Consider the following 1,153,433-nt stretch of genomic DNA (forward strand, 5'->3'; position numbering starts at 1 on the left):
AGCCTGATGTGGGACTTGATCTGGATCTGGGATCACTCCCTGAGCCGAAGGCAGATGCTCAACCACTGAGCCACCCAGGCATCCCTATTCTCAGACTTTACTACATCACTAAATGTTAGAGGACAAAGGAACAAGTCTTAAAGATTTTGGAGAAAATATATGGTTTCCAAAGAATGTTGTATTAGCCAACCTGTCATTTATATTGGAAAACAATAGAAACATTTTCAAATTAACTTGAAAATATTATTGTGCAAAGACTCAGAAATACATAGTAAAAATGACTTTAAGAGTCACTTAATGATTCAGCCATCTGAAAAGATGAATACCTGCCATTTACATCAATAAGGATGGAACTGGAGGGTATTATGCTGAGTGAAATAAGTCAATTGGAGAAAGACAATTATCATATTTCACTCACATGCAGAATATAAGAAACAGAGCAAGGTACCATAAGGGAAGGAGGGGAAACTGAGTGGGGAAAAATCAGAGAGGAAGACAAACCATGAGAAACTCTTAACTCTGGGAAACAAACGAGAGTCACTGAAGGGTCAGTGGGGCCTTGCGGTAACCGGGTGACAGGCATTAAGGCAGGTGCATGATGTGATGAGCACTGGGCATTATACACAATCATTGAACACTACATCTGAAACTGATGATGTACTATATGTTGGCAAATAGAATTTAAATTTTAAAAAATCGGATCCCTGGGTGGCGCAGCGGTTTGGCACCTGCCTTTGGCCCAGGGCGCGATCCTGGAGACCCGGGATCGAATCCCACGTCGGGCTCCCGGTGCATGGAGCCTGCTTCTCCCTCTGCCTATGTCTCTGCCTCTCTCTCTCTCTCTGTGACTATCATAAATAAATAAAAAATTAAAAAAAATAAAAAATAAAAATAAATAAATTTTAAAAAATCACTTATAATGATTTGCCTGAATTAGTAGACAAATCAAAATTAGAAATAGCATAATGGCATAGAAACAACCTAAGTGTCCATTGGTGGATGGATTTATATAGAAATATGTATATTGAGAAATATATTTGTATGTTTATATATATTTATAATATATATTTCTATATAAACCCAAATCTTCATATATATATATATAATATATATATATATATACACACACAATGGAATATTATGGAATATTATTTAGCCTTAAAAGGAAGAAAATTCTGTCATTTGTGATAACACGGATAATCCTGAAAGATATCATGCTAAGTGAAATAAGCCAGGCAGAAAAAGACAAATACTGCATGGTATCACTTATATGTAGAATACAAAAAAATAAAAATGAAAAGTTAAACTCATAGAAATAGAGAGTAGAAGGTGGTTGCCAGAATCTGAAGGGTTACAGAGATGGGGAGATGTTGGTAAAAGGATACAAACATTCAGTTACAAGATGAATAGGTTCTGGGGTGCCTGGGTGGCTCAGTCCATTAAGCATCTAACTCTTGATTACAGCTCAGGTCATGATCTCACAGTCATGGGATTGAGCACCATCATTGGTTCCACACTCAGTGTGGAGTCTGCTTCCCCCTCTACCTCTGCTCCATTCCCATGCTTTCTCTCTTTCTCTCAAATAAATCAATAAAAACTTTTTTTAAAAAGATGTATATGTTCTGAGGATCCAATGCAGAACATGGAGACTATAGTCAATAACTATTATACAATTGGAATTTTCTAAAAGACTATAACTTAAATGTTCTCACCACAAAAAAAAAAGGAGGTAAATATGTCAGGTGATGGATGTGTTAATATAGTTTATGTAGGGGGAAATTCTTTCAAAATGTATACATAAATCATCATATTGTACACTTTAAATATTTTATAATTTGTGAATTATACCTCAATACAGCTGGAAACAAAAAATAAAACACTATAATGGAAAACTTGTGGTTTTAAAAACTTTGTGGACCAGGGTGCCTGGGTGGCTCAGTGGTTGAGCATCTGTCTTTGGCTCAGATCATGATCCTGAGGTCCTGGAATCAAGTCCTACATCAGGATCCACTCAGGGAATATGCTTCTCCTTCCGCCTTTGTCTCTGCCTCTCTCTCTGTGTCTCTCATGAACAAATAAATAAAATCTAAAAAAACACTCAAACTTGTGGACCTTCCCTTGCTTCATATATACCCCGAATTCTATAATAATCAAGGTCATGTTTTTTAGAGTGCTCCTCTCTTGAGGAAAAACTTGGTCCTTTTTTGCTTTTGTCTTTCAATGATGTGAGTGACTGTGTTCCTTTTTTTTTTTTAAGATTTTATTTATTTATTCATGAGAGACACAGAGAGAGAGAGACAAAGAGAGAGACAGAGAGAGAGAGAGAGGCAGAGACACGCAGAGGGCAAAGCAGGTTCCATGCAGGGAGCCCAACGTGGGACTCCATCCTGCATCTCCAGGATCACGTCTCCAGGATCCAACTGGGCTGAAGGCGGTGCTAAACCTCTGAGCCACCAGGGCTGCCCGACTGTGTTCCTTAATAAGCAAACTTTACTTTTAATGTCCTTCATATCATTTAAAAAATTATATGAACACTGGATGTTATATGCAATTGATGAATTATTGAAAACTACATCTGAAACTAATGATGTGCTATATATTGGCTAATTGAATTAAAATTATTATTATTTTTTAAGATTTTATTTATTTATTCATGAAAGATACAGAGAGAGAGAGAGAGGCAGAGACATAGGCAGAGGGAGAAGCAGGCTCCATGCAGGAGCCTGATGTGGGATTCAATTCCGGGAATCTAGGATCATGCCCTGAGCCAAAGGCAGATGCTTTACCACTGAGCCACCCAGGTATCCCAGATTCAAATTTAAAAAAGACAAAAATTTAAAAAACTAAAATAGAAAATGTAAAAGAATCTAAAAAATTATTAATATTGTCTTTTCCATCATTTAACTGTGGCCAAAAGTTTGAGACACAGTGCCAGAAAAATTGTCAAATAAACCATATTTAATTTTGCTTTTCTCTCTCACTAAAGAAGGTAGCATTGAGCTACATATGGCCATTTTCATTATCTGTGACTGGAATATATTTGAATTAACTGAGTCATTAAAAAAATCTGAATATAAATAAACCATGCAGGGACAAATTCTCCTATGCCATTTACTATATGTTTTGATTGCCTACTAAATGCCAGGTATTATTCTAGAGTTTATGTCTACACCTGTAAGCAAAATATGTATAATATTTATATAAGGGACTTTATAATCCAGTGCATGAGATAGATGATAATGTTGGCAATGTAATAAGAGTACAAGTTAGGGGTAAGCACAAACATCTTCTGAGCACCAATCTTTTATTGCTAATCCTGTGTTGATTCAGTTTTTTTGTTCTTTTGCTAAACTATCAGCATAGCGAGCCACATTTCTGCGATGGAAAACGATGCAATGAACAGTTATTTGGACCATTATGAAAGGTTAATGGTGGTCATCTCTATGCACTAAAATTGTTAAATTTTTCTCTCCTCTTCCTTTGAATCCATTTCCCAAAATATCCAACCTGAGAATCATAAATCAGAAAGTGATACATGTAGACATTTGTCTATCTCATGTTATGAAGATTAAAGAAAACTAAATAAGGCATGGTTAGAGCTTTCATTTCCATCCACCCTTTTCACTTTGATGTCTTTTTCAAGTTTCTGGAATAAAAGTAAGTATTATTTAAAATGAAGTAAACTATTTTATTTATTATAAACCTAAGGAAGGAAATTTGAGATGAAAAATATTAAATTTTTATTTGCAATTTTTAATTTTTTTCAATTGCAAATACATATGCATGTCTAATTTTTATACTTCCAAATCTTTTACATAAGAATTTTCCAATTTTTAAGGGTTTTTAAAATTTATTAATGAGAGACACAGAGAGAACAGAAACACAAGGCAGAGGAAGAAGTAGGCTACTTGTGGGAAGCCTGATGTAGGACTCAATCCTGGGACCCCAGATCAGGACCTGAGCCAAAGGCAGACACTCAGCCACTGAGCCATTCAGGCTTCCCGGGATTTTTCAGTTTTTCATACCAGCATTGAAATGTCATTTGAAGTGTCTTCATAAGATTTCTCTGTTTGGCTATGCCATTATTTACTTTACCGTTGCTGCAGACATATAGCTGTGATAGCATTCTCCCTCTTACAAATGCAGTCCCATGAGCAGTCTATACCTAAATATTTGCCTGGATCTTAAAATATTTCTTTATGATGGACTCCAAGACCTAAAAATATGGGATTAACCGATGTAAGCTTTTAACCCTTTTGACATATAGCCAAATAGCTGTACATGAATGTTTTACATCTTTACAATCTTTAAGCTTGTGTGCAGGCTCTGCTCCAGACGGGTAATAACTCAACCTCTTCCCTTCTCACTTTCTACCCTACAAGGTCTGTCTAATACCACCACAAAATCTTGGGTGAAGAATAAATGAGACGATGCATTCATGGGATTTCACACGGCACTCAGCACTGAGTGGATGATCGACAATTATTATTTTGTCTCCCCCTCTTTGGGAAGATAGCTATATCAGCCACAGTCTGCTTCTCTACCCCAAATCCTCTCTAGGATCCACTTTTCATGTGGCAATCAGAAGCCCCTTGAGCTCTGTGTTTTGTAACTCCAACTTCCCTTTTACATTTCTTATTCCCAGCTACATTGCTTGTGTCCCATCTATATTAGAAGGAGCTTATCTTATTTCTCCACTCTGTAAATAACAGACTGCTGATAAGAATAATAATGAAAAGTCAGATTGCAGCAGAGCAGAATCGGGGAAATAAAGGTAACATTGAGTGAACTTCAACAGGGAAGAAAGGATGCGTAGTGGATAAATGATTCTGTACCCAGAGATAATGAATTCCAGCAAGCAATAACTACACAAGAAAAAAAGAAGAGAAAAAAAAGTGTGAATACAGAGAACTGAAAAGAAATCCTGGAGTAGCAAGAGAGCCAAATAGGGTTCAAAAAGACAGGTCTTGAGCTAAGAGAGTTAAAAAAAAAAAAAAAAAAACGAATCAAGGCATGCATGCACTGGGGTATCAAAGGTAGAGAGAGCAGGGGTGAAGTAGATGGAGTCCCTCATGAATGCCTTTCTGGCACAAAAGAAAGACCAAGTCTGTGAAAGAGCCAGTGATGCCAGCAGAGAGCTATGTTGATAAGGTATTGATGTCTGAGTCCCAGAGAAACCAGATAGGATTTTAATCACCTTCAGATGGATACAAAGAACAAGAGCAGGTATTAAAAATCAATATTTATAAACTACCACAAACTGGTGTGGAACTGGTGACTTTGTATAGCACCTGGTCAGAAGGGCTGAACTATAATCAAACAAATGCTTAAAAAAATAAAATTCTAATAGTGAGCCCAGCTTTGAGTTGTGTCCAAGCCTAAGTGGCCCACGGTGACTAGCTGCCTCTCTGAGTGGTAAATCTAGGGCTATATGGCTGACTTCTCTCCCTTAGAGTTTGTTAATGAAAAAAAACAACAACAAACTAAATTTGAATATCTAATTGACTTTTAACCAGGCAGCATCTCATCCAACAAATAGAGAGATGCTCTGAGGCTTATTTGGAATGAAAAAAAAAAAAAATTATAGGCAGGAGGGTTGGGCAAGGACATTATTAGCAAAAGAAAAGAAAGAATTGTTTGAGGCCATCCTTTTGGGGGGAAGTCAAGGGGAGAGTTTATGACACACAGATGGCCTCACAAGTGCTGATCAAGAAATTTCAGATTGACTTTTAAAAGGTCACATTCTTGGGATAGGTTAAAACTGTAAATTAAGTCTTGGTTTGATGTTGTGAAGTGTAGGGGAAAAATTACTCCATTGGGGCTTGTAGTTTCTTTTTTTAAAGGGGTGGAGTCCTTCAATTAATTTTCAATGGGTTCCTCTCCCTTTTAAGGTGCCTGCCTAATGGATCTTGAAACATAGGTTGGAGAACGTCATCCCCTCATTCTAAAACCTTCAGTGGCTTGCAGAGTGGAGCCCAATTCCCAGTCTGGCACCAAGATCTCTACCACATAGCACTAACTTACCTCTCTATAGGAACTGCCTATATTCCTAATAAGGTGTCTTAGACTCTGGAGACTACAGACTTTTCAGTTGCATGTAGGTAGATGCCAATGCTCTCTGTCACTTGAGTACATTGAGACACAGCATCCAAGGGCCAAGCTGAGGGCTTCACAGTCTTCCATTGTAGGGAAAAGATGAGTCATCAGGCTTACTTCATGTGAATGATCCTTTAAGAGACACAGCAATTATCCATATTGTAAGTGTGCACAAATTAACTCCTATGATCCAGCAACTAACTCCATGAGATAGGAATTATTTTCCTCATTTTACAGATGAGGTAGAAATCAGTATTTTCATTTTACTACAGAAGACTTAAGTAAAGTGTTAAAAGTATATCCAGCAAATTCTGAGTCATTCATCTTGCAAAGCCTATGCTGTAATGACTATGTGTTACTTTGGTCCCCGTTTTGTTCTTGAAATGTTCTTGAACCAAAGTGTTAGTTCTTCCCTAATATTTTAAACTAGTATTTTGACCATTTGGGTGTGGCTTCATTCATGTTGAGTCCTTAAGATTGATATTATCATATTCAGTTTTGGAATACTGAATTCTGTTTTGAAATATCCCAGGCAGTTCATCTCATGCCAGGAGGTCCTCTGCATGTTTTCTTTGCAAAATGGAAGAACTTGGTCATAGTTGTCTCCTTGAACTTTGGAGTCAGACAGAGCCTAATTTTAATCTTTTTTTTCCCTAATTTTAATCTTAACTGTGTCACTTTCTAGACTGTATATACTTGAGCAAGTCATGAAACTTTATCTGTGCCTTGGTTTCCTTATCTGTAAAAAGAGAATGGCAATATTTCCCCTGCAACCCCCTAGGGTTATTGGAAGGATCAAATTAGATGATAAATGCGAGTGTGACTCATAAGATATAAAGTGCTACACGAATATTCAGAATGATTATGACATCATCTTGCCATTGTCATTTTTATACTTCATAATCCAGGCACATATGATAGCTATCCATAATCCTTGATTGGCCCTTTGAGACACTTAGCTATTACCTAAATATCGTCAGGTCTTATAATAATTTTTTTTAAAATATTGAAAATCATTTCTGAAATGTTTCAGTCTTAGGTTGAATTAAAGCTCAGGGATTTTCTTATCTGATCCAAAGGCAAATCATTATTCCAGGACTCACATATGACTTGATATTTTTCTTCACCCTTGTGTTTCTATCTTTATAAATTTGTGAAAAGGAAGAAGGTCAATAAGAAAAGACAAACCAATGCACCACAAAATGATTCATTTCCATATACAATAGAGCCATCCAGTAATACAGAAAGAATACATTTTCACTAATTTATTGCTTTGTCAATTAAAAAGTAATTTGGTCAGATTTCATTATAGTCTTTCCACTGTGAAGAAGGCACAGAAAAACTTTTAATGTTTTAAAGGCTGACCTTGCTGTATTTCATCTAAGAAAATTAGAAAGCACCAGACTTTTAAAAGTTTTATGAAAGAGTCTCCAGGCCAGTTTCAATCTCTCTCTTTTTTTCCGTGAAAACTCAAGGTGGGCAAGGGGGGCAGAAGGGGCAACTTACTTTTTCTTGACTGATTTGTATGGGTCAAGAAGGTGACTAGGTTCTCAGGGAGGGATGTTAAGAATAAATCTATAATCCAATGCTGATAGCAATGGTGTTCATTTGTCAGTCCTTTATAGTTTCTATGGCATGATTTGAATTTATGTTCACATCCACCACTGTGAGGTAGATGATATTAATCCCATTTATTCAGATGAATAAACTGAGGGTCAGAGAGGTAGAATGGTATGATGAAGGATCCTGGATTAAAAATCTAAAACCTGAGCCAATACTATAAATATCAGAGTAAAGTTGTATAATGAGATCCTTTTAGATACAGTATCTTATATCCTTGACAATAGTTTGAGATAAAACCCACGCTTTCCTTTTGAAAATTGAAGACATTGAGGCTGTAAGAATTAGGCAGCTTCCCTTTGTCATATAGCCATTGAGGAGCAAAGCCAGGGGGTAAATTCAGGGCTTTCTGCCTCCAGAGCCTTACATGATTCATAGAGCCCATGTATTTCCTTTATGAAAATTAGGATAAAATTCAAATTGTTCATGACTAGAATTCTTGATAAGAGCATGTCAGTGTGGCCAGAGGAGAATATTGTAGCCAGTTTCTTAGAACCCAGGGCTTTAATAAGGGCCCCCAGTGAGGGAGACTCATAGTGACAGCTGGACTCCCCAGAATGCCTGTTCTGAACACCTTTGACTGAAATGTTCTTGAACACAGAAGGGTTGTGTGGCAACCGTACAAACCTCAAAAGAGCTCATGAACTTCAACCCTGGGGGGTCCTGTGTGCAGGTTCTCTCTAAAAATGGAAAAGCTTTTCCATTAGGAGCAAGATAGGAGTGTAGTCTCAGGGGAGCAGAGCTAGAAGAGCCATTCACAGAATCCTCACAGTACAGAGAACAATCTTGTTTGTTGCTGAGGAGAGACTGATCACAGGACCCCACCCCACAGATACTCTCCCCATAGCCTCACCTTACTTCCTGTCATGGTCTCCATGGTGCATTCAAGAAATTAACTCACTTCTCCAGGAAAAATAACTGCTTTGATGGGGAAAGTAACTTCCCCAGGAAAGTAACTGCTTTGATGGTGGGGTGTGGCTGGAGGTCAGAAGCCTTCTCTTTGACACCTGGTCTGGGGAACTCTGGGGACCTAAGTCTGCCCCATGGGCCAATTAAGTGGCAAGAGCCCTGGCTATGGGGGAATCATGGTGCACTGCTCTGTCCTGGTACAAATCTAGCAAGCCTCAATTTTATGCACCACTTACTTGATTTCTACTTGCCCCTTGGGTTCTGAAGAGGACTTTTTTCATCTAAGTAGCCCCAACTACACACATTGCATACATGTGTCCTGAACCCCATCCTCACTCCTCTTCCAGCCAAAGAGCAGAAAGGCTGAACCTTGCAATAACTGACCTGATTATCAATGTTGTGCAATCACACAGGGACCAAATTTCTGCTTTCCTCTCAGCCTCTGCTTTTATCCCTTCTGTCTCTGTTTCTGTCTCCCGCTTTCTCTCATAAACTCCCATGTGTAATGAAACATAATTGGTATTGGGTTTAGATTGTTCAAGAACAAACTAATTTTCAAAATTTATATCAGGGCTCCTGGATGGCTCAGGCGGTTAAGCATCTGCCTTTAGCTCATGTCCTGATCTCAGGGGGCCTGGGATAGAGTCCCACATTGGGCTCCTTGCTCAGCTGGGAGTCTGCTTCTCCCTCTGCCTCTGCCCCTCCCCTTGCTCTTGCTCTCTCTCTCTCTCTCTCTAATAAATAAAATCTTTAAAAATGATAAAATTTATATCAATAATATTTTCACACTTTTTAAATAAAATTTGCACATTTTATGTTAGCTTAATTTCTAGACACTCTATAATTTGTGTTGCTATTGAAAATGCTACTGCTTTCCTAATTGGTTAATTTGGCCCGTAGGGGCATTGTTTCCAGCAATGTTGTTAAATTCTTCAGTTGTGTTTAGTAGGTGGTCCATAAATTCTTTTGATTTTCTACATAGATAACCTATTAATCTGTTAATATTGAGATCAGTTCCTTGCTTCTGTATGTGCTGATTTTGGATCTTTGTAAATTACTTAATTTGGGGTAGACTTAGATTCCTCATTTTTATAATGCAGTTGCCATGAATCTCATAGGTATACTGTGAGGATTACTGAGGATGATGTACCCCAGGTGTTTGGCTCCTGGCCTGGCTGGAGTTCAGCCTTGGGGCCACAGTAGGCTCTAGGGAAGGCCAGGGAGTGTAGCTCAGTCTTTGCCATAGTGTTTCTGTTCCTGTCATCTAATTTTTAGAGATTCTTCTCTTACTTTCTCTAAGATTTAATTTGAATCTAATGACTCCATATTCTCTGTTGTAGTTTCTGTCTTTCAATGAGTGACATCTCTGCTGAAGAAGGGTGGGTAAAGAAGAGAGGAAATAAAATTTAATAAAGACTCTGGAAAAGGGATCTTTTAACACTTTAATCTCTACGTTTCTGGAAAAAAACTTATACATATATATGCACACATTTATATGTATGGTGTTCAGACAATTAAAAAGGATTAATAAAATAATCTTTGACCGTTTTTCTGCTCAGGTACAAACTTAAATATTATGGCTTTAGCCTTAGGCTGAAAAAGAAACCAAGTGAGTTTAAAAGACAAACCAGGAACCAATGGACATTAAAGATGGAGTTATAATTAGAGTGACAGTAAGTCTCAATCCACCAGGTGGGTTCAAAATGGACAAGCCAAGTGCATGGCTGCCTAGCAAATGCATTGATGTCTATGTAATTCATTGATGATGGATCTCTTTGGCTTCAACTGACCCTTATGTAAGATGGAGGTGTACATAAACCATACCATGTCTGCTGCATAGGCTGGTCAGGATCAGATAAAATTACAAGGAACCAAAAGTACTTTCTAAGGTAGAAATTTTCACCTTATGGCATTAATCTTCACATAATGAGTTACCTGGAATTCTTCCTACGATGCCAACCTTCCTCATTTTCCTGAAACTGAGTAGTTTTCCTAGACCTGGACTTTTATTAATATAACTCTTGGACAGTCCTAAGCAAACTGGGACAGTTGGTAACCTTATCCTTCTCCAAGGACCAGAGGGACTAAAGGGCTACTGAAGAAGGAGCTGCTATGGACTGAACCATGGGAGGAGTGTCAGTAGAACCTGGTGGAGAAATTGGTTTTACCAAAGCACATATTCATAACTGTGACCTGTTAAATCCTGCCCATGGTGTTGCTTAGTTACAGAACCTAGCCAATGTATGTCTGCACTGTCAGCAGATTCTGGGTCCCTGAAATCATCGGTAACTCCTAGGTTTATATAGAGTATTGACAAATCTCACTCCAATCAGTGAGTTCCTTGAGGTCTTCTCTTTTTAGAGATCCCTTGATGATACTAAAATTTCTCTTTCTGTGGCTTATAAACAGGTCTGTGGAGGTGTTTTCAAAAAAGAGTGCCCCAAAACTAACAACAACCTCAAACCTTATATGTTTGATTCAAGACACAAATCTCTCATTTCCTGTGCTCTATGTCTCATTTTTGCTTCTTTCTGTATTCTTCATAAAAGTTGATGGTGTTCTCATTTCTATACTCTCTCTTCCCTGATCTTCAGCCAGAAGCTGTGGACAACCATTTAGATCCTCCTACCTTGAATCCTACTCCAGAACTATCCTCTCAACATGAAGCCTGAATGAGCTCAACCTGTTGAATTTCATTTAAAAAAGGTTTCCCTTGGGGATCCCTGGGTGGCTCAGCAGTTTAGCACCTGCCTTCAGCCCAGAGCGTGATCCTGGAATCCGGCATCGAGCTCCCTTCATGGAGCCTGCTTCTCCCTCTGCCTGTGTCTCTGCCTCTCTCTCTCTCTCTCTCTCTAATGAATAAATAAATAAAATCTTAAAAAAAAAGATTTCCCGTGGTAATATATATACATGGCTTAAAAATGAAGACCAAAAATACAAAATAGAGCTTATGATGGAAGGCAACGATTCCTACCTTACCCATCCTTACTTCTAGGCCCACTCTGCAGACAGGCAAAGCCAGTTACTGTTTTTATATTGCTCTCTCCTGGTTTATCTGCTGTGGTTGTTATATAGATCTAGCTCCTTTGACTCCATCCACTTCTCTCACCCCTTTCTCCCAGTTTTCATTTCATCTATGGCTTTCTTCCTCAATTTATGAATGTACTTGAGACTTTGCTTCTTATTCATCAAATATAAATGTACCTCTGGGCTCCTCATGTGCCTAAGAATACTGACACCCCTACCCTCTCCAGTCTCTTCTGTTTCCACCATCCAGCTTCCATGATCTGTATTTTTTTCTATGTCAAAATTGCTATCACTACATCCTTTTTTAAAAAAAAAAAAGACTTTATTTATTTATTCATAGAGATGCAGAGACACAGGCAGAGGGAGAAGAAGGCTCCATGCAGGAAGCCCAATGTGGGACTCGATCCAGGGTCTCCAGGATCACGCCCTGGGCTGTAGGCGGCACTAAACCACTGGGCCACCAGGGCTGCCCTATCACTACATCCTAATCTGCAGCCACCTCTCTTGCTTTGTCTATACTTTGATTCTAAATGTTAACAATAGGTCATTTCCATAATTATTACTGTGTAAATATCACAGAGTCAATAAACTATGGCTTATTTCCTTTCTTGTTCAGTGTTTATTTTATTCCACATTGTGGTTTGCTTTGGTCTATTTATTTTTCTTTCTTAAACTATTGGTTTTAAACACAGCCTTTTGTTTTATTGGTTGATTAAATCATTGTATCATCTGTTCTCTCAAGACCTCTTTTTTTCTTTGGGGCCTCTGACCCCAAACCCCCCCCCTCATTTTATTTAACACACACCAAATACCTTCAAGTCCTGTTCCATAGCTCTATTTTTAGGATTTTCTTCACTAGCTCTCCCAATTTGGTTGCACTCTCCTGGATTCCACTTTCTTCTTGGTTTTGCTGGAATGTTATTTTCAGGTATCTTAGCAAAAATGACTTTAAGGAGGTCAACTTTTAGAGTCTTTTTGTGTCTGAAAAAATGTCTCACTCATTGCTACCTGCAAAGTAAATTTTAGTTTGGTTGCATAATGAGCTTCTATATCAAATCCACATTTCATGTGTGCATTCACTTCAGAATCCTGTCCTTCCAGGATTCAACTCCTTAGCTCTCTCAACAACAAACATATTTATACAAGTAAGGCTATATACACATAATATGAAAAGCAGAATGGGATATACCCTGCAGGAAAGAAGAATTTTAGAATTCCTTATCCATTCTCCATAATTATATCAAAGGATAAATCATTCTAAAGCCCAGAGGGACACCTGGGTGGCTCATCAGTTAAGCATCTGCCTTTGGCTCAGGGCATGATCCTGGAGTCCTGGGATTGAGTCCCACATCGGGATCCCTGCATGGAGCCTGCTTCTCCTTCTGCCTGTGTCTCTGCCTCTCTCTGTTTCTCATGAATAAATAAATAAAATCTTAAAAAAAAAAACAAAAAAAGCCCAGACAACAAGGCACCTGGTTGGCTCCGTTGGTTATGCCTTCTGCTCAGGTCAAGGTCCTGATCCTGGGATGAAACCCTGCCTTGGGCTCCCTGCTCAGTGGGGAATCTGCTTCTCCCTCTCCCTCTGCCATCCCCTGCCCCGACTTGTGCTCACTTGTGTGCTCTATCTCCCAAATACATACATAAAATCTTTTTAAAAAAATTACTAGAGCCCAGACATCTGCTTATAAACTTTTGTTTTTATTGCTTCTATGTATTCTAGCTCTGTGGTTCTCAAAGTTTAAAGTGCATAAAGAGAACATAAGAACTACCCTGCATGATAAATATACAAAACTATGTACTGAGCTTTAGAAGGGCAATTTAAGGGGTTTTCAGAGATAACTCTTAACTATCGAATTGTACTGATTCTAAGTTGCATCTCTCCATATTTTAATATCAAAAATCAAGATGCATCTTATAAAACAATGGCATTTTACAATTTTACCAGTGTTTTTATTTTGCACTTTTTATAGGTATAGAAGATAACATAGCTTCCTGAAGTTAATGATGTATTATTAGATGCATTGAAATATCATAGACTTCACAAGAGAACTCCAGAGTTTTTTGGAGGCATTGCTTTTTTTGTGATATTTAATCATTCACTGTTGCTTAACAAACCTGATGTCACTCATATTTCTTTTTAGGTAACTTTCAGCACCTTTTTATCTTTATGTTTGTACATTTCATAGTGCTGCTCCAAATGAGGGTTATAACTTTTCCTTCATTACACTTGGTGATTAGTGCCCTCTTTTAACGTAAAACACCATGTCATTCAGCTCTTGTAAATTATCTTCTGTTATTCCTTGAATAATTTTCATCCTCTGTTTTCAGTGATTTCTCATTCTAGAAGTCCTTTATTCCTCTATTAATTAAAAGAGTAGTTTGAACACCCAAAGAAAAAGGTATTGAGAGAACCCAATTCCAGTTCTCTGGGGTATAGATCTGGAAATGGGACTGCTAGTTTATATGGTAGTTCTGTTTTTTTGTTTTGTTTTGTTTTGTTTTGTTTTGTTTTTGAGGAAGCTTCCTACTGTTTTCTATAATGGCTGCAGCATTTTGCATTTCCCTTTTTTTTCATTATTTTTTTAATTTAAATTCAATTAGCCAACATGGATTACATCATTAGTTTCATTTTTTTTATTGGGGTTCAATTTGCCAACATATAGCATAACACCCAGTGCTCATCCCATCAAGTACCCCCCACAGTGCCCGTCACCCAGTCACCCCCACCCCCCACCCACCTCCCTTTCCACCACCCCTTGTTCGTTTCCCACAGTTAGGAGTCTCTCATGTTTCTTCAGAGAGTTGGAACAAATTATCTTAAGATTTGTGTGGAATCAGAAAAGACCCTGAATAGCCAGGGGAATATTAAAAAAGAAAACCATAGCTGGAGGCATCACAATACCAGATTTCAACTTGTATGTAGCTATGGTCATTAAGACAGTGTGGTACTGGCACGAAAACAGACACATAGATCAATGGAACACAATAGAGAATCCAGAAGTGGACCCTCAACTTATGGTCAACTAATATTTGACAAAGGAGGAAAGATGATCCACTGGAAAAAGGACAGTCTCTTCAATAAATGGTGCTGGGAAAATTGGACAGCCACATGCAGAAGAATGAAACTAGACCACTCTCTTACACCATACACAAAGATAAACTCAAAATGGATGAAAGATCTAAATGTGAGACAAGATTCCATCAAAATCCTAGAGGAGAACACAGGCAACACCCTTTTTGTACTTGGCCACGGCAGCTTCTTGCAAGATACATCCATGAAGGCAAGGGAAACAAAAGCAAAAATGAACTATTGGGACTTCAACAAGATAAAAAGCTTTTGCACAGCAAAAGAAAGAGTCAACAAAAACTCAAAGACAACCTACAGAATGGGAGAAGATATTTGCAAATGACGTATCAGATAAAGGACTAGTATCCAAGATCTATAAAGAACTTATTAAACTCAACACCAAAGAAACAAACAATCCAATCATGAAATGGGCAAAAGACATGAAGAGAAATCTCACAGAGGAAGACACAGACATGGCCAACAAGCACATGAGAAAATGCTCTGCATCACTTGCCATCAGGGAAATACAAATCAAAACCACGATGAGATACCACCTCACACCAGTATGGATAGGGAAAATTAACAAGGCAGGAAACCAGAAATGTTGGCGAGGATGTGGAGAAAAGGGAACCCTCCTGCACTGTTGGTGGGAATGTGAACTGGTGCAGCCACTCTGGAAAACTGTGTGGAGGTTCCTCAAAGAGTTAAAAATAGACCTGCCCTATGACCCAGCAAGTGCACTGCTGGGGATTTACCCCAAAGATACAGATGCAATGAAACGCCGGGACACCTGCACCCCAATGTTTATAGCAGCAATGGCCATGATAGCCAAACTGTGGAAGGAGCCTCAGTGTCCATAGAAAGATGAATGGATAAAGAAGATGTGGTTTATGTATACAATGGAATATTACTCAGCCATTAGAGGTGACAAATACCCACCATTTGCTTTGACATGGATAGGACTGGAGGGTATTATGCTGAGTGAAGTAAGTCAATCGGAGAAGGACAAACATTATATGGTCTCATTCATTTGGGGAATATAAAAAATAGTGGAAGGGAATAAAGGGGAAAGGAGAAAAAATGAATGGGAAATAACAGAAAAGGAGACAGAATGTGAGCATTTTGCATTTCCATCAACAGCATGCAGTGCTGCAACTAGAACTCTTTCTTACCTTCTATTTTCCATCTACCCTGGTCTTGCTCTGTTTCTTAACTGCATCACAGATATACATGTGTCTATCTTCTCTGCTTTTCCTTGTTTTTATAGTTGAAATCACACTGTTTATATATGTTTAGGTCCTGTGTATTCATATTTTCTTGACATATCATCATACCTATTTTCCCATGTCATTAGAATCTTTCAAAACATGATATTTCATAACTGTTCAATTCTACTCATGAGCTTTCCTAATATGATAGATTCTTTCCATTTTCATCCTATTATAAAAGCATCATTTTGTGTAGAGAATACATATGCAAATATCTGATTTTCAACTAAGTTTTAAAATAAAAAAGTGAATATCAATCATTTTATACAACAACGGTCGGTAATTCTGTTTCCTGTACTTGTTGTTAGAGTACTACTTAAATGATTTTTTTTTTTCAAGAATGGGTTGGAAAGTCATCTTCTTATAGGAGATTGATTTTCTGTGCTTCCTTCATAAAAGACTACTTGTTAAGATGAAGAATTCTTGGGTCATGGTCATTTTCCCTAAAAATTCACCAGCTGTGCTCTGTTGTTTTCTCTTCTCTAAAGTTGAGATGATAAGTCTGAGACATCGATTTAATTTCTCTAGAAGTAACCTGCATTTATCTGCCTCGGAGGGTTATGGAATTTTTCTTGATTTTTTAAATTATTTTTTAATCTGATCAGAAAGTGGTCTATTCGTTGTGCCTCCTTAGAATGTAATGAGTTCTTAGCTTTCTATTCTCAGGTATTATTTCTCCTAGGGAACTTTAATTTTTTGCTGGTCTTAAGACAGCTTCTAGTGTTCTACTAATATTCTCTTTTTGGTCAGGTTTCTATTCTCTCTTCTCTAAACTTCTAATTTTCTTTGCCATAATTTTCATCCTTTTGTTCTTTTGTTTTATTCTGGGAGATCATTTTCAGTTTTTACTGCTCAACAATAATTTAAAATTAATTCAATGCCAGTTCTGTTAATTATTATGTCCAAGGTAGGATTTAATTTTGCACTGGGTTTTGCCATCACCTTTTATCTCACACAGATCTGTTTCCACTGTGCTTTATTATTTCTTCCTCTTACTGTTTTCTTTCAGGGTCCAGCTTTCTCTGATACTCAAAACAGAGAAAGTACCCAAAAAATCACCAAGGCTCCCCTCCTTCACTTCTTTCAACCACAGTTTCTGAGGATGTTTGCACGGTAATAACCCTGTGAGCCTGAAAGTCAGAGGAGTACAGACTTTAATTATGTGAAAATTTCATGTGGAGCCATCCTGGGGACTAGATTTCCATTATAATTAGTGATATTTGGGAGATATGAATTCAGATTCAGATCAGCTGCTTAGTCCAGGAGGACTGGTGTAAGGAGGTTTTGCTAATGATAATGCCTCATATGCGGGTCAAATGAGTTTCATAAATTGAGCCAAAGAAATGAGAGATTATTAGTAAGCATTAGGGAAAAAAATAAATAGGATTTAAGAGTTGAGAAGAGAAAAGGCAGGTAAAACATATAGAAGAAAAGGAATAGTTTACCAGGCAACTTTGGTGGAGAAAAAAATGAATAAAAATGGCTCCGTGCTATTCTGTCTCCTGCAAGGTAAGAGCTGAATTTGGCTGGTGACTGAGGAGACAGTTGGTGGTCAGCAAGTTGGTGGTCTTCTCTGGCATGGAATTAGCATGTCAATACTGACCATGGGCACTAATCTACATATGCCCCCCATCTTTTCCTTCAGTTCAACACTTTTTTTTGGCCCAATGATTATTTTATTATGAAAGAAATATAGTACAAATTCTCCTCTGTCTGAAAACAGAGCATTCATGTGAAATGGCATCAAGGAAAGACTTAATCACTATTAATTTATTTGAAAACATTTTTTGAGTGTTCCTAGACCCTCCTAAAATCACCTCTTGTAGGCTGTTCTGATACCTTAGGACACATCTTGCTGATGGAAGCACACAACAAATGGAGATAATGCTCAAATGCTTACAGACATAGCCTCAGAGCTCTAGTGGTTTAATGCTGAGAAGCAGAGTGTGTTCCAGGGGAAGGCGCTGGGGGAGCAAGGCAGGCGGAGGAATGCCATTCCCTCTGTCCTGCAGGAGTGCATACTGCCTCTTTTCACTCTAAAGCAAACACAACACTATTTTTGCTTTTTGCCTTTTATTTTTTTTTATCAAAGAGAAAGCCCTGTTTGAATTTCTTTTGGTTAGCAAAAAACAAGTACTAATGTAAGTCTTTTGTAAAAATGAAGTGGCATAATAGTGACTTTCTGAAAGTGGAATATACCTGTATTGTTCCAGGGAAAATTGTGATCGATCTTTATCTGCAATACGGATTTTCGGACCCTATTGCCAGAGACTGTCCGCATGATTTGATGAATGGATGGTCATTTCGTGTGTGTATGTGATGGAAGTGAAGTTTAATATAGAAGGTGATCTAATAAAATCTCTACTGGTTTCAGTCCTTGTCTCTCCAAATATAGTCTATTATTAGTTGCTTTCAAGACATAAAATGGTGCTACTTTAGAGTCTTCTTCTCACCTACCCTCTCAGCATCATTTGACCTTGTAGACTGTGCCTTTTATATAAAATCTGAGCTGTTAGCTCCTGTGGTGTTCGTAGGGATCACATACAGCTATTTTCTATTTCTTCTCTGCCTTCTTGCTTTGTTCCCCTTCCTCTATTTCACCAATTGTTTCTCAATATTCAGTTTCAGGCACACTATTTTATTCACTGCCTCTTAGCAGATTTAGATCCTGCCCTTCCCCTCGGCTGTAGCTATACTCAGGAAATTCACTAATGTGTATTTAAAAGAGCATAACCCCCTTCTCAGATCATAACCTGCACGTCTACATGTTTACTTGACATTTCTTTTTATATTTGTTAAATGAGCCTCAATCCTATGGTACAAAATGAACTATTTTATTATTCCGTAGCAAATGTGGACCTCTTTTACTGTTTTTTTTTTTTAATCTTATTGTAAAACTAAACCATCTATTGAATTTTAAAAGTCAGAAATCTAGGAGTCCTCCTGACATCACCTTTATCTCTAAGTCTCATAGATAATTCATTACCAAATATTGTCAAATTTTCCTCCTCAGTACTGCACAAATCAGCCCACTGGCCCAAGTTAGCTATGTTTCATTACCAACAGCCTCCTGACTTGCTTACCACCATCCATCCATTCCTAGAAATCCAGCTGCAAGTGCATTACCTTTAAAAAACTTAAATCTACTCACACTCTCTGGCTACCCAAATAGACATTTTCAGACATCTCATTACTCAGAAGATAAAGGCAGCACTCCTTATGACTTCTAAGGCCACATCTACCTCCTCAAGCTCATCTTCTGCTATCTTCTTAATCTGTAAGCAAGAACACTGACATTCTTTCTGTTTCTGCTTCCTGCCTTGCAGCCCCCTGACATAGAACATTTGTGTTCGTTATTCTCTCTCTTTTTTCCCCATGATATAAGTCAAATTCTCCTTTAGATTTCAGCTCAGATAACACTCTCCTAGAAGCCTTTCCTGGGCCTCTGATGAGGCCAACCTCTCCACATCCATAGCGTACCACTCTTCCCTTATATAGCACTTTGCCCAGGTGAAATTTTATGCTTGTTTGTGAAAATATTTCAGGTTCTACATCCTGATTCCATGGGTGCAAGAACCATTTTGTTCACCCAACGTCTATCCTGGCACCTGGCTCATAGCAGGATCTCAAAAATGTTTATTGGAAGAATAATGAATGAATAATAATATGAGTGAATTACATTTAGCACATATTGCCTCAAATCTTCAATGCACATTCACATCTAATATTGATTTCCACATATTAATTCTAAGAGTATCTCAGAGCAAAGGTAATTACTCTCACTTTTTTTTGGCTGACAAAGCTTAGTAGTATATTGCATTGTCATGGAGACTGTTAAAACGATGCTTGGTTCTTCCAAGCCCCAAATCTCTCTGTGTGAAAGCAGGAAGCCTGTTGGATGTGTTTCTCTGCACCTCTTGCTAAGGAACTCACATTTTTAAAAATGCCTATCATTTCAGGCGTGTTGCATAGACACTTTTACATAGGTTCTACTTTAATGGCTTTGTGATCTTTCCAAGTACATATTTTAAGTCCCATTTTATAGATACAATGATTAAGAGTCAGAAACTTTAAGAGACTGACCAAGTCACATGGCTTTCTTGAGGAGATGTGAAATTATTCTCCATTAACTGGAGCTTTTGATGTTAAGCTACTAGGAACTCAGGCTACAACAGACTCATGTTTATTCTGGGAAATCCTCTTTGTCAACTTAGAATCTATTTTACCTCCATGAGAATCAACCCTCACAGCCAAGTAATAATGCCTTTTCCCAAAATCAAAGTGACAGCCTTATTTGAGATAGGTTGACAGATTTTTAATTCTGAAAAAGGGTCCCTCCTCTTTCCCTCTGCTTTGTCCTCATTTCTTTCAGTATAAAATGGAAGAAAAATAAATAAATCCCTAGACATTGATCATACTGTGATCTGATGTATTTCTGATGCTATTTAGTTTATAAATATAGACGGAAAGCTCAATTGATATCATCTATTAAACTACTTCTTAAAAATTGTGACATCTACCCTAAAAAGAATAGCAGAGAAAACAGAACAATTGCTTTGACAAGGAACAAGAACGTGATGGAGTCTTACTATAATAATTATGTATATACCGAGATGTTAATAGAACCCCGTGCATCCAAGTCTGGCTGGTGGTTACGTGGCTAGTCCATCACCCCACGATTTCAAAGCAGGTCTCCTCAAATGAGGCACCAAATATTTAAATGACTGGTCCCTTAAACACAGATCTAGGAAGATGAAACTCTATTGCATATGCCTGCTGGTCATATAGAATCAGAAATGTAGAGCATATTAAATTTTTTTAGCAAGTGATTTGGCGAGGGGCAGGGATCAATTATGTCACAGAATGAATTTCATTTTTGAGATTAAATTGAGCTTGTTTTGCCTCCATTGTTCAGTTATTGGAAATCAAGGGATATATTCCCCAATTTCTCAGGGATTGGAGGGGTGGCCATCCTAATGTAAAGCATCTAGCTCTCATCCCTTTCCTTGATGTGCAATTAGCTGTCTGTAGAGTCTTAGATAATAATAATATCAATGGCATACTGATATTAATGCATCACTGATAGCAGTTGCCCTACCTATGTTGTGAGCTTGTTTAATCTTCAATACAGCTATGAGCCTAATAGCAATATTTTCAGTTTTCAGAAGAGGAAACTCATGTTAGGAAAAGAGTGACATGACCATGGCCTTGTAGACACTGAATGTTAGAGCTGAGACTAATACCCTATCTGATAGCAAAGCTTGTGGTCTCAATTTCCTCATCTTCAAAATGAAGATAGGCTAGGTAATTTATGCTTGGGCATTTAAAGATACTTCCAACATAGGATGAAACGGACTATGGTTCTGCCTCAGACTGATGCAAAGCACTCTGTGGGATGTTCATTTGTCCTGGACAGGGACACTGCTCCCCCAAATCCCCACTACACACTTCTCTCTGAGACCTTCTGTCAGGGGCAGTAGGTTAATAATCCTCCTAGATCATGGGCAGCCGGGAGCTGAGAGAGCCAGAGAAGAACTTCCTGAAGTGCTTATCCAGCTATGAGTAAGCTTTTCCTGAAGTATGTGTCCTGTTGGTTATCCTGAGGTTTGTTTATACACATCTGGACTCACAGCTTTCCCTCTCCCCCCTCAGCATTTATCAGATACCTAGTTCATTAAGCTCCATTGCTACTGAGAGTCTGGGAAGAGAAAAAAGTTCCCTGAAGCCATTTAGATGCATTTATAGAAAAATGTTTTGCCTGCCCCATGCTACTAGATTGTATCACCTTGCAGTCCAAGAGCTGAGAGCTCAGTCAGTATTATAGGAATGTCATATACTAAGTGCCTTTCCTTTTCCTTATTCACTTATCAGTCTATTAGATTTTCTTCCAAACACTCTAGAATCTGAGTTTCTTGACCTTCTCAACAAAAGTGAACTTTAGGTCCACCTTTCTTTCAAAGAGCCACTCCTATGACTATACCTCAAACTGTATCAAGACCCAGAACTGCTCCATTTCTGAAATCTTAAAAACTGAAGCTTAAAAACTTCATTCAGCCTCCATGCCTAAAAACTTCCTCACTTTCTTATACTCACCACTTTTGTTCTGTGACTCAAACAGTCTTTTAGCCTTTCTATCCCTCTACTTTGTTCATTCTGTAAGGTTCTTCTAAGCTTAGAGTTTCCCAACCAAGTTGGACCTTATCTAGGGATAGGTTTCACTTTTTGATGGGAGCTTCTAAGTCACTTTTAAAGGGTGCAACAGAGATACATGGGGTCATTTGCAATAACTCACGCACATTTCCCAATTTCCACCAGTGGTTTCTTTGAACAATCCTTTTCTTAGTTTTTATTGGGTAAACACAATAAAGAAAGAGGAAGGAAAATACCACATTGGTGGTATGACATTGTCCTCAAAGGAAAACTCATGGGTCTAATGCAATCTCCTTGCATTCTTACTATTCCTTCCAGACAAGCTGAGGGGGAGATGAGGTGATCTTAGCTAGGTGATTCTACACCTTTCTAAAACTTCTCCAGCTTTAGGTTTTTCTTCAGATTTTTATTCCACAAATGTGTACTGAGCATCTATTATGTGCCAGATGACCTTCTAGGTACTTGGATTGAGTGAATGAATAAAACATATCAATCCATTGCCCATATGGAGATTCCCCCATTCCAGTGTTGGGGAGGGAGATAAAGAGTGAAAAATATATATGATAAATAAGCAAATTATAGTTTGTTTAAAAGTGATAAATATTATGGAGAAAAAGAAAACTAGAGTAAGTAAGGGGCACGGTAATGGGACAGAAGATGGCTAGATTAGGCTCACTGAGATAGTAAGAGTTGTTCCAAACTGGAGGAAATGAGAGAGTTAGTCATGGAGATACTTGGATATCTGGAGTGTTCTATGAAGACAGAAATCTGGGGGTAGGAGGAACAAGAAATTGCATGGTGTGTTTGAGGGACAACAAAATGGCTTGTGTGGTTGGAGTGCAGTAAGCAACAGAGTCATAAGAAATGAGATCAGAAACAGGAATGGGGAAGCAGGGTCTGCATTTTACAGGGTAGAGATTAGCAAACTATGATCCATGGTCCAAATCAGGCCCACTTCCTGCTTTTGTAAGTAAAATTATTTAGAACACAGCCACATCTGTTTGTTTACATATTGCCTATGGTGCTTTCATACTACAATGGGAGAGTTGCGTTTATGGGATAGAGACCACATGGCCCACAAGGTCTAAGTTTTATTTTGATAAAATGAAGAGCCAATGCAAAGGAATTATATGATCTGAATTGGATTTTTCTAAAGATCATCCTAGCTTCTAGTCAGAATGGACTCTGGGCAAGTAAGGACAAATGGAGAGATGCCAGTGAGGAGTATTATTACAATCCAGGTAAATTATGGTGATTTGGATCAGAGTAGAATCAATGATAAAGTGAAAAGAAGTCCGAATCTGCATATATTTGGCATGTACAGCTGCATACAGGTTTTCTAGATAGGAAGAGCTAAAATTTTGCAAAAGCAAGAGTAGTTATAGGAGCACATCTGTAAGGTTTGTGCTGGACACTGGGACCCAGGAAAAGGGACTCACTCAAGCTCAAGTGGATGCTTTGGAACAAACGAGGAGCAGTCTTGTGATATGTAGCTCAGTGGTCCACTTGCCTACTAGCCCCAGCATACTTTCCTGGCCTTTTCTCTTTTCCCACATCTCTTGGTATCTAGACCAAGGCACCATTGGCTATTCTTCCTCTAAAGCCTTTGGTTTCTTTTCATCAAGTTCAACTCTGTGTTCCATTAACTCAGGGCTTTACTTTCTGCCTATAGAAATTTACTATCTGGAACAAAACATGCATTTGCATTCAGGAGACCTGGCTGTAATTCCCGGTTCTATGACTTTGGCAAAGCTATTTAAACTCTTTGCACCTCAATTTTCTAACCAATAAAGCAGGGGCCTAATTGTATCTATTCCACTGTCTTGTTGTGATAATTAGCTATGATCCTTTCTATTTAGTGATGTCATAGCAATTAGTATCTGGCACATGGTAGAATCACTATGAATCCATAGATGGTTTTCCCCATCCTCATTTTTCTTTTCCGGGGGATGTATTCTCTGATCTGTAAGGGGGAGGGTGTTTTTCTGTTCTCTAAAGCCATCCTGGTGTCAGGAATGTCCTCAGTTCACCCTGGCTGGCAGATTATTGCTTGCAAATTCCAAACTTTTGCAGACGTGCTGTGAGGAAGGATCAAGTAATATCACAGGCCTGGCTGGGAGACTGCAGGGAGGACATCCTGACTGGGGTTATTCATGAGATGCTGCATAATCAGGGTCTGCAGACAGAGATACCAAGCACCGGGAGCTGGTTCAATTAAAGAGCCATGCAGTGAGACAGGCCTGCTAGGGAGGGCTGGAGAAGATGGGCAGTTTCTGGAAGTAGGAAGTTCTTGGGTGGCTGGAGTCACTACTGACGGATTGGATTGGAGATTGTATGGGATTCGAGAGGCACTGGGAAGTGGTAGCAGGAGCGGAAAGTTTTTAATGGGAGGGAAAATGACTTGCTGAGTTCTCTCCAATTGAAAATGAAATCTTTTCCAAGCTTTCTAATGGCACAGCCTAGACAGTAAAAACGAACCATGGTGTGAGCCTAATTGCATGGCCCTGCTTCTCCCTTGTCTCCTTCAAGAAGCTCTGGAGGTGTGAACGGGTCAGTAGAGTGTGACTTTAATTTTTATGACCTTACCACTATATGCTTTTCCTATTTTCAAGGCAGTTCATGCTCAAAGAAAATTCAGAATCAGGGAAGTAAAGAGATTCTCTTTCTATCTCCCAAACCATATATCACCATTGTTAGCATTTTGGTTCTATTACTCCAGTTTATTTCAGATACATAATCAGCAGACACCAAATCTGTAATTAAAGTTCTTGAGGTTTTCCACAATCACATCTCTGCTAAAAGTTACATATTTCACATAATTTTTCCTCTAAGAAATTTAGCCACCTGTTAAGTTTTATTGTTTTTTTTTGTACCTCACTGTATGATGTCTTTCTTTTTATTTTTTGAAGAAATAAACTCATTACTTTTCAAAAGTTGCTGTCTTGCACAATGAGTTAACAAAAGCAAAACTCTGTGATCAGGAATGTTAGCTAGGTTTAATAAACTCTTCAAAACAGATGATTCTAAGTCATTCTTGAGCAGCATTACATATTAATATGGATGTGATCTTGGGGTACACATATCCATGAATATCTACCATCATATATACACATTTTTAAACACACATACATAGGTATGCGTAAATAAAATTGGTAATAGATATGTATTTTTATATCTTTTTTTTCCCCTTTGTCACCACAGCAGAACAATTTTCTTGGTAAAATTCATTAAACACTAAGGTTTTAAAAACTGCATAACGGTTATCATGTCATTAGGCCATCACTCATTTATACAACATTGTGTTGCTATATATTTTGAACACTTCAGATTTCTGTCACTGTAAATAGTGTTGGAATGTACATGGTTGTAAATAAATATTCATTGCATCTTTTGTGTTTCCTTAGGATTTATTCCTAGCAATGAGATTAATGGCTCAAAAGGTATAAATATTTTAAATATTTTAAAACCTTTTCTCTCTCTCCATATATGTGTATGCATATACAAATATGCACATACTGTCATCTCTATATGAATATTCATAAATATATAAAATATATATTTATCTATATTATCCATCTAAGAGTTAAATTACTTACCAGAAATATTGTACAAATATCTCCCTTCTATCCTTGAGTGCACTGTGAACATGTTCTTGGTCCCGTTCTCCATCAACATTAGTAGAGGACAACAAGCTTTTTGGACAGCTACAAAAACAAACAAACAAATAAAAAAACAGCTATGACAGTTTGACATAGAAACCTCCTTTTCATGTTTCTTCAGTTTTCACTTGTGTTACACTGGTAAAGTTTAATATGATCCTTCTATTTATTAGCTATTTTTTCTTCTGTAGTGTTCTGCTCAAGCTCTTTGGACATTGATTTTCTTGAGGTTAAGTGCTTTTCTAATTGATTTTTATGAGCTGTTTGGACACTAATGATATTTTCTTTTTGCACTTTTATGGCAAATATTTTATGAGGTTGTTTCATTTTAATTTTGCACACAGCATCTTTGACATTTAAAATATGCATTTATTCAAATCCTTTATGTCTCCTTAGTGATTTTCCCTAGGGTTCTGAAGACTCTCATTTCCCTAGGGTTCTGAAGACTCTCATCACTTAAATTCTTACCTGTATGTAAAAATACTTTCCTGCTACATTTGGCCATATGGTGATGAGTTGAGGGGCTAAGGTGTGGGAGGCTAGAATGGTAGATAGGAGCCTATGCAGAGAAGATATTGAACAAATATTAAAGAAGTACAAATGACATTTATACATTTCACTTCTTTGAGTCACTAGGAATAGATTTTGCATTTTGTTTTAAGTAACTATCATTGCTTTAAATTAGTTCTTTATCATCTCACTCCAGAATTTTTGCAATTGCTCCCCAGTTTTGCCTCCCTACTTCCAGCCTTTTCTAACACCAATACCTTCTGCACATTAAAGCCAAGGTAATTCTTTTAAAATATAAATCTGATGTTTTCACTTTCTAATTGAACTCCCTGCCATCAGCATTCATGGGCAGTGTCATGGCAGGTCATTCTGCACCCAGGCCTGGCCTCTCACATCCACTCCAGCCATCTCTCCACCTCTCTTCCCTTTATATTTGGCACTGTGCTATCATTGGGATGCATTACACTTGCTGTCCCTGCTCATGGTGTTAACTCTACTTGAGATCTTTTTCTTTATTCTCTTACACTAGAGCCAGGCAGTATCTCCCCCAGAAAGCAGCTTCTTGAATCTACATTCTGCTGTATATTCCTCTTCTTTCTGTTTGTGGCATGCTATGCTGAATGGTATCTTAAATGTAAACACAAACAATTCAGGGCAAAACATTCAATTAAGAAGGAAGGTACAGGGGCATCTGGGTGGTTCAGTGGTTGAGCATCTGCCTTGAGCTCAGGTCATGATCCTAGGGTCTTGGAATTAAGTCCCACATTTCCCTCCTCTCCACAAGGAACCTGTTTCTCCCTCTGCCTATGTCTCTGCCTCTCTCTCTGTGTCTCTCATGAATAAATAAATAAAATCTTTAAAAAAACAAAAGATGAAAGAAGGTACAAAGTGGCAGCCCGAGTCATTCTCTCTTGGGTACTGTCAAAAAGAGAAAACAAAACAAAACAAAAAAATAAAAAAGAAAGAAACTTGGCAAAGAAGATGAAGGTTAAGCAGATTTGTAAACATTAACATTTATTTTAGGGGACACAGGGTAGAAAGGCTTTTACATAAGTGTCTTGCACCTATCAGCATGTGAGTTCCTAGTAGGTAGTGACAGTATCAAATACCCTTTGTGGTCCTGACACCTCCGTGAGGCTTGGCACATCAGAGTCTTCAATCAGTATTTTGATTCATTGCTCTGATTTCTGAATGGTGGCAGGTTTCCCATTTATCCAGCAAAACAGTTTGCAGCAATTTCAGGGCACTATAAAGGGTAATGTGATCATCTCTGATCATCTTTTACACTCAAGTTATTATTGGGCAATTCATGAAAATGTGCTGATTAACAAGCCACCAAACTGAAAGAGATTGCTCTTGGTAAAACTCTTTCTAAAGAGCGAGTTTTACAGCCTGGTAGCCTAGAAGACATGTGCCTGGAATCTCTGAGAGAGATAGTCTTTGAAAGTGTGGATGATGGAACAACAAGCACTAGGAGTGTGCTTGGAGGGGAGAAAAGTGATTCAAGTTTTTTGTTGTTATTGTTTCATGGCAATTGAAGCAGCTACAGATGTGGATAGTGACCAGAGGATGGAGGAAGTCTTGTATCTCACAATGAGGAGAGTGAACTCCATCCTGATGATGAGAGGGACCTGCTTGTTGAAAGTTTCTGAGTTAAGGAATAATACATCTTTTCCTTATAAAGAAACGACTCTGGAATAGCATAGGCAGTAGACCAAGGCCTCTGAAATCCAGAGGTAAGAAGAGTCATGGAAGGCTATGATGTCAGGGAGGCTGATCTGCAGGTGAAGATTCTTGAAGGATGTGCAGAACACCAGATGCGGGAGACAATGCGTGTGTAGATTGAACACACAAATTGTGTTTTTGAGTCAGGTAGTCATTAAGCTAAGCAATCGACAATGGGATTTTGGGTCAATCACATGTTCACTCAACAACTAGTTGAATGTGGATTATATACAAGGCACTCTTCTGGCCTGCAAAAGGTAATGAACTAAGATGCTGTCTTTATTCTGGTGGAGATTTTGGTTAGCTATGAAGGCAAACAAGAGCTCAGCTAAAAATGACCATTTAGCCAGTGGGTGCTATGTGTTATGCTATGAATTTTCATTAGTTCTCACAACATCCCCACAAAGCTGGTGATGTTTTACTCTCTGGCTTTCATGCCTCAACACTAGTAAAGGAGAGGGGTAATAATAGCACAACTTCATAGGGATGATGTCATACTCAGGAAGTAAGATTGAGTCTGCTTGATACCATATTCCTAACTTTACTCATTTCCCAAAACTGCCTCCCAGGCAATTGTGGCACCAAGTGATAGAAGCGTTAAAGAGCTACATAAATCAAGTACATTGGGAACATAAAGAGGAAAAAAGACAAAAAATTGGCCAGGACCTTAGAGGTTGGGCTTTAGAGGGACTCTTATGCCTAAAAGAAGGTTAGAGTGCTTTCTGAGCCTGAAGAAAATGAGCTGGCACAAAATATCAATCCAAAGTAAGTAACACTTCCTCAAACCAGAGTATTTGCCTTCTCCAAATCTTCAAAGGCCAGGATGAAAGAAAGTAGTTAGGAATTTTCAAGGCAATTGCATTGGACAATGAGAAGGCAGTCACATTTTGACCTTCGACTGTGAGATAAGACAGAAAGCAGTCTTTGATTTAAAATATTGAGGAAAACTCAAAATCAACACAACCACTAAAACAAAAACAAAAACAATTTAAAACAAAACCAAAAACACCCAGGCACTTAAAGTCACCGGGAATCAAATCACAAGTCTATAAACTTCACACAGTGGAATTTTCCAGTAATGAATTCCATAAACTCTTAACTTGGTGGGACTTCTCCCTCTTCTTCTCCTCCTGCCTTATTAAACACAAGGTTGGAGTTTTACAGACTTTGCAGTAAATGTGAGTCCTCACGGCACTCATGGTATTGGCAAAAAAGTTTCAGTTGTCATTATTTCACAGTTAATAGATAAAAGTGAGCAGGAGAGGGGAAGCGAGGGAAGGATTTGATTTACGGTTGTCCTTGTTCCAAAGTGTCCTTGACAATCAGTTTTAGGATGCTCCTCAAATCGCCACAGAAACATCTGCCAAATGCTCTACTGCAGGGCAAAAACTCAGTGGGTTTTATGTGCTGCAGGATCAATGGCCTATTTCTTCAGACTCTAACGTAGGTTCAGAGTTTTCTAGAAATTTAAGAAAGAAAAAATAAGAAGCTCATTTGATGGCTGGTTGCATAAAAGTCAACACCTGCTACTTGGATTTTTTTTTTTAATGCCTGGTTAAGGGAAAATGTCAAGGGCTTTCCAAATTTGCATCAATTTGAATAAAACCATTGTTATACAGCTTGCAAAAAGTCAAAACACTTTGGGAGAAGTTAGAACAGATTTTTTTTTTTTTTCCTTGCAGAGATTGGCATAAAAGTAAAACTTCAGAGATCTTAATCTGAAGTAATCTTGCGAGAATTGCTCAGGCCCATATTTGCCAATTAAACTTATGTTCCAGAAGATAAAGCATTTGCTGAATTAGAGTATATAATTTGGTAGATAAGGGAATCTCTTCCCTTCATAAATACTTTATCAGGAAGTGAAAATATACAAGTCGATACTCCCAATAAGGCCATGAATATCAAGGAAAATTGATCTTCTAACTTGTGTTTCAAGGGAAATAATTTTGATTGAAAAATCTAAGTTCCATGATATGTTTTTGCAGTGTAGAGAATGCTATATATATACAAAAATTTTTCTTTTTGTATTAACAAAATCATTCCAGATAGATTTTGTGTGCAAAGTCAGATGAAAAAATAAAATGTGACATGCATTTTTCTTTTAAAAGATAAAAACTGAACCTGAAAAAAAAATCTCAAGTATTTCTAATTGTCATTAGCTTGATAATTAGGACTCAAGCACATTTATGTGGTCTTAGGTTCTCAGAGACAAGCATCTTGGTGTGTGGGAAAGAGTTCCATAAGTAGACTTTGCATTCTTGTTTTTTATGAAGTGTTGGATAATGTAGACAGCATTAAAATGAGTACTTATATTGATAAGGGTGATTAGTAAGGAGTAATGAGATTTTTTCCAAGATGTACACGAGTCATTTAGGCAAGATCTAGCTGAAAAAACTGAATTTCAACTTTTTCATCTTGGGTCATTAAATTTGCCTACAAATCAGTCCTACTCATTAATATATGAGAGCTATTAATATGAATGAGTTGACTCTTAAATTAAGCTTCTTATCAAAATGAGTAAGAGATCAAGGTTTCCAAACTTTTTGGTGGACTACTTGGTTATCCATACTTAAAGAGATAAGAATTTGATAAAATCTTGTAAACCTGTGTTGGAGCCACAATGCTAGGCTGTGGAGCTCCTACCTGTAAGACTACAGAAGCCAAATGCTTAGTCTTGATGCCCCAAAAACCTTCTTTGGAAAGAAGATGATAGAAAAGGAAAAAAATTACTTCATCCTTCTTGTCTTGATTTTTTTCTTCTTTATTGCCCATCCCTTAATTTAGGCCTGAGAGTCTTCCTCACCCTTGGAATAGCAGAACTAAGTAAAATTCTAAGGAAGCATGATCAGCAGCCTAGGACCATTGTTCTAGGCCCTGTGGAGAGAACTTTTCCATCCTAAACTGCTCTATCTTCTAATAGTAAAACATTATTGAGTTCTTGAAATATGCCAGGCACTCCACTAAAGGTTATGGCTTCTTCCTGCTGATAAGAACCCTATGAAGTAGGCATCATCACTATCTCCATTAAAAATATGAAAACTGAGGCACAGAGTATTTAAGAATTTTTTCTTGGTTTGTGAGAGAGCTAGGATATTAACACAGGCAGCATGAACTTCATGGCTTTTACTTTTAATAACCATACTTTATTGACTTTCATATTTATATTATGATGTTAACTGATGTCTGGAACAGTAACCCTAAAGGACAGAACCAAGAGTGCTATATTACATTTGTCCCTAGTTTTGTGTTTTTGAAAACTTTAATCTATTGTCATTATTGACAGCATTCACAAATATGTGAAATATTAGATTAACCAGAACACACAGTATCTAATCTGTCTTCCACAACATAACAATTATTGAATATCAGAAAGAGCCATCACTTTGCATCTTTAGCTTTAGTTCTGGTCCTGAAGCAAAGGCACCTCTTTCACACCTGATTTCTCTGCTCATCTGCAGGATGAAGCTTGAGAGTGCCCTTGCCTTCTCATCCACCCTTTGTTACACTTCCCATTAGCTTGTCTATCGTCCACCCTGACTTTAAAAGGTTAAGACCACATCTTATTATTCTCTTTATCTACCTCCAGATGCCAATAAAATATCTGTCCCGGTGAATATTTACTGAATTAAAGGATGGAAGCCTCAGTTTTGACTTCTGTTTATGGGATGATAATGTTTGCATAAACTTGGGAAAGATGATGAATAGGAAACTGTGTAGAATGAAAACATGGTACAAAACAAAAGATTCTTTCTTTCAGGATTTATTTGTAACCATTCTTATCTGTAGATGAATTTGACTTGTCTAAGGGAGTCACATCCAAGGGAAATGATTATTGCAAAATTTTCCAAAGTTATTTCAAAAACTAAATCATTTCATTTTTCATTCCAGTAAATCTTATCCTTGTTATGAAAGGAGAAATAAGAGACTGTTGGCTGTAGAGGTTCTGGACAAGGCAGAGTTTATAGAACCAGGAGAAATAAAGCCCCAAAGCTGTCATTTTCAAGGAAGATAATCCAACTACAACCCAGAATGTGGAATATCGGGCACCTATATGCAGAAGGCTCCATTTTAGGCACTTTTATGTAAAATTTCATCAAACCCCATAATTTTTATGTGAAGAAAAACAGCCCAATTTTATAAGTAGAGGAAATAGTGGCTAAGAGAGGTTTACAACTCACCCTAGATTATATATCTAAGAGGTAGGAGCATTAGGATTGAATCCATAACTGTATGACTCAAAAAGCTTAGCACATACCTAAAAGCAAGGGGAATGAAAGCAAAAATAAACAAGAAGGACAACAGCAAACTAAAGAGTTCTGTACAGCAAAGGAAACCATTAGAAAAATGAAAAGGCAACCTACAGGATGGGGAAAATATTTGCAAATCATGTATCTGATAGGGGATTAATATCCAAAATATATAAAGAACCTATACTACTCAATAGTAAAAAAAAAAAAAAAAAATCCAATTCAAATGGCCATAAGAACTGGATGGTCATTTTTCCCTTAAAAAAGATACACAAATGACAACAGATGCATGAAAAGGTGCTCAATAGGCTAATCATCAGGGAAAAGCAATTCAAAACCACAAATGAGATATCACCTCATACCTGTTAAAATGGCTATCATCAGAAAGATGATAGAGAACAGATGTTGGTGAGGAGGTGGAGAAAAGGAGCCATTTTGCACTGTTGATGGGAATGTAAACTGTATAGCCACTCTGGAAAACAACATGAAGATCCCTCAAAAAGTCAAAAATAGAAATGCTGCATAATCCAGCAATCCCACCCCTGGGCATATATCCAAAGGAAACGATATCACGGTTTTGAAGAAATATCTGCACTCTTCCTTATGTTCATTAAAACATTATTTACAACAAGTAAGATATGGAAATCACCTAAGTGTCCATCAATGGATAAATAAATAAAATACTTGAATATTACTCAGCCATAGGAAAGAAGGAATTACTACAATTTGCTTAATATGGATGGACCTTAAGGGCATTATGCTAACTATGTAAAATAAGTCATACAGAGAAAGATAAACATTGTATGATCTCAATTATATATGGAATGTAAGAAAAATAAACAGAAGGAGCAAGATGCCGGAAGAGTAGGGTCCCCAAATCACCTGTCTCCACCAAATTACCTAGAAAACCTTCCAATCATCCTGAAAATCTATGAATTCGGCCTGAGAATTAAAGAGAGACCAGCTGGAATGCTACAGTGAGAAGAGTTCGCGCTTCTATCAAGGTAGGAAGACGGGGAAAAAGAAATAAAGGAACAAAGGCCTCTAAGGGGGAGGGGCCCGCGAGGAGCCGGGCTGAGGCCGGGGCGAGTGTCCCCAGGACAGGAGAGCCCCGTCCCGGAGGAGCAGGAGCTGCACCGACCTTCCCGGGGGAAAGGGGCTCGCGGGGAGGTGGAGCAGGACCCAGGAGGGAGCAGATGCCCTCGGGTTTCCCGGGACAGTAACAGCAACTGCGCGCCCAGGAGAGTGCGCCGAGCTCCCTAAGGGCTGCAGCGCGCACGGCGGGACCCAGCGGGACCCGGAGCAGCTCGGGGGGCTCGGGCGGCGGCTCCGCAGAGGGGTCTGCGCCGCCCCGGGAGCAGCTCGGAGGGGCTCGGGCAGAGGAAGAGGCTCCGTGCGGAGGGGGCTGCGCGGTTCCAGGAGCAGCTCGGAGGGGCTCGGGCGGCGGCTCCGCGGAGGGGGCTGCGCGGCCCGGGAGCGCGAATCCACCAGCGCAGGCTCCGGAGCACTGGGCGCCGGGACACAGCCCAGGATCCCGCCTCCCCCGGGACAGGCAGAGGCCGGGAGGGCCCAGGACAGCGAGGACGCTCCTGCCCCAGCTGAGCAGATCAGCGGCCCCGCCCCGGAGCCTCCAGGCCCTGCAGACGGAGTTCCTGCCGGAGCTGAATCCAGGTTTCCAGAGCTGCCCCGCCACTGGGGCTGTTCCTCCTGCGGCCTCACGGGGTAAACAACCCCCACCGAGCCCTGCACCAGGCAGGGGCACAGCAGCTCCCCCAACTGCTAACACCTGAAAATCAGCACAGCAGGCCCCTCCCCCAGAACACCAGCTAGACCGACAACTTCCAGGAGAAGCCAAGGGACTTAAAGTACACAGAATCAGAAGATACTGCCCCGTGGTTCTTTTTTTTTTTTTTTTTTTTTTTTTTGTTTTCTTTTGTTTTGCTTTTTGATTTGTTTCCTTCCCCCACCCCCTTTTTTTTCTCCTTTCTTTTTCTTCTTTTTTTTTTTTTCGTTTTTTTTCTTCCCTTTTTTTTCTCTTTCTCTTTTCTTTCCTTCTTTCTCTCCTCTCTTTTTCTCTTTTTCCCAATACAACTTGCTTTTGGCCACTCTGCACTGAGCAAAATGACTAGAAGGAAAACCTCACCTCAAAAGAAAGAATCAGAAACAGTCCTCTCTCCCACAGAGTTACAAAATCTGGATTACAATTCAATGTCAGAAAGCCAATTCAGAAGCACTATTATACAGCTACTGGTGGCTCTAGAAAAAAGTATAAAGGACTCAAGAGACTTCATGACTGCAGAATTTAGAGCTAATCAGGCAGAAATTAAAAATCAATTGAATGAGATGCAATCCAAACTAGAAGTCCTAACGACGAGGGTTAACGAGGTGGAAGAACGAGTGAGTGACATAGAAGACAAGTTGATTGCAAAGAGGGAAACTGAGGAAAAAAGAGACAAACAATTAAAAGACCATGAGGATAGATTAAGGGAAATAAACGACAGCCTGAGAAAGAAAAACCTACGTTTAATTGGGGTTCCCGAGGGCGCCGAAAGGGCCAGAGGGCCAGAATATGTATTTGAACAAATTCTAGCTGAAAACTTTCCTAATCTGGGAAGGGAAACAGGCATTCAGATCCAGGAAATAGAGAGATCCCCCCCTAAAATCAATAAAAACCGTTCAACACCTCGACACTTAATAGTGAAGCTTGCAAATTCCAAAGATAAAGAGAAGATCCTTAAAGCAGCAAGAGACAAGAAATCCCTGACTTTTATGGGGAGGAGTATTAGGGTAACAGCAGACCTCTCCACAGAGACCTGGCAGGCCAGAAAGGGCTGGCAGGATATATTCAGGGTCCTAAATGAAAAGAACATGCAACCAAGAATACTTTATCCAGCAAGGCTCTCATTCAAAATGGAAGGAGAGATAAAGAGCTTCCAAGACAGGCAGCAACTAAAAGAATATGTGACCTCCAAACCAGCTCTGCAAGAAATTTTAAGGGGGACTCTTAAAATTCCCCTTTAAGAAGAAGTTCAGTGGAACAGTCCACAAAAACAAGGACTGAATAGATAACATGGTGACACTAAACTCATATCTCTCAATAGTAACTCTGAATGTGAACGGGCTTAATGACCCCATCAAAAGGCGCAGGGTTTCAGACTGGATAAAAAAGCAGGACCCATCTATTTGCTGTCTACAAGAGACTCATTTTAGACAGAAGGACACCTACAGCCTGAAAATAAAAGGTTGGAGAACCATTTACCATTCGAATGGTCCTCAAAAGAAAGCAGGGGGAGCCATCCTTATATCAGATAAACTAAAATTTACCCCGAAGACTGTAGTGAGAGATGAAGAGGGACACTATCTCATACTTAAAGGATCTATTCAACAAGAGGACTTAACAATCCTCAATATATATGCCCCGAATGTGGGAGCTGCCAAATATATCAATCAATTATTAACCAAAGTGAAGAAATACTTAGATAATAATACACTTATACTTGGTGACTTCAATGTAGCTCTTTCTATACTCGATAGGTCTTCTAAGCACAAGATATCCAAAGAAACGAGAGCTTTAAATGATACACTGGACCAGATGGATTTCACAGATATCTACAGAACTTTACATCCAAACTCAACTGAATACACATTCTTCTCAAGCGCACATGGAACTTTCTCCAGAATAGACCACATATTGGGTCACAAATCGGGTCTGAACCGATACCAAAAGATTGGGATTGTCCCCTGCATATTCTCAGACCATAATGCCTTGAAATTAGAACTAAATCACAACAAGAAGTTTGGAAGGACCTCAAACACATGGAGGTTAAGGACCATCCTGCTAAAAGATAAAAGGGTCAACCAGGAAATTAAGGAAGAATTAAAAAGATTCATGGAAACTAATGAGAATGAAGATACAACCATTCAAAATCTTTGGGATGCAGCAAAAGCAGTCCTAAGGGGGAAATACATCGCAATTCAAGCATCCATTCAAAAACTGGAAAGAACTCAAATACAAAAGCTAACCTTACACATAAAGGAGCTAGAGAAAAAACAGCAAATAGATCCTACACCCAAGAGAAGAAGGGAGTTAATAAAGATTTGAGCAGAACTCAACGAAATCGAGACCAGAAGAACTGTGGCACAGATCAACAGAACCAGGAGTTGGTTCTTTGAAAGAATTAATAAGATAGATAAACCATTAGCCAGCCTTATTAAAAAGAAGAGAGAGAAGACTCAAATTAATAAAATCATGAATGAGAAAGGAGAGATCACTACCAACACCAAGGAAATACAAACGATTTTAAAAACATATTATGAACAGCTATACGCCAATAAATTAGGCAATCTAGAAGAAATGGACGCATTCCTGGAAAGCCACAAACTACCAAAACTGGAACAGGAAGAAATAGAAAACCTGAACAGGCCAATAACCAGGGAGGAAATTGAAGCAGTCATCAAAAACCTCCCAAGACACAAGAGTCCAGGGCCAGATGGCTTCCCAGGGGAATTTTATCAAACGTTTAAAGAAGAAATCATACCTATTCTCCTAAAGCTGTTTGGAAAGATAGAAAGAGATGGAGTACTTCCAAATTCGTTCTATGAGGCCAGCATCACCTTAATTCCAAAACCAGAGAAAGACCCCACCAAAAAGGAGAATTACAGACCAATATCCCTGATGAACATGGATGCAAAAATTCTCAACAAGATACTGGCCAATAGGATCCAACAGTACATTAAAAAAATTATTCACCATGACCAAGTAGGATTTATCCCTGGGACACAAGGCTGGTTCAACACCCGTAAAACAATCAATGTGATTCATCATATCAGCAAGAGAAAAACCAAGAACCATATGATCCTCTCATTGGATGCAGAGAAAGCATTTGACAAAATACAGCATCCATTCCTGATCAAAACTCTTCAGAGTGTAGGGATAGAGGGAACATTCCTCGACATCTTAAAAGCCATCTATGAAAAGCCCACAGCAAATATCATTCTCAATGGGGAAGCACTGGGAGCCTTTCCCCTAAGATCAGGAACAAGACAGGGATGTCCACTCTCACCACTGCTATTCAACATAGTACTGGAAGTCCTAGCCTCCGCAATCAGACAACAAAAAGACATTAAAGGCATTCAAATTGGCAAAGAAGAAGTCAAACTCTCCCTCTTCGCCGATGACATGATACTCTACATAGAAAACCCAAAAGTCTCCACCCCAAGATTGCTAGAACTCATACAGCAATTCGGTAGCGTGGCAGGATACAAAATCAATGCCCAGAAGTCAGTGGCATTTCTATACACTAACAATGAGACTGAAGAAAGAGAAATTAAGGAGTCAATCCCATTTACAATTGCACCCAAAAGCATAAGATACCTAGGAATAAACCTAACCAAAGATGTAAAGGATCTATACCCTCAAAACTATAGAACACTTCTGAAAGAAATTGAGGAAGACACAAAGAGATGGAAAAATATTCCATGCTCATGGATTGGCAGAATTAATATTGTGAAAATGTCAATGTTACCCAGGGCAATATACACGTTTAATGCAATCCCTATCAAAATACCATGGACTTTCTTCAGAGAGTTAGAACAAATTATTTTAAGATTTGTGTGGAATCAGAAAAGACCCCGAATAGCCAGGGGAATTTTAGAAAAGAAAACCATATCTGGGGGCATCACAATGCCAGATTTCAGGTTGTACTACAAAGCTGTGGTCATCAAGACAGTGTGGTACTGGCACAAAAACAGACACATAGATCAATGGAACAGAATAGAGAATCCAGAAGTGGACCCTGAACTTTATGGGCAACTAATATTCGATAAAGGAGGAAAGACTATCCATTGGAAGAAAGACAGTCTCTTCAATAAATGGTGCTGGGAAAATTGGACATCCACATGCAGAAGAATGAAACTAGACCACTCTCTTTCACCATACACAAAGATAAACTCAAAATGGATGAAAGATCTAAATGTGAGACAAGATTCCATCAAAATCCTAGAGAAGAACACAGGCAACACCCTTTTTGAACTCGGCCATAGTAACTTCTTACAAGATACATCCACGAAGGCAAAAGAAACAAAAGCAAAAATGAACTATTGGGACTTCATCAAGATAAGAAGCTTTTGCACAGCAAAGGATACAGTCAACAAAACTCAAAGACAACCTACAGAATGGGAGAAGATATTTGCAAATGACATATCAGATAAAGGGCTAGTTTCCAAGATCTATAAAGAACTTCTTAAACTCAACACCAAAGAAACAAACAATCCAATCATGAAATGGGCAAAAGACATGAACAGAAATCTCACAGAGGAAGACATAGACATGGCCAACATGCACATGAGAAAATGCTCTGCATCACTTGCCATCAGGGAAATACAAATCAAAACCACAATGAGATACCACCTCACACCAGTGAGAATGGGGAAAATTAACAAGGCAGGAAACAACAAATGTTGGAGAGGATGTGGAGAAAAGGGAACCCTCATACACTGTTGGTGGGAATGTAAACTGGTGCAGCCACTCTGGAAAACTGTGTGGAGGTTCCTCAAACAGTTAAAAATAGACCTGCCCTAGGACCCAGCAATTGCACTGCTGGGGATTTACCCCAAAGATACAGATGCAGTGAAACGCCAGGACACCTGCACCCCGATGTTTATAGCAGCAATGGCCACGATAGCCAAACTGTGGAAGGAGCCTCGGTGTCCATAGAAAGATGAATGGATAAAGAAGATGTGGTTTATGTATACAATGGAATATTACTCAGCTATTAGAAATGACAAATACCCACCATTTGCTTCAACGTGGATGGAACTGGAGGGTATTATGCTGAGTGAAGTAAGCCAGTCGGAGAAGGACAAACATTATATGTTCTCATTCATTTGGGGAATATAAATAATAGTGAAAGGGAATATAAGGGAAGGGGGAAGAAATGTGTGAGAAATATCAGAAAGGGAGACAGAACGTAAAGACTGCTAACTCTGGGAAACGAACTAGGGGTGTTGGAAGGGGAGGAGGGCGGGGGGTGGGAGTGAATGTGTGACGGGCACTGGGGGTTATTCTGTATGTTAGTAAATTGAACACCAATAAAAATAAATAAATAAATAAATAAATAAATAAATAAATAAATAAATAAATAAACAGAATCAGAGAACAGATTGGTGGGTGGTTGGCAGAGCTAGGGGGTGGGAGGTAAGGCAAATGGGTAAGAGGTGGGTCAAAAGATATAAACTTCCAGTTATAATATAAATAAGATCTCGGGATACAATGTAAAGCATGGTAACTATAATTTAAAGTACTATTTTCTATAGTTGAAAGTGGCTGATAGAACTGATCTTAAAAGTTCTTATCAAAGGGAAAACGTTACTATGTAAGGTGACGGATGTTAGCTAAACTTACTGCAGTGATTATTGCACAATATGTACATATATCCAATCATTATGTTGTACACCTGAAACTAATACAGTGTTATATATCAATTATATCTCAATAAAACAGAGACTTGGCACTTTCTCCTCTGTCATATACCTTACTAACAGCAGCTTCGCCCCCTCCAATGCTATCCTTGTACTCTGATACTTCTTTGGCAAAGCAGAAATGTGGTGTCAGTGGGCTTAGGAAGCAAGCAAGAATTTGTGTTTATTACTGTGCTTAAACATGAATTAGGGTTATTATACCTGTAACTAATAAAAACTCAACTCTAATTACCTTATGAATAATAAAGAAATTATTCATGGACACTGGCATACCCTGTAAGATAGTTAAGCTGTCAAAAGAACAAGGAAGCAGGTAAGAAACATCTAGAATCCAGAATTTAAATGCCATTAGAGCTACTTCTCTGATTCCTAAATCTGTGCTAATCTTCTTCCCTACTATAGACAGGACCATAGACAGCTCCTATGCATTCAGAACTTCACTATGGAATGGGAGAACACTATTACTTGGAGTCTCAGATTCAAAATTGGTGGAAAGGACTCTAAGTGGCCAGCCAGGGCCCCATGTATCCCTTACACAAGCAAACTGAGACCAAAGACATGAGGCGGGGTAGATCATTCCACAGTACTAAAGGAAGACTTACATATATCACGTAGATCACTGGACACATGTTCTCCTCCTCCACAGAACCCCAGTGTATTGGGATCGAATGGGAAGAATAAGAGGCATATTTGGAGGAAAACATTAACTAGATGCAGAACATATTGAAGTCCCTCATGCCTCAAGACTCATTGTTTTTCCTATAGGTACTTTTTTCTACCAAAATTTTTGGCTCTTGACAACTCAACTTCACTAGCATTTTTGCTTGGCAAGTAATGTAAAGGTGAGAGAAGTATTTCTACTTAATGTTCATAAAATTGCCATTTAATCAAGGGTCACATGATTTGGGCTCATCCAGGAAAAGTTAAATGTGCAGTTCTAAGGTAAGACACAAGACAGAATTGTCAGAATCATAATGTTGCCATGTTTTATTGAAAACAGGATTTCTGGATATGACATCTCACTTAGCTATATAAAACAATTCTATATGAAAGGCATGCCCAGTAATATCTCAAAATGGTATTTGCAACATGTATTCTTTAGTCACACTGAGTTACTTGTTAAAGAGGCAGAGTTTAGACCTACTGGATCAGGATATTTATGGGTGGCATCTGGATCCTGGAGTTTAACAAGCTACTCATATGATTTTTACAAACAGCAAAGTTTAGCAGCCTCTGGTCTTAGGCAGTAACTGCTACAAACATGAGCTTGGGACTTTCATTCTTTCCTGGTGATGGCATGTCTTAGCACAATCCTTGAAAGCAAGAAACTTTAATGTCAAGAGCCTTAAAATGTTCATAATTTGTATCGTTAGTAATTTTATTGTGGTAATCTTTCCTTTTTAAAGATTTATTTATTTATTTTAGAGAGAAGGAGCATAAGTGGGTGGGGCAGAAGGAGAAAATCTCAAGTAGACTCCCTGCTGATCTCGGATCCCCATGTGGGGCTCAATCCCATGACAATGAGATCACAGCCTGAGCTGAAACCAAGAGTCAGATACCTAACTGACTGAGGTATCCAGGCACCCCGGTGGAGATATTTCAAGAAACTATAGTGAAATATGGAAAACATAAAGCATTAAATAGAGAGAATAGCCATTACCTTATATTATGAGTTAAAAAAAGAGACCATAAGATGAGGATAGTTGTACCAATTTTGGCTAATCTACCTCAATGCAATATTATTCAAGGCATTAAAATGAATGTTTGTAAAAAGTATGTAGTAATTTAACAAATTGCTTAAATTATGATGTTAAGTGAGAGGGGAAAAGTATAATTACAGTTAGGTATATCAAAGTTACAAAATAACATTATATCCAGAACCACCTGAAGGAAATACATTGAAATAATAATAGTGGTTCATTGGATTATGAGAAATTTTTCTTTCTCTCAGCTTTTGTTTTCAAAATGTTCCTACAATAAACTGTTGCTACTCTTATAATAAAAAATTAAAAACTATATTAAGTTAAAGACAATTTTAACACTCATAAATTTGAAAAAAAGAAAAGAAAACTCATGTCCTGCCAGCCTCCGGGTATATGGATGTTAGGCAACCACAGCCCCATTAACTGGCTCCTGTGGTCAGCCCTTCCTTACCTTCTACTTTGTGTTCTGTGCCTGGGTGTTTGGATACCTTTCCTTGCTCTTAATCCTCTCCTTCAGGATGACCATCTTGCCTCAGTACCCTGAGAGATAAAGCTGAGATTTATCAATAAATAGTCCCACACTTTGGTAGTCGTGACCTCCTGCATCCTTGTAGCTCTGCCCATTCAGGCAACAACTTTCTTCTACCCTGTTATTGCAGATCTGTTTATTTTTTTAAAGATTTTTTATTTATTCATGAGAGACAGGGAGAGACAGAGGCAGAGACACAGGCAGAGGGAAAAGCAGGCTCCATGCAGAGAGCCTGACGTGGGACTCGATCCCAGGTCTCCAGGAGCATGCCCTGGGCCAAAAGCAGGCACTAAACCACTGAGCCACCCAGGGATCCCCACATCTGTTTAAAATGATATGGACATCCATGTGGCTTATTCCAATACAGAGCAATACTGGGGAATTTAGAAGAGAACTTCAAATCAACATTACTAATTGTTTTTCTTTTTATACATCTCTCTAGGTATAATCTTTGAGGTTATTTTTACTCTTCATCCTCATTCATACCCCATATCATATTTCCTATTTAATACAGAAGCCCTCGATTCAGGGAGTTTTTACCACATTCCTTCTTATATCCCACAAATGTGTGTTTTCAAATTTCATGTTGCATTAGGTTGAGTCTGTCATATTCCTCTATTTGTCATCAATTCCTACAAGGCACCTGTCTAGTTGTATGTACGTATGTATGTACTTATTACATTATATCCCCATCACTCATTCTTATTCCCCTCCTCTTTCAAAAACAATTCTAGCGTGTTTTTACTTTTGTCCTTTTACTTGAATATATTCTTGTAGAATATTATTTTTTGTTGTGAATATTTGATTTATATTATATTGTATTTGTTATAGACCTATTTTTGTTTCTTTTCTTTTCCCATTCAGGCTCAAGTTTTGAAGGTGTAGCCATGCTGTGGATATATCTGGCCTGTAGCTCCTAACTGATATATACTATTCTGGTACACAGCCTACATATTTTTTAAAAGATTTTATTTATTCATTCATGAGAGACACAGAGAGAGAGAGGCAGAGACACAGGCAGAAGAAGAAGCAGGCTCCCCATGAGAAGCCCGATGTGGGACTCGATCTGGGATCCCGGGGTCAAGACCCAAGCAGAAGGCAGACTCTCAACCGCTGAGCCATCCAGGTGTCCCACAGTGTACATATTTTTACTACCGTTCCTCCAGCCATAAACACCTACATTGACTCCAACCTCAACAGCTATTTGCTTTAAAAATACCCATGATAAGATACCTATGCTGCAATTATTTTCTTTAACTTTAGTAGGAACAGAAGCTGACAACTTTTGTCACCTAAAAATGGCAAGGAGTTTCTCTCCTTTAATTGGAGATTAATTAAGTTGAACTTTGGAACAAATCTTTTTGTTGTCTTTGTCCTGGAAGAAAGGAAAAGAATCCAGGTTATGAATAAAATTGGAAAATTCTCACCCTTTTGGGTGACTAGAGGACAGATACTGGGACCCAAATTACCCTGATTATCCTAGAATCAGAGGGTGTGTCCTAACTGGTCATAAAAAATGGATATCTCTTTTTCTTTCTTTTTTTTTTAATCAGAATATAGACTTTGGAAATAAGAATGCTTTATGGACTAAGATGTAATTCTTCTTCAGTGTGATTCTAGATTAACCTAAGTTTATAATTTTTTTCTTGTGAACTGCCTTTGTTCTTTGAGGGATTGTTTGCAGTCAATGTGGAGCTTAGATTATAAAAATAGCAGTAAGGATATGTAGGCATGGACTTTGTTCATTTATTCAACATAAATTTATTGAGATTTACTATGTTCCATGCACTAGCATAAGCAATGTGCTATCGCAGGTAATAAAACAGCCCAGCCTTCATGAATCTTATAGTCTTCATCTTATCCTGGAAGAATGACTAGGAAAAAATTCTTGCCTTCTCTTGATGCTCCTTAAAAATACAATGCCATTGATTTTCTATATCTGACATTATTATTTATAAACCATTAATTATGAATGCTAGTTGCTTAGGGGGAGTCATTTTACATAAACACATCAATATAAATAATTATATTTGGGGACAGTGTCTTAAAACAAAGAAATTATATATATGAATATACGAGAATATATATATATATGGCAGTTGGGGTGATTCAGAATCTGTTTCCACTTCCCTTTGTGGGAATCCATCCAAATGATTTTAGAAAGAGGCAAAAAAAAAAAAAAAAAAAAAGGCATGAAATTTCATTTCCAATAACACAAGTGGTAGGTAGCCATTACAGGTCACATTATATAAAGAATGTTTTAAATAAGGTATTTAAAATGAGAACAATTATATCCTCTTCAAATTTATACATAGATGTATAGTTCTCTAAAATAACTGTCACTGTGTTACAACACTCATCCAATGACCCTTTACTGGATGAAGAAATACAGGAAGACTGGTAGATAGAAGAGAATATATCCTCAGAGAGACTTCAGACCAGCTTGGGAAATGGAGCAGAAGGAAGGGCCATGAAGATATATCGACTTTATTAGCAATGATATTAGTGGAACAGATACCTAGGGTTGATCTGGAAAGAGGGAAGAAAAGCAGGTAGTATAGCACACAGAACCTAAGAATTACAGAAGTTCTCTGCTAAGCTTAAAGCTTTTTGAATTCTTAAACTAGGAGAATACATGTCCTCAAGCCAGAGGACATTGATTTAAGAAAGATTGAGACCATTAATCAAAATGTAAAGTGTTGACCCTCTCAGCCCTCTGCCTTCTGCCAACTTCCACATTGCTAGGAGCAAATACCTAACTCAGAAGAAATGGCCCTTTCCAAGCTTTAAGACATGTAACAGAAAGAAGTGGGTCAGACTTTTGCACAGACTTTATAGTTAAAAATGGTAATAATGTTACTGAAAAGGATTTTAGCAAAATAAAATAATTAAACTTTATTAGAATTACTCTAGAAAATAGGAAAGAATCAGACATCACAGGCAATTGAAAACAGTTTGTCTGAAAAAAGAGGAAAAAAAAAGCTCAAAGGATAAACCTTAGAGACAAAAGGAAAAGAAACTGATAATGCTGCAGAAGGAAGTTAAAAAGTGAGAATAAATCAGAAAGAGAAAAAGGAAGAGAAAAATAAAACCACTGTGGAGTTGAGAGTCACATTTGAAATAACTACAACATAAATAAAATTAAATAAACATGACTAAAAACATGGCCAAGGACAGAGGATAGGCTTGGCTAAGTCACACATAAAAAATGGAAAAAATAATATACAATTATTTGCCAAAATATAATATCCAAATATAAAATAAATTTCAAAGCATTGACAATATCTTTCAGTTAAAGACTATTTCAGAATAACCTCTTAAGTTTTACTATGCCAGAGCCAAAGAACTAGATCCATGAGGATGGAAGGGATTTTTCATGAAGGAAATGGAAAATCACACATCCTGAGTCAATAAGTCAGAACTGGAGAAGATGATCTTAGAATAACACTAGACAACACTACTTCCTTTTTCCTCTGTGGCCTCATGGACTTGGGTCAGAACCGGATTTCTATTGGAATGGACCTGCTATCAAATGCACTCACTGGGAACAATGAGATGACAGTGGGCTGCAAGGATCCTGGGGAATCAGCCTTTGAGGGCTCCCAAAGGTGACCTGAGGGTGTTAAACCCAGTCACAGCAAGCTATAGTCTTAAATCATTTTCTACATTCTCTTTCTTTATCTCTCTTTTATTTTCAATCTCAATTCCCAAGGAAGTCTTATTGTAAAGTCATTTCCAGAGGTTCATAGTAGAGATGTAAGGCAAAGTCATGTACTATAATTGTTAAGAGCTGAACTGTGCCCTGCCCAACCCCCAACTCGTATATAGAAGTTCTAACCCACAGGAACTAAGAATGTGACTGTATTTGGAAATTAGCCATTAAAAAGATATTAAGTTAAAATGAGGTCATATGGGTGGTCTCTAATCCAATATGACTGCTGTTCTTATAGGAAAAGGAGATTAGCATACAGATACACTAGTTTCCAGAACTAAATTGCTATTTTTTAAGCCACCAGTCTATAACATTTTTTAAAAGATTTTATTTATTTATTCATGAGACACACACACACACACAGAGAGAGAGAGAGAGAGAGAGAGAGAGAGATCCAGAGAGAGAGAGAGAGAGAGAGAAGCAGGCTCCATGCAGGGAACCCGACATGGGATCTGATCTCAGGACTTCAGGATCATGCCCTGGGCCAAAGGCAGACGCTAAACCACTAAGCCACCCAGGGATCCCCAATATTTTGTTATGGCAACCCTAGCAAACTTATAAAATAACCAAAAAAAAATGAGCTGCAATAGTCATAGAAACAGTAGCAGAAACATTTAATACATTCCAAATAATGTTTTAAGCACTTACATCTATGTATTCACTTAATCTTTACCACAACTCCAAGGATTCAACACTTGCAAAATGCTTGGAAAAAATACCTGCATAAAATGAGTGTTCAGTAAATGTTACCAATTAATGTTCTCTATGTTTTAGAGATGAGGATACAAAGACTCAGAAAGGTTGGACAATTTCTGTACATTATTTTTAAGTGGACATTTTAATACTCTGATCTACTCTTCCAGGGGCTGAGTGGAAATAAAGCAGTGATCAACAGGGCAGTGACCACCAACTGTGTTCAGCAGGACAGAAGTTCCACAGTGAACATCAGCAGTGGGCACTGCAAGGTGATAAGATGATGGTGGACCCACATAGAAAAACTGCAAGGGGGCAGCCAGGGTGGCTCAGCGGTTTAGTGCCGCCTTCAGCCCAGGGCCTGATCCTGGAGACCTGGGATCGAATCCCACATCGGGCTCCCTGCATGGAGCCTGCTTCTGTCTCTGCCTGTGTCTCTGCCTCTGTGTGTGTGTGGGTGTGTGTGTGGGTGTGTATCTCATGAATAAATATATAAAATCTTAAAAAAAAAAGAAAAGCTTCAAGGAATCACTCCATGTTAGTGAAGGATGAGAATGGGGGAGCACTGAAGATATATACGCATGAAACTTATCCACACAGACACATACCACTTCTCAGTTGAGCCCAAAGTTTTGAATAACCTATTTACCTTATTTAATGTCTTAAGAAACAGATATGTCACTTCATTCCACACTTAACTTAATAGCAGTGTTAACCCACAATCCATGACCTGGTAACACTCGTCAGCTATCTGGTAAACACCCTTTAAGCTAGCCTTCCAGGGAGAGAGAAAGATGAAGGATTCCAAACTACCATTGTTTTTCGTTTATTTGTTTTGTTGTTGCTGTTGTTTTAATATTAACCAAGGGCATGGCCATCTGTTGAAGTCAAGGGGATCCCCTTGCTTTCAGTGGAACTATCTTTTTTGGCTTGTCTGAGCTTCCCAGGCTATTAGCTTCAGGAGGTGTCATATCATCTGACATTTCCTTTACTATCTCAGAAATGCATATTAAATAGAATACGCTCCCCCCCCAACTCACTTCTTTCATTCTGGAGTACTCATAATATGGGAAAATACAGGAACATAAAGAGATTTAATTAAGGAGACAATGCATGTCTAACATGTCACAGCTAACACCATATTCAGCTCATTCCTTTTTGGGTTGTGTGCAGCATCCGAATCTCACACACTCTGAAGAGCAGATAGAAAGTAAAAGCCCAAGTGTGTGTGGGGCGGGGGTGTTTCCTAATTCCAGGAGCATCTTCATGGCCCCTGCGAGCTACCACCTGTTTCCAGCAGATGCCACCATCATTAATCCGTCAACACTTGCCAATTTATTCTCTATACACTCAGCACTCCTAGCAGGAAAACAATATGGCTTCTCCTATGACTACTTTTCTTGCTGCCTGATGGAACTGTCATTTTGAATTTTCCCTCGAACCACCAATCTGTCTTCCTCCCCTCACTGTTTGGGTAGTTAGTTATCTATGACTCACTAGCAGGGCATGGTGCCTGAGCAGGAAAGACAGTGCTGAGTGGGACAGTGTGAATATTGGTGGGGGGCCCAGACTGCTCTACCAGGTCATCGATTATCTATCTATGTTATTTTCAGGAATAAATGTGGATCTATGTGTGTGTGTGTGTGTGTGTGTGCATGAGTGTGTGCATGTGTGTGAAGGAGTAAGAGCCTGGAGAAAGACACAGAAATGCAGAGTAGTGCCTCTTCCCTTATAGATGCAGGATATACAGAAATAATCTGAAAGTTTCATTTAGACCTTCTGATGCTCAGAGATGTTCCTCCCTATGGAAATGTTTGCTCTTGATTATGTGTGAGACTCCCCACTGGCTACTGGAGGAATCCCCTGGCTTAGTTTGTGTGCAGAGAGCTGGGGCAGAGGGAGAATAACTTTCTACAGTCAGTCTATAATATCAATATGCAAGTATGGGTGGTCATACAGTCTCCTTTATGCTCTACCAGCTGTGATGCCTTGATTATCCAGATTGATGTGATTATCTGTGTTGTCTTGGTTGTCGACAGTGGGTTTTCGTGTGTGTTTGTTTTATTTTGAGTGTGTGTGTATTTGCATGTGTGTGTACAGAATAGAGCAGTTATAGCCTCAAGTTCAGCCTTAAGCTCATGACACTTTCTGTGTCTAGATGCTGCAATGCCCATCCCACCAGCGAAAAGACTGGGTTGAGCTATTTCACACATTTTTGTATGTTTTCTTGTGTGTGTGTGTGTGTGTGTGTGTGTGTGTTTTCTGAAAATAACCTGTTGAGTACATAAAATGCACCACTTGGATTAGACGCATTGCTGAAACAATGGTCCTGCATTGCTTTAGTCTCCCAGTTAAGAGGAAGAAGGGGTGGTGGGGAGAGTTTTTTTTTAAACAGTAAGATTTATTTAATGCTTAATACATGCCAGGAACTTTAAAAACATCTTGGACATGCAATGACTTATTTAAAACTCACTATGACCCTGGGAGAAGATCATTGTTATTGCAATTCCTATTTTACAAATGAAGAAACTAAAGTATAGAGAAGCTACAGAGCTAGTAGAGCTCAAATGTGAACCAAAGTAGTCTTGCTCTAAAGTGTCCTAATTAAGAAGCTGGTGCTTCCCTGCCTTGATCTTGGCATGCACATAAAATGTGATGCACATTTGTAAGGTACACAGCAGGAAATGGAGGAGTTTGCTTATGGTTAGAGGCAGTTGTACAGGGATTTCAGTCGGCCCAGACTCTGTCAAGTGGTCTTAATGGTCAGGGGGTTCAATGGCTCTGCTTACCTGTGACTCATTTGGGATACATCATTGGAAAACTGCACAAAACTTTACTTCTTCTCTAAGAAGAGTATCACATATTACTTTCCCTGAGTCCACATCTAGCACCCTGCTCAACTACCTACTGTCCTTCCTGCTGCTTCTACATGTAAAGATTCTTAGCAGAATGCTGTAGCAGATGTTTAAACAGCCAAACCCAGCATCTCCAACACATTATTCTGTAGACTAAGAACACAATGATCACAAAGCTGCAGATACTGGGGTCGACCATATAAGATTCATTCTCTCTCCCCATCATGTAGCCACAATATACAGTTTGGGGAATTGACTCTCCAATTCAGTGGGGGCGGGAGGGCAGGTGTTTCTGATTTACCCAAATCATGTCTGATAATCACATCATTTTTTTTTTGATTGATGACTAAGCATGTGACCAAATTCTGGCCAATGAGTCACCAGGAAAAGTTGCTAGAAATTTTAATATTTTCCCTTATTTGTAAAAGAGAACAATGGGAAAGGGATTGGTTTTTCTGACTCTTACTAGGTGTAAAAAAAAAAGAGTAGCAGCCAAGTCATGAACTTGAGGAAATCATCTTACCACTAAGCTCAAATTGTGGACAGCAGAGTAGAGACATTGATCAAACCTGGGCCACTCATGTCATTTGCAATCTAGTGAATCATTCCACCTCCTAGTTCTGGATTTAAAGTTATCTGAGATAATATGCACCTCTGTTGCTAAATCAGAGTCCAGTTTTCTGCTCCTGCAGACAAAAGCATCTGGACTGTTCTGTCCTGCCTCTGGAAGTCCTGCTGAGCATCTTGCTAGGTCTCCTGTACTTACAAAAGCAAGGGGTCTTCACCTTTTGATGTAGATCCCTGGGTCCCTAAGCCCACAGATGATGGTTTATTTTGTGGACTCCTTTCACGAGTAATATTTTTACTGCATTAGATATAATACAAAGAACCACAACTGAAACCAATTACTGAATTCTAGTTATCAAAACACTAAACATAACAAACCCTGACATAGTAATATATGTGTGTCTTTATTATTACATTAAGTAACACAACCTACTGGTGGATTTAATAACTCCCATAATATAATAGTGGTGGTATTATATACTTTCAATTTGAAACAACTGTAATGTAATGAGAAGATCTGTGATTTTCATTAGGGACCTAGCCACATCTTCTCCCATGCTGTTGTGGTTTGTGGTCTGTGGAGTTTCTTAGACCTCAGGTTAAGGCCCCTGACTTAAGGTGAAGACTCCTAAGGGCCTGGAACCAGCTTCTGCTCCAGAAGTCCTTTGCCTTCAATCCTCTCAGGCAGGATTGAAGGAGCTTTTCTTATCTCACCTGTTTTTATTTTGTTTCCACTGAATCTGTCTGAAGATAAACATTCTCTCCCTTATCCCTGAGACCCACTGTGATTTTTTTTTCTTGCTATGTTCTCTTAAGGTCTCTCTCTCTCTCTCTCTCTCTCTCACACACACACACACACACACACACAGACACACACACATACACACACACAAACACACACACACATTCTCTGTTCTCCAATATAGCTAGCCTCTCTTTGTCCTAGCCCTCTGTTCTGGGCCACCGAGTTTATACCTGGAGAAGCAACTGCTGAGACACTTGAGCTGGAAGACTGGAAGCCCTGCTTCTGTTTGTTTGGAAACACTCCAAGGAGGGAGTGAGGAGGGAGGACATATATTCTCCTCTTTGGAGTTCTCTCCTTCCATATTCAGATCAAGGACTCAAACAGAAGTACCAGTTAAGTTTGCCTAAAAGGCAGGAGCTGTGTGTCCCCCCCACATCCCTTCTCTGACATCCCACTCCCCAGCCTGTCTCAGCTGGTTTCCAGGCTCTCCAGAATTGGCTGGTATAGGGCTTTTCAACCTGAAATTCAAGCCAGATCAAAACAAAACCTGCAGAGATTATAGAAGGGAATAAAGAAGCCTGTTAACAGCAAGATCTGTGTGAAGTAGGAAAAAGGTGGACTTTTGTTTCCTTCTCAACTTTTTTTCTTGTGTTTTTAAATGTAACACAATGTGGATGCATCGCTTTTATTCTACGAAAAAATGTTTTAAAACAAAATATGAGATCCCCCCAAATTATGTAACTCAAATAGTAGGGATGGACAACCATTTAACCTAGAAAAATTCCCGTTGACTTTGCTCTTGGAGGTCCCTGCATGTGGATAGTGAATTAGCATTCCCAGGTTACCAATATAGTCACAGCAACTGCCCCATTTGGCATTCAATAATTACTGACAATGAGATTGACAGACCTGGTGTTTTATTTCATTCCCATTTTACAGATAGGAAATCTAGAATTAGAGGAGTTTAAATGACTTAATTTCTGTTGCAGATCACAATGAGGAGTGGAGAGGGCAAAACAGAGTGTCACGGGTTGCATATGAAGCACAGGAGAGGACACAGAGAGGCTCAGGGGACACTAGCAGGTGGGGAGGGCAGGAAAGGAAGATAGTAACATTCCCTTACTCCTAAATACCCCTGATGCACTGTCCCTCCCACAAATTCTTCCCACAACTGCTCTCTATAATCTGTTGTAGCATTGTTTTCTCTTTAATTTTTAATTGAAATATATTTGACATATGAAATTGTATAAATTTAAGGAATACAACACATTGATTTGATACATTTATATATTCTCATATGATTGCCTGTATAGATAATCAGCACCTGTGTCATCTCATGTAATAACCATTTCTTGGGGGCTGAGGAGGAGACTAGAAGAGATGTGTTTACAGCTATTCTACTATTTTCAGATGAGAATTGAAAGCCCCATAGAAGTTAAGTCACTTGCCCACACTTAGAAGCTAGCAAGGATTGGATATGGGATTCAAACATGGGTAAACTTCCTTCTCTAAACCCTTTCACCCACCACCTTCCTATAAAAGTGATCACAGAGGAAGACCTTGATGCCTTGCAACCCTGTATTGTGTTGGATGTCCCCACCGGACTGTAGGAACCACAGGACAGCAGTGGTAGTTTCATTACCTTCAGACCCACAGTGCCAGTAAAGAAGCTGGATTAGAGCAGCCATTTAACATGTGGAAGAGCCAAAGGAAAAAGTATCTGCTACCCTAGAGAGGCTGGTCCCCCAGCAGCTGAATCCTTTCATCTGGGTCCACAGCATGAAGGTGTGGGGTAGCATATCCATGCTCTAGCTTTTTGCATTTTCAGCATTGCCATGTTCAATCAGGCATTTGTTGTCCAATAAACCCAGGTACAAAGCACCAGGTGCAGCATTTGCAGAGATTATCAGGGCAGGATGGAGAGTTTGGTATAGGGGCCTGCTGTAACAAATCCCACCTTTGCCTCTCACCATCACTGACAGCCCCCGGCAGGGTGCAAGAGCTGAAGAAGGCCTTAGCGAAACCAAAAGGTTAAAATCTGTGTTTCAGCAATGGGCTTTGTGCAAAGTGGCTGCTAGTCTGTGGATTATGCCATTCCCTGACCTTTCTGAGATAGAGCATGCTTCACAGCTGTCATTGCGTCAGGCACAAAAGCCCAGAAATATCATTAGGGGAGACGTCTTGGCTGGGAGTCTGTGCCAAGCATGGAGGAAGGGGTCTCTACTTAGGAAGCATGACCAGAAATTCAATAAATGGAGCTGCAGCCAAACACAGTTGTTGATCCAGAGATGAATAACTGAGGCCAGGAGGCAGAGATGCTTACCTACCCTCTGGCCTCATTGCTTTATACTATAATCATCCATTTCCATGTCTGTCACCCTCACTAGTCTGCAAATTCCCCAAGGTCAGGAGCCTGTCATATTTCTCTATCCCCCAGCACAGAGCCTGATACAGAACAGAAGCTCTCTAAATTCTTACAGATACAAAAAGAATCAGTGGATCAGATGGACAAGGCTTACAAATCAACTCATCTGTCTTATTTCCATATCTCCCTGAAGCAGAGCCTGAGACAATGATTTGGGTACAGATTGTTGATTTGGAAGGTGTGTTTGTCTCAGTCATCCAGAGAAAATGAACCAATAAGAGAAGAGGTAGATGAATAGATATATAGATTCATTGATCAGGATTTGCAGTAAGAGAATGGATTGGCTCATATAATTATGAAGGCTGAGAAATTCAAGATCTGCAGTCAGCAAACTGGAGGACCAGCAGAACTGATGGTATGAATTTCAGTCAGAATCCAAGTCCAGAGGCAAGAGAACACCAAGGCACCTGCTTGAAGATATTCAGGCAGAGAAAGAATTTTTTTGTATTCAGCCTTTCACTTACTCAAACCTTCAACAGATGTGATGAGGCCCATCAGCACTGGAAAGGACAATCTGCATCTCATTCAGAAACCTTCACAGACATATCCAGAAATAATATTTAACCAGATATCTGGTCAATAGGTGGCAAGTCAAGTTGACCCATAAAATTAACCATCAAAAAGGGGAATTCAATGAAGTAGAGACGGGGAGAGAGGAAGTGAGACAGTGGAAGAATAATAGTCAATAAAGCTTGAAAGACTGAGCTGGGCACTAAGGTTAGCAGCTGGGGCTCAATCCCACAGGTGCCATCTAAGGAATCTGTGGAACGTGCCTCAGAATTGTCTGAAGCACAAAAAGCTGGAACACTTACTCTTCCACTTCTGCCTACTGCAGCTGTGAGCAATAATTACTTCCATACTCATAGGCTGCACCTGTTCCTGGGATAAGCAGCTCTACAAACTGCAGAGGGAACCATGGGGCCAAAAAGACAGATATTGGTACAGCAGGGACACTTCAGATGCCCATGAAAACTCTGATTAAATTGTGTGGGCCAATGGGATGGTTGAGGACATGGAATGTGTCTGATGCATTTCCCATTTCATTTTGCAGTGTTCTGGCCTTGTGAACCATTAAAGCTGATACAGTGCCTCACAGTGTGCAAAGCACTTTCTCATTCATGCCTCCCTTGGTCTCCTTGACAACCCTAGGTATTAGGTAAGGGCAGGATCTCCTCCTGACTCAGAGAAGCTATGCTCCTCAGAGGGCCTAGGTGCTTGCTTAGGCTCATTCAGATGGGTGACAAGCTGGGCCAGAACTCTCATTTCAGCTCTCCATCCAGTTCTCCGTCCACGTTGCCAACACTGGAGTGTTTTTGTCTCTTCCCCTTAGGCTTCAAATTATTGTAATGAGAAAAATGAACCACTGAAGGAAACACAGAATTATAGTCCTAGCTTATATTTGTAGGAAATCAGTTAGAATTTGTACATGTCACAGGCAGGCAAAGAAAAGCTGGGAATAGTAGGTATGTTACCCTGCTTTTTTTTTTTTTTTTAATATGATGCTATCATTAGGCAGCAAATCTACTGATTAATATGGCAGCACTGATCTTTTGAAAGATTGTTGGTTTTGAAGTCAGAGGAACATGCCATCTTGATTTCATCAAGGTAGTGTGATCCCATTGGGCGTGTGACAAGATTTGATTTACTTATATCTTAAGAGCACCTAATATTCACCGTGAAGTGTGAGTTGAGTAAGAGATTACAAAAAGTATATGTGCAGTTACTATGTCATTGCCTTATCCATAGAGCACCCTCACAGATGATTGATGCTATGGTTGCATGTAATATTTTATGAAAATTATGTCCAATAAGCTGACTTTCTTATCTCTTTTTTTTCAAAATTTTATTTCTTTATTCATGAGAGACACAGAGAGAGAGGCAGAGACATAGGCAGAGGGAGAAGCAGGATCCCCTTGAGGAACCCAATGCGGGACCTGATCCCAGGACCCCAGGATCACACCCTGACCCAAAGGTACATGCTCAACCACTGAGCCACTCAGGTGCCTCTTTCTTATCTCTTTGACAAGTTCGTTTATTAATCAATAGAGTAGCCCACTTGATATCTGTTTATAGCAAAAATGTAAATGTATCAATATACCATCTGTGTTAGAAAATTTTAGAAAGTGCAAGTATTCATTTTCTTTTCTGTTTTTCAATGGATACCTAGAAGTCTATACTTGCCATTATAACTAATAAAGGCATGAATATTGACATCTTTTGTACACATTCAAAAAATAAATAAAATAAAATATTAGACTGGATGATTTTTAATAGCCCTTTCTATTTAATTTAGTTAACATTTTTTTTTCTAAACACATGGATATCAAAACACAATTAATAGTTCTAAGAAGGGCCCCAGTTGTTTTAAATCCCTGGAAATATCAAATAAAAGAAGCATGTCATCTGGGCTAAAGGTCATTTAGGAGTCACATCAAGCTCACTTAGGGTTGCAGAAATGGTTGTTATCACCTGCACCTCCATCTAATGATGTATTAATCATTAGATGTTGATAGCTAATGCCTCAAGTTAGACAATGAAAAAATGCAGTTAGAGAGTATTGGCTATAACCTCTTTTTTTGCTTGTGATTTAGAATTTTTATTTATCTTGCTACAAAATAAAGACAAATTCATGAGAGAAAGGAACATAGCAATCTGTGCAAAAGCCCTCAGGGTCCTTTACAAGCCCCTACCTTTCCTGAAGGATCACCAGAGAATTTAGGGGATTATATTTTCATCTTGGGTTACTATGAAAAATAAATTCATGTTTAGTCTTGTATTCTCCAGGAGACATCAGAAATTCTGCTTGCCAGGATTTATTTGGTTGGATGACTAAAATAATGCACTTTCCATCCATTTCAATATACTTCCATAAGGAATGACTCAGCTTCCAGACAGAATGATGTGAATAATTTTCAAAAGCTTTGAACTCCTTCAAAGTCCTGAAAGCCTCAAAACCTACATCACCCAGAGTAGCAATGGCCGCAGAGAGTGAAGAGAACAGGGGAATGAATAAACAAAAGATAAGCAGAAGGAAAGTGTATATGAACATGGCAGGAGTGTGAGCTCATCAAGTTGGAGACCTCACCTTACATATTTCTATACTGCGGGACCAGCCCACGTGCTTTTAGAAAATTACTAACACTCTAAAATTACTTGAACTTCTCCACCTCAAAATGGACGAAGTAGACAGAGTTGGATATCTGAGAACCTGAATATCACTTCTACCACAGACTAGATAAATGAGATTAAGCAAATCTAGTTAGTTCTTTAGATCTTAGTTTCTTCATCTGTAAATGATAAGTTAGAGAGAAAAATGAAGATCTACCCTCAATAGAATGTCACTGGCTACTCAGATCATTGTTGGAGGAACTGAAACAGGTCTTCAGAATCACTACACATTTCCCCAGTCTGTGCTCTTTCTGGGACCTACTTCACCCATGTTCTTCTGATGTCTCCATTTTGGATGATTCACAGAAAAAATAACAGTGCTTGATCACATACCAGTTGGTGGGTAAAAGCTTTGGCCCTAGTATCTAGGAGACCTGTGTTGGAGTATAGCTCCATGAGAAATTAATCCCATAACCCTGAGCAAATACTGCAACCACTATCTAATGCCTCAGATCTATTGTCCATAAAAAGAGCATGAAGATTATATGAGTATTAAATGAGAAACTACATTCCAAGCACTTAGCACAGGGCTTTGTACTAGCTGGTGCTCACTATTTGTTGGATATTATTATTAGCATGCATAATTTTAGGCCAGGAAAACTAAGAACTCCAGGAAACTGTTCATCTATATTTATGCAAAAGAGTAAATATTTGTAAGGATAAAATATCAATAATTTAATTTACTGATCAAATATATATGAAAATAAATAACATTGAACTTAGCAAAGACTACACATGGAAATATGGTGACTACAAATGAAACTTAGGGAAGGAATGTGACTCTCATTTAAGGGAAAATCAAGTTTTGGGGAAGCTAATACAATGACTTATTAACAGTTCTCCTCATTGCAGGATTATATCCTCCAACCTACGTTCCACGGAGCACATGAAACAGTCTTCCCAGACTTGAAATTTACCATATTATTTTCCTACTTAAATCTTTCAGCTCATTCTCTTCCCCCTAGGATGAAGTTCCAGTTCTTCAACATGATGAATAAAATATCCTCAATCTGTCTACCTCTGCAGCCTTTCCTCTTTTTACTCTTCCTCTCTGATTCCACACCCTAGTTGGGTTTATCCTTTTTATAACTTGGAACAGAGAACACTCTCTTGCTTATGATCATATTACCTGCTGTTTCTTCTAATTGGAAGAATGTGTCTCCTTCCTCATGCCAAGTTCCCTTCCTTCTTTTACCTATATACCATAATTATCTTTCAGGTCTTAATTCAAATAGTTTGGTACCCTTCTTCAAAACTTTGTGTTTCCCCATGTGAATAGTCAGTAAGCATTTTTAATATTATTATTTTTTAAAGATTTTTATTTATTTATTCATGAGAGACACACACAGAGAGAGAGAGAGAGAGAGAGGCAGAAACACAGGCAGAGGGAGAAGCAGCCTCCCTGAAGGGATCCCGACATGGGACTCGATCCTGGGTCTCCAGGATCAGACCCCGGGCTGAAGGCTGCATTAAAACACTGAGCCACCCCGGCTGCCCACATTTTTAATATTAAAAGCATCCTTCACTATTGAAATTTAATCTGTTTCTAAAACTGCTGGATGTGAAATTTTGAGAAGCTCCAGCCCACATTTTACCTTCTTTAAATTGGGAGAAGAATCATGTCTTCCCAGCTCAAAGCAGATGTTTTTGGTGTCCAGCCGATCACTTACTATCACAAATGTAGTGTACACTGACACTGTATGTATCAGATAAAATTACATTTTCCTCCTTCATTGCAACCACGGCACACTCTAATGGAAAACAAGCCATAAAATATGTTAGATGCATGATTAATAAAGCGGCAGTTAGCAAAATAAAAGCGATAAACAATGCAAAAAATGTTACCTATCCATTGAAGAATTGCTCAAGTAAGGTTTGGTGATGAAGATAGATGGAAGTTGTAGTCACTGTGGCTGTTAGATGATAGTGAAGAGGAGGGGATTGAGCTGATGAAAGACTGAGTAAAACAATAAACGCTTCAGATTTGCCCATATCCAAATTTGAGGAACTCGTGGACAGTTTTTTGTTTTTTTGTTTTTTTTTATTGGAGTTTGTAATTCATGAAGTAGACGCCTGTAAATTAACATCCAAAGTCATTGAACCAGCAGGGAGAATAATAAGGAAATATAAATGTAAGCTTTTATTTTTGTTCCTTTTGCTTATAGTTATGCAGCTAATAATAGAAAGATATTGGACTTATATTTGCAATTTTTATCATGGTACTACTGCCTATGTGCTAATGATGCTTATTTACAACAATCATTGTGTCCAAATTTTCTTTCTTTTCTTTCTTTTTTATTTTTTAAAGATTTTATTTATTTATTCATGAGACACACACACACACACACACACACACACACAGAGGCAGAGACAAAGGCAGAGTGAGAAGCAGGCTCCATGTAGGGAGCCCAACGTGGGACTCTATCCCGGGTCTCCAGGATCTGGCCCTGGGCGGAAGGCGGCGCTAAACCTCTGAGCCACCCGGGCTGCCCATGTGTCCAAATTTTCTATAATTTCTTTTAAAGCTTTGGTCTTGCATGTTTCATTGTGCTTTTCCTCTTCCAGCTTCTTAGAAAATATTTTTACTTAATAATATTGGGGAAATTATAGCAATAATTCACATTATGTTTAAATACCATGAACATTAAATTATATCCTTTTAAAATACTTTTTTTTTTGAGAGAGAGAGAGAGAGAGAGAGAGAGAGAGAGAGACCACGCAAGAGCAAGTGGAAGGGGAGGGTCAGAAGGAGAGGGAGGAAGAGAATCTTCTGCAGGCTCCATACTCTGTGCGGAGCCTGACACGGAGCTTGATCTCATGACCCTGAGATCATGACCTGAGCTAAAATCAAGAGTTGGATGCTTGACTGGCTGAACCACCAAGGTGCCCCTAAATTATATCCTTTTAAGAGGACACTTGAGATATTACTGCAATGTGATTCACATTCTACTGCCAGGATTTGCATATGACTAAAAATTCTCACTGGCACACACATACAGATTTTGCTTGCTGTTTTAGGTTGAATGGTGAAATTCACATTACAAATCTGCAAGTCTCATAGCAAATATTTGGATAGAGTATAAGAATTAGTTAAGGATAACTTAACATTTCATTATTTGTTTAATTATCGGCCTATTTCATTGGGTTCTAACTGTTCATGAAGTTTAAGACTTTGTTTCCCTAGAGGTGCCATATATCCTACTAACAACTCGGAACCACATGTGGCGCTTTCTACTCTCATATCATCAGGCTAGAAGACTGAAACCACTTCCTGTACTTTCTTGCCAGCCTGTTTCTGGTTTTGGTACTGCTTTAAGGCCCAGGCTCTGTTATTAAAAGATAAGAAAGAGGCGCAAGTTGCTCTGTGTGGGGAAGAGCAGCCACAGCAGACACTGTAGTCTTGTAAGTGCCAGTTTCTGCAACAACAGTAATGGTTTTGTGGGAGAAGCATCAGAAGACTGTGACCAGGGGATCCCTGGGTGGCTCAGCGGTTTAGCGCCTGCCTTCCGCCCGGGGTGCAATCCTGGAGTCTCGGGATCGAGTCCCACGTCGGGCTCCCGGCATGGAGCCTGCTTTTCTCCCTCCTCCTGTGTCTCTGCCTCTCTCTCTCCCTCTATGTCTATCATGAATAAATAAATAAATAAATCTTAAAAAAAAAAAAAGATTGTGACCATTTGCAGCAGTATGCAGCTCTGTGGCTTCTTGTAGTAGCAGCAGCAAATTAGGGTCTGTACCCTACTGCAATGAGAGCAGCTTCCTGAAGTTCATGAGTTCTAGGGAAGAATATCACCACCACCACCACCCTTTATTTTAAATTCTCCAGACTTTCCAAAAATGTAATCTAATTCTCCATATTAAATTTTTCTTCCTTGAAATATGTACATTTGTTTCTGTTTTTCTGGCCAAATGCTGACTCATACAATTATTTAATGCTGGGCCCTTGAGATCTTAAGCATGGAATGATGTTCAATTAGTAATTTAAAAGTCAATATAGGGAAGAAGGAATGCTCCAGAGTTAGTGAGCAACCTAGTTAAGACTTGAACTCAGGTCTTACACAGATCTCGTGCTATTTCAAATATTCCACACTAATTTTCAAATAAGGAGCATTAATGAGAATCTGTCTAGTTTCTCGGAGACTCTATTTTGGGCAACAAAAAGAATGACAGAGAGTTTGGAGAAGCCCTTCAAAGGAAATCCCAGACAGAGACATGAGGTTGACTATGCAACTATTTACATTTGTCTACACATATTGGGTTGAATTGCAGACCTATTCTTACAAATATTAATTTTTTGTTAAGTTTTATATTATATATGTATATATACTTATGTATATATTTTTATATAAATTTTATATTTTCCTTAATTCTACTAACCATCTAAATGTGTAAGATTGTGTGTGTGTGTGTATATATATATATATATATACACATATATATGCATATATAGTAAAAAACACCACCATATATATATATATATATATATATATATATATATATTGCTTCACAAACCTTGAAAATAGTACTCTTCTTTCAGATTCTATGACATATTTTAAGTAACTAGCAATGTAACCCCATTCCAACCGAGGCCATGAAGTGGAGTAGAGTTTAGGAATGAAGGTTTGGGGAGAAAAAGAATTTAACTTAACCTACTTAAATTGTTTGTAGAATGGAGATGAGATGTAAAAACACATATGTACATAGATACACAGAAGAAATCTATTAAAATCCAAATCATTTTATACCATTGAACTCAATACACATTGAACTAAGCCTAGACTAAGCCTAGACTGAGAGAAAGACTCTTACTAAGCCTAGACTGAGAGAAAGACTCTTACTCATGCTCAGAGGAAGATGCTTCCAGGTGGAAAGAGAGAAGGAGACAGAAGCAGTGATCCCTTGAGGACATTTGTAGGCACAAGCTGCAATATCAGCTGCAAGAGTGATTGGAGGATCTCTGTCTCCAGTCTGGACCTTTGATTCCATTCAACCCAACAAATACACACACCATGAGCCCAGTGACTGATACAGACAAGACCTGGGCACCTTGGAGAGGTTTGATGTAATCATGTCAACTTACTGCTTATAAACTCTGCTTGCTTTTATTTGTATTCATTTCATGCCCAACACCTGTCTCTCAACCTCTCCTTACAATTGTGTTTCTCCTTTTCAGCTCTCTGTTTTGGGACTTGCTTCAGATCTCTTCAGCTACTGACTTTTGGTTCCCACTTAGGACTGGCTTGGGTTAACTTTGGTTTGAGGACCATGTTAGCAGGCACTGCAATTTTTAGTGGTAAGTCCATTCTTGTCTGGGTTGTCTCATATCGCAGTTTTGAGGGAGGAGTAGAAGGCAGGGATTTAGACAGGTGGAAGGAAAGATATTGTGCAATGTATCACAGTTATCCAAGATCTTATAAATAATCAGCTAAGGAACATAATAGGATAAAATTTATGAAATTCTCTCTGCTTTGACTCTAAATATTTAAAAAAGAACTTGAGGGGATGCTACAACCTTTGTGGGGAAGGAGCAATTAGCCTCTTGCCTTTTACTTGCTGTCCACTCTTCACCACCCCCACCAACCCACACCTGAACTCTGACTCTCATAGAAGATTAATAACGTCCTTCTCTGAGACTGACAATTTGCAGTATTCACAACTATATTCAATGGAAATAAAAGGCCTAAAGGCTTATATGGAAAGGCTTAAGTTCTTAGCTCTCCCATTATAAATGGCCATAATTCTACTTCACATTGCATGTGAACAGAGATAATGTAAAAGACTACCCCACAAAATATTCAAAGTTTAATTACTTGACAAAGGGAACATTCCTCTTTTCATTTCAGCTAGAGGATAATTTCAGAAATGCTGTTTTACTAAGTCATCTCTTAAATAACTTAAATTTAACTTAAAAGTATAGACTCTTAGCCCAAATTCAATAAAAAAATGGTACCCAAAAGGGTGGAATGGGGGTTTATAAGAGAGAAGAAAGTTTATGGAATGAAAAAAAATCTGTTATATGAAATAAAAATCTGTATATGCTGTTTGAGCCTTTACCATAAACATTAATAGGTGGGTCATTGTACCCAGGCGAACTAGGGAAATAAAATCCATTATTGAGGACATGCATATGTGCAATTAAGCAACAAAAATCTATTGAGTACCTAATGCACAGCATGAGCTCTGCTAGTGAAAGACTATTACCCATAGAGTAGCCAAAGTGATCTTTATGGATCCAACCTAGCCATCTTTTTAGCTTTATCTCCTACCTCCGGTTCCCTGTATCATTATGTTCCTGCCAGGCTGGCTTTTTGACTCAGTTCCAGCTCCTCAGACAAGAGAGTCAGGCAAAATCTTATGCAGAAAAATTTCATTTGAGTGTGCTCTTCCAGGTAAGCAAGAGTGAGAAAAGCATGGGCCATGAAGTGAGGAAGAAGAAAAAATAACTCAGAATGGTGTATGACCAAGCAGGCCAGAGAGCCACATCACACTGAGGCCTGATGTATTATTTGGGGTTCTCTGGAGAAATGGAACCAATAGGTCCAGAAGATTTTTATAAGATGTTGGCTCATAACACTTTGGAGGGTGAGAGGTCCTGTAATCTTCCACTTGCAAGCTAGAGACCTTATGAGGTCAGTGACGTGGACCTGATAGCCAGACAGTCAGTGGTATAGATCTCACTCTGAAGGCCTGAAACTAGGAGTGCTGAGGGAAAGAGAAGATTGATATCCCAGCTCAAATAGGCAGAGAACAGATTCAATCACAGTGGATTGGGTGATGTCCACTCACATGGGGAGGGCAATCGCTGTACTGAGTTCACTAATTCAAAGGCTAATCTCTTGGGGAAGCCCAGAGCTAACATTAAACCTGATGTCCAAGCACCCTGTGGCCAGTCAAATGAACACTTAAAATTAACCACTGCACTCAGGGACAAGGAAGGCTGAAGGGATCTGGGGTAATTTATAGCCTGGGTCCAGTATATCTATTTTCTGCTCTTACACAGGCCTATCTCATTCTCAGCTCAGGACTCTACACTGGATCCTACACATAGGACTCTAGTTGTGTCCTCTTATGGGAAGATAATTCCCCAGTTGTTCTCATCCTTGGGCCTTAGCCAAAATGTTACTTGCTCAGACAGACCCCCTGACCACTGTGTCTACATTTGCACCCTCTTTCCAGGTTTCTCTATATCCCATTCCATTGCTTTTTGTTTTGTTTCATTTTCATAAAATTGATTGCTACTTAAGATTATTTTGTTTGTTTAATAGTTTACATAATTAGTATTTGTCTCCCTTCCCCCCTTCAATTATATGTTCCATAAAGTAGAGAATTTATGTTCGTGTCTATTGTCATATTCCCAATAAAATAAAATTTAAATAGACTATATGCTCAATATTTATTTATTGTATGGAGAACAGATGGATGAAAAAGAGAATAAAAGGGACAGTTTCCACAAAGAGTAAATTCTAAATGTTGTGGGGGAGACAGGTAACCATCCAATATCAAAAGACTATGAGAAACGCTTGATTTGAAATGAATTCAGGGTGACAAAGATCACAGCAGAGGCACCATTTCAGATTGTGTGGAGGGGTCCCACTGCATGATACCCAGAGGGAGTCAGCCAATCAGCTGTGGCCAAGGATCCTACAGTCACTCCTTCAAAACCAGGGTAAAGAGGCACCTGGGTGGCTCAGTGGATTAAGCATCCACTTACAGCTCTGGTCATGATCCTGGGGTCCTGAAATTGAGCCCCTCATCAAGTTCCCTCGCTCAGCAGGAGTCTGCTTCTTCCTCTTCCTCTGCCTCTTTCTCCTGCTCATGCGTTCTCTCTCTCTTTCTCTCTCTCTCTCTCTCTCTCAAATGAATAAATAAAGATCTTTTTTAAAAAATAGCATAAAGATTAAGATTCTAAACTCTGCCTGAGCTTAAATCCTCTGCTAGCACTCTGCTAGCACTCGTTCTGTGATTCTAGATTAAATACATAAACACCTCTTGCCTCAGTCTCCTCATCAATAAACGCGCATGATATTAGCAGTCTTCCTAGGCTTGAATTAAAGAATAAATAAGAACATCCATACACGCTGCTTAGTTCAATACCTGGCCTGTTTGTAAATGTTCAATGCCTGTTAATGACAGCATTAGGACTAATGACTATTAATTTTTGGATTTTCTAGTAAATATCAGGCATTGAAATACCTTGACTGTATGTTGATGAGCCACACCAACCAAATTGCTTCCTCATAGAGCTGTTACAAGTTGGTAATAAACAAACAGGTCATTTAAAAGTCCTTTAAAAATATGAGTTGCCATGAAGCAAAGAAACAGCATCTAAAGGCTTACTGAGAGGATAGCATTTAAGCTGAGATCTAAAGGGTGAGCAGGAGTCAGTCACACAAAGAGGCAGGGCACAACAATCTAGGGCAAAGGCTCTGAATTTTGAAGATGGAGAGGGAGAGCTGGGTCTGAGGCTCTGAAAGAATGATCAGTGTCTGGAAGGCAGAGATAACAGTGGGGAAATCTGAGATTAGGTTGGAGAGGTGAGCAGAGACAGATCATGTTGGGCCCGAAAGGGCAAATATAAAGGGTTTGGATTCACTTTAAAGCATAATGGAAGTTCATTAGATGGCAGTAAGCAGGTGAAAAACAAGACCTAGTCACATTTTTTGGGTACCCCGCTGGCCCCTGTGTGGAGAATGAGTTGCAGATGGTCAAAAGTGGAAAATAGGAGGCCAGTTAATGGGCATGAATAGCAGCCCCCAGATTTGAAGGTTGGCATCTCAAGACATTTGTCTTTCTCATGGTTTCTTTGGAACTTTCATGTGTCTCCTTCCTGCAGTACGTATCAGGAGCAAGCGTTGGATGACTGTACTTCAAAACTCTTGGGGAGGCCCATACTACAGACCTAAGTGAGTCTTCTTTGTGACATTCACAGACACTGATTTTTATGACCTTCCTGACTTTTAATAATGAATTACTAAGTCTTAATGCTCTATAGTCATGGTGGTGTACTGCTTTGGTGGTCAAAGTGATTAATCTTTTTAATTATCAGGTGATTCTTGTTAGATTTTATTGCAACCCTCTGTGTCATCCTCTCCCATAAAACTTCACCCGAGTCCAATGACAGAGAGGACCTGGTTAAAAACCAGAAGCTATTCATCAAATTGCAGTACTTTTTCAAAAAGAAGCTAATGGCTTAGTGTCAAGACTCTCAAACATCAGTTGAAATACATTGAAAACACATTATCTCCTTTAATTTTATAAACCATATATATTGAAAAATATTTTTAAAAATGTTTGTCAATTGCTAAAACATTTCAATTGTTAAAACATTATTATCCAAAGATTAAGTTAAAATAAAACCATCGTCATCATCATTATCTTGCATGACAAAAGTAATAATTAACACATACTAAGTTTCTATCATGTGCTCTAGACTATGCTAAGCATTCCACTGACAGGATTCATTTAATCCTTATAGCAATGTTGTTAAATAGACCCTGTTATCCTTCATTTTATTTTATAAGTGAGAAGACTAAGTTTCAGCAAGGTCATAAAATTTCCTCAATGTTGCCTAGCTGAGATATGAAGTGGATGCTCAAATTCAGGTAGTTATGACTCCAAAGTCCATCATTAACCACTATCCAATTGATATCACTGCACTTCATTTCATGTGTATAAGACAAAACCAAAGTGGGGCAAGAGGTATGTGTGTGGTGTGGTAGAGAAGATCTCAATTTAGGAAATGTCTCCAATGAAATTGCCTTTTTGATCTTCATTTTCTTCCATTGTATAAAATGGGGTGTTGAATGAGAAGATCTCTACTATTCCAATTCTGGATTGGACTGAAATTTTTCTTCTTTTTCTCCTCACCTCTAGAGTTTCCATCATCCTCAGCACTTTGAGGAAATGTGTTTGATGCACCATTTTCTTTAACAGTTTGGTGGAAGCCAGTAAGACATCCATAGTTCTTGACTGAAACACCAGAATAGTAAGGACATGTTTCCTTCTACTCACATGTCTGGTGTGGCTGCAGGATCAGATGTTAGTCTCTGGGTGTTAGCGCCTGAGGAGCTCACTTGAAAACCTAGAAGAGAAGAAAAGTTATTCTCATGGTATATAGCTCACAATACTCTGAACAGTATCAAGTTACTTTGTGACTATTAAATCTGGAACAGAAGACTTCTACAATTGGTCTTTATGTTTCTTTTCTCAAAAATAATTTTTTTGAAAGAATTGTAATTAGAATCTAGTAGAGATATCTGGACCCTGTAGTCATTGCAGCAGTATTAATGATAGACAACATTAACGAACCTATACAGGACATTAGGGTAAATGACTAAGCCAGTCGCAAAAGGACAAGTATTTCATGATTCCATTTATATGAAATATCTAAAATAGTCAAATTTATAGAAGCATAGAATAGAATAATGATTGTCAGGGCTGTGGGGAAGAGGAAATGGGGAATTATTGCTAATGTATATAAAGTTTCAGATTTGAAAGGTGAATAAGTTCTACAGATCTGCTAATGAACATGGTACTTATAGTTTAACAATACAATATTGTGTACTTTAAAATATGTTAAGAGGATAGATCTCATGGTAAGTGTCCCTACCATCCACAATGTATACAAGACACAAAAGAACACAAAGAAATTTCTTGAGGTGGTGTATATGTTTGTGATGATGGTTCATAGGTACATGTAAATGTTCAAACTCATCCAGACATATACATTGTGTGCAACTTTAATAAATCAACTATAATTCAATAAAACTGAGAAGTTAATATGGGGGGGGGGGGGTAATTGCCCAGAAATAAACCCCTGCCAGAGAGCATCATTGTGAGCAGGGACTTCTTACCTAACTTCCTATCTGTCCATCTTTGCTGGGCTGAGATCCTAACTAGAGCTGGGGATAGCTTTTCAGATATTCTTGTTATTGAACCTTTTGCCTTCAGATCTACTGACACTATTCACATGCATTCTGTTTTCAAGTTATTTTCAACTCTCTTACGGTACTTCGAATTATTTATCTTCTTTATCTGTCTGAACTAAGACTTCTTTCTCCCTGGAAGACATCTCTCACCTGCCATTCTCAACTATACCTTCTCCTGTGCATTTCTCAAAACTCAGATTTCCCTCCTTTAAACATTGTCTTGAAAAGTCTCTCTCTGTTCTTATAAATCTCCTCTCCTCCTCTTTCCTGTCCATTTATTTAATATACATGCAGTAGACTAGGCTTTGTTCTACGTGTAAGGGATTCAGAGAGATTGTTATGTTGAGAAACATCAATATTCATTGATGTGCTGATAAATGTTTAACAACCAGTACTTCAAAGAAAAAAAAAGGCCCTGGTTCATACAACTTGCAGATCTCAATGGTAAAATGCTTCCACCATGGCCAATTTCAAGCTACCAATTTGACTTCATGTAAAATGAAGTTGAGAAGACGTATGCACAATGGGCTGTTAGAGCAAGACCACTACAGACTGCCACTGCGGACATGCATGTTCTGGCATTGCCCTTAACTTCAAATATATTTAAGACATTATTGATGATATACAAGTATTAAAACAATAGTCCCCTTAAATACATATGTCTCAGATAGCAAATTAGTTCTGTACATGTGTAACTCCAACTGCGGAGTCTAGTTAACTCACAAGCCCTCCTCACCTGGGCACTGGACACATTAGCCAGGAGTCTCAGGGAGTAATCACCTTGTCTGAGAACTTCAAAGAAGTTCTTCTTTAGACAGGGTCCACCACGTCATGTTGTGATCAAAGTTTTTGGTTTCCCTGCCTACCACTCACAGGTTTCTTTCTTTGAAGCATGCAGAGGCTAATTTCTGTGCACAAACAGAACTGAATATTTATCGTTCATTTTTGTTATATAAACTGGTGCAAAATAAGGAGGTTTGAGTCATAGGGAGTTCCTAACCTAACCTCTGAAAGTTTTCTATTCTGATGATGAGGGTGACGCTGATGTACTTTCTTTTCATGTGCAGACCAATGTGATCATTCAGGTAGAAAGCTGCTGAGAAATATCTACCTTTTTTTTTTTTTTGAGGTAAAATACCTGTCTTCTGTTTTTCTAAGCACCTTGGTAACTCAGTACTTGAGATTAATAGATATTTACCTATTAACTTTATGAGAATATTTGTATCAACCATTATTTCTATAGTTTTTATAACATGATCTTCACTTTTCCTATATCCATGCTCTTCTATGTCATGAAGTTACTGTGCATATTTAGTTGATCTGGAGAAACTTCACTTAAGATTGTTTCAGAATTCTCAAAAAAATAAAAAATAAAAAATAAAAAGAATGTTTCAGAATTCTCAAAGAGGTTATTCTTCTGAACATACTGATGGTTATTCTTCTGAACATACTTTTCATCTTCAGAATAATAAATAGTTTTGGTCAGATGTAAGGAAAAAAAAAAAGTAAAACTCTTCACAGCCAGATTGAAAATCTGAGCTCACAATCCATCAATGTCCTTTCCCACTTGCAGCTTTATCAGCTATACACACCTAATTTTCAACCTTGCAGTGATTATCCTAGGAAGCCAAACTACTTAAGTCCCAGGAACACTTACAGTAAATTTCTCATACTTACAATTATATACTGTCTGTGCTCACACACCTATTTTGTCTGCTTTTTACCATGATGGAGCAGAGATTATTAACTTTCTTGTATCCCCTAACCAGTCCCCAAACTAGTGTTACCCCTCCATAGCTACCATCCAGACTTGAGATGGATCTTCATCATTGTTGAATTAAGCTTGGTCTCCCTAACTCCAATAACATCCCCACTTCAGTCCACAAGACTGCCAGCTGACAAAATGATCTTATAAAACACAAACCTGATCAGTCTCCTCCTCTGTTTACATTCCATTTACATCCCCTCAATATCCAGGATAAAATGCAGACTCGCCAGCTGAGGTCTCAAAATGTCTGCTTCCATCATGTGCAGTACTCCTAACCACGCATGTGTCATTGCTCACAGAGGGTCTCAGACATGAGTCAGGGTTGCAAGAGAAGTGAGCTCAGGGAGAGGACATAGAGAAGGGGAGAAGACATAAGGATGGGGTTTTAGAAAACAAGTGAGAAGAGACATGTGCAAAATCCCTTACATATTCCACCAAGAGAAAGGAAGGTGGCAGGGAATGGAGTGCCTGAGATTTAGTTTACACACATGAGACTATGTGCTAGTGTGTTCCTGCAGGTGCAGAAAGGAGCAGTGCAGAAAGAGAGGGAGGGAGAGAAAAAAAATACTTGTGCATGCTTGTGCATATTTGGTGAAAAGTGGTGTGAAATCACTTCCATTATATTGCAGGATGACAAAAGGGGGGGAGAAAGGTATTATGCAGTGCTCTCTGGCAGAAGAAACTGGAAGGCTCAGTAAATCACTTTGGCCTATTAACTCTGGAGCACCATTAAGCTGAGACAGCTTGGTGGCTGTTTATTTTATGTATTTACTATTTTTTTTTAAATTTGTAGAAATATGTCCCCAGAGTGATTGTAATGCAAGGACAAGAGCAGAATCAGAAGTATGCAGCCTGAGTCGTGAGGCCAGGAGAGAAGGTGGTATGAAATGTGCTGTTACACATGGAATGCTTATGCAGGCTCTGTTCCAAAATGAATACGGGAGATAAATGGGATATCATCGATAACTGCAGACCTGTTTATAAACTGTGAATTTTATCTCTAACATCACCCCATATTCCAGATGGAAAAATCTGAGTCACAAAGAAGGCAAGTAAATTAGCTGCTAGAAGAATATTACAGAATCATGGGGTGAGCCTTGCAAGTTTCCAGAAGTACAGGTGGACTGCCTGGGCTCAGCTCACCTGATCGACAAAAACAGTGAGGTTTCCCCAAATCCGAGACAGACCAGAGTCTTGAGGAGCAGGAAACTCTGTGAAAAAGGAAAGGAGGTGAGGGGGTACAAAATTCTAAAGGTGCAGAAGAGCCCCTTTTAGGGACTGTCTGACGTTGGAGTGAGGTCCTGTCACTTTCAGAGTAGAGTTGAGCTCTTCTGCAAAGAAACTTCAGGAAAATCAATTTTGTTTGTTCATATTTCCCACATGGCTGCCTCATCTCCCCTTTCCTTCTTTTTTATCCTTCATTTCCTTTAATTCTGTGTCGTTTTTTTTCTCAGTTCTCCTCATTATTCTTCCTGCAGTTTCTTCCCTTATTCTTTTGTAGCATGGTAATATTTCAAAATATGATTAAGTGTGATTTTTTTTAAGTGTGATTTTTAGTCTTAGAAAGTCTCACTATTCCTCAGCCCCCTTCTGTTAAAACAGAGGTGATGGTTGCTTCCAGGAAAAAAACAACCTAAGACTAAGAAAGGGGACTTACCTAGTGTTTTGTTTTTAAAAATAAGCTATTGAAAAACCATTCAAGGACCAACACTGGGCAAATAAAGCTTTTTGTTTAGAAGAGTCAGACTCTTGTAAAAGACAACTGTTTTCTAAAACTCAAAAGCTTTCTTTTAAATTTCAAGGACCACAAGCTGGCTGATGAATAGCATAGAGTCTTACCATAGAATAGAACAGATGGAAGATTCTCTACAATGAGAGTTCCCTTTACACAGAAGAGTAACACCCCTTTTGGGCTGGGTGGGCATGTTTGCAGTCAGAGGGGCCACAGCTAGTGGGAAGATGCTGACTGCTCCCTGAGATGGGCCCACTACCAATAAATCCTTAGTATTGCCTAAGGTGTAGGGAAGCCTTCTTTGAGAAAAACTCTGGAGGGAAAGAATGATTATGCTCTCTTCCCTTTTGAAATGCTCAAGGGAACACTTGGTTGATGTCCTGTGCTCACATGGAATAGTTTTGGGAAAGTTGTAATGTGGCAGTGCCTTGTTTGGACAGAAAGAGGGCTGAGATTCCTCTTCTAGTTTCCTGTGGTTTGTCTGATATGCACTCAAAGATCCAAGATTTCCTGCTGATCCCACTGAGGTGATATGGAGATGATTGTGGTCTCACTGGGCTATTATCAAGGTGTCAATGGGACTACACTTCTTTCTCTAAAGTCAAATTGTTTTCTTGATATTTTCAGCTTCTAGAGGCCTCCCTTGTCCCTTGCTTAATGGCCTCTTTCTTCCATCTCCAAAGCCAACTCTATCACCTTACTTTGACCTGTCTTCTAAGATGACACCTCCTCCAGACTCCCCTCATCTGCCTCCTTCTTCCATTATTTAGAAGCCCTATTGATTATTTAAGGCCTATCCAAATAATTCAGGAGAATCCCTCCAATATCTCAAGGTCAACTAATTAGTAGCCTTGATTCCACATGCAATCTGAACTCCTGAGCTATGTCACATAGCATAGTCAGAGATTCTGAGGATTAAGAGGTAGACATCTTTGGGAGACCATCACTCTGTCTACCACAGGGGACTGCAAGGCTACAGGCCATTGCTAGGACACAAGATACCACTTACATCACCAACTGAGCTAAAAGGTACCCAGAACCAGGGATTAGGATAAGAGATATGCATCTATGATGTCATATAAGCTTCCTACTCTGGAAGAAGGCAAAGGAGGAGAGAGGTAAAAAAAAAAAAAAAAAAAAAAAAAAGTCATGAATAGTCAGAATTAACCTGAAGAGAGTCTATGATTCAAACTGGAAGAGACAGATAACCTTAAAATGATAAGATTGCAATTTTTTGCTGACATCAGTGGAACCAGAGGGCTTATTACCCAGTTGCTTGAGTTATAGAAAATAGAGAAAATTACAGGCATGCATATGAGAATAGCAGTCTATAAATTTCAGTGCTACCACACTTTTAAAGTTTATATTTCTTCTGCTGCTGTCACTTCTTTTATTTGATATTTTTTTCTCCTCTCTCTCCACAATGTTTCTCTCTTCTGCTCTCCAAAGCCCTTTGATTCTTGTCTTACTCCTTTACCAACTCCTTTTGTTATTCTCCCTCTTTCCAATTACATACCTCTCTTTTCCTTCCTTTCCTTCCTTTTTTTTCTGTGTTTTTACATATAACCTGGTTACAAGAAGAGAGAAGAGAGATGATACATGTCTTATCCATATTTTTGTCCCCAATACTTAGCACAGAGCTTGGAAGAGAACAGATGCTCAGTGACTATTTATTGAATAAATGAATAAATAAATTAAATCCTCAGCCATGCAGTAAGGAAGGGACACTGCAAGACGTCAAAGAGCACTGCTAGCATTCTGGAAACACAGAGAATAGCCAGGGTGCATTAAAAATAATGTTAATTAAGTCTGCCTTTATGATCCCAGTTTCTCCAGCTGTCAAGTGAATTATCACCTTTTAAACTTGCCATTTGGAAAAAGCTTTAAATTATAACCGTAAGATGGCAAAGGAGTCAGAGTAATTGGAATTAAATTTATATGGAAGAGTTTTCCTTTTTTACTGTTGTTTAAATAGACTCAAATAAATTGAAATAGCAAGAAACTTCCCCATGGATAAAGGTAACAAAATGTGATTGCCTTGCCCAAAGCTAAGAGCTGGGGATGAACTGACCAGGAAAGAATTATTCTCAGAACCAGCAAGCCAGAGTGCTCTGAAATCATGGGATAAGCAGGTTTCCCCCCTGAAAATAACCTGCTCTGAAAATAGCACACCATTCCCTAAAGCATGGGCAATAGCTCCAAATTATAGGAGGGTCCAAATTATGGGCTAAACACCTCCTGGTGATTGTGTTCCTGAAAATGTCACTTCAAAGAAAGGTATTTCTGATTCCATGAAGTGTTTGCAGGAAAAATACTGTCCAAATGAGACTTTAGATCTAGGGAAGCAGCAATATGGCACTAAAGAGGAAAGGGAACAACTTCTGAGTTGAGTAGGGAGCCAGGACAGCAAGGAAAAAGCCCTGCTTGCAGTTGAGATACTACCTGGTGTTACTTGGCCACAGGTGAAGTAGAAAGCATGGAGGGAGGTGGGCAAGAGGATACAAGTGAATTTTGTTTTTTTTTATTTTCAGTTGACAGGACAGTATATTGCATGCATTGTTTTATTTCATTTTTTCTACATCTTTTCAACATTTATAGCACTATGCTCAATTTTTCAGAGAAGAAAACTAAAATTGATCAATTTTTAGCAACTTGATACATGTATACAATTTAATGTTGGACCTGGGATTTGAACTTGAGTCTGTATTACTAAGCCTTGTACTTAGTCACTGTGTTACATGAGGAAATGCTACACTTCCTCAATACAGTCATTTTTAAAATTTATTTGTTTGCTGTTACCTGTAACTATACAGATTATATATTGGCCCATGTAGAATTTGCATGTGTCCACCGGAACCATAAATTAAAGAACAAATCATCCCAGTCACAGAAAGTGGTCAAAAAGCCAAGATTAGTCACAATTATGACCATCATTACAATTGCCTTCTCACAGCCAGAAAGCTGGTCATGGATTATCAGATTGTGGAGTCTGGCCGCTGCCTCTTGCAAATTCTTCTTGATAGCTCCAAAGCAGGATACTTAAAACAAGAATACCGTAAGAGGGGAAAGAGGGGAAAACATACCTCCAGAAAACAGCCTAGACAAGTTAAAAAAATAGCCTCTAACTGATGTTTTCCTTCTAAATGTTGGATATGTACATATGATTGGTAAAGCTCTAATTTGCATTAAGAACCCTAGTTTTGAGGGAATCTTGGAAATCTAGTTTTTACTTTTACAGACTATGGGATTTAAAAAAAGACACAATAGAAGGAGGTGAGAATAGTTGCTAGGTGCCAATTTTACTTATCCAACTCATACTAGAAATAAAGAATTTTGTTTTCTAGCCTCTGTTGTGGAAGAAGGTAAAGATTAAAGGATGAGAACGTGGGCTGATATGCCAAATATAGTGTCTTTCTTATAACAGGTTATATGTCATCCAAAGAGAATTAATTTCAGGATCTTCACAGGAGCAAACTGAGAAAAGTTTTGCCATTTCTCACTCACTGGGGTTGAACTCAGAGGCATGTTGCCCTAAGTGCTCCTGGAAGCCATCTTGCAACCTCAAAAGGAAGTAAAGCTAAGAAATGGAGAGGAAGTAACAAATGCAGAATTGTATTATTCAGGTCCTTTTATTTCACTGCACTTGAGGCCACATCTACTCTTCTACCATTTGTAAGCTAATAAATGCCATTTAAAAAACAACCACCACCACCCTGTTTCCTGCCACCCTCAACCAAAAAAATGTCCATTGGTATATCCTCAAATAATGTTAAAAGGGAAAGAGGCCTCAGTTCTTCATATAACCAATTATAATACAGAATAAAGATACTGTTAAGGCCAGGGATAGCATAATTACTCCAATAATTTAAGACATGGTAAACAGAAATGGATTTAATTTGTAAGAAAGGTGGATAGCTAGATTGGCACACAGAGCAAGGTTCTGTTTACAGGACCCTTGCCCTGGGAAGAAAGAGAAAATATGATTGGAAAGGAAGCCAGCAGGCAGATTGATGTCCCCACATAGAACACTCAGTGCTGTTAAAGCCCTAGAGTCAAAGGAATGGATGGACCAGTATTCTAATAGGATTATTCACCAGCATTTATTTTGTTTCCCCTTCTAGGCACACAGAGGATGGTATTTCTCATCTACCTTGCAGCTGGTTAGAACATAAGAACAGTTTCAGTCAATAAAATATGACCATAAATGACATGTGTCACTTCTGAATAGAGACCTAGCAAAGCATTTGCATAATTCTCTAGTCTCTCTCTCTCTAACTAACAAAGCCATGGACTGTATATGGGACAATTATAAGATAATGGATGCCATCATCAACTCATGTGGATCATGTGATATGAGCAAAAAAAAATCAACTTTTATGGTGTTAAGACACTGAGATTCTAGGAGAGACTTCAGGAGATTTTACTTCAGTATCACCTACTCCATACTAACTAATATTGTGGTATTATTATGAAATGAGAAATCTGATTCTATTACCTTTATGGAAGAGCAGTCATTCCAAGACAGAGCTAGATCAGATATGGCCATTTGTGCTGACCATAGGGTTGATGAGACCAAATCAAACATAGTGGAATCCTAAGAAGATCTTCAACCAATAGAGAAGAGATATGTTGATGTAATGAATAATAGGCATCAGAGTAAGGTCTTTTTTCAAATACTAACTTTTGCTATTTAATTGCTGAGTGCTAACCTATCAAATTTTAAATGTTTCTGAGCCTCAATTTATTTATCCATGAGACAGAAATAAAACTGTAATTCTTGTAATAATATTGTGAAACTGACTTAAAATGCATGTAAAAAATATGGAAGGTATTCAATAAATGCCCTTTTGCAAGTAAAGAAGCCAATGTTCTCACAAAGTAAAAATAATTAATCAGAATCATACAGTGATTTAAAGAAGCCAGTAACAGAACCAGATGCCCTGACTCCAACCCCAGAATGATTATCCTGTTCTCCATAATCTGTGTCTTCATGTAACTACAGATTCCATACAACTGAGAATGTGAATCATGCATTCCCATTTATATGGTTACAACACAGTCATTCAGTGTACATTGAATAACTGGCACACATAAATATGTGATAGTCATTGTTCTTATTTCTCATAACCCTTCTGTTCCAGGGTTAATTTGTCCCATAGCCAGCTCAATACTGGATTCTTCAATATACTGGGAAAAAGGAACATTTACAGTCTTCCTTTTGCTTTTATATATATGTACATGTATTTAATGTAGCTGATATGAGGTCACAAATACCCCTTAGAACTGAAGTATTCCCCAAGAGGAATGAAATGTCCCCAGACTAATGGGATAGAGAACTTTTCACCTGTAGTTCATTCGTTCAAATCCTCTCTGATGAGGTCAGTAATAAGTCATTACTATTATACAGCTGTTCAGTGACCTATGTAAAATAAGTTGGAGGTCTTATTTTTGTTCATAGAGCACCAGGTATTAGATTAAGTGAAAAACTACATTGACACCAACATTATAATCTGAATAGGAAGATAGTGTTGATGCTTGGTTTGGAGAGGAGCAGATAGACCAAATATTATTTCCTGACCATCAGAGTTGGGTCATTTCAGAATTGGGAGAGGAGAAGCTGACATTTAAGATGTGTTTCTTTTTACCCTAAGGAGAAGTTGTGCTCTTAATTCCTTAAACAATATATTTGTTGTACACATAATAATAAGATTTTTTTTAAAAAACCTTACATACTAGAGTAGATTGATATATTAACTATTCCCAACTAATCACATTTCTTGGTATTCACATCTTTTACAATCCCCTCCCACATTTATTCAGTGCTTAGCCACATGATTTGCTTTGGCCCACAGAGAGAACAACACATGTAACACCAATAGGAGTTAGATAAATGCTTGTACATTGGGATTTGCATTTTTGGAACCCAGATACCATAAAGAAGTTGTGATATGTTGAGGTCTCCACATGGATGTTCAGCAGCTCATAACCCCAACCAAATGAGTGAGTGCACCCTGGAACAGCTAGCTCTCTGATAACCTGCCATCTGATGACAAAGGCATGAATGATCCCATCAAATACTGCATGGAGCTGAAATAAACTGTCCCAGTTGAGTCACAACTAATTTGCCATCCCACAGAATTGTGAAGAAATAATTATTACTTGTTTTAAACCACCAAGTTCTGGAGTATTGTGTTATGCAGCAAATACTAACTAATATAGAAATCAATATTCTGACTTCATTCCAGATAAAGCTTTATACAGGTTTCCCTTCAAAATCACAATTTGCTTGTCTGTTTATTCATTCAATAAATATTTTTTGAAAATCTTCCATGTTCAACTCATTATAATAATTATAATGATGCAGCAGTAAAACAAACAAGTAAAATACCAGTTAAGACACTTTTTCTCATGGAACTTCAAAGTGATCTCAAATTGATGGCCCAGAGTATAAGTCTGGCTTACAAAAATGTAACACTTGGCTCACAAGTTATTCTTTAAAATATTGATTTAACAATTGGAAGTTTTTACATTAAAATTGTAAACTACAATTTCTTTCACACTCAGAAGAAATGGGTCTGTACTTGGTATAAGGTAAAATTGGCTGAAATAAATAATGGCTGCTCTTGCCCTCCTTGGATGGGGTATGGCCTCTCCAGATCCACCATTTCCATCATTACCTGTCTTCTCCACAAATGTAAAGACTACTGTTATTTATTCTTATTTTTGCAGAATTGTGTCATCATTTTGTTTTGTTTCGTTCTTTGCCTGTGTGGCTATCTGTAGGCTTCTAAGTCTAAGACTCCCTATATACAAGATCTAGTGGAGCAGATAGAGAAGATTATCCAGAAAAAAAATGTAAATACAGAAAGACCATTAGACATGGAACCTAACAACGAATAAATGAAGATAGCTAAAGTGGTCTTTCCAAAATCCAATAATCTGTTCCTTGAACCCTGCACTGAAAAGATTTAAGGCACTCAGTACATCATCCTAAGAGTTAGGTATATCAGGCCATAGAACCATTTTTCAGGAAATGTATCCATTTCTCTATGTGCCCATGGATATCCTATGTCACAAAATGGTTATTACCTTTCAAACGTCAGAAAAACACAGGTCTGCGCTGCAGGTTGCATAAAGCTGGGCCTGCAGAGCCTAGTCAGGCAACATGACAGAGAGAAGAAATACCAAAATCCTTAAGCCATCAAGCTCCAGAAGGAGCTCAAGTAGAAAAGATTTCACATTGACCTTGTGTTGTTAGGCATTCAATCTATCTTCCTCCTGGCCCAGAATCTGAATCTATTCCAAGATTAGAACCTGAAGAAAACAAATGTATATTTCATTAAAATTGATTTATAGGGTATACAGCTTCTATTTTATAAAAAATCGCTTTTGTATTTTTGTATATCCCCTCAAAATCTGGGGCTCCAAGTTGCTCAGAAGGTATTGTCAGCTTTCCATGGCAGCTGGCAACACTCCTACAAACATGTCAGTTTCAGATAGCACTTTGACTCTATCTTCAAATCTTATGGAAGATAAATTAGGAACAGAAAATGCTGGAGGAATAGTGGATATGAAATAATGTCATCATTATCCTATAATTTATAGTGCTGTTCAGCACAAAATATCCATTATCAGCAGTGCCTTTGACTATGTGCTTATAACAGTTTAGATTTTGTATATAAAAGTCATATTTTACAAGAGTGAATTGTCATCAATTGGCATTGGGAAAAGGTTTGCTGTTTTTGTTTTCTCCTGTTAGAATTTTGTCATTGTTGTGACAGGTAGAAAAATATGTCTCTTGGCATTTGAGTGGAAGCTAGTATATGCTAGACTATTTCCAAGATTGGAAAACTGCAGCGTGGGGACTAAATGCATCCCCACACATGTTTTATATATAAAGCTTAATTAGAATATGGCCCGTTCATTTATACATTGTCTACATTACTTCTGTGCTACTGGTGTGGAGTTGAGAAATTCCAACAGTGACCTAGTGGCCTACAAAGCCTAAAATATTTACTTTCTGTATGGCCCTTTATTTAAAAAAAGTTTGCTGACCACTGAACTGGATATTTTCCTTGGCTCACTTGGGGAAAATGCAGATCATCTATGAGAGATCAAGGTAAAAATGTAGATTAAAGTGGAAAAAGTTCTCATAATCCTCTAGATGAGTTAAACATGATAATCTTGGTTGCTATCAGACCATCTGCTACAATTCTCTCAATTACAGATGATGGAAATGTGGTAACTTACCTCCAAAGTGAGTCCTCAAATGACTCATGCCCCTAGCAATTGGCTATACCCTTCTGTTGTTGGTCCTCACACCTAGAATCCAGTTAGTCCGGTGACTAGTTTGTGAGCAATGAAATGCAGGCCTCAGGTCAGTATGGTAATGTATGACTACTTAGGCCAGGTCCTAGGAAGCCTTGCAGCCAGTGCCCCATCACCATCTGCCCCCACCACACCACACCTTCCTTTCAATTGTCTACCACTATCTCTTTTAAGCAGCTGTCCATTCAGTACTTCATTCACGCAACAGATATATTACTGAGGATCATTTTTAACCAGTACCTTCACAGGCTCAGGCAGTATTGCCAGGTCCCAGAAGCTCTGTCTGGTCAGAAAACAGACATGCAAACAATGATGACTCAAGGTGGTATGTAAGGGAGGAAGTGTGTAAGGTAACTGAGACCTTGAAGATCTTTCTAGAAAGTCAGAGAAGGCTTTGCAGAACAGGTAATCATCAAATGGAGTCTTAAAGGAGAAATAGCATTTTGCCAAACAGACTGATGAGACGGGTTGGTCCGAAGAAAGAACATGACCATGAACAGCTTTCTAAGCAAACAAAAGAAAGTTACGGAGAAATGACAGTTTATCTTTTCATGAAGTCTTTACCTCATTCTCTATAGCTTCTACTCTTTAGTGGTGGTTTCACTAGTTAAAATCAACCAGACAAAGTCTAATACATTCTCTACTACTTTTAGAGGGCAAAGTATACTTTCCATTGAAATATATATAAATGTATGTGTGCAAATATATATATTTGAATGGAATTTGGATTTCACATCACAAACACTCCATTTGGTGAAATATGTATGACATTATAAAAACTAGGGGATCCCTGGGTGGCTCAGTGGTTTGGTGCCTGCCTTCTGCCGGTTGTATAATCCTGGAGACCTGGAATCGAGTCCTGCATTGGGCTCCCTGCATGGAGCCTGCTTCTCTCTCTGCCTGTGTCTCTGTCTCTCTTTCTGTGTCTCTCATGAATAAATAAATAAAATCTTAAAAAAATACACATATACATATGAAGTATATTTACACATATATATTTATATTTCATTCAAATACATATAAATGCATATGTGTATATATGTATATAAATATATATGTTATATATGTATATATATATAGTGTCATGCATATTTCACCAACCACAGTGTTTATCACATGAAAAACCTCGTTAAAACATTCCCCAAGTATATTTTGACTAAGATAAATAATTTCTTTCCCAAAAGACAGCGCTTTAGTTACTTGGAGACCCTTACCATGTTCTATAAATCTTCTCTTATCAATGACAATTTTCTCAACTCATTTGATTCCTCCCATATGAAAGGACTTCAAGTGCCTTTCATTTGATGGCTTTTATCTATTGAGTACCTGCTATGTCTTAGACAATGTGCTAGACACTAAGGACATGACACTGAACCAGACCAAGCCCCTGAATCCAAATCTCTTTGAAATCCTAGTTGATTTTTTTCTGAGTGACTCTAATTTTCCTGTGTCCCGCATAAAGTTGTACAACTGAAGACTGGATCCCAGGCCTGATCTAAATTAATTTGCCTTATTAATTGGATACCATATCATTTACAAGATAAATTATCATTCAGTTGGGGGGCTTAGGGATTGATGTTTTCCCTTACACCCATTTATCCTAAACTCATGCACATTATGTCCCAGGTCCACACAAATTTAGTATGAGAAATATCCTCATACTCCCAATGATATTAATGAGTGCATTTAATTTAATTTCTACACTTAATGAAAGAAATTGTGCAAAAAAGATATTTTTATACCATTAATGAGACCTCATTAGTGAGGAGGTTGGCTTGTGAAGGAACAATAAGAAGTCACTTTTTAAGATAACTTAACCCTTTTCTCTGAGAGAGAGAGAGAGCATATGGTTATTGCTTAATTGAAGAGCTCTCTATTATATTCTCCTTTTCACCTAATAGAGATCAAAAGGGCAGGTGTTAATTGGTTATTCTTGGCAAGAATTATGTTGAAAAAATTAGGAGTTTTTAGAGCCTAAATAAGAGAAGATGGTAGAAGACATGTATTTTTCTTTTTTAAGATCTGATGGATTGTCATATGGAAAGTGACTTATTCTGTGGGGGCTAAAGAAGTAAAATCAAGAGCCATATGTTTAAATGACAAGGCAATTTTTAAAGAGGAATAAAAACGAAGAACAGAGTCCTATGCATCCCAGGGTAGAGACATATCTAGGAGAATTCAATTATTCCTCAAATATTAGTGGACTAGCTGACTTTTAAGACTTTTTATACCTTAAAATACCAAGCATATGCCCATTATATATCCCTTTTGTTTATATATGCATTCATATACATCTATTATATAAAAGCATATTTGCTAACCGGAAGAAATGCACAAAGTACCACAAAAGGAGTACACATGAACACATACATACACACAATTCTGAAAATTTAGATCCCCAAATATCACTTTATAAGAAATCATTTTTTAGCTTTCTTTTTACTATTGCTTGGTCATACAATAGAAATACCTACTCTTTGTGAGTAAAATAACTACTCATCTCTCTGCCTCCAGATAACTTATCTGTTGGTGAAATTGAGAAAATGGAATGCCCTTGGAATTGATGAATATACCTCTGGTTCTGCATCAAGGTAGCAGTGTGCCAAAATGAAACCAAGACCTGCCTTTCCTACCTTGTCTATAATTTGAGATCAGTTGGTGTGAGTCTGCAATTCTTTTTTTTTTTTTTTTGTAAATTTTTTTATTGGAGTTCGATTTGCCAACATATAGTATAACACCCAATGCTCATCTCGTCAAGTACCCACCTCAGTGTCCATCACCCAGTCAATCCATCCCCCCACCCACCCACCTTCCACTACCCCTTGTTCATTTCTCAGAATTTGGAGTCTCTTATGTTTTGTCACCCTCTCTGATTTTTGCCACTCAGAGTCTAATTCTTACAGCTGTCTGATTACATGCTTACTTAGGTGGGACATCTCAAATAAATTTGGGGCAAAGGATTAGAAAATGTGATTCTTTCCATAGATCAAATCATATCCAACACAAGCATCCTAGAAATGATGATTTCTAATTATAATTTATCTGTGATTACTTCCCAATGGGTTAATAATGTCAACCTCATCAATAAATAACAGTTTTGAATAGGTGTCATCAAAATATGAGGGAAATTTTTAATTATTCACTGATATTCAGTTTCCACTTGTTAAAATTAAGACAACAAGTCTAAATGGAGTGTTTATGCTAAGCCCCACATCACTAAACTGAGACTTAATTACAATTTTGTCTTTTCCAGAAATGGAATCTTAAGCTAATCGATCAGAAATCATCTGACTAGCACTAGTTTGTAATCTGTCTCATAGATCTCTGCCATCCCCTAAAGGAAAGAAACCTTGCAATTACCAACCTGCTTTTTTGCTTACTGTAATTTCCTTGTTCCCACTCCCTTCTGCCTATAAAAGTCTTTCAATTTGTACAGCTCCTCAGAACTCCTTTCTATCTACTAGACTGGATGCTGCTTGATACATGAATCATTGAATAAAGCCAATAAAATCTTTGTAATGCATTCAGTTGATTTTTTTCCTTTTTTAAAAAATTGAGACACAGGTGACACACAATGTTCCATTAGTTTCTTGTGTACAACATAGTGATTCGACTATACGCTATGCTCTGCTCACCCCAAGTGTAGCTGCCATCTGTCACCACACAACACTATTAAGATACCATTAACTATATTCCCTATGCTGTACCTGTTATCCCTGTGAATTTTGTTTTTTAATACCCTGAATGAACATAAATTACAAAGATAAGAAGTACATATGAAATTCATACAGTGCACTTGTAGGTGGAATCTTTAAAAAAAGAAGAAATCAAACTCAGAAACAGAGTAGAAAAGTGGTTGGCCTGGGCTAGGGGCCTGAGACAGGTAGAGAATGTTTGGTAAAAGGATGTAAACTCTCAGCTATCAGATGAATGAGATCCAAGGATCTCACATAAAACAGGGTGACTATAGCTATAACACCGTATTGTATATTTGATATTTGTTAAGACAGTAGAGCTACATGTATTTACCTCCCAAAAAAGACAAATACATGAGGTGATGGATGAGCTAATTAATTGGATGGTGAGGTAAAGGATCCTTTTATAGTGTATGTGTATATCAAATCATCATGATGCACGCTTTAGATATCTTACAGTTTTATGTGTCAATTATACTTTGATGGAGCTAAAACTTATCAATATAATGCATATTGTAAATGGGTCTATATTTCAGCAATTCTTAAGCCTGTAATCTTTTCTTTGGTAATTATGGAGGTCGTAGGTATTAGGGATAGATCAAAGAGACTTCTCCTCCCCTGCATTATTCTCAATGATTTAGCCCCTTTATTTTATAATACTGTTCATATCATGCATTGGGCTGAACATGGCCAAGACTGTTAAGAGCAACGCAGGTGGAAACAACCCACCGCTCTCCACAGAAACATGAATTGCCTAAGTCCATCTGCTCACCTTAGTTAGTGTTTGGCTGCTCAATAGTGTGGTATCATGTGGATAGGGGTGGGGGGACAATTTAGTATAAAGGGGAGGACATTAAATTTGAAACCAAAGACTAGTACACTAAAACCATTGTGGTTTTTTGATATGGTTGGTTAGTTTTCTTTATTTTTTTAATTTTTATTTCTTTCAAAGAGAGAGAGAGAGAGAGAAATTATGCTCACTGAGCACTTTTCTAACAGACTGGACCCCCTGTGAATGCTCAAACTATGTCATGCAACTCTATCCCTCATTAACCACAATGACCATTTTTTTTTTTTTTTTGCTTTTTCTGGAATTCCGTCAGCTGATTTCCTCCTGTCATTTCCTCTTCCTCAAAAATGCTTTTAATTTCCTCTCCCCAATGTCTCCTACCATCTCTCAGAACCTTGTTGAAATGTCACATTATCAGTGAGATGCTCTCCTACTACCTTAGCATTCTTAGGGAAAAAAAGTGCCTCATCCATGTCACAGTCTTTGGAGACTTAGTTTCTCCCTCATCTGTACATGAAGGAAAATAATATGCCACTGTTACAGGGTTGTAAGATTGTATCATGGGTGATGATGCATATCTGTTATCACTATCTAATTGACACATATTATACACACAAAACACATTTATTTTTTGTTTTCTGCCTCTGATAAGAATATAAGCTCCATGAAAGCAGGGATTTACATTTCTTTTGTTTCCTGCTATATTTTCAATGTCATTGAGAGCCCCTGGCATGTGATAGAGATTTGATAAGTCTTTATTGAGTGAATAAATAAATACATAAATACGATAGGAAAAAATTTAGAATTTTAAGCCAAGTAGGTATGGCTTCAAAGCTAACATGTTTGTCCCACCATTCTATGCTAACCTGTCTCTTTTCTATTCATGCAAGAGCCATTTGCTCCAGCACTGGATATAATATCTTACTTGAACTCCATTAACAAGTAAGTGTGAAGGTGTTCATTGTGCATTATGTAAGAGGTCAGAAGTTCCCCAAAAAAGATCTAAAAAAATAGACTCAAGATGATACTTGTAATTCAGACACAGAAATGTGCATTCTATTTAGAAATGTATCTCAGGAAATGAGTCCAGAAAAGCCCAGAGCAGTAGACAAAGCAGAGACACAGACCTAGTCATGCCTGAGAACCAGAGTGTAACATGGGTAGAAATTATTTTGAGTCACGAAACACATTTTTAATTCTGATGTCAACAACTGTTAGCTTCAATATGGAAGAACATTATCTTACTTTACCATTGTAAGATTGGGTAGGAGGGAGAGGTTCCAAATGCCAACCTTATTGGATATTGGGATTTTTACAGAATCAGCTGGGGTGGTAAGGCTTTCACTGTGGATTTTCACAGAATTCTAATAAAAAATAATAGAATTTGAGGTGGATCTCCTCACCCTTAGAGGCTGATACTGATGCTTCTTCTGCACTCAAAATGTTTTCCTAATGACCCATTGTTCATTGGAAGAAAGCATTGAAAAATTACTGACTTTTCAATGCAGCAAACAAAGGGTTGAAACAGATCTGTATTGCTTGCTAACCAAACGTAGGAGCATTTCATCTTGCTGATTTTATTTCCCTTCTTTCTGAATAGTAGAATAGTACCCAAGTAGCTTGATTTGAGAGTCCCTGATCTTAATTGCCATGCTAGTTGCATGCTACACTTTTACCCTGAAAGGACCCCACTCTTTCTCTTCTTATCCTTTATATTGCTCAAATGTCACTTCTTCCAAAAAACCTTTCCAGACCCCTTGGCCTAGGAGAGGGTGTAATACCTACTCTCATGTGTTGTATGCCTTTCCTTATAGCACTTTCTATCTTTTGTAATTGTTCTTCCATTTCTGTGATGATTTTATTATATGTGTGTATATATATATATATATATCCCTGTAGGCTCTAGGCTTTGTTAAGGTAGGGCTTTTAGGGTTTGCTGAGCACCATATCCTCAGTATTCAGCATAATACCTTGATGAGAGAAATCCCTGAACAAATGTGTGTTCAACGAACATGTATACACATGTGAAAATATGAAACAGTGATTATATTAGCAACTTAGAGTTCATTCCTCTGTAGCCTCTTTTAAGTTTGTTTCATTCTCTGTGTTTCTGCCCAGACCCAGGAGGGTAACTGATTCCAATCTGTGCTCTGAGTCATGTTCACAGTGAACTGGGTTTCGGTGCCCCCCACACCCACTTGAGGTTACTGCCTGGGCAGAGATAATCAACATGGCCACTGTGCAGAAACTCCAGCCTAAGGTGGTGTTTAAGAGCTAAGAATCATTGTAATTTCAATTACAAGAGAGCCTAAAATTATCTTCTTCACACATTCTCCCCATTTCCCAGGGCCCCACATCAGAGCTGAAAGGCAGAACTCCACCCTCCAGCCCCAGACTTTTCCTACAGCAAAACTCAAAGATTATAGGCCTTAAATGACTCTCCCTGTGGCTCCAGGAGTTAATTTATAGCTTGGTTGCAGCTTATGAGGCTGCATAAGTCAGTTCACAATAGTGAGTGTGGGGAGAGATCAATCATGACCGTTATGTTTTCGGTGTGCTTCTCCAAATGTGAGGAGAGCTGTATTTTCTTTTTTTCTTTCGATGGGGAATGGGCACCCAGCTGTCTCAGCTGTTAGGGAGTTCAAGAAATGATATAATCTACTGTCCTAAAAACTTACCTGGAGTGTTCTAAAATAACAGTACAAGAGAAGACTCATTCTTTTCTTTTCTTTTTTTTTTTTTCTACTTTTCTCTCCAACTGTATAACTTGAGGACTAAAACAGATTCTTTACAAGTCTTGGTTTAAACCCAACATGATTACTTAGATCTATGTATTCATGGTGAAAGAGGATTTAGCAGAAGGGCTAAGATTAGGGAGATGTAAGGCACAGGTCTGGATATAAAATGTAAGGAAGTGCTCAAAGCCTCAGTAATCAAGACAAATAATATTTTAATGTAATATTTGTAATATTTGAGGAAAAAAGTCAAAATTAAGCTCAAGGTTCTATGATGAGAAAAATGTCAACAGCATTTTTCCTTTTGCCTCAGGCTATAGTATTGCTGAGTATATCAAGCCTTTATTTAAACTTCTAATATTTTGCCTGTAGAACATTTTGCTTTTTAAAATATTACATATCATATTATTTATCTTGATTACTGCATTATTTGGATCTCCCTTAAATTGTATCCCTGAGATAAATGTCTCATTAGCCTCATCTTTGCCCAGACCTGGCTTTGCTTAGTGAAAGAGAAGTTAGGAGACAGAATGGTCCCAGAGCCATCTGTGTAAGTGGAGGACCTTGGGAATATCACAAAATCTGTGAGTTACTTTAACTCTCCTCTCAGCAGCATGCAAAGAGTTTTTCACCTACAGATGCAGCCTCAGCCAGTGTCTGAGTCAACCAGAAGATGGATAAGATCTAAAATAACATCAATAATAGCTGGAATTTACCTATCATGTTTTTATGGCAGATACTTTTACATGGATAAAAATGATAATATTTGAAAAAAAATCAAATTGATGCATTTTAACTTCCTTGTTTTTTCCGATCCTAAAGTTTTATTTTCCCCAGATAAGGGTGGCAGATCACCCCTAGCAGGGTGATAAGCTTGAAAGCTGGGTCTGGAAGACCAAATTAAAGGTTTCCATATAAGGAATGTAGGAATAGTTACAGTTAACACAGCCCATATACCAAGTACTGTTCTATGCACTTTGCATATAAAATTCTTATACATCTTTAAGAATCTTATGAGATAAATAATTTAATATTTCTACTTTCAGATAGAAAACTGAGGTGTAAGAGGTTAGTCAAACTGATTTGATCAAAGTCAACTGATTGTTTAACACACTACCCACTTAAATCCGTATACCACTGAGCCTCTTTGATACAGATACAAATATTGAAAGGGGAGAAAAAAGCCCATTCTGGCTCTGGGACCAGTGAAAAGACAAAGATGGAATAATAGTCAGGCTGTGTCATGATATGCTACACTAACAATGAGTCTCAAATGTCTCCATTTAATTCTGAATCACAGAGAGTCCCCTACAATCTGGTGGCTTAACAGACAACTGCCTCTCTGCAATTCAGTGAACCAGGATGCTTCTTTCTTGTGGCTCCACCATCCTCATGAGGTCTCCATAATCACCCATGATAGAGGAAAAATCAATTGAAGAATCCTGCCAGGATGTTTCCCTGCCACAGTGCATAAGTGGCTCAGGTCACTTTGCTCCTGTTTCAGTGTCCACAAATAGTAGCAAGGCCCTATCTAGATAAAAAGAGGTTCAGAAAATAGTCTCTCACATGCCTAGAAAGGTGAATCAGATTTAATATGGGAAAGCACTAGGAGAAAGGCAGGAATTGCAAGCTGCTTTGATTTCTCTACTTCCAGGGTCCAACTCCCTGAAAGGAATCTTGCTGTGTTGTTCTATTTTTAGGTAAATACTTTGGGAAGATAAAATGTTCCTGCTCCTTTGCTCATTTGTGCCCTCAGAACGAGGCTGCCTAGCAAACTGTCCCCTCTGCCTTCACTCCCTGAACTGGGTGAAAGGAGGGGCAGTCACACAGGGTACATGGGTTGGTGAGAGGTAGCAGGACACAAGAGAGGGTCAGAGTTTAGCTCTCCAGATTCTTATGTGGTATGAGAGAATCAGGAAGTTCCTAAGGGCCCAGAATAGGGAGGATGCTCTTCTCTGAAAGTTCTGGCTAATGAACTTGCCAGAGAGACCCTGCAATAGGAACAGAGTAGACCTCCAAACAGGGCCAGGGCCAGGGGACAGATTGAACCCACAACAATGACCTAGGACTCCAGCTTTCACTGAAATCAATGTGAGTGCCAAGCAGTTACAGAGTATAAATGAGATCCATTGGGGGTAGGGTAGAGAAGACCACATGGTTGACAGCTATAGACCTCAGGGGCCCCAACACTTTGTCCTCACATACTCCATATACACTAGGGTGCTTTGGCAAGAAAAAAAAAACCAAGAAGTAGATTAATTAGAAGATCCCTAAAAGTCATTATTTTTATCCAAATAAGACTAGTCATCACTCGGAAGAGTTGTGTAGTAGGCAGAATCATGGCCCCCACAAAGATATCCATTTCCTAATGCCCAAAACTCATAAATATGTCACCTTAAATGGCAAAGAAGACTTAAACAGATGTGATTAAGGGTACCAGACTTTAAGATTGGGAGATTAACCTGGATTATCTGGGTGGACCCAATCTAACCATGATTCCTTAAAGGGGGAGAACCTTAGACGGGTCAGAAAGAGACTGATGATGGAAGTCAGAGGTGTGAAATGGACGATGTGATTTGAAACTGGAGAGAAGAGGTCTCACACCAAGCCATGCATAGCCCTCTAGAAGGTAGAAATGCCCCTCATGGACTACCAAAAAGAAAACGGGGATCTAGGTCTGAACAATAGCAAGAAAGTGAAGTCTGCCAACCACCTGAGTGGGCAGGAGACAGATGCTCCCCTCAAGCCTCCAGAAATGAACGCAGCACTGCCAAATCCTTGACTTCAGCCCAGTGTGGCCTGCATGAGTGTCTAACCCCTAGGACTGCAAGATAACAAATCTAGCTTGTTTCGAGCCACTAAGCTTCTGGTGATTTGTTATGGCAGCAAAAGAAAACTAATACAAGCTCTATAAATTAGAGTGAACCAAGACTGTTTTGTTGTTATTGCTACTACCTGATGTTTGAGGGCTCATGAGGAAGCCCAGACTATGTTTTTCTCATTTCCATTTTCTCTGCATATCTGAGTTGTAATAGGAACCATTTATGTGAACCTGTCACATATACCTTATGTTACTCTTTTCTCACAATAACTTCACAAAGAATGTACTGGTGTAATTCTTATTTGCAGATGTGAAATTGCTAGTTAGTGAGGGCAAGCACGGTATCTAAGATCACTCTACTAGTAAGGGCCCAAACTGGGGTTCAACTGGCTCCATCTAATGCTCAACAATGAGTCCATGTTGTTTCAGTGTCTCTAGCCTCTGCTTAGAGTCTTGTCTCTCTCAAGTACTTCCTCCCCAGCTTCTAAAATGCAAATTTTTTTCTCTTTGCTATGTGAAATTATAGGCTGCTGATCTTGACCCAGCATATCTCCCAGCCTCATCCCCCAGCCCCCTTTCTGTTACTATCCAGCTGTACTGACTACTTCCAGCTCCTGTATATAGTGAACTCATTACACCTCACAGCTTTTGTTTAAGCTGCCTCTATGAAGCTAGTCTCAAGGTCCCTTGACTGAATATATATTTCCATCAGGAAATTTTCCCATGAGACCCAGATATCTGCCATTCCCCCACTAGGTATCTGCTTTGGCTCCCATCTACATCCAATTATCATTACTGGGCTAAGTTCCACCTTAGACCAAGCTCACTTTTGCCATTCCCCTGATTTGATGGGTAATTTTGATCAAGACTCCCTCAGTACCCTCAGCAATGGACTGCATATGAACTAGACTCACCAAACCATCTCGAATCCTTATCTCCACAGTTGTCTCTTGCAAGCCTTATTGATTTCAAAGAAATTCTTGATGCCACATTTCATCCATGACAGCCAGCCTACTTCAAGGGCCTTTTTGGTGCTACAGTAACCAACGGAACTACATCAGAAAAGTCAAGAGTCAATAGAATTCATCTCATATGACACACATTATGAAAATCCAATAGTTGTCATTCATCTTGTAGACTTTGAGAATGAACTGTATGCATACCAAGTCATGGATGTGAGTTATAAACACAGAAATTAACCAAGAATCCCCCTTTTTGGTCTGAGTGTTCATTTCTTCCAATTCCTTTCTTCTAGTCAAAACTCATGAATTGGAGTTTGTATAAATTTTGTTCCTAACACACTGTTTCCAAATGTGATTCGAGCAACATTTAATTCATCAATTTCCCTGGAGTGAGGTGGTCAAATAATTTTGGACAATGCCGCCTAGTATAACTCCTTCTTGGAGATTCAAACAGTTTGTTATTGCAGCAGAGATAGTATTTAACTATGTTAAACCCAGAAATTTCCAAATTTATTTGCTCATAGGATCTCCTTTTTTCATTTGTACCCATTTGTACTCTCCCATGCCAGTATTTTATCCTTTGGGGGTTGCTAGCTTTGTCAGTTCTGATCATGCTTACATCTCCATGTGCTCTGTTGAGAGGAAATCCTTCTTTACTTCTTCCTTGTGGAGCCCATCAGTAACCCAGGCCATGAAGGAAGCCTACCTCTGCCACCTCTACCATCCTTGTAACATCCTACACTCCCTTACAGAAGGACTTTGCCCTATTAGCCTGCCTCAATCAACTGTCTCTCTAAGACAAGATAATGCTCATAAATCCTCTGGTGGAAATATTATTGTTCTTCACTGTGGAGGGGGAAATCTTGAAGCCCCTTCTTTTAGGGACCCCCATTGCACTTCCTGACTAACATAACTTAATTCTCCTGCCCCTATATCTCCTACATCCAACTATTTCCCAGAAAGCTGCTCTTCTTGAAGTTCTTGAAGTTCAAGAGTGATTGGCACAGTCTTTCTGATTCTCGTAGGTAAGCTATCTTCAGAATCCCCTGGAAGGCTTGTTAAAACACCGATTTCCTGGATCCCACCCTGAGTTTCTGATTCAATAAGTCTGTGTTGAAGGCCAAGAATTTGCATTTCTAACAAATACCTAGGTCCTTAATTTTAGGGATCATATTTTGAAAACCATTGCTATATAGAAATAGTTACATATACAGTTATCCTAGTTGATAAGACCAGTACATATAATAAGAAAAAAGAAAAGAAAAAAGAAAAACAGATGTCTGATTATCAGGACAAATGATCTGAGATCTACTGGGATGCCAACATCCTAATAAAGTAGTGCATTGGGGTACAGAAAGTAAAACAAACAGAACTCCTGTTACACTTTTAATCTAAAAGATAAGACAGAAATAACACTGAGAATAGTACTGATGTGGTCAATGAGGTATCCTGTGGGGTGCAGAGATACTAGAACTTATACAAGAGACCTACAGGCACCCACGCTGATTTATTCACTTTTGGTATATTTTGTTTCATTAGTTAAGATGTGAGCTTCAATGACTTTAAAAAATGTATTTCTAACTGTCCTAACAACATGTCCACGCTGAAATAGTGGCTCTGTCGTGCCCTGGGCTTATTCGAGGCCTCTCTATTGTGAACAAGGAGCAGCCTTTAGCTTTTGCACAAAGTGTAGGAAAAGAACAGGGAGGGCAGATTCTTTTTCTCCTTTGGTTGCACTCATCACTTTGTTTATAACCATTAGTCAGAACCTACTCAAAGGATCAAATGAGTTGCAAGGGAGACAAAGATACATAATCTTCCCACCCAGCTAAAACTTCTATTTTTTATGGTTAAGTACAGTCATTGAGGGTACAGGGAGCAATCTCAGCGACATGCATTGTAATGCACTGTGATTTTGATGCTCCTGTTTAATTATATTTATAGATCACGGGATCTCATGTCAATGCTGCTAACACTCAGAGTGAACAAGTGGTTTGGCAAGGTTTCTATGAAGAAATGACTGATTCAAAATGATGTCAGGAACATAAGCACATGTGAACAAGAAAATGGCAGAACCCATGGTACTTCTGTTCCAAGGTTTTTGCCAGTCCCTTAATGAATTAAAATAAGTCCAATCTAAACATTTAGGACCCACAACAAGGCAAAAACAAACAAACCAACCCTGAAATTATCTGGAGGAGCATTGAGAACATAGATTTATATTGACTATCATATAATATCATAAAATTTCTTGCATTATAAGGCACAGTTGAGGTAAAATGCAAGATTAATAATAGTTGAATGCACATACAGTTGTACATTTATCATTCTATGCATTGTATTATACTTATAAAATTCTATATGCTTATAGATTATAGATACCCCATAAATTATATATATTATGTATATATATATATATTCTATAAAGTGAATGAATACAAATAATAACTATACATTATAATCCCATTTTAGTAAAAGGAACAGAGAAGTTATATAAGAAATCCATGTTTTCTATGATGCTATGATGTCATTATAATTGGAAACACATTTAACATTTTGTCATCTTTATAACTCCTTTTAATGCCAGCTCTTATAATACACAGAATATATTAGTATTTTAATGCATACGCACAATTTATACATAAATATGCATGCATATATTGGGTATGTATGCTCAAAATATTTAATTACCTGGATTGTGTAGCTCTCTAAATCCTTCAGGAATTGATCAGTGTGGTTGCTTAACTATAAAAGGAAGGAAGTCTTGACAAAGGAACTGAGCAGGTGACTTACTTTGAAAACCAGAAAAATCCTTAAATGGCCATGGCATCTGACATCCTCACTCCATGTCCATATTGTTCTATTGCCATAACACCAGAAGGGATTACACTCTCTGACATTTGGGGTTTGACATTATAGTTCTTCCAATGTCTCTGGTGAACATCAAAATTGCTTAGGGTTGACAGTTAACACCATGGAACCTGGCCTTAAAAGATGCTGAATGGGTTTGACAGAGCCTGTCTCTATAGAAATGGGGATGCAAGTGAAGAGCTAGATCCAACAAGGAGAGGGGTCCTTGCAAAAAGGATGTGAAGAGACAGCAAAGAGGACAACCAAGTGTGTCCAAATGTGGTCCTTGTCTAAGAAGCTGAGCCTTGAGAGATGAGAAAATTTGATTTATAAACACATAACTTCATATTTAGTGCCAAAGTCTATGGATTTGTCACTCTACAAACTTCCTTATCTTTTCTGGGCTTAATTCCCTTACATTCCTCTTGTGTGAGGAGTAGGCAATGCCTTGGTCGTTTGCCCCACAGTGTGGGTGTAGCTCAAATGGCATCATGTATACCTAAAACTCTTTGCAAGCTACAGATACTAGTTATCCTCATTTGTGTTGAAGGCTGCTAGGTTTAGATAGTAAGAGATTACGGGGAAATTATTTCAGGTCAAACCTAAGAACTAATGTGTGAGAAAGTTATGTTTATAAGAAGAGAACTAGCCTTTATTTTGCGCCATGGTTCATCAGACACTCTGCATTCAATGTCTCACTTAACCCTCCCTGGGACTCCACAGATAACCTTATTTATTTGCTATTTTACAGATAAAGAAAGTGAGGCTCACTGAGATTCCATGATTTCTCCAAGGCTACATGGTTAGGATTGACAGAGCAAATAGTGAAGGTCTGTCTAGATCTAGCACAGCTTTGGTGAAGCTACAAGTTGTCTCAGTGAGTGCACCTGTACCAAAAAACATATCAGAATTGGTTGCAAGGAATGAGATAATAAGTCTCAAATGCTAGATGTTCACTGGCTGTTTGAAAAATCAATATTTTGTGTAGGGTTCTTAGCAGGATGCATCTGTTTATGTCAGGAGAATGAGTTGCTGGAGATGTGTCTGACAGCCTGCAGGGGCAGAATTCAGAACCATAGAGAGAAGTCTGAAGTCTTTGGCAAGGGACCCATGCAAGCTGGTAAGAACTCACCTTGAATGTTGGCATCTGATTCAGTCAGAGTTTTTTTTTTTTTTTTTTTCCTGGCTGTGGGCTCAGGGAAAATGAGGCTCAGTGTACCCATTCTAATGTATCTGCTTGGCAGGTTAAGTTTCTCAAGGATATAACCTGGTTTAGGCACACTCAGCTGACACTGTCTTAAGTGCTGAGATCATGGACCAATGCTGAGTTATTTACGGAACACCATCTATATAGAAGGTGCTATTTTATATTCTGAAAATTTAAATAAGTAAGAGACATAATTCTGACCTTCAAATGAGTAATAGTAATGATGGATAAAAAGACAGTTCCAATACACTCTGCCATGCTACATCAGGGGAAAGCCAAGAACACTATTGAAACATACTGCAGTGTATTTTCCCCTTCCCTGGTGTCAACATCCACTGGGGGTTGGACTGATGCCTGGAGCAATTCAAACCTCCAGATCACCATGTAAAGACACAACCACTCGTCTTATCTCATGTGTGAGAATGGGATGATTCCCACACATGAGCTATGGTGTGCATGCACTGACATGCACAGAGTAATTGTCCTTTATAATTGAAAATGTGGCCACTGACAGTTTTATGTCCCTGACAGTCAACCACTGTCAATGGGATTTTATGGTGAATTTACAGTAGTGGGCTCTCAGTCCTGGGTTAATAGGCCTTCTGCCTCTGTAATAAAGACCCATTAGAAAAAGGAGGGAGAGGAACTTATAAACACAGCTCAATGCTCCAGCTCAGCTGCTGTGGGCTTTGGGGTATTAAATACTTTCCTGGCTCAGAAGTCACATTACAGATGATATTTCCTTGAAGAGCAACCATAATCTCACCTTCCTGTCATCTGGCCCAGAACCTGCAGCTATAAATCATGATACTAGGAGCAGACCACTCCCCTCTCATGATAGATCTTTGGGGGAGAGTCTTCAGTGATGTTTGATGTTTGACAAAATATTGGAAAATAACCTCACAGCTCTGAAGCTGTGGTCTGAGAAGTTTGAAAATCATGGCTGTCAAATTTCTAGCCACTTTGAGTAAGTTAATGAGCAAAACATGGAAATTGACTCATTGGTAAGGGTCGTGATTGCCATAAACAGCTTGTGTCAGCGAGACTTCACAGTAAACACAACATCAACATGTGCATTTAATTAAAATGATGTCTATTTTTGCAGGTAGTTAAAATGCCAGACACTATGCTAAGACTCATTTATTCTATTTAATCCTTCTGGGAGATATATTGCTATTCCCATTTAACAGCTAGGGAAACAAATTTAGATGTGCTGAACATTTTAGGGCAAAGGGAGGTTTTGAACCTAAGTCTGTCTGCTTACAGAGTCTGGATTCTTCACACACTGCTATCTATTTTTCTTTAACCCCCCAACAAGGGGTTTGTTTCTGTTTGTTCGTTTTTAATTCCTAAATCTTTTATTTCAGACCTTCTCATGTTCAGTTGTCTTGAAGATAGTTGTAATCACATGTAGCTTCTGAGAACCACTGTTCAAATCACCTATCTGAGGGGAAGTCAAGAATCCTTCTCTTCCATCTCTTCCTTTAGGGGAGAAAGATGTTCTTTGGCTATTGAGCACACAGCATTACCTGAAAAATCCCTGTTAAATGTCACAGTCAAAAAATAGTTTTAGTAAATAAAAACTTTACCACATGGCTGGGAGAGAGAAACAATGGTATATGAATGAACGCAATAGGCACCCACCATCGGGGCACCTTGGTGGCTCAGGAAGTCGAGCATCTGACTCTTGATTTGGGTTCCAGGCACAATCTCAGGGTCCTGAGATGGAGCTCCACGTCAGGTTCCACACTCAGTATGGAAACAGCTTGGATTTCTCTCTCGTTCTCCTTCTCTTCTGTCCCCCCAAAATAAAAAAAAAATAGATGCCCACAATCCCTTCTCTGAAACCAGAGGAGCCAAATATGCACTTGGGTTTCAGGATTTTATGACCTCCAACATCGTGCAGCTCTGCCAGCACAGACTGGGGCTATACCACATAAACAAAGACCTTAATATTTCTGCAGGAAAACCCATGAAAATTAACACATCATGGAATACCTAAGAGCTATAAACTAACTCCCTTTAGGGTCAAGTCAGAGCAGAGAAGCTATAACTTAAATTACAAAAAGTATGCTTTTCTTTCAAAGCTTCTATTTTCACCCCAAGACATCACCTTGCTTGATTCTCAAAAACATTCCCTAGTAAAGAAGAAATCATTCTTTCTAGTGACTGACTGATGTCTTAGGGCATCAAAAGGTAAATTTCCTTGCCCACTACCTCATATGTCTAATTTGTGTTAGGAGCAGCCTTGAAATTCAAATTTAACTGTTCTACAGAGTGTTTCTGTGTTGTCCTGGACAGAGCCCAAAGTGCCACACAGACTTGAGTTCAAATATAGTCCCTTCCTCTTTCCCTCCAGACGACCTGGAACACCTGAGTCTGGTTTCCACCCCCCAGTTCCCACATCTCAAAATGCACAGACACACAAATTGGGGCTCTGTGTGTGGGGGACCCTTCTAGGTGCCCTCCCTCATTCCCACCTCTCATCTTCTCTTAACACTGTCTCACCTCCCTGGTCTGTGAAGTCTCTAACTTTATAAGTGCCAAATTCTGCCATGAGTTGGAGAGGCATTTCCTTTTCTTCTCCTTCCTCTCTTTTCTTGGGTTCTGGAAGTGCAAAGATTCAGGGAAAAGTATGGACATATTGATTTCATGAAGAGCCCAGGGTCTGTGCTTGTTCCTCATCACTGTCCAGAATGTGACGTTCCTTGCCTGTGCCAAGAAAGTGGTGGCTGTGGCAGTCATCTGCTTTACCACATGTGGGTGGAATATGCCCTCTTGGCCTTTCAAGAAAGCAGCGTGTACACAGCACATGGTCAGAACATGAACGGTGCCACAGAAGTACAGTATATCATCTACTCAGTCAAAAAACAGTGATTTGTCTTTTGTTGTGTAAACTCTTGAGGTAAGGACTATAACATTATTGTGATAAGATTTATCTTTATGTAGTAGAGGTAATATAATTACAGAAAATTTTAAATACAGATTAAAAAAAGGAGGTGAAACTAAAATATACTAATAATCTCACTTGTTCCTTTCTGATGTCTCCTTTCTGCTTTTCCCTATGCATGCCTTCAACCAATTTTAATCAAAGAGGATATATAATGCTGTGATTTTTAAAAACATTTTTAAAAAGTATTTTCTATGTGTGCCGAAGCATATTTTCAATGAGCTCAACACAGTTGTTAAGACTGTGCTTTCTGGGAGCACCTGGGTGACTCGTGGTTGTGTGTCTTCCTTTGGCTCAGGTTGTGATCCCAGGGTCCTGGGATCAAGTCCCCCATTGAGCTTCCCACAGGGAGCCTGCTTTTCCCTCTGCCTGTGTCTCTGCCTTTCTCTGTGTCTCTTGTGAATGAATAAATAAAATCTTAAAAAAAAAAAAAAGTGTGCTTTCTGAAGCCAGACGGTTACAGACTGAAGGTTTGTGTCCCAAAATTCATACATTGAAAACCTAACCTCTCGTGTAACAAAGCCTTTGAGAGGTAGCTTTGAATCAGGTCATGAGGGTAGGGCCCCTAGAAAAGGAAGAGAGACCAGAGCTGTCTCTGTCTGGCCTACAAGCCCACAGTGAGGAAATGGCCGTGTGCAAGCCTGGAGGAGGGCTCTTACCAGGAATGAAATTGGCTGGCTCCTTGATCTTGGAATTCTAGCCTCCAGAACTGTTAGAAATAAATATCTTTCCATCATGCAGTCTGCGATGTTCTGTTATAGCAGTCTGAGCTGGCTAACACACAGGCTGCCCCTACCAACCACCTACTAACTGGGTAAACTTGGGTGCATAACTGTTGTGTGCTTTTATTCCCCTCAACGATATCGGGGAGGGTAAACAAGAGCTATCTTACAGTTGTAGTAAATATAAAATGAGAAATTACACACAAAGTACTTAGAGACTCTTTGACACCCAGAAAGCCCTCCATAAATAGTTTTTTTTAAAAAAGATTTTATTTATTTATTCATGAGAGACACGCAGAGAGAGGGGCAGGGGGGGAAGCAGGCTCCCGGGATCATGCCCTGAGACAAAGGCAGACGCTCAACCACTGAGCCACCCAGGCGTCCCATCCTCCATAAATATTAACTATTGGCTGGTGAGTGTCTAGTTTCCCCATCTTGAATAATTGTATCCATCTCACAAGCTTTTGTAAGGATGAAGGCCAAATGTCTGAGAGCCCCATTCAGTGCCTGGTAGAAACAGGTTTGGAATTAAGAAAAACACAAAATCTTAAAAAATGATAATACTTGAAAACTGTTCAAACTGAGACATTTATTTGAAAATGCCTTAGAAATGCTTCAGATAACTCAGAGATTTCACATCGGAAACTGAAGATCAAACTAATAATCTTAGATTGCTTTGGCCTGGGGCCTTTAGATTGCTTCTTCTCCAGAGAAGTCATTCAGACCATGTGATGAGAAGGGTGTTGTTCAGGCTACTTAGGCTGTATTACAAATTATCCCAAAACCTAGCAGCTCCAGCCACCATCTCGATACGTCCTTTGATTCCATGAGGAGGGTACAGGAAGAATGGCTTGCCACTGCTCAGTAACAGCCTGAGCTGTGGCTGGAATATTCAGCTTCAGGGGTGACTCAGTGGCTGGAGCTAGAGTCATGGGGTGGTGATTTTACCCTTGTGTCTGGTGCTGGCTGAGACCTGGGGTCTGCAGATGCGAGCACATACACTCAGCTCTCCATGTGGTTCGCAGCATGGAGGGGCTCAGTATAGTGAGATTCCTTACATGGGGGCTGTAGGAGCCACAAGCAAATGAGCTGTGAACCAGCCCCAAGGGGGATTACATTTTATGACTCAACCATGGAAGTTACACAACGCCACCTCTGCTGCGTTCTGTTGGCTTCAAGTTAGCTACTACAGTTGGCCCAGATGAAAAAGAAAGAACACATAGTCCTCTCTCAATAGGAAGGATATCAACAGCATGTTTGAAACTGCCACAGGAACTTTAGCCCTGAGTATTTCAGGGGACTGTGTGTTGAACCAATGAAATCAGAGGTCTCCTCTTGCCCAATGTTCACCTTGTTTATAAACAATTTCTTAAAGTGAAGAACTTTGACTTTATTATATCTGTACTCCCTATTCTACTCAGGCCAGGGTCCTTGCAAAGTTGATAATAATTGAGTGTTTTCTGATCCACACTGAGCTCAGCTATCTTTATTATTTCTTAACTGTGTTCCAGATTTTCATTACTTTAATGCCAATTACACATTTTATATTAAAATGATGCACTTGTGCTTAATTTTACATTCGTCTTTATTATTGTCCCATAAATATATCATGAGAATTTACGTTTACAACCTGGTTATTTTTTTCCTATATAAGTATCCATATTAAAAAAAAAGTATCCATATTTAACAACAGCAATAATGATGATAATAATAATAATAATAATACATCTTGATTAAATAATATGTCCTTATTTGGTCTTAGGAAAACATGGCCACAATTAGATTCACAAATAAATAATTTTCCATAATTTAATGACTCTTTTTCTCAAGAAACATGAAAATAAATCCCAGGCTGGTAAATTATAATGGCAATTCTAGTGAGCATTTAATGAATACCAACTGTGTACTAGACATTGAGTTAAGGGTTTTACACATACTAGCTTGGGTAGTGTGGCATGACTGGATACAGTCTCTGGAGGAAGATAGTACAGGTTTGGCATTGGGCTTTGTTCTTTATTAACTATATAATCAAGGGCAGGTGATATCATCTCTGTATTAACAGTAAAAGATGAAATGGTTATGAAGATTGATTCTATGAGTAAATATACATTTAGCACTTAGCATGAGATTGAACCTCCAGCAAGCATCCTGGGGATGAGAGCTTCTATTCCCTACAAAAATCTTATTTTGTACATCTTACATTTCCTGAGTGCTTATTAAGTGTGAGGCTCTGTTACAAAGATGTTACATTTACTAAGGCATTAATCTTCATCAAAACCTATGTGGTGAGCACTGTTGCCATTCCCATTTTATAGATGCTAAGACTGAGACTCAGAGACACTTGTCTACTCAGGACCACAGTTTGTGGCAGAACTATGTAGCTAAGTCACAGGATCAAAATTCAAAACCTGCGTCTATTTCCAAATTCATTTATTTATTATGCTCAGGACCCTTTGAAAATCACAGAATGTTCCAGATGCACTATCATTACAGTATGGTTACTCCATAAAGTTATTTGGCATTCTTCTTTTGATTGGACCAACCTACTGTATTAGCCAAGACTCTGCAGTGAAACATAGAGTGTATATAGAGAGACAAGATTTATCTTTAGAATTGGCTTATGCAATTATGGAGGCTGACAAGTTCAAAATGTGCAGGGTGAACCAGGAGAGTAGAGACCAGGAAAAGCCAGCATTATAGTTTTAGTCTGAGGACCATCTGCTGACAGAATTCCCTCTTGCTCACAGGAAATCAGTCTTTTTGTTCTATTGGGCTTTCAACTGATTGGATAAGGCCCACATACATTATGGAAGGCATTCTTCTCAAAGTCTAATGGTTTAAATGTTAATAACCAGTAATAGCTAAAAAGAAGACAAAAGGAAAGGAAGAAAAAAAAAGGAAAGAGAGGAAAGAAGGAAGGAAGGAAGGAAGGAAGGAAGGAAGGAAGGAAGGAAGGAAGGAAGGAAGAGGAAAAAAACCTTCACAGAAACATTCAAAATAATATTTGACCATATATCTGGGCACCATGACCTAAGCAAGTTGACACATAAAATTACCCATCACACTCACTATTAAAATAGAAGCAAATAATAAACATCAATCTCAAATTATTAATAGATAAAAAGATTATTTTTGAGGAAAAAAACAAATGAAACGGATAGTGAATACGTGTCCCCATTAATTTATTCTGTCACTGCATTGAACACTGAACAAAAAAGAAAAATATTCAACAGGAAAAGTAACAGCATAGAAAGCCGTACTTTAGTGCACATATAAAACCATTTATAATCTTAACAGACATGGTTCTTTTTGTTAAATAAAAAAAAAGTGATGGCGGGTGTGGATGAGAGGCAGCAGGGGGTCTCATCGCTCTCCTCTTGTGAAATAGGAGGAGCTGCCAAGACAATGGGGCAGTATCTGGGCCCAGAAGGCTCAGAACAGGATGAGAGCAAGGCTTCCCTGTTATTGGCACTGCAGGTGATTCAGGCATGCAAAATGCAGTCTCCAAGGTTTTGTAACCAGAGCTGGGAATCACTGCACCACTGGAAAGTTCAAGGCCCAGAATAACCATAGCACAAGCTCCCTGATGGTTTCCATGGAAATTTATTATCAGTCACCAAGCACCCAAATAGACACTCTTGGGCTCAAATAGGAATGCATAGACTTCGTGGTCATTTACTTTGGCAAATATGTTAGGTTGTTCAATCAACAGCATGAACAACAGAACCCAGGTTGTGGGAAGAGGGGGACACGAGGTACTTAAAACAGCTGTAGGGGCTCAAGTTCCTTTGAGTAATTGGGAACAGGATTTTCTTCTAAGAGCATGTTAAAGATAGAAGCACTTTTTGAAAAATCTATAACCAGATACACGTTATTATGGGTGTAGTAAGAAGAAATCCTTGTAAGGGTTGCTATTTGTAACCACATACCCAGTAGAAGATGAGTGAGTATTGGAGATATCAGTCATTGAGGAAAAATAAACTCCTTACCTATCATCTCTCTGGAGGATAAGAAAGGCTGCAGAGAGTTGAAAAAAATGAGCATAACTCCAAACAACGGAGCTATATATGGGAACATGGCATTGAATTTTCCTAAAATTTCAGGAACATTCCATTTTGGACTTGCCTAGACAATCACAATTCCTGTCAGATGTCCTGCACAAGATTGAAACACTCTATAAATTTCAGTATTTTGGCATCCAAACCATAGCTTCTATACTCCCTCCCCCAACTGAATATATAAAAGGGAATGAATAGAAGCACTCACATATTTGACTTTGGTTCATCTTTCCAGCATTGCGTGACATAGGAGTTATCACTCCTTTATTATATGGATATATAAGCCACGTTTTTAGATAGTCTCCCTAAAGTGTCTTTGGCCATTTTACAAGTAAATTGAAGAAGTAGTATTCATATTCAGAAATAGTCTTCAGTAGATGGATGAATGTAATGGATGATCTGTGGGTGGATGAGTTGATGAGTTCTCGACTTAAGTTATTTATTTTAATTTGGGTTCCCATTTCCTGCAGTGTAAGTGACATTTTCTTTGACTCTACCTCAAGAGAGGAAAAAATGCTAAAGGTATGTTCAAAAAGAATCTTGGAAGTCCATATAATCTTTAGAAATGTATTGACTGTCAAATTTATAGCTAGACTGGCCATCTTTATGAAGGAGAGAGGGTGACAATATAGATATTAGAATGAAACTATTTATTTTGGCGAGTTGCAAGTGACCATATAACTCACAAGTAATTCTGAAGTCTGTATATTCGAGGAGATTCATGCTGTATTGTATCATGGGGAATGGCTCATAATTCATGTGCTGGGCTTCCTTTGGTATGCCCAGCCTGAACATTTAGGCATAAAATTCCTTTTCTCTTTCAGAAATGGAAATGCAACTGTGATTTTCTGGTGGCAGATTTATGTCTTGGAATAACTGTTTTAAGAAATGTTTGGATACGTGGCTCTGTTTGACAAATGACAATAGTGACAGTCAGGCCATAGGGATGCATACACTGATGTCACTCCGCCACACCTACCATGTTCTTTGTTCCCTCAGAGTCCAACAACAACCCAGTAACACATCAGAGCCCCAAAATTATGCCAAGAATAATGTATGCTGATGCATCTTAAAATGCAAAAGTAAATAATTGCAGAAAGACTACATGATATAGAGCAGCCAAAAGATAAAATATCCTTTCAAATTCCACTACCAGAATGAATTGTTTTCATTAAGATGATAGATTGAGCTGCATAACCTATGTTCTAGCTTCATATCCATGAGTTAGCTCAGTTCAAGGCCCTCTCCACTTGGAACGAATGTTCAAGAATGACGATGGGAGCTTATTCATCACCACCAGACACAGGACCTTGGATGAACTGACAGATATTCTGATGGAGTGAGACAGGGAGTCAAGCCAGGACTCAGCATCATCCCCTGCCACAGTTGGGTGCTGCTTCTACTTGGCCATGAGCTAAGGCAACGTAGAAGATCCCAATAACGTTCTTCCTATATTTTAATGGCACTCCATCCTGTACATATGTCATAATTTATTTTAATAATACACTTTTTGTTCATTTTACACACTATTTTAACACCATATACATTCTACATTCGAAAATTATCTGTGAAGTGAACTGGGATATTTCAAATATATATAATCCTAGTGTTAGCTAAAATAATCCAGCCTCTTAGTATCTAAATAATGATTGGCCTTGGGGTGACTGAGTGGCTCAATTAGTTTAGCATCTGACTTTGGCTCAGGTCATGGTCTCAAGGTCCTGGGATTGAGCCTCCACGCAGGACTCTGCACTCAGCAGGGAGTCTCCTTCTCCCTCTGTTTCTTAACCCACTTGTGTGCTCTCTCTCTCTCTCTCTCTCTCAAATAAATAAATAAAATCTTAAAACACACACACACACACACACACACACACACACACACTGGCCTCAAACACCATTTCATGACATGTGGAAAGTCCATTGCCCCTCCCTCCAAATGAATGTCTGCAAATTATCAAGGGGCTGAACTACTCAAGTTCATAGGCACCTCTGTTTTTATACTCTCCCTGAATGCTTTCATGTGCACCTCTCACCAGTGTGAATGTGCTTATCTTTTTCTATATTAAAGTTTCTAGGTAGGGAATAGGAATCTGACTCTGGATTTTAGTAACTGCAAAGTAGCTCAAATGACTTCCATGAGGCCTCTGAATAGATACCCAGCTCTACTGAGGGTTTGACGAGAGAGGGATTCAAAAGCCAGCATCACAGTGGACATTAAGTAGTAGAGTCGCCTCTTCCTAGCCAGCCCAGTGGAGATCTCTGGGTCTCCACAATCAAGGAATCCCCATAACCAAGCTGTGCCACCCAATGCTTTACCCACTCCCCTCATGCCACCTGTCCATGGGTGGAATGTGAATTCAAAAATATTTCAAATCCTGTCCATTTTCTTGGTCATAACAATTTGGCCCTCTTTTGTTCTGAAGGCTTCTTTAGATTCTACTCTGAATCCTGTATCTTCACAGCTAGGTGGTCAATCATCTACTCATTTTCTAAACATAGGTTATTTCCTTCCAAGAGGAACTCCAATGCCGTTTAATAAAATGACTTATTGTTATAAAGTTTGCTTATCTGCATTGACTTACGGGAAAACTGGGGGAAAGTGATAGATATTCATACCAGGAAAATTTATAATCCCTTCCTTAATCTCCAGGACCACCCTCCAGGCCAGTACCATCTTTCCCCTGTGCTGCAATTCCCAATTTTCACCTTGTTTTTCTTTGCTCTTTGAAGCTGCCACCGCCTGTGTTATCTGTGTGAATTCTTTCCCCTCTGCATCTTGCTGGATAATGGAATAGCGTCATGAAGACTTTAACATTCTTCACTGCTCCGTAAGACAACAACAAGGACCATTTTCACTTTTTTACAAATATTTCTAATCATGCAAGTAGGCATATAGACTTTATAATCACAGGATAGAGAGAGGAAAATTATTCAAAAAAAATCACAAAGTCCTCTCTTTCATGTTTTTCTCTCTGATGTCCCTGACTTCCTTCAGAGACAAACAGTGACACCTGTTTGGATTTCTAGTTTCCTTTTCTGTCTCTCAGAATACAGTTCATTTTACCTGTCTTCATCATTTTTAAACCTTATAATCTCCCTTAAAAGGGCCCTCTTTCTAGAACATGAACCCCAGACAACCAGAGCAGAACCATAGCTATCCCTCATCTCGAAGAAGGCAGGGTTCAGTAATGAGAAGGAAATGGATTAAAGTCATAGAAAAAATACCACACATAGCAAAGTGTTTAACCACACTTTTTTTTTCAATCTGTAAAACAAAGCTAGTACTATGGTGTAATAATTCTATAAATTAAAGCTCCTGCTACATTTTTGACATTCAGATGTTCTCAATGAATCTTGGCACTATAGAAAAGGGAACGCCTGGCTTCCCTACAGCTTTGTTTTTAATTCTGTGACCTTGAGCAAATCACATTCCTTAAGTCTCACCTTCTGCACCTGTCAAATAAGGATAAGGAAAGTTCTGTAGGCATTCATGAATATGTATAGATTTCAGGTGAGGAGTCCAGTCCTTAAACATTCAGATGACATTTGCTTGAACCCCATGTCAGGTGCTACAACATACCCATGCATGCATGATTCAGACTTTCTGGGACTTCCGTGGGATGGAATGAGGGTAGGCAGACAAACACATCCCCGGTAACTTTGTTCCCCATTAAATGAGTTCTGTCAACCCATGATCTTATGGTCCCTTTCATGTTGACAAATGTTACACAGTGAAAACTCACTCCTTTTCTTTGGAGCGCCCCCCAACAAACTGGTTCAACAAGGTTTGTGGATGCTTGCTGACTTTATGAGTTTTGGAGCAGCACCAGAAGGATTACCCAGAACTTTAGCAACCATCTACTGTCTGCTAAAGGCGTTTGGTCTGTTTTCAGTTCCTCCCTACCCCTCCTGCCCATGGAGGGGCAAATGCTTATTTCTTCTCTTTAATATGCTCCAAGATATGGTGGATCACCTTGCCCTAGGCTTGCCCCTCAGAGGCACAGTAGATCTGGTAGGGACTCCACATGTCCTTCCCTTTTCTCTGTCCCTTTGTCCCTGTCAAGGAAGGGGACAGTAATACCTGTGTCCTATTTTTTTTAATAATAAATTTACTTTTTATTGGTGTTCAATTTGCCAACATACAGAATAATACCCAGTGCTCATCCCGTCAAGTGCCCCCCTCAGTGCCCGTCACCCAGTCACCCCTATCCCCCGCCCTCCTCCCCTTCCACCACCCCTGGTTCATTTCCCAGAGTTAGGAGTCTTCATGTTCTGTCTCCCTTTCTGATATTTCCTGCCCATTTCTTCTCCCTTCCCTTCTATTCCCTTTCACTATTATTTATATGTGTCCTCACTATTAAGCCACCTCCCTGCAGGACAGAAACAACCACTGCCCCTTTTGGTTTGAAATATTTCAAACCCCCTTTCTAGCCTTTTTTTTTTTTTTACATGTGTAAAGCATCTTACAATAAGTAGATCCTAGAGGAGTATTCAGGAGGGGGATGAGGGGGCAGATGGGAACATGTGGAGGGACAGTATGATCAGGGCAGATGGGAAATCAATAACATGGAAAAAAAGCACAGAGCTGATGTGATAGGTTCCCAGGGCGGGCAATCACGTTGCTAAACACTCCTGATACTTAATACCAAAATGGTTTTAATTCTGTGCATATGAAAACCTAAGCCCTCAACTCTCTACCTGCCCTTCCTGCTGATACAGAGCCCGCCCTCGGCCTCCCTCCACGCATCCCAGCACCTGTGAGTTAGGAGAACATCGCTTTCCTAGGTGGAAGCACAGATGCAGGAAGGCAATGATTTCAGAGGGTTTATTTTAGAAACAGAAAACGGCTTCCTAATGACAGGCTGGCTGGAGGGGGGTTGCATCTCATTGGTTATGCTGGCAGATCACCCTCTGCTGATCTGTTTTGTCATTTTGTTGTCTGTTGAGGAGACAACAAAATGTTGGTGAGCAGCTGGTGGCAGAATTATGTTTTATGTACAAAATGTGGAAGAAAATTCTGGCCCGGTGCTGTAATTGCCTGATTGGGTGGGGGCGGGAGAATGAGCTTTGCATTTATCTGAATTAAATCTGCTTTCTCTCTTCAAGGTTCAGCATACTCAACTAGGATGGGAATTAGTGTGTGATACTCTTTGCGCATTTCAGATAGGATTCTGTAGAAAATATGGCCTGAGATTTCTGGAAAGTCAGAGTCAGCCAGAAGTCTAGCAAGACTATGGTGATATGGTATCTTGGTTTATCTGCGAGGATTTAGAGGTCCTGAGGGAAATTGCTCAAGACTGTTAACATGTTAGTAGAAGTGCAGGTGCACAGAGAGCTGGAGAGAATTCCCAACAGGGCTAGGGAAGAAACACAGTTAGGCAGGCAAGATCCAGTGCAGTAGACACCTCATAAACCCAGGTCCTGATTCCTCTTGTAAAACATGATATCCTGGTATCATCTGATAAACATGATAGCCATGGCACACTAATTTCTTGGAGCAATAAAACAACTGTCTAGTACATCATATTATTATGCTTTAACTCCTTGAGTAATATGCTTCTTAGGAGTTACAAGTGCCTGTTCCCTAAACTATTTATGATCATTGTACTTCTATGTTAATTACATAGTTTAATAAAATGTTATCTAAACTAGTATAAATGAATGTAAAAAGAAAGCTGGTTTGTTTTTAAAATTCGGTCAAAGAACTTATTAGAGCTGACTCACTAAAAATATTTGTATTGAATGTGGTACAAGGAAGCTAAAGGTTGGAGGGAAGTCACAAATATCAAGCTCTACCCTCGGATCGATTTGCAAGTATGCACATGATACCTCCCTACTTAAAAGAAATGGGAATTACAACTCGAAAAAAAATTCATTATGAGATTGTTTTTTTCAAGATAGGGTAAACAGAATGCCAATCACAATACTCATGTTCAAAGAAAATGCCATGGTATTAAATAAAAAATTTGGCAAACGCCTGTGTAATTAAAATGCTCATAGCATATGTATATGCATTTGTGTGTCATTTTTATGACTTCCCTCCTTAGCCATATTTTTTTTATTAGCTTGCCAGTCTCAGGTCTGGACTGGAAGGGATCAGATACCTTTAGCTTTGCTGGGAGTGTGTGAAATCATTTTGGATGGATTAGTGGATGTCAGAGGACCAAACAGGGTCACACGGCAAAAGAGGGTAGATAGAAGTGAGGGACATGTGGATAATCTGTAGCAGGGATGGCTGGCGCCAGGAAGCAGGACCAGAGTCTCTCAAGTAGGTTTAGGGCTAGGACTCCAGCCCATATGAGGTGGGAGACTGTTACAGCAAGCCATGCTCAGCCCAAAGGATCTGGGAATACCAGGTGGAGAATGGCCGTGAGGCTTAGGGACGGAACAAAGGGCCGGTGCCAAGACTGGAATACGGTGGCCCTCCCAGTCCAGCAGAGCGGCCGCACTGCACCCCTGCCATGACACCTACTGTCCCTGCCCCCCTTTTTCCTCATCTGTAAATTGCAGACAACCATACCTCTGTCACAGAGTAATTGAAAGCATTAAATGTATGACATATTCAGGCCATCTAACACACACTAGTTATTATTAGTTGGACAATGAGTTTCCTATTTCCTTGCTGTCATCCATTCATTCCAAAATATTTACCGAATATCTGCTGTGTGCCAAGAACTCTTCCAGCTGTGGAGGAGACCGCAGACAGAAAAAAAGGTAGGTAGCATCCTACTTGTGTGAAACTTACCTTCCATAGAAAGGCCAGACACTGAAAACAGGAACATAATATAAGAACAACATTATTGTGCAATGAAATGAAATAGAGGAAGGAAATTAAAAAGATTTTCACGATTGCATTAAGAAAGGTGGGAGTAAAGCAAGGCATTCATGTTCATGTTCTCCACTCTCTCCATTTTCATTCTAACCGGGGGAATGATGGCAACGTGACCATGCAGCCGCCGTGTAATTATCAATGATTCCACCGCCGCCTGCGGCACAAAACAGGAATGAATCATCGCCAGCAAACTTCAGAGAGCTCTTAATTTTTAATTTTTAATGAAAATAGCTGTACTGTTTTTGTTCTTATTTGAAGTATTGCATATGAAGAAAACTCAAAACAATACAGTGAATTATGAAAAAGTGAAAAAAAATAAAGAAAAATAAAAATCATCCTAAATGTCAGCATTTAGATACAGTAATTGTTCACTTCTTTTCAGGTTAGGGTTTAGTTTGCTTGTTGTTGTTGTTGTTTTTTAAGATTTTATTTATTCATGAGAGACACACAGAGAGAGAGGCAGACACATAGGCAGAGGGAAAAGCAGGCTCCCTGTGGGGAGCCCGATGCAGGACTCAATCCCAGGACCCTGGGATCATGACCCGAGTGGAAGGCAGATGCTTGACCACTGAGCCATCCAGGTGCCCCTGTTTGCTTGTTTTAAGTGAACTTTCTTAAAAATGACCTATAATGTATATTAATTTCCTTGTTCACAGGACAAATACTGGCATGCACCAGAACTCTTAACTGCATGTAAATATGTACAATACACAAAATACATACATCACATATATATGCACACATATACATGTGTATGCATGTGTATGCAAAAGTATACATACAGAGCCCATGAGAGAGAGAGACATATGTCTGTATATATGTGTGTGCACACAGAGAGAGACCAGATAGGGTAGGATAACTTTGTGGGTTGTGACTTTGAATGAGGCATTTAACCTCCAGAGATTCCCACTGACTTGTTTTGAAAGTCAGTGTACAGGCCAGAGATGGCAATGCTCACCCACTAGTTTTTTTGTTCCCTGACATTTCCTGGCTCCCTTGCATTTGGGCAAGCCTCATCTATGTGACAGTTTCCAAAGTGACATTGTGACAAGCAAGTGCAAGTCCCTGGCACTTCTCATTCCCTGCTGCAGAGACCAAGGTGGCAGACAGGCCCATGCTGAGATAGGAACCTCACCTGCCAGGTGCTTGAGTAAAAGAATAGAGCCCTTCCCACTCTCTGATGGGCAAGGTGTGTGACAGGAACAAACAAACAAACACAACCACCTTTGCTGTATGAAGACACAGGGTGTTTCAGTTGCTGCAGGGTAACCGATAACCAGTCTACCCAACCCACATAGCTCAAGAAAACACATCTTAAAAAAAAAAAAAAAAAAAAAAAAAAAAGAAAAAAGAAAAGAAAACACATCTTAGCCAGTCTGAGAGTCCAACAAGACCGCGTGAGGCTTATAACAGAAGCTCAGTCAATTCGTGGTTGAGTCTGAATGACAAGGACTAATGGAGAGGCATTTAGTTATATTGCAAACATTTTGCAGTGACTTTTGAAGGAAACACAGATAAAATGCTGGTAAGAGATTTCTAATTACCTCCCAATTCTGTATTTTCTCCAGACATGAGCTGAAGTCTCTCTGTGCTCCTTCCACTTCACAAACAACTCCTCCAAGATCCCTAAGCAACCATTATGCACTAAAAGTTAGTTCTGCGCCACTACTCTCTATCCTCTGGACCCCACCACCCTGGCCTTCTCAGCTCCTATTCCTTCCACCCACCATGCACTTCCAGTGGGTCTACACACACTGCTCTCTCCTTGTCAAGCTAGTCTCCACTCAGAAATACCTCCCAAATGAGGAAGTCCTTGACCTTCTGATCTAGTGCTGCTCACATACCTCACATTGTCCACTTTCTGCCACAAACCCTCTTTCATATTTCTGTAATTCTCAAAGTCAATAATAATTCACATACTCACGTATCCATTTCTTTACTGTCTGTACCCTGCCCTCCACTAGTTTTGTAAGTTTCACTCAAACCTAGGCTTTGCTGTCTTGGAACAACGCCTAGAACATTGTGTTCCGTAGTACTTGTTGAATAAATGCGTGGGCCCTTATCATGTGCCAGATACTGTGCTGGACGCTGTAGTAACTACATATTTGAGTAAAATAAAGCAGGAAGAAATGAGTACTAATTAAAGTCAATGGCAATTTCCTACAGAACTACCATTGGAGGGAGCAGTTACTTCTTATGAAATCAGGGGAAGCCAGGAACTTTTCCTAGAGGTGAGATTATTTCATTTCAACTGTGGAGAATGAATAAGATTCTCAATGGTGAGCTGTCATGACAGTGAGAGGGAAGAAGATAAAAGAGATTGCTTGACAATCCAAGGGAGAGATCAGAACTGAAGCAGGAATAATTCAGGGCCTATTTCAGCAATGGTGAGGTGCCCTCTGTGGCCGGGCCTTGACTCACTGCAAGGAAAGAAAACTGTGGAAGACAGTGCCCAGCAGTGAGGAGACCTTTTATGCTATTAAGTGGACCTGCCTCTACTCAACATGGAAAGTTACTAAATGCTTATAAACCAGTATATTCCTTTCCTAGAGCTACTGTAACAAAGTGCCACAAACCAGGTGTCTTGGAACAACAGAAATTTGTTGTTGCCTAGTTTCAGAGGCTGGAAGTCTGAAATGAGGGGTCAGCTATGCTCCCTCTGAAAGTGGAGGGGATCCTTTGTTGAGTTGTCCTAGCTCATGGTGGTGTGCTGGCAATCTTTGGTGTTCTTTGGCTTCCAGATGCATCTATCCAATCTTCCATCTTCAGATGACCTTTCCCTGTGTCTTTGTCTCTTTGCATAGCACTGTATTATTATGCTTTACATAAGGAAATTAGTTACACTGGCTTAGGGCCCCAGGACCTCATGTTAATTAATTTCATCACAGCTACTTTATTCCAAATCAGGTCATATTCTGAGGTACCAGGGGTCAAGACTTCAACATATCTTTTGTGAGGGACACCATTTCACCCATAACATCGTGAACTTGTATTTGAGAAGTCACTCAGTGTGATGGTTAATTGATGCCTTTCAGCTGGGACTTTGCTTTATTTTTGTTTTGTTTTGTTTTGCCTTTGCTCTTGAACTGATACATTGGCTCTTCCTCAGTCTCAAACCTGCCAGCCTTTAGGCTGGAATTACACTATTATTTCTCTAGATTGCCAAGTACAAGATGTTAGGGCTTATCAACTATCAGCCTCTGTTATTACATGAGCCAATTCTCGAATTCTTTATTATAATATATATGATATATTATTATATTTTTAAATTCATATGTGATTTATATTTATAATATTAATATAATATTATAATATGTTATAATAATACAATATTATGTATAATATTGCATGAGCCAATTCTTCAATTCTTCATTTTATATGTGTAAAAAATAACCCTTGTCAGTTACCCCTTAAACAACATAGGCTTGAACTGCACAGGTATACTTATATGCAGATTTTTAAAATAGACACAGTACCATAAGTATATTTTCTCTTCCTTATGATTTTTAATGACATTTTTTCTGTATACTTTGTTGTAAGGGTATGGTAAATAATACATATAACATGCAGAGAATGTATTAATCTACTATTTATGTTATCAGTAAAAGTTCCAGTCTACAGTAGGTTATCAATAGTTAAGTTTTTGGAGACTCAAGAATTATCCATGAATTTTTGATTGCATATAACCTCTAACCCTCTCATTGTTCAAGGGTCGACTATATATGTGTGTGTGTCTGTGTATGTGTATGTATATCTCCTAGCGGTTCTGTTTCTCTTTTCTCCAGAGAACCCCAACTAATATAGATTTTAGTACAGTGAAGTGCGGTGTTGCTGTAACAAATACCTAAAACTGTGTAAGTGGCTTTGGATCTGGGTGACGAGCCAAGGCTGGAGAGTTTTGAAGTGCATGCTAGATAGAGCCTAGATTTCTGTGAAGAGACTGTTGGTAAAATATGGATGTTAAAAGCCATTATAGTAAGGTCTTAGATGGAAATGAGGAACAGGTTATCAGAAAAATGAAAAAAAGGCAATCCCTAACACAAAGTGGCAAAAACTTGGCTCAATTGTGCTTTAGCATTTTGTGGAAGATAGAACTGTGAGCAATGCAATTAGATATTTAGCTAAGGAAATTTTTTTAAATTATGTATTTGTTTGAGGGAGAGAGGGGGGAGGAGTGGGGGCGGCAAAGGGAGAAGGAAAGATCCCTCAAGAAGGCTTCCCACTGAGCATGGAGCCCAACTTGGGGCTCAATCCCATGACCCCAAGATCATGACCCAGGCCAAAATCAAAAGTCAGATGCCCAACCAGCTGAGCCATCCAGATACTTCTAGCTAAGGAAATTTCTAAGCATTGTTGAAGGATCAGTATATTTCCTTTTGATTATTATAGTAAAATATAAAATGAGAGAAATAAATTGAAGAAAATAGTCAAGCAAAATGAACTAGAACTTGAAGATTTGTGAAATTCTCAGCGTTATCTATACTACAAGAAAAGAGAAAATTTGTTCTGAAGAGAACACTAAGTGTGTGGCTGACCAACATTTTGATGAGGAGATTAATGTAAGTATGAACCACACATTTAATCAACCACCTCAGCAGAAGTCAGGAATAGACATAGGATTATACTAGCAGACACATTGCCAGCAGGGACTAAAAAGAACAGAATATATGGAGTTGGAATGAAAGAGAGCGGTCTGACTTCTGGGATGCTACAGGACCAGACAACATAGCTATCCAGCAGGGAGTATGAATAATCCTTCCAGAAAAGGAGGGAAGGATCCTGGAGGTGATCCAGAGAGCTGTAGGGCTGCTACTTGACCACAGGTCAACAGGGTAGGGCTGGTTTCTCCTTAGTTTACAAGCAAAGGCTCTCTTGGTTTCAGGAGATAGAATGGATCACCTAGTGCCTCAAGGGCAGAGCCATAACCCAGTGCCACATGGGCTGGACTGTCTTACCAACCCAAAGGTGGTAGGGGCCACACTATTGAGTTCTGGAGGGCAGGTGACACTGCCACCCCAGTTTGCCTGGAGGGCAGAGCATTGAACCAAAGAAGATTATGCTTCAGCTTTAAGATCTAATGGAATTTGACTTATTTCACTTAGCATAATATTCTCTAGTTCCATCCATGTCATTGCAAATGATTTCAAGTGAAATAAGTCAACAGAAGTAGACTTATTAATTAGTTATCATATGATCTTACTCATATGTAGAATTTAAGAAACAAAACAGGATCATAGGGGAAGAGAGGAAAAGATAAAACAAGATAAAATCAGAGAGGGAGACAAACCGTAAGAGACTCTTAATTATAGGAAACAAACTGAGTGTTGCTTTGGTGGGGCGGGGGGCATGTGATGTAATGAGCACTGGATGTTATATAAGACTGATGAATCACTGACCTCTGCCTCTGAAACCAATAATACACTATATGTTAATTAATTTAATTTACATATATATTTTTTTAAATCTAATGGAATTTGCCTTGTTCAAGTTTTGCTTGCATGGGACCTGTCACTCCTTCTTTTCTTCCTTCTGATTTCTCCCTTTTGGAAAAATAGCATCTATCCTATGCCTGTTTTACCACTGAATCTTGGAAGCTTGTCTGGTTTCACTGGTTCACATCTGGAGGGGAATTTTGCCTCAGGATGAATTGTACCCTATATTTCACCCACATCTGATTTACATGATATTTAGATGTAACTTTGGACTTTAGACTTGAGAGTTAGTAAGGAAATGAATTAAAATTAAGGAAATGAATTAAAATTTTGAAGGCTGCTGGGATGGAATGAATGCATTTTACATGTCAGAAGGACATGAATTGTGAGGGGCAAAGGGTAGAATGTTACGGACTGAATATCGGTGTCCCCCCTGAAATTCATATGTTGAAGCCTTCATTCCCAATGTGACTGTATTAGGGGATAAACATCTAAAGTAATTACTAAGATTAAATGAGGTCATGAGCCGGACTCTGATCCAGTAGGATTTGTGTTCTCATAAGAAGAGAGACTAGCAAACTCCCACTCTCTCTGTGCACAGAGACCGGCCATGTTATCACAGAGCAAGAAGGTGGTCATCAACAAGCCAAGAAGAGAACACTCACCAGGAACCTAATCAGCCATCCTATTAATGTTGAATTTCCCAGCCTCCAGGACTGTGAGAAATGAATACCTGCTGTTTGAGCTCCGTCTGTGGTGTTTGGGTATAGCAGCCTGAGCTGACTAACACACTCTGATTGCAGAGTGGAGGAGGATTGAGGGATAGACGGTGGAGAAGTGGGGAACCAATATGGAAATTGAGGTCTATCTCTGTAGGAGATATCTATGCTGTAGGAGAAAAACGTTGATAGGCAGAACTAGGGAGATCATGGTTGGAGACGAGGAATAATGTGAGAGAGACAAACCTTAGTGGTGTTTACTAAGGACAATTATAAATAGGAACCAATGTGTTAATGAGGAAGATGAATGTTATTACAGACCAAAACCAAAAGGTTTTTAGCCCTTCACTATATTAAACCTGTGTCACACTGTCCTTCCTCTGAATAAAATCTGAGCAAGAAAGGGTGCAGCTACTTTAGTTCTTGTTTGTCATCTCTTCTCATGCCTCAGTTTGTTCATCTTTCAGGTGGGGATGCACTGACTGCTCTTTCCAACACACTGGCCCATTGAGACCACCAGGCATGCAAGGATGTTTTGGAACATTTGGTGCTCTTGTTAGGGGACTTTTGTAATCTTCCTTGACTCTTTTCTACTATGGGGGCATTTGGGATCAAGGAAATGAAGAAGAGAAGGTGGAGGAGGAAGCACAATTAGCCAAGATTTCCTAGGCTCAGCCTGAGGTGAGTCTAACATGCTGACATTTCACGAGAAGCTATAGGGACAGGGTGCCTAGAGTAAGGGAAAAAGGAGAGGGGGCAAGGTGGAAGGGGAAGCAGGTGCCAACTGGCCACCCTCCAGAAAACACACCCAGTGCTGAGTAAGAAGGGGCACTTCCAAACAGGCATGCAGAAGCCCCTGCACAGACATGCCGAGAGTCAGGATCAAACAGGAGTTGACCCACTAGTTCCTTTCTATTTCCCACCCCATGTGGTAACATCTGCTCAGAGAATTCAGCCCTGACTCATATTAGTACTTTTGACTTGCATCACCTCTGCAGTTTCTGGGAAGCCAGATCCTCTGCCCTGCCCTGGTACACATGTTCCACTTGAGACCAGATACAGTTTGAGGAGTCAAAGACTTCTGTCCATGGCCTCCAGTAGAGTGACTTTCTATCAGCCTTCCCAGGGTTGGTCAAGATGACCCCTGTGGTAGAGAAAGTAGTGAGGCTCTGGAGACAGGTATGGTATAGATAATGTGTGGTGATTCCCACCAGATGACCAGCACAAGAAAGATACATAGTTTCTGTGGAATATTTTACAGTGGATAAATCATTCATGCACACACTCTCCTTGATCTTTACAACTTCCAGTGGAGTAATCCAGAGGGGCACCTCAGGATGCCTGCTAAGCACTTCCTAAACTCCTAGAGCTTCATTCGAAATGCCCCTGATTTTATGTGTCTCTGAAAGTCAACAGGAATGGAAGAATGCCTGCCAAGTTTAATGAGAGAGGATTGGATTTGACCCACTCTATCACTCAAAGTCAATCAGTTGGGGATGCACACTTCTCTCAGGAGGCTCTGATGGAGAACGTGGGTTGGGCAGGTGACTCCAGCTATCTGTAACAGAACATTTCTTTAAAAACTCCTGATGCAGGGGTGCCTGGGTGACTCAGTGGATTAAGCATCTACCTTCAGCTCAGGCCATGATCTCAGGGTCCTGGGATCAAGCCCTACATTGGGTCCTGTGCTCAGTGGGAAGTCTGCTTCCCCCTGTGCCACCCCTTCCCCCTGTTCGTGTGATTGCCCTTGCACGCACACTGTCTCTCAAAAAATAAATAAAATCTTAAAAAGAAATCCCTGTTGTGGATATAGCTACGTTAATATTTGTCAGTCAAATACAAACTCTACAACAGCCCAGGTATTTGTTTATTTACCATATCCCAGGGCCCTAGCTTATTCATATCAATACTTGTTGAGTCCATTAATATGTGAAATCTGGATGTTGAGAACATAGGGGTCTGTTGTATTTTCCTCTCCTTTTCTATGCTTTGTATATTTTATTAGTTTTATTGTTGTTAAGATGAAATCTATTATCAGAAGGGAGATGGTCAACATGGAAGCTTAGCAAAATGGAGGTAATTTAGAAAATAAAATCTGACAGATTTATCAAGCACTCCCCAATGAAGACAGACGTTTTCCTCTTGCTATTTTTATTTATAGGCAAATCAATTCAACAAAATTGAGATACTTGCAAAGGTCAGACAGTGAGAATTGTGGATCTGAACCTCAAACTGAGCATCTATAGGTGGTAAGAACTTGAATGTTGGATTCAAACACACTTAAGGTTGAATTTTGACCTCACGTGTGTGTAGGGATGGAAGGTGTAGAAGGAGATCAAAGGGTTTTATAGTATTTTTTCAATAAAAAAATGAGTGCCTATGCCAGATATCACTTTGTTATCATGCATCAAATGCTATTTGAACATTATCCTTTTTAATCCTCTCATGAATTCTCTGAGATTTACAGATTAAAAAACGGCACCTCAGAGATGTCCTGTAACTTGATCAAGGTTACACAGCTAATACATCACCAGCCAGGGACTCCAAGTATGGTGGTCTATGCAACTCCAAAGCTCATGATGTCAATAACCAGTCTTTTACCCACAGTCATATTTGGAGAAGAGATAGTGTCTTAGGTACAAACCTGAGTCTGGCTCATTTCAAAGCCATTTGTTTCTCTACTCCCTCTTACTGTCTCTATCTCTCTCTGTCTCTCTGGCTTTCTCTTTTTCTGTAAGACCTGGACAGTTGATCTGAAAATTTTTATCTTGCCACTGCCCTAAGCAAAGATATTGGCTCATCATCCTTTCCATCTTAGAATTCATATAAGCAAAAATCCTTAAATGTGTGTCAGTGTTTGCTCTGCTAATATGCCCTGAAAGCAGCACACACTAGCTCTTCAGTGGTTTGATAGGTCAGGATAGGAAAGTACTAAGAATTCAAAATAAGTAAGTAAGTAAATACATATGTACATAAGAAAGTACTGAGAATTCCAAATATTAGGTCTCCTAATGGCATACAAATAATCATATTTTAGACATCAAACAACCCATCTCTAACCTTCCTATTTTTGTTTGTGTTTTATTAAATTATAAAGCCTAGCTAGCCATATATATCTTGGTTCTTAAGGACTTCTGGAAAAATTGATTATAAATATAATATTTAAGGCATTAGATTTACAGAGAAGTGTGTAGGGTTTTTGTTTTGTTTTGTTCTGTTCTGTTTTCTCTCTGGAGTCTTTTACCTCCTAAAGCCAGGGGAAGGGTAGGAAAGAACTGACATCAGTCCTAAATATTTAATTTTCTTCTTCGAATCTCAGATGTCAGGAGAGCTTTGGGGTGGCCACACACACCTATGTTCGGCAACTAAAGAAGTTCCAAAGCTGTCCTCCTTTTCCGTCTTACATGTCATGGGACTTTCACTTGCTATTTATCTCCCCAATCCAACTCCCTCTACAGGAACTAAAACCCCATTATTCTTAAATGGTCTGGTTTGATGTCGCCACAGCAGTGAAGTCATTATGATTCTCCAGGGCAATTTTCTTCCTGAACTAATAACGCTCCATTAGCATCTTTCAAAGCCAGAGGAAAATCTGTTCTAGGAAAAGGGAGAAGGGTAGCTAAAAGTGAAAAGCAAAATGAAATATGTTCCACTGACTTTATATAATCCTTTGCTGGCACACAATTTCTCAATTAGACATCCTCGGCCTCCCTATTTAAGTGCTGGTGAAGGACAGAGGCTTCCGTCACATTGGGGAAAAGGCTTGTTTCCTTTTGTTGGCTCTGCCTGTCAGCAAATGCGCAGAAATGATCCTTGAGTCTCCCAACCCAGACGTAATGGGGAAAATTGGTAAAACTGAATGTAGTTTCAGTGAACTGGCAGGTCACTGTGGTTCTATAAGATGAAATACCATTTTAAAACTTGCCTTTTTAAAAAACGATTTAATATTTGTGAAAAATACATCCTATATCTGAGATATATCTTAGAAAAGAGGTATACCCTTCTACCCTCTTATAAGTGACACTGATTCTAAATCAATATGTAGATATGAACGTTCATATATATGCATATAAATTGCACATATATACATAAAGTCTGTGTATATGTACATACACATACACACAAGCACACACATCAGACTGTATATTCCTTTGTGTTTTCACAACATTTTACCATCTCTCGCCCTTGCTTTGTCTCTACCATGCTGATTCTCTAGCAGTTATCAGAATGCTTGGTAGAGATATAAGGATCTAAGAGTGATCTGTTCTATTAAGGTCTAGGGGATATTTGCTGAAAAAGCAGAATGTATCTTGGAAAATACAAAGGGGTGGGGGTTAGAAAGAGGAAAGCTCTAGCCATCTGGATTCTCAGAGCTCTAGAGGCTTTTGGAGATTGTGAATTTATGCCTATGGCAGGAATGATTTCACAGCGCCATTTAATTGTTTCTAGATACCAGACTGATATGTCTTCTGATTGTTGCATCCCGCACAGAGGGATCATTAAGCAGCAGCCCAGCTTTATGGGAGTACATATATATTAATAAATAGATGTATAAATATACAAGCCCAGGTTATAGACCCAATTTAAGAATAATATTTACTAATAGTGGCAAATAAGTGATCTCTATGTTAATGGTACTGTTTTTCTCAACAGAATTTATTTGAATAAATAATATATTCCTTGTCTTTGGAAACAATGCAGTAAATATAAATGGCATTGTATCTCATGAAATATTCTCATAAGTTAATTTCAAGTGAGCACAGTAACTAGAAGCTAGAGAAATAAACTCTTGTAACCAAGCTATTGCTTTGCCATATGTTACAGGTAAGAGTTCAGGCTGTAGAGTCAGACTGCCTTTGAGTCTTATTTCATCACATACCAGCTGTATACCTTGCACAGGTGACTCAGTTTCTCTGTGCTTTGGTTTCCTCATCTATGGAATGAGGATGACTTTCTTACACTGTGGGATTGATGAGACTATTACAATTCATGAAGTAATACATCTAAAACATTTAAGATTTTATCGATTCACTCATGAGAGACAGAGAAGCAGAGAGATAGGCAGAGGGAGAAGCAGGCTCCCTGCGGGGAGCCCAATGCGGGACTCGATCCCAGGATAGAGGATCGATCCAGAACCCCTGGATCACGACCCGAGCCAAAGGCAGATGCTCAACCACTGAGCCACCCAGGCTCCCCACATTTAAAGTATTTAGAACAGGGTCTAGCAGACAGTGAGTGTGGAATAAATGCTAGCTATCATTTGCTGATGGCCCAGTTTCGCTATCCAGCCAATACAAATGATCTTACGTTCCACCCAAGATTGTAATAATTAGAGAACATATATTTTAGAGGTTCCTAGTACAGTGGCTGCCATATAATCCTCTGCCCACAGGGTGCTTTTTCACAGTCCTATTGACATAAATTATATATAAACTAACAAAATGTGTAATAATTACATGCCTCACATTTATATAGCACATTACAAATTACAGAGATGTTAACATGATACCTCATTTAGTCCTTTTAAAGTCTTGTCAGGTGCACATCATTAGCCCCTTTGTAAAGGTGAGGCTTAACGTGCTCAAGTAACATTCCTGAGGCTATGCAACTATAAATGAAAACTAGCAGCCAGGTAGGATTTGTGAGCCCCCATTTGTACCAATAACTGCACTTGGCATTTCATCTTTATGATGCCATTTAATCTTTCAAGAAATCCTCAAAGTTAAGGATTATTATTTATAGGCTGCAGAGAGCTCAATCCGACATCCACAACTACAGAGGGGTCAGAATCAGTCTTTACATGAGGCCCACCTGAAGATTCAGGGTGTTGATTCTCTACCCTAAACCAGGTAGTATCTGGCATTCACACAGGCATTTTGTTTTTTATGATTTTCCATGTTAAAAGAAAGAAGAATAGGGTGTGTTAGCTTCATGCCTCGTATATGTGAAATGATAACTATATCCGTGAGCTCTGATCAGTACCTCCTCCCATCCACTATCTCCTTCTTCTGCTCCCGTTTCATGTGAGTTTTACTAAGGAAATGAAAGAGGAAGAGAAAGAAGCAGAGAGAGGAAGGGAAGAGGGAGGAGAGAGGGGGGAGGAGGAAGGAAGGAAGGAAAGGGAAGGAGGGAGGAAGGTAGGGACAGAGGAAGGAAGGTAGGAAAGGAGGGAGGGAGGAACTCTGAAAGCTCTTGGGTGTGTGTGCAGGTGGCCAGCTGTCTCCAGGGTCCCTATCAGCAATACCAGCCCTTTTATCTTCCAGAGCCTTAAGCTACTGTGATCTGTTCAGCCTTCTGTGGCTACATATGTCTCCAAGCAGAATGATGGTTCCTAACAGCATGAACTCTGCATTATGATCCCCCCTGCCTTTCGAATCACTCTAAATTAAGCAGCGAATGTGTGCACGGGCAGGAGGAGAGACTGCTTTGGCCCAGACCAGCTAGCCAAAGTTTACAGTGTTTTAAGATCTCCATAACAGCAACAACAATAGCAACAGCAACAAAAGAGAGAGAATGGAAATCTAGCTCTCTTTTTTTCAAAAATAACATAATTCTGTTTCCATCACACAGGCTTCAGTACCAGGAGAGGAGAGCTCATAAGTATAATTATTTGATCAAACACTACCCTGTTAGATCCATCACCAATAGAAGGAAGGATGTGAAATTCTCAACAGCACAAGGAGCTCAGCTTGAATCTTGGGTTGAAACACAGAAGTAAATGATAATATTGAAAAATAAGAGCTATCAGAGAAAGAAGAAAAAAACAAAAGAATGAAAGGCATTTGCTGGGGACTATTTGCTGAATTGTTCCCAGTGAAAGCTGAGCATTGTGGAGCACCCGTTTGCTTGTCACTGTGCTGACATTAGCACCATCCAGTTTGATTGCATAACCCTATCGTAGGACCTCTGGCAAGGTAAACACTGGTGGTCCTGCAGTATGTAGGCAGCAGAAGTCAGGCATTCTGACCCGAATGTTAACTAAGGTAGACAGTTCCTCAGGACACTGTTTTCTGATACCTGAGGTATTAGGTCACACTGCTGCGCTCCTGGCTCTGTGACTGGTGGCCTGGTGGTCTTGTGCCGTCTTTTTCCTTTCTCAAAAAAAGACAGGCTTGTTGTATAACAGATTCCTCAGCACTTGCTACATATAAGAATGCTCTGCTGGGCACACAAAAAAGAGAAAGGAAGGTCCAAGTTGGCCAGAACATGGTCTCCCTTTGAGCAGCATAGTGTGGAGTATGGAAATAAGACTCACTCAGATAGCATTAGGGGCAAGAAGGTCCCCATCGCTGCTACAAACAGTATCACTGCAGGCAGGGTGCTGAGTCTCAGACTGACTCAGGCAATTGTTGGAGGGTCTCAGTAGGATCTGAGACAGGCCTCCTACCTTCTCCCCCTGCCTCCAACTCCTTGGAGCATCACTACCCCTGAGGTCCTCCCCAACAATACCATCTCAACTCCATACTGCTGCTAACACCATTATAATGCAGATTAAACCACACTACCCTCCCTGATTAAAGCCCTTAAGTTACATGCTTTCTGTGCATTTTTCTTTAAGATGAATTCCGAATTTTTAACGAGATAGATAAAAACTTTCATGATTAGGTCCCTACTGCTTCTTCCAACTCCTCTCTTCCAGCTCCCCATCTATAGAGCTAATTAAGTTTCCCCAGATGGGTTATACACACTCTGCCCTTGCTCTTCTGTCTATCCAGAAAACTCTCATCACCTTTCTTTGGCCTGGGACTACTCTTCTTATGTCAGGTCTCCATTGGTCAGAATGTCACTTTCTCTAGAAAAGTCGTTGTCTACCCTGGTTGCACATTGGCATCCTAAGATTGCATCACTTTAGGAATATTAAAACAAACAAACAAACAAAAAAATAAACTAAATAAGAAAAAGACTTTGTCATACTATTGAATTCAAATATTTTAAAGAGACAGGCTCAGTGTTTTGTTTTAATGATCTTTAGATGATTCTACTGTGTAGCTGAGTTTAAGAACCACTAGTATATACAGACCTACTGCCCACCTTCCCAATGCTATGAAAGGCATTCTGTCCTCCAGAGCATGGGTCCATAAACTCTTTTTGTATGGGGATATGCAGGTCATACTCAGTCACTACTACTCAATTTTGGCATCGTATTTGAAAGCAGCCATAAACAATGTGCAAACAAATGGACATGGTGTGTTCCAGTGAAATTTTGTTTGCCAAAACAGACAGCATTCCAGATTTAGCTCTTTGGATAGACATTTTTCACATTAAACAATGATTATCTATATAAATGTCTGTATGCAAGTAGTAACTTCCTGGAAGGCAGAGAATCTTTGTTACTTAACCTAGTTTGTTGCCATGCCCAGTGCAGTGCCTGACATCACTGGTACTCAATAAACACTTGTTGGGAAAACACCTCAAAGAATGAATGTAAGGGTGAAGAAGTGAGCAATGACTAAATCCTGATAGAAGCCTAGGTTCTTAACAGAAAATGCTTGATAGTTCTGGATTTAAGAAGCACACTGGGCAAAAGAGGGAGGGGCCATTGTAAAAATTCATCTGACAATTAAGATGGATGATAGAGCTTTATTTTCCAAAGTCTTTCCCACGCTGAAAATGTATGACATATAAATCAGCTAGAAAAGTGCTATTGACAAATATTCATTTAGACAAAGAAAAAAATCCCATCCCACTTTCCTGTCCTTCATTCTCTAAGTGATTCATGGGGAAATGTTGCCCAACATAGCCAAAGATTCACGCAAAGGGTCCTAACATTGTTCACAGCTTTCAAACACTGTCTTACTTACATACCCAGCTCCCTTCCCATCACACACATGTCCATTGTTCTTAGGTTCAGATAGCTGATTGAGTTTTCATTAATGGCATCTCAGATAAAATCCTTCTTCCCCAAATTGATCAATGGGTAGCTATTTCTCCAGGCTAAAGGCTAAAGGATCACATAGTCACACAGATCTTCCACATTCTTCCCTTACTCATTTATTTTGAGAAGTCATATCTTCAATTGCTTCTCAGTGTGCTGCCTCCACTTCAGGTGAACCAGAATCTAGAATCCAGGGCATGTGCCAGGTTCACAGCAGTGAACATCAACTGTATCCACACTGAAGGAGGGAGCCCCCCACCACTCTAACACCCAGGCACATACACACTGTAATCTACTTTAGAATTAACAAAATACTTCCCATATGATTATATATGTGACCTCAAACACATTATTTAACCTCTCTGAACTTTAGTTTCCAATTCCTCCACATTGCCTGAGTCATAAAGCTGTCACAAGGATTAAAAAATTATGTATGTAGAGCACTTAGTACTCTATCTGGCATATAGACAGCATATAGACAGCTCTACCACTATTACTATTAATTTATTTTATTTGTATATCTTTTGACCCTCTCCAAAACTCTGTGGGGATAGTCAAGGTAGGGGTAATTATCCTTTTTTGGTAAGTGAGAAAATGAAATCTCAAAGAAGTTAGAGAATCGGCCCCATATAACACAGCAACTCTACATAGCATGAATCCATAATTAGAACTAAGCCCTCTGATTTCTAGGGATTTTCCCATCATATTCTACTTCTTTTGAGACTTTACCTATTTTGGAAATATTATAATAAAGTAATCCATGGGTTATTTTAAATGAACTTGCACTATTTCTAAAATGGGATTAGAATTTTGTTTCATGCAACTACAAGGTAAAAGAAGCTGAATATCTGAGGGTCACCACATCTGACATTAGCAAGCTGTGTGTCATTAGACAGACAAGTGATCCTCTCTGGTCCTGAGTTTCTTCATCTATAAAAAGAGAAGATTGGGCAAGATTATCCTGAGGGTATCTTCCAGCTCCAGAATCCAGGAAAACTGGATTCTCAATTATCCATGCTCATAGAAAGAGGAAGTACTGGGTAATGGAAATCCCCAGATAATCCTTCATGTTGTCTCATTTACATTGGAATTCATGGGCATCAGACTTCCATCCTTCCCTTCATTTGCTGACAAGTAGATGTAATTGACTGATTTGGGTTTGACCTTCCTTTTGATCTTATTCATCCTCAGGAGGAAGGGACTAATGAGCAGAAAAATTCCCAAATCAGGGAGGAAGACCCAAAGCAAAGGCATCAATGATCTGTCTGTAAGTCAGTTATTTGCTTCTTCAGTTACCAAGTGTCTCCACAGCTTTGCCTCATGCTATGAAAGGTGTGTTCCTGGAGGACTCTTTGCAAACCAAATATATTTCTGTAATATATTTTATGCGGTGGTGAACTAATGAAGTAAATTAAAGCAAAGTAGGACAAAACAAAACACAACAAAATAAACAAATGACAAACAATGACAAAATAACCTAATAACCTTGTGCTGAACCTTTGCTTGCCCCCCTCCACTCTTTACACCGTTTTACAAAGTCATATGAGTATCACTTCCCTTTTCCATCAAATAGAAGCCACTGGATGTCCTTCTCTTGAAGAAAAGTAGTAGAAAGAGAGTAAGCATATATAGGTAGAAATACTCAGAATGGCTGAAAGTTTGATGTCTTTGACTTTGTTAGTAGAGTTTGCAATTTATACAGGTACATCACAGAGATACTGTGGGTTCTCTTTCAGACCACCACAAGAAAGCAAATATCACAACAAAGTAAAACAAATGAATTTTCTGGTTTCCCAGTACATATAAATATGCATGTTTACACTGCATGTTTACACTGTATTATAGTCTATTAAATGTGAGATACCACTACATCTATAAAAAGGAGTACATACCTTAATTTAAAAATACTTTATTGCCAAAAAATGCTAACCATCATCTGCGCTTTTAGTGAGTCATAATCACTGATCACAGATCACCATAACAAATATAACAATAATGAAAATGTTTGAAATATTATGAGAATTACCTAAATGTGACACAGAGACACAAAGTGAGCAAATGTTCTAGGAAACATAGCACAAATACACTTGTTTGATATAAGGTTACCACAAACCTTCAGTTTGTAAAAAACGCAGTATCTGTGAAGCACAATAAATCAAAACTCAATAAAATAAGGTACACCTGCATAGTTTTGGGAAAGATAGATTTAAAAATATATGGAATTTCCATAAACAGGGAAAATCTGCTCTCCATTTGAAAGGTGAGATAGATTATAGCAAAAATAAAATTTCAGTTAGTAGAAGGGAGATGATAAAGATATTTCCCTCAATAGAAGAATCACAAAAAATTTCAGATTCTAGTTTCGGCAAATACAACAAATGTAGATTCATGTCAGAAAGTTGCAGTGCAGCAATAGAGCATAGTGTTAAAAGGTACTAAGTCTGGCACCAAATCTCTTTGGTCCTTGGGACTGCTGGGGCCTTAAAAAAACTACCTAGTATCCATGTACCTCAGTTTCCTCATTTGCAGAATGCAGATGACAAAAGTAATTACTTCACAGGGAATTTTTGTAAGGAACTAAGCAAGTTAATATACATGAACCCCTCAGGACTATGTGTTTATGTAATGTGTTAAATATTTATCATTCATAAGATTGTATCTAAATGTATATAACATGTGCATATCTTATTTCTGTACATTTTCATCTATTAAACTTCAAACATTGCTGTGGAACAGAAGCCATTATTATTTCCCATAGAGAAGGCCAAAGTGGGTCTCCAACAATGTGCTCTTCCTAGACACATCTACAAGTTCAAAGCTGAATCTCGGGTGACAAGTCTGACTTGGCACCCTAAGGGCAGCCTCTGAGGATGAGTCTTACATCAGTTTTTATCTTAATCATGGCAGCCACTGATGGTGAGTGTTGACATGATTCTTGCAAGGCTTTGGACGTGTATGAGAGTCAGTTCCTCAAGCTTATTTGAAACAAATATCAATTTGATTGCTTTTAAAAAAAATAACAAACAAATGTTTAGACTACTGATTAGGACTCTATACAATTCAGTAGAATAAGAAACTCCTCTGGTATGAAATTACTGATTTTGATTGATTTAAAGCCTCTTTTCAGGTTCATGGGAAGCCTTCATTCTGATGTAATAAATTCTTAATTTAGCCAATGTCAAGAATGGCCTGTTTCTTCACATCCTCACCAATTCTGCATTTTATCATTTAAAAATTGCAAAGCCCAGGGGTGCCTTGGTGGCTCAGTCAGTTAAACATTTACCTTCACCCAGGGTTTTGGGATGGAGCCCTATGTTGGGCTCTGTGCTCAGTAGGAAGCCGGCTTCTCCCTCTCCCTCTGCCTGCCACTCCACTTGCTTGTGCTCTCTCTCTCACTCTCTCTGTAAAATAAATAAATAGCAATTAATTAATTAACTAATAAATTAATTAATAATCTTTTTAAAAATTGCAAAGTCCATAAGCTAAGTAGTTTCTTATTGTGACTTGTAGAAGACATTGACTAGCCTTTATATTTATTAGTAATTAGCTTTTCAACTTGTGAGAACTGCCTTTTAAAATATCTTACCCATGTTTCTATTAGCTGATTTGTGTACTTCTTATTGATTGATCTAAAGGGACTATTTGCAGATTAAGAATAGAAATCCTCAGGGCACCTGGGTGGCTCAATTGATTGTCTGATTCTTGATTTCAGTTTAGGTCATGAACTCAGGATCTTGAGATGGAACCCCAACTTGGGCTTCATGCTCATCGGGAAGTCTGCTTGAGATTCCTTCTCTTTGCCCCTCCCCTCTTCTAAAAAAAGAATCTTCTCCAATAAGAAAATATAAATTAATTAATTAATTAATTAATTAAATTAATAAAATGTCATTTTGACTGGGAACACACAATCTTTTAAAAAATGGGAAAAATCATAAAAATTGACCTTTTGATCAGGTCATAAGGTTATAAAAAATAAAAATAAATGAAAAAATAAAAAAGAATCTTAAAAAATAATAATAATAAATCTTTGTCACGTATATTTCAAACATTCTCCCCATCCTATTAAAGCTTTAGCCTTTAAAAAACATAAATTTGCTATAGTCAAATATGGTTTTAATGTATTCTGAATTCCTTTAATTGCTTAGGATCTTTTTCTAACAGTTAAGACTTTTTAGATATTTAAACATTAACCCACTTGGGATGTTTTATATACTCATGATTATATTTCCCCCAGATGAATAATTATTATGTTTGCACTATTTATTAATAAAATATTATCTTTTATAGTATTAAAATTCTATTTTACTATGTATTTAATATAGATTTTCATTGATTTCTGGACTTTATATATTCCCTTTCTGTGATTGATTTCATTATTCTTGGCTGATATCTATATGGCTTTAAACTCATGGCTTTATACAAAGTTCTAATATCGGGGAAAAGACTTTTCCTTCCTCACTAATCTAATATTTGTCCTATCATTATTGTTGTTATTCAAAGATATTTATTGCTATATTAATTTTAAAATTGTTGTGGTCAAGTTAAAATAGCATCTAACCAAAATAGCATATGTTCATTAATTTTTAGAATGATTGACATTTATGTGATATTAGTTCTCCCTATCCTAGAACAAATACTTTATCTCCATTGGCTCAGATCTTACCTATGTCCAGTTAAAAATATTTTGGTTGTTTTCATATAGATTTTGTGCTTTTCTTTTCTAAATTTATTCTTTGGTATTTGTAGGTTATGTTTATTGCAATTATTTTCATTTACTTTTCTACCTGAATATTACTAACATAAAGGTAAAACATTAATTTTGTATATTTATATTGGATCCAGGCACCTTATCCAGCTTACTTAATTAATTTTAGTACTCGATTCCCCACTCCCAGGTCTTTCCTTCCCTCCCTCCTTATTCTTTGCTTTCTTTCTTCCTTTCATCTTTCCTTACTATTTCCTTCCTAAAGTTTTCAATCATATAACATTCCAATAAAGATGTTTTATTTTCTAACATTTCTATTGGTATTCTTTACTCATTGAATTAGCTAAAATCTCCAAAATAATGTAATAACTGATGTTTCTGCCTTATGATTAACTTTAGTGAAAGTCACTGAACATGTCTTGTTTAATTTGATGTTTGCAATTGGAGAATAGTCTTTTTTATATTAAATGGTTTTCTTCTATTTCTATCATGTAGGGTTTTTATTACCAATTTGTGAAGTGAGTTTTTAATTGCCTTATTGGTACAGTCATATTTTTCTCTTTTGATCTTTTTGTCATGAAAAATTATTAGCATGGATTATCTCATACTGAACCATCTGTAATTATGGTAATAATGTATTAGTTTTCTGGGGATTTTTGGACATCATTTGCTATTTTTTCTCAAGTTTTATCATGTATATGTATAGGTAAAATAAATATGTTTCAATTTCTATTTTTTTTTAAGATTTTATTTATTTATTCATGAGAGATACAGAGAGAAGCAGAGACATAGGCAGAGGGAGAAGCAGGCTCCATGCAGGAAACCCAATGTGGGACTCAATCTCAGACTCTAAGATCATGCAGTGAGTTAAAGGCAGACACTCAAACACTGAGCCACACAGGCATTGCTATTTTTTTTATTTTTTTTAAGATTTTATTTATTTACTCATGAGAGACACGGAGAGAGGAAGAGATATAGGCAGAGGGAAAATATGTTTCAATTTCTTAGTATTACATTTATAAAGCTTGATATAAAATTTATGCTTTATTCCTAAAACTAGTTGTGAATCTACCCTATACCATTTAGAAACTGGAATAAATCTTTGGAAGTACCTTCTATTTAAAACTTACAAAGAAAATTATCAAGGGATTAGACCAAGTTTCTCTCTTAATTGGAATATTTTTACCTACCTTTCTGAACTGTTCATATTTTCTACCTCTTTTCTAATTGACATAAGTAGTTTATAGATTGCTAGAAAACATCAATTTAGTTTACAAATCAAATCCATGCCCATCAATTGCACATCTGTGTTTATACATACTATCTCATTTCCAGAAGTCAATTTTTAAGATATATTCTCAATTTTACCTATTCTTACTTGCCAGAAATTTATGTGCTTTATCAGTTGTTTCTCTCTCTCTCTCTCTCTCATCTTCTTTTGGGATATTTTGTAATTTTCCCCCCAACTTATTGAAAATAATGTTTATTTCTATCTTAAGATTTTATTACAATGTATTATATAGATAAGTCATCTACTCATAAAATCATTATAGAATTGTAAGAAAATAAAAAAATGTATCACAATGAATTTTACATACAGCTGTTTTGAGAGGAAAAGATCAATGAGAGTAGAAATATATAAGGAAATTGGTCATGAGTGATATGGCCTAATAGTTGAAAGGGGAAAGAGAAGAAAAAAGATTCTCAAAACCAAATGAGCTAGCAGGTACTTCCATATAAAAAGTTTCTAGTTAGTTCATTATGGGATCACCATTTGAATTACAGAGAATTGAGTTCTTTCAGAAATAAAGAAAGGCATCCATCCTCACAACTAATTAAAATCAAAGGATCACTTCTGTATTCAGACCCTGATTTTCATTAAACTTTCACTTAGTTTACTGGATCTAATAAAATCTAGGCTCCTGATAGCAGAAATAAGAAGAAATTCCTATAAAGTGCAAGATCATAAACATAGCTCACCATTTTGACAATAACTTGAGCACTAAACCCACAAAGATGGTGACAATCTGATGCAGTCTGCTTGAGGTTAAGAGAGATTTCGTACAGGCTTGAGAATGGGTTATACACATCAATGTAGGGAAAAGCCTCAATGAAAGTTCTCAGAGTAAATATCCCTATTTGAAATGAAAGTGGCAAAAGGGGAGGAAGCAATTTCCTCTAGATAGTTCTTTTTAAAAAAAATATTAAGAGCATGTAAAAATAAGAATAATTAGTGTTTTCAAAATACGTATTTCATTTACATAAGGAATGAATGGACTTCACCTGCTCACAAAGTAACAAAACAACTACCTTTCACCTCAACCTTCCTTTGTAAGACATGTTGCCTCAAAGTATAGAATGAGTGGTTTTTACTCAGGCGAGAACCCAAAGGAAGCATTTTTGTCTTTAAGGAGCCTTTTGCCTTCATTCAGAGGTAAAACAAAAATGCAAAATGAAAGGACCTTTCTATGTCATGTCAGCAGATATGTAATATTTCCAATTTTCTTTTCACGACCTCTCAGAAAAACATAGTCTCAAAAGTGCTGTTCAATTGGAAAAAGAAATTGCCCAACAATTATAGATTCATTCAATATAAGGTGTGTGGTTTCTGGAAAACGCAGCAACAACAAAATATTCCATACTTTTCTACCACTTTAGTGAATCATAAAGAATTTCTTGAAGGTCTAGTGCTTTGTAATAAAAAGTAATTTTTGCTAATATATTCCCTAGACATAAGGTATTGTGTTATATCGGATTGCATACATTAGGCCAAAATGCTCTCTTGTTCAAACTTTTATAATTCCAGAGACTTCCTGCAAGTTTTATGTATGTGAAGGAATTTGCTTAGAGGTCATTACAAACAAGTTGTTATTTTTCTTCATGAGGAGGGGTGTGGAGGGACTTTTGGAATGCAGCAGGAGAAGCAAAGCAAAAAGGAGCAGCTGATTGTTGACTATATTTATAGGATACTGAAATGAGAAAATCAAGAAGGCTGAATTTTTCTGCCAGCAATTCTTTTTAATTCTCACAATAATTTATTGAGGCAAAATTTACTTGCAATAAAATACATAATCATAATTGTGCATCTTCATGCATTTTGCCAAATGCATACAACAATGGAACCACCACCTGGTTAACATACAGAACATTGTACTCTAGATAGTTCCTGTCTGCTGTTTTCACTTAATTTCCCCCCAAAAGCAATCAATACTCTTATTTCCATCATCTTTGATTGGCTTTGTTTGAATTTTATATAAATGGTGTCATGCAGTAGGCATTACTTTGTGTATGTCTTCCTTTTTCCATTGAATACATTTTTGAGAATCATCTATGTTACATTAGTGGTTTGTTCTTTTTTACTAGTATTTCATTGTACAAATAGTCTATAATGTTTATCCATTTCCCTATCAATGAGCATTTGGGTTTCTAGTTTTTAGCTATTATGAATACCATGCCTTGGATAATATTGTACGATCTTTTTGTGGATATATTCATTTACTTCTCTTGGCTATACAGCTGGGAATGGAATTCCTGGGTCATATGACATGGTATTTTGTTGTTGTTGTTTTATCTTAAAACCAAGGAATAGTTTCAATAATAATACACATAAGTTTTTCTTACTTATAAGCGATAAGTTAGCCTATCACTTCCATGATGTCTACCACCCTCAAATTCTTTGGTGTGTATCCCCATTTACAAGAGTATTCTCCTATATAAAATTGCAATAATGAAAATAATGTTGACATTTTAGTACCATCTAAAGTTCAGATTAAAGATTATCAATTACCTCAATAATGCATTTTATAAGAAAATGGTAAAGCCCGGAATCATGAGTTGCTCTTAGTTTTAAGTTTTTATAACTTAAAAGTTATCCAACTTTTATCTGGGACTTTTCATTAGCTTTTCTTTGACTTTCATGATCTTGACACATTCTGAACCAGTTATTTTGTAGAACTCCTCAGTTTAGGTTTGATCGGATTCAGGCTACATCTATGTTGCTTCATCTTTGGCAGGAGTATCGTTGAAGTGAAACTTCCTGTCGAGCCCACATGATTTTGACTTGCCCTACTAGTGATGAGGTCCACTTTTGATCACCTGATAAAGGTGATATATGCCAAGCTTCTCCACTATAACATTACTCTATTCCCCTTCCATTTAATGAGAATTTTATGTATAATGACTAAAGCTACACAAATATGATTTCATTAAAGTTTTAACTTATCCATTTAAATGTTTGTAACAATATAGAGTCATGGATTACTATTTTATTGGATGGATTATAATCCAATTCATTTATTACTTTGATGCTGAAATTATCCCAAATTTGGATTGTGGAAATGTTTCTAGCTGGCTTATGGACTCTTTTTTGATAAGCCCCTCATTCTTTGAGCCTTTTCTTACTTGCTGTTACAGCAAGATAGTCCACTCTCATCTTATACTTTCCCTGTCCTGGCACTGGAATCAACCAATTTGCCAAAGTTTCCTGGCTCCTTTTAGTGGATTATGGTATTTAAAAGCTGAGATCTGATTCCTGGGTGTGCTTTTTCTGCTCCCAGACCCTCTCAATGGGATAGAGGAGTTCATATGTATGTTCATACACATATATACATGCACCCATATACACTTTACATTGCTCTCTATAGAGACTTTTTCATGAGTTTCCAAAACCTTTGATGTTAATCTAACACTATAGGTTCAATTCTAGTTTTCTTTATTTCAATATTTGTAAGTCCTTTCTCTGACAATGATAATAAATCTGGCTCCCACTACTCTTAATATTTGCATATTTGAGTAACTCTTCCATATGCAATTAATATCTCATGGTTACTACTGCCTCCTTGTATAAATATCCTCTTGACCACTCAGGCTCCAACAAGCCACATTCTATTGTTGTTTTTATGCTTGGATGTTCTCTTCACTGTACTTAATGTTAATCACTTATCCTGGCTACCCTTGTATGGGAGCTTCCTTACCCTGACTGGCTTCTGATACCCTAAGATGGACTACCCTCATTAGTATACTCAGGATCTTACATCCCATACTTTGATAGCTCTTAGGATGGGCAACTCCTCATCCTATTTGGGTTCAGAAGTGTCTGAGCCATCCCCTCCAGGAGGATATCTCTTTACTTAGTTTAGGCTCCACCAGCTTGCTCAAGACTACTATGGACACAGAGCCACCTTCAATGGCCACCAACCTTGCTTGACACCATTTACCTCTTGAGGAATGAATTCTTCAGGAAAGGAAGGAAACAGAAGAAGAAGCAATAAATAATGACTTTTAATAGTAGTACACTTTAACCATTTTAGTCAATTGATTCTCACAAAATTCATTTGTTGACATTGTCAAACTTTTGTGTCCATAGATAGTTTATGATTACAATTCAGTATGACCTGACAATTGTAATTGCAGCTAAATCCACGGACTATTTTTGCAGTAAATTTATTGTTAAGTCTAATATATGATCTTCTATTAAATTATTTCTCATCCCTGTACAAATTATATTCAATAAACTGAAAACTCTTCTGACTTCAACATTAAGTCAAGCCTTGATTTACACTATTTACTGATTATTGTGGCATAAATATTCTCTCTAGGGCCAAATTCAAGCTACCAACATGATGTCAATGAACATGGAGTTTGTAAGAAATGAGCAGCAATATTTCTATCATAAAGGTACAATAGATGTACATAACCTCAGGGGGATATATAATAATAAAACACTATAAGATAATTAGGAATTAGTGAGTTTTGATCACTTATTACACTTGTTCTTATAGAATTTACTTAATTTTAAGTTTATATGATTTAATTTTTATTAATGGTTGTTTAACCACTGATTTGCAAAACTCCCGAAAATTTAACCAGTAGATCTTACAAGCCAGTCTAAGCCAGCTCCAGCACACATGAGTGGTTTTCAAATTATTTTACCCTAGGACACTCGTCTCAATATAGGTCTAATTGATATTCCTAAAGATACAAGTTTGAAAATTTAGGAAAATTAGTCATATTTCCCATCTGAAATAAAATCAGTGGTCTTTAAAAAAAATCAAAACTGAAAATTGCACAAACCCTCACCCTTAACTGTTTGATTTCAGATAAGCCACTTAACTTCACTGACACTAAATTTTTTTTATATGTAACCTGAAGAGTTTGGATTTACCTCAGCAGTTCCTATAGATATGTTTAAACCTAGACTCTTTATTCATAAATGGGCACAACTTTTTACTTGTTTTATGGAAAATCACTAAATGCCTATTACTAGGATCTGAGTTTATAGAGAATATTCCATAGATTATATTTTGAAGGAGCTTCAGGTCTAATGCAATAACTACATTGTGCTCAAAAAAGACTATAATATAAAGTGATATCTATAATACAGTTAGACTTGGTAAGGATGATGTTCAAGACCAGGGAAGCAAGTAGACCAGATAAAAAATGAACATATTAAAAACAATTTTTTGCTGATGCTTTTTATGCTGGAGGTATCACTGGGTTGGCCTGATTCTCTTATACTTCCAGACAGCTCTGAACATTCAGCACTTCCATGTAAATCATCAGTGCCCTTTAAAGCAATACCCCTAAAGGCACAATTCTGGCCTTAACCTTTTCAATGTCTACACTATTGCATAGAACATCTTGAGATTTGTTTCTTCCTTTTTCATTCTGAACTCCATAGTGATAGAATCTTAATTTTATTCAGATCCTCAGACAAGTAAATAGATGTGTTATTGTGGTTGATGTTTTTAATGCAAATTGATGCTTTTGTGGGATGAATCAGTCTTGACCAAGAGGTAAACAGTGAGGCCTAAACTCTGAGGACACTGTCAGCCCTGAAGACACTGCATTTCTTTCCTCCTTCAACAAGATGACAAAAGCAATACAAAAGCAATATAAAATATCTGCTTTTGACTACAGCAAAAATGTGGAAGGATGTCAACTACTATAACCCAAACTATGCTAGACCCATTATGGGTACAGAGCACACAGAGGATGGCATTGCCTCAGCACCCAGATGTTAAGATATATAGTCAACAATGGCAATGTGTTCCACTTTAGATGGACGGTATTACAAGACAGGATTTGGTTAGGGGTGATTGTAGAAAACAGAATGAGAGGTACAGTGTTCTGGAAGCTCAGCAAGGGAGAATTAAACCAGCCAGGATGGAAAGAGAACAGAAGAGGGGAAATATTGTTGAAGAGATGAATTTGAAATGATTTTTAAAAACTATAAAAAAGAAGTGAATTTTAAAATATATAAATAAAAAATTTAAAAAATAAAATAAAATATGTAGATAAAAATAAATCTGGGTAAAGAATATCGGGGAATGAAGAGAAGTATTTCTGCAGAATGGGTACATCCAATAGATGCTTGGATATAGAAAAACCATGCACAAGCATAATGAACCATTTTTTGTCAGCTATGAGTCCTCCCACATGGAAACATTTGAAGAAAATACAGAGTCATAGGTGATTGATAATGAATATGGCTGTTGTTCTAAAACTAGAGAATTAAATAAGATTTTCCTTTTATTTTCAAACTTTTTTGAAACTTCAATTCTATTTTTTTAAGATTTATTTATTTAATCATGAGAGACACCCACAGAGAGAGAGAGAGAGAGAGAGGCAGAGACATCATCAGAGGGAGAAACAGGCTCCATGCAAGAAGCCCTATGTGGGACTCGATCCTGGGACTCCGGGATCACACCCTGTGCCAAAGGCAGATGCTCAACTGCTGAGCCACCCAGGCGTCCCTGAAACTTCAATTCTAGAAAAATAACTATACACAATGAGAAAGCATTGAATGTTTTTAAGCAAAAAGAACAACCTAATCGTGCTGTAGGGAAATTAACTAGACAGCAGTATGAGGAATGGACGTTAGAATAAGTCTGGCAGTTCTCTGAGCATTTAGGAGATTATTACAACAGTGGAGGTGAGAAGGAGGCAGTGGGGACAAAAGGTAAACATGGAGATCAGAGAGGGAATTTGCAAGCATGGTGAGTGTGGACAGCGCAATAGAGGGAGAAGTTGAGGCTCCAAATAGTGGAGCCTGGGTCATGGGAAGATGTTGAAATCCTTAACCATAATGACCACAGTAAAATGCAGACCGGAGAAGAAATAACAGCTTCTATAGCTGTTTTGAATAAACCAAGTTGGAGATTACCAGGTGGATTTGCCCAGCAAGAAGTTGGAAATGGAACGTCAAAGTCGGGGCAGCATATATTGATGTTGCTCACCCCCTACAGAATGAGAGTCATAGCATGGATGAGATTCCCAGAGTGACTACACAGAGAAGGTATAAAGTCTTCATAATCTAGGAAACTTTTCTGGTAAAGGAAATGAGAATCAAATGAAAACTGGAAGCTGCCTTCTGTCATGGATGTTTTAAGTTCATTCTCACTTTAAGTTCAATGTGAACCTCAGTCCTCTTGACAGAGCCACTTTCTCTTGGCCCATCAAAGCGATAGCCCTAGTCCTGGATGCTTCAGATCTCATGATACTGTATTTGTTTAATAGAAGATGAATAGATGAGGGTGAATGTCAGCAGTCTCTGAGGGATGCTTATTGATTAGTCCAGCAGATAAGAACATATAGAACATAATACCCATCAGTCAGTTACAGTATATCAGATACATCTAATTTCACTTTTCACAGTTCTGTGGTGGACTAATTATAGATGACTTTCTTCCTATGCTTCTATTGTGTTACCTTTTCATACAGTATTCTCTTTGTGTCAGATTCTTCATGTCTAATTATATCAGTCTTTACACTCCCAAACTCTCATGCTTCAAAATGTCAAAGAAATAATTTTAAAACTCTCTTAGGATTTTATCTGTATGTATAAGTGTGATTATATGTGTGACTATGTGTGTGTAGTCCTATCTATCTATATTGATAGTGCATGTATATATAACTCTGTGTCTCCTAATGATAGGTTTTCATCTCAATGAGCAGACTTTCAGTATTTACAATGGTAATCAGGATATAAGAACCTGTCCTAATATTTCGGTAATTAAAGATATAATGGATGTCCATTGGATGTTTTTCAGTAGCCAGATTGAATGCATTTCTATTACTAAAGCAAAATGCACATGGAAATTAGCCCTAATAAACATAAGTAATGCATTAATGTATTTTCCTAGAGTATCCTGAGAATGGCACATTATCTTAAATCTTTTATCATGGCTTCTCATGACCTACCATCATTACTTCCAAATGTCACACTGGTCATTGGCTGGTGATTTTCAGACTAAACTCCTCACCTCACCTTGTTCTGTATGCAGGAAACTCCATTTCCCTGATCCCTTGCCTTCTGGCTTTTAGGTCACTCTAGCCAATGGCAACATCACCAACTGGCCAGAGCCTGAAGGATGGGAGGGAGAGTATTTCTATCCATCTTTCATCACTTCCTGGCAGCAGCTGCTTCTCTTTTATGGGTCCACATCCCCTTGGCCAAGCCTTCTCTCTATATAACCATGGTGATTCCAACTTCTGCTAAGTGGTCTCAAATGCCAGACTCTGGTAATGACTCTGGTCATTCCTTTGTCCCTCCAGGCTGAGTAGCACTTTCACATGTGGCTAATCGCTGAGTTTCCTCACAGAATTCAGTTTAGATTTTCCTTTCTTGGGCAGCCTGGGTGGCTCAGCGGTTTAGTGCTGCCTTCAGCCCAGGGCATGATCCTGGAGACCCATGAGTCCCACATTGGGCTCCCTGCATGGAGCCTGCTTTTTTCTCTCTCTCTCTCTTTCTCTCTCTCTCTCTCTCTCATAAATAAATAAAATCTTTTTAAACAAAAAAAGATTTTCCTTTCTTCCATCACCCTATAACCAATTCCTTGAATTAAATTCTTTCATTATAAAATACCAGGAGTGGTTTATGTTTTTTCTTCAGACTCTGACAGATACAAATGTCTTCTTTAGAATTTCTCTTTTACTCAGTCATCTGAGAGGTAGAAAAAGCCGAAATGATATGTTCTATCCTAGGCAATTATTCTAGAGTGGAAAGGTATTTGACTTAGTTTAGAAACCTGGATTCAGAAATTGATCTCTACATTTTTTTTAAATTTCTGTGACTGTGGAAAAATACTTAGCTATTGCTTAATTCAGATATAATAAAGTAGACAGTGAAATAAAGTAGATAGAAATAATAAAGTAGGTAGCAAAGTAATAAAGTAGATACAAATAAAACACAGGGCTAACATTTATCTTTCTAGATGTTTTTCAATATTGTTGCAATGGTATTCATGAATATATATATATATATATACATATATATATATATATATAGAGAGAGAGAGAGAGAGAGAGAGAGAGACCCAGAGACAGAGACAGAGAACACATCGCATAATGAATTATTTCTAAGAAATGATATAATTGCACATTGATCTTGCCCTTTTGTTTATCTAACAATCCATCTTAGACATCTTTTCAACTCAGTGCGTTTGATATACCTCATTCTTTTTAATGGTTATATTCATTCATTCATTCATTCATTCACTTATTCTGCAAATATTTATTTGCTGTGTTCCTCCTAAATATAGGCACCGTCCAAGCAGTTTCAGAAAGAATAATGACCATCATAGCAAAACTCCTTCCCTCAAGAAATTTACATTTTAATGGAGGCAGGTAAACAAGAAACATGTAAACAAGTGAATATATAGTTAATTCTGCAATTAACTTCTTGATAAGTATATTTACAGGCATGTGTTAAATATATCTATGAGATAAATCCCCAGAAATTGAATTGTTCTTTAAAATATACACATCTTAAATTTTGAAAAATATTGACAAATTGACATTCTTCCAAAACTGCTGAAATCAGACACTTAGTGTAACAGGCAAAAAGATGACACCACAAAGATAACCATGTTGGAAGCCTCAGAATCTGTTAATATGCTACCTTACATAACAAATGGGACATTCTAGATGTGATTAAGTTAAAAATCTGGAGATGGAAAGGTTATTCTGGATTATGTGGATAAGTCCGATATAAACAAGGTAACAAAAAAAAGCAGCAGAGTCAGTGTCAGAGTGATGCAATGTGAAGAAGACTGCCCTGACCATTGCTGGCTTTGAAAATAGAAGGAAGACACCACCTAGCAATGAGGGCACACTCTAGATGCTGGGCATGGCAAGAAAAAGGCTTCCAGGAGAGGAGACTCCAGGAAGAAATTCAGCCTTGATTATAGCCCAGTGAGACTCATTTCAGACTTCTAACATCCAGAACTGTAAGATAATAATTTGTGTTGTTTTAGGTCACTAAGTTTATGATAATTTGTTATGGTGGCAATGGGAAACCCAAACATGGGGCAAAGGCTTTTGCTCCCCAAATAGTATGAGGTGTGCATTCTGGAGCTGGGCCTCCTGAGTTGGAGCCCCTGCACTGACATTTACTAATTGGGAGAGCTTGATCAGGTTAACATCTCCATACCTGCATTTCCTCATTTTTAAGTTAGATATGATTTCAGTAGTATTTATCTCATAATTTGGTTTATGTTTCTGAATTATTTTTCAGAATAAAATGAGTTAGTGTACGAAAAAATACTTAGAACAAAGTCTGGTCTACAGAACCCCGTATGTAATAGCTACTCGTTATAATTATAATTATATAGCTATTTCATCTTCCCATACTGCAAAGTTGAACAAATGTCAAATTTCTGGATATATTGTGATTCCTTTCTTAATATTACTATGTCACATGGTAAATATAAATATATGTGTGCATGTATTATAATATTTTAACCATTATATATTATATATATTACACTTAACATATAATTATATACAATACATTTAAAATATTATATAGCATTTAAAATTATATATATATATATATGTATATATATATATATATATATATATATATATATATGTATATATCAGGTAACCATATCTCTTCTACTCTTTCTCGCCATGCATGAGTGCATATAGGTGTGTATACACACACTCACAGATACACATGATATGTGCTCATAGAGATATAGATAGATATTGACACACACAAGCACTGGGCAGTAAGTATGGAACAATGAGGGTACTCAGGAAATGTTATTTTGAGCTGGCTTAGGGTTGAGATGGAATTCATGCTGAGCCCAGTCTACCAAGGGCCAAGAATATCTGCTTCTTTTTCCTCTGAATTTCATCCAGAAAAAAAAAAAAAATGAAGAAAACACAGCCAGGAAAAGCAGTACATCTTAGTCAAGGCCAAAGGCTAATCCATTTCTCAAAAATATTTTTTGTTGCTTGTTTTTCTTCTCTTTCTTTTGAAGCAGGGGATTCCCCTAAAGACATCAGAACGGTCCTCTTCACTTGTGTCTTGAAAGACTTTTAGAAGACCCTTCCCCAGACTTCCACCAAGCCTGTTTTCATTTCCTTTTTGTCTCTTGTAAGGTGCTAGGAATTAAGGTATAGCCTTATTGCCTAGTCATAATGAATCATGGGTTTATTAAGGACAGAGAATTGTGGCTGTGATTGGTCTGAATTGCAAAAGATTTAAAGCAGGTAAATAAGATATGAGGATTATTAGCCACTCTTTCAAATTCCCTTGATGGAAATGACAGCTGCTATTTTCTTTATGAATCTGTACCTAAAGAGTGTATTCTTGACCTTCTGTTAATAGGCAGGACCACATCGTGATGAGCGCTAAGCTATTGAAAGGAGGCAGCTGTAGAGGAAAGAGAACCAGGGGAGAATCCCAAAAAACTGTATTCTACCCAAATTTGGCTATGTATAGACTTTCTGACATTGGCCAAGCACTAACACTGTGGGTGGCTGTACAGTAAAAATTGTGAAGAGCACTCTCCATGCCTTCCTGAAAAGGCTACTGGGGGATCAAATGCAATAACCATGTTTAGCTCACTGTACTCCAAGCGGGTCTTTATTCTCCATTCGGGTCTGAGCTTTTTGAAGTCAGTGACTTTGCCTTTGTTTCCCAGAGTGGAATACAATGTCAGATGCAGAATAGGAACTCAATAATTTATTGATGATTGATTAAATGAATCACATGGACTTATGTTTTAAGTTATGGGACACTGGACAAACATAACATGGCGTTATGTTTTTTATGATGTCTCTAAATATCTACCCAGATTATCAGAAACAAGGAAACTTACAGTGAGAAGGAGTAGTAGAGATTTCCTTTTTTGTAGACACTTTGACAGAACCTCTCTATATCTTGTTGGCATATTGCCAGAGACAGGATGCTAACTATGCCCCCAAGCAATCTCTTTTCTCAGAAGTCCCTTCTAGAGGGATTGTCTGGTGCCTCCACTTGAAGTGGGGCAACATGCCATAAAGCGTGTGTACAGTTTCTGTAAGAATCTGTGCACAACATATGAAAATACTTAACAGGTGTTATTATGCATTGATGATTTTTTTAATTCCACAGCTTTACTAAAACAGTTTAATTAGAAGCTATTAGAGGTGATAATGAATTTGCCAGATTTTTGCAAAACTACTGAGGATTTTAAAAAGAAGGAATCTGGTTCTCCGAGGGCTAGCAGGTTATTCCTTATGGATAATCATTTTGAGGGTCATATCTAGCTTGATGAACCCTTCTGACCTGCTCGCCTTCATATGCAAAATACAATCCACTATTCCTTTGAATAAGTTGTCTTCACGCCTCAAAAATTAAAACATTATGCAATTTGAACTCTTCTTTAAAAGGATAAAAATAATGAAAAGTTTCTAAGGGTTTTACTTTTCTGATCATCTATCCAGGAGTTGGAAAACAACCTTTTGGGCATTATGTAACCCTTTTACCTTGTTTTCCTAATTCCATCTCTCTTTAGCCCTCAATTCCCTTTTTCTTTTTCTATTTTTTAAAGATTTTATTTATTTATTCATGAGAGACACAAAGAGAGATAGGGGCAGAGAGACAGGCCTAGGAGAAGCAGGCTCCATGCAGGGAGCCCGACATGGGACTCAATCCTGGGAATCCAGGATCACTCCCTGGGCCGAAGGCAGGCGCTAAACCGCTGAGCCACCCAGAGATCCCCCCTTGATTCCCTTTTTCATCCCATTACATGTATGTATATATGTATGTATGTATGTATTGAAGTATAATTGATACACAACTTTATATTGGTTTCAGGTATACAATACAATGATCTGATATTTGTATATATGGTGAAATGATCACCGCATTAAGTCTAGCTCAAATCCATCACCTCACATAGTTATATAATTTTTTCTTCGATAGAGAACTCTGATGATCTACTCTCTTAACAACTTTCAAATGTATGTACAAAATATGGACTTTATGTAACCAGGTGTGTTTTTGTGTTTGTCTTCAAAATTGTCTCTGGAACCCCGAAGCCTAAGAAAGTTCTTCCATGACTTTTTTCATAGAAAATGACAATATCAGTATGACACTCAGGGACAAACACATAAATCTTGTGGCCAGAGATGACTGGCAATGTTTTTGTATACAAGGTAGGAAACCTTGAACTGAAGAATGTTCTAATTCCTTAGCATGGCATCCAAGCTCTTTTCCTGTGACTGAGTCATTCCAAGATTCCACTTATATTTCAGCTTCACCTTGTTTGTTGTTTCAGAGATTACTGTCCTTTCTCGCCTCGTGTCCAGTGTCTTTAAAATAATTGGTTTGCAATATTTTGTGCTTTATTTACTTATTTTGTTTGTGTCAGGCAGGTAAATCCTAGCCCAGTAGTGAGTGCCACGTATTATTCTCTCTCATCTTCTTCCCTGTAATTTTCTTTCCCTGGCCTTAGACAGTTTCATTACATCCCAGAATAAATCACGAGAATATTTATAGGAATACAAAAATAATCCATTATTCCATAAAGTAAAATTCACAATGTCTAGAACCCAGTTAAAAATTACCAGGAATGCAAAGAAGCAAGAAAAAAAAAATCTAAACTGACCCAGAAATTATATAAATGGTAAAAAAGTAGCAGAAAAACACTGAGAAGGACACTAAATCAGTTAAGAACAAACACAGCAGATATTAAAATATCCAAATCTAACTTCTGTAGAGGAAAACAAAATTATGTGTGAAATAAAACAAATCAATGAATGAGACCACTGACAGATTAAATATTTTAGAAGAAAAGGTTAGTGAGCACAAAGGCGTGGAACTAGAAACTCCTCAAAATGAAACAGAGGATAAAAGTGAATCAAACATAAAAATAAAGCAATATGTAAATGAATGGTTGTAACCATATTTCAATAAAACTTTATTTATCAGAATAGGTGGTCAGCCCACAGGCCATAGTTTGCTGACCTCCATTTTAGATGAAAGCAGAGATAAACTGATGCATTCCACCTTCCAGGTTGAACCAAAAGTGCACTGTGATTCCCCCAATGAAATATACCTATTATGATTATTCCTGATATAGCAGGTGCTGAATGAATTAATAGTTGTTTAATGTATAAATGAATGAATGAACAAAATTTTGTTGCATGAATGAAATAATGAATCAATCCATTTATATAAATCCTTAGAAAACATCAACCCTAGAATTTCTTCCTCTGATAAAATTCTTTAAACCTACCATCTTCTTTTCCTTCAAAGGGTAGAGCCTGATATGAAATGTTTACATCCAGTTTAATGTTTTTATGGGACAAGAAAATAGTTTTGGAGCACATTCTGCAGTCAATTTCTGGAAATGGAGAGAGAACTTTCTTCCATTTACCTTGGATGAGGTAGATGCCCTTTATTTGAAATTCATCAATGTTGTGAAAGCCATTCATGGTGAAAACACAGGTGCTGTTTTTCCATAAATTATTTGGGCCTCTGTGGAGCCCAAGCAAAACAGAAACGGCAGGGAGTTTACAAAATTGTTTTCTATATTTGAAAATGCCACCTAAATGGAAAATGAAAAGGAGAAGCATCTGGCCAAGTACAAGTGTTTGTGGAGAGAGGAAGAGGGGGGAGGCAGAGCTCAGTAGGATTTTATCTCAATTCAAAATATTTCTCTTCCCACAAGAAAAAATTTGGATTATTTGATAAGATAGCAAACATCATATTATAGAATCATAAAATTGCAAACTTTCATGAATGAATGGCCCTTAAAGACCATCTATTCTGGTCCAAACTTCATTCAGTGTTTAAATCATCTATTCAAAAAAAAAAATCATCTATTCCATATTCCGTCAAGTGGTTAGTATTTCTCTTGTCTTTGAGCACATGTCTTAGATACTATTCTATAATTTTACAGCTTACTTGTTTTTTTAAATATATATAAAGAGACTGTTTTCTGTTTATTTAAATCCATTTTCTGTTTACGTGTCACACACACAAGAAATGAAGGGTATTGATAAGGAAGGTTTCAGAGACAATCACAACTAAAAGGAGGTACAGAAAAAAGAAAGAGGAATTAAGCTCTTTTGAACACAGGACATTTGTTTGGTTGTTTGCAAGTTGTTTGAAACTGATGGTCTCTGATTTTTTTTTGAGATTTTTGTTTCCTCACCTATAAAAGGGTAGTACTAAGCAAAAGCAATGCTTATCAAACTCTCATGTGTATCTGAATCTCCAGAGGGATTGTTAAAATACAGATTGTTAGGACTCATACTCAGAGTTTCTGATTCAGAAGGTGGGTCTGGTCTAGAATTTGCAATTTTAACTAGCTTCCAGATGATGCTGATGCTGGGCCATAAACAACACGCTGAGAATTACAGAGCTAGATAATCCTAAAGGCAATTCTTTAACATTAATCTAAGAACCACATGTTTGGTGAAATGCTCTCCCAGTAAGACAATACACTTAAATAGATTTTGGAAACTGTTAACATTCCATTCACCTTTTGGAAGTGCATATTTTACATTGGCATGGTACAGGTTCTAGGAATATCTCATAGTTAAAGCAAAAAAAAAAAAATCTTAGTTAAAGCAAAAGAAATCTAACTTCATTTTAATAGCATTCACATTTTTTAACCCTTTTTGACACATTTGCTGATAATTGATCTATGAATACCATTATGACTGTGGAGAACAGTGAACAAACCTAAGCTTCCTCTAGGTCTAAAGCTTGTCGAGTTCTGTGTACTCCGTAGAAAAAAATCTAGACTTTATAAAGTCAATATGTGGAAAGGTGAACTTTCAAATCAGAGTCGTTCTTGAACTCTAGTCCCTAGATTGTTAATATGTAGTCAGGGTCCAATCTGTAGAGAGAAATCTCATAGTAACTTAAACAGGATAAGTTTCATGTAAATAATCATTCACACTAAAAAGGGATTAGAGCAATGAAGGATTGGTAAGAAGATGAATGCATAGGGGATCCCTGGGTGGCTCAGCTGTTGGGTGCCTGCCTTTGGCCGAGGGCGCGATCCTGGAGTCCCGGGATCTACTCCCGCGTCGGGCTCCCTGTGTGGAGCCTGCTTCTCCCTCTGCCTGTGTTTCTGCCTCTCTCTCTCTGTCTTTCATGAATAAATAAATCTTAAAAAAAAAAAAAGAAAGAAAGAAAAAGAAGATGAATGCATCAGTTGCAGCTATTAAGAGGTTACTATCCATAGGGCTGAGATAGAAGGCAAAAAGAACAGGACCCCAGCCCCAGGGCTGAGATGCAGATCTTAGAAAGGGTATGCTGGGAATCTGGGTGGCACAGACAGTTAAGTGTCCTACTTTTGGTTTCAGCTCAGGTCGTGACCTCAGGGTTGTTAGATTGAGCTCCATGTGGGGGCTCCATGTTCAGCCTGGAGTCTGCTTAAGACTCTCTCTCTCTATCCCTCTGCTCCTCTACCTCCTTTCTAGATAGATAGATGACAGATAGATAGATCTTTAAAAGTGGGGGCATCTGGGTGACTCAGTTGGTTAAGTGTCTTCCTTCGGTTCAGGTCATGATTTCAGGGTCCTGGGATCAAGACCCAGGGGACTCCCTGCTTGGCAGGGAATCTGCTTCTCCCTCTCTCCTCTGTTCCTTCCTCTTGCTTATGTTGTCTCTATCAAATAAACGAATAAAGTCTTTCTAAAAGTCTTCAAAAACAGAAAGGGCATGCCAGTGACTCATAGATGACTGAGAAGTCTCTGTACTGCCATGCTAGAGGAGTTTCCTGGAAATTTCTCTTCAAAACTTGCTAGAAATTGGACCTCTAAGATCCTATAGAGAGCAATTTATGGGTAGGTGCCTCACCAGAGGAAATTCACTATAAACCTGCCCAAGAGAAGAACTGGCTACAGGGAGCTGTGGACCACCGTGTGCTGCAGAAGCCAGATACTGGATAAGTCAAGTGGACTGTAGGAGTCTGCCAAATAAACAAGCTAGAACCAGGAAGGAAAGTCTCTTCCTCTTGCAGTCTTTCCAGTGCCCACTACTAAAAAGTTTAGCATTGTGCCAGGTAGCAAAGAAGAACTATTTACAGAATCCATTTCTATTGTCATAGAGCAGTCAATGAAGGATAGATTAAGAGCTGAGAAGCAATAAATTGAAAACCGGCATATGTGTTTTGCGTTGACATGACATGATATTCAGATTTTAGAAATTCTATTCAACAAATAGCTGATTTGCCATAAGTCAAGTATTGTTTTAAACACTTTGGGTGATACCAAAACATATTTTAAATGACTCAAATCCACAGAGGTACATTTTTCAATGGGGAGGCGGATATCTGTACAGCTAAACATATTCATTTATGCTCATATGTATTTATTACAAAAATATTTAAGGAGTGTTAATTATGAACATGGCATTGTGTTGCATGATGGTCACTGTCCCTTTCCACAAGGAAATGGAATCTAGAGGATAAAACAAACAAGTAAACAGATATAACCCAAATACTGTTTAAAATTTAGATAAGGTTAAAACCCAGCACTGGAGCTTATATTATCATGGTCACTTGTGAGTCTGAGCTCCTGATTCCATTGAATTTGATACATTAACGGATCAACTTCCTACCTATTCCACACTTTATTAATCCAGATATGACCTTTCTCAAAAAGAATTAGGATGTAAAGATTCTGAATATGGCAAACTTTAATGGATATTAAAGATGAAGAAAATTTACATAAGATAAAACAATGTAAGATTGCATGCCAAATATCCTTGTTACTAAAAAATAATTTCTTCAGCAAGAATTTTTTCAGTAGTTTAATGTACCCCATATAATCTCTGCCTCTATCATTTTCTGATTCCTCTCTGTTTCTTGGGTCTTCTGTTTTTCCTTTTCATCACTTTTTCCTTCCAAAATTAGTTCCAGGAACTCTTACCTTTTCCAGATCTTTTAGGTTGGGCTTGAGTTATCTCCAGACCCATTCACTTCTAGAATTTGAATTTTAAAACTAGTCTGGATGGCCCACAGAGTAAAATAGCCATTCATTCATACCTACCTATTATAGGTTGGGTTCCTTGGGAAACAGACTCAGATGATGTTCATTAAGCAGAAGGTTTATTACAGAGTGCTCTTGTAATCAACGCCTGTAGAAAGGAAGAGAAAGAAGCAAGAGCAAACAGAGGGGCAAGTAAAGGTGAGATATAGTCTCCGTAACATTGACTCAGATAACCCCCTGGGATAAAATGACCAGTTAAAGTCATCCCACACTGGACAGAAATAGCTGGATTTTTGTACCCCCACCTCAATAAGCCATTAAATATAAGCTTCTCTGAGGAGAGCAACTTTCAGCAACCTGGATCTCCTGAGGTAAGACCTGAAGGTTTTGGCACTGAAGACTATTTACCTGTAACACTACTGTAAGCTAAGGCAGTAAGTCCTTCTTTGAAGAGAGATCTGCTTGGTGCATCACTGTGTCTCCCAAAGTATATCCTTTAAATGCAACTTGCTTCTACATTTTCATATTAATTTGGGCAATAGCTCTTCTGGGTTCCTGAGAAGTGACCAAAAAGAGGAATTTCGTGAGATAAGCTGCCACCCTTGCCACAGCAGTTAGTCTCAGAAGCACAACTGGTATTTATATTTTCCAGCTTCTATTATTCAATCTATATCACCTTTACCTTTAGCTACCACCTATGCTGGTTTTGGAGGCATATGTCTGACAAGACCCAGATCCTGTTCTGAGGGATATGAGTCTCTAGTGACTATGCACTTCCTAGGCCAGAGTTTCTGCTCTTGTCCATTTACCAGCAACACTGGATGATGGATCACCTGAATACCAAACATAGTCCTACTTATCTTCATTGTGTAAAGGAGCACTACTCCTCCTCATAACCAGTGTCAATTATCTCTATGAAGACAGTGACTCTCTTTGCCCACTGGTCCCTGGATACCTGAGGTGCCCAGGCAGAGCCAGAGTTCAATATACAATTCTTATTTTATCTCCAGTGGAAATAGTCAACCTTTGGGGATTAGAACCCATAACATTGCAAAGCCTACAGCTGCAGGGACAGGAGGGTCAAATTCACCAAGTGGATCACTGGGTGTGATAGGCAGAGTGCCATACTTGTTCCCACCCCTTGGTTCTTAAACCCAGGGTTCTTGGACCTACTGAAGACACAGTACCATAGAAAGACCTTTGATTTTATGGAAATCTTTGGTTACATGGAAACTTTTGAAAATTTATTTTAAAAACTCCAATGTCCCCTCATTTTGCTCAGGGTACACCAGAATCCTTACCAAATCTTCAGTTTGACTCCTTGCTATCTATGACCTCATCTCCTATCACTTTCTCCTTTTAGATATTTCTGTTCCAACTACCCTGGACTTCTGATGTTATTGGAATATTTCAGACATGTTTCCATTTTAGACCTAGCACTTGTTTTGGTCATCTTATTTTAAAATTAATTCTTTCTCCAGATCTTCAGGGCCTCATTAACCTTTTATTTTTTTTTTAATTTTTTTATTTTTTTACTTTTTACTCTTTTCCATAGTACTAATCACCATCTGGCACCTATCCCAATATTTATTTATTGAATGCCTCTCCCCACCAGCATATAAGCTCCATAAAGTTAGGTAGATTTCCGTTTAGGTATTTATTTTGTTTTGTTTTTGTCTTTTTGGTTATTACTATTTCTTCAGTCCTTGGAACAGTGCCTGATACATAGCAGTGCTCAATAAATATTTGTTTAATGAATAAGCAAAAGTAGAAATTTTCATTATTTTCATCATTATTTACTAGTGCTGATATAAGAGAGTAATAATCAGGTCCGAAAATACACAGACGTATAAAGGATCTGTTGGCTATGGATATGGAGTACAAGATTTGAATAGATTAAAAGAACTGCACTGTTCTGGCCTTATCTTCTCAAGACTTTCATGAAATACCTTGCTGGTGGGACAAGACAATAATAGAAAACTGAAATGTAGAACTAAAGGTAATGTTGAGTTTTCTACAGCTTCTGCTCGAATTTGGCTTAGAATTACAGCCTGCTAGAGCCTTAAGGAATTTGTTGAAGAACCAAGAATTTATGGAAGAATGGCATCTATTTTTCATTTAGGGGTGTTTTCCCACTAAAACCAAGGACAGCTATTCAACTTGGTTGATACTGAAAAACTTAAGTTCCAGATGTTAGAGGTTCCAGTCAAGCAAAGGAAGTTCAGATTCTCTACTATTACATGAGTAACAGTGTGGTTTCTTTTAAAACTTATATTGCTATCAAATCAACATAATGCATATGTACAAGCAACCATTATTCAATACATTTTTAAAAACTTACCATGTTAACCTCTGAAATGGACCATATATTGTACAAATCACACAGACACCAAAAACACACATGACAAGATACAAGTCATTGAAGACCTCAGGCTCTAGAGGTAGCAACAGATAAATCAGTGGCCCCCAAATGGGATTAGTATTTATACAGGGATGGGAGAATGGTGTACATGGGACTGTAAAAGGAGAAAGGTGATGAATTCAAAAAGCCATTGCAGAGATGATGATTTCAGAGCCAGGAGCTGGCCCCTGATGGATAAGTGTTACTTTGCGTCATTGGAATGAAATGGGATATTCTTTTTCCTTTCTTTTTTCTTTTCCAAGGAGAGTATATACATAAGTTGATCCATGAAAGAGTGCAATGTTGAATGCATAGCAAATAATAGTGATGACAATAGCAGCAAACTATTTTAGAGTACCAGATGGATACTACAAACTGTTATAAGTATTTTATAGCTGTGTTATGTTTGATCCTCATAGCAATCTTATAAAGCAGGCACTGTTATTATATGCATTTTACAGATGAGGTAGTTTAGTCTATACTCTTTGAGAAGCAAATGCCAAGACAAAGTTAAAGATACAGGAGATTTATTAGGGGAAATAACCATGAAAGAAAATGGAGAGGGATCAAGGGAAGTGAGGAGAGCTGTCAGACCACAGTGCAAGTTTGACCTTTGGGAAAGAGGGAAGGAAGGAAAAAACATTGAGCGAAAGAGTTTAAAACCACAGTAAGTCTTGGTAAGTTACCTAAGGCCAATGGGAAGTCCTTAGACCAGAGACAGAGGAGGCAGCTATCAGAGGAGTCCTTTGTGTCCCAGAAAGGGCTCTGCATTTGTATCTCTGCCATCTTCAATCATTTGCTGCAGAGCCTGTGGGAAGCATGGCCACAGCATGAATGTGATGGTATATTTCAGAGCACATCTGGGGCCATTGGTTTGTAGGATGCTCCCTGCTGTCAGAGATCTGAGAGGATCATACTCATGGCTACCACATGCCGAAACAGAGGAACGCAGAGATAATTCCACTGAGAACACAGAGATAAAAAGTGGCCGTCTACATCAGGCAATTTGGTCCCAAACTCATCTTAAACATAGTACAGCTTCAAGTAGGAAAAATTTGTGTAAAATTTCTATTTAAGAATACTCATTCTGATAACTAGATGATGGATGAAATAGCAATTGAAAGCAATAGCAATGAAAAGCAATTGAAATGGGCAAGTCCAGAAAGGAAGCTGATACAATCATCCAGAAGAGAAATTTTGAAGATCTGAATTTAAAAAGTAGCAGCAGAGAATGGAAGGATTTCAAAGATATTTAGTCATTAAAATCAATGGGATTTGGTGACTGACAAAATGTGGGGAAGGAGAGGGCAGAGTGAAAAACATCATGTTTCTAGTGTTAGGAGATTGAGTTTATTCGCTGAAATTTAGAGTATAATAGTGATTTGGTAAGAAAAGAGTAAATTCTTGCTTTGGATGTATTGAGTTCAAGATGTTATTATGTATCCATAATTAGGTATTTTCTAGGCACAGTGGAACCCTTTAAGGAAATGCAAAGCTTATTTTTATCTTTTGCTAGATTACTATTATTTATCATTATTTTGTATAATTTAAGAAATAGCACCAGAAGGTAGGTATGTTTATAAGAATAAGCACTGTATTGGTGTTGAGATTGATGCTCAGAGGTGTTGGTCAACTCTTCCAAGGTCACATAGCTTATGAATGATAGGATCCATTGTGATGGATCATTGTAAGTTACACTACATTTACAATCATATTATCATTGTAATGGATCACTGTAAATGTCATTGTAAATGACAGTTGCCAGTATTCCTTCCTCCAAACAAAGCATTTTCTGTTGGATATAAAAAGATGAAAATTAGAAGATACAGGTAGGAACCTAACTGTGGCCTTAAACAAAGACTAGGGGTTTGAGTTTCATTTTCTGAGAAGAATCACAATTTATACATTGAATAGCATGTTAGAGTTTATAAGATTTCACATACTTTCAAAGTAGATCTTCATGATAAACCTATAGGATACTCAGAGCATGTGTCTATTTTACAGCAAAGAATACTAAATTTGGTAATGTAAGTGACTTGCCAAAGATGGATCTTTGCCAAAGATGGATGGAAGAAGCCAAAATACAATGCCAGATCTTCGGGCTCTATGTTCGGTGGGTGAGTTATGAAGAGTTCTTGAATTCATAAACGGCAGGAAATCCATGGGAAATCTGCCCAAGGATGATTTATCTGGTGTCTGAAAATAGAAAAGACTGGAAGGTGAGGAGGTAAAAAACACAGGTGAACACAGGTGAATAAGGTGAAAGTTGGCATTTCCTTATTGTGTATATATATATATATATATATATATATATATATATATATATATATATAATTTTACAAATATAATGGTACTGCCATCCTTACCTGGGAAAGCATGAAACCAAAGGACAGACTTATCCCAGTCCAGTACATTAAATTTGACAACTGAGCCACATTGGCTTGACAGTGCTGTAGTTCACAAGGCAGTTGTAGGATTTTAATAAGCTTATTTTTATGCCAACTTGATGAACAGTGAGGTCTTAGATTCAGCCAAAGGCATCAAGACTCAGCTTTGTGAGTAGAACAATAGGAACAAAAAGGATCACAGTCCCAAAGCACTTATCAAAGGGCATTATTTAATTTTCCCCCAAAACACAAATATATAATATATTACATATTATATAATATACATATATATATATTTATGTATTATATATGAAGAGGTGGTAAGTGAGGAAGGAAGAAAATAAAGCAAGTGACAAGATATATAGGAAGGAACAAAATCACAATGTTCACGGCTGATTGCAGGATTCCTCCTAGAGGCAAAAGACTCTCTTATATAAGAGCTCACTTAATTAGGTATGTTTGGGGACATAGTCAAAATGTGCCACAGTCACCCTGCATCAGAGCTACAGAGGAATTTTATAGTTTTAGAGGTTCCTGAAGAGAAGGAAAGCACAGGTTTGGAGAGGGAAATAAAGATGAAAGTTTAAAGTCAGATGAGAAAGAAAGAAAGAAAAGAGAAAGAAAGACGAAAGAAAGAAAAGAAAGAAAGAAAGAAAGAAAGAAAGAAAGAAAGAAAGAGAGAGAGAAAGAAGAAAGAAAGAAAGAAGAAAGAAAGAAAGAAAGAAAGAAAGAAAAAGAAAAGAAAGAAAAAGAAAGAAAGAAAGAAAGAAAGAAAGAAAGGAAAGAAAGAAAGAAAAAAGAAAGAAAGAAAGAAGAAAGAAAGAAAGAAAAGAAAGAAAGAAAGAAAGAAAGAAAGAAGAAAAGAAAGAAAGAAAGAAAGAAAGAAAGAAAGAAAGAAAGAAAGAAAGAAAGAAAGAAGAAAGAAAGAAAGAAGGAAAGAAAGAAGAAAAGAGAGTGGGCATTGATAAACTATCTGTGGCAAGTGTGAAGGAGAGAGCTTGTAAATAGCAGTACTATTTAATATTTGATATTCAATTCTAATTGGCTCTTATCTTGCTTTGTACCTTGTATCTTTCATTGCTGCTGAATCCCCTGCAAAATTCTCATCCATGTGAATGGTATTTTGGGGAAAATCTAGGCAAAGAAGCAGTGTCCCACAACTGAGGCCAACAGTGATGAAGAGAGAAAAAAGCCACAGGAGGGCATACACATTTAGAAATAGGGAATCAGAATCTTAGAAACAGGAAGTACAGTGGTGGTTTCCTAGACACTGGGACAGGGGCAAAGAGGAGGTGCTGGTAAAGGATACAAAGGTTCAGTCATGCAATGTGATTAAGTCCTAGAGATCTACTGTACAGCACAGTGCCTACAGTTAACAACACGGTATTGTATGCTTACAAATGTGCTGAGAGTGTAAACCTTGTGTTTTTATCACACACAAAAAAATAAGATAAAAGAAAGATGATGGAAAAAATTGGGGGAAGGTGATGGATATGTTTATGGCATAGATTGTGGTGATGATTTCATGGATGTATATACTTATCTCCAAATTTGTTGAGTTGGCACATTAAATACATACAGCTTTTTGTATGTCAAAAAATTATACATATATAAAATTCATATATATGTATATACAAATAGGGAATCATTTGGAGAGATAATGAGCAGTGAGCAAACATGGCCCTGGGACTTGCCAAAATCTTGGGGATGGCATCAGATTTCTAAAAAGAAAATAGAATGACATCTGGGCCAATCCTATTTTCTCTTAAAAAGCAGAGAGAGGGATCCCTGGGTGGCGCAGCGGTTTGGCGCCTGCCTTTGGCCCAGGGCGCGATCCTGGAGACCCGGGATCGAATCCCACGTCAGGCTCCCGGTGCATGGAGCCTGCTTCTCCCTCTGCCTGTGTCTCTGCCTCTCTCTCTCTATCTGTGTGTGACTATCATAAATAAATAAAAATTTATAAAAAAAAAAAAAAAAGCAGAGAGAGCAGAGAGAGCAAGCTGATATCTGGGTTGACGTGAGGTTTGAGTGTGATCCCTTGTCTCTGCAGTATCTTCCATACTGACTTTGCAGTTAAGTCTTTGGTGATTATTATGGTAAAAACAACCACTACATTTTATGAAAACCTCCTGTAAGCAGACTGGACATAGCTACTTACTAACACCATGACCTTGGATAAACTACTTAACATCATTAAGCCTCTTTTTTCCCCTAATTTGTAAAAATAGACATAATAATCTGTAATAATAATTATTCCAAAAGAGAAGGCTGTTCTTTAAGCATCTGTGGAAAGTAATACATATTGCTAGAGATAATTACATATCCTGATGCACTTTTGCATAAAATTTAAGAGGTTTCTTGGATCCTAGATGACAACTGCATGAATAGATGGTGATCTTCTAATGACTGGAATTAGAGTCTTACAGGGCCTAACCCAAGCTTTGGCATACAAAAGTACAAAATATACATACTTATCTAGGCAGAATCTAGGAAATTGACAATAAACAAACAAACAGACTCAAAAAAGGGCAGCATAGGAAAAAAACCTTAAAAACAAGATCCAGAAAGGAAAACAATTTGTCAAATGTCACACAGATAATAACCGCAAGGCTTGTAGTTGAATCTGGTTCTCCTGACTCATGACCTGATACTCATCTCAGAACCCAGGATGTTTTCTGTTTCCTTTTCCATAAACCAGACAAGTTGAACTAAAGCCTCTAAGAACCCTTAGCATTGCAAAACTAAAGTGTGTGTTGTTGTTGTTGTTGTTTTTAATGAATCAAAGGCAATTTAAATTTGTACTTTTTAGAGTAGATGTGTGATCTTCCATAAACTTGAAAGCAAGTTTGTTCTCAAATCTAAGATCTAAAATTAAGTCAAACGAACAAGAGCAGGATGGTCAGGGGAGATAAGGCATTGATTCGAGAGGTATGATTCCATTTGAGATTTAAAGCAGCTCAAGGCTGAGGAAATTTCCAACTTTCTTTTATCAGATATGTTCAGAGGAAGAGAATTTGTCTCTGTTTGGAAGGCTTATGATTTTTCCTGAGGCAAGCTAAAATGAAGAAACAAGATTTCTTAATATGACCCACAAAATCGAGAGAGTGACAGACTTGGAAATGTTCTCTGTAAAACTCCTTATTCTAACTCCATAGCTGGTATATTTAATTGCTGAGGAAGAGAAAAGAAAAACATGCAAACACTCCATTCTCTCTGTGAATGATCCATTTAGTTCAATGAGTTAACTGAACTTCTGTGAAAAGCCTAGGAGTAAGACAGCTTTCTTCTTAGTTTTTTTGTGTGAGTGTAAACATTTACTGGAACCATGATTTGCAATTTAAAAATGATTTCCTGGGGATCCCAGGATGGCTCAGTGGTTTTGGTGCCTGCCTTCGGCCCAGGGCAGTGATCCTGGAGTCCCGCATTTTAATTTTAAAAAAATTAAAAATTAAAAAAAACTTATTTTCCCTTTTCCTTTCCACACCCAATCAGAACGTGTAATTTCTGTGCATCATCACACCTTGCGCAGATATATATATATATATATTTTTTTAGATATTTATGTAAGAAAGAAAGGCAGATTATCTTAATGATATCCATGTTTTGTTTTGTTTTTAAACAAGTTTTCTATTGATTTTTTGTAACACAACCATCATCAGTGATCATCCAGTGAGGTTGTAAGATGATAAATGACTAGCATCTCAGTCCATTTGTCTTCCAAATGCATCCTCCCTTAAAAATATGATATTGAGGAGTTTCCTCAAACTAGTGGTGGTGAATGGTTAATATGCTGACCTGTAATATGTGACCTTAAGTGTTTTAAGTGGTTAAAGGACAATGGTGGGGACATAAGTAACCCTCCATTGCTTCAAACTACAGGATAAAAGCCAAATTTGTGAGCATCAAACATAATAGCCTTTAGAGTCCAACTTACTGATTTCATATTACATCCTCAACATCACCAGCCTCCTCCTAGTACCGACCTTGTTTTATCGATACTTAAAAACCTCAATTTCGGGCAGCCCAGGCGGTTTAGCCCCGCCTTCAGCCCAGGGTGTGATCCTGGAGTCCCAGAATCCAGTGCCAGTCGGGCTCCCTGCATGGAACCTGCTTCTCCCTCTGACTGTGTCTCTGCCTCTCTCTCTCTCTCTCTCTCTCTGTATCTCTCATGAATAAATAAATAAAATCTTTAAAAAAAAACACTAAATTTCCCCCCAAATATGCCATTGTATTATGTGATCCTGTGCTTCTGCACATGCTAGACACTCCATCTGAGATTGCTTCCTTCCATCTCCACAACATGTATTCATTTTTAAATACCCAAGTAAAGGGCTTCGTCTTCCATGAAGCCTTCTTTTTTTTTAAACTAATTTTTAAATTTTAATTCCAATATATTTAAAATACAGTATTATATTAGTTTCAGGTGTACAAGAGTAATTCAACAATTTTATACATCACTGAGTGCCCATCATGATAAATGTATTCTTAATCCCCTTCATCTATTTCCTCCGTCCCCCTACCCACTCCCTTCTGGTAACCATCAGTTTGTTCTCTATAGTTAAGTACCTGTTTTATGGGTTGTCTCCTTTTTTCTTTGTTTTGCTTCTTAAATTCCACAATGTGAGTGAAATGGCATGGTATTGTCTTTCTCTGACTGATTTATTTCACTTAACATTATACTCTATAGAACCATCTATGTTGTTACAAAAGGAAATATTTTACTATTTCTTACAGCTGAATATTCCATTGTATATATATAAACCACATCTTTTTTATCCATTCATCTGTCAGTTGATACTTGGGCAGATTCCACAGTTTGGATGTTGTAAATAACGCTGCAACCAACATAGGGGTGCATATATCTTTTTGAAACAGTGTTTTTGTATTCTTTGGGTAAATACCCAGTAGGGCAATTACTGAATAACAAGGTAATTCTATTTTTGATTTTTTGGAAAATCTCCATACTGTTTTCCACAGTGGCTGCACCAGTTTGCATTCCCATTAATAGTGAATGAAGGTTCCTTTTCCTCCACATCCTTGCCATCACTTGTTGTTTCTTGTATTTTTATTTTAGCCATTCTGACAGCTCTAAGATGATATCTCATTGTGGTTTTGATTTGAATTTCCCTGATGATAAGTGATGTTGAGCATCTTTCTTTTTCTTCCCATTTTTGTAAGGTTTGTTATTCCAATTATCATACAGTGTAATCATAGTTTCAATTGTGCAATATAGTTATTCAACACTTGCATACAGCACAAGTTTCTCATTGTATAAATGCACTTTAAAAATCCCTTAACTCATTTCACACCCTCCCAACCTCTTTCCATGTGTCTATTAGCCATCTGTGTGTCTTTTTTGGAGAAATGCCTGTTTGTGTGATCTGATCATTTTTTAGTTGTATTTATTTTTGGGGTGTTGAGTTGTGTAACTACTTTATATATTTTGGATACTAATCCTTTATTAGGTATGTCATTTGCAAATATCTTCACTCATTAAGTAGGTCATCCTTTAGTTTTGCTGATTATTTCTTGTGCTGTGTAGAAGCTTTTTATTTTGATGTAGTCCCAGTAGTTTATTTTTGCTTTTGTTTCCCTTGCATGAGGAGACACATTTAGAAAAAAGTCACTAAGGCCAATGTCAAACAAATTACTATCTCTCTTCTAGGGTTTTTATGGTTTCAGGTCTCACATTTAAGTCCTTAATCCATTTTTTATTTATTTTTGCATATGATGTAAGAAAAGTTTCATTCTTTTGCATTTAGCTATCTAGTTTTCCCAGCACATTTGTTAAAAAGATTGACTTTTTCCTATTGCATATTCTTGCCTCCTATGTCTAATATTAATGATCATATAATTGTGAGTTTATTTCTGGACTCTGTTTTATTGATCTATGTGTCTATTTTTGTGGCAATAGTGTTTTGATTACTACAGCTTTGTAGTATATCTTCAAATCTGGGATTGTAATACCTCTGGTTTTGTTTTTCTTTTTCAAGATTGCTTTGGCTATCCATGGTCTTTTGTGGTTCTATACAAATATTAGGATCATGTGTTCTAGTTCTGTGAAAAATGCTGTTGGTATTTTTATAAGGATTTTATTAAATCTGTACATTGCTTTGGGTAGTATGAACATTTTAGCAATATTTTTCCCCCAATCCATGAGCATGGGACATCTTTCTACCTGTTTGTGTATTCTTTTTGTGAATCTTCTTATCTGCTTACAAGTAGTACTAATAGCTGCTTCCTTTGTACTTCTCCATATTCAGTGGATTTCCCCATTACTGCATTTATAGGATTCTGCATGCTTACACCCATCTATCCCCTTCTGACCCTGCATACACTTTCATGCAGTGCTGTCATTGGGGTCAAGGTGTGTCTTATTGGTCAATGTCACTCCATTGCATACTACATTATCTGAAACAGACTAGCTTCCAATAAATAACTGAATTTCTGAAGTTTCCCCTCTGTAACTTGAGGGTGAACATAAAATATATATGAACTATCCTAATTTCATATTAGAAATTTGTAAAAAGTTAAAACTAAACAGTATTAAAAGAGAATGACTCTGGGTATTAGGATGGAAGAGATTGTAGGGGCAGAATTATAACATTGTAGAGAGGCAACAGGGCTATTTATAGGGAAAAATAGAGAAAAGGAAAGATGATCAAAAGACAGATGATACAATGAGGAGGCTGAGCCCAGCTCCTCAAATGATGTGGATCACATGAGATAACAGAGGTGGTGCCAGGGAGACAGTAATGACCTGGAGAAAATGGTGGCTGCCAAGTTTCCAGTAGGTGCATGCTTAAAGGGCAAGTATTCTGAGAAGCAGCAAGAGTTCCGAAACAACAACTTAAAGGGCACTTGGATGGCTCAGTTGGTTAAGCATCTGACTCTTGGTTTTGGCTCAGGTCAGGATCTCAGGGTTGTAAGAGCAAGCCCTGCTATGGTTCCCTGGTAAGTAAGGAGTCTGCTTGAGATTCTTTGCTCCCCCCTTGTCTCTCTCCCTCCCTCCCTCTCTTCTCCTCTCCCAGCTCCCATGATCTCTGTCTTTAAAATAAAGAAATAAAATCTATTTTATAAAAAAGAAAAAAAACACCCTACAATCAGGGCAGATGAGCTGCTGCCCAAGTCCCGGATAATGCCTCATAACCCTCCAGCTACAAAGGTGGAAAGAAACAGAGAGAAAAGGAGGAAGAAAGGGTGTGTGAAAAAGGGAAATAGGACAAAAGAAAGCAGAGGAAAGAAGAAAAAGAAAGAACAAGCCAAAAGAGAGAAAGGAAATGAAGAAATAAAAGAAGAGATGGAGAGGAAAAAACCTCCTCAGCACATAAAGATGACTGTGATACTCATTTTTATTGCCTGAACAGATTTTATTGCTTGTCCAGTTGATCATCTCCACATATTGTAATGTTCAAAAGAGATGGCCTTGTGTAGACAATCAATGAAGACAAATTTCTTAGGTATCTATGTTGTTTCTGAGATATTTTATAAATATACAAACATGTCTATATTTCCTTTCTCCACCATTTTATATAAATGGTAGTATGTTATACACACATACTATGGATACCCTTCTGCACTGCACTCTTTTCACTTAAAATATATCTTCAAATTCATGAATATTCCATAAACAGCCTCCTTAATTTTGATGTCTACTTTGAATTCCACTGAATGCTTTTATACTAATTTATTTAACTAGTATCTCCCCGATGGATTCTTAGGTGGTTTCAATTTGTTGAAATCTAATAGTGAATTTGTGTGTTTGGATAGTCTCACACACACGCAAACACAAAATTTCAAACATTTTGTGAAATATTTGCTGGATAAGGGAATTCCTGCCTCAAAATGCATAGCCTTTCTGATTATGGTGAAAACCATAGCCATATATGAGGTACCATTTTACATTTCTTTTTTTAAGATTTTATTTATTTATTTGAGAGAGAGAGAGAGAGAGAGAGAAGAGAGCACGTGAGTAGGTGAAGGGCAGGTGGAGAGGGAGAGAAAGAACTCAAGCAGACTCCACACTGAGTGTGAAGTCCAACACAGGTTTCAGTCTCAGGACCCTGAAAACAATACCTGAGCTGAAACCAAGAGTTAGTCACTTAACTGAGCAATCCAGGCACCCCTCATCTTACATTTCCATGATTGTGTGATACATGTGCCTCCTTCCCTATAGTGACATCAACAGTATATTACCAAACTTTTGGCCCTTTGCCAATCTTGCAGGTGATAAACAGCATCTCTGTTCAGTTTTTTATATTTTTAGACATCAGGTTCACGTAACTGAGTTATCATAATTTTTGGTTCATAATGCACTATTATCATAAGACCTTATATAGCTCTCTTTGATTATATTTTATTTGGTTAACTAACTAATTTATTTATTACTCTAATGACACCCATGATCCTCTACACAATCCCAAAACTACAACATTAGCTGGATACACATATAAGTAAACAGATCAACTTGGAGTTCACTAGGTTTCCTTTGTAATGTTTTCGGGAATTAGCATGCTCTACCCTAAATAAGAATCTAAGGTAAATCTGCTTGGATTTACAGCTGCATCACATCTGTACTCTGCAGAACTACGTGGCAGAATATTTCTGCCTTGCCTCTTGTTTCATTCACCGTCCCCACCCCACCCCATATCTGTTGCCATATTCACCCTCTTGATAACATCCCTAGAAGTTTCCACTGATAAGGTAAGAGAGACTGGAATCGAACGATGGGGCATATTGGATCTGTCTGCTGCCATGATGAGGAAAAGTTACCACCATCCTAATGACAATGACCAAAGCTATTTCCCCCTTTCTGACATTTGTCTGGTAAGGTAGGGGCTCCTTTGCACTCACTCAGTGATGTCCCTGTGGAAAGAGACAAAGGATTTGTTAACACATGATGGAGAGAGAGAGAACCAAGGAAAAGTTAATAATTCCCTATTAATTGGAGAATTTGGCAGATGGTCTGCAATACTTTACTTGAATTCATACTTAACATCTGTCAAAGGACATAGAAAAATATCTATATGAACATACATTTCTGTCTCCTTTCTATCCCACCTCAGATATCATCTCCCAGGACCATTTGGTAGCATGTTATACTTAGAAACTACTTTGCCTCTGAACTTGCTAACACATTTTCTATTTATAATCTACTAACTTTACAGTATACTGCTAATCTGCATTTAATTTTTTACCTTGTGAGAATATCTAATACCTTAAAAATCCACAGGAAACTACTAAATCTACTATGCTTTCTCTCCAGATTATATTTTAAAACCCTTCTCTTTATACCTGTGTTCATGCTAAACTTTACAGGTAGGTTTTTTGCCATTTGCTTCATTCATTATGTACAATTTTTTAAATCCTAAAGATAGATGACTTCTAATACTTCACCTTCATCTAATCTATGAAGGCTCCAACCATATGAGTTTTGCCACTGTAAATTCAATGAGCCACATCTCAACTAGAACTTAAGCCCTGCCCAGAAATACCTTGATATGCATTTCTAGTTTTCTTGTTCTTCCAATATTTGCCAAGTAGACTCCTCTTTCTCATCTCGCTCTTATTATATATCACTTTCTCCTATTTTACAAAAAAAATAGAAATTATCAAATTTAAAATATTTGAAATTTCCATCATTCATTCACAAACTTACCTTAATCAATGTCGCTGGTACAATTTCAGTAGAGTAGTGGACCTGAGAGAGCCAAAGTTTAACCAGGTGTAAGAATGCTTATGGAACAAAATTTTCACCAAAAATAGTTTAGGATGAGTAATAAATAGAATGTAGAAAATAAGAAGGAAACTCTCTCTCTTTCCTGTTATGAGCAAAAAGAAAAATAGGTGAAATTAAGGTAAGGGTATATACTTATTTTTTTTTTAAGGCTATATACTTTTTTCAGACCTCATTGTCTTTGACCTTTTGGCAGCATTTAGACTGTGTGATCTCTCCCATCTCCAAACCCTCTGATCCCTGGGTCTTGATTTGGTCCTAGCCACCTACTTTCCTCTACCCTGCCATCAGATGTTGGAGATTCTCAGGGATTCTCATAGACTTCCCTTCTGGTCTCACAATCCTTCCTTGGTAGGCAATTATATTTATTTCTTAAGATTTGGTAATAACATATTTGCCAATGATTTTCAAATTTACACACCTTATACAATCTTTTCTTTATACGACCAGACCCAATTGTCAACCAAGCATCTTGATTTGGGTGTCTTACGGGATGCTTAAAATTGCTCAGAGCTTTCCTCTTGTAGTTGAGACATAGTCTAAGTTCTAACTTGGATATTCTGGGCTCTGTCCTACCCTTCCTCCTCACCTAGTGCCGTCATCCAGACCCTAGCCATATCTCAGCTCTCCAAATGAGCTACAAGCTTTTCCAGTTTCCTCCAACACTCTTCATCTCACTAGCTAGCTCTTCGTCTTGTTCTTTTTCATCTTCAGGCCTCTGGTCATGCATTCCCTCTTAGAAAAAGATTTTTTTTACTTACTAGGGAAGTAAGCTTCCTTACCATATGCTCCTATAGCATTCCCTATTTCTACATTACACTGCTACCCCATTTCAAGCACTCTTTTCTTCATCAAACTGCAATGCCACAGGAGTGATGGTCAGAGCTATCTTATTCATTGCCATGTCTCCAGTCTACTGTGGTCCTGTCCTAGTCCATTGTGGTAATGGATGATAGAACTTGCGCGCACACACTACTTATGTTGCTCTGGGGCAGGACCTGCATCAGTACACCCTGACCTCTCTGTTACCACCCCTTCCATGCCACTTCCACACTTCCTCTTTCCCAGGGGCAGAAAAGAAACTCAGCTGATTGAAGAATTTGGGATAATGATTTGGGGAAATGCCATTCTCTCCTTTTGGGCACTTGATTAACGGACTAAAAACAGGATCTTCCAACAGTTTGATGAAGATATTTTGACCTTTACTTCTGAGTTTCTCTCATCTATCTCTCAACTGGTTTCAACCTTAGGCAGAAAATAGGAATTTTATTTTGAAGTCTGAAGTCACACAATAACCTAATGCCTGGCTCATTGTAGCTATATATTTATTAAACCAATTTATGAGAGAATTTACCTGTTAATTAAACTTGAGGTTGTAAAATAATGGAAAATCAAAGGGGGCTTTGGAATAGAAAGAAGAATAGAAATAAGGATGTATTAGAGGAAACGGGGAGGGCAGAATAAAGAGAAGATTTAAAAAGAAGGGAGATTATGTGAGATATTTAATGCAGGTTATTTCATTAATCTTCAAAACAATCCTAGGTAACAAAAGCATAGAGGAGAAGGGGACGTACTTCAAATACTGGTTAAAATGGGGAAAAATAGATGGAGAAAATATTCATTTTTCAGAATAGAATATCAAGGGAACAAAGCTCTAGATAAACATCAGGAAACATGGAGAGCTAGGGTTGCAAGAAATTTAGACCATGTGAACATTTTGCTTATTGAAAAGAGAGAAAACAGGTTTTGAAAGTCACAAAGCAAGTTAAAAGAAAATCTGAGACCAAGGCCAGGTTTTGTGGCTCTTAGCTCAAAGCCATTTCAGTTCCCCAGGCCGCCTCCTTTAAAATGTAAGGAATCTAAAGAAAGGTCAAAAAGAAGGATGTGCTGGGAGATTAGGAAAACCAGATGAAAGATGAAAAATGTAGCGTGGGATGAGAAAAGTGAATAAAAAAAATGAAAGGACTCATTTCTAATTTATACATGTTTTACTTTATTCAACATTTAGTATCTGTGATTTAGTGGTGGTTTGGCACATAGAACAGGAGAGCAAAAAATAATGAAAATATGATGCTGGCAATATCATCCATCAATCGGAAGTACAGAGTCCTGGCAGGTCTACATTCAGGATCAAAAGTCTTTGTTTGGAACAGCCCAGTATACCCAACCAAATACCAATATTTCATAGTTCTTTCATCTAAATTAGAAAAAGAAATGTCATCTGTCTATAACATACACCCTATTGTGGCCTGCCCTCCAAAGAAAAATAAGGCAGCCAAAAGTTAAAGGGACCAGCATGTTATTTGAAGGGAGGGTTGTTGTTCTTTTCCCATTTTCCAAAAGATGTAGTAGTGGGAAGTAAGTGATAGTGATTTTCATCAAACTTGTTTTGGCATTCACATTCTTTACTGGCTTTATTTGTTGAAGCTTTGAGATAATAGCAAAGGTGGAACTATTAAAAATAGGGCAGACCCTTTACTTTTTTCCAGGCTTAATTTGATTGTATTGCACATATAGTGTATTAAAAGCTTATAATGTACCATGTGTGGCCTTTGGCCTTGTAGGAATCTGGTCCTTTCTATCCTGTTGCATTTAATGTATAAGGAAGATGAAAAACCTGTCCAGGTGCATGCTTCTCTATTCAAATAAGCATGGAACAAGGAAGAGAACATTTGTTAATAAGAATAATTAGGGTTTTTTTTTTCTAAGCTGTTATTTGACAGATACTGTTCTTAGATTTTTACATAGATTTCCTTACTCAATCTTCATCATAATTTTTTCAGGATTGCTTTATGACTAAACCTGTGGCCCAGGTGAGAATTCTGGGGCAGAGAGAGGGTAAGTAACTTTTCCTCATTTCCAGGGCTATAAAGACACTGATTATATCCCAAAAACTTCATGCACATGACTTTGTTTACACAGAGTCATGCAAATAAATCATAAGCTTTCTCTTATGAAAATAAGAAAATAGAGCTATAGTACATGTGCCTTAGTTATTTGGCTTCTGAAGACTGATATAAAATAGCAAATCAAGCATTTCCAGGGCTAAGTTTTGCATTTTCCTTACAGGGAGCAACACAGGCAACCAAGAGAAGATTTGTGATAGAGTCGATATTGAATTTAACCCTTGAATTTTGAAAAAGTAGCTGATAGAGAGTGGAGGGAGGATGTTCCAGGCCAGGCGAAAGTGACCAAATTAATGGAAATGTGGGGGCACTGAGCATGGAGAGGGCAGGCTAGTGTGGCTCCCTCAGGGTGAAAGATGAGCTCTACAGAGTAGGCAGGGACCCATCAGCAAAGGCCTTGAATGTGAGGCTGAGGAGCTGGGGAACCATTGCATATTTTTGAAGATTCCTATTTGTCCTAGATTGTTGACCAGGTAGTTGTAAATTGAATCCAGGCTTCACATTGTTCAGAAGAGACTCACTGTTAGCAAATCTTCAGTCTAAGAACCTTTTAGAAGTTCATTAAAAATCTCAAAAGCTTTTTCAAATACCACAAGTCCCCAGCACTTCATTTAAATGTAAATATACTTGAGAGTTTAAATTCTAAGATCTAAAAATGAATGGGAGTAAGTGCTTGGAAATAAATGTGGGTTTTTTTTTGTTTTTTTTTTTTGTTTGTTTTTTTCCTGAAAAAGAAATGGAAAGTGATGAACAGGGAGGACTAGGGAAAGACAAGAATGTATCCAATGCCGTGGGCGGGTTTTGGAAATGATTTGAGCCATCACTGCAGTTCTCTGGTGCGGATCATAAGTCAGGGAACTCAGAAGTGACATCAGAGAAAAGAGCTGATGAACATCAAAATACAAGACAATAAAACCACAGAAAGAAAGCTCAGCTGGGTTTGGGCAGAGTTTTGTTTCCAGGTGGCTGTTTGTATTAGAAATCTGTCAGGTCTGGATACATGACGAAGGGGGTTTGAGCTGAAAGATCTGCAGAGAAGCCCTGGTCCCATCCAGATGGTTCTCATGCTTACATGGTGATGATCACCATCTTTCTTCCCCTTCCCAGTACCTCCCTGTCAATGCACCCTTCTAAAATTCAGCAGAAAATCAGTGTTATACAATATTGTCTCGAAGAAAAAGGAAGTACTGGATGCATAGCTTCTTAATATTGCCATTTTGAAAAAAATGCAAGAAACTATAAAAGCAAGGTTAAAGTGTAAACTTAACCATTGCTTGTAAGAAAGAAATAGATACAGTAGATATTTCTAAATTTTACCCCTTCCTCAATCTCCAAGTCAACTTATGAGGCATTTATTTTTTATTTTACTAAATTCTATATTGCTTATAGGATATATATAAGAAATATAGCCTTTTGCTTTTTATAAAAATCATGTTAAACACCTATATTATTTGTTTCTATAAAAAATCATTTTTATAATAAAACAAAATTATTTAATAATTTTAGAAAAGACAAAATGAGCAATAAAAATGTATCCATAAACTCATCACAAAGAAATAACTGTTAATATGTTGGTTCAGATTTCTTCAGTTTTATACCATTATATATAAAAAATTCATACACACAAAAGTCTTGATAAAACTGGAAACATATTACATATAAATTACATTTAAAGATCTATATTGTGTAAATGTTTCTATAAAATAATAAAAGGTTTTTACAATATATATTTATATTTTAAAAATTTATATTTTAAAAATATTTTTAAAATAAAAAATATTTTAAAAATTTTAAAAATTAAACTCTCTTTAAATTAAATTTAAAATTTTAAAATTTTAAAAATTAAACGCTGGAAGAAAATTTGAGTTATTCACCTTGTTCCCCAAAATTGCTGTCATAAGGGCTTTTAGATTATTAAATATGATGTTTGGATGTTTCTGAGAGTCTTGAAATGATCCTGAGTATTTTTGAAAATTACCTGCATAGTATGGAACTAAATTAAAGGGTCATATTTTTGTTTTTGTTTTTACCTCATATGCCCATTTGAGTTTGGCTAGACTAGTAAGACAGTTTATAAAAAGCAGAGATGCCATTTTGTGGATTTTTAAATATAAAACAGAAGTTTTTCTTTACTAAGCAGCCAAATCTATGTATTAATTAAATATAAGTAAGTATCATGTTGTGACTTTAAATTATAATCTCCAGTCAATGTGATATAGTCCATAGGCATTAAAATAAATCCATAGAGAATGATTTACCATTTACTTGAGAAATTCACAATCCTGACTTGATAGGGATGAACCCTGGTGGTCAGGGAGCTGTTCCCCAGATGATGCTTAACCTGACTCCAGCTGTGTTATTTCCCACAACCCTTTAACTATCCTTAATGTTCAAACAACACCCCTCATCCCCAGGCATTCTCCCTGTTGGGTGCTAGACATAAGTGACACTCAGGAATTGCGTAAGGCCAGGGAGAGTTGGAAAACACCTGCCATCTTTATAAAAACTGAATGTTTAATTGCTAGGAGTTTTGTATGGAGTCAAAATGTCCCTGCAAATCACATGACTTTGTGTAGGCAACACATCCAGCCTTGGGACACAGCATCATATAGTGGGTACAGTATGATGTGGAAGAAAATCTGAGCTCTACAGAAAGGAGTCCCAGGGTCTCTGGGCAGACCATGTAACATCCTTGATCTCAGTTCCACAACCCTATTTTCCAAGTTTCAGAAATCCAAAAACAAACAAAAAACATAGTAAAAAAGTAGTAATTCCAATAATTCCATAATGCAGAGATAACCCCTTTTAGGATATTAACACATTTCTGTCCAACTAAATATATATAACTAGAATAACATGAATGCTATCTTATTTTTTAAAGTCATGTGATCTTTATTCTATTTTGAAAAATATGCATAGCATTTGTAATATCTGTACACTATAATTTGTTGAATTATTCCCCAAATGTGGGATGTGTGAATTGTTTGTTGTTATTCATTATTATAATAAAATATTCTAGAAAACATAATATCCTTGTCTAAATTCCAAATTAATCCTCAGGATGGAATTCAAGAAAAGTCTTTACAGACAAAAAAAAAAAGCCACAATATAAGACATTGACATATACTGCCAAATTCTTAAAAAATATTATATAATTTTACATCCTTACCAGTCATGAATGAGGCCTGTGTCAATACATATCTTCAGTGTGACTATTAATTTTCTTCAAACTGCCACTTTTACAGAAAATATGCCATTTTATGGTTATTTAATTCCTATTTATTTGTTTGCTAGTCATAAGTCTATGGATAATTTGTATCTTTTCTGCTGCAAAATTTTTGTCCATGTACTTTGTCCATTTATCAACCTGGGTGCTAGAATCTTAAATAACATCTTACAGTGTATGATTATAAAGCTACTGTGAATAATGTGTTCAATCATAATTAAATAATTAATTTGGTAATTTTAGAACATATAAAAATAAATCAGCCTCAAAAATCTTTTTTTTTTAATTTTTTATTTATTTACGATAGTCACACAGAGAAAGAGAGAGAGAGAGAGGCAGAGACACAGGCAGAGGGAGGAGCAGGCTCCATGCACCGGGAGCCCGACGTGGGATTCGATCCTGGGTCTCCAGGATCGCGCCCTGGGCCAAAGACAGGCGCTAAACCGCTGCGCCACCCAGGGATCCCCAGCCCCAAAAATCTTATCTATAAACTTACTTCATGAAGATGACAACTGTCATATGCCAGTTCCTATTTTTCCAGTCTTATGCCATAAACAATGCTCAAACACACACATTCATGCACACATGCAATTCTTGACAAAGCTGTAATCGTACAGTATGTAAAAGTTTATTTCCATCCACTTACTTTTAATCTGTATGTGTCGGTATATTAATGATGGGTTTCTTATAGAAAACATGTTTAGGTTGTAATGGACCCATTCTGACACTCTCTGCCTTTTAAATGGTGCATCTGAGCTATTGATTTTCAAGGTGATTTTGAGGTACTTGGATTCATACCAACTACACGTTATTGTTTTCTATTTACTGTCCTTATTCCTGGTTCTTGTTGTGGTTCATTCTTTTTCTACTTTTGTGATTTTGACTGAGCATTTTATATGAATCTATTTTCTCTCTTTTCTTTTACTATGAGTTATAGTTCCTTTAATACTTTTTTAAGTGGTTGACCTAAGAGTTTGCAATATACATTTACAACTGATCCAAGGCCACTTTCAAATAACACTATGCTACTGTATGTGTAGTGTGAGTATCATGTAATAAAACAATTCTAACCCTTCCTCCTTCCTGTCCCTGTATCATTGCTGTCATTCATTTCATACACATATACATATATATATACATATAACATATAAACATATATATGTTCAGATATATATGATACCTGCATAAGCATATAATGAAATACATTGTTGCCATTATTATTTTGAACAAACCATTACGTGTTAGATCAAGTGCGAATGAGAAAAATAAAAGTTTTGATATTACCTTCACCTATTTCCTTCTTTGATGTTCTTTTTCTTTATATGGGTCCATGTTTCTGACATATCATTTTCCTTCTCTCTAAAGAACTCCTTTTAATATTTCTTGCAAGGCAGGTCAACTGGCAACAAATTCCTTCATTTTTTGTTTGCCTAAGAATGTCTTGATTTCTTTTTCATTTTTGAGGATAATTTTACAGAATACAGAATTATACATAGGCTGCTTTTAAAGGTTTCTTTTTCTCTCAACAATTTAAATATTTCACTCCAATCTTTTCTTGCTTGAATAGTTTCTGAGAAGTCAGAGGTAATTCTTATCTTTATTCCTCTGACTTTTTGGGGGGAATTTTTTTCTTTATCATTAGTTTTCTGTCATTTGAAGATGATCTGTCTAGGTGCAATTTCTTATAGCATTTATCCTGCCTAGTGTTCTCTGAGCTTCCTGGATCTGTGGTTTGGTGTCTGGCATTAATTTAGGAGAAAGTTTCAGTTATTATTATTATTTCAAATATTTCTTCTGTTTTTTTTCTCTCTTTCTTAGTGTGATATTTACATTAAATGTATGTTATACCTCTTGTGGTTGTCCTACAGTTCTCAGATATTCTGTTCCATCTTTCTTCAGTCTTTGTTTTATTTCCTTTTCAGGTTTGAAGTTTTTAAATCCTCAAACTCAGAGATTCTTTCTTTAGGCATGTCCATTCTACTCATAATTTCACCAAAGCCTTGTTTGTTTCTGTTATAGTGTTTTGATCTGTAGCATTTCTGTTTGGTTCTTTCTTAGGATTTCCATCTCTGATTATATTGCTCATCTGCTCTTGCATATTGTCTCCTTTATCCATTTGAGCCCTTAGCATATTAATCATAGTTGTTTTAGATTCCTGATTTGATAGTTCCAACATCCTTACCATGTCTGATTCTGGTGCTTGCTCTGTCTCTTCAAATTATGGTTTTGCTTTTTGGTATGCCTTTTAATTTTTTCTTGATAACTGGACATAAAAATAAAGAGAATTACTGTAAATAGGCCTTTACTGATGTGATGATGCAGTGTGGGGGTAGAAGTATTCTATAACCTATGATTAAATCTCAGTCTTAGTGAGCCTATGCCTTTAGTCTATGAGCCCCACAACTGTTTCCCAGGGCCCAGGGTTTTTTTCTCCCCACAGAGGTGGTATAGGATGGCTAGTATGGACTGGAATTGGTACTTCCCTTCTCCCAAATGGAAGACTAGAGCTGACTGGAGATGGGGATTTCCCTTCCTCCAGGTGAGTTAAGCTCTGATAATAGCCCAGCAGGTTAGGCTCTCATTAACTAATTCCTCCTGAAGGCATTCCTGTTAAGAAAAACAGAGCACTTAGGTATATTTCAAAATGGTTCCTTTTCCATATCCCCTGCCATAAGCATGAGAGGATTTTTCTCTGATATTAACTAGAAGAAACTGGTTGGGCTATTGAGTACTTGTTAAGATGCCGTGGCAAAGTCCAAGTTCCTTATATGTAAGGAACCAGAAACAAAAGTTCATAAAAATCTATTTTTTTTTTACTTAGCATTAATTTTTGAGCATTTCTTCTATGATTAAATACCTTGTTAAAGCACACTATCAGTTTATCAATAATGTTACTTTTTATGGGAGTGTCATTACGTATCCAATCAAATTATCTTGTATATTCATATTTTCTGTCCTTTCTCTGTGATGAAAATTCTTGCACATAGATGTTTAACTGCAAAGCAGTGTAAACACATTGTTCCTCCTCTCCAAAAGTCAACAAGATAATTTAATAGCATTCAAAGATTTGAATAATCTTTAGAGACAATAATGGAAGAAGTGTTACAAAGCAGTGTTTCAAGTAGACTGTGTTTGGAGAATTTGAAGGACAGAAGAAGACTTGTTGATTCTGCGTGTGGTCTCTATGGGATTGTACCAGAAGCATTCCACTTGAGAACATTTCCCTCACTTCATACTCACTGTTCTCTCTGCCTCAGGATTCTCTCCACTACAAAATATCCTCTTCATCATGAGAGATCTGACCTTAAAAACATTCTACTTTTATCAAGGTATGTTTGTATAATATTCATTTAATCTTAGACAGTATCCATTTATAAAATACTCCTACATCTCATCACGCCTCATTCCTTGATTATGCTTTCTTCTTTTTCACAGAATTCATCATACCTGACATTATGTCATGTTTATTTGTTTACAATTATGTATTATGTTTATTTCCTACTAGAATACTACCTCTCAGAGGGCAGAGATGACTAATTTGTTTTAGTCATCATTGAATCCCCCAAACCTAGAACTGTTCCTAACACAGAAAATGTAGTCAAAAATATCTTAAAATATCCAAATGTTCCCAATTGCATGCACTGTCTGCTACACATTCAGCCTCTGGTAGAAGCATCTTTGATGGGTCTGGCACACCCTCTAATGTGTCAGCACCATGAGAGGTACTGAAACCCCACTGATAGCATCAGTGCTTATCTTCATCATTCTCACCAATACCCCTCCTACTTGTTACTTTAGACCCTCAACCCCCAGTCCTTTGACTTCTCAGTTTCCTTACCTTTGACTACAATCATCACAGTTTCTCATACCCACAGATATCCTATGGGCATCCTCCTCCTTGGAATCTCTTAAGTATGTTTCATGTTGTCCTCATAGGCCACAGTCAGCCATAGTTTTTGCCATGCCTTTCTTGCTTTCTCAGATATGGTATTTAGGACATCAGCCCTCTCTTTCTAACCATGTCACCCATTTTGGTTTGCATGCTTCATTATGTTTTCCATCAACTTCAGATGGCCAACATCATCAGAATTCCCCATTAAAACCAAAGTAGGGGAGGCGCTTGAGTGACTCAGTCAGTTGAGTGTCCAAATCTTGATTTTTGGCTCAGATTATGATCTCAGGGTCATGGGATTGAGCCCCACATTGAGCTCCACACTCAGCAGAGAGTCTGCTTGAGGATTGATTCTCTCCCTCTCCCCCTCGCCTCTCCCCCCACTTGCATGTGCTCTCTCTCTCTCTCTAAAATAAATAGTAAACCTTTAAAAAGAAAAGTAGGAATAACCTATCATAACATACATTTTTAAATTTTGAACCATAAACAATAGGTGAATGAATAAACAAGTAAATGTATTTTCACATAAGATAAATCCTTTGACTAAAAGAATTCATTACTTTTATCAATTTTGGTTGAATTTCAAGAACTGAAGATATGAGGAGGTGACTTTTGATAATGTGAAATCATTATTTATTTTATATTTTTATCTGCATTTTCATTAAGAACACTATGCTGAAAGGAGACTTTGTACATTTTATAACTATTTTTTCTGGTTCTAGATTAAATTTTCAAAACTTTTTTCTAAAGATCTTAGTAAAGCATACAGATCTTTCTGTCTTTAGATTCCTGTTTGTTGGTAAAGAGGCAAAAGCTGTAGTATTTTTTACATTGATTTTGTCAAATTATCATTGGATTTAGACATTGTAAAGCAGAAGTAAGAGTTAGAGATAGTTTCTGATCATTTAGGTAGAGACTCAGGATATTTCTGAATATACTTTGAAATAATAGGACAGCCTATAAAATGAATGTTGGGTACAAGTAAAAAAAATGAGTGGCTCATTCTAAAAGCAGCATGTTGAGTTTCACCATATTCTAGCTTGTTCAAAGATCTTGATAATATAATTGGTTAATTTCATCTTTTAAATATCTATCAAATTGCAAGTGTTTTCTTTTTTTATTCAGTGATTACACTTCTGGAATTTATGTAATTTCTGTACTAACACACTTTTAAGATGATAATATAACGTAATTTTTGTATTTTGGTTTAAAGCAAAACAGTAGAAATAATTTGAATGTCTACCAATATGGTACTGGTTATGCTGCACCTATAAAACAGAAGAGAAAGACAATTTTATTTAATAGTGTTTTGGTTAATAATTAGTAGATCCTGCTCTACCACTTCCTAAAATGGTGGAAAGGCTAGCATCTTCTACGCCATCAAAAAATATATATTGATAAAACTTGAATCAAATTTAAAGTCTACCAATGAGGCATATGGTGTGAAAATGTAGAATATATAAAATTTAATGTTTCAGAGAAATATCCGCATAGAAATGCCTTAGGTTTTTTTTTTTTTTTTTTTTTTTTATTCATAGAGATGGGGGGAGAGGGAGTGGATGGGGAGCAGAGACATAGGCAGAGAGAGAAGCAGGAGTCATACAGAGAGCCTGAAGTGGGACTCCATCCAGGGTCTCCAGGATCACGCCCTGGGCTGCAGGCGGCGCTAAACCGCTGCGCCACAGGGGCTGCCCTGCCTTAGGTTTTTTGAGCTTGTTGTCACTCTACCAGGAATTCTCTGACCCTCAGGTCTTTAAGTGGCTAACTATGCCCATTTAAGTTTCAACTTACATATCATCCTCAATGTAGAGCTACTTTACATTGCTGGTAGAGATACAAAAGGGTACACATTTGGTAAAAACTTTTTGGAAATTTCTAGGAGAGTTCTTACACAAGCATTATGACTCAGCAATTTTACTCTTCAGTGTCATGTTATTTCCTTCTTTTATCACAAAATGAGGATTTTTTTCCTTCTATTTACTTAAAAATTTTCCCTCCATTTTTGGCTTTCAAAAGTTTGGCCATAATGTACCCAAGACTCATTTTCTATATCTTGTTTGGGGTTTGCTGAACTACTGGAATCTATGGGATGATATATTAATAAGTTTTTATAAACTCCAGCCATTATGTTTTTTAAATACTGGTTCTGACCCATTTTCTCCTCTCCATCTAGGTCTCTCTTCGCACACGTGTAAAATATTTTGGCTGTGTCCCATGTGTCTCTTGCTCTTTGTTTTGTTTTTCCATTGTTTTTTCATTGTGCTTTAGTTTTGGTACATTCTCTATTAATTTATTTTAGAGGTTATCAATTCTGATTTTTTTCAGTGTCCTGCCAGCTGCTAAATCATCAAATGAGTTATTAATGCTAGGTTTATATACATTTTCTTGGTTCTAGGGTATCCATTTGAGTTTTATAGAGATTTATTCACCTATTGAAAATCATTGTTTTTTTTTAATCAAATTTATCTACCTTTGCCTCTGTTTTCTTTAACATAATGATTCTAGCTTTAAATGTTTTTTTTTCTAGTTGATGGCTAGTATTTTTTAAATTAAGACTTTATTTTTTTTTTAAGATTTTATTTATTTATTCATGAGAGACACACACACAGGGAGAGGCAGAAACACAGGGAGAGGGAGAAGCAGGCTCCATGCAGGGAGCCCGATGTGGGACTCGATCCTGGGTCTCCAGGATCAGGCCCTGGGCTGAAGGCAGCGCTAAACTGCTGAGCCACTGGGGCTGCCCAATTAAGACTTTATTTTTAAATCAGTTTTAGATTCCCAGCAAAATTGAACAGAAAGTAGACAGATATCCCACTCACATGCCCCTGCATCCACACATTCATAGCCACCCCCATCATCAATACCCCTCACCAGAATGGTACATTTGTTATAACTGATGAACTTATACTGACACATCATCATCACCCAAAGTCTATAATTTAAATTATAGTTCACTCTTGGTGGTGTACATTCTATGAGTTTGGACAAATGTATAACAATATCTACATACACACAATGATATGTATCTATCATACATTTCAATATGTATGAAAATACAGAATAGTTTCACTGTCCTAAAAACCATCCCTCTCTCTTACTCTCAAAACCTGGCAAACTCTGATCTTTTTCCACCTCCATAGTTTTGCCTTTTTAGATGTCATACAGTTAGAATCATACAGTATGTGGCCTTCTCAGATTGACTTCTTTTACTTAGTAATGTGCAATTAATATCACTCCATGTCTTCTCATGACTTGATAGCTAATTTCTTTTTAGCACTGAATAATATTCCATTGTCTGGGTATACCATATTATTGACCCACTCACCCAATGAAGAACATCTTGGTAGCTTTCAAGTTTTGGAAATTATGAGTAAAACTGCTATAAACACATCTGTGCATATTTTTGTAAGGACACAAGTTTTCATCTCCTTTGGGTAAATACCAAGGAGCATGATTACTGGATCTTATAGAGATCTCAGTTTGGTAAGAAGCTACCAGTATCTCCTAAAGTTGAAATATCATTTTACTTTCACATCAGCAATATATAACGGTCCCTATTGCTCCACATACTCACCAGCATTTGGTGCTGTCAGTGTTCTGTATTTTAGCCATTCTACTAGGTGTGTAGTGGTATCTCATTGTTTTAATTTGCAGTTCCCTTTGACATAATAAATCTTTTCATATGCTCAATTGCCCTCTGTATATTTTCTTTCATGAAATATCTGTTAAGGCCTTTCTTTATTTTAATTTTTTAATCAAGTTGTTCATTTTCTTATTGTTGAGTTTTAAACATTCTTTGTATATTTTGGATAACAGCCCTTTATCCAAAAAGTCCAGATGTGCCTTTTGCATATATTTTTTTCCCAGCCTGTAGCTTGTCTTCTCATTCTCTTGACATTGTCTGTCACAAAGCAGAAGTTTAAATTTTTTTATTATTATTTAAATTCAATTAGCCAACATATAGTACTTCATTAGTTTCAGATGTAGTGTACAATAATTTATCAGTTGTGTATAACACCCAGTGCTCATCATATCATGTGCCCTCCTTAAAATCCATTACCCAGTTACCCCATCTTCCCATGCACCTCCCCTCCAACAATAAAGTTTTACATTTTAACAAAATCCAGTTTATCAATTATTTCTTTCATGGATCATATTTTTCGGTGTTTTTTTTTTTTTTGAAAGAGATTTTTTGGTGTTGTATCTAAAATGTTATTGTCCTACCGAAGGTATGTAAGTTTTTTCTATATTATCTTCCAGAGGGATTTAGAGTTTGCATTTTACATTTATATCAGTGATCCATTTTTAGTTGATTTTTGTGAAACATGTATGGTGTGGGTCTATATTTTGTTTTTCATGTGGATAGCAAGTTGTTTCAGTATCTTTGGTGAAAAGATTATCTTTGCTATATTGTATTGCCATTGGTATTTCCTCAAAGATGAGTTGACTATATTTATGTTGATCTATTTCTGGGTACTCTATTCTGTTCCATGGATTTATTTGTTTATCTTTGGCAATACTATACTGTCTTGATTACCAAAGCTTTAATTCTTAAGTTGGGTAATGTCAATCCTCCAACTTTGTTCTCTATCTTCAATATTGTGTTGACTATTCTAGGCTTTTTGCCTCTCTATAGAAACTGTAGAATCAATTTGTAAATGTTCATAAAATAACTTATTGGCTTTTTGACTGGGATTACATTGAATCTATATATCAGGTTGGGAAGAACAGAATATTTGACAATATTGAGTCTTCTCATCCATGAACATAGACAACCTTTTCATATATTTAGCTCTTACTTCATTTTGTTCATCAGTTTTGTAGTTTTCCTCATATAAATCCTGTGCACATTTTGTTAGATTCATATCTAAATATTTTAGTTTTAGGGGTGCTAGTGTAAATGGTATTGTATTTTTAGTTTCAAATTCCACTTGTTAATTGTTGGTGTATAGAAAAGCAATTGACTTTTTAAAATATCAACTTTGTATCCTGCAACCTGACTATATAATCATTTATTAGTTCCAGGAGGATTTTTTTGTGTTGATTCTTTTGAGTTTTCTAAATAGAAAATAATGTTATCTGTGAACAAAGAGAATTTCATTTCTCCCTTCCAAATCTGTATACTTTTTATTCCTCATTCTTATCTTATTGCATTAACTAGTACTTTCAGCACCATGTTGAAATGGAGTTGTGAGAGGGACTATCTTGCCTTGTTCCTGATCATGGTGGAAAACCCTAGTTATTTAAAATTTTTTTACATACTAACTCTGCTATTTGGATTTATATATAGATCTGTTTCTAAAATACCTATTTATGACTTCATTATCATTCACATATTGATTATATATTTGTGTACCTAATCATTTTTTTAAATTTTACTATCTGTTAGACCTAAGATATTAGGTATTATAAATGCTCATGATGGTACATTCCATTAGAGAGGGATTCTCCTTGCCTTCTATTAGGCAGAAGGAGTGGGGACTTATGACCTCAATCTAAAGAGCAGCTGATTATAATTATGACTAGGTTGCCTTCTATGTAAGATTCAGTCTACCTCAAGTTGATCTCCGTATCTCAGATATGGCCTTTCTAGGATATTGGTAGAGCCCAGAAGGCTTCTCTCCATCTCTGAAAGAAACTGGGAGAAAGTTTTGCTCTTCAGATTTTTTAGCTTCTTGCTTCACATAGTTTCACAAACAAAAAGTGTAAGGAGGAAAACAGCTATGTGCTTATGGCAGGAATACTCCCTCTATCAGGACTTTGTGTCCTTTGTTCCATGAGACTCCAAAGGATTTGATTCTGTCTTTTGGAAGCTTTGGGCTCAGCTTCCCATGATTCCCAAGAATGGAACAAGTACTCCAGGAGAATCATTGCTATGAATTTGGGCTTCTTCTGGTTTCTAATCAGTTACACAAACACTGAGCAATTGCCAAATATTCCACAGATTCCTCTTTCCTTCAACAGAGACAACTTTTAGATTTCATTTTATTTTGTGGAGTGTCTTTATAAACACTATTTTCAGGCTGCATTCAGAATTAGTTCATGACCCAGGGAAGAAAGTAACCATAAATCATCAGCTTACTTATACAGTGCTCTTTATTATATGAAATTTTATTCTATTCAAACTTTATTGCTTCAACAACTCTCCACTGTCTTCAAAACATGAATTTTGAAATTTACTTCTTTTCCAAATTTGTGAACTGGAAGCATTGACATATCATGAACTATTTTATCCTCTCTAAGAGCACAAGTCTGAGACATTATTGTGGTTCAACAGATTGTTAAGAAAATTCAAATTTTTCATAATTTGTTACATTGGCAAAGCTGTGAAGAAAGATATGTTAACATATTGCTGGTACAAGGTGCATGAAGGTTCATTTTTCTGTAGCTGTCATATCATACATGTTTCTTTCTTTGATTCATAAATTATATTTCTAGGAACTTATACCAGCAAAATGACATATTATAAAAGTATTTGTTGCAACATCATATGTAATAACAAAAGATTAGAATGAATCCAAATGTCCATCAATAGGATTATAGTCTTAAATGAAATATTAAACTAATTCAAAATATTATGGACTTTTTTTTGCCAAATGACATGGAAATTTAGCTAAGATATTTGCTAAGTGGAAAGACCAATGTGCAGATAGAAGTGTAAAGATGTTAATGTTAGTAAAAAATGGGAATTCTAGAAAACACATATTTGTATTTAATCTTATAACAAATAGCTGGAGATACATAAAAGACTAATGATCTTGAACATTGGTTGAACCATGAAAGTATAGAAACTGAGTGGATGGAATGTGGAATGTAGGAAGAAAACTTTTCAGTATATACTTCTATAGGTGTATATATACTACATGAATGGGTTACACATTCACATAGTGTATGCATAAATACAAATATACATCTAAAATGTATATTTTACATATAAAAAGTAATTAAATAGTATACAAAATATACATCTAAAAAGTAATGAAATATACATATAAAAAGCAATTAAACGGTAAAATTCATAGCCCTTTTAAGACAAAGAGTCAGTAACATCACAAATCATATTCAAAAAGAATAAGTTTATCATGACTCCAAAATCATACAGTATATTTTACCTAATGCTGACCAAAATCTGGGGAAAACACAGAATGGGCTATGAGCCAAAGAACTGAAGGTTGAAACACACAGATGATTGCTGGCTTCTCTCAGATACATCAGCGATCTTAACTTCTAAAACTACTTAGATAATCGCAACCACACTCATTAAAGGAAGGGGAAAATCTTTTCTTACCCCAGGAAATAAACCTTTAATAACCCAAGTCTCAGCGAATCTCACCCACAAAATCAAATTGTATTGGTAAGTGTAAGCAAAATGTCCTAGAAGACAAAAACATTTCAGGATAAAATAGATATTATTCTTTATCAAATTAACAGAGAAGAGTAGCTATAAACTTAATGCAAGCTCTAGGCATTAGACCAGCTTAGAGAGGTAAAAGAAAAGATTATATGTTCCGGGAGTTTGTATCTTAGAAGCTAAACTTGCAAAACCAGTCTCTAGTCTGATATTTCTCAGAGGAAAAGTAAGATGAGTGTCTTTGTCATTGTTCAATGAAGAGCTTGCAACTATTCATTCTTAATATTTGACAGCATCTCAGAATTCAATTACATGTCCTCTGGAGTCACACCATCTTCCATGTATTCTATTTTAGTGGACAGAGAACTGGTTTTAAAGTTAGGGAGGCATAGATTCCAATTTCAACAATATCATTAGCTGACCTTGGGGCAATCCATTTCTTCTCTGCATGAATTCATTTCTTCTTCTGAAGAATACGGTTTTGGATCTAGATAATCTCTATAATACTTTTGGGCTTCACATATGATGATTCTATATATTGAAAGAAATAAATGTCCTTTAGAGTGAGACATTCAAGTGACTCCGTTCTTTATATTGAACTGCACAAAGCAAGTCACATAGATTATCTGGTTTACGTTCTCAGAAGCAAGCTAGATTAGAAGTCTAGCTAAATCCTTTCCCTTTGGGACTAAACATGCAAAGTTTAAACATCTACATTGCCACTATATTGCCTTGTCTCCATTAAAAATATTTTCAAACATGAAACGTTATTGTTATCTTCATTTGTTTTATGTGTCTCTCTCACTATCTGAGCTTTCATTATCTAAATATTTGTTGTAACAATTAGCAAAAACCCTTTATCAAGAAACTCAACATCCAAGTTGAAAACCCGCTCTAACAAATTTGCCATATATACACACATTTATGTTGTTTGCAAGTCTAGTCTAGAGGAAGCAGAGTATGCTGAAGCTTTATCTCAGCTATTTTTTCCCATGGGACCATATCAAGAGTTCATATTGCTTAAATGTGTCATACTTTAATAATATCTTTCTCACATTACGAAGTGGAATGTTTTAAATAAAGTGCAAAAATCAATGAATAAAATAAGAAAAATGAATAGGTAATTACCTAATTAATCAGAGAGACTAGCAAGCCTATGCATTAGAGAAAATTTGGAAGAGTAAAGTGAATTGAGGGAGGAGAAAACCATCACTATCTTTTGAACATATTTCAGTGAAGCCACCAGTCTATTCTACCAATGTGACTATTGTAATCAATGTCACCAATGACTCCACACTGCCAAAAACAAACAGTTGATTTTCAACTACTAATTTATGCAACTTTTCACCAGGATTAGACACAGTTATGTGTACAAATATACTCTCTTCACTTTCAACATAGCATGTTCCCAACTTTCCAATGTCTGAATGCTGAGAGATTCAGATGTTCACTTCTGAAACTTATCTTTTCTCTCTCTACGTTTGCTCCCAAGGTAAACTCATCCAATTTAAATACTACTCATAAACCGATCAAGTCATATTTTGGTTTCATATCCCTGTTGTGCTTCATTGGAACTCTCTGAATCTTGTATTCCTACCTTCTCTCTAGATTACAAAAAACACGGATTTGTAGCATTAAATGAATGGTGCAAAAGTACCCAAAGCATGGCCAGTTTTCCAGATACCATTGTGATTAGCTCTTTTGAACCAGAAGTATTTGTTTCCACACATCACTGGATATCTCTAACTGTATACTTGAAATCTTTCCTTCGATGTTAAGTAGTCTTCTCAAACATATGACCAAAACACAATTTTTAAGTTCTTCCTTGCCAAACCTAATCCTCCACAAATGTCAGATGACACCATCATTTACTCAATTTATCATCCAAGATTTCTTGGGAAAGTTTAAGACTTTCCCTGTTAACTTTTAGTTTAAAAGGTTCTAAAAGGAGTTTCCCAAACCACTAAAAACTTGGAGGTAAAATTCTTCTAGGACATTGGAGACTGGTACAGTTTTATCTCCTGAATAAGGATCTAAACTTGTAGACTCAGAACCTGGTTTTATTTATTTATTTTTAATTTATTTTTTATTGGTGTTCAATTTACTAACATACAGAATAACCCCCAGTGCCCGTCACCCATTCACTCCCACCCCCCGCCCTCCTCCCCTTCTACCACCCCTAGTTCGTTTCCCAGAGTTAGCAGTCTTTACACAGAACCTGGTTTTAGATGGATGAGGAAAGCTCAACTTTAGAGAACATCTCTTAAAAAGAAGCGCATAAAATGTTACTTGAAGTATTTTTATAATCACAATGTAAAGTCATATACAAAAAGGACAATAATGTGATAAGAATTGAACTTTAACATACATGTTTTTAATATCCAAGCTAGTAAGAGAGTGACACAGCTTTGGTACCCTCTATAGGGACTCTGGGAACCATGGAAATTCATGTGAATTAGTGCTACATCTGTTCCTGCCCTGTGTGGCCACATCATTGCTGATAGGATCTTATATTTTGGGCTAACTAGAGTGGACATTTGATCTAATCACGAATCAGGGTATTTGCACCTGTTTGTATGAGCATGTACTTTCTTCATGCCAATTCATAACTCACCAGAAAACCTGCCCTACATATATTTGCAGGATCAAAAACCAGAAAGAGGTCTGGATTCTCCATCTTTATAACAAAAAATTTTAACATATAGAGAACTAGACAGGATAATGGACAATGTACCCAATATGGAGATTTAATATTTGATAACAAGTTTGAGATGTTAATTTTGTATCCTTTTATTAATGTGATTATGCATGGTTTAGTGTTCCTACCAGAATCCATTTCTTTCCTTCTTTTTACATATAACCATTACTGTGAAGATAGTATGTATTCCTAGGAAGAAGACTTATTCTATGAATGCCAGTAGTCATGTACAAGGTATGCAGGGCTTGGTGCTACTAAATTCTGATGGAAATATGTGTCCCTGTGCATCTCTGATCCTGTAGCAGTAATATTGTATCATTCTTATTGCCAGCAATATCTCCAGCCTGGTTCCAGAGAGAATTCCTAAGAATAACCTAGCTAGACTGCCAGAAATGTTCTCCTTTCTTTGGGAGGAGCTGCTTAGGAAATCAAATGCCTGTTCTCCTTTCTCTCATCTCATTTGCATTTTCAAAGAAATGAAAACCATTCTAGAGTACACTTTCAAACTAGTTTTAAAGGTCCAGTGTTCTGAGTTTCTCTCCTGCTCCAAAATTCTCTCACATAATTGTGGCTATATTTCAAAATAACTTTATTCTGGGATGCCTGGGTGGCTCAATGGTTGAGCATGTCTGCTTTTGGCTCAGGGAATGATCCTGGAGTTCTGGGATTGAGTCCTGCATCCGGCTCCCTGCATGGAGCTTGCTTCTCCCTCTGCCTATGTCTCTGCCTCTCTCTTTCTGTGTCTCTCATGAATAAATAAATAAAAATATTTTTTAAAATAACTTTATTCTAAGTACAGAGTGTCCAGTTTGTTTATGGTTCAGATTCCCCCAGCCCCAAAGTAGTCTCAGATATCTCACTAGTACCCTTACATGGAACAGATAAGAAAAATCTTAACTACATGAACAGACATGCAAAAAATACATACAATTTTAAATAAATACATAACATGCCATATATTCATGACATATTGTGTATATTTACTTTAAATGCACATATATATTTAAAAGCACATAATTTGTTTGTTGTACACCTATAAAACTTGGGTCCTATAACATCTTTGTTCTGTCATTTGAAGCTTGCATAGTAAGTTCTCTGTTTCAGGTGTATGTATACATTGTATTATTGTTTAAAATATGGCTTCCTTAGGAGTGAGAACTGTATCAACTTAATTTATGATTTCTGCCCTCTGCTTTGTCTTGATTCTTGGAATACAGTAAGTACACAAAATTTATGGAATTATAAATTTGTAACCTAGAAAGCAAGGTGAGCAATGGAAATATAGAAATAATAGATGGCAAAACAAAAATAGACCCTCAGAAATCAGAATATTTTTATTCTACCTCGGGGATGAGTTGAAGCATGTTGGGAACCAAGGGTTGGGATTAGGAGACTGGCTAGCCATCCTATGGGCAAGGGAATAAAACTGGATAGATTGAATAGAGAACAAAACAGTCAAATTTTAGGGTGAAAATTAAGTCAAATGTGAATGGCCGGCAGTTTCAGTTCATAAAAATAGCTAGAATGGACATCTTTCCCACTCTTCTAATAAGAAAATTGCTAACCAAACATGTTTTTACAAAATTTATCAGAGAACTGAGATCACAAGGACAAATAACCTAAAACATGGAGAGAGACGGACATCAGTAATGAAATGTAAGACTTAAGCTCTTACTTACCTGGGACATTGATACTGAATGCCATACAAGCTAATAAGAAGGACAAACCAGAAAATTATAATGAATTGCTCACAGCTAAGAATAGATTAGTGAAAGACTATGAAATTGCTTTGGGCCACGGAGAGAGGAATATTCATATACTCCAGGATTTTCCATCAAGTACTCATAAGGAAGATGTGGGAAAATCCCAAGAAAATTTTCACAATGAGGAGAGAGGAACGAGTTACTGCTAAAGCTTTGCCTGGTTGCCAACCCACTATCTCCCCTGTGAAACAAAACACTTGACTTGCATATGGAAAAGTAACCAAATTTTAACTACAGCTCGTAGTTAAGAACAGAAAACCAAGCCCCATGCCTGATAAATGAGGAAGAATAAATGCAAAACCCAGTATGGCATCTGGAGGAAGGCAAGGACACATAAAAAGCCCATACCCTCAGGACGCCTGGGTGGCTCACTGATTGAGCATCAGCCTTCGGTTCAGGGTGTGATCCTGGTCCAGGGATCGAGTCCCACATCAGGCTCCCTGCAAGGAGCCCGCTTCTCCCTCTGTCTGTCTCTCTTCCTCTCTCTCTGTGTTTCTCATAAACAAACAAATAAATAAATAAATAAATCAAATATTTAAAAAGAATAAACATTTTTTTTTTTTTAAAGTCCATACCCTCAAGGCTCAGGTCCACAGTGCCTAAGACTAAGTTTTAATTAGAACACCAGAGAATGTCCCCAGGACTCCCTTCCACATGCTAACAAACATTGAGTGAAAATAACATTGGGATGAAGCAAAGAGAGTACAAAAGAATTTTCTCTGGAGAGCAAAGTAAATGGAAAATCCAGGGTCATGGGGTAGACCCAAAACCAAGTTGAGAAAAACTTTAAACCCAGTCCAATTCCTAAGTATATTAGCACAAATCACCACATCAAAAGACTGCAAGAAGAAAAGGCATGATTATCTCCAAGTATAAAAATTATTAATACTAGTACCCACCGTTCTATACAATATTCCAGGCTTTTAACAACAATAACAACAACAATAGAAACCAAATAAAACAATCAAACAATCAAAAACTCAACAACAACAAAATCTATGAAGCATACATAGAAGCTGAATAAACACAGTCTGAAGGGACAAAGCAAGCATCAGGATAAGACTCACACATATTCACAGATGTTGATATTATCAGAGAGGAGATTTAAAATAATTATTAATAGTGTGTCAAAGCCCCTATTAGAAAAAAATAGAGGGCAAAATACAAGATCAAATAAGTAGTGTCATGACAGATAGAAGCCATAAGAAAAAAAATAATAAATTGTTAAACTAAACATAAAAACAGAAATCACAGTAACAGATATGGAGAATGCTTCCAATGAGCTTACCAGTAAACTCCACAGACAGTAAAGAACCAGTCAGGTTAAAATAAGTTAATAGAAATCACTCAAGTTAAAATATAAAGAGGGAAAAGAAAGAGTGAAAACAAAGCAAAACAAAACAGAGCAGAACATTAAGGAGATGAGGGACAACATAAAATGGTATTTGGTTTTGGAATGATGAAGGAAAAGGAGAATAAATATTTGAAGAAATAATAATTCAGAATTTTCCAAAATTAGTAGCAGACACCAAACCACAAATCCAAGGTCAGAGAACATAAAGCAGAATCAGTAGCAATAAAACTACACTTGGTTTCTATTGTTTTTGCTGAAATTCAAGGACAAAGAAAAACCTTGAAGGCAGTTAAAACAAAAAAAATTACTGAAAGAAAAACATTTGTTAAGAGTTACAACAGACTTCTCATTAGAAATCAATGTAAGAAGGAAGGCAATGGAATGACACGTTTAAAATAATAAGAGAAAAAAAAATGTTATCCCTGAATTCTATATTCAATGGAAATATCTTTGAAAGAATTTTTAAAAATTCAAGTATCTTTGAAAAAATTAACTTTTGAATTCAATTTCAACATGTAAAGAACTTTGAAAATTGTCACTTCTATCTTTAGAAGAAAAACCTGAACAAACGGAATATCAATGACTATTTGTGAATCCATCATTAACAGAGGTCACACTATTACCGCTAAAATTTAGAGAGACAGACAAATTTGGAGACTCACAGCTGAGACTTCCTTGTCTGAAGCAGAAGCCACTATGAAATGGAGCTATAAACTGGTAAAGAAACTTAAATAATGATTTTGATTAATTTCTAGAGCTAAGTGTGGATTAAAATGAGAAAGAAACTCTTGAGAATTAGACTCCCTCTAACTCTTAGAATTAGAGGGAAACCCACAATCCTGAGTTCTCCCTCCAAGGAGATCAACAAGTTCTAACAGTGAGGATCTGAGAAAGATCCTCCTGTGGCTTTGTCAGAAGGAAGGGAAACTATTACACTTTCCACATAGTATTCTCCTTAACAAAGACCCATTCTCCAAGGACAAAGACTGCCTTGTAATATTTATTAATATCCGATAGTCCTCAGAGCACATTTTGGGAAAGCCTTGATAGAAGTGTTGTATATAATTCATCTGGCACAGAGAAGGTATTCAGTCCTGGTAGCTATTATTGCGATTATTGGCATGATATCTCTTCTTCTCAACTCCCTGGTTAATAAACTTTGAACCATAGGTATAGTCCCCCCCAGCTGCATAATTTAAAATATATGCTTTAGGCAAAAGCACACCTCAAACATTCTTCCAAGAAGAGCTACTGAGGTAAGCACTATGATATCAGGAGTTCTGGGATCAATTGTGTTCGCTGAAAAATACTTTTCCCACTTGTTTGTAAGTGCCAAATTCAAATAAAAACATCTTTAAGAGGAAAAAAATCAGCAAGCTTACTGATTTATTTCTTTTCTTAACAATTCAGTTTTATAGGAGGAAAGGGGCTGAAAATGGCTTCCAGGTGCACAGAAGGTGGCATGAGAGTAGTAGGAAGCATGAGACGTGAAGGCTGAATCTTCTAATGTGTTCTCTCAATTTCCCAATTTTCTGTAGGCTCAAATGTTTCTGCTGTGACTTGTTTAAAACTATTGACCATGTTGGTGTGTGTGTGTGTGTGTGTCTGTCTGTCTGTTTATGTGTGTTTAAGATTTATTTATTTTAGAGAGAGAGAGAGAGAGAGGGAGCTGAAGTGAGAGGCAGAGGGAGAGAGAAACTCAAGCAGACTCCACACTGAGCTTGGTGCCACACTCAAGCCTTGATCCCATGACTTTGAGATCATGACCTGAGCTGAAACCCAGAGATGGTTGCTTGACCAACTGTGCCACCAAACTCCCTATTGATCATTTTTGAACAGAGCAATAACTCAGCTCCTCAGGACCTCCAGGAACAATCTCTGAAGAAATTTTTCTTTTGAATAGTAGTGAGTTTATTTATCAAGAATCCACACTCCCTGAGTCAAAAGAATAAGACGTAGGATTGGCAGGGGATCTTGATATATCCTTCTTTTCTTTCCAGATCACTTGGCTAGACAACAAGTGAGGATGCTGGATCTTTTTTGGGGCGGGGGGCACATTTATTTGCCTTTTTGATAACAAAGTGTGTTTTGAAAAATAGGAACATGGCATGAATTAGGCCCTTGTCAATTTGCATAAAAACTCTAAAATGCCAACATCACCTCCCAGCGCTTTAAGTGTTCATTTTATAATCCATGGCAATCTCTTACATTAAAAAAAAAAAAACAGTCCTGTGAGTCACTCATGTTTATTTATATTCCATGGAGAGCTGGGGGATAAACAGTAAATTAAAAGCTGAGTTTGCACAGAAAGGATTTGGGAGAGGGGAGAAAAGCTTTCCACGAGCACTACCACAGTTGTGTTTAGTGGTTCTCCATAAGACATGTGGTACAGTGTCCTTGTTTGGCTTCTTTATAATTACCTAAAGTACCATTCATCAATTCCCTAATCTCAGTCATTTCTACCTGTGCTTCATAGCCACAGCCATGAATTTTCTCAGGAAGTCGCCACAGATTTTTTCAATCTATGATAGTGATTTCCTTCCTGATATAACCTAAAGTAAGAAAGGGGCTCCTGACAGAGCACTCTCACTCCACTCTGTCCAGTGGCCCAAGATTTGATCTTACTGAATGCTCAGTCATTGGACCTCAGTAGCACTCATTGGTACCTGGCATGCATGAATGACACAACTAGTTAGTGGTCTGCATGTCTGTAGCTCTAGCCTCCTAAGCAGTGCAAGAGAGAAATCTGCATAGAGGAACCACCATTCTTAGGCCCAGTTGCAACTTGCTGATTTGTCCTCATTCTCTCCCACGTTTATTACAATTTTGCCTTCAACCATTCATATTCTTTCACAGGCATCAACTCATTGAAGCTTGTTTTGTGAGGCAGTCGCTCTTCATTGTCACTGTTGCCTTGGTGAAGCATGCTCTCCTGGACAATAGTGTAGCCAACTCTTTCAAAAATGTATGAATCCCACCCCAAATTCCTCTCATAAGAATAAGTTTTTTCAAGCTACTTCTATTGTTTCTATTAAAACCAAGTTAAAATAAATAAATTAATTAATAAAACCAAGTTAATTTAAAGCTTTACATTGAATGATTAATGGAAAGTCACTAAAAACATATCAGATTAAATTGTGGCAAGGCTATCATAAAAAAGTAGAAAATAAATAGTACTAATTTAAAAGAGTCTGAACTCAGATTACCACACATCTTGCCCTCTGAGAGCTCCTTCATTGAGAACACATACTTTGTTCTTTGTTTCTGTGATAAATCATAATTCCATTACAGGCAATGAATGGGTGGGGGGGGAATCCATTGAACTGCAGAAAGAGTGTCTAGAAGACCCACAGTGAGTCTGGCACCTATACCTCAACCTGGGCCCAGATGCCCAGAGCAAATCCTCGTCCATCATCCAGGGCCAGTGAAGCTTGAAAGTGAGAGCCCAACCCACAGACACCATCTGGGGAAGTAGAAAGAGTCTGGGAAGCGGGAGTCAGAAAAATTGGCTTTGAGGCTTGGCTGTGACTCTTTCCAACAGAAATTTTCTAGGCGAGTCACAAAATTGCTCTGAGTCTAAATTTCTTTCACCTATAAATTAAAATGGGAATAACATAACAATTCCACTTTGTCTGCCTTGGAAGTTTTTTGTGAATATAGGAAACAGAGACCTTCCCCTCATATCTTCTAGAGAGAAGCTCTGCTCTTCTCCCCATGCTTTTATCTCTCTACACTCTTCCATTAAAAGCTTCTTAAAAGTGATATAAAGGCACTAATCTGTCAATGTGGGACATTTACTGAATTATGTTTTACTAGTGGGACTTACATATCAATATCTGCATGTTGTCTTCGTCCTTGCTGGTAGTAAATTGACCTAGAATTTTCCTCTTCATAAAGGCAGATCTCTGTTGCCTCATTTGGGACCTTCGTAATTCTATATACTAAGGATTAGGTATAAGGGAATAGAGTCCAGCTCCAAACTACATTCTACATTCCTTATATGGAGCCTTGAATCATGAAACAAAAGTCCAACTATCAATACCATGCACTTTGTGTATCATCTGATTATTTAGTTTCTATTACAACTTTGGTCAAAAACCTAAAGCATAGTAGGAGTTAAATGACCAGAAAACAAAAAGCCGCTCCAAACCCCTAACAGGGCAGATCAGAAAATATATGTCTCAAGAAATAATTTATTCAGGTCAAACAGAAAAACAAGATACAAATGATAAATATAATCATTTCAATGTCATGAATTGTTGCAAAAGTGAAAGGAGGAGACATCAATTTCTAATAGAAATACAGAACTGAGATCTTGATCTTGTTTATTTAACCCCTGCAAGAGTTTTATCTACCAACCAGTGCCTCTGACTTTCACCAGGAGACAGCATGGCTTGGATAACCCCTGCACTTTTTATTGAGCAAATATGAGGTGTTTTGTTGTTGTTGTTCCAGCAAGAGATCTCAGACAATACAATTATCTTATGCCTCAGTTTCCCTACCTATGAAAATGGACTTCATTGGAGCAGTGCTTCCCTTCAGCAAAAAGTTTGGTGGAACAAATGAAATAATAGCTGGGAAAATTTTCTGTAAAGTACAAAGCAAATATGTATATATATATATGTATATATACATATATATATATACACACACACACATGTAATTATAGTTTTTGAGACAGAATATGTGTCCCTCTTCCTTTCTTTAGGCATGCTTTTTGAACACTTAACATACCTAAGCATATTGTAAGCTTTTGTAGCATGTATTCTTTCATTGAAATCTCACACAAATATATGCTTTTATTTGAGTAGCTCAGTGGTTGAGCATCTACCTTCAGCTCAGGGCATGATCCCAAGGATCAAGTCCCACATGGGGCTCCCTTCAGGGAGCCTGCTTCTCCCTCTGCCTATGTTTCTGCCTCTCTCTCTCTCTGTGTCTCTCATGAATAAATAAATAAAATATTTTTTAAAAAGAAATCTCACACCAACTCTTTTGAGATAGAAATTATTGCCATCTCTTTATAAATAAGCAAAATAAGGCTGGGGGAGTGGGTGTTCTTCACTGTGCATGAGGCCAGATGTGGCCATTTCTTGGAGATTCTGACTGAGTTGCAGTGAATAAAGTTATCTCTAAACCTCCTACCACCCATTTTAACCATATCACCTTGAGTGACATATGGTGAAGCTAGATGTAGATGAAGAGAGAGAAATCGAAAAGAAGTTTACAGTTCTATTATATTCATCATGCCTTGGAGGGAACACAGCACAGAGTGAAGGACCACATGGGGAGGCACCAGGGCTATTCACAAGGCAGAGAGAACTGTGAGTAAGCTCTTGTTCTGTGGCTCCTGCAGGAAGGAACAGGCAAGGCAAGCTGGCTTAGCAGTGGCTAAGGTAAATAATGTAAATAATTTCAGCGACTCTGGGGCCTAAGGGCTGCCGTTGGTTGTCTGGTAAATGGCCCTAGGGCAATTAAGGTAGATATATCATGGCCTAACAAAGGAAGAGGATGGGGTTCTGAACTGGATATTCAATGGAAACAATTGATCAGCTTCCAGTTAGGACCTCCAAACTGGGTCAAGATAACACACACACACACACACACACACACACACACACACACACTATATCACTCCATCTAATATTTGGAAGATACATTTGACAATTTGTTTTATTTTTTTCTTTTTTGAAAGAAAATTGAGAAGATAGCTTATAGGGTGGCAACACAAAAAGGAGGTAAGAGATTTGGTCTAGGGTCAAATCTCAGCCATCCTGCTTACCAGCAGAATAAACTTGGACAATATACTTAAACTTTTTATGTCCCCGTTTCCATATATATAATAATAGAACTCATTTGGATGTGCCTTATAGTGAGTTTTCTATATATATATTAGTTTACTAAAATTCAGCATCTAGATTAATTTGCACAGAGCAGCATTTAGTCCTTCACAATAATTTGTGAGATTTTGCTACCCTATCCTTCTCAAGTGAGAGCATTTAAATAAATTATAACTGCTTATTATAGACTCTAAAATCAAGTTTATTAGAATGACATGGAAATAAAATTTATAACATTTAAAAATCTTGGAATCTCTTAAAATAATAATAGCAATAAAAGATTCCTGTGGAACTAATGAGTGTCTTACCATATCCATCTTAATGATAGAATCACTGAAAATCAGTGAAGATGTATCATATAGCCAAGATAATGTATTTTATTCACTCATTGTCTCATTACTAATCCAGAAATAAATGCAGATTAAAAATGTTAGACTAGAATGGAACCCTGGAATTCATCTGGTTTAGCACCATCATTTTAAAAATGGACTCCTGCGGTTGGAGAGGATCCCTATCTGTAGTATCCTTGAAGAAACTTGTCCTCAAGATCTCAAGCAGAGCAGACTCAAGTTCATTTTCCTTAGATGGACTTTTAGATTTTCCAGAAGGCTAAGACTTCTATTTAGAAAAGTCAGAAATAGCCCCATTAAAGCAGAAGCCTTTGACTTCTACTTCACTGCACACATAGTTCTCCATTTTACTTGTGTTCTTCCTCATTATAGAGACCTGGAAAAGGTACTGGATGAGGGTCATGGAAACTTTATAGACTTGCAGAAATCACTCTTTGCTCAGATCCTCATTATTAAAATGAGCTCTATAATGATACCCACCTCCCAAGAATGTTGTTGAACATCAACTCACATGGCCAACGTGGTGACTAGCACATATACGTTCTTTGGTCTTGATTTTCACTTAATGTTCAATGTAGTTTTTCTTATCTCATTATATTAATCTTTCATAATTCTTAACTTCTCTTAAGCACCATAATCCCTTTTGAGGTCTTGACGGATATTTCTATTATTGTTCCAAAGTCCTTCACTTATTCCTCAGAATGAATGAAGTTATTAAGTAGGGAAGCATCTTCTATTTAACATCCATCTAAAATGTACAGAGAGACTGTCTACTGTGTTTTGTGTCTCATGGGACGTTCTCTTAGATCTCTTTCCCCAATCATTTGTCACTTTATGTTTTTGTGTTGTCACTTATTAATATCCAAGTGCTTTATGCTAATCATTTTGGTGGGGAAAACAGAGAAGTTTCAGAGAGAGAGAGAAATGCTGTGTGTCTCTGAAAGCATATTTGAGGACAAAGTACTTTGAATGACAGGAATGATGATACCATTCTTTCTTATTGAACTCCTAGGATTGGGGTAGGTAAACCCACCACTTGCCCCAAGCCAAGCTGTGGGGAGATCAATGTTTACACTGTGTGCAAGCACATATGAAATAAACGACGTGGGAAGAAGGTTCACCATCTATTTTAAAATGCTACCTTCTATTTTAGACTGAACATGTACAATTTCTGTTTAGCAATTTCAGCTAATTGTTGGATTAACATTTTTGGGAACAGATTGCAAACTTCAAAATGGAAAAGATCATTTTAGGGAGGGAAGCTAGGCAGCTGTCAGGGAGTCGGAATTAACATACATTTGCATAACAGATGTACAGTAAGGTGTCTATGACAGACAATCACTGAATATTAATGCTATAGACCACGACATCATTTGCGTAAATGCTGTCTGCTGGGTATTGAGGTTGGTGTGCTCTTTGCAGAAGACAAAGGGCCAGAGATTGGAACAGATGCACCAGATACGCCGATGCATCTTAATTTATGACATCCTCATGAAAGACCTTGTGGTGTGATTTCAGATTTTATTACAAATAATTTGGAGATAAAGGAACTAAGTAATTATCTTTTCCCCTACAGTTAGTCTCTCTCAAAGGAAGAGGGTTCATTTGTGGACTGCCATTGTGATGCTCTCAGGAGAGTGGCATTCTTTTTATGAAGTGGGGGTGGGGTGAAAAAGAAAAAGAAAGCATTCCTTAAAGTCAACGTTGTGCATTGAATAGATTTGGCTATTAGCATGTTGTCGGACACCTGTCACAGAGCAACTCACCCCCCCACACACACTTGAATGAAGCAGCAGGTGATTCTATGACAGGTTTCAAATGGTATTTTTTAAAAAGTGAATTAGCATTGAAGTATAAAACCCATTTTGTTAAGTCAATGTTCTGAACATATGTTGAGCTTGTACTATATGCAAGGCACCAGGTTTCTTTTCTTTGGTATCTTAATCAATTCCTTGCTTTCTTCTGGCCAGTCTCTACTGGACACCCTCCTCAGTAATTACACTCCACAGAATTGCTTGCCTTGTTGACCTCCCAGTGCACAACCAGTTCTTGATTGGCTAATTAAAAATGTCATGCATTTGATCAATATATATTTTAGCACATCAGATGTGACAAGCCTTGTATTAGGTGCTCAGTATGCAAAGGCACAGCTTCTGTCCTAAAGATTCACTGTCTAGTAGGGATGACAGTCAACAAATGTTTATTGAGCAGTTATTGTGCATTAGCCATTGTCAAGGTGCTAGAGATGCAGCAATAAATAAACCTGATGATCACTACTCTCAAGACACTTTCTGATGACAGAAAGACAATAAATTGTAACCAAATAAATAAGATGGTATTAGGTACAGGTAAAATAAGGTAGTGTGAGAGAGAGCAGTAGAGAGTGCCTGGGAGTGACTGGGTGTGGGGCCTGTCTGCTTTATTTTAAACTGCAAAAGACCTCTCTATAAAAGTTAACAATTGACCTGATATCTGCATGGTGAGAAGGAAGCAACCATATGGAGCATCTGGAGAAATGCCATTTTAGTAGAAGAAATAGCAAATGCAATGTTCCTGAGACGGAGCTCATAAACATGCAAATAACTTGTTCACAAGGAGCTAACTTCCAAGTATTACATAGTTTGTACATGTAATGGATGGGGACAAGGGAGACAGTTCCTGATCCAACTGCATTGGAGTGAAGGTCAAAGGAGTTGGCAGAAATAATTTGTTTCTGTTGAGTCTCTCCTATATTGAAATCTAAAGCTTGGAAAGACACTAAGTCTTCCTGTAGTGAGTCTCTCCTGTATTGAAATCTAAAGCTTGGGAAGACACAAAGGACTCTCAAAAGAAAGCCTAGCATATGCAAAGACCTTCAAAAGAGATGCACAAGAGCAAGGCAGTTCCCCAGAATTGCATTGTGGATACATGTGGCTAATTCATAAACTGTTTGGGGGAAGTGTCACAATATAAAGCTGAAAAGGTAGGGTTGGGGCTACATTGAGAGGAATTTGTTAAGTTATGGAGGTTTTGAGGCAGGGAATAAGCAGACATCTAATTCAGAAATCTCATCTGGAAACACTGCATAATCTGGTAGAGTGGGCATTGCAACATGCTAAATTATGTACCACTTGTTTTCTGGCCCTTGTTTTTGAAACCTCTCACGTATGGGGATAAACGGAGTCACTTTAATAACAATTCAAATTCCTTTGATTCTAGTCATCGTGGCTTACTCAGGATTGATAATGACCCCCAAATCCACCAGGAAATCAAGAGAGAATGCTCATATGAATCTGCATCCTTCTCCTCTTCCCCTTTCCTAGTGTTATCTGCCCACAAATAGTTCAGAATGCTCATCCCTGCCAATGTGGACAGGTCTCTCTGAGAGAACATCAATGTCTACCTTCAGGGAGTAGCTTCTCGTGGTATTTCTGATGATGTCACCCAGTGATAGAAGAATTCAGCTATGTCCCCAGAAGTAGGTGTTGAAAATCTTCCACCCACACAATGTCACACTTTAGTATTAAAGGAGTCACCACCGCCCCTCTGCCTCTTAGAGATTCTCTTGGGAATCACATCTTTGGTTTGTGCTTAAAGCTTCTCTCCCCATAACCCCTAATACTAATGGCTAATGTGCCTTATGTGCATACTCTGTTGTAAGCTCTGTGCTACATTCTAAACATGGAAGGCTTTGTTTCAATCTTACAATGCACTTATGATATGTTTTCTCCTTCTAATGGACAAGGAATAAAACTCAGAAGGTACAAACCATTTGCCCCAGAATTTGCAACCAGAAAATTACTAGGTGCCAAATTTGATACACAGGCAGTCTGACTGCAAAGCCTGTATTTATAACCACTGTACTATATACTGCCTTTCCAGAGATCTCAGGGAGGTGTTCATGGGGTTGGCATAAGGCAAAGACACCTACCATGCTTGTCATTCTCGCTCTGTCTTCAGGTGACTGTTCAAGGCCCTTCCTACAAATACAGATAGCTCCTACAAGTCCATCTCCTGATTACTATGACAAGCTCAAACATTCTTAAGTCATAGTTTATCTAGTTTCAAGAGAAGATTCTCTTACATGCCATTCTTCAGTTATATCCTGCTTGTTAGCTATGTCTTTTTTTATCATTTTATTATTTTTTAAATTAAAATTTTATTTGTTTTGGTTTTGTTTTTATTGAAGTTCAATTTACCAACATATAACACCCAGTGCTCATCCCATCAAGTGCCCTCCTTAGTGTCCATCACCCAGTTACCCCAACTCCCAGCCCACCTTCCCTTCCACAACCCTTTGTTCATTTCCCAGAGTTAGGAGTCTCTCATGGTTTGTCTCCATCTCTAATTTTTCCCCACTCAGTTCCCCTCCTTTCTCTTATAATCCCTTTCACTATTTCATATATTCCCTGTATGAGTGAAACCATATGATGATTGTTCTTCTCCGATTGACTTACTTCACTCAGCATAATACCCTCCAGTTCCAACCGTGTCAAAGCAAATGGTGGGTATTCGTCTTTCTGATGGCTGAGTAATATTACATTGTATATATATATATATATACCATATCTTCTTTATCCATTCATCTGTTGAAGGACATCGTGGCTCCTTCCATAGTTTGCCTATTGTGGACATTGCTGCTATAAACACTGGGGTGCCGTGATGTCTGTTTAAAGTGGTTGCAGACTTCCAGAAGGCACAGATTACAGAATAAAAGAAACTTGTTTTTTATAATGCTAGTCCATCTAAACTGGTTTAAATTTATTGTACCTAATCTGTTTTTTTAGCTCTTTTGGTGGCATTTCTCTGCCAAGATCAATAATAGGATATACTTACAGTGGAAAGAAAAAACTTGTTAAGACCCTTACCTGATGGAGAACAATACGGTGTAGTAAAAAACTTTGAATTCTGATATATGTTTTCACTGCCTTGATTATCATGGAGATGATTCAAGAGATAAGAGAATAGTTTAGCTGGGAGATAAGAGTCAAGGACACATTTGTCTACTAGTCTCTTCTCTCCTTTAGCTATCTATAGTTCCTCTTTTCTATACCAACCAATATTACCAATGCTAATATCAGTAGCCAAAGCCAGATTTTTATCTTCTACCTGAAACCCAGCCAGTTACTAGCATCATTACTTTTTCTTTTCTAGCTACCATTTGAAGGTTCCATGTTTAATTTAATTTGTCCAGTAAGTAAGTGGTCAGGTGCCATTTTGAGTGATAACTTTCAAACTTATCTCTGAGGAACTGAGTACTGCCTGGGTCAAGGATATCTCTATGTCTCCTCACAGCCAGAGCACCAGACTCTGGGTCCTTTTTGTGTTTGATTTCAGAAAAGGAGTACCTGATCTCATCAACCATGCATCATGGAATAAAGGAAGATAGACAAATTGGTAGGCTTCCTCCAGAAGTAGGAGCCTAGCATTATTGAGTTTTGTGATATTCCTGCTGAAACAAGTATTAAGAGTGGTCTTCTTTTAGAAGTGAATGGGACTTAGGAAATTAGAGTCAACCTGTGATAGAGAAAATCAAATATCTGTGGGTGTCTAGAATTGGAGTACACATAGGAGAAAAGAGACAAAGCTGTCATGAAAGAGAGAAGATAGACTTCAGGGTGCAATTTTAGACTGGTCAACAATAGGGCAATAGGAAGTTGTTTTAGTATTTTATGGAAAGAATGACATGTTCAATTTTGCTTTAAAAAATCATTCTAAAAACAATGTGGAGAACATATTGGAGGAGAAAAAAATAAAGAAAAGTTGATAGATGGCTGCAATAGTCCAGATGAAGAATGATGATGGTAATCTAGACTAAGGTGGAAATTCAGAATGGAGAGGAGATTTATGAAATTTGGATTTGAATGTAGATATAGGAAAGAAAGTAAAGGTCAGAATCTTTCCCAAATTTCAAGCTTGGGAAACTAGATGGAAAGTAGATTGTTTTCTGATAGCGCAAAAGATAATGAGTTTTCTTTTAGACACTTGAACTTTTGAAGAGATGTCTACTAATAATTTGATTTATGGACATAGAACTCAGCAAGGGTTGGATTGGATGTAGATAGGTAAAATATGTTGACCTAGAATGCATGGGAGAGTAAATTGAAGCCTTAAGAATAGGATATATAGGGGTGCCTGGGTGGCTCAGTCAGTTAAGCATCTGATTCTTGAGTTTAGCCCAGGTCTTGATCTCAGGATCATGAGTTCAAGTCCCACATTGGGACTGACCTCATAGCATCACCTATGGTTATGGTCTCAGGGAAGGGAAGCTGCTCAAAATAAATGCACAAAGGGAATTGAGGTATTCATAAATGTTCTCAGAAACAATAAGGTGAAGAGACAAAAGCATAGACAAGGAATGGGTAGACTTCTATCCTCGCTCATTTATTTGCTAGCTGAATAACTCTAAACAACTTACCTCACATTTCTGACACCATTTTCTATTTTGTAAAAGGAAGAGGACATCTGTTTTGATCATCACTCTGAGGCTGTGTTGGCCAATATAGTTGTCACTAACCATGTATAGTTATTGATATGTAAGTAATTTGAAGTTAAATAACATTAAAAATCACTTCCTCAGTTGTCTAGCCACATTTGAAGCACTTGGTAGCCACATGCACATTCTGGTGCCTCTCCTATTGAGCCACATGGGTGTAGAATACTTCTATCATCACAAAAAATTCCTTTTGACAACACTCTTTAAAGGATTACAGACAATCTCTAAGAACAGATCCAAAAAAATCTTCATCATCTATTATTAGGCACTCAGATGTAACAACTAACTTTTTCGTAATTATAAGTAATCTTTAAGACTAAAATCCGTACAAAATGTGTTACAAATTTCATTTAATATAACTTTTACTTCTACTGGGGATGGGAATGAGAATATTCATTCTATAGATGAGGAAATGAGACTTAAAAAGGTTAAATCATTTTCCAAGATTACAAAGATTATAAAGCTATTATGTTTGGGAATGTCTTCAAAATCACGGGAGAAAAATTTCAGAAAAGGGTTTCAAATACTATTTGCTTGGCCACTAACCTACATGTTATACACCTATCAGCATGCTTTTATCTGCACTGAGAAGGGTGGAAAGCCCCAGCTGTGGTGGAAGGGAGGATAAACAATCTCGAGAATTTCATACAGGAAAGAAAAGAACAGTAGGGAAAGCCCTTGTGTATAAAGAAAACAAGGACAAAAAGTAGATAGCCTCGAAGTCCTATGACCTTGGACTCTCAGATTCTGAAAGACCTCATATTACATATTCTATCCCATTGGACACAATCAAGAATTATAGTTATTTATTTCAAGAAAAAACTATTTTCTTTTATTGTCTTTGCCAATCAATACCTGCCTCTTTGAGGAGACCTATGTTCTGATGAACATGTAGAGAGGAACAATTTGCTCTTGAAAATAAAGAAATAGGTTGGGAAATGGGTCTAAATAGTGGAGTATAGAATCTTAACAGTTTTTGTCTTTGCCCAAATCCTACACATCACACCTTTATCCATTGTTTTCTAAAAGAAATATCAAGACATTGTAAGTAGTAAGCACAATAGCGTCTTGTTAAATACTTTCCTGATTAAAAACAACTACAATATGGACACCTGAGTGGCTCAGTCAATTAAATGTCTGACTCTTGGTTTCAGCTCAGGTCATGATCTCAGGGTCTTGAGATGTACCACCCTGCTACCTTCTGCACTAGGCTCTATGCTAAGCAGAGTCTCCTTCCTCTTTCCCTCTGCTCCTCCCCCTGTTCACACTCTCTCTCTCTCAAATAAATAAATCTTTGAAAATAATAGAATTGATAACTATAAAGCAAATAATAATAATCATACTAAAAATAATAATGATTGGATGAATATATTATGAGTAAATTAATACAACATCTTAACAGTGGTTATATTAGGATAAGCTAGATTATGTGACAATAACAATACACCAATAAATCTCAGTGATTTAAGCCAAAAAGAAGTTTCTCACATGATAGTGCAACTGAATAAGTGTAGCTCTTCCTGGAGGCTGCCTTTCCTGATGGTTGATTCAGGAACCCAACATCTGGAACTTGTGTTCTCCAAGGGCTAGAGAGTCATGTAGCATAATTCCCAAGGCTGGAAGCAATTTACATTACTTCTGTCCACTTTCTATTTTCCAGAATTCAGTCACATGGTCCACAACTCAACTATAAGAGATACTGGCATATGTTGCCTTGTTATGAACCCAAGTGTAATGAACACATGACCTTGTCTATGAATCAGAGGTTGCCAACTAAGTTCAGCTTCCATGCATCAGCAAGCTGCTTCTTTTAAAAAACTAACAGCCTCTTTGCTTTTAAATACTCATTTTTCTTTTTTTTTCCAAAGCTCTGTTTCTACTTAAGTGCAACCTGCCCCACCCTCATCAGATAGACTTGATTCCTACTTCAGCCCCACCAGACAAATTTTACATTCTCCTTTTCAGCTTGTCTTTCTCCTTTCAGAGGGGCAGCTGTCCTCTTAAACAAAGCTGAATCCTCTAAAGAAAGCACGGAGCTCCTTTGCTTCTTCCAGACTTTGATCTGTTAATTATTGCCTCTGTTTCCTATGTCTTTACTCCTGTGTATTTTTGTTTCTTTAGTCTATAAACTCGTTGAGATCTTTTTCATCCTACACCCTTCCTTGACAATCAGGTTGTACCACACCTATAGTACAGTCAAGTCTCTACATCTATCCTTCATTACAATCTTAGAAGAAGAATACATACTCACTTCAAATCTGTTTCTAAATATTTATCTTCATAATGCTTAACAACATTTAATGATATATTGTTGTGTGGGACTATTGTCTATATCCTGCACTCAACTTCAAGCTCTACAAGGACATGACTGTATATTTCTATTCACCCTGATTCTCACTACTAATCCTAGAGCCTGCTACATGGTACCTGCTTCAGACATATTTGGTGATTCAAAAAAAATGAATAAATATTTGTTGATTTAGTCCACTGTAATTGATGCAGACTAAAAGGATCAATTACATTATCGCTATTAAATGTAACAGATACCACATCCTCTTTATTCACTCATCTATCAACAGACATCTGGGCTTTTTCCATATTTTGGCTATTGTGGACATTGCTGCTGTAACCATCAGGGTGCAGGTACCCCTTAAGATCACTGATTATATCCTTCGGGTAAATACCTAGTAGTACAATTTTTGGGTCAAAGGGTAACTCTGTGTTTAATGTTTTAAGGAAGCTCCATACAATTTTCCAGAAGATTTGGTATATACATATATAATGGAATATTACTCAGCCACCAAAAAAAAGAAGTCTTATTATTTGCAAAGATGTGGATGAAACTAGAGGGTAATATGCTAAGCAAAATAAGTCTTTCAGAGAAAGACAATAATCATTATGATTTTACTCATATGTCAAATTTAAGAAACAACACAGAGGATCATAGGGGAGGGAAAAAAATAAGACAAAATCAGAGAGGGAGACAAACCATAGGAGATTCTCTTAATCATAGGAAACAAACTGAGGATTGGTAGGAGAGGTGGGTTGGGAGGATAGGGTAACTGAGTGATGGGCAGTAGGAAGGGCACTTGATGTAATGAGTGCTGGGTGTTATATGTAATCACTAAACTCTACCTCTGAAACTAAAAGAAAAGTAATAAACAATCAAACAAACAAATAAATGTATATATTATACATTATATTATATATATGGATATATATATATAATATATATATATATATATATATATATATATAAAATGGATACATTTCTGCTTTTACTTTCATGGATTATTCTACTGCATTTCGTATCATTGGATGACCTATGTTCTTTAGATAATCTAATCCCATGATGTCCTTGACCCATCAAACTCTTGGTGGTTTTCATACTTCTATGATAGGTCTCTTCCAGTTTACTGAATTGTCTCCTTCATATTGCACTTTGCACCCCTCAAGTGGAGGTGCTCTCTGAAGTTTTATCCTTAGGATGCTGATCCCCTCAGTATTCATATTTCTAAAAGGATGACTTATCCACTTCAGAGATTTCTACTGCCACCTGTCTGCTGGTGTCTTACAAAACATATAGTAGTCCTAGACTTCTTCCTTGAGTGACAAAATTTGGGGCAAAATTGCCTGCTAAATATCATCATCAAAATGTCCTCCTGGCATCTCCAACCTAATCTATTTCATTGTTCCTCAAGATGCTCTGTATGTTAGGGCCATTGTCCATACTAGTGATCAAATAAAAAAACCAAGGAGCTTTATCTCTTTCCCTTTATCACTCTCTATTCCATAAACCACTAAATAAGTCCTACCCTTATACTTCCAAATATTTCTTGTATCCTTCCTCTCTTATCCACTCTTACTAGTTTTCTTACTCATTTCTCCACCCTGGATTATGAAAATCTATCAATCTCCTTGCCAGCTAAATCCACTCCCACAGTGCTGCCAAACTGACTTTTTCAGAAGAAACCATCTGGCCATTTCATACTTCCATTTAAACTCCTTCAAAGACTCCCCATTGTATACAAGGCAAGATCACAACACTATAAGTTGTCATGGATTTTCCAAAATTTGACTCCTTCCTCTCTGTGTCTCTAATTTCCCTTCCTTCCTTCCTTTCTTTCTTTTGTTCTTTCTTTTTCTTTCTTTCTTTTTTTCTTTCTTTCTTTCTTCTTTTTTTTTAATTGGAGTTCAATTTGCCAACATATAGCATATCACCCAGTGCTTGTGTCTCTGATTTCATGATTAGCAATGTTGTTGCTCTGCATACACCCTATTCTTTCTTGCATTGGTACTTTACTGAAGGAAAGTCAAGCAAAACCTAGATAACTCCTTCTCATCTTTGTAATCCTCTGTCAGGCCTCACCTCCTCCAGAAAGTCCCTATATCTCTGTTCAGTCTGAGTTGAATCTGGGAATCAGCCCCCTGTCCACATGTAGTGCTCTATGGATATTTGTGACTTTAAGTGATATGAAACTAAACCCCTTGGCAAAACATGTTGGACATGTCATGTGAGTGGGAAGTAACATTTTGTGATGTTAAGTGACTGAAATTCAGGGCCTAATTGTCACCCCAACGTAACCTAGCTAATTCTGAATAAACTGTGGTTAGCATCTTTCAAATGAAGAATGAGGCATGAAAAAGTTAAGTCCCTACTCTGCTAATAGAGACAAAGCACAGATCTGCCATCATCTCCAGGCCTAACATTCACTGGAGCTATTTTACTAGGAAATGTTCAAAGGGAGCCAATTTGACTCTAGAAGGAAATGAAGAAAATTATGGAAAACTGCTTTCTCTAAGTACAGCAAACATTTGTAGAATAAATGAGTTTGCAGTTTATAATCTACTTTCCACTCTAGCAAAGCCAGAGCTGTTCCATCTGAGCTGAGAAACTACTGGAGCTTGAATTATCCATGAAGGCGCTGCCTATTTGTCATGCAGCCTGGCCCACTGAGGGCGAGTTTACACATTGAAATGCAATGAGGTCAAATTGGAGATCCAGCAAACATTGCCACACTTTGGCAGCTGGAACATCATGTGCCAGTCCAACTTCAGGAGCCATCTCAATATCCCTTGGGGGATAGCATCAAGGAAATGGGCCTTGCAGGGCTCATCCAGGGCTTACTGAATATTCACAGAACCACTGTACCCACTCTCTTACCATGTCTGCCCAGACACAGCCAAGGGAAAGAAAGGCAGGGACAGTGAAGCTACTTTTGTGGAATGTTATTTTCAGATGAAAAGACTACCTAGTGCCTCTTGGAAAGGGATAAATATACCATATCACATCAAATGTTTAGTCCTTCAACACATGAGAAGAATCTACCACTGGCTCCATTCCACTGTGAACATTTTTGATCATTGCCATATTTTATCTCCTGATTAGTGCATATGACTTGCTTTGGAGCTTTCTGGAATCTAAGCCCCTTTCTTATGCTCAGTGAGTTTCCCACCATATGGTCTTGGTGAAAAGCAGAACCTGCCTCCCACCTTAGAAGTCAAAAGACCAGGGATGCCTGGGTGGTTCAGTGGTTGAGTGTCTGCCTTTGGACCAGGTCATGATCCTGGGATCCAGGATCTAATCCCACATTGGGCTCCTTGCAGAAAGCCTGCTTCTCCCTCTGCCTATGTCTCTGCCTCTCTCTATCTCATGAATAAATAAATAAATAAAATCTTTAAAAAAAAAAAGTCAAAAGGCCAGATCACGCTTTTCTAGCTTCTCTTATGTCTCAGGACTTGGCACATGTCTCAAATAAGCAAATGCATAGGACACTAATTCTGAACTGGGAAAAAGGAATATAAAGAAGCAGGACCCTCAGCTATTGCATTCTGGGGACAATGATGGTAGAAATTTCTGTATGCAAGGATAGCAGTACCCAAGATGACCACAGGAGGGACTAAACAGGGATGTCCAGCATTTCTGGACAATAGCAGCAGTGTAGGGTCAAATTCATGGTGAGCATGCATTTGGCTGGGTTCTGGTGGCCTAGCCTTCCTTGTTCTGGGCCACCTTCTGCCCCTAGTTCTCCAGCCAGAACTGGCTATTCCATAGTATCCTAACAGCCTATTAATAAAGTTCTATTCTTACATCAGTCAAAAAACATTTCTGCTATTGTTATTACAATTCTTTTCTGATAAACTCTCTCATGTGCATAGCAAGATAAGGGACATTCCTAAAACAATCATTATAAATATTGTTTTCAGTGGAATCTATTCATAAAATAGGCAAAGAGAAATGGCCTCAGCATCAATGTAATTTATAGTGTGCTTGGTTCAATTTGTCATCTTAGATCAGTGATTCTCAATCCGGGGCCATTGTGTCCTCCAGGAGCCATCCAAGTAAGTTTGCTATTGTCATCTAATGAGTAGAAGTGAGAAACGTTGCTAAATATCCTACAATGCACAGGACAGCCTCAATGACAATGAATTATCTGGCCCAAAATGCCAAAAATGTGAAGGTTCAAGAACCCTGTCTTAGATTATTTGAGTTTCAATGGGCCTTAGGCCAACTAATTCTGTGGAAGAGGCAGCTCTGTTTTCTGGGACTGTGAACTCCAGAAGGCGCTTCTCTGTCCTCTTGTTAGGATTCTCAGCCTGTTGCTTTTTTTCCTGCTTTCTTTGTACTTTGTGATATGCTTTATTGTATTGTTTTGATGTATCCAGAGAATTAATTGCTTTAACATTCAGAATGTTTTATTCTCACTGTGGTAGCATAAATGGAAGCTTCTGTAACCTCATCAGTAACTCTTTTGGGGTATCCTTGAAATATTAAAGTTCGATCCTCAAAACCAAAAACCTCTTAGAGCTTATTTTAAAGTTCATAAGGAGATGCCTCAACTATTTTTCATGTTTTATAGACTTTCATGTTGTTGTTGTTGAGAGAGAGAGAATGAGAGAGATAGAGAAAGAGATAGCATATGCTCAAGTGGGCGTGGAGGGCAGAGGGAGAAGGAGAGAGAGAGAATTTTAAAGCTACCCCCATGCCCAGTGCAGAGTCTGGCACAGGGCTCAATCCCATGACCCTGAGATGATGGCCTGAGCTGAAACCAAGAATCCAATGAGCCATCCAAGCACCCTAAGAATTTCACATTTAAGTCTTTCTCCATCCAACAATTACTGCCAGTTCCATACCAGGAACCCTGCTGGGAATAAGCCTCCAAAACAAAGACACAAAAACACCCCAAAATTCCTGGTGCTAGCTTTCAAGAATGTTTATACAAATGGGGAAGATAGACAACAAATAAGTAAATTGATAGATATAAACTATTAGAAAGATAATAACAGAGGAAAAGCTGGGTTAAGCATTAGAAATTATCAAGGGAAAATCACCTTGGAGAATATGATCATAGAGACTTCTCTGAGGAAGTGGAATTGTTTTAATTCAATTTTATTTATTTTTAATTCAAACATAATTAACATATAGTGTTATATTAGCTTCAGGTACAACGTAGAATGATTTAGCAATTCTAGGCATTTCTCTTTTTTTAATTTATTTATTCATTAGAAGCACAGAGAGAGAGAGAGAGAGAGGCAGAGACACAGGCAGAGAGAGAAGCAGGCTCCATGCAGAGAGCCGGACGCGGGACTCTATCCCGGGTCTCCAGGATCATGCCCTGGGTCAAAGGCAGGTGCTAAACCACAAAGCCACCCAGGGATCCCCAATTCTAGGCATTTCTCAGTGCTCATCACAAGTACACTCCTTAATCCCCATCACCTATTTAACCCATCCCCCCAACCACTTCCCCTCTGGCAACCACCAGTCTGTTCTCTGTATTTAAGAGTCTGTTTTGGGAAGCACCTGGGTGGCTCAGTCGGTTCAGCATCTGCCTTAGGCTCAGGTCATGATCTCAGGGTCCTAGGATTGAGCCCTGGATCCCTCTCTCCATTCAGCAGGGAGTCTGGTTCTCCCTCTTTCTTTCCCTTTCCCTCCCTCTGTGCTCTCTCTCCCTCTCTCACTCTTTCTCAAAAAAATAAATAAACTATCTTTTTTTAAAGAGTCTTTTTGTTTGTCTCTCTGTTTTCTTTGTTCATTTGTTTAGTTTCTCAAATTCCATATATGAGTGAAATCATAAGGTATTTGTCTTTCTCTGATTGATTTATTTCACTTAGCGTTATGCTCTCTATATCCATCTGTGTTGTCACAAATGTTAAGATTTCATTCTTTTTTATGGCTGAGTAATATTTCATTGTGTATGTATCACATCTTTTTTCCATTCATTTATCATTGGATACTTGGAATATTTCCATAATTTGTAAATAATTCTGCAATAAACCTTAGGGGTGCATATATATTTTTGAATTACTGTTTTTGTATTCTTTGGGTAAACACCCAGTAGTGGAATTGCTAGATCATATGGTAGTCCTATTTTTAATTTTTTGAAGAACCTCCATACTGTTTTCTACAGTGGCTGCACTAGGTTGTATTCCCACTAACAATGAACAAGAGTTCCTCTTTCTCCACATTGAGGAGGTAGCATTTAAACCAAAGTTGGAGGAAGAGCATATTAAACAGAGAAAACAATGTGAAGGAAGTCTTGTGATGGGAAAGGACTTGATGATTAAGGAGTTTAAAGGAAGCCAGTGTGATTATGGGGCCATGGGTGAGGGAGAATAGCAGGAGGTAAGGTGGGAGGTACAGAAAGAGACCTATTGGATCTGCCCCAGTCTATTGATGGTGATGCTCCAGATTGGGACCTCAGGCACTCACCTGGGCCCATATTCCTCATAGCCAAGCCCCACAGACATATCCCGCCCCAGGGCCAAAATTGTGGCAGGACCAGCCCTAGTGGTTTTTGTTATGCCTGCAGACCACACTTCAGTAAAGACCCTCAGGACACTTTGAGGAACAAGACCTGTTATTCCCAGGTCCCGGAGGGCATGTAGCAAGGTCATGGGTGGAGAAAGAACTTATATCTAAGGCCCTGCTTTGATTTGTGTCTGAGGGTGGGGTTTCTAGGGTTTTGTGGGCTCACTTTTTATTGGCAAATTTAAAGCATAGAGCAGGAATTAGGGTGTGGGAAGGGAGAAATGGGATCACTCAAGGGGTCAGTTATCTAGGCCACACAGAGCCTTCTGAAAGGGGACCTTCATGGTGGAGGCTGCCTGGCTTCTTATCTGGTTGCTTTGTGAGTGGCTGTGTCATATTTCTGGCAATATGTTTATTCAGGATGGATGTCTTGAAATGGATATACCGGCAATCAAAAGTTTATGTCAGGGCAGCCCGGGTGGCTCAGGGGTTTAACGCCGCCATCAGCTCGGGGCCTGATCCTAGAGACCGGGGATCGAGTCCCATGTCGGGCTTCCCGCATGAAGCCTGCTTCTCCCTCTGCCTCTCTCTCTCTCTCTCTCTCTCTCTATCACTCACTCTGTATCTATCATGAATAAATAAATAAAATCTTAAAAATAAAAATACAAAAGCTTATGTCAGACACTGACACTACAATCAGAAAGCTTGTCAGAAGCTTGGACTACAAGGTCCATCCTGTGGACTTCTTTAAATTGAGAGGAAGAGGTGGCAAATCTGCAAAAGGATTCTTCTGTTTACATATGCTAAGGATTCTTGGACTATCAGAATATGGAATTGCTTTGCACTTGCCCAGAATAATTTTTAAAAAAGGAAGAAGAAGGAAAAAAATACATTTAATAATATGTGTTATTTCACTATGATCAGAAGCCCAAATTGAGTTTTATTTATGCCTGATTAATAAAAAAATATATCAACTAATTGTGTGTTAGTCAGTATCCTTTACTTGATAAACAAAAATCTTGAAAAGCACATGATCTGATCTGTGAGTGAAAAGTTCAAAATCCTCCAATCAAGTCCAGTTATTTCATTTGATGTAAGATGAAACAGAAACACACAGAGCAAATATGACTCGTCCAAGGTCACACAATTAAGAGAACCAAGTTGAAGATCTAGTTGTCTGCACACCTACCCTGACACTCTTTCTACCAAACCATCTTGCCTAGACAAAATGTGATTGGAGGAGTCTCTGTAGAGGTTAAACTAACTACCAGAGAGAATCTGGTTTCCTTCCTTTAATGAAAAATCTCTCTTGAATTCTGAACTCACTCGAATGTATGACATTTTCCCCATTGCCCAGATAGATAGAAATTTACTTCAAAAATTACCCTTTTCTTGTGCCTCATGAATAATCATTGCCATCAGATTAGAGGCCAGATTAACATTTTCTATATACTTGATCCAAATGACTGCCTGGAGGTTTTTGGGTAAATGAACTGTGCAGTAGGTAATCATTAATTTCCATTCTATCACCCATGCATGGAAGACTATGCCAGTGTTCAAACTGCTTTTCCTTTAGCTGACAAATAAATTGTTCCCACCTTGATGCCTCTGAACTGCATTTATAATGGCTTTAATTAATATCATGTATTTTTCTATACTTGATGAGTCCAAGATAAATAAAAGTCCCAGGGAGATCAATATGGGCAGGGAGTATCAGTGGGAGACATCTAAATACCTGGGTTCTACTGGTGACAAGCAGGCTGTTGGAAGGGCATCTCCTATGCTGCTTTGGGTGAATTCTGGAAAAAGACTGTTTGCCTAGTGTTGGAGAGAATGGCTTCTGATTGATCTGAGATTAAATCCTAATATTTCTGGTTACTACTCACAAGACTGTAAAACATTTCTTAAATGCTCTAAATTTCCATTTCCTCGTTCATAATGGAAAGATGATAATACTCATAGCTGGCATTTATTAAGACTGTACTATTATGCCCCTGACACTTCTCTGTGCAGTTAATAAGAATCAATACAAGGTGTGTATTAACATCTTGATTATAAAGGTGAAGAAAAATAAAATCCTTGAATAACCTGCCCAGGATCTTACAATTGGAAAATAACAAAGCAATAATATTCTGCAGCTTTGTTCTTTTACCTGTATAAATCCTATAAAGTTGCAGTCTAGCTGATGTTTGTTTGTTTGTTTGTTTGTTTTTTCTGAAAAACGAGTAAGCCCTGGATTCCAGGGAGATAAAAATGGCAAGGCTGTTCCATGACCTCGCTGAGCAGGCAGCTTCTGTTTCATTCATCACTCCAATGTATTTTCATGAGAATCATGCTGCCTCATGAGGAAAGTTCTGTGTTAATTTAGTTTTTAAATTATTGGAGATTAACTGAGCTTCATATACATTTGCCCAGGAATAGTATGCTCTCCAAAACTTTGAGTAGGCCCTGAGTTCTGCACCCCTGCTTTGGGTTATGAGACAGCAGGCCCAGAACCTTTCTCAAACAGTAATATAGCTGCTGCCTCCACTGAACCAGTTCTGCCCTCCTCCTATTATGCTTTTGGGAGCAGTGCTCTTGTAGTACTGAGCACAATGCTGTCTATTGTGAGTATGTGTTCTAAAAAATAAAGACCATGTGATCTGTGAGTATATAGGCTTTAGCATATAGCCTTATTGCATTCATTGCATTCTGTTGGCACAATAGCAAAGCCAAATCAGCATAAGGAAGATAGAAGCATCCTCCAAATAAGCAAGAGAGGACAGGGAAGGTTCAGAATGTTCTGTCCTAGCCACTGAAGGTATGAAAGATAAAGAATCCTATAAAGCAGCATAAAATAGCCCATTGGCATGACGGGAATAATAAGTGGCCAGATCAGAGGCCTATTGTCTTTCATCCAGGTCTGGGATATCAATGGCCCCATAGGCAAAACCAAGGCTAGCCAACAGGACTCCTGAGAGTTACCACTCATCATTTATTTACTTATGCTTTCTAAATTTATTCCTGAGTTTGAAACTTCAGAAGTGTTTTTATAGTTAAAAGGAAATAGAAATAAGATTTATACCAGTTCCTCAACTTTTGGTACTGTGTTCTTAGTTCCATATTAAGTCCCAATCCCCATTTTATGGCTTTTGTCTCTTCTTTCTTACACTTTGTATACTTTATATGTCCTGATCTTCTTTTTCTGAGTGTGAATAAGCATCTTTGAGATTTAATCTTACCAACTTGGCATCTCTACTTGAATGTTGCTGTCTGCTCACCCATAACTAAATTCATCAATCTCCACGCCAAGACTCCTCCTTCTGGGTTTCTTATCACAGGTAATATATTTTCCGCATTTTTCAATTACTAAAGACTGAAACTAGGCATTGTCCATACTTCCTTCTTTGCTCCCTTCTCCTCACATCCAATTATCAAGCCATGTTGAAACTATCTTTCAACCAAGTCTGAAGTCCACCTGCTTCTCTCCTTGTTGCCACCACCATTTTTTCCCATCCCCCCACCAGCCTCCTCTCTGGTAACCGTCAGTTTGTTCTCTATAGTTAAGAGTCTGTTTCTTGATTTGTCTCTCTCTTTCTTTTCCCTTTGCTCATTTTTTTTGGTTTCTTAAATTCCATATATGAATGAAATCATATGGTATTTGTCTTTCTCTGACCAACTTATTTCTTTAGCATGATACTTTCTAGCTCCATCCACATCATTTCAAATGTACTGCCCCCATTTTGGCACAGGTTGCATTACCTCTCACCTACAGCAACCCCTAATTGGCTTTCGTGTCTTCTTTCTCCCATTCAACCTTTCTCTACCCTGTAGCCAGGGTGTCATTTTTGAAGTCTGTGATCATGTGTGCTCCTGAGTAAGGCCATCCAGGGGTTACTAATTGCTCTTAGATCCAGTTGAAACAGCTTGTATAGAGTTCTAAACTGTGTGTGTGATCTGGGCACTGCTTGTTTCTCCAGACTTAGTTTTTCCCTCCCCCCAACACCCACCCCTCTTACTGTCTCCCCTTCACACAGACTCAGAAGCATAACAGGATTTTATATTCAGTAAGAGAGAATCTATAAAAACATGCAAAATTTGATTACTTTATTTGTTTCAATATATTAAAAGTAACTACTCTTGAAGGATGTGTTCACTCCTGCTCCCCTCCTGAATATACCGCCACACACAGATCATTCTTTCTCCTTAAACATGACTCCTTCAGCCACTACACACATATCAATCCTTCCTTCCCTGTCAGTTCTGTGACTTGTAAGTCATAGAAATCCATCTCAAAGCATAATAAAAGTAATAGCATCATATTAAAGTTACTGCCTACTCCTTATTTCAAGGAGTGGCCTGACACCCATCCCTCTACCACAGTGGTGGATTCATAGAGCTAGATTTCCTATGTTGGATGCCCCTCATCTGTTCTGGACCACAGTAAGTTGTCCAAGGTGGACATCTAACCCAATGAACCAAGAACTCTCTCTTTACTAAGAAACTGGAATTAGAACCAAAACGTCTTTACATTTGGCTGGGCCCACACATAAAATCTCTGGTGTGGTAAGATGGCTACATCTTCTATCATATCTACCAGGAGAAGAGAAAGACAATCTAGAGAAATAGAAAACATAAGGAATTAGACACACTGATAAAACAAACAAATAACAATAGTGACAAGAAACAGAAAGGATTCTCATATCGTTCTAGTACCTTCCCCATCTTTCCTGATAGCTGGAAGCATTTTTGCACTTGTGTTCCATTAGATATCCATATGCCTCCTTCATTTTTGTCTGCTTAGGTTTACTCAGTATCATTTTTATTACATTATAGTAAGAGTGCATAATAAAGTATTTTTTGCTTTCTATGTAACAAGTAATATGAATACATATTACATTTCCACATATATAATATATGCATGAATATATATGTGTGTATATGCATATATGAATGTGTGTATGTACACACACACATACACACAGTCTCATGTAAGTACCACCATAACTCAGAGGTGTTTGTGTTTTGATTTCCATTTTAAAGATGAGAAATATGAGATTTATAGAAGTGATGTAACACATCCAAGATCTCACAGATAAAAAGTAGGGAACCAAGTATGAAATTGAAGTATTTTTGATTCTCACAAGCATATTTTTTCCTATTTTACTATGTTTCCCACCCTCCTTCATTTGGATCCCAATATCAGTCAACTGTTCATTCATTCATGAAACACATATTTGTTTTCTTCTACATGGCAGATGCTAGGCAGATCATTTTCTCTTCATTTTTGTGATAATTTGATGATACTGTTGGAAGACAGTTCTCCATATCTCATGTTTCTGCATGTCTTGTGTCAGCCATTATTCTAGGTTAGCTTTTCAAGGGTGTCTGTTGTAACAAACATTCTTGGAAGATAGACATACTGTCTCTTTCCAGAGCAGAGGGAAGATGTGTTTTTTGGCCAGGGTGATAAGGACAATTTTTCCCTCTGGGGTGAATGTTGAGTACGTTTGTTAGCAATTCCTTTTAAAAGATTGGGGTTTTCTAAGTTTGGAGTCCCTCAGACATGTTGCAGACTCATTGAATATGTAGTATCTATCTGGGTTGCTCCACATCATCCCATGGGACTTGGGGATAATGTGAACATGAAGCTCATGTTGCCTCCTATTCCATGAGCAATGAAATCCATTACTTCTGACCAAGGAGTATCATGTCTCCCACCAGCATCTATGTATAATAAATTTACTTGTTAGTTTGCAAATTTAAAAAGCTTAGATCCTTCACATTTGACAACTATAACTGATAAAATAGTTATGGGAAGATAGATATGGAGAATACAACTTGACATACTGATGTTTATGCAGACTTATAAGTTATAGAGTCAATATTTGAACCAAGATCTATCTGACTTCCAGACCACCAAAGAAGGCATAAAGGCATTAAAGGAGAGGAATAGGATTAATAAAAGACAGCCAGCCTCAACTGGTCTGCTGTATGCTACCATCTAATAGGTGTGTGATAAGAACTTTTGGAATGATTAGTGTTGTAAAATGTATCAGAGACTGGCACAGGGACTGGTGAGTAGTGAGTAGAGAAGACAAATGGTCTTAGAGGTTAAGAGACTTTGGAATCAAACAGCCTTAGGTTCAAATCTGACACTCTGCGTGACACAGAACAATTTATTTAACCTTTTGGAGCAGTAATTTCTTTATCTCTAAGGCAAGAATAATAGATTCTATCTCACAAGAGTGTCATAGCATTAAACAAGGTGATGTATAGAGCATTTAGCATGAGGCTGCACACAAAGAAAGTAGTCATTAAATGATAGCTCTTATGTTACTAATAAGCCCTCAATAAAGTTTGCATGAGTGATTGATCAATGTCTCTGTGTCAATTTTCTGCATTTTAACTATCAGATCATTTACTACTAGTATTGCCCTCATAGTTAGCAACATAATCAGGTTTACGAATTCAGATCATTACCTGCACCTCTGCAGCTTTAAGAGCTAAAGGGGACCCTGCTTTTAAGTGTGGTGGGTACTAATAGTTCCTTCCTTGTAACAAAAATATCTTCAGGCTGCAATTTTGAGATAGCATTAAGGCTGAGCACTCACTTTGTACATTGCCACAATGGTATGAGAAATTACAAGGCTGGGGTTTTCCTGGTTATCCATTTGTCTCTTTCCCATCTTGCAAGAGGAACTAGTACTGCTGTTGCCAAGCAACAGTGCAGAGGTGGGAGTGATGGTGCATGTGTAATGTGGCACTCTGGGAGTGAGGGGCTTAGTTCTAGAGCTGATCCAAGGGCACTGAAAAGGAACACTGAAGAGTGTACTTTTTCTCGACAGCTGGACAGTCATGTTATTAATGCAAATCCTCCAATAATTAAAAGAGCTGCTTTCACTGAGCAATCCCATCACCAGTATTCTGTGAACTGTGGAAAATCCCAAGAACCACAGGGCATACTAGCTCTTGAGAGTCGCCATTTGCCATCCCAGTATCTTGGCCAAACACACTGAGTAAATCAGAACTCAAACCCGACTCTAAAGAGGAGTTGGAAATCTTGCTCCCAAACATGCATCCATTCTATGGAGTTAGTTGGAAAATGGTTCTTTCACTGAAGTAATAAAGAAAAGATGTCAAGAAAGGGGATGGGGGGGTACAAGGTGATAATGAGGAACACACAGTTTGGTAACTGGCAATCGTCTTTTTTACGTCATAAAAGAGGGGGAGAAAAGGTTGAGAATGTCTCTTTTACATTAGTAGATGAGGCTTCCCTCATTAATTGTACTCAGATATTACTAATATGGGATAATTGCACTCAAGCCTACACAGTGTGCTAGGCAGCATTATAAAGCAGTGAAGCACAGACTCATGAACCAGGCTGACTTGGTTTGGATCCCAGCTCTCCCACTTATTGATGGAGTGATTTTGGAAGATCACTTCACCTCTCTGTGTCTCACTTTTTTGTACATATAAAATGTGAATAATTATAGTACCTATCTCTTAGGACTCTTGTAAAGATTAAATGAGTTAATACATATAAACAATTTAAACTGAAGTGAGTATATTAAGTAAATGCTAGCCATTATTAATGCAATAGCACAAATTTTATTAAGTAACCTTATCTTATTCCTCTTTTTATTTTTATTGTCCAAAAACTATCTCCAGTCTTTAGATGGTACTTGACAAATCTTTGTCAAATAAGCTCTAAAAATTAAATTACCTCACTTTAGTTCAATATATTTTTAAAACTGACTAATGAAAATATAATTCCAATGAATAACATCAGGAATTTACAGAGTAGGTTCACATGTCTTTTTCCTTGCCTAATCCCTCAAAATATAGTTTTAAGAATGTTAAACTCAAAATTAGGAGCTAATGTTGGCTTCTATGCTACATTTTCTTTTTCATAGATGGATATCTCTACCTCCTAGAGGCAGCAATAGTGTCCTGGAGTTCAATTTGGATTTTTAAAATATTGTGCCCTTGTCTTGTATTGAACTTTAATAGAAAAATGATCTAATCACAATGGGAAGTAAGAAAAAAAAGCTTTGATAAACTATGGCAACCCTATGCCCTAGAAAAAGCCCAGAGCCCCAAATGAGTTTTACCCTGGTGTCTCACTTGGACAAATAGTTTTAATTCTTGGTGCATTGGTTTCTTCATCTTTAAAATGTAAGTCATATTCTGATCTCTTCATATTTATCAAATGAGACCATTTACCTCAATGTAATATAATGTGAGAGCTTCTTGAGAAAATTTTAGTCCTAGAAAATGTCTCATTTTGAAATACACCTTTTATTTATTTATTTCAGAGTTATATATATATGTATATATGTATATATATATATATATATATATATATATATATATATATCCAATTAAAAGGAGTAGGTAATAGAACCACACTTCCAGTTTAAAATGGAAGTGATTAATGGAACCTTCCTTTCCCCAGGCTTCACCTGCTTCCAGGTTCAAAAGGATGTTGAAATAACAAATGGAATCTATCCAAGGATTAATATGACTGGAGCCTAGCCTTCCCAACTTTCTGTTCCATTTACACAGACCCCAAAAGTCTCACATCTTCCCCTGAAGGAAGCCCCTTTCAGGCTCCCTCTTACCTGGCACCAACACCTGCCCCCATCACTACTGATTCTTCTGTGGTGGGGTCCCTAGTCATTGTGTTAATATTTTTTTCCTTCAGTTGTCTAATATTACTCTAGAACAACAACAACAACAACAATAAAAGGCACACATGGTTAATGCCAGCATATGATCATAGTTTGAAAATGTGTCTGATGGTGCAAAACATTGTCAGGCAAAAATCAAATAAGTAAAACAAATAAGCAGAAAATCCCACAAGAGGCTTGTCTTAACTCCTAAGACTAACTCTGTCCCTCTGGTATGCCATTTATCTTGAAAATAGCTTTGAGGTCTGAAACTGTTAGAAGACTTGATCTTATCTTTCTCTATTTCTTTCTCCTATTTTTTTTTCATTTTCCATCATCATGCCACTTGAGAACTTAAGAGGAATGGTGAAAAGACAAGAAGCAGTGATTTATAGGATATAATTTTTTTCCTCAGTGCAAGCACCAGAATGTTGAAAAATAAGATGCTCACTAATGAACTGGATGAAAATGATATTCTTAAATCAACTATTGAACCAAGAATTTAATCTAGTTCTTTTGACCACCTTAACCCAGAGATGCAAGAATGCACCACTTTATAGCTGAAAGCAGATGGCATGTGTGTTTTGATGGAGCTGGATGGAAATCTTGGCCACAATTCTACCTGCGGGTATTAAACTGGGTAAATTAGTTCAGCTCCCTGGTTTCAGTTTCCTCATCTCTAAATCAAGAATAATAGCACTTATTTCAGAAGGACTTGTGAGGCTTAAATATATAGAGAGATTTTGGAATAGCTGTGTCTTTCCACTATAAAGTTGGGATCACAGAAGCTTTAGAGATAAGGCACAGGTATGTTAGTTTAAAGGTTCCCTTGAACTTCACAAAACATGGAACTGTTGTGGAAAACTGTGTTTGGTTCTCCCCCAGATCCTCTGAGATACCATGTGAAATACATCTCAGAAGTATTTCACCAGAAGGTTGAAAAGCTAGAACTTTTATCCATTGGTTTCCATCCCCCCATTAGTTGACAGTTGCTTCCTGGAACAGTCGTGGGGCTGTGCACTTCCAGGTTGTGCCCTCTTGTTCACAGAAGAACACCATCATCAGGAAAAGAGGGAAAAAATGGGCACTTGGGGTGCTTGCTTATAGTATGCTGAAACTTTTTTTTAATCGAATTATAATTAACATACAATGTTCTGTTAGTTTCCCTTGTACAACGTAGTGATTCAACAATTCTATGCATTACTCATTGATCACTATAATGAGTATAGTCACCATCTGTCACCATACATCAGTATAACAATATCATTAACTGTATTCCCTGTGCTGTACTCTTTTGTTCATTGTTCTGTCCTTACTGCCTAGAATATTATCTGGAATTTAGTAGGTGTTTAATTAATATCTATTGAGTTAAGTTAATCATGTTTAGTTAAGTATAGAGTTGGGATTTCTCCCCAGGTTTTCTGATTTCCAACCTAGCATAGTACCATCTTGCCAATATAGTAAATGCTATTGATAGTCTGCCCCACATACCCTTATCTCACTGAATTTACACATCAAAACAGTTGATAAATAAAAGACAATAGAGTCTTCAGTAACAGAGAGCTAGGGTTAAGGTTAGGTATAGGGTTAGAGTTAGACAGAAAGGGATAAGAGTAAAGACTGCCCCTAAATATACTTAACATCTATGCTTTAGCCAGAACACTGAAAAGGTCCACCAGCATCTGATGGTACTCAGCAAACTAAGGATAGACCATGCCAAATACCAGAGGCCTCCCTACTACTGACATAGAACCAGTTACTTGCACAACCCCAAGTCCTACCTTATACATTCCACCTGCTTCAAATCTGAAGGAAGAAGAGAACTGTAAGAACAAGACTATCAATCTTACCCTTTGTCTAGCCCTTAAATCCATAATCTAACAAGCCCTGATGGAGAAAAAAGCTTTAAATTAGACATGACAATAAGAGTTTTGTTGGATTGGGCTGAATTTTAATAACATTACTGAAAAATTGCCATAAAATTATACAAAATACCAAACTGACCTCAAGATATATAAAGAAGAATTTAATATAGCACAGTGAAATCAGTGGCTAGAAATATATAATGCCATTTCATGTTTAGATATAACTTTTGTGGACTAACTTGTGTCCCTCTAAAATTAGGTTGAAGCCTCACCTACAATGTAGATTTGGAAATGGGGCCTTTGGAAGACAATCAGATTTAGATGAGGTTATAAAAGCAGGGTCTTCATGAAGCTGTCAGTGCTCTCGTAAGAAGAGACTTGAGAGAGCCTGTTCTCTTTTGCTTGGTCTCTCCTTGCTATGTGAGGACCCAGATAGAAGGTGGTTATCTCCAAGCCAAGAAGAGAGCTCTCACAGCAATCAGCCATGCTGATACTTTGATCTTGAACATCTAGTCTCCAGAAGTGAGAGAAAACAAAGATATGTTGTTTAAGTCACCCAGTCTGTGGTATTTTGTAATGATGACCCAAGCTAAGACAGTATCAAAGTATAAACCTCAATAAACCCCTTATACTCTCAGCAAGAATTCCAAGTAGTAATTTCAAGCTCCAGTAATAGTTCTAACACTAGCACCTTCTTCTAACATACCTCTTTGCTTCTCAAAAGTAGTCTTTAAATACCATCTTTCCACTAAATTAAATCCTAACTCTTCCTTTCCGGTATTTCCCAATATGACCCCAAGTCACCCTTTCAGTTTTATTCATATTCTCCTATGTGCATGCTCCAAGCTCCACTTGCCCCTCTCCAACCTGTGCTTCCCAATCCCCATGTGTATTACTTTGTTGAGCTGACATTAAAAACTAACATAAACTGGATGGTCAAAATAACAGAAATGTATTATCTCAGTTTTGGAGGCTAGAAGTCCATAGTCAAGGTGTCAGCAAGATAGATTCCTTCTGATGGATGTGAGGGAGCCATCTGTCACAGGTCTCTCTATATGGACTGCAGATGGCCAACTTCTCACATCATCTTCCCTCTATGTCTCTGTGTATGCAAATTTCACCTTTTTATAAGGTCAGCAGTCATGTTGGATTAGGGCCCATACCAATGACGTCATTTTTAATCAATTATGATTAAAAAGTCTGAAAAGACACTATCTCCACAAAAGGTCACATTCTAAGGTAAATGGGTAAGACTTCAACATATGTATTTGTGGAGGTAGAGGGGGACACAGTTTAAGCCAAAACACTATTTTTACTTACTCCTCACTGTTCCCCAAACTCCTTTTCTCTATTTTCCTTTCATGACTTTGAAATCATATCATTCGTTCAATGCAACCTTCTACATACAATCTGTTTTCTCCTGATCTCCCCTGCCTCCCAACTACATATACTCTCTCCCTTCATATCCATTATACTTAGCTTTTATTTTTCTCATGACATTTACCTCCTACTTCACATCACATACAATGTGTACTTTTTTTCCTTCCTTTAATAGACAGTGGAGAACCTAATGGATGGTCTAACTCTGACCTGATGCAGTACCAAATGCAGGTCTTAATATCTGGGAATTGATAGGAGAGTATTTGTGTACGTGGCTATTCATTTGATCAAACAATTGGAGCAAACAGTCTAAACTGCTATGGTTGTAACTCATTTCTATATGAATCTTTAGTACTGGGCACAATGCCTGGCACAGAAGCATGACTTATTAAAGTGAATGATTTTTCTAGAATAGTATATGTCATGGAGATGGGAGGGAAGCAGCTAATGGAAAACGTCAACAAAGCTAAATGCTTGTTGCATAAGGCCTGCCAGCAAATCATTGTCATGTCTCTCTGGACTATAGATGTGGACTGTCAGTCTTGGATGAAATGAGCTCTTTTCAGAAAAAGCATCCACAGGGATCTCTTTGACTGACAGAACGTCACAGGAAGTGAGGACTATACCTCTGTGCTGGTTCTTTTAAGTTTCATGTTGGCCCATATAGAGTGAAAGAATAAAATGACCAGGAAAAAATGATTTCATAGCAGGATATCTTGACCTGTCTATAAGAAGGCCATTGGGAATAATGGCATCAATGAAGAGAATGATGAAGAGAAATAAAGTCCATTAACTGTAGTGGTTCTGGAAAGTCATAGGGAAGACAAAATTCCTGTTTGCTGGGCCTAGTGTATATCTTTGTATATGCATACCACTTTGCATTCCCTTTGTGGTTTCAGATGGAGCTGCAGTGGTTAGGTAGTGGTGGAAGCTGAGATGCAGAGGGGCTGAGCAGGGTGGTAATATAGGTTTTATAATTTTTTTTTTAGATGTAATAGGCCAGCAGACTGGGAGATAGTTGCCAGTGAATAAAGCTATTATACTGACAAATCCCAAGAGGAGAGGGCATGACACGCCATGGGCTGGGGGTACCTGAGGAAACACTGATTTCAGTTGGGAGGCAGCAGAGAGGGAGAAACCATAGCAAGAGCTTCTATTGTGGTTTCTGTGGGAAGGAACAGGCAAGGCAAGTGCAACAGGTTTAGGATTGGCCAGTTTGAATAATATCAGTGGGCTCTGGGACATAGGTGCTGTCGTCCCTGGTTGTCTGGTATCTGGCCCTGGGGTGACTTGACACGTTATAGAGAGACTCCAATAAAGTAGGTGGCTGGGGTGTAGACTAGATTCATTGGCTTGCATTTTTAAAGTCTGCTCAGTGGGTGAACATTTGCTTTCCCTAGGAATAGGCTAGCCCAGGGAACACGGTCCTTCCAGGGTCAGCATGGCCTCAGAAGTCAAAGCCTCAGAATACAGAAAATAAAATAAATGGTTCATATAAACTGTCAGGTGCTGAGCCACCTCCACCCTTTCAAACACAACATCTAAAATATGAATTCCATCGACCTGCAGTGTTTCCCTTAATTCCCAAAACCGACCTTTCTCAACAGGTCTTCATTTTCCTATCTGGTAAATGAGAAATTGCAAGGCTTACAAAGCTTTTTCCAAGTTCACACACTCAAAATGCTAGACAAAGTCCTTCATTTCAAGAGTAAAGATAATTTTGTTTTCCATCTTACATTATTATGGTCACTCTGCTTGCTGAGTTCTGAGGGGCTTTTCATATCAAGCCTGTGTGAACACATGTGTAACAAAGTCTTGGGAACCATGACTTGGCCAACAATTAATGGCTATCTTAAGATCTCTATGCCACTAGGACAGAGGCTTCTGGAGCCTGAGTCAGTAGATTTAAATTTGTTTGTTTGTTTGTTTGTTTTTAATTCCAGCCTCAAAGACTTTAAGTAGGTACTTTGTAATGATCCTGGGCATAATTGATACTCCTTCTTTCCCACCAGCATTTGGCCACCGAAAGCTATTACGTTCAAACACCAGCAGCTTCCATGTTTCACTAACCTTTGGTTTTACTTCCATCATTAGTAATTACAAGGGCGAGTTCCAGCAATCTTGCAGATGAGGTTGGCTTTCTCTCCACCCTCACCTCTTACAAGGATCAAATATTGACAAGGTGAAGCAAGGGAAACACTTGAAGGTCTCTGAATGGCCCTGGATAATCCATAATGGAGTTACACAGATCTGAGTGTATACATTTTCTATTTATCCACCGTTTCCATAGGGGACACAGAGACTTTCAAGCAAACTGTAAGAAATTTTAGGATGAATTTCTGTGCTTAGTAGCCCAAGCCATTATCTTTCTAAAAGGTTTGTTTAGCATTACTATTTGTAAAATCCAAAAGGTGTCACAGATACAGAAAGGAGAGGAGGCAAGGTAGGATTACGAATGAATGGACTTTCAGGTGCCTCCAGGTAGAACACTTTACACTGTTATGAAATTTTTATTTCTTTAAGGGAAGACCACCACATCTCAATTTTGTGCAAGTGTTATACAGCCACAGGACACTCAGTTTAAAGAGACATCAAAGGCTGGGAGACTGTAGATAATATTAGTAACTAGTGAAGACTTTAGGATCAGAGTTCTAGGCTCTAGTCCAAACTCTTGTTACACTTTTTAGCCATGTGACCTCAGGCAAGTTTTATTAGTGAGGCTCAGTTGACTCAGGTGTCAAATGGGAATCATACTTTCCCATGGCTAATTTGAGAATTAAATGAATGAATGTATGTAAGGAGCTTCGTTCACTGCCTTGGATAAATTAAGCACTCAATAAAATTTTAGCTGTTGATGTATATAGAGCTTTCTATTGGGGACCAATAAGAATGATTTTTGTTTCTTCATTTTGTATGCATTGTTTTGTTTTTAGAGTCTCAATGCTCTTCGGGATTATCATAAAAGAATCTTCTTTGGTTCAACTCCATCATGCTACACAAATGTAAACTAGGATGCATGATGCAAATTCCCTTTAGGTACCATTGAGAACCTATAGCTAAAACAAAGATGCAAATGTTGGTTTGGTAGAGACTAACTTTTTGACACAGCATTAAGTCTAAAAGTTGATCAATCCTTAAGCTAATACTTTAGAGCAGAAAAGTACAGATACTTAAAAGGAACAAAACTCTGAATGGTGTCATAGTCACCTACTGCACACTTTACTTGGAGAAATGTTCTCTATTAAGTAAGATGATATTATGATTTGAACATGTCTTTGCAGTATGTGGGATATATACGATAACAACACTATATTTGCCATTTTTAGAGAAAAATGTTTCATTCATTCACACTGTAGCTCTGCAGAGTTGTGGCTAAAACAACTCTGTGATGTTTGCAAGGTGAAGGATTCCTTTACTGGCTCTGTAATTGGCAAGACACTGAGGAGAAATACCTTATGGTTGTTCAGTGAAGCTCTTCCATTATAGTGCTTTGGAAATTTCAAACTATGCAAAGTTTTCCTTCAGGCCAACACTCACATTGGTCTCTTTCTATATTTTCTAGTCAAACTATATAATAAGTAAAACTACAGTTTTTCTACAGCCTAAGGATGCGCTTAATGGTGTAGCATAGGAAGGACAATGAAACCCATGTTTCAGTGTGGACTCCAACAAAGATCTTACGCTTTCTCAAAATAGACTTAAAACTTCCAAAGCTAGAGCATTGAACACACAAGGGAAACACTATTTTCAGAAGAGTAAATAAAATAAGAGCCACATGTTTACTGGGGACAATTGGGAGAGGAGTGGTTGGAAGAAATGTTTCAATAGTAGAACAACTGGAGTATTGTGTACAGAAATTGTAAGAATTAAGTGTCATAATACAAGAAATTCACAGATCAAAGTTGAAACTTTCCCCCTTCTCTCAAGAAAAGAACATGAATCACAAAGAAAAAATCTTGATAAAAGGTTTTTTAGCAGTTTCTAATAAAAGAACTAGACATGTATATTGGTTAATACATATAATTATATATCGATTACATATTGGTTATTAACTAATCACGTAGGAAAATTTGTAACATTTTCATTCCAAAGTACATATGTTTTCAACAAAAGCCTTCATACTGGGTCTTCATAAGTCCCAAGGTAAAGAGCTCAGGATTTCATTATCATCAATCATGTAAAGTGAGTAACTCTCTGAGTTAATCTTTAATATTCAATCCTGAATGAATAAAGGCATATAAATAGCCCATCCAGTCACAGTTTATTTTTAAAGGTTTTACTTCTGCTAAATACTATTCCAATGAATAGGAACCCAGGAATAGTTGTTGACATAAACAGCACCAAGAATATATTTTTGCTTATATGTAAATTCTAATCTAAGTCTGGATGGAGGAACATCTTGATCAATCACTTGTGGTTAAGCAGGGCTGAGACTAAATGATAGCAATGAACTCACACCGAGCAAGAAGAGACCTGTCACGACATTGGCCAATCTATTTCAACAGTGGTCTTCAGTTAACTTTATTTATCTCTCTTACCTTTGGCAAAACCATTTGTAGGACTGGGGTGAGTTTCAAGGGAGATAGCTGAAATAAGGCTCTTATTCAAAATGGTCTTAAATCAATGTCAAATGGGAATCATACTTGATGAGCCCATGACCAGAAATTATGCTACCTGTTAACCTCTGATGCAAATCAGAAAGTTGTAGGGAGATACCTAAAGAAAGGTAAACAGAATTGAGGTAGGGAGATGTAATGGGTAGCATATTTGGAAGAAATAGCAGGTAATGAGAAGCAGAAATGGAGGAACTAAATTATATGTATATTAGACTATTAGAATCTCACTTATACTCTGCATAATGATATCTAGTTCTCTGTGGCACCTTTGTATGGATGCTGGAATTATTTCATGCTTTTCTTAATTGTTTGTGCAGCCCTAGCAAAACAAACAAACAAAATAGGAACCATCATAATTTTTGGTCCTGCCTGTGTGGACTCACATCGTTTGTCCCTGCCAAAATCCCCAATCTCACCTCCTACTGTTACTATCCAGACACGCCCACTCTTGTCACAGAATATACACAGTATTCCAACTTGTTCCTGTCCCTATTCATCATTCATGTTTTAGCTCATTTCTCCACTGAGTCTCCTCTGAAGCACTGAACTACAATGCCTTCACCTTCATAGGTATTAGGCAGGCTTTAATCAGAAGTGAACCAAATACATATGGTATATATACACACACATGCACACATACATGCATATATGCATATACATACATGTTGGTGCTTTACATGTCATAAATATGTATGCATTCATACACATATATGGAGGTACATATACACACACACAGGGAGGTTTACACAATTGTAGGGCAAGCTAACGAAGCCTGGGAAGGCAGTGAAGAAGGGAAGATTCACGAGGAAGGGAAAGCAATCGTAGTCCCACAGAATGCTTGGAGTACTTGGTTATTAGGAATGCCCAGTCTTGGGATCCCTGGGTGGCTCAGCAGCTAGCGCCTGCCTTTGGCCCAGGGTGCAATCCTGGAGACCCAGATGGAGTCCCACGTTGGGCTCCCTGCATGGAGCCTGCTTCTCCATCCTCCTGTGTCTCTGCCTCTCTCTCTTTCTCTATGTCTATCATGAATAAATAAATAAATAAATAAATAAATAAATAAATAAATACCCAGTCTCGATGAATGGATAAAGGAATGTGTACACACATACACAATGGAATATTACTCAACCATAACAAAGAATGAAAGCTTGCCAAAAAAAAACAAAAACAAAAACAAAAAAGCAAACAAACAAACAAACAAACAAAAAATAAAACAAAAAAAAGAAAGCTTGCCATTTGCTACAACATGGATGGAGCTAGAGAGTATCATGCTAAGTGAAATAAGTCAGAGAAAGACAAATACCATATGATTTCACTCATCTGGGGAATATAAGAAACAAAACAAATGATCATGGGGTAAAAAAGAGGGAAACAAACCAAGAAACAGACTCTTAACTCTAGATAATGAACTGATTGTTACCAGAGGTGAGAGAAGTTGGGGGTATGGATTGAAATAGGGGATGGGGATTAAGGAGGGCATTTGATGTGATGAGCACGAGGTGTCATGTGTCTGTGTTGATCACTAAATTGTACAGCTGAAATTTATATTATACCGTATGTTAACTAACTGGAATTTAAATACAAACTTAAAAAATAATGTTCAATCTTTTTTTCAAGGTCTTCCACCTGACTAAGTCACATTCATCTAGTAAAATCTTTCTTTTGATTATCTAAAAAATTTAACTAATTTAGAACTTTGTATCTCATTGATAAAACCTCTTCACAGAAACATTAAAACTAGTGTTTGATTAACTGAGAAAAGGCATGATGCATGCTTATTTCCCACTCCCTAATTCTCCTGAGATAATATTCCTTGGAGTCAAACCTAACTGGAAACAGCAGAAGGAGAATTCTGGGGAAGGTGGTACAGTCCAACAAAGCTGATGAGTCAGAAAGCCGTATCATAGCTCTCAGTACTTTCCTTTCACTGCACTTAATCCAGAATCAAATTCCATTTGTACCAGCCTTCCCAGGGAAACTCTGTGTTCTCTGAAGGCAAGAACCATATCCGTGTCCTGTATCATAATATCCCTAACTACCACCACAGTGCCTGCACAGAACATCAGTCAACAAATATCTGAGGAATGAATGAATGAACAATTGAATGAATTAATACATGTCATTATATGAGTGTAGCCAGCAACCATTTTTTCAAGCCAACACAAACCTAACTACCACCACAGGGGCCTTGGAGGTCATCCACATGAGAGAAATAATCTCCTATGTAATAAGTGGATACATAAATATAAAGCTACATCCATTTTAGTTCATTTCTTTTTCATCTGGTCTCCCATACCAGCAAGGTTCTTTGCAGTGTGCAAACCACAAGATTTTTAGAAGCAAAAATGGTTTTAAGAGCTTTAATTCATTTGACCAATATTTACAGGGCATCCAGTTCACTCCAGAACTGTGTTAGGGACTTGAGAAACAAAGATGACATAGGACAGGAGCCCTACCCTTAGGTTGCTCACAGCATGGTCAAGAACAGTAAGCAGGTCAGAATGTATATTATAGGGCTACAGGAACATGCTGGATGTCTATTCAGGGCACAGCAGAGGGGAGATAGAGTTAGGATTTTTTTCTGCTGAGGAGTCCGAGAACATGGCACAGAAGTGACATCTCAAAAGCTACTTCACACTAATTTGATGGACAAGGGTGGCAAAGGTGCTGCAGTAGAGAGAATAGTACATTAAGATATTTGGGGAGGGCAGGGATTTCATTGTGTCTACAGAGTGTGTATGAGCAGATGAGTCAGGGCTGGTTAAACTAGAGGCAAAGTCAAGTCACAGAAGCTTCTAATGAGCCCTCCCATATAATGATGGGCAGAAGAATCTCTGATCCTAACTGTCCTTTTATTATGCACACCTACAGCACTCCCAATCTTTCGTGGAACCTCCTTTGACTGCAGGCTAGGTCTTCATTTTTTTTCCCAACAAATCACCCAAAGATGTCATGCTCAACCTTCCTCCTAATCCCAGGGACCCACAAGTCACTATTCACATGCTGCAGGTGCAGAACCCTGAGCACACAGGGCAGGGTCAGGAGGATGTGATTAATTTTTATTAAATAAGTAAGTACAGAATCTATGAATAAATATTATCAACTATGCTTTGATCAAAGTAGCTCTTGTTGCTAAAATGTCTCCTGCCATCCTAAACAAACACCTTAGCTAATCCAAGTGTTTTCAACATCAATTTTAACATTATGGATCAAGTTATTCTTTGTTGTGAAGGCTGCCTTGAATATTATTATAGGATGTTTATCAGTATTTCTGGCTTCCACTCACTAGGTCACTAGTACTCCACTCCCAGAATTATGAAAACCAAAAATGTCTCCCGGCATTGCTAAATATTTCCTCTGGAGAAAAATTATCCATGGTGGAAAACCACTAACCTAATTCCATATTTTGGCTAGTGTATTTTATATATACCATTGGTCTCTTCTTACCAGTGTGATAGTTTTTATAGAGCTTCTAATATTTTTCCATAGTCATAGATGATATTAATTAAATGCTTTTTTATAGGCACAATATGAAGGCTTTTCTGCTATGAGCACCATTTCACAGAGAAGAAATGTAAGTTCATGGAAGCTAAAGCTTTTCCCACAGAGTGGGTCTAGAATTTGAATCCAAGCCACCTGACTCCAAAGTCAGTCCCTAAGTCACTCTGAAACATTATCTCACAGGCAAGAAAAAGCCTAGCCTCCTAGAAGATAGTTGTGTAAGGACTCCAGGGAATAGCAGACATATCAGCCAGCATAGTAAACTTGCTAAAACTCGGTCTTTCCAACTCACTTTCCCAAACAGAATCCCTAAGATATTCAATGATTTGCCCACTTGAATATCAAGTGTGGAGATAAAAGGAGTAGAGATCAACTCAAGGATTCATATAATGAAATGGCTACTTTGATAGCTAATCCAAAGCCAGGCTATGCTGTGTCCATTGTTTCTGGAGAGTTCTGCATGTGCATCATCATAACACATCATACATTATATCACCAATGTATCCTGCCTTAAATGCCTATTCTATTAGACTGGGGGTATCTTCAGAGCAAAAATAGTTTCACTCAACTCTTTTGCAAAGAGCATTTTTCCATTCACATATTAAGAACTTAATCCAAGATGACTGATTGGAAAAATGGTTGGACGGACGGATGGATGGATGGATGGATGGATGGACAGATGTCAGACGGATGGACTAATGAATCTTAGATATCGAGAAAATTGTAAACATGCAGGTTGGGAGTTATAAGTGACTTCTAGCAGCCCAGGTACAAATGAAAGCCTGTCAAGTTAACCACTTACAGAAAGTGTTTTCTGTTATCCAGACAGGAAGCCGCTGGGAGCAAAGTACATAGATTTAATGCAGCAAATAAAGTAAGAAAAAATTGGCCCTGAATCAATAAAAATTGTCTGTCCTCTCTTTTCAGTTTTATAATCCAGGCCGTGGCTGACCCAAACCACCCTACTCAATTCCACCCCCATTTAGGACTATTACCTGCCTTGTTAAATATTCAGGGGCACTGCCCCTCCGGAAAGGGTGCAAGCACTTTAGCACCACTAATCGATCCACAGCGCCTCTGTGCAAGCAGCCTGTTAAAGGAGATTACAAAACACAGCTCCGGGTTTGACAAGTTTCCCAGACTTGGGGTTTGGCAGCTGGAGACAATCAGGCAGGCTTCTCTGTCCCCACCACCCACAGCTCTGGACACAGAGAATTGCTTCTCTATTCCCAGGATGAATTACTGACTTGGAAGATTTCCCAATGCAACCTTGTTTTCACAACTTCTATTTTTGTCTCCGAAGATGATCTTTAGAATCTTCTTTTGTCAGACATTCTGGGGCCCAGAGGTACACTCAGACTCGATGAAGCAGCTAAAGCTCAAAGAGGGGAAATGACTTGCCCAAGATCCCTAGGGGAGGTAGCTGGGGCGCTAAGATTAGCTTGGGAAATGTTGATGGACTGAATGCACTGGTTGGACTAAGATAATAATGGGTTGGAACCCCATGAACCCAGAGGAAGCTCTCTAGAGACACTGAACAAGTAGACTGGAGCCAGGTTGGGGAATCTTTTCATTGACCGTGGTAGCTATTCAGGGTGATTGAAATTATATTCAGTCATTGATTCATGCACCTACTAAATATTACTATATGCTTTCAGTGACCTAAGAATTGAGCAAGTTTCTGGTGATAAAGGATGGAGCAGTCAGACAAGAAGACAGCAAATAGGCTAGCAGAAAATCTAGATAATGGAATATAGTATTATACAGTCAGTAGATCATTTATAATGATGTTATATGTGATATTATATGATATATATTGTTTTAGTTTGCTCGGCTTGCCACAACAAAATACCATATACTGGGCGGCTTAAGCAGCAGAAATTTATTTTATCATGGTTCTGGAAACTAAAAGTCTGAGATTAGGATGTCAGTGTGGTCGGGTTCTAGTGAGAACACTCTTCCTGGCTTGCAGGCAGCTACCTTTTCACTGTGTCCTCAACAGTAGAGAGATCTCTGTCATTTCTTCTTATAAGGCCACTATCAGTTTTCCCCATCATGGGGAAACCACTTCATGACCTTATCTCCCAAAGGCTACACCTCCAAGTACTATCACACTAGAGGGAAGGGCTTCAACATATGAAGGGGAGCATAAGTCAGTCCATACCTATGACCAACTATGATATACAGTATGGAATGATATGACATAAAAATACAGGCTAAGAACTGAAAAAGGAAGGAAAGGGCAGGAGAAAGCTTCTTGCAGGTAGTAACATCTAAAGCCAAGTGTGTTGTCAAGTTTAAAGGGAAAACACAGAACCAGAGACCATAGATTGGGGCAAAAGGCCCTGGGTCAATAAGGGAGTAGTTGAGTGGGCAAGGAGAAAGGCAGGAAAGTCCAGCTGCTGAGCTCAGGCAATGGAGGCAGATAGACTTCAGGCACCTACAGGACCATGGATACATCATTCAAACCTTCTAAGTCTTGATTTCCACAATTATAAACTATGGAGAACAAAAGCAGCTAACTTGGCAGGTAGTTGTGCAGATTGTCATGAGGTAATCCTCCAAAAGAGCTTAGCCTGAGGCTGGCATATTGTGTTTAATAAACGGGAATTATGATTATTGAAGAATTGATAATACTCCACCAGCACAGCCTGTTGGCTCTGCCTTCAGGAGGCATCTTGCCTCCAAACACCTGACAATCTCCAACAATTTGTGTGGCCTGGGTGGACTGTTTAAAAACTCTCTACGCCTCAGTTTTTTCATCTGTAAAATGGATACGTTATTAATGTCTACCTCTCAGAGCTGTTGGAAGTACTTACAAATTAACATACACGAAAGGGCTTTAAAAGATGCCGAGGCTTCAGCCCATGGTGAGTGCTAAGTAAGTGGTCCTTACTGTTATCATCTTTTGTTTGGAATGCTGGGGTAGCAGGCTCTTCTTTGTTTTCTCTACTCCTACCCCTTTTCCTTGCATCTCTCCACAGAGTAGCCAGAGTAAGGCATTCAAAAAATAAATTATGTCAGCCTCCGATGTATTACCATCTCACTCCACAAAAGCAAAGGTTTCACATTGGCCTGGATCCCCTTATCACTCAGACCTTACTTCCCACTGCCCTGCTCATTCACACTGCCTCTGCCTCCCCAGTCTGACATGCTGTTCCTCTGACGTAGCATGTCGGTGTGTTTTTACTTTCTGTTCTCTCTGCCCGAATGTTCTTTCCCAGGTATGTTTAAGAACTGCCCATTCAACTCCATGCAGGACCCTGTTTAAATATCTCGTTAGCCTGAAGACCTCTCCTGCACAATTCACCCAAGGAGCCAAGGACGCCCAGCACATCCTACCACCCTGACCCTTCTTGATTTTCCTTCTTATCTGACATATTATAAATTTATACTGGTGATTGCTTATTGCCAGTTGTCACAACAGAATGGCAGCTCCATGAAGGCAGGGATCTGGCTTGTTCACTGGCAGCAATTAATGCACTAGATACATGGAAGGTGCTTAGTAAATATTTTTCAGTGATAAATGAGTAAAATGGTTATGGCCAGGTGTCCTCTCTGATTGAACACTGACCATCCGTCCAGGATAGGGGTGGCCCCTCTGGCTGCGAGGCACCTGGACTGCCGTCCTAAATGAAAGACTCAGGAGCCTTGAGTCCCCGATTTCCAGTCTAGTGTCTTTTCCAGGAACAGCCTGGAAAATCTGCCTGAATAGTTCTCAGTGGCAGAAGGCAAGCAATCTTCATTATTTAGCAATTCTAAGCATTACCTTAATGACCTGGTAAATCATCCTGAAAATCTGAAGGTCTCTAAAATATGGTGATTCTGAGAAACGGCTGACTCAGGCAGTCTCCACAGGGAAGTTGTTAGTGATCAGTTTGGATGGGCTTTTTGCAGGTACTTTTATGTTCTACTTAGGTGAGGTGCAAAGGAATGAAGTATAGTTCTCCCACCTTTTATTTTTTCCTTTTTTCTTTCTTTCATTCTTTCTCCTGCCTTCTATGCAGTAGAGTACAATCTGTTCAATCAAGACAATGCTGTAAATCCTGCTGTGTGTGTGTGTGTGTGTGTGTGTGTGTGTGTGTGTGTAGCTTCTGTGGCATTATTTTAACCAGAAATCTCAGTTAAGTGGGGTCAGAAAGCTATTTTGATATTCATATCCAATATCACTGGAGCCATTTCTCAAAACAAGTTGGCTTCCTACAGTTTTTCTTCCTTCCTTCCTTCCTTCCTTCCTTCCTTCCTTCCTTCCTTCCTTCCTTAAAGATGAAATTGAAGATGAACACTTACTTCATAGTAAGTGTGGCCACCATCCAACCTGACTCTATATGGTACCACCCTTAGGTCTAAGCAACAAGGCCTCCATCCTGAGCCCCAGGCTTTAGAGGGATCTTCTATTACAAATACAATAGGAAATGCATTTATTGAATAATACACTATCACCTTTGCTTTTGGCATCCATTTGTCAGCTCTGGTGCAGCATGATCCCTATACCTGAATCTCCACTTCTCTGAGTGCTCCAGCCCCTGGAAAAAAATAAATCCTTTATCCCAGGTGCTCAAAACAAAAGATAAAATGCATTCAAATACCATTAAGGTTTACAAGTGGCCTGATGCCAACGTCAGAGATAGAGAGGTTGTTGGATTTGAGCAGCAGGAACAACTCAGGTGACAGAGCAGACAAATTAATAATTTGTGAAATCTTTCCATGCAAATAGTACAAATGCAATAGGCTTGTGCATGGTAAAATAGTGTAAGGCATCCATTTTCTTACTTTGAGTTCATATTACATCTCATAATTTCAAAGATAGATTTGAGCTATCTCATGAGAGGTATTAACATCAGTTCCCCAGGACAGTTAAGGAACATTTTCCTATTTTGAATAATTCATATTGCTCTGGGAGTTTCATATGTTAGTATCATGGGCATAATGGACATGCAGCATGATGCAGATTCTTTACATGGGTAACTAGATGGACATTGCATACTAGAATCATAAATTGTATTACTGCTAAAAAATGAGTAAGATTTAATTAAATTTGCAAACAATCAAATAAAATATTTCAGCTTTATTTAAATAATTTAAATGCATTTTTTGATATTTTGACATTAATATAATTTGAATTTTTAACTTTTAGCTTATTTTGCATATTTTACAAGAAAACTGAAAAATAAAAATAATTTTCATCTTTTGATTTTTTACATTTATGTTAATTTACCTTTTTGATGAACCTTTATTAAAATTGTGTTGGTTTCAAATCCAATTATATTTTACTTTCCAACCCTTTAAATCATTTAGAATGAGTACAAATTGGGAAGGCAATAGAATCCAAAAAGATGAAAATTTACTTCAGAGAAGAAAAGGAAAAAAAAATTTCAAAAAAGGGGTTTGCTTTGAACTAGAAAAAATAAAAGTGAATGCATTTCATGTAATAGGAATCACATGGAATTAGTGACTATTACATTACAAATTCTTGATGTAAAGATTTAATTATTAATCAAAACAATGAAAAATGAGCAAGGAAATTACTGTTATCAAATCTACAATCTGAACAAGTCAGATGAAATCAATGCAATGTTGTGATCTTTACTAAATTAAGACGTAATTACTGAACAAAAAGAGAAGATGTGGGCCTCCATTTTGCCATTGCTCTGGATCAACCTTCCCCAAAACTCACTGCAGGAGATGATGCTACAGCCTCAGCTCACCTACCTTCCTATCCCTAAATACAAGTCCATCAAAACTTTTCTTTATCATTATAGGGGAAGGGCAGCACATTGTTAGCATGACAAATATGGGGGGAGACACAGATGTTTAGGCCAAGTGCCAGCTTTTGATGGTAAATTTCTACACCAAGAGAGAAAATAGAACTCACTCTGAGCCTCTTCCCTTCTATTTTACTCATTTATTTTTAAGTTACACATGTGGTGAGCGATGTTATATACAAGGCCTTTGCCAAGTGCTTTTTATGCTTTATTTTATTTTATGTTAGAACAAGATTCTGGAAGAGTTAATGTTACTTTCTTCATTCACAGATGAGGAAGAAGGGAAGTCTGTGCCAGACCCAAGGTGATCCATAAAGCCAGGGTCATGCTGAATGAGCCAAGGTAGTCTCACAAATAATCTATGCTATCTCCCCTGAAACTAAACTACTTTTAGGATGAGGGTGGAGGATTGTGTACATCCTCTATCCCTTTTGGATTACTTTTTTTGCAAAAGGCCACGTTAACTTCTCCCCAAAGATCTTTAACTGTAAAAAACAAAATCAGTGTCTATTCTTCTCCCATTGTATGTGAATAACTTGAAGTGTGGGCTATATCTTATTCATCTTTTTATTCCCTGTGTCTACAACAGGACTTACATGCTTTAATCTTCTAGTAAATGAATGAATGAAGACAGTGCAATGAGTGACCCTTATCTCAAGTGAATAGTTTTATTTAAATATCTTCAGAGCATAATATGTCTGCTTGGGAGACTCACAATCTCCCTCTCACTGTGTTCCTGCCATCTCACAGGTAGAGGCATGAGTCCTCTTGCAAGTATCAAGTAGAAACATCCTGCTTTCTTTCTGCCTTTCACTTTGTCTTCCCTATCAGATGAGGAATGACTTGTCTTACAGCCAAGATTGGGATGGAAGAGCAAGAATACCCAGTGAACCCCCTTCTAGACTCTTTTTGCCTAGTGTGCCCACAGTATAGAGGCCTTCTTTTCTCTACCCCTCCATCCATATGAGAAACACACTTTAATAAGGGACCAAGGATGCCATCTCAAGAAAAATCAGGAGGCTCACTTCTGTGCCCACTTTCAGCTTCTTTAAGGCATGGAGATGACTTCCATGCAGCACACTGGACAGACATCTGGTCTACAAATCCACTCTTCCCACAAGTGGACCCCACCTCTAAGATTTAGGAGAAAGGTGCCCAAAGTCAGAATTGGGCAGCAGGTTCAAGTCTCATTCTCCAGTCCATATCAACCAATATTAAAGCTGATATTCTCACCCTTATTTAACTCTTACGTGTGTGTCTGAATTGAATCTGAAATTCCAAGAGGAGAGGTATTGAGTAAAATCACTATCTTTAGAACTTTCTTCTAGGCAGAAATGATAAATTTGGGAAAAGTCTTACACTTTTAGCTATAAAAACTGAATGCAGTAGGGAGCACCTGGGTGGCTCAATGGTTGAGCCTCTGCCTTTGGTTCAGGTGGTAACCCCAGGGTCCTGGGATCAAGTACCACCTCAGGGTCTCCACAGGGAGTCTGCTTCTCCCTCTGCCTATGTCTCTCCTCTCTCTGTGTATCTTTCATGTATAAATAAATAAAATCTTTAAAAAAAAGTGCAGTAGATGCCCATTCTTACTTACCGAGCCCACTTTTCAGAAGCCCCTCCTTTATTCCTATAATAAGGTGCCTCCCACTCCCATGACCTTTGTCCTCAGTACTCTAGAGAATACTCACTATGGTGAGTGTCACACTGTGAATGTTACTTGTTTTTGTAGGCTTCACAAACCTCATGCTCAAAACTCCTCAGAAGTAAGGAAATGAAGAGCCTGATTACCTTACTCTTCACTTTATTCCCTGTAGTGAGCTCAATGCCCAGCAGTTAGAGAGCACTTAAAAAATAAATATAAATAAATATTAATAAGTGAGGAAATTACAAGTTAATTTAATATGTAACTCTGATGCCCTGGAACTTGAACTATCTTGTTAATGTTTAGAAAAATTATTTCAAAACACTTCAAGAATTTAATCTGACATTTTAAAATGTCGCTGTATCGCACAAGCTGGTGAGAGGCTAGGGGCCAGACAGGGAAGTGGCTCAGACTCGGGAGTGTGAGGGCTCAGATGCTCATGCCAGCTCTGCCTCCAGCTTGCAGTGTGAACTCAAAAATGCAAACTCTATAAGTGGCATTTTGCATTTTAATGGCATTCTTTGATTTTCATAAAATTATATGATGCTTGATTAGAGAGAAAAAGCACAGGGAACATAGTTTGCCTTTCATTCTATCTAGTAAAGAGTCTGAAACTTGAAGAGATGAGCTCTACTTTTCTACCACACAGCAACAGAACCAGACTCAGAAAATGGCAGTGTTTGCCTACCAGGTCTGCATGTCTCCTGTGTGTGTGTGTGTTTTTTCTAAGAAATAATCCTGTTTCTTATTAAATATGGATATGCCAGCAGTCAGTAGGCATTGAGGATTAAATTAGACTCTGGAAGTCTACTCTCTAGTGGAGAAAGGAGATTAATCAATCGAAGATTATAGATAAAATTGAAAACTATCATGGTATGGTATGCTCAGAACCCAGGATTAGGAGGCCATGCACAGAAGAATCTTCTAAATTCACCCAGGGAGGAAGGATGCTAAGTTATTCATTCTAGGGTGATTCATGACCTGCAGTTCTATATTTGAGTCAGGATGCTACATGAGTATGGAGGCACAAGAGAGCACTTAGGAGGGGTCATTACAGAGAAATGGGAAATCATGTGGAAAGAAACCCTTCACCCTATTTCCCTCCTTGCTTTCTACTGTCTACTTCTAGTTCCTCCACATGCACATTTACCTGTAGCCCTAGCCTACACACCTGTTGATCTTCCACTAAAAAAAAAAAAAAAAAAAAAAAAAAAATGTTCCTACCTCCTCTCACATGATGGATTCCTTATTCTTCACACTTGACCTTAAATGTAATTTCCACAGGAAGCTTGCTCTGTCTGCCCCGCTTCTAAAGTAGCACCCCTTTTATTTCTCTCATATGACAATACGTTTTTAGCCATGTACTAAACATGCTTTTTAATGTTAGTTTCAACATAGGTTATTTTTAATACCCATATCCATCATTGGACTGTGAGATCCTGAGAGTTAGGATCATGTCTGTTTTGTTCTCTACTGTACATGCTGTACTTTACACAGTATTTGGTTGACATTTACTGAATGCCTACTGTTCAGTTGACATTTACTAAATGTCTACCACGTGCTGGACAATGTTCTAAGGATTTTACAAATTGTTATCTCAATTATTTCTCTTAGCTTCATGAGGAGATAGATACTAAGGTAACCCTCATTTTATAGATAAGGACATTAAAGCATAGAGATGATAAGTAACTAGCTCAAGTTTGAGAGTGGTAGTAGCAGAACTGGAATTAAATCAGGTGGTCTAACTGGAGAGTCAGTGCTCTTGGCTTAGATGCCAATCTACTTCTCATGACTAAGTGAGTGAAGCAATGAATAAATAAATTATAAACAGCAAACTGTGTTCAAGAAGCTGCAGGAGTATAGTATGACTGAAATATAGGGTTAGTGATAGGGCAGGACGTATATGATGGGGCCAGGGATTAGAGGCAGTGAGATTCAAAGCATAGAGGGCCTAGGGTATTAAGATATGAGATTCCTCCCTTTGATGGCAGATGCACTGAAGAATCTGCAGCAAGATTTCACATTTAAGAGAGATCACTGGCTTTTCTTTTAAAATGATAACCCAGGGGCAGCCTAGATGGCTCTGCAGTTTACTGCTGCCACCTTCAGCCCAGGGCCTGATCCTGGGGACCTGGGATGGAGTCCCATGTCAGGCTCCTTACATGGAGCCTGCTTCTCCCTCTGCCTGTGTCTCTGCCTCTTTCTCTCTGCCTCTCATGAATAAATAAATAAAATCTTTACAAAAAATTAAAATAAAATAAAATGACAACCCAACCTCAGAACTGAATCATGAATGCTAACTTCAACCCCTACATTATACCTCCATCTCATTCCCTCATAAGATCTGCTTTCTTCAAGCTGAACCTGTCAGACTGGCCATATCAGCTGACTGTCTACCTGTTTGAGAACAGCTTTCCCACCTGAAGATGTTTCTCCATACTTCTTTGGCTCTTTGGTTTACAACTAATTGAGTGGCACAATGCAGTTAAACCCCTTCCAGAGCTCAAGGGCCCAAGTCCTCCTGAAACATCTTCAGTTCTTGGTATTATCTGCAATGTAATGGGCATGGCACTTACTTAGTACACTGTGAAGGTAGAATGGTAAGTTGATTCTTAGATAACAGTATATGTGTTGTTAAGGCGGGAGAAGGGTCAGGAATGAAGAGACTAGTACTAGCTGTGAGGCTACTACAGTAGTCTAAGTTGAGTTTAAAATGCTCTTTACTCTATTGGAGCTTCTGGAACAAGAAAGGAAAAAAGTTGCCAAGTCAGAGACAATAGAACTTAGGGAATAATTAAAGAAAGACAGTGCAAAACATCAGAGGCCTTTAAAGTTTTGAGTCTGAGAATCTGAAAAAAAAAAAAAAAAAGAAAGAAAAGAAATAGAAAATGAAAGGGAATAGAAAGGCTGATAAGATTCCTTTGGATATGTTGAGTTGGAGGCACTGAATGGGCACCCAGGTGTATATGCCCAGCTGGAAACCAGCAGAGAAGCCTATGGACTGGGAAAGAGCATGGGAATGAAAGACACAGCTGTGAGGACCACTCTTGTTGATGTGGTCATTGAAAATACAGCTTGAGGGTGTGTATAAACAGGAAAAACCCAAGGACCAGTGCCATAAAATAGCCACCACTAGGTGAAGTACTTCATTTCATATTAAGGGCACAGAGCTTGGAGCTACAGAGATAAACCATGGCTAGGTTTGAATCGTGCCTGCAACACTTTTTGGCTATGTGACTTGGGCAAGTTTCTTTATTTCTCAAAGCTCAGATTTCCTTTTAGTAAAATCAGGATAACAAGCTCCATCTCCTGGGGTCATTGTGAAAAATCACTGAACAAACATGCGAAGGACCCAACATACTGGACAGCCCATTGTGGATCCCAGAAAACACCAGTACCCTTGCCCCATCTAAGACCCTATTATTGGTGCTTGAAAACCATTGCTCTTGCCTGATGTAGGTATTTCCTCTTATAATCCTTACTACAACAGTATATAGAGGATTTGTGTGCCTCCATCATTTGTTTAAGAAATTTAGGTTCACAGGTAAGTAACTTGTCTAAACTTGAAAAAGCTAAGAACAAACCACCTCCAAATTCACCCTCTTGACACAATAAAATTTTATTTCTCACTCAAGTTACAGAGCCACCATTGGTTGGGTAGTACTTCTAGGTAACTGTTTTCCAGGGAAAGACTCAGGAATCCAGGCTCCTCCCAGCATGTGACAGTCCCATCTTTAACACTTGTCCTGTAAGGTCATTCATGTAGAAGGAAGAGAGTAAAGAGGATCATCAAGCCAGGAATTGATAGCTAGGAGTGAAAGGAGCCCACACACATAATCTATTGGCAGAACCTAGTTATATGTCTATCCCTAAATCAGTTTCAGTGAAAGCTTGGAAATGTAGTCGCCTTGCCTAGGAAGAGAAATGAGCAAGACTGCCCTGTCTCATAAGTAGTGAAGGTGGATGTGAAAGAAGTCCTAAATATGGAGACAGGAGGAAAAAGACAGACAGGAAAGGGGAAATTTGACAAATGAAAAAAGACCTAGCATAGTTTTCATGTTCTGAAAGCCAAGGGGAGAGAGAGTCTCTTCATTTATTAAATCCCTACTATGTGCCAGGCACTGTGCTAGTTCAGTGCAAACTCACAAAGATGCAGTATCTGGATGAGGATATGGAAGGGTCTACCAGGCTTAGCAATAGTATCGATAAGGGATTTGTTTCAGGAGACCTAGGTAAGGAGCAGGGAAGAAAGAGACAGGTTTTGTTGCTGTTGTTAAGTTTTATCATTGCCAGAGGCATGTTGCATAGTCCTCCTGAGAGTATTGTTGGAAACTCGCTTTCTCTTTGAGAAAGAACTCTGTGAGACCCTGAAGACTTCTTACAGAATAGCAATTATTTACCCCCAGGGTAAGAAGACATGACATAACTAAAAGAAGGCTATGGGGTGGGAGGAGCAAAGAAATTATGAAATTCATACTTTATCTCTTTAAACATTTATGTTTCTTCTCCCATTTGGTGACTCACTTTTAAAGAAAAAGAACAAACAACAACAACAACAAAAAAAAAAGGAGACAAAACAAAACAAAAAAATCAAGAAACAAAGCATAAGCCTGGGAGCTCGGGCTGGTCCAATCTGAAATTACTTTGATACAGAAGAACTGAGAGAAGTAAGGTAGCCATCAGATCTTGCCAGAGCCTCAAAGACCCTCCCCTGTTCCACATAGGACTTCAGGATCTCTAAAATAAACAACAGCAGGAAATCCCTCAGTCTCCTGGATTTCTTTTCCTTTTTTTTTTTTTTTTAAGATTTTATTTATTTATTCATGAGAGACACAGAGAGACAAGAGAGAGGCAGAGACACAAGCAGAGGGAGAAGCAGGCTCCATGCAGGGAGCCTGACTTGGGACTTGATCCGGGGTCTCCAGGATCAGGCCCTGGGCTGAAGGCAGCGCTAAACCGCTGAGCCACTAGGGCTGTCCCAGTCTCCTGGATTTCTCAGGATGTTTTCCATTGGTAAATTTCAAACTCTCACCCTCTGGTAGCATGCCAAGTTTCTACCCGGTTGCCTTTTAACCTCTACTCTCCCTTTTAGATTCATGTGAGTTAATAATTCCTTCAGATTGTTTACCTGACTTCTGACTCAGCATGCCTTGAGGTCATCACCCCTCAAAACCCCTCCACAGCCTACTGCACATTGATATACTGCCCCACACAAAACCTGGAGTCTGAGATACTTTATTCCATGTGTAACCCAGTACCCTTCCCCTAATCCACCTCATGCGGTGGAGGAAGTTCAGGCACATGTGGCCCAAGAGAGACTGCAAGGGAATCTTCTGTGCAAGTAATAGCATCATGTTTGCAATGCAGGAGGCCACAGTGGGTGATGGGTAATCCCAGACTCCTGTTCCAGCTCAGGGGAGAAAAGTCTTGAGGCAAAAGCACCATCGGAAAAAAATAGAATCACCTCTGACATAAGTCTGAAATCTGGAGAACAAACTGACAAATAAATAAAACTGAGACAAACAAACAAAAATAGTGGCAAACATCTGAATAGCAACATAGGAAGAGGAAATCTTAACAGCTGAAAGAATGAGGAAGGGAAGTTCTGCTGGCTTCATGCAGGAAATAGAGCCTATGGAAGATCTTTACTGAAGGAAAAAGCACTAAACATACATTGTGATTACAGCAATAACTCAGTAAAGAGAGAGATGCTAAAGATGCCACAGAGGGTGGATGAGGTGGTCAGGAACAAAGGCCCAAATCTGCTAACTGGATCATCAGACAATTTCTTCCAGGTGGAACAATTGTCAGGAAGTGAGAGGAGTGGCCGCATAGACAGTAACCACAAAGGCCAGAAGACAATGAACATACAGAATCTTCACTACCACTCTGGTAAAATGGAAGAGCCATTGGATTCAGAATCAGCAGATCTGATTCAGCCCCAGTGGATCCAGGAATTTTGACAATTTTCTGTGTTCCTCTATCTTCTTTTGTAAGATGAGGGAATTGGAAGGAAGAATTCTATAGTTCATCATTAGGGGCCAATATACACAGCCCTTTCCCTCTTTGAATGTTCCCATAGGATGCAATTCTCCTATGAAAGCTCACATCTAAAAAAAAAAAAAAAAAAGAAAGAAAGAAAGCTCACATCTAGAAACAACTGATTTTTGATAATCAAGGAGACACCAAATACAACATATGCATTTTAATCCAAATGGCATGCCTAATCCAGAACCATCCCATCAGGAATGCCATTCATCCACTTAGGTTGAATCAAAGAAATTCTAGATCCCCAAATCATTTTGTCTCTTAAAGAAACAAATCTGTTTTTGTTTATTCCATTGTAGTGATTATTTTCATACTAATTTTTAAAATTCCATCACAGTGTTCTATAAAAACTCATCTTGGTGCTCAAGGGACTTAGTGAAGTTGGCATTTTATTCTGTTGGTTGTTGAAAGTGAAGTCTGTTGACTGGGAAAATGTTGACTTCTGTTGCTCTGAGTAAAGATGTGTGTATCTATGTGTGTGTGCTCCCAGTTTGGTAGGTAATAAAAAGATTAAATCTGAAAATGGCTCCATTCTACAAGATATGGCATTTCACATCTAGTTGTATTTTACAACATTTTCAGGTAGAATTTGATTACTGTGAACAATTGACTATTGATTCATGATTCTCAGAACTCAGCAGGGTATGGGGAGAAGACTCAGCCAATTGCAAATACTTGGAAAGTGTTCTCAAGCAGCATGGCTTATAATCAAAAGTACTGAGAATTTAAGCAAAATCTTAAAAATCCTGCCCTACCTCCTATTAATGAAATATTTTGCTTCTCTAGGTTGAGCTTCCCTGGATCAAGTATAACTCACTCCTACATTAAATGGTACAACCATGTAAAATCTGTTCAGTGTGACCCCAACATATTCAATAATAAAGTATAAGATGTGTGTGTATATATATATACATTATCTTACATTTGAATTAAAGACACTTGAAAGCAACCTTAGCCTTTTCTACCCTTATCAGTTCTGATGGTCATCAAAAATTAATATGTTAGGAAAATATAGATGAAGCACAGGAGATATATTGAAGTCTGATAGACCTGAGTTCAAATTCTAAATCAAGAAGACTTGGGACTAAGTTTCACAGGAAAAAAAAAAAAAAAAAGACATAGCAATCCTCAATGTATTAAAAAAAGAAGAAGACTTATAAAAGTCTCTTAACCAGCATGAATGTCATAAATAAAGTAAGGATAACCTTACAGGTTTATTATGAGGCTTAAATGAAATTACATATGTGAACACACAAAAATCATTTTTGATCATTTACTATGTTTTGGCTTAATGTGAGCATTACCAAGTACATGAGTATTCACTTATATAATCCTTATAATAGCTTTATGAGTTTGGGATGTGTGAGTGGCTTTGTCAGTTAAGTGTCTGACTCTTGGTTTTGACTCAGGTCATGACCTCAGGGTCATGAGATTGAGCCCTGTGTCAGGCTTCATGCTCAATGGGGAGTCTGCTTGAGATGCTCTCTCTCTTCCATTCCCTCTGGCCTTCCACGGTGCTCTATCACTCCCTCTAAAATAAATCAATCAATCATTTAAAAAAATAACCCTATGAGTTAGATACTATCATCATTCCCTTTGATAATAGGCAACCACTATCTACAAAATAACTGAATACAAGAAAGTTTAGAAAATTTACCAGAATAAATAGTAATTCTAAGCTTTGATTATGCCAGAGCCTATATCCAAAAATAGCACATAACGTACTGACATTTTATTACAATCCTATGAAATTGATCCCAGAATATATTTATGATTTAAAGACTTCACTGATTCCTGTGCTATATTAGGTGAGTGTCCTTTCTATTTACTCCAATTATATTTAAACTTTACTTGGCTATTTTCAATGATATAACTAATTTATGATAACCCAAAATGGAAAACCAAACTGGAACCTTAACAAACTTACACCTCAGTGCAAGTTTCTCCCATCAGCTCAGATCTCTACTTCCACTAACAAAGTATAAATATCAATAGGAATCTTGTATTTATAATTCTCATGCTCTCCTTTTTATGGAGAGCACCATCTATTCATATTCCTAAATGTTATAAGCAAAACACACACATGCACACTTAAAAGAATCAAGTAGTGAGTAATTTTTGAAAGTTACTTTTATTCTTTAGCATTATGGCACTAAAGATCCATCCAACTTTGTAGCATTGACCCTGGATAATATTACTGTGTGACTATTCCACAGATTATTCATCTACTCCCGTGATGACAGACTTAAGGCTGTTTCCAGGCTTTCATTATAACATTCATCATAGTATTCATTATGACACTGCTATAAACATTTTCATAGATGTCTTCTGCTATGCATGAGTAAGACTTTTGTTTTCAGTATTATCACAGGAATGGGTTTTCTGGGTCAAAAGGTTTAAAAACTTTAGGAAATAATATCAAGTCATTTTCCAAAGTGATTTTACCATCTTATGTACTCACTAAAAATGTATAAGGCTCTCCAATGCTTTGTATTGTGATTTTATTTTAATTTTTCTAATCCAATAGGTGTAAAATGATGTGCCGTTGTAATACTGATTTGTTAACTAGGGTGTCCATCTCCCTTCTGTTTTTCATATATTTACTGAATATGTGTTTCCTCATTTATGAAATACATCTTTATGCCTTTTGCATATTATTTCTGTGGATTTTTAGCATTCTTATTGTATAATCTTGATACATATTCTTTGTTATAGTTAGAAATATTTCTATCTTGGGATACTTGGGTGACTCAGTAGTTGAGTGTATGCCTTTGGCTCAGGGTGCGATTCTGGGGTACTCAAATCGAGTCCCGCATCAGGCTCCCTGCATGGAGCCTACTTCTCCCTCTGCCTGTGTCTCTGTCTCTCTCTCTGAGTCTCTCAATAATAAATAAATAAAATATTTTAAAAATATATGTCTATCTTCTCTCAGTGCATAACTGGGATTTTCACATTCTTCCAGGAGTCTTTTGATAAAAACTTCAATTTTCTTACTTTTAATAACATTCAACTCACTGTGTGGTTTGCCTGCTCCTGATTGGACCCAAATGGACACATACACACGTAAATGCCAAGAAAGACTCAATACCATGAATAATTACATAAAATCCAAATTGATTCATACATACAAAGAATTCCAATAAGAAAATTGCAATAGGAAGAGAGGACTGGAAGAAGAGATATAATATCCATACTGTAAAGTTCCAGTTAAGAAAGTGTTTATGGATTCTTGTTTCACATTTAGATCTTTCATCCATTTTGAGTTTATCTTTGTGTATGGTGTAAGAGAATGGTCTAGTTTCATTCTTCTGCATGTGGCTGTCAATTTTCCCAGCTCCATTTATTGAAGAAACTGTCCTTTTTCCAGTAGATAGTCTTTCCTGCTTTGTCGAATATTTGTTGACCATAGAGTTGAGGGTCCACTTCTGGATTCTCTATTCTGTTTCATTGATCTATGTGTCTGTTTTTGTGCCAGTACCACACTGTCTTGATGACCACAGATTTGTGGTACAACCTAAAATCTGGCATTGTGATGCCCCCAGCTCTGGTTTTCTTTTTCAATATTTCCCTGGCTATTCGGGGTCTTTTCTGATTCCACACAAATATTAAGATTATTTGTTCCAACTCTGTGAGAAAGTCCATGGTATTTTGATAGGAATTACACTGAATGTGTAAATTGCCCTGGGTAGCATTGACATTTTCACAATATTAATTCTTCAAATCCATGAACATGGAATATTTTTCCATCTCTGTGTCTTCCTCAATTTCTTTCAGAAGTGTTCTGTAGTTTTTAGGTCCTTTACCTCTTTGGTTAGGTTTATTCCTAGGTATTTTATGCTTTTGGGTGCAATTGTAAATGAGTTGACTCCTTAATTTCTCTTTCTTCAGTCTCATTGTTAGTGTATAAAAATGCCACTGATTTCTGAGCACTGATATTGTGTCCTGCCACACTGCCAAATTGCTGTATGAGTTCTAGCAACTTTGGGGTGGAGTCTTTTGGGTTTTCTACGTACAGTATCATGTCATCTGCAAAGAGGGAGAGTTTGACTTCTTCTTTGACAATTTGAATGTCTTTTATTTCTTTTTGTTGCCTGATTACTGAGGCTAGGACTTCTAGTACTATGTTGAATAGCAGGGGTGAGAGTGACATCCTTGTTGTGTTCCTGATCTTAGGGGAAAGGCTCCTAGTGTTTCCCCATTGAGAATGATATTCACCGTGGGCTTTTCATACATAGCTTTTAAGATGCTGAGGAATGTTCCCTCTATCCCTACACTCTGAAGAGTTTTGATCAGGAATGGATGCTGTATTTTGTCAAATGCTTTCTCTGAATCTATTGAGAGGATCATATGGTTCTTGTTCTTTTCTCTTGCTGATATGATCTATCACATTGATTGTTTTACGAGTGTTGAACCAGCCTTGCATCCCGGGGATAAATCCCATTTGGTCATGTGCAGAACAATGAAATTAGACCATTTTCTTACACCATACACAAAGATAAACTCAAAATGGATGAAAGATCTAAATGTGAGACAAGATTCCATCAAAATCCTACAAGAGAACACAGGCAACACCCTTTTTGAACTTTGCCACAGCAACTTCTTGCAAGATACCTCTATGAAGATAAGGGAAATAAAAGCAAAAATGAATTATTGGGAATTAATCAAGATAAAAAGCTTCTGTACAGCAAAAGAAACAGTCAATAAAACTAAGACAATGTACAGAATGAGAGAAAATATTTGCAAATGACATATCAGATAAAGGGCTAGTATCCAAGATCTATAAGGAACTTATTAAACTCAACACCCAAGAAGCAAACAATCCAATCATGAAATGAACAAAAGACATGAACAGAAATTTCACCAAAGAAGACATAGACATGGCCAACAAGCACATGAGAAAATGCTCTGCATCACTTGCCATCAGGGAAATACAAATCAAAACCACAATGAGATACAACCTCACACTAGTGAGAATGGTGAAAATTAACAAAATAGGAAACAAGAAATGTTGGAGAGGATAGGGAGAAAGGGGAACCCTCTTGCACTTTTGGTGGGAATGTGAACTGGTACAGCTACTCTGGAAAACAGTGTGGAGGTTCCTCAAAGAGTTAAAAATAGAAATACCCTACGACCCATCAATTGCACTGCTAGGGATTTACCCCAAAGATACAGATGCAGTGAATCTCTGGGACACCTGCACCCCAATGTTTAGCAGCAATGTCCACAATAGCCAAAATGTGGAAGGAGCTGAGATGTCCTTTGACAGATAAATGGATAAAGAAGATGTGGTCTATATATACAATGGAATATTACTCAGCCATTAGAAATGACGAATACCCACCATCTGCTTTCAACGTCGATAGAACCGAAGGGTATTATGCTGAGTGAAGTAAGTCAATCAGAGAAGGACAAACATTATATGGTCTCATTCATTTGGGGAATATAAAAAATAGTGAAAGAGATTATAAGGGAGAGGAGAGAAATTGAGTGGGAAATATCAGAGAAACACATGAGAGACTCCTAACTCTGGGAAACAAAAAAGGGGTAGTGGAAGGGGAGGTGGGCGGGGGGATGGGGTGACTGGGTGTTATACTATATGTTGGCAAATCAAACTCCAATAAAAAGAGAGAGAGAGAGAGAGAGTGTTTAGTACTGAGAAAGGTAAAGGATAGAAATTTGACCAATGAAATAGGCTAGGGGTCCAGAAACAGATCTTTATTTATACATGGAAACTTAGTATGTGATAGGCTTAATATGCCACATTAGTGATGAAAAAGAGGACTCTTCACTACTTGAAGTTGGAAAAGAAAGCACACTCACTTTATTTTATTTTTTTTTTAATTTTTATTTATTCATGATAGGCACACAGTGAGAGAGAGAGAGAGGCAGAGACACAGGCAGAGGGAGAAGCAGGCTCCATGCACCGGGAGCCCGACGTGGGATTCGATCCCGGATCTCCAGGATCCCGCCCTGGGCTAAAGACAGGCGCCAAACCGCTGCGCCACCCAGGGATCCCGAAAGCGCACTCACTTTAAAAAAAGCCCTGACTTACACCATGTGATAAAATCTCATTTATTCATGCACATATACTTGCCTAGAATTCCTTGCTTACAGTCTTCCATTCTCCTATCCAGTCTCCTATATCACTAGTCATATGTCAATATTAGGAGTCAAAAAAGATATATACCAAAAAAAAAAAAAAAAAAAAAAAGATATATACCACAATAATAATAACCCTCATTTTATGGGACAGAGAACCAATATGAAGAGTGTTGGCTGTTAAATGTACTGTCATTACTTACACATTTTGAAACCAGAAATATAACTGCAGCTAGGTCTGCAGATTCATTAGACCCAAAAAGAAATGGCCTTGGGCCAAACTCCATTTTTGCTCTGCCTCTACTGGCTCCCAATCTAATCAGAGGACCATGAGGACACTTTCACACTGATATTATACAAACTTTTGTATCCAGTAGTCTTAAAACTCTGAATATTTTTAGTAAAATTTTCCTCTAAGCTAACAGGGCTTTTGTGGGGTGCCTGGATGGCTCAGTCAGTTAAGCATCAGATTCTCAATTTCAATTCAGGTCATGATCTCAGTGTCTTGAGAGCAAGCCTGTGTGAGTCTCCCCACTCAGCGGGAAGTTGGCTTGAGATGCTGTCTCTCCCTCTCCCTCTGTCCCTACTCTCACTTGTGCTCTCTCTCTAAAATAAATCTTTAAAAAGGCTTTTGTAAAATTATGAGATAAATATTTACTTTATAATTGTGATGGCATTACAGGGTCTTTTCTTAAGGGGTTCTGACTCTGCTTTCTATCAGTTGACTTGGGGTCTATGAGTCAACTTCAATCTGGAAACTGGATGAGAAACTATAATTTTTCATTGCCTTAATTGATGTTAGCCTTTGTCACTCTCTATTAACTTCCACTGGTTAAAGTTACATTCACAGAGTTTGAATTGGTCTGCACTTCCAGGGTGGGCATTGACTCATCCCTCACATCTCAACAGGAACAGGGAAACCTCAGAGGTGAAAAGTCTACAGTGCTAGCACAAGGTGTTATGCTTGCAGATTATACCTATATAATTATTTACCATAGGGTCTGGAGTAAACCTAGGGTTCTGGAAATAGGTGTGAACAAGAGACTATAAGAAGCATCATAAGAAGCAAATAATACAAGTGGCTATTAAGCCAATGATGAATGGAAATTCTCTTCATTGGCAAAATTATGAGCAACACATCTGGTTTTTTCCCCTCTTTTTCCATTAAGAAAGATGATGTGATGAGTCTACATACCCTTATGGTAGTGGCCAATTTGTTGGCTTGCTACTTTTAGGTAATGTAAAAGACCAAAACTGCAAGATTAGTGACAAGAAGGTCTGGGAAAGAAGTGTATGCATAGATTTTTTGGATTGGATATATATATATATATATATATATATATATATATATATATATATATGTATATATAACACATATTCTGTACTACATAAAGGCCCACAGGAGGTCATCCACTGTGGAAAGGTTCTTAGTAAGATAAGATCATTTATACTGTGGATGTCAGCCCCTTTCCCAAGAAATACTGATGCTTTTTCTGTGGCTCATTATACAGTGTTGGCAGGAAGAAGCCCAAGCATGAGCACAAAGACATAAATTAAGCCCCACCAAAACTGATCCAGGTACTGAAACGACTGAATGTCTATCTTGACATCAGGGGATGCCAATATTAAGCCCAAATATAACACCATTTCCTGCGATAACTAGTGGCCAATGCCTAGTGAATTACATTGGAACCCCTCCATCATGAGGCAGTAGTAATTTTTATTCTTGAGAATAGATATTTTAGAATATTATTCTGGATAAGGATGACTGCCTCCCATGCTTTGTCAGCACAACCACATGTGGACTTACAGAATGCCATAATCATCACTTCAGTGTCCAAAACAGCATCTTATCTAACTAAGAAACGATATGGCAAATTAAATAAAGCAAAACTTTTGCATATGCAATTTGTTTGTCTTATCATGTAATCCTTCATCCATATCATGTAATCCATCCATCCATCCATCCATAGATGGATCCTACATCCATCTATGTAGTCCAATAGAATTGTAGAACTCACACACAGCTTCCTTCCCTAAAAGCAGGGCAACCATTTAAAGCTTACTTATAGTATTAGCTAGAAGAAGCCATCCTCAAGTATTAATGTTGTCCTACATAAAGTGATACATGATCTAAACCAATAACCATCCCAGTTTGAGGTGTCATTTTCCCCCAAAGCCAGAATAGACAGGTCTGGGAACAAAGAAGTGAAAGTCAGAGAGACCAATCTCACTTCACTGTATATCTCATAACCCCTTTAGAGAATTTTTGAATTCCAATTATTGTATTTCTTAAGAAAATAATGTTTCCCTAACAGAGAATAGCAACATTTTTATTAACTTAGAAGACAAGAAAATACCCTGATCATTTGGCTACTGAACTGAACGACAGAGAGGGTGATTATCACAAGGAACTTGATTTCATTCACTAGGAAGAAATTAAGTTGCTTCTACCCAATGGAGAAAAGGAAGAATCTGAATGGCAACCAAGGAAGTCACTAGGGTAACTTTAGTGCTCTCGTGAAAATAGTCCTGGTCAATGGAAAACTATGACAATCCAATGAAGATAGAATATTTGGGAATAAATATTTAGGTCACCCTAAGAGAAGGGATTGGCAGAAAATAGAGGGACCATGGACTGTGGTCTTATAAGGAAGTTGTTAATATAATAAATTGTGCATAACTTACTATATTATTTCTTCTATCCCACCTGTTATGACAACTTTTAAAAAAAAACTATTGCTGATGATTGATATACATTTCTATTCCAGGCAGTATAACAAAATAAGGATCTCTGCCATCAGAGCTAGCATAAGGCTGAGACAAGGGAGTATCCTAAGATACAAAATCAAGAAGTTACTTACTCTCAAGGTTGTACATGTACAGGGTACCATTTGTATTTAATTATACTAACAGCTGTGTCTTCCAGATATATGCCCTGTGGTTCTATAATAGATTGATAATATTCCTTGTCTCCTCATATTTATCTAAGCTCTTAAAGATCAGGAGCTCTATCTTGTTCACACTATATTATGGGAGCTTAGCACAGTGCCTAGCACATTGTAGATGCTAATTAAAAGTTTGTTTAATGAAAGCATGTGGTCTCACAAGGTAAGTTTTGTTTCATTTTTATTTTTGTGTTTTTACACAGATTTTATTACACAAATATTCACAAACCAAGGCCAAGAGATTCTTCTATTCTTGGCAGGGAATGGGGGACATTGTTGATGATAAGCTAATAAGCAAAACATTTCAAGCTAAAAAGAGGACAAAATATCACAGAAGGACAATATAAAAAAGAAAGCATAGAGTGAGAAATATTGATGGTGAGATTTAGATTGCAGAACCAAATTTCCTATTTACTGGCTCTGAGAATGGAGACAGGTTATTTGATCTCACAGAGTGTCAATGTCTGTTATTTGCAAAATAGAGTATGATATCTAAGATATAGACCTTACAGAGCCATAATAAAGATTTAAAATTAAATTTTAAGACTAGATGAAAATAATTTGTTTTAACATGATATATAATTGTAAAGGATTCATACTTAGCAATTTCACTTTTTCTAACTAATCTAAATGAGTTTTTTTTCTAGCACTAATCACAGATTATCCAGTATGATAGATAATTTTACACATGCCAATCTTATCTTAATAATAAGGTTTCCTGCTGTCATTGGAGATTGAATCTTATTTCTCTTTTCTCTCTCCCTCTCTGTCCCTCTAATTAGTTCCCCCCTCCCTGTTCCATGTTTGTCTCCTTCCTTCCTTCCTTCTATCTTTCCTTCCTTCCTTCCTTCCTTCCTTCCTTCCTTCCTTCCTTCCTTCCTTCCTTCCTTCCTTCCTTCCTTCCTTCTTTCCTTCTTTCTTTCCTTCCCTCCTGCCCTCCCTTCTCCCTTTTCTATTTCCCCTTATTTCTTCTTTATTTTCTCCTTCTTCTCCTCCTACTCTTCTTGCTTCTTCTTCTGCTTCATCTGCTTCTCCTTGTTTCTCTTCTCTCCCCTCCCACTCTCTTTCCCCTCACTCCCCTTGGTATCTTTCCTTAGAATTTACTATAAGTTAAGGAGTCAATAATGTCTATTGAATTAAATGATATTTCTCATCACCCACGAATTTAGTGTTTTCCTGCCAAGACTTGTACTTTTTTTTATTTAACAAGTTATGATCCAGTAAACTTTTTAACATTATAAAACATAAGTAAAACCAAACGTATGCAATTAAGCTGATAAGACATGGCATTAAACTATATTTTTTGTGGTTTCAATGGGTTAGCTCGAGGGAGTACACACTTAGAATTCGTGTGAGAGGAGAAATAATATCGAGCAAAGCAAAGAAGAAAGAGATATGTGAGGTGAATTTGTCCAACTAAATATTAAGGCAGTGATGTGGGTTGTGGTGCTGTCCATGGTGCTGGCCAAGTATCCAATTTGGAGGGGAAAAAGTATAGCCTGTCCAGTTTCTGCCAATATTCCCTAGCCAGGTAGAAAAGAAAACATAAATGGGAAGAGAGTGGAATTAACCATAGAGAAAATGGGTAGGGGTTGTCAGTTATGCAAGATATTGATCCCCTAGTTTATAAATTAGGGAAAGTTAAAGAAATAAAAAGAAAGATTATCATTTAAGGAAATCCAAAATTATTGAGAAAGGAACTACAAAGTACAATATTGGAATGTGAAAACAATTATACAATAAGAAAAATGTGAACCAAGGAAGTAACATCTGTGCTTGTGTTAACATAAACCAACTTACATGGATACCAAGACAGAAGTTACATCATCAATGCTAATAGTTTTTTTTCATTTTTTATTTTCTATCTTGATTTTTTAAGTTACATTTTTTACATTATTGCAGATCGAATTAAAGCATGATTTATATTTTATGATATTTGTCACTGATTTTGCATTAGTTTGATGGTTTAGTCATATTCTTGATTTCTATAATTCTTTATAAATCTGTAGTTTATTTATATTTGGATGGGGGTATATTAGAGACCCTGGATTTTCTTCCTCTAATTCATGCCTGATGCTTTGTGGGAGTTGTTACTAATAGTCCCTTCTCCTCATGTGTTTCCAGCATCTATTAGTATCAGCCCTCAGCAAAAAAGTTAAAAGTCATCCTCAACTTCTCTCACTGTTGAATTTGTTTCTTGCAACCATTTCGGATACATATAACTACCTCTCCTATTTGATATTAGCTACATTCTTTATAATTAAAAGAATGTCCGACTTAGTTTGGCATATAGCTATATTTCACTTTTATAATTCACTGCTCTGATCAAATGACTTTAGTCTACTTAATGTTCCCAAAAAAATGCTATATCTTTCATACCTCTAGGTCTTTGCTGATGCTATGTTCATCATCTCCTTCTACCTGGTTTCCTCCAAACAAAAGTCTGTTCCTTCTCCAAGACCCAGTCAAAACATCATCTCAAAATGTAGCAATCAAAAGCACTCTCTCTTTGATAATTTCAGTACATTGTGATAGTTTTTGGATAGTCTGGAGAACTGTAGTATGTATTGTGGACTGTTGTACACCAGGAGAAAGTATGGACCACAGAATTAAAAGATTTTAGTTTCAAGTCAATATTCATTTCTTCAGCAAATACTTAGTGAAGTCCTATTAGGTCTAGGCACTTTCCTAAGCATCGGAACAATGGAAAGAATAGAAAGCCTTGGCTTACACAGAACCAAATCTCTAGTTAGAGGTGGTAGACAATAATGAGATTGATGAAAAAAATACATTTAACATTTTCAGATAGAGATAACCGAGAATTATAGCCAAGAGAAGGGTAATTAGGGAGGGCTTCTTTGAGAAGAATCTCTCTCTCTCTCTCTCTGTCTCTCTGTCTCTCTCTCTTTCTCACTACCTCCTTTTCTCCATCTCTTTGGGAATCTGAATATTATGAAGGAGCCAATGATGCAAAGATTACAGATGATGATGAGAAAGACAAGAGAAGGAAGATAGCAATTATGATAACCAGCGTTGAGTGAACCCTTATGTCATCTAGCCACTTATTTAAAATAATATGATTCTAAGAACTGAGTACTAGTATTATCTCCTTTGCAAATGAGACAGAAAATAGGTTTACAAATATTGAAAATTCAACATCAGTTAAAAAGCACAATAAGGCTGTTTAAAAAGCTATTTGGTCTCAGGATGCCCATAGGGCCAGAAAATAAGTTAACACTCTCATTGTCCTCTGTTTCTCATTTATAACCAAGACATTTCTAAACAATCATTGACAGGTGATCTTAGTGGAAAGGGTAAAATAAAGGGAAATAAATACAAAGATATCAATAAGCATTCAAAGTATAATAAATGTAAATTATTTAAGAATAGATATACATGTACTTATCCTCTTAAGTGTGCCTATGTTCACTTTATATGCAAAAAGGGTTTAAGTTCATTACAAAAAAAAAAAAGAATTAAATAGGAAAGCAAAAATAATTTAAGAAAAGGTCATACTGATGAAGTTTTTAATAATGATCCAATAAAGCAAGACATTTAAGTAATAAATAGAAATTTAAAATGAGATATAATGCATAGCAAAATAAAAAGGCATATCAAGAAGGATTAGAGTGTGTGTGTGTGTGTGTGTGTGTGAACTGCTATCTTTCATGTGGTTGTGCATTGTAAGGAATTATCTGTCTGAAATTAACTGCAAATAAATTGTGCTGAACATACAACCTTAGCAGAGATTTTTTTAAAGTTTTATTGTTCTAGATCTAAGGAAATTTATTTTCAATCCTAAAGTTTACCAAGGTTTCTTTTAAAGAATTGCTTCTCCTGTGAGTCATTAACCTAGGATTCCATTTCTCAGAAGGGGTCTCATTGAAGTATTTCAATCCCTAGTGGCTATTATTTTTGTTTGTTAACAGTTAAGTGGTTGATGCACAGATATATATTTTTGAGATGTTCTTGCATAGTCTTAGAAGTTGTTGAAAGTGTGGTTGTTTTCCCTCTGTCTCTGAGATTTGTGTGAAAAGAGTACAGTGTTATCTTTTCCATCTGTTGTTTTTTTTTTTAATTGAACTGCTTAGAAATTTTGTTTGTTTTTGTAACTTTTCTTCTCAATTTTGAACTATTGGTTTAAAGTCATGTAAAACCACCATTTTGTGGTCTACTTTCATATCAAAATATGGATATAAGTACAGTGCATCATGCTTTATTATGCTTCCCAGAATGGAAAAATCTAGAGTAAATTAAATCACTTAACAATATTTGAAAGTCAGATTTCTGTAGTAATTTCACTGACTGATGTGGTTTTTGGTCCATGTGATTCTATCAGAGTTAAAAATATTAATTTGATCATGTGTTAAGTGATACCTTTGACTAGCATGCTTTCCACATATAGTAGGAATGTGGATTTTATTCCCAGTTTATTCCTCCAGAAACCAAAATTAAATATTCACAAATAATATTTTCAGATTTATTACTCTATTTCTGACTCTAATATGTCAGATAGATATAGAGATGATTTAAGGATAAAGAAAGAGGAGATACTCTTTAGCTACAAGGATTGATATTTTTAAGTTTGAGAAGCCCTCAAAATGACACACAGGATGATACTAAAGAGGATTGTAGGAAAGAATACCAACATTTATACTGTGTGTTCCATAACTTTGCCTAGATAAGCCAGGCTAGACTGGGATATGTTGCAAGAACAAATGACCCCCACATCTCAATCTTTAAAATACCAACATGTGTTTCTTACACTAAATACACTGCAGATCCACAGGGGTGGGTGGGGAATGTGAGTAGTCTTTTCTCATGGAAATTACTCAAAATTCTGAGCCAATAAGTAGCCACAAACATTGCCGGTATTAGTTCACAAACTGAGTAGAAAGAAAGAACTGGAGGGCCTTGCACTAATAACTGGATGATTGTCCCTCATCGCCTCTGCTCGTGATCCATTGGCCAAAGATATTTATTAGGTCCCACCTAACTTCAAAGGCATCAGAAGTTCTATTCTTTCATGTACTCAAAAAGAAGAGAGCCAAAAATATCCAGAAAATAGAACTAGACCCTACCACAGCTTCTATGCTTTGCTTTTGTGATCACTCCATTTTTACCTATAAATAAAACTTTACTTTGATTTGTATTAAAGCTTTTGTGTGGCAAGCACTGATTCCCCAAATGAAAGGAAGTGGTTTTTCTTTGTTAACATTTATATTTAGCAATGAAATATAAGACATCTCTGCTAGCACACTTGTCTTTATTTTCTATTCTATCCAGAGTCTGATCCAATTATCAATGATATTAGCAGAACCAAAAAGAAAAGGACCAAAGCTTTTGTAATACTATAAAGCTAATCCCTTGATCTTCATTGCTGCCTGCCATCAATCTGCACAATAACATACATTTAGGAAGAAAAGAGGAATTTAGTCTTTGTCCTAAGAGCTGAAACTGCAATATTCCCTGATTCCCAGGACTAACCTCCTCTTCCACTGTATGCCCTTCTCCATGGCTGGCTGTGTTGAGTGGTGGAGTGGGGGTGGCAAGGGTCTGAATTTCATTCCTAACTGTATCACTTACTAGCTATGAAATCTTGAACAAAATGGTTTATTTCTCCATGCCTCTCTTTCTCTCTGCAAAGTCAGAACAAACAAAATGTCCATTGTATAAGAGACCTGCAATGAAAATTTTATATTGTGTATTTTATATTTTACCTTCATCTCTTCCTTCCTTCCTTAACCTGCCTACAACTATCATAGCACTTCAGCGATACTTTTTCATTGTATTTTTTACTTTATGATAGTAATTTGTGGGTATGTTCACATGAGATTACAGTGGACCAGAAGTGAGGTCTGCTACTTACGATAGTATATGGGAATCCTGTATTAGATACTGTACCAAATGGAATCCACTTTCCAAATGAGGAAACTGAGAAAATCCAAAGTAAGCAGATAACACTTGTTCTTGTCTACCTTACAAGGTAATTGGAATGATGAAATTTGATAATATAAGCCATATTTTGGGGCCATATTTTTTGCTATATTTTTGGCCATAGCACTTGTACATCATAAAGTTCTATCTCCTTCCACATTATAAAGTGCTTTTAGGCAGGATCTGTATCTATTTTATCTTTTCCTTCACAGTGGGAAGTTTAATGTCTGACAATGATAGGAGCTCAAGGGATGGTTGTTAACACCTAAACTCTAAGAGCCCCCTCCCACACTTAAGAAGACCCATGAGGGCAGCCCCGGTAGTGCAGCGGTTTAGTGCCGCCTGCAGCCCAGGGTTTGATCCTGGGGACCCTGGATGGAGTCCCACATCAGGCTCCCTGCATGGAGCTTGCTTCTCCCTCTGCCTGTTCCTCTGCCTCTCTCTCTCTCTCTGTGTCTCTATGAATAAATAAATAAAATCATTAAAAAAAAAAAGAAGACCTATGAGGTGAAGATACGTATAACAATGTTTTAATTATCTCCACACTGATAAGGATTATAGTGAGCCAATGTGACTAGAGGAAATAGAAATCTGTAGTCACCTACCCACTTGTAAAATTTTAGCTCTGCCATAAAATCCAAATGTCCTTGAGTAACTTGATCTACTTTTAAGTTTAGAAGAGTAAATACAAGCATGAGTATAAAATTCTTTGCATATCCCTTTGCACATAGTAGGACATAAGTAGTAATAGAATTCATCCTTTATGCCATTATTTCAAAATTGCTTAATATTGTGAAAATGACTAACATAAGTCATTCATAAATGATGATATAGCCACAATTATATAATTATTAGAATTAGTGATTATATCCTGTCTTCTTGACCCACAATATATATATTCTTGTGTTTGTTATGTAAGTATTGATAGTTTTTGTATATTTAGCTCAGACAGTTGAGGAGAAAGATTTATATGATTGTCATACCTGAAATATATTCATAGAGATTAAGGAAAGTAGTTATAGAGCCACTTGACTTCCACAAGCCAAGGAATCCTCAGACAGAAAACCAAAAAAGCCTCACTTTGAGGGTATCCACTTAGTAGAGCAATGACCTGTGGAAATCCATTCTAGAGAGAGTAGTCTGTATTATTTCAGCTCTGTCTAAAAAATCTGTATCACCTACATCCATCGTTGAGTTTTTCCCACTTTAGTGTGTCCTCTCCATTCTCAAAGAGAGACAGTATCTACACAGGGTGGGAGAGAAGTGCTAAAGTATTTTGGGTCGTGCTCCTCTCTGGAAGCAGGCATTGCCCTGAAATCCTCTATCCAAAATCCAAATCACACTTTTTCTAAACAAAACTATTTATTTCCAGTTAGCTCTACTTCGTTGTTGATTTTGTTGGCTGACAATAGAAAGCATTAAGCATTGAGATATGAGGACACAAGCAATAGGTCAGAACTGATGAATGGGTGACTTTGCCATGCCTTCAGTGTGGGGACTAGAGCACCCAATGCAAGTTTCCCTGGACAATCTGCATGACAATTGTTTGAGAAATAGTGCTCCAGGCAGAGCTGTGGACTATAAACTGTAGGCTTAGTCCTCTTCTACTTATTAACTAAACTTCAATTTCACCATCTTTAAGGTGGGCCTAATAATAGCACCTTTCTTATAATTTTATTATGGTAATTAAGAAAAAGAATTTGGGATCCCTGGGTGGCAGCGGTTGAGCTCCTGCCTTTGGCCCAGGGTGAGATCCTGGAATCCCAGGATCTAGTCCCACATTGGGCTTCCTGCATGGAGCCTGCTTCTCCCTCTGCCTGTCTGCCTCTCTCTCTCTCTCCCTCTCTGTGTCTCTCATGAATAAATAAATAAAATCTTAAAAAAAAAAAAAAGAAAAGAAAAAAGAATTCTGGCAAAGTTACTTGAACTCATGACTATACATAGTCAGTTTTCAAGAAATACAAATTATTATTATCATGCCATGCTTCAAGGACTGTGCCAGCAGGCAATCTCCCCCATGAGCTCCCTAAAAAGAATTGCTTCCACTGCAAAAGGCACCTGTTCAAACTCACATCACCCTCCTGGGACTGTCTGTACTCACTACTGCTCAATGTGAGGGTATGAACTGGACTTGGATTTGAACCTCTCACTTATCAACTTGGGACAACTTTGAAGGGTTATCCCAACCTCAGAAGGTTGGCTAAGTTTTCTGAGGAGACTGTGTCCCTAAGTATCTTCTCCCTCTGCCAAATCCTGCATGCTTCCTGTCCTTGCCATGGTTGTGGACCCTAAGATAAAGTCTCCTACATACTAATCTCCATCTCAGTATGCTTCTCAGGGTATCCAGTCTAGGACATCATTATATTGCTAAGGTTTCCATCACTTTTAAATCGGCCACCAGCAGAAACCAGATTCAGAAAATATAAGCCTTATCCAGAACCTATGGAAGAAACCATTTTCTCTCAAGTTCTGTCTTCTGGCTGTTTTCCTCTATCTTTGGACCGTGTCCACTCCCTTCCCACCTGTCTCCTATCCACACTTCTACTCTATCTAGTGCAGCATTTAGATATGATTCTAAACCAAAGATGTTGAAGTTAACTCAGTTTTTCCTGTTCTTGTTCCCACAGTTATATGGTTTCTATGAGAATTATAGAAAAAGAATGTTCATTAATGAAATAGCTGAGTATCCAGTGAGTCACTGCTCACTCACGTCTCCTTCTAACACTAGCATCCATCTTGATCTATTGTATTTGGTGTCTTGTTGGTTAGACTTTCAGGAATTTCCAGATGCTATAAATGCATTCATTGCTTTGATATTGTATCTCCCAACTTGAAAAATACAATGCAAAGTAATTGTGCGGGAGCTGCAAAATTTGCAAACTGTTTCATTAAGTTAGTGAAAGTGATAACAATGAACTACATATTCTCTTGTAAAACCACACATGCAAGACAGCAGCAATTAAATCGGTTAACAAAGAAAAGACAAACTTAAAAGACACCCTCATAGTATTTCAAGAGAGAATAACTTGATTATCAAAAGATCCAGAAGAACACCTGGAACAGTGAACAAAATATTAAATATTTTTAATAACAGTATTCTTAAAGGAAGGATATGAAAGACAATTGGAAGGTGAAGGATATATTATCCTAATACTATATGCTCTTAATAAAAATCATGCATCCACCTTCAAAACAATGAAATCCACTTGACCTATTTTTTTGTTGTTGTTCATCCTAAGAATTATGTCATAATTTTATTTGTGGCTAATATTTTTAAATAGATGATAAAATGAACTTATTTTCATGATTGCTATTTCATTTATCATACATTACCCTAGTCAAAATTGCTTTTAATATTTTCTTCAAAATATGTGTCCCATTTTTGTGAATTCACTTTAAGTGGCCTTACCTCAGTATGAAATTATCCTGAGCTAATGAGGCCTTCCTCTCCTGCTGCTAGGGCGTGACCTCTGACATCCCCGGCATGTCTATTCCTACTGCATCTCTGGGCCTGACATTACAATTATCGCCTCCTCACACCTTTCCATGCAGGCACACAGCATCCCAGTAACCCCGGACTTTGACTATCGATGTTCCTCTCAGCATCTGAAACTAGGCACCGGGATCTAGATATCCTCTTTTTTAAAATAAACAAAGGATATCATAATGTTCATAAATATGAATAAGAAATAATCGTAGAAGCATAGCAGTGAAATATACATGTACAGATACATGTATGCACCTACACCTGCATCTGTATGTACACACATATATGTATATACATAAAAAAAGAAAAATCATTGCTATTCTTAACCATTTAAAAATTTGTTATAGAGATGCATTCATATGGGTATGTGAAAATGTTATGGATTATGAATTTAATGAATATAATCAAAGTGGTTTTACTTCCCCCAAATCCTGGGCTTTACATAACAAGACTAAATGAGTATAGTAACTATGGGAATGTGGGAGTTACCAGAGTTGGCTAAAAAAAATATACTGCCAGCAAGATCTTGCTTGCATGACAAACAACCAGAACATCCATCAAATTAAAATCATGTTTGAAGCGAAATCCTATTTGCATGACAAACAGCAGAGCATCAGTCAGAACAAACACTAATGTTTGAGACTTGGTACAAATTCTGCAGGAAGAAAAAGCAGCAAAGGGATTCCGGTGCTGAATTAGGGAGGAAAAGTAGAAGCCAGAGGTGCAGGACTTTTGCATAGAATGTGCCCTGACTACAAGTTTCAGCAAAAAAGCATCCAAAAGACGCTTTGTTTCTTTTTGTATTATTATTGTTGTAAAGTAAGAACAAAGTCCAAACAGAAAGAGAGAAGGGAAGGAGAGGGGGTGAGAGGAGGAGAGAAAATGAGAGATGAAAGGTGGGAGAGGAGGGAGGGAGAGAGAGAGAGAGAGAGAGAAGTGTTCTTTTTTCCATGGAAAGAGAATGCAGGCATGGGGTCTGAAGGGAGATAATCATGCAGCCCAGCAGCCAGCAGCTAAAGGGTTTGGCAGGCTGCAGGAGCAGGTGTGCTTGGCTGTAAAACAAGCATTGCCTGCCAGGCCCTGGCATCATCCCAGACTCATGTATACCACACAGGCATATGGGGCTGGTGATAAATAGCAACAGGACAGGAGATGCAAGGCTAGGATCGGGGCGGTAGGCAGAACCCAGCCGTCTCACACATCCTCAGGCTCTCTCAGACCCTCTCTTCTGGGTACATTCCATCCACACGTTGGCCCAATTTTAGGGAGTGTGTCTGCTGTCCCTGTGAGAATGCAAGGTCTGCATTCAGGCAGAAGAGGCCTTGTTATTTACCAGTTCTACAGCATTGGTTGTACTGAGTCTCAGGATTCTCATCTTACAGTGAAGCCCAGGACAGATTTCTGAAAAGAAAAGAGAAAGAAAAGAACATGCGTGAGCATGCTAGGCACACCGCATGTGCCTCACTTCAATCATTGTCGGGCCACCTTCCTCTCTCAGTCTAGGTAGAGTCATAACTGCCAAAGTGAGGTCCTCATCGCATGTTGTGACAAAGACCCCGGATCTGCATTTCCTTTTTCTTTCACTATGAAGTCTTGTTTACTATTGAAAGCACCAAGTGAAGAGTTCTACAGGACAGGCCCAGAACCCAGAGCCAGGAGATCTGGAAATTACCCTGTCTCCTGTCCTGGGTTCTCACATAACCTTGGAGAAATGCCATTTCTCTACTTCAGCATCCCGAACTGTGTTGTCAGGGTTCTCCAGAGAAATAGAACCAGTGTTATTACATATTGTATAATTATAATATGTAATAGAACTATATTATATGTTACATAGCTACAGTTGACCTTTGAACAGCATGGGTTTGAACCACGTAGGTCCATTTGTATGTGGATTTTTTTATTTTGTTTTGATAAATACAGTACTATGCAATTCATGTATTTTCTTTCCTATGATTTTCATAAAACATTTTCTTTTCTCTAGTTCATTTTGAGAACATTGTACATAATACATATAACATACAAAATATTTCTTTATGGTTTCTGTTATCAATAGGGCTTCTGGTCAGCAGCTTCCCAATAGTAGTTAAGTTTTTCAGGAGCCAAATTTATATAACTATAGAAATACAATGATTAATTTATATTGATATATGATTAGTGACTAATGTACAATTTGATTGATTCATATACAATTATATTCCATAATTATTATAAAATAGATACCATATAAGTATTATAATATAAATTATATGTAATTTATTTATATAATTGCATTATATATTATATATCAGTATATACAATATCATTATATATTTGCTGTGTAATGTATTTATATGTAATTATGACAATATATATGTAGTATTTTGTGTTATATATAGATATATTATAAGGAATGGGCTCATGCAAATATGGTGGCTGAGAATTCCCAAGATCTGGAGTCAGGAAGCTAGAGACTAAAGGCTTATGAGAGCCAGAGTTCCAGTTCCAGTCTGAGAACCAGGAGAGCCAATAGTGTAAGTTTCAATCCAAAGGTACAGGATCGAGATCTAAGAATGGATATTCAGTTCAAGTACAAAAAGCAGGAAAAAACTGATGTTCCAGCTCAAAGGAGTCGAGTGGAAGGAGTTACCTCTAACTCTCAGGAGTCAGTCTTTTCCTTCTATTTAGGCCTTCAACTGATTAGCTGTGGCTAATTATATTGGAGAAGCACAATTTGCTTCACTTACTGATTCAGTAAGTTAATTCAGATATTAATTTCATCCAAAAACACCTTCATAGTCATACTCAGAATGATCTTTGATCACATGTCTGGGCAGGATGTGGCCACATCAAGCTGACACACAGTATCAAACATCACATCACCCATATTGTATGGAAAGAAAGGAGGAGGAGGAGAAGGAGGAGGAGGGTGAATAGAGCCCAGAAACATGGGATTGAATACTCAAGAAATCAACTGACACTTAGCATCCTCCAGGAAACAAGGTGAAGCATCTAGATTCAATGGAATATTTAGGAGACACATAGGAAGATGATACCTTATCATACCATGAAAAATACTGGACATTGGTTTTCTAAAGTGAATGAAATCCTTAATGACACATAGAAATAGCATTATACTACTTAAATGTGTTTCTACCATGAGCCAGGCATCTTACACGATTGTCTTATTTTCTCCCCACATCAACCCTCAGAGTTGAGCTTCATTAAATTCATATTAGATAAGGGGCAGCGGCTCAGAGGGTTTAAGTAACATGCCCAGCTTAGCTAATCAGTGACAGTGCTGGGATTTGCTGTATGCACTGTGTCCTGGTGTCTAGGACATTGCCTGGCATATGGCAGGTGCTCAACAAATATTCATTGAGTAAATAATGAGTGACACCAGATAATCTTCCTTCTCCTGACCCTGTTTTTACTAGCTCTCTCTCACTGGTAAGCCTGGTGGATCCTACCCACCTGTCCACATCGCCCTGTTCCTGAGTCAGTTAGTCCAAAATAGCAAAAGAAGAGGATTCTTAACTTCAATCCCTTCTGATGATGAGGGCTGGATATTTCCTTTCCAAAAGATTAAGCTATCTCTGTAATGGAAAAGGACCTTGGAAATTTTATGCTTCAAGTGACTTGTTCTCTATGCTCCTTTCAGGTACTCTGATCCATGATGCACAGTAACAATGCAACACCATGGGGTCTGATTTTGCATTCTGATCTGATTTGGCCACTTCAGGTTTATGAATCAGGGCAAAGAAACCATATTTTTAGTGTGTTTTCCTCCCTGTTTTTTTTTTTAAGATTTTATTTATTTGTTTGAGAGAGAGAGAGAGAGCACAAGCAGGGGGAGGGGTGGAAGGACAGGGAGAAGCAGACTCCCCACTGAGCATGACCAGGACCCAGGGATTATGACCTGAGCCAAAGGCAGATGCTTCACTGACTGAGCCCCCAGGCACACCTCCCTGTCTGTAAGTGTGGTATGACTTTCCCTGGCACACAGGGCTGCTGTAAGCATTAAATGTGCTACTTCGGGCAGCCCCAGTGGCTTACTGGCTTGGTGCTGCCTTCGGCCCAGGGTGTGATCCTGGAGACCCAGGATCGAGTCCCACATCAGGCTCCCTGTGTGGAGCCTGCTTCTCCCTCTGCCTCTGTCTCTGCCTTTCTCTCTGTGTGTGTGTGTGTGTGTGTGTGTGTCTCCCATGAATAAATAAATAAAATCTTTTAAAAATAAATAAATAAATAAATGTGCTAGTTCATGCAAAGTACTTAGCATAGTGTCTAGCATATGGGTCAGGAGGATGAAGGATGACCAGTTAGGTATTATTATTGTTCAACCTCAACATCCAGTTTTATTCTACAGGAGATTGTCCCACTGGAGAAAAAAGCCCAGTGCTAATATTATTCAAAATAAGTTGTGTACAGTTTTTGGACTCTGTATTAAAATGGCTGCCCTTGCCAGGGCCTGTTTTGCTGGTTGAGTTGGTTCTCCTGACCTCACCCTCCTCTTCTTGGCTTCTTACACTTACTGAGGACACAAAACACTCAACCACTGTGGTGCCCCCACCCTCGCTGCCAGCACTGCCAGCCTTAGAAGCTGTCTTCTCCATATTTAAAGATGTGTCACTTTCTCTTTTAAAAACTTCCCTTTTATTTGGATTAACAGCCCAATCGTCCAGTTTGCCACTTCCAAAGTGATTCCAATAAATAGAAACCAGAACATTTGGAAATTGCCTCCAGCCTTTTCTGTGCTAGTCTCACTTGGAAATCTCTGGCAGCTGCATGTTTTCCTAACGATCTTCAGTCGCTCAGAGAATGTATAATTCATTCCCCACCTATCTTCACTAATCCCACTTTCCTAAAATAAATATTAACTGAACTTATCTGCTAAAACAAGCCCAAATCAAGTCTCTTATCAAATGAACTCAGAGGCAGAAAAGAAAGCTGAGAATCTGGTCGAGAGGTAATTGTCTTTATTGGGAAGGCAGATCTAAAACTCCCTCTGGCCTGCCGTTCCATTCAATCCTGTTCAGCAAACCTTTATTGAACACTCTCTATGCAGGCAGCAACAGAGCTGGAGAGGACAGAAAATTGGATTCAGAGTTAGAAGGCCTGATATCAGAGGAATTGGATTCGAATTCCATCTTTACTCTTGACCAATTGCGAATGTCCGGAAAATCACTCTGAGGCTCATTTGCAGTGGAATAATAGCATGATTCCTATTACCAGAATCCCTCAACGGCTCTCCCCACCTCCCTGACACACGCAACTTTCAGCAAGTCTCCCTGGATTTGTCAGGGATAAGACAGTGAGTGTCTTGTCAAATATTAGAAAAAAAATATTGACTTCCTGATGCACGGGTGGATTATGGGAGTAGAAGTTGCAATATCTCTAGTTCAATTCAAAGGAGAAAGTTATTTGTTTTGTTTCATGAAAATGTATAAATCTCATCACCCATGAAAATATCTTTGCCAATCCAATTCTACTCAAGCCCAGTGCAGTCCTATTACCATAACAGTACATTTGCTTGCTGCTAGCATGGGAGATGGAGGAGTAATCTAGAAATGTGACTTGTACCTTAAATTCAGAGGCATTTGTTTCCAAAGGACTGATCTGATAATCTCACCTTTTTGAGCCTTTGAATGGGACCATCCTTGGAAACATCCCTCTTTGCTAGTCTGCAAAGACTCGCACTGGATTAGGCCACCCAGTCATTATAGCACCAGGGACGCTGTGTCGAGTCACAAATCTGACTCATCATCTAACGTCAATAGGTAAGGGGAGCACCAAGATTGCATAGATGATACATAGTGAGTAATTCCAGATTTGTGCTACTAACCTATAGCTACAAAAGGTAATTTTAAAATCTTCCACCAAAAAAGGTATTGTCTAAATAGATACTGGATTCTTTCTGATAGACAAAAGAGGAGAGGAAAGCAAAGCAGAGCAATGGTAATGGTTTATGACAAAGGCCGACTGACTTTTTTACTTTCCAACTGGCTTCATGACATCATACCAAATACTGGGATTTCCCCTGTCTCTCCCTCTCCAATAAATCCCCTCCTGCTTCCTTCCCAGGGGTGTGATGGTAGACTATGCAATGGTTTCAAAAGCATCCAGTAGACTGTCAAATCCTGAACATGCTAGAGGTTGTCACCATTCTTCGCCACTGGGACAGATGCTATCAGGGACAAGCAGATGAAAATCTTATGACCCCACCACTCCTGAGTGCAGAGCCTAGTGAGAAGTAGTAATAGGCTCCCCAGCAAGAAAGTTCGCTGAGAGTTGAGCAAAGGAAAGGTGGTGGCCCAAACATGTACACATTTAGGAAAGCCCTTTGCTATGAAAAGAATGTCAAAGCCAAGTGGAGCAATTACAGAGAAGAGGTTACAATTGCCTGAGAAATCTTCAAGGAAAACAATTCCTTGTCCTCTGCAGGGACCTTCCAATGCACCCTCAGTAAAGCATCATTAAACCTGCATGGGCCTAATGAGGTAGTTCAACATCATCCAGTTATTAAACAAACAAAAAAGCTCTGCTCTTATTTCTCAAAGAGCTCTCCAACCCACACACCTTCTTTGAGTTCAAATTAAGGAATTAAATATTCTGTTTTTTTTTTCTTTGCACCAGTCTGTATTCCTATCTTTAATTTACAAAGCCAGGGATAGAAAAGGGAAGAAGGGGGGCATCCTAACAAGTTTATTTCTTTAATTGGCATTTATCAATTAATATCTCTTTTCAAAAGGAGGATATAAACTAGAAACAACCCATTGTTCTAAGCACCTTGAGAGTAAAATAACATATTACAAAGATAATAGAAAAAAAATAAAGGCTGGAAAGAAAAACATGAGAATGCATAGGTAACTTTCAGGTTATAGGATGGTTGTTTTTCTTCCTTCATCATTTGCTATTAATTTATTTTTAACAAGCTTTGATAATATGAAAATGTGTTATCATAAAAAGTGCCCCCCAAAAGAGTTTTCAGTGGGCAACTGGACTATATAGGTATAGCCACTTAGATTCCAAGCTGAGAACACTAATGCATGAAGCTTTCTTCCCAGCATCCCTGTAATGAACAAGAACCAAAAGACAAGGATGTAGGAAGGTTTTGTCCAAATCCATTTGCCTTAAGTTGGAAGTCTCCACCATGTCTCAGTCTCATGTTGTAAGTTCAGTGGAAGTATATTTGAGAGCCTGATACAGGGATTTCAGCCACACTCCCTGACCTTCCTCCCTTCCCTGCTCCTTTTGCAGGGGCTAGAAACTATTGTCTCCAAAGCCCTGGTCAGAATCGCAGATTGCTGAGGGCTGGAAGTACCTCCGTCAACGACCCTGCTACTCCTTGAAGCACAACTCAGACACCAGAGCTGCTCTTCTGTCTGTCCGAATGCATGAAATCAAAGCCTTCTCCAAATCATCAAACACCAAAAGTTGCTAATGTAAATTCTACACACAGGAGCCATTTTTTTGGTCTACTTTTTCCCTATTACTTTATTTTGCTGTTATTGTTCTAATTATCTTTGGTGAGTGACATTTGTCCTACTAGCTTCAAGTTGGCTTTCTGCTGCCTGCATATAGCATTCCTGTACATTCTAAGTGGAACTATGGAAAAAAGGTCACAAAATATGGAAACTATTACCTTGTTGCAAGTGAACCCTTGAAAAACCCTTAACTTGAAAGTTTTCATTCTGCCCAACCATTTGGTCAGGGCATGGGCTCTGGGAAAATGGCATTCCAGAGAGCATGACTTCTTTTTGTTTGTTTGTTTTTGGACTTTTTTTTTTTTTTTTATTGAAGTTCAATTTGCCAACATACAGTATAACACCCAGTGCTCCTCCCATCAAGTGTCCTTCTCAGTGCCCATCCCCCAGTTACCTCACCTCCTGCCCTCCTCCCCTTCTGCAACACTTTGTTAGTTTCCCCTTTGGTCAAGGCATGGGCTCTGGGAAGATGGCATTCCAGACAGCATGACTTCAAGGAGACTGACCACACTGGTGTGCTGACGCCAGCTAGCACAGGCTCAAAACCAGATACTTGCTAGCAAGATCCCACCAAATACACCTCCTCCCAATTCCCTATTCAGTAGCTTCTGGATGGTAGCTGAAAATTAGCCACTGAAATCAACAAACGTTACAAATCTGAGTGTTTTGTTTTGCTTTGTTTTGTTTTGTGCCAGAGAGCCAGTTAATAAACTTCTTTCTAGCACAGCACTAACTACAAGCCTATGAACGGTCAATATTTTAAAGAGCCATCTGGCTCACAAACACCTTAGGAGAAAGGCCTCTCATTTCTGTGATTCCTCTAGGAAGGACCAGCAAGAAATAAAGGCCCATCCCTATGACTTTTTCCTCTCGGTGCTTTAAAACAAGCAAAACCAGAGTTCTGGCCAGTCGTCTCCCACCCTCCGTTTGCATCATGCATAACTCGAAAGTCCTTCCATTATTTAGACCACACAGCTTTTTACACCTTTACTGTGTTATATCAGCCAGCCTGTCTAGTTTTGGAACTATCCTGTAAATACATCAGCTTCAATTTTCCCTTTCTTCTGCCTCATCCTCGGGCTGTAACTTTCATTCCTTTCCAAACAAATCTTTCCCTTAGTGGTTTTCTTTCCTGCCTCCACTTCTCATCTTCCACCCCTCTCCCAGCCTACATGGGTCTGCTGCCCCCTCAGCTCACCACACTCCTTCCTGTGCCTGCCTGTCCACAGCAATATCTTCTCTTCAGACTCCTGGCTGCTCACATCCCTTCTCCTTCCCTCTGAGGATGTTCCTCTGTCAGTGGAGTCCTATCCCTAAAACACCTCCCTTGGCTGGCACAGCTATTCCAAATCATGGTTCTCAGTCTTCATTTCTGACTCGTTTTCTGTCTCTTCTTGGCGGGCCTTCTCCAGGAGTCTGGGTTGGGCACCAGCCACCAGGTCCACTCAGCCTTTGGAACCTCTTTTCCAGCCAATGATGTTTTATTTTCTTGTTATATATATAAATATGGCATTTCCTCTAGTAGAAGATAGAGGACTGAAGAGCAAAGAGTGGGCCTTAATGGAGAAAAGGGACTTCCCTAGCTGGATCTCCCCAATATCCTAAGTTATCTGATAGAGTATAGGACAGTGGTTCTCAAGCAAGGGTAGTTGGTCCCTTGGACATTTGACAGTCTGGAGATTTTTTTTTTTTCATTTTTACAACTAATGAGGGCATACTACTGGCTACTGGTGGTTAGAGTCCATGGATCTCGCTAAGTGTTCCACAGTGCACAGCACAATTCCCCCCCCGCCCACCACCAAAAAATTATCAGACCCAAAATGTCAATAAGACTGAGGTAACTTCTAGTGACCATCCTATTGCTGCCTACCACTACTACTTACCAGCTAATGGGAATAAGAGTTGGGCTGTGGCTCTAGTTATACTTGCCTGACTACCAAATAACTGAGTTCCATCAGGTTTGCTACACCCATATGCTTACCTCAACCTGGCATCAAGATGGCCCCCAATTGGCTCCCTATAAGGCCTTTGTTCTGACCTGCAGTCCTCACTGAATGCACAGCAGAGCACCTCACTCTCAATCGTTGGATGTGTCTCTAATACGCAATGAACAAGCCATTGTATCAGGACAATCTGTGTGTGAGTCTCAGCAATCTGCATCTTTAACATGCATGTCAAATATTCAAAAGCTTATCCACATTTGACAACCACAAGTTTAGGGAAAGTATAAGTTAGTGGCTAGAAGCTAAGAGACCCAAGGTCACAGGACAATTATGACCCCCAGCTTGAGTGATTCTGAGTTTTTGCTAATCTTCACTCCGTTTTTTGGTCTATAGAATGAGGATATCTATCAGTAAGACATTCCTGGTGGAGTCGTGACAACTACATGTGATAATGCAAGCACAGTGTTGAGCAAAATACCCAGCAGCTAGTAATCACTTGGCAAATAAAAGAGGTGGTGTTAGTTAAACAACTTTAGATTCTTTATGGTTAGGAAAAAGAGAGAAGCCAGGAGACTCTTTTAATATTAGGAGGGATTACGGATTATCATACAACTAATAACCTACTTTCTACAAGTACTCCTTCAATTTTTTTTTTTGTGTTGAATTGAAATGAAGTGATTTAACTAGAGTGTACATGTATCCCATCATTTGTAATCAAGCAACAATTCAAATAGAATAGAGTGTTTGAAAGGAATAATCCACGGATCTTGAAAACAGTGAGGAAAGGAAAAAGGAGAATATAATACATAGAACACAAGATGCATTGCTGTGAGCTGAGTCTTGAATATCCTCTATTTTTGTAGAATATCCTCTTCGTTAATTTGGTCTCAAGGGTCCAAACTGTCTTGCTAATCTGATGACTCGCCACAACATCCTGGTATTATCATTCCAATTTTTTAAAACCTGAGTAGACTGAACTGCAGAAAAATTGAGTGAATCGCTCAAGGTCACACAGAAGTCAAGCCCAGAATAGAACTGTGTCTGCTGGTTTCCCGTTCAGCCATGACCCTTCCCAATATGCCTTATTTGAAGCAGTCTGGTGAGAGTGGCTAATGGCTTGGATATTCTTGAACCACCAATATATACATATATATATTAACTGAGTGATACTCTTGGCAAACTTACTTATTTTCTAGAATAAAAGATATTTCTGAAAATAGAGCCTCTAAACAAAGTTGATTGTCAGTCTAAAAGAATAGTCAGCCTAAATGCAGTGAATTAATTTTAACCTAAAAATGTGGGTTTGGGTACTGTAATCAAAGAGGAAGATTTTATACCAATATCAAGAATCTTGAAAGGCAAGAAGATTGAATGAAAAATATTGAACATCAAAGTAAGAGTTTTACAAAGGTTAGAAAACCTGGATTCAGAATAAGAGCAGGCCTTTGAGCAATGAGTTTGAATTCCTGCCAAGAAATGTGGTGCACCTTGGCACCCTTCCCTGACCTCACAATCCTGAGCATTGGCTTATATCTCATGCTGCAGCCAACTCATTTCCTCCAGCCCAATCGATGGCTTTCTAATAGCTGAGCATCCTGCTCTGAATCACTTGCAAACCACTAAGATATATTTTCACTGTTTATTTTCTAACTTGAGACAGAGAAGAGCAAGGTCAGTTGATTCTTTCAATGATTGCTCTTAAAATAAAAACTTTTACTGCTGTCTTTCGAACTTTTGAAAACCAATGTCCAATAATACAGCCATTTTAGCAAATTCAGTTGTTCATGACCATAGTGTTTCTGTAACTTTATTATCTCTGCCTACATCATATATATTAATGCACTGGCATTATTAATGGGTATGTACTTTTACATTTGTCAAATGTAGTGCTTTGTGCTTCCTACGCACTCAACTAACATTGGAAAAGAAAAAAGAAAACGCACAAAAATAACAAATGGTCTTTTTTAATTAGGGGCTTATTATTCATGTGAGATAGAGCCCTCCTATTATAAGAAGAAGCATATATCGATCATGTGATGGTACAGAGAAAAGACTCTCTGGTGGGAAAAGTGCATGTCAAGGAGCTGGAGAAGATAAAATTGAAATGGGTGTGTCATTTAGGCAGAGAACAAAGTTTTTGATATTGGGCATAATAGTATGAACAGTATGAGCAAAAGAATGAAGGGATTCCAACCACAAGATGAAAGTTCTAGTGTGAAATTACTATAGGCAATAAATTTGGTAGCCACTTGCCATTTGGTAGCCAACATGCTCACAAGCAGCTGCATTGCACCATCATCAGTATCATCAAAGTCATGTTACAATTGCAAGTCAGAGAAAGGAATTCATCAAAGTCCAGAAACTGGAGCACAGATATTATTAATCATCATTATTAGAACACCCATGCTCTTCTAACGTTTATTTGAGACCACTTCACACTTTTACACCAACTGGCACAAGATTGCTTACTTTCTTGGGACTTGAAACATCATAAAGTATGTGGCAGAGAATTCACTTTCATTGTTCTTCATCCAGATTTATGTACTCATCCAGGATCTCGTTTGAATATAATGAATCAACAGAGGCCAGAGGCTGGATTAAATTTGCTGACCAACTATCAAGGCATGTGATGAAACCAGCTCATTTTTCTCTTGTAAAGCTATGTTGTCTTTACCTTCATTCTGTCTGAAGTGGAAGATGTTTTTCTAGATGCTGGCCTATTTTGGAAAAGTGACCCAAATAATCCAAGATTTTTTTCCCTCAAACTCCAAATTCTATTTCAGATGCGAGTTGCTGGTTGCTAAGGGAACCACCACAGGGCAATTATCATTAAAACAGGCTCTGAAACTAGATATCTGATAGAGGGGGAATTGTTCTCTGGTCTTTTAAGAGCAACAGTTGGGTAAACCCTTTCTCCTGTGAGTAAAGCCCATTCAGGGTCAGGCTGCTTTTCTTTTTCACCCCACTTCCTGGGAAAACAGTGAAGGACAAAAAAGCCTTGGAGAAGAGAAGACTCACATTTGGATGAAACGCAAAATCAAATTGAACCTATAAATTCATGATGGCTGTAATATAAGGAAATTGTATTTAAACATGGATAATGATTTTTTCTTCTACTCTTTTTATAAATAGGAGTATAAGTTACATGCAATAAATGTAGCCTTGATGTACATTTTGATGAGTTTTGACTTACACATTTGTGCAACCACCCCAGAAATGACACAAAATGCTTCCATCATTCTTTTTTCTTATAAAGATTTTATTTATTCATGAGGGACACAGAAAGAGAGAGGCAGAGACACAGGCAGAGAGAGAAGCAGGCTCCATGCAGGGAGCCCGATGTGGGACTCCATCTGGAGACTCCAGGATCACACCCTGAGCCGAAGGCAGGCGCTCATCTGCTGAGTCACACAGGTGTCCCTGCTTCCATCATTCTTAAAAGTTCCTTCCTAATACCATCCCAGGTATTTCTTCTCTCCTACACACCACTATTGCTGACACCAGTCACCATAATTTAGTTTCTCCTACTCTGGAACTTCATATAAATGGAATAATATAATGTTTAATCTTATATTAAGATTGGCTTCTATTGCCCCATATAAGGCTTATGAGATTAATTGATGTGATTATATTTATCAGTAGTTCATTCTTTTTTATGGCTGAGGAGTATTCCACTGAATGAATATGTCACACTTTTGTATCCATTCACCTACTTGTTAGCAAAGATTTAGTTTGTTTTTTACTACTATGAATGAAACTGCTATGAATGTTCTTTTAAATATCTGTCTGTGGACAAGTAATTTTCATTTCAATTTGATTTGATAACTCCTTTTATTTTTTTTTAATTTGTTTATTTATTTTAGAGAGAGAGAGCATGCAGTGGGAAGAAGCAGAAGGAGAGAGAGAATGAGACTCAAGCAGACACACACTGAACGTGGAGCTCGATCTCATGACCCTGAGATCAGGACCTGAGCTAAAATCAAGAGATGGCCACTCAACCAACTGTGCCACTCAGCTGCCTCTTGATGACTCTTTTTAGAAGTTGCTACAGTAGGAGAAGATTGTTCTGAATTTTCTCTACCTTTAGCCCCTTGGTGGTCTCAGCCCAGGGTTTTGGACCATCCCCTTTACCAACATTATCCATCCCCAGCCTCCAATACCCACTGAAAGCATACCTCAAATTCCATGTTTCCTGGGATATCACAGCCAAATAGTATAATAAAGACAAGGCCCCTTTCTCATTACCATTTCCATTTAAATAATTGAGACCTCCTTTTAACACTACCCAGAAGTCCCTCAGGGTAGTAGCTTTGAATTCCATGGGTGACCACTTTGCATATATTTTGCACTCATAATGAAAATACATCCAAATTTCAACATTTCACATTCTGGGATGATTCTGAGAACCTCCTGCTTTTTCTGAGCTATAGGAAAAGTTATGTTAATAAGACCATATTTAAAATTCACCCCAGTGGTGCTTCAACATCCTTGCTGGGAAAGATGTACCAAGATATTTGCTGTAATCCACGCTAAGACCCTTCTAAAGATTTAGGGACTTTGTTACAGTGGAGAATGCTTTATTGGAGGACGGTGGTCTGGCTATGGGATCACCAGAGCATTTATTTTAGCCCATAGGGTAGGAATCCTGTTGGCAGTGCTTTGATGCTGGCATGCACAGATTATGCCCAAAGCTCTCACACATTTCTGATGCTTCTGGGAGTGCCACATCTCTAGCTGATTTAATCCTATCAGCTGATTCTTTCTGTTTTTTTTTTTTTTTTTCTCACATCTAACTGATGTGCAAGGGATACCATTTAAACATGATTGTTTCATCTCTTGATTTTGTTTGTTTGTTTGTTTGTGTCCCAATGTTAAATGTTATATCATTTCCCAACAACTTTCTGGACTTTGTGAACCAAATAGGCATTGAGGGGATGGATCCCTGGGTGGCTCCGTGGTTTCGTGCCTGCCTTTGGCCCAGGACGCGATCTTGGAGTCCCGCGCCAGGCTCCCGGCATGGAGCCTGCTTCTCCCTCTGCCTGTGTCTCTACCTCTCTCTCTCTCTCTCTCTATCTCTCTCTCTCTCTCTATCTCTCTATGTCTATCATAAATAAAAATAAATCTTTAAAAAAAATAGGCATTGAGTACCACACCCATTTTACAGATGGTAAGAATGAAACAGATTAAGTAGCTTGCCATGTTGCATTGAAATTATGCTACTTTACTCTTCCTGTCTGTGTCCAGACAGCTCATGATGCACCCTGACTGATTGTAATGCCACAGCTGCATCCTTGGGATGACCGTGTGGGAGACAGCTGGCTGCACCTGCAGTCGCGGAGACTCCTGACATCAAGCTCTTTGGGAAGTGGAGCATCAATGATGTGCATATTAATGGCATCTGCAGGATTATATAGCAGTGAAGGAGAAGTATGCCAAGTACCTGCCCCACAGTGCAGGGTGCTAGGCAGCCAAGTGCTTCCCTAAGGCACAGTGACCCATTGTGGAGTGCCTTACCAACTCAATGATGATGTACGGCCACAATAATGGCAAGCAGCTCATGACTATGCACACTGCCAAGCATGCCTTCGATATCATCCATCTGCTCACTGGTGAGAACCCCTTGCAGGTCCTGGTCCATGGCATTATTAACAGAGGTTTCAGGAGGACTCAACCAGCATTGGGTAAGCTGGAACAGGAAGGCATCAGGCAGTCGACGAATCCCTGCTGTGCCGCATGAATAAGGCTGTTTGACTGCTGTGCACAGGTGCATAGAGTTGACCTCTGGAACATCGAGACCACCACCCAGTGTCCAGCAGATGAGCTTATCAACACAGCCAAAGGCTCTTCCAAATCCTATGCCATTAAGAAGGATAACCTGAGAAGTATAGCCAAGTTCAATTGTTGATCACCTGACTGTGGCCCCAATACACCCATCTGACCTTTGGGGCAGCCTCACACACACATAATATATATATATTAAATAAATAAATAAATAAATAAATAAATAAATAAATAAATAAATAAGATACTATATATATATGTATGTGTGTGTATATATATATATATACACACACACACACATATGATGCCACTTTAAGCATTTCCAACTTTGCCCCGTACCCCAATTGGGGTGCAAGCAGCAACTTGTCTCCATTCTGAGAAAAATCCTGAGAAGAATTCTCAATTTTTTCAGTGAAAGACAAGTGGATGCTTACTGTAAGGGAAGGGCTTGACAAGGTAGCCCCTCCAAGTTCCCCTAGATATGCCGGCCTGCACTGAGGCAGGGGCCAGTAAATTATCACATGAATGAAGAAACCTCCTGAGAAGAAAAGGATCTGTTCTGAACCCTTTCTCTTTTAGGGGCCAGTATTTGAGTGTGTCTAATAAATTTGAATGGTTGCAAGAAGGTTAAAAGACATAAAGAACACCAACGGCCACAAAAGCGGAAGTCATCATGGAGGAAGAAGCGATGTGCTAGGTAAGCTGAAAACACCAAAAACTAAACTAGCAAAATCCATAGATATAGAAAGCAAATTATATACATAATTTTAATTTTCTCTTTGTCACATTTAAAAAAGCGAAAGCAAATGCAGGTAATTTTGATACATTTTATTCAACCTAATCTATCCAAAATATTACCATCTTAAGAAATAATTAATATAAAAATAACAAGATATTTTATCTTCTTTTTTTATGTATTCAGTCTTGAAATCAAAAATGTATTTTCTATTTATGGTGCACCTCTATTTGGAAAAGCCACATTTCAAGTGCTCTTGCCTTTAAGTAGCTGTCATGTTGCATGGTACAGGCCTGGACATTCATGGGAGAAAGACAAATGCCTTCATAGTGGTCACTCTCGCAAGGTTGCTGTGCTTTAGAGCTGGGGCGGGAGTGTCAGCCAGAGCAGTAACTGTAAAGTGCTGCAAGCTATACACTCAGAGATCCAAAGGGTAGTGAGGATCGCACCACAAAGCAGCAGAACCACCACAATCCCACACTGTGAGGCACAAGTGGACTGAGCACGTTGCTTTACTCTCTCCTTATTGTTTGGAAAAAGAGTTGATCGCATAATTCTTGGCCAGTGGTGTAAAGAAAAGAAGAACTCAGGAGAGCATCTGGTCTTATGCAAATTGAAACAAAGGAGATTTCAGCCAAGAATCTGAAAAATAAGAGCCTGTGAAATGGGTCAGACAAATAACAATTATTTAATTTTGCATCAGCCTTCCCCTCCCATATGATGTGAGGGGTTTGAGGGGAGAATTAGGATTTACTCTTTTTATAATACTTCCTGAACCTTATGTGACACCGCAATTGTGGTAAACTGGGTAAGTCTGGTCTTCTTCAACCTCTTGCCGGCACCTAGAAAAGGACTCGCGATGGAGTCCTGTCCATTCAAAGATAGTTAGAGGGCTGGTCAGAGAAACCTGAGTTCCCTCCCTCACTACTTCCAAAGGAAGGTCCCTTTCAGGTCCCTCCTTCCAAAATGGACATAACCAGAAGGCTTACCTTGCTCATGTCTCAAGTAAATGACCCTAGATGTTACTATCTTTACCTATCTACCGAAGTCATTGGGAAGAAAAAAATACAAGAAAAATAGGAATAAAGTGTATTGTGTTTATATGATATTTTACATCATATGGAAAGTTCTCATATGCAAATCTCATTTTACCCTTCACATTTTACACATTCAGAGAGAGTTCAGTCAAGTGACTAACAAGTCATTCACCTGGACACTGATCCTCATATGTCTACCGTCAAATCCAAATAATTTTTGGTCTTCCTTTCCTGGCATTCTGGCTGCCTCAAAATGCAGGACTATTTTGTGTTGGAAATAAAATACTCTGGACAAATGCATGGTATTTTTATCATGTTGTTATCAAGAGGGGCTCAGTTAGCTCTGACTTAAGAAAATATTATTATTTGAAACTGCCTTTGACCTATCTTTACATATATTAAATACAACTATTGACCCATCATAAAACCCAGAGTGGCTCTAAATATAAAGATTTTCATTTTCCAGGTTGTACCATGATAGTTTGTCTTCCAGAATAAAATGACTTCCTTGGAAGCAGGGGAGAATTGATTTCTTAAATCTGACCCAGACGTCAGATTGGTGTGCTTTATTGTATGAGTCTAACTGAATGTTTTCTTAGCAGGATCTCCTGTTACTGGAACAAGGAGATTTTGCACAATTTATTCATCGAAGCAATGGGGGAAAATAGGCCAGACCACACAGCTGGCTTAGAAAACAATGTAAATGCATTTTTGTTCAGTAAACAATTGAAGAGGGAAAATAATTTCCTCCCAAGCCAACAGAAAGTGGGAAAGGACAAACATTTGCTCCTGCCAAATTCAGTCTGAATTATTTATTACCTGCTACAGAACAGGGTACACGAATAGTATTGTAAGAAGCAGCAAAGTTTGAACACCTTCTCAAGAAATAGTTTGTAAATATTTTGTAAATAGTTTGTAAATAGTCAGTAAATGACCATACATCAGTCATTGCAAGGGGGTGAGTCATAGGAAGTTGTGACCATAATTATACTCTCCTAGATTCTGCATTTTGTAGGGAAAACTCAACACTTTTCAACATGCTTTTGACTTGAAGCCCAAAGACCTAGCTTCATTCTGTAGCTGTGTCATCTTTCTCAAATCACTGCAGATTTCTGAGCTTCCCCTTTCCCATTGTTAAACATTCTAAAAATATCTACTTTGTGGAGTTGTACTGAGAATTAAGTGAGCTAATAGAAGTGAAATGCCCTGGTGCAATACTGAATCCATAGTTTTAACACCCACAGATCTCTGATACCTAGTAGCAACATACATTCAGAAATATCATTTTTCTGACTTAAGTATGGCTGAGAAATAAGTGTTTCCCATCTAGGAAGCTGATACCAGAGCTGCTCCTACAGTGGACTTGAAATGATGTAACAGTAATAGATGATTCATTTATTTATTTTTTCACTCCATCATCATTAAAAAAGACTTAATTTATTGCCTACCATGTATATGACACTGTACCAGCCCCTGAGATATACTAGTTAACAAAGCAGACAATAAGTCCCCCATAGCCTACAACCTATAGGCTACTGTTGAGGGACAGGGGGGAGGGGCTACTGTTGAGGGACAGGGGAGGGGGTGGAGGTACATGTTGTTATACAGGAAGGTCCTTGGCTTCCTAATATGAGAAGGATGGTTTCAATGGCCACTGTGAATAGCAAAGGATGTTTTGAAAAGGGTGTTTAAGATACCCATCTATCACTCAAGCTTGTAGTCACAGAGTACCAGGCTGAGAGATAGAGACAGCCCAGGATCTGACAGCCTTCCCTTCTGATGAATGCCATGGTAAGTTGCCATATTAAGGAGAAACAAGCGTTCATTGGCAATCAGATGATAAAAGTTCCATACTTAGAGTGTTCGTCAAACAAAAACAAGAGAAGTACAAGATCTCACTTCTATTAATAATAGACTCTATAGCAGAAAGTAGATGCTAGAACACAGTGATCAAGACAAACTTCAGGCAAAGATGGAGTTTTAAATACATGGTTCTGGGAGAATTGGGTAATGATTCTGGAGGGAAAAAGGGAAAATTGCATTAATTTCACAAAATACACAAGAATTAACTCTAAATGGATTAAGAACATAAATTTTAAAAAAATAGAATAATACATGTACTATAGGGGTGAATTCCTTTTTAATTTCAGACTAGGAAAAGGATTTCTACTTATGACTTAAAATCTAGAGGCAATAAAGAAGATTGATGAAACTGACTACAGGAAAAAATTATAAAAATGTATAACATAAAATACCGTAATCAAAAACAAAAGATAACTGAAAAAAAGAATATTTGTAATGTGTACCATATCCAAGGGTTTAAGATACCTAGTATATGAGGAATTCTCAAAAATTTAAGGAAAAAAGACAAAAATAATAGGAAAATAGAAAAAATACAGACAATTCACAAGAATGTATAAACTGCTCTGAATATGTGAAAAAGTTCAAATTAACTAATAGTCAAAGAAATGCAAGTTATAACAATGTTAAATTATCATTTTTCACCTCTCAGATTGACAAAAGACTTAAAAATAGGAAAACAAATGGTACTGGAGTAACTGGACATCCACATGCAGAGACTGAATCTGGACACAGACCTTCACCTTTCACAAAAATGAACTCAAAGTCAATCATAAACAAAAATACAAAGTACAATATGTTGGCAAATCGAGCTTCAATAAAAAATATACATATAAAAAATACAAACCTATAAAGCTCCTAGAGGATAACATAGGAGAAATCTTACCTAACTTTGGACATGGTAATGACTTTGTAGATACAATACCAAAGGCATGACCCATAAAAGAAATAATTGACAAGCAGGAGTTCATGAAAATTCAAAATGTCTGCTCTGTGAAAGACGCTATAAAGAGAATGAAAAGATAAGCCACAGACTGGGAGGAAATATTTGCAAAAGACATATCTGAAAAGAGACTGTTATTCAAAGTATAAAAAGAACTCTTAAGTGAGAAAAAGAACAGAACAATTTAAAAATGGGTGAAAGACCTGAACAGAAATCCCACCAAAGAAGATAAAAGATATATGGATAGCAAATAAACATATGAATAGAAGCTCAACATCATATGTTCTTAGGGAATTGCAAGTTAAAACAACAAAATACCACTACCCACCTATTAAAATGGCCAAAATCCAAAACATTGAGAACACCAAATACTGGCCAATGAGGATACAGAGCAATAGAAACTTTCATTCATTGCTGGTGAGAATGCAAAATGATACCACCACTTTGGAAGACAGTTCAGTAGCTCCTTTTCAAAACTAAACATACTCTTACCATATGATCCAGCAGTCACACTCCTTGATATTTATCCAAAGGAATTGAAACCTTGTACCCATATAGCACTCTAAGCATAGATACTTATGGCAGCCAAAACTCAGAAGCAGCGAAGACATTCTTCAGTAGGTGAATGGATAAAAAAAACTACATCCAGACAATGGAATATGCTTCAATGTTAAAAAGAAGTGAGCTACCAAACCATGAAAAGACATGGAGGAACATTAAATGCATATTAGTAAAGGAAAGAAGCAAATCTGAAGAGGCTGCATACTATATGATTTCAACTATAAGACATTCCAGAAAAGACAAAACTATGGAGACAGCAAAAGGATCAGTGTTTATCAGGGGCTAGAGAAAATAGTGGGATGAATTGGCAGAGCATGAAGAATTTATAGGGCAGAGAGGCTATTCTATACGATACTATAATGGCAAATACATGTCTTATATATTTGTCAAAACCCATGCAATGTACAACACCAAGGATGAGCCCTGTGGAAACTATGGACTTTGGTTATGATGTGTCAGAGTAGGTTCATCAATTGTAGCAAATGTACCACTCTAATCAGGGATATTGATGGTGGGGAAGGCCACCATGTGTGAGACGGAGGATATGGGCTCTTCATTCAATTTTAGTGTGAACCTAAAACTACTGTAATAAATAAAATCTATTTAAAAAGTAGAACAACACATCATGTGGGTAAAATTGTGAGACAATGTTCTCTTCAAACATTACTGGCAGACATGCAAACCAATACAACTGTTCTTGGGGGGAATTTGGCAACATCCAACAAAATTACCTACACACTTATCTTTTGAGACCACAATTTCATTCCTAGGAATCTACAACATGAACTACACATGAATATGCACAAGATAAGTCACTGTATCATTGTTTATTACAAAATACTAGAAATGATCTAAATACTCATTCAAAGGCGAATTATTTTAAAAATGCAGTACATCTAGGCAATGGAATAATCTGTAACCATAAGAAAAAATGAAGGAAGGTCTGTTTTGATTAGTATGATGTGATTTTCAAAATTTACTGTTAAATGAAAAAAGTAAAGTGCAAAGATGTATCTATAGAAAGCTACCCTTCATGTAAGAAAGAAGAAGATATAAGAAAACACACACATGCACAGTTTTTTAACAAGTTAAACAGTGAGGACAAACCAAAAACTGAAGAGATTTATTACAAAGGATAGCTGGACAGGAGATTAGAGTTGAAACAAATGGTGGTATAAGGAGAGAGGGCCACTTCTCTGGGTGGACCTCTTTGTATAGCCCTTATTCTTAGAAGCAGAGTAGTATTTCACAAACCCCCAAGATAAATCATTAAAATCAACCAGACTGTAGGGGGATACAAAGTAGAGTAGAAACAACACCAAATAAACTTAATAACATTACAACAAATAACAAAACCACACTGAAGGGATTGGGGAACAAGGAAACCTAAGCAACCTCAAAAACTGGAATTTCGACAAAATATTTGGTGAAGTACAAGGTACTAAGAACTGCACACAAATGTTGTAATGCAGTGAAATGGTTTCTCATAGAGATATGGGTTAGCAGTTCTCAAACTACGTGTGTAACAGGATTGTGTAAGAACTATATATTATACATGATGAGAACCAGATTTCTTACAGCTGTAAGACTGGAGGAGGGGTAGGCACATGGTACCTCTCTGCACTATTGTTGCAATTTCCTAGGAATCTACAGTTATTTCCAAAAAAATAAAATAAAGAAGAATGACAAAGACAGCAAGCAGCTCTAAGGACAGGATTGAAATATTTATTCTGATTAGAGTCCAAGGGGCTTTAAGGCATTTATAACCAATCACACTTGCTTTCTTAAGGGAATGTGTGTGAGTGTGTGTATGTGTGTGTGGGGGCATATACATACACACTTTTGCATATGCATAAATATATATAAATAGAAAGATGATAATTTCAGAAGCGCTCATTCCTCCTGAAGTTGCTTATTTTTCTACCATGAACATATGTTATTTTGAATAAGAGAAAAGAGAGGCATTTATAATAATGTTAAAGAAAAAATGAGGAATTACTTGTCCAACGTAAACAATTTACCAGTGGGGAAACCAACAAGTGTCAGGGCCAACCTTCCCAGTGACCCCATGGAAGTGCCAGGGCCACTGCCATCTACCCAAGGTTTCATCCCTCGAGCCTGTGACATCTTTCCTTCAGGTGGAATCAACACTCTTCTTCTCCCAGAGTCCAAGTCTCCATAGGAAATGTGAATGGCAAGGCCAAAGAAATTTCACAAAGTGAACAACTGAAATATAGTTAATATTTCAGGAAGAAATTTGTTGATGCAAAAACAAAATTGGCAATCAAAAGAATGCAAACAGGCTATCTCTGCCAATAAAATTCCAGCAGAATTGCTTAAAATTCTCTACTGATGAACATTCTTTCCACATAAGTCAAATACAAATTATAAAAACACATTAACACAAAAGTCTTTTGAAGGCCTCTAGTGTACTTTTATTTACATAGAGCATTTTGTCCCATAAAACTAAAGTTGTCTTAAATGTCAATTTCTTTAAAAAAATCAATTTCTAAAATTAAATAGAAAAATAAAAGGCAACTATTTCATTAAAATTCTTTAAGTTAGAGATCTTGGTTATTCCTTGAATGCAAGAACAAAGGGAATTGTGTAATAAAAAAAAAAATTTTAGGCAGCTTGAAAACCTCAGTTTTCTTTAGAAATGGCCGAGAGTATTACCATGATAGGATAAAAATCATATAAAAGTGTCACTGGAAAATAACTATTTTTAATGTGTGAAGAAAAGTCTATTTTATAAAAACTAATGAGCAGAGAATTTTCTGAAAAAGTTATTTTGCTTTCAGATTCCATTTATCAATATGTGTTTTCAACAAAAATCCATTAAGCACCTGCTTGAGACTGGCCCCACTCCCATTCTGGTTCTGAACATCCATCCATGAATGAGACCAACAGAGCTTAAGCTGTAAGAAATTCTTACAACTCCAGCCCTAGAAATTTGGAAAAAAGCCACATGTTCCTCCCATAGTGAAAGAGGGATTGTGGTGAATGTGAGAAGAGTCATCACCCTACTTTATTCTGCACACAGAGAAAAGGGTACTCATACTGGCTAAAGATTCAAGCCCTTCACAGACAGCACTTTGTCATAGTCATGACCACCCACTATGGTAGGTAATTTCTCTATTTTACAGCCCTGGAAACTATGATTCAGAAGCTTAAGTAACTAAATGGGAAGGGGGAGACTAATAATACTTATAGAGACAGAGACATTTAAAGAATGATAAGTTTGAGCAGGTATGGAAGAGATTCTTCACTCCCATTATCGTGTTGAAGAATTTTTAAAAATGAGTGAATGAATGAATGAATGAATGGGACATAGAAATTCTCATTATATAGCTATCTCTTACCCAGACATGGGTAAGTTTTATGTTATAATTTAGAGAGTCAATAGTGGCCCTTTTGGTTCTGGGAAGAGCCTTCTGCAGGGTTATTAAGCATACAGAATTAAAAAGAAGGATAAGATTGTTGATACAGCTCTAGTGGGGTGGCAGGGAGGCAGAGAACCCTTCTTATTTCTAATTACCACCTTTGTCATGTTGGTTAATAGTTAATATCTTGGACTTCAAAACCTTATCCCATAAAATAAAAATAATGAAACTTGTTTCATTGCACACTTGTGAGAAGAAAGAAAAAAATCATATTGAATGCAATTGCCTGGCAGATACTCAGATCCTGATTAACAGAACCTCCTTTCACAAGTTCCCACCTGAGGCCTGAAAGAGACTTGAGGGTGGGCTACCTGGCCTGAAACACATCCCCAGGGTGAGTGGGCTGTGGAAGGAAGAAGCTGAGTGAGTGGAATCTTGAGTGGGCAGGGTCCACACAATCAGGGTTTTTGAACAGGGTCACATATGTCATGATGGAATTTTAGAGTTGTCCTCTGAAGGTCTTCAAAAGTCAAGTTGGAATTAATCCAATGAGGCTTCACCTTTCTTCTAGAACGAGATGATCTTGATGGTTTTTCCAAGACCCGTTTTAGCCCTCGGGTTCTGTGATAGAATTATCTTTAAAGTAGCCAGCCTTTAATTTTTTTCCAGTACCTTCTTTTGTGAAGTCAGAGAGTGCAACTGATTGCTTACCTTCCATTGCCTCTCAGTGGGGTTTATTTATAGAATAATCACATGACAGCCAGAAATACCTTCAGACCAGGAGGGACACCGGCCATCTGTTCTTCTGATAACGTGCTTCGAGTGATTTCTCCAGGATTCTGGTACTTAACAAAATGTTGCCACGGCATCATCCAATCTGTGTATTTATAGGAAGGAGAATGTGTGTACGTTACATATTTGGACTTGTTTCTTTCAGCGGGAGAAATATAGCCTCTGCCATATGTTTGCCGCACACATAATTACCTCAGCACTCCATACATCTAATTTTAAATATTTCACCATTCGCAGAGCAGCAGGTTAGAATCTTCCCCTTGAGTCCGGATACACTTAAACCCATCATCCTGGAACAGAAGCCCTTTGTGGGAGGGTCATTAATCAGGTAATTACTAACTTTCAAGCTGATCCTCTAAATAAACATTCCCTATTTTGTGATATCTCCTGGAGCTAGGAGAGAAGGCCAAAGCTCCCATGTGGGTCCCAAGGTATGCGCCTTCACTCCCCCTGGCTTCCCTCAACCCCTGCTGCTCCTCTTGCATTCATAAAAGGCTTGTTGGTAAGAATGAAAATTGTAGGTTCATTAAGTAGGCTTGTGTCTTATGCCATGCTGTGCTACACATGTTGTGTGTGTGTTATGTGATTTTACTTCCTGCAACAGCTTTGAAGAGTTGGACTCTTATTATTCCCACCTTATAAGTGGGCAAACTAAAGCTTAGAAGAATTAAGTATCTGGGTCTCTTCGTGGCCCTCAAGTCTAGATCTGTCTCTCTCTAAAGGGGATTCATGGATACAACCAATATTACAGAAAGTCTTCCCAGCACCTGATTTGTCTGGAAGGCAGAGTCCCCTCTTTCATGAGACTAGTAATTCTGATAGAAGAGGACAGACAATAAGCAAACAAACAAACAAAAAAATGGCAGGTACTCAAGGCTGTGATGGAAGCAATGCAGTAGGACATACAGGGAGAGACCTTAGGCCACTTTGACTTTAGATTTGGGAAATGAGCTGAGACCAGAATGAGAAGAGGTTGGGCAACTAAAGCTACTGGGGAAGAACATTCTAGGCAGAGGCAACAGCTCATGACCAGAATGGGAAGAAGCTCATCCCCTTACAAGTTCAGATGGAAGACCAGTGGAGTCAGAACCTCTGTGCAGGAGGGGATCCAAGCATAGAGAGGAGTCCCAGATACAGACAGGGACATGTCGCACAGTGATTTCCAGGTAAGGATAGGGAGACCAACTTTTATTGAGGTGTTTGAGTGGCTACTTGTGGAGCAGAAGGGCATTTAAGGGGAGCTTTTCATCATCTGATTTACACATTTCAGAATTCAGAATGGTGTATGGAATGGGGTGGGGTTGGGAAGAATGGAAGCAAGGAGAACCATTAAGTGGCTACCACAGCAACACCCACCCCAGCAGGTGAATAGTGTTTCTTCCACCCACATGAGAATTGGCCAGACAGCAGACAGAACATACTTTTTATCGGAGTTCTATCTAGAAAAATAAGCAAGATCTCATCAGGCAGGGAAAAGGAGAATACTCCAGTTAGAGGGAACAGTGATGAGAAATGTACAAAGTTTCTAAGTTCAGGGTATGTTAGGGAAACTGTAAGTGTTTGTCTCCAGACTTTGGTGGGACTAAAAATGTTGGAAACAGGATATATGAGGGGCCTTGAGTATATATGAGAGGCCTCTCCACAGTAAGAGTCGAGTCCTCCAGGTGGACAGAACCTACATCAGAGTTCATGGAAAGGAAAAGGAAACAATGACTTCTGCACCTCCTTCCTGATGATGCCTTAAGCTACATCTAGAGCCATGTGCAGATATGTCTGATCTCCCTTTCTTTCTCCTTCACCCCACTCCTGCCATCCTTTTGTGGTCCATTCTGGGTGCTTGCTCAGTCCACTGATACTCCATGCTGAGGCACATCTGATGGAAGTAGCATGTGCCCCACATATGACATGGTGGTCCGGACCCAGGACTGCTGCCAAGATTTTCACCTTGGATAGTTTTATTCTAGATGTTGGTCATAGACCCTTGCTCCTCAGTGTGGAAGAGCAGTATTTGTATTACCTGGGAGTATGCTGGAAATGCAGAATCTCAAGCTCTACCCTAGAGTAACTGAATCAGATTCTGTCTTTTAGTAAGATTCCCAGGTGAGTTGCATGCACATTTGAATCTGAGAAGCACTAGTCCAGATAATCAAAATACTGTCAAAGATAAGTCATGCCTGAGAAAGCCAGAAAGGGTCCAGAACTATGCAGAAACCCCCAGTGTGATGCCAACTGGGTCCTGGGATTGGCAATACTGTGTCAAGAGCATGGGTGGCCACTGAATCTTTTGATCCCCATTTCCAGCTATGCTTCTGATACAGAGTGTAGGCAGAGAGGGGTTCTTAGGGCCAGGCTTTCCCTTTCTTCCATGTGTCTACCTGTGAAGATACTTATTTTTATGGATGCAAGACAAGTTTGTAAGGTTCTACTAAAAATAAATTAATTTCCCTGAAGAAAAACATAAGAATTCCCCTTGATTGTGATCAGAAGAACCTAAAGTACACCAAAAAAAAAAAAAAAAGGAAGAGATTTATAAAGAAAGCTAGAAGCTCTCTAAATCACTTTATGACCGCAAAAACTGTCCAGTGAGTTATCTGATCATAGGGAGTATTAGTACTCTTGTGCATTTGGGGAATCTACTCTTTTACTGTGCTATTTTATTGATATATAAGTAGACATCCTCTCTCCTTGCGTTATTTTTTATAACCTTACCATCTTTTAACACACTATATAATTTCTTAGTTTTAATGTTTGGGTCTGACTATTTAGTGTGATCTCAGTCTGAGGTAGACTCTGGTTTGAGGTGTTGAGTCAGAGGGAGGAAGATCAAAAAAAACCCTAAAATATTAAATTACCATTCAGTATATGTGAAATGTGTTTTTGAAGCTCATGCAACTTTTTTATTTTAATGCTGGATGGCATGTCACTCTGTCTTAAATCTCTGCAAGAAAAAAATCAATTAGCATCGTAGAGCTGGTAATTCTACACTATATTCTGCAACAAGGGGAATGACAGAGAAAGAGCAATTTAGGCTGATAGCTACATCAACCACAGTACAGTTGATTAAAAATTTAACAGTTTTTTCTGATGAATGTCCTAGCTCAGATTTGGAAAACACTGACGGATTTAATTTTCCACTGACTAAATAATCATTTTATAAGCCATGTATAATTCATGTAATAGCAGCGTTATGGGCTTGTTAAAAATGACTGCTACTAAACAGTTAACACTCTCTAGCAAGCAGAGACTTGTAAAGGATTATTATTGGAATTAGTTGGCACCCTTTACCTGAAAATGGGTTTTTTGCCTTCTGAATCTTTAACATTAAAAATAGATTCAACCTATTAGCACAAGTAACACCTTGCCCCTCTCACCCCCCAGCACTCCCACCCAGGGGGAAAAAACAACAACAACAACAACAACAACAACAAAAAAAAACACCTAATGGTATTTTTTACAGAAATAGAAAAACAACTCTAAAATTCATGTGGAACCACAAAAGACCCAGATTAGCCAAAGGAATGTTGAGCAAAAAGAACAAAGTGGGAGGACTTGCAATTCCTGATCTCAAAACGTATCACAAAGGTACAGTAACACAAGCAACATGGAACAGCATAGAGCCCAGAAATAAATCCATACATATACAGTCAACTAATCTTCCACAAAAGAGTCAAGAATACACAATGTACAATACATGATGCTCAATTTACTTTGTTAAATATAGTAATCAGCACAAATGTGGACGTTAAGGGAGCTGCTCCTTTATCTTAAAGTTTAAAACTTCTCTTTCCTAACTGGAAAAAATTGTGGGTTCTAGTTTAGCTGGACACATAAACCTATCTAATAAGACAATCTAAGTTTGTGCTGAAAAATTAGTTAGCTTAGAGGTCTCTTATTTGTCTTCCATGCCCTGAAGTAGAAAGAAAAAAGAAACTTAGGCAAGTCATGGCATATCAGATGACAAAACTAAATTGCTCAATTGTAATTTCCATCTACCAGGTGTAGAGAAACCACAGAGAAGAAAGACATTCCATCTTTCTTTCATTCAAGGAAGGCTTCCCAGAAGAAGGGACCTTTCGTTGGGCATTACAAGATGTACGAAGGTTCTGCACATACGAAGAAGGGAGACAGAATGGCATCTTATGCAGAGGGCAATGCGCAGTGACAATGAAAAGTTCCATGTTGCCCCAGCACAGTATGAATGCTTGCTGAAATTTTTCTCATTATCACACATTGAAGGAGCACTACTACCACGTATCAGGAACTATCCCTGAGAAACAAAGGGATAAAGTCAGTTTTGATCCGTGCCCGGGAGTTCACGATTGAGACAGATAGAAAGTCACACATGCACATGGAGTGTGGAATAGAAAGTGCAATCCCAGCAGTGGGCATGAGTTGCCATGGGAACACAGAGACACCGAGTGACTAACTCTGCCTAAAGAAGAGAGAGAAGAGTTGTGCAGAGAATGACCCATGAGCTGTGACGAGTTCACCAGCAACGGAAGAAGTAGGCAGTGACACTCTCAGCAGATGGGGCATCATATGGCATCAAACCTAGAGGTGGGGCAGTCCATGGCTTCATAAGCCATAGAGGATTGTTTAAAAATTATTAAGAATTCAAGGTGATGACAGAAGAGCATTGAACTAAGGATAAGGCTCTTCTAAGTATGACCTTTGTGACAGCACAGGCTGCACACCTACGAAGTACACGACCTATGGAGGAACATGCATGAAATTTACCCTGCTGTTTCCTGTCAGAGCCCTTTGTCTGAATCTACCCTGAGGTCGTTTGAAGTGACTACAAGATTGTTACTTTTACTCATAATGAAACTCTGATGTTGGAAAACCTTCACTCAAATGACTCTTTATTGCTATAAAACCAGTCTAGGTAAATGCCATTGAAACTGACTGCAATAAACAATAGAGAATCACAAAGGAAATGAAAACCACCACAGAGAATTCAAAAGAAACCAAGAGGGTAAAAACCCAACCCGAGTAACTCCTGTCATGCAGAGCGATTGTCTAAGATCAGAGGAGCTAAATGACTCTGTGAGTCCCAGAATTCACTCACGATAATTGAAAAACACTTTAGACTTTCCAGAAATCATTGCATTTTTTTCCACCAAACATGGCTTGAAAGTAGATTACAGGATAAACAGAAATACCATGAAAAATTGTCTAGGGATTAGAAACATAAAACCTTTTATGTTTCAGAAATAAAGGCCATAAAAACAAAGTATCTATATTTAACTATTCCTGTGGATGGTAATGAGATATTTTTAGAAGAGAAAATAGCTTATATGGCATATGTGCACCGCCTTGTTTAGATCAGGTTAGATTACAATGTAATGACTAACTAACTTCAGGTTTTATGGTTAAACAAAGCTTCATCTTATTTATGTGTGTGTTCTCTTTATTGCTCTGCAGAATTTCTGCTTCTTAGCATTGAATATGGACCAAGCACTTGTCTACCGAATATTCAGGAAAGCAGGGTCAGTTTTTTAAAGAATGTAGTGTATCAGTTAAAAATAAATTGGCATGATGATTGTCTTTATCCAATTGATTTACTTCACTCAGCATAACACCCTCCAGTTCCATCCACATCGAAGTAAATGGTAAGTTATCATCTCATATGTGGAATATAAGAAATACTGAAAGAGACTATAGGGGAAAACAGGGAAACTGAGTGGGGAAAAAATCGAGAGGAAGACAAACCATGAGAGACTCCTAACTCTGGGAAACAAACAAAGGATTGCAGAAGGGAAGGAGGGTGGGGGCATGGGGTAACTGGGTGACAGGTACTAAGGAGGGCACACAATAAGATGAGCACTGGATGTTGGCAAGCTGAACTTAAATAAAATAATATACTTCCAAAATAAAATAAATTGGCATGTCAAAGTAGTCTTGAGGGTGTCAGGAGAGGTTCCTGTCTTCTCATTCCACTACCTGGGAGACGTGTTCACAGAGGCCTCAGTTTCTGTTTGATTCTATGCGGTGCTCACTCCCATGTCCCAGGCCTCCTCTCAGCCTGTCTACTGATGGGCTGCACTGGCACACCTCTGTGCCTACCCTAACTGAGCCTTCTGTTCAGTGGTGCTGAGAATAAGAAGTGGAAGTCGACAAAGTGATAGTCATGTTTTTATAGCAATGATTAATAAACATTTATTGAACATTCACAAGTATCTGATATAGGGTTTAGCAGTTTACATGGGTTACATGTTTCATATTTTATTTAATCATATAGCAGCCCATGATGAGGTACTATTATAAGCCTCAATTTTAATTATAGAAATTGAAGTCCAGGCAGCCATTTCCCAAGCTTACTCAACTGGTTGGTGGCTGAACCAAGTTTAAAACCCAAACAGTTAAACTACACAGTGTGTATTATTAGCCACTGAGTCAGTATTTCCCAAACTTTGATCAGTTTTATACCACTGTTAAAGTTGATGGTCTTTAAATTTAAAACATTATTCATCTATCCATTTAAGTAACATCTTGCCTAAAACATTAAATATTAATATGTTAAAATATCAATTGCTCATCCACATGCACCCTACAATCATTGTGCCCACTACCTGGATTCATTGGACCAGTATTTATCAGGTCTGTACCAGTCATTGTGCCAGGCAGGGCACATAGCAGGGAAATTGAGAAGGCAACAACCTTAAGAGAAGGTAGAAGAATAGATTCTGCCGACAGCCCAAGCAGGCCCCAAGGAGATGGTCGCTCTAGGACAGCACAAGGAAGCAGAGAGATGGACATTAACAAGTATTCAAGTAAATCCCAGCAGAGTGGAAGATCCTCAAGGGAAGAGAATTCTGTATACTGTATCTCAATGCTTGCAACAGTTCATGGCATAGTAGAGATGCTCAATAACTATTTGTTGAATAAAAGATAAATTAGAACAGGTGTTTGCCTTCCTCTGGGACCGTGAGTTGGAGAGTAAACAAGGATTCTGGGTAGCTGATTCACAAATGCATTGTCAAGTCCCTATGTCATGTGGAAAAGTACAGACATTTCCTGTAGACCCTAAAGACAGATTATCTGTCTTAAGAGTGTGACATCCAGTTTGATTTTCTCTTGGTGGTAGTTCCTATATTTTCCCAGAATATCTCATGTACTTAAATTCCTCATCCATAAAAGTAACAAAACATTATCGGGGATTTACTGGTCTGAAGGAATCACATATATAATTGTTTTAAATTAAAACTAGGACTTTTTTAAGTTTAAAAAGTTCTAGTTTAAGGTAGGACTTTTTATTTTTTACAACAACCCACAAACCAGGTACTATATTATCTCAGTTAACAGAAAAAAAATTAAGATCATTTCACAAAATTTTTTCAAACCATGCAGCTAGTGAGTGATAGAGACAAGATTCAAATCCAGGCAGTCTGTGTTCTTAACCACTATACTTTATTGCCCTTTCAGTGCTAAGGAAGACAAGTCCCATGGAAAACTGCAAGGTTGGCATCATTTACCTTCAGGGACTCACCCTCTTTCATATGTTACCTTTTGTCCATTTCAACCCTTAATATCCTTTATCAGCCACATGGCTTTGTCTACAAACAATCCTACCAGTCTATGCTTCTTTCCAGAGACATATGCCACTTATCAAAGCACACATTTTTCTGGGTCATGATTTCCCAGTTTCACTGCCAGGTGTCAGCAGATGAGTAGGAATAAAATGGATCATTTTTTAGAGTAACAATTTCTATCCCCTCTCCTTCCTCCTTACCTGAGCACTTCAGTATTATGAATAGCTAGAAATAGCACATATGGAATAAACTAGGACTTTTCAGTTACACCCGGTCACCTGGGATCAAAGTCATGTCCACTAGATCTTGTCTTGATCACTTCCTCTAATGCTCCTTCATGATGGTCTCTCACTTCAAACCCAATACTCACATCTGACCTGGTTCATCCTGTGGCCTGGACTGAATGCTAGCAGTCTTTTTATTTTTCTTGGTTTGTCAACCAAGAAAGTGGCTCTACTTTTCAGCAAGGGTCTCTGGTTCTGGCACCTGTTTAGTTGAATACTTTTTCTTGAGGCCCTCAGTCTCCCCAGGAGCTGATGCATCGAGGCCTCACTACCTAGTTCCCCTCCTGAGTCAACCAGCTTTCCAAGGTGATGCCTAAGTAGCTGGGATCACGTCTAGTGCCTTCTTCCTTTTTTAAAGATGCCTCATTCTATCCACTAAGGGACTCCTATTGAAATGTTACTGATTTGTCACTTCATTATCTAGATCATCGGAAGTGGCAATGAGTCAATGAAAAGGTCACTGAGATTGAAATCAAAAGACTAAATTTGAATTTCCACTTTATTACATCAAGCCCTTAGACTTAGTCATCTAATCTATGTAAATGATAATAAAAACTAATTTGCTAATATTTTAAGGCTTCAGTAAGATAATGTACATGGAAGTAAGTGTTAATTACTATAAGCTACAAAAATGTCAAATATGTTTTTACTACTTTCAGCTTCATCCTGTGCTAATAACATTTTACAGGAATCATTGGAACTAAAAAAAAAGAGAACTAATTTACATCAACACACATTTCTTGGTCACCTGCTTCTATGCAGGCACTGTGTTTCATGCTGGGTACAAAGGTAAACTGGCACCCAGTTTGTTCAGTACCACAGAAATGGCAAATGACCTGCATTAAAATTTGGAACATAGCAAACTGTCTGAATATCACTGGAGATTCATTTGTCATTTGGAGAAGCAAAGTAGGCATGAGTCTCTCCAAGTAAAAAGCTTTTTAATCTATGTAAACCACCTTTAGAAAAAAGCCCTTCCCTGTGTGAAGTCCAAGATAGCTTTGTGAATACAATCTGGTTTGTAGGGAGCCCTCTAGAGGTCAGTTGACATTATCGCTAGCATTTTCTAGTAGGAGCCCCAGGTCTTCTTTTAATGCCTAATTTCCAGATGTGGATTTTTGAGTCTCAGAGAATTTAGCTGTAAATGTCAGCTCTTAAAGGAAGACATGATTTTTATTAAAATTCTGAAAATATTAAGTAATTTAAAATATTTACATTGATATTTTCAGGAAAAAAATCCTGAAGCAAAATTTAAAGTACAATTCTTGTAGCCTGTGGTATTTTCATTCCTAATTTGCAGCTGTTTTTTTTCCTTGCCTAATTAAATCTTTATTTCCCCCACTACAACTTAGGAAAGAAATATTTTCATGGACTTTGAAGTCTGTGAGAGAACACTATTTGTTAGACATATGTGAATATTCTTGATAGAGTCATATATAAATGTTCTTTCACTCTTCAGGAATAATCTCTAATTAATTATCTAGAGTTTAGCAAATACTGGGGCTTTTTATGCCTCTTTTAATACCCCCATAAATTCCAGTGCTCTTGTTTATACTTCTTTTGCAACAGGTAAAATTTTGCACAAGAAACTTCTGTTTTGCTTTGTTTTGTATTTTTCCTTTTCTATCCTGATATATGGCCCAGGAAATTGATCCTGTGTAAATCAAAATTATCTTCACTCTCTTTGAGATAAATCATGTTTTGTATGAGGTAGAAAGTCAATAGATATCTGCTGATTGTGTTGACAATCCTAGTTTTCTAACTATTCTCCTGGTTGTAAACATGAGAGAAAAAAAAAAAGGTTTTAGTGATTCTCATATTGGATTGCCAGTGATAACCATAGATTTCCTCTCATCCCAATGGTTTTGAAACTATTTTGTAATTATAGCAACTTTGGTATAATGGCTGTTTGAACTGGCAATGATGGATAGGCTTGATATCTTTGCCAGTACATGCTTCAATTTCTAAATGTCACTTGTTCCAGAAAGAGAGCATGGATATTAAGACATGGGGACAGAAATCCAAAGCCGAGATAGGAAAGTTTCTAGAACAGAATGAGATGGGGTTGGGGAAGAGTGAAGTTTGCCATTGATGTTAGCTATCTCAAAGGAGTAGCCAGGTCAGATCTTGGTTTTCTCTTATTCTCTGGTTGATTTCTTTTTGTTTTCTTCATCCATTCCTCCATTTCTTTCTTTATACCTCTTAGAGAAGAATTTCTAATCCCCTGTAAGCCTTGGTTTCCATGTGGAGAGAGTTGTAGTAGACAAAGTGTTGATCTCTCTTCTGACTCTCACTGTTTCCCCAGAGAAAAGGAGTGATTTACCTGAATAGTGAATATGTGAGAAGAAATTGAGAAAGTTGTGCTCAGCCCCTTTTAAGGGATGCCTGTGGTTGCCCACCTGTGGGAATGACTAGGTTGGCAAGTCTATGAAATTCTGAGGTGAAGTATAAGCAAGTCTATTTGGTTATATAAACCTAAAGTATATTTTACCCCAAGCTTTCTCCTGCATCTTACTCTCAATGGCTCCAAATTCAGGTTGGGAAGGGAAGTATTATTATTTATGGCCACCTGAAATCCCAACAATCCTCTTCTTTGTTTTTTTGAACTGAGGTGGATTTCAAAATTATATACAAAACAAGATAAAGTACTAGCAAGTTAAGAAACAGAAGAATAAAATGGTAGGAAAAAATAGAATAAAGCCAGCTGTTTACCTGTTTATTAATTCAACTTTTGTTTATTGAGGCTCCATGTTGCCAGGTTCTATTCTAGGTGGGGATGTGTAATAATGAACAAGACAGGCAGGGTTCCTGCTTCATGAACTTTACAGAGCACACAAATGTTACACTATGCAGTCTTACTTTGTCCTCTAGAGGTAGGAGGCAAAGAATTCACTAATCTTGATAATAGTCAGAGTGGAATCCATCTTCAATTACATAATGAACAAGAGTGTCTGCCTATTCAAAGGATTGCCTCCCACCCCAGGTTGCTGTGAGATGCTCCAATTCACCACATGGTTACCCCAAGGGAAATGGACATTCTCTTTCTCAGGATACCTAACTTCTAGCTCTAATGATTCAACCAGGAGTACATATCTAATGCAGACCAAATTATCCAGAGCCCTGATCTAGTATTTTTACCTATTTGATGCAGGCAATCCAGTAATGTCTTAAAAGTGAATGAAACTCAAGAGCTGTCAGCAGCCATCACTGGCAGCTAGATCTGGATCCAGCATGATTCTCAGATCTGCAGCAAAGAGAGAAAAGTAAATGAAAGAAAGTAATTCCACCTTGGTCCTGCTGTGCCCCATACTGCGTTCATGGCTTGGCAACTGAAAAACTCAGAAATATGTATGCATTCTTCTACTAAGACAGTGAATTTTTAAAATAGTTTAACTGCAGTCATAGAGAGGGAGAACATAGATATTCACAAGCTCTATGTTCTTGAGTTTCACATGACATTTTCTACACATCCTCCTATCTCGTGCAGCTCCTCCACTTTTTTAAAAATCTTAAGTCTATACTTAAATCTATGACAATTTTGACACAATGAACAGCAAAACCCTAAAGTAAATACTGAATCCACATTCTGGCTTATTTTCAATATTCATTCTTGCTTCTTTTTCTTTTCTTGTCCTGCCTTGAGTTAATCCAAAAATTGATTTCCATGTATTTATTCCTTAGTCATCTATCCTGAACCCCTCAAAAAGGTATCAACTGATGCAAGGCAGCTCTTTAACTTTTCAGAACATACCAGGGGCTTAGAATTTCAACTCTGTGTCTAATTTCTGACCATAATTAATGCTGATTCTGAATATCACTCCTTACCCCAACAATCTTCAGCATTTGGAGTAATAAATATTTCTTACTTCTGTAATTTAAACTTTACTAGAGTCCAAGCATGAAATGTGGTCAGTGGTTCCCACAACTTAGAAGGACAAGAAGAAAGATGTTTACATTAGATGAGATGTTATTGTTCACCCAGTTGGTGCCATTGTAGTCGAAACATTTTTGATAAAAGAATGAAGCAAGCTATGAAATCCAGATTATTCTCCCACTCTGAGATGCTACATTTCCATGGCAACACAGTGACTATTTCACAGTGACTCTCTAAAATGCTGATGGTGGCCTCTGAATAGTTTTTGCTTTGAACTTTCCAGGGTTATTAAGAAACCAAATAAACTTTTGTCAGGACTGTGATTAAGGAAACTGAAACTAAGCTAAATAGAGAATAGATATCTTCCTCAGATTAAAAGCAAACAACAGAAAGAAAAACAGATTCTGAATTCGGAATAAGTGGTGAAGTCTAGTGCACAGCTCTACTGCAGCATCTAGGAAGCTCAAAAGCTCTCAATAGGTGGCAATATGAGGAAGTTCAAACAGAGAGCAGTCAACATTGTAAATTCCTCAACAATGATGGTCACAGATCTTGGCAATTCAACAAAATCATAGGCATTTACCACAAATGTGCATTCTTTTCTCAATGGTAGCTCTCTTGATCAAATATCCTCATGAAATTTTGATCAATAGCAATAGAAAGCAGGCAGCTATTAGCTGTTTAAACAAATAGATTTCATAGCAGTAATACAAAAATAGTCTAAGCCTAGTCAGTCTTATTCTTAAAAGAGTGTGCTTGTTGGATAAACTCAATGATTGTCCTTGACCAATTGTGATCAAGCCCATCAGAATACAATTATTGAAAATGACATATTCTGTGAAGCACCACCACCATGCTAATTCCAAGATTATAGCATTGAAGGTGGCTTCAAGAACCATTTCAGTCATTTCATGAAAGGGAATACATTCTCACAGAGCCCATAGACCCAATTGAAATTTCAGAATCTGGTCAGATAATTACAAATTGTTGGATATTTCTGGTACTTTCATACCCATCTCTCAAATTCTTGCACTATGCCATCTTCTTGGCAACCATATTTCACTTTTGGTCAAGTGAAACGTTCTGGAAGGGCAACCTCAAAGATGAAGCCAGTGCTAAATGACTGATGTATCTTGAGAGTTGGAGTCTAAACATAAAACATAGGATGATCAGATCAACATGTCCATCAGACCTACGAATAATTTCCAAAATCAGGTTTTCATTACCACTGAATAAGCTCTACAGTTCTTTGACAGCGATGATTCCACTAACTTCAGGGTAAGTTAGCAATGGGAATTAGGTGAAGCATCAAGTTTCCTTGTGCTCGGTTCACATATCCAACTTGCTCTTGAGTGCCTATTCTTCCTCAAAAAAAAAAAAAAAACCCATCAGAGTTGAAATATATGTTCTCCTTTTATAGCCTCAAGTTGATGAATCCGTATCTCTTTCATAACAATGTAAAGATGCAGTTGAGGGTTTGGAGACTTGAGTTGTTCAATGTCATCTAATTCCCTAAACTCTGATCTGAAAAAAGCAGATCAATAAACTTCTAAACTTTTTCCTAATTTAGTCATCCATCTACGTTAAACAAAAAAATTGTTTGAACTTCTTTCCAAATAAATAGTCCCAAACATGCATAAAATTCAGTCTTAATTGCTTCCTCCATTAAAACCTGCAGTGAAGTAGACATAAAATTTAGATCTCTAACTGTTCTGCTATTTGGGATAATAGAGATTTAGTCCACCAGTGCATGTCTGGGATCCACATTTATTTCATACATCCTATTCTCCTTCACTGTGGATTCCTCCTTAATTACTGGATTCAGCTTGTTATTGCTCAGACCCAAAGCTCTGATTACTTGTGGGAAGGTAAGTTCACATACTCTAAATCAGTAGGTACTATGTATGTTTTTTAACGTCCTCAAGCTGAATGCATTTGGCCTCATGTTGACCATCTCTCCAGGACAATTAAACAAATGAAGAGGAAAGAATTGTCCATTGAAACTGAAATTCCCAGAAATGACTTTAGTCCACGGAAATAATATGACTTATTGATACCCACTCTTTCATGAGCTACTTCTTTATGAAAGGGACTCTCAGGGACAGACAATGAAGTCAGGCCATTCACAAATGGCCTCTACAGGGCCCCCTCCTTCTTTCTGTAGTCCCTTCGTCAACACTTGCTAGCCTAGATTTCTGACCTACATTTTTGAGTTTAGGTATCTGTTATCTACTGCTCATGTTCATGTTTGGTAACTTATTTAATCACCTGATTCTACACTCTAATTTCCTTACTTGTTTTTGGTCACTGAATGTATATTTGGTGAATTTTAGTATATGTGCTGCCGAAGCAAACACATGTGCTTTGGTGAATTACTTAAAATCCTCTTGTGACTGAAACTGAGCTGTACCTCATTTGGGAACTTTGTTGTTTCTAGGTGCATACAGTTGCTGAGTGCTCCCTTCTTCCACCCAAGAGAAGCTGTGATAGTCACAGTTGCATCATGGAAAAGAGCATGAGCTGGACTGGAAGTCAAATGTATGTGACATCCAGGCTCTGTCCATTTCCTGCTAAGGAAACTCAGTTTTGTTGTTTACTTGTTTATTTATTAGCAAACTATCTTACTACTGTTTGAAGGGTCACATTGAAATAAACACTCTAAAGTTAGTTTCACTTTTCACATCTAACATTAAGCTAAAATATACTGTCTTGTGTTATCTAAAGTAATACAACATATTAAATAGGATGAGGAGATGACCAAAAAGGCTTTGGGATCAGAAAGGCCTGGCCCTTTCCTACTCCTACTCCTCTGAAGTCATGAATGTTTGAGAGATAGCTTCTAAATCCCCATGTCCATTTTCTCGGCTGTAAAATGGGGACAAAAAGTCATACTTACTTCATAAAGTGTTGTGAGCTTTAAATGTGAGACCACTTACAAAGCCTCAAGCCTGAAATAATTTTGACCACAGAAACCTACCACATTCCTTGTGTTTCCATTCACCAGGCTGTGTTCTCTAACATTTTACATAAATTTTCCCATTTAATCTTCACAGGTGCTATTTTTATCTATGTTTAAAATATGAAGAGACTGATGTTTAGGGAGGTTAATTTAAGTTTCCCAAGATCATGAAGCCAGTAAATGAAGGGGTTGGTCTTTGAAACCAGGTCTCTTGATTTCATACATTATGCTCTAAAGACAGTGCTTCAGAACAGAAAAATTAGGCATCTAGAAGACTTTTCTTTTATTCAGTACACCTGATAATGGCAGACCACTGGCGAGAACTGTGTTTGGAAACCAATGTTCAGATTAGTGTGCTTTAAAGTGGACTGAGAGTTCAAAAATTAATGATAAGATACCTGATATCTCAAAAATAATCCTGGATATTTGGTAGTCTTGAGGCTCCGTGCAATTTCATGCAATTGTAGAACATGTAATGAATGTGTACTTGGTCCCAGTTAATATAAGTTACTAAGGATATAAACAGGAATAATGTGGCCCCTACCCTCATTTTCACCGGCCCGTTCATAGCCTTTCAGTGAAGCCCATCAGTATTAGTGAGAAAGTAATTTCCCAGGATTATAAGGTAGAAAGAAGTTTATTTGTATTGGGCTGGCATCAGATCATGCCAGTGAAACCTGGTATTGAAAATCCTAAGCCTTGGTTCTTAGATAGAACGTCTAGAAAACTGCCATATGAGAAAGCAGTGATCATCACATTCACTAACTGTGCTGTTAGGACTTGAAGTGTGTTCCCCAAAAAAGATATGTTGAAGCTCTAACACTCCGTACCTGCACGGTAACTTATTTGAAAATAAGGTCTTTCAGATTCCAGCAATAATAATAAGCTCTTCTTAATCAAATATGACCAGTGACCTTACACAATTTGTGATATCCACACAGATACACGAACACCATTGGAAGACACAGGGACACACAGAGGGAAGCCAACCATGTGAAGATGGGGCAGTCACTGGAATGATATGTGTGTGAATCACAGCATAAAAGGCAAGGAGAGAGTCCTGGAACAGATTATCCCTCACAGCCTCCAGAACACTCCAACCTCACCAACACCTTAATTTGGGGCAGCTAGCTGACACAAGTGTGAGACAGTATTTCTGTTGTAAGCTACCAGGTTTGTGGTTTTGTTACAGTGGCCCTAGAAAAGAAATTCATCTGCCAAGTGACAAAGGTGGGAAATAATCTCTAGGGAGCCTAACATTCCAGAAGCAGGCAGAAAGAACCCACACCAAGTAAAAGAAGCCAAGTCACACTACACTGAAGTCTAGGATTGAATGGGGATATTAGATCATGCCTCACCATATCATCCATAGCTTGCTAGAGGAACACAACCCCATGCCCATCAGCCCCTTTCTCCTGCAGTCTCAATATGCACAGATGTCTTTATCCACTTACTTTTGTTTTCCTCAAGGTTGTCTTTTTACCTTTTGAAACTACTTTTAAGTCCACCTGTACCCTCAAGCAAACCTTGTCTACTTTATACTATCCCTCATCACTTTAACTTGATCACAAATGGACTACCTACTACTGTAGTCAAAACTTCATTTTATTCTTTTCTATTTGTCCTTCCACATGGCATGTCCAGGGTCCCATCAACTCTCATATTTCACTCCCTCCTAGAAACACCTGTTTTAACACTCTAGATACAGGGAAGCAGGTGGCTTACTTTAATACCTAATGTGTTTTAAACAATCTCTAGATGTTTCTGTCCTTGATGAGGAAAGAAATGAAGAGAAAGGGGAAATGTAAGCTTTTTCTTAATATAGCTAAAGGTGGAACTTTGATATAAAGCCCAAGACTCCTTAATGAGAAGAACAATAGCAGGACTACAACCACCTGGCTTTGAATCCCTGTTCTGCACTGACTAGCTCAGTATCTTTGGATGGATTACATAACTTCCACAGGTCCTGACTGCCTGCAAGATGGAGTCAAGGTGCCATTTAACTTAAAGAACTGTTGTGAAGGTAAATAATTTAGTAGTGCATATACCTGAGACTTAATATGGAACCCGTAAACATTAACTCTTCTTATCTGTTGCCTCGATTTGGGGTAAATATTTCATTTTTACAATGATGCTTTCACAGATTTGTGTCTATCCCTTGTTTAACTGAGACCTTTGCATAAAACTTATTTTTATGCAATCTCTTAATAAGAAATTGAAGTGGTAAAATTGAAGTATAAATCTAATGAAAAATAAAATAAATAAAATAAAATCAATGCCAATAAATCTTGGTGGAGTGCTTTCTTAAAAAACTTGGCTTGCTGCAATTGATTTTACACCTGCATTTTATGAAGCATATTTCATGTTTTAAGTATTCAATTACACTGAATAGTGTACTAGTACAGGCTGATAGCTATGTCATAACTAGAAATAGCAGTAAATCTACATTTAAGAAAGCTTTCAAAGTGACTGTTGAAGCATTTCCTTCTTGACTGAGATTCAGCATCTTAGGAAGAAAAGGAATAAAATTTTAACGAGTATATAAGACGCCAACTGTATTCACTGGCACGGAATATAGAATATAAGAATGCAAGAAAAACAGTCAATATGCCAAGGTAATTCTAGTTGTGGTCACTATACACATTCAACAGATATTATGGATGTAAATTTATTGAGTGAGTAACTGGCCCTTACTAAGATGAAGAAAACAGAAATGGGAGCAATATGTTTTAGAAGATAATTCTTAGTCTTAATTTGAGTATATTAAGCCAGGAGGGTTTTACTCATTTTGTATCCTGAGATTCTTTTCCCCCGTCCTTATTTTCTTTCTTTGAAGGGGGTCCTATTACATATGATTTAACCCGTAAATGACTTAAACTGATTGATAATTGAATTAATGGATAGATTAATGGGTGATTGGATGGGGGCTGGATGGGTGGATGGATGTACATATTCATAAAAGTCTGATTTCTTCAAATATTTTCAAAGGCAATTACCAGATTCCTGGCACACAGTAGACACTCAATAAAATATTCTGACTATCCAAATCTTATAGATCCTTTTATCTTCTCAGATGCATGGTAAATTCTGAATGGAATAGACAAAGTCAGATGCTTTTTTGACTGTCATCTGGCATATATCTTACTGTCTTCTGTGAAGACAGAATGACATGGGCTGGTGTCAATGTGGACAGATTCTGCTCATCAAGTTCAACTCCCCAGGAAAAATGAAAATAAGAAAGAGGAAGTACCAAAAAAAGAAGCTCTCCCTCTATGGCAAAGGCACTTTAATGGAGTAAGGCAAGTATGGGATTTTTGAAATGAGAAGACATGAGCTGAGAGTCCATGTCTATCACCTGCTTGCTCTATGATGTTAGGTAATTTTCTTAGCTACTTGGAGTCTCATTTTCCTGACTTGTAAACTGGGAAATATGCCTTCTCAGATATTTTTTCATCAGGATTCAATAAAATGCATGCTTGTGTGTTAAACCTTGAAATGCTCCACAGATTCAGTCAACCATATTGGATGCAACAGGAAAGGTCAACTTTGTAAATTGTAAGAAGTATAAAACGTGAGAGCTTCCATAGATAGCTGAGGTCTAGAGACATGACTTTCTAGGACAATGGTTTTGCTGAACAAATCTTTCAATCTTTTGCTCTTGAAGGAATTTGTATCAAACAAAATTAAGCAGCGAAGCTTGAGAGCAAAAGTAAAAACAAAGGTATATTTCAACATATCTCACATCCTGTGAAGTCATTCCTACAACCCAAAACTGTATTTCCACTATGTAATGGGGGAGGTGCTTTTTTCCTGGGAAAAAACATCAGCCCCAGTCTGGACTGTGCCTGCAATCTCAGATGCTGCGTAAGACATAAATACATTATAAAACATGAGCTTGCCTTCTCTCAGTGCAGCTTTATTGCATATTTATGCCTATGGCTGCAGTGTGCTTCTGAGACGGGAGATATGCTTGTTTGCTATTTGGACTGGCTCCATCGCCACTCACCTGTGCTGTGCTTAATCTGGCAGCCCCCTTCTGAGCCCAGAAAGCATTTTTTTTCTCTAAGCCAGAAGGAGGCTGGGGAGTCTGCATAAATCCAAAGATTCCACATCAGACATTGGCAGGATGAACGTGCTGAGCTCTGAGGCCTTTTCAGAGCTTGCGGGATCAAAAACACGAGGGCAATATTGCAGGTGTATAATGTCACAAAAGACAGCCGCCAAATCACACATGCTAATCAGAATGCCTGAAGCTTGGCAGAATTTGGGCAGCAATTTCTCTTCCACCATCTCTACTCGACTTTTCTTGGGAACCAACAGGGAGATGTTGGATCTGACTATTAATGAATCAGGACACACTTTATTGGTCCTAAAGCACATTTGTCATGGCAATTTACATGAGTTAGCACCATGTTTCCAAAGCTTGCTACAGAATCTAGTAAGCATTCATTTTAATGAGCTAACACACCCAGAACGACTTATACTTTTTATGGTATTTATTACATATTGTCATAAACACTATTAAATTAAATTATGGGACCATTTGCAAACTGAAAAAAATAAATTGTTTATCATTAAGGCCAGAAAGAATCTTAAGAGACACCCACTCGACCAGTCCTCATTCTGTGGGATATAGAAGAAATTCTGGCGGTATTCTTTGCCTCGTCCTAGCTAAATGAAAGTCCAGAGGTTTGCACTCAACCGGGTACTGAAAGTCTGGGATGGGGAGGAGTGTGAAGCCCAAGAAAAAAGCTAACTTGATAAGCTGGTCACACACATTATTAACCCTAAGGAGCTAAGAAAGCGAACCAAAGTCATGGGCAGAATTGGGGATAATGCACCCGGAACAAAAGGATTCAACATGAAGAATGAGTAGAAGATTCTGGAGCACTCCCTTGAGTAGATGAAACACAGCACTAGGGTGCAATTTATATGCTTGGATATGTGGCAAGAAGCCAGAGATGTGGACTTTAGCATTAGTTAAAAGTCATTAATAACTATTCATAATCATAATAATACCTAGAGTGTCCCAATGTACTGGTATAAACCATTTCTATCGGCCCTTCTTCAAAGTGAGGGGTTATTTCTCTAGAACTTTCTGGAATGCTAAGATTTACCCTCCTCCAGATTTTCACTAGTCTCCCATTCTCTGAGCTCCTTCCTGGTGCAGCTGCCTCTCTCAGAATTAGTATAGATGGTGTAAATTTAAGAACATGGATTCTTGGGACACCTGGGTGGCTCAGTGGTTGAGCAACTGTCTTCAACTCAGGGCATGATTCTGGGGTCCGGGGATTGCATCCCACATCAGGCTCCCTGTGAGGACCCTGCTTCTCCCTCTGCCTATGTCTCTGCCTCTCTCTGTGTCTCTCATGAATAAATAAATAAAATTAAAAAAAAAAGAAGAACATGGATTCGTGGTTCAAATCACAGATCTACACTTACCAGCTATCATCCTTGGGAGACAGACTTGGCCTCTGTGACGTGCACAATTATAAGATGGGAACAATGATAAGAAGTATCTTTAAAGTTGGTGTGAGAATTGAGTACAGATATGCCTGGTCCTTAAAACATTGCCTAGTAACCAATGAATGCTATTTAGGTGTCTCTAATATTTACCATTTTTCATTATGTGTCTTCCTTTCCTCTTTTCTATTGTCCAGGGCCAGTCACATGAGGGAAGGCAAGAATAACAGGCTGAGATTTTTTTTAAAGTTAATATAATTTCAAGCTGAATATTGTTGGTTTGTTTTTAATATGTGGCATTTTGAAATAAGGGATAATGAGACACATTGGTATAAATAAGTAGAATCTTTTTCAATGGAGACTGATATACAGGTGTGTAAGAGATAAATCATATGAACAATATTGTCATCATTAATGAGATTTTTCAAAATGTGATCAGATCCACTACTCAGAGTAAAGTCCAGAAAGAAAGAAAGTCACTTTTCAATCTGCACATTCATTACATTCCTGGGAATCTGAAGCATACCAAAAATGAACAAAAAAACCCATGAGGGACTCCTAACTCTGGGACATGAACAAAGAGTAGTGGAAGGGGAGACAGGTGGGGGAAAGGGTAAATGGGTGATGGGCATTGAGGAAGGCACTTGAAGGGATGAGCGCTGGGTGTTATATGTTGGCAAATCGAACTTCAATAAAAAAAAAAAGAATTACTATGAAGATATGGTAATCAAGGGGTATCTGGGTAGCTCAGTAAGTTAAGCATCTGCCTTTGGCTCAGATCATGATCCCAGGGTCCTGGGATGGAGCCCTGCATTGGGTTCCCTGCTCAACAAGAAACCTGTTTCTCCCTCCCTTTGCCCCTCCCCCTGCTTGTGCTTTCTCTCCCTCAAGCAAATAAATAAAATCTTTAAAAAAAAATCCTTTGGGATTTTATGAACAACAGGCATGGGGTCCACACAATTACAATCAGGTTTTTTGCTTACATGAATGTCATAATGGACATTCAAATCATGTGGAACATAGAATGATCCTTTATTACATGGGAGGGACCATCTAATGCATCAAAGGATGTCTAGCCTCCCTAGGCTCTGCTTTCTAAATACTGGTAGCTCTTTACCCTCTTTCATCATGAAAATTAAAAGTAGTTCCACATGTGTTTCAAAATGCCTCATAGGGTAAACCATTGACCCTAGGAGTGACAAGGACTGGGAGGAAGCTTATTGGTGAAATGAAGGCCACAAGCATTTGCCCAGGGAGTTCTTACAGAATAGTAAGAGACCAGGGACAAAATCCAGAGAAATTGATTAACATTAGTGGATAGGAAAGAGTGAGAAGCAGTCCACCGGGACTGGGAACAGACAGAAGGAGGACCAGAATCACAGGCAAAAGAGACTGAAAGAAAAGGGAAAATACAGTTTTCTGAAGAAAAGGATATTCAACAGTGTTGAACAGAGTAGACAAATTAGACAATATGAGGGATTGATGTAAATCAACTGAATTTGAAAATTAAGAAATCATTTCTGAACTGTCCCAAGGCAGTAAGGGCTTCCTTTATGGGTACAGAATATGTTGCAGCCAATTTAAACCTGGAGAAAGTGTGTTGTCAACTCTTTTGGATGGCCTAAATGAGAAGGAAGTGAGGTGGGGGGGATTCACAACTGACATGGTGCAGGGATGAGAGCATTTGAGTTTTAACTCTCATTCCTTCACATTTGCTTCCAGAAGTACTTTACCTTTCCATGCTTGTATAAAATGTATAAGCAATGTCTGGCTGCAAGCAAACCCTGAAGATCCATTTCAGTTTGTTTGCTTTGAAAAAACAATGACTTTTTAGATTTAAACAAGGGAAACTTTTTCTTGAACAAGATCTATAGGAAAGTGAACATCAATAGGCCTTATCCTCTTAAAATTCCCACCAATATCTCTAAGCATATTCAGTGTATAACTGCAGATCATGTAAACACTAGCCCATTCCTTCCTATTTCTCTACTATTTGCTAATCTGGCACTTTTTCTGCTTCTTTCCAGGAGCAAAAAGTCAATATTTCTGTGTCTAAAACCAGTAGGACTCCTCCCAATAACTGCTCCTCTCAAAATGTCAAAAATTTCTAGGCTGTGTATTATCTGGTTGCCAGAATTTGTTTCCAGTCTTGCAGTTACAGTGGTGAAGAGTAGCATCTTTAGGATTTCACTTTAGGATAGGAAAGGTTCGAACATGTTTATATCCCGAAGAGGGCAAGGTAAAGAAGGAAAGGCTGATAGAAAGAGAGAGGAAATGCCAATTGTTGGGATAAGAACTTTAACAAGGTTCTAGAGGGAAGGGATCTAAAATACCCATCTTAGAGGGAATGACTGTCTCATTTAATAGGAAGAAAGGGAAAAAAAAAGTGTAGTTGGGGATATGGTCAGTGTGGAATGGGACTTTCTAAAAGCTCATAGACAGGTCTGTATCACTTAAGATACTTTAACAGATGGCCCAAGTAAATTTGAGTTAAGAAATTATATATACATTATATATATATATATAATCTCATTTAAGGAGTTAAAAATATCCAGATTTAGATAATAATAGTGAGAAGCAATGAATAGAATTAGGTGAAAATGACCCTCCACACTCACTCTGAGTTTCTAGGTAAACAGGCCAGCTGGGATGAGAAAATGGGGAGTGGTTGCTACCTTTCTCTGAGTGGGAGAAGCAGCATCCAAGCTAAGCATCCTGTGGGGATGCTGATGATTACTGGTCCATGGACCATGGATCATCTATTGATAATCACTGGTTTATAGAGATTGGCCCCATCTCCTAGCACCTTCAGCCAATTTCTATAAACCAGTGGTTTTCAATAGATGATCTATGGTCCGTGGACCAGTAGCATCAGCATCGTCTGTGGGTCAGCATCAGCATCACCTGGGAACATGATAGACAAGCCAATTCTCAGACCCCCATCTTAGACCACTGAATTAGAAACCCTGGAAGTTGGGTAATTTTTATTCTAACATACATGATAGGTCCATGCAAACATTTGAGAACCACTGTTGTAAACAGCAGATACCCCAAATCTAGATGAAGGGACTAGATCATGGAACATTTCAAAGGCAATTGTAAAGATTTTATAGAGATAAGCAGGAAGATATCTCTGTGTGATGTCCACATCATATTGCTAGTAGCCACTCTCCTGGAGCCATTTCAAATTAAGCCTCAAATTTAATTAGGAAAGCGGAAGTTTCTAGTTTTCAGCAAATGTAGCACAAATTTGATCAACCACAAGGACATTCACAAGAATATTGCAGAGACAATGTTCTGAAGGTCATGCTGATTCAGGTTAACCTGATTATTTTCTCCAACATTCAAAGCTCAGACATTTGCTACAGTAAGAGAATATGAGATGGATTGAGGCTGGCCTCCCAGCTCTGCCCCTGATAAGTTGTGGGACCTGGTGTATCTCAACCACTCTGAACACCACTCTCCTTATCTAGTTCTAAAAGTTCCTGCGAGAAAAACAGGATAATGTATACTGCACTTAGCATGTTTGAGGTGTCCTAACAACGCAGCTAATGATACCCTAATAACTCACTGCCATGTGGTTTTTGTTGAGATTCTTGTGGTTGTTTGTACTTACTCTGGGTATTGATACTAAAGATCAAGGAGTGAGGGCAAAGGTTGAATGTGGAGCACTGAGAATAGGTAAGAGGTGCAGTGTGGGAGTGTAGGACCCCAGAAAGGCTTCCAAGAACATGATGCTTGTGGTCAATCTTGACAGATGAGTAAGAGAGAGAGGGATGAGGGAAGGGCATTCAGAGGGCACAGCATGGATATAGGCATAAAGATTGAAGGCACCTCTGCCTTTTTGGGAATGTTCAAGGAGTGCAGCTCCGCTGAGGAGTAGGAGTCATGAGAAAGAGAGGGATGAGATGAAGCTGCCAACAAACCCAGATACCCTGTCATAGAGACCGTCTTTGGCCTACCTGAGAAATTGGATATATTTGTAGAAAATGGGAAGAAATTGGTGGGTTTTTGGTAGAGGAGTGAGACCTACTTTAAAAACCATACCCAGACTATAGGGAAGAGAATGTTTTGAATTGGAAAAGAATTTAGAGGCGGGGGTGGTGCCTGGCTCAGTTGGTTAAGCATCCAACTCTTGGTTTTGGCTCAGATCGTGATCTCACAGTTGTGGGATTAAGCCCCATGTTGCACTCTGCACTCCAAGTGGAGTCTACTTCAGATTCTCTCTCCCTCTCTTTCCTGCTCACCCTCTCTCTCTCTCTCAGATAAATGAATAAAATCTTAACAACTAAAAAAAAAAAATTTGGAATCAAGGGACTTGTTTGGACTTTGTTACCATAAAGGAGCCACACAAAGAGAGGGAAAGATCAGTTTATGAGAATGTAATTAAAAATATTTTTTTTCTGGTAGATAATGGGAACTTCATGATCAATATTTTCCATGTTAAAAAAAAAAGAATACATAGAGTGGACTCTTTTAACACATCTTATGTGACTAAGGGTGTGCCAGGAGTTTGAGACCTCAGGTGTCCCAGGGAGAATTGTCACATGTGCAGGACCCTGCTGGAGCATGCTGGGGGCAGCAGTACTAGCTCCTGAAGGGTATGGTGGAGACCCAAGTAAAGCAAAGTCTTGAGAGAACCACTCTTGACCCCAAACCTAGAGCCCCAAAATCACTATATGAGAAAAGCAATATTTAGAGCAGTTGAGATACATTACCTTAAAGGGTCGTGATCTTGAGAAAATCACTGCCCATTTCTGGTCTTAGTGTTCTCTTCTGTATAAATGATGGGACTAAAATTGTAAAAATCAGGAAATGACCCAAGATCATGATCCTCCAACTGAAATTTAAGCCTGCAACCTGCCATGCTGGAAGTTGTAACGTAAACAAGGTGCATCTCTCTAGAAAAGCCTTTTTTTTTTTCTAATAATGAGTAATTCAAAAACATTACCCTTCTGTTAAACATAGATATAATTTAGCATAAACTGCAAATATGCATACATTTTAAAGATAAAACACAAAGCTTCCAAAACACATCTGGCTTGCAATGCATGATTGGCAGACTTCTGAGATGGTTCTCAATGATCCCTATCTCCTGGTGTTTATATCCTTATGTAATATCCCTCCTAGGGCAGCCCGGGTCGCTCAGTGGTTTAGCGCCGCCTTCAGCCCAGGGTGGGATCCTGGAGACCCAGGATCAAGTCCCACGTCAGGCTCCCTGCATGGAACCTGCTACTACCTCTGCCTGTGTCTCTGCCTCTCTCTCTCTCTCTCTCTGTCTCATGAATAAATAAATAAAATTTTTAAAAAAATCCCTCCTAGACCTAGTGACTTTCCTTTAAAGAATAGAATGCAACAGGAGCAATGGGATATAATTTCTGAGGTTAGATTATAAAACGATGTGGCTTTTTGTGTCTCTCTCCTCACATAGTCATTCTGATGAAGCCAGTTGCCATGTTGTCAGCTGCCCTACTGAGATGTCCACAGGGCAAGGAACAGCCAGGAGGGAGCTGAAGCATTCAGATAGTCATACCACCCACAGCGAAGGGAACCCTGCAAATAACTACATGAATGAGTTAAGAAGCACAACCTTCCACTCCTAATCTTGACATGATTAAAACCCTGGCTCACCAGTTAATTATAAGAGACTAGATAACCTGAGCTAAGAGGTGCCTAGATTCCAGGGCCACAGAAAGTATGAAATAATAAAAATTTGTTACGGACGTAATTGGTAAGGCATCAATGGATAACTAATACATGAAGGGTCACTTTGGGCTGTATCCAGAAATACCTGTTGAAGTAGACTGACCCTGTACCTCTGCCATTAAGAGTGTTTGGTGGAAATGTGTACGAAGCACCCTTAAGAAGATCCACCTTTAATGAGTGGAAGCTGGTGAAGAGCTGTTCCACTATAAGAGTAAACCTTCAGATCTCGGATTTCTAGAATGCCAAGTCCTTTGGGTCAGAGGAATGTGAAGGAAACTAAACTATTCGCCCAAGTGTTCCTGGCTGCTGAATGCTGAGCTGGAAATAACTCTAGGTCTTCCAATACCCAGGTAGAGTTCTACCAAATGACTCTGAGCTCGAATTATATGTTAATATATTTGCATATATATTATTACACTAATTGTTAATATTTTATATGACATATACATATAATTAGAGTCATTATCCTTACTGGAGCCACAAAATTATTTTCTAAACATTTGCCTTCTTACTGCTAGTTTGAGGCATCTGAATGCAAGGTTGTTTCATTTTTTTTTTCTCTTTCTGTTTGTATTCAGTGACTCCTAAAGGACACTATCAAGAATCTTTGGACAATGATCACAGAATGGTGAATTGAAAACATTTCCCAAAGCCCCAAGACATATTTCAACACTCACCTCCAGATACCATTGTTGCATGGCTGCCCAAGATAAGGCTGGTCCTATTTTATAATTCGACTTCACTTCAGGGCAAAGGGAGTGAGGCAGAGCATCATAAACTCAGCCAATGGAATGTGTTAATAAAAGCCCTTGTTCTTCCACCCTAAGGACAAGCTGCAGAGAAATGATACAGTAAATGTGGAGAGACAGTCCCTGCTTTTAGAGAACAATGAGTTGGAAAAGCCAATGCAACCTTCGCGGCGGTTGTAATTGCCAGATGCCCAGAGAGCAGGGAGGGTAGAGAGTCCTCTGTTTTTGTTGCTGCTATGCTTATTGCTGTTTTGCTGCTTTTGTTGCTATTCTTTTAATGTGCCTGTTCACTTGGCATGATGTCCCTCCACCAATCTGGAAATGTCTCAGTAATGGGGAGCCTGATACTCTTTGCTTGTGTGTTTCATCTGTCAGGATGCTCTAGATGATGTTGCAGTAACAAACAATCCCCAAATCCCAACAGGTTAAAACAACAATAATATATTTGTTGTTCACACTAAATTCCCACCATGGATTAGCTGGAGCAGGCTCTGGGTCATTCTCCCTCCAGAGCCCACGCTGTCAAAGCAACCTGCTCGAAACCATTGTAGATTATAGTGGCAGAGGGAAAGATGACATAGCAATTGTGAACTGCTTCTAATGTGTTTTCCCAGAAGTGATACACTAACATTTCATTGGCCAAAGCAAATCACACAGCCAAGCTTGACTGCTGGGGGAAAGAGAGGTAAAATCATAGCTTATGCCCAGGAGGAAAAGAGTTACAATACTTAGAGCAGTCTGAATAAATATCAGGCACACACCTTCAAGTCAATGTCATAGTAGAGCCTAATGAACGGGAATCACATGAACAAATACATCAACATTAAAACTGCAGATTTTATAGAAAGGCTAGGTAGCTTGCAAATTCCCATTCTTTCTGATCAAATGAGATTCTCTCCAGTCTCAAGCATATTTAATGGTGAGAATGCAAACAAAGCAGTTAGGCTTCAGTTTAAGGGTGATCTCTTCTGTACGCTTGGCCCATGTTCCCAGCCTCCTTTCTCATCCCCATCAGGATCTGGGTTTCATCAAGTTTCCTCTGCCTTCTGTGTCTCTAAATACATCCCCAATATGGCACCCTTCTCAGGCATTCATTCTTTTTCATCCATCTTTTCACAATCAGGAATCTTAAGAGTGGTCAGTGTCTACTCCCCCTCACTCTAACCCCACATTCATGGTATGTATAGGTTTTACCCACAAGAGAAGGGGAGGAGGCTAACAAAGGTGAGGGTCTTTGGGATCCTCTTACAATTCTGACTGCCACAGCTAACAAAGAGCCAAATATCAAGAAAGTTCAACTACTGGTGGGAACCATATCCTACTTGCTTAACACCTCTAACTCCATAGAGGTGACAGGATAATGCCCATCAAATGAAAAAGTGAATGAATTCCAGAGACCTCTGGATAATCTTCTCTACAGCTACTTCTAACCCTAACAGGTACTACCATCATGGATGTCCTGATTATCTGAAGCATCACAAAGCAATGCTTCTCTCTTCCTTGCCCTCAGAATAGAGTAATGCATGGGCAACAAAAACTGGTGCAGGTAAACCAGATGGCCAAGATTCAAATCCTGCCTTTTCCTTTTACTGTTTTGGGATACTACCCACACCTCTGTCAAGCTAAGCCTCCTTCTATAAGGATATTACTAATGGCTGCCTCACAAAGTTCTCACAAGGATCAACTATAATATGTGGAGCACACACCTTGGCACACACCAAGTGGACAGCAAGTGTCGGTTATTATTGGCATCCCTTCAACCTTCTCCTTTATGCCATCAACATTTCTCTCCTTTTTCTCTTTCTTCTCTGTCTAGTGTTCTCCTTTCATAGAGGCAGCCAGAAACCTGTTTCATTTGCCAAAGTACTGATACTAGCAAAACAAAAAACATCCTAAGCAAGGTACCTGAGTGTCTCATTCAATTGAGCATCCGACTCTTAATTTCGGCTCAGGTTGTGATCTCGGGGTTGTCGGATGGAGCCCTGCATTGGGCTCCATGCTCTTCATGGAATCTGCTTCTCTCTCTCTCTCCCTCTGCCCTTCTCTTCACTCTCTTCCTCTCAATATAAATAAATAAATCTTTCAAAAAAGAAAAAACAACCTTAGCTAATACCCACCCCCAAGAGGTGACGTAATTAATCAATGTTCCCCTCTCCCACCTCCTGCCTGGATCTGGACATGGACCACAGGGCAGAAAGTTGAGAGTTTAAAACAAGGGGTCTGAATATTCTTTTTTTTCTCTGTTTGAATACATTGATGTGAACGGAAAAGTCCTAAAGAGAGGCTAAAGGTCTAGAAAAGAAAAACACAGATGGCTTATTAGAAATGGCTTTTCCATTAACCATCTGTGTGACCTTGGGCACGTTGCATTTCACTACCGCAGACCTGCGTGCCCTCCTTGCGAAAAGAGTAGCTCAGCTCGTGAGATCTGACTTCCCGCACTGACACTCTGACATTTCTGATCTGAGAACAGCACTGCAATCAGCCACAGCCTCCTGTGCAGAAGTCAAGGACACACCGTGCTGATGGCTGGAGCAGGCTCAGCTCATTCATTTAACCAGCCTGGGGTTGCTGGCAGAGGAATATAGAGCCTCAGTGAGATAAGGCTGAACGTCAGGGGACAGGAAGGCAGCAGAAATGGCAACTCGTGTCAATACTCTGTAGGTCTGTGTATTACATTGAATGTTACAAAGCGTTTCCAGGTTTACTGTCAATATGGATTTCACAAACAATTCCACGGTTAGGCAGGGTGGTTATTTTTATCTACATTTGTGCACGGCCTTAGGTCCAAGTTTTGCATAAGATGAGAAAACAAGGCCTAAACTCAGATGTAGCGTGGTAAACAAATTACAAAGATTTCAGGTCTACAGTTCTAGATTTATGTCTATTGTCCTGGCCTTGGAACATGGCCAGTAACAGATTCTCCACTCTGAACTTTGTACTTTCCCCACATGTAAAAAAGGAATAGCAATAATAATAATGACTCAAATGGCAGAGAGTAGCTTGCAAGCTGACATCAGATCTTATATATGATGTAATGTAACAAACTGTAAGATGTGCGTTTGTCTGGTTGTGTTGCGTTGTTCTGGCACCTGGGCTGACCATGCTACCCACTCTTCTTACTGGGAGGTGAGCAAAATAATTTACATAATATGTGGAACAGATTCGCATTCCTGGGGCTATTCTTCCATCTAGGCCTTTCCATGTGTTACAGCACCTGCTTTCTATGCCCTTGTCATTCTTTTTCCCAAAAAAATGTCCATTTTTTAAAAGCTATCAAAAACTTCAACCTCCCCAAGGACCCTTCTGGTGATTACACCCTGCTGATTCAGCCACTGACCCCTACTCTGAGCTCAGAATTGGCTGGCCCTCTCAAGCTGGCCGGTTGGGCACCTACTTGTTCTTGGCAGATCACCAGAGGCAGGAAGAACACAGAATTTGTGCAGATAATTTGCCATCCCAGCTCAGCTGGGAGACTCTGAGGAAGTCACTGGATCCATGTTTCCTTATCTGCATGTTTGAGAAAACAATCCTTGTCCTTCAACCCCACAGATTTCCAAACATCAAGAAAGGAGAGGTTGGAACATGCTCTATTATCTACATATTTTTGGAGAGATAATCCTCACTCTGATCATCTAAATATTACAATTTTATTTAGCTTTTTGTTAAAATCATAGCTAAAAACTCCCATATGAAAATGATCCCTGACTCAATGAACTTTCATGTTGCTTTTTAAAGACAGATGAAAGTAAGAAATATTTTCTCAAGACCCACTGAAAGCCAGGTGATGCATTAATTGTATCTGTGTGCTTCCTGCATTTTATTCCCACCAACAGGCCTCTAGGAGAATACTCCTGTCCCCTCACAGGGTGTGAGCAGCTCCTCCGGGTTCCTGCTGGAGGTGGCGGTACTTCCAGTTCTGCCAGTGACAGGTATGCACAGAAGGAGGAGAGGCAGGCTGGGAGCAGAGCCTGTGGGAGGTGCCTGCCGACGCACAGGTGGCACTGCCCAAACAGAACTAGAACTTCAGGTCTGCGCCCAGAAGGGGTCTTGGCTGTGTCTGGACACTTGTGGCTCATCTGTGAAGATGAAATGGAGGTGGAATGTGTGAATATGTTCAACCAGGGAAAGCGAATAGACTGAAATGTGGAAACCACGATGGGAAACAATTTAAACACAGGCTGTCGAAGAGGGCAGGATGGGGATGCCTGGGAAGGGGCCAAGAAGCCAGGGAATCATGGTGGCACGCTGCTGCAGAATTCAGAAGATGAGAGAATTTCCAACTGGAGCAAATGTCCAACAATGCTTGTGATTGTTTCATCTTTGTAACACAGGGATGGAGAAGGGCCCGGTGAGTTTGGCAGGCCGTTCTTTGTTACCACGGGGAGGCAGGGGGAGGAGGGGAGGAAGCCCCCTCCCTCTCCTCTCAGGGTGACTGGGAAAAGGACAATGCTGACAGCTCAATGTGAGAGTGAAGACAGATGAGTGACAATGGGGGAGGATGGCAGCTCCAGGGAGAGATTCAGGCACATGAAATGGCCGGTAAACTGACAGAAAACTAGTGGTTGTTTACTGAGGAACCAGTGATTGGTTCATTAACTTGGGGCTCCTGCCATCTTCCACGCTGCAGAAATGTAGTCCCATCAGGCCCCCAAAGCTAGAGAGACACGTGGGTTAGCTAGAGGACCCCCTGCACTGGCAAGTAACATAAGAAAGGCATCCCACATTCCTGATCTCTCTCTCACACACACACAACAAACATGCACAACACGTGCCACACACATAAATATTTACATAGCACACATCACCTGTACATCATACACATGAAACATCCAATATGTGTCATGCTCATAACACTCACCACCCAACATGCACTACAGACTACACAGATGCATGGCACACGTGTACAAACATACACTGCACACACAACACACTTAAACACATAGGTAACACACATCACATTTACGTCACACACATCATGCAAATAACAGAGCACACATCACATACACAACATGCACAGCACATGTAAATGCTCGCCACACGTACAAACATATGATACACATGTACGTGTACACAGCGCATGCATTATGCACTCAACACAACATGTATTTACACATGTATAACACACTCCTGTAACACACACATACACACAGCAGAGCTGAGTTGCCTAGCAACCCAAGACTGTACACACCACAGGCCCGTGACTGGCATGGGATCGGGGGAAGAGAAGCAGGTGTGCCAGTCCTCAAAGAGCTACAGGATCAAATATTTAACCAAGTAGAGAGGAGAAGAAAAAGAAACCAAAGGAGTAGGGCAGCAGAACAAGACGTGGCCTCCTCCACCCCATGGATGCAAGCCACACGCCTCCTTTGCGCACAGCAACTGTGAGCTTCTGACCTCACCCTCAGATACGCAGCCCCTGAGTCCGAGCAGGCTGAGGCTGCTTTGAAGGACAGAACCACCCCCTCCTCCTTTTTTTTTCTTTTGCCTGGCAATGAATGAGTGGTCTCTTTCTTTGAAACCCACAGACACCACCTCCGAGTGGTTCTTTGAAATGCTGAAGGCAGAAAAAGTGCAGCAGAGGGACTGCAGATGCCCTTCTGCTGATGGAAAGAGAGGCTCTGAGAATGGACCCAACCTGAGCTAGGAAAAGTGAGGTTTTCTATCTCAACAGGCATCTTCATCTCACATTAAGATGAGATGACCCAGGCTGCAAAGGTGTTTTTTTTTTACGACCGATTCCTTTATGTAGGAAGAATCCCAGCCAAGCGTGACTGTTCTTCATTTCCTTTCTTTTCCATTCCTTTTCTTTTCATTTCTTTCTTTTCCTGCCTCCAGTGACAATGAATGGGATTCAGGAAGAAAGCTACCCTTCTTCAACGTTTTTCTCTTATCTCCTATTTATCTAGGAGGTAGAGAATTCCAGAAAGTACCTCCAGGCTCTCAGCAGGGATATTCTGGTTCCACTTCTTCACTGCTCTCCCTCACTCTCCAAGGTCTCTTCTGACAGTGCCACGCTGCATGCTGAGCTGTCATAGAATGTTCTGAAGCTGTGCAAAATGAACAGACAAAAAAAATTTCTCTTAGCCTCCCTAAATTAGTCATTGTCTCCAGCAGGGATATTCATTCCCTCTCACTTTTCTTGTCTGGCTCCTTTTTCTTCTTCTTTTTTTTTTTTTTTTTTTTTTTTTCTTGGTGGTTATTCTGATGTGAGCTCAGTATACACATCCACCTCAGAAAGGCCCCAGGATGCCAGGAAAGATCCTACCAGCTCACCCTCTCATCATGCTCCTCCTGAGATGGAGGCTTGCCATTGTCTGGATGGCTGCAGAACGCCTCGTCTTACACGTCTGTCTCCCTCTGTGTGTCCGTGTGATCACATCCCAATAACGTACAATGATGAGTCCCAAATGACACAAAATTAGAGTCACAATGCCCTCAGCTGTCATCTTCCAGTAGGCTGGGCCAGTGACTGTCTCAGGGTCTGCCCTGAGCTCAAAGAATTGGCTCAAAGTTCATCCATTTTTGAACAGACATTTACTGAGCAATGCTTCTTCGAGCTGTGTTCCCAGGTGATTCTTGCTTAAGATCCAGGTGCAAATATTAACAACATTGGTTTCACTCTCAAGGTCATAGTGAGTTTGCAGGTAAGTGTCCTGGCCACTCTACTGCAATGAGACTTAATGAGGCACTGTAGATACAAGGATGCAAAGAATAGGGTCCGTGTCTTGGAGGAACTCTGCATCCTGAAAGGCAAGCAAATAGACAATTATAGTAAGACACAAGAACTAGGATAAAGGCATGGATAGAGTCAAGTGTCTGTGTCCCTGTTTCCAACATAGTGCCCAGAACAATAAGAGGTGAGACACATCTTGTTGTTGCTGTTTCATTTCCAACAATGGCAGCGTTCTGTAGATAACATGTTCCCAGTAATGATCTACTCTTTCATCTCTTGCTGTCTTCCTCTCTTGCAGAACTCTGGAGTCTCCTGAACACATATACTCAAGGAGGTGGTCAAAAGAGTGGGTGACAATCAAAGGTAATGATCACCCATTCTGCTGTGCCCCTCCTCAACCCCTGCAACAAAATTATAGGGACTGATGTTGCCACCCCTCCTCACACATTCTCTGCCTTTCTCTCTTGTTAGATCCAGGATGCTCTTTGGAAAGTTCTTTTGGCTGGATCTAAACGGTTTCCCTCCTTGTGGCCCTTTTTCCCAATTTTTGCTCCTGCTGGTTTGACTATGCTAACACAGACTATGCTAACAAGTGCTCAGGATGACTGCTGCTAGATTATCTAAACAGGGTCAACCTGGTGCTAGAATTTGACCTAATGGCTCCTGTTACCCCTGGGAATGCTGATTCTTGCCAACTTCACTGACTATGGTCTCATCCTTCAGTGGTCACTCATGAGGCCCTTGCTGAGGTGAGAGGAACAGGCTCTCCCCCCACCTCAACTACAGCTCTTCTTTTTTTTTTAAGATTTTATTTATTTATTCATGAGAGACACACAGAGAGAGGCAGAATCACAGGTAGAAGGAGAAATAGGCTCCCTGTGGGGAGCCTGATGTGGGATTCGATCCTAATACCACGGGATCACAGCCTGAACTGAAGGTAGACACTCAATCATCACTGAGCCACCCAGGCACCCAACTACAGCTCTTCTTATCCCCTGAAGAGCATGATTTTGCCTACCATTTTCTTATAAGATTCTCTTCTCTGGCACTTCTCGCATGACTCCCACCAATGAATCACACAAGCTGGGAGTTTCCATGTGAGTAATAATGCAGCCTCCATCCACAACTGTTCAGTGTTCCTGGGCTTATTGTGTGTGTGTTTGATTTTTGTCAACTTTTTAATTAAAATGTCACCACAAATTTAAGAGAGAAAGAAAGGGCAGAGGAGAGGCCAGGATGAGAGAGGCATGTCAGGATGTATCAAGCTCTGTAAGCAGTTCCTCCATTTCTTTCTCCTCCAAGTGTTCTGAATTTCTGACATTTCTATATTTTTAGTAGCTTCAGATTCTGAAGTTTATGGGTTGCAGAGCGTGAGGCACTGCCTTGCCAAGTGGCAAGGATATAAAAACAAATGATAAACAGAAAAGTTAACTGAACAAGCACAATGCTGCAAGATAAAGACTGAGAGGACAGGAGGGGTGTTGGAGAACCCTGGGGACAAGGCTGTGCTGAACGGGGATGGAGGCAGGACGGGATATAATCATCTCTCTTAGCTCTTCCATGCTTGTCTCCTGAGACATCTGGTCTCCTAAGATCCCAGCTTCTTCCATGGGAAGGCCGATGTTTTCTTTTTCTGCTACACTTGCCCACTTTCCACAAGATGCTTAGCACTCTGTGAGAGGAAATGGAATCACCTAAAAAGGTCCAAAACTGGCAGACCCTTGCCCCCAGATCTGCAGGCAAATCTCCGTGTGACCTAGAAGAATCATTTAGCTCCCATTTTCTTCAGCTGTAAAATAAGTGTGACCCATAATCACCAAACTACAGACTAGCCTTAAAACTCTGTGAGTCCATAATCCTGACCCTTGGATCAAGTTAGAGAAGAAACTCTAAAGACTTGATCATGTGTGTGCAGAAGTTGTTTCAAGGGGTGAACTTGGACCTCATTTTTTCTCTATACAAATCAAGGACATTAGAATAGTTGATTGTTTCATTCTCTTGCATTTCTCTCTAAAATGCAAGAAGTATATGAATCAAAATGCTGAGCTTTCATCCTCAAAGATCAAGCCCCAAATGGCACTTTATCAGGGCTCAATATAAAAAGGAGGAATAGACCTTCTCCACATATAATTCACTGGCCCGTTGATAAGAACCTGTATTTTCAATGGGTTCATTTTTATCTCAGCCATAAAATCTCAATCCTGTCTCAAACATGATATTTTCCCTTTCAATATAAGAGGCAATTTATTTTATTGTTACTTGAAACTAAAGGAATCCAATAAACTGGTTTGGAGCCAAAGAAGACCATAATGACAAAATGATTGATCTTTTTATAATGCATTGCATTGCTATCCTTAAATTGGAGAAATGCAATATAGAAGATATTCATTTATACCACCGGCTGGTATTTATTTCTGTAATAGAATGCAACACTCCTTTGTATTTATTAAGGGCCTGTCACCACTAGAAATACAAAGTAAAAGGGCCTCACTGTGAATTCTCAAGCACAGTCAAATATTGGTTGTTATGCCCCACTGACGTCAAAGATCTATATGGGAGTCTGAGGTAGAAATACCCACTCTATTGCAGAGTGAGAAAAATGCAAGTGTTGTATGCAGGATCTGTTGTTAGAAGTGAAGGCTATGGAAACAGATACTAATCAACAGGACAAAGGAAAAAAATATTTTAAAACAACTGAAGTTGTTCAAAGATAGGAAATGACAAAAGGACATTAACCTTAGAGGTAAGGTTCTGGGCTGGATGCATTGCATACCACCTTCCTGAGCCTCCAAGCTCCCTCTGAGATATATCTTATTACTTCATCACACAGATGAAAAGTCAGGGGTTCAAGAAAGGTAAACTCTTCTCTTTGGGCCATATTTGAGCCAAGACTTGAAATGCATTTTAACTAATTCCAAAGCCCATCCATTTTCACTGTATCACATTGCATCTTCATGACATAAGTATGTTCTCATAAATTGTTTCATGGACAAAGAAGGCCAGCTGATAACAACATACTGAATGGCGAATATTTATTTTATAAATGTCTACAATCTTTTGTCAAGAATAGTCTTGACTGAAGTTGTACTTGAACTGTACGAGGTCTTCGGGAATGCATCTCTCCTGAATATTCTATACTAACCAGAGGCAGGGGGTGTGATAATTGAGAATTGTCACAAGGTTTTATCAATTCTGAGGATGGATAGCTTATCATAGAAGACTGCTGAAGGAATAGGAAGGCAGAGGAAGATCTAGTCTCTGTACCATGTGTTGTCCACTATTCCAAATCTCTGCTCAGATTCAGTTAAGACTCTATGATTCTCAAACTTTTCCCCGTCACCTACAAACCTTCCCTGTCCCTGTTTCCCAATTCTGGGGACACTTCTGATTTTCCCACAAGTGGTCATACTTTTCTTGAATCTTCGCTGTGAGTAACAGCTCACCACATCCCACATTTGCTCCCTAAATTTTGAACAATCACATGATGACCCATTTCATCTTTGTACAGCTCTGACTCTCAAAAAAATGTTTCCATATACTCATCTCAATTGTCTCTTTTATAACTTCCACCTTTTGGTTCTGTCATTTTGGGTCAAATAGAACAAATTCGCATAATCTTGTAAAGTACTTCAGAAAAAGGCATACCACCTTCAGTGTGTGACGGTGAAGATGGTGATCATGTTGTCAGAAGTCACAGGTCCACTCTTAGTTTTGCTTCTCACTTGTGCTTTGAGTATTTGATCATGAGTAGGTTACTTCATCTCTTAAACCCTCCACTCTAAACTTCACATTAACCCACTGAAAAATGAGTGAATTGTATGTGATGAGTTTCTAAAATTTCACCCACCTTGAATTCTAAGTGATTTTCTAATCCCTCAGAATAAAGAGTGATAGTGACTCCATGTCCTTCTCTCCAACTGGCCTCCCACAATTTCATGGGTTGAGGAGGGGGGAGGGGAGAGTTCAGTTCTGGTATATTTCTCCCCACATAAACCGAAAATATTCCTACCAAATCCCTTATCATCTCACTTTCACTATCTGATCTCAAGAATCTGAGGCAATGAAATCTCTCCTCCCATATTTTCAAATATACATTTCTAGCTGCGCTAAACACTAAATACACATCATCACCGCCTACATCACCATTACCACTACCATTACTACCAACAACCTGGGCCTGCACCTCTCACTAATAGTTCTAAATATTTGCCCAGCCCATCAGAGTCCCTTCCAAAGATTAATCCTTCAGTGAACTTTATATTTAAAAATATTTTGCTTATCATGCAAAATGTAAGAATACACATTTTAGGTAATAATACTTAACTTCTTGATAATTGTACTAATAAATGGCCCATGTCACCCTGCCTTTTGGAAATTCTGATATTCCAGAAGGTTGTACATATCTGTAAATCGCTCTAGTTCCAAGCACAAGCTAGGCAACCATTATATGAATTAACACTTCTTACTTGCTGATTGCTGTAGGACTTTTTGATGCATTTAGTGGTTAGCCAGCCTTCACCCATTCCTTTACTGATGGTTAAGGGGGATGAGGACCCCTGATGGAGAGCTTCTTTTCAAAGCCCTCCATACTCCCATTGAGTTCCAATCTTACAATAACTTTATCTTATGAAAGCTTGGATTTAAACCACTAAAACAAATCACAGGTGGGCTTGGGAGAGGGTAGGGAGAGGTGAGGCAATTACTCATCCTTGATAGAGACTAAGAAGGACAAACCATTCAGTACAGTTTTTGCTCCATGGAGTGGATGACTCTGGGATGCCAAATCAGGAGAATACATTTTTCCTAATTGTCCAAAAATGCAGAAAGCTGATTTCACTCCCATGAAACACCAAGGTTTCTTGGTGGAAGGATCTACAATTTGCAGAGGGAAATGGTTTTCTTCTGTCCTGTGCTGCCCGACTTCTGGAGACAGTTGCTGAAGCCTGATTCTTCTTGTTTGAGGGTCAGCTTGGTTTTCTCAAAACCCAAACTCTCAGGTACTGCATTGCCCAAAGAAACTTGCTCCTCAAAACTGTTGACTTATACTCTCCTTGCCTTTCATGTTTATTTGAAATAGAATTCAACTTCCATTCACAATTGTGCTGATTTTTTAAAATTTACTTTTGTGTGATGAAAGAGATTATTTTTTTTTCTTCTCATCCATTATATGATGGCTGGGATGTCCCTGGGATTTGTTCTGGTAAGTATGTTTCAGATTAATCAATAAAGCACCCAATTTTGATAAGTGAGAATCACACTTGGAATTTTACCGAATATTCCTACAGTGCATATATAATAATTTAAGATAACTACCGCCTCCTGGGGCACCTGAGTGACTCAGCCAGTTGGGTGTCCAACTCTTGATTTCAGCTCAGGTCATGATCTCAGAATCATGAGACTGAGCTCTGCATCAGACTCTGTGCTGGGCATGGAGCCTGTCTAGAACTCTCTCTCTCTTTCTCTCTCTCTTCTCTCCCCTTCCTACCCCCCAACCCCTAGCTCTCTTTCTTTCTCAAATAACAAATAAAAGATAACCACCACCTCTTTACATATTATGGTGATAGATCTCTTTTCTTTTTTTCCCTCTTCCCCCAAAATGGGCTCATGGTCTAAGCTGGGAAAATAATAACACCTCACTTGTCAGGTAACAAGAATTAGTCTGTGGAGTAGTCCCAAGTCAAGCCAATTACATTTCTCCTATGATAAGGAAGGAGTTCTTTCCTTTCAGGTAGTGAAGATGGGAGAAATTTCCAGAAACTTCTAGAAGTTGGGAACCCTTCCTTGTGGAAAAGACAGTCTTCAAGAGGATAGATTGAAGCTAGATGAGACAGAAGCAAAGGTAAGTGTAGAGGAAAGATCTGTCATTATAGCCATTAGCCACAACCTGGCCTTTCCCACTACAGAGGTCAATAAATGGCCCTATTTGTTTCAACTGTTTTAAGTTTGGGTTCTCTCTCTTGCTACTAAAGAGAGTACTGAATACAATAGATCATGGACAAGTTCTTGATACAAACAAAGGGTACGACTGTTGCTGACAGAGGCTAGTCACAGCAGCTTGGAAAGGAGTCCAACAGTCTGAAGTCTACTGTCTTTCCTCTTTCCTGCTGTTGGAGGTTCATCATACCACCTAACCTCTCAGAACCACATCTTCCTGGGCAGAAAAACACAAATCAGTATCACTCTGTATTGCTCATGCCTTCTTATTTTCTGTATTTTTTGATGATTTATGAGGCCCTTGAGGCCCTCCTGACTATAGAGTGACCACCCCTCTCAGGGTTAGCCAGTTCCTAGAGACAGTAAAGGTCTTTCCTGGGAGCATGTTTTCAATATGTGAGCCTATAATTCCAGAGTGTATGCACCCAATTTCCTCCTCTCTAGAGATCTCACCTCCAGGCCCATGTCCTGTTCACCCCAAGGCCAAGTACCCGATGACCAGAATAACTCTGATGCCCCAGAGTGTCCTGAATTATTCAATCTAGCCAATCCTAAATCTGCTCACTCTGCCTTGGTTATTCCTTCCCAAGGAAACCACAGTAAAGGCTCCTGCTCACATTTTCCCCTCAGTCCCTCTGCTTCCTGACCAACCCTAATGTGGTCATGCATGGGCCCCTGTGGCATGGTGTCCTCCTCCTTTTGGGAACCTCGAGTAACAAACTATCTTTCCAATGGCAATTGTCTCCTGGTCTGTGGGCCACACTGTAACTGAATAATAATAAAGCCTATATTTTAAAACACTACTTCCAAAAAAAAAAATAAATAAAAAATAAAAAATAAAAAATAAAACACTACTTCCAAATGTTGGTGAGATGAAGCAGCTCATGTAGTGTTAGGCATGATGAGCCTGGACCATTTGGCCATTCAATAAATGCTAGAAAAGACTCACTTAGTGACAGTTAGGATCTGAGGGCACCGCAAGGGTAACTAAAGCTGCCAAACTTTGAATCCCAATGGTTGATATGCAGTCTTTCCTTGCAAACCTCCAGAAAGTAGATTCTGTGACAAATGTGCACCATTATTTTTTATCTCACTCATTCTATGGACATCCATGAAGCACCCACTCCCTGCTAAAGTGGTGACCAAATCAGATATCATTTCTGTCCTCATGGAGTTTAATCTTATAGATGAAAGATACTGAACAAGAACAAAGCTACAACTGTGATATATACTGTGGACACAAAATAAATACTGCATATGACCATGAAACCTCCTTTAAGCCTGCCTGAGAGGGAAGGGGAAAATAATACTTGTTTAAGATGAATTCTTACACGTCAGGTAACCTATTTTCCTATTTATCTTATATTTCTCTATTATTTAGATGATTATAATACTTCTATAAATAATATCACAGTTATCTAAGTAATGATAACCCAGATATGTTTTAAATACTAATGCCTCAAATGTGTACAGTGTTTTACACTTTACAATTTACTTGCATATATTAACAACCATGCATGTGGAATACACATTTGTGAGGTGCTTTCATCTGGCTTTTCCCTAAAAGCTTTGGCACTCAAGTTGGAGGGAATCAACCCAGAGTGGGTTAGAGCCAAGGCTCTAAGGGCCTCTGACTCTAAATCTGGAATATCTGGAGTTTGGAGGGATTGTGCTGTTGCTGTCATTGAAATAGATGACAAATCATGACATCCTGCTTTCGATGCCTCTGAAGATAAGACAGAGAAGACCTATGGCCCCATGATATCCCCTTTCTCCCTCACATGCTTTAATCTTAGGGATGTTTCACTCCCAGGCCCCATCACAAGCTGAGTCCCCAGGATGGTTTCAGAGTACTACCAAGCTTAGAGTCTCTCCAGCCACAATGGAAGACAATGGGAATTGGGATGACGTAGATGTCCAGGTTGCACAGTCCAGAACCAGCTTCGCTCCAGGAAGGGGAACCAGCAAAATTTGGATGCTGCAGCTACTCTCTTCTGAAAACTAGGGACCTGGAAGATGAGAACTTCTCATTTGCCAAATCAGGTTCCCTTACAGGTTAAGAATTCATGGTGATAAAATGGAACTTTCTGCTTGAAGCAGCACCATTTGAACTGCTGGCCAAAGTGGCAACCAGAAGGGAAATATTGCCCATGAACCAGCAGCCCCCAGACTGCTCAGTCTGAAAGCAACGCAGAATTTCACAGTCACTCTGCACCTAAGGAGCCCTGGGTACCAAGATCCAAACACCCAGGGCTACCATCGACCTGCGTCCCGGGGGTTGATTCTCACTGATTCCATCTTGAAGCATAAGAGTATGTTCACTGAGGGGGGGACTTGACGGGATGAGCACAGGGTGTTTGTTATATGTTGGCAAATTGAACTCCAATTAAAAAAAAAAAAAAAAGAGTGTGTTTATCGCTAAATGATGGAGGCTGACCTGCCGACAGAACAGGGCCCAAGGGATCACAGCTGGAGGAAATGCCTGCAGTTGCTCAGAACAAGAAAACCAGGGCTTTGGAAAATCTTGATAACGAACACATTTTCACACAGGGAGACTTCATGCACATGGAACTCGAGTTATTTGAAAAAAAAAAAAAGTGCTGATATCAAGCCACTTAAGCAATACTTGATGGCACCATGCTTGATTGAAAAATAAAATACGGTGTCTCCCGTGGGCACACTGTGCTGACTTCACAAAATTGCTGCAGCTGGAAGTCCAGGGAGCCTTGCCGCTCAGTGATGGGCGAATCTCTGGAGGTTTAGAGTTCAAGTTCAGTTCGGGTAATAGCTTAGCTGCTTTTATGTTTCTAGAAGCTTAATAGAGTCTGGGGGAGGAAGAAAAGGGTTGGGAAAAGGGAATTGCTTTGATCAGCTAATTGCAAATGCACAGATCAGAAGAACAGGAAGGACGGCTGGGGAGGCATGATCTCAGCCCAGACATGGCATATGGGGAGTACCAGGAGGACAAACCCTCAGCTGCATCAGGTGACACTGGGAAAGAAAAGGTGTCTCTTCTCTTGTTTCTTATTCTGAGGTCTTGAGTTAACTCAGAAAAATGAAGGTCTTGTGTATAGTTTTTTTTGATCCACCCACATCAGCTATAAATGTGCTCATCATTTCTGCCTGCACAGTACTGAGCTGATTTGTCTAGAATAGTATTGGCTTATGATGCTGAATCATTCATCAACTCAACAAGCATATGTTTTAAGATCCACCATGGTAGGTCCATATGCATAGTTGTGAAGTAAGTGAGAGGGTCAGAATTTGAACCTCAAACAGTCTGGTTCTAGAGCCAGCCTCTGGAACACCAACAATGCACCTGGACAGTGATATTTCCCAGGGACCTGGGGCAGGTTATTTCAGGTCCCCGCTGGTAAAATGGAGGTCATAATAACACCTACTTCATAGGGTTGCCAAGAGGATGAAAATCAGGTAATATATGTAAAGCGCTTAGAATAGTGCCAAGCACATAATCAGGGCTACATTAGTGGGGAAAACAGACACTAATCAAATAATCACCAAGGAAATGGATAATTATAGAAACTGTGATGTGTGTTATGAAAGAAAGGTATGTGGGTCAATGAGTCCTGGATGAATCCAGGGACGGAGGGAGAATCAAAGGTTATTCAAAAGTGGTGATATTGGAAGGGAGAGATCCAGTTGAGTGAGACCTTACTGGAAGCAAAGATTTGGGAGAGAATCCCAAGCTGTTCCTCAATGATCTACTTTCCAATAGAACAGTGATGGGCAACATTTTTCTGTGAAGGGCCAGACCACATGGCTGTGAAGGCTTTGTTGCAACTCCTCAACTCTGCTGTTGTAGTGCAGAAGTGACTACAGGCAATAGGGATTGCCAACCCCTTTACTGAACTGTATGCTTGCCCAGGGCATAGACCTTGTCTTAACCACCTTTGTAGCCACAGTCCCTGAAATTTCCAAGGTGCTCAACAAATGCTTGTTGAAGGAATAAGAGTATACAAGTAATGCAGTATCTACTCAGGAAAACACCTTCACCCTAGGATTCTGTTAAGTATCTAAGAGGGATCAAGATACAGTATAACTCATAGGGCAGAGGTGGCATAGTCAGTTAAGTATCTGATCTTGTTTCAGTTCAGATAGTGATCTCAGTGAGATTATGCCTCACCCTAGGCTCCTCCTAGGGATCCTGGCTCAGCTCGGAGCCTGCCGAAGACTCTCTTTCCCTTTCCCTCTGCCTCTGGCTCCTCAAATAAATAAATCTTTACAAAAAAGATACATCATAACTCAAACCTCACCTATTAGAGAACATTTTCCCTGGTAAACCTACCCTGCAGTGTTCACTTTAAATGAATCTTCTCTGTAAGAGCCCCATCTCCAAATACATTCACATTCTGAGATACTAGAGGTAAAGGCTTCAACATATGAATTTGGTGAGAACACGTTTCAGCTGGTAACATGAAAAAAACAAATGGAACTCTAGACATAGTATGTGTCACAGCCTAGTTTTAAGCCCAGGACTCTGATGAAAGCCATGCTCTTTGGCAGGACAGCACATTTGTCCAGTCCACGAGTGCTCCCAGTAGAGACTCCATCCCTCCAACCTTGACTCCCTGAACCACATCTGTGCAGTTTTTCCTGAGTAGCAGCCCCAGGCTCCAGCTGCCACCCCACAGCTACTCTCCCCGGGCCTCAGTGCAGAAGCTCCTGCTGGACAAATCTCCCAGAGTGTTCTGCAATAGGCAGGTCTTTGGGTATGATTTTTCTGTGCTTATGCTGTCCTTCTGGGGGGAAAAAAATCATGTCCTCCGGGACAGCCTGTTCATCTAGTTGTCCCAGCAACATCATGCCTAGAGCCTTTGGAGCCTTTCAAACAACTCATATAAAAGGTTTCTTAGTTGCATTAGGGAACCAGGCTCTTTATTTTTTTTCTTCAGTCACTTCTGAGTCATATGTCTATTGCTGTGCTTTGTTCCCTCTTCTCATATCTTGGAGCAGGAAACAGCTCCTCCAGGTGTCCCTTAGCGCAAGATGAGCTGATTCTACCCCAGAAATGGATGTTAATGTGTTCCTTTCTTCCCCAACCCTGTGACCCCTGATCTCAATAGACCTTCAGCTGTTGGTGACTTCCAGCTGACTCTCCTACAGTGTCCACCCATCCAAACTGTCCTCCACTCAAGTCATCAGAATAATTGATTTGCAACTAGAATCTCTCCATATGATCCCCACGTCTGATAGTGCTCATGTTATTGAGGATGTGAGAATTATTCCTCCCCGCATGGACTCAATTCCTCTGCTCTCCTGCCTCATAGTCCACTTACACACCCATAGTCAGGAGCTTCTTACCACAATTGTTCTACCCTAGAGTTGCTCACCTCCACACCTTACTCACCTTGCTTCCTCTGTCTGTGATGCATTTGCTTATATCCTTTCAGTCTATAGACCCAGTTTGTCACCAGCTCTTAAGGGAGCCTTCCTTGGTCCTTCCCTTACTGGGTTAGGTCCTGTCTCCCACCATAATTCCCTATTTCATACCTCTGTCGTCTAGTCACTAGATTGGCTTGTATATCCCTGCCATGTGTCCATCTTCCTGACAAGACCATGAGCTTCTCAAGAACAGAAGTTGAGAGTCACTGTTAAAGTCCTAGTGCTCAGCCTCCTGAGCATCCCTTAAACAAAGTAGATGCTCTGCCAATATTGAACTGAGCTCCTGGTTTTCAAGCCTTCACCCTATGTCCCCAGCCCATAAACACAGATGATATTGGCCTGAAAACCACCACACCCTCTCAGCAGTCTTTAAACCAAGATTAGCAAGGAAGTTGGCAGGAGTCCCAAATGCCTCTTCATTTGTCATATCTGTTGGCTCAGGGGCACAAATGCAAATCAAATCTTAAGAACAACTCAAAGTAGTTCATCATTCCCCAAGGTAAGCATGTAAATTAGGCTCAACTAATGTCTCTGGGTTTTGCCAACCATGGAATTATGTTGAAAAGACAGAGAAGGATATACAACTCTGCCTGCATCTTGCCTCCATTGAGAAGCCTCACACCTCAATCTACCCTTAACCCATATCATCTCTATTTCCTGATCTTTGGCTTAGACTCACTTGAAAAATAAAGTGGAAATTTATTGCCCAAATGCAGCTTGGGTGGAGACCTTATTCTCACCCTCTATGTGAAACTCTGAGCTATAAAAATGGAAGACTCTTCTAGACAGAAATGTACTATGAAAATTCACCTCTGCTGAGCGTGTCCAAATTATGACCATAAAAGAGTGAGACATCCCTTTTTTAGCCAGATCAACCTTGTTATCCTGATATTCCAGCCTCCCCTTGCTTCCCTAGGAATGTGATTTTCTTTTTACATAGGAAATATGGACTTTGAAAGTGGAAAGAGAATGCATGTTGCTTCTCAAGCACCTGTGCAAATAAGATTTGCTTCTCTGGAAGGCAGAAAAGTCCCCAAATAACTGCAGCAAAGGTGTTTCCAAAGAAGATTCTCACAATAGAATGAACATTTGTGTCCTCCCAGTTTATATGTTGAAATACTCACCACCAATGTGATGGTATTTAAAGGCAGGTTTTTTTGGTAGATGATCGGGTCATGAGGGTGGAGCCCTCATGAATAAGATTAGTGCTTTATAAAGAGACATCAGAGATCACTGTCAGCTCTCCTCCATGAGGGGGTACAATATGAAGCTGGGAGTCTGCAACCCTTAGAAGGGATCTCACGGGAACCTGAACATGCTGATGCCTTGCTCTCAGACTTGCAGCCTCCAGAACTATGAGAAATAAAATTCTGTTCATAAGCTGCCTATTCTGTTGCACTTTTGATACAACAGCCAGAGATGCCCAAAGATAGTTCTGGATGCCAGAGGTTCTCTGAGCTGTCTAGCACCCCAGGGAAATGCCTAATCACCTCAGATGTCTGGGTGTACATGGAGTGGGAAAATCACCTCATCACGGTAGGCACCAGCTCTCCAACTTGCAAGCAGTCTTGGACTCTGATAGCAATGCTGGAGCTGGGGGATGGGTCCGCCTTCAGGGCACAGCTATGACATCAACCTGGCCCTGGGAAAGTCACTTTCTTCCTTGAGCTTCACCTTTCTCACCTCTAAATAGTAAGGTTTATACTCAATGCTAGTCCACATTTTTATCAGAGGGAGGTTTTTTGGGGGGAGGAGGGAAGGGACACAATATCATAGATTTGTTTGGGAATCAGAATAAACTGTACACTCAAGAAAAATGCCCATTCTGCACACAATATCACTGGGGAACAAATTTCCTAAACCCATACATCAATCCCACGGCTACGCCTGGAATCTAGGCACAGAATCACCATCTGGCAGTAAAATTCTGTGACTTGGGGGTGGAGGGGGGTAGATGTTGCAGAATTCAGCAATAACAGCAATGAATGAAACCTCAGAAGTCTGCAACACCATCCCATTTTTCAAAAGTCTCTGATTTCTGAGCAGGATGACTGGCCTTCATTTGCATGCAATTTCCAAATATGTTTCATGGTATAAATTCTGAGTGACTTGAAGGATAGTAAACTTCCGTGTCTGCCTGTCCTTCTCCATAGGTCATTATAACGTTCCACATGTTCTCTAGGCACCCCTCCCCTGCTCTGGGTGCTACAGTGCAGGGGGTGGGGGAGGGGCAGGGGGTGTTGGATGGGGCAGAAAGACCAGTCCCACTTCTTCCTGAAAGCTCTCCAGACCTCACCCTCATCCACCTGCCCTCCTCCCCATCCCCATTACTATTCAATGTCTGCTAAGCAGATATAGTCCCACTTTTAAAATTTTATTCATTTTACTTATATCTTACCTCCTTCTGAAAACATATTGGGAGTTACTTTAAAGATTTGAGAAAATCCTAAATATAGTCTAAACATTGAAAAGCAAACTCAAGATTAAGAAAGATGGAGAGGGAAACATTTGAACCACAAGTGTCAATAATGTTGCTTTAATTATGTGTCAGATTTGGCTTTGCAATTCCTTGAAGCAGGACATGAAAGAAAAATCTAGCATCGTCTTTTATAAGAAAAACAGAAATGAACTAATTCCTCATGGGACGAAATTACATTTTTTATCCTGCTACTAAATTCTAAAAGAGATTTCTCATGTGAGCCCTTTTGAAAATAACAGCATAGCATAATAGGCATCCTTGTTGGAATATTAACAATTATATGTACACACATTTCCTGGACTTGTATCAAGTGAGTGACAAGCTGCTGGTTTCTGGGGATCCAAAGAGAAAAGGAGGTCTAGACTTCCATGGGATACATGAATGAGAAGGACTGTAAGCTGACCGATTCCAGGACACGAAGTACAGAGGAGGGACGCGATGATTCCACAGAGGGTGGTACCATTCATTCAGTCTTCACTCATTCGTGAAATATATGTGGACCCCTGGTACTGTCCAAGCATTGCTCAAAGCCCTTAGGATACGTCAGTGAGCAAGATGGACCAAATTCTTGCCCTCTGGGAACTTATCTTACAGTGAGGGAGACAGAAGTAAGTCAATTAACATGTGTGTATCCATGGGGCCAATGATAAAAAATCAGGATAAAGCAAGCAAGAGGAAAGAGAAAGGAAAGAAAAAGGAGACCAGAATTGATAATTAAAAAAAAAAATTTTTTTTCCTTTATTTACCTGAGAGAGAGAGACAACAAGCAAGAGGAGGGGCAGAGAGAAGCAGACTCCCCGCTGAGTGCAGAGCCTGACTTGGAGCTCCATCCCAGGATCCTGAGATCATGACCTGAGCTGAAGTCAGACACTCAACGGACTGATCTACCCAGGTTCCCCCAGAATTGCTCTTTTGGCAGTGATGATCAGACAATTCCTCTAAGGGGAATATGTGAACAGAGACTTCGAATGGAAGGAGGGGCAAGGCATGTAGATATCTGAGGAATGAATGTTCCAAGCAAAAAGGTCAGAAGTCGCAAAGACACTGTGATAGGTGGAGCTGTGTCCCCCGACATTTCACGTTGAAACTCTGGCCCCCAGCATATCAGAATGTGACTGTATTCGGAAATGGGGTCTTTAAAAAGAGTGAATTTAAAATGAAGTCATTAGGTTGGGCCCTAATCTGATACAACCAGTGTCCTTTTAAAAGAGGAGATTAGGATACAAACAAAGAGGACAGACCAGGTGAGGACACAGGGAGAGGATACCATCTGCAAGCCAAGGAGAAAGGTCTCTGAGGTAACCAACCTTGCTGACACTTTGATCTTAGACTCCTAGCTTCTAGAAAGGTGAAATAAATAAATAAATAAACCTCCCAGTCTATGGTACTTTGTTCTGGTAGCGCCAGCAAACAAAGATGGGCCTGATGTGGGGATTTATTGGGCATATTTAATGAAGAGGTTGATCTGCACAAAATCAGGCAGTTTTTGAGGGATGAAGCCATGACTTATCTTTGTCTTTCTGTTCTACCATCTTGCACAGGTACACACTGGGTGCTCAGAAATGCTCACTGATGAGGGAATGGAGGAATGAATGAATGAGCAAGTCACAAACAAGGATCCTGGTCTCCACATGCTCACTTCTTGATACCACACTGATGTTTGCCAAAGTTCCATATATTTATCCATTGCATTCTCTAGCTCTCCCTCCTCCCAAGCTCTCTTTGGAGCCCTCAAACCATGGAAGTCTATTGCAAAGGTTCTCCTTCCAGAAGGAAACTGTGAAACCTCACTGTGAAGATACACAATGGGGCCAGGAATTGTTTCACTCATCTGACAGACTTTCCTTGGTCCTCTACTGTTTAGAAGCAAAGATGCCACAGCATCACTATGGTAAGAAACCCACTCGAGAACACAGAATACAGAGAGCAGAGAATTGTGAACCAGCGTGTTTTCCTCCAAAGATCAATCAGGTCCACACCAGCGCATATACTCACCCTCTCTCTCACTTCTCTCTCTCTCTCTCTCTCTCTCTCTCTCTCTCTCTCTCTCACACACACACACACACACACACGGAGAACAAAGTTGCAGCTAAACAAAGAGGACAGTGCTTGCATAGGTCTGGAGTGGCATTCAAGCACCAGATAGCTAGTAGGTGAGAAGGCAGGTCCACCAAGGGCAGAGGGCAGGGCCAGGAGCAAACAAGCAGTCCAAATGCCTTTTGCTACCAGATTAAGACAAGTAGAAGTGCCTTTGGTCCTCTGAACCTTTTTTCTAATCTGTAAATGGGAACTATAATACCCACTTTAACCTGAGAGTGAAATCTTACCTACTAACGCAGTGCATGTGAAACCACCTTACTAATCATGAGGCAATCCCCTAGCTAGACACGGGGGTCCCCTTGGATCCCACCTGACACAGTGCTTAGCCATTGTTTTAAGACTGCACTCCCTCCTGAAATCCTCCATTTCACTGAGTAACAAATTGGTGCCTGTTTGGAAGATCCTTCTGCTACTGAATGGGTATGTCTTTATCATCTACACACCTGCCCCCTTGAATTTTCTTATTATTGCCTTCCTCATGTGTAAAAAGAGCATTTGTTTAGAGCATCCCCTCAGCTCTAAATTCTACAGAAATTATATAGCTCTGTGGACAGAGAAGGAAAGGGGGAAAAGTTACCTTTGAATGACATTGCTGTGCCAGTCTCCTGTCCCACATTAATCATGATGATCAGATGTGCAAGTGGCTTCCATGGCTGAGAAGTAGGTTCATTATCTGTCAGTAGACAGTGAGTCCTGGCACTTTCTTGGAGGGTAGCTCAGGGGCTTTGATATGATTGATACACCTTCTATTTCATGAAAGTCTTAAGTGAAGGAAAAACCAATTTATGAGCATTTTGAACATGTTCTGGTCAAATCCAGCTTCCTTCCTGCGACTAACCCAAGATTTCCAGGCAAAGGAGGAGCTCTTGATTTTTCTAATACACAGAGAGAGCACTAGAATAGAAGGAATGCCCAGGATTTCATTAATGTACTTGAAGAGTGCCTCGACCACTCGAGTGGTCTCTGGATTCATCTCCCTGGGCTTAAGTTTGTCATCGGTGAAATGGGACCATGATTCTGCTTGGCTGGCCTCACTTGCAGCCAGGTAGGTTATAACAATAGCCCAAGTTTGCCTCTGTTTTTTATAGCCCTTGGCACAAATGAACCAACCACCAGTATTCTGACTGGTGTATTCAATGGCACACGACCTTAATGTGATAAATGTATTGGGGGTGCTGATGTGGCAAGGGGAAGAAGTAACACTTGAAATGTTCATCAGGTATTGCCACCTTAGTGAGAATAAGTTTATGATCCTTCTTCGCACGAAGAGGAGGCCACAATAGCAAACATTGAGGAGGTCTGAGGGAGTGAGGGAGAAAAGGGAAGTGCAGGCAGGATGTGGAACAGAGCCTTTTCTAGGAGGGGCAGCCTTGCAAGGGTGTAGCTTTTCAAAGTTAGACTGATCTTTGCTTGAGATGCCAGCTCCACTGTTGCATAGTGTACATTTTGGCTACTTATGTAACTCTCTTGGGCCTCAATGTCCTCATCTGTCTAACAGGGATGCCGGGCAGGCTGGTGGGAACATGAGATCAGTCTATGGGTGTGGCATGCTGCCCAAGTGCTGGCAAGGCAGAGAAGTGCTGGTACACACTGCTCTCACCCATACTGCCTGGGGCTACCTGGGCTGCTCTAAGTGGCCTTGTTTCTAACTTCTTAGAGAGCTAAAAGCCAGGCAGGAATTCCAATACCACACACTTTTGTACATAATTCTAGCCCTGGGTTTGAGAATTTGCATCCTGGCCCCAGCCTTGCTCATAACTTGCTCTATGCTTTGGGCAAGTCGCATCCTTTCTCTGAAACTCCATTTCTCTATCTCTGAAAATGGAGGCTGGATCATTTCCTTACTAAGATCCCATTTGCTTTAACAATGCAAAAGATGTGTGTGCTAACATTGCCTTGTAAAAGCAAATGCTTATTTGGTATTTACTATACCATATTCTAACACTTGATATATTTAAATATATTTAGTTTTCACAATACCACTGAGACAGCCCTTCTTATCATGTCTCTTTCACAAAGGAAGCAAAAGCGCTAGGGGTTAAATGACCAGGTTAAAGTCACAAGAAAGTGGAGTCTTCCAAATTCAAAATCAGGCAGCCCAGTGAGTTCTTCTTCTAGTCATTTTGCTCAGTGCAGAGTGGCTATATGAGTGGGCTGAGTCAAGAATATCAACCACAACCTAAGTAAATTTCACTGTAGATCATTCTGATGAGGTCAGAGACCAGAAATGAAAACAAAGATCAGAACAGAATAAAGCAAAAGGACCACTAAAGTGAAAAACAGATTTTAAAACAAAGTAGTAAAAAATAAAATCCCAAAGAAGAAGGAAAAAAAGAAAAAAGAAGAGAAAAACTGTGTGGAGTTTCCTCAAAGAGTTAAAAATAGATCTACCCTACGACGCAGCAATTGCAATACTGGGGATTTACCCCAAAGATACAGATGCAGTGAAACGCCAGGACACCCGCACCCCAACGTTTGTAGCAGCAATGTCCACAGTAGCCAAACTGTGGAAGGAGCCTCGGTGTCCATCGAAAGATGAATGGATAAAGAAGCTGTGGTCTATGTACACAATGGAATATTCCTCAGCCATTAGAAACGACAAATACCCACCATTTGCTTCGACATGGAGGGACCTGGAAGGTATTATGCTGAGTGAAGCAAGTCTATTGGAGAAGGACAAACATTATATGGTTTCACTCATATGGGGAATATAAAAAATAGTGAAAGGGATCATAGTGGAAAGGAGAGAAAATGAGTGGGAAGTATCAGAGAGGGAGACAAAACATGAGAGACTCCTAACTCTGGGAAACAAACAAGGGGTAGCAGAAGGGGAGGTAGGCGGGGGGATGCAGTGACTGGGCGATGGGCACTGAGGGGGGCAGTTGACGGGATGAGCACTGGGTGTTATGCTATATGTTGGCAAAAAAAAAAAAATCAGGCAGCCTGGTTGTAGAGCTCAGTCTCCGTTTTGCATAAATGCTCCCTTTGAGACAGATATTCATCTACCCTCACTTTACAGATGAGAAAACCGAGTCTCAGCCATGCTGCCAGGGTCTCGGACAAGGGTCCCAGAACTGTCACCTCTGACCTCTGGCTACCAACACCAGATGTGTGGACTGTGGGCACTGTGTGGGAAGATGTCCTTGCCAGGAATTCTCCCCCAGCTGAGATCTCACGGTCTCCTCCTTGGAGTCTGGTCTCTCATCGCCTGGCTTAGGTCTATCCTGATTGGGATTTTTCCCGTTTGGGCAGCTTCTCCTCCTACCCAGCTCCCGAGCTGGCTGAGAGGGAGGATGTCTGCCAGTGAACAAGCACATGCCTCCATTTTAGATTTATGAGATTCTGGATCAAGTCCCCAAAGAAGCAGATTAATCACAAGAAGCTATTTTCCTTTTAATTAAAAAATATTATCTACAGTGGCTCTGGCCCTGCTGATTCTCAGAGCAGACAATAAGGGTGAGCATAGCGAGTGAGCAATATTAATTTTCCCCAACTAATTTAAAGATAATATCCCTCACATGTGCCAACGGCTAACAAGCTTGTTTGTGCACCAGGTCATTTGTTACTTCTGGGCTCTGAGTTTCCTCTGCCTTTTTATTGACTTTGGAGGCCTCCCCAAGGAAGGAGACACGCAGAACACAAAGGAACGAGACTAGATACAAGCATCCCCTTTAGGTACGACATCTGGGAAGTGGAAGACATGGAATTTTAATCCAAAAGCCAAGAGGCTACAGGTTTCATGGAGTAAAGCTCGAGCTTTCAGATTGAACTCTGATATTAGGTATCCATGGTATTGTGGGATAATTTGCAGCCTCCAAAATTCATGTACTGAAGCTCTAACTCCTAGTACCTCAAAATCTGAGTATATTTGGAGATAGAACTTTTAAAAAGGAGCTTGATTTAAAAATGAGGAGCTTAGAGCAGGCCCTTAATCCAGTCTGACTTCTATCCTTGTAATAAGGGGAAATGAGGACCGGGCCTCCCAAAGGGGGAAGACCATGTAAGGACACATGGAAAAGACAGTCATCTACAAGCCGAGGAGAGAGGTCTCACAAGAAGCAAAACCTGCTGACAATTTTCTCTTGAAGTTCCAGCCTCCAAAACTGTGAGACAGTAAGTTTCTGTTGTTTAAGCCACCGAGTGTGTGGCATGACAACCCTACCGGACTAATATACAAAGGCAGACCTATCTGCCCAATAGGAAGAGATTGGGAATTCATTACAAGTTCCCTGCCAGTTCTGTTTTTCCCAGCTGGGATATCAGAGTAGCTGTGTAGCATGCATTCCTATCCAAGACTCAGAGATAAAGACCTTGAATACTTAGTATACTTCAAGGCAAGACCAATGTGGCAAATTTCTTTCTGTTTTCCATGCAGACTCAGAATCCCACTCATCCTCAGGATACGCACTGAAGTGAAGCTTTCCCTGGTCCCTTCTTATGCTACTTCCTACTTCCTATCCCCTTTGAATGCCCCAGGGTTCACAGAGTATCCTTCCTCTGCACCCCATAGCCCACCATGATTACCACACTGCATTGACATTGCTTGGTACCTTTAGTGGATGGATGGCATAGTGGCCAAAGATAATGGTCCTGCATCCCTGCCTTTTGCAGTGTGATTTGTACCCTCTCCTATCTAGTTATTTCCTGGCCTCTTGAGTCTTGGTTGACCTTGTAACTTGCTTTGTTCAATAGAAAGCAGCAGAAGTGACTCTGTGCCAGTTTCAAATCTATGTCATTAGAGAGACAACGTGGTGGAGACCCCAGATGCCCAGCCAATATTACTCTAGTCTAGCCTACAGCTTGTCAATCCCAAAACAAGCACGAAAGCCCAGCTAAGATCAGCAAAGCTCCCTATCTGAACAAAGCTGACCACTGACTTATAAGCAAGCATGACTAGAGATAGAAGAACAACCCAGCCTTGGGTGATGGACACTGAGGGGGGCACTTGATGGGATAAGAAAACTCACAGAATCATGTGCAAAGAAACAGTTCTTTTTAGGCCACCACATTTTGAAGTGTTTTCATTTAAATATTTATTTATTTATTTATTTATTTATTTATTTATTTATTTATTTATTTATGATAGACATAGAGAGAGAGAGAGGCAGAGACACAGGCAGAGGGAGAAGCAGGCTCCATGCCAGGAGCCCGACGCGGGACTCGATCCCGGGACTCCAGGATCGCGCACTGGGCCAAAGGCAGGCGCCAAACCGCTGAGCCACCCAGGGATCCCCTGAAGTGTTTTTTTTACACAGCACATCCTAACTAATAAACCACTTCTCTTGCCTCTCCTGCCAGAATGTTGTACCTTGAAAACAGGAAACATTCCTTAATCACTCATGCAATGCATACATCATAGTAGTTAAGTAAAGAAAATTTATTGAATGAGGGAAAGAAGAAACTTTTCTTTTCTTACATTCAGCTGCTGATTATATGGTTTGTGGCAGGTTATATTTTCCAAACTGGATACAACAGTATTTCCCATCCCACACTTTCTTGTGCAAGGTAGTTTTGCCCCACCCCCATCAAAAGTTAGAGTCTACTTCTTCAACTCCTTGAATCTGCATGAGCCCGATGACTGTTTTGACCAATAGAAAACAGCAGAAGTAACACTGCCAGATCTGAACATAGCCTTTAACTGGCCTGATGCTACCTCTTAGGAGCCAAATGCAATAGAAGACATAATATTTTCATAAGCCCAAGTCCTGTGCAGAATCCGTACAGGATGGCATGACACATGGAGAGAGAGAAGCACTGAGGAACCCCAAGATACCAGGCATGACAGGGATGTGCCATTCAGCAGTGGATGCTCTAGCCTCAACTGTCCCAGCTGGTGCCATGAGATGAGCTGCCTAACCCAATCCTCCCAAAACCTTGACCCACAAAACTGTGGGCGAAATAAATAGTTGTTTTAAGCTATTAAATTTTGATTGTTTATTTTGTAACAATGTGTAGATTTTATTCAGCCTTCTATAAACAGAATATCATAGACTGGATGGCTTATAAACAACCAAATTTTATTTTCCACAGTTTTTTTCTACATGTTATTTATTTTATTTTTTTAATAATAAATTTATTTTTTATTGGTGTTCAATTTGCCAACATACAGAATAACACCCAGTGCTCATCCCATCAAGTGCCCCCCTCAGTGCCCCTCACCCAGTCAACCCCACCCCCCGCCATCCTCCCCTTCCACCACCCCTAGTTCGTTTCCCAGAGTTAAGAGTCTTCATGTTCTGTCTCCCTTTCTGATATTTCCTACCCATTTTTTCTCCCTTCCATTCTATTCCCTTTCACTATTATTTATATTCCCCAAATGAATGAGACCATATATTTTCCACAGTTTGAGAGGCTAGAAGTCCAAGATCAAGCCACCAGCATATTCAGTTCACAGATGGCCACTTTCTAGTTCATACATGGCCATCTTCTTGCCGGGTACTCACAATGGCATAAGGGGCAAGAGAGCTCTCTGGGGTCTCTTTTATAAGGGCACTAAATGCCTCCCAAAGGTCACATGCCCTAATACAGTCACATTGGGAATTAGGTTCCCACATATGAATTTGAAGGGGACACATTCAATCCACAGCAAACAAATAAGCAAAACATGGATAGCATGCTGTAGTAGCAAGTCTGGCTCTAGAGCCATTAAATATAGATTTACATCCTGCCTTGAATTCTTACAATTACATGATGATGGGAAGCTCACTTAAGTTTTCCGGTTTGCAGAGCCCTCCTGTATATGATAGGGATGCATTCATTCATTCAATAAAGCTCTATTGAGTGTATGGAGGGAACAGTGAATAATGCACAGTCTCTGCCTTGAGGGAATTAATAGTCTGTTTGAAGAAACAAGGCAAGAGGCCAGCAATTCACAGGGCAGTGCTATCAGTTCTCCTATTGCACTAAGTACAGAGAACCCTGGAATACTTGGGAGGGGTGGGGGTGGAATAGTAGATACACTCCTGGGACTGGTACAGTAAAGGATAGATGAAGTAGAATATAAACTGGGACCAATGGTGCAAGACATTGATTGGCTTAGTGTGAGGTTGTTTAAGAGAAGGGAACAGCAGGACCTGGGTGGCTCAGTTGTTGAGCATCTGCCTTCGGCTCAGGTAGTGATTCTGGGGTCCTGGGATTGAGTCCCACATCAGGCTCCCCACAAGGAACCTGCTTCTCCCTCTGCCTGTGTCTCTGCCTCTCTCTGTGTGTCTCTCATGAAAAAATAAATGAAATCTTTAAAGAGAGAGAGAGAGAGAAAGCAGCATGTGTATGGAGTTCAGAGATAAGGGAGAGCACAGAGCCTTCCCAAGAAATAACAGAAATAACAGCTGGATTGGGAGTAGCAGTGAGTGCGTGGGCTGTGTATTTCCAATTCAAGTCCATTATTGCAGATTGGACCAGTCTAGGAGAACCCAAAATGAACTTCTCAGAAATGAATTGTGCAGTCAGTTTTAACCTTTAGGGAGGACACAACTTGATAAATGTGCCATGAAAAAGGGTTATTTTAAGCATTCCTGGGAGAAAAAAAATCCAATTCTAGAAGAGAAGATGGTTTTACAATTCAGAGAAATGTTGAGGGAAGCAGTGGAGAACAGACAAGGAGATTAAGAAATACAAACTTCTGTTTTAAACAGGAAAACTACAACCCAATTGTACAATTGTACCCCCAAAGGAAGGATTCTGTTTGAGTTGGAAAGTGTAGCTCCCTGAGACAACTATCAAAGAGAATGAACATTATTTGATGTTGTTTCAAGCTCTATGCAAATTATATCAGCTTCTGCATTATAACCAGTTAATACAGGGACAGAGAATGAAACAGTGGAACATTAATTGAATCAGAGGTCAGGAGGTTCCAATAAATTTCCAAGCATAAGAAGTATGTTTGATGCCCAAGCCAAGGATGGAGATTAATGTTTCACCTAAGTGGCAGGGGTTCCAGCTCTAGGAATGCAAAGTCCTCTACTCAAGAAAGGTAAGATCAGAAAGGAACCTCTCTCACTTTCCTTAGAGGACTTGGGTTAAGCAAGTGGATAAGATTACTAGCATATCACCAGCACAGCAGCACTGGAAAGTTGTCTGGGCCCCTGTCTTGGGTCAACTATAAACCTCTCGGGAGGAGAAAATGTTTGAAAAATAAGCATTGCAAGTAAATCATCTTCAGGAAATCAGTGTTTCTTACAGGCATGTGGGTTCCCTGCTTGCACACTCTTTCCTAGACCATACTGTGAGTTCTACGGACCATGGTTCCATTCCCAAAAGTCCCAAAACTACTTCCAGGACTTTCATGGTCTTCTTGCCTTGGTCTGTTCTAATAAAAATTACTTGGCAGTGAACTAAAAGTGCTTCACAAGGATATTTTCACCTCAGATCCTCTAGAATTGCACCATCTATTCCAAAGTAAGTCATTGACTAAAAAAGAAAAGTTCAGGAAATGTCCCCTGATCTCTGAATACTCCAAATATGGGCTGGTCCTAGAAAAATTCAGTATGTATTGATACTCTAAGTCTCCAGGAAGTTGCTTAGAACTTGGAAAGAACCAAAGCATTGAATAATGAAATCTCTTCAGGAAGAAGAAACACAGAACAAGTACCTTTGTTTAGGTATGCATTTTCACAACCATGTGAGAAGTGAGTATGGTAGCAAATATTTGTGAAGTACACTATGCATGTAAACAAAAAATTACAACTAGTTTACACTGTGCTAAGAAGCAATGACCACGTCATCCTTCCAAGTGCTTAGGTCACCCTTTGAGGATTAAATTTGGGGAAATTGTGATAGATGAGACCAGCTATAAAAGTAATTCATGATTAACAGCCAGGTTCCACAATAGATTTAGGGGGTCTCGGGTTGAGACTTGGAGAAACATGACTGGAATGGAGTTATTCCTAAGAAAATTTGAGCCTCCCCAAATAAAAAGTTTTGTTTTCGAGCTAACAAATGAATCCACAGAGAAAGTTGTTTTGTTTTGTTTTGTTTTGTTTTCAGGGCAAAGGAGATAAATGAAGAGATGAGAAGGGCAACAGACACAGATCAAGTACTTATTATGTACTAAGCACTTGGCACAATCACCCAACAATTCAGTGAGGTGAATTGATGGGATATGATTCCCATTTCCTAAGAAGCAGAACCCTAGGAAGTTCAAGACACCAACCTAAGATCACACATGTAGTGATTAGCATAACTGAGATTTTAACACAAATGACACAGAATGAGAGTTAGATATGTCTCACTCAGAGAAAAGGATATCTAGATGAGGGCATTTGACAATAAAGTACCTGCAACAGGCATATGGAAAATGATGCTTTAAGCTTCATAGCTTGAAGACATTGGTCATGATTATCCTCTCACTTTCATTTCTTGGCCTTCACGATACTCACCAAATAACAGTCCGAATGTCATTTGGATGCCCCTACACTAGGCCAGTAGAGAAAGAGCCAGCTGCTCAGTGAAAGTGACTGTAGAAGACCCAGCCAAAGATGGCCCCCAGTGAATCTTGCCCTTGTACACTGCCCATGCATGCATGTATGTGCTGACAAGCTATGCACACAGACTCAATGAAACCCTCATACTTAGAGAAGCTGATGGGATAGAGAAATGCATGTCAAGAAAGAAAAGTAAGGTAAACTAAGGGCATCACTTGGCATTCATGAATCTAAGATGTTTTCCACCCTGATACTGCATGCAATGGTTAAAAGCCCCATGTTAGAAAATCAATTATTTTTATGCTGTGTGATTTTAGGAAAATTATTTAAACTCTATAGCTCATTTTTCTCATCCATAAAATGAAAGTGGTAGTAGTGGTTACTTCATAGAGTTGATGAACACATTAAATGAGATAGTATAGGTTAAGTGCTTAGAAGCAGGCCTGGCACAAAGTGAACTTCCTGTAAATCTTTGCTATTGGGACTCCATTGCTAAAAAGTAAGTTGTCAGTTATGAACTTAAGAAGTAGGACACTTGCTCTCCATAGTCAACCTCTGTGTCCCAGTACCTATAAGTAGGTCCAGGATGAGGCCCCATATTATACACAATATGAGTTGTGTATAACTCCACAATATTATAGGTGGAGTAATTGGTCTTTTGACTTTGCACAAACCCAGGTATACAACCACACATTTATCACCACTGTGATCTGTTTCCTAACTCATTCACTGTGTACCAGCAAACAGCAAATAAAAACAAAAATAATGTAAGAATAAAACAACTTTGTCTCCCATGCATAATAGATGGTAATAAATCATTCATCAGCAGAAAAACAAGTGAGTGGTCATGCATTTCAGCAAATAAATCACCAGCAACGTTTCTGGAAACTGAAACAAGAAACATCTGCAGGGAATCGAGCAAGCCTACCAAGATGGATAAGTCAGATGCACCATTAGTCTGAATTAGAGCCTTGCTGATTTTAGGGTAAAGTCCATCTCCTGGCTGATGACTCTAACCTCAGGTGTTACTATATAATTTGACCTTGTCTGACTGAAATTAGAGTCCTAAATAGTCTGTTTCCTGGCACGTAGAAGGAATTTATAACTGATTGAAAAATCAAGCTTCCTGGTACCAGCTAGGAAACTGGTATTTCAAGATCCATTTAGACCAGAGATGTACTTCTGACACATTTTGATACAAGTTAAAAATCAGGAAAGTGCTTCTGACAAACCAAACACAATTTTAGGGATCCCTGGGTGGCGCAGCGGTTTGGTGCCTGCCTTTGGCCCAGGGCACGATCCTGGAGACCCAGGATCGAATCCCACATCGGGCTCCCGGTGCATGGAGCCTGCTTCTTCCTCTGCCTGTGTCTCTGCCTCTCTCTCTCTCTCTGTGACTATCATAAATAAATAAAAATTAAAAAAAAAAAAAAATTTCCAAACACAATTTTAATGATGAAATCTCTCATCCTAAGGGAAAGATTTAAGAAATTGCCTATCAAAGAAAGTCATAAAATCTTAAAGCTGAAAGGGACGTTAGAAATTAACGAGCTCAGTGTTGGTGTGGTAGGATTAAGGTGTTTTTTTTTTTTTTTCAAGATCAAAGCTAATATGAGTAAAAATCAGGAACAGGGCCCAAGTACGTAACTTCCCAGCCCAGACTAAAACAGAGGCCTGGGTTTGGGTACACAGAAGGTAAAGCCCCATGAGAAACAAGGAAGCAGACTCAGTGTTTAGGTAATGACCTAAGTCAAACCATGAATAAGAGGCACATTTATGGCTGGAAGTTAAGTCTTTCTAATCCTAATATACTTGTTCTTGATCTCTTCGTGGTAGTACCTCACACTACAAGGATGAGAAATTATGTTATCTGTCTGGGACATAGCTAATAACATGTGCTCAATAAGTTATATCTAATATTAAAATTATAAAATTGAGAAAGTAGGATCACTAGATTGAGTTGTTATTAGTTTTAGTACTGTTGAAATCATAGAAGGCCTAATTTGTTGACATAGAACCCCACACAATATAGCATCTAACCAGGAAACTCATATCATATCACCTCTTTACAGCAAAAGAGACATGGGGGAGGTCCAGGACCTTGGGATCTACTGGTTGTATCACCCAGAATTTTGGAATACAGTGGTAAAATCACAGCTGATGTACCGACTTGGAGATAATACCCAGTGGGGACAGGATGCCCTCCTCCTGGTTTCAGCCCATCCATTGAACCAGAGGTCTTTAATACAGCTCTGTGTCTCCAATAAGAAGAATGCACAGATCCAAAGTAAGAGGTGGAAACAGGAGTAATCCCACATATCATCATCCCCAATGACCTCCTCATGGAAGGCATACTTCTCTGATCCAAAGATCTGGGCTTTGCAGCATTGGAAGTCCTCTCCCCCAAAAAGGTGCAAGGATCCCAGTGAACTCTGAGCTACCACTGGCTCTTGTGCGCTTTGGGTTCCTTGTGACAAAAAGGAGTCACTGTGATATCACAGGTAGTTGACGCTGATCTTCAGAAGGAGGCAGGACTGCTGCTAAATGAGAGAAGAGAGAAGGAGATTTATCAATCTTGGGTGATCCACTTGTGCATCTCTTAGTGTTCACTTGCCAGATGATGACAATGATTGGGCAAGTGAAGCAATCCTGACCCAAGAAGAGAATGGTTACCAGGATCTGAGGAATGAGGGTTTGGGTCAGATACACTTAACCCATCAAGACCAGCAGAGGTAAAAAGATTAAAAAAAAAAAAAAAAAAAAAAAAGACCAGCAGAGGTGATTACTGAGAGTAGAAAGATTTAGGATGGATAGTGGCAGAGAGAGACAACAAATACCAGTTCTTGTCCTACAAGGAATTGCAGCAAAAGGATCTGTAGTTTATCCCGCTAACCTCCCTATTTTAAGTTTCTCCTGAGATAGACAGGAGGCCACTCTCATAAAATCGAAGAGTAGAATAGTGATTTTCAGGGTCTGGGGAGAGGGGGGAATGGGGAGTTACTAATCAACAGGTGTAAAGTTTTAGTTAAGCAAGATGAGTAACACTGTACCTGTAGCTAATACTGTGTCATACTTAAAAATCTGCTAAGAGAGTAAATCTCATGTGGAACACTCTCACCAAAATAAAACAAAATAAATTAAAATAAAAAAGAAAAGAGAACGCCTGGGTGGCTCAGTCGGTTAAGCATCTGACTCTTGATTTCAGCTCAGGTCATGATCTTGGTGTTCTAAAATCAAGCACCACATCAGTCTCCGCAGTGGGGAGTCTGCTTCTCTCTCTCTCTCTCTCTCTCTCTCTCTCTAAAAATAAATAAATAAATAAATCTTTAAAAAAAATTAAACAGGGGACACCTGGGTGGCTCAGTGGTTTAGCGCCTGCCTTCAGCCCAGGGCGTGATCCTGAAGTCCAAGGATTGAGTCCCACATCAGGCTCCCTGCATGGAGCCTGCTTCCTCCTCTGCCTGTGTCTCTGCCTCTCTCTGTGTGTCTCTCATGACTAAATAAATAAGATCTTAAAATAAAATTTAAAAGAAAGAACAAACTTGTCACCCTGATGCTGCCAGCTGTTAGACCCTCAAGCATCCACTTCAGGTGAGCTCAGGTTCATTCAGAGCTGTCCCCAGACAATGACTAATCTTAGGTATCATAGCCAAGACTACACTCCTGTGGGGGAGTCATCAGTTAGTGGCTGAGTAGGACAGTAGGACAGTGCTAGGGTGTCCCATGTACATATGTAGGACCCCTTCTACAGGCAATCTCTGCTCCAGAGCTCATCTTTGGGACTTGAGGACTTTGTCAGATCCTGGTCAGACTCTGACAGCTTCTCCTATCCAATACTGCCTCCTCCTCTTTTCCTTGCATACTAGTAAGACTTTTGCAGCCCTAACTCCATATCTCTGCCTACTTCTCAGAGAACCCAACCCCCGACTCCTGAATATTTCCTAGAAAAGATCTGAGACTTTGCTTTCAACAGTATTTACAAAGCCATCACCCAATGTAAACTCTTGTCTCTACCTAGATTAGCTGATTTTACTCTTATCTGAATGTCCATTCATCCCAGAGTCTAACCTACTTTCCCTCATGTACTTGAAGCTCTTATGAGGCTTGGAAATAACCTGTATCAATTAGAGGATGTACAGAGGGAGTCAAGATTCCAGCATTTATGTAAGTCACACTTATAAATAAATATACTTGTGAGTGCTATGGAATATATGCTTTACTCTTCTATATATGAGATTACTGTAGAAATAGAACATTTGACCAATCATTTCCAACATAAAATGACCCAAATACGTGGGTGGTGGGCTCATTCAAAATGGCCAACTGTTGTATGAGGATTTAACATGTTCATATGATACCACTGGTCATTGGGAGAACAATTATAGTAAGACAGAGTCCATGACCTTAAATAACTACTGGCCAGGAGAGAGAGGTATGTTAACAGATTATTTCAGTTTACTAAATAGCTTACTGGGGGTTTGGAACTGTTTGGTGGTGGGGATATTCCAATTTATTTTCACCCGCACCTTCTTCTAGGCTCATACTTTGGTTGTGCCTGTAGAGTTGGAGGAGTTAGCAAAATCTGAATGACAAATGTGAAATAAACTTTGCTGTCAGGCATAATTTAGTTACCCATATTTGTCATCCTCGTTGATCAAATATTTCACTTGTCACCAACTCACACTTGTTTTAGCCCAATCAGCTTCCAAGATGGAGTCCCTTTCCCAGAATTATTTGTTTCTAAGCAGCAAAAATTACTGATATCTGAGATGATTAAACTTGAGAGCTCCCCCAAGCAAGGCAGAATGGAGATGCCTAGGTTCAAATTCCTGATTTTTTAAAAAATTCTGACCTAGAACAAAAGAACTGAACCAGAAGGGCTAACTAGTATGCTCCTGTGTCATGTGGGTTGGGGATCTAAGGATATTATTTGGCATAAACAGGGTCTCCTGGGCTAACATCATTCTCCTGCTGCAGGGACTGCTTGCATCTGACTAAGCTCTTTGCTGGCTCCAAGTGAGCACACAGGTCCTGCTGAAATCTGGGCGTCTTTTGTTTTTTTTCTGAGGCAGGAAACTTGCCTCTGAGTGGTGAGTTATCGGAGCTCTGTTTCTTCCAATTTTTGCATTTGTGTGATCTCATGGGGTTGATGGGGTTTGTTATGAGACTTGTTCTATGAAATGCAAAATGAAGCCCCTTTAGCAACTGCCATCCTTTTTGATAGAGTCAAATAAATATTTTCCTAGTTTCTTTCTTCTCTCAACTTTGTAAATGAGGGAGAGTTGCCTGGGGGAGGCATATAACATTACTCATACATTCCCCACTCACTGCAATTTTTTAAAGGAGGAAATGAGGAGGAGAGAGGCGGGGAGGAGAAGATGAAAAAGAGAGGAGATGGATTTACGATGGTGTTGCCCCAGCTATGCCCCAAGGACAGCCACCATCCAGTGGAAGTTCTAAGGCAACAATCTAAAGGGAGCTTTCTATTCATTAGGTATATGAGTTTCATTATTACCATTAGGACTCTACTACATTTTAAATAATTGCCTTTGAAAAACAATATTCAGAGTAATGAAATAAGGAATTTTGCAATTTTTCAACTCTCAGGAAACAAATAGGCAATCTATTACTTTTCCATTCCAGTAGAATTTCCAGGAAAGCCTCATAAATAAATAAACACTTCTTAAACTTCTAAGATAACTTTATGTCATATAGGAAAATAAATGAAAAAGAAAGCAATGTCATTGTTGCCTTTTTTAAAAGTATGCTTCAAAATTTTAATGTAATAATTCTCTTTCCCAGAGACTGGGCTGAGATAGGATTGGAGAAGCTGTGTGTGGGGTGGGGGCAGAACTGCAAAGAAAGAAATCATCAGGACAATGTCCAGAGAAGCTGAGATACAAGAGCAGTGGCATCAAGGGAGAGGAAATCTTGTCCTGAACTATCATCCCTCAGAGCTACTTACCGCTTGTTGCTTGGGTAACTCATCCAAGGCTAAGCTATTTCTTGCAAACCTTGGCATCTCCCTTTGCCAGTCTCAGTTTCTAGGCCTGATCTTACTTCTCCATGATCTTGTGTTGTCTGTAACAGCTGGTGCTAGACAGGGTTTGAAGTCAAACTTTGAAGCCCTAATCGCATCATCATCCCAGCTTCCAGGTCTCCCTCCCTCAGGAGGTACCCTCAAGCTCATAGTGGCCAATGAAATATAACTTCTCCCAGGAAGGGGCAAATATTCAATAATTACAGGCCTCCTGCTGTTGGGCTTCTAGGGTCAGTGGAAACCAAAAAATCATGGTTTTCTATGGCTGCCTTAAGAAAATATCACAGACAAGGTGGCTTAAAAATAACAGAAATCTATCTGCTCTGGAGGCTGAAAGTCCATGATCAAGGTGTGCGCAAGGCTGATTTCTTCTTAGGGCCCATTCTGCTCGGCTTGCAGATGACCATCTTCTTCCAAGACTCCATGTGGCCCTCCCTCTGTGCATGTCTGTGTCCATCTCCTATTATAAAGATGCTATTCAGGCTGGATTCAGGTGCACCCCAATGATCATTTTGCCATAATTACTTTTTCTAATGGCTCTATATCTATATACAGTACTGCAGGTCAAGACTTCAACACGCAGATTTTTTTTTTCACGCAGATTTTTTTTTAAGATTTTATTTATTCATGAGAGACAAAGAGAAAGAGGCAGAGACATATGCAGAGGGAGAAGCAAGCTTTCCTGCAAGGAGCCCGATGTGGGACTTCATCCCAGGACCCCAGAATCACGACCTGAGCCAAAGGCAGATGCTCAAACACTGAGCCACCCAGGTGCCCCAACACAGAGATTTTCAGAGAACACAACTCAGCCCATAACCCCAGGCTCAGGTTTGGGCGTCAAAGTGAGACTCCTGGACATTTCCAGCCATGCGACTCAATGGTTCCATCTACTTGGCTGAATCTGGGTCTATGTATATGGCCCCCGCCTTATGGGCCAGGAGCTGGTATGGAGAGAGCTGGAAATTTGCCTCCACCCAAAGGACAGGTCTAGCCTGACTTAGAGGCTAGAATCTAACATCTTGTCCAGGATGAATGGGAAGTAAAGCAAGGCCACATTTTTTAAAATATTATTTTAAAATTTAAATTCAATTTGCTAACATATAGTATAACACCCAGTGTTCATCCCATCAAGTGCCCTGCCTTTTAAATCATAACCTCCTGGGATCCCTGGGTGGCGCAGCGGTTTGGCGCCTGCCTTTGGCCCAGGGCGCGATCCTGGAGAACCGGGATCGAATCCCACGTCGGGCTCCTGGTGCACGGAGCCTGCTTCTCCCTCTGCCTGTGTCTCTGCCTCTCTCTCTCTCTCTCTCTCTCTGTGACTATCATAAATAAATAAAAGTTAAAAAAAAACCTTAATATTAAAAAAAATAAAAAAATAAATCATAACCTCCTGTCCCCCAGGAAAGGGAAGCTCACGTTAAATCCTAAATTTGAACAATCTGATGAGTAACTTTGCCCCTACAATAGAAGAGCAAGAGGCTGAGGGTGGGCTGAGAGAAAAAAGAAACTTCATTAGACGCTCTCTATTCTATGGTCAGAAGCTAAATTAATGTGGGGAGTAGGACAGAAATCGCCTTTCTTGCTCTGCTCTTTGGTTCCTGGCCACGACCCACATGCCCCAAGAGCATCTGCATTCTCATCCCGTCTCTGCCTTGGCTTCACAGCCCCAGCACCTGCCAGCAGAGCCTGGCTGTTCTTGCTCGCTGCCCAGCAGGATATTCTCGGTTTCACAATGTAGGAGCACAGCATCCTTATCAGCTCCTGAAGATCCAAGCTCTGCCAGGAACTCTCTCTACATGAAATGTATAGATCAAAACCCCAAGGAGTTTGACATTTATATTTTTAATAGATTTTTTTTCCTTCTTAAAACACCCACAGGCTGTGACTGAAGTGGAAATGTGTTTGCTTTTAATTGCAGTCTGTGCGCCATTGGCTCTGAGGTTGGGAGTCCTCCCTCTCCTCAGAAGTGTAGCGTTTGTATCAAGCAGAGCTGGGAATGCAAAGAAAAACAAAAGGTCTGAAATGCCATGTGATAAGAACACTTCTTTTAAAACTCTTCAATAACAAAAATCTGGAGTGAGTTTAATTCATAGACAAAGATGATTTGGAGGACAGAGCAACTAGAAATCCTTTTATAATTGTTTCCTGCAACCCCAAGCCCCTGTTTGGAGCCTGGCTGTGTTCCTCCTCATCTGAAAGGTAAATATCACTAAGGCTGTGACAGCATCTTTCTGTAACAAACACTTATTGGGGGCCTCATCGCTTTGGAGGGGCACTAGGACATGAATGACTCATGGTTTTGCTTCTAGTTGCTCAGAATCTGGTGTATCTGAAGTGGTTCTCCAATAGCATAGACTCCCCACAGAGACAAAATGAGAAACTTTTTCTCAGAATCTGAGTCCAGGTGGCCTCATGACCACAGTTCTCCTAATGGTTTTGCTTAAAACATTTTCAAGCAACCTGTTCACACATCTGAATCTAATACTCTCCTCCGTGTTGTGAATCAGGATTAGTTACACATATTAAGAATCCTGCTTTCTCAAATAAGAAGATTATAAGCATTCTTCAGAGGTCTCAGGGTTCAATTACTAATATCTCTGCATAATAATAAGCATTATTCCTTTATTGGCGATATTTCATTATGATGAGCAAGGCTAGGTTGGAGGCTGCTCAGGAGATAGATATTTCCAGTCCCAACCACTTCATCTAAACCAACTCTGAACAGCACTCAGAAAAGGAGCCAAAACACATGCAAGAAACTCTCACCCCCACTGCTCCCTCCCAGCTTCTGACCTTGCTGTTTCTCTGCCCCCATCCCTAATACTCAAGAACAAATTAGGGCATCTTTGCATCAAGAGAAGCCTGAGCCTATATCCACAATCCAAGGTTGGCCCTGCCCTATATTCAGACCAACTAAGCCCTAATCTAAAATGACACAACTATCCCAGCTGGGTAAGAGTTGACACTTATTTCCATGCAAAGCATGTTGATTTGGTACCAAGTGTGCATATAGCCTACACTGACCCCACCTGAAATACAAGTAGGAGCAATTTCTCTCTCTCCTCAGCAGCACCCTGTACCACTGTCATGCAGTGCATCGTGTCTCACAGACCCATCCATTCTCTGACACAGCTGGTTCCTTCCTTCCCAAATCTCAGCATTGGCTCTCTTCTGGTCCACCTCACCCCCACCACCTGTGTCAACAGATGTACTGTGCTAACACTGTAAGATAGATCACTGTACAGGTAAGCACATTGTGGCCATTTAATAGATGAGAACACTGAGGCTCAGAGCATCTAAGTGACTTATATGCATGCATACTTGAGTGAGCAGTTGAGATAACTTGTTATCCTTTCTCCAAAGGTCATGGCTTCCTCTAGATTAGGAATTAATGGTATCATAGTAGTATCTTACAATTTTGAGCTTTGTAGGATATATATATATATACATATATATATATATATGTATATATATATATATATAGTTTAGGAATATTCTTTCATTTTGTTGTCCCCTTCATCACTGTCTGGGAAAGGTATTATAGCCCTCACAGAGGAGATGTATGGGCACTGGAATCCAGCATTCCCGGATCCCGATCTGGACTCTACCCATGACTAGCTGAGAACATTTGGACAATTCCTAATTATATTTGAGACTTTCTTTCCTTACCTAAAAGAGAGGGAGGTGGAGCATAATCCTCCCTTGACATGCTGACATACCAAGTAAGCAAGAGTGGACAGGAAGCTCATTACCTGGCACTTGGTGTTGGCCCACTCAGCCCAACTCTCTTTTCACCTGCCTCAATTCCACATGGGGTTCAGTTGAATTAGGTCATCTATGAGGGTTTTTTTCAGCTTCAAAATTTTACTTAAAATGTCCTTAGAAATTTCTTATTCCCTTCCTCCTTGTAGCTATGTGACAATGTTTTATTCACAGACGAGTTCTTTAGGGAATTTGATCGAGATTGATAGGCTGGGGTTTTAATCCAAGCATACATCCGTGGGCTACAATTGTGCTGATTCTAGATGGGTCTAAGTGACATCAGAGGGAACTTCCCTCTCCCCATCCACTTCCACCTCCCAGGCTAATATTATTAACATCAGCCAGAGGCAAGGAAGTGATAGGTACAAGCAACAGACATGGTAAATGAATTATCTTGAGCTACTTATTCCTTGGCAGTGAGGCAAGCAACCTAGCAATTCATCATCAGCAAAACTCCCCATTTTCCCATATGAGTTGGCATAGTGCCCCCACTGCCTTGCGTTTTCAGCCTCATTTCTAAAGAAAAATTAAGGACATTCTGTTCACAGTTTCTTTCTCCTTTCTTTCTTAAAGTTTTTCTTAAAAGATAAGTGCTTATTAATTCCAGGGATCGATGAAAGAGTAGACAGGAAGCTTGATAGTCAGGAATAGAGAGAATCTGAGGTTAAAGGTCTGCACTAGACCTGTTTTTAAATATTGATGCCAAAGTCACCCAAGGTTACATGAGGTTAACAGTTGATGATGGAGCTGCTCAACTCTTCCCAACTTGGAGATTAATTCTCTCCTTTGCAAAGAACTGCACCATTTAGTCAGGGCTTCGCTCCACCGACTTGTTTTCTCTTTTTTCACTTACTCTAATTTGATGAACCAAACCCTCTGCACTGAACACCTCCAGCACCCACCTCCCCAAACCTACAAAAAGGAAAAATAACAATAGCTGAAAAATGTATCCAATCAGCCAGAAGCAAATGCATTTCTAATTAAAGATTATAAATGTGGGTCACCCTTCAGAACAAGCAAACACAAGTCAAGCATCATTCTTCTTGATTTGTTCCGGGTCATTGTTCTCCTCTGCCTGGCTGCAGAGCACTAATGGATCATCTTGATAAAAATTCATTTTTTCATCCATCTGTTATATTGCGCTTTTAATGTCAATTTCTTCTAATGTATCTTGATCTCGCCCCAGCCCCAGCTGCAAACACACTGCGCTTTATTAGAATAAAGTCTCATGTCTCCAATCCTCTAAATGAGAGAAGTAGCTACGAGACCATTCCTGCATTTGCAGTTTTAAGTTTCAGCATATGTTAGCATAATGCTTTCATTCAATACCGTTTCCAAAGGCAGAGGCCCTTCTGAATCAATTTCTTGATTCAGAACCAGGTCAAATCAAATAAGCAGTTTATACACAAAAAAAAAAAATGGGGATCTGATAGCAACAAATGTCAAAGGCAACAAAGAAGAGAATATTGCATTTAGGAAACAATTCTTAAAGCATGGAAAGTTTCATTCTATCCTAATTAAATGGGAAAATGCAAGGGGCAAAATCCTCTAATTCTTCCACAGCTGTCTGACAAATGATGAAAGCTTTTAAAGCAAGAAATATGTACCCAGGTCACTTCCCAAATTCATACCCAAATTATAAAGTTATACTAGAAAAGTGGTTCTAAGCAAACCCAAACCTCAACGTCTCTACTGTGACTGTAACTCCAGATGCCAGAAGCAAGACCAGGGCGGCAAGTGGGCAAAGTGTCAGAAAAAAAAAAAAAAAAAAGTGGACTGAAAAAATTAAGGACAAAGAGTGATATAAAAGGAGAGGCAGGGCAGATGAATGACACACAGCTTACAGGTGAAGAAATTGAAACACAGTGAGTTTAAGTGATTTGTTAGAGACTAGTATCAACAATCACAACAAAAATATCAGATTGTTGGAGTTGGGTCATAAATTGTAGACTTTAGGACATATTGAAAGATTTTAAAGGAGCATGTGACAGGACTGTAAAAACTAGTGTTTTAGGACAATGAGTGAGTTTATTTGTCATGGTTCTCTGAAGAAATGGAGCCATTAGGACATATAGATAGATGATTGGTAGATGATAGATGATAGATAGATAGATAGATAGATAGATAGATAGATAGATGATAGATAGATGATAGATAGATAGATGATAGATCTCTATATAGAGACACTTCTATAAAGATAGATATATTTGGATATATCCGCTAATTTTAGGAGTTGCCTCACATGGTTATGGAGGGTAACTAGTTCCACAAGCTGCCGTTGCAAGCTGGAGACCCAGGAGAGCCAATGGTGCATCTCTGGTCCAAGTATCAAGGCCTGAGAGCCAAGAGAACCGATGATGTTAAATTCCAGGCTAACTGCAGAAGACCAATGTCTCAGCTCGAGAGTGGCCAGGCAGAGAGAGTGAACTCTCCCTTACTTCTTCCCCTTTTGCTTTGTTCAGACCTTCAGTGGACTGGATGAGGCCCATCCACACTGGGAAGAGCAATCTGCTTTCCTTAGTCTACCAATTCAAATGTTGATCTCATCCAGAAACATTCTCACAAGCACACCAGAATAATGCTTAATCAAATATCAGGCCTTCTATATCCTGATCAAATTGGCACACACAATTTACCATCATAATGAGTGTAGCACATTGGTTCTCCACCACACTGAGTCATATTTACTTAGTACTTAGCAGAACAGCCTGTCAGCTGCTCTTCATTCTGAGATTTGGAGGCTCCCAAAATTATAAATCTAAAAATAATTCTGTTATCTTTTTGCTTCTGGGAGTATAGTTTCCCTTCTAATGATCAACAAAACCTCTGAGACTTTGCTCCCTCCCCTTCATTGCTCACCTCTTCCCTCAGTGCTACTCCACCGGCACTGGCCCTCTCCCCCCCAGAAGATTCTATCTATCCCATCAGCCTGGAAAGCCTTTCCCCCTGATCTTTGCACAGCAAGTTTCTTCTCATCATTCACATCTCTTTCAAATATCTCCTCACACAGATCTATCCTGATCACCTGATATATCACTGTCTGCCTGGGAGTAATTCCTTGCACTGGGCTTAATGCTCTCAGTTATGTACTTATTTGCTTGCTGATCCTTGTTCCCCACAAAAATACACTTACATTGCAGCCTCCAGAGCAGAAAACATAGCACTGATGCCTGGTACATAACAGAATTTTCATAAATGTTTGCCTAATAAGTGAATGAACTTGTTAGAAGCAAAACATGGGAGCACCTGAATAGATGCACAACAAACACAGACCACGTGATGGAAAGTCAACGCCCTCCCTCAGTGCCGGTGCACATTCTAACTAAAAGATAAGAATGAAAACACATTCTTCCCTTCTCAGTATTTTCCTACAATCCCCACTTTCATTACATGTCCGCTTCTCCACGTGAACAATGTTCACCTTTTCATTCGCATGTGTCCTGGCAAACAGTAGCTTTATTATACATATAAATGTCTAAATGATATTGTGTTATTTATCTCATTCCATTTTTTACTTCTTGCATTCAGTGTTATTCTGCTAAAATGTGTACCTTTTTATAATCGCATACATAGCTCCTTGCTTTCAGCAGCTGCGAGCAATTTCAGAGCGCACATCCACAATATCTTCCATTCCCATTCCCTTGTTCTGGGATAGTCCCTGTTGCAATAGACAACACTGTGGCCAATCTCCTTAGAGATGTTTTATTTCGGGCCTGAAAAGGGAATTCTCTAGGACACCTGTCCAGAAGTGGGATTTCGGGATCATAACACACCTGTATGCTTAATCTGACTCTCCTAGCATACCTTATTAATTTTTGAATTTGCACCTATCTGATAACTGTAAAGTAATATACCTTTGCTGCCATAATTTTTACCTCCCATTTACTAAGAAGTTTATGCATTTCATTACATTCTTTGTGTTACCTTTACATTTCTAATTTTTTCTCTGCCAGTATTCTTGCTTTTTCTAAGTGGATCATTAAACCATCCCCAAGAGAATGATGCTCTTATACTTTGCTTCTGATTCCTATTCTTCTGATTTATTTTCTTTTAATGGGTGATAAAACCTCTGGTCTATGCAAACAGTCATTGTGATAACTTGGTCTGAACTTAAGTGGAATGCATCAAACTTCTAACCTCTTTAGTTTTAAAGTTAGCATGTTTGTTGTTAATCTCTCCAGTTTTCCATAAGTGTGTTTCAAGTTATAATACTATAAAAATTTTTATATATTCTTTAGCCATGTCCCACTAAGTTTTAAATGTGCTGTTTTCATTGCCAGTTATTTCCAAGTATTTTATAATTTCTTATCATTTTCCTTATAATCCAAAATTATTTAGTAATATGCTACTTATTTTGTACACATAGGGGATTTTAAGCTATATTTATACTATGGATTTCTAATTTTACTGCACTATGACCCAGAACATAGTGTATATAATATTGAGATTCAATTAGCAACCTAATACTTGGTCTGTTTTAGTTAGGATAGGACATGCTTGCTGTGGTAACGAATTAACCTGACATCTCATTGATTTAGCAGAACAGAAATTTATTGCTTGTTTAGGTCAACAGAAGTGCTCTTGCATCTGATAACTCAGGGATCCTCTCTATCTCAAACCTCTTCCAGCAACAAATGACCCTAGTGCGCCCTCTGGTTCTTAAAATCTACATGCATTTTGAGTCTTTATTTATTTTTTAATTTTTTTTAATCACTTGCACTTCATGTAGAGCTTCTGATCAAAACCAGCTCTATAGGGTAAGGTCTGTAATTTGGATTCAAGCCAATCAGACTTTTAGGATGGCTCCCCCATGACAAGATTATGTCTAGGATAATTCTACTTCTATATAAAACATTTTCTCTGTCTCATGCTGTCTTTTCTTCTGAATCTCTCAACTCTTTCCAAACACTCTAATCCTCACAAATGTCCCAGATTGCATTTAACATCTCCCATTGGACTCAACCAGCCACAGGTTCTGATCCACCATGAATCTTCTGTTTTGGTGGCCATCTGGGCTCTCCCTCCTGCTCTGTTCCCATTTAAGTCTTGACTTCCATCTATGTCCTGTTCCTGTTATAATCCTGAGACAGGAAATTCTGTGAGAAAAGTCTATTAATATACTTCACATCCCTTGCCCAAGTATGAGAACTTCTTGTGCTCTCCACTTTGTTTTCAAATCTCTGGCAAGTATAAACACTGTTTATTTATCACTTACTCCTATATCTCCCAGGCACTTTTTGATGTGATATAAAATGGTAACATTGTATAACTTGATTTATGATGAATTTAGCAAAATTATGTGATAACAGAGTTAAATATCAACATGATTGAATCATTCATTCGACCAACATTTATCCTGGCCTTGGTAGTAATAATTCAAAGAGAGATAAGATACAATGTAAAAGAGCTCTCATCCTATAAGAGAAAGACTTATAAACAGCCACTGATATGTAAATATGTAAGTCCAATGATAGATGCTTATACACTGTTTTATGAGTACCTAAATAAGAACATCTAATTCATAAAGGAGATGGTAACTACGATGGATTTTAAAGATGGCTTTGTTGGGTAAACCCATTGTAGAAAAGGAATGAGCACAAGCAAAGACCTAAGGATGAAAAATAGTATGACATAAATAGAGACTGTCTAGCATTTAGTAGTATGAAGGTTAAGCAAGAGGAAAGGATTGATGGCAAGTGATGTGGGAGGTGTTAAGTCAACATCATTTGGGACCTTGAATGCCACGCAAAGGATCTTGGACTTGAATAGACAGGAGCTGCAGATCCCTTAAAGAGAAGTAAGTGGAAGATTGGTCTAGACAAGGAGAGCCATAGATAAACCCTCTGCCCTTCACTCTTCTAACTGCATGTGTGCAGAACACTTATTTTCAGGAACAGTGCTTTTCAGAAGTCATTTCTTCAGTATCCCTCTGTGTTGATGTTATCTGCTCACATTCATCAGCCAAACCAGAGAAGACTTTCACTCTAAATGAACAAGCAACCAGTGCTGCCTGATGACAAAAAGACTGTCTGGAGCATCTTTCTTACATCTGGAGCACATCAGTCAGACCAAATCACCTGAAGAGAACAAGAGCAAAGCTCCTCGCTACAAAACTGCTCATGGTGAATCCAGCTCAGGATTTAGTATACATATATCAGATCTACCCATAGTTAAGGCAGGCACTTGGATTATTTGCCAAGTTGCTACATACAAATATGTTCTGAGGTTCTCATTCATTTATTCCATGAGAATTTACTAAGTTCTTGTTGTGCCAGGAAAAAAACCAGATAAATAAAAGAATGCTGAGCTTTGTTAAATTCTCCAGAAATAGACCCTGAGACAGGATTCCTGTGCATGTGATTCTTAAGGAAATGCTCTAGGGAGAAATCAGTAAGGGAGTAGAAGAAAGAGAGAAAGGAAAGAAATGAAGTCAAGCAAGGATGTGATTTCAGGCAAAGTCCCACAGGAGACAGCTACAGCCTGATCCTGCACAGCTCTGAAGTATACATCAAGTTCCAGAGCTAATCCAATTCAAAGAAGGGAGCTTGTCTTTCACACTCCTATGCAAGTCAGTTATTGACAAAGGCCTCCCCAGGGAATTGTACACTCCCAGAGACTTTTGTGCTGCATGCAAACCAATGCCTATCACCTAAGGTCTCAGGCATAGGTCCTTAGTAGCAAAGGCACACAGAAGCTGGAGCAGAGATAAAGATAGGGTATAAGAAGGATCAGAGTGGATCTGGGCAAGAGCAGTTTCCTCTAGCACTTGTAGTCTAGCAGGGAAGACAGACGTGATCATAGAGGTAAAATCATGCATTTTAGATACTCTAAATAGGAATGAGTTTACCACGTGAACAAACACTGAAGTGTCCAGCATTCCTGTGTATTTGAAGAAATCCTTCATTATGTTGGAGGTATTGGTTTGCCCTCTGTGCTGCTTTGTTTTATTTTTCCATGTTTGTGCTCCATGAATCTTGATCATTTTATTGACTACCTCTTTTAGTTTGCAGTCAGGCATGCTACAGAGGACCTCCTGAAATTTGGGTGATTTATGATCAATGCGACCAGCAGGTGTTACTTATCTGTCTCTTTCTTCACTTGCTAAAGAGACTTTCTGTCACCAGAAAACCTTCTAGTATTACAAATGACAGTTGGTCATCAATATTCAGACCTATCTGTGAAGCTACTTTGAATAATACTCCTATAAATGAAGACTTCAAAACTTGCAGTAGGACCAGAGCCTTTTCTCTTACTTTGTTTGTTGTTTATCAATGCCAAATTCAACTTGCCAGTCGTCACAAAAATAAATCTTTATTGACTTTCAGTGGTTTATGGGTCTGCTTTCGACCTGGTCTAGAGCTTCTCATCTATGTATAGCACATAGCTAGAGATGAAATACTTGTTTACACATCTAATATGAACATCACAATGATACTGTTTTCTCTCCCAGTTAATTGACTCTGTCCCAAATAGAACCAAACAAGATTAAATAACTCTCCCCCAAAATAGTAACCTATTTTAATTGTGTATCTTTTGATTTGGAAATTAAAGGAAATGAAAGGAAGGACATAAAATAAAATTGTATTACATTTACTCATCATCTATCACAGAACATAGGAAGTTGCAGTCCTTCAGCAACTCTAGAAAATTTGAGTAATTTAGACTAATATTTGTTACAATAAAAATTTAATATATCTCTAGAATAAATATTATCCCTTCATGTGGATTTCTTTCCATGGGCCAAAATATGCTTATCATTATTCCCACAAGTTTCCAGAGTGATTTTTGGGCAACACATAAGGTAATAAGAGTTGACAGGATTACAAACATTAAAGGTAGGAAGAAAGACAGTGAGGAAACAAGGACAGGGACAAAGTGAAGCTGGTAAAAGCACAAAGAAGCATATTGTAATGGCCTACATAACTATGAGGGTAAAACTAACAATAAAACATATAAATTTGCTCCTATTTGAATAATTGTTTAGGAAAAGGTGGATTGATGTGGGAGAAAGCAGACTTATAGCAAAGGTAATAAAAGAAAAATCAGTGCCTATAAAGTATAAGAGAAAATTAACATCTGATTACTTGTATAACTCAACACACAGGCATAACACGGCTTGCACATGCTTGGAAGAAGACCAAATTCTATGAAAGTTAATGCTGGGGAAAGATTAGTGGATGACCCCAAAGCTCTTTCATCTTTAAAAGACATGAGAACTTTTTAAAAGGCTGAAATAGGCAGTTTTGTGGACCCCTGAGCAGGTGGCACAAACCACCCTGAGGAAAGTGAGTTGAGCCAAAAAAGAAATCAAAAAAGGAGAGATTTGGGAGTGGAGACAAATGTGCTTATCTTTGCATCAGTGATTGAAATCTTCAGCTCACTGCATGCTTCCCTCATGGGCTCTGGATAGGTAGGGGGTTAGGGATCAGATTATTGCAAATATCCATGAAAGGACAGGTTTTGTAATGAGTAAATTTAGTCAAATGAGAAAAGGTGGAGTTTCATTCTCATGGAGCCATGGAAGAATTTGCTTGATAAGCAAAACTCACTGTGGATGAATCACAAATTTAGCTCTAAGCTTTCTAGCAAGCAACACAAAAATAGAAAAGTTACCTGTTACCAGATTCAAAATATTCATGAAATAAAAATAAACCAATAGCTCAGGAGACCTGTCACTTTCCTTGATACTAAAATCCTCTGGGGGGAGGGCACCTGGGTGGCTCAGTGGTTGAGCATCTGCCTTTGGCTCAGGGCATGATCCCAGGGTCCTGGAATCAAGTACCGCATCAGGCTCCCCACTGGAAACCTGCTTCTCCCTCTGCCTATGTCTCTGCCTCTCTGTGTGTGTCTCTCATGAATGAATAAATAAAATATTTAAAAGAAAAAAATCCCATAGGAATATCTCCTAGTGGTAGAGAGAGAGAGAGAGAGAGAGAAAGAAAGAAAGAAAGAAGAAAGAAAGAAGAAAAGAAAGAAAGAAGAAAGAAGAAAGAAAGAAAAGAAAGAAGAAAGAAAGAAAAGAAAGAAAGAAAGAAAGAAAGAAAGAAAGAAAGAAAGAAAGAAAGAAAGAAATCTTGTGATATGTGAATGCCATGACCTGTGCAACATCCTTACTATGAACCCTGCTAAGATTTCAGAAAGTTTCCTTTTATAATATCAAAGTGAGCTAAACAGATATTACAGCAAAATGAAATTCAATTTAACAGATAATCTTCCAGTCTTGGGTTATTTTATGTGTTCCAGGTATATATTTAAGGTTATCTCAAACTTAGGACAGACTGGTCAAGGATCTCAAGCAATCCTTCCTGAATATCATTCTTCCCAGCTGGTTTTTGTGTCAACATGGAGTAGTAATCAGCTTGAGGTAGTTTCTCCCTGTGAGATGCTTTGAATTCAACTTGTCCATGCCCCGGCAGCATTGAGAACTCTGTGCCTGAGAGATCAGCAAGCCAAGAGCATGGAAGTAAGGTTTGGTGAGAACTGAGGAGATTGATTAGAAATAAGTGCCTGAAAGCCCCGGAAGTGAGGTGAGAACATGAGATGAGGAAGAACTGGCTTAGGAGGATTCACTCAGAAGGTTGCTTCCAATCTGCTTATTAAGTACATATAACCAGCTAAATAAGGACCCTGAGTTCCCCTCTATCAGCGTTGCTGAAATAAGACAATGCTAGGTAAAGGCTCAGGCCAAAAACAAACGAACAAATGTTTTAAATACTTCAGTAAAGCATCAGCCAAGTACCTAAATTTCAGCTATTCTACATTTTAAAGGACTGTCCCAGATAAACTATTTAGGAGATATACAGACAGGTAACGCCATAAGGCAATATATTGAGGGAAGTATGATTTATAAACAACTTAAAATGACCCTCTTGGAATTCCACACTCATATACATTCCCACCATTAGAGTATGTAAGCATCCAGTTGGTCCCCATTCTTGCTAGCCCTTGGATAGTAATTGTACCATTATTCATATCACAGAATTCTGCACCACCATCAGAAGGATAAATCTATTATGGACTGATGTGGAAATATTTCTTAGCTATTAAATGACTAAAGGAAGATGCACAAGTGTGAATGGTGTAACTACTGTGTGTTCATCTGTGTACAGGTGTGTGGACTAAAAAATGATCGCAGCCAACTACAATTGAGAAAGAGGTATGGGTAAATGGCAAACCAGATTCAAACCACCCTCAAATCCTCTCACCACTAAAATCTGTGCTCTGTCCACCACATGAAACAGTAGACAGGACTGGCTTTCTACTACCAAACAACTTACACACAGCTAGCAAATGGGACACAGCCACTGGTCAGAAAGCAAGCCTCGTGCATGCTTTTTGCTCTCACACATTTTCCCTACAATCATTGCAGTATTTTAGAGGTTTTTAAAGTTATTATTACCATAGAATCAAATTTTCTAAGGAGCATACCAAGGGAAATTTGTTTCAAAGAATCATCATCCTAGGGACACCTGGGTGGCTCAGTCGGTTAAGCATCTGACTCTTCGTTTCTGCTCAGGTCATGATCTCAGGGTCATGAGATCAAAGCCCTCATTGGGCTCTACACTGGGCATGGAGCCTACTTAGGATTCTCTCTCTCCTTCTGCCCCTCCCCCTCAAAGCGTGTACACACTCTCTCACTCTCTAAAAAAAGAAAAATAGAATCATCATCCTAACCTCTTTTGAGTCTTACTTTACTGGCAAAGGGCCTCATTTGTTGCTAATATTTCCTTAGTTCATGATTTATCAGCATACCCTGGGCAACCACAGCAGTAAGAGTGCTTTCCCATGGGATGGACGGTCTGGCCTTGAATCTTAACATAAACATCCCCCTGCTGCTTTTGCCTATCTGCAGTGACTCCCCTGTTTTCTCATGATTATCATTCAGAAACTCAGACAAGTGTTGACATGAACACCCAATTAGTCTGATTACGCACAGTGGGCTTCGATAGATCTATCACCCACAGATACCAAGCCTGGCACTTTGTAGCACAGCCTTATGAAGTTATTCATGTATCATATAACACTTATATTTTTATAGATATGTGTACCAAAATTATTGGTAAAGTGAAAATCAGAGCTAGTCCCAAGTATCCCTGTCTAAGCACAAGGGAAGGTAGTTAGCTAACTTTAGGGAATGTATTTTACAAGATAATAATAATAATAATAAATCTTAGAGGCATACCTGCCATAGTGAAGTACACTGTAAGGGGAAAGAGGAAACAGAGTTGGCTGAAGAATAAGCAAATTAATTCACTTAAGATACTTGGGCTGATTGGAAATTGTTCTTCCAAAGTTCAAATGTTTTGGGGCACCTGGGTGGCTCAGTCAGCTAAGGATCAGACTCTTTATTTCAGCTCAGGTGATATGATCAAGCTTTGTGTGGAGCTCAGCATGGAGCCTGCTTAAGATTCTGTCTTCCTCGTGGATGGAACTGGAGGGTATTATGCTGAGTGAAATAAGTCAATCGGAGAAGGACAAACATTATATGGTCTCATTCATTTGGGGAATATAAAAAATAGCGAAAGGGAATAAAGAGGAAAGGAGAAAAAATGAGTGGGAAATATCAGAAAGGGAGACAGAACATGAAAGACTCCTAACTCTGGGAAACGAACTAGGGGTGGTGGAAGGGGAGGTGGGTGGGGGGTGGGGGTGACTGGGTGACGGGCACTGAGGTGGGCACTTGACGGGATGAGCACTGGGTGTTATTCTGTATGTTGGCAAATTGAACACCAATAAAAAATAAATTTATAAAAATTTAAAAAAAAAGATTCTGTCTTCCTCTACCCCTTCCCCCACCCCACTGGCTCACAGACTTGCACTCGCTCTCTAAATAAATAAATAAATAAATAGAAATTTTTAGAGAAAAAAAGCTCATATGTTTGCAAAATTCAATTGTCAATGAATGGCAAAGAACAAGACTCTTTGCACTATAATGCTAAAGTCTTTTCTCTATCCATTGTCATCTTTGTCCCCAAACCAAAGTTGTGGTCTATCTAAACTAAATGTAATATTTTTGGTAGATTTTAACAACCAGAGCTTCTATTTTGATTGGTAGACATTCTGGGTAGTTCAGATTGTGATAACTAAACACCATAAACTGGGTGGCTTATAAATAATAGAAGTATTTCTCACAGCTCCTGAGGCTGAAAGTCTGAGGTCAGGGTGCCAACATGGCTGGCTCTGGTGAGGATCGTTTTCTGAGTTACAAACTGCCATCTTCTTGTTGTATCTTCACATGGTAGAAAGAAGACAAGGGAGTTCTCAAGGTCCCTTTTATAAGGGCACTACCCTGTTCATAAGGCTCTACCTTCATGACCTACTTCCTCCTAAAGGCCACACCTCCTAACATCATCACATTGGGGGTTAGAATTTCAACATGAAACGGAGAGAACACAACAGTAAATTCACTGCAGCTGAATTTTTAAGCTTGCTTGGATGAAATTATGATTATATGTACCCAATGGCAATTTTATATTTATTGGGTTTGGTGTGTGTATGTTTTTTGTTGTTGTTTTTTGTTTGTTTGTTTGTTTGTTTGTTTGTTTGGTGGGAATAAGCCTATTTATTTATTTATTTATTTTCCCTTTTTAAATTAAATTTAAATTCACCTTGCCAACATATAATACCCAGTGTTCATCCCATCAGGTGCTCTTCTTAGTGCCTGTCACCCAGTCCCCCCTGTCCTCCACTCTCCTCCCTTTCCAAAACCTTTTGTTTGTTTCCCAGAGTTAGGAGTCCCTCATGGTTTTTCTTCCTCTCTAATTTTTCCCCACTCAGTCTCCCGCCTTTCCCTTATAGTCCCTTTCAGTATTTCTTCCATATTTTTTGTTGATCCACAGATTTCTTAATTCATTAAGAATCCTGCTTATGTTAAGATACTATTTTCCTTCAATATATGTATTCATATTATCACCACAATTTTTCTTTTAATTGTGTTTATGGGGGTACTTACAATAATGTCAGATATATCATCTTTGACAGAATGAAATTCCCAAAGCTTTACCCTGATTTACTGAATAAACAATTGAACAACTGTTGGGATGATCCAACTGATTTTTGTTTTACTTGGAAGATCAGATGATATCATTTAACTATTTGCAAAGATCTTTTTCTTCTAATAGAGCAAACACATTAACAGCTGTATTTCACAGGGCAGTCCATATGCAACAAAACAAAGTCAAAAACAAGGAAAATAAATTTGGAACAACACTCAATTGATCTAAATAAAAAGCCATGTTGCACACCATCTGCAGTTACAAGTGTTAATTTGTCATGTAGGGGCAGAGTCTGCAGTCAGTGGTATCACTGTGGCCTTCTTGATGAATGGTTAATTGTCAAATACTTTGAGCAGTTTCCACCATCATCATTAGCTTTCTAGAGAAATGAAAATCTAGTGCTTAATTTCTCATCAAACATGGATTTTTGCTTTTTGAGCTCTTTGCTGCCCAAAATAAGGCTTATTGCAAAACAAACAGAAAAGGAGAAATTATCAAACAATGAAATGAATAAGATTAAAGATTCATGCCACAAAATAAATGACAAAGCTACTGTAGCGAGTCAAAATACTCTCTAAAGGATCTATGCTCTATGGCAGTGCTATTCAGTCACTGCCGCCTGAAGGTATTGGAGGAACATGCAGCCTATAATTTCCCATGTTCCCCCTGGCCCTGCTGACTGGTAAACCCAGTGGCTATCAGGAGAAGCAGCAACAAATACTTCTCCCACCTCTACCAGAGAGCAGAACAAATTGGCTGTCCCTACTAGCATTCCCATCCAAACACCGTTTCACCAGCAAGTGCCCTGCACGCTGCCCTTGGAAGGGAGGTATTCTCTCATGACTGGAAAGGATTAAGGGAAGAGAGGCAGGTTATCACTGCTTGTCACTCAAATTTAACCACGTGTTAATGGGAGAACTCTGTTCACTGCAGGTAGTATTAGACATCATGGTAGAAAATGTAATTTTTCACATAGGTTAACATGATTATCTGGAGGTTCACAGAGTGACTGATATGCTTACAATATGACCTTTTAGGGCCAAAGAATCTCCTTTAAATGGAATGCAGCTGTAGGCACAAGAGCCTTTGGTCCTTTTGCAGCAGCTGCCAATCTGATAGAATGATGAGATATCTTTTTAAAAATGGGGTTAATGGTCCAACGTAAAGATGATGCCTGAAAAGATGTGACACATGACTTAACTTATGGGTACATGGTGTTGTGCTCTCCACTGGGTAGGTATTATAGCTATCTACTGGTTCAGGAACCCAGGCATAAAAGGAGTGCTATTACTTGCCAGCATTCCCAGCGAACTGGTTAGGAAATTTATGCTTTCTCTCCTCACAAATCTTGGTTCTAGGAGTGTAGAGTTTCTTGTTCCAGATATAGAAGAGTTCTACAGGGAACACCAGAAACATCACATTCACCTGAAAGCCTATTGTCACCTTGGGGTCCTCATGCCTCTACATAGCAGACCAGAAAAGGAATTCCCATACTGGCACGGTGAAGGATCCTGATCATCCCAGGGAGATGGGATTACTGCTACACAGAGGAATAAGGGACAAAAGTATTCGGCAGTTCACTCATGCTTCCATGCCCAGTTTCATTATAATTAGACAAATAGAGCAACCAGGACTAAAACCTCAGACCAAGGGCAGCAAAGGAATGAATAATTGTGAACTATTAATACCATCTATCACAGCAAGTTAAACCAAAAAATCACTTTGATTTGCTCTGGATTGGAGCAAATTTCCTCCAGGTTCGACTTTGGGCTTTTAATTACTTTCCATTATCATTAATAGTTGCCTTACCAGAAGCATTAATTTCCCATTTATCCTCCTATAATGCTAGGACAATGCCAGATAATGCTGCCCAGGCTCCACATAACATTGTAGAAGGAGATTAGAATGCTGCACAGATTATTATTTTTTACAGAATTACTTTCAAGACAAATTGAATTTCATTGCTTGAAATGAATTTTTATGTTTTTGCAGAGAGGGGACAAATGGGTGTCAGCCATTACAAAGTACATGGCAATGACATAATTGAAAGAAATCAAACAGATTTTTATACATGAGATTTAATGCTATCTTTGAATGAGCTTTCAGAGGTTTGTGTCAAGGTCCAAACACATGATTCATCACTGCAAAGTACAAGTGACAAAATTAAGATTACTGTGTTTCAATAGAGAGATAAAGAGGCCAATTCTCATCATCATGGCTATTTTTCAAACTCAAATGCCAGGACTGCCTAGAAGTCAAGGGAATTGAGATGTCTCCAGCAATGATTCCACCCTGGAATCCATGTGCTCAAAAATATTTATTATTGCCAACATCAAACGGGATTTCATAAAAAATAATAATATTGATGAAGATACACTTTAAAAAAAATAAGATTTGTCTTTTCACTCTAGAGGCTGAACAATTCCTGTTATACTGGGTTAGTCATCTCTGGGCTGTACCCTTCTACAGCCCGAGGGCCACCAAGGATGGTTGAATGTTTCTTGCTAGGACAAATCAGACTCAGCCCTGCCAATGCATGGATGGGAGGAGGATTGATTGTGGTAATGAAGGAAAAAAGAAGAATTGAGAATTTCTCCCAAGTTTTTGGCTTGAGCTACAGAGTGGATATGATGTCATTTGCTCAGATAAAAGGGACTAGGGAGGAAAGAAATCATAAACCCCTTCATAAAGCATTACAAATATACCTTCATACTTCTTACTCTACTGAGAGCTAAGAGTTGTATTTTTGAGTCAGGTTTTGAAGATGGGCTGTTGCAAAAGGAAGCACTTCTCTTTTGCAGTTCTTTTGATGGGACTGTCCCTCTGAAGCACTCCAGACAGTGCTTCTGCAGCTTGCTTTTTTTCCCCTTCTTCACCCTCACTAGAGTCTCTTAGACTATTTTTGTGGGGTTCTAGAAAATCTTTCCTTTGAAGAAACTTGCAGTGATATTGTCTCGTTCAATTTTAACTAGCTCCTCAAGGTGAAGTGAATGTGTAAATTGCAAAAATGGTGTTTCAAAGGCCAGACTCACTGATGGAAGACAGAACAGAAGGTTTATTTTAATACAAGATAAGTCATTTTTTATTATTAAAAAATAGAGGTGACATATCCAGTACCAAATGTGGCCTTATTTATGGTCAAGGAAAAAATAATAGAATGAGTAGATAATTACGACATCTGACATTTAATTCCCAAATATCAATCCTATTTCCTGCCCTTCATTTGCTTCAGTTTGATTCCTTTTGATCTTCAAAGTTGCTCTTCAATAAATGGGATTTTTCTCTTCCTTGATAATCTCTTCAAAGACTATGGTTCAGGAAACCGAATATACTTGCCTTGGAGCATAAAGTTAGGCCAGAAGGCGGGATCTAACCTTTCCTTATTGCCTAAAACAGTGCCAGGAAGAGACTACTCAGAGTAAAGGCAAGACATAAGATCAAGCAAATAAGTACCATGATCTGACCATGAAGATATTATTGTAATTGTTCTTAAAAGATTTCACTCTTCCCAGGAATTGGCAGCTATTCACATTCTTCTAAGGATTGGCAGCACTTCAAGAATAAGAAAGGGAGAGAAGAAAGCAAATATTACAATATTCTTGCAAAGCAACAGAGGGCTAATATGGTTCACAAAGTCCTTTCATATATGTTAACTCATTTAAATTTGACAACAACCCTTTGATGAAGGTGTTAGAGAGACATCACAAAGGCTGGAAAAGTCACACACTTATCAGTGGGGTAGGCAAGATTAAGACCCAGATCTTCAAATATTTGAATATCATTATCGTATCACTGTCTTAAAAGGAGAGTAGGAGTCAGAGACACTGGTCTTAAAGTTTTGGGGGAGTATTGAGCTACAAGCAGCTTCACAAGAAAAGGTAAAGTAATCAAGGATTTGAAAACTAATCCCTTATCTACAAAAAGCATTTATTGAGAGTATATTAGGATTCTCCAAAGAAATAGAACTAATAGTGTATATTTGTGTGTGTGTGATTTGTGATAAGGAATTGCTCATGGTGTTATGGAGACTAGCAAGTCCAAATATGCAGTGTGGGTCAGCGGACTGGAGACCCAGGAGACAGAAAAGACAATGGTACAGGTGAAATCTGAAGGCCACCTGTTGGAGAATTCTTTCTTGCTGTTGGAGGTCAGCCATCTTGTTCTATTCAAGCCTTCAACTAATTAAACAAAGCCTGCACATATCATAGGAGGCAAACTGCTTCACTCAAGTTCACTGATTTCAAATCTCATCTCACCCAAAAATACTCTCATAAAAAGACCTAGAATAATGTTTCACCAATTATCTGGGCACCCTGTAGCCTAGGCTTTTTTTTTTTTTTCTTCTTGAGTTTTCTAAAACTCAAGGAAATAAACATTGTTCAAAAACCTCAATAAGGCATATTCGAAAACTAATTGTTCAGATTTAATGGGGTATTTTTTAAAAACGGTGGGTTAGTGGGAAACATGGATCTAAAACCTGGGGACTTGTAAACCACCATGCAAATGAATTTGGAATTTATTTGGTTGGCAGTAAGGTATCACTGCAGGGTTTTAGCCCTCTGATGAAAATGGAAAGTATAAAAGGGAGATGAGTGAATCTAGAGAAGGACAGACCAATCAGAAGGCTTTATCTTTGATTGGAACCAGAAGATAAGAGAGCACATGCTACCTTCCAGGTATGGCAGATCTTCTCATATATTGATTCATTTAGCTGGCAATAACCCATGTGAAGAAAGTTCTATTATTGTTTTTCCCTATGTCAGAGAAAACAGCACCAAAAAGTTCAGTAGCTTACTCAAACAACAAGGCTAAATAAAGTGTAGTAGGTCCAGAATTTCAACCCTGGTAGCCTAACTATAGAAACCACATTCATAACCATTAAGCTATGTTAAATTCTGGTCATGATGGTGATGATGAGAAAGGGTATAGAGACTGATTCAGATAGTGAGGAAGGGGCAGAGGACCTTCGCTGAGTCCCAGGTTTCTAGGCTAGGTGTCTTAGAGACTTAGTGTTATTACCCTAAAGAGACTAAATGGGAGGCAAAGGTGCTCTTGGGGGGCAGGATAAGGCTGTGAGCTTAGTTCTGAAAATGGCATTCTGTAAGACATTGAGGTAAAGGCATACAAAAGGAAGATTGGTATGCAATTCTAATTAGTGAAAAGCATCAAAGGGGGACACTTGGGCTTAGAAAAAAACATAGTCTTAGCATGTAAACTGACTGTTGGTAAGCATATTTAGTCAGTGTTTCAACCTAATGGCCATTTGTGGAGAAATATAACCATCAAGTAGAATAAATTCACATATGCTGATTAGCACATTCTTTTGCTATAGACTTGCTCTGTGGGAACCTAAACCATACTCAAAAAATTTCTTAGTAAGCATAGGTTTAGAAAAAAAAAGGAATTACTTATAAAATACTTATTTATGAAAATATTCAAAGTGAGGATGTGGAGAAAGGGGAACCTTCTCACATTGCTGGTGGGAATGCAGACTGGTACAGCCACTCTGGAAAACAGTATGGAGGCTCCTCAAAAAGTTAAAAATAGAGCTGCCTTACAATCCAGCAATTGCACTACTAGGTATTTACCCAGAGGATATAAACATAGTAATCTGAAGGAGTACCTGCACAGCAATGTTTATAGCAGCATTGTCCACAATAGCCAAACTATGGAAAAAGCCCTGATGTTCATCAACATCTGAATGGATAAAGAAAATGTGGTATGTATATACAATGAAATATTACTCAGCCATCAAAAAATGAAATCTTACCATTCTCAACGATGTGAATGGAACTAGAGGGTATCATGCTAAGTGAAATAAGTCAGTCAGAGAAAGACAATTATCACATGATCTCACTCACATGTGATTTTTAAGAAACCAAACAAAAGATCATAGAGGAAAAGAGGGAAAAATAAAACAAGATGAAATTAGAGAGGGAGACAAACCATAGGAGACCCTTTATCATAGGAAATAAACTGAGGGTCACTAGAGGGGATGGAGAGTGGGGGGACAGATAACTGGGGGATGGGCATTAAGGAGGGCAGGTGATGTAATGACCACTGGGTATTATATAAGACTGATGAACCACTAACCTCTACCTCTGAAACTAATACTATCCTATACATTAAATAAATTTAAATTTTAAAATGTATATGAGGAAAAAATTTTTAAATAAAATATTCAAAAATAGTAAGGTACCAAGTTAAGATATTTTGTCAGGCCCTGGATTCTGATAGATCTCAATCTGAATCTCAGTTTTGACACATCCTGGTTGTATCAAAGTAGAAAAGTTATACTAGTTTCCTTATATGTCTGGTGGCAATAATAACTATAACTCAGGTTTGTTGTGATGATAAATGGAGCTATTATATGTAAAAACCCTTGGCCAAACTCTGATGAAAAAGTATTGAACAATGTATGCTGACCATTGTTATGTTAATGAATTGGGTAATAAATTATTACCCATCTCTACAAGGGGCATGTTGAAGGGCTTGCATCCTCCTCTCCCCAACACCAATTTCCAGAAAGATCGTGAAGCATTCCTATTCTGTTTTCTAATGGATATCTCTCTCCTTAGAAATGCTGAGAATTTCAGTCAAAGTCAAGATAAGCTTGGCATGAAATATTCTGCAGTCATCAAAAATGTTGCGAATATACCACTGCTTTTACAAAATAACATGTTTTTCCAGTAAAAATTAAATTAAAAACAGCTTTTACTCTTAATTATAATATTGTATATTCCCTGGTCTTTCCAAATTAACCAATATCAAATTTGAATCAAAATTAAAGGGAAAATAGAGAACTCCAGATGTATTTATTAAAATATCAGTGTTAAGGCTAAGCGTTTGTATATCTATAAAGTTCTATACATGAATATAGTGCCCAACCAATATTACGAACTACCACTTAACTTAGAAACTATTCAGAGGAAATATTCCAGTGCATTGCTTATTTGTGATAGGTGTTTTGCATACTTCAACTTAATTTTTCTTTGTGACAATCATATGATTTCCATACCATTATTAGGTCAATTTTATGACTGATGAAACTGAAGAGTGGAGAATTAGTATAACTTGTCCATGAATATACAGACCACTGGCAAAAGCTTTCCAAGATCACTTCTCACCTTCAGCCTTCATGGTAGGTGGCTTCTCAATAAAAAATGCATAAAACCAAAATGGTCTTGGTTTATAAATGAAATACCAATATGCACATGATGAGTTTAAAACTCTTCATCTTTTTTCCCCAGCCTCCCAAACCTCTACCCCATTCTGGAATAGGCCATAGGTTGGAGTAGGGAGAAGAAAGGAGAAGGGAGACAAAGAAAAGAGGAATACGAGGAAGGATCTCCTTTAAAATTGTCCACGGCTTCTGAGAAGGAGAAGAGAAAAACAAAAGCCTCCTTTTCTAATTAGCAGTCAGATTACTCTGCTGATATTAACTGGAAACATTTGTTAAATTTCACAGACTTACAAAGATAAATAAATAAAGAGCTGGAGAGAGGATTCTGGGAAGATGACCAAGCAAGAAGCACCAGAAGTCCCTTTCCCAAAAACAATTTGCACCAACAGAATCAGTCTGATGTAACTATTTTGGAACTCTGGAGTCTACTGAAAGCCTGCTACTTCCAGCTGAAGGCTTTGATGGCAAATTGCAGTTCACATTGGTCAGTTTTAGCTCCTAGCACAGTAGCAGCTCCCACCCTCTAGCTCTGTGCCTGGCAGCTGTGCCTATGTTCCTGGAGTAGCTTGTGACAGCTCACAGGAGCCGGGGTGCGCAATATGGATTCTGTCTTCCAAATACCAGTGATCTGTGCTCTGATTTCTGATTGCTTATTCTGATCACAAAAGTGTAGTTAAAGAGATAATGGCCATTGTTAGAGATCCTCTTCCCATTGTTGCAAGCCCCTACACCTCTGGCTGAAGTGACAGTCAGGGGATGTAAAGGGTCAGAACTTTTATTTTGTCCCCTTTATTGTTCTTTTTCACCTTTTGAGAGACAGACATCAAGGACTATGAGATTCAAAGCAATTATAAATGGGAATAAGAAAGTATTATGCATGCCCAGAAGGTGTAGGGTCAAAAGAGACCTGAGAAGATGCAGAGGCCCTTAGATTTACACCTTTGGCTGATCCTTGAGACAGAGATAGCCTGCAACAGTCAAACAAACAAATAAAATAGCAAACCCTTGAGAGGCCGGGAAGAACTGAGTTTCTAGAATTATATCATTACATATAAATAGCCAGATTTCAAAAAAAAAAAAATCACCACTAAGCATGCCAAAAAACAAACAAGCAAGCAAACAAACAAGCATATAGCTTATTCAAAGGGGGAAAAATTAGCAGAAACTGTCCCTGAAAAAGACCTAATGGAAGATCTACTAAACAGTATTTTAAAATTTATTTATTTATTTATTTCAATTCCTGTATAGTTAACATATGGTGCTATATTAGTTTTGGGTGTATGATGTAGTGATCTGACAATTCTGTACATCACCTGGTGCCCACCACAAATGCACTCCTTCAACCCCATCACCTATTTCACCCATTCCCCTACCACCTCCCCTCTGGTAACCATCAATTTATTCTCTATAGTTAAGAGTCTGTTTCTCAGTTTGTCTCTCTCCATATATATTTTTTCCTTTGCTCATTTGTTTCATTTCCTAAATTCCGCAAATAAGTGAAATCATATTGTTGCAGGATTTCTCTGCCTTTAATGCCCATGGTTCTTGGACATGTTGCTTCAAAGAATGAAGAGGTAGACCAGATGAAGAGTGATGGGCAGTAAAGCAAAGTTTATTGAGCGGTAATACAAAGCTCCCGAAAAGGAAGGGGACCTGTGATGGTTGCTGTTGGAAATTCCAGGTTTAGGGAGTTTTATGAGCTCTTTGAAGAACTATCTTAAGCAACTAGGGTGTGCTGAGTCATGCCAATCAGGGCTTTGGTCATGTTTCTGCTACTTATTAGGTTAATGTTTATGTGCTGATGGTCTTTTTTGGCTGACATCTGGGGACTTATGTCTTACCTGCCCCCTGCTCATGATGGTGAAAAATGCTTTGTTGCTAATTGTTTTATTTTAGGACATTTTGCAGAAGTCATTTATGCAAAGGCTACAAAACACAATGCTAGTGTAGTCCTGTCTAAGCTGCAAAATAGGATGTTAGTGCTATTTTATTTGAGTTGTTCTGACTTCATATTTTCTTGTTGGGGACCCCGGCCCTGACTACCTAACTGTCAAACTAACTCCTAACATTATGGTATTTGTCTTTCTATGACTGACTTATTTCATTTAGCATTATATTCTCAAACCCCATCCATGTTGTTGCAAACGGAAAGATTTCATTCCTTTTCATGGCTGAATAATATTCCATTATAAATATAAACCATATCTTCTGTATCCATTCAATTATTGATGGACATTTGGGTTGCTTCCACAATTTGGCTATTGTAAATAATGCTACAATAAACATAGGGTGCATGTATCCTTTTGAATTAGTGTTTTCTGTATTTGGGGGGTAAATACTCAGTAGTGTGGTTACTAAACCACAGGGTAGTTTTATTTTTAACTTTTTGAAACACTCTATACTATTTTCCACCATGGCTGCACCAGTTTGCATTCCTGCCAACAGTGCACAACCTTACCAATATTTTCTCCACATCCTTGCCAACATTTGTTTCTTGTGTTGATTTCAGCCATTCTGACAAGTGTGAGGTGATATCTCATTGTAGTTTTGATTTGCATTTCCCTGATGATGAGTAATGTTTAGCATGTTTTCATGTGTCTGTTGGCCATCTGGACATTTTCTTTGGAGAAATGTCTGTTCATGTCTTTAACAAATGGTGTTAGGAAAACTGGTCAGCTACGAAAGAAAGAAAGAAAGAAAGAAAGAAAGAAAGAAAGAAAGAAAGAAAGAAAGAAAGAAGAAAGAAAAGGAAGAAACTGGACCACTTTCTTACACCATATACAAAACCTTAAAGACTTGAATGTGAGACCTGAAACCATAAAAATCCTAGAAGAGAGCACAGACAGTGAGGTCTCTGACATCGAACATAGCAGTATTTTTCTGGATATGTTCCCTAAAGCAAGGGGAAAAAAGGCAAAAATGAATTATTGGGACTACATCAAAATAAAAATCTTCTTCCCAGAGAAGGAAACAACCAGCAAAACTGAAAGGCAACCTACTGATTGAGAGAAGATATTTTCAAATGACATATCCAATAAAGGGTTAGTATCATAAAGAATTTATGCAACTCAAGACACACACACAAAAATAATCCAATTAAAATAATTGTCTTAACAATGCTTAAAGAACTGAAAAACTGTATGGATAAAGTCAAGAAAATTATGTATAAATAAAATGGAAATATGAAAAAAGGGATAGAAAACCTAAAAAGGAACCAAATAGAAATTCTGTAGATGAAAAGTATAACTGAAATGAAAATTCACTAGGGGAATTCAAAAGAAGATTTGAGAAGTCAGAATAAAGAATCAGTAGACTTGAAGATAGGACAATAGAAGTTATCATCTAAAGAATACAAATTTGAAAAAAGATTAGAATGTTATAGCTTTAAGGTGTTAAATATAATTCCATGGCAGCCTCAAAAAAATAGCTTAAGAGTATACACAGAAGGAAATAAGAAATTTAAACATTTCACTACAAAAAAATAAACACAAAAATAAACAGTAATGCAGAAAGTTAGAGATACAAATAACTATAAAGTATATAGAAAATAAATAACAAATGACAAATGAAGTCCCTCCTTTTTCAATAATTACTTCAAATGTAAATGGATTAAACTTCATTTAAAGGCAGAGATGTTGGGGCAGCCCAGGTGGCTCAGCAGTTTAGCGCCGCCTTCAGCCCAGGGCGTGATCCTGGAGACCTGGGATCGAGTCCCACATCAGGCTCCCTGCATGGAGCCTGCTTCTCCCTCTACCTGTCTCTGTCTCTGTCTCTCTCTCTCTCTCTGTGTCTCATGAATAAATAAATAAAATCTTTCAAAAAAGGCAGAGATTTGCAGAATGGATAAAAACATCATCCAGCTATAACAGCCATCTACAAGAGACTCATTTTAGACCCAAAGACACAAATAGGTTGTAAGCGAAGGGATAGTAGCCAAAATAAATCAGGGGTGGCTACACTAATGTCAGATGAAAGAGTCTTTAAGTTAAAAAGATTATGAGAGTGTTAAAAGGGCATTTATGTTAATAAAATGCTTATGTAGTATAACAAGCAGATAAATCAAGTAAAAACATTTACACATCAAGTAACAGACCATCTAAACAAATGAATAAAAAATTGACAGTATTGATGGAAGAAACATCAATAGTTCTACAATAATAGCTGAGAGTTCAATACCCTACACTCAATAATGGATATAACAACCAGACAGAAAAATTTGCCAGGGAACAGAGGATTTGGACAACATAATAAACCAAGTAGACATAGCACCATATACAGAACACTCTCCTCAACAACAGAAAACATTTTTCTCAAGTGCATATGGAAAAAATTCCAGGATGTACTATATGTTAGGTCACACATGAAGTCTCAATAGATTTGAAAAAAATGTAGATATTAAAGAGTTTTCTCCTACCACAATAAGATGATGTTAGAAATCAGTAATGGAATTTTTGGATTCCACAAACTGATTTGTGGAAATTATACAACACACTTGTAAACAACTAATAGATCAAAGAAGAAATAACAAGGGGGATTAGAAGATAGTTAGAGACAAATGAAAACCAAACATGACATGTCAAAACTTATGGGATGCATGAAAGCAGTGCGAAAGGGGGAAATTTAGTTATAAACACATTAAAAAAAAAAAAAACAAGAAAGATCTTAAATTAACACCCTAATTTTACAACTTAAAGAACTTGGTGGGGGAGAAGTACAAACTAAATCCAAATCTAGAGAAATGAAAAAAAATAATAATAGAGGTTAAAGATAAATGAAAAAGAGAATAGAAAAATCACAGAGAAAATCGACAAAACCAAAGATGGTTTTATGAAAAGATCAACAAAATTGACTATCCTTTAGCTAGATGGACTAAAAAAAATGACTAAAATTAGAAATGAAAGTGGGATATAACTGATTCTACAGAAATAAAAAGAATTATGAGAAAGTGCTATGGACAATTGTAAGCCAACAAATTGAATAACCCAGATGAAATGGGCAAATTTCTAGAAACATAAACTTACAAAGACTAAACTGAAGAAATGGAAAATCTAAATCCACCTATGTGTAGTAAGGAGATTGAATCAGTAATCAAAAATCTCCCAACATGGTCACTTGAGTGGCTCAGTCAGTTAAGTGTCTGCTTTCAGCATGGATCTCAGGGTCCTGGAATCGAGCCCCAAGTTGGGTTCCTTGCTCAAATCAGGGCTCTTGCTCTAGTCATGGCTCCTTGCTCAGTGAGGAGCCTACTTCTCCCTCTCCCTCTGCCTGTGGCTCCCCCAGTTTGTGTGCTCGCATGCTTTCTCTCTGTCAAATAAATAAATACAATCTTTAAAAAAATCTCCCAACAAAAGAAAGTCCTGATTCACTGGTGAGTTTTACCAGTTTAAAGAACAATAGTGAACACCAATTCTTCTCAAACTTTCCCAAAATTTGAAAATGAGGAAACACTCCTTAATTCCTTTTTATGAGGCTATCATTACCCTGATACCAAAGCCAGATGAAGACATTATAGAAAAAAGACCAATATCCCTTCTGAACATTGATGGGGAAAAAGTCCTTAACAAAATATTAACAAACTAAATTCAACAGCATATTAAAAAGATTCATAAGATATCAATATTCCTAGAATGCAAGGATGTGTCAACATATGAAAATCAATCAAAAAAAATAAAAAGAAAATCAATCAATATAATACACCATTCCCCTTAATACAATGAAGGGGAAAAAAGAACATGATCATCCCAATACAGTAAGATAATTTGACAAGATTCAACATGATAAAACACATGCAACAAAGTAGAAATAGTAGTAAACTACTCCAATATACTAAAATCCATATATTTAAAAAAAAAACCTACTGTGAACATCAGACTGAATGGGAAGGAAATTCTCATATATGCCATATGCTACAACATGGAAGAAACTTGAGGACATTCTGTTAAGTGAGAGAGCCAGTCACAGAGTGACAAATATTGCAGGAGTCTATGTTCATGAAGCACTTAGCATAGTCATAATCACGAAAACGGAAAGCAGAGGCATGGTTACCAAGGGCTGGGGAAGGGAAGGAATAGGGAGTTGTTATTTAATGGGTACAGAGTTTCCATACTGCAAGATGAAGAGTTCTCGAGAAGGATGGTGATGATGGTGGCACAACAGTGTGAATGTACTTGACATTGCTGAATTGTGCCCTTAAAATATTGAAAAAAGTGACAAGACTATCGCCTGCAAACCTGAGAGCTGTCATGAATAGGCAAAATAACTTTCCCAGTGGAAGCATCAGGAATAAGTCTTACTCAGTTTTTTATAAAATGCTTATTGAGAGCCAGGAGCAGTACTGGAGATGTGAAGAAGAGATGCCTTCAGAGGCCTCACTGCCCAGTGGGTAAACCCAGAAAGCATGATGGAATGAGGACAATAGTAGGAGTTCATATTAAATATGAATACAACTGGAGATGTGATTTGGAGATGAGGAAAGGGAATCAAGAAAGTCCTCATGGCTGGGGCAGCCCAGGTGGCTCAGCGGTTTAGCGCCACCTTCACCCCAGGGTGTGATCCTGGAGACCAGGAATCAAGTCCCACGTTGGGCTCCCTGCATGCAGCCTGCTTCTCCCTTTGTCTGTCTGTCTGTCTGTCTCTCTTTCTCTGTATCTCTCATGAATAAATAAATCTTTAAAAAAAAAAAAAAAGTCCTCATGGAAAAGTGTAACAGCTGGAGCCGGTCTAAAATGTACCTAGAATTTCACCAAAAAACACAAGTGGCTGGGGCACTCAAAGGAGAGAGAGGAGAGCCTAGCTAAGGACTGTAGAATCAGAGGTCCATTCCTGCTACATGCCCTATAGAGATAACACAAGTGTGTGGCACAAACATGTAATCCCACCTACAGTGTAGACGATGTATTGTAGAGTGAGCCACTTCATCTTTCTAAAATTCACCCTCTTTATCAGCAAAATGAAGATCATAATTCCCACCTTCTAAGGATATTATAATTAGTTGAGCTTAGGGAATGTTTCTAACTTAGCACAGATGCTGACCAATGGAAATGTCCAGTGACTTATAGGTATTATAGTGACTAGACATTCCTCAAGGAGTAAACGTCAGACCAGCCTCCCCCACCTGAACCTCACAACATGGCCCCTGAGCATCAGGACCACAGCGCACAAGAGAATGCTGAAGGGTCCTGTCACGGAAGCCCATCTGCACACTGTGCAAGTAAAAATTTGGTGAAGGCTGCTGAATTCCAGCAAGGTGTGACCCCGGCCACTTGCCCTCTCCCAGCAGACTTCTTCAGAGCCATAAATCAACTCTCTGCACTCCAGCCATGGAAAGTTTATGTTCAGGAGGCTGGAGGCAGTTTTTCTTTCTCCAAACCAGTCTTCCCCAGCTGGACATGGAAATAAGTTACTGATTCCAGTTGGTGCAGGGCCAGGTCAGATGACCTTTCACACAGCAGGGGGCACTGGCCTGGAGGGAACGGGCATCCAGGGGAGAAATTCTTAGTCATGATGCGGGAAGTGAGCTTAAAAAATAACAAGACTTCCAGATAAAAATTCCTCCCACTACCAGCAACCTCAGCCTAGCCTTGGAGTGAACCTTGCTGACCCCATCCCCTCCCTTTCCCTTTTACACCATCCTTTTGAAACTGCTTCCAGTTACTTGTATATTTACTTCCATTTCACACCTCCAAATGTTTGCACAAGAGAATCCTTTGGCATGGGATGTCCTTCAGCTCCCTTCAGCTAATTAACTTCTACGTGCCCTTCCAAAAAAAAAAAAAAAAAGGTTCAGCTCAAACTTAATCTCCTCCCCAAGAAGTTTCCTTGGCCACTCCCTTCCCACTCAGATTCTGATACCCCACCTTTGAGCTTCATGGTCACGCAACAGACACTAGGCCATCACCTGTGGGCCGAGAAGCCCCATATTCTCATGGAATTCTGTAGATGCTAACTATTAAATAGGATCACATGATTTTCAATCATTTATTTATCTGCCTTTCCCACTTGAAGGAATGTTCTTGAATGGCAGGGACCAAGTTTGATTCATCTCAGTTTCCTGAGTGCCTAGTGTAGTATATTCAATATATTTTAACAAAGGAAGGGAAGAAGGGATAGATGAAGGGGAAGGAGGGAGAGCCAGAGGGAGGATAGAGGAGAGAGAGGGAGAAAGGGAGCGGGAGAGAGAGAGGGAGGGAAAGAGAGAGAGGACTGAAGGGAGGTGGGGAGAGAAGCATGAATCTCCCAAATCTGCCCTCTTTCCCACCACCAATCACCATAGTGGACAGATCTAGTTCTCCGGCCCGTTTCTTCATATTGAAGCGATCTACACCTTGCTTTTGGTGCCACTCCACTGGAATCTTTTCTCAAACCTGTAATTTGCTCTAAACAAGCACCTCTTGGACACTTTTTGATATGAGATTGCAGAACAAGCTTGTGTTTTGGACTCCTTCAGACATCTGTTTACTCCCGCTCTGCTACTTAAAATCCCTCTGATGTTAGGAAAGTTATTTTACATCTTTGCCTCATTTTGCTCATCTGTAAAAACAGTATTTATTATACCCACCTTGAAGGTAAGAGTAAAAGGACACAAGGAATGTTTGAGTTGTGGGGACTTTTATTAGAGCCTAAAGCAATTGACAGGGGATCTCTCAGCTCTCAGAGTTATTATGAGGTTTTTCTCAGTTTCATTCACTTTTTGAAAACCCAAGGAAGTTTTATAAGTAAACATTGTAAAAATGTCTCCTTCTGCTTCTCGCAATCACACACCTAGTGCACTAATAAAATTAGACCTCCTCTTGGCTCAACATATGACTCCCTCAGCTTAAATAATTCCTGCTAAATGGATCTTTTAAACGTCCTGGGGAAAAAATATTTGCATTAAATATGCCAAGAAAATAAATACATACCTACAGCATAACAAGAGCAAATTCAAATTAGAAAAATATCAAGTTTACAATAAATAAATGGGTAATGCATTTGCAATCCCTGCTACAGGATAGGCAGGGAGCAGAGAAGTACAACACACCAGACCTCCACACATGACTACATCTTCACACACCCTCTGACCCTTAGAAAACTGTTCAATTTCTATATGCCTCAGTTTCCCCATTCATAAAATAGATGCAACAACAATGTCTTTGTAAGAGAGGTAGGGTGTGGATTAAATGAAAAGTAACACTAAACCTGTGACCAACTGCCTAGAATATAGTAAATGACCAATAAATTGTCACTTTCTTCTCTTTCATAGAAATCCTCATTTTCCCTCATAGTCAAGGGCAGGTAAATTTCCATTCAATCGAGGTATCATCTATACCTTCTAGATCATAAAATTTATTATGGTGATAATACTCACTGCTGGCAGCATAGTTAAGAAATTAATCTATTTATACTCTTCTGGGAGCAAAGCAAATTGTTTCAATTCTTTAAAGAAATATACAGGTTGACAGTCATATAGAGATTTTAAGAAATATGTGTAGCCTTTCACCCAAAATTCTGCCTTTGTCTATTCATCCTAAAGAAGGAATTTCCAGCTCTTCTGAGGATATCTGGGTTGCATCTTGGAGATAGGGGAGCTAGTAAGCTTTATTTCTTTTTTTTAATAATAAATTTATTTTTTTTATTGGTGTTCAATTTGCCAACATACAGAATAACACCCAGTGCTCATCCCGTCAAGTACCCCCCTCATTCCCGTCACCCATTCACCCCAACCCCCCACCCTCCTCCCCTTCCACCACCCCTAGTTTGTTTCCCAGAGTTAGGAGTCTTCATGTTCTTTCTCCCTTTCTGATATTTCCCACACATTTCTTCTCCCTTCCCTTATATTCCCTTTCACTATAATTTATATTCCCCAAATGAATGAGACTATATAATGTTTGTCCTTCTCTGATTGACTTTTTTCGCTCAGCATAATACCCTCCAGTTCCATCCACGTCGAAGCAAATGGTGGGTATTTGTCGTTTCTAATGGCTGAGGAATATTCCATTGTATACATAGACCACAGCTTCTTTATCCATTCATCTTTCCATGGACACTGAGGCTCCTTCCACAGTTTGGCTATTGTGGACATTGCTGCTAGAAACATCGGGGTGCAGGTGTCCCGGCGTTTCATTGCATCTATATCTTTGGGGTAAATCCTCAACAGTGCAATGGCTGGGTCGTAGGGCAGGTCTATTTTTAACTCTTTGAGGAACCTCCACACAGTTTTCCAGAGTGGCTGCACCAGTTCACATTCCCACCAACAGTGTAAGAATGTTCCCTTTTCTCCGCATCCTCTCCAACATTTGTGGTTTCCTGCCTTGTTAATTTTCCCCATTCTCACTCAAAACCACAATGAGATACCACCTCACACCAGTGAGAATGGGAAAAGTAAGCTTTATTTCTATTATATATCTCATAAGTCTATGTAATATTTTCGGTGGGACAGGGGCTAGATTTTTCTTCCAAAAAAAAAAAAAAGCTTATCATTTGGAAACCAATGTTCAAAGGTAATAATCCAAAAGGAAAGGTTATAACACAATAAATTTTAATTAAGCAATAACTTATATAAGATTGGGGGAAAAGTAGACTAAATATCCAACAGAGTATAAAAAATTTTTAAATGGGCTGTTCACTTGATAAAATGCCTGGCAACGTTTAAAAATAATCACTATAAAGACTGAATTCTAACACAATAACAGAAATAGATGGAGAAAGAGCCGTGGAACGAAAGCCAACGCTTCAGCATTTATTGCTGATTATTTGTCAGAGAACTGCGGCCTCACGGAGAATGTGGGAAAAGCCTGTAGCATCCATTGTGTGAAAGGAACAGAACTCAAACCACTATACATCCGTCATCATGACGACAGGGACTATAAGAGAACTTTAAAAAGAAACAAAACAACAACAACAGCAAAAATATGCTTTTCTGGGATGGCAGGTGAATTATTTTCTTTGTGTCTCATCTAGAAACTGAAGGTCCTTTGCTCTAATTGCTATAGCCTCATGGATTCATCCAGAACTCTGCATACACAGATAGAGGAGCTCTAAGTCATCTTATTTAAGAGGTAGGAATCCAGGGATCTCACCAAGAGTGCTATGTATGCATATGAGTCAGTCGCCAAAACCGGTTATGCATTACTTTTCTCATAGTCTTAAGAACACCCCATGCCAACCTCACTGCCCCCTCCCCGGGTTGTTCAGGAAAGTGATGGTGGATCTTTGGGCCTCTGAATGAGATCCCAACAGACTCCCTTCTCCTTCTAGACCACTCAAGAATGCCTGAGTCAATCCACTCACCCAAACTGCCTCTGGGACAAGAAAGCCCAGAAGCCCCAAGGAGATTAGATTTTATGTTTAACATGCAAGTCCCCAAGGGGCAGGAGGACAAAGAAATGATCATGAACTTTGAAAGGCTTTGCCTCCCACCGGACCGCGGGTGCAGCTTCTGAGCTGTGCTGGGCAGGAGGGAGGGGGGTTGGGGTAGATTGCATGTAGGATGACTGAATGTGTTTTATTATGTTCTCACCCCTATTGGCTAATACTAAAGTGAGGGGCTGGGATGCCTGGGTGGCTCAGTGGTTGAGCATCTGCCTTCCCCTCAGGGTGTGATCCTGGGGTCTTAGGATCTAGTCCCACATTGAGCTCCCTGGAGGAAGCCTGCTTCTCCCTCTGCCTATGTCTCTGCCTCTCTCCCTCTCTGTATCTCTCATGAATAAATAAATAAAATCTTAGAAAAAAATAAGGTGAGGGGCAGATTGGGATGGAGTGGAGAACAGAAACAATCCATATCCTTAACAATAAGCAGCCCCTGGGAAGAGTCTGAGATGCCAAGAAACCTGGTCCCTACCCTGCTGTGTTAGTTCAGGCTGCTATAACAAAATACCACAGATTGGATGGATTAAACCACAGACATTTATGTATCCCAGTTGTGGAGGCTGGCATGCCCAGGATCAGGGTGCCAGGACGACTGGTTCTGGTGAGAGCTCTCTTCCTGACTTGCAGATGGCTGCCTTCTTGCTTTATCCTCACAAGAATGAAAAAGAGAGAGCGTGAGTTCCTTGGTCTCTTGTGATAGGACACTAATTCCATCATGAGGGCTCCACCCTATGGCTTCATCGAAACCTAAGTGCCTCTCAAAAACTTCATTTCCAAATACAACTCACTGAGGGTTAGGGCTTCACCTTATGAAATTGGGGAGACACAATTCAGTTCATAACATCTGCTGACTCTGACTTTCTTGGAAGTTGTCTCATTTCCCTTTTCTGTTCCTTCTGTTTCCCTGCCAAATGAGCAATATCAACAAAAACAAGCACCTATAATTATAAAACACTACTGTGCTAGGTACTGTTCTAGGAGCTTGGCATGTATTAATTCCTTTGATCCTTACACAATCCAAAGAATCAGGCATCATTATTTTCACAGCTGGACAGATCATAAAACCAAGACATAGAAAGGTTATGAAACTTGTACAAGGTCAATCAAATAACCCTATAAGGGAAAAAACCCTAAAGATGAAAACAAAGGAAATTGGCTTTGAGAGATCCCTACAGAAAGGAAGAGGGTGTTGCTAGTAGAGGGAAGGCAGTGAGACATCCTCTCCTGTGACAGTGCATCTCATCTCAGTGCCTCGTACAGACTCAGCATGATCAGTACTCAAATGATTTGGTCGCCAGTTATGACATCCAAACTCTGCAGTTTCAAAGCTCCTTTAGGAATTCTATGCTTCCATGTCCCCAAAATAATTTTCTCTCATGTCACTTTTACAGTATCTGAAAAGAGAAACCTATTAATAAAATGAATAAGGAGGAAACCAGGCCAACTCGAAGCTCACATCCAGAGAAGCTTGGTGCTTTTTCATTCAACTTTTAGGGGGTGAACACATTTGTGGAAGGAAATTGGGTGGCAGCAGTCCTGGTAATTGTTGCTGTTTTCTGAAACACGGTAATTGGCAAAGGAGCATTGTGTGAACACTGTTCCAAACAGGATTCTGAGGGGAGGAGCCTCTGCAATTATGGCCACTGTAGATAAAGGGTCTATATTCAAAGACATCATTGTGAAAATTCAGATGAAGGGGTAGAATTAGCGAAATAATAGAAGTCAATTTCTATTTTCCTTTCTGAGTGAATGAGGCATATAATTAAGTCAAATCATCTTCACACTCCCACGCATGCACAGCACATGTGCGCATGCCCAAGTACCTACACACACACACACACACATACACACACACACACACCCCTTCCTTCTTCCTTCTGTGTCTCTATTCCTAGCCACTCACACCAGAAGGGCATTGACACAAAAAATAACCAGTTCTACATGGACAGAATCCCCTTCTATCACTCTACACTCACTACCATTTTGTGGCATTGGCCAGTTGCTTTATTGGGAATCCTTTGTTGTAATGGCGTGGTGGTGATTTCGATTGTAGATGTGGATTCCAGTTCCAGCTACATCAAAGGGAACCATGTAAGCTCACCCCGGTCTTCAATTCTTTCACCATACACCTGCCATGATAATAGGGAAAGGGACAGTGTTCTTACCTTAAGGACGTAGATTTTCCCAGTGAAGAAACTAACAGGTAGCGTAAATGGAAACACCCTCTCTCCTTACTGTGGAATTGCCTAGACTAGAATACTTGCCCCCTGGAAAACATCTGCTTCTTGTCTGCACATTTGTTCTGCTGGACGCTCAGCCCTAGCAGCCTCATGAACCAAAGTATCTGGCAAACCTGCCAGATCCTGAGCCCCAAGAGGTTGACGAAGACCAAGCATTCTTCTGCCAGGGCCACTCAGGCTCCTGTCTTTCTCGGGGCTGGGATTAGGTGAGGCAAGTGAGGTACCTCAGGTGCCACATTTAAAGAGGTGCCCCTTCTCAGGGCATGAAAGTGCCAGATTCTTCCCTTTCATCCCCTGGGCACCTCACTCACCTTGCCTTAGTCTCAGTCCTGGTCTTGCTCCAGGTTTTGAAAGTTCAAGACCTGAATCATGTGTTTTACTGCAACAACCCCCTTCTGCTCACGGAGGACATGGCTCTAGCTTGAAATTTCCCTCTACAGGGTCCGTCCTCCTGCCCAAAAGATGAACCAAAAGGTTCAGCTAAGTTTCCAGTGTATCAGCCCATATCTTATGTAGCTCCCTTCTTTTCTTTTAAACTATTAGGGCTGGTACAGTTTGCTGGGTATGAGTGCCTTCCTTTCTCTTTGTTGCTGACCTCAGAGTTTCCTGAGGCAAGAACTAATGGCACATTGTGATCCCAAGAGGACACACATCACAGTCGAGATTCATATAGGGCAGTGTCTCTCAACCTATTTTTCATTTACTATCTTCTGGGCCAGCCTTCTAACACATACATTCTCAATGGGGGCATGTAGCCTCCCCCAGTAACTTTAGAGACATTTTTTCCCCACTTGACCCTCCCTCCATGGAATGTTAATTCTATAATACACTGTATAACTGTTTACATTATCAGATAGAGCTCAGCTTTGGAGGGTTACAAGCTATTGTAATACCTAAGATGTTTTCACTCTCCTCACCCCAAGAATCACCCTAAATGGTGTTATTGCCCCCATTAAAAATTAAGATATTATGGAGCTAGCCTAGAAGGATGGTAGCCAGACTCCCCTTCTGTACCGTTGATCTCCTGAAAGCAAGACAATGTACGCCTTGGTTGATTATAGCCTTAGTGGTTGAGTTCAATAGGTTAAGAGAACTAAAAATTCAGGGAGATTTTAGGAGAGGTAGGAGACTTTTACTTTTTCCTATTTTCCCTGTGGGAGCTTCTCGTTTATCTTCCCAGCAGGTCAAAGAGATAGCAAGAGTCACTGCTCCACACTTATTTCCTGGTGTAGCTAATATACTAAGAATCTGCAAGCTGTGGGGATTCACTCTCCCATTTCCTACCAACCTATATCTGAAGTGAAGTAATGATCCCACTTGGCTGTGTCCGCCTGGTAAACCTAGACTTTTTTTTCCAAACTTGAGGCAGAGAAAAATAGCAAGCTCCTCTGGCCATAGTTCTAAAGCCACATTCTCCAATCATTCCCCAGTAAATGGTAAAACTGATCATTTGAACTCCATCTCTTTCATACCTTATTTCTTACTTGGTTCTAAATTCATGAAAGGAAAAAGGAGGTGTTATTTATATGTCCCTTAACACTCCAACATGTAGAGTCCTCATGTAAGTTGTAGGCCTTCAAGAGAACACTTTGTGTGTTATGCTTCATCCACTACCCTGGAATCTAATACTGATACATTGTAGATAGTTTCATTTAATATTTTTGGATAATAACTAGTTTGATGAGTCAAATATTTCTTAGAACTTTGAACTGCCATTTAAAAGTATCTATTTCAATCATGAGTTAGTGATAAATTTGCTGTGTGCTCTTGAACATCACTTCTTCTTCCCTGGTCCTCACTTTCTTCATGTTAAATAGAGGTCTGAAGGTCCTTTCAGCTCTGCTATTCTAGGATGCCGGCACAGATGGATATATATGATGTGACCAAGATGTTTAACAGAATGGGGTATCAGGCAAGGAAAGAGATCCCATGGAATGTCCATGGTCCTGAACCATAATTGATCAGTTTGGAAATATTGCTTCTTAATTTCTCTGGACCTAGGTGACGTCCACTCAAACTTTTCCAGGTATCCTAGAACAACTAGGAAAGAACAAAGTGAGACAGAAAGGATGAATGAGAGTAGGAGAGAAGGAGAGAGTATGAGGCACAGAATAGGGACATAGTTGGAGAGACAGAGGCAGAGAGAGAGTCAGAAAAAGAGAAACAGAGAAGGAAACTGAGTTAGAGAGAGTGGCAGAGTGAGATAGGGGGAGAGAGAGAGTTATAGAGAATCCAAGGGCGTGAACAGGAGACACAGAAACAGGAAGGGGATAAAAAGAAACCAAAGCGATAGAAGCAAAGAGAGAACCACAGAAAGACACAGAGATTAAAAACAAACAAAAGAAGAAAAGAGCTCAGGAGTTGCTGACCAGACATAGCCACTGAGAGATTTCCAAGGAAATCTCTGGCTCAGGTAATAGGGGGGGAAATGCATTTTTATAACCTTTCCAAATTATCACCATTACCAAGATTTTTCCCCTTTCAGGTATCTTGGGTGGGGGCCAGGGCCTCCCGTCTCTTTCCTGCTCTCCTCCTCCAATGCTCTGCCTTGTGCACAAAAGACAAAGTTATTTGAGTCCCGAGTGCTGTTAAATGCTCTCTTGCCTTCATTTACAATGTGCTAGAACATGATGTTCCTCAGGAGATTTCATGTGGGAGAGAGTCCCTGCAGCCAAGAATAGCAGGGGCCGCCAGCCATCCTCCTGAAACCACGGCACAGCCAAGAGTGGATGTGTTCACACTTCAACTTCATGAGTTTGCAACTTCACTTTAATAGGCCCAACAGTGCCGACACCAAACAAATCTCTCCCTGGCCCAGAAGCAACCCTACTCCCAGGCTGAGCTCTTAGGAAAACACTTGCTGAAAATATGAAGCCCGGAGCCTGGGCAAGAGTCCATGTACTGCAGGTATTTGCTGATTTGTGTGTATCCTTCTAGGAGTCTGTGAAGTCTTATTCATCTCTGCTCCTCCAAGACTACAGGGGCTCACAGTCTGAAAGGTACTTGCAGTCATTCACCTTCGGATGTGCTCAGCGTCAACATTGATCCACATGTGGCTCCGCTCCTCACTGCATTGCTATCCCCATCCTATTTCCCAATCTTTCCTTCTACTTCAGGCATCTACTCTCCTGTTTAGTGGAGATTAGGAACAGAACAAAATAAAATAAAAATACCATCACCCTCTAGTCATTGACCTTGATACATGGTGCATCCACGAACGTGGATTGTATTGTTCTCTAGGTGTCACCCTTTACCTAAGTAATACCGTGCTGTCCAATGCCCTCTACTCCTGTCTCATTATATCTCTGTAGTAAAAGTACCTAGCATGGTGCCTGTCACTCAGGAGGTGCTGCACAAATATTTTGAATAAAGTAATGAGCTTTGACCTCCACTTGACCTCTCTTCTTTATCACAGGTGGCCAATGAAGAAAGTTCACTTACAGGGTTTCAGTGGGCTTCCTACAGGAAGTGGCAAAGTATAAATTCTCCATCTGACTCTGGGTGTACTCTAGGAGGAGTTAGATCAGCCTGGGGCCATCTAGAGCAAAATGAAAAGACCATGGGAATTGGAATCCAGAGACTGGGATAACCTCCCAATTCTACAGATTGGTTACTCAAGGAATCTTGGTTTCACATTTTCTAAAACATGGGTATCAAAACGTAAAATGCTTACCTCTCCTGAAGGTCAAATGAACTACAACAGAGAAGGGTTTTTGTAAGTAGCAAGAATTTAGTTCTTTACTCTTATTTTAAGATTTTCTACAGTGTCAATTAGTCAGAGGCCAATGAAAATGAGTTTATTTTAAGCTGCATAGGACAGCACCTGGCTACACAGTAGGCACTTAATCAATATTTATTGAATAGGGTAATGTTCTTGATTTCTTCTCTAAACTCTCTTTTTTTACTAGTCATTCTAATACCTGCCTGACTTCTAGATGTATAGCTTTGTTGTCTGTTTCAAGCCAGACCTCTTGCCCTTGGCCTAGAGGACAGAAGATTCTCCTCCCTTCTTTTGCTCCATTGGACATGGAGGGTACCTACCCAGTGAACTCACTCACATCATTGTCTTTAGAACTTAATCTATTTTGGGGATTTTGACCACAGTATCTTTCTCACTTCAAACACGTGTATTCATATAAAATCAATAGCCCATTGAAAAATATCTCTCCCTGTGCAACAAGCCATGAAAAAGGAGAGAATTTCTAATCCATGTTGGATCAGAAACACTTTGCTCCTGGGGTCTTAGAACGGTGGGAGGAAAACAGCTGACTGTCCCCCAAAGGCAGGGACAGAGCTGAGGGCTCCTGACCAATCTCTCATTTCACCCAATGGTGTCCCTTCCAGTCTTTCTAAATTAACACTTGGGGGCTTGGAGGTCAATCCCTTACACTCCACAAAACCCATAGTGTTCCATCTACAAGGATGAAGGAGCCTTCTAAATATCTGGGAAATCTTTAAGGAGAAACAGCATTGCTTTTGTGTGCACTTCCACTGGCATAGCCTGCTAATAAAAACAGCCTCAAAATTCAGGCTACATCTAAGTCCAAATTTTCAAGCCTTCACTGTTAATCCTTTTTTAATTGACATGGGATGTATTCCCAATTATTAATGGAAAGTGTGCTTTCAGGAGTCTAATTAAATGCTCTAATCACATTTCTACCATTAAAAATGGTTTTAGGTTGTTGTTTTGGTTGCTGTTGTTTCTCTAATGAGCTGTTTACTCTGCTGCTAACCACAATGTGGACATAAGGGGGGATTCAAAAACAGCTCCAAATACTCAAAAGGAAATAGCTTTGCTATTGGTAAAAATATCAACCTCATGTACAGCAGGGGGTGGTAAGAAAGCCTAAATTTATTGCTGCTGTGTTGAATGTGCAAATGTCACTTCCTTAAAGAGGGAAAATTAGTTTTTAAGCCTGGTTTAGCAGCCAGAATCTCTGGCTGTCTGCATAATATTGGATTTTTCAAGGCTTCTATGATGCCCCGGGGTGGGGTGTTTTGCATGCAAATTGGAAATTATATAATGCTAAAGATGTTATATAAGGAAAAAATGAAGACTGGGTTCTCGGGTTTTTTTCCAGTTTCCTCTTCAACCTTGCTGGTCCTTTGACTTCAGCTAACATTTATTGAGCACCTACTGTGCTACTTATGACAATAGATTCAGAAGATGCAGAATTATTTCATTTTTGTGGATGAGGAACCTAGGACTTTGAAAGTTTAAATGACGAAGCCATCCTATAAGGAAGAGGCATTGCTTACTACTCTACGCTAGACCTTCTTAAACTCAGGCATATATCAGAATCCGCCGGAGGGCCTGTTATAAACTATGCAGTGGGTCCCAGGAAGGTACATTCCCAACAATTTCCCAAGTGATGCTGCTGCTGGTCAGAGGACCCTACTCTGAAAAGTACTGTTCTCTCATATGCAACCTCTTTGACTCATTGACCTCAGAGGAAGAAGGGATTCCAAAAGGTCATTCAATATATGTCTCTGCTTTAGGTAGATAAAATATTAATTATGCCTGTTTTATAAATGAGTCATTAGAGAATTGTTGGAGCCAGGAGAAAGAATGTCCTGTCCTGAGTCAGCCAGGCAAGAGAACTACCAGATTATTACCATTTTAATCATGGAGTTGGCAACTAGCAGATAGGACACTTTTTAAAGTGTGGACTCATTTAATGAACCAATTCCCCCCTCTAGTCCCTGCTCTGTGAGCCAAATTTCAAAAGGAAGTTAAGTAGTTAGAGTTTCTTCCAGACACCAGGATAAAGACCCACCCATGATGGAGATGTGGGGAGTAGTCGAGGCAGGAGTGGGAGGTAGGAAGGACCTCCTCAGTCTAGGCTTCAGGTTGGACCTCAGCTTCACTGAGGCTCTTGTCTACTCCAGAAGGAGCTATTTAGGTTACTCACACAGTCTAGAGAAAGGCCATCAGGTTGAAGGAAAAATTATCATTCTATCTTAAGCTTTCATATTCCACCTGTAATATACTATGAACTCTTTGTTTTTTAGTAATCTAGTAAGTCCTCCCCCTTTGTACTTCTGCACCTGAAAAATGACATAATTTTTTAAAAAGGTTTAAATATTTCAATATAAACATTTAAAATAAAATATGATTTTTATAACCCTATTATCACCTTCCTTCCTTCCTCTCTGCCTGCCTTCCTTCCTTCCTTCATTCCTTCCTTCCTTTTTTTAAATTTAAAGGGAGCTTCAGAAAAGAGTGACTTAGTCTTCCTCAACCTCAGAGACACTTTAACCATGGTGCCTGTGGAGGTGTAGAAGCCACACCTTACAAAGCAGCCTTTAGGAAAGGAGGGAAACTGAGTGGGGAAAATTAGAGAAGACAAACCATGAGAGACTCCTAACTCTGGGAAACAAAGGGTTGTAGAAGGGGAGAAATGTGAGGTATGGGGTGACTGGGTGACAGGCACTAAGGATGGGATGAGCACTGGGTGTTATACTATATGTTGGCAAATAGAATTTAAATTAAACATTCAAAAAAGAAAAAAAAAAAAAAACCTCAAAAAACCAAAACAAAACAGAGCAAACTTTAGCAAAGTCTAAATGAGGTGACAATTGCAGAGATTCCTGGCTAAGTGTTCAAGCCCACACCTCTCCAAGCAACCTGTCTACCCTGGTGAAGTAGGAGGAACAGAATCTGCACCTGGCCTGGCTATGAGATTGAAAATATCTGTTTGCAGGGCCTCTGATCAGCCTCCCAATTCAGCCCCAGTCCTTAAAAACCTGGCTGCCTCAGTGCCACAGTGCACCAGGGTGGCAGCAATAAAACCCAGACCCTAGCCTTCCATTCCCTGTAGCACCCTTCTCAGGGATTCTGGGATAAGAAAGACAACGCCCACATCCCTGAGCTCTAGAACACAGGCTGAGGCCAGGTTGCTCTTCTACTTGTTATTGACTGATGGCACCAGCTTTGGTTGCAAGCCATCACGAGGTTTTTGTGAGAAGAAATAGTATATAAAGTCACAATTAAGGAAAACAAGACATTCACTTAGGATTTCATGTCTATCTTTTGGATATGATGGCAATAAAGTAAGAGGGAAGTTCAAATTTCACCCCTACTTTTTAAAAAATAAGGACCCAGTACTCTGCCCTGCCTGTTCATTGAATTTGAATTTGCACCTTCATAAACGCTAGCACATCTGTAGATGAGTAAGTGCTTAATCCAGAGAAAGATGTGCACACTCTACAAAACAGAGGAGGATTGGCATTGACCAGGAAGCACACAGCTGGGGAGGCACAAGACTGGGATCCAACCCACCCCGGTCCCTCTCATTTCAACCTGTGCTCCTTATGGCCCCCACACAGGTAGAGGGGGCAGTTATGGCAGGATATCTGCAGAAGGCCAGGACCTGGGGCAGTGTCTCCACCATTCACAATAAGCCCAATGTCCTGAACTCACTGAATGAACTTGGTCGGTCTGTTGATCCAAGTTTGGGCCTCAAACTCCTTGTCTTTTGATTTCCTCTGACTCTGAAATTCAGATTCAATGAACTACATCAGTCTGTCTTCATTTTTATAGACTTCACAGTCAGGATGCAAAGAAAAAAATTTTTTAATTCTTGCAGATCTAAAATGCAGTTTAATTCCTCTTGTTTTGTTTTGTTCTGCTTTCTGTGTTGTTCTCTCTCCTTCTCTTTCTCTATCCTTTCTTATTTTTCTTTCTTCCTTTCTTGTCCTCTCTGCTGTCTGTTCTCTGCCCTAATATTCTGTCCATGGCCAGCATCTTCTGCTGCTCACTGCCCCTCAGATTGCTACCTGGACATAACTACTTAGACAAATGTCACAAGGTTGCTGGGTCATCTGAGACAAGCTATGCACCCTTCTGAGCCTCTCATCTTCTCTATTAATTGAGAATTTGGGGCCAAATGATCTTTTAGGTTCTTCTCTCTGTATAGGCATCAGCATATTTTTCACCTCCCAGAAGATAACAATTGATGGCCCCCTGATGCTCCTGCTCATCTTCTCTAATGTACCTTCTCTTTTGTCTCTTGCGTTTCTCTGTGGGAAATGTGACACTTCCCAGGACTGCTAAGTGCCTCCACACTACCTGGGATGAGAGAAGACAAAGGCATCAGACACTTCCTGGAGAGAGAGCAGACCAGCTAAATGGTGCCAATAGTGACTGATGATGAGGTTCCAATTCAGCAACCTGAGGAGCTTAATGGCACTTGGATACTTCTCAGATGATAAGCTCAAGAACAGTGAGCACAATGAATCTATTCATAACAAACCATGGCATGGAAAACAGATGAGAATTGAGATGAGCTTTGTAACTGAGGGCATGAAAAGGACAGAGTGGCTTTGATGTGGACCTGAGGGATACTTCTGGTCAAGACCAGTCAAATCATGGCACAGGCAGGCAGCAACTTAATGGAGAATGCAGTTATAGTGGAGACATAATTGTGCAAAGAGTAAAATTAACCATAAGCTCAGAAGTGCTATATGCTGAAGCACTAATTTTTGGTGACCATGTTTCCCACTTAGAGTCTTGGTAAGTTCTTTTCTGAGTGACAACCCCACTGGTGCTGAGAAGGTAGGCAGTGGCCCTTCTGATTCAGTGTGGGTCTAACATGAGGTGTGACGTCTCATATCACAACATGAACCTCCTGGTCCTTGCTCACTCCTCAGACCTCATCTCTGTATGGCCATCTGCTCATATTAAATGAGATATGCACTGATTCAGCCATCCCAGGTGACAGAAGACTAAAATGCTTCTATATTATTTCTAAATAGTTTGTGCCCCCACCACACACCTTAAAACTCCCCCAGTATTTCCCAAGGTCCATTACTACAGTGACTGCCTGACCCTGCAGGGCTTCTCTTGCCCCTATGCTATGCCTGCCTTCTGCTCCAATCATTTGGACTTTAAGGCAGAGATGAACTGCTTAGATCAGTCTTCAGTGAAGGACTCACCATTCCATTATAAGGAATCCACATAGCAGACACTATGCAAAATTTCATTTGGCTGCAGAGAGCCAGGGTCATGCTCTTCCATATCAAATAAATGAGTAAGATGAGGTCTGAGAGCCTGGCCATTTCACTCAGTAAGACTTTTCCAATAGGTAATATTTTCTCAAGACCTCCCTGTGGGATTGGCCATCTCTCCTTGCCCAACCCTGCTTCTTTTCTTTTCCTGCCACAAGTCAACACCTAATAAACCTTTGGCACACCTAACTCTGTCCAGCATCTGCTTCCAGAAAACTCAGTCTGCCACAATGTCTATTTTATGGGTGGTTAAATATTTTTTCTGCCAGCCCTGTTTACATAAACTGAGTTGTTTTTATTTTCCAAGGCATTTCAAAGTCTCATGCTTCTCAACCTTAGAATTACTATTCCTTGGGGATCCCTGGGTATCTCAGTGGTTTAGTGCCTGCCTTTGGCCCAGTGCATGCGTGGTTCTGGAGTCCTGGGATCGAGTTTCACATTGGGCTCCCTGCATGGAGCCTGCTTCTCCCTCTGCCTGTGTCTCTGCCTCTCTCTCTATGTCTCTCATGAATAAGTAAGTAAAATCTTGTTTTAAAAAATAATTACTGTTCTTTCATTGTGGTATAACCTCTAGGGCATGACTCTTCACCTGGATTATTTGGCTCTTTCTTTCAGATGGCATGCCCTGAAGTTCAGAGATATCAATCCTGGGAAGTTTCTCATGACTATATAAGAGTTCTATTGCTGTGTAACAAATGACCACAGCTGGGACGCCTGTGGCTCAGAGGTTGAGCATCTGCCTTTGGCTCAAGGCATGTTCCCGGGGTCCTGGGATAGAGTCCAACAACAGGCTTCCCGCATTGAGCCTGCTTCTCCCTCTACCTATGTCTCTTCCTCTCTCTCTGTCTCTCCTGAATAAATAAATAAAATCTTTTTTAAAAAATGACTACAGCTTAGTAACTTAAAACAGCACAGATTGACTACCTCAGAGTTCCTTATAAGCATGGATTAGCTGGATTCTCTGCTCAAAATTTCACAGGGCTAAAATCAAGGTGTCCACCACAACTACAATCTCATCCAAGGCTTAGGGTCCTCTTCAAAGCTCATTTAGGTTTTTTGACAGTATTCAGCTCCTCCGATTGGATGGTTGATGCCCCCACTATCTTGTTTGCTTTCTTTCAGACCAACAGGAAAGTTTCTTTTCCGACATCACCTTTCTTGAAGGGGATCACCTAATTAGGTCTGATCCACCCAGGATAGCCTCCATTTTGGTTGACTAAAAGAGTATTGATTAGTGATATAGATACAGGAGGCATGTCCCATCTTATTCACAAGTTCCATTTATACTCAAAGGGAATAGTCTCTATCTCCAGCACAGCCAGCCACCATGGCAAAGGAAAGAGTTTTGTGCTAACAATGAGATGTTCAAGCACTTTGGTTCACAACTCATTGGCCAGAACTACACTCATGACTCACCTGACCATATAGTATCCAGTGAGCAGCTAGAAACAGAACAATTGGAAATATTTGACAACCATCACTGAGGACTATCACAGAAGGTTATTATCTTCTATTTCTTGATCCCTAGTACTTGCCCACTAAGTAACTGAAACAAGCAACAAAGATGGATGTCAAGAAAGAACATTTCCATGGTTATCTTTATAAACCATCTTTTCCTCCCTTCTTCTAGAAAGTTTGAAACTCAGAAAATGACAATTTATTCAATCGTGTTTTCAGGGCACTTTTGTATTTATAGTTGGCTTGACAAAAGTATTGTTATTGAAATTAAGAAAACCAAAATCCATATTTTAGAAACAGAAAAGCATAAAAATACTTCAGTGCTACCACATTGAAGAGAAATATGGATCTCTAGTATATACATGACTCTTATCAAGGTATTTGGGTTCTTAGGAGTCTTTAGGGGACTGTCACCTTGCCCATGAGGGGATGGTAACTATTCCTTCTACAATTCTGAAAAACAGAAATAGGGTTTCTCTTTTAAATAGGTTTAAAATAGGGTTAGAAATTAAGTGTGGTGTGAGTTAAATATTCATAGTGAACATTTTCATTATCCTTGCAAGAAAATGCCCTTGAAGAAGCAAATTCAGAACATTCCCTACATTGTAGTATTTTTTAATCTTGTTATCGGTATGATACAGATAAACTTCAGAGCAGTGATGCACAAACGTTCATTCAAGCAGCCACAGCACTGGAATGATGCATTTGGGAGCAACAATAAGCAGACTGAAGCTGTATCAGCTTTTCCCCAAACCACTGGTTTAAAATAGAATACTGTAGTTAGTCCAGTGTTTTATATGCCTGGAGAATCATCATCAGTGACTTCACTTTGATTCTCCCTGTATAGTCAGAGATTTTAGACATAATTATTCAAGTAATGAGTCTTAACACTCTTGCAGAAATGGACAAAGTGGAAAGTAGATAAGCAGATGTGGCAAACATGGCCCCCTCTAGTAGTAGGAGCCATGGGTTCCAATCTTTCATTGGACTGTCCAATTCTTGTTCTGTAGAAGGGATTCTAGGCATGGGGATGGGAACAAGGTTAAGAGACTGTCAAGAAACTTGTCCACCCAGTGCCCATCCTTTGGTTTTGAAACAACAAAAAGATATGTCATTAACACAAAATTCCAAGTGACACAAGAGCAAGGAAGCTGCAAGCATTCATATTCTAAAACTTGGAGATCTCAATTCCAGACTGAAACATGAGTCAAGTCAGTCAGCACAGGGCTTCTGGGTGAATATCGCAAAGCCAGGCTTATAGGAGCTACATATATGGAATCCAGGATAGATGCCCACTTAGCACTCAACACAGCAAGACCAAATCATGTGTGGGCAGGCTAGGGCATCAGATCTGGACAGGTGTGGCAGAGTAAAGACAATGGGAACAATAATAAACCAATGTAGGGTCAGGGCTCAGTGAGTGGACCAGAGACAGAGAAGTTTATCAACAACTAAGGAGAAAGAGAAAAGAGGAAGAAGAGAAAGAGACTTGGTGTAAAGACCCATGGTTATTGCTAAAAGGAATGATAAACAGGTATTCCAGATATGCCATAGGACCTAAGATTCTATTGGAAATCCAAGTAAACTTCCTGCCTAGCATTATTTCCCTATGGTTTCCTTTTTCAAGTTTGGGGATTCTTTGCCCTTTTTATTTGCCTTAAAGCTGAAGATCATATCTAAATTTTGTTCAAGAAACAACATGCATGTATCAGCACTATGGAGTCTGAAACTAGACCACCATAGCTACCTGGGGAACAAGTGAGCATGGTGCTCACTTAGTAATAACAAGTTAGAAAAAGGAAGACAGTTGAGGAGGGCAGGCCCTCCATGCATTCTGATAGTAATGTTTCTGAGCATCACCTTTGAGCCATTCCCTGTGTGAAGGTCCAAAAGGACAATTTTAATCTATATTGTAGATCCTCAATAAACATTTTCTGAATGAAAACATAGCCCAGTGATGCCCTTAGGAAGCTTGCAGGCTAATTGAACAGAAGACAGAGCATGAATATACGGGGAATTAGTTGCCTGTTCCACCCAACAGAGAAAGAAGTTGAAAACCATTTCAGTGGGCTTCTCTCAGCTTCCCTAGTGAAAATCAAGAACCACCTGACAATTTTCAGCAGGATGGGTAACCCTGTTGAGGTGACAGGAAGATTTTTGACAGAAGTGTAATAGTGTCCTAATGTATTACAAATTGAGTTGGTGTGATACTGAGGGAGCTCACACATCCAAAAGAGAATGGCCACATTCCCAACACTTCTGAATTTCACAAGGGAGAAAACCCTCAGGGCAGCAGCTACCACTTGGCTTAACAGGATGATGATGGAGGCACTGTGGACAACTTAGCAAAACTTTGACTAGGTAGTGAAATGGGCTGTACAGGTTTGATGGCTATTCATCAGATGATTACTTTAGGGGAAGGATATCCATTAAATTGAGAGGAAAGGACTTTCTTCCACTCAACTTCCCTTGAAAAGAAATTAATTTTCTAATAAATACAGGCTATACAAGGATCCCTTTGTTCTCAGTTTCCTAACAGTCCAAGAAGCTTTGAGTGGGGGCTTACCACTGATAGAGTTCACAGTCCCATCTGATACTGGCCCAAATTCAAGTTACCTTTTCTCTACTGGTTGCTAATATGGAAGCACAAACAAACCTTTACCAGGTACTGCTGAAGGCCAGACTCTATTCTCATGGCCACAGACCATATGACCTGACCTGTGAGGTATGCCAGGGTTGCTGTATAAGACAGGGGAAAGAGCTGAAATCCAGAATGAGAGAATTTGGGTGATAGGAAAGTCAGCCATTTAAACCATCAAACCCCAGAGAGATAAAGCAACCTGAAATTCCATCTGAACTAGTGCTAGTAATTTAGGGAATTATCAGATGGTAAGGCTGGAGAATTCCTTTTGGCAACAATGGCTTTCAACATCAAGATGACAGTGGAGGACCAGACACCACACAGTGGTCAGTAAGCAACCAAACATTACTCCCAGGAAAGGTGCAGGTGAAAAACACAAATAGATTTCAGAAAGCATAGAGAGTTAACGTAAAGTTGCCTTGAATTTCCATCAGAAACTGTTTGCAATTAAAGTGTGGGACAGAAACAGGCTTTTCCCAAAGCTGGTACTACAGGCAAGTAGAAAATCAATTCTGGCTATCATCCCTTTGTAGGTTCTGATTCTTTTCTAAAGAGACCAAATCTAGGGAAGATTGGCCTGAAAGTATCTCTTCTATGGGGATATCCTTGATTTATGTATCTTGCCTCTTCCCCTGGCACCCTGGTACCTGACTTATGATCTGTCCATAAGAAATTACTGGATGATGAATAAACCTCTCTCACTCTAGTTCCTTTGCTCATGCTGCTCTTGATTTTCCAATCTTTTGACCTGGATTATTCCTGAATATCCTTCAAAATCTGCCTGGAAGTTTTCTCTTCTGGGTAAACCTCCCTGATCCTCCAGGATGCTAAGGGTCTCTTCTCTGTTTTCTGGAACACCTTGGACTTAGCCCTCTGCACACATTTTTCATCTTTTGTTATTGATGTTTACTTATCTGTACGACTAAGCTGTCAGCTCCTCCAGCCTGGACTGTGACATCCATCTTTAAGCCACAACATCAGGAGTAATGCCTGACACGTTATTAAGAGCTGAGTAAATATTTGTTGGGTGTGTAAATGAAAGAATGGATTAAGAGTTATTGAGGCTGATACCTTTGAAACATTGTAACATTTTGAGTGTAGAAAAGAGTTTCTAAAATCCTTCATTTTACAGCTATAGAGAAAGTCTGAGAATATTCACGATTTTTTGATGATTTTGTATACTTCAGATTGCAGTGCAGTTCATCAAAGTTGTCATTACTGACATAAGACCTCAGTTTCTCAGAGCAACCACTTGGAAGAACTATATTGATTTGGAGGCTTGTGTTTGTTAAAACCACTTTCATTTTTTAGACACTCTCTTCTCTATGAGTTTGTTTTCTTTCAACTACTATACACATAGTGAATAGAATCTGAGATCCCCAAAATTATAGAACCACTGGCCAATGGGGTTGTACTCTAATAAGAAAAAGGAGAGAATTCCATAGCCAAGGACAGTGCCCTACAGTTAGAGCTATGAGCTATCTCATCACTATTTTTGTGCTGTTACGTACTTTGAACTTTTAAAAGTGATGTATAAGCAACATAGAGGGGAAAATGCCATGGATATCATGCTGTATATAACTTCTATAAAGTTCTTTCAACCATTTCCTCATCAAAGAGTCCATTGCCTTTTGGGTCTAGCCAATCTTTCAGACTCCCCAGGAGACCAAAGTTTCATCATGGAAACAGTCAATAATGTGTCCCAAGGTTCAGAACCTCAATTTTTACCCAAGGTCCCAAGCACATTTTCTTGTGACTCCCATGACTTCCATTTACTTGTGACTTGGGAATCAGAGAACCAAGTTCAAGCTTTTTCTAAACATACTCTCAGAATATTTTCCTCTCACATCTCGATCCAAAGACCAAATTGTTTCCTTAAAATCAATGGTTCCTTCTAATGTGAAATTTTGAAACTTGAAAAACTATCTAATTAACCATGTTATTAGAGGACACCACTGAGAAAATAGTACAAATGAGCAGAAAACCTCCAAATTAGTTTCCTTTTCTATTCTTTTTCCCTAGAAACCAGCCTTCATATTTATGTTGAGATGACACATCAGAGTGAGTTTGTATTTGATGCTTGCATGGTACTCAAAGGGAGGAAAGTGGGGAAGAAGTTCTAAAAGATATTTATGAAGATGATGATGATGCAGAATGTTTAAGATTTTAGAATTCATGACACGTTCTCATGGTTTCATTTTCTTTAACTCTCATGACAGCCCTGTAAGAGTTGCTGAAATGGATAAGTAAGATCATGTCCTGGAAAGAGCAAAAATTATAAAACCATACAATTTGGCCTCCAATTCCAATAGTGCCATTCATTTGCTCTGTGATCTTCATCTGGTGGCATTATGTGCCCCAGAACCAATTTCTTTATAGCTAGGATAATGATACTAATTTTGTGCCTATATCATTCATTCAGTAAGCATATACTGACCATCTGCTATGTTTCAAGTGTCTATATAGGTTTGGGAATGCCATGATAAAAAGATAAATTCATAAAAACGAAATAAAGAGCAAATGACCTAACCTATATAAAGTCCTTAGCATATGATTGATGCTCAATGAATATGATGATCTTCTGCAACTCTGTTTTAGAGATGAAGATATTAAGTTCAGAAAATTATATGATTCATCCTTGGTCACACAACCAGTAAGTGACAAAAAGCATCATTTGAAACTAGACATACCCAAGGTCCAGGCAGGAAATCAAAACCTCAGCTGGAATTGTAGAAGAGTTTTTGTAGGGATGTAACTATTTACAGAAGTGTCAGTCAGGTTAAGGAAGCCCAAAAGGAATGTCGAGGTACCCAGAGATGAAGGTTGGCTGGAGGTCTTTAATAGCCCCTTAGTCCTAATGGGAAAAGAAAGGGAGTATATAACAGAAAGTGCACCTGTAGAGCTATATCTATGAAAGAACACAGTCTCTGCCAAAACCACTCTGAAGCAGAGAGGAAGCAGAAAGAGTAAAGTCATAGCCTTGTTCTTCTAATCTCTTGTCTCCTACTGGCACCTCCCACCGCCAAGACTTAGGTAAGCCAGAAGACAAAGGAACCCTGATGCAACAATCTGTAAAGCTCACCCCCTTTATGAACAGAGAAGTATGGAGTAAAGCAAAAATTATCCATTTTCCGTTTTGTCTCAGTAACTTGTACCTCCTGACATGCAAACTATACTTTATCCTCCCTCAAGCTTCCCCAAATCTCATCCATCATGTCATCTGCCTTGATTGGATCTATGATCTCATGCTGTCTCAAGTCCAGATGTGGACAAGATTATTTGGGGGCAGACCCTTGTATGAAGATCCATTGAACCAGAGATCCATAAACTAAAAACGCAGGTTACCTTTTTCCCATCACCCAATATGCAGTGGTGAGACAGTACCTTAATCCATTCAGGCTTCTACAACAAGAACACCATAAACTGGGTAGCTTAACCTTAAGGGAAAGGCCCTCAGTTTTTCTCCATCGAGAATAATATTTGCCTTGGGCTTTTTGCAGATGTCTTTTATGATATTGAGGTATGTTTTCTCTATCCCTACACTTTAAAGAGTTTTAATCAAGACAGGATGCTGTATTTTGCCAAATGCCTTTTCTGCATTAATTGAGAGCATCACATGGTTCTTCCACTTTCTTTTATTAATGTGATCTATCACATTGATTGATTTGCAAAGGTTGCACCACAATGTTCATAGCAGCAATGTCCACAATAGCCAAACTATGGAAAGGCCTGAGATGTCCTTCAACAGATAAATAAAGAAGATATATATATACTCTTCTGACGAATATAAGAAATAGTGCAGAGGACCATAAGGAAAGAGAGGGAAAACTGAATGGGAAAAAATCAGAAAAGGAGACAAACCATGAGAGATTCTTAACACTGGGAAACAAACTGAGAATTGGTGAAGGGAAGGTGGGTGGGGGGATGGGGTAACTAGGTGATGGGCATTAAAAAGGGCACATGATGGGATGAACAGTGGGTGTATATGCAACCAATGAATTATCGAAAACTACATCTGAAACTAATATACTATATGTTGGCTAATTGAATTTAAACTTAAAAAATAAACTAGGTAGTTTACAAACAGTGTCTGTTTATTTCTCAAGAGTTCTGGCATTTGGGAAGTCCAAGATCAAGGCCCCAGCAGATTCAGATTTGATGAGAACCTGCTTCCTAGACTGCTATCTTTTTGCTGTAGCTTGACCTGGTGGAATGGACAAGGGATCTCTCTGAGATTCCTCTTATATGGACACTAATCCCATTCATAAGGACTTTGCCGTTGCGATCTAATCACCTCTCAAAAGTCCCACCTCCAAATAACACTAATATTGGGGATTAGGTTAAAAATTTATAATCTTGTGAATTGGGTGGAGATGGAGGACACACATATTCAATCCATAGCAGACAGAAACCAATAATTGCAACAGACAGCATTGAAAAGGGAAAGATAGGAGGCACATAGTAGTTACCAGTCCATAGCAATTCTAAAATCTGTCTGGCAATAAGAAGTCCTCTGTTCTAGGACCAGGGAATTTTCTTTGACTAGGAAATTAGTTTTGCAACCTGAGAGTGATTCCTTAGTCCACTGTTCTGTCTCTGCTCTTTTCAATGGGTGGAAATGAGAGAGACTTCTCTCACAGGGACTCATAATGAGCCAATAAAAATTGTACCTCTATGCCACTACCTTGAACTCAGCTGGTTTAGAGGTGTCAGTTTGCCAGAGGTAATGCCTTTCCCAGGCAGTACAACTATGACACCATTGATAGGAAGTTGAAACCACAAACTGGCCATTTGGGGTTCCTCATACCACTGAAACTATCAGCAAAAAAGGGGAGGATGCTGCATGGACTGGGTGACCAATCCTAACTATCAAAGAAATATTGGCCAACAAGGCTAGGGAGCTGTATGTGTGGAATACAGTAGCACTTCTGGGGCACTTTCTGTATTCTCATATGTTGTGATAAAAGTTAACTTAAAAAACTCCAACATCCCAAAATAGTCAGAAAAGCAAATAGTATAGACCTTCTGGAATAAAGGTTAAAAAAAAAAAAAGGCAAGGAACCATGACCACTCAAAGTTGCTTACTGAGAGCAAAAGAAATAGGAAATGGTGGCAGTGGAAGAACTTATGAATGCTAGCTATGAACGATGTGACCATTTGCACATCTGAGGGCTCTGCAATTTCTTTTTTGCTTTGATACAAACATATTTATTTGATAATAAATAATTTTGGTTCTTTTTCTCTATCCTACTATCCTTTCATAAGATACAAAGCATTTTAATAACAGTTAACTTTATATCTCAGTATTTAAGTTATTGCGTATGCGGGGAGAGTATGATTCAGCAAGAAGAATAAGCACCCACAAAAAAAGGATAAAGTGGTATAAGAGACTTTGTGTATCTGATTTAGGGGATAGACTTAACATATTTTTTGCTGCATGAAGGATGGATAGCTACATTATGTGAAATTGAAATATGATTTTGGTCTTACTTAAATTCAAAATTCAATATGATTTTTAAATTTTTATATATTTTATTTATTTATTTTTAAATTCAATTTAATGACTTTAAAAAAAGGGGGGGAGTTATGTGGATGCCAAGTTGCAAAGGGGTGGACAGTGCTTCATTTTGCTTCATCGATTAAGCTAAAAACTGTTTCCTCAAATCACCTTATCCAAGAGGTACTATGTTAGAATTGGCCAAAAGAAGAGCTTGTATGAAATTTGAAAGATTATTACTTTTGAAACTCTTTGTGGTCAAATGCAGAGATGATTGGCAGGTTCCACGTTGTCCTCACTGTCGTCCCTACATCTCACTCTTCAGTCTGTTGGTCTAACTAAAGTCAACACCAATGGCTAGATATTTGAGGCTTTAGACCACTTGACATAATCAAGTGTCCAGAGGACTGCTATCTTCTGAGTGCCACAAGTCAGACAAGAAGATCCACCAATATGGATCTAGATGAAATTGCAGATCCACCAGATTTGTAAGCAGAAAACAGGTCTTTAATGTGTAAACCACTAGATTTTGAGGTACTTTTTATGTAACAAGAGATAGAGAATACATTTGGTATTAATTTTTGCAGATGTTATTAAATAGATATTTTAAATATATAAAGATGTTTATTTTTTTAATTTTTTAAAGATTTTATTTATTTATTCATGAGAAACACAGAGAGAGAGGCAGAGACACAGGCAGAGACAGAAGCAGTCTCCACGCAGGAAGCCTGATGTGGGACTCAATCCCGGGACTCCTGGATCATGCCCTGGGACAAAGGCAGATGCCAAACCTCTGAGCCACCCAGGGATCCCCAGTAGATGTTTAAATATTTATTTTAAATGTGCTTCTGAGCCAATGGCAAAATCTTTTAATGACACTGCAAACCCCAAAGGATCTTTTTCCTACCGGGTTACTGATCACCTCACATTAGGCAGGGCACATGAATGTGTGTGTGTGTGTCCGTGTGCACGCACACAAGGGTGTGTTGGTGTATGTCCAAAACCTACCACAAACTCTGACATACACTAAGAAATCAATAAATGTTTTTCTTTTTTAAAAAAAGATTTTATTTATTTATTCATGAGAGACACAGAGAAAGAGGCAGAAACACAGGCAGAGATGGAGAAGCAGGTTCTATGCAGGGAGCCTGATGTGGGACTCAATCCCAGAACTCCAGGATCACGCCCTGGGCCGAAGGCAGGCGCTAAACCGCTGAGCCACCCAGGGATCCCCTCAATAAATATTTTTCATTGAATTGAATTGAATTGAATTGAATTGAATTGAATTGAATTACCTGAAAACATTTTGAGCCTCATGGAATAGTGGAAGGTGCAGAAGCTTCAGATTTGGAATGTTCTATCAGATAACAATTCTGTGCTCTCTGATAAACCGATGTCAAATATGGTGAGATGAGACAAGTGTACTATAGAACCATATTATTTTGGGCTAGCTCCCAGATCAACCATTCACTAGTTATTTCACATTGGTCAAGTTTCCTGGATTCTTCTGTCCATTTCTTTATCCATAAAGTACCCATATGTAAAGCTGTTGTGAAGACGGAGTGGGTTAGATCCAAATGTCCTTAGAATAGTAAGTGTTCAATAATTATGTGCATTGTAATTATGTAACTATCCTCAACCTCAATTTCTTCATCTATAAAAATGGTATTACATCAGTCTCCTAAAGCTGTGCAAATTCCTTGGAAAATATGTGCAAAGGTCTTATCACAGGTCCAGCTCACAAGAAACTTTAATAATTTTTTTTCCTCCCTCCTGTTCTGACTTCTCCTTTTCTTCCCCTCCAGCACAAGCCTGAGAACAACCAAGGGAAGCCCATTCACACCTAGGTTATGTGAGGATCAAATGAGAGTATACATACATTCTCCATAAAATGTTCTTCAAAGGCCCCACAAGTTTGTTTCTCTTCCTTCCTCTTCTCAAATTAGCCAAAGCAAAGACTTAGATGCTCCTGAAGAGAAGGTGTAGCTCTCTCCAAAGTTCCCTTCTTTAAGGCAAAATGTTAGTTGAACTGCTTGGTATCTCTGTGCCTTAGTTTTCTCATCATGAGAAGTCTAGAAGACCTATAACAGTGAGTGGTTTGGGATGAATTTGGAGTCAATAGCACAAAACCAGAGATGCATAAGGAGAATGCAGAAGCTGAGCTCTGACCGTATCACTCTTATGCTCCAAATTTCTCAGAGTCACCTCATCAGATAAGGGCAGGGGACAAACTCCTGAAAGCTGATCTCTGAATGCCTTTTGCTATCTTGAAAAGCTGCATGGTACTCTTTCCAAGTACTACATTCTTCATCAGTACCAACACACCTGCCAATTTTCATTGTGTGCTAGACTTCCAGTCTTCCAGATCTTGGTTTCTGTCTTACTTTATTCTTTGAAGACTCTTCCCTGAGATTTTTGTCTTGTAGAAAATCTTTTATTGAAGTCCCCCATGCCCCAGTTAAAATATTGTGACCCCTTTCTATTTACTTCCATTGTACCTGGTTAGTGCCATCATCCTAATACAAATTATACTCTACATGATATTAAGGGAGCTTCTCCTCTAGTTGTCCAGCTATTCTTTGAGGGCAAGGATGATATCTTATTCATTTTTTATATTCCCTATTTCAGCTAACATTATTGCCTTGCACACTTTGTATGTTTCATATATTTTTCTTTATGAATAGATGAACAAATGAATTGTTCGAAGGAAGATCTCACATATAAAAGACAGTTGTGTTTAGGGATGAAAACTTAAATCATAACACATTTTCAGAAGTTGTTTTAAAAGGGCTAAGGTCTAGAACCTGCACCTAATCCAATTATAGAAAAATGAATGCAATTGGAAAATAATAAATGATACAACGAAGGAATTAATTGTTTTTGGATTGTCTAGTTGCAATTTGACTATTACAGACAAATAAAAAATTACTGTCAACCTTGGTAAGATATGAATGCTAACTAAGTATAGCAATTTGAATGGGATTGCACTATGTAAATAGTATTGATTTTTTTTGTTTGTTTTTATTAGAGTAAATCACTGTTGGAAAATAGCCTTCCCAGTCAATGGTTCTAATTTAAACTTAATTATTTTAATTATTCCCCAAAGCAATCACATTAGATTTTGCCTATATATCCCTGGAGAGTTTATACCAAGCATTTGTATAGACACATACCCACCAGAATCCCAGATACAGAGATGGCAGCTCATCACCTCTGCTGGTGTGAACTCTCCTCAGGTCCAACTTCACCCTCTCATGGACCATCCCTCCACCTGCTCAACCCCACTCAAGTTCTCTTTTGGAACTTTCTTGTCACTATAAGAAGTTGGACACAAAATCTATATTTGTATTATCTTACTAAAGTGAATCAATTTTTAGTTGAAGCAAAGGTGAAGAAATGTGATGGTGACAGACCTGGACAGCTTGCCCTGTGTATTAAGGGTCCCAGCAGGAGCTCAGACGGGGTTAAATATATATGAGAAGATTGACAGGGTGACAAGAAGCAACCCCTAGAAGCAAAACGAGGAAAATATTTTTGCATGTACATTTGGGGGAAGCAGGGACAGGAAGCAGTGTCCTTTGCAGTTAGAGGTCCCCCAGCCCCATGGATGGTCTTAGCCATGAAAAGAGAGAGGTGGCCACCATTTTACTACAAGACACAGGATCGCTGCTTTGGTACCTAGGGGAGGAAATGTGACTGAGTGACACCTGCACCACAAGGGGTTCAAAGTGCCTCAATGCTCTGAGGCAGCAACATGCCTCATAGCCCCCACAATGCTGAAGAAGTTTCTGGAGAAGCCTTTGCTAAGACATCAGTTCTGAACTCAGCTGTAGCAGAAGGGGGTACAACCCTCATTGGTTTTCCACGGTGGACATTGACAAGAGAGAACCAGAACAGATGAAGGGTAAGGGAAAAGCTGGAGAGCTCATGTGACATAAAACTGTGAGGGCTCCAGGAATGCAGGGCTAGGAATGAGCCAGAGAAACTGGCACTGCATTACTTTGGCTTTATTTGGACAGACCGACAAAATGATGAATCCTGGAGAAATTCTTCACATAAGGAGTAATTGAAAGAACCATTGGCCTGGAGAAGACAGGAAGAATGCCTCTCTTTCATTACCATAAAGCCCATTTAGAGAAAGGGAGCTAGAACTTTAAGCAACTCTAGGGGAGCCAGTGGGTGCAAGTACAGGGAGAGGCCAGTCAGTTTGGCTGAAGGAAGAATTTCTAATCATCAGAGGTGGCCAATGAAGGAGAGCAGAAAATTTTCCTTGGTTCAAAGTTCTTCTACTGGACTAATAATTAAATTGATGTGACATTAATTCACATTAATTCTGTGATATTAACAGAAGAAAAAAAACATTTAATTACATGTGCACAGGGGCCCAATAATGAAACTGAGACCTAAAGAAATGACCAAGCAGGCAATTTTTATACTTTTTAGACAAAAAGACAATGAATCTATGAGAAATTGACAGGACAAAGAAAACTTAACTTTGGGAGCTTCAATTAGTAAGGAATTCTAAACAGAATTTGGGCTTGAATAGTAATTTAGTAAAAAGTAGTAAGAGCTGTTTTTACTGCCTTCTAGGCTCCAAGTTTCCCACCTCTGGTGATGAGAATTCTCTTTACCTTCTAGTACAAGGAGGGCCTCTTTTACAAGGGAGATTTATTTCCTGCTTTCAGAGGGACAGAGGGTCTGAGTGTCCTTCTTGCATAGATTGCCTCTTAAGTAACTTTTATTTAAAATAATCAATATGCCAAAGTGGTACATTTTGGGCAGCCTGCCCTTGGCCCCTACACCGACAGCCAGACAAGATGCCTCAGGAGGTAGTGAGCTCATTCCCATTGGAAGCATGTAAGCAGAGACTGGATCTCATCAATGATGTTGAGCTCATTCTTGGGCCAAGTGAAAGACTAGCTGTCATAGGGAAGTAAAAGAGATTAATTCTGCATGATTCCAGAGGGAAGAAAAAGGGCTCATTGGTTGAAGCTACAAGGAAATAGATTTTTAGCTCATTAGCAAGAGCTTATTACCAACAAGCAGGCAGCCATACAAGTTGATGAAATAGCTCTTTATCACCAGGCATGTTCAAGCAGAGGTAGTTGACAACATTACAGGGATTCTTAGCACTGGTAACATTAGCAAAAAACCAGAGTATGTCTATGGGTTTGTAAAGTATTTTCTTATCAGTTAAACCTTCTCATCAGCTGATGTGTGTAGAATTTCAGTGACGATGATGACATAGACCTATTAATAACAACAGAAGAGATGTCCATAGCACTTGCTGTATGACTTCCACTATGATAAGTGCTTTAAAATATATTAGTTCATTTAATTCCCACACAACCCTATGGGGTAAGCATTAGTATTATTTTATTTCCATTTTACAGATGAGTAACTGGGGCACAGAGAAGTTAATTAACTTGCCTTAGATCTCATAGTTGATAACCAGAATCACACCCATCAAACCCAACTCTGCCATCCATGCTCTTAACTAACCCACCACATTGGCCAAAGTGGGGCTAGGGGACCCACGGATCCACCCAACAGCCTCAGCAACCTCGAGGCACCTCCAATAATTGTGTTCACCTTTGAGAGCAATCTGGAAAGTCACTGAGCCTAAAGGACTGTCGGGTCAGTTCCAACTTTAATTTCTCTAGAGAGGAATTCACAAATGGAAATCTCAGAGGATTTGGGATCTGCTGAGCGAAATCAATTTGTTCCCTTCCTTCCCTGGATGGTGTGCACCGGGAGAGGCCATCCCTCAGTGGAGGGAGAGTAAGCTCTGGCCTGGCTCCAGAGACAGCCACATTGCCTGTGGCCTCTCTTCTTTTCAAGACTTGCCAGTAAATAGAAATTTGTCTCATAAAACTATCTTTTCATCTAGTGGTCACAGATTATCCCCCAAGGAACTTATTAGCAAAAAAGAAAGGAAGGGAATAAGGGAAGGACGGAGTGACAGAGGGACAAAGGAATGAAGGACCCAAAGAATAAAGACAGACAGACAGACAGAAAAAGAAGAAAAGAAAGAAAGAAAGAAGAAAGAAAGAAAGAAAGAAAGAAAGAAAGAAAGAAAGAAAGAAAGAAAGAAAGAAAAAGAAAGAAAGAAAGAAAGAAAGAAAGAAAGAAAAGAAAGAGAAAGAAAGAAAGAGAGAAAGAAAGAAAGAAAGAAAGAAAGAAAGAAAGAAAGAAAGAAAGACAAGCACAAAGAAAGATGCAAAGGCAGACAGATACAACAAAGACAAGGAAACAACCCAATGAAGTTTCTGAATGCTAAACATCAACCCCCAGCTAAGCTGAAGAGCAGGCTTCACTGATGTAATGCCCCTATCAAGAATAGTCCCTGTTTTCTACTCTCTCTTCTGTCATTTACTAGAACTGGAAAGACAAATGAGCCAAGGATATTAACAAGAATTTGAACTTTATTCCAAAGCTGCCATATGCTAGGCTTTAAACCAAACTCTGTAGCATATGTGCTCAACAGCAACTGAATGCGAACAATTTCACAGAAACGTCAAGTACAGAGTGGCTTCATGCATGTGTCTTTAGGAATTCCCAGAGCCTTTCTAAGCATGGCAAATCCTGTGGCTCGCCTTGGTCCTCTTTGAAGCACACTCAGTTCATAGACTCTAGGGCTAAAATGCTTTAAACTCTCTAGGAATTCTTCATAAATTAATACAACCCGTTTACTTTACCAACATTAAACCAAGAATAGCACGATGTGAGAGATGAAGAGAGGGATTTCAGAGACCATCAAATATAATAGTGTCATTTTTAAATGAGGAAACTAAGCCCCATGATACAAAGTCAGGACTAGAGCCTAAATTTCTGGTTTCTAATCCAGCATTTTTCACTGAGTATTTTTCCTCTCTCATAGCTCCACATCATATATGAGTCTTTCCAAAGTATTACATGTCTCTTGTTTTCTTTAACCCCTCCCTCCTCTATAAGTTCACAAGAGATTCAGTCAATGTCACTGGCCAGCCCTCTTCCCATCTATTCTGAAAGGACAAAATCTATGAAAGGTCTATTTGGCCAGATATAAATTCATCACAAAGGAACCCCCAAGGATTGGTCATTGCTGTCTGCTACATATTTTTTGCTGAAGGATAAATGGGTTTTTTTTTTCAGATTAATTTAGTAAATTTTGGCCCTCCGTACTCCAGGATAGCATAAATGGTCTCTGATGCATGTCTCAATTCAGTAAGCAGTTTTAGATGGAGTCGACCCTGTTCTCCCTCCTTCTGGGTTCCAGGTGGCCCTTTGGTGCTCTGTGTATGTGTGTGTGAGTGTGTATGCCTCCATCTCTGTCTCTCATATTTGTATGCTCTGTTCTCTATTTCAGTATCCACAAGTAGATCCAATATGCGAATATAGATATTTCAATGCATAACGGAAGAGAAGGCTCAACTTATACTGAACCTCCAACCATCCTTTCTTGTATTCTTTCCAATGTGACTAGGGCAACTGTGAAAAGAGTGCTTCTGTCTACAAGATAATAATGGTAGTATTGAATTTTAACCCATAGAATGGCATAAATACCCATGAGCTCTATTGATTTAATGAAATCAATCAATCAATGAGAGAGCTCTTCCACACAATAGAATCCCAGTTATTAAATGGAAGAGAATAGAAAGAAGTCTAGAATCACCGGTAGGCAAACACCACAGTAAAAAGCATTGCAACTAAGATCCACAGGCCAAAGGATAAGAGTTTGAGGAGAATCACAATTTCCATAATCTCAGGACATCTCACCCAAATATTTAACAGCAAAAGAAAAGATAGTCATTTACAATGGAGAAACTTGACAGACATTATCTTCACCAAGGGATCAAGGTAAGCATCACTAGCTATAAGACACTGACATCATGAACTCTTTGATAAGGTATACAGGAGACACAACAGCACTTTTGCAGCACTCTAGGTAAAAATGCATAACCATTGATAAGAAAACAAATCCATTCCTGGCACACATCCAAATTGAAGGATCATCTACAAAATAACCAATCTGTGCTCTTTAGAAGTGCCACGCTCATGAATGAGGAGAAAAGACAAGGAACTGTTACAGAGGGGAGGGAGCTAAGGGCATATAATAAGGGAGATATGCATTATGGGGTCTTGAATTGGATATCAAGGGAGAAAAAGAACACTTGGAAAAACTGGTGGATTTTGAAGAGAGTTAGTACTTTAGGTAATAAGATTGCACAATGTGAATTCCTGGTTTAGATAATCCCATTTTAGTTACATAATATGTTAACCTTGTTAACTTTGGGGAAAGTAGGGTCAAGCCTACAAGGGAATTTTTGTACTATTTTTGCAACTTTTATTTAAGTCTATAATTAGTCCAAATAAAACCAAGAAAAGAGAATACTACTTATTTTTATTCTTCCCTTGTACCTCACTTGTGTGTATCTTCCTGAAGTATGACTGTCCCTGTCATGATACTAACAAAATAACCAAACCCAACATTGATTCTTTAGAATTCATAACAAAAATAATAGTAAGGAATCATTCAAATTGTTCACCCAATATGCTCTTAATAGATGTCATGGAGAAAATGAAACACATAATGGACCTTACACTCTGCCTTGCTGCTTCTGTTTCTTCACCAGTTTGATTGTGATAAAGCAGGGTCTGTAAGAGGAACAGCAAGATTTTAATCTTGACAGATCAATTGTGTTTATTGTGTCTTGGAGTTAGATGTCCTCCCTAACATTTATTTGCTCTTGGAATACATGTAATGCCATTTTTATTGTTTATCCCTTAAACTTATATTTTTGTTATCTCTTGATTATGCTAGTAATAATCTTTACCAACCATAGCATTTTCCAGAAATGTAATCCTTGCATTTGGCACAAGTTATTATTACCAGAAAGATGGAATGGTATATGCAGATGGACTGTTTCTTTAATAACCTACGTTTAGGATCATCTTGCATGAAGAGGTTTTGTGTGTGAATAATGGGAACTAAACTGCAGTTTCTCAGAAAGGGGGCCTAGAATATTCTACAAATACAGATAACATTATGATAACTACTGTTCATTGAGTGTCTTCCGGATCCCAGAGACATGCCTGATCCTTGACCTGCATTATCTTAGTCAATCATACATCAGACCTTCAAAATAGATTTCATTACATTCTTTTTTTAAAAAAATTAGAAAATTGAGATTCAGTTTTCACACAACTAATAAGTGGTGGGAACCAAGAGCCAAATCCTGGTTCCTCTGCTTCCAAAGCCACACGTTTCTTTTCCTTGTAACTGGTAGCCCAGACACCAATATTTGAATATCTTGAAAGATAGGATCAAGATGATTTGGCCAAATGAATACCTTAAAAAATATCCAGATACCTCTTGTCTGAGAGTATTAATGATATTGCTTCTGCTGGCTGTGTCAGAATGATCTGAGCTCTCATTCTCTGGCTGAGGTGACAGTGAGCAGTTCTGCTTCCCGTCCAAGAAATACCAAGGGGATAAAGAAGGCAAATTTAAACTAGCCTCACATGTGCTCAAGCAGCCCCCTTCCAGAGGAGATGACATTTAAACTTAGTCTTGAGAAATGAGCTACACAGTCCATAGGAACTTGTTCCCAGCAGAGAAAACAAAGATACAGAGGCATGAACTGGGAAGTGCAAAGGATAGCTAGAGTAATGGGATACTTTACATGGTGCCCATGTACACACAAGAAACACAAAGAGAGCTCAATCATAACTGGTACCTTAATAGAATTTGTGGTCTAACCGGGGAGACTGAGCTTCCACACCAAAAGCAGATAAATTTTAGAATAAGTAGTAAAATTCATCTCTTGATGCACAGTAAAATGCCTCTCAAGCATCTTACCTTCTCCTGTACCTTCTTCTCACTCCTGTTATATCAAAAACACATGGAAATTCTACTTTAAAAGTAAGGGGAGAAAAGCTGTCTACTTCTCAATATTTTTTACTTGGAAAACCCAGTGGTAGACTTAGTATTTTTTGTGTGTGCGTGAAGATAGCATATACAATTCTTATCCCTGCCAATCAAGTTCCTTAATAAAGAAGCTTGATTCAGGTGAGTGAATTTGCCAATTTTATAATAAAAGCTATCGTGGTACTTCACCCATGTATTATGTCACCTGAAGCAATGACAGAACAAATACTAACCAGTGGGAAATGGGATTGCTATTTATCATCAACTACTGTGTCTTAGGCACTGAGCATATTAGCAGTGAATATTTATTGAAGAGTCGCTCTGTGTCATGCAGGCACAGAGATAATTCTTTTAAGGAATCTTCTTGTGTAATCTTGACAACCACCTGAGGTCTTAGAATATTGTCCTCAGTTTGGAAGAAGAAACTGAGGTGTAGGGTGGTTGGGTAAGCTGGCTAAGTACATTAATAAGTAGAAAAACCAAGAATTTACCTCAACTGTATCTGACACCATAGAGATTCACTTTATCTGTCTAAAGAGAAAATTGAGTAAAAAAAGTCCTATAATTTAGTGAGTGATTCTCCCAGGGCAGAGGTGCAACCCTTGACTCCCCAGATTTCATTGCCTACAGGCAAAATTGAGGTACAGTATTAAAATATACCATACTCCAGCTAGCCCCATCCAATTTTGTAATGAGTAGTCCAACTTTCTGTACAAAGAAATATGGTCAGAAACTGCCTAGGTAACTTGAGCCTTCATAAAAAGAGAACTAGTGGCACATCTTTACAATATGCAGAGGCCATCTGGCTGGTGGCAAAAGCCATCTGGGACCCAAGCATCTTCACATGCTGGGTAAGAAAGCTCATCTCATGCCTCCCAAAGATATCACAAGAGGCATGCTGTGGTCTGGAGGTGGGGGGTGCGAACTGAATGTGGGGCAAAAAGACATTTCAAGTGAAGTGCCTGAATTCTATTTATCTTCCACTGAGTGTCCAACCTTCACATTCCCACACTCCCATGGTGTTGCCTAAGAAAGGATTTGAATAACTGGCCCAGGATACACACAGTTGGTAAGTAACAGAGCAAGTGTTCCAAAGAGCTGTCTGTTTCCTAGTCCTTTGTTCTATCTGATTTGTTCTGACTTTCAACTAGTGTTTGCCACCTCATAGGAAACATACTTAGGAGCCATCCTGCCATGAGCAAGTCATAACATAACTGAAGTTCCAAACTTCAGTTTCTCTCTCCCTCTTTCTTCCCGTAATAGAGATATCATAATTTCTCCTTCCAAAATATTTGAGGAGATTAAATGAGGTGATGTATGTGTCAGCATGATAAACATCACAGTGCAAGCTCAGAGCAAAAGGGCCTGAAATTAATGTTTAGATTTCAGTAGAGCCAAATACCCCTCAAATACCCTTTGTCCTCTGCTTAAGGGAGGACAAAAGAGTGGGAAGAGAAAGAGAAAGAGAAAGATGAAGATAGAAGTTGGGGAAGGTTACAAGAAGAAAAATTAAATGCATTGAATAAGGCACTTCAACCAAAGCTTCCCCTGACCTGTCACCCCCCTTTTTCATATTCATTATGATCCTCTCCCCTCTGTGAGGCAAATCTAAAACCAGCTCTCTAGGGAGTTACAACAGCCATCTTTACTAGTTGCATGAAAATTCAAAGCATCATTGAAATAATGGTTTAGCAAAAGGGTAGAAATTATGGGTTATACTTTGACAACATATGGTTGGACCAGAACTATGGTTACTTAAAGACGGAATATGTAGCAACACTGTGAAGCTGTTTTGCACACAGCATTGGCAGAATGCTATACCAGTAGCACTCTCAGCTACAAAGAGTGACAGAACCTGACTCTGTATGATTATTTAAAAGTCATTGGGAAGATCACAGAATTGCCAGGAGGCTATATCACCAGAGTTTGAAAATGGACAAGAACAAAAGATGGCAGCTCTCATCACTGCCATTGGAAGTCTGGTAAGTGAGAATCTTGCTGCCAAGAAGCCTTGTGGACCTGACAATATAGTTTTAAAGATAGTGAAGTAAAATATCAAGTTCAGACCAGTTTCCAGCCTCATTTCCTTTGACTCAGGTTGGACTCAAAAATGGCAGCCGCCATTGGTATGAGACCCTTTGTCTTCTAAAGCACAAGTCACAAAGCCAGCCTTAGGACCTTGTGGACCTTAGGAACCACATAAGCTCCCTCCAATTCAAGTTCTGCATTTTCCAGGTAGAGATAGTAACCCCCAAACTGTTCATGCACAGGACTGCTGTGAGAAGTAAGCGGGTGGGGAGTAGCAATGGTCTCAAAAACTCTTAAGTCCCTGCAAAATGTTAAGAATACTCTTCATAATCATTAATTTTTTTTTATTATTACTGGTGATATAGCACATGTAAAAAGTGGTGTCTGGAAATAATTACCCTAAGGTCAAACACCTTTTACCATCCTTATGCCTTAGGAAAGCCCAGTTGACTGTCTCAGCCTGTTCACTCATTTGTAAGATGGGGTTAAAATTGTCTTTCTCCTAGAATCAGTGTAAATATCAAAAAAGATGTCACATGTGATGAAGAATTCTTAGAACTTAAAAAAAATGGTAGACAGGAATAATTAAACTGAGCACTAGTAATAGTAGTATTAATAGATCATGCCTCATCTTCCCGTGGATACTCCCAACTCTCTCATCACCTATAACAATTAGTCTCATATAATTTCATAACATCTCTTGAATTACTACTATTTGGAAATTACTACTATTGGGATAATTAACATTTTATTTACATTTCATTGTTGCTGTTGTTGACATGCCGTCTCTTACAGGTCTGTTTGATTGAATTCACTTTAACCTCAGCCAAGAAAACTAAAACTCCTTCAAGAATCCTTGCTTTTCTATGTGTCAGCCACAGACGGAAGAGGTTACTGAGGATTCAGAACACTTGCTGAAGCATAAGGCATCTGACCTTGTCAGGAGCCCTCGGGTTTTTGCCAGCACTTCTGCTCTTCCCTAAACACAGCCCTCAGTGGAAAAGTACTGCCCAGATTCTGTGAATTATTAATCTCTTCATGACATCAAATACCCACTAGATGAAAAGAACCAGTGGCCTCCACAGTGAGTATCTCAGAGAAACCAGGAGCCAGTGATATCCTTTTGACCACAATTAGGATTTTCTTTTCTATTCTCCTGAGTGGGAGACACCTTCGCTCATTCTCATAACTTGAACACCATCAGGCTCAATAAAACACAACTGTTTTCTTTGGGGGCTGATATGGAGGAAAAGGCTTTAAATGACTCCTCATTCAGTCAATGATGTCACACAAATTTTAAATGAATTTATGTTTTGAGTTCATGGCAACTGGAGAACAAGAAAGGCTTCAAGGTCTTTTCAGTTTTCTGTTTTCCCTTCAAGGATCACTCGCTGAATCCAACCAGATCAAAATCACTGGAGGGTAGGAAAGTATTGACACATGGAAAATTCTAGTAGTAAAAGGTCCATAGGAAATACATCTGTCATTTTCTACATTACTTGACAAGGCTTCCAGCCAAGTTCTTAGCAAGGCTAACCTCTGAAAGAATGGATTTATTTTTAAGTCAGAGAGAGAAAATGGCAGGACAGAAAGATCATGGCTCAAGAGATTTGAGTTCTGTAGCCTTGAGCTTTCTTTCAAAAGCATTTACTGAACACAGGTACTCTGGAGTATACTGACATATCCACCAATGAAAGCTATCTACAATTTATGCAATACCTAGTATATATCAGACATTTGCCAGGTAGTTTATTCATAATAGCTAATTTGCCCTCACAACAACCAAAGGATAAATCATTTTGTGCCCCTTTTGCTTTTGAAGAAATTGATGCTTAATGGAATACGCATTCTAATGTCAGCAGAGTTGAATTTCAAACTCAGATTTATCTGGATCTAAAATTCTTAAGAAACATGTAATTTAGCAGGAGAGGTCCATAAGTAAACAATTAATGACAGAGCAATATGTAATTAGCAAGACTGAATGAAATCTGTAATAGCTAGAGAGTATCTAAAACCATAGAGAGATAGCAGAGTGACCAGCTGCCCTAGTTTATCCAGAACTGAGGGGTTTCTCAGGATGCAGTAATTTCAGTGCTGAAACTGGGAGCTGTCTGGAACAAACCATGACAAGTAGCTACCCCAGAGGCAGGTAGGGATCAGGTACTGAAGGACAATTTATGCCAACGTGAGGGGTTTGACATATAAAGAACAAGATGATGGAGACACATGACTGTTCTAAAAGGAGGAGGACAGAGAGAGAATTCTGGCTGCTGCAAGAGTAATGGATTAGATATGGTGAGAAGGGTGGCTCAGGAGGCTTAGAATAAAGGGAAAGATGGAGGGAAGGGACTTGAAGAGGGAAGAAGCAAAATAAACAGCATATTTCCTTTCAGTTCTAAGGCTGCTATTCTAGGATTGGACTTCTCCAATAGAGGAATCTAGTCTAATCTAAACAGAAGTCTATGATATATTGACTAAAGAGACTAGAGTATTTTAGCATAAAATTCAGTACTAACTTGTTATGGGTTGAATTGTGCTGTCCACCTACCCCCCACCACCACCACCAAAAAAAAAAAAAAAAAAAAAAGGATATGTTGAAGTCCTAACTCCTTAGCACTTTGGAATGTGACCTTATTTGGAAACAGGGTCATTGCAGGTGTTATTTAGTTTAGATGAGGTTATATAGGTGTAGAGTGAACCCCTAATCCAATATGACTAGGGCCCCTGTAAGAAGACTGTTATGTGAAGACAGAGAGACACAGGGAAGGTGTCATGTGACAATAAAAGTAGGTACTGGAGTTGACGCAACCGCAAGCCCAGGAATGTCAATGATTTCTGGCAAACTACCAGAAGCTAGGAAGAGGAAAGGAAGAATTTCTTTAAAGGCTTTAAAGGGAGCACATCCCTGCTAACACCTTGATTTAGGACTTCTGGCCTCTAGAACTGTGAGACAATCAATTTTTGTTGTTTCAGGACACCCATTTTGTGGGACTTTTGAACAGCAGTCCTGAGAAGCTAATATCCTAGCCAAACTATATCCAAACTTTCTTTTACCAAAAAAAGAGAGAATGTACATAGGGCAGGGAATAAATGCACTCCTTAGCAACTTCTAGGAAGCAGGCACCAAGCTGAATGCTTTCTTGCAACCTTTTCAATGAATCATCTCAAAAGTCCTATAACAGTCCAGGCAGAGGTAAGAAACTGAGACTCAGAAGGAGGTCACAACTAAGCCACACATACATAGCTCAGAAGTAGCAGACCCAGGGTTTGAACTCATTTCTATCTGAATTCAAAACACAGATTCTTAGCTCTTTCTCCCTTGGATTTCCTAAAAGGAGTGACAAAGAAGCCAAGGCAATGAGCCAGATGAAACCGAAGAACCTGGCAGAGCCGTCAGCAATTTACAAAACATGAGAAAGCACCATCTTGAGGGTGCTGGGATTGGGGTGGAGAGGGACAAGTGGAAGACAGACTTCTTGCCTCGCAGCTCTGAGACACCATAATGTGATAGCGTTCTTATCAGCAGGACTTGCCTCTCATCTTCTCTTTGGACTCTGGAACACAGAGCGAGGCAAAAACAAAGTGTGTTCAGAGAGAGTCGAGAGTGAGGAAGTCTTTTTACAAGTCTCTGAGGCCTTACAGGGAAGATACTTTCCTAAAGTTAATTACTTTCTGGATGAATATCTGATTAGAAATATCATTTGCAAGCCCCACCTGCTGCGGATGTCTCTTGTTTTTAAAGTAGATGTTCAAAAAATGTTAAAATCCTAATATATATCTTCATCTCCCATGGAAAACAGAACAGTGATTATTTTGGTCCCTAGGGAGTTGGGATCTAGTCACGGAATTCATTTTAGCCTTATGTAATCTAGGAGAACAGGGAACAGATCGGATGAGAAATCTCAAAGTAAAACATGCCGCCCACAAAATTAGCCTGAGTCATTGCTCTAAGTGAGAGACTGGATTTAAATCAGAACTAATTTTTAAAATTTCAACCAATGACCCTTCGACTCTGATGATGAGGCTATTGTCTTGGAAATGAGCCAGTGTGTTTTTGTCTCTGTGTTAAAAATGTACTTGCTGCAATATTCACAAGATACAAGAAAAAAGGGCAGAGCCAGAACCCATGAAATGAGATTCCAGTCTCCACCATATGACTTAGTTACTCTGAGCCTCAGTTTCCTCACCCATAAAATTCTGATTCTGATGTGTTTATCTCTTTCCTGGTTACTCTTCCCTGTTATTTCCTCCCGAGCCCCATCTGCCTTCCTTCTCAACTCTCCACCTACCTACTGCCATGATAAAGAGAGAATATAAGTTGAGGGGTTAATGAATGCACTTGGACAAGCACAGGAACATCCCATACCATGTATTCATTCATTCATTTTTTTTCATACATTCATTCACTCATTTCGCAGAGCATCTATTTAAGTCTCTATCAAGTGCTAACTAGGCTTTAAGGCTGGATCCCACAGTCCTGGTGAGAAGAGAAAAATAAATGGTTAATCACAAATGAGTGTTACAGGCAAGGAAACACTTGAGATTGAGTGCAACCAGGGATTAGAGAGACTTATCTAGTTTTTCTTTGGGGGGAAGGTGATGGAAAGATTTCCAGAGGAGACAAATCTGGGGGAAAAATAAGAAAGAGAATATTCTTGAAGGAAGGGGTACTAAGCAATAAGCAAATGCTCAGATAGCTATATATATCTGTAATTTTAGGGCATGAGGCTGAAGCAGAAAACAAAGAGCCAAGGCCCTATGGGCATTGTTGAGGGAAGCAATTGACTTACTGATCATGGTCTGCATAGGGAACTGGAAGGGTCAATAATCACTTTGCTGATACTAGCATATCTAGCAGCGGGTCCACAGCTGTTATATCTCCATGCTTAAAAGGCATCACTTACGGGAGTGAAGAAAACCATTGTGTGGAGCTCCAGAGGATTTGAACAGAAGGGCAAAAACTACAGAAAATCACAAACGTTTAGCACTCAGTGCTATTAAATTGGAAGAGGGTGCTTGGAATAGCAATAATACTCCACCAATGGCTGGCCTACCACTTGCTAGAAATGTATCATAGTTGGACAACATAAGCTTTAAAATCTCTTCCAAACCAGTGAAGCTTAATTGGTATTCACTTTTCCTCCCAATGGACATCTGCTGAGTCTTCTATAAAAGAGAACACAACAATAAACCGGTGATATTTCTGAGACTTTTTTTTTAACCAATAATTTTTTTATGAATTCTTTCTTTCCCTCTTACCCCAATATGAAGCCAAATCTTGTGACGCTTTCTACTAAGCAAATTGTATTTATCAAATAATTATTGTCCAACTTTATATTTCAGTAGTCAAATCAAACAACAGTCCTGTGATTTAAGTAGAGATTTTTGGATATTGAAACTAGCTTGAAGTCTTCTACCTGGGGACTGAAGATTGGAAACCTGCAGAGAAAATAATCTCCAAGGTCCCCTCCAGCAATGATAGTCTATGACTCTAAAGATTAGAGTGAAAAAAAGGAGGGAGAAGGTGGATCTTCTCAAGATTCTGCAGACAAGCTCTCAGAAGAGAAAGCAAATGTGAGTGTGTATATATGTCAGTGAGGAGGGAAAGCCACTGAGAGGGAAAATCCCAAGAACAGTCTACAGTAGCAGAGAAGCATGAATGTGGATAGAGCATCAGGTGTATGAGTATGAAGATCTGGCATAGAAGTCCACGGGTCTGTGGGTTGGCTACACATTGACTTTTGATTAGGAGCAAGTATTTCACTGCTCTCAGTCTTCAGTTCTGTGTAGCAGGCCAATGATTTTTAGCTTGGAAGTGTCATTGCAAAGATTAAGTGAAATAACATGTAAAGCAATGAACCTATCCTTAGCACACAGTAGGTTCTCAAAAGACAGTAGTAATTATAAGACAATGATGCTTTAATCAAGAGGTTTAGACACCAAGGAGCAGTTTAATTTGTTTACTGTGCAGAAAGATGAGAGTCTTTATTGCTCTAATGACAGTTAGATGACTTTAGAGGCCGCCTAGGGATAGTGTGCTGTTGTCATTGTAGATAATAAAAACAGAAATGAGAGGAGAATTAATGAGGAAACCAGACAAATCCAAAATGCTGGGCCATCATCCGTCTGGACCGCATCAATGCAGGAAAGGGAAGAGATGACGTAAGTGTTTATTTCTAACTCTCCCTCTCTGAGAATGCTGAGTGTTTTCTGTCTGACTTCTGCTTTTAGCATTTCCAACACACCTGGACTCCAAGCAGCATTCTTTTTAAATCTTTTGTTGCTATTGTTGCTGTTGTCATTGGCCTGGATCCTGAAAGCACCTGTGTGCATGATTATGTTCTTGGTACACAGGTAGGAAGGTAATAATGATATGCTCCCCAAGAACTAGGAAATGAAGCAGAACTAGGAAATGAAGGATTGTCCTCCCAAGAGTTAAGCCTAGAAATTAATCCAGTTAAAACAAGATATGCAAATTTATCTCGCAAAGACCTTGAGCCCCAGGCCCCAGGATTGGGGCTAGCCTCAATGAAGATATTAAGGTATCTACAGAAAAACTTTTTTGGAAATTGGAAACTGGCATGGAAATGTAGAAAAAGAGAATGAAGCCCTGTTCAAGGTCATGCTACTTATCCAGTGCATTGGAATCTGTCATGACACCGATCGATTAGAGGACAAACTCCAAATCCCTCATACGGCTGCTGAGATCTGACATGATTTAGCCCCCTGCACCTCTGTCCCTGACTCAGTCCCCTCTGCCCTGGACTTCTTGCTGTTTATACAATGTCTGTCCTCATGGCCTGGGATTCCTTTCTCCCTAATTTTACATGGTGCTGTCCCTCACTTCGTGGCTCAAACTTAACTCCAAAGGGAAATGTCTTTGGACTACCTTGTCTAAAATCCATCCAACAAAGGCATCTGGCTCAGTCAGTTAGGTGTCTGCCTTCTGCTTGGGGAATGATCTTGAAGTCCTGGGATAGAGCCCTGAGTTGGGGACCTCACTCAACAGGGAGTCTGCTCGAGGATTCTCTCTCTCTACTTCTCTCTTTGCCCCTCCCCCTGCTTGTGCACTCTCTCTCTGTCTCTGTCTGTCTCTCTCTCAAATAAATAAAACCTTCAAAAAAATAAAAATCAAATTAAATTAAATTAAATCCATCCAACATAGGACCAGGGCCCCACAATACATTTGTGACTTATGAAATGACCAGGCACTGTCCTCAGACTTATGAAAACAATGAATGCAAAAACACAATTCAAGTACAAAAGCCAATAAATATCATGGCAGGAAAAGCTGATTTAAAAAGTTGAGAGAGGTATAGTCGGCACAACATAAAGCTGGTGAAATATTTAGTCTTGTGGATTGCAATGCTGCAACAATATTTTCTGAACAAGGAGGAAAGTCCTCCAGAAGAAGTTTATTTATTAGAACAAGGTTTTATTGTCATGAATCTGGCTTGCTAAAGCAAGTGAATATCTTCTAGAATACTTATTCACTCTGTCACTTAAATGTATTTGGTGAAATTTTTAAACTGTTTTCCTCAACCCGTCCTTTTCTGAGAGCTTGATCTTACCAACTGAGGTTTTTGAAGCCATGGATCTTTTTAAGAAAGGAGAGAAGAGAACTCGTTTTTATTCCAATTTGGCAAAAGCATTCCAAATGGAAGATGGAGATGTCAGACTAACTTATGATATCACTACACTCCCAAATCTAATTCATGGTCTTTGTTCTGATTGCATTCACATTAAGCAAGGTTATGATTACGACTTGCCTTTTCATGTAGGTCTCCTAGGGAAAGAAAGAACTAGAAATGTGGACCCAAACTTTCTGTCTTCCTATATCAATTGTATTTCTCACTATTAATCAATGTAGAGCACCAATGACCTACTGAATACTTAACTTGTGGTTTCATATTTGGTATTTGTGTGTTTTGTCCTGTAGCAAGATGCCTACTTCAGCATCCTGATGAAGATGGGAGGGACAGGTCTCTATGGATGTTTATAGCAGAGAAGAATGGAAGGAGAGGAAAGGATAAAGCCTTTTTGCTTGCCAGCTTCTGGGTCCTTCCAAATTACTATCTGATATTTCATGGACCATTGGGAAAAACAAGAAGAATGTGGTGTGTGTGTGTGTGTTTGTGTATGTGTGTGTGTGTGTGTAACTGATTCAGAATTTTTATAGGGAGCCAGGGGTGGAAGGAAAATGCCATTGGAAATCTGGTGGATCCCTTTATACATGGTGCCTATGAGGAAGTGGGGTTTGGAGAAGAATGGCCTGGAGAACCAGAGTCTTGGGACCCAAAGCCCGGAGCACTGTGGTCAAGCATGTTGCATGGGGAACAGAGCCATCCTGTTCTAAAGCATCCTGAGAATCTTAACAATGAACTGGGCAAGTGCAACAATCCAGTGGATAAAGTTTGAGTCAATTCTAATAATTTGAAGATCAAAAATGAATGGTGATGCAAGCAACCCGTGATTCTAAAGACCTTTACTCCTCTTACAAATGAAGTGGCACCTCATGTACCCTTCTCTGCCCTGACTCAGCATGCAGACAAATCAAGACTCTGATTTTGTACTGTGCATGTCCAGTGCTATGGTGATGAGCCCCAAACTGAGAGGTAATTTTGCTAAACACTGTCCAGCCTCTGGGAATAACACACAAGACTCTGTAGTTTCTCTTTTGAAATTTTAACTGCAGATTGGGGCTGGTCTTAGAAATTACACAAATAGATAACATTTCTAGAAGTAAACTCTCAAATGTATTCCCCATTTGCCCTCTACTGAAAAAAAATAAAATAAACTTTGAAGGAGGTATGATGTTTTCTACTTCCTAAGTGAGTATACTAAGGCTCAGAGAAATTTAAGAAAATCCTCACAGTCATTCAGCTAGTAGATGACGCTCAAACCTGAGTGCCCAAGTCCAGTGCTGATCTGATAAAACTAAGTCATTTTGGAGTCATGAGAAAACTTGAAAGTTACACAAAGACACAATCCATTTACTTTTTTTGAATATATATATATATTTAAATTTTATTTAAATTGACTTAACTAACATATGTATTATTGATTTTAGAGGTAGAGGTCAGTGATTCATCAGTCTTAGAGGATATCCATTTACTCTTTAAAAGGAGGAACGTATGGTGTACCAGACATCATGTTAGGTTCTGTTAATTAAAGTCCCAGTCCTGAGTAATGTAATTGTCCTCTGGTGGAGGGTAAGCACATGCTTTGAGCTTACTCATGACAGGTACTTATGGATTCTTCCATATAGATGGGAAAATGGGAGGAAAGAACGGGAAGCTTCTTCAAAAGAAGAAGCTGGGTTTCAAACAAAGACGTTTAAAGCAAATACAGGCATAGAAGTTTGAAACAGGCTGTGGGCAAGGTCAAGGAACAGTGAGCTGCTTATTTTGCTTTAAGAATATGGGGCGAGTTTCAGGAGTGAAAAAGTGGTAGAGGATTTCGTACAACTTAGGCAAGATAAACAGTGTCACATCCTGGGGACTGCCAGAAACACCCCAGAATCAAGACAGGGTCCAAAGATCAAAAACTAAACTCTTAAGAAGTCTAAAATTCTAGGACTTTAGTTACTTCCCTACTGTTGGGAGTCTCATTATGTCTATAACTTTTCCTTGTAGGAAGAGACATTAAAATCTTTAATTCAAAAAAGATACTGTGGACTCTCATCCTTAGCAGCACAAAAGCAGGGAGCCGATTTAGCTGATCTGGAAAACAAACTGGTGCATGGTGGTGGCCATTTGGAAGATCAGAAAGAAAGTGAGTCTCTGGGGCCTGTGATAAGAAAACCAAGATGAGCACAGGAAATAAATCCGGCTTGTTGAAGGAGCCCTGGGGATGAACAGTGGATAAGCTCAGAGGTTCCTGGATAAGACGAAGAACTCCCAGCAAGTTGCCCTCCTTGAGCCACTACAGAGCTCTGAAGAGATAGGAGTGAAATCACAACCCATGTGCTCTGATGATTTTCTCTCCTGGGCTCTGAGCAGGAACATAGGAATCCTGCCATTAAACTGCTACCTCTGGATGCTCATGCTTTGGTTTGTAATCCAACATTCCTAAAGCCTTTCATCTGTGTCTCTGGACTCAGCCTATTGCCAGAGCAGAGCCTTGTTGGCTGTTTAATGATAGTCTAATGAGGTCTCAGAGTGTCCTAAAGGGATGCCTCTAGCCTGCTGCTATCCCTTTAAGGAGGGGGCCTTTGAATCTAGGTCTGCATTAAGTATAAATCAACTTTCCATCTGTGTCTGGTGCACACATGGGTGAAATCCACCTTCCCTATCACTCGTTCCTGGAGGGGATTTTCTCTCTGCATTACACCTGCAGAACGCCATCCTCTTTTCTCTGGCAAGCCTGGATACATGATTAATATTTTAAGCCTCCCAGGTTCCGCTTTCCCTAGTTTCAAAAGTGCCTGAATGTTGGACTTTTAAAAAATGTATTTATCTCCCCATCCAGACCACTGAGGAGGAATTGCAAGTAGAAGGCACAGCCACGGGGGCCGAAACAAATCCGGGCAAATCTTTAAATTGCTTCTGCAGTCATCTAGGTTTTCTTTCATTAGCATCTCAGATGCTACTTCTCTCCCCTGCTGACCTTCGTTTTGGAAAGGAAGAGAGAACAGTTTTAGGAGGGTATTATATCTTTTCCTTCTGAAATGTGGACTTGAAATGTATGGTGAGTGTTCTCAGCTCGGTTCAGAGAGAAATCGGTCTGGCTTCTCCTGTCCTGGGCACTGCCGTCCTCTTCAGCTCAGCTCTCAGGAGATTCTTCTAATTTCCCCCTCTCTTTCTCTCCCTCCTTCTCTCCCGGCAGCTCTACTGAAGTTTTCCCTACCAGGCTTCTTGCATTCACCTCACGACTGGCTGCAGGCACTTGGTTACCTCCTCATCCGCAGTCTCCTTACAGCTTGGTTGTTTGGCTCCAGAAGCAGAAATAGCCTTAGATATGGAGGCAGGAAGGGCTGACCACATACCCAAGAACCTGGGATCTGAGTATTTATGTCCAAGTTCATCTTTGACACTAATTCCTAAGCCAGAGCACAGATGTTGATCACGTTAAGCTTCAATTTCTTCACCTGTAAAATCAGGGATGGTAATAATAGTAAATGAATAATAAAGAACAAATAAATAATAAATGAGAACACAAATATGATTCAAATGTCACAAAACATGTGCAACTTGTTACATAGATCTATTGTGTGCATCTACTGCACGGGGGGGGCTGTCATTTGGGAGACTTCAGTCTGGAAAGATGCTCACTCAGTGCAGCCCTTGCATCTCTAAATTCCTAAGCATTGATCCATATAATAGACAACTATTTATTGAGAGACCATATCTGTGTTGGGTACTGGAGACACAAAGAAAAATGGTATTTGTGGTATTCACAGTCTAGTGAGACAAAGTCACCAATAGCCCCAGGAGAAGCTCTGTTCACTGCCCTCCACTTAGCTAAGTAGCCAGGACAATGGAAGCCCTTCTCTCATTGAGAAATATAGACTGACTCATTCCCAGAACATACTGAATGTCTGCAACTAGTAGAGTCTTCTCTATACACTGTGTTCTTCTGCCCCCCACCAGCATTTGATTGAACACCATTGTCCTGATTTCATAGAATCAAAGATCTCTGTGCATTGACAATATATTATGAGGACTTGGAATGCTACAAAGGAGCGCAAAGTAGCAGAGGCACCAGCCTTCAAAGAGCAGTGCTGGAGAGCAGGACAATAACAGGACTTGAAAGCCAAGGACCCAGGAGGAGTCATGGCACTCCCCGGTTCTGTGAGTTTGGGCGATGCACTTGACCAAGCCCATATTCCCCATTTGTAAGATAGAGATAAGTCTACCTGCCTGTCAACAGTGTCATGAGAAATAAATGATACAACTTATATGAAAGTATTGTTTAGATTATAAATGTTCTCTTGTTAGTTTCAGAGCCTGGCATAAAGAAGATGCTAAAGAAAATTCACAGAAGGAATAAGGAAAGATGAAGAGGAGAGAAGAGACAAGATCATAGGTATATTTTTCAAAACTATGAAACAGAAAAATATCTGCCAAGAGCTAGTAGGCTCTAGGAATTGAGTAGGAATTGATGACAGAAGCATATTAGGAGCTGGTTTGTATTTTAGTATTAATTTTAAAATACTCTAGTAAGTTTAAGTATGGTGGATCTGTGAAGGGAAATATCAGAGATAAAAAGACAAGCTAAAAAACATCTATAATAGTCAATAATAACCTAAGGCAACATCATTTGGAATGCACTCAATATATTGGAGGAGCATAAGGAGGACATTTTACGATGTGGGAAGGAAGGGACATGTTGAAAATTAATTTTCAGATTCCTCACTGGGAAGCTGGCTGGAGGAGCATGTCATTTAACTAGGACAGGAAATATATGAGAGAAAGAAGGTTTGAGGAGGCAGTGATGAATGCAGTTACAGACAGGCTGAGTGGCAGTGTCTACAGGACAGTCAGGTGAAGATGGTGGCACCTAGCTGGATGCAGAAATCTGAAGCTCAAAATCACATGTGTGGGGCCGATTCAAAGGGAGTGACTGAGGTCATCCTCTGCAAGCTGTGTCATGTGAGAATAATAAAAATGGGCTCAAGACAGAACCATGAAGAAGTCTGATATTTTCATATGGTTCTAAAAAGTTGTCATCAATCAAAGCTAGACAATTTATATGCAATTTTCAAAGATAGGCTTAAAAGCACCAAATCTGGAGTCAGACTGCCTGGTCTCCAGTGCCAGCTCCACCACTTATTAGCCTGGGCAGGTCAAGTCAGCTCTTTGAACCCCAATTTTGCCATTTGTCAAATGGGAACATGAGAGGAAGCAGCTGTTGGGAGCATTAGCCAAGTTAATGTGGGTAAGATGTTTATCCCAGTGCCTAATTCATAAACACAAAAATATATTTAAAATATTAGATATTTTAAGAGACTTTGGGGGCAAGACTCACATTTGTGTTTTAAGCCTTTTTTAAACTCTGAATGAGAGTTGTTTTCCAGGCCACCAGTCTAGAAAAAGATCAATGAAAGGGTCATTTGTCATTTCCTCTTAGTTTGGTCTTTGAACAGCCTCCAGCCTCCCTCCACCTCTTTCCACCTCTCTCTGCAACCCTCCACCCACCTCAGACATCAATGCTTGCTCTCCATGCTAGAGCTCTCAGTGCTCTTGGCCTCTATGCATACTGGAGGCTCGCAGTGGTACCACTGGGAGTCCTGGGCCAGCGTATCTGCTGCCTGCCATGCAGAGGCCTGCTGCTACCTGCCCCCCAACACCACCACCACAGACTCCTTGTCCCAGCAAACCAGAATAGCCATCCCTCCTGTGCAGGCTATTCCAATACTTCCTGCCTCTGCTGCCCCATCTCTGCCCCAGCTTCCACTTCTTGTAAACAGTGGTCCTATTACCCTTGTCTCTGGCCACCAACACTTCTGAAATTTGAGAATTCATTCACTCCTTCAAGAAATATTTATTAAGTTCCCATCATGAGCCACTGAGCTAGGCATTATTGAGGAGAATAAAACTTTCCCTTATGGAGATTATCACAAGAAAATAATATGTTGTTTTAAGAAAATAATATGTTAATCAACCAAACATAAATCAAGAAATAAGATAATTTCAATGATGAAGGAAATAAATAAAGAGATGAAATAGGATAAGTTAGAGTAGGATACAGTAGGATAGGGTAGAGTAAGATAGGGCAGGGTAAGGTAGCGTAGGATAGGATAAGATAGAGATGGATAAGGTAGGATATGGTAGGAAAGGTAGGATAGGATAGGATAGGATAGGATAGGATAGGATAGGATAGGATAGGATATGGTAAGGTAGTATAGGATACAGTAACACAGAGTAGAGTATGGCAGGGTAGGGGAGGGTAGGATATGGCAGGGTAGAGTAGGGTAGGATAGAATAGGTTTGAGATGGATCTCTAACACAGTGACATTTAACTGAAACCTGGATCCTAATAATGTTGTGTGTGTGAATGTGTAGAGGAGAGGGGAGTGGAGATTTTCTTATTTGAGGTCTTATTAAAGCCAAGCACGTTGCTGGATATCTTCTTAAATTTGCATTTCTCATTTGCAAGTCTCTTTCTCCCTCTTGAATTAAGCAAGCTCAACAAAAGAAATATTCTCCACCCCCTTTCCAATGAAACGAAGAATGCTTTGAATTACATGATAGATTTTTCTGTTTCTGCCACTCTCGGTGTCTCCATATTTTAAGGTGTTTGATGAGTGAGAACATGAGGTTCAAAGATCCTACCACGTAGAAGATGAACTAGAAGAATTTCTTCTCACCAACTAAAATCCACTGTAGCACCAACTAGTTGGAAATAATATAACAGCCTCTCAAACCTGTGCAGAGCTTGACAGTTTGCAAAGTGCTTCTGTAGACTTGATTTATGTAAGATCCACAGCCACTACATGAAATAGTATTTTCTCTATTTTGCCAATGGAGAAACTGAGGCTCAGAGAAATCATGTGACTCTCCAAATATGCCACTTGTAAGCGATGAAACTGAGATTTGAAGCTGTTACCCATCAGTCTTTGGGCACATTTCCTACCACTGTTATTGCACAGCTTCTGAAACAGTCTCAGGTCAATTTATGACATTGGGTCTGTCCTAAATTGCTATGGTTAGTTTTTACTCAGCCATAACTTATGTTTGTGTCCTGTAGTTTTGCCTCCCTAAGGGTCGAGACAGACACCACTGCTTTTCTGGCTTACTCACATGATGAAAGACAAGACTTAACTAAAAGTGTGTCCCCTGCTCACCTGGCAGTCCCGAGTGGGTGTCTAAGAGTCTCCCAATGCAACACCTCTGCTGTCCTGAGGGCTTCCATGGACAATTTGTTCTTGCCTCTCACACTTAAAATCTGGGCAGCCCAGGTGGCTCAGCGGTTTAGCGCCGCCTGCAGCCCGGGGTGTGATCCTGGAGACCCGGGATCGAGTCCTGCGTTGGGCTCCCTGAGTGGAGCGCCTGCTTCTCTCTCTCTCTGTCTCTATGAATAAATAAATAAAATATTTTTAAAAATCTGGCTCCATCAGCCCCTTGCCCCATTGGGCCAGAGAATGCAGTGGCTGCTGGGAGCACTACCGCCCCTATTGGTTCTGGCACTGTCTAATGAAATCTCCCCTCCATGCCCATCTCAGGTCCCAGGAGGTCAAGGCACCTTACTCTGGAGCAGAAAGAATTCTGTTCCTCCTAACATTACTTCATTTAGATTTCCCAGCTGCTCTCTGGTATTGTCCACTCTGAGCATCTTTACATTAAAGGTGATGAAGCCAAGACACAGAGACATTAGCCTCTTACTCAGATCCATACGGTAATAAGTAGAAATGGGATTTGAACCCAGGCAAGTCTGACTGCGGAATCCACATGATGAAACCCTGTCCCCTAAAGGAAAGCACTCAGCCTCAGAGAACAGATGCTGACACACAGGCTTTATCTAGTGAGGCATGTGACTGCCATCTTATAAGGCATGTGACTCGGACTTGTCCCCTGTCCATCCTCAAGGACTTAGGTCAAAAAGCCTGGGATAAACAGGTTGCAGACACATAATCAAATGAAACAAATGGCATTCAGTCATCAAAATATGAGGGATCTGTTTTCACATGCACACATGCATGCATACACACATCAACAGTATATTTGGAGAACAGGCAGCAGCATTTGAGCTCTCAGACACACACTGCCCTGTTAAGAAACCCGAGAGTGTGTCAGAGAGCCAGCAGCTCTCCAACCCTAGTGCACTGTGACATACTAGCTTGTTAAAAAAATTCTTTTGAGTGGATGAATAGAATCTGGAGTGTCTAGATATTATTGCCTTATTACTGAAGCTTTTGAACTAATTATTTTGTAATCCCACATATTCTAATAAAAAAGTAGTGAGTTTTAGAGGCAAGAGCCAGATTTAGCATATACCTAGGTTTGAATGTGACCTTGTAGAAGCTGTTTAATTTTCTGAAGTGTGACACCCCGAGCTACAGTACACAGCTAGTAATGGATAAGGGTTACAAATGCAGCTAAACCTGGCAGCTCCATACTTGCTGGGCACAGCTGGCACTGAACAAAGGCTTATTCCCTTCTTTCAGCTTCCTCATTGGTATTTGTACCTTCAATCTCAGTGACTGCTTATCTGACCCTTCATGGTGTGAACAAAGGGAAATGGTCCTAGGAGTTAGGACACCTGATCTTGGTACTACTAACTCTCTCTGGGCAGTGCTTTAAGCTATTCAGACTTGCCTCATCTCACATTCTAATCAATCAAATAAGACAAGACTAGATGTCTTAGCATGTATTTGTGAGGAGGAAATTAGACTTTATCTTGAGAAGGAGATATAACAAATCCCATTTCTCAACCTCAGCACTATTGACATTTTGGGGTTGGAAACTTCCTCATCGGGGGCTGACCTGTGTACTAGCAGCATGCCCAGTCTCTATCTACTAGCTGCCAGTAGCATCTCTCCTCTCAGTTGTGACAACTAAAAATGGCCTCATTTGAGAACTACTGAGCTAAACAAATGGTGGGCACTATTATTGGCCTTTTTGCAGCATAGAATTAGAATAGGGGTGTGTGGGCAGCCCTGTCCACAATTTCTCTTTAGCTCACTTTCACTCTGTTACAGATGGGGTTTAGGACAGTAATTCTTTACTTCTAATACGTGTGTGATAAACTCTGATTTTCCAAGTGAGCAATATATGACTTAGCCCCTCCTCTCATTGAGTTAAACAAAAGATCTTATAAATTTTAATCCCTACCTCTCACTAATAAGCAAACATATACTCCATTAAGTAAAAGAATTAAGAACAAAATGCACTCCTAGCTACCGATTGATTCCTCTTCACATTTGTGTTCCTTTCTATATGAAGACAGAGACGAATCCTCTCTTGCACTCCCACCCAAAGCTTCAGCTCTTTCTGTGGCCTCCAGAGGTTACTGGAGAACAAGAACCACACTTCCTCCTCTGTAACTTTTCCTTGTGGCCCTTCAAACATTAGCACTGTCTTTCAGCCCCTTAGAAGGCAGCTCTTTAATCCTGCCAGACCCAGAAGACATCCTTCCCCCTCATACCTGTAAATTTCTGGTCTCCAACCTCTGTTTAATCTTCTTCACAGCACCTCACTTTCCTTTGTCAAAACTGAGAACTTGACCCAGCATTTCTGCTTCTGGGTATATATCCAAAAGAACTGAAAGCAAGGTCTCAAAGAGTGAGTTGTACACCCATGTTCATAGCAGCATTATTCACAAGAAAGAAAAGGTGAAAGTAACACAAGTGAACATCTATCTATGGATGGATGGATAAACCAAATGTGGCATATACATAAAATAAAATATGATTCAGCCTTCAAAAAATGAATTCTGACACAGGCTACAACATGAATAAAATTTGAGGACATTATGCTAAGTTAAAAATAAGCTAATTACAAAAAAAAAATATATGACTCCACTTACATGAAGTCCCTAGAGTAGTCAACGTCATAGAGACAGGCAATAGAGTTGTGGTTGTCAGGGACTGGGTAAAGGAGGCAATAAGGAGTTAGTGGGGTTCTTTTTAGAATTTTAGTTTTGCAAAATGAAAAAGTTCCAGACATTGGCTACACAACAATAGAAATATACACTAGTGAACTGTACACTTGAAAAATGGTTAGCATAGAAAATTTCAGGCTATATATATATTTTGTCACAATTTAAAATAAAATTTAAAAACACTGGGATCCCTGGGTGGCTCAGCAGTTTAGCTCCTGCCTTCGACCCAGGGCATGATTCTGGAGTCCTGGGATCGAGTTCTGCATCAAGCTCCTTGCATGGATCCTGCTTCTCCCTCTACCTGTGTCTTTGCCTATCTCTCTCTCTCTCTCTCTCTCTCTCTCTCTCTGTGTGTGTGTGTGTGTGTGTGTGTCTCATGAATAAATAAATAAAATCTTTTAAAAAATTAAAAAACAAAGAAAAACCCCAAGAGATCTATGTCCTCTCCTCATCTCTGCATCAGGGATCCCACCACCTCCTCAGTGGCTTCATACGTCTGCAACTTTCCTTGTCTTGCCCCCTATTTCTGGAAGGTACAGGAGAATGTTTTTCCCTCTGCATGATCCTTCCTTGGTCTTTAAAATAAGGAGGGTCATCTTCTTCATTCTTTTTTCTCCACTTCTCACCAGGAAGTGAATCTTCTCTCACTAGACAGTTAAGTAGTGGGCCTTCCTGCATCCCTCCCCTCTCTCTTTTCTACTCCTTAACTCTATGTAGTTACATCTCCATCTTGGTTATACCTGCTCCATTTCCTATATCTTGCCTCATGGGACATAAATTCTCCAGGCCTTCCAGGGTAGTTTAGTTCATTTCAGACACTTGAGTCAAGTTCTATTGTCCAATTCAAGTTTTAACTGCAATAAAGCTGACTTTTTAATCATTATCTGGCTCCTGGGTTATTTTTCAACTGGTTCAGAACCCACAGAAGAGGGCCTGTGATTAATAAGTGTCCTCAAACTCATTCCAAACATCCAGAGACTCTAGGAGCATTTTTTGTTTGTTTTGTGTCAACCTTGAATGACATAAAGAGCAAAGGCCCAAACTTGATGGCCAAATTACATACAAATCCACCATATAAGGTTATTTAGAAGGCCTTTATGCCACAGTTCTTCAGCTGGCTACCCACTGTGTTAGCATTATTATGTCACCACACTGAGAGCATTGCATGTTCCTTTCACAATTCCAAACTCTGCGTCAGGTGCAGAGTGGAGCTGCTCCTGCCTGTTTGCTGCCTGACTGACTGTTATTACAATACAGAAGGGAGATGACTCTCCAAACACTGTCCATTTGGGTCATTCTTCACTTGGACAGATGTCACTCTCAGTTGCTAATAACACATGAAAGCAAAAAAAGGTGGGTGACTAGGGATAAATAATATCTCATCTTACTGATTTAAAAGAGACATACATCTAAATTTGATGAATTTAGGCATCAAGCTTCTTGGAAAATTGCTTTTCCCTTTTGAGTCTCCATTCCATTGTCTATAAAATTAGAGGTTTTGTTCTGATGTCTAAGCTCCCTTCTATTTCAAACATACTTTTAATTTAATGATTCAATTGTGTTTTCAGCCCAGTATTAAGAGATTAAGGCAGAAACACCCCATCCTATCCTTCCTACTGCATAAGTGTCCAGCAAACATTTTCGTTTTTGTGGACATGGGAGGATCCAGCAGCCTGTTGAACCACAGTATCAAACTCCAGTCAGATGGTCCACCCACTGGGTTTTTAAATCATGGAATGGTTCTGACCCAACATGAGGGCAGCTAGAATTGGCAATCCAAGGGTGACTATGGGAGGTGGCCCAAGGGGTACTCTAGATAATCAAAATGAACAAAGTTATTCCTTTCATCACGTCATCAAAAATAAATCTAAGCTATGGGTTGGTTCTGGAGGAATACCATCCAACCCTAATCTTATTCATCCCCACAGTCCATTATTCCCTCCCTGGCTTGGCAGCTTGCCGCAGGGGGAAGTGAGCTGCCTGGGGTTATAAGCTGTCAGATTCTGCATTTAAATATTACTCACCCAGCTCAGTTCAAGGTACAGGTCAGCCCATAGTATTAAGTTAAGTACACTGGGAAATACATTATCTTTTGGGTCACAAGGGTACAATTCAGTGAACAGCAACAGGATTTCCTGGTTGATAGATGATTCCACAAGAGGTTATAACTCGCTTGCCCCAGAAATAATAGCAATAATCCTCTACATTCATATTCTGCTCTGGAGTCTGTGAAGGATTTTCACATCTGTTATCAAATAGGATATTCTCAGTGGAGTCAGCCCAGCATGGGAGGAGGTGGGGGCATAGACATAGGCTGGAGCACCTATTTCCCACTGTCCATGCTCTGTTGCTTTAGGTAGTCACTTCACCTCTTGAAACTGAGATTCACTAGCTATAATCAGAATATGCCATTAATGTCCGCCTTGTGGGGAAATCAAAGAGATCAAATGAGGTGCTGTTTGTGCATATATTTTTAATTAAATGTCACAGAAAAGAACCTCTTGGGCATGTTCTATAAAAGCAAAATTAAAAATTATGAAAATCAGCCCTAATTTACTTTCTAAAGCCTAAAAACTATAAACACAGGAGAGCTAAAACAGTTTTAAAATGGTCTTCTCTTTATTTTTTCTTTTAATTGGCATTCATTCATTGGGTACCTTTGTATAATAGCTATAAAACTTAGTCACTGCCTTTCAGGAACTTGGAAAATTAAGCTATACATAGTTTTAGCTACAGCAGTGACTTTAGGTAGAGAATAGAAATGGAGAAGACAGGTCAGTTTCACAGACGTAGGTGTCAATGACTGCCATTGATATGATGCCATTTAAAGACACTTAAGGAACAAGATGACCTTGCACCACAGTACTGACATGAAGGAGTTATCAATGTCACTCTTTCAAGATGGGGCAGCTCCTAGACATATTGTCTCTGACTCTCACATACACCCAAGAAGGCATTATTTTTTTTTTATTTTTATAAATTTATTTTTTATTGGTGTTCAATTTGCCAACATATAGAATAACACCCAGTGCTCATCCCGTCAAGTGCCCATCTCAGTACCTGTCACCCAGTCATCCCCAACCCCCGCCCACCTCCCCTTCCACCACCCCTAGTTCATTTCCCAGAGTTAGGAGTCTTTCATGTTCTGTCTCCCTTTCTGATATTTCCCACTCATTTTTTCTCCTTTCCCCTTTATCCCCTTTCACTATTATTTATATTCCCCAAATGAATGAGACCATATAATGTTTGTCCTTCTCCGATTGACTTACTTCACTCAGCATAATACCCTCCAGTTCCATCCACGTCGAAGCAAATGGTGTGTATTTGTCGTTTCTAATGGCTGAGTAATATTCCATTGTATACATAGACCACAGCTTCTTTATCCATTCATCTTTCGATGGACACCGAGGCTCCTTCCACAATTTGGCTGTCGTGGCCATTGCTGCTAGAAACATCACGGTGCAGGTGTCCCGGCGTTTCATTGCATCAGTATCTTTGGGGTAAATCCCCAGGAGTGTAATTGCTGGGTCGTAGGGCAGGTCTATTTTTAACTCTTTGAGGAACCTCCACACAGTTTTCCAGAGTGGCTGCACCGGTTCACATTCCCACCAACAGTCCCCCTTTCTCCACATCCTCTCCAACATTTGTGGTTTCCTGCTTTGTTAATTTTCCCCATTCTCACTGGTGTGAGGTGGTATCTCATTGTGGTTTTGATTTGTATTTCCCTGATGGCCAGTGATGTGGAGCATTTTCTCATGTGTTTGTTGGCCATGTCTATGTCTTCCTCTGTGAAATTTCTGTTCACGTCTTTTGAAGAAGGCATTATTATTATCATCATCATCATCATCATCATCAATATCATCCTCAGCTCAGGAAACTGAAGCTTGGGAAAGTTAAATAATATGTCTATATCTGGTAAAGCTTCAGAGCATGGGTGTCTGAACCCAAAACTCTTGTCTGTTGCCCTGCATGGGGAAGTATATCTTCTCAGAAATCAGAGAAGAGAGAACCCCCAAAATAATTGTTTTGCTGGACCCTAAAAGACCAAGAGAGGGAGAGAGTATGAAGAAAGCCATTTCAGGAAGAGGTCACAACATGAATAAATTATGAATGTATATTTTTTAAGATATTGAGGCATCCAGTCTGTCTAGTGCTGATCATTACCAGAATTTTCAGCAACTTGTCATCCACCTTCTAAAGACCAAGTGACTTTAAGATTCTTCTTAAGAGGGACCTGGGTGGCTCAGTGGTTGTGCATCTGCCTTTGGCTTGGGGTATAATCTCGGAGTCCCGGGTTTGAGTCCCTCATCAGGCTTTCTGCAGGGAGCCTGCTTCTCCCTCTGCATATGTCTCTGCCTCTCTGTGTGTCTTTCATGAATGAAGAAATAAAACCTTAGAAAAAAAGATTCTTCTCAAGATAACTTCTTAAGAATCCTTTCTCAAAGTAGACTCAGCTTCCTGATTCTGCAGCCCTATCTGCTGTCACTTCAATCACTCTGCTGCTTCCTATTCCCCCTACCTTCTCCAGGCTAAGCCCTAATGCAGATTCCATATTTAGAATAAGTGCTTGATTGTTCATCAGATGGTGAATGAAACCGTTTTATGGTATACCAGCACTCTGACTTGGTTTGGTTTAGTTTGATTTCCAACTCTACTTGTAGGGTAGAAGTGGCAAGTTCAAATGTCTATGTTGACAGATCCCTGTGATCTTACATTGAAAAAAGTTAAGAAGACCACCATACTTCCATACTAGCACCAGTAGGGAATCAGCAAGCTTTTTTTTTTTTTTTTTAGGCTTTTTATTTTAAGTATTTTATGTTGACTTTGATGCCCTGAGATTATCAAGTATGCAATATTCATGTATGATAAAATACAATTATGGAAAATTCAACTGAAATGGACAAATAAAGGTAAACATGACAAAGAGATGTGGTGCAAACTGCTAACAAGTAGCAAATATAGGCATACCCACATCTCCTTTTTTATTAAAAAGAAATGCACTGTCAATAAGCAGAGTCAATGGCATCTGTTTGCATCACTTTGGGTACTCTGGCTGGAAACAGGCAAAATTGATTCTTTCTAATTTAATAGAAGTATTTTAGGACCTCAGAGTCAAAGGAAGATTTGACTATTCAAGCTTCATGCAATATGCGAACCAAGGACCCTCAGAGCATTCTTCATTTGTTCATTCCACAAATATTGTTGAGCACCTGTTTTGCCTGGAATTGCTCTCCATGCTGAAAGCATAGTGGAGATGGAGTCTAGATGTGATTGCAAAAGCTAATGAGCACATGTTCCAGACACAGATGCTAAATGTTCAAATTCCAGTGCCTGCCTTCCTTGTAAGGTTCTGCTCAAGTTTCAATTCCCATAAGAGTCTGAGTAACCTAGCTTGGATCAGGTGCCCACCTCCTTGGTCAATGTTGGAGGATGTTTTCTGAGGAAACTTGATGAACAGCTGCACCATGAAAATAGCCACAAACGATGAAAAAAAAAAAAAGAAAAAAGAAAAGAATGGTGCTTTCATAAGAAGGGGAAAAGGATGCCAAGAAGGAAAAAGAAAAATTGTCTCATCTTCTGCCTTACAGGATAGAATGAGATCATGAATATGAAGACATCGGCACAGAACGTGGCAAAAAGTAACTGTATGATGGATAAATAAATAACAACAAGAAAAGTAATTTTAAAAATCCATCTTCTATGTGACTAGACATCAGAGTATGGTAAGTAATTATGCAGGGTTTTTTTTAATACAAACATACACTCAATATGTCAGAAGTAAGATACCAGGTTTAAATTATTTATGAAATTTGGTAGAGCATTAATATAAGTATTTAATGAGGAAGTGTTAGTCCTGATTTTCCCTGTGCTTGGCAGACTTCAATTTGGTTGCAAATTTAATTAAACACATGCTATAATCCAAATCCTTGGAGCAACACACATATTTTAAGAGAGATCTCAGAATACAATATCCTACCAAAGAAATAATAGATTATAAACAGATCTGAAAACTATAACATATGTCAATGTTTAAAAGGATGGGGCATCTGACCTAACTCAGCATTATGCACATCAAATTGTATACAACTCTAGTCGGGACAGAGTCCTTCTCCAGAAAAGGAAAGAAAGTTTCTGGTGAATATCTTGTGGCTTCTAGAAGAGAAGTTTTTGAGTCCAGGACAGGACAATGACTCAGCATGGCTAGTTTTGCCTTTAGCTAAAGCATCAACTGTGCTATGTCTTTCACAAAACAGCCCCAATGTACCTTGTCTTTAGAATGGCAGGAAGAAAAAATCTTGCCTAGTGTCTCCATTGTTTTCCAAGAAATTAAGAGTGAATTTTCTTCAAAGCTGGAGAGAAAGAAGAGAAAATCCAAAGGACAAATGTGGGCAAAACACATACTTAAGTCTCTCCATGTGGCTGGGGGTTCCTCACAGTATGGAGGAACTAGGTCCAAGATCAAGGATACCAAGAGACAACTGGGTGGAGATGACATTGCATTTTACGATCTAGTATTGCAATACTATGCCTGGGGTGTTACTGCCCTCACATTCTGTCTGTTAGAATGGAATTACTCAGACCAGCCCATACTCAAGGAGAGTGTAATCAGATCCCATACCTCAATGAGAGAAATGTCAAAGACTTTTCAGATCTGTTTTTAAAACCAACACAGACATGTTTACACTCCTCTCCATGAAAATGACCTTCATCTTCTCCTGTGACATCTCCTTCCTCCAAGTTTTATTTGGTATTACAACAGGTTCAAGCTCCAGATCCAGGATCCAATCACCAAATTCTATAAAGTGGAAATAACACTTTCTCCAACTATATCATAAAGGATCATGTTAAGTGTACACACACATATGCACAATCTATACACAAACCTAAAATCATGATGCCTTTTTCAAAAACACTGACTGTTAATTATACATAAAACACCTCCATTCATGAAATTTTATGTCCCCTCCCAGGTAGTTAATTTTATGGAAATGTACAATCCTTGTCCTTCTGCTTGCACCCCTCCCCTGCCACCTCTACATACACACACTACACTGCTAGCACTTGGGAATACTTGACAAATACTTTCACCAAGAAATTACATTAAGGAGTTAAATTAACATTAAACATTGCATGACACATGCATCAAACAAGTGTTGTTTTTAGATGCTGAGATTTTCTGGGCAACCTCCAAGCGCTAAAGTGTTTAACCTCAACCATTGATTCCTTGTTCTCAGATGGCATTTAAGACATTGAGCTATGTCTCCTCTTGAATTCACCCCCCCCCCCCCAGCATTTCTGGAAGGTTGTATTTTGCTGACTTTGGACATTAGCCAGGAAAATGTCTCCTATAAGATGAAGATGACTGGTTATTTCCCCAATACCTATTCTCTCCTTCACTTGAAAAATAAAGATTCTAGCTAGGCACATGGCCATGTAGTGAAAGTTTATTTTTGAATTCCCTTGAAGCTTGGTGTAGCCATGTGACTATATTCTGGTCAATAGTATATGAGTAGAAGTGCCAACTTATTAGTTCTGGGTCAGATCCTTAACATATAGTAAGCATGTAATTCCTTTCTCTTCTCTACCTCCTGGTTTCTGGAATATGGATGTTATAGTGGGAGCCATAATAGCCATCTTAAACCACAAGGTAGAAGCAACATGCTTGAGGATGGCAAAGGAATAAGAAAGTCCATACCAGATTGACTTGCTATGGTTGCCTGCTTATACTCAGATACTTAAGAGAGGAAGAGCTTTTATCTGGCTTGATTGTGTGATAGGACAAAAAAAAAAAAGTTAAATAACAGACCCTCTCAGATCCAGGCCCACCATAATCTCTCAGATATGCCAAGCATTGGCCCTAACTCCACTCCTTCACAATCTCTTCTTTTCCAAGAAGTCATGGGCCATCCAGTGGCTGCAGCCTGCTCATAATAGGCAAATGTCTGCAGAGATTTGCCACCAAATCTCTCAGACAAAGTTTAATAGCCCACTTCATCCACTAACCCTTTGCTTCTAGTCTTTTCACATCTAATAGATCTTCCAAAGTCCTGTTGACAAGAATAAGAGTGCAAATACTTAAAACTGGAAAGTTCCAGGCAACAAACAATCAGAATGAGCTATCCATAAGCGACCACACCAACTACTGTCCTAAGCAGCGGCCCAGCCATCTGGTGCCTGCCTGCTAATTCCTGCAGGTGATCTTTCTTGCCTCCTAGCTTGCTCAGTCCTACAGTGCCCATCCCTCTCCACAGCAGAACACAGTAGTGGAGACTTGCTATAAACAAACAAAAAAGACATTACAATTAGAAGATGGAAGCCATCCTTAATTAAAAGTCAAAAAGCGTGTGACCTTAAAATGGATAACAAGCCAGAATATCCACTCTGGGTATTCATTTATACCTATGGAATCCCCAGATGCATTTTAGCATGTGTGTGCTTTCAGACTTGCTACAGACCACTAACTATAGCTCCTGCACTCTTGGTTTTAAATTGTGACTAGCACATTAAGAAACAACATATCGTGGACACAAGCAATCCTGCAATTAGCAAAATATTTCAACACTCAAGTGGGAATACAGTGTTTGCACAAATGCAGCACCTTGTATGCCAAGCAGTTACAAAACAAAGAGACCAGTAGCAGAAGGAATGTATATCTCAGCCTCAATGACATGAGAGCTGTTTTGAGTACCTCAGTGCAACACAATTAAATATTTACTGAGTGGTTATTCTGCACCAGGTGCTGACTCTACCAGGTGTTGGGAGGCAAAGGTTATGAAGACAAGGTCCCAACTCTGAAATGAACAAATTGATAAACAAAAAACCTGGAAGTGTCTTTAAGTACCATAATAGGAAATGTCTAGAAATGTGTAATGAGAACACAAGTGAAGTAGCAATCATCTCTGACTGGCATCAGGCTGCCTGGAAGTGTGCAGAAAGGTCACACTGGAATCAGATCATGAGGATGATGTGATCCTCACCAGGCAGACAAAGAAGGGAGAGTACGCCAGTAGTAAAAGCAGCAGAGGCAAAGGCTATGCAGGCAGGAAGAGGCACAGCATCCAGGGTGGCTCTCTAGCAGGCAATGAGGCTGCAAGGTATCATTTTCAAATGCTGCTGTCAGTTAGAATCACTGAGAATCTTATGGGAACTACCATGCCAGCACCAGCCAAGAATATTAAATCAAAATTTTTAGAATGGATCTGGGCAACAGGACTTTGTAAAAACTCCCCATGGGATGCTAATTGTAAACCAAGGTTAACAACCACTGCCCTGGTGCAGACCGAGTAGGTCTCCAGATGTCATCCTGAAGAACTCTGTTGCACTCTAGGTTATGGGATCCTAGGCAGTCCTGTCCAGCTCTTGCAGATTTTTTATGACAAATACCTGTGTGAAATTGTGTACTATCATACTGCTGGGGAGAAGGGGCAGAAGATAAGTAGCTATTCATCTCTTAGAAGAAATACAGGAATCTCAGTTATAGGCAGAGCCAGATTCCCCTAGAGGGGGTAGATGCTCCATCCCAATCCTGTGAAAACTAGTTCCATCCTGCCTCAGTCTAAATGAACCGGAAGTCATTCTCAGGAGAAGATCCTAGAAATTAAAATATCTAAGACATGTGACTCAACCAAGAGAAATACCATTTCTACAGGAACATAGCTATCATTTCACTCAGCAGGCATTTATGGAATGCCTGTAGGGGCCGAATCCTAGAGATGCAAGAATGAGATATTTACATCTCCAAGCAAGTTTCTATGATTTGAGAAGTAATAGATGGAAGGGTATTAGCATGCAGACCAGCTTGCATCCAAGGAGATGAGAAGCAGTGTGCCTCCCCAAACTTCCCCAACTCCCATAGTCGGCAGTTCTCACCAGCATACCTCACTGTTGTGCTCTGTGTGTTGGAAACATCTATGAGATATTTCTTTTTCTCTGCTGAACTACAGCTTTTCAAAAACAGAAGAATACCCTAAATAATGTAACAGCAGTTCGCATGCACATACTTTTTTAGATACTCCTAGGACACTGCTGTCACTTGGCATATTCAACACATGGCATCAACAGCTTGGAGGAGGTGTTTTAAATACACCAGGCTCCCTTGCAGATGTTTTGAAAACTGCTGGATTCCAAAATTTAAAAGAAGCAGAATTTTCTTTTATATTTTATATTTCATGGAACTCAAAAATCTCTAGTCTTCAAGACTGAAGGCCTGTAGAGTTCAGAGATATTACTTCACTGATCTGGCCAATTTCTACCAAGCACCTACCATGTGCCATCAGTAATGCAGGCACTTAGGAAAGAAATCAATGAGCAAACATATTTGCAAAATTCCTGCCTCTGTAGAACTTACATTCTTGCAGACTCTGACAGAATGTCAACTTCGGAAAGTTATGAACTGAGTGCAAATCACTTATCTGCTGTGACACTCTGAGTACCTGACCAACCCCATATGAGCCTGTTTCATCATTTTGAAATGGAGCTAATAATACCAACCTCCTGAGATTATTGTGAAAATAAATTGCACAACCATAGCAAAGCATCTAGAACAATCTTGGCTAACAGAGGCTCCTAGAGGCCTATTAGATCCCCTTTCCCTTCTACTGTTTATGTCTAGGACCTCATGCTCTCTCAGATAGAAAACCAAAGAAGAGAAGGCATTATTAAGTACTGGATTAATTAGAGACACAAGATACTAAACAAACTCAGAAATAAACTATAAGCCTGATGTTGTGACCAGGGTAACTGCTGCTTCATCTTTCCTCATACAAACTTCACCAAGGCAGTGTGAGGTAGAGAGAAATACCACGGGCCATGGTCAAGAGACTAGATTCTAATTCAAGTTCCTCCAACAACAGCTGTGTGTCTTTGGGCAACTCACTTTCCCTCTCTAAGTCTCCATTCCCTGACCTGCACAATGAAGGGCTATCCTGTATCAGTGTTCTCAGCCTCCACAGCAGAATCCCCTGGGGAGCTCTTAGCACATATTGATGTCCAGAAAATTAAACCAGGATCCCTAGGGGGATTTTTTTATTTTAACTCTCCTGATGTGAAACCAGGATTGAGAACATCTGGTTTGGGCTCCTCTTTGAGCTCTAACATACTAAGACAGGGCTTGCAAATTTAAGTGCCTTCACAGCCAACCACATGATGTAAGTGAATGAAGCCAGGCAATAGGTGATCTTGGCCAGACCACTCTTTCCATATGGGAGCTAGAGATGGAAAGCTGGACTGGGGGTCCAGGGCTGCCAAATATTTCCTTACTCAAGGGAAGCTGGATATCAGGTATGTGTGCATGCCGCATGCATGTGCTTACAGGCAAAAATCTCGAAAATTTAAGATGGTAACCCAACTGGGATTTTTTTCAGTTGTATAAGCAAAAACAAAAAACAAAAAAATCAAACAAAATCAAAAAGCGTTGTATACAGTGGTAATACTAAGGACACCAGTGGTAGACTCCTGTTCTCTGAGACTTGTGACCAATTCAATTCTTGGAACACAAAAGCCATGATTAAAACCTGGGGTTTAGGGATTCCTTTTCTCCCTTTCTTTGTATTCTGTTAAACATTTTTTTTTATTATTGCTCTCCTTCTAGGAGCCATTTAAGACATTTTTTCCCTATTCACCTCCCATTAAATTTTAATACCACAGATATGCTGTGTATCTGTTTATGTGTTCTATGTGCTTTATATATAAAGAGAATATAATCTCTTACCGCCCCCCCTTCACCATCCCCAGACTTACTTCTACAAATTGCCTCACTGAGAATGCATGCCTTTTATAAAAGAATTGAGGCATCTTGACCTGTCTATTCATCTAGCTCAAGTCTGGTTTTGGGCCTGTGTTCTCTACCATGTCCTCACCCACGTCCACTTCTAGGAGAGACTGAGTGAAGCAGAAGAGCTGTGGTCCAGGTCTGAGTACCCAGGTGATCAGTAAGCAGGTGTGCAGTCTACAGTGAGCCTCTTACCCTCATGATCCCATTCTCAGTGCTGCACTGACTTCAGAATTGTTTTAAGCATTCAGTGAATTTCAAGGCTGGCTGAGACCAGAGGCTGGTGAACACTGTACTGTACTATCCAGATCCTCCATCTGTGAAGACCTTGTCCCTGAGGGTGGACAATTTTCAGCTGTCAGCCCCTCTGGAGATAGCCTCTGGGTACCCATATTCTGTGGTCAGTAAGGGAGTAGAAAGGGCTGGTCATCTCAGCCCAACAGGGAACAACCCTGAAATGCCACACTAGCTAGCTCCAGGGTGTCCCTTGGGTCTGGCCAAAGCTGTCACTGGGCTGGGACATCTGAACCCACTTTCATCCTCTGCCCACTCCTGTCTCATTCTCTCTCTACTGGATTAAGAACCCAAGGACACACTTGCACCAGTATCAGACTACACACAAAGCTCCATTTCAGAATCTACTTCCTAGGGAAGTAGATTAGTAGCTAATTACCACAATAACTACATACATAGCTAGTGCAGTACTTATTGGCATTATTCAAGAATAATTTCTTTCTGAAATTTTAAGCATTTTCACACTAAGTTGACAACTGAATTTGCAGCTGGAATTTCATATCAAGGATGATGTGTCACATGAAAGTAACCACAATGAAGAGCTTCCAGGCCTGATCCAATCAAAGACCTGAACTCAGGAGAGGGCTTTATTTAACATATTTCCCCTCTTTTGTGATCTATCTACCCTTTTTCATTTCTGCTCTGGCAGATCTGCATAATTCCCGCCTAAGGGATTTGTCTCTTCTTTGTCAGATGAGTAAATAAATCCAACTTTGGGTTGGATCAGTCTGGTGATCTTTGTTTCTTACTCTTGACATCACAAATCCCTGGGATGCTCACCCTCCTCATAAACCCATTGCCTAATGGCACTCCTGGGTTCTCCAGGGTCTCTTGTTGGGAAGCTCAGTACACCCTTCCCAATAGCTCATCCCAGATGCTTTATCTTGCCAGAATAATAGTTATTATTTTAAACAAATTATAAAGCTTTCTGGATTCTTTATGTATATTAACTGATTTAATCCTTAAAATCAACTTATGATGTAGCTATCCCTAGGAAACAGGTTAGGAAAAGAGAGATTGATAGCCATGCTATAAGATGCATCTAGTAAGTGGTACAGCTGGCATCTGAACACTTTAGGACTAAAGCCTAAGCTAAGGAACTACTACACTAGAAATCATCTCCACCCTGGTTCTTGTTTCTGAGCAGCTGCTTTCAAGATGGTTCTGTGGATAATATCAAATAAAATCTCACAGGCACACAAATGAATAGGCACAGTTTACAACAGGGGACACAGTAGTGGCAGAGACCTAGATATAGGATCCATGGCAGTAGCCCCAGTCTTCAGGGCATGGTATAGCTCTGTTTTAGGATGAACTGTCCTCTGTGCATTCTGACACTAGGCATCCCTCCTTCCCTTCTCTTTGGTGATTCCAAACTCAATTTGACTTTTTGCCTTAGTTCCTGGTGCTCCTAGACCAGGATTTCTTAACCTCAACTCTGTTGACATTTGGAACCAGTTTATTCTTCATTGTAGGGGCTATCCTGTGCATTGTAGGATGTTAAGCAGCATCCCTGGTCTCTACCTACAGATGGATGCCAATAGTACATGTACTTCCTCCCTCTGTCATCATAATCAGAAACATCTCCGATAATTTCCAAAGATTCCCTAGGAGAGAGAAAATTGTTCCAGGTTGAGAGCCACAGGCTTAGTCTCCTCCCCCCAACTAGGCATTTTCTCCCACTTCTGGAGCAGGTTTGACTTCATGCTGATGACTCAGCACCCCCATCTGGGCAGACACCCCCTGAGTGATTGTTTATCTTGGCATCTTCCTCAGGAGTTTGACCTCTTGACATCCCAGAAACAAACTACGATATTCTTAGCTAAGAGAAATCCTCCTCTGATGGAAAAGTGTGTCTCATGCCCCAGACCAGCCCTACATTTTAACTGGTGCCTCCTATCCAGTACTGGTGTGTTAGAACTCCAACCCATTCTCATAGAAACCCTGGTGAGAGGATGAGACTGAACACATACCTGTAATACTCAGTGTTTCTCCATGCCAAACCCATTACTTTTTATCTTAATTCAAATTTTCATTTTTAAGAAGGCATCAGGCATGTGCCATGTACCCTATTTTATTCCTACTGTGTCTGTCAAGGACTTTTTAAAAAGCCAGCACCAGGGGCCAAATAATAGATTTAACTTTATAAAGGGTCATGTAAATGGCTCATTGACACATCTCCCAGGCCTGGCAAAGCTGGTAGCCAAGCTCCAACAGAGCCTGAAAATGAATGTCCCAGTACTCAGGTTCCAGGGCTGTGAGCCACTGTTCTCCCCCTTGGCAATCAAGCTACTCCCTCAGCCCAGCCCCCTTCTTTCTGCACCAGTACCCTCATCTAAAGGATAAGGATGGACAAGTAACACTTCGGTCTTTGGCTTTTTCAAGGTGTGACTGTTGATAAGACTCTTGGCCTGAATTTCATAATGCAGATCATCCATTCTTCACTTGTTCACCCTCATTATACATCAGTTCTCATGGCCTGCAGAATGGAAAAGGAAAATTTCACTTTATGATCATATTGACCTCAGTTTCATTTTTGCTGTGTGTCCTCAGCAAATTTCTTAACTTCTCGAGACTTGCACTTCTCTTCTATTTGTGGAAATGTTAATAAAAACTGTTTTTTCTGTGTATGCCGTTGAAAAGATAAAGTTACTGTGTGCAAAGTGTCTAGAAGATTCTTACTGACTAAAGGCTGCTGGAGTGCAGGTAATGTTGTTGGTATAAAATAGCAATGAAAATAATGATGTCAATGAATTCCTTTCCCCCTTGGAAAGAGAAGCTACCTAAATTTCCAAATCCTTTCTGACTCTGAGGAAGTAGGTCATCCTAAGAAATAAAACAAACAAAACAAAAAACATACACATTCATTAACTCTCCTTTTTAAGATTAGAGTTCTTTTGAGTCGGTCTTGAGCATCTGGATCCCTGTTCCCTCTTATCTGGGCAGACTGTACAAAACTACAGGAAGTTTCCAAGAAGAAAGTACTCCAAATAGCACTCAGAGATTTAAAACCTAAAAAGCTGCAACAATGATCCTGAAACTGCCTTCCAAAATGTGTGTGTGTGTCTCTTATCATTATCTCCTCATAACACCATTGTTATGAACTTGTCTGAAAACAAGAAATAAAACACTAACTGAGAACCAATTACTATCAGTGCTGGATGGTATACATTTTATAGTACACTATTGAATCCACATGAAAACCATGTAAGGTAAAGATAATTATTAGGCTCATTCCAATGTCCACATTGAAAAACTAAGACTCAGAGCAACAAAGTAAATACCCCCAAGGGGTGTCAAATGTTTATTACAATCTTAGACCCTAATTGAAAATCTAATATTCTTTCCATAATATTGCTTCTCAACCTTGTTTCTCTCAAACCTCTTTCACATCGATTTAACAGAGCTTGAGAGTGGAGAGCCCCGCATGGAGCAATAAGCAGTGAAGGGAATGGTTGTCACATTTTGGATAGAGAATTTGTTGTTAGGTATTGTGACATCTGCCCCAAAATAATTAGGTGTTTTGTTTTTTTTAAAAGACATTGTAGGAACAAAGTTCACAAACGAAAAATGAGGAAAATTAAAGTTCTATTCCCTTATTAGAATATGGCTGAAACTCTTCCCAGATCATTGGCCTTTTTTTTTTTTTTTTTTTTTATGTTTATTTTATTTTATTTTTTTTATTGGTGTTCAATTTACTAACGTAGAGAATAACACCCAGTGCCCGTATCCTTTGCCAACACTTGATTTTTTACTGCATTCCTTTGGTTGTACATCTCTTTCCCTCTTCCTTTTAGAGTCTTAGTTGGCTTTGATTGCAAGTGTCTTATTTTACATGATTAGAAAGTTCTGGCATGGATAGGTTCTAGGTTTTTTCTTTCTCTCCATATCTCAGTCCTCTTGAGGTTATCTGATGAAAGGTCCTTACATACCTACCCCCATCTCTAAACCCACATCTTCCTAGTTTGGCAATGCCAATGGGGAAGGGAGAAAAACTCAACTCCCTAATTCTACGTGTTGTTTTTTTTAAGATTTTATTTATTTATTCATGAGAGACACACACAGAGAGAGAGAGGCAGAGACAAGACAGAGGGAGAAGCAGGCTCCATGCAGGGAGCCCGACGTGGGACTCAATCCCAGGACTCCAGGATCACGCCCTGGGCCAAAGGCAGGCACTCAACCACTGAGCCACCCAGGCATCCCTTAATTCTACATGTTAATTCTAGAAAAGATACTGGCTGATTCTGCTTGGGTTATGCATACACGCATGTAGACAGTAACTCTACCCAGAGGGATAGGCTGTTCTGTCCAGTCAGGGTCACATACCCCCTCTTTAGCTGAGGGTAAGAATAGAATGATTACCATATCCTACCTAACAAGCCCATATGGACTAAGGGAGGGATTCTCCCAAAGGAATCAGAAGAAAGGGGGTTAGAGAGCATGCTGAATACACACAAAAAATACATAACTACCCTGCTCTACTATAATAACAAAGTTGAGTGATGTCTGAGTGGATCAGTGGTTCAGCATCTGCCTTTGGCTCAGGGCATGATCCCAGGGTCCTGGGATCGAGTCCCACATCAGCCTCCCCATAGGGAATCTGCTTCTCCCTGTGCCTATGTCTCTGCTCTCTCTCTCTCTCTCTCTTTTTCATGAATAAATAAATAAAAGCCTTTTTAAAAATAATATAGTAGAACAATTTCAGGATCTTCACACCTTACCTAAGCCCTCTAAAACTCTCAAAGGTGTTGCCACTTGTGAGACACAGAAATGTTTCCTCTATGGTGTAAAGTTGTCCTGGTGACATTCTGGTGATTTTCTGTCCCCTAGCCATCCTTTCTGTCCCTACCAACCACTCTGTTACCTATGAACATTTGGAAGCCAAGGAACATTCCCTTATTCCTGCTGTCTCTGAGCAAATTGCTGCCAGATATTATCTCCTATTGTATCTTCTCTATTCTGTGACCCACTATCAGTCTATCAGATATGAATTTTACAGGATGCTACTGGTTGTTCATGAAGTTTCTTTGGCAGGTTTTCTGAATGGTGTGACACAACAAAGCCTCTTTCTTATGTCCCTATTTCATTTCATGGTTTAAAATAATCACAAAAAGAAAGTAGATCTGAAATTCTTTTCCCAAGACATATTGACTTGATAGTGAATAAATCAGAGAAGCATTGCTGTATCAAGGATTGCTCATTCCTTTAGAGTTGGTTCTGGTGAGATATGCTAGAGAGAGTTATGTCAATATTTGACATGACAGGCAGGATATAGAACTAAAGTGATGTGACCAAAAAAAAAGTCCAGTTATTGTAGAAAGAAAATGAAGGAAAAGTTGGTCCTGTTCTAAGAAGGAAATGATGGTTAATGAAATTGTGCAAAAGAACCATCCATCCCATTGCTATGTACTCAATTCAAGTATTTCAACTCTAGCTTCTTAGGGACTTCAAACCTGCCATTATAAAATATGATGCCCAAGTCACATTAAAGATACCATGAAGTGCAGCTTCAGTTATATCTTTGCACTTAATCTGTTAAACTCAGGTTTTTAAAATAAATGTAAATCCCAGTGAAAGTGAGATTCCTCCATATGTGATTCTAGCTCCAAAGACAGTTCCAGAACTAGTAAAGGAAAACATAGTTCAGTGTTCCATTCTTTGCTTTGGCTACCAGGGCTAAATTACCAGGGGGCTAAATTTTGTCCTAACTTATTAAACTTTGCCTATAGATGCTTTTAAAACCATCATCTCAATCTTCACTACAAACCTAAGTTATGTGTTCTTATTCTGAATATATAGATGCAGAACAGGGACTCAGAGTGATTAAGACCCTATAGTGGCAGAGGCACAACTAGACTCTGGTTTGGTAGACTTCAGTTCTGGTGCTCTCTTCTTGCAACCTCTATTCTGAGCCTTATGCAAGTTGGCCTCTGCCCTAACCTCCTGGATTGGCAGACATACTAGATTGGGCTAACATATTGAGGAATATCAATGAGCTACCACATTGAATCAATATTTTTAGAGCATTTTTAGCATCAATGATATACTGTGTTGTCCAAGTACTAAGCAACTGTTTACTTGTCATAAAGGCTCTGTGCTTCAATTCAGTCTTCCAAACATTTATTGAATTGAGTTAATAGACCTACCTTGTGTTTTTCTGGAATATAGGTTTTATGTCACTAATATTGGAGGCTCAAAGGCAGCTCCAAAATTAGTGTTGAAGGGAGGTCAAAGAAGTGACTCTTTGGACACTGTGCCAGTTGCATGCTCATTACCATATTAATGTTGCCCATGTGAGGCCTTCAGTGGCATCCTTCAATACATGCAAATATGCATTGGAAAAAATGGAAATATATGTAAATGACACAGAAGTTATACTGCCCTATTAACATCACAAATCCCTATTTACAGCCCACTCTTAATTTAAGTGATCTTTCTATTAGAAGAACCACTTATGAAGTTAATCTGGAACGGAATCGCAGCATGTCAATTAAAATGGTGAGACAGTGAGACCACCATCAATTGGTAACTCTTTAGCAGATGTCTTAATTAGGCTTCTCAGTGGCAGGTTGACCGACGACACTCTGTGAAAGTCATTTTCAAGTTTGCACCTGAGGACTCTCTTCTCCAAACTTTTTCTGTTTTTCTTCTTTCTGTTTAAATCTTAGCTATTATGAAGTTTCTCTTTGTGCGTATTTTTCCCAAAGATTTGATTCTTTTTCTCTTTTCTTCTTACTGTAAGAGTATTCAAGAGAGAATATTCCATTCCTAGAGACTGGGGCACCACAAGTCTTAATTTAAGTTTTTTGTTTTATTTTAAATATTCATATGAACTTGGTGTTCTTCTTAAAAATATCCAGGCTTGTTTTAATGTAAAAATTTGTTTAAAATCATACACTATTAAAATTGAAGCCATGTTACTTTGCATCTTTGTATATTCTTGGCTCATGCTACATGAGGAGTGTGAAAGTTAGGGCTGCACATTCCTTAGTTTGGAAAACACAAGTATCATGTAAAGAGAGCTTTGGAACCATCCAGATTTGAGTTTAAAACCTTCCACTGCTACTTATTAAGTGCATAACTTAGGACAACTTTTGTCATTTAGACTGAGCTCATGGGGCTAGGCTATCTCTCTGAACATTTTTATTTTTCCCCAGCTTCATTGAGATGTAATTCATATATAACATTGTATAAATTTAAGGTAAACATATGTATTACAAAATGATTAACACCATTACTCTTTCTTTTTTGTGGTAAGAACATTAAAGACCTACTTCTTAACAACCATCAAGTATTTACCACAGTACTATCAACTATAATCACCATGCTGTACATTAGATTTCCAGAATCTTTTCATCCTATAACTGGAATTTCGTACCTTATTACCAACATCTCCCATTTCCACCACCCTATCGCCTGGCAACCACCATTCTACTCTCTGTATCTATGAGTTCAGGTTTTTCAGACTCCATGTGCAAGTGATATCATACAGTATTTATTTGTGTCTATCTGACTAATAAATTTGGCATAATGCCCTCAAGTTCTGTCCATGTTGTTATAAATGGGAAGATGTCTTTCTTTCTTGTGGCTAAGTAATATTCCATTGTGTATATATAACAATCTTCTTTATTTATTTATCTGTTGATGGACATTTAGGTTGTTACCATATCATGGCTATTGAAAATTGTTACAATGAATATGGGAGTGTAGCTATCTCTTTGAATTCTTGATTTAATTTCCTTTGAATATATACCCAGAAATGAGATTGCTGGATGATGGTAGTTCTATTTTCAACTTCCATACTGTTTTCCATAGTGGCTACACCAATTTACATTCCCACCCACACTGCAAAGGGATTCCCTTTTCTCTACACCCTTGTCAACACTTGCTATCTTTTGTCTTTCTGATGAAAGCCACTCTAACAGGTAGGAAGTAATATCTTATACTGGTTTTGATTTGCATTTCCCTCATCATTAGTCATGTTGAGCATCTTTTCATGTACTAGGTCACTATTTGTATGCCTTCTTTTAAGAAATATTTATTCAAAAAAAAGAAATATTTATTCAGATCTTCTGCCCATTTTGAAAATTGCATCAGTTTTTTGCTATTGAGTTGCATGAGTTTTTAAAATACATTTTGGATATTAACTAACACCTTATCTGGTGGATGATTTTCAAATATTTTCTCCCATTCCATAGGTTAGCTTTTCATTTTGTTGATTATTTCTTTTGCCATACAGACATCTTTAGTTTGATACAATCCCACTGATTTATTTTTTCTTCTGTTGCTTGTGCTTTTGATATCATATCCAAAAACTAGATGCCAACACCAATGTGAAGGAGTTGAGATTTTCCTTATGTTTTCTTCTAGGAGTTTTACCATTTCAAGTCATATTTAAGCCTTTAATCCATTTTGAGTTAATTTTTATAAATAGTATAAGATAGGGGTTGAATTTCATTCTTTTCAACGTGGTTGTCCAGTTTTCCCAGTACCAGTTATTGAAGAGATTATCCTTTTCCTACTGGATATTCTTGACTCCCTTTTCAAAGACTAGTTGACCATACATGCAAGGGTTTATCTCTGGACTCTCAATTCTGTTCCATTAGCCTATGTATGTATTTCTGTGCCAGCGTCCTACTGTTTTGATTACTTTAGGAATCCTGTCACTTCTACTCCCTTCTCATCTCTATCATTTAATTCAGCACCTGATACATAATAGGCACATAGACTTTTAAATTTTATTTATTTTTTATTGTTTTTTTAAATTTAAATTCAATTAGCCAATATATAGAACATCATTAGTTTCAGATGTTGAGTTCAGTAACATGTCAGTTGCATTTAACACCCAGTACTCATCACATTATGTGTCCTCCTTAATGCCTATCACCCAGATACCCCACACCCTACCCATCTCCTCTCCAGTAACCCTCAGTTTCTTTCCCATAGTTAAGTCTCTCATGGTCTGTCTCTCTCTCTCTGACGATTTCCCATTCTGTTTTTCCTTCTCTTCCCTTATGATCCTCTGTGCTGTTTCTTATATTCCTCATATGAGTTAAACCATATGATAATTGTCATTTGCTGATTGATTTCTTTCGCCCAGCTTAATACCCTCCAGTTCTATCCATTTCAGTATAAATGGTAAGATTTCATCCTTTCTGATGGCTGAGTAATATTCCATTGCATAAAAATATCACGTCTTCTTTATCCATTTATCTGTTGATGGGCATCTCAGCTCTTTTTATAGTTTGGCTATTGTGGACATGGCTGCTACAAACATTGGAGCACAGGTGCCCCTTCAGATCACTACATTTATGTCTTTGTGGTGGATATCTAGTAGTGCAGCAGATTTTTTTTTAAATGAATACTGTCTCTATACCTAAATATATTTCCTTTCCAAAGTGGAGATAACAAGTTCATCAAGAGATGAATTTTTTTAAGATTTTATTTATTTATTAATGAGAGACACAGATAGAGAGAGAGGTAGAGATACAGGCAGAGGGAGAAGCAGGCTCTATGCAGGGAGCCCGATGTGGGACTCAATCCCGGGTCTCCAGGATCAGGCCCTGGGCTGAAGGTGGTGCTAAATAGCTGAGCCACCCAGCCTGCCCAAGACATGAATTTTAAAGAAATGTTTCTACATCTTTAAAAAAAAAAAGTTTCCTGTGGAAAGAAATAAGTATTTTGTGATGAAGAAATGTCCAAGCAAATTCAGATACTATAAGCAGGAGTTTTATAATTTTTTTTTAAACAGACAGAATGAAGCGTTAAGTATAGAGCCCTAATTAGAAATAGAAGATTGATGGGGCATCATTTAAACATCAGACTCTCGATTTTGGCTCAGTTCATGATCTCAGGGTCCTGGGATTAAGCCCCACCCATGGCTCTGTGCTCAGTGGGAGGTCTGCTTGAAGATTCCTTTCCTCCTTCCTTCTCCCTCTCCATCTGCCCCTCCTCCCAGCTCATATTCTCTTTCTTTTTCTCTCTCAAATAAATAAATAAATACGTTTTAAAAAAGAAAAGAAGAAAAAAATTTAAGATTGAGGTATTTCCTGTTGTCACAGACCAGGAGTAAGCAAGTATTTACTGAAAGGGGTCAAATAGTAAATATTTTCAGTTTTGTGGGCCATACTATCTTTGTTCCAACTACTCAAGTCTGCCATGTATCACAAAAAGAGCCACAGACAGTACTAAATGAATAGATGTAGGTAGCTATGTTTCAATAAAACTTTATTTACAGTAATAGGTGGTGATTTTGATTTGGTCCAAAGCTGAATATACTATACAGACCTTTGTACAGACTACACAAATGTTATGACCTTGAGATTGTATTAGGCATAAATGGTTTCTAATGTCTAAAATTAAAATAGATTAAATTAAGTTAAAAAATAAATCATTAAAAAATAAATAAACAAATAAATCATTAAATTCTACCAATGAAACTAATAATACACTATATGTTAAATAAATTGAATTTAAATAAAAAATAAATAATAAATAAATGTAAAACATAAAGCAAAACCTAAACACATAATAGGCTGTCTCTAATACTGATGACAATATTTTTTACCTGTAAGACATGGTGTTCAGCCTTCCCTCTAAGTAAACTTGATTCCAGAACTGTTTGCGTGGACTACAACAATGTCTAGTTGTGAGGTTTCAGGATTGCTTCTGTAGATTTCAAGCTCTAATCCAAAAAGGGTATGGAGCTCTCGTCTGATGATGAGGAAAAATATCCCGACTAGGGAAAGGTTTGGCATGCTGGTGTCTTTGGTTAAGTCACTAACCCATTAACCCAAACAGAAGATAGTACCAATGATAGAATAAAAATATTTTAGGGATCCCTGGGTGGCTCAGCGGTTTAGCACCTGCCTTCAGCCCAGGGCCTGATCCTAGAATCCAGGGATTGAGTCCCGCATCGGGCTCCCTGCATGGAGCCTGCTTCTCCCTCTGCCTGTCTCTCTGCCTCTCTCTGTGTGTGTCTTTCATGAATAAATAAATAAAATTTTTTAAAAAAAGAATAAAAATATTGTACTTATGCCTTCAGAGAGCCAGAGTGGAAAATGCTTTGTAAGAGAAAAAGCAATGATCTTCATTTTCCTGTAGTGATGTAGTTAGTGTCCCAATATAAATCACAGTCAGCAGTTTGGTGGAATAGGAAAAGCATGGGCTTTGGAGACTAAGATCAAAATTCAGGTCTCATTTTTTTTCCACTTAATTTGTGAGAAGTACAGAATTCCTTAATCCCTATAAACCTCAGTTTCCTCATCTGTAGAGTACAGATGACAAATCCTGTCTTGAAGGATGTGGTTGATTAAGAGGTTTCAATGAGTTGCATGTATGAGTTAATAATATATGTTCTTAGCATCGCCGATAATGCACAGTATAAGCTCCATAAATGTACATTTCTTCACTTTACCATCTCCTTTCTCCCAACAATGCATAAAATAAGACCTTTCTACTACTCTCAGCCAAACCATCCATTTGCCCTGCTAATAAATGAAAGTTTTATCGCTCCTTCCCAGATGTGGAATTATACTATTGGTATCATGCCTACTGTATCTTAATCCCTTTACTAATGTACCATTTTACCTTGAATTGTTACACAGAGTTCTGCCCCTCTTACTCCTCTCCTAGCTTGTTATGAAGTCATTAGTCAATTATCTTCAAATATTATTGTTCTAATAATAGCACTGGCTCTCAAAACATCTCAAGGACCCTCACCTCATCATAATGTACTGTTTTTAAATCATCTAGCTACCTGTTTACAATTGTTCCTTTTCTTTACATAGCTGTAGTAATCCATTTGAAAGCCTCCATCCTATTTGTACACACACACACACACACAGTGTGTGTGCATATATTTTTTCTATTTTTCTGAGACTTTGTTTTTGCAATTAAATTATTAGCAAACAAGATTTGAGAGAGACACATTAACATATTTAAGACACTGCAAACTCTAGGGTATGGTGAAAAGCATTTTTTAGCAGCATCCATCTGCATTCTCTTGATGTTTTAAATTCCACTTGCTTCTCATCTATTCATGAAAGCAGATCAAATAAGACTAGTTTTTAGCAAGTTCTGACTTTCCTACTTCATCCACAGCACACAATAAAAGCTCCATGTCTGAGGATTTCACCTTCAAGGCTGATATCTCATACAAGCATAAATTTGAACCCATTGGGCTGAAGACCTGTGAAATGTCAAAGAGAATTTCTCAGCCGAAATATGAGATTAGTTGACTGAACATTCAATTTTGAATATTTGGGGACTCACACAGGTGCTCAGAAATATCTGAAGTGTGTGTCAAGAATTCACTGAATTTTTAGAAATGATGATCATCCCATGCAGGACCAGAAAAGATTGAAGAGGAGTAGACCTCAATAAAATGGTTATCTCTGCAAAAAAAATTTCCAGTCTCCCTCCTCCTTCTTTCCATGTTATTATTATATGAGATTAGGGATATTAGAATGAGAGAGTTCTCATTTAAGAGCAAAGTTCAAGTTCACATTTGGGGAAGATTTCCAGTTTTTAATTGCTTACATGCAATAAAATAGATGCAGAAATGTATGTTTTATAACATCTCCACCTCCTAAAAATATGAGCTTGGAGAAGTACAGAATCCTTGACCTGGTCATTCAAGGCAGGAAGGGGGAGACCATTCTGAAGTTTCTCTTTTCTCTCGCCCCCCACACTCAATCTCTTCTGAATCTTTGCCACATGGTTATGTTAATGCCATCTCTCCAACCTACTTCTGCTGCTAAGTCAGGTGCCCATCTGCTCCTGCTGTCTCTAGTTCTACCCTTGTCTTGTACACTTTTCCTACTGTGGCCAGAATAATCTTTACAAATGTCTAATCTAGTCTTGCTGTTTTCTTGAATAACATACTTCAATTGCCCTCAATTATAGGCAGCAAGACATTCGAACCTCTTAGGATGATTTATAAAATGATATCACCCTGCCTGTCTCTCTAACTTCATTCCTAATATTCCTTACATATAAGGTTGCCAGCATTAGCAAAAAAAAAAAAAAGACACCCAGTTAATAATCTTTGTGTTTATATGTCCCATGCAATATTTGAATGTACTCGTACTAAATATTTTATTCTTCATTTCTCTGAAATTCAAGTTTAACTAGATGTTCTGCATTTTATCTAGCAATCTCAATTTCACAGATACTGTAATCCAGCCAAACCATATACTCGTACACTTTCTTGAATGTGCTCTTTCATCTTTCTCAATTATAACCCTTGTGAATTCAGGACTATGCACTTAAGCCCAAACACTTAACATATTGTTAATATAGACACTCAAGTAAGTATTTATTGAAGGGTGAAAGACAAGCAATGAAAGAAGGAAAGGATGAAAGAAAAGAGGGAAAGAGGTAATAAAAATACCTTTAAGTGTTAAAGACTTACATCCTTCCAAATTTAGAAGTAAAAATCTTCTACTTCTGAATTTCTCTGGAAATCCTTTCCTGCCCCTTCTTGAAAGAGTTACATATTTCTTCTTCTATAGCATCATGTAAAAGCAGCTGTAAACACTTGCATTTTAATCCTATTATTTACTCATCTAAGCTTCCTACTAAACCCTGAGTCCATCAATGGCAGAGTAATTTTTCTTTATCAATTACCCAGAGATCCTTCAAAGGCAAAATGGAGCATTGATAAAGGCTTCCTGGTCCTAAACCATGGGAAAGCAGGTGCTTTAGGAAATTCATGCCAAGGAGCCTTGCAAGGCTGGCTCTACTTTGAATGACTCTCCATAAGAGGATCAACTAAGACCAGTAAGTGCCCTTTGTATCAGATATATTCATGTCAACAGCATCCAGGTGTGCTTCACAGAATTTAGCCAGTATGACAAGGGGACTGCCATCTGGAAACACAAGTACATCTCATAGATTTCCCCAGGAGAGATTTCCTTTAGAGGCAAATAGCTCCTCTTGAGGTGTTGTGAATGGCCCAATTCCTGAGGCTTTTTCTCCTCCAAATAGCTCTGCATATCTGATTTAGGGCCATCTGGAGTCCCAAGCCCAGTCATTGGACCCAACCTGGAGCTGAGGGATGGAGTACTTCCTATATCTACATATGCAGCAGATAGCACCATGTAGTCCTAAATGAGCAGCTGCCAGATGGATCCTGTTGACATGTGAATCCGATTTTATCACTCCTTTACTCAACACCCTCTTATGAATCTTCATCCTACCCAGAATAAAACCAAGTTTTTGAATGAACCTTGAGGATGTACATAATCTGGCACCCTGCTACCTCTCCATGTCCCATCCTCACATTGTTCCAACCACAATGGCCTCTTGCTGTTTCCAAAATTCTCCAGTGTCTCCAGCATGTTCCCATCTCAGAGCCCTTAAACTGGCTGCTCTCTGGGCCTGGGACACTTCTTCCCAGGAAGTCCACATGGCTGGCATCATTACCTCTGTCAGGTTTTCCTCAAATGTCATCTTCTCCGGGAGGCCTTTCTTTCTTTATTTTTCTGCATAGCCATTTTCCCTTCCTATCATACTATGTCTTATTACAATATATGTAATTTCATCTTCCTCCTGTAGAATGGAAGTTCTGCAAGGGTGGGATTTTTGTCAGCTTTATTTGCTGCTGAATCTCCAGAGCCTAGAATACCTGGGAAGGAAGGAAGGAAGGAAGGAAGGAAGGAAGGAAGGAAGGAAGGAAGGAAGGAAGGAAGGAAGAAAGAAAGAAAGAAAGAAAGAAAGAAAGAAAGAAAGAAAGAAAGAAGAATGAGAAGAAGAAAGGAAGGGAGGGAGGGAGGGAGGGAGGAGAAAATATGATAGGTATCAAAATGCATAGAAAGATCAGATCTTCTTGGCTTTGCCTCTCAAGTCAGGTCTCCAGAGTCTTTGCAAGTCTCAATTTCCTTCTAAGTAAATTAGGAACACTTCTTGCTCTACCTACCTTAATTACAGCTCTTAATCTAGTCTTGCTGTTTTCTTGAATAATATACTTCAATACCTTCAAAGCTGTAGGTATTGACAATTAGGTGCTGAAGCAGCTCTGAGTCTTGTACTGGAGTCTTCCCAGCGGATAGCTTCTACATGAGATCTGGGAACCACTGGTAGAGGACCTGACATGGTTGAGGAGGCTAATCACTGGGATTCACAAGGCTGAAAACCTTCTCAGCAGCCCCTTTGTGCATGCTCCCCACTTGTAAGATTTGGCACCAGTCACAGTGAAAAGCCCTAAGGCCCATCAGGCTCAAGTCCTGAAATCCCTTCTGGCTGTGTCAGGTTTCTTTTTCCAGACACTAACCCTGATCCTACCAATCCACTTACTTGATCATTTCAATCCCAAAGGCACCAAGATGCCTCTCTATTCCTAGGGAGAGGTTGAATATGAGGTGGTGTCAGAGGCTCCTCAGTGTAAGACTTGCCTCTTAATTTCCCATCAGGATCACTCTGATCTTGTCATTCTTCTATGTCTTTGTTTCCTCAGTTATTAATGGAGGTATTGTCCAGATCTCAGGGTGATGGTGAAGACTAACTAAGATAGTACAAGTAAATCCCTCAATACAGTATTAGCACAGAGAAAGTATTCAGTGAATTTGACGTCCCTTCTCCTATATTTGAAAAAGGCAAGCCACTCTTCCCTGGCTGTCTTCTTCTACCACCTCCTGACTCACCCTTAGTCATCAGTCCCAACCTTGCTCTGTGCAATGTTTAATGTTCCTCATTGAGCCTGGAGATGAAGCTTGCTGGGCACTCCTCTTAAGAGCTCCTTCTGCTTTCTGCTGAGCAGTCATTTATCCCATAAAACCTTCTGACATGTTCTGCTACCTGAGGAATTATGTGAGAATTGAAGATAGAGTGTGTGTACTGGGTTGCAAACTTTAAAGTAGTATACCAAATATGAGAGACAATTATTTTTAAAGTAAGGTTTTAATCCTGTAGATAAAGGCATGGCATCTGGGTGGCTCAGTTGGTTGAACATCTTACTTTGGCTCAGGTCATGATCTCAGGGTCCTGGGATTGAGCCCCATATATCAGGCTGCATACTTAGCAGGGAGTCAGCTTGTCCCTCTCCTTCTCCCCTTTTTCCTCCCCCAGCTTGTGCTCACTCCCTCTCTCTCAAATAAATAGATAAAAATCCTTTTTTAAAAAATCCTGCAGATAAAGCCAAAGGAAGAAGAAATTCCCATGTATAAGAGACCCCTACAGTCCTTGTGATAATGCTCTTTCTCATACTTCACTTGATTCACAGTAACAGCTAGTTCAACGTTAGTCTTTGCATTTTAAAAAGAGGGACATGGGGGCCCAGACAATTTAATTCCTGTGTTTACATGGCAAGCCTGGAGTGAAGGGGAAATTCAAATACAGATCTGACTTTCTAGATCATATTTTTTGAACTTCACCGTGCTTCCCAGCAGGGTATGTTTAGTAGGCCAGAAAGTATTCCAAGCCAATTCTGACTGACCAAAGAGACAATCATATAAATGTTCTCCACCATTGAGAAGTGATTCTTCTCACCCTTATTTTTTATTTGGACAATTAAGAAAATGTTAGCTCCCTAGAATGAAAACTCCTGGCATAATGAACCATGACTCACTCATGTGTATTGTCACAGTGATCCTGTCACACAATAGGTTATCACAGAATTTTTGTTGAATGCACTCCTTATATTTAAAATTTTAATTGTTTTTATAATTAAAAATCATAAGGCTCCTTACAAGATACAAAGAAAGTAAAAACAATACTTCTCCTATGTTTACTATGCAGATGTAACTAGTGTTAATATTTTGGGGTATTTTCTTCTAGTTTGAAATGTGCATGTTTTTAATTATTATGTTATGACATTAAAATTAAACATAGCTATTTTTACTACTGTCTACTTTCTTTTCATATCAAGAAACCAAATTTCATTCTGTAGAAAATTTAAAAATTTAACAAGTACAAAGAACAAGATACACAATGCAACCTTTCAAAAATAATGATAATCAAATATATTTCTAATGACAACCACAAATAGCTCCTTTTGTTTATGTCTTCCACTTTTTCTGTGTATTTTAATGTGCTTGAAATAATGGCATTATATACTGCTTTTTAAGCATAAAGAGCTCAGATGTGTTCATAGTTCCTGAATGGAAGACAAAATAAAAAGTGGTTTAATGACAGATAATATCTGTCAGTGGGTGGTATATTTCTCTCCAAAAACTCAGGCTCTTCGTATAAATTTTAAAGATCCAGAAAATAACCACTCAGGTTCTGTGGTATTGAAAGTGGTCATATGTCACTCTCTTCAACTCTACGTTTATAAAGACAAAATGGATTTTTTCTTGTTATTGTTTATTAATCTTCTCAAAAGTGTTTTAAACATTTCAGTATTTTAGCAATAATTACCCAGTCTTTGAACAGAATAGTAAGAACTATTATTTATAGTGAGCATTAATCATAAACACATTCTACCTGAATGATGCCAGTTTTGAGAGGGACTCAGCATAAGAAAAAGGTTCTGCAATAGGTTCAGAGTGCTGTAAAACCCACTCTGCCATGCAGGTCATATGATCCAGCAGATCCAATGATGCCTGGAGTGTCATTGGAAGACAGGGATGTAGTCTGAAGGTTTTGATAGGCCCTTACGGGTGAATTGGGGCACAGGCCTTAGGATTTTGGATCAAAGCCCTTCTATCCTCTGCAGATAACTACACTTCTTTTGAGAAACAGCTCTTGGCTTACTACTGAACCATTAGTAGAGACTAAATGCTTCACCATGGGCCACCAAGTTATTCTACAACCTGAGTTGCCCATCATGAAATGGGTACAATCTGACTCACATGTCATAGTGTTGGGAGTATACAGCAGCACTCCATCATCAAAAAAAAAAAAAAAAAAATATATATATATATATATATATATATATATATAAAATTGGGCCACAGTAGGTCCTGGGAGGCACAAGTAAATCACATGAACAAGTGGCGCAAAAACCCAAGGTCCCTGTTCCTTTTACACTGCCTTCTTTGTCCCAGTCTGCAACTATAGCCTCATAGGGAGTTCCCTACAATCAGTTAACAAAGAAAGAGAAGACTCGGGCCTCGTTTACAGATGCTTCTCCACAATGTGCAGGCACAACTCAAAAATGGACAGCTATAGCACTACAGTCGATTTCTGTGACATCCCTGAGGAGAGTGGTAATGGAAAATCTTCCCAGTGGGAACAGCTCTGAGCAATGCACCTGGCTGTTTACTTTGCTTGGAAGGAGAAATAACCAGATATGCAATTATACACCAACTCATGGATTGTGGCCGGTGGTTTGGCTGGATGGTTAAGGGCTTGGAAGAAACAAGATTGGAAAATCAGTGTCAGGGAAATTTGCAGAAGAGGTGTATGGATAGACCTCTTGGAATGGACAAAAATATGAACATATTTGTATCCCATGTGACTTCTCACCAAAGGATGACCTCAACACATAAGAATTTTAATAATCAAGTGGGTAAGATGACCCAGTGGGCTCATGAACACAGTGGCCATGGTCTCATGGGTGAAGAATATGCATGGGCTCAGCAATATGGTCTTCCACTTATCGCAGCCAACCTGGATATGAACATTTCTGAGTACCCAATCTGCCACTGATGTGTCACCATTCCCCTGTAATGATCAGCCAGTTACCTGGTGACAGGTTGATTACTTGGACTGTTTCCATCATGTAAGGGGCAGCATTTTATTCTTACTGGAATAGACACTTGTTCTGGATATAGATTTGCCTTCCCTGCATGCAATGTTTCTTCCAAAACTGCCATCTGTGGACTTATAGAATCCCTTATGCATTGTCATGGTATTCCACATTGTATTGTTTCTGACCAAGAAATTTACTTCGTAGCAAAAGAAATGCAGCAATGGGACCATACTCATAGAATTCACTAGTCTTACAATGTTCCCCACCATTATGAAGTAGCTGACTTGATAGAACAGTAGAATGGCCTTTTGAAGACTCAGTTGCAATGCCAGCTAGGTGGCAGTATCTTTCAGAGCTGACACAAGATTCTCCAGGAGGCTGAATATGCTCTGAATTCCAGTTTGATCTATGGTGCTGTTTCTCCCATGGCCAAGATTCACAGGTCCAGGAACCAAAGGTTGGTGATAGGAGAGATACCACTCACTGTTATCCTTAGAGACCCACTAGAAAAAGTTTTGCTTTCTGTTCCCACAACCCTATATTCTGTTGGTCTACACATCTTAGTTCCAGAGGGAAGAATGCTAAAAAAAAAAAAAAAAAGGGAAGAATGATTTCACCAAGAGAAATTACAGTGATTTCACTGAAATGGAAGTTAAGATGAGCACTGGGTGTTATTCTATATGTTGGCAAATCAAATTCCAATAAAAAATATACATATAAAAAAAAATACTGCCATCAAGACACTTTGCGTTCCTCCTGAGTCTGAATGAACAGACAAAGAGTAAAAGAAAGTTACTATACTGGCTGGGGTGATTAATCCTCACTACCAAGAGGAAATTGGATTACTTCACATTGGAGGAAGGGAGAATATATCTGGAATATCTAAAAAAATCCCTTAGAGTGTCTCTTAGTATTACCATGCTCTATGATTAAGTTCAATTGAAAACGACAACAATCTAAACCAGGCAGAAATACTAGTGGCCCAAACCATAGTGAGGCTGAAATGAAAGTTTGTATAACCCCACCAGGTAAAGACCATAACTGCCTGAAATGCTTGCAGAAAGCAAAAGGAATACAGAATAGATAACAGAAGAAAGTATTTATAAATACCAGCTACAACCCTGTAACCAGTTACAGAAACTAGAACTGGAATTATCATGGTATTTCCTCCTTATTTTGCTATGAATGTGTGTGTGTGTGTGTGTGTGTGTGTGTAAAGCAACTTGCTCAATATATATGTTATATATATATATACATTAATGGATTTTTCTTTCCTTTCACATTCTCTTGTCACGTAACATAAGATGCAATGATTTTACGTCATAGTACTTAAGTTTTGTTAATTTTACATTACAGTGTTTAAGTTATGGGATATCAAGGAGAAGAGTAAATATCACTCAAAAATTTTATCTCCTCTTCTAGAGAAGGAGTTAGTGCCTTTTCGGTTGCACTCAGGATACTTATTTCATGTTAGGCAAAATTATGACATTGCTATTGTCTTTATTTGGAAATTAAGTATGGTTTAAGGAGACATACATGAACACCAAGTTGACAAGGAGTGGGCTTGTGATGGTTAATATTATGTGTCAATTTGACAGGGCTATGGAGTGCCCAGATTAAATACTATTTCTGCGTGTGTCACTGAGGGTATTGCTGGATGAAATTAGTGCTTGAATGAATAAACTGAGTAAAGTAGATGACCCCCATCTCCCAGAGTGGGTGGGCATCACTCAATCTAGATATCACTCATGAGAACAAAAAGACAGAGGGAAAAGGAACTGACTTTGCCTGACTCCTTGAACTAGAATATGGATCTTCTCCTGCCCTTACTTGGGACTTACATCCTTACACCAAGGATTTCCTGGGCCTCCAGAATGCAGATGGCAGATTTTGTGACTTCTCAGCCTCCATAATCATATGAGTCAGTTTCTTATAATAAATTTCACATATATACATACATGCATCCTATTGCTTCTGTTTAGAACCCTGACAAATATGTACATATTACCTTTTCCCCCACTTAAAAATCTGCAAATGCAATTCTAATAAAAGATACTTTAACATTCAATGCTCCAAAATTCTAAAATGTGTTTCATATCACACTGATTTTCTGTGATTTCAATCATGTTCTTAACTGCATCCTAATGCTAGCTGTAATTCTACTGTCAAAATTTTAGTGCCCTAGAAATTCTCCCTTATCTCACCCAGCTCTTTCACATTTCACTCTATATTTCTTTATGACATGTCCTATTTTTTAAAGTTTATTGTTCCTTGCATCTCATCTAAGGATGCCAAATACTTTCCTTAAAAAAGCAAAAGCCATTTCTTGCAGCAGATCTTTGGCAAGGGTTTGTTCTTCCTCTGAGTCTTCATAATAATCTCTGATAATCATTGTTCCAAGTTCCTGCAGTGTGATTGTTGTCGCTGTTGGGGTTCAGATCCTCCATGTGTTATGGCTTCCTCATGCTTAAATAAAAAATGTATCAAAGCCCATGGTTTGCCAAAAGACCTCCAGTATGAATGTTTCTTGACCTCGCTTACTTCTGGCTAATTCTTCTTCTCCAGTATTACTACACACCAGTTGAATGTTCATAGCTCCTAAGTAAGTTTCACATTCTAACACATTTTATTAACTGTGACTCTAATTTACCAAAATGGAATTCTTCCCAAGTTATTTCTGGATTTCTGCTGACATGAACAGTTGTCAGATATGAAAATAATCATAAGTTCCCTACATATACTACTAGCACGATCTTCCTAGATTTCTTTCCCAAGGAAAGGTGCAGAGATTGTATTTTTCCACCTCAAGATGCTATGCATTACTGCCATTAGCCCAACTGACTTTCAAGAGTAACCATATCTGAAGTAGTAAACTAAACAATGAGAAGGGAGTGAGACCAGAATTTGCTTCATAAAATGGAAGAGCCACACGGCATAAGCGTAGCTCTGTGGAACAGACAGGTGGTGGCAAGTTGGTTCTCCACAGGAGGAATCTAACTCAGAGGCATTTGAAATAACACCATTTTTAAACTAAAATTAGTGAAATAACAAATAAAAAAGAAACAGAGAAATAAAACCAGATTTCCAGCTTCTCTTGTTTTTTTAGAAAGATTTGGCAAATCTATGTCTGTGTTCTTACAAGACAGTTTGTTATCTTTACATAAGGCATATCTTCTCTGGTTTGCCTCAGTCTCCTCCCTGGACAGCTCACTCATTTTCATTACTTTAAGTATTTGAATTTTTTTTATTGAAGTTGACATATAATATTAAGTTAATTAGGGATACAACAAAGTGACTCAGCAACCATATACATTACAAAATGTTCACCATGATAAGTATATGATATTATTGACTATATTCTATATGCTGTACTTTCATCTCCATGACTTATTCATCTTTAAAAAAACAGATTCATAAATATAGAGAACAAACTGGTGGTTGCCAAAGGAGAAGGGGTAGGGAGACAAGCAAAATAAGTGTTTAAATTTTCAACCTTAGTATAAACTGTATTCATTCCCTAGGGCTGCCATAACAATGTATCACAGGTGTAGCAGCTTAAAACAATAGAAATTTATTCTCTCACAGTTGTGAAGATCAGAAGTCCAAAATCAAGATGAGACCTTTCACACCTCTTCCTCTTCTGGTGGCTCCCTGCATTCTTAGCTTGCAGCCACATTACTCCGATCTTTGTCTCAGTCTTCATGTAGCCATATTTTTTCTATGTTCCTTATTCTCTTCCTGATAAGAATACTCTAATTGGATTTAGAACCTACCTGAATCCAGTATGATCTCATCTCAATCCTTATCTTAACTATATCTGCAGAGACCCTATATCGAAATAAGGTCACATTCTGGGATTCTGGGTAGACAAGAATGTCCACCAGGGGATCTCTTCAGGGACACACAAACCCATAATGTGGATAATGAAAGAAGGATAATGACCCTTCCCACCTCTTTCCTGTTGAAAAATTCCCAAAGAGTACACCCAAGCCAATGGAGCATGCTCTTCTCTTCATTTTCATTGACCTCAAAGTTGGGGGGGGGGGGGAATCCTCCTGAATCCAGCGTTTAGTTGATTGTCAGTCCAAGTTTATGGCTGTATTTTGAGTTTATATCTTCTTCTAAGCCTTCTTAGGTATTTTACTGTGCATTACAGAAAAGCTGTACCAGGGGCTGTTAGCAGACACCATCTTAAACCAGCAGTCAGTGAATCAACTTTATAAGCTGCAATTTAGAAAATAAGGAAAGGATGAGCTTTTTTTTCCCTTCAAGTATACTCCTCATTTCCTCCACACTCCCTCTGCTCCCGACTCCTCTCCCCAAATGCATCAATCACTATGGTGACTTTAGAGTCCTATGGGAAGAAGGATAGCATTGCGCACAAGCATAGAGCTAGAAACTCCATGGGGCTGAGTGAGACACTATAATACAATTGCTGAGAACTTTAAAGTCTGATCTCTAAAACTTTCATTTCTTAATGTTGATTAAATAATGAAAACAATTCTAGGTTAGGAAAATGTTAGTAATCAGCTTAATATAATAACTATTGTCATTGATTTGTATATTTAATGAAAAAACTAATTACTGCATACTCATTATTTTATTATGATTAATATACCATATCAAATGTTTGGTAATAACAAGAAAAACGTCTTTAAGAACAAGAAAAATGTCTTATCCTAATAAACTGAAGAAAAAACAAAGAAGAAAGAAGAAGAAAAATGTCTTATCCTAATAAACTGAAGAAAAAACAAAGAAGAAAGAACAAGTATCTTAAAATTTTCAAAGCATAGCTCTGGAAACCAAGGTTTATACTTGCAAAAGGATTTGTCCTAAGTCACCCTACTAATTGGCCAATTACTAATTGGCACCATACTAATTGGAAATCAGAACCATAACTCAGGCCTTCTAGCTCATTGTTCTCTGTACATATGACACAATTAAGTCGTTTAAGAAAGTTGGGAATATATTATTTTCTATACTAATTCCATTCATTCTTATGTATCACTTTGCAGTTTCCAAATACTTTTACAAAGGACATTATGTCATTTGATTCCCACAATAATCCTCTGATATGAAAACAGTAGGTGTCCTTTTACAAGTAAGAAAATGGAAGTCCAACGTTCCCAACTTATCACATTTATTCATTGAACACCATTCACCTATCCTATATTAGGCCTCCAAAAGCAAAAATGGCTCCGAACTCTGAAGTTTGGGTAGTCTGGAGAAGGAGATAGATTGACCAGACACCACCAGCAAAGTGTGCTAACAGAGGTGTGCCCGATATGCTAAGGGAATGAAGAACCAGGTAACATAAGAGCAGAAGTTAGAAAAGGATTTATATCTGAACTAAGGCTAAAGGATAAATGTTCACAAGCTAGAGAAGAAAAGAAATGGAATCCCAGCTGAAAGAGGGGTACACAGTAGACAGAAGACACAGGTATATGTCATGGTGAAGCCTTTTGGCATGGCTTCTGGGAAGGATGTGAATCAGAAAGGAGATACACAGAGAAATTGAGACCAAGTGAAGAAGGCCTTTCCACACTAGGGTGAAGAGTTGAACTCAATCAGCCAGATGAACAGGTACTGGTTTTTAAAATAGGAGTGTGACATTATCAGATTTGTGTTTGGAATTCAAATATACCTCAAGTTCAGGCATGTAACAAAAAAGAAAGGTAAAAAAACCATAGTGGGAGAAGTGATGACAAACTAGAGAGAAGTCTGATGCCTGAGTGAAAAGAAATGCCCCCTACTGTCCAGTAGGAGCACCTGCCTATTGCTCTGTGTAACCAGTGTGATCCAGATCATTTGAATTTTCAAGAGAAACTGGAAATGTGTATTTTTGTCTAAAACTGTATGATTTGTCTATTTCAACATTTTATTCCAAAAAAGTGATTTGAACAAAAAAGAAAAAGAAATGCATCAGTGGACTGCTTTTATCCAACAAGCCATTATTTGTCGCTTGACCTATGTGCAAGGGAAGAGTCTGGAAGCAGGGAAACAGTTAGGGATCTATAGCAAAAGCATAAAACTAAGGCAGGGCCAATGAGGAAAGAAAAGAAAAGAAAGGGATAGCCGACATCAGAATGTAGAATATAGGGGTACGTGGGTGGCTTAGTCTGTTGGACATTGAACTCTAGATTTCAACTCAGGTCATAATCTCATTCAGCAAAGTAACTGCTTGGGATTTTCCCTCTCTCTCCACCCCTCACCCCACTCGTGCTCTCTTTCTCTTTAAATTGAATTTCAAAATCTTAAAGAAGAATAAAGAAAAGGAGAAGGAAGGAGAAGGAAAAGGAGAATACATACTCTAGAAGAAAGTCACCAAGTGGTAGATGGAGCAATGTGACTAGGTGTTTCAACTCTGGCCTGTGATTTAATCCTTGGTGAGATTGTTGTGATTTAAGTGTAGGTTTTACTAAAAACAGAAACAAAAACAAGCACAGGCAAAACAAAAACAAGCAAGACATAGAAATAAGTATCAAATAATGAGTTCTAAAAAGTGAGCCCTCGCTACCATCAAAGACCAACGTCCCGTGAACCCTCCAAGTTCAAAATGGCACACAGCAGCTCCATTTGGATTCAGAGCTATATTGAGAAAGAAGACTAGTGTTCTCTTTGTTTCTTTGCTTTAGCCTCTGAGGTATTCAGTTAATGTTCTCTGCCATAAAAAAAGAAATGGTTGGTCTCCTTTCCCTAACTACACTGTCTCTCTGATTTAAGTACTTTTCACCTGTGAATGTCCTTGGTTACTCCTAAACTGCATTCTGTCCTATAAAAGGCACTAAATTAAAGACTGCTTTGGCTCTATGTTTTAGTGAAGTGATTTTGAAAAGTGCTATAAGGTTACTCCTCCCTTTAGAGAGCTAGTGCAGTTCACCTTAAATGTCATCTCCTTTCTGCAACTTGCTTTACAAATGTACCCCCTTAAGACTCAGCTCAGATGACCTCTCCCCTATGAACCCTTTTCTCATCACACCAGCACCCCCTGGCAACCTCAGTTTGGGTCAATGCACTCTGACTGTGTAAATCATCATTGTTTGTCACCATCTAATTAATTTCCACTCTTGAAAATCTATAAGCAATACCCACTACAGCAGCTAGAGTGGTCTTCTTAAAAATATGTCAAATCATATCACTGCCCAACTTAAATTCTCCACGGTCTTTCCTCTACAAGTAGAATAAAGTATAAATTCCTTTGAATTATTTACAAAAGCCTGGATTATCATTCTGTCTTTAATTTCTGACACTCTTTTCTTTCTTCTGGTTACATTCCAATCACACTGACCTTCTGAGGGACCCTTAGATACCACCAGAAAGCCTTTGTACTTGCTATTCTATTTACAGTGCTTTTCCCAAACTTTACACATAGCTAGATTTTTCTCATCCTCTAGTCCTAGGTTAAATTCCATTTCCCCTTAGAGGCCATTCATCCCTAATCATCTAAATTCTTCTTACTTTTCTAGGTTATTCTCTCTCAGCATCTGGATTACTTAATTCATAATTGTAGCAGCTATAAGAATTGCCTTGTAGACCTAATGCTAAAGTACAATTGTGTAAGAACCCCAGTTTCTCTCTGAAATCCACTCATATACATGCTCTGAGGCCATGCTTCCCATGGATTCCTCCTAGCCAAGGGATGAGGGGGAAAGGGATACACTAAGGCAGTCTGTTCCTGGGGACATGGGAATCCTCTAGCCAACAATTTTGGCTTAGAAACCCACCATCAGTTGAAACTCTCTTAGACTGCATGACAGTCTGAGTCTTTTCCTACCTGCCTGCCTTCCTTCCCTCTCTCCTCATTTCCATGAGTAATGGCTCCCACCAGCACCAGTAATGGTCCCTCCAGCACCTTTCCCCATACTCCTTCAAAGGTCTGTGTGTTACTTTTTAGTCTCTTAGAATCTAAGCCAACACAACAGTACTTAACTAAATGTGTCTATTTTTGTGTAAATATGTGTGTATTGAGTTTCACCAATAAAAGGCTCTCTCCTTGAGGGAAAGGCTCTGGTTAGATTCACTCACTGCCATGTCCATAGCATTAGCACAATCCTTGCATTGAGTAGGTCCTTGTCAATATTTGTCTAATTTTGTACATAGGTCTATCAACACATTGACACATACATTGAAATCATCCAGGGGCACCTGTGTGGCTCAGTTGGTTAAGCATCCAATTCTTCATTTCTGTGAGGTCATATCAGAGTTTAAGATCAAGCCCCACGTCGGGCTCTATGCTAGGTGTGGAGCTTACTTAAGATTCTCCTTCTCCTTCTCCTTCTGCACCTCTCCTCAGTCTAAAAAAAAGAAAGAAAAAGAAAGAGAAAGAAAGAAAGAAAGAGAGAAAAAAGAAAGAAAGAAAGAGAAAACATCCATGTGCCTACTTTTATCTCTCACTAGGCTATAGAATTTCTTGAGAATATTTATTGATAGGGTTTGGTCCCAGCATGTAGACACAATAGCAGCTCAATTCATGTTTGTTCAATTGAGATAACAATTCCTCCTTCTTTGCTCACTCGGCCGACACACCCCAGGCAATACATGTTGAATCCCTGTCTTCCCTAATACTGTCTAGTTTACCCCCAAGTAGTACCTCTTCCTGTGTCTTACATCTCTGTGAATGTGCCCACCATTCCTCCAGATTCCATGAATACTTCTCCTGGCCTTCTACCTCCCCTCAGGCAATTCCAGGCTACTCAAAAAACCACCAATTCCTATCATTTTTACCTCCTGAGTATTTGCTCATTCAATGCACTTTTCTCAATTTCTACTCCAAGCATCATCTCTCTCCTTAACCAAACACTCCTTTACAGGTTTCTCTTATTCCATATTTGCACCCCTCTCATGCATTCCCTATCCAACAGCAAGTGTTCTTTCTAAAAGGCAATCTAATCAGGCCACACTCTGCTTACAGTCCTTCCAGTTTCAAAGTCTGTTTTGGAGGACTTTCCAGGCAGATGCACTCATTCCAGCCCAGTCTCCTTCCCCACTCTATACACATCTCACCTGATCTTCCAGCCATAGGAGCAGTTTGCTATGCCCAAACTACCTTACTCTTTCAGGAAAGCTGGCTTTCTCAACTCACTTCCACTTTCATCATACTCATTTATGCTGATGTCTCTCTCTTCTTTTGAGAAGCTTTCTAAGAGACAAGTCTAGTCTGGATAAAGTGGTTTTCCATTGAATTCCTATAGAAACCTTAAATACTCCCAAAGTGATATTTGTTTTAGTCAATTTGGGTTGCTATAACAAAAATACCATAGACCAAGTGGCTTAAACAACACACATTTATTTCTGTCTGGAGGCTGGGAAATCTCAGATCAGGGCAAATTGCTGTCTACTGAAAGCTCACTTCCTGGTTCACAGATGGTGATCTTCTTCCTGTGACCTCACATGACAGAAGAAAGCAAAAGATCCCTCTGGAGTCTCTTGCACAGAGGCATTAATCCCATCCCTGAGGGACCCCACCCTCATAACCTAATTATCTTCCAAAGGCCTCACCTCCTAATACTACCATATTGGGGGGTAGGATTTTAACATATGAATTTGAAGGAAGACACAAACATTCAGTCTATAAAATACTGATTACACGGACTTGTTTAATTGTATTTTAACTAAGCTGTGTAACTCATACTTTAAAACAAACCAAAGATTTGACCAAGTTACCCCATTTCTTCAAATCATTTAAAGATTCCCCATTGCTTCCAGATGTGAACATGCCCTCTTAGATTTCTAGCCTCATCTCTCCACTCCATCCAAAGCTCTTGGCATTCCCAGATATAAACACAGCCTCACCCATGGAGCTAGCTCACAAGTCTTTGCATGTATTGTTTCTTTTGTCTGGACTACCTTTCTTCATGTTTCTTCTGGTCATTAGTCCCTATCCTTCAATACCCATCTTGAGTATCCTCTCTTCCATGAAGTTTTTTGATACTTCTCTCCTTTAGGCAGATGTGAGCTAGTAACTGTCAGAGCTGAGATGTGGCCCTTCTTCTTCTCCTGTGGCCCCATGTTAATTGTACAAATTTCCATTACTTTATGGCATTTCTTGGTTTATAATTCTAATTTTGTGTCTGCCAGTGGACTACAAACTTCTCAAGGGTAGCGTCAAGGTCTTATTCAGCTTCCTTTGTCCATGCCTGCTGCATACAAAGAAGGTGTTCAATACAAACTCATTGAGTGAACAAATGAATGAACACCTTCATCCATTCTTCAGGGATGTACAAGTTTTCACCTCTCCAGTTATTCTATCTTCTGTAAACTACAACAGATGAGATTGCCTTATTTTCTGAGCTCTATACATACATAGCGATACAATCTTTCTTAGTAGATTCTAAACATCTAAAGAGCAGGGGAAAAGCCTTACAGTCTCTTTGTTTCTATGACTTGCACATAGAAGAGCTCAATCTACATTTACTGATTGATTGTTATTGCTCAATTTACTATTCCTTTTTGATTCAGCAAATCACTGAAAAAAATTAAAAAGGAAAGCCTTCTCAGAAATCAAACAACAAAATCACAAAATGTTCTTTTCTAAAAATAACATATCCCCAGAACACTCAAGGCAAAAGCTGTGTGTTTTCTCCTCTCCCATTAATGAGAGAAAGATACGACTTCCTCAGTTTTCATTTTGTCTGCGTCATGTCTGTGTTGCCTGGAGATTTGTAGCTGTTGTTTCAAAAAAGATCAAATGACAACAGGAGATGGATGGTCTCCTTGATTAAAAAGTGGCACTCAGATACATCAGCTTCCTCAAATTCAAGGAGGAGAGGGTTATTTCACAGCTAGTTCCTACTTCAGAGGCACGAATCCCTGGGAGCAGCTGAGGCTGGTCATTCCCCATCAGATCTGCACACACAGGACTCTTAATGCAATGACATGTAGAATAGAATTACAAGGGTTTAGGATTTGTTATTCACTGACTCAAGATAATCTGCATTCAAATCTCAGCTCTGACAGTTACTAGCTGTGTGATCCTGGGCAAGTTACTTAGCCTCTCTAAAGCTTTGGTTTCATCATTGGGAGAATGGGCAGGGGGTGATAATAGCATATGTAATGGAGCTGCTGATGCAGTTGAATGGGATAACACAAAGCACTTACCACTGCCTGTTTCTTAGTGCTCATTAATGGTAGCCATTATCGTTTCACAGCCACAACTGCATGTGTCATAATAGCTACCAAATGTTGAACATTTACTGTGTGCTGTATATACTATGCTAGTTGTTTTTATATAGATGAATTTACTTATAAATCTCAAAACAGTCTTTAATCAGGTACTATCCTCATTTTATAGTTGGGGAAACTAGATTTCCATGAGGCTAAGTAACTTATCCAATATCATGCACCTGTTACAGTGATCTGTGACATGAGTTGCCCTCTTTTCCACAGTCCTGTGTTTCTGTTTTCTGTCTTGAGTGCGCAGGAGGGAGAACCCTGAATCCCATACAACTCCCACAGCTTCTGGAAGGATTTGTGAGATGGGGGTAGGCTGGCCTGTTGGATTCTCTTTAGTACTACTAACTTAGTAGTAATTTGGACTGTAACCCCATGTGTCTCTTACATTGGACTCACATTTGAGTTTCAATGGCCCCTTTAATCACTTTAATTGAATAGTATTGGTCCTTAGATCTTTCCACTCCAAGGGAGAAAAAAAAAAAAGCAGAAAATCCTTCCCTACTATCACCACCAATCTAGAAGGGAAATGGCCTCAGCTGTCCTCCCCTTATTCCTTTCCCATGGACAACATGCTGCCCATAGGTTTTTAGAGACAAAATTGACACCAAGCAGGAAAGGCCCTTTGGCTTTGTTTTATCCCCCACTGGATTCATAGATAAACCCATAGTGAACCACTAGCTCCCTCATCCCCCAATATATCTAACCTTTCCTTTTTCCTTCCTACTAAATATTCTCATCTACCTGGCACTATAGCTTTTATGTATTTGTCAATCCTTAATCTATCAGAGCATCCTCTTTGGGCAGTAGTTGTGGGAGATAGAAAAAGGCCTTGAGCTCCCTCTAGAGGTTGGTATAATGTGACCAAGACACAGGATCCTTGCCTTGACTTCATTGCTTTTTATGACTTTATTGGTAGGGGCAATGTCGCATTCATCTGTGTATGCCAAGAGCCCTACAAGAATGAATTCAAACCAGCATATTCTCCCCTGGAAAAGTGAACCGGGGCCAAAGTGACAATTTTAATAACTCCCTCCAAGTGAGCAGCAGATACAGAGACAACTGCTCTCTCCAGTGTGTAGGCAGGCCACTTTGGCTTCTGGAGCCTGCTGCATCTCAGCAGAAAACGGGAAAGCAACAGAGGGGCTAGCCATCCAACTCTCAGGTTGTGAGGTCTGAGGCCCTACCTGAGATAGAAACAGAAAGAGAAATGTGCTTCCTCCTGGCACCAAACCAGTGAGAGGCACCCAAGGTGATAGACTGCCTAGTGCCAGGCCCTGGAGGTACACAAAGGCTTCCTGATTCAGACAAATAAAAAGCCAGCCACTGTATGAAGCAGGCTTGTGTCTGGAGAATCACTGGCTACATTTCCTGCTCCTGTGCCCATCCTATGCATTGGAAATATTTGGTACTTGCTAAATACATTTTTTGGAATAATGTTGAATGAGTACACACCTAACAGCTGTCCTATGGCTGTTTCCCCTAACTAGTGTAGAGGGCACTTGTGGGAAGAACTATGTCCACCAAAAGAAATATATTCCATTTATAACTTCCAGTGCCTATGAATGCAATCTCATTTGGAAGTAGGGTCTTTGTAGATGTATTCAAAGTCAAAAAGAAGTCATACTGGATTCAGGTTATCCTTAATCCAGTGACAAGTGTCCTTATAAGAAGAGGAAAATTTAGACACAAACACACAGAGGCACGGGGGGAACACTATGTGATGACAGAGGCAAAGATTGGAGCTATATATCCAAAAGCCAAGGGACACCACAGATTTCTGACAACCATAAGAAGCCAGGAGAGATACATGGAATGATCCTTCCCTGGAGTCTTCTGAGGGAGCCTGGCCCTGCTGACATCTCAACTTCAGGCTTCTGGCCTCTATTACTGTGAAAGAATACATTTCTGTTGTTTTAAGTAATTTAATTTATAGTAATTTGATATGGCAGCCCCCAAAAAACTAATACAGGACCTTACTTTTTTCACAGCACAATGAAATGAAAATTTTAGGGTCCCCACAGGGGGAGTATTACATCTCTTACCCCCTCCAAAAAAACCAAACAATATCGAGTTATTATTTTCACTGCTTCCAGTTCTCTGCCTGAAGATAAGGCATTCCAATCATGCAAACAGTTTGGGGCTTAAAATTCAAGGACATACCATGGAGGGGTTGCTGGTAATGTCAGTTAAAGCTCTGTAGTTCCCACAGGGCTTCTGTTCTAAGCAAAAGGAGAATAGAACAGAAACAGAAATTATGGACACACTTCAATTCCCTCATGTGGGACACTGGGAAGCAGCTTTTCCCTTAATCTCTTTGTAAAAATATATTTTGAGAAAGAAGATGTATTTGCAACAATACAGGGCATTACAGACATTACATGCTCTCTGGCCTAGTTGCAGAAATAGCATATCCTCTGCTTAAGGACAATAAACAATCGTCATGGTGTGTTAATCTCATATGCTTCCCAGGAGAAGGGAAAATCATCACATGGAAGTAACAGAGGGTTTCAACATCCTCCCTCCCCACAAAAAGGAATTGTTCTGAGCACCCTCCCTTCCAAAGACCCCACTTCCCAGGAGAGGAACAGCCCCTTTTTGTCATCAAATCCATGATATCTGGCACAAAGGTGGGCATCTTGGAGATTCTCTGAAAAAATTGGAATGGAAGAGCTGGAGATGGACAGGGTCCTCCAGTTGGAGGGATCTGAAGCCACAAAGGTCTCCTGCTCCATCTTTTTCCTACCAAAATCTGTAAAGACATGAGGAGAATCTTTCATCTGAATTTTCTTTAGAAGTTAACATTAATTCAGGGTTAAATCTTCCATTAAAAACCCATTCATGCAATGACTGGGCTTCAATCAAGCCAGCTACACTGCCTAAGAGGACATATTTAAAAATCCTTTCCATTTAAGTGGGCAAGGCAAGGTGAACATAGCATTGCTCAAACCTACCTAGTTTTAGGATAGTTGCTGCTAATCAGCCTGACTCCTTGCAATCTCTTTTGTCAGCATTGACCTTGGATCTCTATTTGCTGACTCTCCTGCTATGTTTTCTTCCCAACAGGGCTCCTGGAAAGCCCCCATTTGGCCCAAGCCCCAAAATTCCCTCTGATCGGCTCTTTTGGAACTCATCCCGCTGAGGCGATGGCTGCCCCTACACATTCTGATTCTAGGAGTTGGAGTCTCTGCTTTGACTGCAGTGAGAAAGAGTCCTGAGAAAGCAGCTCTCCCAGACCTATTGGTTCTCCACAGGCTGCCCTTAGTGGGTTCATCTACCAGCCATGAGAGCAGTGAAGCTCAGCTCACCATTCAGAAATAAGAAATAGTGAAAGGGATTATAAGGGAAAGGAGGAGAATTGAAAGAAAAATTTAGAGAGGGGGACAAACCATGAGAGACTCCTAATTCTGGGAAATGAACAAAGGGTTGCAGAAGGGGAGGTGGGCAGAGGGTTGTGGTAACTGGGTGACAGGCATTAAGGAGGGCATTTGATGGAATGAGCACGGGGTGTTATACTGTATGTTGGCAAATCTAACTTCAATAAAAGCAAAACAAGGGCATCCCAGGTGGCTCAGCGGTTTAGTGCTGCCTTCAGCCCAGGGCCTGATCCTGGAGACCCAGGATCGAGTCCCATGTCAGGCTCCCAGCATGGAGCCTGCTTCTCCCTCTGCCTGTGGTCTCTGCCTCTCTCTCTGTGTGTCTTTCATGAATAAATAAATAAAATCTTTAAAAATAAAACAAAACGAAAAGATCTCTCCTTGCATCATTTAGGTTTTTTAGGCAATATGAGCCTTTAAGAGAATAGAATGGGCCAGATTCCAAATAAATGTTCTATATTATCTTGGCTAAACTTGGTGATGGTTAGACAAAGATGGAATCAGAATGAAAAGAAAAGAGGAAAAATGGTTAGGAATATCAGAACAGCTGGTTTTGCAAATCTACCTTAGGGAAGATCCAAAAGCTGCATTTCCATCAATTAGGGACAGGGTAGTTCAGATTCTAGTGGGAAGGGGGGCAAGTGGTATCTGGTCCAAATAGCCTGAGGTGCTATCATAGAAATTTAAAGATCTACACACACACATACACACCTTTTCCTAGCCCAAGCAGCAAAGCATTTGGATCTCTAGGGTCTAGAAGATGGGAGTTAACCCAGTGACTTAGAAAGGAGGCCAACCTAAGATTAGCAGTAAGCACCCCACTGGAAGAAATGTAAATGGACCCAGTGAAGAAGATATTTTTTGAGGGTGAGAGGTCATTAGACCTCACCAACAGTGCACCTGTCCTGTTACCATGATGGTAACAGAAGAATCTTGGGTCAGGCCACTCCTGAATCTTAATCAATCTACAAAGTGGCTGTAATGACAGCATCTCTATATACTGCAAGGACACTTGGAAGGATTACATGAGACAATGATTGTTAAGAACCTTTGAAAATTACCAATTCCAAACAAATAGAAGGGTTATAATTTGTTTATGACAAATTCCTCTCACCTGCTAAAGGCACAGAGCTTGCTTGTGAGAGGAAATGTGGTGTTAAAACTTTGAGAGGTGGTGTGGGTTGACAAAGGTGTTTGTAAAGTGAATCACATCACAATTAGGTGACCTTGTTAAGCAACTTCAGGTGAAAGTATATTTGGTAATATTGGGAAGAATTTCCCTTGAATCTTGGAACAGTGCCAAGAAGAGCACAAAGTGAAATCTGAGTCACAGTGGGGTCAAGTGAAGAGCCCTTAGTGGGAAATCAGGAGAACTGGATTCTCATACCAGGTATAGCTATGCATGGGCCTGTGTCATCAACTGCCACTGTGGCTATTTTCTCACTTGTAAAATAAAGGCAACATCTCCTAGTTGTTTCCATATGTAATGGTGTGTATGTGTGTATGTGTGTGTGTACACATGTCATGCTTATGAAAGAAGCATTAACCTAACTAGTGTTAAGCTCTGGATTTTGCTTCTGATTGCCAGGATTGTGTAGGGCGCCCCCTTTTCCCATATGTTGCACCTATATGGACTGTGCAACCTTGGGCAAATGACTAACACTATTGGGGTCTCAGTTTTTTCATTTGTAAAATAAAGATGGTAACTGTGCCTATCTATGGGATTGGGATGAGAATTCAACAAGATACTTCATGTAAATCATTTACTGTAGTGAGTTTTTAAAAGGGCTAATATGTTATCCCAGCAATGGATAATAGACTATTACTATCATCCTCACTGTTAGTTCTCTCACAGCCCTACACAGCCCCAAACTGCAGTTGTATATTTACCTGTAGTATCCTCCCACTGAACAGAGAGGCCCACTGAAGGCAAGGATGGGGCCTGTCTCATCATCACTCTACCACCAACCTTTTCCTGAGTACTTTGACTTTCAACAGGTGCTTGGGATGTGTCCTGTCGAATGAAGGGTTCGAAGCAGTGGTTCTCAGCCCTGCCTGCCACTGACATCACCCTGAGAGCTTTAAAAATCTTGAAGTCCAGGGCAGCCTGGGTGGCTCAGTGGTTTAAGCGCTGCCTTTGGCCCAGGGTGTGATCCTGGAGTCCCAGGATTGAGTCCCATGTCAGACTCCCTGCATGGAGCCTGCTTCTCCCTCTGCCTGTGTCTCTGCCTCTCTCTCTCTCTCTCTCTCTCTCTCTCAGTGTGTCTATCACGAATAAATAAATAAAATTTAAAAAGAAAAAACCTTGAAGTCCAGCCCCATCTCCTGAAATTCTGAGTGAATTCATCAAAACTGAGGCCTTGGCATGAATAGTTTTTCAAATGTCCCCTGGGGGCTCCAGGAGGCAGCAGGAGTTGAGAACTACTTCAGAGTCTCAAAGATCAGCCAGCTCAGGCTGGCTCTGAGGCCCGCCCTCCAGCTACCTGCTTCCAACACGGTTTGGAAGGTCCGGGATCCCCTAGGGACACAACTTTCTGGGATTAGAAGCATCTTGTCCTGACTGCTAAGCAGTGTCTCCCCACTACACAGCCCTGCTGGCCTCACCGGCTCCCCATGGAACACAACGCAACCCTCGTCCTGAAACATGGCCCAAGACAAACTGCAACTGCTTTTCTTTTATAGCCAAATTCAGGCACTCTCAGCTCTCAGTGAAAATCATTTGCAGGCCTTGTGGGATAGAGGAGAGAAAATAACGTCTAAAATATATAAATAATTCAAGGCTGAGTTTATTCATGATGCCGTGTTTTCTCCAAGCAGTGGTTTGTATAATCTTTCTTACACTGCCAGTTGGGCTGCCTCCATAGCATTTATTACTGCAGACAACCCGTTAGAAGCTGTTTTGATTTATGCATCTACATTGTATTATGGAGGTAAGTTTATAGCACACTGCGGTTTCTGCTGCTGACATCGTAGGAAGGGGGGGATAAAACCAAAATGACTGGAGGAAAGAATAGGGCATAGTCATTCCACCAGTCTAAGGAGGGCAAGAGAAATGGGCCTATGTACTTTTATGAGATATTTAATTAGTTATCTGGTACACACACTCACACATACCCACGTAAGACCAAAAAAAGTGTTAATCAAACATCTTCTAAGGGACAGTTTATTCTTCTAGGAGATAGTGATACATGGGTGAATAAAGTACATAGAATCCCTGCTCCAATAACATATTGTTGTTCCACCAACATCTTCCTAGGGAAAATGATGCTACCACCATCTCCATCTCCCCAACAGTGCTTAGCACAAGGATAATGCATGGTAGGCATTTCACGTCTATTGACTGAATGAGTGAATCCAAGATGAGGAATAAAATGAAGTTACACTGTCAAGATGCCTTTTTAGCTATCTCTCTTCGTGTCAAGGTTACCTAAGAAAAACCACCCAAAACCTCACTCAATAAGCATTTATTGCTTGGATCTCAAGGATGTTAGACTAGACGGCTCTATTATCTTTGCTTGGCTCACTCACACAGCTCAGACATGGCTGGCTGCCCACTGACCAGGTCAGCCTCTGCTGGAACAATTGGGGTGACTCAGCTGTGCTCCCTGTGTCTCTCCTTCTCCAGTAAACTACACACCATGTCCTCGCAGACAGAAGAACAGAGTGTAGGTAGAAATACACAGGCCAATTGAGGTTTAGGCTTGGAACTAGGAAACCATTACTTCCAATGGATTCTATTGGCTGAAACAGATCACAAGTCCAGCCCAGATTCAAAGCATGAAAGAATACCGTCTTTAGTGGGAGGATTTGGAAAGTCACAGAGCAAAGGACAAGGCTAAAGAGGTGACAAACTGAAGCCACCATTGCAATCTGCCACAGATACCCAGCAAATCAGCAAAGAGCTGTGACTGGAACAAAACTCCTAAGTGGAGTCTACTGTCCTTTCAAGTAGCACCCAAGTACATTCTCACCCAGACTCTGAACAAGGCTCCCTGGTGAGTTTAGGGAGAAAGTATGTGTGTGTTTGAAAATAGTGCAGTGTGCCCTGAGTATCCTCCCACCTATGTCCCTGCTCTCTTCACCTGGGCCCCACCTAGGGTTATCTCCTGCCTCTGATCCCTTGCCCTTGCTCCTACTACTTCTTCCTGCACCTTTCTTTCTTTCTTTTTTTTTTTAAATACTTCTTTTTTAAAAAAATTTTTTTAATTTATTTATGATAGTCACAGAGAGAGAGAGGCAGAGACATAGGCAGAGGGAGAAGCAGGCTCCATGCACCGAGAGCCCGATGTGGGATTCGATCCCGGGTCTCCAGGATCACGCCCTGGGCCAAAAGCAGGCGCCAAACCTCTGCGCCACCCAGGGATCCCTTCCTGCACCTTTCTTAATACACCACTATAATAGAGAGGATGTGTTTATAGTAAAACAATGAGACAGAATTTTATTTAATTTTTTATTATTTTTTAAAGACCATTCATTCATTCATTCATGAGAGACACAGAAAGACAGGCAGAGACACAGGGAGAAGGAGAAGCAGGTTCCATGCAGGGAGCCGGACATGGGACTCGATCCTGGGTCTCCAGGATTAGACCCTGGGCCAAAGGCGGCAGTAAACTGCTGGGCTACCGGGGCTGCCCAGAGACAGAATTTTAGCTGCAATATACTGAGGGATTACCACATCCCAGGCCCTGCAGTGGCTAAAGGACTTTGCACATGTTACCTCACTGAATCCTTATACCTACCTTATGAGTGAGTGAAAATTATCTCTTATTTTACCTCTGGGGGCTGAAAAATAAATATCAGAGGTGATAAAGTCACTTATCCAAGGTTTTAGAACTAGTAATTAATCAAGTCAGGTTTCAAATCTAGTTTGTCTCCATCAGAGCCCATGTTTCTAACCACTATACCATATCGGCCATCCTTGAACGCATTCGGTCTCCTTCACTAAACCATGACACCAATCTTGGTAAGGAATTTCCATTTTCTTAAAGCAAAAGACCATGATCTTCTGCCCTGCCCCTTCTTATCAGCTATTGCAAAGAAGAATTCAAGTTCACACAACAATATCATGGATTATTTTCCACTGGGAACAAGGATTGGGGGCAGATTGCGAAACTTCCTGTCTTATATGATTTCTACCGGCTCCCACAAGAATATTCCAGGCTTTGTTAGTCAGAGTGACTGCAAATGAGGCCATAGATTCAGTTTCTCCTTAGGCCACTTGGAGTCAATGTAATGCCTGCTGTAATTTGCTTGCCCACACAAGCACCAATAATTCTTTGTGTAATTTCCTATTGTTGGTTGGGAAGGATGCTGATTCTGAACCAGAGAGAAAGTCTGAGAATCTCATGTACGTTATTGCAAAAGTTTGATCCCAACAAGAGTGCCTTGATATGGACAGTGGAAGAGTGTGACCAGAGGAACATGTGGCAGCTTATTCCAAAGTTGAGCTGGGAAAGGAGACTGACTTTCCCATAAGTGGACTGTCTATCCAGTCCTCACCTCTGCAAGCTGAATTTAGCCTTCCCATTAACCTCTATTTAACATTGACACCCAAAGAGCAACAGACAAATGGAAACCTACCACCTGACCCATAGGTTTCCAGGCTCATGAAAGTTCCAATGCAGAACCCTGGGGAAAGCTGGATTCTAAACCACCATGGCTTAGATTTAAAGCCCTGAGAAGAACATGCTCAGAGATGCTGGAGAAAAAATACGTTACATATATATCCATAATACTTTTGGTGCAATTAATCAGCCAACTACATAGGTAAAAATAACAGGCCTGTTTCATTCCATTGGTCAAGGGGAGTTTGCTGGGCACCAACCTTCAATGGGAAAGGAGTATACAATCCTCAATAGTGAAGTTTACCGCATTAGAGAAAAAGGTGGAAGAGTAGAAGAGAGCCTTCTATGCCCAAACAAGGAAGAGTGGAAATCAGAACCCTGTCTTTAAGGCACAGTGACCCCATCCACTAGTAAACATATCCCAGGGAGTGGTAAGCTGGGATCAATCACACTGGCCATTCCTCTCCCCTTGGAGCAGAGTGAATGAAGGATTGGAGACAGGGCCATAGTCTACCTCCTTAACATTCCTGACATGAGAAAAATGGACAGAAATCACCTCACTTTTGAAAGGATGTTTTGATATTAATAAATGGACATCAGTATGTCTACTCTTACAAAAGCCCATGGGGGGGTGGCTAATTTTGAAGACAAGTAAAAAAACCAGCTGAGAGTGCAAGAACATGGATAGAGAGAAACTAAAAGGATTTAGAGGCAGTCTGTTCAATGCAGCCTTTGCTCCTGGGAAGCAGACCCGTCCCTTATGCACAGCTGTGATGTGTGGGACAGAGTTGGGTTCATGAGAGAATGCAGAGGCATCATCAGAGAAGCAGATGCTAAATTGTTCTTAGAATGAAGCAGGGGCTGAGGTGTGAGCCAAATGGGAAGCAGGGAACCAGAAAAAGGAGGGAGGAGACCACCAAAGAGGACAAAAGGGAGGTGGCAGGAACCCACTCTGGACATGGCCGTCTTCCCTTGCAGGTGGACTGCTACCTCCCCCAGAGGGCTCAGGCTAGAGTGGGATGGATGCTGTCCAAGGGAGGCTTAATGACCTCTTCATGTTGGTTTCTTTGTTCTATAAAGGCATGTACAACTGCATTAGTATGCTCAGCAAAGGGCCTCCTTTTGTTGTGGCAGGTGCTGTAGGAATTCAGAACAGCTGATGTTTCATAAAATCATGAGCCTGCAGAGAGCCCTGGGAGGTCAGAAAGCCCAGGCCCCTGCCCCTCACATCTGGTCCCTCTGTTGAATGGTGCTGCAGCTCAGAAATATTTTTAAAATCATGTTTATTGTACTTCATCTTCTTTCAAAAGTGATACATTTTCATTAGAAAAACGTGCAGCATGCAGTAAAGCAGAGAAGAAAACAAAAATAATTTCTAATCTTACCACCACCGAATGAGAGCCACTGTCAAATCTCAGTGGGGAACCAATCGTTCTCTCTCAATCTCTTACCTGCGGGATACAGGTATGCATATGTGTCTGTATGTGTCTGTGTGTATTGTAAATGTACAAAAAGAAAGTGGGACTTTTCCTACTACTACAGAATTATCAGATAAAGATGTGAACAAAGAGGCATTAAGTGCCACACATTTTAAATAGAGTCAAACGCCTCTCACAAGCCTTGTCAAAAAGTGACCAAACTCACATGGTTACCTTCAACTATCACCCTGCATCACACCATCACCTGCCTTCCCATCTATGAAAGAAGACCAAGGAGAAGAGAAAGAGGCACTCTATGACTATTGAGTGGCAATGCTATAGCATATCAAGATCCCAGCAAAAATTCTATGACATATGGAAGAGGAGAAGCTTTCCAAGAAGATAAGTTTTAAATATATGGAACACTGGCAAGAAGAGAATACTGACACTGCATCCTCCAGTTGGCCACCTGAGTAAACAGCAGTCTTTTTACTGTTGATTTGCTTGGTTCCTGCTTAAGTATGAAAATAGAGCATTTAGAGAGAGAGAGAGAGAGAAAGAGAGAGAGAGAAAGTGGAGCTGGGGGTACATCCACAAAGCAGCCTGTTCCTTCAGCTGTCCTTGCAAAGATGCACCAACTTTCAGGAGGTTAGGTGGACACTGTAGAAGATAATTTTGACCCATCTTTCTGGCAATCCCATTAAAGACTGGGTTGTGCAGGAAGAGGAGCTAAAAATCAGGAGGCTGTGGGTGAACTCCTAAGGGAGCATCTGAGGGAGAGTCAGAAATTGTCAGCTGGAGTTCCATCTCTGTAGTTGAAAGGCCCCTGAAGAGGAACCCGAGAAAACTGACAATGTGCCCACCAGGAGGGACCCACAGAGAGGGGAATCCACCATGGAGAGGGCCCTGAGGGCCTATCAGTGTGGACCAAAGAAACTATGACTGCCATCAGAGAACCTCAGCAGCAGACAGCTCAATAAGCAGCGCAGTCCTTGCTCTCTTTGTCTCTCCCGCCAAACACACGAGAGGAGCTGTTGCCTCCAAGGGGGGGGTGAAAAGACTGCCTCCAGAGAAGGGAAGGAAGAGGAAGAGTAAAGAGCCAGCTGGGTCCCTCCTCCTCACGTGTCCTAGGTCTCAAGCCCTGATAGCATTGGAAGGATGAGAAAAGATGAGATTGGTCATTTATGCTGGAAAGATTTGTTATAACCAAAGGGAATAGGAAATTATGGAATCTGCTACCTGTTAGGTAAGAGATTTAACACCACATCATTGGGAACAGAGCCTAGGGTCACAGTAACTGGGCGAAAATCCCTTGATGTTTGTAACCCAGCATGTTAACATGTTTCTATAAACTTAAAACACACTCGCACACATATGCAATGCATACACAATACACACATGCATATACACACATGTGTATATACATATACACACATATACATGCACACACATACACACATGTATTGATACACATGCATATATACACAGTTACATATATATGCACGCATATACATGCATACATAATACACATACACACATGCATACACACATAATACACACGTGCACTCATGTGCACATATATACACATATGTGTACATGTATGTATACATACACACATCAAAATACACATTTTTTTTAATCTGGACAAAATAAAACACAGCCAAAGGCGACTTTATTTTTTCACATCCCTGCCTTTTCTCCCTGATTCTGTGACCCTTCCTTCTCAGCACCTGCATGAAATCTCAAGCGGCTTCCAACATTTCTCTATTTACTGTCACATAGAACCAAGTCTGGTCTCCCCTCACCCAATCTTGCATCCTATTTAAAGTCCCTCTCCTCCCTGCAGCTCACACTTGCCTCAAGTGGGGGAACCTGGGGGAGGAAGCATATGGTGGTGTCAAGGTCAGCTTCCATACATTGTGGAATCACTATGTTGTACTCCTGAAGGGAACATAACATTGTGTCCCAACTATACTCAAATTAAAAAAAATAAAAATAAAAAATCCGGTTAGTGTAACACCCAACATTTGTGAAGTTGTAAAGAAAGTAATATAATCTACTTACTGCTAGTGGCTATAAGCATACTCTTTTATGATGACCAAATAACGAAATGTATGAACAGTCAAAAAATAAAATATTTAAAAGAAAATAAAGAGATTAGAGGGTGTGGTGGCTTTGTTATGAGGGAAGTTAATTCCCAGGATTCCATATCTGTGAGGTTGCAGGGAGGGGACAATATAAGAGAAGTGTACATGAAATGTAAAAAGGCTTAGTGGAGCAGTGGCCATTTTTTACATCTTAAAGTTTGGTCCCTAGACCAAACCAGGGACCACACCAGGGACCACACCAGGGACCATGACAGCTTGTACACGTGGTCACTGATGCTCCAGCTCCCCTTGTTGGTGTGGAGCAGAGCCAGGGCCTGCAGCACCTCTAGCTCCCACTAGATTGCTTCTTTCAGCTTCTCCAAGTCCCAAGTCAGGAGCATGCACAGCTCCATGGCAAAGGGCACTAGCTGCTCCTGCATGACACCAGGTCATCAAAGTGGGAGGGCATGAGAGACACACAGCAGTTTCAGTTTATTCTTGTGGGATCCAGTGCATCACCTGTTCCAGTTTTTTCCTTGTTCTCCTCCACTTCGTGTCCATTTAATTTTTTTTATTTTTTTTATTGGAGTTCAATTTGCCAACATATCGCATAATACCCAGTGCTCATCACGTCAAGTGCCCCCCACAGTGCCCATTTCTTATCCCAACTGCTAGCCAAGCAAACCTATAGTGACTTCAAGCCCAGCACCAGAGGCAGAGTGCCAGACTTTTATGACTTCTATGTCAACTCCCACAATGGAAGAAAGTCTAACCCCTTATTTTCTATCACCTATAGTGGTTCTGCTTCTCTGATTAAACTCTGAGAAAAAAAGAACCAATTCCTAGCACCTTGATGCCCTCACTGGCTGGTCATGCATTACTGTCCTGCAGTGCATGGCTTCCTTTCTACCTACACTTAATCCCTTTTTGGTCACCTCATATGTCCATGCAGTCCTCTTCCCTGATACCTCTTTCAAGGAAGTCCACATCTACCACCCCTTCCATGGAGTCAATTTCTGGCCCACAAGGAACATACATAAAATGTAGACCTACAGACTCCAGAACTGCAGTCTCTTTTCACTAGAGCCCTCTATAAATAGTTTGAAGCATGGATCAGATACTAGTCCTTAGGTTCCCCAAATACCAAGGGAAGCATATCAAGTTCTCCAGTTGATTTTCTCCATCAAATTGCTTTTTGTTAGGCAATACAATCTCCCTAAGAGGTAGGATATATTTCTCCATTTCTACTGGCTTGGAGCTTAGCCAAATGACTGGTTTTGTCCAATTATGAGAAAAAGTAATACTGTGTTAATTTTGAATCAAGGTATAAAAAGGCATTTTTCAACTAATTCTTATACTTCTGCCACCACTATTAAAACTTGTCTTGGGCAACTTGCTGGTTCGAGAATAAAAACTTGAATCCACCTATAGCTAAAAATAAACCTAATTAAACCATAGTCTGAAGTAGAGCTTCCCAGAAGAGTCCAGCTTAGATCATCCAAATTGTAGTCAATCTGCAAATCCATGAACATAAGCATTTATTGTTATAACCTAATGAGATTATGAGGGGGCTTTTTTGTTGAGTTATGCGGCATTATATTATTATGGCAGTAGTTGACTGGTACATTTGGCTTATAGTGAAAAGGAAGTATATGCCTTCGGTAATTCTCTCCAAACACTTTCCCATATATCCAGACTCCTAATAATTCTTTTTTTTATTTGAATTCAATTAGCCAACAAATAGAACACCATTAGTTTCAGATAATTTATCAGTTAATAATTTATCGGTTTTGCATAACACCCAGTGTGAATTACATCTCATGCCTTCCTTAATGCTCTCACCCAATTACCCCATCCCCTCACCTCCCCTCCAGCAACGCTATTTCTTTCCCATTGTTAAGAGTCTCTCATGGTTTGTCTCTCTCTCTGAGGACTTCCCATTCAGCTTTCCCTCCCTTACTGTATGAGCCTCCGCACTGTTTCTTACATTCCAATATATGTGAAACCATATAATAATTTTCTTTCTCTGATTGATTTATTTCCTTTGGCATGATACCCTCCAGTTTTATCCACATCAATGTAAATGGTAGGTATTCATCCTTTCTGATGGCTGAGTAATATTCTATTCTCTCTATATATATATATAGAATATACATATTCTTCTTTATCCATTCATGTGTTGATGGACATCTCAGCTCTTTTCACAGTTTGGACATTGCTGCTATGAATATTGGGGTGCGGGTGCCCCTTTGGATCACTACATTTGTATCTTTGGGTCAAATAACTAACAGTGTTATTGCTAGATCATAGGGTAGCTCTATTTTTAACTTCTTGAGGAATCTCCATACTGTTTTCCATAGTGGCTGTACCAGCTTGCATTCCATTCTACAGTGTAAGAAGGCTCCCCTTTCTCCACATCTTCACCAACATTTGTTGTTTCTTGTCTTGTTAATTCTAGCCATTCTGTTGGGTGTAAGGTGGTATCTCATTGTGGCTTTGATTTATATTTCCCTGATGCCAAGTGATGTGGAGCATTTTTCACGTCTGTTAGCCATTTGTATGTCTTTGGAGAGATGTCTGCTCATGTCTTCTGCCCATTTCTTGACTGTATTATTTGTTGTTTGGGTGTTGAGTTTGATAAGTTCTTTATAGATCTTGGATACTAGCCCTTTATGTGATATGTCATTTGCAAATATCTTCTCTCATTTTGTAGGTTGCCTCTTAGTTTTTTTGACTGTTTCCTTTGCTGTGCAGAAGCTTTTGATCTTGATGAAGTACCAATAGTTCATTTTTGCTTTTGTTTCCCCTGCCTTTGGAGACATGTCTGGCAAGAAGTTGCTGCTGCCGAGGTCGAAGAGGTTGCTGCCCATGTTCTCCTCTAGGATTTTGATGGATTCCTCTCTCACATTTAAATCTTTCATCCATTTTGAGTTTATCTTTCTGTACAATGTAAGAAAATGGTCATTTCATTCTTCTACATGTGGCTGTCCAATTTTCCCAGCACTGTTTATTGAAAAGACTGTCTTGGGCAGCCCAGGTGGCTCAGCGGTTTAGCTCCTGCCTTCAGCCCAGAGTGTGATCCTAGAGACCAGGGATTGAGTCCCATGTCAGACTCCCTGCATGGAGCCTGCTTCTCCCTCTGCCTGTGTCTCTGCCTCTCTCTCTCTCTCTCTCTTTCTCTCTCTCTCTCTCTCAAATAAATAAATAAAATCTTTAAATCTAAAAAAAAATACTGCATTTTTTCCCATTGGATATTCTTTCCTGCTTTGTCAAAGATTAGTTGACTATAGACTTGAGGGTCCATTTCTGGGTTCTCAATTCTGTTCCATTGATCTATGTGTCTGTCAAACTCTCACTATTCGCAGATGACATGAAACTTTATATGGGAAAACCAAAACACCACCCCAAAATTGCTAGAACTCATACAGCAATTCAGCAACATGGCAGGATATGAAATCAATGCACAGAAATCAGTTGCATTTCTATATACTAACTATGGGTCAGGAGAAAGAGAAATTAAGGAATCAATCCCATTTACAATTGCACCAAAAACCATAAGATACCTAAGAATAAACCTAACCAAAGAGGTAAAGGATCTGTACTCTAAAAACTACAGGATACTTATGAGAGAAATTGAGGAAGACAAAAAGAAATGAACATTCCATGCTCATGGATTGAAAGAATAAATATTGTTGAAATGTCTATGTTACCCAGAGCAATCTACACGTTCAATTCAATCCCTATCAAAATATGTATACAATGGAATATTATTCAGCCATTAGAAACGACAAATACCCACCATTTGCTTCAACGTGGATGGAACTAGAGGGTATTATGCTGAGTGAAATAAGTCAGTCAGAGAAGGACAAACATTATATGGTCTCATTCATTTGGGGAATATAAAAAATAGTGAAAGGGAATAAAGGGGAAAGGAGGAAAAATGAGTGGGAAATATCAGAAAGGGAGACAGAACATGAGAGACTCCTAACTCTGGGAAACGAACAAGGGGTGGTAGAAAGGGAGGTGGGCAGGGGGTGGGGGTGACTGGGTGATGGGCACTGAGGGGGGCACTTGGTGGGATGAGCACTGGGTGTTATGTTATATGTTGGCAAATTGAACTCCAATAAAAAATAAATTAAAAAAAGAAAACAAAATACCATCGACATGAGGCATGGTAGATGATGTGCAAGTGCCTCTTCCCACCTGCATCTGTGCACTTCACTCCTTCACTCTGAAGGTTCTTGCAAAGAATGAAGCCTCAATGCTACCTGATGAGGCCCCCAGTCTACCAAGGATTGAGGTAGTATCACATCCTTCATTGTGGCTAAAGTTATCTTGCATTTAAATGCATTTAAATACCTGATGAATAAGAAATAAGTTAAAAGTTATATTAAATTCAACTGAAATAAAACATATTGAATTGAATTAATGAACCACAGAAAAACAAACAAACAAACAAAAAGACTCCATGCTGTTTCCAGCATGAAGGCTCCCCCAAATCAAATGTGGCAGAAAATGTTTTTAAATGATATTTTAAATATTTTCAATAAAGGCAGTAAAAAAAAATTGTCCAACTGTTTAGAGATTTCTCTTCCAAGGTTTTAGAGATTTTTACTCCTGAGCCAGGCTTTTAGATTAAAAAAAAGAAGAAGAAGAAGAAGAACACAAGTTACATGACAAATGTTTTATTTTGCTAAACAATATGATAAATTTAGATCTCTAAAGGACATTATAAAGCTTTAATATTTCCATTTTCACAAAAGGTTCATTCCCCTTCTCATTCTAACATTATCATCAAAGAAATATACTTGCCTTAAAATTTTCTCAAAATGCCCTATCTCCTATCTTTGTCTTTGATTTTCTCCAAACCAACATGGTTATTCAGGTTCAGTAGTGTTACATAAAAATGCATGGCTATTTACTCATATGCAGAATTTAAGTACCAAAACAACCGAACAAAGAAAAAAGAGACAAAATGAAAACACTCTTAAATACAGAGAACAAATTGGTGGTTGCCAAAGGGGAGGTGGAGGGTGGGGAAATAGATAAAAGGGATAAGACTAAAATTATCCTGATGAGCACTAAGAAATGTATAAAATTGTTGAATCATATCGAACAGCTAAAACTAATACAGCATATCTGTTAGTTACACACCCAGTTAAAAAAAAATAAAGAAAGAAAAGAAAACGCATGGCTAGTCTCAAAGCATTTTTTTAAGCATACATATAGTTGACCATAAAGCATCCCAGAACCCTCTGGAGTGGTGTTAATAAGCATAGTGCAAATAGAATTGATGGTCTTAAATGTCTGCCTTCCTACACTGATGTTTAGGAATGATGATAGGGAAGCACAAAGCTTCCTTCAATAGCTACTACACAATTCTGATCAATATTATTAATAAAAGCTATCAATGATTGATCAATTAGGCAAGCCAAACATGGTTCTATCATTTAACCCTTATGACCAAAAGCACTCTATGAGAGATACTCTTAATATCTGCACTTACAGATGAAGAGACAGGATCAAGGGGGTTTAGTGACTTAACCTAAGAGAAAATCTAGATGGTAAGTGATGGAACCTATTCTTTCCCTAATCCCAAGACACCAACTCTTAACTAAATTGTATGTCTCAAACTCCATCTCACTATCAGAAAGAATAAAAACAGCAGTAGCTACTACTATTCACTAAGTTTTACTGATTATGCCCTAACTTGTTTGGTGTTGATACATGTGTGCAATGCGAATTTATTCCACATTAGTGTACAAAATATGTCACATAGTTTTATTTGTCTAAATCAAGTTCACTTTACCTGTGAGCTCCTAATGGACAGATTGGCAGAAAGCTCAACAGCAACCATTACAGGGGGAACCTTCCTCTTCTCTAGTGTTGTACATATGCTCCATCCTCCTTCCTGGTCTAGAACATTTGGGGATGGACCTTCTAATCCTCACTCTGTCTACATGATCCCTAAAGTATGCTGCCCAGTACCTATCCTCCTTAGGTTTGTAACTGACCACACTTCATCCAGGATAAATACATCAAACAGTGCCCAAGCCTCTGCCATTTCCAGAAGCCCCAAATTCCTTTTCTTTGCCAACTCATAGAAATAACCCATGCCAGGTATAAGCTAGTGTTTGAGAATCATTCTTCCAGCGTTGATGCTTAAGAACTAATATCCTCCACTCTGAGAACCTCAAAGAGCTGTTTCAAGAGATTGGACATATGAGGGTGATCTTTAATCAACCATTAATAGAGAGAGGAAAAAGAAATGTGTTGAGCAGTTACACTGTGCCAGACAATTTGCCATATAATATTCCATTTCCCCTACAAAACTGCAAGGCAAAAAAATATTATAACTGTTTTTTAAGATGAATAAACAAAAGATCAAGGATGTTTTTGTAAAGTCTTGAAATCAGGGGATCCTCAGTGGCTCAGTCAGTTAAGCATCTGCCTTCAGCTCAGGTCATGATCTCAGGGTGCTGGGATCAAGCCCCATGTTGGGGTCCCTGCTCAGAGGGGAGTCTGCTTCTCCCTCTCTGTCTCCTGCCCAACCCCGCCACCTGCTTATATGTGTTCTTTCTCTCTCTCTGTCTCTCTCTGTCTCTCTGTCTGTCTCTCTCTCTCTCTTTGTCTTAAATAAATAAATATAATATTTTTTTTAAAAGTCTCCAGATCATACAGCTATTTTATCCTCCAGAGATGACCTGGTAAAAACTTGTAGCTAATCTGAATAATAATTACCATTTCTTAAGTTTTCACTCTACCTACACATTGCATAGGCACTTTACATTCATTAGTGCCCACAACAACTCTAAAACATTTCATCATATCTGCCTGAGAAATGAGAAACACAGGAGCTCAGAGAAGCCAAGTCCTTTGCCCAAGGTCACACACCTGGGGAAGGATGGAGCCTGCATGTGGAGCTGCCATATTAAACCCAAAGTCTGACTCTCAACCTGTGCATAGCACAGCTCTCCTCCAGTTATTAAAATGGAGTTGCAGCCCCAGTGGGACTGGAAACTGTGGGAGGCATGAGTGGATGAAGGAGGCATGGACAGGAGAGCAAAGAACACGGATTAGTAGTCCTGCTGTTCCTCTGCCTTACTGCTGAGTATTTTGCAGGATAGAATCACAGAACAAAAGGGCAGAGGTCTTGCTTACTTTGTTTTACAAACCATACACTGCAGAATGAGAATAATTATTAGTCATCTGTGAGGCTTGTGATGCTAGTGGCTTAGTCATTCAAGAAGTATTACAGATCACGCATCTGTAAGCCTCTAGGTAGATCCTCAAGTCACCTACAGAATCCTTAAACAGGCACCAACTTCTCAGACTCCTTGGGGCAGGGGGAAGCACAGACACACTGCAGGAGCTATGCAGTCTTCCTCTTAATAGATGGAAATCTTTTGGTCAATAGCTTTGTGAGAAGTTCAGCAGAATGCACAGGAGTCCCTCACCTGCTTCCAACCAATTTCCTTTTCAGCAAGACAAGATACTCCAAGCAGTTTTATGTCTCCCTATGGGCACTGGAGTTTCCATCTCAATTATGTTTGCTTGGCATTTATGAGAGATGCTGTATGTGTGAAAGAGGTAGGAGAGGAAAAAACAACAGGCGTATAAATGGGTAAAAGAACCCCAAAAAAGCACTGAGGTTGGCTTCATGATGGAAGAGCTGAAAAGTACATGTGACCTTTACCCTGGTTGCAACACCCCAGGAAATTCATACTATGGAAATCATTTAAACTGTCAGAAAATCTTTAAGCACAAAGATACTCATCAAAATGTTACTTATCAACAGCAAAAGCATAAAACACCTGCATACCCAGCCCTAAGGCTTTGTTTGTGAACAGTGTGCTGTATCCAAATAGTGGGTTATCATCATTAAAGTGTTTGTTTTTAAAAGTCTTATAACATGTAGAAAGTTATCTCTTCTATGTGGAAAACAGTACTGAATTTGATGTACAGTATAATAATAATCATATAAACCAGCAAGCCAGTTTTTTGAAGAGAAGAGGAAAAAAAACCCTGAAAGCAAACAGGCCCAACTGTGCACAGTGTTTGCCTTGGGAACTGACTCAAAGGTCAATTGTTTTTCTTTCTATTTTTCAGCATTTTCCAAATGTTTATAATGAGCATGCATCACTCTTATAATGGAGAAAAGCAGTAAAAATCGCTGATGAATTATTTGATTGATTATCCTTAACAACTCAGTTCTGCCTATAATTAATCCATATTATGGTTGTTGACAGCAATAATCCAAGTGTTTAAAAGGGAGCCCTTTTTTAGCTTGGCATTCCAAGCCTTGCTTCTTATCAAGCCCACTTTCCAGTCTGAAGTTCTTTCTTGTTACGGCCTCCAAGTAAATGTTAAACAAATCTTTGCAGAACCCACCCTGGTCTGGCTGCCTCCTTTCTTTTGTCTTACCAATTCCTCTTCCCAATGTACCCTTACTCCTTCACACCATCCCTCCATGACAGCTGATATCAAAAGGCTCAGCCCAAACACCTCATACCTTCTGGAGTGATCTTAGGCTCTGGGGCAAATTATTTCACTTCTCAGAGTTTCGATTTCTGCATTTGTATAAAATGAAAATAACTTCTACCTTGATTTTGGTCAATATTACATAAATGTATCTATAGCAAGTGTCTAGCACATAGTAGGCACACAAAATGTATTTAAATGGTAGATATTATTTATGGGGCATTTTTCCCTCTGAATTCTATCCCCAACCTGTAGCTGGCTCAGTGCTGGGCACATAGAAATCACTTGATGCGTGTTCATTGGATTGAAAGATACCACCGGTGATGAAGAAGGCCCTAGTAGATAAGGACATGTGGCTGTATGATTTTGGATACTTTAACTTCATAAGGAGGCACAAATTAAAAAGCTAGTCCAAAACAGAACATTCTTCCTACATAGAGGATGAGTTTTATCAACTTTGATCAGAAAGAGGCTTTGGAAAATTGCCTGCAGGCATCACGGGAAAATCTCACTCCCAAAGCAAAGAACATCAGAAAATAAGATGGAAAATTTCCTACTTTTCCTCCCCACCCCCACAGCAGGCCCCTATCTTTAAAGGAGGATTTGGTTGTTTTTAAATGAGCTTTTGCATTTTTTTCAAAAATCAGCTAGATACCAATGCATCCCCACAGCTGAATAAGCACAATTAAGATGAAAGATGTATCCTGGGGACAGCATAAACTGTGATCCAGCCACCCCTCGGGCTTGTGTAACTTCTCCTGTTTGATGAGAACAGAAGACGAGTGGAGTGTCTGTATCCTATGTCATGCAGGGTTAGCAGCCTCAAAGTTCATTTTGAAAGGAGAATTTCAATGCCTAGGGACTGAATTTCATCTGGGTCTTGTCTACTCAGAAAATCCATGGCTATAATGGTGGTGAAGCTCCTTCAGCTCAGCCCTTATAGAGAAACTAGCCTGATCCATAGGCAAGCAAATAATCTTCTTCTTCAATCTGCAAAAGCTTGGAGCAGCTCTTTAGCAAAAGAAATAAAAACAAAATATTGTACAAGCTATACTGTCTTGTTGGTAGATGATTCTAAGGGAGGGGTGCTTCAGAGGATGGTGAGTTGAGGAGAAACCCAGAAGTTTCAGCATAACATTTTAAAACACCTTTTGGTTCAGTGAAAAGCAGTGTGCTTGAGCAATTTTCTTCCAAATCCATTAAATTATTCATTCATTCAATACTCAACAACAAACTACTTTCCATTTGCTGTTTCATTTATTCATTAAATAAACATTTACTGAGCAAGGAATGGATACCATGTACTGCCCCGTGTGTTATGAGGAATATAAATAGTAAATGCTGACATTTGTTGAGTGATTACAATTTGCCAGCAATGGGCTACAATCACACAGCTGGTTAGTAGTAGATCTAGTTTGTATCTATCCAGAAGCCAGACCTGGAAGCCATATATTTGGCTTCATGCTCTATTGCCTCTCAAAGATGTTAGCTATCCAGATGTTGAGATGCAAATCCTGTCATCAAGGAGCTTAGATTTTAGGAGAACTGAGACATGTGTGCTAAGAGAAGTTCAGGAAAAAGTGTCAAGGACATTTGGAGAAATAAACGAATTCTTCTTTGCTAGACAAAGAGAGATGGCTCCTCAAAAGTGGTGGCACTCTTGATGGACAAGTAGGATTTGAACAAGCACCACTGGGCAGAAATGGTATTCTATTTTTTTTGTATATTTTTTATTGGAGTTCGATTTGCCAACATATAGTATAACACCCAGTGCTCATCCTGTCAAGTGCCTGCCTCAGTGCCCATCACCCAGTCACCCCATCCCCCCCCACCTCCCCTTCCACTACCACTTGTTCATTTCCCAGAGTTAGGAGTCTCTCATGTGCTGTCACCCTCTCTGATTTTTCCCACTCATTTTCTCTCCTTTCCCCTATAATCCCTTTCCCTGTTCTTTATATTGTCACATGAGTGAAACCATATAATGTTTGTCCTTAATACCCTCCAGTTCCATCCACATCGAAGCAAATGGTAGGTATTCGTCATCTCTAATGGCTGAGTAATATTCCATTGTATACATAGACCATATCTTCTTTATCCATTCATCTTTCCATAGACACTGAGGCTTCTTCCACAGTTTGGCTATTGTGGACATTGCTGCTATAAACATCGGGGTGCAGGTGTCTCAGTTTTTCACTGTATCTGTATCTTTGGGGTAAATCCTCAGTAGTGTAATTGCTGGGTCATAGGATAGTTCTATTTTTAACTCTTTGAGGAAACTCCACACAGTTTTCCAGACTCGTGGACTGGAAGAATTAATATTTTGAAAATGTCAATGCTGCCCAGGGCGATTTACACTTTCAATGCAATCCTTATCAAAATACCATGGACTTTCTTCAAAGAGTGGGAACAAATCATCTTAAGATGTATGTGGAATCAGAAAAGACCCCAAATAGCCAGGAGAATATTGAAAAAGAAAACCAGAGCAGGGGCATCACAACGCCAGATTTCAGGTTGTACTACAAAGCTGTGGTCATCAAGACAGTGTGGTACTGGCACAAAAACAGACACATAGATCAATGGAACAGAGCAGAGAATCCAGAAATGGGCCCTCAACTCTATGGTCAACTAATATTCAACAATGCAGGAAAGACAATCCACTGGAAAAAGGACAGTCTCTTCAATAAATGGTGCTGGGAAAATTGGACAGCCACATGCAGAAGAATGAAACTAGACCATTCTCTTACACCATACACAAAGATAAACTCAAAATGGATGAAAGATCTAAATGTGAGACAAGATTCCATCAAAATCCTAGAGGAGAACACAGGCAACACCCTTTTTGAACTTGGCCATGGCAACTTCTTGCAAGATACCTCTATGAAGACAAGAGAAACAAAAGCAAAAATGAACTCTTGGGACTTCATCAAGATAAAAAGCTTCTGCACAGCAAAATAAACAGTCAACAAAACTAAAAGACAACCTACAGAATGGGAGAGGATATTTGCAAATGACCTATCAGATAAAGGGCTAGTATCCAAGATCTATAAAGAACCTATTGGGAAACGAACTAGGGGTGGTAGAAGGGGAGGAGGGCGGGGGGTGGGAGTGAATGGGTGACGGGCACTGGGGGTTATTCTGTATGTTGGTAAATTGAACACCAATAAAAAATAAATTAAAAAAAAAAGAACCTATTAAACTCAACACCCAAGAAACAAACCATCCAATCATGAAATGAGAAAAAGACATGAACAGAAATCTCACAGAGGAAGACATAGACATCTCCAAAAAGCACATGAGAAAATGCTCTGCATCACTTGCCATCAGGGAAATACAAATCAAAACCACAATGAGATACCACCTCCCACCGGTGAGAATGGGGAAAATTAACAGAACAGGAAACCACAAATGTTGGAGAGGATGTGGAGAAAGGGGAACCCTCTTGCACTGTTGGTGGGAATGTGAACTGGTACAGCAACACTGGAAAACTGAGTGCAGAAATGGTATTCTAAACCAAGGAAACAGCATCAGCAAATTACAAGGAAGGAAAGCAGCAGGTGTGGGAGAATGCAAGTAGCTCAGTTTGGTTGGAGCATCAGTGTATGTGAAGAGCCACAATCAGGGAAAAGGCTGCAGCTGGATATTGAGGCAAGTGTGTGTGCCATGTTAGCTTTTTGGGGTGCTTTCCCAGGTAATGTTCTTCTAGTAAAATGTATCCTGCAAGCAGCTACTAGCCCCTGATGAGGGTATTTGCTCTATTAGAGTATTAAGGCACTCCTCTAAAAAGTCCATGAGAAAAACTTCCACTTTAAAGACTTGCTAACAGACAAGCAAGATAGTCATTCTGTAGTTTCAAAGACATCCTGTCCATCTTGGGAAACTGTTGATATGATATCAGCTCTGAAAGTTTGGACAAGGAATTTGAGGAAAGGTCCTCTCTCACTAAAAAAAAAAAAAAAAAAAAATTGCCTGTAGGGTCTGACCCAGAGGAGGTATCTGTTGGGTTCATTCCCAGAGCAGAGGAGGGAAATAGTGCTATTCACTATGGTTACCCACTCCATTTTGTTCTTTCTTTGTGCTCATCAAGCAACATTATGAGACCTATCTGATCTCTCCTGGAGTGTTATGTGCGGCTGCGGAAACATGCTCAGAGGATCAGCATTATGCTGTCAACATACATGAGACAATTGGCCTTTGAGTTTGCTCATCATGGGTCAGTCCCCACCTGGCACCAAGAGGCCTTTAGATGGGGAGAGAATGCACATCCAGTTAGATGATCAATAATAGGTGTTCAGCCTGTATCAGAAAAGACTAAAGGGGACAAGAGGTATCTTCACATGTTTAAAACATGATGATATGTAAAGAAGGACTGATTTTAATGGACAAAACTTAAACTAGTAAGTGGACTGAAATTCATATGTATTAGATACTAGGCATTGTGGTAAATAATTATACACACAATGCTATCTAGCTCTCACAAAATTATTACAGGCATTAATATTTTCATTTTTCAGCTAAATATTCACATGATTTAGGAGTCTCAAAAAGATTGGGAAACTCATTTGAGGTCCCACAAATAACAAGTGATGGAGTTAGAGCTCAAACTTCTAACTCCCTGGGTACCATCCTCACTATAACATGCCTTAAGGATCTTTTCTGTTAATTACCATAGGTAACAAACAGGAAGGAACTACAAGGAAGCAAATTTTAGCTCATCATAAGTACTTCCATTATACTCAAACAGAATTACTTACTTTGGGCAGGAATATGTCTACTCTCTAGACCTTAGATTTCCCTTCTAAAAAATAAATAGTACAAATTAGTCCACCACATTTTATTTTTGCAGTAGCTCTCCATAATCTAAGATGGTATTGAACAGACAGATATCTACCTCCCCGGTAGTTCTTTTATCCAGAGGGCCCTACTGGGATTAAGAGAAACCTGTCTACAAGGCATTTAGGCACCTTCCTGATCCAGCCCCTTTCTGTCTCCCCTTCCTCAACCTTCCACTTATCCTAAACTCATATCTTCTTGGTCTCCAAATGGAGGACCATCTGTCTTAGGCTTCACACATTCTATTCCCACCACTGGGATAAAACAAGGCATTGACCTTCTTACAGGTTAATATTCTTAAGTATTTTTCAGTATTTATTTGATATCACTGGGGAGAAAATACTTCTCCATTAATTAAAATATCAAGTACATTCCTCTTAGGTCAGTAAATAGCATATCACTTAACTACTTCATCTTCTTTAAGTTCCTTTAAAATAAGATGCCACTCCTGTAAGTATATTAATGGCCAAGGAGAATACACTCAACATTTCATAAAAGAGTTGGAGGAGGGCATTTATATCACATAGAACATAGCATGTCATGGTAAATAACACCATTCTCTAATTCTTTCTTCACCAGCATCTTTATCATCCCTATAGCCATGCTGAGTCTTGTCCCAACTATTCTCCTGGTCCCCATTCCTATGACAATAGCACCCCTATCTCTCTCTCTCTTTCTCTCTCTCTCTCTTTCTAATGCAGAGCATTAAACTCTGTCTACCTACACCCACCAAATGTCCTTACCCCCTATTTCTTAAAGCTATTTTCAAAGTTCAAAAGCTACTATATTAAGAATGAAAATTATGTTTATGACTAGCAAAGAGGAATTCTAATTTTTATTATATATAAAATCCAAAATAAGGGTTTTATGCTATGTGTCAAATAAAAGAGAGACCAAGTTACATTCCTTTAAGTGCAGTAGGAGCCACATGTAAAAATCTAAGTTAACTGGTACTGTATGCCTTTTTTTCTAGAGCAATTTTGTGTGCCTCACAGAGTAGGGCCCCAGTTGCCTTGTATCTTTCCCCTGATCTATACCTGATAGCTCTTGATCATATTACAAGATTTCATAGACTTCAATACTACAATTATTATATAGGATCTGCCAATATTCAGCATTTATCAAAAATCTGTCTCCCCCCACTAAACTGTGAGCTCCTTAACATAAAGACTGCCTAATCAATCTCCAATTCTGCATAGTCCCAGAGTAGAGAGTACAGTAGATCCTGATTTTTAAGAGGGTTTGTTGCATTAAATTGAACAAGCAAGTTTCTTCCAACTGCTTTTTAGATAGATGCATGCATGCTTACCTACACAAGTAAATACATATATAGAGAGAGAGAGACATGTACACATGAGTCTATATACACATGCATGCACACACTCACATGATCTTAATCCCAGGCCAAGTCAAGAGTAAATTCACTTTGAAAGCAAAGCCTACCCAGTACTCCTCACTTCTATCCCAGGAAAAAATAAGCTAATCTTGACCCAGTACCAACCACAAAATTTTCTGTAAGTAGGAAAAATATGAAGGTAAAAAAACAGGTGAATCATGGGAGGTGATTTGCAAAAGAAAATGAAGCACACAGCAAGCTAGATTCCCCAAGGTTCCTAAACTGGTAGTTAATTGAATCCAGTGTTCCAAGACCTTAATTTCAAACAAGATCTTTGGGAGAAACAGTCAGTTGCTCTCCCTCAGGCAAAATGAAAACCTTTCCCTTAGCTCTGAGACCTAACAATGCTCCCAACTTCTATCTTAATCCTTGTGCTCACTGGGTAAGGATATACCTTAGGGCTTTCCAAGGCAGGCTCTGAGCCTCCCTTCCTCCTGTCCCTCCCACAACCAGCTTCTCAACAAAACCCTGTAGGTATTATTTAATCCAAAGCTCTCTCCATAAAAGCACCAAACTTCCCAGGCGTGAGTCCCTGCCAACCTGACCCAAGCTATATGTCATCCTCAGGTCTTGAATCAGAGCCATCACCCAGAATAAAATCTCTCCATCTCTTCTAGCAGTTTGGTGCACTCTTATCCTCATTTCCTTGTTCCCTCTTGTGCTCTCATTCACTCATTCATTCAAAGGAGACACTTATTGGATATTTACTGTGTTAGGGCTAAAGATACACAGAATAACTAATAATAACAACAACAGTCACTAAATTTATTGTGCACTGTAACAAAAATTTGATAAAGAGAAGACAAAATCTTAATTATTCTGTTTCATTGAATCCTCACAAAGACCCTTGCTCTTGCTATCTTTGTTTCCTCATTTGTGAAGTGGCATTGCTAACAGTACCAATGCCACTTCACAATGAGGAAACAAGGATAGCAAAAGCAAATGACTTACTGCATCCATTTAGGATTTTATTTGCAAGTAACAGAAAATTAACTCAGTGTGGCTTAAACAGTGATGGAAATGTTTTATCTATGGCAAGAGGCAAAATAGAGGAGGCAGCTCAGGATTGGTGAATTCAGTGACTTCATTCCTGCCAGCCCCCGCAGTCTTCAGGTGGGGTCTCCTCACAACTGCAACAAGGCTATAGCAGTTGAAAGAGATTTATCCAAACACAATAGTCCAAAGGAAGAGAGAAAGAACATACCTTTTCTTAGTGTCTGTGGTAGTTTCCTAGGATTGCTGTAACTAAGTACCACAAATTGGGTTACTTAAAACAATAAAAATGTAATTTCCTCATTTTTCTGAAGGCCAAAAGTCCAAAATCAAGGTGTCAGTAGGGCCATGCTGTCTCTGAAGGCTCTAGAAAAGGATGCTTCCTAGCTTCCTCCTGGTTTCTAATGGTTGCCAGCAATCCTTGGCATTCCTTGACTTACAGATGTATCATTCTGATCTCTGACTCTGAGTGACCGTTTTCCCTGTGTATGTCCCCTGTCTCTTTCCCTTCTTATAAGGGTATTAGTCATGTTAGATTTAGGAGCCTCCCTGATCAGTATGACCTCATCTTATCTTGATTACATTAGCAAAGATCCTACGTCCAAAACAAGGTCACATTCATAGGTACTAGAGGTTAGGATTAAACATATCTTTTGGGGAGACCAATTCAACTCACAGCAGTGTCTTCTTGTAAGAGCTAGAAAACCTTTCCTGAAAGCCCCTTAGTTATCTTCTCATATATCATTGTTCAGAAGTACATCAAGTGCCCAAGCCTAAGACAATTACTACATAGGGGGATAAGGGCTAACCATGATTGGCTTAGACCATAAGGCCTATGACATAGTCTTCCCCAAAGAAGTATGTGGCTGGCTGAAAGAGACTAGGTACTTGAAAATCTTTAAAGAAGGACATGCAAATTGATGAAATTGATGTCTCTAGGAAAAGCAACCAACAGTGTCTGCTGCATTTGCCCATGGTCCCACATGGGTGTCTGGTTCTAGAGCTTCAGGTCTATGAGCTCTCAAACCTCCATTTGAATATCTGCTATGGTATTGTTCCCTATAGTTTGCAAGGCCCTGTACTATGGGATTTGTAGATACCTTCTCCTTTAATCCATACCACAATCCAATGGGATACACACCATAATTACCCCTATTTTAGTGAGGCATCAAGCTGAAAGCTGCACAACTCTTAGGGGTAAATGTTTAGGATATGTAAAAGTCTACCCCCAGACTGTGAGCAACTAATGGCCAAAAACTATAACAAATTCATGTTTATGAACCTAGTACCCAGTACCATGCCTGATACAGAAAAAAAAGGGTTTAGTAAATATTTTCTTACATGAAGATCCTAGCCCTTCTCTCCTGGAAAGTCTTACTGATTTTCAAGAGAACATTTGAATCTAATCCTGTAAAACATTGATTTCCCTTTTATCAGTTCCACCATCATGACTGAGAGATACTTCTTTGCACACCTAAATGGAGGTTGGTTCTTTTGATCATGGAAATTAACATAGAAGGTAAGATCCTTTGTTCCTTTTGGCTTCATTGAGCCTAAAAATGCCTCCTGCCTCCTGCTTCACAGATAGGCAGCTAGTTGTTTTTTCCTTAGGGAAGGAATGCCTACCATGTAATCCATCCTCCAAATTCCTTATAATGAGTGCTCTGATTGGAAACTCTGTATCCCATGATCAGGAAGAGACAGAAAAACTTGGCAAGCACAGAGCCTGTACAGGAAGTGCCAGATGTTTCTTTTGTCCAGTAAGATAGGAAAAGGAAGCACTGGCCTTAAACTCATACAGGATCTCTTCTCAGTTCAAAACCTAAGTAGCCCAACTCATGAACTTGGGCAAGTCACTTCCCTCTTCAGGGCTTAGTTTCCTCATCTGTCAAATGAAGATGTTAACTAGGTTATGTTTAAGTTCACTTCAGCCGTGACATTCAAAGCTTGGGAATCATGTCTTCCTAGATTTGCTGAGTGTTACAACTCTGCTTCTCTGTCTTTCTTCCTATGTCCATTAGTTAATTTACCCTGATCTGGGGAACAGGTGACAATAACATGGAGGGTAACAAATTAAAATTATGCTTCCATTGAATAGTTTGCTTTAAAATTGCTTTCATTATCATTATCTTCTTTCTTTAGATAGTCTTGTGAGGATATTAATTTTATGATTTATAAAAATCAAAAAATTGGAGAAGTATGGGCTTACCAATGTCATGCAACTAACGAGTACCAAACCCAGACTTCAAGTCAGTGGTTAGTTCCGTTAATAGTCGGAGTCTGATTCCTCAGCACACAGATTCTCACGGTACACCTGCTGCATCAATCATAGAAGAATCCCAACTTAACATTTATTCCAAGGAGATGATAAACTGTGAGTAGAATTATTAACTTGGATCACAAATGTCTTTGTTATTTTAGAATTAAGCTATAACTCATCCACAAGGTATCCAGAATAAAGAAAAACTGTCTAAAAGCAAAGTTAATTGAAAGACAATGAATTGCTTTGAGAGATAGTGAGCTGCCCATTATAGGCAATATTTGAGCATGGGATAAATAAATGGTGAAACTATAAGAATTAGACTTTGGATAAATTGTATTCAATTTTCTGTGAGATGTCATTTGTACTGAAATGATTTGGATACTTGTAAGCTTGAATTGAGTTGGGTTTTTCTGTTTGTTTTTCAGAGTTTTTTATGAAAGTAAGTAAATCTATATACCCACAATGAATAATTGGAAGTTGAAATTAAAAACACAACACCATTTACATTAACATTAGAAAAATATTAAATTCTCAAGTACAAATCTAACAAGGTATGTATAACTTCTACATGAGAAAAAGTACAAAATGCTGATAAAAATTAAAAAATATCTAAATAAATGGAGAGATATTGCATGCTCATGGATAGGAAAACTCAACATTGCCAAGATATCAGTTTTTCCCAACTTGATCTATAGATTCAACACAATCCCAATTAAAATCCCAGCAAATTATTTTATTAAGATCGACAAACTGGTTCTAAACTTAATGTGGAAAGGCAAAAGGCCCAGAAGAAAAACAAAGTTGGAGAACTGATCTGACCTGATTTCAAACCTTAGTATAAAGCTACAGTAATCAAGAAAGTTTGATTTTTAAAAATCACAATTTTTAAAGAAAAAAAAAAGAATAGATGCAAATATTAATAGGACAAAACAGACAGCCCAGAAATAGAACAATGACCCAAGCAAATACAGTCAATTGACCTTTGACAAAAGAGCAAAGGCAATTCAATGGAGAAAAGGTAGTCTTTTCAACAAATAGTGCTGGAGCAAATCAGATAGAGATAAATCTTACACCTTTTACAAAAATTAACTTAAAAATGGGTTATAGATCTACATATAAAATGAAAGGCTATAGAAAATAACAGAGGAGAAAATTTAGGTGACCTTGGGTTGGTGATGACTTTTAAGATTCAATACCAACAGAACAATCCATGAAAGAACAAACTGACAAATTGGACTTCATTAAAATTAAACACATACTCTATGAAAGACACTGTTAATAGAATAAAAAGACAAGCTACAGACTGAAAGAAAATATTTACAAAACACATATCTGATAAATGAGTTGTAGCCAAAATATACAAAGAATACTTAAATATCAAAAATAAGAAAACAAATGACCCAATTTAAAGATGGAGAAGAGATCTGAACAGATACCTCACCAAAAAAGATATGCAAATGGAAAAGAAGCATATGTCTTTAGAAAATTGCAAATTAAAATCTAGGAGCAGCCATATAAAATGTACCGTACCACGTACGATCAGAATGACTAAAATCTAAAATACTAACTTTTGTGACAACATGGATGTACCTAAAAAGTGTTATGCTAAATGAAATAAGTCAGATAGAGAAAGAAAAAAAAACATATGACTTCCTTTATATGTGGAATCTAAATACACATACACACACGCACACACACACACAAATGAACAAACAAAACCAAACTCTTAGATGCAGAAAACAAACTAGTGGTTGCCAGAGAGGAAGTGGGCAGGGAGATGAACAAAATAGATAAAAGGGATTAAGAGGTACAAACTTCCGGGTATAAAATAAATAAATCATGGAGATGAATGGTACAATAGTCAATAGCCAATAATATTGTGATAATGTTGCATGGCTACAAATGGTGACTACATGTGTGGTGAGCATTAAGTAATGCAAAGAATTGTTGAATCACTATGTTGAATGCCTGCAACTAGTATAACATTGTATATTAACTCTACTTCAATAATAAATTTAAAATATAAATGAGTAAAATACTAACCACACCAAATGTTGGTGAAAGTGCCAAGCAATGGGAACTCTCATTCATTGCTGGTGGGAATGCAAAGTAAAACAGCCACATTGGAAGACAGTTTGGCCTAATGAGAATGAAGACACAACCATTCAAAATCTTTGGGATACAGCAAAAGCAGTCCTGCGGGGGGAAATACATCGCATCCATCCAAAAACTGGAAAGAACTCAAATACAAAAGCTAACCTTGCACCTAAAGGAGCTGGAGAAGGAATAGCAAATAAAACCTTCACCCTGCAGAAGAAGACAGTTAATAAAGATTTGAGCAGAATTCAATGAAACCAGAAGAACTGTGGAACAGATAAACAAAACCAGGAGTTGGTTCTTTGAAAGAATTAATAAGATAGATAAACCATTAGCCAGCCTTATTAAAAAGAAGAGAGAAAGGACTCAAATTAATAAAATCATGAATGAGAAAGGAGCGATCACCACCAATACCAAGGAAATACAAACGATTTTAAAAACTTATTATGAGCAGCTATATGCCAATAAAATAGGCAATCTAGAAGAAATGGACACATTTCTGGAAAACCACAAACTACAAAAACTGGAAGAAATAGAAAACCTGAACAGCCTGATAACCAGGGAGGAAATTGAAGCAGTCATCAAAAACCTCCCAAGACACAAAAGTCCAGGGCCAGATGGCTTCCCAGGAGAATTCTATCAAACATTTAAAGAAGAAATCATACCTATTCTACTAAAGCTGTTTGGAAAGATAGAAAGAGATGGAGTACTTCCAAACTAGTTCTATGAGGCCAGCATCACCTTAATTCCAAAACCAGACAAAGAGCCCACCAAAAAGGAGAATTATAGACCAATATCCCTGATGAACACAGATGCAAAAATTCTCAACAAGATACTAGCCAATAGGATCCAACAGTACATTAAGATTATTCACCATGACCAAGTAGGATTTATCCCTGGGATGCAAGCCTGGTTCAACACTCATAAAACAATCAATGTGATTGATCATATCAACAAGAGAAAAAACAAGAACCATATGATCCTCTCAATAGATGCAGAGAAAGCATTTGACAAATACAGCATCCATTCCAGATCAAAACTCTTCAGAGTGTAGGGATAGAGGGAACATTCCTCAGCATCTTAAAAGCCATCTTTGAAAAGCCCACAGCAAATATAATTCTCAGTGGGAAACACTGGGAGCCTTTCCCCTAAGATCAGGAACACGACAGGGATGTCCACTCTCACCACTGCTATTCAACATAGTATTAGAAGTCCTAGCCTCAGCAATCAGGCAACAAAAATAAATAAAAGGCATTCAAATTGGCAAAAAAAAAAAAAAAAAGTCAAATTCTCCCTCTTCGCCAATGACATGATACTGTACATAGAAAACCCAAAAGACTCCTCCCCAAGATTGCTAGAACTCATACAGCAATTCGGCAGCGTGGCAGGATACAAAGTCAATGCCCAGAAATCAGTGGCATTTCTATACACTAACAATGAGACTGAAGAAAGAGAAATTAAGGAGTCAATCCCATTTACAATTGCACCCAAAAGCATAAGATACCTAGGAATAAACCTAACCAAAGAGGTAAAGGATCTATACCCTAAAAACTACAGAATACTTCTGAAAGAAATTGAGAGAGACATGGAAAAATATCCCATGCTCACAGATTGGAAGAATTAATATTGTGAAAATGTCAATGTTACCCAGGGCAATTTACACATTTAATGCAATCCCTATCAAAATACCATGGACTTTCTTCAAAGAGTTGGAACAAATTATCTTAAGATTTGTGTGGAATCAGAAAAGACCCCAAAAAGCCAGGGGAATATTGAAAAAGAAAACCAGAGCCAGGGGCATCACAATGCCAGATTTCAGGTTGTACTACAAAGCTGTGGTCATCAAGACAGTGTGGTACTGGCACAAAAACAGACACATAGATCAATGGAACAGAATAGATAATCCAGAAGTGGGCCCTCAACTCTATGGTCAACTAATATTCGACAAAGCAGGAAAGACTATCCACTGGAAAAAGGACAGTCTCTTCAATAAATGGAACTGGGAAAATTGGACAGCCACAAGCAGAAGAATAAAACTAGACCATTCTCTTGCACCATACACAAAGATAAACTCAAAATGGATGAAAGATCTTAATGTGAGACAAGAATCCATCAAAATCCTAGAGGAGAATACAGGCGACACCCTTTTTGAACTTGGCCACAGCAACTTCTTGCTAGATACCTCTATGAAGACAAGAGAAACAAAAACAAAAATGAACTCTTGGGACTTCATCAAGATACAAAGCTTCTGCAACAGCAAAAGAAACAGTCAACAAAACTAAAAGACAGCCTACAGAATGGGAGAGGATATTTGCAACTGACATATCAGATAAAGGGCTAGTATCCAAGATCTATAAAGAATTTATTAAACTCAACACCCAAGAAACAAACCATCCAATCATGAAATGGGCAAAAGACATGAACAGAAATCTCACAGAGGAAGACATACACATGGCCAACAAGCACATGGGAAAATGCTCTGCACCACTGGCCATCAGGGAAATACAAATCAAAACCACAATGAGATACCACCTCACACCAGTGAGAATGGGGAAAATTAACAAGGCAGTAAACAACAAGAGGATGTGGAGAAGGGGAACCTTCTTGCACTGTTGGTGGGAATGTGAACTGGTGCAGCCACTCTGGAAAACTGTGTGGAGGTTCCTCAAAGAGTTAAAAATAGATCTGCCCTACGACCCAGCAATTGCACTGCTGGGGATTTACCTCAAAGATACAGATGCAATGAAACGCCGGGACACCTGCACCCCGATGTTTATAGCAGCAATGTCCACAATAGCCAAACTGTGGAAGGAGCCTCGGTGTCCATCGAAAGATGAATGGATAAAGAAGCTGTGGTCTATGTATACAATGGAATATTACTCAGCCATCAGAAACGACAAATACCCACCATTTGCTTCGACGTGGATGGAACTGAAGGGTATTATGCTGAGTGAAGTAAGTCAATCGGAGAAGGACAAACATTATATGGTCTCATTCACTTGGGGAATATAAAAATTAGTGAAAGGGAATAAAGGGAAAGGAGAGAAAATGAGTGAAAATATCAGTGAGGGTGACAAAACATGAGAGACACCTAACTCTGGTAAACAAACAAGGGGTAGTGGAAAGGGAGGTGCGTGGGGGGTTGGGGTGACTGGGTGACGGGCACTGAGGGGGACACTTGGGATGAACACTGGGTGTTATGCTATATGTTGGCAAATTGAACTCCAATAAAAACATTTTTATATAATAATTTAAATTTTTTTAAAAAAAGGAAGACAGTGTGGCAGTTTTTAAATCTAATCACAGACTTACACAATCCAGCATTATGCTCCTAGATATTTCCCTGGATGAGTGAAAACTTAAATCTTCACAAAAACCTACACACAAATGTTTATAGTACTAAATTCATATTGGCCAAAAACTGGAAGCAACCAAGTTGTCTTCAGTAAGTGAATGGATAAATAAATGTCCAGACCCTAGAATATTATTCAGCACCTAAATGAGCTAGTAAATTAGGAAAAGACATGGTAGAAACTCAAAGACATATTGCTAAGTAAGAAGCCAGTCTGAAAAGGCAACCTACTCTATGATTCCAACTCTAATATTCTAGAAAAACAAAACTGTAGAGATAGTAAAAAGACCTCTGATGGTCAGGGATTCAGAGAGAGGGATAGAGGAGTGAATATGTGGACCACAGGGAATTTTTAGAGCAGTAAATCTATTCTACATCAGACTGTAATGATGAGTACATGGTACTATGCATCTGTCAATGCCCATAGACTGTATAACACCAAGGGTAAATCCTAACACTAAGGATGGACTTTTAGTTGATAATAATGTACCAATATTTGTTGATCAATTTTAACAAATGCACCACACCAATAAAAGATGCTAGTTATAGGGGAAATCATATAGAAGCAGGAGAAGGAGAAGATAGTTAATGTGCTCTGGGGTGTTCTAGCTGAAACTGCATGCATACATGTTTTGAAATCCTGACAACTAGAAGCATGCCCCTGACATTTGAAAGCTGCCAACAATTCTGCTTCATTGGAGGTAGAGGCTTGAATTTCTCCGTGAGGGAAGACAGCGCCTTTGTTAAGGGAGAAATATTTATAGGACATTTTAATTAGACAAAGGAAAAGTGGGACTTCTTCTGAAATAAGGAGACGCAAAATAATGAGAAACCAATCATCTTTGTGAGACACATTCCCAGGCCAAACATTTAAAGAGAGCCTTGGTGATTCTCTCTCAATGTGTCCAGAGAGTTGAGAGAAGGATCTGGGTTAGGATAAATTTCCCTTTTCAGAGCACTCTTTCTCAGGACAATAAACTGGGCATGCATGTAAAGACAGAATGGACTATGGAGAATAGCCATAGTGCAGGTCCCCAAATAGGGAGGGACTTGGGTCCAAGGAAGCTGAGAGTTACCACACCTCGTAACATCCATCTGCACTGCCAGGCCTCTCCCATTTCACAAGCCTTCAGTAATGTTTTAGGAACTGCATTATGGAGAATTAAAGGACAAAGCACCAAAGTGTGTGCTTAAGGAAAAGCAGTCTGGAGGTAGTCAGCCCTGAGATAAGCCAGAGGCAACCTGAACATTCTCAAAAACCCCAGAAAGGCAAGTCAGCATGTGTTTAAACACCACAAACAATAGGGCTGTAGAGGTTCTGAAGAGGGATAAAATGGTCTATGAGATGAAGGGATGGAGCTCCCAGCCACACCTTGAAATTCAGAAGTTTGGAATACTGAGAGTAGAGGGCTTTCCTGGAAGAGCTCATGTGAGCAAATGTTACAGACCCACTTCATAAAAAGTAAAATGCATCTGGAAACATCATTTGATGATACATTTTTCTGGTCAATTTGGTAGCAAAGAAATTGTCTCCTTGTGCAAACTTTGGAACCAGTTTGTCAGCTAGAAGATGACACCATACACACACACACACACACACACGAACACACACACACTCATGCACTAACTCACTCACTCAACATATGCTGTGTAGCTGTTGAAGGAGTCACAAAGTACATCTGGCTCCTTCTAAAGTTATTTTTCCTTCCAAGCTTGAATACAAAATTGTGCTTTCATATTTCTTTCAATCCAAGTCCTGTGGATCTGCTTAATAAGATTCAGACTTTCATTCTTTCTATCTCAGGAACTAAAGAAAGAAAATTCTCTAGGGGTCAGCCCTGCTTGAATTCTCAGCAGACTTGACAATGGAAAAGTTCAAACATTATGGCCTCCAGTCATTTTCTAAAACAAACAAAACCAAAGCAAGCCTGGTAGGCTCTTTCATGGTTTACATGACTAAAATTCTCTCTCTCTCTCTCTCTCTCTCTCTCTCTCTCTCTCGGTTTATTTTTTTCCCTCCCTCCTCCACATAGTCTTCAAAAATCTGTGAGTCATGTGTACACTTGGACCTCAACTGACAATCCCCCATGTATCAGTGTGAAATGTCAGTAAGTAAATTAAGCAAAAGTTCTGGCTTGGGAGATAACTCAGGGTGGAAGGCTGCTGGAGCTGCCTTTTCGGTTCTGATGTCTCCAGAGGAGCGAGGGCAGGTGGGAGTCCAAGACCACAGGAATGAGGCAGCTGTCGAGGAAAAAGCTCATGGACAAATCCAGAAGATTACCTGAAGATGCAGGAAGTTGGAGCAAAGCCAAAACTGTCAGCACTGGCATGTGGAGACCTTGCTGGTGGAGGGAGGAGAGCACCTGAGATGAGGCAGGTGGCCATCACAGAGACTAATCTAGTGACACTGCTGGTCAGTGCAGTCTTCAGGGTGGTTAACCAACTGCCACAGACCCATGACCTCTTCCCTGAATATCCCCAGTTCCCTGCCTTAACTGAGGATTGGCTTCCCCCGGTAATACCAATTCCTTTGCAACCACTCCAGGTGGAATCTGCCCATTCTTAACACGTCCTTCCACTTGCTCAGAGTTGTGATCAGCATGATGGTGCCCACTGCCATCCCCAGCTGCCTATGCTCTTGTGTCAAAATCCCTTTCTTCCTGAGCCTTAGGTCTCCCAGCCACCCCAGCATCTGACCCCTGCCCATGCTGCTTCTAACCACCCTCTGGCCATTATTCATTCTGTCAGTGGTCTAAATGATGGTTTAATGGTGTTGATTGTATCTGGCCCACAGCCTCCCCTTCAGCCCATATCACCCCAGGGGCAGCATTCACAATGGCCAGCTTATATGATCACCAGACTTCTCAAGTCCATGCTCTCCCATCTCAGAGTCTCTCTTCTCTTCTCTAGACAGCATTTACTTCCACTCAACATTCAACAAATAGTAACCAGCATCTACCGCCACCTACCATTCATTGTGCACTGGACATGGTACTGGGGACTCTTAAGTGAATAATGGGAGAGAGAGTCATACAGAAGAAGAACACAGAGAAATCCAATCTGGTAGGAAGGGTGGGACAATAGAGCCCCCTCTCAGCAGAAAAGCTGGACCTTCAGTATTGAGACAGTAGATAACCCATCTGGGTTAGAGACAGACCCCATCAGTGGAGCCCATCACAGGGACCCAACTCCAGTAGAAGATAGGGAGAGATTAGATTAGCTACATTGTGTCTCATAAAGCCTGTCAAGGCTCAAATTAAGTCCTCAAGTGAGGAAAAAACTGATTATCAACCAGAGATGAAGGCAAAAGCCTAGTCATAAGCATGGATCTTATTCATCTCTGTAACCTGGCACCTAATACTATATTAGGTCATGGCAGATGCTCAGTAAATGTTTTTTAGAAAGAACTCATTCATGATGAACATAATAAGCAGAACAAGAGATGAACAATTCACAGGGCACCAAGCAGTCAGGCTGAATTCCCAGAATTCAGAAATTTTGGAATTTCAACTCTAGATCCCACTTACACTTGTTTACAGGGCTCCTAAAATACTCCACTACTTTGTTTCCAGGAACCAGGGCTTGGCTGCGTCTACAAGTGGGAGGTGATCAGCATGAGGAGCTAGATGGCCATGGAACAATCAGGGCTCACTCAAGCTCAGCCTACCTTGGAAGCAGTATGTGTCAGTAAGAGGAACCAGAAGTCAACCCAATCCATCTTCCAGCTGAAGCCTTTTCTAGACCTTTGCTTGTGATGGGAACCAACTTGCTTATTGGAATACGGACCACCAGGCTCTAAAACAGTTCCTTCCCAACCTGGGTCCCCAGCAGAGTCCCAAGACCCACAGAAATCTTCAAAGGTAACCAGATGATTCATGGAGGGCATTTCTCCCATCCTTAAATCCTAACAGAATTTAAAGCATACAGACTAATCAAAGTGTCCTTGTTTTTTGCTCAAATTAGAACCAAGTCAGTGTGCTAATGCTAGTCATGTAGATCAGAAACTATGATTAGAGGTTATATGTGCATTTGATTAAATTTAAATGGAAAAGCGAATCAAATATTTATCATTAAGTACAGTTTGCTTGACAAAATCTTTCAAAACATGTTGTACTTTGCAGGGAGTTAATAAAAGAGGCCTCTTTGGTGCAGAAAAGTTGAAATCATTTGACAAGAAGAAAGAAAAAGCTTGTATATTTCATCAGCTTGTTATATAAGGCCAGAAGCATCTCATTCCCTGCCTTAGGAGATGCTGAAAATGTGTGTTGATCTTGGCCTCTACTTCAGAGAACAGTATAGCTTAGGCAGGGGGGAGGCTAGTTTACAAATCAAGCACATATCCTGCCTTTTCTATACAAAGTGTATCTGAGAGTAATCAAAGAGTGAATAAGCAGTCCTCTTCATAGAAGTATTCAACTATAGTCCTTGCCCATGGTTCTCCACATCATTTAATAAGAGATCACAAGCTTGAGATATTAACAAACCTGGATTTGAAACCCAGCTCTCCTACACATTGTAGGGACAATGTATCATGGAAGATATGCAACTGCAAGTATCAAAACTGCCAATAAATGGTGGCTTTAAAAACTGGGGTTTTTCACAAATAACAGGAGGTCAGCTACAGTAATCTCGAAATGAAACAATTCCATAAGGGCATCATCAAGAAACTGGGCTCCAATTTAATTTCTGCTTCTAGGTGAATATACAAGTAAGTGTTTCTTTTTGACTTAATCACTGTTACTCCTCCAGCCATTGTATCCACACCCCAGGCAGAGAAAACAGGGAAGGAAAAAGGGCAAAAGGTATGCATCAACTGAATCTATCTTTATCAGGAAGACATTAGCTTATCTGGAAGCCTCATTCAGTAGATTTCTACTTATGTATCTTTATTGGTACATTGTAGGGAGAGTCTGGATAATAGTCAATTGACAAAGAATTGACATTTACAGAAAGCACATAATCAAGTACACATATATATTTTCTTCAAATAGAAATAAAGACCTAAAATTTAAAATTAGTGAATGCTATTGAAATAGTTAACAAGACATTTAAATGGGTTAATAATGGGGAGGAAAGGAAGAGAGGAAGGGAAAAGAAATTGAAGAAGGAATGAAGAGATGAAGGGGAAAAGGTAAGCAGAAAATCTCCTTGATCACTTTTGCTGTTTTGAAAATTGGTAAATAAAAGTAAAAGGAATCAAGCATTTATCCTGGCTTTTCTGTACATAGCATTCCTGAGGGTATTCAAAATCCTAATGAGGGGATTCTCTCTATGGCAATATGAGAGCTTAGAGGAGAAATAAAGAATGATAAAATTAGAACTTTAGTTTTGTGGGGCACCTGGGAGGCTCAGTCAGTTAAGCATCTGACTCTTGGTTTCAGCTCAGGTCATGATCTCAGGGTCGTGAAATGAAGCCCCGTATCAGACTCTGCACTCAGCTGAGAATCTCTCCCTCTGGCACTCTCCCCTCTAAAATAAATAAATAAATCTTTAAAAAAAATAATAAAGAACCTAACATTCTGTGAACTAGAAAGAAATAATGGATCCAGGCAATGATGACGAAGCACTGCTAAAGTCACACAAAGTCCATTAGATGTGATGAAAAAATACACCATCTTCTAAAGATTGTGATTGTCTTGCCAAAAACTCCAAGCTGAACTGTCAAGCTTCAAGATCTAACTACCAATTTACCAAAATAGAGAGGCAGAGGAACACGTTAAATGATGCCACCAGAATTCAATCAGGAAAGTCCAGAACATGAGAAAGGCTACACGGGAAAGGCTACAGGCCAAACAAGTAGTTTTTCAACAAATAAATGACACGGGGAATAAAAGACTAGAGGAAGGGAAAGAAGAGTTGTTGTTGTTGTTTTAATTGAGGTATATCCAGCAATTACAATGTATGACACTCACTGGACTGTTGATAGAAAAAAACTATAAAAAGAATATAAAATAACAGGAAAATTTGAGCACTGACAGTATTTCAGGGTTATAACCAATTATTTTTAATTATTTAGATGTAAAAAATAGTATTGTCATTAGTTTAAAGAGTACTTCCCTAGTAAAAACATGCTGAAGTCTATGTGGAATAAATTATATAATGTCTGGAATTTTCTCCAAAATAATTCAGAGGGAAGGAGGAAAGTGGATGTAGGCACACATGTAATAGCATTGGGCACAAGCTGGTAACTTGAAATTGCATCATGGGTGCAAAGGAATAACTTATTACATTATGGTTTTTACTTTTTATGTGTCTGAAATTTACCATAATAATTTTTAAAATGCTAACCAACCTCAGAATGAATAGCATTAGGCAAAAATACTATTGAACTTAGCCCAAAGTGAGGAAGCTGTTCCGAGGCAGTCAATTCCCTCAGAACTGTCAGAGATCTTCCCAGAGCCCCAATGGGAGGAGCCAGAGGTTGATATCAGAACCGGAGAGCCTTTAAGCAGAAAGTAACAAAATAACAAAACCTCTGATTTCTGTGCAAGAAATTTCCTTGTATCTTTTCTGTGTATCATCTTCACAAAATCCTGAATTTAAAAAAATCTCCTTAGATTTTACTATAAACACTTGAACTGTATGATCCTACCTTAACACAAAAATCAATGTAGGATTTCCCCAAATGATCAAAAGCAGATAAATAGCTCCTTGATAATGTTGACTTTGTAAAGCTTCTTTTTTACTCTCTCTCTCTAGGTATGCTCCCTCATACACATTTACATATATTTTCACATAATTACGAGGTTTTAAAGAAAAGAAAATGTGATCATAGAGAAGTCAGATAGTTTTCAAGATATTCCAAATTAAATTTGTGCACTCAGTCAACAAATATTCGAGTGCCTACACCACTGAGCATTGTCCTGTGTTCTAAGAGATGATGCTGAGAAAACAAGAGGTTCATTTTTTTGCCTGGTGGAACTCCCAGCATGAAAAGACCTCAGGAGACAGAGTGTACACCAAAGACATCCATTAGTAAGTGTAAATGACAACCTATGTTCATAGCACTATTGTTCTCGATAGCAAAGTGGTGGAAACAATCCAAGTGTCTATCAACAGATGAATGTTAAAAAAAAAAAAATGTGGTAAATACATACAATGGAATATTATTTGGCCTTAAAAAGGAAGTACAAGGACGTTCTGGCACACAATACAAATGGATGAACCTTGACAACATTATGCTAAATGAAATAAGCCAGTTACAAAAGAACAAATACTGTAAGTCCACTTACATGAGGCATCTAGAAAAGTCAAGGCATCTCTATAGAGATGGAAACTAGAACAGTGGTTGATAGGGGCTGGGAATGGGGGAATGGGAACTTATTATTTAAAATAGATACAGAGTTTCAGTTTGAAAGAAGCAAGACGTTCTGTGCAGGGATGATGGAGGAACTGATTGTACAACAATGTGAATGTACTCAGTGCCACTAAACTATACACTTTAAATAGTTAAGATGCTAAATTTTTGTTATGTGTATTTTATCACAGGTTGTTTTTTTTTGGGTTTTTTTTTGTTTGTTTGTTTGTTTGTTTTTTTAATGATAGTCACAGAGAGAGAGAGAGAGGCAGAGACATAGGCAGAGGGAGAAGCAGGCTCCATGCACCGGGAGCACCACGTGGGATTCGATCCCGGGTCTCCAGGATCGCTCCCTAGGCCAAAGGCAGGCGCCAAACTGCTGCGCCACCCAGGGATCCCCTTTATCACAGTTTTTTAAATTACAGTCTGCAGTAAATGCCACCAAGAAGAGTTATACAGCTGTTTAAGAAGACACTGCAGACTGCCTCCCGGTGTCTAGTCCCCATGCTCTCCTTCCCAATATACCCTATATTTGCTTAAGGGTCTATTTGTCCCACACATAGTCATACTAATATCTTCTATGCCTCTATTGATATATACTGATTAGTCCAAGCCAATCACACCATGATACTGTTCTGACAGCTGTTGCTGATCTGAGGAGTGCTTTGACAGATGAACCATGTTGGTACAATAATAATGAAGTAAAGCATTTATATTCCACAGTTGGAAGAGATGGAAACAAGGAAGCACACTGGTTACATTACTGCTGGCAACCATTTTGTAAACACATGGGGAAGCTGCTTTCAGCTGAAGGTAATGCAGGAAACTAAGCATAGAAAAAACTCAGAAGGACCTGGTCACAGAGAGAAGTCACTGATATTGCTAACCCACTGAAACAATCAAACTCTGTAGCCATTCCTACCTCTAGACTTAGTGTTTCTTGAAATAGTGCATATTCCTATTATAAAAGTCAATTTAAGTCAAGTTTCTGATAGTTCAGCCCAAGTCATCCTATCTGAAGCAATAATACCAAAGAAGCAAAAAATAAGAATATAATTGTCCTCGGTGTAGAATTTAGGACAAGTAACATCCAGGCCCTGCAATAGCACATGCAAAGGCCCTGTTGCAAAAGGGATTGGAGTTCCTGTCCAGGAGTTCCAAGAAGTGAAAGAAGTCTAGTCTAGCAGAAGTTCAGAGGAAGGGGGTGGGAGGTGAACAATGTTATTAGAAGAGGTTGAGAATTGGGAGGGGGACCCAGATCCCATATGTAGCTCATGCTAAGAAATGGGTCTTAATCCTAATGTCAGAAGCCATTGGAATGTTTTATAATATCGTGAGGACATGCTCTGATCATCTTTAAGTAGACACCACAATGTGTAGAAGTGATTGGAGGAAGGTCAATGAGAAAGCAGAGAAATGAATATTTCAGGCAGCTGATGGCAGCCTAGGCCAGGACAGCGGCTGAGGAGATGGAGAAATGTGGGCAGATTTGCAAGGTTTCAAAAGACAGTATCAGTGGAACTGATGTTGCATCAAATATATGTTGTGAAAAAAAAAAAAGGGAGGTGTCAGGTGTGATTTCCAAGTGTCTGGATATAACAGGATGAACGTGAGTGTTTTGTCGTAGTAAGGTACACTGAGAGACAACCAGATTGGGGGAGAAAGATCTTGAACTGTAAACAAGTATAGAACTAATACCTAACTGATTTGACTCACTAAGGCTGCATTCTTCAAAAAAAAAAAAAAAAACTTATTTATTCATTTGAGAGAGAAACAGAGCATGAGTTGGTAGGGGAAGAAGCAGAGAGAAAGGGAGAAGCAAGGTGCCTGATGTGGGGCTCAATCCCAGGACCCCGGGATCATGACCTGAGCCAAAGGCAGACACCCAGCCATCTGAACCACCCAGGCACCCCTAAGGTAGCATTCTTAATTATAAGTAATGGAAATAGTAGTAGTTACCATTTACTGAGCATGTATTCTGACCAAGTCACACAGTGTACTGCACTACAATTATAGTCATCATTGCAGCAGACTCTATTGCCCCAAGAGCACCTCAACAATGTTTCATACTCCTCTCCAATGTCACCTTGCCCCTGATCCCATCAAGAGGCGGTGTCTATGTTCCCACCTTGAATGTGGGCGGGCTTATAACCACTTCAACCAATAGAATATATTAGTAGTGCTGCTATTCGATCTCTGAGGTTAAGTCATTAAAAGTCACACATTTGGACAAGTGCTCTCAGAACACTCATTTTGGGGAAGCCAGACCACATAAGTGCTCTAGCTATTCTGAGACCACCAAGCTGGGGAGGTCACATATAGGTACTCTGGTTGCCATATTGCATTAAGCTCCTGGCCAACAATCAATGCCAACATAGTAGCCAGGAGGAGGGACCACCTTGGAAATGTATTCTCCAGCCCCACTCTGGTCACCATCACTGTCTCCATGAGCAGCAGAAACAAGCCATCTCCATCAAACCCTTCCCAAAAGAAAATAATAGCTAGTTTATGGCACTAAGTTTTGGCAGGGTTTATAAGACTCTCTCCACCATTATATAGGTGGAGAAATGAAGACTGACAGAGATCAATGTAACTGGCCCAGGGTCACAGAGCTAGTGAGCACAGCAACCACTATTAAAACTAAATCTCTCTGGCCCTGAATCAGTGCTACTTCTTAAATCTCATTGCTGCCTCATTTCTGGTCACATCCCAAAGTTAAATTGCTACTTCTATTCCAAATCTTACACCTTACCCCAAAACATGTCTGCGAACCCAACCTCAAACACATGCATTTTGAAAGCAATCTATTCTGCTTAAAAACAGCAACCTGCCAGTAAAACAGGGAGTTTTGCAAGTGCTTGAAAAGTTGTGTGTCTGTGTATGTGTGTGTGAGTGTGTGTCTCCCATCCCTCTTCCCAAGCAGTAGGGAATTGATAGGAAATTAAAACAGACAACTTCCATTTTCTTTCAAGAGAGATTTATGACCACTGTCTACAGAATTTCAAGCTGTGAAGTGAACTGTAAAACAAAATGTTTTAAAATAATATGTTTAAAGCAAAGCAGTGTTATGTACAATTAATGTAAAAATTATCAGAAGTGATAGTTGCTGAAAAAAATAAAAGTAGAGAAATATGACTTACGAAGGTACTAGCATTTCATGAAGCACTAATCCATCAGCAAGGAGTACAAATCGAAGGGATAACCCGGTATATTAATGACTTCAGAGTAACTTCTTACTAATCAGATATCTCAAAGTGGAACTCAATCCCTTTGTCACTGCCTTAGTCCAACCTTAGGATTTTGCCCCTTTCTCCCCGAAGCCCCCCTTAGCTGGTCGCTCTGTCTCCCAGCCTATCAGTTCTACGCGAACATCCCACACCCCATCCCACACCTTATTTCCTCTGCTGGGAATGCTCAACATCTGCCCCTGGCCAGGATAAATTCTTCCGATGCTACAGATTTCCATTTACATGACAGTTCCTCGGAGCTACATCCTTGCTGGGCTAGGATCCCGTGAAATAATGTATGGAAACTGCTATGCCAGGTAAACCTTGTCCTGGTGTTGATAAGTTCGCTCAGACAACAAACCCTCACCTGAGTCCCCCATACCAAGTGTTAGCCCTCTTTGAATCTTTCCTGAGCTGCATGCTCTGTTCTTCAGAGATTTTAGATGCTGGCAACAGAAACAGACACTGGCCGCTGTAGACAGAACAGGGAAGTACGAAAGGATATAAACAGCTCACAATTTCAAGGAGCACTAGAGGACCAGGCTTGAGGTTACACAGTCAAAAGCTGTACCTCTTAGGGAAACCCAGAGTTGCTTGAACAATATAGGGTGCAAAGGGGGAACTAATGAGGTGAAGAACAATAGCAGAAGTCTGAGGGCCAGGTGTGACAGTCCAAGCAAGAGGTGATGCAGGTCTGAGCTCAGGCAGATTATTGAGCTCATCTTATTGAGATGGAGTGAGCAGACAGATTGAAGAAACCACTGAAGGATGGACTAACAGAACCTGCAGAAGGCTGAGAAGGCTGAGGGAGCAGAGGCATTCTCAGAGAACTCCTTTGCTGCCAGCTGGGTCATGGGATGGACGGCAATGCCACTGGCAGCAGTAGGGAATGAAAAGGTGGGTGTGGGGTGGGATAGAAGAGGTATGGCTGAGAGCAGTCTGGGACACACTCAGGTAGAGAAAACATGGCTTTATTAGTATGCCCATCACCCAGAGGGACTAAAGCTTTGGAGAGACAATGGGAAGGGCACAAGGAATGGGTGCGTACGAACATGCTGGTGTTGGAAGTCAGTGGACTTCATGGGACTGCCCAAGGAGCGCTTGTGGAGAAGAAAAGTGGATCAATGCCAGAACTGGGGTGGCCCACTTATCCCAGCCTGCATGACATTTTCCAGGTTTTAGAACTAAAAGTCTCACATCAGAGAAAACTCCTCAGTCCCGGGCAATTCTGAACCTACTGTGTAGGGAGCAAGAAATAACATGAGAGGGAGATGATCTGCCCAAGGTCATCTAGTCAATGGGGTGCAAAACCACACCTAGAACCCAGACTTCCTATTTTCTTTCTTCACAGTCTGTTGGACAAAAACTAAATCAGAATAAAACAAGGAAAGTGAAGTACTAAGGTCCGAATCCCAGACTCCTGACTCACTAGGCATATGACGTCAGGCATATCAGTTACCCTTTCTGAGACTTACTTTCCCTGCCTGGAAGAGCAAAGTTTGTATATGGATATTCCCTAATCCCAGAAAGAAACATAGGATGAAATAAAAACACAGACATAATGAGAGGTGAAGTCTTTGTAGGCAAGTTGACAAGAGAAGGAAAGAACCATAGATGAATGTACCTTCCCCTGATGGGGGAATCTAATAAGCTTAGGGGTGCTGGACTTCTCCTGGTCCAGCCTTCACACTGGTTTGAAAAGTTTAACCCTCACAAAGTGTCCTCACCGCTCCTGTGAAAAATATGGTCCCACCACTAAAACTGTCTGGAGTAAAATATATTTCTCCCAGAAAATGCTAGTGGATTTATCACAACTGGGCCATTCATCTGTTAAAAAGCAGAATGGCATTTATTGCCAATTGCTCCCTTTATGGGAGAAAAGAAACAGGGAGCCTAATAAGCTTGGTTAATTTTTTTCTTTTATGGCTCTAGCAACTGCACTAAATATTCTGTCTGCTTTTCTTACACAGTTTGGAGGCGGCTCTGAACTTCGGAAGTGTAACAAGGAAGATTCCAGCAGAACCACACGGGGCAGCCTCAGGAGGAGACATTGGGTGGAAAGCAGCTCTGAGAATCGACTCCAGGAAATGACCCTGCTGGAGGGTTACTTGATTTCCCGATCGGTTTAGAACAAGGATGTAACTTTTTTAAATCCTTCAGGCAGTGAGCAAGATACCTATAGCGATTTGGCTGAAATAATTCAGAGATACATGAGGTTTTTAAGTCAAATAGAAAGACAGTGTCAGTTTCTGAAGGAAAGAGATGCTGAGTAACACCCAGGTCTGAGCCTTAACACTGGTTAACTGTGTTAACTTGATTGACATAGGACCTCAGAAGGCCTATTTCAAGTGCTCATCCCCGACATCCCAGAGCACACACACATCCCCCCTGATGCCCCTGCTAATTTCATTCATCTCCCACTTAAGAAGTTTGAGAGCATCTGCTGTAGATCACACACTACTTTCTCTGGAGCACAGCACTGCCCAAAAAACCACCAAGGGCCTGCCTTTTAGATCCCAACTCTACCATTTGAATGAACTTCCAGGCCAGCACTATCCAAAAGAACTTCCTGAGATGATAAGAATATTCTCATACTCACTGTCTGATATGGCAGCCGCTACCCACTTGTAACTAATGAGCACCTGAAAGGTGGCTGGGGTAACTGGTGAGTTGAATTTTTAAGCTTATTCAGTTATAATTAGTGCAAATGTAAATCTAAATAGCCCCATGTGGCTACGGCTATCACATTGGATGGTTCTGATCCAACCTGTTTTGAGATCAAGCCTGTTTGAGCCTCAGCAACTTCATCCATAAAATACACCCTGAGCAAGGTCGCTTTGAGGATCATCTGTTAAAATGCATGGAAAGCCCCTAGCCTTGTGCCTAACATGAAGTCAGGGTTGGTAAGACAAGAAAGTGGGACCTTTCATGGATCTGTCTTCATTTGGCCCTAGAATCAGCACTTTGAGGCTTGACATTAACTGGGGGTGTCAGACAGCATGAAGATTCCAACCAGGCAGTTGTCCTGAGCCCACAGGAAAGCAATCCATCTTTCAGTGAACTTTTCCATTGGTGGCCAAGAATGTTCTGCATGAGGAAATCTATTAACTGCTTCATGTGAGTGAATATTTACAGGAAGTTAGAAACTGCTGACTTTAGCTAAGGAAAATGCCCCTCTGTGGAGTTTCATGACCGATTAATGCTCTGGAATTTCATTGAAGGGATTTATAGATAAAGGTTACCAACTATTCAAGTGCATTTTTAAATATGCTCTCACAAACTGGAGGTTCTATTCAAGATGTGGCACTGGGCTTCCAGAGGGCAAAGGAGAGAGCTCTTTTAATACAGTACTGAATAGTAACAGGACCGTGATGCTCCAAAGTTGTCAGTCACAGGCACCATTTCACAAAGGCTTGGACTCCCAGCCTCAGAGGGACCTTAAAAACCATCTTATCCTGGCCTTCCTCCAATGCCTAAATCCTCCCAACACATTAGCTTCAGCTTGAGCAACTGCTGTAATAGGGGATCTCTCTGTGTCCTAAGGCAATCATTGCATCATTAGACATATGATATTGCTAGAAAGAGCTTCCCCTGGTGAGCAAAAATTCAGAGGAGAAACATGGTATCTTAGAAGAGTGTTGGGCTCTGCCATTTTCAATTCTGTGAGCCTCAGAATCTTCAGACATAAAAGGGGGATAATAAAAATGTAGTATGGGGCCGTTGAGAAGATTGAGCTAGACAGAGATGCCATGGAGTATGCTCCATTCCATTCCTTCCCCTGGCTCTGCTTCTTCAGCACTGGAGGCAAGCTGAAGATGGCTAATCTCTTGCAGGGACTCTCTCCTCAGTGGTAATAGCAATGGTAGTAGAAGTAGTCACACAACTATTGCTGTCACTTTTTTTTTTTTACTAATATTTTTACACTTAATAATTCTTCCACAGACTTAAAATATACGGGCATGTCCCTCCCTTCCCCAGACTCACCCTCTCTCATGTGTTAGAGCTTCAAATACCCCATGGTCCAAATAATTCAACAAGCCTGGATTTTTGTGCCAGAGACCAGCTAACATTGGGAACTGCAATATGAGCGATATCTAGAACCTGTCCATCCCTCCAGCTTCACTTTCTGTGAAAGTACTTAGCATAGGTAATTGCATTTGATCTTTAAAACAACATTGGGAGGTAGATATTAGTGTTATGTTCTACAGATAAGAAAACAGAGTGAGACAAGTTAAGTAACCTCCCCTGAAATATGTAAGTGAAGCTGGTAATTAATTCAGACAAACCTGAAAGTGGAAAAAGAGAGGATCAAGTGCATGGCTTCATAGGACTTGGGGCTTGGTGGAATAGAAGATGCCAGAACTTTTCTCTAAGGGAAGGCCTCAGAGAAGAATAGGAAGAGATGGGGGAAGAATAGCAAAGCCAGTGTCCATCGGGGTAATAAGGCCCCTAAAAATTTGCAAAATGCTGGAACTTCAAGCCACTAGACAAGAGAACTGAGATGCTTTTAAAAAGAAAGGACACAAAACTAAACATAGTCTTACCATGCAGTCTGGCAATCGTGCTCCTTGGCATTTACTCAAAGGAGTTGAAAACTTATGTCTATATAAGCACACGGAAGTTTATAGCAACTTAATTCATAATTGCCAAAACTCTAATGCAACCAAGATGTCCTTTAACAGATGAATGGATAAACTGTGGAACACTCAGACAATGGATTATTATTCAATACTAAAAAGAAATGAGATATCAAGCCATGAAAAAGACGTAGAGGAACCTTAAATGCATATTACTGAAAAGGATACAGAGTGTGTATTTCTACCTATATGATATTCTAGGAAAGGCACAACTATGGAGATAATAAAAAGATCAGAGGTGAGGGGGAACCTGGGTGGCGCAGTTGGTTAAGCATCTGACTTTTGGTTTTGGCTCAGGTCCTGATCTCAAGGTCATGAGAGGCTCCACACTCAGTGCAGAGTCTGCTTCAAATTCTCTCCCTCTCCCTCTGCTCTCCTGTTCTCTCTCTCTTTCTCTTTCTCTCTCTCTTTCTCTCTCTCTCTCTCATATAAATAAATCAATCTTTTAAAAAAGTCATTGGTGGTAGGGTGTGAGGAATGGGTGGGGAGAGATGAGCAGCCAGAACAAAGAGAATTTTAGGACAGTGAAAATACTTTGTCCTATATCACAATGATAAATATGTGTCATTATACATGTGTCCAAACTCATAAAATGTACAATACCAAGAGTACACCCTGGACTTTGAGTGATCATGATGTGTCAGTGGAGGCTCATCCTTGGTTTAAAAAGTAAAAAGTCCATTTCTGGTGAGTGATGTTGATAAGGTGAAAGGCAATGCATGTGTGGCATTCAGGGGAAATACAGGGAATCTTTGCACCTTCTCTCAACTTTGTTATAAACCTAAAACTGCTCTAAAAAAATTAAAAAAAACGACAACAACAAAGAAAGAAAGGACATCTTCATAAAAATAAATTTGACTCTTGGGCCATCAGAATAAGTATTATTCCCAGAGAACTGGTTCTCAAGCTCCTACATCTTTAGCCATTTTTTATTTTATAGTCTTCTGTCTGCCCTTTAAATGTGCTTATCTCCAAAACAAAGTTGCAACCTCTTCTAGTGGTCCAGAGACCTCCTTTTTTGACCCTAAATCTGGTCTTGTCTTCTGTTCGGTTCTACTTCAGACTTCAGTATCTGAGGTGGATTTCTAGAAACCAGAGATACACATCAGGGTTCTGCGTACTGTGTGAAAGTGTGTTTCAAATTTCCTAACCAGTTAGGAGACACTGGCATTTCTTGAGCACCTACTATGAGCCAGGCACTATTCTAGCACTTACATATATTAAGTACTCCTTGACTGACCCTGTGAAATAGGTGCTATTAGTCATGCCACTTTAACAGTTGGGGAAATAGATATCAAGTAACTTGCCAAGTACTAAATAGTTAAGCAAGAATTTGAACCCAAGCAGCCTGATGCCAGAGCCTGTGATTTAAAGCATTTTATATATTTTCAGTTTGGTTCATCAAGTTTATTGAGCCCCTATCATTGGTCTTTCAAGGTATAAGGGACTACAGCTTCCACTTTAAATAAGAGAAAGTATCAAAACCTCATAGAAAAGCAGAGTTCAGGGACATCTAGGTGGCTCAGCGGTTGAGCATCTATCTGCCTTTGGCTCAGGGTGTGATCCTGAGGTCCTGGGATCGAATCCCCCATTGGTTCCCTGCAGGGAGCCTGCTTCTCCTTCTGCCTATCTCTGCCTCTCTCTGTGTGTCTCTCATGAGTAAATAAATAAAATCTTAAAAAAAAAAAAAAAGAAAAGCAGAGTTTAGGTCTCAAATCAGATAGGGAAATTGATACCTAAGGAAGGACAGTGACTTACCTAAAGTCACTTTGCCATGATAAAACTCAATTCACGCTTCTGTCTCTCATTTTGCCGCACTTTCAATGATACAATACAGTACATGAAAATACTTTGAAAAAAATCTGCTCTACAAGCTCATGATATATTTATTATTGTTAACATTCCTCTCCCACAAGGCAAAATGTTTTTCACACAATAGGTGGCCGACAGATATGTTTAGGCTATAAAAAGTGGACCTAGGAATATAATTTAAAATACAAGGTCTTAGGTAAGAGGTCTTTTTGGAAATATATAGAAAGGCATTTTTGCAGGGCCAACATTCCATTAGTACTCCAAATCATTAATCATATTTTGTGCTTCAAGTCAACCCAATGCCTTTGCCTGTAAACTTTTAACAGATTGGAAACAGGTGACCTGCTTCTTGGACTCTCCTTCAGTAGGAAAACACTTGGGAAAAACTACAGGGGGTCGAAACTTAGGTCCGGGCTAATGAGGCCTACACTGCCATAAAATGGCATTGTGGAATCAGCTGATGTGTCATAGGAGCTCACAGTTCAGACCAAAGGAGTCAGTTGGGGAAATAAGATGACCTCTTTATAGAGTAGAAAACCAAAGTTCCTCCAGAGGCCGTGTGTACAGTGGCATTTTATGTGAACTAAAACTAATGGAAGTAGAAACCAAACCCACATCTTACAACTCCAAAATTCTAGAGCATTAACCAAATAGCTTCATCCTAATGAGATAATTCTACTATAGAGGGAAAAGAATCAATAGCTAATTAAAACACAACTATTGAGCAACTGCCTTTTGTTCAGAACTAGGCTGAGTATCTTGAGATTTCATAGTAAGTGTTGGACATAATTTCAGCTGTTCAGAGTGTTTATATCAACAATTAGCATTAGAATATTTTGAAGAAATCTCTAAGGGCCCTTTTAATTCTTGCATGATCCTGGTTGATCCTAAAGCCACATAGAAGAATGGCTAAAACATAGACTTGGGAGCCAGATTTTGGAGGTTCACATCCTAACTCTGACACTTACTAGCTTGACCTTGAGCAAATTACTATCTTTCTGAGCCTCAGTTCCTCCCTCTGTAAAATGGAGCAATATTAGTACATACCTCATAGAGTTGTTGCAAAGATTAAATGAGTTAGCACCTGTAAATCCCTATGTTAAAATTGGGCATGTACTAAGCATTCTGTCAATACTCATTATGTCTCTATAAAATGGAAAACCAAGGCTGACAAGTGTCAATGTGCCCAGAGGCAGTACAGGCACAAGTGACAGTGTCAGAGGGAGAAACCCAAGGCCTGTTGCTGTGATGATGTGCCAGATGGATGCTTCCTCCTTTGACCCCTTTAGGATTGCAAAAGGAATCCTCAAGCTACCCTGCCAGCACTGGAAATGGGCAACTGTACTCAAGCTTCATGGTGTAGGTGCTTGTTTGGATGTAATAATCTGTTTTTAATCTTGTGTGTAAATGAATACCGAGGTTAGTCACTGGGTGCATATTAATCTAAAATAAATGAATACATTTGAATTAATCAGATCTTCAGTCTATGTAAATTGATGATTTATAATGATATTAGCACAAATTGCAACGATAAATCATTTTAAAATTAGATCCAATGTTCCTTAAGGCAGCAAGGACTCTGGAGATTTGAGCATAACTTGTGACAACTTTAAAATGTAGATTGGTCTGGCTATAGCTTGAGGGCAGAAGCAAGGGGCCAGAAGACCAGAGGGCAATGTGGAACTACATCCTATGAAGGGACAATGATAATGGAACCTGCAAGGTCACAAAAATAAGAAAGAGAAAGTCAGTGAAACAGGCACATTCTGCATTTCCCAGTTTATTTTCTGGCTTGGGACTGAAGACCTTGAAACTTTGATTCAATTCAATGCAACAAGGAGGAGTTAAATTGAGGCAGCTTAATGAAAAGGAAAGATTTCAGGAGGTTCCTCCACTCGGTGCTTTAGAGCAAACTAACTTTGCCAAGGCTGCTGATTTCATCTGAAAAGCAGGCTTCATCATCTCAACTTTAAAGTACTATTATGAGAATTAAATAATATTGGATGTGAAGTGAAAATCCCAGTTTATGAAGAACAGAGTAGTAATTCTTAAAATGGAGTCAGACTGCCCAGGTACAAATCCTGGCATTGCCACTTGCTGGCTGTGAGACTTTCAGATAATTCTATAGTCTTTCTGAACCTCTGTTTTCTCCATTATGGGGTGAGGATAATGTTAGGGCCAATATCTTAAGACTGGCTTGAGAATTAAATGTAAACATGCAGGTCTTGTAACTAAGGAGATACTTAGCGAATGTTAGCTGTTAGAAATGATTGTTACTGATGTTACCATGAATCCTGGGTGGTGATACTGTGTGAAACTGACCTAAGAAGAAAAGAGGAACTATTGATGTGGGAAACAAAGGCAATAGAAATGTAGCTTACATTAAAATCTCCTCACAGTTTGCAGCCCACTAATAGATACCCGAAACATGCTGAGTGTGACCTTCCTCAAGGAACTCGTGACTGCCCTAGTGCCTTCATGTTTGAAAGTAACCTTATCTTGGCTACAGCTGGCCCCTCAAGGTCCCAAAAGCCTTGCTTCCAGATTCCTTGGAGACTTGTGCTATTCCTAACCTCCACTAATTTGAAAGTATATAATCAGGCACTCCTTACAATCCCAATAGAGCTCTTTCTGCCCACAGGTCCTGCCCCATAAATAGGGAAGGCATTAAGGTATAGACAGGAGAGACAGAAGGCCCCTGATTCCCCTGACAAGGCTCTGGAACTATTCCTGGCAGGTGGAGACACTGAGGCAGAGCTGAATAAAAGATAAGGAAACAAACCAAGACAGCACAAGAAGTTTAAGGCCACAAGCTTCCTAGTTAGTTCTCAACAAAAGATTGCCACTAAAAGGAAGTACTGAGGCCCAAGGGTTTCAGATGAGGATGAGGTAACCATTTTTTTATGAACTGAGTATATGTGTCCCCTCAAAATTCATATTTTAGGGACACCAGAGTGGCTCAGACAGTTAAGTGTCTGTCTTTGGCTCGGGTCATGATCCCTGAGTCCTGGGATCAAGCACCACTTTGGGATCTCTGCTCAAAGCAGAGGGAGTCTGCTTCTCCCTCTCCCTCTGCCCCACCTTGTGCACTCAGTCTTTCTCTCTCTCTCTCTAAAATAAATAAATACAATCTTTATTTTTAAAAAAATCATATTTTGAACTCCTAACTCCCAATATAATGGTCTTTGAGGATAAGGTCTTTGGAAGATAATTAGGTTTAGATGAGTTTAGGAGGGTGACATCTTCATGATGGAATTAGTACCCTTAAAATAAAAGGAAGTTATGAGTGCCCTTATAAGAAGTGTACACCAGAGCTCTCTCTACCATGTAAGGACACAGCAAGAAGGTGGCCATTTGCAAGCTGGGAAGGCCCTCACCAGGAGCTGAATCAGCCCCCACTTTGATCTTGGACTTCCCAAGCTCCAGAACTATACAAAATAAATGTTTATTGTTGAAGTTGCCCAGTCTATGGTATTTTGTTATAGCAGCCTGGGCAGACTAATGCACAGCTATTCCATAAATAGTACTTGCTAGAGTTAGAGTACAAATTCAGGAATATCACACCTCATCTTTTTTTTATTTAAGTTTAATTAGCCAACATACAGAACATCATTATTTTCAGATGTAGAGTTCAGTAATTCATTAGTTGCAATATAACACCCAGTGCTCATTCCATCTTGTGCCATCCTTAATGCCCAGCTAACCCATTCTCCCAACCCAGCAACCCTCAGTTTCTTTTCCATAGTTAAGAGTTTCTCATGGCTTATCCCCCTCTCTGATTTCTTACCATTCCATTTTTCCCTCCCTTCCCCTATTGTCTTCTGCACTTATATTCCTCATCTAAGTAAAACCGTGTGACAATTGCCTTTTTCTGATTAACTTATTTCACTCAGCATACCCTCCAGTTCCATCCATGCTGATGCAAATGATAAAATTTCAATCTTTCGGATGGCTAAATAATATTCCATTGTGTCTATATACCACATCTTCTTTATCCATTCATCTGTCGATGGGCATCTCAGCTCTTTCCATAGTTTGGCTATTGTGGACATTGCTGCTATAAAATTTGGGGTGCGGATGCCCCTTCGGGTCACTACATTGGTATCTTTTCACCTCATCTTTAGATTATAATCCTTCTCTTGTGCATATAAGTGTGCCTGTATGCATGCAGACACATACACACACACACACACACACACACACACACACAGTCATACATAAAATGTGCTAACATATAACCATAAGTTGCAAAATCACAGCATTAACTTTATTTTTCCCTCTAAAAAATCATACTTTCTCAATTATCTTACAATTTACAATAAACAAAAATGGAATGTTTTCCTTTAGCCAAAAACAAGAGGTTTCTCTTACTGATGGTCAATTGGTAGCTAGCCTGTCTATCACCAAATTGTTCCTCTTAGAGCACAACTGCTATAACTTTGAAGCCCTGATACTGTCATCAAGTCATCACTAAATACACTGTTTCTAAAAGGGCCAAATCAAATAATTGGGGATCCCTGGATGGCTCAGCGGTTTAGCGCCCCTGCCTTCAGCTCAGGGTGTGATCCTGGAGTCCCAGGATCGAGTCCCACATCAGGGTCCCTATATGGAGCCTGTGCTTCTCCCTCTGCCTGTGTCTTTGCCTCTCTCTCTCTGAATCTCATGAATAAATAAATAATTTTTAAAAAATAAAAAATAAAATAAAATAAAAGGGCCAAATCAAATAATTGAAAGGACATCAGAACTTTCAAAGACATCTAGCAGATTTGTTCAAAGTTAACATCTCTAGAGAAACACTCAGTATGGGTCCACAGAGCATGCACAAGGATCTCATTATATCATCATTTGAAACAATAGCTAAAGTTAGGAAACAATCTACATGTCCATCAATAGGGGAATGGGTAGGCAAAGGCATTTAGCCTTATTTTGCTTTTAATGTGGTAGCTCTATAAAAATTAGGTCTCCAAAAAGTATTATTGTTGACTGAAAAAAATACTTACGATGAATAAACAGATATGACACTTTTCATGTCATATAAAATACAAACACAAAATAATACTTTATATTGTCTATAGAGACATGTCTGCAAATGCATGAAAAGGATAGAAAACCGCACAACAAAATAAAGTGGTCTAATTTGAGAAGAAGGGAAATAAGATGAAGAAAAGACATTTCAACATGTATAAAATTTCAATTTTAATAAGGATATATTTTTTATCATTATATAATAAAGATATTAATTTTTTAGAAGAAAGCACTTTCTTCTAAAGCACCTCACCTAGGCCACTTGCAATATTGCAGTACAATTCTGATGCTAACCATGCAGATGGAGTGTCAGATTCCACAGGTTAGGGGCACAATCTCTAAGAAAATTGCCCTCACTTCAGACACTAGCCACAAATTTGGAAGTCCTCGGGCCACCTGTACTTCTGACTAATTATTAACAAGTCCAGAGATTCCCATGACACCCCTCAATTTCAATAATTTGGTAGAACTCCTAGAACTCAGGAATGTGCTATCCTTATGATTACAGTTTTATTTATTATTATAAAGGCTATCAGTCAGGATCAGGAAAATGAAAGGACACAGGGCAGGGGCACCTGGGTGGCTTAGTGGTTGGGCATCTGCCTTTGGCTCAGGTCATGATCTCAGGGTCCCGGGATCGAGTCCTGCATCAGGCTCTCTGCAGGAGCCTGCTTCTCCCTCTGCCTGTGTCTCTGCCTCTTTGTATGTCTCTCATGAATAAATAAATAAAATCTTAAAAAAAAAGACACAGGACAAAGTCTGAGAGGGTCCTGAATACAGAGCTCCCTGCTCTCAACCTGTAGAATAGGAATATGACATACCTCTGGCACACTGATGTTTTCACCAACCAGAAAGCTCCACTAAGCCTTGATGTTCAGATGCTTTATTGGGACCTCATTATGTAGGGCATGACTGAATGAATCATTGGCCACATGATTGAATGTAATCACCAGCCCCCCCCCCTTCCCTCCCTCCCTGATTATTGAAAGATCTAGCTGTTCTCATGTGTCTCAAAGCCTCAACCCTCTAATCACATGGCTTGCCTTTCTGACCAGACCAGTCCACATCCTGAGCCACCTCATTAGCATAAACTCAGATATGTATAAGGCACTCCTAAGTAACAAAGATGCTCCTATTACTATAGAAATTCCAAGAATTTAGAGTCTCCTTTCCAGAACTAGAACAAAGGCCAGCCACATTCCTTATTATACTATCCCAATCCTCTGGTGACAAGCACAACTGCACCTTACTCACTTCAGGCTGGTAGATCTATAAAGTGTCAAGGAGGCATACACTATTAAATTTGGACTCACGTGTTACAAAAGAAGAAACATGTTAGACAAGATTACAGAGGAGCTGCTCTGCATTACCTATGTAGATAATATAAAACACTGATTTTGTTCTCATATGTACAAATTTTCTTTTTCTTTCTTTATTACTCATTGTTATAGTTACATTTAGGTTAACTATAAGTTTATTATGCAATATTTCTTAGTAATACAATCCTAATGCCAAAAAAAAAAACCCACAAAAACTTTTCTTATATCTGCTCATAAGCTTTCCCTGTAGTAGTGCTAATACTATGAAGACTAGCCAAGGGGAGAAGAGATCTATTTATCAAGTCAAATAGATCTGGACTCAAATTCTAGTTCTGCATCACACTCTGACTCAAACCAGCTCCACATGTCTCTTACCTGCATAGCATCTGCATGTTCTCATTGTGATGATCAAGATACATGAGATTTGGAACTGGCATATTGTCATTTCCACCTCACTATTGGTCAAAATGCATCAGGACTGAATCTAGACACCTAGTAGAAGACATGGAAAGGGTATCAATACAGAAAAGGAAAAGAATGGGACCAGTGTAGAATCTACCACAACAGCTTTCTGAGAACTTATGCTATACTAGGATATCTGCTAAGTATTTTATATGCATTAGTACACAACAGCATTTCAGTATTTTGCAGATCAAGAACTTTGGACTTACACAGCTTAAGTAAACTGAAGGTCAAACAGCTACCAAGAGGCAGAATTGAAGTTTGAATCCAAATTGTCTGACTCCAGACTCTTTAGCCCAGAATTATGTAGCCTTGATCAATCTCCCATACCTTGAGGAAGCCAGAAAGGTCAGCAGAAACCACAATTATGTGGCATTAGAGTGCCTAGCTTCAATATTGTAATATAACTCTCCTCGGGATGAAGTGTCACATTTTCCTCATTATTTGGTACTAGTTATCTAGATTGCTTGTTTTTGAATTTCAGTTCCATAACATCAAATATGGTTAACTGGGATAAGCTACGTGACCATTCTGTCTTATTTTCCTCATATGTAAAAGGCAATAAGAGTGAAATGTCTACCTTAGAAGAGTGTTATATAAATTAAATGATGGAATAATTAGTATTTATAACAAAGATATCTAACATTTATATAGGTCCTCCTATATGCCAGGCATTAATCAAACTTTTTTATAAAAATTATCTCATTTAATTCTCACAGGGACCTGTAGGGATAGTACCATTATTCCTCTCAGTTTGTATTCAAGAAGACTGTAATATGAATAGTTTAAGCAACTTTACTCAGGTCACAGAGCTAATAAATAGCAAAAGTTGGACCATAAGGGGACAGTTTGCTTCTTGATATCTACTTTCAAACCAAAAATCCTCTGATCACCAACAATATCAATGATTTTTTTTTATTGTGGTCAATGCTGTGCTATTTCAGAGAACATACTCAGGGATTATGTCTACACAAGGGTTCTATCACTGGGCTCATTAGCCATTAGCCCCTGTCTGACAGGACTACCTAATGGTCCAAAAAGAACCAGATAATGAACCTGGAGGACTCCCATTTTCAAAAGAGGATAACAGAAATACTAGGGCTGTAGGTCTCCTACCAGGCTGTTCCTCTCACTGCAGATTAAAAACAAATAACTCTCAAGAGATCCACTTGTGAGTCCTTAAACTGGATCTTCTGGCAGAGAGACGAGGAGGCACTTAACAAAGTCAGGACCCTGAAGTGTGACTCCTTCTATGAAGATTGATCTGAACAGCTCCGAATAAATAAAAATGTGCTGAAGATGGTGTCCTTAGCTCTGAGGCCTAAACATTTAATTTGAGTACCACATACACACACACACACACACACACACACACACACACACACACACACACACAAAACCTATGACTGCTTTATGGCTCAGACTGCTGTCTTTCCCAAAGCTAAGCCCTGCTCTTTCTGGTGATTTTTCTAAATGAAGATTGGAGAATTGTGATAATATGGCTTCCATTTAACTCCACAATCAGAACTGTTCAGGGACACCTGGGTGTCTCAGTGGTTGAGCATCTGCCTTCAGCTCAGAGCTTGATCCCTGGGTCCTGGGATGGAGTCCTGCACTGGGCTCCCCGCAGGGAGCTTGCTTCTCCCTATGCCTATGTCTCTGCTTCTCTCTGTGCCTCTCATGAATACATTTTTAAAAATTTTTTTAAAAAAAGAACTGTGTAATACAGCTGGGAACACAGACACACAGGTAGACTGACTAGCTAGCTCAAGGTCTAATTGCTAGAGGTAGAAGGGCCAATGTTGATCCCATAGTTTTCTGCCTTTCCCTTTACAGCTACAACAGTGTTTGGGAAGAGATGGCCTCGGTAAACATGATCATCTCTACCCAAGTGTAAACCAAAGCCCCTTTGAGCCCTTCCCATGATCTCACTTCTATCAATAAAAAGAAAAAAAAAGTATCAAGGCAAGATGGCAAGAGAATTAGGTTCAGAAATATAAAACAAACTGTCATTCTTCTGGTCTCTGTTGCTTAATACACTTATAAGAAGTCATGGATTTATTCTCAAGCAAAAATAAGGCCTCCTAAAAGATTTTGATCTATTGGTGATTCTTGAGAAGTGTTATTTAAGGACATTAGGTCAAGTGATAATATAGCATATGAGTTATAGAGGAAGAATCTAGACTTAGAATAGTTAGGAAGTAGTTAAAAGCAAAGACAATGCTACATTTGCCACATATTTACTTTTCCTGTACAGCCAAAATACTATATTTCCCAGTCCACCCTGCAATTAGGTTAAAGCTATGAAACTGAGTTCCAGCCAATAGAAAATGGGCAAAAGTGATGTAAGTCATTTCCAGCCATTCTCTATAAGCAATTTATTCTAAAGATATACTTGTAAAGTTGCATGAAATTATATTACAAGAATATTCATGTAGCATCATTCATAATAGTGAAAACTTGGAAAGAGACCAGAAGTCCAACAGGATACTGAATAATTGGATATCCAAAACTTAAAATTGTGTGTAACCTTCAAAATGAATAAAATAGTCCCAGTAATTATTACTATCTTATTGGGACTAATCCTTCTATTGAAAACAACCTAAAGACTGGTTAAAATACATTTTAAAAAGATACTTTTTGAAGGTATCAGAGAATAGCCAAGGCAGATAAAAATTAAGGGGTCAGAATTCCAAGAGACAAACTGTACTCCATTGTCATTTTTATCTTTTGGGGCTTTGTTAATCCACAGCAAGGGGCACTTGCTATCACTTAAATAACAACAGAGGATAAACAGAAGAGTTGCAGCATTCTCACTGAAACAGAAAGACAAAAATTGGAATTAAGGGTGATGAAAACAGCCAGGTTTGGAGGGGTCCAAAGAAAAGGGCACCTCAGAAAATTAAGCTCAAAATTACACAGGTAATTTTGTCCAATTACTCCTTGATTCTTAACCATGGATTCATGGAACTAGATAATGGGGAAAAATCAAGCAAAAAGCAGCTGCTAAGATGTTTAAAATCTAAGCAAATATTTAGGCATTCTTACAGTAGTAAGGCTAGATAAATTGGAAGCCAGAGTCCATCATGGAGAAGACCCAGGTAGAAAACCCAGGTTTTATATTGATAACATTATAAGGCTATGCCCAAAAAGCAAGGAAACACATAAAAAGATAAGCCCTAATAAAGCCAGAAACTTAGCTTAATTGGATCAATTTTCATATGTTATATAACTGCAAAAAGAAAAGTAAATCCTCTCTTCAGGAAAGTAATGTCATTCAGAGCTTCTAAAATTTTCCATACACAGTGTTGGACATTTAATAAAAAATTACAAGTCATGCCAGAACAAAATAAAAAATGAACGACAACCAAAAAACAAAATAGACAATAGAAACTTAACCAAAGGTGATTACACAATTGGATTATCAGACAAAATTTAAGGAAATTATAGTTAATGAACTCAATAAAATATAGGATAAGATGGACAATTTTACTATCTATAAGCTAATATCTATAAGAAATATTTCAAGAGAAATTCCAAAATTGAAAAATATAACTATATTAGAATAAAAGGCAGATTGAAGAAAACCAGTGAAACGGTCAGTAAAAAATGTCCATATTGATGCATAGAACAGAGACATGAATATAGAAAAAAAACTGAAAAAGACACATGGAACATGAAAGAAGAAGAGAGAAGAGAGATAATTGGCTAGAAAAATATTTAAAGACTGGCTGAGAACTTTCCAAAATTCATGAAAAACAACAAGCCACAGATTCAAGAATATCTCAGAACCCAAACAACATAAATACAAACAAACAAAAAAATCACAAAAAGAACATCATAGAAAAACTAATGAAAGACAAACAAAATGAAAATCTTAAAAAAACAGAAAGAAGACAAAAAGAATCTCTTCTCACTTCTTAGCAGGAATTATGGCAACCAAAGACGATATAATGAATTTTCAAGGGCTAAACAAAAATAACTTACCAATCTAGAATACTTTGATTAGTAAATTTTAAAAAATCTTTTAAAATGAAGGTCAAATATATTTTTAGAAAAATAGAAATGGGAACAATTTATAATGAGTAGATCTGTGAGAAAGGAAATACCAAGGGGAATCCTTCAGGCAAAAGGAAAGTAATTCCAACCCACAGCTAGCATCATCTTCAATAGCAAAAAACCGAGAGCTTTTCCCCTAAGGTCAGAAACAAAACAAGGATGTTCATTTTCACCACTGTTATTCAACATGGTACTGGAAGTCCTAACCACAGCAATGAAATAACAAAAAGAAATAAAAGGCATCCAAATTGGCAAGGAAGAAGTAAGATGTCCACTATTTGTAGATGACATGACAATATAGAGAGAAAAACCCAAAGACTTCACCAAACAACCACTAGAACTGGTAAATGAATTCAGTAAAGTCACAGGATACAAATCTGTTGCATCTCTATACACCAATAATGAAGCAGGAGAAGGAGAAATCAAGTAATTGACCCCATTTAAAATCACACCAGAAACAATAAGATATCTAGAAATAAACCTAATTAAAGAGATGAAAGACTTGTGCTCTGAAAACTATAAAACACTGATGAAAGAACTTGAAGATGACACAAAGAAATGGAAAAACATTCCATGCTCATGGACTGGAAGAACAAACATTGTAAAATGTCTATACTACTCAAAGCAATCTACACATTAATGCAATTCCTATCAAAATACCAACAGGATTTTTTTACAGAACCAGAACAATCAACTCTAAAATTTGTATGGAACCACAAAAGATCCTAAATAGCCAAAGCAATCTTGAAAAAGAAGAGCAAAGCTGGAAGCATCACAATTCCAAACTTCAAGTTATATTACAAAGCTACAGTAATCAAAACAGTATGGTACTAGCACAAAAAAAGACACATAAATCAATGGAACAGAATAAAAAACCAAGAAATAAATTATCAGCTATATGTTCAATTAATCTTCCACAAAGTAGGAAAAAATATCCAGTTGGAAAAAGATAGTGTCCTCAACAAATGGTGTTGGGAAAACTGGACAGAAACATGCAAAAGAAAGAAACTGGATCACTTTATTACCCTGTACACAAAAATAAATTCAAAATGGATGAAAGACCTAAATGTGAGATGTGAAACCATAAAAATCCTGCAAAAGAACAGGCAGTAACTTCCTAGACATTGGCTATAGTAAATTTTTCTATATATGTCTCAAGAGACAAGAGAAACAAAAGTTAAACTATTAGGATTACATCAAATTAAAAGGCTTCTGCGTAGTGAAGGAAACAATCAACAAAACTAAAAGGCAACCTACAGAATGGGAGAAGATATTTGCAAATGACATATCCAAAAAGGTTAGTATCCAAAATATATAAATAACCTATAAAACTCAACACTCGGAAAACAAATAATCCAATTAAAAATGGGCAGAAGACATGAACAGGCATTGCTCCAAAGAAGACATACAGATGGCCAGGAGACACATGAAAGGGCACTCAAATCACTGATCATCAGAGAAATGCAAATCAAAACTTCAATAAGGTATTACCTCTCACCTATCAGAATGGCTAAAATCAACAACACAAAACAGGACAGGTGTTAGCAAGAATATTGAGAAAAAGGAACACTTCTGCACTGTTGATGGGAATGCAATCTGGTTCAGGCACTCTGGAAAACAGTATGGCGATTCCTCAAAAACTTAAAAATAGATCTACCTTCAATATAGTGATTGCACTACTGAGTTTTTACCCCCAAAATGCAAAAACAGTAATTCAAAAAGATACCAGGCATCCCTATGTTTATAACAGCTTTATTTACAATAGCCAAATTATGGAAAGAGCCTAAATATCCCTCAATTGTTAAATGGATAAAAATGTAGTATATACATATATAATCGAATATTATTCAGCCATAAAAAAGAACGGAATATTGCTTGCCATTTGCAAGAACATGCATGGGACTAGAAAGTATAGCACTTAGTGAAATAAATCAGTCACAGAAAGACATATACCATATAATTTCACTCATATGTGAAATTGAAAAAACAAAACAAACTAGCAAAGGGGGGAAAAGAGAGAGATAAATCAGGAACAGACTCTTAACTATAGAGAACAAACTGATAGTTACCAGAGGAGAAGGGGTGGGGAGTGGAATAAATAGGTGATGGGAATTAAGGAGTTTACTTGTGATGAGCATCAGATAATGCATGGAATTATTGAATCACTATATTATATACCTGAAACTATCATAAAATATCATATATTAACTAGCCAGCATTAAAATAAAAACTTAACAAAATTAAAATCAACATATGAGGCGGAAAAAAAAGGAAGGTAATTCCATATAGAAGCACATTAATACAATAAGAAATTAGATTCGACAGAAAAGAGAAATGTGTTAAAAGCTAAATGAACATTGATTATATAAAACAAAATAATAAAATACTTTGGTGTTTCAAATATAGAGAGAATACATAATAACAATAGCTCATGAGTTAGTGGAAAGGTAAAATGAATTAAAATATTCTCAAATCCTTATATTATCTGCAAAGTAACAAAGGTACTAAATATGTATCAGACCTTAAGAAGTCAAGCATGCATGCTGTAGTCTTTTGGATAATCACAAAAACAAATAACAAAGTTATAATGTGTATTATATGTGTAAATGAACATATACATGAAATAAACTAATAGGGAAGGATATAATTTACAAAAAAAATACTTAATTCTAAGGAAAGCAAGACATGGAAGAAAACAACATAGTGAATAAGAACAGTGGGAAAACAATAAATAAATTTTTTTTAAAAAGAACAGTGTAATAAGCAAATAATAAGGCAATTTAGTAAATATATAAGCAATTTACAATAAATGTAAATAGACTAAATATATTTCAATTAAAAATAAAAATTGTCCTACTGGGATATTCAAGCAACACATCTTAATACAAGTACATAAATAACTGAAAAATTGAAGAGCAGAGAAACACATGCCAGGCAAAAAATAATTGAAAGAAAACAAATCTATCTATATTAACCTTATAATTAATTTTAAGGTAAAAAGTGTTACTAAAAATAGAGGCTTTTTTAAAGATTTTATTTATTTCAGAAAGAAAGAGACAGAGATAACAGAGAAAGCAAGAGCAAGAAGGAGAGGGGGTAGAAGGCTCCCACTGAGCAGGGAGCCCAAAGTGGGGCTCCATCTCAGAACCCAGAGATCATGACCTGAGCCAAAGGTAGATGCCTGACTGAATCACTCAGGTGCCCCAAAATAAAGGGATTTTTATAAGAATAAAAAGTAAGTAAAAAAAGAAGATATAAAAATGCTAAATTTCTAAACATTAAAAAAATCCATATATTTGTGCCAAAAACTGACAGAAATACAAGGAAAAAAATATATAAATATAAGTATTGATTTTCAAATAGCTTTCTCAGTAACAGAATAAACAGACCAAAAAAATCAATAAGGATAGTGAAGTTTTGAATATCATGACTAACCAATTTAACTGAATAGTTATGTATGGAATACTATAGTCAAAAAGTACAGAATATGCACTTTTTCGAGTACACATACAACAACATTTACTATCTGATCATATGCTGATCTATAAAGCAAATTTCAAAAAGCAATTAACACGTGTTCTTGACATCAATGGTATTAAACAAGAAATCAATAACAAAAACAAAAACAAAAAGTCCCCAAATGCTTGGGAATTAAGCAATGATGCAACACACTTATAAACACAAAGGTAAAAATTAAAAAAAGTATAGGGACACCTGAGTGGCTCAGTGGTTGAGCATCTGCCTTCAAGTCCTATATCAGGCTTCTCATAGGCGGCCTGCTTCTCCCTCTGCCTCTGTCTCTGCCTCTCTCTGTGTGTCTCTCATGAATAAATAAAAAATAAAATAAAATAAATAAAATAAAATAAAATATAAAAATCATAATGTAAATGAGAAAACATTTTGAACTGAATTCTAATATAACTATTATAGTTTTTAGAGGGAAAAATGTATAGCCTTAAATGTACCCCGATGTTTATAGCAGCAATGGCCACAATAGCCAAACTGTGGAAGGAGCCTCGGGGTCCATCGAAAGATGAATGGATAAAGAAGATGTGGTTTATGTATACAATGGAATATTACTCAGCCGTTAGAAATGACAAATACCCACCATTTGCTTCAACGTGGATGGAACTGGAGGGTATTATGCTGAGTGAAGTAAGTCAGTCGGAGAAGGACAAACAGTATATGTTCTCATTCATTTGGGGAATATAAATAATAGTGAAAGGGAATATAAGGGAAGGGAGAAGAAATGTGTGGGAAATATCAGAAAGGGAGACAGAACATAAAGACTTCTAACTCTGGGAAATGAACTAGGGGTGGTGGAAGGGGAGGAGGGCGGGGGGTGGGGGTGAATGGGTGACGGGCACTGGGTGGGGGGCACTTGACGGATGAGCACTGGGTGTTATTCTGTATGTTGGTAAATTGAACACCAATAAAAAATAAATTTATTTAAAAAATAATAATAAAAAATAAAATAAAAAGAAATAAAAAGGCTGAAAATCCATGATCTAAGCATGAAAAAGAATGGTAAATGACATTTAAGGGAAATTTTAAAAAGTAAAAATTTTAAGAGATTAATGCAATTTATAAACTTCTTGCAATTTTAAGAAAAAGTAAAAAGGAAAGAGCAGACTACTAATATCAGGGTAAAAGAGAACACCCTCACAGTTTCTACAGTCATTATAAAGATAATAAGAAGAAACATCAATGACATTTGCAAATAAGCTTGAAAGCTCAGAATAAATAGACCAATTCCTTAAAAGTGTAGTTTACCAAAACCAGTACAGAATAAATAAATTGCACCTATCATGATAGTACTGAATAAAGTTTGCCTTACTATTTTAACAAGAGTCATGAAAAATTCTCTCATTAATGCAATCACCTCTTCTATTCATCATTACAGGTTTTAACCAGTGCAATAAGATACAAAAAAATTAAAATTAAAAATTAAACTGCTATTATTCACAAAAGTGTAACATAAATAGGAAATACCAAAAAAATACAAATAACTTATGAAAATAAATTAAGTTTTCAAGATTTCTGTTTACAAAGTCAACATACAGAAATTAATAGTATTTCTACATTCTAGCAACAAATAATTAAAAATGAAATTTGATGAAGTATAAGTAACAATACCTACCATTCAGACATATCAATACCTAGGAATAAATCTAATTTTTTAAATGGGCAGGACGTCTGCACAAAAAATACATACATTCATAAAAGAAAGTTAAATAAGAACTAAACAGGTGATGAGTTCATGGATCAAAGGACTCAATATCCCAAAGATAACAATTCTCCTCAAGTTGATTTATAGATTCAATTCCAACACAAATTTTATGGAAATTGATGAAATTATTCTAAAATGAATATGGAAATTAAAAAGTTTCAGCACAGTGAATATAATCCTGTGGAAGACCATAAATGAGTAACTTACATTACCAGATATCTACTCTTACAAAACCACAATTTTAAAGTGTGGTGGTGAAGATACAAGAGACAATAGACAGTAAAGAAATAGATGATCCAAAAACAAATCTTTCCACATACACACTTCTGATATAGCACAAAATTAGCCCATGAAATACAGTGGAAGAAGCATGGTCTTTTCAATAATTGATGCTACATCAATGAACCTTACCCCTTCCTCACACCATACTCAAAAACTGGTTTCAGATATACCATAGATCTCATTGTGATAGATGAAACAATAAAACTTATAGAAGATAATATAAAACTATAGCTTCATTTGGGTAGGCAAAAATTTCTCAAACAGAATGCAGAAAACACTAATAAAAGAAAATAAAGATAAATCAGACTTTATTAACAGATACTTTAGACTGGAAAGGCAAAGCACAAAGTGAGAGAAGATATTGGCAATACATGCATCCAACAATGTGCTTTTATTCAGAATACATAAAGAACTTCAATAAACCTGTAAGAAAGAGAAAACCCAATAAAACAAAAGCAAAAGACTTGTCCAGGCTCTTATAAAAAGAAGCTAACCAAGTGGCTAATAAGCATATGATAATGTGTTCAGGCTCCCAAATTATAAGGAAAATATAAAATAGAGCCACAATGAATTACTATTTAATAGCCACAAAATTGGCTTAAACTTAAATTTTAAAAAAAAACCTCCTACCAAATGTTGGCAAAGATATAGAGCAACAAAAACCCTCATAGACTGCCTGTGGAAATACAAATTCTTACAATTGCTTTGGAAAAACTGTTGGCTGTAACAACTAATGCTGAATATGCATTTTTCTATTGCAGCAATTCCACTCCCAGGTATGTGCCCAAGAAAAGTGTATATATGCACATTCATCACAAAGGCATTATTCATAATAGCCCAGAACTACAAGCAATCTGAAAGTCCATCAAAAGCAGAATGAATAAATATAGTATAGCTATACAATAGAATACTCTGCAACAATAAAAATGAGCCAACTACTATCCACTCAATAGTGGAAGAATTTCACTTCTATAACAAGCAAAAGAATCCAGACACCAAAATCAGTTCGTGTTAAATGACTCAATTTATATTAATCTCAAGAAAAGGCAAAACATATCTATGGTGACAAAATTCAGAAAGAATTCAGGGGGAATGGGCAAAATGACATGGAGAGGTATGAGGGAGAATTCGGAGTATTATTATATTCTATCTTAATTTAAGTGGTGATTACATGGCTATATTCATTTTGAAAAAAATCATAAAGATCTGCAGTGAAGTTTGGTGCAATTTACAGCATACTTTAAGCAAAAAAAAAAAAAAAAAAAGTTTAGATCTGCATCCATAGACATAAAAAAAGATGTCCAAGCTATAATATTAAGTGAAAACAGCAAATTATAAAGTAGTCCCTATAATACAGGCCTATGTTGGAAAAATAAGCTTAAAAAGTATAATGGGGCACCTGGGTGGCTCAGTCAGTTAAATGTCTGCCTTTGGCTAGGTCATGATCTCAGGGTCCTGGGATCAAACACCACGTTAGGCTCTCTGCTTGGCACAGAGTTTGCTTCTCCCTCTCCCTCTGCCCTACTCATGCTCTTGCTTTTTCTCTCTCTCAAGTAAATAAATTTTTAAAAAAAATAAAAATAATTTAAAAATAAATAAAAAGCATAGTGTGTGTGGATCCAGAAGATTCTGCTACCCAGAGTGAAGGCTGAGTGTGATAATAAGAGATTTTCCCTCCAAGTTTATATTCTTTATTATTTTAGGTTTTTTTTTTTTTCACAACAAGCATAATTACTTAACTGATGGGGATTTTTTTTAAATAAGGCTTCTGAAAAGCAATTGAGAAAATGAGGCCTTGAAGTGAACTATAATTGAAATAAAGACATGGCATCGAAAGACATTTAGTATAAGATATAATTTGAATTTGATCCTTTTGCCCTGAAGAATGCCTGAGCACAGGAGGTGGGAGAGGAGTCTAGATGTCTGTAATGTTTCAAGCAGGATCATAACCCCTGTATCAAAGTGACATATTTTAACACAATGCCAAAATTCAAAGGATGTTCAGGTTTTCTATTGCCTTTCTTCCATCCTGCTTCCAACCCTTTCCTATATGCTGTATTTTAACCAACTTTATTTCCCTCCAAAGTCTTCCATATTTTCTCCCTCAGGAATAGAATGTACTTTGCCATATTACTTTCAATTACCATTTAATAATTTATGAAATTACTCAGCATCATACCTGCAGTATTTCGGTCAGGCCCCATTACATTGTAATGAGGTTTGATTTAACATGGTCATTATAAATGCTGCTAAAGGTTAACAGGTAAAAAAAGTTTCATTCCAATGCATTTGATTTCAATCATTTAAGAATAAAATAAGCATCTGTCACTAAGCATGGAAGTTTCTTTCCCCATAAGCATCAGAGTATGATTATTTCTCTCACAAAAGTTTAGCGGAACGTAAAGGACCATGGTCTGGCCTAAAGTCAACCTGTGGGAAGCATGGTACAAAGCAGAAATTTCCAAGGATTGTGCCACAGATTTTTTTGGGCAGAACCATTCTTCATTGTGCAGCACTGGCAGGATATTCAGCATTCCTGACCTTTGCCCACTAAATGCCTGTAGCATCACAGTTTTGCAACAGCCAAAAGTAGCCCCACAAATCTCCAAATACCCTCATTGGGGGCAGTATTTCTCCTTCACCACTGACTTGAAGGGTTAAGTGCAAGTCGGCAAGTTTAGGAAGTTTCATTCTGAAAGTTTAATTCATGCGAGACATAATTTTGATGTAATCAAAGAAAAAAATAACTATGATCTCAATCATCCTCTAAGGAGGGTAGATCCTCTGTTTGGTGAGCTCTTGAGACTTGTGCATTTCTCCCCAACACTATGTTCAGTGACCTCACATTGGTACTTTGAAATCAGCCATGGTGAGAATCTGGGGAAAGCCAGTTGTTAAACATTCAGCAGTATACGTTGTTCTTGATGCATATGACTTTTTGGCTAGGAGCTAGGAAATGAGAAAGAAGAACTTCAGAACATGGATTTAAAAAAAAGGAACAAAGAACAGAAAATTGCAGCTCTACTTTGTTGTGACCACCTGTCTTCAGTAAATTCTTCTCAACTTAAGATAAACTTGAAGCAAAGGAGCAACCAGTGAAGATGTGAGTTTTCCTTGAAGGTTGGTCTATTCATTCATTCATTTAACAAATATTTATTGAGCACAAATCAAATGCCAAGCCATTAAGTTGGCATGGCCATTCAAAGACAACACATACAATTACAGAAACGTGAGACAGAGGAGATCCACAGGAAAATAGATTACAGAGATATTATATACAAACTTTATGAAGGATTTTGAACACTTCTTTGGAATCAGTGAAGCTCTGAGCAAATCATACCTGGATGTGAAGAGTAAGGAACTGAATTTCATGTGGAAAACGCTAATTTATCAGAGGTTTAGTTGGGACAAAGCATCCAATTTCTTGGCATCTGGCACTGAATTGCTTTCCCTCCCTCAACCCTGAAAGCAGTATCCTTCTCTAATCACTGAACCCTGGCAGTTGGAAGATGCTGAACTCAAGGGAGCATCCGATGGTGCCCATTCTGGAGGCCATGTAACATGAAGACATCTCTCTTGGAGAAGCTCAGGGGAACATGAGATCTGTCTTTAAATGTCTGAGGATCATGTTTAATGAGAAGTTAGATGTCTTCTCACTAGCTCTAAGGGCAGCAGTAAAAACAATGAACAAAAATAATATGGTGGCAGATTTCATCTCAAAAAGAGAAAAAAACTTTCTAGTGGTCTGACATTGGAGCAACTAATAACCCTATTCCACTATGTCCCTATGTCAAAGGGATAAAATTCATATTCTTTTATGGCTCCTAGGGTTTTCTCCTTTTCTTTCTGGTTCTGGCGGCCACAGCTCCAACATCTTCCACTCCTGCTCTGCATCTGATGTTCAGTGAAGACAAAACTGCTTGTAGTTTTGGGACATGCCAAGGTGCTCATTCTCTCAGTTCCTGGCTCCTGCCTGAAGTGTCCTGTCACTTTTTCTTTATTTGGCTAAATGCTGCTTATGGACATGCCCTTCTTATCTACTCCCATAGCATTCTGTATACATCTCCACCATTGGCCTTCTGCATGCATATAAATAAAATAAACCTCTGTGAGTATATCTATTACTATAGTAGTTGAAAATAGTTAATTTGGGCACTTTATGGAATGGTGTGTATTAAAATACAGACTATTCAGCAAACATAAGATTCATTTGGGTGAGCCTTGGTGTCACTCCAAACAGAAAGACAGTCATCTTCCAGAGCAGCTAAAGCTGCAATGGGGACTGCCAATTGCCGGCAAGCATGCCATATGGGCAGCAGGTCTACTTGTGGCTACAGAAAAACAAGGAGAGCTTCAAATACAAATCCCAAATCAAAACTCACAAGGATAAGGCACTCCAAGTTGCAAATGTGATTTGAATTTGGGCTTATTTTCACAAATATAACTTTTATTCACAGTTGAGAAGTGTTCTTGATCATTACTCTATGGACTAGCTAGTCCTATTAAACATGTCTGATTACTTCCTTTTCTCTAAGTCACTGACTTGGTCAAAGTCAGAGATGCTGTATGTTCTGTTCACCATTACATTTTCCATACTCAGCTGGAGGGAAGGATTGAAAGTACCTGGTCTATGATTCATTTCTTTCTCAGTTGTCAAAGGACACTCTAGAGAAAGAAAAAAAGGAAGATAATCTAATTGAATCACCTATAGGCACACTGATAGCTGGACCTCCTGAAAAATAAGACATGATACTTACTAGAAGAGGGTCATTATTTATAGAATGTTCTTAGCAGGATGTCCCTGGTTTATAATCACTTGTGGTAAACAAACCTAGAATCTATGGAGTTATGTGGAATAATTTCCCAAAGTACACCACATAAGTTGTACAAATTTCTGGGGGCATAAAATGGAGATGTTTCCTAACCCAAGCCTTCTCCTCTGGGTGCAGTAACCCACAAACCTCACTTAGTGACTTCACTGATTATGCTGGGCCAGAGATTCCATATGTGATGTAGGAAGGAAAGATCTGGGAAGTCATAGGATATGCTAGACCTCTCTCTGCTTTGCCTGCGCTGCTTGATTACTTGGATCTCTGAAATTATTAGCAAATCTAGGTACTGTGTGAGAACTTTGATCCATATAAGTCTAATTTGACAATCTAATCTTCTGTGTTAGCTAGTGTAGGCATTTATTGTGGTAGCTCAATAAATACTGGCTAAACCAAATACCCAGACAGAGCGTTAGTTCCCATTGCTAGAATTATTACAACTAGAGCTGAAAGACAATCTTTTAAAGTTACCATATAGTGGGGTTCTGTGTTTGATGACTGCTTCTACTAGATTAAATTTTAAAGGCCTCCAATGTGAATATTCTATAACATAACGATCTGTCTTTGAAAGCTTGAGTCTCTGCACTCAAATCTCACCCCAGACCTCAGTGATATGATAAGCCATCTGCAACAACAGAAAGCTCAATTCATATCGCTCCTGCTACCACAGGCTGACTTAAGAGACAGAGCAAAGAATCATTTGTTCTTAACAAAGCCATTAAAAAAAAACTCATAACAACCTTGAGATAATTTTGATATATTGATTCTATGATCCTCATAATAACCCTGTAAGATTATAAAGGGAGAAAAGCTATTTTCCTATCTAATTCAGAAATAGACTCAGAAAGGAAAAGTGATTTTTCCAAACACACACAGCTAATATTTTCTGGAAATTGGCCTCAAATGCAAGTCCTTGGCTCCCAGAGACAATGTTCTTTCCTTAATGTTCTCACACTACCTGTCTCATTCTTTCCCACCTTGGACAAAGAAGTAACCACACTGCTCTTTGAAGCACAATTTTCTCTTTTGCAAAATGGCAATAATGGCCCTACCTCACATATAAAACAGTGAACGTTTCATGATCGCAAATGTGTGTTTAGTACCCTGGCAAAATTGAGAGTACCAAATAGTATTACAATAAAAATTCTATGCATCTTCATCACATTTTGTAATATTGTATCCCTTTTGCATTCATTGTCTCATCTTATTTATTCCAATCATTTTTCAAGATGGACAAGGTGGGCATTTTTATTCTTTGCAAGAATGTAACCAAGACCCAAAACGTTAAATGAAATGATTAAAGGTGAGAAACTGAAAGAAGATCTCCTTGTTGTCTAATTCTAAAACCCCATCCTAAATGTTACAAAGATTTTATAAAACAGCAAGAAATTTCACTCCCTCTCCACTTGACAAATTTACAGCTTTGTGAACATCTAGGGCTTTTTAAAATGTCATTTTGTATATTATACAAAAAATTCAACCCATCTAGGAAGCAAGGTGTGTGACTGTGGGTTTCAAACAGTGTTTAAAGATCAAAGGCAAGGAAGCTTCAGTCTCTACTCAGCAAGTGCAAAAATCAGTCTTCAGTGGGAAAGTCAAGAAGAACTATGATGACCACCTAATTCTAAGCATATGCTGCAGATGCACAGCTAGGCACACTGTAGATGTTCTCTGAATCCTTGGTATTATAAATAATTAAATCTTGGGTTGAAGTATAAATAGAGAGATAATAAAGTGATCTTGAATTTTCCCCAATCCACGTAGCAGATGTTTTCCCAAGAAACTCACTTAAACAGAATTTCATTGTCTTCATCAGTAAAATAGGGATCAGAGTACCTGTTAGATCTGCTCTGAGAATAATTCTGGTTATCTACTAAGATCTGTTCTTCCTTTCTTCATAGGTATACTTCATTTCCAAGGTTTCTTTGCATGGTTGTGTGACTGGGTCTAAGCCAGTAGGATGTGAGTGGCAATGATGTGTACCATGTCAAGCTGGGCTATAAAAACCTCCAGACTCCTCCATGCTCTCTTTTTTGTGGCTAGAGACCAATAATGATGATTGGGAAGGTCTTGGAAATGTTAAAGATGGCAGAGCCACTGTCAACCTAACTCCTTGGAAGACTGCATGGGATAGAAACTGTCTCCCTACTACCAACCACCTCTACTGACCTGGGACATCCATCCTGGCTAGACTCAGGTAAGAATAATACAAGCTTGCTTGTGTTTGAACTACTACATTTTTCATTTCTTTCTTGTAGCAATTTAGCCCACATAAACTAATACAAATGATAATGCACCCTTCAACTGTAAAGGATTATTTTTCTTCAGTGTCATTATTCTAAGCTCAGCTCTTCCCCAGTTTAATTTTTATGACATATGTCAGCTTTAAAATCAACTGGTTCGTTTTAATTATATGTTGTTTACAATAATGAAAATATCTCTGTACTACCACTCTACAATCTCTGTCAAACTGTAGCTTTTATCATGGCAATTCTAAGTTAAGAAAATCAGTGGGTCCTAACACCAATTATTCCAAGTTCAGAATGATCTGCTGCAGTAAACAAACTAGTCACACCTTGTGAGAAGAGGCAGTTTATAGAACTGGTTAACTTCCAATCACAACTGAGTTAACTGAAACCTGGAGAGATACGGAATATGGTATGATTCGGGAGCACCAGGGAGGCCCTTCCCTTCTGGCATGTCTGCCATTTATAAAGCATTGCTAGACAAAGCAATTTAAACTTTAAACTGAAATTTAAAACCAAAAAATGGTAATTTGGACTGCTAATGGATATAATAAGTGTTTCTAGTCTCTTCTACCTGAATCCATCTCAAATATCACTTTCAAATTTTTATTTGTGGGGCAGCCTGGGTGGCTCAGCGGTTTAGTGCCGCCTTCAGCCCAATGTGTGATCCTGGAGACCCGGGATCGAGTCCCACATTGGGCTCCCTGCATGGAGCCTGCTTCTCCCACTGCCTGTGCCTCTTCTTCTGTCTCTCTCTGTGTGTCTCTCATGAATAAATAAATAAAATCTTTACTTAAAAATTGTTTTTTGTAAAGCAGCACTTTATCTCACTGTTCCCAAAGTCAAGAACTTGCAATGGCTTCCTATTGTCATTTACCTTGGCCTTCCAGACTCTCCTCCAGGCTCTGGCCCCACCTTGCCCTCCAATTTATTTTCCATCACTGCCTGTCAATCTCCTCCCATACTCTGCACTCTCCAATCTCCTGCTGTCTTAGTAACTCTGCTGGTGACTGGCAGCCACTCTTCTCTGCCCCTCTGCCCATCTAAGTCTCACTCACCATATCAGGCTTAGTCCATCCATTCTGCCTACACCATGATGAATGCGTTTATGTCAAAGACCCCAGCTCACATGGATTGTGATTCCTGAAATCCATGGCCCTCTGGATCAATATCACACAATGGATAATTCATTCTTTACTACTTGGCTTCCTATATTTTTCTTCTGTTGTCTAGGTGGCTTTTAAATTCTATAAGGAAGAAAAAATTCACACTAAGAGACATCATAATGGAGTTATCAAGGGAGTGGGATTCTACTCACTGAACTTGGGAAAGTTATTTAAAATCCCTAGCCCTCAGTTTGTTCATCATTAAAAATGAGTTTCATGAACTATTCAACTCCAAAGTGCATTGAGTAGATGCCCTTTGCATCTGCATATCACTAATTCAACAGACTCATTGAGCCTCTGCTAAATACCACACGTGATTCTAGGAGCTGAGGATTCCTAAAAAAGGTCTCATGGTTGAGGTGAAGATGCTTGCTTTGGAACATAATGAGTTCCCTATTACTAATGGCACGCAAGCAGAAGCTAATGAGGTGTTTGTTGGAAGTGTTGGATGTGTTTGAGCTAGGGCTCCTATAGCCAGCAGAGGCCTACAGGTCCTGTCAGGAGGCTGAGGGCCACACACACTTCCTGCCCTCTGGAATCCAACCAATAATATAGTCAACAAGATCAGTTTGCAAAGGTCATCAGTAAGCAAACTATTGATTCACGTACTTATTTGGTCAGCTTGTCACCAACTAGACCCCAAGACCTGACGTTCATTGCCCACCCGCTTGTCCTCATTGACCTTCATTTTATATTTTTCCTTCAACACTCCAGCTTACCTCTTAACTCAGAAAACTGAAATCCCCAAACCACCCACCATCCCAGACCACCCAGATGTTTCAAACTAATACCCTGACATGTGTCTGCAAAAATGGACTGTGGAGTGACCTCTGGAATTACCTTTACCTCATTATAATACTAAAATCCCCACCTAGGGAAAAGCCTCAGACTCATTCACATAACACACCATATACACATATATGTATAAGCATGTTTCCCAAAGCACATGTGTGACCTTAAACCCGCCTCAACATATCATGACAAGGCTTCCCCATCTAAATAGTCTTTCTAACCCTAAACCAAAGGAACCCGGTTGCCTCCTCAAGGGAAGTCATGGATCTTGAAGCCATTCCCTATGATCTCCTTATTTGCTACAAGTAAGTTTTCTTTGTTTGACAGCTTAACCGGGTACAGTTTCTAACTCACCAGGACTGAAGCCATGTTGGTTTGGTTACAAGCTCACGCTATTAGAACAAAATCTCACAGGCTGGGTGACTTAAACAACATTCCGACAGTTCTGGACGCTGAAAGTCCAAGACCAAGGTGCTGGTTGATGTAGTTCCCAGCAAGGACACTTGCAGACCATTGCCTTATATCCTTACATGTCAAAGAGAGCAAGCTCTGGTTTCTCTACCTCTTCATATAAGGATGCCATTCCCATCATGGAGAGCCCACCCTCATTTCAACTTCATCTAAACCTAATTACCTCATAACTGCCCCACCTCCAAATACCATCACTTTCTGGGGTAGGGCCTCAACATATGAATTAAGGCAGGGGAGGTGGGAGTATAAAACATTCAGTCTATAATAGGTATTAATTAATTGATACAGGTTAATTATACTTTCATTAATGTATTTACTAATTACATATGTAGTAACTGAATACAGATGCAAAAATTAATAGGCATACAAGTGTCAGATATTCCTTGGAAGAAATCTGATAAAATATGGGATAGAGAATGTGGCTGGTCATCAAGCTATCCACCTCCCACCTAGAAAACAAATCTTAAGGGAGATTGGTGGAGTGGGAACAGGTGAGAAGTGAGCCTGGAGAATAGCCTCTGGGCAGCCTTGCCCAAGCAGCTGCAAGAATTAGGCCAGGGCCCCACCTCAGCCACTCAGAGTCATGTCTTCTCTCCTAGGAAGGGTGCTGGGAGCAGAGAACACACTGCAAATGTTCTTATGTTCCTTCTCCCCTGTTGCTGCCGGACATAGGAAGAGGACTCACCCACAAGAGTTCTCAATATCCTTTCAAAAATGCAATATGAAGATTTAAGCTGTTGTAGCATCTAGCATAGCAGAGAGTCCTCATAGGCTTTATAAACCATCAGACCATGCCCATGCCAGAATGTCAGCCCCACATCTAAATGTATCTCATCTACCATCCATGGCTCCCAGATCTGGCCCCAAATGACTTACAGAAACCTCCTCTGCAAACTACATCCCCACCTGCCAGATGATGTCATCATAACTCATCCAATACTCAGTCTCCCCCTGCAGGTTCCATGCCACATGCCTATTCCTGAATATAGCTCAGTGTCCCTCCAGCTCTGCCCCCACAACCACTCCAGAAAATGCTTCTCCCCCAGTGCCAGCCCTCTCAGCTTTCACAGACCTCACCTATCATCCTGTCTCCCTGTCCCATGCCTCCAAGAGGATCCCACCCAACAAACGAGGGCCTGTGGGAGGAGCTCAGAGAATGTCTGATGATCTTATCATCTTGAACAGTTAAGGGTTGAGATGTATCCATCTTCATCTGCCTTTTAATTCCTAATGATAATAATAATAAAATAATTTATTAACTGCTGGCAATGATCAAAGTATATGTCAGTGAATTCACATACATTATGTTCTTTGACTCTCAAAACAGCCTCTAAGCTTCTATTATTGGCCTCATTATATAATCAGGGAGCCAAGGCTCTGGGAGGTTACAACTGTGGCCAAGGTAGTAAGAGGTGGTAGGGGTCAGTGTTGCAAAGGGGTGTGGCTTTTTAATGTGGCTTTAATTATACCTAGAGGATCTCTCTCTGGGTCTCTCATGAATAAATAAATAAAATATTTTTTAAAAAATTATACCTAGAGGATTATGGAAAATCTCCCTTTTTGTGTTCTGCTGTTGATTCTGGGATTTTGCTCCCCCTGGAAGACTCATCTTTGTCCTTACACACTGCGTTGGAGTGGCTTGAACATGGAAGGACAATTCCTAGCTGCAGCAGGTTGGGAGGCCCTAAGTCAGTCATGTTACCCCTGTAATTTTTACCTTTCCATCTGCAGAATGGGGATAACACCACCAGCTTTGCCTTTTCCTGCCAATTTTAGAGGACTGTGGGGAAAATCCAGTGAGGTGCTACAGATGAGAGCATTCTGAAAAAAATAAAACAGCCCATTCAAATATGGTTGGGCATCAGAATGATCCAGAGGGCTTATAAAACCCAGATCGCTGGAGCCCATCTGCAGATCTTTTGACCCAGCAGTCCAGGGTGAGGCCTGAGAATCAGTATTTCTAACAAGGTCCCGGGTGATGCTGATCCTGCTGGTTTGCCCACCACATTTTGAGAACCACCATCCGATGCTAACCCCTGCCCTCAACAAAGTGCCCCAACTGTACTCCCCAAGTCATCTCCCTTGTGCGTCAAGAAGGGTGACAGGACAGTGCAGCCATCCCAGGGACTTCACAAACAAAGAAACAAAGTGAAGGAGTCAGGAAACCGTCCTTGTTTCTCAGAGAAGTTATTTGTCAGACCGGGCTCTTGCTGGGTTCATATGAGGGTGGGGGTGCCAAGCCAAGGAGCCCTGGTGACGAGCACAAGACTTACAGGTAAAATTACAGCAGCCGCCAAACCGGCGGGGACATGAGTCTCGGCAGCGACGTCTGAGAAAAGGTAGGAAGACAGCGCGGATCGCAAGGCCACGGACGGCTGCTCCCAACGGGGCCCTCGGAGGCGCAGGGACAGAAGGACACCCCGTGCTCCAGCAAGCCTCCCGGGGATGCGTCCTCCCAGATCTCCTGACAGGCTAATAGGGCTTTTTCCTTCTCTTGACGAGGCAGCCGTTCTCTCCTGACGCCTTTCTGAGTGTGTCTGTGGTTGATAACAGCGTAATTTCCCTCGGAAAATGTCCTTTTCTTCTGTGCCTGCTGGGGGAGGGGGGGGAGGGGGGCAGCGGGGAGGGAGCGAAGAGCAGGTTTTCACTGCTCCCTTAGGCACCTCCGCAGGGCCCATGGGTCCGGAATAGGAAGGTCAAGGCCCTGGTACACGCTGCACCTGCCCCAGTTCTGCAGGTGGGTCCTGTGCTCCCTGGTGAAGGGGCACCTGGGCAGCCTCAAACACCCCCACTGTAGGCACCAGGCTCCATGGGTGGGATCAAGCCCTGTCTCCTCTGGGCTGCGGCTGGACGCCCCTCGGTCACCTGCTGCCTGTGGCCGCCCCGAATCTCCTCCGTTGGGGTGGGCAAGGGGCGGGGCCGTGCACCCAGCGCTGCTCCTGGATTTCTGCCTTCAAAGTCCTCCCGGGTATCCACCACCCCCTCGCCTGCAATAGTCTGGGCTCCTCAGATATGCAAGTGACTCATTTTCCATCCATCAGAGATGAGACTTAAATAAATAAAAAGGTACTTCGTGGGGCGGCTGGGCCTAATGATAAGCAATTATAGGAAGCCAAATGAAGGCAGTGCTTTGTGCGGGGCCTGTGAAATTGGTTAAGCAAAAAAGAATAATGACCCGTTTCAGTGATTCATCCCTTTGCTCATTTCAGAGGGAGCATTATCTCAGTTAAGTGATGCAATTAATATGAAAATGAGGGAATCATTGTTTAAGGAGATGAGAGGAAATCGGGGAGGGGGCCGGATGCCACAGTGAGGAAGCATAAGGACCACTGAGATGAAAATTTGCATAGGTCAGTAGCAATGTGAAGCCTTTAGCACGTATTCAAAGCTTAGCTTGCATTGTAATACTTCGCCATTAAATTCTCATTATGGTGACCTGTGTCCAACACAATTCAATTTTTCAGAATCTTAATGATAAAAAGTTAATTACGTTAAGGTGAAAACCTTTTGTGCTAGGCCCTAAAATAAAACACAGAAAGGGCGCAGTGAGTACCTACCTCAGGACACTGCAGGTAGTGCCAGGGGGGCTTAAATTACTGTTTTATTAACCATAACATGATTTGCAGGTTGATTTTTTTGTGAGCTTTGCAGGATCTTTTGTAATGAAGTCAAGAGTGATAAATAAGGTGTTTGCTTCTCCTCTTCACTTTTTTTCCTTCCTGGGTTCTCTGGTGGTATTTTTCCATTCAGTAACTAGCAGACTATATTCCAAGGACTGGTCTATATCCCTGGATATGGAAAAGGAAGAGAACAGGGATCTAGGATGGAGCTGTGGCTGAGAGCACAGATGTCCAAGAGTCAGGTGCAGGGCTGTCACCAGCAACCTCTGTGCCTTGGGCATGGCATTTTATAACCAAGGGTTTCCAACCAAAGAAGAAAGGAGCATGATCTGGTCTTTAGAGCATGGAGCTTCTGCCACTTACCTGCTCTGTGTCCTTGAGCCAAGTACCTAACCTCTCAGAATCCCAGCATCCTCTTGGGCATAAAATGGATAACGTTGCCATCCTTGAAGGAATTGTTGTGAGAACTTGGAATCAAGTATATACCATGTTTCCTGCCAGTGTGGGGGAAAGGAGCATGTTACGTCATGAGCATCAATGTGGTGTCAGAACCTCCACTTCACACCCAATAGGAATATAGTAAATGTCAGTTCCCTCCCCAGGTGAGCCTCCACTTCTTCCAGTTGAAGCCAGAGAGTGAATCATGATTTTAAGATACTGACAAGACAGAAAAGTAGCAAAGACTGCTGATCCCCTCCACATAATCCAACACTGACAATTCTCAAGATAGGAAAAGGATGACTAACAGACCTCTGGAACTAGAGGAAGATCTATAAGAATCCAAGGAGCAAGAGAAGGTGATTGAGCCTCCTGGATGTGGAGTTGGAGGGAGTAGGAGGGGTAGAGGGGTAAGAGACACAACCACCCAGAGGAGATGTTCAGGGCAGACCACTGCAAGGCAACAGTAATAGGGTAGCATCAGAATGGCACACTGGTCAGCTGAAGTGGGAGCACTGAACACATACACAGGCTGAATCTTCCTCCTCCCACACTCCCAAACCCAAAAGCCAGATATTTGCAACAGAAGGAGAAGAAAAGCCCAAAAAGAATTAGTGCCAGGGCAGAGGCAGGGATTGTAACTGAGATGTGGCAGCTGCCACACCATCCACAGGAAACTCATCAAGAGAAACGATAGCCACAGCCTGGAATTTATTCTTTAATGCTGGCAAAATGAGGAAAAGACCAGCTTACAGGGGAAAATAACACAATATCTGAGTAGTAAAATGGCTCTAGTAATAATAGTAAAAACTTATCTGGCACTGAGTGTGTGTGAGGCATGGTTCTACGTAGGTGCTATAGATGCCAGTCTCCTCAATCCCCACAACTACTCTGTTGTCTCAATTTTAAATATAAAAGAAGGAAAGCACAGAGAGGTTAAGCGAATTACCTAAGATCACACTGCTGACCATTGGCAGAGGTGGGCTTTTGAAAGTAGGCCATCTAGCTCCAAAGCCTGTGCTTTGACTGCCACACTTTATTGTGTTCTGACAGAGATACAATAAGCTGAATTATCTGTGCCAGATGAAGAAAATTAATATATCAGATGAAACCATAATTAAAAGACAGTTTATTAAATGTCCTCAAAGAGATAAGGAGGATATCTGAGACATAAATGAAGAACACCAAGTCATTTTCAAAAAATAACAAAATAAAGACAGTATGCATGAAAAACATGATACTTGTAGTTAAGATAAAGAATTCAGTAGATGGAGTGCCTAGGTGGCTCTGCTGATTGTCTTCCTTGGATTTAGGTGATGATCTCAGGGTCCTGGGATCAAGCCCAGCTTGGGCTCCCTGATGAGTGGGGAGTCTGTTTCTCCTATTCCCTCCACCCCTCTCTGCCTCACACTCTCTCTTGAGCACTCAGTCTGTCCTTCTCTCAAATAAATAAATAAAATCTTAAAAAAAAAAAGAATTCAGTAGATGGATCAAATAACAGAATGAATATAGCTGCAATAAATCAATACATTGAAAATATAAAATAAAGATGCTAATGGCATCAGGAAGGGATACAGGGATTAAAAGTATGGAAGAAGAAAATCTGTCAGTACAAACATCAGCATATGCATCATAGGACCCCTAGAAAGAGAGAAAAATATGAGGGAGAAAACATACGTATAAATGACTGATAACTTTTTCAAATTAGAGAAACATATGTGATTGAAACATTATAGAATCCAAACTTAAAATAAACCACGCATACTTTAACTCAACAAAGAGAAAAATAAGATCAATAAACACTTGAAAAATGATTTAAAAGCTTCCAAAGGAAAAGGTCACCTGCAAGGAAACAAAGATCCAATTGACATCTGATTTCTCAGCAGGAAAACAAATGCATAGAAAAACTCAAGCTAAAATTTTACATCCATCAAAACTTTTTTTTGAAAGCCAGAGTATTTTCAGGTATACAGGACTTCACTTGGATTACCATACCAAGACTCTCTGAAAAATACTTGGAGAAGTGCTTCTATATGAAAAGAAATAAATAAACTCTTACAATATATGGAACATATAGTAATCTTAGAAACCAAAGAATAGGGGCACCTGGGTGGCTCAGTTGGGTAAGTGTCTGCCTTTAGCTCAGGCCATGACCCCAGGATCCTGGGATCAGCCTCACATTGGGCTCACTGCTCAGCAGGAGTCTGCCTCTCTCTTTGCCCCTCCCTCTGCTCGTGCTCTCTCTCTCTGGCACACATGCTCTTTCTCTCACTCCCTCTCTCTCTCAAATAAATAAATAAAATCTTAAAAAAAAGAAACCAAACAACAGGAAATATGGCTGAAAGATGTTCGAAAATGTGCAATAAGTACATTAAATATTAAGAGACTAAACTACTTCTCAAAAGTCAGAGATACATGGATTGGATTTCAAAACAAGATCTAGTAATTTGTTGGATACAACAGACCCACTTAAAGGACTATTTCAGAAAGTTGAAAATAAATGAATGAGCTGGAGCAGGCAAATATGAAGTGAAATGACAATTTTGATACCAAAAAAAAAAATAAATAAAGTAGGAAGCAAAAAGAAATCAGAAAGGGACAAAGAGGAACATTATATGCTACTAAAAGAAACAGTAAGTCAAGAAGCTTTAATAGTCATGAACATAACTGTACTCAAAAATATGGCATTTAAAAATCTGTAGATTTTAATGTTATATATTTAGGCTCTTGCAGTCCTGGAGATAGCAATAGGTCCCCAAGTGCCATCCCAATATCCCATGTTGTTTTGTTAATCCTGCCCACATCTTCATAAGTCATCCCTTCATTAAACCATTTGAGTTGAATTCTGTTTCTTACCAGGCCTCCTTGATTGATCTAACTTTACAGAGTGCAACTCTCTGGAAACAAAAGTCTATGTTTGTATCAAAAAAAGAACAGGGGAAAAAGGAGTAAAATATAGGTTCTGGAATCAGACAGACTCCTCTAGGTATGAGGAGTCTTAACTCCACTGCTTACCATTTGTGTGACCCTGGGCAAGTTGCCCAAATCTCTGAGCCACAGTTTCCACAAATATAAACATTATGTAGTAAGTAATTCCACCTTCATACTGCTTTCTGAGTATTCCCAACATGGCAATCACTCAATAAATTTGGTGATGATAGAAAATGTAGAAATGGTAATACTAATACTAACACTGATGACAGTGCTGAGAATAAAAGAAGTTGTGGTTCTTGGTATTATCATCGAGCTTTTTATGGTGCAAATAGTCCCCTGTGGTCAATTTTACTAAGTACATAAAAGCAAGGCATATACTCTTTCTTCAGTAGCAAGAAAACCCAATTTATAATTCTGATATCTTGATGAGTGTGCAAACGCCCATAGACACCTACCCTGATATATTGCTTAATCTACCCTTGAGGTGAAATATTTAATATATGAAGCAACACTCCCAGAAGTTCTTACTCTGAATAGATTCACATGAGGTTTCATATAGTTGGCTATACTGGATGACACCTGGATGTCAGGAAAAATGCCAAGACCTGGATAACAATGGATCAAAGGGAGAAGGCAAGAATATGAAACCAATGAAAGGAAGATTCTCTGTACAGGAAGAAGGAGATGTGTTCATCAAACAAGCAGTTTGATGGCATTTTGAGGATTTAAAAAAGGATATGCAAACATGATAGGCAGTAAAAAATCAGCAAGACTTGGGAAATTGAAAGAATGAGGTGAGAATCAGGAAACAGGGAAAAGTCAAAATAGTGAGAAGACTGAAATCAAAGCATCCTCCTGCCCCCATCAGGAAGCCACTTCTATTCCTCCTGGTGGGACGCAACACTACAGAATCAGTGATTCTGATTTTAAGCCTCAGGGATTCGTGACTAAGAAAAGTATCCCAAAATAGTAACCCAGTCTCATGAATGAATGTAGCCTGTCTCTAGCCAATTTTACTCATTTTATGGATCAAAATGTTCTTAAAGATTCACACATTCAATACCAGTGGCTTCAAAGCATGGTTTAGCATACAGTCACTGGGGCAACCTGTTAAAGCTCACATTCACAGATTAAAAGCTCCAGAATAAGATCCCAGGAATCAGTATCTTCAACAAGTAGTCCAGATAATTTCTATGCAGCCAGACAGGAAAATAGGTGTAACGCACAAGCAATGTGTGGAACCACTATTTCTATAGAGCCCCAAGTGACCCATTTCTCTACAAACTCAATGTTTGCTTACTTGTTGTCTTTCTTGGGATATTGGCACGTCCTATTAATAAATTTCTTCAGTAAAAAGGTATCCACTCCATATCTACCATGGCATGAGTGAAGAATAAGGCAATTCCTGATCTCTTTCAAAGAATTAAAAATGTAGGGAATTTGAGGCCTGAACACTATGAACTAGAACACAAAGTAGAATAAAACAAGCACTATAAGGAAGTTCACCAAGAGAAAAGAAAGAAGCTATTGATTTTGACTGGGGGAATCAGGGAAGACTCCATAAAAGAGGCACCTTTGAACTGAACCTTAAAAGATGAACAGGATTTAAATTAGAGATGAAAGAAGAACGAGTGCTCCACTCCATCCTGAAGGAATGGCACAAGCAAATGCTTGAACAGGTAAGAAGGCAGAAGGTGTGTTTGGCTAACAATGAGTAGCCCAGTATTGCTAGAACATCTTGGGACCAGATCAAAGGCTCTGAGCATCCTGCAAGGATGTGGGACCTTTGGTAATAGGATATAGTAAAGATTTTTTTTAAGAAAAACAATAAGAATAATTTAAGCCTTGTTATAGGAAGATGACTCTACCAATATACCTGAAAGGTACATTGAATATTAAAGAGGTAAAGGATAAAAAAATAAAATAAAAAAATAAAAATAAATAAAATTAATAAAATAAAAAAAAAATAAAGAGGCAAAGGACTAAAAGTGGGGTTGTAATGATCCAAATGAGAAAGAATGAGGCTGGAACCAGGACAATAACACTGGGTGTGGAGAGAAAGAGGGTGTGGCCACTCTAATCTCAGTGACATCCCTTACTGAATACATGTTCTTGGGCAAAGCAGTTACTCTCTCTGGGTCTCAGTTTCCCTCTCTGTAAAAGGAGATTTATGACTACCTATAGGTCTCCTTCCCTGGATTATTATGGGATGTGTAATCACCAAAATCAGGTCAAGTGCTCTACAGGGATAAGGAATTATTAACATTAATGATGATTTATAAGGTCTATCAGCAGAAAAGCAGATGCTCAGAGGCAAGTGTGAGACTCAGCACTAAGGTGGGCAGGCAGGACTTGCCCTTTTCTTGATGGCTTTCCCCTTTAAGCCGCTTGAAGTTTTTACAAAATCCCCTAATACATGATTCCAACAAATCCTAAATCAACCACCCAGGCTTCCTCTTCCTCATTTTCGACTCTAACCTGGCCGTTTGCAGCACTAGTGCATCTTAGCTCATGTTTTCCCGTAGCCACACATCTCAACAGCAGGACATATTTAGAAAGCAACAGAAAAAGCCCACATCTCACCTAAAGCTTAATGTCTGTAGGCAAATGAGGAATAGTTCAAATTTTCTTATTAAGCAGATGGGCCATCTTCTCTGACAGGAGAAAAGAAGGTAATACAAAATGTAGATCCCTGGGGACAAGACTAGGGCTATTATGCTGAACATGTATCTCATTCTTTTCTGGCAGGCAAAGGTGGCAGTAGGAGGTGACACTATTCAGCCTTTTAAGTGATGCATTTAGCTTCAGTGTGACACTTTAAGGAGCCTTAAGCAGAAATCCCTGTGGCATTCTCAGCTTACCTTCTATTCCTCTTTTCTCCCCCACCTGCCCCCAAGACCACTGCCAGACCCTTCTCCCAAGGTCCAGTCCTGATTATGCATTTGCTTATAAATAACGTGAAGAAACATCAGGTTCCAGATGCTCCATACCATGATTTTTTTACCCCAAAACTTGCTTCTCCTTTGTCGCCTCTCCAGAATGCCCATAGGAACCCACTCTCCCAAAGTCCACCTGGCTATCAGGTGTTCTGAGTCCCCAGGTTGACCCCCAAGCCCACATGGATGTCCAGAGCAGGGACTCAGACAGGACAAAGGTCTTGACTCACATCTTTTTGCTCTTTTTTTTTTTTTTTTTTTTTCCTATGTCAGTATAGTGGCCATACAATAGTCACATTAGTGTCAGGAGTACAACATAGTGATTCTACAGGCTTATACAGTATGCTGTGCTCACAATTGCAGTGTCACTACCTTTGCTCCTTTTATGCCACACCGTAGAATCTCTTGACCTTGAGTAACTTCAAGGTCAAGAAGGAGCAGAGCCGGCTGAAACTAGCCCTGAAGCAGACCTAGTACTAAAACTAGGAAGGCGAAAAGCTAGGTGATGGCCTACTGATTTATGGAAAGACCAGAAAACTGGGATATTAATTAGGATCATTATATCCTTTAATAATGAGATTCAGTTGACTTATAACCAGTTATAGGTGCACTGTCTTTAACTCTGCATTGTTAATTGTACTTACTCATTTTTACAGTTGCTAAATTATAAAATACGCTGTAGTTGTGAAGAAAAAAGAAGGATTTATGTGTGTTCTGTGCTAGGCTGTGTGATAGAAACTAAAATTTAAAGTGTTAGAGAGTCTACGAGAAAGCCAATGTTATTCTCTCCAACCCACAATCCTCAGATCCCCAGATGAGAAATCCTCCACAGAGAAGAAGGCCAGGACAGTCATCTCCCTCAGCACACACTGCAACTAGGCTCAATCTATGGCTCAGGTCTCCTAAAGCAGTTTGTGATTCCAGAAGTGGCTCTAAATTTGTGTCACAAACACCCCCACCCCCCCCAGGAGACCTGGTTGTTTTGTTTTGCTTTTGAGAAAGAGAGAGAGAGAGAGAGAGAGAGAGAGAGGTGAGAGGGTAGGGGCAGAGGGAGAGAGAGTATCCTGAGCAGGCTCCACACTCAGCACAGAGCCCAACATGGGGGTTGATCTCACAACCCCAAGATCATGACCTGAGCTGAAATCAAGAGTCAGACTCTTAACCGACTGAGCCACCCAGGTGCCTGAAGACCCACGCTTTCTTAACTATTTAGTCTCTGCAGTGAAGGAACCAAAATTATCACCATAATCATCATTAATTTTCACCAACATAGTGGTTGACCTTGAGCAGGTTACTAATAACCTTTTGCCTCCATTTCTGGTATGTGGCAGAGTTAGAGTAGTTTCTACCTCCATCACACAGGTCCTCACACACACAAAGTATTCAATTCCTATCAGCCACTGGTGGTACCAATCATAGTAGCATGCAGAGCTCAAAATTACCCAAATGCGAATCTTTTATCTGACCCAGGGATCTCCTACCCTAGTGCAGTTTCTGACTCCCAGGCAAGCTTCGCCTATTTGGTTTCTCAGAGAAGATGGAAACAAGCAATGATTTCAGCCCTTAGATAAAACCCTCTCCACTCCATACAGGAAAGGCACCCTGCCTCCTACATCATAGGCTGTCTCTTGTTAATCAGCTGCACATACATATACACACAGGAATATACACAGAGCCTCGATGACATCGAAGAAAGGGTATCTTAGCAGCTATTATAAGACTCTTCCTTGTGAAAGATGTTGCATTTTTGTTTTAGAAGAAACAGTGGACAAAATATTTCAGCTAAGGGGTGAGGCTGCAAAGAGCAAGTACAACTAAAAATAGATGCTTGCTCTGCTGCCTTCCAAAAAAGATAGATTTTTCTGGTTGTGGGAACTTTGTTTTTGTTGAACTCCCTGGGGTCTTGGCTCTATAAATCCAAGGACACAACCTGGGAAGAAGAATTTGCTCTGCTTAATAAAGAGATGAAGAATTTGGAATTCCCCCAAAGAAAACCTAGCAGGTAAATCCCCAGACAGAGGCTTCACCTTGGATACATAAAGGAGAGGGTGAGTCCCAGAAGTGATGGGGATTCGGTGAATGAGACTTTCTCTAGGATTGAGATAGATGGTGAGAGAGTCAGTGCTTCTATCTGCTGGTAGCCTGAAGCAGGGTGAGAGAAAGACCAAATGGAACAAAGTGAAATCCAAAAGACCTATAGTGGCCCAGAATTAAAATAAATTTAATGAGGTCTTTGCACCTTAACTAATCAACAACCATGTATCAATTACTGCTATGGTAGTTTATCCATTCCAAGATGCACATTCTTTTTCACGCTTTAGTACCTTTGCAGTCAGGATTCACCTTACAACTAATGGGGTATTAATAGTAATTGACAATTTGGGTGTTTTTCTTTCTTTCTTAGAGGTAAGGAAAAGCATGGTGTGTCTTACAATCAGTAGTATCTCAGAGTTTTTGGAATGTGGTAGTTTCTTCGATAGATGTGCCAATGACTCCAACTCTCCAGACCACGATTCACAAATACTGGCATTATCATAGTCCTCAGGGTTACCAGGTTAGATCCTGGGCAGCTAAGACAAGCTCTGTTAATTTTTCATTTAAACTGACATCTCCCAGAGTTCAGAGAGTTCTTATCCGATCCCTAACATGTGATGGAGCACAGAGCAGAGGCAAATTTAATTTTACCTGACACCTTTGCCACGGGCTGATTAGCCAGCTGACAATGTGCTTTGATTAACTCGCTGGGTCATAAATATTTTGATTCTTTCCATTTTTGGATTACTACAGGAAAGGCAACTTGGAGCACTGCTCCACTATAAATGAGGAATTTTAAATCCACTTATTATATTCTCTCTCTGCCAAACTCACTGTCCGTTCTTCCCATTCAGTTAAGGAAACATACATGATTTTTCTTTCACATTTTTCTTCTCAAAGAAGAGATTTGAGCTTTCTGATTTCATCTCAGCCTGGTGGAGACTCTGGAGAGAAAACATCCAACACAAGGTCTTCTGTAGACAAAGGAGCACGGCCCCAGGAGACCCTTCTTCAACAGTAAAACAGACTTTTAGTAAAAACTCCAAGACACACAGCACAGATACCCAGCACACCTACAATCACTCACACACTCACTTATACACATGCTCACACACACATTTCTTGTTAAGGATCACAATTTTTGCATCTAGATAGACTTAGAGACAAAACACCCAGCATGCGTAGTTAAGAGAACTGCTGGCATCTGTAATGCAGTAACATTAACTAGAATCAGTCATGCACAAAGGCTTAAAAGATGACTAACAGAGAAAGGGCGCTACAAGAATTTTCACTGAACCTTGTAGCTTGGGTGAAAGAGACTTCATCAATAATAGCCAGACTCCTCAATCATTCAGTATGTCCCAGGCACTCATGCACAATATCATTAACACACAAGATGATCCTATAAGGAAGGTTCCATGGTCCAAGAGAAAATGTCATGAGCCTGAGGTCATAAGATCAGCAAGCACTAGGGCAGAGTGTCAGACCCAGGACCATCGACTTCCAAGGTGCCAGCTCTCTCCCTTTGCCAGGCTGCTTCTCATTGTCAGCCATCGTCTCCTTTCTCCAGCCCTTGAAAGAGTTTTCCTGTTCTCTCAGTTAGCTCTGCTTCTCAGAATGAGACTACATTGGCAGCATCGCCAATCTCCAGGTGGTGAGTAACCTTCCTGCTTTGCATCTAACCTTGTGTTCCCCATTCAGTGCTGACAGGTAGGAGCAGTGCCTCCTTTCTGAAAATGTCACCGAGCCATCTTCTAGGAAAAAAGGCGATGCTGACATTCTACTTTTCCTGTGACTCCCTGGAGAACGTTTAATCCCCATGACCTTGTGGCTATTTAAAAAGAACCAATCCCCAGACCTTGTCAGTTGGTGACAGCCAGCATTTTGTCTAATGGGCCCGAGGGTGGGCACAGTTTGCAGTGGGGAAGGGTAACATCTGGCTGGTGTTTAAAAAGCAAATGCGGTTTCTCAATGATTATTATTCATCAACAGTATTCAAAGGCATGTTTTGTCTGCATTGTTCTTTATAGAGAAAAACAAATCCCAAGCACAGATACTCAAAAATCTACATTGTTTTTATGATGAGCTAGCAAGAGGCTGCTTTCTACTAAAAAATCAGAGGAACTCCAGTTTGGTTTTTATGACACCAAAAGTTGAATATTACGGTATTATTAAGAAATATTAAAGCATAATAGCCATGGACATTAATAACTACCACTTAATAAGCAAGACAGTGACCTTGGTGATTTGCATTTTCCCATCATCTCCTCATAATAACTTTCTTTGTGTGAAAGGATTTCCCATTTTACAGATGAAAAACTGAGACTAAGTCAGAGACCTAGGATGGGACTCCACTCTGAGAAATGTTTGCCAGCTGCCTATGACAAGGTTAGTATAGAAACTATGCTAACTTTAGCAACTTTTACAGGCATTTAACACTGCCATGACAACCAAGCAACAGCTCATTTTTTTTCTAGTATTTTGTTTTTTACTTTTTTTATTGTACAAAAGTATCAGTCTACAATGGATTGGAAATTAAATAACAATTTGTCCTTCACCACAGATGGTTTTGAAGCACTGTTCCAAAAAAAAAACTCTTGCTCTGGAAGGATGGTCAAATTGGTAGGGAAAAAAATAGATTAAAATGATTCTCATTTTCCATTTAATGATTAGTCATCCTTCATCGAAGTAGCTAGGGTGTCTGATGGGGCCCCAGTATCTGCATTATTTGACACCCTACTAAAGATATAAGGTCTGGGAAAGGGGCATTTGTAGTCCTTATTGTTCACTAGTCTGGTACTAAAGAGATGTTTCACAAACATTGGTGAGTGTGTGAACAAGTGAACAGCTTCTAATGGAGACACATGCTTAGAGGCATTATCTTCCACATTCCCACCTACCGTCAAGATTTTACCTATGTCAATAGGTTGAAGATTCCCAGGAGCTTTCATCCTGGTAGGTAAGAAAAGCAGATAAATAAAAAAAGGTAGAGATGATTATGAAAGTCTAGTGAGTGAAGGATGGAAGCTGAGTGTGGAAAGCAAGGATTGGCCCCTCAAAAATGGCCACATCCTGATCCCCAGAACTATGAACATGTTGGGTTACATGGTAAAGGAAGGATAAGGTCAATGATGGAATTAAGGCTGCTAATCAGCTGATTTAAGATAGAGAGATTGTCCTGGGTTGTCTGGCTGAGCCCTGTGTATTATAGGGCCCTTCAAAGTAGAGGAAGGAAGAATGCTGAAGGAAGAAGCGTCTAGGTAGAAGAATTGAGTGTTGGGCCTCAGGCGGAGGACATGCTTTGGCGTGTTCCAGGAGCAGAAAGAAGGACTGAGTAGCTGAACTGAGGAAGTGAGAGGGACCAAAGGAGATAAGGCTGGAGGGAGAAGTGAACAGAGGTCCATGAGGGTCTGGGAGGCCACCGCAGGGCACTGGGATTTATCCTATGAAGCAGTAGACTTCCATAAAAGTTTAAGCAGGGGGATAACACAATACAATAATGAGCCAGAGTTTTATAATCTCCTGGACACTTCATAAGGAGCCCAGACTCAACCAAGTTGATTCAACTCAACACTGAAGTCATCATCTCACATACATCCCAAGTCAGTGATACTGAGATTCACCAAGTCATCCACCCAGAATCCTGAGAGTTAGCTGAAACTTCTCCTTCCCAACCAAACTCATCAATTTCTCCTCCTAAGCAGTTACCCATACACATTCTCTATGTCATGTCCATGCATTAGGGAAGAAGATCTCATAACTACCCCCTAGCTGGAGGCCTTGCCTTTGCCACTGTCCAGCTCTAACTGTCCTCTGCCCTGCAGCAAAGCTATGTGCCCAAAGGCAAACCTGGCCATTCCCTGCTTTAAACCCTCCAAAGGCTACCTACAGTCCACAAGATGACATCTAACTCCTGGAGTCTGCACAAGGGTGAGGCAAGTGAGACACTTTTCCCGGGAACAAAATTTAAGGGGGTTCCAAAACAGTAATCAAGATGAATAACATGGGCAGCCCAGGTAGCTCACCAGTTTAGCAATACCTTCAGCCCAGGGCGTGATCCTGGAGACCCAGGATCAAGTCCCGCATCGGGCTCCCTGCATGGAGCCTGCTTCTCCCTCTGCCTGTGTCTCTGCCTCTCTCTCTGTGTGTGTCTCTCATGAATAAATAAAATCTTTTTAAAAAAAGATGAATAACATATAAATAACTTTAATGCAATATAATTTACAAAACAAAAAAACTTCGCATGTCTGAAGTATATAATTCAATAGTTTGGTATATTTACAATACTGTACAACCATTACCATATTCTAATTTTAGAACAGTTTTATCATCCCCAATAGTGGCCTTGTACCTGTTAGCAGTCACTTTCCAGCACCTTTGCCACTTGGTCCAGGCCCAAACAATCAGTAATCTACATTGTATCTCTATATATTTGCATATTCTGGACATTTCATAGAATGGAATTACAAAGCACGTGGTCTTTAGTGACTGGTCTCCTTCACATAGCATTTTTCAAGGGTCATCTGTGTTGCCAAGGATCAGTAGTTCATTCCTTTTTTTATGGCCATATATTATTGCATTGTTTGGATATGACACATTTTATTGATTCTTTCTCCAGCCAATAGATATCTGAGGGTTTCTATCTTTTGGCTACAATGAATACTACTGTCAATACTCATGTGCAAGTTTTGTGTGGACATATGTTTTCATTTCTTCTGGGAGGATACCTACATATGGAATTGCTAGATCACATATCTTGACTTTGTGAGGAGCTGACAATCCATTTTTCAAACTGGCTATACCATTTTACATTACCACCAACAACATAGGAGGCTTGCACTTTTTCTGCATCCCCACCAAAATTTAAAATATTCTTTTTTATGATAGTCACTCTAGTGAGTGTGAAGTACTACTGTATTGTGGTTTGGGTTTCCATTTCCCAAATGACTAAGAATGCTGAGCATCATTTCATGTGATTATTAGCCATCCATAAATTCTCTTTGGAGAAATGCCTACTGAAATCATTTGCCCAATTTTTAATTAGGTTATTTGTCCCTTTATAATTAAATTGTAAGTTTCCTTATATATTTTAGATACAAGTCCCTTATTAAGTTTATGATTTGCACATATTTTCTCTGTCTTTGAGTTATCCTTTTCCTTTCTTGATAGTATTCTTAAAAGCACAACAGTTTGAAGTCCCACTTATAATCTTTTCTTGGATTGCTTATGGTTTTGGTGTCATGTCCAAGAAATCGTTGCTTAACCCAAGAACATGAAGATTGATTCTGGTATTTCCCTCTGGGAGTTTAATAGTTTCAGTCCTTACATTTAGGACTATGATGTACTTGCAACTAATGTTTGTGTATGGTGTAATGGAGGGATCCAACTTCATTCTTTTGCATGTGGATACAGAGTTGTCCCAGGAATGATTGTTGAAGAGGCAAATAATATTTTCATGCAATAAAAACAAGATAAGTAACGATCTGTGCTGAGCCATATCAGATCCTGAGGCAAAAAGGAAAAAATCAGTAATAGTGACACATTATTATTTAAAATTTTGATAGTTTTATCTTGATTACTGAGTTTTTAGAGCCTCTTTAAATTCGGCATCTGAAGTAGATGCTTCACTCACTCACCTTCATCACAGTCCTGATGACTCCTAAGCTTAGCCTGTGAAAACTTCCCCACGCTCCCTCCAACCTTCTCTTTGAACCACCTGCATCTCGGCCCACCATGCCTCAGTTTTATCATCAAAATACAGTTTTGTTCATGCAGATTTTTTCAAATACAGATTTGACCATGCTGTGTCTCATTTATATCACACTGTTCCCTTGGCTTGGAACATGTTTCTCACTCTCCATTGCTTAGCTCTTCCCCATCCTACAAGATTGGGTACTAACCCCACCAGACAGTCTTGCTTGAGCTTCCAATTGGGTTAAATTGCCTTCATCTGTGCTCCCACACTGCCTGGTCTTCCTACAACATACCACTTATCACACTTGTAATAATCACCTTGTCTTCTCTCTCCCTGGATCACATTCTTTGTTCCCTCTGTCCAACTATGTATTATCTAATGGAACATTCCCAGGTACTAGAACAGTGCCTAGAATGCAATAAATGAAAAAATAGATGTTTAACAGTTCTTCTGATGGGAATATAGCAGGGAGAAAGTAATCCCATCTGCCTAAAGTGAACAGAGATTTTTTTCCTCCAGGAACCTTGAAGAAGGGTGAGAACTAAGTATCTGTTGCAGAGGTCTTGTCTGCTTGAAAGTGAGTCATCCCAAAGAGCTGTGCCCCACACAAGAGCTCCTTGATGACACTCCTATGATAGAAGCAAAGCCTCCCAAGAACTCATTAGAAGGTCAGTCTAGGTATAGGAGGATGATACAGAAATACATTAACAGGCTGGTTCTAGGGGCTCACAGGTGAGGCAGGGAAGTGGCTACCTCCAGAGAGCACTATAGTGACCAAAAATAAGGACAACCTCCCATTGAGATCATTCCATTTTATTCATTCATTCATTCATTCATTCATTCACTAACCAAGAATCCCATAAATATCTATGAATCATCATTTGCGGACTGTGCTGGGCCCGAAAATACAGGTGTCAAAGATCAGGCTCCTGCTAAGATAAACTCAGAATCAAGTAAACTGGCACAAACCTACTATATGCAGGTGGGATAGCAAAAAGATAAGGATTTTGACCACAAAGTCCTGCCTGCAGTCACCTTACTGAATTCTTCTGGTTGCCCACTGAATCCACACTCCACCTTTATCCACTCTACCATATTCTTGGAGGCTGAATACCTTAGACAATACCACTGGGCTCCCTTGCTCACTGACTTACAACTGGCCAATGTTGCACAACAACAGAAGTTTGAAAGGAGAGAAGCAATGAGGCACGTAGCATTTATTCCGTTACTATGGGACTGCTACAGGACTGCCATGGGCTAGTTTTGTCCAAGGTCAGGGACCCTACTATGGGCTTCATTCCACACAGACCCTTGGCTCCTAATCCTCTTACCCTTCTCTCCACACCTTCAGACCTACAATGGCAACTAGATTTCATAGCCCTATAGTATTGGACTGTTCTTTGTGCTCTCCTGAAACCCTGATCCCAGCTTTGCAAATAGTCCTTTATTAAATTCTTCTCAAATTACCTAAAAATGAGTGTACCATCTGTTTCTCACTGAGATCTCGACTGATACAATGAGCTCCTAGGGGAGATGTGACAAGAACATCAATAAATGGAGGATGGAAGGAGGATTCCCTTTGGTCATGTGAATGAATACATATGGCCACCCACCAGGGAAGAGGGGCATGGGGAAGAATCAAACCAATGCCTTGTGGATTGTTTACATTCTCGCCCAGGAGGCTAGACCAGTGCAGGGCACTGATTAAGGATATCTGGCAGTCTACCCTTAAAGGTAGGTTAGCAGATTTGGAGAGCAGGGAGGGTTCCTTTCCTCCAGAGAAATGCCTGGCAAACAGTGGTTTTAAGTTTTCTGGGGGTAGACAGCAATGAAGCATTAATGAGCTTAATCCTTCCAGGTCACTCCCTCTTCCCAGGCCACCCTGGAGCCTCAGAGTAAAGGAAAGGGCAAGGTGATGCACCCCAGCTCTAGAAAAAAAAAAGGAAATAACGTTGTTTCCTAGGAGCTGTAGAAAATATCAGTAAATAAAAGAATAAAATAGAACTCAACCAAATCATCTTAAAGAGACAAAATGATTTCCAAGGCCTATAAAAGTTTCTTGCAACATGACATATCTTGGGGTTCTAGATGTTTCCAGTGTGGGAACATTCACATTAGGAAGAAGTATATGGGGCACCTGGGCAGCTCAATTGGTTAGGCATGTGACTCTTGATTTCAGCTCAGCTCATGACCTCATAGTCATGGGGTTGAGCCCTGTGTCGGTCCCCATTCTGTGGGAAGTCTGCTTAGGATTCTGTTTCACCCTCCACCCTTCTCCCCATTCTCTCTCATTCTCTCTTTCAAATAAATAAATAAATACTTAAAAAGAAAGAGAAAGAAAGAAAGAAGAAAGAAAAAGAAAAGAAAGAAAGAAAGAAAGAAAGAAAGAAAGAAAGAAAGAAAGAAAGGAAGGAAGGAAGGAAGGAAGGAAGGAAGGAAGGAAGGAAGGAAGGAAGGAAGGAGAGAGAGAAGAAAGAAAGAAAAAGAAAGAAAGAAAGAAAGAAAGAAGAAGAAGAAGAAGAAGAAGAAGAAGAAGAAGAAAGAAAGAAAGAAAGAAAGAAAGAAAGAAAGAAAGAAAGAAAGAAAGAAAGAAAGAAAGAAAGAAAGAAGCATGCATCAGGCTCTTTCAACACAACATCACCAAGGGTCCAAATTATACTATTCACATCCCTCTTTCTGTTCCATCTCCCTCAAAAAACTTTAGTATTATTGGTTCCCCATGTTGTTTTCCTGTAAGGAAAAGGGTATCTGATGTTAAAATACATTTGGCATCAGTTTTTATTATTCCTCAGTCTTCTATAAGCACTGTTAGCATGAGTTGTTCTCAAGTCCAGTGGGCTCTGGAGCATTTGGAGCATATGATTTCCCAAAGCCAAGGTCAAACCCCTGGGCTAGGGAGAAGTCATGAAGGTCAGTCCTAGGCAGAGGCCTCTTGGCACACATGCACACGTACATATGCGCACACACACACACACACACACACACAATGGTACCTTGGTGAGCCCTGTCTCTCTCATCCCTTTCTTGCCAATTGATTGCTTGACCAAAATTCTTGACCTTGCCTTAATCCATTTTCAATTCCATAGATTGACTTTGCCCCATTGTTTTTCTTGACTGAGTCTGTCAGTCACCGTATTTGCTACCTCTGTCAGACTAGAGTAATCCAGAAATTTGATAAACAGGCATGACCCAAGTGATTGATAAAAACGTTAGACAGGCAGTGTTCTTCAATCCCTTCCTGGTTACTTTTATTTTAAAACTCTGGTCTGTCTTTTTCCTTTGAAATGTAGAGCCCAGAATGAAATGCAAAATTATAGGTATGTAATTTGTGCAAGCAAGTGTGGCTGTCACCTCCCTCACTTCAGCTCTGTGCTCTTACTGACAACAGGCCACAAAGTATCTCTCTACTCCAGCATGGGTCAAATTGCTACCAGTGAAAGCGCCTCAATGGTTCTTTATCCTGCTGATATTAAGTCATATCAGTCCATCTTGTTGGTTCTCTTTTGGACTCAAGCCTAGGCCATTTGATTCCTGTTCAATTCTGCTTCATTGTGCTTCAACTGTTGCTTCAGCATGTTGAAATCTACTGGGATCCTGGAACAATGGATCAGACACATTCCTCGACTTGTGTCTGACTCCCTAGCACCATCTTGTCTCTAGTTCTGTCTCTGTATTTTAATTCCAACAGTGTAAACCACTTCTGGGTCTCCACAGTGTCCTTCAGACTGGGAATTCATTGTGACCTCTTCAACACAGATAGTCTCAGATTAATACAAAGGCCCACACACCAGACTCTGACCCCCACTACTTGAGCACTGGTCAATGCTACTGAAGGCCCAGCAGTGAAAGGATCTTCTGAGGAGTCTCTGGGGCACATGGGCAGGAGTTTGGGGTCCAGCCCTTTCTCCACACTTATAAGGCTATTTGAGCAGCACATGGTACAGCAGACTGAAAACACACTGGGAATCTGTCTGCCTCTCTATCTGTGGCAGAGCCTGTCACAGCTAGAGAGAGGCAGTTCATTACTCCCTTGCATCATTCTTTTCTTCTCCTAGGAACAGACTCCCTTTTTACCAAAGCACATATGACCACCTGGAATGAAGTATTTCCAGCTCCTTCACAGCTGGGAGTGGTCATGAGACAAAGTTCTGACCAATGAGATGCAAGAGGTGTTATGAGAGGCTTTCGGGAAGGCTATCTCTATAGAGAGATAGGGTGAGTGATATTTTGTCCTTCCCTGCTTGTGCCCACTGCCTAGCTGGAATGTGGACACAATGACTGATTTCCATCCACTGGCTTTTCCTTCTTAGGACCATATAGTGAACTTGAAGTTAGAGGAGGCTCGAGGCTTGTGGAGGAGAAAGATCGAACCTTGTTCTCAAAGCCACCATCCCATCCCATCACCAAAGGCCTAGACCATCTCTACACAGCTTCTTTTATGGGAGAGGCAAAGAAGCTTTTGTTAACCTAAGCCCCTTTCCAGAAACTGCTTTCAGCTGTATTCAGCTAAAGTTATCTTGGCTGTTTGATTCTGGAAAAGGCTCCTGCTCTCTGATCCTGTTTCTCCAACTGCAAGATGAAAATGCCAATATGACACAGAGGAGAAAAGCACACTGGACACCCCATCCCTTCCCATTTTCTCAGCACATTCTCACTTGGCATCTGTCATAGGTCAAGCATTGACAACATGGTAGGAACACAAAGGCAAAAGATAAAAGGAATCCAGTCAATACAAGTTGTCTTATGATTATCTTTCTTAATGTTCCTTATTTTTATTTTTTTCTCAATAAAAATGTACCAACGAACATGGTCCCTGCCTGGGACAGGCCCTGGGCCCAGGGCAAGTATATTCAGCAAACAATAATACAAAGACAACAAATATTTTTTCAGTATAAATATGTCACATGCCATCATTTTTTATACTGAAAATGTATTCATTGTTTATCTAAAATTAAGATTTAACTGGATGTCTTGTGTTTTATCTGACAAGCTTCCCTGGGGCTACCACAGCGAATAAGACTCAAATATCTGGTTCTTCAAAGAGTGTCTTTCCTTGTGGAGGGGATGGCAAATAAGCCAGTGGGCAGCTCAGTATCATCACTGATGGTAGGGTTGAGCAACATGAAGAAAATAAAGCAGCTTCAGGGTTCACAGGTTGTCAGGGGAGCCCCCCACCCCAAGTAGTTGACATTTCACCAGAATGTTGAAATGGAACCAGCCAAGCCCAAGAAGGCTAAGTCCAGGCTGAAGAGCCAGCAAAAGCAAAAGTCCTGAAGTAGGAACATATTTAGAATCCCAAGGCCAGTGTCATCAGTGCTGAGGAGGGAAAAGTGGACCTGAGCCAGGCCATGTAGAACCTGTAAGTGATAGAAAGGCAATTGATTTCATTTTAAGAATAATGGGACACCATCAAATTTTATATAGCAGGGGAGTGATAAGATCTAATTTATTTATCTATTTTACTTTTGGTAAGCACACTTAACATGAGATTTACCCTTTTAATAGTCTTTTAAGTGCACAGTACAGGATTGCTATCTATACACACAATGTTGTAGAGCAGACCACTAGCACTTACTCACTCGCCACAAGTGAGACTTTATGCCCGTGAATTATGCCTGCGAATTAGCAATTCCCATATTCCCTTCCAAACCCCTGGCATCCACCTTTCCACCCTTCACTTGCGTGAGTTTGACTATTTAAGGCACCTCGAATAAGTGGAATCATGTAGTATTTGTCCTTCTGTGGCTGGCTTATTTCACTTCACTAATGACCTCAAAGTTCATCCATGTCATCACAAATGGCAGGATTTCCGTCTTTTAGTTCAGAGAGAACTTCCTGCCTGCTGGGTGGAGGTGACACGGGGCTGGAGGCATGGTGACAGCTGCAGAAAGAAGAGTGGGGAGGCTTTTCAGTATATATCTGAATTGATGGAGGCTTCAGCAGAGGCTGGTAGTGTGGCTGGGGCTAATGACCCAACAGGTATGCATCTCCAAGACAGAACAGACAGGACTGGTAAATAAATTAACTAGGGGGCTGCAGGAAAGATATGAATCCAATATGACTTCTAGGACTTAGTCCTAAGTAACTTAGAAGGCAGCGTCTCACATCCCAGTTGGGGGCGCTGCTCCAGTGAGTGCAGAGTGGGGGGTAGGAAAGTAAGGAGTCTTGGCTTGGCTGGGTAATTTCCATTAAATATTCGAATGGGAAATTGCCCATTCATGGTTGCTTTTATTACCCCCAATTTACAGGAAGGAAAACTGCATGACACATATTCAAGTCTGTCCAGACACAGCTTGTTTCACTAGACCGCATTATTTTAAACTTTTGCACCTGCAGAGGTGAGGCACACAGTAAATGAGATCATAGATTTTTAAACTATAATGATTATGAATGTAGGACACTGTCTGAAGACAGGCCAGGGTGTCAAACCCACAGGGGTCAGAGTACAGATAAAATGTGCCCCGCTGTGCCGGGGAGCCGTGTCCACTGCATGCCAGGGTCAATCACATTTCCCAAGACAAGCTGCTCCAAAGCCAGGCTTCACACCATCACCTCTGAATCATTTACACCACCGTTGCTAAATAATTTACCTCTATGTAGATAAAATGGGTCCACAGGCTCCCCAAACATCGTGGGGCTGGTGCATAATTTACAGAGCAATGCTCAGCCTCCCCGTGCAGAGAGAACAACGAGGTTTGGCCACCTGCCAAAGTCGAGAAGGACATCAGCTGGAATAGATAGAAAAAGCAGCTCATGGAAGAGTGTGTCAGAGAAGCAAATGTACCTACTGAATCCTAGATTCCCAAGGCAAAAGCAAGGTGGGGAAATATGAAGGTTAGGCTGCCATCACTCAGGGGTTGAAGACAGGGAGAGGGAGCACATGGTTAGCATGTGTTTTGGAAGTCTGAGTAAAATATTACCGATGCCACACTTTTCCTGATTGCTGAGACCCAATCAATCAATGTTGTTCTTTGCAAATCTGCATTGCCTCTGGCAAGAAACATATTTAGCAAATATCCAAGCATTTTGAGATGGATGAGGAGTAACAGCATGTGTTTGGGAAAAGAATAATAGGAAGTGCAATTTTCTATGCTTAGAATTCTTTCCTCTCAACCCCTTCGGCACTGGAAAAATTCTCCTCCTTTTCTAAGTAGCATCTCAATGGTCACCCCCTCAGTCAGTTGAGCATCTGACTCTTGGTTTCAGCTCAGATCATGATCTCAGGGGCGTTAGACTGAGCCCCGCATCAGGCTTCATGCTCGGTGAGGAGTCTGCTCAAGATTCTCTCTCTTCCTCTGCCCCTCCCTGCATCTCTAAAATAAACAAATCTTTAAGAACCGAAAAAAACCTACATTTTGTAAATGTTGGTCTCCTATACCAGACTGTGAGCTCCTTAGTGACAAGGATTCTGTTTAAATCTACAGTCCCAGGACACAACTGGGTCCTCACACACAGGTTAAATGTTTGTAGAATGAGTGAAGAAAACAAACAAGACAAATGCCATGACTTACAAAATCTTTTCCCCAACCATTGCATGGAGTATTGCTGCTTTGAAGATCAACATTACGTTAGAAGAGTATGTCAAAATGTGTATGAAAGGAAAAAATTCATAGAGATCATCCAGCATCTTCAGGAACCATACTACATGTTGTTCTATGTGAACTAATACTTCCATTTTTGACAACTTTCAGCTTCAGCCCTTTGAATTTGGCATCTGGTTGGTGTTATAATGACCTGACTCTTCATTGCATGCTTTGGTTCCTAAATCAGACAGACATATTTTATTTAAAAAAAAAAAAAGATTGATTCATTTTTTTGAGAGAGAGAACATGCAGAGGGGAGAGGAGAGAGAGAATTCCAAGCAGATTCCATGCTGAGCACAGGGCTCCATCCCAGGATCCTAAGATCATGACCCAAGCCAAAACCAAGAGTCAGATGCTCAACAAACTATGCCACCCAGACACACACACACACACACACACACACCCATACCAGATATATTTTCTATGTAAGTTTTTCAGCCCTGTCACTTAGAAGCTGTGCGACCTTCGTTTAGTAAGTTAACTTCTCTGGGCATTAGCTTCCTTATTTATAAAAAAGACAGATTAGTGGTATAGGAATATTAATAGTACCTACCTAATTGTGACGCTGTGAATATTAAATGAGATAATGCACATAAAGATCTTAGCACAGAAGCTGACACATAGTAAGCATTAAATAAATATCGGCTATGCTTTCACTGCATTCCAAGACATGATTTATACTGTCTCTGTACATGCCTTCTATTACATCTATCAGCACTATATAACTTCAGCTTGGCTCTGAGATTTGCTGTCTGAGTACCTAAATCCCACAATGTGTTTGCCAACCCCAGGCTCCATCCTTGTGGTGTTGACTTCTTGCCTATCTCTGAAAATTTCTAAAGATCAGGATTAAAGATCTGAATTATCTCAATTTATTTTTAGGCTACCAATCTATGCTACTTTGAATGAAACTCCTAACAAAGAATGGACCATATAAAGCCCTGGCTTACATCTGGGTTATTTCTACTTAATCCTAAAGATGTAATAACACTTAGAATTTAAATAGCATTTACTATACGCTTGACATTTTCCTAAGTGTTTTACATTTTGTCCTCAAAATAACCTATGCAATGCCAGCATAGTTCCATTTTGCATATGAGATACTGAGGCACAGAAAGGTATCCATGGTAGGAAGGTTGGGCTTGTCATACTGTGTTCAGGGAAGCTTCCTAATTGGGGCTAGGTAATAAGTTCACATCCATGGGAAAAGAAAAATATTATCACCACCGAACACATTATCACCCCCTAGTCTTTCCCAGTGTCAGACATCACAGAAGAGGTGGTTTCTGATATACACAACCAAGATTTTTATAAAGCAAAGCTTAGATGAGCAGAAAGGAAGGAATCTCATTTTCTTCTGAGCTCACTTTTTAGCTAAGATTTTGATATAGCTAAACACAAAGGTAGGAGAAATTGACCTTTGTTTCAAGAAGTGTGTGGATGAGGGCAAAGCATGTAGACAGACTGAGAGGGACCCAAGACTGTGCCAGATAGCAGGTGTCTTATAAACCAAAATGCCAAGTATTACACTGTTGCTAGGGTTCATTCCTTCCTGTGATATGGGAGCCCTACTCTCCATTCTTGCCTGCCTCAGTTTTACTGTGGGGAATGAAGGAGTGGATTTAGATCCACCTTGGACATATATGAAAGTAAGACCAAGAACCATATGATCCTCTCATTGGATGCAGAGAAAGCATTTGACAAAATACAGCATCCATTCCTGATCAAAACTCTTCAGAGTGTAGGGATAGAGGGAACATTCCTCGACATCTTAAAAGCCATCTATGAAAAGCCCACAGCAAATATCATTCTCAATGGGGAAGCACTGGGAGCCTTTCCCCTAAGATCAGGAACAAGACAGGGATGTCCACTCTCACCACTGCTGTTCAACATAGTACTGGAAGTCCTAGCCTCAGCAATCAGACAACAAAAAGACATTAAAGGCATTCAAATTGGCAAAGAAGAAGTCAAACTCTCCCTCTTCGCCGATGACATGATACTCTACATAGAAAACCCAAAAGCCTCCACCCCAAGATTGCTAGAACTCATACAGCAATTCGGTAGCGTGGCAGGATACAAAATCAATGCCCAGAAGTCAGTGGCATTTCTATACACTAACAATGAGACTGAAGAAAGAGAAATTAAGGAGTCAATCCCATTTACAATTGCACCCAAAAGCATAAGATACCTAGGAATAAACCTCACCAAAGATGTAAAGGATCTATACCCTCAAAACTATAGAACACTTCTGAAAGAAATTGAGGAAGACACAAAGAGATGGAAAAATATTCCATGCTCATGGATTGGCAGAATTAATATTGTGAAAATGTCAATGTTACCCAGGGCAATATACACGTTTAATGCAATCCCTATCAAAATACCATGGACTTTCTTCAGAGAGTTAGAACAAATTATTTTAAGTTTTGTGTGGAATCAGAAAAGACCCCGAATAGCCAGGGGAATTTTAAAAAAGAAAACCATATCTGGGGGCATCACAATGCCAGATTTCAGGTTGTACTACAAAGCTGTGGTCATCAAGACAGTGTGGTACTGGCACAAAAACAGACGCATAGATCAGTGGAACAGAATAGAGAATCCAGAAGTGGACCCTGAACTTTATGGGCAACTAATATTCGATAAAGGAGGAAAGACTATCCATTGGAAGAAAGACAGTCTCTTCAATAAATGGTGCTGGGAAAATTGGACATCCACATGCAGAAGAATGAAACTAGACCACTCTCTTTCACCATACACAAAGATAAACTCAAAATGGATGAAAGATCTAAATGTGAGACAAGATTCCATCAAAATCCTAGAGAAGAACACAGGCAACACCCTTTTTGAACTCGGCCATAGTAACTTCTTGCAAGATACATCCACAAAGGCAAAAGAAACAAAAGCAAAAATGAACTATTGGGACTTCATCAAGATAAGAAGCTTTTGCACAGCAAAGGATACAGTCAACAAAACTCAAAGACAACCTACAGAATGGGAGAAGATATTTGCAAATGACATATCAGATAAAGGGCTAGTTTCCAAGATCTATAAAGAACTTATTAAACTCAACACCAAAGAAACAAACAATCCAATCATGAAATGGGCAAAAGACATGAACAGAAATCTCACAGAGGAAGACATAGACATGGCCAACATGCATATGAGAAAATGTTCTGCATCACTTGCCATCAGGGAAATACAAATCAAAACTACAATGAGATACCACCTCACACCAGTGAGAATGGGGAAAATTAACAAGGCAGGAAACAACAAATGTTGGAGAGGATGCGAAGAAAAGGGAACCCTCTTACACTGGTGGTGGGAATGTGAACTGGTGCAGCCACTCTGGAAAACTGTGTGGAGGTTCCTCAAACAGTTAAAAATATACCTGCCCTACGACCCAGCAATTGCACTGTTGGGGATTTACCCCAAAGATACAAATGCAATGAAACGCCGGGACACCTGCACCCCGATGTTTATAGCAGCAATGTCCACAATAGCCAAACTGTGGAAGGAGCCTCGGTGTCCAACGAAAGATGAATGGATAAAGAAGATGTGGTTTATGTATACAATGGAATATTACTCAGCTATTAGAAATGACAAATACCCACCATTTGCTTCAACGTGGATGGAACTGGAGGGTATTATGCTGAGTGAAGTAAGTCAGTCGGAGAAGGACAAACATTATATGTTCTCATTCATTTGGGGAATATAAATAATAGTGAAAGGGAATATAAGGGAATGGAGAAGAAATGTGTGGGAAATATCAGAAAGGGAGACAGAACGTAAAGACTGCTAACTCTGGGAAACGAACTAGGGGTGGTAGAAGGGGAGGAGGGCGGGGGGTGGGAGTGAATGGGTGACGGGCACTGGGTGTTATTCTGTATGTTACTAAATTGAACACCAATAAAAAATAAGTTAAAAAAAAAAAAAAAGATCTACAGTTTCTGAAGATAGCCTGTTGGTAGCAGTAATCATGAAAAGTCCAAAGGGATGGGTGTGTCTTGGGGGATGAGAAAGAACTCTCCCCTACCTGTGGGAGCTCCCCCATCCATTACTATCTGAGGCAGATAATGATTAGATTTCATCAAAGGCTCTGGCGTATTTCTTTACCTGCCCAAAAGTGGGCAAGGCCCAGAGGAGAATGAAAATGGAGGCTCCTTTCAGCCAAACCTGGAGGCTGCTCTAGGTCAGCCAGCTGGGGTCCCAAGGGAAGAAAGAAAATAAATTAAACTCTTTCATCTGGAAAATAAATACCAAATGGCAAGTGATTGTGTGCACTGCATGACTGAGGAAGGGAGGTTTAATTCTCTAATTATTGCCTCTAGTTTCCCCATGGTGATAAATGGCAAGTTGGTGGGGAGAGATAATCAGGGCATAAATACTGTGTCTCCTTGTCTTATCTTACTTAATGAAATAATAAAAATATTTCCTCTTAAGTACTTAGCTCCAGAAAAAAAAAATTCTTGAGACGATCTTTTTATCTTATGCCTGGTTCAAAACAAATCCACAGAGATTTACTGAGCAACTACTATGATACTGTATTCAATACTCCCCATATTGAGCTCTGCTCAGAACACACTAACTCTGGCCTCCCCTGGACACACTTCTAAGAAATATTAGATCCCAAACGGGTTTTTAGAATATGCCTTTGTTTACAATATTCACCACCAAGAGTCTATGATTTCACCAATATTCACCTGTTTTACTTGAAAGATTATATCTATAAGGAAACTATATTTATTAAGTAATCATTAATTTCCATGTGTTATATTTAAAATTTCCAATAAGAATTTCTTTCAAGAGAAGAGCCCCTGGGTAGTGCAGTCATTTGAGCATCAGACTCTTGGCTTCAGCTCAGGTCATAATCTCAAGATGGTGAGGTTGAGCCCCACATTGACCTCTGTGCTCAGCATGGAGTCTGCTTAAGATACTTTCTCCCTCCCCTTCTGCCTCTCCCAGTCATGCTTTCTCTCTCTCTCCTCTCTCTCTAATAAATAAATAAATCTTTTTTAAAAAGAGCTTCTTTCAAGAAATAAAATCATAATGAATCAATAGAATCCCAGACAAAATTTATATATCCGTTTAACAATCATGTATATAATGAGTGCCTGCATTGTGACAGGCATTGTTTGGGGTGTATGGAATAAGACAGTGAGCAAAATGTTAAAAAAAAAAATCTAGGTCCTTGAGTAGCATCAATTATACTGTGAAAGTAAAGTCAAAACAGTTTATAGGAAAATAATAAGTAAATTATATTGTGTATTATAAAATGGTAAAAATTGTTAGAAATGCAACATAAGAGCCATGTCCATGGAGATATGTGGAGGGGGTAGTGAATGTGTGGAGGGTAAGCTGGAATTTAAAATAGAGTCATCAGTATAGAATTCATGGAGAAAGTGCCAGTCAAGGGAGTTAAGAGTGAGCCCCTGGGTATCAGGAGAATGAGCCTTCTAAGCAAAGGTGAGAATAGCAAAGTGTACCTGGAGCATCAGGGGGACAGCCAAGCTCAGTGCAGCTGGACAGAATCCAAGAACAGGGTTGTAGATGGCCCGGAGAGGTTGCTGAAGGAGATATGGCAGTGGGCAGAGTCAGACATTGGAAAGATGCTGCCTTTAGTCCAAGGGAAATGCAGCACCTTGGAGGATCTTAAGCCAAGGGATGACATAATAAGAACTGTGTTGTATTTCCTGGCTTTTTGTTCAGCCTGCCTATAAAAGAGCTAGCAGCCTTCCTAGAATATTGGAAATATCCGAAGCAGCTTCCAGGATCACCTCTGAGCTACAAGAAAGGTACAAACACCCAGGTTGGTGCCAACATTGGTATTCTAAAGGATAAAATGGAGAAGTGCCTGGGTGGCTCAGTCAGTTAAGTGTCTGCCTTCAGCTCAAGTCATGACCCCAAGGTCCTGGCATTGAGCCCCACATTAGGCGCCCTGCTCAGCAAGGAGTCTGCTTCTCCCTCTCACTTTCCTTCTGCACTCTCTCTCTCTCTCTGTCTCTTTCTCTCTCAACTAAATGAACAAATAAATAAAGGATAAAATGGTAACCCTGAATGGGCAGCAGACTAGCCTCTGTCCAGCCTCTGTCTGAGGAGCAGACCCACGGCTGGACACAGGACTCTGGGAAGCCAGAACAATACCCTTCTCTCCTCACCATGCAGGCACCAAAATGAATAAGCAAGAAGCAACCATTCTTGGTGCATTTATTTATTTATTTTTTCAGCTCACTTTTTTTGGCCAGGCACCATGCTAAGTGCTTTACAAGTGATACCTCCCTTAAGACTCATAGACTCCATAATGCAGGAGTTGTTCTTCCCAACTCATGGACCAGAACTAAGACCCAGAGGATTTACTGCATTTATATGAGGCACACAACTTTACAGAGTGGAGCCGGGATTCAAGCCTGTGTTCTCTATCTGACTTCAGAGCCCTTTTTTGTAACTGCAGAGGAAGGTTTATAAAAGAACCGAACCCAATTTCATATTTATTTGCATTTCTGAATCATATTATTTAGCTTCTCTCCTTCTTTATGAATCTCACTGAGACTTTCCATATATGTTGATTTAAACTCACAAGTTTAGAATAAATTCAGTGAGAAGTGAGATCATTAATTACATAAAGCATTTAGGCTTCAGTCAATTTCCTTCTAACAGATAGGGAAGATAGATTCTCAAGAACAGGAACTAGACCCAACACCCAGGTCAAGACAACCCCCATTCCCAGGAACTTTTATGCTCCCTTCCTCAAGGGGAAAGAGACCTCTTCTAGTTCCAGGCCTTGTTCTTGGAGCACAGTCCAACTGCTGTCCTGTGTCCAACCCAGATTCTGGGCCAGGCATTTAATCTCCATAATCTCTAAACTTCTCAGCAATCTCTTATGCAGGTACAATCATGATCTCTATTTTACATATGTGTCCATGGAAACTCAAACAAGTTCAGGAATTGTCCAGAATCTCATAGCTAGTGAGTGGCAAAACTCCACTCCATACAGCCTTGGAAAGCTGCCTGTTGCACTGAGTGGGAAACCTGTATTCAAGCCCATTTTCAGGAGTCAATAAGTGCCAGGAAAGCAGGGAACTCATCGCTTTTTGTCACACTCTATCCCCAGCACCTAGATTAGTAGAGGGATGCTTGGTGGATGTTTGCTGAATGAATGAATGACATCCCCTCTGAGGCCCAGATTCCTAATGTGTAAGACTCTGGTTCCATGTAGAGATTGAAGTAAGAAGTGGGGAAAGGCCTTTGTGAAGCATAAAGTCTGAAATAATGGTTATTCGGAATCACAATGCTATGATTTGACCTTTTGCTGCTGTTATGTCCGTGCCTTTTTTCTGCTAATGGCCTGTAAGAATGCCGTGATGTCTGATAGAACATTGAGTCGTGCTGTTGTCTAATGATTAGCCAATCAGGAAAAGTGTTTCATTTTGGAGGATGACAAAGAAGAATAAAAAGATTAAATCAGAATAACTATGCACGCCTCAAAGAGCATGTATGTACTGTAGGTGATGGAACCTGGCCCTTTAAAAACAGAAACAACAAAAATTTTCCCTCTCAGGAGTGACAGGGCTCTTTCAAGGTCGACTTCAGACTTGTGGGTCATTCTCCTTTAGAACCTATATCAGCTAGCAGAAATAACTACAAAAATCAATGGATGCTTCCTGCTGGATAGGGAGAGACTGCAAAACAGAGGATTATCCTTCCTCAGGAGGAGAAGAGATAAAGGGTAATTGATTGAGGGTGTCAGGCCCATCCTTTCATCAGGGCCTTGGGAGGGAGGGTTCAGAGCCCACAGGAGGGCAGATTGCCATTCTAGCAGAACAGGGTCCCCTGGGAATGTTTTCTTTGGATGCCAAGCTGCTTCTGAGGCCCAAACTGTTTTTCTGTTCTTCTCCAGAGAACTGGCCTGTTTTCCTCTCCAAAGTCATCTCGGCCCCAACCCACACACCCTTTATTCCTGCCTCCAGAGATGGGCATGAATGGCCTTTTTGCTGTACTCACCACCCCCATGGAGAAGCAGGGGCTCATAGCAGTCATCTGTGAACCAGCCTGGCAGGTCTGCATCCCAGGCTGTGTCTCAGGAACACCCCATGGCCCAACAGTGTCTGGTTCTCTTCTCTCATCCCAGCCCTGTGCTCTGGAACCTGATCCTTGCCATTTCCACATCCCCTCCTCACCACAGCCCCCTCCCCTCTGGCCTCACCCTCTCTGGATTCCAAGCAGTTTCCAAACCCCTCATTTTTAATAGGTATCCAGGAGTTTTCTCATCAGATGTGGCAAAGCTAGAAAAAACTGTCATGAAGGAGGGCATTTACTCCATTCTCACACCACACCATACAGGGCTACATGGGGAAGCACCAGGTAGGTCACGAGGCAGAGAGGGTGGGGATGGTATGGACCAGAGCCTTTACTGTGATTTCCACAGGACAGACCAGGGAGGGGAGTGCAGAATAAACAGGTGCAGGATTGGCTGTGTGAATAATTTTAGTCGGCTCTGGGGCCCAGGGGCTGTCCCCAGCAGTCTGGCATCTGACCCAGAGTTGATTGGGGTAGGGAAGAATGGCCTGAATTGTAGAGCTGACAAGGAAGGTGGTTGAGGTTTGAGCTGTAGGTGGATTAGTTTGCACATGAAAGGTGCATTCATGGGCCAACTACCTCTAGGTATCAGCTAGCCCTGGCCAGGGCAGTCCCTCCAGAGCTAGCAAAGTTCCAAGATGTCAAAGCATCAAAAATACAGAATAAATGTTTACAATTATATTTGTCAATTATTCCTCAATAAAGTAGTAAAAAATGCAGAATAAGAAGACATGATCAACACACTCTCTCAGATATCCAAAAAGGACTGATCTCAGACACATGGGCACCCCAAGAAGGAGGCTAATCATTTCATATCCCTTCTCTCCCATCTCCCAGCCCACCTCAATCAGCAATCAATAGAGACTTCTCACAATTGAAGCAGCCCTCTGAGCCAAGTGCTCCCCTGGGCTCTGCAAGTAGGATTTGAAAGCAAGCAAGAGAAATCCTTGCCACTAAAAAATGGTCCCCAAATTTCACAGTTCAGTACATGTCTCTAGAAGACCATGAGTAGGACCCTGCATGGGCTTTAGTGGACAGAGTAGACCAGACATATCCTCCCTGAGTCAGTTTCCTGAGATTGCCTTAACCAAGCACCACCACAAACGAGGGGGGCCTCTCAGAAGAGAGAAGCTAGAGGCCAGAAGCCTGAAGTCAAGGTATCAGCAAGGCCATCCTCCCTCTGAAGGTTCTGGGGAAGAATCCTCTTTGCCTCTTGTAGCTGCTGTCATCAGTGGCGATCCTCAGTGTTCTTTGGCTCATGGCTGTGTCAGTAGTCTCGGCCAGTCTTCATGTGGCCACCTTCTTTGAGACTGAGTCTATGTTTTTGCATGGTGTTTTCCTCTCTGCATGTCTGTGTTAAAATTCCCTCTTCTTATAAGGACACTAGTCATTGGATTTGCACCCACGCCACTCCAGCATGACTTCATCTTAACTCGATTACATTCACAAAGACTCTATTTCGAGTAACTTCATAGTCACAGGTATTAGGGGTTGTGGAGGGGCGAGGAGGGACACAATTCCAACCACAACACATCCCCAGAATGTGTTCTCACACTAGCCAGGAGAGAAAGACACATCCAGAAATAACCTGTGGTATTTTGAGCTGGGAGGGGGGTGTGGTGGGGAATATATTTTGTAAAGATTCCAGCACCCTTAGCTTTATAAAATGTAAAGCTTTTCATTCATTCCATCCATGTTCCCTCCCAGTGCCCTTGCCCATATCAGGTGTGCTTTCTGCAATGGCTACGTGGCATCCCCTGTGTCCTCAGAGAATGCCAACCAAGGTCATTGTGGACCAAAGCAAAGAATAGCTGATCACATCTCACGTCTTAACAGTGCTGCCCTGAAAAGAAAGTACCAGTGAATTCTGTTTAAAGAAAGCATCTGTCTTAGTCTGTTCAGGCTGTTATAGCAGAAAACCAAGACTGGGGACTTATATACAGCAGATAGTTATTTCTCACAGTTCTGGAGGCTGGAAGTGTAGGATCACAGTGCCAGCAGATTCAAAATCCAGAGAAAGACTTTTCAGGGTCACAGACTCCTTGTTGTGTCTTCACACGGTAGGAGGGTCTATGAAACTCTGTGAGGCCTATTTTAAAAGGGCACTAATCACATTCATAAGGCTCCACCCTCATGACCTAATGACATCCCAAAGGTCCCACGTCTTCAGACCATCATGCTAAGCATTAGATTTCAACATATGATACTGCAGGGGGAATACATTGAGACCATAGCAGCATCCTAAATAACCATAGTCTCGGGGAACAGAAGTCCATTAGCAAAACAACTGGAAATGTCGACTGTCAAATCACTTCGTAGTGGCCATGACAGAGGTAATGCTGCATGCTTGCCATATCCATTTCCTTTGTCACCTGCACGTGAAGGCAGCCTACACATCCCTACCTCCATCACAGTTAGGTGGGCCTTTGGCACTGAGTTCAGAGAAATGTGGGTGAAGTGATGTGTACATCATTCAAGCCTGGCCCTAAGCAATCTTCTGTGTGTCCTTTCACCTTGGATCAGTGCAGAGAACCCAGGAGAGAGCACAAAGGCCCCGGGAAATGGCGATCACCGTAAGGAAGAAACTCCTGGGGCATGGGAACCCCACACTCATGGATGGAGACTCACATGAGTTGTGGCAGCAGTGAGGAAAACCCATCAAGGGCTAAACCACTGAAGTTAGGGGACTGCTTTGTTCACTGATTAGCATACCCTAAACAAGGGTGGGGTTCACAGACGAGTCACCAGTACAGGCTGCAGTCAAAGGATGAAGTTAACTGGAGGAGAGAAAACCAGCATTGTAGAGCTCAGATTTACATGATTACAGAGGAGAAGACAAGGGTGCTATGCTGCAGGCAGCAGCTCTAGCAAAGATGGTGAAACTGGAAAGTTGAAAGCACGTGGCAGAGATAAAAAAAAAAAGGAAAAATGGCTCAATCAGATGGGGAGGTGGTGCAGGTGGAGTGCGAGGGAGAGAACAGTGATGCACATCCCTAGCCAGCTCCGGTCTGGGGAGCTCTAAGTCTTTGGAGATTGGAAAGGAGGGCAGAGATTACAAGGTTAACAAGAGCCATTGAAGATGACTGAACAGGTGAAGGACTTGATCAATACAGTGCATCCAGAAGGAAGCAGGGCAGAGCCCTGTGCCAGATGGATTTGAGGCAGGTGGGGGCCAGGAAGGGGCAATTGGAGCAGATCAGGTGAGGATATGACTTCACCTGAGGCAGAGGTCCAAGGGTGGCCAGGAAGGCATGAGGAGAGGACAGTACTAACAGCTTTGTTCGGGGGCACCTACTTTAATCCTCCAGATTGTATGTGATAGGGCTATGACTCTATGTGACCTGTTAAGGAAACTGAGGCAAAAAAAAGTTATAGGGCTATAGAGTTAATAAATGCCTGAGCTGGAGCTGGGACTTACATTCAGGCATTTGACTCCAGAGCTTTCTCTCTTAGCCAGTATATGAAGATAAAGGTGGTTAGACAGGAAGAAATTTGGGTACCCTGACAGGCCCATTGCACTTAAAACCTTCATAACCCCCCACCCCTACAGCACCCCTTCCCACTCCCAAAGAACAATGTCAGCTGGAATGACAAATTCTGGGGCATTTTATCATTTTTGAAGTACCTTCCCATAATCACATACTACATCCTTTTCAATGAAAGGTAGAAATGTAAATTCTTTCCTAGCCAGACTTCGCAAGGCCATAAACACAGGTGCACCATTAACTTTGAGTGGTGTCTTGAACAGATGCAAGGATTTCAGGCCCAAAGCTGCCAAAGAGAACTGTTCTCACATCAGAGGGAAGAGGCCAGCCCTGCTCCTCACCCAGATATGGGACAAATAAACTAAAAACTTTAAGAAGAGTTATACTTATGGTTGTGTCTTTCCTCTCTGGCTGAGCAGCAAAATTATCTAAAGAACTTCTTTAAAACAAAACAAACAAAACACTCAAGCTTCACAGTGGATGAGCTTAATCAGAATTTCTGGGTTGAGGGCCAGGCATTGTATTTTTGAAACTCTTCTGGTGTGAGTCTCATGCAGGATGAAAGTTAAAAGGTGCTGCTCCTTTTCTTTTTACTTCAAATTTTTATTTAAATTCTAGTTAGTTAACATATAGTGCAATATTGGTTTCAGGAGTAGAATTCAGTGATTTATTACTTACATATAACACCCAGTGCTCATCACAAGTGCCCTCCTTAATCTCCATCCCCCATCTAGCCCCATCCCCCGACCTCCCCTCCAGCAATCCTCAGTTTGCTCTCAATCATTAAGTCTCTTATGGTTTGTTTCCCTCTCTCTTTTTACCCCACTCTCATACGTTCATCTGTTTTGTTTCCTAAATTCCACACTTGAGTGAAATCATACAGTATTTTTCTTTCTCTGACTTATTTCACTTAGCATAATACCCTCTAGGTCCATCCACCTTATTGTGAATGGCAAGATTTCATTATTTTTCATGAATGAATAATATTCCACATTGTGTATATATACCACATCTTCTTTGTCCATCAGTCAATGAACATTTAGGCTTTTTCCATAACTTGGCTATTGATAGCACTGCTACAAACATCAGGGTGCATGGACCCCTATGAATCAGAATTTTTATATCCTTTGGATAAATACCTCGTAGTGCAATTGCTGGATTGTAGGAAAGCTCTATTTCTAACTTTTTAAGGTATATCCATACTGTGTTGCACAGTGGCTGCACCAGTTTGCATATCCACCAACAGTGCAAAGGGTTCCCCTTTCTCCACAGCCTTGCCAACACTTGTTGTTTCTTGTGTTGTTATTTTTAGCCATTCTGATAGGTGTGAGGTGATATCTCATCATGGTTTTGACTTGCATTTCCCTAATGAACAATGTTGAGCATCTTTTCATGTGTCTGCTAGCCATCTGAATATCTTATTTGGAAGTCTATTCATGTCTTCTGCCCATTTCTTAACTAGATTATTTGGGTTTTGGGTGTTGAGTTTGATAAGTTTCTTTATAGATTTTGGATACTAACCCTTTTTCAGATATGTCATTTGCTAATATCTTCTCCCTTTCCATAGACTGCCTTTGAGTTTTGTTGACTGTTTCCTTTGCTGTGCAGAAGCTTTTTATCTTGATGAAGTCCCAATAGTTCATTTTTGCTTTTGTTTCCCTTGCTTCCAGAGACCTATCTAGTAAGAAGTCGCTGCGACTAAGGTCAAAGAGGTTGCTGCCTGTGTTCTCCTCTATTATTTTGATGGCTTCCTATCTAACATTCAGGTCTTTCCTCCATTTTGAATTTATTTTTGTGTATGATATAAAAAATGGTCCAGTTTCATTCTTCTACATGTTACTGTCCAATTTTCCCAACACCATTTATTAAAGAGACTGTATTTTTTCCATTGGAGATTCTTTCTTGCTTTGTCAAAGATTAGTTGACCATAGTGTTGTGAACCCATTTCTGGATACTCTATTCTGTTCCATTGGACTATACATTTTTTTTTGTGCCACTATCATACCATCTTGATAACTACAGCTTTGTAATATAGCTTGAAGTCCAGAATCATGATGCCTGCAGCTTTGTTTTTCTTTTTTGGGATTGCTTTGACTATTCATAGCTTTTGGTGGTTCCATACAAATTTAGGATTGTTTGTTCTAGCTCTGTGAAAAATTCTGTTGGTATTTTGATAAGGATTGCATGAAATGTGTAGGTTGCTTTGGGTGGTATGGAAATTTTAACAATGTTTGTTCTTCCAATCCATTGGCATGGAATGTTTTTCCATTTCTTTGTGTCAAGAGGCACTGCTTTCAAGTAAAGCTGAGCAAAGCAGCTGTTCATGCACCATTTGGGAACTGTCATTCAACAGTACTTGTTTGGCCCATATATATTTATCTGGTATCTCTCTATGCCAGAAGCTGTGCTATGTTCTAGAGAGGCATAGGCAAATGACATGATCTTGTTCTGAAGGGTCTGACCATGGAATGAGTGAGGAGACTATCACAACGGAGTGGTGAGTTGGCTAAGCATTAGATTAGAGCTGAGTATGGGACATGGTAGAGAACAAAAGGAAGGTCAGTCTTGGGGACCAGGAAGGACCTTGAGCAGGAGTTAACACCTGAACTGAGTGCTGCAAGAGTGATAAATAAGCTGGGTGAATACAAAGTCGGGGGTAGCATTCACAATGGAAAAAACATCTCATGCAAAGGAAGAGAGGTAGGAGGTGCAGCACAGAACACTGAGGGACTTAAAGAAATCCTGGCAAAGGGGGAGTATTGATGCATTCAAAAGATTGTCAGGTAGGCTAAAGACCACAGTAGGAAGGACCTGGCATGTGATGAAAGGAATACTAAATTTCTGCTAGAGGGCAGACAGCACCTTCGAAAAGCTATCTGGGATCAAAAAGAGAAAGTGTAAAAAAAGTGCTGAGGCCCATAAATGCAAGGTATTTATATTGGGTTTGTGTGCACTTACTATACAAATAGCGAGCACTGATTGCACACTTTCCATATGTCAGGCTCTGTTCTAAGCACTTCACCTCATTCATTCAATCATTCAACAAGTGTTTATTGGCCAAGCACCACTGCACATGCAGAGAATACAACAATAAAGTCAGAAATCTCCCTCCTTGTGGGTTTACATTTCAGTGGAGAAGATAGACAATTGACAAAACAAGTAAAATAGTGAATTAGATGCTGATATGTGCCATAGCAAAATATAAAACACAACTAGAGAATAGGGAGTATTGGAGATGTGATTATCCAAGTCTGATGTGTCAACATATGTAGGCTACAGTCCTCATTATTCCAGCAAACACACATCTAGGTGGTCCTGGGAAAGTCTTTTGTGATGTGGTTAGAGTCCATAATCAGTTGCCTTGAAGTGAGGGAGATTATCCTTGATAGTCAGAGTGGTCCTGGAGTAGAGCTAAGGCCTTCCAGAGGAAGAAAAAATCCTGCCTGTGGATGTCAGCTTCTGCCTGAGAGCTCCAGCCTGCCCATCCTGACAGCCTGCCATTTCACTTCCCAAGCCAGCTCTCACAATTCCATAAGCCAAATCCTTGCAAGAAGTCTTTTGATACATACCCCCTGCTACTTCTGTTTCTCTGCTTGGACCCTGACTGAAGCTGTTATTTTAAATAGGGGAGACCAGATAGACCTCACTGAGAAGGTTTTATCTAAGGAAAAATCTAAAGGAGGAGAGTGAATGAGTGAGCAAACATCTGGGTGGATGGAAGGAATATTCTGGAGAAAATAACAGCAAACACAAGAGCATTCTTCCTTTTAATCCTCATAGCATTAAAAATTAGAAATTAACATTATTGTCAAAAACTAGACAAAGTCTGAGATTTTTCCTGGTTGTTCAGCTAACAAGTCAACCTGCCACATACAGATGCTATCAGAAGCTTCGAGACTCCTGGATCAGAAGCAAAGGACGCTGTTACTTACAGCACTGCAGGCATCATGAGCTTCATATGGGCATCAGTTACCCCTGCTGTCCCCACGTTCTACACATGACATAGGTGGGGCCATGCGGATACTGTGCACACTGTGGACCCATATCACTTTTGAGGAACCTGAGCTTATGAAACCCTCAATCTTACAGGAAGCTACTGTCAAACTTGCCAAAACTTTGCCTCAGAGGAGATGCAATGTTATCTTTGTTAAATTCTCAGGAAACCATTCTGCCCTGACACTGAAGGGAAATGCTATACCTTCTAAGACTATTTACAACACAAAGATACTTAAAAAAAAAAGTTGGTCTAAAACAAAAACTATTAGCAAGAGATAGAAAACATGAAAGACCCACAGATAATTATCTCTCATTTTGCAGATGAGGAAGTTGAGGCACAGATAGGCTGAATAACATGCCTGAAATCACACAGCTAGTAAATGGAAGAGCAGGGATATATGATCATCTGTCTTCCTTCCCTGGAATGAAGCACCATAAGCCAGAGACTTTCTTAATGGCCACATACCAGAGCTTAGAAAAATGTTTGCAACTAACACCCAAAATTAAATGTAAAATGAATAGACAAATATTTGTAGGTGCTCACATACAACAGAGAACAGAATGAGAATGCCTCTTGCTTACCTAAAGCTTAGAAATCAGAGAGTCAGGCTTAGACTTCTATTTAAATAAATTGCTGCATAATTACAGCTGTGATAAATACTCCAAAGAATAAGTGCATGTATGACAGAGACTGAATGTTTACCTCCCTCCAAAATTCATATGTTGAAACAGAACTAAGGCAATGGCATTAGGAAGTAGGGCCTTTGGGAAGTTATTAGGTCATAAGAGTGGGGCCCCAATGAATGGAATTAGTGCCCTTATCAAATGGACCCTAGAGAGTCCCTTCCTTCTTCTACCGTGAGAGGAAACAGTGAGAAGACAGCCTTCTATGAGCAAACAGGCCTTCATCAGACACTGAATCTGACAGCCTCCAGAATCATAAGCAATAAATGTCTGCTGCTTATAAGCCATCCAGTCTCTGGAATTTTGTTATAGTAGCCAAATGGACTAGAACAATATATGTTTGTGTGTGGGATCCCTGGGTGGCGCAGTGGTTTGGCGCCTGCCTTTGGCCCAGGGCGTGATCCTGGAGACCTGGGATCGAATCCCACATCAGGCTCCCGGTGCATGGAGCCTGCTTCTCCCTCTGCCTATGTCTCTGCCTCTCTCTCTCTCTCTCTCTGCGACTATCATAAATAAATAAAAAAATTTAAAAAAAAAATATATATATGTTTGTGTGTGTGTGTGTGTGTGTGTGTGTGTACATATCCCTCAGGCCCCTCAGTTGCAGGGAAGAAATGCAATCAGCTATATCATTTGATCACAGAAACAAGAAAGCAAAACAGGCAAAAATGCAAGGTGCCACAGTTTTGTGACATAAACACACTTATAGATGGACATTATCTCTGTTCCACATGAAGAGAAACGGAGTTTTTGAGTAAAGCTGTCCTGGTTCTTTGCAGTCACAACCAGCTTGACATTTGGATACCCTCTGAATGATAGGCTTTTCTGTACAAGAGTGAAAGGCTTCCAGACACCTTCAAGTTGAAAAGTTCTGCCTTCAGTACGCCTGAAGTGTCTAAAGGGAAAGAAAGAATCCTTTATTGTCACTAAAGAATGAGATTTACACTTTAAGTGGCATTTTTACAACACCTTTCCTTAAACTTATTCGTTGGAACACACAAAGGACAGAGTTTTATCCCTGATAAAAGTGGTAAAGCATTTGAAGACCAAAAGATGGCTTTAGCATGAAGGTGAACATTGGGGGCACCTGGGTGGCTCAGTGGGTTAAGCATCCAACTCTTGATTTCAGTTCAGGTCACAATCTCAGTGTCGTGGGATCAAGCCCCAAGTGCTTGCTCTCTCCCTCTCTCTCTCTCTCTCTCTTTCTCTCTCTCTCTCTCTTTCTCTCTTTCTCTCTCTGAAATAAATAAATAATTTTTGAAAAAAAGAAAAAAGGTGAACATGATCCACTAACAGTTATATCTGGCAGAGCTCTATGATCTCAAGAGTCATTTCACTTTTCTGAATCTTTTTCTCCTCTTCTTCAAAAGAAAAGTGGCTTTAGATGACCTCCAGGCTCCTTCTGACACTACTATTTTATCACAAATGAAAGAAAGCCCTTGTAAAATATATTTGCCAATATTTGCTAAATGTTGTTCTTTCTGCCCAAATTCCCTTGAGGTGCATATAAAATAATAATTTCTACAATGAGTTTAAGCAAAAAGATTTCTGTCTTTCTGGCATCTCAATTCTCAATTTTTTATGATGGGTTGGCCTTTACTACACAAAAAAAAATGTTAAACTACCTACTGACTTGCCAAAAATGATTGGCAGTGAGTAAAAGGGTCAGTGATGAGTGAGGTGAAATTGTAGAGAAAAAGGCAAAGATCAGACCACGCAAGGGCTTGCAGATGGTGATTAAAATGTCGGATATTGTAGTAACCACCACTGAAACCCAACTGAAGGATTTTAAGATGAGAATAGCATAACCACTTTGCATTTCTGGAGTATCACACACTACTGTGTAGAGAATAGAATCGAGGACAACAGAAGGAAATGTGAGAAAACCAGCCTGGAAGTCAGCCCCACAATCCAGGCAAACATTGGTGGTGGTTTGGACTAGAGTAACATCAGTGGATCCAAACAGAAGAGAGCTAACTCAAAACTATTTGGGGACATGAATTAATAGGACTGAGCGTTGCACTTAATGTGAACCATGAGAAAAAGGAGGTATCCAGAATAACTCCCAGGTTTCAAATATGAGCAACTGGTCGCTTACTGAGCTGGAGAAGCCTGGGAGAGAGGCATATTTAGGGAAAACCATGGCTTCTGTCTTAACATATTTAGTTTAAAATGCCTGGGAGATTTTCAAGTAGAACTGCTGATATGGCATCGAAATGTGAGACTGGACAAGAAAGAGGCTGGAAGAGGGATGATTTCTGATGCATAGTGAGGAGTGTGGAGAGGGAAGAGAAAGGGCCTAGAGATGCTACCAAGAATGTTTCAACATACAGATATCAGGAGGAAGAGAATAAGCCATCAAAAAGGACTGTAAAGGAGCTGGCAAGAACATCTGGATGATTTGCAGTCACAGAAGCCCCAACAGAACTATTTGTTGGACTCTGCACTATGGTGATCATTCGGTGAACTTGGAAAAGGCAGTTTTCAGGGAGTGGTCAGTAGAAGGAGAGGCGATGGAAGCCATGCTAGAACGGGTCGAGAAGCTCTCCAGAAGGGAATAGGTAAAAGCAGCTTCTATATGCATGCCTTTCAAGAATACTGAATATGGAGTGGACAAGAACATTGAATGGGAACTCAAGGGCAACTTGAAGGTCAAGAGATACTTGAAGACTCCCTAGAAGGATCCAAAAATAAACAACAAATTGAAAGATTAGCAAAGAGCAGAAACAAACAGTAGAGTGAAAACAACAGAAGGAGATAAATCTAGGCACAAGGTCTGGAGCAGATTGGGAAGACTTGCCTGTGATCAGAGGAGCAATAAGCTCAGTTACAGGAGAGGATGGGACCAGATGGAGGACTGTATGGGCCTATTTCCAGGGGAGTGGGGAGTAATAGCCTCTCAACACCCTTCACAGCTGCCCCACTCCAATCAGTCCTGCACTATCAAGTCTGGAACCTTTGTTCCCATTACACATATTAAAAAAAAAAAAAAAAAAAAAAAACGAGGCTCAGATTAGTTCAAGTGATCTGCTTATAATCTTGTAAGATATTACTGGCAGAACCAGGATTCAAACCGAAGTCTTGGGTCTCTCAACATTCCCACCCTCCCTCCTGCCTTCCTCTCTCTCTTTCTCTCTTTCTCTCTCTCTCTCAATCTCTGTGTGTGTCTCTCCCTCTCTCTGTCTCTCTCTTTCTCTTTCAGTCTCCTTTCTTTCTTCCTGCTCTCTTTCTTGCTGCTTCTTTTTTTGAATGCCAGTCAGGTCCTTGCACAAAATCAATCTTGGAGTTAGTGTACTGAAACCCTTAGGCACATTTTCCTCAGCCTGGATTTTACATGCTATCAAAGGACAGATTCACCGGCAGATTAAAGCTGTTTGAAGCCTTCTCTGAGTTTTATGCCTCAGTTGTTTGGAGTTAGGGACCTCTCGAGTTCTGGGATTTTAAAATATGCTTTCTTTTTTTCTTTTCAATTTTGTTGACAATTTCCATTAGAGCCCTGTTATCCCTCTGGATAGCTCCAATATAACTGCTTTGGAGGTTAAAGAATGCATTTGCCAAGGTTGGAAGCAGACTGGAGCCTCTTGAGTTCAATGTTTCACCTTAAATTCCAAACTTGTTCATAGTTCAAATTTATTTACACATGGCATCAAAATCAAAACATTCTGTTTCTTTTTTAAAAAGGGTACTTCAAACGGCCTTAAGAAAAGAACATAAGCAGTGGACATTAAATAATTCATCCAAATAGGTCTCATGAAGTAAATGTGTAAATGAATAAGAATCACATAGGCTACATTTTACTTGAAATGCACCAGAAAATAAATAAAAGGCTTAAAAGCTGGTCTGAAATTTCATAAACCCTAAACACACCGAGTTCCAACTACCTCATTAGTATAAAATAATACATTAGTCCAATTCATTTTGGGTGCTCAAGTGGAAACCTTTGGTGCAAATAAATTATTTGTATGAAAAGATGTCTGCTTCATTGCACTAAACGGTACTCTTGTGGCCCAAAGTGTTAATGATGCTCCCAGCCGCTTCTAATGACAAGCAGTAAAATCACACTGTTGTTTAAATAAAGACAGAGGGCTAATAGCAGTTATGGGGACAGCACAGCAGAGGGGAAGGAGCATGCGTGAATTTGAAGTCAGATGTGCGTTCCAGTTCTGGATCTGCCACACTCTAGCTGTGTGACTTTGAGCACATTATCTGACCTCAATAAATTCTCTGTTTGTTTGTTTTCTAAATAAGGATAATAAAAACAAGAAAAGGCTCGCTCGCTCTCTCTCAGATTTGTTATAAGGGTAAATTCCATGAAAGTGGCCAGCATGGCAATTAGCATCCAGCAAGTCCTAGATGTTATTTCCTTTGAATCCTTAGCTTCTCAGTACCCACTCTGGTGTTGCCGCTCAATCAACATGGGACTCCTAGTTGATCTGCAGAGTGGAGCAGCTGGCTCTGTAAGGCAATGCATCCCATCATCTACCTTTTGCCTGTGCCCCCATTTCCTCCCTCAACTGCCTAGATTTGAAGAAAGAGTCTTACACACCATGGAGAGAACTCAGCATTACACTGTCTTCTCTCTTGTTTTTACAAACAAGCAAACTTGGTCCCAAATAAAGGAAGTAACTAGCTCAATGTCTTTTAGCATAACTGCTTAGCCTTCCATTTCTCTGACTAAATACAAGATGAAAGAAATGCATTGTGAAATACATAGTGTCCTCTATAATTTAGGCAAGTTCACCGGGACAGACCAGAGAATTGTTAGGAGCTCAATTGGTAGAAAACAGCCAATATCCGATCATCCTTCAGTGCTTATTAAATTCTCTCCAGCACAAACCAGTGCTGGAACTGTTGTACAGAGGTGCTTAAGATAAACATGGTCAGGAGATGTGGTAAATATCTAATTCACTAAATTATATATATATGATGCAGGAAAGTCAACATGACCTACCTGAAGAACCAAATTAGAAGGCTACTGTAAATTGCATGTACTAGTTTTCTCCAAAAAGAAAGAAGTCATTTTAATCATCAATTAAATAAACATTTATGCATACTTAGTTCTGTACAGGGTATTATAGAAGAATAAAAGAAAAATAAAGTTCTATATTATTGCCAGTGACTACAAGGACTTTATGATTTGTTGAAAAGATAAAACACAGGCTTGCAAGCATGTTATCAGTGTAGTAGAGACTAAATAGATGGTCACTGAAGTGAACAGAAGGGGAGATTATCTGGGTTATGCCATCAACAAATTTTTTAGCAGCTTCAGTATGCAAGGTATTGTATTAAGGCTTGGAAATACAATGAATTAAAAAGCACTGCCTTTGTCTTCAAGTTAATGACACTGTGCTCTCTAGATGGCAAGTAAATAAACAATAAAGTACATCCATATAATGATAGGACTAGGCATAAGGTATTGTGGGAACACGGAAGAAGGGTACCTACCACTGACTAGCGACATAACAAAATCTTCATGGAAGTGGTGACATACCAAATACTGAACATTAATATTTTGAGAGCCCTCAGCTGGGAACAAGAGCCTTCTATATGCATGAGCCTCATGGGTAGGACACAGAGCTAAGAACAGAGTCAAATTCTTAGATGTGAAAAGTTGCTTTCCTAGGAAGAAAACTTTGAGGATTTGGCTGGCTGGTTGTGTTTGAGGGAATTTCACCAACTTGTCTTTTCATCTTTAGAGAAAAACTGAATTTCTGCAGAGCACAGACTTTACATGGTAAACCAGAGAGTGGGAAAGAACAAAGAGCAACAGACACAATTTCTTGCCCTAAAGAAGACAAAAGTCCGATTTTACTAATGTACCCACCAGTACCAGCACCATATCCTAATTAGTCTAATCAAATAGCATAGGACATTCCCTTGATTGCTAGGACAGATGGGGTGCTGTTTGGAGAGCAGTGCTTTCTAATGCAGGGTCTCATCTGAATGCTGGAGATGGACCTTTAGAACTTGAAAGAAGTAAAGGTCCTAGCCATTGTATCTGACCTGACCACTTAGCCCAAGACACTCTAGGCAGCCTGCTAGCTTTGCATCCAATCCAACAGAGAGAAAGCTCTGCTCACGCAACTAGAAAGACTTCCCCTCCTGGGTCTGAGGCTACAACAGCAGCCAGAACACAGTGGGGGCCCTGCCTTGCTGATCCTATGCTGGGGGAGGAGAAGGTAAAGAAGAGCAAGTCAAGAGAGACACTATGACTGGGAACCTTTGGATCCCTTGGGAATGGACTTTCCAAATTCAGGGCAAAGGGCTGTTAGGAGAGGTTCACCATGAAAGGCAGTCCTGTTGGAGGACAGCCCAGATTTTGGTCCAGAACTCCACATTTTGGACAAGCCTCTTAGTTGCTGTGTGATCTCAGACAAGTGTCCTACCAATTCTCTAAGCCCCAGTTCCTAATCTGCAAAAGCCACAGGGTTATTGTGGAGATTTGATGACACATGTGATCTCTCTTGGTGATTCAAGGCAGGCAATGAAAATATGCAGATTCAGTGCAAAGCCAGGTGACTGCCCAGCCTTTTCCTGGGCCTGAGTGCAAGCAGGTCAGATGCAATGACTAAGACTTTTCTTTCTTTCTAAAAGTCCTCCTCCAGTGTTCAGATAAGACACTGGACTAGGGAACACTGTCCTCACAGCAGTACCCGCCCATCCCACCAGGCCCCAGCCCCTTCTGTTGTCAGAACCAATAAACACAGCAGGCACCCTCTCAAGTATGCAAGCCAGGGAGACACTTGCTGCATGGTGAGATACTGCAATGCTGATTCCCACACCCACCTCAAGTCCTGCACATGACCTTGTTCCAGCACCTCCCACCTGATTCCAGGTGTCTTGTGCTCAGTAAGAGTGTGGTCTGCTCAGGCTCTAGCTGAGTACCTGGATGGCTGGATCCACCCAGCCCTGGAAGGGAAGATGTGCAATGGGGAGGGGCATGGGCTCTGATGCCAAATTCTGTCATGATCTAGAAATGAGTCTAGCAATGTAAGTCCTTTGTCCCTCTGTCCTTCACATTCCTGGAGGCTAGACATCCATAATCCAGATGTGGACAGGGCTGCCTTCCCAAGGGCTCTAAGAAGTATATCCTTCCCTATCTCTTCTAGTACCTAGTAGCTCCTGCTATTCCTTGGCTATGGCAGCATAAATAAAATCTTTACCTGTATATTTTCACATTACCTTTCTCCTGTGTGCCTTGCTGTGTCCTCTCTTCTTCTTATAAAAATACCAGTCATTATATTTAATATCTACCTGAAATTCATCTACAAACCTTAATTAAATATATTTGCAGAGACCTTATTTTCAAATAAGGCCAGATGTTGTGAGTTGTAAATGAAACAATGCACATAGGAGAGTGTTTAACGTAGCAGCATACAGAAAGCACTCAATCAATGTTAAGAATTAATAATAGTGTGCCTAGATATACCAGTCAGTCACATTCTGCCCTTGGGGAAGTCATATAACCTCTAATTTCCCCATTCTTCCATTTGGCAAAAAAGGAATACTAATGTTCAACAGTCCTGGGGCCCAAGGTTCTAGTCCAAGGGTCAGAAGAGCTTTTCTGTGAGATCCAGATAGCAAACATTTTTGGCTTCATGGGCTATGTAGTACCTGTTGAAATTACCTAACTCTGCCATTATAGTGGGAAAGCAGCCATAAATAATACATAAGTAAAAGAATATGGCTCTTCTCCAAAGCATCTTATTTACAAAAATGGACAGTAAGCTAGATTTGGCCCATGGACTAAGGTCATTTGCTCCTCTTCTAGTCTCTTTAGCCAGCCCTCCTAGGCCTTACTGGTTGGCCTTCAAAAAGGAAAAAAAAAAAAAAAAAGAAGAGAAGAGAGGAGGAGAGGAGAGGAGAGGAGAGGAGAGGAGAGGAGAGGAGAGGAGAGGAGAGGAGAGGAGAGGAGAGGAGAGGAGAGGAGAGGAGAGGAGAGGAGAAGAGAGATAAAAGCTCATCCATATTTGGAAACCCAATGGGTCAATACACAGAAAATTAAACTTCTCCTAAAGAAACTCAGATATGCTTTGGTTACCAAATGTATCTCTAGTAATAAATGTTGTCCTAAAGTCACTGTTTTATCTCCCACTGAGATCAAAAAATCTTGGAGAGGCAGTAAATCAGGTGGTTTGAGCTCTATTTTGAATCATTCCTCTACATAACCCTCACTAGCTATACAACCATGTGAAAGTATTTGATGTCCCCAAGACCATGTTTTCTTACCTATAAAATGGGTATAAGAAAAACATCTCCCTCACAGGGAACAGATAAAGCCCCTTGACACCAAGACTGACCAGGAGAAAATACTCAGTCCAGGTCAGGTAGTATCATGATTAGGATTACCACTCCTGACTATTAATAGTGCCAAGCACCAGGCCTACAGAATCTTTGCCGTTTAAGTGGTATCTTTACATTTCTTCCCCAATCTCCTGCCTGCAAAATTCTCCCAGGAATCACCATAGGTGTGTCATCACCTCTGCCAATTATATTGAATTTGCACATCCTTCCCAGTCCCCCACTACAATGAGGTCAGCTCATTTGGGATTTAGTAGTGTCTTAGGCAAACATTTTCTCCTCAGTACCTACCAACTTCCTAAATCAAAATATGAATAAGCTGAGGTCTTCTAACCCAAAGTTTATGATCACTGCCCCCTGTTTACAATTCATTTTCTTGGAGTCAGTTCTGCATAGTTACTGCTTTTTGATCAAATTACTAGCACAGGGATAATAACACTTACCCAGCAATTTTTATCTCCAAAGCAATGTAAAGGCCTTCAAGTCCATCTGTCTATTCAGTGAATTTTCCATCCTTAATAAAAACAAGTTTCAGGCACTGACTTCAAATGCTGATGCAGGTAAACCCGCCTTCTGGGGACCAGGTGCACCATATGCATATTAATGTGCAAACACCGGAACTGGGAGGCAGGGAAGAGGCTTCAAAGGCACAGGATGTGAAGCCAGAAGATAAAGATTGTCTTTAGAGAATTCTGACTTTGGACAAGTCATTTAACCTCAGTGTCTCAGTTGCCCGGTATGTGAAAATGGGGATAATAAATATGCCTCCCCCATGTCACAGTTTGTTGCAAAAAATAAGGGAAAAAATGGCTGTGGAAATGATTTATAATATGATGTGGATGGTATGCATTCATCATTACTTCCCAAAAGGGATCATTTTATCCACATTTGGGTCCCCTATGAGTAAAGCTAGCGGTTTGCCTCTTGCACTTCTCAAACAGAATGTTTCAAAGGTCCCTTCTGTTCCAAAGAAAAAGGGGAAGAGAAAAAAAGGGAGGGGTGGAGAGAAACTGTTGTGCATTCATTGAGGAGTCTTGCTAGCTGGTGAAGCATTTACTCAGTTTCACACAGTATCCTAAGAGTATTTACCTAATCCTCAGAGCATCCTAGGTACAATAGGTGGTATTAGGAGTTCCATTTTACAGATTTGACAACCGAGGCATGGATGTGTTTCAAGTCTTGTCCATGTTTACTAAGACCAGAAGGGGCTATTTTCTTAACCAACAGGTTTCCGTATCAGTCCAGAAGCCCCCTGAGACACTGTGCAAGGAGTCCATGAGATCAGAAATATTATCATAACAAGACCAAAGCACTGTTTGCCTTTTCAACTCTCATTCCTTCACAAGTACAATGGGGTTTTCTGGAATCTTCATCTCCATGTCCTATGATTTCACAACAGAGTGAATGCAGAAATACTTAGGAAAACCATGCTGTCTCCTATTAAACCAGGAGAGATTTGAAAGATGTAAATGATGTAATTCTTTTGTTATATTTTGTCTTGGAAAATACAGTTATTTTTTAAGATTTATTTATTTATTCATAAGAGACACAGATTGAGAGCAGAGGCAGAGACATAGGCAGAGGGAGAAGCAGGCTCCTCGCAGGGAGCCCGATGCAGGACTCGATCCTGGATCCGGGGATCACGACCTGAGCCAAAGGCAGGCACCCAACCACTGATCCACCCAGGTGTCCCAATATAATTATTTTTAATATAAAATGTGATTTATTTCAACATGCAATGCATTTTAGTGTCATTTTTAGTGAATTAATAAATGCATATTTATTATGCATATTAATACACAGTGTTTATACATTAATACACAGTATTAATTCTCAGTTTTAATTTTTAATATGATATCAGTTACTATAACAAATGGAAACAAAAGCTCTTACGAGTCCTCAATCCTTTTTAAGGGTATAAAGTGGCCCTGACATCTAAATCTTCAAGAACTACTGCTCTTAGCTAGACACAGTATCTCTCTTAATCCTCCACAAAAGCTGTATTGTTATTTCTCATTTTTTGATGTAGAAATTGAAGTTTGGAGAGGTTAGGTAAGTTGTTCAAGGTCACATAACTCACAATAAAAATTTCCAAGAAACAAGAGTTCAACAGCTTTACAGTGACTCAAATTCTTATCTTTTCCAATTTACTGTGACTCTCCCTTCTTTATATGCTACCAGACACTCCAGCTGGTATAAAACTCTGTAGCTCAACTGCCTCTATGTTCATAAAAGACCACAAAACCTAAAAGGTTCAAAAAAGTCTTGTAATTGTCTTCCACATCTCTACTGGTTTCAGGTCTGGATAGTATTAGATATTGTACACATTCTCCCTCCTCCATCTCACCAAATTTCCTTTAACATGAAGATCAAATGCCATTCTGATCATGAACCTGACATATTGCCACTACAAAGCATGGACAACTCTGTTTGTCTCTTTTTCCACTTTTACTCCCTGCTATCAGAGCTCCAAGTGGTTTAGGAGACCAAAAAAGATTTCTCATTGGTTTAAACCAATCATGGTAATTCTATTCAACTTGAGAAGTGGTTAGTATAGAAGAGGTTATGTGACCTCATGCTGGCCAATAACATGGAAAACCACTGGGTTGAATTTCCAGAAACCAGTAATTCAGGGGGGAAAAAATAGATTTGAAGCATGGTGTTTTTCCTACTTAGAATAAAACTGTGATGTCTAGAGGTTTGCAGCTTTCTTGAAAAAATGAGGTTTTCAAGTATAAGAAAGACAACTAAAAGAATCATAATAATCTTAACATTATTGAGGGCAGCCCCGGGGGTGCAGCGGTTTGGCGCCGCCTGCAGGCCTGGGTGTGATCTTGGAGACCCAAGATCGAGTCCCACATCCGGCTCCCTGCGTGGAGCCTGCTTCTCCCTCTGCCTGTGTCTCTGCCTCTCTCTCTCTCTCTCTCTCTCTCTCTCTCTCTCTCTCTCTCTCTCTGTGTCTATGAATAAATAAAATCTTTTAAAAAAATCTTAACATTATTGAGCTGTTGAATTAGAACCAGCTGTTAATTACCTGAAGATATTTTATGTGGTAAATAAACCTTTATTTAGTTAATCTACACTTAGTTCATTATTCTGTTACGTGAAGCCAAACATGCTATCAACTGAAAGAGAGACTTTCATCAAATTTCAGAAATATTTCATCAAATTTCAGAAATATGTCTCTACACAAGAATCCCTTTGCCATTAAAAGTAGATCCAGAAATGACATAGACAAGTCATTTGGGATATGCAGACAAGTATGTTAAAATAGTATGTATGGATGTATTGATGTATTTTTTTCAAGAGTTTATAAGAAAATATGAAAAAGATGAGAAAATAAATTGGAGAAATAAGAGAGAAGCAAGAGGACTTTCTAGACCTGAAAAATACAATATCTGAAATAAAAACTTCACTGCATGGGATTAACAGTAGAAAAAAATGCACATGATCTGAAAACAGCAATTAAAACTACCCGAACTTAAGCTCAAAGAGAAAAATGACAGTAAATAACTAACAGAGCTATAGTAAATGAGGGACAATATCAAGTAGTTTAATATAAATGCAGCTGAAGTCTGAGAAAAGGAGGGAAGCAGAAAAGAATGTTTACAGAAATAATGACTGAATTTTATTTAAATATGATGAAAACTATAAACACACAGTCAAAAAGTTAAACAAGCACCAAGCAAAATAAAAACAAAGAAATCTGTACTGAAACCCATCACAAATTGCTACAACCCACTGATAAAGAGAAAAATCTTAAAAGAAACCATAAGTAAAAATGACACACTATATTCAGAAACAAAGATAAGAGTGACGGCAGATTTCATATCACAAACAATGCAAGACAGAGGACAATAAAACATCTTTAAAGTGCTGAAAGGGAAAAAAAATGTCATTCTATATCCAGTGAAAACATCTTTCAAAAGTGAAGAGTAATTTAAAATGTTTTCAGATAAGCAAAAACTAAAAGAATTTATTGTGAGGATATCTCTGCTACAAGAAATGTTAAAGGAAGTTCTTTAGACAAAAAGAAAATGATACCATATGGAAACTTGGATCTACTCAAAATAATTCAGAACAGTTTAAATGATAACTATCTGTGTAAAGGAAGAAAGTTTTTCCTCATGTTTTAACCTGTTAAAAAGAAGTCATTTAAAGAAAAAGTAAGCACAATGCATCATAGAGTTGATAATATATAAAGGTAAATTCTATTACCACCAAAATATAAGGCCTGATGGAGAATAGAAGTAGACTGTTTTTTAAGAGTATTACATCATAAAAGTAAAAGAATACAAAATGATATAAAATGCAAACACTAATAAGGAAACTGTGTGATTCAGAATGCCTGTCTGGCTCAGTCAGTAGAACATGTGACTCTTAATCTTGGGGTCATGACTTTGAGCCTCAGGTTGGATGTGGAGCCTACTTTTAAAAAAATAAGTAAAATATTTTTAAAAGAAGAAGAAAAGAAGACTGAGTGACTCTACTAACAGAAAAAATAGACTTTAAGATGAGGAATATTGTCAGTGAGTGATAAAGACAAACATCTCATAATAACCAAAGATTCAATATGACAAGAAGAACTATCAATCCTAAATGTTGAGATTCATAGAACTAAAAGGAAAATGAACATATTCACAGTTACAGTGGAGTTTTCAACACTCTTCTAGACTTGATAGTTAAATTAGACTAGACAGAATAAGGTCATAGAAGATGTAAACAATATTTACCTCCAACTAAATCCGTGGTTGTAGAAAAAAAACTGATAAAACTAAAGGAAGAAATAGACAATTAAACAATGCGCCATTTTCAATAATGGATATAGCAAATATCCAAATCAATAAGGAAATCGAAGACTTCGCTAACTCTAACCATATATAACAGACATTTATAGAATGTTCCACCCAACAACAGCAGAATATACATTCTTCTCAAGTGTACAATAAAATATTCTCCAGAATAGACCATAGTCAATCCATAAAATAAGCCTCAATAAATCTAACAGAATTGAAATTATGCGAAGTATTGCTTTTCTACCACAATGGAATGAAATTGAAAATCGATCACAGAAAGAAACTTGAGAAATTCAAAAATATGTAGAAATTAATCAAGACACTCCTAAATAACCAATGGATCAAAGAAGAAATCACAAGGAATATTAGAAAATACTTTGAGATTACTGTAAACAAAAACACAACATACACAAATTTATGGGATTCAGCTAAAATAGTGCTTAGAGAACAATTATAGACATAAATGGTTTTTTTAAACAGAAATATTTCAAATAAATAAATCAACTTTTCATTGTGAGAAACAAACAACAAAAAAGAACAATCTGAAACAAAAGCAAACAAGGAAAGAAAACAGTTTCAAATAGAGACTCAAATTACTAATATCAGGAATGAAAGATGGGACATTACTATCTACCTTACAGAAAGGAAAGAGATCATACTATAAATAACTTTATCAATGAAGTATCAAAGATGGAATGGACAAAATCCTAGATAGATTCAAATGACTGAAACTGACTCAAGAAGAAATAGAAAATATGGGGATCCCTGGGGGACTCAGCGGTTAAGCGCCTGCCTTTGGCCCATGGCATGATCCTGGAGTCCCAGGATCAAGTCCCACGTCAGGCTCCCTGCATGGAGCCTGCTTCTCCCTCTGCCTGTGTCTCTGCCTCTCTCTTTCTCTCTGTGTCTCTCATGAATAAATAAATTTTAAAATTTTTTAAAAAGAAGAAATGGAAAATATTGATAGATCCACAATAAATTAAGATACTAAATTAATTGTTTAAAAACGTACTACCAAAAAAAATAAATAAATCTTTCGGGATGGCTGAGTGGCTCAGTGGTTGAGCGTCTGCTCAGAACATGTTCCCAGGTCCAGGGATCGAGTACCGCAGTGGGCTCCCCACTAAGGAGCCTGCTTCTCCCTCTGTCTGTGTCTCTGCCTCTCTCTCTCTGTCTCTCCTGAATAAATAAACTTTTTAAAACTTGGGCCCCATTGGCTTTATTAATGAATTCTACAAATGTTTAAAGATGAATTAACATCAATCTTCAATCTTTCATAAACCCTTCCAAAAAGTAGAAGAAAAAGACATTTCCTAGCTTATTCTATGAGTTCATTTTTATCCTAATACCAAAACTGAATAACATCACAAGAATATAAAACTATGAACTAATGTCCCTTATGAATATAGATGAAAAATAATTTTAAAAATACTAATAATCTGAATCCAGTAACATATAAAAAGGATTATACATCATGAATTATCCCAGAAATACAGAGTTGGTTTGAAATATGAAAATCAGTCAATGTGGGATCCCTAGGTGGCTCGGCGGTTTAGCGCCTTCCTTTGGCTCAGGGTGTGATGCTGGAGTCCCAGGATGGAGTCCTACATCGGGCTCCCTGCATGGAGCCTGCTTCTCCCTCTGCCTATGTCTCTGCCTCTCTCTCTCTCTCTCATAAATAAATAAAATCTTTTTTAAAAATCAATGTTAAAAAAAAAAATCAATGTAATACATTATATTAATAAGATCAATACCCACGTGATCATCTCAATAGGGAAAAAACAAAAAACATTTGACCGAATCCAAAATTCTTTCATGATTTAAGAATAAACAAATAAAACAAACTGGAACTAGAAGGAAATGCCCTTAACCTGATAAGGGTATATACAAAAATCCCACAACTAACATGACACATAGTAGTGAGAGACAAAGATTTTCCCCTGAGAGTAGAACACAAAGATGTCCATTCCTGCCACTTTCAATATTGTACTGGAGGTTGTAGGCAGAGCAATTAGACACAAATAAAAAACAAAGGTACACATATTGGAAAAGAAGAAGTGAAATTATGTTTATTCACAGATGATTTGATTGTACATACAGAAAATCCTAAGGAATCCCCCTAAAAATCGAATGAACAAGTAGGCTCAGCAAGTTTGCCTGACATAGAGACATTTATTTAACAAGGCATATGACACATAGAAATATTGCCTAACCTTATCCAACTTCATCATGCCTTTTCATCTTCATCGTAAGATGGAAATAACCTTGCCTGCTTCCCTGGTTTAGATGGATTCAACAAGACAATATATAGAAAAGTCTAATTCAGTGCCTGACACCTAATACACACTCAAAAATGTTAGTTCTTTCTTTCCTTTATCATTTAGCTATTTTGCTACTTAAACTAGTGGCTAATAACAATAATTCAATGAAGTACAAATGTCCTAGGACAGTTGGATCAACTGACATTCATACATCAGCATAAAATAAGCTAATCTAAAATAGTCTACTAATATATGAGCTAAGCTCAGCCAGAATAGAAGTGGATATTACTTTGGTAGTCCTGGCTTCTGTCCCCTGCTCATGCCTTCATGGTGCTCACCACATTCCGTTTCTGGAATAAATCCTACCTAAGGATTAAATGCCCTCAGTCCTTCTGGTATAGTAGAATAAGGTCAAGGGAAAGAGACAAACATGAGAATATGGAGGAAGGTTTAGACTTCCTGACTGCTTCTCACTAAATTACACTCACTACACTCTATTCCCCAAGAGAAGAATATGACTTCTTCCTGCCACTCTACCCCTCTTCCCTCATAAAAAAAAGAAGGAAGGAAGGAAGGAAGGAAGGAAGGAAGGAAGGAAGGAAGGAAGGAAGGAAGGAAGGAGAGAGAGAGAGAAGAAAGAAAGAGAAAGAAAGAAAGAAAGAAAGAAAGAAAGAAAGAAAGAAAGAAAGAAAGAAAGAACTAGAAAGAAAGAAAGAACTAGAAAGAGAAAATCTAATTTTTAAAGAGAAAGTTCTATGGCATGGACCAAAAAGAATATGGAATTTCAAGCTTACATGAAAGGTGCCAGAAAACTGGAAGAAGACATTGATGAGGAAAGACAGAATTATACATATAACTATCACTGACCTATTTCCTATGGTTTCTCCCAGTGTGGCCAGACCCAAGATGCTCTCATGTTTTCTTCACTCATTTATACCCAGGGTCATGCAGGACAAGAGGTGGGAAAGGGATAGGAAGGTACAAAGCGTATCATTTGTGCTGGCTCCTAGTCAAAGACTTACATTCGAGGAATACACAACCCCATTGACCTCATATGGTCCAGTCTAGCTCATAGAAGTGTTTGGGACCAAAGACCCAACTAATAATGATTGTGTCTTTTACTGAGCCACCCCTTATTATGGGAAAATTTTAGGGGCTCCTAGTGGCTCAGTTGGTTAAGAGTCCAACTCTTGATTTTGGCTCAGGTCATGATCTCAGGGTCATAGAATCTAGCTTCATGTTGGGCTCCACGTTCAGCAGGGAATCTGTTGGCAATTCTCTCCCTCTCCCTCTGCTTTTCTCCCTATTCCCACTCTCTGTATAAAATAAATAAATCTGAAGAAGAAGAAGAAGAAGAAGAAGAAGAAGAAGAAGAAGAAGAAGATGACGACAGAGAAATTTACACAGAGACGTACGCAAAAGGAGAACACCACGTATAGATGAAGCCACAGATGAGGATATGCATCCCACAAGGCAAAAATTATCAGCAAAACACCAATAGGTAGGGGAGAGGCATGGAACAGATACTCACAGCCCTCAGGAAGAATCAACTCTGCTGACACTCTGATCTTGGACTCCCAGCCTCCAGAGCTGTGAAGTACTAAATTTCTGTTGTTTAAGCGTCCCAGTAGGTGGTATTTTGTTATGGCAGTCCTGGCAAACTAATGTATCCCTTCTGATAGGCAATGGGACAAGGACTCAGGAGTTCAGGACCTTTGCTGGGTCTTCTGTGGGAGGTCTATAAACCAAAACATCCCTGTTCAGCATTAGTAATGGTGACCAGGAGCCTCTTCCTCTCCTTCTTGGCTCTGCCTCAGGAGAATGGTTAGCATAATTTTCTGAGCTACCTTATTCTGATCCTTTAAATTAGGCCAGCCTTCCCAGATCCCAGTCCCAAGAAGTATACTCTACTCTAAGAGTACTACAGACTTCAGTAGTTCATGTCCTGAGCTTCACATTCCCACACTGACCCTTCCACATTCCAGCTGTGTGACTTGGAGCAGGTACCTTAACCCCTCTCTGCCACTGTTTCCAGGATGGTAAAACATGCTTCATGGGGTTGTCTTTTTTTTTTTTTTTTTTTTTTTTTTTCATGGGGTTGTCTTGACACACAACCACACAACCACAGTGTCTGGTACCTAGCTAGTTTGTTTAACACATGCCTCATGGGACAGCTACTGTTACATACAATTGCCCCAGACTCTTTCCACTTGCTCTTATGTCCCCTATCCCAGAATGTGGCTCAATATCTAAGTTTTGGAAAAATCCATGGCCTGCTTTCCTGATTTTGATTTTTGGCTTTCCACACTGTCCTTTTCTGCTGTTCTTTCTGAGGTTTGGTTTTCTTCTATAGGCCAGGCCCAAATTCTAAACTCCTCCTCCTGGGCCTCCCCAGGGTCTTTCTAAAGCTCTAAGGGAGAGACACAGATAATGCAGCTATACCCCCAAAACCTAGTCTGGAAAGCCCTAATCATAGTGGAAAATGCCTTGAGGAATGTTACATAAGTGTTGTCTGTGGAGGTGGACCCAGAAAATGAAAAGATGAATAGGTGCACAAGCTAGTAGGTTTGTAGCAAATTGAATATATAATCAATTTCACTACTCAGTCTAAGGTTCAAAACTTCTAATGCTGGTCAGAACAAAACAAGCGTGGGAGCAAGGTGTTCCAACTGTCATGCTTTGGCAAGCACAATGCAGAGATATAATTGTGCATCCAGCATGTTTTGATGAGTCTCATGCCCCACCACCTTCAAGCACACGAGGGGCCTTGTCAGAACAGATAACCAACTGACTCCCACAGACAGGGCTGCATGAGTCACCTTGTAGAAATCAAGACCCCAGCTGCTGAGATGAACAATGTCAAAATTGAGAGTTTGCTGGAGACTATTTTGTGCACAAAAGAGTGAATTTCAGCTGGCTTCTGCTCTGATTATTCAGAGTAGCAAACCCAGTGCCCTGCATGAGCCTGCCTACAGCAGCAATTCCCAGCCAGGGAAGACTTTGCCTCCTAGGGGATGTTTAGAATGCCTGGAAACAGTTTTGATTGTCACAATTGGGAGAAGCAGTACTGCCTGCATCTAGTGGGTAGAGGCCAGGGAGGCTGCTAAACACCCCACATTGCATAGAAGAGCCCTGCACAACAAAGAATTATCCAACTGAAAATATCAAAAGTACCTCAGTTGAGAAGCCCTGTCCTAGAAGGAAAGACCAGCATTATTTCAATGGCTTGTATACATGGCTCCTGACTGCCCACAGTCTGGCTCCAATCTGGTTGGAGTCTTATTATCAATGTTTGCAATAGGTTGAAAGAATGAATGTCTGAGTTCAAATCAAACTGCCCCGTAAGGTTAAGCAAGATACTTCACCCTGGGTGCTTCTGTTTCCTCATCTATTAAATGGGGATATTAATAAAATTTGCCACCTAGAGTTGTTTAAGGACTAATTGAACTACGTAAAAGAATCTGTGCAACGTGTTCAAATAAACATTCACTAAGTAAATGAATGAAGAATGAATATCCTCAAATCATAGCACTGACATGTAAGGGCAGCCAGCCCAAGTAAGTCAACATTCAATTCAAGGCTAGGCTCCCTGCACCCCAACTCTGTAGCAGTCCAGACTTTAGGACATCCGCAAGAAGGGTGGTGTTTGTTAAGTTTGTGTGACCCCTACTTTCTGTGCCTCACTCCCCTTCTCTGTGCCTTGGTTTCTCACATGTAAAGCAAGGGAATTAATTTAAAAGGTGATAGCTTCCCTCTCCAGATCTGTGATTCATGCCCAGTATACACCAAGTGACTTTGACCTAGACCAGCCACCACAGAGGGCAAGGGAGGTCTTAGGGTTGAGCAGACAAATCCAAATACAGAAGCCAGGTGTGGGGACAGTGGATACGCTGGTGGGTAGAGAGAAAGAGGAGGCCTCATGGCATCATATCCATAACCTTCAAAATACTTGCCAACGTTGCAATTTTAGTGCTATTTAGCTCATTTTTGTCTCTTGCATTAGATTATAAGTTCTATGAGGACAGGTGCCATAAATTATTTGCTCACCAGGGCAAATATTTGCTCCTCTATGTCAACGGTGCTCAAACTTTTCAGCCTCAGGGCCCCTCTACTCTTAAAAATTATTGAGGACCCCAAAGATCTCTTGTTGATCCCGGTTACAGCTATAGATCAGAGTTTCTTCATGGAGGACCATTTGGCGATGTCTGGAGACAGTTGTGGTTGTCACAGCTTGTGGGAAGGAGCAGGAGTGATATTGGTATCCTGTGGGTAAAGGCCAGAGATGCTGCTAAAATCTCACACTGCACAAGGTCAGTGCAAGGTCAGCCCTCATGATGAAGAATTTTCAGCCTAAAATGTCAATAGTACCAAGATTGAAAAATCTTGCCATAGATCTTAACCATATTAGAAAATAAAACTGAGAGAATCTTAAATATTTATTAATTCATTTAAAATAATAATAAATCCATCATATGTTACCATAAATACATTTTTTAAACAAGTGTATTTTTTCAAATAGAATATTAGTGTGAAGAATGCATTGCATTATTTTGTAAATTTCTTTATTGTCTGGCTTAATAGAAGACAGCTGAATTTCCGTATAAAAAAAAAAAAAAAAAAAAGAATCTGTGCAAAGTGCTTCATTAAGTATCAAGCACCTAAGAAGCAGTGTTAACTATGATTTTTCTTAATCACAGCTTTATTTATTGTTATTTTTGAGGACACTCTTTTTGCCCTGCCATTGGATGAGAAGCCCTCTCCCTTCTACTGTCCCACCTGTGTTCATTTTTGTCCTCTCTCAAAGTTAAGTTCAAATGTTGGTTCCTCTAGGAAACCGTCCCAGACCTGCATGTAGGGATCAATCAGTCCCTGCTCTGAGCTTCTCAGCATGTCATTTACTCCTGTGTCCACCCTAATTACTCACCAGTCCACTTATGCTCCTGCACGGAAGGGAACACATCCTACCACCCTGCCTGCCCTGGCTCATGCCACAGTGAATAGCCTTCAAATTAATGTCAGGCTGCCTTTATCACCATTGTTAGCATTTGTTATGTCCCTTACCAGCTTAGGAGCACTTCCTTACTCTTTTGGTTTGCTGCATGAATAATGAACCCTACAACGTGCTAAGATCATCTCTGGTGGTGAATGTCTCTTGGGCATGAGCATGAGTCCACGGTTTGTAAGACTTTCTATGAGTGGGACTAGGAGTGGAGAAGGTAGAGTTCCAGTATAGATACTCTGGTGAGATGGAAAGAAGATTTCTTCCCACTGCATATCTAGGGGACAAAAATGATGGTCATTGCTATGACCACTAAGATCTCTATTGATCAGGCATTGCACAGACCTTTTCCATGAACTGTCTCCCTGATAGATCCCATGAGGGAGGTATTAGAATGATCCCTATTGTTGTAATTACTTGACCAATGTCATCTCACAAGTATGACTGCCCAGGTAGATCTAGCTTCCTCAATATCTATGTTTTAAAGACCGTGATTTACTGTTCCTCAAACACAAGTCAATTGGCATCACTCAAAGGACAGTAGAAAAATCAGAGAGGAGGACAAACCAGACTCTCAACTCTGGGAAGCAAACTGAGGGTTGCTGAAGGGGAGGTGGAGGGGATGGAGTAACTGGGTGATAGGCATTAAGGAGGACAGCTGATGGGATGAACACTGGGTGTTAAATGTTGGCAAGTTGAATTAAAATAAAACTTTAAAAAAAATACAAAAGCAAAATGTGATTTCAAGTTAGTAACCTTCTTTAGACCCACAGTGCCAGTTAGAAATGCTAGTTGAAGCATTTTCTAAGCTTTTTGTTTCCCTAAGAGCAGAAACTGTTCTTCAAAAGAAAACTTAAAAACAAGTCTGTTTTGCAGAATACATAACACAGAACTGTTGTAGTTTGAAAGAGATGGGGAGATCTCTGGAGCCATGCCCATCTGCCACCCCGCTTCTGCTCCCAGTGCCCTTAAAAGAGTTCTGAGGAGCCAGCCAATTCCACCTTTACATTTTTCAGATGTGGAAACAGAGACTCAGGAAGAGGAAATTGTTTGCTACAAGTAACACTGCTCAAAAATTATTTATATATTTTGATGCCTCATTTGTGACAACTAGACTTTCTTACTGAGAAGTGCAGAAGTATAAAATAAAGCTCAAAAAATCACAAAGGATTACTATGTCTCATCCAATATGATGCCTTCAGTTACAAGATGCATCCAAATTTGAGATGTTAAAAGTTCTGGAGCTCAGAGGCATGGATCATAAGAATCTGGTATATCAGACTTGCTGGCCTAATTCTGTGCCTACTGCAGACCCACTTCCTGTGACTGCTGATGCAATTTCACATCAGCCACCTGTGGGCTATCATGTACTAGTGAACAATAGAGAGACAGACAGACAGAACTTGGCCACTTAGAAGCAGAGGGCAGGAAGAGAAAGGGGGGCAGGCTGGCTGATGCCCCCTCCCCAGTGTGGAGGAATTTATATGGAGAAGTTTTTCCCTGGCCATAGTCTCCAGCTGGTCCCCATCTGTCCACCAGGTGATTTGGGCTCTGACCAGTCTGTTCTCAGTCCCCTTGCCAGGTAGAAACATGCAGAAGGGCTGGGAGATCCAGCCCCACTAAAGCCCAGAGCTGGAGGCTCTAAACTTAGATGTTATTATGCCCTGTCTACTCTCCCAACTCATCTCTATACAATTCACAACAAAATAGGATTTTTCAGAATGACACTAAAATTGCATTAATGCTGAAAAAAAAAAAACAATTCTGGACCTCAGGATCAATGAAATGTGGTATATATGTCAAGAGAATGTTTATTCTTCTGAATTTTGGTGGAAGACACTTCTAATGGGTTCTTTCTGTCCTTCAGCACTCTAAGTTCTAAGACATGAGTTCTGATATTAATTCCTATTTCTAAAGCACGAATCTCTTTTACTTATTCTGTCCCTGCAGAAAGAAGAAGGAATTTACTATGTATCCTTAGATGAAGTAGTTTCTGAGACAAAGAATTAAGCTTGTTTTTCAAACTCCTTTACTGAGGCATAATTGATAAGCAAAAAAACTGTGCATAATTATTGTACACAATTTGATGAATTTGGACCCATGAAGCCATCATCACAGTTAAGGTAACAGACATATCCATCACATCCAAAGGTTTACTTATACCCTTTGCTTTTTGTACTTGTTTTTGTTTTTGTGGTAAGAACATTTACATGAGCTCTACCCTTTTAAAATATTTTTAAGTGCTCAAGACAATATTGCTATCTATAAGCACTTATTCATCTTGCATAACCAAACACTTATACCTGTTAATTAGCAAATCCTCATTTTCCTCTAACCCAGTCCTTGCCAACCACAATTCTATTCTTGATTTCTATTAGTTTCACTATGTTAGATACTTCCTGTAAGTAGAATAATAGAGTATTTGTCCTTCCGTGATGACTGATTTATTTCACTTAGCCTAATGTCCTTAGGTTTATTCATGTTGTCACAAATGGCAGGAATTCCTTCTTTTTAAAGTCTAAATAATATTTCATTATATGTATATACCATATATATTGTACCATATACGTACAACTCCATATATGTGTATTTTCTTTATCATCTTTGGATGGATATTGAATTATTTCCATATCTTGGTTACCATGAAAAATAATGCAGCAATGAACATGAGTACAAACATCTCTTTAAGATCCTGATTTCAATTATATAGGCTATATATATATCCAGAAGTGCGATTGATGGACCATAGAGTATTTCTATTCTTAATTTTTTTTATTTATTCATGAGAGACAAACAAAGAGAGAGAGAGATTGAGAGAGAGAGAGAGAGAGAGAGAGGCAGAGACACAGGCAGAGGGAGAAGCAGGTTCCGTGCAGGGAGCCTGATGCAGGATTTGATCCTGGGACTCCAGGATCACACCCTGGGCCAAAGGCAGGTGCTAAACCACTGAGCCACCCAGGGTTCCCCACTATTCTTAATTTTTTGAGGAACCCCCATACTGTTTTCCATTGTGGCTGCATTATTTTACATTCCTACTAAAGGATGGGGATTTTGAATAGAAAAAGAAGTCAAAATTCCCTCCTGGCCAACCTAACAGTGTCCCAACCACATTGTTTTAACTAAAAGTTCTTAAATTTTAAAAATGAGAGATCCTAAAAATCTAAAGCAAATGAAACAAGCAAAGTTAATTGTGTTTGGAGTTAGTCACTTAACCATTCAGAAAAAAGAATTTTTTTAACGGACTTTTAGAATACATCCCTTTTTGATACATCCCTCTGAAGACAAAAACAACAACTAGAAAGGAAGTCTTTTCAGTAATTATATTGTTAGTAGTAATATTGATATTGTTGTTTCGAAACTATAAGATCTCAGCCAAGTGTTAGAGATTTTCTTTGCCTAGATTTCCATACATAAAAACCATGTATGAAAAACCATGAAGGTGGTCTCATGCGTTGGGGAAAGACAGTGGATGCTCTGAATCCTACTACATTTGGCTGAGGCCAGTTAATTACTCAAAAGCAAGTATACATTATCACAGTAATATTAATTTTCTACTGAAGAAAATGGACTTATCTCCAATTACAAAAGAATCTATCCACTCACATGACGGGGACTTTAAGAAATGTAACCTTCTAAGAAATGTAACCTTGATTTTACTATAAGGTGACAATGTGTCCTGGTTTGCCTGGTACTTTCTTGTTTTAAGCTGGAAATTCCAAGTCCTCAGTCCTGGGCAAACTGGGACCAAAGGTCACCCTCGTAGGCAAACAATTCATTCACCTTTTCCCTGGTCTGGTTTCCTTTTTAAAGCCCTCTATATTAGCTAGTAACAGTTCTGGACATGCCTTCTAGAAAAGATGGTACCATACTTCTTCTACCCACCATACTTCTCTCTTGATAGAAGAGGAGGCAAACAGTTGGGGATGGGTAGGATGAGGATGTTCAGTCATCCCACTGTAGGCCTCTTCCCTAGCACTTTATGTTTTCACTGCTCTTAAAGTCCCACTTGCCTTCCCCAAAGTGCCATATCTCCAAGGCACCATTTTACTGACTATATGGAAGGGAAGAGAAGATAGTGGACAATTCCCAAAACAACTTGAGTGGATAACTGAGACAAAGTATGAGGATCGTGTCATAAATTCCCAGAAGCGAAACGAACTAGGGGTGGTGGAAGGGGAGGTGGGCGGGAGGTGGGGGTGACTGGGTGACGGGCACTGAGGTGGGCACTTGATGGGATGAGCACTGGGTGTTATTCTATATGTTGGCAAATTGAACACCAATAAAAAATAAATTTATAAAAAAAAAAGGAAAAAGAAAAAGTCAATTCCAAAGTGCAAATAAATAAATAAATAAATTCCCAGAAGCTTAGGATTTGCATGTGAGTAACTGTCTTGAAGTGGGGCAAGATCAAGATCTAGGATGATGGTGGGGTGGAAAAACAAAACAAGAGAAATGTCATTCTGTAACAAAGAAAAAATTAAAGTCAGACAGTTCATTCAATGAAGGCCTCCACCTATAAGGCCTGGATCAAGATGTGACCAGCTGGTGGAGCCAAGATTGGCAGAAAGGAGTGAGGGTTTTTAAGGAGGAGCCTAGGGAGCAGACTATGGAGAAATTCCATGAAAAGAGTAGGGCCACCACTGCTTTTTCTTTGGGTTTAAGATACTTATTAGGGAGAAGTATAAACATATACAAGAACAGAGAGAACAATATAATAAAACCCCATGTATCCATTTCCAGTTTTCAACAATTATCAATTCATGGTGAATTTTATTTTACTTATCCTTCCCTACCCCCTAACACCAGATAATTCCAAAGCATTTCAAGTATATAGATTTCAAATTTCAAAGTATAGACGCTATACTATTTCATCTATAAATATTTCAGTATATAACTCTCAAATAGAAGACCTTTTCTCAAAGTGTATTTACAATCCCATTATCATGTCTAAAAATGTGACACTAACTCCATCCTAGCATCAAATATCCAGTCTGCTCAGAGTTCTTCCACTTCCTTATTACATCGATTAATATGTCTCTTAATTTCTTTTTTATCATTGTGCTTCGTCTACCTCTTTTGTTTTCCCTTTCAATGTTATTGAAGTTATGTATCATTTGACCTTTACCAGTAAAGTTTCCCACATTCTAGATTTCGCTGAGTTTCAAGATTGTGGTGGTATTTAATATATTCCTCTATCTTCTGCATTTCCTGGAGACCATTAGTTAAATGTAGAGGTTTGATCGTCTTCAAGTTCAATTTTTAGTCATTTTTTATGGTATGATGAAGTTCCGTCAGGAGGCATCTACTATGTATATCTACGTGTATATGACTGTATTTTGAGGTGTATTTAGTTCTATGGAGGTAAAGGGAATAAGGTTAAGTGCTATATGTTTCTCTTGATTTTCCTTTATTAATTTTCTCAATAATTAATGCAGTGTCTAGAATCTTCTAAAAGTAACCAGTGACTTTCTTGTATGTTTAAAATATTGTTATGAGCTCTTGTGTTTTTTTTATATATTTGATGTATTTAATTATATTGCAGCTATTATTCCTTTTGAATGTTTACATTTTTTTCCATCTTCAGCTGTTGAAAGCAACTTCATATTGCTCCTGAGTCATTTTAACATGATTCCAAGGGCCTATGATAGCTTCCTTGCTTTCTGGCATGACAAGATATCTCACACTCATCCTATACATCCCCTGTCTCAGACCAGTAGTCATGTATTTCTCCAAGAAAACTCAGTTCTTTTGTGAGAAATGTTATTCGGATACTAAAATTAGGATGAAGGTCTGCATTGCTACTGGATTGGTCATTATTTCTAGATTTTTTTTCAATGGACAGAACTAACTCATTTTTTCTTTTTATGAGAAAACATATCGGTGGTTTGTCTTACTTGTATCTTATCTTTCTAATAAGGAGAATCTCAGTTCCTGATGACATTGAAATCATTACTTATATTACATATTTAAGTATATATTTGTGTATGTGCATACACCCATATATCTTTATATGGCACAAAAGGGACATGAGCAGGGTCCCCATTCTCATGAAAGAGGGCAGTGGGACAACATGGGTAGGGGTACTTAAAGTGGAGAAGTTGGAAGAGGACAAGGAAAGAAGGAAAAGACAAAGACCATTAGGAGTGAAGGGGACTTCACATGGAATAATAATCTCTGATGGCAAAATTGTAGGGTCTTATGCATAAAAGGTAAATATGTTTATATACCAATAGACAACTCCCTGAGAGTAAGACATTCTGATATCACATTCCTTGGCCATCCTCCACAACAATAAACTCCTATATAGCACACCATATACCACGCATTGTTCTAAGTAATGACTATGTAAACCCATTGAATCTCACTACATCACCAAAAGATATACATTATCACTATTATCATCATCTTATAAAAGAAAACTAAACTACAAAGAGATTAAACCACTTGTCTGGGATCCCTGGGTGGCGCAGCGGTTTGGCGCCTGCCTTTGGCCCAGGGCGTGATCCTGGAGACCCGGGGTGGAATCCCACGTCAGGCTCCCAGTGCATGGAGCCTGCTTCTCTTTCTCTCTCTCTCTCTCTCTCTCTCTCTCTCTCTCTGTGACTATCATAAATAAATAAAAATTTAAAAAAAACACTTGTCTAAGGTGAAATTGCTAGTGAATAGCAGAGCCAAGACCCAATCTGGATATTTGGACCTTAGAGTACCATCATGATACCATATGCCTCTCAAGATAGAGTTTTAAAGAATGACACACAAACACATGCAAATATTCATACACACATATGCTGATACATGATTTGAAAGATTAACATTAGCAAACCCAAAATTATAAACAACGCATTATATAATGAGTTTTGGAAACCTGTGAGATTTTTACACACATAGCACCACTCATAGGGGTAGAAGACCAGGAGATGATTGGAATTGAAACTTTCTCTTTCTAGGTAAGTAAACGATCAACAGATGATTAGATGGATGGATAGATAGATTCTTTCTTTCTTTCTCTTTCTTTCTTTCTTTCTTTCTTTCTTTCTTTCTTTCTTTCTTCATTCTGTAAATAAAGATACTGAGAGTTAGGGAGGTTAAGTAAGTAACTTCCCAAAGTCTCTCACCCATAAAGCTATGAATTATAATTATTTCAAAAAGCTTGTATTGTCTCTACTTTGAGGAACCCAGAAGTGTTGGATGGATAGTCTTAAATGTGAGATCCAGGCTGTCTGCTCTCAAAATTCAGCACTAGCATTATCCAAGAGGCTCCCTTTCTGAAGAGAGAATTCAATCCAACTTTCCCCTAAAATGAACTAGAAATAGTCCATTTTAGTACTAAGTACTTAGTACTAATAGTACTAGGCTGTCTTAGCATAATGGGTGAGAAGAGGAAGTCCCTAATGCAAGGCAGAGCAGGTGCAGGAAGCCATCCACCTCCTCCCTGCATCCCAGAGGGCCAATCATCACAGCCTCGGTACCAGGAGGACCAGGAAGCAGGGCCTACAGCTGGGAAGCCCTTATGCCAAGAATGTATAAACCCAGAATGGAAGCTGGAGGGAGAAAGAAGGCAGGCTTAGCACATCAGTTCTCTGACTTGCTCCCTGTTGGAGTTGGAGCTGAGGAGAGCAGACGCAAAAACAGTACCAGCTGGTGTGTTTCCTGGCAGGGACACCAGCCGCAGACTTGCCTGCCCCCAGACACATGCGTGCCGCAAACTTCCATCTGTAGCTCCATTCCCTTTGTTTACTGGGCCTACGAGGCAGGAGAAGGGAACAAACCAACATTTCAAAGGCCCAACAGGACCTGGTCTCTGCCTCCAGTGGAATGGATTGATGGATGGTAGGCTGGCAGTCAAAAGATGAAACCTCATTATACTTGTAAATCCAAGTATAAAATAAAAGAGCTCTCCTGGCACCTCTGCTGTAGTGCCTGCCCTCAGCATCTGCCCTGCTCACACTTTCTCTCTCTCAGCAAGCAGCTCTGTCTGCTCCATGGGACTGTGTCGGGAAAGTCCAGAACAAGCCATGGCCAGCCTGGCAGGGTTGAGGGCAGAGGAGGAAGAGCCAGCCCTGTGGGCTACCTTGGTCTTCTGTCCTGATCTATCTACCTGACATGTCAGTCCCTCATCTCTCATTGTAGGAACTGTGGCCTCTTCCTTGTTCTTCTAGGGATGTCCCTGAAATGGGCATCAAGGAAGAGAAATGAGAGAGTGGCTTTCCATGTCTGTGTTCTGACAGGGTTTTCTCCCTCTTTAAAGTTTACCCAGGCCTCTTCTCTTTGCTTCTCTGCCTTCGTGTGGCCACACTGAGACCCAAGGTTCTTTCCACACAGTTCAGTTCAGCAAACCCTTTCTCAAGCACTGATCCCCATGCAAGGCCCAGGAAGAGGCAAGATGAAGACCCAGGAGCTCTCTGTCCTCATGAGATCAACTTAAATCCAGCGCAGGCACAACAAGGAGAACCCAGCATGCTCGGCATCTATCCATTCCACAAACACTGAGCACCTCTTAGTAGAAAGAACCCCATTCTAAAGTAAAGTGGACTCTTTCATGACACTGGCAAAGGCAGGCAGAGTGGTTTCCTAACACGAAGATTTGAATTAAAACGATTTCAGACTAATAGGGATCACTGTCTTCTCCAGTGCTGGTCAAGTACTGACTGTATGTGTGGGTGATGCTGTGTGATAGAACCTGTGGGGGATACAAACATGATTGAGTCATGGATTCAGGTCTTACATGGATTCAGGTCCTAAAGTGTGCAAAGTTGAGTGGAGAGACAAAAACAAAGAACATTAAGGTACAAGTAAGGAAGAAAAAACTACAATTTATCGAATGGCCACTTATTGTGTGCCTTGTACTTTACACAAAAAATTAGTAAAGTGTCTTTGGGCGATATTTTCTTTCTTTTAAATTTTACTTATTTATTTGAGAGAGAGTGTGTGTGAGCAGGAGGAGGAGCCCTCTGTATAGACCAAATGCTTGTGTCCCCCAAATCCATATGTTGAAGCCATGATTTATGATTCCCAGTGCAATAGTGTTTGGAGGTGAGGACTTTGGGAAGCAATTGGGTTTGCATAAGGTCACAGAGTTGAGGCTGTCATGATGGGATCAGTGCCCTTAAAAGGGAAGGAAAAGACCCAGGTATCCTTTCCATGCCATGTGAGGATAGAGCAAGAGGGCATCCATCTCTGTCAGGGAGTAGATCTTTCCTAGGAACCAGATCAGCCAGCAACTTGATCTTGGCCTTCCTGACCTCTAGAACTGTGAGAAATAAAGGCCTGTTCTTTAAGCCCCCCCAGTCTATGATATTCCAACCTCAGAAAGCCCCGCAGTGAGAGAAACTCCTCTGACCTGAAGGGGTGAATAGAGAATCTTAAACATATCCCTTCTATCCTGAAGGGAAAGAGTGCAGGTACTCCATGTCCAGTGGATCCAGAGCTACTGGTGGACTGTCACTCCCAGAATGCCTTGCAGTGGTCCACCCTCTTGGCCCACACTTCCATCTTTTCTTCTACTCTTTCCTTCCTTCATTATTTCTACCCTTCTTCCCTATGAAAAGCATAGTTGAGTCTATTATTTCTTGAGGTAAACAAACCCAGCTGAAAAGATAAAGGCTTTATTACAAATTCATCAAAATATATACTGCTTCATAATTACATTTGGTGGAATATCTGAACATGTGTTGGATTTTTAATGATGGTGTCTGGCTACCAAACAAATTATAAATTAATTTAAAAACTAAAACTCATTCCTTCAAATTCAGGTTTCCACAACAAATTGATAACTAGAGCCTTCTTCACACTATAAAAAGGAAGAGCTTTTGTTTACTATTATTATCTGTTTCTTGTCTTACCTTGGTAATCTTCAGTAAAAATCAAAGTTCTTGTGAGAGAAAAGAAGAGATACAAATAGCCCAAAAATTACTGCAAGAGTTTGAGGGGGGTCAAAGGTAGAGCAGGACTTGCTAGAAGTTTGCAATCAACCGTCCTAGGAGGCAGGGTAATTGAAAAGTGCATAGGTTTTGGAGCCAACAAACCTGTGGATGCCACCAAAATCTCACTGTGGCAAGTCGCTCCTGTCCTGGCTTCATTGAGAAGGCAAGGACACTGCTCCATGTCCTCCCTACAGGATTGTTGTAAGTATTAAACAAGATGGTACACATGCATCCATAGTGCAGGGCTGGGAGCATAAGTGTTCAACAATGGATCCCTTCTCTAGTCAGCCCCTCCCCCAAGGGCTTTGTACAGATCTCTACTGTAACACTCATAATAGTGCATTTTAACTTTCTGTTTTTTGGATTTTGTTCTCTCTTTCCCATTAGATATGAGCCACTTAAAAATACAAGCCATATCTTATACATTTATCTCTGGTAAATAGTAGAGTGAATAGTAGCCCTTCAGTTAACCATTTCTCACATGCTAGAGTTTTAAAGCTCTCATTTCAGTCAAGGATCTAAAACAGACACTTTTAAAAAACTAGACCAAGTGATATAGACTTCTCAGAGTTGTTGAAGTTTAGGGGAGAAGCAGCCAGAAGGAGTCAGAAGTCATCAGAGAGAGTCTTTAGAGATATATGGGACTTGAGAGGAATGTTGAAGACTGGGCAGCCCTGAGTGGAATTAGGAAAGCCACTTCAGAAATGAGAAAAATGTACAAAATAATGGAGGCAGAAAAAGCACATCACATTCAAAGGACAAGAAGAAGATAGATGCACTCAATTTTTTGCACACAATATGGTGGAAGAAGGGAACCACCATAGTGCCCAAGGAGGGGAGTAGAATGGTGTTACTGATGTTTAAGAAAGGCCAAACTCAAAGTCACCAAATCTCCCAAAATCCAGAAAAGGAACATTCCTGGAAAATATATATGCCTTGTCTGGGGCTATTGGAAAAGGAAGTTCACAGAAAGGAAATGAGAGCCTCAGAGCATCCTACATGAGGTGTTTGTACTGGTAGGTCCATTCCCATCATGCTAGAGTTATGTTGGCAGCAGGAGGCTGACCAGGGGATCATTGTGCACCAGCCTCCCAGCCTAGTATCCTGATGGAACAAGCAGCTTACAGGCTCTGATGAGGGGCCATAGCTTCTCAGCTTAGTGGCAATCTCAGAAGGATGCTATCACAAACCAGCTTGTATTAATCAGGGCTGTCCAGGGAAATAGAACCAATCATGTATGTATATATGTAGAATGAGATATATTTTAAGGAATTGGATTACATGAATTTGGAGGTTGGCAAGTACAAATCTGCAGGGTGGGCCAGCGGGCCAAAGACCCAGGAATGAGCCAGTGCTACAGTTTGAGTCTGAAAGCCATCTGCTGCAGAATTCCCTCTTGCTCTGCAGAGGTCAGTCTTCTGCTCTATTCAGAATTTCAACTGATTGGATGAGGCTCATCCACATTATGGAGGTCAATATGTTTTACTCAAAATCTACAGATTTATAAGTTAATTTCACCCCCAAACACCTCATAGAAACATCCAGAATAATATTTGGCCAACTATCTGGGCACCATGGCCCAATTAAGTTGACACATTAAAATTAACCATCACAGAGCCCTAAGCCTTCCAAAAAAGAATGACAAAGGACAAGTTAAAATGAGTTTGAGGAAGGAGCATTTGTTGGAAATGGAGAGTGTGTTTCAAAAGAAGAGAGAGCTCCATAAATGTGAAAATATGTGATAAATAAGATAATAAGATCAATTTTATATGCAAAGTATTTCAGTGTTATGTTGCCCTCACTCAACCCTCTGAGTCTAGTCTTATTCCCACTTCACAGATGAGGGAAATGAGGCTTACAAAATATTTCTCCCAAGATTACAAAGTCCCTTTGGAGACTGGTGGAGCTGGTAACCAATCCCAGACACTATGTTTCCTAAATCCATTACGAGCTTCTTTGAAACCAAACTGCCTGTCTCCAGAGGAAGTGGGATGTTCTAGACACAGAACACAACTCAGATAAGGAGAGAGGACAAGAAAACAAACACCCCCATTGAAACCCACAGAAGCATATAATTCTTGGTGAATGGTCAGCTCAGAGGTGAACTATGTCTTAGCTCCTTTGCAAGATGTGCCTGCTGGTGCCCTCACTGGCTGCAATTTTAGATGGATACATTAGAAGCTCAACAAAGAACTTCTTGGGTGGGGAGCTCCTTTCAGAACAGGTTCAAGTATCATAATTGCTCAGGTCTCTTGCAAATTGCCTGACTCAGAGTCTTGTTTATTATCCTTTCCAAATGACAGAAAAGCTTTTCCTTCCTTTGTGATGGTCTGGAAATCGAACAAACTGAGAGGACCCCATTATCTGCTCCTGATTGCAACCCACAACTAGGTTTTCTTACGAAGCACAAAGGAAAAAAGAAGAAAGGGGCATCTTTCCTTGACAACAGGAAAAATAAATTGTGAGCTGTTATGAAATTATGTTGTTACTATTTTAAGCCTAGCTATAAATCTGTGTATCTGCTGGGTTAGCCTATAGTTGGCATACACATGGTCAATCTAAACTAAGGGTGTCTTTCATGATTCTACATATCACCGGACAAGGGGCAAAAAGACCAGATTCAGCCAGGTCAATAACCAGCAGCGAGTTCAGGTGGTGGACCTAAGCTTGCTGACCCGTCTTGCCTACTTCCCAGGAACGTTGACACATGGACAAGTGTTTTGCAAGCTGTAAAGCATCATGTCAGTGTAAGCCATCATTATCACCATAGTTAAAAACAACAACAGCACTTATTTTATCTCCAATTTATAATTTCATGCCATCATCCATCTGGGGTCTGTTCTGGTCTACAGCCTTTGGGACCTCTGTGGTCAGTGACAGTGAAGCTAGAGAGAGCCTGACACTAGGCAGGCGGGACCTGGAGACCTCAAATTATCATGGAGACTTTACTTATGTAATAGCACTGGTGAGGGGTTTTGCATCTGATTACAACAGTAATTCCTGCAACTGTAGAAAATCCGTAGAAATTGAACAAGCAAAATCTTTGGAGTCAGATCATGATTTAAATCAGGTCTCTGCTACATAATAGCTAAGTAACATGAAATACTTACACATCATTTCTGGACCTCATTTTCTCATTTAAAAAAAGCAGGCAATTAAAAAGCATCATATAAACAAATGTATTTAAGGTAGCACAAAGTTACATAACAAATGTTATATAATAAATGCTGAACAAATGCTAATTCCCTGCCATTTACACTCTTCCCTCCATAATGTACCAAAACAGAAATGACATGATGCACACTACACCTTCCCAAACTATATTTTCTTTCAGATATGATTGCACATCTTGTATGTGCCAGGAATTATGCTGGACACCAAACATACAAATGTGAATAAAAATCATCTTCAAAGTACATGATAATTGATGAATAGAATTAAGTTGAGTCCAAAACATTAAGTGAGGTATTGAAACATACACTATTGGGAAATGAAGATCCTTTGGGGAATGGTTTAATAATAATTTTTAAAAGGTCACATGCCCAAGAACACAGGGCTAGATCTATCTCGGTGATTACCAAACTTTTAGCTAGGTGCTAAAAGCACCTAAAAGCAAAGAGGGCCTTCAATAAATGGGGTGTGTTTTTTTTTTTTTGTAAAATTTATTTATTTGAGAGAAAGAGACAGCATGTGCACAGTGGGGAGAGGCAAAGGGAGAGGGAGAGAGTCTTAAGCAGACTTCATGCTGAGCGTTGAGCCTGACTGGAGGCTCAATCCCATGAGCTCAAGATCACAACCTGAGACACAACCAAGAGTCCGACACCTAACTGACTGCACAATCCAGACACCCCACAATAAATGTTTTCTTAAGCAAACCTATTAGGAAACAGGAAAGAATAATGAGTAATTAACAATTACCCATTAATCAATTAATTACACTAATTCTGTTGTATTGGGAGACATCTTCCTGCTAACAAGATCTTCATCCATACACTTTCAAGGTGCAAAAACAATCATCACCTCTCAGGCAAGAATTGCTTAGTGAGGTTCTTGTGTTGCCAAGTGGTTGAAGAACTAGATGAAAATCAACCGTTCAGACCACATTCCTCCTTTTCCAGATGCTGACCAATGTGGCACAGTTAGACAGTAAAGGAACTAGGATCAGCCCTATATTCTGATTCCCATCAGAACTTCTTGCAATGTGTCTTCTGAACTACATTTGATTAAATGGTATGCATAATCTTGAAGAGCTGAAATCTGCCCTCCCATTAACCATAGATACCCTGAAAGAAAAAAACCAGTTGAATTCCAAACAAGTTCTACATAAAACAGGACCCATTCTGCCATGTTTCAGAGGCAACCTGTCAAACGGACAGCATGTCCACAGATCTGGCACCACCCAGAAAGGAAGGTTTTGTTTCCAGTTTCCTGGAACACTCTATGCCATTTTGGGGCCAGTTTCAAGAATGTGAGAGATTCAGTCCAATCTCCATCACTTGTATCAGCCAGGAAAAGAACAGTCTGAATTCTTGCCCTTTATTCTCATTTTAAACTATTTTCCCCTGCTATAGCAACACCAGCAGAAGGATAGCAGTGCTAGCAATCATTCTCTCTCCATCATCCAGAACAGCTCTTGCAAACAGGTGGTCTTCATGATCCAGCCCAACACCACCTCACCGAGCAATCTGGGGGACTCAGCGTGAATGCCTTTGATTTCCCACCTATCAATGTAAGCCTATATTCATTAATACAGTATGGCCTCATGTTTATTGAGCCCTCTGCTAAGTGTTGTATGTATCTCATCTAGTCCTTATAATAGTCCTGCATGTGGGTGATACTATCATCATTCCCATGTTTCCAGGGAAGAGAGTAAGATTTAAAGTGTTCAAAAAAAAAACAAAAAACAAAAACAAAAACAAAAAATAAAAATAAAGTGTTCTAGTTGGGGATCCCTGGGTGGCTCAGTGGTTTGGCGCCTGCCTTTGGCCCAGGGCGCGATCCTGGAGTCCCGGGATTGAGTCCAGCATCGGGCTCCCTGCATGGAGCTTGCTTCTCCCTCTGCCTGTCTCTCTCTCTCTCTCTCTCTCTCTCTCTCTCTCTCTTTCTCTGTCTATCATGAATAAATATAAATAAATAAATAAATAAATAAATAAATAAATAAATAAATAAATAAATCTAAAAAAAATAAAGTGTTCTACTGCTTGTGAATAGCAGAGCCCAATGTAAACCCAGACCACCCAGCTTGACATCACATTACAGTGTCACCTTCCTCTGCCACTTTTAGGAAATGGCATGCTACTTCTCTGCCCTCCAAGCAAAGGACATCCCCTGCACCCCGTCCCCTCACCCCCCTGGACTCAGTCATGTTATTTTAGGTTTCCTCTCCTTCCTTATTTTTGACTACTACTTCTGTATTAATTCCTTCCACACATCCCTTTCATCTTAAAAAAATAAATAAATAAAGTTGCCTAACCCTCTGTTCACCTCTAGTTCTGTTTCTTCTGCCTTTGGTCTCTCAAGAATCTGAGCTTCTTGAAAGATTCATCTGCTTTTACTGTCTCCAATGTCATTTCCCATTGGCTCTCCAGTTCACCAAAATCAGGAGTCCTTATCAAACCACTCCTCTGTCAATCTCCCAGCTAAAGTCACTAGTTAAGCCAAATGTACATCTATAGACCAGACTCCCTCTCTGCCCCAGTTCCAAACTTGTATCTCAAGTGTGCCTACTGAAAATTCTGTTTAGGCAGCATAGGCATGACAACATAGGCATCACAAATTGGTGTGTCCCTTGACTCCCCTCGTGACACCCTAGGCTTCTCTATCTCAACGGGCACCACCATTACCCAGCTGCTCACTCTACATGTCCTCCTTGACCCTTCTCCTTCTCTCTGTCTCCAATTGAACCCACTTGAACAGCAAGATCTACTGTGTTTACCTCCAAAATGTATTTCCAAACCATTCACTTATCTCCATCTCCACTGAACTCTGGGAGATCCAGGTGCCAGCATCTCACACCTGGACCACTGAAAGAGCCATCTAATTGGTGCCTCCCTCAACTATGTTTGCCTTCTCGTGACTTTTTTTTTTAATATGAATTCAACTAACCAATATATAGTACATCATTAGTTTCAGATGTAGTGTTCAACTATTTATCAGTTGCATATCACAACCAGTGATCATCACATCAAGTGCCCTTCTTAATGCGTGTCACCCAGTGACCCCCATCCCCTACTCACCTCCCCTCTAGTAATCCTCAGTTTGTTTCCCAGAGTTAAGAATCTCTCATGGTTTATCTTGCATAGATTGACATGGATAGAACTGGAGGGTATTATGCTGAGTGAAATAAGTAAATTGGAGAAAGGCAATTATCATATGGTTTCACTGTTATGTAGAATATAAGGAACAGTGCAGAGGATCACAGGGGAAGAGAGGGAAAACTGAATGGAAATAAATCAGAGAGGGCGATAAACCACCCACTTTTTATTCAACAGCTAAAGAATCATTAAAATGGAAATCAAAGATGTCACTTCCCTGCTAAAAGCATTGTGATGGCTTCTAAGTTTTTGTGGAACTAACTCCTGGTGTCCCCCAAGTCCCTGCATGACCTGACTTTCTCACTTCCCCATTTGTTGGGGATGTGGGCATTGCTGTCAAAAGGATTTGTAGCATTTTTCATGCAACTTTAGTCAAGTTCTATGTAAAATAAAGATATTAATGCGTACTTTATAAAGAGGTTTCATAAAGTTTTTTCAATTAACCTATTGTTAATTAGAATAATTACCTTCAGAAATGTAATATATATCAGAGTTAGAATTTCAGATTATATGAGATAACATGGACCACTCAATAAATGGTGCTGTGACGCAGTCACTTGTTTTGAAAAATAAATTGCAGTGGATGCCTGCATCATGTACGTAAACACATACATGAAAATTGATTCTAAATAATTTATATATTTAACTATTAAAAGCAATACTTTAAAACTATTTATACATGTATATAAGAACATATTCTTGTGATTCAGGGTAGAGAATATTTATTGAAGATACATCAATAAATAATATAAAATGAAAAGATGGGAGCGCCTGGGTGGCTCAGCCAGTTAAGCATCTGCCTTTGGCTCAGGTCATGATCTGCGGACCCTGGGGTTGAGCCCTGTCACGCTCTTGCTTCCTGTCAGGTTGAGCAGGGAGCCTGCTTCTCCCTCTTCCTCTACTTCTCCCTCTGTTCATGTTCTTTCTCTCTCTGTCTCTCTATAAAAGAAATAAAATCTTTTTTAAAAAATTAAAAATAAAATGAAAAGATGAAAGACACCTGGTGGCTCAGTCAGTGAAGCATCTGACTCTTGATTTCCACTCAGGTTATGATGTCAGGGTCATGGGATGGAGCCAAGCCCCAAGTAGGCCTCCATGCTCAGCAGGGAGTCTGCTTGGGATTCTCTCTCTCCCTCTGCCTCTCTCTCCGTGAGTGTATACTCTCTCTCTCAAATACATAAATAAACCTTTAAAATATAAAGTAAATAAAATAAAATGAAAAGATGAGCCATAGGAGACACATTTGTATGATGTATATATACATATATATTATATATATAATATAGAGAGAGTAGTTTATATATATTATATATGTATTTAAAATGGGACCAATTAAATATATGTAAATTATATATAATTATTTTATATTATATCATCAATATGTAAATACATCTAAATATATAATTTACATATATGATTATATATAACATACAGGAGATATATGATACACATATGTATATGAGAATAAATACACATAGAATACATTTGCAAAACAAAACCAACAAAGAATCAATTAGCATTTGGAATATATGAAAATTCCTATATGTCAATAAGAAAAATACAAACGGGGGATCCCTGGGTGGCTCAGTGGCTTAGCACCTGCCTTCAGCCCAGGGCATGATTCTGAAGTCTCAGGATCAAGTTCCACATCGGGCTCCCTACATGGAGCCTGCTTCTCCCTCTGCCTGTGTCTCTACCTCTCTCTCTCTGTGTCTCTCATGAATAAAAAAATAAATTAAAAAAAATACAAACAACCCAAATAGAAAAATGGGCATAAGTCATGAACAGTTATCACACTAAAACATAAATTGTCAATAAACACGTAAAGATGCTGAACCTTATCGGCAATTAAGGAAACACAACTTCAGACCACAATGAGATATTTTACAACCACTAGTTTGGCAAAAATTAAAAGGATAATACCAAGTCCTAGTAATTGGTACGACTATTTAGGAATCCAAATTGAGTTAAGTTGAACATGGGCATAATTCTAGGTCTTTAGATATACTATGGCCTCAGCTTAGAATGCACCTTCTCAAATTATCTGCCTGGAAAATTCTTATTCATACTTTAAAACCCTGCTCAGATGGCATCTACTCACTAAAACCCCAAAATCCCAGGTGTAGTAGAAAAATCTTACCATCCCATATTGCATTGTAATAGAAGTATATGCTTACACTATTGCCCTACTAGCCTAGGAACTTGGCAAAAGAAAGAGCCATTTCAGCTGTGTCAAGGAGCAGCATGTGGCACTCAAGAGATGAACTTAAATGAGCAGGACCTCAAGTCTTCCAGGTTCCATTTCATAATTCCCACACACCCCTCCTTTCAGCAGCAGCCACAAATTGCGGTCTGTGCTTCCTTTTCTGGTAAGCACTAGGCTCCTGCACCATTTCCTTCTTCTCTCTCAGCTTCACATTCTCAGCACTCAATGCTCTGCTGCATTTTCACAGGACCCAACCCCAAAGCCAAATGAAACAATCAAGAAAACCTACACACATGTGGAATAGAATATCAATCAAAAATACCTCACTCTTGAGTGATTTTGGACTCCAAAGCCAGCTTCAATGTTAAAGGACATTGAATTCCTAATTCTATGGACCCCTGTGGGAACCATTTTCCCATCAAGGATTTGGATGGAGGTGACTGCCTGTAACCAATTAAGATGTATGTTTGGTGTTTGGCAGCTCCCTGACCCCCGCCTTCTGTTCCTTCATCACCAGGGACCTTGTATTGAGTGGCAGATGCGGGCAAAGCGGCAGTGACTTGCTTAGACTGCAGCCGATATCATTTGGCTGTATTTACAGTCAGCCCAGCTGCAGCCCAGTCAGTTGCTCGGACACTTGGGAAACAACAGTTGCTTTTCCAAGTCAGTGTATGAGGCTTCGTGGCATAATAGAGCATTACAGAGGAAGCGCTGAGATAGATTTCTAGCTCCACTGTTGTGCAGTTCTGTGGCTTTTCCCCAAAAAATAATCTCGCTGGACCTGGTTCTCCCTGTTTGGAAAGTAATTACTATTTTGCCTGCTTTCCCAGGGCAAGGAGAGGTTTTAAGGATTAAATGCAATGATGAATGTAAACTCTAAGTTAATATTAAAACATTAATATTAGCCAATATTTTAATGCTTTTTAAATGCTTGACATGATTCTAATTGCTTAATATATGGTGGGGTTTTTTGGAGTTCAATTTGCCAACATATAGCAATCACCTAGTGCTCATCCCATCGAGTGCCCCCCTCAGTGCCCGTCACCCAGTCACCCCAACCTCCTGCCCACCTCCCTCTCCACTACCCCTTGTTCATTTCCCAGAATTAGGAGTCTCTCATGTTCTGTCATCCTCACTGAACTAATTGCTTAATATATGTTGAATCACCTGATCCTAGTAGTAATTTTATGAGCTAAGTACCAGAAGTCCATTCTAAATATAAAAAAATATTAAAGGCATGGGGAGCCTGGGTGGCTCAGTCAGTTAAGTGGTCAACTCTTGATTTTGGCTCAGGTCATGATCTCAGGGTCCTGGGATCAAGTCCCATGTCAAGCTCTGCATTCAGTGGGAAGTCAGCTTGAGGATTATCTTTCTCCCTCTGCCTGTGCCCCTCCCCCTGCTCGCTCTCTCTCTCTTAAATAAATAAATCTTAAAAATAAAGGCAGAAAAACGTTTAAGGATCTTGCTGACAGAGCCAATAATGGCAAGATCCAGGATCTGAGACTAGGCTCTTCAGCAGCTGATTAAGGTGCTACACTGAACATCCTGATTAAGGTCCTACACTGAACATCAATAGGAATGTTTTCCTATTGCTTTGGATATACTTTTTTTTTAAAGATTTATTTATTTATTTATTTATTTATTTATTTATTTATTTATTTATTTATTCATGAGAGACACAGAGACACAGGCAGAGAGAGAAGCAGGCTCCCTGTGGGGAGTCTGATATGAGACTTGATCCCGGGATCTCAGGATCACAACCTGAGCCAAAGGCAGACACAACCACTGAGGCACCTAGGTGCCCCTAGATTTACTTTTAATAGTATCTTGTCCATGCTTCTATAAAAGTACTTCCCATTTTGTTATAGTTTGGTTTTTGTATACCTGTCTCTCCCTGTTTGAGTGTGAGGGCAGGAACTATGTTGTCATCTGAAATGGTCCCAGCACTGAGTACCAAGTCTAACGTATGGTAGGTAGTAAGTAGCCACTCTAGAGATTTGTGGGCTGGAGAAACAGAAGAATGAGGAGAGTGGACAGAATGGATAGGTGGATGGGTGGACAGATGACCAGTTAAGTCCGAAATTGTCAGTTTTGTAGAATGGTATCTGATCATCTTAAAACTACAAAATTATGTATTTTCTCCATCCTCATTGAGTTTTTTTTTCCAACTTTATTTTCTACCTCTAATCATGGAAAACCCATTTGCTATTGTCATAGCTTATAGAAACCCCTAAGATTTGAAAAGGGCACAAGAAATGGAGCTGAACCAGTAGAGGAGAAAGGATTTGCTGCTACTTCTCAAAGCATGATCGATTCTATCATTGTACCTTATATTTTAGGCACTTTTGTCCTTGCTTTCTTTGAGCACTTCGAGAGTGATAACTGCATCTTGAACACCTCTGAGTCCAGAGTTTTGTATCACCTACTGTGATACAAAAGTAACCGTGCAGCATGTGTCAGACTAACACTTGGAGACTGACAAGTTGGCCACCTCCCAACATCTCCCCATGTGCACTTTTCCAGCCATATCCAGCAGGTATCACTGCACATGCTCCTCCCATCTTCATACAGTGGCCGGTCCTCCCTCCTCCGGGACAAACATGTTAACTAGAAAGCATCGAATTAACTTTACTCTGACTTTTGTATGGGAAGAGTCTCCTGTTTAACAGAGCAGCTCTTCACTGGAGACATCAGCAAACTCCCCTTTTGGGAAGAGTCCCTCAAAGTGGCTCAAAATCTGATCTGCCAAAATAGAAGTATGATCCTATAGCCAAAGCTTCCAACTTCTTGCGAGACTAGGCTCATTCTTTCTATATTCTTGTCTTCTACTGAGACTTTTTCTCTTACTATCCTTGGTTTCATCCTTCAGTATACAGAAGAAAAACATTATCAAGGTTACTGGGGTGGAAAAAAAAAGCAGGAAGGGGAGAAAGGGAGGAGACGCCAGATAAATAGTGTGGCCAATATTTGTTGAGTTCTTATGTCCCAGTTATTAAACTACTGCCTCTCAGTTATATTTCCACACTTCTGCGCTCTGCTCTGGTGCTGAGACTAAGATGGCAAACTGTATTTCTTTGTTGCCAACTGCTCCCTTCCATGCCCTGCCCATCCAGCCGCAGACATCCAGAATGTCCCTCCTGCTTTACTCTCTGTTCCTGTCTGTGTCACACAGGCAAGAGCTCTTTACCTGGCCAGCAATTTGTTTTAGTTTCCAATTTGTTTTAGTTTCCAATTTGTTTGTTTGTTTCCCACACTCTTAAGATTGGTCTCACTGTGCTTCCTCAAAAACACCAGGTGCTGGCCAGTATCCCCTCCTAGAGGCCTGGGTCCCACGCTCCTCCTCCCAGCTTCCACACTCTGAGAACACCACCACATTCCTTCATTCTCCAGTTACTATGCCTGTGCTGCCTCGGTGGGGAATTTTGGCTTTTGTTTGTTGGCTTTTGTTTTGTTTTTTTCTGGTTTGTTCCTCCAATCACTATTTAGTAAATCCCCTATGTTAAATTCTCTTCTGCTAGAATTTCCGCTTTCTTTTATTTTTTTAATTTAAATTCAATTTGCCAACATATAGTACATCATTCATTTCAGATGTAGTTTTCAATAATTCAGTTGCCTATAACATCCAGTGCTCAATCACATCAAGTGCGTTCCTTAATGCCCAGCACCCAGTGACCCCATCCCCCCACCACCTCCCCTCCAGCAACTCTCAGTTTCCTAGAGTTAAGTCTCTCATGGTTTGTCTTCCTCTCTAAATTTCCCCATTCAGTTTCCCCTCCGTCCCTCATGGTCCTTTGCACTATTTCTTATACTCTTCATATGAGTGAAACCACATGATAATTGGCTTTCTCTGACTGATTTTTTTCACTTAGCATAATAGCCTCCAGTTCTATCCATGTTAATGTAAATGATAGGTGTTCATCCTTTCTTATGGCTGAGGACTATTCCATTGCATATATATACCACCTCATCTTTATCCATTCATCTGTTGAAGGACATTTCCTCTTCTTCCACCATTTAGCTATTGTGGACATTGCTGCTATGAACAATGGGATGCAGGTGCCCTTTTGTTTCACTACATCTGTATCTTTGGGGTAAATACCCAGTAGTGCAATTGCTGGGTCATAGAGTAGCTCTATTTTTAACTTTCTGAGGAACCTCGATACTGTTTTCCAGAGTGGCTGTGGCAGCTTGTATTCCCACCAACAGTGTAAGTTCCCCTATCTCTACATCCTCACCAACATTTGTTGTTTCCTGTCTTATTAATTTAGCCATTCTAACAGGTGTAAAGTGGTATCTCATTGTGGTTTTGATTTGTATGTCCCCCATGACAAGTGATGTGGAGCATTATTTCGTGTGCCTGCTGTCTATTTGTAGGTCTTCTTTGAAGAAATGTCTGTTCACATCTTCTGCTCATTTCTTGACTGAATTGTTTAATTTCTGCTTTCTGAATGAACCCTAACTGATTCAACTTACTATGTGCCAGACACTGTGTGCCTTTTACACTTGCACTTGCCCTTAACAAAACCCTACAAGGGCATTATCCTCTTCCTTATGGATGAGCAAAGAGACACAGAGCAATGAAGCTCTTGCCCAAGCTCACATAGCCTTGCTTATGGTGTTGGAAGCTTCTAACTCTAATGAGATCCTATCTAAAAATATCTATTTCCGTGTGACTTATGCTTTCTGAGAGTGAATCCACATCCTTAGTGCCAGGGTCCTTCTTAGAACCAAAACTATATGCAAAGTTCCCTGAATAAAGAAGCATGTCACTCTCCCTCTCCACCCACAGATGGCAACCGCACAGAGATTTATTACCAACAGATGGCTGCAATGTAGGAATGAGAAAGGGTGTACCTGGAACACAGAAGACCAGCACAGCAATCCAAAGTTATTTCCCACCTACACAGCTACAAGGGAATCAAATTCCAATCGAAAAATGATTATGTCTTTCCCCAGAGTTTCTGATGAAAAAAGCAAATGAAGTTCATAGAGTTGGCCAGAAGCCAACCCAGACCAGGTTTTCTTTTGCCTTGTAATAGATCATGTCTCTCTATATATATTTGCATCAATCTCGTTTCCTCTTTTGTGCATCTCTTCATATAATGGGCTCCTTCAGCCATTTTCATTCCTCTTGTTCCACATTTTGACACCCTGTCTCTTCTGTAAGTAAAATAAATTCTTGGAAGACAGCTTAATCCTTGAAGGGAGAGATTTGGTCAACTTTTTGAACTTGACACAGAAAGATATTTCCAATACCAATTTTCTCATCAAGAAGTTACTTGTAATCCAAAACCTTCTGAAGCCCTAGTAATTCCTCTTATTTGTCTTGTTGGTGATTGAAAGGTGTGTGCCAGGTGTGCAATGGCAAAGCTACTCTTAGATCAACAGACCTCAGGAGGTTTGCGGTGCTTTCCCTTCACACAAGAAACCATGTTAGGCCATATCTTTGTCTAACAAAGTTCTATTTCATTTTCAATTATTAAAAGTCAAAATGATGTGTATTACAGGTCTCTCTCCATTTTTTTACTAAATATACTGTTTTTTTTAGTTTTGAGAGTCATATCTAATCAGGCTGATTCTTGGATTTGGCATTCTACCCAGTATGGCTTTTTCTAATCATTGTTTGAAAAATGGCCTTTTAAAATGAGGCCTGTTGATATCACAGAAAGGAAGAAAATGACCTCATTTCTTGTTAAAAACTTTATCACCAGAAGTCACAATTGTTCTTGGGAAGAGCCTGGAGTGGGTGCCATTCTGCTGTACCATAAGAGGCATCCTCCTGCTGTCCAACAGGGGCATTCTGGGACCATGCTGTGCATTAGCACCAGCAGCAACCTTCATTAATATTCCATCCCTGTGGGTGACATGAAGGACCCTCTAGGAGGGCGCTGAGTGTGTAATGTAATAGGAGTAAGACAAACCTGGATGTGAATCCCAGCTCTGCAGTTTACTTGCCCACTCAGAGTCTCAGCTGGTTTCATTTTATAAAATGTAGATAAATGCTACCATTAAAGTTAGTGAAAGGGAGGCAATATATCCATGCTAATATACCTAATTGTGCCAGACACAGCATTAGGTACTGGTGAGGACATTTTATCCACACAGCAATTACTCAAGTTGGGTCCTAGTTGGCATCTTTTATTTTACATGTGAGGAAACCAAGTCCCCAAGAACGAATGAAGTTTCCCAAGTAGATAGTCAACCCAATTTAAAATCAAATTGTCCATCCCCAAAGTCACGTCTTTTCCCCAAACCACACTGCTTTCCAAAAAAGAATAGATGGGTGCACTGCAAACAGACTGAATGGTAATGAGGTGGGAAGCCTTTTGCCAGAGCTCTTTAAATTACATCATATATCCCTTTCAAGGACATGACAGCCATGGCAGGAGAAGGGTGTAGAAGAGGAGCAGAGGAAGGCACAGTGTCAACAGCAAGGAGAAACTCTCAAACAGTGAGGGGACGACAGGCATCAGATTAATTTGCTGGGCAAGTCTGCCTTTCCTTGCATCCATGAAGTGCATCACCAAGTGCATCTTGGTCTGACACTATATAATATTGTCGAAGCTTGAGGATACCAAAATACCACTTTATTCTGTCCTAAGAATTCTGGTCCAATTGGAATGTAAATGCAGGCACTAGACAGGAATTAAAATACAGTGTCTGTTTTATTACTGGTATAACCTTAATTGTAGGATGATGCTTAAACTCAAAGCCAAAATAGGCTACTGAAATGACTTATCCCTTTTCTTCCCCCATATTTCTCAGGAGATTCTACTTCTAGAGGAAACTAAGATGTAGACCAAGTGAAAGAATCATTTTCAACACTTCAATCTAGACCCCAGTTTTTCCTTAAAAGGGAAGAGATATTGGTGTAATTAAGTATCAGCCAAGCTAGCTCCAAAGGAAAGGGAAGACAATCCTCCTTCCAAATATATAAATATAGTATTACAAAATGTTACAACCCTCTTTATTAAGACAAAACAAAATAATACTCTTTACTTTGGGTTCATTATGAAGACAAAGACTTGCCTAGGAACCTGACTTCCATATGCAAAAATGTTTCAATGGGAAAATACATTTCACCTACCAAATAGGCCAACCCTGAAAGGTTGGAAACTCAATCCATTTCTCAGTATAAATACAGCACTGCATTCTCACAGTACCCACTATTTCTAAGGGAAAGTCAGCTCCAAAGCTTTCCATTTTAATTGGAAACAAAAAGAAAAAAACACTAAACTCTAGGGATCTTCATAACGTTGAGGAAAAATCCAAATTCCATTGACTCTTTTCCCCTTCGTCACCTTCTCTGTACACAATACCCTCTGTTTATATTTGTCTTTCTTCCAAAGACCTAATTATATAGAAACAGAAACATTTTTAAAGACAAAAATGCTTGTTGATGTTATGTGAGTTCATTCTGTTAGTGCTCTGGGAAGCTAAGTGTTTGCAGGGTCCAGTGAAATAGAATTTGCCAAGTAATTCCCCCAAAGAGCTAATTTGCTATCCTCTATTTTTAGAGACTAGTACCCTCACTTTGGCTCACTGTGAAATAAGATCTACTTATTTCTATCTCAACTGTGCACACAAGAAACTAGTATGAGATTGAAACTTGTCATTGCAGAACAACCCTTCATTCAACAAATATTCCCTGAGAATTTAGTGTTTAGGGAATCATCCTAGTAAGTAGTAATATACAGAGTTTCAGGCTGATACTTTCAATATCAATATAGATGATCCATCCAACATCTAGCTTCTCAATTCTCTTTATATCCTACAACAATTGTATCCTCTAACCCATCTCACAAACCCATCCCATGTCATAGCCCAGATGATCCTATCCGTCTAAAAAGATCAACTGGAAGAATCCTACACTTACTACTGACTCCATCTCCAGCTCTCTCCTGCTGTGCTCACATTCCAACCATCCCTTGATCTCAACCATATTAAAATCCATTCCACTTATTTTTCCTCACCCCTCACCTTTTGATTTTATTCACATAAAAATCCACAGCCCAGGGACACATGGGTGACTCAGTGGTTGAGCATCTGTCTTCTGCTCAGGTTGTGATCCTGGGGTCTTGGGATCAAGTGCCACATCGGACTCCACGCAGGGAGCATGCTTCTCCCTCTGCCTGTGTCTCTGCCTCTCTCTGTGTGTCTCTCATGAATAAATAAATAAAATCTTTTTTAAAAAATCCACAGCACATCATTATAATTAGTTGTCAACACAGACTGGCAACTTTTCTCTCTCCACTCTCACTTGGAGTAAAACAAACAAACAAATGAATAAAACATGCTTAAAACTAGTTCTCAATCTTCTTTTGTGTCTGCAAACACAGCTGGAGGAAAACACATAAGCACATGGGTGTTCCACTTCAAATTCCCAAGTACTAAACTCAAAACAGCCCTCATTACTGTTCATGAAATGTACTGCACGCCCCTATTCAAATATCTCTGACACTTTCTTGGCTGCCTGTTTCTCACCTTCTAATCTCTCTTCAAAGTTGTGTAAAGCTTTTTCTACTTCCTTATTCTCAATGAATGGCCTTGCATCTTATTCAGTTGAGACAGTAGAGCAATCAGAAGGTAATTTCCACCTGTTCCCACATAAATGTACCACACTAAATGCCCCTGAACCATACATACTGGATCTCCTCCCATACAATAATGATATGCTCCCATCTATGACCAATCCCTCTGTATGCCTATTAGATCCTATCTCATTTCACCAACTCAGGGAAACTGCTCCAACTAATCTCCCCCATATCCTCTATCATCAATCATTTCCCCTTCTGGGTCATAGCCAGCAGCACACAAATATGATGTAATGTCCCATATCAACCACTCTCAGCTACAGTCAATTGCTTTCACAGAAAAACTCTTCCCAAGAGTAGTCCATGTTCTGTCTTCACTTTCCCTTTCCATTTTCTCTTGAACATCCTCCAGTCAAGCTTTCAACCTCATGTCCTCACCAAAACTAATTCAATCAAGGTCATCAACAGCCTTTATACTGACATTCAAAATCAGTTCTCAATTCTTTTTTTTAAGATTTTATTTATTTATTCACGAGAGACACAGAGAGAGGCAGAGACACAAGCAGAGAGAGAAGCAGGCTCCATGTAGCGAGCCTGACGTGGGACTCGATCCTGGGTCTCCAGGATCACACCCTGGGCTGAAGGCGGCACTAAATCGCTCTGCCTCTCAGGCTGCCCTCAATTCTCAATTCTTTTTTTTTTTATTTTTTATTGGTGTTCAATTTGTCAACATATAGAATAACACCCAGTGCTCATCCCATCAAGTGCCCACCTCAGTGCCCGTCATCCAGTCACCCCCACCCCCCGCCCACTTCCCCTTCCACCACCCCTAGTTCGTTTCCCAGAGTTAGTTTCATGTTCTGTCTCCCTTTCTGATATTTCCAATTCTCAATTCTTACCAGACTCAGCCTATCAGCTACATTTGACATAATGACCTCTTCCTACTCCTTGATATACTTCCTTCACTTGACTTCAGGACATCACTTGGCTTTCCTCCTAGCACACACCACTCTTTCTCAGGCTCATTCACTGGCACCTCCTCTTTTTCCTGACTTATGAATGCTGGAGTGCTCAAAGACCCATTCCTTGGATCTCTCTTATTACTTAACTACACTTACTTTCTTGGATAGTTCAACTTATCCAATCTCATAGCTTTAAATATCATTTATATGCTGATGATATGCAAATACTCATTACTAATTTTGCCATATCTCCGGGATTCTAAACTCCTACACTCAGCTTCCAATTTAAAATACTCCCCTAGAGGTCTCCTAGGCATCTCAAACTTCACATTTTTAAAACTCAGCTCCTAAAAAAATAAAAAATAAAATAAAACTCAGCTCCTTCTCTTTTTTCTCCCAACCTGCCCTTACCATTCATTGTCTTTCCCATCTGAGTAAATGATAACTCCATCCTTACAGTTTCTCAAGTTGAAAAATTAGAGTCATTCTTGACTCCATCCTATACCTTGTTTTCAACAAATCTCTGTTGACTTTAATTTTGAAGAATATCTATATTCAAACCACTTCTCACAACTTTCCGTTACCACCCTAGTCCAAGCTGCCATATTTTTTTGTAATATTATAACAGTCTTTGAACTAGTCAGCTACCCTCCCTTTTTCTGTCTTCGCCCTTGAACTGTTCCCCGTATAAGAGCCAGAATGACCTTATAAAATTATAAGACAGATTATTCCTTTCAAAACTCTCCAATAGATTTTTGCTTCACTCTGGTGTCTGGTGTCCCAGACTGACTCCTTCCCTCTTTGATCTCATCTCCTACCGGGGTTCTCTCATTTACTCTGTTCCTGCCACAAGAGCCTTGTAGCTGTTCCTGATCCATCCAAACACATGCCTACCTACAGGAATTTGTCCTGACTGCTCTCCATGCCTGGGAATCACTTCCTCCTGACATCCTTTTAGCTCTTCTTAACACCTATCCCCATCTAACATAGTATATAATGTCCAGAGCCCACCCCCCACCCAACTAGAATATAAATTCCATGAGACTAGGAACTCCATATCATTTTTTGTTTTGTTTTTTTTTGTTTTGTTTTGTTTTTTATGAAGCCCAAGGTGGGGCTTGAACTCACAACCTGAGATCAAGACCTGAGGTGAGATAAGGAGTCAGACGTTTAACCAACTGAGCCACCCAGGTACCCCATCTTTTTGCTCATGACTGTAGCCCCAATGTTTAGAACAATGTCTCTAGAGGCTTCCAAAAAATATCAGCTGAGTGAGTGAATGAATGAGCAGATGAGAAAACTCTTAGGGTATGGGGTTGTAGAAGCTTTTCCGGAAAAAGCTTTCACACAGCCAGACCACAACACAGGTGGAATAAAAACCAGAATCAGCTTCCACACTGTGATGCTAGGGAGATCCTTTATACCCTTAAATAGAACTTTGTGAGAAATGTTGAGTTAAGGATCATCCCGAACTGATTTGGTTCACAAAGAGACTGCTATGATTTTTAAATCAACAAATATTGACTGTGATTTGACCCCCAAAAAGAATAACCTTGCTTAATGATGAATAAAGATCAAAAGGACCAAGGATGTTTTTGATTGTTCCCTCCTTGCTTGAAGATAATGCCCACCTGTAAACTCTTCCTAGCAGGTCTGTGCCACCAGGAAACACATGTCTCATCCATTATTCTGACACTGTCCTCTTTTCCATCCCCCAGGTCACTAGGAATCATCCTCCGCATGTGACTGATACAGCCATCATTCACACCATTGGCACTCCGAACCACACATTTTCTGTACAGGTGCAGACCTGAACATCTTACAGGCGTGGAAACGCACAGACCTACAAATTGCCAATGCCTTTTCAACCCACTATGTGGGAACACATGCACAGGCCAAACCCCCATATCCCTAAACTGAAAAGCATCAAGTGAACAGCTGTGTTCTCTGCTATCAGGGGATTGAATATCTTTTGTGTCTGGTCCCTGGATCCATCCATATACTCAAATCAACCTCATTACTCTATTCAGAAGACATACTTCTTCTCGAAGTAGCTTCCACAGGAGAGGCACCTGGCTGATTCAGTTGGTAGAGCTTGTGACTCTTGATCTTGGGGTTGTGAGTTCAAGCCCCACATTGGGTGTAGAGATTACTTAAAAAATAAGTGCCACATGAACCACAGATATGACCATGGGTTTCAGAGTCAGGGAGAGATGGATCTGAATACCATTTCAAATTCTTATTGATTGTGAGACCATAATTAACTACTTCACCTCCCTGGGTGTCCATTTTTTATCAGTAAGGTAGAAATAATAATAATGTCTATTTCATAGGCTTGTTCAAAGATTTACTTAGTATGGGCACAAAAAGCTTTAGCACAGTGCCAGACATATATGGAGGATTCAATAAATAGTTTAATTTTTTTTTTTTTTTTTTTTTTTTTTTTTACTTTTCAGGGCTCTTATCCTTCTGTGGTAGGTTTTTTCCACAAATGGCAACAATGATCTTTCATCCCACATGCCCATTTGCAACATGACTTTTCCACTCCTCCTGCAAAGAAAGAGTCTATTTCCCACCCACCCACTCCTTGCATATTTTAGGCTGGCCCTGTGCCTTGCTCTGATGGAAAGAACACAACAGAAGTGGTGCTGTGTGACTGCAGAACCTAGAGTTTGAAAGCCTCGGTGCTTCTGTTTCACCCTTGTGGAGGCCACCTGCCACATGAGAGCTTGGACTGAACCATGGAATGGTGGGATAGCACATAGAAAAGCCACGTGGTGGAAAACAGGTGCCCAGTAGCAACAGGCACCAAGGCCCAGATGTGTCCCTGAGGCAGTTTTGGGCACAATCATATGATTAGTCCACTACCTCTCTAGTGCAACCAGATCTGAGTGCTCACATACTAAAATGCTATACATATTACTTTATCTTAAACTACTTTCCTTTTACTTCTTCCTTGGTTATATTGAGACACTATATTGATTTGTTTTGAAATCATATTGCGGATGGGTTGTATTATCTTTCTGGTAAAGTGAGAACAGGTTATGAAATATTAGGTACTCAAAGGAGTCATAAGGTAGTAAATCACTGCCTTTGGGCCATCTTGCCTAGATCCAGGATCCCCCTGATGGATATTTGGATATTTGGTTACCCATATGTTATCTGTATAAAAACTAGTTATACTTTCTCACAAACTCACCGATTCATTTCTTCTCTTATGGATTTTTCTGTCTAGGCCAGGGTTTTTCAACATTATTTAATCCAAGACCTTTTGATTAACATGAAAATAATGTCTCTCATACACACACACACACACACCAGATCTTGCTGTGAGAACCTCTGCCTCCAGCAGAAATCCACCCCATATAGTCATTGTACTACACAGTAGACAGCAGGTTCCTTGAGAAAATCAACACTGCGACTCATCTCTGGACCTCACCTCTTCCCCCAGAGGGCCTAGAACATAGCCAAGCACTTAAAAAACATTAAGGTTTATTTCTTCCATGTTGGCTTCATAGAGCAGAAAATATTGCCTGAAATTAATATCAACTTGTTCAAATTCCTGACTCACTGTTTTCAAATCTCCAGAGGAAGTATTTACCTCAACACCTCCCTCCACACACATACAGAAATCCAGAAACCCTAGGAATTTCCCATGCTACAAATATCTCCACATTAAATGATTTCTGTACAAAACCAAGTTAAATGCCTAGAAATATGCAAGAAGGTCATATTAAATCTTTGGATAACAGCGGTTTACAAAACATTTTTATGTGTGGGGAGCACCAATGTTTATTGCACCAGATTCTTTACGCAATTTGTCTCGATGCTCACACAGCATCCTGAGTTGCTATAATTACGGTCATTTCACAGATGAGGAAATCCTCCAAGAACAAGTGTTAAGTGGCTTGAAAGTCAAGGTCATACATTATCAAATGGCACATCCCAATTCCTGAAGGCTGAGTCCTTTCTGTTATATCCCAGCTGAGGCTGTAGAAAGGCTGTGGTGGCCTCAAGCAATTACTTACCTCTTTGGTCTTCACTGTAAAACAGGGAAGAAATTATCACCGACATCATCCACTTGTTGCAGACCACAGGAGTTTGCCACAGGTGAACTGCTTGGACCTCCACTGGGCACAGAGTAAGTGCTATTATTATCAGACAGCCTGTAGAAACAGAAACCCAAATTGGTAATCATTATGTCATGGCCTGTGCTGTTTTCTACAGACGGGATTTGTATGTGTTCATGGGCATTATGTCATGGCCTCTACAGAAGGGATTTGTGTGTGTTCACGGGCAATTTGACCCTGACAAGAATGGGGAAGCAAGAGGTATACCCCCTGTACCAGGTGTCTCCTGTAACAACCTGTTTTATATAGCCCATTAAAAGGGGCTTTCAACACTTGGTGATATTCAACACCTATTTCCATTATTCATTTATTATATGAATTACTCTGACTCCTAAAAGCACGTTCCTAGCCCCGAGGCCATGAAAACCCACGTGGTGAAGCCCCAGCATTGCCGACTTTTCAGTCAGGTTTCACCTTCCTGGGCTTTGGGGAAATCACAGAATGGAATGTGTCTTAGTGATTCCATTGTGATACCACTCTCCATTTTACTGAGAAGGAAACTGAGGCACAGAAAGGGAAAGTGGCTTGTTTTCTCAAGCTATCCCCTCATCAGTTTCTGGAAATAGAGATCACCCTCCTCATTTTAGGTTTCTTCCTGCTACATAATGCACACATGATGGTGCAGTCATTGCAAACCACATGTGAACCCCAATATACCTTCTTCTCATCCCCATGCCTCTCTGCCTTGCACGTGTGCCATCTTTCAGCAAAGAATCCTTTTCTCTGTGTCATCTACTAGGCTGTTTCCAGCTTGTCCATCTAGCTCACCTCAAGTCCTCATTAGGTCTCAGCTGGACTCTGGCAACAGACTCACTTAATCTCCCTGTTTCCACTTTCCTTCCTATCGATGAGCTTCATTTTTTAATGTAAATCACACCTTGATGTTCTCCTGTTTAAACGCCTCCAATGGTTTCCTGACACACGATAAAAGCCGAATTTCTTGCTCTGCCTCCAAGGTCCTACAGAATCTGGCCCTGCCTACTTCTTATCTCACTTCCTGCCATTCCCCCTGCACTGTGTTCTGTCCACATGGACCTTTCTTCTTCTCCCTAAACACTCATATTCTTGCTGGGCGGTCACTTGCTCTTCCTCCTCCTGAAACTTGTGCCCTCAAATCTTCACAGAGGAAGATTTGAATGAATGGATAATCTTCTTTATCATTCAGATCTCAAGCTACTTTCACTGCCTCAGAATCTTCCCTTTACCACATAATTATTCTGCTTCCCATACCCTAAGTATTTCTCTGATAACATTTCCAAGTGTCTAGAATTATCGTTTGTGTAGTCACTGTCTGTCTCTTCCACCGGATGCTCTATTCCATCATTAAAAGAATAGAGTCTTCTTTGCCAATAATCTTCAGAGCCTATCATAGTGTCTGGCACAGATTTGGTGCTCAATAAATATTTTCTAAGTGGATAAGCAAATCAACATCCAATCCTGCAGGGCAGTCCCTCAATGCCAGTGTTTTCAAAAGCTACATGATGGCGATTCATAGGTATGTCAGTTCTCCTCCACTTTTCTGCTATCTATTGTCTGTCATCTGGGATTTCCCATGAGAATCCCAAAATATTGATCCCATTATTTGGTTTCATGCATTGATTTTCTGCAAATGATACCCATTTGTTCTCAAGTAAATGTCTTATCTGCCCAGAATAAGACATCTCATCCTCACTTTCCAGCCTTATTCTCTGCTTTCTACCAGAAGTGTAAGAAACCACACTCCCTGTGGACACAGATACTGTGTCCATCCAATGTTGTCTAGAAACTGGTTGCCTGTACTTTTACCTCCCCACCAAACATCACCAATTAGATGGAGCTCAGGGTCAGCGGTAAAAAGAAGCCACCGTTATATCTATAAAGAAAACACATGAGCTAGGGTTCAAGAATCTAACCTCTATTCTCCTACTCACTTGGCATGACCCCTTGAGAATGGCTCTTAACTTATCAGGATCTTAGTTTTCTTATCTCTAAAACAGAATATGGTCATCATGAGAATTCTCCTCTCCAATCTCCCATAACATAGAGTATAATTGACTGAGGGCCCCAGTCATGCTGTCTGAAATCCATCACCACACTGGCACCACCAACCAAAGTCTGAGAGCAGCAAGGCCACTTCTGAGAGAAGCAGGCACATTTCTGGGAGATGTGGGACCCCACAGACAGTGGCTTCAGCCCAAAGACTCTCCATCAGCTCTGCTGAAACTTTCTTTGAATTGCACTTCTGCTGAATACTTCCACTACTCAATCCTTCCATCTCTCCTCTGTGGTAGTAAGACCTGCATCGTGGTCTGATGACTCCCCCATTCTCTACTACCCCTTCTCCCTTTTCCCTTGAGGGCAGTTTCCATAATCAATCTCTTGCCTATTTAATCCAATTTTAGCATCTGCCTCTTGAAGGACGTGAACTAATACATTGAGACAATACCTCAACTTCCTTCCTCCTATGTTGTTGTGAGGATAGCGTCAGTGAAAATGTTTAACAAAGTACATAAGGCTTTATAAGGTAGAGATCATCATATGAGAAACATAGCATCATTCATTCATTCATTCATTCATTTAGCAGTTAGGTACTGAACACCACCATGAGCTGGGCTCTAGGCAAAGGATTTGAAGACACAGGAGAATAATGTTCCTTCTGGATCAGATTACAGGCTAGAGGAGCTGTCCAGATCCCTCATGACCTTGCACTTAGATAATAACAGTTTTGTAGGGAAATCGAAAAGAAAAAAGATAGAGTAAGAGGGAAAGATGATGGAAGGAGGCAAAAAATAAGTAGCCATTATTTCAAGGCACCACGGGAGTTAGATCGTGCCTGTTCAAGTGTATGTGAGCATTTTTTTAAATTGTGCTCTACTAAACGCAGTCTGCTGCTCCCCTCCTGCCAGAGCCTTGCAGCACCAGGGCGGCTTGTTGGGATGCAATGGTTGTAACGCTTTTGCAGGGAAACTCTTCAACTGTTGTCACCATTTCATGGCCCAGAATATTCAGCTCAACAACAGACCTCCAAGAGAATATGCTCTGTGTTGTAATTTTCCAAAGGCGACACGATTATAAAACCCAAGCAGATGGAAAGACGATTACAGTGGACGGGAAAAGCTGTTAGCAGTTTCCATTTGTAGACAAAACCATTATTTTTTAACAGATCGCTGCCAGAATTTGATGAATCTGGTACTCTTTGCACCCTCTGCTTTGCAGAAAGCCCCGTAACTCTGTCAGACTTTGAAAACAGTTGCAGGATGCTATTTTTGTACATTTGTTTATGTCGAAGGCATTAGCTCATAGGGTTTCACATTTAGCTTGCTGTTAATCTCTAAACTTCCATTAATGTATAGTTCCCAATCCTGAAAATTGGACTTCAAAATAAATGGTTGTGTGATCATCTTTTATTTAAAATATTACTGCACCCCATCACTCTGTGTCAAGGCCAAGCTTGTTTATGGGAGTGCTTGATTACATAATTACATATTAGAAATTATTTGTAAGGAAAATTGATTGGTGTACTTTACAGCAAAGATTTCACCAGAAATAACCCTGTCTCTCGCTGCAGGAGTAGAGCGCCACGTTAGAAATGACACAACTTCAGGAGCCTGTCACCATCTTGTTTTTTTTTTTTCTTTTTTTTAAATAAATTTATTTTTTATTGGTGTTCAATTTGTCAACATACAGAATAACACCCAGTGCTCACCCCATCAAGTGCCCCCTTCAGTGCCCGTCACCCAGTCATCCCCACCCCCCGCCCTCCTCCCCTTCCACCACCCCTAGTTCCTTTCCCAGAGTTAGGAGTCTCTCATGTTCTGTCTCCCTTTCTGATATATCCCACTTATTTTTTCTCCTTTCCCCTTTATTCCCATTCACTATTTTTTATATTCCCCAAATGAATGAGATCATATAATGTTTGTCCTTCTCCGACTGACTTATTTGACTCAGCATCTTGTTTATTTCTCGTCACAGGAAGGAGTCATTGCCCAAGGAACAATGAGGGGCAGAACTGTTGGCAGTGAATAACTGTGATCCACAAATCAAGCTTTAGGCAGTGTGGTGGGGTGCTCAGCAGAGATTCATGAGGCTCAAGTTCTAGCTTCAACCTTGCTGGTGACTTCTAAGCAAATTACTCAGCTTCCTCAAACTTCCACTCCTCCATCAGTAAAATGGGAATGCAACACTGGACTGCTCAGGCAAAGAAGTGGGCAATGTCCACACAGATGCGTGGAAGTTGAACGGAATCTCAAGTTTTAGGTGAGTTTCACTCCAGACCAGAAGACCAATGGATGAGAGGTGGACGGCAGTTCCTTTGAGATGGTGAAGGATTACACAGACCTCGCCCACTCAGTTTCCATGCAGCCCCGGGGTTCCCAGACTGAGGATCTCCATTCCGTTCTATCATCCTTTTCTATTTGCATGTTCCCTTCCCCAGCCTGTGACCACTTTTTTTTTTTTTTATGATCTCTGCCAATAGGAAAATTTGTTCTGCAAAATGTGCACCCAAATCTGTCTGTGGCAAGGGTTTGCAGCCTTTATTTCTAGTTCTGCAGGTTATCTGTGTTTTATACGATCTGGGAGTGAGGAAGGCACACCAATTAAAACCTCAGATATTACCAGGCCATGGAAATAAAAGTAGAAATAACAACAATAATAGTAATGATGTTGTCCTTCCAACAGTATTGATTCTTCTGGAGAACAAAATCTGTAACCATAAGGATTATCATTACTCTAGAAGGGCTTATTTAATTTGAAGGATTTTTTTTTAATTTTTATTTATTCATGATAGTCACAGAGAGAGAGAGAGGCGCAGAGACACAGGCAGAGGGAGAAGCAGGCTCCATGCACCGGGAGCCCGATGTGGGATTCGATCCCGGGTCTCCAGGATCACGCCCTGGGCCAAAGGCAGGCGCCAAACCGCTGCGCCACCCAGGGATCCCAATTTGAAGGATTTTTTTTAATTAACTTTTTATTTGCTTGTTTTTTAATTCTTGAAATAACTCAGGTTTGTTGCATAAAAAGAAAGGAAATGCACATGAACAAAATAGAAGGAGGAAGAGGAGAAAAAAAGGAGAAGAGGAAGAGAGGAAAGAGAAAAATGCTCTTAATTCCTCTTTATAATCCCTCTATCCAAATAGAACGGATATGAACATTTTAGACCATATTCTTATATTATTTCCCATGAATACACACTAAATATTTACAGATGTGAAATCACATCGCATGCACTGTATTATGATCTGCATTTTAACTCAACTATATATCATAAATCACTTCCCATGTTATAATATATTTCTCTGCACCATTTTGAACAGTTGTGTTGTCTTTCATTGCAAATATGCATCATAATCTCAAACATATCAGAAACGCCTTTGTTACCATGTGTTTCCTGGCATTTTTCTGAGAACGTTGTTGCCATTCTGAGGGCAAACCTAACACCTGTACCTGGACCAAAGATTATCTTAGAAAGCAGATATATTTTTTTTAATAATAAATTTATTTTTTTTTTTTGGTGTTCAATTTGCCAACTTACAGAATAACACCCAGTGCTCATCCCGTCAAGTGCCCCCCTCAGTGCCCGTCACCCTGTCACCCCCACCCCCCGCCCTCCTCCCCTTCCACCACCCCTAGTTTGTTTCCCAGAGTTAGGAGTCTTTACGTTCTGTCTCCCTTTCTGATATTTCCCACACATTTCTTCTCCCTTCCCTTCTATTCCCTTTCACTATTATTTATATTCCCCAAATGAATGAGACCATATAATGTTTGTCCTTCTCCGGTTGACTCATTTCACTCAGCATAATACCCTCCAAGATCGCAGATGAGGCCTTTCCTTGTCAATTCATTGGTCTCTTTACCAGATGACAAGTTTTTTCAGACTGTTATCTCCCCCTGCTGTAATGACACTTGTGAGCTTCCTGGGGGCAGCCATGATGATACTATACCTGCCTCCTCAATGCCAGTACCCACCCCAGAGTCCAGTACACAGTATATCTGGATAAATAATTATCAAAATGAACTAACCCAGGCCTTTCTCCCACCATGAGTAAATGCTTATTCATTGTGTAAGCCCCAACTCAAAATCACTTTTTCCCCATGAACACATAGCTTGTTTCCTTCCACAGTAATTCCACAGTACTTTATCCTGCTCCTTTACTATTTATCACAAGAAATTTCCTTGTGTCTGCCCGTCTTTCTCTCTCTACATGCTTATTCCCAGCACCTAGCAGAGTCTGGCATGAAATAAAGTGAATGAAAAGCCAGGGATCGGATTTTTTGGCAACTAGTATAAAGTCATACACAATGTTGGCACTAAATAAACGTTTGTTGAATTGAATAGAATTGAACTGAATTGATACTAGGATTTCCAACAGCAGAACTGAATAAACTGCTACCTCTTTATCTCTAGTTTGAACCTTAATGGTCTTACTGAAGTTCAATGATGGATGAGCATGGCATAAACTCTTTCCCCTTTCTCACCTCTCAAAACTCAAAATGCTGACACTTTTCATGCCCTGTTGATTCTTTTCCTTCTTACAGAGGATAAGGTCGGACACGGTTTACTTGCAGTGATTGTATCGATCTTCATTCTAGAAATGCAATTGGATCTTTCCCTTGCAGGTGAATTGTCATTGACCTTTACTTGGAAAGACATGTTCTGACCATGGGATGCTTTAGGGAAAGTCAAGACTTAGTATTCAAATGTGACCAGCCCAGTGAGATAAAATTTTTACACTGGCAAAATCAACCCTCATAATCATGTCAAATGAGCTCTTTCATGTCACTTCCAAAAGAATTATATACAAACATGGACTTGAACATGAAGTAAAGGAATATGAATTTGTTTAACCTTTCAAATCAAATAAAATCTGTATCCTTTCCAAGCTCATCACTGGTGGCATTAGTCATGTATGTAGTCCACCAAAGGATAGTGAGGGCAAGAGCTAACTGAGTGAGCAAATCCGCTTTGAGCTTGAATCCTTATCTTGGAGTAGGACTGCCCAATACTTTAATAAGTATTGATTCAGTTGTCCTTGAAAGCACTCCTGCAAGGAAAATATATTCATCCCCATTTTACAGAAGATAAAGCCAGGGCTCCGAAAGAATAAGGAATAAACTACAAATAACAAAACTGGTAAGAGGTCTGATATCAAAACCCTTGCTCATTCTACTATATTTTGCTACTATGTGACTTTTGTTTTGGGGAAGTAAAGCTGTTCATAAACGATTTCCCATGCATTATCTCATCTGATACAAATCCCTCTGCTGGGAGCATTGGCTGCTCATGGTTCACACCTGAGTCTTTCCCCAAGACCTTCAGCAGAGGTGAGCTGCTTCACCCCTTATCACACTGCTTTCTCAGGGACAGCCCACACCAGTAACTGGAAATGTGGGGGATACAAAATCCAGCTTCCACTTGGATTGTGACAATTCTGAAGGGCCATCCCAGGGCCAAGACGCCCCCATGAAATCATCTGAGACCTCTCTTACAAGTGCATTACTCCTCCCTCTCACCTCACTCCCTATCTGGAGTTTTCCCAAATACACTCCTCGATAAACTCCCTACCCATAAATCTTTATCTCAGGGTATTTCTTAGGGAACAGAAATTGAGAAAGTTAGTGCTAGGACTGGTCAAAAGAACGGAGTTTTAAAATGGGATTTTGGAGCTGTGTCACTTGCCAGCTGGTCTACACTGGGAAATCTATCACAAGGAGCAGAGGAAGTCCTAATAGCCCAAAGCATAACATAGCAGGAGTTGTTACAGTTTCGCTGATGGAGAACTGAGATAGAATGTTGGTGAATGGGAATGAACCAGCAGGGCAATAGCTCAACCACTGCTGAGATTTAGGAAAAACAATAAGCACAAGGACCATAGAAGCAGATGGTTTTTATTGGGGGATGCATTAGACAAATGCAATGAAAGGCTAAAGATGCTCAATCACAAATTTAAGGCGAAGTGCAAAACCCAGAGGGTCTCCTTGGCAGCATACAGATTCATCTTCTGCAGCCAGAGGACAGAAAAAAATTAAGGATCAATCACAGGGCTTAAGTATAGAGGTCATGGAGTTCAGAGAAAAATGAATTTTAACCCTGGAAGGTCTCTTCTGCCTCAGTGCAGAAAAGAGTAGGGCCCCAAGATGCTGGATAGAGATGTTGATGTTAATGCCTGTAGAATCTGTAGATTCTCCTGACACCTATGGCCCTAGAGAAGTGACCATTCCTCCACATTAAAGCTTAGTTCTCCTAATTCTTGCTTGAATATGTTGCAGAAGTTTCAAGATAACATGAGCCACATGCCCCTTCCAAGTTTGTCTGCATCTCCAAGCCTGGCCATCAGACCAATAGCTAGGGTTAATATACCATATCAGCCAGCCAGGGAAGTGCTTGGCCTGCTTGAGGGAGGAAAGGGACCTGATCAACCAGTAGCTTCTGGATGAGTATGCACAGAACTGGATCCTGAGGGCACTGGATCAAATGGTGCCCTCAGAGAAAAAGTGAAACATAACTAGGTAAAAGAGCTTTTGTTGATATGGGAGTCTACTATGTAATAAAATATTTTACCAGGATTAAGACACATCTCAGGGCTGGGGTAGATTCTTAACTTCTTATATGAAAAACAAACAAAACAAAATAAAAAAAACTTCTTATATGAGCATATAAGATGCTGCATGTCACTAAGGAGGAAATGCAAGTTATTGTAGCTTTTCAAAATGTTGATTAAATAATGGAGATGTGTACTGTAACACAACATGCTACATGTTTATATATTAAAAGAAAGCCCAAGTGTCTGCATGGTAGTAAGATGAGCTATGAACCAAGAAACCAACCAAAAGACAACTTAAAGCATACCACGGACACAGAGTTCTCAAAGATGACAGAAATTTTAAAGAAGCTATCTACTACTTATATTCTTATCACTCAAGTACAGATTAGAGCAGACAATAATAACCCAGAAGCAGTAAAAATTCTTGGAAGAATTCCATAGGTGAAAGAAAATTTTCTTTACCTGGTGTTTAAAAAAGACAATTTAATGACTAGGGAGCTTTAATTGTTTGTTTTTCACTTTTTAACCTTTTTATGTTTATAACCACATTAAGAACTTTAAAAAGTAATTGGTTGACTAATTACGCTATTTGATAAATACAGAAATAAAGATTGCAGGGACCCCTGGATGGCTTAGTCAGTTAAGAGTCCAGTAATTCTTGACTTCAGGTCAGGTCATGATCTCGGGGTTGTGAGACTGAGTCTCATGTCAGACTCCACACTGAGCGTAAAATTTGCTTAAGATTCTCTCTCTCCTTTTTCCTCTGCTCATCTTCCTTGCACATGCTGTCTGTGTATGTCTTAAAAAAAAAAAAAAGATTGCAAGATGAAGGAATTTGAACACTTTGGCCCAGCAATTCTACTTCTGGGAACATAACCTACAAATAAATACCTTACAGATATCCATGCCCACATGTGCAAAGACATATGCAGAAAGATGTTCACTGCAGAATTGTTTGCATTGGCAAAGGAGGAAGGATAAAACAACATAAATTTTATGGGGCTAATTAAATAAAGGATGTCACATTATTATGATGGATACCAGTGAGTCATCCCTTTTCAAAAGTGAGTTATTGAGTTAGATCGTTGATTGTGCTAATAACTCCAAAATACAGTCTTAAGTGAAAAAAAAAACATACAGAATCACGTACCACTCTGCTTCAATTTTGTTTCAAGTTATATACAAATGTTTTTGCATGAATCTGTCCAGAAAGTTTCTGGACTGATACCAAATGAATATTGATGCTGACCTCTTCTCCAGTAAAGGCGGGGGGGGGGGGGGGCTGGGGGTGGAGAAGGTAAAGAGGATGCACATCTCAAATGAGAAGATTCAATGCAACTTTTAGAATTTAGTACCATTTGCCCTCTTGGGGTTTCATCCTGTTTGTTTATTAGGTCATTTTTAGATAAGAGAAAAAGATTATTCAGAAAAAAAGGGGAGCCAAGAATTCCATACTAGCTTTAAGTTGTAAAATAGAATTTTGAATAGCTTTGGGAAGTAGTTCTCACGGCTGAGCAAAGTAAGTAAGACTGAGAAAATTGGCTCTGAAATTCAGACTCATAATGGGGAACCAAGTAACCAGCAGTCACTGACCCTGTCAGATAAACATTGTCTACAAGAAGCACTGGTCCTCAGCCTCATCACTGGGAATTACAGGATAAAAAAAGAGAATATTTTGGCCATATCCCCATGAAACTCAAGTGTCTGATGAAAATAAAAACACTCAGTAAAGACCTAGTCACTTTTTGCCCTCCTAACACACTGTCTCAATCCCAAGACATAGTATTGACTATGGACTAGTTTTTTAATTTCCACATGGGCATTTAGAATGGGGAAATATCCCCTTCATCTTCAAAAACACAGATGTATATAGGCAATTGGCAAGAATTCTAGTAGCAATATAGGAGAATGGCATCTTCAAGCTCTTGATTATAACAAAAAAAAAAAAAATTGAACTGGGAAAGGGTTACTACTCCCCAGAACCATCTGAATTTACCTGTTATGGTTAATGCTGAAGTCCCCAGTCAGGATCAGCATGATGTGGATGCCAACACATTTGGGGTCAGAAAAGCTAGATTCAAGCCTCAGGTATAATAATAATATTTAATTAAGTCACTTAAGTTTTAGGCCTCAGTTTTTGCATCTCCTGAAGAAAAGTGAAAGAGGACCATAAATTTTCACAGGTGGCCTCAGTATTAATTAGAAAGCAAAGGAGTCTGACATTCATGTCCACTTACCAGATGAGACAGATCGCAAACACACACACACGTGCACACACACATATGCACGCATACACACATATACTTTCAACAAAATTTTAGAACTTTCCATAAAACCTATATTCACAGTCTCTATCTAATGTCATATCATCTGTTGTTCTTATGGAAGATGTGATGTCAATATGTGATCAGAACAACATATTAACCCCCACCCTTCATGTAGCAAGAAAAAATTTTAAAGCTCTTACTTCCTTCCCCAAAGGATCGACAATCATCTCATTCTAGATGCTCACATAGCAGCTAATGAAGACGGCAACTTCCATTTTTGAGGGATTACCTACGATTTTCACAAGTTGTCTTCCCTATATACATGGCTAGTAAAGGTAGAGCCTGGATTCAAAACCATGTATATCCAGACAAAAAGCCCATTTATTTTCACTGTTATCACTTGGACAGGTAGATATCTGAAGACAATTCCCCAGGGCCTCTTAGATGTTTTCAGACAGACTCTAAGAATCTGAATCACACACTTAATATCATGTCTTAATATGTTGCTTCCCTTTTGAATCAAACTGTTGAAAAGAGAAGATCCTGAAGAAGTCTACACAAGGAATATACTAAAATAAGCATCCTTTCAACATTTTGGGACTTCACTTAAATAGCTGTGTTAGAGGATACTTTTTCCTCTATCCATCTTTTACTCAGTATTCCCATCAGCCACAGGGCAATTACTGATGAATACATTTCTTTCTATTTTCTCCTGCATTTCTTTCAGCTGAAATTAGGCTTCCCAGACCAATATTTCCAATCACATTCATACTGCTTTTTCACATGTCAGACTTGATCTTTTTTCCCTGAGTTTTACTAAGTGATATTTATACGCAATTTCAATTTCAAAGAAAAAATTCATGATGCCTCTTCTCATCTTGAACATATCAGAGTGGCATAGTTGTCTTCATGCCCTGCCCTCTGCTTCTCGTACTCTCTTGCTACCTCACCCTACATACACTCTGCTAACTATCAGACTCCTAGCCAATTAAAATGAGCCTCAGTGAAAAATCCCATGGGGTCCTCTCTCTTCAGACTCCCTTGCCTTCCACAAGAATAGCTCCCCTTTTTTTCACCCTTTTTTCATTGAATGGAGGTAATTATTTTGACTAAGCATAAATGATATTCTTGGGTAGAGAGAGAGATCAAGAGCTAGTTTTGCTTCATGCATCCCAAAGGTAGCTATGGAATTTGAGCATTCATCCCTGTTCCAGGCTGTTGGCCTACTCCAAAACAGCAAGGGTGAAAGAGCCTGCTCTTCCCTTGCAGGGGTCCATCCAGCCCTGGCATACCAACTCTCATTGCACTCATCATGAGGAAGGGGATAAAGCCTGCTCCACACACACCATCTTTATTTTTTTTAATTCAAATAGCCAACATATAGTACATATATTATGCCATCTTTATTTATTCTACTTATCAAGAATAAGGGAGACATTAAGGAGAGACTTCCCTACAAACCACATTTCCACATTCTGACTTGCCCTTATCTTACATCTGTCCCTCCATCAAGAGGAATGCTTTTGTTGCCTGAACCCTCTTCCTTCCAGTTTTTCTTCTGCATGTGAGAAAGGGACAAGGTGCCTGGGGTGCTTATGGTTAGCCAGGAGACCACTGCATCCAAAAGCAACCAAAAACACTCATGTCAAAAACACCCACCTTTGAATAATTGCCTTTCACCCTAATGAAGCTTCATATGCCAGATAAGGTCCATGAGCCCCCTGCTCCACATATCATTGATGCACCATCCCCATCTCTGGCCCCAAGGCACCACACTTTTAATCTATCTTTTAGAACCCAGTTCAATACATCCTCCCAGAAGCATTTTCTCAGACACCTGCCCCCACTGGATCTGTGCTTTTCTTTCTGGGCCCACCCTTTATGTTCCCTTTGCATTTTCTTCACACCATGATTATAATCCCTAACATACTACATTGCAATCTTGCCTTTTTTGCTCCAATGAACATTCAGCTTAGTTCTGAATCCCAGTTAAGAAAATAGATCAATTTCACTGAATACTCTCTGTATGCCAGGCATCATGCAGAGCACTTTATATAGATTAGCTCATTGATTTCTCCCACCAAGCACCCTACAACCTCCCCTTCTACAAACCAAAAAACTCAGGCTGGGAATAGTTAATTAATTTACACAAGGTCACACAACTAGAGTCGGGATTTGAACCCAAGCAGTCGGTTGCCTGAGCCACACTTTTAACCACTATAATCCCTTCAAGACACAGAACCTCAAAGGAAGAAGAGCAGTCCATTGGGTAAAAAACAGAAAGTGGGCATTCTGGACTTAATAAAGTACAGATTTAAAGGCTCAAAATACAAAATAATATGGCATCTAAGAAGTGGAGGAGAGTGTATTGGCTGGAGATTCAGAGAACTAGGTAAGAACAAAACTTCAACAGACTCATTTTATCAAAGTTCAGAATTTGGACTATCCTTTAGCCAGTTGGGAGTCATTGAAGGATTTTAAGCAGAAATAAAACAAGATTATAGTTGTGTATTAGAACGGTATATATAGAAATACCTTGGCAGTGTGAATGATATAAGAAAGTAGGACTAGAAAGCATGAACTTGGCAATAAAACCGAATGACTATTGTGTGTCAGGCATGATACCAAGTTCTGGAGTGAGAGGCACAAGATGGAGCATAATACAAGAATGAAGAATAACCATCCCTATTTTTAAGACATTCAAAGAGTGGCAATGGAAAAAGATAAATAAAACAACCACAGACAAATCATGACTCTACATTAATTAAAGGCACTAGTTAAAATTTAACATGCAAGGATGGAAATGATCAATATATGCCATCCTTTCCTGCATTTTCTTCCCCTGTTCCAATATCTTTTTTTTTTTAATCTTTTTTTTAAACATTTTTATTTATTTATGATAGAGAGAGAGAGGCAGAGACACAGGCAGAGGGAGAAGCAGGCTCCATGCACCGAGAGCCCGATGTGGGATTCGATCCCGGGTCTCCAGGATCGCGCCCTGGGCCAAAGGCAGGCGCTAAACCGCTGCGCCACCCAGGGATCCCCCCCTGTTCCAATATCTTATAAGAAGGCCAAAGGTGGAGAGAGGAAGTAGACAGTAGAGTTGTTAGACAGCTGAAGGATAGATAAGATATGGAAAACACATAACACCACTCCTCCATCCATGCCCACAGAAGACAGTGTAAATTAATCAGGGCTCTCTTTTTGTGAAGTACGGATGTGAGCTCAGATACCTTCTCAACGAAGCATCATAGGTACCCACTACCAGTTGACCAGATTGGTTTCCAAATTAAGACTGTTTGTCTCCCCTAAAGGCTGAGGCTTCCGATGTGGAATGAATGCGAGGCTGTATTGAAGGATGGCTACACTGGTGGGTGAAAGAAGACAGGTTTCCCATCTGTGTATCCTAGTATTATCATAGGTAACCACAAACTGGAAAGTGATTGAGAAATGCCATTTCAATCAGGAGTTACAAAAATGAATACACTTTCTCTATCCCAGACAGGACAGCAAGGTGGATGTTCATATATATCTTTATAGTCACCAAGAGTGACCTTTCTGCTAGGGATTGAACCCAAGACCTAACAGCTTGAAAGCTTTCCAATCATCTGAGGGTGATTGTGCTGGAGAAAAGATAGGAAAATGATCTTGTAATTAAATGGTTCTCAAAGTCACTTTATTTTTTTTTCATAAATTTATTTTTTATTGGTGTTCAATTTTCCAACATACAGAATAACACCCAGTGCTCATCCCATCAAGTGCCCACCTCAGTGCCCATCACCCAGTTACCCCCACCCCCGCCCACCTCCCCTTCCATCACCCCTAGTTCGTTTTCCAGAGTTAGGAGTCTCAAAGTCACTTTAAAAGCCCTTTTTGCCTCATGTAACTTCTCTGAGTGTAATACATAAGATGCAATGGTACCAGATTTCTCCTAAGTTCTGCTCCTCCAGGAACCTCCAGGAATATCCTCCCATTGTGAATGGCCAAACAAGAGATAGAAACTCCATTTTTAATGCTTCCAGGAACTGCATTATAACCCACCCAGCAACCTTGTGAAGTTGGCAAAAACATCCCCATTTAACAGATGAGAGGAAGCAACTAGCAGAATAGTTTGGTAAATTTCCCAGTGATGTCCAGCTGTGCAGCAAGTCCAGGATGTGAATGCAGGCCCCTGCACTTCAAAACATGTTCCAGCCATGCACCTGACTCCTTCTGTGGCTGCAAGCCATACTTTGATGGTCTCTGTCAAGGAGGCACATCTGAGCTCACCCAACTTCAGTTAAGCCACCTTCAGGGAGTGGAAATGAGGTCGTCAGGAAAACTTCCCGTAATGATCACTTTGTAAGGGAAAAAAGACAGGAAGTTCAGACTTAGCCCTTGGGAACAAGCTGTTGGCAGAGAAGGCCAAGATGTCCTTTATCAATAATCCCATTCACTTTTACCCAAAAGGACCTACATTCTGGTTTATTGTGCTTCTGCCTAGTTGAGTCTAGCATTGGCATTTTTTTTTTTAATATTATGGGCCCAAATAACACTTCATGGCAGAACTGAAGCTTTAGCCAATGTAATCCTATTTGGTTAATAACCTTATCTAGATTGCACAGGGTTAGCAAGGCCTGCCTGGGAAGACTGAAGGGAGGCCTACTGTTGGAAGCAAGTGCCACCACATCCTTTCATTTACAATCATCTTGAGCAGAAATGAAATGGAATTTTCAAAAGAGGAATGTCCTTATGAGACTTTCCATCCTTCCCTCTGTCAAAAACCAGCTTTGGTCCAGATAAAGGATTGCCTCAGTTAAGAAAACAAGAAAAATAACAATTTATTCCATGGTTTTGAGTTTGAATGGGCCCAGATCAGGTGATTAAAGCACAATTTACAGGGTTTCTTCCCCATGTTCCTCTCCCAAGATTACTCATTTTATCCATAACTGGTCTTATAAATGCCAATTCTAGAATCTTTAACTTCTTCACACCCCTACCCCATTCCCATGAGGACTAGGCTCCACTCTTGTCTAGGCAAAAGGATGGAGAGAAGTGAATGAATTGAAGGGCTCTGAAGAGGTAGATTTCAGGGCTTGGCGACTGATGAGGTGTTGGAAGGGAAAAAATCTAGGATGACTCCCAGGCTTCTCCACAGAGCTCCTCAATTGTTTCCTTGTTTGGCATATCAAGACTGAGCAATGGCTCTGGTTCTGCACAGGAAATTGGCCTCAGAAAATGCCATTTCCCCTTGCTGATCCAGAGGCTAAGATTGCACACATCTTCATGTAATCAAGTGAAAGAAGAATAATGCAAATATGAACATAGATTTGTAGCAGAAAATTGTATAAGCAGACCCTGACTCGCAGCAGGAAGGCTCTACAAAGCATAGTCTATGATATTCTCAGGTCATTCAGATCCCAAGTATTTCTTAGTTTAAAAGATTTGTGTAGATAAAAGTAAAAGTTGTGCATTAGCACTTGGTTTAATTTCTTCTTACTTTGATGTGCCCAAAGTGTTTGCAAGTTTGAGACTCATCAAGCATTCCTTACCATGCATACTTCTCCTAAAAATATCTTCCCTGTATATGCTTTCTTCTTTTGTTTATGAGAGCATGTGCCAAAGCACAGTCCAAAATTCTTGCAAAAAAGCGTCATGGGCTTTTAACTTTGACTGTTATAAAAGAGTGAAAAAAATGTTTAACATGTGTCTACTGTGTGAAGGCATAGTGCACCGGCTATATATCAGAAATGATGAAAATGTTAGCCAGCCCTTTCAGGGTCTTATATATACATCAGTGCTTCTCAAACTTTTCAGCTGTGGAGGTGCCTACATCAGCACACAGAAGTGGTGTGTACAGCTGGGGAGCTCTAAAGATAGCCTGAAGTGAACAACACAAAAGGAAAACTTTCCAAATCATATATTATAGATTATGCATTCATGGAAATTTTGCATTATACTCCCAAACATGCTTGCTGTTATATTATATTGATAGAAGAAAATTCTTTGTGCTTGCTTGTCCTATAGTTTTACATTACTCCCATCATGTCCCCATGTGTCCAGATGCAGCTATACCTCAGGGGAAGGAACACTGACTTCAAGTGTGTGTCCTAAAGACCATAGCCCTACCACACACTGGGCTCAACACAGAAATGGGGCTCTGACCCTCTCACATCGATGACAGCCTTATTTCCCATTCCCCATGGAGTACTCTCTGCTTGTGAACCTAACTACAATTTAATTCGATTTTGCTCCATTTCTCTTCATCTAACATGAATCCTTGGCACTGTTTTCTGGCTCTAACTTTTACCTTGCTCCTTCATTCTCATTTTGGAAACTCCCACTGACTACATTGTTTTGACACTCTTTGGTCCCTCCCAGAGCCAGTCTCTCTATCTTTGCTGAGACTATCCATGTGATATACCCTTATCAGATTCTCCCTGGATCCAGGAGTGAGTCCCCACCCTCCACGGAAAATGTTAATATTTGTCTCACAAAGTGTTAAGAAGACCAAGCCTGGGGCTCAAGTAATATCCAATGTATATATCCTAGGGCTGTCCTAACAAAGTACCACCAAGGTAGCTTATAACAACAGAAATCCATTCTCTCACAGCTCTGGAGGACTGAAATCTGAAATCAAGATGTGAGGAGGGCCATGCTTCTCCAAAGGCCCTAGGGGAAGAAACTTTCTTGCCTTTTCTTGCTCCTGATAGTTGTCAGTAATTTTTGGCCTTTGGTTTGTAACTACATGACTTCTGTCTACCTCTATTCTCATATATGTTCTCCCCATGCGTCTCTTCCTCTGTTTTCTCTTCATACCTCAGGACCTCAGTCATTAGATTAGAGCCCACCCTAATCCAATATGACCTCATGTTAATGCATTACATTTGCAAAGACCTATTTCCTAATAAGGCCATATTCTAAGGCCGCAACTAGACATGAATTTGAGGAAGACACTACTAGTCCCACTACCCCAATAAGCAATGATTCTTTCCTCTGAAATATTGGGAAAGGGAGAGGTGATGGGCTACATGATTTGTATCAGAACTGAAGGTATTGGGCAGCCTGGGTGGCTCAGCGGTTTAGTGCCGCCTTCAGCCCAGGGTGTGATCCTGGAAACCAGGGATCGAGTCCCACATCGGGCTCCCTGCATGGAGCCTGCTTCTCCCTCTGCCTGTGTCTCTGCCTCTCTTTCTCTCTGTGTCTCTCATGAATAAATAAATAAAATCTTAAAAAAAAAAAAAAAAAAAGAACTGAAGGTCTTTAAATCATTTTATTGGTCTGTGAATTCTTCAACTCTGGTGCCCTCCCTTAGACACCTTCTTGTCACTGGATAGTGCCTATGCTTTGGGACACCTGAGACAATTGCCACATTTTGCAAAGTCCCAGGAATGATCTGGAAACTTCTGATCTTGTGTTTGTTGTAAGAACAGGGACTGTACCAGGCACACCCCAGAGTTCTCAAGTGAACCAAGTCCCACACTACTGATGACTTTGTTTGCCTTCACTAGACTCTAAGCACTCCATATGACCAATGATTGATGTTTACATCCTTCCCAGCACATGCTCGCTAGTTGTTTTTGAGTTAAACACATAAAACAATACCAATAATGCACTTAACAATTACTGAGGGTTTACTACTTTCTAGGCCAAAACTACCTAATAGAAATACAATGCAAGCTGAATATGTTACTTCTAAATATTTTGGTAGCCACATTTTAAAAAGCAAAAAGAACTAGGTAAAACTCATTTTTAAAATATGTTGTATTTAACCCAATCTGCCTAAATATTGTCATTTCAACCCAATATATCCAAAATATCATTTCAGTATTTTAAAATTCTTAAAATGCACTTTACTTTTTTTTTTTTTCATCCTAAGTCCTCAAATCCAGGGTGCATTTTCTATCCACAGCACATCTCAATTTGGACTAGCCACATTTAAGGGTCAGCAGCCACATGTGGCCAGTCACTACCATATCAGAACAGTACAGTTTTGGGAACTATGCTAAATACTTAACAAATATTAATTATTTAAATGTCATGGTAACCTGCCAGAAGATATCATATGTGTTCATATTTTTCAGATGAAGAAAATGAGACCCACAGAGGTTGTATGATTTGCCCAAAGCAACAGAACTAATGATTGCACAGCGAGGATTCAGCTGTGTTTTTGATAGGATCCTATGCTCTGAACTGTTGCACTACATCAACACCCAGCCTGGATAGATGGATGGGTGGATGAACATAAGTTCTTTAGAGGTTACTCTTTGGATACTGGCTGCTTGATCTTTTTTTTTTTTTTCCTTTTTACTGCCCTCCAACAAGCAAGTACATGCAGACACATACACCATGTGCTTGACCAATACTCTTCAACTCTCCTCAAATTAGTTACCACCTGTGGGGATCCCTGGGTGGCTCAGTGGTTTGGTGCCTGCCTTTGGCCCAGGGTGCGATCCTGGAGTCCCGGGATCGAGTCCCGCGTCGGGCTCCTGGCATGGAGCCTGCTTCTCCCTCCTCCTGTGTCTCTGCCTCTCTCTCTCTCTCTCCTTCTCTCTGTGTCTATCATAAATAAATAAATAAATCTTTAAAAAAAATTAGTTACCACCTGCATCAGAATCATCTGGGTCTTTCAGATTTCTAGGATCTACTCCTATATGATTCCTACCCAGGAGATCAACAAAAGCTCATGAGTTTGTGCTATTAATTTTCCAGATTAGTGATTTGGATGCCCACTAAAATCGTGTTCACAATATTGGCTGATAATAGAATCACCTGGAACTCAAAAAAATACCATGCTCAGGCTTCATCCACAAGCACACTCATGTAACTAGTCTGGGATAGGACCTGAGCATAAGTATTGTAAGATGGACAGCTGGAGTTGAAATTTCTGCACTGAAGTAGGATATTCACTCTTATGCATCTCTCTTCCAAACCAGTCTGAATAATTATGCATGATAATATTTCGAAGAATCCAGAGAAATGAATTCAAATCTGCTAAGCTTCCAGGTATCCAGGTGGTCAATTAGGACAATGAACCAAACTGAAAATAACAATTGAGGCTTTATTTACCCACTTCAACAATGAAAGCAAGAGACAAAAAAAGAGGGGCTGATTCCCCAGTGCTTCACTTTTCATCCTGGCACCAGGTAAGTTCAGATGGATGCAGCACAAATAGGGGGATGACCTGGTCTCCTACTTTTTTATGAACATGTAAGCAAAGGGTATAGAAGGGAAGGGTGGAGATAGAAAGATACTGAGAGTGAAGAAAAGTGCCTCAGCCAAGGCTCCCAATAGAGGCCTCTGAATGAATGTACCCATCTTAGAATTGCAGATAAATGTTTATGAGCATGGCTTCTCAAGGGGGAATCCTGAATCCTTGCATCTCCTTCCAGAAAACAGCATTGCAAGTTCAATATAGGGAGGGTAGCTTCCTTCCCATGAGACCTGCCAGGCAAAGCCTTGTAATTGCCTTTAGTTTTGTCTAAAAGATCACATGTAGGTTTTTGGCCACTCCTCAAAACATCCATTAGTCTTATAGCTGTGTTGGACATTTTAAGTCAATCTGTACATCCCAACTTCTCTGTACAGGCCTGTTTTGAAGAGCAAGCCAGCTCCTGACCATTGTGAATTAGTCAAAGCTAGTCATTAATGATCCACTTTAACACCCTGACTGGCTTCCATAGGGAGCCCTTTACTATATGCTTCCTTAGACACCCAGGACTATTGGCTACTCCAGGTATAAGTACTCATTGGGATTTTTATCAGTTAAAAATGACAGAAAATCATTTTAGACTAGCTTAAACCATAAAGAAAGTTTTTGTTCCAAGCAACTAAACAGACCAGATGCATGGGTGACTTTAAACGTAGTGAAATACAAAGGTCCAAATATGCCATCAGGAATCATTCTTTCCAACATTCTTTTCTCCTGCTCTCCATCACAAGGGCATCATCCTCAGGAAGCTCTTTGTACAACCATGAGAGATAGCCACCAGCAGCTCCAAGCTTACCCTTGCTCGCAGCTAGCTTTCTGAGAGAAGAGAGCAGCACCTTACCCACCAGGGACCACAGCAAATTCAAGTAAAAACTGTGCTTACCTCCTCTAGGTCATGTGTCCATTCCTGAGCCAATCACTGTGGCAAGGACAGCAGAGCTACAGAATTGTCAGCCCCACCAAAAATACTTGGAGAGAGAGAGAGAGAGGAGAGTTCTCAAAAGGAAGAGATAGTCTTTGGGCAAAGTATGCTACAAAGGAAGAACTAAGCAACATTCTATCAAGGCTTGATGTGAGGAAATAGCTTTAAAAGGTTTTTTTTTTTTTTTTTTTTTTAAGAAAACTGCTATGTTTGCAGATCCTATGTTCCTGAAGAGCATAAACCACTTCCAAAAGAAATGTTTCTTTTCCCAGAATACTTAACAGGAATCAAGTCATTAAGCCAAGAGAATAAAGAGGAGTTTCTTAGTGGACTACACAGGCACTGAATCTAACAATTTTTCTTTCATTTTTTAAATCATTTCTTTTTTTTTTTTCATCATCATAAGTGAACTCTTTAATCCCTGTCTTCTATTCCACACATCCCCTACCCACTTCCTCTCTGGTAACCATCAGTTTGTTATTTATAATTAAGAGTCTATTTCTTGGTTTCTCTCTCTTTTTTTTTTTTTTTTTACTTTGCTCATTCATTTTTTTTTTTTTTGTTAAATTCCACATATGAGTGAGATCTTATGGTATTTGTGTTTCTCTGACTAGCTTATTTCCCTCAGCATTACACTGTCTAGCTCCATCCCTGTTGTTGCAAATGGCAAGATTTCATTCATTTTATGGATAAATAATATTCAAATATATATAAATATACACACATATGTGTGTGTGTATACATGCATATATATCATATCTTCTGTATCCATACATCTATAGTGGACATTTGGGCTGCTTCCATAGTTCAGCTATTGTAAATAATTCTTCAATAAACATAGCAGTGCATGTAGACTTTTAGTGTTTTCGTATTTTTGAGGGTAAATACTCAGTAGTGCAATTACTGAATCATAGAGTAGCTTTATTTTTTTTTTATTTTTTGAGCTCCATATTGTTTTCCACAGTGGTTATAGCAGTTTGCATTCCCACCAACAGGACACAAGAGTCTCTTTTTCTCCACATCCTTGCCAATACTTGTTTTTTCTTGTGTTTGAGTTTAGCCAATCTGACAGGTGTGATGGGCCGTTCAATTTAAAGAGACAGACTCAGAGCACCTGGGTCACTCAGTCAGCTAAGGGGTCAAATCTTGGTTTCAATTCAGGTCATGATCTCAGGGTCCTGGGATTGAACCCTACGTCGTGCTCCAAGCTCAGTGGAGAGTCTGCTAAAGTTTCTCTCTCCCTATCCCTCTGCCCACCCCCGACCCAGCCCAGCTCATGCATTCTCCTTCTCTCTCTCAAATAAATAAATAAATATTTAAAAATAAATAAAGAGACCAACTCATGGAAGCCTCAGAACCACCATCAGGCAAGATGAGAAAACTGGAGTCCAAGATAAGGCACTGCCCAAGAACCCAGAACTAGTACGTGATAGGGCAGCTCTTCTACGCCATGTTCATTCTCTAATAAAAATGCTATGTTTTCTTACCATGACCACCTGGGCTTTCCCACAACATGATTATATATTATCTCATTTGATCTTCACAAGAGTGAAGAAGGAAAATAAGGCAAGCATTATTATAGTTATTTGGTAATACTTCCTTGAGGTCAGTTCCTAGAGATAAAGTTGTGGAATCCATCAGGGAAATAAAACATTAGAGTGTATAAGGAATCCCTGGCACCTCTGAACATCACATCATCCAATCAGGTGAGAGGACAGTGACGTTCCTGGCTCCACCTATCTTCAAGTGGAATCTCCCAGAGAGAAATAACACATTCCTGGTGCATCTTCTATGTGTCCCCATTCTTTTCCCATAGGCCCTCCCTGGAGGACACCAAGGAGACTAACCCAGTCCAGGTCTGGTTGTGTCCCTAAGCACAATAGCCCATCACAATTGGGAGTGCTCAAATGCTCATAAAACCAAACTAATTCGATTTACTTTACATAATGGTGCTTGGTGCTTAAACTTTTCTAGTAATCAAGGAAAAAATATGAGGTAATGGGAAGAATTCAATCTGTGGAAGAGGGCAGCCCGGGTGGCTCAGCAGTTTGATGCCACCTTCAGCCCAGGGCATGATCCTAGAGACCCGGGATTGACACCCACATCAGGCTCCCTGCATGGAGCCTGCTTTTCCCTCTACCTGTGTCTCTGCCTCTCTCTGTGTCTCCTGTGAATAGATAAATAAAATCTTTTTTAAAAATCTGTGGAATAAAATAGATGATGGTTTGAATCCTGTCTAGGACAGTTTCCAGCACATAGGAGGTGTATACGTTGTTGGTGGGTTTTTTTTTTTCCCTTCTTCATCTGTATATTTCAATCCAAATGTAATGAAGTGGAAAAAACTTGAACTAGAAGCCAGAAAATGTGTATTCCAGCCCTCCTTCTGCCACTATTTTCCTCTGTGACCTTTGGAAGGTGATGTAGGCTCAATGTTCCCTGGTTTCCTCAATTTTTAAATGAAAACAATAATGCCAAGTCTCGCTCACCTCCAGACTATTGCAGGGATTGAATAAATGAATGTTCATGAATTCACTGTAAAAAGTATAAAGAGCTACCTAGATATTAGGGATCACACTGGGGCATAGCCTTCATCAATAATCTTTGGGACAGCCTTTAGGGAACAGGAATGTTGGCAGAAAAAATGCAAAGTAGCTGTTACCTTTGCAAGGTCACTGCTGTGCTGCAGGCATTGACAAGCCTGAAGAAAATGCAGGTCGAATACCAGGAAAATCTTTCATGCAACAGTAGATTTTTGTCAGCAAAACTGAGTGGAATGCCAAGTCACAGACGGTTCCCTAAAAGCATGGTTAACTTCCTGATCAACATTTTGAAGCAATTTAGAAAAATCATCAGAAGTTTAGACGAGGAAGGGAACCTCGTAATTTATAAATCCCAAATATTTCCTTTTCCAGTTAAGGAAACTGAGGCCTGGATTCACACTGCTAATTTCAAGTCTGTATTCCTTTCTACTACACCAAGTATTTCCTTATGATATAAACTAGGAATAAGAATGCTCAAACTCCTAAAAATCATTTAAGTAGAGTCATTACTGCATAGAGCCTTTCAACCTGGACCTCAGAGGGTATTGAACCCTCAAAGGGTTTGAAATATGGGCAGAATATAGAATCCCCATAGACAGCATAATTTGTAAAATTAGCATGGCATTTGAGGCACTTCAGATGAAAGTCACCACAGAAATGCCCAGCTTTTCATGAAATAACTAGAAGGAATAGAGGGTTTCACATTATATTATAGCTCGCAGGTTTCCATCACATTTCAAAGTTGCTCTGTTTAGTTGAAAGAGTTCGGCCCTTCCTGAAATGACTAACTCCAGAGTTTTAACATTTCTTTGGTAATTTAATATGACCCTGTAAATTTTTTCCTCCAGGCTAGAAACTGGGTTTTGCCACAGAAGAGGTGCCACAAAAATGAGGTAGCCCCCAGCAAATGGTCCCACCAATAAGGAAGTAGGAGGCCTCTTTTTCTTTATTCATTGGAACACTATGATCTTGTTAGGATAATGAGAGAGTTGTGTTCACCGAAGCAGACGTAGCTCACAGAGGGCAGGCTCACAAATGCTGTGTAATCCTGGAGATGAGTCACACTCTTCCTACCTGCAAAGAAAACACCTAAAAAGCATCCTCCTATAGTCTCAGGCTTGAAAGACCATTAGGTATTCCATTATTATGCCTCAACCCTTCATAAATGTGATATGCTTAGATACTTTCTGTTATAGTTTTCATTGTAACCCCCAAAAAGATACATTAAAACCCTAACCCCCAATGCCCTATAATGTGACCTTACTTTGAAATAGGGTCTTTGCTGAGGAAATTGGTTAAGATGAGGGTAGACCCTGTTGTAGGGTAGACCCTTCATCCAATATGACTGGTGTCCTTATAAGAAGAGTAGAGATACACGGGGCACCTGGTTGGCTCAATCAGTTAAGCATCCAACTCTGGATTTTGGCTCAGGTCATGATCTCAGAGTTGTGAGATCCAGCCCTGTATTGGGCTCCATGCTGGCCATGGAGCCTGCTCCTGCTTGAGATTCTCTCTCTCCTTCTCTCTCTGCCCTCCACCTACGAAAGAAAGAAAGAAAGAAAGAAAGAAAGAAAGAAAGAAAGAAGAAAGAAAGAAAGAAAGAAAGAAAGAAAGAAAGAAAGAAAGAAAGAAAGAACAGAGTCATACACAGAAAATGCCATGTGACAATAGAGGTAGATTAGAGTAATGATGTTGCAAGCCATAGAACTTCAAGGATCATCAGCAACATCAGAAGCCAAAATAAAGGCATGGAATGGCTTGTCCCCTAGAGCCATCACAGCAGGCACAGCCCTGCTGACATTTTGATCTGGAACTTCCAGCCTCCAGAGCTGTGAAGGAGTAAGTTTCTATTGCTTTAAGCCCACTCAGTTTGTGGTGTTTTGTTGTAGAAGCCCTGGGAAATGAATACACCTTTCAACTGCAAGAAGGACAAAAAAATCAGACCTGGGACAAGAAAAGGCAATGGGACAGGAGTGCAGAGCAAGTCAGCCAACTTCTTCACCTGGCAGACTGGGCGCTTAAACTCAGGTTTGAAAAATGGTCTCTCCTGTCACGTGGCTTTGGAGAAAGAGTGAAGCCACCTTTATTGCTGACCTGGCATCATAAAAATAATTAGCAAATTGCCACAAGGTGCTTCTGGAAGGTGATTCAGATGTCCCTGTCGTTCAGCCTGGTAGAGCAGCACAGAGTGGCCGCCAGCCTGCTAATGCATCACTCTCTGAGCGAACAGCCATGTTTATGAGCAGATATTACTCTAAATTGTTCTCCACAGCACAGAACATCTTTTCTGCACCAGAGCCATCCAGACTTAGCTCACAGAGAACACTCTCAGGTGAGCAATCAAGGTCAAGTCTGTCTGAATAAGTGGATGTGACAGCTCCCATCAGGCTCTGAAGCCAAAGGACAGCCAGTGGGGCCACCTGGGACCAGGAAGATTGGTTGTCCAACTTCCCACAAACGGGCCATTGCCCAGGAAGTTTAGAGTGCTGGACATGGGTCCTCAAAATCAGTACCTGCAGAGCTTCACAGGCCTATAAGCATCTAGAAAAGGAAAAGTTAAGTGCTTCGCTCTAAATATGTTTGGTAAGATGCTCTCAAACTTGATGCCCGAGCTCCACCTCAAGTTCTAGCAATCGAAGGCTCTCATTCTTTAACCCAACCCTAAGCATGCTTTATTTTATGTACATATGTAAGGGATCATTTCATGGCTATGATTTTAATTTTCATTTTCTATTATGCACTGCAAAGTTACATGTTGACCTTGAATATAGAACCAACAGGGCAAGACAGAGAGAGCAAATGATGATTCTTGCTACTACCATCTACTGATGGTTTGGGCATTCCAAACAGCATGCTAAACTCTTTAGCTATATGATGTCTTTTCATCCTTATTATTCTGAAATCACAGATGAGGAAATCAAGTCTCAGATAATTTATATGGATTGTCTTCCCCAAATCCCATCACAAGATCAGGCACAGGTGTAATTCAAGTAGAGAGCTGTTTGCCTTCAAAATCTGTGCTACATATACTGCCTCATGTTTGCAATGAAGAAAAAAAAAAAAAAAACTGGGTCCAGTTTGTGATTCTAACACTGTGAGTGAATCTCCATGGATCTCAGGGATATTCTCTCTATATTTCCCAGGGTAAGTAAAGATCTGTACACTGCAAAGTGTCATCCTGTAGCCAATGGACAAGTTTCTCTTTTGCCTCCCCCCTCCCCTGCCACTGGCAATGTTTAGCATGTGCCTAGCAGGCACTTTCTCTGCTTCCACAGGATTTTGAACAGAGCCAGTTGTGTAGATGCTCTATGCAAGGCAGGCAGCATGAGCAAGCAATTGATTTTTAAAATGAGATTGGTAGCTAGGGGAAGGGAGGAGGCACGAAATGAAGTGGATTCTCTACCCAGTATGGGAACGGGGGAGAAGGCAAAGGAAGTCTCTAGACAAAGATAGTACTTAAGTCAACACAACCAAGGTACAGAACTATCCTTGGTTCTCCCTTGTGAGAGTCTCTGACTCATGGGGGAAAAAAATCAATTGAGAGCTTGCAACAAAAAGCAACTTATTTTGGATTATTGGAGAGCACCCTTCTCCCCTGTTGGAACATATAAAATGTCTCACTTCCCTGCTTTTAAATCAAAAACAGAGAACTTTATTCAATAAGTTCCACAAATGGTTAAATAAATTAAGGTATAACTATAGATTAGAATAGTATAGCCTTAATAGAAATCATATTTTCAGGAATATTTAATGCCATGGGACAATGCTAATAAGAGAATTTAAGCATAAAAAATACGATTCCAAATGAAATCTTTAAAAAAAAAAAAAGGAATTCAAGGGTGCTTGAGTGGCTCAGTGGATTTGGGGTCTGATCTTTCATTTCAACTTAAGTCACACTTTCATGGTCATGATCTCAGGGTCATGGAAACAAGCCCCACGTTGGACTCTGCACTGAGTGTGGAGCCTGCTTGAGATTCTCTCTCCCTTTACCTCTGCCTCTCCTTTGTTCATTCTCCCACTCTTTTTCTCTCTCTCTAAAAAACAAAAAACAAAACAAAACAAGATTCCAATGGGCCTCTATAACAGAATCATATCTCTTTGAAATACATATAATGTCTGTTGATCTGATGGAAAAGAGTGAAATGAAACATACCAAAATTATTAATGGTGGTTATCTCTGGATGAAGTGATAGCAGTTGATTTTTATTTTTTATATATAGTTTTCTATATTTTTACATTTAATTTATTAATTCATTTATTTATACCTTTTATTTAAATTCAATTAACTAACATATAATGTATTATTGGTTTCAGAGATAGAGGTCAGTAATTCATCAGTCTTATATTAACACCCCGTGCTCATCATATCACCTGTCCTCCTTAAAGCTCATCACCCAGTTACCTTATCCCCCCATTCACCTCCCCTCCAGTGACCTTCAGTTTGTTTTCTATGATTAAAAGTCTCTTACGGTTTGTCTCCCTCTCTGATTTCATCTTGTTTTACTTTTTCCCTCCCTTCCCCTATGATCCTGTTTTGTTTCTTAAATTCCACATATGAGTAAGAGCATATGATAATTCTCTTTCTCTGATTGACTTATTTTGCTCCTCATAATACCTTCTAGTTCTATCCACGTTGTTGCAAATGGCAAGATTTCAGTTTTCTTGATGGCTGAGTAGTATTCCATATCTTCTTTATCTGTTCATCTGTTGATGGACTCTTTCCATAGTTTGGCTATTGTGGATATTGGTGCTATGAACACTGGATGCTGTACCCTTTCGTTTCACTGTATATGTATCTTCGGGGTAAATACCCAGTAGTGCAATTACTGGGTCATAGGGTAGCTCTTTTTTTCAACTTTTTGAGGAACCTCCATACTGTTTTCCAGAGTGGCTGAACCAGCTTGTATTTCTGCCAACAGTGTGCAAGGGTTCCCCTTTCTCCACATCCTCACCAACATTTGTCATTTCCTGATTTATTAATTTTCTGTATTTTTAAACATATTTTAAACAAAGGCTGTATAATGTTTTATAGCAAGAAAAACTAATCAATGTCTTTAAATATTTCTGGCAAATACTAAATAAGAATATTGAGCACAAAATCACAAGAGCCACATTTCCAGTCCAACTCTGCTTCAAATCCCTTCCCTAGGCCACCTCAGTTTCCTCATGGACAAAACACAGGTTACCGTTAATATCTAGGGTCCCATGCCTCCTTTATACACCAGGCCCAGGAAAGCATTTACATTGTAAATGTAGGCAAGCAGAAAGCATGTAGAAGAAATTGAAAAGAGCGGGAGATATAGAGGAGTCAGGGAAGAAAAATTGAGAGAAGAAAGAGAGCCAAGGACCCAGGGATACAGAAAAAGCAGGTGTGAATGCAGAAGATTTTTTAGATGAATGCTGACTTTAAGCCACTGCCTACTGTTAATTGGGCCCTATGTTTAAGTCACAGTGCTTAGAATTTGATTCTTCACAGATTTTCCATCTGCTTTAATTATTAAAATTCTAAACATCTTGCCTAATGGTTTTACCACACAAGCCCACCAGGATAAAAATTAATCTCTGTGTCAAGGCAGGAGAAACTAAAGGAATGTGATGAATTCAAACCAAAATCTGGATCTGGTACCTCAGGCTAGAAATTACTCACCCTTAAAATAAAGCAATTATTTGCCTTATCTGACCACTTCACCTTTGGCCTTTGGTTTATGTTGAAAACAATTCAGTTAAAGACGGTACTGATTAACTCCACTCCACTAAAACACTCACAGATCCTTTCTCTTTTGACAACCGCCCCCCCCCCCCCCCCCCCCCGCACTAGTGACCTGAGAACAAAACTCTCTCCTGTCTGAAGGCTCCCAGGGCCTGTGTTCTGAAGAGCATGATGTGGGAAACAATCATTTTCACTCTACTAATAATATTGAGAACTCCCTTTTTTGTCTCAGTAATGTCCTTCAGAACATCCAGCTACTCCAAATACAGGACACACTCAATAAATACTTGAACTCTGGGGCGATCATGATTTTTCAAGCCTAAAGACCTTCATGGAAAATCAGAGGCCATTAAATCAAGGAACAAGATATAGTAGAACTTTAGCTAGAACCATAGAATGATTGGACCATTATATTATCAGAAGAAATTCCTTAATTCCTTACAAGTACACACCACTTTAGAGTCCACTCATTCATAACCTGGGGATAGGCAGGAAAGCATTGACTTTCTGAATTTATAAAAGTTCAATATTTTCTTTCAGGAGACTTAGGGCTGAATCCCCTCCTGATAAGATTTTACTCATTTCTGCAAGAGGCATTGAGTGAAGTAGTTGAGAAAGCAGATCCTGGGGCCAGATGTCTGGGTTCAAATTCTGACTTTGGCACATACTAGTTACTTAACTCTCTGTGGCTCAATTTTTCTCAACTGTTAAATGGGGTAGGATTATGGTACCACATAGAGTCATCATAAAAATTAATTAGTTAAGCTCTTTACCTAGTCCCTGACATAGTACCTGAAATTGTTTTAGGGAAATGGAGTAATCACCAACTCCTATTTGATTATACATGTGCTTAGAATTTATCCCTTACCTAATTTCTACGAATTTGAGGAAACTCACGATATAGGAATATCAAGGAATAAGTATACTTTGCAAGTTAGTCAATGTGTTTTATTACTCATATCAGAAAGTATCTGAGCCCTGAGAGGAATGAGAGAGCCCAACAGGAGACTGGGAAACCTGCAGTATGTTCATACAATAGAATACTACTCAGCAATAAGATTTAAGGGGAAAAAACTGCTACATGTGATAATAGGGCTAAACTCACATAAATATGGTATGGAAGAAGTAAGATGCAAAAGAGCACAAACATTTGACTCCAGCAAATGAAGTTCATAACTAGGCAAACTTAATCAGAATTGTGGGCACCACTGTGACCAGCTATCCTGATTTGCCTGGAACTTTCCCAATTTTAGCACTGAAAGTTTCACATGTCAGGAACCCCCTCATCTCCATGCAAACTATGACTATTGGTCACCCTATGACCAGTCCATAAGAGGATTCTGAAAAACAGACTAGATAGAGTCACAGAAGAAATCCATTGAGACTGGGAGTAGAGAACTTGATTTGTTTGTGGTTACAAGCTCTGTACACATGCAAAAATCATCATGCTGAGCAGCAAAGATTAGCATACCCTGTGCACATTATAGTATGTATATCCTGCCTTTAAAAAAAAATGAACTAGATGTAGAAAAGATACTAAGCAGCTGGAAAAATGAGATGGCCAACAGTGCAGGAGATGGCACCCAAAGTGGGTATTTCCCTTCCCCTACAGATCTCTGCATCCACCTCCTCACATCTGACTATTGGTCCCCAGGATTTGGCACCGCATCTGTCCTCAAGGAAGGAAGAGATGGTTGAAGGAGCCAGAATTCAGCAATCCATCAGCTTTTTATTCATGGTCCAAACCAATTGTGAAAGACAATTTGATTAAAGATGGTACTGACTAACTCCATTCCACCAAAACACTCACAGGTCCTTTCTTTCCAGACCTTCACACACTGTCAACTTGGGGACAGAACTCCCTCTCTTGTCTCAGTGCTACCAAGGCCTCAATGCTCTCAAGAGCACAACATGGAGTCATGAGGAGTCACCTCTCCCACAAAGCCCCTGAGGCTATACTCCCACTGAATCCAAAGCCACCTTTGGAATTAGTCAACACTCACTTGTTCTGCCCCCACTTTCTCTGACTTTCATGGACCTGGCTTCCACTCCTGAAAAGCCCCTTCTGACTGGTATTTTAGTCATGTTGTTTGGCTCTCTCAAGCCAGCTTCACCTCTGGAAGCTTCTGGAAGACAGAGAACTTAATCTCCAGACCCAATATGCCTGAACATTCCCAGCATTACCATAGTCCCTACTCCTACCACTGGAGAAATTTCCTGGTGGTCCTAAGAAGCCTGCCCTCATCCTCTGTCTCTATTCAAAGAATTGGTTGGTGAGTATTTAGAATACACATCTTCAAACTGCCCTACCATACCCTCAACAGAGATCACTCATCAATGCTGATTCTCTTCTTTGGACATGGATGTGGTGTTGGAGTCTTCATTAGCCCAGGGCTCTGTGTGTGAATCATGGTTGAGAGAAAAATGAAACTGACTTGCTATCCCCACACTGGCTTCCAAGTTCCCAGAGAGACCTAATTAACTTTGTACACGGCCAGAGAAGCAAAGGCAAAATGGTGCCTGCAGTCTGCCCAGCCTATATGCTACTTGTAGATAACCTCAGCCCCCTAGCTTCGTGTAATGAATTTAGTCAATCCTCTAAGCAATTGGTCTGGCCGGGGTAGGTTTGCCCTCCTAAGGTCCTAATCCCCCCAAGTATCAACTGCCCCACTTCTCTTTGTATTATTTTTATTGGTGTACTGATATCAGTAAAGTGCACTCATCTTAGATGTTCAGCTTGATGGGTTTTGCCAAATGTACCCTGGCCCCTGTAACCACAACCCAAAACAAGACAGCATTTTCCATCCCTTCCAAAAGTTCCTTGACGGTAGAACATTTCCCATCACGGTGAAAAGCTGGCAAAGTTATCTATTCCCTTTACACGAATGGGATCAGATTCCTAGCTGTCTTGTTAAATTGCCCTCTTTCAAGGGACTAGTCCAACTACAGCTATAACCTCAAACAGCGCCTTGTAATTTTCTATCTAAAACAAAGAAAACTCCATTTTGTTTCTGTCCCTGAACTATTGAGTTTTATCTCCCCAGGCTTCGTTGACCTTCTAAAGGTTTTTTATATGTTTTCTTATATCCTGGTTTCTCCACTTATCTTCTTTATTGAAGTATCAGTTTTTCAGAATAGACTGTGTAAGTCCTTTTATAGTGTTGCACAGCAATCTTATATATTAGGTATCTGGTAGGAGAGCTGTAAACTCAGGAGATTGTGGTGGGTATAGTGCTTGGGACCTGCCATAATCTTTTTTGTGTCTTCGCTCCCTGTAATATCACACATGATTAGAGTGTCTGACTTAAAATCCATCTGGTTCTCAACTTGTGGGTTATGTGATATGTTCCACATAATCTTTCCATCCTATTCCAGAATTTTCTCAAATCCATAGACCCCACAAAAGGAGAAGGGTTTGTTAGAAATGCAAAGAGTCATGAAGTGACCTTGACTTCCATAAGGCAGTCATTTTGCCGGACGATGAGTATGTGCCAGGTTCTGTGGTTCTAGGTACTTGCCAACCTCTATGCCCAAGCAAGTTAGGAATAAAACATTTCCAGGTATTTCCATATGATCCAGCAGTGACCTGGACAGCACAAACATGAAAGACACCCAACTTGATTCATCGGAAAAGAGACAGACACAGGCAAAAGCATGAAGGAGGGAGCGAGAGGTCCTATGCCTGCTGTGTTTCAGACCTTCATTGCTGCCTGGCTGGATTATTTCAAAAGCCTCCTAATTGGTCCCCTGACATTGGTCTCACCCCAGCTCTGTCCTCTATACTACTTCCATGGCCTCCTATATCAATCTGCAATGGCTTCCCCATAACTTCAAATGAAGTCCGAACCCCACTATGCTGTTCAAAGATCTCCAGAGAGTAGCTCACCTCTCCCCTGCCTCCTCTGTTCCTACTGCTACACCTGAGGGTTATCTTCTGCTGTTCTACAGACCTTGGCCAGGACAACCTGCTATCCCAGATGCCCCTTACATCCACAGCTGCTTTTTCCTCTACCTACGTTTGCTTCACTCTCTTTCTAGTTAGTTCTGCATCATCATGAATTAGCTTGGATGTCATGTCTTCAAAAACTCTTCCCAAATACTTCTGAATAGCTCATGTCTCCCCCCTCTACACTCCTGTAACCCTCTGTCATAGCCTCTTCAGTGCTTCTGCACACCTCCCAACTGCAGGGATACCATTCCCATTGAATACAATGAATGGGACTCCCTGGAGGTATCCAACATGGAGGCACTGAGCCTTTGCCCCTGAATCAGTTGTGTACCTGCCTATCTCCCACCCTCCCCTCCCACTACCCCCGCAGTTAATCTTCCACTTTAAGCCATGACAACAGCTCTTTTTCGGAAACTCTCTCCTCCACCTGTGTGTCTCAGGTTCCCTTCTGGATCTGCCCATCCTTGAAACCTATTGACTCGACTCCATCAAACAAACCCCTTTTGCAGACTGTATGTTTTGGAGTTTGAAAGTGTTCATTTTTTCCAGTAGTTCTCAAGTTCACCTCTGTCTGAGTCAGTATAACTGACTTCCACTAGGGTCGTATCTGCCATGGATAGGCAGTACCAATCCCCATATAGCCCTAAGCCCCAAAACTCCACCCTGGCCAGAGTCCCAGCGCTCCTTCCAAAAATGAGAATTTAGCCACACAGTGGTAATATGGAAGGGTTTGAGACACACACCCCCACCCTTGCCCCTTTAGTCTCAGTATTAGCTCCTTACAGACAGCGGTCGCATCTTCTATCTCTTTAAATCTTTTCTCTCTCCTCAGGTGGAGTGACTTCATTTTGAATGCCAAAGAGGTTGACTCCATGGTCCTACTAGGCTCGGTGGCATTTAGGTTAATTTCAGTCCTAGAGAGCAGCCATCAACTTGTCTTTACTCTGGCTGCTGCTTCTAACAAAGGCTTAAGGAGAATGAATTAGAAACAGCCCTGTTCTTTGATGCACATACTCTTTGTTTCTAGGTTTGGGCAAGCCAAGGATGCTGACAGGTTGGTCAGTGCAGCTGCTGCATAAGTAAGGATAGAAGGCAAATTTGCATTGAAGCTTCATTTAAAAAAAAAAAAAAAAATCGAGCAGCCCCAGGGGCTCAGCGGTTTAGCGCCGCCTTCAGCCCAGAGTGTGTTGCTGGAGTCCCTGGATGGAGTCCCACAACAGGCTCCCTGCATGGAGCCTGCTTCTCCCTCTGCCTGTGCCTCTGCCTCTCTCTCTCTCTCTCTCTGTGTGTGTGTGTGTCTCATGAATAAACAAATAAAATATTTTAAAAAATAAAAATAAATAAAAATTTAAAAACTCTATCTATAAGACACTCAACAGCCAAATTAGGCTTTGAGCAGATCTTATCTAACAACAGTAACTTCGGAGCAGGAAGCCCACCTGACCATGGCATTAGCCCCAGGGCACTGTGTTCACCAGTTTCTGCCTAGAACACGGGCATCTTGGGATCCTTGTTCTTATTTTTCAAGATTTATTTGTGTATTTATTTATTTTCGAGATTTATTTGTTTATTTATTTATTTGTTTGTTTATTTGTTTATTTATTTATTTGTTTGTTTATTTATTTATTTATTTGAGAGAGAAAGAGATATCATGAATCAGGAGGAGAGGAAGAAGCAGACTCCCCACTGAGCTGAGAGCCCAACGTGGGGCTCAATCCCAGGACCCTGGGATCATGACCTGAGCCCAAAGCAGATATTAACTGACTGAGCCACCCAGGTGCTTGGGATCCTTGTTCTAATGTTTTCCTAGTCTTAGGGATGAGAGGGCTGGTAAAACAAACAAACAATTAAAAAAAAAAACCCACTCACTTTTCTCTTTTCCAATTCACTAAATTATAAGGAGTACACAGTAATTACTCATTTAATGATTTTTAGGTAAATGCACTTATAAATTAATGAATAATTTGGAGGTAAGAAACATTCTTTATCTTTAGTTGAGAGACATATATTCTTAAAATAATAAATAAAAACTAGACCAAAACCCTTTTTGAAACATAAGAATCTATGCGCTATCTTGTTGATTTTATTACTATACATTTTCTGCAAACATGAGAAGACTTGCTTCTAAAAGCCTGGAAGAACAAATCATAACAAAATGCCCAATTTGGTACCTATGATCAATAGACAATCTCTTTGACAGGGAGCATCCTGCATGATGGATAGGTTGTATTTTCCTTACAGGTTGAGTGTTGCAGATTCTCAGTTTATTCCTAGAGACAGTAAAGTCTCCCAAAATCATATATTAAAGGCAGATGTACCATGAGAGAGAGGAGGATGGGAGCAGTGGGGTAGAAGGCAGCTTATTGGTTTATTTCCTGATCATGGAAGAGCATCGTTCTCTGCTTTCAACCTTGGTCCTGTAGCAACCTTAAGTTTCCCACTTTCTGGAACAGCCCACAGCCCTAGAGAATCAATCTGCCTGACTGAATTTTTCCTCATTAAAAAAAAAAAAAATCAACTTGCTCTTTTGAAACCTCCGATAGTCAAGTGAAATAATTTGTTTCTTACTCTCGAATCCTCCCTCTGCTAGGTAGCTAACAGTGGTTGGGGTGTCTGCCTCTGGATCTTTGTTTGGTCAAGTTCGGATCATATTCCACTCATCATTGTTCATTATAAATCAGTTCTTCTGGTCTTTCAATCACCCATGTTGTGTTCTAAACTGGCTCCAGGGCAGTAAATCAATTAGGAAATGTTTGTAAAGTGGCTTTAAAAAATAGAAAGCATGGATAAGTACAGCACATCATAGAAACAGGTCAGTGCACTTAACAGTGAATCTGGTGCTCTAGGTATGGCCTTTGTGAGCACTGGGGCATTCTTCTAATAAATTTCACAGTTATGTACTGAGGTGGATTGATTCATTTCCCCTTTGATATTTCTCTTATTTCCTAGAAGCAAAACCAAATCATTTTTCTTTGAGATATTTGCCTGGGTTGAAGGGTAAGGACAGCCCTATTTTTACAGCAGGAGAGATTGTATTTGGATACGAACTTTCTGATGGCTAAACAAGCAAAGAGATGATCAACAAAAGAAGACTGGAGATTCCATCAATGGAGATCTTCAGGAAAATAAACAAACAAGCAAAAAGAGAGTGTGCTTGAATTAAGACCAAGGATTTAAAAAAAAAAAAATAGGCCTCCAGTTAAGTTGAATTTGGATCAGCTCTGATCCATTGGTAGCAGCCACCTGTAAAATGGTTTTAATCAAGAATGTGGAGGCCATGTCCAGGCTCATCACTATCAGCAATCCCTTCCTTGAGTGTAGAGAAGGCAGATAGAGGCATGCATAGTACCTATCTGCCTTTTGATGTTAGACTACCTGAAGGCAAGATTTATAGACACTGGTATGACATAAGAAATCCATTACCCTGCTGTCAGAGACTCCACATTTTGATTAAAACAACCTCACATATGCTCCACATTCCATATAAGATATGAAGCCTATCAACTAACATAAACTATATGATTGTTCCATACAGAGATCTATGCTAAGTTGGAGGTGGTGAGCAAATACATTCCACTTGTTTTATACTGAAGTTTACAAACATGTACACCTATGTTTTCTTATTTTACACTCATTTCATTTTTCAACATGTGTATTTTGTGCCTACTAGGAGTTAGGTAGTACATTAAGAGCTGGACATAAGTACTACATTGAAAATAAAACAAGGCTCTGGCTCTCTGGACTTTACATTTTCAGGAAGGATAAGAGGGAAGAAAACATTCTGTATGGAACCCAATTTGGAGATAAGAAAACTGATGTTCAAATAACACATATAATTTGTCCATTAAAAAAAAAAAAGTGACAGGCAGAAGAACAGGACTCTAGCCAGCAGTTTCCAGTGTCATTTCTCTCTGCTTAGACTTAGCGTCTCCATTGTTTCACCCAATCCCCATCCCAGAGCTGGGATCCCACTGCTTCCCCTGCTCTGACACCCTGAGAATTGCTTATCTCCTGGGCAAAGCTGACATTCCGGGGGCCCCTCCAACACCATGAGGGCTTCTCCAGTGATAACCTCAATGCCACAGACCCCTGATGGCTCCTTCAGAAAATAAGGACCTGGTCTGGAAGGGTCAAGAGGTTCTTGACAAGCAATGTGGAGTCAAGCCTGACTTCAGACAGCAGTTAAGATCTGAGGTAGAGAAGAGAGGGAAAGGTGTTATGAGTGGAATGGAGTGTAAGAAGCAGAATGGGCATGAGCTGTATGTGAAGGTAAAAAAATCACAAAAGAGGTAGGTGCCTTCAGGGAACAATGAGTAGACAGCTTTAATTACCAAAGGGAAATATATATATATATATATATATATATATATATATATATATATATATATTATAAAAATATAAAATTAAAATATAAAAAATCATATATATACATATATATATATACACACACACACACATACCTGCCATAGGCACTGAAAAATTCCATTTAATCCTCACAGCTACTGCATAAGTAAGGAAAGCAGACATCTTCGCTCATCACAGATGAGTAACTAATTTTCATCGCTGTTAAGTGACATACCCAAGGTCACAGACTAATAAGTGTCAGAGCCAGGATTCATACTCAGATCTGCCCCTCTCTGCAGCCAGCGTTCCCTCGTTGTGAGTTCATGGCGAAGCATGCAAGGTCCTTGGACACAGGAAGGTAAGACTGGGGGAAAGAGTGAAAGCAGTTATCAAATTGGGTGGAAGAGAAGACAGGCAGACCAGCTTTGCCAATTTGACAATGTTGTTGTTATCCATCCTGGCCTGATGCATGATGTGTTCAGGGAAAGATGGGAGGCAGCTCTCCATCAACAAATCCAAGCCTTCTGTCTGCCATGAAAAGAAACCCTTGACTGTTTCTATTTTAAGGAAAGTTAGAAACCTAGAGATAAATTCCTTATAGGCCCTCAGTTTTCTCCTGCCACCTTTTCTCTCTAGTCAATTCCTTCCCCACCTCTTTGCCTCTCGCTAAAGACACAGCTGGTTGGCTTCTTAGTACTGACCCCTCTCCTTCATCTTTCCTACAGAAGCTCAGCTTTGCTCCTTCACATCCTCCCTCCTCTATAAGGCCATGTGTGTCAGAAAAGGCAGAATGGACCCCCAATCTCAGCAGGGGATTCCACCTTAATCTAATCAACTCTAATCTAAACCAGACATGGTGTCGCATTCCCCTTACTCATGTGGACTTAGATGTGAGCATGTGATACAATTGGGCCAATGAAATATGAAGATGAGTCAGCCTGGAAGCTTCTGGGAGATGATTCACTTTCAAAGGATTACAAGGGAGAAATTATCTCTACTTCTTCGGGATATATATTTTTTTCATCTCTGTGTGATGCCTGGAACTGTGGCAGCCATGTTGCAAACACAAGGGGACCAGGCTAAGGACAGACCAAGGTCACAGACTAGTAAGTGGCAGAGCCAGGATCTATACCAATTTAATAACATTGCCCTTACCAGCTCTTGCCTGACATGTAATATTTTTTTTAAAGATGTATTTATTTATTCATGAGCGACACAGAGAGAGAAAGAGGGGCAGAGACATAGGCAGAGGGAAAAGCAGACTCCCCACAGGGAGCCCAATGCAGGACTCCATTCGGGATCCCAGGATCACGCCCTGAGCCCAAGGCAGATGCTCAACCGCTGAGCCAACCAGGTGTCCCTGACATGTGATGTATTAAAAGGAAGATGGTACCCTGTGCTGATTCACTGTGCAAGAGAGTGTTTTTTTTTGGGGGGGGGATGCTTGACAAAAAAAGAGGTTCTGAAAAGGGGAGGAGTATGAGCTATAGGAGAACGGGGATGGAAAAAATTATAAGAAATATCACTTCAGTTATTAAGTAACATCCTTTGAGAGGAAGGAAAAAATAATGGAACTTTTTAAAATTTTTTGGTTGTTGAACGATGCTTCTTGAATGGAACTTTTTAAAATTTTTTGGTTGTTGAACGGTCACTCAGAAACTAGACCACAGTGATCACGGCTTCAATGGCATGAAAACAGGACTAAAGGAAATGAGTCACAGCACAGGAGGCAGCTGTCATATGCACATTTGTTGGTTTTGTGTACTCTTTACCATGGAACGGGGGTCAGCAAAGTGCAGCCCTGTGGCCAATTCAAGCCTGCTCCCTGTTTTTATAAATAAAGTTTTGTTGGAACACAGCCAAATCCACTTGTTTACATATTGTCCAGAGCTGCTTTTGTGCTAAAATGTCAGTGTTGAGTAATCACAGCAGAGACTGTATAGCTCGTAAAGCTGACCATACTTTCTATCTGTCCCTTTACGGAAAGTTTGCCACCCCTGATTTAGAAGGAAGAGAACTGAACTGACAGGCTGAGTATACAAATGATATATATATCATCTACAAATAAGATTTGGTGGATGACTCCCCTTTCTATAGCTAGTTCAGGATAAATAGCCTTCATTTTTCTCATCTGGCTGATCTCTGTTGATTTCCACAGAACTGAGAGAATCTGAGTCCTCATCCTGGATCTGCCAGTCACTCCATATGTGACATTGAATAATTCACCTCACCTGTAAGAAAATAAAAATTAAAAATTAAAGAGGCAGAGTCCCTATTCACAGTAGTTCAAAGGCTACATATACTACAAGGGTGAGATTATTACCATTGTGTGTGTGTGTGTGTGTGTGTGTATACATATATATACACATATACAGCCAACTAAATATAAAAATGACTCACCTATACATGTGGCCAACAAGCACACAAGAAAATGCTCCACATCACTGGTCATCAGGGAAATACAAATCAAAACCACAATGAAATACCACCTCACACCAGTGAGACTGGGGAAAATTAACAAGACAGGAAACAACAAATGTTGGAGAGGATGTGGAGAAAGGGGAACCCTCTTGCACTGTTGGTGGGAATGTGAACTGGTACAGCCACTCTGGAAAACTGTGTGGAGGTTCCTCAAAGAGTTAAAAATAGATCTGCCCTACGACCCAGCAATTGCACTGCTGGGTATTTACCCCAAAGATACAGATGCATTGAAACAGCAGGACACCTACACCCCAAAGTTTCTAGCAGCAATGTCCACAATAGCCAAACTGTGGAAGGAGCCTCAGTGTCCATCGAAAGATAAATGGATAAAGAAGATGTAGTCTATATATACAATGGAATATTACTCAGCCATCAGAAAGGACAAATATCCTGCTTCGACATGGATGGAACTGGAGGATATTATGCTGAGTGACATAAGTCAATCGGAGAAAGACCATCATTATATGGTTTCACTCATTTGGGGAATATAAGAAATAGTGAAAGGTATTAAAGGGAAAAGGAGAGAAACTGAGTGGGAAATATCAGTGAGGGTGATAGCACATGAGAGACTCCTAACTCTGGGAAATGAACAAGGGGTAGCGGAAGGGGAGGCAGGCAAGGGGATGGGGTGACTGAGTGACGGGCACTGAGGAGGGCACTTGACGGGATGAGCACTGGGTGTTATACTATATGTTGGCCAATCGAACTCCAATAAAAAAAAAAAAAATATATATATATATATATATATATAGAGAGAGAGAGAGAGAGAGAGAAATGACTCACCTAAAGCCATGTGAATTCTGATCCACAATCTGCAGCAACCAACCTAAGAAACCAATCCATGACCCACAAGAACCAGCTCAGGAAGCCAACACACTAACTGTAAGTCAGACTTGATGGAAGTGAGATCATTATCTCTAGCAACTGATCCAGAAAGTCAAACAATAAATCCCATAACAATCAGGACAAAACAGTCAGGTCTTGATTAATAACTGACAACTCTCCTAATTTGCATCTTCACTTCCAACAAAGGACCAACCAGAGAAAGTCAAATATGCACCCCAAACAATCACACAGGATGTTTAGCTTTGAAATATCCTGCCTGCAGCTTTTCTGTGCCCACAGTCTCCAGTCAGGACATACCTGAAGCCTTCTTTGTTTCCCACTAACATGCTTTCTCATTCCTCTGCCTGTCTTTGAGTCGGCCAAAACACAAGTAATGGTAGATGACTCTTTTGCTATATTAAGTTCAGAATAGATAGTCTTTGCTTTCCTCATTTCATTGATCTCTTGTTTATTTCCATAGAACTTTGAATCAAAGGATCTCAGTTCTAATCCTTGGTCTGCCACTCATTCCATATGTGACATTGAATTACTTGCCTCATCAGTTAAAAAAATTTTAAAAAATTAAAAAAATTAAAATTAAAAAATTGAAGAGGTAGTGTCCCTACCCATTGTATCTCATAGGCTACGAACACTCTAAGAGTGAGATCATTGCCATACTGAAACTATGTGCAAAGGACAGAGGTAGCTCTGAAGAAGGAATGACAGGTTGCATCTGAGCCCAGCACTGATTAATTGATAATCATTGTTTTCTTTAGCCATTATGAATAGAGTCATTGAGAAACTATCTCTCTCCTAAATTCACAAACTTCTTCCTTCCCAAGCAATACTACAATCCATTCATTTCAAATTATGGTACAGTCATTTGTTCGAAAATCCAATTTCACAAATGGCTCATCTCTTAAAGTAATATTTTAATGGATCTTGATTCAAACTTTAGTCAAACCTTCTTTTCTAAGCTTTCCATTAGTAGACTCAGTTGAGTTTGTCCAAAGCACTATCGGTTTGCTTCATGGGTGCTTAGAAATTTCCACAAATGACACACTTCTGAATATTTTTGGGTGTCCTTAATCTTTTGCAGAATACCTACTTGGTTTATGGTGTGCAAAACAAAAGACCAGTTTACAGAGCTTTCATTAAAATATCATCAAGTTCCTTAGGTAATATTATCATGATTTTATTGTCCATGATAATTCTACAAATGTCCTTAACCTTTTAAAGCTACAGTTTCCATTAGTTAAAAAAGCAAGATATAAATATTTATTTGGATTTTTTAGCTGTAGCCCAAATGTTATGTGACATATAAGCAAAACCCATCTTATAAGTTCCGTAACATCCCAGATTCTCCTACTATATACAAATTGAAAAGTACACTGGACAGTTTGGGGAATCCTGGTGTCCAGTCTGGAATCTACCCCTGATTAAGCTCCAGACACTAACATTACAATTTTGGATTCCTATTTCCTCTCTTATAGGCTATTACTAAAGTTCATCTCAAGACTAAAAAGCTGGGCAGCCCGGCTGGCTCAGCGGTTTAGCGACGTCTTCAGCCTAGGGCGTGATCCTAGAGACCTGGGATCAAGTCCCATGTGGGGCTCCCTGCAAGAAGCCTGCTTCTCCCTCCGCCTGTGTCTCTGCCTCTCTCTCTCTCTCTCTTTGCCTCTCACGAATAAATAAATCTTTAAAAAAAAAAGATTAAAAAGCTATCATCAGGGACACCTTGGGTGGCTCAGTGGTTGAGCATCTGCCTTTGGCTCAAGGCATGATCCTGGTATCTCAGGATCAAGTCCCACATCCTGCCTCCTGTATGGAGCCTGCTTCTCCTTCTGCCTTTGTCTCTGCCTCTCTCTCTCTCTCTCTGTATTTCATAAACATATAAATAAAATCTTAAAAAAAAAAAAGCTAACATCAGTGAGCTCCATAAATTTTAAGAAATTGTAACAGAAAATGACATTTTCCAGATATTCAACTGGATGGTGCCCATCTGGAGGAGGTTTAACATCATGAAATCTCAACAGTTCACCTCAAGGAGCACTAGATTCAAAGTGGAATCTAGGATGACTCCTGTTGAGATAGTGTTCCTAGACAGAACAATACTTAGTTAGTGTCATCAGCATGGATGATTGAAAACGTCAATGAGGGGAAGGCTTTGACTCAACCACTTATAGAGCAAGGGCTAGGGATTTGGGAGTAAGACACTACCCCTCCAGATGCCACAGCAAGTGAGGAGAGAAGTCATTTGCAAATGAATAGAGACCATTCACTTGGCTCTGATCTCACTGCAGGACCCATCTGGTAAAGAAATAAATGATTCTTCTTTATCATCCTAGGTAGTGTGGTAGTTATCAGCAGTAAGTCTGAAACCATGCTTCCAGGGTTCAAATCCCCACTTTGCCACTGGCCAACTTTGTGATCCTGAGTGTTACCTAGAAGTCCTCTGTCTTAGGCTTTTCCTTATCTAGAAAGCATGCATAATATCAAGAGTTTTTGCTAACAGCAAAACTCATGAAGTTTTCTGAGTCTTAATTAATCAATATGCTATTTCACATTAGAATCCACAGTACCATACATCTTAAGGCAGAGTTGTTAGAGAACTATAGCTTCAAAGTGCAAGTGATGCAAATATTTTTATTTCCCACAAGAGGGCCAACAAAACACTGTGAGATTCTTCTGATACTGTACAACAATCTAAATTAATAATGCTGAAACAAAACAAACTGCCATTTATATTTAACAAGTGTGAATCGCCACACGTGAAAAGCACAACCAACAGACCGCCCTGATGATGCATAATAACTAATTGTCCTTCCAGAATATAGTGGGAATGCCAGCCTGGATGCAGCCATCCATGAGAGGTTGTTTTCTTTGTTGTTGTTGTTGTTTTATTCATTTGAGAGAGAGAGAGCAAGAGCAGAAGATAGGGGTGGCAGAGGGAGAGGGAGAAGCAGACTCCCCACTGAGCGGGGAGCCCTACTTGGAGCTCCATCCCAGGACCCTGAGATCATGACCTGGCTGAAGGCAAACACTTAACCAACTGAGCCACCCAGGCGCCCCCATCTGTGGGAGCTTCTTGAGGCTGCCTGACTTTTTGCTGAACACCAATTTCAGCCTTCCACAAATTCCAATAATATCTAACTTCAATTTCTAAATACTAAAACTTAATATCCCTCAATGAATCACATAAAAGGTAGAAGTGCATGGTATTCGGTTGTGGAAAAGAGAGAAAAGAAGAGAAAGGAAGAAGGAAGGAATGAGGGAGGAAGAGTAAGAAAATCTCTGGAATTTTCATCATCTACCAATAAGAATTAAAGAAAAGGATATCCTCCTAATTTTTAAAATCCTTTCCTCCGAAAAGAAGGGAAAAAAAAAAAACTTTCCTCCCAAAGTCTAGGGTACAGTCTGGACTATGTGTGCCTTTTCTTTTCCCTGGAGCTGGGAAGTTCTAGGAGGTCATGGTCAACCCAAAAGGAGAAATCCCATCTGGCTTCATCCTATAGTTCTGTCACTTCCACTTCACCAACCAATTAACAATTCATAATTAGGTCCAGAGTCAAAATTCCTTAGTTACTGCCCCCTGTGAGGGGAAATTTTCAGTAAAACAAGACAAAAAATATGTCACACTTTTCCACTTGGAGCTGGATCAAGCCCACAGCAGTTAGCTGGAGAGGTGTGTAAGCCCCCGTCACTACCCTACCTCTGAGCACCTGTGGCCAGGCAAGACAGCTGGGCCACTCCCTTCAGAGAATCACAGGACTCTTATTACACCTTTAAGGACAGCACTTCCGAGCATCCTCACCTGTACCCACATCCTCTTCTCTGCTGGCTTGTTTCCCCTCTCACGCCTTGATTTCCGTGAATATCTCTGTGGGTTTTATTAATACAAATGACCCCCACACACACATAGTAGTAGGTACATGGCTTCATTTTAGCATATACCAACATTGAATTCCAGCCCAAGTCTTGGTGACTCTAAAATAGCACATCTACCACCTTTTGTCATTCATTTCTTTTCTTTCTTATAATCTATCCATTTGTATGGAGATTCTGAGACCAAAATTCCCCCCTCCTTTAAAACTGTTCTTTCCTCTAAGTCCCCAGACACAGTCTGCATCTCCATTCTCTCTGACTCAGACTTATTATCATCCGGAGCAATTATTTCTGTGAATGTTTCTCCCTTCCTGTCTATATTAGTTTCCTAGGGCTGCCTTATCAAAGTTCCACAAACCTGGGTGGCTTAAAATGACAGAATTGGGGACATCTGGGTGGCTCAGTGGTTGAGCATCTGCCTTCAACTCAGGGCATGATCCCAGGTTCTCTGGATGAGTCTCACATTGGGCTCCCTGCAGGAAGTCTGATTCTCCCTCCTTCCCTCTGCCTATGTCTCTGCCTCTCTCTCTGTGCCTCTCATGAATAAATAAATAAAATATTTTTTTAAAATGACACAAATGCATTGTCTTGCAGTTCTGGAAGTTAGAAGTGCAAAAAGCTGTTTCTTTCTACAGCCTCTGAGGGACAATCCATCCCATGCCTCTCTCCTAGCCAGCAATCCATGATGTCCTTGGCTTTAGAGGCATCACTTCAATCTCTGTCTTCACAGGGTCTTCTTCTAAGGACACCAATCATTGGAATTAGGGACACCCTAACTCAGTATAGCCTTGTCCTGACCAATTACATCTGCAAAGATCCTATTGCCAAATAAAGTCACATTCGCAGGTACCGGGGTTACGACTTCAACATACCTTTTTGAGGAGACATGATTCTACTAACATCATTCCTTTTCATTTTATTTTTTTTAAGATTTTATTTATTTATTCATGATAGACACACAGAGAGAGACAGAGACAGAGGAAATAGACAGAGGGAGAAGCAGGCTCCTCACAGGGAGTGAGATGCAGGACTCGATCCCCGGACCCAGGATTACGTCCTGAGCTGAAGACAGGGTAGATCAACTGCTGAGCTACCCAGGCATCCCTCCTTTTTATTTTAGATCCTTATGCTTCAGTCAGCTGAACTTCAGAACAATTGACCTGTTCTTTATCCCCAGGGATGGAGCTAGTCCAAGGAGCCATCACCATCTCCTCCTGAGCTTGGAATGCCAATCCCATGATGCAACCCCATGTACACAGCCAGCCATGCCCTCCCAAAACTGCCACTCCCTAACAAGATCAAAATATCTATCAGAAAAATAATGAAGCCCTGCCTGTGTTTTCCTTCTTTGTGGGAAACTTTCCCTGCTGGTGCTGTTTTTCCACACCTACTTAGGAGGAGCTGATAATAAGGTACAGTAGGCCCTAGGTCACAACCTAAACATACCCATCATGAAGACATCCAGGTTCCATTTTGGCCAGATTAGGTGGTAAGAATGAAGACACTTATCAGACATATCTGGATGTAGTTAAATCCTGGCTTTGCCATTTGTGACCAGAAACAAGATATCTCACCTCTTTTTGCCTCAGATTTTATATCTGAAAACGAAGTTACTAACAGTATCAGTCATGGGATTATTAAAAACATTAAAAATGGTTACATAAAATGTCTGCCTTGATTTATGTCATGAGCTGAACTGTGACCCTCTGAAATTCATATATTAAAGCCCTAAGCCCCAGTACCCAGAATGTGACTGTATTTGGAGGTGGGACCTTTAAAGAAGTGAGTAAGTAAAAATGAGGCTGTTAGAGTGGGCCCTAAACCAATCTGACGGTGTTCTCATAAAAGGGAATTTGGAGGCAGAGAGAGACGCCAAAGATGCGTGCACAGAGAAAAACCCTGTGAGGACACAAAGCATGCACATCTGTAAACCAGGACCAAGCCTGTCCAAAACTTGATCTTGGACTTCCAGCCTCCAGAGCTGTGAGGGAATACATTTCTGTTGTTTAAGCCATCCAGACTGTGGTATTTGAGGTGTTTTTTTCCTTCTGGTTTTCTTGAGGTAAACTTGACAAATAAAAATTGAATATATTTCATGTGTACACTGTGATGTTTTGATACAAGTATGCATTGTGAGACAATTACCACAATCAAGCTAAATGACATAGCCATCACCTCACATAGTTACCATCTTTCTTGTGTGGTGGGAACACTTAAGATCTACTCTCAGCAAATTTCATGTGTACAATACAGTATTATTAACTACAGTCACCATATTGCACAGTAGATCTCCAGAGCTTACGCATCTTGCATAACTGAAACTTTATACCCTTTGACCAACATCTCTTTATTTCCCCTTCCCCTCAACTCCTGGAAACCACCATTTTACTCTCTGCTGCTATGAGTCCAACATTTTTAAACTCCACATATCAGTGAGGTCATGTAGTATTTGTCTTTCTGTATCAAGCTTATTTCACTTAGCGTAACATCCTCCAGGTTCATCCATATCGACATGAAAGATAAGATTTCCTTCTGCTTTTCAGTGAGTAATATTCCATTGTAGTTATACACTACATTTTCTTTATTCATTCATCCATCAACAGACAGTTGAGTTGTTTTCATATCTTGGCTATTGCAAATGATACTGCAATGAATATGGGGGTGCAAATAATGAGATGCTGATTTCATTTCCTTTATATACAGACACCTAGAAGTGAGACCACTTCTTAATTTTTTGAAGAACCTCCCTACTGTTTTCCATGGCAGCTCTACTAATCTACACTCCCACCAACAGGATATGTGGGTTCCAATTTCTCCACATGCCCAACGGCATTTATTATCTTGTCTTTTTGGTAATGACCATTGTAACAGGTAAGGTTAGGGACACCCTAACTCAATGTCATTATAGTTGTTTTGTTTTGTTTTGTTGGTCTTGGTTTTAGTTTTTTGTCATTGTAATTTTGATTTGCACTTCCCTGATAACTAGTGATGATATGCACCTTTTCATACACATGCTGGCCATTTCTAAGTCTTTTCTGGGAAAACATCTATTCAGATCCTTTGTCTATTTTTTTTTAAATCAGGTGTATTGTTTTTCTTAAACTAGTAAGTTATTTTGAGTTTCTTATATTTTTGGGGTATTAACCCCTTGTCAGATACATGGCTTGCTGCTCTTGCCTTCTTCCTCCATCAATCAAATTCCAAAAGTCTTTCAAACTTTAGCTAAAATTCTGCCTCCTTGATAAATGCTTCCACTGGGAATCATCTGCCCTTTCTCTGCCACCTCCCGGATGCCTGGAAACAGAGTCCAGATCCACCTCCATTTGGCTTCTCTGTATGTATGAGCACAAGGCCCCACAAATTCTGTTTGAAATAAGGGAAAGTAAACATAAAGCTGCAGCCTAGAGTAGAGACGAGGAGTGCCAGTGCATTGTCTACTTAGGAAACAGCTTTATGTTTGCAACTTTGGCAAAATTCAAAACAGGAAACCCTCACACTTGAATTCCAAATCCAATTGCATTCACAGGGAGGGAGTTCTACCAACATCTCCAAGAGACATGAATCCCCCAGGCACGATGAGGGGAAAAAATTTCTTGCCTAATACCCCCAATTCTCAGCAGCTCCCGAGTGAAGGAAAATGAGTGGCTTCCAAAGGGAACCACAGAGGTGGCAGTGGTTCCAATGGTCTCTACACAGCTAAAGACACAAAGCTTAAATGGCTTTATAGGGTAATTTAAATGAAAATAATAGTGAAAGGGAAAATAAGGGAAGGTAGAAGAAATGTGTGGGAAATATCAGAAAGGGAGACAGAACGTAAAGACTGCTAACTCTGGGAAACGAACTAGGGGTGGTAGAAGGGGAGGAGGGCGGGGGGTGGGAGTGAATGGGTGACGGGCACTGGGTGTTATTCTGTATGTTAGTAAATTGAACACCAATAAAAAAAAAAAAAAAAGAAAATGAATAAAACCTAAGTGCTGTCAGAGGCAAGCTGCAAAAGTTGAAACCTCAGTGTGTACCCCCCACAACACGCACTGGAGCACTGGGTGCCCAACCCCCAGGAGGCAGGCTGGCCTGCAGCGGGCATCAGAGACAAGAACTGGACCTTATAGCCAGATGGCCCCATTGTTTACCGACAGGATAACTTTGGACAACTTACTTAACCCTTCTGGGCCTCAGTTTCCACTTATCCAAAACTAAAGCCTTATGAGTTAATGTTGAGCTCTTACCACACACCAGACGCTTTGCCATGGGCAGTATGTAACAGGATTGAGTGAGTTTACATGTTTAAGGCTCCTGGATCAGAATCCAACACAGGGTCCACACTGAAAACAGTAAATGGTGATTATTGTTGCTGCAAAGAAAGATGTTATCTCTCTAGCCTATGGTCAGATGGATTGACGGATTTTTCATTTCTAAGAAAGTTCAAGCCCTGGCTTTGTCCTCCACCAGCTACACGGTCTTAGGTAAACTTCTGAAGCTTCTCAGCCTCCCGGCCTCTGATCTTCCAAATGTGCATAACAGCCTCAGCTTCACAAGGTCATTGGGATACCCAGGTGAGATCTGGAGGTGAAAGGCCTTGAAACTTAATGTATTAAATGCACATATCAAATTATTCTGATTACTGCTCCCACCACTGTGTTATTTTCTGCCCCCATTCCCATGGTAAATGGCCATGACTTCATGCTTCAGGGAAGAGAAGCTGTATACCAGGCCTCCCCAAGAGCCAGTGCATGGTGGCGAGCTGTGACTCCATGCTATGTGTCACCCCAGAGGTCTGAGCCTTCTATCCTTCAAATTTAGAGGCCACTAATAAGCCACACCCTGGTAAGGTCAACAGAGCAATAAGTAAGCCAGCCTATCAATTCGGTCAATCTCTTTGTTATCCTCACAGCTGTCACACCACTTGGGCTGCAAGGAGGACCAGTCTACTTAGAAGGTAGTTGCAATGACAATGAACTGCACGATAGCCTGACCAAATAATGGTGGGGTGGAAGTGGGGTGATTGGAAAGGGAACCATGGATTTTGGAAATGCACAAGAAATGTATACTTCTAGCCCCTGCCTAAGTGTACTTCTCCTAAAGTCTCTCCTAATCATGGTGTCTGACATATCCCACCTTTCCTCATGACTTTTTAGCTCAGTGCCTCAGTTTCCCCTTCTAAAATGAAAGTAATAATTATACCTCTTTTAGGACAATGATATGGATGAAATGCCCCATATAGGAAAATGTTTACAACAAGTATGGCACACGGTGTTTCATAACACTAAGTTTCAGCCTTTATAGGAAGGAGCCTAGACTATCTCTGCACTAAGTGCTTAATAAATATCAGTTGGTTGGATGAATGAATGATTGAATGAGTGAATGAATAAACACTCCCCACACTCACCAGACTCATCTCTCCCATCCCAACAACATATTTATAGAATGCAGTTTCTTACGTAAAGTTTAGGCATGAAGAAATAGGGGCACTGCAAAATCAACTTGTCCACATAGGAATGTGGGTGAGCAGTAGGCCAGCTCTATGCCAGGCACCAGATAAAACCCACTGATTGACCGTTGACTGATTTATCCAGCTTTGCGGTCCTCCATTCCATAAATATATATTAAGTTCCTGTCCTGGATCATGCATGGGGCTCCTCTGCCCCATCCACAAGGGAGGCTGCCTTTAATCTAAGGCACTGTTGTGCCTCTGCCCCACTGTTGTAACCTCAGTATACACGTCAGAAAGCAAGACTTGGAGTAGATCTCACAGTGCAGGGGAAGCCAGGGGCCCCAGCCCCCCACAGCATCCCTCCTGAAGCATCTGAAAGCACAGTGGAGTCTTTTCTCCCTGTGACACCTGATTTCCTCTTAGATGACTGTCACAGCCAGAGCTACATTGTCCCAAGGACAAGGCCATCGGGGTTCAGTTTCGAGAGCCTGCAAGTGTAGCTTTGTTTGTTCCAGTGGGGGCGGGGGTGGGAGGATGTTGATAAGCATCACCATGATCCATGACTTACCGTTCATTTCCTAATCAGTCATCACATTTTGTTCAAGCTTAATGCTGACCTATCGTATTTAACGCTACATTCCGCAGCAAAAAGCTACTGCTGAGATTACTGAGGGAAACCCGCCAGCTCTTGGCCTTGCTGCTGCAGCAAGCAAAAGAAACTTAGATTTTCAGGATATTTTCCCTCTTGTTATCTAGGGGTTTTCACGTTGTTCAAAGACTGCGTCCCCCTCTTCTTTCCTTTTTCCCTCCATGGTGCTGAGACAACTTGAATTACTGAAAGCAGAGCCATATTTGGCTACTATTTCGACCTGCTCTCCCTGCTTCATCCCTCCCCACCCCAAAACTGCACACACACAAATGCGCATACACACACACATGTTAGTAGCCAACAGAACTCTGTGACCTTCGGCCAGTCACCTCCCTCTCAGCTTACATTTCATCAACTCTAAAATGGGGAGATTGGACTAGATCAACTTTTTCTGTTCTGAAATGACACAATTCCAATTTTCCTTCTGATTTTAAAATGATGGCATTAGAGTCCTGAATTATCTGAGATGGAAGGCACATGTAGAGATAATCCAATACGGCATCCTCCACGTTTCAACCATTTAGAGCCACTTCATTGTGTTACAGCATCTACATACCCCCATCCTATATTTACTCAACTATTTTCCTTTAGGTTGACTTTTTTGCTTAAATGCCTGCTTTTAAAAAGGACAACTTATCACTACCATAAAGAAAACCATAATCTTTTGTCATAAATAGAATCATAACCAAAGGGAAATAAAACAACCAAAGAAAATTCTAGCCGGGTACTAGTGCCACCCCCCACCCAAGGACACCAGCCTGCTCCTTGTACCTCTCTGTTGAAAGGGCACTGTAGCTCTTGTTGAAAAGTTGCTAAAGTGTTGCTTCCACAAAAGGTGATTTCTCCTGGTCCTACTCAGCATTGGAAAGGGCGACAGCTCTCTCCCCAGGTGTGCTGGTGATATTTGTCTCAGAGGCTGGATGCCATGCCACCCAAGATCACTCTCACATACTTCACTTGGGGTAAAAAGTCTTCAAGGTTGTTATTTGTTCACTATTGTACTTAGTCCATGCGATGTTCCAAAGTGTCCAAATCTGCATCTTGACCATCTCCTTCATCTGTGAGCACTGCCAGGGAGTGGGGATGAGGACGCAGGAATCCTCAAACATACACTCACACACAAGCACGAAATGCTCCCGTGCAGCTTGGAAACAGCACACTGCCACCTTCCCTGGCACTTCCCCAAGTCCACAGCTCTGGGCATCTCTGACCTTGGGCAGTTCAATGCTGCTGCCTTTTCAAAAGGAATCACTGCCAGTGTACACCCAAGAACAGCTTCCCATGAACATCTGAGGAGCCTCTCAGGGGCAGCTTCTCCTTCTCCCTTTTCTCTCTTCAGAGACACCAAGAGGAGAGAGAGCAGGACAGAGACTGGGGGCAGAGGCAGCAAAGAGAGCACAGGGGGAGGCACTGCCTTGGTTTATTTAGTATGATGTCGGGGGAAAAAACACTTCAGTGTTTCCTCCTAGGTTGCAGTCTGGCACCCATCTCCAATTCTATCATTTTGCAGCAACATGAACTTGGGCGAGTTGCTCATTCTCTCTGAGCTTTCATCTCAGCCTTTGCAAAATGGCTCCTATTGTGAAGATGTGAGGAGTTCTGGCAGGAACGGGGCCAGCCAGGCGCAGAGACAAACATTCCCCCAAGATTCATTCTTTCAGCCTTTCTTAACTTTGGCACCCTTTGTGAAGGTCCCAAATCTGCCCTGTTCATATTTGTTTGTTTATTTGTTTGTTTTGCCTTCCAAATCCTGGGTCTCATCTGCAAAGTAAAACAAAGAGAGAGAGAGAGAGAGCACGCGCTGTGAATTTTCATAATTTAAGGGTTTTCTCCTCCGACCTGATTATGGAAAGTGATGTATGGGGGCCCGAGTGGAATGACAAGGGAGCAGAGAAGAGGGAAGAAAGACTTTACACCGGCAAGCCCAATAATCAGCCCCTTTTGAATAATCATTAGCAGCCTGCTGGAAGCTCCAAGTCCCCAAAAGGTTTTCGGGATGAGAGAGCAACACCATGAATCTAGAAAATGTGGTGCATTTTGTGCATAGATTTGAATTAGAGAATTCTTGGTTGGTTTTGCATCTGAAGTTGGGGAGTTAGACGAAGGCACAAAGAAAAACGGAGAAACACTTCCCCCTGCTGGCAGGATGGTAAATAGCAGCATAGATGTAAAAAATTTCCATGAGCATGGATGTAAAAAATTTCCACTCATGCCCTAAATGTTTGCAAAGGATTCACTATGTGCATTTGAATTTGAATTTTATGGAATACATTTCCCCATCTGAAGCTACCTTCAAAGGTTGTAAAAAATGATCACGGAACAGAGGCCTGCTTTCCAACGATTATGTTCTTCACTGGGCATTTTGCTATTTCTTTACTTGAACAGGAAATACATTGTCAGGATTTTAAAATCAAAACAATATAAAAGTTATAGGTTGAAAAATCTCACCCCTGTTTCTGCCTTCCTTATCAGATATTTTTATTGTATTTTTTATATAAATATAAGCAAACATAGCTATATTTTTTTCCTTCTTTCTCATACAATAGGTAGCTACTCAACACTGTTCTGCATATTGCTTTTGTCACTGACCACCACACCTCAAAGATGTTTCCATTTCGGGACACTATAAGCTTCCTCCTTCTTTTTTCACCAATACATTTTAAATATAGAAAAAAAAATACATTGTCAGTTGGGAAACCATATACATTTGTTGACTTATTGCAGAATGTCAGTAATACAAATTTTTAGTATAGAAATAACGATCGGCCCACATCACCCACAAACACTGTCCATGACCCTTTTAATAAACTTGTCTCCTGCTTAGATTTTTATTCTGGTGTTCCTGCTGATTAGCATCTCTCTCCTTGGTACCCACTGCGTTCCATGCCAGAACAGAGCTTTGTCACCAGTGAACTTTACAAGCTGGCGCTCAGAACTAAAACGGCTTCATGCCACCAAGATTTCTATTAAAAACCCAGGGTGAAGAAAAAAGCTTCTTGCTTCAGCTGAAATGCTCTTGTAAAGGGCAAAATGGAAAATACAAACACTACTGCCTTTTTACTGGTTGGGTACCGCAGCCATCAGCACCTCCTGAACGTGGCAGTGGGAGCCAGGTTTGGCTTATTATATTTGAAACAGTTAGAAAATGGTGCTTCCAGTGTAGACAGCAAGCCGGTGAGATTGTCAAGGTCAAAGAAAAACCCAATTATCTATAGCAAACACTGACCGTACAATTAAATTATACTAGTCAGAAAACGTTTGATCCTCTGCAACTGGCTTTTCCAGAAAATTCACCCTTACATCAGTCTGTGTCATTGATCGGCATCCAGCTGATCAATTTCCTTTTGTCATCCAGCATCCTGCAACATGTCACTAGTAAATACGTCAGTGCCCACTTACATCTCTGTAGTCCAGCCTAGAGTTCACCCACAGCTTCAGTGGAGTTCCCATGCACACATGGAGTTCCCGTGCACACAGATATCTTATCATCAAGGAACTGCTTCTCAGTACCCAAGGGCTTTTTCTGGCTGCAGAACTATGCCCTGGCCAGCCCAAGCATGCAAGGCAGGACAAAAGCACCAGGATGTTAAGGTCCCCATAGAGCAATGCTCAACCAATGAGGGATGGAAATTGTTGGATTCATACCATTCATATTCAGCCCCCTTGCCTCTTGCTGGAACAATACTGAACTGTGTGGCACCCCGACTCTCAAGGTGACACAAGTGTGAATGAGTGTCAAGTGCACTCATTAGCACATTCTATATTGGCTTTTTTCCTTCTCCTCTCCCTAGGGTCACCTCCTATGATAATCTGGGTCCAATCAAGAGACAGAAACCTTAGCAACTCAAACAGAACAAGCTTAGTACAAAGAACCACGAATGATGATTGAGTAACTGTAAGATACAAGGAAACTTTACAAGGCACCTTCTGGCTTAGGATGAGTATCCATGCAAAAACCAAACTTGGGAAGGATCCGGACATCTCTGGAAAAGGTGTGACTCTGCCCACTGGAGAGCAGAAAAGTCTACTGCTTTGGCCAGGCTGGGGCTGATCAAGAAGTGCGAGGAGTGCAAGAAGCCACCCTCCAGAGAGCATGTGAGAAAATAGACAACCAGAAACTGATCTTAGGATGGGGGAGTCAGGGATCCAACAGGCCCAGGAGTCCTTCAGAGAGTATGGCTATGCTGCCATGTTGAAAGGGCTGCACAAAGCCTTTGCAGAGCCTGCAAAGTTGCCAAAGGGCCGCATTTTGGCCCATAGCTAATGGAGGCCCCATTGAATGTCCTCACCCCCTTCGTTGAGCTCTATTTTGTAGATAAATGGCAGGAGACCTTCCTCTTCTGCAATATCCATCCCTCCAGCAACCCCTACTGAGAAGATTGACTTCATGCTCACTTTAAAGGAGAAATATGTAAGGGAATTCCTTTATCATGGAGCATATATTGAAGACTGCTTCAGAGCTGAGGAGCAATACATTAATAACATATACTCCCTCCAAATAAACTACTAGCACCCATATCCTTCTCCCGGAGGCTGCCTTTGAAAGAACCCAAATCAGACTTGATTTCAAGGTTGGCTCTGTGACCTGGAGGAAGGAATTCAGCAGTGTAGAGTCCTCACTTTCTCATTTGTAAAATGGAAGTAATAGTAAACAATATCGACCTCCCAGGGTGTTAAGAGAATGAAATAGACTATGTGCAATTCATCTGGTACAAAACAAGTGCTCAAAAATGTCTTCATCAGAATGAGCACTAGGAGGGATGCCTGAGTGGCTCAGCGATTGGGCGTCTGCCTTCAGCTCAGGTCGTGATCCTGGAGACCTGGGATAGAGTCCCACATGGGGCTCCCTGCGTGGAGCCTGCTTCTCCCTCTGCCTGTGTCTCTGCCTCTCTCTCTCTGCGTCTCTCATGAATAAATAAGTAAAATCTTTAAAAAACAAAAAAGAATGAGCACTGGGTGTTATATGCAACTGATGAATCACTAAATTTTACCTCTGAAACTAATGCTACACTATATGTTAATTAAACTGAATTTAAATTTTAAAAAATTTAGGGACACTTGGGTGGCTCTGCATTTGGGCACCTGCATTCAGCTTAGAGCATGATCCTGGGGTTCCAGAATCGAGTGCCACATGGGGCTCCTTGCATGGAGCCTGCTTCTCCCCCTGCCTGTGTCTCTGCCTCTCTCTCTTTATGTCTCTCATGAATAAATAAATAAAATCCTTTTTTTTAAATAAAATAATTTTTTTTTAAATGTCATCTTCTGTCTTTCCCCAAATCACAACCCCAAGGTTTCTTCTTAGTGTTAGGATGCTCCAGGCTACTCGGCCTAAGACATTTTGTCCTTGACTGTGGTTTGGAACAGCTTTGGTGGGGAAGGGATTAAAAGGACACTTGGCCCTGGAAAAGGATTGTTTGAAGTATTGGAAACAAAAGATAAAGCTGAACTAGTGCTTCTCTACAGAGAAAAGTTCAAAGGAAGAATTTCCCCAGCAATGTAATGCACCAATTTCTGTTGGCACTTAAATAAATGAGCTTTAAAGGGGTATAATAATAGATACCATGTATGGAGATCTCGCTATGTGCCAGGGATTTGTATTCATAATCTGGCTTAATCCTCACAGTAAGTTTTTAAGGTAAATGTTATTTTTTAATCTCAACTTCACAAATGATGAAACAAACGCTCAGAAAGATGAAGCAGTATGTCTAAGGTCAGAGCTAGCATTGGAACCCAAGTCTACTTGACTCAAAGACCCAGATCCAACTGCAATTGTGGACAGAATCTTCATGTAGACCAAGGAGTCAGGAGACTATGGTCCATGCCCCAAGTCCTTGTATGATCCAGGAGACAATTCTCCTTTTCCCAAGATTTCCCCCATCCATAGAATGAAGGTGTTAAATTAGACCTGTGGTTCTCATGAGGATAGTACCAAGGATATTTTGGGAATTTGGGGGGATAATTGGCACTGTGACAAGAGGGCACTTACTAGTATTTCACAATTGAGGACCATAAAGAGTAGACACTCTTTGTGATGCATGAAATAATCCTGTTCAATGAAGGATATGTGTCATGCCACATAATACCCACAGAATGTTCCAGTAGTTGAAGAAGTTATTTGAACCTAGACCCCAATTACATTTCACATAAAGAAAGCATTCTGACACAGTTTTAAGAGGCAATGAATTTTCCAGAAGCAAGTGAGGGAAGATTGTACTATTATACTATCTTCTATTAGAAATATTACCAAAAGTGGATCACCACTTGGAAAATCACACCAACAACAGTGCAACTCAAGACAGGAGTTACAAGACCATCAGATCTCTCTCACCTCACTCTGCATTTGTATGGATCACATGTATAGCTGCAAGTTACCCATGTGTCTCATTGTGTCTTCCGATGCAGTCATCCCCAGGCATTTGTATATTGAAATTCTCATTACCTTACTATAAATTACTTTCTTTAGTTTTTCCTTTGTAGAAGAGTTAAAACACCATAGTGATTAAAAAAAAAGATATGCATGTAGACAGGTTGTAACATCTGTGAACTTCATTTCCAAATATTTAAGGAGGCTTTATAAAATATTTGTTTTACAAATAAGTAAATCTTGGGACACCTGGGTGGCTCAGCAGTTAAGCATCTGCCTTTGGCTCAGGGCATGATCCTGGAGTCCTGGGATCTAACCCCACATCGGGCTCCCTGCATGGAGCCTGCTTCTCCCTCTGCCTATGTCTCTGCCTCTCTCTCTCTCTCTCTCTCTCTCTCACACACACACACACACAAATAAATAAATAAATGAAATCTTAAAAAAAAAAAAAGTAAATCTTTTTAAGGGTGGGGGTGGCCTGGGTGGCTCAGTCAATTGAACATCTGACTCTTAATTTGGGATCAAGTCATGATCTCAGGGTTGTGAGTTCGAGCCCCTACCTCAGGCTCCACACTCAGTGGGGAGTCTGCTTGAGATTCTCTCTCCCCCTCCCTCTCTGTCCCTCCATGCCTGCTCACATTCTTGCTCTCTCTCTCTCTCTCTGTACAAAATAAAAAAAAATACGAAAATATCTGTTTTAACACGGCTGCTCTGGGCACAGGGAGAGAGAGTCTGACCTCTGTTCAATGAAACATGAAAACCAAAATGCACAGTATGCAAATATTTTCATGTACTCACAAACAGCTCATTAGCACTGACTCTGAGCCAGGAGCTGCCGTGGGTTCTGGGGATGTAGCAGAGATGGAGCCCCTGCTCTGACTCTGTGGAGCTTCCACTGGAAAAGGCAATATCTACTGAAGTTAAATAGTCACCAAACCTGTGGTCCAGTAATTACACTAGTAGGCATACACTCAAGAGAATAAAGGCATATATTCATTCACCCAAAGACATTACAAGAACACTGACAGCAGTTTTATTCACAATAAGCAAAAAATTGTAAATAATCCAAATGTCTCCTAAGAGGAGATTAGATAAATAAATTGGGATGTATTCTTAACAACAGATAAAAAAAGACAAAGTACTAATACATTATGATAAATCTCACAGACATTATGTTGAACCAAGAAGCAGGATGCAAAAGCAAAATTACTATAAAATGCCATTTTTATCAAGTTAAAGAACTGTCAAATCACTGAGGGTATGTATTAGAATAGTGGTCATCTCTAGGTGAAGAGGTTATTGACTGAGAAAACACACAAAGGCATCTTCTAGAAAGGTGAGAAAGTTCTGGAATTTAATCTGACTCATTGTTATAATATGTATTTAAATTACCCAATCTATTTAAGAATTTCACAAGCTATACAGTTAAAATTAGTCCACTTTGACAAACCTTAAACTACTTCATTTTGCCTCAGTTTTTTTAAAGGACTCTACTTGAAAACCTCAGTTTAACAGTTAGTAATTGCAAATAAGGCCTCTAGAATCAGAGTTCTGGGTTCAAGTGTCATTTCCACCACTTCCTATCTTGTGAGAACTTGAGAAATCTACTTATCCCATCTGAGCATCAACTTCCGCATGTATAATAAAATGGGGATAATAACTCAATCATCTCCAGTTTGTGGAGAGGATTCTAGACGTAACACCTGTAAAAGCACCTACCACTACCAGATATTGTGCTCAATAGCCATGCATTTCTTCTCCAGGAATTTCACACTCCCTTAGCTTTGATTTCCCCAAAGCAGGGGGGGAACCCAAAGCAGGGTTTGTGTCTGTGATGGCAAATGTGGGGTGGTGCTATCCTCCAATATCCCTTCCTGAGTCTGAGGACATGGCTAATCAGTGATGCTCCTTTTCCCTGCTGACCCCTAAAATTCATCTCTACAAGGTTCTCCCTGAAGTGCACATTCCATGAGGGCTGTCACATGAAATAAAACCTATGTACCATTCTGACCCAGGTCATATTCATCTTTGCCTTGTCTGTAGCGTCTAGTACAGAGACTTGTCGAGCTTGTGAAAAATGATAAAGGAACTGATATTTATTTAGCATCTAAAGCTCAACAAACTCAGGCCAGGGTTATATATACATATATGGTACCTCTTAAATCTTCACAAAAATCTTGTGAGAGAAGCATAATTCTTGTTGAGTAGTCAAAGAAAATGATGCCTAGGCTTATTGAAGTAAGAAGCACCAGTCCACAGATTATATAGGTGGCTAAGGCAGGTTCAAATCCAGGTCTGTCTGCCCCAGTGCCCAAGGTCTGTCCACCATGGCGTGCCATGCTTCATCAACTATGGAAATCCAATGCATATCTAACATTAGACAATAGACAATTATGGACAAATTATTCAGAATCCAGAATAAGGGAAATAGACATGCATGATGCTATTAGGAGTGAGTTAAAAAGAGAGTATAGGAAATGATTTCATGCCAAGAAGTAAATAAAAATAAGTGAGCCCTGATGGTTACAAAGGAGCAAAACAGAATCAACAGTCTACAACTGTAACAATTTATTGGCTGCTAATTCTGCAGATTTGCTTTTTCAAACAAGAGCACATTAGGGTACTCTGCTAATGGAGCAGAGAGCACCTTGGCTAACCCCAGGTGAAGTACAGCTACGCATTCTGCAAAGCCCTGCCTATTTTTCTTGCTTTCGGTTTGGTTTGCTTTCCTGCCAGTTTCACGTACCTCATCAGAGACCAGAGGTGGGAAAACAGAGCTGGCCCTTGACAAAACAGAGCTCTTTGCTGAGGAGGACTGAGAGGACCCAGAGAGCACAGGCCCTGTGCTATTTTGAATCTGGAAATACACATTGTAAAGCCCTATCTCCTGGGGAGGAAGAGGAAACAGGAGAAAAGACAAGGAGGGATAAGAATGCCAGGATGTTAGAGCCAGGAGGACCTGGCTCCCAATTCCCCAAATGCCGATCATGACTGCCATGTTCCTATACCATTATTCTTTCCTTATTCTCTTCCTTTAAATAAGTCCACTTACTTGACTGTATTGACCCTCATCCTAGGCAATAGATCAGTGAAATTATATATTTGATGTGCTAGTTCTATTTTTCTTAAAGATATTAAAATAAATATGGTAGCTATGAAACTTAAAAATATTCATCCAAAACCACAATAAGATATCACCTCACACCTCGAATGACTAACTAAATTAAAACCCCAGAAACAGCAAGTGTTGATGAGGATGTGGAGAAAAGGAAATCCTTATGCACTGTTGGTAGGAATGTAAATTGCTGCAGCCAGTATAGCAAAAATATGAAGGTTCTTCCAAAAATTAAAAATAGTAAGAGTACACTTATCATGATAACCACTGAATAATGCATCGAATTGTTGAATCAATATATTATACAGCTGAAACTAATATAACACTGTATGTTAATTATACTTCAATAAAAAAGAAATAAAAAATTAAATATAGAACTATATTAGTATCCAGCAATTCCACTCCTGGGTATCTATCCAAAGGAATCAAAACCACTATTTCAACAAAATATTTGCACCCTCATGTTTTATGACAGCATTATTTTTAAGATCCAAGACATGGAAATAGCCCAAGTGTCCACTTATGGCCAAATGGATGGAGAAAACATGGAATGTAAATACAATAGAATATAATTTAGTCACAAAAAAAGAACAAAATCCTGCCATTTATGATAACATTGATGAACCTTGAAGGCAGTATGCTAAGTGAAATAAGTTAGACAAGAATGACAAATACTATATAATCTCATTTATATGTTATCTAAACACTGAACTCATAGAGACTATATTGGTAGTTGTTAGAGGCAGAGTATGAGAGAAGGGAGAAAATAGTTATAAAATAAATAAGTGCAGAGGGATGTAATGTACAGCATGTAACATACAGTTTCTTCTCACTCCATCCTTATACTATAGATTTGAAAAATTGCTCAGAAAGTAGATCTTAAAAAGTTCTTATCACAAGAAAAAAATTGTAACTATTGTGGTTATGGATGGTAACTAGATTACTGTGGTGATCATTTTGTGATCTATACGATATCCAATCATTACATTGTACCTGAAACTCATATAATGTTACAGGTCAAGTGTATCTTTAAAAAAATGTTCAGCCATCAAACATGTAAAATTAACAATGCATCCCTCTAGTGGGACATGCATCACACATGTATGACAAAATCTTGCTAAGGTTTGTTGGATTCTAGTCTTTTATATATATATATATAGCAGAAATTTAATGGTATAGACACCTGACTGGCTCAGTCAGTAGAGCATTCGACTCTTGATCTCAGGATCATGAGTTCAAGACCCATGTTGGGTATAGAGATAACTTAAAATAAGTAAAAAAGATTTTTTTTTTAATTTAAGTGTCCATTTCTAGGAGCACCTGGCTGGTAGAGCAGCAACTTTTGATCTCAGGGTTCTGAATTTGAGCCCCACATTGAGCATAGAGCTCATGAAAAATAAATAAATAATTTTTAAAAAAGACATTTAGTGGTACTAGGGGTTTTGAAGGAACTCCACCTACCCAGTGTAAAGCACAGAACCACTCTGATGAAATTAGAGTAGTGTGGCCAGGAAACCCAGCCCTTCAGTATCCACATTGCTGCCACGTCATGTCAAGTCCTCGGCAGCCCCTTGTAGATCACAGAAAGTACAACGAGCAGCATTTGGGACACCGTTCTAGCTCTAGCCTCCTGTTGGACAGAGGAAAAAACTGGGCACAGGGGAAAGAGCAGATGAGCAAAGCTTGCATGCAAAGTTATTGTAGGAAAGATCTTGAGCCCAGGGCCTCTGACTTATATCTGGAGAATTCTGTATGACCCTGTGCCCTCCAAAAGCTTCCATCCTGGGCCAAGGAGATGGCACATGGTCTCCCCTCCTGCTCTTTCTCCCTTCACACCTTCTGGAACAACTTTGAAAGGAGCAAAGAGGCAATCTGGGCCAGGAAGGAAGGCAGCACAGTGGATTTGGACAACCATGGCCAGGATGCTATTGTTCTGAAAGCTCTTTGCATCAAGGATGTAAAACTAATGCATGGGATCTTCAAAGGAATAGATACAACTCAAATGCACACAGACCATTTGGATCCCCTATTCTCCCTTGACAGACATTTCAACTGGCTGAAGCATATAGAAACATACCCACAAACAAGCCCAAATCCTACTCTAGAAGCATCAGAGAATAATTTCAAACAGCTTCCATACCTCTATCTCTTTCCTTTACACCTCCCTGTTTCTTCTCACCCCATCCCTCTCCAGCCATACCCCTCCAGCATCCCTTCTCAGGATCTTTCTCTCTCAGGGCATCCAGTATCTTTTCATGGGGAGAGCACCCCACCCCAGCCTCTGCTGATGTCCCCATCCATCATGCTACTCCACACAACACACGCAGTGCCACCCACCCTGCCGGCGATGGAGTCTTTCTCTTTTGAAAGCTGGAGGTGGGATCATAAATAATGAAACTTGAACAATCTTTCTCTGTCCACTAAATTTTTTTTAAGATTTTATTTATTTATTCATGAGAGACACAGAGAGAGAGAGAGAAGCAGAGACATAAGCAGGAGAAGCAGGCTTCCTGCAAGGAGCCTGATGTGGGACTTGATCCCAACCCCAGGATTATGCCCACAGCCAAAGGCAGATGCTCAAGCAGTGAGCCACTCAGGCATCCCTGCCCACCAAATTTTAGATCAATATAAGGCATCATTTTCCAGAGCAAGAAGGAGAGCAAGCAAATAACACAGGGCCCATAACCTGCCTTTCAATGAAGAGCCTCATCGCTCCAGCTAATGTGGTTTTTTTCACTGGTGATCCTGTGAGAGTTTGTGATCATGGGGTTGCATCGGTTGGGGACTGTGAGAGGATACAAGATGGGGTACTCGCTGTCCAAAGAAGCAGTTCTGATTAGCTGCTGATAAGCACAACTAATTAGTAACAGAGATAACAGTAAGACATTACATCTTATTTGTTATTCTCAACTGCCCTGCAAGGTTGCCATTCATATCAAACCCATTTACACAGACTAGACCAGCTTACCCAGAACACACTGGATCCTAAAATTTGTAGAAACTACGGAAACTATAATCTCTGGTGTTTTGTGTGGTAAAAACTTCAAATTACCTTTGGGGCAAGTTGTCCTTTTTTTTTTTAAATAAATTTATTTTTTATTGTTGTTCAATTTGCCAACATATAGAATAACACCCAGTGCTCATCCCATCAAGTGCCCCCCTCAGTGCCCATCACCCAAGTCACACACACACCCGCCCACTTCCCTTTCTACCACCCCTAGTTCGTTTCCCAGAGTTAGGAGTCTCTCATGTTCTGTCTCCCTTTCTGATATTTCCCACTCATTTTTTCTTCTTTCCCCTTTATTCCCTTTCACTATTTTTTATATTCCCCAAATGAATGAGACCATATAACGTTTGTCCTTCTCCGACTGACTTATTTCACTCAGCATAATACCCTCCAGTTCCATCCATGTCGAAGCAAATGGTGAGAAAATGCTCCGCAAGTTGTCCTTCGTCTTGGAAATAACCGTTTCAGTAATCCCTCTGAGTTACATATATGCAAAGTAAGTGCATTTCTACCCAGTGATTCTGGGAAGGCAAGAGGCTGTTTTATTTTATTTTTTTTAAGATTTTATTTATTTATTCATGAGAGACACAGAGAAAGAGAGAGGCAGAGACACAGGCAGAGAGAGAAGCAGGCTCCATGCAGGGAGCCCAACGTGGGACTCGATCCTGGGTCTCCAGGATCACACCCTGGGCTGAAGGCGGCGCTAAACCGCTGAGCCACCCGGGCTACCCGGCAAGAGGCTGTTTTAGTGGAGAGGGAGCTTGAGATAAGCTTATGTTTAGAAAAGAGAGGCTGATAAGTAAGGTGATAACGGATCCTCTCTCACATATTTTTTGTGTAATTTTTGTTAATTGTTTTTACATTTTTTTAAATATATGTGAATCTACTCAATGGGCCCAGAAACCTTCTGGGAGAAGCGGGGTTTGGTATTTACCTACTAGTTACATGTATTAGAACACATCTGATGGACAAGGATTGACCCATCTGAAGCTAGAGAATGAGAAGAGAAAAAAAGGATCTCCAAGAGGAAATTCATCAGGAAAGAGCAGTATGGACTGAGCACCCCTAGCATAGCTTGTTGGAACAGAGTGCTGGTTCTGAGTCATGAGTGGATGATGCTATAACTCATGACACTGCTCTCTGGGAACTGGGCCGTGCCTTAGGAAATATGGTTGTTCTTGTGTGGAGTGGAAGATCTGACATCTGAGGGGCCATAACACTGGCAACCCAGGCCAGTCAGAGAGGAGTACCCCAAGCCAAAGGTAAGCCAAGAGAAGGAGGGACTGTTCCGAGGGACCACTGCAAGGGCTAGCATTTCTGCTGACCACAGGGATGGCCCAGCTTCAGCATGGTGACAACACTGCACTGAGGCTAATCTAAGCAGGTGGAGGAGTACAGACGCAAAGTGACTGATAGCAAAGGAGACCATGTTGTGTTTATGTGTGCTGCTGAGGTCCAGGGACTTCCAGGTTGTGAGTATATGGACCAGCTGAGGCGTAGAGAGTCTTCCTAAGACGATCTCAGCAATGCTTAACCCTCACTACTCACAGAATTATCCAGGGAGCTTCTAAAACAAACTGATGTTGGGGTTGAAACCCAGTCCAATTGAATCAGTCTGTTGGAGTGGAGCCAAGGAATCGATAATTTTTGAAAAGCTCCCTAGGTAAATCTAATGTGTGGCCAGGTTGTGAAGCATTGGACTAACTCTAGATAGATGAATAGATGGGCGCAGGGGTGGGGGTGGGGGGCTCCCATTTTAAGGATTAGGAAGCTAGGGGCTAGAAATTCAGATGAGTAGCCCCAGTCACAGCAGAATCAAATGTCACGTCTAGGTCTGTCTGATTGCTGACCCCACATTGCTCTTACTCTATCATGTTGACTTCCTGACTCTGGAAAATGAAATAAAAAAGGAACCAAGACAGACAAAATAAAACAGAAACACCCTCCAACCCTTCAGCGTCCTACCTGTTAAAAACATCCTTGCCGTGAGTAAAAGGAGGATTTTGCACCCTGACACAAAATACTCCTGCGTATCAATGCGAAGGCATCCTGGCCAAATCAACACATTTCAAGATAGGTTTCTTAATCCCCATTTCTTGGAAATGGAGCTGGAAATGCTGTCAAGCTTGAAGTACTTGAGGTATCACTGGAGGCAGGCACAGAACGCAAGGGAAAAACTATGTGGTTGGTGTGGCTTGGAATACAAGGGAATCACACCTGCGGCGGGGCTCCCAGCTGCATGGGGCAGAGACAGACAGAGACTGCCACCCTGTGGGAGAAATCGTGCAAGCCAGCCTGGTTCTGGGCCTTCAGACATCACCAGGGATGCAGGGCCTCTGGCAACTAGTGCTTTGCCAGCACTTCCAGGGCAGGATCCCTCTGACTGTCTGTGAATACATGGTGAATTTAAATTAGAGCTTCATTTAGAATTTCATCAGAGCTATCATTTATTGAAAACTGACAATGCACCAAGTTCTAAGCAAAGCCTTTCATGGACACCCTTCACTACCCACCCCTGTCAACCACATACATACACACACAAACCATGGGAATTACAGTATTCTAGTATTCTCTATAGTGATGAGGCGACAGTCCTAGAGATGTGAGTAATTGACCAGCTCAAGTCACAGAGCAAGTCGTGATGAGCTAGGATTCAATGCTGAGGCGGGAAGGGAGGTAGGGGAATGAGAGAGACCCTCATTTGCTATTAGGAATAAGGGGTCCATTTGACCGCAGAACTCTTGGCAGAGTGTGTGATGGGGAAAAATGCAAGCAGGAAAAAGAATGCCAGCCAAAAACCTGTCCTGGAAACTGTCCCACTGTCTTTCCACGTCCCCTCCTTGGTCTGTAACTGGGCAGGAAAAACATGTGAACCTGAGGGGCGCTGGAGTAATGTACTGATAAGTATTTAAAAACTAGCTCTGTTGGGGGGGACCCCTCATTTGTGGCATTTTCCAATTTCTGTGGTATAAGTACTCCCACTGTGGCCAATTTCAGGCTACCAACTTGGCATCAACTACTTCACAAATTTCCTGAAAATGTAACACAGACTGGTTTGAACTGGCTCCACTACACCTATGGAATTAATTCCATTCTAAGAAAGTAATATTTGGTAGTTAGAAGTAGGGACTTCCCCCATCCCCCAGTCCCAAATATTCCAAATTGTTTTGGCCTCCCTCAGTGATCTCATTCAGATTTCTTCTCACAAGGGCTAATGTGTAATTTCCTTCATTTTAGCAGATCCACACAATCTGGTTGTGAGGTTGGCATCACACACAGAAAGCTAATGAATGAAAGCTCTGGGTTCTATGGACTGAAAACTCAAGTTAGTGACATCCTAGACCAGAAGAATAGGTTTCATGAAGCCAACTGGGAAAAACGTCCACGTCAAGATTGGGTTCAATTAATGAAAGAACAAATTAGAACCTTTAAAAATGCAAAAGCCAAGTGAGAATGGAGATGAACCACACACGTGTATATACATGTATTCTATATATACATGGACTCTTTCTCCTCTTTCTCCTGTTTCTCTCTTTCTGTGTCCATAAACGCATAATGTGTTTTATATATATACATAGGTGGGGAAGAGAGGAGAGGAGGTCACAGTGAATTACAGCATATTAGTCTTTGAAAATTAATATAGGGCAGCCTGGGTGGCTCAGCAGTTTAGTGCTGCTTTTGGCCCAGGGTGTGATCCTGGAGTCCCAGGATCGAGTCCCATGTCAGACTTCCTACATGGAGCCTGATTTTCCCTCTGCCTGTGTCTCTGCCTGTGTGTGTATGTGTGTGTGTGTGTGTGTGTGTGTCTCATGAATAAATAAAATTAAAAAAAAGAAAATTAATATAAATTTAAACAGATAATAATGGGAATTCCATAAAAGAAAAAGGATAACAGTAGCGGTGCCTGGGTGGTTCAGTCGGTTGAGCAGTTGACTCTTGATTTTGCCTGAGGTAATGGTCTTGGGGTCCTGAAACCAAGCCCTGCGTGGGGCTCCACCCTCAGCAAGGAGTCTGCTTAAGATTCTTTCCGGCTTCCTCACCCTCTGCCCCTCCCCCACTCATTCTCTCTCTCTCTCTCTCTCTCTCTCTATCTCTATCGCTCCCTCTCTCTCTCTCTCTGAAATAAATAAAACTTTTTAAAAAAAAAAGAAGGAAAATGGAGTATGGTAACTAGGGATCATGAATGAGTGTAAACATTTATCCACATTTATTTCAAGTTATTGGCAAAGGATAAGACTTCAAAAAAACTAGTTCAAAGATTTTCTTTGTGGAGAAAAACAAACATGATTTAATGAACACTACTCAAATGGAGGTTTAAAAGATGAATGTATGGTTTATAGATTATTAGGATAGCATCAGGCTTAAAAAAGCATTGTATCTTTGAATATTCGGTTAAAAGTTATTGGGTGCATCTAAAGAACAAGAGTTATCAGAATGGAGTCAATCTAACTTACCAGAAGACTAAATTGCATTAAAGTCCATCAGAAAAAAATACCAGTGCTTTATCAGGTAGGCTAGATCCTTCCCAAAGGAGCTGAAAATCACATCTGCCCATAAAGTTCTGCCCCGGATCAGATTTGGAGTGATTTCCTTTCATGGTAACCATCACATTGGGTTGATGTGAGGATTAAAAGAAGTGCTAACAGCAGTTAACATATACTGAATGTTTATCCTGTGCCAGGACCACTGGTGAGCATCCATTATGAAATCACATCATTCACCAGCTTAAAATTCTCTAGAGCTTTCTCCTTGCCTTTAAGACAAAATATATTTCCTAATCTTTTTTTTTCTTTTTTTTTTAACATTTTTATTTATTTATGATAGTCACAGAGAGAGAGAGGCAGAGACATAGGCAGAGGGAGAAGCAGGCTCCATGCACCAAGAGCCCGACATGGGATTCGATCCTGGGTCTCCAGGATCGCGCCCTGGGCCAAAGGCAGGCGCCAAACTGCTGCGCCACCCAGGGATCCCCATTTCCTAATCTTGATGTCAGAGCCCTACATGATCTGATTCAATCTGCTACCCCCTTACCCCTTGCCCAATCCTCCAGCTGCAATGACCTTATTTCTGGTCCTCAAATACAATAAAGCTGATTCCTGCCTCAGGACTTTCACACTAGCTGTTCTCTCTGCCAGGACTGCATCTCTTCATTTTCTCATGGCTGGATTCCCAAGGCCTTCAGATCTGAGAAAGACCCTCCCTAACCTGCAAGCTGCTATCCCCTCACCCTCTATCATATGGATCTACTTAATCTTCTGTAGGGCACTTATCTCTGTCTGGTATGTTATTCATACATTTATTTGTTGACCAGCTAATTCTACCAGATAGAAGCACTGTTATCACAAAGGTTTGTCTATCTGGCTTACCTGCTTTCTCTCCGACATCTAGAACATTTCCTGACATGTAGTAGGAGCCCAAAACACACTTGTGGAATGAATGATCTCAATCATATCTTCTCCCAATCCCTATGGTTGATCTATTATTTTCTGTATTTAACAAATATGAAAACAGGGCTCAGAGAGGTGGAGCAATTTGCCCACAGTCACATCTAGGAAACAGCAAAACTAAAATGAAAACCCAGTTGTTCCTCCAAAGCCCTCAAACTCTACCCCTTTATAGTCGTGCCTGTAAAAATAAACTTCTTCACTCACATAATCTGTTTTATATATTATACTGTTAGGAAATGGGAATAAATTTCCTTTTGCTTTAGACTTAAGTTAGTTCCTCTGCATTCATTAGTCAAAGGGCTATCCACTATTTTATGTAAATCAAAATTAAGAAAAATACTCACTTCAGGATGAGTATGTCAATATTTGTATGACTATGTTTTCTCCATGTCTGACCTTGAAAATTAAGCTAGCTTACTTACTTATGCCTTCCACACCCCCTGCATATCCAGTGTCCATCATCTCTTTCACAACCAAGTTCAAGGCTGCCTTCCTATGGAGTGCTTCACGGATCAACTTGGCTCACCCCAGCCTCTTCCACATATAAACCATTCATCTTCTTCCATTTTCCCCTCATTTTTACATGATCCTATGATACTTATTTTATTTCAAATATGTATTATAATTTAAATTAAAGCTTAAAAACTGTGTATTGTATGTGCCTGCAAAGCATGTTTTGTCTTTACCATGAGCACTTTGGCCCCCTGAGAATGGGGCTCATGGCCACTGGGCTTCCCAGCTTAGGCAAATCTACATGGGACCAACAAGATAGCAGAGAACATCCATTCAGCTGTCTATTAAGAGAAAATGTGAATATATAAATAAAAATGCACTTTTTTCTCTCTTCCTTTCTTGTTGAAATGTCTGGATTTGAGGAACAACACAAATGCTTTCTTTATTGCAAAACTCACTGTTTAGCCATTACTGTAACTTGTTCAACATATTTATCACATCAAAGTATAGATTTCCAATAACCTAAAATAATAGAAATTCAAGTTTACACGTTTAATCAAAAAGAATCCTGATAACTACTCAGGCTTTTCTTTTTTTTCTTTTTTTTTTTTTTTTTTTTTTTTTTTTTAAGAAAGGGCAGCGGGGTGGTGCAGAGGAAGAGGGAGAGAAACCTCAAGAAGACTCCATGCCCAGCACAGAGCCCAATGAGGGGCACATTCTCATGTCCCTGAGATCAAGCCCTGAGCCTCAATTAGGAGTTGGATGACACTCAATTGACTAAGCCACCAAGGCACCCCGGCTCCAGCTACTCAAGATTTAATATTTATTTATTTTTAGGATTTTATTTATTTACTCATGAGAGACACAGAGAGAGAGGCAGAGACATAGGCAGAGGGAGAAGCAGGCTCCCTGTGGGGAGCCCGATGTGCAACTCGATCCTAGGACCCTTGAGCCAAAGGCAGACGCCCAACCACTGAGCCACCCAGGTGCCCCGACTTTTATTATTTTTTAAATGGTTACCTGAATCTCACCTGTTAATGTGATCTCACTCACCTTTCTCACAGAAAGAGTGTACAAAACATTCAAACAAATTCCTGGCTTAAATCCAGAGGAGCACAATCTTTGGTTTATTATTCATTGCCAAAATACATTACTGATGGATATTTTATCCAATTTTCTTTCAAGAAGCTAGCATTTGTCTTGTCTTTTTCCACCTAACAATAATATCTCTTGAGGCATGTGGTTCAACTCCATGGAAATCGTTCTCGAGTCAAATCTTTGTAGCAAGAGAGTTCCTTGCACTTAAAGAGTTGCTGCCACCCAATCCATGGCCTCCCTGAGTAACCGAGGTACTTAGGAAAAGAACAGTTCATCGGGCTTGAAGAATATAATATTCATATTGACCCTGTGACACGTCAGCATCAATTAGGAGCAAGTGTCAGGCCAAGGCAGTTTACAAAGGGGTGAACACTAATGAATGTTGGTGTTCATTAGGTTCCTGTGCATCTGCCACCACTTTTCACCAACGCTTCTCATTTTAGTTCCATCCCATAACCATAGCAAGGCACATTCCATGTTAAACAACAGGACTTTCAGGACACCTGGGTGGCTCAGTGGTTGAGCATCTGCCTTCAGCTCAGTTGTGATCCCGGGGCCCAGGATTGAGTCTCACATTGGGCTTCATATGGGGGGCCTGCTTCTCCCTTTGCCTGTGTCTCTGCTTCTCTGTGTGTGTGTCTCTCGTGAATAAATAAATAAAATCTTAAAACAAACAAACAAACAAAACAGGACTTTCATCAGTTAGGATTTTTTAAATTTAAATTCAATTAGCCAACATATAGTACATCATTAGTTTCAGATGTATTATTATTATTATGGATTATTGTTCAATAATTCATCAGTTGTGTATAGCTCCCAGAGTTAGGATTTTTTTTTTTTTTTTAAGAATTTGTTTCACATAATCAAATAGTGATAGGACAAGTAACTGGGCTATGGGAATATGTGAAATGGAGGAAGAGCCTTCGCTGTCCATCTTTTGTCTGTGCTTCACTCTGTGGATTGGCAGATTTTTTTTTTTCCTCCCAGACTGGCTCTGTTCATGTGGCAGAGGATCTGGTGGTTTACTACTACACCAGAGATAGAGATACCAATTACCGTCAAAAGTCCCAAGGACGGTTCTAATTGGTTCAGCTCAGATCAAGGGCTTAACCTTAGATTGTTAGCTGTTGTCCATAAACCTCTATATTTTCCTCATTGTCTACAAAGAACATGAGTCACCAGTGTATTGGTGCCATTTGAATTTAAAGCCAATAAAATTGGCCAATAAAATTGGATGTGACCTGAGATAGACCAGCTGGCCACCCAGACTGAGCCCCACAACAATGGCTCAGTTGGTTCACCACAGTGTGGATCCAGCCTTGAGTCTTGCAAGGTCAGAAGGTGAATAGCAGGACACAAAGAATGGATCTGAATCCAGATAGTTTAACATTAACCAAGCTCGTATAGTTTTATGCATAAAAATCATTCACGGGACAGGAATTAAAATAAAAACTTAAAAGTATTCATAGGGAGAAACCACCGAGTAGAAAGCTTCCTCTGTGTGCTGAACACCAGCTTTCCTTCCTAGAGTAAAATCCAAATGTGAAGGGACACCTGGGTGGCTCAAAGGTTGAACTTCTGCCTTTGGTTCAGGGCATGATCCCGGGGGTCTGGGATGGAGTCCTACATTGGGCTCCTTGCACGGAGCCTGCTTCTCCCTCTACCTATGTCTCTGCCTCTCTCTCGGTGTCTCTCATGAGTAAATAAATAAAATATTAAAAAAAAAAAATCCAAATGTGAAGCCAAATATGCTATCTAATGTTCACAGAGTCCTAAGAGGAACAACTATGATCATCTAATTGACCTTTATGGCTGACTCCTAATAGCTAAAGGGGTTCAGAACAAGTATCTCCAAAATATGCCACTTTGGTATGAAGATTATTTTAAACTAAAAGTAATCAAAACCCAGCATGGGGTGCTTGGGTGGCTCAGTAGGTAAAACATCTGCCTTCATTTCAGGTTATGGTCCTCATGTCCTGTATCCCTAGATTGAGCCCACTCAGTAGGGAGCCTGCTTCTCCCTCTCCCTCGGCCCCTCCCCCTGCTTGTGCATTCTCTCTTTCTCCCTGTCAAATAAATAAATAAAATTCTCTATAAAAAATACAGCAGATTCAGGAAAAGCTCTTTAACTTCACCTCAGCGAAGTTTACCCAGGAATGGGAGCCTGTAACAAGAAGAGGACTGTTATCAGAAGACACTTTTTTAAAAAAGTTCAGCCTTTTATTACACGTTACAAAAGAGGTTCAGTCAGAAAGAGCAAAGCCCGTCTCATCATCAGACTCCTCAGACTCTTCTTCCTTTCCTTCCAGTTTCTTCTCCTCAGCTGGGGTGGCAGTGGTGGAGGGGACAGGAGCTCCCGCTGGAGCAGTACCAGCTGCTTGGGAGGCCCACCAGCTCCTACACTGCTGAGGCTGCTGAGGTTCCCGGATGTTGACATTGGCCAGGGCCATTGCAAACAAGCCTGGCCAGAAAACTTCAACATTTACACTGGGCTTCTTTACTGGGGCCACTGATCTCATCCTCATTGTCTTGCAGATTAAGGGATGAGTGGATGAGTGGATGCAGTCGTGCTGAGGGATGGGAGGCCAAATAGGTGACTGCTTGGTAGAGCTGCCAGGCACTATGCTAGTCTCTCGTGAAGGAGGGCCTCACCCCAACATGGCCTTAGCTTCTTCTGAAGGACTGAGCACCTTAGTGGCAGCTGAAGAAGGGGGCTAGAAGATCCCTTCTTACCTACAAAGCTTATCTGCTGAGCCTGGCAAGCTTTGGCCTCCAAATGTCTCTCACCTTCCTGTGAATAGCCTTCCTTCCCTTGGTATCCCCAGACCCTTGCGCCTTTTGTTAGCTAGCATATTATATAAGCCTCTGTTACCTGGCTGCTCTTCAGATTCTCCTGTATGTACAGAATTACATTTCTTTTTCTCCTGTTAAATCAATCTCATGTCCATTTAGTTGTTTTGACGTAGGAAAAGATGTTAGGGTTCAAAGCCAAAGGACAAGAAAGAATTCTGAGACATCTTTGGTGCAAAAGGTGATTTTATTCAAGAAGGGGGACAGGACCAGAATGTTGCAGCTCTTTCTGCATCAGGGTCTTTTTTTTTTTTTTTTTTAAGATTTTATTTATTTATTCATGAGAGACACAAAGAGAGGCAGAGACACAGGCAGAGGGAGAAGCAGGCCCCATGCAGGGAGCCTGACATGGGACTTGATCCCCGGGTCTCCAGAATCACATCCTGGGCCAAAGGCAGTGCTAAACTGCTGAGCCACCAGGCTGCCCTGCATCCGGGTCTTGAGGATTGGTCTATTATATACTTTCAAGTTAGGACAGGGCTAGGGGTTAGCAGAAGTCTCTAAGGAATTTGGAAGCAAGGTTTCCAGGACCTTGAGGGGGCCTAGCTGTTATCAGGAAAAGGTCATTTATTACTGTCTAATAAAAGGGGTCTAATGAGACCCTTCAGATGTATAGCAGTGGGCCATAGCCTTGGGGAATGACTGCCAATACGTATCTTGGAGGGGTAGAGATAAAGGAAATTTCTTTTTTTTTTTATTTTATTTATTTTTTTATAAATTTATTTTTTATTGGTGTTCAATTTGCCAACATATAGAATAACACCCAGTGCTCATCCCATCAAGTGCCCCCCTCAGTGCCCATCATCTAGTCACCCCCACCCCCTCCCACCTCCCCTTCCACCACCCCTAGTTCATTTCCCAGAGTTAGGAGTCTCTCATGTTCTGTCTCCCTCCCTGATATTTCCCACTCATTTTTTCTCCTTTCCCCTTTATTCCTTTTCACTATTTTTTATATTCCCCAAATAAATGAGACCATATAATGTTTGTCCTTCTCCGACTGACTTATTTCACTCAGCATAATACCCTCCAGTTCCGTCCACATCGAAGCAAATGGTGGGTATTTCTAAAGGAATTTTTATATGTTAAAGTAGACTTACAGAATCCTGGGGATCAGGCTAAGATTGCCTTTTGCCCTTAGCAAAGTAGTAACATTGAGGCACTTGAGTCCCTAGAGGAAGGTCATTCTGCCTGTTTCAAGGACTTTTCAGTGGCTGTGAGTAGTAAGGAAATTTAATAATGTTCCTTCTGCCTTTGTTTCCTACATCAGTTTGACCAGCCAAATAACCTAGCAGGGAACAAGGGAAAATTCTTCTGGCCCTACATAGCAAACATTTCCTCTCCCTAGAGATAGTGTCAATTCTAGACACTTTGATCCCGCCTTTTCATGGATGCCTGTCAGCCATCTCCCCTCTGGAAATATTCCCTACTCAGAGGTAGAATATTCCCATTATTTATGTATGTAATTTCTTGCTTATAATCACTATTTTCTCCTCCTCAGAATTTCTACCTAGATTCTACCTTGACCTGGATTGGATTTAGGCATTCAGATAATATCACATAAATTCTATGGGTCTTCCTTTTACTTCTATCTTTCCTAATTTCCTTCTTGAGGTGTGATTTAGTTTTCAGGGTGGCATCTACCATCTAGAATATTCAAGAAACATATACACACACTAAAGCTATTTTTTTAATAATAAATTTATTTTTTATTGGTGTTCAATTTACCAACATACAGAATAACACCCAGTGCTACTAAAGCTATTTTTAAAATAAAGACAATCTTCGTGAAGACCCTTAAAAATGCAGGGCTCCTTTCCGTCTTTATAAGCACATCTGTTATAAAGTCACTCCAATTGTCAAAATAGCCAGTAACTCAATAACATTAATAGACACTGGCTACTCAAGTTTATAATCTTACTTTTGAGGGGCGCCTAGGTGGCTCAGTCAGTTAAACACCTGTCTTCAACTCAGGTCATGATTTAAGGATCTGGGATCGAGCCCCAAATCAGGGCTCCCTGTTCGAAACCTGCTTCTCCTTCTACCTGCCACTCTGCCTACTTGTTCTCTGTCAAATCAATCAATCATCAATCAATCTTACTTTTGTTCATCTGATTGCTATAATTACATGTTTAAGTCTTTTAAAAACAAATATGGAAAAAAAGTGACATTACCTGCATTAAAGGAATATCCTTAAGATTTTATTTGAGACAGTGAGAGAGAGAGAGAGCAAGCGTGCACGCACACATGAGCAGGGGTGATATGGGAGAGCTAGGTTCTTGTCTCACAGTTGAAGAATGAATCTCACAGACTATGGACAGTGAGTAAAAGGATAGAAGTTTATTAAATAAAGATACGGAGAAAGCCCTCAGAAGCGAGAGGGGTCCCGACAAGGTTGCCACTGGGGCTTGTAGGGTTGGTCTTTTATTGAGAGCCTATTCAGGGAACTAAATCCTTTTAACACACCTGTTGATATCGCCATTGAATAAGGACTAGTGATAACATCTTTAATGGCTTACTTCCTTTTTAGAGTCTGATGATTTTTTGTTGGTTATACACGGCTGTTATAACAAGACACCTCCACCTACACCTTAGGGCAGGGTGGTCTGGCTTGTTCCCTTATCTCTGGTTTCCGTACCTCAGCATTTTGGGGATTTTTGTGAGCCTGTTTCAGTGGTCCCCTACCTAGTCCTGCCTAGCCCTGTTTGTCCCTAACTCAGGAGGAGGAGCAGAGGGGAGAGGGAGAAGCATACTCCCCGCTGAGCAAGGAGCCCACTGTAGTGCTCCATATAAGGAATCTAGGAGCATGACCCAGGCTAAAGGCAGATGCTTAATCGACTGAGCTACCCAGGCACCCCAAAGGAATATCTTCTTATGAAAAAAAAAAAAAAAAAGTGTTCAAACTAGAAAGCATGGAAAAAATATGACAAAAAGGCAATCACTTAAAGGAAAGATAAATGGCTATCAGGGTTCCCCAAACATAGATGAGAAAATTCATATTTTAGAATTCTATCTTGCTATACCCATTACCTCCCTCCCCCAAGGCCAAGAGCAATTTCTTTACAAAGTACCAAATCTGCATGTATCTTAACGGACAGTTTAATGTTAATTGATGGGCTACATCACAGAGTATTTCTAAAAGAAATGAAATAAATATCCCATAATAAACATTCCCTATACACATAGTATGTACCCAGTTTTAGTATATGTGCTGCCGAAGCGAGCACCACATAGTATGTACCCAGTGCCATACTAAAGACCTGGTTTTCTACCTTGATTATAATCTCATTTGTGGCACACTCTGAACCTCTTCCTTTATAGCCTGATCTTTCCTTAACTTACAGAGCTTTTCGTTTCTCTCTTGCCAAATTCTACCCATTCTTTTTTTTTTTTTTTTAAGGCTTTATATTTATTTATTTATTTACTTACTTACTTACTTATTTTAGAGAGAACTCAAGGAGGAGAGGCAGGAGAGAATCTCAGATGTGGGGCTCGGCCTCACCACCTTGAGATCATGACCTGCGCTGAAATCCAGAGACAGATACTTAACTGACTGGGCCACAGAGGCACCCCACAAAGTCTACCCATTTGTAATGATTCACTTTATCTGGGCTGCATATTACAAACCACTGTCATTTATGTGACTTGGCTACCCTGTGAATTAGGCATTATCTCCTCTGTTCAGGGAAGCAACTTGTTATCTAGTGAATGGCAGTTCTTGAATACAACTGGAAAGTCTCACAACCACACCTTTGCTGCCTTTCTGCCCAACTGTTGGCAAACCTTTTCTATAAAGGGCCATATGGTAATTTGTCTCACTTTTGCCAACCATACAACTTGCAGCCAAAGCAGCCAGACAATGGACACAAAGCAAACGCAATGGGCATGGCTATGTTCCATGAATATTTATAGACAGGTAAACCAGATTAGGCCTGTGGGGTGTGGCTTGTCTAATCTGTTATTTCTCAGATGGTGACCCAACATTTGTTGAAAACACAAAGTATCAGGCCCTGTCCCAGACCTACCAAATCAGACCCTGGGCAAGCAGCCGGCACTGTGTGTTGACCAGCCCTCCAGGAGATTTCTGACACGTGCTAAAGTTTGAGAACCACAGCTAATCTTCCAGATTACCCACACTAGGACTCTCCCATTGCATAAAGTATGAATAACTATGGTGACTGATATCCCACTTCATAGGAAAGCATCCCTTCCCCGCCCCCCTCCTGATTTCTCTCCACCTCTGGAGTTCTTGCCCCAATATACCAGGGGCTTATTATGTAGTCCAATCCTGGTTCTTTGCTGCCACTCCTACAATCTTGCTGTCCCAGTCTCCATCATCCATTTTCCTATCAGCTAGGTCTCAGCTGCCTTCTTGAATTCTGCAGCTCTTCCAGGTAACATGCGCTCATACAGCCACCATTTCCAAAGCACCTCTACTCTTAAGCTTCCAGACTGGCAAGGAATGAGGTTTCCAGTGTCTGCCAAATGTTGCTGTGGAACCACTCCTCTCCCCCTCTAACCTACCATCCCCCTGTGCCACCCTACCTTTGTCCTGACCTCAGAGCAAGTTGCAATTCTTTCAAGTTCTTTCAAGAGAAAAAGCAATCAATCCCCCCTTCTCACATTCACATTTTATAATGCTCTGACTAACCACTATCTCTACCTGTACTGGTGACTTTATACTGCAACAGAAATAGAGGGAAACCTGAGAGCATGGAGTATGCTGTGGAAAGGCAAATAATACTTCTCTCCCACACAACCTCACAAAACCTTAATAGGTGCTTGAACCCCACCTAAAAATATGTTCTATTGTCATTGAAAACATGAACTTTCAAGGTTTCACCTGGGCTTTGCAGTTGATGGAGGGCCATTTAGGAAATTATATTGGTCAGTCTTTTGATTATGAAAGGCAAGGCCTCAGGCCTGGTTTTGGGTGGGGAAGACCTGGGGAGGTGAGGGAAAGGAAATGATCCTGCCCAATCAGTAGATGCGGGTTAGGAGATAGTCCTATTACAAAACCAATGGTTGACCTTCACTGGATCAACCTCAGAGACTGGGTTTAGAGGATGGGGTAGGGGTGAGGCAGGCTGGTCTATAGAAGAGAGGACATCACAGGGGCCAGATACTTGGCAGGAGTATGGTGTCCAAGGGTACAAATGACTATCAGTAAGTTATAACTGACAACAATTTATATTATTATAACAAATAATATAAATTTAGCAACATATTGTATCATTCCCTTCATTCCCAAAGTATTAATGAAGTTTGTTAACCATCACCTTAGCATCAGACTTTAGAAACAAAATGAGAGGTCAATCACCTTCAGAGAGGTAAGTATTTGGTTCTTGTCAGAATGTTCTGAATTCAGACACAGACGATGGGATTGGGGAACAATGGCAATTTTTTTTTCAAGACCTCACACTATTGCCAAAATTACTGTTTCTAAAGAAAGTCACAGGAGAGATCAAAGAAGTCATGGGTAAGAAATGATGACTGCTTAAAATAATTTTTTAAATTTAAATATATGCCATTTCCCCTTCAGTTATTCAAAATACTCCTCTCTAGGACTTGTCTTGAAGAGTAAAGAACAGTATCTTTGAACAGTACAGATCAGAGCCCCTCATTCTGTTCAATGTAACCAGCTTATTTTATAAGGCTGCCAAACTGTTCAAGTTATACTGTATCTACTATATATGTACCCAGTGTAACTTGAACCCATGGATACAAATATTGTTATTTCTTTTAAATTCAATGTGCAGTAAGACAGTTAACACACATTTTATAATATCACTTGTGAATCATCTATTTAAATTACGATCACTTCTCATCTTACTACATTTTTTTTTTAAGATTTTATTTAATTATTCATGAGAGACACAAAGAGAGAGGCAGAGACACAGGCAGAGGGAGAAGCAGGCTCCATGCAGGGAGCCCGACATGGAACTCGATCCCAGGTCTCCAGGATCACGCCCTGGACTGAAGGCGGCGCTAAACCGCTGAGCCACTGGGGCTGCCCTCATCTTACTACATTTTAGAAAATATTTAGGATTTTCTATATGTTGTTTACAAAACAAAAATTTTTTAAGATTTTGTTTATTTGAGAGAGATCATCGAACACAGGAGCATGAGTAGGGGGGAGGGGCATAGGGAGAGGGAGAAGCAGACACCCTGCAGAGCAGGGAGCCTGAACTGGATCCCAGGACCCTGAGATCATGACCTGAGCTGAAGGCAGACCACTAAGCCACCCAGGACCCTAAAACAAAAAACTTACCAGCCACTGGACCAGTTTATTTTTTAGCAGCAAATGTCTTATTGTTTCAACGTATTTTTTAAAAGTTTGATCACTCTTCCTAATTAAATTTATGGAGTTTTGCTGAATTTTTATGGATGATTCTTAGTTATTCTCCAAAAGCTAAATAAATGATACATGCACCCATATATACTAAATAAATGCCATGTCTTTCTACACGCTTAGCAAATGAATAACGTATTATTCAGCAACATATTGTATTGCATTGTTGATAATTAAGGGAAACATCAAATTTGCATCTTATTTTCAGTACTAATTTTGAAAATGGATAAAACAATTGTGTCTTACACTATTTTAATCTTCATTGCTTTTAGTAATAATCTTTTAAGATTCATTCCATCACTTTTTCTCTCTGCAGTCTTCATTAGAATCCTCAAAAGGCATGACACTTTATTTGAATTGAAACAATTAAGCCAGGCAGCCCTGGTGGCGCGGCGGTTTGGCGCTGCCTGCAGCCTGGGGTGTGATCTTGGAGACCTGGGATCGAGTCCCGCATCAGGCTCCCTGCATGGAGCCTGCTTCTCCCTCTCCCTCTGCCTGTGTCTCTGCCTCTCTCTGTGTGTCTATGAATAAATAAATAAAATCTTAAAAAAAAAAAAAAAAAAAGAAGATGAAACAATGAAGCCAAACTGTTTCTCATGGAAATAAATCCAATTTGGCTAGTTTGACATGAAAACAGGCTCTGTTAATTAGGGTATATGACAAACATTTTCCATGCTTGACAAAGTTTCAACCTGAATGAGCTGTATCATTATCTGCAAAGTTTTGACAAAAACAAAACTGAATAATCGGTTAAGGAAACAAAATTTTAAAAAGCAATTTATCTAAAACCATTTATGACAATGTACAATGTCTAGATTTTCTCCAAACTTTTTAAAGATTTTTTATTCATTTATTCATGAGAGACACGGTGGGGAGAGAGAGAGAGAGGCAGAGACACAGGCAGAGGGAGAAGCAGGCTCCATGCAGGACTCAATCCTGGACCCCAGGATCATGCCCTGGGCTGAAGGCGGCAGTAAACCGCTGAGCCACCGGGGCTGCCCTATTTTATTTATTTAAAGATTTTATTTATTTATTCATGAGAGCCACACAGAGAGAGGCAGAGACACAGGCAGAGGGAGAAGCAGGCTCCATGTAGGGAGCTCGACGTGGGATTCGATCCCGTGTCTCCAGGATCATGCATGCCCTGGGCTGAAAGCAGGTGCTAAAACGCTGAGCCACCCAGGCATCCCAATTTTCTCCAAACTTTTGAGTATATCAGGTTTAAAAAGGTACATCTCATTGAAGAAAGAAAAAAAAATCTAATTTATAGTCATTTGATACTTTAATAAAGTCTATTTGTTATGTGTCCCAGAAACTGAAAAAGTCTGTTTATATGAATGCAGCTTCTCAGGGCATACAACTAGAGGAGGAGGGGGGGGGGGGGAGGAGGAGGAGGAGGAGGTGCTCAGCCTTTCTTTTTCCACCAATAGGACATATTCATCCACAGACATATAAATTTGTAAAAGCAACAACATCCGATTCGCCAAGATGCATTTTCCAATAAACTTTACATTTGACTAAAGAATTACGAAAATATTACACTACTTATTTTACTTGCACATTGTAAGAACAGTAATTCAAAAAACAAAACAAAACACAACAAAAACAAAAAAAAACAAAACCTCAGTCCAGAATCAGGGGATTGTCTTGCTGTCCCTACTATAAACTTTGGCATTTTTACTAAAGGTCTCAGGGCACCACGTGGGTGGCTCAGTGGTGACCGGCTGCCTTTGGCTCAGGGCGTGATCCCGGGTCCATGGAGCCTGCTTCTCTCTCTCTCCCTGTGTCTCTTACGAATAAATAAAAATCTTAAAAAATAATTAATAATAAGGGTCTCGGGGCTTTAGCTTCCTGATTTGCAAATTGCGGACAGTACCAAGACTAGGTCATTCTTGTTCTGCAGCCTGAGCGCCCTGCCTGGGCCCGATGCGAGGCGAATCCGCGTCACCTGTTACCATCAGAGTGATGGGGGCGGGGGGGGGGGGACCCTCAGAACTAAAAGCCGCAGGCACACTCGGGAGAGCAAGCGCCAACGCCCACGGGAACGCGGGGTGGGGGGGGGGGGACACGGACGGGAGGCCCCTGCAACCACCTGCTCGAAGCCACCTGCTAGCGGCTACCTGCTAGGGGCTACCTGCCTGGGGCTACCTGCTCGGAGTTACCTGCTGGGAGCTACCTGCCCGTAGCCACCTGCTCGGGCCACCTGCTCGGAGCTACCTGCTCGGAGTTACCTGCTCGGAGCTACCTGCCCGTAGCCACCTGCCCGTAGCCACCTGCTCGGGGCCACCTGCTTGGAGCTACCTGCTCGGAGCTACCTGCTGGGAGCTACCTGCTCGGAGCCACCTGCTCGGAGTTACCTGCTCGGAAGCAAGCGGGGCCTGTGACGCGGGAAACGGACAGGCCAGCTCGGACAGGCAGCTGCGCCCGCGGTTGGCATTATAAACGAGTGTGGACCTCGGCTGCTCCGTGAAGCGGGAGCAAGAGCCTCAGGCCTACTTGCCACCGCGCGTGGCGCCGGGCCAGTCCCCGCGGGCGCCCAGCCGGCACCCGGCCCGAGGAGTCGCGTGGCTCCACGCCCGACCACCCCGGACTCCTGGACCGCGCCTTTGGGCCCCGGCCCCGCGCGGTGCGCTCCGTTGCGCCGCCTGTGCCGCCGCCGCCTGTGCCGCCGCCGCAGCCGGGCCTCGCGAGGGCGCCCGCGGGCGGCCGGAACTGGCCCCTCGCGGCCCCCGTCGCCGCACCTTCCTTGGTGGTGTCGCCGCCTTTTCCTCTCTTCCCCTGGTTCCCTTTCACTTCCGGGGTTGCTCGGGATCCGCTGGTTCCGTCACAACATCCCGTTGGCTTCCCTCAGGCGGCGGGACCGGTGCAGTCGCCGCCTCCCCGGAGCGCCCGCCCGCCCGGGCCCGCGCCTTCCCCGGCCCAGGCCTCCATGGCCACCAACCCGCAGCCGCAGCCGCCCCCTCCGGCGCCGCCGCCGCCGCCGCCGCAGCCGCAGCCGCCGCCGCCGCCGCCGGGCCCCGGGACTGGCCCGGGCGCGGGCGCGGGCGCGGGGGCGGGCGCGGCGGGGGGCGCGGGGGCCGGCGCCGGGGACCCGCAGCTCGTGGCCATGATCGTGAACCACCTCAAGAGCCAGGGGCTCTTCGACCAGTTCCGCCGGGACTGCCTGGCCGACGTGGACACCAAGGTGCGGCGCGCGCGGGGGCTGCGGGGGCTGCGGGGGCCGCGGGGGCTGCGGGGGCTGCGGGCGCGCGGCGGGGGGCCCGGGGCCGGCTCCTCGGGCCCCGCCGGCATCCGCGCTCGGTTCCTGCGCGAGCGGCCGCCGGCCCCCGGGCGCCGGGTGCGGTGCGAGGCTCGCCGCGCTCATTCATTCGCCGCCGTCCGGCCGTTTAACCGCCGGGGCCCGCGTCCACTGGGTGCGGCGCCGCCTCCGCGCCTGGGGCGTAGCGCACGGCAGGGAGACGCGCCTGCAAACACTAACGGGCTCCGGCTCCGGCTCCGGTGATGCCTTTTCGCGGCTTACTTTGTATCCAAGTGACTCCGGGTCCTCCCGAGGATTCCCGGGCGGTAAGAGCCCCGTCTGCGTCCTTTGCAGAAACCGTTGAGTGACAGCGTATCCACCTGTTTGCAGTGCGCGTTGCCGGGCACCGGGGGGCGGGGGGGGGGGCGCTGGGGTCAGGCGGCCTGGGAGGGCCGGGACCCCTGTTCCCGCCGAAGACGGCCCGGGTGAGCTGGGTCAGGTCCGGTCGCTGCTCCGAGGTGACGGGGGGGACGGGGGGCTGGGGTGCGGCCCGCCGAGCCATTCAGTGGGGAGAGGATGGAGGACAGGTGGCCGCAGAGATGGAAGTGGAAGGATGCGGCCCGGAGTGCGTGGTGCACGGCGGCGGGGAAGGGGAGAGTCCGCCGGGCGCTTCCTCGCGTGGGAAGAGGGGCTCCGAGGGGAAGGACTTTGTGCCAAATGTCAGAGTGAAAGCGGAGGTAGCAGGAACGGGGTACCCTTAGCCGGTCCCGCAGAGAAGGAGCAGAGGACCCCAGGAGGGAGCGGCCGGATGGGGAAAGGAGTCCGGAGTTCGGGAAGCCGCTTGAGGCAGGAGGCTTCAGTTGGAAGCAAAATTGGAGGTTTGGGCTTATATCTGGTTGGATCCTTCGGATTGGGGTTTTGATAGGATGAAGATTTTCTCAGCACATTCAGACTTTCTTTTTTTTTTTTTTTAAGATTTTATTTATTTCTTAATGAGAGACACACAGAGAAAGAAGCAGAGACACAGGCAGGGGGAGAAGCAGGCTCCGTGCAGGGAGCCCGACGCGGGACTCGATCCAGGGTCTCCAGGATCACGCCCTGGGCTGCAGGCGGCGCTAAACCGCTGAGCCACGGGCTGCCCCACATTCAGCCTTTCTTTTTTCTTTTCTTTTTTTCTTTTTTTAAAGATTTTATTTATTTATTCATGAGAATACACAGAGAGGAGAGAGAGAGGCAGAGACACAGGCAGAGGGAGAAGCAGGCTCCATGCGGGGAGCCCGCCGCGGGACTCGATCCCGGGTCTCCAGGAGCACGCCCTGGGCTGCAGGCAGAGGATCAACCCCTGAGCCACCCGGGCGTCCCACATTCAGCCTCTCTGAGGAAACCCCATGTCTTTGAGAAAAGAGCGTTTGCAGATTCCACAGATTCTTCCTCGGGAGATGCAAAGTTCACCAGGATTGAATGAGAACTGCAGCAATTCTGCTGTCTCCTCTGGGGAAAACCGTCTGGGCAGTCTGGGGATACCCCCGGTCCACCTGGTAGACCTGGTAGAAGGGCACCTGTTTACAGTGTTGGGGTTTTAACACCACAGAGAATTCAGTATGCTTGGGAATGTTTTTCTATGTAGGAAGTATATAGTTTACCCTCTTTGTTTTAGGGAATATGCACAGCCATCTTTTTGAAAATAATGCCAATTGTCCCCCCCCCCCCTTTTTTTTTTCCTTAATGGGAGATCAGACAAGTCCAGGTAGATGTTACCCAAAGCTGGTTATTTGTATCGAGCAAGCAGAGATCTCATTTTGCTGTTCTCAGAAACTTAGAGACCTGTCTGTATTTTGTCTTTGTGTACCCACATTGGAAACTTAAATATGCTGATGGAGGCACTACAATATCTAAGGCTCAACTTTTTCTTCATCTTGTTGCCACTAAATGTTATTGTTGCCTGTTGGTAATGTCCCTGCCACATCCTCTCAAAGTGGAGTCTTAAAACCTTTATTGGTGGGAAGGAAGGAAGCACAGTTGCCTTTACAATCTCCTAAGAAAAACGGACATGTACACATTAAAATACAGTCTTTATAATTCAGAAATGGTTTACTATAATCAATTACACATGGCTCAACCTAGTATATAGTTTCAAGGAGTTCAGTGGCCGCAGAATAAGGTCCCTTGTTTTAATGTTTGAAACTAGAGAAGAGTAGAACTGAAATGATAGCCCTTCCCTGGCAGAAGAGGAAGCCTGGGTATGGTGGAAATTCTTTCCTCACCTCTCATGTCTCTTTCTTCACTCCTGATGCCTCCCCTCTTTTTCCCTTTGTCTTTCTACCTCTGTGCCTGCTGTTTCTGGTTGATTATCTTGCTGCTTTCTCCCATGATTGTCTTCCTCTTCTGTAGCTTTACAATCATGTAGATTTTAATTTAAAGTATTTGTTCTTATTTTGTAGCATCTTATACTCCCTTTCCTTATTTAAATAAAAAAAAAAAGACTTAAGTTTGAAAGTCTCAGAAAACATACAGAAGCCAAGTTTTTTTTTTTTTTCCATATGAGCTCAACATCCTCTCAATGTGATGAATGGGCCAGAATAGACATAAGATTCCCTCATGCAAAGGAGCATCACTTTAATGGAACTGTTGAGTCTCAGCTGTAAGAACACCTTATAATTGAGACCACTTGTGGTATGGTGCTTTTGATAATTGACACCCTGAAGACTGACCTGCTTTATGTCAAACTCTGACCTGCAGTATATACTGTATAGGGTCGTAGCAGTAACTAGAGTGTCAGTCACATGCATATTTAAAAATCAAGACATTTAATACCTATCAGGTGCTTTCCAAGAGCAAAACTGTCATCCAATCCTGTGTGTTTAAAGCAAGATGAGAAATAACCAAAGTCTGCTGCCACTCCACAAGACTGTAAAACCCTCCAAACTATCCTGGGGTCATTGATGGTCCTTAACCAACCAAGAGAGGAATGACCATAGCAGACCAAATCAGCCTTCTACCAAAGAATTGGAGCCTTGGACATCAAGATCTAACTACTGCTGAGGCTCCTCTGCTATATAGATTACTAGTTCCCAGATTCCTGGAGCAAGCCGAGAGATTACAAGGCTATTCTGACCCTTTTGTTCTGAGGTCACACTGGAGAGTGGAGAGGGAAGATCAAGAGAGGCCCATCATTCTGTCCCAGGCAGGGAGCTCACCAGCCTTTCTCCCCAGGTAACAGAGGCCGATTTTTGGATACTTTCTCAGTTACAAATGGCTTCTAGTCACTGTGATTATTGCCTTTTTCTTTTTAAATTTGAAAGGAATATCAAAGAGCATATATATTTATTCACCCAACAAATATGTACCAGGCACTGTGTTAGATGCCAGGATATTGCAGTGAACAAAACCTCCCTGCTGTTATGGAGTTGCATCCCAGCAGAGAAAAACAGGCAGGAAGTAATGTGTCATAGGTTCTATGGAATAAATAATGCAGGGTGAGGGTAGAAAGGGTTGCTGATTTGTGTTCAGTAAGTTTTCCGGGGAAGATTTCAGTAAGGGGATACTTGAGCCATCACTGAAGGACCTGAAGGAGCCATCTAGCTATATGGAGCTGAGCATTCAAAGTAGAGACCAGTCAGTGTGGAAGGACTGAGGCAGAATCTGGTGAAGGAGAAAGTGATAGAAGGTAAGATAGGAGTGGCCCCCCTGCCCTCCACCCTCTTTGCAGACCGGGTAGATTGAAAGAACATGAGTTGGAGGGCGGGGGGGGGGGAGGTGGTCGGTGAGAGGAGCCTCTATGAATGGAGTATGCAGTCCTGCTGGAGTGGTCAAATACTCCTTCCTTTTAAGAAGTGACACAATCTGTGTCTTCTCTCCTGCTCCCCTTACCTTAGGGGTCCTCACCTTCAGCACTGATGACGTTTTTGGCTGGATGGTTCTTTGTTGTTCTGGGTTACCCTCTGCACTCTAGGCTATTTGGCAGCATCTCTACCCTCTACCCACGAGATACCAGTAGCAGCTCCCTGAGGTTTGACAACCAAAAACGTCTCCAGACATCATCTAATGTCCCCTGGGGTGGAGGGGACAAAATCATTCCCAACTACCTTACATCAAATTTAGTGCCTAGTTCTAGTGTTGGCCCTCTATAACTTCTCTTGGTTCCATGCCTTTCAGCCCATTTCTACCACCCTAATATAGACCTTCATCACTGGAGTTCTTGCATCCTTTCCTAAGTATATTTTGTGTCTCTTTACCCTCTATCAGAAGATTAATTATCAGAAAATTCAGCTATCACATTTCACTCTGCTTGTGTGCAGTGGGTTCCAGTTCTAAACCCCCTAATCCCAGTCTTGTGGTACCCGAAGCCCTTCAAACCCCGCCCCCAAGCTGTCTCCAACCTCATATCACTCCTTTTTTATATTCTCTTCTCCAAACAAATTGAAGGCCTCCAAACCCACCTGACCTCCACGTTTTCTCGTCCAGTTGGTCTTTGCTTCTATTGTTGGCTGTATGTGCAAGGCCCACCTTTCCAATTACCAGCTCTGTGTTGGGGAAACCTTGAAGGTCCGACTCAAATGCCTTGTTCTCAATGAAGACTTAATTCCTCTACTCCTCTCCTTTTCTTTGCTCCAAATCAGCTAACACTAATATCTGTCTTATTTTCTAGTCCCTTGTATATAAATAAGAGGGATGTCTTACTTCTTTGTGTTCTTTACATCTCCAAACATTGTGTCTTAGACAAAATAAGTAGCAGTTGAATGTCTTCAGTTGTCCTGAAGTGGCATGGTCCTAAGCTGAGAAACTTAGTCGCCACATTGATACTGTAATCTAAAAAAAAAATTAACACTGTTAAAGATTCTCAAATTCCTGAGGCTGTAAATATTGATATTGTATAACACTGGAGATTTTTAACATTTGTTTTTTTTTTTTTTTCCTCTCCAGCCTGCCTACCAGAACCTGAGGCAACGTGTTGACAACTTTGTTGCGAACCACTTGGCAACTCATACTTGGAGTCCCCACCTCAATAAGAACCAGCTCCGAAACAACATTAGACAGCAAGTGCTCAAGTAAGTCTCAGCCTGGAGGCTAGCTTGACAATGTCTACCTACCCTGGAAGGCAGAGACGTTACATGGAAGTCTGATGATGTTTTGTCAAGTTTGGTTGGCCACTTTATATATGTTACAGTATAATTTTAGAGTGAGCTCTAAAATTCACTTCACATTCCCCCATAAATTTTAGTCTGATTTTCTCCTGTAGACCTGTGGAAATACCTGAAGGAAAGGATGACAATGTGACTTAAAACAAAACAAAAAACCATAGGGTAGAATATTAATAGATGATAAGTGCCGGAATATCTTCTACAGTTCATTCACAACCATTTTCTTAACCCTAAGAAATCAGGCTTTTTTCTTGCTCTTTGACAAAAAAGATATTCTAGATTATTGCAATTAAAATAATTTCCTCTGATCTGATTTGAGGCTGTGTCTTCTATCTTCTAATACACCCACCACCACCACTTTTTTTGGCACTTAACTATGACTTTTAACTCTGCTTTTTAGTGATGCTATGGGGAAAAAAAAAAAAAAGGAAAATGTGTTGGGACCTGTCAGAGCCACTTTTGAGTAAACATAAGATAAAGAGAATGAAAAGAGCTGAAATGTTTAGAGGGACCTAAAAAAACCCCACCATATTTGTTCCCAAAAAAGCAGATTTACAATACTATCTTGTTCTTGAATATAAATATTTGCCAAGACAAGAAGACCTTGACACTGGATCTCTGCTTCACCCTCCCAGCTGAAGGGGTGCCTGTTATTTAAAGAGTGCCTAGTCTTCCTCTCTTGACAGATATTTTCGTTCAAGCCCATCTTTTAGAATGAAATGTGACTTTTACACTGTTGAGCAAATCCATTTTCTGCCTGCCACCTCTTCATACCCTCTTCTCCAGTAGGAACCTTGCCAGCCTATAGTGTGCATACTTCACTGATAGTTGTACCTGCAGGAAACTCCACAAACAGAACTGCATACTCTGGTTCAAAGAGCCATTTAGCCCCAGGTAATCCTAGAAACTGGGAGCCTGGGGGCTCAGACTGTCTCCTACCACCTGAGAAGGGGGAAATTTAACAATAGGTTTAAAGTCTACATTTTAAAGGATGTTTGAGGAACCTTTTAAAAAGCCCAGGAGAGATGAAAAGTTGCCAGGGAGGATTGCATTGTAAGACTGAGAAAAACCAAAGCCTTTCCTGAAAACCTGAGGCAGTAGAGGTCTGTTGGGTGTGGGGAAACAAACCTAGGGGTAACTACTCTCTGGGTTTTCAGAACAGTAGCCATAATAGCAAGGGGGGAGGGAGGGTGAGAGGGTGGGGGACACTGGGTCTGGAAGCCTACCAACAATGTCATGCACACCCCCTACTTCTACAGAGTACTCCTAATTACTGAGTGCTTTCACCCTTGTCACAAATGATTATATTGCTTTAAAAACCGTTTTTTCAGGGGTTGGGGGGGTGCATTCTTTTTTTTCATATGTTAAGATACTAAATTGGAAGGCTGATTTACTGCTTAGCATACAAAATCTACAGAGGAGAGAAGCAGTCATTTATTAGTTTCTTGTCCTTGTAAAATCAAGCACTTAACAATTCTTAGAGCACCAATAAAAGTTATTTTCACAGAATCTTGTTTGGTGAGGGGTTGCTGTACCCCATCATTAATGGGTTCTTGTGACTACCAGCAGTTACTATGTGGCGGATGCGGAACTGACTTCTAGAAATGTTTTGGAAGGAAAGGGTGTTCTCTTGGAGAATTCAGTCATTGCTCTACTTGGGACATCTGTCAATTTTTTTCTAGCCATGTTATTTATTTCTAAATAAAATATTCTCTCATTTAAATTCCATTAGTAAAGTTATATGTTACTGTTTATAACATTTTCAGGCTTCCTTAAAGACGCTACAGTATTTAGTCGTGTCCAACTACTGGTATAGGGAGGGACTAACCCCTATAAACACAATTTCAAAACAATTTTTCACACAGAGACTTTGAGAAATATTCAGTTGACCATTAGCTTGAACCATCTACAATTGCCATTTTTGTGGAACAAAACCTGGCTAATATCAGCACTTTTGAATGGTTCGATTTAATCATTGATATTCTGACACTTTAAAAAAAAAAACTGGGTATCTGCATTTATGTTCTTTCTCAATATTTGCCAGAGTTTAGTATTTAAATGAAAACTACAGCCTACCTGTAATCACAATTCCATATCACCACATGTATTCTGCATTGGCTTTTATTTAATTAAAAAGCTAATTTCAAATCTACATTAAGCTGAATACAAACACTTAGTGAAGGAGGCCTGGTGGTCTTGTTTATAAAAAAGGGCTACTGTCCTTTGGCCTTAAAACTTCAGGAAAGGAACTTCAAACGGCTTTGTGTTTGCATGTTTCAATGCCAGAGCATAGGAATAGACCCGGGCATCTACTGTCAGGTGTTCTTCAGCTACCAGAACATCTAGTAGTCTTTTTATGCATTCATTTGAACAGCAGAACCTAAAATGCTAGCTGGATAGTTCTAAATAGTGATCTTAACTGAACAATTTAAAAGGAAAACAAGGAAGGAGCTCTAATCAGGAAAATACCACCTACTGGCACTTTTGCCTTTGTCCTTAGATGGATACAGGGCTTCGCCTTCTCCCCTCTGGTGAGGCACCTGTGACCACACCGCACTCGAGTAAGCCCACTAAGAGCTGACCTCGGTGGGAGACTAGGACTGGCCTCCACTTTAAGATCAGAGCTGACCTCGGTGGGAGACTAGACTGAAGTAGACAAAGACCTGGAATATAGGCAGAGAGAGGCCACAGCAATAATTTTAAGGTCGGTGGGTTTTTATTTTTTATGTGATACCTTTGTATTGTGCCTTAAAACATTTTTAAGGTTGCTTGTCCTTGTTTTCTTTTCCACCTGCTACATTTTGAAGGCACCTGTAAGATATAACAATGTTTGTAGGAATTGCGCTTTTTTTTTTAATCTTAGAACTTTAAAAAGCAGGTTACCTACTTTGTGCAGTGTTGACTCATTTTTCTCTATGGCCCACATAAGTAAAATCATAGTATCACAAGGCAGCAAAGTGCCTCAGGAAATGGAAATCAAATTCATCCTCTACTCCAGACCGAGCTGCACTCAAAAATAGCATTGTAAAAATATAAGGAGAAATACACCCCCCCCCCCCCCCCCCATTCTGCAGAGGGAGCCTGAAGCCTAGAAGCTGGAAGGGACAGCCCCTGGCTCTTCCAGCACTATCCAAGGAACATTAGCTCCTCAGGTGGTTCGGTCTACTTTGCTATGTTTTGTTTTAGAATTAAGTTTTAGGTGCATTACTTAAATCTGTGTCCTCTTATTTTACTCACACTTTTGTGATTTTCTGCACTTTTCAGACTTTGTTGTCTCCTTTGCTCCTCTGTCTCTTGTGTTTATCTCTCTAAACCCATTCTTCTTTGTGTGCAAATCAAGGCTCAGTACAAATGTCTCCCCTTTGTGAAGCATTCCCAGATTACCTTAAACATATCTAGTGATTCTTTATTCCACTCTTTCCCTACAGTATATGGTGTATTGTAATGCCTGTTATCTGGTATTTTAATTGTTTGTGTCTGTCTCTCCTGCCAGACCAAGGATCAGGTCTGATTTGTAGTGAACCAGTGACTAGCATGGTGCCTGTTAAGAAGACACTCATAACATAATTGTTGAATGAATAAATCATAAGTTTTTATAGCAGGAAGATATTCAAAGAAAGCCAGAAGTCTTAAGTTTTATTTTTGTTTTTCTAAAGCTTGGTTGCTTGCTTTTTTTTTTTTTTTTTTGTAAGTTTGATGAAATTATACTCTGTATGTGTTCTTCAGTTTTCCTAGAGATCCTAATACTTACAAAAAGGCTTACATATTTCTGCTTAAAAAAAAAAAAAAGTTGTAGAGTACATAGGTTTATTTTATACCCAGAACTCAGCTTTTATGTTCATTTACTCCCATATGCCCTGCCAGGGTTAGGGTAAGGTACGCATCACTTGTAAGTGTGGGCTCTAGATATGGTGTATTGTATCTAGTTTTAAGGGTGTTTTGTTTTTTATTTTGTCTACTTCAGTATTTCCACTTGTGACACTGGTGGTAAAAGGTATACAGACTTTCTTGTAGTGTGGTATATTTCCCACTGCCTGTTCTCTCCATATATGGAGGTGAGTGGTTTGGGGCAATTTAAGGTTGAACATAATATGTAATAGATAACAATTTTATTTAAAAGTAATTAATGCAGATAAAGTAAAAAAAATTTTTTTTTACCTCTCTGTAAAAATTATCTTGTGTTTCAGATCAGGAATGTTGGAGTCTGGTATTGACCGAATTATTTCTCAGGTTGTGGATCCAAAGATCAACCACACATTTAGACCTCAAGTGGAGAAAGCTGTGCATGAGTTTTTGGCTACACTAAATCACAAAGAGGAAGCAAGTGGCAGTACAGCCCCTGATGATGAGAAACCAGACTCTTCCATCATTACACAAGGTGCCTTGCTTTTACTCTTGGTCAGTTCCATTGCTTTGCTTCTTGAACTGAGTATCAAGTTAGAGATATTTAGTTCCTTAAAACATCTCTCCTTGGCTACTCTAGTGAAATTATATTTGTTTTAAATATCCCCTATATTCCTCAACTGACAGAACATTTCTTTTTTACATTAATGCAAAATAATAGATATTTTACTAATATACTGAATGTATATGTGTGTGTTTCAATAGAAGGAATAATTAAAATTTAAACTAAAGAGAATTACCAGATTTGCATGGTAGCTTTCTATGATTTAGTATTAGAACAGTAGAGAATTTATAATATGCTAGGTATTAGCACTGGTATCTGAAAGTCTAAAGGTATATGAATGGCCTTTATAGCATATGTGTCTTATAAAGATGATAGTGGCTTATAGCATTAATTCAGTGGCTTGCCTTCTGCATATATTTTTTCTTTTTTTACTTTAAATATTTATTTATTTATTTTAGAGAACGCATGCATGATCCCAGGGAGGGAAAGAGAGAGAGGGAGAGAATCCTCAAGTAGACTCCCCACCAAGTATGGAGCCCAATGTGGGGCTCTGTCCCAGGACCCTGAGATCATGACCTGAGCCAGAATCAAGAGTCGGCCATTCAATCAACAGCTATCAAGTTGCCCTTGCATAAATTTTTTCTAATATTTGTCTTTTCCTCAAAGGTATCCCAACTCCTGGACCCAGTGCTAATGTAGCCAATGATGCCATGTCAATCTTGGAAACCATAACTTCTCTTAACCAAGAAGCTAGTGCAGCCAGGGCTTCGACAGAAACGTCAAATGCCAAGACCAGCGAGAGAGTATCCAAAAAACTCCCTTCTCAGCCAAGCATGGACACTAGTACTGAAAAAGAGAGAACTTCAGAGGACATGGCCGAAAAAGAAAAATCTGCATCCGACTCTGCAGGGGAAGGACAGGAAACAGCCCCTAAGTCTGAAGAATTTACTGATCTCCCTTGTCCAGTTGAAGAAATTAAAAATCATACAAAAGAGAGCAATAGTTCAATTCAGTTAATTAAGGAGGTTCAACAGGAAAGCAGTGACCAAAAAAACAAATCAACAGACAAAGGTGAAAAGAAGCCAGAGAGCAATGACAAAGGAGAAAGAAAGAAAGAAAAGAAGGAAAAGACTGAAAAGAAATTTGATCACTCAAAAAGGAGTGAGGAATTACAAAAAGTGAAAGAGGAAAAGCAAGTAAAGGAAAAAGAAGTAGAGTGTTCAAAACTCCCTTCAGAAAAGAACAGTAATAAAGCTAAAACCATTGAAGGGACAAAAGAAGGTATATAAAAACTTGCAAAAATCTACAACTGTTTACAGATCAAAAATTATCCGGGTGGGGGTGTCAAATTATCTTTCAAATTTTAATAAATTTATTTGATACTTGTGTTTCAAAAGCCTAAAAACTCATATCCCCTTTGCTAAAGAATAAAAAATAAACATTTGTATATTCTATGTCAGTGTACCAACTCACAAAGTAAATCAATAGAGAAGCTCTAAACCTTATTTAACCTGCAATTTATGCACACATTATTTCAGGCAATTTAATTCATTAGTTGTACATCCTAATCTTTAAAATATTAGTAAATATTTCACTTTCTTAACATTTGCTGTTGTGTATGTCATTTACATCATAAATTAGTTATTTTTATAGAATACTAGTTTGCCTTTTTTTCCCCCAAAACAGCTCTACCTTGATACTCGTTATAAATGATGAGAGACTTTATTTCTTTCCATTTTTTGAGCAATTTTTATTTTTAAAGTTGAAGGTCTTTGACATGTACTTAATGCAGAAAATTATAAATGTAATTTAGGAATTGGGTGCTGAATATGTTCTTGTAACAACATGATTTATCTTCATGTTTTATTTCCTTCTTGAAGATTGCTCTTTGATAGATTCTGATGTGGATGGACTTACAGACATCACAGTTAGCTCTGTCCATACCAGTGACCTCTCATCTTTTGAAGAAGACACTGAGGAGGAAGTTGTAATGTCTGATAGCATGGAAGAAGGAGAGATTACATCAGATGGTAAAGCATTTTACTTAATAATGCCTCTGTGAAGCTTCCCGTCGAGCATTATTTGTATATTCAGATGGCTATATCGTGAAAGACAGTGTGGTATAGTGGCAAGAGCATGGGACTTTGTAGTTGGAAGATTTGTTTCTGAGTCCCAGCTCCGAGGTTGTCTGTCTGAGCAAGCTTGGTAAGTTACTCAATAAGCCTTGGTTCTCCATCTTTTAACTCCATTCCCCAGGTTTATTAGAAGATGTAGATGAGACAGTGTATATTAAGATGCTGTATGTGTGAGTGTATGTATCTGGGTTCATATGGGTGATGTTGAAGGAGCATAGTCCACAAGATTGTTCTTACTTCTGACACCAGTTACAAATGTGGGGTCTTCAAGCCTACACTTAGGTTTGATAATTTCCTAGAAGGACTCACAGAACTCACTGAAATCGGCTTTAAAATTTGTGATTATGGTTTATTACAGCTGAGGTACACACATTAAAATTAGCCAAGGTAACAGGCACATAGGCTGGAGTCCAAGAAAGTTCTAGACATGGAGCTTCCAGTTGTCCTTTTCCAGTGGAGTCATGGAGAGCATTACTTTTCCTGGCATTGATATCAGACAATATATATGACTAATTGCCAACCAGGGAAGCTCGCATAAGCCCCAGTGTCCAAAGTTTTTGCTGGAGCTCTATCAAGTAGACACGGTGTCTGATCTCAGTCCCCAACGCCTCCAAAGATCAAGCTGACACCCCCTGTCCCAAATCTCCCAACCCAGATCATACTGTTAGATGAGTTAACTTGACTGTAAACCCCCAGGCAAACAGATCCTCCTGTCGACATGACATTCCAGAGACTTCGAAATTGATTCCACCCAAGAAGCTAGAACATAGTTTTGTCTTGTCCCAGGGCAAAACCATACTTCATGGTTTGTTTTTCAGCTAACCCATATTAAGCGCACTGTGATCCAGGCATTGTATTAAGTTATCACACTGCTCTGTGTACTAGGTTCTGTAATCCTCACAGTAGCCCTGAGAAGTAGGTCCAAGTGAGGAAATAGTCATTAAGTCATAAGTCATTAAGTCCTGTCTAGGGTCACACAGCTTTTGAGCTCCAGTGCCAATTTCAAACCTGAGACTGGGCTTCTAACCAACACTTTGTGCTCCTCTGTATCCCATAATTAAGTTCTGCTTATGACCTTTTTTAAAAATCAAATATTTCAATTAGTTATAAATAGCATCTTGTAAATTTGCCATTGGCTTTTGGAGAGAACACCTCGAGAGAAAATCCTAGAGGAGAAAAAGTGGATGCTTTTAATTCCGGATATATTTTTCAGTCTCTCCTGTTTTACATTCTTAATATCCCCAAAAACAAAATGACCAGCCCAAAAAGCAACATCAGCATTCACTGTTTTTCATATCTCCTTGTGAGGTCAGTTCTGTAGGCCCTATGTAGGATGAATACCATTCATCCTGTGAGCACCCTACTTTCTGAAGCCTGATTAAAATTCTCATTCTAGGTGCTTTTGTGGGGCTTCTCAAATTTTTCCCTGTACAGGACTAGGGTTTTACATGTGTGATATCCAAAAAGTAAGAAGGTGGGGCACTTGGGTGGCTCAGTAGGTTAAGCGTCTGCCTTTGGCTCAGGTCATGATCCAAAGGTCCTGGGATCGAGTCCCACATCAGGCTCCCTGTTCAGTGGGAAGCCTGCTTCTCCCTCTCCCCCTGCCTGCTGCTCCACCTGTTTGTTCTCTCTCTCTCTCTCTCGTCTCTGTTAAATAAGTAAAATCTTTAAAAAAGTAAGATGATTATTTTAAGAGTACTAAGTGGTAGGAAATAAAAACCTTGCTTACAAATTTTCTACTTGTTATATAATGGGGCAACGTACCTTCCTAAGGTAGAGGCATTTTATTTTTAAGATTTTATTTATTTATTTATTTATTTGAGAATAAGCAGAGGGAGAGGGGCAGAGGGAGAGAGAGAAGTAGGCTTCCTGCTGAGTGTGGAGCCCAACACAGGGCTCAGTCCCAGGACCCTGAAATCAGGACCTGAGCTGAAGTCAGGTACTTAACCGTCTGCCTACCCAGGCACCCCAAAGCAGAAGGGTTTTAGTATATACTTGGTGGAGGGCCAGTTATTAACTCTTGCTTCTTGCATAAATGAGAGACTTTTAGGTGGTCATTAAAATCTTGAATTAAAAAAAATAAAGTGTGGCTTAGAGTAAATCTGTTCAGTCTTATAATGATAGAATATTCATACCAAGTCCACTGGCATACAAATGAGAATTAACTGTTTGCTTAGGAACCATAAATGACAAGAGATACAATTTTTCTTTTTCTTTGCTTTCTTTATGTGTGAGAAGCTAATTGTAAAAAAATAAAGTAAGATATGGATTACAGCCTTCAAAAATGTTTATTTCTGATTTTTTGCATACTGATATTTCCCATTGGACCTACAAATACACTTTAACTACATTGGTATTGTTTTTGTTGCTTGATGTTGATCAAGCATAGTATTGATTTTATTGGCATTTCATAGAAGCACTCCTTTTTCTATTGGCTTTCTTCCAGATGAAGAGAAGAACAAGCAGAACAAAACAAAAACTCAAACCAGTGATCCCAGTGAAGGAAAAGCAAAAAGTGTACGGCATGCTTATGTTCACAAACCATATCTTTACTCAAAGTATTACAGTGATTCTGACGATGAGCTTACTGTAGAACAAAGGCGCCAGTCAATTGTAAGTCAGACTTGATCTCTTGCTATTTTAACCTATTTAATAAGGTTTGAAAACTAGTCTGTGTACAAGACACTGGGCAGCGCAACGAACCGTGGCACATCAGTTCTGCCTTCAGAACCTGGCGTTTAATGAGGCAGAACAGACATAAACATGGGACATGGGTGTTCGTGTCATTATGATCAATAGTGAAAAACTAGTAATGAATGCTTCACAGGATGGACATGTTTGAATCCAATGTGGATTGAGCCGTACAGAGGATGTGCAGCCATCAACAGATGGGAAGTGCAGTCTACATAATTTCTAATTACAAGATGTGTCCTTGGATTATTATACTTTCTTTGAGAAAAAAATTGTTGCTTCCTCATATGTGTATATCAGTTTTAAGATGATTCACAGTTTTAGAAACATTAAAATAGGAATTGGACATCTTAGAATGAGAAAATATTAGAAAAATTATTTGAAGGAAGTAGAAATGCTGATAGTGGCTTATCTCTTTTTTTTTTTTTTAAGACGTATTTATTTATTCATGAGAGACACAGAGAGAGAGAGAGGCAGAGACACAGGCGGAGGGAGAAGCAGGCGCTCCATGCAGGGAGCCCAACATGGGCCTCGATCTCAGGTCTCCAGGATCACACCCTGGGCCAAAGGCAGCGCCAAACCGCTGAGCCACCTGGGCTGCCCAGTGGCTTATCTTTTGAGAAACTTACTTCATCAGGAGTTAATGCCTGTACTTAGGGTTTTGGGCACTTTGAGACTTTGAGTTCTGAGCAGAGAAAGGATGGTGGGAGTAACCGAGAATGACTGGATTCTTGGTTTTTTTTTTTTTTTTTTTTAAATAGGAAAGCAGAAAATCCCATGTTCAAAACCTGGGTCCTGAGAGCATAACTAGCAAGTTGTATTTGTTGTACCTACTAACTAGTCCTTTACCTGGCGCTTTGCTTCAACTTTTCAACTTTCTCCTTGAAGAATAATTTAAAGGTTAACAGATTCGCCTATGTATACTTGATGTTCATATATATTTTAACAACTATCTTTTTTTTTTTAATGCAATAGGATTTTGTTTATTGTGGTTTTTTTTTGTTGTTGTTGTTTTGAGAGTGAGAGCAGTGGGGCAGAGGGCAGAGGGAGGCAGAGAGACAGAATCTTTTTTTTTTTTTTTTTTTGAGAGACAGAATCTTAAGCAGACTCCATGCACAGTGTAGAGCCCCACATGGGACCTAGTCTTACAAACCTGAGATGATGACCTAAGCTGAAATCAAGAGTCAGATGCTTAACTGACTGAGCCACCCAGGTGCACCTCACAGCTCTCCTTCTAATTAAACTAACTGGTTTATTAAACCACCATTTCCCAAAATAATGCCTTTGGCATCATATCTGTCTGTTACTCTTCTGGTAGTTTTCAAATTGTGTAATGAATATGCACCTTTGCAAAGCTTATTATTTTGTAAGAACATTTGAAGGGCAAACATTTTTTTTCAGTTGTTTTTGCTTTTTCCTGATGGTTGGTTAGGATAATTGTGAATATTTTGTGGTTTTAGGCTAAAGAAAAAGAAGAAAGGCTTTTAAGAAGGCAAATTAATAGAGAGAAACTTGAAGAAAAACGAAAGCAGAAAGCTGAAAAAACAAAGTCTTCGAAAGCTAAGAGTCAAGGTATAGGACATGTTAACTTTAATATTTTAAAATATCTTATATACTTCATTGTTTTTTATATATTCATATTACTTATGAGATTATAAAATGATCTAAATTCCATCTCAAAAAAGCTGCTGTATGAAGAAATGTGTATTTTCTTTAGGTATGGGAGATTTCCTATTTAATCTGATGTGTTGGATCACTTTTTAAATTCTATTTCTGTGTCTAAACATTCTGTCAGGTACCAGCTTATACAACTTATTTATTTCCCAATGATTGTGGAATTGAATCATCATTGGAAAATGAATTGTTAACCTGTGAGTAATCAAGCCTTGCTGGTGATGTTAGTAGAATTAATCTATGCTTTATGTTAACTAAAGTGACAGACATTTGTCTAGAATTGAACAAAACTGAACTTCCTCTGGGCACTGATCCTCTATAGTATATAAAACCATACACACATACATGTGCATTTGAAATAAAGGTAAGACTCCTCCATCTAAAATTCTATTTTATTCCACCATAACTTCAGAGTACTAAAGCCATAAAGCATTTTTGCAGTGATTAGAAAATCTTAATGAAAACGAAATACTACACTGTTTATAAACTCTATTCTGAAATTCAGTTTATTGATTCCTTCTTTCCTAGGCAAAAATAGTGTGGACTTAGAAGAATCCTCAACAAAGAGTTTGGAGCCTAAAACCCCAAGAATTAAAGAAGTCCTTAAAGAACGGAAAGTTTTAGAGAAAAAGGTAGCCTTAAGCAAAAAAAGAAAGAAAGATTCAAGGTACATATTTTATCTGGCAGCATTCCCATTGTCACATTCCCTGGCATGCTTTCAGAAGAGAGCATTGGCAGTGACAATAAAGAGCCATACTGTGAATGTGTGTATCATTGCATGTTTATGAAAACTGTGGAGTCTCACTTTTCATATCATAATTCATTGTGTTAGTATCTATAGTTCAAAGTAGTGTATCTTACTGTCTTTTTGCGGGGAGATTCCCAGGGCTTTTTCATAATCTGACAGCAGCTTTGGATTCTCCCTGGAAAAACACACATCCATAGACACAGTTTTTTCTAGAATTTCAGTGAGTTTCTAGACCCTCTAGAACACTCAGGAAATATCCCCACTGTGGACATTCAATAACCTCTTATTTACAATGACTGCTTCCATCTTCCAGGCTTTTGGGCATTCTCTTCAACAGTACCTTATGCTTCCCCCCATAAACCAGAGGGCTGAACCAAATTCTTACTTATCATTGCATTCTCAGAGTGAATTCCATAAAACTTAGAAAGCTGAAGAGACTGAAAATAGGTCTGACATGCTGGGAGCCATAGGCAATAATCAGGATGCAATTATGTACATTTGTCACAGACTTCAGGGTAGCTGAATCAGTAGTTGACAGAACTCAGAGAAGTCTGCTCTCGGTTTTCTTACTGTAACTTATTCCTGTTGATCTGAATAAATATGACTTTCCTGTTTACTCAAAATATGGTAAGACTTTCAAAATCTATAGCCCATAAAATATTCATCTTTAAGCAACAAATCAGGAATTTTTTTTCAAGTATCCTTTGCTTTAGCACCAAAAGTAAGTTAGTCTGTGTCACTTTGAGAATTGTGTTTGCTTCTGTTGACTAAGATAGGAGTTAAATTGAAATGTAACGAGTCTTCATTTATGGATTAAGTGTTTATAATAAAGGAAAGAAAACTAACTTTTTTTTTAACCTTCCTAAGAAATTCTTATATTTGATTCAAATATATGACTTTTTCCTCCCACTTAGGAATGTTGAAGAGAATTCTAAAAAGAAACTGCAGTCTGAAGAAGATTCCAAAGAAACTCTCAAGACAAGTGAGGTGTGTCTTAATAAAACCCATTTTAAATGTTCTTTTGTTAGATACAGGCCACTCAATCCCTTGAAGGAAAACTCAGAGCTAAGTTTGGTCTTTTCCAAGTTAAATTTAAAAATCCCTCACCCTCATCATTCTTGAATCGCTGTCCTGTTATGGCCTGAATTCCTCATTTTGGCCAGTTGATTCCCGTGCTCTTTTATCCAGGTAATACCTACTTTTTTCTACTTTCCTTTCCCTTACCCCCCCAACCCCCCCCCCCGCCCATTTCTTGTATTGACAATAACAAAGTTGCTAGTAGTGATAATGGTAAAGAAAGCGGAGGGAGGCTGAAATCCCTATGCCATAGCAGACCATCCATTTCATTCTCTTGCATTTCATTCTCTTCCACAAATGTACATAATTTTTTAGAGTAGATGTAATCTTGCAAAAGGATTTTAACATTCCCTCTTACTCAATGTTACCTTCTAAGCTTCTAATCCTATATTTAACGATTGTATAGTATTCTATTGAATAGACATACCATCATTTAAGCATTTCCTTAGAGTTGACCACTTAGATTACTTCTAAGTTCTGATCAATTTAAATAGTAAAAATATATTCAGTGAGTTAATTTCTTTATCTCATTTGGATTATTTTCTTGGGATAAACTTTTGCTTTCACTGGATTTAAATCTTTATTTACTCTGCCATATTTATAATTCTGAAGCCAAACATTTTTTAAGTAGGCTCCACATCCATCCTGGGGCTTGAACTCATGACCCTGAGAGATCAAGAGTTTCATGTTCTTCCAAATGAGCCAGCCAGGCACCCCCATACCCAAACTATGCTAACATTACCAAGGGAAAACTAATAATTTAGTAATTATTTGTTCATAGCCAATAAATCTTGATTTCTTTATTCAGAAATTAGAGGCATATTTATAAATATGTCCTGATGTTTTTAATGGCATGTTTTAAAATATTTAACTTCATTTTGTAATAAATTTCTTTGAAAAATTATCTCATAAAATTTTATTCACATTAATTGGTTGGAACTCACTATAAAATTAGGTTGATAAAATCCTAATTTTTTTCTTTGATGAGTTTAATTTTAATGTATTTTTTAATATTTTGCTGTGTCCTACTCTGAGTTAGTAGAATTGCGTTAATCTTTGTGTTGCATTGTAAGGAAGGTGCAATGATAAACTGACCCAAAGACACAGATCTTTCTGAGACCTTCAGCACATTATTTGAATAAGCATAATTACAGGATGTAGTCGGTGAGTGTATTTAGTCAGCATTCACTTGTTAATATTAATAATCTCCTCAGTGCCATACTGCGGGGCAGGAAGGAAGGGTCAGATGCACTAGTTCATCAGTGTCTTCCTTTGGATACATAAACATAGCATGCTTTATATGTGATACAGTTACTTACAGTGAGTTATTGTGTTATTGTGTGTATTGAATGTCCTACAAGCAGCCTGGATTCATGAGGTTTCCATAAATAATTCATGCTCCTAACTTAAAATTTAGGAAACCTTTATTTCAATGAAATTTTTAAATTGTCTTCATCATCAGGTTATGCTTTAGGTCTAAAAAGAACATCAATTATCATTCATGCAGCTTATATTTATTAGTACTTACTGGGTATTAATGAGCTTTAACAATTTGGAGTTAAAGTCCTCCCAGGTGATGGATAAGTCTAAGGAGAAATAACTAGTCTCTGCACAAACATCTATGATGTAGTGGGAAGAGTCTTCAACTGAGAATGAAATCCTGTAAACTTGTCTGGTTATCAGGTTATCGAGTCACGCTGAGCTTCAGTTTCCTGGTGCATAAAATGAGATCACCAGTACCTACCACAGGTTGCTGGCTAAGATTAAGTGACATGTGACACATGGTAGCATTCAGCATATCCACTGTATCTAAATATTAAGTTTGAAAATAAAAATTGACTTTAGTATTGCTCATATTTTAACTTGTGTTTTTTTACAGCATTGTGAAAAGGAAAAGGTATCTTCTTCAAAGGATCTGAAGCATGTTCATGCCAAAAGTGAACCAAGTAAACCTGCCCGGAGACTTTCAGAGTCTTTGCATCCAGCTGATGAAAACAAAATTGAGTCCAAAATAGAAAGAGAACATAAAAGACGCACATCTACCCCTGTTGTGGTGGAAGGGACCCAAGAAGAGCCTGATACAAGAGATGGGAAAAGGCAAGTGGAACGGTCAGAAATTGGCACAGAAGAGCCCCAGAAACAGAAAAGCACACTTAAAAATGAAAAGCATCTAAAAAAAGATGATTCTGAAACCCCACATATGAAGAGCCTACCTAAGAAAGAGGCGAAATCCTCTAAGGAGAAGCCTGAAAAAGAGAAGACTCTGTCAGAAGACAAATTATTTGCAAAACATAAATATAAAGGTGACTGTCTGCACAAAACAAGTGATGAGTCTGAGCTTCACTCTTCCGAGAAAAGTTTAAAAGTGGATGAAAATATTCAAAAGCAAAGTCAACAAACCAAACTTTCTTCAGATGATAAAACTGAACGAAAAAGTAAACATAAGAATGAAAGGAAATTATCCATCTTAGGCAAAGATGGAAAGCCGGTTTCTGAATATATTATAAAAACAGATGAGAATGTTCGTAAAGAAAACAACAAAAAAGAGCGGCACATATCAGCCGAAAAAACTAAGGCAGAGCACAAATCAAGAAGATCAAGTGATTCTAAAATTCAGAAAGATTCTCTGAGTTCAAAGCAACATGGAATCACATTACAGAGAAGAAGTGAAAGTTACTCAGAGGATAAGTGTGATACAGACTCAACTAATTTAGATAGTAATTCAAAACCAGAAGAGGTTGTTCACAAGGAAAAGCGAAAAACAAAGAGCTTACTAGAGGAGAAACTTACATTAAGGTCTAACCAAAAGCCAAAAAGTCAAGGTAAACAGTTAAAAGTAGTTGAAATGGAATCACAAGAAACTGTCACAAAACAGACAGCCACTCCAAAACCAGATAAAGAGAAGAATACAGAGGAGAATGACCCAGATAAACAGCGAAAGTCTAAAGTTGAAGACAAACCTGAGGAAAGTGGTGTTGAAGCTGTATCGGATAGTGCCTCTACTTCACATGGTGCACAGAAGGATTCTAATCACAGAACCAAGTTAGCATTAGCAAAGGAGAAATATAAGGCTGATAAAGATTTAGGCTCCTCCAGACCTGAGAGGAAGTTATCAGATGGGCACAAAAGCAGAAGCTTCAAGCATGGTAGCAAGGAAGTGAAAAAGAAGGAAGAAAAATCAGATGACAAGGATGGTAAAGAAGTTGACAGTAACCATGAAAAGGGCAGAGGGAATAGTTCACTTATGGAAAAGAAATTAAGTAGAAGGTTATGTGAAAACCGAAGAGGAAGCTTGTCCCAAGAAATGACCAAAGGAGAAGAAAAATCAGCAAACTCTTTGAGTGCTCCCAATATTTCCTCTGTTCAGAAACCCAAAAAGACCAGTGATGTCACATTAATGCCTGAACAAGAGCCAATGGAAATTGATTCTGAGCCAGCTGTTGAAAATGTATTTGAAGTATCTAAAACCCAAGACAGCAATAATAATAATTCGCAGCAAGACCCTGACTCTGAAAATATTATGAAACATAAAACCACTATCATGGTTCTAAATGATGAATTAAGAACTTCCACAGTAGATTCAAAAACAGCAGTTGTAGCCTGTAAATCAGGACGTGGGACAGGAGTTGTTAGTAATTCAGAAAAACACGCTGACCATAAGGGCACCCTGACTAAGAAAGTGCATATCCAAAGTACTGTGTCCAAACTGAATCCTGGGGAGAAAGAACCCATTCAACAGGGAACTTATGAAACAAACACAAACTCTGAAACTAGTCATAGACCATTGTGTCGAGCCCCATCAGAAAATGATAGGACACAAAAGAATCTGAAAAACACAACCGGACCCACTGAAGAACATGTTGCTCAAGGACATGCTGATCATGAACATTCCCCAAATTTAGATCCTTCACCATCCTTAAGTTCAGTAACTGTTATGCCTCAGAAACAATCTCGTGATGCAGATGTAAATCCTTTGATTGAAAAAACGACTGTTTTAGAAGGCAGCACAGCCAGCACCTCACTCATGGAGCACTCTGATATTCCTAACCAAAGTGCGACTGTTAGAGAACCAGAAGTCCCTAGGACACATGACAGCAAGGAAAGTGGGGTAGTTTCCACAGTAGATACGCCAACAAAAGCAAACATGGATAACAGAAGACACATTCCAGAAGGTGACCAGCCCACTGTGCTGCACACTAGACAAGGAAAAGTAAACATTGACAGCAAGCTAACAGATGTGAATATGGAAAATGAGAATGCTAACAAGGCAGGCAGCTTGATGGACATGACCAGGAGAGAAAGTGACTTTAACACAGAGCCCAGTTCAAAGCAGACAGTGAGAGCTGTACTAGAAAATGGCAAAAAGCATAGCATCACTATTGACCCTGCAGTAGGCATGAGTACAGAACAAGATGCTGAGACTGTACAGCATAAATGTAGTAGTGGCCCAGGTGATACAGAAGACACATCAGTTGCAGTTGAAAGAAGGACTGAAAACAATGAGGTTGACACCAGTGCTGGAAGTAACGCTGCTTTCTCCGTGTTACAGCAGAGGAATGAAAAGACTGCCAATGGGGCAGCTGGGTCTGGCAGAGCAGAGAAGACTTCTCTTGCCACTAGTACTGCAGGAAAGGATGAAGGTGTTCCCTTACACACAGTAAAGGCAGGGGACGCCACAACCACTTCCTCAGAAACAGGAGAGGGTGAGGTAGCTGTGCCCTGCACCAGCATTGAGGCAGATGAAGGCTTCATAACAGGTGCATGTTCTAGAAACAATCCTCTCCATGCTGGGGCAGAAGCCAGTGAATGCACTGTCTTTGCTGCAGCTGAAGAAGGTGGAGGTATTGTCACAGAAGGATTTGCTGAAAGTGAAACTTTCCTCACAAGCACCAAGGAAGGAGAGAGTGGAGAGTGTGCCATGGTTGAATCTGAAGAAAGGGCAGTGGAGCCTGTGGCTGCTCACACAATTACGGTTGAAGACAATGTCAACAGTGGTGTGACAGAAGAGAAAGATGATGCTGTCACTAGTGCTGGCTCTGAAGAAAAGTGTGATGGTTCTTCACGTAGAGACTCGGAAATGGCTGAAGGAACTGTTGCCTTTATTATTAGTGAAGTTGAAAGTGATGGTGCAGTGACAAGTGCCGGGACAGAAATAAGGGAGGGCTCCTTAAGCAGTGAAGAGGTGGATGGATTCCAGAGAAATCTGACAAGAATGGATCCCAAAAAAGAGACTGAAGGGACTGTGACATGCACCGGAGCAGAAAGGAGAAGTGCTACCTCTGTTATGTGCTCTGTAACAGGCGCCGAGCAACAAGAGGAGCGTGTGGCCCTGGTCAGTAACGACACGCCACCAGGAACCAGTGCCCCCCAGGAAGGAGATGCTTCTGTGAATGATGGGGCAGAAGGCGAAAGTGCCGTCACCAGCACAGGAATAACAGAAGAAGATGGAGAGGGGCCGGCGAGCTGCACAGGTTCAGAAGAGGGCAGTGAGGGCTTTGCTCTAAGTTCTGAATCAGAAGACAGTGGAGAGAGTGCAATGGACAGCACAGTAGCCAAAGAAGCCACTAATGTGCCATCGGTTGCCGCTGGGCCATGTGATGATGAAGGAATCGTAACTAGCACAGGTGCAAAAGAGGAGGATGAGGAAGGCGAAGGGGTGGTGACCAGTACTGGAAGAGGAAATGAAATTGGTCATGCATCCACTTGCACTGGGACAGAGGAGGAAAGCGAAGGTGTATCGATTTGTGGAAGTGCTGAAGAAGGTGACAGTCAGATTGGTACTGCAGCAGGGTGCATGGGAGCTGATGCCGGACCTGCCATCACCAATGCCAATGAGAGCAATGTTGACAGCATGAGTGGTGCAGAGAAGGGCATGAAACATGTAGAGATCTGCTCCAGTGCAAAAGGGATTGTAGAAAGTAGTGTGACCAGTGCAGCTTCAGGGAAGGGTGAAGTGGCACCGATTCCCGAGGGTTGCGAGGGTCCCATGACTAGTGCTGCTTCAGGTCAGAGTGACAGTCTGCTCAACAGAAAAGAAAAAGTTGAGGATACCACTATTTCAGCTGGCTTGGTGGGAGGCAGTTATGAGGTACTTGCATCAGGGGCAGTCCCAGAACGGGAAGCTGGTCACACATCACCCAGTGGAAAAGAAGACGAAGGTATCATCACTTCTGTGGACCATGAAGAATGCGATGGCCTTATGGCCACTACAGCCAGTGATAGTGTTACCAACCAAACTTGTGTAGCTGGGGCCAAAAGTCCAGGCAAAGGCTTGATGATTTCCACCAGCACCACAAATGACTACACCACTCAGTTAAGCACAGTTACAGGCATGGAAGAAGGTCATTCAAGCGCCCTTCGAACTGGAGAAAGTATGGAAGGCACCAGAATAAACATGGAGGAATTTGAGGCCCCCATGCCTAGTGCGGTGTCAGGAGATGGAAGCCAACTCCCCGCGATGAGAAATGAAGAGAAAGATGAGTGTGCCATGATTTCCACAAGCATAGGGGAAGAGTTTGAAGTGCCCATTTCCAGCGCCACAACCATCACATGTGTGGACAGTCAGCCGCCAGTGGCTGCTGCCGAAGAAAGCACTCCAGGCCCCAGCCTGGCGAGCACTGATGACTTTGAGGGGCCCATGCCCAGCGCACCCACAGAAGTTGAAAGCCCTCTTGCCTCAACCAGCAAGGAGGAAAAAGATGAGTGTGCACTCATTTCCACCAGCATAGCAGAGGAGTGCGAGGCCTCTATTTCTGGTGTCCTTGCAGAAAGTGAAAAGGCGCGACCTGCTACCATCCTAGAAGAGAAAGACGGGAGTGCCATCATCTCCACCAGCTCGGGAGAAGACTGTGAGGGCCCTGTGTCCAGCGCTGCCCCTCGGGAGGAAGTCCAGCCCTCGGTCACACGAGTGGAGGAGATCAGTGACACCACCATGATTTCCACGAGCACCTCTGAAGGCCGCGAGGCAGTCATGATGGGCACTGCCCCGCAGGATGATGAGCCACCCACCGCAGCAAGGATGGAGGACTTGAGTGATGCTGCCATCATCTCCACCAGCACAGCCGAGTGCATGCTGGCGCCTGCTGGCCTCGACAGGCATGAGGAGGGCCCGCAGACCGCAAGCAACCTGGATGGGAAAGAGGACACGTCAGCCACCAGGATGAACAAGAGCGAAGCCCCAAGTCCCAGCCTGATGGCTGAGAACAGCCGTCTGCCCCCTGGGCCGCTGGCAGGGAACAGAGCCATGGGTCCTGAGGAGGGGCACCACAGGCTGGCTGTCAACGTGCAGTCTGCTGTGGGTGGCCAACCAGGTGCTACGGGAGCACTGGGAGAGGGGTGCAGCAAGGATGGGCCCCATGAGGTGCCGCTGGCAAGGAAGGGACAGAGTCAGAACAGTTCGTGCCTCGGAAATGCTGCAGACAGGAGTGTGTGGCTGAGCTCTGTTCAGGGAGAGCAGGGCAGCCAGGAAGCAACTCCTGCAGGGCATAGCACCTGTTGGGCAGGGAGGGGCTTGAAGAGGGGAGCAGACTCACCTGAGGATCCAATGGGACCAGAGCAAATGGCGGGGCCGAGAGCTGAGGACCCTTCCCTTAGGACCTCCTGTTTGCCAGCAGTAAGTCTCGGTGCTAAGAAAGCCGATGATGTGCCACCTGCCAGAGACTCCACAGGGGAGCTGCCCTCCCCTGAGCAGTCCTGGCCCTCAGCCCCCGTGAAGACCACCACTGAATGTATTAATGGCCGAGAATCAGAAATTGGCCCTTCCCAGGTGCCAGTCCTTCCAGCTGCCTATGATGGCAAACGGCTGGTTCAAGGGTCCAGTGAGAAAGCGGGAGATGGTAATGGCATGAGGAGATCATCCCAGCAGGAAGGAGACCTCAAGGTCATTATTCCACCTGAAGAAAATTTTCATGACCTAGGTGAGAATCTTTTAATAGTACATTTTAGCATTTTACAAAGATAATTGCATGTAGAGTACATTTAAGACAGTCTTCCGAAAGATGGTTTTGCTTCCAGAATGTCACAAAATAACTTCTAATGGAAAGGTTGAACTTAGAAATTTGGATTTAAAAGCTGAAAACCTTAGACCCATTTCCCGTGTGCCGGGAGAGCAGAGGCAGGAAGCTAGAGGACAGGAAGTCAGCCAGCCATGTGCCATCTGCATGACTACTGCAAGTTACTAAACCTCTGACCCTCAGGCTTCTTGTCAAAATAAATACTAGCTTACTGCAGCCCTGTGAAATGAGTATTTTTATCATCCTCATTTTACAAATGAGGAAATAGATTCCGAGAGTTTAAATAACTTGCATAGTACTTGAGGCCCTTTAGGAAAAAGTACCTCTGAGCCTCAGTTTTCTGTTGTATGAAATGGGGATAATAGAGCAAAAACACACCAATCCAGCCCTCATCTAATGTCCTCTAAACTGGTAGTATGTGTCATTTCAGTCCATCTGGCTGGCTACTTGTGATCAGGGGAGCACATTATTTCCTGAGTGTTTAGTTCAGGTAAAATGAATTCTGGTTTGGAATTTGAAAGTGAAAGGAAACATGTTCCCTCCTGACATTTCAGAGAGTGTCGATCTTGCTAGAAATACTTGTTAACTTTCAAAGGGGTAAACTTTGGCCTCAGTCACTGGCACACTGTGCCATCCAACTTGGGACACTTCTGTGCTAGGTTCTGGGGATGCAAAGATAACTTCAAAATGGGGGGCAGCTGTGAATCCAGCCTTGTTTTTTAAGTAGGCAGTGACTCTGGTGGCAAGTGCTTAGATGATGTGAGAATTCAAGGGGATGTCATGGGCTGGATTTGAGAGGTCAGGGATGTTGACTCTTCTACTCTGGTTGTACAAATTGGAGTGTCCTCGACTTTTAAACTGCACCAGACCTTGGATGTCATCAAATACAGCCTCAGGAAGCTGAGGCCAGTAGATTGAGTCCTGTTCGTTATAGGGACTTAAAAGGGGTGTTAAGTGTTCCAAGGGTTGAAATAAGGAACTTGAAAATTTTCCATTGAGTTTAGCTTGAGCAAATTGAATGCGCTGCAGATTTTTATGACTTAACCATTGACTACAGCCTGTTACTCCTTCCTCCTCACCTTTGTTTCCCTGAAGGAGCAAAAACAAGAGATTTTAGCAAGGAAAAGCCTGCAGCCTGTAGAAAAAGAAGGATTTTCTCTGGAGGCTTCTGCATGGGCGGGTGAAAGAACTGGAAGCCATGGTCACAGACAAGGGAGAGAGAAAGGACTGCAGCAGGGATAAGATTGAGTCTCCACCAGGGAAAATGCCATTTTATTTTGTCTGCCTCGTAGCTTCCTAACTTGATCAACTTTGCTGTGTCAGGGTGAAGCAAGCAAAGTGAGTCTGTTTATAAACATTATCTTTGTTGAGAATATATCTCAGCAGCCCAGAATATTTTCTTTTAGGGCCAAACTTGATGCAGAACATGTAGAAAAATATTTGGAAATATGTCTCCAGAAATAATCTTTTGTTATTCTTTCTGGGCAGCTATCTTAATAGTAAGAAACAATTTCACACACACACCCTGCAAAATGAGCAAATGACCCTTGTGTTTCATCCAAGATTTTTCATCAGTATTCCTTTTATTGTTACCTACTGACAGCAAAATAAAACAACAGGGGAAGAGGTCAGGGCATGCTAAATAATATTCTGTTACCTTTTGATTCAGCATGTATTTTGTAAGCTAATTCTTAAATTGGTTTAATGGTCTGAATTTCATTAGGTGTTGAAGAGTCTCCATTGAATGTTTTGGGAGGACAGGCACTGAAAGGCACCTTGAAAACTGAGGTATGGCTGATGGTTCAGTTACACTGAGCCATAGATGGTGTGAATACCATGTACTGCACTCAGACATGTGTATCCTTAAGCATTGCACGGCTCCTGTTCCCATTGCACTTAAGACACTTACACATTGTTGTTATCATATCCTGTGGCTGGGAAGCTAAGAACCTCAATAATTTCAGTAAATAGTGCTGTCATAGTTCCATTTACTCAAACCAAACACCAGAAGTCACCCTCAGTCTCTTCCTGTCTCCCCACATTTAATCCATTGCCAGTTCTTAACATGTTCCATTTCCAAAATATAATTTGAATCTCTATATCCCATTTGCAGCCTGATTTCATGGCACCTTCTAAATATATGAGAGACAAGGTAGCAGTAAACATGAGGTCTATGTACAGTGCAGAGGAGACTCAACTTACCAGCAGGAACAATGGGTACACAGATGGGAGGGCTTGCAAGGACATTTGAGTGGGGTTTTACATGTAAAGTAGAAGTTTACCAGAGGAGAAAGAAACAAAAGAGCCATGCAAGCAAAAAATGTGTTCTGCACATGAAACAGGAGGGTCCATTGTGAGCTATGGGCACTGCAGTGATGCAAGATGTGCTGTGGAGAAATGCAGACCTAACTAGGGAGGGAATGTGATCAGCAGGAGTCTCATACTAAGTTGGAGATTTACTTTTAAAGCAGTGGGAAAACCATTGATGAGTGAACTATGAGATTAGATTGATTTGGGTTTTTTTTGTTTGTTTTTGAAGGTTGGCAGGTACTCATTTTCAATTTTGCACAGACTTGAAAGTAGTCTTTCATGTTGTTACAAGATGCTAGATGTTTTAATTAAGTTGAGGTTAGTCTTGCCTTCTTGTTGTAAAAACCTCAGTTAACTTAATCTTTTATGGTGCTTTGGACTTTTTAGACATCTGTATCATCAGAGGAAGAGAAAAGACCTGAAATTCTAGCAGCACCAGAAAGTCCATGTGGGAGAAAGCCAAGTGGAGTAGGTAAGCTCCTTTCAATGGTTGTTCACATTGTTTTCTCAGCCTGTGGTTTTACCTTTGGTTACAGCTTAAAATCAATAGCTGAGGGGCACCTGGGTGGCTCAGTTGGTTAAATGTCTGCTTTCGACTCAGGTCATGATCTTGGGATCGAGCCCCACATCGGGTTCCCTACTCAGTAGGGAGTCTGCTTCTCTCCCCGCCCCCCACCCATGCTCACTCTTGCTTGATCTCAAATAAATAAGTAAATCTTTATTTTTTTATTATTTTTTTTAATAAGTATATCTTTAAAAAAAATAAAATCAATAGCTGATTCATAACAAAACACTGACAGGCTATATGAATTTCCCTCTCACTTTTAAAATAGGTTGGAGAGAATTCTGTTTCATTCTCAGCATACACTTTTTCTCATCAGTTGTCAATTTTATGTAAGATAATTGTTTCAATCTCTTATCTCCAGATACGTATGACAAAGAAAGCAAGCTACTTTGGAGCAAACTCTTGCTCTTTCCCCAAAATGTATCTCCATGTGCCTTCCTGCCCTTTCAGGTGCTGTCGCATCTCCTTTCCAAAAGCTAGCCTGCAGCCCATGCACCCTCAGACCTCTGCCTGCTGGCCCTAGCACTCTGGCTGGGCCCCAGTGATCGCTGACATGGCTGCCAGTCTCTGTGCACTATCTTCAGGATCCACTTCGTGTTTTGTAGGAGAGAGCCTCAGGATCAGGAAGGATTAAGGCAGCAGCTCCCAAACACTTTGGTCTCAGAACCACTTTACACTCTTTTTTGAGGATCCCAGGGATGCTTGGATGGCTCAGCAGATAAGCATCTGCCTTTAGCTCAGGGCATGATCCTAGAGTTCCAGAATCGAGTCCCAATCAGGCTCCCTGCATGGAGCCTGCTTTTCCCTCTGCCTATGTCTCTGCCTCTCTTTCTGTGTCTCTCATGAATAAATAAATAAAATCTTAAAAAAAAAAAAAAAAAAAGTAAAAATTGAGGATCCCAGAGAACTTTTGGTTTTTTGTTTTGTTTTTTTTTTTAATAATAAATTTATTTTTTATTGGTGTTCAATTTACCAACATACAGAATAACACCCAGTGCTCATCCCGTCAAGTGCCTCCCTCAGTGCCCATCACCCATTCACCCCCCCCCCCCCCCGCCCTCCTCCCCTTCCACCACCCCTAGTTCATTTCCCAGAGTTAGGAGTCTTTATGGAGAACTTTTGTTATGTGGATTTTACCTGTTGACATTTACTAAATAAGAAAGTGAAACTGAGAGGGTTGTAAGGTATGTATTCATTCAATATAACTGAATTCATTGTTCACTGTAGGTTAACATAAATAATTTTTTCATGAAAAATAACAAATTTTCCCCAATGACAAAATGTAGTAAGAAAATTGACATTGTTTTGCATTTTTACAAATCTCTTTAAGTCTAGTTTAATAGAAAGCAGCTGGTACTCATGGCTGTTTCTGTAGTTAGCATGTTGTTATCTTGGTTGAAGTATATGAAGAAAATTCAGCATCACGCTTACATGGTTGGATTTTAATAGCCTTTTCAGATCATTCAGGAACATCACATTGCCTCTGGAAAATTGCAATCTCCCTTGATGGAAGATTTCAGGAGTCCCAGGGGTCTTTGGACCACACTTTGAGAACCACTAGGTTAGGGAAATATGAGAATTGTGACAATGGACAATTATTTCTGGTCTGTATTCTAGTCATTATTGTATCATCTCTTCTGATCTGCACATTAACTAGGGAAAAGAGCAATAGGAACTTTAGAGCATGTGACCAAATTTATGCCAGTTCTTTTTTTACTCCCCTCAATGCTGAAATGTCCATGTAAGCCTCATAGAGCAGTCAGGGTGATTTTAGTTGCAAGTTGCAGAAAACTCTACAAATGTTTATAGAAAATGTATTAGTTCACTGTTTTAGGCAGTTCAGGCTGTTAGAACAGAATTCCAAAGACTGAGTGCTTAAGCACCAAATTGACCCCGCTGGAGGCTGGAGATCCAAGTTCAGGGTGCCAGCATGGGTGGGTTCTTGGTAAGGACTCTATCTTTTTGGTTATGTTTTTGCATGTATGAATGCAGAGAAAGAAATCTCTCTTTCTTATTTCCATAAGGACACTAATCCCAGCGCAATGTTCCACCCTCATAACATTTAAACCTCTTAAGGGCCCCACCTCTAAATACTATCAGATTGGGGATTTAGGGTTTCTTTTTTTTTCTTTTTTTTTTTAATATTTTATTTATTTATTCATGAGAGAGAGAGAGAAGCAGAGACACAGGAAGAGGGTGAAGCAGGCTCCCCACAAGGAGCCTGATGTAGGACTCAATCCTGGACCCCAGGATCAGGACTTTAGCAAAAGGCAGGTAGTCAACCACTGAGCCACCCAGGTGTCCCTTTTGGGTTTCAATATATGGATTTGAGGGGGGGTCTCAAACATCCAGTCCATAGTATTCACAAAATTGCAAAGTTCAGGCAGAGCATCATCCGAGAACATGATGATATCCCCAAAAAACCATCTTGCAAAGACCCGGTTTCTCCCCTTTCCCTCAGTCCCCAGCAGAGGTAATTGCTTTCTCCTTTGTAAGCCTCTAGAGAAATACCTTTGTCCTGTCATTCCTGGCTGAAATCCTGAGACTTACTCTGATTCAGCTTAGGTACCTTTGTCCACCCTAAACTAATTACTGTAATCAGATGAATGTAATTTGCTGATTGATTTAAAGTAAATCAAATGCTTTATTCTTGGGGTGAGAGTAGAGTTGATGTCCCTGGAAACACATTGTGCCCCAGGCCACATTCTAAGCTCTTGGGCAGGGTGCTAGGAAAGAAATTCTATGTTTACTATGTGATGACTTGGTTCTTTAAATTATTCCCCCAATAAAGATTGGTAAGCAAGGTACTTGTGAGTGCTAAGGAAATTGAGGTAAAGAATGCACATCCTGTCAGCGTTCAGGGAGTTTGCAGAAGCAAACTCTATTACAGAGTTTCTCTCTGTAATAAAGATACATCCAGGGCAGCCGGGTAGCCTAGCGGTTTAGCGCTGCCTTCGGCCAGGGGCGTGATCCTGGAGACCTGGGATCGAGTCCCACGTCGGGCTCCCTGCAGGGAGCCTGCTTCTCCCTCTGCCTGTGTCTCTGCCCCTCTCTCTCTCTTTATCTATCTATCTATCTATCTATGTCTCTCATGAATAAATAAATACAATCTTAAAAAAAAAAAGATACATCCATGTCTGGTGGGGTCAGCTTTGCTGGGGAAGGCCTTGAGGAGGGCCTGGGTTTAAGCTGAACCAATCTCTCTCCCTGTTAATTTCTTTTTTTTTAACTCAGTGTTAATGTATACAGATTGACTTAATTTAACAGCTGAAAGTAATTTGTAATGTGTTTTCCCATTTGTTAGATCTTTAGTGGTCTCCAGTTTTTATAGTATATACTATTATAAATAAAGCTGCAGTGAACTTTGATATGTGTTATGTGTTTCCCCAAGTATTTCCTTGAAAGAGAATTGAAGGGTCAAAGAATATGTAAGTTTTGAATTTTCATAAGTACTCATCACTCCTCCTAAGTTGGAGCCAAATATCAAAGGATGAGTAAGTGTGCATTAGGTAGAGAAGGCAAAGGGAAGGGCAGTGTGTAAGGAGTAGCGTATATAAACCCTCACCTAGGACTATCTGGAGTGATCAGGGCAGGCACTTTTCTAAGGCAGGACCATCTGAAGAGGTGACCTTCAAAGCATGTGATCTCAAGAGCCTTATAAACAGAAGTATCAAGCAGTCCTGGAGGACCACCCCAAGGCCTGAGAAGCCATTCATGCAGACATATTAAAACGTTAATGATGACTAATATATCCAAAACTTCGATGGTTTAGTTAAAACTTGTTTATATGTGTTAAAGTACAAATAATTGGGCGCCTAGGTGGCCCAGTCAGTTAAGTGTCTGCCTTCAGCTCAGGTCGTGATCCCAGGAGTCCCAAGTCAAGCTTGCCGTTCAGTGGAGAGTCTGCTTCTCCTTCTACCCCTCCCCCAGCTCATGCTTTCTCTTTCTCAAATAAATAAAATCTCTACAAAGAAAAAAAGTACAAATAATTAACATCCCCTTTGTTAATTGTCAAGAAGATAACATTTCTGGATTCTGAAGTCCTTTGTTCCCGCAGTATATTCCAGATGACTTCACTGTGTTTAGGTACGATTCAATAAGAGATCTACTTACGTAAAAGGAAGTTGTTTAAAAGAAAAAATGTGCGTTCTGTCACTGTTGAGTAGAAACAGTAGACCTTGTACTTCAAGTTTCCAGAGAATATAAATAGACCATTGCTGTTTGAAGGGATAGAATCTAACTTTTCACTTGATGGCATTATTTTTAGATGAACTAGTGTCACTTTGCAGCTGAACAGTTACAGCAAAGGTCTACCTTTCTTCTGAGCTTCACATTACCAACATAGGTGCAGGGATTTAATGGACCACTGCCATCATTATAAAAATGCAGGCAACATTCATTTCTGTTGTTATTCTGGCATAATGGCAGGCACAGATTATAGAAAATAATAGGTCAGAATTTTATAGTTCACAAGGCAGGTGGACCAGTTAGCGACATAGTCCTGGTTTACCATAAAAAATTCTAAATTTGTTTCTCTATGGTTCAGAAACTATCCAGTTTCCTTAATTTCTCATTTTTATTTTTGAACAGCTGAGCTACAGAGGGAGCCTTTCTTGGGGAATGAATCACTTAATGTAAGTCACTGTAATGCTTTGGGGTTTATTGTGGGCCTTGGTATTTTGAGAGTGAATGGAAAGTGGGCATCTAGCAGAGGGGTTGGGTTGTCTGTGCATCCTTTAGGAGATAGGAGGCTATTTGTGGTGTGCTCTCCCCTGGAGTGCAACATAACAACTGAGATGTTCAGGCCAACTTTTCACTATATCCACTGGTGTCATAGAATTTAGTTGTCTTCCCCCAGAGAAAAAGAGTCACTCTGAATTCAACAGCACTGCATTCTACTGGCTCCTTAGGCCAATGTCTTAAAACATTGAAGGAAACAGAAGGCCCACATACCTCAGACTAGGAAACTCACCTGGGATTTACTAATGAAATCCTTCAATGAATTGTGAACTTTCTACTTTTCATTATTGTAATGAATTTTATAATTGTTTTGCAACTCCTGAAATAATCCTGGTACTATAAACAAAACATTTTATTTTGAAAACTAAAGTTCATTTAGTGTCTCTGGAAAGCTTTTCTGAAGATACTAAACTGTAATTGCCAGGGATACATATTCTTTCCCAGCTGTGGCTATCCTAATCTCTTGTGCTTGAAAGAAATTTTATGTCTTTCTTAATGCACAGAGAACCTGATATCTTACCAGGAGAGAACATTTTGTAAAATGCTTGCAAACTGCAAAGAGACATTATTTCCAGTGCCCTGAGAGAACTCCTGGGTGCTCTATGCACTGCCAGACATCAGAGGGCTATCCTCACCTCTTTGAAATATCCTGTTTTATAGCTAGAAACTCCTACGCAGTCAGCTGAGTAAGAAGAAAGAGCAAAGCACTCTTGGTTTCATTCAGATTTACCCTCTAAAAGGATTCCAAACGTAGAGCCAGTGTTCCACCGTACTTTATTTCCCAGAGGGCCCCTAGCATCTAACTTTCCCCATTCTGAGAGTATCACTAGCCTTCCCAAATATGCATAAAATTCTGTAGCTAGGATTTAGAATGTTGTAGGGTATTCTAAGGTGCTTCCCTCAGTTAAAATAAAAGTACAATTGACAAGATTTGCCGAAGACAGATGATGATGACAGAGGATCCTTTAGCATTTTTAAGTAAAGAAAAAAAAATCATGAGGGATCATTGGGTGGGAAGAGAATCCATAGAATTCAGAAAAAAAAATTATTTTTAGTTCTTATACTTTTGCCATAACCCTTTTAAATACGAGGAGAATAAAACACAGGATGATAATTTGCTAAACCAAAACTTCTTCAAAAGGAAGATGTTCTGTGCTCTTGAGCTTTGGGTGAAATTTTAAAAAGCATGTATTCCAGTCCATTTCTACATTCCAACAAACAGGTTATATCAGTTCTCCTCCTTATTTGTTTTTTCTGCCTTTAGGTCTTTGGTGAGAATATCCATAAATAACCTTTTCTCTGGTATATTTAGGTAAAAAATTCAGGCTCAAGAGCAAATGAAGAAATTCATAGCAAATCTTCCAACAAAGAAGGTAAGTTAATGAATTTCATGGTATTAATGTTGATATGAATTATATCTCCCATTTGTTGAGTGCCTTCTATATGCCAGATCTTGTGCTAATTACTTCACAAATTTTCTCTTACTAATTCATATCATTTGGTGGGTATTAACAGCATTACTTCTCTAGCTGGGGAAACCAAGGGTTGGAGAGAGGTCCAGTGCCTTATTCCAGGCCCTGTAGCTTATAAGTGGGGCTTTGTCATAAAATAGCTACTAGAACTTTGCCAGTAACCTCACAGTGGACTTAATCCAATTGAATACAAAATGTATAGTTGCCTGAGATTTGTGCTTTAGAAGTTCTCCTCTAAATACTTGTGTTTACTTCTGACAGGCAGTCTTAGTTCGGTAGATCAAGGGGTGTCACGTTTGTGTGGCTCTTCTTCTGGGGGTCAGGCTTCATTCCCTGAAACCTGTGGAGGCCACCATCTCCAGAGGGATAATTCTCTCAAACAGAACATAGAATGCTGTTGATTCCTACATTGTTACCTTATGCCAAGAGTGGGGAAAGAGGTCTTTTTATAATAATATATTATCCCATATTTCAAGCCAAAGTAAAGCAGTAGTAATTATAAACACGTATTCATCACCTAGTTTTTGTCATATCTTTAAAAATTTAGTAGATTTGCTTTTTAAGAAAAATGTTACAGATAGAGTTGAAATCACATATGCCTCCTCAGTCTTAATCTCTCTTCTACTCCAAAGGGAGCCACTATTCTGCAATTGCTATATATATTTCTATAAAAATATGTAGCCTGATGTTGCATGTTTAAGGAAAGGGTATCACATTAGCAAAAGTATCTCTACCTTATTTTTTCATTCAGAGTTATGCTCTGAAATTTTGTCATATTGATGTGTATGACCATAGTTACTTTCTTTTCTTTCCTTTTTTTTTTATTGAAGTTTGATTTGCCAACATATAACTCCCAGTGCTCATCCCATCAAGTGCCCTCCTCAGTGCCCGTCACCCAGTTACTCCATCCCCCTGCCCGCCTCCCCTTCTGCTACCCTTTATTAGTTTCCCAGAGTTCCTAGTTACTTTATTTCAGTTACTGTTTAGTATTGTGTGAATTGTGTGAATATACCACCATGATTCTTTTTGGCTTTTGTTGGTGGACATTTGGGTTTTTTGCAACTTTTCCCAAAGAGTTCTGTGGTGCATGATCTTGTACCTGTCTCCCAGTGCATCGTGATATACCTGAAACTTAGGTATGGAATTGCTGGGTTGGCTGGCACCTCCTCAGCTTTACCGAATGTGCCAAACTGTCCCCATGTGGTGTACCAATTGTAACTCCATGCCTTCTCCTGTGTTTGATATTACCAGACTGGTATATGCTTGCTAATCTGATGGGTATGAAATAATACCTACTTGTTTTCCTTGGACACATCTTCCCACTGTGTTGCCCCATGAGCTGGAGGAAAACTGGCTCTGAAGTCAATGTGTAGAGTCCAGCAGCCCTCATCCTTCCACGACCCATTTACTTACATTCTGCAAATGGAAATCATGGAGTTTACCTGATAGTTGCTGTGAGGACACTGTCTGATTTATAAAGTGTCCTTCCTGCTGCCATGCAGACCCTTCAAATAAGTATTGAAATAAATAAATAACTTTTTTCTTTTTTGTATTTATTAGAGATATCCAACAGCAGAAAAGACAACACAGAAGCCTTAAGAGATTACAGTGTTGAAGCAAATCCTAAAGAGGTGGGTTTTCATAAGAAACACAAATATTTCATGTTTTGTTCATCGTGCTTTGAGTGATACACAAAGAAAGGGTTTTCATCTTTGTATGTATTAAAAATTAAATGGATCTCCAGATCACTTTTATCTGTTTATACTCTTGTGTGGGTAATTATTGGGATGTGTCCATGTTGTACAGTCAGAGTCAGGAAGGGTAAATGATACTTCTTAAACTGCCTTTCCTTGGCTCTTTGCTGGGCCACTGAAAGAGAAGAACACTAATTCAATTAATTTAGGACATGTCATTGATTCTAAGACATAGCTTGACTTCAGAGATGGTAAAAGGAGAAATATTTTTTTAAAACATTGTAGAATTGTTGGAATACAATGTCTAACCAGAAGCAGATTTGCATGTTTTGTGTGGATTTACATTCAAATCCAAAAAATAAAGACTCAAGCTTACAAATAAGTCTCATCCAAATGGATGCCTAAAGTGTTATTCTAGATTTTTTAAAAATTTATTTCAAAAACTGGAAGCTAATGTGTTGTCATTTCAGTTGATTTTTGTTCCAAATTCTACTGACTGTAATATATATACTCATTCTTTATTCCAGGTTGAAGAGGAAGAAAGGCAGATGCCTAAAAGAAAAAGAAAGAAGCATTATCCCTCCTCAGAAGATGAACTGGGTATTTAGAATATATATGTTCCTTTTTCAGACATCTTTGAAGATTGTATTATTTTTACATCCAAGATACTGTGCCAGTATCACAGAAAATTTTTGAGAGTAGTAATTGCTCACTTTTATAACTCTTGAGTCCAGTTTGTATCCAAACTGGCTTGCCACCTCCAGGGTCTTTTCTGAACTTGATTTAGAAACTACATTGTTATTACAGAAGATTCAACCCCTGGAATTCACACAAACCTAGGCTCCCTCTGACACTGTGCCTGGGACCCAGACAGATCCACCAAGTTCTTCATTTTATATCATCCCATGCCCCACAGAGCTAGTGAATCACATCGTAAAGGTTCATGTAATAGCCATTCTGTGCTTCGTACTGTTGGTTTTCCTATGGTCGATAACAGTGCCATCCAATATAACTTGCCACAATGATGAAAATGTTCTATATTTGTTTTGTCTAGTACAGTAGCCAATAGCCACATGTGACTCTTGGGCAGTTAAATGTCAATGTGAATGAAAGACTGGATTTATAATTGCATTCAATTTCTTTTTTAAGATTTTATTTATTTATTCATGAGAGACACACACAGAGAGAGAGAGAGAGGCAGAGACATAGGCAGAGGGAGGAGCAGGCTCCATGCAGGGAGCCCGATGCAGGACTCGATGCTGGGTCTCCAGGATTAGGCCCTGGGCTGAAGGCAGCACTAAACAGCTGAGTCACCAAGCTGCCCAGTTGCATTCAATTTTAATATAAATTTCAACAGCCACATGTAGCTAATGGCTACCATATTGGATGGTACAGACTTATATTTTGATACCTGACACAAAGTACAACTGCAATAAAAAGTTATATGTGAGAAAGAATGGAAAAAATGCTTTCCTTTTTTGCTTAGAAGCATGTAATTATTATTTAATTCTTGAGTTCATATTTTAGGTACTATTCATGTTATTTTATCCACATTCATAATGACTCTGTGAGTTAGGCATTATCACCATTTTAAAAGTAAAGAAATTAAGATTTGGCGAGGTTGTGACTTTATTCTCACCAAGTAAATCTGATTCATAACCCCTTGGTCTCAGTCACTAAGCCATACCTCCTAGGTGATAACTCATGCAGGAAGTTAAAAGTATCTCTGGGATCTCTTATAGGCCCTAAGCCCTTTCCATAGAATCTGCTGTTTAATTGGTGTCAGCTGAGCATTTGTGGCTTTTTTATTTTTTTATATTTTATTTTTTACTTTTTTGGTTTTGCCAAGGCCACAGTCAAGTGTTCAGTGCTCAAATCACATGACATTAAATACATTTAGAATAACTTTTGGCTTCACTGTATCACAAGACTAAAAAAGAAGTCTTAAACTGTCTTAAAATAGAACTGTGCATTTCATTTTTCATTTAGCTTTTATTCCTTTGTGATTCTGTCCAAACTGATTTACAGATGATAATCCAGATGTCCTAGATTCCAAAATAGAAACAGCACAGAGGCAATGTTCTGAAACTGAACCACAAGATACAAAGGTATTTTTTTTTCCACGTATTAATTTAAGTTTTGGGGGTAACCTAATTGCATCACTGAACACTTATTATTATTCTTTTTCATTCTAGTATCCTTTTTACTTTATATTTCTCTATTATAAAAGGTATATTTTTTAGCATCCTGCAAAAGAAACAAATATTATACTTTATAATTTTAAACCATAAGAATAGTGTTAATATCATAGTTTATACAGAAACTTGCTCAGGTTTCTGTTCAGTGATGTCATTGACTTAAGGCTTCTAGATGTTTTCTTCCCGAGTGTTGTATGCTTTACCACAGATATGTTTGCACCAAAACATCAAAATACGGTGACACATATTATTTTAAAATTTTAATACCCTGCCTTCTCTCTACTTTCTGTGCCTAAAATATAAGTAGTCCAAAGATTGGCCTCCCTCTTTGCCTTTTTTTCATATGATCTTATTTTCATCTAATGACTCAGGAAGGTGGCTCACAAAGTTTTATTTCTGCCCCTACTCTATAGTCCCAGATTTTTGCATTTCCTGGTAGATACCTCTTGGGCATGCTTCCATTTTTGAGACTTGGTGCTGCTCATTGTGTATTCCAAACTAGCTCTATCTCCTTCTTCACTCTTTCCCTAATTTATTTTTTTCCACCATGTTTCCAAAGTATTTAATTAAGTCAGCTTATAAAAATATATACAGTTGAATTCTAGCTTAGTAAAACCAGTTCAAAGTCTCTGTTTTCTGCCAGTGACTGATGAGCTAAATAAAAAGTAGTAGAAGAATTTTAACAACCAAGGAGGGAGTCATGTATCGTCATGAATTTCAATTGGTTGTGGTGAAGGAAAGAAACCGGATTTTAACCCCATCCTTCCCCCTGCCTTATCTAGAACAAGAATCCTGAGACAATACTCCTAAATTTGGAGAGAGGCAGATTGAAGGGGGTCTCTTTTTAGTTCCCCTTCAATTTCATGTAAGTTATTTAATGCTAAATTTAAGTAAAATATACCAGCAATTTTCACTAAAAAAATCACCTCTAGATAGATAATGTTTTCAGTGTTAAGATAGAATTCGAATTTTATATTTTAGTGTGTGTGTGTGTGTGTGTGTGTGTGTTCAATATACTATATTACTTTTACAGTACATTTTGGTATTTCATGCTGAAAATTTTTTCACCTAAGGGTGAATGATTGAACTGGTGAGAGATTATTGCTCTAAATAAGCCCAGCTGTATACCCCCGAAATTCCTTTAGTCACTTTCTTCCTTATCCCTTCCCCCAAACCCCTCCTTCACCACCCAACAAAGAAAAGAAATCTGTTGCAAATTCCTATCAGTTCCTTCTCTGGAGTTTCTCTCAAAGACAAAATTTAGGTTGAGGGAGGAAAAGAGTGATTTCTATGTTGCAGGGAAAAAATAATGCCTTTGTTGCTTTATAGTTAAGCTTTATCTCATGCTGTCCTACCTTCAGAATTTGTATCTCTTTGTATGCCTCACTAGCCACAGAATAGTTGCTTTTTAAAAATTCTGCAACAAACTTGTTAAAAAAAAACCACTAGAAAATTGTTTTTGAAATAGAAAGCAAAACTTTGGGGAGGACAAGTGGAGACAGGGCTAAGCTTGTTCAACTTAAGAAGTCTTATTCAACTTCTCCACAGGAGGAGAACGCTGGAGATTTGGAAGAATTCTCTAAAACAAGTTCTAAGACAAACAACACTGCTTCAAGGGCCATGGATGAAAAAGGTGAGTAATACACGGACTTAGATAAATTGTTAAGACAGGACTAACCTTTCATCAGGCTTTGCAGCCTAAAGCATAGCTGACTCATTTGCTATCCCTGGAGAATATACTTCATACCCACAGGGCTTGGAGATCATTTGGAATTGGGATCTTAAGTCAACCCAAAGTGTGCTTATCAGTTAGCCAGACTTCTGCTTGTTAACTTGCGTGGTGTAGGCCCTGCAGATGGTGTGTGTGCACTCCTGCCTGTGTGACTGGGACCGCTTAGGCCACCTGGGCAGGTATGCCAATGCGGCTGACTGTGGTCCCCAGCCCTGAACTGAGCTCTGCTGTCTCTGCAGACGAATACAGCAGCGGCGAAGCTGCTAGTGAAAAGACGGAGCAGAATGACGATGACAACATGAAGTCTCAGGAGGTAAGGCATGTCTTGCGTTCTTCCTGTTCAGGTAGTTGAATACTAATGACAAATAAAATGCATTAAATGCTATTACCCAAAGTCTTTGTCAAATGCTTTTGAAGTAGTTCATTTTTTTTTAGTGCAGTGGGACAGCCATTTCATACTGTGTATTTTATCAGTGTCAGTTTGATTAATTTTGTTCTATTCATTTTCATTTCATCCCAACATTTATATTAGACCTATTTCTGTCAAGACCACATAGGACCAGGGACACCTGGGTGGCTAAGCAGTTGAGCGTCTGTCTTTGGCTCAGGGCATGACCCGGGGTTCCAGGATTGAGTCCCACATTGGGCTCCCTGCAGGGAGCCTGCTTCTCCCTCTGCCTATGTCTCTGCCTCTCTCTCTCTCTCTGTATCTCATGAATGAATAAATAAAATCTTAAAAAAAAAAAAAAAAAAAAAAAAAGGACCACATAGGAGCTGTACCTCAGTGTTGAAGTCCTGTTCCTGTCCTGGCAGCAGGACATGGCCAAGCCAGGCACATGTTTAGGTCAGAGAACAGAGCTGCTGAGCCCTAGAGTCTGGACAGGACTAAACGGAAGCAGCACAACAGTGTGTGCAGAAGGTCCGCAGCAGGTGCCCAGTGCCAAGTGGGGGATTCCTGGGTGGCTGCAAAAGCAGACCAGTCTCTGGCCCTGCCCCACCCCTGCCTCAGGGGATGTGCAGACAGGCCCAGTGAGGGATGGAATCCACCGGCCTGAAACAAGCCCAGAAATTGAGGGAAACAACCTGTACCCCAACCACATCTGGATAACCATTACCAAAGTTTGCCTGTCTGACACAATCGTCTTTTTTTTTTTTTTTTCAGATTCTGTTTAAATTCAGGTTAACATATACCGTATTATTAGTTTCAGAGGTAGAATTTAGTGATTCCTCAGTTGCATATAACACCCAGCACTCATCATGTCCCATGCCCTCCTTAATGCCCATCCCCAGTCACCCCATCCCCCTACCCACGTCCCCTCCAGCAACCCTCAGTTTGTTTCCTAGAGTTAAGAGTCTATTCTGGTTTGCCTCCCTCTCTGTTTTTATCGACTTACTTCATTTTTCCTTCCCTTTCCCTATGTTTATTAGTTTTGTTTCTTAAATTCCACTTAATATACTTTTTTTTAATAGTTCTTTTTTGTTTTCTCACACTTCTGTATGAGAAGTTCAGTGGCCTCTTTTATTTTTCATAAGGGATAACATTTGGTCACCAGTGACTAAGACTAAATCCACATTTCAATGTACATGCATACCGATTGCAGAAGTCAAAGCTGATATGGAGCACTCAGTTCTACTTCATCTCTCATCATTCCTCACTACTGTGTGGATATGGTTCTCAGTGTTTATCAGCTGACGGAATACACTGAGAAATGAAGCGTGGAGTCATGTATTGTTTAAGTGACAGCTAGGATCTGAGCCCTCGTAGGAGGAAACACTAAATCTCATTTTGAAATCTTTTATTGCTCTTTTGTTTTTTTTCCTTTACCCCTTAGGAAGATCAGCCAGTAATTATTAAAAGGAAAAGAGGAAGACCTCGTAAACACCCCGTAGAAACCATGTTAAAAACAAGTAGGTATTTGTTATGTTTCAGTTCACATGCAAGACATTTTCAGGGGCGAATAGCTGGCTTGGTGGGTAGAGTGTGCACCTCTTGATCGGAGAGTCATGAGTTCAGCACCACGTTAATGTGGAGCCTACTTTTAAAAAAAATTTTAAAAGACATTTCCAAACTGGTTTTCTAAATGAGATTTTTATTTTTTACTTTTTAGAAGAGGACTGCAAAACAGATACTGGCACCGTCACTGTGAGTAATTGCAACAGATAGGAACTCTGGAAGTGTTTGCCCTTGACCTGGATAGTGTATATGGCAGCATTTCTATTTTGTATTCCTTTCATTTTTTAAATATTTGAAAAACATTAAAAGAATACCTTAAATAAAACACTGAATAACCATTTAAATAATATTCCAAGTACTAATATTTTTACATAAATATACTGTTCTTTAATCTGATCCCATCCTCATATGTGAGTTTGCCTATATAAAAATTATCTAGGGACTTCCCTTCTTGTGGTCATTCTTGATTAATACATAGAAAATAGTTGTGTTATGTGATTTTTAGGTAATGGCTTTCTTTATGGAAACCTGAAGTGTGTCTTACCTGTTACTACTCTCTCTCTGGAGTTTCTTTCATAATAAAATATACACTTGATTTTGATTCAGGAAAATCCTCCATGACACTTTATCTTTTTAAACATTCTTTGTCTTTGACCCTAAAGCATATAGTCTACAAAATCATTCTATCAAGACTTCATTACATGAGTTTCAATGACAGCATTGTTAAACAGAAGGTTAAACATATGGCAATGTTCTACCGACAGCTAATGAGGTCCAAGCCTCAGCTCTGCCACTTACTCCCAGATCTGTGACACTGGGCTAATCTTGTGACCCCCTTGAAACTCCTATTTCCTTGAATATAAAGTAGTGTAATGATATCTGTAAGTACTACAGTACTTACCTCCATAGAATTATTACAGAACAGCAAAACCAAAGTGCCATAGGTCAATGCATTTACCAGCATGTAAGACAGTTTGCCAGATTTGGGGAATACTAATGATGGTCATGCCATGTCACCTCCCATGCTCATCTCCCAGTGTCACAGGAGAGTGGCTGGAGAAGAGGCTTGTGGCAGCCCTAATTCTCCTTTGGAAAGACCATGTGTTCAGAAGCAGGGCATCCATTTTTGCTTGGTATTTTTTATGGCAAAAGATAGGTTCCGAATACTCTGCCTGCATAATAATGATCCTAAACCTCCCTTACATAATTAATGACTTCTTTGTGATGATGACTAACTACTGACTTCAGTTTTTTGTTTGTTTAAATTTAGGTAGAACAGTCTTCACCTGGCAGCAAACCAAAATTAATACAGACAGGTGTGTACCTAGAGCATTGCTCTGCATGTGATCTAAGGAAGGGGCAAGGGCGGCTGGCAGTTGGGGAAGGTTTTAGAGTTTCATTCTCAATGAAGTAGGTTAAAACGGTTGTTCTTGTAGACATACAAGACTATAGCCATTGCCTTTTCTTGTGATCTGAACCCTTCTTGGTTTTAGAAGTCTCCAGGAAGCCTCCAAAGAGGGGGAAGGCAACAGAAAGTACAGTAGGGACTGCACTGGGGTGTCCAAACCCTAATTTACTGGATATGTTTAAAGGAGAAATAGATCAGCCTAGGGACTAGACCATCTTACTGGGAAGACCGGAATTTACTCAAGAGCCTATTGTTCTCAGAAGAATTTTGAAAGCACCCTGTGTAGCTTCTAGAGCCAGAATGCAAGAGATAAAACTGTTTGAATTATTTTTGTCCTCATTCCAAGGAGAAAAATAGTCCCAAAATGTTGATAATGATTGGCTGTGGGTAGTGGGATAATGGGAACATGCTGTGTTGTTACTATTGCTTGAATTCTCCAGAATTTTTACAGTGTGTGTTTATTAATTTCATTGTTAAAAATTTTTTATGTGAAAACAACAAGATTGGGGTGCCTGGGTGGCTCAGCAATTACGCATCCAACTCTTGACTTTGGTTCAGATCCTGATCTCAGGGTTGTGAGATGGAGTCCCAAGTTAGGCTCCAGGGCTCAGCAGGGAATCTGCTTGAGATTCTTTCTCTCCCCCTTTCCCACCTTTCCACACCCATGTGCTCTCACGAATGTGCTTTCTCTCTCTCAAATAGAACCTTTAAAAAAAAAAGTAATAAGACCTTTTGGTGGGTTTTAAAGGGTTGACATAGGCAAAAAAGATGAATGTGACAACTCTGTTGGGTAAAACAAATAGCTGGTTAGATCAGAAAAGTACAAAAAAAAGAAAAAGAAAAGTACATAATCAAGGTAAAGCAAATATGTAATTTAGAAACCTCCACATTGAACTATGTGTGATCTTGTGATTGTATTTCAGTTTTTCTTGTCTCTTGGAGAATTAAGGTTGATTTATTATTTTTTCTACAAGGGGAGAGTTTGCTTATGTTTGGTTTTTAAACAGTTTTTATTCCTAATGTTATAATATTTTGAATCCATACAACAAGAAACCTTTATAATTTGAATGTCCTTTAAAGACTCTAATTCGAGCTGTGTAGTTATGTTTTGGTGTGTTTAGCAGTGATTTTCTGAGTCTGGGTAATGATGACCAGTTACAACAGGCTCCTTCACTGTCAGCCTTCTTGGTATAATGTTTCCATCCGCATCAGTGTACTGAACTTGCAAAAAGGATGAACGTGGACCTCACCACCAACGAGAAGTACCTTAGGGTTATCTGTCAGGTGTCCAGTGAGCATCCCCATAACTTTAACTTCAAACAGTGCATTAAACTAAATATTTTTTTCTGATACATTGTCAGAAAACTGTAACATCCACAGAAAGCAAATATATAAAGCATAGGCATACACAACCTACAATAGGCTTATAATATATACTTTTCTAATAGCTCTGATGTAGCTTATAGTCAAAAGAATTCCAGCTACCGCACTACTTATTAGTTATGTGACTGAAGAAATTATTGTTATTATTATTATTATTTTTAAAGATTTTATTTATTCATGAGAGACCCAGAGAGAGAGAGAGAGAGAGGCAGAGACACAGGCAGAGCGAGAAGCAGGCTCCATGCAAGGAGCCTGACGTGAGACTCGACCCGGGGTCTTCAGGATCACGCCTGGGGCTAAAGGTGGCGCTGAAACCCTGAGCCACCCAGGCTGCCCTGAAGAAATTATTTAAATCAAATTACTTGAACCTTGTTTTTCCTAATTATAAAACAGGCGTTGTAATAGAGAGAGAGCTACATTGAGACGTCATTATGGTTTGTAATCCTGACCTGCAAGTCCTGGTAAGGTTTGAGGGCTCCCTAGTTGCCCCTCCTCCCTTTCTGGGTTCAGAGTATTTGATCTGAAAGGGACCATACAGGTAACCCATGTTTTTATCTTATGGATGAAAAACTGAGGTTTGAGGAATTTAAGTAATTTTCCCAGATTGCATAGGTTATTTGTGACAAGTCTGAAGTGTGCACATTTGGAGGTTCTGACTTGTAATTGAGTGTACTTTCTGCTGGGTATTATTCTTATCTGATACAAAATAATGCTATATTGTTGAACAATGCTTTAATCAGCACTGGTACATTCAGAGACAACAAGCCAGGCTGTTGAAAGTTAATTTACACTAAGAGAGTATTAATGCAGACATTTTCGTTTTCTTAAAGATGAGTCCAGTAAAGAAACCACTACCCCACAAGAAAGAAGTATGAGCAACGTAAGTGTCAATTTTCTTATCAAAGTATGTCTTTTAGGAATAAACTTAGTAAATGTTCACTTAACCATCCTTTCGGTTTTAATTTTACTGCTTCTAGGATGATGGCGAAGAAAAAACAGTAGCAAATGTGCGTCGGAGAGGAAGAAAGCCCAAGCGTTCGCTCACTCTGTCAGATGATGCTGGTATGTTTCTGACACATTCTTAATTGTGGAGTCTTATCATTTCAAAATCACCTTTTTAAGAGTTTTTCTCTACACGAAGAAAAATCCAGTGGGGCACAGCTAGTATTAATATTACATAAATATGTGTGAAATGGCTCTAATCCCATGTCAGAAATGGTACATCCCAGATGCTTTTTTGAGTACATGTGAATTTTTCATGAATGCTGGCTGTGAACTGCCTAAGTAAACTATCCCAAATGTGTTTGAGATTAAGTTAAACAGTTGTGAATTGCAAGTGCTGAAACAAAAGGAAATGGAAAAGCACTTCTTCTGCCTCCAAGTCCCTAATATCCTACATCCTACACTCCATGACTCTCCTTTGGAAGTGTCTTGGGGAATTGTACAGTCCAGGTGTTACCCTTCTATTTGAACAGAATCTTCAGAACCAGAAAGAAAACGCCAGAAATCAGTTTCTGAAGCCACTGAGGACAAGAAAGACCAGGAGTCTGATGAAGAAGAGGAAGAGGAGGAAGAGGATGAGCCCTCAGGAGCCACCACAAGATCCACCACCAGATCAGAGGCTCAGAGGTAATGGGGGCAGCGGAGAGATTCTAAAGGCCTTCACCGACTTCTCCATCAGAAGGCAGCTTTGGATTTCATGGTATTCTCTTTTCATTGACTCACACATGCCACAGTGTAAGCCATTTCCTTCTGTTTTTATCTTCAGCAGAGAGCACATGTTCTTAGCCCTCGGACTGGTTCTTCATGGAGAAACCCACCTTCCATCTTAAACAATTGTTGAGGATCATATCAGAGTCTGCCAGGTTCTAAATACCTGTTTGGTAGAACCCATTTAGTTCCTGTACAGATATTTATTGAGCCTCAGTAGGAGTCTCAGATACTATGCTGGGCCCATGGGTGAAAGCAGACCCTGTGTACAATATAGTCCCTACATGCAGCATGCTCAGCTCCAGTGTGAGGGACAAGGCAGGTGTACCTATCACTGTCGTGAGATGCGTGTAATCAGTGCTGTGGTATAGGGTGACCATGTGAAATTGCCCATATGTGACCATTTTTTAGTAACAGAACTTAATCTCATGTTTCCCAAAATTTATTCTCCCAAACCTTAGTATAGCCAGAAGTCCCTGGAAAAAAGTGTCATGGTCAGATGAGTTTTAGGAATGCCAGTGAATTCCTTCTCCCAAACTTAGTGAATCACAGTGCATGTTAAAATATTAAGGGCTCAGTATAGTCCTAAAGGAAACAAACCTGTTTAACTTTGTCTGAACAAACATTTGCCAATTATACCCCCACCCACTCCCATTAATATCAATCAGTATTTTCCCCACAGCACATTTTGAGACATGTTGCATCTTTTAGTCTGTTAACTTACTCAAGCAAGAATATTTTCCATTTTCAAAGTGATTCACAAGCTGTTAATCTTGGTATCATCTTCTGTCATTTCATTACCCAAGATTAATCAAAATTTCACCGACGTTCATTTCAAGAATATCACTTATTACACCTGTCACCACATTGGGGTTTTTTTCCCCATTTTCAAATATTTTTTAATGAAGTTTGATTTGCCAGTATATAGTATAACACCCAGTGCTCATCCCATCAAGTGCCCCCCTCAGTGCCCATCACCCAGTTACCCCATCCCCCCCACCCACCTCCCCTTCCACTACCCTTTGTTCATTTCCCAGAGTTAGAAGTCTCTCATGTTTTGTCACCCTCTAATTTTTCCCACTCATTTTCCCTCCTTTCCCCTACAATCCCTTTCACTATTTCTTATATTCCCCATATGAGTGAAACCATATGGGGAATCCCTGGGTGGTTCAGCGGTTTAGCGCCTGCCTTTGGCCCAGGGTGTGATCCTGGAGACCAGGGATCGAATCCCATGTCAGGTTCCCTGCATGGAACCTGTTTCTCTCACTGCCTGTGTCTCTGCCTCTCTCTCTCTCTCTCTCATGAATAAATCTTAAAAAAAAAAAAAAAAAAAAAAGGAAACCATATGATGATTGTCCTCCAATTGGCTTACTTCACTCAGCATAATACCCTCCAGTTCCATCCACGTCAAAGCAAATGGTGGATATTCATCCTTTCTAATGGCTGAATAATATTCCATTGTATACATAGACCACAGCTGCTTATTCATTCATCTATCTAAGGACATCGACCTGTCACCACATTGTAACAGTAATAGTGTCTTGTGTTTATATAAAGACTTAAAATCAATCTATTTCTGATTACTCCACATTGCATTTTATTAGTCATTCATACCACGGTTTGATTTCTCAGAGTCAGGTTTTAGGGCCACAGGACTTTAGGAGCTCACACAAGCTGAAGGTAAGATAGTAGTCTTATACTTGTTTTTTTTTAGGTGGAGCACCTCAGATAAATAGAAGAGACAGAATCAAGTTTCCTGCTGATGGGAGAAGGTGGGGGCACTGTAGCACAGCATCCCTGCATTCAGTACAGATCCACCCCAGCACCACTGCCTCCCCCTTAAACATTGCAGAAAGATCACCCAGGAGAGTAGGGACCGCCTCATACAAAGTTCTGTAGGCCTTCTTGCTGTCTTTGAGTGACTGTCTAAAAGTAGTGGTCAGGTTTGCCTCTTAAAATTTGTTCTTTGAAAACAAATCTTACTTACGATTCTGTCATCACCTAGACTGTCAGTGCCCTTCCTTAACATACCTTGAGAACTTTTAATTTACAACTGGATTCTTCTCTTATTGTAGATTCCTTGGCATCAGTTAGTTGACTCTAGGGCTCTTCCATCATCCTAGTTCGATTCTTGAGGGTGGTTGGGGTCTTCACGGGCTAGTGCTGCTGGCCCATCAGTGCCTCACTGTCTGCTCACATCTGCAGCAGCAGCTCCTCAGTATCTTTCTACGTGCAGGCTCCTCAGTAGCAGGGAAGTCCCCTCGCTCTTCTCTTCCTTGTGTCCAGTGGAGGCTGGCCTCCCTGAGGAGTCTGCTCTGCCACTTCTGCTCTTGGGGCTTCCCTACAGCATTTCCCTAAATATTTAAGGGCAGCTTCCAAGTCCTCTCTTATTTTAATCCCCATCATCATCCCTGTTTGTTCTCCTGAATTTATGTGCTCCCCTTTCTAAGGCAGCACATGTTCTGTACAAAGTGTGTGGGCTAATGAACTCAGAAGAGGATTGCCCCACCCTATCCTGCAGGGTCTCAGCTGCACCCACATGCCAGCTCAGCAAGTCTTTTCTCTTGGCCATTGCACTGGCAGGCCTGCTCTTCCATCCCCTGGTCCTCAAGCAGTCGACCACTTGGACCTGACCAGCTGGCCTTGTGAATTGTACTGCCTTGGCCCCTTCTCTGCTGCAGTGAGCACTTTGGGGATTGTCATCTTGTCAGCCAGTGTATTTTTTATCACAGAGTCCTCTTTGTCTAGATCATGATAAAATACTTTACACAGTAAAAGCAAAGACACAGTCACAGAGACAGTCGTAGATGACATCAGATCTTCTTTTTACCAGCAGTCCAGAAAACCAACCATTTTCTGCTTTCACCCCCATTCTCTGACTCTGACTCACCTACGAGGAGCCTCATCCTTTCTGAAGAGGCACCGGGACTGGTCTGTTCAGTGTACCGCTGCCCGGTGTTTCTGTAATCTGTTTCAGAAAGCATCATAGCAAGCCACCAGCACGTGCAACATCCACCCTTGGCAACCCAGAAACAATTTCCGCTAGAAATCGCCAAATATTAGCAAAAGAGAAGTTCTCTACCAGCGAAAAAGTTAGTAAATCTCCCCCATTAGGAAGGTAAGTCCCTGCTTACACTTCAAGTCATTTTTAATCCCCTGTGACTGTTTTTGGTACAGTAAGGTTTTCTTCCCAAGTTCTTTTAGGATCTTTGTCTTGTCAGATAACTGTCTTCTGGGATCATTGGTTTCCCGAATGGAAACCTACTCCAAAAGGAATTGGAGGGGCTGCATAAGGCATGTCAGTCCTCGCTTCACGGCCCCCCCTACACACACTTGCCCTTGACCTTTGTGAGCCTTACATGCTGACTCCATCCACCAGGACCAAAGGCGAGGGGTGTTTCTTCCCAAGGGGTCACAGGTCTGAGTACTTGGCTAAACCAGCCCAGCATAGTCAGGCACCGCACAGGCCAGAATCATTTGTTTTAGCCAGAGCATTGGGAGAGGTGATGGGGTCACAGTAAAACAGCCACTTCCAGCTCAGCCCCTGGCGGGGCTCCCACCCTCCACAGCCCCCTTAACCCTCCTGCTTCTCACAGGTTGCGCCCAGGCCTCCTTTGTGGCCTTGGCTCGTGCCGGTTCTTGAGTGCCCTTTCTACCAGCCGCCAGCGAGGCAGGCTCTGCTATCCTTCGCCCTCCGTCCTCAGGAGGCCCCAGGGCTTCACTTCCTTCTCTGTCCATCATGCGGAACCTCTAGCCTGCCATGCAGAGGATGGTGGTATATGTATGCCCTCTCTGAACTACAAACTTCTTCCTTTCTGTACATGAGAGCATCAACAGATAAAAGATTCTTCACAGTGCACAAAACTTACACAGTCGATCTTCACAGCGTATGGATAATATATGTGTGTGTTACTACCCCCATGTCCCAGAGAGGGAAGCCACTAAGGTGCCACGCTTCCAATAAGGTGGATTCTCCCATTCCATCCCCATTATGTGAAATGTTATATTTGTCCTCATTTTATAAGTGAGGGAATGAATCTCAAGAAGTTCTGGTCTCTATTTCTCACAATGGAATTGCAGACAAGTTGGGGAAACTCTTGCTGAGATGAAGATTCTGATTCTGTAGGTCTGGGATGGGGCCTGAGAGTCTGCATATCTAATAGCTCCCACGTGATGCTGGTGCCAGTGGTCAGACCGCACCTCGGGTGCAGGAGGGGGCTCACACGGCCGGGAAGAAGCACTCTGACTCAAAGCCGCTGTCCCTGCTACGTGGCATCTAGCACAGGGCTGGCATGCCAACTGCTCAGTTGGTAGGTTCTCACCCAGCGGCCAGTGGCTTTCCCTGACTCGGCCTAAAATGGGAGATCAACAAGCACTGCTTTTTGGCCATTCTCCGCACAGGCGTATATGCTGGAACTGTGTCCTGTACAAGAGTGTGTGACCTGGTTTGGGTTTATTTACTTGTGCTCTCAAAGGAACAATAAGCAAGACAAGCAAAACATCTTATCCATGCAGCCCCATCGGACCATCTCCTGCAATTTTGATTTTCCAGGTCTTTTCCTTCATAGATAGAACCATGCCAGCTTGGCGACGTGTGCCTTGGTGCTAGGTACTAGGGAGAGGAAGAGGAAAAGCATTCTAGCAGGGGAGACATGTGTACATGACTTGGAAGCTTTTTTGGCACCACCTGGCTAAAACTATATCTTGGAGTACAACCAGCGCTCACATGCTGCCGCTGTCACTGCAACATAATTCTCATAAACCAAATTTAATAGAAGTCATACCAATGGTATTTACTATTGTGGTCTCTTTGAGAATTGTTTTAAAATAATGACTGTAGCCTACAGTTGGAAAAAATCAACAGGTAAATCACAGTGGTAAGTGCTGTGGTGGAGACACAAAGTGCCATGGGATTTCCAGAGAGTGGCTTGCTCCATGATGAGGAAGGTTTCCCATAAGGAGGAGTTGCTTTTGAACTGGAGCTTAAAGACAAGGGTGTTTGCTAGGTGGGAGGTGTGGGGTGATTCTCCAAAAACTCCCATGTCAAAGCATAAAAATGTGAAAGAATGTCATGTGTTCGGGATTGGCAGGACCAATCCAGCGTGGTGCAGAAGTCAGGGCAAATTATAAAGGACTTTGTGAAATCTTGGGATGACTTTATCCTGAAAGCATCAGAGAGTTACGAGGAATATATGTGTAACAGATAAACAGGACAGTGACATGATTCATTGGGATTTCTGACAGATAATTCTGCTAGCAGATGGGAGAACGGGGATGGGCTAGGGGCAGGGTGATTGGCCAGAATGCTCCTCTGAAGTTCCCCTGCCTTTTTAACACTGCTGCTTCTCCTCAGTTGTATTGGCCCATGAGATGGGATTGGGCACCCGCCCAGATGGAGTCCCCCATCCTGCTGTGCTCCTTCTCAGTAGCCTCGACTTGGGGCAGTGCGTGAAGGACTGGCTGTTAATTGTTTTGTTTTGTTTTGTTTTGTTTTTGATAAAGATTTTATTTATTCATTAGAGACACACAAAGAGAGAGAGAGGCAGAGACACAGAGGGAGAAGCAGGCTCCAGCAGGGAGCCCGACGTGGGACTCGATCCCTGGTCTCCACGATCACACCCTGAGCTGAAGGCAGCACTAAACCGCTGAGCCATCTGGGCTGCCCTGTTAACTGTTTTCTAGCTCGAAGAACTAGGACCCAGAGAAGAAGGCAGATTTGAGCCAGGCTGGCCCTGGGAGTGTGACCGGGCCAGAACCAGAGTGCTCTTATTGAGCTTGGGTCTCCAAGCTCTTCCTGTTGTGCCCTGTGGATGTGGGGCTGGTTGCACATAACCAGTTAGCACTGCTCTTCTAGAGTCTCCTCTTCCTATATAAACATGACCTGGGTTTTCTCTCAGCTCTCAAGTTCAAAATTCTTCCCTTTTTTAAAGAACTCCCAAATTATGGAAGCCACTCCTGTCAGCTCTCACCACTGCCTTGACTTTTGTTTACTGCAGATCGAAGGCCCAGCTCTCCCCTTCCAGCAAGCGCAAGAGGGAAGCCAGCCCCCCCGGAGCCCGGACTAGAGGCCAGCAGAGGGTGGAAGAAGCCCCTTCGAAGAAGGCCAAGCGGTAATCCTGGCCACCACCACCACCATGCCCCTGGCATGTTGGAGACACAGGCGAGAGGAGAGAATAAGCCTGGGGCCAGAAGCTTTTTTTTTTTTTAACCAGGGAAAGGACATGCATGTGCTGTAAGTTCCTAGGTGCAAGCTTTTTCTTGTTCTGTTTTAAACAGCTTTATAAACTATTGTTCATAGAAGATATTATGTACATTTATTTCAGATAAAGGAAAATAAGTTTACTTTGTATCTGAACTCAAAACAAAGTAGTTGTATATTTTAACATCTGAAATTGGGATTTCCCGATGTGACACATCACTAATGCAAACCCTTCCAGCCTATCAGGCACCAGGCTGCCTACTGGTAATCTGTGTACAGTATATAAACATGTAAAAATAGGTTGTATTTTACTCTATGTATGATGCTAATCAATGAACACTTTATTTATTTTACAGAGAAAACTTATCTGTGAACTTTACTATATATCTGTTTATTTTATTTTATTATTTTTTTTTTAATAAAAAAAGGGTTTTAAATGCTATGCAGTCATTAGTAGAAACGTTTTAGGATGCTGCCTGCCTTGTAACTCTCTATGGTCTGGCAGGAAATACAGGATCTTCTCGCATGTATCCAAGTGAAGTAGTTTAGCTCAAGAAAGGGTCTGCATTGCTTCCCTGTTCACAGTTGTGACTTTTTTAAAAAGAGTGTAACTTGATTTTAGATTATGCTCGCATCTGTGACTTTACTTCCAGCCCCACTGGCGTGAGAGGTTCTGGTTCAGGTAAAGTTACATCCTGTCACCTGCAGCAAAAACGCCTCTGTCGGTGTTCATCCCTCCCTCTGTGCTGTTCCGAGGCCTCTACTCGTTCTCTTTCCATGTTGTCCTTTTCAGTGAAGAGAAATGCATTGAGATTAGGTCACTCCTGTCTACTGAGCTTCAAGACTTTATGTTGTTTTATACACAATTATTTCATGATAGAAACTGGCTTTATTGCCGGATTTCTTTTTTAAACATATTTTAACTCCCATACGAACAAACTGTCCAACTTAAGTTTTTCATAAGATTAAATTTTTCTTAAGATCAAATTTGTCTCTAGCAATGATGTGATGAGTTGCCAAATAATTGAGATTATTTTAAAATGTTTTGTTCATATTGTTTTATAATTAAAATTTACATTCAGTGTGTGTGAATTTTTTTTTGACTCTTAATGTAAGGTGGATATTTCTGTCATTTTACATGGTTTCTTACAAGATTTTATATATAAATTATAAAATGTTTCCAAAACTTGAGTGGTAAGAATTTTTTTTCTGTATTTTAAGTTTTCTCTCTGTGAAAACTACTTCCTCTCTCCAAATACTTGGTGTTAGAAATGCTGTTCCATTTTCACTTTCAAATATGAGTCAGTGATGGTGTCTCAGTAGAATTGAATGTTGGATCTGGAAAGGACCTTGGAGACAAGGAACAAGATGAATTTAACCAAAACCGGGAAAGCTAAAGTGATTTTCCCTAAAGTTAGTCAAGGGAAGAAGCCAGAGTAGGTTCCAAAGCTCTAAAGTCCTTGACCAACAACAGTCTGCATTGTGAGTTGTAGATTGGTTTACCAAAATGCACACCTGAAAATGTGTTCTCCATGGGAAACCAGTGTATTCAGTCTAGTCACGCCCGCTGTGGGCATGACCTCTACAGGGACTAAATAGTTGGGTTGTGAGGCATTGCTGCCTCTTAATAAAGTTGGAACTAAAGATTGGTACTGGAATATGGAATTTTCTGGCAGGAACTCAGCTAGACCACTTGGTTTCCAGTTGTTCTGAAACCCAGGTGGGACAAAGGGGCACCGGAACTGTGGGGGGCATTCTTGATCGTCATGGTAATTTGATCCGGCTAGTATTTAGTAGAAGGAAGGAAGTTGGGAATGCTACACGTTGTACAGCACACAAGGCAGTCCTCGCCTCTACAGAAATGTCCTTGCCAAATGCCTGCAGCGTACACCTACAAACCCCTGAGACACACGGACCATCTCCACACTTGCCTTTCCCTGGTCTGGGCTCACGGCTCCTCTGTGAGCAGCCTGAAAAACAGCACATGTCAGACCTGACAGGGCTGGGAAGAGTCGGCAGGAGCACCCCTAATTGGAAGTGATGTGGCTAATTCCTCAGCTGGAGCTGGAGCCCAAGACCACAGTCCTTTCTCCCTACTTCAGGCCTCCCTCCTCAGCATTACAACCCTTGACCCCCGCCCACCACCACCACCACTAGCTAGACTTTTTAAAGACTAGAACCTACTAATAATGGCTTGTCCTGAGCACCCCAGTTAGGATCGGCCATCACGTGGCATTCCTCTTGACGAGGTCTCACACTCCTAGTGATTGGTGGCAAAGTTGGGTCCTAACTCTAATCACCTAGTGGTCAGGATTCTTTGTGCTGGGCCCCATGGAAGTGGGGCACTGATGGACCTCAGCACCAGGCCCAGAGACCTAAGGATGGTGATCTAGTGGAGGTTTGCCCCAAACATCCTAGCAACTGATTAACCTAAGCAGCTTGAGATTGGGGGTTGATGATTCCAGTTCAGAAATGCTGAAAAGGTTTGCTTTTTTTATTTTTTATTTTTTACTTTTATGTCTTATCCTACGTGCAAGAGCACTTTCCATTTCCCAAAATTACTGCTTAGCTACTATTGTGTGATTAAATCCAGAACAAGGCAGTTTTCATTATCCATTGACAGACACCTCTCTCAGGAGGAAATGTTTCTAGAGCCAGCATCTTCCCACTGAAACTGCCATGCTGGAGGATACACACCTGATGAGCTCCTGCCCTGGGATTGGTGTCCAGTCACAGGACACAGCAGGGGGAAGAAGATTTCCTTCCTGAGGGGAGCCAGATGAAGAACTAACTCCTGACAAGAGGAAGAGTGGTTTTGGTGGTGTTTCTTGTGTCTAGATTTTTTTTTTTTTAAGTATAAAATAAAGTTTTAAGTACCGTTAGAAAAAGGATGTATGGGTGGCTCAGCGGGTGAGCATCTGCCTTCAGCCCAGGGCGTGATCTTGGAGTCCCGGAATTGAGTCCCGCCTCAGGCTCCTTGCGAGGAGCCTGCTTTTCCCTCTACTTAGGTCTCTGCCTCTCTCTGTCTCTCATGAACAAAAAATAAATTATTTTTTTAATTTTTATTTATTTTTGATAGTCACACACACACACACACACAGAGAGAGAGAGAGAGAGAGAGAGAGAGAGAGAGGCAGAGACATGGGCAGAGGGAGAAGCAGGCTCCATGCACCGGGAGCCCGACGTGGGATTCCATCCTGGGTCTCCAGGATTGCGCCCTGAGCCAAAGGCAGGCGCCAAACCGCTGCGCCACCCAGGGATCCCCCCCCCCTTTTTTTTAAAGTATGGTTAGAACATACAGAAAAGAGCAGTTTGGAAACTGAGTAACAGGGAGAACTGGAACAGGAGCCATTTTTACCACTAAGTCAACCTTCTAGAAGCTTCCTGGAGAAGATCCAGACAGGTAACCATTTATATAGCTCTACATCACACAGGACACTGGTCCCACGAGCTGCCTTCTCACATTGCAGCCCTTCTGAGAAGTTCACTGGGCACATCATTAGTACATACAAATTTCCAAGAAGTCAGGTGAACTTTTTCCATAGTTATTAAACCTAAAACCCCCTGTTTCCTCACCCCCAACACACACACAAACTTAATTCAACATCCATGGGAAACTTCACTCAGTTGTTCAACTAACAGCCCTGTGAAGGAGCGTCAGACTCCCTGCTTTGTAGTTGGTGGAGGTGAAGCTCAGGTGATAGGACTCACTTTGAGGAGCACGCAAGTTACACCTTGCTGGGACTGGAACCGAGGTGCTGGAAGTCTTCTCCCCCAGGGTGGCCTTGCCAGTGCCTGCTTTGGCAGGTCCATGTCACCTGTGGGTGCATGCAGGATACGGTTATGTCACATTCTCTTAGTTGTTTGCTTGAATTCTTTTTCAACAAATAATATAAAATCTGACTTTTGTTAAATATTTTTTAAAATACATTTTATTGATTCATGAGAGACACAGAGAGAGAGAGGCAGAGACACAAGCAGAGGGAGAAGCAGACTCCATGCAGGGAGCCCGACGCGGGACTCAATCCTGGAACCCCAGGATCATGCCCTGGGCCGAAGGCGGCGCTAAACCATTGAGCCACCCAGGGATCCTAAATATTATTTTCTAAAATTAATGTCTTCATCATAGAAAAACAGTAGGCAAAGATGAAAAAAACCCACTTGTAAACCCACAAGACAGGCATGTTATCTCTTCAGCATATAATTCCTCCAGACTTTTCTATTTACATATGAGTAAAACTTAACATATTTCATCTAAGATGCTGTTGACTATAAAATGCATCATCATTACTCTATATACTCCTAAGAAAAAAACCTAAAGGTATGACACAAAAATAAATCACTTTGTCACCAGATGCATGAATCCATCATATTCACTTGGCTATTGCTTTGAAATGTCTTTTTTCTATTCCAATCATCTATTTGATAATTCCTCCTGCTGGTAGCTATGTGACTGGGAATGCACTGGAAAATCTTTTGCAGTATCTCAGGAACAAAATGCAACAGCCTTACCTACCCTGGAATATCTTCCTTTCTTAGGTCTCAGAAGATACTTGGTTGTTACTCTGCAAGAAAAATGAGATCACAGATACTTCTCTAAGACTATTTGCCTCAGTCATATAAAATGTATTTTTTAAAAGATTTTATTTATTTGACAGGGTGAGGAAGCACAAGCAGGGAGAGGGGCAGAGGGAGAGGCAGGCTCCCTGCTCAAGATCCCAGGCGGGCATTGATCCCAGAACCCAGAGATCACTACCTGAGCAGATGGCAGATGCCCAGCCAACTGAGCCACCCAAGGACCCCTAAAATGTATTTCTTGCTGCCAGGTTCCTGTAACTTTCTGAGTACACAATACCTCTGTTTTGAAGCCAAATCATAATGTAATCTTTTAAAAGACATTTTAAGTGGTTAAAATCAAAGCACATAGAATCGATGATCCACATAATTAACTGACAGCAATATCAATAGTTAGAAAACAGAACACCCATGTAATGACAACATAGCTTAACTGCCACTTGTTCAGTAGCAATTTTAAGATACTTTCTAATCTCAGAGGTGTTAAAACATGAGAGGAAAAGATGTGCCTTTGAATTAATGAAATATGTAGATAGATTTTTTTACAAAAATGAGATTTTACATATCTACCTTCCTATGCCCTTTTAAAAATATTATATAACTGTACTGAATATTTTTTACAATCAAAAGGATAGAAAATAAGGCACCTGGGTGGCTCAGTCCATTAAGTGTCTGCCTTCTAGGCTCAGGTCATGACCCCAGGGTCCAGGGATCAGGCCCCATGTTGGGCTCCCTGCTTAGCAGGAAGTCTGCTTCACCCTCTGTCTCTCCCTGCTCATGCTTGTGCGCCCCCCTCATTCTGAAATAAATAAATAAACAAATAATCTAAAAAAAGAAAGCTCTTACATATACACATATAACATATGTGTACATACATATGATATATATACAAGTAGATAATATCATATATAATATATGATATGTCTGTATGGATATATCATGTGTTTATGCACATAAGATTATATATAAAGTAATATCTGTATATATATATATATATATATATATATATATATATATATAATGAACAACATATGGTAAAAACAACAGTTTCTTTAAAATCCCATTTACCACCCTTCAGCTTGAGACATAGAATAATAGCAGCCCCTTGGAAGCTTCCAGCAAATCCCTCAATATTACCAACATTCTAAATATAAGTTGATCATTTTACTACATGTATATACAACTCTAAACAGCATTTTTAAGTTGTGAATATTTTTTCACTTTACATATAAATAGAATAATATTTTAAGGATCATTTGAGACCTACTTTTTCTTTCACACTGTTTTGAAAATCATCTATAGTAACGGCTGTAGCTCCAGTCCATTTTCACTGCTGTGTCGTATTCCACTGAAAGCTTGTATCTCAATAGACTAAAGCCATTTAGTTGCCTGGTGCTGGTCTTTGTGCTGTTCCCAGGTTAACAGTGCTGCTGCTATGAGTACTCTATGAATATGTTGGGGGCAGACCTTCCCGAAGTTATTAATATTGTACATAATAGAAAATTATATTTGTAGGCACAGTGACATAAGCAGAAAGACAAGGCTGCTTGCTGCCTGAGGACACCATCACCTGTGAACCAGAGGACCAGGTCAGCCAGCCACTTGGATGGCTAGAAGATCAATATATCCCCATTTTCTACACCAAGACACATGCAGCTTCCTGCTCCAGGGGTACAACTGCTAATTCCTAGGGTAAGCGTGTTTTCAGCTTTGCAGCGTAATGTCCAAGTGGTTCCCAAATGTTTTTACCCCTTGGACCCCTACCAGCTAGGTACTTCTTTTCCTTGATATGTGGTAAGTTTAGACCTTCTCGATTTTTGCCTATTTGGTAAATATAAAATATCTCACTGGGGGTTTTATTTGCACTGGTTTCAAGAAGGTTGAACATCTTTTCATGTATTTTCCATCTTATTTCCTCTTCTGTGAAATGCCTATTCCTGACTTTTGTTCATTTTCCCATTTGGTTTTTTTTTTGTGTGTGTGTGTGCTTTTCTTATTGATTTGTGTGAGCTCTTTATATATTTCTATATAAAGATATAAATATAGGGGTGCCTGAGTGGTTCAGTCCATTAAGCATCCAACTCTTAGTTTTGGCTGGGGTCTAATCTCAGGGTTGTGAGATTGAGCACCACATCGGGCTCCTCACTCAGCGCAGAGTCTGCTTCAGTTTCTCTCACCCCCTGCCACATTTCTGCCTCCCAAATAAATAAATGAATCTTATTAAAAAGATATAAATAGGGACACCTGGATGGCTCAGTAGTTGAGCATCTGCCTTGGGCTCAGGTCATGATCCCGAGGTCCAGGGATCGAGTCCTGCATCAGGCTCCCCACAGGGAGTCTGCTTTTCCCTCTACCTGTGTCTCTGCCTCTCTCTCTGTGTTTCTCATGAATAAATAAATAAAATCTTCATTAAAAAGATATAAATATATGGGCAGCCCAGTAGCTCAGAGGTTTAGCGCCACCTTCAGCCCAGGGCCTGATCCTGGAGACCCAGGATAGAGTCCCACGTCAGGCTCCCTGCATGGAGCCTGCTTCTCCCTCTGCCTGTGTCTCTGCCTCCCGATCTCTCTCTCTCTCTCTCTCTGTGTGTGTTTCTCATGAACAAATAAGTAAAATCTTTAAAAAAAGATATAAATATATAGCTCTAGTATTTGGGGCAATAACCTTTGTGTATATGTGTCACAAATAACCACCCTCTCACATGAACACACCACACCACACATGTACACATACATATATTGTGTGGTTTATCCTTTCACTTTCTTTGTGGTACTTTTGGTGGATAGTTTTAAATTGTAATGTAATTGAATGTAAATTTCATTTTGTACTTAGCTCTTGTGTGTGTCTTAAGATTTGAAATCAAATAGATACCCTCCTACAAGTTTTGATGTTTTGCTTCTCACCTTTAGGGCATGGCAAGGAAAGTAAGGGCTGTATTAGCATAAGATCCAGGCAACCAAGTATACGAAGACATCTAGCCAAGTTCTCCCAGCCCAAAGCCAAAAGGCATCTCGCTGAAAACAGCTCTCCACCTACCATCTCTTGGGTCATGCTCCACCAGTGAGGACTGGCTGCTCCTTCATCCTGGGGTCCTCTAACCACTGCCCTGGGGATGCCCTTCACTTCTCTCATTTCTGGGATCCCCTAGGGCCTGTATCATACACCTTCATCTGCTTGTTTACTCCCTTATTTTGATGAAGCAGCAGTAGCAGTCTGAGAAATGGCCTCTGTGATAATATGAAGGACCACCTGTCAAATCAGATTCATCTAAATTGGAGCTCATGCCCAGCATCAAGTGTTGCTAATTTTTTTAAAGATTTTTTTAAAGATTTTTATTTATTTATTCATGAGAGACACACACAGAGAGAGAGAAAGGAAGAGACACAGGCAGAGGGAGAAGCAGGCTCCATGCAGGGAGCCCAATGTGGGACTCGGTCCTGGGTCTCCAGGATCAGGCCCTGGACTGAAGGCAGCACTAAACCACTGAGCCACTTGGGCTGCCCTAAAAAGGCTTTATTTATTTATTCATGAGAGACACACAGAGAATGGCAGAGATAGAGGCAGAAGGGACAGCAGGCTCCCTGCAGGGAGCCCGATGTGGGACTCGACCTCAGGACCCCAGGATCATGACTTGAGCCAAAGGCAGAGACGCTCAATCACTGAGCCCTCCAGGTGCCCCTCAAGTGTTACTTATAATGTCAAGGACACGAGTAGTTGTGGGCACAAATAAAGCACAGAGGTCTGGGACAGATCCCACTTCCTCAGCCCTCTCTTATCAGGACACACATGTGCCCAGATGAACGCATGAAGTATCTAAAAACTACCTGCATCTCCATTCCTTACACAGAAAGAAGGCGCTTCAAGTCATGGAACATCCCTCCTCAGATGGTTACGCAGCCTGTGTGACATTTTCCAGGGACTATGCCCATAAATCATAGATTCCAAGCGGGGATTGCTTGTTTGTTGTGTTGTTGCTATAAGCAATCCTGGAGGGACTGGGTAGGTCCTGCCAAATATTCCATATCGAGTCTCCCACTAGCAAACACCATCACTTGTTTGCCTGGGGGCCCATCGTTAGCAAGCTTACAAGAATTTCTAGCTCCAGGTCACTTTCCTTCCTTCCTTCCTTCCTTCCTTCCTTCCTTCCTTCCTTCCTTCCTTCCTTCCTTCCTCCCTCCCTCCCTCCCTCCCTCCCTCCCTCCCTCCCTCCCTCTCTCTCTCTCTTTCTTTCTTTCTTTCTTTCTTTCTTTCTTTTGATTTTATTTATTTATTCATGAGAGACACACAGAGAGAGGCAAAGATACAGTCAGAGCGATAAACAAGCTCCATGCAGGGAGCCTGATGTGGGACTCGATTCTGGAACTCCAAGATCATGCCCTGGGCTGAAGGCAGACGCTCAACCACTGAGCCACCCAGGCATCCCCAGGTCACCTTCTTTCTTTCTCGGGGCATCTCTCAGTATTGGATGAAAGGCCCGATGTTATTCATATTCTTCCTAGGACATTCTAGGAAATCACTGCAGGCCTGGTCCAGTCAGCTACGAGAAACCACATCAGTTAGTGTAATGAGTAATTCAATATAGGGAACCAGCTTTGACTAACAAGCGCAAGGGTGACACAGATGTAATACAGAGTAACTTCAGAAAGCAACCATCACCTCAGCGTGGCTTGGGGAATACAAAGGAAAGGTTGAGTCTGGCAGGAAACCCAAGGAGAAGCCCTGCAGTGCTCAGGGACTCAGAGTAGTGCTGCCTGGGAGGTGCTGGCCTCTCTGAGACAGGATAGGAGGACTCGGGGTCCAGGGGAGTGGGGAAAACTGGAGCTAAAGCCAGCTGTGACCAATCAGCTGCCACCGCTGGGGTGAAGAAATGTTGCAGGGGTGATGCTAACAAGAGTGAGCCAACAGGAAGCAGTAAACTTCTTCCCAGCTTCACCCTTAGTCTCTTCTTAGTGCCTCCAAAGACAGACCATGGAGAGCCAGCTGGCCAGGGAGAAACCCGGGCTGCAGAGAGCTGGGCCCAGCACCATCAAGCAGATTTGAGAGGCATGGCTCAGGAGCTAAGAAGTAACAGCCTAAGCGTTATCAACAATAGCCAGGGGTGCCTGGGTGGCTCAGTCTGTTAAGCATTTGCTTTCAGCACAGGTCATGACCCTGGGGTCCTGGGATCAGGCCCCATGTCAGGCCCCCTCCTCGGCGGGGACTCTGCTTCTCTCTCTCCCTTTGCCACTCTCTTGTGATTGCGCGCTCTCTCTCTCTCTCAAATAAATAAAAAAAAATTTTTTTAAATAGCCGGAATTTGGAGAGAGCCCACATGTCCATCAACAGATGAATGAAGAAAGAAGATGTGGTACGTATGTACAGTGGAATATTATAAATACTATTCAGCCATCAAAAAGAAAGAAATCTTCTCATTTGCAATGACATAGATAGAACTAGAGAGTATTGTGCTAAGCCAAAGTAGTCAATCAGAGAAAGACAATTATCATGTGATCTCACTCATATATGGGAATTAAGAAACAAAACAAATGAACATATGAGGAAGGGGGAAAGAGAGAGGAAAACAAAGCATAAGACTAACAATGATTAGAGGGGCACCTGGGTGGCTCAGCGGTTGAACATCTGCCTTTGACTCAGGTCATGATGCCAGGGTCCCAGGATTGAGTCCCACATCAGGCTCCTGGCAGGGAGCCTGCTTCTCCCTCTGCCTGTGTCTCTCTGCCTCTCTGTGTGTGTGTCTCGCATAAATAAATAAATAAATAAATAAATAAATAAATAAATAAATAAATCTTAAAAAAATAAAAAAGACTCTCAATGATAGAGAATAGACTGAAGGTTGAAGGAGGGAGGTAAGTGAGGGAATGGGCTGGATGACAAGCATTAAGGAGGGCACTTGTGATGAGCACTGGGTATTGCATGTAAGTGATGAATCAGTGAATTCTACTTCAGAAAGCAATATTGCCCTGTATATTAGCTAAGTAAAATTTAAATAAATAAATTCTTTTTAAAAAGAAACAATAGCTTAATATTTGGCACACAGCACACTTCTGACTATTCACAGCCCCACACCCTGATGCACATGCTGAAATTTCCACACAGAAACAAGGGGCGGCTTGTGCATTTCCCTCATTCTCCAGCGAGCCGAGCAATGCACGTTAAGCCTGCAATCCAAGCCTGGAAATCATCTAGCATCTGGGTGTTTGCTGCAGTTGGGCCTTGGTAAGTTCCTACCATGGCATGCTTTCTAAAGTGGTGATTCCAAATACATGTTTCAAATCTTCCGCAGAAATCGTTTGTGTCCTCATTCACTCAGTTTCTATCTTCTGAAGGACCAGCCTCTGTGTTAGCTTCTAATAAATGTGTTCCCTAGGATCACTAGCAGCATCTGTGCAATGCTTTCTTTAAAATGTCATCTTTTCAGAATGAATTTATCATCAAAATGCCAAGTTGTTTTTATTTGCGGAAACCAGTCTGTCAGTCTTCAGCAAGCCTTACTTGAAATAGGCAACATTTTCTCGACCAAAAGGAAGTACTCAACAGGAGCTGGCCTTTTCCTATTTTTGGCTCATGTGTCCCTGTTTACCCTCATTGTTGTTCATTTCATCTCTGTCAGGTTGAAGTCCTCTGGCCCTTTCCCCAGCAAACACTACTAGAGTTTAAAAGGATATAGTTGGCGGGGAGGAGACAGGCCGCATCTGGGTGGCTCAGTTGGTCAAGTGTCCAACTCCTGACATCAGCGCAAGTCATGATCTTGGGGTCATGGGATTGAGCCCTGCCTGAGGCTCAGAGCTCAGCAGGGAATCTGCTTGAGGTTCTCTCTCTCCTTCTCTTGCCTCCCCTCCCCCTCTCTCAAATAAGTCTTTAAAAAAGTTAAAATTAGGGGATCCCTGGGTGGCTCAGCGGTTTAGTGCCTGCCTTCGGCCCAGGGCGTTATCCTGGAGACCTGGGATCGAGTCCCATGTCGGGCTCCCTGCGTGGAGCCTGCTTCTCCCTGTGCCTGTGTCTCTGCCTCTCTCTCTCTCTCTCTCTCTGTGTGTGTCTCTCATAAATAAAATCTTTTTTAAAAAATTAAAATTAAAGAATATAGCTGGTCATTTCAGGTTCTTAAAATTAAAAAAGCAAACCTAGGGCAGCCCTGGTGGTGCAGCGGTTTGGCGCCTCCTGCAGCCCGGGGTTTGATCCTGGGGACCCTGGATCGAGTCCCACATCAGGCTCCCTGCATGGAGCCTGCTTCTCCCTGTGCCTCTGCCCCCTCTCTCTATGTGTGTCTCTATACATAAATAAAATCTTAAAAAAAAATAAAAAAAATAAAAAAGCAAACCTAACCTTTATATGTATGAAGTCCATGTCTCAGTAAATGTGTCCACCCTCCAACCCCCTGAACCCTCCCTCCTTGAATCTGGACTGACTATAGAACCATGGTTTGGGCAGAAGTTGCCTTTGCTTTTCTTTTGTGTGCTTCGCTAAGAATCCTTTCCGAGCCTAAGCACTTGTCTCCAGCCCGGTTCACCTGCATTTATGCAGGGATTTCTCCAAAGCCTTCTCAAGCTTCTTCCTTTGACAGTTCCCAGGACGGCCCGGTCCCATCTGTTCATCTGACATTCCATTAAGTCGGCGTGCTACCACTATATCCTGTTTTCCCCTTCCTGTTTCTAGCCACACTTATCAGACAGAATGACAGTTTGCTGTAATTCCTTGACATAAATCTCCCTGGTGAGCCTTCTCCCCCACCATACACCCTTTTCTCTGAAAGCACAGCCTTCTGGCCCTTTCCCTTTCGAAGCCTGGTCCAAAATATCTCATAATGGAAATAAACATCTCCAAGTTAGGCCTTAGAAGATGATTTAACAACAACAAAAGAAACTGAAATATGTTATTTGTGCTAAAAACCTAGGGGAACAGCTATGTAACCAAGGATGACAGAGAACTAGCACATTTTATGGAGTAGGCATCCTACAGTGGTGGCCGTGTTCTGCATGACCTTGAATCAACCACTTGGCCCCTCTGAGTCTCAGGTTCCTCATCTGTAACTGCAAATTCTGATACCTGTCCCACCGGTGGCCTAGCATTGTGTGAGGATAAAAGGAGACTGTCCACTTAATAAATATGATGTGCCAGGCCCCCGCTAGGCCCTGACGATGCAACAGGAGGCATTTAGAACATTGTCTTTCTAAGATGCATCCATGCTGCTGCATGTGGCTGCAGGCTGGTGATTCTCATTGCAGCATAGGATCCTATTCTGGGACTATATCATACCTGATTTATCCATTCTATTCTTTTTTAATTTCATTTCATTTTTTAAAAAGATTTATTTATTTACTTATGAGAGACACAGAGAGAGAGAGGCAGAGACAGGCAGAGGGAGAAGCAGGCTCCCCACAGGGAGCCGGATGCAGGACTCGATCCTGGATCCCAGGATCATGTCCTGAGCCAAAAGCAGACGCTCAACCACTGAGCCACCCAGACATAATCCTATTCTTAAAAAAAAAAAAAAAAAAAAAAAATTTTAGTCATTTATTTATTGGAGTGAGAGAGAACATGAGTGGAGGGAGGAGCAGAGGGGGAGGGAGAGGGATGAGGGAAGAATCTCAGGCAGACTCTGTGCTGCACGGAGCCCGACGTTGAGATCACAACCTGAGCCAAAACCAAGAGTGGGACACTTAACTCACTGAGTCACCCAGGAGCCCAGAATATTCTATTCTTTTTTTTTTTTTTTTCCATTCTATTCTTAATGAGCCTGTGAGTGGTTTCTAGGTTTTTGGAAACAAGAAAATAGAGCTGTGGATAGTCTATGTCTTTGGCAAACTTATGTACATATTTCTGTTGGGTTGCTTCCCTTTCATTCCTTTTCATTAGATCAGAGAGAAAGTCTCAGGTTGGTGCTGCAACATCTCTCTGGACATGACAAGCTGTGCCTATAACGGAGGGCCAACCTCAGGCCCCCAATCTTTAGCATCCCACTCTATCTAGCTATTCTACTAACACCATTTTATTGGCATTCGATATTTTTCCAGGTTGATTTGGCAAGGGGTTCTTGGGGCTCCGTTTATTTCTGTATGTTATTTATACAAAGGTTCTTTTGAAAATAAACCATTTTTCAAGTTCTTTTCCTATTTGTTTTTTTTTTATTTTTTAATTTGAATTAAATTTGCCAACATCTAGTATAACACCCAGTGCTCATGCCATCAGGTCTTTTTTCCAACCAAGTTTAAAAAGTATGACATTTAACTAAAGATATTAAGTAACTAATAATTATAAGTGGCTACAGATGGCAAAAAAAATCTGAAAATGGGTATCAAACAAACATAATTTAGGAAATGCTATTCTTAAAAAGCCATGCATTTGAATTAAACATCTTTGTTTACCATCACTGGGTGGCAACTTGCCCAGATGAGCTGGTTTAATTAAAGACAAAGTGTTCAGGTCAGGTGCTCCAGGAAATTATTCTAAAGCCCTGGGTTTCCTCATTTCTGGTGACAACACATAGAGGTGGGAGGGTCCCCAAAAGACTTGGAACTAAAGCAATAATGTGAGCGGAGCCTGGCAGGTGGAGAACAATATCTTTAAAAATAATAATAAAATATATTTTCCTGCTTCTGTGTTCTTTGCCAGTCTTTGTGGGTCAGTGGGATCTCCACACTGAGGAACAGGGCAGACTTTGTGTAAGTGGGAGAAACAGGAGCCAAGGTGGGAGGGCTTTCATCCCAACATCACAGCATCACGTGGCCATGTTAGGAATTGGGAAAATAAGGCAGGAGAGCACACCAGTCATCGATGCCTCCACCTATCACTATCATCCTTGACCTCAGAGTCACCAACAACCTAAGCATCTCTGAAATCTTGACTAAGTCCCCAAAATCTATGGCCACAGCTCTTCCCAACTCATCTCCCTGATACTCGTGCTCCAGCAAGTATCTTACTCTTCCGGGACTCCTAAGCCATCGGTCCCAAACCTATTCATCACCCTCCTCTTGTCATTATTTTTGCCACGATCAGCTTAGACTCCTTCCTTCCATAATCATAAACCCTCCCTAAAGCCCCTGGCTGCTCTTGTTCCTTGTTACTGACCCCACAATCCCCTCACATCGGGAAGCCCAACAGTCTAACCACTCTTACTTTTTTTTTTTTTTTATTTTTGGTTTTTGGATTTATTTTGCTTTGCCAGAGCAGAGGACTGTTGCTGGACAAGAGCACACATCTGTGCTAACTGGTCACACTTTAAGTTCATGCATGTGATTCTCAAATACACCCTCAATCCAGCTGAGCTGTTCTCTCCTCTCCTGGTGTCTTCCTTCCCCACTGTCCAAAATGATGATTTCTCACCTCCCTGCAGCTGCCCAATCCTCCCTGCCCCACTCCCCACACTCATCTTGCCCATACTGGTTGAGAGAATTAAATGAAGTAATAAGCATAAAGCACTTGAAGAGTGCCTGGCTTATAATTCGAGCTCAGTAAGTGCCAGCCACGGTTATGATTATCACTTCGTGGCCGGTCACCTCAATAGCCACCTTACAACATTCTCTTTCCCAGAGACCAGCCCTCACTGGGGCTTCCCAGAGAAGCTCTCACTTTCTCCAGGGTTTCATTCTTGCAATTTTCTCTTTTCTCCTGCACAATCATCTGTCCCTCTTTATTAGATTCTTTACACCAATATATAAACATATTCTAGCATCTTCTATCTAAAATTGATAACGCCAGATGCATTTCCCATCTCAGTGCTCTGTTCTCTTTCATGATCAAACTTCTTTGCACAAGCAGGGGAACCAGGGAGAGAAAGGGAGAAGCAGGTTGTCCCCCCAAGCAGGGAGCCCGTGTGGTGCTTGACCCCAGGACCTTGGGATTATTATTGGAGCCAAAGGCAGATAGATGCTCAATCGACTAAGCCACCCAGGCACCCCTAATCTAGTCTTCTTTCAGCTCATGCCCGGCACCCTGGAAGACAGTGCCTGTCAAGGTAGCCAATGACTTCCATTGGCCAACTCCAAAGGCCATATCTCTGTCTCCTGCTACTTGAATGCAGCACACTACATGGTCAATCACTCCCTTCTCAGTCTCTTTTGGTGGGTCTCCCTCCACTGCTGAACCCATTGGACAACCATGTTGGACTTCTCTCTCATCAGTCTACAATCATTCCCTAGGTGACCTCATCCAGTTCCATCTATGCTACCTCTGTCTGAAAACACTCAACTTTCTGTTTCTGGCACTGACCTCTTCTTGAAATGTTATATTCACTTGCTGACTTCGCACCTCCACATGGATGTCTACAAAGCACCCCAGACATAGTATGTCCCAATATGTCCCCCCACTTTCTTCCCACCCTCATTCCCATCGAGTCTCTCAAATTTGTCCTACCTAGGTGAGCAGCAGCCCTGGTCACCCAAGCCCAAGTCCAGAAAGTAGGGTCACTCCCTTTCCCTCACCTCTCCAGCCAATCCTCCTCATGCTTCAAGAATATACTGTCAAACAACCCACAGAATGGTAGAAATATTTGCAAATTATATATCTGATCAGAGTAATATCCAAAACTCAACCACCACTACCACAAAAACAATCACTCCGATAGCATGAACAGACCTATCTCCAAAGAAGATACTAAGATGGCTAATAAGCACATGGAAACAAGCTCAACATCACTCGTCACAGGGGAAATGAGAATCAAAATCACAGTGAAATATCTTTCATACCCTTAGCACAGCTACTATCAAAAACACAACACAACAAAAAAGTGTTGACAACGCCGTGGAAAAATTAGATCCCTTGCTTACTGAAGATGGGAATGTAAAATGGTGCAACCATTATAGAGAATAATATTGGAATTCCTCAAAAAATTAAACATAAAATACCATGTGATCTAGCAATTTCATTTCTGGATATATTGCCAAAAGAACTGAAACCAGGGTCTTAAAGAGATGTTTGTACACCCACATTTATATTGGCGGTATTCACAACAGTGAAAAAGTATATAAGCAACCCAAGTGTCCATTGATGGATGAATGAATTGTTTAATATGTAGTATATACACATACAATGGGATGTTATTCAGTCTTAACAAAGAAAGGAAATTCTGGCATATGCTACAACATGGATGAAACATGAGGACATGATGCTAAGTGAAATAAGCCAGTCGCCAAAAGACAAACACGGAATGATTCCATTTACATGAAGAACTTAAAGTATTCAAATGCATGGAGACAGAAACTAGGAGGAGGCTTTGGAGGAGTGGGGAGATGTTTCATGAGTAGAGTTCAATGAGGTTCAGTTCTGCAAGAAGAAAATGTTCTGCAGTTGGATGGTCGTGATGGTTGCACAGCAATGTAAATGTACTTAATGCCAATGAGCTGTATACTTAAAAATGGTTCCAGTGGTATATTTTATGTTATGTACATTTTACCACAATTTTTACAAAGAAATTATTTGAAAAAACATAAAAACACTCCTGGGGTGGCTGGCTGGCTCAGTCAGTGAAGCATGGAACACTCGATCAACGTAATATAAGTTTGAGCCCCATGTTGGGTGTAGTAAAAATATTTGAAAATAAAATCTTTAAGGGGCACTTGGGTGGCTCAGTCAGTTAAGTGACCAGCTCCTGGTTTATCCTCAGGTCTTGATCTCAGCGTCATGATCTCAGGGTCGTGAGATCGAGCCCCACTCAGGCTCTGAGCTAACCGAGGAGTCGGCTTGAAAGTGTCTCTCTCTCTCTCTCTCCTTCTGCCCCTTCCCACCCCCATGCTGTCTCTCTCTCTCTCAAAAATAAATAAATAAACAAACAAATAAATAAATATTTTTTAAAAATAAAATAAAATCTTTTTTTAAAAAAAGAATACTACCAAAATAGATACCAAATCTGGCCATTCCCTCCATCTCCATCTCCATCTCCATCTCCATCTCCATCTCCATCTCCATCTCCACCCAACCCAAGCCACTATCTCTGCCTGGGACTCACCAGCTTCTAGCTGGTCTCCTCGATTCACCATTTGCCATCGTCAGAATCTTTTTGTTGCAGACAGCAGATGAAACTCATATTCAGGTCTGTGCATACACTCTCCCCTCGGCTCCCCCCACTAGAATAAAGGTCACACCCTTGACTGTGGCTTATAAAGCCCAGTGCAGCCTGGCCTCTGGCCACTCTGCCCCTCTCACTTCACTGTGGCCACAGGAGGAGGGTCCTGTCCTGGTCCCCAAGCACACAGACCCTCCCCACCGTATGTCCTGGGCACTAGTTTTTCCCTCAGAAAATCTCTTCCTGCACATGTCTCTGCTGCTTTCTCTTGACAGCACCATCTGATGTTTTGTCCGCTGTCTTAATGAGACACGTGCTTCTGGACAGTACTCCTCCACTAGGACGCTGGCCCACGGAGAACAGCGCCTGACGGCCCCTCACAACCCCAGAGTCTAGAACAGTACCTGGGACACCGCTCGCACTCAGGAAATATTCGTTGAATATTAAATGAATGAAAGGAAGAAACTAGAGAAAGGGAAAGAAGTCGGAAATGTTTGTGGGGAGAAACTGGCATAACGTTGTGAGGGCCCCCACAATGGTTCCTTAGAGACAGGAATAGGATAAAATCAGAAGACTGCGTTTCTATTTTACACGCATCTCAAACTCGGCACAAGCGATCGCCCGTAATATCTTCCTCTATCTACTTGAACCCGCTCCTCTGACTTAACCACCCTCCCCTCAGTTGGCATCATCGTCTGCCCACTGTGCAACAGACAACCCAAGTAAAAGAACAAAATCTGAGGGACAAGATTCGTGTGTCTGTAACGCCTGAACTTTCTGATGTTTGGGGTGAGATACCTCAATTAGTCTCATGAAGAAATTAGTTTCTGAAGAAACAGGAAAACCTTCCTTTGGCCCCAGTAAACACACAGGCAGCGTGTGCCCTCAGTCACCATCCATCAGGAGCCCGGGTGGGGCACTCAGCCTGTGGAGCCAGCATACAGGGATCGAGGAGCAGGTGAGCCAGGAGATCTCCCCACTGCAACCACTTGGATTCTAAAACTGGTCCCTGGGGAGCCTGGGTGACTCAGTCCGTTAGGTACTGCTCTTACCGGAGGTCACGATCCTGGGGTCCTGGGATGCAGCTCCTTGATGGGCTCCCTGCTCAGGAGACAGTCTGCTTCTCCCTCTGCCTCTCCTCCTGCTCATGCTCTCTCTCTCTCTCTCTCTCTCTCTCTCAAATAAATAAAAATCTTTTAAAAAATAAAAGAAAACTGGGCAGCCCGTGTGGCTCAGTGGTTTAGCGCCGCCTTCGGCCCAGGGAGTGATCCTGGAGTCTCGGGATCGAGTCCCACATCGGGCTCCCTGCATGGAGCCTGCTTCTCCCTCTGCCTGTGTCTCTCTGCCTCTCCCTCTCTCTTTGTGTGTCTCTCATGAATAAATAAATAAAATATTTTTTAAAAAATAAAAGAAAATAAAAGAAAACTGACCCTTACATGTCCTGCCCCTCAGAGCCAACCTTTCCCCTGGCCTTGAGTGCTGGGGAGTCTCCAGCGGGGGCCTGAACTGTGTCTGCGTGAGTTTTAAAAAAGGAACACCTCTGCTACTACATCACTGACAACGCGGAGTGTGGAAACATAAAACTAGGAGCAAAACCAGGCCGTTTTGTGAAACCAACACCTTCTTTCTGCCTACGCTGCCTATCGCGGTTCTTCCCTAAAGGACCGCCGCACGCCCTGGGGGGGGCCGCTAGGTGGCGCTCGTCCTCCACTGTACCCGGGCGGGTCCCCACGTCCGTACAATTCTTTTTGAACCTGGAAGGTGATCTCCACTCCTGGCTTTTTACAGGTAAGAAAACGAAGCCCCAGAAGTGTCTTCCGTGAGGTCGTATCACTGCATCTTAGAGCCTCCAGCAAACTCATGTCCCCATATTTCTGAACCCAAACAACTTCCATCACCTGGCTGTCTCCCTCTACTCAAGGTTTAGTTTATTGATTAAAACAATAATGGTTGTTTCTTTTTTGTGTGTAACATGGTTTGGGTTCAGATCTGCAGGCCTCAGAATTCTTTATTTTCAAATGCTCGGAACAGTGGGGGGGGGGGGGGAGGGAGGGGGGAGTCCTATTTGCCGGCCTGGATTCTTTGATTTCCGTGAGTTCCGAGCTCCTTTTCTGATGAATGAGCGGCATAGAAATGGGTAAGGAAGACGATGGGAAACGTTTAACGAGAATAAATGTGAAGGTTTGAGGGGGAAAATAAAAAAAAAAAAAACGGTTAGAGTAGAAAAGCGAACTAGATTGGCCTTAGAGTCCGATTTAAATCCTGATTTTAACCTCGTACGGACAGTCAAGTCATTGAAACTCTATGAGTCTCAGTTTGTTCATCTATAAAATGGGGATAATCATGTGCTCTACCCCAGGGTTGTGCAGATGAAATAAAACAACAGGCTCTGGGCCTGGCGCACGGCTGGTGGACACTTCAATATAAAACCTCCTTGGCTCAGAGGCTCATAATAATCCTCTCTTCAGTCTGGAGTGTCTGGATCATGTTCATGGAAAATGTTCATGGAAAACCCTGGTGGGGTCGGAAGTCGGACGACTTAGGAAACCAGGAGCGGGGGTGCTGCTGGCCGGGGAGCGGCGTGTCCCCGAAGTCTGGGGTGCCGCGGCCGCCTCGAGCGCCCTCGGGGGCCTGCGGACGGGGAAGGGCGGCCCGGTCGGTCCGGGTCACCCGGCTGGGTCCCCGCGCGGACTCTCCTGGACCCGGCCCCCTCCTGCCGCCCGCCCGCCGGGTCGCGCGGGTCGCAGCGGCCCCGGACCGCCCGGGATGCCCGCCCTCGCCTCAAAGCACCGGGAACCGCGGCCCAGAGAAAGCAGGAGACCCCAGCCCAGGTCGGCGGCGTCTGAAGCCCCGCGTGGGCTCCCACGGCACAGCCGCTCCGGGCGCGGCGTCTCCGGCCCCGAAGGCGGTCGGGCCTCTCCGCGGGGAGGCCGAGGACGGCTGAGCGCGCAGGTGAGGGCGGAGGGGCGCGCGCGGGAGGCGGGGTTCCCCCAGCCCAGCCCACCGCAGCCCACCCCCGGGGCTCTCCCCGCGGCGGCTCCAGGGGCTCCAGGGGCTCCAGGGGCTCCAGGGGCTCCAGGGGCTCCAGGGCAGGGAGAGGGCGGGCGGGGCGGGGCGGGGCGGGGCGGGGGGGGGACGCGAGGCGGAGACGCGACGCCCGAGCGGGACGGGACGAGGGGCGCGGAGGAAGGCTGCGCTCGAGCTGCTCCCCGGCCGCCTCCTCGAGGGCTGGCGGGAGGCCTGAGCTCCCCGGCTCCGCCGAGTCCCGGGGCGGGCCCAGGCCGAAGCGCGGCGCCGACGGGAGGTCAGGCGCGGTCAGGCCGCCGCGGGGCTCCGGGGGCCGCGGCCACGCCCGGGCGGGCGGCGCTCGGGGGGGCTGGGAGCGGGCCCCGCTGCGCGCGCGGACCTCGGGGCCCCGCCCCGCCCCGCCCCGCCCCGCCCCGCCGCCCCTCCCCGCTCACCGCCTGGAGGCCGCGGGTCCTGGGGCTCCGCCGACGGGAGCTCTGCTGCGGCCCGCTGAGCCGCGTCGGCCCCACCCGGCCCCTTACCAGCAGCTCCTAGTGGGGGTTCGAGACCAGGCGCGGCCGCACCGCCTGGCCCTGCCTGCAGCCCCGCTCCAGACCCACAGGTCGACGGCCGACACCCTCACGCGGAGTGCGTCGTACACACCTTACACACCGGGCACGCACAGACACCGACGGCCCCAAACCACGAACCGCATCGCGAATGCTGTGACCACCTCTGCCGAAGACGGTGGCACGCAAAGGGCAGATCCTACTGCGACCCGGCTTTCTTTAAAAATATATATATATTGGGGGGAGCAGCTAAATGGTAGTTGCCATTTTCAAGTAAGCCTCAATGCGGGGTCGCTGCACCCCAACAACGTCGCCGTTGCCTGTGTGCGCAGAACTCACCCCATTTATTCGTCCACGCCAAGCCCTCACCTCGCAGAGGCATTGCTGTCTGGGACACAGCTCACACCTGCCCACCTCTCACCTTCTGGGCGACCTGTGTCAAGCTCCTCCAGGACGCGCTCCCCGGAGGGGAACAGGATGGTGGGGGAGGGAGGTAATTTAAAGAGTAAATAAAGGTCAGCGGGAGGACGGAAAGGACACGCTTTCTTTTGAAAGCTCAGGAGCAGTTCTGTTCTCTTTCCCTCCCGGCCTGAAGGGAGTCCCGTTCCTTACATTTGCCGGATGCTGACACCACATTTAAACACCTTTCCCTCGAAGGTGATATAACCCCAAAGAGCTATAAAGGGCAATGATCTCTGCAAGTGCGAATTTTTTAACCCAGGTACATGACAGGATCAGCACTGGAGAGCATTTAGGATGCAAAAAAGCATCATGATTATGCAGCTAAAGTGCTGGAAAGTATGGATGCTGCAAAGCCCTCCCCCCAACACACACACACAACGTGGAAACTATGAATTTCATACTGTGTGTATTTCATACTGTGGTGCACAAGAACCACCAACAAGAAAGCAACAGGGGGGAACGCTATTTATATTAACGACACCAAAAACACCAATTTACTAGAATCATAGTTCTTTAAACTTACCTAATGGTTCAAGTTGTGTCTCTGGTGTTAAACTCTTGGTAAAATTTACGGAAGACAGTAAAGTATGTTACTTGAGCGAATTTTTTATTGAAAAATAAGTAATGTAAGTAAGTAACAAATGTTTTCACACCACGATATTTGTGTTTCTTAGCTTGGTTCTTTCTACTACATAAAACAACCCATTACTTATTTTTTAAAGAGAATGTAAGGTCATCAGTGCAGGATCATTACTATGGTAATTCCCATATAGCCTTCTAAACAAACACCTATCTTTTCTAATCTTATTCAACTCACAAGTAACAGAGTATTTAAAGAATAAACTGGGATATTTTTCCCCCTTATTCCTGGTGTAAAATTCAACAAACTCCAATTAAATTCTGTATTAACCGTCCAGGGAAATGACAGCGCAATTTCCAGAAACTCTCCCAAAGATGACTTCTCATTTCGCGCCTACCTTTAGTTCTCTAACTGTACCTAATCTTTTTATTTTGAATTCCTCCATAGAGCTTGAATCAAATAAAATAAGGTGAAGGAAAAAAAAAAGATTTCTAGTGACTTTGATTAACCGATTATTTCAATGAAAAGAATTAGCAGTGAGGGAGCCCCGAAACTATGAAGGTTTTTTGAAAAGACGCATTTCGTTCTGATCTTTGAGCCTTGCGAGGAAACAGCAAGCTGCGCGCGCGCTTTACCCAAGTGCGTTATCTTGGATTTGCCTCCTCCCCACGCTCCCACCCGCAGATTTCGACTCAGCTATTAGCGTGTTGCATGAAAGCGCAGGAATGGGTGGACGCGTCTGCGGAGGCAAGGAACGTGACTTCTCGGGCACCGCGTGTGGGTGGGTGAGCCTCCCGGGGGCCGGAGGATGCTTCGAGGACCCGGCTTGGGAGGAAAGGGGTTAAGCCCGACCCTGACTTTCTCCGCGCGACGTGCCCAGTTTTGTCTGTTAAAGTCAACGTCGCCCAGCCGGAGCCAGCCAATCCGCCGGCGGGAGGGCCCCGGCCGCCCAGCCAGGGGGCGTGGCCTGGGGCTGTCACTCAGCGGTGAGGAATGACACCCGCGCGGGAGGGGGCATGCGGCGGAACGCGGGGCAAGGGCAGGGAGAAGAAACAGATAAAACCGGAGCAGGGGGTGAAAAGGTGCCCCGCGCCTCCCGCGGTCCAGAGGCCGCCGCCGCCGCCGCCCCTGGGGTGGGCTCCGGGAGAGCCGGGCCGACTGGGAGCGAGAGGACGAGCGAGGAGCGAAAGCCTGCAGCCGGGGAGGAGACCCGGGCGCCAAGGAAAAGGGACTCCGGCCGTGCGCCCCGGAGGCGCTCGGGACGGGACTGCGGCCGCGCAGGGGGCCCCGCCGACCCGCCCCCAGCATCCTCGGGGGGGGGCAGACCCCGGCCCGCCCCGGAGGGCGCGAGGCGATGAGATAATCCAGCTGAGCTGCGAGAGGAGAGCGTCTGGCGGCGGATTGGGGGGAGGGGGTCTGCGGGCGGGGCGGGCCTCGGAAGTGGGGGTGAGGGTCGGCGCGGAGCCCGGGCCCGAGGGGGCGGGGGCTGCTGGGCCGCGCAGGAGCGGGCTGCAGGGGCCTCGCGCGCCGGGCTCACTCGCGCTCCGTGCGGCTCGGAGCTGCCCCGCTGCCCCGCGCCCGGCCGGCCGGCCGCCCCGGCCCTCGGCGCAGATGGCGGTGCGCGGCGCCAGCACCTTGACGCCCTTCTCCATCCAGGCGATCCTCAACAAGAAAGAGGAGCGCGGCGGGCTGCCCGCGCCGGAGGGGCGCCCGGTACCCGGGGGCACGGCGGTGGCGGCGGCGGCGGCGGAGGCGCCCGCCGTCTGCTGCTGGCGACTCTTCGGGGAGACAGACGCGGGCGCTCTGGGGGGCGCGGAGGACTCTCTGCTGGCGTCGCCCGGCGGGACCCGAACGGCGGCGGGGAGGACCTCGGAGAGCCTGGCTGGTTGGGACTCGGACTCGGCGCTCAGCGAGGAGAACGAGGGCGGGCGGCGCTGCGCGGACGCGCCGGGGGCCAGCGGGGCCGGCCGCGCAGGGGGGACGCTGGGCCTCGGCCAGCCGGGCTGCGAGCTGCCCGCCGCCAAGGACCTGGAGGAGGAAGCCGCGGGCCGGAGCGACAGCGAGATGTCGGCCAGCGTCTCAGGTCTGCCCGGGCGTCGCGGGGAAGGGGGCCGGGCTCAGGGGCGGGCAGGAAGGCCAAACGTGCCGAGTGGGGTGGGCCTGCCGGGAGCACCCTGCGCCCCAGGACCCGAAGCTCGGGCGCTGGCGCCGGCTGCTCTCCTCCTCCCTCCCGGCGCGGAGCCCGAGAGAGACCCGAGACACTCCTCAGAGCCCTGCGTCCCGGGGGAGGCCTGAGCCGTCCTGGGGCAGGGGTGCCCTGGACTGGGCCAAGAGGAAACCCCTGCGCCCTGGCTTTAAGTCCGCCGCCAGTGCTCCGGCCCCGTCTGCGCCCAAAATCCCCAAATCAGCGACAGGCAAGAGCCAGCGGCCCAGAGACCTACCTCGAGTAGCCAGTGCCCTGGCCCGTTGCCCCTGGCCCATAGAGCAGAAATGCTCCCAGCTCGAGGTCCCAAGGTCCAGCCCTCCGCTCAAGGATAGGTACTGAGGGGTACCTCTAAGTGCTACCGAGGCGTCCATCTGCCAAGCCTGGGCTTGGCGGGGTGGGGGTGGGGGGCGGGCTTATTTAGCTTTCCCAGAGCCCAGGGTCAGGGGAGCTGGGATGGGCTGAGGATCCCAGACCTGGTGGCACACCCTGCAGCCAGCTGAGGGCAAGAGGGGTTTGAGGTGGGTTATCCCACAAGTGGCAGAGAGAGGAACATCCTCTGCCAAGGCTAGCAGGTCATTGGGTGGAAAGGACGCCCCCACCACCCTGTCGCTGCTGTAGGCCTCACGCTGGCTCCAAGTAAATAGTATTTGCCAGAGGCCAGAGCTCTGAACCTCTCTGCTAGGGAGCTATGGGGGAGATCCAGGAAAAGGCTGAGGAGCTGGCATCAGATTAGTGTTCAAGGACTGGAACCCTAGCTCTCCTCTCATTTTCTTGCAAAGAGAGGGACAGAGGGAGAGAGAGAGAGAGAGAGAGAGAAGCCCACCAAGGTGTTGGAGCAGCCTGTTGCCACAGACCTCACACAGTCCTGGGTGGTTGGGGAAGTGGGTAAGACCCAGTACTTGTGTCCCCAGGATTCGGCCCCCCACTTTCCCCTTATGCGCAGTCCACACGTGTGTGCTGCGACGCTGAGTGTGTGTGAGCGTGAGTGTGCCAGAGGCAGGTGAACCCAGAAACGGAGCAATCTAGAACCCCAGGGCTCAGCGCTGAGAACTGAGAAGGCTTGTGAGGATGCTTCGGCCCAGTGCCCCCACGTTTCCGAGCGGAGCCTGGGGCCCAGGGAGGGCAGGGAGCCGGATCTTGGCCACACGGCACTGACACAGCAGCTGAGCCCGTTTCCCCGCGCGGCACAGGCCTAGATGCAAGGAGCTGGCGGGACAGGGTTGTGAGACTGTTTGGGGGGGACCCGCGGCTCGCAGACCCTCCCCAAGCGCTCTGCTGGGATCAGAGTGGGTTTCCGTAGCCCCCTCCCACCCTCCCACCCCCCACCCCGGCAGCTGAGGCCAGATCTCACTTCTCCGCGGCGCTGACAGTCTGTTGTTTCTGTCCCCCCCGCCCTCCGGGGTCCGCAGGCGACCGCAGCCCCAGGGCCGAGGACGACGCTGTTGGCCCCGGGAGCGCACGGGGGCCGGCGCTGTGCGGCCGGAGCGGCGGCGGCGGAGGACCGGCGGGCGGCGCGGAGGAGGAGGAGGAGCCCGCCGCGCCCAAGCCGCGTAAGAAACGCTCGCGCGCAGCTTTCTCCCACGCGCAGGTCTTCGAGCTGGAGCGCCGCTTCAACCACCAGCGCTACCTGTCCGGGCCGGAGCGCGCCGACCTGGCCGCGTCGCTGAAGCTCACCGAGACGCAAGTGAAGATCTGGTTCCAGAACCGTCGCTACAAGACCAAACGCCGGCAGATGGCCGCTGACCTGCTGGCGTCAGCTCCGGCCGCCAAAAAGGTGGCGGTGAAAGTGCTGGTGCGCGACGACCAGAGACAGTACTTGCCGGGCGAGGTGCTGCGGCCGCCCTCGCTGCTGCCCCTGCAGCCCTCCTACTACTACCCTTACTACTGCCTCCCCGGCTGGGCGCTCTCCACGTGTGCAGCCGCCGCGGGCACCCAGTGAGCCGGCCCGGGGCGAGGCAGCAAAGGATCCCCGCGCCCCCGCTCCGGTCGGCCGCTGACGGTTGTGCAGGCTGTGCACTGTACGAGGGCGCCCCGCCGAGGGGGCAAGCGGACCATGAAATCCAGCCCAGGTTCAGATGTCCAGGAGTGCGCCCTGGCAGCGGGACTGAGTCTGTCCAGAGGGGGCGCCTTTCTCTAATTCGAACGGGGGGGGGGCACCCTGTGGCCTAGGGGCCTAGCTCTCCCGTTGCCTGCCTGGAAGCTCTTGGACGTTATTTATTATCACAGCAAAGTTGGATTTGGATTGTATCAGCCAGGAGACGGTGTTTCCCTGAAGCGGAGAGAACTCCTGGAGAGCAGAGCCTGAATCCCCAGAATTTCAGGCTGGCCCGGAGCTTCGTGCGCTAGGCCACAATCGTTCATGGTATCCATGCTACCAATCTATGTTTATCTACATACCTATTTTTTTTTTTTTTTGGAAATTGCATTTGTAACAAAGGGGTGTGGAACCCTGACAGCCCCCAAGGAGCCCCGAGCCCTGGGGTTGATCTGAACCGTGAAAGGTTTGCTTTTCAGGCCCTCTGTCCCACCCCTCCCTGTGTCAGAGCTCGGGTGGGGACACCCTGTTGGGTGCTGAATGTAAAGAAGGGAGCCTGGAGCACAGGGCAGGGCAGAGGCCCCCCATCTTTCCTCTCCAAAGTCCAGGGCTGCCCCCAACTGGGGAGCTTCCTGGAAACCTCCGAACCGAACGGGGAAAGAGCAAACCCAGCAGCCGTTGGCAGAAACTTTCCTTTATTTCTTTATTTTTTTTTAAAGGAGGTTAAAACTTGTAGCACTTTTCAGTTGTTTGTATTCAAATAACGGTTATTTTTGTATTCAATGTGAATATCCCTGCCCAGCCTTTCCCTGGCGTCCCCCGTCCCCCGCAGTTTCATCGCCAGGCCCCCCTCTGTCTCTACCGACCATTCTGCTCCCATTCTGGTCCCATTCTGCGCCACTCCAGCGTTCTGACCCAGGATTCTCCTATCCCAGCCCCTGCCCCTAAGACAGATGATCCTGTCAACCTTGTTGCTTTTTGCCTCCTTAAGGGCACTGTGCACTCAACTAGAATATTAACTTTAAAAAGATTTGTGAAGTTTGGAAGCTCTGTTTGCTTTATCTTTCTTTTTCCTTTAATTTATAAACTTTTAGTTTAACATGCCCTCCTGGACGCAGTGTTTTCTCTGAGCCTCCCTCCGCCCGGTTTTGGGGAATCCAGTACCATAAAAATGCCTGGGGCTCACTTTTCCACCGGACCAAGGATGCATCTTCCCTCTAGGGAGCCGCTCTGCTGCCCGCCACGCAGAAAGTGTTTAAACCTGCACAGCTCAGGGAATTGCGATGTAGGGGACTTGGTAAGAGTCACAGATGAATCCCACTGAATGGGAAGCAAATGCCTAGGATTTCTTCTTTTTCTTTCTCCTTCGTGGGATTGATTTCAGAGCTCAGAAAGCATCCCTAGCTGAACCCACAGTCAATTTCAACCCCTACCTAACCTGCTGACTCCTCCACCTGCCCAAAATCACCTCTCTGTGATTTTCCCAGCCTTTCTGTAAGTGACCCTGCCTTCATTTCGTTTGGAGAATAGGCTAACAAAAACTCGCTGAAAATCTGAAGGCTATAATAAGCAAGGTTATATAATAAGAGGTCTCTCAAGGAAAGTCAACTGAGCTTTGACCCTTGGCCAGGTGCAAATGTCCCTCTACCTTGTTCCAGAGCATTTCCTCTCTCTGTGACCCGGTGTCATTTGATCCACACAGAAGCCTAAGGTGGAAGTAGAGGGTGAGTAGAGAGAGGGTTATTTATTATTTACATTTTACAGAGGAACACAGCCCGCCCCATGTTCCATGACTCCCCAGACTCACCAATTCGCCAGAGCAAAATGCTCACCACCGCACAGCTCTCATGCCGTCCGGGTTGAGCAAGGAAGAGTTAATTCCACGTTGCTGGCTCCAAGGCTTTGGTGTCCCGGTGGAGCCGGAGCCGAGCCGGAGCCGGAGACGCCAAACTCCGGCCCCAGCTACTTTCAATTTTACCCAGACCAGAAAGGCCGACCAGGCTTTCTCCCAGGCCTGAGACCTTTCCCCACCTCAGGGCCCCCAGGCCTCTGTACCCCAAAGTCCACGGCCGAGGGTCTGAGGGTCTGAGGCCCCACATCCCGGCAGAGCGGAGAGTCCCAACAACGGCTTTTCGAAAAGGATTCCTGCTTGTGGAAACAGCAAATCGCGAAGGGAGAGGCAAAGGCCCTCTGGATACGCACACCCTTACCCCCAAGTCCATCTTCCTTCTAGATTGTTCCTGCAATTATTTTGTTTCTTTTTTGGCATGTTTTAAAAATTCCACTCAAACCATAATTAATCGTGAATGCATTTTCCTTGTAGAACGTTAGAACATTTCCAATAATGCTAGAATTCTCTCCCTTCCTCTCTGCAGAGATTGCCACTCCTGAGGGGTTTGGGGGGGGTGTCGATTTTTTTTTCCCCTTCTGAAATGGCAGTTCATCGCGACGCTGGCCTAAGAGGTAAGTTTGTCCTCCATCCTTGCGGATTTGGAGTTGAGGGAACTGGGATTTTCTTTCGAGGAGGAGGCCGGGCGGCTCCCCTTCCCTTCCTCATCCCCTCTCTGCTCCCTGCCTCGGCCACGGCCACTTATGCTGGGCTGGCTCCAGATGCCCCGGGAAAAATGACTCAAATGAATTCAGTTTGCCCCGGAGTGTTGCAGTTTCACTATGAGCTGCCCCGGAGCTGGCGCTGGCAGCAGCGCCTTGAGATGGGATTCGTGGAGTTGGAATCAGCCTGCAGGGCCAGCAGGCCTTCAGCAGATTTCTCCTGGTATTTGGAGACCCAAGAGGGGTATCTTTACCTGGGCCCCAGGCCGTAGACGCGGGTCCTGTTGGAAATCTGCGGTATTACTTTCTGAATTTCTTTTCCTTCTCCAGTCCCAGCCCTGCCTTTTAAAAAAAGCAGTCAGTCCGGCTCTTTGCCCGCCTTACTTCCGGACGGACGGGACTGTAGTCCACCCACTCTCTGCAACCCCGGGGTGCAGTGCTCCTTGTCGGCTTCCCGGGGGCCTGATTTTCTGGAGTCAGCTGCCAGCTGAGCCTTTAGACCTCTTCATCTTTCTCAGTCCTTTTGGGCCCTTAGCAAATTTGAGAGCTGGCCTTGGAGATAGCTGGCTACGACCCGCACACTTAGACGGATAAACCACGGGAAGGGAATAGCTGGGAAGGGGACTCGCTGTGACCTGCACTGAAATTGAACCCAAGGATTCAGGCTCAGCCCACGAATCTTACTCTGGGCAGCAAATTTGAGATCCACGGGCTGCAAAATGTCTCTGGTGTGTGTGTGTGTGTGTGTGTGAGAGAGAGAGAGAGAGAGAGAGACTCAAACCCCAGCCTGTTGGCCTTGAGTCTCCCAAGCTGCCTCTAACTCCAAGCAACTAGGTTTGAGGACCTCACGGGCCAGGAGTGTCTCCGAAGAGCTGGGCCAAGCAGTGGGAGTTTGGGAATGGGTTCCATTTCAGGAAATAAACGGCTTCCAGGGCACTGAGAATCCCTGGAGCACTCCCACTCCTCCACGCTGGCGAAGGGGAGAGGTTGACAGCAAATCTGACTTCATTTGAGAGAGTTCCGAGGGAGGCTCAAACAAGGTGTCACCTTGCCTCTGAGAACCTGGTCGTGCTCCCTGATCCCGGAGGGGCTGGGCCCAGGGAGGGGCGGTGTCTGAGAGCTCCCGGAAAGGGGAGCTTTTGCAGACTCGGGAACTGGCAAGCCTGGAAGCACCACACCGAGCATCCCACGGAAGCAAGGCGTCCTCCAAGGCCTGCAGACATCCCAGGGGCGGGGATGCTGTGACTCGGCGGCCCCAGTCAGCCCCGGAGCTCTCTCCTGGCCCAGATGCCACTCCTTTCATGGTTCCTCACTGTTTGCTGGGGAAAAGTAGAATCCAGACTCACGTGAGCCCCTGGAAATCAACGAGCCCCCAGAAATCAGCTGGGCTTACAGAAAGGCTTCTGCCTCGGGGGAAAGCTGCTGCCGACCCAGCCTGAGCAGCGGAGAAATTTAGACATCTCCGGAACGTGAATCCTGGTGGAGGAGCTCCCGGTCCACAAAGGATGGGGAGGGAAGAGAGACAGCCTCGCACTGGGGCCCCACTGCCCAGGGGCTGCAGGGCTTGTCTTGCAGGCCACCAGCCTCACCCTGATGACAATCTTAACTGGGAATTACACTGAGCTGCGTGGGGACTGCAGGAAGCAGCAAATGCTTGAAAGTGCTTTGTAAGTCGGAAAGCACTGAGGGCAGGTAGTGACACAGGCTAGTGGCACGTGGCTACTGCACAAGCCCTGGCCTTGAGTGAGGGCTTCACCTAGACCCATGAAGGAGGCAGGAGCTGAGGTTCCTAACCTGTGGGCGGCCCAGAGGAGCAGCCAAACAATACACAACAACAACAAATATCTATACCTTCTGTTGTCTGGAACATTACATGTGAAAAAGTGCTTCCGCATCCTCCTCTACAGCATTTCCCTGAGGCCTCCTTAGCAGCTTGGACATAGTCTCCATTTTACAGATGGAAAAATAGTGCTCAATGTCACCAGCTGTAAGGAGGCCTTTCAGAGTCTTTCAAAGCTCAGAAGCATATTTTAGTATTTGGGGCCAGCAGTGTGGATAGATGGTCCTTTAGAACTGGCATTTCCAGGTTTGGCTCTGGGGTGGTTGGATTACTAAGGGTGGGTATGTTTTGAAGACCATTAAGCACTGTACAGCTGGTATGGACTTACTACTACTGTTGCCATTATTACTATTATTATTATTATTATTAATTATGAACTTCTGGGCAATGCTTAGTGGGCAGATCTGAAACAATCTTCCTTGAACTCCTGCACCCTTCAGGAGTTTCCAAGTGACCTGCAGTGTGCTCAACGAAGGGTCCTTCAGAGGTATAGAAACTCCTGGCCTTGGCCAGTTTTAAAGTCTCCTGATAAATATGTTTTTTAAAATGAAGAAATGCCAAAGCAGGTTGCAGAAAAATTGTGTTATATTGTAAATGGTTACAACATGTAATAAATTAATTTTTTTCTGTAGTTACACATAGAAGTTATTCAACATAAACTGGGTTGCTCAACTCATTAAAACATTTATAAAAAAGAGATTGATTCCCAGGGCCCTGCAAGCAAGGGTGGTCCGGTATGGAGTCGGGGTTGTTGTTGAACGATGAACTTCTTTCAAACCTGCTGGGTGTGTATGAGGCTGTGACACCTATGAAGGAAACGGCGAACGTTCAAATTTGGGGCAGGTCGTGGACGTGAAAACTGGCGAGTGGCCCTGCCGCCCTGCACCCCGCCAGGAGCGCTGCTGTTACCCTTACTTTTGCTTTGAGGCGGGCAGGGAAAGACAGGCGCCTGGCTTCTGGCCGATTGGGAGCAGACCCGGAATGCGCTGCACAAGCGAATAGCACCTATGGGTTCCTGCTGGAATGTCAAGTTCAAAGGGAATAATGCACAGTAGCTGCGGGAGGGTCCAGGTGAGCCCGTCCTGGGCTCACCCTTTCCCCCAGGCTGGCAGAAGTGTGCGTGACACGCTGCTTTCCCCGCCCCCCACTCGCTCACTGCACTCTGCTTCCCTGAAGCATCCGCGTTTTCCCCCGGGGGACCCCGCCCACAGGCCGGATGAGGCCCCGCAGCCCCGCGGTTAGAGCCCTAGGCCTCGCGGTCTTCACGGTCTTCACGGAGCACCTACACCACTCCTTACTGTTTCCGCAATTGCAACAAGAGCTTCTGGCGTGAGGGGGACTCCTGGGGACTCCTGGGGGCTTCTCGGTGAGTCCCTCTCTTCCCCAGCCCGGCTTGCTTCTGGTCATCACACTCAGGCCTCCCAGCCGGCCAAGCAGCGCTCCGGCGTGCGCCCTGTCCCTTAGGGGAGTGCGCCCTGGACATCGGGGAGATGCAGGTGAGAGCCTCTCCCTCCAGCCAGCACCTCCGAGGGCGGGAAGTGGTCGAATCGGGCTCAACAACCCCCTAGACCCATAAAGTGTTTCTGCCTCGGCCCTGAGCGTGCAGGCAGAAGGCAGCTCTGCCACTGACTCGATGAATCACAGGCAATTAACTCCTCTTCTCTGCATCTATCATCTATCTATCTACCTACCTACCTAAAGGTATGAGATGCTGCTTGAATCTGGGTAAGGTTGGAGTCCACACTGACCTCTGTCTGGCTGGGAGTCGAGGTAGAAGACAAAGCCTTTCTACTTTAAATAATGAGCCATGCCCTTCCAGAGCAGGTTTTTGGAGGGAGTTGGTTTGTTTTATTTTTTACAAGGAGCTGGGCCCTCAATTGCCGCACCGCAGTTCTCTCCAAGGCTGTTATCTCTGGGCCTCGTCTGTCCACTTCCCGAACCTGGGTGGTCAGCTGTGTTGGAAAGCCCGGCTCTTCCTGGGCTTGGACTTCTCCCCACCCACGGCGCTCTGGAGCGGGGAGACCTGAGGCTATTCCTCCTCGGTGGCCGCACTGAGCCCCAGAGAATCCCCTGTCCTTGGACGGAAAACGCGTTAAGGAAAAAAAAAAATTAATGCCACTAGTGCTTTTTCTCCCATAGTCCACCAAGGGTGGGCAGCATGTTGTAAAACAAGAGCCAGTAAAGCCGATTATTTTAATAAGCTTATTAACATTTTTGAATGGCTCCCCTTGTGTGCGCCAAGGCCTCCCTCCGCGCGTCATGGAGCTCTGTGGCGGGGATTTTTACGCAAAAACCAGCAGGCTACGGAGCGGGTGCTGGCCTGGCTGGGGCTGCCTGGCGGCGCCCACAGTTTTCTCTCAGGACCTCGGTGTACCCCGCTGGTCCCTGCCTTGCTGCGCCAGCCGAGAGTCTGAGGCCACGGATGGATGCGGGGCTGCACAGGGTCAGAGGTCGCCAAGGAGTGACCCAATGAGGCACCGAAGTGTCCCCGCGGCTTCAAGGAATGCGCAGGTCTGGGGTTTTGTCCCGCTCTAGTACATTTTTGCTCGTGTTTTTGCAGCGGTCGTCAGTGAAATTGATCCTCCTCCCTGAGGACTGAAAAACTAAATAGTAAAATCACTGCTCTTGCGCAGGTGTCCCGAGTATTCCTGCAGGTGCGTGCGGACATGGGTTTGGTCCACACGCGTCCTAGACCTGGAGCAGGAGTGTCACTAGGAGGAGGACCTGGATGCTGCTGCCCCTCTGGGGGAAGTTGAGTGACTGGCCCTTGCCCTCCACTCCCAGCTGTGGGAAAGGACACAACACACATATAAGGTAGTGACAAGAGTAGACAGACGTTAGAGAACACAGGGTAGGTGAGAAAAAAGACGGGGCTAATGGGAGGACCTAGCCTGCCCAAGTTCCCTATCCCTTCAAGCCTCAACTTCCAGGTCCCGGGCCTCCCCCCCAGTCCACCTTCCTGTCAAGTTTCAATTAAACGTCCCTCCCGGGGCTGTCCCAGCCTCCGTGCCTTATCACTTGCTGCAGTGAGAAGTGTCACTGGGTTCAGTGTCCTGCTCTGGCATGGTCTGACCTGGCCTTGCGAGCTCTGGGAGGACAGGCTGGGAAGACTTGCCCCCACAGTGGCCCCAAGCACCTAGCATGGAGCCTGTTGTTCTTTGACATTCAATACAAACTTGAAGGACTCATGAATGAGGATTAGAATCCTTGTTTGTCCTTGTCTGTCTCACATCACTCCCCCTCAGATCAAAGTATGTATCTACAGGCCTGTGGCAACGAAGCCAGAAGCCAGCAGAGGACAGGAGGGCTAGCAAAGCTTTTTCAAACCTCCCCAAGGTCTCCAGCCTGTTGGGCACCAGTCCTGGGGGAAAGGCTAAGCAGGAGACCCCCTCAGGTGTCGGGGTCAGGCTCTTGAGCCTTGGCTTCAAATCCCTCCTGCTGCCCTGGCAGCCACCTGAGCTTCACACAAACTTGACAAATCATCTCATCATCTCATACTTGATTCTATTAAAATGTACACAATACCTGACCAGCTGAGGACTGGAAAAACCATATCCTGAATGTTCATTGTGCTTCTGGTTTATATGGGGGTGTGAGACGGGGTAGGAGGATGGTCCAATTTGGAAATTGGACAGTGACAGTGGTCTGGAGAGCATCAGCGGCTCCTCAGAGCACAGAGCCAGGCCTGGTGGATGGGGACATCCTTGGAGAGATATTTGTGGTGGATCTGGTGGTGGGACTGAGCTAAGGGGGGTGCTGGGCCTCAGTGGCCCTGGGCAGAACTGCTTCTCCTAGAGGCCTTGAGGTGAAATGGACTCTTACCCCCCTATGGGCTTATGATCGCCACCTAAAGACAGTGCTGCTGGTTGAGATAGCTGCTTTGGATAAAGGGCTCTAGCTCTCTGGATTCCCCAACTCAGGGTCTGGCACTTCCATATTTTTAGATGAAGGGTTCCTACTCGACAGCATCTTAAGTTTCATGAATGTATTCTTCAGCCTATTTCCATTGATTCTCACTGGCAAGTAGTTCTGATTCCAAGGGTAGCCCCAAAGAGGGAGAAGCTGGTGTTTGTGGGGCGTGCCCAGCTGGAGAAGCTGACCCAGGCATTCAAGCATGAGGTTGTTTTGATCCTTCAGGAGGGAAGACATTAAAAGCTACCTCCTGAAAAAATCCCAAGGGAATAGAGCTTGGATTTGGAACTAGACAGTTGATGAAGACCCAGAGCAGTTTCTCTGCTGAAAATATGGAAAATACCCACAAAGATGGGGTTGTCTAAGAATGGAGTGCTTCCTGAGCAGCAGGCACCATGAAATGCTTATAGCCTAATTGATAATATATATTTTTTGCCAAGTTAAATAAAGACACTAACCATTTAAAGAAACGTATCTGTGGAGATGGGAAAAGGTGGACAAGAAGTGTTGAGTGATTGTAAAAACAACCAAAACAGTGAGAACAGTACTCACTGGAACAGTACTTACTCCCTCCCTGGACACCTTGGATGCAATAGGTTTTATGCGTTTTTTGCAACTACAGTTGTTCTTTTAAAATAAATTCACTATATAGACTTCTAAGGTTTAAAAAAGAAGTACTTTGGGGCCCTTTTAGTTCAGCCCATTAAGCATCTGTCTTTGGCTCAGGTCTTGATCCTAGGGTCCAGGGATCCCTCTTCTGCTGCTGCTCCCCCTGCTTCTGCTCTCTTGCTCTCTCTCTCTGAAATAAATAAAAGCTTTTAAAAATTAAAAATTAAAAAGAAGTACATCAACTGCTTTCCAACTGATTACTTCTTTAAAAAAAAAAGATTTTATTTTTTAAAGTAATCTCTGTGCGCAATGTGGGGCTCAAACTACAACCCCAAGATCAAGAGTCGCATGCTCTAGGACTGAGCCAGCCAGTTGCCCCCTCCAGTTAATTTCTTCTGTCCACAACAACTTGCAGAAAAGGTTCTTAAAATAATTATAAGATGCATATTGTTTATTTGATTCACACTAATTGTTCTCTGCGGTGCTAAGGGAAGGGCCTCCCACACATGCTGGTCCTTGTATTTGTGGGAGGCTAGTGTCCTGCTTTATGATTCCGTGTGGAGAAGGCAATGCAGGACACACTTGGAAAGACAGCCACAGGATACCGAGGGAGGAGGACTAGGGTCTTACCCTTCACAGGTGTAGGGCCACGGGGAGACCTCAAAGGAGCTGGGAGGGGAATTATAAATGGGAGATTTCTTTAAGAGCAAAATCTTTTTGTGGAACTGCTGTCTGACATTCTTTCCTCTTTCATTCATTTGTCCAGATACTCAGCAATATTTGTTAGGCTGCTACTGGGTGCCAGGAGCACAGAGGAGAAAGGCCCCACCCTCGTGGAGTTTACCATCTAGAAGGAGACAGGGATAGACGCGCCGAAGCGGAAAATGAAATCAGCGGTGAGTTAGCGCAAGGCAAGCACGGGGCATCGGGGCGTCGTTTGTGAGGTTAGTCGAGGAAGGTCACTAGAATAATTGTTCTAAGGGGGCGGCGGGCAGAAGGAGAGGGAAAGAGAGAATCCTAAGCAGGCTCTACCACCAGCACAGAGCCCACATGGGGCCTGGGTCTCACCGCCCCGAGATCACGACCTGAGCGGAACTGAGCCACCCCAGGCACCCCAGGAATGTTAAATGCAAGAGCGCTTTTGGTGTGTGCAGATCGCTGGGGCTGCATCTTGGCCTGACCCCATCGGGAGGTGTCTATGCGGGCTAAGCCTCGGTCCTGCTGCGTCCCCTCGTTTATTTCCCTGCCTTGAGTCGGCCTCACTCTGCATGTGCACGGAGGCGGAGAACAGGCCGGGAGCTCCTGCGCATCCTCCCTTTGGACCAGCCCGTCCGTCTCCTGGAGGCCTGCGGGAGAGTCCGGGGGGCGCAGCCCTAGGACCCGGGAGCCCTGGGAGCCGGCTCCCGAGTCCCCGATCCCTGGCGCTGGGACCCGCTGAAACGCGGAGAAGCTTCCGGAGGGGCCTGGGGGCAGCTCCTCCCCCGCGGCCCCCCTCCGGGCAGCAGCCCTCCGAGCCTGCGCGGGCCAATCGCCGCTCCGGTAATCAGTGCTTTATTTAGCGCTTAATCTCTTTCCCTAAGTGCTTTCCTTGAATTATTTCATTCATTCCTCCTGGCAGCTCGGTTACTAGGGCCCCGCTTTGGGGACCGGCCGTGCGCTGCGGCTCTCGCTGGCGGAGATGGGGCTCGAACCAGACTGTCTGGCTCCAAGCTGCTCCGCGCTTGGCCGTATTTCCGTTCTGCTCCCCACCGCAGAGCCGCGGCCCCGAGGATCCCATTTACAGAGGAGAAGAATGAGGCCCGGAAAGAATGCGCTCCGTCAAGGCCCCAACTAAATGTTTTACTTCCTTAGCTCATTTCATTTTTCACCACTTCTCCGAGAGGCGGGATTCCCCAACGTAGCAAGAGGAAGGAGAACCAGCTCTGGGAGGGGCGGCGGGCCACCGCGGCGTAGGTGGAAGCGGCCGCGGGGGCTTAAGGCTTCGCAGGTGGAGCAGGCTTGGCTCCCATTTCTCCCACCCTCCGGGCCCTGGATGACTTTCCCACGGGAGGGAAGTACGGAGACAGGGGCTTGGTGGGAGGTAAAGGGAGACAATGTGCCGAGAGCCTTTTGGAGTTGGTGTTTGGTGCAGGCCAGGCGCTCAGAGGTGAGAAGGGTCCATAGCAGAACAGGAACCAGCTTGCCTAGACTCACAGTGGTCTTTTGCCCCATCTTTTTTTTTTTTTTTTAAGATTTTATTTATTCATGAGGGACAGGAGAGAGAGAGAGAGAGAGAGAGAGAGAGAGGCAGAGACACAGGCAGAGGGAGAAGCAGGCTCCATGCAGGGAGCCCGATGCAGGACTAGATCCCAGGACCCAGGGATAACGACCCGAGCTGAAGGCAGATGCTCAGCCACTCACTGAGCCACCCTGCATTTGCCCTGTCTGCATTACCTGCAGAACGGGAAGATTTTTTCCCAAACTCCCTTCAGGGAAGGTATCAGGGAATAATAAAGTGCCTTTTCATCCTAGGGGGACTGAGACAGCTGCCTGTTAAGGAAGGTTTCTTATTCCTGGCTCCCTTTACCATTTACCTCTTCTTGGTAACAGTGTGGTTCGAGGTGACACCATGGATCCTTCTGGGCTGGTGGCTGCTGCAGGCCCAGGGAGGCTGGTGGAGGACTCAGTGACCCTTTTCTTTGGTCGTGTGATAGGGAAGGGAGTTACAGACGACCCAAGGCACAGGGGTTGCTCAGAGATTACCCCTCAGGGATTTTCAGAGATTCTGGCTTCCTTTCTCCCGCCCCCGGATTGGCAAGAGCTTCTCAACTCCTGCCACTCAACCCCTCCCAACACCACGAGCAGCAGCCAGCAGCTAGCAGGGCAGTATCTCCAGGGGCCCCAGTGCAGAGCGGGGTGTTCCAGGAAAGAAGAAGGCATCCCACGGGTCTGAGGATTTCTAATGTTCTGTGATGACCATATTTGCTCTCAGGAGCCTCAGGAGAACCCCATGAAGTGGGTGGGATTATCTCTCCTTTACGGACAGAGAGCGAAGTTCAGGAGGGTCAAGTGACTAGGGCAGGGTCACACAGCTTGCGAGTAGTGAACTGGGAACTCACCCAGGGGGCCAGTGGGACTTCAAAGCTTCCAGCTACTGCCTGCAACACCTCCGCACCCCACTCCCTCTCTTGGGGTGGGGTCTGCACGGTGGGGAGAGGAGGAGGAATGGTGGGGGGGCGACAAAGGGAGTATTAATTCTCTGGGCAGTTTCCTATTAAGAAAACACCCGGCTCTGGCCCACCTCCTCCCCAGGGCTGCTGCTCGGCGGCCTGAAGGCGAGGCCTGTATATTTGTAGTTTGATTCCGCCCGTCAAGCCTAATTTCTCCCTACAACTTAATGGACTCGGCTTGACATGCGTAATGATTCCTAATCACGAACATTATTTTCGCTAGCACGGAGACATGTTCCAGTTGTTGTGACAGATCGCGTTTCAGCCATAATGACGGAAAATTACCATTTCTAATTCTCCGGTTTTTGACACCTAAATCCACAGACCATATGTGGCAGCGGGAAACTCTGGGCCCCATGGCTCTCCCTCCCCGCCGGGGCAAGGCGATCTTGCGGCTGGTGCTTCCACCCACCCGCTTAGCCGCGCCCGCAGGGGTGGAGCTGGAGGGGCCCTAGGGATGGATCCGCCTGGTCCTAGTCTTCCCGCCCCTCCCTCCGAGGACACGAGGTTCCCCGACTACCAATGACAAAACTCAGAACTTGGCAGAGGCCTCAGAGACTGATGCGTTTTAGGGACCCACTTAACAAATGGGGACACAGAGGGGCAGAGAGGGGGAGTGTATCTTGTCCAAGATGTCAGGACTGGTCCTTGGAGGGTAAGTTATCTGGCAAAACCATCTCTGGAGTTCTGAGCAAGGCGGCTGTTGCGTCACTCAGCTCCAGAAAGGGGGACATGGTTTGTTCCTTTATTTGCAAGCCTCAAAAGCAGTGAGGCAGATCTTTCTAGGGAACCTAGTGGTGAGCTCAATGCAGAGGGAGGAGTTGAAGCACGGAGAGGTTATCAGCCCAAGAAGCAGGGTTGGTAGAGACTGAATGGCGCTCTTGACCCGCTTTCCAAGCTGATGCAATTCACCTTGACTGCTCAGATTCAGCGTCCACCCCAGCTGGGTGCAGATTATTATTATCACTTTGGGTTGTGAAGAAATTGAGGCCAGCAGGCGGGAAGCTGAAATCAAGGTTCTCCTGTCCATGGGTCAGGTGTTGCTCACTGAGTGTTGCGTGGTACCCCCAGCGTACCTCGATTTTGGCCAACATTCTCCAGTTTGCTCAAGAGTAGACTCCCTTGCGCTTCTCCCACCTCCCCCATTTCAAGTGTGGGTTTGAGGGAGCCCCTGAAGATAGAGAAGTGAACAGATACAGCCCCTCTGCCAGGGGTTCAACAATAACAGTCGCTCATTACACAGACCTGAAGGACCTGATATTCCGACACACTTCCTTCTAGGGAAGTGCAAAGGTCCAAGGACAGGAGGAACTTCTGCTCAGTTTATTGACCTGGCCTTGGGAGCGCGTCACAGAACCTCAGATCCATTCTCTGTAAGAGGAAGCTGAAAATACCCCCCTTCGAAAATGGTTGAGAGATTGGTAGAGGCCTCTGGTCCAGGCACCTCTTGTCCAGCCAACCTTCACTGAGGCTCCATTCCAGCAAACCTCTGCGGTGGTGGGTGAGGGACACCGCTGTTGCTAAGGAAGGGGGATGCTGCTGTTGCTAAGGAATGCAACCCAATCATGAAAGGAGCCCTGAGCTTCCATAGGGGGTGCAGGTGCATCCCAGGGGTTATCTGTCTTGCACACGCAGTCCTGAGCCAAGGGTGGCATGAAGGCCCAAAAGAGGATGAGCCCCGACTGACTGCTCCCTGCAAAATCTCTTCTGGAAGGAACCACCTGAGTTTGCAGACACCGCTAGGGTCTAAGCATGCAGTAGCTATGTGGACTCAGCAGGGTCAATTAGACCAGGCACCCACTCGGGGAAACAGTTGGAGAGGAGGGAAAAAAAAACCCAATACACCAAGATCTGAAAGCAGGGTGCAGTTTCTCTGACTCCACCTTGCTCTATCCCAACCGCTTTTGTGCCCATCCAGGTGCACATGGCTCCCTGCTGTGCCTACCACCTGTGTCTGCCCCACGGTTCGCCACAGGTGTCGTCAGGCCAGGCACCTCTTTCCCTCAAATGCTGTGCACTCCATTCTCTCACTGCCACAGCCTCAACTGTTTTTTCTGACCCAACGACTTTGGGGATGCCTAGGGAAGGGGTGGGAAGAGAATGGGGCCCAGGTCCCCCTGCTAGTGTAAATGCTGAAGCAGCTGGCTTCTCTGTTAGACCTGTCCCACCCTATCCCCAGAGTCAGCTTTTGTTGATTAAAAGGAAATGTTAAGAATACATTTTTTTTTTTTAGACGCAAATAAGTTTGAGGCTTCCATGGAGGAAGGCTGAAGGTAACTATTAGGACAACTGGGAGCTTGTTTGCTCTTGCCCTAGGCCAGCCTAAATCCAAGTGGGTGTTGTCCACTGTGATTTCTGGGTCTTGGTTTCTTATTAAAAGTTAAGGAGTAGCAGATTCCCCCTCCACCTTCCTCAATGGATGGCACAAATGGAAGTGTGGGTTCGAAAGCTCTGGGTAACCCCCAGAATATACAAAGAGTGCTGGGATGTAGCTGATCAACATTTACTTATAAAAACTTACCCAGAGACAGCAGAAAGCCCCTCTGGCCTTCCTGTCATCCAGGTTCCAGGCACAGCCTGCAAGCCTCAAACCTACAAGAGTTGCATCAACTGCTCATTTTACTGATTTAGAGACTGGGGCCAAGTTTGGGGATGGTGGCACTCCTCTTTCCTTTAGGCTGGAAAAGCTCTTTAGCTCAGTAGAGAGATTCCATCAGAGAGGACATCCCTCTAATTCAAACTAAAAGAGATGGTAGGCAGTGGTGCAGGAGATTCTGAGCAGAGGGAGCTTACATTTTCACATTCAGTATAGCATCATTTATAGTCAGTGTACCTGGGAGTCAAACCCAACTCTGCCTTTTACTAGTTGTATGACAGTGGGCCTCAGTTTGCTCATTTGTAAACTGGGGATAGGAATAGAACCTACTCCAAAGGGTTTTGCTTAGCATTAAATGAGTTAAAACTTAGAACAGTGCCTGATATATAATAAGTGCTCAGTTCCTGGTGCCTCATGTATGATGAGCAATCAATACATGTTAGCTATTTTCAGATACGGTGGCTCACATGTGAAGGAATCTAGGGTCTTTGCTTGGATTTAAGCAACCAAAGATAGAGGTTACCATAAACTGAAAGCCTACGGATGCTGCAAAAAGATGCTGCAAGTATTGCCTAGAGTTTGGCAGTTTGGAGGGTAGCCTGGATGTCAATTTTAGCTCGGCAACTTCCCAGCCCGGTAACCTTACACTAATAGATAATTTGTCTGTACCTTGGTTTCTTGCTGTGTAAAATGATTTTTTAAAGGTAGATATAAAGCATTTATCTCACTGCCTAACATTCAGCAAGAGTTCGATATTGTTAGCTCTGTTCCTTCTTGGTATATGAGCTGCCCTTTACAGATGCTTATACTCCCATTATAGAGGGACGTGACACAATTGTTTAATGCTCTGGTAACTAACTGTGTGATTGTTCAGGGACAAGGACTTTAGAGAGGACCAGAGTTCAAGGTTGACATGACCACTCATAGCTGTGTGGCCTCTGCACCCATTACGGAATCTTTGGCCCAGCTTGCCACCTCTCCAAGATGGATAATCATTTCCATTTAGCAGCAGAGACTACAGAATTTCCCAATAGGATGGGTTGTGGAGGCTTGGGTCAGTTGGAAGTTTGTCCTAAAGGTGTTGTGTCAGAACAGGTAGGCTCTTGACTTGGATTGGATGCTGTGATCCACTGGAAGAGACACTGCTAGGCCATGGCTCTAGCTGCCCTGGCCACCCAGTCCACTCCTAAAGAGCAAAATTCCTACTGTGGTCCCTCCAGTCTGTGTGTGTGTATGTGGGGGGCAGACAGGATGGATTAAAGTCTGATTGAGAGGGAGACTTGATACTTAGTCCTTCACAAAAGGCCGGCAGAAGGGCAGATGGGATTCTGGGACTCCTCTTCTGCAGGACAGTTAATCAGAAATCCTGATTACTTACTAGATCTTAGGACCCACTTTCAATATGCCTGCAAGTTTTTTTTTTAAGATTTTATTTATTTACTTATGAGAGACACAGAGAGCGAGAGGCAGAGACACAGGCAGAGGGAGAAGCAGGCTCCATGCAGGAAGCCCGATGTGGGACTCGATCTGGGGTCTCCAGGATCACACCCTGGGCTGAAGGCGGCGCTAAACCGCTGAGCCACCTGGGCCACCCTATGCCTGTGGGTTTTAAAAGTCCACAAGCTTCAGCATCTATTTTGTAGGTTTAGAATTAGAGCATGTAAAATGTTTGGCAAGGCGCCTAGCACAGGGTCTTGGAAAAATGGGAGCCCCTATTATTAAGTCAGATCATAAATGCCCAAAGTAAAAGGGCCTAAGAAGGTCCTTTGGGGACTTGTTCACCAGAAGGTTCGTGGTGCATTATTAAGCCTTCCCAGGTGAGCCTTTTAAGACGCTTGGGGTGCAACTTCTGTCCAGTTCACTGAAGGACAGCCGGAGGGTGAGACGGTTTTTCCACTGGAATCCCCTAAGACAGGAGTCTATCTAGCAACTCATTTCGGAAGACGCGCAGCCAGGGCCTCGGGTGGCACTTGCTCCAACTCTCGGGCTCCCGGGTACCCAGTGCGGGCGCCTGGCTGCTCAGTTGCCGGGGGAGGAGGTTGGATGAGCTGCGGGGGCGGCGGCACCTGCGCTCGCCTGGGCCGCTCAGCGTCCGCGCTCGGGCTTCGTTCCGGGCACCCGGTGGGCGCCGCCGCCCCGCGCCCTGCTGGCTCGCCCCGCGGCTGAGCACCCCGAGGGCCGGGAGGGCGAGCGGGCTCTCGGTGCTTCGGCGGGGCCGAGGGTTGGCATCCGCCAGGCTCGCGTCCCCCCTTCGGGCTCCTCTTTGTGTGCGCCGCCTCCGCACCTCTTCCTTGGGACCCTTAGGGAAGGTTGTTGTCGGGCCCGAAGGGTATCATCCCGCCGCACTTGAAGCAGGTGTCGGGGGTGACAGCTCGCGATCTGTGGAGCTTCCCACAGGAGCCAGTCACCCCGGCAAGCGATCTATGTGCATCGATAATTTGTCGCATCCCCCCTTTGAGGGAGGTACGCTATCGTCCCCATTTCACAGCTATGAGGACGGCCGAACAGAGAGCTGGATTCTTCTCTCGTTCTGTAGTTAACCAAGAAATAGAGGCTGGATCCGAGCCCTGACAGCGCGTCTGTAACCAGCCTCTGTGCTGCTGTCTGCTGCGCGCCTCGGCCGGGCCCGGAGCGGAGCCTGAAGGCAGGTGGTCCCCTCCCTGAGTATTTGTGGGGAGAGGAAGGCCCTTTACCCTCGCCTTCCCGACGGCGGAGCAGGCAGACACGCGCTGGGCTAACCTCTGGCAGGAAGGGGCCTGAGGCCGCGCTGTGCGTGTCTTCTCGTCTGCGTCCCCGGTGGACTCGAGGACGTGGAGCAGGGCCCCTAGCCTGATACACCCCTTCAAGGGCCTTCAATACCCTCCTCCTTCGGTCCCAAGAGGAACATGAGCTTCTGTGATGCTCTCTGCCTGGCGCGCAGAGGACGCTGATTAAGTTTTATTTCGGAGCTCTCCAGGGAAGGCCACCCCATTACCACTGACTTGATGCTCCCCCCCAACACTGCGCCCTTCCAGGGTGCTGGAGGCCTAGGCTTGAGAGCCGGGGTGCCCATGTGCATGTGTGTTTGTGTGCGTTGCGTGCACGAAGGTGGGGGGATACCCAGCGGCTGCAGCGATCCTGTCCGCGCGCCCCTAGCAACGCAGGCAAAATGCGTTAGGCCTGGAAGCTGCTCCCGGGGTGGTGTTTGGAGTGGGGTGGGATGGTGGGGGGCGTGCACCCGACGTGAGTGAACTGTAACCCGGGGTGGGGGGCGCGGAGGCCTGGCGCGGGTGGAGTGAGCTGGCACAGCTTGGGTTGGGTGGGATGGGGTTCGGGGACGCCCTGCTCTCCAGGGCGAAGGTGGCTGACCCAGCCTCTGCGCTCAAGCCGGGCGCTGCTTCTCCGCTCCCGCCCCAGAACGCCCAGAACTCCCGAACGCCGGCGATCGAGGTCGGGCGGGGGCGGGCAGGGAAAGGTGGAGGGGGGCGGGAAGCGGGAGCAGGAGCTGGAGGGGGGATCTCCCCAATCCTAGCACCCTGTGCTCCGCGGGGCCGCGCTGGTGCGGGCACAGCCCCGGCCGTCTAGGACCACTGCCCGCGTGGGGCTCTGGGCGCCCCCATCCCTCTTTTTGCTGCAGGCCGTTCTTCCGTGCGATGCGGCTGATAGTACCTCCCTCGTGGAGAGGCTACGAGGAAGCGGAGGTCGGTCAGGCCCCAGTGCGCATCCACTTTCGGCGCGAGTAAAAATTCAGCAGGGAGTGTGCTCGGCTTCAGTGGGCGAGGGTGGGGCCCGGAATCCGCACTTTGAGCCCGGGGTGGGGGCGGGGGCGGGGGGTGCTGTCCCGGTGCACGCGGTCCCAGGGACCTCACAGGCAGCCTCCGCGGGCTGCGGGGCGGGTGGCGCGTGCCGGGCAGTCCGGCCTGGGCTCGGGCAGCCGGGCTGGGAGCCACGGCGCCGGGGCCCTGCGGACACAGGGACAGCCAGAGATCCGCCCTCGGGGAGGTGACGCTTTAGAGGCTGAGTGTCAGACCCGGGCCCGGGCTCTGCATTGAGGCCCCTTCCTCCGGCGAGGCCGCCCGCCGCCAGCCCCACTTTCCGCGGCCCCCTTGGCCTCGGAGTAGCCGTCGCGCCGTTGAGCCTCGGGGCGCACGCGGTGCGGGTCCGGGGCTACGCGGGCGTCCCGGGGGCCCGGCAGGGGAGGGAGCGGCCGCGCGCTGCAGCTCTGCGGGGCCCCGGGCGCCTCGGCGAGCATCCGGCCGACGCTCACTCCGGGGACGGGGCCTCTGCCAACCTGGGGGGCGGGTGCGCGGCGGTCACCAGCTGGTGAGCGTGGGCCGAGCTGTTCCTAACCCGGGCCTCGCGCTGGTCCCGAGGCAGGCGAGCCAACTGCGCCCCGCGGCCGCCGACTCGCGGAGGCCGGTTCTCCCCGCAGGGAGCAGGAGCGCCGCCGCCCGCCAGCCTGGCCGGGGGTCACGTCAGGCTTCCCAAGCCAGCGGGCTCGCGCCGGGCCTCGCTGCCAAGGAGAGCCACCTGCGGAGGCCGCTGGCGGGGGCCGGGCTGAACCCACACCTGGAACGTGCCCCTCCCCCGTTCCCTTCTCAAAGCCCTTTCCTGGCCGGCCTGAAATGAAGCGAGCCTCCTCCCCTGCGTACAAGGCAATGAAGTTGTCAGGGATTCACAAGCAAACAGTGTTTGCTCGCCTTTACCTATCCAGGTGAATTATTTGCGGTGACTTCTAATTTCCTTCCCCCAAAGAAAACCATGTCCTCCCATCTTTCCACCTTTTTCCCCCCCTTTAGCTTAAATGCTTATGGAAAATTGATGGAAAAACATCTTCAGTGGCCTTTGGGTTCTCCTAGAAAAACAACCCAAACCCAGACCTCACTAGTAATAGTGAAAATCTTAAAATTCAGCTCTTTATCCCATGCTTCCCCGGTTTTCAACTGACAACTCAAAATGTTTGGACTTCAAATGTCAAACTTGATATCTGGCTGTTTTACAAAGATGGCTTGGCTGAGAAAGGACAGAAAACGTGAAATGTTAATTCTGACAGATATGGGACTCTCCTTTTTTTTTTTTTTTTTCCTAAGCCGGCCATCACTCCCAAGCCGAGTGACCATGCTAGACCCTGAAAATTTTGTGTCAATATATTGGCAGTTTATAGGGGAGAAAAATAAGGTACAATATTGAGCTAATGAAATTCAGTAAGAATACCATTAGAATTTTCCCTTATTCGTCATTCCCCCTTGGTTTCTTTTACGTGGAATTCCATATAAAACACAAACTATTTATATAAAAGTTTGCAGAGTGTTACATTAACCCAAAAAACAGGGAATGAAACAATTAAGGAGCACATATAGGCATATTAATTACCCCACCTTGCACATGCAGCTATATGTTCTACATGGCATTTTTCATTACTACATGAGCTGTTAAATGTATAAAGTAGGTACATTTGTGGGCACATTAACACACTATGAGAACTTGAACTTGTTCATTTCCTGGCTTTTATGGGCCTGGTTGGGCTGTATGGGCTTGCTTTACACAGGCTCACATGCCCTGAACTCCCATTGACTTCTCCAGTCCCCACCTCCAACGACAGAGGGAGGCAAGTAGAAAATGACCTGGTTGGGGGTAAGCCGGCTGAGTCTGTGTTGTCCTATATGCCTAACAACTGGTCCCCACAGTGGCCTTGGTCCTGGCATGGAAGCTCTTGATTCTTCAGGAAACTGGGCACCTTTCCGCAGTCTTCTTTTCAGAGACCATGTGGCAAGTCCATCATTATACTGGAGGTGGTGTCTGGGCGTTTTGTTTTGTTTTGCCCTTAGTTTGCCACAGCTGTCCTCCCAGCTTCACCTTACAAATATGAAGCCTACATTGAAACTGGCCTGCTCCCCTAACAGGATATCCAGTTCTCTTCTTGAGGGCAGATGAATTTGAAATAACTGTCACACCCCATGCAGACAGTGAGCCACCTGTGGCTTTTATCATGGGTTTCTCTACTCCTTTATTTGAAATCATGGAACTGAAAATAATTTTCATAAGATAAGTAGAGCTCTAGAAGTGGGTTACTCAGTAAAGAACAGGTAGATTGGCATAGAAATCAGTAATCTTGATTATTGCACCTGATTGGTGTTGCAGTGTAAGAAAATTTGTATTACCCAGATTGAAAAATAATTGCTTGTGTCTGCAAGAGAACTGAAAAAAACCCCATATCCCCCTACTTTCTGTGTGTATACACACACACGTAGTTTTTTGTTTTTTTAAATCAATACTAGCAAAAAAAAAAAGTAGCTTGTTTGAATCTGGAATTAGAATAAAGAACAAAGCTTGAGAATTCTACTTGACAGCAGACAGTGGGAAGAACTTTCAAAGTCAGCTTCAAGATAAATCTTGAAATAAATGTTTAAAATATAATTTTAAGATGGCAAAAGGCTCTGAAGGAGAGTGAAAAATGCTATTTGTCCCTTTCAGTCTTGTTTACGAAACAGATAACCAGATATTTTGGAGGGAAAAACTGACATTTGTGTATGTGTGGAGGGGGTAGGAGTATTTTATGAATGATCCAGGTTTTCACATTTTATCTGGTGGACATAAGTAGTCTGTGATGGGTTGATTGAAATCTGAACTGAGTACTGATAAAGTTTTAAAAGATGTGACTGGCCATTTTGGTCTAAAACTATTCTATTTAATTTTTTTAAATGATCCCATCAAGCATAGAGATAACTACCATTATGGAGGGCTTCCCATGTGCTAGGTACTATGCTTGATGTCTCACAAACATTATTTCATTTCCTTCTTATGAAAAATATTTGATATATCCCCACTTAATAGATGGGAAGGTTGAGCCTTGGAGAGTATAATTAACTTCCTGACAGTGGTATGGATAGTAAAAAGTGGAATAGGGATCAATTGACTTTAAGATCCAAATTTAAGCTACAACTCTAAACGATTCCCTCCATTGATATGAATAACCATGTTTCACTGAACAGACATGAATTCACAGAACTTGTATTTTTTTTTAAATGTTTACTAAATTAAATGGTTCAAGTTGAAATGAAAGAATTGGCTATGAACTTGGATTTTGAGAAAAATTACCTGGTTTTCCAGAAGGTGGTCTTATTTGCTAGGCCTAAAATGTTTTACTTTACTGTTCTGTTTAGAAATGTTATTTTTTGGAACAAAACCAGTGGTAAAGTTCAGAAATGGAAATGCCAATATAAAGGATGAAATGCTGGCACCTTTTCAAGTTGTAAACCAGAGGGAGCTCAAGTGGGGGAGTTACTATGTATACCAATTTCATATCAGACCATTTCATATATCTGACAGATTTCACATGGCCTCTTTCTGTGGAAAACTTTTTTTTCTTTAACATTTGTTTGCTAAAAAGTGTAACTCCAAGCGCCAAATTCCCTGGCTTGTGTACTGAAGATATTCAACGTTTTGAGTGTTAAGAAGAGCTGTGAATTAATCCCTGGGACAAATTCCTTCCATTTCCAAGTCTGCCAATGCGGGATTTTCAGAAAGGATAGTTGACCAAGGAAATTAAACTCCCTTTTACTATGCAGATGTCAAGAAAGAGCATGCTCTTCAAAGCAAAGCTATGAAACAGAAGAATTTTTCCTTCACTTTGAAATATATTTTCTTCTTGCTGTTGGTATCTAAGTTTGAATGTCCTGTGAAAGGTTTAGTTTCTTTATTCTTTGTTACTGTGTGGTACTGATTTTTTTTTTTTATAGCCCAGCAACAAGATCATGTAAAGGAAATTTAGCATTTCAATTACAATATCCAATTCTCTAAAATGGAAAAAGAGTAAACTGGAATTAGCATACACACCATTGAAGGCTGGAATTTTAAGCTTGGTCCTAATTGTCCCAGTATTTAGAAATAGCAGAATTATTTTGTGGTTAAAGATTCTTTATTTAATAGTATTTATAGAATGCGGTGCATGCTGGTTGAGCAGGTTAATGTGCTGCCTTTTTAATAGGGAGCTATTGCTACTGGCTTACCTTCCATAAGGCATGCACTTGGAGTTGTTTTTCAGTGCTGTGAGCGCTAATGAAGGCCAATTTAAAGCAATTTTCCTGAAGATTGCTTCTCAGCGCCGTCTGACTTGTAATTCCAACACTTATGCCAGGCTGGAGGGTGTAGCAAGAGGTTAGTAAATACAATTATATTAATATTGGTGTTATTTTAGTTACTAAGAGTTCAGTTATCTGAAGGCAACCAGTCAACTACTATAGAGCCAATATATCCAATGGATACGCTACACCAGTAACCTTTTAGCATTTTAACAGACATTGAAACTAAGTGTCCGAGGAAGGGGCAGCATGTAAGTATTCACCTTCAGCTTGAGTTTGCTCTGAGCTGCTGAATGAGGGCAAACTATCCTTTTTCCAAATTCTAGATTGTAGTAGGTGAGTTATATCTTAACTATGTCACTGCAATGTTTACCATGACATTATTATGGTGTCAGGTTTTTTTCTTTGAGAGGTGAAATTGTTTTGCTCTGTTAGAGATAGGTTCTTTGTTTATATTTTCTGAGCAGGGTGTAATCTTTCAGAACGGACTTATCAACACAGAATCGAGTGGTTCAATGGGACAGAGAATTCAGAGGCTAGTTCAGTGATCTTTGTACAGTGAAAACTCAGTAGGGTCCCTCTAGCTCAGTGACTTCATTATTAGGAAAATAAAAAAGAGAAAAGATGACTTTTATATATTCTTCTGTCATTTGGAGCCTCCTAGCCATTTTCAGGTTTCACTTTTCATTTTAAAAACAAAGTTTCATAGGCTCCCTTCCAAACTGTTTAATTCACTTCTGGCAACTAAAAAGAAAAATGAGGCATAAATTGCTTTTGAAAACCTAGTAAGGTACCTGCATTACTGAGCATAATATTGTATAGGGCTTAATTGAGTATAATATTTTATACTTTCAATTCCTTTGAGACCAAAATGAAAAAAAAAAAAAAAGGTTCTCTTCGAGGCAAAAGATAAAAATGATTTTAAACACAATGACTAAAATAGGGTATTTTTTGTTCTTTCTTATTTTAAAATTTATGTCTTCTTATCTAAGAGAGAATGCAAAGTTCCAGGGAGGAAAGCTTAAGGATATCTAATATTCAATCAAAATTAGTAGGTTGGTATTTGGAAATTCTTTTGCAATTTTTGAGCTATAACATGGAGATTATTTGATTTATCAAAGGCATTTTGTGCTTAAATTGAAAAGAAAATAGATGATGCATGCTAAGTAAATTTTGACATTTGAAGAAAATTACTTAACTTTTTTCCTTCAAGTATCAATTTCTATCATCATGTAAGGATGTGCCCTTTTATATGAATGCTGCAATTATGGAGATAATTTAAAGAAAATTTAAAATGAGGTCATTTGAATTTTCATTGTCAGTGATTTGCATTTAGTTCAATAATTTAATTTTTAATATTTGAATAAGGCAAAGGTAAATTAGGATGAATTTTACACTTTGGACCTTTTTTCCCAGTTTGCATTTTGATTTGCATATAAAAGAAATGCATTCTAAAAAAAATGAAGACTTTGAGGTTGGCATTCAAGGCTTCTTTGAATGTTAAAAAATGAGATACTTTACAAGTGTAATGTGCATTTTTCTGGTGCTTACTTCAAAAGAATATCAGATTCATATCAATAGCAAACAATTTTAAGAGATTTTATTACAGTGTGGCCCTTGTAAAAGTGTGAGAACACATCCTCTCTCTCAGAGTCTCTCTTTGTCTTTCCATTTACGTGGAGAATAAGGAAGTGTGTGTAATTTATTACTATTAAGGAACTTTATGAATGGTCTTTCTCATATTTCCCCCTTGGAAGCCATTAGATAATCTGTTTTTGTAATACTGAGTCAAACATTTGGTTTAATATTCTTTTTCAGAACAGACCACATAATCATAGGATTATTAGACATGTCATAATTTTTAGAGGTGTCTTAAACCCATGCATGGTTATTCCTGTGCTGAGTTTCCTAAAGTTACAATCTTTAATTCTTGTTCTCAAAAGCAAACAAACAAAAAATGTTACCCAAGATGCACATAAAACATGCATTAAAGGCGTTTCCTACTCTATGTTTTTTTATTATCCCTCTACCTTACCACCCACCAGTGTTGTGGATTTAAGAGAGTCGACATAATTGAGTAAGTAAATTACCAAAAACCTAGGCAGCTGTTGCAGACACCTAGCAATTGGCTGTTCCTTGGTTCTAATGTTCTCGTATTAGCACATTAAAACAAGCAGAAAGGGGGCTCTTAATTACGCCTTGCTTTATGGGAGCACAATAAATTCCTTTTGTTGACCTTACTGCAAGCTCAATGGTGTTTTTGTGCAGTGTTGAATTAAGAGATATCAAAAGTCATAGATTGAAGGATTATTCTGAGCATTTCAAGAACGTGTAAGTAGGTAGTAATGAACCCCCAGTACAACCAAATCTGCTCGTCTGAATGTGAAAGTACCAGTTACTCAACGTTTCAAACTGACAGCTTGTAAATGTAAATTTTATTAAATGCACAGCCATAAAAATTTGTAGGTTTCTGTCACTTTGAATTTTAGTGGCTCAAAATGAGGCCTCTAGCCTTTTAAATCACAGCAGGTAAAAGCAGAGCTCTCAAGCATTCAGCATTTTAAAACGGGAACCTTTTTTCGGGTTTCACTATGTGCATTTGCTCACATAATATCCTTTGCAGGATTCAAGAATGGGTGTGTTATGTCACTTAACAGGCTTGCATTTTCCACCGCCTTTATATCACAGCACACAAAATGTTTCCCTTGCAACCCTAGGAGAGAGGGAGGGAGATAAGAGAAAAAGAGGGGGTAGGTGCTTAAAAGGGAATAATGAAATTAAAGATTTAAAAAGAAAGATAAATGAAGAATGTAAGAGGGTGGATCGTATTAATGTTTCACAATGTGAATTGATGCATTTTTTTTAAACCAGTCAAGCTCCTTCTCCTGGACATTAAGGAAAATATAAACCTGATTAAAGTCATATAAAATAAACATACAGTGAGAAAATATTGTGGGGAATGAAATCTTGGTTAAAATGCCCTGGAAACTTCTAAAACATAGAAGGAAAATCAAAAATAGTCATGCATCAAGGCTTGGTTTATTGGACAGAAAGATCATTGGTGTTTCATTTAAGGAAGGCTGATGCTAGATTTAAATAACAATTGTTTCCTATGTTCTAACCTTGCTTCTTAACAGAAGCATTTCCTTTCTCTAGTTGTTGTCCTATAGACAAGTAGTTTCAATAGATAACCTGACAAAAGTCAGAATTTAAACATAGTACTTGAAAATGCAGTTTGTCAAATAATATTATTTTACTTTGGTGAACACTGTTGCCATAAGTGACTTTTCTGATGAGACTTACGAGAAGGCTTTTGGCCACCTGCAGTTGTTAAATATCCCCTTGGCATTTTCTCTAAGAGTTGAAGTATTACCCGGTGTTTTGGCCACGTTCCAGTTTGGGCTAATGGCATTCGTCCTTTCGAAGTTTCCTTTGCAGTTTTAATTGGGTCTGACCCTTCCCTTTAAGGAGCTTTCTCCCTGCCCCCCAAAACATTCCCATTCTGGCAGAAAGAGAGAAGACAGTCATCCCTTCTTCGACTAAATTTCTGAGAGTATTATGATGTTCTATATGCGATCAAAGTAGCTAAGGGCGAATTTCAGCACTGTGAGTATATAAGTATCAGGCAACTTTTAGCATTTATAAGTTATAAACGTTATTTGGTGGGTGCATAGAATCTTCTTCAAAAGATCTTACTATTAGGGTACTTTATGAGATAAGGTCAAGCAGTTATTTTAATCTCAGAGTATCAACAGCTCATTTTTATTTTGTATTTTTAAAAGGTTTTATTTATTTATTCATGTGAGACACAGAAAGAGGCAGAGACATAGGCAGAGGAAGAAGCAGGCTCCATGCAGGGAGCCCGATGTGGGACTCGATCCCGAGACTCCACCATCAGGCCCTGAGCAGAAGGCAGATGTGCTTAACTGCTGAGCCACCCAGGCATCCCTCAACAGCTCATTTTTAAAGTGGTAGAAATTAAGAATGCTTTATGATAATAATTTGTACATATTTAAAGATGGTGATTCCTAAGATAGTAATCTCATCTTTGGAGGCTAACTTTCCTTTCCATATTCAAAGTCAAAATCCTTTCTTCAAGACCTTAACATACTACTTGAAGCTGTTCTAATTAAAAAAAAATTTTTTTTTAAAGATTTTATTCATTTATTCATGAGAGACACACAGAGAGAGGCAGAGACACAGGCAGAGGGAGAAGCAGGTTCCATGCAGGGAGCCCGATGTGGGACTCGATCCTGGGTCTCCAGGATCAGGCCCTGGGCTGAAGGCAGCGCTAAACTGCTGAGCCACCCGGGCTGCCCCCAAGCTGTTCCCATTTTAATAATTTTTGTTCCTGCTTCATCTATTGAATCAAACTAGTGTTGAGTACAGAGTACATATCAGTCAAATGGTTCTTACATTTTCCTTCTCTTGTATGTTCAAATTTGAGAGGCAGGTACTTTTGAGAATGTTTCTATTTGTGATTTCTCTTCTTCCCTTATCACTTCTGGCTGGATCTTCTACGAAGGCCAATTCTGTCTTGTTTGGATTACCAATATTTTGGTGGATAGCCATCCAAGAAGGAAGGTGGAATAAACATGGACAAGTGGCCTTAAAATCACAGAATGTCAGAGTTGGAATTTCAAGGCTCACATTTAGTCACCTTGTTTGAAGCTACTTCATGTTTTTTTCCCCTTTCTTTCTTTCAAGTTACATAAGTAATATATGACTATTAAAAATACGTACGTTATATAAAGTAAAATAATTTGCTTTCCCTTCATCCCCCTCAATCCTAGAACCTTCCCAGCGGTGATTACTGATGTTACTTTGGCGTTGGTCCTTCCAATGCAAGTGTATTTTCGTATATGATTTTGATTTATGTGATTTATTTCAAACATAAATGGAATCGTACCATACTTCTCATGCAACCTTTCACCTTATAATATTACTTTAAAAGCTTTCCATGTGGGCAGCCCAGGTGGCTCAGCGGTTTAGCACTGCCTTCAGCCCAAGGCCTGATCCTGGAGACCTGGGATCGAGTCCCATGTCAGGCTCCCTGCATGAAGCCTGCTTCTCCCTCTGCCTGTGTCTCTGCCTCTCTCTCTCTCTCTCTCTCTCTCTCTCTCTCTGTCATGAATGAGTAAATAAATCTTAAAAAAAATACATACTTAAGAGAAAATATTTTTTAAAAAAAGCTTTCCATGTTAGTGCATATAGACATACCTAATTCTTTTTGATTGGGACTTGTAAACCCACCTTATTAAGCACGTCCCAATGTTTCATTCTTTTAACTATGTCCTTTGCCCTCTTTACATACATGTGCGATTATTGCTCTAGAGTAAATAACTGGACTGTGCTGAAATCCTCTTATTTTATAATTGCGGCACCTAGGGTCCATAGGCATGGAATGATTTGCCTAAGGACCCACAGAATTGGCAGAGCCAGAACCAAAGCTCAGGTCTCCTGATTTGTAGTTTACTGACTTTTCTGTGACACCATATATGGTGGCTCCTCAGAGGCTCTGCCCAAATCCTCTGTTCACAGTAAACGTTCTCCTCCTCAGAGGCTGGGGCAGCAGCTTCTGGCAGCTCACAGCTGCATTCCTCACAGAGAACTGCCCTCTGTTGCAGGAAACTGCTCTGGCCAAGGTTATGCCTCCCTCCCAGAGAGTGTCTCATGGTGAATGATTGGCTGATTTAAGAATACAAAGATCTGGCTCTCCTCTTTCAATTTGAGGCAACTCTGAAGAGCCACACCAGCTCCAGAGCACCGTGTAGAGTGGGCTGAGGCCTCAGCGCAGTCCTATTCCTATTCAGGGTCAGCTGCTCATGCTGCCCCATCCAGACTTCCCTCCAGGAATCTCTCACTGGAGCACTCACCAATCAACCTTCTGCATGCAGTTCTCTGGCTCAAATTCTGTTTTCAGGGAACCTCATCTGAGAAACCATATGTCTTCATGTACATCTTCCCAGAATAGGAACTTGGAAACTCAGAGGCAGGACAAGAAATGAGGTTCAGAACTAGGGAGTGTCAACAGGATTTGGGACCTGGGCAGAAATGAGGCTGAAATTGAAGGATAAGAGAGTCTGAAGGGATTTCTGTTAAGTTGTTCTCTATGGACTATGAGATTCAAGATAGCTTCTCCCTCAGGTAAGTGTCCTCCCTTACTAAGGACCCTGTCTATGACCCTGCCCCCCAGCTTCCACTGCTTAGACCCGTAATGGATCCCCAAACCCAACTGGGCCAGTCAGAAGTTTGGAATTGGGATTCAGAGACAGAGAATTCATCTCTGCATGCAGTTGGAATTGCAGTAATGTAAGCCTGGGAGCTGAGGCATGGCTGTCTTCCAGACAAGGAAGCAAAGAATACCAGGCTAACTGGAGTGGAGTACATTACTTGCACAGAGAATATGAGATATAGGCAGACTACTCTGTCTTCCTTATGGATTTCTAGGTTTTGCTTAGAGTAGTCTGTGTCAGCTCCACTCTTATTCTTTGGTTCTATAGAACACTCTTGTATCCTGATAATAAAGTAAGTCTAGTCCAAGTTACATTTTATTACTTCAATGAGAAGAGTTTTCCACTTCTGGGGTTTTTATATGAAGAAAATGGAAACATTAACTCAAAAAATATCTGTACCCCCCATGTTCATTGCAGAATTATTTATCATAACTAAGACATGAGAGCAGCTTAAGTGTCCATTGATGGATGGAGGAAGAAAATGTGGCATATATAAATACAATGGAATATTACTCAGCCATATAAGTGAAGGAGATCTTTCCACTTTTGGCAACATGGATGGACCTGGAGGGCATTAGGCCGATTGAAATAAGACAGAGAAAGAAAAATATGGTATGATCTCACACTTGTATATGGAATCTAAAAAAAGCAAAAGAAATAAAAAAGAAACGGAACTCATAGATACAGAGAGCAGATTGGTGGTCGCCAAAAGTGGGAGGTGGGAGTGGCTGAATTGAGTAAAGGAGATCAAAAGGTATAAATTTCTGGTTGTAAAGTCTTGGGGATGCAATGTACAGCACAGTGACTATAGTTAATGATACTGTATTGTGTATTTGAAAGTTGCTAAGAGAGTAGATCATAAAAGTTTTCATATGAGAAGAATTACTGCATCACCTATGTGAGGTGATTTATTGTGGTGGCTATCTCATGTTTTATACCTGATACTAGTATAATGTTATGTGTCAGTTATATACCTATAAAAAAGTCTTAACTAAGGATGTTGGTACCAGAAATGGGGTGGCAAAAAATAGCCCTTTAGAGAACCTGTAGAATTGGTTCAGTTGAAGTGATATAAAATGACATAAAGGGGCATCTGGGTGGCTCAGTGGTTGAGCGTCTGCCTTTGGCTCAGGTCATGATCCTGGGATCCTGGGATCCAGTCCCACATCGGGGTCCCTGCAGGGAGCCTGCTTCTCCCTTTGCCTGTGTCTCTGCCTCTCTCTCTCTCTGTGTCTCTCATGAATAAATATTTTTTTTTAAATGAAGTAAATAATGAAGACTTCTCTAAAGTGGGACAAGAAAGTAGCTTGAGTTTCTTACATGCAACTATACAAATTTGCCTAATGATTACAGCGGGAAGAGGAAAAATATCAAGGGAAAACTATTTCACGAATTCCCTTAGAGACCACTAGAGAAAAGAAATGGGCATGGAAAGGAGAATCCAGGTAAAAGTGTTCAGGAAGTGAATTGATAACAATATTTATGTCTTTGGATGAAGAAAATGTTAGGAAGAAGCAAAGCCAATTTTACATTTGAATCTGATTAAATATGAGCACTTATAAATAAAAAAAAGCAAAATGTAGAATGACATATGTCATATTTGTGTGAAAAAAATGGAGGCTTTGTGTATCAGTTTCCCAAGGCTGTACAGTTTGTGCTGTAACAAAGTAGCACAAACTGAGTAGCTTAAAACCAATGTATTCTCTCACATTCTGGAGGTGAGCAGTCCAAAATCAAGGTGTCCCCAGGGCCATGCTCTCCCTGGAGGCTCTAGGGGAGAATCTTCCTTTGTCTCTTCCAGCTGCTGGTGGCTCTAGGTGTTCCTTGGCTTATAGCACCATCACTCCAATCTCTGCCTGTGTCTTCACATGGCCTCCCCTCTCTATGTGTCTCAGTGTCTTCACAGGGCATTCTATCTTTGCTTTCTTCTCTTCTTATAAAAATACTTCGTATATTAATTAATTTAAAGGCCCACACTGGGACACCTGGGTGGTTCAGTGGTTGAGCGTCTGCCTTTGACTCAGGGCATGATCCGGCGGTCCAAGGATGGAGTCTCGCATCAGGCTCCCTGCATGGAGCCTGCTTCTGCCTCTGTCTCTGAGAGTCTCTGCCTCTCTCTGTGTCTCTCATGAGTATATAATGAAAATATTTAAAAAAGAAAATAAAGGCCCACACCAATGACCTCATTTTTAACCTGATGACATCTGCAAAGATCCTATCTCTGAAAAGGTCACATTAACAAGTGGTGGGGGGTGGGGAGGAGGCAGGAGCAGGATGGTTAGGATTTCAAAATTTTTTTTTGGTGGTGGTGGTGGGGAAACAATTCAACCCCAAGTGGGTTGTGTGTAAATACATGTTTCATTATTCAGTAGACAAATGCCTTTTTAAAAAAAATGCTGTGTTATTTATTTTTAAAGATTTTATTTATTTATTTGAGAGAGAGAGAGAGAGCGTGCACACAATGAGAAGAGAGGGAGAAACAAGCTCTCCATGAACAGGGAGCCCAACGAGGGACTCAAACCCAGGATCATGACCTGAGTCGAAGGCTGACTTTTAACCGACTGAGACAGCCAGGCACCCAGACAAATGTTTCCTAAACTGTGGATATTATAACTCATATCTTCCAAAAAAGGCAGCAAAGTGTCTCCTATTCTAGGTACTCTCCTGCAGGGAGCACTTGCCACTCCTCCAAACTGATAGAAGGAGTATAACACTCTCTCCCTGGAATACAGGCCTGCCTTATGACCTACTGTAACCAGTAGAACGCAGCACAAGTGACATCATATGACTTCTGAGGCTTGGCCAGATGAAGCTTTGCAACTTCTGCCTGGGTGTTTGGAAATGCATGAAAATATATTAGTTTTATCTTTTTCCTTGTACACTATTTTCTCTGTGCATAGGAACCTAGCATGACAGCTATTCTCTTGTAGAACGTTGAGGGTTCCATTCCCCAGTCTTCTGACTTCAACTATGGACGGCTGTTGAGAAGTCAAGGGTCAATAGACTACTCTCCTGGTGATAACTTTCAGATCCTCTCTTTGTCTTTGAAGGTCTGTATTTTCACAGGATGCATTGGGGTATGGATTTATTTTTATCTAATTTGTTTAAGATTCACTGTGATTTTTGAGTCAGTAGATGAATGCTATGCATCAGTTTTTAGAAAATTCTTCCCCCTTTATCACTACAACTCTCCCCCCTTAGCACCCACCCTGTTTCCTCTTTCATTGTGTTCTAGACTCAGATTGGGTACTTGATAGATCTCTTCACTTTATCTTCTATGTTTTGCAATTTTTATTTCATATGTTTTATCTTTTTTCTTTCTGTGCTGCATCCTGAATACTGTGAACTGGACTGTTTTCTAATTCACCTCTTTTATCATCTGTGTCAAATCTCTTCATTGTGTTTTTAATCTTAATTATTTTAATTTTCATGTTAAGACATACTATTTGATTTTTTTGTATATCTGCAGTTATTTTTTTTAATAAAGTCCTCTTTCCTGGAAATATATTAAAGCTTTCAAGCTTACCTTTTATCTCTTTAAACATACCAACCAAATTTTCTTCATAGTCTGTATCAATAATTCAATTATATTAGTTATGTAGATTTGTTTATGCTATCTGCTTGCTGTCATTTCAGCTGATTGTCATTTATAGTACCTTATAAATATCTTGTGTTGCAAAATATCTTTCTGACTTGTTTATTTTTCTCTGAAAACCAATTGTGGGGATGCTTTGTGGCACAGGACATGGGTGTCTACCTCCAGAAATGATTTGTTTTATTCATGTGTTAAGAGCATTAAGGTTAGAAATTCATTTTAAGCTAAATTCATGGCTTGAATTTTATCAGTTATGTAAGTGGCATAGGTCTTCCCTCATAGATTGCCTTTAAACTTTGTTTATAGTGGCTTTATTTCTTAAGGTTTTATTTATTTATTCATGAGACACACACACACAGAGAGAGAGAGAGAGAGAGAGGCAGAGACACAGGCAGAGGGAGAAGCAGTCTCCATGCAGGGAGGGAGCCTGACATGGGACTGGATCTCGGGTCTCCAGGATCATGCCCTGGGCCAAAGGTAGCACTAAACCGCTGAGCCACCGGGGCTGCCCTATAGTGATTTTTTTTTCTTTCTTTTTTTTTTTTTTTTAAAGGTTTATTTATTTATTTGAGAGAGAGAGAGAGAGGAAGAGAGACTGTGCACCAGCGGACGGGCAGAGGGAGAGGGGGACAAACAGACTCCTTGCTGAGCAGAAGCCTGGTGTGGGGCTCAGTCACAGGCCCCCAAGATCATGACCTGAGCAGAAATAGAGATCTGGATGCTCAACTGACTGAGCTAGCCAGGTGCTCCTATTTACAGTGTTTTTTTTTTTTTTTTTTAATTGAACTTAAGATTTTTTTTTTTTTTTAAGGAGAGCATTAAAATTTTCCTTTGTTATTTTGTTTTTACTCCTGAGAGGTCTTTTCCTACTCTAAGTCATATGTTCTAAGTTTTTTTTTTTTTTATCTAAAATACTATACAGTTTGATTTTTCTACCTGTAAAGTATTTTTATTTATAGTGTGAGATAGAACATTAATTTTTTTTTCCTAATAAATATCCAGTAGTCGAAATGCCAATTACTAGATAGTGCATCCTTTTCTTGCTGATTTATTTATGTTTTGGGTTATGTGTGAGTCTGTTTTTGGGTTCTCTATTCTGTTCCACAGGTGCCTTTATCTCCCCACTGTCTGCCTAACTTGTTTTCTTTTTTTTTTTCTTAAATTTTATTTATTTATTTGTGGGTGGGGGAGAGCACAGAAGGAGAGTGAGAGGGAGAAGAAGACTCCCTGCTGAACAGGGAGCCCAAAGCGGCTGGATCCCAGGACCCTGAGATCATGACCTGAGCTTAAGGCAGATAGATGCTTAACCAACTGAGCCACCCAGGCGCCCCTTGTTTTGCTTTTTCAAAATTACTTGACTAATAAAATTTAGGATTATCCTGTCAAGTACTACATTAAAACCTGTTTGAAAAGTAATTGAAATTGGGTAGAATTTATGTAGATTTGGGCCTATTTTGCAGTAATGACTTTTAAAAAATTTTAAGTCTTTCTACCTACAAATATGGTATATATTTTCATGTATTTCTTCAATGATGTGTTATAATATTCTCAACAAAATTCTTGAATACCTTCCATTCCTCATTATCTTTGTAATTTTTGTGTTTGCCTGTGAATGGTTTCTTTTTTTTTTTTATCTTTATACTTTCTACTTGATTTAACTGGTCTTTGGAAATAGTACGGATGACTGGGTGGCTCAGTTGGTGAAGCATCTAACTCTTAGTTTTGGCTCAGGTTTTGATCTCTGGGCTAGGAGATCGGGCTCCGTGTTCTGTGGGGAGTCTGCTTCCCCTCTCCCTCTCCCTCTGCTCTCCCCAAAGAAATAAATCTTAAAAAAAAAGAAATACCATTAGTTTTTGTATGTTGATCTTGTATCCAGCAACCTTAATGAACTATAAGCTTATTAGAATGTTTTAGTACTATAAGTTTATTTTTAAATTTTTTATTTAAAAAGAGTTTTTTAAAGATTTTATTTAATTATTCATGAGAGATATGGAGAGAGAGAGAGAGAGAGAGAGAGAGGCAGAGACACAGGCAGAGGGAGAAGCAGGTTCCATGCAGGGAGCCTGATGTGGGACTTGATCCGGGAACTCCGGGATCATGCCCTGGGCCAAAGGCAGGCACTAAACCACTGAGCCACCCGGGGATCCCCCTAAAAATATTTTTTTAAAAAGATTTTATTCATTTATTCATGAGACATATGGAGAGAGAGGCAGAGAGAGAAGCAGGCTCCCTGCAGGGATCCAATGTGGGACTCGATCCCAGGACCCCAGAATCATGATCTGAGCTGAAGGCAGATGCTCAATCACTGAGCTACCCAGGTACCCCAAATTTTTTATTTTTAAAAAAATATTTTATTTATTTATTTGAGAGAGCAAGAGTGTAAGAGCATGAGTGGGGGAGAGGGGCAGAGGGAGGGCAGACTCCCCACTGAGCAGGGAGCCCAAGGTGGGGCTCCATCCCAGGACCCTGAGATCAGGACCTGAGCCAGAGGCAGATGCTTAACCAACTGAGCCACTCAGGTGTCCCTAGTACCATAAGTTTTTTAGTACTATAAGTCTTTTAGTTTACATTCTAATAAACTTAGTACTGTAAGTTTTTTAGAATGTTTCCTTGACAAGTCTATGTAATTGATCATATTATCTATAGGGTTTTGCATTTTGCTTTTCAATGTTTATTCCACTTAAAAGTATTGAATAGTAAGCATTCTTTTATTTTTTAAAATATTTATTTATTTATTAAGGTTCTATTTATTCATGAGAGATATAGAGAGAGGCAGAGACATAGGTAGAGGGAGAAGCAGGCTCCTCACAGGGAGCCCGATGTGGGACTTGATCCTTGGACCAGGAACATGCCCTGAGCAGAAGGCAGATGCTCAATCCCTGAGCCACCCAGGTGTACCAGCATTCTTGTGTAACCCCTGAATTTAGGAATGCTTCAATAGTTTTGCCATTTAGTATGATGAAGGTTGCAAAAGTTTTGAAGATTTTGAGTTATTTTATCAGATTATGTAAGTTCCCTTCTATTCTATGTTTTCTAAGAGTTTTTAAAAAAATTATTAATTAATATGGACTCTGGCTAAATGTACTTTTGGTATCTCTAATATTGAAAAATATAAATTCTTTTGTCTTTTCAAGACCTGAAGTCACTTATGCCCATAGTTTCAGTTGTGTCTATGGCTTTAATCTTCTTCTTCTTCTTCTTTTTTTTTTTTGAAGACTTTATTCATGAGAGACACAGAGAGAGGGTCAGAGACACAGGAGAGGGAGAAGCAGGCCCCATGCAGGGAGCCTGACATGAGACTGGATCCCAGGACTCCAGGATCACGCCCTGGGCCAAAGGCAGGCACCAAACGCTGAGCCACCCAGGGATCCCAGCTTTAATCTTCGGATTCAACATGACTTGTATCTTTAATTGTAATTTTCTACCTTAATTCTATTTTTATACTTTATCTATGCAATTTTATATGTATACAGTATAGGAAATTGCCTCAAAGCAAAAGTTTATAGAACTATTTTTTTATAGAACTATTTTAACTAGAAGTCTGATTGATAGGTGTAGTAGGTGGCTCCTAAAAAAGTATATCCATAGTCTAACCTCTGAGACCTGTAAATGTGGCCTTATTTGAAATGTATCTTTGCAGATGTTATTAAGTTAAGGATCTCAGGATGAGATCATGCTAGATTATCTGAGTAAACTCTAAATCCGTGATAAGTGTTGTTCTATGAGACATACAGAGGAGGAAGGTGGATTCTTTATGTGGCCTTCTCCTCTCTATCATGCAGCTGTAAGCCAAGGACTGCTAAGAGCCACCAGAAACAGAAGAGGCAGGAAAGTTTTCTACACTAGGGTCTTTAGAGGGGTGCAGCTCTATAGAAAATTTGGTTTTGGGCTCTGGCTTTCAGATTGTGGGACAATAAATATTTGTTGGGGCAATTTGTTATGATGTTCCTAGAAAACCTTCACACTAGGGATTCTTTATTTATACTTGTTATTAATTCTTCATCTGTTCCATACGTTGCCAACCTCTTCCATGAACCTCTTGTTTTTTAATGGCATATAGGTGATCATCATCTCTTTTCACACAGTGAGTCCCATTGTCTTCTAGAATGTCTCTGATGTTTTTCCAGAAAGATTATTTATTTATTTAGCTGTAATTAAGGTAAAGGTGGAGTCAGCAGTGTCATGGAAAGGTATGTTTCTCCTTAGAGGCACTGACAGCAGAGAAGTCTCTAGGCAAAAACAAATCAACTTTGAAGTTGTTATAACATTATTGATGGATGGTACCAAAATAAGGAAGGATTGCACTTTCACATGGAACAAGAAGACAATATTTTTGTTATTCTAGGAGAATCAGAGAAGGAAAATAAATCTATAAGATGCATGGAAAATTAGCTGAAATCTATTAATTCAGCATGTATGCAGGTGAAAAGTTCTATGTGCTTTTGTGCATGTGTGTATGTTAATGCCATTGTTTATGGTATTTAAGATGTAGCCATTTGTAATCTCCATACCTTCTTTTCTCGGTCTGAGATATAGCTCTTTGTTTTTATAGACCTTTCCATTTATTTATTTATTTATTTTTATTATTATTATTTTTTGACCTTTCCCTTTAGAAGGACTTAAACTTAGAAACTCTCAGCAGATAATATGGTGCCACTAATAGTTACTACGCCATCACTGTAAATAGATCACTATGCAGTAGTTCAAAAATTAAGTGCATTATCTAAATAGAAAATTATTTTCAAGATTTTTAGGGTAAGTATTGTGTTGCCATTATCTCTAAAAGCATGGCTCTTCCCCCACCTTGCGTCACCAGGAGGGGAATCTTCACATGCACTCACATCAGTAAGTATTTTTCTCTTTTGCTAACAAGAAAAATTGATATTTTAAGTGAGGGCTTTGGAGAGGAGAAGCTGGAGTCTCTTAGCTTAGTGTATCATATAAGGGAGCTCCGAGACAGGTATTTTTCCCTCAAGTACTTTAGCTGTGACCTGAACTACCAGAGCTCAGATTCAACATAATTGCAGCACAGCAAGGAGTCCCTTCTGGAAACCAGCTGCTTGATCAAGGATTCATTTATCAGGAGGATTATGACTCCAAACATTTTTCTAAACTGTTGTGGCCATTTAAAGGGGGGAAAAAAGAGAGGAGTCTGGGGAACTAATTAGGAAGGAGTGGCTCCCCTCCGAGTCTTGACCTTAACCCCACTGAGAAAGTATGGGATTTACTTTACCTAAGTAAGAGAAGAACATAAATAGTTGGCAAAAATGCTTTGTGGTATGAGTTCCAGCAGGTAATGAATTGGCCTGATACAGAGAGAGACAAAAAAAAACTAACACAAGAAAAACTCCAAATGTTTTAAAAATAGCAATTAAATGTATCATGATAGCATATTATTTCACACTTATTTTCCTGATTACAAGGAAATCAGTTGTGATTAGCAAATAGAATATAACATGCAAACCATATTTTTTTTGGTCTTTGGCAGGTTATGAAGTTTTACTACAATTTTATTCTTCCCTTAGTATATTGTGGTTTTTATTTATCCACATTAATGCCCTTCATTAATTTGGAAAATCCTCAAGCTTTGCTTTGCAGAATATCACTTCTGCATCTTTATCCTGTCCTTTTCCGAGTCCTGTTGAATGTTATACTTTTTCATCGGATTCTCCATGTGTCTTAATCCCTCTTTCATTTTTTGAATCTCCAGAAATATTTGTGCTACATTCTGGATAATTTCATTATATTCACCTTCCAGTTAGTGAGCTGTTTCAAATGTATTACTGAATCCATTCACTAGGATTTCAATTTCAGCGACTGCAGTTTTCATTTCTCAAAGTTACGTAAAAAAAAAACCCAAAGACCAAGTGTTCATTTTTGAAAAGTATTTAGTTGTGTGTTGGGAGGACTTTAGAGGGTTTATAGTCTGCAAAACTGATAGACACAGAAATTTAGCTTCTTTGCAAGTCTGTCACTGCTATAATAAATAATCAGACAGAAGAAAATGTAACAGCCAGAAAGCTCAAATTAACAAAAGCAAGAGCTTACACATCCTCGTGTAGTTTACAGAGTTCTTTAACATCCTGGTATTTAGTTTGATCTTCATAGTAATCTTGGGGAAGTACTAACTCTTATTTCCATTTTGTGTGTAACAAAACTGAGGCTCAGAGACTTACCTAAGGTGTAGAGCTGAAAATACCCCCATGTTGTATGCCTCTCCTTCTATTCTATAATTTCTTGGTATATGTCCTTAAATAATTTTCATGTATTTCCCACGGGATAGTGGAGGCCTGAGTAATTAGGGAAAGATGTGCTTTATTCCATTTTCTAAAAACTAAACTTTCTTTGGAAAAAGCTATTGAGGCTCAGCCCAAGATAACTCCAAATATTTCCTCCAAATTACAACAGGCTTTCAGTTATTTATTTTTCCCTACTTCCTTTAAAAAAAACTATATATTGCTTTATTTTTTCTACTTTTCTACCGTTTCTTTTTTTTTTTTTTAATTTTTAAGGTATTTATTTATTTATGATAGTCACAGAGAGAGAGAGGCAGAGACACAGGCAGAGGGAGAAGCAGGCTCCATGCACCGGAAGCCCGATGTGGGATTCGATCCCGGGTCTCCAGGATCGCGCCCTGGGCCAAAGGCAGGCGCCAAACCGCTGCGCCACCCAGGGATCCCTACCGTTTCTTTTAGGATCTTATGTTCTATACAGAAATTCACAAATTGCAATTTATAATAGTTTAAGATCTACTTGGATCAGGGCACCTGGGTGGCTCAGCAGTTGAACATTTGCCTTTGGCTCAGGTCATGATCCTGGAGTCCTGGGATCGGGTCCCACATCAGGCTCCCTGCATGGAGTCTGCTTCTCCCTCTGCCTATGTCTCTGCCTCCCTCTCTGTGTCTCTCATGAATAAATAAATAAAAACTTTTGTTTTTAAAAAAGATTTACTTGGATCATTAGGAGGATGAAGTTAGATGATGTACATCAAAATTCCACATAAGGTATTTGGTTCATAATGGGCATTCAAAAAAAATAGGAATTTGTGGGTTATTTTATTTACAAAAAAGTAAATGTGCTAATCCAATGAGGTCATAATTCATCTTGTATCCCTTATAGCATGTATCAATCAGGGTTCTCCAGAGAAACAGAACCACTAGTGTGCATGCATGTGTCTATGTAGACAGAGATGGAGAGAGAGAGAGAGAGAGAGAGAGAGAGAAAGAGAGAGAGAGATTTTAAAGAATTGGCTCACATGATTGTGGGAGACTGTGAAGTATGAAATTTGTAGGTAGGTTGGTGGACTGGAAACAGCCAGGATTTCCATATTGCCGTCTTGAGGTAGAATTTCCTCTTCAGGAAACCTCAGTTTTTGAAAATTAGCCATCACACAGTATGTAGTATTAATCCACAGCTTTGTGTAAACAGAGCCTATATCACATGTTTTTATTGAGTTCAGTTAAATTACTTTTTCAGGAGGATATTTCTTACATATCACATCAAACTTTAATTTATCCAAATTCAGTCAGAAAGCTTACCGCCTCTCTTTGCTCACCTTCCAAAAAAGATATTTAAAAAATATTGGCATCATGGGCTTAACTGTATACCTTGCCATGGTGACTGCTTTCTGGCAAACTTCATTTGAATATTTATATTCTAATGTGCTTACTTGGATATCAAAATGAGACCCTTAGTAATAGGTCCTAATGTAGATTTGGTGGTGTGTGAAGCCTTGTATATATATTTTCTTTTTATGATTTTATTTCTTCATTCTTTTTAAAAAATTTATTTTATTTATTTGAGAGAAAGAGTGAGAGAGAAAGGAGCAGAAGGAGAGGGACGAGCAGATTCCCTGCTGAGCACAGAGCCTGACAGGCTGGATCCCAGACCTGAGATCATGACCTGAACTGAAACTAAGAGCCAGGCACTTTAACCCACTCCACCACCCAGGCGCCCCTGAAGATTTTATTTTACTTTTAAAGATTTTATTAAAAAAATAAAGATTTTATATTTATTCATGAGAGACAGAGAGAGGGAGACAGAGCCTCCCTGTGGGGAGCCTGATGTGGGCCTCTATCCCAGGACCCTGGGATCACGACCTGAGCCAAAGACAGATGCTCAACCACTGAGCCACCCAGATACCCTGAATATTTTATTTTTAAGTAATCTCTACACCCAAAGTGGGGCTTGAGCTCACATCCCTGAGATCAAGAGTTGCATGCTTTGCCAACTGAGTCAGCCAGACATCCCTGTCTACGTGTTATTGATAAGCTTTATAACAATCCTATGAAGTAAGTACCATGACTGTAATTTCTATTTTATAGATGAGGATGTGGAAACTCAGAGGACTTGTCGAAGGTCATATACTTGACTACAAGTGAAAATCAGATTTGTTTGAATCTAGGCTACAGTTTACCGGCTATAGCTTTAACCACTATTCTTGAGCAGCAATTCATGTTCTTGTGATATGAATTTATTTATTTTAGTAATAATACCTAAGGCACTGGAAAATCTTTAAACATATTCTGAATCAAAAAAAAACATATTCTGAATCAATGCATTTTTATACAGTAAGACCAAATCTTGATATATGTAGGAGAACTGAGGCCTTTTTCATGTGAACTTTTCTACAATAAGGATCTAAGTATTGGAAATCAGTGTTTTAACTACTTCTAAGATTTCTCTCCTGGAATTTTTTAAAAGTAGAGTTTCTCAAATAATGTTTTATGCAACCTTAGTTCTATATGCTATCAGGAAATGGTACTTGGTAAAAGGGTTCTTTGGTCAAATAAGTTTGGGGAATTTGGGGCTTAAAAGTCTAAAGAGAGTGTTTTCTTCTGTATATCTCAGAGCATGCTGTGCTCAAGAGCCTGATAGCTTTGCAAATGTAGGGGTAGCCATGGCCACTTCTAAACTTTATTTGAATAGCAGTTCAGGTGACTAGTGTCCCAAAGAACACACTTTTGGGAAATGCTATCCCAAGGTTAAGATAACACTTAATAATAGCATCTTGCTTGTTGGAATGTTTTAAACCTAAATTTAACAAAGTAGATAAGCTGGAAACCCAGACAGCAAAGGGACACCCCCGGTAAAGCAGTTACATTCTAGAGGAGAGCTATGTAAAACAAGGTTTCAGAAGGGATCAAAGTAAAGGATATTATGCTTCTGGGGAACATTTGTGCCACTACTCTCCATGGAACATGGAAATGGAGAGTTTCCTTAAAATCACTGACTTCTCTATGCTGGTCCTTGATGGTCAGGGAAATTCACATGCCCCAAGCTCCCGCACCCAAGTTTCAAATAATATTTTGCATTTGTACCATAACTTCTCTTTTTCAAAAACATTTCTACACATATTACCTTATTTAACCATGTCAGACTCACTGGTAAGTTGTGATAGGTCTGGTTTTCACAGCTGTAGAGGTGATTTGAGAATTCTCCTGCTTTACAAATTTTTGGTTTTGTCTGGAGCTATGCTTGAGGAATCAGTGAAGCACGTCCCTAAGCAATGAGGCAGAACTGCGGACAGCTGGAAATTGCAGCTCACACACCAGTCCCGGGTTCTGCTGCCAGCAAGAGGGTTTTGTTTTTTTTTCTTTTCAAACAAAGGCTCTTAGATGATTATGAAACTAACAGGTTTTCTATATTAGTGGAATCTACTTATCACATCACGAAGTTCTCATCTGCCCTCAGTGAAAAGAATTGTAGCTAACTAGTCTTCTATTGTTGATGATATATTTTTTCATTTTTTTTCTGGTTATAACATACATTCATGCTCACTATAAAAACTTGTATTCTGCAGAATAGATAACATGGAACGTGACAATTCTTGATCATCTCATTACTCTCAATCGCTGTTAAGAACATGGTTTTTGGGATGCCTGCGTGGCTCAGCAGTTAAGTGTCTAACTTTGGCTCAGGGTGTGATCCCAGTGTCCTGAGATCAAGTCCCGCATCGGGCTTTCTGCATGGAGCCTGCTCCTCCTCCCTATTCCTGTGTCTCTCATGAATAAATACACACAATCTTTAAAAAAACATGGTTTTTATTCTTCTAGATGTAATTTTACTATTTATTTTCTATTGGCTATATATATATACATACACATAAATATAATTTCTTTAAAAACTTATTTACTTGAGAGAGAGAGAGAGCAAGCGAGCTTGGGGGTAGTGAGGGAGAAGGAGAGAGAGAATCTTAAGCAAACTCCCCACTGAGGACAGAGCCTGATCTGGCGCTCAATCCCAGGAGCCTGAGATAATGACTTGATTTGAAATCAAGAGTTGGACACCTAACCGACTGAGCTATCCACGTGTCCCTAACTATATATAATTTTTAAAAATTTATTCATGAGAGATACAGAGAGAGGCAGAGACATAGGCCAAGGACTCTGGGATCATGACCTGTGCTAAAGACAGGCACTCAACCACTGAGGCACCTAGGTGTTCCAAATATATAATTAAAAAATAATTTTTTAAAGATTTTATTTATTTATTCACGAGAGACACAGAAAGAGAGGCAGAGACTCAGGCAGAGGGAGAAGCAGGCTCCATGGAAGGAACCCGATGTGGGACTTGATCCCGGGACTCCAGGATCAGCCCTGAGCCACAGGCAGACACTCAACCGCTGAGCCACCCAGGCATCCCACCAAATATATAATTTTAATTTAAGAATAATATGCTTACAGAAAATTGCACTATCTTAAGGATATGCCCAGTGAATTAGGAAAGTAGACACACCCATGTGATCACCACCCAAATTAAAAAAATAGAACATTTTCAGTACTCCAAAAACTTATGCCCTGGTCTTGATCACTATCTTCTTCCTCCTCTCCTGAGGTAGCCATTAATTTCACTTTGAGTACCAGAGGTTCATCATGGAGAATGTACTCATTTGCATCAGGCCTCTTTTCCTTCCATGTTATATTGATGAAATTCTTCCACCTTGTAACATGTGGCAACTCATTCATTTTAACTGCTGCAAATTTCCCACTGTATGAATATACTGCAGTTCAACTGTTGGTGGACATTTGGAATGGTTCCAGTTGCGGGGGGTTGGGGGAGATCATGAATAATGCTGCTATGAACATTGTTGTGCATGTGTTTAGATGCATTTTGGTTGGATAGGTACCAAAATGAAATTGTTGGACTACTGGATATATATTCAGTTTTAGTAGATAATGCCAAAGAAGTTGCTGAAATGGTTATAGAAATTCATTATCCTGCCAACAGTGAATGGAAAATTGAAATGCTCCACATCTCCAACATTTGGTAATGCTGATCTTTCTGATTTTAGCCATTCTGGTGTGGGAGTAGTGGTAGTTCATTGTGATTTTCCTTCACATTTGCCTGATTATTAATGAAGTTAAGAATCTTTTATTTGGGGATCCCTGGGTGGCGCAGCGGTTTAGCGCCTGCCTTTGGCCCAGGGCGTGATCCTGGAGACCCGGGATCGAATCCCACCTCAGGCTCCCGGTGCATGGAGCCTGCTTCTCCCTCAGCCTATGTCTCTGCCTCTCTCTCTGGGTGACTATCATAAATAAATAAAAATTAAAAAAAAAGAATCTTTTTTTTTACGTTATTGGTTATTTTGTGAAGTTTATTCAAGCTTCGTGTCCAATATATTATTGGGTCATTTGTGTCTTTTTATTATTGAAGTAGGTATATTTTCCAATTCTAGATTCAAATCCTTTGTGAGTTATACGTATTGAAAATATCTTCTCCTACTCTGGAGTTTTCATATTTTATTTTCTTAAAGATGTCTTTTGATGAGTGCAATTTTAAAATTTTACTGTAACTCATTTAATTAACTTTTTCCTTAATGGTTGGTTTATCTGGTGTCTTAAGAAATCTTCACTTAGCCCAAGATCATGAAAATACTTCCCTGTGTTATGTTTTTACAGATTTTCTTTCTTTCTTTCTTTTCTTTCTTTCTTTCTTCTCTTTCTTTCTTTCTTTCTTTCTTTCTTTCTTTCTTTCTTTCTGATTTTATTTATTTATTTATTTGAGAGACAGAGAGTGTGTGCACATGCACAAGCAGGGAGAGGAGCAGAGAGAGAGGGAAAAGCAGACTCCCCACTAGGCAGGGAACCCAACCAACTGAGGCACCCAGGTGCCCTTTCTAAAGCTTTCTTAATTACTTTATTTGTTTATTTATTTATTCAGCTCTATGCTGAATGTGGGGCTTGAACCCAAGACCCAGGATTAAGAGTTAGGCTTGAACTCACAAACCTGAGATTCAAGAGTCTTATGCTTTACTGGTTGAGCCAGCCAGGCACCCAGAAAGCTTTCTTACTTTAGACTTTACAAAATGCCTGGAATTGATTTTTTAATAGATGTAAGGTAGGGATCAAGATTCATTTTTGTTCCATATGGATATCTAATTGGCCCAGGACTATTTATTGCAAAGATACTCCTTTTCTCAGTGTTCTGGAGTGCCACTTTTATGATGAATCAAGAAAAAGTATATCTCGGGGCACCTGGGTGGCTCAATTGGTTAAACATCTGCCTTCAGCTCAGGTCATGATCCCAGGGTCCTGGGATGGGCCCTCAGATTGAACTTCCTGCTCACGGGGAGCCTGCTTCTCCCTTTCCCTCTGCCTCTCTCCCTGCTTGTGCTGTCTCTCTCTTTCAAACAAACAAATAAATAAGTAATTAAGTAAGTAAGTAAATAAAATCTTTAGTAAAAAAGAAAAGAAAAAGTATATCTTTTGGAACTGCAATTATATATTGAACATATTCCATAGTCTTCTCAGTATTTTCTATCTCACTATTTTTATGTCCTTTGGTCTAGATATTGTCTTCTGACTTATACCTTACTTCTCTCTTTAACTATGTCTAACCTACTATTAAGCTTACTCATTGGGTTACTTTCATTTATTATATATATATAATATATATATATAATTTAAGATTTTATTTATTTATTTGTGAGAGACAGAGAGAGGCAGAGACACAGATAGAGGGAGAAGTAGGCTTCTTGCAGGGAGGCCGATGCTGGACTTGATCCTTGGACCAGGATTACACCCTGAGCCAAAGGCAGATGCTCAATAGCTGAGCCGCCCAGATGTCCCTCAGCAATAAAACTATATTTTTTATTGCTACTTTCCATCTGGCCCTTTTTTATAGTTTCCATCTCCCTAACAGAGTTCTCAATCTTGTCATATAAACTCTTACACATACTAGCTATTTATTTTATTTTTATTTTTTAAATACTTTATTTAAGTTCAATTTGCCAACATATACAATGCTCATCCCATCAAGTGCCCTCCTTAGTGCCCATCACCCAGTTACCCTATCCCCCCCGACTCTCCTCTTCTGCAACCCTTTGTTTCCCAGAGTTAGGAGTCTCTCATGGTTTGTCTTCCACTCTAATTTTTCTCCACTCAGTTCCTCTCCTTTCCCTTAGAGTCCCTTTCACTATTTCTTATATTCCACATATGAGTGAAACCATATGATAATTGTCTTTCTCCAATTGACTTATTTCACTCAGCATAATACCCTCCAGTTCCATCCACATTGAAGCAAATGGTAGGTATTCATCCTTTCTGATGGCTGAGGAATATTCCATTGTGTATATACCACATCTTCTTTATCCATTCATCTGTCAAAGGACATAATGGCTCCTTCCACAGACATACTATTTAAAGTCCATGTTCCACAGCTCCATTATCTGGACCTCTGTGGTGTCCTTCTATATTTCATAATTTCTTTTGAGTTTTAGTCACAGAGTCTTGTTCCTCATATACCAAGTTTTTAATTGAATGCCAGAAATTGATTATGGAATATTGTAGGGATAATCTAATATTCCTCTAGAGAGGATATGACTTTGCTTCTGGTAGTTCACGTATGGCATCAGCAACCCCCAGTCACCTGAGTTCAATGAGGGATTGAGATAACACAAAAACTGGGGATCCCTGGGTGGCGCAGCGGTTTGGAGCCTGCCTTTGGCCCAGGGCGCGATCCTGGAGACCAGGGATCGAATCCCACGTCGGGCTCCCTGCATGGAGCCTGCTTCTCCCTCTGCCTGTGTCTCTGCCTCTCTCTCTCTCTGTGACTATCATGAATAAATAAATAAAATCTTTAAAAAAAAAAAAAAAGAGATAACACAAAAACTGACTTTAGTTTCTGTGGAGATGATTTCTTCCTGGTTTATTCACCCTTCCTTCTAAAACATAGCTTTTCAGGGTCTTAAAAAAGATGGGAGTTGGTTTACCAGGGCTCCTCCTCCTTGATGTGTGCTTAACTGTGATGTTTGTTTAGCTTTCTGCTCCCAAGTCCAGGAGACTATTGAGAGTACTACTTACCCATCTTTCCAGCTGACTCTTGAATCAGCAGATACCTTCTGAGGAGAGTGGCCCAAAGCTGGATTCTGCTTTTTGAACTTCCTTTTATCCCTTAGACCTTTAGGAAACTCTCTGATAACTTCAAACAGATTTAATAAATATTATGGCTAGCTTTTTGAGTTTTCCTTTGTGGGAAGATTGGTCCTAACCATCTAAATCTATTTTTGCTAGAAGCTTATCTGATCCCATTGGTGCTTTTTGCCACATGGATATTTCAAATTGCATGTACACAAATGATCACTATTTAATTTTTGACTTCGAATTTTGTATGATGCTTACAGGATCTATTTCCATTCAAGGTTATAAATACTTACCCTTTTTTTTTCTTTTGCTTATTTGCTTCCTTTTAGTTTCTGCCAATGGCAGGGGGTGCTAGAGAGAGTTTGGAAGGTAGGAGGAGGCAGAAGGGCCTTTTTTCCCCGTGTTTTTGGGGTAGTTCTATCAATGTTCTTCCAACAATGGCATTTCACCTCAGCAGCAGAAGTTGGTTCTTTCTGGCTTCCCACTTCTTTCCACACTCCTAGAATCAGCCTCATTGTGCTCACATGGAGACACCACAGCACCAGAGCAGTTCTCTCTTCTCAGCAGACAGTTCTAGCTCTGGGGAGCCTTGTGCAGATCTTCCAGTGCTTTGCCAGTAGCAGCCAGTGGAACTCTGTCTCTGACTCTCAGCTGCATGGGTTCTTCCTCTATGTACCTAAAGCATAGCAACAGTGAGGCAGTGGGCTGGACCCCAACTCCCCAGGCCTTCTCCTTTCAGCATCAATGTTATGATAACTCCCGACCTCTTCCCTTTGTCCTCTGGGTCTTGGGGGTAGTAACTGCTTCCTGTAATAACTAACTTTGTATTACCTCAGTGTTTCCTTTTGGTTCTTTTCAGTCCTTTAACACCATGTAACTGATTCCGTATGTTAAATTCTCTCTGAAGACATAATTATGTGGCTTCTATTTTCTTGACTGATAAAGATAGTGTTGGCCTTTTTATTTTTTGCCAGTGTACTAGGCATAAAATGGTATCTCATTCAGCTCTTTGTGTATGTGTGTGTGTTTCTATGGTATATTAAGGAGGTTGGATATTTTTTAAAAATTTATTTTATTTTATTATTTTATTTTATGAGAGGGAGTGAGTGGGGAGGGGCAGAAGGAGAGGGAGAGAGAGGATCTCAGGCAGGCTCCATGTTTAGTGCAGAGCCCACCATGGGCTTGAACTCATGACCCTGAGATCATGACCTGGAACAAAATCAAGAGTTGGATGCTTAACTGAATGAGCCACCCAGGTGCCTCAAGGTTGGATATTTTTGCATAAGCTTACTATTTGTATTTCATTTTCTGTGAAACAACTTTTCATGAATTTGCTCATTTTTTCTTCAGGATTTTTGTTTTCTTTAAGATTTTTATTTATCTATTTAACAGAGAGAGAGAGAGAGAGAGAGAGAGAGAAAGCGAGCACAAGCAGGGGGAGCAGCAGAAAGGGAGAATCAGCAGGGAGCCTGATGAGGGACTCGATTCCAGGACCCTGGGATCATAACCTGAGCCAAAGGCAGATGCTTAACTGACGGAGTCACCCAGGCACCCTTAGATTTTTATTAATTGATTTATAGTTCTTTGTAGATTCCGAATATCAACTGGTTGTAAATTTTAAGTGTGTTAAAAGTATCTTCTCCAGTTTGTAATTTCTACTTTCCTTTTCTTTATGGTTTCTTTTCATGGAATCGTTTTTAATTTTAATGTAATTTTCTCTATTTTTTATATATAATGCATAACCTTTTATGATTAACTCTTTCTTTTTCAAGAAATTCTCTATCTCAAGATAAGAAAGATAGTTACCTCAAATTACTTAAATTTTGACTTTCACATTTAGAATCTTGATTCCAATGGAGTTGTGAAGAAAGCGAGAGAGAGGGATAAGATGTAGCATTCCAATTTCATTTCTTTTTCTATGTGGTTTCTAACTACTACCTTTTTACGTGCTAGTGTCATATATCAACGTTTTGTGTATATCGGAGTCAATTTTGTGACTATTTTGTTATCATGGTTAATTTGTTTATCCCTGAAATAATAAATATATTGTATCTTAATTATTATAACTTGATGCAAAGTCTTGATATCTGTAAAGCAAGTTGTTTGCCTTTCTTTTCCTGGAATATCTTCAATATTCTTGGATCTTTGCCTTCCATATGCATCATTTCAATATTCCATGAATAATTTTATTGGAATTGCATTGACACTGTAGGTCATTTGGTAGAACTGATCTATTTACAATATTGTCTTTATTGACATGGGATATCTTGCCATTATTTAGTGTTTATTTAATGTTTTTCAACGTCTTATAATTTTTTCCATATACATATTTAAGATAAATTCCTAGGTATTACATGGTATAGTTGCAATTGTAAAAAGTGTGTTTTAGAAAAATTATGTAAATAGTGTCTTTTAGAAAAATTGTCTTCTAAAAAAATTTTAGAAAAAAATAGTGTCTTTAAAAAATAATTTAGAAAAATATCTGTTGATCCTTTCATTTCTTGCTTCTCTTAATTTTCCTCATTGTTTATTCTTTTGGATGAAGTTTAACGTCATCTGCCATTTAAAAAAGTCAGGGAGGTTTTTTTTTATATAAATTCTTTATTGGTGTTCAATTTGCCAACATATAGAATAACACCCAGTGCTCATCCCATTAAGTGCCCCCCTCAGTGCCCGTCACACAGTCACCCCCACCCCCCGCTCACCTCCTCTTCCCCCACCCCTAGTTTGTTTCCCAGAGTTAGGAGTCTCTCATGTTCTGTCTCCCTTTCTAATATTTCCCACTCATTTTTTCTCCTTTCCCCTTTATTCGTCAGGGAGGTTTTTTTTTTATAATAAATTTATTTTTTATTGGTGTTCTATTTGCCAACATACAGAATAACACCCAGTGCTCATCCTCTCAAGTGCCCCCCTCAGTGCCCGTCACCCATTCACCCCCACCCCCCGCCCTCCTCCCCTTCCACCACCCCTAGTTCGTTTCCCAGAGTTAGGAGTCTTTATGTTCTGTCTCCCTTTCTGATATTTCCCACACATTTCTTCTCGTCAGGGAGGTTTTGCTTAAAAGTGAGCTTAATTTGTTTGTGTGGAACTGGCATGTTTATAATGCTGAACAAAACACTGTATGAAAGCTGAAGTTTCAGTGGAGACCAGTAGATACAATGGATGAGCCACTCCAAGAGCAAATCAACAAATCTAGATGTTACAAAGGTATATCCAAAAACCAGTTCCATGATTATGAGATGATCCAAACACCTCCAGGCTATAAAATGTAGATGGAGGATTTGTGTGTATGTGCTTGTATGTGCACATGTGTGAGCATGTGAGAATGTGAGAAGAGTATTATTTGTGGACTGGGGTTTTATTTGGGGGAGGGGTGAAACATGCTAAAGAGCATTATTCACAATATCCCCAAACTTGAAACCATCTATTTGTCCATCAACGGTAGAGCAGATAACCAAGTTGTAGTTAATTCAGACAATGGAGTAGTATGCAGTAACGAAAAAGCAAAGCTGCTACACATGAAATGGATGATCCTCACAGACAATATTTAGTGAAAGGAGCCAGATTCCAAAGAGTACATAGTGTCTGGAGCCTATTCACATAAAATTCAAAACCAGGTAAAATTCATTTATGGTGCTAGAATTCAGAATAGCAGTTATCTTTGAGGAGGTGGTGACTAAGAGATAACAGAAGGGAGCCTGCTGGGATTCTGAATTGTACTATATGTTAATCTAAATGGTGGTTACATGCACATGCAACATACACAACACACACATACACACACACACACACACACATAATCAAAGGAGAAGAGAATTTCAGGAAGAGAGCCTTATTTATTTATTTATTTATTTATTTATTTATTTATTTATTTACTTATTTGTTTGTTTTGTCCTGTAGGAGTTCAATCAACCAATACATCTTCTGGACCATTTCTGTATTGTTCTTATGTTTTCAGCAGATATACAGCAATGTCAAGTGCATGAACTGAAAGCATGGCCATTATTCTGCTTTACTCAACAATATTTTATCTTTCTTTCTAAGTCCCATATTCACTTGGGCTTTAATCCTAAGGTCTAAATCTTAAAAATTATGAAATATTTAAAAGATGATGGAAAACCAATGGATAATTTATTGTATTTAAAATGATAGCAGAGATTGGTGGTTTTAAAATCAGTTTACTTGATTCACTTACCTTTTTTTCACCTTTATGTTGATAAATACAAATGTTCAGATAGTTTCTTTATCCCATCCATTGACCATTTTACTCTTTTTTTACCCAAGTCTAAAATTTTCCTGTTGATTTATGAAATTTCTGTGTTCCTTCTTCATTTCTTGTGGGCATTGTGACAATTTATGGTAATTTGTCACAAATTTAAGTCACTGGTGGTTTAAAACAATGTTTATTCTCTTACAGCTTTGCAGTCAGCAAATGCTAAATTAGTATTCACTGGGCTGAATCAAGGTGTTGACAGGGCTGCACCTTCTCCAGAGGTTCTTGAAGAAGAGTTTCTTTCTTGCCTCTTCCAGTTTCTTGTGGGGCCAGCATTCCTTGGCTTGTGACTGTATCACTCATTCAGCCTCTGTGGTCCCATTACCTTCTCTTTTTCTGTCTGGGTCAAATTTCCCTCTGTCTCTCTATTTTAAGGGTGCATGTGATTGCAATGAAGGCCTACCCTGATAATCCAGGGTCATCTCTCTATCTCAAGATCCTTAATATAATCACATTGGGAAGATACTTTTTCTGAATAAGGTAATATTTATAGGTTCCAGAGATTGGGACCTGTTATCTGTGGGCCAGTCACTATTCAGTCTACTGTACCTTGCCACCAAATTGCAAGTTCCATGGGAGCAGAGCCTTTGTATGTTTTGTGTGTTCTCATTGGTTAAAACAGCTGTGAGTGAGAATTCCTGGCACACCGTAGGCATTCACTTAATATTTGTCAAATAAATCATTAATTATAATGAATAAATTTGAGGACCTTCTTTCAGAATGGGAGAGTTCTGTGTTCCTCCTAGAGACCTACCTGATGCCATTAGTTGGAATTTGTAGTGAAGGGCTTCAGTTCATCTCAGAAAGAATGTTCTAATAACCAGGCTTATCTGTCCATAGTCCAAGTTGCTTCGTGAGGGTATAAACTTGCATCTAGATGTATCCCAACAGGGTCTGGATTATCATCTATTAGCAATGCTAGAGAAGATACTTTAAAATTAGGTGGGAAGGTGATAGTAGATAGCAGTCAGGTTTATCCTATGTAAATACTGTTACTTCTTCATATCTAAAGAACCCCAATCTCCTGAAATTTCTAGAATTCATCTTTAAGCATTTTGTTAATATGTTGGTTTTATGACCACCGAAAATGATTCCCTTGGTTTATGATCCTGTTGTGGGTGTTTTACATAAGCTCCACAGAAACATTTTCCTTTTCTGTGGATCAGCTCTATTTCTCTTTAGAATGGTAAAGCACTGTACCAGAAGCTTTCAGTGCTAGCATGCTCTTCTACACAAGAGGAATATTTTAAAAAATATATTTTATTTATTAGAGAGAGAGAGAGACAAAGAGGGGGGAGAGAGAGCATGAGCAGGGTGAGAGGCAGAGAGAGAGAGAGAGAGGGGAACAAGCAGACTCCCTTCTGAGCCGGGAGCCCAATGCAAGGCTCAATCCCAAAACCCTGAGATCATGACCTAAGCTGAAGGCAGACTTCACCTTAATTGATTGAGCCACCCAGGTGCCCCCTTTTTATCTTTTTAATTTACAAATATGGTTCCAAGCCTTCAAATCTAATTTTCAGCCTGGAATCTTGCCATAGATGTATAAAATATGATCACTAAAATAATGCAATTGGTTTGTTTCACGTAGCAGCAGTGCCCAGGAATGAATCCGTATCCAAATAAATGATGTCTCTCCATCAAAGCAGTTATCTAGGAAAAATTTTTTTATATCTAGGAAATTAATGATAGGAAAATGCAAAGTTTTCTTCTAAATTTCCCTTCATATGAAACCACACATGAAAATTGGTCTTATGACCTTAGTTAGCTAAGTCTAGTTTTGGGGCAAAGTAGTTGTGCCAGTTGGGATGTTTCTATCTTCAGGTAATAGAATACATAGCCAAAGTGCACCATTACGAGAAGCCTGGAAGGCTGTGGCAATTCCCAAAAAATGACAGCAAGGGAAGTGAGGGAGAGATATTTCTTTTTGCATCTCTCCTTTTTCATTATTATTATATTTTTTTAAAGAGAGAGAAAGCATGTAGGCGAGGGAGGTGGGTAGAGAGAGAGGAGAGAAAGAATCTTTTTCAAAAAACATCTTATCTATTTATTCATGAGACAGAGACACAAGCAGACTCCACACAGGGAGCCCGACATGGGACTCGATCCCAGGTCTCCAGGATCAGGCCCTGGGCTGAAGGCGGCACTAAACCACTAAGCCACCAGGGCTGCCCAGGAGAGAAAGAATCTTAAGCAGGCTTCATGCCCAGATTGGAGCCCGATGACCTGGGGCTTAATCTCATGACCCTGAGATCATGATCTGAGCCAAAATCACGAGTCTGATGCTTAACCAACTGAGCTATCTAGGTACCCCTCCTCTTCTTCTTTTTCAAATCAGGGAGGAAAATCTTTTCCAGATGTCTCCCAAAGGACATCCTCTTCTGCCTCATTGGTCAGAGCTGGGTTACATAATCATTTCCGTTAAGGACGAATGTAAAAGCAAATTTCTGTAATAGTAACTCTCTTCATGGACAAGAAGGGGTTAAATCTGTCTTCATGAGAAACAGATTCCTCAAACTAACATTTACAAAAAACTTTGCAAAGCCCTTTCAGGTACTTTTTCATGCCAATCCTCGTTAACACACATGGTAATGTAGGAAGTTGTTAGTGGTGATGGTTGGAAGTAAGGAAAGTACTGGGAGCTAATAACAGTAATAGGGTAGCTACTATTGTGGACTAATCCCACCTAAAGATGAAGAACCTAGGCTCTATGCATCGAGACCTTTATGGTGAACATGATAGCGCTTTCTTCCCCTAAAATTTAAAAGGTACCAAATGCATGACACCACAGTTATGTGCGATTGTGGGCTGAGTAGTCATTAGTTCCTCCAGATGTCCCATTTGAGAGGATTTGTAGTAGTAGAGTTACATGGCCCTGAAGTAAGAACCAGAGGCCAGGTATAGTTTTAATATAGGAACCCCCCCATGTTACAGGTCTGTAGTGAGAAGAGGTTCACGTTTGTGCAAGGATTGCTGGTTTTTCGAGGCTTGCTGATCAGGTCTTTTTTGGATAAGTGAAGTGCATTCCAATTTAAGTATTAATGGAGATTAGTTTAGCTTAATGTCTCATGCAAGATTAATAATTGTATGTACATGCTTATTTGCATGGGGTGTATCATTAATGTATGACAATACATGGGGGTCCTGCTGGCATACATAATATATACATGCTTATATGCATGGGGCATATCATTAATGTATAATAATATGTAAGGAGGAGAATGAACTATTAATGTATAATTAAATGTAATCTACATATGAAACCTGTCTAAAGTAACATGGCTAAGAAGCAGTGATGCCCCAACATGGACCATATCTACTGACAATGGTGAAATTGATAATTACATCTGTTAATAAGGCATTGTGCTTTACATTGATTACTTCATTTAATTTTCAACCTGTGAAGGAGGTAGTACCTCTATTTTATAGGTCGACTGTCACACACCTAGCAAGCACAGGTACCTGTGATTAAACTCCAGTGCTCCCTCTAGGGCTGGGCATTTCTTAAAACCGTACTGCTTTCCTAGTCTACTTCCTACATTCTTTCCAAGACCACTGCCTCTGAGCTAAGCTTCTTGTGCCTTAAGCTTACTCATCTGTAAAATGAGATAATTCTACCTACTTTACAGGGTTCTCATGAGGAATGAACTGTGATCATCCTTGTCATCAACAAGAGACAGGCATAATAGGTTGGCATTATTATTGTAGAATTTATCTCACTCTGTTCATTTTTTCTGACATCTTTTACCTACTGTACTGGACCGAGATCATCCAGGACAGCAGGTCCTACATTTTGTGGGCTCTGGGCCTCTCTACACTCTTAAATGTTTGTAGATCTCAAAAAGTTTTTGTTTATGTAAGCTATAGGTATCATTACTGCTTTTAAATTAGTATTTAAGAAATGTTTAAACTTGGGCAGCCTGGGTGGCTCAGCGGTTTAGCACCGCCTTCAGCCCGGGCCTGATCCTGAAGACCTGGAATCAGCCCCAGGTCGGGCTCCCTGCATGGACCCTGCTTGTGTCTCTGCCTCTCTTTATTTTTTAAATAAATAAAATCTTAAAAAAAAAAAAAGTCTTAACTCTGCACCTGCTTCCTTAACTGCCAGAGCAATGACATCATAGACATCATGCATCCCCGGGAAAACTTCTACTCGTGAGAGAATGAACGCGAAGAAGGCAAAAAAAAAAAAAAAAAAACAAAAAAAAAAGTGTAGTATTATGAAAATAATATATATATTTTTACTTTATTGGAGCCCCCCCCAAGGGTTCTCCGGATCACACTTTGAGAACTGCTGCTCTAGGTTACTTGCTTGATGAATGAACCATCCAATTCTGTTGTGTCCAGAGAATCCACGGTTTGAGACGTCAAAACCAGAGGCAGAGCCAGAGCTCTGTTAAACTGAAGGCCACTCAAGGTGCTTTCCCGCAGGCGGACAGGTCCTCAGCAACCTCCGCGGCGGCCACGCTCCTCCCGGGGCGCGACCCCCAGGCGCCGGGACCAGCTCCGGGAGCCCCTGCCCGGTGCTGCGCGCGCTGCACCCCGCTTCCCGGGCGCCCGGAGACAGGCCCCGCCCCTCCGCCTCTCCTCCTCCTCCCGGCTTCCATGGCAACCGTGGCGCGCGTCCAGGCGTCCACGCCCCCCCCGTCGGGCTAAACCATTCGCTTCAGTGGGGGACCTGCTCAGGGGGTGATGGAAACACGGAATATGATAGAACATCCGAATGCCACTCGGCTCCTGTTTTCCTACCTGGTTACAGTGCTACATTTTACTTTTCATCTTCACAGCCGCCCCTGCGGGACTAACGCCCGTGTCTCCCTGCTGGGCTCGAACGCCTCCCCCATCCCAGGCCGGCGAATGGGCCGGCTTGCCAGGGCGGCTCGCGTCGGCGCGGGTTGGCGCAGAGGAGGGGGAGCGCGACTGACGTAGCGCGCGGGGGGCGGGGCGGCGCGCGGGGGGAGGGGAGGAGAGGCGGGCAAGATGGCGCCCGGAGAGTGATTCACCCTAGTTACGTCCAGCGGCCGCTGAGACACCCGGGCGGGGGGTCCTGCCCCCACTGCCGCCCGTCCTCCTCTCCTCCCGCCCCCGGAGACCCCCCCTACCCTTCCTCCCTCTACCTCGGGGTGGGGGTGGGGTGGGGGTGGGGGAGCGGGCCTGGTTCCCGGGACACCATGTCGGACTCGGAGGAGGAGAGCCAGGACCGGCAACTGAAAATCGTCGTGCTGGGGGACGGCACCTCCGGGAAGGTCAGTCCTCCAGCGGGCCCGCCGTCCCCGGGCTGCAGGAACCCCGGCACCCCCCGCCTCCTCCCCGCCGCTCGGCGTCGCCTCATTACCGCCGGGGTCGGGGCCGGGGCCCGCCAGCCTGGAGGTGGCCTGGGGCCAGGCATCCAGTCGGCGCCGGTGAAGGCTGAGGAGCGCTGTCCAGCTCCCCTTACATTAAAAAAAAAAAAAAAAAAAAAAAAAAAAGGAAAAAAAAAAAAGTCACTTCCCACCACCCCGCCTGGATCGCGAACTCCTACTTGTTCAAGAGTCGGGCCAGCATCGCCCTCCGGGAGGCTCCCCAGCTCTTCGCCCCCGGGGACTGGCAAGGACCTGCCAAGGCATCTCACCCCTTTTTACTTTAGTCCAGGGCACACTTCGCCGCCGCCCCCCCCCCCCCGCCCCCGATGCCGGGCCCTCCCCCTCCGCCTCCCCCCTCCGGCCCCTTGACGGCTTCTCGCACCTCCCCTGCGCTGGCAGCTCGCGAGGACTTGGCTCCGGAATCCCATTCCCTGGGTGACCACTGGGGCTCCTTTCCCTAGCGGGTCGGGACATTGGAGGGCAAACTCGCTGACCTCCTTGTGCTCCAGCGGTCAGGTGGGTATTGCCAGGGATCGCCTCCAAGGGCGAGGTGTGCAAAAATACACGTGAAACGTGAAAACCCACGTAAAGGTTTCAGGACATGGTTGCGCGCTCAGTGAACGCTAGTTGCTGTTTTTATGGCATCGTACCTGTTGGTCCTTGCTCCTGGCACAGCACCTGTCGGCACAAGCATTCATTCCGCAGATACCTGTCGAGCTCCAGCTAGGGGGCTGGATGCTGCGGGTAGAGCTGCGCCCCGGACGGCGGGGGGTCCTACTTTAGGGCCTGGGGGTTGGTGCCGGCTGGGCTGAATAAAGGACACTGAGTGCCCGGGGCTCTCCGACATCCAGGCTGCTTACATGCTGGGCTATAGGGTCTTTAACTCTGGGTTGTGGAGCTCCGGAAATGGGATCCTCATCTCTGGATGCTGGCTCTTTGGGGGAGGGTCCGTGGGACCTCGGAAGGGTCAACGACCGCCCCCCCCCCCTCCCCATGGAGTGAAGCGCCTCTGCCCCGGGTGTCTTCACACCTGTCGCTTCTGTCCCAGGCGCCAACACTGCTTCTGGGAATATTGCTAAAGTCCGTCTCCTTTTCTTCTTCCCTCCCTGTTCCCAGCCAGAGTCCCCAGAAGCGCAGGTTGTTGTGGTGACCGGTTTCCGGCGTCACGATTCCCGGTTACTGGTGCAGCCTGGACCGTGGTTTCCGTGGTGACGGCTGCTCCTTGCGTCTCCCTGGCGGTTGGCCCTCGCAGAGCCGCTCCTGTCGTGGTTTCTGAGACTTGAGATCCTAGGGCACCTGGGAGAGGGGTCCTTCGTGTGCAAAATTTGGAGCATTCTGTTATTTCCTTCTTGCCTTCCCGGAGGATATTTTGTCACTGCTTTTTGTTGCTGAGGGAAAGCAAACCTAATATGCTCTGATGACCTTTAAAGGTTTTGGGGAAGCAACTTTTTGAATGGTTCGGTTGTTTTAGATAAATCACCATTGTTTCTAACACTCTTATTCAATAAAAATTTTAAGGTGTATTTGCACAGTATTTTTATTATTCGATTTTCTTTCGAATACCTTCTGATTTTTTCATTTCCTAAATCCTTTTACGGTCAACTCATAAATGAATTTGTTTTCTGCTTAAAATTACCACGACGATCTATAGCACTGATAACGGTTGTTAAAAGAGACAAAAAATTGCCCATTACCCTACATTCTATCATAATTCTTTAAGCTTCTGTTAATTTCTTTTTTTCTCCCAGTATGTATCAGTTTCATACATGTGTTACTAGTTGAAGTTTGTTCATCACCTTGTATCTGGGTTTTTTATTTAGCCTGTTCTATGTTTTCTTCTCTTTGCTAATTTAGTGTGAATAATTGTGGGTTTTCATCTGTCTAAAATTCTGTCTAGTGTAGGACAAGACATGATTTCTTTCTCTTCCATATTGTTGAATTAGGACTATCATTCTGCTTAAAAGGGTAAGAGTGATAACTCTCTATGGAGTTCTGATTTAGTCTTTATCATCTTAACTAATCTCTTTTAAAACTGTAAAGGCGTTTTCTGCCAGAGATTTTCAGATACCAAAGTCAGAAACCTAACCTTTTTTCATTATTTGTGTATCAAGCTTTTTTCTTCACCATACCCTATTCAGCTCTCAAGTTATTGGCAGCTACCAACAGTCCCATTCTATTTCCTTTACTATCCTTATATGAATTCAGCCTCTTTCATTTCATTCTTATTTGTATCCTGATTGAACTCGTGGCTATATTTTCTAGCATTAGTTTTTCTTGTCAGTTTTAACTTAATGACATTTAAGTACATGTTGACTTTAAATGCACATTGACGGGAGCAATCGAGTATTGAGATAATCATCATTAATAGTTTCTCCAAGAGAAATTTTGCTCCTCCTCCTAGTAACATGTGTTTCTGTTTCTTTCTGTTTTGATTCATACTTTTGATTTTATTACATATTTCTTAGGATTTTTTGAGGCAAAATATTCTTTCTTGGTCTTTTTTTTTTTTTTTTTGTATTAGTAAATGTAGTATGGTAAAAATTGTTAGCAGGAGCTCACCAAGCAAAACAATGTAAAGGATCAGATAAAGATGTTTCAGATATGGTAGATGATTGTTCACCTCACAATTATTTAAGAAGGGTATTTATATAATGACTTGAGAGAAATTATTGAATGTGAAAGAGGCCAGAGAGTCTAGAGTATTGAAGAGGAAGTGCCTACCACTGATTCAGTTGATTCTCTGTTTAATTTTTATGGTATGTCTAGAAATGGTATAAGAACCCATTTTAATATTCTGTGTTCCCAAGCCCCCCTGCTTTTGACAGATTATACTTTATTCTAATCAAAAATCTTAGTTTTATGTTTGCCTCAAAAGTGTGAGGGTAAGGCTTTCAGAATCTCAAAGTCCTCTATTTCCAAAAAAAAAACCCTTGGATTTTTAAAATATTCATTAATATAAAAGTACTGAACTCCGAGAACCTTACGTGAAAGTGAAAAATTACCTTAAATGGCACTATGCTGTTACTTGTACCTTGAGTTTCTCTTTGTCTTGTAGAACTTTATCTACCATCTCTATATTAAACATTTTGAAATATCTGTGATAAATAGTGGCAATTATTTTTCTCTGTAACTCTGAGCCTCTTAACAGAAGATTCTGTACCCTAAGTTAAACAAGTTCAATGGCATAAATAAAGCTAAATGAAACCCAAAAAGTTTTAAAAAAGAATGCTTACCTTTTTTTATTCAAGTCTCCTAGTTTTTATATTATTGTTACATGCTTCAGGAAGCCAAAGAAATATTCATTTGGGTGTAGTGAGTTTATTTCTAAGTGCTTAGGAGAACATCTTTCTTATGGTGCTCAATAAATATTTGGCAATATATCTTAATTATTACAAATGCTGAATATTTAATAAAAGAATTAGAGTTAGGGTGTACAAATTGTCATCTGTGTGAAAAATATGGCTTTTGTGTCCAAAGGAATTTTAGGTTTTTTGTTTGAAAGAATTGAAATTTGGCCAAGTTTTCTTTTGCATTGCTGTACTTATGTCATAATTAATTATACTAAGCTATTTTGGAAATTTTATTTTAGTTTTCATTATTTTGGGAATTGACATCTAATTTTAACTTTTAAAATAGAAAAGGGCTATTTTCACTTGGGTAGTCTTTCTTAAAGAGCATGAAAGCTTCTCTTGAAGCTGCCTTTCTTCTTTTTGGTGAAGTTTACAAATAGTGCATTTCAAATGTTTAAGAAGCTTTTAAGTTATTATTTCAGTTGTTACCAGAATGATTTTAATTCTTCTTTGATAGGAAACGGTACTCCTGAGTTTTGAATACAACTTTATTAAAAAAAAAAGTGTAGATATATGTATGTGTGTTCTGGTTATAGTATTCATTAATCTTTATGGTTGTTGGATGGAAAATACTTACTTTGCTAATATTAGTCTTAAAAGTACTGACTTTTAAATTTTAAAGATAAATATTATCTCAATCATACTGTAGGATCATTTTCATTTAACATCTTTAATTTAGAGAAAAATTAGACATTTAAAGATACTTTTTTTGTAGGGAAAAAAGAAAAATTTTATGAATAGGTTTTCCCCTTTTAATTAGTACTTCTTATTTTTGGCTGAGAGCACAGATATTCAGAATATTTAACCTCAGACATGAAATTTAGAGTTCTTTGAAATTTGTGTTAAACTGATTTATATTGATATATAGGATTCAGATCTTTAGTTGTGTTGTTTTACTTTTCTTGTTGATAAATCTCAAATTCTAATTTCTAGCAAGGAGAAGGAGCTTGACTATCAAGGGATTTAAGGAGATCTAACAGATTAGTCTTTTGTTCCCACTGATAGCTGTTGGCAAGTGAAATTTACCTGGTGAAGTGTTAAGTCTCTCCTCCCTTTGTAACTGATGAGAACTGCTTAAAGTTGTTTGTTGGATTAATGGTAGTGTAACTACTAAGATTATTTAGTAAGGTTTAGTAATGATTTTATGTTTATATTTTTAAAACAGAGTCATTAATTTTGATATTCTGTGCATCAATTTTTTTAGACCTCCTTAGCTACGTGCTTTGCTCAAGAAACTTTTGGGAAACAGTACAAACAAACTATAGGACTGGATTTCTTTTTGAGAAGGATAACACTTCCAGGTAAGAGAGTAAAAACTCTTAACATAGAAAATGGTACATATCTTACAATAACAGAAATGTGTAAAATAAATTTGGGGGCTGCATCTGCATGAAAATATATATAATTAGCAAATCTATCTTAGATTAGCTTTAATTAGCATCTACCATGAAGACCTACTGTCCATGGGTGTGAGAGAAAAGTTTATATATTCCCCTACTTTCCCGCTGTTTTTGACCACTCCACACATTTTTCAAGGATAAACAATAGTTGCTTATAAAATTCTAAGAAGTTTAAAAAAAATCAAATGCTATACAGTTATAAACAGATATCATGTAAACTAAATGTGAAAAGACTGGAAAGGATTATTTTTTTAAAATATTATTTTGATTAGCCTCTGCTTCAGTTTTTTGTTCGAGAGAAAGTTGGAACAGAAGTATAATGTAGCTATGGAACTTCTGTGCTCTAATATGTGAATGCTGTTTTATGCAAGGCAGCATGAAATTGCTGGCATTTAATAGACCACTAAAATTTAGGGTCCCTAGGCACTCATAAAAATACAGTTTGAGCATTCAAGATGTTTCAGTTCACCATGCAAAGAAACTATTTAGATGCCAGTTGCAGCACATTTTGTGGGAAATACAGGGAAATAATAACAAAAAGAGAGTGGTTTCTGTTTTAAGTTAGTTTCTGAACAATTGGGGCTTTAAAATGCTCTGTCCATTCATTTGTGATGGTTAAATTATATGTTTAAAGTATTTTATTAAAAGCAGTTTATCTTGATTGACTTTCTAAACCAGTCCATCCCTCTCCTCTCTGAGGAAACACATTTGAATAAAAACGGTTGCAAGTGTAGTGTCAGATTCATATACTGGAGCATGAGTGATATAGTGGGAAGGGGTTTAATAAATTCCAATATTATTGAAATATGTTAACCTCTCAAACACCCCATCTGTCAGAAAATTCTCCATGAAAGTTTTAGAGCAGCTAATGAAAACTCTTGGTAATTGAAAGTATTCTGCATATCTTACTAGTAATATGCTCTATTATATTTTGTGATTGTCTATATTCAGCTACCAATGAAAAATAAATTGAAAGATACAGTATGAGAAAAGAATTCCAACTTTCTATTACTATGTTATTGTTCAGCAAGAGGCTTAATGAGAAACATATGTATATTTTGTTTCATTTGTATTTCCTTTTAATGTATTCAAAACTGAAAAATCTCATTTTATTTTTATTATTCTCATTTGTTTGGATAGGTTAATGCTACATTCAGAGTATTTATAGAGGTCACTAGAAGAATACATGCACAAAATATATAATGTACATGCTGAAAGCTTATTTATTGCAACAGTTGTCTCAGAGATGCTAGTTGTACACAGAGAACCTTAATATATACATTTAGTTATTGACTGTTGTTTTTGTTGCTAATTAGCAAGAGCATCAGCTTTCTGTACCATTAATATTATTTCATTTTTCTGACTTTTTTTAGTTCAAAGGCAACAAGCACCATTCAATCATTAAAACTATTTTAGGACAGATTTTGAACATTTTATGTAGGTGATACATATACTGATTTCTCATCTGTTGCACAATACTACCCATTTTGAAGTTTTGATTACTTTGTAAAAAATATTTGGTATTTTTGAAATCAAAATTTATAGTATAATATTTTAGAGTTAGAAAATACTTGCATTAAAAATGTTAGGAAATTTATATTCTTAACAAATGTATATTTTAATGAATTCCTGATTAAGTTTTATTTTGATGGGTAAGTTCCAGAAAAAAAAATTTTTTTTTAAGGCAATTGGTTTTATGTTACTTAGTGGATTCAAAATTGTGTTAGCAATATCAGTAGGAAAAAAAATGTTTTTTTTTATTTTTTATTTTATTGATTTATTCATGAGAGACACAGAGAGAGAGAGAGAGAGAGAGAGAGAGAGGCAGAGACACAGGCAGAGGGAGAAGTAGGCTCCATGTAGGGAGCCCAACGTGGGACTTGATCCCGGGTCTCCAGGATCACACCCTGGGCTGAAGGCGGTGCTAAACCTCTGAGCCACCTAGGCTGCCCGAAAAAATTGTTTTAATGTGACTTGATTTTATATAGTAAGTACATTGAGAAATGAGATAAATAAATTACAAGGTGCATAGTATAAACTTTATGTATTTTAACCTTAATTTTAATTCATTGTAAGTGTCAAATTAGGATGATTAATATTTGTATCATTTGCTAAAACATCAGAGGCAGCATTATTGAATTTAAAGTAAAGAGCATACTGGGTGAATCTAATGTTTGTTAAGTATTCTAGTAAGTCTTCTGTCCATTCAGATTGTTAGAGGTAAATACCTCCTGTCCATCTATTGACATTCTCTTCATGCAAGTTTTCAAGGTCATTACTTTGTAAATATTCATCCATTTTAGTATATTTCATGTTCCGGTATGCTGTATAGTCTGGATGCAACCACTGTGCAGAGTTTACTGCTTAAAATAGTGTATCTGTTAGTCAGAGATTCTGCTGATAGAGCTTCTTAAGAGCCTTAGTCAAAATACTTTCAGGAAGCTTGTGGGTACAGTCCAGTAAACAGCGTTCTACTGTGAAAAGGATTTCTAAGTCTTTAGCACAAGAAGTGGGCAGACTTGTGTTTTTAGTTCCATCTTGACTATGCAGCACTTTAAGTAAGGTTAACCAAGGCACCAAGTGTACTTTTACAAGGTCACTGTTGAATCCTCTTGGTGGCTTTGATTCATACCAAAAGCAACTTACCTGTATTTTGTCACCTCATTTATTTTGTTTTTTTTTCCCTTGGTTACATGTCATTTCTTACCGAGAAACAGGAATTTTGTAGCATTTTGCATTTGAGATTATATTGTGGACAGTTTCCTTAATGTTCTTTGTTAGTTGGAAATTTATATTAGATGGGTTCTTGATTTTTTAAAAATTTTATAGTATTGATTATTTGAATACTCTTTAATAGGTTATTAGCTATGTCATTTTGAAAATATACATGGAGACTTTTTATATTTATGTTTGGGGAAATTAAAATGAATATTGAAAAAAAAATAAAATGAATATTGATTGGAGTTCCATCTTTATGTGAGTTTTGTTTCCCAAATAGAGAACCCGTTTATTTTTATTTTTGTGTTAATAAGTCTAAAATTCAAATGTGGAAGTTAAAAATATGTTCCTAGACATATGAAATAACTATGAAGTTAGTATCATTTGTTGAAGCTATAATGATGGCAAAAGTGCTTTTTTTGGCTAGTTTTGTGGGTTATCAGTAATACATAACTATTTTTATTTCTGAGGCACTAGAATATGTATATTAAAAAAATAAGCCAACAACAACAGTGTTTATTTAGAAAGATATAAATTAAAAAAACCCCTGCAACACATGATATAAATATAAACTTCTCAGATGGGAGGCAACTGAATAAATGATTTAGTCTTGAAGTGATGTAGTCAGGATTTGGAAATATGAATATCATGTTCGTAAAATTGTAGCTAAGGTGTTCATAATAACTAATTTAGATGGGATCTGTCAGAATTTAAAGGAAGAAAAGCTTTCTAATTTTTGATATGAAGCTAAGGGATAAGATTTATTGGCCTTGAAGAAAATGGGAGTCAGTGCCTTTTATGAAGTGTTGCGTACGGTCTTACTGTAAGAAAGTTATATTGTTAAGCACTGTTTTTTTTTTTTTTTTGAAGTAAACAAATGACTGTAAAGAGTGTGCAAGTAAAATGAATAGAGTACTGCCTATTTATCTAGGGGCCTCAGAAGAGATTTAACATACTGCTAGTGACTGCTAGTCCTTTCTCACCTGCTTAATTTGAGACAGTGTCATAGGAGAATGAGATCAGCTTTGAAACATGAAAAATTTAGATTTTTTCAGTAAGTGGGTTTATCCCAGTTGTTGAATAAGTCTTACTTGATCTGTGACATTTTGGTTTTCGTCTTCACAGAGCTTTAAGAACATTTTTGCATTAGTCTGTGAGCGTTGAAAGTGTGTGTATGTGGGAATGATGATGGGTGATAAACTTCAGGAACTCTCATTAATGCTAATGGAAGTTCCTCATGTAAATCTCAGCACGTTGGCTGAAGCAGAGACCTATCTCAAAATAATGGAAAGATTGTAATACAAACCCAACACAACTTAGAGTTAAGGGTAAAACTTGCCTGGTTAATCCAGTGTTGTACTTGCTTTTCAGTTAAATGGTGTGACTAACATTCTCTGATTTTAATGTTTGGCATTGGCATAAAAATTCAGGTCTATAATCTTTTTTTTATTGTTTTTGAAGCAAACACATTTTTTTTTAGTGCCTTACATTTTTGTTTTAAGCTTTTTTGATTGCAAATCATTCAGAAAGATTTCTTTTTTAGTATGGGAGCTTGTTTTGAAGGTGCTAGTTGAGGCTTTGTCTACTTGTGGAAAAAATTGCATTATTTTATTAGGAGAAATACTTTGAAATGTTAAACTAAAAAGTATGTTGGACATGGTCTTTAACTTCTGGGGTTATGCATTTATAAGAGAAAATAGCTTATCTAGTAAATTTTTGTATCATCCAAATATTTTAAAAAATAGACATAAGAATTTTAAAGATTGCTTTTTAGTATTTCTAAATGCTTTTGTAATGATTGTGTGGAGATTTGTTCCAGCATTATGAAGGCTTTGAAGCACATGTTATAATTTGTTTCAATGGAAATGCTTTGAACGATTACAAATGCTTCATAATATTTAGTGATATACTGGGTATGTATCCTATACTTGTTAGGAAGAGGGCTATCGTATGTGTTTATATTTTATAGGTTAAATTTGAAAACATGTAGTTTTAAAAATTATGTTTTCTATTCCATATCATAAGTGACATTTAAATTTTAGAAGTTCATCAATTTAAGTTGAAACTCTGGGTCCATTTTTGTAGTCTTATTAATCTGTATTAGAACCTATAGAGTTTAGAGTTTATAGTAAAATTCATTATGTGCTACAGGGTAGGTTAGTATATAAAGTTTATTTTTAATGTATAGTTTTTTACCCACTGTACAAGTGTTTTATCATTCCGTTCTCTGTTTAAGAGAACTTTTTTAAAAGTTTTGAGTAGATTATGAATTAAAGCTTTTTGTTGTTGTTGTTTTGAAGGTGATTATAAATTTGGTTCTATAGAAATGGGGTAAATGCGTAAACCTAAATTCCCCATTATGATTTCTTTTGATATTGTTTCACAATTCCAAATATCTGACCATGCAGAATAAAAGGCAAATTAGCTACACAGTTTATCATTGTGACTTAGTATTTCCTGAAACTGTATTCATTTCTTATTTTGTTACTTACCTTTTCTGTATTCTTGTTTTTATATTTAAGGAAACTTGAATGTTACTCTTCAAGTTTGGGATATAGGAGGACAGACAATAGGAGGCAAGATGTTGGATAAATATATCTATGGAGCACAGGTACGATGTAAATTCTATGATTATTCCAATACTGAAAATACTCCTCTCACAAGCACATATAACTGGGTACACACACACACATACACACACTCTTTATAACTTGATTTTTATCTGATATGTTAGAGAAACTGATTTTATCTTTGTGCTAATCCTTTGGTTTCATCCTCCCCAAATTATAGTTGAAATGATTTGGGTCAGGGAATTGGTGTGACTCTAATAGCTTTCCTATGCTTCCTTATATTGCTAGATATTTTTATCAGCAGTTCAGTAAATGTAGTGATAGGTGATATTTTATATTTATTAGCTGATTTGGTTATAGAGACTGCTTTCAGAATGTGTAAACTGAATGAAAAATATAGAAGGGGAAATTTCATTTTAAGTTATAAGGACAAAAAGCATATTTATATATTTTTGTGCTATGAATTAGTTTACTAAATATTTATAGTTCTTCAGATTTAATACATATCAGTATATTGCATAAGCAAACTATGAATAATTCTATATATGAAGCACATAACAATATTTTTACATGATAATGATGTCTTTTCAGAAGAAAATCTATGTAGGCGGAGAAAAACTGCTTAAATAATAATATGACAAAATTCTTAGGCAGCATGAGTTTATATAGACATAATTTATAAGCTGTTAAATTATTATACCAATAGAAAATATGCATGAGTGATATACTTCAAAAAGTTAATTATTGACCTGCTATTTATTTTTGCTTATTCTTCCACTCTACTGTGTGTCTTTTACACTGTCATGAGGCATTAGAGGGGATAATAGTCATAATCCTTCTTTAGGTCTTTATTGGATTTAAATGTTTTAAGTGGGAGAGTCTTACCTTGCTTCTGTGAAACTGTGTTGTTTCTGAGGAGTCCAGGAGACAAAGACAGAATGTTAAGCACTGTTCTGTATGAAGTTTAATGCTTTGCTTATATGATGGCCTTCATTTTGGATGGAAAATAGATTCTGAGTTATTTTCTAAAACATTTAGAGGAGGATAAATGAAGCTCATATGGTTCTAAATCATATGTGAAGGCCCCAGAATTTTGTTTTTTTGCATTATTGACAAATAGATTTGGCTCTTAGGATTACTTTTCCTATGCCACTTCTATGCTGTCCTTTGTCTCCTGGAAAATCTTCCTGCTCATTTAGGATTTTTGCTTGTGACCATAACATTTGATATTTATGCATGTTTGTTTTTCTCTTAAAAGATATACCTCAAATTTTTGTGTCTGGCTTTTTCGTTGTTTAATTTTTTCTGTTTTAAACTGATTACATTCAAAGTAGATATTAAGATAAAGAAAAATTGCTGGACAGAGATTTGTGGAAGTCACAGTTCTTTCTTTCACTCACCTATTTGATAAAATAATCTCTTTCCTCTTTGTCCATTAAAGTCTACCTTTAAAGGTTCGTATTGGATTTAAAAAAATGCATTAGGTTAGTCAAGCTTCTCATAATATTTGACTCTCAATGTCAAATAAAATGACTTTTTATTGTTTATAGATTATCTAGAACGAGTTCCTCTTCTAGAACAGGAAGATTTTATGAATCTCAAAGCAAATAATACTATAAAATTCAATGAACAAATTTTTTTTTTCACTAAAAATTGAGGGAATATAATGCTCGTGATTTGGATTCTCTTAATTTTACCTCTACATCATTTAAAAATTTATTATTTGATTTATTTATTATTTGCTTAATATAAAATTGTATATAAAATTAATGTTGATGTGAAATTGACATGATATAAAATTAACCACTATAAAAGTATATAATCAGTGGCATTTATTGCACTCACAATGTTAGGTGGCCATTCTTTTAAATCATTTTTTTGCAGTATTTTATGCTATTATGTAACTGCTTAAAATCAGCAGACTTTATTGGTCAAATTTGTAGAAATTTTAAAAAATTTCATCTTTTTTGAGAGGACCTGAGTTTAGTAAAATGTCTATATTCTCTTCTGATGTCCCTCGTATCCTGTGAGAAAGAGCATGTTATATTCCTTCTTATAACTTGTCTAATATTTCTGTTTTGAAGGTACATATGACAATTTTTTCTCTTGATGGTGCCTTATATTGTTTATACTTCACAATTTCTGTGGATATAATAAGAGTATATACCCTGTATTATTGAATAATAACATAAGTACAGTATTTCTGAGTTCATGAACATTTTCATGAAATTCTACCAGGAAACTAGGAATTCTGAGATGATAAAATTAATTATCATAAATTAATGATAATATAATAAATTTTCTCTGCTTTTCAGAGATTCTAAATTAGATTATGGAAAATACATAAAATACATTTACCAACAGTTTATTTGGTAAAATATAGGTAAATTTTTTATCTAAACCAGAGAAACTCTGATGACAATTTACTACCATAAATTGGAGGGGGGGATGTTACTTTTCAAAAACATTGATTTCAAAAACATTCCAATATTAAGCTATACTTAATAGCTTTATATTATATAATAATATAATTATTCCTCAAAGTTGATCGGTACTGCTTCTGGAGTTCTTGTAGATGCTTATATTATTCATGAGTCCTTTGCATTTTGGTCTATGTGCCACAGGATAGAAATCATTCAGAAATGATTTTTTAAGATTTTATTTATCTATTCATGAGAGACAGAGAGAGAGAGAGAGAGAGAGAGGCAGAGACACAGGCAGAGGGAGAAGCAGGCTCCATGCAGGGAGCCTGATGTAGGACTCGATTTCGGGTCTCCAGGATCACGCCCTGGGCTGAAAGAGGCGCTAAACCGCTGAGCCACCCAGGCTGCCAAGAAATGATGTTTTGACAGACTGTTTTGAGGACATCAGTTTAATGTATTATTTAAGATTTTACTTTAGGTTCTCTATGTATTGTATATAGAAAGAATTATCATATGCATATCTGGGCTATTAAGCTAGTGAATCTATTTTCCTTAAAGCATTTCTTAACGTTAAGAAGCTTATTGGTGGGCTGGGAATGGACTTAGATTCAAATAGAACTGATTATTGTACCCTGTTCACATTTTCCCCCCAGTAGGATTAAAAACTTTAGTAGTCGTCTATTGAATAGTGTTGGTTGAAACAAAATTGGATTGACACCCAAGAAAGAATTAGTGAGGTATTTTGACAAGAACTAGTTCTAAGAATTGAAGTATTTCCCAGTTAAATTCCCAGATTTTAAATTAACTTAAAATTTTCTAGGAGTCTTCAGAAAGATGTTATAGGCTATTTTTCATAGTGGTTACGAGCAAACACACAGTACATAGTGTTTAGTGCCCTGTAACCTGTGGCTAACAGAGGCTAATAACAAACCTCAGAGAAGGACTGGGTGTTTCATTTTTGTAGCTCTTTCCGTCCTGGAATCTAAGTGGTTTGCAAACACTGCCCTACTGAGTATAAACTCAATGAAGTGTAGTCATTTGTGAGGCAGAACATAACTACTATTGTGTGCCAGTGCCCCACACAGATGAGGCAGCCTGTTAGCTACCAACAAAAGGATTTGGCTGCCTGTATGGCAGCTGCGGAGAGTGCATCTCAAAGCTGGACTCTCTGAGACCCTCTGCTGTCTTTTACTGTGCATTTTTTTAGTTGGATATTTGCCAACTTATAACTGATTATACAGACCTCTCTTGCATTAGTGTTTCTTCCTACAAGTTGTACTTTTTCAGCAAAGTGTATATATGGTAAGGACTATGGTACCATCTATATGATTTAACCTATTTCCACATATTATTAAAAGCTAAAGTAGATTGTCATACAAATCAGGGAGAAAAAAAGTACCTGGATTATGGGAACTGGGAACCTTTCATTTTGGGCAAGGTTAAGTAGTTGTCTGTGTACTGTGCCTGTTAAATTTCAGAACTAAATCCGTACAAAAATTTACAGTAGTTAAGTATTGTCCTTTAAGACTTCAGTATTCCTTTGAAAATGCTATCTGGTTAATGGCTCATCATGTTCGTTAGATATGGTGATAAGTAAAATAGATGAAAACAAAGAACTGTATAAAGAAACTTTATGTAATATTTACTAAAAGTTGAGGTTTATGAAGAGAAGGGGTGGGAATCTTTTAGGAATTGCAAGGGGAAAAGGTGAAGTTAAGGCATAGAAAATATAGGGAATTTTTGTTGAAGAATTTAAAGATATAGAAGGATGTATTAAGCTTGAAATCTGATTTCCAAAAGTCACAGCAAAAAGATTTGGGATGAAGGGAAACAGTTGGAGGGTAAATCGGGAAGAGCAAGCATGGGGCAGCATGGGGAAAAGACACAGGAGAAAGATGAATGGCAGATAGGTGATAAAAGTGCGGTGATAAAAGTGCATTGGGGACATGAGACTGGGAGATGGGTTTCGATGGCCACAGGGTTGCCAAGAAAATTACTTCCAGCCGTTCCTAGTAGATTGCTTCAGTTGTTGCCAAGTTGTTACATTTCTGAGGGTGTTATACTTTCTTGTGGCTGAGAAGATTCTGATAGTTTTCTGGAAGCAGTCAGAGGAGGTCCTGATTGATGGATGTGGTGAGAGATTCAGGGCTTTGAGGGTGCTTGTGTTATAGGCTCCTGAAAAGGTGAGTACTCAGAGGTCTGACTTTGGTATATTGAAGCTGGTGTGTAGAGGCCTTGGCGGGGGTCAATGCCTGCTTATATGAGTTTTGGTAGTTCGTGTCTTTCAAAGAATTGGTCCCTTTCATCTATGTGATCAAATTTTTGGCGGTAAGAGTTGTTTATATTACTCCCTTGCTATTCTTTTAATGTTTGTGGGATGGCTCCTCATTAATTTGCATTTTCTGTTCCCTCCTCTCTCTCTCTCTCTCTCTTTTTTTTTTTTTTTTGGTTAACCTGGCTATGGAGGTTTACTATCTTTTGGTGTTGTTGATTTTTTCTATTATTTTCTTCTTTTAAATTTACTTGATCTCTGCTTTAGTTCTTGTGAGTTTTTTGATCTGCTTTCATTAAGCTTCAATTGCTTTTCCTCAGTTTCTTCAAGTAAAAACTTAGATTATTGATGTTTTTTTTTTCTTTTATAGTATGTACATTCAATGCTATACATTTTCCTCTACCCACTGTTTTTGCTATATCCCACAAGTATTGATAGGTTGTGTTTTTATTAATTTAAGATATTTTAAAACTTATCTTGAAACTTCTTTTTTTTTGATCCATGTGTTATTTAGAAGCATGATGTTTAATTACCAAAGGTTTTGAGTTTTTCCAGCTATCTTTCTGTTATTGATTTCTAGCTTAATTCCTTTGTAGTTTCAGAACATGCTTGGTATTATTTCTAGTTTTATAAATTTGTTAAAGTATGATTTATGGCCCAGAATGTAGTCTGTTTTGGTGAATGTTTCATGTGAGTTACTTATTATCTGCTTGCTTAATGTATCAGTCAGTGAAAAAAAGTGCATTGATGTCTCCAACAGTACTAATGGATCTGTGGATTTATAGTTCTATCAGTTTCGGCATTACATATTTTGATACTCTGTTGTTAGATGTATATTCATAAAGGGTTGTTACGCATTCTTGGAAAATTGACCCCTTTATCATTATGCCGGGTTTTATACTTAATACCTTTCCTTATTCCGAAGTCTGTTTTGTCTGAAATAAATATGAATAGAATATTCCAGTTTTGTTATCAGTAGTGCTAGCATGGTATTTCCCGATCCCTTTACTTTTAATTGTGTCTTTATATTTAAAGTGAATTTCCTTTGGGCAGTGTATAGTTGAATCTTGAATCTTGTTTTTTCGTATCCTCTGGCATCCTGGCCTTTAATTGGTATATTTAGACCATTCACATTTAAAGTGATTATTGATACAGGTTGGTTAATTTCTGTCATACTTGTTTTCTATTTCTTGTGCTAGTCTTTTAAAGTTTTCATTGTTTTATTTGAGCATTTTAACTCTTAGCCTATTAGTTAAACACTTTTTTTTTTTTTTAAGCAATTGCCTTGGAGTTTCCAAATATATATATTTTTAACTAGGTTAAGTCCACCTTCACATGGCACTGTATTGCTTTGCCTGTATAGTTCAGATACTTGATAAAAGCATATTCTTAATCCATCCCCCATCCTTTATGACATGGCTGTCATTCATTTCACTCACCCATATGCTGTAATTATTCAATACATTGTTATTACTATGGCTTTAAAAAGTTGTATTTAAAAAAAGTTGTATTTTATATAATCTAAGAATAAAAAAATGCTTTTATTTTACCTTTACTTACTCCTTTTCTGGTACTCTTCCATTCTTTATATAGAAATCAGTTTCTGACCCATATCATTTGTCTCTCCCTGAGGGCCTCTTTTAATGTTTGTTCAGGGTAGGTTTGCTAGCTATGAAGTCCCTCAGGTTTTGTTTATTTTGAGAAAGTCTATGTCTCTCTCACTTATGAAGCATAATTTTACATATACAATTCTAGATTGGTCCTTTCCTTTTTCAACATTTTAAATATTTCGCTCCTTTCTTTTCTTATATAGTTTCTCTGTTCTGTAATTCTTATCCATGTTCCTCTAGAGATAACGTAGTAGTTCCTCTCATCAACCCTTCTCTCACCCCAGGCATCTTTTAAGATTTTTCTCTTAGTTTATTTGTTTTTTTTTTTTTAAGCTTTTTATTTATTTATTCATGAGAGACACAGAGAGAGGGAGAGAAGCAGAGATACAGGCAGAAGGAGAAGCAGGCAAGGAGTCCAATATGGGATTCGATCCTGGGACTCCAGGATCACGCCCTGGGCCGAAGGCAGGCACTAAAGGAGTCCGATATGGGATTCGATCCTGGGACTCCAGGATCACGCCCTGGGCCGAAGGCAGGCACTAAACTGCTGAGCCACCAAGGGATCCCAGTTTATTTGTTTTAAGAGAGAGCGAGAACATGTGTGAGTGAGAGGCTGTGGGGGAGGGTTGGCAAGCAGAGGGAGAGGAAGAGAGAATCTTAAGCAGGCTCCATGCCGATCTCATGACCCTGAGATCATGATCTGAACCAAAATCAAGAGTTAGACACCTAACCGACTGAGCGACCAAGGTGCCCCTCATAGTGTTTTGTGTTAGTTTGAATATATGGTGTGCCTACATGTAATTTTTTTGGCATTTGTCCTATTTGTTGTCTTCTGAGATTTCTAGATCTGTGGTTTAGTGTCTTTAATTGATTTATGGAAATTTCTTGGCTATTGTTACTTCAAATATTTAAGTTCCATTCTCTTTTCTCCTTCTGGTAGTACAGTTACATGTATGATATACCATTCAGAATTGTCACATAGTTTTTTTGATGTTCTGTTTTATTCATTCTTTTTCTCTTTGCATTTCAGTTTTGGAAATTTCTGTTACCTTAAAGCTTACAAATTCTTTCCTAGGCTGTGTCTAGTCTACTGATGAGCCCATCAGTGGCATTCTTCATTTCTGTTGTAGTAGTTTTGATATCTAGCATTTCCTTTTTATTATTCTTAGTGTGTCCATCTCTTTGTGTACATTATCCATCAGTTCTTGTATTTTGTCTACCTTTTCCATTGGAACTTTTTAAGTCATTAAATTTTTATTTCCTTCTGCTGCCAATCACTGTAGTTCCTCTAAAGTCAGAATCATAATCTTCAAACTAGCCCTGAGGACAAATGTATATTTGAAAGACATTTCTTCTTTCCTACTTGACCAGTCCTGGATAGAAGCAGCTAAATCTTGTATCTCTTCAGGAAAACATAGCACTATTACATCCTATGGAGAACTCTAATATTTGGTCACAGAGTTAAGAGCCCTTGGTTTTAGTTCCACAAAGCCCTCTTTGAAATGACCTAGCCATTGGAACCTTTTTAAAAATATTTATCATAGTTGTTTTATAGTTCTGATCTGATCATTCCAAAAATCCATATCATATTTGAGTCTGGTTCTAATGCTTTTTCCTTCAAACTGCCTTTTAGTGTGTCTTCTAATTTTTTCTTGAAAGTGAGATATGATGTATAGAGTAATAAGAACTCAGGTAAATAGGCCTTTAGTGTGAGGTTTTATGTTAATTGGCCAGGAGTTGGTCTGTCTGAATGTTTGCTGAGGCTCTAGGTGCCAGAGACATCCAGTTCCTCTAATATCTTTGTTTTTTTCTCCCCTTTCTCAAAGAACGCTTCCTTTGAAGTTTGTGTTTTGCAGCTCTTTCAAGTGTAATATACTACTATTACACTGGATCCCAGTTGGTGTTATGGTAAAGTATGGAGGCAGGGAAGCTTTCTATACTCTTATGATTAAGTCACAGTGTTATAGTGGACCTGTGTTCCTTGGCTGTGACTGTCACAGGTATTCATTAGTTCTTCCCACTTGGGTGAGACCGGATGGCTAGAAGGGCCTGGAGATGGGAACCAGTTCTCTCCCTGTGTGAAATAGGACACCGACTAAGCATTTTTCCTGGACAGTATGCCTTTTTTAATGGATAGTACTCTGGGTGTATTTTAAAATGGTTCATTTCTCCCTTGCCATGCCAGAGCCATGTGAGCAATCTTTCTTGATGCTTTACCAGGAGGATCTGATGGGATTTCTGCAGGTAAAATCCATGAGTTTATCCCCGTAACAGTGTTGCCTTGCAGTTTTTCATTCTCAAAGTGGATCACACGCAGCCTCCAGCAGTTTATCAAAATTGTTATTTAAATGTTGCCACCCTTTACTGGCCATAGTGGCTTCTGCTTCAGGTAAGTTCATTTTGGCTCTGACTCTTTGGATTCACCCAACTCCCAGATTTCAGAGTGGTGATTTATTCTGCAAACTCAGCTCTCTGCTTTGTTCAAGAAAAGTCATTGATTTTTAGTTTGTCTAGGTTTTTTCTTACTGTAAGGACAGACGTGACGACTTCCAGGCTTTTTACAGGTCAGAGTTGAAACTGAAAATTCTAGAACTTTTTTTGAATTTATTGCCTTTTTGGTTTTCTCATTTTCCCTTTTCAGATTTTGACCTCATTGGTGTAGGTCAGAACCGATGAAAGATTGTCATGTTAGGAGCAAAGATGGAATCACGTTTTTTTTTACGTTAAGGTGTTATTGAGACTGGAGTATGTGAACAGATGTTTGGGTTGGTGGATAGTTAGATTAATGAGAGGCATTTATTCTTCTCCCTTTCTTATGAGTTCTGGAAGATTCATAAGTATTGCTCTCTGAAAAATATAGGACACATTGATCTAGATCAGGAATTGGCAAACTTTTCCTTAGAGAACCAGATAAAAAATATTTTAGGTTTCACAAGCCATACTGTCTCTGTTGTAGCTACTCAGTTCTGCAGTTAGTTGTAGTATAAAAGCAGCCATTGATGATACTTAAACAAATAAGTATGACTATATTTCAATGCAAGTTTATTTATAAATATGGTCTTTGAGCCAAATTTGACCTGGGGCCATAGTTTATTAACTCCTGTAGTATTTAATTAAAAATATTTTATTTATTAGAGGGAGAGAGAGAGCCTGCTCTAGTGGTGGGGGAGGGGCAGAGGAAGAGAGTGAAGAAGAAGTGGAATCCCTGCTGAGCAGGGGAGTATGATGTGGGGCTCCATCCCAGGACCCTGGGACAGTGACCTGAGTCAAAGGCAGACACTTCATGGACTGAGCCACCCAGGTGCCCTGATTTTTTTTTTTTTTTTTTAAGTAGGCTCCATGCTGGGCATGGAATCCAATGTGGGACTTGAACTCATGACCCTGAGATGCAGACCTGAGCTGAGGTCAAGAGTCAGAGGCTTAATCAACAGAGCCACCTGGGTGCCCCAGTAGTATGTAATTTTTATTCTGTAGTTCTGCTCTAGTACTGATAACAAACGGATGGTGACCACATTTTATTTGCATATTCTATCATATTCACATATTGACCCATGCTGAGGTGAAGATTTTCATATATTGATTTAGAAGAGTTACAAAAATCTTAAGGTTTATTATTATTTTTTATTTTTTATTTTTTTAAAGCTTTTATTTATTTATTCATGAGAGACATACAGAGAGAGGCAGAGGCACTGACAGAGGGAAAAGCAGGCTCCATGCGGGGAGCCCGATATGGGACTCAGTCCTAGGACTAGGATCACGACTTGAGCCAAAGGCAGACGTTCAACCACTGAGCCATAGTGGCGTCCCAGTCTTAAGGTTTAAGAGGTATCCTAGGTCAATGGCTCAACCTATGAGTGTAAAAACTATCTCAAAGTTGCCTTGAAAATGTGATTCTTACTCGAATAATAAGAAATTCCCAGCAATTATGTAGCATGTTTTTTTTTTAAATAAGTCTGTTTTGGGGTGCTTAAGTGGCTCAGTTGGTTAAGCATCTGCCTTTGGTTCAGGTCAGGATCCCAGGGTCTTGGGATTGAGTCCTGCATCAGGCTCCTTACTCATCAGAGAGTCTTCTACTCTCCTCCATTCACCTCTCCCCCCACTCAAGCTTTCTCTTGTTCTCTGTCTCTCAAATAAATAAATAAATAAAATATTTAAAAAAGAATAAGTATTTTTATACTTCACATAATCGTGTAGACATGGCAAGTATTATAAAGGTGAATGACAGAAGCATTCCCCAAGATCAGCAGGTGGTAGGGCCAAAACTGCAATCTAATAACAATCTGACTTTCAGGGCAAAGCTCTTTTAACACAATATATTGTATCATTCAAGTCAACTGGACATAGAGTCAGTAGGTTGAAGATTAGTTTTCTTCAAAAGCCAGTTCTGGGGCATTTTTCTTTTTTTTCTTTAAGATTTTATGTACGTATGGATGAGAGAGAGAGCGCACGTGTGTGCGCATGGATGCGTGTGTGTACAGGAGAGGCAGAGGGGGAGAAAGAGGAAGAGGGAAAGAATCCCAAGCAGATTCCATGGAACATGGAGCCCAACCCGGGGCTTGATCTTATGACCTGAACTGAAACCAGGAGTCAGATGCCCAGCTGACTGAGCTACCCAGGCACCCCTGTGGCATTATTCTTAATAAGAAAAGTGGACTTTTGCTGAGTATTTCAAATAATTCTATGTTGGGCATTATTTCAAAGCATTTGGGAAAATAGAGATAGGTGTCTGAGTTATCAAAATGAATCAGTCAAGTGATTTTGCATAAAAATTTTAGAATATTTAAACTGGAAGGGATCTTATAGACCATTTACTTTTAATGATCTAATTTTAGAGGCGAAACAACCTGAGGCCCAGGGAAGCTAAGTGACTTGGGAGCCAGGTGTAATTTAATAAAAGAGCATGGTATTAGAAAGTTATAAGAGTAATATGCTATAACTGACTTGAGAAAGTCAGTCGTTAAGTTTTTGGAAATTTTTGTGACCCAGTTGAATACATTCATGATTAAAAATTATATATAAACTCATAAAATATGCTAGAAACAAAGATACATACACAAATACATCATTTACTAATTTTATCATATATTTTTGTTATTTATGTTTTTGAAATTATTTATGTCTAGTGTATTTGTATGGTGCAGGTGTAATATGGTGGTGTCCTACCCAGCTCTCCTCAGTAAAGTGACCTCAGTAGCTTGAAAATGGCCCTAGTGGAGTATTTACACCATAAAAATAGGTAAATTCTACAAATCATACTCTGAAATTCCGTACCCCTACCACAACCCTAGCCAGTTGATTAATATTTACCGGCATATCACTGGTATGTGTGTTCTATACTTGTCTGTTTACGTACCTGGCCTTGCTGCAAGACAGTGTCTTGAGGTTTGTAATTTATGCCCCTAGGACCCAGCACAATGCTTGGCATATAGTTGGCAGACAAATGCTTATAGAATGAATGAGCGCGCTTTATATTCATTCAGCCCTTGATTCATATCTGGCTTCATCACTTGCCTAGCTGTGTGACCTTGGTTATTATAACGTCTGTTTATTAGTATAATGAGAATAAGAATACCACTGTTGCATGATTGCTGTAAGGCCTAATGAAAAGGTCTAAATATATGTCAAGGTACATAGTAGGTACAAAAATGTAGTTAAAATTTATGATTATAACCTAAGAAGAAGGAGACATAATGCTATTAGGGTCCAGACTTACACTATATGCAGAACTTTGATTAAGTGTTTGACCACAAACTGGATGAGAATCAAGAATGTGGCACTGTTATTTTTGTGTATGTACATACTTCTCCTTCCCACACAAAATAATGGGATATATTAAAAGGAATATGATATATAAGAGTCAGGAAGCAATCCCTCTGTTATATTTGGCTTTGTTCAGGCTCTTATTACAGTATCATGTCCAGTTTTACATTGCTCATTTTAAAGAGGATGTCAAAAAGCTGTATGTAGTGTGTCCTGGGAAGAACCCAACAACTATGATTAAAGGGATAGAAAATAGGTCCTTTGAGGCAAGTTTAAGGAATTGAGTTTGTTTATTCTGGAAAGGAGACGGTAAAGGAGTTACTTAACTATCTTCAAGTACATGAAGGGTTATTATAAAGAGGATACTCTCATGTTGTTCTCCAAATGCACAGAGGACCAAAAGAGGAAATCGACTTATTTCATTTAAAGAAAATTGTGTTAAACATTAAAATTGACTATCAAGGGATGTCATGGAATCTCCATTTTTGAAAATATTTAAAAAGAGCAGCAGCAGATGGTTATTTATTGAAAGGTTTGACCTCGTGAAAGTTACAGGCAGGATTGTAGACTGTGAAGCTTTTTTACCTCTATGATACAATTTTCTTGAATTTATTTTAACTTACCATGCATATGCCAAATACCTTACAAAGATTCTGTAACTCTTTTGTGACAGGGAATTCTCTTGGTATATGATATTACAAATTATCAAAGCTTTGAGAATTTGGAAGACTGGTATTCTGTGGTGAAGAAAGTGAACGAGGAGTCAGAAAGTCAGCCGCTGGTTGCGTTGGTGGGCAATAAAAGTAAGTTATTAATGCTTATTTATGGATGGTAGCTATCCTATCCATAGACTATCCTATAGTCTTTATTTTTACAAAAATGTTGATGTTTAGAAACATAAAAGATTCAGCTTTCCTGGAGTAAGTACATTGCTCGAGGAGACCATATTTAAAGATGTATACAATGTTTTCAGTAACAGTTTTGATGCTTGATCTGTTGTAACTGCTCTGCTGCTTTGGCCAGTTCTTGTTCAGGTAAGTTCTGTTCTGATGGTGTGTGTTTTGGCTTCCTGTGGTCTGAGGAAGCAGCATGGACTGTTAAGAACAGCAGCACAGCTGCAGATTTTATGATACTGCACTGCAGCTTCAGCTCTGCCCTAGAGATTTTGAGAGATAGATTTCATTAGCGATCCTCTGTTTCTAGGAAAGAAAGCAGTGGAATTTTGTGTGTGTTGTTCCTTACTCTCATTTCTCATAAAGTTCTCTTTCTAAATTTTTGGCGTTTGTTGTAAAATATGTTTTTAAGAGAGTATGTTGGGGAGGAGTAGTGATTGGTAAAAATGGTGGGTAAATAATTTTTGAGATCTGTCTCTTGGGCTATAATATACAGCATATGAAATTATAAGACTGCATTTAGTACAAGACTGTTAGTTGGTTCATAGTCCTGCAATGTAGTTACCTGGAAAAGGAGACGTTAGTAAGGGTTTTTAAATATATAAAATATTATGATACAACCTAATCTTCTACAACTATTTGAGGTCAGAAAAAGAGAAAATGAATTTAAATTATACCATGGAGGATTTAGGTCAGGAATAGTTTCCTGACTACAAGCATTGTTAAACCAATACCAAGTATACTACCAAGAGAATTATCTTCTCCAAAGGTCTTTAAAAGTATAGTGCATTTTTTTTTAGTCTGTAATTATTTAGGAAATAGTCCTTCCTGAAGGACTAAACCAAAATTTCTTCATTATGTGGTTTTGCACACTTAGATGAACATTTAATAAATCCAAGCCTTACTTTAAAACCATTATAAAACAGGTGTGGATACCATTTCTCTGAAGAGTTAAAAATATAAATTTTATAATACTTTTTTTTTAGAAAATAGTATTATATATCATGAAATGGATGACTTGGGTAAGAGATAGAGTTTTTTTTAAGCTTTAGTTGAATTTTGCTCTTCTGTTCATAAATGATTATAATTTAATGAATCAGATGCTTTTCAATTCATTGAAATTCCCCTTTAGAAATCATAAATTTTTAAAAAAATTTTTTTAATTGGAGTTCAGTTTGTCAACATCTAGCATAATACCCAGTGCTCAGAAATCATAAGTTTTGATGACCTTAGTTCTATTTCTGAGTGCAACTTTTCATTTTTAGGAGATTGCTTCTTAGTTGCCATGTTACTGAAGCACTGGCTTATGTTACGGTTAAATTTGTGCTTTATTGGCAGTTTCTCATCACCTTTTAGGAAATTATAGAGCAGGAAAAGGATGGGGGTTGAGAATTGTTTTCATTTCTTTCAAGACATAATCTGACTACCATCTAGAGTAATGGTATAGTGGCACATAATTATTTATATACATTATGTTATGTGTTTATGCTGTCCTGTGAGGCATCTGCCATTGGTCACTGTCAAAGAGAGGCTGTTAGACTAGATGGGCTATTGGACTGTGCTGTGATGTAATTCCTAAGATTTAAAAACAAACATTTATATAAGTTATATGAATTTATGCAAAAAAAATTATTATAGTGTTATGTTTGAGATTTAATAGCATAAAAAGTTGAGTTTTTTAGCTTTTGGTTTAGCTCTAGCCCTTTCCTTGTATTTATAATACTCTTTTTCAGAATGAGATCATAGAATAAATGTGCAGTTACATGTAATGTTACATTTGTAAAATGAAGAGATTCTAAGGTGAACATTTTCCTGGATATTATTTATTGCATACTCTGTCACTGGCCTGATTTCATATGGTCATGTAACAAAAGATCTTGGAAATCTGTGTTTCCAAGTTAATGTTATATCAGTGTAGTAGTATGTACTCATCTTCTGTTTTGGGGAACAAAATTATATTAGAAAGCAAAGATTTTACATATGGATTAAAGGCAAAGCAAAGGAAACATGATGGGAAGGCATCTGAAATTGGATTATTATGTTCCTTATTTACAGGGAGTCATCTACCTAACTGTGCTTTTAAAAACTCATCATTGTGTCCTGTTCTTTGCAACTTTCTAAGTTGCAAAATGTGTTGAAAAGAAATATGTATAGACTATGAAAATATTGGTGGCAGTAGCCAACTTTCATTTTATTCTATTTTTAAGAAGATTTTATTTATTTTAGAGAGCGAGAGCACCTGTATGTTTGAGTAGGCGGCAGGGAGTAGGGTGGGGGAGGCATAGCATGGAGGCTGGAGCAGAGAGAGAGGAAGAGAGAGAATCCCAAGCCAACTCCATGCTGAGTGAGGAGCCTCATGTGGGGCTTGATGAATCCCACAATCCATGAGATCATGACTTGAGCCGAAATCACCCGTCTGATGCTTTAATGACTGAGCCACCCAGGTACTCCAACAGTAGCCAATTTTTAGCCAAGGTTTAGCAGAAGTATAAGATAGAAAATTTCTATACAGGGAGAGAGAGGAAGAGAGACGGGGAAGGAGAGAGGGAGAGAGTGGGAGGGAGAGGAGAGGAAGTATGCATATATGTATGTATGTGTGAATTTGTTTTATAGGAAGAACTTATAATTAATGTTATAAAATCATTTGTTTTTTATTAAAATATAGTAAATTCACAGAAATTTGGGCTGAGGATTGAGAGTATTCTTAGGTTAAAATGAATTATGAGTTTATTTTTTATTAAAAATTGTGTTTTATTTTGTTTAAATATAAAGAGTAACTAGAATAGGTTAATGAAGTAGCCAGTAGAGGAAAAGATTTACTTTTACAAAATAGAGTTGGTAATGACTAAATTATTTCAGTGTATAATGCCTAAAACAAATTTTTTATTCTATATTCTATTTTGAAAGGCTCTAAGACACTTGTTAGTGTCTTTGTACTCTTTATGATTTTAAATGAAGTATTGAATTGTGGTTAAGATCATAGGGCTTTGAATGTCTGTATATTTTGCTTTTACAAGCCCAGTTTCTTCACTTAACAGCGGTGTGACAAACAGGTTACTTTGTATCTGTACACCTCAACTTCCTTGTCTGCAGATAAGGATAATAGCTGCTGTCTGGGAAAGTTGGTGTAAAGATTAAATGAGATATTACATGGAAAGCCCTTAGCATTAGCCTGTACACTGTAAGTGCTCAGAAGTATTATTATTATTATTATTATTATTATTATTATTATTATTACTTATAATAGCTTTTTAAAAACACTGGCTATAGCTTCAATTTGAATGATCACAAATTACAAATTAGAAGAACTGAAACATATTTTTAAAAAGTGGCCTAGAGGGAAAGGTTCCCAGAGAATTTCTTTGTCATCATCTTATTTTTATTTTTATTTTTTAGATTGATACTTCCCATACCATATGATGGGTAGAGTATTTTAATTCAGCAAACACTCTGGAGTGCCAACTATGTGTATTTGGTTAACTTGTTCATTTGCACAAAGGTTGGGGGTGCTTAAGAGAGTGCTTAAGGAGTGATAAGGGACCTGCTAACTTTAGTCTAATTTTATTATTTTACTTAGCTCCCTTTAAGTTTTCTAAAAATCTGACTGCCTGTCTTTTGTTCTGTTTGGTTGTTGGGATTAATAAATACAATTATGTCAAAGATCTTCATGGAAGGCCCTACTTTTCCCTAGCAAGGTAAGCATAAATTCCTGGTCAGTAACTTCTGAAATGGGAAAGAGGGTGCCATCTACTTATTCTGTGTACTTTACAGAAGTTCTGTTGAAGTTTGATGGTGTCTGAAGCCCAATGTGAAAGGAAACAACTGATAGCACCTGAAAAACATTTTATTACCATACAAGGCAATATCTGCAATTCACGGAGCCAGATTTACCAGGTCTGGTACCTGGTTTCCTGGCCTTGAAGGTCTTATTCTCTCACTTGATCAGAGCCTACACCATGGAGCCTCAGGGTTTTTCATTTTGTCTGCTTCTGGGCTTATAACAGGTAGACCTGGTCATGGCCTGACACACCACTATCACTTCTCATGTGAACTGCTACAGTAGCTTCCTAACTGTCCTTCCTCCTCCTGGGTTTGCTCCTCTACAATCTAGTTCCCAAATGGCAAATCATATTGTTATGCCTCTTCTAGTGCTTTCTCATCACTCTTAGAACGAATTCCAAACTCCTCATCCAAGTTTGCCAAGCACTGGGTGATCTGACCCCTGCCTGCCTCTCAGACCTCTTCTACTGTATATTCCCTCACCCACTAGATGCTAAGGCACACATTTCTTTTTTTTTTTCTGTACTTAAAACATTCTAAGTTATTTTGTACCATAGGATTTCTTCTGCTTGAAATACTTCTGGTCTTTGCTTGACTGGCTCCATTTTGTCTTTTGGATCTCATCTTAAATGTTATCCCCTCAGAATTCCCCTTCTTGGCCGCTCAGCCTAAACAGGCCCTGCAGTCCCTTTCTCTTTGGTTTCAGTTATCTGGGGAGCCTCAGTGCCATCTGATGTTCTTGTCTGTTTCTTGTCTATCTTCCCTACTTAATTCCAAGCTCAATGAAACCTAGGAAACTCATCACTGAAAACAGTGCCTGAATGAATGAATAAAAGCCTTTTCATGAAGCCTCCGTTGAAATTAGAAGTGTTTATGGCCGGGGATGTGTTATTAAGGGAAAATGGTTTTCTTAATGAGGAAAAATACATGGGTAGATACAGGGAATCTGTTAGATGGCTTTCGGGCCCAACTGGCCTACTGAATTCCACCGTGGTGAATAATGTCAGAGTATTTCTTAGCTAGTATATTGAAGTTATATTATGCAGGATCATGTTTGAGATAAACTGTCATAGATTTTATATCATGATTTTAGGTTAAATAAATATAAAAGAATTAGTAATTTTGCCTTTTCCTAATGTGACTTTTATGTAATGGTAGAAACGTACACGTTTTGGCTCTTTTTTGTTTAATTTTTGTGTTTAATTCCAAAAACCATCTGTGTTGAAGTAACAGTTTTAATTTTTCTATCAGTGTTTTAGGAAAGGCTCCCATTGAAATGAACATTCAGGAATATTAATTTTTTAAAGATTAATTTTAAATTTAATCCATGTTTTATAAGCAATGGCGTTTTGTCATTTTGTTATTTTCTATCTTTAAGCTGTTATGTTTTCCTACTATCTGATCCATCAGCTAGTTTCTCCCCTGACTAGCTAACATTCTCAGTTGGATAGATTGTAAACAGAAATTAACAGGGGTTGCATAGAAGCTGCCCTCTTCCTGATTTATAGCTTCTTAGTTAGTGGAGGGGTGGTGGTTATCAGTAACTTGTATTGGGGGTAGGAATTATCACGCTCTGGGATAGAGTGGATGGATGAATGATTTCTGCTCTTAAAGATATTAACCAGATCCTTTCCCAAATAAAGACTAATAACTCAGATTTTTAAACAATCTTCATGACAGATGAGGGCATAGAGGAGAGTGCATCAACACTAATTAACAATGTTGAGTGTATATTCTTCTTAACAGTGATTGATTGTTCTTGGAGTGCTATCTCTGCCCAGGAAGTGATGTTTTACACTGCGAAGTTCAAAGGTTACATTTTAATGTACTCTGTAGTTGTGTTCCCTGAACTCAATGGAAATGTATTAGTAAAACAAGTAAATTTCAGATTGAAAAATTTAACTGATGTCCTCAATAAAATTACCACAAAATTTGTAAAAGATTATTCTTAGTGACAGAGGAGTATAAGAAATGGTTATACATTCAGTTTGAAAAACTTCATGGGAATTTACACAAATGTGCTTCTTATCCTGTGACTCTTTTGAGTGTTCAAAAATTCTTATTTTATCTGGAGAGTAGAAAATATGAAGTAGGTAACATTTACTTTGGTTCCTATTTTGGAGGATTCATATCATCTTCTATAAAAGTTATCATCTACAATATTATAACAAAGTGAACGAATGACTCATTATCAGTTTGCTTAAGAGAGTTTATAATTTATATAAAGCATGAACAGAAACTCTTGAGAATTTGAAAAGTTCATTCTGTTTATACATTGTGAATTAAAACATTCTGCCTTCTTATCCATTTATTTTATTACTTTGGTTCTTTTTTTGTTCTGGGAATAGTATTCCCAAAGTATCAAATCCAAGTGTCTTTTTCAGATGGACTTATACTTTTGTTTCTATTGCTTCATTTTTTTTCTTTTTCCTCTCTTTTTTCAGATGGACTTTATATTTTTGTTTCTATTGCTTCATTTTTTTTCTTTTTCCTCACTTTGCATGTAAATTTGTTAACGGAGCTATGATTATTTACTTACTGGAAGATGCTAAGAGCATCTGATTCTGATACAGCATCAGTATTCTGTATAGCAAGAGAGTATTTTAATTTATACTCTTAAAGCTGTTCTTTTACATAATACTTCATACTCCTGCTCTACTTTCAGAACATTTTGTTAGTATTTCCAGTTCAATTGGTGGAGTAGTTTCCTCAAATTAAATGCATAAGATTGCATTCAGACTGGTATTAGGACTGATACTTATTGGGGAAGAAGATGTCAAATGAGTGCTTTTTCATAATACTCATCAAAATCATTTTTCACAGGTGTTGCAATAATGTTATTATGTCATTTCATAGTTACTTTTTTTTTTTTAGATAGCCTACTACAAACCATTTGACAGTATTATGATGTCCTTAGCCTGAGAAACATTACGGTTTCTGTGGTTTTGTCCTGATTGTATTGTGTAAGCATTTCTGTTGTAACAATCTGTTTATGAAATTTCTGTCCATCTTCTTCTTGTCATGATAGAGAAAGTTTATTAAATGCTAAAGAAAGGATCATCCACTTTACTTTTTGTTTTCTGTGGTGAGTCTCTGATTATAAAAGTTAGAAGAAATTGTTAAATATTAAATTTAATTTTAATTCATTAAATTACAATTATAAAAATGTATAGCTTTATAAAATTTATAAATTAAAAAAATTATAGCTGTAGACAGATTTCTTTGTGAAAAGGAGATTTAAAATTTTCATAATGTCGTTTAAGCCCCTTTAATAATTAATTTAATTTGCAATGATTGTGGAACAAAGCCAATACAGATTAAAGAAACACTTAGAGTGGGGATCAGAAAACTCTAGCTTTTGTCCTGGGGCTGGCATTTTTTCTGATTATGTCACCTTGGGCAATTTACTTACATCACATAGGATCATTCTCATGCATAAAATAAAGGATTGTACTTGGTAATCATAAGCACCTTCAGTTCCTAAAATATGATGACCCAAACATGTTTAGTAATAAATCTGCTTAATTGAAAAATTTACTGCATATAATTTTTAAAAGAGTTTAATTTTAACTTTATATGTCCTGTAAACCCTGTCATCTTATCTTTGCAGATGATTTCTTAGGCTCATTTTATTCAATTGTTAGATTAAGGATCTATTTTCTTTATACATGGATAGGTCCATATACCTAATAACAGTAATAATAATGACTCTGGCTAAGATTTATTGAGTTCTTATTAATTGCCAGGTACACCTTGGAAATATTGTCAACTTTGGAGTGTTTTGGGGACTCTGAAAATAGTGCTTCTTTTTAATTTAAAAATATTCTTGAGCTTAAATTTTACTTTTTTCTGTGACATTATTTTCTAAAATTTCACATGAATGTCTAATTTTTGCAGTATAAATAAATCAATTCGGCAGGTATTTCCTTTTTGTTTTCTACGTCTTCTCTCATTTATTCAATTTCATTTAACAAATAGTTACTAGCACATGCTTGTCTAAGTGTTAAGGATATAGTAATGAACAGACAAAAATTCTTGTCCTTATCTAGCCTGGTTCCAGTAGAGGAAGATAGTAAATAAACGAATAAGAAATATATAAAATGTTAAATGATGATAAGTTGTGTATAGATGAAGCAGGGAAGGGAGAAAAAGGAAGATTTGGAAGAGGGTGTTAAGATTTTAAATATAGTAGCAGGAAAGTTTGAGAAGATGACATTTGAGCAAAGAGGAAGAGAGCACCACATAGATACCTGGATGAAGAGTAATCCAAGTAGAAGGGAAGAGTTGGAGCAAAACCTTTGAGGTATTATTTTGGTATTTGTCCCTTCTCTGGAACTACAAGGAGGGGTGTGTGTGTGTGTGTGTGTGTGTATGTGTGTGTTTGTAGCTGTGTGTGTAAATATAGGGAACAGTCAGTGAAAGAATAGTGTAAGACATGAAGTTAGATATAAGGAAGAAAGGATCTAGGAAGAGGACAGATCAGTATAGCCATTCTAAGGCCTTCAACTTTTACTCTGTGTGAGATGGAAAGTCACTGAGGGATTTCGGTGGAGTGAAGCGATTTAACTTGAAAGGAGCACTACAGTTCTTGTTGTGAGAATTTACTGTAGTGGGTATGCGTGGAAGTAAGGTAAACAGATAAGAGGCTTTTGACATAATCCAGGTGAGAAATAATGGTGGTATGGACTAGGGTGACAGCAGTACAAGTAGTGAATAGGAATTGGCTTCTGGATACATTTTGAAGGCAGGCATCATGGATTTTCTCATAGACTGTTCCACTGAACTTCTTCTTAAAGGGGAATTTTAAGAGGCCCCCTTAAAATTTCTTGCAGAGCTGGTTTGGAGGTCACATATTCTTTTAGTTGCTGCCTGTCTTGGAAGCTCTTTATCTCTCCTTCCATTTTGAATGAGAGCCTTGCTGGATAAAGTATTCTTGGTTGCATGTTCTTCTCATTGAGGACCCTGAATATATCCTGCCAGCCCTTTCTGGCCTGCCAGGTCTCTGTGGAGAGGTCTGCTGTTACCCTAATACTCCTCCCCATAAAAGTCAGGGATTTCTTGTCTCTTGCTGCTTTAAGGATCTTCTCTTTATCTTTGGAATTTGCAAGCTTCACAATTAAATGTCGAGGTGTTGAACGGTTTTTATTGATTTTAGGGGGGGATCTCTCTATTTCCTGGATCTGAATGCCTGTTTCCCTTCCCAGATTAGGAAAGTTTTCAGCTAGAATTTGTTCAAATACATATTCTGGCCCTCTGTCCCTTTCGGCGCCCTCGGGAACCCCAATTAAACGTAGGTTTTTCTTCCTCAGGCTGTCGTTTATTTCCCTTAATCTATCTTCATGGTCTTTTAATTGTTTGTCTCTTTTTTCCTCAGTTTCCCTCTTTGCTATCAACTTGTCTTCTAGGTCACTCACTCGTTCTTCCACCTCGTTAACCCTCGTCGTTAGGACTTCTAGTTTGGATTGCATCTCATTCAATTGATTTTTAATTTCTGCCTGATTAGCTCTAAATTCTGCAGTCATGAAGTCTCATAGATTGTGGAGTTAGAGGAGAGAAGACACCAGATAATGCCAAGATTTTTGGCCTAGGCATCTGGAAGGCTAATGATCAATCTACCGACTTGAGAAAGAGTCCAGGAAGAACCAGTTTTGGGTGAGGGTCACAAGTTTGCTTTTGGACATGCTATAAGTTTGAGGTACTTACGTTAGTTATCTCTGTGGAGATATTTAATAGGTAGTTGGATATATGAATCTGGAGTTCAGGAGCAAGAGGAAGTCTAGAGATAAAAGTGTGGGAGTCCACAACATATTGATGGTATTTAAATCCTTGAGACTGGATGAACATTAGATAGGAGTGAGTATAAAATGAGAAGCCCAAAGATTAATCCTTGGGTTACAGCCATGTTTTAAAAGTTTTGTGAAATAAAGATCAACAAAGGAATTAGAATGTGGCCAGTGGAGATTGGAGGAAAATCCTGAGAGTGTAGTATCCTGGAAGCTATATTTAAAGATGTTTTAAGAAGGGGATGAGCGACAGACGAGGACCTAGAATGGTTATTAGATTAAGTATGTAGAGGTGATGGGTGGTGACCTTGGCAAACAGGTTCATTGGAGTGGTGGGGGTGAAAGCTGAGGAGAGTAAGTTAAAGAGAGAAGTCAGTGAATTGTTGACAGTTAATAGATGTGATGTGTATATGTAATGCCACTCTACAAGGGAGCTGGTAAATGGGGCAGCAGCTGGAAGGAATGTGGGTCAGAACTCTGTGGTGTTGTTTTTTAAGGATGGAATATATTATGGCATGTTTTATGTTCACAGGAAGAGAAAGACATAGGGTATGTGAACAAACACCTGATCATATAAAAATGCTTATCTTTTTGTTTTTGAACTTGTTCTGTTTTTAGATATAATTTTGAAGGAGTCATCTCCATTCCTTAATCTTCGGTCTATTGCATTGATCTGATTTAGTGAAAAAGTAGAACCTGAGGAATCCACGAAGACTTTCCTAAATCTTAAACCCTTCAGAGAAACCAATAAATAGAAGGACTAGGACAGGATACTAGGTGGTTTCTCATGTGATTTTAATAATTATTAGCTATTTAAAGATCCCCCCCTGCCCCACAGTTAATTCAGGTGTTCTGTAGTTGAAACTCCATGAAGGCAGAGACTGCCTTGTTCATGGCTGCTGCTTTAATGTTGTTTTTTTTTTTTTTTTTAATTATTTATGGTAGTCACAGAGAGCGAGAGAGAGAGAGAGGCAGAGAGAGAAGCAGGCTCCATGCACCGAGAGCCCGACGTGGGATTCGATCCCGGGTCTCCAGGATCGCGCCCTGGGCCAAAGGCAGGCGCTAAACCGCTGCGCCACCCAGGGATCCCCTGCTGCTTTAGTATGTAGCTTAGTCCATGCACACAGGAAGTGGTCAATAGGTACTTGTTATGAATGACTAGTATTAATTCTCTATCTCAGTGAAAAATGGAATTACAGACCTCTTGAGATGATAAAGTGAAAATAATACTGTTCTAGGTTCTGTACAGCTCTGACCCTGGGTGTTTTTCATTTGGAAGAAGAGTTTAATAATGACAGACTCACTTTTTGCTTATGAGTCACTCTACCTCATCAGACCATGTAAGACATCTGCTACATTACACACATATTTCTTTTGAAAACTGAACTCCTAACTCTAATGAATCTCTTAATTTCCATAAAAATTTTATTTTTAAAATGATGAGAAATTGTATTTTCCTTTATAGATATTTATATTAAGGGCACAGACTTCTAAGTAAGACAACTTAAGTTCAAGTATGGGCTCATTTATGTATTGTTAACCATGGTAAGGTACTTAATGCTCTTCGTTGCTCAATTTTCTCATCTGTAAAGTGAGAGTAACAATAGCACCTACATTATAGGGAGGTTGTTGTAAGATATATATATATATATGATATATATAAGATATATATAAGATATATACACACACATATATATACACACACATATATATAAGATAAGATATATATATATACACATATATATACACACATATATATGTAGCCCCTAGAATCAATGCATGTATGTAATAGGTGCTATATGTGTTGTTACTATTGCCACTCCTGCTGCCATCTATTGAACAGACTTTTGGATGAAGTGTATTGGGGAAGAAGATGAGGTTATGTCTAAGACAACTCCTTGAGTTGGTCCTTCAGATAAGAACCATCATGGTGAGAGAATAGACACTTGCGTTAGGGGTCAGAATACATGATGGATGAAATTCTTCACTTGTTTTAAATGGAATGAATTTGTTTAATATAATAAAGTTTGCTACTTATCTGTATGGAGGTTGCTAAAAAGGATTTTCTTAACTCAGATTTTAAGCCAAATAACCATTTAACACTAGTACATGTTAAATGGGGTATTTTTCTGTATTTGTAGGTTTCACTATAATAAGGAAACTAAGGATAATGTGCTTTGAGAATATTTTGAAAAACAATCAGTTGACTCATTTTATTTCTTGGTCAATTGCTGTTTAAATGATGATTTTGAAAGGTTATACTTGCACTGTTGGTATTGTGTAGTGTATGGACCAATATTGTCCGTAATAAAGATTTAATATATATATATGAAAAATTCTCTTCTAGTCATGGGTAATGGGAGGAGGTATTGCTAAGTTGTGTGTGTGTGTGTGTGTGTATGTATACATATGGATTTAAAAGTCAAAAACATTAAGTAAGACCACTTAAGTTCAGGTATGGACTCATTTATTTATTGTTAACCATGGTAAGGAACTTACCCTCTTCATTGCTCAATTTTCTCATCTGTAAAGTGAGAGTAATAATAGCACCTACATTATAGGGAAGTTGTTGTAAGAGATTATATATATATATATATATATATATATATATATATATATAAAGCCCCTAGAATCACTGCATGTATGTAACAGGTGCTATATGTGTTCATTGTTATTATTGTGTCTCCTGCTGTCTCCTCAGATTCTCTTCTAGTCATGGGTAATGGGAGGAGGTATTGCTAAGTGTGTATAAATATATATACATATATACATTTAATTTAAGGATTTAAAAGTCAAAAACATTATTAATTGTGTGAAATGTCCTTGAAAATACATAAATAATGATGAAAGTTTCAGTTATAATTAATGTTTGGAAGTTAGCCTTCATTTAACTTATATTTTAGAAATATATTTTTCTGAAAAATTATTTGAACTCAGTTGGTGGTGATATGATTTTGATATCTAATCTCAATGGTGAAAGCTGGTGTATAGTTGCCATGAATTTTTATCTCAAGTTTATTTTGTTATGTAGACATGTGTCTAATAAAAAAAAAAGATGCTGCATAAACGATGGTGTGAGTTTCAATGTGCTTCTGTTTTTGGTTGAGGTATAAATGTTATTTCTGGCCGTGTCCTTCATACTTAGCTCTTCTTACAACAAATGGAAAGGCCTTAATTGTACCTAAGGGAATAGTTAATCCACAGTGGACATATGGTGGACAAAAGCCGAGTCTAGTGAATGAAATAAAATTATAAATGGTAAACATGTGAATGCTTGCAATGTCTGGCAGCTATGAAAGATAGAGTATTATTTGAGATTAGCAAATTTGTATGCAGCATAATAATTCTTTTCTCAGCATGTTTGTATTGTACAGGTATATAGAGATTTGATTAAAATGTTCTTAACATATATAAGGCATATTTGTCTTTTTTTATTGTTCTTTAAGCTTTGCTTTATGACTTTGATGTCAACAATAGAGGTTGATGATCTTACATTTTTGGAAAGTTACTGGTCTTTTGATTGGGGGCAGTTAATTAGCATTAACCCAGAACAGCTCTTGGGCTTTATGGATTTGAGCGTTATATGTGGTTGCACTGCTCCAGCAAAAGGTTAAGTATTAATGGAAAATGGTCACAGCCCTTTTACTTAAAGAAAACATGTTACTTGTAAGTTTTCTTTTGATTTTACTTTTACAGTTACATTGAATGTCTTCATTCATGTAGCCATCCATAAAGCAAATATTGTTGCACATGCAGTGGATAATAAGTCTTTTTAGGACTACTTGTGTGGTATGTCACAGATCATTAACTGCAAGTAACCACCTGACTTGAGGGAAGCCTGGAAGCATCATTATAGTGAAATAAGCTTTTATTTAGGTATCACTGTAGCACATTGATTTATTGAAATGTCACCAGTTGCTACTGTGAAAATATATTCTCATTATCATTCAGGGAATGGTAGAGATTAACTGCTGTAGACTATAAAAGAGATATATTGCTAACAATGGAAAAAATAAAAAATGAGAAAAATGTTATTGTAATCTGTATTTTATCTAATAATTACTTCTAAAGAATTAATTATGCTAAATTAGGTGATTCTTTAAGATGCTTTCAGATCAATATGTGGTTCTATATATATTCTACATTCTCCCTAATTTGAAATATGTTTTTTTCTGTTTTTATTTATTTATTTTTTTTAAGATTTTATTTAGGGCACCTGGGTGGCTTAGTGGTTGAGCATCTGCCTTTGGCTCAGGTCGTGCTCCCTGGGTCCTTGGATTGAGTCCTCCACCAGGCTCCCTGCAGGGAGTCTGCTTCTCCTTCTTCCTCTTCCTCTCCCTCTGCCTATGTCTCTGTCTCTTTCTGGGTCTCTCATGAATAAATAAATAAAATCTTTTAAAAATTACAAATGCAATTTCTTAAAAAAATAAAAATCTTATCCATTTAGTTTTGCTAGAGAGAGAGAGAATGTGAGCACAAACCGGGAGGAGCAGAGGGAGAAGCAGACGCCCCACTGAGTAGGGAGCTGAATGTGGGACTCAATCCCAGGACCCTGGGATCATGACATGAGCTTAAGGTAGGCACTTAACTGACTGAGCCACGCAGGGGTCCCTAATTTGAAATACCTTTAAATTAAGTAACATAGAAAGGCAGTAGCAAACTTCTTTATAACTGCTTAACACAGTCTATAAAGTAGTAAATTCTTTCTGTGAGTACATGGCTGCTTTCTAGGTCCATATATTATGAATCCTACTGTCAGGAAACTTCAAGTCTTGTTGTAGAAGTAAGACTAACATAAAAAGTATAGAGGAAAGACAACATATAATTTAGTACTATTCCATCAATGGGAGGGAAAAATTGTCACCAAAGTATTAAGAGGAATGTGGAACTTAAAACTGAAGTCTTTGCAAAACTAGTAGAGTTTGGGTGCATAAATAGAAATACTGAATTTCAGGCAAAATATAGCATTTTAAAAAAAGGTCTGTTTAGGGAGAAATTGGCAGAAATCTTGAATCCTTAAGTATTCGAGTCATTAAAGAGAACCTATGCCAGGTATTTATTATTTTTCAAAGCAATATAGGCTGTTGTGTCAATTTGATTGTATTTGGGCTTTATTATTACTTAAGTTATAGTAAAAATTAGATAATAGTACATGGCACATTGATGCCACACACAAACACACACACACACACACACACACACACACACATGCTGCTTAGGTAGATAGCTTACTGTTCCTTTTGGCTAATGTTGAGTTGTTTAAATACAGTGATAAAATGATGCCCTTTTTTATAGAGCATTGGTTATGTGCCAGGCATCATGCTAAGTGATCTCCCTTTATAACTGAGGAAACTGAATTTCAGAGAGAGTAGATTGATTATTGTTAAGTAGCTAGGAGGAGGTGGAGCCAAGATTTGAACCCAGCTCTTTTCCTCCAAAATACCTCACTTCTCTCCATCTTGTTACAGCTAAGTTTTGATCCAGCTCAAGGGTATCTACCAGTCTGGAATTTAATATAGGCTCTTTGCAATTAAAAAAATCCCAGCTAAACAAACATGTATACCTATACCAAAACACAAAAAGCTAGTAGGAAGTTAACTTTTGCTTTAAGATGTGGAATTGCTATTTTTATAGTCCTGCTGCAACCAAAATAATTCAGCTTCTAAGAAAGGATGTCCAGAGCCTTTTTACATGTTTATTTCTCCAAAGAACTTATTTTACAGTTTCTTGAAATATGAGTTCTTTATTTTGGTGTTGGTTTCCATACTAAGGAGATCTAAATAACTGGAAAAATTAGAGCCTGTGTTAGTTTGCCAGGGCCATAACGAAGTGCCTCACACTGGGTAGTTTAAACAAATGTATTTCTTCCCTGGAGGATAGAAGTCCAGGATCAAAGTTTCCTTTTGAGACTTCTCTCCTTGGCTTGTAGTTGGCAGTCATCTTCCATTGTCTTCAAATGTTCTTTCTTCTGTGCATTCCTGGGTCTTAACTTTCTTTTTTTTTTTTAATGTATTTTTTTATTGGTGTTCAATTTGCCAACATATATGATAACACCCAGTGCTCATCCCATCAACTACCCCCCCCTCAGTGCCTGTCACTCAGTCACCCCCACCCCCCACCCACCTCCCTACAACCCCTTGTTCGTTTCCCAGAGTTAGGAATCTCTCACGTTCTGTCTCCCTTTCTGATATTTCCCTCTCATTTTTTCTCCTTTCCCTTTATTCCCTTTCACAATTTTTTATATTCCCCAAGTGAATGAGACCATATAATGTTTGTCTTTCTCTGACTGACTTATTTCACTTAGCATAATACCCTCCAGTTCCATCCACGTCGAAGCAAATGGCGGGTATTTGTCATTTCTAATTTATGTATTCCATTGTATACATAAACCACATCTTCTTTATCCATTTATCTTTCGATGGACACCGAGGCTCCTTCCACAGTTTGGCTATTGTGGACATTGCTGCTATAAACATCGGGGTGCAGATGTCCCGGTGTTTCATTGCATCCGTATCTTTGGGGTAAATCCCCAGCAGTGCAATTGCTGGGTCGTAGGGCAGATCTATTTTTAACTCTTTGAGGAACCTCCACACAGTTTTCCAGAGTGGCTGCACCAGTTCACATTCCCACCAACAGTGCAAGAGGGTTCCCCTTTCTCCACATCCTCTCCAACATTTGTGGTTTCCTGCTTTGTTAATTTTCCCCATTCTCACTGGTGTGAGGTGGTATCTCATTGTGGTTTTGATTTGTATTTCCCTGATGGCCAGTGGTGCGGAGCATTTTCTCATGTGCGTGTTGGCCATGTGTATGTCTTCCTCTGTGAGATTTCTGTTCATGTCTTTTGCCCATTTCATGATTGGATTGTTTGTTTCTTTGCTGTTGAGTTTAATAAGTACTTTATAGATCTTGGATACGAGTCCTTTATCTGATATGTCATTTGCAAATATCTTCTCCCATTCTGTAGGTTGTCTTTTAGTTTTTTTTGACTGTTTCTTTTGCTGTGCAAAAGCTTCTTATCTTGATGAAGTCCCAATAGTTCATTTTTGCTTTTGTTTCTTTTGCCTTCGTGGATGTATCTTGCAAGAAGTTACTGTGGCCAAGTTCAAAAAGGGTGTTGCCTGTGTTCTCCTCTGGGATTTTGATGGAACCATGTCTCACATTAAGATCTTTCATCCATTTTGAGTTTATCTTTGTGTATGGTGCAAGAGAGTGGTCTAGTTTCATTCTTCTGCATGTGGATGTCCAATTTTCCCAGCAGCATTTATTGAAGAGACTGTCTTTTTTCCAGTGGATAGTCTTTCCTCCTTTGTCGAATATTAGTTGACCATAAAGTTGAGGGTCCACTTCTGGATTCTCTATTCTGTTCTGTTGATCTATGTGTCTGTTTTTATGCCAGTACCACAGTGTCTTGATGACCACAGCTTTGTAGTACCATCTGAAATCTGGCATTGTGATGCCCCCCCACAATGGTTTTCTTTTTTAATACTCCCCTGGCTGTTTGGGGTCTTTTCTGATTCCACACAAATCTTAAGATGATTTGTTCCAACTCTCTGAAGAAAGTCCATGGTATTTTGATAGGGATTGCATTAAACATGTAAATTGCCCTGGGTAACATTAGCATTTTCACAATATTAATTTTTCCAATCCCTGAGCATGGAATATTTTTCTATCTCTTTGTGTCTTCCTCAATTTCTTTCAGAAGTGTTCTGTAGTTTTTAGGGGATAGATCCTTTACCTCTTTGGTTAGGTTTATTCCTAGGTATCTTATGCTTTTGGGTGCAATTGTAAATGGGATTGATTCCTTAATTTCTCTTTTGTCAGTCTCATTGTTAGTGTATAGAAATGCCACTGGCTTCTGGGCATTGATTTTGTATCCTGCCACACTGCCAAATTGCTGTATGAGAGTTCTAGCAATCTTGGGGTGGAGCTTTTGGGTTTTCTAGGTAGAGTATCATGTCATCTGTGAAGAGGGAGAGTTTGACTTCTTCTTTGCCAATTTGAATGCCTTTTATTTATTTTTGTTGCCTGATTGCTGAGGCTAGGACTTCTAGTACTATGTTGAATAGCAGTGGTGCGATTGGACATCCCCGTCTTGTTCCTGATCTTAGGGGTGATGTGAGTGGACATCCCTGTCTTGTTCCTGATCTTAGGGGAAAGGCTCCCAGTGTTTCCCCATTGAGAATGCTATTTGCTGTAGGCTTTTCGTAGATGGCTTTTAGGATGTTGAGGAATGTTCCCTCTATCCCTACACTCTGCAGAGTTTTGATCAGGAATGGATGCTGTATTTTGTCAAATGCTTTCTCTGCATCTATTGAAAGGATCATATGGTTCTTGTTTTTTCTCTTGCTGATATGATCAATCACATTGATTGCTTTACGAGTGTTGAACCAGCCTTGCATCCCAGGGATAAATCCCACTTGGTCATGGTGAATAATCTTCTTAATGTATTGTTGGATCCTGTTGGCTAGTATCTTGTTGAGAATTTTTGCATCTGTGTTCATCAGGGATATTGGTCTAGAATTCTCCTTTTTGGTGGGGTCTTTGTCTGGTTTTGGAATTAAGGTGATGCTGGCCTCATAGAACGAGTTTGGAAGTATTCCATCTCTTTCTATCTTTCCGAACAGCTTTAGTAGAATAGGTATGGTTTCTTCTTTAAACATTTGATAGAATTCCCCAGGGATGCCATCTGGCCTTGGAATTTTTGTGTCTTGGGAGGTTTTTGATGACTGCTTCAATTTCCTCCCTGGTTATTGGCCTGTTCAGGTTTTCTATTTCTTCCTGTTCCAGTTTTGGTAGTTTGTGGTTTTCCAGAAATGCGTCCATTTCTTTTAGGTTGCTTAATTTATTGGCGTATAGCTGCTCATAATATGTTTTTAAAATCGTTTGTATTTCCTTGGTGTTGGTGGTGATCGCTCCTTTCTCATTCATGATTTTAGTAATTTGAGTCTTTTCTCTCTTCTTTTTAATAAAGCTGGCTAATGGTTTATCTATCTTATTAATTCTTTCAAAGAACCAACTCCTGGTTTTGTTAATCTGTTCCACAGTTCTTCTGGTCTCTATTTCATTGAGTTCTGCTGGAATCTTTATTAACTCTCTTCTTCTGCTGGGTGTAGGGTCTATTTGTTGTTTTTTCTGCAGCTCCTTTAGGTGCAAGGTTAGCTTTTGTATTTGAGTTCTTTCCAGTTTTTGGATGGATGCTTGTATTGCAATGTATTTCTGCCTCAGGACTGCTTTTGCTGTATTTCAAAGATTTTGAACAGTTGTATCTTCATTCTCATTAGTTTCCGTGAATCTTTTTAATTCTTCTCTAATTTTCTGGTTGACCCTTTCATCTTTTAGCAGGATGGTCCTTAACCTCCATGTGTTTGAAATCTTTCCAAACTTCTTCTTGTGATTTAGTTCTAATTTCAAAGCATTATGGTCTGAAAATACGCAGGGGACAATCCCAATATTTTGGTATCGGTTAAGGGTCTTAACTTTTATAAGGACACCCGTCATTTTGGATTAGGGTCCATCCATAGGACCTTGACTTACCTTATTACTTCTTTGAAGGCCCTATCTCCAGAGTCGCATTGGTGAGATGAGCGTGACACAGTTAACTAAAAAACAGAACCATTATGTTTAATATGTTAGAAGTGAATCTCAATCATGGAAGTTGTAACTTGAAGAATCTAGAACTCTTCTAATTTCATTATTTTACTTCCTAATGAGAAAACCAAAATTAGAGCTTTTTATGAATACAAAAATGAGTCAGAATTAAATTTTTAACATAGCTTTAAATATTTAGTATATAAAAATGTAATTTATTATGGTGATGAAATATCAGATTATAAAAGTTATAATAGATTATAAAAGCTATGAATAACTTTTTTTTTTGGTATTAGGATATTCAAATGCATATACTATGCAAATTAAAGAAGAATGCTTCTAAAAGTAAATGGTGCCCTCCCTCTTTTTTTTCTGTTCTAGTACTTCTCAAATTATAATGGAAGCCAGAGGAAGGATGAAAGTGAGTTGATTTACAGAAATACAGTATTACATACAACTTTTAGAAGCATATCTAAAATTCAAATGCACTTTTTTTTTATTGAGTTAAAAAAGGTAGGTTTAATTCCAAAAGTTTGATTATTTTACCTCTTTTTGAACTAATACTTTTCTATTGATTTTTCTCCAATTTAATAAATGTGATATGTATGAAACTATTAGTTTTTAGTCACTTTTGGTAGATGATGAGATACAAATGAACTATCTGTCCAAGAAGCTACTGGACATTTACTAAAAGTAATTGTTTTTAAGAAGAATCTCTAGTCTTATAATCTATCAGTCTTCATATGATCAAAGATTTTGGTGTCAGTAGTTGTTTCTCTTTTCTTCCAATGTAGTTAACTCGTAGTGTTGTATTAGTTTCAGGGGCACAATATAGCAATTCATTAATTACTCAGTGCTCATCAAAACAAGTGTGCTCTTTTTCTTTTTTTTTTTTTGATTTTATTTATTTATTCATGAGGGACACAGAGAGAGAGAGAGGCAGAGACACAGACAGAGGGAGAAGCAGGCTCCTTGCTGGGAGCCCGATATGGGACTCGATCCAGGGTCTCCAGGTTCACGCCCTGGGCCAAAGGTGCTAAACCACTGAGCCGCCCGGGCTGCCCTTTTTTTTTTTTAATTTAATTTGCCAACATACAGCATAACACCCAGTGCTTATCCCATCAAGTGCCCTACTTAGTGCAGGTCACCCAGTTACACCATCCTCCCCTCCCCTTCTGCAACCCTTTGTTTGTTTCCCAGAGTTAGGAGTGTACTCTTAATCCCCTTCACCTGTTTCACCCATCCCTCCCTCACCTTCCCTCTAGTAACCCTCTCTTTGTTTTCTGTAGTTTAGAGTCTATTTTTTGGTTTGTCTCTTTGTTTCCTCTTTTTTTGTTTTGTTTCTTAAATTCCACACATGAATCAAATCATACAGTATTTTTCTTTCTCTGACTGGCTCATTTTGCTTAGCATTATATCCTCTAGATCCATTCATATTGTCACAAATGGCAAGATTTCATGATTTTTTTATGGCTGATTAATCCATTGTCTATATATACCACATCTTTATTCATTCATCTTTTGTTGGATACTCAGGCTGCTTCCGTATTTTGGTTATTATAAATAATGCTGTAGTAAACATCCCTTTGAATTAGTGTTTTCATATTCTTTGGGTAAGTACCCAGCAATGCCATTACTGGATCATAGGGTAGTTCTATTTTTAATTTTTCGAGGAACCTCTCTACTGTCTTTTTGCAGTGGCTGCGGGAGTTTGCATTCCCACCAACAGTACACAAGGGTTCCTTTTTCTCTACATCCTCACCCACACTTGTTTCTTGTGTTTTTGATTTTAGCCATTCTGACAGATATGAGGTAATATCTCAGTGTGGTTTATTTTTAAGATTTATTTATTTTAGATAGTACATGTGACCAGGGGGAGGGACAGAAGGAGAAAATCAGATTCCTCACTGAATGGGGAGCCTGGCTCAGGGTTCAATCCGAGGACCCCAAGATCGTGACCTGAGCCAGTATCAAGAGTCAGATGTCCAACTGACTAAGCTATCCAAGTGCTCCTCTCATTATGGATTTGATATGTATTTCCCTGACGATGAGTGATGTTGAGCATCTTTTCATGTGTCTATTGGTCATATAAATGAGTTCTTTGGAGGAATGTCTGTTCTTGACTTCTGCCCATTGTTTAATTGGATTATTTATTTATTTTTGGTATTGAGTTGTATAAGTTCTTTTTATGTTTGGGATACTAACCCTTTATCAGATATATCATTTACAGATATCTCCTCCCATTCAGTAGGTTGTCTTTTAGTTTTTATTGATTGTTTTCTTTCCTCTGCAGGAGCTTTTTATTTTGATGTGGTCCCAGTAGTTTACTTTTGCTTTTGTTTCCCTCACCTCAGAAAACATATCTGGAAAGATGTTATAGCCAATGTCAGAGAAATTATTGCCTGTGCTCTCTTCTAGGATTTTTATAGTTTCAGGTCTCACATTTAGGTCAATTTATTTTGAGTTTATTTTTGTGTGTGATGTATAAATGTAGTTGACTTTCATTCTTTTGCATGTAGATGTTCAGTTTTCCAAATACTGTTTATTGAAGAGACAAAAGCTGTTTTTTCAAGTGGATCATCACAGAGATCAGGTACAATAAAGGCAGGCATGATACACTTGATGTGATCAGTTGTGCTCTGTATTACAAATGATTTAATAATGAAGCAGATATATATATATATATAATGTGTGATATATATGTAATGTAACATATATATTACTTTATATTTTGATATGCTTGCTAAAGAGAGAGAAATGGGTGGAGATACAGTCAGTGCTTTAGTAATTGTACATACATAATTGTGTTTGATGGCATTATTCACTGGGTTTTGAATTGGAGAAAAATTTGAGGATTAAGAGAGGATCTGGGAGTTTTGAATGCATTATATTACCAATTCAGATTGGTAAAATAGGAATCAGAATATATTTATCACTCCAAGAGACTATTGACCATTTTATACTTTTACAATTTTAAGATACTATAGTTATGGGATTTTTTTTATATTAAGAAATAATTCATATACTATAAGAGTCACCATTTTAAAGTAAATAGTTTTTGGTATGTTCACTAGGTTATGCAACCATCACCACTATCTAATTACAGAACATATTTGTTACCCCCAAAAAGAAACTCTTCGCCCATTAGTGGTCACTGCTCTTTTTCCCTTCTTCCCTCTCTCCCCCATTCCTAACCCCTGGCAAATACTAATCTATTTTTTATCTCTATGGGTTTGCTTATTCTGCGAATTTCTTACAAATGGAATCATGAAATACATGGCCTTTTGTGTCTGGGTTTTTCACTTGTAATGATGTTTTCAAGGTCCTCTGTTATGATGTGTATCACTACTTCCTTTCTTTTCATTGTATGGATATACCTCACCACATTTTGTTGATTTATTCATCAGGTGATGGACACTGGGTTGTTTCTAAATTTTGGCTATTATATATAATGCTGTTACGAACATTTGTGCATAAGTTTTTGTATAGACAGAAGTTTTCATTTTTCTTGGGAACATACCTAGGAATGGAATTGCTGGGTCATATTTGAGGAACTGTTTGAGGAACTGTCAAGCTGTTTTCTATAGCAGCTGCCCCCTTTAACATTTCTATCAGCATTGTAAGAGGGCTGCAGTTTCTCTATATCCTTACTATTATTGTACCCTTTTTAAAAAATAACCATGCTAATGTGTGTGAAGCGATAGTTCATTGTGTTTTTGATTTGCATTTCCATAATGATTAATGATGTTAGGTATCTTTTCATGTACTTCATGTGTATTTGCTTATCGTTGGAGAAATGTATATTCAAATCATTTGTCCACTTTTTAAATTGGGTTGACTTTTTATTACTGAGTTGTTAGTGATCTTTATAGACTATTGTACCTTTATCAGATCTGTGATTTATAAGTCTCTGATTCCCGCAGTTTACTTTTTTATTTTCTTGGTAATGCCATTTGATACACATAAGTTTTAAACTTTGATGAAATCTGTTTTATGTATTTTTTTCTTTGGTTGTTTACACTTTAAGTGTTATATCTAAGAAATTGTTGCTCTCTCCAGGGTCATGAAGATGTGTTCCTATGTTTTCTTCTAAGAGTTTTATGGTTTTTGCTCTTTGGCTTAGGTCTTTAATCCATTTTGAATAAGTTTTTATATTATGTGAATAGGAGTCGAGATTATTTTTGCGTTATGTCCCAGCATAATATTCTGAAAATATTCTTTTCCAATGGTCTTGGCACTTGTGACTGTCAGTTGACCATAGATGTATGGATTTATTTCTGGACTCTCACTTGCATTTCATTGATCTTTATGTCTGTCCTTATGGCAGTACCACGTTGAGTATTACCACATAGCTTGGTGGTACGTTTGAAATCAAGAACTGTGATTCCTCTTATTTTCTTCTTTTTCAAGATTGTTTTGACTATTCTGAGTTCCTTGCATTTCTGTATGAATTTAGGATCTACTTCTCATTTGCTGCAAAGAAATCAACTGGAAATTTGGTACATATGATGTTGAATCCGTAGATTAATTGGGGAGTAATGCCATCTTAGCCATGTTAAGTCTTCCAATCTATAAGCATGAGAAGTTTTTCCATTTATTTAGTTTTTCTTTAAATTCATTCAACAATGTTGTATAGTTTTCAGAGAATAAAATTTATACTTGTTTTGTTAAATTTATTCGTATTTTGTTCTTTTTAGTGCTATTGTATCCTATTATTAATTGAAATCCTTTCTTAATTTCATTTTCTTAATTTCATGTTTATTGCCAGTGTATAGAAATGCAAATGATTTTGTATATTGATCTTATGTTCTGCAACCTTGCTGAACTAGTTTATTAGTTCTAATAGTCTTACATTAGAGTGTGGATTCTTTAAGATTTTCAACTTATAAAAATCATGTCATCTCTAGGTAGAGATAATTTTACTTTTTCCTTTCCAATGTGGATGGCTTTTTTTTTAATTTATTTTTTATTGGTGTTCAATTTACTAACATACAGAATAACCCCCAGTGCCCGTCACCCATTCACTCCCACCCCCCGCCCTTCTCCCCTTCCACCACCCCTAGTTCGTTTCCCAGAGTTAGCAGTCTTTACGTTCTGTCTCCCTTTCTGATATTGCCCACACATTTCTTCTCCCTTCCCTTATATTCCCTTTCACTATTATTTATATTCCCCAAATGAATGAGAACATATAATGTTTGTCCTTCACCGACTGACTTACTTCACTCAGCATAATACCCTCCAGTTCCATCCACGTTGAAGCAAATGGTGGGTATTTGTCATTTCTAATGGCTGAGTAATATTCCATTGTATACATAAACCACATCTTCTTTATCCATTCATCTTTCGTTGGACACCGAGGCTCCTTCCACAGTTTGGCTATCGTGGCCATTGCTGCTAGAAACATCGGGGTGCAGGTGTCCCGGCGTTTCATTGCATCTGTATCTTTGGGGTAAATCCCCAGCAGTGCAATTGCTGGGTCGTAGGGCAGGTCTATTTTTAACTCTTTGAGGAACCTCCACACAGTTTTCCAGAGTGGCTGCACCAGTTCACATTCCCACCAACAGTGTAAGAGGGTTCCCCTTTCTCCACATCCTCTCCAACATTTGTTGTTTCCTGCCTTGTTAATTTTCCCCATTCTCACTGGTGTGAGGTGGTATCTCATTGTGGTTTTGATTTGTATTTCCCTGATGGCAAGTGATGCAGAGCATTTTCTCATATGCATGTTGGCCATATCTATGTCTTCCTCTGTGAGATTTCTGTTCATGTCTTTTGCCCATTTCATGATTGGATTGTTTGTTTCTTTGGTGTTGAGTTTAATAAGTTCTTTATAGATCTTGGAAACTAGCCCTTTATCTGATATGTCATTTGCAAATATCTTCTCCCATTCTGTAGGTTGTCTTTGAGTTTTGTTGACTGTATCCTTTGCTGTGCAAAAGCTTCTTATCTTGATGAAGTCCCAATAGTTCATTTTTGCTTTTGTTTCTTTTGCCTTCGTGGATGTATCTTGCAAGAAGTTACTATGGCCGAGTTCAAAAAGGGTGTTGCCTGTGTTCTTCTCTAGGATTTTGATAGAATCTCGTCTCACATTTAGATCTTTCATCCATTTTGAGTTTATCTTGGTGTATGGTGAAAGAGAGTGGTCTAGTTTCATTCTTCTGCATGTGGATGTCCAATTTTCCCAGCACCATTTATTGAAGAGACTGTCTTTCTTCCAATGGATAGTCTTTACTCCTTTATCGAATATTAGTTGACCATAAAGTTCAGGGTCCACTTCTGGATTCTCTATTCTGTTCCACTGATCTATGCGTCTGTTTTTGTGCCAGTACCACACTGTCTTGATGACCACAGCTTTGTAGTACAACCTGAAATCTGGCATTGTGATGCCCCCAGATATGGGTTTCTTTTTTAAAATTCCCCTGGCTATTCGGGGTCTTTTCTGATTCCACACAAATCTTAAAATAATTTGTTCTAACTCTCTGAAGAAAGTCCATGGTATTTTGATAGGGATTGCATTAAACGTGTATATTGCCCTGGGTAACATTGACATTTTCACAATATTAATTCTGCCAATCCATGAGCATGGAATATTTTTCCATCTCTTTGTGTCTTCCTCAATTTCTTTCAGAAGTGTTCTATAGTTTTGAGGGTATAGATCCTTTACATCTTTGGTTAGGTTTATTCCTAGGTATCTTATGCTTTTGGGTGCAATTGTAAATGGGATTGACTCCTTAATTTCTCTTTCTTCAGTCTCATTGTTAGTGTATAGAAATGCCATTGATTTCTGGGCATTGATTTTGTATCCTGCCATGCTACCGAATTGCTGTATGAGTTCTAGCAATCTTGGGGTGGAGACTTTTGGGTTTTCTGTGTAGAGTATCATGTCATCGGCGAAGAGGGAGAGTTTGACTTCTTCTTTGCCAATTTGAATGCCTTTAATGTCTTTTTGTTGTCTGATTGCTGAGGCTAGGACTTCCAGTACTATGTTGAACAGCAGTGGTGAGAGTGGACATCCCTGTCTTGTTCCTGATCTTAGGGGAAAGGCTCCCAGTGCTTCCCCATTGAGAATGCTATTTGCTGTGGGCTTTTTGTAGATGGCTTTTAAGATGTCGAGGAATGTTCCCTCTATCCCTACACTCTGAAGAGTTTTGATCAGGAATGGGTGCTGTATTTTGTCAAATGCTTTCTCTGCATCTATTGAGAGGATCATATGGTTCTTGGTTTTTCTCTTGCTGATATGATGAATCACATTGATTGTTTTACGGGTGTTGAACCAGCCTTGTGTCCCAGGGATAAATCCTACTTGGTCATGGTGAATAATCTTCTTAATGTATTGTTGGATCCTATTGGCCAGTATCTTGTTGAGAATTTTTGCATCCATGTTCATCAGGGATTTGGTCTGTAATTCTCCTTTTTGGTGAGGTCTTTGTCTGGTTTTGGAATTAAGGTGATGCTGGCCTCATAGAACGAATTTGGAAGTACTCCATCTCTTTCTATCTTTCCAAACAGCTTTAGGAGAATAGGTATGGTTTCTTCTTTAAACGTTTGATAAAATTCCCCAGGGAAGCCATCTGGCTTGTGGTTTTCCAAAAATGCGTCCCTTTCTTCTACATTGCCTAATTTATTGGTGTATAGCTGCTCATAATATGTTTTTAAAATCGTTTGTATTTCCTTGGTGTTGGTGGTGATCTCTCCTTTCTCATTCATGATTTTAGCAATTTGAGTCTTTTCTCTCTTCTTTTTAATACGGTTGGCTAATGGTTTATCTATCTTATTAATTCTTTCAAAGAACAAACTCCTGGTTTTGTTAATCTGTTCTACAGTTCTTCTGGTCTCTATTTCATGGAGTTCTGCTCGAATCTTTATTAACTCTCTTCTTCTGCTGGGTGTAGGATCTATCTGCTGTTTTTTTCTCCAGCTCCTTTAGTCGCAAGGTTAGCTTTTGTATTTGAGTTCTTTCCAGTTTTTGGATGGATGCTTGTATTGTGATGTATTTCCCCCTCAGGACTGCTTTTGCTGTATCCCAAAGATTTTGAACAGTTACTTGTATCTTCATTCTCGTTAGTTTCCTTGAATCTTTTTAATTTTTCCCTAATTTCCTGGTTGAGCCTTTCATCTTTTAGCAGGATGGTCCTTAACCTCCACGTGTTTGAAATCCTTCCAAACTTCTTCTCACAGGTTCTTTAGTTCTAATTTCAAATCATTATGGTCTGAAAATATGCAGGGGACGATCCCAATCTTTTGGTATCGGTTAAGAGCTGATTTGTGACCCAGTATGTGGTCTATTCTGGAGAAAGTTCCATGTGCACTTGAGAAGAATGTGTATTCAGTTGTGTTTGGATGTAAAGTTCTGCAAATATCTGTGAAATCCATCTGGTCCAGTGTATAATTTAAAGCTCTTGTTTCTTTGGAGATGTTGTGCTTAGAAGACCTGTTGATTGTAGAAAGTGCTACATTCAAGTCACCAAGTATAAGTGTGTTATTATCTAAGTATATCTTAACTTTGGTTATTAATTGATTGATATACTTGGCAGCTCCCACAATCGGGGCATAAATATTGATGATTGTTAAGTCCTCTTGTTGGATAGATCCTTTAAGTATGATATAGTGTCCCTCTTCATCTCTTACTACCATCTTTGGGATAAACTAGTTTACTTGATATAAGGATGGCTACCCCTGCTTTCTTTTGAGGGCTATTTGAATGGTAAATGGTTCTCTAACCTTTTATTTTCAGGCCATAGGTGTCCTTAGTCTAAAGTGAGTCTCTTGTAAACAACGAATAGATGGGTCTTGTTTTTTTATCCAGTCTGAAACCCTGCGCCTTTTGATGGAGTCATTAAGTCCATTCACGTTCAGAGTTACTATTGAAAGATATGAATTTAGTGTCATCATGATACCTATTCAGTCCCTGTTTTTGTGGATTGTTCCCTTGGACTTCCTCTTTCTATTACAGAATCCCCCTTATATTTCTTGCAGAGCTGGCTTCGTGGTCACATATTCTTTCAGTTTCTGTCTATCTTGGAAGCTCTTTATCTCTCCTTCTATTCTGAATGAGAGCCTTGCTGGATAAAGGATTCTTGGCTGCATGTTCTTCTCATTTAGGACCCTGAATATATCCTGCCAGCCCTTTCTGGCCTACCAGGTCTCTTGGAGAGGTCTGCTGTTAATCTAATATTTCTCCCCATAAAAGTTAGAGATTTCTTGTCTCTAGCTGCTTTAAAGATCTTCTCTTTATCTTTGAAATTTGCAAGCTTCACTATTAAATGTCGAGGTGTTTAGCGGTTTTTATTGATTTTAGGGGGGGATCTATTTCCTGGATCTGAATGCCTGTTTGCCTCCCCAGATTAGGAAAGTTTTCAGCTATGATTTGTTCAAATACACATTCTGGCCCTCTGTCCCTTTCGGCGCCCTTGGGAACCCCAATTAAACGTAGGTTTTTCTTCCTCAGGCTGTCGTTTATTTCCCTTATTCTATCTTCATGGTCTTTTAATTGTTTGTCTCTTTTTTCCTCAGTTTCCCTCTTTGCTATCAACTTGTCTTCTATGTCACTCACTCGTTCTTCCACCTCGTTAACCCTCGTCGTTAGGACTTCTAGTTTGGATTGCATCTCATTCAATTGATTTTTAATTTCTGCCTGATTAGCTCTAAATTCTGCAGTCATGAAGTCTCTTGAGTCCTTTATGCTTTTTTCTAGAGCCACCAGTAGCTGTATAATAGTGCTTCTGAATTGGCTTTCTGACATTGAATTGTAATCCAGATTTTGTAACTCTGTGGGAGAGAGGAATGTTTCTGATTCTTTCTTTTGAGGTGAGGTTTTCCTTCTAGTCATTTTGCTCAGTGCAGAGTGGCCAAAAGCAAGTTGTACTGGGAAAAGGAGAAAAAGAGAGAAAGAAGGAAAGAAAAGAGAAAGAGAAAAAAAAGGGAGAAAAAAAACGAAAAAAAAAAAGAAAAAGAGAAAGAAAAAGAAAGGAGAAAAAAGGGGGGTGGGGGAAGGAAACAAATCAAAAGCAAAAGAAAAAGAAAAAAAAAGAACCACGGGGGAGTATCTTCTGATTCTGTGTACTTTAAGTCCCTTGGCTTCCCCTGGAAGTTGTCAGTCAGTCTAGCTGGTGTTCCGGGGGAGGGGCCTGCTGTGCTGATTTTCAGGTGTTAGCAGTTGGGGGAGCTGCTCTGCCCCTGCCTGGTGCAGGGCTCAGTGGGGGTTGTTTACCCCGTGAGGCCCCAGGAGCAACAGCCCTAGTGGCGGGGCCAGCTCTGGAAACCTGGATTCAGCCCCCGCAGGAACTCCGGAGCTCTCGGTCTGCAGGGCCTGGAGGCTCCGGGGCGGGGCCGCTGATCTGCTCAGCTGGGGCAGGAGCGTCCTTGCTGTCCTGGGCCCTCCCGGCCTCTGCCTGTCCCGGGGGAGGCGGGATCCTGGGCTGTGTCCGGGCGCCCTGTGCTCCGGAGCCTGCGCTGGTGGATTCGCGCTCCCGGGCCGCGCAACCCCCTCCGCGGAGCCGCTGCCCGAGCCCCTCCGAGCTGCTCCTGGAACCGCGCAGCCCCCTCCGCACGGAGCCTCTTCCTCTGCCCGAGCCCCTCCGAGCTGCTCCTGGAACCGCGCAGCCCCCTCCGCACGGAGCCTCTTCCTCCGCCCGAGCCCCTCCGAGCTGCTCCGGGTCCCCCCGTGCGCGCTGCAGTCCTTAGGGAGCTCGGCGCACTCTCCCGGGGCGCAGGTGTCTGTTACTGTCCCCGGGAGCCCGAGGGCATCCCCGCCCTCCTGGGTCCTGCTCCAACTCCCCGCGAGCCCCTTTCCCCCGGGAAGGTCGGTGCAGCTCCTGCTCCTCCGGGACGGGGCTCTCCTGTCCTGGGGACACTCGCCCCGGCCTCAGCCCGGCTCCTCGCGGGCCCCTCCCCCTTGGAGGCCTTTGTTTCTTTATTTCTTTTTTCCCGTCTTCCTACCTTGATAGAAGCGCGAACTCTTCTCACTGTTGCATTCCAGGTGTTCTCTCTTTAATTCTCAGGCCGAATTCATAGATTTTCAGGGTAATTTGAAGGTTTTTTAGGTAATTTGGTGGAGACAGGTGATTTGGAGACCCTACTCTTCCGCCATCTTGCCCCTCCCCCCGTGGATGGCTTTTAATTCATTTTCTTGCCTAAATGCTGCAGCTAGAACTTCCATTGAACAGAAATGATGAGAGCAGCTATCTCTGTCATGTTGTTATCATGGAAGAGTATTGGATTTTGTGAAATGCAACTGTATCTGTGGAGACAGTAATTCTTTTCTTTTTTAAAAAAAAATTTTTTTTCTATTACAGTTTGATTATGAATAATCTCAATTGACCTATCTCAAGCTCACAGATTGTTTTTCCTGCCTGCTTGAATCTGCTATTGAATCTCTCTAGTAAATTTTTTGTTAGTACTTGATAATTAACCCATGATTTTTATTATTTCTGGATCTGTTTCTCTGATTCTTTTCCCCCTGAGCTTGCTCAGATTTTATTGTTTATATAGCTAATATTTCTCTTATTAGACTTCAAACTTTTTTGTTTGTTTTGGGCTCTGGACATTCTTGAGTGTTGTACTTTATAATTATCTTTTGTACTTGGTAGGCATTTAAATTATCTGTAGCTTGCTAGTCTTTGAGCTTTGTTAGAGTGCCTATCTCTAGGGCTAGTTTATTTCCATTCCTAAGGTGTTATCCTTTTGTGTTCTCCACTGAATGCTTGGGTATTCCATGAGTACCTTCCTCTGTAGTTGGTTGGAAGTTGAATATTTCCCAGGTCTGTTTGCATTCTGGGAGTTTTTCTAGTTCCTCTTTGCCCAGCCTCATGGAGTTTTGCCCTCTATACGTGTAGCTTAATCAAGAACAGGCTCAAAGAGACCCTTAAAAAGATTTCTGGACCTTTTTATCTTTGTAGAGTTGTCCTTTCCAGTACTCTGCTTCACAGAGTCCCAAGTGCTTCCCTTATTTGAACTGTGTTCTCAGTTTTCCCCAGTCCCGGACTAGTGGTGCTTGCCTTTAGTTCTTTGCCTTTGTGTGGTCCAGAAAGTACCTCCAGGTAGAATGTCAGAGTGACTATAAAGTCATTTATTTGTATCTCATCTTTCAGGGATCATCCAGCCTGATGTTCAATGTCTGCTTTATATATTTTGTCCAATTCTCTGGTGGTTTATGGCAGGAGGAAAATCTTGTCCCAGGTATTCTCTCATACCTGGAAGATAGTACTTTCAGAAGGGTTTTAAGTCTTCAAGTATTTTATATCTTCAAAATGTTTTGTATTTTACAGTTTGCATATCAAATAAAATATAGATTATATTTATCAGTGTTTTGTATTAGATGTTTTAATGAAGAGAATTTCAAAACTAGAAATAGAGAAGCTCAAACATAGATCAGTTTATTTCAGAATATCAGATCTATAGGGAATCTATTCATTTGGACCATGAGGCAGAGCTATTTTCTTATACCATGCGTATCTTAATTTCATGGAAATCTAGGAGAAGGACATGCTAATGATGATTAAAAAATATACAAACTTTTTAAGGAAGTGGCCTTGAAAATCCAAACTTCTGAAGTACTGTTGTTACCCATAGGGTGAAAATAATGTCATTAGTCATAATCTTGAGAATAAAGATTACTAAGACTAATACTAATAACTAAGCACTTTAAAGGTCAGCCAAATATTTTGACTAACTATTGAATAACATGACTGTCATCTCATCAGTGCAATATGGTAGTATGCTTTTATTTAGCAAACATCTGTTAAGGGCCTGCTTTCACTAGGAATCATACTAAACACTAGGAATACAAGAAGAGTAAGATATGGTCTACCCTTAAAGACCTGATACTTTTCAAGATAATGGTCTACCCTTAAAGACCTGATACTTTTCAAGATATGGCCATGAAATTTCGAGGAAGGTTGGATTTATGAGACTGGATGTATGGGCAGGCAGAGGAGGGTGGGATATTAAATGGGGATCAAGGTAAAGGATCAGTACTATGTGAAGACTCTGAAATAAGAAAGTCATAGATATTGATGAAGTATTGTTTGGGGTTTTATGAGTTCATTTACTTTTTTTCCTCATGGCCTTCATTCTATTGAGGTTTCATGCCAGGTTCCTCTCCTCAGAGATTCTTCTCCAAGGTTTCTTCTGGAATTGTGCAGGATTCCTATCAGATTGGCTCAGATGATAACCTGAGGCTAAGAAGAGGATGAATTCTGCTCTGTCCTCTCTTCCCCAGTAAGGCTCTTTGTACTGAATCTTTATGGAGTCTTAACAGGAATTTTTTCAAAAGATGGGGATGTTAAAGATAGAGGGTCTTCAGGTTGAAGCAGCAATCAGGCAAATTTTTGTCATCAGTTTGAATGTTATCTCAAGTTTAAATCTCTAGAGAAAATAGATATGAGACTAATATGATAGTCATAAAACTTAAGCTAAAGTCAGTGTGAAACTTGAAATCTAGTCTTTAACCTAAGCTTTAATTTCTTGTTCTTTTATATTTCACTACTAGAATATAAGGTGTTGAGGGGGAGTGGAAGGGGAAAAGTAGTGATATCCTATGAGGATAGTCACTTATGTATTGCTTAGAATTGAATCAACTCTATCATACTGTCACATTTTTCTTGCCACAGAACTTTGTATACATGTGGGAAATTAAAAAATCAAAACCCCCAAAACTGCCAGGATCTATTAGAACCAAGAACTTTGCTGGAGGTTAGAAACTTCTGTTGATCCTCCTATAATGCCAAATTCATCAAGATCTTTAAAAAAATGTATGTAGATCAAATTTGGCTTTCTCTAAGAATTCTTCCTATTGAATTGAATGTGTACACACATATACACAGAGCTTTGATATAGGATCTTGAGTGCTCTTCATGAGGCTAGAAATTGAATTTGCTCATATTTGCTTTTGAAATGGAAAGATCTGTGTTGAATTACTATGAAGTATTTCAGGAAAACGGCATTTGTTGACGTAGTTTTTATTTGGGTTTCAGTCTTTAATTTAAGTAATATCCAGCAAGTTTATTTAATTCCAGAATCAATTGACTCTTGCTGATGGTCTTTTTTTTTTTTTTTTTTTTTTTTTTTTTTTTTTAATATATTACTATCACGACTGATTTTTGGCAGCGCCTGGGTTGGCTCGTTTGGTTAAGCGTCTGCCTTTAGCTCAGGTCATGATCCCAGCGTTCTGGGATCCAGCCCCTGTCAAGTTCCTGCTCAGTGGGGAGCCTGCTTCTCCTTCTCCCTCTGCTTGCTGCTCCCCTTGCTTGTGCTCACTCTCTCTCTTTCTGTCAAATAAATAAATAAATAAATAAATAAAATCTTTTTTAAAAAAGACATTTTTTTTTAAAGAGCAGTTTAAGGTTCACAGCAAAATTGAAGTGAAGATACAGAGATTTCCCATATACCCTACCATATATCTCACACATGTATTGCTTCTCCATTATTAACACCCCATCAGAGTGGTACATTTGTTACATTTGACAAACCTACACTGACATGTATCACTCAAAGTCCATAGTTCCCTGATTCATTCTTGGTATATTATACATTCTCTGGGTTTGTGCAATATATAATGACATTGGTCCATCATTGTGGTTATTATACAGATTATTTTTACTGCCCTGAAAATCTTTTGTGCTTTACCTTTTTCTCCACCCCCCGATCCCTCTGCCCAACTTCTGGCAACCACTGATGTTTTTACTGTCTCCATAGTTTTTTCTTTTCAAGAATGTCATATAGTTTGTCATACAGTATGCGGTGTTTTCAGATTAGCTTCTTTTACTTAGTAATATGCATTAAATCGCCTCCATGTCTTTTCATACCTTGATAGCTCATTCATTTTAATGCAGTCTATTTCTATTAACCTACTGAATGGTTGTTTTTAAGTTTTAGCAATTATAAATAAAGCTGTTATAAACATTGGTGTGCAGGTTTTTTTTGTGGACTTGTTTTCAGCTCATTCAAGTAAATACTAAGGAGCATGATTGCTGGATCAAGAGTATGTTTAGTTTTGTAAGAAACTGTCAAACTGTCTTCTAAAGGGGCTGTACTATTTTGCATTCACAATAGCAATGATTGAGAGCTCCTGTTGTTCCACATTCTTACCAAAATTTGGTGTTGCCCATTCTAATAGGTTACAGTGGTATCATGATTTAATGTGTGTTTTCCTATTGATATATGATGTGGAACACACTTTCATATGCCATTTGCCATCTGTTTATCTTCTTTGATGAGGTGTCTGTTAAAGTCTTTGGTCCATTTTTATATTTGTTTTCTTATTATTGAATTTTAAGAGTTTTTTTGTATACTTTGGATAACATTGCTTTATCAGATGTATCTTTTGCAAGTATTTTCTGCTAGTGTGGGGACTTGTCTACTCATTCTTTTGACATTGTGCTTCCCAGAGTAGAAGTTTTTAATTTTAATGAAGTCTGACTTATCTTTTTTTTTCATGGATTGTGCCTTTGGTGTTGTATCTAGAAACTTACCATCTCAGTTTTCTTTTATGTTATCTTCTAGGAGTTTTATAATTTTGTGCTTTACATTTAGGTCTGTGATCTGTTTTGAATTAATTTTTGTGAAGAACATAAAGTCTGTATCTAGATCCATTTATTTTTGCATATGGATGTCTACTTGTTCTAGCACCATTTATTGAAAAGACTGTCTTTGCTTTTTTGTTAAAGATAAGTTGACTCTATTTATATGGGCCTATTTCTGGCTTTCTCTTTTATTTCATTGATCTATCTGTCTTTTTTTTTTTTTTTTTTTTTTGCCATGCCAGAGTGTCTTGATTACTGGAGTTTTATAATAAGTCTTGAATTTGAGTAGTGTCAGTTCTCTTACTTTGCTTTTCTCCTTCAATATTGTTTTGGCTATTCTGGGCCTTTTGTCTCTCTAAGTAAACTTTATTTTTTTTTAAAGATTCTATTTATTAATGAGAGGCAGAATGAGAGAGAGGCAGAGACTTAGGCAGAGAGAAAGAAGTAGGCTCCATGCAGGGAGCCTGATGTGGGACTCAGCCCTGGGACTCCAGGATCATGCCCTGGGTTAAGCCAGACGCTTAACCACTGAGCCACCCAGGCATCCCTCTATGTAAACTTTTTAGAATCAGTTTGTCAATATGCACATAACTTGCTGGGATTTTCATTGAGATTGCAATGAATCTATAGATCAAGTTGGATAGAATTGACATCTTGACAATATTGAGTCTTCTTATCCATAAACATGGAATATCTCTCCATTTATTTAACTCTTACTTAATTTTGTTCATGAGAGATTTGTAGTTTTCCTCCACATATACATTTTCTCTACAAGGTATAGATCTTGCACATTTTTTATTAGATTTATACCTAAGGACTTCATTTGGGGGTGGTTACTAATGTAAATGGTATTATGTTTTTAATTTCAAATTTCAGTTGCTCATCACTTGAATATAGCTGTTGACGGTTTTTATATTAACCTTGTATCCTGTAACTTTGCTGATATTCTACATTGATGTTATTTCAAAGAATGCCTTAAAGTACTGCATCTCAGTGTACTTCTAGAACATTTCAAAGAAATGTTACTTATCTAGTTTTGGTATTGAGTATGATATTCTGGATGCTAGTTGAAGAATATGTTCCAAGGAGGGAGGAATCAGCTACTTTAAGTGCTACTGATAGGTAAGTAATATCAATAATTGACTATTAGATTAGCAGCTTTTCATTATTTATCTTTTTTTTTAAAGATTTTATTTATTCATGAGAGAGAGAGAGAGAGGAGAGAGAGAGAGAGAGAGAGAGGCAAAGACACAGGCAGAGGGAGAAGCAGGCTCCATGTAGGGAGCCTGACATGGGACTCGATCCCGGGTCTCCAGGATCACACCCTGGGGTGAAGGCGACACTAAACCGCTGAAGCACCGGGGCTGCCCTCATTATTTATCTTTATAAGATCAATTTTGGTGAAGTGCTGAGGACAAAAGCCAGATTGGAATCAATAAGTATAGGTTATTCTTCTGAGGAGTTTTCCTTATTTTCCTTTTTTTTTTTTTTTTTTTTTTTTGAGAGAGGAGAGAGTAGCTTGAATGTGAGTGCACGAATGTGAGTGGGGGTGAGGGAGGCCGGGGCAGGGGGAGAGAGAGAATCATAGGCAAGCTTCACACCCAGTGCGGAGCCTGACGCAGGACTCAGTCTCATGACCTTGAGGTCGTGACCTGAGCCAAAATCAAGAGTTGGAAGCTTAACTGACTGAGCCACACCCAGGCACACCTCTTCTACCATATTTGACGTACAGATTTGGTGACACATGTAGAAGGTTTCTTGACTGTTTCAGTTTCTTAGTGAAATAGAATAGCCTTTGTTGTGGGTTAAATTGTTTTCTCCCAAAAAGATAAATTGAAATCCTGACCTTCAGTAACTGTAAGTATTACCTTACATAGATGTGGGGTCTTTGCAGGTATAATCAAGTGAGTCATACTTGAGTAGGGTTTACTTTAAATCCAATGACGTATCTTTTTTTTTAAAGTTTTTAAAATTTATTTATTCATTCATGAGAGACAACAGAGAGAGAGATAGGCAGAGGGAGAAGCAGGCTTCCCACAAGGAGCCCGATGTGGGACTGGATCCCAGACCACAGGATCACACCCTGAGCCAAAGGCAGACGCCCAACCACTGAGCCACCCAGGCATCCCCAATGATGTATCTTTTAAGGAAGAGAAATTTAAACAGAGACACAGGAAAATAAGGAAGAAAGCCATGTGAAGATGGAGTCAGAGTTTGCAGTGATACAGCTATAAGCCAAAAAGTGCCAAGGTTTGCTGGAAACCTCAAGAAGTTAGGAAGAGACAAGGCATAATTCTTCCCTATAGCCTTCAGAGGAAGCACAGCCCTGCCAATACTTTGATTTCTGACCTCTAGCCTCCAGAATTGTGAGAGAATAAATTTCTCTTGTTTTAAGCAACCTAGATTGTGATACCTTCTTAATGGGATGAATGGATAAAGAAGATGTGGTTTATGTATACAATGGAATATTACTCAGCCATTAGAAATGACAAATACCCACCATTTGCTTCAACGGGGATGGAACTGGAGGGTATTATGCTGAGTGAAGTAAGTCAATCAGAGAAGGACAAACATTATATGTTCTCATTCATTTGGGGAATATAAATAATAGTGAAAGGGAATATAAGGGAAGGGAGAAGAAATGTGTGGGAAATATCAGAAAGGGAGACAGAACATAAAGACTCCTAACTCTGGGAAACAAACTCTGGGAAACATCTAGTGGAAGGGGAGGAGGGTGGGGATGAATGGGTGATGGGCACTGAGGGGGGCACTTGATGGGATGAGCACTGGGTGTTATTCTGTATGTTGGTAAATTGAACACCAATAAAAAATCAATTTATTAAAAAAAAAATAGCCCTTGGAAGCTACCAGTCTTCAACTGAGAAAGAGTGGAGGAAGGCTTGATGTTTTGATTTCTTATGGATGTCTGTTTTCTTTCTTTGATCTAAGACTTCATATGATGTCAGTTTGCCTTGATACTTTCACTGGCTGTTGCCCAGTTTTAATGGACAGGGGCATCTCTTTAGGATTCTCAGCTTTAGAAGAGTCTTGGTGCTATTTTTCTCTCCATTTGAGATTCTTAAACACATGATTTTTTCTTCTGGGTAGGTTTTAGAAAAGCTGCCTACAGCACTTAAGTCAGATAGAATCTCCCTTAACCTCCCAATGGGCCAATGTAGAGTCAGCTAAGATACTGATTTTATTATATACTTTTTGCATTCTATTATATTTTCAAACACACAGAAAAATTGAAAGAATTAAACATTTGTATACTCATTGCCGAGAGCAGAGATTGGCAAACTTTTTTGAAAAGATCCAGATAGTAGATATTTTAGGTTTTGCAAACCATACAGTATCTGTTACAACTATTTAACTGTCCTATTATAGTGCAAAACTAGCCGTGGACAGTATGTAAATGAATAAATGTGGCTGTGTTCCAATCAAACTTTATGGACATTGAAATTTGTATTTCAGAATTCACATTCATGTCATGGGTTAGTCATTTATTTTCAACTTTTAAGAAATATAAAACCTGATATTAGCTCATGGGCCATAACAAAAACAGGTGGGAGACCAGAGGATGTGGCCTACAGGCTATATAGTTTGCTGACCCCTGATCTAGAGTTTACAATGGATATTTTGGTATAATGCTTTATCACAAATTTGTCCATCTATCCATCCCTCTATCAGTCTAGCAGTTCATCTACTTTTTTGGAGCATTTCAAAATAAGTAGTTGCTGACAGTGCTTTTTACACCTAAACATTTCATTGTGCATGTCATTACCTAGAATTTAATTTTTTTGGTGGTGAGATTTACTTACAGTGAAATGAAAAAAAATCTCAAAAGTACCATTTGTTGATTTTGACAGTTCACACACCTGTATAACTCAATCCTGATCAAATACAGGAGATTACCATCTTAGATGAGCCCAGCCTTCTTCACTGCCCTCTGTATCCCACTGCAGCCATTGTCTCTGCCATGATGCTGAAGTGAAAGCAGAATTAGCAGCAGTAGCCCCAGCTGCCCGACAGGAAGCAACTGGAGATGAGGAGGACAGGATGCATGCATTTTTTTTTCTCTTTTGTACTTCATTTTCTTTATTTACTATTTTCTTGAGAGCCAGTAGCTCTGTGGCCTCACTTTCATGTTTTTGATTCCTTATGATCTGTGGATGCTTGCTTATTCCTATTAAAATATGAAGATAGAATTGTATTAGTAGCTGATCTGGGTTTTTAAATTTATGATGATAGTCAGTGTTGGATTTTCTCAGCAGTTGTTACCTTGAATGTGAGGATGGACCTCAAGACTTACAGTATCTCTCACCCTAACTATAGAGTATTGGTGGCATGTTGTCAAGTCAGGCTTTAAACATGGGTACCTAGGCAGGCTATAACTGAATCCCCTGCCCATTGTAGAAGAAAAGGAATTTCCTTAGACCTATTTACCACTGATTTACCAGTCTGTCTAGCTGTCCTTCTTCACTCTTTATACCTTTGTAATAGTTCAAGGTTATGTGGACGTACTGATCTGTTTTATGTCTCAGGTGGTGGTGTACTAGGTCTGCTTGGCTAATCTGGAATGTTTCCCCAGATTTTGTTCCCTGTATTGTTTTGAATAGTAGTGGTCACAAGAGACACAAGGAAGTGGCAGGCATGCTTTTTGTCTCTCTGAGGGCCAGTGCTGAGTACCAGACACTGTGTTAGCTCTTTTACAGTATCACTGATTTGTTAGCTTACCTTGTAGGTGTGGGATTGCATGAGGATCAGCAGTTCCTTTAGCTCCTGCCAGATTTCCCCCTTCATTGTCTCTGAGTACTTGTCCAGCTTGTACATAGCTCACCCTTGGCATCAAGGTTAAAGTTGGTGAGAGCAGATGTGAGTTCCAGTTTGTCATTGCCAGTTTCTGTTGTCCTCTCAGAATCCAGTTTGTTCTTGTAAATTTCAGTTGTCTTTATCAATTCTAGCTCATCCTCATAGGTTCTAATTTGTTTTTGCTCCTCTGTTTATCCAGTTCCCTTCCTGACTGCTGGTCAGGTTGACCTGTAGTGACTTCAGGCTGAAGATTAGATTCAGAGGCAACAGCCTGTACCTACTGCTCCAACAGCCTCCACAGTTTATTCTAAGGTGTAACCCTTACAATAAATTCTTCTTTATCACCCATACTGGGTTCTGTTGCTTTGATCCAACCCTAATTGATACACTTTACCCTCCTAGGATTCATACTAGAAACCTTTCACGTTAGATCCCATATTTAGAGAGTTATTTCTACCATCTTATTTTATCTTCCAGAAATTTTTTTCTGTCTTCTCCTCTTGGCACCTTTTCTTTATTTTTAAAAATATTGTGTGTATTCTCAGTTTTAATATTTCATCTGGCATATCAGTGATACTTTGAACCTTAAATAATAGTTTGGGTTAAAAAATCCTTATTGTGCTTAAGTACTGTTTTTTTTTTCAAAATTTACTTAAGATTTTATTTATTTATTCATGAGAGACACAAAAAGAGAGGCAAAGACATAGGCAGAGGGAGAAACAGGTTCCATGCAGGGATCCTGATTTGGGACTCAATCCCAGGACTCTGGGATCACGCCCTGAGCCAAAGACAGACACTCACTTGGTGAGCCACCTGCGCTTCCCACCCTCAGCCAATATTTAAAAACATGGTCAAGCATTATATACAAATACAGAAGGCCTATATCATGGAAAAATGAAAAATTTAACTCAAAATAATGCATTCATGCTAAGTACATTAGTATACACAGAACAAAATGATGCTGGAGAGTTTACAGACTTGGTGATGTAAAACAGTAGCTTCCAAGGAACTTACTTAATCAGATCTTCAAAGAGCCCTAGAAAACTTCATTTTTTTTTTTTTTTGAAAACTTCATTTTTAACAAGGCCCCCACAAGATTCTAAGCCTTGATTAAAAGTGTGGTTTAAGGAAGCACTTTTTCACCCTGTGTCAGATTATATATACAATAAAAGTAAATTATTATCAATTATTGAACAAAAAGCTTTTCTTTATAGAAACTATTGATACCTAAATACAAGATGGATTTTAAAATAAAATCATGTGTATTTGTATTCATAAAGATATATACACTAATCAAAAGCTATACAACATTAACAGCAAATCCAGGTACAAACGAAGATAATCTTCTGAACTCCATGTTTCATCGAGCATCAAAAACCACCAATCTTTTAGTCCTTTTCTTGTACATTATTCTATATCCACATTCTCTGCATCTGATTGGATCCCTGGATTTTATTTCATTTTCTGTGTGACATTCTCCGCAGATATATATCATTGGCTGCTGCTTTGGGGGTTGAACGTCCTTTTGGGTGTCCATTGATAGTCCCTCCAAATCCTAACCAACCACTTCCCTGACCACGCTGCTGGGAGAAACTTCCTACTCTTAAGTACTGGTTTTAAAAACATTTAAAAGACTTAATAGTCTTGTAAAGACAGTTGAAGTCTTTTTACCATAAAGACTCATTTAACAAAACATTGAGCTGGAGAGGTTACAAAAACCCAAAGAAGTTTGTATATGTAAATTGCCTAGAGTGAGACAGAAGTGGTATTTTACATCAACACCATGACAGAGGCATAGTGAGAGATGTTTTGACAACCAATATTCAGACATATTTTTGTATTAAACTATAGATGGGTGATATAATGTGATGTGATCATTGTAAAGTTAGGTCTAAAACTTTTCTTTTCAGCAACTTTAAAGTTCAAATGCTTGTTTCAGTGACATGTGGTTCTTTATTGGAAATGGCTTGCGTATCTTTTGTTTTCATTATGGTTGTTTAGTATCAGAGGTAGTATGTTTTGATTTTTGAAATTGACTTTTTTGTTGGCAATTGATAGAATTGTTTATAGCCATTCATTTTAATTCATGACCCAAGTGAGATTTTATGATAGTGCTTATTTTCTTCTGAGACACTTGTATTTAAAAGATGATATAATAAATAATTATAGATTGGATTAATTTCCAAGAGGAGATCTGAAAATATTAAATTTTAACATAATATTATTAAATGTTAGAGTAATTTCATAACTTCGTAGAGTACCATTGATGCCAAAGATGCCACTGATTTACTTGTTTTAAAAAAATCACCTTTTCAGTACATGTATCTCATTGATGTTTTAGCATAGTGAATTATTTAAAATATATCGCTTGTGTAATGTATTCTAAGATGTTGTTATAGTGTTATCCTAAAGTTATTCTACAATTATTCTATAATAGATATTTTGTAGGATTTTAAAGTATAATCATTACATATTCAATTTAGAAAATGTGGAAAATGCAGAAATTTATGAAGAAAAAAATAATCACTCCTAATTCAACCTCACAGAACCAAGCAGTTGTTAATATGTACATGTATTCTCTCAATATCTTTGCATATGTATATATTCTTTTCACTTAAGGCTTTAAGCCTACATATCTTTCTTGTATGCAGACTTTTTAAAAGCTATATTTGGAAGAGCCACCTAAAATTTTTACTGATTGGATGCCCCATCATTTACTGATTGTATTATGGACATAGAATTGGAGGGAATGCTGTCAGTTTTTCTTATTAAAAGTTTTTCTCTTGGAGTAGTCAATAAAAGAAGTCTATTTTTTGACAGTCTCAGAATTAGATGATTCATCAACATGAAAACAGTTTTCAGGTAGATTTTCTGCAGTCTCTTTTTTAATTTAAATTCAATTTAGTTAACATATAGTATATTAATAGTTCTATAGTCTCTTTAACTTATAGTATATTTTATATAGGTTGACAGCTTTCTTTTGCCTCTTTTGGGTATAAACTCTTGTGTTTATTGTTTCAGCTTCATTGAACATACTGTACTCATGAGATATATTTCTGAGGTTTAATTTTTTTAATTATTTTTTTATTTTTTTATTTTTAAGTAATCTCTACACCCAGCATGAAGCTCAGATTTACAACCCTGAGATCAAGAGTTGTATGCTCTACTGACTGAGCCAGCCAGATTCCCCTCTGGGGTTTAATTTTAAATAAGAAGTACCATGTACTATATTTGAAAGTATTTTAAAGTTAGAATGTATCATATGGTAACATACCTCAATAAAAGAAATACTGCTAGTTTTAAGTCACAGATGCTTAGATTTGAGATTTTGGCTATATGCATTTGTTTCCTACTAAGCCAGAAAATTTTCACTCAGTCTTCCAACACAAGCCATTTATTTCTCAAATATAGGTTTACATTTTCATTAGGAGACAGAGATATTCTACACAAAAATGATAAATCTTTTGAAAATGAATACCTGAATGTAGTGTTTTAAAAATATTCAGGAGTCCTTTTTAAATCCTACTTCAGAATTTTTCTTTAATTTGGAACTAGCCAAAAAGTACACAGCAGTCTTAACAAAAAAAAAAAAAACAACAACAAAAAACAAAAAAACAAAATGGCAGATATCTGAAAACAAAAAACAAGTGTTATTAAAATTTAGCTGCTGAATGTGTCTGTTTTTGTTTCAGTAAAGTATTTTTTTGGTTTAAAACTGAACACCAAAGGTGGTTGTATAAAAAATTTTGTTCTTAAAAAAAAAAAAATTCTTCTCTATTCAATCTTCTTTCTCATCACTGCTGCTTATATCCATAGAGTTATAACCTGATATACTGATATGTTGAGACTGAGCAGAAATTTTTGTCAGTGGAGATGAATGTTTTTCTAGTTTTGCAGTGAAAGCTCCTTCTTTCTTTGGGATCTTTCATTTTTTAAGTATTATAGATTACTAGTCATTCTTTGAAATTTAAGTAAGAATTGACAAAAATTAAGTTTTACATTTATTCTTAGATTCAGGAGTGAGTTTTCCTCTTTCAAAGGAAGATTCCTGTTAGGAATTATCTATATTTGTGCCTTTTCCTTAAGAAGAGACTTTTTAAAATCTTTTTTTTTAAGATTTTATTTATTTATTAATGAGAGACAGAGAGACAGAGGGAGAAGCAGGCTCCATGCAGATAGCCTGACATGGGACTCGATCCCACGTCTCCAGGATCACGCCCTGGGCTGAAGACAGTGCTAAATCGCTGAGCCACCTCGGCTGCCCGCTAAATCGCTGAGCTACCTCGGCTGCCCAAGAAGAGACTTCTTTATTAGAGGAAGTGTTTTCTTTGCTTATTGTCTTAACTTATTTTTTCTTGCTTATTGACATATTGGGCTAGCACAGTCTTCTGAGCTTGTTACATAATAGTTTAATATCAAAGTCTAAGGGACACTTAGTAATTGAGAACATGCTTTCAGTTTTTTTGAGAATGAAGATTTTTTTCTAAAACCAGTTTGGTTAAAATGCATGCTGATGACCATTAAAAACAACGATGTGTGGGAATTTGACTATTACTATTGTAAATATTTGCACACATTCAGTTTCCTCTTGTATTTAAAAGTATCCATTCATTCATTCATGAGTATCTTTGCTGTACCAAGCACAATGGTGAGGGAGACAGTATGATAGTGTTGTTTTAGAGTGATGTGCTGAGTACATAACGGGACTTTTACAGCAGAAGTAAATACATAAACAGAATCTTAAGAGATATGCAGGAACGTCGCATACAAAAAAGGGCAAGAAAGAGCAGTCCAGGTGAAATAAAACCTTAGAAGCTAGAAAAGAGCCTGAAATATAATGTAAATTTATTTGTCCCATTTGGAGGTTAGGGTGTAAGGCAAGGAGAGCTGAGAAACATACAATGTTTTAAGGAGTTTAGATTTTCTCCTAAGAGCAAAGAAAACCTCTGAAGGCTTTTAAACAGAAGAGTGGTTTTGACCAGTAGTGTAGAATAAGGGTCCACTTTTTGTATGGCCCATTATATAAGAATGGTTTTTACATTTTTAAATGGTTGGAAAACATCAAAAGAAGGATATTCCAAAAGTTATATGAAAATTGTCCATATATAGTTAGTTTTATTGGAAGAGAGCCATACTCATCTTTTACATTGTGTCTGTGGCTGTTTTTTCACTACAATGACACAGTTGAGTAGTTGCTATGGAGAACATATGACCCACAAACTCTAATGTATTTACTATTTGACTCTGTACAGAGAAAAGTATGCCAAAACCTTATCTAAATACATCAATTAAAATATAAAGGTAGTCAGAATGGATAAAAAAGCAAGACCCACTTAGATGCTGACTATAAGAAACCCATTTAAAATATGAAGATTCAGAGAGGCTAAAAGTGAAAGGAATGAAAAAGAAATATTCTGCACATACTAATTAAAAGAAAATTGGAGCAGCAACATTAATAGTATAAACAAGGAATTTAATGCAGGTATTAAAAAAGAAAATATAACATTCAGAGGGTTAATTCCCAGAAAGTCATTACAATCCTTATGTCTATAAACCCATAAAGAGATCTTCAAAATACTTAAAGCAAAAACTGATAGAACAGAAAAGAGAAATAGACAAATCCGCCAATGCAGCTGAGACTTCAACACCCCTCTCAATACTGGTAGGGCCTATAGACAAATAATCAGTCAGGAGGACATAGATGACATGAACAGCATTGACCAGCTGGACCTGATTGACATATATGGAACATTCCATTCAACAACAGCAGAGTAAATGTGCTTTCAAGTGCACACAGAATAAGATAGACCATTTTCTGGCCTATAAAGAAAACTCTTAACAAATTTAGGAGAATTGAAAATGTTGTTTGTCACTAGTGAAATGAAACTAGAACTTAGTAACAGAAAGATATTTGTAATATGCCAAAATATATGGAAATTAAACAGCTCACCTTTAAGTAACCAGTGGTCCAAAGATTTTTAATTGAACAAAAACGAAAACACATGTCAAAATTTATAGGATACAGCTGAAGTACTAGTGTTTAGAGATAAGTGGTTAGTATTATTAAATGCTTATATTTGGAAAGAAAAAAAATTCTCAAAATCCGTGATCCAAGCTAAGAAATTAGAAAATGAAAGGCAAATTAAACCTAAAGCAAAAAAAAAAAAAAAAAAAAAAATTAACCTAAAGCAAGCAGAAGAAAGGAAATAGTAAAGGCAAAAGTAGAAATCAAAAACAGAGAAATCAGGGTATCCGAGTGGCTCAGTTGATTGTGTCCAACTCTTGATCACAGCTTGGGTCATGATATCAAGGTCATGAGATCAAGCCCCACATTGGGCTTTGTGCTAGGCATGGTGCCTGCTTAAGATTCTCTGTCTCCCTCTGTCCCTATTTCCCTCCATCCCCTGCCCCCTGGAAAAAAAAAACAAAACAAAACAGAAATTAATGAAACTAAAAACTGGTCCTTTAAAAAGAGCAACGAAATTGATAAACCTCTAGCCAAATTGAGCATGAAAAAAAAGGTACAGATTTCAACATTAGGAATGAAAGAGGTGAATTTACCACATATCCTGCAGGTGTTAAAAGGAGAATCTTGAATATTAAGAAAAATTTTACTTCTGTAAATTTGACAACATAGCTTAAATAAACAAATTCCTGTAAAGATACAAACTACTAGAGTTCATTCAAGAAGAATTAGATTAAACTGATACTGCTATATTTATGGAAAAAATCGAATTCATAATTTAAAATGTTCTCAACAAGTAAAACTGTAGGCCCAAATGGTTTTACTGGTGAATTCTACCAAACATGTTTAGAAGAAATAATACCCATTATATTTAACTCTTTCAGAAAACCAAAGATATCACACTTTCCAATTCACAGCAGCAGCATTAATCTGATACTAAAATCAGATAATGACACTATAAGGAAACTGCAGACCGATATCCCTCATGAACATAGACGCATACACAAAAAATTCCTTAACAAAATCCTAACAATGAATTCAACAATATACAGTGTAAAAAAAATACTACATCATGTCCAAGTGTGATTTATCCTGGAAATCCAAGCTAATTCAGTATTCAAAAATCAATTAATATCATTTACTATATCAATAGGCTAAAGAAGAAAACCCATTTGATAATCTCAACAGATGTAATAAAAGTCATTTGACTAAATTCAACATCAATTCATGTTTTAAAAAAACTCTCAGCAAACTAGGAATGAGAGGGAACTTCTTCAGTCTGATAAAGGGCATCTTTAGTTGCCTTTTATAGTTGCCTAACTATAAAAAATAGTTAATATTACACTGAGTAGTCCAAAGTGAATGGTTTCCTCCTGAAATCAGGTACAAGGCAAGGATGTCTGCTCTCAACAATTCTTGTGTTCAGCATCATTCTTGAGGTCCTAGCCAATAAGAAAAAGATAAGATATACAGATTAAAAATGAAGAAGCAAAATGACTAAATTTTCAAATATGATTATGTTGAAAATTCCTGTGTTGAGAAAATTGTGCAAGCACAAGACCCAAATAAAATAAGACAAATATCACATTAAAGGCGACAAAGACTAAATATTATAGATGTTAACTTCTTCTCAAATTGATTTACTGATTCAGCATAATTTCAGTAAAAGCCTGATGGTATTTTTGCATATGGTATTTAGACAAACCATATCTAAAGTGTATATGGAAGGGTAGAAGGCCAAGAATAAGTCACTCTACTCCTGAATTACAAGCTGAGGAACATTTACCATGCCATTGATCAAGACTTTTTATAAGTAGCTTATAATAAAGACAGTGCGGAATTCACTCGGGGAAACAGAATAGAGATGCTGGAAACAGAGCTCATGTAGATGGAACTTGGTTGTTATTTTGAAAGTGGTATTGAAAATCTTTGAGAAAGAGTAGAATATTTAAAAAGTAATCCTGGGACAGTTTATTTGAAAAGGAAAGTGGATCCCTGTATTAACCCCATACACAAAAAATCACTTCACCTGGAATGAAATGTTAATGGCACAATTTTTAGAAGGAAAAATACAGTAAGTTCTTTCCTATCTTGGTATGTGGAAGGAGTCTTTAAACAAGATGCAGTTGCTAAATTTAAATAATATATCAATCACATAAGATAAGTATGTTTGTTTCTACCAAGTGACACATTAAAGAATTGAAAAAGATAAGGCACAAATTGGGAAAATATATTTATAACAAAGTAAATGACAAAAGATTACTATACTTTTACAATTGTACAAGGAAAATACAACTCACTAGGGAAATGGACATAAAACAGAAATAGGAATTTCACAGAATAAGAAAGACAAATGGCCCAAAGACATGAAAATAAGTACAGTCTCCTCACTGAGAAAGAAATGCAAAATATGACCACAGGTACGTGATAAGGTACAAATCAAGAGGCCTAAGAAAAATAGTGATGGAGACGTAATAAGGATCTACAAGAGTTCATATTCACTGCTAGATGGATTACAAATTGGCACAACCACTTTGAGAATAATTAGGCATTATTCTATAAAGAACATTTGTAGACTATACTTGATCTCAGCCAAAGGCTGAGAACCAATGAACATTCATAGACTAGGATTTAACAATTTTTTTCCTCTACTGTATATCTCAGACTGCTTCACATACATATCAGGTGACAGGTACTGTGAATAGTCACGTTGCGTCATTGGTAATAGCTAACAATTGGAAAAAAGTCAAATATCCATCAGTTAGGAGAAAAGAGATATAAATTGTGGTATGTTTATCAAAGGTATCTTATATGGCATTGAAAGTGAGTGAACTGGGACACCTGGGTGGCTCAGCGGTTGAGCGGCTGCCTTTGGCCCAGGGTGTGATCCCGGAGTTCCAGGATGGAGTTCCACATCGGGCTCCCTGCATGGAGCCTGCTTCTCCCTCTGCCTGTGTCTCTGCCTCTCTCTCTCTCTGTTGCTCATGAATAAATAAAATATTTTAAAAAGTGAACTATTCTACTTGGGATAACGTACACGAAACAATGTGGTATAAATAAGGCAGTCCCAGAAGATGACATGTGTACATATGTGAAGAGAAAGTTGTGTGAGTGTTAAGAATGCAGACTCTGGAGCTGGATTGCTGTGGGTTTGAGTTCTGACTCCCCTGCTTACTAGATGTGTGTTCTTACATAAGTCATTTACCTTTCTGTGCCTCAGGTTTTTCATCAGTCAAATGATGGCTGTTGTGAGGATGAAGTGATTTAATATGTATAGAGAAACTGTAAAACTACTGCTCTAGAAATGTTATGTCTTCTTATTACTGAGTTCTTTTGCATCAGGCACTTTTTACTGTTTTCTTTTTGTTGTTATTTAAATGATCTTTTATTTCCTCTCCCAGTAGATCTAATATATTATGGGGAATTGGAAAATACAAAGACTTAAATAACCATAATGTAATTGCCAATAGAGGCAATTTTTTTTTTAAAGATTGATTGATTGAGACATAGAGAGAGAGAAAGAGAGAGGCAGAGACCTAGGCAGAGGGAGAAGCAGCCTTCCCACAGGGAGCCTGATGCAGGACTCAATCCCAGGATCCCGGAATCATGACCTGAGCCAAAGGCAGATGCTCAACCACTGAGCCACTCAGGCACCTCCAATTGAGGCAGTTCTTACCATGGCTTCTGTTCTTTGCAAGATCCCAAGGTATGCTGGTATCTAGACAGGACAAATACAGTTTTTTTTTTTCCATGCAAATCTGTGTATGAAAGGCATAAGTGAATTTGGACCCTATTATATCTATATTATCATGCAGAATTTTGTGAACCTGTACAGTTCTCTGCAGGTATGAAATTCTCTAGTAAGAATTCCTGTGGAGAATATTCAAAACATTAGTTAATTTTCCAGTTCATTTAGGCTTTTGGCATTTGGGCAAATCCTAATATTGATGATTTGTGCACACGTTATAGAAAGCAATAAAAAGTTGTAGATAGCCACAAATATAGAAAGATTTATTTATCCTGTGGTGCTATGTTCTCAGACCTATTATATCATTTTAGTGTGAAGTTAGAGGGGAAGTAGTTATCCATTATCTATCCCCAGAAAGAAGTTGGATAATCTAAATAGCGAGGCTAAATAAGTTGAGGAAATAATATGAATTTGCACGTACTCTCTCCTGTCCTCTTGATCCTGGCTGCTGGTGGTGTTGCTCTGGTGGCTCTACAGAGTTCATGTTCATTACTGCTTCAGAATTCTTACACGTTGGTTTGTGATATATATGTGACTACAAAGGATATGCAATGCAAAGTGATTAGGCAAATTTTGTAATAATATGGATAATCTATAAAGGTGTTGGAGAATTATTAGACGTAAAGTAGTTAACAAATGAGGATCTGGCAGAGTCAGGTGATAAATAAGTAAATCCATGAGGCTCATGGCACATACAGGAGGTCAAAAGAATCTGATCTGGTAAAGGAAAAATATAAAAACTGTGAATATTTTAGCAACAGTGACTTCTTTATGATCATATGAAAAATTAGGTTTGAAGAGAATATTGTCATTTTAATTTTAACAGGAAGTTTTAATATAGTGGGCTATACATACATAAGAATCCATAAGACATATGTATAGGTAGAAGAATAGCCCTTCCTGCGTCAGGATGTAGAGTGTGGCCAGGCACCCCAGAGGCCTCTGAAGTGTCTTTTAACAATCCTCTTGCCAATGTTAGGGATAACTCGTATTCGTTTTTCCTGATCTTTTCCTTGCTGTTGTTTTTATTTATTTATTTTTATTTTTTATTTTTTAATTGAAAAATTTTTAATTTTTTTAAATTAAAAAAATTTTTTTTACATTTTTTTACTTGTTTTTAGTTTTATCATCTGTATGTACTTCACTAAATAATATTTATTTTGGTTATTTAAAGAATTTCATATGAATGATGTCATTTATGTGTATTCCTTTGTGGCTTACGTCTATTTTTTCACACCTTTTTGTGATATTCATTCTTATTATGAAGTGAGACTCTATTAATTTTTCAGTCCTGTATAGTATTCCTGCAAAACAAGAAAGGATATAGAGGTGATTCGTGAACAATGTAGGGGTTAGGGAATGACATCCACGCAGTCGAAAATCCACATGTAACTTTTAACCAAAAACTTAACTACTAGTAGCCTACTGTTTACTGGAAGCCTTACAGATAACATAAGCTATTGGTTAACACATATTCTGTATGTTGTATGTGTTATATACTGTATTTTTATAGTAAAGTAAGCTAGAGAAAAGTGTTATTAAGAAAGTCATAAGGAAAATAAAATACATTTACAGTACTCTACTGTATTTATCCCAAAAAATCTACACATGGAAGGGAGCTCTAAGGGTTACTGTCTCTGCCCCCTACTGTCCAAGGGCTTAGACAGTAGGGGGCAGCCTGGGATGTAGTTACAAACTGGGCTCAGCGCAAGCTTCCCAACCCCTCTTAAGGTCCCAGCTGTGTGATCCAGCACTCACCTAGCCCACAGAATGCCACACTTGATGCCTGCAACTCTCTGAGCCCTGGAAGCTACCACTAGTCTGAGAGCCTCCTGCCTCTGGCCTATTGCTTCCACCCTTGGCTCACTCCCTTATGGTCCTCCAGAAAGCTTACAGTGGGACTCCTACAGCACCCAGGCTTCCCCTCAGCAGTCCCAGCTGTCCTGCTAAAGACACAGAAGCAGCTTAGCTGGAAGGCAGAGGAGTTGGATCAGAGAAGGTAAGGGATGCAGCATGCTGCCTTGAGGAACACAGCTCCTCGACAGAATAGTTAGCCCCTCTTTTTGCTTAGCTTGACCCTACTTTGTACAGGACATCTCCATGGAGATCCTCCAAGAATTTCAGAAGAGCCTATGCACCATGTATGACCTCTGCATGGGCAGCTCTCTGACTCTTCTCCTGAATTTCCTCTCCTGCCCAGCTTTTCATGGAGACCAGAAGTGGCTCAGGCTTGGGCAACTCCTCTGAGTTGTCCTTTGCACTCACTGCTCCTTTGTGTGCTGATACTGCCCCATGTGTAAGGCTTTCGGGAGCAATAGTTCATTCAGTTTCTTTGTTTTCTTCATTGTCTTCATCCAGGATTTTTTTTGTCCTCCAGGCCATAGGCATTCCAGGTTGGGGGTTCAGTGGCTGGATCTCTGCTCTGATGGTGCTGAAGGCCGACACTGTCGGCCTTCAGTGGCTGTCGCTGTGCTCATGCTGTTGCTTGCCCTGTTCTTCATTAGCATCAGTGTACTGGGAATTGTGATGCTCAGGCAGATCCACTCCTTGTACTGCTGCACAGATGCCAGCTTTTAGGAGGCCTGGCCAGAATTTGCTTCTGGTGTCTTCAGTTTGGTGGTACAAACTGTAGCTTACAGTGCAACCACTGGGGTTCAAAAATGCCTTCCAGGCCCCGTGACCCCTGACTGGGATGCCCTGGCTCTGCCACTGGAGGGAGCTAGCTTAGTTCACACCCCTGAGATCTCTGGGACTTGGCAAGAGATCACTACTTGAGGTCTCCTCTCTCATGCCCTGCCCCTGCCCACTGCCCACTGCCCACCGTCCCAAGAGCCCCCTGTGACCAGTCACTGCTTCCCTCCTCTACTTCCTAGTTAGGCCACACCAGTGCCACCTCTTACACACTCCAGTCCAGCTTCCCTCTTGTGCCAAGGCAATGGCTTTGGTTATTTAAATATAAGGAAGTAGAACGGAACTCAAAACAACAACAACAACAACAACAACAACAACAACAACAACAAAAAACATGTAAGTGGACCTGTAGTGTTCAAACCCGAGTTGTAGAAGGGTCAACTGTATGTTATTTTAGAACACAGTTGATACTTTGTATTTTTTAAGGCTTAAAAATATTTTTGTCTTTATTCAACACATACTTTCTAAGTGGCTATTGTATTATATGCTTTTTTGGGTGCTTATCTGCTTTTGTTTTTAGCTACATTGAATAAAAGAACCAAATGAGCATGGCTTAAATAATGAATTTATTATATCAATATATTTGATTTTATAAAACTTCATTTCTGTGTCTCTAAAGCATGAAACATTTAAAGGGAAAATCCTAACGAGGGGAATATTTGGAACAAATTTGGCAATTTTCCTTATTAGAGAATGTACTTTTGCACATTGATAAGGTTAGACACTTAAAACACAGTAGAAAATAGAAAAGGAAGAGACATTTGCTAAATAAATATAAAAACTAATATGCAGGAACAATGTTAAACTGCACTGAGGTTTTTAAATTTATACTAGAAAGTAGTTGTTTCTTTGATGATACCTTTTTTTTTTTTTTTTTTTAAATCTGTGGAACAGTGATCTTCAGGTAGTTCTGTTTTTTAAAGAAGGTTGGTTTTAGAATCTGCAGAGTCAAAGTCAAGTTCTGGTCATTTTTTTATTTTGTGGCATTAGCAATTCTTCTAATACAGTATGATTTACTATGTCATCAGAGAAAGACAGCATTAGAGAGTGTGCATGGCAGGGTAAAATTAAACACATGCTCACAATCAAATTAATGTATTTCATCTGTCTTCAACTAATAACAATCTGTCATGTTATCTATCTGAGTAGGGGCATAAACAGTTTATTTTGTGTTTGGAGTAACTTCCTGGAGGTAGTTAATGTGACAAGTAGTTTGTTTGAATTGAGTATAACCAGATCAACACTCTAGATGTTTCCTTGATACCCTAAAAATTACTGTGAAAATCTGTACAAGTGCTATATTTGTATTTTGCTTATATTTCTGTAAGTTAGACAGTGACATATTTTATAATTATTTGACAGAGAATATTTCATTTCGGCCATCATATATGATATTATCATATATGAACTGAGGAGCAAATATAGTTTATCCTTTTAATACTTTCTTTCCATTGATAGGGAATAGACATTAATGATCAGCATCATACAGCACTTTCCCTTTTTGTAAAAACAGTACATTCTGGTTTGGATGAAAAAGTCATATTTGTTATCAAATATGTTTTTATAGCATGTTGAAAATGAATATTTAGGAAAACAGGAATATTATAAAGTGTCAGGCCGAAATAAAAAAGTAAATGATACTATTGTGATGTTTTTCAGATTTTAAAAATCTTAGGATTTTTCATCACTTAGTCTAATCAGTGGGTTTGACTATTACATATTTGATACATGTAGTTTATAAGCTATTTATTACATTTGTACTATAACTTTAAAGACTGTTCTGTTCATTACCTCAGTAATCCAATAGGTAGATGCAGTGGAGCTCTTGAATAAGAATGCCTGAATGCCAGTAAACAAATAGGACTTAAAAAAGGAAGTTATCATGTACTTGGCTAATTAATATTAGTGTGTATGTTTTAGAAGTCAAAATATATACATATTTTAAGGACATGTAAATAAAATTTAATACATTATTAAGGATATTTTACTTGTCATATTTGGGCTAATCATGATGAATCATTTTTAAACATTATGTAATTTCACAATTTGTACAGCTGCAAGTACTTTGTAAAGGACTTTATATAATCAAGTGTTAAGGCAAAGAGTATCTTAGTTTATAATGCTGATGGGCTTAGTTTTATGATTTAATATCATTAAAGAATACTTCTAAAGTACTGATAAGAAATAACTAGGTATATAATAGTTCACTTTTTTATAATGACAAGCATTTAAAGCTTATATGTCTTTATTCTTTTAACTAAAACTCTCAATAAAAGACTGCTGAGTGATCATCCCCCAAGCTGATGCTCTTTGTTCTTTGTGAGACACTAGGTGGATTTGGAATTAGATGGCTTGGTTCTGATTCTGGTGCTGCTGATGAGTAGCATTGGGACTTTGGTTGAGTTACTCTGAATTTTTTTTTTTTTTATGTGTGAAAGAGATCAATGCTTTACCTATTTGCCAGGAGTATTACAAGGTCCCAAAATGTTTTGCAAATTTTGAAACAGAGTTTAGATAGTTTCCCAAATCTTCTAGATTTGTTTCTTTCTGTTTTTGCCCTCTCTCATCCTTCTTCCTCATAGTAGCCAAAGTAGTGTTTTCAAAATGCAAGATCACATTGTGCCATTGGTTACAACCCTGCAAGGGCTTCTCATTGCTGAATTTGGATAATATCCTCATGCTATACCTGATATATGTCCTTACTCTTATTTATTATGCTTCTTGGTTTTTCTCAGCTGTACTCAGTCATTTTTCAAAACTCAGGTTTTATCCCAGCTGTTCGAGTAACTGAAACATTTTCCTTCTCCAGTCTCTTCTTAGCATGGTTGGCTTATCCTCATCCTTTAGATCTCAGATCAAAGAGGTCTTCCATAGCTACCATATAAAACTGGCAGAATTACTATCTTGGTTCCTGTCACTCTCTATCTGCTCCTCCCCCAATTTCAGATTATGAAAATTGTTTCATTGCCTTGTTTATTTGTGTTTACTTGTTTATCTGTCTCCCTCATTAATGTCAGAGCCATTTAATGGCAGAAGAAAGGACAGTTCTCCAATATTTCATGTTTTGTTTTTATTTTCCCTAGTAAGTAAAAAATGCAAAAAAAAGACTTCTCAATTTTTAATTAAGTTTAATGTAATTTTGTGATATTCGAGTAAGACATAACCATAATGAGACAGTTGTAATGCTTAGATTTTTGTTATTTTGCTAATTATAACTTTAAGTTATCATTAGTTAATGATTCAAGACTCCATGTATATTCAGGAAGAGGTTCATTGTTAGCAAGAATGATATAGATCTATATTTTACGTTAGGTAATCTATATTAGTTAAGGTAATACTAATTGCTATGAACAGACAATCCCTAAAGTTTCAACATCTTAGCACAATAGAAATTTATTTCTTGTTTGTGTAAAGACCCAAATCAGGTAATGCTGACCATTAGTGGTTCATCCCACTTTCAGAGACCTAGACTCCTTTGATTTTTCTGGAACTGCTGTTTTCAACAGATGGCTTCATGGGTTACCATGAAAAAGGAGAGTAAGGACTGCCACACGTGGGAGGTTTATATGGGTCAAGCCTAGTAGTGTGTCACTTCTAGTGTCACTTCTTTCTTCATCATTGGTCAGAAGTTAGTGATATGGCCATACCTAACTGCAAGCCAAGCTGAGAAATGTGGGGTAGGTTGAAGAACAGCTATCTACTCTGGCCATCTTATCTATTTTACTCTTCTTTGTGTTAAGAACAGTGAAAGATCTTAGATTTTACCTTGCTTGCGAGCTAATAAGTTAGCCTGCTACCACTGTGGACACTGGTAGAAGGCATGCGGCTCCTGGTTCAGAGATAAAGGACTTTGTTACTCAAAGCACAGCAAACAAGCAAGGTCAGCTCCCTGTTTGCACTAGTTCTACTTGCTCCTAAGTTCCACTAGGGCAGTGTGAGGAGGCCCATGTAGATGATGTGCATGCACTGGTTTTTATCATAGCTGAGGAACCCTGAGCTTAGGAAACCTAAATCCTTTGTAATAGATTATAAGTAAACCTCTGAACTTTGGTGTAGAGAGAGATACTATCTTTATTATAATAGACAATGGACAGACTTACACATATCCCTGAGGAAGGCACTATCTCTATGTTGGCTGCTTGCCAAAAAAAATCTTTGAAAGGGTAGTCCAAAATAAAAGCTGTCATTTAAAAATTTTACTCTTACCAATTTTAATTTAAAAGATGATATAACAAAGGTACCTGGGTAGCTCAGTCGGTTGAGTGTCTGACTCTTGATTTCATGATCTCAGGGTTGTGGGATCAAGCCCTGTGTTGGGTTCCACTGTGGAATCTACTTGAGAATTCTCTCTCTCCCTCTGCCTCTTCCCCTGCTTGAGAAATAAATAAAATCTTTCAAAAAATTGTGTAACAAATTCTAGCATATTTTTGTCATATATTTATGCATATATATATACATCTATAATATGTTTACAAAACAGGAGCTTTATTAAATGCATGATTTTGCACCCTACTTTTAAATTTAATATCCTATATTGCTTATTTCACTGAAGAGTCTTTTTTCTTCACCTTTATTGGGAGATAATTAACATAGTATAAATTTAAGGTGTACAACATGTTGATTGGATACACTTACATATGCATAAATGATTACCACCAAGGCATTAGCTGACACCTCCATCACCTCACATAATTATTATTTCATTTTGTGGTGATATCATTTAAGATTTGCTTTCTTAGCAGCTTAATGTTGTATATTAGAATCCTAGAACTTACTCATCTTTTTTTTTTAATTTATTTTTTATTGGTGTTCAATTTACTAACATACAGAATAACCCCCAGTGCCCGTCACCCATTCACTCCCACCCCCCACTCTCCTCCCCTTCTACCACCCCTAGTTCGTTTCCCAGAGTTAGCAGTCTTTACGTTCTGTCTCCCTTTCTGATATTTCCCACACATTTCTTCTCCCTTCCCTTATATTCCCTTTCACTATTATTTATATTCCCCAAATGAATGAGAACATATAATGTTTGTCCTTCTCCGACTGACTTACTTCGCTCAGCATAATACCCTCCAGTTCCATCCACGTTGAAGCAAATGGTGGGTATTTGTCATTTCTAATAGCTGCTTACTCATCTTTCTACTAGAAGTTTGTACCTTTGACCAACACCTTCCCATTTCCTCCAACCTTCAGCTGCTGGTAACCACCATTTTTTGTTTCTCTGAGTTCCACTTTTTTAGATCTCTTTTTTCAAAAAAAGATTTTATTTATTTATTCATGAGAAACACACATAGAGAGAGATATTGAGGCAGAGACACAGACACAGGTAGAGGGAGAAGCAGGCTCCATGAGGGAGTCTGACGTGGGACTCAGTCCCGGGTCTCCAGGATCAGGCTCTGGGCTGATGGCGGCGCTAAACCACTGAGCCACCCAGGCTGCCACTTTTTTAGATTCCACCTATAAGTTATATCATACAGTATTTGACTTTCTTGGTCTTTTTTCACTTAGCATAATGTCCACAGGTTTCAACCATGCTTTTGCAAATGACATGATTTTCTTCTTTCTCATGGCTGAATAATATTCCATTGTGTGTGTGTATATGTATATATATCTATATATACACATCTATCTATCTATATATATCTTTCTATCTATCTATCTAATCTATACACACTCACACACTCATCACATCTTTTTTTAGGAGGGAGAGGGTAACAGGGAGAGGGAGAGTGCAAGGGGGGAGAGAGAGAGAGACAGAGAATCTTAAGCAGGCTCCACTCCTAGCCTGGAGCCTAGTGTTGGGGCTTGATTTCAGAACTGTGAGATCACGACCTGAGCTAAAATCAAGAGTTGGATGCTTAACTGACTGAGCCAATCCGGTGCCCCTATACCACATTTTTATCTATTCATCTGTTGGTGGACACTTCGGTTGTTTCCATGTCTTGGCTATTGTGAATAATGATGCAGTGAATATGGGAGTGCAGATAGCTTTTCAAGATCCTGTTTTTATTCCTGTTGGTTATATACCAAGAAGCAGGATTTTTTTAAAATTTATTTATTTATGATAGTCACAGAGAGAGAGAGAGAGAGAGGCAGAGACACAGGCAGAGGGAGAAGCAGGCTCCATGCACCGAGAGCCTGACACGGGACTCGATCCCAGGTCTCCAAGATCGCGCCCTGGGCCAAAGGCAGGCGCCAAACCGCTGAGCCACCCAGGGATCCCCAAGAAGCAGGATTTTTAAAGGAACCTCCATACTCTTTTTCCATACTTCATACTGCTTTATATTCCCACCCACAATGCAAAAGGGTTCCCTTTTCTACATTCTCACCAGCACTTGTCTCTTTGATGATAGGCATTCTGGCAGATGTGGGGTATCTCATTCTGTTTTAATTTTTATTTCCCAGATGATATTGAGCATCTTTTTGTGTACTTGTTAGCCATTTGTATGTCTTCTTTGGTAAAATATCTCTTCAGTTTCTCTGCCTGCTTTGTAATGGAGTTGTTTGTTTTTTCACTGTTGGGTATATGAATTCTTCATATATTTTGGATATTAATTCCTTACCAGAAAAATGACTTGCAAATATTTTCTTCCATTCTATAGGTTGTCTTTTCCTTTTGTTTGATGGTTTCCTTTGCTGTAGAGAAGTTTAGTTTGATATAGTCCCATTTGTTTATGTTTTATTTTGTTGCCTTTACTTTTGGTGTCAGACCCCAAAAATCATTGCTAAGACGTTAGTTAATAGTCTTTATGATTTTTTTTAAATTTTTATTTATTTATGATAGTCACATAGAGAGAGAGAGGCAGAGACACAGGCAGAGGGAGAAGCAGGCTCCATGCACCGGGAGCCCAATGTGGGATTCGATCCCGGGTCTCCAGGATCGCGCCCTGGGCCAAAGGCAGGCGCCAACTGCTGCGCCACCCAGGGATCCCAGTCTTTATGATTTTTAAGCCAGAGAGTTTGTGCATGTCTCTTTTGGGACATTTATCTTTCTTCTGATATTTTTTATATTACAAATAACTCTGTGGTGAAGTTCTTAATTTATAATTGTTACTATTACACATCCCTGATGTTTTCTTCAAGATAAACTCTTCCAAGTTGTGTTATCTGGTCATAGAGTATAAATGTTGTAAGATTCAGCACAGATTTCCAAGTTGCTTTTCAAAACCTAGTAACACCATCAACCCTGGGTGTTCTCATGCTTTTTGTTTTGTTTTCAACTTTACCATTTAAAGGTAAATCTCAGTTTTTTTTTTTTTTTAATCCAAAATCTGTTTATTGGGATAGTGTCCCACTCATCTTGATTCAGGGAGCTTTTAGTGCTGCATCCACCTGAATTGCTTTTCCTTCCGTGGGCTGGCAGAGGACGGTAGAGCAGTTGACACACAGAACTACTGTCTGTGCGTGGCTGAAGACGGTGGTGATTTTGTAGCATCCCGGGCACTTCATGTCCATGAAGTAGGATTTGGGGCTCTGCACCAGGCGCTTCTTCTTGTGCTTCCTCTTCTCTTCCAGGGACGGGTGCAGGAGATCCTTCGCAAGGGGCATGTTCTCGTGGGGAGGTCGTCACCACTGGAAAGGCAAATTTTAGTTATTTTTTTTACTTGTTTTTCTTTGCATACCAAGATTGAACAATACTTTCACAGGCTTATGTGAAACATTTTTAAAAAGGCCTTTAAGATAGCCTAACATTCTGTCAAATATAATTATTAGTTACCAGGGATCCCTGGGTGGCGCAGCGGTTTGGCACCTGCCTTTGGCCCAGGGCGCGATCTTGGAGATCCGGGATCGAATCCCACGTCGGGCTCTCAGTGCATGGAGCCTGCTTCTCCCTCTGCCTATGTCTCTGCCTCTCTCTCTCTCTCTCTCTCTCTGTGACTATCATAAATAAATAAAAATTAAAAAAAATTATTAGTTACCTTTCTGAGAAAATATCACTCTCACTGGATTATTAATATTCCATGAAACCCTGTTGGTATCTCTTGATGTAAATCTAAATTTTAAAATATGAAATATTGTAAATTGTATTTTAAAAATACATTAAACCAAAAATTTTGCGTGTTACTCTTTCAAACAACTTTGTAAGTTTTATTGAAGTTATTATTGCTAACCAAAATTAATTAAGCTTCACATATAATTTCTGTTTCATGTACCATGTCATTTTAGGAGCATGACTGATATAGACTTAGTATTTTACCAACTTTTTTTTCCTTTTCCATTTTAATGTATAGTTAGGATGCTCAGGATGCATGAGCCAAGTAATTTTTTTTCATAGTTGGTTTTGATAGTAAAAAAATTTGGATTTTCTTGTCTAATATAGTATTAGAATTTTTTCATCTTTGTGTTTTTTATCCCTATTGATATTAGCTATACCAGAAGGCCTAGGACATTGATATCATTGGTTTATTTCCTGCATTCTTATCCTATAGAGTCTTGACCTCCTGTTTTCAGACCCTAGTTTCAATCTTTTCATAATTTCTGAGACCCTTCCACATCAATAAAGTCCTGTATTTTTAATATTTTCCTTGAACAAAAATTTTAAAACTTCTGCCATTTTATTAACGTATGTCTTTTCACTTGTCTTTTCTGTTGGAATAGTCTATCTTCTATAAGGATGATGCTGCCTTCTCCTGAAGCGCTTTTCTTCTTCTTAGATTTTATTTTATTATTATTTTTCAAGAAACTCTATCCCCAGTGTGGGGCTCGAACTCATGACCCTGTGATCTAGAGTCACATAGCCTCGTGCTCTACCAGCTGAGCCACCCAAGTACCCCTCCTGAAGCTCTTTCAAGTGTTGATTTTCCCCTATTGTATCTACCTTATCAGTCAGGACTGGAGGTGGGATAGATGACTTTGTTCCGTGTTGCTCTTTCCAGAACATTCTTTTTTGTCTTCCCTAAGATACCTTAGATTTGAATATCAAGCTATATGTTCATACCTCCTGCTAGCTACTTGTATTTGTTGGCAGTATCAGCCAGCCCCTGCCTGAATCAACTCCATGAATTTCTGAGATTTATTCCAGGTCACGGTTGCTCCATTACTGTTGCTGTCACCATTCCTGGTAATTTCAGTGTCCACACAGAGTATTCTTGCTCTCTCATGTTCCCTGAGTCCTTTACTTCTAGCCTTCCTGCCCCTGACCTATGCTAACATACTTATTCTGAAGACCTAGTATCAGTTTCTGTGCCTTCTCTGTAATGTTGACATCAATTTCATGTATCCCAGTCTATCCGTTACCTCCTGTCTTTTCAGCTAAGCTCCTTGAGTAACTCAACTCCAGTTATTTTTAGACTCACACAAAAACTTAACATCAGTTACCTATTACATCTTAACAATTTTAATTTTCCTGAACCCCTCCTTACTCAACTTAGATTTCATGCTCCATCAATATAATCACTTCCTTACATTTACTATCTTCAGCTTACCCGCCCTTCTTTTCAGTAATTGTACATGGTACAGTTTCTCTGCCTAATTACTTAAGTAATTTCTCTGCTTGAATGCAAACCTTTATCTGCTCAACACTTCCATCCATGCAACTGAGTGTGGCTAGAACAAATCCTATAATATACTGTATCTCATTTTATTTTTATTTTTCAATTTTTAAAAAATATTTTATTTATTTATTCATGAGAGACACAGAGAGAGAGGCAGAGACAGGCAGTGGGAGAAGCAGGCCCCCCGCAGAAGCCTGATGTGGGACTTAATCTCCAATCTGAGGGTCACGCCCTGAGCTGAAGGCAGACGCTCAACCGTTGAACCACACAGGTGTCCCCGTGTCTCATTTTAAATCCAAGTAACTGTCTTCAAGTGATTTCTCTGAATGCCTCACATCCCATGTCAAATCCATTAGCATTTGGATTTACTTTTTATCCCAAAAATCTATTGAGAATCTGCCCTACTTTTTTTTTATTGGAGTTCAGTTTGCCAACATATAGCATAACACACAGTGCTCATCCCGCCAAGTGCCCCTCTCAGTGCCGATCATCCAGTCACCCCAACCCCCCACCCACTTCCTCTTCCACTACCCCTTGTTCATTTCCCAGAGTTAGGTGTCTCTCATGTGCTGTCACCCTCACTGATATTTCCCACTCATTTTCTCTCCTTTCCCCTTTATTCCCTCTCACTATTTTTTATATTCCCCAAATGAATGAGACCATATAATGTTTGTCCTTCTCTGATTGACTTATTTCACTCAGTTCCATCCACGTCAAAGCAAATGGTGGGTATTTGTCGTTTCTAATGGCTGAGTAATATTCCATTGTATACATAGACCACATCTTCTTTATCCATTCATCTTTTGATGGACACCGAGGCTCCTTCCACAGTTTGGCTATTATGGACATTGCTGCTATAAACATTGGGATGCAGGTGTCCCGGCATTTCATGGCATCTGTATCTTTGGGGTAAATCCCCAGCAGTGCAATTGCTGGGTCGTAGGGCAGGAGAATCTGCCCTACTTTTTAACCATCTCTACTGCTACCAAGTATTGTCCAAACTATCATCTTCTCTTTCTTAGACTTTTTTTTTTAACCAAAAATGGAGGGAATTTTATTGCCTTCACCTCACATAACTGAAAAACCCAGTAACTATTCTACCTGTAGGTATGGTGTGATCCAGAGACTCAAAAAATATGTATATATCACTGCAACCCAGTCTCTCTTGGCTCTGCTTTCTTCCCTGAGGTTCTTTTTTTTTTCTTTTAGATTTTTACAAAAGCTTCCTCAATGGCTTCTCTGCCTTACATTTGACTTTCTGTAGTTTATTCTCAGCAAAACAGCCCAAATGAACCTTCTAAAATGTCATATTACACTGGGTTTTCTTTGTTTTCTTGAAATATGGCCAGTGCACCCTGTGTGATCTGGTTCCTGGCTTTTTTTTTTTTTTTTTTTTTTTAAGATTTTATTTATTTACTCATGAGAGACACAGTGAGAGGCAGAAACATAGACAGAGGAAGAGGCAGGCTCCCTGTGGGGAACCCGACATGGCCTCGATCCCAGGTCTCCAGGATCATGCTCTGGGCTGAAGGTGTCGCTAAACCACTGAGCCACTGGCACTGCCATGGTTCCGGCTTTTAAAACTCATTTCAGCCACCTTGGCCTCCTGCTTTTCTTTTACTGCTAAACGTAATCTTCCCATAGGGCCGTTGCACTTACAGTTCTATGTATTTTACTTGTTAGTCTCTTGCCTTTATTAAAATGTAAGCTCCTTGTATCTGTAACACCCAGGACAGTGCCTGGCCAAACAGGCACTCATATATTTGTTAACTGAATGAATGAATGATCTAGAAAGTGGTTATCCTTTGGAATTGTTATGCACGTGTTTATGGAGGCTATAGAATGGTTGAGTTAAGAGAAATTGCATGTATGTACAATGTTAATGCCTTTTTGACCTTCAGTTGCTTAGATATTGGAAAGATATATACTAAAGTGTTATCAGTAGTTGTCTCTAGCATTTTACATTTCATGATTGTTTTTCCGAGTATTTGGGTAATTACTGTTATTAAGAAATTTTTATTCCACTTTCAAAAACAAAACAAGAGAACTAGGAAGTGCGGTTCACTGAAGGACATAACAGAAATTAAATCAAGGCAGTGAGCAGAGAGTGTTATCACATGTATCATAGATGGGTACTGGATAATAATTTTAAGGATGCTCTTAAAAATGAAGAAAGGAAAGATTTAACCAGCATCTCACTATAACTTTTTCTTTGGAATATACATTTCTGGATTATTTAGAATTAAATATTCTAGTAACTGAGTCTTCTTAAGCATTGCCCACTAAATTTAACAGAACAGAAGAAAACTTTGTAGTGAAGTTCTGTGAAGGCCTGTTCTGTATCTGCTGTCTCCTTTGTCAGAATCTCAGTTATTTAAAATAACTGTTATGATTGCTGATGGTCTTTTATGTTCCTAAAATATAGGTGGTGGCTTTTTTTTAGGATCTGGATTATATGTTTTTTACCTACCTACCATAGTGCTTGGCATATAATAGGTACTCAATGAGCTTTATTGAATAAATGTTGTTTTCAGTTGACCAGTGAAAGTACTAGTTTCTCATGGTTATCTTATATTTTTTGTAAGATTTATTTGTTTATTTTAGACAGAGAGAGTGTGAGCCAGAGTGGGAGCGGTGGGATGCAGAGGGAGAGAATCACAAGCAGACTCCCTCCCTGTTAGTACAGTTCCTGATGTGGGGCTTGATCTCATGACCCTGAGATCATGACCTGAGCCAAAACCAAAAGTTGGATTCTCAGCTGACTGAGCCACCCAGGTGCTCCATCATGGTTATCTTCATTAGGAAAAACCTTTTGCTTGGATAGTAAATTCCCCAGTGCTATAGATAAGTGTATGTAGTAGTTAGGGAGTTGGGGGATAGAAGAGAGGGAGGAAAAATGAGAAGGGAAAAACAGAACAATGACAGAGTATTCCATTCAAAAAGATTAGTTAGCACAGACATGTTAAATGACAAACTTCATGTGTTGTTTTTATTTTTAATTGGACAGTGACATCATTGGGTAATTTTCTTAGTGACATGATTAGTTCTTACTCATGTTGAATTAGGAAAGCATTTTAGCCTCATTACTATGACAAACTAGATGTATAAATGTCAGTGCTAATAGCTTAGTATTTTAGTCTTCTACAAATTGATGCCTGTGGTATCTGGACATTTTTTGGCTTGTTCTTGTAAATAAGGTTTCAGTGATGTTTAAGGAACAGCAGCTTGTGGCCAGAAAAGAAAAAAGCTCCATATTATCCAAGCTAAGCAATATAAATGAGACTCAGAAATCCCTCACTAGATCAAAAATCTACTAGAGAAAGATCTCTTGAGCTTACAGACTAAAGACCTTGAATATAATTTTAAATAAAGCCTTTTATGTAGTATGAGAGCATTTTTTAGTTGATTATCAATTGCCACTATTATGTAGGCTTAGTAGATTTGCAAATTTACAAGTTTTTACAAGTCAGTTGGGTCCCTTCCTCAGGAAATCAGTTTAAGTTTTTTTTTCCTATATTGACTCAAAGAGCCTAGTTGTCCTTAAATCCTGTGAATATATTTGCCTTATAATTTGACGGCATTGAGTCAACACCCTTATAGAGTCTGTAGTGTTATAAAAAGAGAAACTATCCAATAAAGGATCACATTTGAAAAAATAGACTATGCTGGATAAAACCAGTATTGGCTATGAGTACCATGCTTTACTTTAAAGCACCTACACCTATTCAAGGAAATATACCCTTACCCATTACTTTCAAAATGTGTACTTTAGGTTTGGAAAGCAACTGAGATGTATGTTTGTGAAATTAAACTGTGGTTGTAAATAAAGTAAACATGCAACAAAATATTGCTATCTTTTGGCACAAAATTAATTCTGTATTTGTTTAACATGAAAGTTTATAGAGATTAAAGAGCTATTGTAATTATTAAAGTAGTTAAACTGTTTCAAAGTAAATATGCTTGGGTAAGTGCATCTTACTTTCAGTTCCAGTTGACCCTTGAACAACATGGGGGTTATGAGTGCCGATCCCCTGCATGCACAGCCAAATCCACGTGGAACTTTTAACTCTCTAGAACATAACCACAAACAGCTTATTATTGACTGGAAGACTTACTGATAGCATAAACAGTCAGTTAACACATGTTTTGTTTGCTATGTGTATTATATGCTATATTCTTAAAATAAAGTAGAGAGAAGAATGCTATTAAGAAAATCACAAGGAAGATAAAATACTTTTACAGTGCTGTACTGTAAAAACTCACATGTAAGTTCAAACCCATGATGTTCAAAGGTCAACTATAATCATTATGTTTAAACATGTTATACTAATTAGATCTTTTTTGGGTCTCATCAATGTGCCTGAAGCTGTAGGTAATTAGAATGATAAGTTTCATTTTTCAAGTACTTTTCATGTGCTGGTCATTGTGGACTGTCCTTGGATTCACTCTCAGATAACTCTACATAAGATAGGCATATTTGTTATTCTTAGTTTTTTAAATTTGACAAATACCCACCATTTGCTTCAACGTGGATGGAACTGGAGGGTATTATGCTGATTGAAATAAGTCAATCGGAGAAGGACAAACCTTATATGGTCCCATTCATTTAGGGAATATAAATAATAGTGAAAGAGAATAGAAGGGAAGGGAGAAGAAATGGGTAGGGAATATCAGAAAGGGAGACAGAACATGAAGACTCCTAACTCTGGGAAACGAACTAGGGGTGGTGGAAGGGGAGGAGGGCGGGCAGTGGGGGTGAATGGGTGATGGGCACTGAGGGGGGCACTTGACAGGATGAGCACTGAGTGTTATTCTGTATGTTGGCAAATTGAACACCAATAAAAAAATAAATTTATTATTAAAAATGTGTAGAGTCAAGTATAAAAAGTTTAAAGAAATTGCTCAAGGCGATGACACAGCTAGTGTCAAAGCTGGTATATAATATTGGAAAGTAAGTCAAATTTAAGCATGTTAACAGTGAATTGATTGACTCAGATAATCGAGTTTTGTTCTGTTTTTGTTCACTTTTCTAGTTGATTTGGAGCATATGCGAACGGTAAAACTTGAAAAACACTTACGGCTTTGCCAGGAAAATGGTTTTAGTAGCCACTTTGTCTCAGCAAAGACAGGAGACTCTGTAAGTAAAATAATGAATACTGAATATTTTGTTTAATAATAATATTCACTGGAAGTGTACTTCCTAGGCTTAATTTTTGGAACAAATTAATTCCTATTGAAGACATAAAATAGATATGTTTATGATGCTGTTTATATTATCTTTACAATTCATTTAATGTAAGTATATGGTTATTTTAAGGAATTTAAAAGTACAAGAGTTAAAAAACATACATTTAAAAAAAGAACATAAAAATCACCTACTATCTCAGCATCCAGAGATGACCATTCACAACTTCATGTGATTCCTGATAGTTTCTGATACTCTCAAATATTCATGCTATTGCTGTTGCTGCTAGTGAATTGCATTCACTGAATACTTGTTTCCTGACTTGCAAGTGCTGTGCTGCTCTCATTATCTCTGTGCTATAGATGAGTCCTAGAGAGATTATGTAAGGGGAGTCCAGGGTACACAGTTAAGGAGTGGTGGGGATAGGATTTGCAAACCTAATTAGTGACACTCCGGGGTTATTAATTGTACTAAATATTTTAAAAAGTAAGATTATAATATAGAAATAATTCAGTCTTTTAGTTTTTTTTTTTTAGTTTTTTAATTTAATATATTTGCACATAGAAAATTTGGCCATGTCATTTAATATTACTAAATAGGTTTAATAACCCATCAGATTATTGTATGAGTACTGTATCACTGCAGTATTTTTTTTTTAACATCCAGGATTTATTTATTTCCTTTTACATCTTTGTCAATTTCGTAGGCCAAAAAAACCCCAAAAAGACAAAAAAATGATATCTTGCTACTTGAATTTCTTTGATTGCTATCAGGGTTGAACTTTTTAAAATTTCATTACCTGTTTATTTTCTGATTATTATCAGAACACTTTCTCCCAAGATCATGCAAACATGGGCAATACCCACACATGCCATTTAAAAATATATAAATCAGTACCATGGATTGATCTTCTACCTTCACTTACTTTCCTAGGGGGTCTTCTGTCATTTTAGAACTATTTTATTTTATTTTATTTATTTTATTTTATTTTATTTTATTTTATTTTATTATTTTATTTTATTTTATTTTATTTTATTTTATTTTATTTTATATTTTATTTATTTATTTTATGTATGAGAGAGAGCATGTGAGTGGGGAGGGAGGGGCAGAGGGAGAGAAGGAGAGAGCATCTTTTTTTTTTTTTTGTATGTATATTTTTATTGGAGTTTGATTTGCCAATATATAGCGTAATACCCAGTGCTCATCCCATCAAATGCCCCCCTCAGTACCCGTTACCCAGTCACTCCATCCCCCCACCTACCTCCCCTTCCACCACCCCTTGTTCGTTTCCCAGAGTTAGGAGTCTCTCATGTGCTGTAACCCTCACTGATATTTCCCACTCATTTTCTCTCCTTTTCCCTTTAATCCTTTTCACTATTTTTTATATTCCCCAAATGAATGAGACCATATAATGTTTGTCCTTCTCCAATCGACTTACTTCACTCAGCATAATACCCTCCAGTTCCATCCACATTGAATGAAGCAAATGGTGGGTATTTGTCGTTTCTAATAGCTGAGTAATATCCCATTGTATATATAGGCCACATTTTCTTTATCCATTCATCTTTCGATGGACACCGAGGCTCCTTCCACAGTTTGGCTATTGTGGACATTGTTGCTATAAACATTGGGGTGCAGGTGTCCTGCCGTTTCACTGCATCTGTATCTTTGGGGTAAATCCCCAGCAGTGCAATTGCTGGGTCGTAGGGCAGTTCTATTTTTAAAGGAGAGAGCATCTTAAGCATCTTAAGAGCATCTTGCATGTCTGGTACAGAGCTTGATGTGGGGCTCAATTTCATTATCCTGAGATCATGACCTGAGCCAAAACCAAGAGTCAGAAGCTTAACCAACTGAGCTACCCAAGTGTCCCTAGAATTATTTTAACTTCCAGTATTTTGGCTTGTGTTTAACCGCTCCAGATTTTTGTGTACTTGTGTTGAGCCCTCCTTAAAAATTCTTGTTATTTTGTCTTGAAATGCAACTTTGAAGTGGTTTATTCTTATGGAACCACTTTAAGACTTTAGTGATCCCCATCTTCAGATTATTCCCCCCATCACCTGAGCTTCTAACTGTACTTTCTCTAATACTTACCTTTGTCATAATTCTTAGTAATTTCAATATCTTTGTTTGTCCTCCACTTCACCTCAGCCACTCACTCCCAGGCTCTCATTACAGATCACTACAGCTCTTCTGTTACCTTCCATCTCAATGTCAGACATCCTGGTCACTGACCACCCTCCTGTCTGTCCAGCTCATACCCTTGACTTCCCTAATCCATCAATCTGCAGTTCTGATAGGACCTCGTAGATGCTGATCTTAACCTTTTTAATGTCCCTAACCTCCTTTCATGTCCTCATTTTCCTAATTTCCTAACTTAAATCTCATGACCAACCAAAATCTTTGCCATGCATATGCCCTTAATTCCCTTTCCTCTATGACTTTATTGGACTCACTTGGCTAAACCTGAACTCTGGTTTAAACCAAAGTTTTAAACTTTGTGGCAGCATCTAGGCATTTGAACATGATCAGAGAGAAACAGAGACATGCTGGAGGTTTCACTTAAAATCCACAATCACTAGACTCAATTGGGCCCTTAATACTGCTCGGTAGTTATACCATGTTTCCGTAGGCCATCATCTCTCCCTTTCACATAGATGACTGTTTTCATAGCTTCTTTTCGCTCCTTAGATCTTCAACATTTCCTCATCCATTCTCTCAGCTGATGACTTTGTTTCCTATTTTACAGAAATTTGAAGCCAACAGAAGATAACTGCATACTCTTGCCACCACTTTTACCCCCACCCTTCTTGCTCCCTGTCTCTGTTCCCACATCTTCTGTCTCCTGTACGATTATTGTGAGACAAGCCTTCTGTGCTCCTGGCTCAGGCCTGCGCCTCCACTGTGCTTTAGTCCCATTTCTCTTGGCCTAGTAACGAACAGTGCTCAGCAATTCTCTTTCCTTCCTGCATCATGACTTTTTTTCTGTCTACTGAATTATTCTATCGGCATACAAAATATTATGGCTTCTCATCTTAAAAACAAGAAACTCTTGATCCTACATCCTTCTTGAGCTGTTGCCTTCTTTCTTTCCCTTAGTTCCAGTGGAGTGTGTTTTGAAAGAATTGTCTCTAGTTCTCTCTTTGCAGTTTCTCTTGAACAGTCAGCTGGACTCTTCACCCAGTATTTCACCCAAACTACTGTTATTAAAGTCACCAGTGACCCTGTTTTTGCTAAACGTGGTGGTTTGCTGTTAGTCCTCATCTTCCTTGAGTTAGAAAATAGTTGATCACTTTCTTTTCTTTGAAATACTTTCCTCGTTTACCTTCCAGGATACTGCAACCCCTGGTTTACTCTTACCTCACTAGCTACTCTCTCTCAGTTCCTTTCTTTTTTTTTTTTTGATTCCTTCTCACTCTGACTTCTGAATATTGCAGTTCCCTAAGCTTAGCCCTTGGATAACATTTTTCTAAACTTATTTCCTTAGTGACCTCATTTAGTCCCAAGGCTTTGACCAGACATCTTTTTTGAACCCAGACTCATATATTCCAACTGGCTGTTCATCATCTCCACTTAGATGCCTAATAAGCAGCCCTAATTTTATTCAGGTTCAGAACTAAATTCTTGATATTGTCTCCTGAAATCTCCCATAGTCTTCCTCAGTTCAATAAATGGCAGATCTTCTGCTAGTTGCTAAGGCTGAGAAAATTTTAGAATCATTCTCAACTTGTCTTTCTTTTATATACCACATCTATCTATTGCCAAGTCCTGTTGGTTCTACTTTCATGACGAATCCAGAACCTGGTGACTATTTCTACCCTCTCCACTGCTAGTACTTTGTTTCAAGCCTCCATCGTCTCTTACATTAGTGTCCTTCTGGCTTGTCTTTTTGTACCTTTGATCTTCTGTAGTGAGAGTACTCAATACAATAATCAGATCGACCCTGTTAAAATAGAGGTCATCAAGCTACTTTCCCATGGCTTCCATTTAACTCAGTGTAAAAGCCAAAGCCCTTCCATAGCCTACCAGATCTTATATGATTTATACTCCCTTAACCACTTTGCTTATTTTCCTTTACAGTCCCTCTCTTTCTCTCCATTCCACCATGCTAGCTTTCTTATTTTTCTTGAGTCTTGACCATCAGTGAACTATAATGTATGATGCTATTTCGAATGTAAAGGACATAAGCCTTTTGGGGATATGTGTATCTCTCTCTCTCTCTCTCTCTCTCTCTCTCTCAAAATCACAATTAAATTAGTTGCAATATTCAGTAAGTATTCACAAGATAAGTAGGGATAAGAATATGATAAGACATTTATGAAGCAAAAACAAGTATAACATTATAGGCAATGTCTGGATTGGAGTCCTAGAATCATAGTGGGACCAGCATAAGCTAGGTATGTATGAAAGGCTGTTTACAGAAAAATACTGTTGATTTTTGTTTAAGGATAGCAGATTATGCTGCTCCTGCACCAATAAAAAGAATAAAGATTACTAAGTTGTTTTGCTCAAGAAATGATGGAGAATTTATTGAAATTGGTGAAAGCCACAAAGATTATTAAAGTATTGGAAGGTGATCTTTTAAGATAGGCTAAAGCCAGATCAAAAGACCAATAAAGAATTGCCAGTGAAAACCTGGGTGCTAAAGTACAGACTAATTTATTTTTCCCAGGACTTTCAGGAGTTTGTTATGCTAGTAGTTGTTTTATTTTTTTAAATGTGGTATCTGTAATTAATTCTCTTATGTTAAAAATTTTTTTAATGTAAGGGTGCCTGAGTGGCTCAGTCATTAAGTGTCTATCTTTGGCTCAGGTCATGATCTCAGGGTCCTGGGGTTGAGCCTTGTGTTGGGCTCCCTGCTCAGCAAGGGGTCTGTTTCTCCTGCTGCCCCTCCCCCTGCTCGCGCACTCTTGCGAGCTCTCTCTCTCTCAAATAAATAAAATCTTTAAAAAAATAAAACAAAAAAGTTTCAATGTAAATTTTTAGAGATAAATGTCTGTGTTTAGACTAATTTAGTGAATTGCATGATTTTCAAATTATGATTTAATCATCTAAAATTATTACACTTAAAATGTTACTGTATTTAACAAAGCTATTTTTCGAGTAACCTGGTACATCATATTTTCACAATTCTTGATGTTTATCATTTTTAAAGAAGGTTCAATTTATTTAAAGGTAACTTAAGCATGCCTGTTTTAAATCATTTAAACCTATTTTTGTTATGTAGGTCTTCCTGTGTTTTCAGAAGGTTGCTGCTGAAATCCTTGGAATCAAGTTAAACAAAGCAGAAATAGAACAGTCACAGGTGATTATATTCAGCTTTATATTTCTACAAAACAATTTATTTCCTAAAAGACATTAACTTTCACCACTGACTCTTATCACATTTATGCATCCTATGTACATATCCCTAAAAGCTTTAGGAATAAGTTGTGTTTATGAATGAATCAGTGTTTTTTGTGGAAGATGGAAGATGTTAACTTTTTGCCCAATTATGATACCCTTAAAACTTCATATTGTCCTAAAATTGAGATTAATATAATACAAAGTTCATCAGTGGTTAAATAATGAGTTAAGATGCTGACCATATTGTTTTATACTTCCTTATTTAAGTTCTTCCAGGATTATTGTACTGCAATATCCTTTTTTATTTCATACATAATCCCAACAATTTATCTAAGTTCAGTCTTAGAGTTTACTCCATTTGGCATCCTTTGTGTTCACTTTGGTGAAACATTATTTTTTCTTTAAGTCTGTGTTCTCTGTTCTTCTCTAAAATATCCCCCACTGTAATGACATTAATTCTTGGTGTTATTTGATTGCTAATTTAATACAGAATTTAATAATGGTATTAATTGTTGAAGATTTCTGAATTCTTTCAATATTTCTAGACAGTTCTTAGAAATGTAAATGCCAATGATTAAGCACTTAAAAATACCACCATAATAGTACACTAATTCACATGTTTGATAGAACGAAAAATCAGAGTAGGAGCCTAGAGTTTAAAGTTAAGCTTTTGGTTTGCTGAGAAGCAACAAATAAATTACATTTTTCCTCAATTCTGTCCACTCTATGCCTACCCCAAATAGCTAAAAAGATATAATTGTCTTCTCCCATCCTTAATTTTTTCTTTAATTCTTTCAGTGTTCTGTGTCTTATTTTCATGGTCACTGTGTATGTGTGTGTGTGTGTGTGTGAAAAAACATCAAATTTCAGCTGAAAAATTTTTATGCTGATGTGATTGATTCTAGGACTTGATTGCAATATTTGAAACTCTGGAAATATTTTTTTATTAATCATTTTACAAGACATTTATTTCAGCACTTATTATGGTCAGGCACAGTGTTATGGCATCTTATGCCATGTAAATTACTCCCAGACACATAAAAATCATTACAATGGACTCTTGAACAACATGGAAGTTGAGGACATTGACCCCCTACATAGTTGAAAATCCATGTGTAACTTCTGATGCTCCCAAAACCTAAGTTACAGCCTCCTGTTGACTGGAAGCCTTACCAACAGCATAAACAATTGATTATGTTATTTTGTATGTTCTGTGTACTATATACTGTATTCCTTCAATAAAGTAAGCTAGAGACAAGAAAATGTTTTTAAGAAAATCTTAAGAGGAGGAGCAGCTGGGTGGCTCAGTGGGTTAAGCTTCTGACTCTTGATCTCAGCTCAGGTCTTAATTACAGTGTTGTGAGTTCAAGCCTTCATGCTGGGTGTGGAACTTACTTAAGAAAAATCATAAGAGGGATCCCTGGGTGGTGCAGCGGTTTGGCGCCTGCCTTTGGCCTGGGGCACGATCCTGGAGACCTGGGATGGAATCCCACTTCGGGCTCTCGGTGCATGGAGCCTGCTTCTCCCTCTGCCTGTGTCTCTGCCTCTCTCTCTCTCTCTCTCTGTGACTATCATAAATAAATTAAAAAAAAAATTAAAAAAAAAAAAAAAGAAAAATCCTAAGAGGAGGAGGGGCAAGATGGTGGAAGAGTAGGATCCCCAAGTCACCTGTCCCCCACCAAATTACCTAGATAACTTTCAAATCATCCTGAAAACCTACGAATTCGGCCTGAGATTTAAAAAGAGAACAGCTGCAGGATCCCTGGGTGGTGCAGTGGTTTAGCGCCTGCCTTTGGCCCAGGGCCCGATCCTGGAGACCCAGGATCAAATCCCACGTGGGGCTCCCGGTGCATGGAGCCTGATTCTTCCTCTGCCTCTCTCTCTCTCTGTGTGACTATCATAAAAATAAAAAAATAAAAATAAAAATAAAAAGAATGCCACAGTGAGAAGAGTTTGAGCTTCTATCAAGGTAGAAAGACGGGGGGGGGGGGGGGGCGGGGGGGGAATAAATAAAAAGCATCCAAGTGGGAGGGGCCCAGCAAGGAGTGGGCTAAGGCCACGCAGCAAAAGCCCCCAGGACAGGAAAGCCCAGTCCGGGAGAAGCAGGAGCTTCACCAATCTTCCTGGACAGAAAGGCGCATGCAGGGAGTTGGAGCAGGATCCCAGGATCCCAGGAGGGGCGGGGATGCCCTCAGGCTCCCAGGAGCACCAACAGAGGACCTGCGCCCTGGGGAGAGCGCACCACACCCTGTGGCGGAGCTCCCTAAAGGGCTGCAGCGTGCCGGGCGGGGCGGGGAGCAGCTCCGACGCGGCTCCGGTGGTCTGAGCGCGATTCCAGCCGCGCAGGCCCTGGAGCCCAGGGCGCCGGGGGACACAGGCCAGGATCCAGCGCTCCCCCGGGGACAGGCGAGGCCGGGAGGGCCCAGGACAGCGAGGACGGTCCTGCCGCTGGGCAGCTCCGAGCTGTGCAGATCGGCGGCCCCGCCCCTGGAGCATACAGGCCCCTGCGGACTGGGAGCTGTGGTAGTTCCTGCTGGATCTGACTCCAGGGCTGGAGAGCTGGCCGCCGCCACTGTTGTTCCTCCTGGGGCCTCACAGGATAAACAACCCCCACTGAGCCTCACAGTGGCCTCACCGGACAAACAGCTTAAACAACTTTCACTGAGCCCTGCACCAGGCAGGGGGCTGAGAAGCAACCCCCAAGTGCTCACACCTGAAAATCAGCACAGTAGATTCCCCTCCCCCAGAAGACCAGCTAGACGGACAGGGGAAAAATAAATAAAAATAAGTTATCGACAAAGCAGCACTGGAAAGTTCTAGGGGAAGTCGAGGGATTTACAGTATACAGAATCAGAGGATACTGATACTCTCCCTTGTTTTTTGTTTTCTGTTTGCTTCCCCTCCTTTTTTTTTTCTCTTTTCTTCTTTCTTTCTTTCTTTCTTTCTTTCTTTCTTTCTTTCTTTCTTTCTTTCTTTCTTTCTCTCTCTCTCTCTTTCTTCTTTCTTTCTTTCTTTCTTTCTTTCTTTCTTTCTTTCTTTCTTTCTTTCTTTCTTTCTTTCTTCTTTTTCCTTCCTTCCTTCCTTCCTTCCTTCCTTCCTTCCTTCCTTCCTTCCTTCCTTCCTTTCTCTTCTTTCTTTCTTTCTTTCTTTCTTTCTTTCTTTCTTTCTTTCTTTCTTTCTTTCTTTCTTTCTTCTTCTTCTTCTTTCTTTTTTTCTTTTTCTTTTCTTTTTTCTCTTCTCTCTTTTTCTCCTTGTTTTTGGACTCTGCACTGGGCAAAATGACTAGAAGGAAAAACTCACCTCAAAAGAATCAGAAACAGTCCTCTCTCCCACAGAGTTACAAAATTTGGATTACAATTCAATGTCAGAAAGCCAATTCAGAACTACAATTATAAAGCTACTGGTGGCTCTAGAAAAAAAGCATAAAGGACTCAAGAGACTTCATGACTGCAGAATTTAGATCTAATCAGGCAGAAATTAAAAATCAATTGAATGAGATGCAATCCAAACTAGAGGTCCTAACGATGAGGGTTAATGAGGTAGAAGAACAAGTGAGTGACATAGAAGACAAGTTGATGGCAAAGAGGGAAACTGAGGAAAAAAGAGACAAACAATTAAAAGACCATGAAGATAGATTAAGGGAAATAAACGACAGCCTGAGGAAGAAAAACCTACGTTTAATTGGGGTTCCCAAGGGCGCCGAAAGGGACAGAGGGCCAGAATGTGTATTTGAACAAATCATAGCTGAAAACTTTCCTAATCTGGGGAGGCAAACAGGCATTCAGATCCAGGAAATAGATCCCCCCCTAAAATCAATAAAAACCGCTAAACACCTCGACATTTAATAGTGAAGCTTGCAAATTTCAAAGATAAAGAGAAGATCTTTAAAGCAGCTAGAGACAAGAAATCTCTAACTTTTATGGGGAGAAATATTAGATTAACAGCAGACCTCTCCAAGAGACCTGGTAGGCCAGAAAGGGCTGGCAGGATATATTCAGGGTCCTAAATGAGAAGAACATGCAGCCAAGAATCCTTTATCCAGCAAGGCTCTCATTCAGAATAGAAGGAGAGATAAAGAGCTTCCAAGATAGACAGAAACTGAAAGAATATGTGACCACGAAGCCAGCTCTGCAAGAAATATAAGGGGGATTCTGTAATAGAAAGAGGAAGTCCAAGGGAACAATCCACAAAAACAGGGACTGAATAGGTATCATGATGACACTAAATTCATATCTTTCAATAGTAACTCTGAACGTGAATGGACTTAATGACTCCATCAAAAGGCGCAGGGTTTCAGACTGGATAAAAAAACAAGACCCATCTATTCGTTGTTTACAAGAGACTCACTTTAGACTAAGGACACCTATGGCCTGAAAATAAAAGGTTAGAGAACCATTTACCATTCAAATAGCCCTCAAAAGAAAGCAGGGGTAGCCATCCTTATATCAAGTAAACTAGTTTATCCCAAAGATGGTAGTAAGAGATGAAGAGGGACACTATATCATACTTAAAGGATCTATCCAACAAGAGGACTTAACAATCATCAATATTTATGCCCCGATTGTGGGAGCTGCCAAGTATATCAATCAATTAATAACCAAAGTTAAGATATACTTAGATAATAACACACTTATACTTGGTGACTTGAATGTAGCACTTTCTACAATCAACAGGTCTTCTAAGCACAACATCTCCAAAGAAACAAGAGCTTTAAATTATACACTGGACCAGATGGATTTCACAGATATTTGCAGAACTTTACATCCAAACACAACTGAATACACATTCTTCTCAAGTGCACATGGAACTTTCTCCAGAATAGACCACATACTGGGTCACAAATCAGCTCTTAACCGATACCAAAAGATTGGGATCGTCCCCTGCATATTTTCAGACCATAATGATTTGAAATTAGAACTAAAGAACCTGTGAGAAGAAGTTTGGAAGGATTTCAAACACGTGGAGGTTAAGGACCATCCTGCTAAAAGATGAAAGGCTCAACCAGGAAATTAGGGAAAAATTAAAAAGATTCAAGGAAACTAACGAGAATGAAGATACAAGTAACTGTTCAAAATCTTTGGGATACAGCAAAAGCAGTCCTGAGGGGGAAATACATCACAATACAAGCATCCATCCAAAAACTGGAAAGAACTCAAATACAAAAGCTAACCTTGCGACTAAAGGAGCTGGAGAAAAAAACAGCAGATAGATCCTACACCCAGCAGAAGAAGAGAGTTAATAAAGATTCGAGCAGAACTCCATGAAATAGAGACCAGAAGAACTGTAGAACAGATTAACAAAACCAGGAGTTTGTTCTTTGAAAGAATTAATAAGATAGATAAACCATTAGCCAACCGTATTAAAAAGAAGAGAGAAAAGACTCAAATTGCTAAAATCATGAATGAGAAAGGAGAGATCACCACCAACACCAAGGAAATACAAACGATTTTAAAAACATATTATGAGCAGCTATACACCAATAAATTAGGCAATGTAGAAGAAAGGGACGCATTTTTGGAAAACCACAAGCCAGATGGCTTCCCTGGGGAATTTTATCAAACGTTTAAAGAAGAAACCATACCTATTCTCCTAAAGCTGTTTGGAAAGATAGAAAGAGATGGAGTACTTCCAAATTCGTTCTATGAGGCCAGCATCACCTTAATTCCAAAACCAGACAAAGACCTCACCAAAAAGGAGAATTACAGACCAAATCCCTGATGAACATGGATGCAAAAATTCTCAACAAGATACTGGCCAATAGGATCCAACAATACATTAAGAAGATTATTCACCATGACCAAGTAGGATTTATCCCTGGGACACAAGGCTGGTTCAACACCCGTAAAACAATCAATGTGATTCATCATATCAGCAAGAGAAAAACCAAGAACCATATGATCCTCTCAATAGATGCAGAGAAAGCATTTGACAAAATACAGCACCCATTCCTGATCAAAACTCTTCAGACTGTAGGGATAGAGGGAACATTCCTCAACATCTTAAAAGCCATCTACAAAAAGCCCACAGCAAATAGCATTCACAATGGGGAAACACTGGGAGCCTTTCCCCTAAGATCAGGAACAAGACAGGGATGTCCACTCTCACCACTGCTGTTCAACATAGTACTAGAAGTCCTAGCCTCAGCAATCAGACAACAAAAATAAATAAAAGGCATTCAAATTGGCAAAGAAGAAGTCAACCCTCCCTCTTCACAGATGACATGATACTCTACCTAGAAAACCCAAAAGCTCCACCTCAAGATTGCTAGAACTCATACAGCAATTTGGCAGTGTGGCAGGATACAAATCAATGCCCAGAAGTCAGTGGCATTTCTATACACTAACAATGAGACTGACAAAAGAGAAATTAAGGAGTCAATCCCATTTATGATTGCACCCAAAAGCATAAGATACCTAGGAATAAATCTAACCAAAGAGGTAAAGGGTCTATACCCTCAAAACTATAGAACACTTCTAAAAGAAATTGAGGAAGACACAAAGAGATAGAAAAATATTCCATACTTAGGGATTGGAAGAATTAATATTGTGAAAATGCTAATGTTACCCAGGGCAATATACACGTTTAATGCAATCCCTATCAAAATACCATGGACTTTCTTCAGAGAGTTGGAACAAATCATCTTAAGATTTGTGTGGAATCAGAAAAGACCCCAAATAGCCAGGGGAGTATTAAAAAAGAAAACCATAGCTGGGGGCATCACAATGCCAGATTTCAGGTGGTACTACAAAGCTGTGGTCATCAAGACACTGTGGTGCTGGCATAAAAGCAGACACATAGATCAACAGAACAGAATAGAAAATCCAGAAGTGGACCCTCAACTTTATGGTCAACTAATATTCGACAAAGGAGGAAAGACTATCCACTGGAAAAAAGACAGTCTTTTCAATAAATGCTGCTGGGAAAATTGGACATCCACATGCAGAAGAATGAAACTAGACCACTCTCTTTCACCATACACAAAGATAAACTCAAAATGGATGAAAGATCTAAATGTGAGACGAGATTCCGTCAAAATCCTAGAGAACACAGGCAACACCCTTTTTGAACTTGGCCACAGTAACTTCTTGCAAGATTCATCTATGAAGGCAAGAGAAACAAAAGCAAAAATGAACTATTGGGACTTCATCAAGATAAGAAGCTTTTGTAAAGCAAAAGATACTGTCAACAAAACTCAAAGACAACCTACAGAATGGGAGAAGATATTTGCAAATGACGTATCAGATAAAGGACTAGTTTCCAAGATCTATAACGAACTTATTAAGCTCAACAGCAAAGAAACAAACAATCCAATCATGAAATGGGCAAAAGACATGAACAGAAATCTCACAGAGGAAGACACAGACATGGCCAACAAGCACATGAGAAAATGCTCTGCATCACTGGCCCTCAGGGAAATACAGATCAAAACCACAATGAGATACCACCTCACACCAGTGAGAATGGGGAAAATTAACAAGGCAGGAAACCACAAATGTTGGAGAGGATGTGGAGAAAGGGTAACCCTCCTGCACTGTTGGTGGGAATGTGAACTGGTGCAGCCACTCTGGAAAACTGTGTGGAGGTTCCTCAAAGAGTTAAAAATAGACCTGCCCTACGACCCAGCAATTGCACTTCTGGGGATTAGAAGATACAGATGCAATGAAACGCTGGGACACCTGCACCCCGATGTTTCTAGCAGCAATGGCCACGATAGCCAAACTGTGGAAGGAGCCTCGGTGTCCATCGAAAGATAAATGGATAAAGAAGATGTGGTTTATGTATACAATGGAATATTACTCAGCCATTAGAAATGACAAATACCCACCATTTGCTTTGACGTGGATGGAACTGGAGGGTATTATGCTGAGTGAAATAAGTCAGTCGGGTAAGGACAATCATTATATGGTCTCATTCATATGGGGAATATAAAAAATAGTGAAAGGGAATAAAGGGGAAAGGAAAAAAAATGAGTGGGAAATATCAGAGTGGGAGACAGAACATGAGAGACTCCTAACTCTGGGAAACGAACAAGGGGTGGTGGAAAGGGAGGTGGGTGGGGGGTGGGGGTGACTGGGTGAGAGGCACTGAGGCGGGCACTTGATGGGATGAGCACTGGGTGTTATGCTATATGTTGGCAAATTGAACTCCAATATAAAAATAAATTATAAAAATCATAAGAGGAAATACATTTATAGTATCGTATTTATTTAAAAAAATCCACACACATAAATGGACTCTGGTACATTTCAAACCTATGTTGTTCAAAGATAACTGTGCTTGGATTTGGCCTAGGAGGAAAGCTACAAAAAGAAAAATCATTGTGATTTGCTTGACTGCACAGAACTTGGCAGACTCCAGAGGTCAAGTGATTCCACTGCTGTTTAGCTTCTCTTTCTTTTTTTTTTTTTTTTTAAATTTTTTTTTTAATTTTTATTTATTTATGATAGTCACAGAGAGAGAGAGAGGCACAGAGACACAGGCAGAGGGAGAAGCAGGCTCCATGCACCGGGAGCCCAATGTGGGATTCGATCCCGGGTCTCCAGGATCGCGCCCTGGGCCAAAGGCAGGCGCCAAACCGCTGCGCCACCCAGGGATCCCTAGCTTCTCTTTCTAAATGATGTTTGTCTCTGGTTAATTAGAGAGTTCATGAGTTATTATCAAACTAATCATAAGCGGTTTATTGATCATACATATGTATGGTGTATGGGTCTAGAGAAGATTTAAAGGAGTTTAAGATGCATAGTCCCTGCCTTAGGTGAAGAAAATATTATGTGCCAGGCACTGTGTTATCTCACTTCACTTTCTTCGTAACTCTGTGGGGCAAGTGGTAATTCATCATTTTATGGGCAGGAAATGGAAACTGTTGGGAGATTAAGTAACTTGATCCACTGACCTGTGGTTAGCCAGTGGTGGAGGTAGGATTTGAACTCAGGCTTGTTTGACAGCACTGCCCCTATTGTTCCCACTCTGCTCTATTGGGGGAAGATTTACTGAGCAGTTTGAAGTGGGAGGAAGAGAAACTGGCCTGAACAAGCTGAAAAGCTTAGGTTATATTTTGAAAGCAGAAGAGCTGTTTGCTTAAAATAAATGACCACTGCATTGTAGTGTGAAGGGATTGAGAAAAGATTATGGAGACTTAATGAATGCTAAGTTGATAAATTTTATGTAACATGTTGATAATGGGAAATAGTTTTTAAAGCAGAGAAATATATGAAGGCAGTTTTTAGGTAAGGTTAATCAAGTGGCAGGGCGTGTGTGTGGTTGGGAAAGATTGCAAGGAAACTACTGATTTCATGTGATAAGGAGCAGAATCAAGGCGGGAGAGAAACAATGGCTGTAGCAGAGCAGAATCAAGGCTTGTGGAATGACTGGATAAAGGAGAGAAATCCCAGATTACTTTGAGATTTCTCTCCTAATGGAATGGAGAAAGGGGAGCTCTCCTTATTGGTGGGCCCTCCCTAGAGGCGAAGGTGTGCTAAGATGTCTCAGGGAGAGAATTCTATGTACTCCCTCATTCCCACAGTGATTAAGGAATAGCTCCAGAGAGATGGGCTAACCCTGGATACTTTTGAAAGGCAAAATTGTAGGGAGGCTTTATTAATGTTCTTGGCACACTCTTAGTCATGAGAGCCAGAAAGCTACTATCTTGATTTTAGAGATGGACTTAATATTTCGCATATTTTAACTAAAGAGGTACCAGATATGTTCACTGCATAGCTCTCTACCCTTTCTGTACACTGTACCTTTCAAGCACATCCCATCTTGTTTATTATGCAGTGACAACGCAATCTTCAGTTTGTTGGTGGAATTTACTTTGAATTCATTCTTTTGAAGAGGAATTCAAGTTACTAGAGCCCTCTTTTGTTATGTTTGTAAGAATCCTTTGTGTAGGGAGGCCTCATTCTTCTTTCTTGAATCTGATAAATTTGATGCCTTTGCTAATTAGATTATTGATTTCACAATTAACATTTTCTCAGTGGAAATGTTTTTGAAAGCTCAGTTTTTTAAGAAGTCTCTAAGCCCCTACATGCAAGCCAACAAGCTGTGTTGAGCACAGTTACTTCTTTTTTTTTTTTAATTGAAATGTATTTGACATATAACAGTGGATAAACTTAAGGTCTACAATGTGTTAATTTGGTACATTTATATATTGTAATTTGATAATTAGCACCTTTATCATAACACGTAATTATCCTTTCTCTTTAGCAGATGGAATAATTAAGTTCTAGCATCTTAACACGTTTGATGATTATAATACAATATTGTCTATCTTCTCTGTACTGTGCGTTATATGTCTAGGGCATATTTACTATTTGTAAATTAAACAACATCTTTGGTCCTCCCCATCCCCGATCCCTGGCCACTACCATTTTATTCTCTGTTTTCATAAGTTTAACTTTTTAAAATTCCACTGATAAGTGATATCATACAGTGCTTGTCTTAGACATCTGTCACTTAGCATAACATGCTCAAGGTCCATCCATGTTGTCACAAATGACAGAATGTCTTCCTTACTCATGGCTGAATAATACTCCATTGTATGTATATGTACCACATTTTTAAAAAAAAACTTATGTATTCATTTTAGAGAAAGTACACAAGTGTGCATGTGGGGAAGTGGGTAAACGTAGAGGGAGGAGAGAGTCTTACGCAGACTCCATACTGAGCGCAGACCCTGACATGGGCCTCGATCCCATGATCCATTAGATCACAACCTGTGAGATCACCACCTGCGCTGAAACCAAGAGTTGTATGCTCAACAGACTGAACCATCCAGGTGCCCCATATATGTACTACATTTTTTCTATCCATTCATCTATTGATGGACACTGAGGTTGTTTGTATATCTTGGGCTATTACAAATAATGTTGCAATGAACATGGGGGGGTGCATATATCTTTTCAAATTAGTGTTTTCGCTTACGTTTTTGTTTTTACCCAGAAGTAGAATTGTAGGATCATATGGTAGTTCTCTTTTTAATTTGGGGGGAACCTCCACACTGTTTTCCCTAGTGGCTGCACCAGTGTACATTCCCACCAGTAGTGCAATAGATCCCTTTTCTCCACATCCTCGCCAACATTTATCTCTTTCTTCTTGATGATGACTATTCTAACTGGTGAGTGAGAAAGAAGGAGGAGAGAGAAAAAGGTGGAGAAGGGAGGCAAGGCAAAGAGGGAAAGAGAATGCACACTTATGTTCTATGTTTTTTTGAAAGATTCCTGAGGGAATTTGGTATAACATTTGAAAGTGGTATTATTTTATGGAGAAGGAGCTATTTGGTAGATTCACCAGTCACATGGAAATTGACTCCATAGTAATTCAGTTTGTGACATAGTTATTTATAATCAGGTTATAGACTTGGTTCCATTCAGTGATTATTTAAAGAGATTCCGCTATTTAGTTCTAACCTAGTTTGTTCCTTTTAGGGAGTTCTATAAAATGAATTTCCAGCACTTTTTTGTAAGCTTTACAAGAAGGGAAGAAGGGGAAAAGGGAGGAAAGAAAGGGAACACAGTTTATGAATACAGCAGACATTGTTTGGTGGTCTACTTCTTAGCAGGGACCACAGTAGAATTTGGGGGTACAGAAAGGAATATGTGAAAGTCCTTGTTCTCAAGGAGCTACCAGAACAAGTAGGGGCAGACAGCTATTTAAACACTTATGTCCATTTAAGATGACTTGTCGGGATCCCTGGGTGGCGCAGTGGTTTGGCACCTGCCTTTGGCCCAGGGCGCGATCCTGGAGACCCGGGATCGAATCCCACGTCGGGCTCCCGGTGCATGGAGCCTGCTTCTCTCTCTGCCTGTGTCTCTGCCTCTCTCTCTCTCTCTCTGTGACTATCATAAGTAAAAAAAAAAAAAAAAAAAAAAAAGATGACTTGTCCACAGTCCCTGATTTAAGCAATAGTTGGCATTTCTATCATTTATTTGTTCTCTTTTCTCCCCCAACTGTTCTCCTCTAAGATAATGTAAAAGTTGGGACTAATTATTAACAAATGTTCTCATTTCCCATTTTGTTTGTTTGTTTGTTTAAAGAGTAGTCAAACCTTTATGGACAAAAATTGAATTTCCAATTACTGTTCTCTCAAAGGTGCAGCGTTCAGCCTTTCGGTAATGCATCAGATAATCCAAGTAGAAAATGCATACTTCTGTGTCTTCTCTTTCAGTCTGAATTGCAAGGAGTTTTTCCTTATATACTTGGTGTTAAGAGTACTTAATACATTCTTTAAGCCTTGACATTTTCACTTGCCAGTTAATAAACTTATGAATTTCTGTTTGAACTTGGTAAGCATTAGTTTCCTTAAAACAAAAATTTCTCACTTGTGTGAGATACTAAACTTGCTAATATATGTGTGTGTGTGCGTATATATATATATATATTATTTTTTTTTTCTCTATGTCCTCTCTGAATATTTTCATACTATATATGAATGTATCCAGTACAGGGCCTGGCATGTAGTAGGCATATACATAACTGTACAACTCGAGCACCCATTTAACCCCTGGTCTTAGGGGCCCTCTCCTCAGCTTTATCTGAATATTGACCTTCCTTCAGAAGCCAAAAGGAACTTATATTTTTCTTTTTCTGTTTTTTTTTTTTTTTAAAGATTTTATTTATTCATAAGAGATACACAGAGAGAGGCAGAGACACAGGCAGAGGGAGAAGCAGGCTTCATTGCAAGGAGCCCGATGCAGGACTCGATCCTGAAACCAGGATCACGCCCTGAGGCAAAGGCAGATGCTAAACTGCTGAGCCACTTAGGCATCACAGGAACTTAGATTTTTCTTACTTAGATGTTAATCTTTATCATTTTTTCCAATTTGTTTACAAAAACGGCACTGGGATTCCTTTCTTACCCTAAACATCACTTGCCTTTCTTGCAGGACATATTTACTCGCTTTGTACATACTATTCTAATCCTCAGATACTGAACATTGAGTGGATTTCCATATCATATCCCAAATTTTTCTTTTTCTCCTCACCTTTTAAAAGAGTTATTTTTTCATATAGTTTCAAGGTCTTAAGGTGGGACTTAATAAACCATGTAGATCTGTTTTATGGATTAGGAGATTGTGAACACCAAAGTGGTAAAGTAATTTGCACCCAAAGTTATGAAAGTTACTGGCAGCATCTAAGGGCAAATTATATGGAAGGAAAAGAAAAGTAGTGGAAGTTCCTACTGTGTGCAAAGTTCTATGCTTTTAATAATGCTATAACCATGCTTTAAATGGTAATCTGTAATTTTGTTGCACTTTGAATTTATATCATAATATTCTTAATAGTTTATGTCTCTGTGTTCCATGCTAGACTCTTATGCATTTTAGAAACAGAGACTATGTATTATTTATCTGAGTTTCTTCAGTATCTAGAATAGTGATTAGCTTTGAATGAGTGATAGTGACAAGTGTTTAAGCCTTCAAGGTATGTTTACTGCATATCCTAAACATGACAAACTACAGCTTTTGCAGTGGTATATATGTTACTACTATCTGGATTAAGACACAGTTGCAGAATTGTCCTAATTTATCTTTACTGTCCTCCCAAGAGCCCATCTCTACTCCTTATACCTACTGCCCCAGCTCCTAGCTTGCTTTCTTACTTATCCTTTGCATAGCTGCCACTTCCATTTCCAATATCCACGCACAAGTAAATACTCTGACAAAATATGGGTTAGGCTGGTTTTCAGCCACAACGGTTTCTTTCCTCTTAGGGCCACTTCTTTATTTTCACTCCATTAACTAATAGAGAATAATAGCAGAGTGTACTTTGTGGCTAGGTACTTTGTGTTTTGTAGGTAACATTTTCTCTGAAAACATCAATGAATGGCTTGTAAACAAGCTAACTACTATGAAGTCACCTACCATGAAGTTTATGGCATGGAAATCAATGTTTTTCTCCTCATAGAAAGTAGAGTTTTGAATCTGCGAAGCCTTAGTCTGGCTTCCATTTGAGAAACTTTGTACAGATCTTTATGTCAGACAGCCAAGGCTTCCAAGAAAGATGTTGCCTTGTTAGTTCTTCATTAATTTGATGAAAATTAATGGTGAAAATCCAAGTCATTTATGTTAGTCAATACTTCAACCAAAATGTCTTGACCACAGGTCAGTAACCTGGTTGTGTTTATAGGATAGGGTTTAAACCAACATTGTGGAGGATTAATGAGTCGCTTACTGATTATGAAAATCCCTTTTCTTTATTGTAACCCATAGTTTGGCATGAAACAGTTAGGTTTGGGGAGGTCAGATAATGGTGTTCCACATTAATACCTCATGTGGCAGTTGGTAATGCTTCTGTTGATAGCATCAGGCTGAATGCCTAGTAAATCATGAGTCTTGTCCAGAAGTTAATGCTGCTTGCTAGAGAATTGGAGCAGAGCCCATTCAAGGCTAATATACCATAGCATCCTCTTCATTTACTCTGAGTTGTTTATTCAATCTTTATAAATATTATCACAAACAACTGCCTATATTAACATGTTTTTCTATATGTGTTAACTAATAGATACTAATATGAAGAAAGATTTTCTGAAATATTTGAAAGCATAAAAAAGGTGAGGCTAATTTCGAGTCTAAAAAATTTGAGGGAAGCGTCTTATCTCTATCATACATACTTGTCATACGTGCTCTTCATCCTGAGGGTTATTGCAATCAAAAACCTAACAAGGTAGTTTTGATTTTTTGTTTAGCAAAACTCTTAGATATTTGAAACAGTAGCTATCATGCTTATATATTGTATGTCAGGACTTTTTTTTTAAATGATAGAAAAGTATATTTTGAACTTGTTTATTTCTATATAGAATTTGGAAGCATGGAGGTTAGGGCTGTGTGGGACAGGGAATGAGCACCAAAAAGAAGTCTCTGACAAGTAATAGTTATTATTAAGTGTAGAGATTGTAAGTGGCACATGGCTTCTTCAGATTTATGCATCCACTCCCTACCTTCAGAGAAAATTAATTACCCTTTCCCCTGTGGTCAACCCCACAATGTATTTAAAGTCAACTAGCAAAGCACTTATCTCCTATGGCAATTAGCTGTGTACACGTTTCTCTCAGCATTTAGTCCAGAACACCTTGTGGACAGAGCCTGTGTCATTTACCTGTGCATTCCCAGTATTAAATGACTGGCACGTAGTGTAGAGAGATCTTCAGTAATATTTGTGGAAGAGATAGAATTAAATACTTTTACCGCACTTTAGTATGGAAAAGCCTTGTAATTCTCTGTTGTCCTTTGTAGTTCTGGGTGTTATAGATGTTATGTATCATTGTGATACCAAAAGTAGAACTCCCAACTTGTCTAGGAGGTTCAGTAGACAAGGCTATTTCAGTAATTAAATAGAGTTGCAAAGAATAATGTTTCATGGATGTTCATTCATTTTCTTTTCTTTTATATGCATATATTCTGCTGTTTCTTCTGTGACATGTTTAAATTTGTGTTTCTTTTTCTGCTTTGGCGTTCCCTTCTATTTTCAGTCATTGAACATACTTTCCATTTTTTCTTTCTTCCCCCCCCCCGCCCCCCCTTTTTCCTCCTCTTGCTTGTGTTGTACGGAATTGGCAGCATATTGTCAGGGCAGAAATAGTGAAGTACCCGGAAGAAGATAATCAACATACCAACTCTGCTCAGAGTAGAATCTGTTCAGTACAGTAGTGCAGGTATTAATGGGTAAATTGGTTATAATTTGGGGGAGGAGGGTGGGAGAATTAGTGGATGCTGTCTTGCTCTTTATTCCTTATGAGTAGCGAAATTCAAATGATTATTGTACATTATTGGGAATTAATATTGTTAATTGTAAGTCCTGTTTTAGAACTTTGAAAAATTGATTCTGTGCCAGGAGACTGACAAACGAGGAATTGGAACAAATTAAAATAACATTTCAGTTGCTTTCAAACATATTTGTCTTTATGGTTGTGTTTATCACATGTGCAGTGAAGTGGAGAGTTGAGACGGTTATTTCATTATTCAGTCCTTCCCATTTTTCCTGAAATAGCATGGTAATTGAAAGAGTATTTTTAAAATTTGCCTTGAATTACCTTTCTTTGTCTGCTTCTGTGTGTGCAGACTTAGTAATAGAGTTGAGAACAGTGAAAGAGCTGTTTTAATTTAAATTATTACTTAGGGCACATTGCTAAATTCATCATTGACGATATTTCTTGAAATGTGGGTTACGGGGGTGGAAAGAAGAGTTAAAAGTGTCTTTTGGTTTAAATTATTTTAAAAACATGAATATGAGGTAATTTTCTAAATATTTCATTCGGTATTTTGTTAGAGTCATTATTCATAACCCAATAGTGAGCTCTTTGGAAGTAAGTTAGGGATTTGGGAGGAAAGTTTTAAAATTGGAAAAGTTTTAAAAATTGGGTTGCTCAGTACATTTCTCCTGTATATTTGACTCCTATTTAACATTTACACGTTTTCTTACTCACAAATTGCTGCAAACATTCTAAAAAAGTTATGGCTGGATATAATGGTTTATTTAAATATTAATAAATGATGACATATTTTACTTTTAAATTATGAGGTCTTGCGTATGAATTAAAATATGTGAATGACTAATTCTAATTCCTTTGCTTTAAATTATAACCAGGGTTTAATTTTTCATACTGGTTTGTTAATTTTGTGTTAGACTTGTGGTAACCTCAAGTTAATGTCATAAAACCAGGGAAGACTGAGTAAAGGAATTACTATTCTGTTCTTAAAAAGCAAAAAAAAAAAAAAAAAAAAAAACAAACCCAAGCCTCACTCTTCAGCATCTCAGCTCTACATTAGTTTGTTCTGATGGATTCAACTCTGGCTTCATTTATGATGTCTGTCATCAGGAGTTCACCATAGTTTAGAAAATAAAAATATACTTTAACGAGCTCTTTCTAAATGTTCTGATATTCTGATAATAACTCTGTTTTCTTTTATGACAGAGGGTGGTGAAGGCAGATATTGTAAACTACAATCAGGAACCTATGTCAAGAACTGTTAACCCTCCTAGGAGCTCTATGTGTGCAGTTCAGTGAGCACACTCTACCTTTGCACCAGTATTCCTGGCTGCCCTTCACCCCCGCCCCCATGGCCAGAGGCCTCTAGAAAGCTGTGTTATCAGTGGCCATCTCTGTAGCATTCAGTTAACACCTTCTCCCAGCTTCCTCAGTGCACACCGCCGCCACAGCTGACGCAGCTCCTTGGCCTGAAGGATCAGCTTCAACTTTGGGACAACACTCTTGGAATCCAAAATGGAAAGCCTTTTCTCTGGAATTAAACTGCTTCACTGAAAAAGAATAATTTTGGTTCTCTTTACATTCTCCCTTCTTTTTTCTTCGACGTGAACTTTTTTAGACAAATATGAAAACAATACAAGTCCTGATCAGCAGCCTGGATTTGGCACTGCACAGTTTCATTCTCTTATCTGAACTACCTGGCAAAGTGCGTTTCATAGTGCAAACACTTAAACAAGTAATATATTTTATCAACAGATACTTCAGAAGGCATTCTTTTGCTGTCTATTGTGAGTGAAAATATATAAAGTTGTATCCAACTGAAAATGCTTGAAATAAAGCTGTAATAGATATATTTTTTTCATTTTTTTAAAGAAGGCCTAAACTGTTTATATTGTAACTGTAACTCACAAAGTAGTGAGTATTTGCTATTGTATTTTTATTACCATGTCATGGTCATTATGTATCGTGTAATACTCAGGTTGGATGGCTTTATGAAGTTTGGTAACTGTTCAGCTGTTGCTCCACATGGACTTCCTCCTCCAAACTGCCCAAGAGCACTCCCAGAATGAGTCCCGACTGTTGTTGGATCATTGTGGATCAGACTGTACCTGATGTTCAGATGTTCTTCTCCTGCAAATAAACTTATTTCAATTACTTTTTTGGAAGAATTTTCTTTCAGGCATCTTCCTTTTAGTTACAGTAAACAAAGTGTATATGGATACAAAATGAAGGATCCTGTCACGTTTAGTAAGCTCTGTCTCTTAGAGTCGTTAGGTTATTTTGTTGGACTGACTCAAGTCCGTAGCCTGGCATGTCAGGGGTCCACATGAGGGGCATCCAACCTCTCTACATTTTCTCATCCTGATCTCCTGAGCACTGCGTATCTCTGGGCCCTGGCCTCACTCCTGTGTGCTTTATGATGCTCTGCCTTCCTGTCAATGCTTGGGTCCCTCTGCCTGGAATCCCCCTGCCCCCCGAACATCCATCTTCTGCCAGCCACCCTTCAGGCACCATGAGGGCAGGCTCTGTTTCCCTTGGTTACAGTTGTGTTTTTTGTACTAAGGCACAAAGCCTGACATAGTCGGTGCTTCCTATTTGCTGCATCAAAACAGGAATGAAGGCCATCCCTCCGCAAAGCCAGTCCTCATGTATACAGTGCAAGTTGCACATGAGTACCTCCTGGATGGCCATTATCCCATCCTGCCTCGAATCACAGTTACTTGTGTCCTCCTGTTTCATTACTTAATAAGCCACGAACCTACTGAGAACAGTCTGGTCTGTTCTATTTCACGCCTCTCTGGAGTGCCTAACAGGGTGCCTTTATCAGGGACTTGCCACGGGTATGGATATCTAAATTTTGGACACCTAATTTTACAGCTATAAGAGATTTTAGAAAACTTGTTATTTCATATCCTGTGTGGCTAAGGAAACTGTACTTTGGAGAGAAAAAGGAACTCGCCAGAGGTCATGGAATCAAAGCTAGATCCCATAGGAAATCTGTCTCAAGGCCAGGGTGACCCTGACACTTTCTCAAGAGTGATTTGAAGTTGAAGAAATTTTAAAGATTGTGACTTCTGTAGTCATCAGGTAGCAAGTCCAATCTTTCTCAGATCTGATTTCTATACTTTTTATTTTATAGCTAAATTAAGCAGCCTTTTATGCCATTCAAGGTGATAAGCCCTTCAGAGTATTTCATTTTATCCTTCCTTTCAGCATCTCCTAACATGCTGGCCAGTCTTCTAGGGACAGGATATTCTCCATATATATTCCTCAGAATATAAATTTGAATAAAAATAGCTCAACTCTCAAGGACCTTACAGTCTAATAGGAGAAATGTTTGATGTTGCTATTTTAAAAGCTGTGACGGAGTCTACTACTAAACTAAACTTTCCCTAGATTGTATGTTCAATAAGAGATGAGGCCATGCTCTTGTGGTCATTTTGTGTTGTTTTTACATCTATGTGGAAGATTTTCAGATTTTTTTTTCCTAATCCAATTACTACAGGTATGATTTAACACATGCATATGATTGTACAAGCTAAGTGCTACAGGCATTCTGGAGGAGGCAGAGAGAATTATGAGAGGTCTGTGATCACACCAAAGCACTTGAGTTGGGTGTTTATGCAATTCGAGCACTGAATGGGACTGAGCAGGGGGCAGTAGGAAGAATGGCCTTTGTTGGGTTGCTTTGTCCTGGACATTTTCAGACACTTTGTCACATGAGCTATTTTTTTTTTTTCTCAAATTAATCTGTGACAGTATCATTGCCCTCACTTTACACATAAGGACACTAAAGCTGAGAGTAAGTGAGTGATTGCACTAATTCCCGCCTTGAGAGAACAAGTGGTAGAACCAGGATCCCCACAAACCATTTCTGAGATAGGATGGACAAGGCTGGGTACCGATTTAGGCTCCCTTCCATTTGTGAAGATCATACACCTGACCTCCTTCCTGGGAGCTGACCAAGCCTGATTGTTTCAAGAAGTAGTGATGGTCCTTGCATCTTCTCACATGACCACCAAGACCAGTAGTGTGGTCCAAAGAGTCTGGTGGTGGTAAGTTTCCTCTCTGATCACCAAGGTGAGGATAGAAAATGTCTCCCCTCCCCACTCTGCACCTTTTCCCCATCGGCCTCATGTCTTTCCCAGCTAAGCTTGACCCATCATTGAGAGCCTTTTGGTCCAAGGAGAGCAGGCAACAGTGAACATGCAATAGAGCATATGGCCAAAGCAGATTTCTGAATTCCATATTACAATTTTCCCCATACCTCGGTTTTTTATTTTTGAAACAAAAACGTAGGATTCATGCTTATTTTACTTTGACTGTTACCTCTCCTGTCTACAGTTTTTAATTTAAAAAATTACAAGTCTTTCCATCTAGTTTTAGGCACTTTGTCTCCTGAAGACACATGCTATAAAGTTTCAAACACATTGTGGTCACTTCTGGTGCTTATTGAACTTTCAAAAAACACAAAAGTTTTCAGCCAGAACTGGTCATTGGATGCTGCCTTTCAAGTGCACCCTCTATTATGTGTGGCAAACCGCTCTGGAGTGGTTTTTGGAGTGGCCCAAAGAACTCCTGTGACTGCTTTATTATTCCAGGAGGAGGTAAGCCAGGGCCCTTTAAAGTCGATCACTGAAACAATGTGATGGAGCATAATAATTTGTGTGTCATTTAAAAATAGAAAAGTTTTCTGGCCATAACCCATGGTGACTGCTGTAACATTGGACATCCTGGAGAACGGTTGCAAGATTCAAAGGCAATGGAAATGCAGACCTACTGAGCACTATAATAGATGCCTGTTTGCAGCCTCTCTGGCATCCACGCCTCCACTCCTCCCAGAAGCTTTTCCTCATTGCCTGGTGGATCCTCCTCCATTTTCAGCCACTCATAGCTCTGGGAGTGGATCCTCATTGGCTTGAACTCAGGATATTTCCCCTGCCTCAGGGATTGGCTCAGAAATGAGGGGGTAACTCCATGAAAGCTAATGAAACTGGAAGGGACATTTACTGAGGTTTCTAAAAAAGAAAAGAGAAGAAAAAAAAGCTTCCATCCCCTGAAGTTTCCAGATTACTCTTTGCCCACTGGCCTTGAGTGAGGAAGGCTATGGCTCTGGGCAACATTGGCCACCATCTTGAGGACACCGAGGGAGGGGGTTGCCCAGGTACCAAGGGGGCAGAGGTGAGAAGTGAGACAATCCCAGTCCCTGAAACTGAGCCCATATCACAAGTTGTTTTAACAGCATGACTCTCAATTCCCTTTATCATTTCAGCTACTGTTAGTTTATTTTTTTCTTAATTGTTACACAAACAACTATGATGTACCGGGGCCTTGGCTTGGCATCAAAGACAGGGGTAAACATGATCTGTGTTTTGTCCTTAAGATCTTAGTCTATGTAGGCACATCTATAATTCACCAAAATGTAATCAGACTGTTACGTGCATCAATAAAACTGATATGATACGGGAAGATGTGGCTTATCAGTGAGTGTGGTCAAATAAGGATTTCAGGTAACAGGAATCAGAGTCACCCATGTAACATAATTACCTTCAAAAGGAAATGTAATCTTAGGCTACATTGATGCATTCTCTGAGGTGATTCGTGCATGCAGATCACCTGGAGAATCTTGATTCAGTAGATCCCAGGTGGGGGTTGAGGTTCTGCATTTATAACAAGCTCCCAAGTAATACTTAATGCTGCTGGCTTTTGGATTACACTTCGAATTACAAGTGTAATTGCAAGACTATGCTTGCAATATATTTCCCCTTAAACAGGTACCCCTCTTTAAGAGGATGACAGAGCACAACCAGGTAGTGATGAGGGGATCCGATGTCATATAAAACAGTTGAAGGAAGACGGTATGCTTAATACAGAAAAGAGGGCCTCAGAGAGACTCTGATGTTGGTCTTTAGGTAGGTGAAAGAAAGACAGCTGTAGAAAAAGATTAATCTTCTACTGTAGAACCTATAGGACGTCAGAAATAGAATGGGTAGGTAGAAGCTGTAGAAAGAAGATTTCAATCCAGCCCAAGAAAGAACATTGAAAACATCTGCTTCCCAAGGAAGGAAGAGATTGCTTTATGGAAGTGTTGTATCACATCTCAGGTCTGCAAACTCACGTGGCATCAGGGCTAGGTAGGCAAATAAAAGAATAAAACGTGATAAAGATATAAAGAAGTAAGGAGTGGGTGTTAAGTTGGAATGCCCTGTCTAAACCATTCCAATCCAGTTTTTAAGTTCTATCAGCCCAATAAAACTTCTGTATATATAGAGCCACTTCTAGCCCATATAGAATCGTTGTGCCAACTGGAAAAACAAAATGTTCTTTTCTCAAGTCACTTGAGATCATCTTCCCTCTTTTAGAAAATTGTCACACTGTTCTGTTAGAATGAGGCATTTTATCATCCTGGAAAATAGGTGATAAATCTACTCTACCTGTGATATGAATGGCAGCCCATAGATGTCCATGGCAGCCAGACTGCAACCCTTGGGACTGTAAACCTTAATGTCTGGATGTAAGACGGATGCAATCAGAAGAGAAAATTATTTGCCAAACTTTTACTTGGAAAGCAAAATCACTGTGTTCCTACTGGGCCCTGGGGGCATACGCTGCCCAGGGATATGGTCTCTGGCCTCACGTCTTCAGGGCCTTGAATGAGGCATCCTAGGGGTCAGGGGAGAAGCTGTGCTTCTTCCTGTGGGAAGGGCGCTGAAAGTAGGTGAGCTCTGTCTGGACAAGCATGAAGGAGTGGTCAGGACAGACTTGATAGGAAAGGTGAGGCCCCGACTGACCGCCTGGCCCAGACACCCTCCCTCCTGACACCTTCAGCCCCGAGTTAAGCCAACTGTCTGTAGACTAGGCACTTTGGGCTGAGCTCAGAACCGCATACATTTCATTCTGTCCGGTCCTTCATCGCATCAGTTTTCCACACTGGAGAGCTGGAAATGAGAGGAAAGCAGACTATTTGTTTTAAAGTCCTGCTTCCAAGTTGTATTGAATGTCCCTAGGCCTCCCACGCTGTAGATTGAAGTGAGGCTCAGGGCTGGAGGTTGGGCTGGAGAGGCAGATCTCACTGGCATCGCGCAGGCCAGCTTAATTAGCCGCTCTCACCTAAGCCTTGAGCCCTGGCCTCCTCAGGCCTTAATTAACCCACATCCACAGGTGGCCCATGAATGGGATTCCTAGCCACTGTGTCTGCCGAGCCCCTTCTCCTTTCCCACTATTGCTACCCTCATCCCTGGTGCCTGCATTTGTCCAAAGGCTCGCTTCCTTCAGAGACCTCCACAATCTGCTGCTCATGCATCTGTGAGAATGAACTTGGCCCATGGGTTTGAATTAAGTTACTCTTGTTCCAAACTCCTCAATGGCTCCCCATGGCCTTTTCCATGAAAGGAAAATGACTTCCTCAGCCTGACATTCAGAATCCTCTAACAGTTTCCCTATTCTTTCTTCTGAGACATCTGTTCATCTTCAACTCTGGTGACTACGTCATTCTAGCAAGTGGTCCCTCACCTCTGTGTCTCTATTGGGATTTTTTCTATAGAAAGAGGAACCCTGAAGAAGCAAGTTAGAAAACTGAGGCTTAGGACAGTTTAATAACTTAGAGGTTGTACAGTTGGGGAGTGATAAGACAGGGATCCAAACCCAGGTCTGCCAGGCTCAGAAGCTTGACTTTTTCTTCTTCTTTTTAAGTTTATCTAAGTAATCTTTACACCCAATGTGGGGCTCCAACTCATGACCCTGAGATCAAGATTCACATGCTCCTCCACCTGAGCCATCCAGGTGCCCCAAAAGCCTAGCTTCTTAGCTATTGTGTGATATTCGTTACTTATTAGTGTCCCTGTGGCTGATTCACAGTAGGTGCTTATGCTTATTAAGCACTTTGAAATGAATGAACAAACTACTTTGACAACTGAACATATAAATAAATTGCATATATATACACATATATATAAAATGAATATTTGCAATCTCCATTAAATCAGGTTGGAGTTTTTTATTGCCTAAGACTAATTTATTTAAAAATTTTAATCTCCAATGGAAAGACCCCTATCATTTTTCTGATTACATATTCTAAAATACTCATTCACTGTTGGTAGGAATGTAAATTGGTGCAGTCATTGTGCAGAACAGTATTTTCTCAAAAAATTAAAAATAGAACTACCATGCAATCCAGCAATTCCACTTCTGGGTATTTTTCTGAAGAAAACAAAAACACTAATTTGAGAAGATATATGTGCCCTGTGTTCACTGCATCATAATTTACAGCGGCCAAGATATGGAAACCACCTAAGTGTCCCGTGATAGACAAATGGACAAAGATGTGGTATATATGTCTAGTGGAACATTAGATGTAAAAATGGATGAGGTCTTGCCATTTGTGATGGACTTAGAGGGTACTGTGCTAAATGAAATAAATCAGAGAAAGACAAATGACATATGATTTCACTTACGTGTGGAATCTAAAAAACCAAATACACGAACAAAACAAAATAGAAACAGACTCTTAGATACAGAGAACAAGCTAGTGGTCACCAGAGGGGAAGAGGGTGTGGGGATGGGAGAAATAGGTAAAGGGGATTAGTAGGTACAAACTTCCCATTATAAAATAATTAAGTCATGGGGATGGAATGTACAGCATAGGGAATATATTCAATAATACTGTAATAACTTTGTATGGTGACAGATGATAACTAGACCTGTCACAGTGATCATTTCATGATGTATACAAATATCAAATCACTATCTTGTGCATCTAAAACTAATATTGTATGCCAATTATATATATATTTTTAAAAAGCCTAATAACTGTCCTATTCCTCAGCAATAATCACTAGATGACTTTTCAAATCAGTAGGGAAAGGGTGTATCATTCAACAAGTGATATTAGGACAATCAGCCAACAATGAGGAATAAGCATAACCTGAATCCTTGCCTCAAGCAAGTCCACTCAAGCTGTAAATAAGATAAAACTTTAAGAATCATTTTAAAATACTGTAAAGTAATGCAGAGAACAATAAAGAAATTAAAATCACCCTGCCCTGCTCATTATTGTTGACATTTTGATGAAAAGCCACCTTCCAGATGCCTCTGTGCATCAGTCTGCAAGTCCAGAAGCTATACTAATGAGTTGCATTATATTAATTTTGAAATTAGTGCTTAACACTAAGTGATAGTACAGGTATTTTCCTACATCCATTAAGTATAAACACACATCATCGTTCTCAATGGCTTCCTGGTTTTCAAGAGTGTAATATGGTCATTTATTTAATCATTCCTCTTTCTATGGATATTGGTTGTTTTCCCAAGTTTTCACTGTTATTGGAGACTATGCTTTGTTCAACATCCTATGTATAACTTTCTTTATTTGCCTTTATATACTTATCTGTGGAATAAATTTTAGAAGTAGAATTCATATAAAAATTTTATATTTTCATAAATTTTATCAAACTGCATTTCAGATATATTGTACAACTTATCCGGCTAATGGCAAGTGAAAGTGTCCACTTCCCCACAACCTTGATGTCCTTAGTGAATTCCTCATGTAAATTTAGCCGTTTCGCTGACTTGCCTCATGCCCTACGCAGCACTGATGTGGACCTACTTTCGTGAACAATCATCAACAACCGTGAGTAGAGGCAGATATAGTCTCTATGTGACAGTGAAGACTTGAGTCTACAGTAACATTTTCCTGCTGCTCTATTTTGGTCTTAACATGGTTTAGATGTCAGGTGGTGCCCTACATACCCAGTAAATATCCTTAGAAAGCTTTCATTCAAAACAACAACAACAACAACAACAACAACAACCACAAAAAATTTTGTTTCCCTTATTTTTCTCTGCCTTCCTCTGAAGTCTTCATTGTCCTTCCACCCTCAACCCTGCTCCCACCGGGTAGAAGTTTCTAAGCCCCTGGTGCCCTGGACTCATGCATGGAGGTGAGTTCTCCAGCTTTTCATCTGACTGCATCCTCCCCACACACCCCAGGCTGGAAGCACCCGGCCGAGCCCGTGTGGCACCACCATGCCATTCTGCACCAGTGACTCCCCTTGCCTTGCTGCCCTTCCCACCATGAGAGAAGAGCCTTGTTGTTTCTGTCTCCCTGGTGCCAGGCACTGAAGGAGCACCCAGTGACATTCACCGAGTGATAGGTTGTCAGGAATAATCCAGTAACCCGTGGGAGAGCTGGGAAGAGCTCCATCCTGGACTCTGTGGACCGAGGGCCTGACCTTGTCTGAGCCGCTGGCCCACTCTATGACCTTGGGCAAATTCCTCCACCTCTGTCAGGCTCCGTGTCTTTATTTGCAGCGAGTTTGATACATGCTCTCCGTGGTTCCCAAACTGGCTGACTATCAGAGTGACCTGAGAAGCTTGACCAAATACCCATTCTGGAGCTTGATGCTAGTTGCAGGGCCCCAGATTCTGTTTGGAAACCACTGGCCAAATAGAGTGTATCTACTGCTCCCCTGTGTGACCAAGAACGTATTGCCAATTTGAAGCCTCCGTTTGCAAATCTGTAAATGGGATGATAGCCATGGTGATTATCCTAGGAACTTCCTGGGGCTGACACGAGAGTCTAATCATGGGCAGAAGGACTTGGAAAAGTTCTAACAATTCCAAACAAGCATGTGAACTATTGGTCTTTTCTGTATGCTTCTCTTGGTGTGACCTGGAGTTGGGTTTTGGCTCACAGAGCCTGGGGGAGCCCCCCGCCCCCACCCCTTGTCCTGGATAGGCAATCTTCTGCTGAGGCCCCTCTTTTGCTTCTTTCACCCGCAGTCCAGATTCCCTTGAAATCTCCTCATTTGTTTCTAATTTGGAGGTGAGGAGTTGTTTCCTCCTGTCTTTCCAAAGACCCTTGGCTCTTGAGCCAGCTTAACCATTTCCTCTTACCCCACCCCACCCCCCATTCTGTCCCTATCCCAATCCTCTGACACTTTCTCAAATTTGTCTTCCACATTGGCAGGTGGCCCACGAACGGACTGGCTAGCTGCCCTGTGTTTGGGTCGGGGTGGAGGGAAGATGCCGTAGAAGCTGACACACAGCTGAGTGATCCAAGATGTGTGCTCTGTCTCACAGCTCCCTTCCCTAGCCCTGCACAGAGCGGATCTAGTCTGGCTTGTCCTCAGAGCCACCCCCCCCCACCCCGCCCGAAGACAGTGGAAAAGGGGGGATGGGAGGGGAAGGTAGAGGGAGGGTATCGGGGGTTTACTGAGTGACGAGCTTCTCAGCACCAGGTCCCAAGCCAGGCACTTTGCACCTCTTTTTCACAACAGGCAACCTTTCTCGCACATCTGCTTTGCCGTGCAGTATTTACATAGGCCATCTGGTTGAATCCTTGTCCCCCGCCTGCAGTGGCAGTTGTGATTCTCATCTTACAGATCAGAAGGCAGAGACTCAGAGGAGTGATGGGTCTCTGTCCAAAATCACACGGGCAGCAAGAGGCAGAGCCGGGATTTGAACCCTGTTCTTAGTGACTCCAGAATCTGCCCTGCCCCGCGGGAATGCCATTTATTCACGCTCCATAGTTAGCCTTTATATTTCCAAGGAAACACTTGAACTTAGCATGGGACTTCTTCTGAGTTTTTGGAGCCAAAATTATTTTAATTTTATGGCTAGGAAAAATGTAAACTTACATTTTCAGCAGACCAGAGATGATAAAGTATGCATTTGTCAAATAAAATTCTTTGCTGTGATAAAGTAAATCATTCCTTGGCCTTGTAAAAAATTAGGCCTCACTTGAATGGTTTCCCCTGCAGCCTTTGCTAATATTTCTGTTATCTCTATTAGGGATTACAATGATGAATGCCTTTTATTCGCATCGTTAAGCACTTCAGTGAATGTGTGAACACACGGAGCATCATAAGTCATAGGGAAATGAAACAACATGGTCTCCTGGAAAGTAAAAAAAAGTCTTGAGAGCCTGACTTATTGGGGTTAGCATTCTGTCTCTGCCACTCTCTAGCGATGCAAACCTGGTCAAATTCCTTAGTTTCTCTGGGTCTCAGTTTCCCAAATGTAAAACATAGGTACTACTTGGCTGACTGGGTAATTTTAAGGACGGAATGAAGTGACATAGCACTTTGCACAATTTCTGGCATGAAGTAAGTGCATAATAAATGTCAGAGTTATTATTGGAATAGCTCTCAAGGTAACTAGTTATTTAATGACGTGCCCGGGCTCACTTTAGTTATTAGTCTTTTGGGCAGCAAGACTTCGTCTCGCTAGGCCTTACTGTCTGGTGGGCCCCAGCAGCTGATGCACCTCTGCCCCAGTTAGAAATGGCTCAGGCAGGAGGCAGGTAAAGCTAATTAGGGGGCATATATGTTGAGATCTTTTTGGCTTCAAGTAACAGAGCATTTAACTTAAAGTGTCTTAGACAATATCAATCACCTCTTATAACAAATATCCTCAGGGTAAGCTGATTCCAGGGTTTTTAAACTAAGTTGCTCAAAGACGCCACCAAGATCCCAGATGCTTTCCTTTCTTCTTTGCCTTTCTCAGTCTGTTGGCAGTTAGGCTGGCTGCCTTGTGGTCCCAGAATGGCTGCAGTAACTCCAGGCTTTACATCTTTATACCGCAAAATCCAAAGGTCAGAAATAGGAAAGGGGGTCCATCCCATCCTCATGTCTCCTCTAAAGAAAGAAGAAAAATGTCCTCAAAGCCCCACCTCCCAGAAGACTTCTCATTTCTTTTGTTGGCCAGAATTTTATCAAATGCTCAGCCCAGACTAGTGGTAATGGAAAAGGTTAGGGCCAGTGACTCTCAACTCTGGAGGAGAGAGAATTGGGAAGCTTTTAAAATACATACCGATGCTTAGGTTATACCCTTAGAGATTGGTTTACTTGAGCACGGTTGTGCCCTGTTGTGTACTCAGGTGAGCATGTATGTGCATACACACATCTACGGTTAAGAATCGTCGGTGTAACTCTCCCAAGTTTTAGCCCCTCGTATGTGGAGTGCCTTAGCCTTCACTGAAGCTCATGGCCACAGGATATCTTAGCCAAATTGAAATTCTGGAAAGGTAAGTGTGGCTCTTTAGACATCCAAAGGAATCTGCCAACACAGGTGCAGCTACAGGGAGTTAGGGAAGCTCCGGAAAGAAGGAATGGAATAGGAGCTGATAACCCCTCTCATCTGAGACACTTGCACTCTTGGGGGTTGGGCCCCCCTGATATGCCCTCTGGAGAGCCTGCACCACAATGACCACGGCTGCTTATGATTGAAAACGCAGCTTCCTGGCTGAACTGCAGATCCAGTGTCTCTGAATCTCTGTGAATTGGTGCTTTTAACAAGCTCCCTAGTTGATTCTTACGCTCATTGATGATTCAAGAAAACTGCCTCTACTGGATTTCACTGTCAGCGCCGTTACCACAAGCCTTCTGAAAATGACAAATGCCTCCTTTTCCTAGAAAAGTCAGGATACATGGATTAGGGCACACGACATCGTGAGAAGAACATATATACTAAAATCTGACAGACTAAGTGAGAACTTCGGTTCTACCACCTGTAAATTGCATCAGTTTGGTTAACTTGACTCTCTGAGCCTCGGTTTTATCGAGAACTATGAGGAGAAGAATATTACCTGTTGGAGTAGTTTTGAGGTTAAGCAAAATTAGTGCAGTGAGAGCAGATTAGGACTCAGTACATGTTAATGTTTGCAGAGAGTGGGTTTTCCTTTTCCAGATAAGAAAATATACTTGGACCTGCCCTGGGGTCCTCTCGGCCTGACCCAAGTGGTTGTGACCGGAATATGTATCTGACTGGGGCAGCAACAGCTAAGTTCTAGTGTGTCGTTTGGACAGGATTCCCAGCACAGAGTGGGCCAGAGAGGCACCCTGGGAGGGGCGGGAGGGGCAGTGGAGGGGAGAGAATAGGTGAAAGGTCTTTGATGGCCACATAGGAAAGAGCGAAATGTGAGTTCTGGCTGGATTCTAGGCTGTACCAGAGCCTGCAGAGTCCATGCTTTGCCGCTTAATGTAAGCTCTGGGCATGGCCAGCCTCCCTGCTGTCAACCCGGCAGCCTCTTTATCTGCCTACCACCCAGGAAAGAGTCAAGAGTAAACTAGCAGTTTGTGGAAATGCACTAAGAGGTCACTGAACCAACACGTTATAGTTAATCTGTTAAAAACAGCAATGCTCCCCACCGCCCACACCCCATTTGTAAACATCTCCTTGATAAGCTCTTTATAGCATATACAACCCAGGAAAGTGAATAACATTGCACCAGCTGCCCTGGAATTGCCCACCCCTGTGCTTGCCCAGATGACCCCCTGATTCTGCTTAGCCCAACCTAACCCTACTCACATGGATCTACCTGAGCAGCATTCAGTTTCTCCTGGGCTGGGGGCCAGGGATTTCCTAGGAGGAGAAAGGCCTTTAAAGAGGCCCTCCACTTTAAAAGGCTCAGAGAATGGGAGACACTTGGTAGGGGCATGATCGTGGACTGAGAAATCAAGCAACCCCGAACTTGATTCTGGTTCTCAAGCTCCATGCTGTGTGGCTTGGCAAGGTAATGAGTCTCATCCTAAATGTATTTTAATTTCTGAAGCTTTAAATCCACACACTTGGTAAAACAGCATGAAAAGAAGAGAACATTATAAATAATGTGGGTGGCTTTGCCTGTCAGTCCATGCAGTTGAGCACGTACCCTGGAGTGAGTGGCTCTATGCTGAGTCGGTTTGGTTCTGCTTGTCTCCTGTCTTGAGGATCTTGTTGTGTTGGCTGTAATTCAAGTATTTAGGGCAATCATATTTGACTGCAGACCTTTTTTGCTTTGCTTCCTAACTTCAGAATCCAAGCCCTGGGTAAGAAGGGATTTCATTCTATCTCTACCCCTCACCCCCATGGCAGTGGCACTGCATAGGCTGTATTATGTCATGTTCCCTCCCAAAGTGGGAGTCTCCTTAAGGGAGGAATCTGATTCTTCACCAACTTTTTGTTTCCCTTGCTACTCTTCTCTCTTGGAGCCTAGCACAGAGCCCTACACTTAATAAATACTAAAACAAACATTCAGTGCCTGTCTGCCCCCAGCTCATCCTTAAACGAAAGCAGAAACTGGAACATTTAATTGCACCTCACCCTCTCTTTCCTCCTTGGTCAACTCAGGGTGGGTTCTTGACCCAAACGGACCAGTGAGTCCCTTCTCTAGGATTACTGAATTTAGAAATGGAATGTGGCTTAGAAATGAAAGATGGAAACAGAGTTTTTGATGGCATTCAGACCCCTGGTTTCTAAATCCTAGAGTCCAAAGACCTGTCTGTCCTTGAGTGAGACTCAGTATCCTTACAAGAAACTCACAGGCTTACTTAAGCTAATTCAAGGTAAACTTCATTTACTTGCAGCCAAAGTAATCTTAAGCAACAAACACAATAATTTAGATAGAAAATGACCCCATGTCACTTGGATTGAAGGTTCAAGAGAGCCCCACTGGCAGAGCTCCTCACAGTCAATCCTGCCTTAAGAATGAATGCTGCTGAAGGATATGGGAGTGGCTGTAGAGCTGAAGCCATGAGTTGATACCCACAGGCCTGGACTGTCACTGCTTCAGCAAACCCTGATGTTCGTGTACTCTGTAGGTGAAAATCTCTCAGGTCAATCAGCTTGGGTGCACTGGTTATGTGTCCTCAGGCATAACTAAGGAACTGTTGGCTTTGCCTTTCCCATAATGACTCCTCCTTCAAGCAATTGCAGTTTGGGGAAATGGCTCAGCCTCAGTGCTTTGGTTCAGTCCAACTTAAGGCATCACATTCCCATTCTATTGCTTTTGGTAAAACCATAACAAGCTATTTTGGGAGGCAATGTGAGCCTGAGATTTAGAAGACCTAAATTCTAGTTTGCTATGTGATTAAGAACAATTTGCTTCATCTGTCTGGACTTCCACTGACTGCTTCGTAAAATGTGAGTATTAGATCAGGAATGGGACATGGACTTGTCTTGCTGCCTTTCTCCCACCCTTGCAGCTAAGCCTACTGCCACCTTTCCACACAAGTTAACCATGCAGTGTTCAGTGCACAAGCTCTACGGAGCCAGATATATACCCTTATTTTTCTACAACAAACTTAACTTTTGTCTCAAGCCCCTTGTACATTTGAATGGTGTGTTCCGCCTTTGCTGAGGCTTACAGACAAATTCTGGAAGATTTTTAAGGGGCTGTTTCTTTTGGTCTTTACTACCATCTATCCTCACCAGCATCCACAGAGACTCCCCTTGTTATCCTGTCTTGTCCTCAGTCATTGGCGGTTAAGTAACTTGCTCACGGTCTCAGACAGTTTGTAAATGACCACGTGGAAATACAAACCCCAGGCTGTGAAATTCTAAAGTCTAAATGTCTAAATTCTAATATAGACATTTAGATATAGATGTTATCACATATAGATATAATAAGTATATACATATAATTGTTTTTCTAAAAATTTGTTTATTTTAGAAAGAGAGAGAGAGCATGTGAGTAGGCAGAGGAGCAGAAAGGGAGGAAGAAGGAGAGGGGGAGGGAGAGAAGCCCAAGCAGACTCTGTGCTGAGGGTGGAGCCTAATATGGGGCTTTATTTCACACCCATGAGATCATGACCTGAGCCAAAACCAAGAGTCAGATGCTCAAATGGCTGAGCCACCCAAGTGCCCCATGATTCTGCAAAGTCAGCAAGGCAGGTTTCATTAACCCCATTTTACATTTGTCAAAACTGAAGCTCCAGTTTTGTGTCTTATTCTAGTAAGAAGAGGGCACAGAGACTCTAACCCAGGTCTGTCTCCCTCCAGCCCCTGGCTTCTCCCTGTAAAGTCCCTGACTCAATTATATTTGTAGAATTAGGTGAGACCTTTGGCAAAGTATCCAATGGAACACGTGTTAACTTCAGGGCTGGCTGGCACCTCTGCACCTGTCCCATGGGTGAGGACAGAAGCTTTCCTGTGGTTTGGACGCAGCTCTTTGGACATAGCAACTGAAAGCCTTGTGTTCATGGCAGAGGCAGTCTTCAGATTCTCCAGCAGAAGGGCAGCGAAGGAAAAGGGGAGTAAATTAGGAGGCAGATGGATGGTCCCATCATGTGTAATGTGAAGAATGGGAGAAAGATTTCTAGCTGAGGGAAATGCTGTCTGGAGCTCTGATTCTTGGAGACATTAATGTGGAAGGGAGGGAATTATCAACTAGGAAAAACTTATCAAGTAAGTCTTATTTTATTATTTTAAAAAATTTTCAAAATAAATTCAACAAACTTGTAAAAAATAAAAAACATAGTACTAAGAAGCAAGCACCTGCAGAATCTCTACACAGTAACATGATCACAGTTGATAATAAATCATTTAGAAATCTTTCTGGTTCCTTTTTTAAAAAAAACTATTTTATTTATTTATTCATGAGAGACACACAGAGAGAGGCAGAGACACAGGCAGAGGGAGAAGCAGGCTCCCTGCAGGGCGCCCGATGTGGGACTCGATCCCCTGACTCCAGGATCAAACCCCGAGCCAAAGGCAGTTGCTCAACCACTGAGCCACCCAGGTACCCCTTTTCTGAAGTTTCTTATGAAGAGAATTTTAACTCTTGAATTGGTAATCATTCATCTTTTTTGTTTAGCATCACTTTATAACTCTTTTTTAATATGGTCATATAGTCTTGTAACTATTATTTTTATGAATATAAAATATCTTATTGGGTAGATATACAACCATTTCCCTCTTTTTGGACACAGAGGATTTCCCCAGCTTTTAAGCTATAGTAAATGATGCTGTTTCTGTCCTCTGTTCTTGCAAAGGAATCACTGCCTACCTGTGTCTTCTAGGTACTATCTCAGATGAAGCCACAGCACCAGTCCTTTCCACATCTGTTGCCAGTCTCCTCCCTGGGAACCTCCCGTGGCATCTTAGAGGATGGATGATCCCATCTCTTGTCTGTATTGTTAACCCTTTAACCCTGCGAGCCATGTGTAAGGCTCTCCTGTCCTAAAACATCCCCCCTTGACCTTGAGTCCACCTATGATCCCACCTAGTCTCCCGCTCCTCACCCCCATGTTACATCCCAGGGTATTCTTGCTTCTGTCTCCTCTATTCTACTGAGATTGCTCTTGCAGAGATCCTCAGATGGCTCCTGTGGACCTTTCTTTGTGTGCATTTTTAGGACCCTACTGCTCCACCTGACTTCCTTGGCTTTCATGACATTGCTGTCTACACCTGTCTCCAATCTCTCTGTGCCTTGGTCTCCATCCCCTTGTGCTGGGCTGTCTCACCCATTTCTCATGTTGGTGCTCCCAAGGATCTCATTCTAGGCCGTCTTATCGTCTCACTTTAGAGACTGGTTTTCTTTGCCATTTCATTCATTTTCAGTTTCAACCACTCCCAGTAGTTGCTAACCTCCGTTATCGCCTTGAACCATTCTTCTAAGCCTTGTTCAGGCCTCCATCCTTAGAATTTACAAATACCTGTCAAGAGCTTTATGTGTGCTGGGATTTACACTAGATTGGCTTAAAAAATGGAGAAGGTATGGCTTCTGAAAATTATATGTCCATTTGCTGTTGGACGTTTCCCCTTGGATGATGCACACACATTCTATGACTCCTCTCCTGCCCAGACCAGCTCCCATGACTGTGCTTAGTTACTGGTATTACCCCAAGCTACCCCAGCTAGGTGACCAAGCCAGAGACTCAGGGCTTATCCCAGACTACTAGTGCTAACCTCAATCTCTAGATCCTGTGACTCTGTCAATGAATGTTTCAGAATCTATACACTGACCATTTCCCCTCCCACTGTAGCCCTATCTTTGGGTCTCATCTCCTATTTATTCTTTTGCAGTTACCTTTCTTTCATTCTTTTTATCTTTAAGAGAGAGAAACAGTGTGTGTGTTGGGGGGGGGGGTAAGGAGAGAGGGGGAGAGGGAGAGAAGGGATCTTAAGCAGGCTCTGCCCTTAGCACAGAGCCTGATTCAGGGCTTGAACTCATGACCCTGAGGTCATGACCTGAGCTGAAATCAAGAGTTGATTGCTTAACTGACTGGTGCTGCTGAAATTGCCTTTTAATGGACTTGGGGGCCTTTAGGATGTTCCTAACCATAAATATGGCTGAATCATCCCCTGGTTGAAACTTCTGATGGCTTCCTATTGCATATGGGATACACTTTAAGTACTCTCCTGTGATATCCAAGTTCCCTATCCTGCTGGAGACATCCAAGGGCATCCTGGCCCTTGCTTGGCCCTTTAGCTCTTTTTCTGCCACTCTGTGTTTTACACTCCATGCTTTATAACACTGAACTTCTTGTCGTCTAACAGTCATAATTGCTTAGTAGAGGCATTCCTCCCTTTACTTGAAATCCATTATACTCGTGTCTTACTGCTCCAGTTCAATTTTTTCTTTAAATCTAACTTCAGGCTTCATCATCCCAGAAAGCCTTGCCTGGTCTCCTCCTCCTCGTGTCATGGGCTTGGTCACCCCAGGTTGTGTACAATCCTAGCAGCCTGTACATGTCTTCTCCACTATATATATCAACACTGTTTATCTGTTCACATGTCTGTCTTCCTGAGGAATCCAAACAAATGTTGAACAAATTAATTGTAAAAATCCCGTGTATGTACCTAGAAATTCTTTGTTAGGAGCTGGTCACTCTAGTTCAGAATAATTTGTGCCGTCTCCTGTCATGAAAGCAGGGGAGAAACGTGTCCACAAGATTATCCAAAGTTCCCAGTTGGGCCCAGAATTGGGATTTCACCTTTGACCTCCTGACTTCCCATTTTAGGCACCCATTTTTTGACCACAGCAAAGCTCCCAGAATTTCAAGGCTCTGGACAAACTCTCTGCCCTGCAGATTAATTTTAGAGTCATTGAAATTCTGCCAATTCTGGGGGCAACGATTGGGAGCCAGGCTGACAACCAGCAATGGAGGAAATTGCTCTGTGTCTATTTCAAGATGAGAGAGTTGTAACCACGGTCCCTCCCCCAGTGATGCTGTTCGAAAAAACATAAATTTAATACTTTCGTGAAACTCAATCTTCTAACCATAAGAGTTTCAGGGCTCTCTTTGATGTTCAGGAAAAGTAGCTTGGTGCCAACGTCTTTTGCACATATGGTGTGAAAGCCGCCTGGCACATGAGCTCAACATCTTGGGTCCCTAACTATCTGGAATAAATAGTTAATATTTGTCTCAATAACTTCACAAGTATTTATTCAGTGCCTGCCATGTTCAAAATGCCTCATGTTGCTGGAGAACGAGTACAGATTTCTGGGTCAGATGGAAGGGTGTTCACGTCTTATCTTGGCCCCTACTGGCTGGACTTTGGCAAGCTTTGGTATACTCATGTGTGAAATGGGTTTTGCATATTTACCTTTCAGGAATATAGGAAGGATTTTGTGAGGTAGAATAAGAAAGAGAGTCTGCCAACCATCTAGCACCTAGTACCTAAATGTTCACTTAAGACAGAAACTAGGAGAACTCAGTTTCCTACAAGTGTAATTTGAGTTGACAAGTTGAGGCTTTTGTCTTACTACAAGTAGCATGAAAAACCATTAGGGATGCATCAATTAGAAATATATTTGGCTGCAGAACACATAAACCAGTGGCGAGCCAGTAAATGATTAACAAGTGACTCTCTGGGGAAAAATAAAATGCTGATTTGTAGTTTTTGCTGATTTTCATGGTGGAAATACTCCCACCAGGGCTGATTTCAAGCTCCCATTGTGATGTCACCAAATGTGGAGGTGGGGAAGATATATAGTATCTGGTAGAGTGTACTATCATGTAGTATGGAGTCAAGAGATATATCCTATCCCCACATTCAGATATAATTCATTTCTATACCCTCATGAGCATAGATATAGCAAAATTTGGAAAATATTTGGAATTGATGAGTTTTGAGTATTTATTACTTTTTAATGGTTTGAGTGTAAGATTATGTAACTTACTTTTTAATAATGTCTGAATTTGGCCCACGAAGTTTCTGAAAATTTAACAATTCTCTCTCAGGAGCTGGTTCAGTCAGCTGCAGCACACCCCTGCACCAAGTGACTTAAACACTTGGTGACTTAAACACTCATGTTTTATTTCTCTCATGTGATAAGAAATTCAGGGATGAGTAGCTTAGGGCTGGTGGCACAGTGAAGTTATCAGGGACCCAGACTCTTTTTGCTCTGCCATCTTGAGTATGGTCCCTTCATCCTCATGGGTGTTGCTGCAAGATTGCAAGATGGCTGCTATCCCTCCAGACTCCGTATTCACATCCCAGTGCAGCAAGAAGGGGGTAGGAGAAAAAGGGTGGCATGTCTTTATTTGGGAAGAGACACTGTATAGTTTGCAATTGGCTGCTGTAACAAATTATCACAAGTTTCACACAAAAGCAACAGTGGCTAAAACCAACACAAATTTACTCTCTTAGGGCAGCCCGGGTGGCTCAGCGGTTTAGTGCCTGCCCTCAGCCCAGGGCGTGATCCTGGAGTCCCGGGGTTGAGTCCCATGTCGGGCTCCCTGCATGGAGCCTGCTTCTCCCTCTGCCTGTGTCTCTGCCTCTCTCCCTCTCTCTGTGTCTCTCATGAATAAATAAGTAAAATCTTAAAAAAATTATTCTCTTATAGTTCTGGAGGTCAGAAGTCCTTAATGATTCTCACCAGGCTATGGTTGAGGGGTCAGCAGGGCTGTGTTCTTTTGTGGAGGCTCTAGGGGAGAATCCTTTTCCAGCTCTAGAAGCTACAGTGTTCCTTGGCTTATGGTCCCATTCTGTGCTCAAAGCCAGCAATGGCCAGGTGGGTCTCTTTCTCCTCACATTGCTCTTACTCTTCTCTTATCACATCTCCTTCCCTGACTCCCCTGCCTTCCTCTTTCACTTATGAGGACCTTGTGGTAACATTAGGCCTACTGGATAATCCAGAATAATCTCCCCATCTCAAGATCCCTACCTTCATCCCATCTGCAAAGTCCCTTTGAGACAGAGAAGGTAGCATTCACAAGTTCCAAAGACTAGGACATGAGCAGCTTTGGGGGCTGTCATCCTGCCCACCACAGGCACCTTCTCCATAGGCTATTTCCTACCTTCCAGTTCAGAGCTGAACTGTCACAAGGCCATCCCAAGTACAGGACAGGCCAAAAGGTCAAGTTTTAGCTTTAAGAACAATATGTAAAACATAAATAAGGAAGTAGCACCTGGAAATGGCATTTGGGTCAATCAACCAACAGTGTCTACCACATTGGGAAATAATTAACAAATAGCCAAGCAGGTCCATCCAGAAGTCTGCTATTTGACTCAATGTAATTATTATTATTTTTTAAATAGGCTGCTATCCTAAATTAGTATTAGGTGGGTTTACTAATTGAAAGGTCATTTTCAAGCGTACTTCCTCGCTTGCCTTTCCTTTTCTCTATTCTCTCTTCTCTTTCTTCCTGTGTGGGGTTGCTTCCGGTTTCTCGCCAATCTCTTGGCATGTAAAAGACAATGGAGGTGAGTTTCTGGGCTCACTTTTGTGTCTTCCCCAGGGTGGGTGAGAAGTTTACCACTATTCTCTTCAAATCAGGGAGGTGGTAATAGGGTGTAGCATTATGGCCAGTTGCTGCCAACGATCCACCATTAATCGTTTGTGGGGAAAATTTATCCCACATGGCACTCCCATCCATTTTTCAGTTGTTTAGACACTGTAATGGGATGAGTCAGTAGGCAAGGGGTTAGGTAGCCACAGGTGTCTCATAGTTGGATACAGCGACATAGAGAGTAGATTTACCTCTCAGGAAGGACTTCACGGTACAAGAGGACACAATGGCTCCTCATTGGCTTTACCACAGTACCTGAATTTTTCCACATGACAGGAAATATGTCTTAGAAAAATTTGTAACTGGGAGACTTGTTAATCCTCAATTTAGCCACTGCAAAGAGGGTAGAACCTGAGGGAAAGTGGTCTTGTGGTGTCACTCAGGTAAATCTCCAGCAGGTAAGCACCGGAAGTTGGAACACGACTCTGTCACTCAGTATCCCTTTTACAAGGTAAGAAATGTCAGGATTTACCACCTTCGAAAGCTTTGTTTCACTTAGAAACATCTAGGCTTCTTCATTTTGATGAAGACAGCTCATGTGACAGTGCCTCTCTGAAGTGAGGCTACCGCAGCTGTGTTTTTTATAGTTTAAGTATTTTTTGTCCTTTCCTCCCCGCAGTCCAGATCATGCCTATCTTGCTAACCTTTCTGTGTCTACGTTCTTCCCCAGTCTTCTGGGCAAACAGGTGAAATAAAAAGAAATGTGAAGATGAAAAGAGCGGGCAAGCAAGAGTCGAGGTAGCAAATCAGCTCTTGGCATCCTAGGGCCGGCGGCCTGAGAAGCCACAGGAAGCAGGAGGCGATCTGGGTAAACACTTGATGTCTCTATATGGTGCTGAGGTTGGAAGAGGCCCGGAAGGAATTTCAGGGAAGAGATATTATAGACTATGAACTTCCCTTTTGAGACTCTCTAAACAAGGGCTTCATATGCATACGGAGTGGTGTGGTTTTTTTTTTTTGCTGCTGCTTCTCCCTTTTGTAAACCGCATGTGCTGCATAAATGAAGCCGGCAAATTCCAGCTGCAGCTGAGCAGGCGAGGAAGCTGGCCGAGGATTCCGGGCTCCCCTGGAGCCAGCCCCAGGCCTCTGCTGGCCCCGTCAGCCGCTGGAGACGGCCCGGGCCCACCCCTTTGACCCTCACCTCCCATTTTTCTTTGTCCCTTCCGGTTCTCTGCCACATGGTGGTAGCCTGGGTTGCACAGGATCTTGTGAATCCACTTATTCACGGCTGCCAATGGGAGCCTTTGGAGGGTAACCTTTATTCATCCAGGTGATTTAAGTCATGTCTTGGTGACAGGGCATCCATCTTAACAAATGGTGTGGGGCCAGCAGAGCCAGACTCTCAACTTGGATACATGATCATTGTTCAAAGACATGTGAAAAGTGTGGAAAGTACATGCTCTTTAAAAAAAAAAAATTGTGGTAAAGTATATATGACGTAACATTTACCATTTTAATCACTTTTAAGCGTACAGTTCAGCGGCATTAAGTATATTCATATTGTTGTTCAACCATCACCACCATCCATCTCCAGCACTTACCCAGCTTCCCAAACAGAAACTCTGTTCCCATTAAGCAATAGTTCTTCATGCTCCTTCTTCCTCACTGCCTGCAAATGCCATTCTGTACCATTCCACTGTCTTATTTCTGTGAACGTGGCCACTCTGGGTAGAGCAGGCAATATTTGTCCTTTCATACTTGTTTTATTTCCTGTCAAGATTCATCCATGTTACAGTATATGTCAGGGTGTCGTTCCTTTTTTTATGGCCACATCATATTCGGCTGTATATGCAATTTTGTTTATCCACTCATCTACCTGTGAAGTAGTGTCTCATTGTGGTTTTGACTTCTAGTTCCCTAAAGATGAGTGATTTTGAGTATCTTCTCATGTGCTTATTGCCCATTTGCTCATCTTTGGAGAAATGTCAATTAGTGTCTTTTGTCTCATTTTTAACCAGGTTGTTTACTTCTTGTTGTCAGGTTCTATACAGTATAGATTCGTGAATAACAGACCAGGGTACAGTGATAAACGTGACATTTTGAGTATTCACTCACCAGTAAACAGGCCTGCCCACCCTTCCATCATTTTAGGTCAAGATTTTAAAGTTTCACCTACATCACTTTGTGTCTGGAATATTCCAATCTCACTTTGTCACCTTGGTAATCACTGGGTAGTTCAGTTAAAAGGTATCCATGAAGATGGTGTGGGATTGTTTTAGAACTAAGGGAATCCAGAAAGAGGAGAATTAGAAATCTGGCAGCTGGTCTGTTTAATCTATAATGTTGATGTGGATGGAGGGCCCGAAATGGTAGAACCCGACCCAAGATTTCCATGTTCTAATTGTCTCTTGACCACTGGTGGGCAAAGCTCCATTTGGCCTACCTTATTGGCACTTCTGCTGCCTATGCCATCTTGTGGGAAGATAAGGTGGCTCTCTGAATAAAATGCCATGGAATGTAAAAAAAAAATTAAAGCAACTCTGCCTTACTGTCAGGGGTGGGGGGGAGTGAGAGTGGAGTAAGAAGAAACTCTAGCCTCCAAGTGCCCCTCAGAGTCTTCCAGAAAACCCCAAGAAGCGGCTACATCTTGTGTCCTCTGGGAACTTGTTCTTTTGCTGTTGTGTGGCTTCAGCTTTAGCTTGTTCCTCTGTTGCTTTTGGTTTCTAGAGCCGTACATCTTCTGGGTAGTGCTTGTTGGGGCTTGCAGGAGGGCTGCAGATGCCTACCAGTGTCTGTGCAAGACTGCTGAAACTGGCCTCAAACACACCAGGTCCAGCTGGTGCATCTGCTCTTGGCATCAAGGTTGCAGGTACCTTGTCCTGAACCTGTCCCATTCTTCTGACTTGGATTTACTTTTCCATGGCAGCCTCCCTTACCCCAATCTGGCCTGAGCCCTGAGTATAGGACCTATGGGCTGTCTAATTGACGACATGAGCTGTACCCGGACTCACCCGCAGATACAAACACATTGCTTTCTGGTCAAACTTGTGTGCAGAAACTCATAGGGTGACCTTTTCTCTACCAAGATACTCTTATCTCTCTACCTTATTAAAACATATCCTGTCCGTGGGGCACCTGGTGGCTCAGTCCGTTAACCATCTGACTCAGCTTGGGTCTTGATCTTGGGGTCATGAGTTCAGGTTCCCATGTTGGGCTCCATGCTGGGCTAGAAGCCTACATATATATATATATATATTTCCTGTTGGGGCCCCATTGTTCCTCCATCATTGCCAGTTGTGAATAAACCTCAGGGTGGGCACAGATGAGGCTCAGAATAGGATCCAGTATATATATATATATTTTTTGTTTGTTTGTTTGTTTGTTTGTTTTGTTTTGTTTTTAAATATTTTATTTATTTATTCATGAGAGACACAGAGAGAGAGGCAGAGATATAGGCAGAGAGAGAAGCAGGCTCCATGCAGGAAGCCCAATGTGGGACTTGATCCCGGAACTCCGGGATCATACCCTGAGCCAAAGGTAAATGCTCAACCGCTGAGCCACCCAGGAGTCCCCCAGGATATTATTTTGAGGAGAAAGACACTATATTTCAGCTACAGTGATTCATCTGCTCATTTTTTCTGGAGATGATTTTAACACAAAAACGCTTCCATGTTTCAAATTGCAAGGTCTAAATTTTATCCTTCCAGTGAGAATATTCCACATATTTGGACATTGTATCTTAAAATATTTTGCTCTGTTTTTTGTTTGTTTGTTTGTTTTGGTTTTTTCTCTTTTTAAGTATATAAATATATGCCAACTACTACATTCATTTCCCAATTCTCTCAGGGAGATCACTGAGAATTTAATTGAGTTTAGAGTCTTCCTAAAATAACTAAAAGAACATCCATTAAAGGGTAACGGGATGCACTGATTATTCTGCTAGGCTCCTCTGTGTACTGTTTTAATAAACAACTCTGAGGGAGAAGAACCCAAAGCTAGCTGTGTAACATTGGGACTCATGGATGGGGGAAGGCAAAGTGCTAGGCTCCTTGAAGAAATGTTTCCTTTTTCGACCTGGCTTTAAATGGCATTATAATCAAAGATGGAAGAAGCACTTGTGGCTAATTTAACAGATCCGTTAGTGAAAGGACTTTTGGACACACGTCCAGACTTTTCATTATATAAATAGGGAAACCACTCGAATGGGGAAAATGACTTGCTTGAACTCAAATCCTAAGAGCCAAATGTCACTTGTCCATCATCTGTGGCCAAATAAGTCTATGTGGGTAGTCCTGAATCATAGTTATTATCCTTGAACTGTTTGTAAATGGTTGTTACTGACTAGTAATGACTCGTGGTATTTACCTTTCCAGGGTCTAACATTTTAACATGGAACAGAAACTTGATGCAGAGGAAGAAGGTTTTGATGGTAAAATCAGCTCTACTCTAAGACCATCTAGAGAACGGGGTGGGCAGGGCTCTCTACCTAGGATCCTTGGAAGGACTTCAGTCTCTGATATTATATGAATTATTTTATGCACGGGTAGGTGTGTGTGTTTTCTTTAGGGAGAGGATCTGTTTATCCTGGACTCTCTTGGTTGTATAAGACAGAAACCTTGAACATAAAGGTAATTTATGGGCTTATTTTTCATGGGCTCATACCCAGGGCACTAATAGCTTCCAGAATGGCTGAATATGGTTATTCTGTTTCTCTTTTTCCACCTCTCAATTCAGCTTGCCTGTCACTTCATCCTGATTTGGGGTTCTTTCCACTTGGTAGACAGAAAAGCCATCAACCACTCCATGCTCACCCCTCCCAGATTAGTATTCCAGGTGGTAAGAGAGTGACTCTCAATCCCTTCTGCACAGGTCATGTAGATATGCCTTCACCACTTTCTGGGCTAGGGCCTTGAGTCACTCTGGTTGATCAGCCTGGGTTGCCCTTTTGCACCCTATCTGTACACAGTGATATTGCCAGTCTCACTGAACCACATGGGGGGAGGAGGTCCACAAAGGCACCAGAAGGAGGGGGCCAGGAAAGCACCGGGAGCATAGGTTGTTGTTCACACATTCTCAAAGGATCTGTGATAGAAAAGTTTAAGAACTTCAGGCATTTTTAAGCACAAAGGCCATATTATGGCCTACTCCTACTAAACATGCTCCTGGCCTAACTCAAGGAGATAGGACATTTGTTTTTTACCCTGGAACATGTTTTTTTTTTTTTTAATTTTTATTTATTTATGATAGTCACTCACAGAGAGAGAGAGAGGCGGAGACACAGGCAGAGGGAGAAGCAGGCCCCATGCACCGGGAGCCCGACGTGGGATTTGATCCCTGGTCTCCAGGATTGCGCCCTGGGCCAAAGGCAGGCGCCAAACCGCTGCGCCACCCAGGGATCCCCCAGGAACATGTTTTGCTTCATTCACACACAGGTGTGCTTTGAGTACTCACTCTGCAGTGTAAATGTGTTTGTGACTTCGGGTCCTTATTTTTTTTTTTTTTAAAGATTTTATTTATTTATTCATGATAGTCACAGAGAGAGAGAGAGGCAGAGACACAGGCAGAGGGAGAAGCAGGCTCCATGCACCGGGAGCCCGATGTGGGATTCGATCCCGGGTCTCCAGGATCGCGCCCTGGGCCAAAGGCAGGCGCCAAACCGCTGAGCCACCCAGGGGTCCCACTTCGGGTCCTTATTAAGGAGACATATTGTGTCTGGCTTCACTTCATCTGCACATTATACTGATAAGGTCATTGCCAATTTACTTGGAATCAATAAAACAGTTCTGTTCTTTGTAAGATGTAATTTGCACACCATGTGATTTTGTTATAGCCTGACTGCCCGCAACTGTCATCCCCAGAGGATCTCCACAGTTCCCTTCTCTGGGAACTCAGGAGCAACCTCCTGCGGGGAGATCTCCCTGTACAACCACTACTTCCCTCAGTCTAGGTGCATGGAAACCCCACTAAGTCCTGCATGGGGGGGTGGGGTGCTCAACACTTTTCCGGAATTATAGGAATGCTCAACGTGTTTTGTCTTCCTTTTTGAAATTACAAGAAGGAATATTTGGGGCCATTCTAAAGAGGGGAGTAATCTCCCCTTGGATTGATAAAAAACATCTACCCAGGAGAATGGAAATTAGACAATGTTTTGCATGGGTGGTGCCCAAGGACAGGAGCTTCCATTGATAGGTTAATGCTCAACAGAAGCTCTTTCTGATGGCGTATCTGGGTGTATTGAGAGGGATATTAAACTCCAGGGCTTTCTGTATGGGAAATCAGGTGGGATGGGGTGGGGTGATGGAGCTGCAAGGACAGTGGGGGTGCAGGGGGAGGAAGGGGGCAGGGGGTGTCCTGCTCAGCTCTCTTGTTGGAGGGGGACCTATACTGGATCGGTAGCCCTCCCTCCAGGAAACTAAGCTCCGCCTTTGGGAGAACTCTACCTGCTGCCTCCTCTCAGGTCACCTGTCAGGCTCAGGAGGCGCAGGAGATGAGGCTCTCCTACTCTGCTTGAGATGCTCAAGTGAGCCTCTCCAAGTGGGGAAGGGCTATCAACATGAGTTACATCTGTCGGTTGAAATCATGGTGAATGGACTGTTCAGGAGACTCTCCCATCAAGGTAAGCACCACTGCCTCCCACCTAGGGTGAAGATTTCAGGCTCAGCCCTAAATCACAGGGCCTGGGGCTTGGGGATGACACTTCCCAGAGTTCCTTGCAGCAAGCTTCACGATTAGATTTTGTCATCAACAACAGGCACTAAAGCGTGACTTACAAGATGAAGAGGCCAAATCAATGCCTTTGCTTCTCTGGCAGCCCTGGGCAAATGTGTGGGTCAACAGGAGGCGTTGTGGTGGCCTCAGGTGTCACCCTCAAATGACCTCTTCACTGCCCTCCGTTGTCATCCATGATCATCCCTTCACTCCTTCAACTTCGGATCCTCTCACAGCTAGTAGTGAATGGGAGAGCTGGGGGAAGCCCTCCCTGGTGCTCACTTTTTCAGCTCTCCCAGTGGTTCTGTTAGAATAGATTTTCCTTCCTCTGTGCAATACCTGCCGGGTATCTTTCAGACTATTCCTTGACTGCTACTAAAAAGGCCAGGCACGTGCAAAAATGTCTGTGAGTGAGAGCGGATGTGAAAATTCAGAGTTTTCAGAAAGACAGAAGCCCAAAGAATACTACCTGCTGTACGTATTGATTCCAAAAGGCAGTTATTTGGAGACAGTCTAATGGAATTTCTGGGCAGTGGCTGTTTGATTTAGAAGAGATTGTTTACTATTATAACATACTTTTATGTTTAGAATGCTAAGAACAAAACAAAACAACCCAGGATATTGTTTTGTTAATGTAAATTCCTGAAGCTGCAGCTCAACAAAGTCTTGGTTGGTGGTGGTACTTGGAAGACAGAAGTGATTCTTAAGGATTTGAGGAAGAGAGGGCTGAGCCCCCAAAAGGAAGAATTTCAGATGCTCCACTGGGCTTGGGCTACTCCCTATGTTCAAATGCTGTCTGGTCAGTGGGATTCACTGTGAGTGAACACTCTGTTTCAAACTGCCCTCACCTCCACCTTCATTTTTCATCACGGCGCACTCTCATCAGCATCTAATAGACTATGTATCTTGCCTGTTTCACTTTTACTGTGTGTCTCACCACACTGAATCCCACAAAGGTAGACTGGTTTGTTTGTTGTGCCCAAGGCTGTATCCTTAGTTCCTGAACTCTGCTTGGCACCTAGAAGACACTCAGGAGGTAGTTGTTGAACAAGGGAGTCTCATTGCCCACACATAACCACAGGTAATACTTTCTTGTTTTCTTCTTACATATATATTTAACATAGCTCTACACAGGATCGTAGATTCTCTTTTTTTTTATTTTAAATTTTTTTCCACTCAGCTTGAAGGAACACACTTCAATGCAAAATACAATGAAGATGCACATTTTTTTTCAACGACTTTAGGTGTGATGGGAGGTGAGGAAGGCCTGGTATCTAGCACTTGGCTAGTCTTCTGGCTTCTCCTTCAGTTGGGGACTCTTGCTAGTGTCTGAAGGGAGTAAAATGTAACAATAAAATAATAGTCCTTTTTTTTTTTCTCTTTAAGGATTTTATTTATCTGAGAGAGGGAGAGAGAGTACATGAGCAGAGGGAGGGGCAGATGGAGAGGGAGAAGCAGGGAGCCTGACAGAACTCGATCCCAGTCAAGACCCTGAGATCATGATCTGAGCCAAAGGCAGACGCTTAACCAACTGAGCCACCCAGGTACCCAAAGCAAGAGTCTTCACTGCACATCCCTGAGATGTCTGAAAGATGTCTCTTAAAGAGACAAAACCAAGTAGGTGGTAGATTTTCCTCTGCCTCAGACTTCCCCAGTGTTGGAGGTGGCCAGAACAGGGGTTTCCTGCTTCTGGGGCAGGAAGTGGCAGAGATGTCACCTGACCAGGCACTGCAGGAGATGACATGGCAGGCTCTGTCCCTCAGCCAAGAGGACCTTGTTTCCCACTACGAGTCTGTGTTCTTAGACACACAAGGGATACCACGTGGAGACTTTCTGAATGGATTGGGAAGAATTAGGAGGCAGGGGCTCCCAAAGAGCCTGACAGTTCTGTTTTTCCACTCTGATTGTGGACTCTATTTTGTTCTCAGCCTGCAAGATCCTAAGAAGCCACAGATTATACCTTTGCTGCTCTGACTTCATGGTTGCTGAGACCGTTACAGCAACCCCTCCTGTTCTCCTCTGTGCTAATAGGACAGCTTCAGTACAAATTTAGTATGGCTGTTGCTGCTACTGGGAACAGCCACATATCATGTTAACTGAGTTCTTGTTATTTTCAGCCTTAGCCTTTTCAAAGTGATGTTGCATAGCTCCATTTCAGTGGCAAAGACAAATCACGATTAGAAGTCAAATCTTACGGTAGTACGTGTTGATAAAATAGTGATCTAGAACAGCATCCTCTAATAGAACTTTCTGTGCTGTCCACTGTGGTGGCCATGAGCATGTGGAATGTGGCTGGTGTGACCGAAGATCTGAACTTCTGAATTTATTAAATTCTCATCAATATGAATTTAAAATTTTGGTAGCCTTGTTGTGATGAGCACTGTGTGTTGTATGTAAGTGTTGAATCACTATATTGTACACCTGAAACTAATATTACACTGTATGTTGACTAACTGGAATTTAAAGAAAAAATTAAAAAAAATTTTGGTATCCACATATGGTAGATCTAGAATATACTTACATGGTTTTTAAAAAACTATCATCAAAAACAAAACACAAGATTTAAATGAAAACTTCATCTTTAGAGGACAGCAATCTAGGTGATATCTGGATTCAAACTTTTCCATAACTTTGCTTTCATTTTGCTCACTATGGGATGATTGTGATGACCAACCTTTGATATTTAGGAAGAGATGCCAGGAATGGGTTAGACTTCTCATATCTGCCAGCAGTAAGAGATTGATCCTTTGGGTATGTTGAACCAGTTTCTAAGCCTCAAAGATGAAGGGCCAGACCCTGGCCCTGATGCATTCCCAAAGGTTGCCCCACAGAGGGCCACCAACTGATGGGGCACTTCTTAACATCACCTCATCTGCAGTGCCTAAAACCTTTTCAAAAGTCAGCAGTACTCACCATAACTAAGAAGATAGGCACAGATATCAAATTGTCACTTTAGGCCAGACACCATGGTAGGTATTTCTATATGTATTATTTCATTTCACTCAACTTTCCGTGAATAGTATTTTCATCCTTATTTTATACATGAGTAAACTTAACCACTCTCTTCTGATCACACAGGTAGATACTTCCGGGGTCATCCACATCTAATTCTTGGCCCATGTGAGGACCCTCTCTTGTCATTAGGTGGGCCATGGACCAGTCTGCCAGTGGGCTATAAGCACAGGAGAGGGGCATCACCTCTAGGCTAAAGCATTTGACTGCCAGTGTGAGACCCTTCTGTGCTTGTTTCCACAACTGTGCCCGCACTGGAAGATGTGAGATGGACCTTTCATAAGATTGAGGCAGGATGAGTGTCTGAGCCACCACAGGACGGCATCCATCCTGGAATTATCTGAGTCCACAATGGACTATATGGTGGGGAGCTGCTCATGAGATGTGAGGGTGTTTGTTACAAAGGTCTGATCTTGGCCATTTTAACAAATACATCTTTTTCTTTTCTACACAATAAGAATACTGAGAAAGGACCAGGAGTGGTGTTCTATCACATGCTATGCTGGCACTGAGCTCTGGATGAAAATGATTTCCTTTGGCTTCAGCATCACTTTGCAGAGCAGTGGATGCTTTCATGTGGAGAGGCTATTTTGAAGATGAAATTAGATAAGGATGAAAATATGATAGAGATTCTCTACCTGGCATGCTCAACACCCCAGCCCCCATGGAGGGAGCACCACATCAAAATCCTGGGGCAGGCCACTTTAGCAGGAAAAAAAAAAAATTTCATACCACACTTTGAGAACCACTGTTACACTATATCAAAGCTGTATGTACTTTAGGGCCTTTGCATGGAATTTCCTCTGCCTGCTATGCTCCTACTCCAGGTATTTTAATGACTCCCTCAGCACTTTCAGGTCTTTCTTAATGACCCTATCCTGAGCACCTCATTGAAATCACAGTGACTGCCCCCTACTGTCATGGCTATTCAATTTGTTCCTTACTCTGCTGGGTTTTTTTTTTCCACAGCACATATCACTTTCTAGGGTTATATTATTTACTTATTTTCTAATATTACATAATTTACTTATTTACTGTTTGACTCTTCCGTTAGGACACAAGGTTCATGATAGCTTATTTTGTTCATAGATATATTCCTAGCACCTAGAATGACATCTGGCATGTAGTAGGTGATCAACAGATATTTTGGAAAGGAAGGAAAGAAAGAATGAAGGGAGGGAAGGAGGGAGGAAGGAAGGAAGGAAGGAAGGAAGGAAGGAAGGAAGGAAGGAAGGAAGGAAGGAAGGGCTCCATGGGACCATATTCACATAAGGTTATATATACTCTGCTTTACATAGATTGTCTTCACAACCTTTATCCACTGTTCATTTCTTGAGCATTCACTATGTATCAGGCACTATTTTAAGTAGTGCTGATGTATTAGTGAGTAAGCCGAAAAAATTCTTACTTTTCTGCTTTCGTTCTAGTGTGTTGGCACAGTAGGAGAAGACAGATGACAGACATAATAAGTAAATTATATGTCTGATCTCAGAAGCTAAGTAGGGTCAGGCCTGGTTAGCACTTGGATAGGAGACTGCCTGGGAATAGTGGCTGCTGTAGGCTTAAAAAAAAAAAAGGAAAAAAAAAGGAAATTATATAGCATGTTAAAGGTGATGCTATAGAAAAGGAAAAACTAGGGCGGGTTTAGAGACTAGGACTTATTGAGAAGATGGCAATTGAGCAAAGACTTGAAAGAGGTGAAGGAGGTGAAATGGAGTTTCCAGGCAGAGAAAAGAGCTGGTACAGAGGCTCCATGTAGGAGAGTCACTGGAACCTTCCAGCTACATCATGGAGGTCAGTGTAGTTAGAGAGGAATGAAACAGGGAGGGTTGAAGGTGGTGTCAATGTGGGCAGTGTGTGTAGGGGTGGTGCAGGGACTTGGGGGTGCTGAAAGATCTTTGAGTTTTCCTCCAAGAGACATGGAGAGCCACTGGGAGCTTGTGAGTGAGGGAGTGGCTTGTTCTGACCCAGGTAAGTCTTGGAGGCATATTTTACATGCAGTAAAATGCAGATCTGAAGGGCGTCATTTGATAAGTTTTAGAAAATGATGAAACCATCACCCAGGTCAAGATATAGAACATTTTGCTCAGTCTCAAAACTTTTGTCATGACCCTTTGTTATTTATTGTGTTTATTGTGTCCTTCTATTTTATTTAGGTTTCATTTTCTCTTTTTCTACTTTCTAGAGGTGGTAGCTTAGATCAGGGGCTGGCAAACATTTTCTGTAAAGGGCTAGATAGTAAATATTTTAGATTTTGGAGGCCATACACTCTTTGTTGCATTCCTCAACACTGCCATTGTAGTCCAAAGCCATGAGAGGTAGTATATAATCAAATGAGCATGGTTGTGTTCTAATAAAACCTTTTATGACAAGAGACAACAGATTGGATTTGGCTTGTAGGCCATAGTTTGCTGACTTCTGGGAAATTTTTGCTATTATATTGTTCAGTTCTAAAATTTTCATTGATTCTTCTTTATTTCTTTGATAAGACTGTATTTTTTTTCTTTTGTTTCAAGACCATAGAATGAGTGAATTAAATTCTTGGGCAAGGACACCTGGGTGGTTAGGTCAGTTAAGCATCCAATTCTTGATTTCAGTTCAGGTCATGACCTCGGGGTTGTGAGATTGAGCTCTGTGTCAGGCTCTGTGCTCAGAGCAGAATCTACTGGAGATTCTCTCTCTCTTCTTTTACATCACTCCTGCTTGCTCTCTCTCTCTCTCTGAAATAAATAAATAAATCCTAAAAAAAAGTCTCGAGCAGAGAATTCTATCATCTTTGTCATCTCATCTTGGTGTGATTGCCTTTTCTTATTCCAGTTGAGATTTTCCAGGCTTGGGGAATAATGAGTGTTTTTGTTTTTTTTTTTATTGAAACCCTGACAATGTGGGAATTATGTTATGAGCATCTGGGTCTTATTTCAAACTTCTGTTAGCATCAGCCTTCTCTGACTCTACTTTGGTAGGAGAGGAGGGCACTGCCCCATTACTCCTGAGTGGAGATGACAGTTCAGGCTCTCTGCTTGGCCTCTACTGATACCATCCTGGCTGAGAGAAGCAGAGATACTTAAGATTTGTTGCTCCCCAGGGGCCTCCCCTGACACTGAAGAGAGTGGCCTGTTACACTGAGCAGTGGAGGAATATCTGGCTCTTCACTAGGTGTCCTATGACACCTCACTACAGGATGAGTGCTTCTTTACCACCAGATTGGGATGGAAGTTCAGTTCCCTGGAGCTCATTACTGCCTAGCAGAGATGAACATTCGTGTTCTCCAGTTTGCCTTCTCTGACACCACCCTGGTGGTAGGATTTTTTTTTTAATTATTTTATTTATGTTTTTGAGAGAGAGAAGGGGCAGAGGGAGAAGGAGAGAGAGAATCTTAAGCAGGCTCCATGCTCAGTGCAGCGTCTGACATGGGGCTCGATCTCATGACCCTGGGATCATGACCCAAGCCCAAATCAAGAGTCAGATGCTTACCCAACTGAGCCACCTAGGAGACCCTAAGGGTGGGTGTTTTGTGACAGATGGATGAATGCAGAAATCTTAGCTCCCTACTTGGCCTCTGCTGGTGGTGATAGGAGTGGGACTATAGGTTTTTATATTTAGCTGGAGGAGAGCAGTTAGTGTCTAAAAGTTTCCCTGTCTAGTTAAGCTGCACTTTACCTGGTCCTTCAGCTAGTGTTTTTTTTTTTTTTTTCCTGTACCTCTTGGGGTTTGGGTTTGTTGGCTTCTGCATTCTGTCTGGAATATCTGAGGCAAATGGAAAACCCAGAGACCTCGTTGTCATGTTTTCCTTTGGTCAGTCTGCCTTCTCTCCATCTTCACACTCCTCATCACCTGCTCACAGAGGAACTTCAATTCCTGAAGCTCACCTACTTGTTTCCCATTTGGCCATCTTACCTGGAACTCTCTGGCTCTCATCCTGGAACTTACCTGGTTCCCTGCACAGAACCACCTTAAGGCTGTTTTTAATGACTCTTACTTTCTTCTGTGTCTGTCTCCTCCTGGTCTTTGCTTAGGCTATTTTGTCTGGCTTCGGAGGGACCTCCTCACAAGAGAAGATTTCATCTTTCCAAAACCTGCTTAGCAGAACCTTCCGAGATGTCCCCTATGTAGAAGGAATCTCTGTCTTTTCTATTCCCCTGCAGTGTTTTGTAAATAAATATCTCCATTATTGAAACTCAACAGAAGCCAAAGAAGTCTCCATTGTGTGCTAGGCACTGTGCCAGGTGCCAGGACTCACTAATCAGTCTCCTTTCTCAAGGAGTTTGAGCCTGGCCTTGTCACCACACTGGAACAGAGCTCCTAGTCTGCTGCTCCTGCAGGTGGTCTCCTGCTAGACCTAATGAGCACAAGCCTATGTTTTCTAGCTCGTCTGTTCCACAAGGACCTAGCATCAGACATGACATGTAAGAGGAGCTTCAGTGCTTGAAAAATCAAGTTATGCTAAGAATACGACCTTCACTGTTCGGGCTTGTTACCATCAGCAGTAGGTTTGGGATTCCACGGATACCAATTAGAGGATTCATCACCAGGGATGTGTTGAAATCCCAGCCACAATGTTTGTATCCTCAGGAACTAAAAGTAATTCCTCTATGTTGTGGAGCTGCTCACTGTTGGAACTTATCATAGAGATCAGCTAATTAATCCAGTATTTCCAAAAGTGTGTATATGTTGGACTGATGGAATACAAGGTGACTTAGAGTGTAGATGGATTCAGTTTCTCCCAGTTATATATTTTGAGTGTATATTAGAAAAATATACATAGCATACTCATGATATTACTGCTCAACAAATGAGTAAGTATAAAGGCAAACATAAGATAATTATGTTTTAAGTAATAGAATAGGTAATATGAAGAAATGGTAAAAATTGTGAAGGTGGCACATGAATGAGACAGTTTGCTTATTTTACAAATGACTAAAACCAAGGCAAAGAAGAGTTTTGCTCAAGGTCCTACAGCTTGAGAGTGGCTAAGCAGGAATGAAGCCTCTGACCACCTTGGTCTCTAGCTGGAGAAGTTTCTAGGTTACGTTCCTAGCTCCAGGTGGCTGTAGAGAAGGACAGTCTGGAGAGTAGGAATTTGGGTGTGGGCACCAGGTGGCCTGTGTGGAGCCATGGAAGAGTGTGGGAAAGGAGGAGGAAACCAAAGGGAACAGAGAGGGCTGGGGTGTGATAATAAGCCCTCAGTTGAGCCTGGGCTGCCGACAGCAGTGGGTGGCCTCACTCTGGTTACTGCTTCTCTCTGCGGGGGGGCAGAGTGGAAGCTTCACTTCAAGAGAGGCTGCTGCTCTTAGCTGCATACTAATGTCAGTGGACCCTGGTACCAGAAAAAGGCCAAGTATGGAACTTTTTTTCCATTCATGTCCAGACAGTGTCTCTTTTTTATTTTGTTACACCATGTAGTACTCTTTGGTGCCTTTGGATAGGAGGTATGTTTTCATCCCACTGGGAGAACTTTCTTTGGGGATTGGATTGGAAAGGATAGAAGAAAGGAATCCCACTATCCTTCCATGTGCTGCTCCCCAGCCTACTCTGACAAACATTGCAGCAAAGAAAAAACATGGCTCTACCAAGAATTAGTTCTTCAGAGAAATCCAACCTTGTCTGCACAGGGACCTGTGAGCTATCAGTGTACTGGAGTTGGCTGGCTATCCTTGGAGTGAATATTGTTTCACGTTCCTTGATTTCCTTGGGAAGATATCTTCTTGAAGGATGGGATTTTCTAATGCCAGGATTCAAGGTAGGGAAGTCTACCCCCAGGCTCTCCCCACAGAGCATTCATTTTTTTTTCCTGCTTATTCAACAAATATATATTGGGCCCCTACTATGCATCAGATGCTACTTTGGGCCCTAGAGACTCAATGGGGGAAAAGCAGGCAAGACCTCCACCCTCTTACATTCTAGTGGGGAGATGCCAATATATGAGTAAAGGCAGGAGTAAAATATGTAGATTGTGATCCATGCCATGGGGGAGAGACACTGGAGATGACCTAGAAAATGATAGACAAGGCCTCATTTCGAGGGGCAGGCAAGGCAGACCTATGGGAGGAAGTGACAATACATTGAAACCCGAAGAATGAGGAGGCACCACGTGAAAAGCTGGGGAAAAAGTCCTGTTCACTGAATGACCAAACACATAGGGTTGGAGAAGGGAGACAGCTTGGCTCCCTTCCCAAAAGTCTGCATGGCTGGAGTGTGGTGGAACTGAGTGGGAGGAAGGAGGAGCCGAGGACCCAGCAAGAGCCAGATCATGCTGGTCTCTGCAGGTCATGGTAAGGAAGTTGGAAGGACTTGCTTGGAAGAGCAGTGGGAGCAATGAAAAGCTCTGCACCAGTGGCCACTGTCAGCACTCATGGATGAGGTGGTGGTCAAGGTAGCTGCACTCTGGCCTGACACAAAGCTAGGCATCAGCAACATCTGCCTGGGAGGATACAGGAGTGACTGACTCAGGTGTCATCCTGTCCTCTCTCTCTGGCCACATTTTGATTAATACTTCCATCTTTTATAGAAGGACTCTCCAAGGCCTTGTAGACCTCATTATATACAACAAATCGGGTTCAAAATATAAACCTTTGTTTGAAATAACTCCAATGAGAACTTTTTACAACGCAATACTAGGAAAAAGTAGCCTACCTTCTGAAGAACAATATGTGTTTTTTCCTTCTCTCTGACAGAAAGATTTATGGGACTGACTCTGGTTTTCCAACCCTTTTGGTTGTCAGATTTTACTCAGGGTGAAATCTATGGTGCTCAAATAGATGGAGGTAGCCTCATGACCTGAAACATTCTATTGCCCATTATTGGTCTTGACTCCTTCTTGAAAAAATTATAATTTTCCTTGTCCTGACTTTTTTAGATCCTTTCGAGATCAAAGCAGGCATGAATAAAAAAATTACTCACTTTCCAAAATGGCCCTGCTGTGGTCCAGGCCAGTGGCTCTCTCATTCTCTAGCTTTCCAGTGTCTCTTCTGAGGCCCAGGGGGACTCTACCTCCTGTAAGAGCTCTTCCCCACTCGGACTCTTCTCCAGATCTCTGCAGCTTTTCTGGCGAGTACCATACTGTTTCATCTCAGGCCCTGACTCATATTTTTCTTGTGTGTTCTTCTTCTTTCTCTAATTAGATTTTACTTTTAACTCCAGGGACCAGAATTTAATAAAGCTACCATTGACTGAGTGCTAATCAGGTGCTAGATCTTTACAAAAATTTGCCTCCTAATGCTCACGACTTCCTATCAGGGAAGGATCATTTCCATTTTACAGACAAAACTGAGTATTAGAAGTTTGACTGTAAATTGTGAATAGAGCCAGGATTCATTCCCTGTTTCGCTGCAGAGCATGATCCTTGGGGCCCCACTACTCTTAACATTTCTGAGCTCACCGTGGGCTCCCAATAAAAGCTGTCTCTCACATAATCATGAGAACATCTCCCATGGGCTGTCTGCTGCTTGAAATTCTTCTGATGGAGAGTAGGTTTCCATTTAGGGCAATAAATTGGATTTTAATGCAAATTGCTCTCCATAAATCACATTCAGTGCGTCAGCATAGCATTATCAGGCATAGAATGGGCACCGTCTCAGATGCTGGGCAGGATACAGAAGTGCCTGGCCCATGATTTCTGTCCCCAAAGAGCCCACAGTCCAGAGCTCAGAACAGATCTCTTCTTAAGCCTCACTTTCCTTCCTTCCTTCCTTCCTTCCTTCCTTCCTTCCTTCCTTCCTTCCTTCCTTCCTTTCTTCTTTCTTTCTTTCTTTCTTTCTTTCTTTCTTTCTTTCTTTCTTTCTTTCTTCTTTCTTCTTTCTTTCTTTCTTTCTTTCTTTCTTTCTTTCTTTCTTTCTTTCTTTCTTTCTTTCTTTCTTTCTTTCTTTCTTTCTTTCTTCTTCCTTTCCTTTTTATTTATTTCTTTCAGATTTTACTTATTTATTCATGAGAGACACAGGGAGAGAGGCAGAGATATAGGCAGAGGGAGAAGCAGACTTGCTGTGGGGAGCCTGATGTGGGACTCAATCCAGGACCCTGGGATCATGACCAGAGCCAAAGGCAGACACTCAACCACTGAGCCATCCAGGTGCCCAAGCCTTACTTTTCAGTAGAGGACAGTACTTCCCCTTATTGAAGTGACAAAGAGACAGGGAGAGGGAGAGAAGATGCTGTTCAAGGCCTGGATTATTCTTTAATTTATTCATTCAAGAGAGATTTGCTGGATACCTGTTGTCTGCCAGGCATTGTTCCTGGTGCTGGGGAGCTGACAGCCAACAACGCATACCCGCATACCTGCCCTTATGGAGCTGATGGTCTAGAGATGTTGTGAACAGTGATTAGATAGAACATATAGCATGTTAGGAAATGATAATTAAGTAAACCATATAGTGATGGAGAAATATTAGGAGGTGAAAATAAAGCAGGGAAGGGAGATGAGGAATGGGGGTGGGCAGCAATTTTAAATAGAGTTTAGGAAGGACTCACAAGGACAGTGCTTGAATGAAGAGCTGATGTGATGGTATTTGGAAGTGAGGTCTTTGAGAGGAATCAGGTTTAGGTAAGGTCATGAGGGCGGGACCCTCATCAGTGGATTTGTAGCATTATGAGAAAAGGAAGAGAGATTAGAGTGCTCTCTCTCCCTTTCTCTCTCTCTTTCTCTCTCTCTCTCTGTCTCTCTTTCTTGTGTGAGCACTCAGTGAGAACACAGCTTCCTGCAAGCCAGGAAGTGAGCTCCCACCAGGGATCCACATTGACCTTGGACTTCCAGCCTCCAGAACTGTGAAAAAGAAATATTCTGTTAGAGCAGTCAGAATTGACTGAGACCCTGGGGCAGGGGTGAGAAGAAGAATGACAATGGAACCACTATATCAGGGAAGATGAGAGAAGTTTGATACTGGATATATTTGGAAGGAATTTATGTGGATTATAAAAGGGCAGATTAAGGATGGCTTTGAAGATCTGGGCCAATGACACAGAGGGTGGAGTCTCCACTGGTGGGATGGAGAAGTCTTCAGGTAGAGTATGTTGGGGGTTGGAGGGGAGAGACCAGAAGCTCCCGTGCAAGTATGCTAGCCTGGGCCACCCATTAGCCATGTGAAGCAGAGACACCTGTGGCCTGGGAATCCGAGGTCTCACATCACTACTTGGAGCCTTCCTTTCCTCTTCTGTCAAATGGAGATAGTAGTAACCTTCATGAGAGGGAATCAGAGAGGTTGGGAAAGACGAATGGATATACAAGTGCTTGCAGAGGGTTGAGCAGATACAAAAACCAGTCATTTCACCAGCTGGTCACATACTGGTGGAGGCTGGTGAGGGCTGTTTGAGAATATGCTATCCAAAGAGCATCTCAGCTTCTTCCTCCATTTGAACCACCCACCACATGACATGCAGATTCTTTAGCACATGATAGACCTAGCAAATCAGGATTTCTGAAGCTAGAACTCAGGAATTTGTTTTTCCAGCTGATTCTCATGCATCTAGTACCTTGAGAATCATAGGAATAGGGAGAAAACCACCTCCACTGTTGTTAGGCAGTGTGTCTTGAGCATCCTAGGAGTGGATAGAACCAGTGGATAGAACATACCATGGACATGACTAAGTCAAGAAGTCCTAATTAAATTTAAAAAGTAAGCTTGAGGCTGGAGACTGAAGGGGCAGCTACCGGGATGGAGGAAAAAAGGGCAGTCAGGAGCACAGTGAGAGGGTCTAGATGGGCCCAGAGAGCAGGCCTGGAGGGAGGGCAGCGGGTGGTGGCTTGTGTTGCTCCCCAGTGATAAGGCACATGCAGTGGGCTGGGCTGGGGTAAGTCTTCTGAACAGAAGTCTTCTGAGGGCCAAGTTCTACATTTAGGGACTTCACTTTGGGTGAATGTGCTCATGGTACAAGTTTGATTCATCTCCTTCCTGTCTAGCCCCAGGCCTGGGAAGGAGGCCCAGTGAGTGGCTGGGGGCCTCCCTGTGCAAGACCGGCCTTTCTTTGTTCTCACCAATCCCTGCCCTCGTGCTTCTGAGTCCTCCTCACCACCATGTAGGTGGCAATTGATCCATAATGGACATGTTTTTATTAGAGTAATGGTACCACTTTCTGCAGAAAAGAGCAATGTAATTTTGTTAATGAAAGTCATGTGTTGAGACAGGGGTGGATGGGAACTTCTGGGTCTGGTTTGGCCCTGGCTCAAAACCTTCCGGGAAAACACAAACTTTCAGGGCCACACCCAGAAAGCCCCATTTACCTCTGTCAGGCCCATCTGCTTTGGATTAGAGAAATAATAACAGTCCTCTCTCAGTGCCCTTTTATAAATATAAAATGTGTAATAAAGTGGTTATTAGAAGGTAATCAATGGTGCTTATGTTTTCTTTTGGGAGGACATTGATGGTGAACTTGCACAGAATGCCATGACCACTGCAAGGGATCCATTCTGTGTGAGTGGCCAAAGGCCATTTAGCTCCTTGGGCCTTGGTAGGTCAGAAGGCGGAATCTCTCTATGGCAGGGAAGCATCTCTGTGGATCCTAACACAGGAGGATGGCGAGAAGGCTAACTCCAGGATTTGCCCAGAAAAAACCCACACCTGCTTAACAGCTTTAAGTTTGTGTTTAAATTGATAAAGAGTATAAATCCGTCATACTCTACGTTGTCACAGCTTATTTCCCCTTCCCTCACCTCTCCATCTTACCTTGTTTGAGTACTTTGGGGAAACTTGTAAAATATTAAGACAATTAAAGGCACTTTTAAAGAAAGTCTTCCCTTGAGAAAGTCCGCATGATTTCTCCCTTTTCTCCTAAAGCATTCTTTGTAGGGCCCTCACAATTTAGAATTTGATCAAATGAGATAACCTCTGAAGGCTAGCAGGGCCTGGGCCTCGTGGTACTTTATAAAACTGTGTTAGATTTTTAAAGAAGTTTTTATTTAAATTCCAGTTAGTTAACGTACAGTGTAATATTAGTTTCAGATGTACAATATAGTGATTCAACACTTCCATACAGCCCCCGGTGCTCATCACGAAGAGTGCCCTCCTTAAACTGTGTTAGATTTTGTTATAAACTTCTTAAGTTAAAAACTAACAGTATTTCTCTTTGTCATCAGATTGCAAAATCCTTGGAAATAAGAACCATGTATTTTTTTCCTCTTCTTTTTCAGTATCCAGCATAGTATTGGGTACTTATTTGGAATTAATAAGTATTTATTGACTAGTCAGTGATTGCCACATCAATATTTAGTTAATTGATTGATTAATTTTTTTATTCAGCAGAACTTTATTGACAGGTATTGTGCCAGATATGGGAGAAACTGATCTAATAAAAGTAGCTAATTTTCTTTTGAGAGCCTACTCCACGCTAGAACTGTTTTAAGCACGTTATGTGTATTAACCTTTTGATCCTTACACTAGTCCTATGAGTGTCTCAGATTACAGACTAGGGAATGAAGTGGTTTGCCTATGAGACTTGTACTCTTAACCATCGCAACATAGCTGCCTCCTGAACAAATAATGCTTAGTTCCTACTCTCAAAGGGTCCCCACCAAAGGGAGATCAGGGCTGCATGGGGAACTGATGAGTGATCAATAGGTCTGGCGGGACCAGATACTGAGGGCCCAGAATGATGAGGGAAAGGTTAGACCAGCTGGCTTTCCAGAAGTTCCACAGAATGAAGCCCACATCTGCAGAGATCTCACCTTTATGTGCTAAGGGTGGACTCCATTCCTCTCTTCAGAAGTCAATTGGGACAGGTGATAGAGTTGCCTGGGTGACAAGCTGGAACCCTAGACTGTCCAAGCTGCATGCATTTAAGGTGTGGTTAGGCTGACATGCTGTGCCCTGGTCCTGGGAGAATGGCATTCATCTCTGTGTACGTGTTCTCGGTGCTGAAGACCTCCCTGCTTCACTAGATGGCCCAATCCGTCAGTGCTGAACTGAAATAATTTCCTCCAATATTGCCACAATGGTGTTCTGTTTCCACAGGTCAGCCCTTTCAGGGTATTCTGAACCAAGCCTTCTCCAAGATAGCATTTCCAGTTTCTTCAATTGTTTCGCAAAGAACATGGTTTCTAGACTTCATTTGTTCATGTACTCATTCAGTGAACCCTGGGCTAGAATAAACCACAAGTGGTTTAACCCTGGCCCTGTCCTCAGACAGTTCACAATATTGAGGGGAGGAGGAGCCAACACGGGTCCCAGAGGTGTTTGGTTCTGGGTGGTTCCTTCTCCACCCCTTCTGCACTGTTCTTTGTGCATCTTCTCTCTGGGTGTGGCTGCAAGAAACACACACATGTAAATTAACTCCAGAATCCCTTCCTCTCCCTAGCACAAACCCCTCCCCAGAGCTCTAGCCCTCACCATCCATGTGTCTGCTGGATGCTTCCCTTCCGTTGGCAATCCCAGAGTCACTTCCAACTCCACAGAACAACATCCTAATTCATGGTCCTTCTCCCGAGACATTCTCAGAAAGGCTAGGGCAGCCGGCCTCTCATTCCACAGCAAGCAAGTAACAGTGGCCACAATCAAAGCCAGCACTGTCAAAGTCCACTCTGGTTCTGCCGCATGCTGTAGTCTTTGGGAGAGGAAATTTGGGAAGGATTGTACAGTCTTTCCCTCTGTGGTATGTCTTTCCTCTGTGGTGCCCTCCTCTACCATGCTCCATTGGTGGCTTGCTCCTCCTTTCTGGAGCACTCTTGTCTCAGTAAAGAAACCAGCCCTGGGGATTTCTTCCCTGAAGCCGTTACACTTCAAGCCTCAGCTTTCAAGTGGGACTCGATACCAAAAAGCTTCTCTGGGAATGGAGGCCATCCCAGCCCTCCCTATATAATCAGATCTAGTACCTTCCTATAGGAGACAGGATTGCTTTTATCCATGAGCATATCCATGAGCAAGCCTAGAGTAGTACTTGGCTTATGGTCAGTGCTCAACATCTGCTGACCGATTAAATACATACTGTCTCTACACCAGGCCAGAATATTTTTCTTGAAATTGCATACATTTAAAGATTAGCTTTAGAATGACTGCTAAGTTTGAAAATAAGTTGTCCAATTGTTAAGAATGCAATTAAATTCGACATCCATTTATTAAGCATTTACAGTATACCAGGTATTACTCCAGGCACTAGGATTGCAGCCAGGAATAAGACACAGCCACAGGCTTCAGGAGCTCAGCAGGGATGGAAGGTGGGAAGCAGAAGCAGTGGTAGTGGTGGGACAGAGATAATGCAGTGATGACCCTGTAACTGGTACGGGACACAGGGTGCTACATGGGGCAGAGGAGGGAGGAGCTAACCCTGCAGGTCTGAGAGGGGTTAGGATTGGGGTGGCAGGATTGGGCTCCTCAGACCCTGTGATCCTCAGCTCACTTGCCAAGGACTGAGGATGCCTTTCTCGATCTCTCTTAGGTGAAAGTGAAACTTCTTTCAGCATCTTAAAGAGAAGTAAAATCTAGAACTGCAGCATCTCGGAGCTGAAAGAGTTATCAGAAACATCTAGTCCAGTGGAGTTCCAACTTCCTTTTAGTAGCAGAAACTTCAACCTAAATCTTACCAGAACACCCACTTTGCAAAATGGATCCAAACAGAGTCTCTTTGATAGGTGGAAAACCACGATCTAGGCCAGGCCTCTTACTTTTGAAGTGAGGAAACTGAGGAACAAAGTCCCAGAGCACATGAGGGGTGAAGCCAAGTATGTGTCCCAGGTCTCCGCACTGTGCGGCAGGTGTGGGTGGTTCGGAGGAGGGACAGACCGACAGCCCCGCTGGCCTGAGATTAACCATCAGGTGCGGGAAGCAATTACATTCTGCACAGGCGAGATCCGTTGGTCCCATTCTCCCTCCCTGCAGGCTATGTCAAAACACGCGGGCAGGATCCTGCTTCTTCTCACGTTTTAAAAACATACAGTGGACTTGTGTTTACAGTACTGAGAAGGGATGTGACGTGGAACAGCAGAGCACAGCACCCCCGGGAAGAGCCACCCTGTCTTCACTGGCGCTCTCTCTGTCCAAACCACAAGCTCTTGAAGTGCACTCCTCTGGGCTCCAGCTCAGAGAGTCTTGCCAGGGGATGTCTCTGAACTTCAGGCCTTAAACAATGTTCTGCGTTGTGCAAACAAACATCACCAACAATGATCTGACCCTTGGATCAGAGCCACATCTGTCTGGGCCACTCAGCCTGGGATTCTTGTAGGGGTGCAGAGGGAAAACAGATTAGGCATCAGATTTCCAGTTCCAGACCCTGTTTTTCTGCTTCTGTGGGACTATAGGTGGGCTTTGGAGTTCTCATGGCCTCTGCTTTCCCATCTGAATAATGGCAGAAGCTAGGTAGCTCTGAACTCATTCCTTGGTTTTCATATTTGTGTGTGTGTGTGTGTGTGTGTGTGTGTGTGTGTGTTGCAGTGAGATTTCTTTTTAAAATGGAATCTCACAGGCAAATCCAAAATATGAAATAGATGAAAGCCAAGCACTTTGGGTTCATGCAGGAGCAGAGGTCTTGGTCACTACACCTCCTCTGCTCTGGGAGTCCTTGAGAGATCCCTGTGGATCCCTAGGATCCTCAGAATGTGGTTTGATACCACTTGGCTATGTGCTTTCTCTCTCAGGTCTTTTGGGGCTCAAATGTTCTATGATCCTACAAATAGAACTGTAAATGTTAGGTCATGGTTATGAGTACAAAGCTATGTGTGTGTGTATGTATGTACAAGAAGAGAGATTACAGTCGAATATTTTATTTTACTTTGATAAAGGCATTGTATTTTTAAAAATGAAGACAGTTTATGGGTCACCTGGGTGGCTCAGTTGGTTAAGTGTCTGACTCTTGATCTCGGCTCAGGTCTTGATCTCAGGGTTGTGAGTTCAAGACATCCATGCTGTGCATGGGGCCTACTTAAAAAAACAAAAAGAAAAACCAAATTAAGATAGTTTGAGGTTCACAGCAAAATTGAAGGTAAGGTAGAGAGATTTCCTGCTCCCATACATGCAGATCCCCCGTTCCCCATTTTTGGCATCCTCCAGCAGTGTAGTATATTTGTGGTACACTTGTTATAACTGATGAACCTCCTCTGACATATCATAACCCCCCAGAGTCCATAGTTTATACTACGGTTCACTCTTGGTGTTGTATGTTCTATGGGTTTGGACAAATGTCCAAATGACATGTATCCACCATTATGGAATCATACAGAGTATTTTCACTGCCTTAAAAATCCTCTGTGCTTTGCTTATGCATCTATCCCACCTGCCCCTCCCAAGATATAATATCTTCACTTATTTTTTCTTGATTCCAAAAATAGGACATACCCATGAAGTCACTATGAAATAAAGATTATATGAAATCCCACCCCTCTGAATTGAAATTATGGTGGAAGATGACTTTACCATTTGCAGAACTTTTCATGTTAAATAAGCCACGCTCAAAAGGCAAATGGGCAGAACCACTTGACTTTGCTGGTTAGGAGGTAATCATAGTCTCTCACGTGTGCATCATTTAACAGTAAAAGTAAATCAGGTCCGTGTAGTGTGACCCACTTAATAGTCAAACACAGGAAAAAGAAAAGTGATAAGTACTTTTTAGAGAAGGAGAGAAAATGCCTAAGATTGCATGGTGAGAATGGGAGGAACCAGGAGTAGAACCCTTTGTGGTGGATTTAATCTGAGAAAACAAACATTTCACCCACTGCAGCTGTGATTCTTTTTCTTTATTTTCAGCTCTCTTGCTTTTGGTGCAGTACGGGAAAGGGGCTTTGTATCTTCATCCTGGACCCTAATTTCCAGCCCCTACCCCCCCATCCATCCCTGTACCAATTCCCTCTCTGCTCCCTCATTCCCCAGCTCACATCTCAGACCCCCCAGTGCCCAGAGAAGACTTTGGAAATCTAATTTACCATAGGGTGAATGATGAATATGGCATCCTCAGCATCATTACCACCCTCTTTCTGTATGCCATTCTCATCCTGCAGAGGTTGTAAAGCCAAGAGAACTACATTTCCCAGACTCCTTTGCAGTTAGAGTTCTAGATCCCATTTAGGTTTGTTTGGTAGATGCACCTGAGATTTGGAAGGTGAAAATGAAGCCCTGGCTCCCTACAGTTGATGGCAAATCAAATCAGAGCAACAGTTAAGCTTTCTATAGCCCTCTTAAGGTTTTTGAATGAACACTTTGAGGTCATTGTGTTGAACAACCATCCTCTGCCATACACATCATCTCTGAGCTTCCTCTGTCGTATCATTTCCCAGTTGTACAGTAGAAGTTTGGGGGAGGGGGGTTTGAAGATTAAATCAGCTGATGGGAAGTGGGAAGTGCTCATCACACCCCTGGCACCGTGCAGGGGCTGATTTACTTCATTATTGTTGTTTTTCCTACTCTTTGTGAGGCCTTCACTTACCTCCTCTGGGATACTGAACTTGCCTTGATGTAAACTTGCATCTAACACTAGAACAGTGCTACCATCTCCTTAGACACTGAGATTCCCAGCACACAGTCTGGGAAACACCATCCTACAATATTATTCCCAGAAGGAATCTTAGAGATCTTTGAATTTATAATCCCCCATTAAAAGAAGACTGAGGCTCAAAGGGGGGAAAATGGCCTTTCTAATGTTATATAGTAAGTGACTTGTAGAGGTCTAATTTTAGGGTCAGGAGAAAAAGTCATTAAATCTCCATGGGCTTCAATTTCTCTATCTGTAAAATGGTTATAATAAAGCCTATTCTTCCTGTCTTAATATGGGACAAACGAAAACACTTTGGAAAGCTCATATCTGTCTATTATCTATCTATCTATCTATCTATCTATTTATCATCTATCACCTATCTCTATATACACATTTATATTTAGCAAGTCTTTACATGAAGGGAGTGCATTATAAATGATCACTGTATGTTAATTAATCAACCGAAAGCTTGTTGAGTACCCACAAGGTGCCAGTGACAGTTCTTGGTGCTGGGCACACAGTGGAGAACTAGACTACTGTGGTGATGTCCTCCTGCAGCTTGCACTCTGGGTGAGCTGGAGCTGCAAGGAAAACAGAAACACAGAGAGAACAAAGAAACAGATGAATAAACAAGACAGGTTGGAAGGTGGTAAGTGCTATGAAGTAGTAAAGTAGGGTATTATGATCGAGAGCACTGGGGGCTGTTTTGGACTGGGAGGTCATGGCAGCCTCTCTGAAGAGGCCGCCTTACACTGGCCCTGGATCACCAGAATAGCCCTGTTCTCAGGTTCCTTATCTGGCAACCAGGAACAGAAATCCTGCCCTTACCCAGAGGTATGCTGTGACAGGGGTATGGCCAAGGGCGGACCTGCCCTCAAATGTCCCTGCTTTGAAGCTCCTGTGATAAACCCCGGTCTGGCTCAGGCCCTTCCTGGAGTTGGGGCTGCAGGGATGAGGGGCCCACAGACCATCCGCCCTCACACACAATGCAAGCCCTGTGCTGGCCCCACGGACAACAGGCGCGGGAGAGAGGGTCTGCTTTTTCTTCTAGTGGACTCAAGCCTTCAAGTCTTTGGACTGAGTGCCAACAATAATTCATCAGGAACGCTTTACAACTCAGCATTACAAAACCTGTTAGGAGACAGATCGCCCACAGGACGGGATTGAGAAGGAAACGTGTTCAGGGCTGGTGACCTTAAGATGATTAATGATTTTTCACAGGGTGAACTCTGTCCTCCACCTCCCACGTGCTGTGTGCTCCCTCCCTCCCTCACCAGCTTGTTTTCAGGGGGAGGAGGAGGGGGAGGGGAATGCATAAGGCTAAGCCTACCATCCCAGACACAGTGTGGGATGAGGGCCTGTGCTGGAAAGGCAGGAATGGTTTCTCAGCTGTATTTTATTTTTATTCTCCTTAAAATCCCAATACAGGTTCTATATCTCGAAATATGTACAATTGGTCCCTTAATTCGGAGCGAGTTATGCATTTTGTCCCTGTTATGTCCCTGTCCTTTGTTATGCATTTTGCACAATGTGGTCTGCTTTCAGCTCTGGTTCCTGTGATTATCACCTCTTCTGTCTCTGCAGACCCAAATCCTGACTTGATTGAATATGGGATGTAGCAGAAAAGTGTATCACAATTTTATCTTTTGATTTTCAAGGTCATGGTAACTTGATTTTGACTTTGTTAGATTACAAAATATACATACTGTGTATGTATACACACTGTGATACATACTGTTTTAATAAACTGAAAAATATAGAGCTATTGAAAGAGACATTTCTGATCCCTTTCTATGTCCTTCTTTGGCCCCACACACCTGAAATCCTTAGTGTCTAATCAGTGCCACCAGAGCAATATTCTCAAGTGCCTTCTGCGTAACATGAGTGTCTAGATGCAAACTGGAATAATGGCAGAACTTTCCAGTTCTGTGGGGGAAAGGAAACAGTTGATGGGGATGATCGTTCGTATGTACTGACTACTTAGGTCGAAGATATGTTCCATATGCCATTCAATCCTTACAACAACCATGGGAGGTACTTATTAATATTATCTCCATTTCACAGATCAGGAAACTGAGCTTTGGGATCAAGTTGGAAGCAGTAGAATCATAATTAGAAGCCAGGAGGCCTCATTCCAGGCCCTGGGCTCTGCTGGATGAATTTTGATCAATGTTAAGTCTTTTATAATCTTTCCTAAAACCTTGCTGGCTTCCCTGAATGTCTTCCTCTAAGTCCTTACATGCAGCAATGTAAATGAGAAGGTAGTAAGTGATTCCAGCCTCACAGGATCCCAGTCCTGTGTGTGCTGGGAGCTCCTTCCTATATGGATTCTTGTTCTGGATAAGACTCAATGTCATGGACACATAGGTGTTTCTGCTCCCATTCCAAAAATCTAGGTAACCGTGTAACTGCATTTTAGTATCTTGCCTGACTTTTATTTGCTCCAACAACACATGAGCATGTTTGACAAACAATGAACTTGACCCAAGGTCTTGTATGAAGTGTGTAAAACTCATTTGTCAACATGCTTCTCACGATTGTATCATAAAAACTGTCAAAAAGGTCAGTATATAGTAAAGTATTTACCAGCACAAGCTTTAGAGTCAGAGCCTTGTTACAATTATGTGTCTTCCATATAGCAAGCATATGACCTTGGGTCTTAGTTTCCTTACCTGTAAATTGAGGATAATAGCACCACTTACTTTATAGGGTTGGAATAAAGATTATTTGAAATAATATGTAAGTAAAACATTTAATAGAGTGCCTGAAAGATTGTATGGACTTAATGCATAAGTTGCTGTAACTAGAGCAGTATTTTATTATATCTCCTCAAATTCTTTCCCTTGTCCTTATTAACTCATTAGGAAGAATTATTAACTGAAATTTATTGATAGTTTCACACTAGACAGGGTTGCTATTTCATGGCCTTTCTAAAGTTTTACAGAGCCTGATGAGAGTTGTGCATTATAGAAAAAGAAAAGAAGACACTGGATAACTTATATAATGCATCATCTGCATCACTATAAATCAAGAGTCAGATGTGTCATGCCTACACACTGGCCAGTTCCTGTCCAGAAGATCAGTTGAGGTGGAAACCTCAGTCTCCATGTTGGATGGGATATCCCTGTTCTTACAAAAACGCTACTAGGTTGGGCCACCTTTGGAGGACTCAAGAATCCAACTTAAGTCTCAGACATGACCATGATGGCTCTTTGGGATCAAGGGCTAAGATGGATGAGAGTCTTTACCAAGTTTTAAAGGTTGCAGGGGATAGACACCCATCCAGGCTGCTCTGGTGATGGAGGTTTAAGGAACTTACACAGGTTTAAGGAACTTACACAGAACAGACCTTCATGGGAATCTGAGTCAGCCAAATATGCAAGATGTTCTGATTGCACAGCCCTATCAGTAAACATACTCTAGTATACATTGAATTTGTCAAATATAAATATTGAATATATGTTCATAGCAAAATATCAAAGATTGGGTGGCTTAAACAACAGAAGTTAATTTTCTCACCGTGCTGGAGGCTTAGAGTCCAAGATCAGACTTAGTTTCTCCTGCAGCTTCTCACTGTGGCTTGTAAGGGCCTCCCTTTTGCTGCCTCACATCTCTTGGACTCTTCAAACAGATGTCTGTGTCCAGGATTCATAAGCCACACAGCAGTCAAGTGATCTTTCTAGAACAGAATTTCACCTTCCTGGTCCCTGCTCTGTTGGTGTTCAGTCACCTATGGGAGCAGGGTAACCCTACGGATGACAGTGATGTGGGCTGCTGCTCATATATGCTGGGCTGACAACTATACTTCTGTGAGTCCCAAAAAGATGGCACATCAGAATATGAGTGAAAACAGGTAAAATTATAACATTCTAGGATCACCTTAAATGTACTGTAATTTACTAAAAAGATTTTAAAAACTTTACTTCTTTATTTTCTGCAACACAACCTCATAACTAACCATGTGTTGTTGTAGCCTTGTAGTTGAGATCCACCCACCTCAGCACAGAATCCTTGGGTTGGCCAATGATGGCTTTCGTCGTTTGGTGACTGCTACTGCCAATACTTTGACTTTGGCAACCTCCTCCTGATGAAGAACACCTATGGGCATTTGCACCTTTGTGTGGTTTCCCTCCTGTTCCCACTTTGCCCCTGGATCTGTGACTGTGGGTCTGTGACTACTGGGTCACAGTCACAGGCTGGGTCTGTGACTACTTTAACCCATAGAATATATATGGCAGAGTGATGCTGTGCTGCCTCTAATGTGGCCATTGGTTGGCTGGGCAGCTGCCATATCCTCCTTCGTGGGCACTTCTTTTTGGAATGCAGATGACATGCTGTGAAGTAGGCCAAGCAGCCACATTGGGATGCCCACTGGGAGGAAAACTGGGCCTTTAGCCCTAGTTGAGCTTCCACTGGATCCTCCAGATAACTGTAGCCACCTCAGGGGCCCAGGTGGCACCAGGTGGAGAATAACCACCAGTAACTTGTATCTCATGGGAGAGGGGACATTTTTGCTTGAAATCGTTATGATTTGTGATGGTTTGTTTATTTTTAAAGACTCCATCTATTTATTCATAAGAAACACACAAAGAGAGGCAGAGAATAGGCAGAGGGAGAAGCAGGCTCCCCGTAGGGAGCCTGATGTGGAACTCGATCCCAGGACCCTGTGATTATACCCTGAGCCAAAGGTAGATGCTCAACTGCTGAGCCACCCAGGTGTCCCAGTGATGGTTTGTTATTCACCAAGGGACACTGAAGTAGGGTCAAATGACCTTCTCTGGATCTGCTAGCACCTCTCCTGCTTTCTTCACATCCTGAGCTTTAATTAACCCAAGTGCTTTGTCGGTCCTCACATCAGCCTTTGGTCCTTTTTGCTTGCTCTTTCTTGCCCCCAAATGCCCTGCTTTGCCTCTCTGCAAAGAGATTTTCTGTACTCCAAGGCAAAGGTTGCTTCTCTTTTTTGAGGCCCCCTTGACACTTCCCCTTTACTTTCAGGCAGAATTAATGTCCTCACTAAGCCCCTGTGGCAGTTTATGTCTTCTAGAATGCTACATGACTGTAGAATCTGTAGTGTTAAAAAAAAATACATTGAATGGCCTGTCCAACCACACAGGGAGGGAATAGGGGTCACTGTGGCATTCTTTGGAAGTAGCAAGGGCCTGGCTCTGACACATCTGGACTTGAATCTCAGTGCCTGTTCACTCTCAGAGCTATCTCTGGATGCTTCTCTTAGCCTACACTCTCTCTTCTGTAAAACAAGGACAGAGATTGCCCCCTCAGGAGACTTGTGAAGACTGAAGTGCAGTGTGGTATGTCAAACACCTAGCATGTGACCTGGCCTAACCAATGCTAGTGGATTCCAGAGAGATCCCCACCTGTCATGTGTGCCCATGCACCTTCCCCTGGCCTCTCCCTCATCCCACCTGCTCCCTGAGTTAGGCGTCCTGCCCTGTGATCTTAGAATAGCTCTTTTTACTGCCACCACAGTGTTCTATTTTTTAAGACTTATTTGTTTCAGAGAAGAGAGAGAGAAAGAGAGAGAGAGCACTCATGTGAGCATGTGAGCAGGGGGAGGGGCAGAGGAAGAAGAGGAAGAGAATCCCAAGCAGACTCCCCGCTGAGCATGGAGCCTAATGCAGGGCTCAATCTCACTACCTTGAGACCACAACCTGAGACGAAATCAAGAGTCAGATGCTCAACTGACTGGGCCACCCAAGGCACCCATCATCATAGTTTTTATGTCACTGACAGCCTCTCTCATGGATGGGGAGCTCCTGAAGGCAGGTACTCGTTGTTTCTTATAAATTTCTCATTCCCAGAAAAATAGCACAGCATCTGACACCTAGTAGATTACAGTAAGTACTCACTGAGTTATGGGCCTCAATATCTGGGATTGAATTTAGGATTTCAAGGTAGTTAGGGTGTAGGGAAGTTACCTTGGTTTTGACTGAATGTAGCTTAGTGTCTTTGGTGGATTGCCATTGTTTGCCAAACTCATAATGTTTGTGGAGTTGACTGAATGTACAGAAGTTGCCTGGGGTGAGGGGCAGGGATGTAAAGGTACTGTCAGCAGAAAAGGACTTGTGTGACTCTGAGAAACTATCATAACTCAAGCCTTCATTTTTCTCAGTATCGAGGCATATGAGCTATAATGCCTTAGCTTACAAATTCTGAGGTACAACAATTTTACATTTGATAAGGCCTCTCTAATCTTCAGTTCCACTGACCTAACTTTTTTTTTTCTTTGCTTCTCCTCAATCCCTCAGGAGCTTTTTGGGAAAGAAATCTATAGCAGGGATCCCAAGTTGTCAAGGAGTGTTTCATAATGTTAAACAATGAAGATACATAAGCTATGTGATATTTTACAGAATTTGAGAATATTCCCCTGTGCAAATGAGTGGAAACACGGACAAAGCTTTGTGAATAAGCCATTTAAAGGAGTTATCAGTTGAAAAAACTGAAAGCAACATAAAAGTCCAATACTAAGGAGATAGTTCAGTCAATTTCTAATGTACAAATCAAAATATTCAACATTTATTGAGGATCTACTCATGTCTCATGTGTCCTAGGCATCATTTAGCACAGACACCCTTTAAGGGTCTCATAGTTCAGTGACAGTGACATCAGTGACTCATCCAGTATACAAGGGAATGATTTCCATGAGAAAAGTATGAGATGTTATGGGCACTTTTGCTGGATAAAAGGGTGGGTGAGGCAACATGGAGGGAAGAAGGTGACATATCTACTGTTCTGGTGAGTAGGAAAGTGTGCTCTAGATACAAGAAGACCATTTGCAAAAGCCAGAGGCTGAGGTGAACTGGGAACTGTGGGAAGGGAACTGGAGAGTCCTAACTGGCTGGAGTTCAGAGTGTGGAGTTTTCCTATGGGAAGAGATGGGCTACAGCAGGAAGCCTTGTTGAAATATTTAAGTTTCTTCTGTGAGAAATAGAGAGCCACTGAAGATGTCCTTTTTTTTTTTTAAAACCCACAGCAATATTTATTTATTTATTTTTGAGAAAGAGAGAGAATGCAGGGTGGAGGGACAGAGGAGAGAGAGAGAGAGAATTATAAGCAGGCTCCACGCCCAGATCAGAGCCTAACACAAGGCTTGATCTCAGGACCCTGAGATCATGACCTGATCCGAAATCAAGAGTCAGATGCCTAACCAATGAAACCATCAGATGCCCCAAGATGTCTTCTTTTCTTCTTCTCTCAGGAAGATAGAAAACTATGCTTGCAGAAAGCTTTCAAGAACAAAGGAAAATAAGAAGGATAAAAAACAATGAAAAAGTTTGCACAGTTCTGTATGTAGTGTGATCTTATCTATGTAAAGACATGCAAAAAAATGTGTGGGTGAAGGGGTGCCTGGGTGGCTCCATTGGTTAAGTGGCCAACTCTTAATTTCAGCTCAGATCACCATCTCAGGATTGTGAGACAGCCCTGAGTTGGGCTCCATGGTCAGCATGGAGTCTACTTGAGATTCTCTCTCTCCCTCCCTCCCTATAAATAAACAAACAAACAAACAAATAAAATCTTTAAAAAATGTGTGGGTGAAGTCTTGGAGGAAAATATGGCAAAATGGCAATAGTGGCCACCTCTGCGTGGTGGGATAATGAGGATCTTCTCTTGCTGCATCTTTACTCTTTCTCATACTGTCTAAATCTTCTACTGTGAGCGCATATGGTTTGAACAATCAGAAAAATAAGGGAAAAAACTCCAACCTTGAGGTTGATGAAAGATAAATACCATCCACATGTGTTGTGGGTCCTCATGGTGGTCTTGATTTGGACCCCCCGCCCTAAGCTGATGTTCCCCCTGGGGAAGGAAGGCTGCTGGGGCTCTTCCCTCAGGCACGTGCCTTCCCTACTGCAGAGCTGGGCTGGGCTGTGCTGCTTGGCTGAACATGAGCCCCGGCTCCTGTCTAAAGAAAACATGGGAGATTTACATTGATCTGGGGATGTGATGAGAAATGGTCATGGTGAGTGTGGAGAGTTCAGAGAGAGGCTGACGGGAAGGTTACACTGCAGCAGAGTCTGTCTCCATTATCACCAAGAATGGAGCATGGAAGAAGGGAGAGAGGGACCCCAACAGACAAGGTCAGGCAGACATAGACAGATGGCTGGAGACAGAGACAGTCTTGGGCATAGGAGATACAGGGACAAGGCAAGGAGCCAGAGAAACAAAGGAGAGAAACAAGGAAAGCGACTGAATGGGATAGGGAGACAAGAGAGAAAGATGGTGAGAGAGAGACAGGGAGAGACAGAAGAGAAAGTACAAGGCCACAGAGAGAGGGAGGCAGAGACAGGAAATGATGGGAAAATCCAGGAACAGAGAAGTGGAGAGACACACACAGACCCTGCAGCTGGGAGCACTTGACCAAAGAGCTAGAGGCAAACAGAGACCTGCAGAGACACAGACAGAGATGGATGCCAAGAGATGGACTGATTGAGACGGAGACTGTAGCCCAGGCAGGAGAGACAGTGGATGAAAGGTGGTGAGTGGGGAAGGTCAACAGCAGGCGCCTCAGAGGACCAGTGTTGGCAGAGTCCCGGGGTGTGGGTCTTGCTTATAATATTTTCAGAGTGCATGGCCTTGTCCAAACACTTCTCTTTCCCAGTTGTGTTCTGAAAGTGTAATATTTAAAAAAGTTTTAAAAATCATTTGTATGGCAATTTATAAGTTATGAGTCTCTTTTATATCCTTGATTTCACCATCCCTTCACTCAATCAAGTAGTCTAGTAATACAGTCCCTCAATTTGATTGTTTAAAAAAGGTATTATTTATTTATTAGAGAGAGGGAGCAGAAGCAGGGGAGCAATGCAGGCAGAGGGGGAAAAAGAGTTCCCACTGAGAAGGGAGCTGCATGCGGGACTCCACCCCAGGACCTTGAGGTTATGACCTGAGCCAAAGGCAGGCTCTTCGCTGACTGAGCCACCCAGCTGCCCTCAATTCAACTTTTAATGGCCATTTTACGGGTGTGGGATCTGATGCCCAGAGTAGATAAGGGCCTTGTCCTAGTGGCACAGCTAGCAAACCGTTGAGCAGGGATTAACACCTGAGCTGTCCAGGCTCCTGGCTCAGGGCACCGGTGGTGATTCCCCAGGGGCCATTATCAAGGCTTCAGTGAGCTGTGCTGGGTGGTGTAAGGGAGAACGTAGAAACAGCTTAACTCATAGCAGGTATTAAGTACCCATGGTATGCAGAGGCATTGGGTGGTCATGATACAGTGACAACCAAGACTGGGTTTCTTTTTTAATTTTTTAAAAAATTTATTTATGATAGTTACAGAGAGAGAGAGAGGCAGAGACACAGGCAGAGGGAGAAGCAGGCTCCATGCACCGGGAGCCCGATGTGGGACTTGATCCCGGGTCTCCAGGATCGCGCCCTGGGCCAAAGGCAGGCGCCAAACTGCTGCGCCACCCAGGGATCCCCAAGACTGGGTTTCTATCCTCAAAAAGCCTCTGCTTCAGTTGGGAAGACCAAGCTAGCAAACACACAAGGGTGATTCGGCTGTCCCTCAGGGCTGTTCGGACACCCAGTGTTTTGGTGGTGAGAACCGAGTCTACCTTGCAATTTCTTCAAATTCTTGATCATCTTCCTCACAGCCTCCTCTGTTTCTGCTCCTGCAACCCTGTATACCGTCTTGGACTGGCTCTGGGCCACTCGGGAAACAGACCTTGGGCCCTTTGCCATTTTATTTACCCCCCAAAATTTATTCATACAAGTAAATGTGGTGAGTTTAGTAACTTTAATAAAGATTTGCCAGTGAAAGACATGAATCCTCTCTCAGTATCCAGCATCTCCTGACCTTGAAGACTTTCCACCTTTGATTTGTTGTGCACCCCAGGCATATCTACCCATGCTATGCATGGGCTCTGGGACACAAAGTTCAAGGTTATTCCTTTGAGGCTTAGCCCCACCTCACTGCCCAACCTTCCCCAGAGTACCTGAAGTTGAGAGGCATGCATTTTTCTAGGTCCTATTACACTCAAAACAATCAGAGATGCACTGAGCCTCAGTTTTGAGGTCATTGTGAGGCAGAAGGAAAATAGGAGAGTGGATGGAAGCTATCAGGGCAAAGTGCTGAAAGCAGTGGCTCTAGAGATGGGTTTCTGGAAAGCTCCAAAGTTCTGGGGAGGGAGATGGCTGTGTTCCTCCGGGACATGCAGGTTGCTGGAACAATGCCCAGCCCTTGAGCTTCTCTCTGCAGCCGTTAGACCCTTCCTTGACTGCAGAGTAGAAGCTACAGATCCTACTGGTCCTGACCTATAGAGACCCTCCCCTCCCTAAGCAGTTGGCTAGGGACCGTGAGAGGTGGCCACAAGGCTTGCATTTGTCTCTCTGGAAAATCCAGGTTCTTTCTTTAAGTATTCACTTTGTTAGAAGACAGGACTCCCTCTTTGACTTTCAGGACTAAGAACTTACCCTCTCTCCAGACTGAGACAGAAGCACAAAGGTATTATTTGCATGGAGTCTGTTTCCAGCTGCCTTTGAGCATAGCTCATCCTTTCGCACAGCCGAGGGTTTAATGTTTACCAAATGCAACAATGCATGCAGCCCTGGATAGAAATCACAAGTGCACGATTCCCTGTCTCCTGGGCCTCCTTCCCTAGAGGATATGATCTCACTCAGGGACCCTTGATGTCCTTGGGCATGTCTGTCTTCTGTGTGCAGCCCGAGTGAGTTTTTCATTAACATGCATGAAAACTGTTCCAAAAATATGTTCATAGGCTTTCCACTGCCTTTGGCTAACACAGGTGTTGTGTCTTCTGGCCCGGGCCAAATTCACCAGTTTATGTTCTTATTTTTCAGCTGTTTGCTTTGATATATGCCTAAATAGTTGCCCATCACAAGTGTATTTTTAAAAATAATACCTCAGAAAAGAGAAGGAGAAGGGGAGAGAGGACATGCAAACATGAGCACGGGGTTAGAGCCTGAAGCCCCAGGCCCTTTGCTCCTCCTGACCTCATCCCGTGTAACAGCTCGGGCAGCTGGATTTCCAAGAACCTCCATCTCCACATCTGCACATGTGAATAATAACGATCCCCCTGTTGAACTTACAGGCTTGTCGGGCGTGGGGGTGGGGTGGGGGGTGTTTCATGTGCTGACAGACTTGAAAGAGCTCTGAAAGCTGTGACACAGGAGATAGACAATAGCTACGCACAGAGAATTTCACTTTGTGCCAGGCCTGGGAGGAGCAGTTTGCAGATTATTTAATTGAATCTCCTGAGCAGCCATATGAGGCAGGTACTATTAGTCCTATTTTATAGATGAGGGGACTGAGACTTCATGGGATGAAGTACATTACCCAAGATTACACAGCTTGGTAAGAAAATTTAAGCCTTCTATCTCTCTCTCTCTTTTTAAAGATTTATTTATTTATTTTGAGAGAGAGCAAGAGTGAGAGCCAGCACAGGTGTGAGTGGGGTGGGAGGGGCAGAGGGAGAGAGGCAAAAGATCTCTAGCAGACTCCTTGCTGAGCATGGACCCCGACCCGAGGCTTGATCCCAGGACCTGAGATCAGGACTCGAGCCGAAATCAAGAGTCAGCCACTTAATGGACTGAGTCACCTAGGTGCCCCTAAGCCTTCTTACCTCTTAGTACAAGCAGTTTTTAATCGTTCTTTTTCCTCTTAGTGTGGTTTTTTTTCTCCTTCTTATTCTCCATCTTTTCCTCCTTTTCTTCTTCCTCCTCCTCTTCCTTCTCTTCATGTGACTTGTATAGGGAAGTGTGACAGTCCTTAGGGCTGTTCCCTAAATTCTTCTCCATGTGGTAAATGTTTACTTCTCTGGTCTTTTTGAAATCAGCTACAGTCACATGACTGGTTTTGGCTAATGAAGTTTGCAAGAAGTGGCATGTGTGCCTTCTGGGTAGAAATTAAAAAATCTGTGCATGATTTCCCACATTCATATCCTCCTATTGGAAGCATGCATCTGGCTGAAATGTCTACCAACCTGGAGTGCTGAGTGATTAGGATAACAGAGCCCTCCCCCACCTCCCACCACATCCACCTGCACTGGAAATGCGCATAAGGGTAAGCTATGTGTGCATGTTGAAAGTCTGTAATTTGGAGGTTGTTGTTAATGCAACATAACAGAGCCCATCCTTACTGATATGGAAGTAAACGTGTTGGGAAAGCACTGACAGGGAAAAGAGCAGATTATAAGGGAATAGCACTGCTTGGAGTAGAAGTCTTCAAGGTTGAGTACTGCTGTCAACTTATGTGGTAAACTCGGACATTTCAATTCACTATATCGGAAAACAAGAGAGGTTGAGTCACATTACTCAGCCATATTCAGGAGACAGTGCTTGAAGTCATGGTATTTCTAGTTGACAGGAAACACGATGAGTTACATGAAAAATAACTGTGTGGAGGGCACCTGAGTAGTTCTGTTGGTTAAGCTACTGACTTTGGCTCAGGTCATGATCCTGGGTCTGGGGATCGAGCCCCACATTGGGATCCCCGCTAAGCAGGGAGTCTACTTCTCCTTCTCCCTCTGCTTCCCTCACTCATCTTCTCTCTCCTTCAAATAAATTAATAAAATCTTCAAGAAAAAATAAAAATAGCTGTTTGTTGTTGCTCTGCTAGGTGTCATTCCATCTAAAATGAGATAAAGATAAAGGCGAATCAGCAAAAAGCAGCTGCTGAGACACCTGGAGACACTGGTGTCCTTCAAAAAGGAGCAGCCCACAGACCCCCACCTTTGGAGCACTGGGCTACGGTTTCCAGAAGCAGCAGGGCCGTCCTGTTTTACAATGAGGAAGGAGCCAAACTCAGGTCACAGTCAGTTTGAGCAGCTGTATGTTTCCCCCAGGGGAATGAGACCTAGCTGTGACGAGGAGCCTTGTCTCCTGGCTCAGAGCACCAGGGACCAGACAGGGGACTGATCCAAGAACTTTTCCCTCAGCTAAACACAGTGTACTAACAGGATGAGGAAAGAGAGAGGAAGACAAAGACTTGGCTTTTAGAATGACTTTTGTAAATCCCAGTGGCCTACATTTTATTGATTTTATTGGTTTCTTTAGTGTTTTTTATGTTTTTTCTATCTTGATGGTTATTAATGTCACAATGGCAATGATTCACTCTGTTTTTGAACCCAGGTCTGGTTATAATGAGCATAAAAACTTTATTTTATTTTATTTATGTTTTACATAGGCTCCATGCCCAATGTAGGGTTTGAACTCACAACCCTGAGATCAAGAGCTGCATGCTCTACCAACTGAGCCAGCCAGGGGCCCTGAACATAAAAATTTCACATGGTCTGTAAGGTTTATTTGAGATTTCAAAATAAATACTGTCAGTGGAGGGAAAAGAAGATAAAGGCAAATATACTGAACAGTGGAGAAAAATGTTTTTTAGTAAAATTTGAGTGATTTTCTATATATTTATTTAATGCCCTTTCACCAAGTCACATTACCTAAAAAATAGAAAGTTTTTATGAGTTTTGGATTGTTTTCACTGGAACCCATTGCCCAGTCCCAGACACCAGCATTCTGTGGGTGAATGGTTCAAGAATTGCTAAAATAATTAATGGCTTCTTGTTTCTCTTCTGCTATAATGTCCACGAAAGTCAGGCCTTTCCTAACATCTCTATGAGCCATTTTTGCCAAGAATGCCACTCCTGGATTATATGGTGATAGGTGGCTAAGATAATTAGCTCTGGAAGATTGAAAAAAACTATAAATAAGCAGGTTAAGCAAATGGGAAGGAAAGCCAGTGGTTTTTTTAGGCATATTGGTTGAGATGTGTGCAACATGAGCTGGAGAGTGGGCTTCATGGTTTCTAGGTCTCCCGGGTGTCTCTCAGATTGGCCCACTCTGGCCATTACCATGGTGGCTGTCAACTTGTCTGAACTGTTTCAATAACCTCCCAAAGAGCATCCCTGCTGCCCAGGGCTGGCACCAGCACTGTGAGGGATGGAGGCAACTGGACATAACATTTAAGGCAGCACCCACTCTCAGGTGTTGGCTCCATGCTTGTGCGGCCATGAGGGGGAGTGCATCCTTAAATGTTTGCACTGGATGTCTTCCTTGCCTCCTCCTCATTCCTGCCCAGCTGCCTCCAGGCTTGCCCCCTTCCTGTCATTGTACACAACACAGCCAGGGCAATGGCTCTGAAATATGAATCTGATTATGCTGCTTCTTTGCTCAAAATCCTTAAAGGGCTGCTCACTACCTCCAAGATGAAGCCACACTTTCTTGTACGTTTGTTGGTCAATTCATTGAGGTTTTGATGCATTGGGTGATTCATTCAATCCTTCCCATATAGAGCCAAGCCCTGTGCTAGGGGCTGGGATTAGAATGATGAGTGAGGCCAGCAGGATCCCTGTCTACCTACTGCTGCCAGTTGAGTGAGAAAGATAGATGGGACACTGCGGACAAACAAGAATAGAAACAGTAAACTCTGATAAGTGCTGTCAAGGAAACAAACAGAAGCTGAAATGTGGGGCAGACAAGGGCAGGGCCTATGTTGGGTGGAGTGGACAACGAAGGCCTCCCTGAGGCCAGTCAACAGATTGGAGGGTGGTGTGGCTAGGTTTCCAATCAGTGAGAGAATGAATCCCAGGAGAGAACAGCATGTGTGAAGGTCCTGGGGCACGAGAGGGCTTGGCCAGTTCACAGAACAGAAAGGAAGCCAGTGCAGATGGCGTGTAGGAGGAAGGGTAAAGACGGGCACAAGGGCCACACCAGGTGAAATCCTATGCAGAGAAGTAACTTGGCTAGGTGAATATTTTGAAAACATGATTTCATGTGTTATGTTGAATGTCATGTAGAAGGGGTGCAGATTGAACAGAGGAGATGGATGTAGAGGCTGTAGTGACACTGGAGGCAAGAGGTGCGGGCGGTGTGGACCTGCGTGAAGGCCCTGGAGGCGGCAGAGGACAGGTGCAGTATGTAATTTGGTGAGCGATGGGTGGAAGTGGTGGATCACTTGGGTGTGAGTGTATACACGTGTGTACCTATGTGCCTGAGTGGGGAGTCGGGGGAAGGACCAGGAACTCCTCGCTCGGGGACTGCAGGTGCCTGCTGCAGACTCAGGTTGGAAGTGGGCCGGGGAGGGGCGGACAGGTGTACGTGGGGCCCTAACTCAGCGTGCTAACTGTCAGACACCCGCATGAAGGTGTCAGTGAACAGCTGGAGGTGGAAGCCTGAGCCTGGGAGCCAGAGCTCACAGACGGGGCGTTGTACGTCACAGGAGCCGTTTCCATTTCTGGCCATGATGGAGTGAGATTTACCCCCACATCTGAGAACCCAGGGGACCGCACAGAGTGGAAGGAAGCATCTCCTACGTGCCCACACCCGGTGGGGAAACTCCCGAGGCGAGCTCTGACGTCTACCGCCTGGAGCCCCGAGACTTTCCTGGAGGCAGCACAGGGATGGGGAAGCCGGGCAGAGGCTGGGGTCCCCCCGGGTTGAGACGACACAGCGAGAGTCGGGGAGGCCCAGCAGGTGGAGGTCAGAGCCTGCCGAGGAGAGGGCGCGCCTTCTGCGGGGCCAGGCGGCCTCTGCTGCCTCTGCCCCGGGCCGGCGATCGCAGCTTTCTCAGCCTCCTTGCACGCGTGGACGGAGCCCTCTCAGCTCCAGGGTCACGCGTTGAGCCTGACGCTGGCCCCCGTCACACTAGGTGGGCCTCTTGTCGTCTGGGTTGTGGACTTTTGGCTGCCCCTGCTGGCTTTTGGCCCAGAGCTCTGCAGGCCTCGCTTCCCTTCCCACTTACTGCTGTGTGTTTCTCTTCTGTGTGTGGGGCCTGCAGGGCTACGGACCTGGTATCCAAATAGGGATGTCTTTTAAAAAGTCTTTTATATTGTATCTATTCTGGCTATTTTGGTTTTCATGCTTTCCTCTGGGGGGAGAGTAATGGAACAGTCCCCATGTCTGTCTTCCTGCCATCAGAGCATTTCACCCTCTTCCTTGACATGCTGTCTTCCTTTGGCTTTCCTGATACCACTTCCCCGCTGTGTTCTCCTCCCTCCCTGGCCAGGCTCAGTGTCTGTGGAGAGCTCAGGGATCTGCCCTTGGCAATAATCTCTCACCTGATTCCATCATGACCAGTGCCACTGATCCCTGCCCAGGCCACTCCTGGGCTTGCAAGGCCACCAGGTCCTTCCAACTCAATACATTCAAGATCAAACCTGAAAACTTTCACCTCAACCTCCTCCTCCACCTTTATTGCCTAGTGTGGTAAATGGCACCCCATAAAACTAGATATTTAAGTTAGAAACCGAGTGCTATCACAGATTCCTCCCCCCCCTTTTTTTAACTGGAACATCTAATAAATTGCTGTCCCATAAGTGTCATACTTACAACCCACGTATAACCCGACCTGCTGGTTCTTTCCTGGAAGTCAGCCTTGGCTTAGATTCATTGGGAAAAAAAAGGCCCAGGATCTGGCAACAACAACAACAAAAAAGTTTAAAACAATTTTAGCCTTTACTGAATCCTATAAAGAACTAAAGAGAGGTTACATTCATCTCCCACAGAAAACCTGGACATCTGTTCTCTTTTGTCATCTATCTATCATCTATCTATCTATCTATCTATCTATCTATCTATCTATCTATCTATCATCTATCTATCATGTATCTATCTATCATCTATCATCTGTCTATCATCTATCTTAACTATCCCTGAGAAGCTCCTTTCTTTTGTTTTGTTTTGTTTTTCCCCTGAAAAGCTCTAAAACCCTGCCAGGATCCCCAAACCCAAGGATCTTGTATTCCTCTTCTTTGTTGTTTTGTGATCTACTCTGGACTGTTTTTGATATACATCGGTACCATAACTGTCTGTACCTCTCAGATTTCCCCGTGATTCATACCTCTTTCAGCACCACAAAAGAAAAGGAACTGAATACATTCACAGACATGTCCTTGGAAAGGAGGGAGTGTATTGAAGAGGGAGAATGCATTAATTTCAAATCAGAAATTTGTTCTTCCCTCACTGCCAAAAACCACTTAAATGCCTTTCATATCCGTTTGCTTCTCTTCATTCCTGCTGTAACAATTATGTTCCAGTATAAGGAATTGGGAAGGGCTGGAGATTGTTCCCTAACTCTAAGTGAATAGTTAAGCCTGCCTGTTGCATGGAAGCTGGTAAAAGATACAGGCTTGTGGGTCTGAGACGAAGGACGATTTATTGCTCACAGCAATAGGAAGGGTCAGATGCAGTGTTATTGTGCCTGTTCCTGGAGCCCACAGGATAATGCAGTGAGAGCCAGGAGACTTCTGCACACCGCGAGCTGTGCTGCCCCAGAGGAACTCTGAACCCAAGGAACCCAAATCTTTTATAATGGGCAGTAGCCATGCCTGCTCTATCTTCTTCTTTTCTACTATCAGCAAACCTTCCCTTTGCTCTGGAGGGAGACATCCTCTTCCAAGGCTGATGGATGTGCAAAGGTCCTTGAAGGGACAGTGTGGAACACATGGTAGCCAGGGCCTCACTCACAAGATGTGCAGAGACATAAAAGGTCCAGGGAGAATTGCCTTCTTTCACCACTCCTGGACAATCATCATTTATTGTTGTAGTATCGCACTAGTTGCCCAATTGGCCAGCCTGCTCCCAGTCTTGCTTTCTTCCAACTCATCCTCCGTCTGTGTCCAGGATTGTCTTTCATAATGCAAATAGGGTCACACAACGACCATTGCTTATAATTATTCAGTGGCTGCTTATTTCCTACAGGATAATTTCCTCACTGTGCAACAAAAAATATTTTCTGATTTGACTTTTGCCTGCCTTTTCTTTTATTTTCTTTTTTTAAAAAAAGATTTTTATTTATTTATTCATGAGAGACAGAGTGAGAGAGAGAGAGAGAGAGAGAGAGAAAGAGAGAGGGAGAGGCAGAGACACAGGCAGAGGGAGAAGCAAGCTCTCTGCAGGGAGCCAAACGTGGGACTCCATTTCAGGTCTCCAGGATCAGGCCCCGACTGAAGGCAGCACTAAACCTCTGAGCCACTGGGACTGCCCTTGCCTGCCTTTTCAGCTGTCTTTCCCATCCTATGTTGAAAATGGCACTTAATAATTATAATCTTGCATTTAGTATTATAATACTAAATGTGGAGCTACCTCCTTTACATGGAAGGCCAATTTACAGGTTAATGGGCCTGAGGCAACCTTTATAAACTGATAAACTATTCTTGATGGAGTGATCTCAGATTCTACTTGTACGACTTATGTGTGAATATATGCGTGTGCATGTTAATGACAGACAGAGGAAATTTAGCAAGAGAACTCTTCTGTAAGCCCAACAAATGGAAGTATGCATTCCATTTATTTATATTTACTCTGCAAGGATCTAGGCCTTGCATAGATCAATTGCAGCTGAACTTGTCTTCTGTCTGGTTCTCACAGTGACCTCTTGCTCTGACTTGCAACTGGGGTTTAAAATCCCCTCTCTCAAGTTCATACAACTGTCCCTTCAGGGGCTGTGCATTTTCTCCCAGTCTGAGCTCTTTTAGACAAATGTCAGTTTTTTTGTCATTAGCCTTGTGAGAATTTCTGAAAATAAATAAACAGTTTGGAGAAGGAAACCCGCTCTGGGAGTGGAGAATATGAGTCAGTGCCATGTTGGGAGGAGGGGTGTGGAGACAATGAACGTTTGGCTTATGTCTTGGAGGCTCTTGCATGGAGACCTGAAGCTGGGGGTGGCCTTGCAACATTTACCCTAGAATAGAAGTCCATGCCAGGGAAGTGGTGAAAGAGCAAAGTTTATGAAGACCACTGATGACATACTGAAATGGATAGATGATAATTATAATGACTTGAAAATTTCCAAATTTATAAGGGATTGCAGCATTTCATAAATGTTGCCTCCAGAAAAACTCAGGCTCCCTCTAATCCAGTCCTCACTGACCCCACCTCCTTCTTTTCCATTACTACCCATCAGGGGTTTATCATTCCTGCCACTTGCTGATTGAGTGACCCTGGGTCAGTCAGAGCCTGCGCTTCTGCTTCCTACTCATAAATGGGAGTACCAAAACCATGGGGGTGGTTGTGAAGATTGAAATGAAATAAGTAATGTTAATGGAAGATTTTAAGTGATAAAATGCTGTAAGAAAGTAAGAACTTCTATTCTTTGGCTTCTGAAATCCAATTTTTCCTTCTTATGCTGGTTTGTTTTGACCTCAGGCTCTAATAGATTTATATACACAGAAAAGTCATGAGCATTTATAGGAAAGTTTTTTTTTTTTTAATCAACTGTGCTGACAAATGGAAATGTTTAAAAATACAATTAAAATGAAAGTTTTGCTATTTTTAAAAACTAGAGGCAAGAAAAAAACCCCAGCAACTATGTGTAGTATTAATTCTAGTCTTTGCCCTGGAGTGGTATGAACATGGGTCAGTCATTGACCAGACTTGCCTGTTGACAACGCTTTGCTAGACCATGAGGTCCTCAGGGGCACCATAATCTTGTCATTTCCCGAATTCAATACACTATGAGTTCGTAGATAGCAGTAAATGTTTAAAAAGTCAAATGGACTTTGGTTTCTTCTTCTTTACAGAATGAGAGTAGAACTACATCAGAGTTCTTCTAAGTAAGGCTGGTGACTCATTGGTGTTTTTATTTTTAATTTATTTATTTATTGAGAGAGAAAGAGAGCGCATGTGGAAGTAGGGGGAGGGGCAGAGGGAGAGAGAGAGAGAGAGACAGAGAGAGAATGAGAGAGGGAGACTCAAGCAGACTCCATGCTGAGAGGGGAGCCTGATGCTGGGCTCCATCTTGGGCTTGATCTCATGACCTTGAGATCACAGCCTGAGCCAAAACCAGGAATGGGATGCTTAATGGATTAAACCACCCAGATGCACCTCCTTTTAAAAGGATTTTTGTGGGCACCACTAGCATATGAAGATGCAATGGGAGGGAACAAGATAAAAACTTAGACTACACATAATATGGTAGATATTGCTTTGTGGGGTCTTGGTTTCAGTTGTGTGTGCATGTGTGTGTGTGTGATAGGTCTAGACATCAAATTCATTTCTTATTTTTCATTGTGGCTAAAAATGTGAGGAAAATATTGGACTAGACCTTTTGTCTCTAGTGTTACACTGCTGCTACCACTCTCTTAACTCATTATGTTCGATAGAATTTTACATTCTGCAAAAAATGTTTGCACCCATGCCTTCATATGGTCCTCAACAGAACCTGGGGTGAAGAGGGACCTGTTATTGCTCTTTCCATTCTTCTTATAGAGGAGACGAGATGTATCCTCAACCCTCCCTTCTAGGGGGGACTGTGTTTGGAGAAACATTTTATCAAGGCTTGGGGAAAATGGATGGATCAGAGACGCTCTCAGGAAGAAGGAGCAGGGCCCTGACTCCTGAGCATGAGGTGAATTGGGGAGGGGACTTGAAGGTGCAGAGAGGCCAGTAAGGTTGTATGGGGGAAGGAAAGGCTGAGAGGGAACCTTTGATGGAACCCTTGGGGAATATGAGCTCTTTAGTGGAATGCAGCTAAGCATTGCATGATCTGACCTTCTTCCCAGGATTCCACCAATCTTCAGGTCCAATCACTAGAAAGTCATAAACTTTTTACTGCGACTGGATTTCTTAGGGACTCTCACACAGAAGTTGAGTTCTGCATCAAGTTGTAGCCAGAGTCAAAGGGGAAACACTAAGCATAGATGCAATGACTTGAGGATCTAGGTTCCATACAGACCAAGAGACCGAGGGTCAGGGAGGTTTTATGACAGCTTGTCAAAAAAGATGCTATGTGAGTCACCAGAGGCTCTCAGAAAGCTTGAAAATAGAGGAGATGGAATGACAAGACCACCCAATTCTATTTCCCCCACTTTTTTTTTTTTTTAAAACTGACATGGCTTTATGTATTCTGACCATAACAGTGTTGTCCTGAGGCTTAAATTTGGTAGTTGGCTGTAGAGGGATGGTCTACACATGAATAAGCTGAAAATGGTCAGCCAGAAAGCCACAGGCTGCCTCAAACAGAGAGCATGCCCCTGGTTTTGTTGTTGTTGCTTTTCCAGTACAGGAAATAACTCAGAGTTGTTTAGGTATGCACAGTGAGGCAGAACCTTCTGCTAGTGCTAAAAATTGGGGCTATTTGCATCATGTTTCCCACCGCTATACCACAGGGACAAACAGATTGATGTCATCCTCAGTTCCAGACATCTACAGTAGGCACCTTTGTAGGGTGTCTATAGGAAGATAGCGAGTATCCCCAAATTTTGTCATTACAGGGAGCTGGACTGTCACCATTAGGAAAACAACAGTGAGAACCATAAAAATACAGTCGAGAAAGTAGATAAAGAGACTGGGAATTTCTTATCAATTAGGCATTCCCATCCCAGAGAGAGGAAATGTCTGTCCCCGTGCAGGTTGGGTTAAACTCTGATCATCATGTGGCAATGAGAGGACCTGGGACCGATGCAGTATCAAGCTGACCAAAAAAATACAGGTGCTGGACAGGATCCCATGGGAAAGTCAGGGCTAATGCCAACCCCACTGCACAGAGTCTCAACTTGGTGTAGGGGGCATAAGTGTCAGAACCTCCAAGAAGGTCTTGTTAAATAATCTGCTCTATCCCAGCAGATTTTAAGAAATTCTTCTATGACATCCCATCTCCTTCCCCATCTCTCCTTATTTCAATCCTCAGACATTGCTACCTGCAAAAGAGGCATTATCTCTGCGCATGTGCTGGTGTCTGAGAAAGTCTGAGGACTCGTCGACAGCATTTGTAGGGGATGCACCAGTTTATATCACATGTGTAGAGCACAGGATATAGTTTTTTTTTTTTTTTTCCTAGAGTCTGGATTCAGTTATTCTCAGTGTATTCTCAATTCTACCAGCATATAAGGATCTTAACTGAATATCAGTTAAGTTTCTTGACTCTGGGGTGGGCAAACCAGGTAAGCAGCTTCTGCCCCCAGGGGACAGTCACACCTGAGGGAGGCTAAACCTAGTCGAGGTGCTCTATGCATTACAAAAACGCCTTTGTAAACCACAAAATACTCTTCAAATGTAAGTGGAAATGATTTCTGCCCTGCCCGAACAGCCTTCTACACTCAATAAGTCACTGCATTCACAGTGGTCTCTTTATAAAATTCCCTGTTCCCCCATTTATGAGCCAGTAACTCGATATAGCTTTTTGGTGCCTTCTTTGTCTGTAGGTAAATAGCCCAGGGTGAATTTGTAAGAGCTTCTCTCTCCATAGAATACTCACCAACCTGAGTACTGGAAGCAGCTTCCACATCTTTGACTTCTCAATGGCATTACAGCTTTATAGAGGAGGTAGGATAATACCCATTTTACAGTTGCAGAAACTGAGACTTGGAGAGGCCAAATTGCCTGTCCATGGGCTTTAAACAGAGGTCACCTGACCCCCAGCATGTCTTCTAACTATGACACTGTTGATGTGGTCAGGGATGAGATCTGTCTTGCTCACTGCTGCAACTCTAGAACTTAGTGTGTGAGCAGTGCTCAGTCCTATCCCCTGAATGAATGAACAAGTGAATGAACAAATGATTGCATGGGGACAGCTGCAATATTTGAATCCCCCAGGGCCTAGCATGGTTTCTGGCATGCAGTATTGCTCCGTGGACATTTGCTGCCAGCATTAGTGAGTGAATTTATTAGAGCCTGCCTCTGTGAGGCTCAGACGTGGGGCAGGAGGTTATATGCTTCTTACCTGGCTTCACCTCTGGGTTCTGGGATGAGGACATTTCTTTGGGTTCTTTTTGACTCTTCCTGACAGTTCTAGCGGAAGCCTCGCCCTTGGGGCTCTCCACATATGCAGGGGGCTGCAGGAACACACATCTGTCAGGAGCGCCCTTCCTCTACAGAAAGCAGACACAGAATGTCAACTGAGCGTCCATATATGGGCATCGCCTAACCCACAGACCAGCAATAAAAAGTCCGCTCTGCCTGCCTCTCTGAGAAGCAGCATCTCAGTGCTCCAGGACCTTCCTCCTGGGTCTTATTTATTGTAGGCCTGTTTCAGAGCATTCACAAATCCCAGAGAGGCCGCACCGCTCTGCTCTGGGCCTTTAGAAGACTGTTGATATTTGATCTCCTGTCCCAATTCATCAGCTGCTCTGTGCATTTGAAATGTCATCCTGCTTGCATCTGTGTTGTTGGAATGTTCTCCTTGCCATGGCTTTGCCACATCTAGGCTGGAGCAATGGAAAGGAGATGCACTCTGCTCTTGTTCCGTCCTTCCTATCTCTGGAATAAGCATATTTTGTTCACGCGAGAACAGCCCCTACATTCCATCCACATCCACTGTGTAGGGCTACATCTGACTCTCCCACCTTCTGGCCAGTTGATAACTCAATTTTCTTGATGTACCAGGAGGACCTTAAGACCTGCCCTGCTTGCCAAGCTAGAAGTCAGTTTTGGCTTAATTAGTCTGCTTCCAAGATGCATTCTAAAAGAAGCTTGTTTGTGGAAATAAGTTTTTCTTGTTTTCATTTCCCATTTTCTCCTTAAAGCGTAATATACATTCATTAGAAGAAAACCAATAAAAAACAAAAAACAAAAGAATTGACATTAACTGAAGGTCAATATACAATAATCATCCATTACTTCAATCCAAACTCTTTAATAAGCCACTGTCAAAAAGCTCTTTGCTTGTTCTTTGTGTGTCCCTGGGTGTGTGTGTGTGTCGGGTGCGGGCCAGGAAGCAGTTTAGCACCACTCATGCCTACCACTTGTCCCTATTATCTCCACGCACCGGCTCTTACTCAACCCTCAGAGCATCGCCTGTGATAGCACAACGGTCTGTTGTACAGCTCAGAAACCCTGTCCAGGTTCGTGCTTTCATTACGCTTGTGTAGAAGAGTGGTCACTTCAGAGGTGCAGCTCTTCCCTCTGCCTCCTCCCTCCTTCCAGAAAGAAATGGTCAATGGAAAACACTCAGTGGCCTGTAATCAGGAACCGCTTTGGTCTTTGTGTCCAGGAGATCTTAGACACAAAACTACCACACAAGGCTTTGAAACAGTATTAAGTTATAGGCTTGATCATTTTGTCCTGAAGGAAGAGTTTCTGTACATTCTCAAAGGAGAAGGTGCTAAGAGTGTGTACTGATGTGTGAGCTCACAGTTAGCAGAATTAATAGTTACTGAGCATAGACTGTGCATCTGTGGTAGCTCATTTAATCCTCCCAATGGCCCTCCCAGATAGATACTCCTTTTTCATGACTTTTTGATTTATTTTTATTTTCATCATGAACAATTTCAAACACATATAAAACTAGAAATAATACAATGCACATTCTTATTTCCTTTATCTGGATTAGCAGTAATTATCACTCCTCAATTTTTACTTTTTTTTTTTTTGCCTCTCCTTATTTTAGAGAGAAAAAGAGAGAGAGCACGTGTGCTTACGCACACATGCACGAGTTGGGGGAGATCAGAGGGAGAGAATCCCCAAGCAGACTCCCTGCTGAATGCAGAACCCTGGGGCTCAGTCCCATGACCCGGAGATCATGACTTGAGCTGAAACCACCAGTCAGTCGCTCAACCATCTGAGCCACCCAGGTGCCCCTCCCTGCTTAATTATTTTAAAGACATAGAGATATCATGACATTTCATCCCAACATATTCTAATATGTATCTCCAAGACATAAGGTGTTGTTTAATATAATTATAATATCACTGTGACACAGAAGAGAAGGTCTCCCATATTAAGATGAGGAAGGCTCCTCAGAGATGTGTGGAGCTCCAGACAAGTAGACTATGCTTAGGGCCTGGCAGGATGACTCACTTTTCTCTCATGTTATGTGCTGAGTTAAAGAGCTAACATTTTGGAGGACGAAGTCTCTAAATTCCCTGAAGTTAAGGGGCTAGAGATGGTGTTTGGAAGGACTGTGACCTGACCGCAGCCTCCAGATAGTACTTGCATTTGGAGCCTTCCATTTTTCAACCTGTTTCATACACATTAGGGTCATGCAAAGTGCAGAGAATGTTAGGCTCCTGCAGCCATTGTAATCTAGGGGACATAGCTGGGCATGGTCTACTTTAAATTTGAAATTCTTAAGAATCCTGTTTATCTTTAAAAAAATAGGAATTCTGGGGGTGCCTAGGTGGCTCAGTCAGTTGAGCATCCGACTCTTGATTTTGGTTCAGTTGATTTCAGGGTTGTGAGATTGAGCCTCATGTTGGGCTCTCGTCTCAGTAGGAAGTCTGCTTGTCCCTCTCCCTCTGCTCCTCCCCTCACTCTCTCTCTCTCAAATAAATAAAATGTTTAAAAAAAAGGAATTCTGTTTTATAGTTTCTCTAAGTGTGTCTTCATATATATTCGTGAGTTTATTTGTTCTTTCATGCAACAAATATCTTCTGAGAACTAACTATAGCGAAGTACTGGGTACATGTTAACAGACAGCTTGGATCTAAGAGGTGGAATATTTTTATCCTCACTTTCTCAATCCGTTTTTCTTTTCTTTTCTTTTCTTTTTTTTTAATAAAGATTTTATTTATTTATTCGTTAGAGACACACACACAGAGAAGCAGAGACACAGGCAGAGGCAGAAGGAGAAGCAGGCTCCACACAGGGAGCCCGATGCGGGACCCGATCCCGGGACTGCAGGATCACGGCCTGGGCTGAAGGCAGGCGCCAAACCACTGAGCCACCAAGGGATTCCCCCCACTCCATTTTTCTAATGAAAGTAGCACTCCACAGGAGTTGCCATGCTAATCCCGTGGCTTCCTGTGTTTCCTTCTGTCTTTGCACACTTTGCTTCGCATGAGCACTCAGCTTTGAGAGGCCTCTAAGGCAGAAGATGTCCAAGGGCATTGACTGGTGTGGCTGTCTGGTGAGACATGGTGCTTGTGATTTGGCTGCTGGCTGTTCACAGTCTGGCTTACAGAGAATCAGATTCACTACGTGTCCATTGCACACCTACTGTGGCTGAACTTAAGTAGGCCTACAAAGATGAGTAAGATAGGTTCTGGGCTATGGAGTGGACAGATATGTAGAAAACTATATCATAATGTTATGGGGATATTTAGTGTTCATCTGACTTCTAGTCCTACATTCTAGAAGAATCTGTTATTAATTTATTCATTCAACATATATTTATTGTGAACCTCCATTTTAGGTGCTGGAGGTGAAGAACAAGACAGAGTCCCTACCCACAGGAAGCTTACCTTCTACCATGGGATCCTATTCCTTCCATAAAACTTATGTTTGCCCAGTGGCTTATCATTTCAAAATATTTTTTCATATATGTCTAATTTTGATACAATATTCCATGGAATAGGCAAAATAAGTCTTCTTATTCCAATTTTATAGGACAGGAAATTAAAATGTGGAGAAATTAAGAACTTGTGGATAAAGCACAGGAATTTCAACATTGTGCTCTTCTGTGCATATGACATGAATATAAGCTATGGAGGTGCCAAAAGTGTGTATAGCATTACACTGAGTGCTAGGGATGAAAACATGAAAGGTCCTCCATAGATAAACTTGTCTTGACTCCTGCCCCAAGATTCAGTCTTTTAATAAACCCAAAAGAGAACAGTTAAATTTCTTCCTCTCTCCTTCCCTCCATCCATTCATTCCTCATCTTCCTCTTATCAGTGAACAGCACCACGATTCACCCACTTGACCAAACCAACATTCTAAGGATAATGTTGGTTCTCTCTTTACCACATCCAGAATATATTCTAAGTGTATTCTCTTCATCTTCACCATGACCTGCATAGTTGGTTATCCCCTTTTTCTTTCTGGACCTCTACAGTATTCAAAGATATGTCCTGTTTTTGTCCTTACTCAAAGAGCAGACTTAGTGAACTTTGACCTTAAATCATGATATTTAAGTCCTTAATATGATACTATCATGACTTTAAGTCATGATACTTCAGTACTTAATATCCCCTAATGAACTCAATTTCTCTTAGAACAAAGTCTTGCCTCTTTTCCTGGCCTACAGGGTACTGAGTGATCTACTAGCCACATTGGTGTTCTTTCTATTCCATGAGAACCCCAAGGTGATTCACATTGTAGGGTCTTTGTTGTTTCTTTTGATTCTCCCATGGGTAAGCCCTTCTAATCAGATTAAATGTTCTAATATTTAATTTGGTTCTTAGATTAAAAGTCACTTCCTCAGAGAGGCCTTCTTTGACCTCCCAACATTCTATCAGGCCACCATATTTTAATCTTCTGTGTTTAACCAATCTCTATCAGATATTGCTTGTCTACCCATTGTCTGTATTCTCTAGTAGACAGTAAGCCCCACAGAATAAGAATCTTGTCCATACAGAATCTTTATTTCTGTACCCTTAATGCCCAAAACATGGCTGATACATAGTAAGTGCTCAATAAATATTTTTTGATTGAAGGAATTGAAGAAGGCAGGGCTGTTGCAGTCCAACTTTGAATAAATTTTACCAATTCATTGCTCAAAGCAGCTGGTTATAATGACCAGGTAAGGGCTCATAAGGTTATAAATTTTGTTGGCCTGATAAAAGAGCAAAGCAGAAAGGTCCATGTGCAAATTCTCTAAGTTAATAATGAACCCAGTGATTGTTCTCTTGGCAAACCCTGTCTTTCAGAGGCTCTTGGATAGTGAATATTCCATAAGGCTCACTTCATGCTCAGTGTTTCCCAGTCTGTTTTCTTAGACCCATGCAATAGCCCTACGATGTGAAACTTAATCACTTTATGGTACAAGTGAGAAGATGATGCTCAGAGGGATGAGTTAACTCGGTCAAAGTTACCTGTCCAAGGAGAGCTAGAGCTTCGATCCAAACTTAGGGCTATTTAGCTGCTGAGTCATCATCTTTCTGCTCCACATCTCTGAGAGCCAGTAGCACACTTGAGAGCAGGGCCTTTTTAATATTTAAGAAAGAAATATGCAGGTGACTGGAACAGTCATGACACATCTGAGTGGTTGATGTTCAGACTCTTGGTGAGTGGAGGACCAGTCTGAGACAACCCTCTGTTTGAATGCTGTTTTCTTTTAAAAAGAGCAATTTCACTATGAGGTTTGGAAGGGCTTTCCTCACAGAGAGCCCAATTACAGGGGCGCCACATTCAAAATGCAAGAATGCCTGATTTGTGCTTTTTTAAACAGTAAAAAGGGCTCTGAAACATATTAAATTTTTATGAGGTGTGTTGCTGACTAAAATTTTTTTGAGCAAATAATCATACAAAAAGAGTAGACCGCATACTTAAAATTAAAACCTCCAAATAAGAAAAATATTTATTAAATAAACTTACACCAAGCCACAGTGGCCTTTCGCATGGGCTTTCTCCTTGAAATATTAGGCCATCCATTTCAATTCTTGGGATAATTTTAATCTACAAATCGATAGATCATTATTCGAGAATGGCTGTCTGTGAGGTATGGCCTTTCGTATAGAGCATCCTGGGCTAAGAGTGAAAAAAGCTGGTGAGTTAGTCTCATCATTAACTGTTTGGCCTTTGGAGGCCAGAAGGCTGGTTGAGATACAGTGTCACCATCTTTAAAACAGAGATAGTGGTATATCCCCTCATTGCTTCTTAGGGTGATTGTGAAAGTCAAAGGACTAATGGTTGTGGAAATAGTTTGAGGTGCAATGAAGGTGTAAAAACACTTATTTATATTAACAGTACTAGTTATTCTAGCAATGCTAATAAGTAGACTTATTTGCAGTGGCCAAAAGAAGGAGACTTTTATCTTAGAACTTCTTTCTCTTGTCCTTTCTGTGTACCTTATTCTTGAGAACATTTTTTAAAAATTTTATTTATTTATTCATGAGAGACACAGAGAGAGACAGAGAGACAGAAAGACAGAGACACAGGCAGAGGGAGAAGCAGGCTCCATACCGGGAGCCTGAGGTGGGACTCGATCCCGGGACTCCAAGATCACGCCCTGGGCCGAAGGCAGGCACTAAACCGCTGAGCCACCCAAGGATCCCGAAAACATTTTTTTTAAAAAAGATTTATTTATTTATTTATTTGAGAGAAAGAGCACATGAGTAGGGGGAAGGGCAGAGGGAGAAGGAAGGTCCTGAAGAAGACTCCCTGCTTAGTGCTGGAGCTGGACTCAAGCCTCCATCCCAGGACCCTGTGATCATGATCTGTGCTGAAATCATGAGTTTGATGCTTAATCAACTGAGCTACCAAGGTACCCCCTGAGAACTTTTGTCTTTCGCCCTAGAATAATCATATTTGTAATTTTTGTGGCCTTTGCTCTAAATATTGTCTATTTCTTGGCCCTACCTATTCACGAGATTAAAAAAAAATTCTTCTTGCCCTCAGTTCCTTTCTCTTTCAGACCATTCTGTTATCTTAATGTCACCCAGAGTGAAAATATTCCATGACGTTCCACAGATCATCAGAAACAACTCTCCATACAAGCATCCCATTTAACCTCAACTTTCCACCTTTCAGTCTAACTTGGTTTTAGCTAGATGTACTTCTTCTTTATCCTCTGAATTCCCATTGTATTTCCCCACCTTCTAATCTTTGCATTTGCTGCCCTTCTTCCTGAGAATGCTCTTTCTTCTCCCAAATGTCCAGCTCAGGATGAAAGATAGTCTGAGACTACATCTTCAATATATAGGAGGTTCTCCCTTGTCCAAGGGGAATTTGTTCCAAGACCCTCCAAGGTTGCCTGAAACTATAGATAGTACTGAATCCTACATATAACGTGTTTTTTTCCTATACATACATACCTATGATAAAGTCTGATTTATAAGCTAGGCACAGTAGCAGATTAATAACAATGATAAAGTAGAACAATTATAATAATATACTGTAATAAAAGTTGTGTGAATGTGATCTTTCTCAAGCTATCTTATTGCCCTTTACTCACCCCTTTCCTTCTTGTGATGAGGTAGTTGTTAAAATGCCCAGAGGATGTGATGAGGGAGGTGAATGATACAGGCATTGTGACATAGCATTAGGCTACTATTGATCTTCTGACTATATGTCTGGAGGAGGATCATCTGTCTCTGGCCCATGGTTGACCATTGGTTATATGCAACTGATGAATTATTGAAAACTACCTCAGAAAGTAATTATGTACTATATGTTGGCAAATTGAATTTAAATTATAAAAATGTGTAGAAAGTGATACCAAGAATAAGGAAGGGATGACTGCAATTCTTTCAGTTCTTTCATACTCTTGTCACCTCTGATCTGACACATTTTCTCAGTTGGAGCTCATTTATCTAGTTTGTGGAGAGGCTGGGCAATCAGACTCTTCCTCAGTGTTTCCCCAAATTTATCATTTATGGCAGTGTCTTTAAAGTCCTTGACACATCTCATATAGTAAGAAATATATTTTACATGGAAGCCCAACACATACATGAATGTACGTGCATGCATCCAAAATAAAAATTTCAAAAACCAATAATTATCCTTATCTATGTAATGCACTCTGGCGTTTTATTCTACTCTGGTCTCTCATTTAAAAAATCTAGTTGCAACCTACTGTGTTGATTTCACAATTCACTAACGGATCACAACCTGTAGTTTGAAGAATACTGGTTTATAGTCTTAATATTATGTACAGAATCCTTTGGGGGCGGTTCTTGCTATTTCAAGCTAAACTTTGCAACTAAAACAAAGTTTTGGTACTGTACTTTTAAGCCTTGGCATCAAGACCATTTTCTGTGTTATACGTTAATGAAAAATTTCTTTGGAATCTTCATTCACTATTGATCACCTCCTGTAGTAATGGATGCCACTGAAAGTGGAAAGCAAAGCTTCAGTTACCTTGCCAGAATTTCATCTTGTCACATATTTACCACTTGTTTTGGAATTTGAAGAGGTCCAGCAAATAATATCTTTCTTCCCTGAGCTAATTGTAACCTGATTGAGAAATAGAAGTGACAATTAGGAAGGATATCCACATATCATCTTCATTTCTCATAAAGTAGTTGAGAACAGAGCTTGGGTGTGATAGCCAAATGAGCTTGCTAACATGCCCACTCTGAATGAGACTTACTTTCTTAGGCATAGGTGGTACAGGCAACTCTCAGCTTTACTTGTTCCCACCAACCAGGATCTTGCACTAGTAAAATTGGTATTTTTTATTGTCTGAATTAACCTACCCTTGAGTTCTCCCACCTCTGGGCTTCCTTTGTATGAGACAATAAAAATATTTTTTATTTATGCAAGTGGAATTGGAGTTACTTGTAGCCCAAAATATCATAGCAGGGCATATTTACTTATGTCTGAAAAACCAGTGTGGGCAACTTTTGGGTATTACTTAATGTTATCTTGGATGGAAAATAGAGGAACATTTTTCTTGATTAACCCAGGATAAGTTATGTCTGCCTCTATGAGCTCTGATTGATTTATTCACTGCCTTATTTAATATATTAATATATAATAATATATTTATATATTTATTTATATTTATATTTACATATTTATATTTATAAATGAGGGCATGGCAAAAAGAAGGAAATCTCCCTGATCTCTGGACAGGAATTTCCCTAAAACCACTATGAGGATAATTGTCTTAGAAAACACCTTTTTTTGACTCTTACCACCTATAATTAGAGCTTCACAACTTCCTTTTCTCTTCATTGACAAATCTCAAAAAGATTTTCTTCTTTTGCTTTCTTCATCTGTTTATCTCTTTTATTTTTCAACTCATTTATCAAACAAGTGTCAACAATATTTTTCTGATTCTGAGACTCTTTCAAATTCTCATGTTGTTTAACCACTTCCTGCTGCTATTAACAGGCCCTTCTTTGTCATCTCTAATTTCTGTGGCACCATACCAACCTTCCCTTCCTTTTACTTCTTGGGCCACTCCTCACATTCTCTTACTGTTCCTTCTTTCCTGCTAGATGTTGGTGATCCCTTAGAGCTCTGCCCTTGTCCATTTTCTCATCCCATTTAATCCATTTTCTTTGGGAATCACCTCTAATTCCTGAACTTCTATAGGCTGATGACTCTTAAGTCTACATCTATGACCAAGATCTCAATAACTATTCATTAAATAAATAGTGTAAATGAAATAGGCTCTTCTAAGACAAGCATCACACATTAAGGTGCCTGGATTTTCACTTTGTTGTCTCACAGGAACTCAAATACAACATGTTTCAACATTTTTTCCTCTCCAAATCCTGCTCCTGCTCCTTAACTCCCTGCTTCAGTCAGCTGATTTGGATATGGCTAGGAATTATTCTGAACTATATCCCTCACTTCTCATTTGCTTTGTTGACTACCCTCTGTCAAACTGTAACTCTTAAGAATCAGCCAAATTTTCTCTTCCTTACCAGATCTGTTGCTACTCTACTACTTCAGGGCTTTACCATCTATTGCCTAGACTATATCACTGACCTCTCAATTGACATACCAGTCTCTAATATTGTCCTTTTTCCTTTGATTTTCCCACAGGTAAGGTGTTAATTTGCACATGGTATTATGTCAATATAGTATAAATTCTATAAATAACATATAAGTACTCTGAGTACGAATCTAGGAAATTTCTTTTTAGGTCTACTCATAGGAAGTTAAAATATTTTTATTGTAAAAAGGATCTTATCTCATATAATTTATCATTGTAGATATATAAGAAAAATTATCTTAAAAAACATATTTGTAGCCACACTGTTGAACTATCTTATTAGCTCAAAAGTTTTTCATTCAATTTTTACAATTTTTAAAAAATGTATTATTGATGTGTAGTTGACACAAAATGTTATATTAATTTCAGGTGTACCACATAGTGATTTGACAATTCTACACATTACTCAGTGCTCACCTTAGTAAGTGTAGTCTCCATCGTCACCACACAACATTGTTATAATATCATTGACTATGTTTCCTATATTGTACATTTTATCTTCGTGACTTATTTATAATGGGAAGTTTATATCTTTAAAAAATTATTTTTTCTTTATTTATTTTAAAGAAAGAGAGAGAGCAAGTGGGGGTGCAGGTAGAGGGAGAGTGAGAAAAAATCTCCAGCAGACTCTCTACTGAGCATGGAGCCCAGTGCAAGGCCGTGAGATCATGACTCTGAGATCATGACCCTAGCCAAAATCAAGAGTCAGGTGCTTACCCAAATGAGCCATCCACGCACCCCTGGAAATTTATGCCTTTTAATCCCTCTGCCTATTTTGCCTATTGCCCACCCCATCCAATATTTTTTGTGCATGTTTTCTAAGTTTACAATGATATACTCCCCAAATAAATAAAGCTTTTCAGTTATAAGACATTTATATAGCATATAAGACACATATAAGTCTTGTTTTCTTATTTTATCTTGTATTATCCAGTAGTTACACAAGAATGGTAAAGCACAGGGTACCTATTGTTCTAGTCTTATCTTCGGCTTTCATAGGAATTTATCTGATATACTACACTTGTGGATGCTTCTGTCATTAATTTTGAGATCAATATCTTTTGTCATGTTAAAAAATAGTCTTCTATTCACTTTTACTAAGATTTAAAATAAGCAATAGCAGATTTTGAATTTTTTCCATTGCTTAAAAATTTGTTAAAATTAATACAGAGTTATCTTCTATTAATTTGTTGATGTGATGAATTATATTAACAACACCCTGTTAGAAATAATGTGTGGATCTCAGTAATATTATGGCAATGGGTCAGAGGAACTAGGAATACCTGAACCTTGCCTCAAGTTCTTGTCACCTCTCCTAATGAAATTCCTGAAGAGGAAATTTGCACAAGGAATAATTACAAAGAATATCATAATCCAATTTAAAGAACTCTGGAAAAGAAGGCTGGGCCACATAGAATACCAATGTTTCCTAAGCTAATTAGGCTTCAGACTAAAGTAGGCAAAGAAAGCTACTATTTCTATTTCACTATGCCCAAACCCAAACTGAGTCTCAGAGTTTTACACTCTGGATCCATGAAATAAATTAAATAAAATGGAAAGGATGGCTAGTCTTTCTTGGAGAAAGGTTAAGTTTGCTTATGGCATCTGCTATATGAATAGAAAGAAATAATATAGAAGTTAAGTTTGTTTGAAAAATTCCCTAATAATAAGACAGCTTTACTTTCTAGAATAAACTCATCAACAAATCCTTTGGTTCTCCCAAAATATATCCAGTACCCGATATATTCCCACCACTTCCACTTCTAGTCCATGGTCCTGGACACTATGAAGTCTTGCTGGATTACAAAAGTAATCTTCTTTTAAATTAGAACATTTAAATTAAAACAAAAGGCAGAATATAGCACTTTTTTCTTCAAAACTCTCTCATGGCCCCCATCTTGAAGCAAAGCCTGGATTCCTTTCCAGTGGTTTACAAGTCCTTACCTAAGCCATCCCCTGCTGCCATTACATCTCTGATTTCTCCTCCTACCATTCTCTCCTGGATCTCCACAGCCACATCAAGCCTCTTGCTATGCCTCAAACTCCTCAGACACACTTCACCACCAGTCATTCTTGTCCCAGTCTTGGTGCATTTCCTCTCATGCAGGTGTTGAGCACTGGGATAAATACTAGAGGTGGGCCCTCTGAAGATCTCCAGAGTTTTCTCTCTGAATGGCTTTATCTTCTCTGGTACACTTTCCTGAAAACTTTAGCTGCCTTGGTCTCCCCAGACTCTCAGCTCCATTTTCTCAAATCAGGCACTACCCTGGGCTTGGCCTGTGCTCTTCCTTCCTGCGCTCCAGCCTGAAAAATCTCTCCAGACAGTATACCTGCTTCATTTGTTTTCTGTCCCTGGTCTGTCATTCACCACCTGATATCTGATGACTTAAAAACCATTGTTTTATATGTTTTATCTCGATTTTATAGTTCTTTTAAATGGAAGGGTATATATGGTTCCTGTCACTCCATCTTGGCTAGAAGCAGAACCTCTTAGCACTTCTTGATTCCCTTTCCTGCCTTAGTTTTCCTTCATAGCACTTAATAATATCTGACACATTCTATATGTTGCATATTTATTTACTCATTGTTTGTTTTTCTCCTCACTAGGCTGTCATGCTACAAGAGATCTTTATTTGTTCACTGATGTATCTTTTGACCTTGAGAAGGAGTTAGCACATCGTAGGTATTCAATAGTTATTTCTTAAATGAATGAATGCAATGAGTGGCAGCATCAGGAAGAATTTTCCTAGACCATCAGGCTGTGGTTCTATTTCTTCAAGAAATCCTCAATGTCAGCAGGGTCTGTGTGGGCCTAATACTCTGTTAGTTGCAAGACTCTATCACCTTCTCAGTCAACACCCCTCTTTGTGGATCACTTTCTCATTCCTCTTGCCCTCTCCCTTAAAGGGTTTTGTTTACACAACACTCCTTAACTGGATCACAAGACTGAGAAGCATGGGCGGAGGGTTTTAAGTTTCTTTTTAAAATATAATCATTTTACAACCAAGCATATATGTGTTTCTTCTCTACTCTAAACCCTAAGCAGCTGCTACTTAATCCTCATCTCTTTCTTTGTATAAAACATGAATGTTAAAGGTCTTTTTAGCTCATAAGGGTGGAAGTTCAGGTGGGAATGAATCCAAGGGAAACTTTGGACTCACTCAGCAGGGGTGGGCCAGCTAAATAACAGCACCTTTTCCCACAGACTTCCCCTTGTCATAGCTCCGTGCAAGGATTTCCCATCTGTCAGCTGGTCCGTTCAGCAGTTACTCACTTCAGGAAACTAAGTTAAGTGTGCGCATGCGTAAGCCTGTGTGTGTGTTCACTGGAATGTATGGAGGCCTGGGGGACAATTTTTCTCTATTTTAATTTCTACCTGGGTTTCATTTGGTCTCAGGGCTTTGCATAGAGTCTTTTTCCTCTCATGTCTTATTGGCTCCTTTTCATTCTTTAGGTCTCAGTTCAAATATTTCTTTTTTAGAGACAACTCTTTCTCCTAAACCATTTGATGAAGGTTTCTTCTAGTTACTATTATCCTATTTAATCTCCTCATTGAAGTTATAGAATTTTGTAATCACTCAGGTTTTTAAAAATTAATTTACTTGATCATAGTTTCTTCTTCTGATGTGACATCTGCAGGGAGAGGAACTTTGCCTGTCATGTTCATTTCTTTTTACCCTGTGCCTTACATAGGACCTGACACATGGTAGATGTTTAGAAAATTAATATTGAGTGAATGAATAAATGAGTGAATGAGTGAGTGTATTCACTAGGAGAACAAGGGGTAAGAATACTTATAAGAGTGCAGAATTTATACGGAAGTTCATACTTATGTATGGCTAGGCTAGGAGCTGCAAGGGTAGAGAGGAGGTTTAGGGCCAAATCAAGAAAGCATTGTATGCCCTGCTATGATAATGACTGAACTTTATCCTGAAGGTGATGTGGATCTATGGAAGGGCTTAAGAAAGGGAAGATAAGGTCATATTTATATTTTTACATGACCAATCTAGCTCTGGGGTGGTGAACAGATTTGCAGAGAATAAGACATGCTGCAAATGGGCCGATTTGGATACTATTGTAATAATCTGGAGGAGAGATGATAAAACCTTTAAGTAAAGAATATTTGCAAGACTTGAGGTCTGACCAAAAAAAAAAAAAAAAAAAGTTTTGAGTGAAAGTGGGAAATGAGGAAACGGGAAAATGGAAAGGACCAGAAACAGGGCAGCCAGAAAAAAAGTGTGTCTAACAAAGCAAAGAAACATTGATATAAAATGAAATCTGGGCTGGACCTCAGTGAAAATGATGGAATAAAAATCTCTGAAGATCTTTTCCTCCATAAAAACAGTGAGAACAATGACAAAATTGCCAAAATCTATTCTCTCAAAATGGTGGAAATTAACCAAAAACTTGAAGCAATCTGTGGAGCATCATTTAATCCAGAAAAATAGCTGAATCTTAGTATGAAAAGTTGGTATGAACAAAGGAGTTTTAATTTTCCCCAGTCTCATCCTCTTATTTCTAGCTCTATGGTAACCTTGAAAACCAGCAGCCTGTAATCACAGTGAAAACCAGCAGTCTGCCATCCACTAGAGGGAGCAGAGCAGTGTTGGAACTCTTTCAAAGCCCTATTTTCAGAGAACTGTAATTATTTCACCTGTCATATGGATTCCTGGAAGAGTCCATTTTCACTGCTATTCTTATTTAACTGATTCAGAGCTCTTCTAGTGTGAAAGTTTTTTTCTTAGGGGGCACTTGTTGAATACAATGAGGGATGATTGCTTAACATCATGGTTGCCCAAGGTAGTGAATAAAAAAATTAGGCTTACAAATAAGAGGCTAACCAAAATATTTTAAAAGGAAAATCTCAGGAATAATAGTTTCATTCATGACTTTGAAGGGCTTTAACATATTCTTGAGAATCTAGAAGCCCAAGTACATGCTTTGGCCTACAAATGCTCAGGAAAGATCCAAGAAGGCCTTTAGCTCTCATCTATGGCTGCCTTGGAGGCTCTTCTCAGGAAGAATTAAAGCTAAAGCAGAGTTTGTTAACTGCTTTAAACTGAGTGTTGATGGAATGGTCAGCATTCACACAGAATCCCTTGGCAAAGACTGGAAGACTTATTGATTCCAGAAATTTAAGGAAATCTCTGGCTTATTATTAGCTGACTACTAAACTAACAAAGCACAGATGTTGGTATTGACATATATCAGAAAATGCCGACCTTACTGTATTAGTTTAGGAAAGTCACTAAACCATCAATTGCAGTAACAATAAATAATAAATAATAATAAATAATAATAAATAAATAGCAGCAACAACAAACCCTGGTTGGAGGATGGGAAAGAATTTGATCCCAGGATTGCCACATTATTTTAAATGTTCAGCTTTGACAAAAGTTTATTAGATATGCAAAGAAACAAGGAACAAGGAAATATGGCCTTATACACAGGAATAAATGGAGTCACCAGAAACTGAGGAAGCCTAGATGTTAGACTTATAAGGCAAAGACTTTAAATCAACTATTTTGAATAGGTCCGAAGAGCTAAAGGAAAACATATCCAAAGAACTAAAGGAAACATGAAAATGATGTCTCACACAATAGCTAATATCAGTAAAGATTCAAAAATTATAAAAAGGAACTGGATAGAAATTCTGGAGATGAAAAGAACAATAACTGAAATGAAGAATTCACTATAGGGTAGCAACATGTGAGTAGGCAAGCAGAAAAAAGCCAGCAAGCCTGAAGGTAAGTAATTGAAATTATTTAGTCTGAAGAAAAGAAGGAAAAAAAAGAGTGAAGAAAAATGAACAGAGCCTGAGAGACCTGTGGGAATCATCAAGAATACCAACATATACAATAATAGGAATCTGCAAAGGTGGGAGTGGGGCAGGGGATGGGCAATGGGAAGAGAGAGGTAAAAAATGTATTGAAGAAATAATGGCTGAAGACTAAATATGATGAAAAATCACAATTTATAAGAAGCTTAATGAACTCCAAAGAGGCTAAACTTGAAGATATATACACTTTTATACATTAAACCAAAGATGGAGACTCTTGAAAGCAGCAGATGAGAAGTGATCAGTCATGTACTAAGGTGCATGAGCTGCCAATCTTGACAGTGGGGAGAAAGAATGGTGAGAGTGTGCCAGACACATCGAAACAAATTTTTAATCTTACCCGTACATGTTAGGAACCTTGCCAGGGAAGTTTATTTCAAAAGACTACATTTCCTTGACTGTGGGGTAAGCCATTAGACAAATTCGCCTGTTGAAGAATATTAATAAAATTAAGTGCTGATTTCCCATCAGAAACCATGGAGTTCAGAAGGCAGTGGGATGGCATATTCAAAGTACTGAAAGGAAATAATAACCAAAAATTCTTTATTTCACACAACTGTACTTCAAAAAATGAAGGTGAAATTTAAGCATTCCAAGGTAAACAAAAATTGAGAAATTTTTTTCTAGCCAATCTGCCTTATAAAACTAAAGGAATCCTTCAGGCTGAAATAAAGGAAAAGACACCTAAGAGTAACTTGTATCTGCACAAGAAATACAGAAAATCAGTAAAGGTGCTACATAGAGAAATATAAAACAGTATAAATATACTTTCTGTTTGTAGCTTTTTTCCCTCTTGCCCTACTGCATAAAGCAATTACAAATTTGTGTTGATGGGCATACAACATATAAAGATATAATTTGTATAACAAATTATATGAACAACAGAAAGGAGGGGAGAGGGAATGGTATTATATAGGAGCAAAGTTTTGTACACTGTTGAAATTAAGTTGGTATTGATCTAAGGTAGATTTCTATAAATAAAAATTTAGTAATTCCCATGCAATTACTAAGAAAATGAATGAAAAAATAGTGATAGAAACAAGGAAATTAAAAATACCTCTTTAATGACTTAAAGAAGAAAATGGTAGAAGAAGAAAAAGAAAGATAAGACACGCAGAAAACAAATAGCAAAATAGCAGACGCAAATCCTACCTTATAATGAATTATATTAAATATAAATGTATTAAATACTCCAATTAAAAGTCAGAGATGGATAGAATAGATTTTTAAAAATCACCCAACTATATGCTGTCTATTAGAGACACACTGAAATTCAAAGACACAAACAGGTTGAAAGTGAAAGGTTTAAAAAAAAAAAAATCGTACCATGCAGACAGTAACCAAAAGTGAGCTGAGTGGCTCTCTCATTAGTGCCAGATAAAATAGACTAAAGTAAAACATAAAACAAAAAACTGTTATGAGAGACAAATAAGGGCATTATATATAGGTGAAAGGGTCAATTTACCAGAAGATACAATTATAAATATATAATTAAAGTAAATCTAACATTAGAGCTCCAAAATCCATGAAGGAAAAAGTAACAGAAGGGAAAGGAAGTTAAATGCTCTGCATTGGCTGTAGCACCAAATAGATCTAATCCTGGCATTTAACATGTGTGATATTGCACAGCCTAATCTGTTTAAACTTTAGCATTTTTATTTGCAAGATGATAATGACAATAGCATCTATCTCTTAGGGCCATTATGAGAATCAAATGAAATAATAATGTTAAGTCTTTAGCTCAGTGCCTTCTGGGTCTTGTACTTGGTAGATTAAATATTTTTCAAAAGGTCCAAATCTCATTAGCCTTGAGTCCAGAGTGCTGTCCAGGGAAACATCATTCTTTTCATTTAGGTAAATTATTTTCTAGAAAGTTACTGCACCAGATCAAGCTATATTATAAAAGAAATCCCAACAGCTCCCCATGGTCTTACTTTTCCCTGGTAATGTAGTCCGTGGAGGAGAGCCACGAAATAGTTAAGCAGGAAATACTCTGACCTGCTCCACTTAGGGTGAGTGTTTATTAATATTACACAGGAAATAACAAGTCCCCTTGCTTCCAACAAATGGAGCAAATCCATTTGTATATTGGAACTCCCCCTTCTCCATCTAACCTTTTTGTAAAAAGTTGTCAAATACAGAAATAGCCTTTTATTGCTAGGGTAAGAAGCTTGAGAAAAGCACAAGCTGATACTGAAAATTATGACCTTGATCCAGGGAAGGAAGTGGCATTCACAAGGGAGGAGAACTGTGGGGCCCTATGAGGATTCTCATAGTCTGGAAGAAGATGAGTACCCAGAGCAGACCAGAACAAGGAGTCTTTCCTTACCCTCTACAGCTCAGGACTTCTACCCAAGGAAGAATAGAAGCTGATTGTTTTTGTATGACTCCAAACTTAGGTTATCACTCAAGAGAAGTTTTCATTTCAGAGCATGAGTTGAGTGCTTTTGAATGAACCCTGTTATCATTAGCTGTTGACTAATACAGACTAATACCCTAAAGGTATTAGTCTGAAGAGATGCCTGAGCTGTGTGAGCAGAATTTTCTATTACAGCTAAAATTTTGGTGCCCAGAGTGATCCAAACCAGGTCGAAAGTAGCTTTCAGAATATTTCTTTAGCCAGTTTACTCCCTTCTGTTTAGTGACAGCAGAAGGCTCATTCCCTGTAGATCCCCCCTTGCTTCCTCCACTATAAAGTAAGAAACTTGGATGGGTGAATTCTTAAGGTACCCCTGTTTCTAGGATCCTCTGATTCTGCCACAATGCATAAACCCCCAATTCCCACCTGTAGTGAATCTGAGTAGCAAGATTGTCCTGAGGGAAGGGAACTCTAACAACTTCCTAGTGACCTCACATAGCCCAGCCACGGAGAGAAGGAATAAGGAACAAAAGGTGGTAGGAACGAGATCTCTGCTGATATATTAGGTGAGGGTTACTGACCATGGCCCACCCTTTCAGAAGGGTTAGAAGCTGCTAGAAGGAATTTTACCAGCTACGATGCATATATGTGAGAAGGAGCCTGTTGTTGGGAACTTTTCCAAAGTCTAATAAAGCTGTGCTTTGCTCCCTCTGACCTTGGCCCAGCGACAGGTAAGTCCCACAACTTCTACCACCTTATAAACACTGAGATGGGCTATAAGAAAGGACTATAGAGGCTCTATTTAAAGGCTTAGATCAGCAAGTAGGCAGAAAAATGTCAAAACCACTAATCTAATTTATTGATGGCTTTAATGGGAGTACATAGAAAAAAAATTCTGCCTCACACTGCAAATATTGCTTCAGTTCCTTCTTTTGCGGTACCCCAAAGTTAAGAAATGGCCTGACGAATATGCAGTGCTACTGTCAGATGCAGGTAGAGGGTAAAAATGAAGAAAAGAAAGTATAGGTGAACTTGGGTTAGGGGCATCTTGGCCCTTCTTTTTCTCCATCTCTTTTTACCCCTCCCTTCCCTTCCCTTTCCTTCCCTCTTCCCTCCTCCCCTTCACTTCCTTTTCTTTTTCTTTCTTTCTTTCTTTCTTTCTTTCTTTCTTTCTTTCTTTCTTTCTTTCTTTCTTTCTTTCTTTCTTTCTTTCTTTCTTTCTTTCTTCTTTCTTTCTTTCTTTCTTTCTTTCTTTCTTTCTTTCTTTCTTTTTCTTTCTTTCTTTTCTTTCTTTCTTTCTTTTCTTTCTTTCTTCTTTCTCAGACATAATTTGAGTATTTACCATATGCCATGGCACTATGTTAGGAATTAGAAATAGAGATATTAAAAATATGTCTTACTATTGACTTATTAAAATAATTGTGCTAAAGAGTATGCAGTGTTTAGCAAACAATGCATGCATGATAGATAAATGGGCAAAGTAACACAGAAATAGACAAAGGCATAATTCACTTTCTTAGGACAATGGTGAATAGTTAACCAATGCATTGACAACTGAATGAGTGAGGGTGATTTGGAGATTTTGAGGTGGAGGTATAGGGAAAGGCATTCTATTCTGGGTGTGGAATCATATGAAAACATGTAACAGGGTAGTGGGAACAGTGTGGCATTTGGTCTCACAGGATTATAGGGCCAGGAGGAGGAATGTGCTGGAAGATGAAGCTGATAAGGCTGGTTGGTTTAAGATTATATAAGGTCTTACCAATGAGTTCTTCAAAATTATTTCTGACTCGGGAGGCCATACGACTGACTTCAGTTGGTTGGGTGGGACAGGGGTCCTGGTTAGATTTGCACTGTATAGAGATCATTCTAGTAACAATGGTGGGGGGAAACTAAGAGGACATTTGGAGAGCTGCTGAAATGGGCTGAGATGACAGTGGAACCAGCTCTCCAGGACCCCAAGCAGGGAGGTGGGGGCTGACTAACATTAAGAGTCTGGAGGAGCCACATGAAATTACCCTGGTGTTGGGACATCTCTAACTGTGAGGGATCTTTCAAGCTACTCCTCACAGGCAGATGCCATCTCAATGAGAGAAACAAAGTGACAACTGCTGATAAGTCTTAGACAAATCTCAATGTGGTAGATGCCATAAAGGTTCTGGAAAGTTTTAAATTCCTTTATAGAGCAACCAGATTAATAACAAGGATCTCTTTGCTGGTATGAATGGAGTTGCAGCAACAGCAGACAGCATGAAGCAAATTGATGTTTCCTCCTTGCTCTGGGTGGGGGGTGGTTGATGGAGAGAAGAGGATGGAGAGAAGGTCTGCATGTCTGAGCTGACCTCCACAGCCAGCTGTGTTTGTGAGCCTCAGGCCTCAGTGTCCTCATGGCTGTAGTGGTCAGAGCACTAAGCTGCGGTCCAGGCTACCCTGCTGAAGCAGTTGTGTGGTTGTGGGTTACCTCCCCATCTCCAGGACTGCTCTCTAGCAGGAGAGGGTTGTAACAGGTGATCTTTTAGACTTTCTTTGGACTCCCTACTGTCTGGCATCTTGACCCTAGTTGGGGAATCCTATTGAAAGTGTAGTGAGTAAACAAATGCATGAACAGAGCAGGGTGACTTGGAGAGATCATGTGAAAATTGTAAATGGCTTGCATCACAAAGCTCTAGGGTAGTCTCCCTGGTGGCAGTTCCTTAGAGTTGAGAGTCTGATTCCAGGGCGAAGTTCTTCTCTTGGGGTGACAGGGAGGAAGGGGCTGAGTTCAGTCCTGAATCATGGAAGATGACCACAGTGAAATCAGAGCTCCTCTGTCGGGTGCAGATTTGTTCCCAGGGGTCAGCCTGCACAGCTGGTCATGGACAGCAGGGATGCTGCAAAGGTTGTATGTTTTCCTGCAACATTTGGTAGAACGTTTCAGGCGGGGCTGGGGGGAGGAGAGGGGGATTATCCGAACCAGATGTTTGGGGGCCATCTCTCTGACACAGATGAATAATTAGTTTTAAGTGATTATCCATGTGACCAGTCTGGGAGCACTCACCCCTCTGGGCTGAGGAAGCGGGTTTGGCTGGACAAGAGAAGTGAGATGTGAGGAGGGCCATCTGCATGTGTGTACCTGTATGGGGAGATTATTTCTGAAAAAGTTTCATGAGTCAAGAGTAAATGGCTGGTAGATGGGTCTGTGATGGCTCTGAAGGATTGTAGAGCTGGTGTGACTGGCTGAACCATTGCAAAAATGCTTCTGTGTGCAGAACAGCACAGACTGACAAGAAAAAGTCAATCTCTGGACAGAACATAAGACGGGCCCAGGAGTGTCCTGTAGGAGCCAACCACTGAGGGCCATCCCGATGCTGGATGTGCCAGCTGAGAGTCTGGCTTGGGGGCAGTGAAGACCAGCTGGCCCACCATCCTCCCAGCCCTGCGTAGCTTCCACAGCCTTGGTTCTACATCAACCTCAAGTTGTGTGTTAGACTCCAGGCAGAGGAGAGGAACATACTCTATGGATGGACATTGAGCCTCCTGGTGGGAATAGAGGCACAGAATAAAAACTATATTGAATTCTAGAAAAGAGAGCACATTTCCTGCATATATGTGTGCATGACTCTCATGAGATCTGTACCTGCAACAAAAATGAGTACAATGCAGTGACAGAATTTGCGGCCACTGCAAGTCCCCATGGGGGTGTGTGGTGCAGACACAAAAGAGGGAAGGATAGGGCCCCCTGGGGGAAGGGGCAGAAGCAGTTTCACAGACAAGATCAAGATCAAAAGACCTTGGGTTCCACTTTTAACAGAAGGCTAATAAAATCTGCTCTTTTCCCATTGATTTTGTGCCTCAAATGTCTACAGAGAGGAGGACTCAAGCATGCAGTGGCTTTTTTGGCTTCTACAGGAGGCACCCAAAAGGCACTATGCCGTTAGTCTCCTTCCCCTGTGTCTTCTCTAGCCTGCACTCCAGAAGGTTCCTGTTCTTGTGAGCCAGGGAGGAAGTGTGAGATGTTTTGGTTGAGACAGATAACTCACTGAGCGGGGATGGGTGGCTGGCGTGGGGAGTGGTTTGTCCTCATTGGGCCTCTGTGGGTTTGGTTGCTTTCCTTCCATCTGCACCTGAAATGCAGGGTGCCAGCACATGAGTGGACATGGGAGGAGCTGGACCTTTCTTCCTCCATCCCACAGGAGCAGGACTACTGCTTGCCAACACTGCCACCTTTGTCTCTTCACCAAGACCAAAGGCATGCTGAAACTTCTCTAGGTAAGGAATACTGTGCTTAATTCTTATTATAAGTTAGCTTTTAAAAATTTAATTTAGGGATCCCTGGGTAGCGCAATGGTTTAGCGCCTGCCTTTGGCCCAGGGCGCGATCCTGGAGACCCGGGATCGAATCCCATGTTGGGCTCTCGGTGCATCGAGCCTGCTTCTCCCTCTGCCTATGTCTCTGCCTCTCTCTCTCTCTGTGTGTGTGACTATCATAAATAAATAAAAATTAAAAAAAAAACTTTAAAAATTTAATTTATTTATTTGAGAGAGACAGAGCACAAGCAGGAGGAGCAGCAGAGGGAGAGGGAGAAGCAGACTCCCCTCTGACCAGGGAGCCCAATGTGGGGCTCGATCCCAGGACCCTGAGATCATGACCTGAGCTGAAGGCAGATGCCCAACCGAGCCACTCAGGCACCCATGAGTTAGCTTTTTAATCCTTTAAACAACCTCACACTGAAAACACAGTTGCTACTCAAATCTAACGGAGGGAAACGGAGACACAGAAAATTTGACAACACATTTCTGTAAACCTTACTCTATACCAGGCCCTGTTCTAAGCACGTTAGGTGGGTCATACATTTAATCCTCATGATAGCCCTGGGAAGTTAAGAAAAATTACCCAATACTTGGAAACAAGACAAAATTTGGAGTTCACATTCTCTTGAGGTCATACTCAACAATGTCTAGCAAACCTTCTGTGTCAGGAAGAACATCAGCTCCCCAGAGGTGTTCACATCCTAATCCCTGGATCGTGTAAATTTATCATGTCATGTGGTAAAAGGGACTTTGCAGATGTAATTAAGGTTATAGAATTTCAGATAGAGATATTACACTAGATTGTCTGGGAGGGCACGAGCTAATCACTGGACGCTTTAATGGACACAGAGAGCCTTCCCCAGCTGTTGTCAGTCTGGGAGATACAGCAGAAGAGGAATTGGAGACATCTGAGGGACTTGACCTGTGTTGCTAGGGAAGGCCACATGGAACACAGGAGAAGGACCCCAATCAGCTTCTAGGAGCAAGACCAGCCCCTGGCTGACAGCCAGCAAGGAAGTGGGCCTCCGTCCTACTCTCTACCTAATGGAGCTCGGGAGTGGAGTCTCCCCACAGCTCCCCAGTAAAGGTCCAGCTGTCTGAAACTTTGACTTTGGCCTTGGAAAACCTGGAGTGGAGAAAACAATTGAGCACAGCCAGAGTTACAGACTTACAGAACAATGAGATAATGTTTGTGTTGTTTTATTTTTTATGATTTTATTTGCTTATTTGAGAGACAGCATGAGAGAGAGCACAAGCAGCGGAGAGGGAAGAGGAAGAGCAGGGCGAGAAGCAGACTCCCCACTGAGCAAGAAGGCTGATGTGGGGACTTGATCCCAGGACCCTGGAATCATGACCTGAGCCAAAGGCCAAAGTTTAACTGATTGAGCCCCCCCAGGCGCCCCTTGTTGTTTTAGGGCACTAAGTTTGCAATAATTTGTTTCAGCACCCAGAGGAAGCTAACACTGCCACCCAAGAATTCTCGAGGATGGTGCTACTACTATAACATTCAGCTATGATGGAAATGCTCTAGTCTACCCTCTCCTATACAGCAGGTATAGCTACATTTGACTATTGAGCACTTAACTTGTGACTATTGAGAAATTGAATTTTTAATTTAATTTATTTATAATTAATTTAAATTTGAATTAAAGTAGCCACATGAGGTTAGTGGCTACCATATTTGATGGTATGGCTCTAGGGGGTACCTACATTTCACTTACATTTATTGTTACTTAGGGCTTAGAGTCTTCAAATTATCTGCCAATGTGTAGGTTTCGTCTGGTAGAGATGCAAAAGTTTTCTGTCTAGTGGACAAGATAACTCCAAAGGTTATGGATTTATTGCCTGTAGGATACTAACCAGCTTTATAGCTAATCTAATGGTCTTATTCTGATGTCCTTTCTTTAGTGTCTATAAAAATCTCAATCCATCAAATATTCTCTGAACCATTTTTACCCACTTCTTGGTCCCTTACTTAATAAGGTAGAAAAAGCTCTGACAGCTATGCACTCTATGTTTGTGTGATGTTTTTTAACTTCTTGAAATTGATGCTGTTATTGGATACTGATATCTAAGTTTATTTGAACATAAATCCAAAACTACAACATCAGAGCCTCTTAAAACTTGCTTGGGGGACCCATCATTAACAATGAATATTCATAAGGCAGAGAGATGTCCAGGTGTATGGGATGGCAGGAAATGCACAGGGGCTAGCAGACATGCATATGAAAACTGTGCCAAAGAAGGGCTGAGGCTATTTCTTGGTGGCCACTTTTCTTGTTTCCTAGGGTTAAGTTATTTTTCCTTGGTTTTTGTTGAGGAAACTGTGTAGAGAAGACACTAGAACTCTCAGAAAGTGACTTAGCTAGTTTCCCATTTCAGATACATCTAGTAAGGTGCCCACTTGCAGAGTCACCCACATTAACAATTGGAAGAAAGGCTTCCCTCCCCTGCTGTGATAATGTTATAGTAAATATGAGCTTTATTTCTCTGGGAGGTGGTGAATCTCTGTAAGTGCTACTAGACCTGATGCTGTAGGACTGTGGCTGGAGGCTCCACCAGCATCAAAGGAGACATGCCCATCTCCCCACACTTAGCCTGGCATTGGATTTCTCCAAAGCTCCCAACTCTGCTTTCAAGTCAGGATTTCTGGATGAAGTTGAGATGTCTGTCATTTCCTCTTGGAGTTCCTAATTCATTATTCTTTTTAAGGAAGGCCACCATGAAACTGACTTCACCTTAAAAATAAAAATAATGGATTTGTGGGACTCCTGGGTGGCTCAGTTAGTTGAGCATCTGAGTCTTGGTTTTGGTGCAGGTCCTGATCTCAAGGTTGTGAGATAAGCCCCAAATCTGGCTCTGTGCTCACTATGCAGTCTGCTTCAGCTTCTTTGTTTTTTCCTGTGCCCTTCCTGCTCATGCTCTTTCTCTCTCTCAAATAAATAAATCTAAAAAAAAAAAAAAAAAAAAGAGAGGATTTGTGAAGAATATTTTTGTAAAGATTTAAAAGATGGAAAATTGGGATGGCCTGGGTGGTTCAGTGGTTGAGTGTCTGCCTTTGGCTCAGGTCACGGTCCTGGAATCCTGGGATGGAGTCCTGTATCAGGCTACCCAGAGGGAGCCTGCTTCTCCCTCTGCTTACGTCTCTGCCTCTCTCTGTGTATTTCTCATGAATAAATAAATAAAATCTTTAAAAAAATGAATAAAAGATGGAAAATGTTTTATCATAAACAAATGTTATCAATGATTCTAGTTACTACTTTTGAACGTATACTATGTGATAAGCATGTGATTGCCATTGCATATATTTGATCTCAGTTATCCCACCCCACCATCCAAAACAACTCATTTTTGCCACATTCAATAGATGATGGAACAGATCTGTAGAGGCTGGCATGATGAGAGAGGCAGGATGCACCCCTAGATCTGTATGACCAAAACCTGTACTATTCTTAGGATTAGAAAACATAAGTAAAGATTAATATCTTTCATTTTTGTAACTCTAGTATATAATACTTTGCCTGAGTTTGTTGGTGCTTCATAATATTTGCTGACCAAGTGAGTGCTTAGTGATTGAAAAAAAAGGTATACAACAATTCATCCTTTTGTTATTCCACAAATATCTATTGGGCACCTGCTGTATGCTGTATGCTGTGTGCTGGCTACATGCTGTGGTGTAAATAACTAGAGCTATAAAATGGAAAAAAGATACTTGAAGTGAATGCAAAATGGTACAACCATTTTAGAGGACAGTTTAGTTTAAAACTAGTCATACTCTTACTATATAATCCAGCAATCATGCTCCTTGGTGTTTACCCAAAAGTGTTGAAAACTTATGTTCACATAAATACCTGCACACAGATATTTAGAGAAGCTTGATTAATAGTTGCCCAAACCTGGAAGAACCAATTTATCCTTTAGTCGGTGAATGGATAAATAAACTTGAGTACATCTAGACACTGGAGTATTATTCAGCACTGAAAAGGTATGAACTACCAAGCCATCAAAAGACATGGGGGAAACTCAAATGTGTATTACTAAGTGAAAGAGGCCAGTCTGTATGATTCCAACTATTGGACTTTCTGGAAAAGGCAAAACTATGTCATTAATAAAAAGAAATTATCAGGGGTTGTGGGGAGGGAAGTATGAACAGATAGAGCATGGAAGTTTTGAAGACAGTGAAATTTCTCTGCATGATAGTGGTGCAATGGTGGATACATGTCATTATGCAAACCCACAGCATGTATAAGAAACACTAAGAGTGAACCCTAAGGTAAACTATGCACTTTGGGTGATTATGATGTGCCAGTGCCAGGTTTATCAATGGTAACAACTATATTATTCTGGGGGAGCCTTGGTGCCTCAGTCAGTTGAGTGTCTGCCTTTGGTTTAGGTTGTGATCTTTGGGGTCTTGGGATAGAGCCCAGAGTCTGCTTTTCACTCTCTCTCTGTCCCTCCCCCAGGTCATGCTCTGTCTCTCTTTCCAATAAATAAATAAAATCTTAACCCCCCACCCCCCCACAAATGTGCTATTCTGGTGGGGATGTTGGTAACAGGGAAGACTCTGCATGTGTGGAGTCAGAAGGGTATATGGGAAATCTCTGTATCTTCCTCTCAATTTACCAAAAACTGCTCTAAAATATAAAATATTAAAAAAGGCACCTGAGGAATTCATGATCTGAGGGTTGGGCTAAGGTATTGAGAGCTTATCATTTCTTCATGTCAATGTTAAGAGATCTTTTCAATGATATTAACTGTGATATCATTGTTTCATGGAAAGCTGAAAAAGTCCAATTTTCAGCGGACTAATACACTGAAGTGATCTTTCTCCACTAAGTTTTATTTATAGTTACGATATCTTGATTACACTTATGGCTTATGACTTTTGGGGAATGCATAAATTTTTTTTTTAACTGTCGACCTCTAGTGATGTTTTGAAGAAGGTTTTTATTCAAAAGGAAAGATTTCAGAACTACCTAAAGAGATGTGGTATTTTATCCTGAGATCTAGGAACCACATCATGTAATCCAAGGAATTCTAGAAAGTTGGTAGGTCCTTTATCACAAAAGCATGCCAAAGAGCAACCAAAGATAGTGAGCTGCACACTGATTTTGGTATCAGAAAGACTTGAGATAAAGACTTGACTCGGCCATTTATTAAATAGTGAGCTTGAGAAGTTATTTACTTTTTTCGAGTGACAACTTTCTCATCTGTGGAATGCATTCCTTTCAGGGTTACTGTGGAGAGTCAATGACAATATGTGGAAAAGAACACGACACTACTTTGGCACCGTGTATGTGCTCCATCAGTTCTAACGATGATTATTGTTCTTTTTCTTACTACTTTGCTCTTCATCCTCTATCTTAAAGTTAACACTATGCTTCCCAGACTTTAACATGCCCACAAATGGCCAGGGATCTTGTTAAAATGCACTGTCTGATTCAATAGGACTGGAGCAGGGACTAAGGGGCTGCATTTCTAGCCAGTTCCCAGGGGAGATGCCACAAGCTTCAAGGCTCTAGTGACTCTTTGGGAATTACAGTGAAGAAGTGTCAGTTTACATACTGTGCAAGTTCCACCATTTTCTTTTCCTTTGCTGGAGGAGATGAGAATATGATACTTGGGATGGAAACCTCAATTGAAATATGATTTTTTCTCAGATTAAGCTAAAAACAACAGAAGACATTTATAGGCCAATTTTCTGTCAGTTTTGCCAGGTTAAATCTTTGGCCTTTTGCTGTTGGAAAGAAACCTTTCTCCATTGTGTGGAATATCAAAACATTTGTTTCTCCTTATGCCTCTTGTGGGCCAACTCCCCACAACCTTTTATTGTCTTGAGGCCAGTGGCTTCCAACAGATGCCTATCAGACCAACTCACTTTAGACTGGTAGGCCACCTGGCTGATACCCATTTTCAATCTAAATATGCCATTTTAATTTTGGTAAAAATGCTTTTCAGAGGAAAATGAAAATTACAATGAGAAATCATGACTGGCAAGGGAAAAGACCATTTTGAGTAATCTCTCTTATAATTGGGGTAATTTTGACAAACTCAAAAAATGTAGAATTTCCATGCATCCTCACCAACAATACGTGAGGGAAAAGTATTTTTTACAAGGCAAAAACCTTAGAGTACTCCCCTTCCTAGCCCATAGCGATAATGTCATGAGCTTCATGACAGTCAAGCTTACTACCCTCTAGAAACATGTTTTATTCCACCCCTGGTGAGCAAATAGAAGTTTTATGGCTTAAGCCGGGAGCAGGGTTGAGCCGGGGCTGGCGAGTTGGCCATGGTTATTGAATCACAACTTTGGTTTTTACATTGATGAAAAATATGCGGGGGATCCTCTGAAACAGAACAAATTGATCGGTGGCTTAGGTTTCAAATAGACATAGCAGATTTCTTATTCTCTTCTGTTTCATACTGGGGACAGCTACCAAATGGTTTTTCCTTTTAGAATACTGGGTTTCCCTGTGATTACAGCTTGATTGAGGGATTGGTTCTTATAGTGGTGAAGGACCTTTTGTGATGCTGTGGTGTGTATTTTTGTTGACATGTGCACCTGCCACATCCCCATGCTACTCTACTGTGTTTCTAGGGCTGAAGTCACACTTCAGGGATCCCTGGGTGGCGCAGCGGTTTGGCGCCTGCCTTTGGCCCATGGCGTGATCCTGGAGACCCGGGATCGAATCCCACGTCGGGCTCCCGGTGCATGGAGCCTGCTTCTCCCTCTGCCTGTGTCTCTGCCTCTCTCTCTCTCTCTCTCTGTGACTATCATAAATAAATAAAAATAAATAAATAAAAAATAAAAAAATGAAGTCACACTTCAGTGATATCATTTCTCAGGATGCTTAAGTGGGAGACTCATCTTTTAGAACGAAGTATCATGGATAGAATTGCTTGCTTCCACAACTGGATGACTGGTGTGATCAAGGATGTTGGAGGCAGATGGACCTGAGTTTGAATCTCAGGTGTACTACTGCTGTGTTGCACATGACATGACATGGCTAGGGTGAAGCAAAGGAAGCTCCTAGGAGGTAAATTTAAGGTGGCACTGACACTCTGATGACGGCTCTGAACTCATACAAGCTTGAGAGTGAGTGTATCTTTAAGTTCTATACTTAGGTGCTTCTCTTTCCTTATCCTAGTCTGGCCCTGGTGTTGTGATCATGGAAGAACCACTCACTTCTTTGACTCTGTTCCCTCATCTATAAAATGGGGTAATAAGAGCTATATCTCACGGGATGCCATCCTAAAAAAAAAGGATATTGATAAACTTCTTGACATGGTGCCTGGAACTAAGAAGGACCAATATATGGTAGCTATGTTTAGTTTTAATTCATTCATTAATTGAGCATCTTGACTACAACCACTTTTAGGATAGCTAGAGTTAATACCTTTGTCTTTTGGAGGCAAACAAAAATCAAGGAATATTTAGAAAAGTCTTCTCTTCAGACATTGTTTCTTTTGAGTTATTTTTTAGGAAATAATTTATTTTAAATCCCCTTTTACATGATTCAATTTCTCACAGTTGAAGTATAAAGTGTTACACCAGCAAAATGAGGAACTAAATTTTGAGTGTATCTAGTTACATGCAGGGCAGAGCTGGGGGCTCCCCTGAGAGCGAGCACTTCATTCTGGGGAGACGGAATGTCTCACCCACAGAGTGAAGTACCCAGTGATTTGGGCTGTATGCGTGAAACGCCTGCTCGCAGTCTGGTCCAGGAAGGAGCCAAGAGGCTCCGATCTTGGTGCTCCGTCACTGTGATCACTCACTTAGCACGCACTCAGAGCAGCTTAAATTTCTACTTGTAAGAGCATGTACTTGCCCTGCTTTGCCTTCTCCCTGCTTGGTTTTTCTGTTGGGAGGCTGACTGAGGCATTCATCATCAGGATGGAGGGGAATCTGTTGGAAAACTGACATGGTAAGATGAGAAGCTCTGAGGGACTTTATTCTCCCAAATGATAATCTTGCCATGTTGCTTTGAGGAAAAAAAAACAAAAAACAAAAATAAAACCTAAAAATTCCCATGTTTTTATACAGTTCACTACATGAAGACCAGGTACTACTGATTCTATTAGATTCCTCTTCCCTTCTTTTGAATATTGCGTCCAACTTGTTTGCTAAGGGATAATGACAATAATTGAGTTACATTCCTGACTTCTGGTTCTATTTGAATGTCTTTTTTAAAATTTCAATTCCAGTGTAATTAACATATGGTGTTATATTAGTTTTAGGCATATAATACAATGATTTAACAATTCTTTTTATTACTCAATGCTCATCGTGAGAACTGTACTCTTAATCCTTTTCACCTATTTCATCCATCCCCTCATCTGCCCACTTCTTTGGTAACCATTAATTTGTTCTCTGTAGTCAAGAGTCTGATTTTTGGCCTCTTTCTTATCTTTGTTTGTTTTCTTTCTTAAATTCCACATGTGAGTGAAATATGCTATTTGTCTGTCTCTAACTGACTTATTTCGCTTAGCATTATACTCTCTAGCTCCATTCATGTTGTTGCAAATAGCAAGATTTTATTCTCTTTTATGGCTGAATAATATTCCATTGTGTATATGTACTGTATCTTCTTTATCAATTGATGTATTGATGAATGTTTAGACTGCTTTCATAATTTGATTATATAAATAATGCTGCAACAAACATGAGGTGCACATATCCTTTCAAATTAGTGTTTTCATATTCTTTGGGTAAACACCCAATAGTATGATTACTGAATTCATTTATCAGTTCTAGTAGTTTTTTGGTAGAGCCTTTATTATATCATCTGCAAATAGTGAAAGTTTTACTTCTTCCTTACCAGTTTGGTACCTTTTATTTTGTTTTTTTGTTGTCTGATTGCTGTGGCTAGGACTTCCAGCAGTATATTGAATAAAATAATGACAGTGGACTTGTTCCTGATATTAAGGGAAAACCTCTGGTTTTCAACATTAAGTATGATGTTAGCTGTGGGTTTTTCATATGTGGACTTTATTATGTTGAGGTATGTTCCTCCTAAACCTACTTTGTTGAGGGTTTTTATCATGAATGGATGTTGTCCTTTGTCAAATGCATTTTCTGCATCTACTGAAATGAGCACATGGTCTTTATCCTTTCTCTTTCTGTTGTGATATATCACATTGATTGATCTGTAAGTATTGAACCACTCTTACATCTAGGTATAAATCCCACTTGATTGTGGTGAATGATTTTTTAAATGTATTGTTTGATATGGTTTGCTAATATTTTATCAAGGATTTTTGCATCTATGTTCATCACAGATACTGGCCTGTAGTTCTCTTTTTTTTGTAGTGTCTTTATCTGGTTTTGGTATCAGGGTAGTGTTGACCTCATGGAGTGAATTTAGAAGCTTTCTTTCCTTTTCTATTTTTCAGAATAGTTTGAGAATAGGTATGAACTCTTCTTTAAATGTTTGATAGAATTTACCTGTGAAGCCATCTGGTTCTGGGCTTTTGTTTGTTGAGAGGTTTTTTTTTTGTTTTGTTTTGTTTTTTTTTTTTTTTTTAAATTACTGATTCAATTTCATTGCTGGTAATCAGTCTGTTCCATTGAATATCTTTTAGTCATCTAAGTAAGTGTTGTCTATATTAGTTTCTTTTCTTATCCTTTTTCCTTTTTTTTTTTTTTTTTTTTGAAGAGGGAGAGAGGACAAGGAGGTTCAGAGGGAGAAGGAGACCAAGAATCCTAAGCAGGTTCCCACCAAGCATAGAACTGGATGTGAGGCTCAATCTTACCATCCTGAGATCATGACCTGAGCCAAAATCAAGAGTCAGATGCTTAACTGACTGAGCCATCCAGGTGCTCCTATATCAGTTTCTTAATCTGTAAAGTAGGAGATTTAATTTCTGGGCCATCCTTTGTAGGATGAACGAATTCTGTGGCCATTGTGTGTGTGTTAGATTTGAAGGCTATACTAAGTCTAAACACATTAATTCACAAGTTGTGTATTTAGTTCTAGGTAAAACACCACTTAGGGAAGGTCAGGACACATACAGTCACTGCACTTTCCTGCTAAACCTGTATTTTTTTCATTTTGGAGTCCCAGGTAATTCCTACTAACCAATCAGTTGTTTCATAGAGTAGAACCTATTTAGTATTCTGAGCCTAGTGGATTAAAAAAAGGAGAGAAAAAACTTCTTTGACTTGGAGAAACTTAGAAGCTGGCTTGATAGATGAGGCCTGTGTGAGTTGAGTAAGATCTAAGGAAATGCACAATGAATGTATAAACAGTTGGGAGTTTATGGGGCATAAGCTAACACTCCTATAGAAAAAAATCCATCTGACTTGGAGGACTTAGGTGGCTGGCTTAACTGACATCTTTAAGATGGTTTGGAGTTGGATTGCAGAAGGGACAGATGACCTCCCAGACAGAGAAAGCTGTAGCAGCAAAGAGCCCTTGGCAGTGATGAATGTGAGGAACACAGTGGTCATTTATTACTCTTAAAATAGAAAATAAATGCTATGTAATTTCAAAATACATAAATTGGATTGATCTATTTTGAATGTTACTAAATTAAAATAATATGTTAGATTTATCTATATTAAATGCTTATTTAATTCTAGACTAAATATAAACATATTCTCCCACTGTTGAAAGAGCTTCTGGCCAATGATACAGGTGGAATTTCCCATCTAAGTTTGAGAATAAAATAGTACAAAGAGCAACGGGCCTTCAATTGGCATTGAAGAAAAGCTGGAGAACACCTGGGGTGTGCAATTTATACACGTCATTTAATTGATTACTTATCTGTCACATATTTCACTGCCCCTGTGCCAGGTGCAGAGACACAAAGATGAACAAGGTAGAGGCCTTTCTCTGAGACTGTCTTAGTCAAGTGGGATAGAAAGACTCATAAAGAGCCCAATGTAATTTTAAGTGTATGATGGGAAAACCCATATTTCTTCCCATGTTTCTCCTTTCCACTGACACTGCTACCACACCCACAACACTTCTGGCACAAGATGTGGGAGTTTTCCCTACCAAACTGGGTGCCTTACAGTTTTTTTTTGGTGCCCTACAATTTAACTTTGTTCTGACACTGTCTACTTGGAGAACATCTGATCCCACAGGCTAAAAGTGTCAGATCCTAGAATCCCTTTCTCACTTCAGACACCAGTCCCAAGTCCAGCCAGTCACTTCTGACTCATGGGCTATAAATCAGAAGTTCTTACCAACTCCTCCTTGGATTTTAGTAAATATTTTCTTCATAGAACTGAGGAAAAGTAGTTTACTTACTGTTAATGCTTATTATTAAAGGCTATGATAAAAGATACAGGTGAACATTCTAATGGAAGAGATGCATAGGACAAGGTAAGAGGCAAAGGCACAGAGCTCTCATGCCTTCTCCAGGCATGCTGTTCACCCTGCACCTACAAGTGTTCTTCAGTCTGGAAGCTCTCCCATCCCTATTCTTTTGGGATTTTTATGGAGGGTTCATCACACAGGTATGATCAATTATTAACGTCCATTTCTAGTCCTTCTCCCCTTGCTGGAGAATGAGAGTGAGGCTTCTAATCATGGCTTGGCCTTTCTGGTGATGAGCTGTTATCCAGGAGTCCACCAAAAATCACCTCATTAGAACCAAAGACACTCCTAACACTTAAGAAATTCCAAGGGGTTTAGGAACTACAAAGGTTTTAGGAACTCTGTGCTAGGAGTGGGGGACAGAGACCAATACATACATTGTCTGTGATCTCATAAAGTGGATTGTCAGCAATATGAAGGGTATATTGTGGAAATATAACCTCCTCTAATGTTGTAAGGTTGTAATTGGAGGTGTAAAGTAATTGCAACAAGGGATCAGAAAATAAGTATGACAAACTTAACTCAACCCATTGAATTACAGAAGATTTAAATCAGATCCCTGAAATGACATGGATTCTGTGTTCTAGCTGAAAGCTAAACTTGTGCAAATCTTTGCATGAAGGCAGTCCCAACTGGCAGGAACTTGAAACATAACCGAATCTACCTCCCTAACCAAGAAATACAATAGGCTGCTTATTGGGGCCATTTGAAAAGAGACTATATAATCATTTTCTGATCTCTCTGATACATATTTCTACAAATAACACTAGGGACAAGTGAAAACTGTTTTATGGTTCATAAGAAATCAACTCCCTGAAACATGAGTTTCAGATGGGGCTGGCCTACACATGTCTGAATCCCTGTAGAATCTTTAAAAATAAGCATATGCTTCCCCAGCATTATCAGAGGCCTCTGATCTGCTCTGTGTTCAATGCGCCTTCCTTTCTCCATCCACTCACAGAAGACAAAGACGGCCAAAGAAAATCAAGCCAATTCCACATTCATAACCCTTATTCCTTCTCTCTGATTAAATATATTTTGCTAAATATGCCCTCTCCTTTTTCGGTTTGGCCAGGATAGACCTGAAATGAAAATGCCAACTCATTTGAAAGGGAAAGTAGGGCCGTTAAATGGTAGTGTGGTGTTGTGGAAAGGATGGGAGTGGCTTTGTATTTGTGCCTGCCCTAAAATCTCGGTTCCTCTGTCTTCTTGTTGTGGGGTTCTCTGTGTGCTACAGACTAGGTCTGTGCCCCTATTTCCACATCTGTTCATTGGGAAGGATAAAAACTAGTTGGTAGGGTTGATGTGAATATTAGAGTGTTGTGAACCATATAATCATCAGTTATTTTTTCCACTTGTCCCATCCTGAAAGTTCTGAGGGTTATCTGTAATAAAAAATGGCAGCAGGAGAGGACAAGATGCAGAAATGCTAGAAAATGAGCACATAGTAGGATTTAGCTTCCTGGCTCCTTTGTGACTGGAGATGACCTGGGGTTGTGAGTGGAAGATATATATATACACGCTCTGGACTGGAACATTTAATTGTTATGTAAGACCCCCACTGTGTTTTCTTACTCTGAGATGGGAGCTGCTCTGTTAGCCTGGTCTCCAGGGTGGCTCTGTTGAGCAAAACCCTCTGCTGATTCTTGATGAAGATGTAGTATGATAAATATATATATATTTCTGCTGCTTTAAACCACTAATATTTTGATGTTGGTAGTTATCGTAGCAGAACCTAGCTTATCCTGACTGATATGGCTCCTTTTTGGATTACTGAATTTCTCTTTGGTGAAATTCACACATCTTCATGGTAAGACCATATTCATCATCTTTCAAGCTCCGCCTCAAAATTCTACAGTTACTATTTGGAACAGTAGTGTCTGATTTGGCTGTGATTTGCCCAAGAGGGCTCTTCTCAACTGCATCTCTTTCATTATTTGATTTCAGCCATGTTCACTTTTTGGCCAGTACCAGCTCCAGAGAAGCCAGTCAATGTTCTCTGAAAAGACACCATATTCTGACTTCACTTGTTACTGATTCTCAGCTTTGTATCTCTGGTCTGAATCTCTTCCCTGACCTGCAGATTTGGTTTCCAACTGCTGTTTGATGACTCTGCTTGGGTATTAGCCATCTCACACTTAGGTTAGCCAAAGGACTATTGATTATTCTCCAATTTGTATCCCACCTATTCTGCACTTGTTCTCTGCTATAATTCAAATAAAATCTCAATTCCTAACCCAGGCCTACAAGACTGTACTGGCCTCTTTCATTCCTTCCTCCTCCATCCCTCCACCTTGTATATTCAGATCCAGTCACACTGACTTTGCTCCTGAGCCTTTGATACAGCCATTTCTCTCTAATCTCAGGCTCTCTACATTTGCTTGTCCCTCTGCTTGGATCCCCTGCAGCAATCTTCTTATAACTCAGTTTCCTTTAGATAGATCTCCTTGACTGCCTCAACTAACACTCTTGCTGATACTAACCTAGGAAATTATCTTATATATTTGATTAACTGTTTACCCCTGCCTCTTCATCCTCCCCTTAGAGTGAAAGCTGAATGAGGGCAGACTCTCTGTTGGTTTTACTCTGTATCCCCAAGACCTATAATAGTACCTTCCTAGGACATAGAAGGCACTAAGTAAATATTGGTGGTGTGAGCTTGAATAGGCATGGGGGTGGAGCTATGCTGAAATTATGTATGTTAATGTCCTTTTCCCCCATAAGCTCTTGAAGGCAAGAGCTATCATCTGTAGTAAGAATTCAGTGAATTTAATCAATGACCGTTCAGTCAATTAAAGCAATGCCTTTTAGTCAGTGAGCTATGGATTAAGCATGAGATGAATTTCATCTTTGCCTTTTGCCAAGATGCTAAGGGCCCAATCACAGTTTGTGGTGTGCCTTCTATGTGCCAGGCACTGTGATAAGCACTGTCCTTCAGTTCATTCTCACACTTGCTCTGTAATACCCCATGGCATGTTTTCTCAAATATTTCCTGCTCCTTCTCTTCCAAGAACATGGCATCATTACACTCTCTGATCCTCTTACTGATGGATGGGGCCTTGTGACTAGTTTTGGTTAACAAAACTAGCTGAGCTGGTGTGACATGCCCCCCACTTCTGGGGCAGAGCACTTGATTGTCATTGAGAAGCCCTCCTGAGCTCATGTTTCCTCTGGCACATCACCAGAAATGTCTGAGAAGAAGGCTGCCTTGTCAGCCTGGCTTCCTGAATGACACAAAGAGCAAAGCTCCCTCACTGACCCCTGATGGGCATGTTATGTAGTCAAGAAATACCTCTGTTAGTTTGGGATGTGGAGAATTGGGGACTATTTGTTACTATAGCATAACCTAACACATTCTGACTGAGAAATGAGGTACAATGATCTCATTTTATAGATGTGCCACTTCATGGTCAGAGAGGTGACTTGCCCAGCATCATTCAGCTAGCAAGTGGGCACCCAGATTACATTATTTTTAATGGATATATATAATTTAGCCAGTGCAAACTTTACTTATAGATTTTTCAATATACATCATGTATCTCAAGTGCTGGTGGAAAGCTCAGTCTCACTTGGTCATTTTTGTATCTTAGTTTTGTCTGCCCTAGACTTTTAGAAGCAGCCCAGATGTTATCTCTGGAATACACAGCTTTGGGAGATCTAGTCCACCTCATGGTTACTCCTAATACACTGTATGGTCCCTACACACCTGGAGGTTTTATTGATTTAGTGGCATACTTAGATGTAGGAATCAGCTCAGTCTTGGCTGTGTCTAGAGATCAATAGCCCTCAAAGGTCCTGCTACCTTTTCTAGGACTGGGAAGGAGGCTCTTTATATTCTCACTATCCTGGGCATCTGGGATCTCTGGGCTCCTCCCTCTTTCTCTCCCTCTATAATTCCCTTCCTCCCTTTTTTCATTCCTTTCTCCTTTTTTTCCTTCCTTCCTTCCTTCCTTCCTTCCTTCCTTCCTTCCTTCCTTCCTTCTTCCTTCCTTCCTTCCTTCCTCCTTCCTTTTTTCCTTCCTTCTTTCCCCAATACTTATTGAGTGCCTACCATATAATCAGACACTAGCCTTTATGTTGGGGAGAGAGAAGTGAAACAGACAGAAACTTCTGCCCTCAGGATGCTCAATAGCAGAGTCATAGATAGGTAGACAACAAATAAAATCAATGAGTTATATGGAAGCTAAGCAGAGTTTCGAGCTACAGAGAAAGCAAAGTAGGGAAGAGGATGGATGGCATTAGGAAGAGGTCAGGGTGAGCCTTGCATTTACATCCAGAAACTGATGACTATCTGGAAGGAGAGAGTCCCTGGCAGAGAGAAATGGACCCTCCACTGTGGAGGGTGAAACAACCTACCTGGTGTGTGCTGGAAACAGTGGGGGCCTGGAGTGGACACCGGGCAGATCAAGGGAAGATCAAGCTTCACCTTTTGTTTGAAGTGAGATGGAAGCCAAACAATGAATCGCTGATAAATGGTGTGATCTGATTTTCATTCTAAAAAGCAGGTGGGGAGTGCAAAGGGCAAGAGCTGAAGCAGGAAGACCATTTAGGATACTATTTCAATAATAGTTTCTTTCCAGTATTGGGGCACCTCCCTCTCCTGTCCCTCTGTTTAGGTAGCACCCGCATCTCTTCAAATGTGCTTCTCCTGCCTCCTCTTCCTCCCTCAGGGAAGGTTAGCTGCACTTATCTGGGTGGATATACTTTCCTGGAAAACAGAAGGACCCGGGATCCCTGGGTGGCGCAGCGGTTTGGCGCCTGCCTTTTGCCCATGGCGCGATCCTGGAGACCCGGGATCGAATCCCACGTCGGGCTCCTGGTGCATGGAGCCTGCTTCTCCCTCTGCCTGTGTCTCTGCCTCATTCTCTCTCTCTCTCTGTGACTATCACAAATAAATAAAAATTAAAAAAATTAAAAAAAAAAAAAGAAGGACCCCAGCACCTGCAAGCACTGTTTGAACTGGCCTGGTCCCTGAAGTTAGGGAACACAGGGGCTCAACTGATCTGGAGGGGAAGGAAAGGCACAAAGACCAAAACAGAAGTAGTGCCATTCTTTTGGAATATTTCACCGAAGAAGCAACAAAGCACTATCATCTCAATAAATAGCCTGCCCCATAAGTGATAAGTATTAACAAGTGCTCAAAGTAGGTTGGGGTACCTGAGAGGGCAGAAGAAGAGGTCAGGAAGAAAAAAGCATGGAAATGTGTGCATGTATGTGTAGATGGGAGAAAATATCTAGCAATTAAGATAGAATTTCTAGGAGGGATGAAGGTAAAGGTAAAGCCTTTCAGATAGTGTTGCCAGATAAAATACAGAACATCCAGGTAAAGTTGCATTTTAGATAAACAATGAATAATTTTGAAAAATGAGTATGTCACAGACATTACATTATATTAAATTATTTTTCTGAAATGCAGATTTAACTGGCCGTGCTTCACTTGTATTTGCTAAATCTTGCAACTCTGGTCTCAGATGATTTTTGAATGTAGCTGTGGTTGAGAAACGTAGCTTGATTCCCCAAAACTGTGTGTCCTCTGGACAAAGAAGTGGGGGAGGAGGAATATGGTGTCTTTGGAATGCCATATGAACTATGGCAGGGCTGGCAATAGCCTGACTTGTTTTGTGCAGGGAGAAGGAAAGTTGCATTTATTGTGTCAACTCACCTTGCCAAGTGCCTAAAGTGTAAAATGTGAATCAAAACTTTTGCTTTACTTCTTTCTTACCTGCTTTTCATCCTGGGTGAAGATGTATTTGTCAACGATCAAGGCTAACATCAATCATGGTGTCATTTGTCTTTAGGTTGCATTTTCAATTTAATTTGATAGTTGGGATGTAGTTATTTCATGAAAAAAAGTCCTCCCACTTTTTCCTTCTGGGCTCTCTGATGGTGTATAATAAATTAAACATTCACAAAAGCCTTGTTGACACAAAAGGGAAGTTTTGGACCCAAAAGACCCCAGACTGAGAAAATGAGACTTAAGATGAATGAGGTGTCTCCCTCTCTTTTATCCCAGGCGGGATCTCTCAGGGCTATTCATTGTGGAGGGTGCAAACAACCATGCTGCAGTCTGTTCACAATTGTCCACCTATCAGGGAGCCCATCCATAACATACGTTTCTGAGGTTTCCAGTGCAGGACATTTGTCCTTTTAATACTTGACTTACAGCACATATGTGTGATGACTCTCATGTATTATGTGTTCTGGCTTCATGGACTTTTCTTTGCTCCAGTGGAAACTATTTTAATGGACTTTCTTTGAGTCATGAAAATACTCAGATTTTGAAGGAAAGTCCCTGGAGGGGACTACCTCCTTAAATTTTTCATGCTACAAGGAAATTGGGTTTTGTACATCTTCCAGTTTGCTCCACTTTGGTTGGGTAAATATTTATTGAATACCTCCCAGGTGTGAGCCCTTGGACTTGGGAGGCAGCAGGGGACAGTGGGAAGGATGTGGCACTTATATTTCACAGATAGGAATTAGAATTCAGATTTCAAAGGCATTTCCTGGACACTACCTCACTTCCAGTATCAGTTAGGATGTCAGCCCTAATTCTAGTCCTAAGAAGGGTAATGTTAATACTAGACCACTACCAATGTGAGTAATTTTAGTAATACTGATATCAGTTCCAACAGTGACAGTGATTGCAATAGGGATACCCATCCTAATACTGTGGATCAGTCAGGGTTCTCCAGAAAAGCAGAACCAATAGGATGTCTACATACAGAGAAAATAATTTATTTTAAGGTATTGGCTCACATGATTATGGAGATTGGCAAGTCCTAAATCTGCAGGATGGGCCAGCAGGCTGGATCTCAAGAGAGGCTAATGCTGCAGTTCAAGATCAGAGGCCATCTGCAGGTGGAATTCCCTCTTGCTCAGGGGAAGGTCTCTGTTCCAGTTAGGCCTTCATCTGATTCAAAGGGATCCACAACATTATGAGGGGCATTCTGTGTTACTCAAGCCCACTGATATGTTAATCTCATCTAAAAATACCCTCAGAAAGACATCCAGAATAGTGTTTGACCAAACATCTGGGTGCCATGGCCCAGCCGAGTTGACGCATAAAAGTAATATACTGGTACTGATGCTAATATTAAAATTTATTAATATTTATTTTAAAGATTTTATTTCCTTATTCATGAAAGACACACAGAGAGAGGCAGAAACACCGGGAGAGGGAGAAGGAGACTCCCTGCAGGGAGCCTGTTACGGGACTCCATCCTAGGACCCCAGGATCACGACCTGATCCAAAGGCAGACGGCCAATCACTGAGCTACCCAGGCGTCCCTAAAATGTACTAATATTAAAATGCATCATATTAGGTTTCCACCAGAGCAACATAACCAGTAGGATCTATCTATCTATTATCTATCTATCTATCTATCTATCTATCCATCATCTATCTAAAAAATATAGACACAGAGAAAGATTTATTGCAAAGAACTAACTTACATCATTTTGGAGGCTGGCTAGCCAAGCCTGAAGTCCACAGGCAGGGAAGTACTTGCTGGGGCTCTCAGGCAGACACCGATGCTATAGTCCACAGGTAGAATTTCTTTTTCTTCTGGGAAGTCTCAATTCTACTCCTGAGATCTTTCAACTGGCAGACTCAGGCCCATCTGGATTATTAAGATACTCTCCTTTACTTAAGGGCATTTTCTTATGGATGTTAATCACATCTACAAAACACCTTCAAGCAATACCTAGCTTAGGATTTGACTGACTATATGGGTACTGTAGCCTGGCCAAGTTGACACATAAAACTGACCATCACAAACATATGAAGCAGTAAGCACATAACTTGGCATATAAATGTATCCAGCCATTTCTAGCTAGGGTGGTGAGAAATTCAAAGGCAAACTATGTATTAATCTTGATATTAAGAAGCTTGTGATATCAGAGGAAGACATAGACATGGCCAACAAACACATGAGAAAATGCTCTGCATCACTGGCCATCAGGGAAATACAAATCAAAACCACAGTGAGATACCACCTCACACCAGTGAGAATGGGGAACATTAACAAGGCAGGAAACCACAAATGTTGGAGAGGATGTGGAGAAAGGGGAGCCCTCTTGCACTGTTGGTGGGAATGTGACCTGGTGCAGCCACTCTGGAAAACTGTGTAGAGGTTCCTCAAAGAGTTAAAAATAGACCTGCCCTACGACCCAGTAATTGCACTGCTGGGGATTTACCCGGAAGATACAGATGCAGTGAAACGCCAGGACACCTGCACCCCGATGTTTCTAGCAGCAATGGCCACGATAGCCAAACTGTGGAAGGAGCCTCGGTGTCCATTGAAAGATGAATGGATAAAGAAGATGTGGTTTATGTATACAATGGAATATTACTCAGCCATTAGAAATGACAAATACCCACCATTTGCTTGGATGTGGATGGACCTGGAGGGTATTATGCTGAGTGAAATAAGTCAATCGGAGAAGGACAAACATTATATGGTCTCATTCATTTGGGGAATATAAAAATTAGTGAAAGGGAAAAGAGAGAAAATGAGTGAAAATATCAGTGAGGGTGACAAAACATGAGAGACTCCTAACTCTGGGAAATGGGGTAGTGGAAGGGGAGGTGGGCGGGGGGTTGGGGTGACTGGGTGATGGGCATTGAGGGGGGCATTTGGCAGGATGAGCACTGGGTGTTATGCTATATGTTGGCAAATTGAACTGCAATAAAAAAATAAAAAAAAAAAAGAAGCTTGTGATGTAGAAAATGTATGACTAGCGGCATCTGGGTGACTCAGTTGGTTAAACACTTGCCTTCGGCTCAGGTCATGATCTCAGGGTCCTGGAATTGAGCCCCACATTGGGCTCCCTGCTTAGTGGGGAGCTTGCTTCTCTCTCTCCCTCTGCCCCATACCCTGCTCGGATGCTCTGTCTCATAAATAAATAAATCTTTAAAAAAACAAGGTATGACCTGACTCAAGTATTTATACAAGGTAATCAGCAAAACAACAACTTGTATTTACCAGACCATTAGAATATATTAGCCACTATGTTAAGAGCTTCACATACGCTTTTATGCATCTCATTTTCATACAACTCTGTGAGATGAATATTGTTATTTGTGTTTTGCAGCAGAGGAAATGGAGTCTCAGAAAGTTTAAGTCATTTGCTGAAGATCACACAGTTGACAAGTTCCAGAGCAAGGATGGCCACCTGCGTCAAGCCAGTCTCTTAGCCAAGAGAGAAAGAGGTGAGTTTGGTAGGACGGAAGCAGAGTCAGATCCGTGGAGTCAGAGTCAGGGAGAATCATGCGGGTGAGTGGTGTCAAGCCAGGGCTGCTGTGGTTGGAGGACTGGATGGGTAGACCTGAGGGGGAAAGGCTGAGAGAGAAGGCGATCCACAAGGAGGGAAAGACCAGGAGGCGAGAACACATATGTGGGGCCCAGGGGTGCCCGCTGCAGTGCCCTCCATTGGTGGAGGATGTGAGACAGGAGACAGATGCACAGACACAGCAAACCAGTGGCATCCATCAAACTCAGGCCATCTTTGAGGTGAGCAGACTTCTCAGGAAAAGCGGTAAAGATGCTGAGTTTGCTTTCTGGGTCCTCAATGTCCCTCCAACGCCCCCACCCCTGAAGCAGGAGTAGAACCAGGAGCCCAGGAGGCTTAGAAACCATTGGTGATATGGCCAATTAATGTTAATGGTAGTGGTGAGAAGAGGAAGAAGAGAAGGTAAAGGGGAAGGAGGAGGGAGAATTCTGAGGGGGTCACTTTTTTCACAGAGCCTCTGATTTTTGTGGATCATTTGTAGGAAAGTGAGCTTTCGTGCTGTGCTCATGTAACTTTTTGGGACACGTTCTCATTGTTTTTCTTAAGTCCCTAAGCCATAAGGAAAATCATGGAAAAACGGAGGATTTGAATATCTGAACGCAGCTAGTCCAACTTGGCTGGGGCATTCTTTTGGGTGCAAAATTTATAAAATGCCTTGAAAGTATTTTCCACGGCACATTCGGTGACTTCACTCAGCCTCGCTTGGACGGTCTATTTTGGTTTTGAGTTCCTAGAGCCCCTCTCTCTCCCCCTCGTCTCCCTGCTCAGGTTCATGTCCAGATAAAACAGCTAACTCAAATATGGTGTAAAAATACAAGCCCCTTTTAGCCTGGCTTTTCATGCTGCGCCCCAAAGTGGGCCTGGGCGGTGAAAGTAAGGAGGGGCGGGGCTGGGGGAGGGTGTTTTTCCAGAGCTGAAGTTAGGAGAGCAGCGGGCACCTTCTGGAACCCGGAGGGAGAGCCAGTGCGCCCTTGCTGCAGGGAAACTCACTCGGGATGATGCCCGCATACAGCGGTCGGTGGAGAGCTGGAAAAGCTGCCAAAGTCAGCAGCTGGAGTAAGTTGAGTAAATCAAGTTAAGAGGGAATGGGACAAGATTTTGGAAAAGGAGAGAATGCATGGGTCAAACCGTTAACCAGACCTGCAGGGTTAAGATGATGAGATATAAATTGACTGGTATTTCCTGGGTTTAGGAAAGGAAGTCTGGATGGGATTTATATCTGGTCCTCTGGCTCTGCTGCTCTCTGGTACCTCCTTACCCCTGCTGCCTGCCTGCCCAGTGGGCCTCAGGTGTGGGGCATTTAGAGCAGGATGGGGAACACGCCAGAAAGCTCTGGGTTTTGCAGCTATAAATACATTTATCCAGCCCGTCATCCTCAATTAGTGCTGGACCGCTCACAATACAGCGCTCTTCCCACAGGCTCTATCGAAGACCACACAGGCCTCCAAACCTCTCCTTTCTGGCGTTTTTAAACAACCTTTTCTCTTCATATCCTGACAGATACCTGTGGGACACAGTCCTGCCTCTTTTGGAACCAGGACAGTCAGGAATAATGGCCCTGTGGGGCTGGGTGAAAAGGGAATGGTGCCTCCAGGCGAATCCGGAGGTTGATCTGGCCTCGAGGCATCCTTCTCCCTAACCCAGCTCTGCTGGCTCAGATGGGGATGGAGGAGCTGTGTCCCAGTCTGCAGCTTCTAGGAAGGTGGCCTGGAGGGTACTCTTGTACCAACCTGTTGTTGTTTCACCGAACCCTCCATGCACCCTGTGAGAGAGGTAGCAACGGTTATGTGCTCCATCTCACGGATAGGAAAAATGAGGCTTGGAGTGCTTCGGTGGCTCGCCCACAACTACACAAGTCATGTGCAGCAGATGCAAGACTATGAGGTTGATACAGTTGTCCCCATTTTACAGATAAACTGAGGCTTAGACAGACTAGCAAAGTAATACAAGGACACGCAGTGAGTGAGTGGCCAAATTAAATCTTAAATACAGGTCTGTCTCACTCCATGGCATCAATGACCTCCACCTGCTCTGGGGTCCTGTCCTCCCCACTGCTATCTCTATAAAAATGACTGGTATGGGACGCCTGGGTAGCTCATTGGTTAAGTGGTTGACTCTTAATTTTGGCTTAGGTCATGATCTCAGGGTCGTGAGACTGAGCCCAGTGTTGGGCTCTGTTCTAGGAGTGGAGACCATTTAGGATTCGTTGTCTCCCTCTCCTTCTGTCCCTCCCCTCCCCACTTGTGCGTGTATGTTCTCTCAAAAAAAAAAAAAAAACAATGTCTAGTGGGACCCCAGGAATTGAGAAAGATGGCTGCTGCCTCCCTCACACGCCCCACACATAGAGTTGCTCTAGACTCTACTTCTCATGATCATCCTATCCATGTATTCATCCTTCCATCCACTCAAATAATCGCCCAATGCTCCTTGTGTCACGACCTGAGCGGGATGTGGGGACACATCTGTGATTAAGCTTCTAACTTGGGAATCATCTTTGGTTCCCATTTTTCCTTATTCTCAGTGTCTCCATACCTGATTCATTGCTGATCCTGTGAGCTCCACCTCCGTGGAACCATCCTATCCCAAGACCTGGTCTTCTCAGAATTTGCCTCCTGTTTGTTTCCTGTGTCCACTAGTCCATTCCCCACATGGCAGCTAGAGTGGGTTTTTGGAAAGCTAGATCAGATCATTTCACACCCCTGCTTCAAATCTCCCAGTGGCTTTGCATGGCACTTAGAAAAAAGACGAACTCCTTACCACAGTGGGTAAGACCTTTCCTGATCTGGCCCCCATCAGTCTCTGACCTCATCTCCTACTATTGCCACTCATCCTTTCCCTCCTCGAGCTCCAACCACTCTAGCTTTACTGCTGTTCTTCCCACACCCTAAGGTCACTGCTGCTTCAGGGCTTTGGTTCACTATCTCCCTGCCTGGAAGGCAATGTCCTGGGGCTGGCTCCTTCCCATCTGTTCTATCTCAGCTGCAGTGTTGACTCCTGCTCAAAGCGTTTCTTGGCTTCCCTCCTAAAGCAGCCACCCTATATCTCTGCTACCACTCTCTAATAACATTTTTAATTTGTTTATTTTATTTCTCTACCATTAGCATACAATCCCACGAGTCTTTCTTCTCCACTGTTGTGTTCTCCACACTTTAAACAGTGCTTGCGGGATACCTGGGTGGCTCAGAGGTTGAGCATCTGCCTTTGGCTCAGGGTGTGATCATGGAGTCCTGGGATTGAGTCCCACATTGGGCTCCCTGCAAGGAGCCTGCTTCTCTCTCTGCCTGTATCTCTGCTTCTCTCTGTGTCTCTTGTGAATAAATAAGTAAAGCCTTTAAAACAAACAAACAAACAAACAAAAACAGTGCTTGCATGAGGTAGGCACTCAACAAATGTTTGCTGAACAAATACTATGGATAGATATTATCCCTGCCTTTATGGAGCTTACAAACTGGTGGTGGTGGGGGATGAAAACATTTAAGTGTATGTTAGTATTACCAGATGTCTGATGGATCACATGGTTTCAGACCCTCTCCCTAATTCTGACCACTGTGTTCTGCAGGTAGCTGGCCTTTATCTTCATGGTCCACACTGGCTCCACATGCCCTTTTGTTCTCATTTCATGGGGGCGGGAGGGGGGGATCAGAGCACAGTTGTTCAACAAGTATTTTGATTGGTCCATTATTGGGAGAGACTTATGGGGATGTTTAAATTTGAGAACGAAGGCTTCTGTTTTCCCTGTTCTGTGGGACCCTGAGGACCTGAACCTTGTGTATTTTGTGAGTTTGCACCTAAGAGTTCCAGTTCTGCCCTCTGGAGTCTAATAGGCTGTCTTTGGTGTCTTTCTCCCCTTTTGAACTAAAATTTTGGAATATCCAGCTAAGTGCAGAGAAGAATATAAAATTACCTGAAATCCCAATCATCAAATATAAAAGCTGTTAATACTTCAATGTTCTCCAGGATTTTGGATAAATCCATCTATCTTTATCCATTCGTTTAGAACTTTTCACAGATTTGGGACCATGGAGTAAGCATGAAGTGGTGAAGCAGGATGTCTGCGGGATAGGAAGAATCCATGAGGAGAGACAGATGAGCGCTATGGGTGCTCAGGCTCACGTGAGATCTATAAGGTGGGCATTTGTGCCAAGGGCAATGGGAAGGCACTGGAGAATTTTTTTTCTTAAATTTAGTTATTTATTTTAGAGAAACCCAAAGCAGGATGGACAGAGGGAGAGGGAGAGAGAATCCTAGCAGACTCTGGTCTGAGTGCAGAGCCCAAAGTGGGCCTTGACCTGAGCCTAAATCAAGAGTTAAGACATACAGGAATGGCAGAGTGTTGAGGGCTTGCCACTGGCTTGGATATTGGGATGTGGAAGGAAGAAGGGATTCTTATACAGCGAGGCTTTCATACACTGTTGCTCTAGGTATCCTAACTATTTTAATTAAGAATAGCATGTGATTGAAGACACGTTCAAAGACATCAGAAAGGGTTCACAAACCTAACAGACAAGGCTAGAGACTGAGCTGCAATAGCATGATATATTGCCGTGATTAACTGCTTTCATAAGAAGAGATGATGACTGTTTGATCACTTCATCTTAAGGAGGGGGAGGTGCCCAGGTGTCAGTGAGTTTTCTTCTGTCCAAACAAGAATGATTAACCTCAATTATGGCTGCCTTTGGAAAACTGTGCAGGTCTTTTAGCATGTTTTAAAGTATTTCATTTAGACATTTTGGAAAAACATACATCTCTATTCATAGCAATGGTTACTGTTCTGATTTATAAGTTCTGCTCCACTGTAAATCATTCAAAACTCAAAAATTAAATTTTATGGCATAGCACTTTGATGGCTCTATGCCTGAGCAAAGGGCAGGAGGAATGCAATTTTTCTTACTACCAATTATGATTGGGCCTCTTTTCATTATGCTTTTTTTTTTTTAAATAGAGCAGATGGTTCAAGTCCCATATAGACAGAGAGCAGTACATTTATACTCTGTTAAGAAAGACATTCAAAATTTGACTTTTAAGAAAAGTATGCTTTTCACCATTAGTTCAATCTTATTTAGTTTTAGAATTATGTATCCTAAGCATGCTAAAAATTTAATATAAATTCCGGTGTCTAAAACATAGATGGATGTCTGTGGGCCTTGGCCATTTAATTGCCTTAGGTGCAAACATGAATTATTCAGTTATACTTACATGAGCAGGAGGGCTCTTCATACAAATGTGCTTGCTTTTTCTGACATTACTCAATTCTGTTCCATATATTTTCCCCCTATTAGGATGATGGGATTAGTATGATCTCTTCACTTGAGGGATGGGAGGAAGCCATGTTTACTGAGTGATCACTGTGCTTGAGGGTCTGGGCGCTCTAATGTGCTTTCTTGAATCTTTCCTGCAATCCATCATACTCCTAGTTTTATGGATGGTAAAACAGAGTCAAAGAGGTTCAGAGACAAAGTGTCACACAGATTCCAAGTTTATGGAGTTAGGATTGGAATTCAGACCCTTTGGGGCCACCCTGTACTATTTCCTCTTCACCATGGGGAAAAAGAAGACATGTCCTTGTAGCCTGTGTTCTCATGCTCAGCTAAAGATAACATATGTTCCTGCTTATTGGGCTGATACATAATATTTGATGATTCCCCCTTTTGAAGAGTTTTTACTGTTATTTATTATCCAAGTAGTTTTAAGAAATAAAAGGAAAACTGGGGGGAAAAAAAGGTGATTTAATAAGTATTCACTGAGCAAGATCTGGGCACCATGCTCGTTGCTGGGGAAAGGTTCCCAGGGGTGAGTTAAATGGATTTGGAACAGTTCCTGCTTCTAGGAGCCTGTCAGAGGGAGCACAGAGTGCATAGAAAATGCAGCGATTCTATGACAGGAGCTGGGAGCAAGGAGAAGGTGGCCAACCAAGCTGCGGGGATGTGGGGAAGGAAGCTTTATGGAGGATGTGGCCTTTGAACTGGGCCTTGAAGATAAGTAATATTCAGAGAGCACAGAAGACAGGATTTCTGGCTCAGGACCAGCTGGAGATTGGCTTTCTCCTTAGTGTTTGGGGTGGGGAGGGGCGTGTGTTTATCTGTTAAGTTATTTACAGCCTTTTGTCCAGGAAGAAGACTCTGGCAGGTCCTTGTCTCAGAACAGAAGGCAGCTCAGAGCCTGGGGAACTAGGCTTGGGATTCTGTCCTGCGGGTGCATGGATATCTAGAGAATGTCCTGGTGAGCATTGAGGTCAGCCACAAGGGGAGCCTGACTGAGCTAGAGACCCAGTGAATGATACCAGTTTACCCAGTCCTGGGCATCTGTACCTTGTTTTGTTGTAGCTTAGAACCACTGTTAGATCTGTTGTGAGAAAAAGGTTTATATAAATCTCCATGCCACGTTGATACAACTAAAAGAAGTTTACATGAAGATAATCATCACAACAAGAATGATGCTGCTTTATGCTGTCCAGTGGTTAAAACTGCGCACGTCTCATGCATACATTCGTCGACTTACAGTCGAGCACAAGTTTATGGAGGCTTCTTCCAGACATGCGCGTGTTCCTTTATTTATAACCCTCTTTGCTCGAGAAAGGATTTCCAGAGATTTGACAATATTTCTAGAGAGGCTAAACATAAAACAAAGGGCAAAATTTAAGCCAAAAGAAAAAAGGAAGGAAGGAAGATGGTACCATGAACAAGAAAAGGAAAAGACATGCCTTAACAGCTCATGCTTTGGGGGCATGAAGGTTACAAGTTTGGTACTAATGTCTCTGGCTGCCCATGACACCGTTTCATCTGGTTGGTTATTTGATATGACACTTACCACTCTCAGTGAGAATGTTATTTTCCATGAACCTGTCTCATCATCCCTCAGACTGGGAACCTTTGTGGGTAGGGCCCCATGGTGCATTCACTTTTGTACCCAGTGCCGCCTTAGACAGAGTGATTGAAAGAAACAAATGACTGGCTAAATAAAGAAGTGATTCAATACTATTGGTCCCGTTTTACAGATGAACAAGAGAAGAGGTGGATCCAGATCAGGAGCAATGCCTTTTGACTTCTATCCTAGTTCAGTGCTTGATCTTCTGGATCTTAACACAGCTTTTTTTCTTTTTTCTTTCTTTCTTTTTTTTTTTTTTTTGTCCTCGTGCAGCCTTTGCAAATTCTGTAAATGGTGAGGAATGAGGTATTCCTCAGACCAGGCTGAGCAGCGCCTCTGGTACATGGCTGCATTTGGCTGAAATGTGCATCATGGGATGAACGGTCCTTTGATATTTTCATTTCCTTTTTGGTATTTCTTTTCTTAGAACTGAGAAGTTGGTTTTTCTCAGCCTTTGTTCTTTTTTCCATAAACACAGCATTGCCTAATCGCTTTCCGCTCATGACCATCACACCAAATAGCAAATATTAAAGAGGGAATATCAATGAGTCTGTGAATCATGCGGCATTAATGCAGAGAGTCTTCTAAGAACGCACACCACAGAGTTCTGCAAATGATTAAGGTTCTGCCGTGGTTATTATCTCTTCAGCCCGACTTGGGAACCTGCTTTGACTCCAACAACTAGAAACGCCCTTACACATTAAGTACCTTGACACAACAGCCTGTGGCAGCTGAAGTATTGCAAATAGTCTCCGTCTCCATGTTCGATTCTTCCAAGAAAATAACTGGACTCTGGGCTGATGAATCAAAAGTGATTTTCCATGAGCAGAAAACATGATGGAACTTTTAACCTTTGCTTTAAACATTCCAACCAAGGAACATATCCATCTTTTTGTATTCTTAATGCAAAGGAAGTATTTATTTTATGAGGACTATTAAATGGGTTTCCTATGCAACGTGCCTTCTAGAACACAGACCATGTATGTTACATAAAACAGACATGCTTCCATCCCAGGGGAACCTCTGGTCTTCTTGCTTTTCTTCTCACCTCTCTAAGCTTTGATCTTGATGGAGAGATGCTTTTGCCTCTAGCTGGAAGATTCATAAATCTGAGGGGAGGAAGAGGTTGACTTCTTGGCTCTTCCCTCTCTTAGAGACTCGTGTTCAATTTATCAAAGGCCTCGTCTCTAAGAACACGCCTGTAACACCTCAACATCCTTGTAAGGTTTCTGTGAGCCTTTCCCCTCTGCCCTTTTGATTTTTAAAGGCTGATGCAGCTTCTGGTATGTGGGGGGATTTGTGAGGTTAATGGGATACTTCTAGGAGGTTCAAGTTTCCGCCAAATTGACTAATGCTGAGGTGAGAGGAGGGTTTACTCTTGCTACATAGGACACTTTAACCTGATATGGGACATGATAAGTGTCTGTGTCTTCTGCATTAGGGGATCTCTTTTAGGCAGTTGTCCAACAGGGTAGCCCTATGACAAGGAAGCCACAGATTGCTGGCTCTGGTATTTTACCCTTGAGTTTTAAACACTTCTCACAAAGTACACTGAAGTTTAGAGCCCTGGAATTAACAATAAACAGCTTGTTTTTGTTGAACTTCCATTTTCCCAAGGAAATCAATACAATTCTCCTAAGTCAGACACTGTGCAAAAACATTCCAGTTTTCTCCTCCCTCTTGTTTCACTGAACTTCCTCTTTGCCTAGGTTGTCAGGCTCATCTGCTCCTTAGGCTGGGCTTAGTATTGCTCTAATTCTGAACCAGGATGCTTTGGATTTTGTGGAAGCACAGATGTAGCAGAAGAGTTTTGAAGTCAGACAATTTTGGTCTGTGTATTAGTGTCTTAGTTATCTATTGCTGTGTAACAAATGACCAGTTAGTGGAGTAAAATGGCATACATTATTGCCTCACATTTTGTGTGTGCTAGATATCCATACATGACTTAGACAGGTCTTCAGTGTCTCTCATGAGGCCGTAATCAAAATGTTTGGCAGAGTTGAGGGCTCATGTGAGAGCTCAACTGAATAAAGATCTGCTTCCAAGCTCATATTGGCAGGATTTGATTCTTTGCAGGTTGTTGGGCTTCAGACTTCATTTCCCTCCTGGCTTTGATCTGGAAGCCACCTTCAGTTCTTTGTCATGTGTCTCTCCATGGGGCAGCTCAAATCTAGCAGCCTGTTTCAACAAAACCAGAAGAGTGAAACTCTACTAGGAAGACAGAAGCCAGAGTCCTATGTAAACTATTCATGGACATGACAGTCCATCACATTTGCTGTGTTCTAAGGATCAGGATCAAGTCACTCAAGGTGATGAGGTTACACAAAGGGAAAGGATGTCACCAGGATGTAGGGATCCTTGGAGGCCATCTTGGAGTCTATGCCCCACAGAGGGTATCAGTTAGAGGTAGATGAATGAAAATTGGAAGAGTTTGAGTAGTTAGGTAAGGGATGGCTGTCAGAACAGGATGGTGATAGTCTAAGTGGAGGGAGGCACACATGTTTGTCATCTATTTAGGAGACAGAGGAGATGGGATTGATAAAATAGGGATAAAGGTAATTCTCAGGTTGCTGGCTTACTCAGCTGAGGATAAAAGGTGGTGAGAATCTCTGAGAAGCAGAACCAGAGAGGTTTTAGGGGGCAAAAACAATAAGTTTAGTTTCAGTTGTGTGTTTTAGAGACTTCTGCTATCATCTTTATAGTGGGGCTGGTCAGCCCAGGGCTCACTTCTATTCTGGTAGAATTTTATGCAGAATCCTATAACATAAAAAGATAAAAAATGTACTTGCTCTGGTTGAATCTAGGATGGGGATGCATGGGAGTAGAACCTGTGTAATCAGTAAATATTGAGAATTTATGTGACACAACACAGCCTTTTCTCTGCTTTCTGTAGAATCCCCTTGGTAAATAAAACTAAATTTATGTGACTTTGATTATCTCTACCTTTTTGTTAGTCCTGTGACCCTAAGGAGATCATAGCTGCCTGGAAAGGAGACTTAGAACTAATGCTTCCACTTTCTAGATCCTGATTGTAGTTCCCCTATCCAGCGTTATCACTAGTTCCTGAATTAATCTTTTGTATAAAGACTTTTGAACTCTTCATGTAGCCATAATAGGTAGAAATTATTTCCCTATTATTATTTTGGAGTGTCAATCAGTTATTGCTGCATAAAAAACAACACGAAATCATGCCATACAAAATAAGCATTGATTTAACTTAAATATCTACAGGTCAGCTGGAGTTTGGTGACCTAGATTGGGTTTTGCTTACTGGTGCTAAGCTACAGGTTAAGATAAGGTCTATTCCTTCTTGAATCAGTTGGCCAACCAGAGTATATTTTTTTTCATTATGATAGTAGGGTCATATGAAGGCATACCATATTACTTAAGCACATTTCAAGTGCCCACTTATATTCCATCTGCTAACATCCCACTGACCAAAGAAAGTCAAATTTCTAAACCTAAAGTTATGGACAAGAAACTATACATCCACGGACACCTCAGGGAGGGTGTGAATATCTTTGAACAATAATCTAGCAATCAGTCTATACAATTAGTAAATTTTATAAAGAACATGAAACTCCTTGACAATGTCTTGATATGTATTAGTAAATATTTGATAAATATTAATCCATATTCTCCTCTTTCCCTCCCCTCTCTTCACCTGTTTCTTTTAACCACTCCTCCATCTGAGGCTTGGTCATTTTTGCACATAATTGAGTAGTAGCAGCAAAAGGCATTGCTCTATCAGCAGCTCATACAAGTATGAGACTATCACTAGAATGTGAACCACTTCCCAAACTAAGAGAAAGAATTTTAGAGACTCATATTAAGGAACTAGAACATGGTTTTTAGAGGCTTATGCATGCACTCTGATTACACTGTGTACTAGTGTGGTGTTTAAGTGGATAAACGGAACCAGCAGGAAGTATATAGTAGGAGACTCATTGTGGGGGGGTTCGCTTACATGATTGTGAGGGCTGGCTACGTAGATGTGAAATCTGTAGTGCAGGTGGCTGGGCAGGCTGGAGTTCTCAGGCAGGAGCTGACACTGAAGTCCACAAGCAGAACTTTAAACCCAGGGAAGTCTCAGCTTGGCATTTAAGAGCTTTCAACTGATTGAATCAGCCCCATGCAGACTATTGGGGATAATCTCTCTAACTTCATGGCAACTGATTATGACTCTAATCATATCACAAAATACTTTTCCAGCAACACCTATGATTGTGTGTGAATAACTGGGGACTGTAGCCTGGGCATGTTGACACATCAAAGACTATCACATTGAGTATACCTGACAGGCCTCTGGTTCCTTATCTGTGAAAGTGGAAATGATGGTTTCTACCTCATAGAGTTACCAACAATTACTTGTGACAACTTCTTTTCTTGTTTTCTTCCTCTATTCCTTCAAGCTTTGCTGCTAAGACAAACCTGTCCATCTTTACTGAATTCTTGTTTTTTTAGGACTTCCAAGTAAGTCCTAATTATTCAGTCTGTATGGGTCCAGAGGTTGCTCTAAATCTAAGCTAATAATAAATGTCACCACAGTCTGGTCAGTTCACTGACATGGATTGTAACTGGCATATACACATCTCATTTTCAGTGATTCAAGTTGTTTCAGAAAGAGAGTGCTTCTGATGATCAGAATCCCACACAGACAGTGGGACCAGAAGTTCAAGCCATGAGTCAAGCACTGAGAGAGCAAAGGGGGCTATGGATTCCAGCATTTCTCCAGAGTTTTAAAAATGACTGGGTTGGGGGAGATCAGGGTGTGGGTGTCAGCTATGGCCTATCACTTCTTCCTCGTGGGCTGCCCTTCTCTCTTCTGCACAAATGAGAACACTGGCTGAGGTTACCCTATGCTTTGTTATCCTATCTGGTGTACCATTGATGGTGAAGGGAATAATTGTTCCAGGACAATAGCTCTAAATCGGCGTTGTCCAGGTCATTTGAGCCCTACAGTCCTCCTAAGGTTGCATAAGTTCTCTGAGTCCATGAATCTCTAGGAGAGATTAATATTTACCAAGATCATTCATTTGCCAGACCCTGGCTTACCATCCACATTACCTACCATTATATATTTAAATTTCTTTGGTTTTGCTTCTTCCTCTGGCCAAACCCTTGGGTCCAGGCTGCCTTATTACAGTCTTTGGCACAGGATAGTTTTCCCACCAACCAATGCTGAAGCCTCTAGATCCTCATCAGTCCAGTGAGGTAAGTAGTCATGTCTGCTCCCCAGAGATGAGGACAGGGAAGCCTGCAGGCGCCCCCACAATGGGACCAGACATGCTTGCAGCATTTGCAGGGCTACCGGGCAGAGCTGTGGTTCTGGGGGTGCCATGCCTGCTCCCCATCTCAGGCCCCAGCCCTGGGATTTCCCAGGCACACGTTCCCTCTGATTGATATTAAAGGTCAGGCAAGGTCCTTTATAGGCCGGGGGAAGTGAAGCTTATTTCTTGCCAGGGGAGTTATAATGGCTAGTATCACAGGGTTTACAGGCCCCGGGAACCATGTCATGGGGCTTTTGAGTTTAAATGGAAGCAGTTCATAGGCTCCAGAAGACCTGTAATGTTTATAAGAATTGCACAGTTGCATGCAACTCTCAGGTGCCTAAAATTCAAGCCGCCGTTTCTCAGTCATTGTATGATCCAGGTTGTCAAAGTGAGTCTCATGCTCCAATTTCGGGGACAGACCATAGAACTAAATAAAACTCAATATGGAGCTTAAAACACAACTCTCCAGGCTACTCTGAAAACATGAAAAATGCCCTCTGCTCCTAAGGTTATCCTAGCTCATAAACTAAGGCAAAGTTTTCCACTGATACATAAAACTTGAGAGATTATAGTAAAGAATGCATTTTTAGAGAGACAAATGGAACATCTAATGTTTAGTAGGAACCAGCCTGGAAGGTGTAGTTGCCTCTGAACTTTACATTTATGATGACTTAAACCTGTGTGTGTGTGTGTGTATACGTGTGAATGTATGTGTGTGTATAAATGCAGGTGTATATGTGTGTGAGTGTGTGAATGTATATATGTGGGTATATGTGTGTATGTCTTGGGTGTGATTGTATGTAATTGTGCGTGTGTGTGTGTGTGTACGTGTGTCTACTTTCACTAGGGACACCAGGGAAACCCTCTCTGAGAAGCTGACACTTTGAATGAAGGAGACAGCCATACAAAACACATTATCAAAGTCTTTGAGTTGGAGAGTGTAATGTGTTCAAGGCATTAAATGAAGGTAGTGTGGCTAGATCCTGGGGTTCCAGATGCAGTCAAAGAAGATGAGATCAGAGGGGGAGGCAGGCTCCAATCACACAGGATCCTGTGGGCCACTGCAAGGACTTTGATTTTGGACTCAGGTTTAAGAGACACCATTGGAGAATTTTGATCAGCAAAATGATGTATTCTGACTTACACTTAAATATGGAATGAATCAGTCATGGGAACAGAAGGTACAGCCTAGAGAATAGAGTCATTGATACTATAATAGCCTCGTATTGGTGACACATGGCAGGTACACTTGTGAGCACAGCATAACATAGAGAAATAGAATCACTATGTTGTTCAACTGACACTAATGTGACATTGTCAACTATACTCAAATAAAAAGATTTTTAAAAATGTCCCTTTGGCTTTTGCGGGAAAGCTAGAGAGGAAGCAGGAAGGGCAGTTAGGAGGCCACTCTGGGAGTTCAGGTGGGACTTGGAGGAAGATCCAGTGTTGACAGCAGTGGGTAGGGTTGTATCTGCTTTCTACTTGGGAGCTTGATGACTATGCTGGTGAACTGAATGTGAGGGGCGAGGGAAAGAGAAGCATGTGAGATTTTACCTAGGCTTTGGTCAGTGGAGCAAGGTAGTTGATGGTATCCTTGGCATTATGGAGAACACTGGAAGAAGTACTGGTTTGTGGCTGGAGGTGGCTGAAATCAAGCATTCTTTAACCATGTTAAGTTTGAAAAGCATACTCTCTTCCTCTTCCCTCCCTCCCGCCTCCTCCCTTCCCCTCCCCTTTCCTCATTCCCTTCTCTTCTTTCCTGTTTGTCTCTCCTTTCTTGTCTCCTTTTCTTTTCTCCTTCCTTACCTTTTCTGAAGGCCTAAACACCATATTAGGTGCTGGTGACACCCAGGAGAAGGTGACAAGATTGTTGCTCTTAAGTAATTCACACACAGGAGCGGTTGATGCATAAACAGTTATGGGTATTAAGAGACGTGTTCTAATAAAAATAGAAATAGAGGGAGTGAGGGACACCTCAGTGGCTCAGTAGTTGAGCATCTGCCTTCAGCTCAGGGCGTGATTCCAGAGTCCCAGGATTGAGTCCCACATCAGGCTCCCTGCATGGAGCCTGCTTCTCCCTCTGCCTGTGTCTCTGCCTCTCTCTCTCTGTGTTTCTCATGAATAAATAAATAAAATCTAAAAAAAAAAAAAAAAAAAGAAAAAAAAAGAAAAAAGAAATAGAGGAGGCGTATCTAGTTCTGGCTTCTTCAAGGAATCCCATAAAAGAGACAGCATTTCTTGACTTGTCTGAGCTTTCCTGTCCTGTACCCAAATCCTCATTTTGTTCTCTTGACTCTTAACTTTTAACCTGGCAACTGGTCACTGATTCTCTGGTTATACGCACATTCACTTTTCCTGGGTTGAATTGCTGGCTCTCTTCTTGGCTGAGGTTTTAACCTGTAAACTTGATGTATCGATAGATTCAGAGTGACAGCTGGCTGAACCTGACTTCTGTTTCAAGAACAGCTGACCCTTGAACAACATGGGTGTGAACTATGCGGGTCCACTTATATGTGCATTTTTTTCAGTAAATATATTGGAAAATATTTGGGAGATTTGCAACAATTTGAAAAACAGATGACTCACACAGGCTAGAAACACTGAAAAAATTAAGAAAAAGATATGTCATCAGTACATAAAATAGATGTAGATATAGTCTACCATAAAATTTACACATATCTATTATAAAAAGTTAAAATTTATCAAAACTTTCATGCACACTCATAGACCATACACGGCACCATTCACAGTAGAGAGAAATGCAAACAAATGTAAAGATGCAGTATTAAACTATATGTATAAAATTAACTGTAGTACATACTGTACTCCTGTGACAATTTTGTAGCCACCTCCTATTGCTATGGTGGTGAACTCATGTTGGAAGCATCCACTTCAAACACCTGTGACGCTAATTGCCTCCACATGAGCAGGTCCTGCCTCCAGTAAATTATGGATGACAATAAAAAGTGATGTCTCATGGTTTTCAGTGTTAGTAAATTTGGGGAGATTTGAAAGTGATGCATGAATTTTCAACTGCACAGGGGTCAGCACCTCTAACCCTGTGCTGTTCAAGGGTCAACTGTACACAGTTCTGTAGTTGGCTCCTCACTGGTCCTGACCTGTTGGGCAGGACGCGTACAGGTTCTACCTAGGTCTGGGGAAGGCTCTGGGAGGAGGCGAGTGTTGAAGGAAGCATAGTAACAAGCCAGGCAAATAAGGCAAAGTTCTCATCATTGCCTGGCTCTACTTTTGGGTGTAATAAAAACACATCTCAATTCTTCTCCCATACAGCTTCCCTTCACCCAGTTGCTGTAGAAGAGGTGGGGTAAGGCACTGATTAAAACTGTAAAGGTAAAGTAGCATAATCTGCGAGGTTTTAGGCTAAGGGTGTTCACAAAGGGTGCCTAAGGTATTTCCTGTTTGCACAGAGCTCAAAGATCAGTGGTGGAACAGGCACGTCGATGAGTGATCCTGTGATGCTACTGTAATAGAGGCATTTATAAGATGCCTGAGGACACAGTGAGGGGAAGGACTTCAGTCTTCCAGAGAAATCTGAGGACGGTGTCACAGAGGAACCGATAATTGGATTGGGCATTGAAGGTTGAGAAAAAGTCCACCAGATGGAGATGGGATGAATTCCAGGCAGAGGAAAGGGGAGGTGCAAGGCACAGAGCCTGGGAGAGGCACATATTCTAGGGCTGGTGAGAAGCTGAGTGCTGATAGACCATGAGGGCCTGGAAGGGCTGTGGATAGGAAGTATCCTGGGACCAAATCGTGTAGGAATTTAAGTGCTATGCTTGGGAGGTGGGGCTGGGGGTTCAGTTGTAGAAAATGGTGAGCCTGATAAGCCTCTAAGTCAGATGTGGGCATTATAGGTTCCTGTTGGATTCCTACAGTAGGGCATGGGCAGAAACTGCCTTTGCACCACCTGTGGACTTGCATCATGATGTAGAACCATTTATTTAATGAATGAAGGAATTTACCAATTGACCATTCAACTCTGGGAAAATAAAATTTTGTTTTTCTTTAGTTTACAGTTTGAAATTGCCTTGTATTATTATGTATTTGTTACAAGTATGTTAATTTTACTGTTTTGAAAGTTTATTCTTTCCTTCTTTCCCTCTTTCCCTCCCTCCCTCCCTCTCTCCCTCCTTCCCTCCACCCCTCCCTCCCTCCCTCCCTCCCATTTTCTCTCTTTTCTTTATTCTATAAAATTTAATTAAACACTTACTATGGCATACTTCAATATTGCCTCAGGACACATGGTGTGGTGGGAAAGCCATGGGCTTTGGCATCAGGTGCATCTGGGTTCATATCTTTGCTCCTTTATTTTTCACCAGTCCTTCAATCTTTCCTAATCTTCACTTTCCTGATCTGTAACATGGGATTAATAATATTTTGTTTTAGGCTTTGTTGGGAAAATTGAGACTTAGAGATATTTAGTGAATCCTGATGAAACTGATCAAATAATGGAAAATGGTTTAAGACCAACATCGTTGAATGCTGTGAATTGGAAAGATACTTTTTTAAGGATCAATTCCGTTCAGTGTATTTTAGTGTATAGAACATCAGTCTGAGGTGTTTAAATGATAGTTAATTTAAATAAGTAAATGAGTGAAAAGAACCTGGAGTGATACCTGGCAGAGTCAGTGCTCATCAGATTCTTTTATTACATAATTATCCATAGTCCCAGAACAGCTTGCTTTTGGTCTCATGAAAATTGTAAGATACAAAATTACCTCTTAAAGACTTTTTTTCTCCCAAAATGTGCATTCCAGAAACTGGTCTTATTTGATCTTGAAGTCAACTCAATTGGTATATATATATAATGTTAGAGGGCAAAATGAAGCAGAGATTTTAAATGTGCTAGTATAGTTTGGCTTGGCTCTTGGTCCAATAATCGCCATGGGAAGAGTATACCCCATGTGCATGAGAGAGGTGGAGTCTGCCTGAATGTTACCTGAATATTACCTGCAGCCAAGTCCAATCCACTCATACCATAAAGCAGAGTCACTCCAGCTATGGATCCACGAGTATGGTGATACAAGCTTATTGATAGTGGCCACCTACTTTTGGGCTGGCTTGTTAGGCACCATTACTGAGGAAATTGTTGCCTAATACACTGTGCCCACATCCTTTTTATCTGGACCCTGCATCTAAGTGTTCTTATTCAGCCTGGTATCATGTCACACCTATTGCTTGACTTTTGTAGACAAACTTTTTATAGTTTCATCCATCTGAGTAGACCAAGCTCTTGAGTTTGAGAGGCAGAAGGTCATGACCATAATGTTATTTATTCTGGTCTCAGCAATTTACAGATGAAGAAGCCAAGAGAGAAAGCAATTTGGCTAACATCTCACTGGAACAGAGGGAGACTGCAGGCATCCTGACTTGCCCTTCTGTGCATCTTTTCCTTCTGCAAAATAACTTTTAATCCCATGAATCAGATGTTTTAAGATACTGTACATCTGCTTTAGCAGCAGAGAAAGAGTTGATATACAGATATGGAGAGAAGGTGAAGGCATCAGCCTAGTGGTGCTGAGGGAAGCTGAAATCGATAGGTTGGTCAGGCATTTGTCATGGCTAGACATAAAGGCTCTTCTGAAGTGCGCAATCATTGGACTTGTTCAAAGAATTTCTCTGGGAAGAAAGGGGATGAAATTAAGCCATGGAGAGTTTTGGCCAAGTCATGAAAAAACATTTTCCAAAAGAGCTGTTAATTTGATGGTGGAATGAGTCACAGCCCATGGGCAGGGCTGAAAATCCCATCAGCTGAATTGCTCAAAACTTAACTGGACAATAAAAAAATGTATGGTCGAGGCAAACATCCCTGCAGGGTTAGGCCAAAGAGACACTGTGTCCCTATTTGAACCTTTCCTTTGTATTTTCAGGCCAAATCTACATGGAAAATTACCTGGTACCTCAAATCATGAGAATTTTGGGGCCAAATTATTTCAATACAGAAGACTTTCCTTTCCCCATTTCACTTGTCTTCAGGGTCAAATTCATTGAATGGTGACCAAAATTTCCATATTGTTATTGTGGCAGACCTGGCACTTACCGGTTGGGAGTTGGAAAATAAAGTTTCTCAGTGAACCTAAACCTTGAATTTCCCAATTTATAGAATAATGTGGTACTGTTTAATAATAATGATATCCCAATGGAGCTTACCAACTACAAGTGTACAGCAGTGTGGTTTCAAAAATGGAATCCTGGCTTTAAAAGTGTTCATCTTTAAATATACCATCATCCTTCCTTCATTTGATCTAAAGGATCTGCACTGATTCCAAAGGGTGAGTGTGGGTCTTCCCATGCCAACAAACAATTCTCTGACCCCGGCTGGGTGTCTTATTATTCAACTCAATTCTAACATGATCTACCTGGAGATAGCATTGGATTGCCCAGGGCAAGGGCTCAGGCCCACAAGACTGGCCTCACTGAGATGTCAGTCACAAGTGTAGGCTGTTACCTGCGTTTCTAACTGGCTGCCCATCAGAGATTGTTAATATCCCCCTCCTTGGGCTCAATTACTTTGCTCACAGAATTCAGAAAACCTGTTTCCTCACTGGATGACTGGCTTGTTTTAAAGGATGTGAATCCACAGCCAGATGAAGAGACACATAGGGCGATGTCCTCAACGAAAGAGCTTCTGTAGTAGTGGAGTTTGGGGCCTGGCATGATTGCACGCAGATGCATTCTGGTTCATAATCCAGAAACTCTCCAAACGCGGTCCTTTTGGGTTTTTTGGGGGGCTTCATTACACACACAGAACTGATTAAATCTTTGGCCATTTGTGATTGATTCAACCTCTAGCCCCTTTCCCCACCCTGGAGGTCAGTGGGGGTGGAAATACAAATTCCAACCCTTTAGTCACATGATTGGTTCCTCTGGCAGCAAAGACCATCCTTAGGTGGAGGTCCAAAAGTCACTCATTAACATAACAAAAGGCCCCTGTATTGCTGTCATCACTTAGGAAATTGCAAGGGCTTTAGGAGCTCTGCCAGAAATGGGAATGAAGACCAAATATATATTTCTTTTAATAAATCACAGTATCACACACCCTGCTTAATTTTTGTTTTGAAAGAAAAAAATATGAGCCATGTCTCCACATGGTGGTGAAACTCCTCAGGGAAGGCCCTTCTTGTGCTCTCAATCAGGGTCTGTGGGAAATTCACAGATGCCAATTCTTCTTTTGAGAGGATTTATTTCACCCTATCACTGTGCATTCCCTGGTGTTATTGCTTATTAATATCCATCTTCATTAGTCAGTAAGCTCTTCCCTTAATGTCTTTGATTCAGTGAGTGAAACAGACTGAGGGCGATACTCTAGTGATTCTTTCTTTTTTTTTTAATAATAAATTTATTTTTTATTGGCGTTCAATTTGCCAACATATGGAATAACACCCAGTGCTCATCCTGTCAAGTGCCCCCCTCAGTGCCCGTCACCCATTCACCCCCACCCCCCGCCCTCCTCCCCTTCCACCACCCCTAGTTCGTTTCCCAGAGTTGGGAGTCTTCATGTTCTGTCTCCGTTTCTGATATTTCCTACCCATTTCTTCTCCCTTTCCTTCTATTCCCTTTCACTATTATTTATACTCCCCAAATGAATGAGACCATATAATGTTTGTCCTTCTCCGATTGACTAGTGATTCTTTCTCCTCGGGTGTTGGTGCATACTCCTTGTGTCTCTTGTGAGATGGCTGTTAGTTGTCCTCAGGTTAAATTCAAAACCCCCTTGAGATCCTGAAGACTTCTCAAGCTGCTGGCTCCTCCTACCCAACCTGTTACCTTTCTCGCTAATTCCTACCTGGAGCTCAACTTTCCATGTGCCACTGGACTTCTTCCATTTCTCTAATAGAAGGCTCTAATTTTTCCTTCATCTCCTATCTTGCTTATGTTTCTCTCTGGGTTTGCATCATGTTAAAAAACAAAACTCAAGTGAGTAAATTTGAAGATCTAATTGGCTTTATTAAGTGAGTCATGAACCAGGCAGCATCCCATCCAGCAGGTAGAGAGGTGCTCTGAGGAGTTGTATAAAATGGAATGTTTTTTACAGGCAGGAGGGTGGGGCAAGGATGTTACTAGCAAAAGCAAAGCAAGGAGGTTTCTGATCAGGTCGTCTTTGGTAGGGGATGTGTTGAAGCCAGGGGTGGGGTTTATAACATGCAGATGACTTTACTAGTGCTGATCAGGAAATTTCAGATTGACTTTTTAAAGGTCCCATTCCTGGGAGCAACTGAGAAAGAGTTGATATGCAGATCAACTCTGGGAGAGGTTGAAACTGTAAGTAAGTCTTTTTTTTTTAATTTTTTATTTATTATTTATGATAGTCACACACAGAGAGAGGCAGAGACACAGGCAGAGGGAGAAGCAGGCTCCATGCACCGGGAGCCCGAGTGGGATTCGATCCCGGGTCTCCAGGATCGCACCCTGGGCCAAAGACAGGCGCCAAACCGCTGCGCCACCCAGGGATCCCCACTATAAGTAAGTCTTGATTGGCTGTTGTGGGGAGCAAATGACTCCATATTGGGCCTGTTGTTTCTTTTTTAAGTTTCCTATGGTGACTGTAACAAATTACCACAAACCTGGTGTTTAAAACAACAGAGACTTATTTATTCTCTCCCAGGTCTGGAGAGCAGAAATCTGAAGTCAGGGTCTCCACCAGGCCATATTTCCCCCGGTGGTTCTAGGGAATAATCCATTCCTTGTCTCTTCAGGTGTTGATATTCCTTGGTTTGTAGCCAAATCTCTCTGCTCTGTCTTTACATCACCTTCTCTGTGTGTCTTCTTCTTTGTATCTTACAAAGATATTTGTCATCAAATAGGGGCACACTTAAAATTAATCATCACAGTTACATAGAATCACTTCTGCTGCATTCTATCAGTCAAAGTTTATGATTTTGACAACTTTGAAGATTACTGGTCAACTATTTTATAGGCTGTCCCTCAGGGTTTATCTGATGTTTTTCTTTTTTTGTAAGATTATATTGGGATTTTGCATTTGGGGGAAGAATCCTATCGAGGTGAAGTACCCTTCTAATCATGTGGTGTCAGAGAGGATGTGAGGATGACAGGAGTTACTGTTGGGGATATTAACATTCATCACTTGGTTGAAGTCATGTCTGCCCGTTTTCCCCACTATATCCCTTTATCCCTGTCTACATTATTCATTGGAAGTGAGTCACCATGTTCTACTGCTCTCAGGGGGTGGGAAGTTAAGCTCCATCTCCTGGACAGGGAAGTATCAACATATATGACTGAGAATTCTTCTATAGGGAAGATTCCAAATAATGTATGTTTGGTCTTTTAAATAAAGGAATTTTCAAAGGAAGGACATTGGATAAAATGGAGAATCATAATAGCATTGCTCAGAAAAAAAAAAATGAGTTCCACTTCCTCCCATTGTATCCAATTAATGCACTTTCTTTTCTTCAACTAGACCCCACAGTGTGGGTACTATCTTTAGGATCTATCGGAATATCATATGCTGCCTTGATAAAGACTATTTCTTGAATTCAGAGGGTCACTAAGTCAGCTGCCTATACCAGACTTTTAAAAATCAAGTGAAAAAGACCATGCCATGAAAAGTACAATTGCCAGCATTTCCATGGAAACTGGAGTACAAAGGGGCTGTTTGCCTAGAGAGGTCTGTTTATTTTATTTTATTTTTTTTAAAACTATCAAGAATAACCCTTTGAGATGTGACATTCTGTTTTCACAAGCGCACTCAAGGTGTCAGACAGAGCCCAATTTTATATTCCTTGAAAATAGAGTGCGCTGTAGTGTTTGCCGGACTTTTCAACATGTCACTTTCAACCAATTTTATGTACAAATGGGTTACAGTCCCATGAAAATATTCAGAAAAAGAGGAAACTGTTTCAAAAAAGAGTATTAAGTATTATTACATTGAAAGCCATTCAGAGTGGAAAACCTTCCCACCCAACCTCCATCTTTTGGAGGAACAAGGAACCAGAGTATTTCTAGAAAATGCATTCGAGTCCCATCTTTACCAACTAGAAGTCTGAGGGGAGCTCAGTTAAACTGGTCAATCATCTCCCCTCATCTAAAATCATGCTCGCTTTGGTGACATGATCTTGGAATTGCTTTCATAGGCATCCTTCGTCCTCTGCCCTAAGAGACACTCATTTCAATTCTCCCTCCAATATGGTTCCAGGATGCACATGCTTATCCTGAGACCAGGTCTTCCGCCCTGCAGAGAATTTATTACATAAGATTTACTGAGCAATGTTGGATTGCAGGGTATTCCAGGAGTCATTTCCATCTTTAAAAGAATATATTCATTTAGAGCACTGAGGGCTGGCTTCTTAGATCTGTCACTTAAATATATGCCCCTCTTGCACCGATGTAGCTTTGATGCAACCACGTCTGAACAGCAGCCTTTCGAGGTTGTGTCAAGACAAGAAGGGGGGATAATTTAAGGTGACAGGGCCAATTTTAAAACAGAGGCCCAGTGTTCCTTATTTTGGGGACTGGGCTCAAACTGAGCTACTTTATGGCATCTAGAACTTCTTAGAGAATTTCTCAAGTTTTACTCTCCACTCCCAGGAAAATAAAGCTTTCTACCAAGAGCACAGATGGAATCTTTGCCCAGAGCAGATTTCAGGGACTTGACATTGAGGGACATTATATGAATTAAGAGGAGTTCTGTTGATTTCCCAGAGCTTTTTCTTTGACAGCCTCTTTTAACATTGAAAATATTTTATACTTGTATAAGCTGTACGCAAATATTTTGTATGTCAAAATGAAATGCCTTTAACTTTTCATCTTGTTTGGAGTGGGCATCAGAAGTGGCCAACCCTTGGAGAAATTATGAACCAGGCCACAAATCCCTTCTTCCCTTCTAATGCATGTTTCCCTTTTTCACCTTCAAGCTCATAGCCCCCGTTAAAGTGTCTTGAATAGTGTCCCCCCACCCACAGGCTGCATTCGAGTCCACACTCCCAGGAGCTGTGAATGTGACCCGATTTTGGATAAAGGGTCTTTGCAGGTATAATTCAGTTAAGAATCTTGAGATCAGGGCAGCCCGGGTGGCTCGGTGGCTTAGCGTCGCCTTCACCCTGGGGCTGGATCCTGGAGACCAGGGATGGAGTCCCACGTCGGGCTCCCTGCATGGAGCCTGCTTCTCCCTCTGCCTGTGTCTCTGCCTCTCTCTCTCCCTCTGTATGTGTCTGTCATAAATAAATAAAATCTTAAAAAAAAAAGAATATTGAGATCAGATCATCCTGAATTAACAGAGGATGCTAAATCCAGTGATATATGTCCTTGTAAGAGACAGAAGAGGAGAAGACACAGACACAGATGAGAAGGCCAAGTGAAGACCTATGGGAAGATGGATGCCAAGATTGGACTTATGCTTCCACAAAGCAAGGAACATCTGAATCACAAGAAGAGACAAGAAAAGATTCTCCTTCAGAACTTTTAGAAGGGACAGATTATACCAATATCTTGATTTCAGATTTCTGGCCTCCAGAGCTGGAGAGAATACATTTCACATATTTCAGTTGCCCTGTTATGGGGATTTGTCTGTCTGCTCTTGGAACCTCATATAACTGTGTTCTCTGTATCATTCTTATCTCTAACAGCCCTAACTTGCAATAACAGACACTTGCAGATCCCTGGGTTAAACTGCTTTGCTCATGGCAGGGCACTCAGCCTCAGTGCTTTTGTGACATTTGGGATGGATCTTTGTTGTTGGACTGTTCTGTGCATTGTAGGACATTGAGCAATATTCCTGGCCTCTACCCACTAGATACCAGTAGCAAGTCAATCCCCCTCTCCATTGCGACAATCAAAAATGTATCCAGATATTGCCAAATACATATCTTCTGAGAGAGCAAAATTATGCCCAGTTGAGAACCACTGGTATATGACATTTCTCTGCTTGGAACATGGCTGTCCTTAAGCTACTGGTAAGCTCTTGATTTCTTCCTTGATTCTCAAACATGGGTGCTTCTCCTTTATTCCAATGACAGTCTGCACAAACCTTGGTTAAAGCAGTGAGCTTACCTCGCTTCATTTTTCTGTCTGAACCTCTGCCTTCTTGTGCTTAAAGTTTTCCAGGAAGAAACGTATGTCTTTGTATGTCTGTTTCCCCCAACCCCCTGCACCTAATGTTTGTTATGATAAGAAGGAAAGACCTAGTGTGGTCACTATAAGGCCCCCAGAGGAGGCAGATGCACATGGCCCAACAGATGCTTTATTAGCAGAAAAGCTTTGTCCTCACACCTCAGTACAGACTCCTGGGAGCTGGACTGGGCCTTCTGCAGACCACAAAGGCTTCTTTTGTGCCCCAGGCCTGAGGCTGGCAATTTGAGCAGCTTCTGAGACCCCTTTTCTGTAGGCAGGCACCCTTATGCTTGCTCTGTGGCTCATCAGTCCCTTGAGCCGGTCCTCAAAGACAGGGTCTCATGGTCATCGACATTTAGGAAGCCCTGTTCCTTGTGTTCCCTCTCAGAAATTCACAGTGCACATTAGTAAAGAAGAGAAATTGAGCTAGAATTTGCTTCATATTATTCAGATCACTGTTTTTCTAGACTTCTAGGACCATGGAACTTAAAGCATCTAAGAAATCTACAATGTTGTAACATATATTCTAGGAAATGCTAACTTAAATTCATACCCTAATACCATCCACCTGAGGAAGCACTTGCATGCTGACCCATGTTGGTTTTTTATTTGTACATTTTTAGATTTAAATTAGTCCCTGTATATCAAGAAATTTCTCCTAAAAATGGATGTAGGGGTTTTCTTAATTTTTTTCATTTCCTATTTGGTATCAATTGGCTGGGACTCCCTGTTCATTTTAAAGGGGGAAGAGTTTTCTCTAGTAAACCCAAGTCCCCACCACGCCCTTTCATCTCTCTGATAAAAGCTAAGAGTCAGAAGCCTTTTTTTATTGTAATACCATCATCTTCACTGTAAGTAGAGAAATACTGCTCTCTTAGAAATGGGAGCAAAGAAAAAATAGGCTTGAAGGCTGTGTTTCAAGAAAAAATAGGAGCATGCATCTTGACCTCTCGTATACATGGGCAACGTCACCTGGTGTGCTGAGATTTGCATGCTGTCCAGAGAGATCTGAAGGGCACGGAAAGGCAACTGCAGGCAGAGCTGATCAAGGGAAGTAGAAGAGCCTGTCCCTCCAACACCTAAAGGGTGTTGGCACCCAGGATTCTAACCAGAAGTGGACCATTCCTTCACTTCTTTAGGAGAGAGACTTTTTTTTTTTTTATGATAGTCACAGAGAGAGAGAGAGAAAGAGAGAGAGAGAGAGAGAGAGAGAGGCAGAGACACAGGCAGAGGGAGAAGCAGGCTCCATGCACCGGGAGCCCGATGTGGGATTCGATCCCGGGTCTCCGGGATCGTGCCCTAGGCCAAAGGCAGGCGCCAAACCGCTGCGCAACCCAGGGATCCCAGGAGAGAGACTTTAAAGAGAGTCTCTTCTAGTGGAATCTGGGTGGCTCAGTCACTTAAGCATCTGCCTTCAGCTCAGGTCATGATCTTGGGGTCTCGGGATGGAGCCCCATATCAGTCTCCCTACTCAGGGAGCAGTCTGCTTCTCCCTCTCCCTTTAACCCTCTGTTATTCGGCCCTTTCTGTTTCTTAATTAAAAAACCAAAATCTTAAAAAAAAGAATTTTCCCTAAAAAGGAGTTACCACAGAAGTGAAGAATCTTTGGGGTAGATACAATTGTCCAGCTGGATGTGAGAAGGACATGCACACAAGCAAAGAAATCCAAAAGTGCAGAGTGTGTCTAATATGTTTGTGGCAAGTCTTGTTTGGTTGTTACTGCAGCTCTGGGGGTCTGGAGTGGGGATCTCACAATAAACAGATGGAAGAGAAGCAAGGTACATTGAAAAGTTTCTCATGGATCCAGGCTTTCCGGATTGGAAGAATGCTAGTACATACACCCCTTCTGATACCTAAAACTTGACCAGATTTCTTCATGTGAAGGAGAGTGATCATCAGATAGCCCCAAACAGGCGGAGAGAGGGCCACAAAGACTTAAGCCAAGAAAGGATCTATAATTGGAGTGTGACCGACACCAAGGCAGCGGGGTGGGAGGCGGGGGCATCTGTCCCAAATGCAGACACATTTTTTGTATCCTTCTCAGCTAGTCTGGCGGAGGGACCATGGTGTCATGAGTTCAGTGGTCTCAGGCCAGCCAGGCATTTAGACTTAGGTGTTAAGAACTGGGATCATGGGTTTGTCCAAACTGAGCCTGTCTTTGTGAAACTGTTCACTTTTCCCTGAAGGAGTTAACATGGTGCCTCACAGTGACGACCAGCACAATTAAAATGTCATTTAGACCCTTGGAGAATCATCTGGCTCCAGATTTTAAAGGGCCTCTAATAAGACCTCGCAAGCTCTTTAGGGAGTGAGATAACATTGTTATTGGTGTGAAAGGGGGGTGAGGGAGCATGGGGTCATGGTCTAACCCAGGGAAGATAAATCTCCCTGTGCCGAGCAGAGGCCTGGCCATCTCCTTGCGATGTGGACTTTATATACAGGCTCTGAGTTGTGATTCCTTAAACCGGTCCCACTTTAGCCATGGGTCCCCACGAAGGCAGATCTGTACAATCTCATATTCCAGGAAGTCAATGTAATGTCACAGGCCAATGAAATTGACTAGTCTGACAGGAACACACAAACAACCAGGACGTAAGGCTGCACCCCACATCCCCCTGCCGTGTTTATTTAGGAGTGGAGGTCCATTAAGTGCTCCGTGATGGCCTCCTGATAACACACCCACCTTTGCAGGCTGGCTGGGGCTGGATGTCTGCCCTTAAATGTGACAGCTGACATTTTTGGATACACTTAAAGATGGGCAGAGGACAGAAACCACACATCTTAAAGTTACAGCCTCTCTTGCTTGTGCTTAGGAACAAGTGGTTCTTTTCAGGGCTTTCCATCTATCTTGAGGGTATCCTTTTCTCTCCAAGAATATTGCAAAACCTGGCACGAGAGGTTGGTGCACCATTGCTGGTGGAAGCAACATTTTGGTAGATCGTTGGGGGATGCACCAGGAAAATAATGCTGAGGTGCACATGCTTTCTCAATGGTGTACATTTTGAGGGACAAGGAGGTGAGGCAGAGACCCCCAAATTCTTTAACACTTCTTAACCAGTCATGTCTCTGAAAGTCTGAAAACTGAATTGCACCTTTTCAGGCCAGTGACTCCCTCCCTGAGTTCTATTCTGTTAGTTCCCACAGGCATCCTTGTGTTCTCCCCACCTGAACTTCACAACTGTCTTGTTCATTGCTCCTTGCCCCCTACTCTGCTAAGAATGTCCTATCTTTGATCTTTTTATCTTCATTGATTGGCTGACTGACTGATTGATTGATTGATTGATTCACCTAATATTAGCTGAGTGCCTGGCCCTGAATTCCCTGGTACAAAGGATACTGCAGTAAATAACTCAGAAAAGTCCCTGTTCTTGTGGAGTTGACATTCCGCATAGGGCAAGGAGTCAGATAATAAGTAAATCAGTAAATAAAGATGTGCATTTCTGGGAGGAATAAATGCCATGAGAGAGTGAAACAGAATGAAGGGAGAGGGTAGAGGTGAGGAGGGGCCTGATTTAAGTTGGGTGGTCCAGGAAGGCTTTGCGGTGGAGGGGACAGATATGGGACTATATGGGGCAGCCCTGTGGCTCAGAGGCTGATGTTCCATTTGGTGGTGGTGGTAGTGGAGATCCCCTCCCTTCTCCAGAGGACAGGGTTAGGTCTGGATTGGTTGAGAAATACCAGACTACTTGGGGGCAGGAAAGGTATGAGCCAAGCTGGTAGGGGGAGAGAGGGGAATGAAAGATCCAATCAAAGAACTAGGGAGAGCCAAGGACATGCAGGACTCTGAAGGTCATGGTTAAGGGATTGGATTCAATTGGTAGGAGGGGGAGCCAGAAAAGCACGTGAGCAGCGTGTGATGGGATGGGATGTGCATTAAATCAGTGTTGTATCTCTCGGCTCTTTTGTGCCAATTCAGGTGTAGCCTGTGCTGTGAACCGTTTGCAGCAGAAGGAACGCTCGGCTCACAGTATGAGCGTGCACTGATGACAAGGCCCACCTTCCTGTCCACTGCCCGTGTGTTCAGTGACGACAGGAATTATGCCCGGTTGGCCCTGCTTCTCCACTTTACACACGGTGTCTCATCAATAAATGTCTACTGCATTGACCTTAATTATAAGTTCCTGGAGGTTAATAACGTTCACCCAATTTATTTTGTAAAATTCCAAAGGGCCCTTCAGAAAAGTTCTTTGATGGAGACTTGAGTTCTTGAAACACTGGTATTAATGGATCATCACCCAGATGCTCCCACCTAGTTGGGAGGGTAATTAGGGTGAACTAGACCAAAAGAAATTTATTCGAATCACTCCCTTTGGTCAATTAGTTTCCTGCAGATGATTTTAGAATGTTTCTCAAATGTGTCAGTGTTCAGGCAATGAAACCAAGATTAAAAGCCCAGACTCCTTGTTGCAGGTTCCAGAAAAAAAAAAACAAAAAACAAAAAACAAAAAACAAAACCAAAAAACCAAAAACGTGCATTTTAACGGCTGCTCTCCTAACTTCAAAATTAAACATATTACATTCTTGGGAGTACGATTTCAGCTTCTTTATATTTATGACACAAATGGAGCCATTCGCCCTCACTTCAGTCCATAAAGGCAAGACTCATTAGAAGGAGGAAATTTCCTTTATCATTAATGGGCCACACTCACATGATAAACCCAGCTCTGCTTCTCCCACCCCCTTTCCCGAAACTTCGATTCTCGTTTTAAGCAGTTCCCACATAGACTATTTATCTTCCACATTTCCCCAACTCTCAATGGCACCATTATATCCTTTATTTGGAATCATAAAACTTTGAGAATAAAAAAGAAGCAAATTAATCCTCCCAGGGGAGAGAGGGAAGAGGGATCCTGCCAGCGTTTAACTTGTAGGATTGGACTGGCCTCGAAACACAGTTTTCTTTTTCAACAGCTTAGCCGGTGGGGGGAAATGAATGGTTATGACAGAGAGTCCTGAAATAAAATGCAGAATTATGCAAACGCGTTAAAAACTGACATCTTGAAATAAAAACTGTTGAAAGCCCGAGGAATAAACAATGCGGGCTGGAAGGGGAACGTTTTGAAGCGACGAATGGGTCACTCTGCTTTTATTATTCACAGCGGAAAAATAACCTCGATCATGATGTGAAAACCACAATTTCCTTTATTTGTGGATCATACCAGATTAAAAAGCATTCAGGGAAGAAGTGCGGCGGGGGGACTGAATGCCCTCCAAAGAGGCAGCCGCTCCGTGCTCAGAATCCTGTCGCAGACACTGCCTTGCTCTGTCCCATTGCCTGAGTCACTTAACCTCCTCATGACTCCCTTCTCATCATCAAGCTGGAATTAAGGAGTGGGTCTTTCCTCTGGGGCCTGAGATCTGGATTTCCTAACAGCCAATTGGATAACATGCTTGGCCATTGCAATTTGCTCTAAGGAGTCTCAAGGTTGTTGTGAAAACAAGCGATAAAAGTCAGTTAACAAGCCGGCTGCCACCAGAATGGCCAATGAGAAAACCTACGGCGTAGAGTGCCTCCAAGTGAATCTCCAGGTTTGGGGTTCTGGAAACAGATCCTATAGCTAGTAAAGCCTTTATGATTTTATTTTATTTTTATGACTTTTTCAATTGTGAGCTAGAGTCCCTAGATAATAGCAGAATATTGCGCTCTCTTAAAGTAGAATGAAAATCATTGAGCTGAGAAACAGTATACAAGCAGAATATGACAGCTTAAAAGGATTTTAGAGATAATCTGGTCTAGCACTTTCTTTTTGCAGAGGATGAACTTGCCGATGCAGGAAGTTTAAATGACCTCCCCAAGCTTATGGACCCACAGATCTGATGGTAGCCACCAGCTTTGAAACAGGATTTTGACGGTGGCTTAGTTGATCCAATAATTTCAACAGGAGTCCTCGAAGAAGGCTGGTGAGACCAGAAGTTTCTGCATCCGGTTAATTTGATGGTGGGCCAGAGGGTCAATGCCGGATAATGTTCTTTATTATGAAAGAAGTCTTCCAAATCTAGAGGAGGCACTTTTTAGAAAAATGATTATGAGCTGTAGCTGTTAATTGCAATGTAAATTGCAGTAATTTTTGTTTAGTTTAAATTTTCCTTCCCTTTCTCCCTCTTTCTTTTTAGTCTCCGTCTCTTTCTTCTAAAAAAAAAAAATTTTTTTTTTTTAAATAAATTTGAGGAGACATTCTGGAGAAAAACAAGGTAAAGGTAAAGGCAATCTAGCTCATGGTTACCTAGCGCTGAGAGAAAAACCCAGAAGTTGGAGGGAGGCTAATTCACAGAGTAGAGAGGAAAAAGCTCCTGTGATTTACTCTGACTTGCTAATTTTCAGAAGGAAATTAATAAAATTGATTCCAGCAAAAACTCTAAGTGGACAAATAGAAGAAAAACAGATCGAGAATTGTGGATATTTAGGGCAGAGAGAAAGTTCTTAGAGAAATCTTTCCCTCAGGGAGAAATAAATATTTAGGAGAAATCACTAACTCTAAGGGTCGTTAAAGCAAAGATCACTCATAGGATGGAAGCAAACCCTCCCACCAACTATTAATTCCAATTCCTAGACTCGGTGGCAGTAACATGATTAGTTATTGTGGGTTCTGGAAGAAAGCAGGACCCTTGGCAATAAAGCCCTGGAAATATGTATTTTTAAGTACTATAAAAGATGTGGAAAGCAACTTTTCTTTTCATCCTGGGGACTAGAAATAATACACCTGCAAGGACAGATGAATGGCATAATGTTGGCATTCAATGGGGCATTAAACATTTTGCGCCACGTTTATGGGGTTTTCCTGTCATTAATTCTAGGTAAAATAAACTTTTAAAAAATGTTTTGTTGTGTTTTTGGATCGCATTTATTTTTCACCAACTTGCTTTCCTTTGCAATTTTTTTTTCTGTTTTTCTTTTTCTTTTTTTTTCCATGTCTATTATGTTTTCTTGTGTCCATTGGGTTCTTGGCTAGTTTCCTAGCTGGCCTCCCTGTGCTAAGGGGGCCTTTCTTTTTCCCGCCCCTGCCCCCTTAGTATTCTTTCTTTCAGTCCTGCTGCACACGTTCGAACCCACGTCAGGGTCGGATGTGGTTGGTTCTGCTGGCTGCAATCATTGTGGTTTGCCTGTGGGGTTGGCAAGGACAGACTGTCCTGGAGCTGCACAGATTGGGGCCACCTGAATCTCTCCACCACCAGGGTACCCATTCTACAATTGATTGTGATGGCAGGGCCTTGCATTGCTCCCTAGTTCAACTTGTGGCCTTCCTCCTTAATTTTGTCTGCTTCCTTAGAGAAGTTCTCTTCCCTATTAGCAGTACACAAACCTTCCCTCTTAAGCTTGGTCAAATTTGCAACTGAGGGAGGAAGGAAGAGTAATGCAGTAGGAGTCAGTTTGCCTAAGTCCCTTGTTCCAGGTCTGATACTCACACAGCACCTCTGACATTAAACAAACCATTGAACCCACTAATGTTCAGTTTCCTAAGAGGTTTAGGTAAGATCAATGTGTCACCTCCTGAAATCTGTAACATAGGAATTCTCTGGGGCTCCAGGAATAATAGAGAAGTGGAGCAAGAAGGGAGCTGAGAAGAGCACACTTGATTTGTTGGGATAGAGACACCTGAATGGGTAGAATTTGACTTGAGAAAGTAAGGCGAGCAGTTTACCAAGTGTGGTTCAAGGATTAGCCTTTGGGACCCCTTGGAGCTCTTAGGAAAACTGATTAAGTTACTTACCAAGTAATTATGGAAAGCTGACTATGTGTCAGGTTCTGTTTTGGGTGTTTGGCACATAGCAGTAGACAGATAAGATGCATTCCTGCTGTCACAGAGCTTAACCTTGGTTAGTGTTTCAGGCAGTTATACATGCTAGGAAGAGTCTGGTCTTCTAAGAGAAGGGTGAAAGGCTGCTGTTTCATACAAGGTAGTCAGGGAAGCCTACTGGAGAAGGCAGTGCTGGAGCAGAGACCATAATGAAGTAAAAGAGGGAGCCACGTGGATGTGTAGGGAAAGAGTATTCCAGGTGGGGGAAGAGCTAGTGCAAAAGCCTGGAGGATGGGCAGCCCACGTGGCTCAGGTTTAGCATTGCCTTCAGCCCAGGGTGTGATCCTGGAGACCCGGGATCAAGTCCCATGTTGGGCTCTCTGCATGGAGCCTCCTTCTCCCTCTGCCTGTGTCCCTGCCTCTCTCTCTCTCTCTCTCTCTCTCTGGTCTCTCATGAATAAATAAATAAAATCTTAAAAAAAAGAAAAATGAATTTAAAAAACAAACAAACAAAAAAACAAAAGCCTGGATGTGAACGGTATGTTTGAGAAATAGCAAAGGAGGCTGGTGTGGCTGGTGCAGGATGGGCTGGGGAAGGGGAGGGGCGTGGGATTCCTGAGTTCTACCACCAAGTCCATCACTGTATGCATAGGCCTGGAGTTGGGTTAGATTCAGATGCTAAGGAGATGCCCTCTTATGCCCATTCAACATTTGACACTAAGGTTTGCCCAGTGACCAGGTGACAGGTGAGATCTTCTGGTTCTGAATCCTGAGCCCTTTAGGCTAGTCAGTGAGCATTCTGTTGAGAACTCCATCTAAAGAGTCTGTGTTAGTCTCTCTGGAACTTCGTTTTCATAGCCTGGGAACAACCTTCCCCTTGATTCCAGAGAATTCATCATCATCCCTGTTGGGTGATCCTTGGGTGTCTGTCACTATGAACTCTGAACTATTTCCTGGGTTTAGATCTATAATGATCAGCACGAGGAAAGTAGAACAATGAAGACAAGTTACCTCTTGGTGCTCAGAGGGGACTCAGCCTAAATTTAAGGAATGCCCAAGTAATAATTTAGACATTTAAATCTATGAGACATGAGAGTCAAAGTTTTTTAACTGAATTGATCCAATCTAGTAGAGACCCTTTGCTGGCTTCAGACCATGGGTAACGATGGATGTTTGTTAAACAGAAAATTCAGTTGGATATCTTTGTGACTTATCCCATGCTGCAAAGGATTTTGAGTGTGTGGTAGTTTATCCTTATATCTTTCTTTTTCTTTCTTTTCTTTTTTTTTTTTTAAGATTTATTTATTTGTTTATGATAGACGCAGGGAGAGGGAGAGAGAGAGGCAGAGACACAAGCAGAGGGAGAAGCAGGCTCCATGCCAGGAGCCTGACGTGGGACCCGATCCCGGGACTCCAGGATCGCGCCCTGGGCCAAAGGCAGGCGCCAAACCTCTGAGCCACCCAGGGATCCCCTCCTCATATCTTTCTAAGACCCTTTCCTGAATCTCTTTTAGTTCCTGGGCCCAAGTAGCCAGGCCCTGGGGAAAAGTGTATCTGTCACATTAAGAGCCTTGAGGATCAGAATTTAATAGGCTCCTCATTAGCTGATTAAAAATAGGGCCAGGAGAAACTTCTGGTAAAGAGATGCCCACTTTCATCTGAGTGGTCTGGTTTTCAAGGACCCCCACGATAGCAGCCAGACTGCTCGGTGAACAAACAAATGTCTCATGGGTCCTCATGCAGAAAATCTTTCCCAGATGCACCAGCCACCCCTCTGCTCATTGAGCTTGCTTTTGCAGCTGTGATGTCAGCTCTGGGCTTTGATTCACAGGCTTCTCGGCCAGAAATCCCACCTCTCTACTTATCCCCAGGGAGAAAATCCCACTGTCCCTCAAGCCCAGCTGGAACATTGCTCCTTCCATGAAGATGCCATGGAACAGAAGGTGTCCATTCTCTACTTCTTCTGAAACCTTAGATTACTCTCTGGCTGCCCTTACCTCTTCAAAATCATGACCCTTTTCATGCCCCATCTCCCTATTTTGGGCAGAAATATCTTACAGTTGTAATTAAGAGTTTATTCCATGGGACCCCCATCAGACTTTTTCTTTTTCTTTTTCTTTTTCTTTTTCTTTTTCTTTTTCTTTTTCTTTTTCTTTTCTTTTCTTTCTTTCTCTTTCTTTCTTTCTTTCTTTCTTTCTTCTTTCTTTCTTTCTTTCTTTCTTTCTTTCTTTCTTTCTTTCTTTCTTTCTTTCTTTTTTTTTTTTTGTAGTCTCTAGGTTATGTGAAGCCACGTCTTTTTCATTTGGTTATCTCCAGTGCTAGCATGGTGACACATTGGGTGGTGTATGATCATCACACATTTACTGCCAGAATGAATATAATTAGCTGAATGAATTCAGGTCTAGCACAGACAGTGTGCCCAGTGTAGGATTTACACTACGTTATAAAGAACTAGTACAAATGAATAAAAGTGCAATCAGAATACCAAGAGGTACACCATAAAGAACTAGACAAGATAAAGCACAGCAGATAGATTAGTAGGCAATGTCTGGCTTCACTAATTATTTTTTAAAAAGATTTTATGTGTTTATTCATGAGAGGCACAAAGAGAGACAGGCAGTGACAGAGGCAGAGGGAGAAGCAGGCTCCCTGCAGGGAGCCCAATGTGGGACTCAATCCTGGGACCCCAGGATCACATCCTGAGCCAAAGGCAGGCACTTAACCGCTGAGCCACCCAGGCATCCCTGACTTCACTAATTCTAAGAAAGCAAAATGATCATGCCCTTTGCTGATGATTTGGGAGACTTGGGACATGTATGCATTTGCTGGCAGGGGTACAGTGTCTATCAGTGCACACCATGCACGTTGATAAATGTGTATTTTGAGTCATAGAACTTTCATATGCTTTGACACAATAATCCTGCTTCTGGGAATTGATTATAAGGAAATAATTCAAAATAAGGGGAAAAAAGGCCCACAATTTTTTTCCAAGTTCTGCTCCTTAGAATTTTAAAAACAAAGCTGCAAATGCTGTATTCAGTAATAAGGGTTAAATAAAACCTGATCCATATATACTTCCTGTGGAATACTTAACAGCCAATTTAAAAGTCACTTACAGAGGTTTTGCACAAACTGAGCTATAGTTTAAAATAAATCTAATAATAAGGTGGAATATTTTTGTTGTTCAGTTGACACACCGACTAGGAGAAGAAAGGCTGAGTTGGAACTAAAATGGGGTCAGGAGCATTTATTTGGCTTGTATTTCATCTTTTCCGACCTTGGATTCTTCATCTACAAAATGGACTCACGAGTTTTTACTTCTTAGGATGAGATATAATGTGTGCAAAATCCAGGGCCTGAGCATAAAGGGCATGCTCAATAAATAGATATTATTATAATTTTAGCAGAATTTACTGCATGTATAAGATCAAGGTGCCAGGACTATGACAGATAGTTAGGGATGAATGGGAAAGAAATGGGCTTTGGTATTGTTTCCTATTGCAGTGGGAATTTTAGGAGGAGTAGATCACTGAGAAGGTAAGGCAAGATTTTGAAGGATGGGGAGAATGGATGGGGAGAGTGTGGTAGGAGGAGAAGAAGACGAAAATGGGTCAGAGACACCTTTTGGCACAACATGGGTTATGCCAAAAGGCAGTGGCTGGCCTGATTAATAGAGACAAATGATGTGGATGAGATTCTGGAGATCTTTGCCAGCACCCATTTTTGAAAGAAAGCATTCTTAAGTGAAGGTGAGTATTTGAATAGTAAAGTAAGGTTTGGCAGAAGACTGAAGCTTCTGAAACTCCTTACCTATGGAATGGAAGGAATTAACAGTCAGACTTCATCCTCTGCCTTCCTTCCTATCCCAGCACTCTGTCAGGACATGATCCAAGATCAGTCATTTACATGTTAGTGTGAATTTATTGTTCCTATTTTCAATAACTGATCAAAAAGTACTTAAGAATTCTTCAAAGTATTTGCACTTTAAGTCTTATTCCTTACTATAGAATGAAATATATTATGTGACAAGAATTCTAGTCATTGGGGACTGTGAAGAGAGGCACACATGCTGACATTGAATATGTAAATTGTTAGTAATTCTGACATAACATATAATTCCACCTCTGTCATGAAGTCATTACTTTGCTTAATTGCTCATTAATTTGTTCAATCAATTGTTTATCCATCTATCTGTCCATCCATTCTCTTTCTTTTTGTTTTATTTTTTAAGGTTTTATTATTTATTTATTTATGAGAGATACAGAGGGAGAGAGGTAGAGATACAGGCAGAGAGGCACAAGCAGGTTCCATGTAGGGAGCCTGATGTGGGACTCGATCCCGGGACCCAGGATCATACCCTGAGCTGAAGGCAGATGCTTAACCGCTAAACCACCCAGGCATCCCTGTCCATCCATTCTCTATCTATTTATACATCTGTCCATCCATCCATCCATCCATCCATCCATCCATCCATCCATCCAACCGTCTATCCACTTATTTAGCAATCGTTCATAAAGCATGTATCTTGTGGGAGCAGAATGCAGGTATTGGGATTATAAAAGTGAATAGTACATAGTGACATTTCTTGTGGATCTTGGAAGATTATGCTTGAGCAAAAACCATCTTCAAAAGTCTTGTACAAAGTTTTCTGTGTAGAATTAGTTAACTAGATGAAAGGGAGCAAAACAATAAAAATAAGCATGGTTATCTCTTGTCTAGGGGCTTTGACCACAGGGGGCAGCTGTGAGTCATCTCTCATAGGCCTCCAGTATAAACACTGTGTGGGATGTCCTACAAAACCCCCTCAACACTTGGTCCCCTGGGCATCCCCAATCTTATCTCCCCCTCTTCCCCCTCCACTTGATAACCCACACTGCAGCTACCCTACCTCAGCTTTTGCTCCTGAGCCTGCCAAGCTCTTTCACATCTCTGTGTTTTCATGAACACTATATATATTTCCAGTCTGGAACATTCCACTTCAGTTGCTCACTGTCTTAATACTCCTTTCCAACCCCATCGTTAGGCCAGTTTCTCCCTGAAGTCTTTCTGGTCTTCCCCAGGGAGAGCAAGCCATTGTCTCATATGTGTCCAAGAGCACTTATTTTTATTTTTTAAAAGATTTTTTATTTTATTTGTTCATAGAGACACACAGAGAGAGGCGCAGAAGACACAGGCAGAGGGAGAAGCAGGCTCCATGCAGGGAGCCTGATGTGGGACTCGATCCTGGGTCTCCAGGATCACACGCTGGGCTGAAGGCGGCACTAAACCGCTGCGCCACCAGGGCCGCCCCCAAGAGCACTTTAGAGATGCCTTTGGCCATGCCGAGAATTGTAAAGTAGCAGACATCTGGGTGAAGCGGAAAGCATGTGTGATTCCAAGAGGAATGGAATTGACCATGAATTCTGCCTTCAATCCTCACACCCCTCACAAACTGCTTGACCTGGGTCTGGTCACCCAACATCTCTAAATTCTTGGCTTTCTCACATTCTCACTGTTTGCCTTATTGCAAACAATTACCCTTCACGAGTCATAATGGGGATAAATTATGCATTATGATGTGTTGTGAGGAGCCAGTTCTTGGCCTTGTACATGGTAAGTGCTCAAAATTTGCTCATTGTGTCCTCTTATTGTCACCCTTGATGTGCCAGACTCTGTCATGGCACTGTGAATGCCTCAGGGTCAGATTACTTGCCTGTGCATCTCTCAATACATCCAGAGAATTCTTGCTTCTCGGAAGCATACAGCATGGTTATTAAGAATAGGGATTCTGGCACCAAACTTCCTGGGAGAACCTAATGCTACTACTTGCTAGCTGTGTGGCCTTGGGGATGTTACTTGAGCTTTCTATGACTTGGTTTTCTTATCCGTCGAATGGGGATAATACTAGTTTTCACCTCATAGGGATGTTATAAAAGTTTACATAAGGCTCTGGCCATGGTAAGCCCTCATTAAGGTAGGCTATTATTAGTAGGTGCTCAAGAACTGTTTATTGAAAGGCCAATGAATAGATGTTAGTGTGTGATAGTCTCAGGAAGTCTGGCTAACATGAAGGTGTTTATTTGGTTCAGAATGCCTGTTTCTTGACCTACCTGTAATTAGTTTCTATTACTAGGTTGTTATTAAGTTGAGAGGAATTACTTTCCTGTGACGGGCAATGTCTTGACATACTGAAGGTTAAATGCTACTGACACGTCTGACATTGACGTTGAAATTATTTTGTTGTTTTTAGTAATATGGATGAGTTCGAAGGTGTGGTGTTGGTCAGAAGTAGAGGTTTTCCTGTAAAGGAGTGACCAGAAATATCTGAGCCGTGGTCTCTGAGAATGTTTGGAAATATCCCCTTCAAGTCTTAAATCTCCTATCTGAAAGAATCCACATTGTTGGCTTTTTGAGGAGGAAATTCAACAAGATTGTAAAGCCCGAGAGGAAGGAGGCCCATCTGAGTCTTTGTATTTGATTCAACGTTCAAAACAGTCCTGGGTCTGTGACATTGCTCGTGAAAGACTTGTGAGTTAATTATGTAAAAAGTGAAGATATTTTTCTTCCCAATCTGGAGCTCATCCTCTGAAATTTCCATGTGATCAGTGCCTGCCCACAAAGAAAGCATTATTGTTAGTTTACGTATATGTTTTATTTCTGATTATGAGATTTAAAAAATATGAAGTAATATTTTCTGTCAAGAGGCTTGGCTTAGGGAGACCTGTGGCTGGCTGTCACTTCTGCCTTCAGCTGGCTGAGTGACTTTAGCCATGTCTTTAACTGCTCTGAGCTTCAGCTTCCTCACCTGAATGGGAAGCAGTTGGACATTAATTATGATAGTAACAAGGATACCATTTTGCTGAGCATGTGATGACACTGCGCTAAGTGCCTTAGAATTCCTTGCATTTTATTTCCATAGCAATCCCGAACAGTAGCTACTTTTTACCCTCCTCATGTTACAGGTAAGGAATCTGAGCTCGGGAGAGCAGTCATTTGCCAAAAGTGTAAATAGCAGGCTCAGGACTTGAGCCTGGGCTTGTTTATGTTTCACAAATCTATGAATAATCGTTGATTTGTGACAAAGAGCGCTAACATGAATGGGGTATTTCAGGAAGGATTAAGAGGTGATTTTTCCAGTATATTAAGAAGTATGTGTACCTCTCCCTCCCTCATTCCTTCCTTCTTTATCCCCCAATGCTCCTTCAATCAAATTTCTGGCCCACCTTCCACTTGATTAGATTTTAGTTCTTTTATTTCTCTAAAAAGGGATTCTCTAGGGTCTTCTATGCTTTTTTTCCAAGCCCAGCGAGTATCTTTATAATCATTTCTGAACTCTAGTTTTGTCATCTTACTTATATCCATACTGATTAGTCCCTGGCAGTCAATACTGTCTCCTCTTTTCTTTTTTGAGGTGCGTTTTTCCATCTTGTCATTCTATCCAGAGGAGAATAGATGAATGAGAGAACAAAACATCAACAATCGCAGAGAATTGTACCCTTGCAAAAAGTGGTCACTTTTCTATCTGTAGAATATCAGCAATTCTTTTCTTAGATCTCCAGTTGAGTTCACAGGTGTTCAGAATGACTTGATAGCTATCTAGCTGAATTGTAGGGACCAGATGAAACTAGGGCCCTCTGTTTCTCTGTCATCTTTCTCTGACAATCTCTGGTCCACCTTCCAGAGTGCTAAGATTCCTGGTTACCCTTCCTCTATGGTATTCTGTAACAGTCTTTTTTTTTTTTTTTTTAAAGATTTTATTTATTTATGTGAGACACACACACACACACACACACACACACACACACACAGAGGCAGAGACACAGGCAGAGGGAGAAGCAGGCTCCATGCAGGGAGCCTGACATGGGACTCGATCCCAGGACTCCAGGATCATGCCCTGGACCAAAGGCAGGCACTAAACCACTGAGCCACCCAGAGATCCCCTATACTACTCTATTGATGTGCTTGTTATAATTGCTGTTGGTTGTTAAGGTCTGTCTCTGGGTAAAACATAAACTCCTAGTGACAGGGCTGCCTTGACATCATCAGCCCGAATTCAGAGTTTGCCTGGCTCAGTAAACAAGGCCTATGGGAAATGTTTGTTCGAAGGATGAAAGAATGAGCACCTACTATGTGCACCATGATGGGGGAGGCCAGAATAATCAAAGACAGGTGGCTGGTGAACCACAGTAACATTTCTCTACAATACCACACGTGTCTTTCTAATTATGCACTTCCTCAAGCAAGTGGTAGGAAGCTGGTGGGCATGCTCCATTGAACACCAAATGATCACACTTTAGGAGTGCTCTCAAAGATTCACTCTGAATTGTAAGGAGGTTATGCTTGATAACGGTTAAGATCCCTCATGATGTTCTGTTCATCTGTTCGTTACTCATTAGCTCATTTAATCTATTACTCTGTTAAGCAATTATTACTGCCATAAACATTTACTGAGCACCTTGCTAGTTGCTGGTGATATCATTGTGAATAAAAGCTTATTCTCTATTCTATATCATATATATATGATCTCTTGTCTTCACTATGACCCTGCAGCTTATTAGAACCATGTCATGAAGGAGGAAATAGGCTTAGAGAGGTTAAGTGGCTTAGCTGAGGCCACACAGCGAGGAGGTGGCAGAGCTAGGGCTTCGACTCACCACTGATAAGATTCTAGAGTTATATTCAATGAGAGAAAAGAACATGTGGCTGCAGAATGGGCAGTGTTTCTGTGAAACTCTGAGCTTTATTAAAGCAACATTCACTTATTGGTGTAAACTTTGCTCTTCAATGCTCTGCACTGATTGATGCACAGAACCCTAATTCATCACTTAAGGAGGTCACTTTGCAGAAGGGGACAAATGTTGGCAGCCACATAATTAAGGGATTATAAAGAGCGCTACTACTGGGATGTGTCCCTCAGATGGCTTCACTGGGGATGTCACATGGACATAGTCTGAAAAGAAACAACAGTCCTACAGATGCATGGGGATTTAGGAGAGAGAGCTTTCCAGACAAAGAAAAGACTCACATATAAACCTTTTTATTTTTTATTTCAAAGGGGGAAGTGGTTGTATGTTTGCTATTTCTAGAAGGTGTAGTGAAAGCTTACCATACCCTACCTCATTCCCCCTTGGCACCAGTATCAAATGATGATATTCCCTCTGGCTACAAATGAAGATTTCTTTAGAGGGCAGTAAAATTCATTTCAACAATTGCTTCCCGTGATGGTTGAGAACAGGATAAACAAAATTAGCAGCAGTGAGAGAGAATCCTTTTCACCTCTGAAGCCAAAATAGTATTATATGACACCTGACCCTGAGCTGAGTTTTGGGAGTTGAGTTCTGGGCTTAGCACCTGCTAGCTGTGTGACCTTGACCACGTTCTGTGACCTCTCTGTGCCTTTGTTTCTTATCCCTAAAGGAACTAGGCTGGGTGGACCCAGTAAGAGGATTTCAACTACTCTCTGAGGAGCTACAGAGATTCGGGGCAAGTGCCCTGGGGAACAATGTGGGATCCCAAGGGGACTTTGAGGTAGAGAAGATCCGAACGTGACTTATGTTTCAAGCCCAGCAGTTCAGCCCTTATTTGCTTTCTCCATTGCAGATTTCACTGGAAGGAAGCTTCCTCTGCTTTGAAAGAGATGCCTTGGGCTCCAGTCACCACAGTCCTTCCAAGACCTTTTCCATAGGGCTCCCAGCGACAACCAAGTTCTGGCTAAGGCATTTGTGTGACCCTGGAAGCCTCAGTTACTTTGGAGACATGCAAGTTGGCTCACGGAGGACTGAGGACTGGGATCTGGCTTTGAGTCAGGAGCCCTGGTGCTATCAGTGTGGGTGCAGGATGGAGTCACAGGACCTTTCAGAGAGTGCAACTTTCAGAGGAAATTTAGCAAGTCATTAAGGAAACGACTGGAGACTGGATGGCAGTTAGTGAAGTGTAGCCAGCATCAGCTTATTTGCATGGCTGATGGCTGAAACAGGATCCTACCTGTAGCTTCCACTCCAGTGGCAACAAGCCAGCTCCACTGTAGTCTGCTGCGTCTCAAAACCTTCTAGGTCCCTGTGCACCTAACACTGCAGGACAACTACCAGTCAGGTGCACCAGAGACCGAAGGTGGCAAATTAGAAGGGATGGAACCAAAGAAGGTTGTCGTTGGTGGCTTCTGCCTCTGACAGGAGAAGCCTGAGGAGTGCTATTCGCAAGTAGTATTCTATTTTTTTTTCTCATTAAACTTTTGTTTTAATGGGTCTCAAAATGCTGTGACAGATTTTTGGTCAAGTTGTTTCCATTAAAAAAGCAACGAATAACTTAAAACTACCACACATGCACACACACAAAAAATGGTCCATGAAAACATTCTCCTTTCCTTCTGAAGGTTTTATGATGCATTGTTATCATTAACCAGTTGTTTACTATTAAACTTAAATGGCCAATCGACACAAACAGTTCTGAGACCTTTCTTCCACCACTGATTAAGACTGGGGTAGCAGGTATTGGGGATAATATTCATTTAGCCTTCTGAGCTTTCTGGGCAGACTGGGTGACTTTGCCAGCTCCAGCTGCCTTCTTGTCCACTGCTTTGATGACACCCACAGCAACCGTCTGTCTCATGTCACGAACAGCGAAACAGCCCAGAGGAGGATAGTCAGAGAAGCTCTCAACACACATAGGTTTGCCAGGAACCATATCAACAACGGCAGCATCCCCAGATTTTAAGAACTTGGGACCATCTTCCAGTTTTTTTCCAGACCGATGATCTATCTTCTCCTTCAGCTCAGCAAACTTGCAAGCAATGTGAGCTGTGTGACAACCCAGCACAGGTGCATATCTAGCACTGATTTGGCCTGGATGGTTCAGGATAATCACCTGAGACATGAAGCCAGCTGCTTCCACTGGTGGGTCATTTTTGCTGTCACCAGCCGCAATGCCACGATGAACATCTCTGACAGATAAACGTTCTTGACATTGAAGCTCACATTGTCCCCAGGAAGAGCCTCACTCAAAGCTTCATGATGCATTACAACGGACTTTACTTCTGTTGTAACGTTGACCAGAGGAAAGGTGACCACCATGCCAGGCTTAAGAACACCAGTCTCCACTCGGCCCACTGGTGGTACCAATACCACCAATTCTGTAGATGTCCTGGAGAGGCAGACACAAGGGCTCATCAGTTGGACTAGTTGGTAGCAGACTGCTATCCAGAGCCTCAAGCACTGTGGTTCCACTGGCATTCCCATCTTTACGGGTGACTTTCCATCCCTTGAACCAAGGCATGTTAGCACTTGGCTCCAGCATGTTGTCACCATTCCAACCAGAAATTGGCACAAATGCTATTGTTTCGGGCTTGTAGCCAATTTTCTTCATGTAGGTGCTGACTTCCTTAACGGTTTCCTCGTATCTCTTCTGGCTGTAGGGTGGTTCAGTGGAATCCATTTTGTTAACACCAACAATTAGTTGTTTTATATCCAGTGGGTAAGCCAGAAGGGCATGCTCACGGATCTGCCCATTCTTGGAGATACCTGCTTCAAATTCACAATCACCAGCAGTAACAATCAGGACGGCACAGTCAGCCTGAGTTGTTCCTGTAATCACATTTTTGATAAAGTTTCTGTGTCCTGGGGCATCAGTGATGGTCACATAATACTTGCTGGTCTCTAATTTCCACAGGGATATATCAATGGTGATACCACATTCACGTTCAACTTTCAGTTTATCCAAGACCCAGGCATACTTGAAGGAGCATCCTTCTCAGCAGCCTCCTTCTCAGATTTTTCGATAGTTCTTTTGTTGATCCCACCACATTTGTAGATCAGATGGACAGTAGTGGTAGCCTTACCCAAATCTACGTGTCCAATGATGATGATGTTGATGTGAGATTTTTCTTTTCCCATATTGGTTTAGGGTTAGCAGTGGTTTTCACAACACCTGTATTCTGGCGGCAAACCTGTTGTGAAAAAGTCAAGTAGTATTCTAATACCATATAAAGAGGTATTATAGAATACAGGTCAGTGTTGGGCTGTGTGACTCCAGACAAATTACTTAACCCCTCTGAGTCTCAGCTTCTTCATGTGTAAAATAGGAATAAAAATTGTGAAGACTTCACAAGACCATTGTAAGTTTTCCATGGTAGCATACCTGTGCAGTGCTTAGCATGGTGTCTGCTATGTAGAAAAGTGCTTATTCTTCATTGATTATTTGATTCTCTGGAACATCACTATTTCCAATTCACTGCCATTCAAATAGTGATAAAATAAAGCTAGTAGATTAAGATGTCATTGACCTTAATGCCTGGGGACAGTGGTTATGTGCGAATGTGCACGTGTTTTGGTGCATATAGGGTAGGCTTGCCTATTACACAGAAATCATGTGAATATATATCTCTAAATTTGGGCCCTAAAGTGTTGTGTCTATTCTAACCATGCTTTTCAGATATTTATTTGCTCATTTATTTGTCTAAGGAATACTCACTGAGGGTCTCTACTCTGGGTTAGGCATTCTTCTGGATGCTGAGGATATACATGGGACTCCTAACTCAGTGGAGTTTACTGTAACAACTAGTTACACATCCATTCATTCAGTGTCTGTTTTGTGCTTGACATTGTTCTTGATGATGTTTGAGATGTAAAGAAAAAGAAGTTTCTGGCCTTCAAGAAATTTACACCTGCCCAGAGGAGGGGCAATTTGTGGCAGTGGGTTAAACCCTTACCAGAGGCTTCTGGAGTGCTTTCTTCCCTCAGGCTCCTCTACTCTGCATTCCTATGACCCATTATGGCCCATACAGGTGGTCCTTCCCAGAAAAAAGGCCACTTCAAGGGTCATTTGAGAGTTGTAATGTCAGAAATATCAAATAAGAGTCACTCTCATTCCAATTGTTTTTAGGTAGCATATAACTGGGTCTTGTTTTTTATCCATTCAGTCACCCTATGTCTTTTGATTGGAGTATTTAGTCCATCAACATTTAAAGTAATTATTGGCAGATATGTACTTTTGCCATTTTCTTACTTATTTTCTGGTTGCTTTTGTAGTTCCTCTGTTCCTGTCTTCTGTTGCTCTCTTCCTTGGTGGCTTGACAGCTTTCTTTATTGTTATGTTTGGTTTCTTTTCTCTTTTGTGTGTGTATCTATTATAGATTTTTGATTTGTAGTTACCATTAGATTCATATATAACATGAGTATAACAGTATATATTAAGTTGATTTAAGAGATTCACTGCAGACCTAGAAACACATGTGGACCAAAAGCGAAAATATGGAAAAACAGCATGCAAGTGGAAGTGAAAAGAAAGCCAGGGTAGCAATACTCATATCATACAAATAGACTTTAAAACAAAGACTATTTTAAGAGACAAAGAAGATCATTGCCTAATGATAAAGGGAACAATCCAAAAAGAAGATATATCGATTGTAAATATCTACGCACCCAACATAGGGGCATCTAAATACATAAAGCAACTATTGACAGATATAAAGGAAGAAAATGGCAGTAATACAATAATTGTAGGGCACTTAAACTCCCCACTTACATCAATGGACAAATCATCCAGACAGAAAGTGAACAAGGAAGCAGTAGCAGATTAGACCAGTTGGACTTAACAGATACAGTCAGAACATTCCATCCCAAAACAGCATCATACATTCTTTTCAAGTGCATATAGAATGTTCTTCAGGATAGATCATATGGCAGGACACAATACAAGTCTTAATAAATTCAGAAAAACTGAAATCATATCATACATCTTTTCTGACCATGATTGTATGAAACTAGAACTCGATTGCAAGAAAAAAATCTGGAAAGAATACAAGTACATGGAGGTTAAATAACACACTACTAAACAATGAATGGGTCAACCAAGAAATCGAAGAGGAAAACATAATTTCATAGGAACAAATAAAATTGAAAACACAACAATCTAAAATCTTTGGCATGCAGCAAAAGCCTCTATGAGACAAGTTTGTAACAAACAGGCCTACTTTAAGAAACAAGAAAAATCTCATATAAACCTAACTTTACACATAAAGGAGCCAGAAAGTGAGGAACAAACAAAGACAAAAGCCTGTAGAAGAAAGGAAATAACCAAGATTAGAGAAGAAATCAATGAAATACTTAGTGACTAAGAAAACAACAGAAAGGATCAGTGAAATCAGGAGCTGGTTCTTTGAAAAGAGAAACAAAATCAATAAGACTTTAGCCACACTCATCAGAAAAAAAAAGAGAGGACTCAAAAGACAAAGTCAATTTGGTTAAGCCCATTAGTCACCCACAGGTTTTATGTGACTTTATTTTCTGTCTGGTGAAATGGAAATGACCAGCCTCATCTTGTAGATGAGGAATCTGAGGTTCATGGGGAGTTTCTGTCACTTGCTCAGAGTGGCACAGAGCTTCCTGGCAGGGCAGAGCATAGAGACAAGGGTGTGGCAACACCTGTGAGGGGTTTCCAGGAGCCTGGCCTCACTTGGAGAAAATGATACTCCCTGGCGGATCATATTCTTGTTTTCCCTGCTTCTATCTGAAGTAGCAATATTGAATCTCTCTCGTGTCATTGTTCGTTGGTGGCCAATAACCTTTCCTCTGGTAATGTTTCCAGTTTTGATCACCTCTCTCCCAGCTGCCTTCTCTGCTGTAGCTCAATAGATCATGTCTCTCCGGGCCTCATACGTTGAGATAGAGGTTTTCTATCCCACTGTGTCTATTTTTTGTTTTCCAAGAGTCCTGTGTGCTAGAATTTTAATACTGGAGTCTGTTTCCTGGTTGGGTCTTGTCTCTGTTAGCCAATGATATCATGTTTCTTTTAAACACATGGCTGGCGGTTTCATTCTCTGCCACATTTGGATGCTGTTTCTGGCTTCTGGGAGAGAAAGGTTAATTTTCCTTTTTGGTGTATGATTTTCTTCTTTCAAGATGTAAACAGCTGACATGGTTTTAGTTGGAGGCAGAGATCTTTGTGTTGAATCTCTTAGAGCCTCTGAATAATGCTCAATAGTTCTTGACCAGTATTGCAGAAAGCATGCTTTGTGACAATTGCTCGTCTTTATTTTGGCTTTCAAGTCCTGTTGTGTCTACTACTGTAAAAAAAATCTATCCTGCCTTCTCTCCCCATTTCCACTACTCCCTTCCCCATTTAAGCATCTCTTGGGTAACCACAGTGGCCTTAGAAATGGTCTCCTTGTGGCAATTCTTTTGCTGTGCCCTTCTCACCCACTTCTGCCAGTCTGATCTTCCAGAAGCATAGCTCTGATCCCTTTGCACATCTGCTCTAAAACCACCATGATTTCCTTTTCCTTAAAATATAAGTCTGTATTCCTAGAGATGAGTCCTCAAAGCTCTCAGTTTGACCTTGAAGTTTCTATAGGTTTCGTAAGACTCTAAGCCAAGTAGAATGTCTGAGACCTCCTCCAAGTCCTCTAAAAAGTACTTTTATTAACTGGTAACTCTTGCTTGGCCACAAATGGTTGTAGCATTTTCTCTGCCTAGAATCCCTCCTTTTCCCTCATCCGTACACAGCCTGGATGTCTCTCAAGGCTTAGATCAACTCCATCCTCTCCAGCAACATCCCTGTCTTCTCCAGGCCTCTGTTATGTCTCTCTTGATGCCTTTCTTGTTTGAATTCCCAGTATTGTTTACCAGGTAACTGGATTCCAATAATTTCACACATAAGCTACAGAATCTGCCCATGTCTGTCCAGTTAGTCCAGCTGTCAAAGTTGAATTCAGATTATAAACTGGCTCCTAAAGTTGACACATTCTGCAGACCAGTGAAAGACTATGGTTGGTGATGCAGGTGAATCAGAATATTTCCTCTGGCCTGAGCCTGATCAATGGAAGCCTATGCATTCACCTGTGGATCACATTTTCCTATGTCTTCACTAACTTTTTTCCCAAATGTGGCTCCTCACAGCGTCTAGGGTTATACATTCCACTCTACCGTATGGGCTGGACTAGGCATTTGTAAGCACAATTTTGGGTCCCTTGATGCATCTTCTGTTTCACTGGTCCCCTATTTGGCCCTTTCACATAACTGATCAGCTCACTTCCTGGACACATCCCCTCACTCTTTGCCAAGATGGCGACTGTCTCCTCATCCCTCCACTTTCCAAGCATGGCTACTACCCTGGAGGTCTTCTGTGTTCACACGTGTAAGCTGCTCAATGCTGTTCTCTCTGTCCCTGGTGTTTCTCACCTCTGGTGGCTTCCCCTCCAAGCCACTTCACTCACCCACTCTTGTGGCTACACCCTGGACTTGGTCAGTTTCTGGAACTGCTCCACCTCAGAAGTCATAAAATTCACACCTCCCACTCTCTGACCACAACTTTCCTCTCCTTCCAATTCTGTCACTTGCTTGCTCTCAACTTTCTGGTTCTCCAACTCATCTACCCTCTTCTTTGTCCTACACTCTGCTGCTCTTGTCTTTCCTCTCATCCCTGTTCACATTTTTCCACAGCTCATCACATCAACAACTCCTTGAACTTTAATGTCATTGCTCTACTTTTTGTCACACACATATCACAAATGGATCCTGCAGGATTCCAGTCATCTGCTCTTTCTGTTCCCTAACACGGCACCTGAAATTCTCTCAAGGTCAAATCCATTCCAGCCTGCATCAAGGCCACTATAGATGAATACAAATGGATCTCTCAACAGAGACCTCAGTGCTGCCCAGCTACTACATGCTGCTTTGCTTTTCAGATTTCTCATCTGTTATCCTGGAGTCATTCCAAATATTCTCCTCTTTTTTCAAACCTCAACCTCTACCTGTACTCTAATGCTCAGAACATACAAAAGTGATGACCAGAGACCTCTCCTCATTTCCCATCATGAAACCTGTAAACTGGCATGCAGCCTTACCATTTATTCCCTCTTGGAAGTCTTATGCAGCCTTTCCAGCTTTCTTGGGGACCTTTCTGTTACACCCATTCCTTCCCTCATCTTCTCTTTTTCACAGATACTTTGTATCAGCTTTTAAACATATTTATTTCTCTTCCATCATTAAAAAAGAAAACAAATCTTTAACCCTATGTCCCACACTACTGGACACCCCAGCATCTTCATCCAAAGGTATGGAAGCTACTTGGTTTGAGAAATGGAAGAAGTTCCCATGAATTGAGCATGTGATGTTGGGTTGTGGGAGGTGGGAGATGAGATTGGAGTTTGATGCTTAGTATTTTTTTTTTTGATGCTTAGTAAACATTGATTAAACTGAGTTGAACAAACAGAAGTTTATTGGGTGCCAACATGTTGTTCAACAAATATGACGTAGTAGGTACACAGAACTATGACACAGAGCCCTTGCCTTTGAAGTACCTATGATCTAGTTGAAGAAAGATGTTAGAAATAGCTGAAGAGGTAGTAAAAGAGGGTAGATACTAACTGAATTGGTTCAGCCTTTAAAGTATGTCTTAAATCTGATTCCTTTTTACTATCTCTACATCACTATGATGCTCTATTTTCACAAATCCAGGATTTCTTTCCTGGATTGTTTCATTAGTTTCCTAATTGATCTCCCTGCTGATATTCTTGCTTCACTTTGGCAAATTTCTATAGCCAACATCTGTCTTTTAAAATTTTTCACATCCTGTCTCTTTTTAGCAACAAACTGTCTCCCTGGATGCCAATCTTTGTTGGAGTTCAAGTTAAATCTTCACCATAATCTTCACCTACCACCAACCCTGACATCATCATCATCCATAGGCCCCTAAGTGGCTCACTAAGCTCCAACCACACAGACTCCCATGCTATTTCTTAAATGCATGGACTCCTACCCAGAGACTTTGTATTTAGTACTATTTCTTCTTGGCAGGAAACTTCTCCAAATATTGCCTTTGCTACTCTATCACTTCCTTAAGTTTGTGTTCAAAAGTCACTTTGCTAAGAAGCCCTATCCTGATGCCATGTAAAACGGCACCCTGGCTTTCTTAATTTCATCTCCCCTCACCCTCTTTTGTTTTTCTTCTAGCACTTAGCACCATCTGGCAAGTAATTGTTTTTGTATTCATATATTTTCTGTGTCTTCCTATTAGAATGCAAACTCCATGAGGGTAGGGTCTTGGTTTGGCTTTAATGCATCTCTAGGTTCTAGTGCTCATAATGATCACTATGTAAATAGTGAGTGAATGAATAATGAATAATGATAAAGAACCTTGCTCCATCCTGCTGCATGTGTTCATCCATTCATTCAATGCACATTCATTCAGCAACTACTATATGTTAGTAGATGCTTATTAATGTCTTTGAGGGGCTGGTGCCCTGTGGTGAACAAACCTCAAAATGATCTGAGTGTTTCAGTGACAGGTAAAGCAGATCAAGATGACCCAGATGTCTCTAATTTGAAATCCACAGCTTGGTGTCTTCATTCTAGATCCCTAATCCCAGGGTTGGTTAAAAGGGTTCAATTAGAGTTGACCCTTGAACAACAAGGGCATTAGGAGAGCTGACCTCTGCAGAGTCAGGAATCCATGTAAAAATTATACATGGATTTTTGACTCCCCCAAAACTTTACTAATAGCCTACTGTTGACCAGAAGCCTTAGCAATCATATAAATAGTCAATCAACAGATATTTTGTATGGGTTAATATGTCTATGATACATATTATTATATGTTCCTATTCTTACAATAGAGTAAGCTAGAGAAAAGAAGAAAATGTTATTAAGAAAATCATAAGGAAGAAAAATATATTCACATTACTATACTATCTTTATAAAAAAACATCCACATATAAGTGGACCCGTGCAGTTCAAATCCACATTCTGCAAAGGTCAACTGCACTTTGGAGCAGCAGGTTGTCATGCAAGCAGGAATTCACATCTTCCTCTTCTGCTAGGGGTGAAACAGCATTTTCCATCATCCAGAGGCTGGAAAGGACATTAAAACAATCTAGACCTAAATCCTCATTTTATAAATAGAGAAACTGAAGCCCAAGAAGGAGGCACTTGCATCAAATCAGAGGGTAGGCTGGTGCAGAATTGGAATAACCGGGGTCCTGCTTCCTGGGTTGGGGATCTTTCTACTATACCACACTGCCTCTCTTCATCACCCCTTCCTTTAATCCCCTCCTCACAATGTCCTCCTTTTCTTCTTGACAGTCAGAACTTTGTTAGGGAGCCGGGCAATGTGTGCTATGAAAAGCAACTTTATAGCTCTGTGCTGTTATGATCATATTTGGGGGCGGGGTGGCCAGAGCAGGCGGGAAGGAGCCAAACAGCCGGGTCTGCATGACTGCTCTGTGTTTTAATAGGATCCCCGCCGGTCACACCCTCTCCCAGGCTCCCTCACCCTGAGGGCCACATCGCGGTCACCAAGCAGTCGGGGAAATGAAAACAGTAATCTTAGAGCCCAGAGCGGAGCTGAAGGCAAGACCCCCACCTGAGGCTGGTGCTCAGACAAGGCAGCAAAAGAAAGGACGAAAGCAAGAGCAAGAACAGCAGGGACCCTCCTAAAGGAAAGATGGAGAAATTTGTTTTTCAGGGAGGGGCCCAGAGCAAGAGCCTGCCACCCACATGGGGCTGATGTTAGCCACTGCTCCATGTCTACGTTGCAAAACATGGTAGGCGGGGCAGGATAAAAATGATCCTATTATGTGACAGGCTCAGCTTATTTACATATAAACCATTTGTCCTCAAAACTCATCGAAGCAGGACTTTTGAAAGCTGCCTTATAGGAAAAAAAATGGTGATCGTTTGATGAAAAAGCATAATTATAGAGCCTTGAAATAAAACCTAATAGCATTACCTAGCATTTATCAAATACCTATATAAAAGTTAGACACTGTGGTAATGTCTTATACATGTGATCTAATTAATCCTTCAACTCTACGAGGGAAATACTATAATTAGCCTTGTATTGTAGATGAGGAAACTAAAGCTTAGACCAGCTACTAGTATGCCTCTGGTCACATGGCTAGTAAAGAGTGGCATTAAGGGTCCAACCTGAGTGTGACTTTAGATACCATTCCATGTTCTTTAACACCATGGCTATGGTTTCAGGCACGGTGCTGGGCACTAGGCATTAAGGAAAGAGAGTGAAGAGGACTAACAGAGGTGTTCCTGTGCTCAAGGTAGAAAGACTGCTAAAGTAGCCAGTGGTAAGTGGCAGAGCTGGGCTTGAAATGAAGTCCGTTTGACTCCAATGCTGGTGTAGTTCCCATTTTGCCCGGAGTACTGCTGTCCTTCATGACACAGATCTGCTTGTCCTCCATTGGCCTGGAAGAAACCCAGGTGCACTGCAGTCAAGCTGACCATCCCCTGCTCCCAGACTCCAAATTCTCCAAATAGGCCCAGCAACACCTGTGTGCTTGAATATCCTCTTCCCTCCCTGACAAACCCTCCCATTCCCCCTGGAGGAAATGTCCCCAAACTGCTAGAGCCCTAATTGTCCCAAGCCTAGCTTAACTTGAGCTAGGAGTGCAGTAAGGTCATTTTTAGAACAAGTAGAGGGGGCAGTAGACTTGAGGATATATACCAGCAGATTGGTGGATCAGGTCAGGGTGTGTGGAAGTTCTTTTATGATTATGTCTATTTTTTTTCAGTGAAATAAAGACATAAGATGTCTTATTATGTTATGTACTGAGTATTTGTTCCTCTTCTCCCCCAGGTTCATATGTTGAAGCCTTAACTCCTAACATGATGGTGTTTGGAGGTGGGCATTTGGGATGTAATTAGGTTTAGATGGAATCATGTGAGTGAACCCCTCATGATGGGATTATTGCACTCCAAAGAAGAGGATAGAGAGATTCTCTCTCTACATGTCAAAGAGAGGCCACATGAGCACATAGCAAGAAGGAAGCTGTCTACAAGTCAGGAAGGGAGCCCTCACCGAGAACTGAATCTGCTGGCACATTGCTCTTGGACTCCCCAGCCTCCCGGACTGTGAGAAATAAATGTCTGTTGTTGAAGCCACTCAATCTATGGTATTTGTCATAGCAACCTGAGCAAACCAAGACAGTAATTGGTATTGAGCTTGGGGTGCTTCTATAACAAACACCTGAAATTGTGGAGACTGCTTTGGAAGTGGGTAAGAGGTAGTGGTTTGGGAGGGTTTTGTGGCACACACTAGAGAAAGCTGGAGTTGCCATGAAGGGACTGTGAAAGGAGATTCTACTGAGAACTTAGCAAAGAAAGAAAAAAGCTGCAAGAAAGCTTCCATTTCCTGAAGAGAATACATGAATGATCATGAACAAAATTCTGCTAGAAATATGGATGGTCAAGGCCATTCTGGATGAAGTCTTAGATGGAATTGAGGAACATGCTACTGGGCCATGGAGAAAAGGCGATCCTTATTATCAAGTGGAAAATAACTTGGCTGAACTGTGTTTGTGTTCTAGTGTTTTATGGGAAGTAGAACTTATGAGCAATGAAACTGGGTAGATCAGTAAAGTGCTGAAAGAGTAGCTCGGTTCCTTCTAACTGCTTCTGGTAAAATCTAAGAAGAGACAAATGAATTGAGGAAGAAATTGTTAAGTAAAAAGGAGCCAGAATTTAAGATTTGGAAATATGCCATATTATAGAGAATGCCAAGAGAGGGGTTGAACGGTCATTTGTTAAGGAGATTAGTATGGGTGTTATGGGTTTGAACCGTGGATCTAATTAACCACTGCAGTAGAAACACTGCCAGTTTGAGCTGAAAAGGACAGAATCAGGATAAAATGGAAGAAGACTGTTGGACTTCTTAGTTTCTACAGGATGGGACTATAGAATCATTCCATTGAAATGCACCTTATTCTTCAAGACAAGGGAAGGATGACTCTGGAGGTGATTCAGAGATCATTGGCACTACCTCCTTGGTTTCAACAGGCCAGATAGTAGCCACCAGGAACTGTGGGGTGTGACTCCTGCTTAGTGGAGCCAGTGGGTCCTAAGGATGGGACTGCTGCTCCGGTGGGTCTAGAAGGCAGAACTTTGAATCAAAGAGGATTATTCTCCAGCCTTGAGGTCTAATGGTATTTGTCTTTCTTGGTTGGCCTTCCATGGGACCCATCACCCCTTTGCCCCTCCAAACGTTTTGGAATAGAAATGTCTATACTATGCCTGTCTTGCCATTGTATTTTGGAAGTACATAGCATATTTGGTTTCACAGCTGGAGAGGAATGTTGCCTCAGGATAAATCCCAACTCCAATCTTACCCATATTTGATTTCTGAGACTATCATTAGAGAGAGGGTTTTGGGATTTCAGAAGCAAGAAGTAGATACAGCAGAGAATGCGAGAATGGATGTCACAGGGAACTAACTGTCATAAGCTTGCCAGGTAGCATTAAAGATATACTTGAGAATAGCTGTCATACATTCAGGGTGAGACTGATCACTTGGACTTGTGTTTTTCCTAGCCTAGCACATTTAACTGTCCAGCGTAGAAGCAGAATTCAATCTCACTGGGATTTTCTAGTAGGTATAATAGAGCAGATAGAAGCAAGGAGATTGACTGGTTTCTTCCAGAACTTTTGGAATCTGAGTCAGGCAAGAAAAGAACTGAGGAAATAGGAGAATCACCAGAGCTGAGGTTTGGGAGAAGGAATGAAGAGGGAGGCCTGAGACTGAGATTAGGAAGAGGCTATAGTAGTTGATCACGATGGGTTCTCAACTATGACTGAGGTAGGTAGAAGGTAGGATCATTGGAGGAGAAGAGGCAGGGGCACTGACAGGCCGTGTTAATAGAAGGATTATTTGTGCCGATAACTGCCAAGAATTACAACAGCCGTGCTGGAAAGAGAGACAGTAAGCCAGAAGCTAATGTCATGAGGGAATGGTTCCAGAGTCTCTAAATGGCTGCTACAAGAAGAGACAAGTGAAGGAGCTCAGTTATAGGGGAACTTACTGGTAACAGACTGGCTTGTCTTGGCCTTTGTGGACCTAAATCCTAGTGTGGTGTCTTATCTGGGCTGGCAGCAAGCACATAAAAAGGAAAGGAAGAATGGGGGTGATTGTTCTGGCCTCTTGAACCTTCCTGGTCTTTGCGTCTCTGGCATCCAGCTCATCAGTCACTCAGTGGAGGACTGAACCAATGAATGGATGAATGAGAGGCTGAGCTGGCTCAGAACTGCATAGAACTGAGGCTATGTACTCAACCGTCTCTTTCTACTGAAGGTTGGATCAACAAACACAAATTTCTCTATCTGACTTTCAAGGCCCTCTTATTCAATCCCATTCCAACCTATCCTATCTTGTTTCCTACTCTTTCCAAATTCAGATTCTCGGCCCGACAGTTCGGGCTCCTAGCTGTCCTGACAAAACACCACGCTCATTCCTGACTCTCGGCCTCAGTTCAGGAATTTCCTCCAGCAAGAATGGCCTATTGTAATCCTGTTTCTCCAGCCAGGTTTTTGCTGTCCTTCAAGGCCAAGGTCAGTCAAACCCATCCACAAACCCTTTCCTGATATTAAAACCTGCCCTTCTCAGGTTTTCTATAGCTCTTATGAAATGTCCCACATATTGAGGAGTGAGTTTTATCTTGTCTTTTATTATTTGCTATTTTAGAAAGAAGATTAACCTTGCTTTTCCAGCTAAATATTGAGTTTCATAAGGGAAAGAATGTTTTCTACTGTTTGTGCTCCATTTCTTGTAGTCTCTCTCCTCATGCCAACAACTGCAGGTTGTTTGAATTGCTTCTATTAGCCCTGTCTCTGTCTTTCAATTATCCTGAACCTGCTGAATTTTTTTTTTTTTTCTTCTCCAGACTTCCCTCTCACTCCAGGGAGCAGTTCTCCTTCTACTTTTCCCTGTCTGGCTTGTATTCCTTCTTTGTGAGCATGGGGTTTACACAGTTGAGTTTAGGATCCTTTTCTCTCTCTCCGTACCCTCCCAGAATGTCTTAGTTGGTCTAAACTCTTTACTAGTCACCTTTGTGCAGCGACTTCAAAATTCTTCTTTCAACCTCACTACTTCTCCAAAGATTAGAGTTACTTCCATGACTACCTACTGAACATTTCCACATGGATGATCTGGACATCTCGAATTCAATATATTTGATATCAAACTCGGCATCGTTCCTTTGATATTAGTTCTCCATCTGGAGGGCCCGCATTTCTATTAATAACATTGACCTACTTACACTGAAAGCTTGTATTGGTTTACTTGGGGTAAAATTTAAACTTGTCATAATGCATAAGGATCTATATGATGTGGCCTCCACCTACGTCTCCAGCTTCATTTTCCTGACCATACAATTTGACGCCCAACTAGAATGAACTTCTCCAAGTTCCCCAAACATAGCATTCAAGTTCACATCTCCGTGTTCTTTCATATGCTGTCCCTTCTGCCTGGATACTGTTCCTTTCCTTCTATCTAGGGAAAGCCTTAGATCCAGCTGCAACATCACTTTACCCCTGCAGGCCTTTCTTGACTTTCCAGGGTTTGACACTGCTACATTCATATTCATCTTATACATGGTTATACATATACTGATTATAAGACATATCATGTTTATTTACATGACAGGCTATATGGAATCTAAGCTCTTCTTAGTTTTTATTCTCTAGCATAGTATCTGACAATAATAATGATCATTAAATAATATTTTGAGTCAACCAATGAATGAGTGAATGAATGAAATTTTCCAACCCCCCAGGAGTCAAATTTCAAGTTGAGATTTGAGTTTCCCTTCCCCTTTGCCTTCTGTTGCACCTTGTTCTTTCATTTTCAATCATATTGAGAACGCCCCTACCCAGTTCTTCCATGTCTGTAATAATTACAGTAAAACACCTGTATTTCTGCTCCAGCTTCAAATTCTCCTTCCTTTTCTATACAGGGCAGATTCCTATGATAATGCCAGCCTTGACAATACCACTGACTTCCAAGCTTAAAATCTACCCATGGCTCTTTTTTGCTTTTAGAACAAAGCCCACAGTTCGGTCTTTAAGATCTATCGTCTGGAAGCAAGCTCTTGCTGCCACATGCCTCCTCCTAGTCCCCTAGAACTCGGAATTAAGATCTGTGTCTCATTACCAAACATGCTTTCCTTTCCCTCCTACAGAATGTGCTTTAAAAAAAAACAAACAGATATTTATCGTGAACCTACTGTTGCAGATCCACTGTATTGTTTTCTTAGTCTTCAAAACAACATTTTAAATCTTGAATTGGGTGGTCTTCTCTCCAATTGTATATGAAGAGTCTAATTCTGAGGGAATTAAGTTGTCCAAGATTATACCCATTTTACAGATTTTACAGTTGCTGACCGCCACCTTTTTGGAAGGATTAATTTTTCTTTTGTATATGTCCTACTTCTCCTCCCTTATTACAAGTTCTTTGAATGTAAGCACCATTATTAACTAGTCAATCCCACTGCTTTATGGAAGAGAGATTAAGAGCTCATGACCAATATACTGAGTCCAAGAAGGTGGCAAACCATCTTCCGGAGGAGTTCACGAACAGTGAGTTTGCAAAGAACATCTGTGAAGCAGTCTTTACAGTTCTTTGCAAAACTAAACAATAAGAAGGGGTCTCACAATAATCATGGCATTGAAATGAAAGTTTTGGGGCCATAAAATGATTATTATCCATCACTAATTGCTCATCCTTTCCCACGATTCTGGGCTTTTATATACTTTCTCAGGTGGTACAACTCAATGATTTATCAACTTGATTATCCCTCTTAACATTTCAGATTTATTAGGTGCAGGCCAGTCTTTCAGCTACACTTTAATTGTGTTAACTGCAAATGCAATTAATTGTGTCACCTTTGGGGAAGAATTTCACAGCTACATTTGAGGGAGGGTGGTAAGTCCCTTATTAAAGTAGTATGTGTTGAAATTCTCAAGAGAAAGCCCAGATTCTACGATTTTTGTGAGGCTTGACTATATCCATCTTTCTCCCCACCCCCACCCCCAATTGCTGTTCATCAAGGCAACTGGTAGCTGCTTGCTTGTTGCAATTCAATTTGGGGGATATTAGCAAATGAGGGTCATTTTACTTTCTGTAATACCGGCTGTCAAAATTAATACTCCATGCCTCCCACAAAACATAGGGTACCTGTTCTCCTGACTTGATTTGCCTGTGCTCAGAGCTCTTCATCATCCCTTTTATTCAGGCTCCCTGCCCGAGGCTAGGTTCCTTGGGAAGGGCTCAAATGCCCCTTCCTACTCCCCGCATTAGCCTGACTCCCGCCTGTAGTCACTCTGGGTCCTCACATAATAAATCACTTTAACCTGTTTCTAAAACAAGGTCAGATTGTGCTGCAATTCTTAAAAAGGATTTTCAAATCTTTCCTAAGATGCAGTTCTCACGGTAGACCTTTCGCCTAAAGAAAGGACAGTAACGGGGGTCTATGGTGGGTGCAATGGCAGAGGAGGGAGAGAGTTGTCTTGCTTTGGCCAAAGAATCCCTGCAATGTTTGAGTGGGCTTCCGTGCCGTAAACATCGGGGGCATTTAACATATCAAACGCAAATAAAAATGACACGCAGATGGCTCACTTCTGAGGCAGCCTTGTGCAGTTTTGGGAATCCTCCATCCCTGTGGTTTTCCGAAATATTAGAAGTATATATTCCCGATTAGGCTTACTGTTTTCTTCTCCATGGCACTGCCTTCCAGCCTGAAACCATCTGGGCCCAACCTGAAGACTCAGGTCCTATCTGCAGAATCAAAGGCCGGACCCAGGCTCAAGAGTCACTTAGGATTTTCTGTGGCGCAATTAAGCATGCGCAGCACACCACAGCCACCGAGGCGCTGTTTATTCAGCGAAAGTGCTCTGTAATTTATTTAAAATAATCCATCTTGCCCAAATAAAGGGGCCATTGACGGCCTCCCCCTGCAGGCCTCTGCTGAAAGGCCCCCTCTTGACGGTCTGTTTTGCTGGTCACAGCTAAATACCTGACACAAGTGATTCAGGCTCCCTGCTTCCCCTCAGTTCTCTCCCACTATTTTTAAAAAATGAGATTTTACTAAGCCTGCTTGTTTTCTTTTACACCAGTAATCAGACAAGGCTTCCCCCCTTCTTCTTTTTTTTTTTTTCTTAAAAAAAAAAAAAAAACAGATTGGCCATTAAAAATGATTAATGCCGCCAATTTGATAATCGCCAAGCGGGAGGTGCCAGGCATTTTGGGATTTAGTGCAGCCTCCGAACCAGCTTCTTTATGAGCCTCGGCTAATGAGGAATCACATTAGGCTTTTTACTGTATATGAATTGATTAGCTGAAAATGAGATTACGTCCACGGTGCAACACCAGGGACAAAGAGCCCTTTCTTCTCAAACACTTCCCGGTGCCAGGACGCGCTGCTTGAACTTGAAAATGTTCTTTTCTCCTGGTTTTCAAGGAAAATATTGGATGACCCCAGGTGTGGCTTCTGCAGGAATGGGCTTTATCTATGTACAATCTGCAAAGCCAACAAACTCAGGTACAAGAATACAAGGACCATGAGGACTTGCATTTGAGTTTGTGAACTTGACAGGTTCCAAAGAAGCAGGCAAGGGTGGATAGGGCACAGGCTTCTGAGTTAAAACTGGCCTGAGAGGGGCATGTTTCTGCCACTCATTTGCTCTGTGACTTGGTTCCAAATGCTTAACCTCTCTGAGCTTTATTTTCCTCATCTGTACAATGGGATAACACACACTTAGAGGATTATTAGGATTAGATAGATAGTAGGTATAAAATATTTAGCACAAGGCCTGCAACATAGTAGTTCTTTAAAAACACCTTCTCCCTCCTTCCTTCCTTCCTTCCTTCCTTCCTTCCTTCCTTCCTTCCTTCCTTCCTTCCTCTTTCTTCTTTCCTTCCAGATGAATAGTAGTTATTAAAGTTGCTTATTAAGTTTATTTACTGAGAAAGGAAACATCACAGAGCTGGTGGTGAAAACGCCAGCATTCTAACCAGGAACTCACCATGCAGCAGACTATGAAACTGTGTTTTAAGATCCACAAAGTGGGCAGAGACAGGGCAGGGGCACTCCTGCTGGTATTTGTATGATCCATGAACTGAGAATGTTTTTTTGCATTTCATCTCATTTTAAAAAAAAGATTTTATTTATTTTATTTATTTTATTTATTTTAGAGGGAGAGAATGTAGATGTCAAGGAGAGGAAGGGGCAGAGGGAGAGAAGGAATCCTCAAGCAGACTCCTGGATGAGCATGGAGCCCCAACCTGGGCTCAATCGCACCACCCTGAGGTCATGACATGAGCAGAAACCCAGAGTCTGGCACTTAACTGCTGGAGCCACCCAGGTGCCCCTGTTTTTTTGCATTTTAAATAGCCAAACAAAACAAATCAAAAGAAGAATACGTTTTCAAAGATGAAATATGTAAAATGACATTACAGGTCAGGTTTCACAGGTGACATTTGCAATCAATTTTGGTGATAGGGAGCATTGGCTTTGCACCCCAATTAAGCAAAATGTCCCTTGAAGAACGTATTTTTCTCATAAATATATTACAAAAAAGTGCTTAATTTTTATGACATTTTAGATTTCATCAATAAAAAGCTTATGGAAATTTGTTTTCTGTCTTGTGAGAAAAGTAACTATACAATACCCTCAATTTTTCTCCTTGGCCTAAATAAAGCCTAAAATATTTACTATCTGACTCTTTACAGAAAAGGTGGCTGGGCCCTGCTACAGTGGCGTCCTTGGTCCAGTTAACAAACAGGCATTTCCTTTTGGGGGGAATTAGTTATTAATATATGTGCTGGAGGTGGGGGGCAGGGAATGGAGGGTTGTAGGGTTCTAAACTCAAATACAAAGCTGAAAGAGATATTTATATGCTGACTATATTGGCCTCATTGCCTTAGATGCAAACCTAAAGCTAGCTGTTCTTAAAAGCAGGAAGAGATCAAGTCTGGGGGGAGGGAATATAATGGGAGGAAACAAATAATTGGGCTTTTGTTGACTCCCTGACCTTCCTTCAGTAGGTAAAATCTATTGGGAATTGATTGCAGTGTACATGCATTTCCCGCATGAGCATGAGCTCCAGCAAGGCAGGGCCAGCAACTGTCCTGGTCACCACTGCATTCTTGGAATGTGGGGTCATGCCCGGCACTACAGCAGATACGTCATAAAGCATATGTTGAATCATCTTATTTATTCCCATTCCTTCCCTCATTTTCCAGGTTAGGACACTGAGGCTTACTCAGCCTGGCCAATTTGGTGGCTCTGAGAAAGGGGAGGAGCCAATATCTGGAGTGGGACTATTCTCCTACCCAACCCACCTCCATTGAAGTGAACTGACCCTGCAGGTCAGGAGCATTGCCAGTGCTCTCATTTCTGGATCATTCACGATGGACAGCCAGAAAAGGGACTGAAGGAAGATGACACTTGCCTTACAGAGGCTCACTAGGCACCTGCATGAAGGGGGCAGCATCAGATGCATCATTAGTGCAAATAAGCTCTGCTCAGTGATGGAGCGGGATGGGGTTCCATCTGATTCCCTTACAAACTTAGAAGACATCAGTGGCCCTTTTCTGAGTTGGTAATGGCTGTGTTCTCCCTCACTTCTTTCCCTCCCTCTTTCTGCTTGCGCATTCCAAATACCATCTTTTGGGAAGTGTGGCCTCTCTAGCATCTCAGACCCCAGTCCTGAGGGAAGTGCTGCGAACTGAGGAGCTGGAGAAGAATGTTGCTCTCTTAGCTCTGACCCACCTTCACATCTGGGAGACCTTGGGCAGCTCCCTGCACCTGAGTCTGCATCTGTCTGCTGTTTCCTGAAATTGTGATGATAATCCCTGCCTTGGCCCCTCACCGGCTGCCAGAACAGGCCTTGCAAGGCTTAGTTGGATATTAGGGGTTGCCGTTCTTTGTTGGGAAGCTCTGGACATGCATGTGTATACACTGTACACATGTGCACACACACAGCTGCACACGAGGTTTTTTATTGCTATTGTTTCCAAAATTCTAACCCTTCCAGTTTCTGTTTTTGACTGAATGTTTTCACCACCCTGCCCCCTTCATCCTTGGAAGCCCTGCTCTGCAGTGCAATGGTATGAGAAAATGGACCTTTGGAGGTGATTAGGATCAGAGGAGGCCACAAAGGTAGGGCCCTCATGTTGGAAGAGTCACCAGAGAGCCTGCTCCCTGGCTCTGTTCTCCAGTACGTGAGGATACAACACAAGAGGAGAAGCTGGCCGTCAGCAACCAGACACTGGATCTTCTGGCTCCTTGATCATGGATGTCCAGCCTCCAGAGCTGTGAGAAATAAACTGCTGCTGATAAGCCCCTAGCCTGTGGTATTCTGTTACAGTAGCCCAAGGGACTCAAACCCGGCAAAGGTGGCTCAGGGCTCCACAGTGAAGTGGACAACAGTAAGATTTACCACGTGGGAGTGGCTACATTGTCCTGACACTTCACACAGGATGGCTGGTCCTCACAGTAATCCTATGAGGGAGGCATCAAGAGCCACAAGTTCCAGGTAAGGACACTGAAACTCAGAAAGTTTAAGTGAGATGCTT

General features: G+C 40.2%; 5 protein-coding genes, 10 long non-coding RNA genes, 1 other non-coding gene and 3 pseudogenes across 36 annotated transcripts; 9 read left to right on the forward strand and 10 right to left on the reverse strand.

Annotated features, from left to right (window-relative positions):
• The first annotated feature begins 40,027 nt into the window (after positions 1 to 40,027).
• Positions 40,028 to 46,844, forward strand: LOC144290874 (uncharacterized). Its single transcript, XR_013358368.1, has 3 exons — positions 40,028 to 40,599; positions 42,854 to 42,927; positions 46,565 to 46,844. It is a non-coding gene; the product is annotated as an uncharacterized LOC144290874 (long non-coding RNA).
• A 99,819-nt stretch (positions 46,845 to 146,663) lies between these two features.
• Positions 146,664 to 150,697, reverse strand: LOC144290879 (uncharacterized). The gene is made up of 4 exons (XR_013358372.1): positions 150,575 to 150,697; positions 147,896 to 148,042; positions 147,548 to 147,635; positions 146,664 to 146,956 (listed from the first exon to the last, which is right to left on the reverse strand). It is a non-coding gene; the product is annotated as an uncharacterized LOC144290879 (long non-coding RNA).
• Positions 150,698 to 161,768: 11,071 nt separating this feature from the next.
• Positions 161,769 to 270,714, reverse strand: LOC144301225 (uncharacterized). Of its 7 annotated transcripts, XR_013368039.1 has the most exons (6): positions 270,424 to 270,714; positions 259,885 to 259,952; positions 231,069 to 231,151; positions 179,809 to 179,917; positions 177,590 to 177,673; positions 175,798 to 175,936 (listed from the first exon to the last, which is right to left on the reverse strand). It is a non-coding gene; the product is annotated as an uncharacterized LOC144301225 (long non-coding RNA). The 7 variants fall into 7 exon arrangements; XR_013368023.1 differs by lacking the exon at positions 231,069 to 231,151; XR_013368033.1 differs by lacking the exon at positions 177,590 to 177,673 and having other exon boundaries at positions 175,813 to 175,936.
• A 2,536-nt stretch (positions 270,715 to 273,250) lies between these two features.
• On the forward strand, positions 273,251 to 273,859 carry LOC144289919 (small ribosomal subunit protein uS7 pseudogene; annotated as a pseudogene).
• Positions 273,860 to 280,581: 6,722 nt separating this feature from the next.
• Positions 280,582 to 309,702, reverse strand: LOC144301235 (uncharacterized). 2 transcript variants are annotated; one of them, XR_013368041.1, is made up of 3 exons: positions 309,543 to 309,702; positions 294,002 to 294,107; positions 280,582 to 283,132 (listed from the first exon to the last, which is right to left on the reverse strand). It is a non-coding gene; the product is annotated as an uncharacterized LOC144301235 (long non-coding RNA). The 2 variants fall into 2 exon arrangements; XR_013368044.1 differs by lacking the exon at positions 294,002 to 294,107.
• Positions 309,703 to 312,276: 2,574 nt separating this feature from the next.
• LOC144301242 (uncharacterized) lies at positions 312,277 to 729,828 on the reverse strand. Of its 4 annotated transcripts, none has more exons than XM_077877965.1 (6): positions 729,517 to 729,828; positions 699,248 to 700,237; positions 696,623 to 696,718; positions 685,322 to 687,436; positions 647,660 to 647,797; positions 312,277 to 316,360 (listed from the first exon to the last, which is right to left on the reverse strand). In XM_077877965.1, the coding sequence occupies exons 4-6, from the start codon at positions 685,386 to 685,388 to the stop codon at positions 316,245 to 316,247; spliced, it is 321 nt and encodes a 106-aa protein (XP_077734091.1). In that variant the 5' UTR covers positions 685,389 to 687,436; positions 696,623 to 696,718; positions 699,248 to 700,237; positions 729,517 to 729,828; the 3' UTR covers positions 312,277 to 316,244. The 4 variants fall into 4 exon arrangements, 1 of the variants encoding a protein (XP_077734091.1); XR_013368046.1 differs by lacking the exon at positions 312,277 to 316,360 and adding an exon at positions 622,709 to 622,746; XR_013368052.1 differs by lacking the exons at positions 312,277 to 316,360; positions 647,660 to 647,797 and adding exons at positions 662,377 to 662,887; positions 666,925 to 667,088.
• Positions 313,316 to 324,599, forward strand: LOC144301247 (uncharacterized). The gene is made up of 3 exons (XR_013368061.1): positions 313,316 to 313,965; positions 322,019 to 322,129; positions 324,038 to 324,599. It is a non-coding gene; the product is annotated as an uncharacterized LOC144301247 (long non-coding RNA).
• On the reverse strand, positions 426,604 to 434,113 carry LOC144290884 (uncharacterized). 2 transcript variants are annotated; one of them, XR_013358373.1, is made up of 6 exons: positions 434,022 to 434,113; positions 433,207 to 433,267; positions 432,826 to 432,941; positions 430,526 to 430,752; positions 428,707 to 428,764; positions 426,604 to 426,826 (listed from the first exon to the last, which is right to left on the reverse strand). It is a non-coding gene; the product is annotated as an uncharacterized LOC144290884 (long non-coding RNA). The 2 variants fall into 2 exon arrangements; XR_013358379.1 differs by lacking the exon at positions 432,826 to 432,941.
• LOC144290894 (uncharacterized) lies at positions 434,483 to 478,836 on the forward strand. Its single transcript, XR_013358384.1, has 3 exons — positions 434,483 to 434,634; positions 438,870 to 439,004; positions 478,215 to 478,836. It is a non-coding gene; the product is annotated as an uncharacterized LOC144290894 (long non-coding RNA).
• LOC144290896 (uncharacterized) lies at positions 576,341 to 578,243 on the reverse strand. Its single transcript, XR_013358387.1, has 3 exons — positions 578,108 to 578,243; positions 577,223 to 577,398; positions 576,341 to 576,874 (listed from the first exon to the last, which is right to left on the reverse strand). It is a non-coding gene; the product is annotated as an uncharacterized LOC144290896 (long non-coding RNA).
• A 245-nt stretch (positions 729,829 to 730,073) lies between the features above and the next one.
• Positions 730,074 to 784,839, forward strand: BOD1L1 (biorientation of chromosomes in cell division 1 like 1). 2 transcript variants are annotated; one of them, XM_077878001.1, is made up of 27 exons: positions 730,580 to 730,723; positions 735,321 to 735,445; positions 739,726 to 739,916; positions 740,613 to 741,227; positions 741,827 to 741,976; positions 744,528 to 744,694; positions 746,233 to 746,344; positions 746,975 to 747,113; positions 748,109 to 748,181; positions 750,151 to 756,187; positions 758,007 to 758,071; positions 758,981 to 759,065; positions 763,749 to 763,792; positions 765,211 to 765,271; positions 766,931 to 767,001; positions 767,592 to 767,664; positions 769,093 to 769,172; positions 770,811 to 770,895; positions 771,234 to 771,307; positions 772,827 to 772,902; positions 773,103 to 773,137; positions 774,219 to 774,264; positions 776,570 to 776,619; positions 776,717 to 776,801; positions 777,215 to 777,368; positions 780,427 to 780,567; positions 783,446 to 784,839. In XM_077878001.1, the coding sequence occupies exons 1-27, from the start codon at positions 730,661 to 730,663 to the stop codon at positions 783,561 to 783,563; spliced, it is 9,015 nt and encodes a 3,004-aa protein (XP_077734127.1). In that variant the 5' UTR covers positions 730,580 to 730,660; the 3' UTR covers positions 783,564 to 784,839. The 2 variants fall into 2 exon arrangements, with proteins under 2 accessions (XP_077734121.1, XP_077734127.1); XM_077877995.1 differs by lacking the exons at positions 730,580 to 730,723; positions 780,427 to 780,567 and adding an exon at positions 730,074 to 730,343.
• On the reverse strand, positions 732,853 to 735,575 carry LOC144301258 (uncharacterized). Of its 4 annotated transcripts, none has more exons than XR_013368075.1 (3): positions 735,488 to 735,575; positions 734,837 to 735,206; positions 732,853 to 734,039 (listed from the first exon to the last, which is right to left on the reverse strand). It is a non-coding gene; the product is annotated as an uncharacterized LOC144301258 (long non-coding RNA). The 4 variants fall into 4 exon arrangements; XR_013368080.1 differs by lacking the exon at positions 735,488 to 735,575 and adding an exon at positions 735,330 to 735,477 and having other exon boundaries at positions 735,078 to 735,206; XR_013368072.1 differs by lacking the exon at positions 735,488 to 735,575 and adding an exon at positions 735,330 to 735,477.
• A 2,086-nt stretch (positions 784,840 to 786,925) lies between the features above and the next one.
• On the forward strand, positions 786,926 to 792,396 carry LOC144301270 (uncharacterized). Its single transcript, XR_013368081.1, has 3 exons — positions 786,926 to 787,051; positions 789,739 to 789,915; positions 791,133 to 792,396. It is a non-coding gene; the product is annotated as an uncharacterized LOC144301270 (long non-coding RNA).
• Positions 792,397 to 807,424: 15,028 nt separating this feature from the next.
• Positions 807,425 to 811,182, forward strand: NKX3-2 (NK3 homeobox 2). Its single transcript, XM_077878036.1, has 2 exons — positions 807,425 to 807,920; positions 809,453 to 811,182. The coding sequence occupies exons 1-2, from the start codon at positions 807,449 to 807,451 to the stop codon at positions 809,980 to 809,982; spliced, it is 1,002 nt and encodes a 333-aa protein (XP_077734162.1). The 5' UTR covers positions 807,425 to 807,448; the 3' UTR covers positions 809,983 to 811,182.
• A 55,067-nt stretch (positions 811,183 to 866,249) lies between these two features.
• On the forward strand, positions 866,250 to 1,004,230 carry RAB28 (RAB28, member RAS oncogene family). Of its 6 annotated transcripts, XR_013368111.1 has the most exons (10): positions 866,250 to 866,561; positions 871,212 to 871,308; positions 876,648 to 876,736; positions 889,434 to 889,563; positions 956,066 to 956,169; positions 961,442 to 961,519; positions 986,728 to 986,894; positions 987,122 to 987,204; positions 1,000,433 to 1,000,570; positions 1,004,076 to 1,004,230. XR_013368111.1 is itself a non-coding variant. In XM_077878064.1 (8 exons), exons 1-7 carry the CDS (start codon positions 866,487 to 866,489, stop codon positions 976,072 to 976,074), a joined length of 585 nt encoding a protein of 194 aa, XP_077734190.1. In that variant the 5' UTR covers positions 866,250 to 866,486; the 3' UTR covers positions 976,075 to 976,111; positions 977,118 to 977,212. The 6 variants fall into 6 exon arrangements, 4 of the variants coding, with proteins under 4 accessions (XP_077734190.1, XP_077734171.1, XP_077734200.1 ...); XR_013368110.1 differs by lacking the exon at positions 987,122 to 987,204 and having other exon boundaries at positions 1,004,076 to 1,004,229; XM_077878064.1 differs by lacking the exons at positions 986,728 to 986,894; positions 987,122 to 987,204; positions 1,000,433 to 1,000,570; positions 1,004,076 to 1,004,230 and adding exons at positions 976,063 to 976,111; positions 977,118 to 977,212.
• On the reverse strand, positions 884,393 to 884,509 carry LOC144304059 (small nucleolar RNA SNORA25). The gene has a single exon (XR_013371048.1). It is a non-coding gene; the product is annotated as a small nucleolar RNA SNORA25 (small nucleolar RNA).
• Positions 930,203 to 930,730, reverse strand: LOC144290901 (DNA-directed RNA polymerases I, II, and III subunit RPABC4). The gene has a single exon (XM_077860576.1). It carries the CDS (start codon positions 930,669 to 930,671, stop codon positions 930,495 to 930,497), a length of 177 nt encoding a protein of 58 aa, XP_077716702.1. The 5' UTR covers positions 930,672 to 930,730; the 3' UTR covers positions 930,203 to 930,494.
• Positions 937,510 to 941,527, forward strand: LOC144291510 (secretory carrier-associated membrane protein 3-like; annotated as a pseudogene).
• Positions 1,004,231 to 1,133,453: 129,223 nt separating the features above from the next.
• LOC144290904 (elongation factor 1-alpha 1 pseudogene) lies at positions 1,133,454 to 1,135,020 on the reverse strand (annotated as a pseudogene).
• Between the last annotated feature and the right edge of the window lie 18,413 nt (positions 1,135,021 to 1,153,433).

Source organism: Canis aureus, chromosome 2 (assembly GCF_053574225.1).
Source record: "Canis aureus isolate CA01 chromosome 2, VMU_Caureus_v.1.0, whole genome shotgun sequence".
Taxonomy (NCBI): Eukaryota; Metazoa; Chordata; class Mammalia; order Carnivora; family Canidae; genus Canis; species Canis aureus.

Bases quoted from the DNA above. Each gene is read 5' to 3' on its own strand.
- LOC144301242 (XM_077877965.1), bottom strand. From the start codon at position 685,388: ATGTCTGCTTTCCTTACTTATGCAGTAGCTGTGAGGATTAAATGGAAT. The intron at 647,798-685,321 runs GTATGTGTGTGT...CTGTTTCTACAG, and splicing joins TTTTTCAGTGCCTATGGCAG to GCTGTCTGATAATAATAGCA. The intron at 316,361-647,659 runs GTAAGTAATTGC...CTTGCCTTTCAG, and splicing joins TTACAGTGAAGACCAAAGAG to GATGCAGAGTTCCTCCAAGA.
- BOD1L1 (XM_077877995.1), top strand. From the start codon at position 730,089: ATGGCCACCAACCCGCAGCCGCAGCCGCCCCCTCCGGCGCCGCCGCCG. The intron at 735,446-739,725 runs GTAAGTCTCAGC...CTTGTGTTTCAG, and splicing joins ATTAGACAGCAAGTGCTCAA to ATCAGGAATGTTGGAGTCTG. The intron at 744,695-746,232 runs GTAAGTCAGACT...TTGTGGTTTTAG, and splicing joins AACAAAGGCGCCAGTCAATT to GCTAAAGAAAAAGAAGAAAG.
- NKX3-2 (XM_077878036.1), top strand. From the start codon at position 807,449: ATGGCGGTGCGCGGCGCCAGCACCTTGACGCCCTTCTCCATCCAGGCG. The intron at 807,921-809,452 runs GTCTGCCCGGGC...CGGGGTCCGCAG, and splicing joins GATGTCGGCCAGCGTCTCAG to GCGACCGCAGCCCCAGGGCC.
- RAB28 (XM_077878045.1), top strand. From the start codon at position 866,487: ATGTCGGACTCGGAGGAGGAGAGCCAGGACCGGCAACTGAAAATCGTC. The intron at 866,562-871,211 runs GTCAGTCCTCCA...CAATTTTTTTAG, and splicing joins GGGACGGCACCTCCGGGAAG to ACCTCCTTAGCTACGTGCTT. The intron at 871,309-876,647 runs GTAAGAGAGTAA...TTTATATTTAAG, and splicing joins GAGAAGGATAACACTTCCAG to GAAACTTGAATGTTACTCTT.
- LOC144290901 (XM_077860576.1), bottom strand. From the start codon at position 930,671: ATGGACACCCAAAAGGACGTTCAACCCCCAAAGCAGCAGCCAATGATA.